At 48.6% G+C, this 1153433-nt stretch overlaps 7 protein-coding genes, 1 long non-coding RNA gene and 1 pseudogene across 14 annotated transcripts; 6 read left to right on the plus strand and 3 right to left on the minus strand.

Moving 5' to 3' along the window:
* Positions 1-23976: 23976 nt before the first annotated feature.
* ZNF362 (zinc finger protein 362) lies at positions 23977-64374 on the plus strand. The gene is made up of 9 exons (XM_048221970.2): positions 23977-24102; positions 37225-37350; positions 42737-42800; positions 42980-43226; positions 46763-47084; positions 47888-48112; positions 58794-58872; positions 59002-59160; positions 62557-64374. The coding sequence occupies exons 2-9, from the start codon at positions 37313-37315 to the stop codon at positions 62671-62673; spliced, it is 1251 nt and encodes a 416-aa protein (XP_048077927.1). The 5' UTR covers positions 23977-24102; positions 37225-37312; the 3' UTR covers positions 62674-64374.
* Positions 64375-67753: 3379 nt separating this feature from the next.
* A3GALT2 (alpha 1,3-galactosyltransferase 2) lies at positions 67754-89056 on the minus strand. The gene is made up of 6 exons (XM_057305140.1): positions 86996-89056; positions 86678-86916; positions 70515-70598; positions 70223-70312; positions 69814-69951; positions 67754-69042 (listed from the first exon to the last, which is right to left on the minus strand). Exons 1-6 carry the CDS (start codon positions 87077-87079, stop codon positions 68355-68357), a joined length of 1323 nt encoding a protein of 440 aa, XP_057161123.1. The 5' UTR covers positions 87080-89056; the 3' UTR covers positions 67754-68354.
* Positions 89057-89149: 93 nt separating this feature from the next.
* Positions 89150-199300, minus strand: PHC2 (polyhomeotic homolog 2). 4 transcript variants are annotated; one of them, XM_048221707.2, is made up of 15 exons: positions 199226-199300; positions 140949-141161; positions 138072-138230; positions 136938-137015; positions 136314-136475; positions 134338-134424; positions 132913-133225; positions 120048-120466; positions 119641-119806; positions 101599-101801; positions 99749-99878; positions 98787-98901; positions 94810-94951; positions 93585-93861; positions 89150-90528 (listed from the first exon to the last, which is right to left on the minus strand). In XM_048221707.2, the coding sequence occupies exons 2-15, from the start codon at positions 141105-141107 to the stop codon at positions 90374-90376; spliced, it is 2565 nt and encodes an 854-aa protein (XP_048077664.2). In that variant the 5' UTR covers positions 141108-141161; positions 199226-199300; the 3' UTR covers positions 89150-90373. The 4 variants fall into 4 exon arrangements, with proteins under 4 accessions (XP_048077664.2, XP_057161122.1, XP_026372522.1 ...); XM_057305139.1 differs by lacking the exon at positions 199226-199300 and adding an exon at positions 198382-198595; XM_026516737.4 differs by lacking the exons at positions 119641-119806; positions 120048-120466; positions 132913-133225; ... (4 more) ...; positions 140949-141161; positions 199226-199300 and adding an exon at positions 115139-115374.
* On the plus strand, positions 145233-149474 carry LOC130542268 (uncharacterized). The gene is made up of 4 exons (XR_008956719.1): positions 145233-146061; positions 147065-147171; positions 147868-147984; positions 148437-149474. It is a non-coding gene; the product is annotated as an uncharacterized LOC130542268 (long non-coding RNA).
* Positions 199301-236433: 37133 nt separating the features above from the next.
* ZSCAN20 (zinc finger and SCAN domain containing 20) lies at positions 236434-256512 on the plus strand. 4 transcript variants are annotated; one of them, XM_026516734.4, is made up of 8 exons: positions 236434-236509; positions 243180-243706; positions 248152-248338; positions 248790-248866; positions 249158-249242; positions 250622-251308; positions 252734-253162; positions 253748-256512. In XM_026516734.4, exons 2-8 carry the CDS (start codon positions 243290-243292, stop codon positions 255001-255003), a joined length of 3138 nt encoding a protein of 1045 aa, XP_026372519.2. In that variant the 5' UTR covers positions 236434-236509; positions 243180-243289; the 3' UTR covers positions 255004-256512. The 4 variants fall into 4 exon arrangements, with proteins under 4 accessions (XP_026372519.2, XP_048077951.1, XP_057161357.1 ...); XM_048221994.2 differs by having other exon boundaries at positions 252737-253162; positions 253748-255519; XM_057305374.1 differs by having other exon boundaries at positions 236463-236513; positions 252737-253162; positions 253748-255519.
* Positions 256513-277807: 21295 nt separating this feature from the next.
* Positions 277808-791569, minus strand: CSMD2 (CUB and Sushi multiple domains 2). The gene is given in 72 exon segments (XM_057305507.1): positions 277808-278047; positions 278219-278357; positions 279743-279830; positions 281023-281135; positions 282804-282965; positions 283658-283720; positions 288898-289077; positions 289650-289761; positions 292738-292811; positions 293080-293253; positions 297496-297669; positions 298091-298270; positions 299432-299608; positions 300193-300375; positions 304498-304671; positions 316027-316215; positions 318890-319063; positions 325122-325314; positions 325316-325349; positions 325911-325932; positions 326511-326684; positions 328343-328537; positions 329520-329705; positions 334323-334511; positions 335769-335915; positions 338342-338530; positions 344573-344686; positions 345168-345248; positions 352559-352704; positions 354071-354248; positions 356476-356664; positions 362009-362218; positions 365280-365396; positions 367322-367391; positions 367899-368017; positions 372725-372829; positions 374152-374248; positions 375183-375307; positions 375667-375870; positions 377060-377155; positions 383734-383847; positions 386398-386514; positions 387422-387616; positions 396684-396871; positions 400502-400640; positions 405699-405890; positions 410783-410985; positions 432757-432883; positions 437887-438078; positions 439818-439974; positions 449697-449866; positions 454544-454732; positions 456133-456348; positions 462920-463036; positions 463258-463446; positions 464170-464357; positions 465376-465514; positions 476313-476507; positions 480468-480794; positions 505763-505945; positions 520392-520504; positions 523614-523717; positions 540646-540767; positions 549822-549946; positions 550595-550682; positions 555710-555787; positions 568270-568382; positions 643511-643718; positions 657173-657367; positions 746824-746936; positions 790791-791007; positions 791521-791569. Coding segments are annotated over 72 exon segments (10758 nt in total). The 3' UTR covers positions 277808-277887.
* LOC113268203 (interferon-induced transmembrane protein 3-like) lies at positions 284337-284887 on the plus strand (annotated as a pseudogene).
* On the plus strand, positions 586325-586900 carry HMGB4 (high mobility group box 4). Its single transcript, XM_026516732.2, has one exon. It carries the CDS (start codon positions 586325-586327, stop codon positions 586898-586900), a length of 576 nt encoding a protein of 191 aa, XP_026372517.1.
* Positions 791570-864695: 73126 nt separating the features above from the next.
* Positions 864696-904734, plus strand: CUNH1orf94 (chromosome unknown C1orf94 homolog). Its single transcript, XM_026516730.3, has 7 exons — positions 864696-865024; positions 885270-885955; positions 888800-889060; positions 890350-890525; positions 894831-894908; positions 898366-898562; positions 904659-904734. The coding sequence occupies exons 1-7, from the start codon at positions 864696-864698 to the stop codon at positions 904732-904734; spliced, it is 1803 nt and encodes a 600-aa protein (XP_026372515.2).
* Positions 904735-1153433: the final 248699 nt, after the last annotated feature.

Here is a 1153433-nt window from a genome sequence, read left to right on the forward strand (position 1 = left end):
GTCTGGCCAAATCTCTTCCCCCTTCTTCCTTGCTGGAAAGGCTTGTTTTATTTGGGTCCTGTAACATTGAGGCCTAGCACTCAGGGAACAAACCCCTTCTCAGCCCTGGCTTAGGTGAATCATGATGATTACATTTCCTTTGCCAAGATTGGTTTAGTGGAAAGTATGTAATCCAATCCTGGCCAAGTCTGATAGGGAGTCTTTCAGTAAAAGTTTTCTACCTTTAAAGATGCATAGGAGGAAATGCCTTTTTTCACTAAACATTGTCATGTCTATGCGTGATGGCAGGCACTGCTGCATCCATCTTGTGACAATGAGGCAAGACATTGCCAACATGGGAAGGACCCTGACACCTCTTTGAAGACATCATTGAGTCACTGAATTTCCAAACTGTAGAACTTCTCTCCCTTGTTATATAAGAAAATTAACTCCTTATGGATTAAATCCTATTTAGTTGGGGTTTCTGTTCCTTGCTGCTCAAAGCCTCCTGACTGGCATACAGGGAGCCTCTGGCTCCTGTGGCATTTGTCTAGCTGTTCAGCTGCATCTCCACATTTTGGCTCCTAATCTGAGGGGTGGTGGAGCCTGGAAACTAACATTTGTGAGGTTCCTACTACAAATGCATTGTCTCACCTCTTCCACTCAATAACTACAGGCATGTAAAGTAGGTTATTTTACTCTTAACTTATGGATAAGGAAACTGAAGTGCAATCAGGTAAAGTGACTTGTCTAGGGCCCTACAGCTCGGCTCCCCACTGCCCACTGCCCACCGGATAAAACCCAAACTTATTGCTATGGCATTCAGTGCCCTTCAGGGTCCTTGGACCCTTCTACCCTCTTCAGCTTCAAACCTCACCATTCCACACTCCCCACCAGGCCCCAAGCTCTAGTAAGACTGAACTTCCTTCAGTCTCCCCGGTGTGCCCATCGCACACGTTTCTCCCTCTGCCCGGGACCTATTTCCCTTCAGCCTGAATTGTTACTCCTTTTTTTTTTTTTTTTTAAGATTTTATTTATTTATTTGACAGAGATAGAGACAGCCAGCAAGAGAGGGAACACAAGCAGGGGGAGTGGGAGAGGAAGAAACAGGCTCATAGCGGAGGAGCCTGATGTGGGGCTCGATCCCATAACGCCAGGATCACGCCCTGAGCTGAAGGCAGACGCTTAACCGCTGTGCCACCCAGGCACCCCTGACTTGTTACTCCTTAAGCATTGGGTTGGCCGTCACATTCTCTCGGAAGGCTTTCTTGATTACTCAAGCTGGCTCACCCTTCCTCTGCACACCCTCAGTGCCCTGTACTTCCCTCATGCGTGCCCTCTTACACTTCATTGTAATTGCCTGGAGTCGTGTCTGTCTTCCCATGAGACTGAGAGCTTCGGGAGGTTTAACATGGCAGCATGGGCCAGTGGTCAAAGGCATGCACTCTGTCTGGCAGCTTGACTGCCAGCTCCATCGCTTCCTAGCTTGGCGACTATGGTGCATCATTTTTTTTAAAGATTTTATTTATTTATTTGAGAGAGAGTGAGAGACAGAATGAGTTGGAGGAGGGGCAGAGGAAGAAGCAGGACTCCATCCCAGGCCCCCCGGGATCATGACCTGAGCCGAAGGCAGACCCTTAACTGATTGAGCCACCCAGGTGCCCCTACGGTGCATCATTGTCTCTCTCTGTGCCTGTCACTCCCCATAAGATAGGAGTATTCAAGAGGTCCTGTCTTGTACGATCGTTGTGAGGACTAAATGAGCTCATTCGTATAAAATACTTAGAACAGTGCCTGGCGCATGGCAAGTATGACTAGATCCTGCCTATTTTTATTATCTGTGCACTCAAAGCACTTGGCACCCACCAAACAGTTAGCAAGTACTTGTTGCACAAATGAATGGAGCAGTTGTGATAGTTCATTTTGAACTTGACTGGGCCACGGGATGCCCAGATATATAGCTAACATTATTTCTGGCTGTGGCTGTGAGGGTGTTTCTGGAAGAGATGAGCACGTGAGTCTGTAGACTTGAGTAAAGCAGATTGCTGTCCCCAGGATGGGTGGGCATGGTGGAACCAGTGGAGGATCTGAATAGAACAAAAAGGTGGGGGGAGGGCGAACTCACGGTCTGCCTGAATGCTTGCACAGGAGCGATGGGCTTCTCCGGCACTCACGCGGGGACTGACAGCAGCAGCTGTTCTGGATCTTGGGCCTTTGCGCTTGGACTTTGCACCACTAGCTTTCATGGGTCTCCAGCTAATCATGGGCCTTCTCTGTCTCCATGATTTCATAATGAGCCAACTCCTATAATAAATTGTCTATCTATATCTATCTATCATCTATCTATCTATCTATCTATCTATCTATCTATCTATCTATCATCTATCTATCTCTCATCTATCTATCATTGGTTCTGTTCCCCTGGAGAGCCCTACTGCAGAGATGGAACTGAGATTACCCAGAACACAACCCCTTGGGCACCGATGTGGCCTGGAGTTAAATACTGTTAAGGCTCTTGAATCAGACCCACCTGGGCTCAGATCCTGGCTGTGTGACCTTGAACAAGTTACTTCACCTCACTGTGCTCCATTTCCTCATCTGTAAAATGAGGAAACCAATCTCTACCATGGGAGATTGTTATGTCTATGAAAGATTCAGCTGGCACAGAGCCCAGCATATAGTAGGGGCTCAAATACCTTCAGTTTCCTTGCCCCCCACCTCATGTCATAATTTTTGCCAAGGGTCACATCAGAAGAAAGGATGTTAGAAAATTGGCTTCTGTCCACTTAAAATCTCGAAAGATAAAGTAGTCTTTGTGATTTAAAGACCCATTCCCTGCCCTGTGCTGTCCGGGCCCCTCCCCCACCATTCCACGGGCCTTTGAACTTACTCAGCTCTGACAGGAAATGGACCCCCCACAGCAGAGAGATCGGAAGGAGCAGGCCCTCCCTGCCTGCTTCCCGCAGAGCCAGAGGAAGCAGGAGCAACACTGAGGAGTGGAGGCAGCCCTGGGTGAGCACTGGGGCCCCCACGCTGGTCCCAAGTTGCCCCCCTCCTCCCAGCTACCTGTGTGCCCTTGACCGGCATCTGCTCCTCCCAGGACTCTACTGGACCCATCCACCCAATGAGGTTGGGCTCCATGACCTCTGCGGTCCCTTCCGGAGCAGGCATTCTGGGATGCAGGAAGTGGGACCCCTCGGCTGCTGGGGAGATCAAAGGGTGGCTTCCCAGAGGAGGCCTCACAGCTGCCTGCCCTCTGGAGCAGCTCCTGGCTTCCTGCTCTGCACGGAGCCTGCTGTGCAGCCCTGGGAACTGCGGAGGCCCCAGCCAAGGTCCAAGGTCGGACATTAGGCTTCCTCGAGCGCCTCCCACTCCCATCCCCAGTCTGAAGTCCCAGGCTTGAGATACTCGACTCCACTTTCCTCTGTGAGCCACCTGGGATGGAGGTTCCACGCTGTGCATTCTTCAAGTTTAATTCACAGGAAATGCCTGTGTGCGCCGTAGGACCCTGGGGACCTTCCCTCTTCACCCTTCCGGAACCCCTCCGGACCGTGCAGGGTTAATGGAGCCCATCCATGCTCCTAATCTGGCCTTTGAGGCTCATCTCACCTGCTCTGCCTGGCATCCCGGCCTCCGGTTCTGGCTGGTTGATCTCTCCTTGCTCTGCTCGGTGCCACCTCGACACCTTCATGGGTGCTGTTCCCGCCCGCACACCACCTTCCTGCTCCCCGTACTTCACAGCCTGACCTAGGACAGGTGCTTTTCTAGCTCATCTCACTTCTTCCTGGCCGAAGCCTCTGAAAGAGACATTCTTGCTGCCTTCATTTTCCAGGAGGAGGAGACAGACTGGGAAAGGCGAGGTGCCCAGCTGAAGGTCTCTGGGCAGCTCCAGGCTGAGCCCAGTCTAGAAGCTGGCCTCCTTCCTCCACCTCCCCTGCCCGGCCCACACTCTCTCCTCCTTGCTTCCATTGGCTACCACTCCTGGGTTTGCATAGCACAGAAATCCAACCTGAAGAAGCTGAAGCCAAAAAGAAAGTTACCGACTTCTTAGAAAGATACCAGGGTTGAGTTTAGAGCGGAACTCAGGAGCCCAACTGTGGGCCGCAAACACTGACTCTGCCACTTCCCATCGTGCAGGCGAGGACACCTCCTAGTGCTTCGATGTCCCTGTCTACACGACAGGTTCTAATGACACCTCCTTCACTGGGTTGTTGGGAAGGGTCAATGAGTTAGGGCAGTGACTGTAACCCGCAATCAGAAACCTATTTCATATCATGGCCCGGTACACACATAGTGTAAAACAGAAGCCATAAAACAATATTTACCCTTACCATGCGCGATATACTCCGATAACTTCTGTTGCAGTTTAGTCTAGTCTATTGTTTATTACAAAGTATTAGTACCAACTCCTTAAAATGATTTCACGGCCCCTCCCCTTGCCGTGGGTTGTGGCTGGAGTTTGAAAATTGTTAGTGTCTATTAAGAACTTAGCAAAGCATCTGGCACAGAACATTAGCTCCTCTTATCATGGTTGTTATTCATTGCAGACCGACCAAGACTAGAGAAGGACAGGTTTGATCGTAGCAGTTACCTTAGTGCAATCAGGAAGGACCCTCTCTCCGGCCTCTGTCTCTCTCCTCTTTCTTTGTCAGCATCTCTTCCATACGCTTGGCCTTCCCCACTCATAGGAGCCAGAGCCGCAGGCTGCTCTCAGATGACATCGGTATGGCTCTCCCACCAGAAAGGAGAGGAGTGCTTTCCTCTTCCACCCGCCTAGCTTCACTAATGATCACAGCTAACATCTATCGAGTGCTAATGAGGGCCAGACACTTTTCTTTTCTTTTTTTTAAAGATTTTATTTATTTATTTGACAAAGAGAGAGAGAGACAGCCAGCGAGAGAGGGAACACAAGCAGGGGGAGTGGGAGAGGAAGAAGCAGGCTCCCAGCGGAGGAGCCCGATGTGGGGCTCCATCCCAGGACTCTGGGATCACGCCCTGAGCCGAAGGCAGGTGCTTAACAACTGAGCCACCCAGGCGCCGGAAGGGCCGGACACTTTTCTAAACCTTGATACTATTCTCTAACTCTGTCCTCGGCAGAGATTGGCCGGATGCTCATCTGATCCATTTCCCCTTCCAGGACCTGCAGGTGACCTGCATTTCCCCGTCCCCATGCATCTGGGTGGGGCCGTAGGACTAGCTCTTGCTAATGGAACGGGAGTAGAAATGATCTATGGTTCAAGGCAGTATGGCCTTCACGGTGTTCTCTTTCTCTAATCTGCCAGTGAGTGAGAACAGGGCAATCCTGAAGCCATGTGTTAAAGATGATGGAACCACACGAGCACGGGTCTCTGAATGACCTCACTCAGCGGGACGGATGGTGCACCACTGACCTCTGACCATCAGCAGTGGAGTAGGACCAACGTAGGAAATAACTTTTCATTGCACTAAAGCCAGTGAGATCTTGGGGCTGTTTATTATAGCAGCTAGCATCGCCCAGCCTGACTAATACAAAATCACCTGTTTGTCCATATTTTACAGAGAAGGCAATTGAGGCATCAAGAGGTTATTATATACGTTTTGTGGCAAAGCTAGCAGGCAAACCTAGCAAAGCTAGGATTTGAATGGGGAACTCACGGTGAACCCATATTCATTTCTCTGTGCGGTAGATCAGGGTTCAGCAAACTTTACCTGCCACAGGCCAAATCCAGTCAGTACTCTTCCTTCACGTATCGTCTTTGGCTGCGTTCACCTGCAAGGGCAGCATTTAGCACAGAAGTGATCATTGGGACAGAGACCATATCTCCCTTCCTCGCCAAAGCTGAAAATGTTTACTATTTAGCTTTTTATTAAAAAAAAAAAAAGTTTGGAATCCCTGCTCTAAATTGAAAAATAACTTCTCTTCCATAGTCAGTGTGAGTCACGTGCCTTGGCTGGACTGTGGAGAGTGAGGTGCTGTGATTGGCCAAGCCAAGGTCAGGTGCTTGTCCCTCAGCCCCTCAGTGCAGCCAGGAAGACAGTCATGGACAAATACACAGGGGCTCCGGGGTGGCTCAGTCGGTTAAAGTGTCTGACTTTGGCTCGGGTCATGATCTCAGGGTCCTGGGATCGAGCCCCATGTTGGGCTCCGTGCTCAGCGGGGAGTCTGCTTGTCCCTCTGCTTCTGCCCCTCCCCCCAGCTGGTGTTCTCTCACTCTCTCTCTCTCAAATAAATAAATAAAATATTTTTAAAAAATATACAGAGCCAGAACAAAAGGAGAATGTTATGGACTGAATTGTGACCCCTTAAAATTCTTACGTTGAAACTTAAACCCCCAGTAGGACTACATTTGGAGATAGGGCTTTTAAGGTGATTAAATAATAAGGTCATAAGGTCATATAAGGTCACCAGCGTCCTTATAAGAAGAGGAAGAGACAGCAAATTTGCTCTGTCCACGTGCACCCAGAGATGAGGCCATGGGAAGGTAACGAGAAGGTGCTGTCTGCAAGCTGAGAAGAGTGCTCGCCAGGAACCAACCCTTCCCGGCACCTTGATTTTGGACTTCCAGCTTCCAGAACATGATGAGAAAAGAAATTTCTGCTCTTTAAGCCACCCAGTGTGTGGTATGGGGAGAGGAATACAGAAGGAGTGGCTTTCCAAATGGTGTGTGTTGGTTGAGGGCATGGGGAATGCAGACATGATGAATTCGCACCGGGAGAATCACTATGAGTCAGGGACCACCCACCCCAACCTCCAGTCTGTACCTCTGCGCCATTAGCAAACACCATTAACATGGTGTCTGGTGGGGAGTTGCAGCCAAAATCCAAAATAGATCTCAGATTTGCTCTCTCCTGCTCCAGTATCCTTGGCAAGACCCCACACATGGACCCTAAGGGGGTGTCCCCTAGGTCGTTTTCCTGGTACTCATATACATACATATTGGTACGCAGACACATACTGGTGTCTATTATACATATTGGCACACACCGGAAAGTAAGGAAGTGCTCAAAAGAACGATGGGAGCATATCAAAAGGACACAGGAGCTAACTTGAAGTGGCTCCCTCTGGCCAAATCAGGGACAATCTGAAAGTCAAAATAATAAATGAGAATAATGGATTATAACCCGTTGAATAAAATAATCTACGGGTCCATACAGAAGGAAAGGAAAGAAGGATGGGAGGAAGGGAAGGGGCGGAAGGAAGGAAGGGCGGAAGGAAAGAAAGGAAGGGAAGGAAGAGAAAAAGAAAGAAGGAAGGAAGGGAAGAAAGATGCTTTTTCCTTGTGGTACTATGTCATCTACTAAATATAGAAGGAACGAGAATCAGTGACTGACTCCCCTGGGCAAAGCCCCCCACAAGAAGTGTGGGGGCAAGGAGGACCCAAAACGCAGAATAAGAAATGCTCAGGTCGGAATATCATGAAACGACGGTAGAACTCGTGGGTGAAATCCTACGAGGAACAGCATATTAATGTGGTCTCAGAGTATCTCTCCCATGCTACTTAGAAGTTACAAAGGGAAACATGGGAAATTTACAAGGGCTTCTCCGTTCACCAAGCAATCAAAGTGTCGGGAAGAGTTGGCTGGTGCGCTTCCTGACATAATGCACTGGATTAGTGGCATATCACAGGTGTGGCTGTGTGGCGGGGAGTCCCTGCCCTGGGTGCAGGCAGCTAGCGGGTAAATACCGTTCTAAAAATTTAAAATAGTGAACCTGACTAAAATTGATTTCTTTTTTATTATCGCCTTGTGCCAGCAATTGGGTGATGCTGCAGCCTTCTCTGAAACCATCCAAGAGACTGCTGCCATGGCTTTGAGTTTTAACTATACATCTAATTATATATGGGGTATATATTTAATTATGTGCGTGCATACGTAAACGTATACATGCGTATGCATTTCAAATGAGCATATTTTAATCACTTCTCTTCCGATAAACGTTGGGTTCGAAGTGGAGTTTGGCGAATTCCCAGTTACACAGCTGGCCCTGGTGGATGTGGGCTCTGCAGAATGTGTTTCTTTTTTCAGAGCGAGATAATTTCGGTGCGTAACCGTGCAAGCTGACTTTGGTGTAGTTTGTGCCTCCAAGCCCTGTGGGACTGCCTATCCCGTGTTTAAACAGTAGATTCGAAAACAAGCAATGGTGGCAGAGCGATGGCAAAGAAACGAAACCCGAGTCAGTTTAATTCTGACATTCGGTGCGATTCTCTGGACTCTTTTCCCCACATATGACATTTTTTTGGGGGGAACTTGAGAAAAAACGGAGTCGCTCTTTTCAGCCTGGCTTCATTGATGGGAAATGCTGCCGAAGGAAGCACGGGGAAAAGGCTTTCCCAGACAAAACGCTCGGGCCGTATGAAGTTGTGCATGCAATGGGGATGGTGTGAAAAGTGAACCTCAGCCTTTGAAGGACTGTGTGATCCGAAGGGGGGTCCGTTCAGATGTTGGTCTCTGCTGTATGTGACCATTTTTTCCCCGAGTTATCTTTTATCAAATGTGAAGTTTTAGGTGAGGTCAATCAGACACAAAAATATTTGAATCCCCCGAGATCAGCCTTGATCACGGTAGAGTAAAACATTTCCAGCCTCAACATTGCTTCTTGAAGGCCGGGGGCACAGACACGGCAGCGGCGAGGTTCACTAACTATGCAACAACACATGTAAGGAAGTGGACATTTCCAGAGAAAAAATAATCACATTTCCAAGAAGAGAGCGGGGAGGAGCTGCAGAAGATGCTGGTCTTACTCTGCCAGAAGAAATAAAAGGGAAACGCTTGGATGCTGCAATCGTTTTCAGCAAGAATTGGATACACTTGAAAGACAATGGATCAAACAGTGTTAGTTTTCAGCCATTTTGTCTGTTTTTGCAAAAGAAGAAAAACTTTGGAAGTTGGGGGGTTTTTTGTTTTTGTTTTTTTAACCAAGTATAATAGAAATATTTGATGAATTTTCTGGTGAATATGTTTTAGTGGAAATTTTTTTGACGGTAGAGATGCTTGAATCAGTATCAATCCCAAACAAACAAAGCCATGAGCTGCATTGCAATTTCTTGGTTTTATTATGAAAGGGATTTTTATGAGTCTCTTCCAAACTTACCCCTATGTTTCATACTTTTTAATAACTATTTGTATATCTGTTGATTCATATGAAAGAAACTTTTTTTTAAAGATTTATTCATCTTAGAGAGAGGGGGAGCACAAGTGTGAGCAGGGGGAGGGGCAGAGGGAGAGGGAGAAAAAGAATCCCCAAGCAGACCCCCCACGGAGCGTGAAGCCCAACCGGGAACTCAATCCCATGACCCTGAGATCACGACCGGAGCGGAAATCAAGAGCCGGTCCCTTACACCACTGAGCCACCCAGGCTCCCCTGAAAGAAACTTTTCTAAATAATTAAAATTAATAAAAAAAGTATTCTTTGATCAATTGTGAACAGACAGATTTACAAACCTGGCTACGTTTTCTACTGGACATGAACATACGAATCAGATGGATTCTAACGAAGTCATGAGAAATTTACATCAGTTAAAGCTCGAAAACAAACTGTAAGGTTGTTACGCATTCTGTGACAGACCCAGGTGTGCTATATGTTTTTCCTCCCTTATTCCAAAACTACACCGATGTAATTAAACATCATTAAGCCATTAATGTTTTCCTTTTGTGTTCTATAATATTATTCAGTATTTTATTTTCTCATATTTTTCGTGGCATTTCTTTTCTGGGCCGTTATGATCATTCATATCATTTCATGATTATTTCTGAAAATAATTGTGTCATATAGAAGAGTAGAGTGTTCATTTAAAAAAGATCTGTTCTGGGGGTTGAATACTCTAGGTCAGGCATGGGGAAGGGTCTTCAACCTTCAACAGTATTCCCACATGTACAATCTGATTCTGGTCACGAGGAAACATCAGACAAACCCAAACTGGAAGACATCTTACAAAATAACTTGTCCATGGAATCGTCAAAAATGTCAAGGTCAAAAAAGACAAAGGCAGGCCCAAGAATTGTTTCAGATTAAGGGAAACTAAAGAGCTATGACAGTTAAATGCAATGTGTCATCTTGGATTGGATCCTGGACTGAGAAAAAATAATTATACAGAGTATTATTGGAACATGGACTATGGATTAGACAAAAAAATTTTATTAATGCTAAATTTCCTGTGTTTGGTGGTTATATTATTGTTCTTTAAGAGACTGCTTTTGTTCTTAGGAAATATACTCTGAAATATTTAGTGTAAAGGGGCAGGATGTCTTCACATGAGTGTGTATTGCGTGTGTGTGAGGATACAAGTACAGACAGAGATAGAAAATCAGTGAACAAGGCAAAATGTATACAAACGGTGAACCTGGGTAAAGGATATTTGGGAGTTCTTTTGTACTATTATTGTAACTTGTCTGTAAATTTGAAATTATTGCAAAATGGAAATTTACCAAAAAACCCAAAAATCCAGCCAGGCGAAGCTGGACCCAGTGGTATGTGGGGTAAAGGCAAGAGAAGAGCTGAGAACGACAATTAGCCACCGACTGTGGGTGACTGGGAGAGAGAGGGAGGGAAGAGAAGGAGAGACCCTGGGTGAGACAGAGAGAATGAGAATATAGCAGCCCAGCAAGATGAGGAGGCTGTGGACAGATGGAATCTCACATTCCTGAGGGATGAAGGGGGGGGGGATCCAGCAAGCCACTGGGCATGTGGTCCTGAGGCTGGAGGGACAGATCAGGGAGGGAGAACTAACCTTGTACAAATCATGGGAGGGATGGAAGACATTACCCAGAGAGGAGAGAACCAAGGATGAACGCTAGGGAGGCCAAGATTTAAGAGCTAGCCAGGGTGCCTGAGTGGCTGAGTCAGTTAAGGGTCCATCTCTTAATTTCAGCTCAGGTCATGATCTCAGGGTCTCGAGATCGAGCCCCATATCCAGCTCTGTGCTCAGTGCGGAGTCTGCTTCTCTCTTTTCCCCTCTCCCCCTGCTTGTGCTCTCTCTCTCTCTTAAATAAATAAATAAATCTTAAAAAAAAAAAAAAAAAAACTAGCCAAGGGGCGCCTGGCGGGCTCAGTTGGTGGAGCATGTGACTCTTGATCTCAGGATTGTGAGTTTTCGAGCCGCACATTAGGTGTAGAGATTACTTAAAAATAAAATCTTAAGGGGCGCCTGGGTGGCACAGCGGTTAAGCGTCTGCCTTCGGCTCAGGGCGTGATCCTGGCGTTATGGGATCGAGCCCCACATCAGGCTCCTCCGCTGGGAGCCTGCTTCTTCCTCTCCCACTCCCCCTGCTTGTGTTCCCTCCCTCGCTGGCTGTCTCTCTCTGTTAAATAAATAAATAAAATCTTAAAAAATATTAATAAAATCTTAAAGAAAAAAAGAAAAAAAAAGAGCTAGCCAAGGAGGAGGAGTCAGAAAAATCGACAAGAGGAATTGGAGAGGCAAGGGGAGGGTTAAATGACAGTGGTGTCTCAGAAGTCTGGGGAGGTGCGAATTTCCCCGAGCAGGATGTGGTCAGTGGGGACAAATGCCATGAAAAGTCAAATAGGATAAGGACAGACTTTAAAAATTGGATTCTGCAAGCAGCTAGACGTACACCCACAAACATACCTGTGAAGACTCAGAAAAAGAAATTCATTAAGGCTTTGAAAATCAACCCATGCTCATAATCAAGGCTTCCCACTGATCAGAAGGTGACGGAGATGGATTGAGAAGTGGAATTGGTAAAGCACTTGTGATATTTGATAAGAAAATGCAAGATGTAAGTACTTCATTTCCCCCACACTCTGCCTCTGGTCAGAAACGTAAGAATGTCACAACCAGAAAAATGACAGCCATGTTTGTAAGGCATGGGTGCTGTTTCGGGACGGCCGGAGTGTTGTCTGCCCTCCTCCATGTCAGTCCTTTAAAAAAAATCCGTACAGGGGCACCTGAGTGGCTCGGTCGGTTTAACATCTGACTCTTGATATCGGCTCAGGTCCTGATCTTAGGGTCATAAGTTCGAGCCCCACATGGGGCTCTACACTGGGCATGGAGCCTACTTAAAAAAAACAAACCCACACAAAAACTGCAAATCCTAGAACATAGCTGAGCAGGAGTGGAGGGATGGATCTTGGGGTATACCCTGAATTGGGGGATTCTGGTTAGTATGGTTTTTTCCCCCCTCTCTTTCTTATGTACTAAGTTTATTCATGTATACGAGAGATATTAAAAACAATTACGTGTAAGTTTGTGCCTTACCAAATGTGATCATTTGGTTAAAAAAAAAAAAAGCCTTTGTGGAAATCCTGACAAAAAAAGATTGCAAGGGAATACATCAAAATCTTAGTTATCTCTAGGTGATGGGCCCAGAAGAGATTTTCCCCCCTCTCCCTTCGACCTTTAGGTATTTTCAACCGGTTCTATCATGAGCATGCATTGCTTTTGTCATGGAAAAAATTGAGGTAATTTTTTAAAAAGGAAAAGGGAGATGAAAAAGGGTCCACGGGTTTGGAGATTAGCACGAGAATTGTCAGCAGAGGGACGGGATGGGGAGGCAGGAATGCAGCTCCTATGATAATCGCTAAAATTTATAGAGCACTTTCTTGTTTTGCAAAGCGCTTTTACACACATTGTCTCATTTTGCAGACTTGGCCAGCTGGACGGCCCCCGGGGTCATGAACTCCAACCCTGTAGCACGTGGGAGACCTCCAGGCTCCCGTAGGCTCCAAGCCACAGCAAGGCCTGCCTCCCAGCACCCCCCCACAGCTCCCCCATGGCCCCAGCCCCTCCCAGCCTGCTCCACTCCCTGTCTGAGCGGCCGTGGCCCTGAGCCGGGGCCAGGCAGGTCTGCCTAGACAAACCTGAGGGTACTTCCTCCTCGCCCGCGTGTGCAGAGCACCAAGTACACGGTGGCACGCGCGCCTCAGTGCTCAGATCCCAAGACCCACGTGGGGCTCCCTTCGCTGGCGCTCTTGAACATTACAAGCTTTGTTGTTGCCTCCTCTGCCTTTCCTAGTCCCCAGGGCGATGGGTGGGAAGGGGTGTCCTTTCCAGTCTCGGGGATTATCACGTGTTCTCCTAAGTCTTGGGCCTTATGTCTGGGCCTAGGGTTTTGACAGGAAAAAGTGTGGAACGTGAGCCCTTTGTTATCGGTGCTGTCCCGTCACCCCCCTCCCTGGGGCGCTAACTGCAAGAATGCCCTCCCTACCTGAACGAGTTGCTTCGACACATATTCACTGAGTGTCACCTGCGTGCCGGGCACTGTTGTAAGCACGGGGTGTACAATTGTGCATCAGACAGTCTGATGGAGGAAGGACCGCAGGTATAGGGCATTCTGGGGGAAACCCCTCGGATAAATGTCATCTCCTGGGGCTTCTAAATGCTCTGATGTCACTGCCCACAGGGAGGAGACACTCAGGGGCAGTTAGCTTTGCTGAGGCAACGTGGTCAAGACAAGTGCCGCATGTGGGGTCGCACCGGGCCCCACGATTCACGTGCTGTGTGGCCTTGGGCCACTGATATCATCTCTCTGAGCCTCAGCAACTTTGTAAAGTGGGGATCTCGAGAGCTGCCTCCCAGAATTGTGGTGAGGATTAAAGTGGGGTCAGGGGCCCTGGGTGTGGAGGAGTACTGGGTGGGCAACAGCTGTCAATCTTGTGTTTTCTTTTTTTTAAGATTTTATTTATTTATTTGACAGAGAGAGACAGCCAGCGAGAGAGGGAACACAAGCAGGGGGAGTGGGAGAGGAAGAAGCAGGCTCCCAGTGGAGGAGCCTGATGTGGGGCTCGATCCCATAACGCCGGGATCACGCCCTGAGCCGAAGGCAGACGCCCAACGACTGCGCCACCAGGTGCCCCAATCTTGTGTTTTCTTTATCTCTGGGATTTTCCTCTGTGACCACGAGTCTCATTTTATCAGCCTTCGGGTTCCTGTCCTTCTGCAGGGCCCACAGACTTGGAAAGAGGCTCTAGCCCTCAGCTCTGCTGGAGCAGACATTTGATTTTGTCAGGTCCAGAAGGTCATATTCCAGGGAACGTGATGAACGATCGAGATGTCATGTGGTGACTTCTCTGCAGAGACCTGAATACTCTGACCACCACGAGGACTAAGGAGACCAGCTCGATGGAGTGTAAAGGCGGAGACTGGGTCTTACATGGGACATTTAATTTAATCCATTTCATTTAATACCTGTGGATAGATGATATTAGCCCCCATGTTTATAGGTAGGAAACAAAACCCCAGGCTCAGAGAGGGATCACTTGCCTCTAAAGAGTTGGAATTCGTTTTTCGAATGTTTGTTCAGAGTCCAAAACCAGAACAATGGGAGGGGGATCCATCCCCGCCTCCTGCCAAGGCGTGTATGAGTGAGGGTTCTTTTGGTGACAAGGACATAAGCCCGCTGCAGTGGGTTCCATGGCAGCCCCCATGTCCTAACCCCCAGAACCTATGAATGTCACCTGATTTGGAAAAAGGGTCTTTGCGGCTGTCATTCAGTTAAGGATCTTGAGATGAGCTCATTGTGGAGTACGGGGGTTGACCCTAAACCCAATGACAAGTGACCGTCTAAGCGACAGATGGAGAAGAAGAACGTGTGAAGACAAAGGCAAAGGTGGAACTTATGCAGCCACAAGCCAAGGGATGCCCGGAGCCACCAGAAGCTGGAAGAGGCGAGAACCTGAGGAAGGACTGCGGCCCTGCCCAATCTTGATTTGAAACTTCTGGCCTCCAGAGCCGTGAGGGAATAAATTCCTGCTGTTTGAAGTTACCCTGCTCGTACTACGTTGTTGTGGCAACCCTAGAAAACCAGGACACCTGCCCAAGGGGAATCTGACGGCTCCCTGTAGCCAGAGCAAGGTGCGGGCGCTTGCAGCTAGGCTGAGCTCTGGGGTGGTTGGGTCCACCACGGAGATGCTGCCGGCACCTTCTTCCCTGGACTCCGCCCCTCTCAGCATGGCATTTCTATTCTCTCTCTCTTTTTTTAATTAAAAAAATTTTTTTATTATAATAATATTTTTTTATTATATTATGTTAGTCACCATACAGTACAGCCCTGGTTTTTGATGTAAAGTTCCATGATTCGTTAGTTGCATATAACACCCAGTGCACCATGCAATACGTGCCCTCCTTACTACCCATCACCAGCCTATCCCATTCCCCCACCCCCCCTCCCCTCTGAAGCCCTCAGTTTGTTTCTCAGAGTTCATAGTCTATTCTCTTGGATGCTTTCTTCGGAGGAGGTTGTAGTTCTAGGTGCCCAGGATGGGCCGGAAGAAGAATTCTGATTGGCCTCCCTTGGATCACGTAACCCTCCAGTTCCCCCCACCCCCGGAACCGCCTGGTTGGTGTAAGAGTTGCGGCAATTCCCCCTAAAAAAGTCGGAGCTAGGCAGGCAGCATGAATCAATGTCAACTTGAAGGGTATCTCACCTGGGGCCGTTGAGAAGCCTGGAGACTGCTTCTCCCTTCGTGGGTGAAGCATACAGAAGGGTTGCTCTAACAGGGCCTGGGGACACAGCTCAGCAGGCTAGGAGCTAACGCTGGTACAGCTTCCCCTGGACTCCCAGGCAAGCTTCTCGGTATTTCTGTGTTCCTGCTGATTTATACCATTTACGACACTCATCTTTCACTTTTCTACAGGCCATGGGCGAGGACTTTGCTTTAGTGAATAATGATTATTTTTCCTGCCCAGCGGCCCCCTACCTCTTCTGGGCCCTTCTCTTACTCCATCCCTAACCGTCCCCTGTGGGTATGATGGACCCTGCCCTCCTAGCTGCAGCTGATTGGTGCTGGGGTGGCTGCCTGACCCTTATAGGGCAGGTGAGAGCAAACTCCCCTCCAGCCCTAATGCCAAAGCTCAGAACCGCATGGTAGTGCAGCCGTTGGTGCGTTCTGTAACGAAGGCGAGAAAGAATACAGTGGATATTTGAGGGAGGGAGCGAGGATGGAGGCCTGACATGTCCTTGTCCCTGGCTGAGTTGTTCTCAAGACCTCTACTTCCTGCACAGCTTGGCTTCTGTGAGCTGCTACTAGCCCTCCTTTTTCTGCCTATTTGCTACTCTGAGATGGATTTCTATTTCTTGCAACCCAAAGTGTGCAAAAAGAAGGCCTCAGTATTTTTTTTTAAAGACGTATTTATTTCAGAGAGAGGGAGCAAGCAGGGGGTAGGGACAGAGCGAAAGAGGGAGAGAGAATCTCAAGCACCCTCCGGGCTGAGCGCAGAGCCTAAGTTGGGGCTCCATCCCAGCACCCTGAGATCACAACCTGAGCTGAAACCAGGAGTCTGGGGCTTAACCGACTGTGCCACTCAGGCGCCACAAGAATTCCTCAGTATTATATATGAATGGAATAAAGCCTCGAACAATAGGCTTATGTCAGGTCAAGTGTTGGTTCCATCTCATTTTACATATGGGAAAACAGAAGCCCAGAGCCTGGAAGGAAACCACCCACAGCCACACAGCTTGTGAGCAATGGAGCCAGGTCCCAAAACACAGGCCCGCAGCTGTCTGCCACTCCGAGTCACATCTTCAAGGATCTTTTCACGACCCTGACACCCTGATTGGCTTATGACAGAGGGTGGCTGGCTTTCTTTCTTTCTTTGCCTCAATTTCCCCATCCCGTCCCTGTGGGCATACAATTCCTGGCAGAAGAGAAGGGAACCAGATGTTATCCATGTGGGCTGCTTTGAGTTCTCAGGGCCTACAAAAGGCTATTATTATTTAATTACTGCAAATGGTAATTATAAGGGAAGGTAATTGTCTGCCCTTTCATTATGGCACTTTTGCCCTTTTCCTCTGGCAGCCCCCGGGCCAGTTGTAAAAGACAACGGGGTCCAGATCTGCTGTGACGGCCCATCACTGGAGGATTGTTGAGATCAGTTGGGGGGGGGGCTGTAAATAGTTACTGCCATCACTTTCTGAAGGTGATTTGTGGATGATACAGCCCTTCCATACCCACAGACTCCTTAGATCCTATAGGAAATGGGGAATTAACACTCCCTGAGAAGTGGCCAGGTCCTGGGCACTGTGCCTTCCCTAAGTGAGATCATGCCCATAAAAAGCCCAGCAAGACGCCTCACTTAGAGCAAATGCTTGGTAAATGGTGGTATATACAATTTCTAATCCTGACACACTGCCCTGCGAAATAAGGATTATTATCCTCCTTTTATAAATGAGAAGACTTGAGATGCCCTTAGGTCCTATAGCTAGTGAGAGCGAGTATTTGAACCATGTGCGGCCGATCTGAAAGCACTCATGCTTTTCACCTACAACTTGCCACAGATACTACTGGCCCACTTCTCAGTGGAAGAAATTGAGGCCCAGCATTGCAAGGTGGCTTGCCCCAGGTCATCGAGGGATTTAACAGTCAGGACCCAGATCCGCATGTCCTGCCCTGCCGAGTTGGGGCTCAGACTTGCTGCTGGCTCTGCTGTACCCCCTGTCCTTCCCCCTGTCACCTCCCCCACATCCCACAAGCCCCAGCTCACGGCTAATGGTAGAGACACAAAAGATGAGTAAGACATAGTCTTTACCCTTTGGCTGAGCAAACGCTAAGCTAAATGGTTGATCTGGAGGCCCCAGCACGAGGCTGGTCTATGTAACCAGCTGTCACTGCCCATGATGGACATTGCTAATCAGTCACAACATTCTCCAAGTTTAAAGCCCAGATTTTGAGTTTTAAATAAACTTTGAGATTTAAATAAAAATTTGCTAGAATTTCCTCCCTCCCATTTTGTGGCAATCTGATGATGTCCCCAAGATTTCTTCAAGTTCCAGTGCCTTATGAAGTCCTGGACTAAACTGCTCTTTCTACTCCCAGTGCACCTTCAGTGCCTTCTCTGCCTGTCTGTCCTCTCCGCTCAGGGCCGATCTGGGCATCCCAGTGCCAACCAAACATCCAGCATGCATCTGGTTTCCTGCAGGTTTGAGGAAACCAAGTTGAAGGGGGGGTTATCATGGCAGTGCAAAGGGCAGACAGTTGAGTAACAATATCTGTTTGACAAGTTCTGCAGCCGCCTGTCCACTGGCACCCCTCTCTTCTAGTTCACCCACATCACTGGTCACCCCCACATTTCAGGACAATGCTCACATATTTCAGCATGTTCATTTTCTGAGACCCCTCACCTTCAAAAATTCAACCCCCCCAATTTTTTTTTATCCGATGAATGAATCAATAAATATGTATTGAGTTTACAGTCTGGTATCAAATAATGAGATTAGAAACCTGAATGCAGAATTATAGCAAGGATAAGTGTACAAAAAAGGGAGACATCCATGGAGCTATGAGGGCATCCTCAGCATGTGGCTATGAGCCATGGTGTGTTGCGTGAGTAGGTGTCCATGGCGGGGGGGGGGGGGGACACGGTGGTTGTGGTTAAGTGGGGAGCTCCTGCTAAGAGGAGGGTGCTGCAAAGGTCCTGTGACAAAAGGCATCAGCACACCTTCCATGAGCTCACAGGAAGCCTGCATGGCTGCAGCATAGCGGTCAAGGGCGAAAGTCATCCTGATTGAGTGTGGAGGCTTTTGGAGGGGCCAGGCTATGTACAGACACTTGGGGACCACAATCGCAATCATTTCATCACGTAGAGCAATTTAGGTCCCCATCTCTCGCTCAGCTCCTGGACAATGTTGGTGTATCCTAACCTCCATTAATAGCTCTGCTCACAGAGGGCCAAATACCCCGAGTCTCTCCAGAGGAAGCAGTAGAAGTTTTTCCTTCCCCATTCCACATACCCCCCACCCCAAATGGAAAGGAGGGCACAGAGAAATGTGGCTTCACACCAGTATGAGTTATGCTACCACCTTAACAAGGCAGAGTGGCCAGTTTGGGATTTAAACAACCCTCCTCTGTGTGATAACTTGGACGGTACAGACCGAAAGGCTTGAGAAATTTCTGCTAGGGATGGGGTAAATGTGGCCCAGTGTTCTCAGGGAAGATTTTCCAGGGGAGGTGAGGTGGGTCCCCGAGGTACAGATAGCCGCATTGCCATGGCCTCACATGTGCTCTCATGTATACTTGCCCCGTGAAGTAGGTGTCATCACACTCAGTTTGCACAGGAGAAAACCGAGGCTCAGAGAGAGGAAGAAACTTGCCTGAAATTAGCAGCCAGTAAGTGACAAGCCAGGGTTTAACCCAGCTCTGACTGGACTCTAGAACTTAATCTATCGTCTTCAAATCCATGGTCTCCTTGAGGGGAGCAAAATGAACAAGGGTGAAGAGGGTGAATGGGCAGGGAGCTCACATACTCACTCATCCAGTCTCTCAGCTAACAGCACACAGCACCCACCACGTGCAGCAGGGGCAAGGACTATGGGTTGGAGGACCTCAGCTGCAGGCCTGGCCCCAAGACTTAGCCAACCATTTTCCTTCCTGAGCCTCAGTTTTTCCCCCTGTGAAGTGGGGACATCCCTGCCAGCCTCCCTCCCAGGGCTCCTGTGGGCTCCTATTAGAGAGGGCTTGTGTTGACGCTTGAGGTTGGTTAGTTCCGATGGGAGGCACACCCCGTTTGGAGGATGAGGAGGTGACTAGCTTGAGTAGAGGGCAAGGAGAGAAAGATGGAAATCTCTTGACATTAAGGTCCCACTGTGAGCAAGCTGGGGATGTAATGTTAGGAAGTCAGCCTTGTGCTTAGCATGACAGGAGTTACAGTTCCGGGAGCTGCCTCGACATCTCCTGCTTTGTAACTCCCTGCATCAGTCACCAAGCCTTCAACATGTCCCACACTTGTCCACTTCTTTCCACTTCTGCTAACACCACCACCACTGTTCACCTGGGAGACTCTGCAAGTCTCCCTACTGGCCTCCCTGGTTTTCTGCTTTGCCCATTCCAGTCCATTCTTTCCCCAGCAGCCACATGGGCCTTTTGAAACAAAATGTGATCACATCACAGCCTAACGCCTGTCTCCTCATGACTTCCTCTTGTTCTCAAGCTAAATCCTTGCTAGGGAGCTCCGGGGACGTCCAGCCCGGAGGATCACCTCGCCACCCCCCTCGCTTCACTCCTGCTCCATCGTCCTTTGTGGCCTTCAATACGGCCAGCTTCTCCTGACCCCAGACAGAACCTGCACAGAGTTCTCTCCACCAGAAATGCTCTTGTCCCATCTCTTCCCTGGTCTCGGCTTCACCGTCCCATCCCCTGAGAAGCTCTCCCTGATCTTCTGTTACCCACTCCCAGACATCTCAAATCTCTCTTTTGCAGCTCTTATGAGGCAAATAATTAGCGGGGCGATTGTTAAAGTCCGCCTCCTGAAATCAACTTCTGCTTCTCTTCTCCTCCCAGAGGAACGCTGCATTTCCCAGCGTCCCTTGCAGTTGGGCAGGACCACGTGACTAGTCTCGGCCAATGGATAGTGAGGAGAGGCAGCGCTCGTCCCCTCCCGGCTGAAGCCGCAGAATACCGTGCGGGGTTCCGCAGTCTCCGTTCTTCTGGCCACGGGAACTAAAACGGTCACGCCTTTCTTTCAGTGGCTGCAGCTTCAAGATGGTAGGGACTCCTCAGCCAAGCTCTCTGAGCCATTAGAGTAGAGGATCCAAGATGGACATGTGACACAAGCGAGAAAGAAACTACTCTTGTGTTACGTCACTGAGGTTCCAGAGTTCTTTGTTAACTGCAGCACAATCTGGTTTATCTTGACTAATTAATAATCCTAACGAATGCTCTGTCGGAGTGGGGCCTGGGTCTTATTCACTGCCTCTCAAGTGTCTGGGACGTTAACTGTGACACAGAAGAGGTGCTTTGTAAATACTTGTTGAATGAATGAATGAGTGAAAACACAGAACATGTAAGACATGGTTTCTTCCTCAAAGATTTTACTCTCATCCAGGGACAGATACTTATACATACAATATAGAATATAACCAGGGGCTAAACTGTAAAAGTTAAAGAAGATGGAGGGATCTCATTGGTTGGAGCAGTCATGGAGGGCTTCCTGGAAGAGAATGAGGACTTGAAGAATTGGAGAGGATGAGAGTGGACTTGTAGTCCACTCCATCATTTGTCCATCCATTCAGCAAACATTTATTCTAATGCACCATGATAAGTGCTTTGCCAGCAGTATGGCCAGAGGACCATGGTGCTCTTGGAAACCAGTGGAAAGTGCCTCTTTCCATGCAGAGGATCTAGAACAGCTTCACAGAGAAAGTGATGTTTGAGTCGAGCCTTGACAAGTGGATGTTTGCCAGAGCGTAAGAGATGGGGAGAAAAGGACCGAAGGTCGCAGGCAGAGGGAACAGCTTGTGCAGAGCCCTTAAAAGGGAGATGGCCAGGTCCAAGATGGCAGCCCACTTTGGTTGGCTGGAATATAGCTTTCCAGGTGGTTAGACAGGAGGCTAATAAGGCAGAGATGGACCACATTATGGTACCCTCTGCCCATAAATCCTTTATAAAGACCCCAGCTCAGTAATCAAAGCCTTCAGGATTCTGTCTCCCATCACCCTCTCCACTCTAAACTTCACTGCCTTTGCATGTGCTATTCCAAGAGCCTATAATTACAATGATGGTGATAATAGCAACATAGGAACATTTGTTGGGCCCTTAGAGTGTGCTAGGTGCTATGTTAAGCATCATTTCATTGAAAAACAGCATCAACAATGATGTGGGTTAGTATACTTTCTTAGGATTTTTTTTCTTAGTAGTAGACTTTATTGGAACAGTTTTAGATTTACAGAAGAATGGAGCAGATACGACAGAGAATTCCTATATATCCCTCACCTAGCTTTCCCTATGGTGAACATCTCAAGTTAGCTTTTTTTAGTATTTGTTATATTTTGTTTCAATTACTGATGAATACTTTTATTGATACATTATTATTAACGAAAATCTGTAGTTTATTAAGATTTCTGTAGTTTTTACCTAATGTCTTTTTTCTGTTCCAAGATCCTACCTAGGATACCACAGTATATTTAGCTGTTCTGTCTCTTTAGGCTTCTCTAGGCTTTAGCAGGTTCTCAGACTTTGTGGTGACCTTGACAGTTTTGAGGAGTATTAGTTGAACCATTTTTAGGTTGTTCCACTATTTGAGCTGGTCTGATGTTTTGCTCATGACAAGACTGGTGTTATAGGTTATTGGGAGGAAGACCATAGAGGTAAAGTGCCACTTTTTATCACATAACATCAAGGGTACCTACTGAAAACATGGTTTGTGACTGTTGGTGTTAGCCTTGATCACCTGGCTGAGGCAGTAGTTGTCAGGTTTCCCCACTGTGAAGTTACTCTTTCCCCCCTCCCTTTCCGTACCGTGCACTTTGAAAGGAAGTCATTAGGCGCAGCCAATACCTAAGAGCCTGGAGTTTGCTCCCCCTCTTCGAATATCTGCATAAATTATTTTGAATTCTTTTGCACAAGAGATTTGTCTCCTTTCCCATTTATTATTATCTCACTGAGCTTCTCAACAGTGTGTTAATACTTTTAGCACCGCCATTTCCCTGTTAACTGGAAGGTCCTCCCTTCTTCCTCACCTGGCTCACGGAAGATCTAATTTCAGAAGGCCTTCTGCACCTCCCTGAGAAAGAGTGGCTTCCTCTGTGCCCTCCCCACTGCTCCCTGCCCTGCCCCTTCCTTGTGCTTTGTAATCCTAACTAATTCTGGCCACACTTGTTTTTGTGCCCTGCTCTGTGCTGGCACTGTGTTTAGGGCTTGAAAACAAATGGCCTCCATAGGCCCTGTCCTCCAGTTGCTCACAGCCTCGAGGTCCTGTGCAAGACTGGACTCCCCATGGGGGCAGGAACTTTGTCCAACTTGTTCATAGCTGTGTTTCCAGCCAATCAGCACCGCGTGGGATCGTAGGTCCTCAATCACTATTTACCCAATTGGGGAATGCTTCCGGGAGGACCAGCAAACACTGGCAGGTGATTGTGTGTGTGTGTGTGTGTGTGTGTGTGTGTGTGTGTGTGTCCTTCCCTGGGGACTGGGAGCTCCCTGAGGGCAGGGCCAGCCTTGATTCCTCTGGCCTAGAGGCTGGGTGGCAGTGAGAGTCACCGAAGTCTGAGTCGGTGAAAGGATCCAGGGACCGGCCGCCTCCTCAGGTAGAAGTGAAGTTTAGAAGCTGACACAGCCCGGGAGGCCGAATCCGAAGGACTTGGTGACTGATTGGCTGGGGAGGGTGAGGCGGGAGGAGGAGTCACACGCAGATGGCTCTGAGGTCTGGAGCTGGGGGACAGCCGATGCCACCTCTGATAGACTCTGCGAGAAGAGCTGCTGACAGCCTCAGGCGACCCCACCCTTTGGGGGTTCGGGCCTAGGGCCGGGGACGGCCGGAGCCTCCAGAGGGAGGGGTGGCCTGGCCAGTACAAACTTCTGCCCCCCATCTCCATGTCCTCGTCTTAACAACAAAAAAAAATCTCAGTCTGGATTTTGAGCACGGTCCTTGGTTACCAGGTGTGGGGACCCATTCCGGGGGTCCCCTCCTGCCTGCCGTCTGCGCAGGAGAGCCCCCAAGGGCAGCCTGGCCCCGCCGGACCCGGGTCCCCAGCCCGCCATCACCGCGGGGAGGGGGCGGCGAGGCGGCGGCCGGGCCTGGGCGGGACAATGGCCGCGGCCGCCGGGGCCCCGGGAGCCCCCACGCTGGGGAAGGGGCTGGCCTAGGGCCCGGCGCCGGTGCCCTCCCCGCGCGGCTCGGGCGGGCGGAGGGGGGCGAGGAGTTCCTTTGTGGCTCTGCCTCGGGCGCGGCGCGGGCGGGGGGCGCGGCGCAACTTTGCCAGGCGGCGGCGGCGGCGAGCGCGAGACGAGGCCCCGGGGCCCGAGCGGGGCCCCCAGCGCGCGGCCCGCCCCCGCCCCCCGCCCGGCCCCCTCCCCTCGCGCGCCGTCGCCCGCGCCCGGCGCTGCCCACTCGCGGGAGCCCCCGGGGCCGGACGGGCTGCGCAGCCGGAGAGGCGGGGGCCCGACGCGGCCCCCCCCCCCCCGAGCCGGGCGCCTGGCGCGGGGGCTCGCCGAGCGCACGGGGGGCCGCGCGGCGCTGCAGACCCAGCCTCCCGCCGCCGCCGCCGCCGCCGCCGCCGCCGCCGCCGCCGCCGCCGCCGCCTCGGCGCTTGCAGAACCCAGAAGTGAACAGCAGGCGACCCGGAAGGTTTGCGCGCGGCTCCGCACCGAGCCGGAGCCCGAGCCGGAGCCCGGAGCCGGAGCCCCAGCCCGGCCCTGCAAGGGCCGCCGGGCGCGGGGCTGCGGCCGCGTCCCGGAGCCGCCGCCAGCACAGCCAGGTCCGTGCGGGCCCGGGGCGCGCGGGGAGCGGGCCCGGCGGCGGCGGGCACCCGCCCGCGGGAAAGTTGAGCCGAGTTTCGGGCGGGGGCGCGGGCCGGGCGCGGGCGCTGTCAGCGCGGGCCGGGGCGCTCCGAGGGCCCGGGGCCGCCTGCGCCTCGGGCCCGGCCCGGAGCAGCGGCGGCGGCGGCGGCGGCGGCGGCGCGCGGGTAGGAAGTGTCTCCGGCGGCGTGTCTGGGTCTGCTCTCCGAGTGTGTGCGTGTGCGTGTGTGTGTGTGTGTGTGTGCGTGCGTGTGTGTGTGTGTGTGTGTGTGTTTTCTTAAGCCGGGCTATTCAAACCTGCTGCAATTCTCCGGTAAACAATGATTCATGGGGCTTAATGCAAATAAACGGATTGCAAACGGCGCGGTTCGCGCACTTTGCAGCCGGCCCGGTGGAGCGGCCAGTGCCGGATTTCTCCCCTTTTTTGCAGATCTGCAGAATATGGCGTCCCTGTCCTGTTTTAAAAATAAGCCAGGCTGCCATTTTTGTTTTTCTTTTGTCTGAAAATTTTAATAAAACTGTCTGAGAATGTGGGAGAGGCGGCTGGAAGCAGAGGGGGCACCCGAAGGGTTGGCTTTTTTTCCTTTTCTTTGGCGAGAGCCGCGAGCCTTTCGGGGAGGTGAGACACAATGCAATTGCACTTTAAAGAAAAAAAAAAAAAGGAAGCCGCTGGGCGATTTGGGGGGGAGGGCTGGGAATGTAAAGTTAACTCCGAAAGTTTTCTTTCCTTTTTTTTTAGCTCTTTTTTTTTCTTTTCTTTTTTTCTTTTTTTTTTGGTGGGGGGGAGTCGGTGAAATGCCGCGAAAGGATCTCGGGGCCCATTTCTTCCTCCTGCCAGCCTCCTTTGCAGGATTTTTGGGAAAAAGTTAACTGCCGGTTTCCTCGGAGCTGCGGGGGGCACGTGGAGGGTTGGCGATGGGGACTTGGGGGGACCAGGACATGTCTTTTGGAAAAGGTTCTATAAAAACGGCATTGTAAGGAACTAGATCCTCAGATTTGGGGGAGAGGGCTGGCAGTAGGGGCTCTGGGTGGGCCCACGGTTTCCAGCTCAGACCCCTGGCATGAGGAAATAATTCTGCTCTCCCCTGCCCTGCCCTGGAGCAGTGTGTGTGTGTGTGTGTGGGGGGGTGTCTCCTTCATGGGTGGCCGGGGGGGCCCCTTGTAGGCGGGAATCGTGCCCTGGGCGCTGGGGTGGCTTCTGGAGCCCTCCGGCAAGTGTGTGCATTTGGTGGTTGGCAGTTGGAGAGCCCCTTCTTTGATCTGGTGGGCCTCCTGGCCTCTGGAGGTGGCATCTGGTGGCAGATGCCCCTGGGCGGTGGGCTTTTGTCAGGGTGCAGGCTGGGGGCCCCACTGGGTCCTGTCTGAGGGGAGGGGGAGGAGAGGTTGAATGGGGGGGGCACTGGTTTGCTAGTCGGAGCCTCTCCCTGGTGGTACCCTGCTACCCTTTTCTGCTACTCCTGCCCGCACCCTGAAGGCTCCTCTGTTGGGGGCACTTTGGACGTGGGTGAAGTTACTGAAGTATCTTGCTGGACAGGTCAGAGCTTGCTGGCTCTGAAGGCTCTAGGAGGGTTTCAAGACCAGGCCCAAAGGTCTGGAGTGGCAGGCGCTGTCCAAGGCACCGGGCAGGTTGGGCCTGGTCTTTACCCCTTTGGGAAAGTTTGTCCTGGGAGGACCCTGAACCCTTCTAGCCCCTGTCCCAGCATCTCCTGGAGGGGAGACCCCTCTAGTCTCACTCCTGGTTTGTATCCTGGCTCAACAGGACAGTGTGAGCTTCCTGAGAGCAGAGTCAAGGATTGAAGGCTGGGGTTTAGGGGTTCAGGGCTGCAGAACTTGGCACGCCTGGGCTAGAGGGTACCAAGCTAGGTATTTTTCAGATGGAGAAACTGAGGTCCAGAGAGGGGAAGTGATTTGCCCAAAGTCGCACTGCCGGTTAGAAGGAGAGCTAAGATAGGGACCCCGATGTTCAGGCCCCAACTTCTGGGCTTTCTCCACTATTCTCTGTGGAGGCCCTGACTCCGGGAAGGGTCATTCTGGACAGAAGTGGACTGGCTTGGGACAGCATGTCCCCCTTCACTGCCGCCCACCCCAGCCAGCATAATCCTTCCTTGTGAACGGAACTTTACAGTTTGCCCAGTGGAGTGCTTGGTTATTATCACACCAGGCTCCCCCAGAAACTTGCTTGGGGTGAAATTGTTGAGGTGGGGATATTTAACTCCATTTCGAAATTTAGGAAACTGAGGTTTGGAGAGGTTGAGCAGTGGCAGAGGAGGACTTAAACACAAGCCTCCAAACTCCTTGTCCAGGCCTTTTTCTAGGTAGACTTTGGTGCTTGTAGATAGGGCTTTACCCTACCTTCTGGTGTCTGGTCTCTCAAATTCTTCTTCTGACCCAGGGACTGTGTAAAAATCTAGAGGCCCAACCCTACAGAATGTCAGAACTGAAAAGGCCGTGAGAGGTCATCTGGGCTCAGAGAGGGGAAGCCACTGTCTTGAAGTCACCCAGCAATTTGGGTCCCAGTTAGGGACCAGAGTCCTGGTCTCCTGTCTCCCTTCCTCTCGAGAAACTCAGAGGGAGGGTGAACCACTCTGCCCTCTACTAGGCTCCACTGGGCCCTGGGGAGCAGTGCTTGCTGCTGGTGGTGATTGGCGATGGGGTAGTGGGTACTACAGTGGCCAACACCTCACAGAGACACGGGGGTGTCCCAGGGGCTGAAAAATAGGCTATCTGTGGGCTTGGGATATGGATGCAAGATGGCCCCAGGTGGAGAGGAAGCTGGTATGGGGGTGACATGTGGACTGGCTCTGAAGCTAGCCTGTCCCTTCCTTCCCTGGGCAGATATTTCCTTGCCCTGTCTCTCTGTAAAGCAGAGTCCTCCCTTCCTTCTTTCCTCCCTTCCGTCCTTCCTTCCTTCTTTCCCTTCTTTCCTTCCTTCTTTCCTTCCTCTTCTAACTAGCCATCAGTTTATTCATTCATTGGCTTTTAAAATCATTCCTTTATTCTTTTCATTGTCCATTTGTTAGTTTAGTGGTTAGCCGTTTCAGTAGTCCATCCCTCTGTCCTTCCATCCATCCAGTCTCCAGCTCACCCAGCATAGGCTGGACAGCCACATGAGATACAAGGATAGCCCTCCTGGGCTTTGAAGCCACAGGGAAGAAGACTGCAGGTAGGAGGAGCCAGCCAGGGCGGTATTTGTGGGTGCCTGCATGTGTCACAGGGGAGGTCTCTTGGTTTGAAAATACCAGCAGAGTTAGTTCTACAGACCGTCATGATGGTGGATCTGGGTCCTGGGACCAAGTCCTGTTTGTGAATCAGACTTTATAGTTTGCACTGGGTGGTACATGGCTTGTGTCACTTTGAACACACTCTTCCCCTTTTTGAAGCTCAGTTTCTTGATCTTTAAAATAGGTACACTGTGAATCTCTTGTGGGTTTGGGGGGTGATAACAGGAGTATGTGGGATGTCTCAGAGCCCTGGCCAGGCATGTGGTGGGAGCTCAAAATATACGAACTGAATAATAAGGATTGTTGATCACCACCCTGGGCCCCACCTTGAGTTTTGAAAACCATCGTGATGTTTTCAGGATGAGCCAAGTGATCTGGGGACCCTGAAAGCCCTGCCCTGGCTTGTCATTCCCTTGCTGAAATTCTTCAGATGTTTCCAGGGCATTTCGAGGAGCAAAAATCCAAAGTCCTTTACAGAGCCTATGGGGGCCCTTCATGGTCCGGCTGGGCCTGCCCCTCTCCCCCGCTCCCCTGTCCCTGCCCCTCTCCCCCGCTCCCCTGTCCCCTCCCAGGCTCACCACCTCCAGCCACAGCAGCTGCTTTCTCTGCACGTTGAATGTACAGATTATTGGCAGGGCCTTTGCATATCCCCTGCTGGAACACTCTTCCCAGCTGTGTGTATGGCCAGCACCTTCTTGTTTCACCGGTTTCCACTCAGGTTGCCTCCACCGACAGGCTTCCCTGACCACTTGCACTGGGATAGCTTCCCACTGTCACGACACTGTCGCGTCAGTGGCCTTTCCACTTTCTCTTGCGGCTCTTAGCCGTATCTGAAATTTTCTCATTGATTTGTTTATTTGTACTTCTTTCCTGTCTACACTGCTGACCCTGCCTCCACCCCACGCGGGCGAGTGGGCAGGTGGTTCCAGCACGGCTCCGTGGAGAAAGAACCGTCCCCTTTCCCCCAGCGCTCCAACACCCGGAGCGAGCGCCTAGCACAGTGCTCTGTGGCTGGTGGGGCTTTGGTGGAGGCGAGGAAATGCCGGGGAGCCCAGGGGTGGTGCTGACCCTGGCTGCGGGGCAACGCCTGCGAGATGAAGGGACCCTGAGCTCTGTCCGCTCCTCCCCCCGGAGGCTCTGGGCTGTTGTTAGGAAATGACAAGATGATTAAATCATGGCATCTAAGCCTCGCAGTCTCTTCCAATCTCAGAACCTTAGCATCCAAGGCGTTTTCTACCTCAGGACCTTTGACACTTGGAGTCTTCACGTGATGGGATCTGGGATTTAGAATCTTGCAAAAGGGACCCGCTCTGCCTTACTGACTTAGCTGCACAGAGTACTTTGTGTCAGGCCATGTTCCAAAGACTTTATAAACGTTAACTTATTGAATTCTCATTGTTATCACCCCTCCCCCATTTTACAGATGAGGAAATCGAGGCACAGAGAGATGAGGTAACTTGCCTGAGTCCATGAGCGCGTCAGGGGCTTTGCAGGATTTGAACGCAGCACTCTGGGACTTCTCCTTAGAACCCCACAGCTGTGGAGGGGAAGCCCGACCTCAACGGCTCCCGTGCAGGAATCCCCTTCCCATGTCCTTGACTAAAGGGCCTCTGATCTCATCGCCAGTGGTGGCGGGTTCCCTCCTCCCCGGGCCCCTCAACTGTCTTCTTGCTAGACAGTTGTCGTTGCCGGAAAGATTTTCTTTACCAAGGGTAAAGTGCCGCACTTGTCCTGCGAAGAACATTTAGGGAGCGATGTTAAGGTCGTGGATTCCCGGTGCTTTTGACCTTGTGGTTTCATGACTTCAGTAGCCTTTTTCCCCCCACTGGGTTGTGAGCTCCTTGAAGGGCAGGCAGCCTTGGTGCGTGGTGCTGAATGTACGAGTCCGTCTGTGAGTGAGTGTGTCCAGAGCACGCGTCCCGCTCTCCTCCTCTCCCCGGAGCACTGTGCTAGGCGCTCGCTCCGGGTGTTGGAGCGCTGGGGGAAAGGGGACGGTTCTTTCTCCACGGAGCCCCGAGAAAGTCTGTCTCTGATGGTGTTTACGTATCCAGGTCCTGGAGAACCATTGGAGATCTAAAGTCGTGCACTCACTGGAGAGACCTAGAGCTCACACATCTTCCAGGCAAGCCTCACTTTGTCCGCTGGGGGAATAAAGCAGGAAGGGAGAGGAGTAGGGCTTGTCCAAGGCCACACACACCTTACAGTGCTCGCAGCCGTGCACACTCCCTGTACACACCAGCTTTACTGTCCCCACGCAGGCATGCTTGTGTCCATGCGTGCCTTACACGGAGGTTCAGCTTGCACGCACACATTCACTTCCACCCTGAAGACGTAGCCTCCCATCCTGGGCCTCGCGTGTGGTCCCGCACGTCTAGCCTTGCACTCGTGTGCGTGTCCACACCCTGCCCGGGCCTGCTTGCAGTGGCGGAGCTCGCCCGCATTCGATGGTATTTCTGGAGCATTTACTATTTACCAGGCCGCGTGCTCCGGGTGACAGGTAGAGGTGAGGAAAGTGGGTGTAGTCCCCTCCCCTCATCGGGGAGACAGACGTTCTACAGAAGAGCACACGAATGATGGCTGATCGCAGATCGGGGTCAGTGTACGAAAGAGGTGCTTTTCTATGATGAGGGCTTCCGTGCAGCTTGCTGGTGTTAGGGTTACTTGAACGAGTGACGGGCATGGTGTGCGTAGGGCAGAGGGTGCTTCTGGGAAGACGTGATCATCCGAACTGTGGCGTTTGCCAGGTAAAGGGCATTCTGGGCAGAGGGTATGGCCTGGGCAGAGACCGTGAGGCAGGAAATCAAGAAACATGGAGAAGGTGATAGCCCCAAGACGTGGGGGAGGGGAAGGCGGGCCTTGTCTGGCAGGCCCCGTGGTAGGTCTTCTGTGGCCTGTTTTTACCCCTCCCCATGTATCCATCCCAGGCCCTCCCCACTCCTCTCTCTGACCAGCCCAACTTTCCCTTTGCTGACTTGCTCTGCTCAGGGCCCACTTTCTCTGCCGGTCTCTACCCGGGGCCTGAGCTCTGTCTGACCCGCCCCACAGGCTGCCTGCCCCCTGGGGTCCTGAGGTACATACAGCACCAGAACAGGCTGTGACCACCTGCCAGGGGTTCCCAGCCCCGGACCTCTAGGACCTGTCTAGAAAGCTCCTGGCGGGCTAGGCCAGAGCCGGGGGTTCGACAGTCGGCTCTCCCTTTTGGAGTTAATCCCAGACTTGGCTCTCCAGCAGTCAGTGGAGCAGCCCCTGTGGGTCCTGAAAGCCTCCCGGAGCTGCTGCATCGCCCCCCCCCCCCCCCCCCCCCCCGCCCCAGCCCAGTTAACCTCCCTGGTTGGTCAGATTTCCATGTGGGTCTTTGGAATGTTGGGAAGGGCTCCCTTATGCCTGAGAGAACCTACTACCAGAACAACAACAGCTAAGGTTTACAGAGTCCTTACTGCACCAGGCACTGCTCTCAAGACTTGACTCCTTTAATCCAAATAACAGTGCTGGGGGGGTGCCATTGTTGTCCTCAGCTGGGCAACAGTCCCAGGGGCCTGAGCGGGGGGCTTTGACCTGGGCTATCTGCACAGAAACTGTCCTTTTAACCCCTGATTTGCCACTTTGTTCCTCAGAGGGTCCAGGATCCCAGGCTGTGATTAAGCTGCAACTGTTTTTTTGTTTCTTTTCTTCTCTCTCTCTTTTTTTAAAGATTTTATTTATTTATTTGACAGAGAAAAAGAGTACGAGCACAAGCAGGGGGAGCGGCAGAGGGAGAGGGAGAAGCAGGACACGGGGCTCAATCCCAGGACCCTGCGCAGTAGTTGCAACTGTTTTATAGGGGAAGGAGCAGGGCGCCTGGGTGGCTCAGTCGGTTAAACATCAGCTCTTGGTCTCAGCTCAGGTCTTGATCTCAGGGTCATGAGTTCAAGTTCTGCCTTGGGCTCTGCGCTGGGCGTGGAGCCTGCCTTTAAAAAAAAAAAAGGTATAGAGGAAGGAGCAATAGCCCAGAGAGGAAATGGAGTTGCTAAAGGTCACACAGCAAGCTGGTGGTGGTGGATTCGAGCTCCCTCTGCCCTCGCCAGCTGCTGTGACTGGGCTCGAGCCTCCTTCCTGACTCCAAACAAGGAAGAGATTAGGGAAGAAGCCAGGAGGCTGGGACCGGCAGGGGCTGGGAGAAGGGGCATGGGGTAAGGGCTTCTTGGGTGCCTGGAGGTGTGTTTCATCAGTCATTAAGCTGTCCGTTTATGTTCTTAGCTTCTTTCCGAATGTGTGCTGTTATTTCGAAATGCTCACAGCGTCTACCTCACAGGGTCGTTAGGAGCCCGAGAGACATGCTCGTCAGGTATCTAACAGTGCCTGGCATGGACCAGGTACTCTGTTCTTCTTCTTCTTGGCCTTTCACGCTGGCAGAAGGACTTCCCTGTGAGGATGGGAGCTGGGGTCCCCAGGGGAGATGGAAGTAGAGAAGGGCATGTGTTCAAAGCCTGTAGAACATTCTTTCAGCCTGAGAAGGGTAACCTGGCCCATTCTCTAAATGAGGGCTCTGAGGCTCCCAGAGAGGGTGACTGCCCAGGGTGTCTCTGGGTGGTTGGTGCTGGGGAAACGGAGGGACAGAGAGGGGAAGGGCAGCATCCCAGCTCCCGCTGACCAGGGTATGGATAGCAGCCCTGTTCTCTCTGATCAGTCCCTCCCTCACAGTGAGAACTGCCCTTCCAACCCTGTGGGGGTGCAGAAACCCAGCCTAATTGGAACCAGGACCCTCAGGAGCCTCGGGCCTCACAGGAAGTTCACAGGAGCAAGCTCCCGGGGCTGGGTCTTGGGGATGGGGTGGGGCCCAGCAGCTGGGGCTCGGCACTCTGGGCCGCGTGGAGTAGGGACACACGGAGGGCAGAGGGATCGTGAGAGGCAGACTTGGAGCATGTGGGGGGTCTCAGGCTGGGAAGATAGGAAACCTCAGCTTCTCCCCCTAGACCATCTCCCGCCTGTACTTCCAGGTCATCCTTCTGGGCACACATTGATCTGTCCGCTGAAAACCTTGACTGTGGCCTTCTCCTGCTCAGAGATCTTCCGTGGCCCCCCATGGACTTTTATCCAAGCACCTTAGCCTGGAACTCTGGCCCTCGGTGAACTGCCCCACCTTTCCCTCCGGCCTCTGCAAATTCTTGCACTATATCTACACCAGACCAAACGTGATGTTTTGTGCTTTCCTGCCACTGGGCCTTTGCACATGAACTTTTTACCACCTGGCCTGCCCTTCCCTGACATCTCTTGACCTCTCCACTTTCCTCCATTAGTAAGTCCCACCTTCATGAAATCTTAGTGCATCCCTCAGTGGGATGAGCTCGTCTTCCCAGGAACACCCCCTCCCCCATAGCTCAGCTGAGCCCCAGCAGCATTTGTTCCTCTGGGGCAGGGAGCATGTGTGAGAACCCTCAGCTACCCTAGGAAGCTAGCAGTTGGCCCTGTCTTTGCGCTGGCCGCCCCGCTGCTGGGGATGCTCTCCCTCTACCCTCTGGCTGTCCTAGCAAATTTCTCAGTCTGTAAGGCCCACGTGGCCAGACCCCTCCTATCTCTCAGGGACAGCCCTTCTCTCTTAGTGAATATTTATTGAACACCTGTCATGACCTAGGCATCTGAGCACTTACTATATGGCCAGCACTTGGCTCTGGGGCCGCATTGGTGGCCCTGTCCTTGTGGGTCACAACTGGAGGGAGTATCTGGAGGTGTGATAGAGGTGGCAGAGAAAGCAGGGGGCCGTGGGTGTGGATGACAGGGAAGTCCACTTCATGCTGTGGAGAGAGTTCGGACGTGCCCTTTAGCTGAGACCAGAGGGAAGAGCCAGGTGAGCTGTGGGGCCAAGTCGGGGTGTGGGGTTGTAACTAAGAACCAGACCCAAGCCCTGGTGTCGGGGAGCTCACAGCTACGTAGGCGACTGGGCGGACAAGGAAGCAGGCAAGTCCAGCTGGGGGTCAGTGCTGCAGTGGTGGAGGTCTGGGAAGCTGGGGGAGCTCGGGACGGGCCACAGCCACAGCGGTGGAGGGGCCGCTGAGCAAGAAGGCTTCCCCAGGGCTGTGACACCCGAGCACGGTGCCGTCCCTGGATGGAAGAGCACAGCCTGTGCAAAGGCACGGTGGCATGAAAGCGCAGCTTGTTTTGGGAGACCTGCACGGGGTGCAGTGAGGCTGGAGGGAGGGAGGCTGTAGGGCTGGACTTGCTGGGGTGCATGTGGCCCGTAGAGCCTTACTGCCAAAGGCCTCTGGGTGCTGTGCTGGGGATTTGGAACCGTACCCCAAAAGTGATGGGAACCCAAGAGAGATTTCAAGCAGGCGTGAGTGACCTGGGCAGGCTGTGGCCCGGTCCTCCCCTCTGAAGCCCCCACGTAGGATGGGGAGCTCCTTCCTGACTCTGTGCTCCTGGCTGGGGTCTGGGGTGGGGCTGGGAACTCACTGTGGGACTTTGAGCAAGCCCCTGGCCCTCTCTGAGCCCTTCTCTTCTCCCAGTAAACCTGCGAGGCCTGACGCCAGAATCCTAGTGGAGCTGTGGGCAGGGGTTGAGCTGTCTTGCTTGGCCTAAGCTTGCTGAACCTTTAGTTTTCTGAAAAATATGCCTTAAGAAAGTCACATAGCTACCCTGCAGAAAAGTCAGAGAGTAGGGAAATGAGGTACCCAAACCTACCATTTCTGCCTTCACCCCAAGCCTGAGGCACCATCACTGTTAGCGTTCCGGTCTTTCCTTCCCTCCTCTCAGTCCCTGGTTTTTATATAGATGTCATTGCCCAGTCTACACATGCAAATTAAAAAATCTGCTCCCCCACCCCATCCCCTGACAACTGCTGTAGCATGAGTATTTTCTACGTGACTACAGGGTGGTTCCGATCCTTCCTTCTGACAGATCCAGTGTCAGGTGGAAAGCATGGGCTTTGGAGCCTGACTTTCTGGGTTCACATTGTACATGCTTGGTTTTGGGCAAGTGACCTAATCTCTCTGTGCCTCAGTTCCTGGTAAGGTTGATATGAGTGTTGAATGAGTCATGACAATGCCAGTAAACATTGGCTATTAATGATTGCAGACTATGTCACTGTGTAACAGGACTTACAGAGCCATCCTCCTATTTAAAATTTTGGCTCTTTCCATGTTTCATTATAAAAAAACAAAAGTAAAAACCACTGAAGCAAACAGCTTTGTACATAAAACTTTGTCTATATTTGGGTTATTTTCTAGGGACAGATGACCGAGAATGGGATCACTAGGCCAGGAAGTCTGAACATTTTTTTTTTTTTTTTTGAGCTCTTGACACATTATTGCCAGATTGTTTTCAGAAATGATTGTGGGGCGCCCAGCTGGCTCAGTTGGTGGAGTGTGTGACTCTTGATCTCGGGGCTGCGGGTTCAAACCCCACACTGGGTGGAGAGATTACTTAAAAATAAAATCTTGGGAAAAAAAAATTTTTTTTTCCCGTTTACACTCCCACCAATAATACCTAGTAGTGCCAGTTTCATCTTACTATCACCAGCATTGGGTATTATCATTTTCTTCTTTCTTTTTGCTGTTTTAAAAGGTGAAGCTCGTTTAATTTTCACTGCCAGGGAAGCAGAGCCATTTTCTGTGTTGATTAGCCTTTAACAGCCTTTTTGGTCTGCTCGTCTTTACAGAGCACCCACAGCGCCTTCTCAGCTCACTTAGAAAGACAGGGCTTAGGTACAGGAAATAGGGAACAGAGTGACACCGGGGACAGTATGGTGCCAGGGTGAGGGAGAGGACTTTCCTCTATCCAGGCCATGACCCTTTCGGTTCCCTCCATCTAGAGCATTCATTCATTCATTCATTCATTCATTCATTCTTATATTCATTCATTCAAACATTTATCAGGTACTGTGCAGGGGTTAAAAGACAAATTACTCAACCATGATTCTGCCCTGACAGAGAGTGTGCCTGACAGCAGACATGGGCAAGAAAACAGACAGAAAATAAAGGGATATGTCTTCTGATGGTGGACGTGCAGGGCACAAAGGGAACAGAGGAGAGGCATGTAACACAGCCTAGAGGGGTGGAGGTGGAGCACTCCTGGAAGGCTTTCAGGAGGAAGTGGTCCATAAGCTGGAGCTTGAGGGTAATCTGGAGTTAGCCTGTGAAGTGGGGAGGGCAGAGGGTTCCAGGGAGAGGAGGTAGCCTGACTGAAGGTTAGGAAATAAGAAAGGGAGCAAAACCCTGGGGGCTCTCTGGCTGGCTGGGCAGAGTGTAAGGCAGGGACAATCACTGACTGGATATGTAAAGCCCAAGGAGTCCAGACCTTGTCTGGAGGGAAGTAGGGAGCCATGGAAGGTTCTAAGGAGGGTAATATTGTGATCTGCTTTTGTATTTTAGAAGTCTTACAGCGACTGCAATAGGAGAATGAAATGGGGGCTGTGGGTAGAGGTGGGGGAACCAGTGAAAGGACTTTTGCAATAGCCAAAGGGGGCTTGGACCAGGGCAGAGAAGGTGCTGGAGAGTTTTCCCCACCCTCAACTCCAAAATGCAGATTGAATGTTCTGTCTGCCAGGTAGCCCTTGCTGAGACCCACCGCCGCCTAGCCGGTCATACATACCTGGAGGACGGGGGCCGTGCGGGGACTGGCAGTCAGCAGTCAGATGAGTGCCCACCATCGGCTGACCCTGGCCTCCCCCTGCACCTCCATGCCTCCAAGACCCTCCATCTGTTCCCTCTCTGCCCTTGGGCTACCAATAATTTTCTGTCTTTTCTTTGAGAATAAATTTATTGTTTTCATTAAAAAAGCAACTGAAGGACATTACAGAGAATCGAAATCAGAGAAACAAAGACAAAAACCAGATCAGCTCCAGCCACCTCTCCCAGCCCCCCCCCCCACCCCGGGTGTGGTTCCCTGCAGCTTGCTTTTTCTGACGCAGGTTTTTATTTTTGCCTCCTTGTAATCATAGTGTCCGGACAGTTTTGGGTCCTGCTCTCTCCCATTTGCTTCTTTGGGAGCTCGTTCCTCTGTGGCCACGGGGTCTGGGCAATCTCAGTTTTTAATGGCTGTGGGATGGTCTGGGGATGGGGGTGGGACAGAGTTGCTGAACCACACCCTGCCGTCCCGCAGTGGGCAAGGCTAGTCACATGCTGCCCTGGGCTGCCTGTCCTCTTTGTGTTGGTTTGTCTATACCTGGACCTCCCCAGGTGCCAGGGCCTGCCACCTGGTGTGCCCCTTCTTCAGCACCCCCTCTCCCAGTGCCCCTTTGTGGAGCTTACAAGGCTGGCCTCAGGGGCCATCTTCCTGGGAAAGGATCACGGGCAGATCTGCGTTCAAATCTAGGCTTGGCTCTGGGACCTCAGGCATGTTACTTAACCTCTCTGAACCTCAGTTTCCTCATCTGTATCATGGGTCTATTGCAACAGTAAAATAATGGCTTTAGAAAATGCCCTGACACAGTTCTTGGCCCATTGTAAGTGCTTAAGAAAAGGTAGTCAATATTATTGTATTTTTTCATCCCATGGAGAGTTTTTGAGACCACGTTGGGCTAGGGGCTGGAATGGCAAAGGTGAACGAGCACTAGTTATAACTGGGAGGAGCTCACAGTCTGGTGGGGAAGTCACCCAGGGAAACAGATAGCCAGACCAGGGTGGGACCGGCCCTGTAGTACTGGACCAGATCTGGGTGGTGTCCTACCTGCATTACTTGTTAGCTGTGTGACTTTGGGCAAGTTGGTCAGCCTCTCTGAGCTGCAGTTTCCTCTTCTGTTAAATGCACATCTCACAGGGGCATCGGGAAGACTCAGTGACATGATGCATATGACATACTCGGCACGGTGCCTGGCACGTAGTAGGTGTTGAAATCGATGGTAGCTGCCATTTTATTATTATTGTTATTGTTATTCCCATATACAAGGTGCTGTTGGGAACACAGAGGAAGTGACTGGCTGGGGGTTCAGGGAAAGCTCCGTAGAAGAGGGAACACTTGAGCTGGGTCTTGAAGGATGAGTAGAAGTTCACCAAGTGGGAAAGGACACTCTAGGTAAGGAGCCTGTGATTCCAGGTGGAAATCTGTCAATGAGGGGTTTGTTCTTTGGGGGGATTAAGGCATTGTGTTCATCCCAGCCTCCTCGCGTGCCCTCCCGGCTTCCCTCTGGGTCTGTCCCGGAGGCCATGTGCACTCACCCTCCTGCGACAGCTCCCACCTGTGACTCCGTGTCCTGGTGGCTGTGGGTTCCTGCTTTGTGTCCCCATCTGTCCATGTTTGGGACCACAGGTCTGTGTCTGTCACGTGTGTCCGAGTGTGGTGCCGTCTGCATGTTCCTGTGACCGTGTTTGTCTGTGTGGGGATCCCGAGGTCCTCCTGGGCCACACGGGGGTGGAGGGTGCAAGCTGCATGCTTCCTTGGCCTCCAGCTCTAACCAGATAGCCAGGCCTCCTTGGTCACTCTCCCCCGAGTCCCAGCTCAGCTCCTCCCTGCCTCTCCCCTCCATTCCATTCTCCAGGGGCCTCCCAATGGGTGTCCTCCCACCTCCTCTCCTGGGTTCTCCAGTCCCGTCTGCCCTCAGCAGTCAGAGGGGTCTTTCTAAACCACACATTCTGCCCCATCGCCCGTTGCTTCCAGTCCAGACTCCAGGCCTAGGATTTCACCAGCTTTCTAGGTCAGGTCCTGGCTGCTGGCTCCAGCCTCAGGTCCCCTCTCCCAATTCACACCGGAATGCTTTAGCTCCTCGCACACGGCGTGTTGCTTCTCACCTCTGGGCCTTGGCTCAGGCTGCTGCTTCTGCCAGGAATGCTCCCCACTCCTTTGTTGCCTGGCTCACTCCCACTCATCCTTTAAGACCCAAAGCAGGCATCACCTCCCCTGGGAGGTCCTCCCTGATCCTTTTTTCCATCCTGGGTCAGGTCCCTGGCTCTGGGCTGCTTATCCCTTACTTGGGGGGCAGGAGCAAGTGATTTGCCCCAGATCACACAGCTGGTGAGTTGGAGCCGAGATTTGAACCCGGCTGCCCTGGGCTCTAAACAAAGCGGGCTGTTCCATGGTCCAGGTGAGGTGACTGTAGCTAGGACTCCTGGAGAGGAGGGGGTGGATGTGAGGGAGAATTTGGAAATGCCGTCCCGGGGACGTGGCTGGCGGGGGGGGGGATCTGAGCTGGGAGGGGAGGGCGGGGACGTGTTGGGGATCCGCGCGTGTCTGTGGCAGGAGCACCTGGGCAGATGGGGATGCCCCCTTACCATCAGGGATGGCTCGAGGGGGCACACGTCTTAGGGGAAGACCAAGTCCAGCTTAGGTTTGCGGAGTCTGAGCGGCCGGTGAGATGGCAAAAGGAGGTAGCTGGAAGGTGGGCCCGGAGCTCCAGGGACAGGCCTGGTCTGGGGGGAGACTTGGGACTTGGCCGGTATTTAAAGTCCTAGAGCGGATGGGCCAGGCAGGGATGAGGGGGGCGGGACAGAGGAGCGCAGCCTGTGGGTGGGAGCTCTGAGGCACACTGACATAAGGAGCCCAGGGTCACGGCGCAGAGCTTCACAGAAGGTCCGGGCAGCATGAGGCCGGGACGGGTCGGGCCGGAAGGTCTTCGGTGGCATGTAGCAGGCCTCAGGCGAAAGTTCTTTTTTTTGCAGAAGCTTGTGGGTCACACATCTCCTTCCTCCCTTAGCTTGGAGCTCCTGGATGGCAGGGCTCCCACGTTTGCAGGTTCCCCAGCACTGGTCCTGGTGTGGCCCAGAGGACGGACCCAGAACGAATGGGTGGGCGGGTGGTGGATGGGCCCGCTGTTTTCAGAAGCAGCGCTGGGCGTTGCGTTCATCCGCTTACCCAACTTTCTTCACCTTGTAGAGCAAGAAAAACGAAATGGCAGTGTGCTTGCCCCACTGTAAGGGTCAGGGCCGTGTGTCTCATGGCTCATAGCAGTCTCGGCTTCTTTCTGGGGCTTGAACACCAGTGGGCACGTCCTGCCCAGCCAGCAGCGTGTCTCCTCTGCCTGTCCCCGCAGGACCACTCAGCCGCGGCCCACCTGGCTCCTCCACCCCTGCCCCCGTCTCTGCCCCGGGCTCGGCCCTCAGGCTGCCCCCTCTGACTTCAGTCCTCTTAGCTCTGGGGCTTCCTGATGCCCTCTCCCTGCCGCCATTCCAGCCCAGCCCCTCAGCAGGCATTCAGCGCCCCCCTGTCTGGCCTGTCCCTCACTACATCCCCTCTCCGGCTCTCTTTTTGGCACCTGCAGGTGGCACCTTATGGACCCAAACCTGCCTTGTACTTCCAGACCTCCACGCCCCTGCTCGAGCTGTGGCCTCCTGCCGTGTCCACCTGTCCTAAGCACACACCTGACCAGTCTCCCACTTAAAACCCCTCCCTTAAGACAAGGTCTGAGCAGCTTAGCCCAGCCCTTACCACTCTCCCCACTCACCTCTGGCGATGGCCTGCCACGTCGGGCAGGCCCCAGGGTTGCACAGGGGGCTCCCCACCCCACAGGCTTGCGGGGAGACTCCCATGAGATACTCCCGAAGTGTACCTAGCAGTGGGCCTGACGCTCAGTAGCTCAGCGAATGGTCATCCCCTGCCCGCCTTCCCTGCGTTTGACACAGTAGGTGTATGCCAGGGCCGGGGGCACAGACTGAATCATTAAGTTACTTACCACCAGCCAGAGAAGGACATGGAGAAGTGAGGCAGAGACCGTGGGGATCCGATGAAGTGGCCCAGGGCAGACGCTCCCCTTCTGTGGGCCTGTTTGTCCAGCCAGGGCGAGGGGCCATCCCTGCTTGCCCAGGGGCCTGGCAAGTGGCAGAGAGGATGCTCTATCCCACCCATCGGACCGTAGGCCTGCCACCTTCTTCCCCATACCTCCCTGACCAGGGCGGGCCTCTGGGAAGCCTGAACTCTGCATTGAGCTGAAGAGGACAAGGAGAGGGTAGCTCCCTCAGGACTCCGAGGAACAGCTGGTGCAGTAGGCGGAGGCCTGGGCCGTGGCAGGAAGGAGGCAGAGCCGCCTGTTTCATCCCATTTCACAGATGAGGAGAACTGAGTCTCTGAGGGCCGATGCTCAACCTTGCAGTGCGGTGCTCCCTTCGCTGTCCCCGTCCTTGTGGCCTGGAGCTAAGTGCTTCCCTCTGCAAAATGGGGGTGAAAATATTCCCTGCTTCCTGGGGGCTCTGAGGAGAATGCCAGTGGGTACAGAAGAGCTTTGTAATCTGTTGAATTGTGTGTGGCTGTCTTGAATTCGGATTATCATTCTTTCATTTATTCATTCTTCGTGCAGCTCATGTTGTCGGTCACCTCTGGGCCTGGCTGCTGGGGATACTGAGATGGGTGAGACAGGTGTATCTGGTTCCCGGCTCCCCTCCCCCCCAGCCTGGAGCCTCCTCTCCCTGCTCTCCAGCTCAGTTCCCTTCATGCTTTTCCTGGTGGACAACAGCTGGGAGGCACAGACAGGTCCAGGGGCTGCTGGATGAGTGCGTGCGGGCCCCCAGGGCGGTGCCCATTGTATCAGAAGACAGGGCATATTCACGAGCCTGCCATCGGGATGCCTTGTGTTTCTCCTGAACAGCGAAGGGACTGATCAGCTGGACTTTGGAGTCAGGCAGATTAGAGCGGGAATCTCAGCTCTGCTTACTTGCTGTGTGACCTTGTCCAAGTCACTCCACCTCTCTGAACTTCAGTTTCAGTTATAAAATGGGGATGATGAGAGTGCCTGCCTTTGAGTGTCGGTGTGCCTGGCGCAAGGTGGGCAGTTGGTAGATGGCAGCCTCCTCACTGTCATGATTGTGTTGAGGTCTTTCTGAGAAAGGGGTCTGGGACGGTCAGGGAGAGCTCCAGGCAGGAAGTGTTTTTAGTGTTGGGCTGTGAGGGAAGGGCAGCTTGGTGTCTGTGGGCAGAGGGAGCAGGAGAGCCCTTAGAGGGCAGGGGCTGTCCCAGCCACCCCAGAGGAGGCTACTCTGACCCTCAGCCTGGCCAGGCTCAGACTCCAAGCGGCCCCCAGGCTGGGCGTGAAAGACAAAGGTGGTTTCGTGTAGGTAACCAGCCATTTGTATGTGGTTATTTGCTCAACCAAAGACTGGGGTTTGCAAAGCAAATTCCCCAGAGGAAATGGCTTGAGCAAATCCAATTTCTAGTTTGACTCTGGCACCCAGCCCTGTCGTCTTGGACAGGTCCCTCCCCCCCTCTCTAAGCCTCAGTTTCTTCACCTATAAAGTGGCATAATAATACTCCTGTGCCTGTTTCTCAAGTAAAGATTACAAGGATAACCTATATCAAAAGTCTACTAAGAGTGTTGAGATTAGATTGTATTGAGGGTTTTTTCCTAAAACCCTCTGCCTGCAATTCCAGTAGGGGCTCCTTGGGCTTCTAGGACCAGGAAAAGGGGTCGAAGGCACTTCACTCTAGCCTTGCCTGTCAAAAAAAACCCGTTTCACTTAAGCAACAATACTCGTAGGTATTTAGTTAGTAATGTCTGTAAGAGAAAGAGCAATAGGAGAATTTTGATGGAGAGCAAGACTGTTCAGGATGGTCCCTGTAAGTCACTTCTTGACTTACTCTCGGGTGGCAGGAAGACTGGAATCCCCTGGAAGAGCAAAATAGCTCTGAAGGCCCGTCCTTCACGCTGTTCTGGTTGAATGGCCTTCTAATTGCATGGGCCTGCCATGGAACTTGCCAGAGGTGAGGGCCACCAGTAGATTGTCACATAGTTCTAGTGAAGAGCCCCGAACTGCCCTAGCCGCAGGCCTCCGCAAGTCCCTCCTTAAGCACAGTGTGCTGACACATCCTTGTAGGTAAAATGTTGCACGTGTCTCTGCTTGTTTCTTGAAGACAGCTTTCCCGAGGTACAATTTTTTGGGTCAAAGGGCAGTAATCATTTGGGCCTCTGTAAACCATCGTGCCAAATTGCCCTTCAGAGTGGCTGTATCTGATGACCCAGGCTGCCCCCTTGTTCTGATGAGGATGTCTGCCCTTCAGGGGGCAGCAGTCAGAAGGGCAGGGATCAGGGTCGGGCAGTTGCCTCTGTTCTGTGGCCGTTTACAAAGTTGCCCCAAGACTCCCCAGTGTGTCTCTGTCTGGCGGGAGTGGGGGTGGGTTGGGGGTGGGGGGCTTCTGTGTGAAATCCATGGGTCCATGGGGTGGGCTCTGCCCCCTTGGGCCCTCCTGGGGGATGGGGATTGGTCTGCCGGAATCAGGATGATGGGGGCACTGGGAGCATAGCTGGTCTGTCTCTGACCTTTGCCCTCTGGGGCCCACGGAGGGAAACACTGAATTCCTGACTTTTCAGCCTGGAGACCTGGTTGCCCTGGCCTGGGAGGGGGTCTGCTCTGCTGCAGGGTGAGGGTCCTACGCGGGCGGGGGTCCCAGACACTGGGCCAGACTTGAGTGGGCATGGCTGATGGGAGCTTGCCCCAGGCTGGTGGGGAGGGACCCTGTGACAGTCGCTCTCTCCCTGCAGGATGGCCGAGCCTCGATTTAACAACCCCTACTTCTGGCCCCCTCCTCCCACCATGCCCAGCCAGGTAAGACTGAGCATCAAGCATCGCCCTCCGGCCGCCCTCCCCCTTTTGGAGCGGCTCTGCTTTGCCCAGGGCTTCGGCCAGCGGGGCTCGGGGCTCCCGGCTGGCGGGGGACCGGCAGCCTCGGGAAGGGGTCGGACGTGGCCCCAGCCCCCTCAGTGCCTCTCCTCTCCTGCCCGCAGCTGGACAACCTGGTCCTGATTAACAAGATCAAGGAGCAGCTGATGGCGGAGAAGATCCGGCCGCCCCACCTGCCGCCCACGTCGGCCTCGTCGCAGCAGCCGCTGCTGGTGCCGCCGGCGCCGGCCGAGAGCAGCCAGGCCGTCATGTCGCTGCCCAAGCTGCAGCAGGTGCCGGGGCTGCACCCGCAGGCCGTGCCGCAGCCCGACGTGGCGCTGCACGCGCGGCCGGCCACCAGCACCGTCACAGGTATTGCGGGCCGGGAGGGGGCGGGGCGCAGGGGGCCCCGGTCCTGGGAGGACCCATCCTCCCAAATGGCCCAGACCAGGGGGGGGGGCGCTGCCTGCTGGAAACTTAGGGAATCCAGAGAAAAGCCCTGACCAGACTTGTCGGGGGTGAGGGAAGGGGCCCATATGCCGGGAAAGGTTGGCTGTTAACGAGGGATGTGCATGTGGAAGGAGGAGGGAACAGCATGTGCAAAGCGGGAATGTGTGTAGAAAGCACGAGTAGGACGGTCCGCCCAGGTGGGAGGGCCAAACGATGATGATGGCCGCTGACTCCAGGTGAGCGTCTGTGTGTGGCCAGCAGTGCTCATTTATTACCCCCAGCAGCCCTGTGGGGTGCACTGCTAGTATTAGGTTGAGCAGTCGACGGTGTCTGACTTAGGAAACAACAGTTTCATGTTCTCCCTGACGTCTCCATTTAACAGATGAGGAAACTGAGGCAGAGTTGCACAGTCAGTAGGAGGCAGAGGCAGGCAGTGTGGTTCCAGAGCCCATGTGTTCATGACCCTTGACTCTAGATGGTCTCTAGAGAGGAAGCAGACCAGATGTGAAGGGCCCTATGGGACCTGCTGTGCAGTTTGGACTTTGCCCTGGGGAAGATTTTTAAGTAGGGAGGGAAATGCTCAGATTTGGGTTGCAAAGCTGGGGCTGGCTGCGAGGTGGGGACTGGCTTGCTGGGAGAAGGAAGGAGGCAGGGAGATCTGTAGGAGAGAGTGGTGGCCTGGATCAGGTGGTGGCAGCGGGGACGGAGAGAAGGGGACAGATCTGAGACTTGTTGAGGGGAATGGACAGGGCTTGGGGCTGGGCGGGCTGTAGGGGTGGGGAGGGGGAAGAACTGAGAGAGCAGCCCAGGCACTGCCAGGGAGGTGAAATCAGGTGGAAGAGCCGGGTGGGGAAAGAGGTGAGCTCAGTCTTGGGTAGGTTGAGACTGGGGTGTCGGGGACATCCTGAGGTGGTGTCATGCGGCCGGGGCTGCCCCAATGTCTACCTTAGAGCCTGGCGGACAGGCTTTCTCTAGAGGACACTGCAGCCAGGCTTTTGTTCCTCCCCTGACTCACCCTTGCCTCCAGCTGTCTCCTCTGCCTCTCTCCTCATTCCTCCCTTCTCTCAGAGACGCCCAGGAATTATGGGACCCAGTGAGCCTCCCCGAGGCCCCAGCCACACTCTGCACATCCCCCCTTATTATGATTTTATTAAATTTATTTTTTCATTATAAAAGTAATATTAAAAAGTAATATAAGCATATTAAGGGAAATTTGGAAAAAAGAGAAACTAAGGAAAAAAACCCACTCATAATCCCCAGCTCCTAACCCAGCAGCTTAGGAGAGCCTTTTGGTTCATTTCCTTCCTTTTCCATCTTTTCTGTTTATTTTTTAATATGCGTGTGTGTTTTGCTGAGCTTGTAGTGAGGCTGTGCCCATGACTTCAACTCGCTTTTCCTACTCACCGTTCTATCATAAGCATATTTAATGCTTTTTTTTAATTATAAGGGTAATTCATAGTCCTTATAGAAAACGTAGAAATTGCAGACAAGCTGAAGAGAAAAAATTAGCCCTAGTCCTACTACTGTTAGCATTTCCATATGTTTCCTCTATAATTTATTTTGTTTTATCCTTTAATCACAGATATAAAAAGTGGATGAATTCACCAGGTAAAAAATTCAAATAATATAGAAGCAGATAGACGAAGTATGAAAATCTCCTTTTACCAGAAAATTCTTGCTCCCTAGTGCGAGCCACAATTTATACACAAATTTAGTGGGGTGTGTCTTCTCAGATCTATTTCTGTGTATTAGCACACACATCTGTATTGTCTGTTCCCTACATAGGAAGCTTAGGTGTGTGTTTTTTTAAATAGATGGGTGCACACTGTCTACGATTTGCTTTTTCACCTGACGACAGCACTTTTGGGTTCTCTCTCCACCACCGCTCGGCATCTTTCCTGTTTTTGTGACTGCTCAGTCCTTCGTAGTGAGGACAGACTACATCTCTTGACACAGCCCCTGCCGAGGACAAACGGGTGGTGTCCAGTGTGGTCACGTAGAAGGTCCATCTACTCAGATCTTTGTGCTTATGTGCAAATATTTCTTTATGGGCAATTTCTAGAAGTCCCGTTGCTTCCTGAGCAGTTATGTACGTGTGACATTTTAACGGCTTGTGCCCATCAGCCCTCCCTTGAGGGTGACAAATGCGTACTCCCACCGGCAGCAGGTGACATGAACGCTTGTCCGTCTCTGGATCTTACCTTTCTCGATGGATAGACTTTTGGTTTCTTTTCAAAAGAAGCATTTGTTAGTCACATGAAAGATACCGTTTTCATCTTTTTGTCTGCTTCACCTGATACTGTAAATGTTTCTAGGTCCCCTCGTTTTTAAAAGAATGGCTTTTATTACAAAAGTTTAGTTTATTTTTTTTCCTTTTCCCTTTTTAAAAAGCTTTTATATATATATGTGCACATATATATGTATATATATATGTATATTTATTACGTTATGTTAGTCACCATACAGTGCGTCATTAGTTTTTGATGTCGTGTTCCATGATTCATTGTTTGCGTATAACACCCAGTGCTCCATGCAGTACGTGCCCTCCTAATACCCGTCACCGGGCCAACATATGCAGTGGAATATTACTCAGCCATCAGAAAGGAGGATAAAAGCTTTATTTTATTTTATTTTATTTTTTTATTTTTATTTTTTTTTTTAAGATTTTATTTATTTATGTGACAGAGAGACAGCCAGTGAGAGAGGGAACACAGCAGGGGAGTGGGAAAGGAAGAAGCAGGCTCCCAGCGGAGGAGCCCGATGTGGGACTCGATCCCGAAACGCCGGGATCACGCCCTGAGCCGAAGGCAGACGCTTAACGACTGCGCTACCCAGGCGCCCCAAAAGCTTTTTTTTTTTTAAATAAGCAAACTCTGCACCCAGTGTGGGGCTTGAACCCACAACCCTGAGATCAAGAGTCAAACACTGCTTCTCTGACTGAGCCAGCCAGGCGCCCCTGTATTACAGAAGTTTTTAAAAAAAGTTCATTGTCAAAGAATCAAAGTACAGTTAAGCCAAAAAACTTAAAAAAAAAATTACTCCCACTTGTACTATCCACATGACTTTTGGTCCATCTCCCTCTCCTACTTACTTTTTCTGTGCATACATACGCTGTTTTTGTTTCGTGTGTGTGTGTTGTTTTACAAACATAATTTTTTAACGGACAGTTAATGTTCGGTAGAGAAAACTGATCACAAGGCATTGACCCCTTCCCTAGTGTTGCATGTTTCAATTTTTTGCTGTTGCAAATAACATAGTAGTGAACATCTTTTTGTTTTTTTCCCTATGGTTTGAAGTATTTCCAAAGTACCTCTGTTACCAATCCAATTTAGTCCTTCGGTGTGTCAGGCCTCTTACACATACACGGGCTCTCATGTAGTCACCCTGGGTAATTTACGAAGGGAAGGGGAGGCTTGGAAAGGCCTCTGCAGCTGCCCCCCCCCCCGTGTCTTCCACAGGTCTGGGGCTCTCCTCTCGGACCCCGGCTGTGAGCACGTCCGAGTCAAACGCGGGCACGGGTACCAGCACCCCGTCCACACCCACCACCACCAGCCAGAGCCGCCTCATCGCCTCGTCCCCCACCCTCATCTCAGGGATCACCAGCCCCCCCCTCCTGGACTCCATCAAGACAATCCAGGGCCACGGCCTGCTTGGCCCCCCCAAGTCCGAGCGCGGCCGCAAAAAGATCAAGGCGGAGAACCCAGGGGGGCCGCCTGTCCTCGTAGTCCCCTACCCCATCCTGGCCTCAGGCGAGACTGCCAAGGAGGGCAAGACATACAGGTGGGGGTCTTGGCGGGAGGGGGTCCACGTGGGCTTGAGCCAGAGGCTCGCATCAAGGGCTGCCCTAGGAGCCCAGCAGCTGGGGTGGGAAAGAGGGACCGCAGGGGCTGAGGGTGGGTGCCAGGTCCGGAGGAGCAGGGTTCTCCTGACAAGCCCCACCCACAGCCCCTTCGCAGGTGGGCTGGGGCTGTCCTCCCACGCTGATGCAGGGCTGCTGGGGGCCCACCTCACCAGAGCCTGGAGCCAGGGGAGTCCGTTCGTCCTCCCTTCAAGCAGTGTTCTCAACCCTCAAGTTAGAATCCTCTGGGGAGCGCTCAGAAAATGCCAGGCCCAGGACCGTACCTCCAGAAATTCTGATTTAATTTGTTGGGGTGGGGATGGGGGGACATGCAGAGGGCCAGTCAGCCCTCTTTAAAAGCCCCCAGATGCTTCTGACATGCGGCCAGGAGGAGAACGTCTTACTCTGAGTGTTACGGGCTGTGGCCCCAGGCACACCTCCCCTCCCCGGGACTGCCAGGCCTCTCTCCCCTGGGAAGTGTAAAGCGCTCCCCTGCGGCTGTGAATGCCCCCCCCCCCCCCCCGCCCCGTGGAAGAGCCTTTGCCTCTCTCCAGATTGGAGGGTGTCCAGGCTGGGAGCCCGCCCCCTGGCTTTCCCCAGGGGGCCTGTGCCCCCCCCCCCCCCCGGCTCCTCACGAGAAAGCTGTGTGTCGGGTGTGAGGTCGGTGTGTTGCGGGAGGTCCCCCGCGCTTCCGGGCGGAGGGCCGGGGGTCTTCCCAGGTGCGAATGTGCCTCTTGCCTCACAGGTGTAAGGTGTGCCCGCTGACCTTTTTCACCAAGTCTGAGATGCAGATTCACTCCAAGTCACACACCGAGGCCAAGCCCCACAAGTGCCCGCACTGCTCCAAGTCCTTCGCCAACGCCTCCTACCTGGCCCAGCACCTGCGTATCCACCTGGGCGTCAAGCCCTACCACTGCTCCTACTGTGATAAGTCCTTCCGACAGCTCTCCCACCTCCAGCAGCACACCAGGTGAGTGGCCTGCTGGTGCTGCCCCGCAGCCGGTCTCAGCTCGGCACCTGCGCCGGTGCGTGGACCTGGTAGGGGAGGGGCAACGACCTTCTCCAGGGGCCCGCTGCCCTGACGGTCAAGACCAAACTCCTTTCCTTGGCATTTGAGGCCTTTGATGATATGACCTTTATAGACCTCACTGGCCTCTGCTGTCACTACTGTGTCACCCTTCCCACCCTTCTCATCTGCCGTGTTCCTTACCTGAAACAGCCTCCGCCCTCTTTATGCTGTGTCTCTGGCCCTCTCCTGGCCATCTCTCCATTCAGCTTCTCCAGGAAGTCCTCCTGGGACCCCAACAGGCCCCTTGCATCCCCGTCAGAGCAGTGGCAGGCTGTCTTGTCTGTGCTGCCTTCCTTGTCCACCACCCCGAAGATACTGGGGGCTCTGGAAGGCAAGGGCTTGGTCCCCTCCATTCCCAGATCCCCATCGTGTGGCACGTAATATAGGCATCTGGGCATTTGTGCCGTAAGTAGAACTCTCTTTTATAGGGCATACGATTCATCCATTTAACAAATACTTACAGAGCCTCTGCTCTAAGATAGGCACGATTCTAGGTGCTGGGAACACAGCCATGAACAAAACAGACAAAAATCCCTGCCCTCAGAGGCATACGGTCTAGTGGAGTGTGCGAAAGAGAGATTGGGGAGTATCAATGCTTTAAGGAAAGACAGGTTTTTACAGGGGAGTGCAGACATCAGGAAGGCTGACTCGCCACTCGCCAAATAAAAATACCATAGGTATTTAAAGAAACAAACCGAAGGTTACCCAGATTGCAGTTTATCCCCTCAGAGGGGGAGAAACGCAGCCCCCCGCCCCCCGCCCCAGCCGAGGGTCGTGCCTGAGAGTGTCGCCGTGTGCTGGCCAGTGCCACTTTGTGAAAGTCAGGGGTAACGTGGTTTCGGCGTGAAGCTTGTAACGTGCAGGAAGCGATCAAGTTTTCTCTCTCTGGGGGACTGATGCGAGACAGAGAGACCCTAGTTTTTGCTTTTAGGGTTTTTTCTTGATTGTTACTACTGTTGTGGTTTTCTCCGGTATGTCCATCGTCTTTGTAGGCTTTATCGGAGGGCGCAGAATGCCTTGTTTGTCTAGTTCTCAGCCTCGGAGGCATCATGCGTACGTCGGACAGTGAGACAGCAGTGGCAGAGTGCCTGCAGGACAAGGCCTCTGTCCTCTCGCTCCTGTGCCTCCCGAGGCGTGAGGCTGGACCACAGCCAGTTTGTTCCAGCAGTTTTCTGATGCATGTCACTACTTTGATTTTTTTTTTTTTTTTAAGTTTGGCCAGTTTTCTGGACACGGGCCTGAGGTGGTGATTAATAACTGAAGTCTTGCTGGTTGTTTGGCTGTTAGGATCAGAGCCGATGGTGCTGGGGCTTCAGACCTGACCTCTGTCAGGAGACTTCGCAGAACCCCTGGGTCATCATCTTAATCTCTGTGTGTGAAAACATTTCTTAGGATATTATCTAAGATCAGAAACCTCGAACCGTGCAGGTCAGCCTTGTCGGACGGTGCCTCTCCAGCCGGTCATGGTAAGGGTCCCTTCCTTTTGCAGAACCCCCCTGGTTGTCAGTGTTTCGGGCTGGCAGGAGTAACTTTTTCTGTCACCTTAAAGGCTGGGCTTCCACGAGCCGGATCCAGTGCAGGTTCCCAGGGAGGCCACATGCCCACATGGGAAGGACGGTCCGTGTGTTACACTCTCAGGCTTGTCATGCCTAATTAAATGACATTTGTCTTTATTTTTTAATTTTTTTTAAAGATTTTATTTATTTGTTCGACAGAGATAGATACAGCCAGCGAGAGAGGGAACACAAGCAGGGGGAGTGGGAGAGGAAGAAGCAGGCTCCTAGCAGAGGAGCCTGATGTGGGGCTCGATCCCATAACGCCGGGATCACGCCCTGAGCCGAAGGCAGACGCTTAACGCTGTGCCACCCAGGCGCCCCGATATTTGTCTTTAAATGTGACATTTCTGGCATGGTCATGGTTACAAATTTGATTTACCCAATTATATCCTGTTGGGAAGGAGGACAGATTTCTACTGACCCTATTTACCAAACGAACGGCCATGAAGAGTACATGATCCCGGGAAGGCACAGTGAATATCTGTTGGCAATTGTTCTGAGCAGTTTTGTAGGTGGGGCCAGTCACATGCTGTTTTCAATAAAACTATTATTTTATTATTTTTTAAAGATGTATTTATTTATTTTAGAGAGAGAGAGAGTGGGGGGGAGGCGGGGCAGGGAGGGGCAGAGGAGAGAGAGAGAATCCTCAAGCAGACAAGCAGACTCCGGGCTGAGCGCCGAGCCGACGCGGGGTCCGATCCCACAGCCCTGAGATCATGACCTGAGCCGAAATCAAGAGTCGGACGTTCAACCGACTGAGGCACCCAGGAGCCCCAATAGAGATATTATTTTAAAATTTCCTTGATAATTCATAAGTTTATATCTGTGTTAAATCTTTATAGTTTCCTTCCTCCCCCAGAATTCTTTTTTTTGTTTTCTTTTGTATTAATTTTTATTTTTTTATCACTCTACAATGCACATATATTAAAGTAAGAAAAATCAGAATTACTGTATATCGACCTCTGCACAGTACTTTAAGTATGATTTCATATAGCTTATGTTTTATTCATCCAAAGGCCTAGTGCTGCCCTTCTCTCTATTCCCCACTCTGCTGGCCTATTGCATTCTTAAAAAGTTTGATTCATCAGACATTCCTTATAAAATAGCATGATATACTCCATTAATACCTTTTTTTTTAAAATGATTTTTTATTATATTATGTTAGTCACCATGCAGTACATCCCCGGATTCCGATGTAAGGCTCGATGATTCATTAGTTGCGTATAACACGCAGTGCACCATGCAGTACGTGCCCTCCTTACTACCCATCACCAGTCTATCCCATTTCCCCACTTCCCTCCCCTCTGAGGCCCTCAGTTTGTTTCTCATAGTCCATAGTCTCTCATGCTTCATTCCCCCTTCTGATTACCCCCCCCTTTCTTTATCCCTTTCTTCCCCTACCGATCATCCTAATTCTTATGTTCCATAGATGAGAGAAATTATATGATAGTTGTCTTTCTCTGCTTGACTTATTTCACTTAGCATTATCTCCTCCAGTGCCGTCCATGTTGCTGCAAATGTTGAGAATTCGTTCTTTCTGATAGCTGAGTAATATTCCATTGTATACATGGACCACAACTTCTTAATCCAGTCATCTGTTGAAGGGCATCTCGGCTCCTTCCACAATTTAGCTATTGTGGACAATGCTGCTATGAACATTTCCCCCAGAATTCTGAAGGGTTAGTTGGAAAGGTACCATTTAAGGAATATCTGATTCCCGGTTCAAATATAGCCTCCTAAATTGAGGATTGGAGGTATAGATCAAAGAAGAAAAGGGTCTTCTCATATGCCCTTTAGGAATAGAAATGAACCCCACTTAAGTCACTTTCGTTGGTTTTGAGGTCATAACACCTGTTATGCTGATCGTGGATAGTTAGTCTGCTTTGCCAAGTTGTCTGCTTCTGGACGGCGGACTCTTCGATCCTGCCTCGGCCTCAGGCAGTGTCTGTCAAGGTGATGCTGTCATGAAGGCTGCGCCCCTTCATCTGTTCCCGGGAGCCTAGAGAGCCACGTGCGTGTGCTGCATTGCTCTGCGGAGGCCACAGTCTCTTGATGCCGTCGGAAGACCCCACTTCTGACCTCAAGCAGAGGCCTTTAGGCAGGTGGAACGGGGAACTGTTGATGAGCCTGAATGACCGGTCCATTTATTGTAACAATAAGCATTGATTGTAACAATCAACAATGTCAGAATGGAAGAGAATGGAGTCTTCTGTTAAGGTAGAATGCATGATCAATTTTTCAGATTAAGAACATATTTTAGGCAGCAAGGGCATTGACCCATCTTCGGGCTCTTTATCTCATAAAGCATGTGTTAGGACTGTCACTCATTGATAAGTGTAGTTAAATGTAGAAAAAACTTTTTAAAGAACATTTCTTTTTGATTTTTATTGTACATGAAAATAAATTACTGGTTTTTTTGTCTCCATTTAAAAAAGTGCACCAGTTGGGACGCCTGGGTGGCTCAGTCGGTGAAGCGTCTGCCTTCGGCTCAGGTCATGATCCCAGGGTCCTGGGATCGAGTCCCACGTAGGGCTCCTTGCTCAGCGGGGAGTCTGCTTCTCCCTCTACCTGCTGCTCCCCCTGCTTGTGTGCTCTCTCTCTCTGACAAATCTTTAAAAAGAAAAAACTGCACAAATATATATATATGTATATATGTGTATATACATATGTATATATATGTATATATGTATATATATATTTATATTATATAGCATATATAATTCTATATGATATGCTATGTATTTGTATAAATTACATATTATATATAAGATAAATATGTAATACATTTTCTGTATATATATGTACACCTAAAACATACAATTAATACAGGGAGATTGAGTGTCTCCTCTCTCTCTTTTTTTTTTTTTTAAGAGAAGGAGGGTGGGGAAGGGGCAGAGGGAGAGGAAGAGAGAGAATCCCAAACAGACTCCACGCCCAGCATGGAGCCTGCACGGGGCTCAGTCTCACAGCCTTGACCAAGATCATGACCTGAGCCAAAATCAAGAGTTGGACACTCAACGGACAACTGAGTGAGCTACCCAGGCGCTCCTGAGTGTCTCTTCTTTGGATCTGCCAGCGTTCTTACACTTGCATCTTCGTAGGACAGCTCTCACTCTAGTGTTTGCTAATTAGAAATATAGAAAATACAAAAGATTCCATCATTCGGAGCACCCCTCTTCTTATAAAGCAAAGCTGGAAATCTTTGGTGTTGCCTGGTGACCATCTAGAAAGTCCGAGAGCGTTTGGGTGTAAAAGATACTTTGAAAACTTTATTATTCTGATGTGGGGCCTGGATTTGAGAAGGCTAAGGGCACAAAGTGGACAGCCTAGGCAAGGTCTGAGCATCGGTCTAGTAGAAAATAAACACAGTAGCAGGTAGTGATAAGTATGAAGAATCCTAGTTTTGGGGCTCCTAGGTGGCTCATTTGGTTAAGCATCTGCCTTCAGCTCAGGTCATGATCCCAGGGTCCGGGAATCGAGTCCTGCCTTGGGCTCCCTGCTCCGCGGAGAGCCTGCTTCTCCCTCTGCTCCTCCCCCTGCTTGTGCTCTCTCTCTCATGAATAAATAAAATCTTTTTTTTTTAAAATATTTTATTTATTTATTCGACAGAGATAGAGACAGCCAGCGAGAGAGGGAACACAAGCAGGGGGAGTGGGAGAGGAAGAAGCAGGCTCCCAGCGGAGGAGCCTGATGTGGGGCTCGATCCCACAACGCCAGGATCACGCCCTGAGCCGAAGGCAGACGCTTAACCACTGTGCCACCCAGGCGCCCCATGAATAAATAAAATCTTAAGAAAAAAAGAATCCTAGTTTTTTTCAGAAGTAAACTTTTGTTTTAAAATAGTAATCAAGACCATGACCAAAACAGCAACACAAAATTAACAGGCCCGTGAAGGAGGGTATTTTGCTGATGTCTTGATCCAGGGATTGTTCTCTATTCCTGAGGACACGCATTTTTTTCCTCTTGAGTGCTTTGGGTGCATAATGGTGGGAAACCAAACAAGCAACGTAAGAGGGTCCTATTAACATTAGAGACAAATTATGAGTCAGTAGACAGTGGCACCCATAATTAAACCAATGCGTCCTAACCCAGTGACAAAGAGGTGGGTGTCCCACATGCCCACAAGTCCCAGAATCCCTTAGACAAACAAACAAAAAAAGCCAAACATAAAGAAGCAACCAGATTCGAGGTTCCTTGGTTTCCTCCCGCTCCACGGAGACCCCCTCCTGCGTTTTGCTCCTCCCTAGAGAACCAGTCAGGGCATCTAATCAAATCCATCATCCCAGGGTGACTGCCAGAAACGACGGGAATAAAAGAAGGTCACGTCCAGGGCTGAGCCAGCCCTGGTCACGTAACAGAGATGGACTTAGAAACAGAAACAGGTTGAGCAAGATTACTCTGGTTGTTGAGAAAGATGGGCCTGGGAGCATTTTGGGGGTGATGTAGTTCAGAGGAGCTGGAGCATTCTGGGGGGACCTCCTTCTGTGAAAGGACACAGCAAGTAAAGAAAAGCAGGGGATGAGCTAAGTGTCCTAGAGGTCCGGAGTTCAGGGTTGGCTCGGTGACTCATAAATACCACATGTATTTCAAAAAGGAGTCAGCAGAACTCCGTAGTGAGGCTGGAGGTCGTGCCAACCCAGCACGTGTCGCACATAGGACAGCAGTTAGCGCACGTGTGAGAGCCCAGACCTGCAGTGTCACGGTCTCGTGTCGCGAGCGGGTTAGGAAGGCAGAGGACAAGGCTCAGGTGGCTGGGTTTGCATGTTTATTCAGGTCGCAAACTGTTTCTCGCGTTTGTTTTTCTTCTCTCGGCTCTGTGACGTTGTGTACGTGTGGACCGATGCCGGTGGCGCGGGTAGGTGTCCTTTGGTTTCCTCAAGTCTGATGGCAGTCGCGGTAATAAACTCCTAACCACCACCCGTCCTTGTCAAAGGCCCTGTGCGCCTGGCCCTGCGGAGGGTGGCTCCATACGAGGTGGCCGTCGAGTCGGCCCACACCGTGACTTTGTGTTTCTAAATAAGAGACAGTGAGTCTGAAAAATGCCCTGGGGACGGGGTCATCTCAGGGAAGGCTAACTGTCCCGAACTGCCCTCGATCCTGCCCTCGTGTGACTTACAAAGCACAGCGCCCAAGGTCAGTCACTATAGGGTGCCCTTTATTACCTGCGAAATTAAAGAACAAATACGAACTAACGAATCTTCAGTGATCTTCTGTAAACATTGAATAAATTCTTTGTCGATTTTCACAAACTGTTTATCTTAAATAGAACCGAGTGTATTAAAAAACTATCACTATGAAAATATTTTAGAAACACTCTTTGAATAAGTCACTGAATCCCTACAGTCCTTCCAATCCTTATTATTATCCCTGTTTTCGGGCTGCGGAAACTGGGCTCAGGGAGGCAGAGTCACTTGTCCAAGGTCACTCAGCTAAGAGGAGGTGGAAATGAGGTTCGAGCCCAGACCCCCCCAGGAGCCTGCGTCTCGGAGAGAGGAAGGGGCTGTGGCTGTCAGGCTGCGGGAGAAGCTCGGCTGGGCGGGGGGAGCCCTGGACACTGCAGGGAGAGTCTCTGGGACCCCAGGGTGGGGCTGGGGCAGTCCAGGGGCCCCGATTTCAGCTCGGCTTCCCGGTGCTGCCTGGGACCCGTCGTGAGCTCCCCTTTACCGCACTTGTGGGAGCCAGGGCTGGGTGCTCCCCTACTGAGAAGATGTTCTGCAAAGATAGGACTCTGATGTGGGAATTGAGGGCTTGGTCCTGACGTGCAGTTCAGGGATTGAAGAGCTTTGGGGCTGTTTCAGGGAGAGCATGCAGCCTGGGCCCCCATCTACCCGTCTGGCTCTCCCCAAAGTCCCTTCGGAGCCAGCCCAGTGCTGGGGGGCACACAAAGGCCGATTGGTGGTCAGAGGCAGGCTGTGGCCCAGAGGAGCCCCACTGTGACCTGGGAGGCTGGTGGGTGTGGAAACTTCCATGAAAGATTGAAGTACGTAGGGGAGGTGGGGGAGGGCCATCTGGGTCGGGCGTTGAAGGGTCCGTAGCCCTCCCTAGAGACGGGACAGCAGCATGAGCAAAGACTCGGAGGCTTCCTGGGGGCTGTGTCTGCATGTGCCTTGCGGGGAAGTTGGAAGGATGCTGGGGAGAGCAGTGGTGGTGGTGGGGGGGCTTTAGAAACCAAGGCCTTGAATGCCAGGGCACAGGGTTTGGACTCTGTCCTGGAAAAGGGACGGACCATGGCAGTTGCCAGGCAGGGCCACGACAAGGTCAAATCCCTGCACTACTGCTGTGACAGAGGCCAGGAGGGGAGAGGCTGAGGCTGGGAGTCCAGGGAGGAGGCCAGGCAGCCATGACACTTGGACTGGACGAGGCCGGAGGGTGGTTTCCCATTCAAGAGTGCTTGGCTGGGTCCCTGAGGAAGGACCTAAAGTCCTTTGGAGGGTGCTCGGTCAGTCAGTCAACAGGTACTTGTGCAGTGTGGATGGCGTTGGTTATCTTGACTATACTACTGTTGACAGTGACTGACCTCACAGAGAGAGAACTCTCTTTCCTTCATTCAGTCCATGACTCTCTATGTGCCTGGCCTGTCTTTAAGGCTGAGCCCGTGCCAGGCCCTGGGGTGATGGTGGTGAAGGAGACCAGGGGAGCACCTGCTCTCAGGAGTCGTCCCAGGAAACAGTGACTAGATGGGGACAAAATCCCTATACTTGGGGGGGTGGAAGGTGGACTGCAGGGGCCAGGCCGGGTCTGGGGGGTCAGGAAAGGCTGCCCAATCAAGGGCTTTTATGCTGAGAACAGGAGTGTGGGTTTTTGCCAGGTGTTAGCTGCCTGGAAGAGGGGATGGCCTGGGTAAAGGGAGAGAGCTTGGGATCTAGTGGAACCAGAGGGAGGCCAGCGGGGATGGAGGCTGAGGTCAGGGGAGAGGCCCAGTGGGCGGTGAGGACTCTGGAGTGGGTATTGGGGGGGGAGTTAAAACAAAACCAATGCATGTCCTGGGGTCCCTTAGTCTCCTCTGCCACCCGACCCTAGCTGAATGAATTCCCCAGCCCTGGAGGGGAATGAGGATGGGATGAAATGGAGGGGTTGTGGCATCAGGTGGATTCAGTCCAGATGGGCGTTAAGGTCCTTCTGTTGTAGAGACAGGATGCTGTAGCTGGGATGGTGTCCCCAAACATGTGACACCCCGAAATACGCAGGTAGAATATGGGTTCTCAACACCAGGCCAGCCCAGCTCCACTTGGCAAGTCTCGGTGCAGCCTGTGCGGTGGGCCCTGGCCTTGCACCTGAGCCCGGGCCCTGTGCTTGCCCTCGGGTCCCGGTCTCGTAGAGACAGGAGGGGCGGCCTCCCCTGCCGAGGGTGCAGCGGGGCACAGGTGTGGCGGGCAGAATCATCAGTCAGACAAGGTTCCTGATGAGAAATGAATCTCCGACCGGGATGGAGGGTGCAGAGGAGCGGGGAGGGGAAGCCAGAGCACATGGTGGAGGGCGTTGAACGACACCCTAAGGAATCTGGACTCCATCTGTGTTCGTAGCAGGCAGCCAATGACTTAGCGATGGCAGGGAGGATTCTTTATTCCAGCCTGTCCGGCATGGGGCCTGCTGCGACAGGGACTTTAGTGGATTTGACCAGTGTGTTGACAGACAGAACAGCCCAGTCAGCCAGGTGACCTGGGGCATTAGGGGAAGGAACCGGCACCGAGCGGCCAGGGCCGGGTTCTCCGTCCACCTGATGTTCGGTGGCAAAGGAGGCCAGCAAGGTTCCGGCCAGCCAGCTTCCGCTGTGCACCTGCTTGCCAGAGAGCATCTGCAGAACCGATGACGGCAGACAAGTGCAGGCTGATGGCGGGGGGCTCGCGTGGAGGACAGGGCTCCCAAGTGTGTGTGGGACAACTCATCTGGGCCCACCTGCGTCCTCACCTGGCCTGTCAGACAAGCACGGGCAGCACCACGGACTGAACAGGAAACACAGCCATCTGCCCTGAAGTCGTCACTCTGGAGTCACCCTCCCCGGGAGGCGCGCCCTGACCACCCTGTTTAAAATCTCACACACACACACACACACACACACACACACACACACACCCTGGGGCATTCCTGCTCCCTCCGCCTAATTTATTTTCTTCTCATAGCACTTATTACATTCTACGTGGGATTTACTTACTTACTTATTAGTTCATGTTTGTTGTTTGTTCCCACGAGGCAGTGGTTTTTGTCTGTTTTGTTCATTCCAAGTACCGAGCGTGGTGCCTGGCACACGGGTGCCCCGTGGAATAAGTAGTTTCCTGAGCGCCGACTTTGTGCCAACACTTGGCGAAGCCCCTTAGCATGCATGGTCGAACGTAATCTGCACAAAGTGAAGGGAGGGCATATTTTTATGCCCATTTTGCAGATGAGCAAACTGAGGCTCAGGAATTTTTTTTTCCCCAAGGTCACCGAGCTGGTAGGTGTTGGAGCCAGGATGAGAACCCAGGAATGGGAGGGGACAGAGGGGCTGAACTGCAGGGCCTCCCTGTCCTGCATTCTCTCAGTGGCTGGGGTGACCAGGTCGCCATCACAGACATGTCTCTGATGTGGGGACAGGGCAGGAGACAGAAACTGGGGGGCAGTCAGAGAGAAGCTTGGTTCTGAGGGAAAGAGGCAGGGTGGACAGGGAAGTTCCTTGGAAACGGTGGATTCGTGTTTTTTTCAACGGTGGTCTGCAGGTGGGTTTTGAAGAAGAAAGGGGCAGAGTGCAGCCAGAGCAAGCCGCTGCTGTTCAGCTGGAGGGTTGGGCCGGGTGTCTGGGTGGGTGCTCTGGGGGGTTGGGTTCAGCAGGGACCCGTGAGGAGCAGGAAGGCTCTGGTCACGGACTGGCAGACTGGGAGACCAGAGAAGGAAGGAGAAGCAGCAGCTCTTGCCTAGTGCTCTGGGGAGTGTGGGGAGCGGGGCCTGGGAGGCTTGGGAGCCGGATATATGGTGCAGGCCATCCAAGGCCTTGGGGGCTGGAGCTGGCCAGGGGGTGTCAGGGACTCTGCCTCACTGAGCTGCCATTGCAGAATCCACACAGGCGACAGACCCTACAAGTGCCCACATCCTGGCTGCGAAAAGGCTTTCACTCAGCTCTCCAACCTCCAGGTGAGTGCCTGCCTGCCTGCCTCTTGCCTGCCTGGTGCAAGGCTGCCCGCCCCCTGCAGAGGGAGCGAAGAAGGGGGTGGGGTTGGGGGAGCCCCACCAGGCTCCTGACCCCTGCTGTGCTCCCCACAGTCTCACCAGCGCCAGCACAACAAGGACAAGCCCTACAAGTGTCCCAACTGCTACCGGGCCTACTCGGACTCCGCCTCCCTGCAGATCCACCTGTCGGCCCACGCCATCAAGCACGCCAAGGCCTACTGCTGCAGCATGTGCGGGCGGGCCTACACCTCGGTGAGTGCCTGGGGCCCTGCGGAGCTTCTTCCTCTCCCGGGCCTCAGCCTGGGCCTCAGCCTCATCAGATCTGTATTGAGTCTCCCCACTCTCCAGACAAGGAGACTGAGGCCCAGAGAGGGGAAGTGACTCCGCAAGATCACGACGAGTGGCCAAGCCAGGGCTTCGGATTCCCAGTTCTGTTTTTGGCTGCCCTGGGCCGAGCTCCCAGCCTCCTGGCGGCCTTTAGCCTGGCTTTCCCAGGCGTGGTTTCCTCCAGGCCCTGGAACACTCAAGGCAGTGCCCCCGCCCTTTCCAGAGCCAGGGAGGCAGAGCGGCCTCTGCACTGGGGAAGCTGCAACCCCCATCTTGGCCACAAGGGGGCACAGTGACTCGGCCCAGAGCTGGCTCACCTCGGAAAGGCCTGAACAGTAGGGGGAAAGGTCATCTCATCCAGCCCCCTGTCCTGGGTGGGAATTTCCCCAAGCAGAGGCCTTTCAGCACCCACAAGAGGGGGCCTGGCAAGTCACTTGGGTGTATGTGTTCAGTGAGTGGAATATCCTTGTTAACAGAGCCCCAGGTAAACCCACACAGATCTCTGAGCCTCAATCTCCTTATCTGTAAAACGGGCGCGCTAACAGTTCTTACCTCGCAGGGCTGCTGACTGGCACAGTCAGTGCCTAACAGACGTCCGCTAACACCGTTATTTATTCACTCGGTGTTTACTGAACCCTTGTGCCAGGCGCTTGGCCATTAGGATGAATCCGGCAGACACATTCTTTGCCCCCAGGGAGACTGGATTCTACGGCTAGAGACAGATATTAAACAAGTAACCACCGAATAAACATGGAATGACAAATCGTGGTAGTTGTTCTGAGGAGGTTAGTCAGCCTCAGCGCGTGGTAACATGTGGGCGGGGGGCCTTTTCGCTGGGGGGCTGTCCGGTGCCTTGTAGGATGTTACGACATCCTTGGCCCCTGCTCACTAGCGACCCCCCTCCCGGGCTCTGACAACCCAAAATGCCTCCAGATGTTGCCACATGTCCTCTGACTGAGAACCACAGGCCTGAAGGACCATAGACTGATGAAGCAGCAGGGAGGCTGGAATGGATTTGGGAAGGGGACACAGGTCTCGGGTGGTGAGCCAACTGAGGGGGTAACATTTCAATGGAGCCTTGAAGGGTAAGGAGGGTGAGAACCTTCTGAGCGGGGGACGGTGAATGCAGACACCCTGAGGTGGAACAAACATGGCGTGCTCCAGGAACTGAAAGAAAATTAGGTCACACGGGGCTGTGGGGCCCTGTTAGGGAGTTCGGATATTTGCTAGGTGGAGTGGGAAGCCATTGCAGGGAGGGGACTGTCTAGGAGGGTATTTTTGAAAGGTCGCTGACTGGAGGGGGCACGTGGGGTGGTCAGCGGCATGTCGGGTGCCAGCCAGGCCTCTATTTTGCTGAGTGCTGGGTTCGGCACACTGTCTTTCCCTGGAGTTCAAAGGGCAGAGGAGAGGTGAAAGACAGAGGGCAGAACCTGCAGGGAAAGGGCCCCAAGGGGCGAGGTGGGGCACCACAGACACCCAGGAGCCCCACTCAGCTGGCTGACATTCGGCTGGTGTTGGCCTCAAGTTCTCGACGTCCGCCTCCTCACACCTGCTCCTAGGGGACGGGCCCCCGGCGTTCATGGCTGTAGTTCTAGATGGAGTCTGTCTGAACTCTGGAGGCCGGGGGCGTCCCAGCTCACCTGACCTGTGGCCCTACCCTGAACTGGGACTGAACTGGACTCTCTTGAACAAAAACAGTTACCTTTATTTTTAATTTATTTTTGTTTTTAATTAAAGTAAGCTGACGTATCTTTTTTTAAAAGTAGGCTCCATGCCCACTGTGGGCTTGAACTTATGACCCCGAGATCAAGAGTCACAGGCTTCACTGACTGAGCCAGCCAGATGCCCCAACATACATTAAAAAAAAAAAAAAAACAACCAACCAAAACAGTTTAATGGATTGAATTTTAAACTACTTTAATACATAAAAGAAACATTTTAGAATAGTGAACCCTCCTGTTCCCATTCGCCTCTAGAACCATCAACCAGTCTTGCCTCATCCATATCCCTATTTTTTGAAGTAAAATAGACATTATATTGTTTCATCTGACAACGTTCACTGTGTCTCTAAACACAAGGACTCCTCTTTTTGAACTTATGCACAATATCTTTACAATGCACCATAAGTCCTTGATAGCATCAAATACCCAGTCTGCGTTCACATTTTTGTCTCTGGAAGGCCGGAATTTTATTTACTTACAATTTGATTTTGTAATCAAGACCCAAATAAGACCCCTACAGTGCACCCAATCCGCCTGTCTCTTGATCTGTTGGTCCCCACCCCGTCCCCCCGCCCGGGCCTTTTTTCCCTTTGCCGTGCATTCATTGAAGAGAAGTTTCCTCCTTCGGGCATTGCTGATCACTTCCCTCTGCTGGTGTTCGACAGCGTGTTGCCGCCGCATTTGACGGCTTCCTCTCCCAGATTCTGAGCAAAGTGACATTTGAGACCCGGGGACTATGTCCTGGGGGGAGAGGGGTGGCTCACCAGGTGCCCCACCTCCTCCCAGCTGAGCGTGGGGGCCTCTGGGCCTGCACGTGAGCCTTTGGGTCACCGCGCCCACCCAGTTGTGGGTGCCTCAGGTCAGACTTAGCAGAGCTTGTGGGGGCACTCAAGGGACCAGCCGAGCATGCCCAGTTTATGCTTCTGCAAGTCACCAGTCCTGCTTCTTCCCCAGGGAGGATCAAGTGGGGGTGGGGGGTGGGGGGGGAGGTTCGCTGCAGTGGCCGGCGCTCCCACCACCACCCTGAATGCAGCGTAGAGACCGGGGAGGGAGTAGTCCCCTCAGCCCATACTGCGTGCTGGGAGCTCTGTCCACCGCAGCAACCCTTTGAGGTTGTGCCTTCAAGAGGAGGAAAGAGGCTTGGACGTAGGAGATGAGCTGGGGGATGGCAGAACCCAGCTCAGACCAAGGCCTCCTGCTTCTCCCTCCCTGGAGCACCAACCAGAAGGGGGCAGCCATGCTCCATCCCCGCGGCAGGCTGAGGTTCAGCCCGCATACCCCACTACAGCCTGTTGGCCTGGCCCTGGGGAAGTGTAGGTGGGCACGGCTGAGGGTCGAGCCCGGTGCCTGCCGGCTCTCCAGCTAGCATGCTGTGGGCGCAGAGTCTGGGATGAACCAGCGTCCACCGCTGGTGGCGATGCTGCACCACTAGGACTAATGCCCAGTGCCCATCTGACGCCCCAGAGCCCGGGCTGCTCACCACGGGCTGGCCCACCTACCGAGGAGCCCTCCAGTGGCCACTTGTGGGAACTGCAGCCTCCCCTGCATTTCTTGCCAATGGTTGGTTGGTTTTATGTCTGAATCTCACCCCTGCCCACAGGAGACCTACCTGATGAAGCACATGTCCAAACACACGGTGGTGGAGCACCTGGTGAGCCACCACTCGCCCCAGAGGACGGAGTCCCCCGGCATCCCGGTGCGAATTTCCCTCATCTGAGCCGACCCAAGGCGCCGCCCCACCCTGCCCACTGGCAGACACAGACCCAGGCAGCACCAGGCCCCAACTTCCTCCAGGGGCCCTCCAGGAACAGCCGAGCTCTCTCATGACCTTCCTGACCTTCCAGAAAGCCTGGGCTGCAGAAGCCCTGCCCGGTCCAGCTCCGGGGGCGGCCAGGCCAACTGCAAGATTCTGGACTGTTTTGGTGGCATCCAAAGACGATCTCAGAGCACTTTGAACCTCTCTGTTGGGTTTCTTTTTGTTCCCCACCCTCCACTTGCTTCACTGTTTTTTCTTTTTTTAAGTTTGTTTTGGAAATAACAAAAAAGATATTTATTGGCCAAGAAGTTGGTGCTGCTAAGACCGAGAAATTAAAAGAATCGGACAGATGGACACAGAGAACAAGAGGGCAGCGTGGGACCTTCTCTTGCCACAGCCTCAGGTCTTGAGGGAAGGCTCAGGCCTGGGTTTCTGGACTGCAAAGGGGACCCCCCAGGTGGGAGGGGACAGGAGGCAGCTGGAGTGAGCCATTCACCCCTAGGCGCCCAGCTCACACCTCTCGAGCTACGCCCTGGGCATTACTGAGCAGAGGGATGCAGCAGCTCCCAAGGCTGCCCAGGCTTCAGGAGGCAAAATGAGAGAGGGGCCGGGAGATCCGCAGGACCAAAGGGTGCAGCGTTGGGCTGGGCTGGGCGCAGGCCCAGGGAAATGGGGTCAGGGTGGGCTAGGTAAGACCTGGCCCTCCCCTGCCCTGAAGACCACCCCAGTCTACCTCGGTGCTGGCCAGGAAACCTATTGGCTACCTCTCCCACCATCCCAGACTGTGGGCAGGGGGGTGGGGAGGGAGTGGGCCTGGGCTTAGGACCACCCCCCCTCCAGAATTTCCTCCAGATGGGGCCGTGCCCAGGGAGGGGTTATTTGTCTTCCCTGTCATGGAGGGTGAATCCCCAGTCCAGGCCCTAGGCCCCTCAGCAGGGAAGGGATCCTCGGGGAGGAGGGTCCCAGGAGCAGACCCTGCCCTCAGCCCCCACAGACACACCCCAATCTGAAAGCCATGCGTGTCCGTGTATATAGGAACTATGTACAGAGCCCGGAGAAGCCCCCCTTCATCCCCCGGGAAAAAAAAAAAAAAAAAGAAAACTAGACAGAAACTCATCTATATATTCTGTATCTGGAGTTCCGTTTTGAATATTAACTGTGTTATTTTTATACACTTTTTAAGCCTTAACTCGCCATTGATTTACCAGTTTAACGTTTCCTGGGGTTTTTTTTTCCCACGGGGTTCTCTGCCCCCACCCCCACCCCTTTGTTTGACTTGCGTCGTCTGATAACTCAGTATTGTAGCTTTTTGTCCGCATGTTACTACCCTGTAAATACGCTGTTATACATACTGTTAACACCCCCATTTGCTTTTTTCTATGGGACCTCCAGGCCACCATATTTAGAACTAGTTACCTTATTAAAAAAGAGAAAACAGTCTGTTGGCTTCTCAGTCTGCATCTTGGTGGCAGGGAGGTGAGGGCAGGTGCCCCTCAGTGCTTCAGGAAACAAGTTTGCATTATATTTAAGAAAAGGGGTGGGGAGCAAAATGAAAATCGAATGTGGGGGAAGACACTAAACGGGGCAAGAAACAAAGGAATTCCAAACCCTCTGCTCTTTGTATTTCTCTGTTGTGAAGAATAAACTGTACCCGCACCTGGGTGGCGGTGGTGTCTGGCGTGCTCTGTGCGAGGGCGGGGCTGGGGGGCACCTTTCCATTGCTCCTCTCCCCTCCCCCGCCCCCCCAGACTTGGGGAAGAAGGGAAATGGCGCCTTACTGTGGGCTGGCCTCACCCCAGCTGCTGAGCCGAGTGCTTGGTGTTGGTTACCCTAAGCCCCCCCGTGAGGGGGCAGCAAACCGAGAGGGGTTTTTTTGCTGAGGATCATGCTTGAATTCAGTGGCAGGACTCAAGTTTCACCCAGGTGTGTCTCATTCTGAATGAAGCCTTTTTTGGACGTATGGGGTTCACCAGTGAGGTTCACAGCCCCGGCTCCCAGAAGGGCGGCCACATCCCATTACCCTGCCCACCTTGGGGGTCCATTATGAGTGCCCCCTGACTTGTGGAAGCAATTCTAGTGATTGAGAGAACCAAGAAGACCCCTTCACATACACTTTCCCCATGTGGGTCAGTTTTGATTGCCTGAGAGGGAGATGCAGGAATTAATCCCCCAAAGTTTATCAAGGCTGGTCCTCTGCCAGGCAGCCTTAGAGAGACAGAAGTGATTCTCCCAAGGGTCACCATGGAGCTCACCTTCAGGCATTCACTCTGAGCCCTCGCAGGCCTTGCAAGTGATAGAAAGCCCAGCCCAAACAAGGATTTATTGGCTTACATGACAGGACAGTGCAGGTGCCAGGCCAGCCTCAGGGGTCAGTGGTGTCTCCAGCTCTCCACCTGGCTGTGTTCTCAGAGTTGGTTTCATCCTCGGGCTCCTGTAGGGTCAGCAGCTCCAACCTCACAGACCCCAGATTTCCAGCAGTCAAGCCTGTGTCTTTCTCCCAGAAGCCCCAGGAACAAGTCTAATTGGGTCTTCCATAAAGGCGATGTGATTGGGACTGGGTTACATGACATCCTCGAACCAGTCACTGTGACCAGAAGGCCTGTACTTGATTGGCTCAGACCTGGAGCCCGCGCTCTGAGCCCGGAGCAGAGGGTGAAACTCCAATCTGCAGTACATCTCCCCAAGAGGAAACCAGACGGGTTAACACTGGGCAGGGGAAATCGGTGTGGAGTAGCCAGGTACATGTTTTGGGTAACTTCACAGGCCTCATTGCCTTCTCTGAAATCCACCTGCCATAGCCTGTTATGCAGGGAGGGGGTGGGGCCCCAGCCACAACCGATTGGCCAGCGATGGACACCTGACTCCGCCGCCGGAGCCCTAGACCAGCGCTACCAGTGGCACCAGTGGTGTGTACCGGCAGTCCTGGTTCAGGAGAGTGGACTGGGCATACCTCTTCCTAACTCCACATTCAGTGAATGTGTTTGAAATCAGCGCTGGTGGGATTCGTACAACAGAAACTGGCAAAGGCTACACATGGGGGCTTTCTTGTCCTTGGAAGAGCCAATTGCTAAACGTTTACCAGCACAACGCTGGCTGACTCTCCAACCAGCCTCGCCAGTCCATGGATTAGAGATAAGTTAGGAGATGGTGGACTCCTGAACTGGAAGACCCTGTGGTCCAGGGGTTGGGATGTGTGTTGGGCCAGACATAAGCAGGACAGAGGCAGAGATAGAGAAGACTGAGAGCCTGAGTCAGACTCAGCTCCTGACTTCCCGTCTCCGTTTTCTGGCCAGATTTAATTTCCTGCTTGTTCTCACATCAGAGAGTTTATGTTGCCAGAAGTGCAACAGGGAGCAAGTTACATACCTAACCTCTCTGTGCCTGATTTTCTTATATGTAAAATGAGGGAAATAATAGTAACCAATTTGTAGGGTGGCTATGAGGATTAAATGAGTCAATACATGTCTAATGCTAAGAACTGTGCTTGGTACATAGTTAAGTACCAGTAAATGTAATTCTGACTGTTACTATTTGACGTGGCCTTGGTCAGTCTAAGTCCCTTATGATCAGTGAACCCTGACTAGACAGCTGATGATGTTTGGCAATTTCTGGGGTGGCGTCTGAGCTGGCCTGCAGGGTGGGGCGGCAGGGGCAGGTGAAGATTTGACATGCAGAAGCGACGAACGGAGGACTGGGAGTTTGCTTTTCACCTGCTCTCCTGGAACCTCTCAGGAGCTTCCCCTGCCTCTGAGGGTCCCAGCAGGTGCTGAGGACAGGGCTGATCAACAGTGACACTCACTGATGGAAGTGGCTGCAGAAAGAGCTTAGCCCCGCCTGCTACGTCTGCTTCTGCCCCAAGTCCCTCTCATGCTCCCACCCCCACCAAGGGTCTCTGGGTAAGACAAAGGAGGGAGACACTCCCAAGAGGTCGTCTGCTCCACACGGCAGCTTCCCTGACCCATCCCCATCCTCAGGAAGGTCTCCACCCACAGCGTGCAGCTGCCCCAGCCCAGCACCTGGAAACCCTTGCCTGTGCCATCATTTCCTCTTCAAGACAGGAAATGGCTGTTCTTTTGGCAGTGGCTTTGCACTATGAACTTGCTGGAGAAGGGGCAAGCAAGGAGAGGGAGAAGCAAGTTACGTATTTGGGAGCACCACAACCTTTGCAAGGAGGGTGCCTGGCATCCCCACTTGACATCTGAGAAAACTGAGACTCAGCAAAGGTAAGAGACTTGTCCACAGTCACACGCAGAGTGAGAAGAAGAGAGATTCCCACCCGGATCTTACTAGCTTGTGCTCAGGTCTCTCACAGCCCAGGGGTGGTGAAGGTCGGTGTGGGTGGCCCTTGGTGAACACTGCAGGGTAAGGTGGAGGACATGTGCCCACCAGAGGAAGGGATGTGCCACCTCAAAGTCACCAAGCGATAACCTGTTCTTAGGCACACCTAGCCTGTTCTTACCTCTCGTCCAAAATCCAAGTGGCCGTCTGGGTTTTGCTAATCTAGTCTGGGCGGGAGGCCCTGGGGAACTTCCAACTGTCTTTGAGAGGGGAGAGATCTCTTACGTCACATCTTTGAGAGGGGAGAGATCTCTTACGTCACATCATCAGTGCGTGGAATCTGCTCGTAAAGATGATCAGATTGTAAAAACCATCAGGGTTGATTTATGCCGGAATTGCTGTCCTTCTGAGGAAGAGCGAGGCTGTTAAAAATGCAAGGTCTGTGAGAACACTACATAAAGGATTCAGGGGACCTGGGGTGAAATCCCACCCTCCCAGGGCCTCAGCGTTCCCAGCTGTCAGGGGACAGTTCAGGCGCTTCCATCTGCTGCCTTCCCGGTCTCCTTGGCACGGTGACCACCGTTCCTGGAGGGCCCGATGATTTCACCCCCTGCTCGGAGCCTGTTTCTTCCCCCTTTGAGGATGAAGACTCTGGATAGCAGTCATGGGTAAGGAAACGTCTCTCCCAGACAGCCCTATTGGCCCCACATCAAGAAAATGGCCTTTTTGTGGACATTGCCCAGGAGAGAGGGCCATAGAGACACTTTTGGAATAATTTTATTACAATATTACTTAAATACGTACAAACTATGCTTGAGGGCAAGGGGAGATGGAAGGGCAAAGCCAAGGACTCAGATGCCACCACGTCTCTCCCGCAGCAGCAGCTTTCTCCTGTTCGTCCAGAACCACTCTCTTTTCGGAGTGAGAGCCAGTCCTGGCTCTGCAGCTGCTGCCCGGACTGACGCACAGATTCTCTGTGTCCTTAGGCAGTTATGTTCCCTTTCTGTGCCTCGGTCACCTTATCAAAAAGGGGGCTGGGAGTTGGCGGTGGGTGACGGTAGCTAAACAGCGCTCCAGGAGGCATGGAATCTAGTAAGGTCAGAGGTGAAAAGTCTAGAGGCAGCCTGGCCGAGGCGCTACTGCCCATCGCCCTTCGTCGTAGTGGTCGGTCGCTGTTGAAAGTGGGGGAAAGGGGATCTTTCCCTTCCAGCGAGAAGCTCCCCAAAGGCCACGATGCTTCTTCCACCGCCACGACCCCACGGCCGGAATGGGCAGGGCCGTTTGCGTCCGAGCTCTCGCCACCCTCCGGGGCGCCCGCACGGCTTTGGGGGGGGGGGTGTCCTCCCTGGGCCTGGCAGGGGGGCCTAGTCGCGCAGCAGGGCGTACTCCTTGGGCGCCCAGAGCAGGCGCGGCCGGCGGATCTCGGCACGCCGGCCGATCTCGGGGCTCCAGCAGAACTCGGGCGACAGCACCTTGGCGGGCTTGTGCAGCCAGAAGAACTTGTTGAGGTGGCTCTCGTCGTGCCAGCGCGCCTCCAGGCCGCGCTCGCGGTCCTGCCGCTGGCCCCGCGCGCACTGCGCCGTCAGCCCGCGCAGCGCCGCCACGCTGCCCCCGAACACGGCCGCGTGGTAGTAGAAGTCGCCCTCGCCCGGCGCCAGCGCGGCGGCCGAGCGCGCGTCGCGCTCGTAGGGCAGCAGCCGCCGCGGCCAGTGGTAGTGCCAGGCGTGCAGCTGCGCCACCGACTCGGCCAGCACCTCGGGCCCGAAGGCGCCACGGAAGTGCTGGTCCACGTCCATGCAGAGCACGAAGTGCGCCTCGCGGCCCAGCCGCCCGCCCAGCGCCTCGTGCAGCGTGCGCATGCGCTGCATGGACACGTCCTGCCAGCGCCGCTCGCGGGCCACGCGCTCCACGCGCAGCCGGCGGCCCCGGGCCAGCGCCACGCGGGGCACGGCGGCCGGGCGCTCGGTGAACACGTAGTACACCACGCGCTGGCCCACCATGAAGTGCCGCTCGGCCGTCTCCAGGAAGCGCGCCAGGTACTTCTCCAGGTACCTGCCGGGCGGCGCGGGTCAGTCTGAGCGCCGCGCCGATCCCGATCTCGCTCAGGCTCCCCGCCCCGGTCCCCCTCCACTCCACAACCCTCCAACCGTAGCCTTCACGGCGGGCACGGATGATTGCTCGCCTCTGCTGCCCAGAGGGGCCCTGGGTTCCTTCCCTTGAACGTGGGCTCCCACGACCTGCCTGCGTCAACGGGTGCCGCGGCGGAGAGGCTCTGCCGGCCCCGTGGACGGCTGGCAGCGTTCGCCTTTGCCCCGTTAGGGCTCTGAGCCTTCGCTTACGAAGTCCCAGACCCTTGAGGCCGCAGGGACGTGAGGAAGCCCAGCTAGCTCCGCAGACGGCTGCGTGGAGGCAGGTGCCCCACCGGTGTTCAGCAGTCGGCCATCCCAGTGGAGGCTCAGACCCTGGGGAGCAGCGAGGAGCCCTTCCTACCGAGCCTTGTGGGAATTCCAGCCCACAGAATCCTGAGCTATAGTAACAGCTGTTTTCAGTCACTGAGTTTGTGACAGTTCCTTACATAGATAACCACGATGGTCCCTGGGCGGGTGTCTGTGCTGGGTGGGCTCCATAGTGCTGGTGTCCGGGAAGGAGGGAAAGGGAAAGGACGGTCCTGCCCTCTTCCTGGGAGTCTGGGACAAGAGGTGCTGTCTTTGACTCCCTCATCACCTTGGGATCTTGTGGCCCCCCAGGGTGCCCCACCCCTACGTCATATGCACACGCGTTCCATTCCCTGCCTGGACAGCACCACTCCCCTCCAGGCCTTACCTGCCTACAGCAAAGACAGTCAGACCAATGGTGAGGTTCTGCTGTAGAGCCTCTTGCTGGGCCACAGCTGGGTCGAAGGTGCCATCCCAAATAATGGGGGCCCCCCAGGAGGTACAGGTCAGGACATCAGGCCGGGCCCTGGCAGGGCGGGGATGGAGAGATAGGTCCATTCATCCAGCCATTTGGTGCAAGTTCACTGCCATCTCCCCAGTGCTGGGCCATAGGGCCCCAGAAATGGGTGTGACCCAGCGCCTGCCCCTAGAGATCCCTAGCCTAGATCCAGTACACAGGATTGGGAGATGTAGGACCTGATGGGGCCACCAGAAGGAGTACCTGGCCCTGCTGGGGTGAGGAATGTGAGGAGGGCAGGGACAGAGCCCTGGAGGGTGTGTGGGTGTTAGCTCCTTACCAGGGATTCAGGAGACCCGTGAAGTTGTCTCTCAGCAGGGCCATTCTGGCAGAAGGGCAGACACCCATGGGGATGAGGGCTTCCAGATGCCTGCGGGGTGGGGGCAGCAGTGAGGGAGGGATATGACAGCCAGCTCAGAGCCCTCTCACATTGCTCTTTACAGGGGGGGAGAGCCCACAAGGACAGGTGTGCAGCCAAGAGAGCCACCACCCACCACCCGCCCTTGGACGGGGCCGCTTTAACCCTGATCCTGCTGGTTCCCACGTTGAGTGCTGGGGGAAGGGGGTTGTACCTGACTAGAGGGAGCCCATACTGGAGCAGCCCTAAGAGGCCAAACGCAAGCAGGATCAGCCAGCAGAAGACTCTCTTCCAGGTCCTGGGTGGTGGGGAAGGGCGTTAGCAACTCATTTATATATACACATACATGTGAGAAATTATTTACGTAATTTTAATGTTTCATGTTATTTATTTTTTTTAATACAAATGTATCCCATTCGCATGGTACAGGCACTCAAAGGTACAAAAGAGTATGTACAGTGCAGTCTTTCCTGGTCCCCGCCACTCAGCTGCTCTGCGTGAAGGTAAGCCAGTACGACTCTTTCCTTGTGCCTCCTTCCAGAAGTGGTCTGTGCATGTACAGGCAAATATAAATACGGTAGCAATTCCTCCCTGCCCCCTTCCCTCCCCCGGCTCAGCGGGAGCACAGTAGATATGCTGTTCTGCACCTTGCATTTCCACTGCCTCCCCTGGCCACTGTCTTTGAGGTTATTCCCTCTCAGTCCCTGAAGTGCTTTCTCACCCTTTTCCCCAGCTTCAATATGCCATTGATTGCGTAAAGCTCAGCGATGAGAGCGAGGCCTCCCACAGCACTAGCTCAGTATACCCTGACTGTTGCTGTCACTATTACTCCTGGGCAGACCCCCACGAGCTCCTGGACAACCTCCCAACTCCAGTCTCGGCCCTACACATCCTTCCGAAGTCTAGCTCCCCGAGGCTCTTTCAAGAAGCCTGCCAGGTCAGGCGCTCCTGCCTCCTGGCCTTTTCGGCTACCCCACCTGGCCACGCCTCGGCAGCCGTACCTAGTAGCTCGCCCGGAGAGGCATCATGCGGTGGCGTGTGCGCGCTGTACCCACCTGCGCGCCGTCTCAGCACATGGGACCTCCTTCTGTTCAGTTGGCCAAGCCAGAAACCCGGCTGCTCCCCATGTCCTCCCTCTCCCTCACCCCCGTCTGCTGTCAGGTTGACTTGGCCTCCTTGATGCCCCCCCCTCCGCCGCTCAGCTGCTGCTGTGCCCCCGGCCCCCACAGTGACCCTGCCTGCCCACGTCTCACCGGGATCATTGTGGCACCAACTTCTGTGCTCCCAGTCACTTCCTGCACGGCCCCCAAAGCCATCCTGTAAAGTGCCCACCTGCCTTAACCGTGTCCACATCACATGACCAATCATCCAAGAAGAAATGCACGGAGGAGGCAAATACATGCGGAAATGTTCACCCTCACTAGTAACCAAAGACATACAAATTAGAACAGGCTGGCATGTTTTACCTGTAAAATGAGCTTTTTAAAAAGAAATAAAAACAGCGGCGCTGCAAGGATGCAGCGAGGTAGATGTACTCTTAGACTGCTGGCGGGGACAAAGGTTGCTAGATCTTTTGTGGAAAGCTCCTTAGCTCTGGGAACTGAAGCCTTCACTGTTCGTCCCCTTTAATCCAATCACCCCAACTTGGGGGAGCCCGTTCAAAGATCATGGGCAGCGTGGAAAAAGCTGATGCATCAAGATGTTCACGAGTTTCTGCTTATTCCTGCATTCACCCGATATTTACTGGGCCCAGGCTCAGAACCTAGCACTTGCTAGGTCAAGGATTCTGGGGTGAGCGAGGCACAGACCTCGTCCTCGGGGAATGGAGTCAGGAAGATGTGGGTGGCCAGGACGAGAGGGGATGGGTCAGATGACAGGCCACAAAGAGATGAATAGAACACAGCACAGTAAAGGCTGCAATTAGCATAAATACAAGATGCTGTGAGGGCAAGTTGGAGGGTGGCAACTGAGCCTTGACAAATGGGGAGGAGTCAGGGAGGCTTCCTGGGAGAGGTGGCCTCTAATGATGAGAAGTTATCCAGGCAAAGAAGGCAGCAGAGCAGGGAGGGAGGCCTATGAGAAGAAAACAACATTGTACAAAGTGAGAGAAAGCTAGGGGTGTGCATGGCCCTGCGGGCCATTCTGCAGGGTGGAGTGCAGGCGCGGAGTGGGGAGAGGTGAGGCTGCGGGGAAGCCAAAGCCAGATCACACCCCACCTGCATTCTAGGCTGAGGGGTTTGGGCTTCATCTTGAGGAACATAGGGAGCCCTGAAAGATACTTCTTCCAGAGAGTGATGTAGTTAGATTTTTATTTGAAAAAAAATATTGCATCTGAACTGTTGAGCCTGGACACTGGGGATGGGGGAGCATGGCTGGAGGCAGGAAGGCAGGCTCCAGGCCACTGCCAGCCCTCGGGGGGTAGGGGGGAGTTATCTAGTGGCGGTGTGAGCCAGGGTGGCAGTGGTGGGGTGGGGAGGAGTAGGGTGGTGAAGGACTGTCAAGGCAGTGGGCTGGGCAGGACTTGGTCATGGTTCGAGGGCCAGGGGCTAGAAGGAGACAAAGCCTGAGTGTCCGGTGGGGTGGGGAGAGGAGTGAGTGGAGGTGCGGTGGTGGAGGCAGGGGGCAGGGGTGACTTCCCAGAAGTGTGGCTGGAAAGAGAAAGGAGGATGGGAACTGGAGGGGGCTGAGGGGCTGGGATTGGTGGAGGGGCGTGTGTTTCTTTTATGAAAGGCACTTGGGCTTGGTTGGATCCTGCCTGGAGGCAGCATGGAGAAGGCCTTATGTGGGCTGCGGAAAAGGCCCCAGCAGCCAGCCCACGGACTGACTAAATAACCCTTTACTGATGACTCTGTGGTCACATGGAAAAATGCTTACGCAAGAAGCTTCAATGAAAAAAAGGCAGGTTCTAAAACTGATGGGCAGTATCATAATTTAGCAGGAATTAAAACATGCACCAGAAAGTAAGACTAAAAAGGAAAACTTAAAAGTGTCTATGGAGTAAGTTACAGTAGGGTTTTTTTTCCCCTTTATTTTTCCCTTCCAGTTGTTTGTAATGTGCTTATATTGCTTTTTTAATGAAGGAAAAACACAGAGTTAGCAATTTAGAAAAACAGCAACCACAGCCTTCCTACTGCCGGCAAGATCAAGTCTACACCTCTTAGCCCCGTCCAGGGAGCCTTGAGAATCCGGCTCCTTCGCTGTCACATTTGAAGTGCTCTCGCCTGAGCTGGCTTTCCCACCTCTAGAGCCGGATACTCACCGCGGGCAGACCAAGGACGGTCTTGCAGATTTGACAAAGCAAATGGGCGTCAGCAACCGCAGTGCTGACGGGCGGGGAACTGGATGAATGAGCGACAGAAAGCATCTGTGCCACGGAGAGCAGCACGACCCCCAAAAAGGGCGAGGTGGATGTATGCCTAACCTCTGGAAAAGAGGTCCCGATGTATTAAGTGGAAATGGAAGTACCGGGAGTGTAGACAGAAGCAGATCTCACTTCCGGGGGGGAAGGCCCCTGCACGTCCGCGCCCAGGCATTTACGGACGTGCCTGTCTGCGGTCTTGTGTAAACAGGCAGGAGAAGCATTGTCCGGTGGAAGTACAATGGGAGCCACACGTAGAAACCGAAATTCTCTAGTAGTCACATAAAAAATGTGAAAAGAAGCCGCTGAAATGAATTTTAATAATACTTTAACCCAATAGTTCCAAAATATCCTTTCAACATACAATCAATATAAAAATTACGGAGAGGTTTTATATTCTTGTTTTGTACTAAGTCTAAATACTTCTGTTGTAATTAAAGAACAACAGGCCCCAAACGGAGTCACTCCTACTAAGCCCCGATCAGCGAACCAAACCGGTTAGCACTTAACCTAAGTGCAGCGGAATTTGGCCCAGAAATGTACCTTCAACCGGTCAGTCTGGGATTACTGGTCAGCCCTAGTGAGATCCTCTGCCTGCTAGACCCCTGCCCTCCCCCAAAGGAAAGTGACCCTGCTTGAAACAGTCCACTCTTTGCTAGAAGCTTCCTTTCCTCCACCCCCTCCTGCCTAGAAAAGCCTTCCATTTTGTACAGCTCCTCGGAGCTCCTTTCTGTGTGCCGAGATGAGATCTGCCGGATTCATGAATCATTAAATAAAGCCAGTTCCGTCTTCAAATGTACTCAGCTGAATTTTGTTTTTTTAACAGATTGGGTGGCACTGACGGGATCAGAGGAGACTCTGGTGGCTTTGGGGACAGTGAGAAACACAGGCATGGTACCCATGAGCCCTCTGAATTCTTTCTCGCTGTTTCTGAGGGCCTCGGGTGAGTCCCCCTGGTTCTGAGCTCCACTGTCTTGGCATCAAGCTCCGGATCTCATTGGCTCTCCAGTCTGGGGCTGGGCAGCTTGAGCTAGCAGAGGGTTCCACCCCGCACCCAAGCCCCAAGCCCTCGGTTTAGTTGGCAATCCCCCCATCTGATTGGAACCCCCAGCACTTTGGTTCTGTCCCAGATTCCACCCTGGGGCCCGCTGGTGGCAGCTGCAGGTCCCCGATCGTATGGAGTCCGTCTGTAGTCCCCATGCTTTGGGCTCTGTGAGTCAGGCCTCCCCCCGGTCCCCACTTCCACACTGGGAATTGCTGGTGGTGCACACAGGCCTTCTGTCTGCCAGTCTGCAGATGACTGCTGGTGTCCGCAGGCCCACGGCTGTGGTCACTGTTGGTTTCTGTTAACACGTACGTAAGGTAAAGGCTGTTGCTAGTGGGAGTCTCAGAAGCCAAAAAGCTGCAAAAATTGGTGGGCGTGGATCAAGCATTTAAAAACTGTTAAAGCACTTGCTACCTAACCTGAAAACTCATGTGTTACGTTAGGTTAAGGTACTAGGTCTCCCACCAACCTCAAAGTTTCCTTGCAACAAGGTACACTGTAAACATCACACGGTCCCCAATCCAGCAGCACATCCCCGTCAGATATTAGTTTGGTTCTCAGAGACCCAAAGGCTTTATTATTATGACACATAATAATAACTAATAATGATAATGGCATCCGTAAATTCCAGAGGCGAGCACACCATCTTCCAGCATGCTGACTTATTTTATGTCTAAGAACTGCGGTTCTGAAAGCTACCGATAGCTACAAAATGGCACAGTCTTACTAAAGTAACCTAGAATTACGGTTGCCATTATGGAGAACGTTCCATTTAGACAAGATCCCTCATGTAAGAAGCGCACGTACAAACAGGGGTTCCCAGGGGTGCCTGGGTGCTCAGTTAAGCAGCTGACTCTTGATTTCTGCTCAGGTCATGATCTCAGGGTTGTGGGATCGAGCTCCACATTGAGCTCCACGCTCAGCTTGTCTGCTTAAGGTTCTCTCCCTCTCCCTCTCCCTGCTACCCACTCTCTCGCTTTCTCAAATAAATCTTAAAAAAAAAAAAAAAAGGTAAGGGTTCCCAAATTGATCAAACCAACTGAGTGGCATACCTACTTTAACTGGTGTACGAAAGCTTTCCAAAGGCTTCAAGATTCCAGAATAGCTTCATGAAAAAAATTCACTGCAAAAGGCCAATGAAAATTTAGATACAAGATCATAAACGAAAGTCTGCCAAGCCATCAGTCTTACAGCTACAAGGGCTGCAAGGCCAGAGACTTAAAATAGCACCTGGGCCTCCCACGTTGCACCTTCCTAGGGGCCCATCATTAAAACGCGGCCCAGGGATCAGTTGTAATCAGTGGAGAAGCTGGAAAAGACGTTGTCCTCAAAGGCCCTGTGCAAAATTTCCAACATCAACGTGAATGTCCTAGTATCTACCTCCAAAGGTGGTCCCCCATATAGGCCCCTTCCAGAGCTGACAGGTCTTCCAGGGATTCTCTCCCGCACTGCTACCAATAATTCCTTCAAACAGGAAAGGGGAAACCAAAGTTAAAAATGGTAACAAGTGGCCAAATTCTGGTAGATACTGGAATTAGACCCTCTACTTTAAACCTCACTCACAGGGCGCCCGGGTGGCTCAGTTGGTTAAGCGTCCAGCTCTTGATCTCAGCTCAGGTCTCGATCTCAGGGTCGTGAGTTCAAGCCCTGTGTTGGGCTCCACAATGGGCCTGGAGCCTACTTAAAAAAACAGACCTCACTTGGGGCCTGCAAGTGGGATCCTGGGAAAGACTGAAAGAAGCCGGCTAAAGGTGAGAATATCCTTACCAGAGTCAGCTGTCCTGGATCTCTTAGTATCCGGGAGAAAGAGAAAAACAAGTTTTCACATTGTCCCTTCCTTCCCAAATCCAGGCCATTGGTTATGATCTTGGGGAATGGCTCTAGATTTTGTGAAGATAGTATCTCTTGCACCCTCGTTGAGGATACCTCTTGGGTTCATGGGGTTGTTTTGTACTGTGAGTTTGTCCTGGCTGAAACCTGGCAAGATATTTGAAAGGATTTATTTTTTTAAGATTTTATTTATTTATTTGAGAGAGAGACAGAAAGCGTGAATGGTGGAGAGGAGCAGAGGAGAAGCAGACCCACCGCTGAGCAGGGAGCCTCTCGCAGGGCTCGGTCCCAAGACCCCGAGATCATGACCTGACCCTAAGGCAGACCCTTAACCAACCGAGGCACCCAGGTGCCCTGATATTTGGAAGGATTTAATAGCTCTGTGGTCATAAATTTGGGCAAATTGGAAGCTGATATTCAGAGCCGGATATGAATTTTTTCTAGACTTTCTCCCTTAAGCTAAATGTACTTGGTGGGAAAGAAAATCTTTCCAACATGGGTGGATGGGCATGTCAGTCCTCGGAGGTCCTCCGGGCTACAACGCCTTTCTCTGAGGAGTTAGAAGTAACTATCCTTATCCTGCAGATCTTTCCAAGACCGGAAATGCAGCTCTAGAAACAACCCAAAGCCCACCCATTCCGGGGCGTCTGACTGGCTTAGTTGGTAGAGCACGGGACTCTCCGGGTCCTGAGTTCAAGCCCCACGTTGGGCATAGAGCTTACTTTACAATGGAATGGAATAGACTAGACTAGACTAGGGGCACCTGGCGGGCTCAGTTGGTAGAGCCTGTGACTCTTGGTCTCTGGGTTGTGAGTTGGAGCCCTAGCCCCACATTGAGTCTAGCGATTGTTTAAAAAAATCAAATCAAAGTCCACCCTTCTTTTTGACAATTAACCTCGCCCCTATTTGTCTCCGAAGGCCTGTGAGTACTGTAAAAATTCTGGCCTAAGGGAACACGTGTCCTTCTTGGAGGAGTCTGCCTTCTCCCCCTGTGCCTTTGAGAGGTAATCTACCTAGCCTCCGCCCAGGAACTCTCCTCTTCCGGTTTCCGCCACCTCCTCGAAACGCAGACTTCTGGGAAGTACAGTTGACCCCTGAACAGGGGGTTAGGGGCCCTGATTCTCCCCCCCCCCACTGCAGTAAAAATCTACGTATAATTTTTGACTCCCCCCAAATTTAACTGCTAACAGCCTACTATTGACCGGAAGCCGTACTGATAGATAATATAAACAGCACAGACTTCGTATGCTGTGGGTATTATATGTTGTGTTCTTACAGTAAAGTAAGCTAGAGAAAAAGAAAATGTTACTTGAAAAATCATAAGGAAGGGAAAATATTTACAGTCCTGTTTTTATTTATTGGAAAAAATCCATCAGAAGTGGACCCGTGCAGTTCAAAGCCATGTTGTTCAAGGGTCAACTGTAATTCTTAGCAGAGGGGGAAAAAAGGAGGAACGAGGTTTGTAAAACATAGAAACGGTTGTAGACATTCCCTTGCCCCAAATCTAGTCCACAGCTTCTATCCGATTACTTGTCAAGGACAAATACAAATCTTCAGTGTCTTCTCCAGAAATACTAATAAAAAGCTGTAGCCATCAGAGCAGCTAAGCTTAACTTATTCCAGCTCTCCTTTTATAACCCAGTGAATTTTGTATTATCATCCTGGTTTCGTGGCTGAAGTTTTAATTTTTTATTTTTTGAGAGAGAGAGAGAGAGAATCGTGAGCAGACTCCACACCCAGCGCGGAGCCCAACTCAGGGCTCCATCTTGCCGTGCTGAGATGGTGACCTGAGCCGAAATCAGGGGTTGGAAGCTGAACAGACTGAGCCACCCAGGTCCCCCTTGTGGCTAAAATTTTAAAACAAAAGCCGTAACGTCTCTGCATCCGTCTATGCGATCAGAGTGTTCTAGAAGCGTGTATATTCTATCACCAACAGTACTGCCAAAATTAATTTGTCAAAGAGCTCTACTTAACTGGCTTTAAAAAATTAAGCACTTCTATGAATTAAGTATTCCCGAAATTCTCAGACATGTAATAGAAAATAACCTGAATGCTTTTCAGGTTCATGGGATCTGGGAAAATATTCAGTATTAAAGCTAGTTTAAGTTTGGCTCAATTAAAATGGGTACGTCTTTAGAGTTATCAGCATTAAATACCAAACAGACACAAAACTTTTATTCTCCTTGGGTTTTACTAGTAAGTTCATATCTCGGTTACAAAATTGGTCAGCCTGAAAAATAACCCAGAATGATAACCGACTTTGTCCAATGTCTATAATGACGTTTCTGCAGGTAGTCTTAACATAACTATTAAGAATAAGTGATTTAAATCGATATAAATGGGATAAGAGTTTCTAGGTGAACTTTCCAGCAAACAGTTTCCAAAATCTTCTGACTCCTCAAAACCTTAAAGTCTTGCTAACTTAAGTGATGAGTTAAGTCAAATTCATTGAGTATCTAGACCATCTCAATATAAAATAAAATAAAATAAAATAAAATAAAATAAAATTAAATTAAATTAAATTAAATTAAAAAAAATAAAACAGCATGTGCCCCATTGGAAAATTTATTAGGAGGAACATATGCTTTTAGGAATATGAAATATATTCATAAAATTGCCAGTAACAGCCCATTCACAATTGTTTAAAGCTACCAGACATAATAATGTTCTCTGTATGAAAGGAAAGCAGGATGTGCATTTTTGGTAAGGAAGGTACGAGGAATGGAAATGTATTTTTGTTGAGGGAAAAGAAAGTAATTTTGTCCTAAAAGGAAGGCTGGTTATTCGGAATGGGAAAGAGAAAAAACAGGATGAAATCTGAATGTAAAAAAGACGGTGGCAGATGGTGTGTAGAAGAGGAATCTTGGGAAGAGGATTTTATGTGTGGTCAAGACGGCTGGGCAGGAGTGAGTGTACATTTAACAAACGGATTAATGAATGTTAATCCCCAAAGCGAAAGCGCACAGGTACAAAGTTAGAATTGGTTTCCTCTCCGTTAAAAGGACGAAGTTTTCTTAGACTATAGGTCTACAGGTGATAAGAGATTGTACAGGTTTTTCTTTACCTTTAAGTAACCTGCCTGGAAAACACAGACTTTGTGTCCTCTCAAAATAATTTCCCACGTGTCATATCAGATCTCCGGGTACTTAAGAAAACGCACGCTTCTCTGTTAGAAAAGCTCGGGGCTTGTTTCTGTTTTAGGACCCTGAGCTCTAGGTATTTGTCTGCAGACTCTCCAATTGTCACTATGGTTAAATAGATTACCAAGTTATGCTTCACGATGACCGACGATCTTATTGGACCAAGTTTTTTAAAACCCCTCTATATTTTTGGGGGCGCCTGGGTGGCTCAGTTGGTTATGTGTCTGACTCTTGATTTCGGCTCGGGTCATGATCTCAGGGTCCTGAGACAGAGCCCTGCGTGGGACTCTGCGCTCAGCGTGTAGCCTGCTTGAGAATCTCTCTCCCTCTGCCCCTCCCCTCTTAAAAAAAAAAACCACCAAAACCCCCCCACAAACCCTTTGATATCTTGTACAAACTCTGTGCCCCACAATGTAATTTTAAAGGAAGTCTTTTTTAAAAATTTTTTTCTTTTTAGGGGCGCCTGGGTGGCACAGCGGTTAAGCATCTGCCTTCGGCTCAGGGCGTGATCCCAGCGTTATGGGATTGAGCCCCATATCAGGCTCCTCCGCTATGAGCCTGCTTCTTCCTCTCCCACTCCCCCTGCTTGTGCTCCCTCTCTCGCTGGCTGTCTCTATCTCTGTCAAATAAATAAATAAATAATCTTTAAAAAAAATAAAAAAATAAAAATAAAAATTTTTTTCTTTTTAAATTTTTTTATCATTATATTTTGCCAATTTTTTTTTAAGATTTTATTTATTTATTCAGCAGAGATAGAGACAGCCAGCGAGAGAGGGAACACAAGCAGGGGGAGTGGGAGAGGAAGAAGCAGGCTCCTAGTGGAGGAGCCTGATGTGGGGCTCGATCCCGTAACTCCGGGATCACGCCCTGAGCCGAAGGCAGACACTTAACCGCTGTGCCACCCAGGCGCCCCATATTTTGCCAATTTAATTACAATATGTGTTAGCGTGGATCTGCTTTTGTTTTTGTTTTTGTTTTTAAAGATTTCATCCATTTATTTGACAGAGAGAGAGACACAGCGAGGGAGGGAACACAAGCAGGGGGAGTGGGAGAGGAAGTAGCAGGCTCCCTGCCAGTGGAGCAGGGAGCCCAATGTGGGTCTCGATCCCAGGACTCTGGGATCACACCCTGAGCCGAAGGCAGACACTTAACAACTGAGCCACCCAGGCGTCCCTAAAGGAAGTCTTTTTAACCTGAAAGTAACTTTGAGATTTTCCACAGGATCCTTGGAAAAACTGCAAAAGAATTATTCTCTCTCCTTACAAAAAGAGATGTCAAACTCATTAGGCTTATTTGATGTGCTGAATTAAATGGGAAGCATTGTGAAATACGCAATTGGAAGTCTTCCTTATGTGGTGTTTGTGTAGGTATGTAAGTGTTCCAGAAATTATGTGAAATTCCTGGAAATCTGATATGTCCTGGTTATAATGTTACCAGTCAAAATCCTGGTCATTATCTTAAAATGTGGTATGTTACGGAAATAATCAAATTTCCTTGTCAATTCTATTTGACCACAGCCATTTTTAAGTCCTTTGTCCTTTACAGATGGTACGGTTTTACTCTGATGCGTTTACAGACGTGTGTTTCAGCTTTAAGGAGATTCAGTACAGGTTTCTGATAACTTTAAGATCATAAAACTGAAATGGGGAAAAAGTTCCCGAATTAATAAGGAAACTGGATTCAAGCAGAGCAGGTATTAATTACGTGGGACTGAACGAACAAGGGGTGTGATCATAATTTTTTATGTCTTTTTGTCTGACACATTGCTGGTTCCTTAATGTTTTGTTTGTCCGTATTTAAGGAGATCTTTTTACAGCAATTCAGTAAAGTATACCTCTGTAAACAAAGATGAAACATTTACTTTTTTTTTCCCTACCCGATCCCCTCCCGAATTTGGAAATTCTTGAGTATTCTTTTCATGGCGATATAGTTATTTGCCTAAGTTCTACGAGGATCTGTTGTAATAAGACGCGGTTGGAAGCATTGGTTATATTACCAAGGTTTTGACTGATACGAATTCACCCGAACTGTAGGGATTTCAGATAAAATTTAATGGTGAGTCCTTGGCTTGGCTTCCTGCCTCAGAGACTTTTAAAAGTTCAATCTGAGATTCCTTATGAAAAATCTCAGCGAAGCGTCTTAGGGGGGGCTTGTACAGTCAACTGCTACTCTTACCGCACTTATATAAATAGGTCGACTTAATGCACACGCACTAGTTTTACTGTGATTATATTTGGCAAATAGGGATAATTGCAGAGAGAAAAAAATATGTTTACGCTTTGTAGACACTAGATTTTAATCCCATTCCCTGTCGTTGAGGTTCTGTGAAATGCCTGAATAAATGCCTGTGAGATCCTGAATTCTTCTAGTTTCTTCAAGTATCTGGCTACGACTGTCCGAACGAATGTTTCCAAGTTTCTCCCACCTTCTGACTTGGAGTCACGGAGCCCAGAGAATGCCCTGAATCTCCTTGGACGGGGCTAGCCCAGGTCCTCCTCCCTACCCCGATGGCAGCCCGACTGCAGGGACTTGAGCCTCGGGTACCCATCTCACAGCTAAAGAGGGCTCCTGGCCTCTGGGCCTGCGCGGATGGGACCTCCCAGTCAAGCGCACAAGGAGGAGAAGTCGTTGACACCCAGGTGGACGGCTCCCACCCAAGGCAGCAGATCGAGACTTCCGACTTTAAGGGCAAAACCGTTCCTTCTTTTCTTTCTTCCCTTTATTCTAGCATTGGCCGGGAAGGACAACACCTTCATCTGTATCTCCTGGGCCACTGCTAAAGGGAGGTACCCTTTCGGACTTGTGGATTTGTCTTTACAAACCCTGATCTGTCCGGGAAGGCAGAATCCACGCGCAATGCCACCTCCGCGGGAGCGGTTTGTGCTCTGGCAGGGTCTGTCTGTGTGGCGTCTTCGTTCCCTCTGGGCCTTTGAATGCCTCTCATCTAAGAGGGTGAGCTAACTGTGCCCCTACTGTCACCAGCAAACCCAGACAGCCCATTGGTCAGCTCCCCTATATTTTCGTGTCGAGTTAGAGAGGACCTACCAGGAGGCTAGTGTGATTCAGAATTTGCTTCCTTTGGTGGGTCCCTAACTCCCGGGGGCGAAGTGAATACAAATGAGGCTGTGATCCGGCCACGTTCCTTAACTCTTGAAAGTACAGCAAAAATCCATTGTAGAGCTGTAGCCACACTGTGAAAATCCTTAGCCTCCCTGGCCAGAGTTGTTCTTCTTTTTAAGATTTTATTCATTTATTTGACAGGGAAAGAACAGAGTGAGAGAGAGGGAGCACGGGTGGGGGGGCAGAGGGAGAGGGAGAAGCAGGCTCCCGGCCGAGCAGGGGGCCCCATGCAGGGCTCGATCCCAGGACCTCGGGATCACGACCTGAGCCGAACGCACACGCTTGACTGACTGAGCCACCCAGGCGCCCCTGCGCAGGGATGAACCCTTCTGGGGAAGTTGAAACTCAGTTCCGGAAGAGCGCTGAGCAAGCCACGTGGCTTAAAACGGTGACCCCTTCTATGGGGTCTTTCTTTGCCTTACTGATTCTGATGGATTTGGGTCTGGGGGCCCAGGGCTCCCGAGTGCTCTCTAGACAGAAGCGTCCTGCTGATGATAATCGCAGTAGTAATCCGGGGGCACCGTCCTCTCTCGGAAGCTTTACACGCACGTTCGAAGCCCCTAACCACCAAGCCAGTGACCTCCCCGAGGCTGGAGCATCAGGAAGGGAATGAAGCAGATGCCCAGCTTACGAAGTGTGAGCCTCAAGTCCCGAGCTGCAAGTGCCACTCAGAGGAGCAGCCCGAGCGGGGAGAGCTTTGCAGGGACGGCTGGGAGTCTGCTCCAAACGGGGGAACTGTTGAGAAGCATCGGGCCCGAGCGGAGCCGCTCAGCGCGCTTTGCCCCATCAGCCAGCCAAGACCGAGCACCCAGCGCAACTGCGGTTCCAGCTTCTCCCAGGAACTTCTAACCAGTCAGTCTGGAATTACCTGGTCAGCCCTAGTGAGGCCATCTGCCTGATAGACAGCCCCCCCTCGCCCTCCCCCAAAGGAAAGTGACCTTGCCTGAAACAGTCCACTCTTCGCTAGAAGCTTCCTTTCCTCCATCCCCTCCTGCCTAGAAAAGCCTTCCATTTTGTACAGCTCCTCGGAGCTCCTTTCTGTCTGCCGAGATGAGATCTGCCGGATTCATGAATCATTAAATAAAGCCAACTGGATCTTCAAACGTACTCAGCTGAATTTTGTTTTTTTTAATGTTGTCTAACAGAAGAAAATAATGTCCGTTTCTTCACACTCCTCTCTCATCCGGCTTCCCCTTTGGCTCAAGTCACCCTGTGGGCCACCCCTACTTCTGGCTGATTGACTTTGACTCAGGGGTTCCCACCACCCCCTCCTCGTGTGCCATGATTTGCTCACAGAACAGCTCACGACACTCGGGGAGGCACTTCTCTTCCATTTCCTGGTTTATTTATGACCCCCCAGATCAAGTACTACATACAGTGACGTCCGGGGGGGTCCAGAGCTCAGGGGCCTCTATCCCCGCAGCTGGGAGGTGCCCCCCTCCCAGCATCTGGGTGCATTCCCCACCCCGGAAGCTGTCTGAACAGTGCCTTTCTAGAGTTTTTACAACCCAGTTGTCAGCCCCACCTTGCCTCCCTGGAGGCTGGGGGTGGGGCTGACAGTTCCAAGTCTCTACTCCATGGGTCTTTCGGGGGTTAGCCCCATCCTGAGGTCTACCTTAAGTCACCTTAGCATGAACTCAGCTGTGATGGGGGGGGCTTATTAGGAATAACAAAAGACGTGTTCGGTGCCGGGAGCACAGGGAAAAGACCAAAAGTCGTTTTAAACCACACCCTCGATCAGAGTTCCCTCCTGGACCTGGGGTGGGGCTGAATCCCTGCTCCGGGCCTCTGGTGGGACTGTCCTGGGTATCGTGGGTACAGTGACAGAGGACACCTGGGGGTATTGGTGCCACCTGCTCTCTCCACTTGGATGTCTCCCAAGCAGCTCACATTCAATGGTCAAAAAGGAAACCTGCTCCCCACTCAGGTCTCCTCCATCTTGGTCAATGACGTCATGATGTCCTGTGTTCTCTGTGACTGGTCCCAGGTACCCGAGAGGGACCCGGTCCCCTCCCCTCATAGCTGTTAGTCACCGAGCCATCTTGTTTCTGCCTCCCCCCCCAGAGCGCCACGCTCCCTTGTCCCCCCCCCTCCGCAGTGTGCCAGGCTCCCTTGTCCCCACCCCCAGCCATTCCCACCTCACTGCTTCTCGCCTGGATTCCCTGCGTCTGACTTGACTTTGTATCTTCCCCACCTCTGTTTGCCCTTATTTTCCTACCAACCACCACCAAGCTCCGGAGACTACTTTAATACCCAGCCTCCTTGTGACACCTTCCTTGACGCCCCCCCAACACCTGCCACCAGGCACCCCTTGCACCTGCGCAAACCTCTACTCCAGCACGTGCCCAACTAGACGCTGGACCTCTGCCCCACCAGCTGTGGGGGCCTGTTTTCTTGGACTTTGTATTCTTGGTGCCAAACCCGAGAGCCAGCCTTGTGGTCGGTGGCATTAATGATTGTTCAGTAACGAATGAAGCAATGAACGGCTTCCTTGTCTTCTCTTTCCCCAACTGCGTCTCCTTCTTAAGACTGTTTGCTTCCATGTTAAGTCTACAATCTTTTACGAACAATCCCGGACATTTACGAGGCAGACCCCTCGGCCTGCGGAGGGTTTTATGGCCCTATCTCACGGAGGTCTGCCCACAGGCCCGTGAAGGAGGTGCCGATCGTCTCCACCTTAGGCGGAAACAGAAGCCTTACGCCTTCTGAGGCTTCATTAAGCCTTATGAGGCTCAGGGCGTTACATCACTTGCTCAGGGTCACACAGCTGGTTAAGCCGTGGAGCTGAGGTTTGAACTTCGGTCTGATTCTGAAGCCAGAACACAGCATTTGGGGCTCCTTAAGACCTGGCCCCGGCTCAGCCCTGAGCCTCATCTCCCAAGGGTCCCTGGCCGTGTTGTCCTTCCCCAAGGCACCGCACGTTCCCCCATGTCTCCTGCAGGAAGCTCTCTCCCCTCCCGCACCGAGGGGTGCGGCAAGGCACCGAGCCCCGGGAGGGCGGGCGGCGGCACTACCCGCGAGGGCCCCTCCGGTAAGTCTGTGCTACCGGGGCAGGAAAAGGCTGGAATCGACCTTTCTCGGCCCCCAGCTGTCTTGACCTTTTAGCCAGCCCCCTCCCAACCTGGAGGGGGTGAGGGCGGGAAGCTGATGCTTATCGTGGGCACTGGGCCTCAGCCAGGGCAGCCAGGCGGAGCTGGCCCCAAGTGGCCTGGCGAGGGCTAGGAGGGCGCCCTGATCTAGGCCCGTAGTAGGCACCTGCCTGCTCCTGCTGCCTCCTCCCAGGCCCCTTAAGGGGGCCCTTAGCCCATAGGGGCCTCTGCCTTACCCATTCTTGCACATGCCTTGCTCAGCTATTTTCAAAAGCACACCCTCTGCCCCACCTCCACCTGCAGAAGGGGGTCCCTCAAGCCTAGCCTGTGCTCTAATCCCTACAACCTCCTGGCTTTCAAGAAGGGGTTGAAGATCAATCATTAGTTCTTAAGTGGGAACAGGCTTCAATCCTGGACGGTCAGTGCCAGCGGGACAAGAGAGCGCTCTCGGCTATGGTGGGGGACACAGCCCTCGGTCTTCTTTCTGTCGCTCACCAAGGGGGCTCGGAGCTAAGGAAAGCAAGGGGAGTTACCCAGCTCTCTTGACAAGATCCACGAGGTCTCCTAGGATGCAGTCTGCCCCGCACCCCACTCTGCCCCACGGACCGTCTCTACCCCTCGAGTGATATCCCCTTTCAGCATCCCCTTCTCCCAGGGTCAACATGGCTCAGCTGGTACTCAGCGGGCCAGCCTCCGTGCCTCGTCCTGGACTGTTCTGGCCACCAGGCTGGACTCCTCCCAGGTCAGATGTCCTGCCCCATCTTCCCCCACACACTAGCAGTGTCCCCAACTCACCTGAGTCTCTCCTTGAGAGCCATGTCGAGAAGCTGGCAAGACAGTCGGCCAAGAAGAACCCTCCAGCTCGGAGCCAGGGAAGAAATGACTAGTTCCTGGTGACTGGGACAAAGCGGCTCCTGGCCATCTGTCAGAAACCACACCCACAGGCGCAGGCAGAGATGAGCTGCCCCGAGACGGACTCCCCTGGGGGCGGTGCCTGCTGGAGGAAGCTGGCCCCAGGATGGGGGGCCAATCACCTGGAAGAAGGTGGATCTGAGTAAGGCCAGCTCTGGTTGGCCGGAGGCTGAGCTCTTATTTTGTGTTGACCTCTCTTACCTGCCCAGGGTCCCTGTGCTCCGCCGGGTCTTGGATCCCTGGGTGTCCTGGAGCCTCTGTGGGTCGGGCTGCGGTGTTTGCCATCCTGGGAAAACCCTGTTCTGCACGGAGCTTCAGCCAGATCTCAAGGGCACTGGTTGCCTGATTGTGACCTTGGAAAACTCACCATAAAATGGGGTACACACACCAGTCACCCAGGACAGTGTAGGAGCCCGCGCAAGCTCGAGGATATGAAACGGTTCTGTGAGGTTTACACTGGGCAGGGTTTTTAAAAGTGCAGATTGTGAGCCTTCAGAAATCAGTTTTGTGGATCATGGATCGTGACCAAGGTTTAAAATGTATGAACAGGAAGAGAATTGAAAAGAAAATATCAGAATGTACGTAAGGGTAGGTATTGTGTTGGTGCTTCAGATATCTATATTTAAGTACGTGTATGAGAGTGGGAAACGTGTTTTTTTTAAAACCGTGGCGCATGATCAAAAAAACGTCTGCAAACTTCTATGTAAAGTGTAAACAACAGGAACAAATACAGGTTTTCCTGCTCTCTGAAAGAAGTGTTCTTTGTGAAAACTTCCAGCAGCAGAAGCGACGTAAAGTGAAGACAGTTTAATTTAATCGTTAATTTATGTGGGAGGTTTTTCAGTGTTCCAGACCTGACGAGTAAGCCGTTTTAGGCTTTCTGCTACTTCAGGACGCACCTTGCTAACAGAAACACAAACGGAGGTGCAGGCAGGGGCTCCCCGACAGCGCGCAGGGCCTGGGGGCTGAGATGCCCAGCGGCCCGGGAGGGAGCGCCGCCTCCAGCAGCGGCTCGCTGCCCAACAGGCGCTGAACAAGGTATTTTCACTTTTTGCCTTTTTTCAGAGAAGCAAAAACCCTCTGGGGATTTGTCTTGGTCCTGAAAGCAGGGACTCAAGTAGGTCTTTTGTGAAAGCGAAGTGGCCTAACCGAGCTTTCGCAAGGGAGGCGATGCCTGGGTTTCGAGCATCACCCTTCACACACAGAAGGAACGGGCCGCGGCAGCCAGGCCCCTGCCCTTCACCGCATCCTCGCCCCCGAGGAGTTTCGGGGCCCTCCTCCCTTGCCACACAGGTAAGAACAAACTCGGGAGAGGCCCGGCTTTGACTTTCCCCATAAAGGGAAAGGGGAGGGCGGTTCAGGGTGCAGAGACTTACCGAGACCCGCCGGGACCTCAGGGCGCCTGCCTAGCGGGGCCCCACACCCTCCCCCTTTCCCGGAGCCTCGGGCCCTGGCCCTGGCCCCGCAGCCCCTCCAGCCCTGGCTCTGCCCTCTGGGTCATTAGAACCACCGGCCGGCTCCTCCTCCTCCCGGTACTAGTTACAATTTAACTGGCTTTCCAGAGGGGTGTTATCGAACTCCTGGAAGTCATTGTGCCTAATCTTCCTGGGCCCCACCCTTGGAGACGGATTCGGCGAGCTGGGGCCCAGGTCTTGAACCCATGTTTTAAACAGGCAGGAACACTGCGGTAAGGAAAAACCGGAGGCCAGGTTGCCTCCCTCCTCCCTTCCCCAGGCCTAGGAGCAGCGTTCAAGGGACTTGAGGCTCCCTGCGAGCAGGGCAGAGACTGCTTTGCTCACCACGAGGCCTGGTTCACCGCGACCCCTGCCAAACTCGCGTCCACCACCTGCAACCGCTCCCCCCCCCCACCTCTGCCTGCGCAGAGCCGCCGGTCTCTGCTGTGCCCTCTCTTCTTTATTCAAGGCCCAGGCATCACCTCGGGGAGGACGGAGAGGACGGTGACTCTAACAAGGAGCTAGCCCAGCATCCAAACATGCAAGTGCTGAGTGAGCCAAAGCCGACCCAGGGGCTTACCCAGGACACCGGGCTGCCCAGCGGCAACCACCGAAGGGGTGCGCTCCTGGCCCGACAGCATCATGTCTCCCCTGCGGGAAGGCGGGCGGCGGGGGCCTCAGAGCTGAGGGGCTCCGGAGGCTCCCGTTCCAAGGGACACCTGTGAAAACGAGGCCGTGTATGCATGTCTCGATGGGGCTAAGGTCGCCCTCAGACGACGGGACCCCAGCACAGCGCGGCGGGCACGCTGTCCGGTTAAGGAGATCGGCCTACCCCCGACCCAGGGGAGCACGCCTCGCCTTCTGGAGGAGAAGCAGCCCGTGGAGAAAGGCACCAGAGAACCAGATTTTACAGATTTATTTTTAAAAAACAAAAACAAAAGGTTAAAAAAGTCCTTCATTTCCAACCCTGCCTGGGGGTGTGAGTGGGGAATAGAACGAGCTGAGAAAGGTGCCCCCTCTTCCCAGGGAGAGCCCCGCTCTTCCCCCAGGAGCCTCCGAGGGCAGGGCAAGTCAGAGGCAGGCCCTCGCCCTTCCTGCCCTGCCTCCTCCGCAGATAGCTCAAATTGCTAGCAAGTTCGAGAGGCAAAGTGTGGAAGCGGGAGGCCCGAGGCTGCTTTCTTCACGGCAACGTCACCCCGGCTCTTCTCTGCCCTCAGACGTTCTCTGGGCCCCCACTCTGGGGCTCCCAGGGCGGCCCACGGCAGCCCCCTTAATGCCGCCTGTGGCACAGCAGGGCAGTCGGGGGACTTCACAGCGTGGGGAGGACTCCGGAGACCGCGCGCCCACTCTGCGAAGGAAAGCCGTCTGAACTTCGCCGCCTTCCGATCTCGCCTCTCTGCACAGAGGCTGCCCTTCTTTTCTATTCCCCGTCCTGAGGCTGAGTGGAGTCCAGGACAAAGCACTAAGTGGCTGTTTGCTACAAACACCTGGAGATGCCAGAGGGTGGCTCTGGGCCCATCTGCCAGTCCAGGCTCCTACACAGTCATCCAGTCACACACACAGCGTTAAGGCGTCCGTGCCAGCAGGCGTGGCCAAACCGGGCCCAGCTTCTCTCTCTCCACCTGCGGACGGTGAAGGGGGAGAACCCCCGGCTGCTTCAGAAACGGGCTGAAGGGGGAGAAGCCGGCAACGGAAGAGTTAGCCAGGCCTGGAGAAAGAAGTGGGAGAAAGGCAGGCAAGGGCTTGCAAGGCCTCTATCCAGGCCCGACAGCTGCCCTTGAAAGTAACCCAACTCTGGTTGGGGAGCCCTGACCGTGTATACCCCCTGGAAAATGGGGGACAGAGAGAGGGGAAGAGAGCGGGGCTAGAGTATTGGGACTTTGGAGGAAGCCAGTGCTATCAGTATTTACAAGCATAAAGCCCCATCTCCTGCGCCACCTACCTCTCTGCCCCTCCCACAGAAAGAAAGGCCCCTGAGAGCCACCGAGGGGGTGCCAAGACCTCCTCCCCAGCCACGCCCCACGGGGAGAGCCCTTCCCTCCGACCGGCCCCGGCTCTGGGCCCCAGGAGTGTGTGCGCGGCTCCGCTCGTCGGAGGAGGAGCCGGCCGCAGCCGCAGGCCGGCCCTAGGAGTCCTTGAGCATGCTGATGCGGGCATAGATCTTCAGCGCCGGCCCCAGCTTGATGTTCATGGCGCTCATCAGGTGGTCCTCCTTGAGCAGCAGCAGGGCTTGCCCGTCGATCTCCTGGGCCCGGAACTCCTCCGCTATCTCCTGGCAGCCTGAGGGGGACGGCAGCACGCACGGGGTCAGAGCTGCTGGCGCGCACGCTTGGCGCTCACCGCCCGGGAGATGCGTGACCTCCTCGAACCCTCCTGACCACACCTCGAGGGAGGCTGTTTCCTGTGACAGCCCGGGAGAGGCTAAGTGCCTCACCCAAGGGACCCGCGTCTCTTATGTACACATGCCCTGGTCAGAGGCCCCCTCGACGAATGGGCCCGGCCGGGCAACAAGGAGCTGTGGGAGTGACAGCATGTGATTTCCAGGGCCGGGTCACAAAGGGCACAGCGGCTGCCACCTTGCTCTTCCAGAGAGTCTCCATTGGAGAAAGCCAGCGACCATGTCATGAGGACACTCCAGCAGCACTCAGAAGAGGCCCACGTGGAGAGGAACTGAGGCCGCTTGGCACTGTGCCATGTGAGCAGGGCACCCCGGAACCGGGTCCTCTGGCTCCAGACCTTCGGACAACCGCGGCTCTGGCTGCCATCTTGACCCCTTGACCCACATGCAGCTAAGCCGCGTTCCTGACCCACGGAACCTGGGGTAAACCATGACACTCTGGGGTAATGAATGCAGATTCTGGTTTCTGGAAGCCTGGGGAGCGGCACCGGGTGGGAGCCGGAAGGACTCTGAGGGGAGTGTCAGTGACGTGTCTAAGATACTCTGAGGGGCCAGACAGCAGTCTGATGGCCTGTGAGGAGACTGGATGAGGCTTCAGGGAAAGGAAACTGTTTCTGGAACTTGGGAGAAATGGATCCTTGCTGGGAAATGGAGAAAACGTCACGACCCTGCTGCGGGTGTAACACGTAAGTGTAATGTGCCTCGCGGACGGAGCCATCTAGTGGAGGATGTTTCCAGCAGAACACTCAAGGCTCTGCCTGGCTTCTGACCGCTGGGCGCAGGAAAACGAGGACAGACGAGGCAAAGGCGAAACTGTTAGAAATCAAGGAGCTAGGATTTGCTCGTTTGAAAATCCCTGGCCTCTCCAGATTGCAAACGATGCCAAAACTAAGAAGTAGTTTAGGCAAAGATCAAATCCGGGACACAGGTGAGAAAATATGGTCTAGAGATGGAACTGAGGGCGTGGCAGATCTCTTGCCAAGACCTTAGAAGCTCTCGAAGGTGCTGCCTCAGAGAACTCTCGAAGGATTTTATGGGCGTGCCTCCTGGGTCCTGGCCATTCAACAGCCGAGCTTCAAAGATACTAAGGGCACTGTCCTTCACTTCTGAAGAAGCCAACAGAGAGGAAAGCTTACCGTGGAGCATTCTGGGTATGGTTTTTGTCTCATGGAGTGAACCCCAACAAGATGCATTGGAAGCCCACCATGATTTTGAGACAACTGTACTGGCATAACCACTGCTTGAACCGGAAGGGTCCGAGGTCATAGAAAATGAAGAGCAGCAGAACAGGCTGAGAAACTAGTCTGCTGGAAGCTCAGGCTACGTTGCCTGGGAAGGGAAGGAGGACTCAGAGGGTGGATACAAGAAGGAAAGATAATCACTCCCAGGCTTGGAGTCATAATCAGGGAAATGCCAACATGTGCCCTGCCGGATTTCAGAACTGGGACGATGGGGGAGTCCTGTATGCCCCCGCACCATTCTCCCCTTTATGAACGGGCGTGCCTGCCGCGGTGATCCTGTACCTATCCCACCATAGCTTGGGTTCGTGTTGTCTCCAGTTCTCAGGTGTTCAGATCGGGAGGACCTGGGTTTGAGGAGCTCATCCACACCTGGACAGGAGTTTGCTGGAAAGGTCCTGGGCTTTGAATTACTGCTGCAATGGGATGAGATTTGTGGGGTCTATGGTAGGTGAGTGTGTTCTGCTTGAGGGAGGAACATGAATCATGGGGCCAGCGACTGGTGAACTATGGTAACCAGGCCTCAAACAGCTCCAAAGAAACCTGGCTTCCCTTTCATGCCCCCGTGGGCATGACCTGTGTGATTGTGTTAAAGTGACACCATGTAGTTTCTGAGTCTAGATCAAAAGGCCCACAGTAACTTCCACCATGTTCTCCGGGGTCACCCCCGTGGGGAAAAGTGGCTGCCGTGTCCTAAGAACAGGCAAGCACGAGTGTCCTGAAGAGGCCCGTACGGAGAGGAACGGAGACCTCCCGTGGGCAGCATACCCTCCGTGAGAATCAGGGGCATGGGGCACCTTAGAACAGGATCCTACGGCCCCAGGGAAGCCTGCGCCCACACCTTCATCACAACCTCACAAGAGACCCTGTGGCAGAAACGGCCAGCCAAGCCACTCCCACATTCCTGAGCCACCGTAGCTGCGTGGTGGTAGCTGCGTGGTGAGAAATTCCGGGAACAAGGCAAGAGATGACTAAGGCGCTGGAGTGAGGGGCAGAGCCCGGGATGTGAGCCCAGTTCCGACAGACAAGTCTGCGCTCTCGACCACGGCTCCCAAGCGGGTCTCTGAGTAACAGGCTTGTGGCTGCCGTCCATTCCTCACATGGCCAGCAGCTGGGCACGACTGGCACAAACGACAGTCGAGAAGCTGGGGTCCCCCTGAAAGCATCTGTGAATAATGTGAGGCATGTCTTCCAAGGTTCCCTTCTAAATTCTAGCCCTGAGAACCACGTGTGCCCCCCAGCAGCGTCTGTGCGGTTCCCTACATCGTTCACGTCCAGGTCTGTGCGCCCCCGCTCCAGCCGCTCCCCGGGGTCACGTCTCCGACCGGCGAGGCCTGCCTGCCCACGGTCGCGCGGCTTACCTCCTCCTACACTGACGTGCTCCTCGACTGGTTTCCTACACTCCCACTTGACTCCTCTCGTCCACTGTCCCAGGACAGACACAAGCTACCTGTCGCCCCTGCACGACCGCTCGCCATGCCAGGATATGCGGCGAATTAGAGCCGCAGGACAGCATTCACGGCCGTGTCCTGCAGCAGCACGCACGTCCTTCCAGGCAGGGATCGCACCGATTCATCTCTGCACGGCTGTTCCTGCGCCTGAGTCACTAACTGAGTCATTTCCTGGTGGTGGGAGGGGAGGGCCCCCCTGCCCCCACGGGTCACCATTCCAGTCCGACACGGGACTCCCATGGGCCTTACCTGGCAGGGAGCGGATGAATTCGTAGACATCTTCCACATTCCACTTGGTGGGCTCGCTTGGCAGGAAGTGGTGTCCCATGCCCACCAGGTCCCGCATGTGCATGTCAGGGAGCTCCAGGTCCCGCTGGCCCTGTCGCCGGCGGGAGGTGGACGAGCTGGCTGAGATGGGCGACAAGGGCTCCTCGTAGCTTGAGTTATCCGAGCAACGGCTGGAGTCCTCCTGGCTATGCGTCAGCTGCAGCGCAGCCGTGACTGAGAGGGGCACGGCGCCTGTTGGCTGCGAGCAGAGAGAAACCGCCGGCTTCAGGACGCGGGACGACACCGACTCTAGGCCTCAGCGGAGCGGCGGGCGAAGGCAGGTAGCCTCCCCCGCCTACCTGTCTACGACTACATGCCTCTGAACCCTTAGATCAACAAGCGGCTCTGGGCTGTCCCCCCGCTGGCCCGGCGAACAGGGAGTCCCTCCCGGTACCGGCGCGTGCACCGCACTGATCGGATTCTACCCACGTCTATCGTCTCTTCTAGATGCGGGGTTCTAAACCAGGCCTCTGGAGGCTGCGGGGGTGGCCTATGAAACAGCACGTAGAATTTCCCGTGCGTGTGCACGCTGGGTCTCGGCCTTCGTCAGATTCTTAACGAGGCTTACGACCCAAGGGACGACAAGCGGCACAAACTATCAGGCTCTGAAACGTCCCACGAGGCCGGGGGCCCTTGAGGTGCAACTTAGAGCCTCAGCAGCTGACGGCGCTGTGGGCACCCGAGCGTCTGTAACGAACAGCGTGTCCCTGGGAGAGGCTGCAAGAACTCGGGGCTCTGCATTCGAGGCGGCAGCGAGGAGTAGGGGGAAGGGCGTGGGCTGCCTCCTCACCTGGCCCTCCGCCTAAGACACAAGGTAAAGGGGACAGTTTGTCTCTTCATGGGGCCGGGCAGGGCAGACCCCATTTCCAAGGCCCCCGAAGGATGCAGGCAAACTGGAAGGGAAGGGGCGAGGAAGGGCCAGGGTCCCTGACGCAGGAAATCACCTCACACGGGTCCGTGGGTCTAAATGCAGGGGCCTATGACGGGGCCTGGGAAGGGCTTGCTCTGGCGGCTTGTGAGAAATGAGAACGCGACGAGCAGACTTAAGTCAGCCGCAGAAAAGGAGTGGGGGTGTCCCGGGTCTGTGAGGAAGGGAAGCTGGTGGGGACTTCTGACAACGGAGCTTCGGGCTCTGCCGGCCTCTCACCTGCTTCTTGGTATCCTTTGTAAGTGTCGGCAGACTGGCTTTGCTGGCCCGACGGCGGTTGTGGGTCGTGGCTCCTGTCTTCTGCAGCTTGCTCCGGTCCGAGTGGAAGAGCCCCACTCGTTTGGTGCACCCCACGTTGTACCTGCCAGAGTTAGCGAAACAGGGAAGTCAGACAGCCACGGGCGTGTGGGCCCCCCGCAGCACGGGAGCAGCCAGGCTCTCCCGCAGTATTTCAGTCCGTCCACGTGCCCCGCTCCTAAGTCCACCACTTACTACTAGCGGGGTGACTTCAAGCCACTTGACCTCTGCGCCTCAGTTTCCTCATCTGGAGCCGGGGATGAGAGGACTCCCTTTCTAAACTTGCTCTGACAACTGGACGAGCTAATGTGTGTACAGTGCTTGACACAACGACCTGGATCATGGAACTCACGGCTGACATGTCCTGCACTAAGTATCACCTGTGCCAGGAAACTGTCCTGCTGGAAAATACAGGTACACCTCCGAGCTACTGCGGGTTCAGGTCCAGGTCGGACTGGCAGGAAAGTGAGTCAGATGACTGTGTTTCCTGGTACATATAAAAGTGAAGTTCACACTATACCGGAATTTATTAATACGACGATGGGGGCGTCTGGTTGGCGAGGCTCTGACTCTCGGTTTCAGCTCAGGGCATGATCTCAGGGTCATGGGACCGAGCTCGTATCAGGTGCCACACTCAGTAGGGAGTCTGCTTCTCCTCCCCCGCCCCTCCCCCCAGCTGTGTGCACACCCACCACACGTGGGCTCTCTCTCTCTCAAATAAATAAATACATCTTTTTAAAAAAATTGTAAGGGAAAAAAGATGATGAACAAGTTAGCCGAATCGATCGATGGACTCTCTTCCTTTCAGGAATGATTTCTCTGTAGCGTGTGATGCTGTTCGAGAGCGTTTCACCCACAGGAGAACTTCTTTCAAAACTGGAGTCAATCCTCTCAAACTCTGCCGCTGCTTTATCAACTCAGTTTATTTGATACTCTATTTTTTTTTACTTTAAAATGTTCTCAACTTTATTGAAATCATCAATATCCCAGACACATTTACCATTTTTACAAATCGATTTAATGCTATCAACAGGTGATGTTCAATGTAATCCTTGCCTTCACGCCACTGTCGTGCGCCTGCGTTCCAGGCCACGGAATCAGAGGGCCCACACCACGTGGACGGCGACCACAACAACAGCAGCATGAAAACAGCTGTCCCTGCTGGACATCCCAAAGGCGGCTTCACACACGTAAGATTTAGTCGTGAAATATAACCCAACAGGTACAGTGATCATTAAAGATGCAAAGAACAGGAGTGTACAAATTAGTTCAACGGCTGGAACATCCGCTATTCCTAATTCCTTGGTGTCATTCCAACCATCTTCGCGGCATCTTCGCCAGGAGGTGACGACTCCTTAAGAAACCACATCGAGAAACCCCAGTTTCTGCTCGTCCCTAAGAAGCGACGCCTCACCTGTTCAGCCTTTATCATGAGATTGCAGCGGTTCAGTCCCATCCTCAGGCTCCACTGCGAACGCCAGCCCTCTGGCTGTTTCCACCACATCTGCGGCTACTTCTCCCCCCGAAGTCTCGAACCCCTCAGTCATCCAGGAGGGTGGGAATCAACTTCTTCTAAACTCCTATTAATGCTGATATTTTGAGCACTTTCCCTGAATCCTGAATGTTCCGAATGGCATCTAGAATGGTGAATCCTTTCTAGAAGGTTTTTAATGGACTCTGCCCAGATCCACCAGTGGAATCTGTATCTATGGCAACTAGAACCTTACAAAATCCATTTTTAAAAAAAAAAGACTTGAAAGTTGAAATTACTCCTTGCTCCATGGGCTGCATAACGGACGATGTGTTACAGGCATGAGAACAGCGTGACTCGCTGCACATCTCCATCAGAGCTCAGGGCTGACCAGGTGCGCTGTCAGGGAGCAGTAACACTGTGAAAGAAATCTTTTTTTCCTGAGCAGTAGGTCTCAATACGGGACTTAAAATTTTTACTAAACCATGTCGTAAACAGATGGGCTGTGGTCCAGGCTTTGTTGTTCCGCTGCCAGAGCACAGGCAGAGTAGACTGAGCACAATTCTTAAGGGCCCTAGGATGTTCGGAATGGTAGACGGGCACTGGCTTCAACTTCATCACCAGCTGCATTAGCCCCTAACAAGAGAGCCAGCCTGTCCTCTGAAGCCGGGCACGGACTTCTCCTCTCCAGCTATGAAAGCCCCGGATGGCATCTTCTTCCAGTAGAAAGCTGTTTGGTCTGCACTGAAAACCTGCTGCTTGGCGCAGCCGCCTTCATCACTGACCTGAGCCAGGTCTTCTGGAGAACTTGCTGCAGCTTCTCCATCAGCACCTGCTGCCTCCCCTTGCACTTTTATTTTATAGAGACGGCTTCTTTCCTTAAACCCCATGAACCAACCTCTGCCAGCTTCAGACTCCTCTTCTGCAGCTTCCCCCCCTCTCTCAGCCTTCACAGAATTGAAGAGAGTTAGGCCTTGCTCTGGGTTGGGCTTTGGCTCCAGGGAAAGTTGGGTGGGGTTGGATCGCCTATCCAGACCAGACTCTCTCCACATCGACAAGGAGGCCGTTTTGCTTTCTTACCACTCATGTGTTTGCTGGAATAGCGCTTTTCATTTCCTTCAAGAACTTTCCTTTGCATTCACAGTTTGGCTGTTTGGTGCAAGAGGCCTAGCTCTCCGGCTGTCTCAGCTTTCAACGAGTGTTCCTCACGAAGTGTAATCATTTCCAGCTTTTGATTTAAACTGACAGACGCACCACACTTCTTTCACTTGAACACTCAGAGGTCCCTGTAGGGTTATTCATGGGCCTAATTTCAATATTGTTGTGTCTCCGGGAATAGGGAGGCCCGAGGAGAGGGAGAGAGATGGGGGAAGAGTCCGTCGGTGAAGCGGTCAGAACACAGACATTTACAGATTAAGTTCACCGTCTTACGTGGGTGCAGCTCGTGGCACCCCAAGATAATTATTATAGTAACATCAAAGACCATTGATCACAGATCACCATAATATAGTAATAATGAAAAAGTCTGAAATGTTACGAGAATTACCAAAACGTGGCACAGAGACAGAAAATAAGCAAACGCTGTTGGAGAAGTGACGCCAACAGACTTGCCTAACCCGTTCCATCTGTAAAAAAATGCACTATCTGCGAAGCACAGTAAAACGAGGTCCGCCTGTAGCCTGGCCAAGCTTCTGAGGCACCCTGATGGCCTCCAGCACGGGGCTGAGGACAGCCTTACTCCAGCCGGCACGCAGAGCACTTCCGCGGAGGGGTCTAGAGATTTCTACTCTTTTGAGGGCCCAGGGCTTCAGCGTTAACGCCTCTTCCACTGCGGTACGAAGACCACGCAGGGCTCTAGGGTCAGATGAGTCTAACTCCCTGACTCGACACTGGGCACAGTTACTCACCCTCTGTGCCTCAGTTTCCTGGTGTGTGAGGGGCCAGCGGTCATCCCTGCCTCGCGGTTACTCTGAAGACGAGATGACACGTGTGCACCGACTGCCTAGTGCGGTGCCTGGCACGGGGCAGGCGCTCAGCACACGACGCCGCGCCCGCCCAGGGTGAAAGCTCACACACAGAACATCTCTCACTAGTGCAGGGTCTCTGGGCAAAGCTTCTGGTGCAGGGCTTACCCTAAGGGGACAGCAGCCGCCAAGGGCAGTCTGGGTTCAGTGGGGCCCAGGAGGGCAGCCAAGCTAAAGCACTGCTTCTCTTCCCTGGACCCGGGGCTGCTCACTCGAGTTCTGGGCTCCAGTACCCGGCGGATTAGTGACACGGCGCTGCTTTCAGGCAGGCGGAAGAAACTGGCCCGCAGCTAAGCTACACCCAGGGGCTCCAGGATGGACTACCACTGAAGGGGGGTAGGACCTGGGGTGCGATCCTGCGGAGAGGGAGGGGCTGGCCCAGCCGTGGGGCTGAGGGCACTCACCTCTTTGCACACGCCATGGAACAGAAGCGCTTGGAACGCTTGAACTTGTAGGCAAAGTCCACCCGGCCACAGAGCTCACACTTGAGTTTGAGGGGAGTACCCTCCTCTTTGGATTCTGGAAAGTGTGGAAATTGGGGTAAGTGTAAAGAGGAGCAACTCCCACAAGACCCTGGACAGCCCCCCACGAGGCCTGCCTTCTCTGCTCACGTCCCCGTAACTGTGACACGCCGTGGTGGACGAGCTTGGAAAATGCCCAACTGCTTTCGCCACTGGTTTGGAAAGGGCTGTTTCCCCCACCCTGGAAAGTACCCAGGGGTGTTTGGTGATGACCCTTGGACACCTGACAGGTTTTTTCCCCAAGCGCTCTGAGCCTGAGGCAAACACGGGTGGTAAAGAATCAGGACCCCTCTTTACGACCCATACGCTGGGTGCTCTCATAACTGATCTGGAATTGTCCTACCCTACCTGACCTGACCAGTTCCCTGGGGACCTGGATCCCAGAACCCAGGAGCTCTGTAGCCTCCATGGCCCCCACCTGGTCAGTGGCTCGGGCTGTAAGTGTGGTCCTTGCCGGCCACTGGGCTGCCTGAGAGCCAGCCGCTGAGGCGGCGAGAGGAGGACACCCTTGCCTGTGCCACTCCCACCCCTTGCCAATGATTCCCGTGGGAAGAGCAACGCTTGGGATCCCGTGGCTGGCTGGGGTGGGGCTGCGGGAGAGGCAGGGGACAAATAGCTCCCCACGGGCAGCGACTTTCCCCTCTTCCCTATTTTCTAGGGACAGGGGCTGAGAAGGGACCGGGAGAAATGTTTAATGGGCTGACATGTTACATACTCCCTGGGCAGAGTTCCTCCACGGATACCCAGAGAGCAAGTGTGTACGGCCGGCCTTTGCGGCCCTATCTCCTTCCTGGCCGCATGGGCCGAATCAGGAGGCCTTAGCGCTCGGGGTGGGAGACGCCTACCTTGCAGATAGGGCTCCTCCATCTCAGAGTCGGTGGTGGTGGTATGATCCTGCTGTGGAAGTTTCTCAGGCAAGAACCCCTGTGCATACTTCTTCTTGAGATTCCCCACCAGCAGGGACGAGCGTCCCACCTAGAGGACAAGGTGACACGGAGGCCATGAGGGTTAGGTGGGAGAGGCTTCCTTGCGCTCCAGCCTCATCAAAATTACACATATAACACAGCTAGCCACAGACGCCAGCCTCTACGCCATCATCCGAGTGTCTTGCTCAAGGCCCTATTTTGCTGCGTAGCTCATGAGGCAAGATGCCAACTGTCACCAAAGTGCAGCAATGGCTTCAATCCAGGGCCAATGGACGGCTTAGGAAGTTAGGAAAATACCTACTCTTCCAAGTGACTAAGGGGCAGAGATGGAGGCAGAAACCAGGTTTCCCACACCACCAGAAGAACCACCATCAGGACCCGGGGCTCACATGTCACCAGCAGGAATACAGCTTAGGCCACGTACGTGAGTACACGGGGGAGACAGGAGACTGAGCAGCCATATTTTGGTTTCCTCCTGCCCTCCACCGTATCGCTGCTCTACCCAAGCCAGAGGGTCAGGCAACCGTGGAGGCGCGTAGGAACATGGACTCTGGGCCACAGAGCAAATGCCCTCCGTGGTTGCCAGGATCCCAGACTGGCTTATTCGCTCTTCCGGTCCTTCCTTTGTTGCCTCTGTTCAGGCGGCCTGGTGGCTAGATCTCTAGGGTGATGCTGGGGCGGTTACTCAGTCTGTATCCACCCTGGGAGATCGGCTGGCTTCCGTTTAACCAGGAGGCCAGGCCAAAGATCTAGTCTAATGAGGGAGGGGACGTGGCAGGGCGGGAGCACCTGAGAGCCACGGTGCCCCGGGGCTATTTCTCTGCCATGGGCCGTGAACCACCTTCAGAGGGAAAGGGGACCAGAGTCTATTTGTCGTCTGGCATTTTAGAAGGGCAGTTCACTCAGCTCCGTTCATCAAGCTCCGAGTCTTCCGCTGACTATTCAAACCACTCATGGACCCAAAGAATGTGCAAGAGGCAGATGGCATCCCACGAAGATGGTGTTCTCTAACAGTCTGTAAATTTCGTCCCCGGAGAGGCCGGCGCGCCCCCGCTCTGGGCTTCTCACCCACAGAGCAGCGCCCCCTGTCCTCACCAACTCACACTGCATGGAATCAGCTCGGGGTGTTTTGTTCTAGTAAGCCATTTTCTTGATTCTTTTATATCTCCCTTTGGTCTTATGCTTTCCCTGCAGACATTTGATTGTGCCCTTTTTAAAGAGCCCCTCACTCTCATTCACTCTTTTCTAGGCTCTGACCCCAGAAAAGCAGCTCAGGCTACAACCCTGTTCTCTTAGCTTCATTTCAGACACATCTTGAAAATTCGATTCTATACACTTTCCTTTTCTTCTCTAACTGGTTCAAGTTTTGCCACTCAGAGGTGCTGGCATTCAAAACTGAACAAGGTCTCATTTCCCCAAACCCACCATCTTGCCTCCGAACACCCCAATGTGAACTCCCTTCTAACTAAGGGGGGGGGGTGTCACACAACACCAGGCAGGGACACAGCTGAGTCTGTGTGTGGACCCTTCTAACCAAGGGGCCTTGCCAATTATTCCTAACCACTGATCCTTTCTGGACCGTAGGAAGACACTCAATCCTAGAAAGAAAATGGCTCTGATATTCTCTTGGGGGAAAATCAGCAAGGAAAGAGCAAACTGTTTACATTTTTGGAAATTTTACATGGAAATGTAAAAATATTCTAATACACATCCAAAATATACTTAAAAAAAAAAACAAAAAAAAAGAGGGGAAAAGAAGTAGTCCGTACCGGGAAAGGCTCCGCCCCCTCCTGGATCACAAACCCTTCGATAACATGCGTCAGGATTTGGGGTTTCACAATGGCCTGTGGTGGTTTATTCTCACCATTCTGGGGGGCAGTGCCGGTGATGCTGGAGGCAGAATTTCCGTTCCCTGAGGTCATGCCGGGGCTGCTGAGGTCGGTCAGTGCATGAACAATGCCCTGCCCTGTCTCTGTACAAGGGAGAGTAGGAAAACACAAGCAGGGGAGGTCAGAACCAGGTGCAGAGCAGCAGAAGGACAGCAGGGACTCAGCATGTGCCTGGCTTTTTCCACGGAGCCAAACGACAATGCAAACCAAGCAGTCCCCTCCCTCAGTGACCTATTTAAAAGTGGTAGGGTCCATGGACATGCCACCAAGTGCGACTATAATCAGCTCCGCAACGAGGCAGCTAATCAGCTAGCAGTATTTCTTAATTTCCCAACTGTGCTAAAAACAGTACGACCAAGTTAAACAGACAAGAATTCTCTTTGGGGAGTTAAGACCTTGGTCAACATTGATCTGGACAAACAAGGTCAACTTCAGTTCAAGGGAGAAAACGTATTTAAAGTGATGTTCTACAACGAAGACGAAAGGCTGCACTAGATATAGGGGCTTGGGGTATGATGGGGTTTTGTTTTTGTTTTTTTTTTTTGTTTTTTTTTTGTTTTTTTTAAAGATTTTATTTTTATTTATTTATTCGACAGAGATAGAGACAGACAGCGAGAGAGGGAACACAAGCAGGGAGATGGGAGAGGAAGAAGCAGGCTCATAGCAGAAGAGCCTGATGTGGGGCTCGATCCCAGACCGCCGGGATCACGCCCTGAGCCGAAGGCAGACGCTTAACCGCTATGCCACCCAGGCGCCCCAATATGATGGGGTTTTGGGGAGAGAGAGATTACACCTTCTATGAAGGTCCACAGAGAAGGATTCGATTCTAAGCATCCTGTGAAATGTCAAAGTACTGAACCCCAGAGATGAACGCCAAGGGAACAAGAGGGCTGGGCCCCAACTGAACACAGTGCTTTCCGGAGGCTGGTTATCTGGGGTCATGCGCTGAGATACAAACACATTCAATTTCGCCCCAAGGTCGCCGAGGCTGTGGGGCTCTAGGCTGCATCTGCTGGCCCCCAGCTCTTGATCGAGCCCCCTGCCCTGTTCTCAGCTCCACACGGTCTGGTCCTCAGCCAACCACAGAGTCCTCCCCTCTGGGGACACTCCTGCCTGAGGTCATCCCCCACGGGCTTGCTGGCCTTCCCCTGAAGGACCAGACAGAGCGCTCTAAAAGGTGTGCTGAGGGGCGCCTGGGTGGCTCAGGTGGCTCAGCGTGCAACTCTTGATTTTAGCTCAGGTCATGATCGTGGGGTGGTGAGACTGAGCCCTGTGTCGGGCTCCCTGATTGGCAGGGAGTCTGCTTAAGATTCTCTCCCTCTCCCCCTCCCCCAACTTGAGCACCTGTGCTCTCTTTGTCTCTCTCAAGTAAATAAATAAAATCTTAAACAAACAAACAAACAAACAAACAAGTGTGCTGGTCTCCACTTGGCCAGCCCCTCTCTTGAGCTGCTCCACGCTTTAGAGGTACAAAACTTCTTTACCTCCCTTTTGCCACCCCCTCCCTGCCCCTTTCCAGGACCATTCTCTACCACCACCAACTGTATGAGCTGAGGTTGCCTGTAACCTGGAACTTCCTAAAAAAGAAAAGAGAAAGAAAAAGCCATTTCTTTATTGCAACAAGCCTACTAATATTAAGTATAACCTGCGTGTGTTACATACTTGAAAAATGATTTTAGTACATTAGTTAAGTGAGTTTTGTATAAGACTTTTTATGTTGATTCTCTTATTTCCTGTAAAAGACTGAAAATCCCACCAAAGAACGGGAATTCAGTGCCTGACATGGAACATGGAAAAATAACAATAAACTCATTTTGGAAAAGGTTTATAACCGGTTCATTTTCTTTCTAGCAGCCCTAATGCTTGATAAACCAGAATAAATCTTGTTTGATGAAAAAGAATGTACTGTAACCCATGCTGTCACTCCTCAGATTTCCGTAATTCAACGGTAATTTCAGAGCTGAGCAGGAGTCATCCATGAGACACGAACGACGAGATGGTTTTAAATTGATTTTTGCTTGAGACAGAGTCACGCCGGCAAGCTAGAAAGATTCTCTTAAGTGTTCACAATCATTTGAAAAAAAATTTTTGACAGCTTTGACTTTACGGTAGAGATGGAAATTTTCCCCTTTAGAATTAGTCTTTCTGCACTATAAAGATGTTTGGCAACAACAACAAAATCTTTCCTTAACTGTCCATGAATAACAAGCAGGACTGAGTCAATCGAACTGCATCAATCAAATTAAATTTCTCTGCTTTTAAATTTTAAACATTTAAGCCTGCATTTACATGGTTACATTTTCTTTTATTTAATATTTTAAATACGCAAATATATATTTTACTTAAAATGATAAATGTTGTTAAAATATAAAACCGAATAAACGTTAACATTTTATTTTTAGACGGTGCTTATTTCCTTCCGGTGTAATATCCCGATTTCTCTAATGGGCTACAGATTCTATAATCACAAGATTAGAAAGCCTGGTTCAATCCCTTACCAGCGCTTGGACCTTCTCTATCATACTCCTACCCAGTGCTTCCTGGGCATTTGTTTGAATACCTCCAACGACAAAGGAACTACCTCTGGAGTAGTCTGCTCCCACCGTGGATAGTTCAATTAAAAAGTTGTTCTTTACTATGAGCCAAAAACCCATCTCCTGTTAATTTCTGCCTGCCCATTCTGGTTCTGTTCCTTAAGACCATGCAGAACAAGGCTAATCATATTTGTATAATGGGCAAAAACACGGGCTTAGACCTGGCTTAGAGACTGGTCTTTATCACTCAAGTGAATTAGGGGCAGGTCCTCAACTCTCTCTAGGCCTCGGTTTCACTAGCTGTGAAATGAGGACAATTACAATACCTCCCCCACAGTGCTGGGTGGCTCTGCGGACCACATGAGATAATCCAGCAGTGGCCGGCTAGGAAATGCTCAAGAAATGCTCTTGGTGTCAGAAAGCACATCATTCACGACCACAGTGTATCTTCTCTCCTCTAGGCCAAGCTCCTTTTGCTGCTTCGACTATTCCTTGAACAAAAGGCTCCAAGTTCATCATCATCCTATGTGTCCTGTTTGTGTCTTTTCAAGTCAGGGACCCGGTCAATACTAACACAAAAATCAAGTGCATTGATCTAAGAGATTGGATTGGTACGATTTTGGTTTTGTTCCTTTTAAACACGGTCACATTCCTGACTGAGAGCACAGGAGGAGGGGAGTAAGCGACTCCCTTGTTTTAGTTTAGAAAATTAATCCATTCTCCTTGAATTCTGGGATCATTCCCACCTCCGGCTTTTCATGGATATTCATCACCAAACTGCTTCTGATATCTTGTCTCCTTTTATGGGATCCCTGCATCCTGGCTTGATTCTCCTCCCCCACCCCCTTCCCTCCTGTCTCGCAAAGCGCTGTCTATTAATGTGCATCGGGGCACTGCGAGACGGGGCGGCGCAGGCATAACTCTTGAGGTCAGATTCTTTCCTAGTGCCAAATACAGCAGTGAACAGACACACTGGTTCAGTAGCTCAGAGTTGACGGAGCCGATACTTAACTCCGGGGAGCAAAGACGCTTTGGAATCTAAGTTTTTTAAAAAGGATCTTATTAAGCAGGAGAACAAATAAAATCCCTTCACCCTAAAGTTAGAAACGATCACTCTCCATTATAACTCTGGGGCAGGTTGCAGAAGAGACGGAAGCCAGGGGACAGAGGGAGGGCGATTGAGGAATATACAAAGGTTTGCAGTCATCTTGGAGGCCAAGGCCCCCTCGTCTGCTTTAGGAACAATGGAGTTGGGGCTATTTCTGGAATGACCAAACACAATCTCACCCCCTGCCAAGCCCAGCATGCTGAGATTAATTTAATCTACTTCCCCGCTCTCCCAGACTGCTCTGCAGCCTGCTTGAGGGAAAGCAGCTTAATAGGGAAACTTGCAGAAACCTGTCCTGCCGGCTCTGAGGCCAGATGAAAGATAAAGAAAGACTCTGTCTTAGGAATTCTTTGTTTCTGAATTCTCTTGACCAGTCCTGAGGCTGGTGCTGCTGCTAGAGATTCCCACAGGTCTCAAAAGCCATTACACACAGCTAGGCACCTGAATCTGAAAGGTGGAAGCCAGGACGCCATGAGCACGAGAGGCTGCAGGAGGGAAGGGGGGCCAAGCTTTGGTGGTGGTGAAGGTGTCGGGAGGGAGAAGCTAGCCTTTAATGAAGCTGCCCACAAAGGGCAGTCTTTAGATAGGAATAACAGGACAGTATGTTCTGGGGAAGCTGTTATATGTCTCAGCCTCTAGGCTGCTTCTCAGTTCTGGTCTCATTCATAGGCTCTGGCAGAAATAGCCCTTACAGGGGCCGGATAAAACAGGAAGAACCACCCAGCAGCCTGGTTGTGAGATTCTCTGCTGCAGGGTTGGTCCCTTCTGCTAGGCAGAGCAAGTTTCTTTAGGCAAGCGCTGTCTTGTCACCTCTGTATCTTCAGGGGCTAAACCCCATGCCCGCTCTAGGACAGCTAGTTAATGTCTGTTAAACTGGATGGTCTAGAACCCATGGTCTCAGTCTTTGCCGGTCTCCCTAGTCTCAAACAGGGCACTTGGCACCATCTGAGATTTGTAAATTACCTACTGAGGCTATAATGATTTGAGAGTAGTCAGGCCAGTGCCTTCTACAGGACTGGCATTCTGGGTACCTGGTTATAAAGAACAAGAGCTACTCCTTGGTCCATTTCTTCTCATTAGGGTGGGGATTTCTTCAGTAAGAAGGAGCATTAAGTTGCCCCAAAGGCTGGAGTTCTGGATTCCCTGGCCCCTTTGAAATATGTGTGCGGCCTCCAGGCATCCGGAAAGGCATGATGACCTCTAGAGTCAGAGGCTGGGAGGCTCCTATAAAAATGGCCCCGCCCACAGGACAAGTCACTAGGTGTCCAGAGAGGCTGAGCTCTCCTGCCCACTGAAGGTAGAGGTCTGGCTGGCTACAGCTACGCAAAGCCTGGGCCATTTTAGAACCAGTTCTGATGTTCTTTACCTGTGCAGATTTAAAAAAATCAGACAAAAAAAGTGAATAGAAAAGTAAAAAACAAACAAACAAAAAACCAACAAAACCAAAAATCAGTGATGCTGGAGTCTGGTTTGGGACTGACTGTTGTTATGGGTATTTCAGATGACCTGGCAATTCGTTGTGTTTGCTCCTCAAACGAGTCATCTGGAAGACCTGACCTCAGAGGAACCAGAGGGCAAGCTGCGCCTCTTCTACCCCATCAGTCAGCCTGCTCCGTGGCTTTCGTCTCTATTTTCTCCAGACGGGAGGTGTGTTTTAATTGACAAGACTTCTAACTACCCTTCCTTGACTGTAGCCGGAGTGAGCCAGAGCTAATGGAGTTAATCAAGAATTTAAGGAAGCAAAGTAGGTGATAACATGGGTCATTTGCTTGCAGCAGATCCTGCCCGACAAATGGCAAAACAAGGCTGCTTATGCAACACGAAGCATTCTCTCCAGGCCCCTGGCTCTGAATTCACGCTCTCCGTGCCTCAGCTTAGCAGGCCCAGTCACGGGGCCAGGCTGGGGGACAGCAGGAGTCCCACAGCCCTGCTAGCTCTGGAGACAGCCCGTGTGGAGCACCTGCAGCGTGCCAGCCCGGGAAACCGTATCCAGGAGGCAGGAGGCGGAGAGCAGCTGGCCCGGTGGGCGGTAGCACAGCACAGCGAGCGGAGGGAGGTGACGTCCGCCGGCCGCGCTTACACTCTCTGCAGTTCTATTTGGGCGCCTCGAGAAACTGGCGCCATTCGGAAAGGGAGGGAGGTAAGCTATTTCATAAACGCCCGTTTGCTGGCATCCCTCCACCGCCCCTGCGGGAGGTGGGAAAGTGAAGCGGGGGAGGGGGTGGCGATGAGAGCGAAAGGGGTGGGTAGAAATAGGTGGGGGGGGGGGGGGACGAGGAGCGGGGGAGCGAGGGGAGGAGGAATGGTGGCTCCATCCCGGGACCCTGACTGAGTCCATCAATCAAAGAGATTCATCTGGTTAACAACCTTCTTTAAAATGCAAATAGACACCCGCGGTCATTCACACCTGGCTGTGAAGCACTTGACAGATAAGCAGAGAGCTCTCCCCCCGATTTCGGGGCTGCAGGCTTGGTGGGAGGGGTGCGAGGGGCGAGTGATTATTCTGGATCACCGACCGTAGAGCACACAGGGCCGGAGCCTAGCCTCTTGATTTTCCAGATGAGGAGAAGTGTGCGTTTGAGAACCAAGGCAAGAGTGGATGCCACGTACGTGGAAGGCAGTCCACAACACGCGCAGAGGGGCTCGTAGCACGGGAGAAATGACACGCCCTGTCCCGCCCCGGGTCCCGAGTACCAGAAGGCAGGAGGCCCCGACGCCCAATGTTTTAAGCTTCTCGATTCCGCCAAGGCCCCATCTGTCAGACACAGAAGAAATCCTTACCTCGAGGACACACAGCAGGCTCCGGCCCTCACCATCCTGCTCCTCGGAGTACCTCCCGCGCTCTGCCAAACAGAGCAGCCCGCTCTCACCGAGCTCTCTCGGGGGGCGTTCTGGGCACCAGGCTGCGCAGTCGCGGGAGGGCGAGGCTCGGTCCGGGCCTGGGTCCCTGCAGGGGAGCCCGGCCGGCAGAAGGAAAGGGAGGCCGAGCCGCTGTCGGTGTCACAGCCACGTGCCCCGGTGGAGTCTGGGCCAGGAGGACCGGAGCGCACCCGCGCTCCCCGGCTCGGCAGCATGTGGGCCGAGCGGCTCCGGCCAAGGCGTCCGGGCGGGCGGCCCCGCCTCCCCTGGCGGCCATTACCATACAGCTGACGCGCCCGCCGTCTCCGAGGACACAGGCGCAGCGCGCGGCCCTCCTGACTCACCCACAAGCCCCGGCTACGGTGTACATAAGCTGAATTGTCAACAGCTGAATGTTTTCCAAGCCGCCACCCCCGGCTACGACGGAAGGACTCAATGGAGCGCACGGCCGCCCTCCCCCACGCAGGTCAGGACAACGGGAGCGCTGGGGGATTTCCGAACAGCTGCGGGAACTGCCGCCCGGCCCGCAGACGGACCGCCACGGGGTCCTGGGGCAACCGGACCGCGCTCAGCGGCAGCACCTGCAGGACCACGGGGTGACTGCCCACGGGACGGGTCCATGCACCAGGGAAGAGCGGCTACCTCGGACTGCAGGGAGTCAGGGAGGGGTTTCAGACTTCTACTTAGACGGAGCCAGGCCCGCGGGATCCACTGCTGTGGTTGCGGGCTCCGCGATGGTCTCCCACCAGAGTTCTCCGGCAGGTGCTAGGACTTCAAAAGACACAATGTCTGGATCGCGCGGGACAGGCTCTACACTGGAGACCTTAAGATCACAGAAGATGGACGTCAGAGCGGCAGAGTGGAAGGAGTGCTGGCTCTGGGTCGGAGCCAGAGCCTCTGGGTCCATATTCTGCAATCTGGTTACATCTTTGATTTATCTGTGAGCTTCAAGCACTTGGTACCTGCTCTGAGCCTTAGTCTCTCCATCTGTAAAAATGAGGATCACACTGCCTATGTTGCGAGGTTACTGTGAATATTAGAATTTTTATATGTAAGATGCATGGCACTGATCTCATTTAGAAGCTGTGCAAAGCGGCTGTTAAGACTCTGGGATCAGAAAGCCTTTAGGCTTAAATCCTAGTTTGTAATCCTGGACAAGTTACTCGAGGCCTTAGTTTCCTTATCTGTAAAATGGGTACTTAGACCTGTCTCACTTGGGCCACAGTAAGGATTAAATAAGATAAGGCAGGAACAACACAGTGGAACAGGTTGGACTTGGCCTTAGGAGGGCTAACATCACTGAAACCTGAGGTATTAGGAAACCTGCCTTAATCCCTTAATCTCACTCTCACAGAGGCTGGCTTCTTGTAGCTCCAGGGCAGAGCTATTCTTCCACGGGCCCAAACTCAGGTACCATTCATGCTCCTCAGACACCCTGCTCTACTCAGGGTGTCCTGTTCTTGCCCTCTCCGGGTTTGGCTTCAGGAAGAAATGTTACTGCCACAACAGCAACACAACAGAAATGCACCTGCTTTCAGGGCGAACCAAATGTCTCAATTCACCTTCTACAGTCTTTAATCCCAAGGATGAGGCAACCACCTCGCTCCCTTTTCTATATAGTTCTTTCAGAGTCTCAGGGTATGACACAGAGCAGAACCCCAGAAGCCAGACAAGGTGACTGTGAAGAACCACTTTACCTACAGAGCAGTAAATTCATGGAATTTGTAAAGCCAGGAGGTAGTTTAGCCTGTGAAAAGAAGTTAGTTTAAAAGGCTGAAGATAAAATTGTGGAAGATGGGTTTCTAATAGTTGAAAAAAAAAAAAAGATAACTAGAAATGTTTAAATTCCTTCATTATTTTCAGGTTGATAATAAGGAAAGGCCACTATGTTGCCTGATACGCTGCCTCATTTATTTACCAACTGCAGGCACACTAGTATTCCCAGATAAATGAGACAGAGAGGGGGAGAGGGAAAGGGAGGGAGACAGAGAAAGTGGGGAAGAAGCTAAGCCTCGGCTGTCTCGCCAATATAATGGGATAGATCATACTTATCTTGCAAACCAATCCTCCTGACCATTTTTGCTCATGGCAAACATTCCTCTCTCCCTTCCTAAAATCATCGTCCGAGTCTGCAATCACCCGACTTTGCTCCCAATCAGCTGATAGTACAGATTAATACGGACTACTGGAGGCTTGAAAACATGGACTTCACTGATTTTTGTAAAAACAGTATTTGACTGGCATTAATGTTTCAATTTAAAGCGTCCTTTGCTTTGATCGTTTAAACATGTCTTAATATAGACTGGATGAATACAGATCACACCAGATTTGGATTGTATGGATTTAGGCCCCATATGGATGGTTTCGAATATGCTAAGGATATCAGGAAGAGGGATACTTATACACTATTTGAGACATAATAGTCATGCAACTAAAGCCTAAACAATAACCCCCAGTGGTCAAGAGCTCTCATTTTCTTGCCAACCGTCTCAAGCCTGGTCCTCCTGACCTACTGGAGAAGAGCTGGTTATGACACAGCATCTGACAGGCATCTCTTTTTAAGAGAAGCTATAATAAATTCCACTGCTGAGAAGAAAACCATCCAGGAAGCAGATATTTGCTTTAAAGGCAGCCCTAATAGCAAACCGAGACTCACTTCAACATCTGGATTTCTCTCAGAACTGGCAATGCCTTTTCAATAACAATCCTTTCCTTGGCGACGTCGAAAGAACGTGCTCTTCTTTTGGACTTATCTAAACTAAAAAATCATTTGGAAATTGAAAGAAAAGGAAAGCACATCCTTTTTCACGAACTATAAATAATCTGGAAGGGGAAGGGGAAAAAAAACCCTATTAAGTTTATCATGCTGGCTGGAGATGGTCTTACAATGAATCACACAACAACAATTTATTAAATTATGTGCTATGTTTCTTACTACACTTTCTTTCTCCAAAATCTAACATTCTTAATTGTATAACTCGTGATTAACTATAAAACAGCCCGTCTCTTGACTATGTCAATCACACTCTACTTTTGTTATTGATGGGAAAAAGCCCAGAATCTCTAAGATTTTTGTCTTGGATAAACAAATGGTTGATTATTTTCCTAACAATTCCCCAAATGTCATAAAGCTGAACCAAGCATGGCTTGCCTCTGAGCTTCTCAAATCAGTGGTCTGATGTAGCTGGTAATTCAAACTGAAATTCTGAAATAAGTTAATGCTCAAAATGAAACCTACAGCTATTTGAGATGTGAATAAGTCGTCCCAACAGGCCCACTTTTTGATTTTTTTTTTAAAAGAGAAAACATGCTCGGAATCTTTAAGTGGTGACTCACATTATAGTTTAAACCATGCCATAAGAACTTTTAAAATATAAATCTACATATGTTCATACATCTACCTTGAGGGGTAGGCCAGCTTTGCTTTCCACCAAACAAGGTGCCAAGTCACTGCAGAGAGAGTCATTCCTGTTACTGGCACAAAGGCCTCATGGGGGCAGATTGCATAAGGCAGCCAGTCCTCACCCTGCTTTTCCACGGGGGTGGAAAACACAATAGCATCTCTCTACCACCACTTTGGCGAGATTCCTCCCGACCACAGAAAAGTCATCATCTTCATCTTCCAGTTGCAAAATGGCACAAAACGAAGGGAATAAAAGAGAAACTATCACTTAGGAAGACTCCTTATTCTCATTTCCCTACTCTCCTCTCTAGTAGCTGTATCTTTTCAGAAGAGAATCTTTTTGAGGATGGGACCAAATCTGTCTGGACAGTACATGACCCTGAAAGCTGGGAGAACTTTACTATAAACTTGGAATGACACAAAAAGGGGGGGGGGGGGAACAACCCTTGGGAAGTATCATACGAGTGCAGAGCAGCATTACCAGGCCTGGAACCATCATCCCATTCCCCGGTTCTTTAAATTTAAATTTTATTTTGGCTTACTGATCCATGTGAACTGAAAGTGAAGGTCTCTGATAGGAAGTGGCTGAACTTTATTCTGCAAGTGGTTACCAAATGCCTAGCATGAGGCCCACAGCCCAAAGGAGGCCAGAGACATAGAGGAAGAGTCTAAGACTCTAAGTCATCCTCTTTATACATTCACAACAGGGAAAAAAAAAAGACAAAAAGACATGGACTCACAGGCAAAAAGACACGGACTCACAGGTAGAGGTTCTTAATTCTGAGACACTCACCATTTCTTTTTTTTCTTAAACAAGAAAACCTAGGGAGGGGACAGCCTACGTAAGAGCGAGAAAGAATAGTTCGATTTTGTAAGATCATCTATCCACTTATTCCTCTTCTCTTAGTTTATTCTCTTCCTCTTGGAAAGATCAGAATTAAAGGATCCAAAGTATCTGAGACAGGAAATGAGTAAGGCAGGAAAAAGGATGTGGTCTGAAAAAGAGTGGATTCTGGGGCTGAGCCAGAGCAAGTAACAGGCACAGGGTCATAGATGGGGGAGGGGGCCCGGTGGCAGGAAGAGAAGTCTCGGGATCAATCAGCTTAGACTAGAAAGTCCGTGACAGAGGAGATATATCTGGAGAAGCATAACAACACCTTCCTAAAAGCTTATCCTCCACTATAATGCAGAGAGACAATGGCTGACCGCCCTAGAGCTAGGAGAATCATTACTGGGACAGAAAGAAGAGCTGGAGTTTCCGCCTTACTTTGAGGAAAGTGGAAGTAATATACGTTGGGTATGCCTGACAGACATAAATTAGAAATTAGTCAGGACCTGGAAGAGAAGTGGAAAAAGCTGGGAGGTTAAGTACATGATGGAATACCAATATTCCTGAAGCATCTATGTGCCACATCTCAGTAAGACAGCAGCTTAAAAAAAAAAAAAAAAAAGAGGAGGAGGAGTGACGACTGGAGAGATGGCTCAAGCAAACACAGTTGGATAACAGAAACCAACTCGAGAACAACAGAAATGTACACCAAGAAACTACCTACTTTCTCAAGACTAAGGCTGGAGAAAAAAAAGGCATCTATTCTTCCAGTGTGTAAAGACAAGCCTGGAAACAGATCTTGGGTGGGCAGGGCGCACATGATGAAGAGGGCCTGGAAAGGGCAGGTGCCAAAGAGCACCATTGCCCATCTGCTGGAGCCTCTGTGAAACAAGCCAGCCCCTGTGAATGAGCCAAGCCAGGAACTTTGGTTCCTGCCTTGCAGGGGCTGGAATTCAAGTACAGCAACACAGGGAAACACAGTTTCTCAGCTGATTCAAAAGTGTGGGTACTTCCAGACACCGGTCCAGATGTTGGGGGCTATGTGGGAAAATCACTTTTATAAGCGCCTAGCACTATATGAAGCAGGAGTCTAATAAAAGTGTGTTGATCTGAGTGAAACCAGAACTACTTAGCTGTGCAGGTATTTTAAGATTCCAGACAGACTCTCCTGCCCTATAACCAACATGGTAAGTTGCTTTCTTCCTATTTCACAGGCGAAATGATACGAAGCCCTACACCCCTGCGACCTATACCTAAGCCCTCATCAACAGACACTGCCACAGGTCTGCTGCCCTGCACTGGAATAAAAGATGGGGAGGGCAGGAGCGGGGGAGAAATACAGGGGCAAGAAGGCATTTCCTTGCTTCATTAGCCTGTAATTTTCAGACTCACCTAGAAATCCTGGCAGTTCCAACATTTGGGTTGACTCAGGAGGGGAAGAAAAATCCCAGGTGAATGATAATTGGATTACCCAGTTATGCCCCAGAGCCAAATGGCTGGAAAAGGCCAGGACAGCAGGGTCTGATACACTTAAAGTGACATTATATTCTAAACCAAAAATCGAGACACTTGGGCTGATAGACAATGGGATGGAATATTTTAAATTGGCGCTGTCCTAGAAAAATCGGGGACATATGGTGGATTTAGGTCTGTTGCTTATTTCACAACGAGGGATCCTCTGGGCCCAATATGCTAATGGAGGGGATTAAAGCCCTAGAATGGGAGATGTCTAGGAGAAAGCTGTCACTGATTTGTAAAGCAGGGGAAAAAAAAAAGTGTGTGTGTAGACCGCACTGGAAGAAGGGGAACATTCTGGGTATGGAGTAGGGAGGAAAGGAAAGTTGATCAGAACTGAAAGTATGTCAGTGAAATCTGTTTAGGTATCCAAGGCGGGGGTGGGGAAGGGACGGAAAGGATTGGGATGGTGGGGGTATCACTGGTACAGACTGGTGGTATCCAGCCATACAGAACTCAGGGGCCAGGAGTTCAGACTGTAGCTTCACCATTAGTTTGCAGCCTGACCTTGGGAAAATTATTTCCCTCACTGCGGACTTCAATTTAAATAGAGAAATCTCACAAATCCCGATTTTTATGTAAAGAATCCACAATTCAGCATACCTTCATTTGGCATGGGAAAGAGAGAAAATGCTCTTCTAAAAATGGAAGACAGGACAGACACAGAACAGCTTGTCCTTTCCATCCAATTAAAAACCTCGTGAGACTGAACTAGATTAAAAACAAAACTCTCCAGCGAAGCCGCAGGCCCTCCAAGCTAGGTAGTCCCCTACCAACAGAGCGCAGCGGATGCCAGCAGCCCTGGCCCTAAACGGCCCGTCCATCCCCCGGTAAATCGCCGTCCCGGGAGGACGGTGATGGGGTGGGGGTGGGGTGTGCGGGGACGGGGGGGGGGCAGGGGCGCGGACACACACGGAAGCGTTTGGCACACCAAGGTTGACAGAGCGGCTTCCGGGGGAGTGCGGGGCGGGCAGGGTCCCCGACGAGGGGGGGGAGGCGGAGAACACCTCCCAGGCGCCGAGAGGGCGAGAGTCGCGGGCTGGCACGGCCTGGCAGCCGAGCAGGCCCGGGCCGGGAGTGGCACCGGAGGGCGGTGCCCGGCTTCCCGTGCGACGAGCGCCGGCCACGGGCCCCCTCCTGGCGAGAACCCCTCCCCCGCCACGGGCACTGACCTGTCCAGGGCCCGGCTGGGCCTGGCCGGGCGGGGCCTACGCAGCCCCTCGGCCGGGCGCCGCCTCGCGCGGGGTCCCGGGCCCGGGCGGGCCGCCTCCTCTCCGCCGGGAGCCTCCGAGCCGGGGCCCGGGGCTGCCGCGGCGCATCCGACCGCACCGGCCTGGCCGGCGTCAACAAAGGGCGGCGGGGGCGCGAAGCCGGGGCGGGGGCGCGGGCGGCGGCCGGATTGCGCGCGCGCGGCGGGCGCTCGAGGGCTGCAGCCGCCGCGGAGACAATGCGGCGCGTCCCGGCAGGGCTCCCGCGGCCGCCTCCGCCGGGGGCGGGGCGCGGCGCGGGGCGGGGCCTGGTCGCGCGGGGCGGGGTCTCCGGGAGGCGGGGCGCCGGCGCGGAAGCGGGGCCGCGCGCTTCCTTTGTGCGGACGCGCCGGCCCCGCCCCGCGCCCTCCGGAAGGCGCCCCGAGCCCGGCGGCGAGTTAGGGACGTCGGCCTTCGGTTAGGGAGGCGGGCGCCGCGCGGCAAGGACGTCTGCCCGCGGCCCTTCAGAAGTCCCCAGTGGCGTGGCGGACTATTGACTCCCGCCCGGCCAATTCGAAGGCAATAATAATAACGACTAGCAGTAATCGAGTGCTTAGTATGTGTCAAGCCCTCCGTGCACGCATTCCCACTTAGGCTTCACAATAACCCTACAAGTAGTCATTATTCTCCGCATTGGGAACTGAGGATCAGAGAAGTTAAGTAATGACCAAAGTGACCCAGTTACACCCCCATAAACGGGGATAGTGCCTACTCTTTAGGCTTACTGTGAAGGTTAACTGAGAACATTTACACAAATTGCCCGCAGTGCTTGGCACACAGTTGGAGCCCAATAAATGTTACTTCTCTTCCTAAACCACACTGTTTTAAACTGCATTCTCATGGCGAAGCACATTCATTCACTAGATACGCTAGAAAGCTGTGGGGGATACAAGGTGACTCACGCGTCTCACCGCCCCATCCCCCAGCTTTATCGGGAATAGATGACACGGACTTCTCCCTCCATGCTTGACGTCTCTCTTTTCCCAACATTTTCCCATTTTCTTGCCTTTTACTTTTTTTTAGCATTCGTATTCTCCCTGCCCCCACCCCCGCTTTTCCCCTTCAGGTCTCATCCCTTTTCCTTTGCTTCTGCGTCTTACGTTTATTTTATATGCCCTGATTGTTTACTTCACTCCCTCTTCTCCTATTCCTCTTCCCTCCCCTCTACTATTTTTCGAATTTTCAAAGTCTTCTTTCATTAACATTCCCATTTCCTCCTCCTTTCTGATTTGCACTTCTTACACTTACAAAGACAACACGGGATAGAATACTCAATTTCTATTTCCCAAACAGGCCCACATTTTCCTGCCTCCCTACCTTTACTTCCTCTAGTCCCTCCTAGATTGTCCTTTCCCCTACTCTGCATGTCTAGGTCCTACTTATCCTTCAAGTTCTAGACTCAAGAACAGTGGTCAGCAAACTTTTTCTGTAAGGAACCAGAGGGCAAATATTTTAGACTTTGCTGGATATCCTTTCTCTGTTGTAGCTATTCAGCTCTGCTGTTGTAACAGGACAGCAATCACAGATGATACACCCATGAGTAAGTGCGGCTGTGTTCCAACAAAACTTTATTTATGGACAGTGAAATTTAGATGTCATATAATTTTCATGTATCATGAAGTATTCTTTTGATTCTTAAAATTTTTTAAGGTAAAAACCATTATGAAATGGTGTACAAAAACTGGCAATGTGATGGATTTGGCCCTTGGGATGTAGTTTGCCAACCCCTGCTCTAGAACAACGCTACTTCCTCTCGGCGACCTATCCTGATCATCTCTACTGGGTGGTAACTCCTCCCTCGTAACTTTAAAGCACTTACCTATAATCCTTCTGTGGCATTTATCACATTTTGGGTTTTATTGTATGTTTTCTTCCTGTACATTTCTCGTCTTTCCCAGCAGAACTTAAGCTCCTTGAAGGTAGGGCATAGACCTTATTTCTCTGTGTATTACCTCCCAGCCCACAGTGCTTTGCACAGAGCAGGCATTCGAACATAGACAGAATGGGTAAATATTTAAGTCTTGGGTGGTTCACGGTTGTTTCCACTGTACAAAGCTTACTTCTCTCATGAGATAGCACCTCAGGAACAGAAGGCTTGTTTTAAGTATAGATTTCAGAAAGAGATTTTTGAGAGCTTTATAGAGAAGACAGAGAAAGATAAGCAAATGTCAGTTCATTTAGGAGTCACTGGATAACAAGTTCTTGAACAAAGAATGTGTATTATCACCAACCTGCAGACAGAGCCTGAGTCCTCAGTCGGGTCCTAGTCAACATTTCTCTCAGCACATTGGTTAAAAACAAAGAGAACGTGCTATATGATTTACAGACGGCAAAGTCAAGCAGAGGAGTTAATACAAAGAATCGCAGAATCCAGATCTAAAACATGTCTGCCCCCTCACTGACTCTCTGTGCTCTGCTTTTCTGTCTTTAAAATGGGGATAAAAGTCCCTTCCTACCTCACAGGGTTACTGTCAGAACTAAATGAGGAAATACACATAAAGCCTGGCAGAGAGGGCTTAGTAAATATTAGCTATTAACTATTTACTTGCTGGGCAGGAACTACTGGCTGAATTCACAAGATAACATTGAATAGACATAATTAACTCTATTTTGGCACAAAGTATAAACTGTACACATTTGAGACTGTGGAGACCTGGAATGATAGCAATCCATGTAAAAAGAAACCTTAAAAACAAAATAAAAAATAAACCCCAAACCCAACCCTCTGGGATTCAGGTGACACAGAGCTCTGTGAGCCAATGGTGTCATTCCCCTGGGGGGAGGAGCTACCGTGGGGCTCTGGGTGCGTCATGCTGATGCAGACGCTTGGAGCCAGAGTCAGGACACTGCCCTTTCATAGCAGTGTGACCTGGCCCCTCTACAGGCTTTTATTTCCTCCTCTAAATCAGGGGACAATAATATTTATCTCTCAGGGTTATCAGGAGTGAGGGAAGGACAACTTAGAACAGTACTCGGCACCTAGTAGGTGTGCAAACGAATCTCAGCTCCTCCCTACCATACCATGCAGATCTGCGAAACAGTCCTGCCGCCTGAGGGCCGTATAACGCTAGGTCCGGACGCCAACCGGTGGCGGCTAGTGGCTTTTTATATTTGGAATTACTGTGCTTAATTTGGGGGCTAACACTTTGAGAGAATTAATGCAAAGGTGGAATGTGGCTAAACAAGAATGACCAGATGGTGGTGGGAATGGGAGGACTTGACGTGGGATGGGTTAAAAAAAAAAAAAAAGTCTCAGATATGCAGCCTGGAGAATTTCCCTTTTTTAATGGGAAAGAGAGGAAAGAGACATGGTAACTGTCTACAAAGGCTGCAGGAGATGGACTTTGTTACAATTCACAAGACATTCACAGGCAGTGGTGGAAATTCCAGGAGAGCTGGTTTTGGCTTAATATGAAGAGCAACTTTCTGATAATTAGAGCAACTCCACAATGGAATGGGCGGCTTTTCAAACTGGTGAACCCCTTATTATTGCAAGTGTGCCAAGAGAACGGATGGCCTCCTTCCTGTCTTTTAAGTTTCCTGATGTTCTTTCTCCACATTCTCTTGCTCTCCTTTTCCTTATTCCATCCTCTGCCTCTTATGACACTGATAGCCCTTTCCCTTACTTTGTACCCAAGTGCTTTTCTTCTCATTTCTCCTTCTTGAGTTTCCAAACTCTTTGTCTCTTGGCTCTCCCCACCCCGACTCCCAGCACACACTTAGTCCGATGACCGGAACTGCCTCCCTGCCTTGTAGGTGGCCCACCGCTCAGAATGTCACTTCTCTGGGCCAAGCTTGCACACCAGCAGAGAGGGGACCCAGAGGGCGTGCTGTGACTCTCCCATCAGGGTAGAGGGGTCCAGCAGAGTGTCCTGAAACCCAGTCATGGAGAAGACCATTGGTCACTGGGCACTCACAGACAGATGGGGATCCCGGAGCTGAGAAGTTCTCTCAAAGCTGCTTTCCATGAGCCGAGCTCATTCTGAATCCCCTTCAGGCTGCCCCTCGGCAGTTGCCATATCTTTGCTCTACGGCAGCCGTTTGTCATATTTCCAATTTCAAGAACTCCTTCTTAGAGCAAATGAAGCAGAGAATTGAGACAACTGGAAACCTGCCTGAACTCTCAACTTGGCATATGGATATGCAGATACACCTGACAGTGCCATGTAGGCCTCAGAGTCTGGATCTAGAACTTTCAACTCTCCTTTTCTTTCTCTCTCCTTTTCTGTCTTCGGAGTCTTCTTTCTTTTCCTTTGGTTCATCTTCCTATTTCCCCTCCTCTGTTTCCACCCACCCGGCTTTCCTGTTGCCATGTGGGATTACAGTGGTTTACCCGCCCAGGCTAGATGCCCCAGTGAAATGTTCCAGGGGATGGCCAGCAAGGCCAACTCCGTCCCCTCCCCCGAGGGTCCCACTACACTTCATACCGTGAGCTGGGGACTGCTGGATGTTAGGGCTCTTGGGGACAGGCAGGCCTCCAGGCATGGCAGTGACGATGGCCTGTTGATGTGGAGATGGGCCAGACCGAGTCTCCGGCACACTCTTCTCCCCAGGTACAGCTTCCTTCCAGTCGTCCGCGGCGCACTGCTGGGGCTGTGAAGGGACAGGACAGAGATCGTCTGCTCACACATTGCCTCTACATCCTCGGATACTTCCCCTGTTTCCGAGGAGTTTGGGTAGCGGGCAAGGACGTTAAGGTTCAGCCAGCCCCAGATTTGGGAGGGGCCCCTGGGCTTTCCCGGATCACCCAGAGAGGACTTCGACAAAGACCCATCCACGCAGGCACTGTGGCATTGCCTGTCTGTTCCCCGGCCCTCGGCACTGGCTTACTCACCACTGGTGAGGCAGGCTGCAGTTGTAAGATGACAGCTGAGGCGTGCTGGAACCTGCGTTGAGGGGTGTGGGCCAGGCCCTCAGGGTATCCATTATGAGGCCCAGCGTCTGGCGTGGGAGGGTGACACTGCTGGGTGCTGCCAGCCTTGTGCACATTGGTCGTGGGGCACTGGAGAGGCAGGGCGGGTGTAACTGGGCCTAGTGGCATGGCGTGGGCTTCGGGGCTGGGCTGCAGGGTCAGGCTGGGAGGGACCGAGGCGAGCTGGGGGTGGGACTGGGCTTGGAGCGCGGGCCGGGACTGCGGCGGTGGCGGCGGCGGCGGTGCTGGCTGCTGGGGCTGCTGCTGGAGCACAAACTGGGGCTGCAGGTGCTTTGAGGGCGGCTGCGAGAGGAGCTGGTGCGGTTGCAGCTGAGCATAGGCTGAAGGGGGGGACAGAGCAGGTCAGGGGGCACAGCTTGACCTCATCTTCTGCCATGGCCCCAGCTCTGCCCCTCCCACCTCCATATCACAAGGGCTTCCCAGACTCACGGTCTCGGGCTTTGATCTCTTTCAGCTTTCACCTAGAGACTGGCTGGCCTGGCCACTGCCACGACCCACCTCTCTCTGTTTCCTTGCCTTCCTCCTGTGCTGAAGCCGTGTTCCCTCGGGCTGCCCCTCAAAGCCCAGTGCAAAACTCACCTCCTCTGGGAAGCCTTCTTGGACCATGCCAGCTGTTCAGAGAGCTGGATTCTACAGTGTGCCATGCTCTCTGTCCCCTCCGTGCCCTTCACCCGCTTTTCTCTGAGCCTGCAGGCGGTGTGGCCTCCCATCGCCCAACCCAGCCCTGCAGTCGGTGTGGCCTCCCATCACCCAACCCAGCCCTAGCTCTGCTCAGGCTGGGCCTCCTGCAGGACAGCCAATGGCACACGGGGCCCTGGACTCTGTGACATACACAGGGGCCTCGGGCTAGCTGCTAACCCTCTCTAGGCCTTGGCTTCCTTCTCCGAAAGTTGGAAATAAAAACAGTTTCCACCCAGAAAGTTCTTGTAGGGATGAAATGAGAAAAAACTGTGCGAATAAAATGAGAAAAAAAGTGACATATTGTACATAGCACAGTGCCTGGCAGTCATGCTCGATCATCTCTAGCTATAATTAAAGAGATGATTCCGATCTTGGTTTAGGCGCTCAGAGCGTGCTGGACTCACGCCTCCCACAGGAACGTGGATCACGGTGCACTATAATTGTTTCTTAGCTGCCTTCCCTTCAAGCTCATGAACCCCTTGTGGTCAGAAACTATCCTGGATCTCTTTATCCAGAACCTGGCCTAATGCCTGACATCAGATGGGTGCTAAAAAAATAAACTTCTTGTCCTGAACTGGAATTTGTTGCCACGTGCCGCTAGCCTTCTCTTCTCCCACTTTAACCAGGCCGACTCTTTGAGGTGAGGATTCTTATACTTTTTTAGGAATCCATTCAGTGTCTAGCTCATGCTGCCTTGTATATAGTAGGGGTTCAGAGATGCAGCTCAGAGATCGATTGTCCTTACTCCTCACCCTGCCTAGTGGCATCCAGGCCAGCTTAGCATGAGGGCGGCTCCCCTGAATCTGTCTGGCCTGACAGAGGCCCTCCACCAAGACTCCCACAAGCTGGGGAGCCACTGCGGAGCGGCTGTGCCTTGCAAACGCATAGGGTCACAGCAGGAAGCTCACAAATGGATTTTTACAACCAAAGCCTCGCAGCCAATAAGGTTAAAGGCAAATTTTGGATCTTGAGCTAACATTTTAAAAGAATCCTGTGATCCTGACAGGTTTTGAAAGCAAGCAGATTTCAAACGGAATTGGGGAGGGGGGCTTCCTTCTTAAATTTTGTCTATTTACACATGTTTCCAACTATCTCATCACAGCCCAGCACAGAGTTCCAAGCAGAAGGCTGATCGGAATGGAAAGGAAAGGAAAGAGGAGGTGTTAAGGGAAAACAACACGGTCCCGTGATTGACAGCTGTAGGCAGAGAGAGGGCGGAGCGTTTTTAAAGAAATGCGCTGGGTGTGAGGTGCCGGTGGATCACCCAAATGGAAATTGCCAGTAGGCATCTGGCGATTATAAATCGCCCCTGCCTCCAACTTAAGCCTTGTCTCCCAATCCACATTAAATAGCTCAAAACTTAATCAGGCAAAGACTGTTAATGAGGCAAACTAGACAATCAGGACTTTTTGAGATGACTGTGGATAAGGCACCGGGAGATCCCGCAGACGTCACGCAGTGCCCCGTTAGGTGCCTTCTGAGAAGTCAAGCAAACCTCTCTGTCTCTCAGTACAAAGTCATGAAGTCCTGCCCCGGGAACCGTGGCTGCAGGGACTGCCCATGTGAGGTGAGCGCAGGCACGGGTGCGGGGCAGGGGGCTGAGGACCCTCGGCCTGCCCCACCACTCCCGGGCTGTGTGGCTAGAGGCGGTCCTGCTCCTTCTCAGGGATTCAGAGTTTCGTCTGCGACAGGAGGTTTGGGTGAGATGAGCACAGGAGTCTCTCCCAGCTCTCATCTGATGGGAGTGGCTAGCATAGAAAAGTAGGTTAAAATTCAGGATGTATAAGGTGGTGAAAAGAAGGTGAGAGAGGAAGAGGGTTCTAAATCTCCAGCGCGAAGAGTCCAGTTAGGGACAGTACACGTTTGCTTGCCAAGAATGGGAAAGCAACTGCTGGCCCCGCTCTCCCAGAGCGTCCCCGTCTATCCCACTACCCCACTCTCTCCCCTCTGTGCTGCTTGTGGAAAACCAGAGGCGTTGTTCCGGAACAGATGATGCCAGTGTATGCCATGCTGGAAAGAAGGCTCCTGAAGCCTTAGATAAGTTCATAGATCAAAGACTCAAGGTAGTTTGGGGGGGAGTGTACATCCGTAACCTTTTGAGGTTAATAAAAAGCAAAGACCATGATTTAACTCTGGCATTATCCTGGGTCAAAAGTCCTTTTATTCAAAGTATTGCACTAACTTTCTAATTGGTCTTTCTGATTCTGGTTTCTTCTCTCTATAATCCATCTTACCGATTGCAAATTAATCTTTCTTTTGCAAGTTAATCTTCCTAGTGCACAGATCTGACCCCCGATAAAAAGCCATCAGGGATCCTCCTTTGTCTGTTGTCTAAAGCCCCTGGCATTCAAGATCTCTTTACAACCTTTTAATTTTTATTATTTCTTTGATCCAGGCAATCTACTCCTCACTGTCCCCCCTACAGAGTTCATGCCTTGTCTCATCCTGCCCCGAGTAGCACACAAATCAAATCCTTTCCCTGCTCTTCCAGCCAAGGAGACTCTTCCCTTTGAGCTACACCAAGGTCTCTCTGCTTCGCGGCGCCCTCAGAGATGCCGCGTGTCCAGTGGTCAAGTGTAAGCTCTAGAGTCAAAGTGCTTGGATTTGAATCTTAGCTCGGCCACTTACCAGCGGTGCGATGCTGGGCAGGTTACTTGACCTCTCTGTACCTGTGTCATCAGATACCCATTTCATAGTTATTTCAGTAAAAGACTTATCTCCTTTAACAGGCAGAATTTATGGGATTCATTTATTTCATCCAAAGAACCTTGAATTTAGTGGATGCTCAATCAGTATTGGGGAATGAATGAATGAATGAATGAATGAATGACAACATGGTGGGACTCCAGCTTGTTTATCCCACAGAATCCTTCCTCTTTAGAGCCAGAACACAGATGAGAAGGATATAAGCCCACAGATCATTTTGGTTTACCCAGCATTCTGGTTTGTCGAAGACCCTCCTCCTGTCCCACCCCTGCTCTCTACGTTCCTGCATTCACTGTCAACCCACCCCAACTGCTCTACTCGCTGTGCACAAAACGTCATATCCCACCGTGCCTGTTTGGCTTCGATTTCGGTGCTTCCATTTTCTGGAATGCCCTCCTTCTGCTTCAGCGATCCAAGGCTTAAGCTTCTTTGGCTCAGGCTCAGCTCCTGTTGTCGCCTTCTTTGCCTTAACTCTCAATTACGGGTTTTCCTGAAGGATTCCTGAAGGTTTCTGTTTGTTTGATTCATTTATGACTTAACGTGTGCTATCTTGTATACATATTTCACTGATTCTTAAAAATTGAATCTTACTCCCCCCATCCCCGCGTTTTAACATAACATCCTCTGAACTGGGATGCATATCGCACTTGGTGTCAGTTCAACCAGTGGTGCTTTTCCTCCCTAGAATTTAATAAAATAATGGTGCAGCTCACAATCAGTGGTATTCTAGATGAAATCAAACGGGAATACTTTTATTCTAGTGTGTGTTTCCTATCTTTCTAACTATCCTTTTTCAGTCAAAGGCATGTTCTATGTTTCTTTTTAATTTTTCCTTAATTTAAAAGATATGCTTTGGGATGCTTGGGTGGCTCAGATGGTTAAGCGTCTGCCTGTGGCTCAGGTCATGATCCCGGGGTCCTGGGATCAAGCCCCACATCGGGCTCCCTGCTCGGCAGGGAGCCTGCTTCTCCCTTTCCTTCTACTGCTCTCCCTGCTTGTGCTATCTTGCTCTCTCTGTCAAATAAATAATAAAAGTAAAATCTTAAAAAAAAAAAAGATATGCTTCAATGTAGCTGGAAGGTTTTTATGTCTCTTTCACCTTCCGCATTGTCCAGCGTGATACTACTTTGCATGTTTGCAGATGCTTAGTAAATGTCCGCTGCGATCATGGTAGGATCGACGAATGCTTCTCCCTCTGCCATACCCTCCAGCTCAGTCTGGGGTAGTAAAGGGCATGTCTGATTGCAGCCATGATACCGGACCAGGCCATGCGCCTCTTCCCCACAGATAGGACGGGGCATATCAGTTGATGAAATGTTAATGCACAGAAATCTCTTTTTTCTTTTTCTTAATTTTTTCTAATGCCCAGGAGCTTCATTTCCCCCCCTGCACCCACTTTGGCTCCCCCATCCTCTCCTGCTGTAGAGTCCACTGCTCCTGAGGAACAGAGGATTGCTTCCATGGGACCTCGGCCACAACTCTGGAAGACCCCATCAGCCCTTTCTGTTATGGAGCAGGGGAGGGGCAGGCCCAGGACGTCCACAAATTAGAGCCTAGCAAGAAAGAGAGACTCTAGGCAATGCTTCTCTTCCTGTCTGGTGCTCTAACCTTGAACGGCCTCCTCAGAATTTCAAGAAGCCAATTCACTGCTCCCAAACCAGTCGGTTGTTAGCAACAAGAGGATTAAGGTCCCCCAGGCAGGAGGGATTACTGGCACACCCCCTTCACTGCATCCACTGTCAGAATTTATCAATAATTAATCTCTATTGATCTCAAGGCTTCAAGGATGCAGGAAACAGCTCACAGCCCCAGACATGCTGAGACTCTCCAGCATCTCTCTCACGGGTCCAGCCTGGCTTGTATGGTTATTTTTCTAGACTCTGCTATCATGGACTAGAGTTACTGGGGTTACCTGGTCTCCGGCTGAGGGGGGGAAGTCTCTGGCATAATGCTTTACTGCCCACTACTCTTCAAGGTTTTTAGAAAGTGAAGAGATACTTTGAACCATTCATTCACTCGACAAACATTAGTAAGCACCCACCGTAAACCAAGCACTATGTTTGGTGCTGGCTGAACCAGGGTCCCTAAAGAGATTCGAGTCTAGTAAAAGAGACACTGACTCTTGGCCTATCTTGGTAAATGTTGCAATAGGGGATAAGCACCGAATATCGAGAACACAGAGAAGCGGACTCAGCTTGAGGAGAACAGAGAAGGCTTCCCAGAGAAGCGTTTAACATGACGCAGAGTCAGGAGGAGGAGAGAAGGAGACGTAAAATGCCACGGTGCGTTCCGAAAGCTACAGGGCATCCTGTACAGCCGAACCCAGACTGACTGTAGCACAGCAGCCGGACGAGGAGGCCGGTTCAGGATGGGTCTAAATTACGCTAGCATCCACAAGAGGCGGCTCATCTCTGAAGAGGTCTCATGGGATCAGGCCTTGCGAGTGACTGACACATACACACAAATAGACAGGGAAACTCCTTTTAGAAAAACCTAAAGCAACAGCCACACGAATTTTCCATGACGCAGTTCCTCTGTGCTGAGGGCTAAGGGTTTGAGGGGGAAGTGGAGCTCAGGGAAGTTTCCCTGCAAGAAGATGCTAGGTTGTAACAACAGGCTGGCCTACTGCAAGGGCACGCCATGGTGGTCTGTCCATGCCTTCATGCCCTTCGGCCCGCGCTGCAGCCATCTGGCAAAACTAGCAAATATCCTCTGTGAGCAGAATTCCTTATAAGGCAGCTTGGAGCCTTAGAAAAGAAACTGGCTTCTGCATCTCTGCCCCCAGCCCACCTTGGCAGGGAGATGGCGGTACAGCGTAAGCGGCCAGAGGCATGGGTTTTAGAGCCAGATCTGGGTTTGGAGCCTCGTTCCGCCACCTATAGACGGTGCAACCTTAGACAAATTGCTTACCCTCCCTGAATCTTGATTTCCTGTTCTAGACATGGTAACACGCACCCCATAGAGTAGCTGTTAGCATCACATGGAATATTGCGGTTAAATCACGAGAAGGTTCACTGCCTCTGCTCATACCTAGGAGATGCTCATCCTAGGAAGCTACTCTTAGAATACTACCAGCTATTTGCATGTTGCTTTGAACTTCTCAGAGCATTTTTGTAATTTCAGTCTCATTTATGCATAACAATACGCCGATGAGGCAAGCGGGCAGTGCTCCCATTTTACAAGCAAGAGCTGAGAGTAGTTTCCAATTGACTGCTAGAATGCGGCGTGCTAAGGGAAAATCGACTTCACTTGACAGATGAGACAGAGTGCCTTGCACACCACACACACTCAAAAAACGCTGATGGGCAAGTGAATAATAGAAGCCAGTAAACACAAAGTAAAATGGCAAGCCTTGGAATATGAGTTGGAGGCTGTTCAGACCTTTGCAGGGAATCTTGCAGGGAGGGCCAATGAGAAGTAAGTGTTTTGCCAGAAGGCACGAAGGTAAAAGGTATGCGATGTATCAAGTAAGTCAGAAAGGGGCAGGAGTGGGGGGAGAGGAGGCAGAAGATCTGTCCCAGAAAGCCATGAGCAATTCCAGTGGTTTCGTGGGCAATTTGGGGAGGGCCTTGCAGGCCCCCCACGGAGTCAGAGTCAGTGTTATCAGAAGTCACCAACACGCTATTTATTGAGTCCCTCCTACAGGCTGGGCATCGTAGCTGATAAAGGAGGAAATAAAAACACAGTGAAGGTTTCTAAACAAGAAAGAAATAACAGTCTCTGAGGAAGATGATTCTAGCAGCTGTGAGTGGGAATTCCTGGCCATCGGTTAAGCCTCTTACAGTCAGCAGGCCTGGAGGAAGGCAGGGAGCCAACACAGGAAGCATCCTCAGAGCCTGGCGATGAGCTGGGTGGTGATGGAAGGTGGGACTAAGGAGGGAAAGGGAGCTGGTAGCTGTCGCGAGCCTACTCTGTGCTGGTCACCTCCGCAGGCCACCGCACTCGTCTTTACAGCCTGTGGGAAGTCAATCATCTTAGTTTTATAGGTGAGGAAATTGAGGTTTACAGAGATTAAGTAACTTGATGATGGTCATAAAACTAGTAAGTAGGAAAGCTGGGGTCTGAAACCAGATCTAACTCTGAAGCCCATGCTTTTCCCATTATAACACTCTGCCTCTGCGGTAAAGGAAAATGAGGTCAACATAACCCCGAGATTGAGAGCCTGGGGTAAAAGGGTAGCTCACGACTGTGGGCTGTGGCCAGGAAACTGGGAACGGGGATTCTTCCATGGAGGAATACATTCAGGTTTTTATTTCTATTTTGTTTATGAATTCTGTAAGTTTTAAAAATGCGTACGCGGGGGCGCCTGGGTGGCTCACTCAGTGAAGCGTCTGCCTTCAGCTCAGGTCGTGGTCTCAGGGTCCTGGGATCCAGCCCCACGTTGGGCTCCCTGCTCAGTGGGGAGCCTGCTTCTCCCTCTCCCTCTGACCTTCCCTCCAGCTCGTGTTCTCGCTGGCTCTCTTTCTCAAATGAATAAATAAAAAATCTTTAAAGAAATGTGTATGCGGGTGGGGTGGTATCCAAGGGGGATAACCTGTAGACAGGAGATCTATAGGGAAGGGGAATGAAGACAGGGATGGATGCATATTGACAAGCCATCTGCAGACAGGTGATACGTGTCCGAAATGTCAGAACAGATAAGCTCCTTTGGGGGGTAAGTGTTGGAGTAAAAGGCCAGGAGGACAGGACTGAGTCTTTTGGGAGTCCCACAGCCAATGGCAGAGGGGCAAGGGGAAAGGAGGGAGGAGTAGGTCCCACCTACACGCACAGATGGTCACATGCACACATGGCCATTCTGGGCGTAGGTGCTTCCCCGTGCCAGCTGAGATCATCCTCCTTCTGTTCTGTTCTTGAAACTTACTCATTTTTCAGGCACAACTCAGATTTCCACAACCCCAATTAGAATGTAAACTCTTGTTCATCTCTGTTACTCCCATATGGTTAGCGTTATGTTTGGCACATAATAGGTGCTAAATGAGTATTTATTGAGCTGAACTAAACAATTAAAGAGACAGAGAAAAACTATTTGGGGATGACAGTTAATTAGTCTTTCCGAGCCATATCTTCTTCATTTGGGGGAATGGAATAATCATCGCTGGGATTAAATGAGGTCTGCAGGTAAGATATGTGGGTATCTGGTGCAGTGCCTGGGACAGGGTTGTTTATTAACTGGTAATTATTATTATTAGCTGGCAATGACCCATGGAGGTAATAGAATAGGAGCTATGGTGAAGGATTTCAGGAAAGAAGGCTCAACAGTTCCAAGTCCCTTTGTGTACCCCAGTTGTACCCTCTTCCTCTGGCTCCGTCACACACGCACACGCACACACACACCCATGATATGTTAAGCAAAATATAAAACTCCTCCACTGATATCTTCTAGACCTTCCCCCCCCCCCCCCCCCGATATGAAGAGGAACTTCTTTGTAATCTAAATTTGATAGTGGAAATGACCTTCATGACTGGTTGCACGATTTTAACATCAAAATTGTTGGGAATTTTGACTCCAGTGAGATAACGAGCCCCCTTGTCTGTTCTGTTTTTATTGGATTCTCTAAGTAAAAGTGTCTATCTCACAGCTTGGAAGCTGCTCTGGGAGAGAAATGCCGTCCCGGAGAGTCCTAGAATCAGCAAGCACCACATCGTGGGGCCTATCACAGACCGAAATCACTGTTCCCGGACACAAACCCCTCTCTGTGATAAAACAAAGCTGCTATTTTTTTTTGGGCAGGCAGGCCTTCCCAGCAGAGAGTTTTCTCTCCTCTGCTGAGACCTGAGGAGGGATGAGGAGACAGAACAAAGACCCGGCATCTGGAGCACAATTGTGTGGAAAGGGCCTAGAATCTTCAGTGACCTGACAATTTCCTTTTTTTCACAGCAGCACCCTCCTGGTCAGCGGTTTGCTCCTCACCTTTGGGCCTGAGTGTGTGCAGCCAAGGCCCTGAGTTTACCCCCTAGAATGAGGACTCCAAGAACCAAGACTCTTGTGGGGAGCTGTGGCCCAGCTCCCTTAGGACTCAGTTTCCCTGGAGGCCGGGCCCATGGGACCTTGCTGCCTGCCCCTCTTGTGCCCTCCCCGGCTCTGTCCTCAAATTTCCGAGAAGCCCAACCTCTTCGGCTCTGCTCTCTGCCCCTTACTCCCCTCCCCCACCTACCAACCCACCCCTTTTCAGGGCATAAGGGACCTTTTCTATTTGCAGATCCTAAAGAAGCTGGTTGCCAAGGTGACAGGAGCAGGAACAGCAGGGAGCTCGCCATGGGGGAGGGGCTTTGCCCCCAAACAGCTGTCAGTGGGAGCAGTCCCAGCTGGGACTACAACATTTGCCTGTTCTGGGAGGACATGGCCCCCAGGGGGACACATTCCTCTCCACTATGATCCCCCACTGCCCCCCACCGCAGGTCTCTACTGGTTACCCTCCCTGGGGGCAACCAGCCAGCCAGCTCGAAAATGCTCCAATAACCAACAAAACCCACCGCCCCCCTTCTCTCTCTCTCTCTCTCTCTCTCTCACACACACACACACACACACACACACACACACACACACTCTCCCATGCGCATGCCCACATGCTCTGATCCCTCCGTTCATTCGCAGTGGGTTGGCTGGGCAGGAGGCCAGAAGTTACCTCTGCCTGAGGACCCGGGAGCCCAGCCCAGGTGCTGCTCCAGGCAGCCCCCACCAGGGCATAAGGATTATGTTCGTCTTTTTTTGTTCCAGAGGCCCTGAGCGGACCTGCAGCATCCTAACCCTCTCCACTGCCTTCCATCTGGGAGGTAGGGGTGGGGGAGTGGAACCCCTGGCTTACAGAGAGGAAGGGGTAGAAGAAGAAGCGAGGAAGACTGGGAGGGGAGGTAGGAGGCAGGAGGCACGCAAAGCGCACTGATTTGTGTGACCTGGATGTAGCTCCCAGCTGCTGCACAGAAAGTTCTGTGGAGCCACCGGTCTCTGTTTCGCCTATACCCACGCCTTGCTAGTCCCAGGCCGTGCCTGTACGGCACTGGTGTTCACCTTTATAGGATTCAAGGGAAGAGAGCCCTCCACTAGATTCCATAAAATGCAGAACTTCGAGCCATCAGGCTCTTTGACTTTTGGGTCGCGAACAGGAAAGGCCTGGGAAAGACCCAAACTACTGTAAGAAACGAGAGAGGCAAATACAGCTTAGTGACTAAGAACACAGAATCTGACTCAGCCAGACAAGAACTGGCTCCCAGTTCTGCCACTTTCGACTCATGTGACCTTGAGCGACATATGTAGTAAGTTCCTGGGTAACCTCTCTGAGCTTTCATCTTCTCCTCTGCAAAATGGATAAACACACCTACCTTACAGGGTTCTTTCGAAGGTTAGAAGGGGTGGTGTGCATAACAAGGCCAAGCATATGATCTGGTTTACAGCAGATGTTTTATCAGCCCCCAGTTTTCTCGAGACCCCAGGGTTGCCTGGCACGCTTAGGAAGAACTCGAGAATTGGTCTTTCTTTTGAAGGGTCCTTAGAATCTGGGGGGGCTGGCTTAGATCTGGGGAGGGGCTACATTTCGGCTTGGATGGGAATGGTTCTCAGGAAGTCAGGTTTGTAGGGTTTGTAGCTTGAATGAGAAGGTAGAAGTGCTAATTTGGGGTCTCACTCTCGTCAAGCTGGTGTCAACTCATTGTAAGATCCTCAGCCTTGACCCTTTGAGCCTAATTTCTTTCTCCAGGAGAAGAGGCTGGACTAATCTCTGAAGAAAGCAATCTCAGACAGTGAGAAACATCTGGAACCACACGGCGGTGGGGCCTCTGTAGGGAGCTGCCTTCCCCAGCTCGGCAGTGACCCTTTGTCCCTGAAACCTCCAGAAGGTAAATAAAGGGCTGTGGTGCAGATTCTTCCTTGCTCAGGACCATGACACTTGACTTGTGCTTTCCCCTGTCTTGAATATCTTCCCCTACTTTGTCTGGTGGGCAAACTACTCATGCTTTGAGACTCAGGTGCCATTTCCTCTGAGGGACAGTATCTTCGACCCATCCTCCTGGCACGGAGTTGGCCGCCTGTGCCCACACTTACCTTGGACTTACTCCTATAATAAAATTTGTGAAATTGAATGGATTTGCTTATATATCTGGCTTCCTCCTTTTGACTGTCCCCTCCTTTAGGTAAAGAATTGTGTTTTGGCCCTCTTGGTTAATCTAGTAACCAGCATACACAAGCTCTCAAGAAAAAAAAAATGCAGGTTAGATTGGATGGTAAAATGGTCTGGATGAGGACAGAGGGTCAGTGATGGTCTCAGGGATGTGACCAGGGTGATTCTCTCTTTAATGCAAAGCCATGTGGTCTATTGCTATATTTACTTCCGTGGTCTTATTCCCGAGACTAGCTGGCTTCTAAGGCTTTTTTTTTTTAAGATTTAATTTTGTTTTTATTTTATTTTTAAAAATATTTATTTATTTGATAGAGAGAGTGCACAAGCAGGGGGAGCAGCAGAGGGAGAGGGAGAAGCAGACTCTTCACTGAGTGGGAGCCCAATGTGGGACTCCATCCCAGGACCCTGGGATCAGGACCTGAGCCAAAGGCAGACGCTTAACCGACGGAGCCACCCAGGAGCTCCTTCTAAGGCTTTTCTAAGGAAAGACTGCCTACGACGGGCAGCGCCGGGACAAGGCTTGCAGGCAGGGAAAGAGGTCCAGCCTCAGGGAATGCTGACTCAGCCCCCTCACAGAATCTGCCTCACAAGTAATCTGGTTATTATTACTATTTTTTAATCTGCTAGATTTTTTCCTCGAGCGTCACTCATTGGCAAGCCTTTTCGGCTCCCCTCGCCAGAGCTCGATAGCGCCCCTGTGCGCCTGCAGCGCCCAGAGCTCAGGACGCGAGTGTCACGCTGTCTGCACTGCACTTGTCTGTCTCCCAGACGGTGCCCTTCCCGGACGGCACAGTCCGTGTCTCACTTATCTCCGCGCATCCAGAACTGGCAACACAACTGGCATATACTAGTCAACAAATGTCTGTTGAGTGATGAGAAACATCAGCTTCCCACTTCCTCATGTCCCTGTGTGGTTGTCGTGTGCGCCTGGCTCGTCCCTATCTTTTGTGCTGAGCATGTCAAAATCGCCCAACTGCCAACCTCCGCTCTCTCAAGGCTGGGAGCTGTGACTGCGTACTCCGAGATTCACCCTCGTGCCCATGGCGAAGGGCTCATTTATGCCAAATGGCTTCGTCGTCTAAAGCTAGGTGGAGGTATGGCACAGAACCAGGAGCTGATGAACCCTCCAGACTGGAAGAGGGAAGAGGGGTGCAGGGCTGGTATCTTAGCATGTCTATGGGAGAAAGGAAAGCTTGAAAGTTTCCCCCTCCCCTAGAGTCCTCCTGAGTTTTCTGGGATAGAACCCTTGTCCCTGGAGCCCTTACCTGGTGTGACGAGGGGGTGGGTGGCCACAGCGGGCGCCATCCGGCTGAGCCCAGCCCGGCCCTCCATGCTCCCCGGCACGCCGCTGCTACCGTCTCCTTTCTTGAGTGGCTCCATCACGCTGTCAGTTATGCCAGGCTTGGCACCTGCGGGGGAACCCTGAGCGGTGTTTCTGCCCTGTGATGGGGTAGGCAGAGGCTGGCTACCGCCTGGCGTGGGTTTCAAGGCCAAGCTGGGCAGGACAGGCTGGGTGGGGGTAGGGCCCGAGGCTGCTGCAGTTGGTGGCTGCTGTGTTCGGAGGGTCAAGTTCTGTACCTGGAAAAGAGGGGTCTATAGGAGTCCCGAGAATGTGGGTAGGAGCAATGGCAACACACAGCTAAGATAGGGAAGGAGTTAGGGATGGACCTAGGATAGCTAAACAGGATAGCAGGTTGTAAAATCAGAGAGAAAAGAGAGAACATGAGTTAGGGGCTGAAAGAGGAACCAGGAGCAGGTAGAGTTTCTAAAGGGGACAAGAAAGAGTGCTAGTGATTGGATCCGTCAGCAGAAGAAATTGAATTCTGAGAAGGGATGACCGCCCAGGCTGGGGCGGGCTCTCTTTCCCTTCTGTGACCTCCTCTCCTCCCCCGATCTATCAGGATGGGATGCATTCCATTTAGAAAGAATTCCCAGCTACAGTGGGGGCATGGGACTTCCCACACTCAAAAAGGCCAGGGCAAAAGTGAAAGTTAATTGACCAGCGCAGCCACCAGGCAAAGGATCATCTTGTCCTCAGAACGAGGTTTACACCAGGATCGGCGTGCTTACTCAACCTGGCCCCTGGTGCCCTCTGCTGGACGCTCGGAGGCTGTGCCAGATTCGCTTCTGACCAGTCTGATTCTCAGGCTCCCAAGTGCTCTCCCGTTCTGCAGCTGGGGTGAGGCGAGGGGGGGGGGGTTGTCGCCCCGCTGCCCATAGAATCCTTACAGCCACAGCAGTATCTGTGTGCTCCCAGAGGAAGGTGGGGACCCAGGACTTATCTTTGCTCCCTCTTCCATGCCATTTTTCCTGAACTAGAGGTGCTAGGGTGTGTAACCAGAGTGGGATTTTCCACTTGAAAAGCAACACAGAAGTTATACTGGGAAAAAGCTAGTAATGACCACCCATTATTGGCAACTGTGTTTGCCTCAGCCTGCTGCTCTCTGACTCCTGATCTGTGTTTGAAGGAATGGAACAGAGTCAAGAGTGGCTGAGGTCTCCTCAACGGGGAATTAATCAAGGAGTCAGTCTGGGAGCATCGGGATGTCCTGTCTCCCCCCGGCTTTCCTGGAAGATCCCAACCTTTCCAAAGAGTCAAAGCGCCTCCAGGCCTGTGCCCATACCCAATATCAGTACCCCTCTACGGAGGTGCCCACCCCCCTGCCCTCCCAGCAGCATGGAATCCTCACCTGGGCGGGGGTGGGGGGCCGGGCGGGGGAGCCAGTGCCGAGCTCAGGCTGCACAGTAGCGACGGTGGCCGTGGGCGTGAAGATGAGCTGAGGGGACAAAGGAACAGTGCCGCCTAGGCTCCTAGCTACCTGCACCAGGTTACCTGGCTGGGCCTGGAATCACAGGAAACGAGGCGCCTTTTACCTGCCCAATGTGGGCTCAGTCACAGGACAGGAAGTTCAGCCAAGGAGCAGATATGGGGAAAGAGGGAGGCAAGAGAGGGAAAGAGGCCAAGGGGACCACCTGAGAGTCTCAAGAGGCTTGAGATCAGTGTCCTGATCCAGGCTGGGTAGTGGAGGGGATGGTGGAGGAGAACCCATCTGGGGATGTACGTTGGGTTTACTTTGGAAGGCTCTGTGAGGAGCTCATCCTAGAGGGGCCAACATTCCCGGGACCCCCTGAAGTCATTCTCTCCGTAGCACCCCGGGGAGCAGGGACCTTGGGTTCAGATAGATGCCCTAGGACCCCTTCCAGGTCTAACCCACGTCTGACTCCAAGTCTGGGCCAGAACAGGACTCCCCTGCACAAGGGATCAAATTAGATGTATTCTTTTCTCGGTTTTTAGTCAAATTTAGATCCGGGCGGGGGGGCGGGTGCAGAGACAATGGTGGCAGAAGAACCAGGGTGCCCAGAGCCGTATTCGTGCCTGCATCTCCTTCGGTGGCTGCGGGCTACATGATGGTCTCTGCATGGTACCTCCAACCCCACGAGCCTTGTTTGGTGCCCCTGTGGACGTGCTGCGATCGCATAGGCTGCTTTCAGCAAACTCTGAGGTGCGCCTATGTCTACTCGTCTGTGAATGTATGCCCTGCATTGGGGAGGGAGGCAGACAGGCTTAAGGACTCCAGCTGCGGGGGGGAGGGGGGCTGAGTAGGACAAGGGAATGAGTAAACTGAAGACAAAGGCAAGTTTGGGCAGGGTCGCATTGAGGCTGTCCTGTTCCCTAGAGAAGTGAAAGTCTATTCCATACTATGTGTCCCAGAGGCTAGTCCCTGGGAATGGAACGCCACGAACAACGAACTCAGAGTCAAGAAAGGAAGTGCTGGAGCAAGACCAGAAAAGCTCCAAGTGTCAAGTTCTGGCCCCAGAAGCAAAGGGAGGGTAGGACTGTATTGTCTTCAGGATAGCATGTCAAGGAGCCGGAGAGAGAAGTCTTCAGGATGGGAGACACGAGATCAGACTCAGTGATCTGAGCCCGATAGACAGCTAGAGGTTATTGCCTCCTGGGGAGTATGCCGCTGTTTTTCCTGAAAATTCTTCTAAACCTTAGGACCTTTGCATCCCTCAGGGGCAGGTGTAGAGGAAAGATGCTAGGTATGCAGTCCAGGGCTGATCCCATCCTGAGCGCATCTGGCACATTCAAATAAGATGAATTAACAGGTGATAGAGTGACCCTGATTTGGAGGGGGGCCCAGTTGGGAGAGCAGCAGCATCTCCTGAAGCAGAGGCTACCTTCACCGCCTGGGTTGGAATTTTCCTTTGGCCCGTGAGCTAGTGGTGCTCGGTCCCTCTAAGGACTGCCACAGGGTTAAGACCCCATTTCTGTAGAGTACCTGGATGTCTGTGTGTTTGCTTAAGTATCTGAGTATACGGACCATCTGGGCATGGGCCCCTGCATTTTCTACCCTAATTAATGCAGGGGAGTGACTTCTGGGAAGAAGAGGACAATTAGGGAAGGAAAGGAGGCATCATCGGCAACCTTCTCCATTTCAGCCGGGAACCCCACCTGTCCTTGACTCATGAAGCCTGTACCCAAGCTCCCATTCAGCCTTCCAGGCGCCCTCTTGTTGATTCCACCCCTTACCTCTTGCCGCCTGTCCCTGGTGCTCCTTCCCCCCACTTCTCTAATCCCTACCCTCTCTAACCTCCCAGGCCCCGACTTGTCTGCCTCTGTCCTCCCAGCCCACCTGAGCCGTGGCCCAGGCTGGGTACTCACCATCTGTGCCCTTAGATACATCTGTGCCTGGCTTGCAGTCAGGGCCGGAGAAGATGTGTTCCCCAAGAGCACAGCCTGCTGGGCGATGCCTGAGGCTGTGGCCGAGTTGACGCTCTGCGCACGGTTGATGAGCTGGGCTGCTGGGGAGGCTGCCAGGTTGATCTGGTGAGAGACACGTGCAGGAGGAAGAAGGAGGTTCTGTTGGTGAACTCTGTGCCCCCCTCATCCATTTCTTTCTCTTCCCCGTCTCTGTTCCTTGGTGGAGTCAGCCTTCTTTAGGACTATCCCTGGTCCTTGGGCCTTGGAGCGCCCCCCCAGCCACACGGCCCCATCTCTGGCCTACGTGCGGAGCTGTGGGGAGGGTCCAATGCGGGAGAGAACTGAACTCTGAACGGAGAGCCTGGACGTTGGCGTGAAGGATGACAGGGAGTTACTGAAGTAAGGGTTCCAAAGAGGCACATGTTGCTTTTTTTTTTTCCTGGCAAGAGTGATTGATTCCAGCCATGATTCTATGTAGCTAAGGATTTACCACCTGGGTCTGGGCGCCCGCGAGCATCTGGGGCAAGGAGGGAGGAGCTGGTCCCAGCGCGGTGGGCTCTGCCTGCTGCCCCCCGGCCTACTCACCGAGGATGCCTGCGCCGGAGCCTGTGCAGACACACTGCTGCCCGAAGTGCTCCCTTGTCTGTTGGCCACCAGGCTTGCCTAGAAAGAACAATTCCTGTCACGAGGGTCCCAGGTTTCCCCCAGTCATTCCCCAAGCTCTCAGAGGAAGTGCTATAGGACGGTGGTTAGGGGTCCAACGCCTAGAGTCAAACCCTCGTTCTGCCTCATGTGTGTGGCCTCAAGCACGTGCCTCAGTTTCCTCTTTATAAAGTGGGGATAATAACAGAAGCGACCTTGTAGCATCGAAGACAGGATTAAACAAGGCAAAGTGCTCAGATCGTTAGCTAGGATTGCTGCCTATCCTCCCGGGTCTCTGTAGTGCCCTGCTCCACCCTGCGCTAGCAGACTGGGCCCGGGCCCCACGAGAGACTTCTGCACGGGCCGTCTGGCATGCCCAGCCTGCCCCCTTCCCCGTGGCCGGCTTCTCAGCCTTCACGTGTCAGCTTCCCCGTCAGTCCAGCAGACAGACCGCCCCTGGCCGTCCCACCTGGGAGGACAATGCTGTACTCTTTCAGAGCGCTTATGGCAACTTAGAGATTGAGCTAGCTTGTTTCCTTGTCTCTTGGGGTATCTGTTCACTTGCTCTCGCCCCACTGTGAGCTCCAAGAAGGCAGCGTCCACAGTAGCCTCAGCGTCTGACATGCACCATGGCTCAGTGGGCGCACGAGACTTGTGCTGAATGAAGGAAGGAATGAGCTCCTCTCGGCCACCGGGGACAGACAGGAAGCTAGGTGGGCAACGGCCTTGTCTTGCGGACACCCCCTCGGCCCCTCTCCATAGTGTGTGGTGTGGTGCCGTGGGGAGGGGTTCTCCCAGCCCTTCCTCCTGGGGCCGGCTGGGCAGGGAGTCCTACCACGGCCCTCGCGGGGCCCTGTGAACCTGGGCCAGGTGCCGAACCTTGCTCAAACTCTGTCCTCATCCGGCCAAGGACCGTGACCCTCGTGCTGGCGCACAGGACTTCTGTGAGGGTGCACTCAGAGAAGGCCCTGGGAGGGGGAGGCACGCTCACAGGGCCTGTCCCTCCTGCGCCCCCCGCCCCCTGGGCCCCACGGCCTCTCTCACCTGCTGCACGGCCGCCCCCACGGCCTCTCTCACCTGCTGCACGGCCGCCAGGCTCTGGAGCTGGGCGCTGCTGAGGTGCTGCTGCTGGAGCGCGGCCGTCTGCAGCATGAGGTGCTGCTGCTGGGCCGCGTACATCTGCTGCAGGTACTGCGCCGCCGTGCTGGGCTGCCGGTGCAGCGCCTGCTGGATCACCTGCGGGCGGCAGGGGAGGCCGCGCTGTCACCCTGCCCGCGGGGGACCCGCCCCTTCTGCCACAAGGCCTTGTCAGCCCCATCTCCCCCTCACTGCTCGGGGCACACCAGGGCGGGGACCACCGCTGGAACGGGTCACCAAGCCCCAGGGAGGCGGGAAGACGGCGGGCTTTCCCACCGCGTGCTTCTCTGCCCTCGTCCGTCCTGCACACCTTCGGCTCGTGCGCTCCTCTGCTCCTCCCCAACTCCATCTGCTTCTGTGTCGGCCACCCGCTTAGGGAAAGTCACAGCAGCACGCCGCCGCTCTGACCGGCTCTGGGCAGCGGGGAAGGCTCAGAGAGATAGCAGAGAGCAGGGAGAAAGCCTCCAGGGATGCTGCGTCCCATGCCAGGGTTGTGGGCCACTCCCCCTCCCGGCCATTCTCTGTCCCCAGATTCGGGGTACGGGAACGCTGGATGGTGACAGCAGGGGAACAGAAGCCCAGTAAGGCAGAGAGAAGGAAAGGGGTGGGAGAGAGAGGCAGCTCTGAAGAGGGGCCTATTCCGGCATCAGCAGCAGAGCCAGCAGTGGAAACTTACCCAAGAGCAATACCTTCCCGGCTGGGGCTGCTACCTTCTGTCCCCAGGGTCTACCCCCAGCTGCTGGAGAGTCCTATCAGTCCCTTAGAAGAAGGTCCCCTTGGCCTTGGAGAGCAGGCCAGTACCACAGGGATGATGCATTTCTCTTACACTCTTCCCCCCCCCCCCGTCGGTCCCTCTTTCTGGCCACCGTCACCATCACCTGGCCTTACTGCCAGGTGGGACTTTCAGCATGGGACTGGCTGGACCACTGTCTCTAGGGAGCAACAAAGGCTGCCCTTGAACCCCCCCCAGCTCTTCACTTGGTGTCCCAAAGCCTCCCCTCACCCCCAGGAACAAAGAAAAGTGAATGCCTTTCACCCAGCCCTGAGATCTGTCCTCTTCTCCCAAGCCCCACAGACATTTCTCCTCCCTTCTCCTTGCCTGGTCACCCTCCTGCCATCTCTTGCCGCCTGATGCTCCATGTGGGCCCTGGCCGGGCTTTGGCCCACTTGCTACCCTTAGTTCGGCTGAATCCCCGGCCACGGGGCTGCTCCCAACCCTGGGTCCTGCCCCCAACAAGCAAACTTCCAGTCTGGCTCTCTCTGGCTTAGCCTGACTTCCAGGGCTTGATGGCTCTAGAGCAAAACCATCCATGGGCTCAGGTTTAGAGTTCTGTGAAAACAGGCTAATATCACAGATTCCTCGTGGGCTCTGGGGTCTCCCGATCCCCCACCCCATCCCAGCTCTTCAGATCCCACTCCCCTTCAGTGTTCTCTCTCCTCAGAGGGTCCTGGTTTATATAAGCGCAGTTCTGTCTGTTCCTTGTTCTCTCCCAGAATTCTTTCCTCTCATTCCCTTTACCTCGGCCTCTCTATTTTCCTTGGACTCCTGAAAGTACCTCCCCGCAGTCCAGACAGGAGTAGCAGAGACACCGTGGCCCTCCTCACTAGAGGGCTGGTGTCAGCGCGTGGAAACGGCAGGAGCCCTGAACGACCCTGCTCGGGTGCACAACGAGACCGTGGGGGATTCCATCTGCCAGCACGGGAAACCCCAAATCCCTTGTATCTGGAGTTGTGATGAGGGGTGGGAGGACGGCACATCGTAACGTGGGCTGCTAGAAGCTGGGCTCACTCATGGTCCGCGGGGCTGGGGAGAGGCTGCGTGTGGGGGTGGTAAGGATGGGTGCACGAAACATGGTTTTTCCTCCATGGGAGGCAGAGGTAACCCGGACAGGGAAGACTCAGAGTATCTGCTGGTGTCTTCGGACTCTCTCGCTCTCTGCTGTGACCCCTCCTCCACCCCCTAATCTGGGCCAAGGGCCAACGCAGGACGAGGTCACTTGTCTGGTACATCTGGCCACTTGCTGGATTAGCACAGTTCCTTGGGGTGAACACTGCTCAGCAGCAGTCTCTGTCTTATCTGGGGACCTCACACAGACACAGGGGTGCGGGGAGAATGAGGTTCAGCTTTTCTTGACTTTACCTGAATGACCTGGACAAGTTACTACCTTCTCTGAGCCTCAGTCTTCTCAGTTATGGACTTGTACCTGGAACACCCATCTCCAGCTGGCGGAGAAGAAAACCCCGCAGTGACTTTTGTACCGTGTGGGGCACAAAGCGGATGGCGAGACGTGGGCCCGGCTGTGTGGGGAACTGTGTGTCATCACCTGGAAGGCCTCAGGAACGACACGTAGCAGACCGCTGCTTTAGGGAGATTACTTTAGGGTTCCTTTCTGGTCCTCTAAGAAACTTGTTTTTTTTACAGGGCAATGGTCCTTCAGATAGTGGGTCTGGGTCATGGCTGAGCAGCTCCCGATTGCTTTTTCTGCTTGTTATTTTTACTTGTTCCCCAGCCCCCTACCCCCTTCACACTTTCACACACCTGTCCTCCCAAACAGCACTTTGGGATCTGAATCACCAGGTGAGATAGGAATTTTCCAGATCTGCGAAGCATTCCCACTCTCCCTGAACTCCCTTGATCGGACCCGTCTAGCATCACTTCTCCTCTCACTGTGCCTAAGTGTATATCCACGAACACACTCCCCGATGCCCATTCTAGATTCCACAGCCCGGTTGCTCCACCAGACCACGCCAGCATGTCCTCCCGGCTAGCCCCAACACGATCCAGGAATACGATCGCTAGATCAGCTGGAATCATACCTGCACGGTCTGCCGGTCAGGAATGCCACTGTACACAGAAATCTGGGGCCCCGTGGGGCGGCCACTCCCCGCGCTGCTTCCACTGTTGCAGCCACTGCTGGCGCTGCTGGCGACGCTGGCGCTGCTGGCCGTATGGGGGACTGGCAGCTCGTTCTCCATGGCCTGCGCGGTGGCACAGTCAGGGCGCTCCGAAGGCAGAAGAGCAGGCGGGTGCTGGGAGCAAAGAGGCAGAAGTGAAATGTCACACGGATGCTTCCTAGAGAACGCGCATACATGCCTCAGCTTTCCATCAGCCCGGGGTGGGACCGCTTCTCCAATGAGGCCTGAGAGTAACCTGCCACCAGAAGGACAAGGCCAGGTGTGGTTCACTAGGTGAGATCTGAAATCAGATCTGCCTGATTTTAAAGTCTATGACCTGGGGGCGCCTGGGTGGCTCAGTTGGTGAAGCGTCTGCCTTTGGCTCAGGTCGTGGTCCCGGGGTCCTGGGATCGAGCCCCGTGTCAGGCTCCCTGCTCAGTGGGGAGCCAGCTTCTCCCTCTGCTTCTGTTGCCTGGGCCCCCCCGCCCCAAGCTCTCTCTCAAATAAATAAGAAATCTTAAAAAAAAAAAGTCTGAAGGAGCTAAAACCAGCAAAGGAGGCGGATTTCCTCCAGTGGCCTTCCTGCCAGTGATCTGAGGGGTCATCTCCCCCCCCCCGCCCCCGTCCAACTCTTCACCTTTGGGGTGGAGAAACTGGGCATCAGAGAACTTATTATTTGTCTGTGTGTATATAGCCGATTAATGAAAGAGATGGGATTACAAGTCTGGAGAGAACAGAATGAGAGAAAGAGACAAATGAGGCCATAAAATGAGCTGGAGTGTGTATCTGGTTGTGTCCTTCCAGGCCAGAAGAGCTGCCAGTGTGTTCGGGGGTCTCTGTTTTCTCGATGAGGTAGTTAGTGGGTGTCCTCTGAGCCAGTGCTGAGCAGGGCGCTGCCTCAAGCAGTGTGGTTAAAACTGCAGGTTTGGGAATCGGAAACACTTGGGTTTGAGTCCTGGCTCTGCCACTTACTAGCTGGGAAACCTTGGCAAGTCCCACTTCTCCAACCTTCTGTCTCAATCTGTCAGATGTGAGAATACATGAATTGGTGGGGGAATCAAGTCAGATAATGATACAAAGTGCTTAGTAGAGCGTCAGGCAAATACGGAGGGCTCCAGAGCCCTGGCTGTTGTACTTCTTAATGTGGTCCTCAGTCCAGTTCCAATACATCAATCCTCTTCCAAGGGGGAACTGCCCCAGCCTCCTGGAACCTTCTGTCCCAGTCACGAAAGGGTGGCCGGAATTCCCTCAGGGGCCATCCTAGGATCTGGATTCAGAACTGGAAATCACATGTCCCCTTGAGACATGTGTTGGGGAGTGAAGGGGCTGGGAGGGAAGGAAGGGTGGTGGGAAAGGCACACCCAGGTCCGAGGTCAAGTTCCCCTCTTTCTTCTTTCATGCCATTCCTAAAATTCTCATTTCTATATATGAGCTTTTCCTTCTACCTATTCTTTCCTACATCTAGAAACAACACTTGTCATCCCATCATAAACACTGAATTCTCTCCTTGCAGATTATGCCAGTTTAAGAAATGAAGAAAATAATGTGATTTTTCATACCGACGAGAGCATTGGTTAGTACCCAAAACTAAAATAGCCATTAACGTCCTATTGTCTCCTTCCCAACGCTGCCCAGTGTGGAGGTTGTCAACATGCCCCAGGCTGCCTTCTTCTGACCGTGGGTTTCACTTTGTGTGGGTAAAGGCTAAAGGACAGGAACGTGTGGGTCCTGGGTCCTTGAGCAGTGATTTTCCTTAATGTTTGAATGTCTGCCTTTACCGCCACAGGGCAAGGCTCTTGTCATGAGTTCCCTTTGTTCAGAGCTGCACTCAGTGCCGGGCCTCCTTATGGCCATCATTGTGGAAGATTCTTACAATGATAACAATGCAGGAATCAGTGAAACCACAGAGTCAACACATATTTGCTGGGCTCTGCTCAGTTGAAACCTATCTTATCTGCTAGGGAGGGACAGGTAGGCTGGGTAGGAAGGAGTTACAGGCATCATCCCAATCTTGCAGAAACCGACAAAATAGTTGTAGAGACGAGGCTCAGCTGAAATTTCAAGGATCACCACCAACAAATCAGAGTTACGTTCAAACACAGAATAGCCCATAAAATCCCGAAGCCTTCTTTTAGTTAAATGCCTCACCCTCCCTTTCCCAAAGTGTTGACCAGGATTGGGTTTCAGTTCTTGCTTGCATTCGGCCCTAGGAAATTTCAATGGAAGTACTTATAAACTTAAAACATAAAATGGGAAAACGGCAGCAATCACAGCAGATTAAGCATAGGAGTAATCGACACATCCTGAATGATGGAGCCTCAGCTCTATTTTATTTTCCTCTTGCAGTAGCTCGGGCAGATCTCATGTACACTCCGTCCTTGTTGAGAAATAAAACGGCAAAATCCTAAAGAGACCATGGCACTCCTGCATAGAAAAACTGCACAGGCAAGGACAGCAACTGCGCCTCATGCTGGGACGGGACTCTGCGACACGGGGACAGACACAATGTGTTCCCTGAACTCCCTTACCTGCGTGTCTCCTTCCTTCTGCTGCTAAGCATGCCTTTCCCGTCTCTCTTCATTCTTGCATTCTTGGCTTCTGCACCCCCACCCCCGCCTTTGCCTTTTCTGCCTCATTAATTTTTGCCCCTAACCCCTGGTGTTCCAGTTCCCCGTTCTTGTTCCTGTCCCCTGTCCCTATCCTCGGTCCTACCTCTGCTTCCCTGCCCTGGCCCCACCCCCCTCCAAAGGGAGGATCACACTCACCTTGATTGCGCTGTGGCTCTGGTCTCTTCTCTCTCTCCCTCTGGAACACGTGCATGCATCTCCCCCTCCCCCTCCTCTCTCTCTTAGCCAGATCCCATTGATCCCGAGTGGTTGCTCCAGTTTACTGTAATGAGCTCTCTCTCCCCGTTCCTGACCTCTGCTCTCTCGCAACACTGTGTCCTAGCCCTGCTCGCCTGCCCTGCCCATGATGGCCCTCGCTCTGCAGCTGGCTCACTCTGGGTCTGCCTCCCTTGCCTCCCGTGCTCTAGCTCTCTCTTCTTTCTTGTGCCTGAGGATCTCTCTACCCAGTCCTGATCCAGACTATCCTCTCGCCTTCATTCAAGTGCATGCTCTAGATAGTGCATGCGCCCTCCCTCGCTCTCCCTTCTTCTCCGTGCCCCCCCCCCCCACCGGGCCAGCACTCCCTGTTCTAGCTCCAGATTCTGATAGCTACTGCTGTCTCTCAAGTGCTCCCTCTTTGGCTCTCTCTCACTCACTCATACAAAGCAGAGGAGGGAAGGACAGACTGCCTAGGAGATTAGGGAAGACTTAAAAGGAGAAGTAACATTTGAGCTGCCTGAACCCACGCTTTCTCGCTCTCGCTGCATAGCGCTGCCCTGAGCCACCTTCCACTCCTTGTCAGTCACTTCTAGAACCTTTCGCAATCACCAAGTTCCTGGTTCCCCCCAGAACTGAACATCTATTGAGCACCTACCACATGCAGGGTGTTCTTGCTAAGTACTGGGAACAGACGAGGTAGAAGACAATGGGTTCTCATTTTAAGGCTTTCGCTTTCGTGGGCATGTCAGAAATGGTGAAACCTAAAGCCTTTTGCCCCAGAAAAAAATACACAGAGACACGCAAAAACGTACTTGTAATTGTAGAGGTTAATGAATCCTTTGAAGCCTGTCCATTAACTCTGGCCTAACAAGCTCTGCTTCTTAGCTAGGTAGAAATTGGGCCGGAAGTACAAATTTGAAATATTATTCGCTACCATATGCCAAGTTCCAGATGAGTGACTGAGACAACATTTGCCAGTGTTGAGAAAAGCGAGGTGTAAGGAACGTGTGCAAAGTGCTAGATGGACAGTGGAGGAAGCCCGGATTTATGCTGCTGCTGGATAAGCAGTCACTGCTGTAAGGCGAACAGTGCCCAGCCCCTCCCTCTGGGCATTCTCCAGTGGCTCAATTTTCCTAGGAGAGGCAATGCACTAAAGGAGAAAGGGCATGGGATTAGAAGGTGGGTAACCCCAGCTTTGGGAATACCTGTCCAGTGTTGCCGTCGTTCGGCCTTGGGCAAGGCAGGCTCTCTCTCTGAGTCTTGGTTCCCTAACGTGCAGCATCGGGTAGTAATAATACCTGCTGGGTGGGGGTAGGGGTGGGGGTATGTGCGTGAAGATTCATCTCTGAGCCTCATTCCACTATTCTAACTGTATACAGGCAAGCCTCCGGAGACAGTGCGGGTCTGGTTCCAGACCACCACAAGGAAACGAATATCACAATGAAGTGAGGCGGATGAACTTTTTGGTTTCCCAGTGCACATCAAAGTTACGTGTACCCTATACTGGAGTCTCTTAAGTACGCAACAGCAGGATGTCTAAAAACGTAATGTACACACCTTACTTAAAAAATGCTTTATTGCTAAAATTTTTTTGCTGACCATCATCTGAGCTTTCCATGAGTTGTAATCTTTTTGCTGGAGGAGGGTCTTGCCTGGATGCTGATGGCTGCTGACTGATTAGGATGGGGGTTGCAGAAGGCTGGGGTGGCTGCAGCAATTTCTTAAGATAAGACGACAGTGAGATTTGCTGTATCGACTGGCTCTTCCTTTCACAAACCATTTCCCTGTAGCGTGCAATGCTGTTTGATAGCACTTTACCCACCGAAGAACTTTCAGAACTGGAGGCAATCCTCTCAAACCCTACTGCCACTTTATCAACTCAGTGGACGTCATACCCTCAATCCTTGTTGTCATTTCAACCATCTCCATAGCATCTTCACCTGGCGTAGATTCCATTTCAAGAAACCACTTTCTTTGCTCATCCACAAGAAGCAATTCTTCATCTGTTCAAGTTTTATCATGAGATTGCAGCCGTTCAAATATAGTAATGAAAAAGTCTGAAGTCTTGCAAGAATTACCAAAATGTGACACAGAGACACAAAGTGAGCAAATGCTATTGGAAAAATGGCACCAATAGACCTGCTTGACACAGGGTTGCCACAACCTTGGATTTGTAAAAACCACCGTATCTGTGAAGCATAACAAAAGAGGTACGGCCGTATTCCATGGTGTGAGTCTCCTCTCATTGGGTGGCTCTGCTTTCCTTCACCAAACATGACATGCTCATGATTTCTTCTGCTCTTTAATTTTGATGAACTCCAGTTTATTTTTTCTTTGGTTGCTGCCATGTCTAAGAAATCATTGCCTAACCCAAAGTTAGGGAGATTTACACCTAAATTTTCTTCAAAGTGTTTTATATAGTTCTTACATTTTAAGTTTTTAAATTTATTTTATTTATTTTTTTCAAAAGATTTTATTTGTCAGAGAGAGAGAGAGAGGGAGAGAGAGTGAGCACAAGCAGGGAGAGTGGCAGACAGAGAGAAAAGCAGGCTGAGCAAGGAGCCTGATGTAGGACTCCATCCCAGGACCCTGGGATCATGATCTGAGCCAAAGGCAGATGCTTAACCAGCTGAGCCACCCAGGTGTCCCTTAAATTTATTTTAGTAATCTCTACACCCAACATGGGGCTCGAACTCACAACCCCGAGATCAGGAGTCACATGCTCTTCCAACTGAGCCGGCCAGGTGCCCCTGGAGTTCTTACATTTAGGCCTTACATCCATTTTGAGTTAATTTTTGTATATGGTGTGAGGTACGGGGACAACATGATTTCATTTTCATTTTTTAAACTGCAGTAAAAAATACATAACATTTGCCATTCACAATGTTGTGAAACCATTACCACTATCTACTGCCAGAACTTTTTACCACCCCAAACAGAAACTCTATAATCATTTAGCAGGAACTCCTCATTCTCCTCTTCCCCCTGCTCAGCTCCTGGCAACCTGTAATCCATTTCCTGTCTTGTCTAGATATCTCATGTAAATGGAATCATACAATGTTCGTCCTTTGTGTCTGGCTTTTTCATTTAGCACAGTGTTTTCAAGGTTCATCCACGTTATAGCATGTGTCTTTTTTGGGCTGAGTTCTATTATATGTATATACCACATTTTGTTTATCCATTTGTCTGTTGATGGTTGTTTCTCCCTTTTAGCTATTGTGAATAATGCTGCTATGAACATTGGTGTACAAATATCTGCTTGAGTCCCTGCTTTCAATTCTTTTGGACATTACCAAGGAGTGGAATTGCTGGATCATATGGTAATTCTATGTTTAGCTTGCTGAGGAACCACCAAACTGTTTTCCCCAACTTCAACCTTTTGCACATGGGTGTTCCTGTTGTCCCTGAACCATTTGTTGAATTACTTCTGTTCTCGGGCTGACATAATACTGCCACCAAGCTTCTCAGTATGGCATATCAACCCTCCACGACTGAATGTCTCACCTCGAGCCATTATTCAGTGACATTGGGCAAAGCCCATGTCAGACCATATTGGATTTTCAGAAGTGGAAAGGAACTGAGACCACTGGATTTTCAGAAGTGGAAAGGAACTGAGACCACTGAATTTGATCTCTTAATTATTAATGTCTATTAAATATATTTGAAAAGATTTCATTCATTCATTCATTCATTCATTCATTCATTTAGAGCACGAGCAGGGGGAGGGGCAGAGAGAGAGAGAGAGAGAGCGAGCCCCAAGCAGACTCCATGCTGAGTGGGAAGCCCAACACAGGGCTTGATCTCACAACCCTGAGATCATGACCTAAGCTGAAATCAAGACTCAGACGCTTAACCAACTGAGCCACCCAGGTGCCCCAATGTCTATTAAATATTTTATACTTACAAACTAATCTCCCTACATATAATATGTACATAAAAGATAATATGCATGAGTACCCACTGACCAGTTTAAGAAATCCAACACCACCATAATCTTCCTTGTTTTTCCTATGTAGAAACTGAGGCCCAGTTTCTGGGGAAGTGGCTTCCTCAAGGAGATACGGCGCCTTTGACTCTCCTCCAGTAGCATGGACATGGAAGGCACCCCCAGAAAATCTACTGGACTCATCGTGGTGCGTATTTACTCAACCAGGGGGTTGATCACAAGCCAGGGTCCTGCCATATGTCACTTTCTCAATGGTCTCCCAGTAGAAGGGAGCTTGGGCTAGAGAGAAACAGGATTAATTAGAACGTGTGTACTGGTATGGTAGCATTCAACCTTCTTCTACTCTAGTTCCTCTCTTCGAACCCAAGCTTTCAGAGTTTACCCACTCCTGACTTCTTTTTGCCCCAAAGCTCTGGTCTGTGGGATGCAAAGGAAGTGTTCCGGAGTCTCAGAAAGGTACCTGTGGACTCTCATTATGCCCCCAACACTAGGGCCTCATATTAGGAAATCTGAACCTTTAAACTTGCACAGCATCTAGGCTTTCAGCACCTTCAACACCTCTATTCAATTTCCTTTTAATTCCTGCTCTTATTTCCTCCCTTCTCCACCTTCTAACTAGTTTCTTATTTCTTCCCCAAGGCCGCCCACCCCTGTGGACTCCCACTGTGAACCACAGCCAAACCTGACTGATAGCCACCATCCAGAACCGGAAGTCTGTTTTTCTCTGGGTTCCCGCTCACTTTGTGGTGTTGTGCGAGCCCAGGCTCTGAAGGCTGTGATTCCCACTTTCGTTAATTCTCCTTTCCCAACCGCAAGGGGCTGCTCTGAATGATGAGCTGCCTGCACTCTGCTTGCAGAGTGATCTTATTACAGGTCTCTGCTGCCCACAGGGTGTGAGACCAGCAGCTGGAGAAATGAGGAGGTTCTGCCCTCCCGGGAGCCACCAAGTCTAGGGAACACTAGGCCTTTGTCCCCGGGGTCAGGGAAATCCATTTGCTGCGGATTACAGCTGCGGCAGAGGTTCCAGGGAAGTGGAGGGGAAAGATACTAAAACCAGAGCTCTCCAAACCCCGAGCCTAAAGCCCCTGGGGTAAAGTGGAGTGGAGCTTTTCCTAATGGACCCAGAGACCGACAGGCAGTGAGAGGTCTAGTCTGCCCCACGAAGGCTGCCGGTATTATCGTTCCTGTAGGGGCTTGTGTGTGGAGTGTCTGAAAGGCGGGGTGATGGGGTGACCCCGTTCCTTTGCTCTGGTTCTGCCTCTCCTCTTTGGTTGCTTCTCTGCCGGAGGCGTAAGTCAGTGATTGCGGAGCGTTCAGGCTCTCTAGATGTAGGGTGCCTGGGGAGGCCACTGCACACCTCCGAGCTGCTGCGTTGACATAAATATCCTGATTTACACCCGCCTCATTGTGCCTCTGGCAGCTCTCTGAGGCCACTGATACATTGGAAGCAGTCCAAATGGATTCAGCTCAAATCTCCTCCAAAAGTTCCCTTTCTCTCCCCAATCCTCTGCATGATGCCTCCTTCGGAGTCTCCAGAAACCAAAGTAAATAAATGAAGGCTCACAAAGACGGAAATGAAGGATGAGAAATTAAAACGGATCCTAGAGCCCTAGCAATCAAAATATCATGATTTCGTTGTGAAAGAGGACCACATCAATGTAAATAAACTTTTTTGAATCCTCATTGCTTTCTTCGTAAGGTATAGAGAGGAGATTATCTCAAGTGTTTCTGTAACAAGCAGGGGAAGGCTCGGATGGGTAAGCCGTGTGGTGCGGGTGGGACGCACGGACGGATGGACGGACGAGCCTGGGTGTGTCTGGCCCCGGGCAGCTTTAGGCCCGTGGCTCTAAGACCGGGCAAGCTCACGGCCCGCCTCTCCTATGGCGGGGATCGGCGCTTCTTCTGTAAAGGACGGGAGAGCAAGTATTTTAGGCTTTGCAGGCGTACGGTCTCGGCCACGACTACTCAACTCTCCGCCCCAAAGCGGCCCAGACAAGTCATAAGGGGTGTGTGGCTGTGTTCCAACAAACCATCACTACTAGAGAAGGTGGTGGGCTGGACGGGGCCTGCAGCCTCTAGTCGACAGGACCCCTGTCCTGGGGCAAACTCATTTTCATACACCAGCCATGCGGCTGCCAGCAGGGGACCTGTAGCGTATTGGTTAACGGCACAGGCTTTCGTGTTAGGACGACCTGGGTTCACATTCCAACCAGGCCACACACTAGCTGTGTATCCTTGAGCAAGTTGTGTCATCTCTTGGGCCTCAATTTCCTCAGCAGTAAAACGAGATCACATATCCCTATGGAGACGTTATATGGATTAAATGAAGTGTCCGTACAGCCCTGAGGACAATACTTAGCCAACAGGAAGCATGTGATCCGTGGCAAGGGTGCGAACCCGACTTGGGATTTAGAAGCAATTCCTTTCACCTCAAATAGTGAGGGTCCCGTAAGTTATTTCTCATCATTGGTCACAGGTCAGAGATACACTTAAAAATCTCTTTGTAAAGAGCCATGATCTGTCTTACCTGTCTAAATCTTTGTCTCTTTTTTAAAGGGTAGCTTTTCCAGAAGGATCTTGAGGAACATAAGATGTAAAGAAAGTCAGTCTCTATATTGTGATTAAGAATGTATGCCCTAGGGGCGCCTGGGTGGTTCAGTCGTTAAGCGTCTGCCTTCGGCTCAGGTCATGATCCCAGGGTCCTGGGATGCAGCCCCGCGTCAAGTTCCCTGCTCAGCGGGGAGTCTGCTTCTCCCTCTCCCTCTGACTGCTGCTCCCTTTGCTTGTGTCCTCTCTCTGTCTGTCAAATAAATGAATAAAATCTTAAAAAAAAAATCCCAGAGGGTTGTTATATTAGATGAGATAATCCATGTAAAGCAGTTAGAACCATGTCTGACGCTCAGCACACTCAATAAATGTGAGCTGCGATCATCGTCATCATTATTATTGACATTTTTATTACTCTGGACACTGCCGAATGTTCTTCAGAACGAACTTTTATTCCAGGGCCAAACAGACATGCTATTCTACTGGCTGCTCGAAAGACGAACCGTACACAAACTTGGACCCCGTTGCTCTGTTCGCTCGGCCCCTCGCTTGAAGACATTCATTTCCTTAATTTGCTAGCTCGCCATCGCACACAGTGTCCATGTCCTTCCGCCCCCACCTTACATACTGCCTGATACGGGCTGAACTGTGTCTCCTCAAAAAGAGAAGTTGGAGTTCTAACCCCCAGTACGTCAGCACGCGAGCTCAATTTGCAAATAGGGCCGCTGCCGATGGGAGTGAGGGCCTACCCGAGCGGGGTGGGCCCCTAAGCCAGTATGACTGGTGTCCTTAGACCAGAACGTCATGCGAAGGGACAGACACACACAGGGAGTAGACAGCCACGTGAAGATGGGGCAGAGACTGGAGTTAGGCTTTCACAAGCCGAGGAAGGCCTTCAGGGGGAGCACGGGCCTGTGTACTCCGTGATGTCACACTTCTAATCTCAACGACTGTGAGACAATACACTTCTGTCGTGTTAAGCCACCCACTTTGTGGCACAGGCTGGAAAGAGAGCGGGTTGGGGTAGGACTGAAGATTTTATTTCCAGAGGAAAAGATATTTTTATTTCCATCAATAACCTCAAAGTTTGGATTTCTTTCTTTCTTTCTTTTTTTTTTTTTCTTTGTATCTGGTGACAAAGTAAAGTCTTGTTAGTCAATTCTTCCTTGTTTCTTCTTAGCAGAGCTATGCATTCCTAGGATTTGGGCACAGAAATCTCAGGAGCCAAGGCTATAAAAAAGACCTCTATAAAAATCTCTTCGAAGTTACAAACTTCCAGTTACAAAGTAAATAAGATCTGGGGACACACCTTACAGCACAGTGACTGCGGTTTATAATACCACTCTGCATATTGGAGACTTGCTAAGAGAAGAGATCTTAAAATTTCTCATCATGAGAAAAAGAATTCCGTAACTCTGTGTGGTGATAGGTGTTAACTAGACTTACTGTGATCATTTCACGATATATGCAAATATCAAATCACGATGCTGGGCACCTGACACGAATATGATGTTGTATGTTAATTATACATCAGTAAGAACAAAACCTCTCCATCCTGAGTCTCTCCACAAAGCAGGCCCGCGTACACACACACGCACGCACGCACGCACACACACATACACACACCCCTCCCCTTTCTAGGACTCACCATTTTTTCACTCCGTCTTAGCCTTGAACTGGCCTGCTGTTACGTAAGCCATGGCAGACCAAAGCCAAGTCTTTCTGCCACTGCTAATTCCCGACAAGCATAACTAAGTCAGGACAGGGATCATGGCAGGCTTTCAAAATCATTGTTCAAAGGCATGGAAATTTATCTATAAATCCTTTACTAGCCTTCTTTTCTTTTTCTTCTTGCTCTACTCCTCCACACTGGGCCACAGCTCAGGCCTACTGGGGCCAGGTTGTGTGGCACTTGGGGTTAGTTTCCTCGTTTTTAGGAACACTAGCTGGGAGTGCCTTGGAAAAGCGAGGACTATACTGGGTGCCCTGATTTCCTGCTTCTCCCTGGGTATGCTCCCCCCAGAACTTATTCCAAGAGTGTAGGCTTCTTCTTTAGAGTTTCCCTTTATATCCCCTATAGGAGTTTTGGGAATGGACCTTTATAGACTTTGATGGATTATAAAGAGATAGACTGCCTGGGATAAAAGTCTTCTGTTACGAACACTTTTGTTCTGTATGTAAGTGATCTTTTATCCATTAGGAGGCCAGTGATCTCTGGGCTGGAACTGGGAAGTAATTCTTGCCATTTATTGCTCAAGGCCAAGGGCTTTGTCTCATGTAGTCTTCACAACAACCCTAGAACACAGGGATTATTTCCTCATTTTTCCCACAAGAAAATTGAGGTTCAGAAGGGTCCCGTAACTTATCTGAGGCCACGGAGCTAGCAAATGGCAGGTGTAGGAAACCAGGGTTGCAAGTCCTGCATAGGAGGCAGAATGACCGGTGCTTCCTCCAGTCTAGGCCAATCTGGGCCAGTGAGTTCTCATGAAGTTCAGTTGGCTCCTATTGCCCTGTGTCTGATAGACAGTCTCACAAGAGCCACCTCAAGCAGGGAGGTCTGTCCACGGCAAACCTGTCAACGCTGACTCTCCCAGAGCCTGCCTTGTACCCTGGCAATCATACACAGAGCTGTCACGGGGGCATGTCTCATAGCTGTAGGCCTGTCCTTTCAGAGGTATTTTCGGGTATCTTACCTTCATATACAGCTGGTTCTGTTGACAGCGTTTACAAAGTCATCTTTAAGTATTTCATTGAAAAGTAATACCAAAGAAAAAGAACCACCCCACGGTCCTTTGGAGAGAAGGGATGAAGGACAGCCACCTTTCCTGATGGCCCACCATGTGCCGGGCACAGTGTCAGGGAGGCAGCGAGATTGAGAAGAAAGAGGAGGAGCGTTGTATTCAGAGAAGGCTGCTGTGATTCCCGACTCTGCCCCCGTTGGGAGACCTCAGGCAGGTTACTTTGCCTCCCTGGGCCTCAGTTTCCTCATTTGTAAATAGTGGCAGTGATAACAGATTTTTAAGAGTTATTGGGGAAAGTAAGTAATGAAACGCGAGCAAAGCACCAGCACAGAATAGGCATTTAAGAGTTATCAGCCCCTCTCTGCCCGCTTGCTGCGCCGTTTTAGAGGACTGATTACCAAGGAGGAAGCGGGCTCTGAGCTGTAACTCGGCCCGAGACCAGAAAGCTATTAAGTGGGTCCCAGTAACCGGGGAGTGCTGTGAAAGTGGAGCAGGGAAGAGTAAAAATCTGGGCTTTTAAAAAATCCTTTGCAATTACTGGATATACTCTTAGCGCAGGCTCGATGGTAAGCTTTTCACCGGAGTCCAAATGGCCCCGTTCTCAAATCTCAGGAATTTCCTTCTTAAGAAACCAAAAATAAGAAAAAAAAAAAGCCCACCTACAGGTGAATCTGAAGGAAGTGATAACCAGGGTAGATGTAACCACGGAGTGTATGCGCGTGTGTGAGAGGGGTGTTCACGCGTGGGCACTCAGGTACGTGTGCAGATGGGGGAGGGAGGGGAAAGCGAGAGACTGGAAGCTGTTACCAGATTACATTCCTCGCACACCACCAGGTTCCGTGCAGTAAAAAGTGCTTTAGAAATCCAGAAAGTAAGTGATCACTAAACATGCTTCTTGGAGCTGTTTCTCACGCAATGATTGATTTATCGTGTTTGGACTGACTACATTACATTGTCCACAGGCCACCATCTTGAGGTGGAAGCTTCCCTTCTCCACTCCCTGCTCCCGTCCTCTCGGGGGGCAGCTCCCACCGTGGGCCCTCACTGCTTTGGCCCAGCCCACCATTTAGGAGACTCGGCCATTCCTCAGAGGCTTTCCCTGGCTCTGCTTCTGCCCTAGCAACTCGTCCTGGCAGCTGTTTCAGAGCTTTGGAATCACAAAGCAATTCTGGAATCCCCCAGGCCCAGCTCTGGGGCCTTCTTTCCCTCATTTGTCCCAAATAATGGCCTCTAATTGCTATTAACATTCCTCTCTAGCAGAAACATACTGTGCGTCTGTGGTCAGCCTATGATCTACTGTGACCACCAGCCTTCTGCTTCCGATTGTATTGGGAATGTCATGCTCTCTTCCATTTTATACCCATACGTGTGCTTTTCCTGTCTTAGCATACTGGTTGGCTCTCAGCTTCTTGCATTTCCAACCTGTTCTGTTACTGTGTGCAGGGGAGAAGGATCTCAGTGGGGTAGATGCCCCTCCAGCTTCCACTCTTTCCAGCCAAATATGACTTTACGCTACTTCTTTGCTCGTATTTACGAAACGTAGGTAGCTAATTTTGATAGCTAGAATAGGCAGAAGTAGGACTACAGAGTGGAAATTGTAAGGAGACAGATTCAACTCCGCAGAGGAAAGTACTCACTGATGACTGGAGTTGGGAACAAGTGGAGTGGGCTATGCTAGGTGGGGGTGTGCTAGGGGGACGGAGGGCTGTGTGAAGCGAGTCTCCAGTGGGTGGAGGTGAGCGGCGGCAGACGGAGCAACCACGCGGCAGGTGTGATGCACGCATCCATGCCTCTGGGTCTCTTTTAACACTGCTAGCATATAATTCCATGAAAACCTACTGGATGCTAGAAACCCACCTGAAATTTTAAGCTCTTTGCCTATTTTTAAACTCTCCCATTTATGAATATTCTAAATGCGAATCTTGTTTGTCAAACTGTAGGATGGCGTCTAAATGGTTTCCACCATTCTGGTTACTAATGGAAAGAATAATCTCCATTCATATGAACTTCCTGATTCTTATCATCTACTCAGATGGAGGAAACCACTGGTCTTATTTCACGGATGGGGCAGCCACAGAGTGGCTTAGTAGGAAAGCTGATCTCTTCCGGATTCCCAGAACGCTAATTAACTACCCAACTAGCTCACCCAACCACCATCCATCTCTCCACCTTTCCCATGTTTACTGAACAATTATTATGTGCTTGGTACTGAACGGAATACAAAAATGATTCAGATATTGACTCTTCTCAAGCAGCTAACAGTTTAAGAGGAGAAATAAGAAAAGTACATAAATAAATATAACAGGAGTAGGCAAACTTTTTCTGTAAAAAGCCAGATAGTAAACAGTCAGGCTTTGCACATTACATATGGTCTCTATTGCGCATTCTTATTTGATCCTCAACCATCATGCTACCCCCACCGCCACCATTTAAAAATATAAAAGCCACTCTTAGTTCTGGGATCTTACATAAACAGATTGTGGGCTGGATTTGGCCTGTGGGTCCCAGTTTGCTGACCTTTAAACATGTAATAAGGGGTAAAGTGATAACCTTTGGTTGAATCAGTCAGAAGTTTTATTTGGGGTAGGTCTTTAAAGATGGTTTGATTGAGGCTTTGGAAACGGGAAGGGGGTATGCTGGGTGGAAGGAGGGCAATTACACATGAGCCCCTGTTTTCTATTTTTTGAGCAGAGGTTTTCAAAGAATGGGCAGTATCACCTGGGAACTTATTAAAAATGCAAGTTTTCAGGTCCACAGTGCTTCTCAAACTTTAGGCTTATGTTCCAAACCTGGAGGGTTTGGAAAACAGCTTGCTGGGCCCCACCCCCAGATTCCCGATGCTGCTGGTCCAGGGACCGCACTCTGAGAACAACAGTCTTAAAGAGTATCTTGTTCTATCTGCATACAGGGCGTCAATGCTCTGCAGAGCACCAGGGTCGTTCCATTTAGTGCACGGACTCAGAAGGGGGCTTGTAGCCGCTGGAGGTTGGGTGACAGCTCTTTCCCTCCACAGCAGGAGCTCTGAGTCCTGTTAGGCTCACCCACTGGAGGCAGCAAGTCCTTGTGGGGAGCTGTGCCGTTGGGAGGATATTCCTGTCTGATCTTGGTTATTGGCATACACTCTGTCTTGCTCCTGATACATTTCTGTATTTTTACCACTGCTACACAATGGTCCTCTTGGCATTATTCTGGGGACTACCTTCTTAGATCAGGCAAAAAAAAAAAAAAAAAAGACACTGCTTCTATTTTAGCATTTAGATTAAATGACTTCTAAAAAGTCAGAGTCAGACGTGGGGCTCAGAGAGGCTGGGCTGAGGAGGGGGTAGAAGGGAAAGACAAGGCAGAGAGTACACAGAGGAATCTCAGAGGAGGCTACGGGGAAGCAGACACAGGAGGAGTCATTAATCTGGTAGACAATGAATGGCAAAAGGCAATTAGCTTGCCTGGGGTTGTAGCAAGCCAATGAAGTATGCAGTATGGCAACTGAGGGTCTAGTGTAAGGGCAGGGTCATTGCTAGGGAACTCAAAAGAAGGACACGATAAGGGAGGTGAGGGGTGGAAAAGCCATCTGGGGCTGGCGGGAAGGGAAAAGGAAGCCCTCACCGTCTCCATGGGTATTTGTTAGCCAGTGGAAGTGTCCAGGTGTAGCCGTACACTTGTCAGGGTGCCACATGCTGTCACGCTAGGAGACAACCTTGAAAATGAACTAGGTGCTTCCGTGCACGTGCACACACACCGATGCGCGTGCACCACACACCTGCGTGCACACACGCGTGCCCAGACCCACAGACACTAACGCTCTCTTGATAGGACTCTTCATCCACCTGCCAGGTCTAGCTGGGCGGAAAGGTAGGCTGAGGACCGCCCGGCTGAATACCGGGCGGACCACATGCCTGAACGCTGGCGGGGTTTTAGCACACACAATTCCGAACTTCGGTTTACGGGGCTTCCTTCCACATTGTAAAGCACGCTTGTTTTCTCTCCGTCACACGCCTCATTCACATGCGCATTCTCACGCTCGGTTCCTCGCGGGCACTCTATAGCCACGCTAATGGATTCTTCTCTGCCTACACACGTTCTCGAGACACACTCATTTATTCATTGTCACTTGGAGTCATTTTCATGTATTAAACACTACATCCTGCTTCTAAAAATCACTTCAAATGTCAAAGTTGCTCCCATAGCTTCTGCCCCTGCTGTCTGCAGAAACTGCTAGCTTTGTCATTCTTACAAAAAAAGAAAAGGTACCGATATTGGCCTGACTGAGTAAAGAGCCCAACCCAAAGCAGATTGTCCTACCGTGGGATGCAGGTTTGTGGCTGTGGTGTCCCCGCCTTCAAGACCATCCCATTTATCTCTCTTTGTTTCACTCCCTCTCTCTTCCTGCACAACGCTGCAATCACACACATACTCCGGGTTGGAAAAAAAAAAAAAAGACAGCCTAATTTCCTGATGATTATGTTGTTACCTAGCAACAGCCAATCAGGGGCTGGGCTTTTTGCCTGCAGTATTTCATGCAAATAGTTTGGAGAAATTGCAGGGTAACCCAGGCTGCTTAGTCTGTCTTCTCAGGGGACGCATTACAGAATAAAACCAACCCAAAAGGGGACTATTGAAGTCAGGCACATGCCTCGGATAGCAGGCCATCTGATCTCTTTCCCTCGTCCCCTCCGCCTTGTACCCCCTAACAAAAGCATGCAGGTTCCACAGACAGACACTCAGGGAGGCCAAAAAGTTGAAAAGAGGCTCAATGGCCACCATCCTTTACCCTGGATTTCTGTACTGGTAACTACAGTGCAGAGCAACCTCTAATACTCTGGAAACCATACCTTCCTGGGAAGGCGAGGAATACTGCACTCTCAGTAGTTGTCAGGGGAGGACATGAAGGGGAATCCTCCACAGCCCTCCCGTTCAGAAAGGAGCTACAACCTAGCACCTCTAGCCTGACCTGAGAGCCTTATCTATGTCCATGCTGGCCTATCTCACAGGAGAAAACCCACTGTTTATAACTGCGTTCTTCCTGGTGCCAACCGGCACGTCCTCACTCAAATGTTCGAACCATGAGAGAAGCCACATCGCTCACAAGACACCACCAAGAGATGTTTCTGTTCTTGTTTTCCCAGCAAGTACGGGGCATTTGACGCAAAATGCTGTCGGGACCCCTGCATACCGACTTTCTGTAAGGTCCAGGGGCTACATCACTCAGATCTGGACTGGAATAAAAAGTGGACTCGGAAGACAGTGTCCAGGTCTGTCTCCTCTGGGAGGGTGGGCCAGGCTTCAGATGGTAGGAATCAGATTTCAGTGGTTTCTTCTGTTGTTGTTGACTCAATGCTCAGTAATCCAGCATGAAGGCAAGAAAAGACTGTGATCTCAGCTGCTGGATAGCTCCTCACCGGGCCCCTAATACGGACTCCAGCAGGCAGGCTTGGGAAGGTGTGTTGTTGGCTACACAGGGACAGTGCATAGAAAGATCAGGTCAAGTTACCACCGGGATGGAAAACCAGTTCAAATCCTCTATCATATTGAATTGTAGCTTTTACATTGTGCTAAGACAGAGATGATTATACTCCAATCATTATAGAAAGGTGGTGACAACTCTCCAATATTTGACACTCACAGACTTACCATCCAGAGCCATATTATAGAATACCCCCCAAACAAACAAACAAACAAAAAGCAAAAAAGCCCAACAGTCAATCTGCCTTTGTTCAGAAAGGCAGAGTTAAGGAATCCCACTCATCTGGAACGTTGGATAAGCCTTCCCACCCTGGTCTACAGTGAATTTCAGAAAATTCTTTGAGTCAGGCACCTTTATCCTTATAACCTCGGAATACATACATAACCCCCTTTTACAGAAGAGGAAACTGATGAGTGACTTGCTCAAGCTATATCGTGATGAAGTAGCAAAACGAGGATTAAATAGCAGGTGTTTTTACTCTAAAGTCTGAACTGCAATGTCCAGATCACCCCTGATCATGCCCAAGTCCTTTTAGCAATAAAAATAAAGGGGAAAAAAAGAGGTCAGCAACAGAAAGCCACCTTTCAAAATAAAAGAATGGATTTTTTTTTGCATTTATTATAGATCCCTAAAGCTGTTTCATGTGGTGTTAACTGCTAAACCGTCAGTGACTCATCCCTCTTGCTGCATATTTGAACCACCAGAGAAGCATGTCAGAACTACGTCTGCCCGAGTCCCACTCCAGACCAATTAAGAATTTCTGGGGGCTACAGGGGAGGCAAGTGTTGTTTTGTTTTTTTTTCAAGAGAGAGAGAAAGAGCATGGGGTGGGGAGAGGCAGAGGGTGAGAGAGAGAATCATAAGCAGGCTCCACCCAGCGTTGAGCCCAGTGCAGGCTCAATCTTACACGCCTGAGATCATGACCTGAGCCAAAATCAAGAGTTGGATACTTAATGGACTGAGCCAACCCTGGCGGTGTTTTTGAAGGGCTTCCTACGAATAGCATGGCACTTTGGAAAATGGTCTGGTAGTTTCTTTTATAACTAAATATACATCTACCTCCATTCCCAGGAATTTGTTGAAGCAAAATTAAAACATATGTCCACAAAAAGACTTGTACAAACATGTGGCTAGCAGCTTCATTCATATGAGCTAGAAGATGATGGTATATCCGTACTATGGAATACTACTCAGCAATAAAAAGGAACAGACAATTGATATTGGCAACAAAATGGATGAATCTCAAAACTGCTATGCTGGATGACAAAAAAACACAACCCTATACAAGAGTTCAATCTGAGCGGGTCCATTTCTATGAAGTTCTAGGACCAGGAAAAGTTAATCTATGGTGGGAAAAATCAGAGTGATGGTTGCCTTTGCAAATGGGGGTGGGGGTGGGGATCGGGAGGGACTGGGGAGGGGGCACGAGGGAACTCCTGGTGAGGGCAATGTTCTAGATTCCGACAGGGGGTTGTTTTACGTTACTGTGCTCACCTGCCAGAACTCACAGAACGGAGTACTTCAGATTTGTGCCCTTCACTGTAAGTAAATTTTACCTCAAAAAAAAAAAAAAAAGAGAGAGAGAGAGAAAGAAACAAATACTGAACTCTAATGACATGTATGCTGAAGTGTTTAGGGGTGAAGTACGCTGATGCTTGCAACTTACTCTGAGATGTGTGACGAGATATAAGACGGACTGCTGAGTGGGTAGATGGATGGAGAGCTGGACAGGTACGGGGTAAGGCAAGCATGGCGAAACGCAAACTGTAGAATCTAAATGCACGTAATATTCCCTGGGTAATTTTCCCAACTTTTTGGTACGTTTAAAATTTTTCAGAATAAAATTCGGGGGGAAGCTCCCCAGGTGATTTCCAATGAGCAGACATGGGGATAAAAGATCAATTTCAATTCTCTTAGTTGAAAAGGATGAAACGAAAATAATGCTGTGCCCCTAATTTCCAGAGATGACTGTAATCATAACCCCCCCACCCCTCACACACACAACGAAAGAAAAGAAAAAGAGTCAGAATCCCTGGAATAAACGTCCAGGTTGAAATAAGACTTCTAGGGTCAGGTGAAATCTTGCAGAGACACTACGGCCCGCTTCACACTGTGAGTGTGACTCATGTAGGACACAGCACTCAACGTACGGTCTGATGGGACAAAATATTTGAAATCGGGACAGGTCTGGAAAATCTGGGCAATATTATACTTATGATCCAGAACTAAAAAACTGTAACCCAACCTCAGCCAATACGAGGGTAAAGTGCTATTCACCACTCTGTGTATGGCTTAAAAGCTCCTAGTTCGCACCTGATTCTCCTCCAGGGCTTACAACTCTAGTCTTCTGACTCTGTAATTTCCCCAGCTCCACGTCCCCCTGGCGGCCCACAGATCCACAGGGAGAGTGTGGGGTCAGCTATTTAGGGAGGAAGAAGCTGGTGTGTGGTGCCCCATGGGATATAAGTGGACAGCTGATTCCAGCAGGGTGGGGAGAGGGCGAGGGAGGGCAGAAGGGAAATAGTGCCGTCAAGGGCAATATGGAGGGAGCCCCTAGTCCCCGAGCTGCCCCATTTACTCTGCATAATTGCTTCATTTCCACTGGCAGTGTATCTCAAAATGAATTTCATTACTGGTGCCTTGGATATCATATTGATTACCAGTTTCATCGATTCTTATCTTGCCAATTAGCATATAAATTAGCCATTTGGGGGAGGCATTAGGCAAAATTGAATTTTCTCCTTAATCTTCTTTCAGAAGGTAAATGAAAATGGATGTGGCCTGTGAAGGCCCATGGTCTTCCTATGACACAATCCACGTGTTTTCCCAGCTGAGGAACCCTCTCGAGGGATGGAGAAGACTCATGGAAGAAGCCTTCCTACTCCATGACTGCTATTATGGCAGTCAGAACCCCTTGAGAGTTATCAAGAAAATCTGGGACTGAGGACAGGTCTGCAAGTGGAGACGTGTTTCCTTGGAAGAGACACTGAGCTGACAGCCAGCAGTGTCCGTCTCCCACATACACACAAGAGGAGCAATCCCTATGGTGTCGTCTTCCAAGGCTGGAACCCAGAACACCATTCTGCTCTTTGGTTTGGCGGCAAGATGAGGGGTCTGGGGCCAGAGGATCTGGGTCTGCCTGGGAATGCCTGCTGTGCCAGCTGTGTAATCTTAACCTCTCTAAGGCTTAGTGCCCTCATCTGTAAAATGGGGATAATCACAGCACTGACGTCACTGGGTAGATGTGAGGATTGAGAGAGAGGCTCAGCCCAGTACCTGGCACACAGGAGAGCTCACAGAATGTCAGCATTCGGGGTGCCTGGGTGGGTCAGTTGTTAAACGTCTGCCTTCAGCTCAGGGCGTGATCCCAGCGTTATGGAATCAACCCTGAATCAGGCTCCTCCACTGTGAGCCTGCTTCTTCCTCTCCCACTCCCCCTGCTTGTGTTCCCTCTCTGGCTGTTTCTCTCTCTCTGTCAAATAAATAAATAAAATCTTAAAAAAAAAACGTCAGCATTCTCCAGCAGAAAAGAATCTTAGGAGAGTGGATGCCAAGGGTTCTCGGAGGGAGCTGCTCAGCTTCAAAGTAATCCTTACTCCTCCAAACTCCCAGGTGCTTCGTCCCTAGAACAGTCCCTTGTCCCTTAGTCATAGACCAGTCAGGCCAGCTCAGTCCTCAGATCTCCCCAAGCTCACATCACCTGGGAGCAGGTTGAAAATGCAGAGTCCTGGGGCGCCTGGGTGGCTCAGTTGTTAAGCATCTGCCTTTGGCTCAGGGCATGATCCCGGCGTTATGGGATCGAGCCCCACATCAGGCTCCTCCTCGGGGAGCCTGCTTCTTCCTCTCCCACTCCCCCTGCCTATGTTCTCTCTCTCGCTGGCTCTCTCTCTCTCTGTCAAATAAATAAATAAAATCTTAAAAAAAAAAAAAGAAAAAGAAAATGCAGAGTCCTGCGGAGAACTGGGACCTGTGGAATCAGCATCTGCATTGTAACAAGATTCCCAGGTGGTTCATATGCAAATTAAAACTCAAAAAGCACTGTTTCAAGTCATCCCCTGTTATGGGCTGAATGTCTGTGTCCTCCCCAAATTCCTAAATTGCAACCCTACTCCCTAGCGTGTTGGCATTAGGAGGTGGGGCCTGTAGAGAGTGGAAGGATTAGATGAGGTTGTGGGGGTGCAGCCCTCAGAAACAGGATTAGTGCCCTTCTAAGAGCTAGCCAGAGCTTGTCTCCCCTGCTCGGCTCTCTGCCCTGTGAGGATACAATTGGAAGTCGGCCGCCTGCAACCCAGAGAGGGCTCTCATCAGAACTGCTGACCCTGGCACCTTGACCTCAGACTTCCAGACTCCAAAACTCTTAAGAAATAAATTTTGGTCTTTTCTAAGCCACCAGTTTATGGTATTTTGCTAGAATGGCCAAGGCTAAGACATCCCCTTCATTAAAGACTTGCATGGTCAGAGAAGGAAGGGCCTTGGAGATTGACCTGGTCAAACCCCACAGCTCAGAAAGCTAAGGCGGGTCACCTAGACTCAGTCCACGGCAGAGCCCGGATGAGGCTCCTGTCCCCTGACCCCGAGACTAGCCCAGGTTCCGCAGGCCCTTCCTGAGGCTGCTGCCTCCAGCGGCAGAGAGGTTCTGCTCCCTCCCCCTGCAGTGGCTTCCGCGGAGGGGGATCCCCCCAGCCTGAGATGCATCCTAGTGAGCTTTGGAAGGAGGAACTTTGGTTCCATCTGGACTGTGGGGGTGTGTGTGAGGCCTGGTTACTCAGATGACCTCAGCGGAGGATCCTGATGTGATGAAGGAAAATACTGAAGAGCATTCTTCTCACGCTTCATAACCTCCGTGAACTCCTGCCCTCTGAACTCCAAATGCCTCACGTTAGGACCCACAAGAGCTCACAGTGACGCCCCACAGAGGGCAGCAAGGTGGCCGAGGGACTTGGTAGCTGGGAGACAGGGCAGGAGAGGCCTGTTTTTCACTGGCTACCCTTTTGTTTCTTTACCATTTTGTTCCCTATGCATGTTTTCAGAAATTAGTTCGTTAATAATAATTTAAAAAAAGAATGCCTCTGATCGAAAAGCGATGAAAAACAATGGCCCATCTGGCCCTGCCGTTACATCATCTAGCTCCACTTAGAACTGTCCTGCTTTCTCTCTCTCTCCTCCTGGAACCTGCCAGTTTACAGCCTCGTGGAAGGCTGGAACACACAGTGGTGGGAAGATTCCGAGGCCGGCCTGCAGATATGGACTCTGATCTCGCCTTGGGGCTGTGAGCAAGATGACTTTTTTCCTCATTAGGTTGTGAAGTGCTTTGCCCACTATTAAATGCTACTAAGAGTAATTATGCTTTAAACCCACCTCCGCCCCACTAAATCTTGGCAAGAGGAAGGAGAGGACTTGCCCCCAACAGGGTTTTCACTAGACCTGCATTACCAGGCAGAATGAAGGGGACGGAGCCTGTTACGAACGTAATACGCACGGTCTCATCCCACTGTTGTGAATTACGTGTTACTGGATGTAGAACTAGATGGGAGGGTTCATAGCAAAATGTTAATAATGGCTGCTTGGAGTGGTATGGTCACTGCTGATATTTATTTTCTTGTTTGTGCTTTTCTTTATTTTCCAAATTGTCCATATTTTTTAAATTATCTGGGCTGAAACATCACAATATTCTCAGCATAAAACAAAACTGAAAAATGAAAACCTCAGGGAAAGGTGCTCCTTCTCCATCTGAACAAGTCCTGGTCATTCGGAAGCTGGTGGTGCAGGTCTGTCCACATTGGCCCACGGTAGCCAGACACCTGCTGAACCAGGGCTGGTTCCTGGTTCCCTAAATACATACTCCTTCGGATCCAGGGACTATTTGGTATTTTGCAGAGCTAGAAAGCACACAAAGATGGGAGGCATCAGACTCCTAGGACCACTTCTAGCAGAGAGCACAACCTCTGACCCAGCTAGTGACCACCAAGTGTTCTTGGGACAAGCCACTCAAGCCAGTTCACTTCACTTAGTGCTGCTTGGAAGGCCGGTGAAAAAGACGCAGTTTCTGCCTTCAAGGGCTTTGACCATCTTGTAAGGATGATAGAGACATAAGAAACCATAATGCAAAGCAAAATAGGACCAGTTCCGCCGCAGATGTACAAAGTGAACAGTGGAGCCAAGCAGTGTGGTGCAGTGGCTTTGGGGCTACCCAGGCCTGGAGGGGACACAGCTCTGCCATCTACTGCCAGTGTGACCGAGGACCGCGTGCTGCCTCGCTGAGTCACTGTTCCCTCATCTCTAAAAGGGAGATGGCAGCCGTTGAGGGGACACTGTGAGGAACAGGCAGGATGCCTGTGAGGTGCACTCACACACAGTAGGCACTCACAAAAGGGACGTCGAGTATTCCTATTTTGGAAACTGAGATGACAAGGGCCATGAGGGACCCCACGGTAGTCACATTATCATCATCACTGCCCCCATTTGGAAAAGTTCCATGGTGCCATATGATTACAGGGGAATGGACACAAAAGCCTCGGTTATTGGTTCCAAGTTTTCCTGGCTGATGCCATACCAACGGGCCAATCTTTTTATCTGCTGTAATGGACATAAACATGGCTGCCTTTGGAGACGTGCAGGGGGCCTGCTTAGCCTCCGGACCACCTTCCTGTTTTTTAAGCCTTACAAGGCCCAATGGATGGCTTATGGCTTAGGGTTGTAACTCAGTCCACTCTTTTGAAATTTCCATAGCAAGGCCCCTCTACCGGTCATTGAATTTGGCAAAGAAGCAGGTGCAGCTGGGACTAGGGGAGAGGAAGGAACAAAGGAAGAGAAGTCACAGCTCTGACCAGGGCAACGGCATGGGGGAGGGAGCTTTAAAATATTTATAAAATAATACTAAATGAATGTAACTAACTCACAGTTAGACCTAGTTTTCCCAGCAACTGTGTTTCTGAAAATTGATTGTCAATATTTTCATTTATAAGGCCTTGGGGGCTCATAGAAATTAGTAAGAAAAAAAATATAACTTAGTAGGAAAATAGGCAAAGGATATGAATAAGCAGTTTACCATCACCTGTAAAAAAAATTACAAGTGACAGAGCTATAAAACGATGTTTAACCTGACTGATATTTAACGAGATGCACGGGCACCCGGGGGGCTCAGTCAGTTAAGCATCTGCCTTCGGCTCAGGTCATGATCCCAGGGTCCTGTACTGGGCTCCCTGCTCAGCGGGGAGTCTGCCTCTCCCTCTCCATCTGCCTGTCCCCCAGCTCATGCGCTCTCTTGCTCTCTCTCTCAAATTAATAAATAAAATCTTAAAAAAAATAAAGAGATGCAAATAAAAATAACACCTATAAGACTGGCAAACATTTAGAAATTTGATAATACCCAGACTGAATAAGGTGGGTAAGTACATTTCTTATACTGCTGGTGGGAATGCGATTTGGAATATCCTTTTTGGAGGGCAATTTGGCAAGAGGTATCAACATTTTAATGCACATGCCATTTGACCCAACAATTCTGCTTAGAGGAAGTTATGCCCTAGGGATATACATTCCCAATGTATTTTAAGATATATGTATATTAGGATGCTTACTACAGCTCTGTTGGTCACAAAACCTGGAAACAAACCAAGTACTCATCAGCAGTGCCACAGTAGGAAAGATGAAAACACCAGGAGTAATAACAGTGAGAACCGTAACGGCTAATATTTATTAAGCACTTACTATGTGATGGGCAGTTTCTGATGCTTTACGCACATACCTCCTTCAATTTTCCTGACAATTTTGAGGTAGGTATTGCTACCTACCCATTTTACAAATGAGGAAAATGAGACTCACAGAGGTTAAGAGGCTTGTCTAAAGTCACACAGTAGGATTCCCAGATAGGCAGTCTGGTTCCAGAGCTCACATGCTCGCTCCCATGCTCTCTTGTGCGTGCGCGTGCTCTCTCTCTCTCTCTCTCTCACACACACACACACACACACACACACACACACACACACCCCAGAACACTCCGCATCAGTTAAAAGGAGTTAGTCAGAATTGTACATATTGATATGGAAAGGTCTCAAAGACCGATTACTAACTGAAAAGACCCAGGTTGGAATAACATACTACAGACAGCCCCCGCCTTATGTTAATAAAAAAGAAGACATGACAGTAGATCGTTATTTTTCTTTATATTTAAAAAGTAATAAATAAAAGCATCAGGGGAATTATCTGAAAAGGAAAGAACTCCAGTCCAAATATAAATTCTTTCCTAATGTAAAAATTACCACTGTTTTGTTTGGGAAGAGGGCCGGTGAATGTATATTTCAGTGGTGGGTTTTCCTAAATGAACCGATTTCCTCAGGAGAATAAGGGAAAGAATGAGGGGAGGGCAGTAAGACAATCTCGAAGGCCAAAGTAAAATCTAGACTTACAAGTGAGACGAGGAGCCTTGGCAGATTTGTTTATAAAAGGAAGTGATTGATACAATTCAATTTTTTTGCGGAGGAGTGTTCCAAGGGCTACGTGTGGGCTAGAACGAGCTGCAGAGACACAGGAAGAACGTGTGCGGGCGTTACCATCGCAGTGTGAACAGGAGGTTGGGAAAGTCTGGACCAGCGTGCAGGGTGTGGATTTTGTTAGGAAATGTGGCACAGCTGGTGTGTGTCCGGAGAAAAGCCAAGTTACAGCAGGGCACTCTGCGCATCTGGCAGCTACCCGTCCAGTTTCTCCCCTCTCCGTTCTTTTGTATTCTGATGGCTTTCCCCTGGTCAGGTCCTCATCATAATGTGGCTGGGTTCCTGTTCTGTTCTCACAGGTTTCCCCTCTTTCTAATGTCCCTTCTTCTCTAATTCATCATGCCCGGCCCCACCGGTTTAAGATGTCTATATAAATCTATACTTTCTCCTGACTTTTCAGCCCACTCCCTTCAATACCTTAATAGTTAAACTTCAGTTACTGCCTTGCAGTGGGTATTGGCCCCACCTATCCAAAATCCCTGTTCATTCATTCAACGGAGTACTGAACATCAGCCATGTACCAGGGGTTATTCTCAACACTGGGGATACTTCCTTGTGGAGTGTACATTCCAGCTGGGGGAGACAGAAAACGAATACCTGGCAGTGTTAAATGCCTTAGAGAAAAGTAACACAGGATCAAGGGGACAGGGGTCCTGGGGTGGTAGGGAAGGTTGTTATTATACAGGGAAGGACTTTTGTAGGGACATTTGAGCAGAGACCTGATAGAAATGAGGGAGGAAGTGAGCCATGTGGCTAGCTGGAGGAAGAGCATCCCAGGCACAGAGAAGAATTGCTTTGTGCAAAGGCCCTAAGGTGAGGTGATGCTTCATGTGTTTGAAGAAGAATAAAGTTCAAAAAAAAAAAAAAAAGGGAAACCTCCACTGTGGCTGAGGGTGCGGTGAGAGGGGCTGAGTGAAGTGTGGTATGGTGCAAACTGAACCGTGTGGGCCAGTGGTTCTCAACTGAGGGCAATTTTATCCCCTACAGGGCATTGGGCAATGTCTGAAGGTATTTTTGGCTTTCACAACTGGAGGCTGGGGTGCCACTGGTACCCCGTGGGTAGAGACATCTGCTGTGCGCAGGACTGTCCCTACATAAACAATTATCTGGCCCAAATGTCAATAGTGTCCAGGTGGAGGAACACTGATATAGGGCCCTGTAGACCACTGCAGGGACCTGGGATTTTACTCCAAGCCAGCTGGGAAGAAATTGGGGGCTGGGAGCAAGGAGTGACACGGTCTCAGCTACGTTTTTAAAGTCTTGCTCTGGTTGCTGCACAGCGAACAGACTGCAGGGGGGCAAGGGCCGAAGCATAGACCTGTCAGGAGGCTTCTGCAGAGATCTGGGCAGGAGATGACGGTAGTTGGCACTAGGGTGTCTCTATAAATATAGTAGGACAGCATCTGATTCTGAATGCATTTTGAAGGCTGAGCTGAGAGAATGTGCCGATTTCATCAAAAGGAACTACAATCACTTAGCCTCCTTACTCGGCCACCTGTATGCCAGGCTCATTCCTGCCCTTGTTCTTGCTCTTCTCCTCCTCCTGCCCTGACACGCCTTTCTTATTTGGGCGAAGTCTATTCAGTCTGGATTTCAGGATGTCAATCGAGCACCTTCCTTAAACAACAGAGCCCTCACTTCTCTAAAGAGCTATAGCTTTTCTAGTCCACACCGCTCAATTGAATCCTCAATATGCTTTTAACTGTACAAGTATATACTGAGATACCTGACTGGGTGCCGGCCGCCCCTTTATTAATATGGTACTGGCTGTCCCAGCCACCCCATTCTGCCAGAACAAGAACTCAAATGTATAAAGTATAAGTACAGGGAAGGAAGAAACAAAATTGCCATTATTTGCAGACTGCATGATTGTGTACATGGACTAACCATCTGAATCTACAGTTAAATGGAATGAATAAGAGTTTGCAAAATTGTTTAGACTGCAAAATCAATGTATGAAAATCAACTATGTTTCTATATACTAGCAACAAAGAGTTATAAGTGAAATTTGAATAAGTGAATTTGTTTATAATAGAAATAAAAAATATAAAGTACTCAGGAATAGACCTAGCAAAAGATGTACAAGACACTTATGGGGAAAATTATAAAAATGCACTGAAAGACACTTAAAATGACCTAAACAAATGGAGACATATACTATGTCTGTGACTTGGAAAGCTCTATATTATATAAATTTCATTTATTCCCAAATCAACTTATAGATTAAGTATAATTCCAATGTAAGTCCCAGTAAGTTTTTTAAAAATAAACTTGACAAGCTGATTCTAAAATTTATGTGAAAAATGCAAAAGACCAAGAATGGGCACACCATCCTTGAAGGGAAGAACAATGTGGGGAGAGCTGCCCTATCAGATACCATGCTATAGTAATTTGGAAAGTACAGTATTAGCTCTGGGATACACCTTGTTCTTGAGAACCAATTGCTAGCACCTCTTACCAAGTTTGCATTCTGTGACATTCATGCTGATAACTTGCAAATGGTCATAGTGGGAGTATTTATAACACACGAATCGGCAAATGCTACGAATCAAGTCTTTTTGTATGTATTGGAGAGGAGAGAGTAGAGCTGGTTGTGAAATATCTACCAGCATACCGCTGAATGAAAGCAAACAGAGATCCCCAAACAGCTCCACACGTTTGTGAACGCTTGTTATACGACAGATGGGTATATCAGATCAATCAGGAAGAGATGGACATGTCATTAAATAGTGCTGAGAAAATCAAGTGTCTCTATGGAAGAAAACCCAAACAAACCCCAAACTGATTCCCTACCTCACACCAAACCCCCACATTAATTTTAATTAAATATTTAAGTGGAAAAGGCAAAAATATAAGACTTTTTGAAGAAAATGTGGGAGAAAGCCATTATGACTTCAGAGTAGGAAAAGATTTTTTAAACAAGAAAAGACTGATAAAATTTGACTACATTAAAATTAAAAACTTCTGTTGATTAAAAGGTATCATAAAGAAAGTGAAATTCAAGCTTTCCCCTGAAGATAACGTTTTCAACACACATAATCAAAAAAGAATTTGCATCCAAAATATTAAAGAATATCTATGAATCAATAAGAAAAAGATACAACAGAAAAAATGGACAATAGTCTTGAATTGGATTTTCTCTTTTGTGAAATAGCACATGGCCCATAAACCTATAAAATTTTTCTTCCTTATTTAATAGCCAGAAAATGCAAATTAGAACCACAATGAGATAAAATTTCATACCCATCAGATCAAGCAATTTTAGAGTTTGCTAATATCAAACACTAGGGAGGATCTGGAGCAATGGTAACTCTAAGAGAGGGCAGGAGTGTAAATTCATATAACACTTCAGAAAACAATTTGTACTTCACAATAAAGTTGAGCATACCTGTACCCCATCCCCCATGCCCCAGAAATTCTACTCCTATGTATGCACCCATCCTAGAAAATCTCTTACATAAGTTTATAAGGTGACATGGATGAGGATGGTCATGGCAGTGTTGTTATTGCAAAAACTGGAAATGTCCATCAAAAGCGGCATGTAAAAATAAATTTTTGTGTATTAATTCAATAGAATAGTATACAACAGTAAAAATGAATGATGTACAGTCTCATATATCACTATAGACAAATCTGAAAAGCATAATGTTGAGCAACAGAAGTGAGACCCAGAAGAATGGACACAATAGGATTCCATTTATACAAATTCAAAAACAGTCAAAACTAAAACATATTTTATAAAAATAACCATACATTGTTTAGGAAATCATTCATATATGGTAAAGCTATAGAGAAATGGACGGAATAATTATTACAATGGTTGGTAGAGTAATACCTCTGGATGGAGGAAGAAGGTAGATGCAACCGGGGAAGTGTCTTCTAAAGTCCTATTAACTTGGGCGATCAGTAAATGTTGTTCACTTTATAATTATTCTTTAAATTCTATGCATACATATTATACATTCTTCTATACAATTGAACATTTTACACTAAAACAAATGAAAAAAATACACCAAGTGTCTACCATATGCAAAGGCACTGTAATTGCATGCCTAAGACTGACTCAAATTCTACTACTGCTCTGCTGAAATTACTTTCACTGTGGTCAAAGACTTACTGTCACTAATCTAAAAAACATTTTCATTCCTTATTTTCTTTGACATCTCAGCAGCATTCAACGCTGCTGCTGACCATCCTCTTTCCTTGAACAAGTGTCTCACTTTGGCTTTCCTGAAACCATGGTCTCCCAGCCATTCCTTCTCAATTGCTTTCAGAATGGCTTGTCTCCCACCACCTAACCATTAAATGTTGGAGCTTCTCAAGGTTCATCCCTAGAACCTTGTTTTTTCATACTCTGTTCTCTCTCTCTAGACATTCACATCCATGCCCATGGCTTCAATTACCAGCTGTATATCAAAGACTTAGATCTCCAGCTCAGACCTCTCCTCTGAGTTCTAGGTTGAGGTATCCCATTATCTAGTCAATATCTCTAGGTGACATTTAAAAGTCTCCCAATATTAACCTGTTAAAAATGAAACTCACGATTTCCCTCCAAAATGGGTTTTTCTAGTAATCCATCTCAGTGAATGGCACTACCAATAGTCCTGGGCAAGTACTACTCCACAAAAGGAAAATATCCCTCCTCCCCTGCTCTTGCCCTCCTATAAGATAAAAGAACTTGCTCTCTTTTCTTCCTTGGAAGGGGTTGAAAACAAGGAAAATTATTTTGGTTGTAGCTCTAAGTAGGAATGAAACCTTTTTTTTTTTAAAGATTGATTGATTGATTGATTGATTGATTTATGTGACAGCGAGACAGCCAGCGAGAGAGGGAACACAAGCAGGGGAAGTGGGAGAGGAAGAAGCAGGCTCCTAGCCGAGGAGCCCGATGTGGGACTTGATCCCGGAACGCCGGGATCATGCCCTGAGCCGAAGGCAGACGCTTAACGACTGCGCTACCCAGGCGCCCCTGGAATGAAACCTTTTAAAAAAACATCATCTGGGATCCCTCCTACATTGTTGGTGGGAATGCAAGTTGGTACAGCCACTCTGGAAAACAGTGTGGAGGTCCCTTAAAAAGTTAAAAATTGAACTACCCTATGATCCAGCCATTGCACTACTGGGTATTTACCCCAAAGATACAGACGTAGTGAAGAGAAGGGCCATATGCACCCCAATGTTCATAGCAGCATTGTCCACAATAGCTAAATCGTGGAAGGAACCGAGATGCCCTTCAACAGATGACTGGATTAAGATGTGGTCCATATATACAATGGAATATTACTCAGCTATCAGAAAGAACGATTTCTCAACATTTGCTGCAACATGGATGGCACTGGAGGAGATAATGCTAAGTGAAATAAGTCAAGCAGAGAAAGACAATTATCATATGGTCTCTCTCATCTATGGAACATAAGAACTAGGAAGATCGGTAGGAGAAGAAAGGGATAAAGAACGGGAGGGTAATCAGAGGGGGGAATGAAGCATGAGAGACTATGGACTCTGAGAAACGAACTGAGGGCTTCAGAGGGGAGGGGGTGGGGGAATGGGATAGGCTGGTGATGGGTAGTAAGGAGGGCACGTATTGCATGGTGCACTGGGGGTTAAACGCAACTAATGAATCATGGAACTTTACATCAAAACCCAGGGATGTACTGTATGGTGAATAACATAATATAATAAAAATATTATTATGGAAAAAAAACCCATCATCTGGAAATTAGGCTTCTTCCATAGAGAGAGCTCAAAAAAGTTAGCTCTTATCCCCTAATTAAGAGTTTTTGAAGCACAACAGTACTACTATATAAAGTATTTTCTTCTCCCCTTTCAATCCATTGTGCACATTCTTTTGTCTCTTCTTTCCTTTTTTTAATGTTATATTTTTGTACACAATAGGGTCTTGAATGGTTTGATTTTTCTTCATTTTGTTTCTAATTTTTACCTTATCTCCCTTAGTCCACCTTTCCATGACTGAAGATGGTATTTCAATCAAAAAATCAAAAAATATTTATTGAACACCTACTGTGTGCACTCTGGGACAAAGTGGTGAGCAAGATAAGGTTCCTACTTCCATGTGTTTTATATTTGGGGCAGGAAGCAAAGAATTAAAAAGTCAGGCAGTAATACATGCTAATTAGGGAATTGAAATTGGGAAATGTGACAGAGAATGACTGGTGGTTACTTCAGACTGGTGGTCAGGAATGGCCATTTTGAGGATGTTAGTTAGAACTGAGATCAAATTATAAGGAGACAGTCATTGCATCTCAGAAAAAGTGACTAGTTAGTGCAAAGTACCTAAAATAGAAACAAACTTGACTATGTTTGACGACTGCATAGCAGACAAGAGAGCAAGTGGCATAAAACAAGAGGAATGCAGGGATTAGGAAACATAGGGCTGTGCACACACAAGAAGCTGGAGTTCAGCCTTTCATAAATGCATTTTTTAAATGTCTATACGATCTATAGCGACATCTTCGTTTTCATTCTTGGTTTTGCTTATCTGTGTCTTTTTTTTCTTGATCGGTCTTATTAAAGATTTATAATCTTATTAGTCTTCATAAAGAGCCAACTTTTGTTTTGCTGATTCTCTGTGAATATTTTCTATTTCATTCATTTCTATTCTTGTCTTTCTTCCTTCCTTCCTTCTATTTTCTTCAAGTTTGTTGCTTTTCCTCTAACTTCTTGAGATGGATGAGTTTAAAGCTACAAAATTCCTTCTAAGTCAGCTTTATCTACACCCCAGGAGTTCTTACATAATTTTTTATTATCATTCAGTTAGTATTTTTGTTGTCGACTATGATTTGTTCTTTGACCCATGGTTTATACAGAAATGTGCTGCTCAATTTCTAAATGTTTGGGGCAGATGGTATGTTTCCAGTCACTTTTATTGATTAATATAATTACACTGTGGTCAGAGAGCATATTGTGTGATTTTAACCCTGTAAAATTTGAGACTAGCTCTATTGTCTGATACACGGTCAACTTTTATAAATTTTCCATGTGTGCTTGAAAAGAATATGTATTCGGTAGTTGTTAGCTTTAGTGTTCTATATATGCCCATCAGTGAAATTTGTTGTTATTCAAATCTTATATATTCTTACTGTTTTTTTTCTGTTTGGTATAGCAAATACCACCAGAGAAAGTAAACAAGATACCTTGATTGTAAAAATTATCTTCATCCTCAGAGTTTTGCAAATTTTTTACTTTGTGTATTTTGAGGCCATTTTATCATATGCATATAGTTTTTAAATTCTTATATCTTTCTGATAAATGAAAACCTTTACTCTTTTGAAGTAACGCCTTTTGTCTCTAGAAATCCTCTCTCAAAAGACATGAAGGATAGAATGAGAAGAGCTGGGAATGAAGCATGAGAGACTATGGACTCTGGGAAACAAACTGAGGGCTTCAGAGGGGAGGGGGGTGGGGGAATGGGATAGGCCGGTGATGGGTAGTAAGGAGGGCACGTATTGCATGGTGCACTGGGTGTTATACGCAAGTAATGAATCATGGAACACTACATCAAAAACTAGGGATGTACTGTATGGTGACTAACATAATAAAATAAAAAAACATTATTATAAAAAAAAAAAAGAATAAGATGAGCTAACATGCTTTAAATGAGAGCCCCAGAAGGTGTGGAGAAGCAGTTTGGAATGGAGGCACTCTTAGTCATCGCCTCTTCAAATATCCTAGCTTGCGTACGTTCTACCATTTTATTTCCTCTGCTGCTTTCTGGATAATTTTCTCAGATCTATCTTTCAGTTCTCTCCTCAGCTGTGTATAATCTGCTGATAAATATATTCACTGAGTTCTTAATTTGGGTTATTGTATTTTTTCAGTTTTAGGAGTTCTGTTTAGTTCTTTTTCAAATCTGTTATAATGCTTTAAATTTATAGATTTGTGTTCCTGCAGGTATTTTCAAGCTTATTAAAAATATCTTTAAATATAGTCAGCAAAACTGTTTTGTAGTCTGTCTAATAATTGCAATATCTGAAGTTTTTGTGGGACCTTGTGTCACCTGTTGTTTCTGTTGGTTATTACTCAGGGTATCTTGTTATTTTTTTATTATCTTTGACTGATGGTCATTAGATTTGAAAAAATTATTTTTTAAAAGATTTTATTTATTATTCATTTGAAAGTGAGAGAGAGCATGAGAGCAGGGTGAGGGGCAGAGGGAGAAGCAGACTTTCTGCTGAGCAGGGAGCCCAATGTGGCACTCAGTCCTGGGACTCTGGGATCATGACCTGAGCCGAAGGCCGATGCTTAACCTACTGAGCCATCAAGGCACCTGAAAAAAATTATTTTAAAAATTAACTTAAATCCTAGGATAATGGCACCAGCCACTAGAAAGGATTTCCCTTTGTTTCTGCCAGGCACCCCACGACACTACTAGTAAGAACCATTCTGGGCTAAGTTAAAAGTTTGCAGTTCCATGGACCACCGAAGTGACACAAATTTGAACTGCTCCAAGGTGGGTTTATGTCCAGGTTACTCCCACTCTGAAGGTGTAACTCTTTAGGGTTCCAGCTTAAAGAAGGGGAGGGCTTATTAGATTTCTTACCTAGGTTAAATGTTAGGTTTTGATTCCTGTCTCCCTTGCCCTATAAAGCTACCAAAAACTTGGTTTTATTTCACAGGTATTTCTTCCAGACAAGCAAATGCCTTCAGAGAAAAAGAGGGTTTGAGTGGTCACCCTGCCTTCTAGATTCTTGCTTTACCATAGATAACAGCACAGCATTATCCTACTATTTTGTTAGCTCTTTGATACATTTAAGAAATATAAAAAGAATATTTCTCTCAACTTTTCTAGTTCTCCTCAATGGTCCTAATTATCAAGGTAACAATATCAGCAATGAAAGTTCCCAGATTAAGCATGATAGGAAGCCAATAGATGACTTTTAAACAGGGGAGGGAGGGAATCAAGTTGGTCACATTCTGTCAGATTGTTTATAAGCAAAAGGGATAACATATTTAAAACAGCAACCAAAAAGAACAGTTTGAATGATATGAATTTATTATTTGCACGATGTTTGCTTCACAGACGTATGTTCTCGCACTCTCCTGACTAGACAATAAGCACTAAAAGATTAGAAGTCCTTTGTTTGTTTTTGAGATTTTTATTTTTACGTAATCTCTACACCCAATGTGGGGCTCAAACTTACAACCCCGAGATCAAGAGTCACATGCTCTATTGATTGAGCCAGCCAGGCGCCCCTAAGACATAGGGATCCTTCTTGGTGGTTGTTGTTGTTATTGTTTTTTAGAGAGAGAGAATGGGGGAGGGGGGAGGGGGTGAGGGAGAGAGAGAAAATCTTAAGCAGGCTCCATGCCCAGCACGAAGCCCAATGTGGGGCTTGATCTCAGGACCCTGAGATCATGACCTGAGCCGAAATCAAGAGTTGGGTGCTTAACCGACTGAGCCAACCAGGTGCCCTGAGATCCTTCTTGTTTTTAATGTGTATCCCCTTTTCTCTAGGACCTAGGACAAAAACGATAAAATCCAGTCTTTTTGTCTTCCTTATTACCATCCTGGGACTTGAAGGCACCTGAGAACCGGATTTTTAGGAGGTCATCTCTTCCCTCATCTCCCACCTGCTTGTGGTAGGGTATTAGCTGAATACTGAAAGCAATGAAAATTACTGTATTGTTTTTGAATGAAAACTACTTTATATCAACTTTGAGGATTTCATCAGAGTGCAAGCATATGCAAGTAGGTAAATACAAATATAGAGTTTGCTACCGTTCAATTATGTCCAACTTAGAAGTCAGACTTTCGTCATATACTCATGGTTGACAGATGTATAGATTGGAGGAAATTTAAAAAATATGCATCAAGAGCCATTGTATTTTATACAACTTTGACCCATTAATTCCATGTTTATGAACTTGTCTTAAATATATTCATGGGTGTTCACAAAGATTTAGCTACCTAGATGACCATTATAAGAGGGAAAATAGGGGCGCCTGGGTGGCACAGCGGTTAAGCGTCTGCCTTCGGCTCAGGGCGTGATCCCGGCGTTGTGGGATCGAGCCCCACATCAGGCTCCTCCGCTCTGAGCCTGCTTCTTCCTCTCCCACTCCCCCTGCTTGTGTTCCCTCTCTCGCTGGCTTTCTCTATCTCTGTCAAATAAATAAATAAAATCTTTAAAAAAAAAAAAGGGGGAAAATAAAAATCTTCAAATCCCATCAGAAGGAGATTAGTAACTATACCTTCATATCATAGAATACTCTATTTAATGATAGAAAAACGTTCACAATAAAATGATAAAAGTACTTTATGAAAGAACATATATGGCAAGATCTTTTTTTTGGTAAAAAATATATATGTACTCATAAAAACTAGAAGGATCTAAAAATGTTAACAGCATTACTTTGGGGTGGTAGAGGAACAGTGGTTTTTTGTTGGCTTTGCTTATTTTTTTTCCCTGCTGAGTATTCTGTAATGAAAACATACTACTTTTTTCATATTACTTTTATAATAAGAAAAAACTGATGATAAAATAAACTACAGTTCCTTTTCCAATAGATAAAAACAATTGGTCACCTCAGACCGGCCATTTCTAGGTCCAATCAATGTATCACTGATTAACAGAGAAGTCTATATTCTCCTAATTCCAACCTCTTTCCATGCTTGGTTTATACACAGCTTTTCTCAGCTTTTTGGCCACTCAGAATAACTGATCGCAAATAGCCAGAAATTTACCCACATAAATTGGAAACTGAATGTGGTGTCCTGGGGCCCCTGGGTGGCAGTCGGTTGAGCGACCGACTCCTGGTTTCGGCTCAGGTCATGATCCTTGGTGTCCTGAGATTGGGCCCTGCATCAGGCTCCAACCTCAGCACGGCATCTGCTGAGGTTTCTCTTTCCCTCTCCCTAAGCCCTCCCCATGCTTGCTCACTCTCTCTCTCCCAAATAAATGAACACATCTTAAAAAAAAAGAATGTCATATACTTACAATGTGATTGTTTTCTACCAAGTAATCTCCATTTTAAACTATCCTTATGACATTATATTATCTCTCACATGCTAACTAAATAAAAATATTTTGAGAGAATACCCAAAGGGAAAACCATTATTATAATAACTTCATGTACTTTCCCTGGAAGGTCTATTGTATATTTAGTAGTTCTGTGTAGTGCTGGTTAATAAGTCCTAATTGGCTCCTCTGCTTAATTGTCTCTGTGGTGTGGAGAGAATCAAACCTACCCCCAATCCTTTATAGAAAAAAATGAATGCCTGTAATGAACTGGAATTTCCAGTAAAAACATACCAGCTCAATTCAAGACCCTGTGGGATTACTGCACTGATGTCATTTTTAATATGCCTTACTCTTCCCCTGTGGTTGGTGCAACCCATCATCTCTTTCCTTACTGGCTCACTGCTTTCCCTTAGAGAGCAGACCGTCTCTGTGAATGACGTGCTCAGGGAGCAGGTGCAGGACAAGCCCAGAGCCTCACTCCATGGGAACATAAGAGAAGAAGCTAAAGAATGGGCTGAGAGCACTAGCTGAATGGAACAGGTCATGCTGCTTCTCGAAGCTGAAGAGGCCAAGCCTTTGAGAGAGATGATGAGAGCACCTAATCGGGTTTGACCCCGCAGGCGGTGTGTGCGCAGACAGGACTGGGAACTGCAGCTCTGCACAGGAGAAGGGCAGTGAGATGGCAGGGCTGCGTTCCAGACACACTTATTCACTCATCTGCTTGATTCAATTTTATTTGTACAAAAGGTCTGTTGAGGTAATGGGCAGACTAAGCCTTTAGCCATCATGGGCTCTGCAAATAGAACCTCAATGGAAGACTAAATCAGCTGATGTCCCCTTCAGTGCCGTTTCCATTTGTAGAACTGGAAGTGGCAATGGGGGGATGAATCACTCTTACTATATTTAAACGCCTTCTTCACAAAATAGCAGTCACCATAATAAAACAGGCCCAGTGATACCTAGTAACCAACAATAAAAAGGCCTTCCTGTAAAGAGAATGAACATCACATTATGATCATGGTTGAATAGCAAGCATGATAATCAAGGTACCAACTATGGGGGTCTTCTTTTTTTTATCACCGGATGAAGAACCAAGCCTTTCTTCACCTGGAAACTCTGCTTATTATGACTAGTACTCCAAAATACCTTTTTTTTTAAAGATTTTATTTATTTATTCGAGAGAAAGAGAGTGAGCAAACTTGAGTGAGAGAGAGAGAGTAGGAGCGGAGGGGCAGGGGGAGAAGGAGAAGCAGATTCCCCACTGAGCAGGGAGCCCGATGCAGGGCTCGATCCCAGGACCTTGGGATCATGACCTGAGCCCAAGGCAGACCTTTAACTGACTGAACCACCCAGGCATCCCTCCAAAATAACTTCTAAATATCCAGTCAACTACTTCTCAACAATTACGTATTACCTACCAGTTTCATAACCTAGTATATTAATTTATTTAAAAAGGAAGATCTCAAAAAGAATCAAGATTATTTTTCTGTGAATTATGGGAGAAGAAAATGGTCAGAAAGTCAGTGTAAATACTATATTCTCCTTGCACTGGTTCAGATTTCACTAAAATATCTTTAAATCACAAATCAGGGAGACTTGATATAATCATTGTTGTCCCCCAAAAGGTGTATTATTGTTGATTATTATTATGTCTTTAACACGTAGCTTTTAAGTTGAGAGACAACTAGGAAATAAGCCTAGAGATTTTAAACTACCCTAAGATTTTGCCAGAAATCCAACAAATACACAGAATATATACCGGAGTGTCTCTATGTCCTTGTTATATTAAGAAAAAATTTGACATTTGAAAATCAGTTTTTGCAAATCACTGTATTAACAGAATAAAGAAGAAGATCACTTGATTATCCCTACAGATGAGGGAAAAACACTCAAAATTCAGTATCCAATCATAGCAACTCTTAGCAAATGAGGAATAGAAAAAACCTTCCTCAGCAGGAAAAGGACATGAAACAAAAACCTACAGCTAACACAACAAGTATTTAGTGAAAGACCAAATGCTTCCCCTCCAAAATTGGGAATTACAATTCACTATTACACTGGAGGTTCTAGATAAGGAAGGGGGAAAAACGTATAAGGATTGGAAAGGAAGAAGTAAACCTGTCTTTATTTGCAGATGACATAATTGTGTTTACAGAAAATCCTAAATCTACCAAAACACCATTAGAACTAAAGTGAATTTATAAAACTCACAAGATACAATAGCAGAAATATCCTTCCTCTTAACTATTATAAGACCACTTATTTTTTTTTAAAGATTTTATTTATTTATTTGACAGAGATAGAGACAGCCAGCGAGAGAGGGAACACAGCAGCGGGAGTGGGAGAGGAAGAAGCAGGCTCCCAGCGGAAGAGCCTGATGTGGGGCTCGATCCCAGAACACCAGGATCACACCCTGAGCCGAAGGCAGACGCTTAACTGCTATGCCACCCAGGCGCCCCTATAAGACCACTTATTAATCAAGGTGTTACTATATATATACATGCAAACACTAACATCATTTCTACTCTTTTACTGAATTACCACTAGCTTCACCCTAAATTTTGGTGAAGAGGAAGAAGAAAAAAACAAAATGTGAATCCTGAATCTTCATTGTATATGTAAAAAGCATGATGGCTGATTGCCTAATAAAGTTACACATTTAATCTTTTAACAGGTAAGCACATTTCACACTGGATCAAACCTCACTAAAGAACCCAGATATATGTACCCTCCCTAGACCCTACTCAAATAAATACAAATGCGTTAGTTCAGTATAACTCATCTCTGATAGTAGAAAGCGAAACTTGAAAGAGTACTGATGATGCATTAGAACTGTCATCCCTGTATATGAAGGATAGCACATTTATTGAAAAATTCAAAAATAGAATCTTAAAACTGTTGTAGTCTTAAAAAGTAAGGCCCTAATACTCAAGTAACCACACGCCATTTATGTCTATATGGAAGAAACTTGGGGTTATCATCAGGGACTCTATATATGGATTGTTAAGTAGTTATAATCCAGGTTTCACCAGAAATAGCATGAATAATAGGATAACTAGCATTGCTAAATTAACAAGTATTTATTGAGCCCACTGCTGAATACCACAGTCTTGAAATACGGCCAGTCCGCCAACACTTAGACAGGGCATAGGCAGAACACAATTATAGCAGGAACTTGAGGTAGCTTCATTGTGATGAGCTAAATCAAGGACACTGCTAACAAAAAGATAAAATTATGACTTTAATGTAGAACCTTATTCTGCAATGGCACAGCTGGAAAGCAACCACAGAGAAACCATTCCATGGTAGCAATCTCAAATGTGAAGGTTCTTTATGAAGATCATAATTTTAAGACAAAGTTGCAAACGCTGTTAGACTTTGCTAATAATAGTTAACTATGACTTCAAACGAAAATGTCTGTCTTTGAGTAACAGGCAGTATCGTATTGGGGGTGTATCTGTCTTTTTCAGTTAAATGGGCCTGTATAGATAACAATGTACTATCCTCACTGCCTACTTATTGCTTTGATCCGCTGTATGTAAATTGTGAACTTGGAATTGTTTTTGCTAATGAAAGACACAGTGATTATCTATCCAACCCTGTCTTACAATACCTTTTGTGGTTCACCGTATATAATTGCAAGATGAATGGCCCCAGGTTGTGTTTATGGTCTACTGACAACTGAATGATGGTGCTACTGAGGGTAATGCAGTACGGCATCATGAACTTGAACAAGTCATTTGGTATCTCTGGATCTCAGCTTTTTCACTGAATACCTAATATGTAATATCTAAAAGCCAAATTCATAGGGCTATTATAAAGATTTAATGGGATGCCTGGAACATATAAGATGATAAATATGTACACATGCACACCTGCATTCTCTCTCTCTCTCTCTCTCTCTCACACACACACACACACACACACACACACACACACACACACAGGGTTAATAGTTGAGGTTGATTCACTGGCCTCCATAACCTAGTCCAAGGATAGATTGTTGTAACTGGCCTCATTTATTTTCAGTGCAGCCATCAAGGACATGAACAAAAATATCAGTTCTGGGGTCAGACAGTCAGTAGTTGTTGGAGGGTTCCAGAGTTCAAACATTGTTGACATTTTCTTCGATCTTCTAACTACAGTTTTGATCTTTATCTCAGTGGTTCAGAGTGTTTCGCTCTTGTTTGAATATTGGGATGAGGCATAAACTAAACATTAACAAAGAAGGAATTTAAATAGATAGTAGGGCAGTTAGAAAGCTTATAGCCAAGACTCAGTAACTGGATACAGCCCTGTACAACCATGGAACCTCAGTAAATCTCCATCTGGATAGCTTTAGCCCTATTTTGAAATTCCTTTTTGACCCCTTGCCATCCCAATAACAATGAATTAGTCTTTAAATCTCTTAAACCCTATTTTGATTTATCTAGATATATGACAACTACTTTATTTTTAAAAGAAAGATTTTATTTAGTTATTTGAGACAGAGAGATGGAGCACAAGCAGGGGGAGAGGCAGAAGATGAGGGAGAAGCAGATTCCCTGCTGAGCAAGGAGCCCGCCATGGGGCTCGATCCTACGACCCGGAGATCATGATCCGTGCCCAAGGCTGACACTCAACCATATGAGCGACCCAGGAGCCTGGACTATTACTTTAAATACAGATCTAATTTTTAACTATTCAAAAGCCATGTCCGAAGTGACCCGAGTTTCTTTAGAGAAGGAACCTACTATCAACATGTAAGGTCCCTAGAAAAGAAGTTAGAGACTTTCACTTAAAAACTAGAGAGGGGCACCTGGGTGGCTTAGATGGTTAAGTGTCTGACTCTTGATTTTGGCTCAGGTCATGATCTCAGTGTTGTGAGATCAAGCTCTGTGTGGGTCTCTGCACTGGGCATGGAGTCTGCTTAAGATTCTTTCCCTCCCTCTGCCCCTCCACCCCACTCGCATGCTCTCTCTCTCTCTTAAAAAAAATGGAGAAACAGGGATCACATTTATCTGTCTGCCTTGAACAACTAAATCATGGGCAAAATATATAAAGCAACGTTTTTCAGACATTGGTTGATAGACAACGCAGGCCTATGATCTCTGAAATAAAAAGAAACAAAGTGAGCCCTATGATCGCATTAGCTTATTGCCTGAAGGCAGTTTCCAGGTTGTAGTACAAAGGCGGTGAGCCCAAACAGAGCTCACTGAGTTGAGGAGACCCAGATTAGAGCTACGGGGGCCAAGTGCCTAGAATTTGTGGCACAGAGAGCCAGAGAGAATGGTGCTGCATAGAGCGAGGAGGGGAGGGAGAGCACATACTCCACAGTTCCATCTACAGACAAGCCTCCCTGGAGTCTTTGGCTGAGCACAGGTTTGTACACATGTGAGAGGAAACTGCACAAGACTATTGTAAAGGAGTAAGCAGAACAATTCCCAGAGTTCACGCAGGACTGGAAGTAGTTGTGCTCACATCAGTCGGAGTAGAAGGACCTTGTAATACACAAGGAATTAGAATCCTCAAAGGATACTGCCATAGTAGTAGGAGTTAAATTAGTTCTAGAATAAAGGCTGCTCTCGATCCCCATAACAAAGCATAAAAGCAGTCCCTGAGAGGATCAAACTGATTCCAGGTAATTTAAGTACATTCCACAGCAAAATATAGCAACCAAGAATAGAAAATAAGCAGTGTTCACTATTCAATAAAAAATCCCAGCCATGTAAAGAAACTTGTTAACTACGAGAAAACAATATAAATAAAGTCATACCCAGAAACAACAGGGTTGAAAGAACTAGCAGACAAGGATATTAAAATACCTTTAACAAATACATTCCACACGTTCAAGAAGTAGAGGAAAATGAGGACAAGAGAAAGAAGAATTTTTTAAAAAAACGTTAAACATCTAGAGACTAAAATATAACACCTGAAATTAAAATATGCTGAATTAGATTAAACACGGATTGGGAACTTCAGAAGAAAAGACAGTGAACTTGAAGACACAGCCTTAGAAACTATCTAAAATGAAGCACAGAGAAACAAAAGACAGAATAAAAATGAACAGAGAATCAGTGAACAGTGGGACAATATCAAGTACTCTAACATTCATGAATTTGGAGTTCAAAGGGAAAAGAGATCTGGGGAGGAAGGGGACAGGAAAAAACCTTTGAAGAAATAAGGGTTAAAAATTTTCCAATTTTGATCAAAATTAGAAACCCACAGATCCAAGGAGTACAAATCCACACAGAACAAATACAAAGAAAATGATTCCAAGAAATATCCTGATCAAATTGCTTAAGTGATAAAAAGAGAAACCTAAAAGTAGCCAGAGAGAAAAAAGACACATTGGAGGACCAAAGATAAGAATTACAGCAAAGGAATGCCTAGGTGGCTCAGTCTGGTTAAGCGTCTGCCTTCAGCTCAGGACATGAACTGGTCCTGGGATTGAGTACTGCGTTGGGCTCCTTGCTCAGTGGGGAGCCTGCTTCTCCCTCTGCCTGCTGCTCCCCCTGCTTGTGCATGCTCTCTCTCTGACAAATAGATAAAATCTTAAAAAAAAAAAAAAAGAATTACAGCAAACTTCTTATCATAAACTATTCAAGCCAGTGGCCAATCTTTAAAGTACTAGAAGAAAAAAGCCTGCCAACCTAGAATTCTTTACTCAGTAAAAAGGCCTCTCAAAATGAAGATAAAGTAAAACTTTTCAAACAGAAAAACACTGAAAGAATTAATTCCAGCATCCCTGTACTACCAAAAATGTTAAAGGAAGTTCTTTGGGCTAAAAGAAATTGATAAAAGATGGAAACACAAAGGAATAAAAAGAGTCTCCAAAACACTAAGAAAGTGGGTAAACATAAAAGTCATGTTTTCTCATTTTTCAATATGTTTAAAAAGATAGCTATCTAAATCAAAAACAATAACAGTAAATAAAATATGATATAACAGCACAAAAAACAGGAGGGGAGAAATCGAAGTATATACTTTTGAAGTTCTTACTATACATGAAGTAATATATTATTATTTGAAGATAAATGAGGATAAGTTAAGTACATATATTATAACCATGAAAGCAATTACAAAAAAGGACAGAATGGGGGTGCCTGGGTGGCTCAGTCAGTTAAGTGTTTGCCTTCAGCTCAGGTCATGATCCCACGGTTCTGGGATCGAGCCCCACATCGAGCCCCACATCAGGCTCCCTGCTCAGCAGGGAGTCTACTTTTTCCTCTGTCCTTCCACTTTTCATGCTCTTTCTCTCTTTCAAATAAATAAAATCTTTAAAAAAAAAAAAAGAACAAAGTTATAAAGGCAATAAGCCGATTATGAAGATAAAGTCATAAATAAGAAACTTGAATAATCCAAAATTGGGCAGAAAGAGAAAAAAAGGAACAAAAAACAGGACAAATGGAAAACAAATAGAAAGATGGGCTACTTATACCCAACCATATCGATAATTATATTAAATGTTAATTGTAAACAAATCAATTAAAAGGCAGAAATTTTCATATTGGATTAAAAAGCAAGACCCAACTAAATGCATTCTATAAGAAACCCACTTTAAAAATGAAGACATATATGGGTTAAAAGTAAAAGGATGGAAAAGATACCACGCAAATAACCATAAGAAAGCTATAGTGACCATACCCACATTGGGTAAAGTAGACTTCAGAACAAGGAGTATTACCAGAGAAAAAGAAGATCATTTCATAGTAATAAAGGGCTCAATTCTTCAAGAGGATATACAATCCTAAATGTGTATGTACCCAGCATCAGAGTTTCAAAACACATAAAGCAAAACTGATAGAACCAAAAAGAGGGAAAGATAAATTTGCAATTACAGTTAGAAGTTTCAATTCTTTTCTCTTAGTAATTGATAAAACAAGTAGATAGAAAAATTAATAAAGATGTAAAAGACTTGAACACTACCAATCTGATATTATCTATATCTATATCACTCTACCCAGTAACAACAGAATACACGTTCTGGATCATAAAATAAGTCTTAATAAATTTGAAAGAATTAAAATCATGAAAACTATATATTTTCTGAGCGTAAGAAAATTATACTTGAATCTATAACAAGCTATTAGGAAAATCCTAAGTGTGCGGAAAGAAAACAGCATACTTCAAAATAGCTCATGGGTCAAAGGAGAAATCACAAGGGAAAGTAGAAGATATTTTGCACTGAATGAAAACAAAAACATTACATATCAAAATTTATCGGATATAGCTAAAGCCAGACTTAGAGGAAAATTTATAGCATTAAACCACCTATATTAGAAAAGAAGAAAGATTTCAAATCATTAATCTCAGCTTCTACCTTATGAAGCTAGAAAAAGAAGAGCAAGTGAAATGTAACGAAAGGAAATAACAAAGGTGAGAAGGGAAATCAATAAAATAGAATGCAGAAAAAGTTTAGAGAAAAATCAATGAAATGAAAAGCTGGTCCTTTGACAAAAGTCAATAAAATTGATGAAAATCTATTCAGAATCACCAGGGGAAAAAAGACACAAACTATCAATAATAAGAATGAAAGAGCCTACAGACATTAAAAGGATCCTACAGCCAATAAAGTAAACGACTTAGACGAAATGGACAAATCCTGGAAAGACACAAGCTATCGCAGCTCACTCAAGAAGAAATAACTTGAATAGCCCTTTATCTATTAAAGAACATAAGCTCTTGGCATAAAAGCTTTCCATAGAGAAAACACCAGGCCCAGATGACTTTACTGGTGAATTCTACTGAAGATTCAAAAAAGAAATAAAACCAATGCTCTATAAACTCTTCCAGAAAGTGGAAAAAGGAAATTCTTACCTACTCATTTTATGCAGCCAGAATTACTGATACCAGAACCACAAAAGGATATTATAAAAAGAAAAAAAAAACAGAGAAAAGACGTTAAAGATAAAGAACAACACATGGAGGAAGACAAATTCAGTGAACATAGCAGAAAACATGGAGAGAGTGGCCAGAGGACTGACACTGACGATTCCTCCCAAGTACAAATCCCCGTTTAGTGTTTCGTAGCATGAACTTGGAGCCAGACTGCTGGGTTCAGGTCCCAGCCCCACTAGGTACCTGATTTTGGCCAAGTCACCTAACTTCTCTGTACTTCCATGTCCCCATTTTTAAGTGGAGATAGTAATAGAATTTCCCTCATATGGTTGTTACGAAAACTGAACGAACAAATGCATTTCAAATGCTTACAACAGTACCTGGCACACAGTGAGCACTACACAAGTGTTTGCTGAAATCACTATCATTACTCATGTCATATTAGTTGGTTGTCACCTTTATTGAGTCATGATATGTGTCCTCAAAATGAACGAAGCAGCACAAGAAGCGACTATTCTCACTGTATTCGTTCCGTGTGGCTGGCGTCACAAATCACCACAAACTTCCTTAAAACCACAGAAATGTATTCTCTCGCGGTCCTGGAGGCTGGGATTTCAAAGTCAGTTTCACTGGGCTGAAATCGAGGGGCTGGCAAGGCGCATTCTCCCCGGAGATTCTACTCCTGGACTCCAGGAGAATCTACCCCCAGACTCTTCCAGCTGCACGTTCCTTGGCTTGTGGCTGCACCCCTCTAATCTCTGCCTGTGTTTACATTGCCTCCTCCTCTCTGTGCATCAAATCTCCCTTTGTCTCTCGGAATGACATTTGAGGTTGAATTTACGGCCTACCCAGATTATCCAGGATGATCTCCTCGTGTCAAGATCCTTAACTTAATCGCGTCTGCATAGACCTGTTTTCTTTATAAGGTAACATTTATAAGTTCCAGGGACTAGGACCTAATTATCTTTGGATAACCATTATTCAACCTATTACACCCATCCCTGGGGTAGACTGATCTTCTGTGGAAATTACACCATATATAACATTTTTTAACAGGACATTTAGCTCTCTCTACAACAAACCTGTTAGAATATGCAAGCATATGCCAAGGCACAACGTTTTCACCTGAAGGTAGGTCCCCAAACTGTGAGCATCACATCCATAATGAACTACAACATCTCTAAGGGCGACCACACAAACTCAAATCCATAAAATTAAGATGAACATCACAAACTCTGGGGGCAGGGTGCTACTAGAAACTTACTACGACCTCTTATGATCCAAATAAAATAGCTTATTAAAATGGCTAGTAAAGGGGGGAAAGGGAGGCCTGGGTGGCTCAGTCGGTTAAGCATCTGCCTTCAGCTCAGGTCATAATCCCAGGGTCCAGGGATTGAGTCCTGCATTGGGCTTCCTGCTCAGCAGGGAGCCTGCTTCTTCCTCTGCCTGCCTCTCTCCCTGCTTGTGCTCTCTCTCTCTATATGACAAATTAAACAAACAAACAAACAAACAAAAAAGGCTAGCAAGAACCAAGAACTAGATTTGACAATGGCAGTTGTTACTAAAGGTTGAAAACAAAGGGCTCACTCTCCATGACCACAGGTACCTCCACTCAGACCCTGCATATTTACCCTGTGCTCCACAGTAGTGAAGAAATTCACTTCTAGAATCAGACCTGAGTTTGAGAGCTGACGCTATTATGCATTAGTGATGTGACCTTGGACAAATCATTTCACCTCTTTGAGCCTGTTTCTTCATCTGTAAAATAGGAATAAGAAGTTCTTACGCCACAGAGTGGTTGTGAGGTTTAACGAAGAACTCATGTAGAGTTCCAGCATGACAATTAGCACAGAGAACAACTGCTCAGTAAATCGTAATCCCAATTTATTATTACGTACTAAATACGACTATTTTTTTTTTTTAAAGATTTTATTTTATTTTATTCGACAGAGATAGAGACAGCCAGCGAGAGAGGGAACACAAGCAGGGGGAGTGGGAGAGGAAGAAGCAGGCTCCTAGCTGAGGAGCCTGATGTGGGGCTCGATCCCGCAACACCGGGATCATGCCCTGAGCCGAAGGCAGACGCTCAACCTTAACCGCTGTGCCACCCAGGCGCCCCTAAATACGACTATTTCTAACAGAACACTATCTGCATTCTACTGCAGTAGAAATAGCCTCTCATCTTCCATATTTTCAGAGTGGGAGGAGTTTTTCCTTTGGAGACTGTGATCTCATGGGTGAAAGGTGTTAACACCACATAGAAAAAGCCAAGAAAATAACGCAGTCTGCAATTCTGGTATGCATATCCTTGGGGTAAGAAGGAAAAAAGGATGAAGAGAGTAAGGACTTTGTAAACCAGTAAAGGACAGTAGGGCCTGAAGGGTTTACCGTCTGACTAAGCGCACTAACCTAGAACACCTGATGTTTGGGGAAATGAGACAAGATAAGAATTTAAATAGCAAAAGTCTAAAAATGGGAGGTGATTGACTCACTCTGCACAGGAATTCACTAAACGATGAGATCTCTGCACTTAGGAGAGAAGGTTGAGAGGAGCGAGTTATGATGGGGACACGGACATCATGGTGAGCACAGACAAGGCCAACCCCAACCAGCTCATCTTCACACACACAACACCAGCCCGAGGACGGAGGGGAGGGGGGAGGGGGGGCAGGAGAGCCGAAAAACTCAAGCAAGCTTTTGTTTAGGATGAATAAGACCCTGACAGCAACCGCAAGGCATGGGTAGCGTGTGGTTTGTCTCAGGATTTCCAGCAGTTAGCCCTGTACCTGGCATGTCATCGATCAATCCAGATCAATGGGCTGGAAGAACAAGCACACATATTCAATAGTAAAAATACCAGCAGGAGATGGGAAGTTGAGCAAGAGGCGCCCTTCTGACCGCGTGACTGTGTGTCCGGTCTCGCTCCCGTCCAAACCACTCTCTGGACTGCAGCTCTGAGCCTGTCACTGCTTCAACACTTCTGCGGGGCCTCCAACAATAAGTCCAGATTCCTTAGCTTGGCCAGCCAAGCCTTTTGTGTGTGTGTTCCTGGCCTACTTTTCAGCCTTGTCTCTGCCGCTACCCTCCTCGTATGCTATGTTCCGGTCATGTCAGATGACTTGCAACTCCCCGCATACACTTGCTCTCCCGTGCACGGACACCCCACCTTGGCGCATACTGCTCCCTCTGTCTGAGCCTCGCTGTCCGCCTAAGGACTCCCTATCCTCCTGTCATTATCTCAGTTGTCATTTTCTTCAGAAGGTGACTTTTCCAAGCAGAATTAAGTGATTCCTCCTCTAAGCTTTCAAAACACCTTGTCCATACTCCTATGAGTGGCAGTGAGAACAATACCATAATTTAGGTTTCCATGTCTGTTTTCCTTTATAAACCTCTGGGGTGCCAGGATTGGATTCTAGTCATCTTTGTGTCCCTAGACTAGCATGGGGGTGCAGAGCTTTAAAAATGTTGAATAAATGAACAGATTTTAAAGACCTAAAATAGAAATAGAGGTAAGTCCTTGAGTGACCAAGACATAGCAGGACACTAAGACAGTTACGGATGGGAGGGTCCGTCCCTATAACCAGAAGATCCCGTCATGGATGGCAGCTATAAGACTTCCTCCAACTGTCCCCCGTTATCATGATCAGAGACAGAATTTGGAGCTTGACATACGACAGGCCTGCCCCAGTATGACATCCCCTGTCTTATATGATTCCCAACCATTTCTCACACTGATTTCGCTTTTGAGAAGACAACTCCATTTTCCTATGCTTTAGTGTCGCCATCTTTTGTGAAGTAACCCCAATTTCAAAATGCTCCAAAAGCCAAGTTCTTCTCTCCTACTCAAAGTCTCATTTTCCCTCTCTCTTACAGAGTAGAATGGAAAACTTCAGGGCTAAATTAATGCAAATAATCTGAGCCCAAACTTAGCATGCAACTTTAGGGAAATTATACCTCTGTGTATCTCAATCAGCCCTTCCTTCAAATGGAATCGACCCAACTATCTAGGAGGACACAGGAAATAATAAAAGGTACAGCTTACATGGTGCATACGCATCTCACATGTATTAACCTGTTTAATTCTATACTTCTTCGAGGTGGGTACTATTATTATCCGCACTGTGCACAAGGAGGCTCTAAGAAAGCTGTAAAGCTCAGTTAATGAGTGGTAGAGGCGGGGCTGGAACGGGAATGGTCTGGCTCGAGAGTCCATGCTGTTAACCATTACCCTCTACTAACCTGTCCGCAGGCCACTGAAAGCCACCACACACAGTACAAAACTCCAGCACAGGAAGGCGAAAGGGCAAACACTGAATGATAGGCCTCAGATATGTGACGGTGTTATACATTTCAATCCAAATGCATTTTACAGCCAAGAGTTTAGATCTCAAACCACCCATTGTTTGTAGCTAAAATATTAAGGATCTCATGATTTTAGCTCTCTAAGAGATAGATTGTCCTTTACCGGTATTACGCCTACAATTCAGATGACACTGTCACCAGATGAATATCGACCTTGGGGTGTGACTTGATGGATCAACAGGTTAGGTACTTCTCAAGAGCGGTGACCCGAGAGTAGAAATATGGCAGCAAATGCCCTTGTGTTCAAGCTTTGTCCACAGAAACAGAATTGTATTTCTTTAAAAAGCATTAAATATTTAGGCCCATATTACCCTTTATTCAAAAACTTAATTTAGACAAAATTTTAAGTCCGTCCACTAGGTGTGATACAGTACCTTCAAACTGCTATCAATCTCTTATAATCGTATTCCCTTTGGGCAATGGGCCGTCTAGAGAGTGCTGAATACATACGTGCTGAATGAGTGAGTGCCATTTCAGAGATGGATTTAGAACTCTGCATTTCCAGATGTTTCCTCAGAAGTAACGGGTGCCCTACAATAGTCATATTTGCTCTGGAGAACTCTACTACTCAGCCCTGCTTCAAGAGGGAGAACTTAGTCCTCAAGTCTCTAGAAAAGCCTAAAACCACCCTTATCTGTACCCATGGTTTCTATGTTGTTTTCTTCCTCCATCAGAGAGAGAACGGAGAAAGATCAGGTTACATTGCTTTCTTAGGCCTGCATAAATTCCTGTGAGGTTCTCTCTTCTGTCAGCAAAAGTTTCCCTGGCAACCATATTTACACACTCACTTAATTCCCTCCCCTCCTTTGATTTGCTGGTTGGTATAAAAATTAATTTGCATTGAATTGCTTAAGCTTACAAGTTAATCAGTTTAACAGACTCACAAAATTTTAGAACCTGGTTTCTGGCCAAAATTTGCTTCTTAAGGGGCCTGTCTCCTTTCTTTTGAAATCTGAATGTAATTCTCTTCAGCTCAATATTTTTTAACACATAGAGTTTCTGGCTATAGGTAGAGAAAAGAATATTCGCCTAAGGGCATCTGGCCAATATTATTAGTTAGGAAGATCAAGAGAGGAAGAGGTGCCTCTGAATTAATTCAGAGGAAGCAAGGAGTCAAATTCCCAAAGATCAGCTATGATAAAGAGCTGGAAGAGGAGGGCCAAGGACCAAGATACAATGTCTGGGCCATACAAAATGATGAACACCTAGGATTCTGGGTGATCAGAGATCAGGACCTGGATAACAGGAATGGAACATGAGTACCAAGTATGGAGTGTCATTAATTCGTCCACCGTGTATTGATTAAGCATCTAAAGTACTCGGTGCTGGGAATACAGCAGTGAATAAGCCAGACCCAGGTCCTGCCTCATTAAGTTTATAGTCAAATATTTAAATACTGAACCGATGCTGGCTTTGTTATTTTGAACCAAGTATCTTCGGGCAGGGGCTCGTTTTACAATTTCCTACAAAGGCCAGAACTGGTTTCAGAGTATGGTTGGAGAAGGGACTTAACGGACAGAAACAAGTTCAAGAAGCCCTCCCTGGAATAGGTGAGTTTGCTCATCAACAAGTCTGACATGCACAATGGTTTCTTTACATCTGCAACAACAACGATATTGAACCTCTAGACAGGGAAATGAAGAAGGGTGTATTTATCACAGGGCACAAGGCTGGATACTTTGCAGTATATATGTTTTCTAGAGTAAAACGTATGTAAGTTGCAAGCATAGTCGACAACTATTTATTGAGCATTTACTATGTTCAAGGAATGGTTTTCAGAACTGAAGCTACAGACAATGAAAAAGACATAGTTCCTAGCAATTACAACAGTGTGCTAAGTGCTCAAATGAGATGTTAGAGCACAAAGGAAGACCAGAGAGGAAGGATACCAATACATTAAAAGCAAGTGGGGAAATGCTTCTGAGATGCAATATGAATAGATCGAGAGAAGTCTGTTGTTTTCAGCTGATAGATTTGGTGGTAATTTGTTACACACCAACAGACATCTACTACCTGCCCTATGGCGACTATACCACTAGCACAAATAGACCATGGAGAACACCTGGCCATCTAAACTTTGTTTCGTGACATATACCAGAGGTTATACTCTGAATCTCTTTATAGTTTTAATCGTACACATCCTTAGGCTCACCTGGTCCATACGGGGAGTAGAAAGTGAGAACAAGCACTCTGGGAATGGGAATGACACAGGTAATGGGAGGAAACAACCCAGTCTCAGTCTTGTCTGACAGAAGAACCTAAGTTGGCTGGTGTTCAGACCTGGTCAAGTGGTCAGCTAGTATCATGTGGTGTAAGGACTTGGTCAGTACTAGCCAAATAATTACCCAGAAGGACCGGGAGTGGGAGGAGCAAGAGAATGAGTAAAAGCTGTTTTTGAAAGAGCAGTAATCAGGAGAACCAGAAAAACTTCATTTGTTGTCAGTGCAAAGTAATGACTGTAAAGCCAAAAATAAGAGATAATATCAAAGATTAAGTTTTCCTGATTCAGATGGGTAGATAGAAGAATAGAGCAGGCAACAAAGACAAGAGTAGAACGTGAGCATTCCAGACAACCCACGGGAAATGGGCCACATGGTTCAAAGCTTCTGGGTAGTCCATGGCGTGGGGGTCAAGGGGTAGCATCAGCCTGACTAAAAAGGCATCAGATCAGGGCAGACAAGTTGTATTATACCCGTTCAATCTCAATTTCTGTTTAAGTAGGTTAAAAAATGCTTGCCATAGCTTCCTACAAGCAAATGGGAATATCTGACTACAAAAGGAATAAAACTCATTTCTTATTTAAATTGGGAGTAACAACAGCATCAGGACTATAACGTTACCTAATAATACTCTCAAGCTGTGATGGATGAGTTTCCAGGAGCCCTTCCGGGTAATAATTCCTTGCCTCTTTATTCTCTTCTCTTCATACTATCTATTTGAACCTCAAAATATTCCCCATTTGCCCTTTCTATCAGGAGTCCAAAAGGAGAAGACCACAGGAAAATATGATCGTGCACCATGACACAAGGACTTTGACATACTACACAACCCAAAACAAGGGATCCAGCACGACATGCTTTTCCGGTGTCAGGAGGTGGTACTGGGAGCTTCAGGCAGATCTTATTCGAGGATGTGTAGGGTCCAGTGCAAAATGAAAGAGCAGGACCCTCGTTTAAAAATTAAGAATTTCAAGACAGCAACAACAGAGCATTAAACCAAGTGAGGAGCCCCTCTAAGTGCAGGGCCCTGGGAGGTTGCATAGGTTGCGCACCTGTGAAGCTCATCCTGCCTTCAGGGACAGTATAGCATGGTTCTTTAGAGTCAGAGTCGGGTCCAAATCCCACCTCTGCCAGCCATTACTTATGTGATCTTAGGCAATCTGTTTAGCCTCTCCATACTTCCAAGAGGTCGTGTGGTTGTAATCCAGTATTGTGAGGAGTAAATGGGATAATGAATAGAATGTATACAAAGTATTTAGCACATGGTAAGCACTCAACAAGTGGTAGCAGAACTATTATTGTTCAGTGAAATGTGCAGGTAATTATCAAAGCAGTAAGTTTAAGAGATGAACTGCTGAACTGCTATCAAGGATATGAAAGCATGTGACTGGGATTTTAGGACAACCGAAATAATGAGGCAGACAAGGAAGATCAAATCTTCTGCGTGGCTCTTCTGCCTCTCTAAGCACTTTCCTACTTTTCTCTTCCCATTGATTGCAAAGCATACAAAGGGTGATGGACATGCTGCCTCCATTTTTTATCCACATCTCAGGCCACAATCCTCTTTACTCTGGCATTTAATATCCCCGTGGCCACCTCCCCGAACTGAAGCTATTGTTCTCAGAAAGTTACTGATGACCCCCCGCTTACTAAATAGAATGGGCGTTTCCCACTTTCTCTGTACAGTTTCATACTGCTGACCAATTCCTCCAGCTTGAAACCCTCTCTTCTCCTTCCTGACTTTTGCTGACACTGCACCCTCATGGCTAACAGCGTGTCCCGTCAGCCTTGCATCTATCCGGGACACAAAGGGTCGCGAAGAGAACGCGTTTGTTGGATGAATAAATTAGATGGTTCTTCGGCTTCTCTGTTATTCCTTTTTTTCTACCATACTAACCCTATTACTTTTTCTTAACCTTCCTAGATGTGGGTTTCTCCAAGCTTGTTTCTATGCTGCTACCTCTGGTCAACTAAGCTAATCACGTGGCTTCAACGATCACCTTCTCCACATAAGACTCCTTGACTTCTCTTTTTTGAGCACTAGCCCCGCCCCCCCACTTCCGAATACTTAGGGCACATGTCCACTTGTGAGCTCCAGTATCACCTCAAGATATCTAGCACCTAGCTTTTCCTCTTCTCCCCAAACTGGCTTTCCTCTTTGTCTTATCTCTGTTCATCTTATCACCCATGTTCAAGGCTATATCTGATTCTTCCTTATTTCTTGTCCTCCATATCCACAGTCATAAAGTCCTGTTCATGTTTCCTTCATGATACTTATTGAACCCATCTTTTATTTTCACTGTCATCACCCTACTTCGACTCCTTACCCCCTCACATCTAGACTATGTCACCAGTGTACTAGCTGGTTGTGCAGTCCTCTCTATCCCTACTAAAGTTTATTCTCCACACCGCTGTTGAGAATCTTCTTAAAAAGACTCTCACGACCCCACATTTCCCTAATCAAACATCTTTAGACTTTCCATCGTATGGCATAAAGTTCTAACTCCTTCGTTCAGCATTCAATGCCTGTTAAAATCGGGCTTCAACCACCCCTTCCAGTCTTACAACTTCTCTGCTTAAAACTTCTGATCTTGCCAGATTGGGCCCTGAAAACTTTCTTCCATTCTCCAGTCCCGTGCTTTATAAACATGATTTTTCCCATCTGGAAATTCCTTCCACCCTCCTTCTCTCTATAGAACAAAATTAACCGTGCGTCTGAAAAAAGCCTTCCTTCGTAATCAGAGTCCACAACGATCTTTCTCTTTTATTGACTCCTATAATACCACATGTTTCAGAACTTTGAAAATTTACTTAAGGGCTGCTATACATTTAATCCTCACAACTCCATGAGGAAGGTGGCATTGTTACAAAGAAACAAAGTCAACTCACTCGTCCAAGTCACATAGCTAGTAACTGGTGGAACTGGGATCCAAACCCTTGCCTAGCTGAGAATAACCCCCAGACTACACCACCTCCCTCATTTTCCTGTCTCTTCCAAAGCACAAATACCGCACAGTATTTGCACACAAGCAGGTGCTCAGTAAACACGGTGATTGAGAAAATTGCTTAAAGAGCACCCGTGACTCTCTAGCACTTACAGAATTGTCAATCCGAGCAACGCATATTAGGCACATCACCTTCTTCACGTTGCTTGATCTGTAATATAGTTCGAGACAGGGGATTTGCCAAAAATTCACCACTATCCATTCTAAAAATAAATGTTGGTTTACACAAAGCTAAAAGGCCTTTATCTGATTCAAACATTAGGTGAGTTTTGGGGATGTCTACTGCATCACCTCTCGGCCCATCCTTGCTCTTTCCAAGTGATTAGAAAGTGAACATAGATAGGCTGGCTAGTTGATGGGTTTTAAGGTAAAATGGACTATTTAGAATTCTGGAGGTGGGTGCTAAGGCAGCAGAATAGGATTTCTCTGCTTTGGTAGCTAAGCCCTTGGTAAAAGAAGCCCAATAAACGTGCATCATGGGTGGAAAATGGGATCAAAAGAGGATAAGAGTAAGGAGGGAGACAGAATAGAAAGAAGGAAATGCTAGAAATATTCTGTTGAGGAGATGGTGCTGTCCTTTTCTGAATAGTTGCTTGAAGCTGTCAGATCCAACCCTGTCCTTTGCGGCTGACACCACGTTAACCGTGGGCTCTGCCGCTTCTGCATGATTCATGGCTCAATCCTGAACTGCTTGTCCTGACCCATATCACAGGCCAGACCGTCTCGTGCTCCAGATTCTCCCGGCTCTGACCTTATTACTCACTTCCTCAGGTCTCAGAAACCTGACCTCACAGATCTGACATCGAGCACTGCTTCCCTGGTTATGCCCTGTATTTTCCTCTTGTTGTATGGTGTAGATCTGTCCTCTATTGCCACACATTCGACCCGGTGTCCAGGTCTTCTACCTTGGAGCTACTGCAAAGTGTCACTTTCCCATGTCTGCACGTTAGACTGTGACTTGGAAAGATACAAGTGACAAAGACCAGGGGCGAGGCTCAGAAAAACCGATGAGGGGAGGAAGCGGGGAAGAAGAACAATAAGAAGGAAAATACTACTGGAAAACTGTAGTGGCAATTAGAAATTCTAGATTACTTTTGGAAAGTGACTTTATCGAGGAAGGAAAAAGGCCATGGCTACAATATAAAGCCATTGCCTAGAGACACCATACTCTTCAAGAGTCTATATTCACTCTCTCCTCTGCTTTGGCTGCCCTTCCTGTCCTTCCCAATCTTCTCTGTGAGGCAAACTCCTATTCATCCTTCAAGATCTTGCTTCAACATATTCTGTTCTGGAAAGCCTTCTCTGACCCTCTCAGACAGCTAATTGTTCCCTCCTTTGTGTTTCCACAGCTCTTTATATACACATCTATTATGTTACCACTTTTACCGGCAATTTTATTTGTCTCTCCCCCTACTTCTTTGAGGATAAGGACTAATTATCTTATTCATCTCTGCATCCCCAAGACATAGCACAAGACACAGCAGAGTGCCTGGCATATAGCAAGTGTTTGTTGTTGTGTGATAAAAGACATCAAGAGCGGTTAGGAGTGCAATTTGCACTTCACACAAATCAAATTGGTTCCTGGTACTTTTCATGTGTAACCACGTTTTCCCTTGATTTGGGAGAAACGACAGCAGACTCATAAAGGAAAATCTATTGATATCACTGGCACATGAGCCAGTTTTTCATCCCCATTGATGATGGCAACATCCCCCCCCCCTCCAAGAAAGCTCCCAGGGCAAGCTTAACATTAGTGGCACAAGGCCCATCCTACCATCTCTGTCGTACTGAAAGCTAAATTACACCATGAGCCGAAAGCTGCCACTGATCTTAGTGAACTGGTGGTAGTTGGGGGAGGGGGCGTGGATAATCCAAAGAAGACACTCTGTTAACAGACCTAGGAGAAGGGCGAGGAAGGAAGATGAATTTAAACCTTGCCTTATAAGAAATCTGTTAGAAACTCACGCAAAACGGCGGCTTCCTCTGGACATGACAGACCCGATCCAGGTGTCCGGCAGTGACCTTTGCCCATGAGTGTCAGGTCATCACCCAGCACAGAAAACAAGGGGCCAGTGCCTTTCCTGGGCATCCCTCCTTCTCAAACCTGGCAAATCTTGGGGCCTGGTTTTCCTTTAGGGGATTGTCCTCTCCTCCCAGCACCGGCAATCCCTAGTTCCCTCTGCCGGTGCCCCCCCCCAAGCACCAATCTTGCCTTCGTCCCACGGGGGCGGGGGGGGGGGGTGCCCAGCTTGACTCCGGGTCAAAAGTGCCGGCGGCCGGGCTGTCAGGCCCGGCTGAGTGGGGGGACGCCGAGGTCAGGCCCGACCCCCGGCTCTCCTCGCACTCTGCGGGACGAGCGGAGCGGACGCAGGCCGCGGCAGGCCACTGGCTGCCGAGGCGCGGGCCTCTGCGCGGAAGGGACTCGGCACCCGAGAAGCCACGCGAGCGCCGGTGCTCCGGCCAGTCCCCCTCAGCCTGGTGCAAGTGCCGACCCCGCAGCGGCTCCGCAGCCCTCGCCGCCGCTGGGTCCCGGCACCCTGCGCGTCGCGGCCGGTCGCTCCGCGGGCCCGACTGCTGGGTGCCCGCGCGGGCCCCGCGCCGCGGATCCCGGGTCAGGCCGCCCGCCGCCCGCCCGCCCGTGCCCACGGCAGTGCCCCGCCCCGCGCGGCCCGGCCCGGTCGTCGCGCCCCGGCCCGGCCGTGACAGCTGGGCGCCCAAAGGGTTAAGCCGGCAGCGTAGCGGCCCGAGTGCCCCGCGCGCTGCCCGTCCGCCGCGAGCGGGCCCCAGCGCGCACGCGCCCGCCCGTTACCTGCGGTCGCGTTCGCGCTCCTCCTCCACCTGGCCGCTCTCTCCCGGGGGCCGCCCCTCAGCCCGCCCCCTCGGCTCGGCGCCGCGCACCCTGCTGGCTACTCGGACACAGCCCGGGGAGGAGGGGCGTGGGAGCGATTACCATATATTAGCATACCAGCGCGCGTCACGTGGTCTCTCCAGCCAATGGTCACTCTGGAAAGGCGGGGATTGGGTTGAACACGCCTAGGTGCTGCTCCGGGCCTGAACCGGTGGCCATGGCAACGGCTGGGAGGGCGGGGGGGGGGGAGTGGGAAGGCACTGGATCTCAGTGCCCCCCCCCCCCCCCGGGAGCATCTCTCCTACCTGAATTGCGTGCGGAGACACCGTGCACTTTTCCCACCCTACGGAGGGAGAGGGGCAGAATTTGGCTCCTCTCTCAAGGATTCAGACTCAGTAAATGAGAGCCACGTGCCTAACACTTTTCTGCAGAACGATTTTTGGGGTCACCTTGTGATGTCAGTACTGTTAACCCCACTTAATAGTAGGGAAAGTGGAGGCTCAGAGAGATAGGTCACTCACCCAAAGTCACACAGTCACACCAAATGGCAAAAGTGGAGATCTGAGCCCGTTTTGGACTTTAGGCCCAGGACTCTCTTTGAGTTACTTTCTCCAGCAGGGGTCTCCCAGTACCTCCTCACAATTCCAGGTATACCAGACGGCTGAGAAGATCCTCCTACAAACTTTATACAGTGCTTTAGCGTTTCTTTACAGTGACCTTTGAGGTTAGTAGGCAGAACGGTTATGCCCATATCGCAGATGAGGAGAAATGAGGCTCAGAGAGGTAACATGACCTGCCTCCCATCAACCAGCTCTTAAGAGCTAGTACTTAATTACTATGATTTATACTCGAACTTGACACTTTATAAACTTTTAAATTCAATCTTCTCAACCCAGTGGTATTGCTGTGACCATTTTACAGATTAAGAAACCGAGGCTTTAGGAAGTTAAGCAAATTGCTCAAGGCTACCCAGATAGTAAGTAACAGATTTAGGTTCAAATCTAGGTTTATCTGGCTCCAAAGCTAGTCTCATGAAGTCTCATGGTACCAGGTTCATTTCATTGAGGCTTGGACTTGGACTTCTGGAACAGAACTTTCCCAACTGTCCTCTTAAAATGTGACCATGCTCTCTCTTAATCCCGCAAAACATCACGTGACAAGTGGTATGTGTTAAGGTCACAGAGGCTAAATATTAAAAGAGAATAGAGTCACCTCTGTAGGTGGGGAAGTACACTCTACAATTCCCGGCTTCTTGATTTTTACCCCTAGGGATTTGATAGTTTGCCTGAAGGCAGAGTAGTTCAAAAGTGTAAACATCTGCATATGGGCTTTCCTTCTGCTCCTTCCTTGAACTTAGCCCTCTGATTACCGGAGAAGGCCATATGCCTCAAATCAAATATGCTAAACGTTATAGGCATTTTAAGGGATTATCAAAGGTAATTTTGAATATATTGTACGTCTCACTTTATTGGGCTAATTTAAAACCCAATTTCCTCCTAAACTGTGGCTGGTGTTCAAAAGCACAACTGTGTAGGCAGACTCAATTTGGAATGAAATCCCGACTGGGCTACTCACTAATGTGTGACCTTGGGTATAAGTGACTTCACCTCTCTGTGCCTTGATTTCCTCATTTGTAAAGTGGGATAGGAACGGCGTGAGAATTAAACGAATTAACACATAAAAAGCATTTAGCACAAGTCCTGGCTCAGAGTAAAACTTCCACCATTGTTAGCTGTTATTGCCCCAGGAGCTTTCCTAGGAACAGACAACGCACGCCACGCGTACAGAATCTCTCAAGGTTTCCTGTCTGGCTTTGGAATTTTGAAGCTGCGCCCCTCCCTCGTGGCATATTAAACAGCCTGTTGTGCTGCAGAAGCCTTGTTATCTCTTCAATGACATTCCCGTTCTTAGGATCATAAATAATTCCCGGACTCAAAGGAGCTGGTTTCTCCTGCACATCTCCTAGCACCAAATTACCAGAGTGGCTCCTTGCAGAAGGGGATCTTGACAAACAGCGGAGCCATAAGTCAGGCTCCTTGAAACACTTTTATGAGCGCCTTAATGAGGGAGATGAGCTGTCATCAGGAACTCGTCCATCCTTCCTGGCCACAGGAAATGAGCTCTTTGTGCTCAAAGGATTTCCAAAGCTGAGGAGCAAAGAGTTTTCAGGAAGTGGGGCAGGGATGAAAAGCTGTTGACTCAGAGAAACCTAGGGCTAAACAGCCCCCATCCTGCCATTCACCTTATAGGGTCAAATTACTCGTGGTCTTATTGCAGCAATAGCACTGAAGGGTGACTTGTGGGGGGGGTGTTAATTCCCCTTCCTTTCCGCCCATGTACACACTTGGACATCTAACCCACCGCCACTCTAAAAGATGAGGCGGTATAGAACAGTGGTTAAGAGCATAGTCTCTTGCAGCTAAAGAAGCAAGTATGAAGCCTGCTTCCATTACCTTGGAAAAGTTGCTTAATCTCTTTATGTCTCAATTGCCACGTCTGCAAAATGGGAATAAAACAGTGCTCACCTTCTAGTCTCTTGTGAAGATAAATAAGCTACCGACATAAAGTGCTTAGCACACCCTCTACTAAGCACTAGAGATGTATTTGCTAATTAAACAAAATAAACATGTAAGTTACTCCAGTACAAACAATGTACTTTGGACGCAAGCACAGCCTTAAGCAAAGTGCTCTAGGCCCTCGCCCTCTCCCCAACCAGATGCTGCCCCACCCACCCTCATCCTGATTTGCAAATAAAGGTTGACCAAGAGGAAGAAGAGTATGTTTGGGAGCTCTGGTTTGAGCCCCGACTCTGCCACCTTCCTGGTTCTGTGAACTTGGCTAAGTTTTTACATCCCCAAACCACAGTTACGTTATTTGTTTGTTCGCTTTTTAAGATTTTATTAATTTATTTGGCAGAGAGAGAGAGAGCACAAGCAGGGGGAGTGGCAGGCAGGGGGAGAGGGAGAAGCAGGCTCCCACTGAGCAGGGAGCCCAATGCAGGGCATGACCCTGGGATCAGGACCTGAGCCAAAGGCAGACGCTTGACCGACTGAGCCGCCCAGGCACTCCCATAGTTACGTTATTTGTGAATTGAGACTACTTCCCAGAGTTGCTCTGAACATTTGATCAGACAGTGTCAGGCAAGAGCTGATGGGGCTTGATCATAATCACCTTGCCCTTTTATTGAGCTATTTCTCGTGAACATCTTTGCTCTCCTATAATGAAAATAACATTTATTGCGCACTTACTCTGGCCTGTGCTATATACATCATCTTATTTAATACTTACAATAAGACAGAGACCCAGAGGGATTAAGTAACTTGGCCAAGATCACAATGAAAGTCAGTGGGGGGGGGGGGGGGCAGCATTCCAGCAGGACTGTCTGATTCCCAAGTCCGTGCTGGTAACCCACCATGCCCCAGGTCTCCAACTCCAGAGTGGCTCATACTACTCACGGAATGTGTGCTCTATTTCTGTAGCGTTCCTCCCCCATCCCCACGCGCAGGCTCTCCACCAGCGCCAGCAGCACCCGGCACCCTAAGTGCTCCGCGTATACTTACTGAATGAGCGTAAGTGAATGTGACATTTAATAGTGATGATAATCCCTTTTTTGGGTCTGTCCCCAGTGAGGAAGAAAAGCAGCTGGCAACCCCCCACCCCCAGCATCCTCTTCCTGCTAATCTTGTGGAAGGCCCTCTTCCTTCCCCCATGGGAGAGTCAGGGCTCTTGGTTTCAGAGATCCACAATAGACGCAACGATGACTCATCTTCAATGAACATTTGGAGAGCTGTCAGGGCCACTCGTGCTTTTTAGGGATCTGGTAACACACGTCAGTGGGGTGATTTCCAAATAATGGCCTTGGAGCCGTGTATTAGATTCCTAGGACTGCCATAACAAAATGCCACGCACTAGGTGGCTTAAAACAACACAAACTTAGTCTCTCACCATTCAGGAGCCAGATGTCCAAAATCAAGGCATCCGTAGGGTCGGTTTCTTTTCAGGGGCTCAAAGGGAGAATGCCTCCCATGCCTCTCTCCTGGCTTCTGGTGGCTGCTGGCAATCCTTGGCGTCCCTTGGCTTAGAGATACATTACTCCCATGTCTGCTTCCTCACATGACACTCTCCCTGTGTGTCTGTGTCCCAATTTCCCTCTTCTTGTAAGGACACCAGTTCTGTTGGGGTAGGGCCCACCCTAACCCAGTGTAACCTCATCTTAATTTGATTACATCTACAGACCCTATTTCCAAATAAGGTCGCATTCCCCAGTACCAGGGGTTAGGACTTGAACATATCTTTTCACCTTTTCTGGGGGACACAATTCAACCCACCACAATATGTGCAGAGGAGATGGAAAATGAAGGAAGGGGATGGAAAGAAAGGCGAGGTTGTCCATAAGGAACAGATCATACTTGCGGAATAGAGTGTGAACCAGGGTCCCCTAGGAATGGGACTAAACTTTTTCTTCTTCCAATTTCATTTTCATTCTTTCTTTTTTTTTTTTTAAAGACTTCATTTTTAAGTAATCTTCAGACCCAACGTGGGGCTCGAACTCATGACCCCAAGATCAAGAGTCGCATGCTCCACCAACTGAGCCAGCCAGGTGCCCTTAAGATTTTTTCTGAAAGTTGTTTCCAGCTCATAGACTCACAGTATCAGAGCTGGAAGGGACCTCAGAGGTTCATTTGTTCATTCAACAAACATTTATCAAATACTCTTTCAACGGCTGGGCATTCAGAGAGAAAAGAAATGGTCTGAGAGAATTGAAGCCTGGGGAGGGAGTGTGAATTGTCTAGGATTATATCAAAGTAGAGTACGGCCAAGGACAGAATGGGGGAGCCCAGGGCCTAATCTTGAGCCCTTTTGAGACTACCCATCCCCTGGGCTTAAACCTCTGTTGTACAGACAGATCTTGTTTTTTGTTTTTGTTTTGTTTTTTAAGATTTTATTTATTTGACAGAGAGAGAGAGCAAAAGCAGGGGCAGCAGCAGAGGGAGAGGAGAAGTCTCCCCACTGAGCAGGGAGCCCGATGTAGGGGTTAAATCACGACCTGAGCCAAAGGCAGAGGCTTCACCAACTGAGCCACCCAGGCGCCCCCAGATCTCCGTTTTTAAAAAGCTGTTAGCTCCCCCAGACTTCCATAGGCTGGTCCTGTCATTGAGGGATTTTGGAACCTTGGACAAAGCTAGAACCATCTCTTATCTGAAAGTACAATCCTGCAACCTTTTTTCTTTCTGAACCAATTCTTTGGCTAATCTTTGAGGCATCATCTTCCCTGGATGCCACGGCAGAATCAGGCATACAGAAACTCCTCGAGGGCGGAGACGGCGTCTTCTTCATCTTGTCTGTCCCCAGTGCTGACACAGAAACCGTCATGGAATCGGCGCTAGCCATGTGCTCAGTGAATGCAAGAACACTGCTCCAGTTAAGACCAAGAGCTGATTCCTGCTCACTATTTCGACGTTCCATGCCCAGGGATGGTCGCAGAGATGGTTTAAGGTCCCCGACTTCCACTCTGAAAGTCACAGTTCTTTTGACATGACTATTCCATTTGTTACTCCGTCATTAGAAGACATGGCATCTTGCTCCCATTATCAGTGGCCGATCCGAATATTGTCTGCCTTGAGCTGTCATCCTGTGAGACGTCAGCCTGGAGCAGGGAGACTGAAAACTGGGGCAGGCTGGGGTCAGAGATGGGGTCAACCCAGCAGGAGTTGTCAGATCAGAGCAGGGGTGAGAAGGAGGTCAGATGAGAGATCAAAGTCCAGGAACTAGGCAGGTATACAGTCAGGCCCGGCGCTTCCGAGAATGGTGGCCCGCGGCTGGAGCCCCTTTGGAAAGTGTCGCATAGGCCGGTCTCCTGAGTTGGCCTTCGGCTCACAGGTCTCTAGAGGGTTCTTTGTGATTGATCTGGGTTTGGGTTCCCTCCTCACAAAGAGGAGGCCTCCCCCGCAGGCCTCATGTTCACACGATCAGACAAGCTCGAAAATCCTGGAGGCAGCCTCATTTGCTCTAGTCGTGGCCCCAGGCTTGCTGCTACTTTTTAGACCCACGGTCTTAGGTCTGACTCTGGCTGTGCATCAGAATCACCTGAGAAACTTGGTCAAATGCAGATTCCCAGGTCCCACCCCAGAAAGTCTGATTCTCTAGGTCTGGGCTGGGCTGCTGATATCTTGAGAGGCTGTACGGTGCGGGGGGGGGGGGGGGCGCGAGGGGGGGGCGCTGGAGCCAGGCTGCTTAGATTTGCAACTGTTCTGCCACGGGGTGCATTTCTTAACCTTCCTGTGCCTTGATATCTTATCTATAAAAGGTAATAATAATATTCAGCTCATTGATTTAACGTGAAAATTATTTAATACATGCCCAGTCTGAAAATACGAAGTGCTCAATAAATGTTGCTTACTATTATAATCTTTCTTTTTACCAAACTACAAGTGATTTAGAAGCACAGTCCTCCCTCCCTCTTTCCTTCCTTCCTCCCTCCTTTCCTTCCTTCCTTCCTTCCTTCCTTCCTTCCTTCCTTCCTTCCTTCCTTCCTTCCTTCCTTCCTTCCCGAGTACTCCTACCTTCTAAGACCCTTGCTAGACACACACAGTCCTCCCCAGTTTACAGTCTAACAGGGAAGCCAGGCCTGGGAAGCACAGTTCTACTCACTGCCTCCCAAACCCTCACTGGGGTCTGCAGCTCCGGGCTTCCCTTTTGGTGTCCCTCCGGCATAATGACCTTCATTTGTTCCTTGAAACGGAGCAAAATGGAAAGAACATAGAAGTCATTTAGACCCGGTGTGCCGTTTTCTAGCTAAGTTGACATTGGACAAATCACATGTAGAAGGTACCTGTGTCTAGGGCTTGCTCGTATCCGTGTTCTAGGAACGGTTCTGCCTCCCCTGTAACCACAGGGCCAGGAGAAGGGCAGTTAAACACACCTGTGATTCCACCCCTCACGCCAGGCCACAGATTATTGGTCGGGGCAAGCAACAGACCCAAACTGAGCCAATCACCTCCCATCTCCAAGACCCCGGAATGGAGCTCAAGCCTTGCTGCTTGCCTTTGGCTGCTCTCTTGAATGGAGGTGATACTAGGAGCGGTTGGCGGTGGACATTTTCCACCATGCATATCAGGAAAAAGAACCAGTCAGTCTGCAGCAAGAAAGAAAAGCAAAGCCGATGGCTGGAGTTTTCAGGGTGCTGAGGTTCCTGACTGCCTCCCTATGCTTCCCTAACCTTGGATTCTGTGACACATCCTCTTTTCTTATAGTAGATTCTTCCTTGTGTTGAAGTCAGATGGAGGGCATCTCTCACTTTCACCTGGTGCCTGGAAGGCAGGCTGTACCCCCCCCCCCCCCCCCCCCGAGCAACAGGGTCTTCCATGTTCAAGAGATCAGTTTTTCAGGGGCTGCTCAAGGAAGAAGAAAATTCAAGTCTGGAGTCTTGGGACCGAACTGTTTCTGCTCCTACTTTGAATGAGCTTTTGGGTCAGACAACTTTATGAGCAAAGTGATTCTGGTCTTAAATGCTAGAGGGGGGCTGGCCAGGTCTTTCATGGGAGGGACCCCTATTTCTTAGTTAAGGAGGGATCTCCTGAGAGCCATAGTCTCTCCTGCCACCTGGTCCTGTTCTGTGCTTTTATATTTGCAATTCCAAATTGAGCTGAGTTTCCCCCACATACCTGGAACTGGTTACCAGGATTTGTCTATCTCTCTTGGGGATGGGGTTTGGGGTGAGCAGGAAGGTGAAGTGCAACTGTTCCTGTTCTAGTATGTTCTAAGCTTCTGGTGTTTTCTTTATCTCAGGCCTGCCTCTCCTAGGGTGTCACAGTGCTGATTGATGCTACCTTCCCCGGCACCCCTTTTGATCAGCTAGATAAGAGTTCCTCCGGTTTATAAACAGGAATGACATTTAGCTAGCTTGCACCAGCACAGCCTCAAAAGCTGTATATATATTTAGTAAAATATATATTTTTTATTGTTTGTTGCTCCAAGTCCCCTAAGCGCCCCTCCAGCTCCCTTTAACCCTAGTTTCTTCCCTGGGATCCCTCAGACCTCGACACCATCCAGCAGCTAAGAGGTTGATATCAGGCATAGCAAGGACCTCCCACCTGCTCCCCGCTCCAGAACTCTGGCTTCAACACTTGGCATGCTTTCTGATGGGTTCCTGCCTCTGCCTCACTAGTTAGATATTTTAAATATGCTCCTGTTTACAGGTAAGGTTTAAAGAAGCTAGCTAACGCAGTTCATTTGTTTAACACATTTTTATTGAATGGCTGCTCTGTGCGGGTCCTGGGTTCAGTGCTCAGGACACGATGCTGAGCAAAAAGAATGGAGGTTGTGAATTAGTGCACACACAGATGAAAAATTAGGAGATAAGTAGATAAATATGTAATAAAAACCTGATTAGGGTACAAAAAGGAAGACCAGGGTGCTGTGAGAGAGGACCATACAGAGACCCACGTTTAGAGGCCTCTGAAGGGCTTCAGGCACTAATCAGACAAAGCGAGGCAAGAACTGCTCAGGCCCAGAGGGCACAGCGTTTGTGAAGAACGTGGTGTTAGGTGGACTTGCCCAAGGTCACCAAGGGACAGGTTCTGGGTGCTGTCTGACTCTGAAGTCTGCGTTCCTTCTTTCCTCCTGGATTGCCTTGCAGGGGGGAGAGGGGGCGGTGCTCATCCAGCCGCCTTTCCTAGATCCTTGGGTGTGGACATCAGGTCTCCTGCAAATCACCTCTGTCCTGTCTATACTACAAATTACTGCCCTTGTGATATAGGGCACAGCCATGCCTCAGCCAGAGGCCCCCCGCCACCTCAGCGAGTGCCTCTTTCACCAAACTGGGCCATCTCGCCACAAGAGAGACAAAATGAATGGCAAAGATACGGGATGGACGGGTATAATGTTGCCCAGTGTTGCGAGTGTATTTGGTATCACTGCACGGTGCACTTAGAAATGGTTAAGATAGTACATTTTACGTCATGTGTACTTTACCGCAATGCAAAGGAATATTCCACAAAATGCATAAGAATGGTCTCTTACAACCTAAGCTCTGCGGGAGGGACGGGGAAAGAGCTTTCGTTCCTCAGCCGCACACAGTGTCTGCCTCTGGGCTCGGTTCTCCTCGCAGCTCCTCTGAAAGCAGCTTTGGGCCTGATCCGCCATCCAGCCCCTGCACCCCTGGGCATAGCCGAGGAGCCCAGGCGGAGGCGTCCGGCCCAGGGCAGGCAATCAAGAGCAAGAAAGAGGCAAGCAAACTGAGTTGCACTCACAAATTTGAACCAAGGAGGACGTCTTGTAGAGCAAAAGGCGAGGAGGTGCTCAGGAGTGAGAGAAGGCGGCAGAGGCAACACCAAGAGACAGTGGCCCCAACGTGCCGGAGAGTCCTGATTGCCTTTCAGGACCTGTCACCCTCGGTGCGGGCAAATGTGCAACAGCGGGCTCTCTGGCAGGTTGGGGTGGGGAAGGGGAGTCCGAATTTGTAGTGCTTGCCAACTTCTGCTGTGTAAATACTCCCACTCAGGCCAATTTCAAGTCATGTCAACAAATATGGAACTGGGAGGGGGCCACACATGTGATTGGCTCTCCTGAGTGCATATAAGCCAACTCCGAACGCCACCGAATTGTCCCCTTCCTTTTTTTTTTTTTTTAACTGATACAAAGTGCATTTTGTGTTTCATCAGGGCTCGTGGTCACATGGCTGGACACTGGCTGTGATCTCCAGCCGCGCCCTACATGACGCACCCAAGGTCATGTAAGGAAGATCTGGTCAGTGGTCTGAGCAGCTTCTCTGTACATCCTTAAAGGAGCAACAGCCGTCCCTGCTCCCTCTCCTCTCCTTCCTGCAGGCTGGAATGTGGACGTGGTGCAGAGGAGAACAGCATGGAAGGTAGCAGGGCCAGCAGGTTGGAGGGAACCTGGATCTTTGGGCAGCCACGGAGCTGAGCTGCCTAAGCACCCTGGACCATCATCTGTTTCAGGAGAGAAGTAAATGTGTTCCTTATTTAAGACATGTATTTATTTATTTATTTATTTATTTATTTATTTATTTAGTGGTTGTTGTTTTTAAAGATTTTATTTATTTATCTGTCAGAGAGAGGGACTGAGAGAGAGCAAAAGCCGGGAGAGCAGCAGGCAGAGGGAGAAGCAGGCTCCCCACCGAGCGAGGAGCCCGATGTGGGACTCGATCCCAGGACCCTGGGATCATGACCAGAGCCGAAGGCAGATGCTTCACTGACTGAGCCACCCAGGCGCCCCAAGCCTTTTATTTTGGAGTCTCTTATTAGGGCAGCTCATCTGACTATTAGCTCTAGGACTACCTGGGATTTGGTGCGTTTTGTGGATATCATTACCACAAACCCTAGCCTCTGTTTCAAGAAGTCCCAAATGAGTCTGTTTATATTATAAGCAAAAGATTATTAGTCGGCATTTGCGAGGCTCTGCCCCAGAAACCACCCCGCCATCTCAACGGCTGACGACAACAGGGGTTTGTTTCTTGTTCATGCTACGTGACAGCTGCAGGTCCTTGAGGTTCTGTTCTATATGTGTTCCCATTCTGTGTCTCAGCCTGAACGAGTGGCCCCTCCATCAGGCCAGAGACAGAAGAGAAAACGCCATGGCCGAATCTTGGAATGACTCTTAAAGCTTCTGCTGGGATGTGGCATAGGTCACATCTATTCATGTTCCATTGGCCAAAGGAAGCGATTGTCCTGGGTGGACGCCAAGGGGGCCGTGAAGTACGGTCCCCCCACAGAGAAGCACTGCAAGTCTCATTGCTGTGGGCAGAGACGGATTGTCCTTTCGCTGGGAGTGCAGCAAATAGCTGGGAATAATAATACAGTCCATCGCAAGAGCCTAAAGCAAAAAAAACATGCATTCTGCCAGGACAGATGTTATTCTTGTTCCCGTTTCGCAGGTGAGAAAACTGAGGCTCAGAGAATATAAGGGCCACACCAGCATATAGTCTTATACTACTCTCAGAACCGCAAATTCTGAGAAGCTCATTTCAATTTTTCTGTTACGGATCATGTTGTTGTTAATAAAACCTTGTAGATAAGTCTGGAAGGCCCTCTGCCTTGTGCGTATTTGTGTTTTTAAAAGATTTATTTATTTATTTGAGAGGGAGAACGTGTGGGGAGGGGGACAGAAGGAGAGGGACAGAGATTCTTAAGCAGACTCCATGCTGAGCGTGGGGCTCGATCGCAGACCCTGAGATCAGGAACCGAGCGGAAACCAGAGCGGGATGCTAAACTGACTGTACGACCCCGGTGCCCCAAGACCCTCCGCCTCGTACGGTGCATTTCTGAAAGCCACGCTCTGGAGTCTGTGAAGAGCTCACTTCAGCTCAGCATGGAGAAAGAGAGGAAGAGGCTGCAGACAGTAGAGGGAGGAGGTCGGGGGACTGGTCCAGGTGCTCTGCCACTAAATCACTGTGTGTCTGCAAGAAGGTCTTTAACCTCTCTGGGTCTCTGTCATCTCTGTCGTTTGTACATGGAAGAGCTCCGGGTACAGCTCAGAGTAGGCAATTAATAAGGTTTATCTGGCTCTAAGATGCGAATATCTAATTTCACTCTTCCCAGTGGAACTTTGGGGTCCCTCTTAAGAAGCCTTGCTCTTTATTTGAAAACTACCTCAAAAGATACCCTTCTATGTTTCTTCATCCATCCATCCATCCATCCATCCATCCATCCATCCATCCATCCCCTCAGGCATTCGTCAAAGGTTTGTGGCTTGTCCTCTGTACCAGGCTCTGTGTTAGGTCCTGGGGGAGCAGAGATGGAGCAGACGCGGTCTCTTGCCTCTAGGACTTCGCAGTCTATCTAAGGAGATAGAGATACACAGAATGGTGAAGCCTGCAATGAGTTGTTCTAATCACAGAATGGGGCGGTCAGAGCCATAGGGGAGTCTGCACAAAGAGGCTGCCCCAGGCCAGGGAGGAAGCGGCCCCCTCAGCACAGGTGCGGTCCACCCAGTGAGGGGAGAAGAGGGGAGAAGAGCTCAGACAGGGTCCTGTGGGATGTGCGGGAGCAGGCATCCAGCAGGCCGCGGACAGCTGGGTCCGAGGCTGGGGCGGGGAGGGAGCTGTAGGGCTGGGATGTGGCTAGGGCGCCTTTCACTGAAGAGGATCAAGGAAGCCAGGAAAGTATAGGAGGTTGTGATTTCGTTTCTGTACACTGTCCCTAAACTCCCAGTGGCCTGACCGCACAGACCGGCCACACACACCCACCTTTCCCGGGGAGGGCCCTGCAGAGGACTGACCTAAACTGGGTGCAACAGTGTACAAGTCGGCCCCGATAGGAACAAACGTGCAACACCAATTCCGTTTTATGGCCTTGTCTGATGCTAGAACACGTAGAGAGGTCACCAGGTCATCCTCGGTGCAGCGGGGACATAAATCAGGCAGAGCCCTGCTTCCTGAGGCCCCAGCCGAGGAGGACAGGACCTGTCCGCCTCTAACTGGGATCAATTACAGGCCACTGCCCTGCCGGCCCAAGCTTCCTTCCACCGATTCGTGGAGGCCTGGCCCCAGGAGGCCTGGCAGAGAAGCAGCTCGTAGGCTGTGTCTGTGACAAGATGCAGAGCTCTGACCCGGACGGCGTGAAGGAGGGAGCTACTTGTCTAAGTGAAGAAGGCAACGATGATAAGGGAATGGTATCTACCTTCACCGAATGCACTGGGCCAAGCACGATCCCGAGCGCCTTATCCGCATTCTTCCATTTTAACGTTGCAGTAACTTTCTGAGGTAGGTTCTCGTGCTGACCTCATTTTACAGATGAGGAAACTAGGCTCGGTGAGATTGACTTGCTCAAGGCCACCCACTCAGGAGGTGGCAGAACCCCAATCCAAAACCAAGCCTGTCTGCCCCCTGAAGCCGAGCTCGAAAGCGTGGCCAAGAGATGACAGCCGGCCTAGACAGCCTGTCCTTCGGAGTCAGATAGGCTTGGATTCGAATGTGGGCCCTGCCAACTTCTTAACTGTGTGATCTGAAGAGGTTACTGAACTTCTGAAGCCTCAGTTTCCACATCTGTAAAATGGGGGAAACAGAACGTCTTTTGCGACGTTGTGACAAAGGTTAAGAAGAATATATATAAAGTACATAGGAGTGCTCAGGTGGTGGGATTATTTTATCCTCAGCGCCACCCTTATCCTTGCCTCGTGCCGTTGCTTACCACGCTCGAGTAAACGGAAGAGTATGGTGCAAAGGCTTGCAAGCATGAGAGAGGCTTGCACATTGGTGGACCCGAGCATGGGCTAACCTGGTGGAAGTGGAAGGAGGGGTAAAGTAACAGAATAGAGATTCAAACGATAGACAGAGGCTGCTTCATGCAAAGTTGCCTGTAAACCTTGAGGATTTAGGGCTGCATTCTGAAGTCAATGAGGAGCCATTGAACAATTAGAAGCAGGTCGGGGAGTGTAGTTGACTTGCAGCCCATCTTATTCTCCCTAGTCCCCCAGTGCATACAGCAGTGCCTAGAACGTAGTAGGTCTTCAAAAATCTTTGTTGAATAAATTTGCCCAAAGTTACTGCTTTATCTAGGCCTGCTCGATTACGAGAAACAAGTGTGCAGTCTTTTTGGCCCAGGGACAGATGGTGTATTGTAAAGGATAACTATGGATGCCAGCTGTGGAGGACCGAGAACAGAGACAGGAGCTGGGACATCATCCTGAATCCCGGTGGCTGCAGATTCTCAGCAGACACGACGCCCGGGTCATCGCAGGCACCACCTGCCTGCACCTCACGTGCCTGCTCCTTTCCCACCTGCCGGTCACTCTCATTCTTAGTTTTGGTTTGCCCATGGTCCGCGGTAGCCCCACTGGCTCTCTCTACACTGTGAACTTTCCAACTTAGATCCTTTGGTAAGTGGCTTCTTATTTGTTTCTTACTTCAAAATCGGAGAGAGACAGTCTGATGGGCTTACACTCATCTTTTCCTGCAGCAGGAATCAGAATGAGGAAGCTATGAGTCCCTGAATAACATCAGGATTCTGCGAGATAAAAAGGAGGGAGGGCAGACAGCTGTGGGAAATGCAATCAATAGCGAACGCTGCATTGCCCAAATAATTATTTAATTGCAAGTTGTGATACGTGCTTTGAAGGAGAAGTACAGGGTGCTATTAGAGAGTGTAAGAGGATCTAAATTAGAGTGGGGTGAGGTAGGCTTTAAGAGGCCTACTGATTGACTGCTCTTGAGTCAATACTCTATTACTTAGGGTACAGGTTAAGCTGCCGAAACCAAGTCCCAGAGTACAATAACTTAAATGAGACGTAAGCTTATTTTTCTCATGTGAAAAGTCCAGATATGAGTAGTTCACGGCTGGCAGGGCCAACTCTGTTCCAGAGAGTTCTCTGGGACCTAGGTTGGTGGCTTGATGCTACTATCTGTAAAATGAGGCTCCCATCTCTGCATCCATGGCACCGAGGGTAAGGCCAGGAAGCTGCCACATCCCTTCTGCTCACCTCATAAGTCACAGTGCCACACTTAGCTGCGGGAAATCTGGGGGCGGGGTGTAGAGTCCAGCAGGGCAACTGTGTTCTCTGTTCCAACTTGCGGGGGGGGGGGGCAGGGTGTGAGAAAAAGTAAGAGGGAAAGGAGCCCACAGAAGGAAGTTCAAAGTCTCTGCTACTAGGACCCTGCCCTTGGGGGAGGAGATGGAGGACTTTGGGGTCCAAATAGTTCAATGCAGTGGGGAAGTCCTGTAAGATGAGGTTGGAAGTTGCCCATTGGGTTTGGCATTTAAGAATTTCCTTGGCCCCAGAAGGGTGGGAGTGAAACTGCAGTGGGTTGAGGATAAAAAATGAGGATATGGAGTATAAGTAAGGATAAGTAAGTAAGGATAAGAAGTGTAAGGTAGCTCTTTTGGAGGAGAAGGGAAGGAGGGGCAGAAATAGCCAACTCTAGAACAAAGGAGGGTGTTGCCTCCCCCGCCCCCCCCACCTCCTCCTTCTTCTTCACACTGGGAAAACTCTGAGAACAGTTATAAGCAAAGAGGAGTACTTCCATAGAGGAGAGTTCAAAGATGTGGAAAGAGGAATTAGCTCCCTGGGCTAGATAGAGACAGCTGTCAGAGCAGACAGGAGGGCTGGGGGCCAAGAGCAAAGATGTAGAGATGAGCCTTGAACAGAAAGAGAAATATGGCTTCTGGGACGAGGAAGATGGTGAGGATGACTAGTGAAGTGGTTATACTTGTGGATGTGAGATGGGGTGTGGTCCCCCACAATTCCTGCCTAATGGCTCCCTTTTCTCAGTAAACCAGGGGGTTCTTGGCACAGAAGAGCTGTTGGCAAATAGCTGATCAGGAAAGAACGTATTGTGCATATGTATAAGTTAGATTCAGAGTCACATGGCTTTGACCCGCATATCCGCAGCCTACCCAAACCACCTCAGTCTGGCGTGGAGGAAGTACTGGGCTCTCAGGAAGAGCCTGGCTCCCAAAAGAACTGGAAAACTCCATTCTGTCAATAGTGTCTTGGACCACAGCAGAGGAGGCATGGAGGAAATGTAAGGAGTCAGCAGTTGTGAGCAATCCCTGGGGACTCAAGAATTCTAGAAGACTGAAAGGGAACTGAGTTTGTGCAGTGACTCAGATGTGGGGTTACTGAGCTGCCAATACTCAGATCTAAATTGTATCATGAGATCATTCCTTCAGGCCCTTGAAGCTTGGGGGACATCTGAGTTATGTTTTGGAGAATGGAACAGTCAGAATCCCACAGAAAATAGTTGACACACTCCAATTAGGTAATTTGAGAAAAGTTTAATGAAGGGTCTTTACAAAGATGTGGGCAGAGTTTGGGGAACCCATAAAAGTTGTGTGAAATCTGGGGCTATCCTGATGGCCTGGATGTCTGGGGGGAAAAGAGCAGTTGCCTGAAGCCACAGGGGCCAGCAGGAGCTGAGACCCTCAGTGAGGAATGCAGCAGCCCAGGGCAGCCCCGCAGGGAGGGAGTCAGGGGAAGGCAAACCCTGCCTCCATTCTCCTCCACCCTCCCATCTCCTGCCAGAGTTCCCATTGGCTGAACCCCACAGGAAGCCAGAAGACAGGAATACTCATGGATGTGGTTTGTGGAGGTCTGTCACCTGGTGTACAGGACAGGGCGGAGATGGGTGGAGAGTGGCCTGGGTGGGAAGAGATAGGAAGCTTCCCCAGGATTCTGTGTGGATGCACACACATGTAGCAGGGACTCCATATTCTTACCTGAGTATCTGAGTTCTCTCTGTGACAGTAACAGAAGAGCCAGGGGCCTTACCTCTGAGGGTGGAATGGACCTCCAGGAAAGGGAAACATGCCTATTCTGATTTAAAAGGGGGCTGAAGAGGGAGCTCTTGAGAAAAGAACTTGAACTTGGGGTTCAGGTATGAACAGGTGTGTTTGGCAAACTGGGAGGGAAAGGGTGCGTGCCCGAGGGTAAATTGCAGGAAAAGAGTCTGCATTCCTCATGGAATCCCTTCAGCTGCATACCCAGGGCGGGAGGCAGAAGAGCAACTCCCCGTGTCTTTATCCCCCAAACCTCAGAGTACTTTACCTTCCTTATGTGGACGAAGGCACTTTGCAGATGTGATTGAGCTAAGGCTTTAGAGATGGGGGAGGTTATCCTGGATTATGCAGGCAGACCCAATGTAATCACAAGGGTCCCCGTAAGAGGAAGGCAGGAAGGTCAGAGTCCGGGAAGGAGATGTGGTGACAGAAGCAGAGGTTGGAATGATGTAGGGCCATGAGCCAAAGAACGTGGGTGGCCTCTACGAGCTGGAAAAGGATGGTAATGGATTGTCCCTCAGGGCCTCCAGAAGGACCTGCATACCCATTGCAGTCTTCTGCTCTCCAACCCTGTGAACGTATGGATGGTGTGTTAAACCCCTAGGATTGCAGTAATCCGTAACACAGCAATGTAAAATTAATATGCCAAGTTACTGCGTAGTCCCTTAAACACAGGCACTTGGTGGCGAGCGGTTGAATGCACGAAGGAACCTGAAATGAAGAATTGAGCCTCCACGCAGAGTTGGAATGATACAGACGGGTCATGGCTCCAGCTCCAGCATCTGTGTATCCATAGATATAGACAAAACAGAACAACAGTCTAAATAATGTGCCACCTGGGACTCAGCAGTGATTCCCGGCGAGGGGAGAGACGTAGCGGAGGGGAGACCTGTTTCTCTATCCTCCTAGGAGTGAAAAGGCAGGGGGAGTAGGTGGGGAACAGACAGTGACCAGCAGTCTGGCAGAATCTTAAGAGGCATTCAGAGGCCAGCCCTACCAGGTGAGCATCTGCCCACGTGATACCCAGGGCAGAGCGGAGGAGGCAGCATGAGTAGCAGCTTCGACTGCCGTGGAAGCACGCGTGGGACGATGCTGGGACTCCCACAGATGCCAAGGGCAGAGTGAGCTTGTGATGATTCTGAGCCCAGCAGTTGCCCGCGTTAGGATGGTGCAGTACTGAGCCAGCGACATGTATGCGCAAGTGGTATCCTGGCCTCTTTCTTCCCTGCGGGCGGACGGCGTCTGTGAGCATCTAAGTCATCCCCGTAACACGAGGGAAGGAGCCTCCTGCCACGATACGCCATCCCGGGGGCTCGGAGTGCGGCTGGGCCTGGGGGGCCGTGGGAAGGAAGGTCCAGGCAGCAGATCAAAATCTGGGAAGACGTTTACAAAGCACGGTTGCAGTTTTCACTTCTTCCCCCACCAGATGATCGCCTACTGTGCGTGCCGTGCCCGGCCGTCCAGCAGGCTGGGCAGTGGCCCACAGCAGCTGTGCTGGCAGGAGCGGCTGTGGGAATCAGGCTTCGAAGGATGGGTCAGCTCAGCAGGAGTGCGGAGAGGGCTGAGGGTCAGCAAAACGGCAGGGCTTCTGTGGGAAAGGACTTGTCCTTGAACTTAAGTGAGGTGTGCTTGGGAACCAATGAAAGTTGGTGGATACATTTCCAGGGAGCTGGTGACCATCTGATCACTCTGAAATCACTGCCCCAAACTCACACCAATTGTTCCAGCTCCTCCCCTCTCTCCCCTCTCCGTTGGCGGGTGGTGGTGGCCCCCTTTCTCCTCATTCCCCTGGGACCGTACTGCTGAGAGGTACTGGGTCCTGCGTATTTGTAGCAAGTAGCCCTCAGACCTCAATAGAGATGTGGGAGAAGCTCTTCCCCATGGGAAGGTTTGGGGTCCTGCTTGGATAAGATTGGGTGAAGTAAGTCCCTGCAGCCCAAGGAGGAAAGGGCTGTTTGGCCAGAAGGAAAGTATGAGAAAAAGCACAGAGACATAGCTGGATAACGCGTGTTGAAGGAGTTTTATGGAGTGGGAGCAAAGGGGGCACCTGATCGAGGCGGGGGATGTGAAAGGAGGCCTGGAGCCAGATGATGGCTGTGAGGTGTCACGGGTAATGCTACCTGCTGCTGGAAGGAGTCAGAGGCTGGCCTGAGATGACCGCCAAGCTCAGAAGGACTGTAGCTGGAGTCATGAGATGAGCTCAGGATGTGTACGACTAGCGGTCCATTTCTGTAGATGGCTTTCCAGCGTACAGAATGCTTTCACGACTTCCCACGGTTGTAGCGTTCTATCACCGCACAACACACAGACCCAAAACAGCCACGTTCAATTTGCTTGCAGACCTGTGATTTGGGCAGCCCTTGGCAGGGACAGCCTGTCTCTGTTGCACGCGGCATCAGCAAGGACAGCTGGAATCCTCTGAAGACCCTGTCACTCAAACGTCTGGCACTGGATGCTGGGACATTAGCTGAGGCTGTGCCTTAGAACACCTGCGTGGCCTCTGCTGGTGGCATGGGCTTTTTCACAACAGAGTGGCTAAGATCCAAGTGAGTGTCCCCAGAGTGAGAACAAGACAGAAGCTTTTCTAACGTAGCCTTGGAAGTCACATTGCATCACTTGGGCATTTGAGTTGTTAGCAGCGGGTCGCTAAGGTCTGCCATATGCAAAGGGAGAGGAATTAGACTTTACCTTTGCTTTGGAGTAGGGTCAAAAAATTGTGGACGAGTTTTAAAAACACCATACCCTGGGGCGCCTGGGTGGCACAGTGGTTAAGCGTCTGCCTTCGGCTCAGGGCGTGATCCCGGTGTTCTGGGATGGAGCCCCACATCAGGCTCCTCCGCTAGGAGCCTGCTTCTTCCTCTCCCACTCCCCCTGCTTGTGTTCCCTCTCTCACTGGCTGTCTCTATCTCTGTCGAATAAATAAATAAAATCTTAAAAAATAAATAAATAAAAAAATAAAACACCATACCCTGAGAAGTTGGCCCAACTCGGTCAATGTTCCAGAGAAGCTGGTGGCTTGCTGAGATCACACAGGCACCAAGGGACAGAACCAGGCACATTATGATATACCTGTGCACACATGCGTGCATGCACACACACACACACACACACACACACACCCCACACCTCGCACTTGACATTATTTGCTGTCCCTACTAGGCTCTCTCATAATCATGTTAAACTCAACATTTCAAAAGTCGAACTCTTAACTTCTCTAAACCTGTTCTCCCACAGTCTTGGTGTCACCCTTGACTTTCTTTTCTCTCACATCCCCCCTCAAACCCATGAGACAATGTCGCAAGTTCTGCCTTCAAAGTGCTGCCAAAATCTAATCACGCCTTTCCTTCCTCCCCCAAGTTGGCCATCATGGTCCAAGATGGCGTCATCTCATGCCTGAATTTTTGCAGTAGCTCCTTGCGTGTCCCTAAGCTCCTGTTCTCATGGTCCCGCTGCTACCCTCAGCCATTCTGCTTTCATCACGGCAGCCTCAATGATTCTTTTAGAGTAGAAATCAGGTGGTGTCACCCCTCTTCTGAAAGCCCTACACTGAAACCCCCATCTCACTCAGCGCTGCCAAAGTTCTTACAATGGCCTCTCTGGCCTCATCTCCTACAACTCTCCTAGCTCATTCCACTTCAGCCACCTTGGCCTCCTGGCTTTTCTTCTAACAGGCCAGGCCTACTCCCACCTCAGGGCCTTTGCACTTGCTCTTTCTTTTGCCTTGAGTGCTCTTCTCCAGAGAGCAGCATGGATCTCTCTCTCATTCTTCAGGCTTCTGCTCACGTGTCACCTCATTAGAGGTGGTCTTCCTGGACCATGCTATTTAAAATTACAAACCCATCCCTCCCCTGGTTCTCTCCAACCCCCTTCATGGCTTTATCTTTCTCCATAGAACTCATGATTATAAAACATACTGTATATTTACTTAAAATAGTCTTTTCTGGGGCGCCTGGGTGGCTCAGTTGTTGAGCATCTGCCTTCGGCTCAGGGTGTGATCCTGGCATTCTAGAATCGAGCCCCATGTCAGGCTCCTCCGATGGGAGCCTGCTTCTTCCTCTCCCACTCCCCCTGCTTGTGTTCCTTCTCTCGCTGGCTGTCTCTCTCTCTCTGCCAAATGAATAAATAAAATCTTTAAAAAAATAATAAAATCATCTTTTCTCACCCATTAGAAGTGAGCTCCACAGCTCAGAGGTGTTATGTTTTGTTCGCTGTTTATTCCCTACCACCTAGGGCAGTGCCTGGTCCATAGCAGTCTCTCATTTGTTGGGCGAATAACTGAAAACTACCATTTTGCTTCTATGAACTTCTTACCTTTCTAAAAGCCGTGGTTTGTGTGTTGTGTTGCACTAGTAACACAGCTTTCATTATTTCGATGTGATCCTCTCTAACCTCACAGAATGATTTGCTCTTAGATTCTATTTCTTTTCCCTCCTCCTCCTCCTCCTCCTCCTCCTCCTTCTGCTTCCCAAATTATGGCCTTTTGTAATTGTTGGCAAGACTTCAAAGTGTTTTGCTTTGTTTTGCCCAAAGCCATGTTATCTGCTAAGAAAATACAATGGGAGAACAGAACCTCTTCATGGCCTAGGAGAATTGTTTTGTCTTAGGCAAAAACTTCCAAAAGTAGTAACCCATATGCAAAGCCATTAGGTTTGTAGGATTAACTCATGGTTAGTAAAAAGACACGCACGCACGCACGCACGCACGCACGCCCTCAATGGTGAGGTAGAGCTCACCAGGCAAAGGGAGCGGCTCTTTCAAAGATCCTTTGGTGGAGGTGGGCCTGGTCCTTCTGATGAACAGAGAGAAGGCCAAGTGTGGCTATAAGAGAGAGAGGGAGAGGGAGACAATGAGAGAGAGAGAGAGAGCAAGAGCAGGAGTTGTATGGACAGTATTCAGTGATGGCAGAGAGGCTGTTAGGGACCAGTTCAAGGAGGCCATTGTCAGTCAGAGTAAGAAATTAAGTTTTTATTCTATAAAGGGGGCGCCTGGGTGGCTAAGTCGGTTAAGTGTCCAGCTCTTGATTTCGGCTCAGGTCCTGGTCTCAGAGTCCTGCGATCAAGCCCCACATTGGGCTCTGCACTGGGCATGGAGCCTGCTTAAGATTCCCTCTCTCCCTCTCCCTTGGCCTCTCCCCCTTTCTCTCTCTCCCTCTCTCTAAAAAAAAAAAATGTGGTGGGTAGCCATAGCCATTGAAGGGCTTAATCAGGAGAGCGATACGATCTGGTTTATACTTTTAGAAGCTCACGCTGGATCCTGTGTGGAAGATGGGCTGCAGAGGGCAGGAGTGAAAGCAGACAGAGTCAGGGTACCATTGCCATCATGTAGACAAGAGATGGAACAAACTGGGCAGAGGCAGGATAGGTTCTGAGGTGGCATCACCAGGGCAGGCTGCTGGGAGGGAGCAGAGGGGGGAATGAGCAATGACCTTCAGATCTGTAGGTCCAGCAACTAAGTGGGTGGTGTCATGCAATGTACTGAGATGTTCCTAAAATGGAGACACCCGGAGGAAAGCAGGTTGGGGCAGGCACGGCAGGCCAGGAAATCAGGAATTTGTTTTGGTTAAATTGAGTTCCAATCGCCTATTTGACCTCCAAGTGAAGATGACGAAAAGATAGTTGGGTGTAAGTCTGGAGCTCAGGGGAGAGCTCACTGGTGGTGATGCAGTTTTCCAAAGTCATTAGCAAATATGACAGATGGTATTTAAAAGCCATGGGACTGGGTGACATCACCCAGGGAGAGACCGCAGAGGAGAGGAGGGAGCTTGGGGCTTCCCTGGGAATAGGCCCGTGTTAGGCAAAGTTGTATGGGAAGCGGGGGTCTGGGGAGAGCAGCTCTGCTGAGGGCATGCCCTGTTGGTGTTCAGACCCAGGGTCCAGTGACAAGTGACAACTGCAATGAATGGGTGGAATAGGTGAGAATTCTCAGAGATCCTTGGAAAAGGGAACCTGGTAAGAGACCAGATTTCCTAAAGTCTTTCTGGATTGAGAGCTCAGATTGTTGCTGCTTCCTCACTAAAGGGAAGTGAGGACTGAGCACAGCTGAAACAAGAAGACATCTGGGTCATTCCTCTTTTCATGGGTTTGTCACCTACCATGAGCCTCTCAAGGGCAGAAACTCTGCCCCCTGGGCCTCTGTACCCATGCCAGGCTCACGACAGCTGTGGGCATAAATGGGGAAATCGGGCGACTGTCTAACAAGGCTTGCACACATCGTCAGCAAAGAGGACTGTCTAAATAATGAAATCCGCAGGCCGAAAGAGCACTGAGAAACCAGGACCCAATTGCCCCTTACAACCCAACCTGCAAGCTCTCGTTGTGAATGGAACAGAGGTTTGCTTTGCTGCTCCCCTGAGCAAGATACCGTTTGCTTCTCTCCCCAGAGCTGTAGAGAAACCCATACATGGCCCAAGAAGAGCATCCCAGCCCAGCTCACAACACAGACAGCGAGCCATATGGAGAGGGATTTCTCAGTGGTCTCCAAGGAAGGGAGATGCTGGCTTCTCTTCCCTCAGGGATCCCGCAGTAAATCTGGGGGCGGAGTGGGGCAGGTGGGATGGGGGAGGCATCAGAATCAGCAGTGGGGAGGGACCTCAAGCAGATGTGGTGGGCGGTGGGAAGGGGTGGGAGGGGTAAGCATGACTAGAGCAGGGAGGGGCGGGGCTTCTGCACCCTCCAAAGCTGGCCTTTGGTTTAGCTCAGCCTGACGTTGCTTTCGGATGGGGTGGCCGGCGTCTGCAGTGAAAGCCCAGAAGCAGACATGGCTGTTCAGGAGAGAATGGAAAGCTGAAGCCGAGATGGGAGAGAAACTACTGGAAGGTCTCTGACTTCACTCCCTGGCTTCAGCCCTTTCCCCACGCCTCGCTGACTTGAGGATTCCGTGTGCTCCCTTCACATCTTCCCAACAAACTGTGCCGGAACAGTCGATTTCTGTTCCTGAACACAACAAGAGCCTCCACTAAGACAACAGAGTAGCTCAGGCCGTTCTTGGGCGGCCTCTTCCCCCTCGCCAGCAGGGCCCCCGCTGCCACAGGCCCACGGGGAGCCCTTGCCCCGAGCTTCTGCCCAGCTGCCCCGGCTGGGTTCCCATTTGCTCCTGTAGCAACGTATCTGTCCTCCTTCTGTAGTCCTTGTTTAGACTCCTCTGTCTGTCCTTGGGATGTCTGAAATAACAGGAAGCAAGGCCATCCTTTACCCAGGGCTGCTGGAATTAGACCTGAAAGCACCGAAGCCACAAAGGCAGAAACAACAAAGGAACTCACAGTCAAACCCCAACGGTCCCTGAAAACCCAAATGGGCAAGTAGTAACTAGGACATTCTCGCCTCTTTTTTTTTTTTTTTTAAATCAGTGCCAAATTTTTAAAAAGATTTTATTTATTTATTTGAGAGAAAGAGAGAGAGAGAGTGTGTGGGGGAGCAAAGCAGGGGGAGGGGAGGGAGAGGGGAAGAAGGGGAGGGAAGGGAGGAAGGGGAGGAGGAGGGAAAGCAGACTCCCCGACTGAGCAGGGAGCACGTCGCGGGGCTCCATCCCAGGACCCGGTGATCATGACCTGAGCCAAAGGCAGACCCTTAACTGAATGAGCCACCCAGGGGCCCCCACACGCTCACCTTTTTTACAGAGGAAGAAACTAACCACCTTGGGGACAGCCCTTGGATAGGCCACTGAAGTTCCTTGGACCACATCTCTCCATGTGGAGAACGCGAGGGAAAAGTACACAGAAACTGGGTCATGAGAGCATCGTGTCTGGCACAGTATGTTCTCAACAAATGTTAGTTATTTTTATTATCAAAAGGGATTCTAGGTAGCCCCCAAAAAGGGGGATTCTGGGAAAGAAATCATTTCTGGGCTGATATTGTATAATGTGCTTCTCAGGATGCCGGGTACATAGGAAAGTGTAAGAAATGGTGGTTACGGGAAAAGCGTTTAAAGCTGGGACAAGAACCCAAGTGAACTCAGGCAAGCAAAAGCCATTTGATTTGGTGATGGCGGAGCTGTCTATCGCACGTCTCTTCTTTCTATTTCGAATTCCAGTAATGTCACCTGAATTGCTTACACAGTGATATCACTACAAACTGGTTATGATTAGAAATTATATTTGCTGCCCGGTTAACAACTCACAGAGAAGGGGCGCCTGGGTGGCACAGCGGTTAAGCATCTGCCTTCGGCTCAGGGTGTGATCCCGGTGTTATGGGATCGAGCCCCACATCAGGCTCCTCCGCTGTGAGCCTGCTTCTTCCTCTCCCACTCCCCCTGCTTGTGTTCCCTCTCTCGCTGGCTGTCTCTCTGTCTCTCTCTGTCAAATAAATAATTAAATCTTTAAAAAAAAAAAACAACTCACAGAGAAGACGGTCCCTTGGGTACTTCTGGAGACTGTCCTCCAGGAGGACGCAGTGCCGAGGCAGGGCTGTGGGGCTGGGGGGGAGGGGTGGAGACAGGAGATGGAGAGAAAGTAGGAGAGAAAGGGTGTGCTGGGCATGGAGGCAAGAAAGATGGGTGGATGGAGAGAGAAAGAAGGCACCTCCAGAAAGTGGCCCCCTGACCCAAGCAAGGACATCTGTTTCATTTTATTTTATTTTATATATTACTTTTTATTATTTTTTTTATATATTACCTTTTATTTTATCGTTCCACTTCATTTCTTTGCCAAGCTGTTTTCTCCATTCTCCTTCTTCCCAGAGTAGTTCTCTGGACAACCCTAACAGGACCACAACATGAGAATCGGGCTGACTTCAGTCAGCATCTGTCCATAAACTCCTCACATCAGTCCCAAGGGGGCAGTGGTGAGACCCCTGTCTTCTGAATGTGTGTGGGGTGCGTGGGCCAGGAAGATGGTGGGAGGGGTCTTCTGGGCTCCTAGAGCTTCACTTCACTTCCCATGGTCAGGAGTGGAGGCCTCTTGTTGCCCCGAATACTCCCTCCATCCCACCACCCTCCCCTGGCCTGCTTCTGGGTTCTGATCCCAGTTTTACCACCTGCTCTCTGCTGGGCCCTGGAGAATCCCTTTCCCCACTCTGGGTCTCAGTTTCCCGTCTGAAAAGGGAGGTGTTGGGCTAGATGAACCCAGAGGGCCTTTCCAGCTCAGTCAGTCTCAAGCCTCTGAGATCCCTGAATGACTGGGGAAGGAAAGGATTCCGGAGTTTTCCATCAAATGCTGGTCCTCTCAGCTCCTAGTGGGGAATGAGGGTAAAGCGAATCAGTCTCCTGGTAACCATAACAAGGGGAAACTAAGGCAGAATCCCTTTTTGGTAATGGGGTAGAGGGGGCAGCCGCTGCAGCATCTAATTTCTGGGGCATCAGCAGCGCAAGCTAGCCCCAGCAGCCGCAGAAGCGGGACCAAGCGCCTGAAACCCCTGCTTTAAGTCACGGGACTCTGACAGGTCACAGTGAAGCTGCAGTGGTGAAGGGGTCAACTAAACGAAAAGTTCCAGTCGCCTGGAACGAAGTGCCTGTTGAAAGCAAGGCTCCAGAGGCTGAGTGGCCCACGCCACAGAGCGGTATGGGGGCCCGGAGACTTCAAACTCATATCCTAACTACTCAACCCAGTTGTCCACCTAAAAGCTTTTTTTTTTTATGACTCTGATTGAAGAATCTCAAATTTGTTGCACAGGCAGGAAGAAGGGGGAAAGGCAGTATTACTGGAACCCAGGGCCCGGAGTCGACCAGTAGATGCTGGAAGTGCAGCAGGCCTGCCCTGCGGGAGTCGGAACCACGGGAGACTCAGAACTGATATTGAAGGTGCCGCCGCCGGAGAAGGAGGGGAAACGGCCCACCCTCCAACCTCCTACTCCCAGAGAAGCCAGGAAATACACCTTGCAGGCATGGCTTGCCAGTGATGTGGAGCGTGTGTGTGTGTGTGTGTGTGTGTGTGTGTGTGGAGAGGACTGGATCTGAGAAGCAGGCCCGGAGTGGTACCAAGGGAAAACCATCTTCTCTGCAGTTTAGGGGGATAACTAGCATCGGAGTCTGGTACACCTAGGAGGCAATTACAAAGTAAACCCAAGGGGAGAGGCAAGTCAGGGGAGAGTTCTGCTCATTTATGTTGGCCAAATCTAAAGAAGGCTCGTGGAAGCAGACGCCCGGCCAAGGAGGAAGCAGCATGTTTTTAAGTTGTACTGAATGTCTTGCTATGGATGCATTTACCATTGGTTTTTATTTCAATAGACTAGTTTTGAGTAGCCAGAAGTGTTCTCATTTGTTCGCTTTGTTGGTTGACTGGATCTCGGACTAACCAGTGGTCTACTAAGCAAAGTTAAGATGCCATAAATTCCTTGATGTTAAATAGAAGAGGGGAGGTGGAAATATCGAGTACATTTCCATGTGCACTGTGTTCCCCACTCACTAACTGTATTCCCAGAACGGGCCCAGAAGACAATCCCTTTCTGAGAGCATTGAGAAATGCATTAGTGAGCGTTAATACTGTCATCTTTGAAACACTCTGCTGTGACTGTTCTCTGTAAGACTGGGATGGTTGTAGGAAGCTGTAGTTGACATGGGCTCCCCGTTTTCAGTGGTGCTTCCAGCATCCCAGAGAGCAGACCCCAAGCAGTAGCATTTAACTACTAGAGGCAGGTGGGACGGGTTACTTACAGGCATAGAAAGGGAGTTCAGATGCTAAATGAATAACAAATGCCCACGACTGTCTACCCCTTGGCTTGTCCATTGACATAACCCCCTTTCCCAATACTTACACTTCAAAATAAAGCTTCCATCGACAAAATACAAAAACTGGTAATGTATTTACTGACCCTCAGGGAATCATCCTCAATCTTGTGAGTCATTGTACCCAGCTGCCAGTCCATGAGCTGTGCGATACGGGGCCTCTTCTGACGACTACTACCTTGTGTCAAATTCCGACAGTCTGAGCAATAACTTGCAAAATTCACCACCTCCAGCACACTATTAAATAATAATGAGGGAAAGGAAAGAGAAAAATTAGTTTAAAATAGTTACATTACTGCATTTGACTGACTCTAAGAATCAGTTGTGGAACAAACCATTATTTTATGTACCATTAAGGAAAACGATCCAGTTACAGGATGACACAATGATTTCTCATCACTTGTAACTTAGAGCTATTTTACACGCATTTAGAGATTTTTATCTTACATAACTTTTGTACACACAAAAAATTAAACTATAAGAAAAATTGATTGATTATTCCTCAAACTCCTTCATATTTATAGTCCTCGGAGCTCCTCCCACACGATTTCTCCAACAGAGAATACGTGCCCCTCTGCTTTCTTTCCACGTTCTTCTTGCACGTGCAATAACGCCTCATTTCAATGTGGATTATACTACAGTATTTCCGAAGACATTGTAAAGCACAGCCAAACTCACGGGGAGTATCAACGATATCCGTAAGTCAGCTGAAGTGCTAATAATTCGAACAGCTATGGGCAAGTGTGCGAGTGCAGAGGCAACAGTAACCATATCCCGAACGTTGCCCGGTTACCAGCAAAAGCGAGGTGTCAATAATTGTAGGACACAGCCCTCTTGCAAAGGTGTTAAAAATATGAAAAAATGAGCATCTTACATCAGAGGAAATGCAGAACCTTCCATTCTAGGTGTGAGGACAGCTCCTGTGTTTGCCTGCTCTGGGTTCCGCGCTACCCTTCATGGTACCCCGAAGCCCTGCTAACAGACTTGGGATGAGTCTTGTGACATGCAATCCCCTTAGAAAAATTGTAATTGGAACGTGCTGTTTCCTGTTGAGACGCTCAGTAGTGCACTGGTGGATTAGAAAGATTCTGTTGCAGTTGTTGTTATTTTTATTTATCTGGTATCTAGCACCCTTGCTAAACATTCTTTAGTTTTAATAGTTTGTTTCTAGAAATTCTTGGAATTCCTATGTAGGCAATCATAGCATCTTATACATGTGACCCTTTTGTTTCTGAAAATACTTATAATTTTATAATTTTAATTTCTGTTCTTTCTTTTTCTTATCCTCCTGGCTAAGGCCTCCTTTATCATGTTGAACGCAAGTAATCATAGTTGTCTTGTTCCTGGCTTTAAATTGAATGCAACAGATGGCTCACCATTAAGAATTATATGTATTGTAGATCTGGGGTAAATACCCTTTTATAAGTCAAGGTATTTTTCTTCTCTCTGCGTTTATTATTATTTTTTTAAGTCATGATCAGAGTGAATTCTACTGAACAGTTTACTGCATTGCTTGAGATCATCACGAAGCTCCATTTTCTCTCTCTGCTCTCCCCTGGGGTCCTGATGCCATCCTGGTGGTGCATGTCAAGGTCAAGTCCTTCAAGACCGTTCTTCCTGAAGGGCAGGAATGGACCCCTATAGTCTTCTTTATTATTTTTTTTATTTTTTAATTTTTTTAAATGATTTTTTATTATATTATGTTAGTCACCATACAGTACATCCCCGGTTTCCGATGTAAGGCTCGATGATTCATTAGTTGCGTATAACACCCAGTGCACCATGCAATACGTGCCCTCCTTACTACCCATCACCGGTCTATTCCATTCTCCCACACCCCTCCCCTCTGAGGCCCTCAGTTTGTTTCTCATAGTCCATAGTCTCTCATGTTTCATTCCCCCTTCTGATTACCCCCCCTTTCTTTATCCCTTTCTTCCCCTACCGATCATCCTAGTTCTTATGTTCCATAGGTGAGAGAAATCATATGATAGTTGTCTTTCTCTGCTTGACTTATTTCACTTAGCATTATCTCCTCCAGTGCCGTCCATGTTGTAGCAAATGTTGAGAATTCGTTCTTTCTGATAGCTGAGTAATATTCCATTGTATATATGGACCACAGCTTCTTAATCCAGTCATCTGTTGAAGGGCATCTCGGCTCCTTCCACGATTTAGCTATTGTGGACATTGCTACTATGAACATTGGGGTGCATATGGCCCTTCTCTTTACTACGTCTGTATCTTTGGGGTAAACACCCAGTAGTGCAATGGCTGGATCATAGGGTAGCTCAATTTTTAACTTTTTAAGGGACCTCCACACTGTTTTCCAGAGTGGCTGTACCAACTTACATTCCCACCAACAATGTAGGGGGGATCCCCTTTCTCCACATCCTCTTCAACAATTGTTGTTTCTTGCCTTGTCTATTTTTGCCATTCTAACTGGCGTAAGGTGGTATCTCAGTGTGGTTTTGATTTGAATTTCCCTGATGGCTAATGATTTTGAACATTTTTTCATGTGTCTGTTAGCCATTTGTATGTCTTCATTGGAAAAGTGTCTGTTCATATGGACCCCTATAGTCTTCTTGGATAAATCTTGGGCTTTTGGGGATCTTCCACATGGAGGATTACAAGATGTTTATGGAGGCATCATTTTGATGTATTATTTTGCTTATAAAATATGTGCATTTTAAAAATCCTGATTTACTCGGGGTGCCTGGTGGCACAGTCGGTTAAGCGGCTGATTCTTGGTTTTGGCTCAGGTCGTGCTCTCAAGGTCATGAGATCGAACCCCTCGTCGGGCTCCATGCTCAGTGCAGAGTCTGCTTAAGACACTCTCTCTCCCTCTGCCCCGCCCCCACTCTCTCTCTCAAATAAATAAATAAGTCTTTAAAAAAAAAACCTGATTTACTCGGGATTTCCTTTCTACTATGGAAAAGAGAGGAAGTAGTAGAAGGGAGTGTTGAGTGTTGAGTGGCCGTTCTGCCAGCCATGTGCCACCTGCAGCAATCCTGTGATGCAGGTAATAGCACGCCCGGCACGCCGAGGAGGAAACTAAAGCTCAGGGTGCTGACATGCACTGCGCTGAAGGGCAATGGCGGAGTGGGATCCTGGACCTCTAGCCCCAAATCCTGTCTCAGAAACACTGCTTGCTTGCTTGCAGCAGAAAAGTGAGAGCTGGGTCCGTCCTCCTGCTAGTGCACTTTTGCCTTTCCCCGACCCTTGGATCCCGGGCTCCAAGCCCCTCCGAGGCAGGTCCCACCCTTCCAGCAGTTGTGCAGTCTGGAAGCATTGGGGTCCTCTGACCCTGCTTCCGGAGCTTCCTGGGTCCCCTGGAGTCTGCGTGCCCTGTCAGTGCTGTGACTACCGGATGTGTGCGCCTCTGCCTAGAGGATGGGGTCTGGGCTCCCCCCGAAAAAGGGAGGGGTGCAGAGAGTGGGGTCCTGATTCGGCCTCCCTGCAGACCAGACTTGCTGCCGAGATGGGCAGGCACTCCTATCCCTTCCTCCGACTGCAGGCTGGACTGTTCCCAGCTGCCCTGTGATGGAAGGCTCCCGGCCGCCTCTGGTCTCCTGCTTCTTCCTGATCTGCCCCTTGGACTCCAGTCCGCCCCTCCTCGTGGCAGGCTCTGCGGTGACCAACCTGACACATGCCTTGGAGGCCGTGCCACAGAACGTGGAGGGACTCTGTCTCGCTGGTTCCACTTGGGTCCCGAGCCTGGATGCCTTCTGCCACCTCCCTGAGCTCAGGTCCTGGGGCTGAGTTTGCACCTCACCCAGCATCTGCCAAGAGCTCTCGGGGGCTGGGGGCAGTTGCAGCAGCGTTTCCACTGGCCCCCTGAACTTATTACCTCTTTCTACCCCTGACACCTTTGGCAACTCGAGCTTCCTCCAGTACCTCCAGTTCCTTTCTTAGGCCCCTGCCTAGATGGGAACTTGGGTGTTCGGTTGCCTTCCGGTCGACACAGCGGGCTGCCAAGTATAGTTGCTTTCAGAACGTGGGGGAGCCGGCCGACACCTTCCCAGACCTGGTTCTTGGCCCCTCTGGTGATGCCTGGACCCTGGACATGTTGGACCTGTCATTCACCAACTGGCTGAAGACGGCCCGTCCCGGGGCTCTTCGGGGCATCCAGCTGGGGACGCTGTGTCTGGATCACACAAAGATGGACCCAGATTGCAGTGGTGGGACTGGGGCTGCAGAAACGGGGCACCCTGTCTGTGATAAACACCCACATGGCCGAGCTGCCTGCGGGCAGCTGCCCTTGCTGAGCTGCAGGAGCTGAATTTGGGCTCCACTCTCCGGGGGCACGTAGCTCCAGAGGCCCTGGCTTCCTGCCGCAGCTGGGAGAGCTTGGGTCTGGACAGTGGTTTCACCGGGTTTAACAGGGTTGAACCAGGTTTCCTGGCTGCCACGCCCGGGCTTCGGAGACTGAACCTGACCGGCGGGGTGCCTTGCTGTGCACGAATGAAAACGGGGCTGTGTCAGGACCGTAGGCCCTGGATCTGCCCAATAACGGGGTGCCTGCCCTGTGCCTCGCCACTTTCTCCTGGGGAGCTGCTGCTTCAGGGAAGCGGGCTGATATGTCTGGGGGGCCAGGGATTCCAGGGCCTAAGGAGGCTGGAGATAACTGGATGTGGCAGGAATTCACTGGCAGCCCCAGGCCAGGGCTGGTTGGCTCCTCTGCCTGCACTGATCCCCTAAAACTGCTGGACACCCACGTGGTGCTGAGCCTGGCCTCGGACTTCCAGGGCACAGGGAATCTGCAAGCCTGAGACTGTAGTTACCCTCTGGTCCTTCTCGGGTAGCGTTGTCCCGGCCCAAGAGGCTGACCAGCTTGGAGCTTTGTGCGGTCTCAGATAGGAAGTTTTCGAAGCTGGCTTCTCTTGTCTTGTCAGTCTTGCAAACCCTGACTCTCAAAGGCTGGGCACTGCAGCTGGGGACCCGGAACATCGCCAAGATCTTCCCCGCCCTTTGCCAACTCTCCCTGCTTGGCCATGCTTGGAGGCCCTGCGCTCCCAGGGTGCCTCTAATTTCTTCCTCTGGCGGCTCGCCAGGCTCCAGAATCTGCGGTCTGAGTGGATGGGCATAGCTCGGGGCCCGCTGCATCACGGGGCTGCCCGGTCTACGGGAGCTAAAGCCGCCAGCCCTGTGGTCCTGAGCCTGGCCCTGCCCAGGGTGGTGTGAGGCGCTGGTAGACGAGCTACCCAGGCTTGAGCGGCTGCATCTGGTCAAAGCGGGGTTGGAGACACTGTCTGCCGCTGCTTTCCAGAGCCCGGGCCGTCTCCAGGTCTTGGTGCTAGGCTGGGAGACAGGCCTCGTGCTGAATGGCAGCTTCCAGGAGCACAGTCCTCAGCTACCACAGTATGTGTATATTCTGGGTGCTTCCTTGGCCTGCCAGTGTGCCAGTGCCTGCTGGGGCCCTCGCTTGAGTGGATCCCCCAGAACATACATGCACATGGTATCACACCAGCGGCGCTGGCCAGAAGCTGGGGGCCACCCCCAAGAATCCCTGTTTCTCCTTTCTCTGGAGTCACTGTCCCAAAACTTTGGCGTCGGAACTCTTTTGGGGTCACTCTGCCTGCAGCTGCTGCTGCTTTCCTAGCTCTTCCTACACGAAGCCAGAAACTCCTGGGTTCTCTATCTCCAGCCTCGTTCAGGGCCTGGCAGCAGGGTCTGGGGGGTTGGAAGTGTGAGGGTTAGAGGTTCCTCTAGGCTGTGTTTGCATATCCCACCGCAGGCAAGACCAGGGCTGGGTGGAACAGGAGCCGCTGTCTGCTCTGGAGAGTGGCCTTTCTGCTGGCCAGGGGCCGTGCCTCTGCCTCCCCAAGCAGGATCGGGAGGCAGGCAAGGATGTGGCTGACAATGTGGCCGAAGGCATGGCAAGCAGCCGGGTCACACTGCGTGCTGAGTCCCCCGCTCCTGCACACCCCACATAGCCTCTTGGGGCTCCACATGGCTCCCTTCCTCCGGCTGGCGGCTCCCCCACCCCCCAGTGCTGCTACTGGTCTTCCTGGAGCCTGTCTCCCACCACCACCTCCCTGGCTACCGTGGACTGGCCTGGCTGCTCTGCAGAGGGGACTTTTGTGTGTGGCCCAGGGAAAATGAAAGAAAGGAAGGCTTCTGGGCTTGGCTGGGGAGCAGGCTATGGCAGCCTGGGTTGGGCTAGAGTGGGTGTGTGCATGTTGGAGGTTGGGATAGGAAAAGGAAGCCAGCCTGGCAGGGAGATAGTGGGTATTTGTGGGGGCACAAGACTGAGCCCAGCTTCTGGTGGGAGGTGGGGGTGCTGCATGTGTCGGGAGGATCAGCTGTTGATTTGGGGAACACATGCTTTGGGAAGGCTCTGGATGAGCCTCTGAATGAGAAAATTGGAAAATGGCAGGTGGCCGTGCGGTATGTGATGTGATCTCAAGATCTCCAAATCCTTAGTAAATTTACTAAATCCATGAAATGCGTGGCTTAATTGGACTTTTTGTTTTCGATGAAATCCACACGAGGCAGGAGGTGAAGGGGCTGGGGTCATGGAAACTGCAGCTCAGAGGAAATAAAGTTGGAAATTCATGGAGGCTTTGGGGAAGGAGGGAGGGCTGTGAGCAGTCCTCAGCTGCAGAATGGAGACCAGGCCAAGTTCAATCAGATCTTCAAGGGGCAGAGGGGCCCCTTCTGCCATCTGGGTTATAGAGGAATTGGCAGCTGAGGACTGAAAAGCTGGGATGTTGCCCGGGAGGCAGCAGACTGATTGCCTGTTCCCTCAGCAAAGACACAAAGGCATGGTCATACCTATGGTCTTATGTGAGCCTCATAACAACACTGGGAGGAGAAATCCACCCCCTTGGCAGTCAGTGTCCAGCCATGCTAAACTACTTGGAGTGTCCGGAATACCATGCACTCTTGCCCCGGATACACTACTCTTTTACCCGTAAACACACTTTCCTCCAGTTTCTCTCCTCTGGGGCAACGACTACATATCTCTTAGATTTGGCTTAGCCATCACTTTCTCCAGAAGCCCTTCCTGACCTCCCAGGCTAGGTAAGCTGCTGCCTCTTGGTCCCCTAGCTTTCTGCACTGCCCCTTCTCAAAGTACTGGTCACACTGTCCTCACCCGCACAGGTCTGGGAGCCCCACAAGCACTGGTCTCCAAAGAGGTGTGCACGAGATAACTCACAGGGGTTTAGAAGAAAAATGTTAAGACTTATAATTCTATTTTTCAATCTCATTTTATTCTGAAGCTAGATTGCCTGCTTTTAAGCCATATGGTTTTATGTTACTTAACCTCTGTACCTCGGTTTCCTCTTCCGTAATATGGGAGAGTATTAGACTCTGCTCAGAGCGTTTTGTGAGGGTTAAGTGAATGAATATGTATAAATCACTGGGAACAGGACCTAGTAATGCGTTATAAATGTTCAACAAAAGTTAGCTATCTGCGTCATTGCCTACGTACAACATGCATGTATATCATTTATAAGTAAATAAATACACGTATGTTGGGATTGTGTGTTCAAAAATATTTTGATCTAGAAAGTTGATCAAAGATCAAAAATATTTTGATCTGATTCAAAAATATTCGATCTGGAAAGTTTGGTGATCAGGTCCCGGGGACAGAGACCAGTTTGATTCATCTCTGTGTCCTTAGAACCTAGTGCTGGCCCACCACAGAGGGGGTCTTGTAGACACCTGTGGTGAGAAAATCTTGGTGAATGGTGATGCAACGAACTGGGGTCTGGTTTGGGCTGTTGATTATTTCTATGTGACACTGGGCAGGGCACCTGGCCTCTTAGGGCCTTAGTGTTCCTCTTCTGCAAAACGCCAGGCTTTTATTAGATAAAAGCTAAGGGATATTACTCAGCCATCAAAAAGAACGATTTCACAACATTTGCAGCAACATGGACGGGACTGGAGGAGATAATGCTAAGGGAAATAAGTCAAGCAGAGAAAGACAATTATTATATGGTTTCACTCATTTATGGAACATAAGAAGCAGGAAGATCGGTAGGAGAAGACAGGGAAGAAGGAAGGGGCGGTAAAAAGAAGGGGGAACGAACCATGAGAGACTATGGACTCTGGGAAGCAAGCTGAGGGCTTTAGAGGGGAGGGAGTGGGGGAATGGGATAGACTGGTGATGGGTAGTAAGGAGGGCACGTATTGCATGGTGCACTGGGTGTTATACGCAAGTAATGAATCATCGAACTTTACATCAAAAACTTGGGGTGTACTATACGGTGACTAACGTAACATAATAAAAAATTATTATTAAAAAAAAAAAGAAAAAAGAAAAAAGCTAAGGGAAACCATCAAACAATTCCAGGCTGGCTTTAGGGTGAGGGACGCCCTCTTGTGTTGTAATGGTGTTTTTCTCTCTCAGTACATCCTCACCACAGGTCTACTGGGCACACGATCCTGAAGTGGCTGGCCTCCTTTGCCTGGAAAATCTGCCTTTCCAGCTTCAGATCCTGACACTCTCTCAAATATCTGACACACTGTCTCTCTCTCTACTCAACCCGCACCCTACTCCAACCGTGATCTTTTCCCTATGCAGTGTGGAGCCCAAAAGGAACCTTTGGAGTCACGACCAGCGGTTCAAATTCCGGCCTGACACTTACCATGTGATCTTGAGCAGGTCACTTCATCGGTGTAAGCCCCCATCTCCTCCTTGTAAATTGGAGGTAATGATACTAGCCTCATGGGGCTGTTATAAGACTTTAATAGCAAGGAGTGGTATACAGGTCACTATTATGTTCACTGAGCACAATCACTGAGTTCTCAATGATGAATAAGTTGGAACATGTTTCACTTTGAACATGAGGAGGAACTGGGCTTTTTTTAAAATTATTTTTTAAAAGATTTTTATTTATGTATTTGACAGAGAGAGAGAGACAGCCAGCTGAGAGGGAACACAAGCAGGGGGAGTGGGAGAGGAAGAAGCAGGCTCCCAGCGGAGGAGCCTGATGTGGGGCTAGATGCCAGGACTCTGGGATCCGGCCATGAGCCGAAGGCAGACGCTTAACGATGAGCCACCCGGGAGCCCCAGAACTGGGCTTTTAAAACTAAAATATAGAATTCCCCTAATTTTTAACAAGAGCCAACACGTATTGAGCACTTGCTGTATTGCTAGGTACTATTACTTTCCCCCAAGTCTCATACCCATTAGTAAAAATAATGATAGCTAATGATTATGAAACTCCTTCTGCCCAGCATGTGCCAAGTCCTTTACAAATTTTTCCCCATTTATTCCTTTCACAAACCCTATGCCGTTATGACAATTCCCATTTTACAGATAAGGAAAAGAAAGAAGTTAGGTGATTTGCCTGAGGGTTTACAACGAGTGAGTGGCAAAGCCTACATCCTGCACTCAAAGATGATCGACGCAAGCAGCTTGATTCCCGATACCATGCTTTACCTGCATTACTGCATTTCATCTTCACAACACCCTGCGATGTGAGTTCTGTTACATCACCTGCATTTTACAGATGCGAAAACCTAACACAAAAGAGATGCAGTGATACATTCGAGGCCACACAGCTAGAGAAGTAGCTGGGCCGGGATTTGGATCCATGCCTGACTGCAAAACCCACATGCTCAACCCCATATTCAATTGCTCATATCACTAAGTATTCATAATGGTACAAAGCAACTGCATTTATATTGAAATTATTCTGATTATTATTCAAATAATGATTAACATTTTTGCAACGCCCACGAAGTGCCAAGCTCTGTACTGATTTACATAATAATGGCTAACAATCGCTGTGTATTATTAGGACCCAGGCCCTGATTTAATCGTCTTAGGTATATTATCTCACTGAAGCCTCACAGAAACCCGGCGAACGGATGCTATTATTATCCTCACTTTACAGGTGAAGAACGCGAGGTTCACCATCGATCCAAAATCAGGTGGCTTAACTGTGAGCTGGAAATTGAACCTACAATTGCCCAACTCTCTCCGGTCCACCAGTCACCCTCTTTATTTCTCCCAGTTTCTGCTGTGACTTCTCCCGGGCCCACCACTCCCCTCTCTTTCCGGCAGCAGGCCCCGCCCCTTCGACTTGAGTGCCCGCCCTCTGGGCGGTGCCATGATCTCGGAGTCTGTGGAAAAGACCGGGGTCGCGACAGGCTCCGCCCCCACGAATAGACCCTGTTTCGATTTGTTCCGGTGCCCGCGACCGGGAGAAGGTGACACATCTATTGGCTGACGACATCTGACAGGCAGCAAACGGAGGGGGCCGCCCACCGGCCCTCGCGCGGTTCCTTCTGGGAGTTGTAGTCTCAGACGCTCCATTCCCGGGGTGGCGCGGTTCGGACTCCGCGTCCCAGCATTCCCTGCGCGAACCCCGGAGCACTTCCGCCCTGTTGTGAAGTGGGTGTCTCGGTGGGTGAGTCCGGGTGGCGGGGCGGGGGCAGCTGAGACTCAGGCTCTGGGATGGAGGCTTAGGAGGTGGTGGTGTCCCAGGGGACCAGGGAAGGTGAGAGGGGAGAAAGAAGCTCTTCGGTCGGGTTGGGGGTGAGGGGTGGCCAGAGGATGAAGCGTCCGGAGATGGGGAAGGGTCATAGAGGGGTCGGGGATGAGCGGGGAGGTAGAAGGCCCTGGGAGTGAGACCTTTCTCGGTCTGTAGGTGAGGAGACGGAGAGAGGTTCTGGAGGTGGGAGAGTCCTAGAAGGGTCTGGAGACCACGGAGAGAAGGATAGAGGGTTCTCGGTCCCTGGCAAGAAGTGAAAAGGGCCTGAGCTTGAAGCCCGACCTTAAAAATAGTGTTCCAGCCTCTACCTGCCGCCTCGACAAACATAGCATATTAGATACCCCTTTACACTTCCTCTCATAGTTGTGACCTCTGGAACCCAGTAGGTGGGACTGGCTATTGTGTTCGGCCCCAAACCAGCGCCCCCTTTCCTTCTGCCTGATGGAAGTGAATGGCACCATCGTCCACTTTAGCCAGGCACCCTCTGATTCCTCTTGCATTCTTCCACATCCAGGATCTTCAGGGCCCTCTGTTTCCTTTATGTGTCCTGAATCTGCCCCTTTCTGGTCAGGGTTTTTGCTGAACCCTCCCACCTCTTCACCTTCCCAGCCTGGACAGACACATGGTAGCTAGTGTCATCTATTTTACCCACAAATCTGATTGTGCCCTCTGCTTAAAAACTTCTTGGCTCCCATGGCCTGTAGAATTAAGTCCAAACACCTTAGCCTGATGGTCAAGATCTCCATGAACTCCCTCTGCAGCCTAATATTGTGCACCCCGTGTTCCAGGACTGTTTGGTTTTCCCCATCTCTTGGAGAGGCTGTTTGGTTTTCCACCATTACGTATGCTGTTCTCTCAGTTTAGAGCACACTTTCTCGCCCCATTGTCTGCCAAGAGAACCATTCTTCCAAGAACCAACTCGAATGTTACTTTGTTCAGTTCCCTTAAGCAGATTAAGTGACACCCCCCCCCACGCCAGTTCCCACAGACCTCTTTTACTGCATTTACCACATTTGATCATAATTATCTGTGACTCTTTTTTTTTTTTCCTGTCTCTTCCACTTGACCGTAAGCATCTTCAGGACAGGGACAGTTTCCGAGTCACCTCCATTTCCTCATTGCGCAGCCCAGGGTCGTAAATACTTTTTTTTTTAAAGATTTTATTTATTTATTCGACAGAGAGACAGACAGCCAGCCAGAGAGGGAACACAAGCAGGGGGAGTGGGAGAGGAAGAAGCAGGCTCCCAGCGGAGGAGCCTGATGTGGGGCTCGATCCCAGAACGCCGGGATCACGCCCTGAGCTGAAGGCAGCTGCTTAACCACTGTACCACCCAGGCGCCCCCCAGGGTCGTAAATACTTGATGTAAATCAAGTAAATCGGTAAACACTTGACTACTTGATGCATGTGTGAGTAATGACAGTCCAGGGTGAGCTTTGCTAAACCGGTCTTGAAGACTGCTACTTCTGGGGGGTTTCTAGGGGCATGAGCTTTTAGTCTTCTCCTGCCTGTCAGGGCTGTCTGTGCTGGGCGCTGAATTCCTTGCCTATGGGAGTTTAAGCCAGGAGTGGCAAACACATAGAATGTGTGCTGCCACTTCTCCGTCCTGTGTCTGGTGGCTGTAGCGAATTGGTGACAACACATGTTGACACGGGTTTCAGAGTCCTTAGTGCAGTTGACTGAACTTGGTGCTTTATGTGAAGCCCATTTGCTCTCCCTGGTTTAAGCCCTTAAATGTGAGGTCCAGTTACTTTAAGCAGTGGCCCGGACCATCAGCCCAGTAAGCTTGGAAGCCTTTGGGGACTCCTCATTTCTTCTTTGGAGGTCACAGACTAGTCTTGGCCTTTGCCACGGGATTGGGGCAGGTTTCTTACCAACCCACTGTTCAGTGGGTGGGCTCCTTATGTCCACATCCACACTCAATACCCCAGGAGCCAGGATGCCCCTCAGCTTCCCCGTATTTGTAAAGGGACCCTGACCCAGTCAACACCAATCCCTCATTGCTTAGGAGGAATCTGTACCCTTTCTAGGTCTTCCGGGATATTGGAAGAGACCTTTGAGATCATTTAGCTGAAAGATGGTAAAGTGACGACAGTCCATGCTGAAAGAAGCCTATCATCATCCTCTATGTAGTCCTGGCATTTGACACAATTTTAAGTTGGTTGCCAATATTTAAAAATCCAGAGTTAGCTTCTCTTGGAAAAAATAGAAGGCCTGGGAACTGGGCCAGTGTTCTCTCTAGTGCTCCGTAGTTAGCCACAGCCCCCGCTCCACTCCTGTACCCGTTTACATTGCCTGGCCCCTGTAGCCATGAAATGTGTAGCCACTGATTCTAGCCTTCCTGCCCCTTTTCTCTGCTCCCATCATACTAACTGGGGAATCTGGGACAAGCGCGGAGTAGGGTCAGGCTGTAAGCTGCAGAGGCCACACGGCCTGTCCAAGGTCACACAGCTGATAATGGCAGGAGTGGAACTGAAACCCTGATTTGCTCCCTCCACCCTTAATGTTGTTTCCACTCTCCTACCATCTTCTCAGGAGTTCGGATGATTGGCAGACCTAGAGGAAGCTGTGTGGTGCAGTTGAGAAAAATGAGTGGAAAGAGTGAATCTTGGCTGAGTCCCACCTCGGCTTCTTTCTAGTTGTGTGACCTTAAGTGAGGCTTCTTCATAGAAGCTCGGTTCCCAATATGTAAATTGAGGCTATGGACTCATACGTTACAGGATAATTGTATTCTGAAGTTAGCACAGAAGGTGGAAATCACATTTAGCCAAAAATCACAGTCACCTTGAAAATCCTTTGGCAAGGAGCCATTTAGAAACCAACACCCTGTCTTTCATTAAGCTAACCAGCACGGCTGGGTTTTCTTGTTTGAATGTCAGACGAAAGAGTTGGCCTGTGTTTAGCGATCCTGCTGTATGAAACATACTTTGCTCACACCCTAGAAAGGAAGGTTGGAGGGAACTCAGACCAACGGGGACCAGGAAAGTCATGCTCATTCTGGAACAGACACCTAGTGAATGGAACTGGGGGCACCATTTAAATTATGTGCTTCCTTTCTCTTTCTGGTGTTTGCATGCAGTTTCGTATGTATAAATTACAGATCAGTGTAGTGGACCCCACACCAGTGACCCCTCACCTGCTCGCCTGGGGGACTCAGTGAGCTTATGAAGGTGGAACACTTAGCAGCAGGGCCAGCACCTCACGGGCACTCAGGGGATGGGCACTCTTTGAGACTGCTGGTCCTAGCGTGGCCCGGATACTCCTGGTCCTCTTAGGACTGTCGAATGCCCTTGTCTATTTTTTTCCTTCAGCTCTGTGTAAAGTCCCCCTGCTATTCGCTGACTGTATTGACCTCCCTCTGTGGATAGGCCGCTATTCATTATCTGTCTAAGAGAGTAGCGGAAAAAGCTTTCAGATTTGTATTTGAAACTAACCTTTGGGACTTTCAAGTCTTCCCAGAAGAAAATACCTACTATTTGAGACTCCGGGCTTTGGGCCTGGCAGAACTACTAATTGCCTATTTTTTTTTTTTTTTTTTTTTAGTTTCTTTTTTCTTTTTTCTTTTTTTTAATGTTTTTTTATTATATTATGTTAGTCACCATAGAGTACATCCCTGGTTTCTGATGTAAAGTTCGATGATTCATTAGTTGCGTATAACACAAAATAATTGCCTATTTTGTTATAATGTTGTTCTCTCTGTGCAGGAGCACAGACTTCTTTGCTTGCTTATCGACTGTCTCTCTCATGAGACTGTAACTTTCATGAAGGCGGAGACTGTCCCAGTTACTGGTGGCTCTCCAGCTGCCAGCACCGTGAGGGTGCGTAGCAGGACTCTGTAAATGACTGGTGGTGACGGACCTGGTGTGAGAGGGCGACACAGACGGTTTTGGACTAGAGCACGAGTAAGGCCGTGGTTAAAAAAAGAAATTTCATGAAAAGTTAATTCTTTAGCTTAATATAAATGATGGACCTTCCATAGCCTATTAGGCTTTCAATGTACCAGATTTACCATTTTTTTTTTTTTTAAAGATTTTATTTATATATTTGACAGAGAGAGACAGCCAGCGAGAGAGGGAACACAGCAGGCGAGTGAGAGAGGAAGAAGCAGGCTCATAGCAGAGGAGCCTGATGTGGGACTCGATCCCGGTACACCAGGATCACGCCCTGAGCCGAAGGCAGACGCTTTAACGACTGCGCTACCCAGGCGCCCCCAGATTTACCATTTTAATAAAAGGCAACAAAGCTGCCAATGACCCTGCTATTTATCAGGCACTGTGGAGTGAGATGGGTGAGATGGAGTCCTGGCCCTAATCATACAATCCGGTGGGGCTGTCAGAGGTCAGAACAGGGAGCTACAATGGTGTAGGAGAACACCTGTGTTAGAGCCATGTGCCAGCTACTTTGGGACCACGGGCACGGGGAGGCGATTCTGGGAGAGCAGGGATGGGGGCAGGGCAGGGCAAGGGCATGACCTGGTAGCCAGAGAACAAACAGGAAGTTGCCAGGTGCTCATGAGTTGTGTTCCTCACCTCCTTGTGTATGTGGAGATCTGCAGGAAGGCTTTATTTTGCACCATGCTTGCCCTGTTTCCGGACAGTCCAGTCAGAGGGCCTAAAATCCAAATACCCCCCTCCTCCAGTCTCAGTTCAGCTGCATCATTCCCACTTGGGGGTAGCTGATAGCCTCCTTTGAGGGGGTGTTTTTTATGTCATCTGGATTTGTTGGGAATGACACAAAGAGCTCGTTTGTCCAGAGAAGCCAGCATGAGTGTTGTCAGAGTCTTCATTGTATAAAAGAAGCAACCCCAGATGTCCACTCCACCAGCATTTACTGAGAGCCTCCTGTGCGTGCACTGTGCTTGCTGCGGGGGGGGGGGGGGGAGCGAAGGGGCCAACTATATTCCTCGTCCTCAGGCTGTAATCTCTCTGGGGCCACACATACACACGCTCTTGTAATACTACATAGAATGTGGCCTGTGTGACATAGATGGAAATAAAGAGGAGAAAAGAATTCCTTCTGGCATGAGCAAGGAGGTCATTTAAAAAAAATCTAGTGTGTGCGGAAGGGGATTAATTATACGCTTGCTGCGTGACACGTCACCATCGTGAGCTAACCATTGTCTCACTGTTTATGGAGCGCTTCCCGCGTGTGCGGAGCCCTGGACTAGTAAGCTTACGAGCTCGTGGGTAAGAGAACTACAGTACAGCGTGATCAGGCTTACGGCAGAGAAAACGTAGGTGGCGTGGAAGCTGGTGGCACAGGAACGACTGAATCTTGTTTCAGGGCACAGGGAGGGCCTCTTGGAAAAAGTGCCATTGAAGCCGAGACCTAGCTAGGTGAAGAAAGGGAGGGCACTTTCCAAAGGAGACTGTCTGCAGCCCACGGGAGGGTTCAGAGGGCAGCAAGCTGTGCGGCTGGAATGCCCTGACTGGCGGGAGTGTGGCAAAGAGATGAGCTGGGGACATGGGCAAGGTTCACACTTGGTCCTGAGGGATGTAGGAGGTCACCTGATGGTGTTCAGCAGGAAGTGACCTGGTCAGACTTGGAGCTAGTCTGGTGGTTGTGTGAAGAACCCCAGATTGGGGTGAGGGGAGAGCAGGCAGGGACGTGAGCTAGGAGGCTGGCGCCGTGAAAAGTTTGGCCATTCACTGGCTTGAAGCAGTGGCATTGGGGGTGTAGGTGCCTAGAAGGCCAGGAGGGCAGAGTTTGGTGATGAATTGGATGTGAGGGTTGTTGGAGAGAGATGATGAGCAGATTTCTGGTGTGGGTAACTTGATAGAAGGTGCTGCCTTGGGGGCCGGGGTGGCTCAGTCAGTGAAGCTTCTGCCTTCGGCTCAGGTCATGGTCTCCAGGTCCTGGGATCGAGCCCCATGTCAGGCTTCCTGCTCAGTGGGGAGTCTGCTTCTCCTTCTCTCTCTGCCCTCCCCCCCTGCTTGTGTGTTCTCTCTCTCAAATAAATAAATAAAATCTTAAAAAGAAGAAGGTACCTTGGCTGGGTGGAGAGCTCTAGAAGGATAAGTTTGCCAGAGAAAATGTTGAATTCAGTTTGTGGCCCACTGCGTTTGCGGTACCTAGTAGACAGTCAAGTAGAAATGTCCTGTAGGTGGTTGGAGTTGGGGTCTGGAGGTCTAGAGGCAGGTCCTGGTGGGAGTTTTGGGAGTCATCAGTTTTGAGATGGTGAAAAACTCCAAATGGATGGGTTGACCAAGAGGGAGTGTAGAGTGAGAGGGATTTTGCAAGGAGAGTACCCTTAGCAGAAAGCCAAAGGTCTGGGAAAAAAGGCCTTACGGAGGGGGTGACATTTGGAACCCACCTTGAGGAAAGGTCAGCCTTTCGGCATGCGTGGAGGAAGGCAGACATGCTGGATGGTGAAGGCCTCGATGCCAGAATGCAGTGTTCTGGCACGTGCCAGAGGACTTCGTACTGTGCTGTCCTCTGAGGCGTGCTGGCCGCTGGTTTGGGGGCCGGGTTGTGGTTTGTCTCCCCGCTTATGCTTCTTCCTCTCTTAGCACCGCCACCCCGGGCTAAGGCAGTGGAAGGTACAGGGGTCCTCTTACACTGTCCCTTGTCTCCTCTGCCTGCAGAGCCTTGGGGAGCATTGCCTCTCCTGGGAGCCCCTTGAAGGACACGCCTTAGATGCAGGAAGACGTTGAACGAGGACAGCCTGGCTGAAGCGAGGTATCCAGGACCGACCATGGCCGTGGCCCTAGAACCCCAGACCCAGGCCTCTCCCCGACCGGAGCCTGAAGAACTCCTGATTGTGAAACTGGAGGGGGACTCGTGGCGATCAGAATCCAAACTCCGGGAGGAGGACCACGACTGCGTCCCTGGGCCTGAGGCCTCCCGCCAGCGCTTCAGGCAGTTCCGGTACAGGGATGCGGCGGGACCCCACGAAGCCTTCAGCCAGCTCTGGGCGCTCTGCTGCCACTGGCTGCGGCCAGAGATCCGCCTCAAAGAGCAGATCCTGGAGCTGCTGGTGCTGGAGCAGTTCCTGACTATCTTACCCGGGGAGGTGCAGGCCTGGGTGCAGGCGCGCCACCCTGAGAGCGGCGAGGAGGCGGTGGCCTTGGTGGAGGATTGGCACCGAGAGGTCCGGGCTGCGGGCCAGAGGGTGAGGCAAACAGTCTCTTCTCCAAGGAGTGGGTCAGGCGAGGCGGCGGGGCTGTGACTAGCTTAATTGCCAAAACCGCGGCGGTAATAATCGTGATTGTTGTTGTTATTGACCTGCTGACCTGTATTGAGCACTACTGCGTACCCGACACTGTTCTCGGTGCTTCCCACGTGTTATCTCATCTCATCCTGTCAGTTTGATGAGAACGGTCCTGTTACCCTGATTTTACCGATGAGGAAACTGAGGCACAGGCCAGGATAGGTGGGTGGCTTGAGGACACACAGCCCCAGACAGTAGAGCCGGAATGTGTACGCAGGCAGCCTGACGCTGAAGCCCGCGTTCGGAACCACTGCCCAGAGTGCCTCCCGGGACCGTATTCGCGGTGCGGGTGACTTGTGTTATGTTTCACATGCGACGAAACCTTTGGGTGCTGAAAGCAGAAATCTGGGTGGACACAGGTAGCATTATCATCCTCACTAAGGCCCCCAAACTCACGTGGCTTGCAGAGCTCAGTCAGGACGAGCCAGAGCCTAAACCTAGGTCCTCAGGTTCCAGGTTCGATGTTCTTTCTACGACACGACACATGTCTCATCTGCAAACCGTGGGAATTAAAATACCTCGGAGGCACGAGGCTCAGATGGGTTCGTAACTGACATTCCCTGAGCGCTCACGGTGTGTCAGACACCGTTCTCAGCTTTCTGTATGTGTTGCTCATCTCGTCGACACAGCAGCCCCGCAAGGTAGGTTGCTGTTCTGCCACCCGTTTTAGGCTGTGTGAGCAGAGACTCAGAGGTAAGTAACTTGCCTAGATTTATATAACGAAGTGGTAGAGCCGAGATTAAGGAAAGTGAAAGCATCGTGGATTTAATAGTCGCAGTCTCACCAGTTTGCAGGAGACCGAAGGCCCATGATGCCATGATGATTTTTCTGTGGCACCGCTTTTTTTTTTTTGAATCCTGCTTTTGAATCTGGCATGTGTAGAACAGAGTCCTTGAGCTGGCTCCAGGCTGAGCCAGCCGCCTAGAACCTTCATCTCAGCATTACCCTGCTGCTTCCTCTTGTTACAGGATCAGTCGCTTTCGTGATGTTACAGTTCATCACATTTTGTTGGGGGAGATGATAGGTTTGAGAACATCCCTTGCAAATGGCAGGGGTTTTCTGTAAAAGGTAAAGCTCTGGACAGATGTGAGATCAGGGGAAGAAAGGTTTGTGGTCTGCGGGTTGGCTCTTTGGATTCCTGATTGAAGACACAGAAAGCGTCCTATTTGAAGTTACAGAACTAAGTGTGAGCGGGTGGACCTTATTTGAACATACCAGCCCGCCCTCGTAGATTATTTCTTGTCAAGAAACCAGCCGTTCGTCTTAAGTGGCAGTGGAAAAACAAATGGAAATCTTAGGACTTCAGAGCTGAGAGATGAAGACCTTGAGACCCAGAGATGAGAGTCGATTTAAATCAGGGGCTTTGTGACTCTTTATCTGTAAAATGAGAGGGTTGGACTAGACCAAAAGTTCTCAAATTATACCCCTGTGAGCTGAGCCGAAGTTGAACTGCATCTAAAATTGGGGGGAGGGGGGGAAGTAAGGTAATGGAACATTCTCTGTGATGTATTATTTTCCTGTGACTTTTATTTTTATTTTTTAACTTTCTCCCTGCTCCTGAGTGCTGACAAATGTCAGAACAAATGGGTAAGTAGCAAAGGAGCTCCCTGCCCCCACAGATGTTACAGCTTGCGATTACACTGCAGGCTACCTGCCTCAGTTACGTTTTCTGCAAGTGAAATTTTTCCCAAGACTTACCAGCTAACTAGGTTCCTCAGAGAGAACCGCCTGGAAAAGGCGGCGCTGCTGGGCTCAATGTCCTCCAAGATACTTTCCTTGAAGAGACGGTTCAGCTCTGCCGTTGGGTGGGTTTTGGCTTGTTGATTCTGTCGTCACCTCTTCCAGAACCCTCTCCCCGTCAGGTGCGTAGGCATCTAAAAGAATAAAAATAGACGTTATTTTTTAGAACAGTTGTAGCTTCACAGCCAAACTGAGCAGAAAGGGCAGAGATTTCTCATATGCTGCCCCCCAGCCCACGTGCCCATCGTTCCCCACGAGAGTGGCGCACCTGTCGGGCTTGGTGCCCTTACACGAATGCATCATTATCACCCAAAGTCTATAGTTTACGTTGGACGTCACTCTTGGGGTTGAGCATTCTGGGGATTTTAACAAATGTATAACGGCATGTGTCCCCCATTATACTATCACGTACAAGGTGGTTTCACTGCCCTAAAAATCCCCTGTGCTCTGCGTATTTATCCTCCTCTTCCCCAAACCCCTAGCAGCCACTGATCTTTTCACTGGCTTCGGGGTTTTGCCTTTTCCAAAGTGTCGCATCGGTGGAAGCGTACAGGATGTATGTGGCCTTTGCAGATTGGCTCTGTCACCTAGTAGCGTGCATTTGACGTTCCTCCATTGTCTTCATGGCCTAACAGCTCATTTCTTTCTGGCGCTGAGTGACAGTCCATCGTCTGGACGTACTGCAGTTTATTCACCTCCTGAAGCTCGTCTTGGCTGCTTCCAGGTTGGCAGTATAAAACCGCTATAAACATCCGCGTGCGGGCTTTGGTGTGCACAGGCATGTCTGATGGATTCTTTCTTCATCCCTACCCAACCAGTATTCTACGGATTTTTTTCCCCTTCTCCTTGTCACTTGAATCTCCTTCTTTCTGTGTCTACAACTGCCATCCGCGGAATCAGAATGTTGCTTAGGCGTGGCCGTAGTCGGAGGAGCCCGGGCTGGGAGTGAGGGTGGTTACCGAGTCCAGTTGCACAATTCCTCTGGACATTGTAAGATTATAGCTTTAACAGAGACGTTGGTTTGTTTTTTCTTAACCGTGGAAGGAGGTTGTAAGCAGGTGTTTTCTCCCTATAAACCACACAGGACATTGGTGGATGGCTTCATTTGGAATGGCTTTTTATGCTCGGCCCATTCCTATATATTTTAAGGATAAACATCCCTGTCTTTGAGAGAAGATTGGAGTTTTCAGATCAGCTGAAAGATTTTTGGAGTTACAGTTTCACAAATTCAATAAGTCGATGAAGGTGGATGTTATTAATTTGAATCAAAAAATAAGATTCAGGGGCGCCTGGGTAGCGCAGTCGTTAAAGCGTCTGCCTTCGGCTCAGGGCGTGATCCTGGCGTTCCGGGATCCAGTCCCACATCAGGCTCCTCCGCTGGGAGCCTGCTTCTTCCTCTCCCACTCCCCCTGCTGTGCTCCCTCTCTCGCTGGCTGTCTCTCTGTCACATAAATAAATAAAATCTTAAAAAAAAAAAAAAAGATTCAGAGCGATGTATACAATTGCTATGTTTTCTATAAAAATAGGGAAGAAATAAGAGTCTGTATTCATAGATGCTTGTATATAAAGAAACCGAAAGGATGCGCAACAGTGGTTTCCTGTGGGGAGGGGCGGGGAGAAGGAGGACGCTGGGCAGATGGGGTGGGCACGGGGCTAGGCATGGGCTCTTTTCACTGCCTAGATCTTCATAGTTTCCATTTTTGAACCACCTGGGTATTAAAAATACCTACAGAAAACATTGAAACACATTTTTTAAAGTTCTGTAAGGCAGTGAGATTGTTACATTGTTGAGGCTTTAGGGCCAGGAAATAACATCTCCGCCTCCATCTCTGAATTTAGAACCAACGGACAGATCAGAAATGAGCTTTGTGATTGATAATGCTGAGTTGGGTGCTGTTTATTCATCGATTATTCCCTCTTATTCTATATATGTGCTCTGTGTCTCTGAGGGCTTCTGTGTCTGAACTTCTGCATTGAAATCGAAAGTGCCACTTTGGTTTTCCTTTTGAGTTACAGTGCCTCGTCTCTGCTTCTCCTGTTTTAAGAGTAGATGGGCCTTTCTCAAACAGCGTACTTTCATTCCATTTTAAAATTCCGTCTGTAGTTGGTTGCCCCTCCTTTCTCTTATATTTATTTTTGAATTTTCTTTGCCTCGCGGCAGGAATATTTAGAGCAATTAAATTTAGACTTATTGTTATATCTGTTTTTATCTTTTGACGGATACCTGGTTAACTTCTGTGTTTTCTTGATACCTTAAAAGTGAAACCGCCTATTTTTGATGTTTAGAGATAATATTTTTGTGTCATAAAATCATGTTACATGATTTCTTTGTTTACAATTCAGAAATGTTGGGAACAGTAGGAGCCTCACTGAGACCCTTGTGCGGTCTCCCCGTGTTGAACAAAACAGTAGTCATTTGGTGGTATCAGTGCTGGTCTGTTTGCTAGCATCAGCCTCACGGCTTGTTGTCATACTTTGAGTCATCCTTGGATCTAAAATGAGCCCGTGAGCCTCTGGACCACAGCCGTACTTGAAGAGCATTCCGTGCCCCAGCGGAGTTGGTCTTACCGAACTGACGATTGGGAATTTTGACTGTCTGTGTGTAGGAGCTGGGCTTGTGTGCAGAAGAGACCCGGTCCTTAAAGGCAATGCAGGAATCTCCGCCTTGTCAGCTGCAGCCAGCGAATCACTGGCCTGAGGCACAGTGCCAGAAGCAGTGGGTGAAGAAGTCCTGCCCCGCCCTTCCCAAGCATCTGGACACCAAGATGGCGCCCCAGCCCTTGAAGGAGAGTGGTGAGCGCCAAGAATCGGGGGACATGGAAGAGAGGGGAGGTGTAGAGGGGGTAAGGAAGGGTGCATGGGGTGAGGGACGTGAGGAATTCAAGGCAAGGGGTGAACTAGTGTCTGATGGCCATGCTAAGAAGGAAGGCAGGAGAGCGTCGTGCAGGAAGAGGAAGTTCCCAGTGATGTGGGCACACCCCACTGAGCTGAATCATGCCGCATGTTCAGGTCGGGTTGGGGCCAGGTGATCCTAGGGGTTTGAGCTGGCATCTTACAGACGGCCCTTCTCTCGGGGTGGCTTCGGAGCCGGACACTCCAGAAGGGAAGTAAAAGGGGAACATCTGCCCTGGCTAGCGGGGCAGTCTCAGCCTGATGCAAGCGTGGCCTTTGGAAAGCTGGGCCTGGGAGGGGATGGTTTTTGGGAACCAGAGCTTGGGTGTCAGAGACTTTTTCTTCTCCTCAGCTGTCCTCACTCCCCGAGTCCCTACTCTCCCAAAGATGGGGAGCGTTGGAGATTGGGAGGTGACAGCCGAGTCCCAGGTAAGCCGCTGTTTGTCCTTTCTTTCCTGTCCTGACTTCTCCTGGGCCCTTGCCCCCGCATGCTTCTCCTCTCTCCGTGGCCTGCCCCCAGCAGAAGGGCATATATCACAGGGCGTCAGCCTGTGCCCCCGGCACCCGATCTGCTGGGCCTCTCCTCAGTCATGCTGCTCCTTACGACGCCGGCCTCACACATGGTCTGCCTGTGTCCGTGGCCTCGCCTCGGGCCTGCTTGGGCCAGCTAGCTTTCCCAGGGTGTTCTCGATTGCAGTCCTTGTCTTGTACGTCCCACAGGAAGCCCTGGGCCCTGGCAAACACGCCGAGAAGGAGTTCTGCAAGGACCCCCCAGGAGACGGGTGTGGGAACGGTGTGCCCCTAGGTAAGGAAACAGCGCCCTCTCAAGAAGACCTTGTCTTCTGGTTTCTGGTACACTCAGTTCCCAAAGAATGTTTGTCACCCCCTTAAGACTCGTGACTCTGGGAAGTCTGGCACTTGAGACGCAGGAAGAAGGCATGCTCTTTGTGACCAGCTCTGGTGGCAGGGACGGAGTGTGGGGCGTGGGGTCTGCCTGCATAGCGGCTGGCAGCCGGCTTCCAAGAGCCTGCCCGCTTGGGGCTCATTTCCCCGGTACGTTCCCTGCGACTGTCCTAGGCTGTCTCAGAAATCCAGTCCTTTCAGCAGCAGACCGGGTCCATCTCTCAGGGGCAGACTCCAGGGGGCTGAGCCCATGAGACTGACGTACTGAACCACAGCGAGAAGTAAACGTCACAGGGCTCAAAGCTCTTGAAGCCCAGTGGCCAGCAGCTGGCTCTGTAGGCGCATCTCAGGGGGCCAAACAAAAATGGACCATTTCCCTGTGGAGCCTGGGGTCAGTGTGAGGGGTCAGACACGAGAGGGGGATAAAATGGAAGACCGTGCTAGGTCTGTCTCCTAAGGGGAGCTAAGGGGAGACACGGGAAGCTTGGTGGCACCTTTCCTGACAGTTGAACTCCTTTTTTACATACACCGTGATATCTAGGAAAAGTGTTCACAGCAAACTTTGGGAAATGCTGAACCACGTAAAGTTTCTTTAAGCGCTCAGCTCTTTCTGATCTAGTCTTCTTCAAATATTTCTTTTAATTAAAGGCTTCCTGTTTTGTTAGGGCTGGGAGCTGCTGGGACAGCAGTCCTTTACACATAGCTGCTAAGTGTTTTAAAAAATAAGGAAATGTATTTTCTCACATTTTTGGAAGTCGAGCGGAGGGCATGCTCCAGCCACAGCACGGAGTGGCTCAGCAGCGTCCTGGCGGACCTCGCTTCTTCGTCTCTGCTCTGCCGTCCTCAGTGTCTGTTTCGCACTCGAGCTGTCATGTGTCATAATCAAAAGATAGATGCCGATGTCAGTTGGGCTCACAAGTTTTCTAGCAAGAGACACACACACACACACACACACACACACGTATGCACGCGTGCGCACACACAAACACATACACAGGGCACGTGAGTGAAAGAGGGGGAAACGTTTCCTCCAACCATTAAATTCATTCTGGTTGGGCCAGTTTAGGTCGCGTGCCCGTCTGTGGACCAGTAACACTTACTCTTTGTGCGATGTGTTTCAGAACTACAGCAAAGAAACAGGTCCGTTAACGTGGGGAACTGGCACGGGAATTTCTCATCAGCCTCATGCAGGGAAATGATCTCTTGCAGGGGCATTTTGGACAAACGCTCTGCTCGGTGTATCATTTCTACTTAATCACTTCTCGTCCTGCTTTTGTTTAGGTGTTCCAGTTTCAAAACCAAGTATCAACAGCCAGCGAGAGCAGGGACCAGAATTTTGGCGTCCAAGCTTTATAAATTCCGGAAAAAGGAACACTGCAGATTACAGCCCGGGTAGTGAGCAAACAAGACCAGCTCAGGCACTGGCCTGGAGAGACTCAAAGGCCTGGGAGGAACCATACCAGTGGGACACGGAGGACATGAAGGTGTCGGGTGTGCACTGGGGCTACGAGGAGACCAAGACTTTTCTGGCAATTTTGAGTGAGTCGCCTTTCTCTGAGAAGCTCCGGACTTGTCACCAGAACCGCCAGGTGTACCGGGCCATTGCAGAGCGGCTGAGGGCTCGGGGCTTCCTGCGGACCCTGGAGCAGTGTCGCTACAGGGTCAAAAACCTCCTCCGGAATTACCGGAAAGCCAAGAGCAGCCACCCACCAGGGACGTGCCCCTTCTATGAGGAGCTGGAGGCCCTGGTGAGGGCGCGGACGGCCGTCAGAGTCACAAGCGGCCCGGGAGAGGCCGTGGCGCTCCCCAGGCTGGCGGACAGCGATGTGGAGATGGATGAGCAGGAGGAAGGGGGCTGGGAGCCTGAGGAGACGGCAGAAGACTGTAATGGTGATGACCTGGCCACCGATGAGTCCGTCCAGGGGCCCAGGCTTCCAGGGGGCCCAACTCTGTTCCAGAGTCGTATCGGTAAGAACAAGGGGGTGTAGCAGGTCCAGATGCGAATTCTCCTGCCAGCCAAACCTCTGCTCCCTGAGTTCAGGGCGTACCGGATGGCAAGTCTAGATTGTTGCCACTGGAGTAAGCTGGGAAGTCCTCTTCTTCCCTCCTATGATCAGTTTCCTAGAATGAGTTTTCTCAGCTATAGAAACCACCTTTAAAACCTTAAGGAACCCTGAAGGGCTAATTCAGTATCCGTGGACCTTGAACAATGCAGGGGTTAGGATACCAATCCTCTGCTCCGTCGAAAATACGCATGTAACTTTTGACTCCCCCCAAATTTAACTACTAATAGCGCGTACTGTGGACCACAAGCCTTACTGGTGCCGTAAATAGCACATATTTCATATATGTATTATATACTGTATTCTTACAATAAAGTAAGCTAGAGAAAAAATGTTATTAAAATCATAAGGACGAGAAAATACATTTACAGTACTGTACCATATATACTGTACACATAAAGCCCAATCTGCGTATTAGTGGACCTGTGCAGGTCAAACCTGTGTTGTTCAAGGGTCAGCTACATTTGTGAGTGTGTCACTAAGAGGATGGGGAAGGTTATCCTGTTACACGAACGAACTTTTAATTTTAATGTGTGATGAGCACATCAGCCTGTGATTTCACAGACAGTAAATTTAGGTAAAGAAAGATACTGAGTGACATATTTATCATGTAACAGAAATCATGACGGTATAGCGTTGAACACGTGACATTTGGGAAACACCCAATCATTGTAAAAGCGGAAATACGGAAGCCCAAGAGATGAACTGTCTTATCTAAAGCTACGCAGTGAGGTAGGGCCAGAGTCAGGGTCAGAGCCCAGAGCTCCTGTCTCCAGTTTTCTGTGTTTTCCCCCTCCACCATGCTGTCCCCCTGGGCTGCATCGTTTATCTACAGAGGACCTCAGAACAGACCACGTCCTTTTCATTCCTCCACAAAAGGAAAGGGCATCCTCAGCTGGATGCTATTGCAAGATTATTTGAAGTCCATTTATGTCTAGGGATTCTCAGTTCCCATGTTTGTTAAGAGGAAAGTTCATAAAATAACTAGAGGATGTATATGGAATGGATATAGAGAAAGTCTCTTGGATCCCAGCTTAAGGCCTTTCCCCACAGCGAAGCCAGAGGAGTGGGTCACGTGGTATAATGTGGCCACCGAAGTCCTCTTCAGCTAAGACTCAAGAGTTAATGGAAACTCTTAGAAGGGGGCAGGGTGGGAGGCTGTAGCTTACCTCTGAGAAGCAAGGGAATAGTCTTGGCTGGTGCCCCGGGTGCCTGGAAGACTTCTGAGGTGCCTGTGTTCTAGGCATTTGGTGGGGCAGGAACCCTGAACCCTGATGACCCAGGCAAGTCTCATTATGCCTCACGGTTCTGAACTCTTCCCTCCTGACAGCAGGTGTGCACTGGGGCTACGAGGAGACCAAGGCCTTCCTGACCATTCTCAGCGAGTCCCCATTCTCTGAAAAGCTTCGCACCTGTCACCAGAACAGCCAGGTGTACCGGGCCATTGCGGAGCGGCTGTGTGCACAGGGCTTCCTGCGGACCCTGGAGCAGTGTCGCTACAGATTCAAAAACCTCCTTCGAAGCTACCGGAAAGCCAAGAGCAGCCACCCACCAGGGACGTGCCCCTTCTATGAGGAGCTGGACTCCCTGATGAGGGCGCGGACTGCGGTCAGAGCCATGGGAACCCTCAGGGAGGCAGCAGGTCTCTATAGGTCTGGGCAGAGCAGTACCGAGGCTGATGACCAGCAGGCCTGGGATGAGATGGCAGATGAAGATGCCATCAAATCTCCAGCCCCACGTCCTAATACCCCGGATACCGGTAAGCCGGGAGTAATTCGATGCCCGCAAAATCCGGAAGCATGCAGGGAGAGCAAGGGGGCCAGCTCATTATCGTTTGTCTCTGAGCTATAAGAGAGAATAGAAATGAATAGGAAAAGCGTTTGTGATTTGCTCAGATGATTTAGTCTCTAGCTTTGTGTAATCCCCAGGTGAGATAAGCAGCCAGGTCTTGATTTTACTGGGATTTATCTGGGAAATTATAATTTTATTCAAAGTTTATTCAATATCTCATGGTGTGGGCTATTTGTAATGTGCTAGAAGAAGGAGGTGTTCAGTATTGAGTAGAGGGATGGGGGAGTTGAGCAGAGACTGACTAGCTGGCTGTGTGGCCTGGGCCTCATGACTCCAAAGGTGGGGTCATCATGTTCCAGGCTCCGCTCTCTATTTTGCAAGTCAGAAATTTACATATGCACCCAAACTTGATCAGTTTCGTGTTAGTCACATTACAAGATGTGAACAGAAAATATGTGATATAAATTCATGTTAGTTAAATTCACAAGATACAAGGTATATAAATAGATGTTAACTAATGAATGAAGAAAAACTGCATTTCTTTCTGTTTTAGGGTTTGAGATGAGGCATAAGGATGAAGACCAGATTTCGGAGCAGGACATTTTTGAGGATTTGCCTGGAGCCTTATCAAAATGTACTAGAGAGGATGTTTGCCACCCTCCTGACTGGGGGCAAGACAGTGAAAATGAAGGCGAAGGTGAAGGGCAGTGGGGAAACCACCCCCAGGAGCAGTGGGAGGAATGTTCTTCTGAAGAGGACTTAGAAAAACTTATCGACCATCAGGGCCTGTACTTGGCAGAGAAACCCTACAAGTGTGATACATGTGTGAAAAGCTTCAGCCGGAGCTCCCACTTCATCGCCCACCAGCGGATCCACACAGGTGAGAAGCCCTACAAATGCCCTGAATGTGGGAAGAGCTTTAGTGACCGCTCCAACCTCAATACCCATCAGAGAATCCACACTGGAGAGAAGCCCTACAAATGCCTTGAATGCGGGAAAGGCTTCAGTGATCACTCCAATCTTGTCACCCACCAGAGAATCCACACAGGGGAAAAGCCCTATAAATGTGGGGAATGTTGGAAAAGTTTCAACCAGAGCTCAAACCTCCTGAAACATCAGAGAATCCACTTGGGAGGCAATCTTGACCATTGTGGTGAGCCTGGCGAAAACTTGGGCCAAAGCCCACCCTTCAGTGCTCACTGCAGGAACTCCGCAGAAGAGACATCTCTTGAACAACCTCAGAGTGCCAGTAAGAACTTGAACTCTGGCCCACACGGCACCAGCTCAGGGGAAAAGCTTTACCAGTGTTCTGACTGTGGAAGAACCTTCTCTAAGAGCTCTGCCCTCATTAGTCACCAAAGAATCCATACGGGAGAGAAACCATATGAATGTGCCGAATGTGGGAAAAGCTTCAGTAAGAGCTCCACACTGGCTAACCACCAGCGAACCCACACGGGGGAGAAGCCGTACAAGTGCGTGGACTGTGGGAAGTGCTTCAGTGAGCGCTCCAAGCTCATCACACACCAGAGGGTGCACACAGGAGAGAAGCCCTACAAATGCCTCGAGTGTGGAAAGTTCTTTCGTGATCGTTCCAACCTCATTACTCACCAGCGGATTCACACGGGAGAGAAGCCTTATAAGTGCAGAGAATGTGGGAAATGTTTTAACCAGAGTTCTAGTCTGATTATTCACCAGAGAATCCACACTGGGGAGAAACCCTACAAGTGCACGGAGTGTGGGAAAGACTTCAACAATAGCTCACACTTCAGTGCCCACCGGAGAACTCATGCAGGAGGGAAAACGTCATAGGAGACCCCCCTCACTCCTGCCACAGCAAAAGAGATAAATGTATATTTAAATCTCTTGAGATCGTAAGATATATGCTAGAAACTTACCCAGTTTTTAAGCTTGGTGTAGACCCAGGGAAGCTATCTTGGTATAATCCAGGTTATTTGGAAGTGAATTACAAATGCTAAGGATCCAGATTTGAAGGCACTTTTTTTTTTTAATTTTAAAAAATTTTTAATTTTTTTAATTTTTATTTTTTTTAATTTTTAATTTTTAACTTAAATTTAGTGTATTATTAGTTTCAGGGGTGGAATTTAGTGATTTATCAGTTGCATATAACACCCAGTGCTCATTCCATCAAGTGCCCTCCTTCATGTCCATCACCCAGTTACCCCAGCCCCCCACCCACCTCCCCTCCAGCAACCCTCAGTTTGTTTCCCAGAGTTAAGAGTCTCTTATGGTTCGAAGGCACTTTTCTTAAGTGTAATTTGTTTTTCTCTTATAAAAGTCCCCCATGTGGTCCTCAGGCTGTCTTTACATTTGCTGTCACGGGAAGACTTTATCAGTGTTCGAGCCAGACTGATGACGCAGGGGATTAGAGGTAAATCTCTGCTCACGAGCAGTGATTCCAGACCTCAGTGTGCCTCTACGCGGTCCACAGGTCCGCACGGTCCTTTGGCACATCAGCAAGTCTCATGCGTGGCAGCTTTCAGTTGGGGCGTATCCATACAGAAGAACTTTGAGACTGGAGAGAGGCGTGATTGGGAATCGGTGGGCTAAAGCAGACCCCCGTGACCTCAGCAAAGGGGAGGAGCAGCAGTGATGTCATTACTAGCTATTAATAATAGCAAAGGTAGCCAGTATCGGTTGAGCATTTGCTCTTTGGCAGGCTCTGTGCTAAGCACTTTGTACACATCCTCTCACTCCTTACGGCAGCCCTGGGACGAAGGTACTAATCTCCCGATTTCCCAGAGGAGAAAACTGAGGCTTGGGAAAGCTAAGTAACGCGCTTGGGTGGCATGTCTGAAAATAGCAGGGGCAGACTTTAACCAGATCTTTCTTTTCTTTTTTTTTTTTTTAAAGATTTTATTTATTTATTTGACAGAGATAGAGACAGGCAGCGAAAGAGGGAACACAAGCAGGGGGAGTGGGAGAGGAAGAAGCAGGCTCATAGCGGAGGAGCCTGATGTGGGGCTCGATCCCAGAACGCTGGGATCACGCCCTGAGCCGAAGGCAGACGCTTAACCGCTGTGCCACCCAGGCGCCCCTAACCAGATCTTTCTGTCTGTGGTGCCTGAGGTGTTCCTAACCATTGGACCGTATCCCCTTCCACACTGGGGCAGGTAACTCAGGTGCAAGGACCCCAAAGCACTTTGTGGACCATGTTTCCTACTAAAATTCCTTTATGAATTCTCCTTTTAGCAAATACGGAAACCAAGAATCCCTGAACATGAAAGGGTCTGGGATGGCCCAGATTGGCAATGCTTGGAGCAAGGCTGAGCTAGTATTAAAGTACTCGATGTGGATTTCCTTCTTTGCAACAATGTGGGTGAGAGATACAGGGGGGTGAGACTGGGGAGAACGGGCAGCCACAGTGTACCTCTTCCCACGGGATACCACTTCCACAAAGGAAATGGGGTTTAAGAATTTCCCTTTTCTCCAGGAGTCAGTCCTTCTTGAGTTAGACTTGGCTGAATTGAATGCTAAGCCTTACAAAAAACCTGGGCCTGCGTTTTTGCCTCCCCGGCCCTTTTCCTCTTGGTGGAATCTTTGTTCCCGATGGCCATGCCATAGCTGAGCAGAGGGGAGGCGGGAGGAGTTGGTGTGTGCCTACTGAGAGGGCTTCGAACACTGCCCCGCATCCCAGGTGCGTGGCACAATTTTATCCTGAGCCAGCTTGTCCCAGGCCTGCCCAGTGCTTCCTAAGTGTTGGCCTTCCCGCACAGACCAGTCGGAAGGGCTCACCCAGGATGGTTTGCTAATTTGCATACTTTGGCTTTCAGAGTTTCTCCTTAGGAGGGTTTAAAAATACTGACCATGGACTTTGGTTTCCAGAGGATTTTAAAGGAAAATCCCTGTCCTGACATCTCTGCCCATGACATCGGGATGCCGTTGTGCCCTGGTTATTTCGTGGGCTTGGGAAGTACCTATCAGGTGGTGGGTGTGATGGGAAGAGCAGAAGTTTCTATTCACATGTGAGGGAGTCAGTGGAGGGCTCTGCACTCCCACAGAGAGAGATCACTTCCACGCCTTCCTCTGCTTCCCGAGAACCAGCTTACCCCAGGGCCACTGCCCGTCCACTCCTTGCCAGTTTACCTCTCCTGGCGCCCATGATCTCTGAGGGGCAGGGTCGTGGGTGAGCCTTGGGTTCGCACCAGCAGGTTATCTGCAGTAACAAGATGAAACACAGGGTGCCACGTGAGCCGAGGGGAAGGGGCTTCCAGGCAGAGGTGTGGTGGCCTGGCAGCATGGCCGAGGGTGCGGGTGGGCGCCAGCGTGGCTTAGGACCGTTGGGGTGTAAGCTGAGAGGTGGGCAGTGGTGAGAGCTGAGATGGGAGGGTGCTGGGGCGGCTTCCCGGACCTCACCTCTGAGCGGAGCTGGGACATCAGGCTGCGGGCGACGCGGATGTGCGCTGAGCGGAGCTTGGCTGTGCGGCCGTAGGGGCGCTACTGCAGTATTCCAGTTAAACGTGAGGGTCTGGACTGGAGCAGTGGGTACCTTGAAGGGGAGCAGAAGGATTTGAGAGGTTTCAGAGGCAGCGCTGGGGACAGCAGAGGAAAGCAAGAATGCCTTGGGTGACGGGTGGAGCATGTCACCGTTCAGAGCTGGGGCCACGAGGAGGAGAGGCAGGAGGGCAGAAGGTGACAAGGTTGGTTCGGGACATTTTGAACTTCAGGTGCCCGAGGGACATCTGAATGGCACTGACTGCAGCAGGGCTTTGGACTCGTGGCCTGAAGCGAGGGGACAGCTCGGGACCAGGGAGTCCCCTGTGTGCATGGGAGTTAAACCACAGGAAAGGGAGTACGTTCAAGTCCTCGAAATACCGGGTCTAGGACAGAACTTGAGAAGCACCCGAGGGAGAGCAAGACGCTCCTCCAAGGAGTTCTAGACGCTCCCCGCTCCTACCCCCTCACCCCTGTACCCCCCGCACACTCCTGTCAGTTTTTGGACACTTTCCGTTGCTGCCGATGCGTTTTCCCAGTGTAGTCCCGAGTCTGGAATCTTCACTGTGGAAGCCAAGCCGAGCCGTCTACCCCGACTGTCGCGGGCACCCCTGCTCTTGGAGGTGTGCTCGTGTCTCACGCTTCCAGAGAGCAGCTGGGGCCCTTGCTGTGACAACAGGTTCAGCCTGAGAGCGCGGGCGGCGGCGGACGTCCTCCGGCAGGTGTCTGCTGCTCCGGTAACGGGCTGTGTCACGTGACGCGAGTCAGGGGCGTTTCGGTCACTCGGCAGCCCGGGCCTCAGCCCGCGAGCCCAGCGCTCGGCCCTGCTGGGGAAACCGAGGCGGCGGACGGAGCCTGGCCGTGACCGTGCCCCCTTACTGGACCTCTGTACCCTCAAGAAGGCCTCGGCTCCTCTGAGGCAACCGGAAGCACGGAGAGGACTCCGTCCGCGGACCCCGCGGGGGCGGCAGAGCGAGGGGGAGCGCGGGGAGCGGGGCCGCACGTACCCCCGGCTTCCGGCCTTGGCTGCAGCGGGGGGCCCGCGGCCGCCCCGGCCTCACGGCCCCCACAGCCCCCGTGTCCTCCCACGCTGACGGCGGGGCGGTCAGGCTTCTCCCTGCCGCCTCCTGTTCGGGGAGCCCGGGGGGACAGCTCTCCAGGCTGCAAAAGGGAGCTCGCGTTCAGTCACTTGGCGGAGAAGGGTGACGCCCTTTGGGGAGGGGCGCCGAAGCTTCGCGTCTGGAGCGGCGGCGGCCGCGGCGCACGTCCTCAGGGCCAGACGGCTGTCGCCGCTCTGTCCTGGGGCTGCGTCGCGTCGGCTCCCCGCACTGCTCCAGGCGTGTCCCCGGCCGTGTGCTGCCCTGGGCTCTCCTCTTCGGAGCCGGTGCCCTGCCTGCCAGCCCGGCCCGAGGCACTGCTGGCTCCCCGACCGCACCCCTGTAGCCCCCTGCAGCCGTCTGCGGCCTCGGCGCACCCCCGGGGCGCGCGCGTCCCCTGTGGCTACACACTGGCCACAAGCCAGCATCCACACGCCTCCAGCCAGGCGGGCGCGGTCCGGCTCCTGCAGACTCGGGCCCCCAGTGTCCCTCCGAAGGGCATTGCCCAGCGGGCCGCAGTTACCCGGCTGCCGGCGAGCCCTCTGAACGGAGCCAGTCCCACAGTCAGAATCCAGCCCGGGAAGCACCCCCTTATCTGTTTTGGGCCCACCTGTCCTTTCCATGTTCCTCAGCACCCCCTCTTCTTAGCAGCAGACACCAGTGTTGCCCCGGCCCCCCGCTGCTCCTAGAGGTTAGTGACACGTGGCCAGAGGTCAGGGAAGGCCTGGCAGGAGAGAGGAGGTCAAGTGGCACCTAGGAGTCTGGGGTGGCAGCCGCTTCTTCCCACAGCTCCTGGCTGCTGTCTCTCCTGACATCTGTATTGACACGACCATGTCTTTAGCACCCCGTTTTCCCTCTGACTTGTGGCAGATCTGGAATTACCTCCCAGTGTACTTGTGGTGGCCCTCACTGTACTTCCCCACCCCACGCTGGGGACCTCGTGGCCCTCTGGCACCTCTCACCTGGTCCCCGAAGGAACCCTGGAAGGAGCCTGTGCTCGGAGACCCTGCCCTGGGCTGCCTGGAGGAAGAGGCAGAGAACATAAGAGGCCCCTCTTCTCAGTGTGGGTCTGTCCTACATTTCACGGCTGAGAGCTGCTTTGGTCTAAGAGCCACTTAGTTAAGTCAAGAGCATCAGAGCGGTCAAGGGCAGGACCCAGGTAAACAACTTCGCCCGAACACACCGCACAGGTAGAGTGGGGGTGCACACAGACATTGCTGTTCCAATCACGGGTCAGGGAGGGATTCCCCCGGTCTGTGCGGATGACTCTGATCCTGCCACCTGCCATCCCATAATACTTTCTGACGTCCCATTTGTTTTTCACATTTTTCATTGTTGGAAAATACCCCATAGTTGTGCCACCTAGGGGGTGAGGACCCCAGGAAGGAAGAGGAAGAAAACACCTGTACCTGCGAGGCTGGTCCTGGCTCCCGTGAGCCCGAGCAGGAGAGGAGCCCTGGGCAGCGGCTGACAGAGCCACTGTCACGAGAACCCCTGGAGAGTCACTGGGGCCCAGGGAGCCCCACAGCGGTGCCAGGTGACAATTGCGACACACAGGGGAAAGGACTCTTCTTCCTCCCATGTACAACGTGGCTTGGCTTCAGTACTTTGGGGAATTCACAGGGCACAGAGCAGCTTTTGCATTTAGAGGCAGTGGACACGAGCCTGAGGGTCAAGGACCGTCCCCGGTGGTGGAGGCGGTGAGCCGCTGCTCTGAAACCCTCCCTGCAAACTTCACTGGGAAGAGGGCTGGGCAGGGCAGGAGAACGCACCTGATGAGGAACCCCAGACAGCACCTGATGAGGAAAGGCTTGTTCGTGACCATACATGTGGCCCCCAACCCCACACCCCCGATGTTGCCCAGAAATAGAAGGAGGTGAGACTAGCCAGGCCGGAGGTCACGCTAAGCCTTTCTGGCACATTCTGGGCATGTTATCTCCAGGGACTCTCTTTGAACATCTACTATCCAACGAAAACCAGATATCTGTGATCAATCTTAGTGACTCCGAAATGAGAATGGAATGAATTTTGGCCACCAGGAGGCTCAGAGTTTCGATATCCAATTCTAAAAAACCGAGCAGGCCCTTTTTGGTTTGCAGCTTGGGCACCAATCCCCATTTTGGCTGGCTTTGTTTTCACTGCCTTATCTTTGATTATTTTCATTTTTCATTCCATTTCATTATTTTCATTTTTTGATTATTTCATTTTTCGGCTAGCTAAATCATATTTTGGGATGAAGTGGCCTGATACATAAATAAGTTATACTGATTAAACTGAAAGAAAACACACACTTGTTTTGGGCTCTTCTGGCATCTCTCTCATTACCCTCAAAGCATGGAGGAAAGGGCGAGGGGGAAACAGGATACACAAGTCTGTACAATCTCCCGTCCCTTGTGCTGGACTGACATCTTGCTTTCACTGTTTTCCATGGTACAAACTCATGAGTCATTGACTTTCATCCATGACGGGGGCTCCTTGGTCTGCTGACCTTCTCCATACACCTGCTGTGATTTCCCCTGGGACCTCTGTGCTAGGAAATCTGAGGTATCTGGGGCCCAAATAACACAAGGATGATTATGGATGAAAAGGAAGGAAGGTTTCCCAGAAGGCTGAATTTTACCTGGCTCCTCTGATTTGTCTCCCGGTTCAGGAACAGAGCTGACACACTTGGTACTCAAGGAGGGGACAGCTGGAGGGTCTTTATGGGGATTCTTTCCCCTCCTTCCTCCACCCACCTCTTCTGGTAATGTCCAGGAGACTTTGTGGCTCAAGACTGAAAATTCCTAATTAACTTTCACTTTGCATATTTGAGTGGGGCATAGGCAACTTTGCCTTTTCAACTCTGCTGTCCTTGAATGCTGGTTGTAAACTGGTGGGGGGGGGGAGAGTGATATTTCAGATTTTGACATGGCTTTGATCAGAATCTTCTGGAAACTGTTTCTTCCTGTAGGAGTCAGAATCTTGAGTGTTAGGTTCTAGTGGTGGCTGGGATGACTCATGTTCTGCACATACTGGCACAAAGATGAGATCTGGGGGAGAATTAGTCATTGTCTCCCTGGAAGAGAAGTTCTAGGTCTTGTTGGTATGTTTTCATGAGACTTCTTTCTGGCCGTTGCTCCGACAGTGACCAGCTCCACAGGGCTTGTCTTCCTGGAAGACAGGACAGAGGGCATAGGCATCTCATTGCTGTGCTCTTGCTATTAGCAGAGCCCAGAGGCCCGTTACAAATGTCAGTTCCAATCTGGGTTCAGGCTCATGACTCATCCCAGGCCACACCGCTAGTTCCATGGGAAAGCCCAGATTTCAGTCCGGCAGTTGGGCTCCAGGGCTTGCACTCTTGGCCATGCTCCACCAGTAGGTCCTTTGAAGGCCTGTTCCTGTGGTGCTCGAGCCGTCCACCTGTATCATCCCAGAGCTGTCTGCAACAGCCCCCATCTCCTGGACGTGCCCCTGCAATCACTGAAGACCTTATCCCCTGGCTGGCAGTCTTGTCATCACCGGGGGTGGCTCAGACGATCACGAGATGGCCATGCAGTCTTTGACCACTCCAGCTCAGCCACACTTGTCCTTGAACCCACCACCTCTGATATCATTAATGAAACTAATCCAGCCACTAATCTCTCTTCTGAGCTCAGATGTGCACAGCTGGTGACTTGGCATCTCCTCTGGGGCTCCGCAGATCCACACCGATCCCCCCTGAGTCTGCTCCTAGCCCTCCAACCTCTTCCTTTTTCCTTCCAGTAAAGATAGCATCACCCATCCAAGTTGCTCATGTCAGACATTAGAGTCACCTCTGAATCTTCTCCCTCCCTTGCCTCTACATCCAATCACCAAATCATGTGGAATAAATCTCCAGAACACACCTTGAACCCACCCATCGCTCTCCATTCCCATGGCTACTTCCTTTGTCCTGGCTACCATCACCCCACTGGTCAACCGCAGCCCCTCCTAACTGGCATTTCTACTACTTTTGGCCCTTCTGCAACTTGAGCTTCAAACCTGCACGTTATTTTCTTACAACATAAATCAGGTTATGTCACTTGGCTTCCCACCCCAGGTATGTGACTTTGCACTTGCCTTCTGTCATACACTGTTTCCCTACTTTACCACGCTTCCGCCATGGTGGCCCCCTTTCTGTGCCTCTGTCAGGTGAGCTCTTTCCAACCTCTGCGCAAGCAGTTCCCACTTCATGGATTCCTCCTCCTCCCTGCATTCATCCCCTGGCTGAGGCCCATTCATCTTTCAGGTCTCAATTTATTTGAGATTTTTTTTTTTTCTTCTTGCGGTAGGCCTATATTGCTATAAACTTCCCTCTTAGATCCACTTTTGCTACGTTCTAAAGACTTTTTTATTTATTCGACAGAGATAGAGACAGCCAGCGAGAGAGGGAACACAAGCAGGGGGAGTGGGAGAGGGAGAAGCAGGCTTATAGCAGAGGAGCCTGATGTGGGGCTTGATCCCACAACGCCGGGATCACGCCCTGAGCCGAAGGCAGACGCTCAACCGCTGTGCCACCCAGGCGCCCCTCTTTTGCTACATCCTAAGGGTTTGGGACCCTTGTGTTTTCATTTTCATTTGTCTTGATGTATTTTTGACTTCCTCTTTGATCTCTTGGCTGACCCATTCATTGTTTAGTAGCATGTTATTTAACCTCCATGTATTTGTGTTCTTTCCAGATGTTTTCTTCTAGTTTCACGGCGTGGTGGTTGGAAAATGTGCTTGGTGTGACTTCAGTGTTTTCAAATTTGTTGAGACTTGTTTTGTAGCCTAATATGTGATCTATTCTGGAGAATGTTCCACGTACATGTGAACAGAATGTGTGTTCTGCTGTTTTAAGATGGAACGTTGTGAATCTATCTGTTAGGTCCACCTGGTCCAACGTCTCATTCACAGCCACTGTTTCCTTGTCGATTTTCTGTTTGGATGATCTATCCATTGATGTAAGTGGGGTGTTAAAGTCCCCTACTATTAATGCATTACTATCGATTACTTCCTTTGTGCTCGTTATTAGCTGCTTTGTGTATTTGGGTGCTTCCATGTTGGGTGTGTAAATATTTACAATTGTTATAGCTTCTTATTGGATTGTTCTGTTTAATTTATAGTGTCTTTTGTCTCTTGTTATAGTCTTTGTTTTAAAGTCTGTTTTGTCTGATATAAGCATTGCTACCCTGGCTTTCTTTTCACTTCCATTTGCATGATAAATATGTTTCTATCCCTTCACTGTCCATCTGCATGTGTCTTTAGGTCTGAAATGACTCTCTTGTAGGCAGCATATAGATGGGTCTTGCTTTTTATCCATTCTGCCACCCTCTGTCTTTTAATTGGAACATTTAGTCCATTTACAATCAAAGTAATGATTTATTGATGTATCTATTGCCATTTTATTTCTTGTTTTATGGTTGTTTTTATAGTTCTTTGTTTCTTTCTTCTCTTGCTCTCTTTTCTCACAGTTTGCTGGCTTTCTTAGTGATATATCTGGATTTCTTTCTCCTTATTTTTTGCATATCTGTGACTGGTTTTTGAGTTGTGGTTACCTTTAGGTTTGCATATAAAATCTCAGGCACATAATGGTCTATATTATATTGATGGTTATTTAAATTTGAATCCATTCTTCACCCCTCTCCCCTCTGTGTTTTAGGTAAATACATCCTTTTATTTTGTGAATGCCTTGATGGATTTTTATAGATATACTTAATTTTACTGGTTTTGTGCTTCCTAGTTTTCTTACTCCTACTTATGGTCTTTCCTTTCCACTCAGAGTTCCCTTTAACATTTCTTGTAGCGCTGGTTTAGTGGTCATGAATTTCTTTAAATTTTGTTTGTCTGGGAAACTCTTTATCTCTCTTTCTATTCTGAATGATAGCCTTGCTGGATAGAGTATTCATGGCTGCAGGTTTTTTTTTTTTTTTCTTTCAGCATTTTGAATACATCATGCCAGTGTCTTCTGGCCTGCAGAGTTTCTGCTGAAGAATCAGCTGATAGCCTTCTGGGGTTTCCCTTGTATGTAACTCTTTTCTCTTGCTGCTTTTAAAATTCTCTCTTTATCACTACTTTTTGCCATTTTAATTATTATGTGTTTTGCTGTGGACCTCTATGGGTTGCTTTTGTTTGGGGTTTTCTGTGCCTCCTTAATCTGGATGTCTGTTTCCTTCCTCAGATTAGGAAAACTTTCAGTTATTATTTCTTCAAGTAAATTTTCTGCCCCCTTTTCTCTCTCTTCTCCTTCTGGGATTCCTATAATGTGAATGTTATTACACTTGATGGTGTTGCTTAGTTCTCTAAATCTATTTTCATTTATTATTATTATTTTCTCCCTTCTGTTCGGCTTGATTGTTTTCCATTATTTTGCCCTCCAGTTTGCTGATCCATTCTTCCACTTCCTCTAGTCTATTTATTCCATCTAGTGTATTTTTAATTTCAGTTGGGTTCTTTATCTCTGATATTTTTTAACGTTTTCTCGTTGTTAAGGGTCTCACTGAGGGACTCCACTCTCTTCTGAAGTTCAGTGAGTATCTTTATGACCATTACTTTAAATTCTTTATTGTGTATATTATCTCCATTACTTATCTTTAAGAGTTTAGTTCTCTTGCTGTGATTTTGTCCTGTTCTTTCTTTCTTCTTTTTTAACCCCCCCCCTCCGTTTTTTTTTAAGTAGGCTCCACACCCAGCATGGAGCCCAGTGTGGGGCTTGAACTCACGACCCTGAGATCAAGACCTGAGCTGGGATTGAGTTGGGTGCTTAACTGACTGAACCACCCAGGTGCCTCTGTCCTGTTCTTCTACCTTTGGGACATATTCCTTTGTCTCCTCATTTTGTCTACCTCTCTGTGTTAGGGAAGTCAGCTACACCCCCGCCCCCAGTCTGGAAAGTAGTTGACCTTATGAAGACAGGGTCTTATAGTGCCATGCAGTGCAGTATCCTCAGTTCACCAGAATCTGATGCTTCAGGGGTGTCTCTCATGTGTATTGCCTGTACCCTGCTATTGTGGCTAAGCCACTTTTTCCTTCAGTCCAGTTGTCTGCGATGGCTCTCTTTTCCCGATGCAGGCAGAGTTTGGTCCTTGTGTTGTTAGTGGACAGTTTGGGGACACATTGGACTTGAGCTGAGTCAGATGAGGCATTTGCCAGAAATGCAGTATTGAATTGCAGGGCACTTTCCCTGTGTCGTCCCCAGAGAAACTTTCATTGGTGGACAGGGCCTGCTGTTAGACCAGACATCTCTCCCCCCAGCCCACTGCTGGGGCCAAAGTTGGACTGGTATGTGTGATTATCTTCCCCTCTACCCAGGGCAGAAGTCACTTTGGAGTAGTGCTGGCTCCTGTTGGAGCTGCTTGCACACTGCCAAGCTTGTGGCAATGCTTGGGATGGGCTCCAGCTAAGGGCATATTGGAAGGGGGAGGACTGCTGGAGAACATGGGGTGCATGGTCCCAGCAAGATCTCCACTGGTTTGCTGCAAGAGGGTACCTGCAGCTACCTAGGACCAAGGCAGGCTGGGTTGGGGGAGAGGGTCTGCAGAAGCATGCTGGGGTGGGACACACAGTGTTAGCAAGGTTTGTATGCATCTGCTGTGTGAGAGGACATGAAGGAGAGGCCTGGCTGGAGGGGGCATGACTGTGGGAGAATGTGGTGGCAGGGCATGCTGTTAGCAAGATAGGTAGTGAGGATTGGCGCTGTGCTGGTTCCCACAGGTGGCTGTGTATTTATATTGTGGGTCGAGGGAGAGAAATGGTGTTCAGTAGCTCCTTTGTTCCTGGAGGAGTCTCCCAGTGATCACTGTCCCTCTGAGACACACTTTGAGATTAGTAAACAAATCTCCCTCTCATATGTCCCAGGCGTTTTTCAAATAGCTGCTTCTAGGCTGTACCTCTGTGGACTGTTTGTTGTATAGTCTCTTTAAGGGGAGGGACTCAGTTTTCTCTCACCCTCCTGGCTCTCCCAGAGATTTTTAAAATTCCAGGCGTTAAGTTCTGCAGCTCACTGCCACTGGAGGCAGTGGTGAGCTGGAGTGTGAGAGACGCAGGACGATGTGCCAGTGAAGCTTGTTTCCACTGCACTGCCTCCAGTGGCAGCAATCTGCACGGGCATGTCTTCCAGTGTCTCGCACTGCAGTGGCTCCGTGTTGGCGAGCTGCACTGGCACATCTAGTGCCTCTCTCACTGCATGTCACCACTTCTTCCAGTGGTGGCAAGCTGCACTGCCACGTCTTCCATGGTCTCTCGCACCGCAGCTACCCACTGCCTCCAGTGGCGGTGAGCTGCACCTGCAGGTCCTCCAGCGTCTCTCGCACGGCACTGCCTCCAGTGGCGGCAAGCTGCAATGGCACATCTACCCTCTCTTGCACTGCACTGGCAGGTCCTCCAGCCTCTCACCCTGCACTGCGTCCAGTGATGGTTTCTGAACTTTACTGCCTCGAGAAGACGTGCCTGGAGCCACAGGCACAGAGCCAAGGGAATCCCAGAGAATGGAGCTGGAGATGCTAGCTAAGCCGAAGCTCACTCAGCTGCTGGAGTCATATGCATTGTCATACGAGCCAATGCATTTTATAGTTCATTAGTCTGAGCTGGGTTCCTTCTTTCTGAGGTGGAGAGAAATGCACCTAAGGATTTTTAGTCTCTAGGCCCCCCTCTCTTCTCTATCACCTCCTTCCTGTCTTCATAGCCCTTCCTACCCAGTTTAGATACCACATACGTAATTTCGACCATTCTTACCAATAACTTTGCGCTCTTACTGCTGTCTTCTGTTACATCTGCCTGGCAGAATCTCAATAACTAAGAATCCAACAATGCAACTTCTCCATTATCTGCATTCATGCTATTAACTTTTGTTGTAAGAAAATAAAAGCATTATCAGAAAGATTGGTGCCACAATAAATTCATGGTCAGTTAGGTCCTAAACAATGTCCAATAATCATCCTATGAGGTTGTTCGTGGTAGCAACTGGATGACAAAACATTTTGCAATCAGAATGTCCAATAAAGGGGAATAGGATACCAATGATATACTAGCAGGCAATAGAAAACTAAGCAGTCGTTTAAAATGTGACAAAAAAATGCACATACACAGCTGCAGGTAGAAATGTCCACAATGAACTGTTAGCAGCGAGAGGAATATTACAAAAGTAGGTGTAGGCACAAAAACACTCTGGAAAGATCTACAGCGAAATGTTACCATGGCAATCCCAGGGTGCTGGAATTATAGACCTTTTTTGGTGTTCTTTTGTGATTTTTATACAATGTTCAGTATTAATTTATCATGAAATTTTAAGTTATTTACACTTCCAGGAGATAAAAGCAAGGACCAGAGATGGTCTGGGGTATTTGCTGGGCTTCTAAAATCCACCCCGCCCCAATTTTGTCCTTAGGATTTATCCCGCCAGAGATGTGCAGACAGGCTGCTGTGTCACAGTAGTTTGAAATAATTATTTACCAGTTTTTATATATGGTCAGATTCATTTATTTCATTTGGTTTTTGATGTTGAGGATTTCTTTATTTATTATTATTTTTTTTCATACTTAAGGGTTTGAGAAAGTTTCCTTCATTTTCTGTTCTCTGGAATCTTACATAAGGCAGGGATTATATATTCTTTGAAGGTCTGGTGACATTCTTCTGTAAAATAGTGTAGGCCTGATTTTTTTCTTGCAACTTTTTATTTTGAAAGATTTCTAACAGCTAAAGTATGGGTTTGAGTGTGATATCATTGAGTAATTGGTCTACAGTCTTTGAGTGCTTCCATTTTAACTAGATGTCCCAGCTTGGGCTTAACTTGCTCTAGATGTGGGGTCAATCATTTCTCAAAGGAGCCCTGGTTTCTTTTAGTGAGAAATGGAATTTAGAAACCAAGAGATGGCTTCCAGTCGTAAAATAAGTCAGTTCTGGGAGGTACTGTACAGCATAGTGACTGTGGTTAATAGTACTGTATTGTATATTTGAAAGTTGCTAAGAGAGTAGATTTTAAAAGTTCTCATCATAAGAAAAAAATTTTTTGGAACTATGTGTGGTGATGGATGTTAACTAGACTTATTATTTTATTAGTTTTATATTAGTGGTTCTCAGTGGAGGGGAGGGAGGGTGTGCGTATGTATCAGTCTCGCTTCCCAGAAGACACGTGGCAATATCTGAAAGCATTTTTGGTTGTCACTACTGGAGGCGGAGTGCTACTGGCATCTAGTGGGTAGAAGCCAGGGATGCTTCTAAACATTCTATAATGCCTGGCACAGCCAAATACTACAGCAAAAAGTATCCAGCCCCCAATGTCGATGGTGCTGAGTTTGGGAAATCTTTCTTTAGGTGATTTTTCTACTCCCACCTATTCTCTCTGCGGCTAACAATGGGTTCATTTTACTTCCCCCTTTCCTCTCCTTTCTCTTCCCATTAAAAAATTATTTCCTCTTTGTCAGACACATGACATTTACAAATCTTTCATCTTTGACTTTGTCTTCATCTTAGATTTCAATATAATCAGTGCTCAAAACCAGTCTTTTCGCTGAAGTTCCCAATGGGTTGGATGTAATCTGTCCTTTCATTAGTAGTAGATTTTTCAGGAGGGGCTCCTGAGTAAAATATTCCTGAGTTCTTGAATATTTAATACTGTGTTTGATAGTCTTGATGCTTAAAAATTACTGCATCTATAATACTTGGCTTATATTTTCCCTTCAGTTTGTTGAAAATATTGCTTCACTCTTGTTTTACTTTGTGTGCTATTAGGAAATCTGATGACAACCTGATTTTCTTTTCTTGTAATGGACTTAATTTTTAACCTGGAGGCCCAGAGACTGTTTTCTTTTCTTTAAAATATAGTCTTACTGGGGTATATCCCAGATCTGGCCATTCCAAGGTAATTTTCCTGGGATCAGGGTGGGTCTTTCAATATATTAGTTAATTACATATATAATTTCTTTTATTTCTAAAAAGTTTTCTGAACATATAATTTTAAATATTAATTCTATTCCATTCATTTAGGTTTCTTTCTTCAGGGACTTCCACTGCACATAAATTACTGTATCTTTGCCTGTTCTGTATCCCACTTTCTTACCCTTTTTACTCCTTTATTTGATTTTTGTTTCCTTAAATGTTTTAATTTTCTTCCTATATGCCCTTGTGTATACTTTTTTTTCTGAATCTGTTGTCCCTTTGATACTTTGCAGTTAGGTCTTAATTTCTAAGCTATGCTTGTCCTTTTGTTTTTGAAAGCTCTCATTTCACATCTTCTTGTACGTCCATTTGCATTTCAATTTTTGAACCCCGATGTGTGTACTTTAATATTTGCAATTGTGTGTTTAATTGTATTTAATTAATGTTGGAATGCTTTAACACTTTTTAAATTTATTTTTTTGGCTTGAGGCTAAATACTCAAGTTTATTTATTTATTTATGTCATCTCTACACACAATGTGGGGCTTCAACTCATGAGCCCAAGATGAAGAGTCACATGCACTTCTGACTGAGCCAGCTAGGTGCCCCAGTGTTGGAATGCTTTTGAAAAAACTTTTCCTCTCTTTTGCTTATTTTTTTTTTGGGGGGGGGAGTATTTTAATTAGCTAAATATTATTTTTTATTAGTTAAATATTATTTTATTAGCTAAATATTAAATATTTAATTATTATTTTTATTAGTTAAATATTATTTTATTAGTTAAATATTAATTATTATTTTTATTAGTTAAATATTATTAGTTAAATACTTTAATTAGCTAAATATTTCACTACTTATTTTCTGTTTTATCCTGTTTCCCCCTAGTTTTATTGAGATATAATCGATACATAACATTGTATGAATTTAAAGCATAAAACACAGTGATTCGCTATATGTATGTATTGTGACATGATCACCACATAGGCTTAGTTAACAGCTATTACCTCACATAGTTACACTTTCTTTTGTGTGTGTGTGATGAGAACTTTTAAGATCTATTCTATCAGCAACTTTCAAATACACAATATGGTATTGTGAACTATAGTCACCATGCTGTGAATTAAATCTCTAGAACTTATTTCTCTTACAACTTGAAGTTTGCGTCTCTTGACCACCTTCAACCATTTCTGCTGCCCACCACCCTTGCCTCTGGCAACCACCACTCTATTCTATCTGAGTTCTGTTTTGTAAGATTCCACATGTGAGAACATACAGTACTTGCTTTTCTCTGCACGACTTATTTCACTTAGTATAATGTCCTCGAGGTCCATCCATGTTGTTGCAAATGTTAGGATTTCCTTCTCTTTCTCTCTCTCTCTTTAAATGGCTTAATACTATTACATATTGTGTGTGTGTGCACACGTGCGTGCACGCGCGTCTTCTTTATTCATTCATCTACTGATGGACACTTAGGTTGCTTCCGTGTCTTGGCTGTTGTAAACAATGCTGCAATGAACATGGGGGGTACGGCTATCTCTTTAAGAGAGTGATTTTGTTTCCTCTGGATATATACCCAGAAGTGGAATTGCTGGATCACATGGTAGTTCTATTTTTAATTTTTGGAGGAATCTCCATACTATTTTCCACAGTGGCTGCACCAGTTTGCTTTCCCACCAAGAGTGCACGAGGGTTCCCTAGAGGAGACTCCCGGCTCTCGCCAGTCCTTCCTTCCTTACCTCTCCTGTGGTGGCCGTCTTGTCTGGATGGTCCTCCTCAGTTCGGCCTTTGTCTACTGTAGATTTCCTGCTGCCTAAGCCACCTGCCCTGTGGGCTGCCATCCTTAGAGCCCGACCTCTTCAGTCCAGGCCAAACCCCATCCCGGAAGAGGAAGAGCTTTTCTGTCCCCAGGTTTCTGTCCTGAGCTGATCTGGGCTTTATTATAACTTAATTTTTTAAATTAAAAAAATGTGATGAAATACACATTGCATAAAATTGACCATCTTAACCATTTTTAAGGGTACAGGTCAGTATTATCAAATATATTCACGTTGTTGTGAACCAATCTCCAGAATTTTTTCATCTTGTAAAATGGAAACTCCGTACCCATTAAACACTCCCACTCCCCCTCCCTCCAGCCCCGGCAACCATTCTACTTTATTTCTATGAATTTGACACCTTATGTAAGTGGAATCATGCTGTATTTGTCCTGTAATGGGTTTGTTTCACTTAGCATAATGTTCTCAGGGTTCCTCTATGTGGCAGCACGTGTCAAAATTTCCTTCCTCTTTAAGGCTCCTATCCCATCGTACACAGATACCACATCTCGTATATCCATTCATCTGTCCGTTGACATTTGCTCTGCTTCCACCCCTATGCTATCACCAACAATGCTGCCATGAACATGGGTGCACAGAGATCTCTTTGTGACCCTGCTTTCCGTTCTTTCGGGTATGTACCCAGAGGAGGAATGGCTGGATCACATAGCAGCCCATTTTCTGAGGAGCCTCTATTTCACACACGCAAGGATTCCAGTTTCTCTACATCCTCGCCGACACTCGGTATTTTCTGTGTTTCATAGCACTTATCCTAGTGGATCTGAGGTGGCGTCTCACTGTGGTTTTCATTGTACGTTTGGTGGTATGAGTGATGCTGTGCAGGTTTTCATGTGCTTGTTGGCCACCTGCTGTCTTCTTTGGAGAAATGTCTGCTCAGTCCTTTGCCTGTTTTAAAGTCAGGTTTTGAGGGGCGCCTGGGTGGCTCAGTCAGTTAAAGGTCCGACTCTTGATTTTGGCTCAGGTTGTGATCTCAGGGTCGTGGGACTGAGCCCCGCAACCTCCGCACTGAGCTCAGAGTCTGCTTGTTGCTCTCCCTCGGCTCCTCCCTTGCTCATGCTTTTTCTCTCTTTCAAATAAATAAAATCTTTTTTTTTAAAGATTTTTATTTATTTATTTGACAGAGATAGAGACAGCCAGCGAGAGAGGGAACACAAGCAGGGGGAGTGGGAGAGGAAGAAGCAGGCTCATAGCAGAGGAGCCTGATGTGGGGCTCGATCTCATAACGCCGGGATCACGCCCTGAGCCGAAGGCAGATGCTTAACCGCTGTGCCACCCAGGCGCCCCTCAAATAAATAAAATCTTAAAAAAAATAAAATCAGTTGTTGTTGAACTGTAGGAATTCCTTATGTTTTTTGGGTAATGACGCCTGAACAGTACACGATTTGCAGATATCTCCTCCCATCCCTTAGGCTGCCTTTTACTCTGGTGACGGTCTCCTTTGGCGCACTGTTTGGATCTGATGGAGCAGAATTTATCTATTGTTTCTGTTGTTGCCTGTGCTCTTGGAGTCCTGGCCAAGAAATCATCACCGCATCCGATGTCATGAAGCTTTCCACTATGCTTTCTTATAAGATTTTTATATTTTAGGTCTTGTGTTAATGTTTGTCTATGGTAGATTTCTGCATTTCCACTCTTGGCTTCTGGCCCAAAATATGACTTTCCTCCCCTTCCCCAAGAAACACTTGCCCCAGCCACGAAAAAGGCCATTGAAATGTAAGAAACCAATGCAAAAATTTATATTTTATTTGAATTCAAAAAATTTAAAATTGCTTTCAAATTCAGGAAAGTACCATAACGCAGGACCCCAGGGGAAGCCTCATATACAGAGACAGATAAATTAAATATATACACTGCAGACAAGCCAAGGAGGTGTGTAGATTGCATATGTACAGTACTTGGTGTTTTCTGAAAACCATATTTATACATTTTATTACATTTACAAAAAAGGCTTCCACTACCGTTTACCTACAATAATGAAAAAAAAATTTACACCTTTTTTTCTTTCTTTTTTGGTACTGTACAAACTTTGTATAATAAAAATATATCTCTGTACAAAAGATTTTTTTTGTTTGTTTTTGTTTTACTTTTTTTTTTCCCTCATGGGATGGTGGTGGGTATATGGGGCGGGTAGTAAGTGAAAGGCCTAGTCTGCCCCGGTTGCTTCCAAGCCTCTGGAGGTGGCGCGAAGATGCCAGAGGGGGGCACGGGCGATGACGCACAGCGGAGTACGGCCCTCCCCGCCCCCGCATGTGCTCCTCGGGCGTCTCCTGGGACTTCACAAGGGGACACAGGGCAGGGGGTGGGGCAGGGCTGGAGGAGGAGCCCGCTGCGTGGTCTGAGAGGAGTGAAGAACGGGGAAGGAAGCAGCCAAAGAACTTCCTGCATTTGTTTCCCAGGAAAGAGAGAGATGAGCGCGTGCGTGTGTGTCTGGGTTGGTCCTCTCCCGTCAAGCCCAGGGATGCGGTGACCCAGAGCAGGTGTGGGCGGCCATGGGTTCCTGCCATGGCGGGTTCCAGTCCCATCTGCTGGAAACTGACCACCTCTCCCTGTACTCCAGGCCGTCTTGACGTTAGGCCGATTACTTCATTCGCTTAAGAACCAGGTGTCCCGGCTACTCCACTCCCTTACATTTCTATCCGTATTTAGTGTGTGATACGAACATCTTAGGCCCGCGTGGCACACGTGCACAGGTGCTTAAGCCCAGGGGGACTTTCCCGAGGACAGAGAAAATGGCTCTAAATGCCACCATTTGATACCTAAACTTGTTAGTGTCCCAATAATACGTATATGGAATTCAGTAATGACCCAAGCACGATGGAACTCAAAATGAATCAAGCCCACTTGCGAGGAACTGGAGAGAATGTGACTTTCATTCACTCCATTCTTTTGATTCCGGCGTGCTCAGGTCCGCTGTCTGCTGTAGCGAGGGGCTGCCGGGAGCCAAGGGGCCAGCACCAGCTCCGGGAGGCCTGGGTACCGGGTCCTTTCCCCGACGCTGCCCGGGTGGAGAGAACAGAGCCTGCTAGGACACACGGGTCCCCTGCCTGGGCCACCAGCCCTGGCCACAGTTCCACTACAGAGATGCGCCTACTCCCCCCTGAATTTGGTGCCCCGTTAGACCTGGGTGGCTGGTGGCTGGTGTGGTGGACTTTGGAGTCAGACCCGCCTGGGTTAGCGTCCTGACTGCACACTTACTGTGTGGCTTACGTCTCTTCAACCTTTCCGGGCTTCTGTTTTCTCATTTCTTAGAGTAACAATTCCTCAATCTTGGGTGTTGTGAGGTCTAGAGATGATACACTGGAAGTGTCAGGCACAGAAAGAAACTCAACACATGGCAGCCATTTGTTTCTGGACGCCGGGGTAGGCTTGCCCTCCTGTACCAGCACCTTCCCGATGCCTGCAGACTTGGCCACCTCTGTCTGGGCCAGACTTGCTTGTTTTCTGTCAGTTGACAGCCAGACTTGACCTTGGACTCAAGGCCATATACCCGCTCCCCCTCCCCCGACTCATCCTTCTTTCCCCCTGCTGCCCGGGATCCAGAATGACTTTTTAACTCACTGGGTTTAGAACTCAATAAAATTCTGTTGGAAAAAATAAACTGCTTTCCAAAGTACTTCTTAAGATGTTTTTCTGCCCTTGGGGTACTCCTTGCTGTCACTCTCAGATGAGAACGTCCATCGGCAGAGAGCTGGCTTCTGCACACTGGCCATCTGCGTCCTCACACACGGCAGGTGCGGTGTGTTGGTTTCAGTGTGGACCGGGCGTCCTCCTCTTCACCCCTTCTCTGTGTTTGTGGGGAGCAGGGCATGGGGCATCTTCCACGCACATTTCTCTTTTTTAAGCTTCTGTGGTCTCTTCCATGGGACTCAAATGAAGGAGAGGCGCGTGTCTGTGCGCGCTCAGGCCCACACGCACACATGGGCACACCCACAAGGTGCTTCAATCCGTAAGCTTCCTTCATCCGTCTGCAGCCCCCCCTTCCTTTACTGCCCAAAGTCGGGGCCCAGTGGGAGTCTTCTCCGGGGTGGCAGGTGCAGATGGTGGCAGGGCGAGGGCCCAAGTCCCAGCAGTAGCAGACACAGGCAGAGAGACAGACGAAGATGGGCACCGGGCACTGTGCTCAGGGGGCTGACTGCCTGTCCCCTGGAGAACTGGGGACAGACAGATCGCACCAGAGATTGGAAACAAGAGAGGCACGGCCGGGGGCGGAGGGGTGGTGGCGGGGAGCAGAAGCAGGCGAGAGAAAAGAGGCAAAGCAAAGAGGGGTAAAGGGGAAAGAAGTAAATTAGTAGCCTTGATCTTTGACCTCCCCAGACTGAGGACGGGGTGTAGGTGGGGACACACATAGCAGGACACACATTTTCCCAATACCGTCTTTTTTTTCCTGGCAGTGTCGACTTATCCATGAGGCACAAGAGACCCAATGCTTAGGGGTCACCACACTTTCAGGGGCCCAGGAAAATGGTTTAATTTTAGTTTCTTTCAAAATCAGAAGGAAAAAATATGAATATGATAATAACGGGCATATAAAAGTGTGTCCAGACTGGATTATAGACATCTTTATAACACAGTTGTCAACTATCATGTTTAATGTATATTTTTTTAATGGAGGAAAAGGCCCATGAAAGCCACAACACAGCCCTCACGCACCGACCCCACAGGTCTCCATGATTTCCCTGCTTTGGGTTGTTCTTTTAATTTCAGCTGTTCTTGTTAGCCATCATTTGAATTTATCACCTAATTATTCATTTTAAACGTATGTGTGTGTTCAGGGTGGCTCTTCACACATTCCCTCCCTGGGCCGCGCAATGCTTTCTCGGTGTTTTCGCTGTGCTCCTCTCTGGGCCAAGCGCGGTGGGCCCCTCTTCAGAGCAGCCTCGCTGGAGAGCTGCAGGCTGGGTGGAATATTCTGAAGTCCCGAAGGCTGATGATGGGCCATGCTGAGGGCTGCTTAGATCTGGAGCCACCAGCGGCACGTGACCCGCAGGTGACACATTGTGCATGCAGGAGTGGGGACCCAGTGGAGCCCGAGATAGGGAGCAGGGGGTGGGGAGGGGCAGATCAGGGGGCATTCTGATTTCTCTCTTACACTGTTCAGTAATTCAGCAGCTCGAAGTGCAGGGTCATTACTGATCACCCATAAGGCCTGATTTATGCCATCAGAGGGGATTTTCCTTTTTCTTTTTTGCTTTCTATTTGTACGAGTTCTGAGTAGGAAAAAGTACAGAGGGATCATAAAGATTAAACCTCAGCATTAAGTGAGGAATTCTGGAATAATTTCTCCCCCTTCTTTAATGTTTGTTTCAGATCGATGTCAAAGGATGTGGAAAACTCAGTAAGTTAATTATTTGTGCTTAATAGTTGCCTCTGTATATTCTGAAAATAATTTTTATCTCTTTATGTACAAATTATGATAATACCTACAATTTTAAGCTTAGACTTAAGCCAGAGAAATAATCTAGAGGAGAAAGTGGACTCAGAGAAGGGAAGGGGGAATTGGAGACAGGGAAGGACTGTGTCAGCCCAGCTATTATGCTCAACGTGGTGGCTAATCTGACACGTCGACTCGACAGGGTTCCGGTCAAACACTACTAGCTGTTTGGTCAAATGCAGGTCTAGATGTTGCTGTGAGGGATTTTTTTAGGTGTGTTAACACTTAAATCAGTAGACTTTGAGTCAAGCAGATTACCCACCCCACAGAGGTGGGCCTCATCCAATCAGTTGAAGGCCTGAGAAGAAAAATTAAGGTCTCTGAAGAGGAAGGAATTCTGCCTCCAGATGGCCTTTGGATCAAGACGAAATCAACCCCTGGTGGAATTTCCAGCCTGCAGCCCTGCCCTGTGGACTTCAGACTTCCCAGCCCCACAATCACGTGACCCAATTCCTTAAACTCAATCTCCCCCATTTCCTCTATGTATACATACAACACACACACATGTATCCCCACCTCTTAGGTGGATATCCCTATATCGAGATATCACATGCGTGTGTCTTCCTGTGTGGACACAGATATGCAGATGTCACACGTGTGGTATGCGTATTTTATGTATGTGTTCTGCACACACACACGCACCTGTCTCTGGAGAGCCCTGACCGACACGTTCTACTTGGCTGTCTTGCCAAGCCCATGGCTAAGAGCACAGTCTCTGGAGTCGGCCCGCCTGGGACTGCATTCGGCCCCTGCTCCTTACTAGCTGTGTGATCTTGGTCGAGTTCATTCCTTTTCCCGGACCTCAGTCTTCCCATCGAATGGGGATAAAGACAGTACCCACCCCGGGGGGGGGGCAGTCCCTAGCTCAGTGTCTGGCACACAGCAGTCCTCCGCGCACGGCCCTGCCGCCCCCCGCCCCCCGCGTCTGTAGGTGGGGGTGTCCCTGTGCACGTGCCGCCCGCCCCCTCCTCACCGGCTGCCGGAGGCGGGCTCTCGGTGGCGGCGGCGGTGGCAGCCAGGCCTGGTGGCTATACCGCTGTACACACTGTGCTGACGGTGAACTCCGCCTCCGTGGCCATGATGTCTGTGGGCTGGATGTTGCGGTCGTACATTGGGTTCTCGAATGTGGCCCGAACGTTCGTGTTCTCATGGCCAGCATAGCCATTGAACGGAACTTTGGGTCTTCTCCTGGGAATAAGACGGCGAGTGACCAAGACAAAGAGGGGGGGCTCGGGGTCTGAAGGGGGAGAGGGAGGGGGCGGGAGCTTGTTCTTCCTTTCACAAGGCCCCGGGAAGGCTGTGTGTGTGGGGGGGTTGGGGTCAGGGATGGGGCCCGACCCCCTCCTGCGCCCCCCATACCTGTGCTTGTAGAGATAAAGCACAAAGCCCGCGATGATGAGGGCGATGAAAGGCACCAGGATTGCGGCTGCCACCGAGCTGCTGTTGGAAGCGAAGTGGCGGCCGATGGACTCGGGGTCGGACTCCAGCAGCCTGAGGTCTGCAAGGTCACAGAGCAGAAACTTTAGGTCACAGAGACGTGATGTGTGAGGGGACAACCCCGGGGCGGTGTGGCCGCGGGTGGGGAGGTCCTCTCCTGCAGCCCAGACACCGTGCCAGCTGCCTTCCCCCCCACTCAAGACAGTCCCCCGGGAGAAGACGCCCCACATGGGCTGGGCAGGTCACACGCAGAGGACCGTGTTCAGTCCCGGGGAAGGCAGTCTGCGAGAGAACCTAAAACCGTGTCACAGCTTCAAAGGGAGCCGCCTTCAGAAGTTTTGAAACTTCTCTTGGCCATAGAAGCATTTAATCAGATAAAACCTTATGAGGAAGCCAAAATACAAAACAGGTGTGGGTGGGCCTGCTGGGGTGGTCGTGGGAGGGGAGGTGTGAGCTGCCTCGGGCGGGTCTCCCCTCCTCCGCTGTGGCCCTCCTGGCACAAGGCTGGGAGGGCTCAGGGGAGCACAGGGAGACACCCGGCCCGCTAAGTGGCCCACCTCACCCCGGGTGGAGGCTCCAAGAGGGGACAGGTCTGCCTCGGGGGACAGGGAGTCAGTTGTGAAGCCAGAATGAGAACCCTAGCCTGTGTCAGGCTGAGGGGCCAGGGGACCTGTCTTCAAGTACTTGAAGGGCTGCTGTAGGGAAGAGAGAGAGATCTTACTCCATGCTCCGCACAAGGGCGAGCTAAGAACTCCTCCGGGGGAGGAGAGTGGGAATGACAGGGAAGCAGATTTCCACGAAGACAAGGAGAAGCTTCCCGAAGGTCAGAGCTGCAAGACAATGCAGGCAGGGCCCCTGGCATGGTGGTGTCAGCACTCAGGTGCATAGAGCTGACTCTGGCGCACCCATGACTGCCTCCTGTCTCCCCTCCCACCGCCTTGGAGAAACCAGGTACCCTCCCCCGACCAGAGTCTGAGGCTCTGGGTCAAGGTCCGTCTCTGAAGGGAGGAGACTCGATGCCCATGACTGCGGCAGGCAGGGTAAATTTGCCAGAGAAGAGCCACCTACCGGGACTGCTCGGGGAGAAAAAGGACAGTGTGAACAAAGGCACCCTTGAGAACCCCACATCTGCATGGGGGTGTCCGTGTGGTGCCCAAGGGCTGGTGGCTGGTGTTGCTGGGGGCTGTATCTGAGACCCAACCTCCCGTAAGCTGGGGCTCTCGACTCCAGGCCTGGCCATGAAACTGTTTGGCAAAGGTTGAGTGTATTAAGTGTATGTGCTTGTTTCTGGGGACGTATTCCATAGCCCTTATCAGAATCTCAAAGGCGTCCATGACCCTCAAATGGTCAAGAACCCCAGGATTTGGCTGTGAACTTCACTCCTCTCCCCCTGGCCCCAGTACACAAGTGTCTCCCTTCCAGGGGACAAATGCTAGTTATAGTTACCAAGTCTTTGAAAGCCGAACTGCCCAAAGCCTTGGCCCTTGACCGAGCCTTGGTAGATGAAGGTGCCTCCTGGGGACTCCGAGGAGACCTGTGAAGGTGAGGGCAGAGGCCGTGAGATGGGGGCATGCCAGGCAGAGTCACACGCCCTCCCGGCGTGTGCGGGCAGACTCTGTTGTCGCCCCGGGACTGCAGTGCCGGGGGTGGGGCGGGCGCCCCGTGTGCTCGTAGGAGGCGGGGAGGAGCTTCATGGTCTACTGGTCCAATCCCTTCATCTGTGGGGGCCTCTCACTTGTCAGGTGTGAGTTACAACAGTACCTGTGCGCAGGGTGGCGGTGAGGCCTGCGCGAGCTCCCGCAGAGAGGGCACTGAGGACACTTCTGGGCCTAGAGAACTGTTAGCCGTTATCACCGTGGTGAAAACGACTCAAGGGCCGCTGGAACCCCCGAGCCATGATTCAAGTGTACCCAGCAGACTGAACACACTTTGGACGGTTCATCACAGTTCCAACAGCTACTAACTGGAGGAGGCAGTTGGGGATGGAAGTCTTCTTGGCTCATCCGTCTGGTCCCGGCGGATGTGCCCTGACTCCTCAGCTCTCTGCTACTCTGGCCACCGTGACCTCCCTCCTTCCCACCCTTCCACGTCCAGCATCAACAATCCGGGACAGGGAAGCCACAGATGTGACACGTGACACTATGCGCAGTTCCCCTCCCGTGAAATTGGCAGGGACGGGCAGACGAGCATCCATATGGATCTGCGTTCTGCCTTAGGAATGCCCTAGAATGTGGTAAGGCTTTCCCACAAGGGAAGGCAAGAAAGCCGTATCTTCTCCCCTGTGTCTTGGTCTCTCAGGCTGTGCTAAGTCATCTGTAATCACATCCTCAAATGTGAGCGGATATTTGAAATAGTCTCCGGGGACCCACTGCCTTGTCCCATATCCTGGCACACGCCATTACTCCAGCTTGCTCGAGTTCACTCTTACACCACTGTTCGGGTTCCTTGCTTCCTGCTCGAACATCAGAAGCTACTCCGCATCACTCAGATGTGCCGGCCCTCCGGACACTCAGCCTCCTAGCCCCTTTATCTGTTCCTTTACCCACTTCACTAGCAGATGAGGACTCCCCTGATCCCAGTCCTGGCCCCCAAGAAAACCTCCCAAGTTTTCATGTCGATCCTACGCATTTCCACTCTCTTCTTCCCCCTTCCCTGCCTGTGATCTGGGAATCAACGACGGGGCAAGGGCATAGGGAGGTCAAGGACTGAGATTTTGCCGTACTTACGTGCCCATCTAAAGCCCAGTGACCGTCTTTGAACTTGTTCACAAAGATCTCCACAGGCCCTGTAATCTGGTAAACCTGGAGCAGGAGATGGAAATCTTCTTTCTTGTAAATTCCTGGGAAAAGGGAGTTCAGAGAATACACGAAAGATCTGGACAAATCTGCAAACCCACATTTGCGTGTATGTGGAATTTCGTGTGTCGATGTTGATGTAAACATTGTGCGCATGACCTCCAGGAGGTAAGCGTAGTGTTGCCTGTCAGTCTGTGTGGGCTGTGAGGGCACACAAGAATGTGTGCGTGTGTGTTACAGACAAGTGGGTTTGACCTGTGTTTGTGACCCTTCAAAGACACGCACACGTCAGAATAAAGCGAATATGATTCTGCATACGTTAATGTGTCCGTTAGCGTATTTCGCGGGTGCCGGAGTGCACGAGGCATGTACGTGGGCTTCTGAGAATGTCTTTTCAACTCTGCCTTAGAGCAAATGAGTGAACCTGTTGTTTTTGTGTGCGCTCCCACGAATGAGTGGGCATGATTGTATGTGGGCCGCGTATTAATGTCTACATCCGTTCACTCATGCATTCCTTTGTCCATCTCTTCCAGAAATGTTTGCTTTCTGAGAGATTTAGTTTTCCTGATTATAAAAAGATGGAAAATTGGGGGAATTTTGGGAAATGCAGAGATGCAGGAAGAAAAAAGAAATCATTTCTGATATCACTAAGAAATAGTCACTGTTAACCTTTTGGTGGAATTATTTCCAAATTTCTTTCTTTTTTTTTAAGATTTTATTTATTCGAGAGAGAGAGTGCATGAGTGGGGGGAGCTGCAGAAGGACAGGGGGAAGCAGACTCCCTGCTGAGCAGGGAGCCTGATGCGGGGGCTCAGTCCCAGGACCTTAGGATCATGACCTGAGCCTAAGGCAGACGCTTAACCGACTGAGCCACAGTCACCCCCCAGTTTTCTTTCTTATGAATATAATATTTCCTTTAAAAACTGGAGTCACATTGTAAATGCACTATGGTAGGTCCATTTGCCCCCAAACGGACACACTATTTTATCTAGCAGATGTGTTATAATTAATATATCCATTTTGTTGTTTTTGGACAATTTTCTCTTTCCAGTTTTTATGTAATACAAATAGCCCTGTAATGTGAACATCCTTTATTCAGGAATGTTTGACTCCCTCCATAGCTATTTTTTATGATAAAAATTCTTAGAAATAGAATTAAATGGGTTCAATAATTTTCAGGGATCTTGACACAACCTGCCAAAGTGCTTTCTAGAACTGTACTATTTGACACTTTGACCACCAAGTGCATCAGTGCCTTCACTGGACCGTGACCAGCATTAACGTTTATCACTTTAAAAAAAAATCTTAGTGCGTAAGTGGAAAATGACATTTTCTGTTTATTCTTAGCTTTTTGATTACTACTGAAAAATATTTTTTCTTTTGTTAATTGACTGTATTTTGGCTTCTGGGAATTTTCTGTCCCTATTTTTGGTTCTGTTTTAGGGATTTCAGTCTCTTTTCTCTTTATTTAAGTCTTTTTCTGTTCAAGTTATTAATGTTTGTCATCTAACCATTTCCTTTTAGTCCCTGGTGATTTTATCATGCAAACAAAGATGAACAGACACTTTCTCCTCCTCCTGCCCATCAGACAAGTCCCTCCCCCAGGACATAAGGTTCCAGTGACAGTAGACTTGTCCTTGTAGAGGGCGTGTGCCCGCCCACTGCCCATGCCTACCACACCCAGGCTTTCAGAGGGGTGGTCTGCTCCTTACCAGCCAAGTGCACCTCCACGCCACTGTGGTCAATCATGGTGGCATTGACCTTGCTGTTGACAACTTGGAATCCAGTCACTCTGAGCATGGCCGGCTGCTTCTTCCCCTGGTACTCATAGGCCCCTTTCCATAGGGAGTTCTTGGCAAAAACATCCCCAGGAACTGGAGGAATTGAGAAACAGATGTGAGAAGGACTGAGGCCACCTGGTGGCTGATTCCAGTTCACTCACTGAGATTGTTTTCCCCAAAGCTTCACGCGGGAGAGGATGGTGGAGTGCTCTGGTCCTCTTGTGATCCAAAATGGACCTTGAACTGAATATGCTGCCAACTCTAGTTTCCTTCTTATATAACACACATGCTAATGTGGTAAATAAAAGCATAAAGTTCAAAAAAGGATATGACAGTCTATAATAATTTTGCATTGGTTGGGCCACACCTGTAGTTATGTGCCCAGGTCTGGACATCGCATTTTGAAAGAGACAATACCTGTGTTAAAAAAGTAACAATTTCCAGGAAGTTCCCTGGGCAGGACCTGCGTTTCTGTGTCTATATGACTACACACTGGCCAGTCCTGTGCTAGGGGGATTGTGGTAAACAATGGCTCCAGAGCTCGAAGCTCTGGATGTGTTTCTGGAAGGCTTTGGACTCTTCTGGATGAGGTTTCTGTTTCCTTCAGGCTCACTTCCTCTTGACATTTGTCAGGGGTGGGTAGTGGGTGGAGGAATCTGTTTGGCTCTGTAGACAGTTTTCATACCCTTTCACTGAGTACTCGGAAAGTCGTGTGCATGTTTCTGGGTAACTAGGTAAAGGAATCCACACCAGTTTCTTGAACTGAAGATCTGGATCGTACCTACCAGAAGCTTGGGTGAGTGGTGGCTCCCGGGCAGTGTTGATGGGTCTCCCACTAGGCCGGACCTCTGCTGGGGAAAGAGAATGGAAGAACACAGGTTCAGCCTCTGGTCTACACTCTATTGGAAAAAATAATGGCCACTTCTCGGACACTAGGTCAATGGGTTCTTTGAGATCTTGCTTTAGACTTATCCTCTTAGCTTGGGAGTAGATACTTTGATGGTCTGGTGATGCTATGGACTGACCCCTCTCGGAATAATAAAACAGAGAGAGTTAAAAGGAAACCCATTTTATCAATTATAGTCATTGACATGTGAAAGAATTAGGATGCAGGTAGATATGGGATTCTTTATTACTGCATTAAATAACAGGATCTAGTAGCAGGTCCAGTCACTACTGTATCCTTGAAGTAGCCAGGAGCATAAGCAATATTTCATGATATCAGTAACAACTGTAATATAATATGAAAATCTTGGCAATTTTTATTGGTGACAAAGTCATAGGTATCGTCAACACTGCTGTGGGTTTGTGTCTACCTTTCAACTTAAAGGAGGTGCTAAATTTCGGTAAGAGATAAAGGACAACAAAGCTGTCTCTTTTGCCACCCTTGTACCTAGATCTACCGAATACCCTTACTGATGACTCTCGGTTAAAAAGCCCTGTCCCACTCTGCTTTCCTCCCGGATGCCTGGCACAAAGGACGACCTTCCACCAATCAAAAGTGAACTCTTTGAGGCCTGGTTGGGAGTTGAGTGGCGTGGTGCCTTCCCTTGGAGTGATGATGTTAAGACTGAGAAGCCTGCAACAGCTGCCCCGTCTCCCACCACGAACCACAATTCTCTGGCATCCACACCGGCGTCCCTCCCAACCCAGGAGATGCTCAAGGAGGAGCACGAGGGGGCTGTACTGGGGGTGCCCCAGGGCTTGGCTCCTCGGGCAACCACCACGATCAACATCTACAGCAAGACCTCCATGTCCGATCACATCATCTGGTCCCTGTTCAACACAGTCTGGGCTTCCGGGCATTCGCCTACTCTGTGAAGCCTAGGGAGTGGAAGATGGCAGGCGACGTGACTGGGTCCCTGGCCTATGTCTCTGCCTCCAAGTGCCTGAACATCCGGGCCCTGGTCTTGGGTCTCCTTCTGATCGTTGCGTTCACCATTACTTTTACCACTGGCGTGCCGATGATTCTCGAAGCACTTTCAGAGATCATAAAAGGTAACGGAGGCTACTAGCAGCTGCCCATGGCCTGAGGCTGTCATCCCTCTCACAGCAGTTTCTATACACTTCAGTCTACAGCTGAATTCAATCAGGCACTTGTGCGTGGGGAGCAAAAAGACCGAGAAGCCCTCACAGGCAAAGTCACAGGCTCTGGGCCTGAGCGTTCAGGTCCCAGCGGTGCTACATCATGATGTGTGACCTGGACCAGTCACCTTATCCCTCAGAGTATCTATTGCCTCATTGGAAACATGGGAAAATACTGAAACATACCTCACAGGCCTGCGCTGAATAAATGAGGTTATGAACATGAGGTGACAGTCGGCCAGAGTTCATGTCTTTTCTTCTTTTGCACAGAAACAACGGAAATAACTGCCTCGTCACCAAGGAGGGGCAGACTCTCCCTGCTATCTCCTTGAGGAGGCTAGAGTTTGAGCACCATCCTTCCGACTCCAGACGGCAGCTTATGTACAGAAGGTTGTGGAGAAATTTCCCACAGTGACTCAGTCAAGTACTTGTATGATGAAAATTACTGTCTTAGGTTTTATAAGATGAAGGGAGTAAGAGGGAGAAAGCTTATGGGCCAGGAGCTGTGCTAGGCCATGTTATTCACATTATTTCATTTACTCCTGCTCTCAAAACTTTGAGGTCCAGATTACTGTCTCCATTTTATAGAAGAGAAACTCGTTAAGAGGCAGAGAAGTGAAGAGGCTTGCCAAAGACCACACAGTAAGGGGCTGAATTGAAATTCAACTTCATCTGAAGCATTTTGTATTTTTATACACAAGTACATAATAGCATCAAAAACAATAAAACTTGACTAAATGTGACCAAGGAAGTGCAAGATGTGTAGAGTGAAAATGAGAAACCATCGTTAGAAGGAATTAGAGATCTAACTAAATGGAAAGACATCCCAGGCTCATGGACTGGAAGACTTAATACTGTTCCAACGGCAACACTCCCCAGACTGACGTACAGATTTACTGCAACCCCTGTCAGAATCCCAGCTGTTTTGCAGAATTTCACAATCCAATCCTAAAGTTCATACAGAAATAAAAGGGGCCCAGAAAAGCCAAAACAATCTTGAAAAGGAAGAAAAGGAGTGTGTAGGCTTTCCAGCTTCAGAACTTATTACAAAGCTATTGTAATCAGAACTGTGGTGATGTCACAGAGGCAGTCATACAGACCAGTGGATAAAGCTGAGGATCCAGACATGAGCTCACATGTTTACGGTCAGATGATCTTTGACAAGGGTGCCAAGAAAATTCAATGAACAGTGAAGAATAGTCTTTCCAACAAATGGAGCTGGGACAACTAGACATCCACATGCAAAAGAATGAATTTGGACCCCAAACAACTTCCCCTAACCCCCCACCCCCAAAATGAAAAAAGACCTAAATTTGGGAGCTAAAACTATAAAACTCTTAGAAAAAAACCACAGACGTAAGTTTTCATGACCCTGGATTTGGCAATGGTTTCTTAGGTATGATGTGAAAGCATGAATAAAGAAAATATAAATTGGAGTTCATTAATATGAAAGACTTTTGTGCTTAAAAGGATACCAAAAGAAGGTGAAAAGATCCAAACTCATCAAGTTGTACACATTAAATATGTGCATTTTTATATATCAATTATATCTCAATAAGGCTGTAAAAAAAAACTCCATTTGAAAAAAAATTTAACACAGGACTAAAATGGAGCTTGAAATGTGACAGTCTAATTTCATTTTAGGTGATGAGCGACATAAAGGAGAAAGTACTTGTAAATTTAAAAAAAAGAAAGTGAAAGACAATCCATAAAATGGGAGAAAATATGTGCAAATCTTGTATCTGGTAAGAGTCTTATAATCTAGATATATAAAGAACTCTTGAAGAGACTCTGGACCAAGATGGTGACATAGGAGGCTCCCAAATTCCCCTCCTGCCATGGACACACTGAGTGTGCATCTACACACGTTCAACAGCAGCAGTTCAAGCAGAAGAAAGGATCTAAATATAAAAACATACGAAACTGTAAAACTCACTGATACAGACAAATAGATGGTTAAATTCAGAATACTCTAATATTGTAATTGTGATCGGTAAATCAGTTATAACTCTAGTATAAAGATTAAAAAACAAAAGTGTTAAAAATCACTACAACTGCAGGAGCACCCGGGTGGCTCAGCTGGTTAAGCATCTGACTCTTGATCTCCACTCAGTTCTTGATCTTCGGGTCATGAGTTCAAGCCTTGCATTGGGCTCCATGCTGGGTGTGGAGCCTAATAAAAAAAAAAAACCCAACCCCAAACTAGAACTGCAATAATTTGTTAAGGAATACATGGTATTAAAAGATGTCAACTATTACATCAAAAACATAAAATGTAGGAAGGGAGTGTAAAAATGTAGAGCTTTTGCATGCACTCAGAGTTAAATGGTTATTTGCTTTATTTACTCATTATTTATTTATTATTTTTAAGTAGGCTCCACGCCCAGCACAGAGCCCAGTACAGGGCTTGAACTCATGACCCTGAGATCAAGACCAAGATCTGAGCCAAGACTAACAGTCAGACACTTAACTGACTGAGCCACCCAGGCGCCCAAGTTGTTATTGGCTTTAAAAAGACTGTCATAACTATAAGATGTTTTATGTAAGCCTCGTGGTAAACACAAGACAAAACCTTTAGTGGATGCGCAAAAGGTAAAGAGAAAGGAATCAAAACATACCACCACAGAGACTCGTCAAATCCCAAAGGAAGAGAGTAAGGAAAGAAGGAACTACAAAGCAGCCAGAAAAACAAGTAAGAAAATGGCAATAGGAGGGGCGCCTGGGTGGCACAGCGGTTAAGCGTCTGCCTTCGGCTCAGGGCGTGATCCCGGCATTATGGGATCGAGCCCCACATCAGACTCCTCTGCTATGAGCCTGCTTCTTCCTCTCCCACTCCCCCTGCTTGTGCTCCCTCTCTCGCTGGCTATCTCTATCTCTGTCGAATAAATAAATAAAATCTTAAAAAAAAAAAAAAAAAAGAAAATGGCAATAGGAAGTCCGTACTTATCAAAAACTACTTTAAATGTAAATGGACTAAATTCTCCAATCCAAACACAGAGAGTGGCTGAATGTACAAAACAAAACAACAAACAAACAAAAAAACCAGACCCAATGAATATGCTGCCTATGAGAGACTGACTTCAGTTTTAAGGACATAAAGCAGAAGGCAAAGTGAAGGAAAAAGATATTCTATGCAAATGGAGACCAAGAGAGAGCAGGGGAAGCTATGTTTACATCAGACAAAATAGGCTTTAAGCCAAAAACTACAACAAGAGACAAGGAAGGTCATTAGATAACGACAAGCGGTTAATTCATCATGAGGATATAACAGTTCTAAATATTTATCACCCAACATCAGCACACCTAAGTATAAAGCAAATATGAACAGATCTAGGCAGAGAAACAGACAGCAACACAGTAACAGTTGGGACTTCAATACCTTCCTTTCAACCACAGATCAATCATCCAGACAGCAAATCAATAAGGAAACACTGGGCCTAACCTACACAGTAGATCAGATTGATTTATTGGACACTTAGAGAACATTCCACCCAACGGCAGCTGAATACACATTCTTCTCAAGTGCCCGTGGAACATTCTCCAGGACAGATCATATGTTAGGCTACAAAACAATTCTTTTTTTTTTTTTTTAAGGTAAGTCTACCTTTTTTTTTTTTTTGAGAGAGAGATAGAGAGAGAGAGAAAGAGAGAGAGGAGAGAGACCATGCACACATATACTCTCTTTCAAATAAATAAATAAATAAATAACTCTTTAGCTCAGGCAGAAGGTAGCAAAATAAAACTTGGGATGGCCTCACTATGTACCTCTTTGGACTGCTCTGGTTTCATCTCCTAGAGGCTCAATGCCTCAGAAACTCAGAAGCAGGATCCAGCTCCTGGAAATCCTATTTCTTCCTTCTCTCTTGCTGTCTTCTGCTCAAGCTCAGCGGTCACCCATGACCTCCCACCCTGGAGAGGTTCGCCGAGTGGGCTCACTCACCCAGGCAGATGGGTGGTTTGCCTGTCCAGCTGCCATCGGCTTTGCAGGTGCGGTGCTCGGAGCCACCCTTGAGGGAGAAGCCCTCCTGGCAGGAGTAGAGGAGTGTGTAGCCCATGGAGGGCAAGTCCAGGGCCCCAACGTTGGCATGGGATGGTGTCTCTGGCTGCTTGCAGTGGTGGGCTGGACGAGAGGAAAGACAGTGTTGGACCTGGGGAGATTAGGGTCTTTAGGCGGCCTTTTGACTATTCCCATTCCTACATGGAATATCTCCTTCCTTTCTCCTCTAGGCCCCTTTCATGTCCAGCATCCCCTCCCCAAACCTCCCCTCCAACCTCAGCCTTGATGTCTAGATGTACAGCCAGGATGGACATTATGTGGATCCTGGCTTAGTCCCCCCTGGGCGCCTGCAGCACTCTTCCTGGGGGAAGAGGAGTAGTTATGGTCAAAAGCCTGAAATCTTTCATCCTGAGGGCTGACCTTGTAGCAGTTAGTTTTTGCTGCCACTGGAAAGTTCTTCCTTTTTTGCTAAGGCATAGGAATTGCTTTCAAATATCAGAAATGCTTTTGTGTGGAAATGGCTACCATGAGGCCCCAAGGGATAAGGACTACAAAGAAAGCAGTATTGGTCCCAGGGAGAAGTCACGAGCTCCCTGTCATTCAGAGCATTCGAGCATGTCCCAGGTGCCCAGCTGGGGGAGATACCGTGTTGCCGAGAGGAACTGTCTGGGAATGCAAGTGAAGTCTGCACTTACGGACACAGTCGGGTGGGGTTCCGCTCCAGGTCAGGTTGGGGAGGCAGGTCCTGGTGGTGGAGCCCTGAAGCAGGTAACCTTTCTGGCAACGGAAGAGCACTGTGCTTCCAACCTGTGGGGAGGACAGAAGCTTCCTTCATCTCTTTCTATCCAGCGATGCTTCATACCCTGTCTCTCTTTTTTTTTAATATTTTATTTATTTATTCGACAGAGACAGAGACAGCCAGCGAGAGAGGGAACACAAGCAGGGGGAGTGGGAGAGGAAGAAGCAGGCTCCCAGCGGAGGAGCCTGATGTGGGGCTCGATCCCACAACGCCGGGATCACGCCCTGAGCCGAAGGCAGACGCTTAACCGCTGTGCCACCCAGGCGCCCCCATACCCTGTCTGTTGACTACTCACTTTCCCATCACCCAGCTCCTACCCACACCCTTGCCTGCACCTGCAACATCCTTCGTCCACTTCTCTGCCTGGTTAAATAGTATTTACCCTTGGAGGCAGCCATTCTGCCTCTTCCACCAGCCCTTACCCAAGCCCCGGAGCCAGAGCAATGCTCTTAGACGTAGCATGCTCTGCTGTGGCGGACAGATGCCTGACTCAGAATCAGAAGACCCTGGTCTGAGGTCCAGCTTCTACATTTGCTCACTGGGTGACAGTCTGCCGGGAACTCGAAGTCTGAGTCTTCCGGCGCCGAGCGTGGGACCGCCAGCCCTGCCACGCCTACAGCGCAGTGTTGTGACACTGAAATGCGGTGATGGATTTGAAAGCATTTTATAAAATGGGAAGCACTGCACAACACACAATCCTGACTTGTGTGTGTCTCTTCTACGAATCTGCACATTCCTTAGGAAGGGAGACTTGTCCTCTTTATAGATCGCTCTGCTGTAGAGCCTGACACTTGCTTAGTGAGCATCTGTTGGCAGAATTACCGCCCTGCTGCCATCTCTGCCTCTGCTCAGTTGTCCCCCCACCCCCACCCCATCCACCAGCCTTCACTGTCCCATGCGACACCCCTGCAACCACGGGCTCCATCTCTCCCTCTGCTCTCTGCCCTCTTCCTAAGCTGCAACTCGGATGTCCTGTTTCCCAGCTCAGAACACTCATGTGTCCCTAGTTCCTATGGGACCAAAACTCCAATGCCAAGTGAAACTCTCGGCTTCCACTCCCTTGCTCCAGGCCTGACCGCTTCGTCTGGAATTTCATCCTCTCATTCAGCAGCCGCACCTCTGTCCGTCCAGGTGTGCAGATCAAAACCTTCAAGTCAGTCTTGATTCTTCCCTTTGCTTCAACCCCTCCCTCCAATCCATCAGCGAGTCCTCTTGGTTCTGCCTCCACAGTCCATCCTGACCCCTTCACCTCTCTCCGTGTCACCGTCACTACCACACCCTCCCCTGAGCCACAACAGTGTCCTACTGGTCTGGGGGCCTCTGTCCTAAACACCCATTATTCACTCTCTCTGCAGCATTCAAATGATGGATTAGAGTCCCCTTCAAATGGTTTCCTGTGTCATTGAGAATAAAATCCAAAATGCTTACCATGGCCTCAAGGGCCGTAGGTGACCTGGCCCATTGCTTTCTCTTTTTAAAAATATTATGTGATATTGGATGCATGCAAAAGAATATATGGAAAGTACATGGAAATGAATTATTATAAGAAACTGGACACATTAAGTTGAGCCCAGCACTCCAGGGCTAGAATGCTAGCAGTGGAGTTATCACTCTCTGCGTCCTCCTTCCCTGCCCCGTTCCTCGGCTCCCCCTTAGCGGTAACCACTATCTTGAATTTTGTGTTTTTAATTTCCTTGCATTGTTAAAAAATCATACTATCACACATATGCACATACATCTCTAATCATATGCCCTTCCTAGTTTAACCTTCATAGAAGTAGCATGTTTCTACAGATGTTCTAAGATTCGCCCATGTAGTGCAGAGCTGTCCTGCCCTCATTCTCACTGCTGCGACTTTACAATTCTTTTCAGATCTTGGTAACATGTGCAAGGGTATCTTTGGGGTTAGTTTCCAGGAATGGAGGCTTTGGGGTCTAGGATGTGTGAATATTTAACTTTACAAGGCAGTGCCCAGTTGTTTTCAAACCTCGCCTCGCTCTCTGGCTACATGTCCTCCTCTCACACCACTCTAGACTCGCTGGCTCGCCTGCTTTCCCCTCCTCCAACCTGCTAAGTGCTCCCCCCCTTTGGTGCCCCTTTGCACTGGCTGCTCCCTCTGCCAGGGATGGCCACCCAGCTTAGCGCAGGGCTGGCTCTTCTCAACCCGGAGGCCACAGCTCAACTTCCCTCACCACGCTTCCTACAATAGCAGCCCACCCCGTCACAGCCCCCTGGTACTAGATGGTGGGCAGGGCTTATTGCTCTCAGAAGTTATCCTGTTTACTGTCACCAGCCAGGACCTGCTTAGAATGGGCACCTAGCCTGTCTTGTTCCCACTGTATTCCTGGCACCTAGAAAGTTTATGGCGGTAAATATTTGTTACACGAACACAGATTGAGTGAGCAAGTCACATTCCTTGGCTGGGTCTCAACGTGCCAGTTCTCCTGGGCGCATCTCAGGCTCCAGGTAGTTGTGCTGTCGTGACCACACCCACACTTTACTGCTTCCTGTTCTCCGTTCCGAGGGTCCCACCCAAGGCTGTCCAAATCCCTTCCTCGTCCTGAAGCTCTTTCTGAGATGTGTCCATGCAGCCTGCCGCCCGTGGCACCTGCTTGTTCCTGCCGCTTTGAGCCCTGTGTCTACGGGAAGCGCGTAGGTGCCATGCGGACAGAAGGTTGTCTGTCTCACTCATTCCTGTCTTTCCACAACTGACCGCCCTGACCACAGGGGGCTGCTGGGGAGTGTGTGTGTCACTATGTGAGAATCTCTTCTGCCTCAGTTTCTTGGATTGCTGTCAGTGCCTCTGTTTCTGCAGTGTGCTCCCGTGTGGCATGGTTCAAAGACTCAGCACACTTTCTGTCTCCAGCTCCCAAGGTCTTGTTCCCCCCGGGTGCTGTCCCAAGGAAGATCCCTGAGTCCTCTGAGGCTGACAGTGCTGGGAAGGGACTGGGGCAGGAAGGCCTGATACTGGCTGACCTCATTACCTGGTATCCCTGGGAATTGTTCTGTATCCCGAACTGCGGCATGCCCGGGTCTGCACACATGGTCAGTGTCGGGTCTAGATTGCAAAACAGGGAAATAGACCACACGGTCAGTGAAGCTCTCATCGCCTCCACTACACTCTGGCAGGTGTAGGAGGCAAAAACGGAGCCACATCCTGCCTCCCCCACCTGTTAGTATCTCCATCCGAGTCATACCCCTGGGCTGACTATGTGATTCCTGGCAGCACATTCACTGGCCCTTTCAATTTCACACTCTGCTCTAAAAATCTCGGGCCTGCAAGGATGCCCACCAGCTGGGATGCTCTTCCCCAGACCACCTCTCACCTATGCAGCTGGGCTGGGTGCCACTCCATGTCCCATCTGACTGGCAAAATCTTCGAGGAGAGCCCACTAGCACCAGAGGGGGCTGGCAGGAGAAGGAGACGGATGACCTGTAGGAGAAGCCTCGGTCCTCTCTCCTCCCACGGGCTGGGACACCAGGATCTCCGCAGAACACGGCTGGGAAGACGAAGGGAGAAAGGCAGGTCCGAGTTGCTTTCTAGAGCCCCGTCTGCCACCCCAGGCTGGCTTTCCTCCCAGTGCCACTTGAACTCTGCCAATGGGGGCAGCCCTGAGTCAATGGTCACACCGCCTCACACACCTGCTGTTGTGTGCGTCCTCTCCTTCCCATATTCAACATGCTTGTTATTAATCACCCAAGTAATGAAGCAACGTTATAGGAAGTTAAATTGGGAAAAAGTAAACTACAACTCACTACCCAAAACTTTTTTCCATTTTCATGCTCATTCCCTTCTAGTCTGCTCAGTTGTGTGTAAACTTGTGTGTGGCTACGAACCCAATGTCCCAGTGTTGTAAACCTTGCTTTGTTCACTTACTAGCCTGTAAACATTTTCCACTTTTATGACACCATGATCACTTATTGGCAGCATAATTTTGCCATGAGAGGTTGTACAGTAATTACAGTTCATCACAGCCTTTATATTAGGCATTTTTTATTATTATACCATTAGATGTGGCTCTTCTTTCCCTGGTAATGTTTTCTTATGGAGATTCTCTAGGAGTGGACTCAGTATGTGTAAGCATGTTTGTGGCTCTTGCTGTATACTGCCAAACGTCTTTCCAAAGGGTGTGCATTTATCCTGCAGTGGGTATGAATGTGCCCATTTCACTGAGGTCCTCAGGGAGATTCCCTAATGAATGATCACCGAATTTAAATCCTGTGACAGCAAACAGAATAAACACAGGCCCCTCTTCGGTCCCTTCCACTGCCTTACGTGTTTGCGCACATGGTTTCCTAAAAATGCTTACTTCCTTGGGACATTGCAGAGATAGGCCTGTGTTTTAAAGGGGGCTGACCGCAAATATGATTTTGATGCCTTGAAAATAAGCATAAAGGGATTCTACCTGTATTTTTATTCTTAGAACCAATATACTTTTAAACAGATCTCAAGACCAGAGATGGCGCGTTAGACAGCCGGTGGTGTGCGGTGTGGTGAGAGCAGGCCCACGGGGCCACCAGCACGCTTGGGTCGCGCTGGTCAGAAAGCACACGCGGCTCACACTGACTTCCCACAAACACTCGTGCAGCAGTTCTGCCAGAACAAACCAGCTGCCGTGGGGAGCGGTCGGATGGGGCCCCCACACTCCATGAATGTGCTCTACTTAAAAGAAAGAGCCTCATGCCAATCATGGTTTTGCAGTTCCGCTGACTGAAGCAGTCTAAAATGCAAAATTAAATTTTATGTCTACCCTTTTTTCCTATCTTAAAAGTTCTAGTGGTGATAACACGAGCTGTAAATTTGAGTAAGAATTTTAGAGAAAATTGTCTGGAAAAATGACTGTTTTCAGATTAGACTTTGTCACTAACTCACTAGGTCAGGTCCTTTTTCTGAGCCACATCTTCCCCACCAGCCACCCGAGAAGGGACTTGTGCCCGCCTTCCAGGTTGTCTCCTTGTGAGAATCCGATGTGACCATGTGTGCAAACGTCCCTGGAGGAGGCAGCACAAAGCCTGTGAAATGCAAAATGTTATCTGTTGATGAACTGACATGCTGTGGCTCCCAGCGGATGAGTTCACAGAATAAAATGGAAGCAGGCTAGTATCCAAAAATCTAAGAAGAACTTATCAAACTCAACACCCAAAAAACAAAAAAATCCAGTCAAGAAATAGGCAGAAGACATGAACAGACATTTCTCCAAAGAACAGACACGTGAAGAAATGTTCAACGTCACTTGGCATCAGGGAAATGCAAATCAAAACCACAGTGAGATACCACGTCACAACGGTCAGAATGGCTAAAATTAACAACTCAGGAAACAACAGATGTTGGTAAGGATGCGGAGAAAGGGAAACCCTGCTGGTGGGAATGCAAGCTGGTGCAGCCACTCTGGAAAATAGTACGGAGTTTCCTCAAAAAGTTAAAAATAGAGCTGCCTACAACCCAGCAATTGCACTAACTAGCTATTTCTCCAAAGGACACAAACATAGTGGTCCAAGGGGGCATCTGCACCCCAATGTTTACAGCAGCAATGTTCACAAGAGCCAAACTGTGGAAAGAAACAAATGAACATAAGGGAAGGGAAGGAAAAATAAAATAAGGTGAAAACAGAGGGGGAGGCAAACCATAAGAGACTCTTATTCACAGGAAATAAACTGAGGGCTGCTAGAGGGGAAGGGGATGGGAGAATGGGGTAACTGAGTGATAGACATTAAGGAGGGCACGTGATGTAATGAGCACTGGGTATTATATAAGACTGATGAATCATTAAATTCTATGTATGAAACTAATAAGAAAAAGTCTGAAAAAAAGATGCATTCTAAAAAAAAGAAAGAAAGAAAGGAAAAAAGAAAATGGAAGCAGGACCAGCAGGTTATGCTGGTGGAAGCCTCTATGGGAACTGGGGTGCCTAGACTAACTAATCAGAACTCGGTTAAAGGCTAACTTGATCAGAAGTCACCAAATCTAGGAAGAGGAAGCTCAATGAACAAGAAGTACAGATGGATGACAAAGAAAGAGCAGCTCATGGGGCGCCTGGGTGGCTCAGTTGTCAAGCATCTGCCTTCGGCTCGGAGCCTGATCCCAGGGTCCTGGGATCGAGCCCCACATCAGGTTCCCTGCTCTGCTAGGAGCCTGCTTCTCCCTCTCCCACTCCCCCGCTTGTGCTCCCTCGCTTGCTGTCTCTCTCTCTGTCAAATAAATAAATAAATAAAATCTTTAAAAGAAAAAAAAAGAAAGAGCAGCTCCATCTTGCTGAGAAGAAATGTGATGCCAATTTAAAACAATGATACCTTTTTAAGCTTCTTGGGCTGGTAAATATTAAAAGATATTGGCAAAATCCATCGTTAATGAGGAAGTGAGTCAAGAAATAGTCTCAGAAACTGCTGGTGGGAGTGTGAGTTGGGACTCTTTCTAGAAGAGTTTGGCACCATGGGTCAAGATGTATAGCGTGCATGCCCGTCGGCTCAGCATTTTGTCTCTCCTAGGACTTTAACGTAAGAGTAAAGAAATGTTATCCTCAAGAACATTTATTGCAGGACTGCTTCTAACGTGATTAAACTGGAGAAACCTAAATTCATCACCAGTAGGAGAAGATTAAACAGGTTGTGGTAGCTACCGTAAGGAAGTCTTTTAAGCTATTAAAAATGATGATGTGTAGATCAGTATGGATTGATGGAGAAAGGTGGTGATGGCCTATCAGTGAAGACAAGTCACAGACTAGTCTGCACACCATGATTTAATACCACTTGCAGAAAATCATTCACCTCTATGTCCAAAGCATTCTGGTCGGCGTGGAAGCACGGTTAAGAGCTTAACCCTGGTTATCTTCGGGAAGCCAGAGTTCAGATGACCATTATGTTCTTCTTTGTATTTTCAGAGACATTTACATTTTTTTAATGATGACCATAATTCATTGTTCAAAAGCAATTTAGCTATTTCTCAAGAAGAAAAGCAGGGTTTCTGAGTCCAGACACAACCCTGAGACTTGCTACCTTCCTAATGTTTCCCCAGAGGTGGGCAAAGGCCTGAGGGGCTGACCGTGCACCAAAGGCTGCCTTTCCTGCGTCCACGTTTGAGCTGCTGGTCCCAGTTCCTGCTGAAATTTTCCAAATTGAAGCAAATTTTCAGAGGTACCCAAACAATACGTTGGGTTGAATCATGAATACGTTGATAGCTTTCTACAGAATTAGATAAATGCCTAGAAAGAAAAAATATAGGTCTACTATTTGTGCAAAGCACGGGCACTGAGAAAATCTTCCAGAGTACAAGTATGACAAGAATAAGTGAGGAAGTGAGCTCTGGGATGGACTTGGACTCTTGGGGACACAATTAGGCCAGGTGGATAAGAAATAAACTCTTTCACCAAAAAATCATGTGCGCCCCAGGAATCTTTTCTCTGTAGGCTGTTTTCCATTAAGTCAGGCACATTTTCAGCACGGGCCCCTTCCAGATCTTTGGGAACTGTCCCACCCAGTGAACAACCTTTCATGTTAAGAAACACCTCCCTTATCTCTGGCTTAATTTCTTTCCAGTGTGACTCCACCTGGTGTCCAGGGCTCAGTGGGATATTCTCATTATTTTCCTTTAAACTCCCTTTAAGAGTGTCTTTGGTAAAGCCCCTCCCTGATTATGGGGGAGGGTATTACCTATTTTAGGCCTTCCAGTAGCAGAGCTCTGAGGAGGGAAGGGGAAGGAGCCAGCAGATAGGATGCACAAAGGCCCTGTTCATAAGCAAACTTACGGAAACACTGAGGCAACTCTCCAGTCCAGGATCCATTCCCCTCACAGGTGAGCACCGCAGGCAGGGACAACTGGTACCCCTCCAGGCAGGCATACGTCACGCTTGAGCCCCACATGAAGTCGGATCCCAGCACTTTCCCATTGGGGATTAGCTGAGGTGGCTTGCATATGATAGCTGGGGGAGGGGGAGACCAAAGCACGCTGAGTTCGGGTACCATCCTAGGACACGAGGCCCCACTCCGAGCACTGATGTCCCTGGCGACCCTGCACCTGCTGGGGGTCTGGGCTAAGCAGGGAGAATCGGGAATGCCCCCTCTTAGTTTGGGAGCTGGGTCCTTTTGCATTTTATGATGCCCTCAAGTGAGACAACCCACTCCTCTGTCTGCACAGGCTTTCCCTTGATGCTCAAAGCCCAGGCCTTGCCTTACCTCCCTCCTTGCAGATGTTCAGGGCGCAGTCCTCACCTCACACCCTCCATGACAAGATGCTATTGGGCTCTGCCTCATCACCTCCCTCCCTGCTACCTGTTCAAGGCCCACGTCTCACTTTTGTATCTTCTTTGGCCCTGTGTCCACAAGTGCAGTCCTTAGACACACCTTTGCACACTGGCTTGGTACCATTCCATGTCCGGTCCTTGGTGCAGCTCAGCACAGACACCCTATGTGACTCCATCATGTAGCCAGGGACGCACTGAAACGTCACCGTTTTGTTGTACCTGAAGTCATTGCCCAGCCGAAGGCCATTGGCTGGAATCCCAGGGTCGCCACAGTTTATGACTAGGAAAAGGGAGATAAAGCATTGTTCACTCTTGGTACAGACCTCATTTCTCCCCAGCATTCCAGTGCCTTCTCTAGCATTCCCTGCATATGTCCAGGAGGGAAGAGACTCCAGGTTGGGCACTGCCCTTCCTAAAGTCCCTCTGGCCAAGTCTCTCTGCAAAGGCCCTCCCACATCCCCACTGTCTTGGCCCCCACCCTCCTTATGCCCTCCAGCAACCTGGGTTATGAAGACCATCCTTATTCAAAGCCCACTCCTCTCGGAGGAAGTATCCAGAGGGCTTAGTTCCTAAACGAGGCTGGGACTCCGAGAGGGAAGTTTTCAGACTGAAGAGCCCGTGCTATGGGACCTCATAAGACAATTTGTCCACCGAGGGGCGCATGCTACTACCTGCTGTTCTGCCGAGGAGGCCTCTGCAGGGCCAGCGGCTTAGAAGCAGGGTCTTGTAACCCTGCAATGGTCCTACCCTTGTTAGGGTATCGAGGGGGGAGGGGTGTGGTGAGCTCTGGCCTTGGAACAGAAGTGAACTTGACGTGGGATTTAGATGGAGCCCTGATGTCACAGGCGAGGGCTTGGAAAGGGACCGTGTTGTTAGATTCCTTTATCTTATCATTTCCCTCCACCTGAGACTCACAGTGACTTACTTCCCAAGGAAAAAGGCCTCGGGCTGCCCCTGAGAGAAACAGGAAAGGGGAGCAGTGGGGCTATACGAGGCTTGGGGGCCAGGCTGAGGGTGGGTGGGGGATGGGTCCAAGGCTGAGAGGAACCCACAAAGATGGTGGATGGCAGTAGCTTTAAAGAGGGAGAATCAGGCTGAGCAGGGGGAGTTTGCCGTAAAAGAGAACAAGAAAGCCCAGAGAACTGGTGAGAGCCTGAGGAATAGCAAATATATATATTCCCAACCTCTCTGAGCCTCAATCATCTCATATGTCAAGTGGGCTGTGGTGGGAATCCAATGACATAAATGCCAATCAAATCAAACACTTAGCTTAGTGGTGGTCACACAGTATGTGCTCAATAAACAGACCCTGTCACTCGGGGCCGAGTCCCCCCAGGGCGGCCAGCCTTCCCGGTCTCCCACAGACAGCCTTCTTTGGCGTGGAGGAGCCCGATCACCTTGGCCACACTTGGCACAGAGCCCAGAGGGCCTGGGCTCTCACCTATGCACTCCGGGTCACTGCCTGTCCAGGTGCCGTTGACCGAGCAGTGTCGGCTGAGCAGGCCCGTGGCGTAGTAGCCTTCCCGGCACTCGTAGACGATGGAGCTGGAGAAGCCCAGGCCGTCACTGAACGTGACTCGGGCGTTGCTTGGAGTCCCGGGGTTCCCACAAGAGATCACTAGGAAGCCAGAGGAGCACATTATTCACCAGAACAAGGGTGGGCATCAGCCGGGGGGCTGAGAACAGCCCAGAGGGCAAACTGCAGCCTACGTCAGGACCCTATGGATTGAAATACCTCTCAGGCTGCTTTCTCGTCTGGGCATCTCACCTTCAGAGGGAAGGAGAGATCTGATTTGTGTTTCTTTTGACACCTTGGATACTTGTTTAACAGACTCTTCCCTTAAACTAAACTCCAAGAGGGCGAGGTGCCTCCGTCTCGGCACTGTTGCGTCCCCAGTACCTACCACAGTAATTGGCACATAGTTGTTGAAGCTGTATGGGAAATAAGTGAATAAACGGGGCTAAACTTAGTTGCTTCTGGTTTCTTCTCCTCTTAGGTGAGGGTGGGGAATACGTTCATCTCTGGATTACTAATGAGCATGAATGAGGACTATCTGTTGACCACCATCCTTGAGGCCAAGGGTTCCAAAGGGGCCGTGGATTTTGTCTGCGAGCGTGAGGGCAGGTGCTTGGGAGCAGGAAAATGGGGGAAGAGCAGCCAGGGTGGCCAAAGGGGAAAAGCAGAATGGTCACATACATTACCTCCACACTCAGGCTGCGTGCCGCTCCACGAGCCGTTGGCTTGACAGGTCCGCTCAGACGATCCCCGGAGCGTGTGGCCAGCTTCACAGCTGAAGCGCATCAGGCTGCCTGGGGCAAAGCTATCCCCCAAACGGATGCCATGTGCTGGGGTCCCCGGGTCACCACAGATTCCCATGCTGGCTCCTATGGACCAGAACCAAACAAACCCTGTTGTTTCAGCATGGAACAGCTGGCAGTCGGGAACTCAGAGAGATATTGGGCCATTGCTAAGGGGAGACATTGGGTCCCAGGAATAAGGGGGGTGGAAACTGACTGTGTGTCTTGCCCCAGTTAGTTGGACTTTACTACCTGCCTTACTACCTAGAGGTCAGAGAATACAAAGGTCGGAGGTCTGGTTGAGTCACTGGGGACTGCACAGCAAGGGAAGAAAGCAGAGGGAAGGCTCTGTGGTGGAGATCAGGCCTTTGCTCCCTGGCCAGTGCCAATGTGGGATGTCAGTGGTCTAAGCTGGCCACATCTCCTTCTTCCCTTTACCTCTTCTCCACAATATCTGCTATTCCTTGCCCTCTCTGTCCCGGTTCCAGCATCTTAACTCACAAGCCCAGCATTCTCTTGCCCTGACTATTGTGAGAGTCTCCTAATGTCCCTACCTCCTAAACCCTCCCTGTAACCCATCTTCTACTTTATCCTCAAACCTTGACAATGAACAACCACCAGCCATCTGATCTTGTTTCTTTCCTACTGAAACATCTCCACTGGCTTCCCGTAGCCTATGGGTTAAAGTCTAAACTCCTTAGTGTACTTTTGTCTTCTCAACAGCTTGAATCTGGATCCTGGGCCTTTAACTGAGGATTCCCTATTCACCAGTATGTAAGACAGGTGAAGTCTAGGTGAAATGTTTTGGATTCTCTCATTCCATTCTTTCTTTGCCCCTTGCCTCCTGCTACATTTCTGCAGTCATCTGTGTCCTGATATCGTACAGATCCACCCAACAGGTGGAGGAGGGTAGAAAATAGGAGACAAAACCAAAAGGTCTAGGCTTGTGGGAGCTAGCACCCCTCATAATACAGAGATGTAAAGGAGACATCATAAGATCAGTCTAGGCCATGGGAAGCATGAAGAAGGAAGAGGAAAATGAAGGAATAAATGCCAACTTCACGAGAAGATAGGGTGCCATCTGATGTGGCACTATCTCCTTAGGAACCCACACGTGTGGGCATCGAATGATAATGTCTGAGTAAGCACATTTAGTTCGTTGGTGCAATTAAATGTGTAAGTCATGTATACCCCACTGTTTACTATTTCTGTCTCTTCTTCTTGATCATGGAATGATTTCCTTTTCTCATTTAGTCTCAGACTGTGAGAATACTATAGGATCCTGTGTTGCTCTCCACCAAGGAAGGAGGATTCATTCAACCTTCAACTCAAACATTTGGAAAAAGAGGGCCCATCAGACTTGGCCGGATTTTCTTCTCTCTTGGAGTTTTCCAGGGTGTAGCTGATGCAACAGGCTGCACTGGGTCCCCCTGAAGGAGCTCTGATGGTGAGTACACAAACTCCCACACAGGCTAGAGGACCTCTGCTGGAGCTGCACTACTGAACAACAGGCCTGAGGGTGGAGGTCGCCAGTCCTGGGAGCTTATTCTGACAGACTGGTCCTCGCTGTAGTGTTTGGGGCTCTCTTTTGGTGATAAAAGCAAGTCTGAGACAGAATATTGAACCACGGGGGCACATGGTAACTGTTGGCCCTCTACTGAGCTGTATCAGCAAATGGTGACATTGCAGAGGTGGACAACGAACAACCTGAAGCATGTCTCAAATGCTAGAAATCTCTGCATGTTCTGATGGCCCACGCACTTAGACCCTGTCACGCATCATCTATGTGCATGGCCATACAGAAGGAGGCTCAGAAATGTGAGCCTGGATTTCTGAGTGCATATTTCTTAGGACTGGCAGGCGATGGTGTTGCAAACGATGATATCTGTAAGTTTCAGGAAGGAGGAATTATATTCTACTCATAAGAGCACATCTAGTGTTACTTCCTAATCACTTATTCTTCACCTCTCTCAGTTTCGCATCTAAAGCATTTAAGATTCATTCATTCCTCAGCCTTAGCATTAATATAATCCCTTCTAATCCTGTCCTCAGAGGTCACCAGCAAAACTCTGCCCATGATTCTGGTCGCCGAGTGTCTGTCATCCTTGATGGATACATGGGAGAAGTGACTGCAAACTATTCTTCAGAATATTCAACACCAGGTATAAAATGGCTGAATGCAACGTATCCCATAATGAGTGGGGTCCTTGTCCTCTGAAGGTTCCTTTCTTGCTTTTCACTTTTTCATGCTTCCAGAGAGTCAGCTTCTTTCTAGCCTCCCTTAACTTTTGCTGTGACCAAAGAAGAGTCCTTTTTTTCACATGTAGGACTGGTATTTAGGAAGTCACAAAATTATGAAATCTCAGGGTTGTAAGGGTTTTGGAGGTTTTCTAGCTTAAGTTTTCTATCCCAGACAAGAATTGTTTCTGGGGTAGGTCATTTTTCAAGTAGGTTTTTTTCCCCAGCATCTTCTAACACAATTCCAGAGAAGGGAAATTACACTGTGGGAGAAAAGATTTTGGATTCCATGCCTTGGGCCAGGAGAATGGCTGTGTGGTTGGGGTATACATGTTAACAGGCAGGAGACGCTCAAGGCTTTCTTTCTGGCTTCTTTTTCCTGTACTCTGCACTGCCCTTTCCCATGCAGAACAAAGATCCCCAAGGTAGATGAAATAGGCTTTAAGAACACCACTGGCCCAATGTCCTAGAGAAGTGTCTAGAGGGAGAAACTATGTAAAGGGACAATTCACAGAAGACATCGGGCAAATGCGTGCTTATGCAGGTATTTGGATGGGAAATGCATGTCATTCCTCTTTGGAATGCCTTTTCCTCCTGGAACTTGCTCTGTGGATAAGTCAGGAGGCTTCCATATACAGGACTCTGTCTTCTCCATACCATCTTCCCCAAGTCACTTCCATCAGAAGTCCAAACAGAATGAAGTTAGGGGCCTGGCTAATAGGCTTTCTTCTAGTCTAGGCTGAAGGAGTCTCCATGGCTAATACATAGTCCCACCCAGTTCATGAAGGGAGTGATTAATGAGATTAATAAAGGTGAGGGGCCAAGTCCTGGGTGGTGATATAGAGTGATGTGTCTGAGATTGTCCTGGGCAGCCAGCAGTCCTTTGAAATAGTGGCCAGTATTTGAGCAATTTCTTCTTTCTGGGGAGACCTAACCAATATCTGGTTCAATATTCTGGCAGTGCCCTAAATTTTGGGAGACAGATTCTCTGGGAACTCAGACTGCAAGAAGAGCTACATGTCTTGTGGGTGAGGTCCCAAATCAAGGAGAAGCCGTGTATAATAGGAGGAGGTTGGGATTCTTACCTCTAGAGGGGGCCTGGCATGGGAAGGGATAGGGGTTAATATCAATGCCAAGGTGGGCTTGCTGAGAAACATAAAGCTACACGAGCAGTTGCCTTCTTGGGGTTGACACACCTTATGGGATCCCTTCTGGGGCCAGGCACACTCATCTCAAAGGAGACCAAGTTCAGGGGTACTAATTTTTGGGTTAGTGATTTCTGTCATTGGTGGGACAATTCAATTTCAAATATTTTGTTTTGTTAAGACATTATGAACTTCTGGTTTGGATAATATGGACATAAGAGCTTTGGCAGTTCCTTAAATTTGCTTTTTGGATAGCATCTGTTAGTGTCCTCATAGAGATTAATAGTAAAACAAATTTATTCATAGGAGAAAGCTGGGACTGGTGTATAAGGGCAGTAGGGGAGACCTGTATCCCACTAGGCAGCCTAGACATAAGACAAGTTGGGGAGGCAGTGATAAGAAAGAAAGGGAAGCAGGCTGGGACCTTGGAGTCCCAAACAGGGAAGGAAAGAACACAGGGGTGGGTTTGGACCTGGGCCCAACAAGGGGGAGGCTTGGACTCTTCCCAGAAACTTATGGAAACAAGTGTCTGGACAGGACTCTGGCCACAGGGGCACCTCACAAACTTGCATTCTCCCTAGTTTTGTAATCTCTGTGTTGTATGGGCTTGGCCAGAGAAGACCAAGGGAAGGAAGCTGGGCCCAGACCACCAAAGGCTGAAATCCGACTGGGGCCTCTGATAGCTGTGCTCTCTGCCTATGAGATGGGGGTCAAAAAGGTTGGCTTCCCTCCTCCCCATCTGTCACACTCACACCTTGGGAGCTTGTTCATCTCCCCCCAGTCAAAGGTTCCATTGGATCCTGCTCCCTCATGCCAGGCTCCATACCTGAGCAGTGGGGGAGTGAGCCAGTCCAGTGTCCATCCAGCCCACACATACGGGTGGCATTGCCGACCAGAGTCCTCTTGCCGATGCAACTGTAACGCACGACCGCTCCCACGGTAAAGCTGTCTCCGGACATCTGGGCATGAGGTGGAGAGCCTGGATGGCCACAGGACACCACTGTGGGGAAGAGCAAACATATCAGCAACTCCACAAAGGGATGGATCGTCATCACAGGAAACATGCTAGGCTTTCTGTAGTGACAGGCTGAGAAGAGGAGAAAGCCTGCGTGATCTATTGAAGTTTGCTTCCTGCTGGCACGCCTACCTGGCATCAGCAGACAATGCCTACCCACCTTGCCTTACATTTTCCGTATCTGTGAAATGCAGAGTAACACCTGTTGTTTTAAGAGTTAAGTGAGATAGGAAGTGGGAACCCGCTCAGCATGCAGAAGGTATGCAGTAATATGTTTCCTTTCTTCTTTGCCTCTTGTGCTCACCTCTCCCTATTTTCTCACTGTCGTAGGACATAGCCAAGGTGTCTCTGGCAGGAAGGTGGTACACGTAGCAAATATAAGACAGAATAGACAACTGTCATCCTAGGACAGTCTGCACCGGCTACAGGTTCCCATTAAGGGCCGATTCTAGTCTTTCCCCAACCGCATCTTACAGATGCCCACATCAATTGTCCCCAACTTGTCCCCTTCAGTCTGCAAGCTCCCTCTCCTAAAATACCAAATTGTAACTGAACACCAGTGTAAGATTAGGATGCCAGGTTATCTGAAGAAAAGGAAAGCCCTAGCTTGAGAAGATAAGCGCCCCATGTTCTCTGCAGCATTATACACAGTAGCCAAACAGCCAATAGCTTAGATGGAAGCTATCTAAGTGTCCACTGGCAAGCGAATGGATAAAGAAGATGTGGTGTATGTATACAATGGAATAGTATTCAGTCATAAAAGAATGACACCTTGCCATTGGTGGCAATATGAATGGACCCCAAGGGCATTATGCTAAGTGAAGTAAGTCATTCGGAGAAAGACAAATACCGTATGATCTCACTTATATGTGGAATCTAAAAAGAAACCCCAAACAATGGAGCTTTTAGATACAGAAAATAGACTGATGGTTGCCAGAGGCAGGGGACAGGATGTGGGCCAAATGGGTGAGGGGGGTCAAAAGGAACAAACATTAATAATGTTTGTCACAGGACAACTGTATTGCTGTATTGCATATTTGAGAGTTGCTGAGAGACTAGATCTTGAAAGTTCTCACTGCAAGAAACAAAAGTCTAAAGCTGTGTATGGTGATGGATGTTAATTAGACTTACTGTGATCATTTCACAATGTATACAAATATCAAACCGTTACGTTGTACGCCTAAAACTAATATTATGTTGTATGTCCATTATATCTCAATTAAAAAAGAAGGATGAGAATACCAGAACTGAGATGTACAGGATAGGGCAGGGCAATGCTCAACATCACTGGGTTTGCTTCCCGTTGTTTTTGCCACAGTCGATCCTGGGTTCTTTCATTTACTCAGTGCGTATTTATTGAGCGCCTATTATGTGTTAGGCACTGTTCTATGTTTGGGAGAATTTCTATGCTCTTACGGAAATTATATTCTAGTGCAGAAGACAGACTATACATAAAAAAAACAGGGAACTCTAGGGGGTGTTATGAAGAAAAATAAAGCTCCATCAGGAAAAAGGCATTCAGGGGTGGGCTGTGGGTGCTATTTCTGAGTAGGGTGGTTACGGAAGATCTCTCTGAGGAGGTGTCATTTGAACAGTGGTTTGAATGATCTAAAGAGGCCAGTCGTGTAAGATCTACAGGAAGAGCATTCTGTGAGCTTGGTGTGTTTGAGGAACAGCAAGACAGCCAAGGCTGCTGGAATGAACTGAGCAAGGAAAGCAGAGAGAAAGACGTGGATGAACAGGCTGCTGGAGCCAGATCATGGTATACAAATAGGATTTTATTATGAGAGTGATGGGACACCACTGGAGTGATGTGATTTGATTTATACTTTAACAAGACCATTCTGGCTATAGTGTAGAGAACATTTCAGAGTGTGGCGAGAAAGAGGGGGCTGTGGCAGTAGTTCAAGATGAGATAATAATGATTTGGATGGACTAAACCTTGGGCTATGGTAGAGATCCCTGTAGTCATTGCTTGTACCCAAAAAGGGTATAGCATGGATGATGACCCAGACTGGTGACCAAAGGGATAAAATGTGAGTTGGGCCAATGCTGTCCCTGATGATGGAATCTTGGCCAGGCACAGGGATGGCATGAATAGGTCTTGGCTATCTCCATTTCTCGCTGCGGTTTTAATGTGTCAGGTCATGTTCTAAGTGTCTATGGTATATTATCTGCAGAGACTACTGCTAACAATTCCTCCCATCAAGGCATGGAGCCTATTTTGCCTCCCCTTGAATCTGGGCTGGCCTTGTGACTTGCTTTGACCACTGGAATGTGGTGGAAATGACATTGGGTGGGTTGTGAATTAAGAGGCCAACCAAGCAGCTTCTGCCCTCATTTTCTTGTAGTGTAACTGCCACCACGTGAGGAAGTCTGTCTTAGACTACTGAATGATAAGAGATTACATGGGGTCAGGGGCCATGTGCCATGATGCCCCAGGCAACAGCTGGGACCAAGTTCCCTGACATGTGAGTGAGGCCATCTTGGATCTAGATCTAGATATAAAATATAGATATAAAACATATATCTATACCTATACCTATATCTGTATCTGTATAATCTCCTATTGGCTTTGTTCCTGTTTCTTTGGAGAGCTCAGACTAATATACCTGCTAAGCCTTGAATTCTAGACTTATATCATTGTAAGGAAATGCAAACAGTTGCTATTTTAAGGCACTAAGTTTTGAGATATTTGTTACACAGCAACGGATAACTGACTGGCTTCCCCCAGAGTGACTGATCCAAGAGAGCAAGCTGAGGTGGAAATGTCTTTCATGACCTAACTTTGTAAGTCACACACCACCACCGGGCACAGACCAACCCTGGCACAATACAGGAGGATACTACATAAATGCATGAATACCAGGAGGTGGGGTCATTGGAACCATCTTCAAGGCTGGCTGTCCTATCACTGTGTGAATATACCACATTTTTTTATCCACTTCCTGTTGAGGGACTTTTGGGTTGTTTCCTGTTTTGGGCTTTTATGAATAACATTGATAAGAACATTTTTGTTCATGTTTATTGATGTACACAGGTACACATATATGTTCTACTGATTTCTTTCTTTTTTTTATAATAATATTTTTTTATTGTATGATGTTAGTCACCATACAGTACATCCCTGGTTTTTGATGTAAAGTTCGATGATTCATTAGTTGCGTGTAACACCCAGTGCACCATGCAATACGTGCCCTCCTTACTACCCATCACCAGCCTATCCCAATCCCCCACCCTCCCTCCACTCTGAAGCCCTCAGTTTGTTTCTCAGAGTCCATAGTCTCTCATGCTTCATTCCCCCTTCTGATTACCCCCCTTTCTTTATCCCTTTCTTCTCCTACCGATCTTCCTAGTTCTTATGTTCCATAGATGAGAGAAACCATATGATAATTGTCTTTCTCTGCTTGACTTATTTCACTTAGCATTATCTCCTCCAGTGCCGTCCATATTGCAGCAAATGTTGAGAAATCATTCTTTTTGATAGCTGAGTAATATTCCATTGTATATATGGACCACATCTTCTTAATCCAGTCATCTCTTGAAGGGCATCTCAGCTCCTTCCACGATTTACTATTGTGGACAATGCTGCTATGAACACTGGGGTACATATGGCCCTTCTCTTCACTACGTCTGTAGCTTTGGGGTAAACACCCAGTAGTGCAATGGCTGGATTATAGGGTAGCTCAATTTTTAACTTTTTAAGTTCTACTGATTTCTGTGATTATAGTTGGCTGGTCGTTCTTTCGATGTTCTTACGTGGCTTTAAAATTTTTCTTTGGCTAATTTGACATAGAAAATGCAACAGTGTTGCATTATGGTATTGTCTAATAGTCTCCAAAAATGTACAGGCAACGCCTGAAATTACTTATTTGTCACTGGTTTTATCTAGGCCACGTGGGTATCTGTAAAATTAGCAACCAGAGTATACTCTATTGTTTTATTCTTTTCCTGTGGTTTGTCCTTTTAAAGGATGAAAAAGTCAACAATAAAAACGTTTGTGACAAAAGATGAAAAGATAAAAGATAAAATGGTCAATACCATTTGGCGGCTATAGGTAAGGAACAACAAGAAAAGGATGTAAGATAATAATAAAGAGGAACAACTTACATCCAGTGTGTATTTGCATAAAAATCAGAGAGGTGAAGAACACAGAGAAGGTGAATAATTGCTACTTCATTTCTCAATTTGTCAATATAAAAACATTTAAAAAGTGTTTTAGTGTTCATGCCCACGTCCAAATGGGATTTCTAGATCCTGCAGTGGCTGTTTAGTTTCTAACTGCAAATAATGGCACATATTGTGATGTGCACTGGGTGTTATACATAACAAATGAATCATTGAACACTACATAAAAAACTAATGATGTACTATACAGTGGTTAACTGAACATAATAAAAAAAATTCCCTTTAACTGCAAATAAGTTCAAATGTGTACATAAAAATAGGCAAGATAGATATTCAGCACTGTTAATAATAGCAGACTTTCTTGCCTTATACAGAATACATATATAACAGGGGATTGAGGAAAAAGTATAAAATTGTAATTAAGCAAAAAACAATAACAAAAATCAGAATTAATGGTTGGGTATGGGTTATGCTGAGTCCCACAGCAAAAGGAAAAGGACTTCATGCTGGTTCCTAGACCCCAAGTATGAGGGTTGTACTAATGGCTGGCCAGCCTCCAAGGCTTCCACTGTTTCCTAAAGCACATTATCAGGGAAATAGCATATGATATAGACCTGGGTCATGCATTTTCCTTGTTCCCTGCACATCCATGTCAATTAAAACAGTTTGCCTTCACCTGGAAGGAACAGCTGATTTTCATTGATTGAGTTGATCAGGGGATATGTAAAGTACCCCACAATTTTCCATCAACCTATTCACAGGTACTTTGGTCTTCCAGAAGTAAAAGTTCAGTTAGCCTACTAAAATAATGCCATGATAATCATGAAATATCAGTGAAAATGGTTTTACTGAAAGTCACTTGGGATCTTATAGGCAGTGAAAATTCCTCAGGGTCTTGTGTTTTTGAAATATTCTCACCAAATCTAGGGGGAAAACTTCTTTACTTTCCCCTCAACAACAAGTGAATAGTCTAATTGGGTTCTGGTATTAGTATATCATCTCTCTGGAAATCTTGCTGAAGCTCATACTCAGAGTGAGTAATAAGCATTGCTGTCCTGAGGAAACCGCTCTAAAAAGAAGAGCAGATCTGCCTCTTGGTTTTGGTTTCTATTTGGTTTCTACGTCCCTAATAATGATAGAAGGTAGTGGTCTCAGTAATTAGTGAAGGCAGAGTTTAGCACCTTGTAAATTCCAATGAGAAAGAGAAGTTACAATTGGTTTTCTGGAGTAAAAAACATCAGCAACTATTGAGCATTAGTCATTTTTTTTGGAGAGATAATGGCTGGCCTGTTTCTAGGCTTTGGCTTCTACAAGACTGAGAGCCTGATTCATGGTTCCTGCAGGTTAAGATCAGTCCAATAAGAGATCACAACGGAAACATAATAAAACACGAGACATAAGTCACCATAAGTGAGAATCAGCAGAAACAACAATAGCAGAATTAGAGTCATAAAGATGATATTGTAATGATCAGATATGGAAGGCATTATAAGTATAATTTATGTGAAAGACATAAAAAGAACATGTTTATAGAGGAACAGTACACTTTGGAAATAAGCAAATTTAAACAACAAACAAAACATTTCAAATACAATAGAAATAACTGAAAATAGAAACTCAGTGAATAGTTAAACCTCAACTAAGACATGGCTAAAATGATAATTAGCAAATGGTAGGATAGGTGAGCTACCTATGAACAATTTCTAAAGAACAAACTCATCTATGTAGCAAAATAACGAGAAGATCCATAGGTAGAGGTGAAAAGCCCACCAAGCCTAGTGATAGCTGATTATCCAGGACAGAATTTTAGTTCAACTTTAAATTTGTTCAAACTAAAAAACCCCCAATAATATTAATGTAAATTACTCACATGGAGAAACCTGAAGAAATCTATTAGAGATGGGAAATATGAATGAGAGTTTCAGACGCACAGAGAATCACACAAGAAGGTCTAGTGTTGGCATCACAGAAGTAGTGAAGGAAGAGAATGAGGGGAGACAATAGAACTCATAGCTGAGAATTCCCCAGATGTCAAAAAATCCACGAAGCTTAATGAAACCTAAGAAGGATAAATAAAATATCTAAACACAGTGTAAAAAAATTCAGAATGCCAACAAGAAAGAGAGGATCTTAAAGTCAGTGAAGTAAAAAAAAAAAAAAAAAAAGACTACCTAAAAGGTACAATAATTAGATTGAAAGCAGGCTTCTCATTAATAATCAATGCCAGCAGAGTGCACCAAGGGAAATGCATCTACTTGGACTTCTGATCCAGCTAAATTATCATTTAATAACTACAGAAAATGCAGAACACCAAAGACAGAGACAGACTTTTCAAAGGAGTGAAAGACTGATAGCTGACTTCTCCATAGCAATAGAAGAGGTCAGAAGATAATTAGAAAGATTTCTTTAACGGGCTGAGAGAAAATAACTGCCAACCTGGATTTCTAAATCACTGAAAATATTTTTCAAAAATGAGGGACACAAACTGAGGGTTTTAGAGGGGAGGGGGGTGGGGGGATGGGGTAACAGGGTGATGGGTATTAAGGGGGGCACGTGCTGTGATGAGCACTGGCTGTTACATGCGACGAATGAATGACTGAACACTACATCAAAAACTAATGATGTACTGCACGGTGGCTAACTGAACATAATAAAAAAAAACAAGGGACAAAGGAACATATTACAGACAAACAAAAACTAAGAGTGTTTGCCACCAGCAGATCTTCATTAAATAAGATTCTAAAGGATGCCCTTCAAGGAGCAGGAAAATGATCCACGAGGAAGGACAAGGTATAAGAAGAAATGAAAAGCAAAGAAAGTGGCGAATATGTGCATAAATCCAAGTGAACAATAATTCCATAGAACAACAACAATAATACACTGTGGGTTTAAAAAACAAGGCGAAATTAAGATATAAGAAAACAATAATGTAAAAGTCAGAAAAACATAAATGGAGTTAAAGCGTTCTTTTTTTTTTTTAATGTTATGTTAGTCACCATACAGCACATCGTTAGTTTTTGATGTAGTGCTCCATGATCCATTGTTTGTGTATAACACCCAGTGCACCATGTAGTACGTGCCCTCCTTCATACCCATCACCGGGCTAACCCATCCCCCACCCCCTCCCCTCTGAAACACCTCAGTTTGTTTCCTGGAGTCCATAGTCTTACATGGTTCGTCTCCCCTCTGTTTCCCCCACCTTCATTGTTCCCTTCCTTCTCTTAATGTCCTCCCTGCTATTCCTTATGTTCCAAAATAAGTGAAACCATATGATAATTGTACGATACAGGAGGAAGAGGGATTAATTTTAGACTTTGATAAGTGAAGTGTCCCTGCTATAATTTCTAATGTAGCCATTAAAATGTAGAGCATATAACTTACTTATTAGTAGAAAAGAAAAAAATGGAATTATAAAAATAATCCAATAAAAAAAGAGAAAAAAGAAGCTAATGGGTGGAACAAACAGAAAACACAAAATAAGATGGTAGATTTAAAATCTAAATATATCAGTAATTTGACATGTTTAAAGTGATTAAAAAAAAGAATTTCAACCAAGAATTCTATGGTTAGCAAAACTATCCTTCAAACATGAAGGGGAAATTAAGACATTCCCGGATAAACAAAGACTGAGAGAATGCACCATTAGCAAACCTAGAAAGAAATTCTACATTATACAGAAATTCTACAGGAAGTCCATCAGGCTGAACTGAAAGGACTCAAAGGCACATGCAGAACTAAAAAACCCTTGTAAAGGTAACTACATAGGTAAATATAAACTATATTGTAAGTGTATTTTTTGTTTGTAATTTTTCTTCTCCTATCTGAGAAATGGCATGAAGCAATGACTGGAAATCTGTGTTGATAGGAGGGCAATGTCTAAAGATGTAATTTGTATAATGGTAACAGCAGAGGGGCGCCTGGGTAGCGCAGTCGTTAAAGCGTCTGCCTTCCGCTCAGGGCGTGATCCCGGCGTTCCGGGATCGAGTCCCACATCGGCCTCCTCTGCTGGGAGCCTGCTTCTTCCTCTCTCACTCGCCTGCTGTGTTCCCTCTCTCGCTGGCTGTCTCTCTGTCACATAAATAAATAAAATCTTTAAAAAAAAATGGTAACAGCAGAAAAGGGGGGGGTAATGGAGCTATGTAGGAGTGAAGCTTCTACATACAACTGAAATTAAATTAGTATTAATACAAAGTATGTTGCTATAAGTTAAAATGTTAATAGTAATTTTCAGAGTAATCACTAAGAAAATAACTTGAAAAACCACAGTGAAATAACAAAGAAATTAAAATATTCCATTAGAAAAGATCTATTTAATGCAAAAGAAAGAAGCAATAGAAGAACAGAGAACCAAAAAAAAAAAAAAAAAAAAAACCCAAGCCCCCAAACCAAAAACACAAGACCATAAGATACACAGAAAACAAATAGCAAAATGGCACATGTAAAACCTACCATATCACTAATTACATTAATGCTGATTAAACACCTAAAGACAGATATTACCAAATGGATAAAAAACATGATTCAACCATATGCAGTCTAAAAGAGACATACTTTAGATTCAAAGACGCAAATGGACTGAGAGTAAAAGATGGGAAAAGATACACCACGTGTACAGCAACCAGAGGCTGGTGTGGCTGTCCTAATATCAGACAAGATAGTTTCTGAGAAACACAATGAAGGTTGTGGAAAGGGAGGATGGGGTAGCTGGGTGATGGACATTAAGGAGGGCACATGTGATGCGCACTGGGTGTTATATGCAACCAGTGAATCACTGAACACTACATCAAAAACTAATGATGTACTGTATGTTGGCTAACTGAATTTAAGTAAAAAAAATTGTCATTAAACACAAAAAGGACATTTTATAGTGATTAAAAGGATCAATCCATCAATAAGATATAAAAATTATAAACATATATGCACCTAACAACAGAGACTCCAAATACATGAAACGAAAACTAACAGAACTAAAGGGAGAAATAGACAAATCGACAATAATAGTATGAGATTTCACTACCCCATAGAACACCCCGACAAAAGACCTACAATAAAATATAGCGACCAATGCTCTAAAAAACTAGACCTCACAATCAACTGGAGAGCACTCCACCCAATAACAGCAGAATATACTCTCTTCTCAAGTACACGTGGAACATTCTCTAGGACAGGCTGTGTGTTAAGCCATAAAACAAGTCTCCATAAATTTAAAAAGATTGAAGTTACACAAAGTATGTTCTCCAACCACAGTGCAATGAAATTAAAAGCCAGTAACGGAGGGAAATTTGAAAAATTTACAAATATATGGAAACTAAACAACCACTCCTAAATAATCAATAGGTTAAAGAAGAAATCAGAAGAATAATTAGAAAATACTTTGAGGTGAACAAAAATGAAAGCAGAACATACGAAAACTTATGAGATGCGGTGAGAGCAGTGCTCAGAAGGAAATTTATAGCTGTAAATGCCTACATTAAAAAGAGGAAAGATCTCAAACCAACAACCCAACCTTTCCCTTAATAAACTAGAAAAATAAGCAAATTAAACCCAAAGCAAACAGAAGAAAATAAATAATAAAGTTAATGGCAGAGATAAATAGAAAAACAATAGAAACCAAAACCAAAAGTTGGTTCTTTTAAAAGATCAATAAAATTGACAAATGTGGGGGTGCCTGGGTGGCACAGTTGGTTAAGGTTCCGACTCTTGATTTTGGCTTAGGACATGATGTCAGAGTCCTGGATTGAGCCCCGTGTTGGGCTCTGCACTCAGCGGGGAGAATGCTGGAGATGCTCTCCCTCTTCCTCGGCCTCTCCCCCTGCTCTCTCTCTCAAATAAATGAATAAATCAATCAATAAATAAATATTTTAAAAAATCAACAAATGTGTAAGTGGGGAGACAGAAAGAATGATTCAAATTACTAAATAAAGAATGAAAGTGGGACATTACTACCAACCAACCTTACATGAATAAAAAGGATTATTGAATACTGTGAACACGAACAGTTGTATGCAAACAAATTAGATAATCCAGAAGAAATGGACAAATTCTTAGACATACACAGACTACCAAAATTTACTCAAGAAGAAGTGGAATATCTGAATAGAATCATAGCAAATAAATAGAATCAATCAATAATCGAAAAATTTCAAAGAAAAGCCTAGGACTAGATGCCTTCACTGCTGAATTCTACCAAATTTTAAAGAAGTAACACCAATCCTCCTAGTCTTAAAAATAGAAGAAGAGGGACATTTCCCAACTCATTTTAGGAAACCAGCATCACCTGATACTAGAGCCAAAGACATCACAGAGAAAGAAAACCACAGACCAATACCCCTTACGAACACGCTGCAAAAATCCTCAACAAAATCCTAGCAAATGAAGCCCAGCAGCAGATTAAAAGGGTTATACCACGACCGAGTGTGGTTCGTTCCCCAAACACAAGAGTGGTTCCACATATGAAAATCAATCAATGCAATGCACCATATTGATAGGACGAGCGGGGGGAGCCACATGGTCATTTCAACAGATGCAGAAGATGCATTTGACAAAATCCAACACCATTTCATGGTAAAAATGTTCAACGAACTGGAAATAGAAGGGAAATGTTTCACCAGGAATAGAAGGGAAATTTTTCACTAGGAATAGAAGGGAAATTCCTCGCTTATAAACTTACATAAACTCTCCAGCTCATAAACTCACCATCATACTTGATGGTGAAAAACAGAAAGCTTTTCTCCAAAGATTAGGAATAAGAGATGGATGTCTATTTTGCCACTTTAAAAAAATTATTATTAAGTAGGCTCTGCATCCAGCCTCCAGAGTCTGTGGCATTCCTCTTTAGTCCTTCAAAAGAAAGGAGGGGTCATGTGCTGTTTTTCTGGAAAAGCAAGGAAGGGGTAAGGTGGGAGACAGTGTTGTGCCAGGCAGCCTGGTGTAAAGGAAGGGACCCCCGAAGGCTGAAGAGGATAGTAATGTACCAGAGAGGAAGGAGAATAGGTTTCTGGCCCAGAAGAAAGACAGTGCATGAGCTGGTGTGGGAAGTAACCTAACAGGGGCCCACGGAGCAGCCTGAGTGACTGTCATTGTGATATAACACACACACACACACACACACACACACACACACACACACACACTTGAGGAAGAATGTTCTTGGACGTGGGCCACCCCGTCAGTCTGCACGGCGGTCACTTGCAGTAGATGGCATCTACTTACAGAGGCACTGGGGGCGGGGACGATCCCACGTGCCATCCCCCTGGCAGCTGAGCACCGGGGTGCCCAGGAGGTAGAAGCCGTGGTTGCACTGGTAAGACACGGTGGTGCCGTAGCTGAACCTGTGTGGGCCGCTGGCATGCACTTGACGAATGCTGTTTTCCTGGTGCCCAGGATCTGTGCAGTTGATGACTGTAAGGGAATGGGGCCATCAGACACAAAGACCTGGATTTGAAGATTTTCTTATGCTTTTAAATGAGAATTCGTAAGTCCCAACAGGCATGCATTCCCAGTAGGGCAAAATTTCCAGACCCTAACTGGTAGCCCAGAGCCGATCCTGCCTGGGAAGGTGAGCTGGTCCTCAGGCCGCTGTACGTCCTGATCACCGACCTTGATCACCTGGTTAAGGGATTCATCCTTCCACATCCGGCTAGACTCCACTTCCCTGGCAAAGCCTTCCCACCTCCCCGCAGACTGGTTAGCCTCTCCCTCCGCAGTGCTCCCCTGCACAGACCTCTACTGCTAACTTTATCAGCCTTGGTGAGGAGTTGTCAGAATACATGAGTCCCTGGAGGGCATGACTCCCTCGTCTCTGGGTGCCCCGTCCCTGACGCAGCAAAGCTCGTCAACTGCAAAACAGTCGCGTCTGAGCTTGACTCCGATGGGGGTTAGTCATTTTTGGAACCTGTTTTACCACTTTGAAGAGTATTTCAGGGAAAGATTAATATCCTGGGGGATAGATTTGACTGCTACATGCTGAAGTGTTTCCAAAGCAGCTTAACTCAAAATCAGAGGGCTATTTTAGGATAATGGCAGTACCATTCATAACCTATGATGTGCGCTTTTGCTCTCAAAATGCTTTCACATCCGTTCGCTTACTATTGTCTCCTGCTTGCCACATTAGGTGAGCAGGATAGGTATTTTTTTTTTAAATCTTTGGTAAGTTTTTAAAGTATAAGGTATTTTTACCTTTGATAGCCTCTCTGAGGTTCAGAGAAGTTGGCTTCACAAAACAAATACTTAGCATGCATTGATTCACACTCTTTACGGCCGTACACCGAGCACCAAGCAGCGTGCTGGGCAGTAAAGATACCACGGAATTTCCAGTCGAGAGTAGGCTTTCTCCACCTTGGCACCACAGACATTTTGGCTCATAATTCTTTGTTGTGGGGGCAGCCCTGTGCATTACAGAAGGTTTAACAGCACCCTTGTCCTCTACCCACTAGATGCCAAGAGAAGCCCTCCAGGTGTGACAATGAAAAATGTCTCTAGACCTCTGTCCCCTGTTTGGGCGGTGGGATGGATAAAATCGTCCCCAGTTGGGAACTGCTGGTATAGAGAGAACGGACAAACCAGCAATTATTTTGTTTGATAAGCACTCTGATAGGCATAGTGGAGAATGTTCCAGAAGCACAAAGCTGTGCATCCAGCCCAATGCAGGGAGGTGGAGCAGGAAGGGCTTCCAAGAAAGGGCGATGTTCAAGCTGGTTCTTGATGGTTGGGTAAAAGTCATCCAGACCAAGGGGGACAGAGAAGAATGCATTTGAGGAGACTGTGTGGGAGTGCCCCGGGGCTGTGCAGGCACACGGCGTGTGGCGTGTGACAGGACTGGAAGAGGTTCTGTGCAGCCAGGCCCCAGTACAGAGGTCAGGCCAGGGCAGAGGACAGTACTGTTGTGAGGGCATTGGGAAGTCTGGGAAGGCATTTTTAACAGGGAACGACTTGATCAGATTTGCATTTTAGACGGGTCACTCTGTCAGCGTAGAGAATGGGTTGGTAGGAGCAGGACCGGAGGTCACGACTTCTAAGATTTTACCCAGCCCTTGGATTCCGAAACCAGTCCTTGAGCTTGTTACTCTGGGAAGGGACCGGGGGGGGGGGGCAGGAGCTGGAGTTACAGGGGAATTTGCATCTTGTGTTGCAGACATGGAACACAGCTCTTGAGAAGGGGACATGGGATAAGAACACCCCATAGCAGCAAAGTTCTAAACTATTTCCTGCCTCAGTAGATGTTCGGAGGAAGACAAAACACTAGGTCATGGCAGTTGTTCCTGTGTTTTCTGGAACCTTCTTTCAGTCAAAATGGCATCTTCAAATGTTATGAGAGGGATGTTACTTTAGGGTTAGTTGTGATGCATCTGGATTTATTTGAAAATCTGAGTCCTCTAACACTGGTTACAAATGACCTGTGACACATTGCCAGTCACTGTGCACCCACACATACTGCGATGGGTCACTGTCCCAGGGACTCTGCGTCCTCACAACTATGAAGACTTGATCCACCCCCAGGTCAGGGCTGGACTCATTCATGTTCTGCCCACATTGACGCTCCACGCAGACGTCACTGAATCTGCCAGGCTCTTCCTGATACGAGGCAGCTCCATTTGTCCCTACTGCTGTGACCAGCCTCAAAATGCTTTAGAAACGATTTCCTAAGTAGCCCAGATGGGGCCAGAATACCCCTGCACAGAGTCTGTCTCTCGAGTCCTTGGGCTGTGTTCTTCCTCCCTGCTTCATCCCAACTCCTATGCTCTCAGCTTTGTATTTTTCATTCTAACTCTTCTGCTTTTTTCTTTCCTCAATAATGGGGCTCTAAAGGATAATGATGAATATTTGTTCTATGCAATGTAAACAAGATAACTGCTTTCCGTTTCTATTTTGAAAGGCACACCTTGTTTGCTGTGCTTATATAACCAGGGATGAAATCTTGACACAGACATGGCTGTGTCTAGGGGTTGAGAAAATCCTCATTTATGACCCTCCTCTGCTCTCAGTCTTTCCCTGTGTCAAAATCACACCAGGACTGAATCCGCTGGGTCACAGAACCCCAAATGGCGGCGGTACTGGGGGAAGAAGGGGGACTCACTTCTGCAGGTGGGCAGCGTGTCGCTCCACTGCCCGCTGGCCAGGCACTGGGACCTAGCGGCCCCCTCAGCCACATACCCGGGGTTGCAAACAAACTTGACCACGTCGTTGAGGTTAAACTGGTTGCCCTGAGTGAGGCCGTTGATCGGGTTGCCTGGGTGTCCACAGGTAATTGCTGCAACCAAAACAGAAGAGAGGTAAGCCCTCCTCTTATTCCACATCCCCCAAAGCTCATCCTTTTCTCACCTGGTGTTTCTCATGCCCATGAGGGAAGTTCAGCCCTAAGTCTAACTGAAGTCTCTTTAGCAGCAAAACCTTTGTTTCATGAAATCAGCATGCGGACGTACCTTCTTTGGTGAAGGCACATCCGTAGCCTGGACAACTCGAGAAAAATCATTCTATGACTCCCCGTGGGACCTCAGGCCTGGATTGTAGGTCTGTTGTCTAGGTAGTCAGCCCTGCTTCCTTTTCTCTGCCTCTATCCCCGTGGCTCCCCATCTCCACTCTCCATCACCGGATGGGATGACTACCTCTCAGCAGACTTGGACCCAGCCCACCTCCTGGGCGGAGCTTGACAGAGCCAGAGTCGATTGGAACCAAGCCTGAATAGCGGGATTGCTGCCAGACCCGTGGCCCAGGCAGGCCGCAGGGAGCCAAAGCTGTTGTTGAGAGCACAACCCTTCCTCTTTACTCCTTCCGGATGAAGGAGTGATTTCTGGCCTTTCTCTGTGCTCTTTTACTTCCCCTGGCCCAGGTCACATGGAGCGGCCAATCTGTGCAATTTGGGAAGAATGAGCAGTCATGCTTGACCCAGGTCTGCCCCCTCCTCTTGGGACCTAGAGCCTGTGGACAGCAGCGTTCTCTGCTGCTCCTCTGGAGGCGGGCGCTCCATGACAATGAGGGGATGCGCCCCTGTGGTGTTGGCTCAGATGGTGTGAATCCACCCCAATCTGGGGTTTATTCAGCAGAGACCCCACTGGGCTCTCACATGAAGCTATGGTTTCCGACTTAGGCTTTATTAGTAATGAAGGTGACTTTTGGCATCCACGCAGGATTTTGTAAATCTTCAGCCACGGGCAGGGCGGCAGTGGAGGACCTGGTGCTGGCAGGCCTGGCCCCAGAGTGCTCGGGTTACCCTCTGTCTCAGCTTTCTTCCTTCCTCCCAGAACTGGGTTCATCCCTCCACCCAGGCACTGGTCTCTCTGAGGTTTCTCCAATATAAGTGCTTGTCCCAGAGCCTTGGCACCCGCTTTCCCCTCTGCACATCCCTTGGCTCCTGCCCTCACATCCTCAGGTCTCCCCTCAAATGTCACCATATCAGTGAGGCCGTCCCTTACGACCCAATACACAACCTCCCCAGCACGGCCCAGGCCCTACGCCTTCTCCACTTTTCTCCATAGTAATGACACACTCCATACGTAGTTCTCTGTTGGTTCAATCCTTATTTCCCTCCACCTGAGCGTAAGCTGCACGAGGACAGGGTCTTTGGTCCGTTCCTCGCTACATCCTTGGGGTCTGTACCAGGGCCTGACATGCAGGAAGAGCCTGATCAACATCTGCTGAGTGAAGGAACACGTGAGTGTGGGAACGGACAGATGACAGCCTTCTGCTTTGCTCCTTAGTCCTTAGTTCTATCGAGCACCTCCCTGGTATCCGGTCTCTTTAGATTAAACTCTCAGGTGATGCCTTTGCCAGGCCTTTTCCTTGGTTCTGGATCTTGAGGCTGTGAAACCATGAGGAATGCTTTCTTACCCCAAGAACTGGATCCACAAGGAGCCCACCGCAAACCCAGATGGCGTGAATGGGGATGGGGGGGGGGGGCGAAAGAGCAGACAGAGCCCAGTTTTTGCTATGGCCAACTCTGGTACATGTGTCTGCGTCTGTTGTCTTGTGTAAATATCAACAGTAGCATCCCTGACCCTAGCGGACAGAGCTGGGGCAGAGCAGGACACATGAGGCTAGCGGACCACAGGGGGTTTGAGACCATCCCGCGAGTTGGGATAAGAATGGGCTACAGGGGCCAGCAGACCAGGATTCACCACTCAGTGCTGCCCTTTCCTTACTTCGGACAATTCACTCTAGGCTCGCTTTCTCTATCTCTAAAGTAAGGATTTCAGATTTCATGAGCAGAACTGCTCTGAAAATAGATTTGTACATTTACTTTTCATTCAGTCTTGCTGAGTTCCTTCTCTGTGCTAGGTACCTCGCTCTGCCCTGATGATATGCAAGGACGGATATGAGACGGTCTCTGCCCTCAGGGAGCTCACTTCACAGCCCAGTAGAAGAGCAGTCGGGGAAGGAGAGCGTCACAGCACAGCGTGCTCGGGCTGGGACAGAGGCGTTCGCGCAGGAGGGGCATCAACCCTCCACAGGGGAGACAGCGGGTTAAGGAGTGTTCCCGGAGGAAACAGCGTGCCATCTAAGCTGGTTCTCATGGATGACGAGTACCCTGCCAGATCAGCAAGTTGCTGGGAGAGTGGAGATGAGCTTCATAGGGTCTGTGAACCCCCAGAAATGACATGCAAAATGCTGGCTGGATGCTGTGTGCCCAGGAGAGGATCTGTTGCTCTCACAGATTCACAGAGGGTCATAAACCCCCTCCCCAGAGGCTAAAAACCACTGCTGTCCAGTGAGGGAAGTGTGCTGAGTAGTAAAACCTTTGGGGGGGGGCGCCACCTTTTGAAGGACAGGTGACCAAAGCACCTGCAAGGGAAATGGAGGTGTGGTCAGCAAGGTAGAAAAAGAAAACTCGACAGGGGGGTGGGAATGTCCCCGAAGCCACAGGGAGAGCCTCAAGAAATGTCAGATACCCCAGAGAGCTCTGTTTCTTTGGGGACCCTGACCGGTACAGGCTGCAAAGAAGAGGTGGAGAATTCCTTCCATTAGGAAGGAAAATCGAGGTCTTCGTGGTGCTTGAGTGCTTCCCTGGGGCTTGAGGGAAATTAATGGAAAGGAAAGGTAAACAGTACAGAAGAGAGGGTTAAAAGTAGATTAGGGTCACTAAGGAGGCAGGAGGGAGGAGATCTGGGGATCAATGGAGGGCACAGCCTTGGGCCTGGAGAGAAAGACTCTTCTATGGAGATGGGAGAGAAGGGAGAGGATAGATGTGTGGGTGGGAAGCAGGAGGTAGAAGGAGTTATTGTCTGATGACTTCTATCATCTCTGCAAAATAGAAAGTGAGGTTATCTAATCAGCTAATAATTAGTGGGGTCTGTCTTCATTATGTCATTGAATCTCCACAACCCGTAAGGCAGGCACCATCGTCATCCTCAGAGCAGCCGGGAGGCTCGTTCAGGGGCATGGTTTCTAGGTGGCTCACCTGAGCTCTGAGCCCAGCTTCTGTGACTCCAGGCTGTGTTTCCCAGCTGCCTTAGCTGTCTGCGGAGAAGGCAGGTGGAGGAGGTGGAGGGCGGGTCTTCAGGAAAGAGGTGAAATCATGCAAAGTGTGTGGGAATGGGCAGGAGAGCTACTGGAGGAGATGTGGGATTGCTGGGAAGTTTTGAGAGTGACAGATATGGAAACCTTGGGTTGACACGTGGTGACGGCTCACACAGCGCCGACGACAGGGTCGTCACTTATAAATGCTTGTTCTTTTCCTCTTGCCTTCCTCCTCTAGATACCCCACCATAGCTCTGTGCCCTAGGAGACAACAGGGCTTGGTCCAAGAGCTCCTGGATTCCGTCATGTGGCAGCATCGACACCACCATCGTCATAACAACAGCAAGAACATCTCCTTCATGCCTCTCAGGCACTGTTGGGACGACGTTGGGTCCAAAATAGCATTTATTTAATCCTCATCACTCTGAAGTATCTGCTTTTTGTAGAGGAGGAAACAGACTTAGGCAGGTAACCTAACCCGTCTGAAGTCATATAGCCATGGGATATACGGTGGAAGGTCTGGGTAGGACCTGGGCAATCGAGGTCCGGGGTCCAAGTGTCCAAATACTTCACTACACTGCCTTTTAGTGCATGCCGGGTTCAAAATCAAACCTCCTTAGGCTTAGTCAGACATTCTCCACTTATTTTCAGACCCCAACACCCGCTATTATTTATAACCCAAATCTCCGCACACAGATTCTGTGCCAATTACTTGAAGGCACCTGAATTTGCATCTTCTGGATAAAACCAAATGTTTTGTTCAGACCCATCTGGAAGAGTGACCGAATATAGATGGGTCTTGCTTTGTGTAAACCTAATACTTAAGCCGCTATTAAGACTAATTTTTCGTGCATTGCTTATTCAATACGTCTCATTATTTTATTGCTCCATCTCATCTATGAAGAACCAAGTGAAGAGGAAGAATTACAAGAAAACCTGCCTTTAAAAAATTAAACAACAAAACCAACCCTGCACTTCACATAAAGGCTCACTTTGGGGAACTTTAAAAAGTGAAGAATTTTCCAAATTATTTCCAGGCAACTGAGAATAATGGTGGTCATCTAAATCCAAAAAAAAAAAAAAAAAAAAAAAAAAAAAAGGAAGCAGATTAACAAGAAGAACAAACAAAACTGTAGAAAGCCCAGGCTTGCAGCATAGCCCAAACAGAGAATGCTATAAACTTTAAATTATGTGTAAGTGGAAGAACAAACACGATACCCAGGCAGCGCTGTTTCTCATGCTTCTGCTGCAAGCCTTTGTGGAGAGCAAGACTGTATGGAAAAGAGAAGAGCGGGGCAGGGAATGGCCCAATATTGATCTGAAGTCACTGCTGGAATGAGAAATCTCATCTTAAATGTGAACAAACTAAAAAAGGATCCTGATACATCAGTGCACTGACTACAGGAAAGGGGCATAAAACTCTACAAAATTCCCTAAATACCAAAAGAAATGGGAAAAAAATAGTAAGGAAAACATCACACAGGGGTGCCTGGGTGGCTCAGTCGGTTAAGCATCTGCCTTTGGCTCAGGTCATGACCTCAGGGTCCTGGGATTGAGCCCTGCATTGGGCTCCCTGCTCAGCGGGGAGTCTGCTTCTCTCTCTCCTTCTACCCCCTCCCCCACTCATGCTCTGTCTCTCAAATAAATAAAATCTTAAAAAAAAAATCACATAGAGAAAGAAATACCCGAGTATGATACCTTACCCATAACAGTTACATAAGACATGAGAGATGTGGGACCAAGCATATAAGTCATAGAGTTATATGTGAATGAGTATAACTAACCTATTAAAAGAGAACTGTTTTCAAATAGGCTCTCAAGGCAAGGTCCAACTCTTTGCGGTATACAAGAGTCGGAAAGGGTAAAATACAGGGATGGTTCAAAGTATACCAGGCAAATGGAAAATGACGGAAGTAGGAGTTGTAAGCCTGATATCAGGTCCAAAGCCAGTCAAACTACAAAACACTAAAAGCGACAAAGAAGACATTTTAAAGGCTAAGATCACAATTTGCAATGTAGATATGATAGTTCTGAGCAAGCATATACCAAAAAACACAGCAACTACCTCTATGTAGCATGAACTACAGGAAATGCCAGGAAAAATAGATGATGATGCTAAGAATAGAAAGCTTTAAGACACACCTCTCAGGGCAAAACAGGTCAAGTGGACAAAAAGTCAGTAAGCATACAGAAGACACAGACGACATAATCAAGGGACATCTTATGATTATATACAGAACTTTATACCCTAATCCCCTTTCTTCTCAAATGCCCATGGAACAGTCGTTAGAACAACTGATCAAATATGAGGTCAAGAGAGCATCGATAAATTCCATGAGGTAGAAACACTACACACAGTGTGATAATATTAGAAATGAATAACAAAATAAAAATAGAATGGCCCTTCTGCCTGGAAACTGAAAGAGCATAACTATTAAAAAACTTCTTGGTGAAAGAAGAAATTTATACCCAAATTACAGAATTTCTAATAAGCAATCAAGCATTAATTATTATAAACTATGGGATCCGATTAGAGCAGTTATTGAAAGACATTTCCCAACCTTAAGCACTTATATCAATAACAATAAAAAAATGAAAATAAATGAATTGGATTCCCAACTCAAAAGCTAGAAATGAACAAACAAGTTAACCAAAGGGAATACAAGGAGGGCAACGGTGAAGGCAAAAGCAGTAATGGATGATGCTGAAAACTGAAAACAAGAGAGGGAATGATGCATCTTTCAAAAAACATTAACAAAACGTACAAAACCTCCAGGGAACCAAATCAAGAGCGCCAGGGGCAAGTCCACGTTGAGTCTGAGCCCGTGACTAGGGAGAGTGGGTAACATACTTACGCACACAGAAAGGGGTCTTGCCCGACCACAGGTGATCCTGCTGGCAGATGCGCACGGACATGCCGATCAGGCGGAAGCCGGCGTCGCACTGGTACACCACGCTGCCCCGGTAGCTGTAGTTCTCCCCGTTGATGTGTCCGTTGACGATGGGCTCGGGGGTCCCACAGTGCCCAGCTTTGGTGGGAGATGAGGAAAGAGTGCAAATCGAAGAGGAGCTTATAGAAGAGGAGTGGGGGGCTTGGTCAGGGCGGGGGAGTCAGGGATGGTGAGGAAAAGTACCAAGGACCCAGTCACCCATCGTTTCCCCCCCGCCCCGAGAGTAGCCATCAGGAATCCTAAACATGATGCAAGTGGCAAGCCCAAATCCCAAGGCCGAATCCCAAAAGGCCATCCATCTCTGAGCTATAGTTTCTATGTCTGTCCAAGGGTTAGAAATGATCACTGTCGCCTCCCTGCCTCTTTTCTTTTCATCAACCAGCATCGACGGAGCATCTACTGCGTGGAGGGCACCTCGGTCTACATTAAGGCCATCAAAGCCCAACAGAATCGAAAACAACTATGCACAAACAGATGGTTTGGCTAAATCCATCCTTCCTTCTCCTTGAGTGGCAGGAGACACAGTTTAACCTGGGTGAGTTACTTTATTGAATGAGGTTTGGGTAGAGTGTATTCCTAGCATTTCCACTGGTATTCTTGGGTCTGTGTGGAAATAACTCATGACTGTATCCCTAACAGAGGCCTGGGACGGTGGGAGGGCAGCACTGCTCACTCTGGAACAGACTAACCACTCTATGCTGTTAGGTCTGTGTAGCTGGGACCCTCCTTTGGACTTGAGGGATCCGAGAAAGAAGTGAGAGGAGAGAATACCTTGGACTCCACGGTTTGGTAGGGAATGGACTGGCCACGGGGGAATTGATAACTCTGTCTTTTGTAAGCCAGGTTGTTTTTGTGCTTTTGTCATTTGCTTATTTTATACATATATATATATGTGTGTGTAGGTACATGTATATACATATGTTTGTATATATGTATATATGTAAGTGTATTACATATGTATATGTCTACATGTTTACACATATATGTTTATATGTATGTATATATGTATGTATACATTCCTTCTATACATATGTGTAAGTATGTGTGTATATATATATATAAATAAAACTTTGTCTCATCAGACTTGAAGTTCTTCTCATCCTCTTGGGTACCCCAAGAGAAGCAAGTTCAGAGTCTCAGTTATGGGGGATGCCCAAGAGCTGGTGTTTGGATTAAGCATTTCATGCCATAGGTGAAATGATGCTGGTTAAAGACTGGGACCCAGCTTTAGAAATCTCTAACCTGTCTTACGGAGGGAAAGATGGGCAGGATAGGTCTGGGGAGGTCACTCACCAAGGCAGCGAACTTCGGAGCCACTCCAGAGCCCATTGGCCATGCACTCCCGCACCCTGGAGCCCACCAGCGTGTAGCCAGAATTGCAGGAGAAGATGGCCGTCGCCCCGTAGACGGACAGTGTTCCGATGCGGTGCCCGCTGGGCGGGACGGGGAGCTCTCCACAGGAGATGACTAAAATGATCACAAAGCGCTCAGTGAAAAGCCAGCCCCAAGAGGGGGGACACGTGGGGCTTCTGAGTAGCAAGAATCATGACAAAAATAAGACCTGTTTAACTGTTGGGACTCATGAGCAGAATGTGGGGGCACGAGAGTGACTTGCATGGTGTTACACTGGAGCAGTGATTTTCAACTGGAAGCATTGCAAGAAGGATCCAAGGAGCTTTTAAAATGCTCAGGCTGTACTCTGGACCTGTGACCTCGATCTCTTGAGATAAGGCCCAGGCACGTGCATTTTTAAGAAAGGCTCCTCAGGCGCTTCAGATGCCTACCCTGGTTAGGATCCGCCACACTACGGGTGGAGAGTCTGTGGTGCCCTGGGTGTCCAGGGCAGATGCTGCCACTCGATTCCCTTGTCCTTTCTGCTGGGAGCAGCAGCAGCCTGCCACTCCTTCCCAACAGAGCGCTGCATGTAGCCACTGGCTGGCGTGGGAGGTGAGGCCCCACGGCCAAGGCTGCACTCAAGTGTGAGAGCCTTCATTGTGGTGAAGCTGTTACACGCTCATGACCTCTGCTCTGCCACACACATGCTTACATTCCATGGTGGGTCTAAACTTGGATGCATAAGGGCAATAGTGACTTGAGTCACAGATGTAGGGACTTCTTCTTCCATCTAGTCTCAAACTTTCCACTCCTCACTGACAAGTTATTCCCTTCTATCCCGTTACAAACACCTTCCTCCTCCATCGCATCCTTACGGATTAAGTAAATATCATGAGTATATCCCACTGTAGTGGGTCCTGTGCTGGGCCACTCAGACCCTCATTTAGAATGGGAGGACTTTTTTCCCCAGCTGCTGGCAAACGACCCTCAGCTGCTCACCCTCTTCAGACTGCCTTGGCTGAAGAGTCCTCCCCTCTAGATCTTGCTTCTTCCTGGGGTCTCCTGTACCCAACGTTTGGTCAGTGTGCAGGTATAAAGGCCTCTTGCCCCAGCCTGTGGCAGTTCTGACTATCCCAGTTTCAGAGCTCCCTGTGGGGTCAGCGGAGGACCGCACTGATACTGCATCAGAGGTCAGCTTCGCCATCTTCCCGGTACTGCTTCCTCCCCTTCCCTTACAAAGATGGTGGTGATCTTAAGAGTACTCCCTAATAAACCCTGTCTCAGAGTTGCTTCCCAGGAACCCTGACCTTGGAAACTATCTTGAAGAAACAAACAAAAACAATGGATAATTCAGAAGGAGAGGCAGACACTTAGGTGCTTACCCCTTGTGCTATACCCATTCCTTCTATACACACTCCCATTACAGGTCTTGTCACACGCATTATCATTGCTTCCTTGTTTTGTCTGCCTCTCCAGCAGACTGTAAGCTTCTCTGGGGCAGGAACCACAACCTTCTATCTTCATACTCCTATAATACCTGGCATGAATGCTGAACACGTGAATGAGTGGATACTCACCTGGACAAAGGCAACTTTTTAATAAGATAAGATGCTGAGAAATACTTCCTTAAAGGAGTAAAGCATCTCCCCGCTCCTGATTCTAGGTGAGTGTTCAAAAAGAGGTACACTGCCATCCCTGGTGATACCCCTCCTCTCTCCTTCCCCACGTACGGTATAGTGCAGGTGGGAGGCCCTGTGCCAAACTCACCCACCCTCCCCTCCTAGGCTTACTTTGGCAGGTGGGCATAGAGTTCCCGAGGCTCCATTTGCCATTGGCCTGACAGCGGATGACCCTTTGGCCAGTGTAGTAGTAGCCAGGATCACAGATGAGCATCAGCTGGGCCTGGAACTGGTACTGTGTCTCAAAGATGAGCCTCCATCGGCCATGTTCAACGCTGATGCTGCTGACATCGGGACAGGTCACAGCTGGGGAGACAAGGAGCAACGAGGAGGATTAATTAATTAATTAATTATGGAAAACAGTGAAAAGAGTCCAGAGCTGGGGACCGGGAAACTGTAATGCAGTAATAAGAACCTTGAGTCGCCAGGAGGCAGGTTTGTTAAATGAATGTATTGGGTGGGGAAGTGGGGGATGAAGCAAACTGGGGTGGGCAGATCCACCAAAAAAAAAAAAAAAAAAAAAAAGAAAGAAAAAAAAGGAAAGAAAGAAAGAAAAGAAAAAAAAGAAAAAAGGGGAGGTGGTAATCACTGCTGATTGTTAGATGTGAACCTTGTAATTTCTCTTTGGTCAGGTCTTTATTTTCTAAGAGAAGCTAGAAATATGGATTTTTATGTAAACTCTTCCAATTTCAAAATGTTGGGAAGCAATTCAGGAATTTCGTAAAGCACACCATAGGCCAAAGAAACAAAACAAATCAAAAGTACAAATCCTCTATCTTCAGACTCGATATGGTCCCCTAGGCAAGTTTGTGACTCTGGCCTTAAAGTTGAACTGTACCTCTGTCATTTTAGAGTTTTGTTCTTTTTTCAACTAACATAATTTTTTTCTTTAAATTCAACTAGGCAACATATAGTTCATCATTAGTTTCAGATGTAGAGTTCAATAATTCATCAGTTGCATATAAACCATTTTACAGTTTTGTGATCAAAGGACATTTGTGTAAATGTTCTGGTAGTTCTTCCTTCTAAAAGGAACTTATTCCTAAGTTCTGTGATGGCTTATGGAAACATCTTAGGGTGCAATGGCCTATCAATGCTTTGAGAGCAATTTCAAATGGAAGCCCAGCTTGGCAGATGACACTATCCACCTGTTCCTTTTCCTGAATCCCTAGGCTCCATGTAACTGCTTTTTTCTCATTACTGGGTTTTTAGCTCACTCCTTGCAGGAATCTTCTCAGCTGCATACCCAGCCCCTCCTTATACCCATCTCCACCGCCCAAGGACTCACGGACACACTGTGGGGGGACATTGTGGTTGCTCCAAAGGCCTGTCTCCAGACACTCTGCTGTGGCCTCGGCACCTGCCTGGAGGTGGTAGCCTTCGCTGCAGCTGTACACAGCCTTGGTCCCCACTGTGTACTCTTTGCCAAACACCATTCCATTCTTGGGGGCCTGAGGGAGCCCACAGGAAAGAGCTAGCGAAGAGAAAAAAATATTATGAGAATGTCTGGTTCAAGACAGTATTCGAGAACACACTTTAACCTTCCTCTCCCCCAAGGCCCTAAAAAAATTATAGTAGGGACTAGTAAAGTGGAAAAGCCTCATAACAATAAACAAAATGGCAGAGAAGACTTCAAAAACACTTTGGAAGATGGAATGCAGATCGAAGTGTGTTGATAGATTAAGTGGAGCCGAGAAGCTGCAGCTTAAAATATATGAGGGAGCTATAGTGTGAGACCAGTTCTCCTCCATCCTTTCCCACAAATACAGTGTAGAGGCATTCACGCATCTAGTCCTCAGATAAAATAGAGAGGGTTTTCTTTCCCACTTAAGGGAAAAAAAAAATAGAAATCCTTTGAGAGAATCAGGGCTGCTCAGGTGTGAGATGGCATCTGAAAGTAAAGCTCTTCTCATTCGAGGATTTAAGAGCTCCCAGTCTAAAGGCTGCCCCTCTGCCGGCTCATTTGTACTACATCCCCAGCTTCTTATTCATGTGGGGGATCTAGTGGGCACAGACACCTGTATATAATCTGGTTATATAACCTAATCTGCTACCTGGAAAAATCAACCTCATCTTTCCCTTAAAATAGGAATAATCAAGGATCACTGTACATATGAAGAAAACCAGTAGCATGAAAGACAGAGATAAGATTAAAAATAGAAAAAAGTAGAAACAAGGTTCTCTTTTAGAAAACAGAGCTAACTCAGGAAATAGAAGATACATAAGCTTTAAACTTTTGATTGGCAGTATTTTGAGAAAGTCATATTGTATTCATAAAATGAGAATGGAGGGCTTTGAAAAAAGAACCACAACCACAACAACAGAACAAGGAAAAGCCCTCTTAAGTTAAAAATATGATTGCTAAAATAAGTATTAGATAGAAGGGCTAGAGGTTAAAGTTAAAGGGAATTTCTCAGAATATAGTCCAAAAAGACCAAAACTGAAAATGAGAAAAAAGGATTTAAGACACGGGAGGTCAACAACCAGGGGGTCCAACATCCAACAGGTTAGCATTCCAGAAAGAGAGAACAGAGATTACAGATGAGAATTTCCCAGAGCTGGAAAGACACAAGTCTTCAGACTGAAAGGGAGCCAAAGGGATGCAAAGAGAACCATTCTTAGATACATCATCATGGAATTTCAGAAGATGAAAGATAAGTTCCTACAAGCTCCCAGAGAGAGAAAAAAATAGGACATTCCTGGAAGGAACAAGAATCAGACTGGCATTATACTTCCCATCGGTAGCAATGGATGTTCAAAAATAATGTAACAAATTTCTGAAGGAAGTGATCTGTAACCTAGAATTTTACCTGGTCAACCTACCAAGCATATATGAGGGCAGAAGTAAAGATATTTTCAGACATTTAAAGACTCAGAGAATTTCCTTCTCATGAACCCTTTATGAGGAATTTACTCAAGGCTATGTTCCAACAAAAAGGGGGTAAAAACCAAGAAAGGGTAAGATATGGGATATAAAAATATAAAAAATGGTAGTGCTAACATAGGGGTACAAAGAAAAGGAATTTCAAGGTGACAGCTCAGGAGACACAGGTATGCAGCACATGGCCATGGTCATTGTAAGGAGGAGGGTCAACACTATGTTTATTGGAGGAACACACATTACTTAGGTAGGAGTAGCTTGTGTTGTCTTTGAAAGAAATTAATACTTGACTAATTATGTTTGCCCTTCGGCAGTTCAGGAGCTAGTACAGATGGAGGGGAATTAATCAGGGTACCCACTGTTGTCCCTCATCCACCCCCACCCCTGTAACTCGTCTAGAGCTCAGACCTCCCTCATTCAGAGCCAGTGCAAGCAGAGGAAGTCCCCATCCACACTGGCCAACAATGATCCTCGATGCTACTAGAACCCAGAAGAGACACAGGGCCAAGGCTTCATTATGATACAGGGAAGGATAGACTCTTCAGACGGAGAGGGGTCGGGATATCAAGATGGAAGAAGGTTTCAAAGACTGGAAAACAGAAGGAATGAGTAAATAAGGAGAAATTGAGGAGAAGATGTGGAATGAAGAAATGAACAGCATTTGAATATGATGCTCTTTCAGCGCCTAAACAGCAAGTCTGTAAGCTCCTTTGGTGGAACTGGGGTAGTCAAATTGTGATCAATGAACTGCCTTGCTTCCTTGAACTTTTTTTGAAGAAATACTTAGATTGGTACTGATATTTTGCATGAGGAGTCGGTCAATCTGGAGACAGTAGGTGAAGGAAGTGGACAGCAGCCACTTCCCACCACTCTTGGCCCAGCTCTTCCTGTGCAGATAACTAAGAGGACAGAGGATACCTTCCCAGGCTGAGACACTAAAAGCCTGTCTCTTGATCTCCATGCCAGAACAGTCCCCAAACCCCGAGGGAAGACGGGCACTTCCTGTGGGTAGGAGAAGAGGGGATGGAATCCAAGTATTTGAAGCTGGCAGTGGAATGAGATCTCTGAGGGAGAGAAAATGTAGTGAAGGGAGAGAAAATGTAGTGAAAGAATGGGCTGGGGAAAGAGAGAGAAAGCATCAGAAGGCACAGCATCTCTAGTGAGATACATTTGTTGGTGGAAAGTCATGGTTTGAAAGAAGCAATATGGCATTGGAAGAATGCCAGGCCTTCCTGGCCCTGGGTTACGGGGACCCTCTACTTGAAAGGGCCCCAGCATTCATATTCTTAGAGGAGAGCCAGTCTCTGTGGAGGGAGAAAGTGAAGACAGCCTTCTGGGTAGTGACCAAGGGTGTATGCTGGTTGGCCATGGAACCGGGATTCCAGAGAGCTCAGGGGGAATGGCTGAGAGGAATGGCAAAAGTGGGAAGCTTGGGGCTGGGACTGGGTACAAACTAGTATGGGGATGAGTACAAAGAAGCCTAGAGGGGCTTAGTTTTGGGAAGTTACAGAAGAAAACAGATGAGAGGTATGGTGGTTTCCAACGGGAGCTTTGGAAGAAAGACTTGTCGTTTTGATACAGTTAGAGACACGGAGACCAAAGCCAAATGACATTTGCCATTTGGATCAGTCTGTTCTCTGGGACCTTTTCTTAGGGCGCCAAACAGAATGCTAATGACACATTGTTTGAGGAAGCTCAGGCAGAGGCGAGAAGGTCATGAGGGTCAGAGATAACAGACGTCAATAAATAGTCCGTCACCACACTAGGAATCAAAGAACAAGAAAATCAAACATCAGTGTGATTTCCTGCTTTTGTCTGTATCATTAGCAAAGTTTTTCTTTTCTTTTTTTTAATGCATAATTCACACAATGCTGTGAATGTGGGAGGAAAACCCGACTTTCCCATGCTGGTGGAAGTGAAGACAAGTGTCCCGGAGAGCAGTTAAGTGTCACAAGCTGTAGATTTTGCATAGGTTATGGTTCAACAATCTCATTTCTGGGAATTTATTTTAAGAAATACATGTGGATGTTCACAATGATGGAATTATAAGGATCTTAACAGCAGCGCTGTTTACAGTAGCAAAAAACAGAGACATTCAAATGACCAACAGGACGATACTTAAATACATGACAGTTTTTCCCTAATGCTATGCAACCACTGGAAATAGTGATGAGGAAATACACTTAATTATGTGACAGATGGTAAAATATTAAGAGCTTTGTACACTGAGGATGCCATTTTTGTAAACAATATCTAAAAGATCAAAGGAAATGTGCTGAAATGTTACCCAGTGATCTCTGTTGACGGGATTACAGGTCGTTTTTCTTCTGCCAAGTTTTTATTTCAATTCCAGTTGGTGAACAGTGTAATATTAGTTTCAGGTGTAGGATTAACTGATTCATCACGGACATGTAACACCTGGCGCTCATCACAACATCTGCCCTCCTTAATCCCCTTCACCCATTTAACCCATACCCCCCGCCCCGCCCACCTCCCCTCCAGCCACCCTTTGCATTATCTGTAGTCCCCCCCCCCCCCAACAGATCTCTAGTCTGAATTATATTACTTTAAGGGAAAACAAATCCCATCAATTATGAAAGGCAATGCACGCAAATGCCTGGTACAGATCACGGGCTTGATTGCGGGCAATGAGTATGGTGAGCCTCTATTGCTTCCTGGTCCCCTCTGCCCCTCGCCTCCTCTGACCTAGTGCTGCTGCCAGTCCCAGCTGCTCTGCGTATCTTGTGCTCTCTCTCCAGCCCGTGGTTCTGCAAATGCTCTCGCTGTTGCCTAGAATGTTTTCCTTGCCAATGCCTGGCCCTAAACCCTACCTGCTCTATGAGCCGGAGGCCAAGCATCCCCTCTTCTGGGAGCCCTCCCTAGCTGTCCGGGAAGAGGTAGGTCCCATCTTACCTCTGGGCTCCCACAACACTGTTTGTACTCCTGATACAGCACTTCCTTCCTCTACCATTTTGCATTTATGTGGCTACATATCCATCTCCCTCCTTGTTCTGAAAACATTGAGACTGTTTTATGCATATGTATATCCCCAGGGCTCGAGATATTACGGATCCTCAATATATGTTTGCTGAAAGAATGAATTTATTATCAATGAGGACCCCCACATTTGGAAGTGATCGGTCCTGGGACGAGACCAAGAGGTGAGCAGGATCCGAGCCATCTGTCACCCCCTTTCCACGTGCTCCTCACCTTGACAGAGAGGAATGGCCTCGCTCCACAGGTAGTAGCCCTGGGGGTGCCGGGTACAAATGGCCATGCTGTGTCCCACCAAGCGGTAGCCGGCGTTGCAGCCAAAGTGGACGGAGCCTCCGGGCTGGGTGCTGGGCTGGCCCAGAAGGAAGCCATGGAGCGGAGCCCTGGGCAGGCTGCAGTAGGGAGCTGGACGACAAGATGAGGCTCAGGGGACCACACGCAAGCAGGAAGACGGATGTGCTCTTTCCTGCACACCCCCCCATCTCCCTCCTCCCCCATTTCCTTGTCTCTGTCACTGCCGGGTCCGCTGCTATTTAGGGAGGTCTGAGCAGTTGATACTGAAAAATGGCTGATCAGGGTGGTAAAGCCAAAGAAGAGGAAAGAAGAGAAAAAGCCACGAAGCACTGGATCCCCTTCATGGCCGGGACAGAGTGCTGCTTGAGCCGTGGCTCCACCGGAGTGTGGCTGCAGGGGTGTGGCTCTGGGGTCTTGGATCTGACCTTTCCAGGTCTGTGACGTGGGACACGTCCCTGAAGCTCTTTGAGGTCCCCTTTCCTCCCCTGTGTATCAGGATTGGAAATGCCCACCTCACAGGTTTTTGGACAATTTAAATGCGATTGTGTTTGAAAAGCCCCAGCCCTGAGCAGGGCACTTGGTGCTCAATAAATGGTCCTTCTCCTTCCAGACTCCCCTCAGCCTCATCTCCCGGAACTCCCCGTGGTCTTCAGTAATTCCTCTCTGCCTCCATGCTCATGGAGCCCAGCTGGTTTGCGGACCCACTCCCCTTCAAAATGGGCACCAGGCTGCTTATCAAGTTTTCTTTCCAACCACAGACAGTAATCCCCATGATGGAAGTTCAGATAAATGAGATTTCCCCCCCTCCATCTTCTTACTTTTCCAGGGATCTTTCTGTGCTCCTTGTAGACCATGGCCCTGGCCAGTTGCCTGCCTGGAGTGGCCCTTGATCTGCCTCTGCCCGAGAGTTATGGCTGGCAGAGCAGAAGAGAGGCTGCCCCTGGATTTAAAATATAGGCCATCCTTTGCTGCCTGTCCAACACTTCCCACCTGGAGACCCACGTCTTAGGGTTCCTCAGTTTTAAGGAACTTTTATTAACATTTCAACAATGTTAGGGATGGGATCACCTTAGAGGCATTATCAGATGATATATAATAAACTTATCCAAAGACAGGATAGGCTGGCAGTAGGAGCAGAGGAGAGGGAAGAACTTAAAGTGGGGAAAGGAACAGAAGAGGGGAGGTGGAGACCGTCAGGGACACTCATGCAGCTGTAGTGAGAGAGGTTCAGAGGAGAGAGGCTGTCAGTTCCCGAGGAGGGCCTCCACCATTGATGGGGATATGGCCCATGGCTTGGGTGTTTTGGGTAAGCAACTTCAGGGGCTCAGGGGCTGTGGCCTTTCTCGTGTGTCCCTATGTTTTACTCACCTGAATACCGAATCTTAAAGCCCTTCCGGTTGTAGGCGTGGTCAGAAGACCAGCGCAGGTACACGGAGTTGCTTGAACTGGTGACAATCAGGGGAGCTGAGTAATTCCCACTGAGGGCTTTCAGCAGAGGACTCTGCCCGGAGGGACCTGGGCGAGAGTACAAGACACAGGATTACAGACTGCTAGCATAGCTATAAGAGATTAGGTACCTTGATTCGATACCTCGAATATAACCCCCTCCCATTTCTCCTCCTCAAGAGATGACACTAGGCTCAGATGGTCAGGGTCAGCAGGAGGGTCTGTACTTCTGTCCTTTCTCTGCATCCCCAGGCACCGCACTCTTTCCCCCTGAGCCCTAAAGCAGTACTCTGGAACGTCACTGCCAACCTACAGGACCTGGCATGTGAGATGAAATCTGTTTGCCATCTTGGGACTTGCCAAGGTCAGGCCGCTGGTTAGTGCAAGAGCTGGGAACTTCTACTTGCTACCTACTTCTCACATGCATACTAAACACAGCTCAGTGCTTGTCATATAGAAAAACTATGTACTGAATGAATGTACAGCAATAAAGCTACAGTCAAACATCATGTCTCAATGTCATACATAACACAGTTCCTCAACAGTTCTTTCCAGGGCTCCTCCAGAAATCCCTCCCTCTTCTTTTTTCCTACCTTTAATGCCTGGGAGTGCATCCTAAGGTGGCTGGTTCAAGGGAGGCAGAGTACAAAGCTCGATAATCCATAACACGATTTATTGCCCTGGAAATAGCCCTGAGTGATGGTTCTGGTATCTGCCAAGACAGCTCGTGGAAGCTTGGCACAGGTAATGGACCACATTAAACAAAATAGAGCCACCAGAATTGCTGTGACAAACTGTGAAGGAAGGGGTCACAAGGCTCAGAGAAGTGGCATGCCAGAGTAGGTCTACCACGTCCAACCAGAATGCCCACTAGCTGACCATGTCCCTCAGGAGGACCTGGGGGACACTCCAGTTCCCAGAGCAACAAGGAACATACTGGTGGAGGGGTGAGCACCAGCATCATTGACAACCTGAGTCACAGCTGTCCTCTGAAGCCTAAACTGATGAAAGGAGATACTGTCACAGAACTGGGCTTCCTAGTGTTGATGGGGGTGAAAAGATTCTAGAATATAGGGGCCAGGTGGAGGTACTTAATCAGAAGTGAGGCTAGCATAATTACTAAAATGGGCAGCAAGGTTGGAATGGTAGCTGGTAGGGCCTAACCTGTAGGATCTATCGGCAATGTCTCACAAAACATGATAGTCCTAAGGGCAAGACAGATGGGAAACCCCCCAATATATGAATATATGAACAAAACATCATGAACGTATAGTCCAAACAGTGAGGAAAGCTGACCCCAATGGGAAGTTGGAACCACCCAGTTTGGAGACTTGAGCCAGCTTCTGTCTTATTCCAGAACACTTTGGCTGAAGGAGAGGCTGGGTCCCCATGAAAAAGGACCCAACAAAAGGACATCAATCGTATATAGTAGTGATTCTCCCAATCCTTGCCCCCAAAACCTACTGCTATTTCCTCAGGCAGCTGAATCCTGGAGGAAAGGAAAGATTTTGGATACAGAGTGTGAACTGATGCTGATACCTGGGTATCCAAAGCACTATCATGGCCCCTCTGTTAGAATAGAAGAGTCTGAGGGTTGGGGCGGGTAATGAATGGAGTCCTGGCCCAGGTCCATCTCACAGTACAACTTCACCAAGCGGTAGCCCTCAATTGCAGTAGCTATGCCAGATGTAGTGTATTCATTAGAGCAGATTAACACACCCTTGGTTGCATGAAATGTAGTTATTGATCTAGCAATGTGCTCTTTCCCTACCCATCAGAAAGGAGGACCATAAGCAATTTGCATTCACATGAGATAGACAACAGTATACATTCATGGTCTTGCCCCAGAGCTACGTTAATTCTCCTGCTCACTGTCATAATACAGAATGAAAAGATGTGGACCATCTGGACATCCTGCAGAATACAGCATATTGGTTCTCTCTATGATGACATTGTATTAATTGCCTCTGAGGAGCCAGAAGGGACAATTAGTGTAGATGCTCTTGTAAGACACATGGCTCCACAGGGTAAGAGGTAAGTCCTACAAAGAGGCAGGTGAAATTTCCCCAGTGGTTTGAGGACACGCTGAAACATTCTTTCCAAATTAAAGAGGAAGTTAGTGTGCCTTTTCCCTTCTATTACAAAGGAAGAAGTGCAATGTTTGGTAGACCACTTTGAGTTTCAGAGGTGGCATACTCTTCATGTGGGAATACTGCTACGATCCATTTATTGGGTGACAGTCAAGGTGCCAGCTTTGAGTGGGCGCTGGAGTTAGAAAGGGCTCTGGAGCAGGACTAGGCGGCAGGACAAGCATCCCTGCCCTGTGGGCCATACAATCCACTGACTCCCACGGTATTGGGGTTTCTGTGGTAGAGAAAGATGTTGCTTGGAGCCTCTGGAAAGTTCTAATGGGGAGGTAATGGCACAGATCCCTAGAGTTCTGAAGCAAATCTGCCCTCTGCAGCAGGCAGCTGTTCAACATTTGACTGACTTACCATCAAAGATCTCAAACTCATCATACTGCTTCTCACTGAGAAAGTACTCCACTGTGAGGGAGATGTTGTAGTTGGGTTGCACTCTCACCAGCCAAGAGCAGGTCTGGAACTGGGGATAGCTTCCTGGGTAGCTCTGACTCAGGATCACACCTGTAGAGTCCGTCAGAAGCTCGTTCGTTGGGCAGTGCACTTGGGAGGAAGAAAGAGAAATACCAGATCCATGGGATGAAGATGGAACTGGGGCCAACACATTTCCCTGGTACAAAAGACAACCACTGGAACAGGAGTATCTGAGCACATTCAAACAAGACCCCAATGCCCATCATTACACTGCTCCATGGCATGAGGTGACCTCAGATTCTGTGTCAATGTTACTATATAGCTGGCATTCAGGCCTGGCCAGTTGGTTGGCATCACTTCCTAGCTCAGCTATGGGCTTTGGAAGAGCTGAGGTTGATACATACGACAGACAACAGAAAGCATCCCCGAATCCAAGAGTTAATCTATTAAATGGGATTGATTTGTACAAAGAGAGTATTGCGCAGACGTAAGTACATGGAATTTTGAGTCAAACACACCTGGATTTATAGCCCACCTCTGTTACTTACTAGCTGTGTGGTCTTGAACAAATTATTTCCTCTCTGTGCAGTGGCTTCTCCACCTCTGATGCAGAAAGATAATGCCTGCCTTACAAGGCTATTGTATTATGTATCATTGTGTATTAATTATATTGTATATTAATTAATATTAATATATTATAGGGCATGATATATATAAAGCATGCGACATAGTGTCTTCATAAACTGTAGAGATGATGATGATAATGATGGTAGTTATACCAGGAAAGGAAGGAACTGGCAGAGCTTGGCTGTGACCTGATGAGTAGTATTAAGATCTCTAAAGAAAAGGATGCCATCCTAAGGAAGACAGTCAACGTAGAACTTAGAAAAGGAGTTGCTGGTGGGGCTAGATTGGGTTTCCTGTGTCTGTCACCAGGGAGGCGAGAGAAGATGCTGGTTCTTAGGGGCCCTGCACAACCTGGACAGCAGGGAGGTGCTCTCTCCTGGGGGTACAGGGACCTGTCACTACATCCTATGTGAAACAAACTTCAGGATGACCCCCTCCATTTGCTTGGGCTGAGTGTGCCACAGTAAAGTCCTGAGGACTGAATCAACTTCTTCAGGACCTTGAAAGAGGCATGGCCTGGGCAGTAGTAACAAGTATCCCAATCACTACAAATGGAGGAACTGGGATTTTGCTGTGTATGTGCCTTTAGACAGGCTTCCTGAACGTGTTGGATTCCAGGACACTGATAAAGGAGAGTTTCTGGAGCTGCAAAGCCAAGGGCTAACCCCTGGATCATGATCTGAGACGAGGCTGTTCTGGGGAGGAGATTGAGCCACTCACTCTCCACCCATCTCCACTGCTTCCTTCAAACCTTCTGCCTTCACAGAAATGGGGCTTGCTAATCAGCACTGGGTCTGGGCTAACAGACAAAAATGCTTGCTGTGGCCCCAAATTCACACAACTCATCTGGGACTTCTTTGAGTAGCTTTGCAACACACTTTATTTTTTAAAGTAATCTCTACGCCCAACATGGGGTTCAAACTCACAACCCCGAGATCAAGGGTCACACACTCTACCAACTGGCCAGCCAGGCACCCCCTCTTTGAGTAGCTTTGAAAGGTATTAACTAGCTTCTCCAGAGAGAATTTCCTTCTTATTTTGTAAACAGGAAAGGAAAATGAATGGCTTTTTGGAGAAAAACAGCCTTGTTTTTGAAATGCTCCTGATTTCACTAAATTGATACCTACAGGTCCCTGAAGTATGGTGACATTTATGTTCCCCTAGTACACTCCAGCTGGTACCAGGTCTGCTCTTGAAGCTCTCCCCTTTCTACTTGAAACTCCCCAACTGAGGGGACATAGGTATGCTTTCTCAAATGAGATTGGTCCACAGGTTTGCCTTTTTGTGTGCAACTTTATCGGATCTGGGATTTAGTGTTTACACATTTTTCTTTCCTATTATGCTCAAGACATCTGGTCTTTGAAGGTTTAGTAGTATTCCTCCACGGAACCATCTAGTCTTGATGTCTTCGATGGGGTTTCCTCTGATAACATTCTCTCTTTCTTTTAAAGAATTAGGAAAGTATAAACTTTCTATCCGCTGGGGTCAATTTTATTAAATTATACCTTCCTAGAAAATCATTCATATCATTAATTTATTGGCATAGGTTTGTACAAGATAGTGTCATAATTTGAAAATTTCTTTTGCTTCAATGGTTATATCCCACTTTCCCTTTCTTATTTTTGTATATTCCTGCTTTCTCTCTTTGTTTAACTCACCTAATGGTTTGATTATTTTGTGACTCTTTGTTCCAGGTACTTCTTTTTATTGATCAGTAGGGCTATTTTTCTGTTTTATAACTCATTAACTTCTTTTTAAAATTCAAAATTTTTGAGATATAATTTATGTACAATAAATTAACAGATTTTAGGTGTACAGTTTAATGAGTTTTAGCAAATGCATATACCTGTGTAACCACTACCATAATCAGGATATAGATTATTTTCATCCCTCCAGAAAATTCTCTCACGCCCCTCTGCAATTAATTAGTATGACCTGCCCCATGCTCCAGGAAATCACTGATATTATTTTTTTAACAACAGATTAGTTTTGATTGCACTAGAATTTCATGCAATTGGAATCAGACATGTTGTTTTTGTGTCTGGTTTCTTTTGCTAAACATAATGTTTCTAAGATTCAATCCATGGTGTTTTGTGTTTTATTTTTATTGCTCTGTAGCAATCATAGGGCAATGTGTTTATTCATTCATTCTTTATTAATGAACATTTAGGCTGCTTCCAGTCTGGGATTATTATGGAATTCATATACAAGTCCTTTTGTGGATATGGGTTTTTATTTCTCTTGGGAAAATAACTAGGAGTATAATTGCTGGGCAGTAGGGTAGGGGTATGTTTAACTTTGAAAGAAACTACCAGTTTTCCAAAGTGACTGTATAATTTTACATACCAACCAGCAAAGTATAAAAATTCCACTTGCTCCATACCCTTGCCAACGCTTGGTATTTTCAGTCTTAAGTTTTAGCTATTCTAGGTGTGTAGTAGTATTTCATTAGGGTTTTAATTTGCATTTTCCTGGTGACAAATGATGTTTTAGCATCCTTTCATATACTTATTGGCTATTCATACATCTTATTTTGTAAAGTGTCTGGTCAAGTCTTCTGTCCATGTTTTTATTGGACTGTCTTATTATTGAGTTGTTAAAGTTCTTTACATAGCCTAGATACAAGTTCTTTTAAGAAATATATGTATGATGAATATCTTCTTTTATTCTGTAGTTTGCCTTTTCTTTTTCACATTTAGTTCTGTCAGTTTTTTCTTCATGTATTTTGAAGCTCTTTTATCATCTGTCTATAACATATATATATCCTTTGTAATGGAATTAACTCTTTGGTCATTATAAAATCTATTTCTGGTAATACTCCTTGGTTGCAGTATTATCCAAAACTTCTTTATGTTTACCATTTGCATGATGTATCTTTTTCTCCCCTTTTCTTGCAGTCTATCTGGTATTTATATTTAAACTGCATCTTTTGTAGGAAATAAGCGGTTACTGTTTAAAAGCTCTAAATTTTGGCATGGTTTTTATGCAGCCAAAACTTACTGATTGATATAACTATATCATTCAAATATTATACGTACCTACTTATTGTTGGTGTGTCATTGAAAGAGGTGTGTGAAAATCTCCAACTGTAATTATGAATTTGTCCTTTTCTCCCTAAAATTCTGTCAATTTTCCTTTATATATTTCCATCCTATATTGTTAGGTATATAGAAGTTTGTGGCTGCTATATATTTTTGATGTATTATGTTTACCAGCATGAAATTTCCCTCTTTATTCTTTCTAATGCTTTTTGCCTTAAACTCTATTTTGTCTAAGACTATCTCTGCTACACCAGATTTTAGAGGTTAGTACTTGCTACTTTTTCAAAGTTTGGTTTCCTACCAGGGATGAGTGACACCTTTCTAGCTGTCTTTAAGGAGGCAGATGAACATATTCAAGTCTAAGTTTATGGAAAGTCTATAATTAAACTTTTTTTTACTTAACTAATCTGAAAGTCTCTCTCCTTTGATTAGCAGTTTTATTCAGTTATACTTACTACGGTTGCACATATATTTGCACTCAGTTTTGCTACCTCATTTTGTGTTTTCTGTTTTATGATTTTTTTCTCTCCTTTAATGTTTCTATTGGATTAACTGAATTCCCTTTATCTTTATTTTTGATTATCAATTTAGAACTTACACATACTATGGCTATCCATAATTTCAAAAAACTATCCACAAATTTAAGCTTTATTTTTAATTTATATATTCAACGAACATAGAGGGTTAATCAATATCTTGGCTTCTCCTCAACAAGCAAGGGTCCTGAGCTCACTTTTTCTTTCGTCCAATGCCATTTATTTGTCCAGTTGTGTGTATATTTTTAAATCTACCATGGTCAGTATTGTTTAGATTCACTACCCTATTGTACTGATTTCTTAGCTCATTGTTACTTTTTGTATCTGAACCATTCTACCTGTATTCATTTTTCTCTTAATGAATGTGTAGATATTTCCATTCTTTACTGATATTGGATTTTATTTTTATTTCCTGAGCATACAAAAAAATTCTTGTGGGATTCTATTTATACGAAATATCTAGAATAGTCAATTTCATAGAGACATGAGCTAGATTGGTGGTTGCCTGGAACTGTGTTGGGGGGAGGGACTGGAAAGAAATGGAAGCTTGACTGCTAATGGATACAGTGTTTCATTTTGAGGTGAAAAAATCTTCTAAAATTGTCTTTTTTTTTTAAAGATTTTATTTATTTATGTGACAGACAGCCAGCGAGAGAGGGAACACGGCAGGGGAGCAAGAGAGGAAGAAGCAGGCTCCCAGCGAAGGAGCCTGAGGTGGGACTCGATCCCAGAACGCCGGGATCACGCCCTGAGCCAAAGGCAGACGCTTAACAACTGCGCTACCCAGTCGCCCCAAAATCTTCTAAAATTGTCTAATGGCTGCAAAGCTCTGAATATACTAGAAATCACTGAAGTGATTTAGATGGATGAGTTGCATGGTACATGAATTCTATCCTGATAAAGCTGTTATTATAAAAAAGCCAGTGAAGGGTCACATCTTGAGAAGCCAAGTACAACACCAAGTCCTAGAGGTAAGCATGAGGCTGAGGACAGGAGTAAAGCCAAGAAGGCTGGAGCCACGTAGACACAGAAATAGCCAGAGATAAGAAACGAAGGTTGGAGCAAAGCAGTGAAGTTCTGGAGCAGGACCAAAGCTAAAGTGCACTTTTATAGGGGGCTGGTTGTTTGGTGTGTGGGTAGGGCAGCTCAACTCAATGAACTCCTCAATGTATTGGGGCAGCTTAATTCTAGGGCGGCAGCTTCTTTCCTTCTCACTAACAATCCATATTGTGGATTCTCTACTCTCGCCTTATGAGAAGTGGGAAAGAAGCTGACCTGTTTCTCCACAGACTACTGAATATTTGTTGGTAGCACTAGTACCAGAAGCAGTAGTAGTACTAGTAACAATGATAATAACCTGCATTGGGCAGTTACTATGTGCCAGGCATAGTTCTAAAGTGCTTTACATTATTAATCCATTTAATTCCTCACAGTAAGTCCATGGCATAAATAATATTATCCTTATTTTACAGATGAGAAAATTGAGGCATGGGACAATTAAATATCTCGTCCCAGGTCAGATGCCTTTTGAGTGGAGAGTCTCATTTTTGGTCTTAGTAGGGGTTCCTTTGTGAAGACAATTCATTTTCTGTCAAGGTGTCACAATGTTGAAGTTCAGCACACAGGACCTCGAGCACATCTGCACTCCAGTAGAGCCAGGCTGGTGTGCAAGCCCACCTCTCCCTGAGGTCCCAGAACTTCCTCCTTCCAATGATCAGTATGCCATTACCAGAGAATACCAGTTAGAAAATGGAAGACAGAAATAAAAGTGGTTACCATGACAATTTGTAGCCCCAAACCTAAGAGTAGGACAGAGAATTTCTCTAGAGCAATCATTCATTCATACAAACATTCACCAAATAACCTCTTCATTTATGGGCAGGGACTGGGAATATAAGGAGGAGTAAGAAAAAGGCTATGTTCTGGAGGAACTGAAGACCCATAAAGGCATGGCTCTGTGCAATTACCTTCACATATTGGGGGCGGTCCTTCAAACTGCAGGTAAGTTCCAAGTTTGCAGGTCAGGATTTCATTCCCTACTAAGGTAAAGCCAGGGAGGCACCTGTAGCGGACGATGTCACCTGCCAAAGAGAGACCAACATGGGGATTCCCTGGAGAAGTCTGGGCGGGGCACCCCTTAGTACTTACACCCACTTCCAGGCAGGTCAATCAGTGGTGGGTTGTGTTCTGTTCAAAGGCTTAAACAATCAGGTCAGCTCCAATCAAACGATGCAGAAAACTGCTACCTGCTTCTCACAGCTCAGCCTTGAGCTTCCACATTCCAGGAACTTTTTATAGTGCCTTGCGTGGATTTATTTCTCAAAAACATACTGACTTGACTCACAGAAGAAAACTGCCTTCCTGTCTCCTCTGCCTAGTGATGGCTAAAAGGAAGTGTTTGTCTATTTGGAGCAGACTCAGTGGACAGAACATCAGCCATCTTGCACTGGGCGTACTGTTTCTCTCCATGGATGGGAGGGAGAGGTGCACCTTGCTGGCCCGCCCCACCCCGACCGGGCCCCTCGTCGCCTGCCCAGTCCTTGCTGGTTTGGGAGGGGGTACCTATGTTGAATTCTTCATTCTCTGTGACGACTTCAGCATTGGGGAGGATGGTGGGAGGAGGGCATTTGGTGAGTGGATAGGCTGAAAAGACACAAGCAGACAAACTGGTGTAAGAGCATCATTCTCGGGGCACGTTGTCATTCACTTGTTCAATGCTTCACCTTTTCATTCCTCATCACTCACACACATACTGCACACAGGGCAAGTTTAGCAGAGTACTATTTTGCTTATCTGCTGTCATCCTTTGTTTGTTTCTGATGTAAAAACCAGGAACCATATAGTAACACCAACATAAGGAGAGAGCATCTAAGAAGTTATCGACAGTCACTAGCACTGACGGGAAGGGGAGTGAAGCATTTCCTGAGCACCTACTATATGTGAGGCACTATCACTCCCTGTCACCTTTAACTCTCAGGATGGCTGATCCTCCTGCAAGGGGTTCTTACTCTCTTTGAGGAAGCTGAGATTCAGAAAGCTTCAGTTGCCTCTCCAAGGTCACACAGGAAGTGAGTGCCATAGGACTTGAAGCCAGATCTGGCTGCTCTCAAATCCCATATTCTTTTCTGTGCTTGGCATCTAAGCACCATGTGTAGCTCACATGAGTGGGCACTAAAGCCAGCTGGTTTCCCTTCTGACTGTTGGCCAAACAGCTCTGGCTTCAGTGGGTTTTCTACGCTGGAAACCATCCCTCTGGGCAGAGACGGGACTGTGTGTGGATGGTGTTACCAAGACAAAGCTCGGTGTGGGCTCAGAGCTTGCCTTCCGTTCACTACCTGGCACGCAGTTCGGTGCTATGTAAGTGCGAGCTGCTGTTGCCATTGCTACTGCTGTTATTATTTCCAAAGCCACTCCAAACCCCACTGTGTTATTTTACAAAGAGCATTCTCTCAAAAAAAATTACAAATGTAATACACAGTCTTGAGAGAAAATATGAGATTTTCTATGAAAACATAGGAAGAAAATTAAACTCATCTACAGACTGTTGGGAGAAAACCACTGCTAACCCTTACTGTGAGTTCTCAGAGTACATACGTTCTGCATATCTATTTTTCTCTTACAAAATTTGCAGCGTGTGGTGCCTTTGTGTTGTGCATTTATTACATTGCAGGAATTTTCCTATGTCATTACATCTCTTAAAAAATGACGGAAATGAATTCATAAGATTTAGTCATATGATTGACTAGAATTTATTTAATAGATGTTCTATTATTAACTGTTTAGGTTTCTAAAGTTTTGCAATTTAAAATAAAACTGTAATACACATCCTTCCTATATATGCGTTTTTTATGAATTTTTTTCTTCCTTTCTTAAAACTAGGAATGATTGCTGGATCATAGGGTAGTTCTATTTTTAACTTTTTCGGGAACCTTCATGCTGTCCTCCAGAATGGCTGCACCAGTTTGCATTCCCACCAACAGTGCAAGAGGGTTCCCCTTTCCCTGCATCCTCACCAACACCCGTTGTTTCCTGTGTTGCCTATTTTAGCCATTCTGACAGGTGTGAGGCGATATCTTGTTGTGGTTGTGATTTGCGTTTCCCTGATGATGAGTGATGTTGAGCATCTTTTCATGTGTCTGCTGGTTATCTGGTTGTCTTCTTCGGAAAAATGTCTTTTACTGTCTTCTTCCCATTTTTTAACTGGATTACTTGTTTCTTAGGTGTTGAGTTTTATAAGTTCTTTGTATATTTTTGGATCTAGAAATTGCACTACGAGGTATTTACTCAAAGGATACAAAAATACTAATTTGAAGGGATATTTATAGCAGCATTACCAACAATAGCCAAATTATGGAAATAGCCCAAATGTCCAGCGACTGATGAATGGATAAAGAAGATGTGGTGTATATATAATGGAATATTACTCAGCCATCAAAAAGAACGAAATCTTGACATTTGCAATGACATGGATAGAGGAGGAGAGTATTATGCTAAGCAAAATAAGTCAGAGAAAGGCAAATACCACATGATTTCACTCATATGTGGAATTTAAGAAATGAGACAAATGAACATAAGGGGGAAAAAAAGAGAGGCAAACCAAGAAACAGACTCTTAAGTATAGAGAACACACTGATGATTACCAGAGGGAGGCGGGTGGGGGGGAAATGGGTTAAACAGGTGATGGGGATTAAGAAGTGCACTTGTGATGAACACCACGTGATGTATGGAAGTGCTGTACCCCTAAATCTACACTTGAAACTAATATTACACTGCCTGTTAACTAACTGGAATTTAAATAAAAATTTGAAAAAAATTTGAATAAAAATTTAAAAAAAATTTTACAGAAAAAAGTACTAGGAACGATTAAATTGCATGACCCTTTTAAAGTACGAGCATCTCCTACTGAATGTCAGCAATCCACTCCCAGAAATAAGATGTTCCCTGTAAAGATGCTAACTAGGAGCCTATTTCCCATGACTTCAAGTGGGAAAAAATTACAGTGCGTAATCCCAAACCCAGAAAGTATTTAAAATAACGAGATACGTATATATATGCGACAAACCATAATGCTAGAAGTTAAATACTTGAAACATTACTGCTTGGCCACCCAAGAATGACTATGGCTGTAACAAAACAGCGGCTCTATGCGTCGTAGCACATACACTTTGCATACCACAGCGCACCATGCGAGCCTGCTCGGCGAGCAGCATCGTGAAACCCTAGCCAGAAAACAAGGGTAATGTGGGCATGTGTTCAGGACGGCGCTGTGGGTGGTACGGCATGGTTCACAATGAACATCACATTATCATAACCTCTTAGAACCAGCAGCACCACAGACACACATTCCAAATGTTCACCTGGGATCCTGATGTTTTACCAATCGCAGTCGGAACGTAACCTGAGACTTTTCCTGCATATGGTTTGATTGAAAATGTTGTATTACATTTTGATGAATTTAACTAATTTTTTTCTATAGATGTGTTGGCTGAAAAACATAGTGGGAGACATAGAAGCTTCAGGAAATGTGGGTATTAAAACCAAGAAGCACTCTTGGGGTAACCACGCGGGGTTAACCATGATTTAACATAAACCAGGGAGGACCATGCCTGTGTTGGATGTATGCTTCCATTTTTCTCTCCAGGAAAATGGCTATAACTGATATCGGGAACCGAGTGGCAGTTTCTCTGACAATGGCTACTATCATTCTTTCATCCAATTCATTTAATGATTATCTGTGGAGGGCTTAACCTGAGTCAGGCACTGTGTTAGGCACTGAGGTTGCAAGAGTAAACAAAACAGACAGTCCTTGTCCTCATGGAACTCAGAGACCACTGGGGGAAGCAGTCACCAATTTTAATCATTGTCAACTTGATAAACAACAAAAAAGGTAGCATGTCTTTTTTTTTTTTTAAGATTTTATTTATTTATTCGACAGAGATAGAGACAGCCAGCGAGAGAGGCAACACAAGCAGGGGGAGTGGGAGAGGAAGAAGCAGGCTGGAGGAGGAGCCTGATGTGGGGCTCGATCCCATAACGCCAGGATCACGCCCTGAGCCGAAGGCAGACGCTTAACCGCTGTGCCACCCAGGCGCCCCAGCATGTCTTTTTTTTAAATTGACATTTGATAACAAGTTAGGTTAAACATTTTTTTTCACAGATTAACAGACTATTTGGATTTTTCTTTTTAACCTTCTATTAGTTCTTTGCCCCTGTTCTTACAATTTGAAGAACCTGGTGCATAATTAAGATTGACATCTGGGGGCGCCCGGGTGCCTCAGTGGGTTAAGCATCTGATTCTCGATTTTGGCTCAGGTCATGATCTCAGGGTTGTGAGATAGGGCCCAGCACTGGGCATGAAGCCTGCTTAAGATTCTCTCCCTCTTGGGGCACCTGGGTGGCACAGCAGTTAAGCGTCTGCCTTCGGCTCAGGGCATGATCCTAGCGTTCTGGGATCGAGCCCCACATCAGGCTCTTCCGCTATGAGCCTGCTTCTTCCTCTCCCACTCCCCCTGCTTGTGTTCCCTCTCTCGCTGGCTGTCTCTATCTCTGTCGAATGAATAAATAAATAAAATCTTTAAAAAAAAAAAGATTCTCTCCCTCTTCCTCTGCCCCTGCCCCCCGCCCCCTCTCTTAAAAAAAAAAAGACTGACTTCTGCCTGTTAAATATATTTTCACAGTTTATCCTCTGTTTATATTTATCTAGGGCACTCTCTGGATTTGTAAATGCAGGAAGTTTCTGCTTATTCTGCTTAGCCAATTCTTTCTTTCTTTTTTTTTTTTAAAGATTTTATTTATTTGTGAGACAGAGAGTGAGCACGAGTGGGGGGAGGGGCAGAGGGAGAGGGAGAAGCAGACTCCCCACTGAGCAGGGAGCCCCACACAGGGCTCAATCCCAGAACCCTGGGATCATGATCTGAGCCAAAGGAAGACGCTTAACTGAATGAGCCACCCAGGCGTCCCTCTGCTTAGCTAATTCTTAATGTTTTCCTTTATAAAGTTTTTTTTTAATTTGATATATTCTAATCTCAGCCACATGCTTACCTTTAAAGTATACTTTCTGGGTAGGGAATTGGATAAAGGGGGTTAAAGGGTACAAACTTCCAGTTATAAGATGAATAAGTACTGGGGATATCACGTGTTGCATGATGTTAACACTGCTGTTTGGTATATTTGAACGTTGTTAAGAGAAAGCAGATCCTAATAGTTCTCATCACAAAGAAAAATAACCCCATTTCTCCCCTCTTTTTGGGGTACCTATATGAGATGATGGCTGTTAACTGAATTTATTGTGGGGATTATTTCACAATATATGTAAGTCATGTCATTATGTTTTATGCCTAGACTTACACAGTGCTGCATGTCAACTGTATCTCAATAAAACTAAAAAAAATAAAGTGTCTCAAATTCTGAAAAAAATATCTTCTAAGACATACTTCTAGGAAAAAAAAATCAGTAAAAAGAAATCTCCACTTAAACACAGCCTGAGTGTTTAATATATTGTGGTTACTAGTTTGTTTGGGGTACATTTCCCATTATATTTTTAAAAAATTACACATTTCTGCTCAATACAGAAAGCTGGTGGAATACTAAAAAACAATAAAACGGAAATTCCCCAAGTCCCACCACCACCCAGGCATAACCACTGTTAGCGTTTTGGTGCATGACCTTCGGTCTTTTACAGACAATCCCTCCTCCCCCCAGAGCACACACTGTATCTACCATGTATGTTATTGCTAAAGAACTCTAGGGCAGGGGGACATTCAGGACTCCTTCATTTCACTTTGTTCCCACTCCCCTTGCTCCCCTCGGGGGAGGCCCTGATACAGCTTTAGTCAGACTCCAGTACAGGTTAGCGCGTTAACTGGTGCGGCGGGCTCGTTGCATTATGTCAAACAGCAGCCAGCTCGGCAACAGCCACTGTAGGTCACTGTTTCACTGTTTTATTCTGTGCTGTCTGTAGTTTTGTTCCTATGGTTTCCTTTTCTTTAAGGAATCCTGGTCCATTTTAGTGGAAAATGGTATTAGAGACCAGTAACTGGAGCTCGATGTGCTCAGTGCTATCGAGGAGTCATTGCTTCCAAGCCCTCTTAGTGGAAGGAGCCAAGGAACACATGTGCGTGCACACACCCACATTTAGACCCACATCTCCTTCTGTATCTATGTGTACATATTGAAAACCATAGCTCAAACTCACACCTCCAATTCCAATCCAATTCCCTGGGTATATTCTAATTTTTGTTCTTGCCACATTTCTAACCCTCTTCTCGTACAGTGAGACACCTACCCTCTACTGTCCTTAATCTATTAACTTATTTGATCAATCACCCAGAGGGAACCAAGTTCTCCTCTCTACTGCCACTCCTCCCTTACGTGGATGCCCTGCTGTCCCTCCTTGGAGTCTGATGCATCCTCTGTGTGGATGCCCCCTCACTCTGCTGGGGCTCCTACCCTACAGGGATGTTCCCTCAGTTTGCTCAGAGCCTTGATACCCCATGCCAGCCCTGTCTCTGTTCAGATGCTGCCCCTCGGTGTGGACCCCCTTTCTCCTCTGATGCCCACTTTGCTTCATCCCATTTAACAGCTTTAGGACCAAATTATTCAGGAAGGGAAGGGAAGACATTTAGCTCCCCTTTTATTTATCTCGTATTTGCAGTCCCTGTTGTCTAGACTTTTATGCTGGAAGCAGATGCTTTCCAAAATTTATTTCTATTTCCTAAACTACATGTTTCCAAGGGCATTTTCCTCTGTAATTCAAATCTGATTTTTCTCATTAAAAAATACTGTAGAATCTTGTTCATAGCTCTCCTTAAGGTACTTTTCTTTTCTACCTATTAGTCCTAATATGAAAAGAAATTTATTTAAAGCTAATGTTTGCCTATGGAAGGCAGACAATCTTTCCCCCACACCAGTCCCACTCCCTAGTCTCTGCAAATCTACCCCCTTCTTTTTCTTTTGACAGGCCTTCCACAATTATTCTACATGAAGCAGAGTTCCTCACCTTTTTGTTTGCTATCTTATTTGTTTCCTTCATAGCAACTTATTACAAATTGCAAAGATTTTATTTGTCTGTTTATTTGTTATCTCTCTCACCTTGGAGGAAGAAAGCTCTATGGGGAGCAGGCATTTCATACAGCAGGAAAGCATGAATAGTCAATGAAGATATGAAAGGATGCTCACCTCATCATTAACATAAGAGTGAAATGCTATTTCATGCATCCACCATATTGGCAAAAATTTAAAAAATCTGATAAAATCCAGTGTTTGTAAGATGGAGCCAGGAATAAAGTCAAGCTTTCCCAATTTCCAGTTTAAATATGTGTAATGCTCTGCAAACTGTAATACGGAGGATTATCCTATAGGTGGGCACAAGCCCACAGAGAACTTTTTCAATGCTGTTTCCACTGTCACAAAAATGAAGAAGCATCCAGATCTGTAACGTCAGACTCTTGGAAGAAAACTGGCTGTCGATAAGCACAAACCCACCCTGAATCATTCCTGCTCCTCCTGCTTGAATTCTCCATGACTTCACTTATGCACAGGACTTCCTGTGAGGTCAACAGAGGCTCTGGATTCCTTTGGAGTGGGACAACCCTCTAGAAGGTGCTAAAGGACAAGCTGGGGAACAAGTGGGTAACCCAGCCAGTGAGTTGATGTGAATGAATGGAATGAGAAGCCTCATTGTGCTGCCTCTAAGCTTGGACTGGGCCCCAAGGATCAGCTCCAGGTGTCTCTCTGCCCTAGAAGTGTGGAGGAGGAGAATTCACATGTATGGAGGTCTGTGCTGGGGGACTTCACATAGGTTAACACATTTAACTAACAACTCTGAGGTCACTGAGGCTGAGAAGCTATGTAACTCATTCAGAATCACACGACTGGGAATGGTGGAACCAGGGATCAAGCTCGGCCCTGACTTGAAAGCCTGCTTCCCTCCCCTGCCAGGCTCTCATACTGACCAGAGAAGGCTATGGCGAAGATCCCACCCATGGCTGCATCACGGTGGAACTTGAGCAGGACCTGGTTGGACGAGCTGTGCAATGTTTTCTTGGCCAAGCTCCGGCTGAAGACTCCAAGCTGTGGAGCTGTCTGCTGTGCCCCATCCCTGCACACAGGAAAGAAGGTTCTGGTATGTCACAAGTCACCATGGCTGCCTGCTTTGGCTGTCCCATCAGTGGCCTTAGCAGAGACCTGGAGTGGGAGGCTGTGACTCTTCTTGCACCCAACATTGTCTTTCTCCAATGCCCTGTGCACCTCCCTCTAATCTCTCCGAACTCAGTCTGCCAACAGAGCTGATAGAGTTGGCAAAGTACACACTGACTCCTCGTTCATCTGATTCTTCACCAGCCCAGCCTCTGTAATGGCTCCTGGGGGCAACAGTCTCAGCTGAGAAGCAGGAGCCGTGGGCAGGTTCTCTCATCTGAGCAGCAGTAGGATGGGCTGAGGAAGGCTGCAGGAAGCTCATGCTGCTATCCATGCCAGCCCCACTTCCTCGTCTCCAAGCAGAGACATACCCATATTGCCTTTCTAGGCAAAGGATTTCTTCCCTGGAAACGTATCTAGTCCCTCCTATCTGTTCTTAATAATTGCCTGGAAAGGAAACTGGAAATTAACTGGGGTAGTCTGATTACAGTTACCCAGCCCTGGGAATTTTGGGAAGAGACTCCCACTATCCCCTGCGGATTCCCAGAATGGCAGTAACCCCCTAAACAAAAGAATTCTTAAATTATATATTTGTCCAAAGATCCAGTGGTTTGGGAAGAACTATCTAGGAGACTACACTTATTGACTCATAATTCATACTCCCATTTTAAAATCACTTCAAGATATTCTAACTATCACTCAGAGCAGAACTGTCGATTTGGTAACCACTAGGCCGCATGTGGCTCTTTACATTTAAATTAATTAAAATTAAATAAAGTTTAAAAATCGGTTCCTCCATCACTCTAGTCACATTTAAGTACTCAGCAGCCACCTGTAGCTGCTGGCTACCGTACTGGACAGCACAGATATAGAATGTTCCCATTACTGCACAACGTTGTATTGGACAATACTGGTTCAGCATGAGATGACCAGTGGGCCTTCACAGAATTCCACCCCAAAACTCTTTCATTAGTCTGGGTAGCTTATCTTAGGTAAATGTAGAATTTTGGTTTGGACCCTGGAAAAAAATGAGAAAAGTTTGTGTATCTATGACCATTCCTATTCACACACCCACCCATTGGTACTCTGACCCCTAGCAGCACTCTGGGTTGGAAACCACTGTCTTCCCATTCCTCTCCCTTCAAGGAGTCACAGAGGGTAATTGAAACTGAGCCCTCATTTACTATGTTTATTTGAAAGCCAGGAAGCTGACCACCATTTAAAAACCATTCAGCTCTTGGTTTTCTGAACAAAAAGCTGAATGACCCAGTTTAGAGCCCAGCTAATACCCCTTTCTAATTGGCTGTCGACATGGCAGCTGGCCCTACCAGACGGTGATGAAGTCTCCGGAGGGCTCTGTCTGCAGCAGGCTGAGGTTGAGGCGGATGCCATGACCAATGGGCACGGTGATCAGCCAGACACAGTCCTGGGAGCTGGAGTATGGACTGGGGAAGCCAGGGGAGTACACAGTGCCATTGGAAGAGGTGATGTTCCCGCCACAGGGGACTGCCAGGGAGGGGACACAAACACAGATGAGTGTGGGAGATCACCCCCCACCTGAAAATTCAGATGACTCCTTTATGAAGTGCCAGTACCCAGCACCCTGCTCAAGGAGGTCAGGTGGGATGGGGAGAGGTGATGGGGCTGAGGATGACCGTGCGTGGTTTCCCCCACCAGTCTCAGCACACCACTCCCCATCTGGCCCCTGATCTTCAGTGCAGGTACCTTTGTAGGCCAGCCCCAGCCCCTGGCCCCCTTCTTCCTATGGATGAGACCTGCTCAGAAGGAAGGGCACACTAAAGCTCTCCCCTCTCCCTTCCTAGGTATGGAGTGGAGGACAGATGTCAGAATGAGGGCTGTAGTACTTTTGCTGGGATGAGCTAAGAAATTATGAAACTCTATCTCTCTTTGTATTTGCTCTAAGATTCTTAGAGTGGTACTTTTGGTCTTGACCTAAGAGATAAATGATTCTGGTGGTGAAGCTAAAGTTGGGCTCAAATCATGGCTAAACCATTTATTAACTAGATGACCTCAGTCAGTAGTTAACTCTCTTTCTTCACCTGTAAAATGGGACTGAGAGCACTCCCCTTGTAGGACCGTGGCGGCGGTTAGGTGAACTGATGCTTGTAAAACGTCTAGCCTGGCACTTAGCTCGCAGGGAAGGCATTTGCTGCCTAGTTGTGATCCTCTCTACCTATCTTCCTGTCCCCCAAAAGTGACACCCAATTTTGGGCTCACTCTGATCTAGGCTTTGGATAAGGGGATGAAGAGGACTTGAAGTCACCATAATGTTCCAATTTAGTTATCAGGGAGGAGGAAAAAGGACAAACCAACCAACCAACCCCGGTTCAGAATAATGAGTGTATTTGGCTGGCATGGGGCATCAAGCAGACGTCTGGATGGGGGCAGACCAGAGTGAAGAGAAAGAATCCCAATGCCTCCAGGCAGAAGATGGGGTTCCTGTGACCGCACGTGCATCCTGAAAGGGGTATGCATGGACACGCCATCCCTCCTACACATACTGAACACCCACTCGGCGTCAGGGTCGGGCACAGCCTGGAGAGAACAAGGGGAGCAAGGGGAGCAAGGGGAGCAAGGATACCAAGGCACGTGGTTTTGGTCTGTAGCACTCACAGCTCACTGGGGAACAGCTAAGTAAACCGGCCTCTGTAGATGTCAGCACAGGGTGGGACACGTGGTCAACACGGAATGCCACAGGAGTGACAGGGGGAGGCCCTCACCTGGTCTTGTGAGGGTAGAAAAGGATTCTTGGTATTGTTCCCATTCAGACAAGGCTAAGTAGACAAAGCAAGAGGGAAGAGCGATGTTCCATGAGGGAGGGACAGCATGTGCTAGGAACCAGAGGCAAGAGAACATGGCGCACTGGGACCACTAAAGCACTTCAGCTTAGCTGCACATAAAATCTGTGAGAACGGAGAATACTGGGAGGTATGCAGGGACCAGGACCCAAGGGACACGGTGCGCTACACGAAGGGAATTTACCCCAAGAGAGATGGGGATGCCTTACTGGCTTCTGAACAGGGGAGGATCTGGAGTGTGTTGATGGTTTGGAAGGCTCGCACTGGCTACACTGTGAAAAATGCATTGAGTAGAGCAAGACCAAAGGCTGGGAGACCAGCAAGGAGCCTTGTCCAAGTGGTGGTAGGGATAAAAGCAGAGGCAGTGGATAGAGAGAAGTGGATGCATTTGAAAGGTAATCAGGATGTAGAATTATCAAGACTCGGTGAGTAAGTCAGATAGGCGAGACGGAGGTGCCCAAATAAGGGCCGAGCAACCAGGTGACTAGAGGTGCCCTTCAGTAATGAGGACTTCCATTGAATTACGGAAAGACGATCACTTTAATTTTGAATGTATTAGGATTTAGATGCCTCTGGATAAGTGAATCTCTTTAGTAAGGAACTGGATATACAGGTGTAGATCTCAGGAAAGAGATAAAGATTACAGAGTCTTCCCTTCCGACAGGGTTGGATCTTCCCAAGGGCTGAGTAGGTATTCCCTTGGCTGTGACCTACATCTCCTCCAGGTCCTCCCAAGCTTGGCCCAGAGGTCTGTCCCCTGGACTCTTTCCCTGGATAGGCTGGGTCCATTCCATATGAAAACAGGATGGACAAGGTCTGCCTGGACTTCCCAGCATGGATGATTCCACAGAACATGGGAGTACTCTGAATCAGTTTCCTTAGGAAGAATCACCAGGGATGAGGGAGGGACATACCTTCACACCTGGGCAGGGGGTGGTCCCAGTTCCGGTTGGTGCCATGTTGACATGTGAGGACAGGATGGCCAATCAGTTGATATCCTGGGAGGCACTCGAAGGTCACTGATTGTCCAACATTGTAGCCAGCTCCCCTCACAACGCCATTGGCAAAGGGCTCTGGGTCTGGGCACTCTTGAAGTTCATAGGCTGGAAAAGATCAGGAGAGAAGGTCACTTTATTCTCTCTGTACATTTTCTCCTGAACCAGAATATAGCAACAGCAGAGAATTAACATAATGTGAAGCACGAAGACTTGGACTCAGATGGACCCTTGCCATTTACCAGTTGTTGGCTTTGGGCTAGACATTTAACTTTTCTATGCCTCAGGTTTCTTATTTAGAAAATCATTATTGTGAGGATTAAGTGGGCTAATATACACATAGCTCTTTGCACAGTCCCAGCACTCAGTAAGAGCTCAATAAATTTTATCTGTTATTACTGTCTCCATGGGAAAAGGAGGCTCAAGGAAGACAAGGCTAGGTTGAACCCTTATTCGCTGAGCACCTGCTTGGGGCTGGGCATTGACCTCAGTGCTTTCATGTGCCTCGTCTCATTTAACCATGACAACCACGTGCTAGCTCACAAACACAGAAAACAGTCAGGGCAGGACTTGAGTGGGGTTTCTGACTCTGAGAAACCACAACCTTTCGAGGTGGAGGAACTTGGTGGGAGTAAGCCACGCCTGTCGGTGGAAGAGAAACTTTCCAGAGGGAATCGTTGGATGAAAAGGAATGTGTGTGACTGTAAGATAGGGAAGCCTCTCCAAAGAGCAAGAAAGCTGCTTCCATGAGAAGGGTGAGCCCAACTCAAAAAGGAGGTGCCTTCATGGAAGTACCAGAGAGAGAGGTTGCTGAGGGGTTTGCTGAGGACGTGCACAGAGCACAGACCCTGATTAATCAGATCCACAGGGAAGACAACAGCTGTTGTGGCCAGAGTTGGGCCCTTCCTACACAGGAAATTGGCAGTGGGGTAGACAGAGCATTCTGACAGTGGAAATTCTCAGTGGGAGCAGAGATCAAATGAATGCTCCATGGAAGTAGGATGCGTTCATTACATGTAATAACAATATAAATAACAATGATCACGAAGCTGACATTTCCGAAGCCCTCCCTCTGGGACGGTGCCTGTGTTGTGTATTTCCATTCAGAATCTCACTGAGGGAGGCCTCTGTGGGAGGAACTGGGCAGGTTTCACTGGGAAATCATCCAGGTCATTGGGTCTGTCAAAAAAACCGAGCAGGTATGGTGGGAGCGGGTAGGCGGGTCAGCTAACGGAGACATGAGGGAGGCCCTGTCAGCAGCAGGGGGTTTAGGCAATTCGGCAAACAAAGGTCTTAGTAGAAAAGCAGGGAGCCTACTGCTCAGGGAGGTGACTGAATGGATGGGCTGGCCTCTAATGAGAAGCCTCACGGGGAACCTGTGGACCCAGCGATGGCGAGGAGCCAGAAGACAGCGGCTGCACGTCAGAAGTCAGGAGCAGCCCAAGGCAGAGTCTCTTATAGGAACCGTCTCACGCAGAAGGAGCGGGACTTTTTAGAAAAAGAGACACTTAAGTGAGAGTACCTGGACTGCTTTCAAACGGAGAAAAATCTCAGAGCTTGTTTACCAGAAGAAGCTTCAAAGGGAGAGGTTGGGGCTATAGGCCGAAATGAACCCTAACGAGCAGAATCATTAGCTTTCCTAAAGAAGGGCTCCTGGGTTTGTCCCAAATGGAGATGCTATGGTGGGAATAGATACAATTTTTAACAAAGTGCCACAACTGCAATTATTAATAATGTTATTAAAATTATTGAAACATTCATATTATTGAAATATGAATAATGATGCCTAACATTTTGGAACAATTATGTGTCTTGTCATTTTGCTAAGTTCTTTATAAACATGATCTCCCGAAAAGTTTTAATGACCTAGTTAAGCCTGTCTGACTGAGAGGCCTGGTAAGAGTGGCTTAAGCTGTTAGTAACAATTTTATGGGAATATTTACCTGAGAGGAGAAAGGAAAACTCCAGCCTAGGAAGTTCAGAGTGTCTAACAGGAGGAATTCTGAGAAAAAGTAAGGAGTTGGATTTCCTCAGAGGAAGTCATGGGACTGCAGGGAGATGGGCCTGCTCCATAGAAATGCCTCAGTGAGGGTAGGTGGCCCTTTCGGAAACGAGTCTTTTCATAAAGGAAAACCTGGGGTGAGTGTTCAGAGCTTGCGTACAAGGGGCTCCATGGGGCTAAGGAGCACGTAAGTAGAGAACAGGGACCTGTTGGGAAGGGAGAACTATTTGGGCCTGTCATAAATTAGGAGGCCTTGGTGGGAGGACCTGGGCCTCTGGCACTAGAGACAACCCAGTCCCAGAGGTTGGGACCACCACAGACGAGAAGCGTAATGGAAGGTGAGGTCAAGTCTGAAGGGGAGCAGCTGGCCTGACACCAAAGTGGGCTCACAGGCATCATTAGGTCTGTGGAGCTCGGGCAGGCACTGAGGGAGTAGCTGGGCCTGTGACCAGAGCGAAGCCTCAAGGGGAACATCCACCAAGTCATGAAGGTCAAATGTGAGTGGGAGGAGGTGGGCCCACCTTAGGGTAGACACCTCTAGGCCTGAAATACCGTTGGGCCAACTCCTAGTGGAGGTGTTGGGCCTCCCAAGGCATACTGAGAACCCCGCTGTCCTTGTGCCTTGCTTCCCCCCAACAAGGGAAAATCCTCAGAGGAGGAGTGGGCCTCAGAACATGTGAAGCTCCAGTGTGAGTAATGGGCATGTCCAAAGAGGACTGCTGGCCCAGGGTGTTGGCCTATGTCTTAGAAGCCTCAGTGAGTGTGAGAGGGGCTGAGCTTGAGATGAGGGCTCTGTGGAAGTAGATAGATCTCTTCTATGGAGAGAAGTCAGTGAAGTCCAAGGGACTCGGGGACAACTCTTATAGGGATAAGTGGGCTTATCACACGGGGAACACAGTGAGTCTCTGGTCCAATCATGTGGACTCAGTGGGCAGGGCTGTGTCCATCATAGGGGTGAAGGCACAATGTGTGTGGCTAGGCCCCTGAGAAGCTGTCCCTGTCACAATGGTGGTGTCATCAGTACTTGCATTTATCCAACAGGAGGAGCCTCAGAGAGAGCATTTGGGCCTGTCAGAGGTGTTATGGGTTGAATTGTGTCCCCTGCCCAAATTCATATGTTGAAGTCCTAACCCCTAGTACCTCAGAATGTAACCTTATTTGCAGAGTGGATCTTTGCCATTTTACCGAAATTGAAATGAGGTCATTAGGGAGGGCCTTAATCCAATATACTAGTGTCCTATGAAAAGGAGAAACTTGGAGACATACAAGGATTTGAAGCCAGAGATGGGGGGTGATGTTTCTATAAGCCAAGGAACTCCAAACTGCCAGCAAATCACCAGAAGCGAGGACAGAGGCTTGGAACAGACTGTCTCTCACAGCCCTCAGAAGGAACCAACCCTGCTAAAGCCCTGATTTCGGGGCTTCAGCCTCCAGAACTGTGAGGGAAGAAACTTTGTTAGCACAGTCCTAGCAAACTAAGATGTGGGAGAAGCCTAAAAGAGGCATGCATCTGCCCCAGAAGGAAATGCTGACCACACACGTTGGCCCGGGTCTCTCCTGTGACAGAACATGGCCGTCTGATGTGTCGTGACATTTCTGACAGCCCACACCACCCGCTGAAGCTGCGTGCACTTACCGGGCATGGGCACTCTTAGTTAGGGCTCGCCTCTGTGACAAGCCCACACCCCATGTCACCGGGTGAGGCAGCTTTGTTACTACCAAGGAACCAGCACTTTCTGGGTAAGAGCACCGCTTCACTGGTGTGAGAGGCCCACCTCCTCCACCCAAGGTGTTCCAGGTGTGGCAACCCAACCACACTCCCTGAATTCCTGAAGAGGCACGGCCTGTGTAATTGGTGCAATGGTGCCCCCCTCGTAGGCTATCCTTGAAGGCTTTCCCTAAATGACAAGCCCAAATCCTTGGCCAATATGCATTTCTGACAAGGGATGAAAAAGCCAAATATCAGAGTATTATGTATGTAGAGCATTCTATAGATTTATATAGGAAATACAACCAAAAAGTTCATGAAACATTACATATTCTCACAGATAACATATAACATATGTATAACATATAACATATGTATGTTAACACATGGAAAAAGATCTGGAAAGATCATGTTAAAACAACAGGGATTATTTCTGGGGAATAAGCCTGGGTTTGGGGGCTATAGACAGAGAAAGCTTAGCCTTACCTGTAATGATTTAATTCCTTCCTTCCTTCCCTTTGTCCTTCCTCCCTTCTTCCCTCCCCCTTTCTTTCTTTTTAACAAGGTGAGTGTGTTTGTGAACTGTGAATATAATTAAAAATTAATGGGTTTTAAGGAGGGCACGTATTGCGTGGAGCACTGGGTGTTATACGCAAACAATGAGTCATGGAACACTACATCAAAAACTAAGGATGTACTGTATGGTGACTAACAACATAATAAAAATTAACTTTAAAAAAGAAAATTGCAAAAGCAGTATTTATAGTATGATACAATTTTGATTAAAATATAATAATATATCATATGTACAGAAAAAATGGGGAAAACGAATTTAAGAGTTCGTTATCTCTGCATAAGGTGGGGTTGGAGATGGAATTATGGGAAAATTTTGACTTTCTATGATGTACTCACAAAAATATCTGTAATGTTTTAATTTTTTATAAGCATGTATTAGATTGGAGAAAAGTCTGAAATTATGAAAAACAGTGGAAGAATCTGGGAAAAGAGGTTAGAACAAATGGTTCGGTCAGTCCCACTAGGGAGACATCCGAGGGAGACGTGGGGCTACCTAGGGCCACTGTGAATAGCGGCCCAGATTGGGTACAATCCACACAGCCACAGGTGATGGCCCCTCACAGAGGGGAAGGGAGTGGATGGGCTTGTTCCAGGGAAAGCGTGCCAGGAGGAGTGGGGCCTATCACAGGACTTCACCTCAGCAAGGCAGAGCCCCAGTGAGCATAGTTAGGAAACCCTCAGTGGGAGTTAATGGGCTCGTCTCATTGTGAAGGCTCAGTGGGCGCTCCAGGGTTGCTACCAGAATCCTCCATCATGTGATAGGAGGCGCTTTGCTGAGGGTAATTGGCTTGACACACAGGGGAGGACCCAGAGGGACTAAGTAAGCCTATCAAGGCTGAGGGGAAGCAGCCGGCTGGCCGCTCAGGGATGCCGGATGCCGGATGGGAACACTCAGGGAAAACTGTTGGCGGTCGGAACTGGACAGAAGGGAGCCTCCAACGGTGCTGTTGGGCCTTAACTCTGGAAAAGGCTCGTCAAAGGGGGTTGGATATCCTCATGGGGCCAGAGAGACATGCCACCAAAGGGGAGCCTGCATCGAGAGGCCTGCCCCCCACCCCTCAGCCCTCCTTGTGTTTTCTCTTCCCATATGTGGAAGGCTGGGAAAATGGTGGCTGTGAGTGAGAGAAGGGGACGGGCAGGAGGAAACAGGCACTCCCTGTCCTTACCCTGATACTCCAGCTTGAATCCTGGCCGGTTCTGGGAGTGGTCGCTGTGGAAATACACAGTGGTCTCGTGGGACGTGGAGAGCAGGGAGCCGGGAAGCTCGCTGCCACTGAATCTGCCCATCATGCGGCTGGTCTCGTAGGGGCCATTCCGGATTTCTATGAAGTCGTGGTTGGGCTCGGTGGAGAAGTTCAGGAACTGGATGTGAGCTCCTGGGAGCAAGACAGAGGCAGACAGTGCTCAAAGCAGTAGGCTCCTGCTGCAAACGTGCGGCCTCATGCAAGCTTTTCCTGCCAGACCTCACGCATCCCTACTACTGGCTTCCCGCTCAACCGAGATTCCCAGAACACAATTCTGGGAGACAACATCCAGTCCAGTCTTCTGTCTCGAGGCAGGATTGAACTTAAAAATATATTATTCACTCAGAATGAAGGGCATTGATCATTCCAGAGCTCCATCCCGAGTCCATTTCATTTTACTGAAAACAAAGCTCAGGGCTAACATTTGATTTGAAGTTCATAGGCCTACTATCAATACAAAAATAGCTTGCGAAAATGAACTTTTTACTTAAAAATATCACCACTTAAAAATAACTATACCTGATCAAAAGACATGAGCTTCAATACTGGTATCTTCTAGAACACTTATGACAATTCAGAAGTTAGAAAAATACATTGTCAGTGAAGTTCATACTTCGGGATCTTACTGGATTAATCAAGATCTTCTAACAACCCGACTGGTTAAATAGATCTGATTAAGCCCTTAACTCACATATTGATATACTCTGCAGAATGGAGGTGGGAATATTGGTATTTGTTTACCGGTGAGATTTCTCAAAATTAGATTAAAAATGACGTTGAAGAAATGTATTTACTGTGCGTGGGAAAATGTCCATTATGTTAATTGTGAAATCTGACTGCAAAGTAGTATGTACTATATAGTCCTGATTTTGGTATTAAAAAACTAGAAGGATATTCGTTGATTCACTAATAATGTTCACTGAGCATTTGCCATGCATCAGGGCTCTGCTAGGCACTGCACAGGGATGAACAAGGTCTCCTAGGTCCTTGTCCTCACGGGGTTTCATTTGAGTGGTGAGGACTAAGCTGTTAGTGGTTATCTCTGCATGGTGTGGTTACAGATGGATTTTAATCTTTAAAAATTTCTCACCTGTAGTTTCTAATTTTCACAGAATGGGGACATGTGTGTGATTTTTTTGCATCTAATTATTTAAATAATTTTTTATTTAATAATTTAATTTTAAATTATCAAAAAATATTTGACTTATAATGTTGAAAACATTTCATATGTCCTGCTCTCTCCCATTTGAGGGTCACTGATGGATCAGGAAGAGATCTTTCCAGTTCACGGTTTTAGATTCTTAAATATATGTCTGATTTATTTGTCTTAAATATTTACATGCATGTTGTTATACTGTACACATAGTTTTGTAAACTTTTTTATTCAGTATTGTGCTTTTCAAGGTCTATCCTTGTTGATATATTATAGAGATAAAATTCATTGGTTTTAACTACATATTAGTTAATTTTATTTTATGAATTACCCAACCACACTATTCACTACCTTATTAATGAACACGCAGACTTTTTCCAAATTACCGACAGTTTTGCAGTGAGCACTTTGGGACATGTGGTTTGCAGCCCATGCATCATCCCAACTCTGTGGGCAGCACTGTTCATCAAAGGGGCTCTTCCAGGATTCCCGATTTCTGAATTGAATGGGTGTGGAAAGAACTGGGCATGACTACTGCCATCTGGTGGTAATAGCTTGTAAATGCAGTGGTTCTTTACACACTGAAACCAGGTGCCATATTCGGGTCCTCACTGGAGTCCAACATTCACTTGAAAGCAAGGTCTTCTGTGATTGCACCCTGCAGGGGGCTTATTCTCCAGAGGCTGAATAAGCACCCAGGCCTCAGAGTGAGAGAGCTCTGGTGGCTGAACATTAGGACTTCCAAGAACAGTGATGTACCTCCCACTGCAAGTTCGTTTTCCTTTGGATGCTGTGCTCCCTCCATCTATCTCCCTCTATCATCTGAGATTCTTGCGGCCCATGCCTGGCTACAGAGCTATAGGGTCTCCTAGCTCCCCTTCCCTCAATCTCTAAGATCTGGAGCTTCCCAAGGCTGCCAAAGTCCTCATGATTTTGTACCCTGATCCGCCCCCCGGTTCCTCCAATAAATGGTACTAAATATAAGACTCCATCCTTTGAAGGGTCACCAACATTTCTCCTCCCCTCAGAACAGACGTAAAGCAGGCCAGCTGGATCCCTTTCTCCTGAAAGCCCCTTCTCCACCAGAAGACCCACTCTAGGCTGAACAGTACAGAATAAAGAGAGGTGGTTTTCAGTCCTGAGGTCACACACTTCAGGCCCCAGGCCCATGCAGGAGCGATCCCCTCAGGACATTTTGTCCCTGGGAACAGGGCAGTGACTCAGGCAAGATGACCCATCAGCTCCACGTCACTACAGATCTTTTCTCTCTTTAACAGAGACATTAGGGTTAAATTATATTCTCAGTCGGGAATGAATCATCAGCAATGAAATTTTGTGCCCAGACTGATGTCCTCCACACCCCGCCAACCCCTGTGCCTGGCATACTCCATCTCCACAAAAAAACCTCTCCCACTCTTTAAGACCAGCCAGAATGTGCGTATAAAGAATGCAAACTCTATATCATATTGACCTTGGCTATATAATTTAATTAGGATGAGAAATTGGATATTGAAGTTAAAAGCACAACTTGAGGTTCAGTCTCTGTAAAAGAATTTTTTTTTCTTTTTCAGCCACCCCTGAGTAATTTCTCATTCCACAGTCCTGAATTTTAGCTTACTACTCAGATAATAATAATAATGGCAATCCCTAAGATTATTTTCCCTATATTTTATGTTCCCGAAGTGTTCGTTCCTAGCATTCTTTTTTTTTTTTTAAAGATTTTATTTATTTATTTGACAGAGATAGAGACAGCCAGCTAGAGAGGGAACACAAGCATGGAGAGTGGGAGAGGAAGAAGCAGGCTCATAGCGGAGGAGCCTGATGTGGGGCTCGATCCCATAACGCCGGGATCACGCCCTGAGCCGAAGGCAGATGCTTAACCGCTGTGCCACCCAGGCGCCCCTCGTTCCTAGCATCCTTAACTGATCTTCACAATTGTACGACAGGTCAACAGATGAGGAAGTAGACAGGCGGAGCGCTCTACTGCCTCGGTCAAGGTCATGCTGAAGGGTCACCCAGGGCCTGGGCGTGCAGACTTACCAAAGCCCACAGGCAGCGCTATCTTCCAGGAGCAGTCCATGTTGCTGGGGTAGTTGCCGGGGAAGCCGGGGCTCAGGATCACCCCCTCCATCTCTTCCACTGTGCCCCCACACTGCGCTGTGACAATGAGACCAGACAGAGGGTTAGGACAGCATGCACGGGGCCAGGCCAGCATTTGGATGATCCCACAGAGCAGCAGTTTCTGATCCCTTCCCAAGTCATTAACCCCTTTGAGAATCCAAAGGGACCAACGATTCATCTCCCCTAAACGACTGCACACATGGGCAAAACTGAGTACGTATGTAAGTTCAGGAAGGGCTTCTCAGCATCCTGGCACTGCCCAGCTGGCCACAAACCTGAGTTATGATTCTTGACCTTGAGCATGCCCCTCGCAGGTCAGTTCCCTTAGTGAGGTCATGCAGCAGAAGTCTGCTCCAAGAGGAGCGTGACAGTTTCTTACACTATGCCTTAAATCTCCCTCTATCACCGTCCAATCAACTCTTCCAAGACTGAAGAGAAAAGATGAAGGGAGGGGACTGGCATGCATGGAGTCCCCACTCTGCCAGGCACCACGCCGGACTCTTGACAAATATATATCCCATAGGGTTGGGTGGTGAGCAGATGAGCCCTACCAGGGGCCCACCCTCAGTCTCTGACCTTCGCCCTCAGCCAAAGTGACTGTGATTAGCATTCCATGGGGAGCCAACCATGAGGGGCTGGGGCATCTGACACTCCAATTGAGGTGACTTCAGAGTCACCTAAGATGCAGGGCTGGAGCATGATTACAGCCTGGTCAGTGGACATCAATTCTTTTCTTTCACAGCTTTGAGGAAATGGTCATGTGAGCTGCAAGGGATTAGCTGGTTATGGAAGCCAGAGAAAGAGGCAGAGGGAAGGGATCTGCAGGGTCTAAGTGAAGGCATTTGGGGAGAGGGTGACAAACAGAATAGTGCTGGGCTTCAGAGTGGGGGGGGCTCCAGCACTGACTGCCTGGGTCACCATCCCAATGCTTTCACTTCCTGTGTAACTTTGGGTGAGTCTAAAGTCCTCCAAACCTCAGTTTCCCCCACCTATAAAATGGAGCCAAGTACAGCATCTATGTCATGGGGTGGTCCTTACGTTACAGCAGAAAGGCCTGCACGTCACTTAGAAGGGAGATTGATGCACACGGTGACCGAGTGACAGGCACTCTATAAGCAGTAGCTGCTGTGAACACGAGTGGTTTCCCCAGCAAGAACTTGGTAATAGGGAACGGGAATGGGGGGAGTACCTTGGTCTGCCCAGTCATGTTTCTGACCGAGGGGCAGGTGACCAACCCTTGCCCTCTGGTGAGATTCCAGAAGGGAAATGCCATTATGCCCAAGGGATGCTCCCTCGACTCACTTCTCGTCTTATCCCAAAGTCAGCCTTGATTTGCACTTTACAGTTGGCGGGGCATCAGAGAAAAGTAGGTTTCCGTCCCTGATGGTGCCAATCACTTTTTAATCCTAAAAGTCTTAGTTTTCCCATTTGTAAACATGAGGGCAATGATACCTCCCCCAAAGAGCTGATGTGACGAAACAGCGACGTGACTTGCATATAGTAGGCGCTCCATAAATGTTACGTCCCTCCTCCCCCAACCTGACGAGAAGCTTCAGAAACCCAACTGAGCTAAGCCCTTGTTTCACCTGTAACCCCCCGCCCCCGCCATTTCTCTAGTGGCAGATTTTATCCGTCTGTCCCATGAAAAGGCACAGGGGAAGTCCTCAAGTACCCAGAGGGTTTCATCTGGGCTTTGGTCCATTATCTGGAATCAGGATGGTCTTCGTAATGCTTTCAAATGGCCAAGCCCCCTTCGATTCCTCATTCTGGGGGTGAAGGTCTGCAAAAGTCATGAAGAGCTTGGGCGAGAGCTGCACGCCAGTCTCCAACTACTCCCTTCCAACAGACCCGAAACTCCAAACTGTCCTTTGATGTGAACGCGATCCCTGTGACATGTCACTGAGCCCAAATCTCTGGTAGGAATGGGTATGAATGAGCGGAGAAGGTCGGGGCTCTCTTACCAATACAGAGCGGCGGAGGGTAGTTCCAGCGGCGCACGGTTCCGGGCATGCAGGAGATGTGGGCGTGGCCCTGGAGGGATCAGGAACAGGGGTGGGCTCACTGCCCCCGTGGGAGCAATTGTATGTACAACCAGAGCAGGGGGCTTGTTTAGGGGCCTTGTGTTGAGCAACAGGATACACAAAGATACACGAACCCTCTGTGGGGTGGGATGAGGCAGAGGGAGAGAGACTTTGGGGAAGGATGCTTATTAACAGCCATTACTAAGGAATTCTCATTACTGAAGGTTCCTTGTGAGACTCCTTTAATTACTAGAGTCCCTCATGGCCTTCAAAGGAAGATTAAATTTTCCTGAAGTCTAATCAAACCGAAACTTTGCAGGAACACATTCTGAGGCTGGCTGGTGCTAAATCGCCAAAGTCAGCAAAGCTCGTCTTTTGCATGAACAGCTCGGGGAAAGGACAGTGGTCCCTGGGGGACCTGAGGGCCTTCTCCCTGTTCTTTAGTGACTGTAGCTCGGCTGGCCAAGCACATCTTGGGGACACCTGTTTCCTGCCCCGGGGTGTCAAGGGGAGGTACCTGGAGGGCGTATCCTGGCTCGCACTGGAAAGAGACCACGTCATTCACCAGGTAGCGCTCACCAGTCTTCACCCCGTTACTGGGCACGGCTGGTTCTGGACAGCTGCTCAGGCCCACCGCTAGACGAGACAGAGGCAAAGAGAAAGGAGGAGGGACAAGCCCGGCAGGTCAGTGCACCGGTAGACAGAGGGTGATGCTGGCAGCAGGGAGGAGAAGGGGTTCCAATTTGTGCTTTCTCTGCCCTCCGCCTCAAGGCCAGGTCTTCCCAACTCTCTTGTCCCCGAGCGCACAAAGTCAGAATATTTATACGACACAGAGGCACAATAGACCGATGCTCCCTGGGGTGGGTGGGCATCACGCGGGCCTTGTGGCTGCCCCCTGGGCTCAGTAGGACGACTCTGGAGCTAGGGAGATGCCCAGCCCTGGCTCCAAGCCCCAGACCTCTCCACCCAGCTTCTCCTGCACTCCCAGACCCCCAACTTCCCTCCATTTTCCTTGCTCTAAGAAGACAATTCCTGGGGGGCAATGAAGCTGGGAGAGGGGAAAGAAAGGCAAAGAGGAAGGAGAGCAGTTACCAGAAAAGGCCTCTCAGTGTCACTCAGGAGGCTCAGAAAGTCTCACTCTCTGGGACAGACTGTCCAAAAACAAGTTTGCCAGCGGATGAGACTCTCTGCTGCCTTATTTCTTCTGTTATGTTTTTAAGATGAGGTCAGTGCCTTTCCAGGAGTAATACTGGGGGCTCCTCATGCTTAATCCCCCATGGTCAACCCTGGTCCTTGCTATTGCCGGACCCCTCACAGCCTCCCTCTCCTTCCCTGCCCTAGGCCCATCCTGTGCTCAGAGGCAACTGACATTTCTGAATCTCTCTCCTTGAATCATGGACAGCCTTGCTCAGCAATTCAAAGTGGGTCCCCGTTGAGTGTTACTCAGATTCTCACCCTTTCACTGGACATTCTTGGACTTGGCCCGATCCCTTTCCAAGATCACCTCTAAGAGCTCTCAAACACCCATTCTCCTTTCTTGAGTTTCCAAGTTCATCTGCGTTTATCCGATCCTTATTCTATACCCAGCATTGTACGTGGTCTTTGCTAGGACATCCATCCGAACTTTCCTCCTCCCTGCCCGCCCACCAGCATCACTACAGCAGCACTTACGGAGACTTCCCACGAGCAGGGCTGGGGCATCTGTGTCCCCGCATCATCTCAGCCCCCTGAAGGAGGTCTTTGCATCATCCTGTTACACAGGTGAGGACGCAGGCCAAGAGGCCCAGAGGCAGGCCCCCGTAGCAAGCCACAGAGCTGGGATTCAGACCAAGCCCAGTCTAATTCTGGAGGCCAAGCTCACAGGCCGCATGAGTTCACAGGCGACCCAGCCCTGCTCTCCCCACTTCCCCTCCTGAAGTCATCCTCATCCAGCTTTGAATTCCCTCTTGGTGGAAACTCGCAAGTGGGAGTGGAGCATCTCCTGACGGGTGGGATGTGCCCTGCAGGGGCCCCTCTGCAGGTGCAGGCACTTAAGATGCACTAACTAACTAACTAACTAACTAAGATGAAATAAGAGGTACTAAAGAAATCCCTGTGTATTGATGCATGGGACCCGCAGTGCAGTTTTCCAGGGATGAGGGCGAACAGACTTTATGGTTGGGTCTGATCCTAGGCACCTGCACAGCTCAGAGAGTTTGGAAGGTGCAGCCTCAGCCCTCTTGGTCCATTCCTGGTGGGTACCTTCTGATAGCCCTCCTAGTAGATCCCAGATCCCTTGTGCGATACGGGCTTCCTGGGGAAGCCACATGCATGCAGTGCCTGCGTGGAGCCAGGCACTTGTGGAATAGGAACGGGCAGGGCTGGCCAGCCGAGGCCACCAACCACCAGCCCCATCTCCTATGGAGCAGCTGACGGGTCCTCATTCCACATCAGAGCTGAGAGTCGACATGTGCATCCGATAACTACATGTGCTTTTTTCCTTCAGAGGAAAGTTCAAATAGAACAAAATTATAACAAAATGCATGTATCTTATGTGTCCATTTGCTGAGTTTTAACAAATGCCTGCACCTGTAGAACTCAAACCCCTATCAAAACTACAGAACATTGCTAACTCTAGAAAGTTCTTTGTGCCCTTGCCAGGCAATTCCTGTCCTACAGGCGCTTTTTTTTTTTTTTTTTTTTTTTTTGAGAGAGACAGCGAGCGCGCATGCAAATGGCGGGCAGGAGGGGCAGAGGGAGAGACAGACCCTTAAGCAGGCTCCACAGTGTGGAGCCCGAGGGGGGGCTCAATCTCAATACCCTGAGCTTCTGACCTGAGCCGAAATCAACAGTCAGATGCTTAACCGATTGAACCACCCAGGGGCCTCCTGCATGTGCTTTAAAGAAGTGAATGTGATTCTTGGAAATGAAGGCTGTTTGGGCCTATGTCCACAAATCTCAGCAGCTGGGCAAGAGACCCCGAGGGCAGGGTTAAAACTGGGACCACGCTGAATCCGAACTACCACATCCTGGCTGTCATCTTGTCTCTTTCTCCCCACTCCTCCTCTAAGTAAAACGCAATGCAACTCAACTCGGTATTTCGGTATTTTGTGGGGTGACCACAGCTTAGTAACCTGAAACCTTCTTAACCACTTGGCAGTGATAGAATAAGGAGGGCAGAGAGGAAAAAAGGGAAAGCAAGAGCAAAGGAATGTGGTAGGAGAAAAAAATGGAATGGGGAGAAAAGTGAAATACGAGAGAGAAAGAAAGAGACAGAGAAAAGTCCATTCTAATTTCTCTCATAGTGCACAGCTTGACTTTATTTAAGCCATGCTTACAACCATGGGAGAATTATTGTTTTTTATCATATGCAATCTATTGCTTTCAAAAGCATATAGTCACATTTCCAGTTCAATTCAATCTACATTAAATGAGTCGTGGCAGTAGCTATGACTTTTCAGTACTCTTCAAAACCATTTGCCTCTACAGTTAATTCTTCCCCTCTGCACCCTCTTTGTAGATTATCAAATATTAAGAGAACAGTAGGTTAACAAAACAAAAATGGTTTCGGCTCCTGGGAGTTTCAGTCACTTGGGGTTTCCCTCAGCCCTTCCCACCATGAGAGGACAGGGCTTGATACACATCAGCTACAAAGAAAACCACCAGTTCCCTTGAACAACAACAACAATAAATTGAGGAGAGATGAATTTTTTTCTGGGAATGAGGCAGCAGAATGAAAAGAGATTTAGGAAGGAAGTATAGAGAGAAAAGAAAAGTTTCGAGGGAACGTTTAAGGACTCCGAGGAAAATACTGGATAAGAAAACAAAATCAGAGCAGAGCAAAAGGGTAAAAAGAAAAATGTGAACTATTCAAGAAACCCGGCATACTTGACTCCAGCAGGAGAGTGAAGGCTTTGAGGTCTGTGGGGGGGGGGGGGGAGGTGTCGGAGGTCCCTGTCCTGTCCTCTGCCCCTCAGGGTCTTTGCTTCAAGCTGTCCCAGGTCTTTCCTGCCAGGTGCACACTTCAGTTCTTTCAGGCCACGAGCATCCCAGGATCCAACCAATCCTCTCCCAACCATCTGGATAAAGCTCATTTGTTTGGAAACTAGCTGCGCACCCGCCTAACATCCAATGCTGACCCTATCAGGCCTCTGGAGCCAACTGGGGCTCCCATCTGTAAGGGCCCAACGCTGTCCAAGATGGTCAAGCCAACTCTACCTTCCCGTATTTCTGACTTCTCATTCCAAACCTAGTTCAGGCATCCCCTTCTGTAAGGTCTCACCTGGCCAGGTTCAGCTCCCCTTTTCTGTACTTCCTTAGCCATTAGGCTGCACTAAAATTATTGCTCCCTCGTCCCTCTGTCTCTCTGGACTTTGTGTGTGAGGGCAGGAACCATGTCTTATTCATCTTTGTTCTGTGGGCACCTACACAGGGCTTGCCACATTGTGGACACTCAGTGTTTCTTCATGACATCGACCTCTCCACCTGCCCTAGGGAGAAGTGACCATGCTCTCCTTTGAACCACTGCTCCACCAGCTGGGGACCTCCATGAGAGCACCTGGAATCCAGTAACGTGCTTCTCTGTCCAGGTGTCTGCCTCTCTTTGATGGACTCTGAGGGGACTTACTCATCTCGATCTTACCCAGTCCTCGCAAAACCCAGCATAGCACCTGGCACATGGTACACACTCAGTAACTATTTGCTGGATGAATGTATAACAAATGCCTCTGTCTACCTATTCTTTCCTCTACCCAGAGGGGAAGGAGAATGGCAGGCTGTCCCAAGATGAAAACAGTCTCCCCAGCAACCTCTGTCTTTGTTGCCCCACCAGGCACGTCCACAAGCCTTTTTCTTCTAAAAGCTTTTCATTGTGACCACTTTGGGACACTGGAAGCCAAGATGGAAGGTTCCGAGAGTGGAGGGAGAAATCTGGTGCAAGAGGAGTGAAGTGTCTCATGAGGACAAGAACTTCAAAGACGGCTGCATCACAGAACGGGGGCTTGGGGAGGACAAGTTTCAGGCGTGGAGGAGAGCACCTGCATTTTCGTACATCCCAGATTCTATACTGGACCTAAGCCAACGACGGGCCTTCTTTCCCATTCCTGGTGCGGACACAGGAGACGTGCACAGGTGTCTCAGTAACAGACACTGGGGTGAGAATCCTGGCTCTGCCACTTACTGGCTGGCAGTCTTGAGGAGTTTCAGACCTTCTCTGAGCTTTAGCTTTCTCATCTAGGTCTGTGGTAAGGGTCATGCGGGATGGAGAACATACAGCCCCAGTGTGCCCCCTGCTTATTGTGGGTCCTCGGTACCTGTCAGTTCCCACCCTGAGCCCTGTACACAGCTGAGACTTTGGACCCTCACTTTTATACTCCAAGTGGAAGCCGGCTGCTGACACGCTGATATCTGAGTAGAAATGAAGGTAGAGCTGGTTGGAGGTGCTGTTCAGGAGGGCAGGCACGGTTGTTCCTAGGGCAAGAAGACAGGGACCAGTCACGCTTAGCCGCCCCCGCCCCCGAGCTCCTTCCCATTTCTCTTGCTTTTGCTACCTGCTGACATTCTGCTCCCAGGACCCTCAAATGTCCCCAATTATCATATTTGCTACATGACAAATTAGCACCCTCCCTCCCCCCAGATTGCTGGGCCTTCTTCTGTGGCCGAGGGAGAGGAGACCTCCAACTTCCTAGAAAATGAGCAGTGGCAGAGCCATATGCCAGCAGGAGGGGGAGTTCCACAGGCAGCCGAAGAGTTTGGTCCCCTTCCCAGCCATCTTCAAATAACTCTGACAGGTATAACTCTCTGGGCAATCCGGGCAGTGTGGACTGCTTATACAGTGCACATGAATCCTTTTTATATCTTGGCAACATGGTATTCTGAAGCCCAAAGGACCCAAATGATTGCTCTGGTCATTGGGCAAAAGCACACACCATACTCAGTGAGAAGTCTGTCACTGGAGTGGGAGACGGTGTAGCCACTTTCAAAATCAGTTTGTCAGTTCCTCAAAAAATTTAAATATAGAGTTATCATATGACCCAGAAATTCCACTGCTAGGTATATACCCAAGAGAACTGAAATCATATCCCACAGAAACTTCTCCATGAATGTTTATAGTAGCATTATTCATAATGAGCCAACAAGTGGAAACAACCAAATGTCCATCAGCTGATGGATGGATAAGTGAAATCTGGTCTATCCACATAGTGAAGTGTTGGTGCATGTTACAAATGGTGAGCCTTGAAAAATGCTGCTGAGTGAAAGAAGCCAGACCCAGAAGGCCACATATTGTAGAATACCATTTATATGAAGTTTCCAGAACAAGAGAATCTATAAAGATGGCAAGTAGGTTGCCAAGTTGTGGTTGCCAAGGGATGGGGGAGGGGGGGAGTGATGGGGAGTGCATGCAAATGAGTATCTGTTTTTTTTTGGGGGGGGGTAACGAAAATGTTCTGGGATTAGATAGCAGTGATAGTTTTAGAATCTCGCGAATATACTAAAAGCCACTGAATTGCACACTCTCTTTTCACTGTAGCATTATCATTGTTTTATTATTGAGCTATAATTGACATTTAACATACTAGTTTCAGGTGTGCGACAGAAAGATTTAGTATCTGTATATATTGCAACACGATCACCAAAATGAGTCTAGTTAACATCTGTGACTTGTACACCTTAAAGTGGTGAGCTTTATGGCACACGAACTGCATGTCATCATAATAATGATGGTGGTGGTGATGATGATGACGAAGCCCACCACTGCCCTCTGAATTGAGGTCCCTGGAAGCCCCACTCACCTGAGAAGCTCCCCAGCATGGTTACGGTGTTGTCTGCACCATCGAACACCTCCAGAGAGTCCCAGTTCTGCTCTGTGACAAAACTGATGACTTGAATCTGGGAAGGCAGAGGGATCGAACTGCTGGTTAGGCAGCCTGTGTCCATCTGTCTGTCTGTCCCTCCCTCCCTTCTTCTCCATTCATGTAGTTAATGCCAGGCCTGAGCACCCAGTCCGGGGCTGACCTTGTGCTATGTCCGTCTCCTAAAAGTGCTGTACCTACCCCCCTGAGGACCTCATTTGTTCAGTGGGGGACACAGATGTAAAACAAAGGGTCGTAAGACAGTGGGGTACTGTGTCAGACAGAGAATGGGGAGAGGGAATTTCAGGAAGTGAGACTACTTCAGTCTGAAGAGCCCCCTCCTCATCTCTCACATGTTCCTTGGGTTGCCCACTTTCCTGTCTGGATGACATGAGACATCCTGCAGGGTCCAGGAACCCACTCCTGGCCAGACCTACCCATCTCGAGTCCCTGCTGGCTGCCTCTCTAGTGGCCTTGCTGCCATAACCAGTTCCGAGGCCTTCTCCACTTGGCTCTCACTGCCGGGGACCAGTTTGGCCCCCCTTCTGCTCCAACAGCTTGGGCTCAGGTGTGACACCGAGGTGTGTGCCTGGGGCTTCACTATGCCTCATCTGTTTGCTCCTTGCCCTCTCCTAAAATGTCCCCTCTTCCATCCCCCATCATCTTGAGAAAAGAACCCTTCAAGCCATCAGAAAAACATTTTCTATGAATCTTCCTCAATCTCTGTATTTCTTTCAGTCCAGGCCCATTTCCTCTTCTGGCCTTCCCCGATGGCCCGAGCTGGTGCCACCCCTTCTCTTTCCTGAGGTACCCGTCTCTCTCTCTCCACACCCCCGGAAGCTTCTGGGCCTTGAGCTGGTATGTTTTTCTGCTTGTGGACCTCACCTGCACATCTAGCCTGAGGAGCAGGGACAGGGCTAAAATGTCTCCTCCAGGCCACCTGCCGGACTGAGGCGTCCCCTAGCCCCTACCTGGATACCAGCGCCTTCGGGGACCATGATCTTCCACACACAGTTGAGGCTGTTGAGGTAGGGCTCTGGGAAGCCGGGGGACAGGATGGTGCCCCTGCGCTCCGTTAGGTTGCCTCCACATGGCACTGGGAAGGAGGCGGTTCTGGTCAGAGGTTTCTCCTGCTTGTCTTTGAGTCCCCCAGGGGAGCCTCCCCAAACATTCCTCCCAGGCCCCCCAGCCTCCCTTGCTGGCTGTTGGCTTCTCCCATAGGCCCCCATCCCTGCTCCTTCTATGGCTCCTGTCCCTCCAACCCTCCTTCCCATGTATCCTTCCTCCAGGAACTCCAGCTCCGTCTCCTTGCTGTCTTCACACCCAACCCACAGGACTAGTGATTTGGCCTGAATGGGACACCCTACTTTAAGTAAGTTATGCTGGTCAACAGGGGCTGCTGTTGGGTCTCGCTGGCCACCCACTCCCCGGAGTCCTGGTTGTCCAGGTACTCACCCACACAGGTGGGCGCGGATACATTCCACTGGGCCAAGGCCCCAGGAATAGGGAGGCACTCGATTTCTGGGGACCCCTGCAGGGCATAGCCGGAGTTGCAATCGAAGCGGACGATGGCTCCCACCGAGAAGTCACTGCCCAGCCTCTTGCCATAGCGGGGTTCCGGCACAGAGCTGCACTGAGTGGCGCTGGTTCGGGGTACCGCTGCAGGGGACAAGGGCACTGAGGGGCAGGCCTCACCCCTCTGGAAACTGGCCCAGGGATGGACACACAATGGTAATAGAGCTGAGACTATCTGGATGGGACCCTGAGAAGCTCTGGGCACTTTCTCTCAGGGCAGTGGTAGGGGTTTTCCAGGACAAGGCCCATTTTACTGAAATATAGTTGTAACACAGCTTCTGGAAACCATGGGAGGCAGACTTTAGGCCCTGTTGGGTTTGGTGGCTTCTCCATGATGCCCCTCAACTATCCGTGTCCCACATTGCCTTACAGAGAGAATGGCCCTTCTTCCTCCCTTCACCCTGCCTTTGGCCTCTTTCCCCACGTGCCTTAAGACTCTGCCCAGGGCTCTACTCTCATGGCCTGAAGCTGAACCTCCCCTGACCCACATGGCACATAGTATGATTTAACCCAGGTCCCAGATTTGACAAGCCCCTGTGGCAGGGGAATGCAGCTCCTCCTGGGCACTGGAATGCATGCGACATGCCTAGAACGGGCCCTTAAAAAGTGGGCATGCTTCTGGACAAGGAGAGGTTGGGGCCTGCAGGTGAAAGCCAGGGCACTCCAAGATTTCGCCTTTCAAGGCCAGTGAGGAAGGGCACAGACATTGATCACCTGCTTGGTGCCAACTATTCTGTGAACTCTCTTAGCTCCATCAGTGGGGTAATATTTGTGTCCTCATCTCACAGGTGAACAAACTAGGGCTCTGAGGGGTGGAGTAGCTGGTGCCCAGTTAGAAAGTGGCAGAGCTGGGATTCAAAGCCATGTCCACCTTAATTCCAAGTCTGTGTTTTCCCCACACCTTTATTGTGCTTAGCAGAGAAAACCAAACTCCATGGGAGAGAGCCTAGGTATGACGCCTGGGCTGGTCGTCCCAATGCCACTGGGTCTGTGCCAGGCAATGGGGGAGGGGGAGGGGGAGGGCAGGAGTCAGCCTCCCGTGTCTGATTTCTTCCCTCATTTGACATGGAGTTTGGTCCAAGAACTGTCTGTTGGGCAAATGGGCATCTAAATCCAACTGAATTTCAAGGGACTGTCCTACAAACCCGTCACCGCCTCCAGCACTCTGAGACTGAGGCCCACACTGGGGGTCAAAAGTCCCTGCTCCTTTGGTCAGGGAGTCACTAAAGAACTGAGAGTGCTTCCACACCTCTTACATCCACTTCCTACATACCTTGGTAGACAAAGTGGAAGCCTCTGGCTGGTGCTTGGCCTTTGGCACTGAACTTGATGAGAACTTGATTGGAGGTGGCCAGGGGCAGCGATTCTCCTGCCGAGATAAGGGGTGACGAGGAGAGAAAGACAGTGAGTCCAGCAGTCAGCCCAGTAGAGAAGATCCTGGCCAGGAAGAAAGGGCTTCCCATACCCCCCCCCACAGCAATTCCTTCCATATCCCAGGTCCTCCTGAAATAAAACCTTTCATTTTTGCTGCACTTTATAGCTTAAGGCTAACTATAGAAGGCTTTAGCATCCGTGGTCTTATCTTCACCCCCACTGCAAGGTTGGCATGACAAGAGTTCAGTGCCCATTTAATAGGCCAAGAAAGAGAGGATCAGAAAGATTAAATGACCTTCCCAGAAAGGAGAAAGCTTCTAGATATATGTTGACTTACAAGGATGGGGAGAATGGCCATTACCAAACTGACTGGTGGTTTACTTGGAAAATGGACGTTAAAAAGAAAAATGGCACCAGCTTCTGGGAAGGAGGGTGATGTGAATATCTGAGAGTAACTGGCCCTTCCCAGATGCTGTAAAATGATGGATAACCACAGCAATTGTATAATTTATTGCTTACACTAGGACACTTGTGAGAGCCAAAGGGCAAGTTATTAATAATTATGTTGGGACAACCAAGTGAAAGCTGGGACTGTCACAAGCAAAGCAAGATGTATTGCCACCCAATTGATAACAAACAAATTGGGGAAAACCTGCATGGGTACAGGATGCCTTTATATCAGGAGATAAAGTTCTATCTTCTTTTTGATGTGGTACAGATGGACAAGAGTAAAGACAACACCAACTGGACCAACAGCTGTGAAGTGCAGTCCTGATTATCATCACTCTCTTGAGACAGTTGAGGGAATATGGCTTGGCAGGCAGTGGCACAGCCACTCTGCATGCTGCCCCTCCACAGCCTTAGGGATCCCTGAGATGGCCACTGCCCCCACCACCAGAAGGGAAGCTGAGCTTGCAGACAGCCAGGCTAAGTCTCCACTGTAGTGAAGGTTGAAGTTGGGACCAGCCAAGGAGCCACTGGGAAGCACATGTGGGGTCCACCAGTGCTTCCAGAAAGCCCATGTGATGCTACTGGCCACAGGGAGTAGAGAGTTTTATATAGCGCACTATTTACATGTGACCCAGATGGCTGAGCCTGGCTAGGAGTCATTGCCCCAGATAATTTCTGGCTGCCAAAGCAAAAAGAAAACTCATGAAGCAAAAGCCTCTCTTTATTATCACCACTGTCTCTGGCTCTTTAACAGATGTGAGCAGAACAAAACTCTACTTTTCCATCCTCCCATCCTCTGGCCTGATATGTGGATTAGGGACCCTGTGATCTCTCACAAACCCACTTCAACTTCCAACCCTGGATGTACACAGACCTCCCTCTCCATGGATAAGCACATAGTAAAATCCCTGGACGCAAGACAAGCTCCCAAAGTTTTAAGGGTGAAGACCACCCAGAAATCAAAGCAAACATTTTTATGTGAACTACAAAAAGAACAGGCAAAAATCTCAGAAGATTTTCAATTGTGGTTGTTGCGAGATTAGATCTAGAATTGCATCTATGAAGTAAGAGAGGGCAGGTGTGCCGAAGAAAGTTCTGACATCAATAAAGCCTTCAGAACTGAGAAACAGTAGTACGTGGCAGCTAGATTCTATAGAAATTGAACAGAGAAGTGGAGATTAAATTTCGGAAATTCTTCCAGAATCCACAGGAAAAGGATAAAGAGATGAAAATAATGAGAGAAACCATAAGCGACATGGAAGATATATCAAAGGAACTCCAATATGCATACATCAAGAATTCTAGAGAGAGAGAAGACAGGAGAAACTGAAGGAGAAGAAATAGTTTACAAAAGAAGGTAACTTTCCTAAGCTTAAGAAAGACTTGAGTCTCAGACTAAAATTGTTCTCAAAGTGCCAGATATAATTAATGAAAAAAGATTTCCACTGTAACATATCCTAGTGGGCTTTTAAATTTTAAATATAATACACAAAAATATGAAAGGCATCCAGAGAGAAAAGAATGAGTTAGCTACAAGGATAAAGAATCAGGTTGGAATCCAATTGTCTGTGATATTAACTGCTGGAAAGAAGAAAACAGCAGCTGCAGTTCTGAAAGAAGTTTGTGACCCATAATTTGATTTACAATCAAGTTGTCATTTATATGATACGTCAAAGGAAAGATGTACTCATACACACAAGGTGACAGAAAGTACTGCAGTGATGAGCCTGCTAAAAAAAAATGAATGTAAGTAGGGAAATCAGAAACTCTCAGGGATAAAGACAACCAGAAAAATACAGTTAAACCTAAATATTTATTGTCAATGAGATAGCAAAACTAAATGCAAATGTAAACACTTGTTCTTGGGGAAGAAGTCCATAATTTACAAATAACTACTAATAATGTTAATATGAAAGTCTAAATATATACATAAGAAAAACCTTGTAAGTTAGAGATGGGTCAGATATGAATGGAAAAGCAAGAAAGCAAAAGCAAAACAAAAGAAACAAAACCCCGCAAAGAACAAAACCAGATGACAGCTATCAGACCAAATGTAAAATAAGTAAGTAAACATCCTCTTAAAAGAAAAAGACTCTCAGAGAAAATGAGGAAAGATCTCTCAGGTGAACACAGACACAAAAATGGTTGGAAACACGAGAAGACAACAAGATATCACAGTTGAAATGGAATCTTTAAATCCTCAACATTCTCAGTCACTGATATATCAAATAGAAAAACAAAATGAAGACTGTTGAGTAGTGGTCCTCAAGCTTCTCCCCCCACCCCGACACCCCTTAGGGATGGGAGCACACCACTCTCATCAGCGTCAGGGTCTCCTCATCAGTGTTTCTCCAAATGAGGAATAAGAGATGATCTGAGAATACTGATATTTATACCAATAGGTCCTATCTATCTATCCATCCATCCATCCATCCATCCATCTATACTTATTTCTTTCTCTCCATTGGTCCTTTACATTTACATCTATATCTGTATCTATATCCATATTTCCATATACAGGTCTTAAATGTATCCTCTCTCTCTCTCTCTCTGCCTATGTCTATACTTCTGTATCTACAGCTAAACTTATACCTCTATCTATCTTGAAAATCAAGAGATTTTGAAAAAGCATCCTACCCCAAGAGATCTTGACTTATGCTCCCGGCTGGGTGTGCGTATGTGGGGTGTTGATATCAAAAACTCATTTCATTGAGAATCACTGATAGAATGGAATTGAATAATAAAATTGAGTAAGATTGGCCTAATGGCTATTACAAAGCTAATTTAATCTTAACAATAGCTCCAGGAGGCAGAGGTTTTCCTCTCTGCATTTTATGCTGAGGGAACTGCAGCTCAGAGGGGTCAAGTGCCGGGCCCCACAGACACCTAGCTGGCCAGGGCGAGTGCTGAAATTAGGGGCCAGGCAGTGAGCGCTGGGCCTGAGCTCCCTGTCCTCTGTGGCCTCTCAATTCTGCAGAGAACACACTCTCTTCTGAGATAAACTTAAGGAATTAAAAATATGTCTTTGGCTACTGAGTGGGCCTCATTTCATCCCCAGAGCAGAAATGGTTCAGGCTATATTCTCTCATCATGTGGTAATAAAATGAGAAATTAACACAAACATTTAAATGTAACAAGAACAAAATCCAAGTTCCTGGAGGAAAAGAAAAGGCAGCCTTAAAGGACTCAGGCAAAACGAGGAAAACAGGATGACAGATTATCTAGAAAGTAGCGAGGAGGACAATAGCACACATCGATACTCATAGCACGAAGCCCGGACTATCTTAGAGAGGAGTGTACCGCTAGCCACGTGCTCTTTATTACACAGGGAAGATAACGAACAAAGCTCTAAACTCAAGGAGTTAGCACAAGAAGAACAGCATAATCTGAAGAAAAACAGGAGAAGAGACATTATGAAATAAACCCAGAAGTCAATTAACTAAAAAAAAACAAAGTCCACAGAAGAATTGGGAAGCAGAAGCAATAAGAAACGCAACAAAACAACACAAAACCCCTGCTCCCGATGGGAAAAGAGGGGCACTAGGCACTAGGCAGTAGGGCCTTTTGGCACCTAAAGGGACGGGCTATAACTGCTAACACAAAGGAGATTCAACAGCATCAGAGTCTATGCTACAACCTATGCTGCTGAATTTAAAATAATTACAAAATGGGCTTTTTACTACAATATAGAATATCCACATTGATATTGAGGTAATATACTTGAATAGACCAATAACAATGGAAGAAAATAAAAGAAAAACACCGAAAAGGAAGAGATAAAATAATGAGACAAATTTATTTGCAGAAGGTATTGCTTCTTGCCTAAAGGGCCCAGGAGAAATCAGTCGGCAGTGTTAGCATTATTACAGAGGGTTCATTGACTTTACAAAATAACCATACCCAAAATACCAGTCTTATAATATAGTAGCAGAAACCAGCTAGAAAATATAATGGAGGGAAGGGGAGACCCGTTCACAGCAACAACAAAAACAACAACAAAAATTGCCATGAAAAATCTAGGAGGGAAGTTAACAAAATGAATACAGCTGAAGTGAAAATTAGAGCCCTGTCCCCAAGGTTACAAAAGATATATTGATGGAGAGACATACCATGTTCCTGGAAGGGAAGAAGCTGACTATCATAAAGATGTGAATTCTCCCTCAATGAATCAATAAGTTTAATGGAAGTTCAATGAAAATTCTGATGCAATTTTTTTTTTAACTTGGCAAGATATTTCTAGAAGTTATTTGGAGGTAAAAATCAACAAGAACAGCCAAAAAAAATTCAAAAGAAAGAATGAGTTTGGGGACTTATAGTACCATATGTTTAAAATTATAATATTAAACATTTTCATAATCTTACACTAAACTTTTTGACACTGATACAAAAATAAACAGATACTTAGAGACATGGATAAAAACTCTAGAAACATATCCTTAACTTCATAAAAATTTAATAGATGTAAATCTGGCATTTTGAAAATTCTGTTAGGACAACTGATTAACTAAATTTGAAAGAATATGGTTAGATTCCCTATAACAAATAACAAATCAAAATAAATTCCAAAGGTATTAAAGCAAAACAAACTGAAAAGAAGCAAAAGAAAACACAGAATATTTACACAATCAGCATAAAAGGAGAAAACTAAAAAAGAAAGCATTGATAGATCTGATATCATGGGAAATTTAAATTTTCTGACATTAAAACACACCCTGAAGGAAGTTAAACGGTAAATGACAAACTGTAGGGGAAGGCTTTTTATAGCATATAATATAGACATGAAGTTTTTATGGTACATGATAATGCATAGCTTGTAATAATAATGGAGCTCTCCTAAGTCAATAAGAAGATAAATGCTAATAGAAAAATCAACAGCAATTCACAATTAAATTCACAGATAAAAAAATGCATGGGCCAATAATTACATTATAAAAAGGTTAACTCAACTAGTAATAAAAAAAGGCAAATTAAGAAATGAGATACCATTTTCACTTTTCAAACTGATGATGTTTTGTTTCCTTAATTAGCTAGTTTTTGTGAGAATAAAACATGCCCTCTTATTCACTGGTGATGAACAAAGAGGCAAGAACTTTGTAGAGGGATGTTTGGCATTTTGGCATATCTCAAAATCTGGGATTTTCAGAATTCTGTTGAAACAACTGATTAAGTTTGAAAGAATATAGTTATATTCCCATAAAAAGCCTTAAAGATCACACATATCCTTTAACTTAGCAATTCTACTTCTAGATAATCTAAGGTAATAGTCAGAAATGTATATAAAGACATATGCATAATACACGGAGTTACTACTATTCATGAGAATGAAAAATTAGAAACAATCTCAATGTTCAATAATAGGGAATTCATTACATACATTTTTTACATAAATTTTAAGTAACTAGATGATAGATTATTTTGCATCATTTAAAAATCCTATTATAGAAGAAAATAATGACAGAAATGCTCACAATGAACATTTCAATAAAAATATGTATATTGTTTTATTCAATAAAATATGCAAAAGATTAAGTCTAAGTAGATATAAAGCCTGGGGGGGGAATACACTCCATCTTTCAATGGTTCTTTCTGGGTCGTTTTTATTTTAATTCTCTATACAATTATTTTGTCTTGCCTCTAAGTTTTCTACATTGAAAACGCAGTATGCTTTAATTAGAAAAACATGTTGGGTTAAGAATAAACCAACAGGGTCAGGCTGGTGATGGGTAGTAAGGAGGGCACATATTGCATGGTGCACTGGGTGTTATACGCAAGTAATGAATCATGGAACTTTACATCAAAAACTAGGGATGTACTGTATGGTGACTAACATAATATAATAAAAAATTATTATATAAAAAAAAGAATAAACCAACAGGGGAATACTACACCACTAGGGGGAAGCAGGTGTAGACACAGCTTGGGGTGAGAGTAGCTTCTGAAGCCCCCTTCTATGTTTGCGCTACCAGGAGCTGACTGTTGCGTTGTAGAGACAGTACCAGCTTACGATAGACACAAAGCTGTGTGGTTCCACCGTGGCCAGTCTTATAGGGCCTCTTTCCTTCCAGTTGGCCCACGATGCCCTCAGCCCGCCCCCATGCCCAATGCCGGCCGAGCCCTGGGTACCTGTGTGGGAGCCCGAGAGGGAGCTGAGGAGCCGGGAGTGTTGGCTGTGGCCGTCATGCACCTCCACCACGTCGTTGAGGGCCGTGTGGAAGAAGGCGAATTGTCCAAACACCACTGTGGAGGAGACACGGTGTGGAGACCTCAGCATGGAATGTTGGCCGCCATCTTGGGGGCAAGGACTGGAGGTGTGGGGACTGCAGGCCAGGAGCAGGGAAGCCCTGGAGGAAGTTGTTGGTTCCTGGGGCTAACTGCTTGCTGAGGCTTTCTGCGGGCTGATCAGAACACTGGCCAGACACCAGGCATGGGGCTGCGAGGAGATGGAGAGGCCCAGCTGGCATTCTCCCTCACGGGTCAAAGTAACACTGAAGGCTGAACTCAACGGTCAGGCCTGGTGGAAGTGGAGCTGAGCTAACCCTATTCCCTTCTCAGACAGCAGTGGCATTAGCTACTCATGGACATGGAAGGGCTTTTGGCAACATCCCCCATTTTCCATGTGATCTCAGGACCCTGTATTTTCCTTTATTTTTTCTTCAAAAATCCAGACGACTGGGACAGCCCTTGATACAAGATGCCCCATGTTTTAGAAGGAGCAGCTACTCTTGGGGAAGGAGCAACTGTCTAAGGAATGGACAAACATCTTTAGCTCATTTCCCTCTCGCCAAGCCAAGGGAAGAGGCAAAATGGCATTTATCAAGCACCTCCTGTGTGCCAGGTACCCATTAGAATGCTTACTCTGTGCAAGCAGGAATGTTTCCTATCCCATCCACCTAACTCAGTACCCATTTTCAGGGCTTTAAAATGTGTTCTCCTTCCTGCTCCTTTCTCCACCCCTCCAACTCCTGCTCCTTTCCCTCTTTTTTTTTTTTTTTTTTGATTGCCTTGAATTTTATTTTTTTTATTATTTTTTTTAATAATGATTTTTTATTATATTATGCTCCTTTCCCTCTTGCCCTGGTTCTTGCTCTCAGATGCACCTGGCGAGCTAGGAGGCCGGTGCAGACAGACTGAACCAAGGTCTTGCAGATAGCTGAACTGGAGCTGTGCCCGCTGTGGGGTCAGTGACACAGCCCCTCTGGCAGTGACTGGCAGAGAGGGAGTGGCTGAGGAAAGTCCCTGTGATTCGTAAGTCAATAAAGGGGAAAAAACCCCACTTAAGCAAAGAGATAAGCAAGATAATTTCAGATAGTGTTAAAATTAAGCCCTAGAGGTAATGGGAAAACATGATAGGATGAGGCAGGTCACTTTAGGTAGGGGATCAAAGGAAGATCTATTGGAAGAGGATGTCAGAGCTGAGACCTTGAGCTGGAGGACAAGTATTGCAGACCCAGAGGCAAACAACTGCCCCTAATCCCTGGGTTCAGCATCCTTGGTCAAGAGAAGATACTTGGGACAGATCACTCCCTTCCTCCAACCAGCTCTCTGCATGCAGGTTTCAGCCCAGTGAAACTGACCAGACTTGGGGTTGGTTCTTTTAAAGGCCTGAGCTTTTTATTATGGGAAGAATCCAAGCACAAACAGCACACCACTTCTCGAGGATTCTCCTCTGTGTGGCAGATTGGATTGGAAAACCTTGTAGGACTTCACTCACAGTGACCCCGCAGGTTAAAAGCTCCTGCCACTTAAGTATGTTGGGGAGCATGTGCCTATGCACCTAAGTGCACAGGTGCTGGGGTCGGAATGGTTCATGACGGCTGGAGCTGTAGGTTAAGATGAGAGTGGGAGTTTAGAGAGGACATGTCTCGCTCGTATCTGCAGCAGGTGCATGGTCCCTGAGAGATGCTTCATAAATGCTTGGTGATGTCAGGTGTTATCCTATATCCACACCATCCTATTTCAGGAATCAGCGGCCAGCTCTCTGCAGGCTGCCCCATCTGTCCCTCTCCTAGATGGTCAGGATATATCAATGCCCCTTACCTCACCCAACACCAATCCTGCTTAGAAATAGTTGTTACTCCTCCTACAAAGAGGAGATCCAGGGAGAAATCATCCAGGTGGGTCACCTGATTGATTGCCCAGGTACAACCAGCCTGGTTGCCACTTAGTACGTACTGAATTCTCCAGGAATGGCAGGACTCTTCAATGTCCCCACTGCCAACCAGGTGACAAGCCTGGCTTCTTTTTGCCTGCATTTCTTAGAATCTGGAAGTTTTTCTGCTGTCTCAGGACACTGTTCTGCTCCTCACTTTCTTGTTGACCCTACCTATAGTTGCTGGACCAGGCACCCAGTCTCAGATAGAATATTGGAACATGGTGGTTCCTAGTTCTGTCCTACTCCTTTCTTCTTCCTGCCCTTTGGCTGCCCTCCCCCGGGGTTCCCAATCAGCCTGGAACTGCAGCTCCTCTACTGAGACTTAGGCTGTGCTGGCTAGCTTCCGGTGTCCCTGCCTTCCCTCTGTCCTGGCTAGTTCCTCCCCAGCTGCATCCCCTGGTTCTGCTGGCCTCACCAGGGCCCCTCCTCCCACATGTATCAGGAATGTGCCCTACTGTGTATCCTACTTCCACTTCATGGCATCTGCAACCAGGTGTCCTATATAGGAGACTGTCTGCCCGTTCCCACAATGGGAGTGCATACAATTGAGAGTGGGATTGGGACACAACTGAGAAGAGCTGGAGGCCCTGGAAGAGGTCAGAAAACATACAAACAGACATGCAACACCTCCATACCATAGTCCTTGGGCACGGTGACAAAATAGAGGCAGATCTGTCCACTGGTGTAGTTCTGGGGGTAGTTGGGGGACAAGACCACTCCGTCTGAACCCACATATTGTCCCCCACAGGGGGCTGAAAGAGAAATCAGAGAGGGCCACGTGACCTTATAGACCTCTCACCAACAGTCATCCTTTGTTCTGCCCACCCCCAGCCTGAGTCACTGGCCCTGGTGGGGTGGCCCTGAGGTTTGCAGCCACTAGTGTGGTGGAGGGGAGTTCTGAGGACATCCCTGGCCTGACATGTGGCCTGAAATCCACCCTGAAGCCATCCAAGGCCCTCCCGGCCACACGTCAGATCTTGCCCTCTAACTAGTAACACCAGCATTGGTCCCTAGAGGCACAGGGGCCTAGCAATGTTCTTCGGCCCCATGGCTGAAGTCTCCCCCAGGCAGTTAGTGTCTCATGAGTAGAGAGCTGAAGGTCCCAGAGTAGCCCCACTGGGAGTAGCCGGTTCATGCAACCCAGCCACCTTCTGTTCCCATCCATGGTGCCCAGTTCCACAAGGGGTGACCCTGAAAGCCAGCCCCTCTCCGCTAGGCAAAGGGGCCTCCTTGCTTTCCAACTTGGATGGCCACCATGCTCTTGAAATTCTGACACTCTTGCCAGGGCCCCATGGCTAACCAGATTCTGCTGGCCTTAGTTTCACACACCTGACCTCTCAGTAACTCTTCCTAGGCTCAGGAACAAGCCCAGGTCATCTTTAAACTCCCATCTCCCTCCTACGAGCTGGTGGTATGTCTGGGGGCCCCTGCGGAGGACCTCTATCTGAGTGGGGGTGGGAACGCTATGTGATCCGAGAGCGAGGACACATTGATAGGGACTGTACACCTGGTGAATTACCAGCCTCTCTCATTCACAGTGAACACAAGCAGCCTGCTCTGAGGCCATGTCCCACCCCTCCCCATCCCCCAGCCAACAGCCCCCTCTGCCGCTGGCATGCCCTCACTCCCTCCGACCCCTTCCCGTCCCCACTCGGCCACCTGTGCACACTGGTCGGGGGTTGTTCCACGCCGGCTTCCCATCAGGCCCTAGGATGCAGCTGAGGGTAGAGGCACCCTCAACCTCATAGCCCCCGTGGCAGTAGTAGGTGATGGAGGAGCCCAGCTTCAGGTCGGACCCCACCCGCGTGCCATTCTTGATGGAACCAGGATCAAAACATGACTCCCGTGGGTTTTCTGGAAAAAAGACACACACACACAAACACACACACACACGCACGCACACACCACACATGCAGAGGACTCATTAGCGGCCTAAGTCCGTGGTGCAGCACGTAAGAGAAGACCGACTTGAATTAGCCAGAGCATATGGGGATTTGGGAGTGGTGGTCCTTCTCCCTTCAGGTCTGAAAACTTCTCTAAATCTAGGGTTGGAGGTCATCTTGGAGAAAGAAGTTTTCCTTCTCCCACATTCTTGCCCTGACCCACAAGGGAATGAGTCATAGCTAAACATCTGGGGCCCCTTGTCACGAATGGACTCATTCCTTTCCAAGAGAGGCTGCCCGCTGTCATATCCACACCTGGCAGGTACTTCTCAGTGCATGGGCACCAATACTTAAATTTAGGAAGGAAGTAGGAAACCGCACTTTAAGCCCTGGACTTTCTAGGGTTAAACAGTTTTCCAGAGTTGTGCACTGGGCTACTGGGTGCTTGCTAGTTTATTAAAACAATAGTATTTTTCCACTTGATTTTCATTGCATATATGTCTTCCCAATTAGGCATCCCATGAAGTACCTAACAGGCACCCACTCTGTCCCTCTACGCTGGACGAGAGTGGACTTGGTGCTGCCTGAGCAACTGAGAGCCCTGGTTGGGGCCCCACATCTCTGGAGAAGGGTACTCTGCAGCCTCCCTCACCATTAGCTGGAAATCCTGAGGAGTCTTGAGAGCCAATGTCCACTTGCACCCACTGACGCTTTCTCTCATCCTCCTTGTCCAAAGACCACTGGTGTCGTCATGGCTGGGCAATGTTAGGGACATGCCACCGGGTATCAGGTTTCCATTGGACTCCTGGAGGTTATACTACAGGGAGGTCTGGAGATCAGGGCTCACAAAAGGTGCCGGAAGCCCGTGCAGGAGGACTCAAAAGTTCAAATAGCACATTTAAGGCAGAAAGAGCCAGAACAGAAGGGGTCAGAGTTCAAAGATGAAAAGCTGAGGAATTCTGCTGAGGCTGTCCTTGTCACCTGGATGTCTTTTAGGCTGCCTATCTGAGGCAGCCGCTGCTTGGCGGGGGGGGGGGGGGGGTTGCTCAGCTGCCAGTTAGCCCAGTGACTGATGGGATGGGGCTCTGAGAGTCCATGGTCCTGCCAAGTCTGGCTGCTCTTGCACTGGAGCCCTGAGGACGGCCCTGCTCTTTGTCTTCACCTATAGCTAAGGGTGTAGTAGTCCCGGATATGTTATTGCATTTAAACTCAGGTGGGACCCAGAAAATGGTCTTTCTTCTAGCAGAGGACCCCTCAGTGGTTTCCTTGTGCGCCCTGTGGTGCGTTGCCTTCACCCCCTCATCAAACCTCTCTTCTCCCGAAGCCCACTGGCTCTGGCTAGAGTACAACTGGCCATTGGGGAACCCATCTGAGAATCAGAGAGACACAGAGAACAGTCACCATCTTATACTTCATCTGTCCATTTTACAAATGACAGCAGGTCAAACCTAATTTGAAGTGCCAAGAAATTAGGTAACTTAGAACTAAGTTGACATAGCTTGTGAGGGGCAGAACTAGCTGTGGCCCCCAAAATTCATTTCCCCTCTTCATCCTTCAATAACAGAAACTGGATTTTATCCAGAGTACCCAGGCACCAAACTTCCAGCCTCCAAGCAGCTATATCTGGCCAAAGAGATGTAAACACAGTCAAGTCGAAGAGTCTCCTGTCTCATTCACAGGAAAAGCCCAAAGCCTTACAGGCCTACAAGCCCTGCACCTTCTATCCCCAATCCCCACCCCTCTACGCTCTTGATCTCAACTCCTATCATTCCTTTGCTAACTTTGCTCCAACCACATTGGCCTCTGTGCATGGAATGTTCCTCTACCCACATGGCTCTCTCTCGCGTCTCTTTCAGGATTTAACACAGTGTCTCCTTAGAGACACTTCCTTGGCCAGCTGCTCACATTTTTGATCTTCCTCTCCCCAGCACTCCCAGTCACCTTTCTCTGCTTTGTTTCTCTGCACTGGCATTAATACTATCTCATGTACTATATATTTACCCAGTTTTTTTCTATCTCCTGCCACTAGAATGTAGGTTCCATGAGACAGTTATCCAGTTTTATCTACTGCTCTAGTCCAGTGCCTGGTACATGTTAGGCATTCAATAAGTACCTCTTACATGGATAAATGTGGCACTTCTAGAAAGGCTGCTTAAGAAAAAGTGACTCAGCTGAGAGAATGCTCATTGGCCCTTTATTCCTTCTTTCCTCCTTCCCCCAGTCTGAACTTAGACATGATGGCTAGAACTCCAGTTGTCATCTTGGATCCTGAGATAGCCATGATGATGGAAGCCATGTCTTCACATGGCAGAGCAGAATGACAAAAGGAGCAGGGGTGGGGGTGGGGGTGACCTCATCATCCTTGGATGACAATCTCTAGATTTCCTTTACAGGAAGGAGGATATACTTCTACCTCATGTAAGAAGCTGTACTTTTGGGTAACAGCTGGGCATGTCTGTTGCAGAACTTGACACTATCAGAAAGTCCTTTCTTCCCTTCTCTGCATGGCAAAAACTCCTACACTTTTTAATGCCACCTTCTCTTGAGCGAGTTTCCTGAACTTTGCCTTCTATCTGGCAGAATTCTGTTTTTCTTTCCTGAATTATAGCATGTGTGGTATATTATCTTGGTAGGTTGGATAAGTGTATTTCTTTCCAGTGGATTCTGGACTCCTCAAGGACAGGGACCATCACCTATTCTCTTCATAACCCTGGCAATTAGCACAGAACCTGGTATGAGAGCTGGCTCTGTTTGGCACATAATGGCTGCTTAATAAATGAATGCTGAACTGATTGGCTGAACACCTCAGGGCTTGGCAAATCCACAATCACATCAGCGATTCCAACTACAGACTGTATTTTATAGTTACTCACATGTCAGAGCAAGAAGAGCTCATCATTCCAAGCATTATCACATTAATGAAAATGACAAGGGTAATGATAATGATGATAGCCCCTTACAGAGGAATATCACATTATAATTTTCAAAGAACCTTCCAATCTGTTATCTCATTTGTGCCTCACAATGGCCTCTGCAGCAGGCAGGGCCAGGTGTGCTCCTGTTCAGGTTACAGATGAGAAATGTGGTGATCAGAGAGGCTAAATGAGTTTCCCAAGCATTCAGCTGGTAAGAAGTAGAATTAAGACCAAAATCAGGTCTTCAGTCAGTCAGACTAGAGCTCAGCTGTGAATGATAAAACTGTAATGACTGAAACCTCATTGGGATAATAATAATTAAAAACCAAGCCCTCCAAAACAAGAACAGTAAAAGAGCCAGCTTCTTTTTATCCTAATAGATAAGGAACATTTCTAAACATGGTAATAGCAGGACACTGAAAATAGCAATCCGCACGCCCAACCAGTAAGGAACTGGTTAAACAGGCTGGATCACAGCCATCTACCAAAATACAACCAGGCTTTAAAAAGAACCGCAAAAGTCTTTGAACACGGATATGGAAAGACGACCTTGGACAAAAACCAAAACAAAGTAAAAACAAACCCATATGACAGATTAGTACATATGGTGTGATCTCTACTCACATAGAACAGAGATCAGCGAACTACAGTCTACAGTCTCACTGCTTGTTTTGTATTTTCAATAAAGTTTTATTGGAACATAGCCATGCCTATTTGTTTAAATAACGTCTATGGCTGTTCTAGCATTACAACAGCAGAGCTGAGCAGATGTAAGAGAGATCTGTCTGGTCTGCCAAGCCTAACTATTTATTGTCTGGTCCCTTACAGCAAAAGTTTGCTAACCCTTGTTCTAGAATTTACACTACTTTGTATTTACATTAAAATATCTGGAATGAGATAATAAACCATTAATAATGGTACTTCAGGGGATGGTAGTAACGGGAGGTGTCATGTTTTTAGAGTACATCTTATGGACTTCTATGTTGCTTGAATTTTTCCAACAAACATGTGTTACTTTTAAAATAGGCAAACATGAACGTATGTCCATTTTGAATTTAAAGAAGAAAGACCCATGGCTGTGGTGGGTGGTGGTAATGGTGGTAGTGGAAGCAGGTGTGGAAATCTGGTTGTTACTCCTTGGCCCATAGTGTTATGTCCAGAGGCTTGAAAGAGAAAATAGGTACATTTTAGTACCTTCTGGTAGAAGCCGACCTTGGCCTTTCCTGAGTTATTTCAGATTCTCTAACGCAGGCTTCAAACTCTTCTTCTGAACTTCTTCAAACTCCCTCTGTCTGCAACACTCCCCCAGCCCTGTTCTTGCACAGCGGCTTCTTCTCAACCTTTAGGCCTCTGTTTAAGTGTCACCTGCTGGGTGAGGTCCTCACCTTCACCAACTGCCATTCTGTAGTTGACTCCCCATTTCTCTTTCTCACAGCAACATTCTCTTTCCTAACTTCTACTTCTTACTCCTTGTTGGTCTACTTATGTATTGTCTATTTCCCCCACTCACCTTTATATTACCTTAGGGTGGGGACCATGACCACTGTGCTCACTGCTGTAGCCTCCATATTCAGCATAGGGCATGGCAGGAAGTGGGAGCTCAATAAGCATTTGCTGAGTGAATGAATGGTCTCTACACTCATGAATGGACATCCTAGCCTGTCCCTGTCCAGGAGGAGGCCACCACACCTGCTGGAAGATGACAACAAAAGTCCCCCCCCCCCCCATACACATACACCCATTCTTCTGATGTTTTTGGCTTGGAGAAAGACACTAAGTCTCTCTGGGACTCATTTTTAGTAACTGTATCCAAAAACCAGGCTCCTCCTTATTCCCCGTTTCCTTCGAGCGAAGGGTAGAGCTACCCAGGTGGCTGAATTCAGATGAGAATGCCTGAGAGCATGGTTTTATAGAAGTCCACAAATGACATGATTGCATTCAGAATCATCTAGAAGACCTGCCTAGAATGACTCAGACACCACAATCACCTGCCAGGAGTAGCTGGACAGACACACCTACAAACTCATCCACTGTCTTATAAGTAGGGGAGCCTCCAAAATCTCATCGGTAGCAGAAATGTCTCTCCATCTGGTTGTCATGAGGACATGAAGTCTGCGGAGGCAGAAACTTTATTTTGTTCCCTGCTTTGTTCTCAGCCCCTATAAGAGTGTCTGGCATACATAAGGTGCTAAATAAATATTTACCGAGCAAACAAAAGAATAAAACTGCATGATCCGCCCTCGGCCCTAATGAAAAAGCCTAATTCCATGACATTATTCAGTGGATGCTTCCCTTAAGCCTGATCAGTCTGAAGGTCCTCTGGGATTTGGAATTGGGACCCAGACTGGGGAGTGATTCAGAGTCAAGAGTGAGGCGGCCATACTTGTCCTAGGGGAAGCAATGAACGTGCATCTGCAGAGAGGGGAGAATGTAGCAGATCCTTAGGAAGAAGTGGGGAGGAGACCAAGTGGTCCTGGAGACAGGAGGTAATCTCAACCTTCGACTCTTCCTTCCTGATTTCAGTCCCTTGGAACTTTATGCTTCCTGCCCTTGAGCTCTTGTATTTTAAAGATAGACTCCCTTCTTGTGTTAAGTTAGAGGGAGTTTTTGTTATGTGTACTGTTAAAATATAGAATCCCTTTTAGCTTAAATTAGTCTGGCCATCAGTTTTCTTATAAGAAAGTTTTTGTCTCAAGTTGGATTCAATGCGTTTTGGTTTTTTGCATTTTTATAATAAATTAACCCCCTTTTTTTTTGCTGAAGTTCGTCTGAGTGGGTCTCTCAATTTGAAACTAAATGAGCCCTGACTCAGCTGTGACCACATTGTTTCTTCTTCCCACTTGGGAATTTGGCAGGATGTGGGGAAAGGTCCCTGGTCTGTGTGCCTCTGGTCAGAGGGGGGTTGACCTCAGAGAGTGGTTTTCCCTGGACTAAGCCCAGCAGAGTCTGGCAACATCTCCTTACATCGTTCCCCTCACCTCCCAAACCAGGACACCTGAAACCAACAGCACCCAGGAGACCCAGATACTCAGCATTAGAGGAGCCCTGGATCTCTCTAAAAGACAAGGCTGCATTCTGCCTCTGGACACAGGATGCAGACGATTCTCTTCCTAAGGATCCAGACCTGCTTCAGTGTGCTAGTCCTTAGTGGGCTACCTCTCAGTGTATGGTGTTCTATGGACTCACGGAGTGTAGTGTCTCAATTCCTTGCCATGGATCGGAGACATATATAGGATACACACACACACCACAAATATTCATGTTATAAATATTTCACACTCATGTGTGTGCAAAACATCTCACACTTTATATCTTCAGTAAACAGAAAAGAAAATGTACTGCATTTGATAGGGATAGCCCCATGAGGAGGGTTCCAAACTCTTCTCTATTCCAAACAAGAGTAGAACAAATGAAATATCCATTTCACAGGAAAGAAGGCAACGGATAGAGAAGATGGATTAAAGTGTGCCCCAAGTAGCTCCTGGTGCTGGGCCCTGTGTTGGGGGCTGTGCCTGTTTCCCACCCCCACACTAGCTCTTTCATGCAGTGTGCTGTCCTTCTTTGATGGGTAAGGCATGGATGCTCAGAGAACGAAAGGGACTTGCTTAAAGTCATACAGTTAATAAGAGATGAGGGCCACCCCATAAAAATATTGAGCATGGGGGGGGGATATCACTGAGACCATGGGATCTGGTAGCAGAGGAGACCCACTCCAGGAATCCAAGGATCCATTCTAGGAGAAGGAGGCCAGGAGGCAAGGCAAAGGGTCCCTGGGTCCCACAAAATGGGTTGTCTGACCAGAGGCCATAGTAGAGGGGTGACTAATATCAGGGAGTGTGTCATCTGAGAAGGCAGGCAGGCTGCCTCAGGCCTCACGAGGCATCTCCTGCCCCAAACAGCACATTTATCTTGGTGCTTATACCACAGATGCCAACAAGATGGTAGAGGGTGCACGGGCGGGCATCCCCACTCCCCGCTCCCCGCTCCCCAGTAATTGGCCTCCTTCAGCCACTTGGTTGGCCCGGATGCCTGCCTGGAAGGCCTTTTTTCCTGGGGCTCTGTTTTGGAGCTGGGGACCCCTCCAGATGTGGTCTTGGACCAACAGTTGAAGGTGGGAAGGGCTTCCTTGGGAAAGAGGGCCTGGAAGTGTGGCCCTGGCCCGTGGCTTCAGTGGAGGGGATTGGGTGAGAGGTGGCTGCAGCCAGGATGCCATGAACCCAGGAGCTTACTGTATCCAGGGATGGTGAACTAAAGTCCTCTTGTGAAGAGGCTGGAAGGGGTGACCTCTGGGGTGACATTTTGGGATCTCCACCAGGGGGAAGACCCCAGCAGGGACAAGCTGGAGGTGGCTAAGGTGGTTGCTAATGCTTGACCAGGGTAAAAAGCTATCACTTGTGGTGGCGACACAGGGTGTCATTTTGCAAGGGTGCAACAGAAGGGCCGGGGGGGCAGGGAACTTGAGGGTACTTCTGTGGGTGTGATGGAAGAGGTGAACAGGAAGAAAACTGAAGATGGTAATATGGCAGTGGGGACAGTGGTGGCAGAGCGATGGGTCCCGGGCTGAGTCTAAGTCACGCCTCTTTCAGAATTCCGCACTATGTGATGGTGTTTGTTCTGATACCAGCGCATGCAGAAGCGTTTGGGGACAGGAGGTTTATTGAGTGGCAGGTGTCTGGAGGAAGAGAGGATGGCAAAATATCCATTATTCAGACCAGCCCCACGAGGAGAGAAGACCGCAGCAAAACGTTCTCTACTTTGTGCGCTAAGTATCTTCTAGGATTGTATCTGACCAAAGAGCAGGCAGTCGGTAAATTTCAAGGATTTCGATGTGGTGATGGACGTGAAGTACGTAGGACCATGTGGGCGGTTGGTCAATGCTAAGTTAGCTGTTGTTATGATCGGTATTATTTGTGAGTGTGCGTGAGACATTCCCAGCAGTTGCCAGAAATATTTAATTAAGGAGCCCTTTAAAAGGTTGCTGAGGTCCGACACTATGCAAGTGGGGGACATGAGCCAGAAACTTTTTAATTTTAACGGGTAATATGACCCCATTTGTCCACACAGGCTGATGAGGCCCGGGTGAACTTGGGTTAGAGCAACAATAACAAAATCAATCATCTCTAGAGTATCTGTAGAGTGTTTAGCACCTACTGGGCATTGTACTCCAACATATAATATGCATGTATAAAATATCTTTTAATTTTAACCTTCTGCAGCGTAATTATTATTACCACCACTTTATAGATGGAGGAACAGCTTCCAAGAGATAATAACTTGCCAAGCGCACAAATCCAGCAAGAAGTGGAGCTCGGGTTTGGATGGTGGCATCTGGGATAATTAGGGAAGAAAAGGTCACACAGAGAATAACAGGGTAGAAGCACTCAGAGTGGCTGGGCGCCTGGAGCCTCTCTTACTCTTGCTGCTGGGACATTACGGAGCGCCTGCTGCGTGCTGGGTGCCGGCCCAAGGGCTCCGAAGCGCAGAGTCATGGATCCTCACAACGGGTCTGTGAGGCAGGCATCAGTCTACCACCATGTTATGATGAAGGAATGGGGGTTTAGAGAGGTTCAGTAACTCGCCCAAGGCCACACAACTGCCAAGTAGCAAACATGAGCCCGGGACGCAGTTAATCTGACAGTCTAGGCTCTCGACGGGGCAGGGAGCGAGGCCTGTTTGTTTGTAAGGAGATGCTTGTGGGAACACGGCCATACCCATTCCTTTATATTTTGTCTTGGGCTGCCTGAGTGCTACAGTGACAGCACTGAGTGGTTGCGACAGAGACCGAATGCCTCACAAGCCTAAAACATGAACTATTTGGGCCTTTAAGAAAAAAATGTGCTGAGCCCCGCTTTGACCTCTATGCTTTGTCTTGCAAGGACTGACCCTCACAAGAAAGGACACAAGAGGAGCAGGGATGTGGAAATAGAAATGAGGTGCGAGAGTGCCGGTCCCCCTTTCTCCCAGGCCTGGGGCACATGGGAGGGAAAGGCCAAGCCACCCGGAGGGCCACAGGGAAGGCAGAGGCTCTGCCTGTGACCCAGCCCCGTGCCCTCCTCGCCATCCCTCCCCTCTGCCAGGTCTGGCTGGCCCTGCCCTCCGTACTCTCGGCCACCAGGGCTCTACCTGTGTAGTCGATGACGAAGCCTGCACTGCTCACGGACGCGTCACTGCGGAAGGCGAGGAAGAGGCTGTTGCTGCTACTCTCGATGCGGCCTGGGAGCTGGGAGCCATAGAAGCTTCCTATGAGAGGGCTGAGAGAGTCCCGTCCATCGTAGATATGGAGGAAGTCATAGCCAGGCTCCAAGTTAAAGCTGGGGAATAAAAACATCCCGCCCCCACCCCACTAAGGTCACAAAAGGCCCATGCTGGGCCTTAGGCTCAATCGAGGGAGGGGGCCTCCCAGGCAGTGAGCCGTCCGCCCCACTGGAGCCCAACTCCTGACACTTTCTGGTGGGAGGGAGAGAGGGAAGCCCCAACGGCCTCCCAGTCAGGCCAGGAGATGGATAAGCCAGGCCTGGGGGCAGAGGAGACTGGTCTGAGAGTCAGTGCCCAGAAAGCTGGAGCTGAAAACCTAGCACCCTCTTTCTGAAAAAAACATTTTTAATTGAAATACATTTGACATATAATATTGTATAAATTTAAGGTGTGCACCATGTTGGTTGGATGCATTTTATATGTAATATGACTGCCATAGTGGTAACATCTAGCCCCTCTGTCACATCTCATATAGGTATCACTTCTCTCTAGTGGCTGGAGTAGCTAAGATCTAGTCCCTCGGCAGGTTTGAGGATTATAATACAATACTGTTGTCTGTATTCACTACACTCTGCACAGAAGGGAGAATGAGTTACCAATTCTATATACTGAGCCACCAGCCAGAGCAGGTAAGCTCTCTTGTCTGCCTCCGATGGTCTTTAGATTGTGACACTCGGCACCTCCTTTTCCAGGAAGGCAAGAGTCACCCGGGGGGCCATTCCCTGGCAGGGAGGGGTCTGTTCTCCTGAAGAATCTGGCTCCGTCCCCTCATCTCCGCCCCACTTCCCACCTCTTCTCACATTCTGCTGCCACCCCGCTCCTGGCACCCACGGGTGTGCTTTTTTCTTAGCTATCTTGACCCTCACGTGGGAAAAAAATTGAATTAAAAAATTAGCAAATTGAATATTGAAGTTCTTGAATATCATTGATCCCACTGCCTTGGCTAGAGTGAAAATGATGGAAAATGTCAGGACTGGCAAGAACGTGGAGCCCCTGGAGCTCTCAGAGCCTGCCTGCGGGATGGAAAAGTCGCTCAGCCACTTTGGAAAGCTTTCCTGACACCGACTAGATCTGAACATATGCCGGCCCTATGAGGCAGCGACTCCGCTCTTAGGTACTCGTCCCACAGAGCCATGGATACTGGTCAAGGGTGCAAACATGAAAACAACAGAATGTGAGCTGAGAACAGATTTGTGACGCAAACTTGTTCAGAGCTGAGCCATGGGCTGGGATACTCAGATACTCCATCTGGCTGGACCAAGAGTGAGATGGCAGTTCTACTCTTCCGCTGAGACACGTGGCAGAGAGAGGGGGCTGCAACATCTCTAGGACCAAGTGGGTAGGGCTGGCAGGGAGACGGGATGGGGATCTGGGGGGTCTGGGGCGGGGAGTCAGATGTATACTCATCTCCTTCCTCCACAGCACCCTCACCCTGGGGCACCTGCAGAGGGGCACCACCACTGCCGGGTGGTCCTGTAACTGTGCTTCCAACCAACCGCTCTTGCAAAAGTCACCAGGGCAGTGTCTTGGAGCAAGTCAGCCTTGGTCAGATTATGGCTCCACCACTTCCCAACGGCCTTCTGTTCTCCTTCAGTCATCACATTTCATCTGAGCACTCTCAATATGCCAGGTACCGTGCAAGGCGCTCAGGACACAGGGATATGTCAGACGCCACACCTTCTTCAAGATGGCGGTGGGGCTGAAGGAAGCGACGGATGTGAAGACAACAAAGTATAAAGTCTGTACAGGCACAGTGGGGTCACAATACAAATCTCCTCGGGGAGGAGGAAATGAAACTTACATGGAGGCCAAGCTGGAGTCAAGTTTTGGGAGCTGCAGAGACCCCCAGTAGTTGGACAAGGAGGGAAAAGGAAGTCTCCATGAAGGGAGAAGCAGAGGCAAAGTCATAAGGTCAAGGCATGGTCTTGAAGCTGTGAGCAGTTCGGTCTGGCTGGAGCTCAGGGGTTAGGACGGGGTCGGCGGAACTGGGTGGAGAGGCAGGCAGGGACCAGATTGCTTGGACTGAAAAACCGAAGTTCTGACTTTATAGGAAAGAGGAAGCCGTGACAGGATTTTAAAATAAGAGATCTATTTGTTTGTGCGTTTGTTTTCCACTGGAGGTATAACTTATACCCCATGAAATGATCAGCTCTGAAGTGTGTCACCCTGTGGGTTTTGACACATGCATAGCAAGACCCAGGACACTTCCCACCATCCCCAAATGCTCCTCTTCCCAGTCAATCTTCCCCACCTCCAGAAGCCACCACTGAACACATTTTTATCACCATAGATTCATTTCGCTAATCCTAAAATTTCGTCTAAGTGGAATCATACATCATGGACTTTTTTTGGGTCTGTCTTCTTTCGCTCCGCGTGATTTTTTGAGATTCAGCTCAGCCACGTTGCGTGTATCAGTCGCTCATTCCTATTTATCACTGAGTAGCACGTTATCATATGTTTCAGTGGAAAAGATGAAGTGGCTATGTTAGCATTTTCACATGACAAGATCTCTTCCATAGCTAACTCCAGAAGAGGTTGGCATGGGAGGAAGATGGGGGCAGACGAACCAGTCAGGAGACTATGGTAGTAATTTGGACGGGAAGTAATAAGATTTCAGCCAACACAGTAGCTGGGAGGCTGGAGAAGAGGGGAAAACGTGAGGGGTGTTAAGACAGCAGAAGTTCCTTCCACACCTTGCTCACTAATGGAAGCAGCAGGGCAGGAGTACGATGGTGGCACTCCCCAGGGATCAGAAGAGAGCTCTTCTGGGGAGGGGAGGGAGTCATATGCTTAGTTTTGTACAGGCTGTGTGGCACCTGCAGTCACCAGACCACAGCTGGAGAGGAGAGCCTGCAGCTCAGAAGACAGTCCGGGCCGTGGTAGTGTGGAGTCTCCAGTTTACAAGAAGAAGGTGAAGCCATTGGGGCAGAAGAGCTGGCCCAGGAAAGAGGGGTGCATGGGAAGAGAAAAGGCTGGCGATAGAGCCTGGCCAAGGAAGCAGGGGCATGACAAGGAAGCTATAAAGCCACAGAAGAACCGGAGCGGGGTAACTTCCCAGAAAGTAAGGAGAAAAAGCAGGGTAAGGATGGAGGGAGTGACTGAGAGGGGCAGCGGGATAAAACATGGGAAGTGTCATTCTGTGTGGCGACCAGGAGTTCGCTGGTGTCTTTTATCAGAGGAGTTGCCGGCGGAACCACGGAGGCAGGACCCAGACATTGGTGGTCTGAGAGCGAACAGGAGGCGAGGAAGCAGACACAAGCAGAGATGATTCTTTTGAAGAGTTTGCCTCTGATGGGATAAAGGAGTCAGTGCAGGAGCTGGATGGGGGAGGACCTAGAAAAACCTGAGCCTGTTTGCATGCTAGGGAGCAGGAGGGAAGGAGACCGGTGACAGCAGAGGGGGAGACACAGGGAAGGAGGGGGAAAAGGATCCAGCAAGGTCCTTCTTTCCGAATCTCAACATCTTCAGAGGAAAAAAAAAAGAATAAAGAATAATAGCTACTTCATCAATTACAAGGCTTAAATAAGACAGGGCCCCCAGGAGACATGCAATAAATGCTAGTCTCCCTCCTTTGGGCTCCTTCATCTGCTCCCAGCAGACCTGTGTGCACTCCCCTGGAGACCCCGGGTCTAAAACCCCTAGTTGCTGTGAGCCCCTCGTCTCCCACCCGGGGGAAAGGTACATACATGTTAAATACCAGGGCGATGACGTAGTCCGGAGAGACGGTCACTTTCCAGTCACACTCCTTGCCTGGTGGGTAAGGTTCTGGGTAATTTGGCGACAGAATGACTCCTGATGGTCCCGTCAGGTCTCCCCCACAGGGCGCTGGGGAGAGAGGAGGACAAGGGTCAGCCCTGGGTGCTGCTGAGGCACAGTGGAGGAGGGACTGAGTCTGGCAGACCTGAGTGAAAACCCGACCCTAGGGGCCGAGGGGAGGGTGGGATGTAATGGGTACAGGGTTTTACCTCGAAGTGAAGGGAATGTTCTGGAACAGAGGTGGTGGTTGCGTAACATCATAAATATACCAAATGCTACAGTGTCATTCATTTTAAAAAGGTGAATTTTACGTTACGTGAATTTCACCTCAAGAAATTATTAAAAACAAAACCAAACTACCTGGCTCCGCCACTTCCTGGCTGTGTGACCTTAGGGAATTTACCTAACCTCTCTGGACCTCAGCATCCTTTCCCTATTGCAGGAAGAGGTACTATTTCCCTCAGGGATTGTAGTAAGGATGTTGGAGAGGTCTGTTAAAGCATCTGGCATACAGTAAATAGTCAATATTTGGAGACATTCAATATTCTCTCGTCTTTTAGACATTGAAATACATGGTCTCCTTCCACTGCCTCACGTCCAGTTTCCAGGTGAGCTTTGTGGGTGTTGATACCGAGTTCCAGCGCACTCGCCGTCAGGAGGCCTGAAGAACACAGTCACGTTCACCTGCCAAAGCGCGACTGGCCTCCTGTCAATGCTCTCGGCATCCGCCTGGAGTTGCAGATACCTTCCAAGTTTCCAGAAGACCTTGTCTAAGAGAGCGTGTGCACCTCACTTGGGTGGAGATATGACAGAGCTCCATTCGTCCATGGTGGTCTCCACCCGACCCACCCTGAGATGCCGGGCCTTTCAAGGGGGCAGGGAGGGGGAAGTGGCTGGTGCTGCAGCCAGCGGCTTACCTGGAGCCCGCTGGGGCACTTCCCAGATCCTGAGTCAGGCTCTCCCCTGAACGGCGGGGTCACTGCCCTGTAGCAGTACGGTCTGATAAAGTGGGGGCTGGAAAGTGTGTGGGGTCATCAACAGGAGAAGATGGTTGAGACTATCAGTATGGCTTGGTCTGAGAAACCCCACAGGGCACCACTGGAGGTTGAGGTCGAGTAAATCAGCAGGGAGCCCATAGGAGCAGGGAAAACCATTCAAGGAGGGGCCAGAAAATCCGAGACTAGACATGGAGGTGGGAGCCAAGGGTACATCCAAGACCCAGCTTGAGAGCAGCTACTCGCTTGTCACAGAGCTGAGCTTTATTGCCTCACGCTGTGGCTTTCACTCAGGGCAAGCCTTCGAGGGCTCAGACAAGCCTACAGGGTCTTTTTTAAAAACAGCAGGTTTCGGGCTGGGCCATAAAAGCCCTACCATGGCTGAACATAAAGCCTGAGCAGTTAATAGTAGTGGGTTCCCCACCCCCCATGGAAAATACATCCCAAGTCCCGACTGGAACACCAGGAACACTCAGGGGGGCACTTATTATATGTCCAACGTGACGCATGGCATTCTAGACACCTCATCTCATTTACGTCTCAAAACAACTCAGTGACCTATGGACTTTTCTTCCTGGCTTAGAACTGAGGAGCCTGGGGCTCAGGGTGTTGAAAGACCTTCCCCGGAGTCACTCTGAGACTCAACCTTCACCGGTCTGGCTCGAAAGGGCAGCACTTCGCACTCTTCTGTTCTGCTCAGAATTGCTGGTGTGGAGTGGGGAAGCAGCCCCCGCTGGGAGAACTTCTATGAGGGAGGAGGGTTCCCTGCACCAGGTCTGCTTTGTGTCTGGTTCGCTCCTCCCCTGCGCCCGCATGGAGAAGAGGGCTACGTGAATGCGACACGCCAGAGGCCTGCACGATCAGGATAAAACCTTGCACTCAGCACAGCAGGACCCACTGCACCGTGCTCTGAGAGTGGTCCTACCCGGGCCAGCCTAGCGACTGTCTGATGCAGCCCAGGTCACGTGGGCAGTCCCAGCTCCCTGGGGGACCCTCCTAAGGGGGCACAGTGACACCTCCATGAGGGCAAAGGCCACAGGGCGTGAGCTTCCTCTGTGGCTCAGGGGTTTCTTCCCTTAAGTTAGCCAGGGATGGGAGTGAACCTGGCTGTTCCTGAAACTGCCCCTGTGATTCTTCTGCCCACCCCCAAAGCGCTTGAGGTTTGTTTGGGTTCTAGGCCTCTGCCCTGGCTCAGGTCCCTTCCAGATGATTCCCTGGCATGGGACATTCAGGCATCTGCTGTCCACTCAGGACCCGGCGTGGGCTTCATTGCCCTCTGCCATTTGTGTGTCAAGGCCTGGCCGGACTCCTAGCTGCTTCACCAGCAGAAGTGCTCCAGGCTGGTGGAGGGGTGCGTGGAGGAAGGAAGTCCCTTCCCTTTCCAGGCCCCCGCACTAGCCAGGAGGACAACAGAGCTGCAGGAGAACAAATGAGGCCTTGGCAACACCCCAGCATTGCCTGGTCCTTTCAGCAGATGTTCACGGGGGTTGGGAAGCCAGGTGGGAACTAGAAGCCAGGTGTCGCTCCCAATCCAGGGCACTTGTCCTGCACCCACTGTCATGCCCTGTCCCCTCCCTACTCTGAGTCAGAAACAGAGGGTGGCTCATGGAGCTTACACACCATGGAAGCCCGGGGGTGAGGGGTGGGAGGAGGCAGCTGATCACCCCAGATGGCCAAGAAGTGGGCCGGTGGTCGTGAGGGGCGAGAGGTGTGAGAAAGGCCATCAAACTTGAAGTTACACAGTCCTGGGTTCCAGTACTGGCTGTGCCAGTTACTAGCTGTGAGTTTGGGCAAGCTATGCCATCTCTCTGAACCTCTACTTCCCCATCTATAAAATAAACAAATAAAAAAGAGTAACAACAATAATGACTTCTAACACACACCGTGTTCACCGTGAGCCAGACCTGGTCCTGGGCGCTTTATAGCATGAACTTCTTTCCTCCCCAGAACGGCCTGGTGAGCTAGGTACTCTCAATGTCCCTATTTTACGGGGGAGGAAAATGAGGCCCAGGGAGATTCAGTCATTTGCCTAAGGCCACACAACTTGTTGTGGTGAAGCCACCAAACTGGGTTGGTAGTTGGAATCCAGAACCTGAGCTCTAAACTTACCATCCGATGATTCCATTTGTGAGAATGCAGCTAAAACGTCTAGCCCAGCGCCTATCATGGGGATGGCGCTCAATAAATACTTGTTTTCTCCCTTTGCTTCCTCCCTATAATGAAGGGATATCAAGGCCAGCCAGACCAGTCATGGCAGACTGCCAAGGGAGCTGGAAATTAGGGGCTTGTCACTGGGATTTCCAGACTGTTTGAGAGAAGAGACAAAGACATTCATTTTGTTGCCGGAGGAACGTTTCCCCGAGCTGAGTACAGAAGAATGGGTAATGAAAGCTGAATTAACCTCTTTGCCCTGCTCGCTGCACATGTATTGTTCTCAACAGCTTAACACCGTGCAGCCCCCCACCCCCTTCTCCACCTGGGACAGTCTTGTCTCAGGACCTGCTTTTCTGTAAGAGAAGCCTAAGGAATCACAGCCCTATAGAATGCTAAATTTGGAAGAGGCCTCAGAGGTCATCTGATTCCCTCCTGGGCCTCACCAGAATTACACTACCCAGATGGGACTGGGGCTCAGGGATGGGGAGGTGAGTCGTGAGTCCAAAAAGTTGAGAGAATCAAAGAAGGGGAGGGAGGGAGGAAGGAAGGAAAGAGAAAAAGAAGGAGGGAAATTAGTATTTCTTGAGATCTGGGTTAGTTGTGTCCTCACCCCACGATACCATGAGAAGTATACTTACTCTCATTGAGCTGAGGCTCAGAGAGTTGGAGCAATTCCTCCAAGGCCACTGGACTAGTCAATGGCAGAGTCAGGATCTGAACCCAGATCTGTCTACTTCAGTACCCCACACTCTTTCCCACATACTGCTCCATGTAGCTGAAATCTGAGCTGTTTCTGGAAGCCAGGTCTCAACTTGCTGTCGCTGTATATTCACCATGCTCCTACCACATAAGCGTGTGGCTCCTAATCACCTCTGATTTAGTGTCTCACCTTCAGTGCCAGGCCTCACGGCTTGGCCAGCAAAGGCCAGTCCTCGGATGCCTGGACAGAGCCTCCCACTGAGCCTGCATGGAAAAACATGCAGGGCATCGCCGGGGTGAAGGCCGCTGGGCTGTGTCTTGGGAAGTCCCTGGAACCCATCTCCAGCACAGGAGCCAGTGTGGGAGGTAGGAAATTGAAAGGCTCTGCTTTCAGACTGATGTGGGTGTGAATCTTGGCTCTGTCATATCCTAGCTCTGTGATTTGGGCAAGATATCCAAATGTGTCTAAATTTCAGTTTCTTGAACTGTGAAATGAGGGAATGGTGCTCATTTCAGAGAGCTGTGGGGAAAGTTAAATGAGGTTGGGTAAGAAAATGTCCAGTGCGGGGTAGCACACAGTAAGGGGACCCGGAAACGACTGCTGCCTGAGAAAAAGGGTCATGGAGCAACAGCAGCTGGAATGTTTCTATTCTTCTCTTCCTTCGAGTTCCCTCCTCCTCCCAGGCTCAAGGAGCTAGGGAGCAGGACTATTCACCCCCTAACCCTTACAAGCTACTTGACCTTGGGCAAGTCAGAGTTTCCATTTCCTCATGGGTCAAATGGGGAGCTTTTTAAGAGTAAGGACGGATCTAGAGATCTAACACCCAGGTAACCAATAATTTCCTTGAGAAGAGAAAGGGCAGGGTTCTTTCCTTTACACTCAAGCCTGTGGATGGCCTTCTTGTGGTTTAGGTGTTAGAAGGGGCATTTTGGAACCTACTGACCTTCCCACCCCAGCTGACCCATTGTCCTCCTTCCAACCTATATAGCCTGAGCCAGGGAGAAAAGAGGCAGACATGCCTGGCTTAGACATTTTGGGGACCACGTTGGAGAGTGAAGAATTTGTGGTGTGTAGAGAGTAAGTGTGAGGGTGTGAATGTGAGGGAGTGTGTGTGCACATATGCACGCAAAGCAGTGTAAACTTTGGGTTTTCTGCAACTTTCAGCTGTTCTGATGTTCCTGGCCTGCCTCCAGATGCAGCTGCCACTTAGGCCACGGGGTCTGGAACACACAAGTGGTGGGACCAGAGGGCAGGATTCACCCTGCAGCTGCTTTGTACCGATGCACGTTGGCGGGCTGGGCTGCCAGAAGAATCTGTTGTCGATCTTCACACAGCTGATCTCCGCGCTCCCCTGCAGCGCATAGCCTGGGTCACACTGGAACACTGTGGAGTCTCCGGCTTCCCAACTGTCACCACTCCGGCTCCCGTTCTGCGGGACGCCAGGGTCGTTGCAGGACGTGGCTGTGGACACTAGGACAAGAGAACAGAAGAACAAGTGTGGTTGCCCAGATGTTTGCCAGACAATGGGGCTCCCACCCTATCACCCTGTCATTACTGTGCCTGTGGCCAGTGCCACGGCCACAATCTCTGTCACCTCCCACTGGTGTCACTGGCTGTAGCAACAGGGCCACCATTTCTGTTCTCACCCCCGTTCCTGTCACTGCCTCCACCACCACTTGGGACCACCACCTATTCTACCAGAACCCTCACCAATGGCTGGCAACCACCTGTCACGCAATACCATGAGTTAGGTGTGATTGCACAGCTGTGATTGTAGAAGTAGTGAGTTGGGTTCGATTGAATGATACCCGCCTTGTTGCATAGATAAGCAGAGATAAGCAGGGTCTGCCAGCGGGTGGGGAGCTGATCTCCCTGCACACGGAGCAGTGGTTGTGAAGATGCAGGGAGAACCGCAGTCAGGTGAAGCCCATGCCCAAACGCCCAACGACCCATCAGACTGAAACCAGAGGAAAGTCTGATGTTTGTAGCAAGTGACAAAGTAGAGTTTAAAATAAATATTCACGGCCGAGACGTAGTAAACATTCAAAACCTCGGGAATGTGGGAGATACTCGCAGTCTGATACCTAACTTAGTGTAAGATGGACTGTGTGCTTTAAAAGTGAATGTCAAATGAATGGAGGGAAGGAGTAAATGAATAAAAGAATGAATGAGTGAATGAATGAACAGGTGCATCGTGAGAAAAGGAAATGATAGAAGAGAAAGTCCAGAGAAAGAATCGGGGCAGCTGCGACCTATGTCCTCGTTCAGGCTGTGGTCAGCAGGCCCCGGCGACAGGAGGCTCCGGAGGCCACAGGATCCGTAACATTCATTTGTTTGGAGGGTCAGTTCCCCCCTGCTCCCAAATTTTGGGAAGAAGAGCATGCACAAAACCAAATGAATTTATTGGGGAGTAGAACGTAAAATTCATATGTGTTCTTCAGCAAAAACACGAGGCTTCAAAGAGACTGTAGCCTCCCACCGCCTCCAGATCGGCAGGTGGCTGTGCATTCACTCTCTTCTGCTCTGAGGAGGACTTCAGTGGAAAAGCTCAAGAAGCCACAGCCCAGGGCAACTGTACACACTAATATCACCACCTGTAAGATCTAGGATTGTGTGAACGAGTCTGGAGTTATAGTACCTGATACCTCATACCCAATAACAATATACGATAAACTAGGGCCCATAGTCCGATCTGGCGCTATGCCTGTTCCTGTAAATAAAGCTTTATTGGAATGCAGGCATGCTCATCTGTTTACATATGCTATACTATACCCAGCCACATCTGTAAAATCTTCCGACACAGCAAGCTCAGTTCCCTCCCTGCTTCTCCCCAGGGCCTTTGCACCTGCTGGTTCTTCCGCCTGGAATGATGGTGCCTCAGACCTTCCTAAGCCAGCTCCATATTACCATTCAGTTTTCAGCTCCTGAATCACCTCCTCAGATGGCCTCTTAGATCACCTTCTTCTGGGCTCATCCCTTGACCCCCTCCCACCAATTTGGTCACATTATCTCGTTTTGCTCTTTTCATTGCACAATCTGTGATACTCTTGCTAATTCGTTTGCCTCTTTATCGTACTATCACTTGTGCATCTCTGCGGGAACAGAGACCTCGGCTGTTTTGCTTCCAACGATATCCCTAGGGCCTAGAACATTACCCAGCACACAGCCATGCTCAGTAAATATTTGTTGAATGAATAAATAAATGAACAAATCATCACCATCTGACACTTACTGAATTTATTTATAAAGTCAAATAAGAATCAATCTTCTTCCTTCCCAATTAAAAACAGACTTAGCTTTCATCTCTAGCTTTACAGTGCACTGTACCCATGTAAATGATTCCCTGGAAGAAAAACAGCTCCCTGTTCTGACCATACTCAGAAACATTATTTATATAGGAGGCGACAGAGTGCGATGATGAAGAGCCTAGGTCTGGGAATCAGGCATGGGGGTTTTGATCCAGTCTCTGCTGCTTATTAACTAGATGACCTTGTATGAGAAACCTCCCTGGGCCTCAGAGCCCATGTCTGCAGCATGGATTAATAATGGCCACCATACTCTCAGGCTTCCATGAAAATTATTAGCAGAGTGCTTCGTGTGGTGCTGGCTCAACGGGTGGCAGCGACTATGCTTCCCTCTCCTTCAGTGTCCCCCTCACCCTCTTTGTTCCCACTTTCTCTCTTTAATGCTCCTGAATTTGAGCTGCTTGGCAAAGCCCCGGGGAAACGCTGGGTCCACGTGGTTCAGACAGGATGTGAGATGTTACACAGTCATGTTTACTTAATAAAGCCAAGCCTGCACTAATCATCTCTGGCATTTCTGCACAATCCCCTGTCAAACACACACTATAAAGTTAACATGGGGTGAGCCATTCGCCCTTCCCTAGAGGAGTCCTGGTATTTGCTAACTGATGACAGCAACAGGGAAGGTGACCTTTCCTGAACCTCAGTTACATCCGGACCCCGGGCCAGGTTGTCTCGGCCTTTCCGGAGCCCAGGCTAGGTAGCTTTGCCCGCTCCCCTCTCCATGCACCTAAGCGATGCCCAGGGCTGCTTGCCTCAGGACACCCATGCGTTAGAGAAAACCATCCGTTCATGTGTGCAGGTGTCCACGTGCCTGCTTATCCAGTAAGCAGCGAGTGAGCACCTGCTGCATGCATACGCCGAGGCGGAGTCTCATCGGCAGGACGCGTCCCGACTCTCTAAGAGCTGCCTGTGGAATGGCGAGGGGGTGGCCACCTCCAACACAAGGCAGACTGTCTGGGATTGACAACGAGCCGAAGAAACAGAAGTAGAGTGCTCGGGGTGCCACAGGCCACAGCGATTTATTCTGAATGGGGAGATGAGGAGGAAGTGGCATTTGACACGAACCTTGAAGGATGAATTGTACTTCTACGGGCTGGGCAATGCGTGAGGAAGCAGCCCGAGCTGCTGGGTGAAGGCGCGGCTCGCGACAGTGCCCAGGGACTCTGTCCCACGTAGCCACGCTGAGAGTGCACGGGAGGTCAGATAATGCAAATCCATGGGGGAATTTGTCAGAGCAATTAAGAGGGTTTTTTTTTTTTTTTTTAAAGCCATAACCATTAGCTTGGCACAGTCAGAGAAAATACATGTCTTGTTTAATTATTCATAACACTCCTTTCCCCAGAGAGTGGACTGAGCTGTCTCTTTAGCATTCTACTCTCCTCGCTGCTCGTGGATCCTTTACGGCTTATCCCAGCAATCTCCAAAGTCTGTCCCATAAATGCTAGTCTCTTGAGATGGTCTAGGAAAAAGTCATCCATGGTCAAATATGTTTGGGAACTGTAACCTACTAGACAGACACCTTCTGAATTCACTAGCTAAATTAGCATACCAAAAGTTCTCAGAGGTCCCAAAATTAACAGATAGCCTCTTTGGGTTTGCCTTGACCTAAGCACCTTCTCCACATTACTTGATCGTGCACAGTTCTTTCTCCGGCAACATCAGTTAACAGTCCGTGGAACTCCAGGGAACAGGTGTGGGGAAATGCTTATCTAAAATGACTCCCTTGTTGCCCCCTGGTGGGACCTAATCTTAGCATTACCCCGTGGTCTCCAGAGACTCTCCATGGGCGAACGGGTGCCAGGATTCCAAGAAAGAAGACTCCCAGTGAACCCTGCAAGGAGCTCTTTCTCGAAGCTTGCATGAATGTTAATCGGGCAAGTTAATGGATATAAAGGAACATAATCCTGGAGGCCCTCATCTGCCCTACAGCCTGTTGAATGCTCATCTCCATGAAGAAAACAGATGCACACAAGAGCTAGAAGCAGGGTCTGTAACTCCATTCTAGCCCACCTGGTGCCAGAAATATACCCAACCACCCTTAGCTAATAGGGGAGACCGTGGAGGCAAAGCCATGGCATGGGTGCCACATGGGCTCACTCTGGAATCACCATGGCAACCCTCTCCCCACACACACAGAGTGGAGTAAGGACATGGTAATGAAGACAGCTGCTGTATAATAAACATAAAATAAACCGAGGCAGAGTCACTTGTGCAGGGAGATGAGTGATGGAAGAGGCACTTCAGAGGAGATGAGACGATGCATCACAGGGGGAGGCAGGACCAACACATGAATTATCTAATACCGGGACTTGGATGTGTGAGCATTGCCCATTTTTGGTAGCTCTTTGCCGTGCTCCTCCATAATTGGCTACTATAGTACATAATTAATTGAATTTAGATCATTCATGTTTGGCTTCCGGTTCTTCCTGAGACCCGCAGTAGACTAAGAACCAGAGTGTGCGGCATATCAGAGCAGCTCTTCCGTAACAGAGCCCCATACCGCTGTCAACGGGGGCCTGCGTGCCTCCTGTGCTCCCCGTGTTTCAGCCTGCACATTCTGGAACCTCTCATCCTGCCCCTGCGCTTCTGCACATGCTCTTTGCACATAGGGTGGCCGTTTCTCTCTTTTTCATCTAACAGGGTTGCACAAATCCCCACCAAGTCCTACTCCAGGGCGCCTCCAACTCCACGGCATCATCAACCGCGCCCTGCTTGAAACCCGGTCTTTCCTTCTGTAACGTCTCCTCATCCTGCAGACCTGAGCTTGGGCATTGTGTTTTCCGGAATATCCTTCTTCCTTGATGCTCCAAGGTGAGCACTATAGTTTATATTTCTCCGCCCAGATACTCATCAATCTGCACGTTAGTGTCTGTTCCCCTGCAGAGGAAGCTCAGCACAGATATTTGAACGAGTGCTGACCAGGTACCAGGCACAGAGCCGCTGCTCAGTGACTCTCTACAAGAGTGGAGGGCTGCAGGAAGGGAGGGACGGGAGGGGAGGGGCTGGTGTCATGCCGCAGGACAGATGGACGGGGGCGGGCAGGAAGTGAGCACAGACCTGAGAAATGAATGGCAAAGCCCTGCTTGCTGGTGAAGAAGTCGGTGCTGAACTGCAGAACGACCGAGTTGAAGGTGCTGTGCAGGTCCTTGGGCAGGGCCGCGCCACTGAGCTCCCTCAGCAGGACCCCACTCTCCACAGGCCCGTCCCAGATGCGCAGCACGTCGTGGACCTCCTCCGTGTCAAACACCAGGAAGTGGAGCCTGAACAGAGAGAAGAGGAAGGCGGTCACCCTGTGCTCAGTGCCTTCTTCCCAGGGGCTTCTGGTCAGAGGAGGTGGGAAACCCGAGAAAGACTTGCCAGAAGGAGGAAAAAGCAGTGTCCGGCAGCATCCTCATGGCTTCCAGCTGGCCTGCTCGTCCCACTGGGGGCCCCTCAGAGTGGGGATGGGGGTGAGCGGGGGGTAGGTTTCGTGCACCCTGTTGAGTATCATGAGCTTCAAGTGGCCACTGTTGAACCCCACCTGTCTCTGCACCATGCACAACGGTCCCCAGACTTCCCCCTGAGTCCACATTCATATCGCTCTAGACTGTGAGGCGGAACACTGAGAAGGCATGCCCCCAAACTCCCAGAAAGCCATTCTGCGGCTATCGACAAACTGATTCTAAAGCCCATGTGGAGAGGAGCAAGCCCCAGAACAGCTAGAGGATACCGAAGAAGGACGAGACTGGAGACTGACACTACCCCGTGTCAAGACTTAAGGCAAAGCCGCAGTAACCAAGGTAGTGGGGTATCAGCGAAAGAAAAGGCAAGTGAGAGCTCAGAAACAGACCCACAGAAATACAGTCAACTGATCTTTGACAAGGCAGCGAAGACTGTCTTTTCAACAAAGGGTGCTGAAGCCACTGGACACCCACGTGCAAAAAAACGAATCTAGCTGTAGAGTTGAGGCCCTTCATAAAAGTTACCTCAAACTGGATCACAGACTCAAATGTAAACATAAAGCTATGAACTCCCAGAAGAGAACGTGGGAGAAACTCTACACGACCTTGGGTGTGGGGAAGACTTCTAGATACGACGCCAAAGGCGTGATCTGTGAAAAAAACAACTGATCAGCTGGGCTTCACTGAGATTAAAAATTTCGTTTCTGCAAAAGACAATGTCAAGAAAATGAGCAGAGAAGCCACGGACCGGGAGGAAATATTTTCAAAAGACACAGTTTGATAAAGGGCTGTTACCCCAAACATACAATGAATTCTTAAAACTCAACAATAAGAGGGGCACCTGGGTGACTCAGTTGGTTAAGCAGCTGCCTTGGGTTCAGGTCATGATCCCAGGGTCCTGGGATCGAGCTCCACTGCCGGCTCCTTGCTCAGGGGGGAGCCTGCTTCTCCCTCTGCCTCCTGCTCTGCCTACTTGTACTCGCTCTCTCAAATAAATAAACAAAATCTTAAAAAAAAACCACCCAAACTCAACAATAAGAAAACAAGTAAGACTGTTTAAAAAATGGGCCAAAGACCTTACCAGACACCTCACCAAAGATAGACAAATGGGGAATCAGCACATGAAAAGACACTCCACTATGTCATCAGGGAAATGCAAATGAACGCAGCAATGAGATACCACTACAAGCCTATGAGAATGGCCAAAATCCAGAACACTGACACCACCAAGTGCAGACGGGGAGGGAAACAGGAACTCTCACACCCTGCTGGTGGGAATGCAAAATGGTAGGGCCACTTCTGAAGCCAGTTTGGCCATTTCGGACAAAAGTTAACATACCATCTGGCTGTCATGTTCCTTGGTATTTATCCAAAGGAATCGAAAACTTAGGTCCACACAAAGACCTGCCCACAGATATTTATAGCAGCTGTATTCATAATTGCCAAAACTTGGAAGCCACCAAGATGTCCTTCGGCTGGTGAATGGATAAACTGTGGTACATCCAGACAATGGAATGTTATTCAGTGCTAAAAGGAAATGAGCTAAAAAAGCATGAAAAGACACAGAGGAAACTTGAATGCACACAACTAAGTGACAGAAGACATTCTGAAAAGGCCACGTACTGTAGGATTCCACCTGTATGACATTTTGGAAAAAGCAAAACTATGGAAATGGTATAAAAAAAATAAAACCCTGCTTGCCAGGAGCTGGATGGGTGGGAGGGATGAACAGTGGAGCACAAAGGGTCTTTGGGGTGGTGGAAACACTCTTAGGATACAAGGGTGGATGCATGTTATCATACATTTGTCCAGATCTGTAGAATGTTCAACATCAGAGTGAACCCTCATGGAAATGATGGATTTTGAGCAAAAACGATGTGCCAGTGTGGGCTCATCACTTGTAACAAATGTCCCACCCTGGTGGGGGATATTGATAATGGGGAGGCTGTGCATATGGCAGGCAAATGGGACAGTTCTGCACCTTTGTCTCAAGTTTACTCTGAACCTAAACTGCTCTAAGAAAGTCAGTCTTAGAAAAAGGGGCGTGGGGGTAAAGGTAAGGGGTGTGTTGTGAGGTTTGAGAGGCTGATCCAGTTGTGGTGGGGGGAAGGGTGAGCCTACATCTTGGTTTCCAGGAGCAGAACTTGGCATACTGGCTACACACAGGCTTGGTTTACATAGATAATCCCCGGGGATGTGAGGAGGCCAGGCAGGGGTTTCCATGTGTGGGGGGGGGTGCTCTCAGAGCAAGACAGCTGAGTAGGAACCCCGGATTCTCCCAGGACAAAGAAGTTCTGGCTGCCGAAGCTACTTGACTACCAGCCTCTCTCTCCTAATCAAATTTTTATTTTGGAACAATTTTAGACTTACAGAAAAGTTGCGAAGTTAACACGGAGAATTCCCGCAGACCCCTCACCATTTCTCCCACTGTTGTCACAACCGAGGAACCAGCATCGGAGCATTGCTGTGGACTCAGCTCCATGCTTCATTTGGATCTCACCACTTTTCCCACTGGTGCCCTTTTCCTGTTCCAGAAACCAATCCATTTATCACTATCTCCTTTTAAAAATATCTCTTTAGGGGCGCCTGGGTGGCTCAGTTGGTTGAGCACCTGACTCTTGGTTTCAGCTGAGGTCGCGATCTCTGGGTCCTGGGGTGGAGCCCCACAGTGGCTGGCTCCGGCTCAGCGGGGAGTCTGCTTCTCTCTCGCCCTCTGCCCCTCCCCCTACTGGCTCTCCCCCCCCCCAAATAAATAAAATAAAATCCTTAAAAAATATCTTTTTAAATTATAAAAACAAGACATGCTCATGGCAGAAAAAGACACAATATGTAGATGTACTGACTTTTTAAAAAAAATCTCTTTCTTACACAAATCTGTTCTCCAAAGCTTTTCACTTGATATTAGTCTTGGTGCATATCCTTCCAGACTTTCTTTCAGTGTGCACACATGCATTCCCCTCCCCAAATGGGACAATATTTTACATAATTTTAAGTCACTTTTTTCACTTAAGACTGTCGTGGACATAATATGTATACTTCATTTCTTGTCCTACAAAAATGGACATTGTTCTATTTCATTATCTCACTGGACTGCAAGGAACATTCCCATCTTTACATAGCTTTCAACATATCTGTTAATATTTCAGTTGACTGTTGGAAGAATTTTTTTGGGGGGATGGGTATGCACTTAAAAATCTTTTATAAACGCTGCTAAATTATTCTCTTAAGAGAATCAATTTACATTCCCACTAAACGGTATCAGTGTGACTCTTCTCTCTAAACTTCGCCTCATCAACATCAGATATTACAATGTTTAAATATATTCCATAGTAAAACACTTGCCCATCTGCTAAACCAAAATGGAATCTCACTGGTGTTTCTAGATAATTTAGTTACATTGCACATCTTTGCACATATTTATTGCCTACTTATAGATCTCCACAACCTTTACCCATCTTAACTGAGTTGTCTTTTAAAATTCTATTTACAATTAACTATAATTCTAATTTTTATTTATTCTTTTTATATATTTTGATTTCTCTTTTACATATTGCTAATATTTTTTCTTGGCATCTGGTGTCTTTTTGCCCTTTAAATTTTGTTTATGCTGTCTATTTTGGTGTAGGACTTATTTATTTTTTAAAAAGACTTATTTATCTATTTTATATATAGAGAGAGCAAGCATGTAAGTGGGGGCAGAGGGAGAAGGAGAGAAATCCTCAAGCATATTCCTCGCTGAGCACAGAGCCTGACATAGGGCTCGCTCCCAGGACCCTGAAATGATGACCTGAGCCAAAATCAAGAGTCGGACACTTAACCGAATGAGCCACCCAGGTGTGCCTGGACTTACTCATTTGATGTAACAAATATGCTAATCTTTTCCTTTAAGGATACTGGTGTCAGGGTGCCTGGGTGGCTCCGGCAGTTTAGTGGCTGCCTTTGGCTCAGGCATGATCCCGGGGTCCTGGGATTGAGTCCTGCGTTGGGCTCCCTGTTCAGTGGGGAGCCTGCTTCTCCCTCTGCCTGCTGCTCCACCTGCTTGTGCTCTTTCTCTCAAATAAATAAAAGCTTTTTTTAAAAAAAGAGATAACTTAAAAAAAAATGCTTGGGCAAACCTTCTTCTTCCCACAGTGACTAAAAAGCCAAACTTGAATATTTCTCTAGACCTTGTTAGTTCTGTTTTTCGAGGTTTATAGGTTCATTGTGTCTCCAAATAACTCTCAGCTCTCCCACCACCTGTCCAAAGTAGCCCCGTCCATGTTTTGACTATCAAAATACTGTTTACTTCCTCCTGAGAATTTACTACAGTCCATACTTAGTTTATTCATTTACTACTGTCTCCCCAACTAGAAGATAATTTTTGTGAGTGGGGACCAGGCGTTATTCACTGTGGCGGCCCCAGTGCCTACAATGTGCCCGACACTTTGGATGGTGCTCGGGAATACCTGGGGAATGAAGACATTTGTCACTGAATAATCCAGGCTCCCCTCATGGCTTTGAAATGTCATTTTGGTCATGACTCTAATTCTAGATGCCCTCCTTAGCTCCAGGGCTCCCTCCTTGGTCTCTATGGATGCTACTTGTGGTACCACAAACACACCTATGCAACTTACTTCTGTTTTCATATTTCATATTCCGCCAGGGAAAATCCCCCTTCAAATTTTTTCCTCCAAAATTTCTTAGCTATTTTCCCAAATTTATCCTTTGAGATTAACTTTATAGTTATTAAGTTCCAAAAAATGTCCCACTGATATTTTGATTGGAATTGCACACAAGCATTGATTCATTTGAGCAAACTGATACCTTCACGTTACTCTCCCCAGTCAGGAACACTATAGATATCTTAAACTATTTAGGGCTTCATTCAGGTTACATTGGTAAAATTTCATGGTTTTCTTCTTTGTTATGCTTTTCTTTTTGCATACTTATTAAATTCTTTATTCCATTCTGAATCAGATTTAATTTTTAGTTACGTATTTATTGTTGGATATGTGTGTGTGTTTCTTTTCAGTTACCGATTAGTTTTACTAGGATTCAAGTGAATCTCCTGGATTTCCTGAGCAAACTCTTTTACAGATAGAGGTGCAGGTCCTCCACACCAGAAGCTGTGTGGGTTCTAGTTCCCCTGGCAGGCATCCCCTTTGAGGGCTTCTGACAGAGTAAAGACAGATGGGCTTCCCTTCCAGGCATTCAGCAGGAAGCAGACTGGCAGCCTGGGGCCCCACACTTGATTGGAAAGAGGAAGAAGGAGCCCCCCAGGAAGCAGAGCAAACATGCCTACCCGCCGCTGTGCCAAGCTGCCCCCTTCCTTCTCCGCGTTCTCCATGTTACTCGGTGGACTGCAAAATTGGCACCAACCACAGGAGCAGACCAAAAGGTAAGCTGGTGGTGTGGCTGGACATGTTCTCAGAAAAGAGAGGTTCTCAGGGTCTGGACTTTTCAGGGAAGGAGGGAGGAGATGAGACTTGAAGTTTGTATGGCATGAAAGGGAGTGTGTTTTCTTTGCATTAATAACATGAGACAGGGGCACCTGGGTGGCTCAGTTGGTTAAGTGTCTGCCTTAGGCTCAGGTCATGATCCCAGGGTCCTGGGATTGAGCCCCACATCGGGCTCCCTGCTCAGCAGAGAGCCTGCTTCTCCCTCTCCCCCCTCCTTATGCTCTTTCTCTTGCTTTCTCTATCTCAAATGAATAAATAAAATCTTAAAAAAAAATATGAGACAAGACCCAGAGGCGGAGGCAGGTGAAGGGGCTAGGAAGAAAGGTGATTCCCATGCTGGAGTTCAAGTGGCGTCAGGAGGTCATAGGCAATAGAGCTGGGCTGAGAGAGGGAAGAAAATGAGGCCCCAGAACTAGTTAAAGGAGTCTGGGTTTCATCCCCTTTTCGTTAAGAGGGTGAATAACTGAAGGAGTGAGTGAATGAATCCATGAATGAATGAATGAAATTCCAGGAGGAGCGGTCTGGTAGGAAGCCATGAAGAGAGAATATGGAGACGGAGTGGAGATGAAAGGAAGTGTTTATATAACAACCACTGTGTACAAAGCACTTTCTCGTGGTCCCACTTAGCCCTCACGAGCATCTTTATTTTGTAGGTGGCATCCTTCCCATCTTTAAAAACAAGAATACGGAGGTTCAGGGAGGTTGAATAACTTGCCCAAGGTCAAGGGCTGGTTTGAGAGCAAGCCAGAATTACATTATATAATTATAGTCCGGATTCAATTTTGGTGCTCCCGCTCTTTCCCCTGATAATGCTGCCCGCGCCTCCGGAAGGAAGAGGCTGTGGCCGGAGCCAGGTGTGTGCCGGAGAGGCCCTATCAGTAATCGATAGTTTACAGGGGAATCACACACAAGGTCAAAGGGCTGATCTTTGAGACCATGAATTAAAAATGCCAGCTCGCTGCCTTCAGCTCGGCTGATCTGATAATCAGGCAAAAGTCAAAGGCTTGCCGTTGAAGAGGTCTAGAGAATGGCAGGGGGGAGGCGAGAGGAGGGAGCCCGAGGTCCTCTGCAGGCAGAGACGACGCAGCTCGGCAGCCAGAAGGACAGAGGCTGAAGTGCCAGACCTCTTACTGTATTCGTTTCAACACCTCCCTGCGCTGGGTGCGGGGAGATCATGGTGAAGAGGACAGACAGGGTGTCATTTTCCAGTTGTTTCTGGACATGGGCACTACTCCCTCACGCACAAACCCCTAGAAACGATAATGAGCTGCGGCGGCACTTGGGGCGAAGTTAGCAGCGTGCTGAGACAGAGGACCGGCTTTCCTGGGGGAGGCCCTCTGGAAGGAGGAGACACGGAAGCAAGGGGAGAGGCTCGCAGGTGCCAGTCCTGGGAAGAGCAGGGCTGAGCGAGAGGTGGGGGGAAGCTTCCTGTGGTAAAGGGCAGCATGTGCAAAGGCCCCCAAAGACAGCCAGCCTGGAGGGTGTGAGCAACAGAGAGGCCGCCGAGGCTATGGGGGGACCAAGAGGGGTGGGTGGAGGCCAGGTTGGGTGGGGCCCCAAGAGGGGGTGGGGTGGGGGGAAGTTTCGGTTTCATTGAGGGATTTTCCCACTGAGGCCTGGCAGGATGTGATTTCCATTTTACGGTCACTCCTGCTGCCCAGATGGGAATAGTGGCAGGGGCTCGAGTGGGTGCAGGGCAGGTGGCTGGGGGGCTGCTGCAGGGGTGTGGTGACCCCTTGTATTAGAAATCCTTGATGAGAGCCAGGCAAGACTTCCTTTGTCAAACCGACCACACTTATTAAGACTCTTACTGAAGACTTGTTTTCATCCTCTAGAAATCAAAGTCTGTAAAATGCTAATCAGAGGCTCTGATCGGTGGGGCTAATTCCGGGCCAGGCAGACGGCAAGCTTGCCTGAGCAGCTCCTCTGCAGGGAGCATCAGTCTTCGCTGGCTTTAGAGAAACTGGAAACAGTTTTGAGGACCTCACTCCCCCCAACGTCCCCAAGTGGGTAGGCACTGAAGGGAAGGGAAGAGGTGAAAGGTACTCCTTCACAGAGAAGCCTTGCTCGCATGGGTGTCTGCCTCTTTGGGCCACAGACACGACACAGGTCAGGCTGAAGTGTGTTGTGCGTCACGCTCTGTCTCTGCCCTGGAGGCTGCTGATGATGATTGAAAAACTCACAATAATATGTGCTGGATCCTTATAAAAACCCTGCGATCTGCAGGCTACTTTTGCCACCTTGCTGATGGGGGGGACTGAAGTCCCTGGGGTTTAACACAGACCGCTGGTGGGGGTGGGGAGGTGGGGGGGTGGGTATCAAACAGCTAGTAAGGGTCAGGGCCAGTGTTCAATCCATGTCTCTCTGGTACCACAGGCCTTCCTTTTACATTGTCTTCTACCTGAGCAAAGCAAGGAAAACTCCAAGGAGGAGGTGTCTTTGCAGCAATTTTGAAGACAGGGAAGAAGCAGGAGGAGATGGAGAGAAAGGAAGATCAAAAGAGAGGGAACAGCATATACAGAGGCTTATAAAATGTACGACTGGCCTTCCTGGATCCAGACTCCCTCCCATCCTTTCAATCCAGCTTCTCTATGTGGGCCAGGGTGATTGGTCCAAACCACACTGTTCTTTCCTTCACCAGGTCTTTCAGGAGCCCCAACTGCCATCCTCCAATCCTCTCTGCTCCACCCATTTCCTTCTTGTCTTCTTGCTTTAGGGACTTCTCTCTGCCCGGAATGTTCCTACCCACCCCCCATACTTCTGTACCTGTCACCTGCAGCGGGCTGAGTTTTCTCCCCCACAAAGATATGCTCATCAATGTCACCTTAACTGGAATTGTCAATGTGACCTTAATTGGAAATCAATGCATTGTTGCAGATGTAATCAAGTTCAGACGAGGTCATACTGGATTAGGGTGGGCTCTAAACTCAACGGCTGATTCTTCATAAGAGAAAGGAGAGGAAGACTGGGCTACAGAGAAACAGAGAGATAAGCGGGGAGAAGACCACATGGACACAGAGGTAGAGACTGGCGTGATGTATCTATGAGCCAAAGGTGGCTGGCAACTACCAGAAGCCAGAAGTCACAAAGATTGTTCCCTAGTTTTCAGGGAGCACTGCCATACTGACACCTTGATTTTGGACTGTGAGAAAGTACATTTCTGTTCTCGTTTCAAGTCATTCCGTTAGTTACAGCGGCCCCATCAACTCATACACTGCCGATAAGCGTGTACCAGCTGGTATCCCACACCCAGTGGGGACTTTTCCCGGGTGTCTCCATATCTCCCACCCTCCGAGCCCGTGGCCTCATGGCCCCAGTCTGGAGAGATGCTCCCTCCATGCGCTCGTGCCGCATCAGAGCCATCCAGTGACGTACCTGCCTTACTGAGTTCCCTGACTGCTGTGTTTGTGACTCATTTATCTCTGTATCTTTGGTACCCAGCACCAAGCCTGGCCCACGCTAAGCTCTTGGTTTGGTTGAACTGATGAATGAATGAACTGCTCACCATCTGGCAGGAACACCCATAGTTCAGCCAAACTCACCCACTCTCCTTGTCAAGTGTGTGCCACATGGCAAGAGGCAACTGAAATCCTCTGGCTTTAGGGAGCAGCGGGGAAGAAAAGCTCATGGAGACTAAGACTAAGAGGTAGAAGGAAAAGCAGGAAAAGGGGCAGCCCCAGAAGTCAAGAGAGGAGAGAGACTCAGAGGGATGGCAATAACGCCCAAGCTGCTGTGGAGAAGGCAAAGCAGGTGTGGCCTCTGTGATCCTAGCCACAGCAGTTTCCATGGTGACCGGGCAGGCCTGGGGGCAGGGGTGGGAGGACCAGTTCCCACCAAAGGAGGGGCTGGAGTTGGTCTCAGTGTCCTAAGTCTGGTGTCTGGTTTGCCTGGGGTGTAACATGGGCACTCACGGTGACCAATATGCTGCTCAGCTCCTCAGGCCCACTGGTCTCTGGTTCTCTCTCCCGCTCCACTGGGGAGTGTCCTGAAACTTCGCTCTCTTGGGGTCTGGGTCTTCATTGCTCAGCTGACTGCCACCTGCTTCGACCGCAGGGCACCCTGGGTTGTGGGGCTGGCCCTGTTCCGGGATCTCCACACACCTTTTTCTCGTGGTGTTTCTTCAGAGTCCCACCTTCCTCCACAATCTCCGGGTAGCAGGTGCTGCCCCGGGGAGGGCACTCCCACCGGGCCCTTGCTCCCTTACCTCTTCCTACCAGCCCGCCACCGAGACTCCGCCAGACTTTCCTGGTAAGGGAGTAGGGCTCATGGCACTCCGCTTCAATGACACGAAGAGATTTTCCACCAGAGTCTCAATGTAAAAAGCCAGGGGAACATGAGATTCTCGTGGCAGGTGCCCATGCCTCTCAAGAGCTGTCCCCAGGCAAAACCTGCTTCTGGGATCTGGTCCTCAGTCTCCTCAGTCCCAAGGGAATTTGGACATGTTGGGTGCTTTTTGGATTCTGCCCACCCCACTGCTTACAGGTGGCTCATCTGGTCCATTGCACATTAGAAAGATACACAAAAACAAGAAAAAAAATCCATAGCATCTTGCCATGTTGATTTCATTTGCAGAGTTCTGATCGGGCCCCAGAATGTGAAAGGGTCTTACGTCCTCCCGAGCAACTGTCACCACCCCCACGAACACAACGGATGGTGCACAGACCCGAGTCCTAACAGTGGATCTTTATATCAGGGGAAAATGGCCCGCGAACGAACAGCTGCTGCAGGGGGAAGAGGGTCAGAAATCACTCCTGCCCCCAAATGAGAATGCAGCCTAAATTATCCTCAGTGACAGTGGAAATGACAATAAGAAAATAATACTTGTTTTATAAAATGTCCCCTTCTGAGCCACGGAGCTGCAAACCAACAATTAAACCATGATCATAATAGCAGACAATAATAATTAAAGCGTCCTGCCATCCAAAGAGCAAAACCGGAGAAGACAGACCAAAGCCCAAAGCAAGCACTGGCATCTAGAGCAAAATGAGAGGCTCTTCTTTCCTGGGGCCATCTATTTGATAGACAGAAAAAAGATTCTTTTGTTACTTCCACGAGGGAGAGAATAAACCTGAGCTTCGGGTCACTGCAGTGGCCGCGGTGATGGCGTTCTGGGAGGCTGGGGCAGCGTACGAATGCAGGACTTAGGCTACTGCCTTGTGTTTCAGCCTTCCTTGCCTGTGACCTTGGACCGGTTTCCTGCTCGTCATAGGCACCTTGTAAATGAAGGCTGTGTGACTGCCTGTCATTAGCCGGAACCTGCCCTGGAGGTGTCAGGGATTCTGTGAGGGACAGACATGCCTTTATTCTTCTCGGAAGAAACATTGTCCATGAAATGAAAGGTTCATGCCTTGCGAAGAGGCTGCATAACCCAGAGGGAAAAACAGTGGCTATGGAGTCAAAGACACAGCTTCAAATTCAGTTCTGTGAGAGCTCATCAGGTGACCTTGTGGAGCCTCAGTTTACTTCTCTGTCGAATGGCATCCGTCCAGCAGTGTTGCTGAGAGGATTATTGTAAGTGAAATCACATATAAAATACCTGGCACTGAGCCTGTTACATAGTGCAAGAATCAATAAATGGCAAAATCATCTAAAACAAATTCTATTTTTGTTCTCTTCATTTTTATTGAAGTGTGACTAATATACAGTGTTATATTTGTTTTAGGTGTACGACATTTTTTTCCTTTTACTTGACTAAGATGTGTTAAAGTCCTTCTATGACTGTCAATTTCTTGTATTTATGACAGATTTCATTCTACATTTTCTTGGTAGCTTATCTGTTGTGTAAAGATCCATGGCCGTTAGCATCATCATTGCACAGGCACTCTTCCCTCTGTCCCTGGTGGCTGCTGGCATGCCTTAGCCTGCTCCTGCATCACTCCAATCTCTGTAACTTCACCTCTACGTGTCTAAAACCTCCCTCTGCTTGCCTCTTATAAGGATTCATGTGACTGCATTTAGGGCCCACCCAGAGAATCCAGGATAATCTCCTCATCTCAAGAGCCTTGATTTAATCACAGCTGCAAAGATCCTTTTTCCAAATAAGCTAATGTTTACAGGCTCGGTCATTAAAACCTGATGTCTTTGGGGGCCATCATTCAGCCTACTACAATGTCTTTGCAAGTTTTTCAAGCAGCCCCAGTGGCAATTTTCTGTGGCTTTGTGCATATTATATCATGGCTGAATCAAGGATTCTTGGGTCTCACAACACTGCTGGTATCGGCCTTTGATGTGAAGGAGAGATTTTAGGAGGATTGGATTCGGTGTGGTGGTGGTTTTTCGTAAATGACTGTTTTATTTGAGGAGGACTGGTTGTGTGCTTACCTGTGGGAGTGTGTTTTGCCAAAAGCTTGCAGGGATCTTTTATTATCCTTGGAACTGATCCATTTTTCATCAAGTTGTATCTAATTCATTTTGGCTGGAACTCAGTGAGTCCGTTCAATTCACCAACGAGGCTTTAGCTCCAATGTATCCCTCTGCCTCTTCTCAGAGGAGTCTGCTCACAGTTAGGATTTTATTCTTATACTTTTCTCCATCTGTGCTGCCTGGTTGGTCCTCAGTCTTCCACATTGGGTAACTTCTCTTTCATTATTTCCACACCCTCTCACTTTTTCTCTGCTGTCTCAGATAGACCCTCCAGCTTGTCTCCTTCTTCAGTGCTTTTATTTCTTACAAGGCAAGTACCGATCTTGTAGATTTTGGCTACTGTGTCGTTAGCTTTTCATTCTTCACTCGCTGCTATCATGGTCGCTCTATCTCAGGATCTCCCCTCCCCCATTCCATCATCCATCCGTCTGCTACCAATCATCCCTATTTCTTATATTTAAATGAGAACAGTATCCATCTATCCATTTACATTTTCTTTTATTTACTATAATACAATCTTTTCAGAGAATATCTTCCTATTCCTTTAGGGAGATGATTCCCTCTTTTTTAAGAACAGTGTGTGTTACATGGCATCGCACGATTTTCTTTTATTTCTTTTTGCTTGTTTACTTAATCTTTTGAGAGGGTGAGCTCTCTAAAGGTCCAGCGTGGCCAGGAATGCAGGTCTGCATCGAATGAATGGAATCCCCCTCTAAGAAATACTGGAATCCATTTTTGGGATGGTAAACTGGCAGTCAATTTCATGTGTGCTGGCCAATTCGACTATCCAGTGTAGCTGGGTTATTATTCTTGGACGATTTGAAGTAATTTGTATTCTTTTTCTAGAGGTGATCCATGAAAACTAAATTGCCAGAGACCACCACCACTCTTAAACACTGACATCTACGGGGTGATCCACATCCTCTCCTTCAAAAAACTTCTGAGCTCCTATTGACGATTTCCCAATTCACTGAAACCTTAAGTCTGACAAAGGGATGCCCTGCTGTGTATGTGCTTATCTACTCAGTTCCTGCAGGAGGTCAGCTCTTGCAGTGCAAGTACATGGACCTTCTCTGTTTAAGGTTTAACTCGCTGTCACTGCTCAAAAACAAACCTTCTGGAAGCTGCTAAACCTGCGGCTGCGATTCCTGGCAAGAGCTACAAACAGAAGCTTCGCTTCTGGTGCCTTCTGTCTCCTCCGGGCCAGCTGCCCACTTGCTGTCGAAGGGAAGCGACGCTGACCACAGTGGGGGCTGGCAGCCCTGTGATTGATGGGAAACTGCAGCCCGGGACTCCAGGTCTCAGTTGCAGCCAGATGTTTTGTCTGGTCCAGGCTCCTCCCAGGAAGACAAGCTCCACTGGGCAGGGGTTCTGGTACATCAAAACTGCAGCCCTCCGTCTCTTGGTAATCCTACTGCTTTGTGACCAACGGCCAAGAAGGGAGCTTCCAGGTCACCCTTTGCATTAATCATTAAAAAGTATCCCTACAGTTAAAAATCAACAAACCAGGACCATTAGCCAAATATGAGCATTAGGAGTGGAAATCAAAGCTTCCAGAACAAGTTTTCCAGCCTCCATGGGCCCCAGAGCTCTCTAGGAAAGTCACATCTGGAAGAGACCGTGTCTTCTCCCTTCCTCCTTTCCACTTCACGTAGCCAGTCACACACAGCTCTCCAGCCCAGCCAGATCTGTACTCAGAAACAAGGCTCAGATCTTCTGAATATAATCAGGACCCCTCAGTTAACCTAGACTCCTTCCCTGGTTTCCCAGCCAATTTCTCCTCTGCATTGCCACCAATGATCTCCTTTTAGAAATGGAGATATCATCGCATCACACCAGAAAATGGGTTCTTCCAGAAGCAGCTGCGTACATTCCCCTCTTCCTCCCTTCCACATGCCTGCAAGGCCCTGACCGCCACCCTGCACGGTGAACTACTCCTGTGCTTTCAAGTGCAGTTAGCATAGCACCTCTTCTCCGGAACACGCTGCCCCCCCACCGCCACCTGGAATTAGGAACCATCCTTGCAGATGCTCTTTGGTTGTGTTTCACACATAACTTCTACTATCGCATTTATCATGTCACGTTAGACTCTGTAGCAGACCCTGTAGGACGGTCTGTCTGCACTCCATTTCCAAAAACTCTCATCTATCTCTACTACTGAAACTGTAAAAGCAAAACAAAATTGATTTCCCACTTTCCCAGCCAGGCGTACATGGCAAGTTCTGACTAATCAAATGTAGGAAGATGTCTGTAAGGACGGTGATTCTTCCCGAATAAATACACAAACCCTCGCCAGGAGAAAGCTCTGCACCCTGGCCTCTACCCTCTTCTTCGAGGCTGCAATGCAGCAGGGTAAGCAGGAGGACAGGGCCTGAGGACAGCAGTGTGAGAAGAAAGGTGCTGGCCTCCTGAGTGGCTGCCCTGGGTCTGGATGGGACCTTCGCATTCTCGTTCCAAGAGAAAAGTGAACCTCCATCTGTTGAAGCCAGCTTTAGTCGGTTTTTCGGCTTCCATTCCTAACTGATAAAATGTCTATCTATAAGACTGAGACTTTCAAGGGAAAAGACTGTTTCTTATTTATATTTTTACCCTCAGTACCTGGCAGAACGCCTAGCACCGAGTAAATGCTCCAAGTATTTTAATTGAACTGAATGTCGTTACTGTCTTCAAAATATTCCAATGGCTCCTCATTATACTGAGAAATCCATTTAGAGTTCTCGTCTTGGCACGCAGGGTCCTGCAGAGAGCCCTCTTTACCCATGCAACCTCATCTCCCCCGCGAAGTCCCGAGCCACATCAAGGGAGCACTCTTTTGTGGACAGATCCTACACTTTGCCCTCTTTCCCCTTCAGCTGGACTGTTTGTGTCTACGCCTGCAGGCAGGCCTCCTCTCTCTTCTCCATTACTGAACTTGGCTTGCACTCACTTACAGTATCTACTTTGTCTTGGAGGGACCTGTTTGTCTATTTGCCTCATAGAATGTGAGCCCCTGGAAGACAAAGACCGGCCTTAGTCTAATTTTTGTGTTTCCCACTGCATAGTCTCTGACACAGAGAAAGTGTTCAATGCATGTTTTGTTAAATGGAACTAAACTGGGGTCAGAATGACAGACAGGGAAGAGAAAAGCCTGGACCTAGATGGAACGGGTCTGAAACCCATGTCCCTGGGTAACTGTGAGACGTTCCCCCTTCCAGAGCCTCAGTGGTGTCATCTGTAAGATGGGGACAGTAATAACTGATCAAGAATGTGGTATGCTGTATGTGTTTGATAAATGTTAGGTAAAGGGGAGGACCAAGAGCAGAAGGCTTTGCCTCCCTCTCATCTCCAACTTTCCTCTGAACTGGTCCACTGATTATAACAGGGGAAACTCCAACCCAACATTGGTAATTGAGAAGAGGTTTCATCCACAGGGGATGAAACTTCCATGTTGTACATACTGACCACAGAGGGAAGGGTGACATGGAGGGTGCAGCTCACTGTCTGCTCTCCTGCTGTTAACTGCCAGGCCTGGATGGAGTTCACTGGCCAGCCTGTCCCATTCCTGGCACTCAGGGGAAAAGCACATGTCAAATGCTGCAGCCGCCCCCTGTGTTCAAGGGCAGAATCTGACTACCAGCCCATGCTTGTCACACACATCCAAGAAGGGCCCGTTTTCCTGCCTGGACCCCACCCAGGGCTGAGCGTGATCCCTGCAGCCCCCACTGTCCCTCCTGGGCAATTTTGGCAAGGGATTATCCTTGCCTGGCTTGCTGGGGTGAGGTTGACCAAGGATTCCTCTGATCACCTCCAATGCTTGGTTTGGGCTGGGGCGGGGTGAGGAGAGGCATCTGCAAACCTTGTCCTGTCTGTGCGCCTGGGAATGGGCTCATGGACTGGCCTGTGGGCTTTCCCACAACTTATCCCATCTGGCACACCAAAGGGCAGCTTGCTTGACACCTGCTCCCACCGACAGCATGGCACCCACCACCTGTGACTCTCAGGGGTGACTTACAGCCTGCTGTGCTCAGGGGATGCCCCATCTGGGTAAAAGGAACAACCACCTACCCAGCCCAGGAGGGAGTTCTCCTCACTTGGGAATTCCATGCCAGGCACTGTTTTGAGTGTTCAGATACATTTACTCACTCATCCTCATAGCAGCCTTAGGTGGTAGGTACCATCTTAAATCACCATTTTACAGATACGAGAACAGAGGCCCGGAGCACCTGCTTAGAGATCTTCCCAAGCTGCACAGCTTGTCAGAGTGGTGGGTGGGCAGTCTGGTGCCAGAGTCCAGCTCTGAGCTACAACTTGATCCTGAATGAACAACAAAACTCCTGGGATGGAAAGAGAAGTAGCTTCTCAGAGGAATCCAGCTGACGGATCGGACAAAATGGCCCAACTGCAAAATGCAGTACATGCAGGAAAAAATAGCAGACATTGTAAAACAAAACATAAATAGTGTTCTCGGCAAGATGCAAGACAATAATACATCGAAAAGACAAAAGTAAGCTGTCAGGAGCAATCCGAAAACAACAAAAAGGGAATCGTTTCCTTAAAATAAAAATGAAAACAACAAGATCTCCAAAATAAAGGAGAACGAGATAAATGCTGTTGAAAACAGAATTAATGAAAACACAAGATCACTGGCAGAATAAGAAGAAATAGGATATAGAACTTTCAAATTACGAGGGGAAAAACAAAGCCAATTAAATCAAATCAGCGAACAATAGGAAGAGTTAAAAATGAAAGAAAGAAAGAAAGAAAGAAGCATCACCTGTTTTGTTTGAAAAAAGCATAATGCGTTCGGTGAAAAAGAAATATATAAAACTCTGTGCTCTTTTCACTTTCTCCAAATGTACATGGAACATGAAGAAGACAAAAATTCCAAAGGCAAAAAGGGCACAATGTGGTAAAAGTAACAAGAAAGATCATATGAAATATATATAGTCAAGTAGTACATTTAAAAAAAAAATTTAATACTCAGGTTAAAAGGAAATCTAAACTGAAATGATAGACTACCTAAAAATCAACCCAGTTGAGTACTCTGTGAGAAAAGAAAAAAACAACTCTCCCAAAGAAAAATATACTGAGAACTGGAAGCAGCAAAGACAATTAGATATCATTTTGTCCGTCAAACTGATAGACACTGACAGGGTTGACAGCAGCTAGTGATTCGGTGGGGGGAGGCAGGCTTTTGGCGGATGTGTAAATTGTGGCAGGAACGAGAGGGAAATCGGAGGTCATATATTAAAATTTGCCTTCTAAGAATACATCCTAAGGAAATAATTGGACAACTGTTCAAAGATTCATGTATAAGGATGTTCACTGGAGTAAAAAACTGAAAATATTTACTTTATTAATAGGGGAGTAGAAAAATAAATGACGATTGTGCCTATAACAGAATCCTCTGTAGCCATCAAACAGGATGAGGTGATCTCTATATATTGACACAATAATATGATGATGGAGAAGCAAACAGTACATCAAAAGCAAGTCGCTGAGCCATGCATAGAGATGATCTTGTTTTAGAAACCATGTTTACCGCAACTGCTTTATGGATATGTCAAAATATCTAAAAGAACAAGGAGAAAAAACAGATCTCAATGGTTATCTTCTGTGGGGTGTGTGGGGAGACCAGAGTAAGATTAAGGGGACTTTTGATCTCTACAAATATCTTTATTGTTTGCATTTTGAGTTTTTAAAATGGGTGTATTTTTTAATATAGAAATATTCTATAAAAATATTCCCATTTAAAAAATAATCACTAGATCTTACTCTGAATAAGGACTCAAACACAAAAGGGGCTTTTTTGTGTTTGTCTTAATTAGGTCTAATCATGAATTCCCTTAACTTTGCTGCTGGTTATTCAAATGAGGGGTTTGGGGGGTACTGAAGGGGAGGAGGAGAGGGAGAGAGAGAAAGAGGGAAGGAAGGACAAGGAGGGAGAGAGGAGAAAGAGAACAGGCATGAACATAGATGTGTGTGTGGACCACACACACTGTCCGGAAAGGCCAGCTGGGCTGGGGGACTGAATGAGAAAGGGAAAGGTGTCCTGTGGCTCCTCTCCATCCCAGGAGTTTTGCTGTTCATTCAGGATCAAGCTGTAGCTCAGTGTAGCTGGAAGCCCCCCTCTGCTCCCCTGGCATCAGCTCCTTGAAGGCTGTGAGGCTGCCAGAAGCCTTCCGGAGGGAGGACTGAGGCTACCTTCACCTTCTCCCTACTGTTCCCCATCGTGGGGGCCTCGCACACACATTCAGCAGGCCCCATGACTTTACAGTCCTTGCTATGTCCCCTTGCAGAGGACAGTTGGTGGCCCTGTCTTGATCTTCTCTTCCTGAGGGCCATGAAGAGGTCCTCCTGGCTCCCTCCGGCTCACCCCATGCTCACCGTTTCCATAAGTGATAATGGTCCTCAACCCTGCCCAGAAATCCGATCATCGATTTCTCATGTTCGCCTGTCAGCTGCTCCTAGATCCCTCTGCTCTCCTCTGGCCCTTGTTTTAAAACTTCCCTCCCGGGGTGATGCTGCCTGTCTTGGGTATGCTAACGTCACTCTGTTGTGCGGGAGCACATCCTCTGCTTCAGAAGATGCTTGCCCAAGTATTGAGGACTGAAGGACCACGATGTCCACAATGTACTCTTGAGTGATTCAGCAAGAAGGAAATAGGAAAAAGAGAGAGAGAGAGAGAGAGAGAGAGAGAGAGAGAATGCAATTATGGCAAATACTCATAATGGCTGAGTCTAGGTGGTAGGTGTGCAGGTGCTCGTGTGCTATTCTGTCAACTTCTCTGCGTATGTTACATATTGTGTGCTATGCAGCAAAACCCAGGGAAATGGAAGAAATGGCACTTTCCCTATTTATTGAGGAGAGTGAGACCAGCTGGTGTGACCACTTCAGTGTTTCCTGAATTTGTCCCTTCTTCTCCACTCCTACTGCCACAGCCAGGGTTCTGGCTCCTCATCCCAACTACGATCTGGGATAGCCTCCTCCCTGGGCTCCCTGTCCCAGGCTACCCCATTCTCCATGAGGCTGCCAGGACGGGTTCAAACCCAGTGTCATGGGCTTCAAGTCCTTGACCCTGACCCTCAGGCTGCAGCCCGCTCCAACAACTTTACCTCCCGCCACTGCCCCTTACTACTAAATCGCAGCTGATGCCCTGGGCCTCGTGCCTGACCACACCCTGTCACGTCCTTTCCCGCCAACCTTCCTCCCCGGCTATCTGGCAACTTCCTCTCCATCCTTCAGCTCTTGTGTCACCTTTTTCAGGACAGCATCTCTGGTCTTCTGTTCTACTTTTGCTCCCCACCCCTCCCTATTCCTCCGCTTCCTTGTGTGTATGCACACGTCTCCCCTTTGCCAATGGTGCCCGCGTCTCGATCCCGTATGTGACACCAGCACCTCACCCAGACAATGCCATGTGTTAAACAGACAGGTGGTTGTTACATGAATCAATGAATGAGTGAGTGAGAGAAGCTCCAAGGCAGGGAACCAGGAAAACCTCCTGATATGCATATATGCACATTACCAAGAAGGAGTCATTATGCTCCTGATTCACTTATTGCTCACTTAACACTAACTGAGGGACTATCATGGATCTCCTAGTCATATAATCCCCTTTTGGACCCGAGTCCTGCTTCATTCATTCATTCATTCATTCATTCATTCATTCATTACTGGACACTTGTGGAGCCAGGTGCTAGGGGCACCGTGCTGAGAGCCGGGAGACTTGCAGAAATGAATCAGGCAGAGACCCCGGCTCTGGCCGGGCAGGTAAGGCAGGAGCAGAAAGAGAGGATGAGAGCGGTCAGTGTCAAAAGGGAAATGCAGGTCATGGTCAATGGGAGTTCAGAAGAGGGGGACATGACTCCTAGGAGTCCAAGAGAGGGGATCGGAAGACTTCCTGGGTGAACCGACACATGCACTTGACTTTGAGGGGTGGGAATTTCAGACTTAAGCCTTTGGAGGGAGGAGGGCACTGCAGGGAGGGCCGAGTGGAAACAGAGGCAGAGAGCGAGGCCGTGAGCGTGGATATGCACAGGAGTCGCCAGTTGCTCAGCTCTGCTGGAGTGGCACTAGACGGAAGGGGTGGGAAATAAAGTTGGGCAGGTAGGTTTAGGTCACGAGGGCCTTGAAAACCGGGATAAAGTGTTTAGCTTCTGTGAGCATGGGTGTCATGGAAGGTTTCCAATTAGCAGGTGAGCTGGTCAGGTGTGCTTCCAGAAGCTTATTCCAGCAGCAGTGTGCAGGATGAATTTGTATATTTAACTTATCCCCCTACTAGTGCAAAACCCCTAAGAGCTCTGCTGACCTCATTTTGCACAGGGCTTAGCTCAAAAACGTGCACATGGCAAGCACTTAATGCATTTAATTGTAACTGAACTGAGTCCAAGGACCCGTGTACATCAGCAAATACACAAATGTCTATATCTCTTGAGGCAACGTATCCATTCCGTCAATTCCCTTTGACTGAAAACTCTCTAGGGCAGAATCTTCTCTAGCTACACTTCTCCTCGCCTTGGCTCCCCACCATTGCAAGTCCTCAACATTTCATTCCTGGGTCACTGTGATAGACTCCTGACTGGTTTTCTTCCCATGAGTTCTCTTCACTGTAAACGACCCTGGTGGGACAACCCCTGCTCAAGAACCTTCCATGGCTCCCTCTTGTCTGCTGGCATTTAAGATCTTCCATGACCACGCTGTACTTCAAATCTCTCTACCTCCCATTCCTTGTCCACACGCCTCCCCCTCTCCAGCCAGATTCTGTCTCCTCTCCAGTTGCCTTTTCGATCCTCCTTCCAGACCTCTGCTCATCCTGCCACCCCAACCTGCTCCTTTCCTCACAGCTCATCTGAACCCCAGGTCAAGCAAGGCCCAGCTTTGCCAGTGTGAACAGTGCGAAGATTCAGAAAAACCTGGGTTCAAGTCCCAGCTTTCTGTGGGACTCACCGTGTGAACTGAGACACACTATGTGTTCCCTTGGGATCTCAGTGTTCTCATCTATAAAATGGGACTGAGAACAATGTCTATTTACTACTAGGACTTACTTTAGTGAAGAACTAGTAAGATGACAGGTGTGCCAGGCCCTGTGCTGGGTAAATGGTGACGTTCCTTTCTTCTCTGACTTTTTGGAACTCCCATAAATAAATCCTGCTGGTCAGATGCTCGTATGGAAAGCAAGTTATATTTTGAGGGAGTGTGTATGAAGTATCGGACCACTGCTGGGCTTTTGTAATCACTCCCTCCGCAACCCTCAAACACCAGCATTTTTGCCCTCACTTTACAGATTACACTCAGACTGAGAACAGGGAACAATCTGGGATCATACCGCTCTGAGCTGACACTACTGGTCGAGAAACAACCACAGAAGCGTTCCTAGATACTATGTTCCCAGTACGATGCTGGCCGCATTGCACATGCCGTCCCATTGAAGTGCTTTACTCCGAGATGCTGCTTCTGTAATAGCAAATAAGGGCCGTGCCCAGAGTCCTGCAAACAGCGGGTGGCAGGGCTGGGATTACTGCTGGGGTCCGTACGACCTCCGGCTCTGCCCTCAGTTACTCTGTTGTGACTGTGTCATTGAGGCCAGAGAGGTGTCTGAACTTGGATGGCAGCCCTGTGAGGCTGAGACTGGCCTCTCCCGGTTTTCCACTGACTCCAGCCCGAGCCTGGGGTCCCAGCGACCACTGCTGATCCCAAGGGCCTCCAGGTGAGGTGGGCAGGGCCAGCCACTAGCTGAGTGGCCCCACGACGATGCTGGTGACAACTCTCCTGAACGGCCAGCAACAGTGACTTTGCCAGCCTTGACACTTACCCAATGGTGCAACCAGCGTCAGCCTCGATGGTCCAGATGCAGTTGAGATTGTGTTCGTAGGGAGCTGGATACCCGGGTGACAGCACCTGCCCCGACATCTCTCCTTTCACTGTCCCTCCACACTCAGCTGAAAGAAATCCCAAAAAAGTGAGCTTTATGGGGTGGCCTGCACGGCCGGCAGTGACTCCATGGCTCCTCTTCTCAGTGTGCCCCTTGTTCCCTCCAGGTGACTGAGCACAGCATACAGAAAGGCCCCCGGATGGAACTGGTATCCACAATCTACAAAGAACCCCTACCACTTAACAATGAAAAGACAAACGGCCCGATTAAACGGTGGGCAAAGCATCTGAGCAGACATTTCTTCAAACAAGGTATGCAAATGGCCAACGAGCACATGAAAAGCTGCTCAACATCATTAGTCATCAGGGAAATGCAAATGAAAACTACAGTGAGACACGCCTCACGTCCACAAGGATGGCTGCAATCAAAAAGCCAGACAGGAAAGGTGTCAGTGAGGATGTGGAGAAACTGGGACCCGTACACATTTGCTGGTAGGAAGGCAACATGGGGCAGCTGCTTTGGGAAACGGGTTTATAGTTCCTCAAAATGTTGCACGTAGTCGCCATAGGACCCTGCATTTCCACTAGTAGGCACAGACCCGGGAGAATGAAAGCATACATTCACACAAAAATGCTCACAGCAGCATGACGCGTAACAGCCCAAAGATGGAAGCACCCCAAATGTCTATCAGCCGATGGATGGGTAGACAAATACGGTGTAATCCGTACGATGGAATAGTATTTGATCATAAAAAAGGATGAAGGATTGCTACCTGCTACAACAGGAATGGACTTGAAAACATGATGCTACGTTTAAGAAGCCAGACTCAAAAGGCCACATATTATATGATTCAGTTTATACAAAATGTCCAGAACAGAACAGTCTATAGAGACAGAAAGTACAGGGGAGGTTGCCAGGGCCTGGAGGGAGTGGGTGCAGGGATTCTTCTGGGTAGACAAGATGGACAAGATCTGGTTCAAAAATCAGATTGCGGTGATGGCTGCAAAGCCTTGGGAATAGACTAAAAAACATCGATTGTACATTTTAAAAGGGGTGAAGTGTATGGGATGTGAATTGTATCTCAATAAAGCCATTTTTACAAAAGTCCCTGGGTAGAGGACTGACAGCCTACTCTGCACCCAAACTCCTTGAAGCCCCCCTGGTGATGTGCAGATACTTGAACCTGTGCCTTGCCAGCCACGGGGCCTGTAGGGTGCCAGGAATGAAGAAGCAAGCAAGACACTGCTTTGTTCTTCCTGAGGGCTAATGGTCAAGAGGAGGAGAAGCCACTGCGGGCCCCAACAGAGGCACATTGGTGGTAGGAGACAGCTCAGAGAAGGGACTACTTCCCCTCGCACGGGGCAGGGGGAGTCGTGAAGGAGAAGCAGGAGTGGACTGGGTTGGCTGGGTGGCAGGAGTGGCGTGGGGGGCACTGCAGGAGAGAAGAGAAAGGGCAAATGTCCCGGTGGTGGGCAACAGCATGGCAGACGGGGGCCAGGTGAGGAGATGGTGGTGGGAGACAGGACTGTGAAGCTGGCCCAGCGTTCGACGCCCAAGGGTGCCGTGCATGAGGCAAGTGTCTATGTACTTTGTTGGGGAAGAGCTGGTCACCTTACACGCTAGTGAACTTTACATGCCAGGAAGTGCACTCTGGGAGCAGCCTGAAGGGCATGGAGGGGTGAAACTGGAGGCAGGGGACCAGTGCAGAGATCTACACTCCCCATCAGAGCACCTAGTCAACCCTGGTCAGAAGCTGGTGATCCTGTGGCCTTCATCCTCCCCACATCTGATCTGCCTCCGAGACCCAGCCCCTGAACCTCTGGGGTGTTTGTCACATCGATGCCCCTCGGCCCCATTGCTAGGGTCTTGGCCTAGGCCCTGGCCATCTCTAGGGTGGCACAGTTGCCCACTCTCCCCTCAGCAGTGCTACCAGGTGGATCTTTCTAGAAGGCAAACTGACTGGGTCACTGCTTGTTTCAAACCTTCCTTCCTGGAATGAAGTCCAAGCTTCAGAGGGACTCCCTTTGGCCTCTTGGCCCCTCGCAATACCCCTTGGTCCAGTCAAGCCTCATGAATGCTACAAGCCAGGAACACGAGGCCTCTTCATGCCTCCACATGGACCGGCAACCTGAAAACATCTTCCCTGGGGAACTTTTTGGGGCCTCTCCTCTCCCAGGTAGAGTTGCCGCTCTCCTCCTTCATGTCTCCGTTTTAACATGAGCAGGTTTTTATCACAACACATGCACCATGTTACAGTCATGTCTATCTCCTTCACAAGACTCCAAACGCTTTGGCAGCGGGGACCTCGTCCTCCTCCTATTTGCACATCCAGTGCCCCTGTAGTGCTTGGCACGTTACAGACGTTTTAGTGGGGGTTTATTGAATGGGGAGATACACGGATGATCAGATGAATAAGCGACATTTACTGCTTCCCAGGAAAATTACTATAAGGGTCTGAGACAAGGGAGCATGAGTGAAAATGAAGAGCAGGAGATTTATTGCAGTATTTTTTAGGAAAGGGAATGACTGAGCAAAATCCTAGAAGAAACTGAAGAAGATAGGATCAAGGTCGCGGGTAGAAGACTGGCCTTCACCTTTGTGAAGCATCTCAAGAGCCCCATGGCTTCACAGGGGACCACTATGGCAGGGTGGGGAAGGAGGCACTCTGCCGGTAAGCACTCTGCTCCTGAGACCGGATCCTTTGCTCACGCCTTGTCATGAGTCCCCACAGTATGCTGTTGGGACAGGAGGTGCTTGAAGGAGGCAGGGCTGAATGGGCCATGCTGGGGAATGGGTGTGGGCAAGAGGACAGACCGTGAGCTGGGGGAAGCAAGCCTGTCTGGCCCCACAAATAAGGGAGGTGGTGGAGAGATGGCAGAACATTATCCATGCCCTTGGCTAGAGCTTCTTTCCATATTCCAGATGGAGAAGCCCCTCCTGCTCCCCTAAAGGTGAGTGTTTGGAGGCAGCAGCATTGGGGGGGGGGCTCTTCCTTATGGACACTACTGCTCCTTTCTTCACAGACCCTTCACAGGGGGCTGGCACCTGGGTGGGAGGAGCCAAGAGGCCAGCAAGCTGAGGATACATTGATAAGACCAGAAGACGCTACTCGTTCTGCTCTTTGCCCCTCTTCCCATCATCCTTAGAGCCTTCGTTGCTTCCTAGGGACTGCAGCAGCCACTCATCAGTGAAGAAAGCCTTGGGATGTTTGAAGCTACAGTGGTCATTTCTGCTAGACCAGGATAAAGTGCACCACAACAGGACATATGCAAAAATACACACCCGCCACCCCAAACACACAGCTTCCCTCCTCTATGTGGGGCCTGAGGGAGTCTCAGTGGTGTAAACCTCTGAGGTTCAAAATATAAGTACACTTACTAGCACCTCTTGAGTGGATCCGCTAAGTTCAGCCCAACCGGCACATTTGATATTCAAAGGAACCTTATAGTGAATCCTTCCTGCAAAGCACGTAACTGTCTGGTAACATGAATCATCTCCTTATTTCACTTGCTCTAGCTTGCCTATGGTATTATGCTGCTGTCTGTTTATGCATGTGTCCCATGTGTCCTCCTCGCCGGCCTGGGATCTGCCCTTGTCAGGGTTCCTAGTGCCCAGCATAGGCCTGGCACATGAATGAAAGCAGGGGACAAAAACAGGGATGCAAGGGAGAAAGGGATGGGGCATGCCTACAGACTGGGCTGATTTTAAGCTCAGAGGGAGGGGAAGACTCGATAGGCTACTTAGAGGTCACCATGCTGGCTGTCCACAGTCAGGCTTAAAATCCTCTCCTTTAGGCCCTCTGTTGTGTAATAGTGTTGAAGATCCTGTTAAGATGGAGCTGTCTACGGGAAAAGAATATTGGCCATTACCACTGCCCACCATGCTTGTTCACCCCTCCAGCCCTCATGCATGCTCAGGCTAGAAGCCCAGCCCCTATCCACCCGTCCTGCTGGAGAATTCTTACCCATCCTTTCAAGTCTGTGCAAAACTTCCTCGTACTTCTCCAACACTTTGCCCATAACTCTTCGCACAGCGCTTATCTTGTATTATAATTATCTGTTTATGTGTCTATTTGCCTTGCTAGGCCATAGGCTCCCCAAGGGCAGGGGAAAATGCTTTATTCTTCCTTTTTAAAAAAATTTTTTTTCTCTGCTTCTGCACATACCCAAACACATAACTGCACCAATTCTGGTGTGTGGCGCTTGGTAGGTACTTAAAAGTTTTCCCAGTGGATGTTTTGTTCTTATAAGATTAGCTGGTGCTGCACAGACACACTGAGATTGTGGCACCAGAGGAAGGGGATGGAGGGAAAGGCCTGGTGTTCGGGGATGGGGAAGCAGGACAAAGTAGTGTAGTGGGAATCTTGATCAGCAGTGAGGATAACAGGTGCAGTGAGGTGGGTGATGAGAGAGGAAAAGGCCAGACCGACTAAATGACAGGTTCTGCCTTGGACCAGGCTTCTCTTGTCCTACGACACATGGAGAAAGCTTAGAGAGAGCCTCTGCTGACATTCTGGGAGCACCACAGGCTTAAGAAGGTGCTGGTTCATTATTATATTCTTTCTCAAGAATGAGATAGTTGCTAGCTCATTATCTTACTCTTTCTTCCAACTTCTCCCAGAAAAGGGAGCATAAGCCCCATTTTGCCTATGGGGAAATGGAGGCCCAGAGTGAGTATGAGGCCTGTTTGAGTCTGGGTATTGCAGGAACCCTTGGAACCCAGGCAAATGCTCCATCTCTTCCTACTTGATGCCCTCCACCCCCCTTCTCTGCCGCCAGCATTACAATTCCGAGGGCCTGACTTGGCTGTAGTCCCACTTGGCTCAACGTGTGACCGTGGCAAGCCCCCCGCCTGAGTGCTGCTGCACGGGCGTAATGAAGTGTGAAAGTGAGGGAATGGAGAAGGGGGGCAGGGCGAGGGTTGGCTCCTGTGAACAGGCACTCAGTACAGTTAGGCAGTCCCAAGGTGCTGGAGCGTGGGGTCCAACGGGAAAGCCTTCGCGAGACCAGAGCTGGGAGCCTGGGACTGGCGGGGCCTGAGTGGTCACTCAAAGAGCAAGAGGCCTCCTACCGACACAGGTGGGGAGAGGCCGGTCCCAGGTCCTGCGCTCCCCACTCAGACACAGCAGCTCCTCACTGCCCCGCAGGCTGTATCCAGGGTCACAGCTGAAGGACACAGAGCTTCCTGCAAAATGGCCTCCGTCATGAACCTTGTAGCCAAACTGGGGGGTTCCAGGATCCTCACACTTGATGAGTTCAAAACCTGCTCAAGAGAGGAGAGAGAGCGTAAGTGAGACCTGGCATGGCAGAAGCCACACGTCCCTCCCTCCCTCCCTCAAGGTGAAGGCCATGTCCTCACGGAAGCCAGCAGGCATGTGCCCCTGGCTTCCACAGGCCTCACTGCTTGGGGGACCCATGCGGCTCTACTCAGGGGAGGTGCAGCGTGCAGGATTCGCTCTCTGCTGCTGCGTGGAAATGGCTTCAGCTCTTTCTCCCAGGACAGCTTTTAATAGTTTTCAGACATAGGGTCTGGGTTTTCTATTTCCTTTGTTTGACCCCCAGAGCATTTTGTTAGCAGGGCTGCTCTTTCCATTTGGCTCCCTGAGACCTTCCGATGGGATCATGTAATAGGGAAACGTCACTTCAAATGCATGTTTCAAAGTTCAATTACGTTCTGTTTAAATACAGTCTATTGAGAAAGGCTGGAGAAGGCTTATGCAGACCGTCTCTACGAAGCACCTGCTCTATGGCGCTTCACACTCATTATCCACAGGGGTCTTGCAGGGAGGGGTGATGACCTGCGTTGTACAACCGAGAACACTGGCCTGGTTCAATAAATGGTTCCAAAGTCACACGTTCTCAGACGATGGGGATGGAATTCGCATGTGACTTTATTCAATCCTCTTCCCTGATATGCCTGCTGTACCAGGCCCAGAGCCCTAGGCCAGATGCCCTGGAGCCTAGGCAAGAGGAATCTTGGGTGGATTCACTGGTTTTCTAACAGCTTTACTGAGATATACTTCACATACCGAACACTCGCCCATCTGCAGTGTTTGATGCACTATTAGTATATTCGCGGAGGGGTGCAACTATCATCACAACCAACCTTAGGGTCTTTTCATCACTTCTGGAGAAACCCTATACACATCCCTCTTTGCCCTTGGCAACCACCAATTTCCTCTCTGTCTCTATGGATGCGCCTGCCCCGGACAGTTCGTATAAACAGATCGTATAACATGTGGCCTTTGTGACTGGCTTCCTTCACTTCGCAGTGTTTTCAAGGTTCATCCATGGTGTCGCGTGAATCAGCCCTTCATTCCTTTTTGACAGATGAGTAAATTCCACTGTATGGCTGGATACATCACATTTTGTTTATTCATTTATCAGCTGATGGATACTCACTGCATTTTAAAATAACCCAGAAAAGCACATTTCTTGGCATCTCCTAGGCAAGTACAGGAGCTCAAATCAATGAACACAAGGGCCGTGAAGCCCAGGTGTGAGCATGTAATCCCAAGTACCCCAGGGCTGCGTACAAACCTGGGTACTTTCTGTTTTTGAAATCTCGGGAGTAAAAGTCAAAGCTAAGACCACGACTGAAATCTTTAGGGAGTAGTGCAAAAGAACATAATTATACATTAGTGTTTTCACGTTTTGCATCTGGCTGTAGCCGAACCTTATTTTATAAATGCTGTGATTAGGAAAGGCTTTGTTTGGTTGCTTTAGTTAAAAGCCTTGGCGTTTGTATTTTGGAAGTATTAGTGAGTAACAGGTATGTGTGACTCTCAGTTATCCACAGATGCAAAACTTAGAGTAGATGTCAAGTGACTGCTTACCCAGAGCACAGGCACAAGGTCTTAGAGGAACAGTCCACTCAGCATGTCCCAGTCAGAGAAAACAGAACCTTCTAAATGAGGAGGGATGTCCCGGAGCCCGACCTCCCTGTTTGGGGGACCAGGGAAAGCCTGACTTATAGTCCACTGCAATGCAAGAAGGACTTACTGGAAAATTGCAGCTCAAAGCCCTTGCTGGTGTTTTCGGCGTCAGTGATGAAATCAAGCCACAGACTGCTGGATGTGCTGTTCAAAGTCACCCCCATCATCTCTGAACGGCTGAACACCCCCAGCAAACGGGCAGAGTTGTTGTTGCCGTCATAGACCTGGATGTACGAGAGGACCCCAAACCTGATGTCAGCATGGCCTTATTTTGAACAACAGTTTCTCATCCCATAGCCTGCATTCCCAGACTTCAGCACCAAGCCCAACTTTGGAGGGGTCATGAGCATCAGACGCAGGGAAGATGGCACAGGGAGCTAGCAACGGAGGGAGTCGTCAGCCCCTCTCGTCTCACCTCAGTGCCATTCTGTGCTCAGCCCGTCTCGGTGTGAATCCAGCCTCTAGAAACTGGTTGCTGTTCTAACTTTTCCAGTGGAGCTCTGCTCTGCCCCCCAACCCCCAGATGGCACTGGCTTCCTCTTCAGGAATCTGGGGAGGCCAGGATGGGGCCGCCTAAAGGCCCAAGCCATCTGTTCCTGCAGACAGGCACACTGAAAGCATTCGACATCTCTACACTGCTAAACAGTCCTGTCCTTCCAGACAAGACAACTGTCCTTCTGCCCAGCCCCACCCCACTGTGGCAGTGGCCTGTCTTGACTACCCTCCTAGACATGGCCCCTGGGATCTGGCAGCACAGAGTTAAAATGACCCACGTGTCATGGTGCCTTTCCTTTCCCTAAGCTCATTCTCTGCCCCTTCCCTCCTAAATTGAGGGCTCCAGCAAGGGCCTGCTGGGCTTGCCAGGGGTGGAAGCATGCAGGCATCTGGCTTCCCCGACGCCCATCTGTCCCCTGAACTTCTGAGCACTAGCAAAGACAACCATCATCAGAATAATGAACTGGCTCCCCAGGTTCTGAGGTTGCTGCTCCTTTCCAGATAATTGTACAAATAACAACAGAAGTTGTGATTGAGTGAAGGACCCCCCTAGTGCTCTGGTAAATATCAAAGATGGGATCTATGGGTGGGTGATGAATATTTGTGCATGGCTCAGGATGTGGTGCCAGCTGCCAGCAAATTGGAACAATATTTCCATTCTACTATTTATGAAGCAAAGCTTTCTAAAAGAAGCCATCCTTCAAGCTAACAGTGCTGTATATTACAGAGATTTGTTCAGGCCCCTGGGAGCCTCAAGTCTGTTTCCTGATTCCACGTACAATACCACTGATAGATGGAGAGAATTCTAGAGTTCCAACAGACAGAGAGACGACACCAGTTCAAAGAGTTTAGCCCACTGGGGCATCCAAGTTGCTAAATAAAAATATTTGTACCCATGAACACATATTGGAATTAATTGATCGAGGATTAATCGTCAACACTTGCTGATGTCAAAATATGAGAAACATAAGAGAAACAACCAGCTATCATGAACACCACTACTCATGGAGTCATTTTGCTAAAAAAAGAAAAAAAAATCAATCCTGAATTGTATCAAGTCACTGGATCCAATTTTAACTTATAGGAAATACAGAGGACAGAGCGATATATGAAATGATACTCTGGAAATATGTTCGACAAAACCCAGAATACGAAAAATTCCACTGGGCAAGTTACCTGACTTCCCCGACAAACAAATTACAAGGGATGGAGGGGAAAAAAAAGATGGAGGCAGAAACCTACTGCTTAAAAACCATATGAAACAACCAATCCAATGTATGGGCCTTATTTGGATCCTGATTCAAATAAACTATAAATTAAAAAAAAATATAAGGACATTTATGAGATAATTGGAAACTTGAACATTCATTGGATATATGATGATGTTAAGAGATTGCTGTTAATTAATAAAAGTATAATGGGAACAGGATTATTTCCTTAATTTCCAAGCATAATTCATTCTAACTCATTAAGGACAAAAATGTTCATAATGTGTCATTATGATAAAACATTCATTGCAGAAAACATAAAACAGAAGAGCACACAGAAGATAAAAACAACTTTCAGCACTCACAACATTTTGGTGACTATCTCCCCAGACTTTGTTCTATGCATGCTTTTCTTTCGTTCTTTTTCTTTTCGTTTCTTTCTTTCTTTCTTTCTTTCTTTCTTTCTTTCTTTCTTTCTTCCTTCCTTTCCTTCTTTCTTTCTTTCTTTCTTTCTTTCTTTCTTTCTTTCTTTCTTTCTTTCTTTCTTTCTTTCTTTCTTTCTTTCTTTCTTTCCCTTCCTTCCTCCCTCCCTCTTTCTTTCTTTTTCTTTCTTTCTTTCTTTCTTTCTTTCTTCCTTCCTTCCTTCCATCCTTCCTTCCTTTTCTTTCTTCCTTCCTTCCTCCCTCCCTCCCTCCCTCCCTTTCTTCCTTCCTTCTCTTTCTTTCTTTCTTTCTTTCTTCTTCTTTCTTTCTTTCCCTTCCTTCCTTCCTTCCTTCCTTCCTTCCTTCCTTCCTTCCTTCCTTCCTTCCCTTTCTTTCTTTCTTTCTTTCTTTCTTTCTTTCTTTCTTTCTTTCTTTCTTTCTTTCTCTTTTCCTTCCTTCCTTCCTTCCTTCCTTCCTTCCTTCCTTCCTTCCTTCCTTCCTTCCTTCCTTCCCTCCTTCCTCCTCCTCCTCCTCCTCCTCCTCCTCCTTCCTTCCTTCCTTCCTTCCTTCCTCCTCCTCCTCCTCCTCCTCCTCCTCCTCCTTCCTTCCTTCCTTCCTTCCTTCCTTCCTCCTCCTCCTCCTCCTCCTCCTCCTCCTCCTCCTCCTCCTCCTCCTTCCTTCCTTCCTTCCTTCCTTCCTTCCTTCCTTCCTTCCTTCCTTTCTTTTACAAAAACAAGATCCAACTATAGATACTATATGGTAACCTGCTCTTTCACTTAATATAATGTTCATTTTTTCGGAGCATTAAATATTTTTCCCCAACAGCATTTAAACAACTGCAGGAATTTTCATCATAAAATTAAACCAACCCACACTATACTTATTCACACATCATTGTCCAAAATGTGGGCCCAGGCAGATAAGAGGCATTCAATGAAAGTACAATAATTAAATAAACCAATGTTTTCTTCTAGTATTTTGTCCTTAACTCCACCTGGAATTCATTTAGGCATATGATAGGAGATAAGAGTCTACTTTTTTCTCCTTGGTTGATTAGCCATTTAACCAAACACTGTAAATATTCCATCCACCACCAGTTTTAAATCCACCTTTATCACATAAATAGTTATACACATTTGGTTTTGTCCGGCACGTTTCTATTCTACTCTATTTCTATTGTGCTACCTACTTGTCTTTTCCTGTGCACGACCCACACCATTTTAGTTACCATAGCTTTATCATATACTTAAATATTTAGTAGGGCAAGTCCGTTCTCATTTGTCTTCTTTTAACTTAAAAAAATTATTTTCCCATGTTTATTCTTCTAGGTAAACTCAAGATGAACTTTCTTAAATTAAAAAAAAAAAAACACCACCACCACACCTCCTGTCCCCCCCCAAAAAAAGACGACACCCCAAAACAACTTGTGTAATTCTGACTGATTAACATCATAGGTTATGGGTTAGTAAGAGAAAAAGTCCACCTCCATGATTTTGAATCTTCTTACTCATATACATGGCATCTGGCTCCATTTAATCAAGTTGTTCTGTATGCCTTTCAGTAAAATTCTGTATTTATTTTTGGGCATCCTTATATTTTTTATTGCAGTTGGGAATTGGGCCTTTGTGTACATTTATTTTCTCACAGAATATTGCCTGTCTATAAGAATGCTCTGATGGTCCAGTTCATCATTATATACAGGGGATGGACTGGTCTCCGACAAATCCGAGAGAATCTGTACACGTCCATTACACCTGACCTTCTTGTTTCTATCAGATGTTTTTATTTTCTTCATCTTTGTTGCAGTATAATTGACAAATAGAAATTGTATATAATTAAGGTGTACAACTTGATACTTTGATGCACACGTGCTGTTACATCTGACATGACAGTTCAGTGAGATGGCTGGCTTAAGGACAGCTTTGTCCACACAGTTACAAACAATGCAAACACTCCCAGGGATGCTGCTACATGTCTGCTTGTACACGTGCTCGAGTTTCTCTAGGGCAGATGCCTGGAATGGAGAAGCTGGTTGCTGGGAAGGCGCATCCTCAATTTTGTTAGATATTGCCAGATTGCTCTCCAAAGAGTAATACAAATTTAATCTCTCACTGACACTGTATGACAGCTTTCATTGCTTTGTCTCTTTGCCAACACTTGGTATTTTCATGCATTCTAATTTTTCCCAATTTGATGGGTGTGAAATGGTTATCTTGTTTTAATTTGTATGTCTTTGATTATCACCGAGGTTGAGCAGCTTTTCATGCGTTTATCCGTAACTCTACTTTCCTCTTATGTGGGTTGCTTGTTCATATCCTTTGTTTATCCATGAATATGAAACCTCCCTGCATTTCGATTATATGTCCTTCAAAATAAAATTTCATAGTTTTCTCAGTAAAGACTATGCACATTTTTAAGACTTATTCCTAGGTGTTTTATAGTTTTTGCTTCTACTCTGAATGAGATCTTTTTTTTCTTTTCTGATTATGTTTGGTTGGTTGTAGACACATCAGCCACTTTCCTGAATTGTCTTCTTGGTTCTGATAGTCAATCCATCAATTCTTCTGTATTTTCTAAATAGAAGAGACAATTTTATATATTCCTTTCTAATTTTTATAGTTTCTCTGTTCCTTCTCTGATCTGATTGTGATGGCTTGAATCTGCAGCACAATGTCGAATACTACTGGAGATAGCACAACTCTGGTCTTGCTCCTGACTTTACTGGAAATCCTCAGGAAGTTCTGTCATTAAGAATAATGTTTGCTATAAGTGTTGGCAGGAACTTTTTTTTCCCTATTAGATTAATAAAGTTCCCTTCACAGTTTTGAGATATTTTAAAATCATGAATGAGTACTGAATTTCATCATGTGCTCTTTTGGGATGTACTGGGAGGATTACGTATTTTTGGCCTCTGATCTGTTTATAGGATATGAGGTTGAACCACGTGAAGTTGCTGATATGGGACCAATTTTGACCTACAAAAATGTCAATTTCATAGGGTTTGCTTACTGTGTAACACTGTGAGCTTTTCTAATATTGACACACCCTCACATTCCTGGAATCAATCCCGCTTGGTCACTTTTGCTTTCATACACAGCTAGATTGAATATGACATTGTATGTAGGGTGTTTAGATCTATGATCATACGTGACTGGTCTAATAGTTTGTTCTTCTATGGCTCTTCTTCAGTCTGCTATCAATATTTCTACTTGCCTCATTTAAATAAAATGAGTGAGGAGATAGATGCCAATTTTTCTCTTTTCTGAGTCAGTTTGCTTATTGGATTATTAATTATTCCTTGAACTTTTGTTAGTTTACCTGTAAAATAGTCAATGCCCGGGGCCCTTGAGACAGGATATGGGGGCGGATGTCCAAATTTTTAAGTAAGTATTGGTTTATTCAGATTTTTATCTTTTCTTGATACTAGTACTTTTTAATCTATCAAAATGTCCATTTTACCTAAAGCATTCAGATTTCCTAGCTTATATAGTTGTTCCTAAATATTTTCTGATTGTTTCATAATCTCTACTTCATCTCTAACTATGTTCCTTTTTCCGTTCCTAAAATTATATATCGGTGGCTTCTTTATTCCTTGATCAGCCCTGCAAGGTTCGTGTTTTTTATTAGCTATTTTTCAAGGAACCAGTTGGTTTTATTGACAATCGCTATTGCTTTTTAGTTCTATTTTTTCAGTCATTTTTGACTTTACCTTTAAAAAAGCCTCCTTCTCCCACTTCCTTTGGATTTATTGTTATATAATTCATGCTACCCAACTCCTTATTTATTTTTAACCTAGATGATGCATCAGAGACTAACAGAGGTATATTGAAATCTTCCACCATGACTGTAACTTTATTAAATTCTTTTTTACATTTCTAGCAGCTTTTATTTAATTTATTCATGCTATGTTATTTGGCACATAAAGTTTGACTGTGGATTGATTGTACATTTTATTAACATAAAAGAATCCTCTTTTTTAATTTCCTTATGAGGTGTGAGAGAAGTTCTCAAAGTCATCTTGTAATAAACTGATTTCATTTTCCTGTGCTTTACTCTCTTCCACTCAGTGCCCCCATCCCATTTTTTAATTGGGGATCAGGTTTCTCATCTTTATTTAATCTTTCCTCATCTCAGATTGCTCTGTTTTCATTAATGCCTATTTTTGTGTCATAAATATAAGATTCTCCCAAATCCTGTTAAGAATACAAAGTAGGAGCTGCTTTTAAAGTCTGTCTTCTTCGTCACTTACAGAGGGGCAATCAGCTCTAACTCTTCAGAAAGGTCCCCTTCTTCTGATCTATGGACTATTTACACATATTCAGTTAATTTTCTTGTTAGCACACCATTACAGAGGGAGTATAAAAGAGAGGAATGGAAATGCCCAGTGGTCTCTCGAGGGGAGCGCAGGAATTACATGAGAAGAGGCCACAGAAGGAGCTTTCCCTGCTCCTGGTGCTGAAGTAAGTGTGTGTGTGTGTGTGTGAGTGTGGCACCTCTTTCCTAATGAGCCTGACCACTCTTGTTAGGCACCAACCATGGCATTGCCTTACTTCATCTGGCTTGCCAACAAAAGCCACATGAAGCCCAGAATGTCCCGCCGAGAAGGAATGGTGGCTCTGCGTGGTCTCTCAGACCTAGTACAATTCCAGAGGGGCCAGTGGTGTGGACATCTGGTCCCTGCCAGCAGTGCCATGGCGTGTCCTCGGCTCCAGGCTCTGCTGCTCTGAGCTAGGTGGCTGGAGATGTGTTTTTCCTTCTGGTTTCTAGCACTTCATCCACAGTCAGGATTTCACTTCGCTTACGTGAATCATAGTTTGATTAGGCCCTTTCTCCATCTGGACTCTTTTTTGGATATTCCATTTGGCAAAAATTCCTTTAAGTGATATGTAAATGGTACCCCTGCCTAATTTCCGGTCGTGAGGCCACAGTCCTCCGCTTTTATATCCTTTCAGTCATTTTAATGGGGACCAGCAGAGGATGTAATTATGTATATCCATGTGCTTCATTTGCCCTCTTGAGCTGGAAGTCGTCTTTCCATTCTATTGCAATTTAAAGGCCTTTCCTGTCTTGTTGATGTCAGGTCAAAATTTTGGTGGGGGCCAAAATAAAAGGAATCAGTTCTAGGAGACAAGCTCAAGTGTGAGTAGGGGTGCGGTTTAAGGAATTTTCAGTTATTAAATGGATCAGGGGTCACAAATGCAAGCAAAGAGCCATTTCATGCGTCAGAAATACAAGACTATGTAGAAAGTTTGGAGAGTGGTCAGATGCATGGAATATTGTATCTTGGGCAATAAATAAGGTGTGGAGGAGGTGACAGGTCTCCTTGGTCAGGAGCTCAGGTGTGCACTGGGGTGTCTTTGGAGGGACAAGAGAGACCTCAGGATTAGGAATCCACCAGTGTTCTTGTAGGTGGGTGAATTCTAGCAGGTGAGGGCGAGGGCGGATCTCCTCGGAGCCTACTACTGCTCTGGGCAGCTCCCGCACACGTTCTTGTGAAGGCGGAGCACAGTGACACGCTGGCCCAGCAGTGCCGGGCAGCTGACGTGGCTGCAGGGCTGTTCTGAATCCTACCTGGGGAGCCATAACCCTGGGTTTCTCTTAGTTCTGAAACAGTTCTGCACCTGTTCATGTCGCAGGTTCTCCACCCTGAGGAGAAGACTTAGAACAGGAAGGGGTTCCAGGAAACCACCCCATCTCCCTGGTGCCTTGCCCTCCCTTCCCCAGGCCCTGTTCTATAGAAGTCTTGGGGTCCTGGGGTCCCGTGAGTGGCCTTCCAGCCAGGTCAAGGCACAGCCTTCTGAGGAGGACACTACAGAGGTCTGGACACAGGAGAAAGAGGGTCTTCTTTGACAAGAAGGCTGAGCCCACCATTAGACGGCTGGGTGGTAGGGCCAGCTGGGCAGGGAAGTCTGGGAACATCCCCTGGAGATATAGGAATTCATACCCTGCAGGACTACCTGGGGTCCTGCCTCCTACACAAGTCCTCCCTGACCCCTGACCTGGGTTTTATGGCTCGAGTCTTTCCCTTCTTACCCTGAATGCCTCAGAAAGTCTCTCTTCTGTCTTTTGAGCTGCTCACCTAATCCCGAGACAGACTTGGACAGGGCAGTTGGGTGTGCACACCTGTTGACTATGTGTTAGGTGCGTCTCTGAATCTAGACCACCATGCGGAAGAGGCTCAGGCACCAGCCGTGCTCCATGTGACCTCTGGCGGCCAAGGAGCCCCTCCCGGTCCTATCAGGCCAGACACACAGAACTGCTACTATATACTCCCTTCAAAACCTGAAACTTAGAAGTTATGTCTCCAAAATTCCTTCTTCTGCAGGGTTGATGACAGTCTTCATGCAAGAAGTGCTCTGCATTTCATCAAAGCCATCTGCAGCACTGGAGACAGGAAGTCACTCTGGCCTGGCTGGCCCCGGTTATATCCTCTGAGGTTCTGGTGTGGACGATGAACACATGGATGGAGAGAGGCGAGGTCTGGGGGCTGCCTGAATACATGGCCCTTGGAAATTATGAAGTCTTGTCTATTGCTTGCTTAAAAGGAGATTCACTGTTTTTCTGTCTGGGGAGCTCAGAGGTTGCAAAGTAGAGCTGAAGAAGCCAGTAATTGGGCCCGAATCCCCACTCGGCCACTTCCCATTTCTCTTCTATTTCAGGTATATCCGGTCCCAACCAGTCATCTCATGGGCTCAAGGATAATCAGGTAAGAGTGAGAAACACCTTCCAAATGCACACACACACACGCACACCCCCAGAGAACACATGCCCCAGAGAGTGAGTCAAGAATAGCAACTCTGCATAAAAAGCACAGTACACTCATCATATCTAGAGAAAATCCTAAGGGATGGGTATTATTTAATGCTTTCTCTTTGGGTTTTTCAGAAGAGTGACCTCTGATTGTTTCTAATGTCAAGACTTCTCGGGCTGTAGGGAATAAAACTGTATTAGGATAAGCTAAAAAGTTTCTTGGCATAGGATAAAAATGGACACACTCTGTGAGATTTTCCTTATAATCCATTTCAGTGAGGAAGCTCTTTGATAAATTCTCCGGAGTCCACTCTTTGATTACACACATACTCACACACCATATATTACTGGAGATACACACGAATCACATACATGCAAGGACATGCAAATCATAGGTGTGCTCAGTGTTGTAACGACCCCCTTTCTATAATCAAGTCCCATCACCTCTTTGCCTGACACGTAACTTGAATCCACTTGCTTTAACCCCGCTGCCACACATGGGCCATCGCCACGGCACAACGAGCTACTAGTCTACTGAAACATATACCCAAAATGTCCCCAGGTGCGCACACACATAAGAGACACAGAGACACGTATGCACACACACAGGTCCCTCAAACCAAGCCAGCACCTAGACTCAGATACACACACATGTGGAAATGTACATATAAAAGGATCCAGTTCCATGAACACGTGTCTACACAAACGCACATGCATATTCTTTGAGCTCTTCACTATCCAGCTTGACGGTCAGAGTTCATGAAGGAAAACCTGACCTACTGGCCCCTCCAGCTGAATGTATGATTATTTATCACACGGTCAGCCTGTTCTCTACCACACATGTATTTGAGACTAGCCAGTTCAGAAGTACACTTGAAAGCCCAATTCTTAGACCCTCACAGACCCTTCTCTTTTGGGTTCCCATCTTCCTCCAGATGAGTGAGGACAATATCCTGGAACTCAGGAGGGAAGATGAAAGTTTGGGTCATTCCCGCAGAAGTAAATGACTAGGTGCTGAGGGCACTGTTGCCTACTGTCCCTGACACGCTCTGTGAGACCTAGTGGTTTTACCTTGAGGACATCTCCTTCTGACAGTTCAAACGTCCTGGCTTTAAGCTGAATGCCTTTCCCCGGCTGGGTCTGGATGGAGTAGATGCATTCGTGGTTGTTATTGTAGTTCACAGGAAAGTTGGGGGACAGCAATGTGCCCTGAGTGCCTGTGACTGAATTCCCACACTCAGCTGGAAAGAGAATCACAATAATCACCGGTTAACCCCTATCAGCTACATCCGGAAAACAACTCACAGTGCTGGAGGACCTTACAAGGATGACACATTGTTTGCTCTTCGGCCTGCCCAAATGCTTGGTTGTCTGTCCATTCGTTTGCCTGTCTGTAGGACTGCTTATCAAAGTTGTTGTTTTTTTTTTTTAACATATCTGCCCACCTGTAGTTTTGCCCTGTTTATCTCTCTTGTTCTGTGTGTCTGTCTCTCTTCTGCAGGAATAGAAATGAACCCACCAGGCATCCTGTACTTTCTTAGTGGCATGAGGCAGCCCTTCCCCACACCCGTTCATCTAGTATCATAGCAACAGAATGACTGAGGAGGATGTCAGGGGTGGATGGGGGTGGTCAAGTGAGGAGAGACGAATCCTTTCAGTATCAGAGGCTAGAAACTCAGAGGGGTCAATGTTGAATAATTATCGCTAGCATCTTCCAAACTTCAGTCATTAGTCACAACAACCAATCCCATAAGGCAGGCATAATTATCATCCTTATTTCAAAAGTAAAGAATCTGGTACTTAGCAGTTCAGATCAAGTCTGTCCATTTACCAAGAGGAGGTGGATGAGAATTCAACCCTCCTGGTCTTAGAATTTCAGGCCACTGAGGCTTTGGGGAAACTTTTAGCACAGACCCACTGAAACCCTGTTTCTTTCAACAGCTAATGAATTCACAGCCTCTTCTTGACATCTTTTTCTCCTCCTCCAGAATTAGTTCTTCTTTCCCCATTGTTCCTGTACTTTTATTTATAGCAGTCATCACATTTTATTTCACCCATTTGTTAACATTTCTGTCTCTTCCACTGTTGATCCTTTAGGGCTGGGTGCTAGTTCTCTCTCCCCAGCCCCCTCAGTGCCTGGGTGGGTAGGGCCTGAGCAGGAGAGACGGGAGGGAGCTCAGTGGCAGGGCATGGCTGCAGAGCCCCACAGCTGTCCCTCTAGGGTCTTTAATAGTTGTAAAGCCCCTCCCTGTGCTCCCTGGTATCAGAGGGTCTGTCACATTGCACCCCAACTGCTTGTTACTTGCCTGAAATCCCCACCCAAAATGTGAGTTACTTGAGGGCTAGGGTCATGCTTAATGAATCTAAACTTCCAAGGCTTAGCCCAGATTGTCTGTAAAATAAATATTTGCGAAATGAGTGAATGAATGAATATGGAGGACACAGACCTCAGAAGATGCACAGTCCTAAAAATAATTAGGTTCCAGAAGGATGAAAATACAAGTCCAGATGGCAGGCACATTACTTGTATGGACATATGGGGAATTGGGAGCACATCTTGAATCTCTGAGGTTGATGGTAGCAAGTCTGCTTTCTCCAAACCAACCCTCGGTGTCCCTATTCTGGGCACAGTCATTGGTGGAAGGGCCCTGAGGTCAATCAATGGGGCACACAGTTAGCACTAATAGTCCTAAGCCTGAAGTGTACTAGGTCAGGACAGTGTAGATAGAGCTTGTGATATAGGAACATTCAGAGTTGAGCCTCTCGTGGTCTTAGTTATACCCTTGTGTGTTCTCTTGTCCCCAAGGCTGCTCCTTAGACCTTCGAAGGCAGTGTCCGTGTCCCAGGACAAGTCCTTGCTTTTTCAATAGGCCCATTCCCTGGGCTCTGTCCAGTTCAGGACAGCTTCACTCTCCTAGTTTACATAAGCCATTCCTACATACTGAATGTTCGTGGCCTCAAGCCAAATCCATACATTGACGCCCTAATCTTCAGTGTGATGGTATTCCAAGGTGGGCCCTTGGCAGGTAATTGGGGTTAGTGACCCCACAAGCTGAGGAACTGACCAGAGCCCTCTCTGCCTTGTAAGGACAGCAAGAAGACTGCCATCTTCAGGCTAGGAGAGGAACTTAACTAGACACTGAATCCGCGGGCACGCTGATCTTGGACTGCTTGGCTCCAGAGCCATGAGAAATAAATATCTGGTGTTTAAGCCACCCACGGTATTTTCCTATAGCGGCCTGCACTGACCAAGGTGGTTATCATTTGTCTTAAAGCCTGTCTGCAAAGTGTCCAAATGTGCATAACGAATATGCTGAACTGGGGCATACGACTAAAGTGGTAACTGTGGACAGGAGCCCTGTGGGCATTTTCTGGGGGCCCGGAGACGAGGGTGGGGATTTGGGGAGGGGGTGCTGAGGGCTGTGCACATGTATTACCCAGTCGTGTCACGTGGGCAGCACCCTGAAGCAGCTCTGCATTATTTCTGGAGTCACACACTATTCCCCTCCATCTAGGGAGAGGCATGGGGAGCAGTAGGATGAGCATGGACTTTGGAGTCAGACAGCTGAGTTATATCAACACTCAGACCTTGGTCTCTTCATCTGCCTTTACCTGGGCAATAATAGCATCCATATAAGACTACAGAGAATAAATGCATGAGATTTTGTGATAAAACAAGTGAGCATGTGGGAAGTGGTTAGCATATAGTAGGCTCTCAACAAGCGTTATCTCTGCTCTCTTTCCCCATCTATCTCAGGTGAATCTATGCAGCTTACCTGATTCCATCTGGAGCCCTAAATGCCTGTGCTCTGGGGCTGGTGGAAAGCCTGAGGAACTTCTTAGAAGTATGCATTAGCTGCCCATTGTTCACAGCACCCTCACTAGTCCTGATGCCTCTTGCCCTCTGCCTCGTTCCTAAATTTGGCTTAAGCCAAATGAAGCATGGCTTTGGCATGTTATTGGACACCTTCCCTGGCCTTGGCTTCCTGCATGATAGCTCTGTGGTCACCACTGCCCCAGTATCCTCTCCCCCACAGCCCGACACCTTGATGAGGAGAGACACAGAGCTGGTAGCTTCAGATGGGGCCAGTCCTTGGCCGATCACCAGGGCCTGACTCCCTGCCAGGGCCTTTGTCTCAGGCACCAGGGAAGGTACAGGAAGGTAGAGGGACATGACACTTGCTTCCGGGAGAGTTTCCAAAGTAACAGGGGAGCTGAGCAGATGCACTGAAAGCTAAACACAAGCATCAACGGAAACAAATAAATGTTCCAGAGAAACAAACAGTCATATGCACAGGAAAGTCCTGCCACTGACTGGGGCGTCTGTGACTTCTGTCATCTCCATCAGAAGAGGTCTCGTTAAGGGCAGGGGCTGTGTCTTATCCATCAGTCTGGGGCTCTGGAGGCAGAGGGTTCACTCTTCTCCATCACACCGGGGCTCCCAAGGACAGGGCCATGTCTCCTTCTGCAGACCGGGGCCCTTGGAGTCAGGGCTGTCTCTTTCACATCGAGTCCAGGGGCCCCTGAGGTCAGGTTACACCATGAATTAGAGCCCAGGGCTGTTCATCTTCTTCACAGCTGGGAATGTTTCCTGGTAACGCGGTGTGGGCTAAGACATCCAATTTACACCCACAGTGCCTGTGGCAACTGGGAGCGTCCCCAGGGTGGGCATTCCCATGAAACCTCTAGCCTGAGGCTCTGTTGCAGGGCTGGTGGTAATTAGAGGTGATTATAATTGCTGTGCATTATTAATAACACACGAAACAGAAGACAAATGTAATAATGAAAATGTTGTGAGGTGTCATGAACACACAGTAATTGGAATAATAAGTTAAAGAATGAGTTTATGTAATGAGATCAATGAGGCAAGAGCTTAAGGAGTGTGTGCATCTGCGGTCCTGGATAATCCCATTCAAGAAAAATTTCCCCCAGAACTACTTAGCTGAGGATGTTTTCCTGGAGAAGGAAAGAGCTGCGGGGGGCCAGACATACACTGAACCTACATGAGGGAACATGTAGGTCAGAATGTGCGTCTGGGTCAGGGTGGGTGGAGGCTCTGGGGGATGGTTACGGGAGAAAGGACAAACTTTGGGATGATTTAACTGGTCAAAATGGAATTCTGCACATATTTGTCTTAATGTGTGCCCTCTGAGACTGTAAAAAGTTATTGGTTATTGATAAATAACAATAAAAAGCTTACTGGCAAAATGGTGACCATTATACGGCAGCCCACGGGTTTATGGAGATTATGTCATCTAATCTGGAATGAAGCCTGTGAGTTACACAGTCTCGTCTCTGGGGCTGAGGGGGTTTGGTGGCCTGCCCGAGATTCTAACAGCTGGTAAGTGGCTGAGCAGAGACCCGACCTTGACCCTGTGTGACTGCGCAGCCCCAGCCAGGCCCATCTCGCCAGCCTGTTTACAACTGTCCTCCACCGAGCTGCGGGCTCCACGGAGATGCCTCCAGCTGGGCTGACCTCATGGCCGCTGCTTCAGTCAGTGCAGTGCTGCTTCTAGCTCTCTGGCATATTGGGGTCTCATGCAAGATTTCACTGTAAGCGCGAGTACCATGCTAACAGCAAGCACTAACCAGCCTGTGTTCCATCGGCCCTGTGCTGAGTCCTGAGTGAGCAGAGCCATCAACCTTATAAATGAGGGCTGGCCCGCAACTGTCCCCACTCCCTGGGATGTCACTCTACCTCCCCCCACCCATGGGGCCCGGAGCTCTGAACAGCCTTCATCAGAGCCTGGCAAGGAGGTTAGGCCTCTCACCCAAGGTCTCACTGCGGGCAAGTGTGTGCTAAGGCAGTCCCCAAACCCAGGCCTCTTGGTCCATGTGTGTTTCACTACCTCACAGCAACTGACTAACGTTTGGCCCACCCCATTAGTGAAGCAAAATGAAAGCACGTGACCACCTACCAACACACCTTGGCAGAGGCGAACTCCACAGGCGCCGTCTGCCCCCCAGGCACGTGATGCGGGCCGTGCCCTCCAGACGGTACCCGGGGAAGCAGGAGAAGGTCAAGGTGTCGCCTACGCCGAACTGTAAGCCCTTCCGGATGCTGTAGGCTGGGACCTCAGGCTCCTCACAGGGCTCCAAGTCATATTCTGGAAAAGCAGCAGGAGAGCTAGGGTCAGAATATGAAACATACAAACACCAGGGAGAAAAGGGCCAGAGATAAAGACAGAGGTCAGAATACACACACACTGATCCACAGAAGGTAAAGAGAAAGGAAGAAGGATCCTAAGAAGAACAGAGGCAAAGAGACATACAGCGAGGTGAGTAACATCACGCTTCGGGCGGTGGGGACGCCTCGCCACTGCAAGCAGAGAGAGGACAGGCGTTTCTGGAAGCATGCTTCCTGGGAGCATTTATGAGGATCCTTGACCTTTCCCTCCTCTGTCCCTTCATCCCCCTATTAACCCCAAGCCTCAGGGCTCAAAGTCTCTCCTGCCTCTCTCTCCCTAGGCATTGACCCAGATAAATTCAATCAGCTTGGTTCTAGAAGGTCAGCACGTATGACCCAGCCGAGGGCAACTTCCATCGGAAGAAAGAATCTGAATGCTTCAGTCAAAGCTATGTCTCGGCAATGCTGGCGCTTGAGGCAGATGGCAAGCATGACGGGGTGGCATTTATCAGCCTGGGATCTGCCCCATACCTCTAGAGATGGCACAGAAGCGACAGTTTCCATTGTCCCCAAGGGTATCTGCCTTCTGGGACACAGTGCCCTAGGGCTCTATGTGGTAAAGAGAAGGAGGGTCCCTCAGATGGGATGAGGCACAGTGGCTGGATATGTCCCACAGGCCAGAACCACCCAGGCACATGGCTGGTGGCTTCTGCTGGAAGGACAGTGTGGGGCTGAGCTGGGCCACATCCCAGTTCCTAGAGGCCAGCTATCTCCTGCCCATCCTGGGGGAATCCGTGGGACAAGAAGGGAGACTCTGGGAAGCAATGGGATAAGAGTGGTGGGGGTACTTAGGACCAGAGCAGTGAAGGGTCATTTTCTTTCTGAATGATGAATTAAAGAGCTTCTCGGGATTCCTAAACACAGAGATAAATCTATTACTACTAAATTAGCATTGGTGAGGAAGTCCCCAAATGAGACTCAAATACTCCAATATATTCATTTCAAATCCCCCTCTTACTCTTTTTTTTTTTTTTAATTGCTGGGGTCATGAAACAGTGGAAGTGAAATCAGCAGAAGAATCAGGAATCACTAGGGCAGGAGGGGACGTCTTAATCCAACCAGTTGGGTAGGTGATTTTCAGAGTGGATCTTAAACACCTTCAGGGAAGACGATTCCCCCCAAACCTACTTCCTAGACCATTATGGGGAGGTTCTCCTTGTGTCTAACCCAAGTATCTTTTGCTGCAGTGGTGAGGTCATTCTCCCAGAGACTGGAAAGTGGATCAATTTCCATCTGCTGGGAAGACCAGAGGCTGGCAGCAGAGGGAGAGACAGAATGTTCCGCCATCTTTTCCCCCCAGGGGACACCGACATGCTTTACCTGCGAAGGTGATGTTGAATCCTTCGTAGGACATGGAAAAATCGGAAATGAAGCGGACCTGGGCGGTGAAGTTGCCATAGAGTCCGGCACTGATGGGGGCCGGCAACCGCGAGCCAGTCAGCTGTCTCAGGGGCTGTGAGAAGCTGCCGTTCTCGGTGATGAGGAGGTAGTCGTGGCCGCTCTCCAGGTGGAAGGTGTGGAATGTAAAGAACACACCTGCCAAGAGACCGGAAGGCTCCAGGTGACAAACTGAGATGGTGGCAGCAGCCCTGTGCGAGATGGAATCTGCACGAACATTTCCAACTTGTGGATGTCTATCAGTGGGTAGGGGTGCGAGCGTGCACTGATAAGACACATGCGGGTGAACCGGAATGAATGTGCTTGAATGATCTGGAATATGCCATTTGTCCACAGGTCAGGGAGAAGGACAACCGCTTTATGGTTGTCAAATCTGAAAGATTTATGGCTAGGTCCAAAAGAATGCTGTGTAGCCTTTCATTCATTCATGGATTCACTCATTCATTTCTCAACAAGCATTTGTATATTTGATGCGTGCTTCCTCCGGACTAGGTCCAGGGCCAGGGAGGAGCCAGGGGATATACAGGACATTCAACAAATAGCTACAGTTCAGAGTGACAAATGCTCTATTGAACGTAGTTCAGAATGTGCTGGGGGCAGAATGGCAAGTACTAAACAAAAGCAGTAATATTCACTAACATTTCCGCACTAAGTATCTGCGTGTCACTACGTCATGTGTTTAGTTTTAGTTGCCCTGTAGTTGGCCCCTATCGACTGGAAGAGAAGATCTGAAAACTCATTTAATCCCACCCATAACTCTATGAAATTGGTACAACAATCCTCATCTTCATTTTGCACCTGAGGAAACTGGGGTACAAAGAGATAAAGTCACTTGTCCAGGGTTGCCCAGCTAGCAGGTGGCAGAGCTGGGATCTGGGTGCAGTCTGACTGCAGGGTTGCATAATAAACTGCTCCACAACACTGCTTCTCATGCTGAGGAGGGAGAACAAGGCAGGAGGTGTGGCCAGGTGGTGAGACGGGTCAGGTGGTGAGAAAGATGGGGTGGCAGGATCTTCACACCCAAAGCAACTTTTGGACTCATCCAGATGGCAGTCTGTGTTTGGGCGTATGCACGGCCATCCACACGTCAGCATGCCCACGGGAATATACGCCGTGGACGTGCTAAGGGCAGGTGCTTGGCTAGACTAGCGGGCTGGGTCCACTTGCTATTCAAAGTCCATGGACCAGCAGCATGGGCATCGCCGGCGAGCTTGTTAGAAATGCAGAATCCCAGCCTCTGTCACAGACCTTCTGAATCAGAATCTGCATGCTAACGAGATCCCCAAGAGATCTGGAGGCACATAAAGTTTGAGGAATACTTCTCTAGATAATTGCTGACAAGTTTTTGATAAATGATGGTTGGATCCAATCTCTCAATGCTAAAATATTTTAGATGATTTCATAGTCCTGCTTCTCGGTGGATAGAAGCCGGTGATCCCAGAGTATTTGGGATTCTATGGGTGGGGGTAGGGGAAACAGAACCCCATAGAGGTGGTGGAACCAGGCATGCAGCTTGTAAATGCCCTGTGCCCAGGCAACTGGGATGCATCTCTTGATCTGCTTCCTCAAAGGAACAGATCCCAAGCACCTACTAAGTGCTAGGCCTGGGCTAAGCAGTGAGAAATATCTCCCAGTTTAGCGGAGGAGACAGACACATCCATAGTGAGAGAGTGGGGGCACAAAAGAGTGACAACTATGCCTGGAGGGTTTGGAAGATTTCACAGGGTCACAGTCTTTGACAGGAGGGGTGTGAGCATTTTGGGGACACACAGGTATGTGTGCCTACATGTATCCTATCCTCCCGACAGATAAACACAGGTGCACACAAGAAACCATTCTCAGGCTACAGAGCTTGGGAAAAGGATCAGTGGAGTATACGTCCTTTCGCTCCTGGCTAGAACTCGGGTTGGGTGGAAAGTGGATCAGACACAGGATGGGGAACTGAAGTTGATGAAGCACTAAGCCTCACACTCCATCCTTTAGCATGTGAACACAGCCCCTCCATAGGAGGAAACATTTGGCTGGCATTCTAAGGATGAGTAAACAACTGAGATGAAGCCCCTGGGTTTCCGAGCTGTGCTGATTGCTTGGGGCTCTTTTGGCCATTGTGAGAAAATGAAGACATTGTCACAGAGATAGAGATGCTCCATGCCGGAGTCTGAATCCAGATTTGGTGTGACAGATGCACACACAAACCAATACTTTGCTGCAGTGGCCATGCCGAATCCTATGAAGGATGTGGACACCACGCCAAGCAGAATTCAGAGCTGAGGAAAAGGCCTGGGCTTTGGTAGGGAGGGGACACAGACCTGGGTCAACAGCCCATCTACCAGCTGAAGGGTCTGGGGTGAAGTTGCTCAGTGCGTCCTGAGTTCTAGTTTCTTCCACCGTAACATGGGAATGATAGCATCTTCTCATAGGTAACATTTAGTTCTTGGAGTGAGGAACAATTGGGATAGCAGATGCAAGCCCGCAGCATGGTGTCTGGCACACAGTAGGCATTCTTTTTGCTCGGCTTGTCTTAACTCCCAGGAAGACTTAGGGCTTGAAAAAATGTCAGTTCTGGGGTCTCAGCAAGGGCACATTCTTTGGACTCCTGAATTGGCCATTCCCTTTGGCTGGGGGGTTGAGTAATTCTGAATTTTACAGAGTTTTGAGTTTCCCCAGCTGTTCCTCTGCCTGCTGGGGATCAATCAGAGTCAGTAGTCTAATGGATCTGTTAACCTGAGCTACTCTTACAGGCACTGCCCTCTGGAGAAGGGTCTGGGTTCAGTTTAATTCAATTCATATAAATATTTCTTGAGTTCCTTATGTGTCAGGCATAGAGCCAGAACCTGGGGAAGCTGCAGGAAACAAGGCAGACATGTCTCTCAAAGAGCTTAGAGTCTGTGTGGGGGGAGCAGGAAGGCCAGGATCATGTGGGAGCCCACGGAGGGGAACCCAACTCACACCCAGGGCTGGGGAGAAGGGGTCGGGAAGGCTCATTAGAGGAGTTCAGAAGATGAAGAGCTGGCCACACAAGAGGGAGTGTGGAGACGGTGCAGGGGGAGACAGTGTTCCAGAGAGAATAACAGCATCCCAACGCACAAAGCTCTAGAGAACAATGAAAGCCTGGGAAGTTCTGGGAACTGAGAGAGCTTCAACGAGCTAGAACTTAGTGTTTACAGGGCTCAGAAGGAGGCTGAGAAAGGTGAGCAAGGGCTATAGGCTCATGCCAGCTATTTTACAATTTCGAGCTCTACGCTAAAGGTCTGGTGAAGCCTTTAAATGGTTCTAGGGAATTAAGGGGGACACGTATTTCATGTGCACTGGGTGTTATACGCAAGTAACGAATCATGGAACTTTACATCGAAAACTAGGGATGTACTGTATGGTGACTAACATAATATAATAAAAAAAAAATGGTTCTAGGGAAGAAGTGACCTGGTCATACATCAGTGACCCCATGTTGATTCTCTGCCTGGAACACCTTTCGTCCTGGCTAATTCTTGTTCATCCTTGAAGACTGGCCTAAATTTCAACTTCAGGACACCTACCTAACCAAGCCCTAGACGGGTCTCCAGATGTTTGCCACCTCTACCTGTTCTTGGCCATGGTACGTTAGATGGTCTATCTCTACCACTAGACTAGAAACTTCCTGAAGGCAGGCAACGCTAGAGTGGCTTGTGTCAGTGGGTTTTCCTAGCACCTAGGGTAAGTGCAAGTATAAAATAAGCATTTGGTAAATATTTAATTGCATTGTTCTAGACAAAGACACACATAGAAAGGCATAGAGAAACATACTCCCCTATGATTACAGATGGCAGACAGAAAGAAAATCATGACTACTGGGGGTCGTTCCTCTAAGGATCATGAGGGGCTGCCTTTCTCGCCCTTGTGATGCCACAGAGGAGTTTCTGGCTCCTGCAATGGCCAACTCTGGCCCAGACTTGGTGGAAACAGCTCTGCAGGATGAACAAGGATGCTGCCCTGATTCCTCCTCTCCTCAGAAACGACACTGTGCAGAGAAGGGGACAACTGGGCCTCACCCTGACTGCCTGGAGAGTCCTAGCTTCCCAAGAAGCTCCACGCCATTTTATCCCAGTTAGTTCAGGCCTCTTAAAGGCAAGAGTGAAAGCACTTAAGCACATGGGGGGAGACTTCAAGTGACTTTTCTTTCAAATTTTCTTTTTTTACACAAATAGTATCGTTTACATGTAATATATGTTTATTGCTCAAAACTAGAAAAAAGTGAGAAGATAAAAATAAGACATCTTGGGGTATATCTTTTCAGACAGTTTTCTACGTACATATCCTTGTTTATTTTTTATAAACTGAATATGTTCTTTTGGGAAACATCTCTTTTGACTTCACAACATATTGCAACTACCCCTGTACATCTTTATTGTTTTTTATTTTTTAAAAGATTCTATTATTTATTTTAGAGAGACGGAGAGAGAGAGCAAGGGAGAGGGGCAGAGGTAGGGAAAGAATCTTAAGCAGACTCATGCTCAGCCGGGAGCCCAACATGGGGCTTGATTCCATGACCCTGAGCTCATGACCTGAGCCGAAATCAAGAGTTGGTTGCTTAACTGACGAAGCCACCCAGGCACCCTTACCCCTGTAGGTCTTTAAATATTCGCTCACATTACGCCTTTCAGTAGCTGCACAGTGCTGCATTATATGCAGGCATTATGTGTTTATTTAACATTTCCTGATTGATAGATATTTGAGTAGCTAACTCATCTTCCAATTAATAAAGTGTTTTAGGAAGCATCCTTACAGCTGAATCTTGATGTACAGTTGTACTTATTTTTTTCAGATAAATTCCCAGGAGTGGAACTGCTGGGTCCAAAGGCATGTATATTTTGAAGGCTTTTGGTTCACATCACAGAACCATCATCCAGAGAGTTTCAACCACTTCATACAATGTCAGCGTTGAAGAAGAGTATTTGTGTCTTCACACTGTCTCCCACACTGTTATGATTTTGTCTGCTGACTTGAAAAAAATGATATTTCATTACTGGTTGAATTTGCATTTCTTTAATTATGAGTGGGGTCAATGTCCTTCCATTTCTATTTCCTCTATTATGAAGTGTTTATAGCTTTGCTCATTTTACAGGCCTAGAGACCAGGTATATTTTTCTTAAAGATTTTTAAGAGCTCTTCATGCATCAGGTTGGTAATCTTTCGTTGCTTATACATGTTGAAAAGACTTCTGTCCACTTACTATCTGAAATTTTTATGGCTTTTTTTACATAAATCCATTCAAAGTTTTATTTAATCAAATCTTACAGTTTTTCCCTTTATGGATTCTGCTTTTAGTATTACTCTTTATAGTACATCCCCAACTGAGGTTAGATTTTCCTGTTCTTCTAGTACTGGAATTTATGTGGTTAAATATATGAGGTCTGTTTGGTTCTTTTCTTTTTTCTCCCAAGTGTTTAAGTCTACTGTTTAAAAACCATTTATTAAATAATCCATCCTCTCTTCAGTGGATTGGAAATGACACTCTAATTATACACTACAAACTGTCTCTCTCACACACATACACGAGTGTGCACGTGTGTGCACGTGTACACTCTCTCTCTGTCTCTCATCCCACACACACACAGAGGACTCCACTTCTGGGCCTTTGTACGCCTGCACTGGTTTGTGTGTCCACTCCAATACTCATACCACATTGTTAAAATTATTTTAGCCAATAATATTTTACTATCTAGAAGAGTTACTCTTTCTTTCAAAATTTTTTCTTGGCTTTTCTACATGTTAATTCTCCTGGATCACAGGTTCTTATCAAGGGCATGCATCAGATTTACTAGGGAAGTGTTCTAAAATCAAAGATGCCTGTTTTCCACCTCCAACGTGCAGAATCAAAACCTCTACAGTGCAGTCTGAGCAGTAACGCATTTGCTACAGCCTGGAGGGGTTGAGAACCATGACCCTGGATGAACTTCAGAATAAGCTTCTGAGGACAGAAGCCATAATGTGCTTGGCTACTGGTTATTCCCAGTCCCAGAGTCTGCTCGTGGGTGGTATTATTCAATTAATATTTGTTGAATCAAAGACTATATTATTTCCTGTTTATTTCTAACCAGCACCCTTACTTTGAACTTGGATATCTGAAGATTATTCTTGTTAGGGAAGTTGAGGTAACAGTCCAGCCTGGTGAGGAATATGAAAACATGGCCTCTGAGGAACAACTGAGCTATGTAAGAAGAGGCTTATGGGACCAGTGTCTGAAGGGTGAACGAGGAGAGGGGGCAGATGGATCCTATGTTTGTCCAGGACACAGAACAAGGAAAAAACTTTCAGGAACACCTAACAGCCTATTAGGAGGGGTCAGATCTATCAAAAAATGACAGCAGGTGTCCATTTGCTGAATGGGTTGGTCACCTTCCCACTGCTGGGGTGTTTAGGCAGAAGGTGTGGTGCCATCTTGTGGGGAGCGATTAGAGAAGATTCCTGCATTATGTAGGGTTTGACAGCTGGTAATCTCTATGATCTCTTCCAGCTTGAAGATTTTCGATTCTTAAAAATATTTATGGAATGTATTCTGTAATTCAAAGAGATGGGAAGCTTCCGGGAGTTTTCCTATTGACGAGAAAATTTCAGACTAAGCCCTGAGGTCACTACATAAGGAGATCCCCACTGAGGCCACCTTGACCTGAGGAACATGGGGCCCTGACCATGTCATATCCCAATACTTGTTCCAGGCCTAACCACTCACCCTTGCCATGGGATGTTTCAATAATCCAGGTGCAGTTCAAGTTGTTGGGGTAGAAGTCAGGAAACCCTGGTGACAAGATGGTCCCACTGGAGCCTTGAATGAAGCCACCACAGAGTGCTATGGGAGTAAAGACAATGGTGAAAGACTGGAGTGGCCCAGAATGCCCCCCAACCCCATACTCCCGGCCCCAGCCAATCCTCCTGGGAGTCTGGGAACCATCTCTTTCCAAGCCTCAACCCTCACTGAGGTGGGCGAGTCCGTGCCCCTTCTAGGTCCTGGTCTTCCACAGCAGGAACCGCATCCACTACCCCAGCCCCCTCTAACGGGGCGTGTCTCACCTTCACAGCTGGGCAGGGCCCGGCTCCACTGGAAGTTTGGTTCACACTCCAGGGGCTCCCCATCACTTAACGTGTAGCCTGAGTCACAGCTGAAGGTCACTAGAGCACCCACGTAGAAGTCATTCCCATGGCGCTGCCCATTTACGGGGATCCCTGGATCCAGACAGTGGTCCGACTGCAGGGTTATAGCTGGAAAAGAGAGCCCACATCTGGAACAGACAGCTGACTGTCACCATAGAAGGACCCCCACTGGCTCACAAAGGGAGGGCGGAGAGAACCCTGATTTACAGAAAGCCGAAGGTGTCATTCACCCATGTATCAAGTGTGGCTGTTGATATCTGCTGAGAGGGTATTTGAAGACCTGTCTGCCAGAGAAAACAAGCTGATTATAGTATTCGTCCATCCATCCATTCATTCAACTAACATAAGTGGAGCCTTCACTGTGGCTTAGACACCACACTAAGTCTTAGGGATACAGACATGAGGAGGAACGTGGGGTGTCCTCATGGCGCTCTCAACCATCACTTCTACACTGGTCTACCAAGAATGGAAGGGTTGAGGCACCAGAGGCTGATGCAGAAGGTGATGGGGGGAGTGAGGGTGAGCAGGAGATGCCACCACGTTTCAACCTCAGGATCCTCCAACACTCTGCCCCCAGAGCGCCCGGCCGGGCGGTGCCCCATCACCTGCAGGCAGAAGAGGCCTCGCGGTGGGCAGGTCATCAGCTTTCACTGTTTCCAAAGGCTCCCCTCTGAGCTCCTGTGGGCTCTGACAGATGCTGAGAGTAGGGGAGTGCCCCCCAGGAGCGCAGCCTAACTGAGGAGGCCACGGGGATGGGGCCGAGTTGGGGGCCCGCTGCTGCAACAGTCTGGGTCCTTGCACCCTGCCATCTGACTCCCTGCCAAGACTCACTCTCATAGCGGAGCTGGAAGCCAATGTCCGAGTGACTCTTGTCGGTGGAGAAGAGGAGGTAGAGGTAGTTGCTGGTGCTGATGAGGAACTGGGGGACCTGGGTCCCATGGTAAACCCCGATCAAGGGTGCTGAGTATGTCCGTCCATCTCGAACTTCCAGAGTATCATAGTTGACCTCAGTTTTAAATCTGCCAAAGATAGGAACGTAGATTTCTAGAGAAACCTGAGGCTTATTAATTTGCAAATGACAAAAGGCCCTGCCTGACCCAGGGCTTCAGAACAACCAATTCTGGCAGGCTGGGACACTTTCACACAATTTGCACACATTCGCTAGTGATAGGGAAGGGCCTTCTCCACATTTAGCCCCTCCCCCTCCTTCCACGGATGGGCACTCTCTCAGTCCTCCCTGTGGCCTGGGCCAACACTCATCTTAAGACTTAGAGGCACAATGACTAGCCTCATGGGGGGTCAGAATGTTCTAGGCCAGAATTCAGTAAACTATAGCCCAGGGCCAAATCTGTTCTATAGCGGTTTTTGTATGGCTTAAGAGCTAAGAATGGTTTTTAACATTTATAAGGGGTATGTTTTTAAAGAGCAAAAAATATGCAACAGATAACCACAAGTGGCCTACAAAACCTAAAATATTTACTATCGGACTCTCACGGAAAAGTTTGAGCAGCACTATTCTAGGCCATGGATGCTTTATCTGGAAGAAGTTTCTGTTCATATCTGGGTGGCTCCTTTCCCCACCCAAGAGGCACACCTGGGGTGGGAGCGGGAAATGTGGCATATGAGCAGGATTTGGGTCAGAGGTCAGGAAGACTGCCTTCCTATCCTGCAAATTTCAGAGTTATGCTCCTCAGATGCTAATGCTGCTTCAACATCTGATGGTGTCTATCTGCCCACTCTCTGACACTGGGGGTGGGGGGGACAGAAGGGCTCAGACATCCCAAGTGATACCCCAGCCTTCTGCTCACTCCTCCAGTCATAAACAACACAAGTCCCACTACTGAGGTGAAACCAAGGCCGAGGGCAAAGCCAGTGTGGCCTGTCCCCACCCAGGGCAATTTGCTCCAGTGTTCTCTGACTTTGCTGACATTTCAGCAAACGTGCTGGTCCTCCCCCATCAACCCCAGGTTCCCTCCCACACCGTCCCTAAGAAATTCGCCCTGCCTCTGCTCCCTCCAAGGCTGTGGTTGCAGTCACCTGTCGAAGGTGATTTTGATGGGGTAGCCTGGCTGGGCTTCAATCACCCAGGCACAGCTGAGGGCATCCTTGTAGAAGCCAGGCCAGCCCGGAGATAGGATGGTGCCACTGGGTGAAGTCAGATGACCACCGCAGGGAGCTGGGGGACAGAAAGAAGAGAAGTAGCCTTCTTGGGGGAGGGGGTGAGGAACAAAAGAACAAACAAATAAAAACTCTCTCTAGAAAATGTATCTGCCAACAAGTATTGTTTTTGTTTTTATGGAAAATTACATAAACTATATAAACCGTGAGTTCTATTGGGACCTTTATAGACATGCCCAGTTACATCATTTGGACTTTTATTAAAGGCCAGAGGGGAGAAATAAAAATAATCCTTTAAACAAAGTCCTCTGTCATTCTAGAAGGGCTGAAGTACAGCTAATATTTGGGTCGCACTGGTTTTTCCTTTGTTCCTCGTGCAACCATCAGCCATGTGGCAAAAGCAGGGGATCACTCCTCACACCTGGAGCCAGGTCTGGTACTGCACAGTGGGCAGACCCCGAAGCTCAGCTTGGAGCGCCGGCCAACCTGCTCCACTGTAAGCTCCCTGGGGGCAGGGACCTTGTTAATGGTCTTATGCAATTCGGAGTCCCCAGCATTCAGCCTAGAGCTTGGCACACAGTTATCCCTCTGTGCCAGAAATCAGTCATTATTGCTTGAATGAATACATGAATGGATGGAAGGGTGAATGAATGTGGTTCAAGGCAGGTGACTCCACAAGATACTGGGTGGTGCAGACATGCCTCTGATCCTGCCCCGCATGCCCCCTCAGTCCCTCCGTCTCTCTTTGCCCATCCCCCAGCTTCCCATTCCCACCCGCATCCTTCCCTCACCACCGCCTCTTCCTGCAGCCTGACCCTTGGCCCTTGTGGCACTCATCAGAGTGAGTCCAGTCCTCCTCCTTCCCGCAGGTGGTTGGATTTCGTGGCCCACCCCTTTCAAGTTATGCTAGGCCACGTGACCGCTTTGACCAATCACACGAGAGCAGAAGTGGCGCGCGTCCGGCCCACAGGGACACTTGTGAAGCTGGTGCCCGATCTGCAGTTTTCTGCCTCAGCAACTGTGAGAGCAAGTGTCACGATGGAAGTCCCCTCGGGCTGGGCCTTTAAGTGACCCCGATGACCAGTGCTAAACAGGCAGCCCAGGGAGTCTGTGTGCACTATCAACTCCTGTTTTTAAGCCACTGAGATTCGAGGCTTGTTTGTTAATACAGTCTGACCTCGCCCACCCGACCTCTCTCCAGGACCGATGAGAAGGATGCCGGTAACCACCACCACCCATGCTGCGGGCACTGTCACCACCACTGCCACTCACGGGCTCACAGGGACAGTCATGCTCACTCTTCACAGAACACAAATCCTGCCAGGGTGGCGCTATTATTCTCCCTGTTTTACAGCTAAGACAGGTTTATGGAGGTGCGGCAACGAGGCCTGTGTTTGCTACTGATAGAGCCTGGACTCGGACAGAGGAAGACACCATAAACCCAGAGATCCTAAACTAAGCAGCCTTCCGGTTTTCAAAGAACCCCTGTGTCCTTTGGAATCCCTTACTATGGAGCTATCATCAGAAGCCGAAAATGCCCTGAGCAAGACCAGGAAGGAAATAAAGAGCTGCCGGGCACTTCCGTCTGTAGTTTTTTGCATGTTTCTCTAGGTAATCAGTTTCATAAAACATAGTCAAATACACTGCACCTTTCCTCTCTCAATTCTACGAACTTCTTAGAAAGACTGAAAATACTTGTCAACGTTCTTTTTAAAAAAGATTTATTTATTTGTTTTGGAGAGAGAGAGTAGTGGGGAGGCAGAGGGGGAGTCAGAGAGTCTTAAGCAGACTCCTTGCTGAGTGCAGAGCCTGACACTGGGCTCAGCCTCACGGTCCTGAGATATGAGCTGAGCCGAAATAAGAGCTGGAGGCTCAACTGACTGAGCCACCCAGACACTCCGATTGTCAAGCATTCTTAATAGATTGTTGCATTAGGAAGTTTAATTAACCTGAGACAAGAACAGTAATACTAGTTGTAGTAGTAGAGACTCATCCCAATGATTTACCTTGCTACTTTATGTGTATTATCTCATTTAAAGGCACACAACATTTATGCAGTTGTTATGCCCATTTTACGGATGAGAAAGCTAAGGCTAAGTAGGCTAAGAGAGCTGGGATTTCACTTTAAGACCTCTGTCTCCAAATCCCCCTGTGGCTTATAATGGTAAAACAGCCACAACGGGCAGCAATGAGCTCACTGGGATTGAGAGTTTACTGCTAACGAGGATTATCTTTGTGACAACTGCAACACGAAAAGACAGATACTATTGTTATCCTCATTTTATAGGTGGGGATTATCACCCCTTCTCAGCAAGCTGAGGCATGGAGAAATTAAGTAATAACACAGCATCTATATCAAACATTGAGAGAGTAAATTGCACGTGTGTGTTGTCACTTCCTGGGTAACCCCCGTTTTCAAGACCCATCCCTGCATCTCACCGAACCTGCTAATGCATTCCTCTCTCTGATGGACACGTGAGACCCTGGAGGCGTGTGTTTGTGGGGGGCTACTGCTCGGTGCCGGGGTCCCCATGCACGCACTGAGGCTCCGCAGAAGCAGAAACTCTCTCTTGGCTTTAATTCAGCACAGACCCAGCCTCTTGGGTTGTCAACTGTGATCTCCTCACTTACTTACCAGAAAGCTGTAGATGACACGGTCACTTTCTGTCTAGGCTGCCCTCCGTTCAGTGTACAAATAACAACAGAACCCTAGCTAAAATCTCCAGACAGGGAAACCCAAATCCTGCCTCTGGTCACCACTTCGTTTTTCTCTGCTGTATTATTTTATTGCGTAAGCTGGTTCATCTCTTCTCCTGCTCATGTGCTGCTCAAATGACCTATGTATTCAGTCCTTCACACTCTCTGGTTCATCTTCACATGCAAGGATGACAGTTGTCAGGCAGAGAGGAGTAGGGAAGGGTCCTAAATGCAATGTCTCCTTAACATTTGAAGAAATGCTCAACCTCATTCTAATGAAATATATATATATTAAAACTGCAATGAGAAAATATTTCTCCTCCATCACATAGACAAAATCCAAGTTCAAGGACACATGAGGCTCAGGGAAAGCAGGTGTTCTAGTACCTCGCTGGGGGACATGCAAAATGGCACAATTCCTGTGACGGGAAATTGGGTAACGTACAGCAAAATTCCTATGCATTCACTCTCTGATCCAGCAATTCTGCTTCTAGAACTCGATCCCAAAGATATTCTTGCAAATCTATGAAAAGACATATATATGTACAAGGCTATACAAAGCGGCATGATTTATAGTAGCAGAAGAATGGAATGAGCCCAAACGTTCAGCAATAGGGAGCTGCCTGAATGAACTGGAGTAATCAACAAGATGGACGATGCAGCTATCAACAAGAGTGGGGAATATTCTATACAATGTCATGGAGTGGTTCCCAGAATATGTTAGTAAGCGAATAAACAGCAAGGCAGAGAGGTAAAAAATAATCGTATGATGCCATTTACTGGAGAGGGGTGGGAGACACACACACATATTAACTCATATTAACAACTGATGGAAGAGTGAGACCCAAACTCAAGACTATCCATGGAAAGAAGGAGGGAACAGGGTAGAGAGGCAAGGGATAAAAGCTAGTCTTTCTCAGAATGTATCCTCTTTTAGAGGTTTAAGTTTGGAATGATGTAAATATTTTTGACAACTAAAAAGAAAGATTTAAATTTGATAGGCAGTTTCTCAGCACTCAAAAGCAGAGGGAAATACATGAATACAGTACTGTATCAGTTGGTGGTCTAACCACACATGAAGAAGCTCGCAGAAGAGATTTTAAAACACAGCCATCCCTGGTAGGATCTAGGAACGAGAGGAATCCAAAGTAAAACAACTTCAACCATTTTCAGTAATCACACTGATGTTGGGAGTGACCGTATCATTCTGAGTCTTGAGTATGCAGCAGGGAATGGGAAATTATGTTGGTGTTGCAGGGAACTGGAATTTTCAGCAGGCATGAAAGCAGGTAGAGATACGACATCAAGGAAGTAAAAAAGAAAGTATTCTTACATCTGAAATGAAATGAACCCATTATGCATTTTATCTTTAAAAAATGATTCTTTAGCTCTGTTCATTGAAAAGCCTTAGAGACAAGGGCCAACTCAACAGGAATAATTACCCCCGGTGCCCAGATTCTCAATATCATTTTCCACCAAAAAGGGAACGAGGGCTCCTTGGAGAAACGGCTGATTCCAGGTCAGGGCCGGAAAATGCTCAAAATGAGGTTGGGCCACTTTCAAAGGGTTCCCACTGGCCAATGGGACAATTGGGAGTGTTGGTTAGTGATAACTGCAATGGATTTAAATACATAAAATATGTTTAAATCCACTGAACTGTAATGATATTTAAAAACATTCAACTTTAGAAGATGTCAGGGAATCAACTCATTGAATAAGAACTGGTAAATAAAGGAAAATAATTAAGTTTTCCTCTGCCTTTCCTTCTTGAACTATACCTTAGGGTAACCCAATAGTTGATGAGGGCGAGTTTTCTTTAAGCATTCCAGCTTATAAAGGAAGATGAGATGATAGCATGTGGGCATTTTGCAATCCCATCGATGGCTCCTAACATCCTCAAATGAGAGACAACCAGACATTATGTGTCTCTGATGGCGGCACAGAGCCCTGCCTGTAAAATATTCCGGTCGAAAAATGGAACCCAAATCTGATTAGGTTTTTAGAACTTACTGCCAATTAAAGGAAATATAAGAGAGAGGGGATCATGTTAAACAGCCTCCCAGGGACATGACGGCCAAAAATTCAGAGTGCAGGAGACACCTCAGAATAAATGACCTGGCTTTTTCCACAAAAAATTGCAAGGGGTGGGCGTAGAGGCCCACAGATTAAATGAGCTGATACATATGTGCTGCCTGTAACACGTGACCCTAAGCAGGATTCTGATTTTTAAGAAATATCTTTAAAATAAAGTGTTAAACAATCATGGAAATTTGATTAAGTAATTATTACTTTTTTTTTAGGATGATAGTATTGCTGTTATGTTATAAAGAGTTCTTTTTATCTGTTAGAAATACACACTAAAATACTGTGGGTGGACTATTTTGCCTGAAATTTGCTTCCCAATAATCCTAGAGTGGGGCAGTGGCAGGGGCAACAGGTAGGGCATGAATGCAACAGAACAGGCCATGAGTTTGTAACTGGTGAAGCTGGGCGGTGGGCACCCAGGTGTATTATTCTGTTTGAAATTTTCCACTCAAAATGTGGGGCAGAAAAAGGAAACACGCACACTCCCACTCATACCTACTCACGCTCACACTCACACACACAACGAAAGAAAAGAGGAAGAGGTTTCCTGCCTCGAATAGGGACAAGCTCAGAAGTAAGAGAAATGAGGGACCCTGTGCCTACCCGGTGCCTGGCACACAGCAGGTGCTCAATAAATACTTAGTCAAAGGAATGATATACTGGTTGAAGCGTAGAAGACTAGGTATTATGACTGAATTGTGTCCCCCCAAATTCATAGGTTGAAGCTTTAGCCCCAATACAACTGTTTGGAACTAGAGTTCCTAAAGAGGTAGTAATGAAGGTTAAATAAGATCATTAGGATGTGGCCCTAATCCAGCAGGACCGGTGTCCTTTTAAGAAGAGACACCAGGGATGTGCGTGCACACAGAGAAAAGGCCACATGCGGAAACAGCGAGGAGGTGGCCATCTGCAAGCCAAGGAAAATGCGGCTTCAGGAGAAACCAAACCTGCTGGTGCCTTGACCTTGGACTTCCAGCTTCCAGAATGGAGAGAAAGCAAATTTCTATTGTTCAAGTCGCCCAGTCTGCGGTATTTCGTTATGATGGCACGAGATGACTAACACACCGGGCTTCTGGTGAGGGGCTGCTGTCCCCCATGACAGATGGCCCATCTCTCCTGACCTCTGATGTAACATTGTGCCAGGCCAGGAGCAACTGGGAACAGTGACGGACACAAGACTACGGGCCTCACAGGTGCCGGACACCAATTTACGTGCGCTTTTTCTTTTCCTGTATGTTCACCTTCACAGCAACCTGGAAGGTGGGGACTGGTATTAGCCTCATTTCAGAGTGGCGGAAACAGGAGCGGAGAGGTTAGCTAACTGGTCCAGAAACACACAGCTAGGAAGCGGCAGAGCCAGGATTTAAACCCGGGCGGGTGGGCTCCAGAGCCTGTGTTGCTAGCCACTATGGGTGGATGTGGGAATACCCGCCCTGACTACCACCTTTAGAGGGGTTTTAGGGACGAGGCCTCCAGTGTGAATGACCAGAAGTAGTGAAAGCCTCTTCCCGTGACCTGCTACACCACCGTTGTGTGGCAGCATGAAAGGAGAGTGAACTTTGGAGTCAGACAGACCTCATTTGGTGATTCAAAGTGGTGGCCTGGAATTAGAGTACTTGGACTGGAATCCTGACTCTCCATTCATTTAGCTGTGTGACCTTGGGCAAGTTACATAACTACTCTGTGCTTCAGTTTTCTCATCTGTGAAATGAGGACAATAACAGTACTTACCTCCTAGGGTTGTCATGAGGATTCAATAGGACAACGTAAGCAAAGAACTCGGCCTTGTATTTAACACAGAGTAAATGCTTAACTGTTACCAGCTGCGGGATCTCAGGCAGGTCAATCCACCTCGCTGGTCTGCAGCTTTTTCATGGTTAGAGCACAGTAACACCTTTCTCACGAGAGTGGCCAGATTCAATGAGATAATGTTAGAAACTCAGTAACTACCCTTACTTCTTCCTTGGAGGCCTAAATGAGCTACAACTATCACTTGGATTCCTCTTGCGGGAAATGGGGAGAACTGGCCTTCTATCTTTTTTATAGGACTTTTTAATTTTCTGATTATAAAAGTAACACATCTGGTATACATACAGAGAAAAACAATGTGGATGTGTGTACACCAAACAGTCAAACCATTTTCCTCTAGGGAGTGGGATGGGGAAATGAGAATTTTCACTTTGAACTTTATCTCACTTACGTATTGCTTAAATTTTTTACAACCACCAACTATTACTGTAAAAATGAGAATACACACTCACAGTAGATAATTTATCTTTTTTCCCCCCTGTGTATTTCTTATATAAGCATATATTTTTTTAAACCCAGTTTGAGATTCGTTGTCTTCTAGTAGGGGTTTAATTACCTTTACTGTCATAACTGATATGTTTGTCTTACTGCTGTCATTTTGTTTTATGCTGTCAATTTCTGATGCTTCCATGTGGTGTCCTGTCTTCTCTGTTTCTTGCAATAGGCAGTATGTTTCCTTTTGTTTTAATTTTCTACTGGGATAGGAAAAGTAGAAACTTGCTTTTTATCCTACTTGTGGATACTCCAAAGTATTTCATAAACAGGTTTGAAATTATATTCTCTGTAGTGAAATAATTCCAGAAAAATACAGAAACGGTGTAGCCAAGAGTCTGGGTTTGAATTCTGGCTCCACTACTGACAAGCTGGGAGGCCCCTGGGTGAGTGACTTAACCTCTCTGAGCCCCAGTGGGGACCACAACTACACCTACTTCCTACCTGGTGTGAGGCTGAAATGAAGGGACACCTGTAAATTACTTATCCCAGTGCGGTATGGTTACTTGGTTCTTCCTGAAAAAAGACAAGGAAGAGGTGAATGGGGGAGAGGGACAATAGGCACGCCTGTGTAGATGCCTTCACTGCCTGGAAGGCTTTTTAAAGATATTTCTGACTTTAAACATATGGATCCCCTATGTCCTCTGTTCCCTAGATAAGGGGTCAACAAACTGCAGCCCGGGGGCCAAACCCAGCCCATCCACTTAAGTGCTGTCTATGGCCGTGTTCACATAACGGTGCCAGAGTTGAGTAGAGACCCATATGGCCCACGAAGCTGAAGGTACCTCTGAGCTGGCCCTTTAAGAAAAAGTTTGCCGACCTGCGCCTTAGAGCACCCACATGATCATCCTTCTTTCTAAATTTAGGAGAAGATGCCATTTTCTCCCTTGCCCCATTATAGCCTCTCAAAAGCTAAGTGGCTCTTAGCATATATTAAAAGATTTTTTAAAAGACCATTAGCTTTTGCATTTAATTGTCCACAAGGTGGGGATACTTAATCAAAAACAAAACTAGAAAAAATGGAAAAGACAAAAGATGCTGATTACAAAGCAGTGTTCTCCCGTGGCTGGGATGCAGGGGAAAGAAGCCATGAGGGGCCGGATCCCCCACTCTGCCCCTTTGATATGCTGCTCTCCAGGTCCCTGAAAACCAGTTTGGCAGCAAATGCCCACCCCTCTGAGGAAAGTGAGCAGGCTCTCCCCTGTGCCAAGTTCACGGTCTCTCTGATGGGCTTCTCCCTACGCCTGATTGCCTGCTGTCCTTCAACCTCAGCGTTCCCCATCCTCCCGAGGGAATGGATGGGATAGTTTTAATTACAAAATTAGGACTTTGCCCATGAAACAGTGAGTCTAATTCTCTCATGCACTCATACGTGGTCTCGAGTATCTCAGTGCACTGGTGGAACTAGGGTCTAGGAGCACCCGATTCAGGAGGGCGGCCATGCCAAGAAGGGGGGTCTGTAGTTACTGAGCCCTGGTGCCTCCTCAGGGGGCTCAGCTCCACTGGGACTGAGCCCCCACAGGCTCGGGGGCACTGGGAGCCTGGGCTTCTGCCCCCCAGGACAATCTTGGTGGGCAGACAGGACCAAAGGTCAGGGAACTGATAAAGGAAAATGAAATGGTGGTGGGACCAAGCGTCCAACAGCACGGTTCAGTGGTGCTCCCCAAAGAACAAAAGGAATTAAGAGAAGGGAGAGATCCGGTGAGCGAGAGACAGCTAGGAAGATGTCTTGGATGAGATGGTCCAAGACAAGGACAACCAAAGAAGTCAGGAGAGAGAATGAGGGAGAATGAGGGGCAGCCTGAAGGAAAAAGTGGACAGTCCTCCAGACCCTGGGCTCTGCGTGGTGGCTTTGCAGGGTCATGTGCTTCACCGTCAAACCACTCCATCACACACGCAGGATCACCCCACTGTTGCCAGCGATGGAGTGATTTCACCTACTAGTTCCATGGCTGAGAATGTCATTTCCAAAAAAGCTCACCGCACTGGGGAAAATGGCTGTGAGGTTGTGTGGACCTCATTGTGGGAACGTGGAGGGCAGAAAATAGTCCATTCATGGCACAATTGGGGCAGGAGCCTGGAAGGATGGAAGAGCATCACTTGATCCCCCGAAGTGGAGTGAGACTCATCTGACTGGTCCCATGAAGAAATGGTTAAAATCGGGTTAAAATAACGCTCATGGCCAACACTTATTGATGGCCGTCTCTCTGCCGACACGGCTCCAGGGGCAGTGCATGCCCACAATGACGCCGTGAGGAGGCTGCTGTTATTAATCACACTTTATAGATGGGGCAAGTGAGGCACAAAGGGCCAGGTCATTTGCCCAGGGTGACTCAGATAGGAAATTTCAGGCTGGAGGCGAAGGGCAGTCTGGTGGGAGTCTGGCTCCGGAGGCCATTAGGGAGAGACTAACCTAGTTAAAAGGTCTTTCCTTCATTCATCCATTCAGTAATTCATCAACCAGTATCGGCTGAGCATCTAAGTGTCTAACAATTTGCCGGTCGTGTGGACACGAGGCCAACGAAGATCTCCTAACCTCATGGAGCTTACAACCCAGCTGCAGCACAGCAAACCGTCTTGAGAACTTCCTTTATGCCAGGAACTGCCCTTTATAATGTACCTCGTTCTTATCCCCCCCTTCTATTCTCAGCTGGAAAAAACAGAGGCTCAGAGGGAAAAGGTAACTTGCCAGGATTCCAGCCTATGCCCCATGGACCTGAAAGCCCACCTTAACCCCAGACCCACTGCCACATGCACTGAGCGGTCAGCAGTCTCTCCTCTCCCCTCCCCCACCTGTCAGCTCTGGGGCAGTGCTTGCTTGAATGCTCCCCTTTTATTCTCCTGCCCTTCCCACCTGCTGGCCAGGGTGCTCAGATTTGGGTTTGGGGATTGAGTATAGAGAGAGGTCATTAGGTCTTCACCTCTGTCCATCATGTGAAATGAGAGGAAGCAGCTTTCTGGCTCCCCAAAGTAGAGAACAGCAGCCCCTGCCCCCGTGTCCACCGTCACTGCCTCCAAGGGTCTGCTGGGGTGCTCACTTTTGTCCATTACTCACGAATTATACTGAGGGCCTGTTCTGTGGCAGGCTCCGTGCTTGGCATACAGATGTGACATGATTCCTGCCCTCAGGAAGCTTCACCTGTGTTATAAATGCCTGCAGTTTGGGGGAACAGATGGCCGGTCTCTAAAGCTAGTCACGACCTACTCTGTGTGGGCAGGCAGGACCAAGGAGATGCCATAATAACCCCGTGCTTGCTTCAAGCTGTGTTTCTTCTTCTGGTCTGCCTTCAGTCTCCTGAAGATGGACCGCAAGGAGAGGGAGGCACAGCCTTTAACAGGAGCAGAAGAGCCAAGGTGGGGGGATGTCCCAGGGAACCAGGGAAAATGAGCACATGGAGAAGAGAGTGCCAGGGAGCCTGAAAGACTTCAAACTCCATGGCACTGCCAATGCTCTGGGCTCATGGAGCTCCCCTGGGCAGGAGCTGGAAGCAGGGCTCCTAACGGCTGTGATACTGAGAGAGCTCTCAGTTGAAAGAAGAGGTGTTTTTGATGCCTGACTGTCTAAAACCAGCGTTTCTCCAGTTTAATCTCTGGTTACAATTCGAATTTCTATGTGAGGGCATCCTATAGAGCTCCTACCATCCCAGTGTGAGGGTGAGAGGGTGGCCTGGGTCCTGGGAGAAGAGGAAGGACGATGCAGACTTATGCCGCTCGGCCCCCTCTGCATCCTCTCTGGCCGACAGCCCCGGCTCCCAGCTCTGGCAGGCACGTACCTTCACACCGCAGCACGGCGCTGTTCCAGACCACGCTGCCCTCCTTCAGGATGCAGGTGATGGTCTCCGAGCCCTGAGTCCCGAGGAAGCCTTCATCACAGAGGAAGGAGATGGAGCTTCCCAGCTGGAGGCTGTCACCGAACCGTTTGCCATTCACTGGAACGCCGGGATCTGGGCACTCGTTGTGTCGGAAGGCTGTGTGGATGGGGGTCAAGGACGGGATTAGGCAGAGCTGGCGTGCAGATGGACCCCCCACCAAGAGAAAATAAGCTTCATTATGATAGGCAATCCTAGACCCCCATCACTTCCACAAGAACCCACCATGCTGGAGACAGAGCCAGATACCCCAGAACCAGTGAGCCACAGTGGGCAGAAAGCAGGTGATTGTTAAACCCGATCTCCTGCCTTCCTAAGCACCTAATCCAATTTCATCCTAATGAACATAGATAGCTCAGGCAGTGGACTAAGTATTTCTCATGTCAGCTCATTTACATCATAGAACGATTCCATGAGGTAGACATGATTACCCTGGGTTACAAATGAGGAAACTGAGGCTCAACACGGCCTGGGAGCAGAGCTACCTCCTCCTGTCACATCCATTCCACACTTCCCTAACTTCAGAGAGTTACGGGATCATTTATGTTGCAGATGAGCTGGACTCCAGGTCCTGTGACACTAATAGACACTAAGCATCATAAAGTAGGTGCCCTGGACTCAACCCTGTCTGAAGCCATTTCCTTCATTTCCTTGTGTATTGTCAGGCTGCCTCGCTCCAGCCAGGCAACTGATAATGTGGCAGGAACGGGGCAGAGGAAAGAGAGCACTTGCGGGTTTAACTGAGCTTTGCCTCTGTTAGTTACACGGCTCTGGGCAACTTACGTAATCTTGCTGAGCCTCTGTTTCCTGACCTACAAAATGGAGACTGTACTTCCCTGGCAGGGTCATTTTGGGATAGAAATAAAAGGAAAGTTGGTATGAATTTGAAAGTGGAGAATGTTTGGGATGGCGCCTGACAGATGGTAAGTACTCCCTGAGTATGAGTCCGCTGCCTTCTTCCCATTCCCACTCTGTTTCCACGGAGCACGTTCCCAGCCTGCCTCCATCAGGGGTGCCACAGCTCTGGAGCTCAAGTCTCTGAGCCACACCCTATCTGGATCCCTGCTGTTGTGAGCACCGTGCTTTCCAGGAGACCAGGCTCCCTGGCTGTGCGGGCACGTGCCACTTTAAATTAAGAACTCAATTTGCAAGCTTCTGAAATTCACTAGTGATGGAAACACTTGCACAACCAGAAACAGCACGGCCCCAGAGGCTGCTGGATCTTGCTGGAGGCAAGAGGCCTGCAAACCTGGGGATCCTTCCTACCAAAGGCGAGCTGTGGGAGCATCTGCTGTGGAGATGATGGCGATGATCCCTGGCAGAGCCTCAGCGGATGCTCCAACACTCTTCCTGCTGAAATGCAAAGCCCAGGTCAGCCCAGACTTTAGGCTCCCCGCCTTCCTTCATGAGGAACGATGACTATGAGGGTGCCTTGACATTTAGAAAGATGCCCTAGGAAGAAGAGTGGTGCTGGGGGCCCAGAAGTCCAGACACGTATCTCTTCAAAATCCGATCAGACACACACACACACACACACACACACACACACACACACACACAGGATATGAAGCCACTTCCAAAGTCAGGGTGCAAAAGCTCTAAGTGAAGGATTTAAATACTGCATGGTTCTACCTGTGCGCCTTTTCAAACCTCAGTTTCCTGGCATGTGGAAGGGGTAGACAGAGCTTAGCTACTGACGTTTCCACCAAGCAGCCAGCTGTGGTGACCACAGAGGTACTCACGTGGCAGGTGCTCTGGGGACAGCAGCTGCCATCACCATTGTTTCAAATGCCCCATGTGGAGGATGGATTAGCTTTACTCTAAGGAGCACTAGGGGTGAAAGTGGGATCACTGATCCTTGTTGCAGGGACGCTGGCTTCAAGTCAGCATGAGGGGAAGCCCCCAGTGCTCTCTTGCTATGGAGAAGCTGTCTGGGAGGTGAGCTCCCCACGCTGGGCAGATTCAAGCTCAGCCGAGATGACCACCAGCTGCCTGTGACTGAGGAGCTCTATGTCCCAGCTCCCAGACACTTGTCCGGGACTACTGCTGCACCAGCTACACCAGAATCACCTCCGAAGCCTGTGAAAATGTAGATTACAGGGCCTCATCCCCTTAGGGATTCTGATTTAGCAACAGAGCCCAAATTAAAAACAATTATGTCTACTTATCCACCCAACTATCTCTATAAATGCACAGAGAAATATCTGATGTCTGCAATAGTGTTCGGCAAAGGCTGATAAGAATCTTTGCCGGCTGGGGGGATTCTGGGGTGGTAATTAGTACTTCTTCTTTGACCTGCCTTGTTTGTTGAGTATGTATGTGTTGAACGTGTATCATTTTTATGGTGGTGGTGAAGCCTTGGAGAGGAATGGTTGGTAACAGCCAGATCCTCACTTAGGTCAGGTCCCCACCTTTTGCCTCCCCTCTTCCCTCCCCACCAAGGACTCAGCACTTGCTGCTTTTTGGGAAATGCGCACCTCCTAGCCGTGGTTTTTGGTTTTGCTAGGAGACTCAGTAGCCTGTTTTGTGCCAGGTTCCCCATTGATGTCCACACCTACACTGAACCCTCAGAGTTCCCAGCCCTCACCAATCCTAGAAGGTGGGCTCCCTGGTATACCTCTTACCTCTCATCTTCCTACTCCCACCAGGGGGAAAAAAGGTCATTAGTCACTTATGGATCTTTCTGTTCAATACACACTTACTGATCCTTACCAGGTCCAGACTCCGTGCCCGGCAGAAGGGATAAGATAAGCATACATCCCCCACCTTTCCAGAGCTCACGATCCATGGTAAAGCAAGAATGGGATAGATCTGCTAGAAGCTAGAGCAGCAGTGCTAGACTGGGAAGATTAGGGAAGATGGAGCTGGGTTCTGCTTCCTCCTGCCTGTGGATGGTGGGGACACGTACGCCCTGGAAGAGGCATGCCCTGAGAAGACAAATGGTTTCTAGCAAGCTCGATGCCCTGAAGAAGGTGCTGAAGGGAATGCTGGGTGAGGGCTTTAGCTTGGGTGGTTCCTTGAAATCTGAGGTCCCCAGTGGCCCTAGCTCAACTAGATATCAGGGATAGGTGGGACAAGGAAGCAAGACCTCTATGCCAAGGGAGTGGGGTGGGGGCCGGGAGAAGACCATTTCTATCAAAAAGTACCAGACGATGTGAGCGTTTGCGTGCATGGAGTGAAGCAGGAACTGGGGGCCTGCATTTCACAAGCAGCGCCTGGAAGAGGATGTGGTGAATGGCTCAGGCAGGCCCAACTTCAGCCCCATTTGACTATTTGCCGTTGGCTAAGCTCACTGGGTCTGCAGCTTATTATGACCTGATAAGCACTTCTTGCTACCTTTGGCAGCTTGCTATTTCTGGTCTCCAAGCTCTGGCCTTCCTCCCCTGCCTCACGATAGCCCCAGGAGACATAGAAATGAAAAGAATTACCACTTAGCTTCCGGCTGCTTCTACAGAAAGGGCCCAGGGTTGAAACTGGAGGTGACAGCTTTTGGACTGTGGCCCTGAGAGGGGTGATGAGGAAGTGCCCCAGTAACAAGGCTAATAAGTCTCAGATCCAAGCAGAAACACTGCTCCAGACCTTTGCTTCCGATTCAACTGCAGGGGTGGGAACTGGGCAAAGTGAAGTGTGAGCCCCACAGGGAATACCTGAAGCCAACAGTAAGCAGGTGTTCAAGGACTGGGGAGGAGGGAGGAGCACACTGAGAAGGATGGGCAACAATGAGGGGATGGCACAGGCTTGCTCTCCCTTGGGCCCTTCCTGGTTCTCACTGGGCCTTCTGGGGAAATGAGGCCCCAGGTTCCTCTTATATTACATATCACCCCCATAGGAAAGAAACCCTCAAAAGAGAGCAGCTCCACAGAAAAGAGCACCCTGACCAGCAGCCAGCACTTTCTACTTTTCTGGTCATGCTGGAGCCCCGTGCCGGGGCACTGCAGCCCCTCGAAGCCCTTGGAACTGGCCCACCCACATCAATGCTCCTCCATGGGGGCACCCTCCACCATGCTCAGAGGCCAACACTCTGAGGGATGGTCCGCCGGAGACAGAGTGGGGACTCACTGGTAAAGGTGATGTTGAAGCCCCTCTTCCCTGTGGAGTGGTCAGTCTGGAACTCGAGACGGGCCACGTGGCCACTGCTTGTGATGGAGGAGGGGAGCTGGTTTCCTGAGAAGGTGCCCAGGACCGGGGCCTCAGCCGTGGCCCCATCCTTGATGACCAGGAAGTCAAACTGAGGCTCCACATCGATGTCATTGAAAGCCAGGTGGATGCGGCTCTCGGGCCGGGCCAGGATGAGCCAGACGCAGTGGAGGTGGTTGCCGTAGTCCTCTGGGTAGTTGGGCGACAGGACGACCCCAGAGGGGCTGGTGAAGTTGAAGAAGCAGGAAACTGCAAGAGAAGAGCCGTGGAGGTCAGTGTGCGTCCCAGTATTCTGCCTGGGCTACTGGGGGCTGGCACGGGGAGCATTTCCTTAGCCTGAAGAGCAATGGAAAGAAACATAACACAGGGTTGGGCCAGACTGGCTGGCCTCTGAGCTCTAGGAGGGAGACATGCTGGGTTCCATGCTGGGCATGGTGCTGGGAAGGGCCCCTCCGGCAAACTACAGACATGGCGGAGTTGGTCCTCTTAGCTGCTGCTGATCCCCTGGGTGGTAACCAGGGTCAGGGCATGCCAAGTCCATTTCTCCTCTTTAAACATTATGATAGGTATGCCCTGGGGATTTGGGCAGCCTCAAAGCTATATAACTACGCTAAGGAGGTGCTGGGTAAACACTGTCTTTCAGAGACCAAAGCTTTGGAAGAACCATGGGGGAGGGGTGATGGTGCCTTGTCCCTGTGCCCCATCCATTTCCTGTTCTCTCTCCTACATTATCCTCAGGACACACTCTTCTGGAATTCCTTATTTTAAACTCTTGTCACGCCAGTGACTGACAGACCCTGGAACAAGGCTGAGGCAAGGGAAGTGCTATAAATGGAAAAACAAACAAATATGCAAACACGAAACCAAAATTAAGAGGGAAAATAATAGAATGAAATAAATTGCAACAAATATGCCAAAGGGTGAATATCAATATTAAATTAGAGCTTTTATAATTGCATAAGAACATCACCAAGATGAGCAAGGAGTATGCTCACAGGATTCATCGGAAAGAAAAGAAGAGTTAATATGAAAACACAGTCCATTTCACTAGTAAAAAAAAAAAAAAAAGAAAGAAAAAATACACAGCCCAATATTGTTGAGGCTTCATGAAAACTCATATGTACTTATTGCCAGTTGCAGAGTAAAGTTGATATAATCCTTTTGGAAGGGAGTATATGAATTCTTATCAACAGCCACAAAACTATTCAAATATTCTGACTCAGTAATCTCTAGAAATTAATTCAAAAGAAAAAGAGCCGCATGGACAAAGATGTTTATAGTGACATAATTTTATTACAGAGAAAAAAATGTGAACAACCTATATGCCAGCCTAATAATATGAGGTAAATTATAGCCTTTAATGTGATGCTGTTTGAACGAAATCATTAAAGTGAAAAATACGACCCTGCAGAAAGAACGTTAAGCATCATTTTAAGTAAAACAGTAGATCATAAAATTATATGTACACTTCCGATTATAGCTATTACATATTTACATGTGGATAAAGACTGGACATGAGCCCCCGAATAAAAATTGTTTTCGAGTAATAGGTTTTGGGGTAATACTTTTTCAAAATGAAAACAATATTTAATTTTTCTGACTGCAAAAATTATATAGGATCATACTAAACACTTTTAAATGTAAAAGTATAAAGAGGATAAAAACTAATATGGACAAACATTTAAATCCTTTTATTGCATTTATGTTGATGTTTGGTGTTAATAATAGTGAAACTTAAGTTAGCATAACAGTTGGCTTATTAATTATAATGAAGCTGAGGTGAAAAATAATAATGAAATCATGCTTGCAAAAGAAACACACACACAAAACAAAGGAACTGGTGACTCCTTATGTTGAGCTTCCCCTTCCTTTCCCTGACTCTACCCATCCTCCCCTTTTTACATTAGGTACCCCTTTTCCAACCTGCTACTCAAAGCCCTCCCATCCAATTGTGCAAAGTGAACCTGGTCGTGAAGACACGTTCAGTCTTATTCCTGTAGTCTCTGTGTTTAAGGGGTATAGAAAGAGTCTGAGCCAAGGGGAGAGATGGACACGAAAAAGCTTTTAGGCTGGGGTGGTTGGGTGGCTCAGTCGTTAAGCGTCTGCCTTTGGCTCAGGTCATGATCCCAGGGTCCTGGCATCGAGCCCCGCATCGGGCTCCCTGCTCCGCTGAAGCCTGCTTCTCCCTCTCCCACTCCCCCTGCTTGTGTTCCCTCTCGCTGTGTCTCTCTCTGTCCAATAAATAAAATCTTAAAAAAAAAAAAGAACAAGCTTTTAGGCAACACAATATAGAGTTAATAGTGATTATTATACTATATTAATGGTGGTTACTAAGTGCAGGCACTGTTCTGAGCACCGTCATCCATTAGTCAATTTAGCTGTCACAATAACACTATTTGGTAGGTAGCCCGTTTTAAAGATGAAGACACTGAGGCATGCAGAGGTTAAGTAATTTGCCAGGGTTGTGGGTGAGTAAATGGTAACAGCAAGTTAAAATCCATCTGATTCCAGGGACCAAACTCTTAGCCACCCCTCAACATCCTCTTATGAGAACAGTACTGCCCACTGGGCCTAAAAGTGGAGTCCATGGGGTGTTCTTAGAATTTGCTGAATATCGACCTGTCAGCTCCTAACCATTATATTAGCACTGAAGTCGGGGGCTCTAGGCTGGCCATGGGTGTCCCCACACAGCCATGCTGTCTCTAGCTTTGAACATAATGCAAATTGTGAGGAATCCTAACAGAGCCAACGACCTTGAAGACAAGGGGCAAAATCACAAGTAGAACCTACCGGTCTGCCTGCTGGTCTGCCTACCAGTAGAACCACACCACGGCAGACCAAAGGCAAAGAGAAGTGCTAGGATTTCAGAGGAAAGACCATCAGAAGCACCGTAAGCATTTGCAAAGTGGATTTGCTGTAGAGGAGAATTTAATTAACATCACCTGAGTCCCCACCCCCACTCCAACACTCTATCACATTATTCTTTTTTCTTTAAACCCTTTGTAGTGGGCTGCCATCTTGCAAAGCTCCAGGAGCACCATTCTGAGCAGCTGCGTACGGTAGCTTTACTTATCACTCTCTAAAATGATCTTGTTCACTTGTTTGTGGTCTGTCCCTCCCTCGCCCCAACACATACACATATGCTCCACGAGAGGAGAAATCTTGTCTGTTTGATTTCTCTCGGTCCCTAGTGGCCCCCACAATGCCTGGTGCATTCATTGTAGGTGCTCAATCAGCAAATCAATATTTGCTGAATGAATCAATGAGTACAGTTGACCCCTAAACAGCACAGGTTTGAACGGCACACATCCACTTACATGTGGATTTTTTTTTTAAATAAATACAGCACAGTACTGTAAATGCATTTTCTCTTTTTTATGATTTTCTTAATAACATTTTCTTTTCTCTAGCTTACTTTATTGTAAGAATACAATATATAATACTCTAACATACAAAATATGTATTAATCAAATGTTTATGTTATCGGTAAGGCTTTTGGTCAGAGTAGGCTATTAGTAGTTAAGTTTTTGGGGGATTCAAAAGTTATATATGGATTTTTCAACTGAATAGGGTTGGGTGGGGAGAGGTTGACATCCCTACTCCCGTGTTGTTCAAGGGCTAACTGTATTTAATGGTTGATACCATCTGAAAAGATGGGGACATGAATAAGTGTGTCTCATGTTCCCGTCCCGTTCCAACCCCCAAGCAACAGAATTGACCAAGGTCTGAAAACCAGGTGGATACCTGAGTCAGCTCTGGAAACGAGGAAAAAATACTGGGTCATGACCCTCAACGCATTTCTCTTAGACATAGTACAGATCTGTTCTTAAATAATTTAGAGTAGAAAAGAGAATGACCCAGCCAAGTTGCTGAACAGCAAAGACAACAGAAACTGCTCCCAGCGTCAAAGACCTTAAAAAATATATTATTCACATAACATTCATTAAAAAAACACTCAAAGATGTTCTCTACCCAACCAAGAGATGAACCAAAATGAAGAACTCAAATGTGGGAAAGTTATGGTTAATAAAAGAAAAAGATTAGGAACAAGCAAATAGATGATATAGTAAAGAATCTAAATAATTGCTATAAACAAAGTTATAAAACAGAATGCAAGCATAACAAATATTTCTTCGAAGAGAAGATAAAAGATATCACTCCTGCCCAAACCCCAGGGTAAAACTCTGCAGATGACACTGATAGAAAGCATGAAGTTGGAGCAAGGAGATATGCTAATTTCCTCATCTTGCAAGAAACTCTGTTATGTAGTTTCTCTGGTTAATTAGAGAAATATAGGTTAGACCATGTTTTTAAAGATGTTAAGAGTAATTAGTAATAGACTGTAAAGTAGCTTATCTTCAAAATTACCAAAGGGGAAAAAGAAAAGCAGTCAATTTAGCAAAAAATGGAATTCGGAGGACACAACAAGGAAGCATAAAAAGGGGAAATGTAAAGTAAATGGTAAAAAAAAAAAAAGACAAGAGACAAAACATTATTTATGACAGTACACGTATACAGGTTAACCTAGCCCAGTAAAATATAATCCTCATTTTGGAACAAGACACACAGCTTACACAAAGTGACTCAGAATAGTTAAAAAGAAGGGAAGGGGCCAAGATAGCTCAGACTTCACACTAGGAGAGTATTAAAGTTTACCAATGCCGAGGCTCCAGAGATTCCTGTGTGTTTGGTGGAGTGGGTCCAGAGCATCGACAGGTTCTAAAAGTTCCCCCAGGTGACCCTAAATGCACAACCAAGGTTTCAGAAGGACTGGTGGAGGCAAATGCAAGCCACCCTAAAAGGCGGTTTTAATAGTAAGATCAGATCTTTGGATGCTCTAATGTCACACCAGACTCTTGGACGATCCTTGTTTTTGGTCAAGAGTCTTATGGACAGCTACCAAGAGACATTTCTTCTTGCCCCTGGAAGGAGACGAAGCTCATAAACTGACACTCAGAGAATCAGAGTGTGGCCCTGCAGAGCTTGGTCTAATGCCCTAAGAGATAACTCAGACTTGTTGCCATGAGGGCAGGAAAAGGGAGTATGCATTGTGCTACAAAGGTCTAATTTTTCTCACTCTGAAAATTATGTTTGCATGCTACCATGGAATGTTTCTGTGAGAGAGCAGAGTTTGCTTCTCGATGTCCAAAATGAGGAAAACATCAAGTGCTATGATTGGATCTCATCATTATCAATCACCCAGGTTAAAAGAGGGAGATAAGGTGCCTACCCCCTTTGTAAGTAGTTATGCTTATGGACCCCAACCTTGGGTAAACCTTCAGAGGGCTCTGCCATTGGTCAGACTTTTGAAAACTGATAAAGGTGGAAAACTCATTAACAGGTATATGCATAATTACTGTGTGTAATATCAGATCATTATTTGATACAATCTTGAGTAGGAAACACAAGGGGTATTTTCATTGCTGGCTTCACTGCTTTCAAAATGATAATTCAATTGGGGGGGGCTGACAAAGCAAAACAAAGTCCAAAGATAATATTTAAGCAGTGGATGATGCACAGATTCCAAAATGAAGATGTGACAGTTATGATACTTTATGGCCAAAGCATCAACAAAGATCAAATAAACTGTTTTTAAAAAGTACAAGAGTTGGAGAAAAATATACTAATCTGAAATCAAAAGTAAGTAAAGTTAAAGAGGATCTGAAAAATACTATGCGTGTGTATGTGTTACATGAAACTCCAACAAGGAGCACACCCTCTTTCCAATACCCATGGAATATTACAGAAATGGGTTTTATCTTAGGATAGAAGGAAATCTCCATAAACATCTCCACGAAGCAAAAAATTTGGGGCCACATTCTCTGTTCACAGTGCAAATGAACTAGAAATCGGTATTAAAAGAATGCAGGAGAATCCCTAAATCACTTAAATAAGTTCTTGAGTTCAAAAAGGAAATGAAGTCTGTCAATACAGACTAGTTAAAAGAATGATGATGGTATCAGGTCAAAGCTGTATTTCATAGAAAATTCATAGCCTCATTCATTATTAAATTACAGAGAAATAAGTGAAATGAATGTTTAAACTCAGAAGTTCCAGACAGAATAACTGAACAAGATCAAGGAGAGAAGGAAGAATAAACTTAGAAAAGAAAAAATAGAAAAAAATAATGGAAAAGTCCCATAAATAAGAAACTTCTCACTGGTCTACTCAAGAAATAAAAAGAGAGAAGGTACATATACATATAGGATAGTAAAATTAAGGCACTAAGTCACCTACAAAAGAATAGTATGTGTAACATATTAATAAATTTGAAATCTTGACAAAACAGAATTTCCTAGGAAATTCTGAATTACCACACTTGTGTGAAGAGAAAAACATAAGAAAACTGGAATGTACTTAAGGAGTAGGTGGTTTTGTGGCTAGCGCTTTAAAACTTTAAACAAACCATAATAGCCATGCTATTTAAATTAATTTTGATACAAATACTCCCATAAAACAGTATATATGATACACATATTCACACCCACCTACTCACACACCAACATACCCACAGTGTAAAAAGAAATCCCATATGCAAAGTGTTAGCAAATCAAATTCAGCCCTACAACAACGAATAAACACAGCTTATATAATGAAAACAACAAAACTTTACTGATAGGCAGAGAAGAAAATTTAAAAATGAGAGACGCGCTATTTTTCTGGATGATGAGTTCATATTATTAAAATGACAATTATCCTCAAATAGTTGTATACATTGAACATAACTCCAGGCACAGCTCACACCATTTTTTTTTTCTGAAACTTAAAACAATTGTAAGATCCATCTGTTGGAATAAACAGGTGAAAAGAGCCAATGTCTCCTTAAAGAGATGAGTAATACGTATGAGGTGACAGTCAGCAGTCCCTTACAACAACCCTCTGAGGTAGACACTATTATCCACATTTTACGGATGCAGAAGCTGAGACCAGGTGTTCAAGTAACCTGCCCCCAGTCACACTGCATGGGGGTGACGGGCTGAGATATGAACCTAGTCGACCTGGTTCCAGAGCCCAAGCTCTCAGCCATGACACCTACTTTCTCCCATTGTAAGGAGGCCTTGCCCGCTCAGATGTTAAAACACGTTCTAAAGCTGCAATAGTAAAATCTATATTATATTAGCTTCAAATGAGAGAGAAATGGAGCCAAAAAAGAAAAGTTCAGAAACACACACAGACATCTAAAAATTTCGTATATGGTGAAGGGGGCTTTTCACTTTGGCAGGGCAAAGGTGGACGGGTCAATAAAGGATGCTGGGACAAATGGCTAACCAGCTGTGGAAAAAATAGATTCATACCTCACCCAACGTACCACAGAACTACTAGAAAAAAATATAAGGAATCTTTTTATAATCTCAGAGGTAGAGAAGGACTTTCTCAGCATTACACCAAAGTTAGAAATCATGTGGGGAATGATATTTTTAACTACAGAAATGAGAAACTTTTGGATTTTAAAAAATCACCATAAACAAAACCTCAATACTGAGGAGCAAGTGGAGAGGAAATATTTGCAGGTTATTACAGTTAAATATTTACTATGTTTACCATATACAGAATGATAATTCAATAAAAAGATAAACACTCAAAATAGAAATATGGGCCAAGGAAATTAAGAGGCCACTAACAGAAGAATAAAGCTGGTCAACAGAGATGTGGGAAATGTACAATATTATTGGAAAACAAAAACGTCACACGACAGAGCTTTCAAGTTGGCAAAGGAAAAACAGACAGCATGGAACTTTGCAAGAGAACGGAGAGAAGCTGGCAGGGCAGATGGAGACCAAGCAGCCGAGGTAAGAGGAAAGACAGGAGAGTGGTTTCTACCAGGAGGGACTATCTGCTCTGAAACACAGTGGAGCAGCTGAGGAGGGCAGAAAGCCACCCTTTGGGTTTTAGTGACAAGAGGTCATCGGTGACTTCGGTGTGAGCGTCTCTGCGAGTGGCGGACACAGAGGTCAGAGTAGGCAGGCGACAAGGGAGCAGGAGCTGAGGAATGGACGCAGCAGGGAGGCCATCTTGTCAAGGAGGTCTGTGTGGAAAAGGGAGCATTAGAGAACGGGCAAGACGATGTGGGGTGTGAAGAAAGAGCTTTACTTCTAAGTTAAGAGAGACCAGGGGAAATGTCAGTGGTGACGGGCAGGACTCGGCAGACGCGGAGAGGCTGCAGAGACAGAACAAGGAGGACGGATTACACACAAGGCATAAGGTTCCTGAGAAGGTGGGAAGACTGAGGGAGACGCTATAGCGAGATTTTTGAAACAGTCCATTAATCGCTGGTCGTGAAAGTGATGTGGTGGGATTAAGTTAGCTGCTAAGAGAAAAGAGAAAAAAGGAAGAGAATGGAAATTATCTGAGCACACTGTAAGTAGTGAAGGCAAGTGTCATTTGTAAATCGTAAGCTTTGATTAGTGCAGGTGTGTGTGTGTACCGCATTGCATTTCTTCCCGTGAGTTCGAAGGTGTTCATAGGTCCCTGCTTTAAAGCCTAAAAGGGATGTATGATCTACAGGGAGACTGCTTTTTGATGGGAAAGAGGAGTGAACATCTCCATTATAAAGGAGAGAAGGATGGGAAGGAGTATAATCTGCAGGCTGGGTGTCTTTGGTGTTTGCAAGGTGGGGGCTGTTGCCAGCCTGCCAGGTGGGAGGCCAGGTCACGCTCCAGTGCCAGGCGTGGGCAGGGGCTGCTCCTGGGTCTGAGCGGAGTGGCGAGGGGACAGCTTCCACGGAGAAGAGAGCAGCAGGCTGACCTGAGAAGCACTGATGGGTGGCTAGGCGCTGCTGCAGCTCCAGCGAGCCGGGCGCCCCAGATGCTGCAGCAGCGCCGTTTGCCTGGCTGGGCGATTTTCTCCAGCAGTGCTCACCCAAGCAGGAGAGGCCCCATCAGGTCGTTCTTGCTTCATTGTGGGTCTCTGGACCAGTACAGTGAGGCAGCTCTGCTGATGAATGCTATAGCTGAGCTGGAAGCAGAGGCTTCACAGACCCACCCTTGAATGTCTTTGGCCTCCTGCTCAGAAGCTCAGTGTCTGTTTGTGTTCATCAGAGTTCTCTTAACATCATCTCTGGCGCTGGAGCCTGGCCAAAGTTCTCACTTAACTTCACTGGGGCTGCGGAAGCTGTGAGAGCTTCTCCAAGGTTACACGCAAGAGGGGTGAAACTGCACCCACCCCCATCCCCCGCCGGGCTCATCCTTATCCTAAAGGAGATTAGGTTAAGGTGTGGTTCTCTTTGAGAACACTGAGGATGTCTACAGAAACTCCCACATTCCAAAGACAGCATTAGGGGTCAGTGGGCAATGCTGGCCACGTATTTCCCAAGCACACGGTATGTCCTCTTAAATTCATACTGGATGCAATCCAGACCACAGGCCATGAATTATACTCATAGTTTTGCATTCCTTTTTTCTTTTTGTTTGTTTGGTCCAATCCCCACCTCCCAGGCAGGCAAGATTGGGGTGCTGGTGTCCTGAGTTAGATGAACAGAGCCTTCAACAGAGCTGATGTCCCCCTAATTCCTGAACCATGTCCATTCTGTCCTCCATCACGCCCACTCACTTTTCCCACCTCTGGCTCTGGTGCCCCTTTGCAGTCATCTGCCAGCTTTCCTCCTCTACCTGACATTCACATTATGGAACATGAAGGGACCGATTTTAGGGTTGTCTTCTCCTAGCTCACGTCCTCTCTAGGACACCCCACCGCACACCTGACTCTTTAATGTATGCCCCCAGGACAGACAACTCTCCTGAGCCCTAGACCTGTATAAACTGTGGCCTTTGCAATCTCTCCACCTTGTCTGAGGGTCACTGGAGCACCTGCTGTGTGTCAAACACCACTCCCGGTATGGGGGGTCTGGCTTGGCAACCAACGAGGCAGAGAAGCAAGCTCTCAGCTCTCATGAAGTTGACACTGTAATAGCATGTAAGCCTGGGAGAAGGGAAAAAGTGAATATAGTGGGGGTGGCCAACTTCCAATGAGGAGGTCAGAGATGGTCTGTGTGAGCAAGGAGCCAGCCATCGCAAGGGAAGACCACAGCAGACGGAGGGAATGAGCTTGGTGCAGGTGAGGGACAGAAGGGGGAGCACTGTGGCAGGAGCAAGGCGAACCCCGGAGCGACTAGGAATGGGAGATGACATGAAGAGGATGGCAAAGGGCTTTCAGACCATGAAAAGGAGTTTGGATTTTGTCACAGCGAATTAAGCTAAATATGTCCAATATTGAACTCCGAAGTCTTCTTTCTCAAACCTGGTTCTTCTAGATTCTAGGGTCTGGAATATTCCCTGGTGTCAGCAAATGTTTCAGCCTTGTCATCACTCCGTGATGGGCTTTTCTCTTCTCACTACCCAGCCACTACTGCTTTATGCCATTGCCTCCCAAATAAATTCCAGGAGCCCGGGTCCTCCTGCACACGGCAGACTGGGGAGGGAACCATCTGACATACATCTCTACTGGGGCTCCCACTGGCATCTCAAATGCATGTCCAAAATTGAACTCTTTATCTATTTTCCTAAGCCTCCCTCATACCTTATCTCCATGAATGACAACACCCAGTTACCTAAGCAAAATATATCAACTCCTTCTCCCTCACTCCCATATCCAATCAGTAACTAACTTTGGTTGATTCTATCTCTTCAAAATCTCTTGTACTTGTCACATCCCCATCACGCCCGTTAAGTTAAGGCCCTCTTCCTGCTGCAATAGTCTACCTGGTTTCTTGGCTTCAAAGCTCACTCCCTCTGAATCCATTCTCTGTAGTGGCTACAGAGTGAATATCATAAATCACAAATTCTCATGAGGTTACATCCTTTCCTGGACCTCTTTAAATACTCCCTATTGCACAGAGGATAAAACCCAAACTCCTCAAAAGGGCACAAAGGACCCTTAGAGACCTAAGGCCCTCCCACTCCCCCACTGCATCCTACATCCCAGCTGTGTTAGATGACTCACAGCCCTACAAATGGGCAAGGCTAACTCCATGTCTTGCCCAGGCCTTATTTCCTCTCCGGAATGTTCTCTCCTCCTCTCCACTTGGAAAACGCTGTTAAGCATCATATCTCTTGAGTGGTGTGGGTCCCTCCCACCTTTCATTTATCCTTCTGGCTGCAGTCATGGAGTCCGTACACCAGGCTCATCTCACTCAGTGCCTGCTAACGGCTTTGCCCTATCTTCTTGAGCTTCTGCCTTCTGCCATGAGAACAGAATGCTTTATGTACAGACTGGTCCCTCAGCCTGGGTCTCAGAATGAGAGGCCATGTAGAGCCCAGCCAAGTCCCACAGAGCTGTAACTGACCTACAGCCCTCATGAGATACGAATGAGAAATAAATGTCTGTTGTTGCAGCCCACTGAGATTTTTGGACTGTTGATGCCACAGCACAAGTTGATTAATACACTATGAAAAGGGATATGAAGAACTCAGAAAGTGAAGGACTGTCTTTTGCATAAGGTGGTTAGAGAAGGCTTCTCTGGGGAGGTGGCAGCTAACAGGTGATGAGAAGGACCCAGGCACCCCACGAGCATTCCAACATGGTGAACTGCAAAGCGCAAAGGCACTGGGGTAGGAAGGAGTTTAGAGACTCTGAGGATCTGAAAGAGGGCCAATGAATCTGGGCAGCGTAAGTGAGGGGGCAAGCGGCGTGGGATGAGGGGAGAGGTAAGAAGGAGTCAGTCACATCATGCTTCACAGACCTTGGGCTCAGAGATCTCCCTCAGCATCCAAAATGTTCAGCTGAGGCCCAATCCCTTTCTTGGCATACAGTCTGTTGGGTCATAGTTAGAGTAGTCACGTAATACATTGCCCAAATTGGGACACTTTTGAGAATACTATTAATTCCTTTAGGACACAAGATATAAACTGGAATTGTCCCAAACAAATCTAAATGTATGGTCACCCCACTCATGGTACTTTTATTTCCTTCTGCAAGAGTACCCTTTATCTTGAGGGGGTGGCTTCTGCCTCAAGCTCCCCATTCACCATCCAATCTCCTTCAGGAGCTGGAATCTTAAACTGAAGCTCACTGGTGGGGTTCCGACAATTGCTAAATTCTTGCCTCCCACAACCAGACCCTGTTCCCTGCACTTCTTTAGAGGTTGGCTAAGTTCTTGGCCTAAACAGACAATGCCACTCCTGTTCAGCTCTTGCAATTACCCACCTGCGGCCATGATTGCTTTTTGCCACACCTCTGGAATAATGCCCACCCAAACCATTCCTGGTGCTTGGCCTAGCCTTTAGACCCTATTCAAAGCCAGGCTCTGAACTGGGGTCTGATGTACTCCTTAGCTGCTGGCTGAGGACTGCTGCCACCAGCTCCCAGGACAGGTCTAGAACCTTATGGAACAAAGCATGAGGAAAGTCCCTGCTCTGCACTTCTGGGAAGAGGCTGAGTCTATACTCTTAGAGCTCAGGTTTTATCTTGAAAATAGACCATAAATTCTTTGAAAAATATACACAGCGAAGCCAAGCCAAGCCAGTACCCCCAGATTGGAACAAATGTGAATCCTGAAAAATTTGGGTTTGCCTGTTACCTTTCACTTACTAGTTATTTACCTTTTTGGGGGCGGGTGGGAAGCTACTTCTTCACTGACTTTGTTTCCACACGTATAAAAATTGTACTAATAACTGCTAAGTCCCACCTCTGCTGTGAAGATTCACTGTGATGATGCTTCTGAAGGCGCTGAGCACAGCACCATACCTGGGCATGTGGGAGGTACAAAATCAATTTTTGTTGAGTTGAAATGAGGCATCTCCCACCTCTGCTGCTGATGGCTGTGTCTCCACACATGCTCCTGGTTAGCCTCTCTCCGAGTCTCAGCCAGCCCATGGAGGCAGCAGGAGAGGCGTCTCCCCACCCTGCCCCTAGCACAGCCCATTGCTCAACCAAGCAAGACTCCAGACCAAGGTTTGCTTTCTGGTCCTTAGTCCCTCTTCTCCTCAAATGAGTGAGTGGGTAACTCCAAATCCGTAAGATTCTGACAAAATTCATTTGCAGGAATGACTGAGGGCTTGGTTGCTAACTATGCATGGTGTGACCTTGTGTGTGAAGACCAACTTGTAAAAGGTGACATAGTCTATCAGCTACAAGGGGGGACCTGGTGCTGAAGAGATCTATACCCGAGTATTATATAGTCTATCAGTCTTGAGTTTTGTCTGGGACTCTGATGAGCTGTGCCATGAGGGGTGACTAGTGGGTGCCTCAATGAACCAGTCTTCCTCGAGTGCCAAGCAAAGGTGCGTCTCACTGTTGTGAGATCCCTCAGCTGCCCATGCCCAGACCCTGGGATCCCTGAATGATACTCATAGGGTTTTTTCTTTGCCACAGGAGCAGATCTCAGTCAACTGAGGGGATCGGCTCCAGCAGATTATTATCCTGGTCAGCCAGCCAAACACAGGTATTCTCTGGAGAAAAAATTATGTTGGTGTGACACAGCCCAAGAGCCCCAGCCTTCCCTAACGGGGAAGGGGAATTCAAGAAAGGGTGTAGACTACATCTTCAACAGCTCAGAAGGTGCTCTTGGGATTGTACTTTGGGGCCCGCAGGACCTGTGCTCTTCATCTGAGCCCTGTCAGAGAGCCTTGCCATCTTTTCTAAGGCTGTTCAGCAAAGCATCTTCACCCAGGAGTCTGGAACCAGCCATGGTCCTGGCCACCCAAAGCCCAGTCATACCTCAGACTACCACCCATTGAAGACTGGGAAAGAACACTTAGTGGCTGCTTACTACGATCATAAGGAAGTATGTTTGGATTTCCCTCCACAGAAATCCACAAGGATCCAGGGGAGTTTATGGCTGGACTGAGAGAGCTACCTTTAGGACTATGGGAGAGTCTTACCTAACTCCCAGAGCAAGATGGGAGTTAATCAGCCGATGGCAGCAGTACTGTTCTTGGCCCATCTTCCCTGAGGTTGCCAGAATACTGCCTTTGTACAAAAGGACTGGAGGAAGGGCCTATAAACCCAAGAAGGGTAGTCCAAGACTATCCTAGAAAACCAAGCTCCAGAAAAAAGTGAGTGGTACTTTCCCCAGGAACCACAGAGCCCGATGACACCCAAAACACCCAGGGCTGATGGCAACGTAATTATGACCACGTCTCATAGAATGAGGCTCACAGAATGAAGGAGGAGTCCCAGCAGAGCTTCAAGCCCCGGCTCTTAGCCAGCAGCTGTGAAAACAGGTCCTCCCTGGTGAAACTCGGGGTTTCCTCCACAGTTCTCTTAAGCAAACATGGCAGAGCACTGTGGAGAAAGCATGGTCTGCAGTGAGAACACACTTAGCATACACGTAACTTCGGGTATTTTACAGAGAGAAGAACCTTTTAGCTACGATCCCAAAGGTGAAAACTGAAGTGAGAATGGCAGATATACACTACCCCCACTATAAGCAGAGGTCACAGTCCAGGGTTAGACCCCTAAAGCTGGGTCAGTTTTCCCAGCCTTGTTTCACCCAGGTAGTGATGGTCCTAAAATACCTTGGACTAGGACTATTAGTTGCAGGAATATAGCATTTGTACTGGGCCCTATACTCAGCTGTGTTCACACTTTGGTTCTGGACAGACTCCTGAGTGGGACTGGGCTGAAATTCTGCCTGTGCTATGATCTTCCAAGAAGTCTTCTGAGAATCTTTCAATTGGGATAAATTTTTCTTCCTTTACATTCTGGGGCACTTTGTGGCTACATCTATTATTGTAATAGTTTGAAGACTGCTTTATAATACAAATACGTGCTTATCGCATTTGCTAGACTATGAGCTCTTAGAGGGCAAGAGCCATGCTAGAATCATCCCCGTTACTCTCCCAGGGATGAGCACAATGCCCGGCGGGCAGCAGCTGCTCCCAGTCACATTCTGCTGCGTTCAAATGAACGGGAGGCAGGTAACGACAGCATCAAGTTGTAATGTTCAGAGGACTGGACTTTGCATCCCATTCTTCACTGGGATATCAACGTGGAGGTCAACATTTCTTGGGTGCCAGGAGGTTACTGCCATCATGATGACTGGCATTATGAGTTATGGCAGTCTCAGGCTGGTGAGTCTCATGACAACATATGGCCACACATGTCACCCCATGCCTCAAGAGACTGCCATCTTGTTGGGGGACCAAACCCCGCAGCAAGGATGCAAAACTCCCCTGCAAACAATGGCACACAGTAGGAGTTCCATACTAGTGGCTCTCAGAGCTGACCTAGCATCTAGATCTCCCAGGAAGCTTTTAGAACCACAATGCCTGGGACCCATCCCAGACCTGCTGAATCAGAATTTCTGGGGATGAAGATTCTGTATTTTAAAAAGGCTTTGAACATTTTTTTCAGGTGTCTGTTAGTCATTCGTATGACTTCTTTGGAAAAGTGTTCATATCTTCTGCCCATTTTTTGACTTGATTATTTGTTTTTTGGGTGTTGAGTTTGAGAAGTTCAACATCATTAGCCATCAGGGAAATTCACATTAAAACCACACTGAGATACCACCTTACACCGGTTAGAATAGCAAAAACTGACAAGGCAAGAAGCAACAAATGTTGGAGAGGATGTGGAGAAAGGGGAACCCTCTTACACTGCTGGTGGGAACGCAAGTTGGTGCAGCCACTGAGGAGAACAGCGTGGAGGTTCTTCAAAAAGTTAAAAGTAGAGCAACCTTATGACCCAGCAATTGCACTACTGGGTATTTACACCAAAGATACAGATGTAGTGAAAAAAAGGGCTATATGCACCCCAATGTTCATAGCAGCGATGTCCACAATAGCGAAACTGTGGAAGGAGCCAAGATGCCCTTCAGCAGACGAATGGATAGAGAAGATGTGGCCCATATACACAATGAAATATTACTCAGCCATCAGAAAGGATGATTGTCCAATATTTGCATCAACATGGATAGTACTGGAAGAGATTATGCTAAGTGAAATAAGTCAATCAGAGAAAGACAATTATCATATGGTTTCACTTATTTGTGGAATATAAGGACTAGCAGGGAAACATTAGGAGAAGGAAGGGAAAAATGAAGAGGGGGAGATCAGAGGGGGAGACAAACCATGAGAGACTATGGACTACGGGAAACAAACTGAGGGTTTCAGAGGGGTAGGGATGGGGGATGGGTTAGCCCGGTGATGGGTATTAAGGAGGGCATGTGTTGCATGGAGCACTGGGTGTTATACGCAAACAATGAATCATGGAACCCTACATCAAAAGCTAATGATGTACTGTATGGTGACTAACATAACATAAAAAAAAAAAAAAAGCCTGAGTGATTCTAATGATTAGCTACATTTGGGCCCATTTGAGACTGGGCAGGGCCACGAAGGACACCTCCTTTCCCCATAAAATATCTATTTAAAAATAAAGTGATAATAAGTGATGTTTGTGACCCACATTGGCCTGTTAGGGAGTGCTGACTCTACTTCTTTGAACGTGCTGGAAGCCTCCTTTGCAAAGCCCATCCCTTCATCGTTGCTTGATTGGACCCTGCTCAGATCTGCTGATGATCTTCATCCGTGGGCTCAGTTCTCATAGCCAGATCCCGAGCCCAGGCCCAGACATGCCTCACAGTCATGGGAAAGCCCATGCCCTCAAATTGGTGGGGTGAGGTCTGAGCATGGCTCCAGTCAGCATCCGGTGGGCTCATGAGGAGTCCAGCACACCCATATGCCCAGGACTTTGAGGACCCTCCTGTCACCTCTGTCCCATATGTGTGCCCCTGCCTAGAGACTGGGCTTCTGTTCTGGCTCTTGGTTTCTTCTCCAGGCCCTGTTGTAAGGAAGGCCCTTTCTAGTACTGCAGTCTCTGGCTGGGACAGGGTACCCTGCAGGGGCAGACCTCCTTCTCCTTGGTGAGGACTTGATTCAGCCCAGAAACTGCCTTCTTCCACTAATATCTACCTGTTTAGGAGTAAAGGGAATAAGTGACATATAACCCACATTGGCCTTGTAGGACAAGTGTTGACTGTACTTCTTAAGAAGTTCTGATAGGAAATGGTGGCAGCCACCTTTACGATCCATCCCTTTGTCCAGGGTCATTTCTCCCAGCCCTGGCCTTCCTCAGTCCTGGCTTACCCTCCCCAGGCTCCCCCTGTGGTCCTGGAATGCTTCCCTGCCATGACTGCAGTGTTCCTTCCCCAGTGCAGGGTCAGACACAGATCCTCCCCGCCTCCCAGCAGGATATCATCCAAGGGAAAGTCTCCTCTGGATTACTGGAGGCCCTTGTACAAAGCAGGTACCCCCCCCCTTTAAAAAAAAAAACCCTCTGCATAGCACCAGGTCTTCAGTGTCTGGGTTCTTGAGGACTGGGTAACAGAGGAAGGAGGCCCCCGAACCTCACATGCTGGCTTTCAGTTTCTAGGAATTGGCCTGAAATACAGCGTTGGACCAAAGCAATCCCCAGGTTCCCTGCTTCTCTCCGGGGCCACCTGTGGTCTAGTGAGGCCCTTAAGGAAGCCTAGAGAACTGAGCAGAACACTACGTCAGCAGAGGATGCTCACACAGCCCTTGTTAGAGCCCCTTGCTCCTGATCACAAGCAGTGCCCAGGAATATTATGCCCCACACTGAGGCTGATGCTTTCAAACCTCAGCTGATCCCAATTCTGGCTCCAAACATTTGAAAAAGGCAATTTCCAAAGAGTCTAGCTATTGCAATCATATTTTCTGGGCCAAAGGAAAGGATGTTTGAAATTGTTCTTGTCCTGGAAAATCTGGGAGTATATATTTACAGGGAAAGTCAGGGTTCAGCTATAGAGAAGAAGCAAAAAGGGACAGGCTTCACCTGTGCACGGGGCATTGGGGTCGAGGTGGGAGGGGAGTGAAAAAAGTACCTGCCTATTTAAAAATAAATGTAGCAAGCAATGTATGTGACCTGTATGAAGAAAACCACAAAGCTGTTATATTTAGAAAAATGAAAGTAGATGAACAAAAAGAGTGACATGCCATGTTTCTGGATGGGAAGGCTGTGTATTATAAAAATGTCTATTTTCCTCAAGTTAAGTTACGGTTTAATAGGAGCGCACATACAAAATCCCAATAGGATTTTTTTTTTTTACTCTGACAAAATGATTCTAAAATTAATCTTGAACAACAAACAGATGAGAATAACAATGAACATTTCTGAAAGAGAAAATAATGAAGGGAGGAAGGGGTAGTTTCCAGCTCTGCCAGATATTAGAACATATTATAAAACAACAATTAAAATTATTCAATGCCGGTGCTAAGATGGAAATAGAGCAGCAGAACAAAGTGGTGTCTCAAGAAATAGACTTAACTGCATGTGAGGATTCGGTACGTGATAAAACAATTCATGTCCCTCAAATCAAAAGGGAAATGAATTGCTTAATACATTGTGTTGGAAAACTGCTTAATAGTTTGGACCATACATTCTACATCCACCTAAATAGACTCCAGATGGATTAACAAATTATATTTTTTAAAAAATCAAATCACCGACAAATAACCAAAAATAGAACAAACTGCCTCTCAGATCTGTGGCAGAATGATAACGCTGTCGGCATTGAAAAGAAATCACAAATATTGAAGGTTTGTCTACATAAAACAAGTGTACAATGCAAAATAGCAAAAATAAATAAATAAGTAAAATAAAAAGAAGAAGAAGGAAAACAAGAGATCGGGGAACTACGTATACCAAATACCACAGAGTTTCTCACCACACTGGAGAAAGAGCGCCTTCAAAATGTGAAGGAAAATGTCAGCAAGCATTCTCGTAGCCACACCTCAGTGCAGGCCGTTGCCACACGGGGATCGCCACACGGGGATCACGAATAGCAAGGGCTCCTGTCCCCTCTAGACAGGACTGGACCTGGAGTCTCTGTCTTGGATCCTGTGTTGGAAATCCCCACACCACTTTCATACCCCTTGGCCCACCAGAGAGCTGCCTCTAGCCCGGGGGAGCCCAGCAGTCTCTCTCCAGACTCTGCTCCCCTGGACCCCACCTCCCCTCTTCCATTCACATACACTGGCAGCGGCCGACCGCTATAGGAACCCCTGTGAACCAAGGACCCAGATGGGCGGTGCCTGCATGTGTGCACAGGTGTGCACCAATGAATCCACTGAACACCCCCCTGTTGCAGAGGCCCAAACCCCATGGCTTCTATCAGGACACAGTGCTCTCCCTTGGATGTCCCCGTTCCAATAGGAGCACAACTTTGTCCTCCTATCTTTCAGGCCTCACTATTCTCATAGCGATAATGTTGCTCCCCTGTTCGGCACCCACCATGACACCTGCCCCATCACAGGCACTCAGCACGTATGTGTTAAATAAAAGAATGACTCTTCATGGGGTGGATCCTAAATGCGTCCGTATCACTGAAGCTTTCTAGTTGAAAAACTAAATTTTGAAGCGCAAGAGCCCCCTTTAATTTGTCTCTCGCCACATCAGAGCAAGTTCTTTGAGGTCAAGGGCCGTGTCCAATCCATCTCTGGATTCACAGCACTCATCATAACATTTGGCACCTTACGGAAGTTGACAAGGGTGTGCTGGTGGGGATGTATTCAACTTATACTTATTAAAATAGCAATTTTATAAGAGCACACAAATCCTGGGGGTTTGGCGATGCAGATAAAGGTTGCAAGCAATATGTTATACATCTATTTGAAGAAAACCACAAAGTTGTTACATCTAGAAAAGTGAAAGCAGAGGAACATGAAAGAGATATGCTATGTTTCTGCGTGGGAAGGCTGCATGGTATATGAATCATATTCTTAATTATACAGCTTTTGTTATTGGCATTATGAACTGGCACAAGTTTTTGGGGAGCAATATAAGAGCATACGTCAAGAGTCATAACAATGTTCATACTCTGGCCTGATAACCTCACTCCTGGAAATCTATCCCAAGGAATTATAGTTCAAGAGAAGAAAGAAAAAGGCCACGTGCATGAGGATGTTCATTACAGCCTTATGTAAAATAATTGAACAGGACTGTTTGACTAAGTCATGGCTCCACCCACTAAACAGAACATTCCGCAGATACCAAGAACAGAAAGTATGAAAGGCATGCAGTAACATGGTAAGATATGCAACATAATGTGAACTGTGAAACACAGAATATGAGTTGATATGTTCACTTTGATTAAAACCACACGAAGTATGCGTGCACATGGGTAAGAGTCAAAAAAGAATGGCCAAGGTTGAAATTGGTTTTGGTTTAAAGAAGTGAAATTAAGAGTATTTTGTTTACACCTTTAGATTTATTTAAACTTTTTAAAAATTAGAATATACCAAGAGCCTGTGCTGAGTTTTGACCTTTGAGCTCCAGATACTTCCTGAAAGAGTTCTAGCACATTATATAAGGCTAGGCACTAAGAGATCTCCCCTTCAACCCTACCCCCAGATGAGTAAGATCATCCCCAGAGGCCCTTCAGGTTACAATTTGACCAGGAACAAGGAACAGCCATACACTCTTATGCAGCTGAGTCTCTATACAGTAGGTGCTCAATAAATCAAAGATGGATGGATAAATGGATGTGTAGAAGGAATGAGAAAAAGTAAAGATTAGGGAAATGCTTGGGCGCCGGTACACTGCACATTGGCATACAGCATTCATACAGTTCCAACAAGGGTCATGGGCCCAGCCTTCATGAATTTGTTTAATGCTTGTCAATCTGATACTTCATGGGGGGAAGTCAGCCAACAGTTTGCCTGTAGTCTGGGCTAGTATTTTTGTCCTAAGCCTTCCTTGTCCTTCCTGCTGCAAATGAGCCCTTGGATTCTGGAAATCTGGCACAGTGGAGAGAGTACAGGGTTTGGAGTAGGAACCCGCTCTGTCAATGAACACTTCAAACTCCAGCCCAACCCTCAGTGGTTCTATAACCTCTGAGCTAGTCACCTCGTCTCCCTGAACTCGGTTTTCATCAGTAAAATGAGAGAAAATATGCCATAAAGTTGTCGGGAAGATTCATTATCTTCCCAAATGACATAAAACATTTAATAACGGCATCCTCCTTTAGCCCAAGCTTTCTCACTGCTACAATCCTATAGACTTCAATCAGAGCCTCGCTTAAAATGCAAAAACACAGATTTCTTCATCTTTCAAATTGGTAAGTCTAGAGTACCCTAGACTGGTGGGTCACAATCTCAGGTGGCTTTTCTCGCTGGGGATATTCGGCAATGTCCAATAGGGAGGCATTTTGGTCGTCATAACTGGCCGCAAGAAGGGTGTGTGTGTGCCACTGGCTTCTAGTGGGTACAGAACAGGGATGTGGCTCAAACAATGCATGACTGCCCCTCCTCCACCAAAAGAATTACCTGGTCCAAACTGTCAGTAGTGCTGATGTTGAGAATCTGGATGACCCTAGGACCCCATCCACTTCCTTGCAGATAATGTGTGCATGTGTGTGTGTCCAGGGAAGGGCAGGGTGGGGTGGGGGGTTTAGGGGGAGGAACTCGGGGTGGGGGGAAGGACAGGAGGGTACTAGGACAGGACCATTTCCCGCTGCATACCTGTGTGGAACACCCTCCTTAACCTGTCAACTCTTCAAGGCCCAGCTTAAGCCCTGTATCCTCTGTGACAGTTTCTTTGGGCACCCAAGGACCCGCTTCTCCCTCCCTTGGTCTCTCAAGGTTTGGCTGCTGATTCCCAACTTACACTGTATCCATCCCAGGGGGCCCTGCCTTCACATTTCACACATATGCCCATATACATTCGGAGCTGAGCAATTAGGGTTCACACCTTCTCCCGATGGTTTACAAAATGGCGAAAGAAAGCCTGTGCTTGTGAAGTCTTGGCATATCTCTGGCGAAGCCTGTTTTGAAACTTCTTTGGAAAGTGGCTGCTAATGGACTGATAATTGGTTTCCTGGCTTCCTCATGAAGTGTGAAGCATTCCGCTAGCCTGTCAACAAAGCATCAAGTATCCGCATACCGCCATCAGAGTTATTTGCCTCTTCCCTCCTGTTGTAGCTCTTGTGGTGGAGGAATAACCAGACACAGGAGTATGGGAAGGGCTCTCTGTTCTTTCGCGAGGAACGGGGTGGAATAGGCAGAGCTGGGAGAGGGAAGAGCACACGCATCCCGGCCAGAGCGCGCCCACCAGGACACCAGGGCGAGCACATTTCCCAGGCAGCGATCGCACAGCCCCACATCCACCACGCGGCGCTTAGCCCGGGGAAGACACTCCGGAAATACTGTCGGATGGATGGAAAGTAGTACTACTTTCAGCTGATTCTGAGCAGCAATCCCTGGAGATGTGAATTAACGAAGGGAGGGAGACAGTGAGAGGAAAGCAGCTGGCTCCATCTTTTCTTTCAAAATGCTTTTCACTGCAAGAAACATCATCTTCTTTAAAACCTAGATGAAAAAAGACCATCTATCGAGCATTTACTACTGTGAGGGCAGCTCAAAAGCCAATGAAATGATTCTGAAGTCGGCTTGCTGCGGAAAATGTTTGGGAACACGAAGGAAAGTGTGTTTGTGTAGTCTCGGCAGGGCAATTTCCGAGTAAAGAGCTGTTTTGAAGAAAGTGTTTCGAGAGAAGAACAATGCACCACTTTGCACTTCTTTGGACAATTGTTCATAGAAATTTGAACCATTAAAATATTTTTCCAATCCCCTTCTAAATCCTAAGAAGGAAGGAATAGTTTGTCTGCTAAATATTGTACTAATATTCATTGTCACTAACGTGTGGGAAAATTTAGGGCATTTATACCGACTCTTGCAGGAGGTGCTTTTGTATGTACATTTATCTCTACTTATAAAATACAGAGATTGTATTCTTTTATATTTTTACGGATGCCTATAGATGTTGGCCCTTTCCTAGTGACCACCCCCTATGATACATTTGATCTGGGGTCAGGGTCAGAACCCCAGTTTAACATATTCCTCAAGCAAAGTATATGACCTGCTCTGTCAATGACCCACTTTAAGTAGTTGTTTCCAAGCATTCGCTGTGGGCAGTGAGGACTGTTCATGCCATAGTTATCTTGTTCTATAAATAAGATCATTGAGGCTTAGGATTTGGGGAGCCAGAATGGAATGCTACCCTACCGGATAGATTAGTAAACCAAAATCCAGCGAGAGGATGCCCCGGCCCTTGTCATGATGCTAAGCCAGGACCGAGAAACAAGTCTCCAGAGTTTGGATCCAAAGCTATCTCCATGTACCAGGGTTTCTGAGCGCCACCTCTCACCCCCAGTTAGACTGTGAGTACCCTGAGGGCAAAGCCCGGGACCCTAGGGGCTGCGTACTCAGTAGGGAGCTGACAGATGGCGCTCCTTTGATTCACGGAATAGGAACGCGACCTTGCTGTGTGGTGCAAAGGCATGGGAAAGCTGCCTCTCTCTGGCCTCCTTCACTGAAGCCAGCATCCCTGAGACTCAAGCTGTGTCTGGTTACACCCATATCACCAGAAAAAAACCTGAGCAATGGGAGTGCCTTGGGGATGCCGGCCCCCTACATCCCAGAATCACCCAGAAGATGCAATGCTGTACTGGCCCCCCCAGCATGCTTGCTTCACAGTTCTCATCAATAAGCCTCAGGCTCCTCTTCCTTATTTTAAGCCACAGAGAGGACTGCTCCACACTTGCCAGAACAGCTCTGTCTTTGTTTCTTCTCAGCTGTTCGTGAGCAGTGCCCAGCTCACTGGAGGCAGCCAGCCTCGCTCCTGGAAATGAAGAGCCTGCTGAGCAGCACTTCTGGCCCTCTGCTCTTATGGAAGGTTCTAGAAAGATTTCCTAAAACCCTTCCTCAGGACCACAGGGTCAAGCAAATTCTTGGAGGACTCAAGTCACAGCTCTCAGGTAATATTTTGCTACCTGCATCTCTCAGCTTGTGAGGCAGGAAACTTTACCCTGTCCTAAGAAGCTGGCTGGCTTTGCTACCCACACTTCATTCCCACCAGCTCTCTGCCCCAGAGACCTGACCCTCTTCCAGTTCTCCCTGCCTTGTTTTATCTAATGGATTTCAATGATAAATCCCCCACAATACCTGGGACTCCCATAGTCTATACCTTTGTCTTCTGAGGCCCTGCCTCCAACCACCACCTCGGGCCTTTGTTCTTGCTTGCTGTGGGCTGTTCTGTGCCAGTGTCCCCTGCCCCTCCTGGCCCCAGTCCCCTTGTCTCCCACGGTGCTACGAGGCTAACACTGTTGGGCACAATATTCGAACCACATCCGGCCGCAGAGATGGGCAGATTTCATGCAATTTTATCTTTTCGCCACAAGGGTGTATATCTAAGAGCGATTTTTTAAGCCTCTGCAAGAACCTTTGCATAAACTCACAAGTCATCACAAATGCTTTTTCAAAACAAAGTGATTTTTTGGTTTGAAAAGGTATGACCCAACTCACCAACTCACACACCAAAGTCTCAGTCCTCACTGATGTTCCCTCGTAACGCCCAGGCTATTCTCCCCACCCTAGCCCCAGGAGGCCACTCTAGTCTGTAGCACCTGGAGACCCCAAGAAGCCCACTGTGGTGGGAGAAATGATCAGAGGGTCAGGCTTCTGCCCTCCCCTGCGAGCAGCAGATGGAAAGAGATGGAGAAGGTAGGGTGGCGAAGGTTGGGGGAAGAAGAGGTGGTAGCCCAGAGAGGCTGGAACCTTTGACTTCTCAACAGAGACCAAGTGGGCTCCTCCTTCTGCTGCACACAGCCCCTCACACTTGCCAATCTCACCGGGCCCAGGACTTAAAGTACTATTTTCGCCGGAATGTATGGTCATGCCATCCCAGAGGAAGGAAGAAGGGCCTCCTTGTTATTGCTATTGGATGGGCACTCCAAAGGATCAGTAATCCAAAGACAGCTTGATCCCCCATCCCTCCCTGACTCCAGTCCAAGAAGAAGCAACCTGAGGAAACTCCTCATACCCTGCCAAGACCGTGGTTTCCCACTGTCCCCAGAGGCTGGTCCAGAGTCTACGATCTTACAAACCGGCCCGTCCCTTCCACCCTGGCTTGATTGTATGGTGTCGCTTGTGGCAACAAGGGTGAGGAACAAATGTCTGGGTCAGAGCCTGGTGGACCAGGCCCCAGTGGCCTCTACCTTGCTCTCAAGGATCACCGGGGAGGGCAAGATGGCATTGAAGAAGGCCCCCAGACGTCAAGAGGAGTCACTCCCAGTGCTATAGTCTACGTTACTGCCAAAGACAAGGACCCGACCAGTAATGTTGGGAGGAACAGAAGAAACCAACGAGTGAAGCTGCTGTTATGACCTCCGAGGTTCCCAAGAACAGGGCCCTGGGTTAGCTAGCAAACGGGGCCCCCTGCCTCTTGGCAGAGACCCCGAAGAGGCCTCCTCCCCGCTCACTTACACACGCAGCCTGGCTTCTTAGCCGACCACTGGTTATTCTTTTGACACGTGATTGCCTTCTGCCCCACCAGCTCAAAGGCAGGCTGGCACTCAAACTTGAGTGTGTCACCGTGGCGGAACCGGGAGCCTTCCCTCCGGCCGTAGGCAGGGATGCCGGGATCACCACAGCTGCCCTGCTCGATCTCTGAAAGACAGGAAGAAGAGAAAACAGAGACAAAAGGTGACTTCCTACCTCTCTTGGAGCGGGAGGTCCACGTTACATGCTCTGCCGCCCCTCCGCCTCAACTCAGTGCCCAGAGTGACACAGATAGGACCTTTCATGAGAAATCCTGCAGTGTCCCATTTAAAACCGCACCCCAGGATCAAGGGGCCTTCCAGCCAATAATATGCCTGAGATCCACCCAGACTACTCGAGGGGCCTGGATATTTTCACTCAGTGAAAGTGGGTCTCCATCCTCTGCGAGATACCTGTCCCCGGAGCTCACGAATCTCAGTCGGGAGCTTACTGAACTTGCCTCTGCATTCAGACGACCAGATAGACCTTCAGCTCAGTCCATTCCTGAGCGGCAAAGACAAGCATGAAATGAGGCGGCTTTGCTGCCTGCCATTCCCCAAACCAGAGATTAAGTGAGAATCAATATTCGCTGCCCTCTAACATGGAAGCACTTTCACAAAGGTTTTTTAAATTCAATTTGAGATGGTGCAGGTAAAATGAAACAAGTGGCTCACTGAGTATGCTTTTAAAGTTCGTTTGATTCAACCGTGCAAGTTGCACATGGAGGGGGTTCCCTGAGACAGCTCGGGGGCCCAGACGCCAGGGGGCACGACAGGCTGGCAGCCTCGTGGGAGAGGCAATTAGGCCCTGGATGCTTCAGGAAAGGAGTCTGTCCTGGCCAAGTCCTTGGAGTTTCCTCTGGAGTCACCCCCACTTCCACCAGCCCTGTGCTTGGTGCTGTGAGAGATGAAGGGGAGGGGAGGGCAGGGGGTAGGGTGGAAGGAGAAGAGGAGGAGGAGCTGTTCCCCGGGAGGAAGGCCTCCTGCAGGAAAGACAGGGAGTAATGGATTTAGTGGCAGATGGTGAAGGGAGGACAGTGAGGTCCTGTGATTTGGAAGGGAGGCAGCTGGAGTAATTGGGGAAGTTTGTTGGACACCTTCCCAGGTTTGTCAGGCCAAAGGGACCCTGCCTTTGCTGTAGACACCATAATGAGGCATCAGGAGGCACAGTCCCCAAAGGTGCTGTGTGTGACCCTAACAGGGATGATGCGGCAAAATCCTTCTTACCACAACTGGTGGGTTTCTGTGAGCTGCTTGGGCTAGTCCCATGCACTGCCTTATATGCATGTGCTCTTGATTGTCACATTCGTGTTACCCCAAAAACCAGGGCCCCCAGCTCTCTGCAGAGAGCTGGCAGACAAGGCATTCTATGGCTGGAAGTGTGTGTGTGTGTGTGTGTGTGTGTGTGTGTGCGTGTGTGTGTGTGTGTGTAGGCATCCAGAAGGAGCACCTAACTCAAATTGGGAAGGTGAGGCTATGGGGAGTAAGACACTAAACTTTAGTACAGAATTTTAGGGGGCACCAAAAACTCAGCAATCAAGACAAATAATATCTAAATCAAAACGAATGCATATAAATCAGAACAGTATTAGAACTTAAAGACCAGATCTGACCCAGCCCTTGTGTGACTTACTTCTCTGGCCTCACCCTCGTCCTGGCCTTCAGAGCCTCTTGTTATTTAAAATGTTATTTTTATCACAGATATTTTGCATTAATCTTGGTTTAAAAAAATACCACATTAAATTATTTAACTTAATTACTGAGCATTTCAGCAACTCCTTTACAATTTACGCCCAAGGCACATGCCTCTCTCATCTCAGCCCAGTCCCAGCCCTGGCATCAGGGAAGGCTTCAAGGAGGAGGTGATGTCTATACTGAGGCCTGAAGGCTGTGCAAGAGCCAGCAGGTGAAAGGAACAAGTGGGACTCACTGCAGCATTACTTACAACAGCCAAGACACGGAAACATCTAACTACCCATTAATGAATGGGTAAAGAAAATGTATACGTGTGTGCGCGCCCATACACACACACGCACGCGCGCGCACACACACACTGTGAGGTGGTGTGAAAGACGTGTTAACCAACCTGACTGTGGTAATCATTTTGCAATACATCCATGCACCAAATCATCACTTTGTACACCTTAAACTTACGCAATGTTAGATGTCAATTATATCTCGGTAAAGCCGGTAAAAAAAAAGAAAAGAAAAGAAAAGAAAAGAAAAGAAAAGAAAGGAAGGAGTGGGAGGGAAAGGAGGGGAAGGGCGCTTCAGGTAGGGAAGAGCCCGTGCAAAGTCTCAGAGGTGACACCGTTTGTAGGATTGCAAGGAGAGTAGAGATCATTAGTATCACTGAGTTCGCTGCAGAACTAATGCATTGGTACTGATGTGTTGCCAGCCACTCTGGGCATTTTAATAATTCATCCTTCTAGTAACCCCTGGAGCAAGGTACTATTCTTCCCACTTTCAAGGCAAGGAAACTGAGGCACAGAGAGATCATGTAGCTGTCCCAGGGCATCTGAGTGACCTGATCCAAACATGGGCTGTCCGGTCCCAGGGTCTTACTGCTGCACTGCATTGCCTGTCTCCGAGGGTAAGCGGGGTTTTCTGCAAGGTGGTGGGAGATGAGGCTGGAAAAGGCATGCAGGGCCAACCCACGAAAGGCGCAGTGCAATCTGCTAACGAGACTGGACTATGGATGGGAGGCAATGGGGAGTCAGCAAAGGACTTCATTTGATTTAGCATTTCCTATTAGGTATTTTAAAGGATCACCCTGACTGTTGCCTGGAGAATGGTCTGAGGGCAGCAATTCTGGACGTGGGGCGATCATTCATTCATTCAACAAACACACGGCTGTCTACTTAGCGAACTCGGCCATGCTGGGCCCTAGGGGTGTGACGGAAAACAGGGCAGACACAAGCCCTGCCTCCATGAAGCTTCCATTCTGGTGGGAGGCTCACAGTCATCTGGGAGATGTTTTGATGACATCCTGAACTGGGCAAAGACAGAGGGGATGGGGAGAGGCAGACAGATTTGGAAGGTGTAGAGCAGGAAGCCACAGGCCACCCTGAGAGTGAGCATGTCTGGAATAAAGGACAGGCCGGGATCTACTGAGGGTTTGGGCTGGGCACCTTGGTGCGCTTTCACTGAGACAAGAATGACAGAAGAGGAGCAGATCTGCAGCGTCACCAGTAAGATACGCTGAGTTTTGGGCTGCCTGTGGTACCTCTAATTACATACATCTAGTGGAAAGTGGCTACATGGGTCTTCATTTCAGAAGGAAAGTCTAGCATAGGAATACAGAATTTGGGATTCAGCTCACAGCTGATAAAAGAAGCCACGAGAAGGATGCGACCACCCACGGAGAGTGAGAGGTGTCAGTCCTGGACAGAAAAGCTAGGAACACCGGAAGGATCGGCAGAATGCTGGACTAAAGTCCCAGGACACATGGGGTCATAGAGTCTTGGAGAAGAAGGAATTTCAAGAAGATCTCCCACCTCGAATGCTGTGGGGAAGTTTAGGTGGGACTGACGAGCAAGTTAGGGGAAGGAGGTCACTGCTCATATTGACTGGCAGGAGTAGCTGAGTGCAGTGACAGGGCCACCGTCATGGGAGAAGAGGAAGATGATACAGGAAGAGCCGATGACTTTTAAAGGAGGCATTTCTTGGAAGGGAAGGGAGAGAGAGAACTTGTGGTCACTCATGAGGAATGTGGCCTAGAAGCTGAACATATTTTTTAAGATCGGAGAAACTTAACCATATTTAAAGCGAGGGAAGGAATCAGACACACACACACACACACACACACACACACACACACACGGGATATAAGTTAGCTGAAGATCCAGAGGACAGAAGGGATGACAGCCCAAGGCCCTCGAGCAGGCAGGATGGTGGACCCAGAGCACACTGCAAGGCTAGCCTGAGAGACCAGGAAGCTCCTTCCTGCGTGGCAGGAGGGAGGAGGGACGAGGTGCTCACTGAGCTTTCAGGTACGATGCAGGAGGTATGAAGGAGGTCCTGAGATGGCAGGGGCTCTAATGGAGAAGGGGTCCACTGGTCTCATGGTCTTTGCTGAAGGATGGAGTCTGGTTGTGGGGGAAGGGATATGACATTGACAAGAATGTCTGAAGTACTCCCCATGGAGGAGAGGAAATCACTGCCAGATGGATGGCCACCCGAGGCCCACGGAGGGTGGTGAGGACGCACACACAGGGCACCCACCAGCAGGGCCATGGGACTTGTCCCCGAAGCTACTGAGGGCATGCACCCATGAGCAAGTGGAGAGAGAGGCTCTAGGACCGACTGAGGGTTGGCTGGGTTTGGAGAAATGGAAGGCCACGAGGGCAGGGAGCCAAGGGTATTGTTAACAGAATGGCAGAGGTGTTATCCTCGGTGCTTACCTCAAGTGGGAAAGCGCAGGAGGGGACAGGGGACCACCAGGCTGAGGGAGGCTGATGCACAGGAGCAGAGTGGCTGGGAAGAGCTGAGGGGACAGAGGGCCGGCTCAGGCTGGGTGCAGGCTCGGATGTCAGAGGTGCCGGAGGACAAGGTCCGGCGGCAGCCAGCGTACAGCATGATCAGAGTAAGTGAGATCAAGCAGGCGAAAGGCAAGGTGATGGCAAGACTTGGAGTGGAGGGGAAGAGGCTGGTGACAATGATGGGAGGAGAGAGAGCCAGACATGGCTACAGCATGAGGTCAAGGGAGAAAGTGTGCACATGGCTGGAACGGCACTGGACAGTGAACCTCGCACCATTCCCTCCAAGGTGAAGTTCGTGGGGCTGTCTCTGGAGAGGGCTCCTGGGTAATGGTGTCCTCAAGGGGGAGTCAGGTTTAAGGGAGCAGTTGGTGAAGAGGTCCAAGGTACTGGAGAGGGGCATGCACAGGGCCAGGGCCAGGACCGGGTAGAGGGGAGAAGAAGAGCAGAGCAGGGTGGTTTGAGAGTTTGCAGCTCCCTCTAGGGAGGCAGAGGGGACCAGTGTCTGGCTTGTGTTCCTTAGACACCCCTTGTCTTTGTCTGGGCCTTCCCTCCAAGCCCAGTACCGACCCCTGCTGGGAGCACAGACACCAAGGCCACCGGCCTTCCTGGAGAGGGCTCCCTGTGCTCCACTGCCTGACTGAAAGGCACTTGCCCTTGACCCTCCTGGTCAGATGCTGACCAAGTTTGATGTCAGGGCCCAGAAAAACAAATTGATAAACCAAATTTTGACTTGGAGAAAATCATGCATGTAATTCCCTGTTATCTGGTTACTATAATTCCATTTTCTAAGTGTTTCTCTCGCTCTCTTCCTCCCTCTCTCCCTTTGTCTACAAAAAGCCAGCCAGCAGAAGGAAGAGGAGTGCTTCCGAGACGCTTGGAACTCCACCGCGATGGGCTTGCCACTCCGTGAATTTGCTCTCCCTTTGCTCGGCGGCTTTATCCCTATCATCTGTGATCAACCTCACTGTTTTCTCCCGGGTTTTTCCATTTCTAACACCAAAATGGAATCCTCTTCTATGACAACGTCTGTCCAGGAGGAACTGTATCATGTGTCTCTCTAAATTCACCATCTGAGGCACTCCGAGAAGAGCAGTGCCACTTGGAGGAGGAAGGGGAGTCCATGCATGGGCTGTGGCTTGCTGCCTTTCCAAATGGGCCGGACATCATGTGTCCCTCCATCTACTCACTGTCCCCTCAGCCTGGGCCACTGCTTCCTCTCCTCCCCGCGTCACATGGCCGACTCCTCGTGCTACGGGTCAGCTTAAGAGGCCACCTTCCCTGACCATGCATCTCAGGTGGTCCCCGTTCTCTTGCCGCTCTTGGCACCACACTTTTCCTTCATGGCACTGACGGCCCTTTGTAAGGATTTATTCACTTTATTAGTTACCGTTCTAGACACTGGGTGTACAGCAGTGGGAAAGGGAACAAGAATGTCCTCAAGATGCTTGCCGTCTGTGGGGTGTGAAGGACAAAATGATTCGCCAACTCATGCCCAGCTCCCCACTGGCTGCCAGGTTGGCCCCGCTTCCCCATCCACTAGAATGTCAGCTCTATGAAGGCAGGCGTTGGTGGTGCCTTATTGACTACTGTGCACCCAGCGATTAGCACAGGGCTTGGAACACAGAGAACGTTCTGTTCAGTGTGTGAGTCCAGCTTGCGCTGCGTTTACTGCATGGAAACTGTGCCACATGCCATGCTCAGCATTACAGATACAGAGAGGCCTGACCCACGGCCCCTGCCCTTGGAGAGTCCCAGTCGAGTTGGCACAGAAGTAGCAGGGAAATGATGAGGGCAAGGGGGGAGGTGTGCACCTGACCATACGGCCTTTGGGAGAGCAGAGGAGGAAGCTCCAGCCTCGGGCTGGGAGAGTCACAGAGTCTCAGCCACCTGGGAGGCAGCCTGTATCCTACCTTCCCCTCCCCGCCTGCAGCCTCACTAACGGCCTCAAGCCAGCTCCCCCCCACTAAACATCCCAGCGTGCTCTGGTCTCCGGACCCTCTCTCACAGCCTAGTCCATCCCCTACCAGGGTGGTGGCATTGGGCAAGAGGGGGTCCTCTGCCTCTTGCCTCTATTCTGTACTCTGCAAAGCAGGGTGAGATCACTCAGAAAGAAAAAATCCGATCATTACTGTGCCCTGCTTATGGATTCTTTCGTGGCTGCCTAGAACCACAGATTAAGTCCCTAACTGCTCGGCATGGCAGGACCTGGCCTACCCCCTCCCGTCCCAGACTTCTCTTTGGCTATCACCGACCTTGAGATTTAGACGCCCCCCACCCCACCACCCCCGCCCCGGGCGGCCTGTGGGGAGGCAAACCAGAGCAATGGCAATGAGCAAGGCTCTAAATCCTGCCTCCGACAAAGTAGGAGACCTTGGGCACATTTCTGATTCTCCCTGAGCTCTAGTTTTGTCATCTGTAAAATGGAAATGGCAATCACACCCACCTCACAGGGCTGTTGTGAGGATTTAATGAGTTTATGTATATAAGACGATTGTCAGAATGTCCGGCACGTGGCACGTAAGCAGTGAGCAGTAGGTGTTTCCCATCGTCATTATCACCCCGCGCCTGGCAGAGCCTGGCCGCCCGCACTCACATGGCTCTAACTTGGCACCTGTGTCCTCTCTCCCTCAATGAACACCCCCTGCTTGGCTGCCAGACGAAGAATCACCTTTAAGTGTCAGCGCAAGTGCTTCCCTATCGGGGAATCTTCCCTCGCATCGCTGGGCAGACTTCGGGGATCTTTCTCTCTCACTCCCAGCCCTCCCGACAATTTTCTGTTCCAGCTCCACAGCTGCAGCGCGTGGAATGTATTTCTCCCTGTTAAATGGCAAGTTTCTTGAGGACCAAGACTGGTTTTGAAATGTCTATGCTCCCAGCTTCTAGGAGGGTGTGACGCACAGAGGGGGCATTCAATACATGTTTGCAGGAGGAGGGGCGGGTAGAGGGACGGATGGAAGGAAAGAAGGAGGAAGGAGGAAGGAAGGAAGGGAGTGTAGCATGTGCAGAATAGTTAGAAATTCACTGTGGCAGGAAGTGACGGTGAAGAGAGAGGAGACCGCAGAGAGGGTCTCAGGGACACCGAGAAGAGCCTGGTTCAATGACTGGTGAGTCATCTATGTGTGGTCTTGGAGGCTGTCAGCTCCTCAAAGCCAAGGGTCCCATCTCTTCTGCCCTTTGTATCTCCAGAACCCAAGACAGTGTCTTACGCATACTGAGCAGCCCAGACCCATTGTTCAATTAGCATGAACTCCTGTCGAGCGACCGAGACATTTCTGGTGTTTAAGGCAAGCTCTGGGCATGCTGGATCTCACGGATTTCCTCAGAACCACATCCCACTCCGCTTTCCTGCTTCTGACGGGAAGGGCACCAGGCGGCAAGGGACACGGTGCCTCTGTCTCTAGGTGCTCTTGGTGTTTGCACATCTCTTTGCAAAGGTTGTCACAAATGGGATGGAGGCACGGCTGGATGAAGTGGGTGACGTTCTTTCTGCCCCATCTCCTTCCTCCACGACACTGTGGCGGGGGTGTCACGGCTGAAGGAGGTCAGGAGCCAGGGGTGAATGCGGACACGTACAGCATCACGGTTACCTCCGAGCTGTTTGCATTAACCCCACACTGGAGCTTGCTCTCTGCAAAAGCCCATGTATTTCGAGAGTATACCTCATGGACAAATTACTTCCTGCCAATATTCTCTTCAGTATCATAATGCCAGTTTCTTGCAGACTGCTGCTGTGCTTGTAGCCTGCCAGATTTTAATGGCACAGCATCCTCTGCCGCTTGCGTGCCGCCCCCGCCCCCACGGGCCAGGACACACTTGGGGACAGCGTGGATCCCACTGGGCTTTCCTGAGAATAGGCAACTGTTTCCTGCATCTAACGAAACCCCAGCTCCCAGTGCCTGAGGAAGCTTGAAGGGTCTCATGGAAACTCAGTGATTTAGGAACATGCCTGGGGTTATTCCTGGCTGAAGCTGGGAAGTTTGGGCCTCTCCGCTCGTGGGGATCCTGTAAGCAGCATAGAAATATGAGGACATGAATATAGAGGACTTGAGGCTGAAAATGGCCTCGCGCTTGAGGCAAGGTAGGGTCCGAAAAGGGGTGGAGCCAGCGGTGCTGGTCAGTTGCCCTTGGTCTTCTTTCTAGCCCGGCTCCAAGGCCATAGCTTCCAGGAAGCTCACCCGTGCCCCCAAGCAGAGTTAAGTTCTACGGAAGTGGATGGAGGCACCACTGGCGGAGGGCTAGTCTTGCCCGTGTTCTCCCTACTTGCTCTCAGACTTTATGTTCTCTCTCTCAGGGATATCTGACCAACTTCTTTTCATCCTTTATGCAAGTCTCATTTTCAGACACTCCGCTCCTCCAGGGAGCCTTCCCTGATGCCCTTAAGCAAGCTTAGCTGCCCCTCCTTGATATTTCCCCATCTTCTTGCACTTTCTCCAATCTAAGGAACATAGGCTATGGCTTAGGTGAAGGCACAGATTGCCTTCTTGTCCTTGTGGCCCCCATGTCCTGAACAGTGTCTGCAACACACAGTAGGGACTCAGACAACGTTGAATACAAGGTGACCTCATTTCCAACATGAGTCCCCACTGTTGGGCACCCTTTCTGCATAGTTTCTAACGCCCCGCTCCTTCATGTCTCCAGGGTCAAGGTCTCAGCTCCTTCCTCCTCTGTGCCAGCCAAATCCCCAGATTTAGCATTAGGCTGCCAGATTCCAGGCTCTGAGTCAGGAAGTGAGGAGACTCCCAGATTGATGCTAAAACTTGTTAGCAAGTTGTATGTAATTTTATAATGTTTCTGGTAAGTGCTAATTGCCTGTTCCTTAAATATTTCTTGTTCTACTGGGAAGCAAAGCAATTGCAACTATGAATGCATTTCCTACAGCTGGCTGCCCCCATGGAGGGGGACTGAATTTCTAGGCTCCGAGTACTCAGATTTTGATGGCGCCTGAGTCTCCTCCCCCACCCTGACCTGTGATGGCGACAAGCAGAACTGGAAGAATTTCTAGAAAATAAATCCCCTAATTTTCCCACCCAGGGGTTCACACTTTTAATGAGGGGGGAGGGGTGATACTGCAATGCCACCTGCCTGCCCCAAGGAAGCTTCTCTTTACCTGAGCTGGGGCAGAGGGTGTATTGATGATGATGGGGCCAGGAGTGCCCGGGAGCGGTCTCTGCCCACAAATGCCTCATGCCACCTATGGAACATCTATATCGCAGCTACCCCTCCCATCGCTGAGCCAGGGTGTCTATCCTGTATGGGATCCCCCAGAAGCTGGATAAAAGGAGAACTAGAATGGGGATGGAGGTCATTCTGAAACTTTGGGCAGGTTGGGAGAGGAGCTGCACGCCTCAGGAAGCAGGGGAGGGAGGAGGCTTTTAACTGAGTGCTTCCTAAAAGCCGGCCCTGTGTTGGGAGGTTCACTACACCAAGCCCTTGGAAGACCCCTGTGACGTCAGTGTTCATCAGCCCCTCTTCACAGGTGAGAATACATAGGCTCAAAGATGTGGAGGGACTGGCTAAGACCACACACACCGCAATGGCACAACTCGATTACAAATTGGGTCTGTCTGACCCCAAAGCCATGGGGACGGTGGAGAGTGCCCGGCTCCTGCATCCGAGTGCTGGGAAGCTGAGAGGGTGTGCAGGAGGGGTGCCTGATTGTGCTTGTGTAGACAGTCATCGCGACTTAATCTGAGAGCTTTTCTGAGCGCGTGCTGTGTACCAGGCACTGGGCTCAGCCCTGCAGGCTTGAAGAGATGAACACGCTGTATTTCTGCCTAGAATGCGTTCACAGGAGCCAGAACGTGGCTTGGAATTACCATAAATAAAGACGGTGAGCTCAGTTTGGATGGTGTTAATAGACTGTATATTTGTGCCTCCCCCAAATTCATATGATGAAGTCCTAACCTTGAATATGGCTGGATTTGGAGATGGGGTCTCTATAGAAGTAATAAAGGCTAAAGGAGGCTATAGGGTTGAGGCCCATATCCGATAGGGTTAGGGTCCTTATAAGAAGTGACACCAGAGAGCTTGTGCTCCCTCTCTCTCTCCATATGCAAGCACCAAGGAAAGGCCATGCACGGACACAGTGACAAGGCTGCCCAGACTAGAAGTTGAATCGGCCAGAACCTTGATCTTGGATTTCTAGCCTTCAGAATTGTGACAAAATAAATCTCTGTTTTAGGTCCTAGTCTATGGTATTTTGTTATGTCCACCCCGAGCAGACTATACACGCCTTGGGTTTGCGGTATCTGAAGGAGAAATGTATAAAATGTGTCACAGGGAGACCAATATGCAAATGGGGAACAGATTTGGAAGTCACCAGTGTTTAGGCTGAGATGGAAGCCATGGGAGTAGATGCAATCCACTGTGGAAGGTTCTAGAAAAAGAGGACAGAAAGCTGAGGAGAGACCCAGGGAAGTGCCTGCTCTGTGGGGGCTGTGAGGGGCCATGCAGGAGCCGTGGGGGAACAGCCAGAGGGGTAGCAGAAGCCCAGAGAGCAGAATGGGAAGTCACGTCGGGATGCCAGGGGACTTAACTGACCCAGCTTTATTCACAGTAGAGGGGCTCTTCACCATGAAGGCAAGAGACGGATGGCTTTTACCTTCAAATAAAAGGTCGAAGGTGGAAGGGACAAGACGGGGAAGGCAGGCCCATCCCTACACAGGTTCTTCTTCCCTGCGGACGAAGTGCAAACTCTTTCTGAGGCCTCAAGGCTCTCAGTGACTTGGATCTCCCTCCTGCCCCTTCTGCCTCCCCTCCCTACACTGCGGCCAGAGAGAACCATCTCATTTCTCAGCAAGTCTGGGGAGTTGGGGCCCCAGGTGTGGAGTGCAGGTAGGAGGCAGGGACCTAGTGCCAGGCCACCTGAAAGACAGGCAAGCAGCCATGTGTCCCCTGGCCAAAGAGGACATGCCCCAGAGTGGGGAACAGTGCTGATCATGGAGGGCTTAGGTGCAAAGGAACCTTAGTGACCCCAAGGGAAGATGCCTCTCTGTGCCAGGCACTGTGCAAGGAGCTCCTTGGGACCCCATTTCACTTTCTTCACAAGGTGTGAAAGTCACCACTATTGTTTCCATTTTATGAGTGGGAAATTGAGGCTCTGACAGACCACAGGACTTGGCCAGTCCCACAGCTGGGACCATGCTGGGATTCACCAGGTCTGGTGCAATTCCAGAGTCCATTCCATCTTCACAGAAACAGCTGCCTCTGTGAACAGGACCCACGTAGACCCTTGGGTTAACGATGTACTGAAATGCCCAGACTCTCTTCCTAATCTGTCATGAGTCCGAGGAGAGGTCTTGCTGACGTCTAGTCTGTGACTAGCAGTCCCACCGTGGATGTTGTTCGACTGCTTTAGTTTTCTGTTCTGGTCCATGATGCTCCCTGCTGTAATCCCAGCACCCAGCATCATGCTGCTCACGTGACAGGGTCATCACTACTGGCTGGGCGAGGTGGACACATGGGCTGATGAACAAAACCCCAACTGCTAGTAACGTGGAGCCTGGGCTCGTGCCATATGGCCCGTGTGACTGCGGCAAAGCGCTGGCTTCTAAAAGATTTTATAAGGAATTGGAATTCTGTGACTTTGGAGACCCCTGGTAGAGGGGGAACATCATGGGCTTTGAAGCCAGAGAGACATGGAGTTGAATCGTGGCTTTCCCCGGTCCCAGACTTCATGTGACCCCAGGCGGGACACTCCACCCTTCTGAGTTTCAAATTCTTCATGTACAAAAGGGCAGCCATCGGCTAGGTGTCACACTGAATGAGATGAGGCAGAGTTTCTCAAACTGGTGTTTAGCTACTAATCCCCTCTTAAAAGAAAGCTTACAAGGAACAGAAGAGAAGAAAGGAGAAGACATGGAGGCAGGATCAGAGCCTGCCCTGCTGGGCACCCCCTACCCGACACTGGTGGTCCCGGAGGGTACCCCAAGTGTTTGCGTGACAGTGTTTGAAAACCTTGAGAGAATTAGCATAAAGCTTCCGGCACATAATGGGCGTTCAATGTTCTGTCCCTTTCTTTTCCGGTGAAACCATGCCAAACAAATCTAATTCCTCTTTCCTACATGACAGCCCTTCAAATATTTAGACACAGCTCTCAGCTCTCCCCTGAGTCCACTCTTCTCCCAAATGTACTTTCAGGGGGCTCTCAACCTTTCTCACAGGGTTTGACTTCGGCCCTCTCCCTGCCTGTCCCCACAATTAAGCCCGATTCTCAATGTCTGGTCAGAACGACAATAAAGCACCACTAACTCCCTGGGGTAAATTCTAGTGGCTCAGTTTTTGAACCCTCACAGAGGACTTGCTATTTATTCCCACTTCTTCTTATCCTGGTGACTTAGCCAGTAGCTCTGCCCTGTTGAGGTCTTTCTGCACGTTGTTTGCTGACTGCTGTACTGGTGTCCCTTTCCGGCTCATGCTATTTATGGCTTATCCAAGCCATCGATAAATATGGACAGATTAAGGGCAGGTAGGTGGTGCACAGGATCATTCTGGAAACATTTGCTGCTGAACATCCAGGGAACTTCAGACATGGGGGAAACTTTTCGAAACTCTGAGTCCAAATCCGTTTCCATATTCCAAGTAGCATCAGAGCTTGGCCCTGAATTGGGGGTCTCATGATTTCTCTCTGCTGTCCCGCCCCCCAGCTGTGTGTAACTCTATGTACCCAAAGAGCCATTTGCTTAACCACCTGTGTCCTCACTCGTTAGTCACCCATAATTGAAGTTCTTATTTTCACCTCCTTGACCACAACTTAACTCTTCACAGAAGCCCTGTGACCTAGGGTGTATTATTACCTCCATGTCCCAGATGAAGAAACAGAGCCCCAGAGAGGTTCCTTGACCTGCCATAGGGCTAGAAAGGGACAGAACCAGGAATGTAAACTCAGTACTTGTCACCCCATCGGTCCTCTGGCTGCCATTCTGTCTCCCCTCGACACATGCCTCCTGTTCTTAGAACAGGACCTCCGCCGTCCTTGGCTCCAGGACCAGGAGAGAATAGATTTCTGTTGTTTTAAGTACCCCCCAGGGTGTGGTCCTTTGTCAGAGCAGCCGGAGGAAACTGACAGGCCTCCTGTATATCCAGTTTGGAGACAGAGTACAGGTCTTGTACAGGAAGAACCCCTGGTCCCTAGGGGTGGGGTCACATTGAGCAGAATAAGAGCCTTTTGGAGTTGTTCCCCCAAACTTGTCTCATGTAGAATTATCAGGTCTCTGGATGGGGGTGGAGAAAGACCTTCTGTCCCTCATCCCCTGCCCCCTGTCTCTTGGAGTCATTTTCAAGGCTCAAGGCTCATTTCTTGATAGAGCCTTTCCAGATGCCGCACCCAGGACGACTGCCCCCTTTCTCTGTGCTCCCACTGGCTGTTTGTCACAGGTATCTTGCTTTAATAGTAGCTTATGTGTTCCCTCCTCTGTCCCACCACTGGAGTGCAGACTCCTTGCAAGGGCTCAGATCTGACGCGTTTGTTCCCCAAGTGCAGGGCTAGGCTCTGCCACCTACCAGACCTGCCAACCAAATGCTTGGGGGATGGCTTCTACTCCCCTTTCTGTGGGGATTGGCATTAGCAGTCATCACCAATGCGAAATCTGACAGAAGTGCACAGACGGCTGATAATGGTGGTGGTATCTCCTGGACTCAGAGTTTGCTGTTCTCTTAATGCTGGTTCCCGGTGAGATTCAGGTCACCCTCATTTGTATCCTCCTCAGGCCACCAGTGGTGTGTGTCTGTCCCTAGCCCCCTGCATAGTCACTCAGCATTATGACACCCAAGTATGGCAGCTTGGGAAGCTCCAAAAGTCTATGGGGTCTTCTAAAGGGCTACACAAGCCAGGTACAAATTGCAGATGAAACTAACGTATGTGCCTGGTGCTGTGTGGCCTGCGCCTCAAGTGATTTATCCCAGATAATCCTCAGAACAATCCAGGAGGTCCACTGGCCAAAGGCAGCTGAGGCTCAGACCAGTTGAATAATATACCCAAAGAGAGGAGGCTAGTTCGGGACACAATCAGGATTTGAACCCAGGGCTTGCTGGCTCCACACCCGGACCCCATGTCTGACTCCAGAGTGAGTGTACCAGCCCCTCAGCGGCAGTTACCTTCGTAAGAAGCCTTGAATCCCAGGGAGCTGCCGCTGCCATCGGTTTGGAAGAGGAGCCACATTTGGTGGTTGGTGCTGACAATGAGATCTGGGACCGACGTACCTGTCAGGCTGTCAGGAAAGCGAGATTTAGAGATGTGCCCCCCCCACAGAATGACTAGGAGCCCTACCCTGTCAGGCAAATTCGGGCCCCACAGTGTTTAACACTGGAGCCCAGTGGCATGTGCTCCAGCAGCTGGGAGACTCACCACCTCTCCCCTCCGGCCACAGGTAGGGCTTGCATTTACCCATGACCCCCCTAGCCCACAGCCCTGGGCTTGAGAGGGAGACCTGTGTCTTTGCTTTCTCAGGGGCTGGAGTTAGCTGTAGCCAGATCTACTGAAGGGGGGGTCTACACTCCTGCCACCTTTGATCTCTCGTGTCAACTACTGCAGAAACTCGTTTCCCCAGTTGGAGCCCAGCCATTCCTTTTAATGAGACCTCTCTTTCCATTCCATCCGGAAATACCTGCTTCTACATATGAAGCAAGGCTGGAAGTGCAGCTGTCACACTCCAGGACCACGTTCTTTCTGACGAACAGAGTTTAAGCATGGGGAGGATTCAACTCACATTTACCAAACACCTATTCAAGCCAGACAGTTTTCCATCCATTATCTTATCTAATGACCCCAGGAGCCCAGTGAGGTAGGGGCTGTGTTCTCCCCACTATATAGATGAGAAGACAAGGGTGCAAAATGGGCAGTGGCTTTCCCAAGGTCGGCCTGATAGAGAGCAGCAGAGCCAGAGTCCACTGCAGAGAGGCTGGGCTTTCCAGAAGGAACCTGGCTTCCTCTTGCTGCTGAGACCAGACAAAGCACCGGCATACAAGGGGCGGGGGAGGTGGTAGCTGGTGTGATTGGATTAATGGGTCTTAATCTCTGCTCCACTCTGGGGTCTCAGAGCTTGGGGTGGGGCACTGCGTTGGCTGTATGAGATGATGAGCACAGTGCAAGTGCTGTGGGGGTGGGGGTGGAACAGACACCTGGGGTGCATCAGCCTGGCCCGTGTGACATTGCCGGGCTAGGGTGCTGGCATTCCGTAGTGAGTAAGGATTGAGGCCAAGCCAGGGCTGGCTCCTGACTCTAGCGTGGCAAAGTCCATTTGACCCAATTATGACAACAAAGAGTCCAACCATTCTGCATGTGTTTCCCTGAAGTTTGAGATGGATGCTGGCCTACAGAGATCTGAGGGTGGTGGGAGAGCCCCTGGGCTGTTATAGAACTTGAGAGCTCAGTCAGAACTTACAGAGACCGGGGTGTAAGCCCTGGACCTGCCATTCATTTGCTGTGGGGCCCTGGGCAAGTGGCCGAGCCATTCTGGGATTTTTCATTTCGTGTTAAATGAGGGGATTGGGTTATAAGAATCTTTCTGAATCTGCTGTTCTAAGGTTCTCTCTCCGACAGAGCACACTGGGATTTTGTCCTGGGACGAGACAGAACCTGGATCCTAGCCTTCTGAGCACACCAAGCGGAGGCACCATACAGGACAGGTGAGTGATGGGGATGAACCAACGAGGAAGGGAGTACGATGGCTAATTTTATATATGATGGCTAATTTTATGTGTCAATTTGGGCCACCCAAATATCCAGATATCTGGCCAAACATCATTCTGACTGTTTCTGTGAAGATGCCTTTGGATGACTTTAACATTTAAACTGGCAGACTGAATAAAGCAGACTGCCCTTCCCCATATGGATGGACCTCATCTAATCAGCTGAAGGCCCGCTTTGAACAAAAAGGCTAACCCTCTCCCAAGTAAAAGAGAATTCTTCCTGCCTGCCTGACTTCCATCTGGGACACTGCTCCCCCCCCCACCCCGCCTTGGACTTGAACGGCAACTTCAGCTCTTCCCGGGTCTAGAGCCTGCTGGCCTTTGCATTAAAACTACACCATCAGCTCTCCTGGGTCCCAGCTTGCCGGCTCACCCTGCAGATCCTGGGGCTTGTCAGTCTCCATTATCACGTGAACCGATTCCTTATAAAAAAATCCCTGGCTCTCTGTATATCCTATTGGTTCTGTTTCTCTGGAGAACTCTGATTAATACAGTGAAATAGGCTGGGGGGAGGATGCCCTTCAGGCTCACGTCCCATTCCTTTCTCCTAAGAGATTCCAAGTCCCAGCCATGTTACCTGATTCTGAGGGTAACGTCGTGAGTCATTTAACTGCCCTGACAGGATCTTCTCTGGCAGGTGTGGGGAAGGTGTGGGAAGTGCCCGGAACAGAACAGCCCCTGCACAAGGCAGCTAGGACTGAAGAGCCATTTCTCCTTCAGCGTGAAAACCAGAGGACATTGGCCTGGGCCTAGCCTGGTGGGAAGGGGTATGACACGGGATGCTGTCCTGGACTGAAATCAAAAGGCATGAACTCAACTGCTGGTTCTGCCACCAACCAGCTTTGCAACCCTTGGGCCTCAGTGTCCCCACCTATTAAGCAGGGATAATGACACAGTTACATGAGATATCTGATGTGAAAGTTCCCTTTCCAGTACCTGGGCATACAGTGCATGCTCGGTGTACAGGAAACCTTCCCCATCTGGGCAAGGGAGATAGGCCACATGCACTGAATGGGAGTGTTCTCCTGCATTTATGTCAGACTAATGGTGGCGGGCAAAGGAAGAGTTAATGGCCTCCCCGACCCAAGATCCAACAGAACGGAATCCCAGGACAGCACAGCATTATCCTCTTCCTTGACCAGACCATGTACCACTAGCCTTTTTTGGCTCAGGAATTGTGGCCACTATGTGTATGGGGGTCCCAAATCCCTGAAACCGTTCATTTCCCAGGTAGTTATGAGCATGCCGGGAGGTTAGCAACACACTTCCACCATCTCTGAAGTCGGACTGCCATGGATGGACAATGGCCTTGAGGATGGACATGGCCTTGAGGTAGAAGCAGGGGCTGCACAGAAGCAGACCGCCACATGGAATGCTCCAGGCATACACACAGAACCTCAATTCCCCCTCCTCCATGAGAAATTGTTCCTTCTACACACTTTTCCTGGCAGTTCCTAGAGAGAATATGGCCAGTGCTCTGTTTCCTTCGGTCAGAGTAGAGGGGCTGGTCCCCTGTACTTGATGCGGTGTGGCCCTGGGGACCAGACAGGACGTGGGGCACCATCCCACCACCCCCAGGCCAGGGCCATGTGCTCCCCGCCCTCCGGACTACAGCCCCATGTCACTTACACGTAGAGAACGGTTTTCTGGTCCCCGTCCTGCCCACCGTCCCCGACCGTCAGGGTGTCGTAGCCCCTCTCCAAGTCAAAGTCCTCAAAGGCCAGCTTGATCACCTGGGGAGGGAGCACAGGGTTAGGGAGCAGGCAGGGGCTGCCGGGAGACACTCGGACAGCTGTGAGAAGTTCCCTCCTTAGGTCCCGATGCCCAGAGTCCCTGGGACACCGCCCCACACAGCCCCTGGTCCAAATGGAGCATTTCCACGCCACCTTTTGGAGTGTGAGCTATTTCTCTCCAGGCCTTACAGTCCCTGGGGTCTCCTGATGTTTTCCAGAGATGTTCACGGCACATCTGGCCCATTCTGGGGGCTGCTATGGCAACACCAGGCACATCTGGCTGGCTGTGAGAAGATTAGCTTCTCTCTTCATGCTTTAATGCACAGAAGTCCCCCTGGACTTGGTGGCACATGTGGAATCTCAGCCATCTTGCCTGCCCCCAGGGACCTGCAGAAGTTTCTCTTAGCCTCTCCTCTGCCTGCTTTTCTCCACCCTCTTTTGTTTATTCGTTGAATGAATGAATGTTCCAGGAAGGAGGTTTCAACAAGATTCTCTCTCAATTTGTTTCAGTCCTGCCTTCCTCAATATTTACTAAGCACACACCATGTGCCAGGTCTCAACAGTGAGCACGGCCCCTGCCCTTGGTGAGTAGGGGAGACAGAACCTACGCCAAGAACCACCAAGCCCATGCCGGTGGCAGGTGTTCCAGGGAGGCTGTAGGCGTACAGAATGGCCTGGGACTCACGGAGCCTGTGGTGGGGGCAGGAGGAGGTCTGTCCCTGAGGGTGCTGTCGGGCCACAGGGGAATGCTGGGGGAGGGGAGGCATCCTGAGGAGTCAGATGCACAGGGCCTGAGTTTCAGCAGAGACGGGACATTCCAGAACAAGTATTCACTGTCAATGGAAGGTCTGCCAAGTGAGCATACCTGCTGGCTGTTTCACTCTGGGGCACAATGTGGCTGGGTCTTCTGTGCAAGAAGGGGACTAAGGAAGGTCCAGAACTTGAACAATTCGCCTGGAGCTAAGTCCAAAGGGTCTTAAAATCTCCCCTGGCCCAAAGAGCTGGGGTTTATCCTGGGTGGGGGGGTAGAAAAGTTTTAAACAGCGGGTGACAGGGGTACACAGGTGTTTGAGAAAAACGTCAGTCTGGCTGCTCATGTGGAAACAGATGTGGCAGAAGTGAGGCCAGAGGTGATGGGGAAGGTTCCTGTCTAGGTAAGTGATGGAGGAGGGTGGTGGGGGTGGAGAAGAGACAGGTCCTAGCGGTATTCAGAGCTTTGTGACTGCATGGGTGTGGGGACCAAGGGAGGGGAAGGGATTCAGGATGACCCACACGTGGGTCCCTGGACGGGTGGGAGGTGGTACCATGCACAAGGATGGGGCACAGGGTGGCACCACTCCTAATCGCTAATCTGGGCCTCTTTTTGTCTGTTTCATTTTTTTTTTAAGTTTTTGTTTAAATTCTAGTTAGTTAACATACAGTGTAATATTAGTTTCAGGGGTACAATTCACCATACCCAGTGCTCACCACAGCAAGTGCGCTCCTCAATCCCACCTCCTATTTCCCCCCTCCTCTCTGGTAACCATCCGATTGTTCTCTAGAGTTGAGTCTGTTTCTTGGTTTGTCTCTTTCTTTTTTCCCCCTATGATCATTTGTTTTGTTTCTTAAATTCCATGTGTGAGTGAAATGATAGGATATTACTCTTTCTCTGACTGACTTGTTTTGCTCAGTAGTATACTCTCTAGATCCATCCATGTCCTTGCAAATGGCAAAATCTCATTCTTTTTCAGGGGTGAGTAATATTCCATTGTAGATATCCACTGCATCTTCTCTATCCATTCATCTGCGGTTCCGATGTGACGAAGATCTTCCATCTCCCAGCGGGGAGGCTGGAGGTGTTCCTCTGTGTTCTATGCTACGACCCAAGGAGTACAGAATTCCCATGGGAGGTTTTTCCTTGTTGTGTAGGTCTCCTCTGTGCGAACCCACACACTGCTAGCGTGCTGGCACAGCCTCACCCCCGGTGCCCTCAGAAACCACCTGCGGCCACACTGATTCATCAGCCTGGCTGCCATGTCTGAGGGCTCTGCCGCACCGGGCATGGCGTTCTCAGAGAGCAGCATCTCTGTATAAGAACACCCGTGAGCACAGAACAGGACAGCGGAGGAGAGGAGTGCCACTGGCTGGAAGAAAGGTTAAAGGAGGCTTCTCAGAGGAAATGAAGCCGGAGCTGAGCTTGGGAGATGAACCCAAGTTCGCTAAGTGGAAAAGGAAAGGAAAGCCGTCGGGCAGAGGGAGGAGCAGGTAAACAGGGAAAGTGTGGGCTGTGTGACTCGTCCAGAGACTCCTAATGGATCTGCAGTGGATGAAGGCAGAGGGGAGTGGAGGCTGGTGCTGGGAGGAAGTGGGAGGAGCAGAGTAGGAAAGGCTGTCTGTCATGCTGTCTGTCACGGTTTGGGCTTTGTCCTGAAGACAAGGGGAAGTGATAGAAGAGTTGTGAGCAAAGGAGTGAGGTGCAATTTTTGTTTTCAGAGCAACAGCACTGAGGGATGGTGGGACACCAGGAGAGTGATCTCTGGGCTGCAGCAGTCACGTGGGGGAGTGGGGAGGGGAGCCTGCAGCAGGCAGTGGCTGGGGTGCTTTAGGAAGGAGGGATGGCATGGAACGGTCAGCAGTGAGTGCGGATGCCTTCGCCCCCTTGGTTGTCCCATTGCCAGGAGAGCTCACCCCTCACGCTCCTTGATGGCCAACAGCATCATCACGGGACCTTCTGCTCGTGCCAGAATCTCCTTCCCCTCTCACCCTTCCTGGTCCTGTCCTACAGAAGGACGTCACCATTTCCCAGCCAGATGCACATGGAGGGGCCTGGGGCATCTGCTCCCTGTGACCCTCCCCATTGCATAGCCTGTGTGGCTCCCTGGGCTCCCAGGCTTCCCCTTATACTGGCCCGTTCACGACTCTGGTTTGCACAGACCCCTCCTTTCCTGCTGGCTCCGCTAGCAACGCCTCCTCCCTGAGCTCATCTTCTCCAGGGGCTCCAATACCCTTCCTCACCTCTGGGTCTGCACTTACCTGCTGCACTGGCATTGGTCTGTTTACCTGCTCCTCCACTACACCAGGAACTTCGCGGGGGTGGGGCAGGGGTAGGGGCCAGGTCTCCCTGCCTCTGGTGCCACTGACTGTCACTGCACCAGACACAGGCCAGGGGCTCAGACAGTGCTGAACCAGAGAACGTTTTCCAAACCCTTCCCGGCTCCCCAGCACGGACCAATGACTACGCTCTTGGTCTCCCGCTGGAGTTACCATCTAGAACAAAGGCTGGCAAACCATTTCTGTAAAGGGCCAGAGAGTAACTGTTTTGCCCCCTGCAGACCATAGGATGTCTGTTGCAACTACCCACCTCTGCTGCTGTAGCACGAACGCAGCCACAGGCAGCATGCATACAAATGTGCCAGTAAAACCTGACCTACAAAATCAGGCAATGACCTGGTTTGGGCCCACATGGGCGAGTCTGCAGACCCCAGGTCGAGGAGATTCTTTGAGACACTTATTCACAGTTTTCGATCATCTTCTCTTACGAGATTTCTTCATGCAAGCATGGACCCCCTACCATGCGCTCAATGCTGTTCGGAGCCTTTAGGACAATCAGTTCGGGGAAACTCACAACAACAGCTACTATGAATACCTCCATTTTACGAATGGAAAAGCCCAGGCACAGAGATGTTAGGGAACTTGCCTAAGATCGCACAACTGAGTGGTAGAACTGGGACTCGTCAGGCAGCTGGAGGCCAGGCTCTTTGCCACTCACTGCCTCACAACAGCCCCAGCGAGGTCTCGGGTCCACTGGGTAGGGACCATGACTTACCCTTCCCAACCTTCCCTAAGCTCTTTTGCTGAATCCTAGCAGCTGGGCAAGCACTTGCTGCGTGTAAAATACTGCAAGGCCGCGGTGCCTTCTGCAGGAGGAGGGACCTGGCCTCTGCTGGAGTGATGGCCCTGGATGCACACTCTTGCCACCATCACCCCCTTCCAGCCAGCCTCGGGGCAGAGGACACTAGCTCACCAAGCCACCTCCCAAAGAGGGAGTGGAGGATTATTATGTCTATAATGGGAAAATATTGCTTTGAAGGCCAGAACCCAGAGCCATAAAATGATTCACATCACTGGTTAGAGCAGCCATTGATGTGAACTGCATTTCAGAGCATCTGACCCTAATGCAGGAGCTAATTACACCAAGTAGACTGTACAACAGACATAACATTGCAGTGCTGGGACAGCCCCCCAGTGCACAATGTACTGATGCTTTCATTTTTTTTTCTCTTCTCTTTGGCCTTTGTTTAAAGACACGATCCTATAATGACTCATTAACTAACATGCAGATCAATCAAACTTGCAAAGTGTCTTTCTGAGGCAGGAGAGTGGCAGCACATGAAACAGGCGTGATCAAAGAGGCATTTTTGTGTACGGCTCAGACACCCAATTTACACCCATCAAATAAAGGGATAAACGAACCCATCATCTAGGACGTAATTACTGAGGACCTGCCATGTGCCAAGCACCGAGCTAGCTGCTTCCCAGAAGTTATCTCACTTGCCTGACAATTTGGAGCAGAATCCCAAAGCTGAGAGCACGGGGCAGACGGTGAATGCTGGGGATCACAAAGAAGGGGGAAATGAGAGGGGGGTACATGGAGGGGGTACATGGAGGAGGTGCATTGGGCCTCACAGGATGGAGAACAGTGTGGGCTGTGTCCAGGAGATGCTGTGAGCGTTGACCTGGGAGCGAAGAGCAGGGCAGGCAGCCAGGGCAGGGGAGGGGTGGGAGGTGGGGGGTGGGGGGAAAGAGCAGCCTGGCTGAGTCTGCAGTTGGCTTTTACCTGGCAGGCCAGAGCGGGTGGTCTGGACTTGATGGTGAAGACGAGGGGAAGCTATAACTCAGCATGAAGGCAGGGATGGAGGCAGGGAGACCTGCCAGGAGGCTGGTCCAGGGCTCAGGAGTGGCAGCAGGGCCTCGAGGCCCTGTGTTTGCTGCAGAGGGCAGTAGGGGGCAGGGGTCTGCAGACTATAACCTCAGCATACAGCTGCCTTCCTGGAACAGTGGCGGATGGGAGTGAGACCATGGGGGGTGCCCACCCTGGGTCCTGGAGGACAGTCCTTGCTTCCTGAACACTGCCCAGGCTCACCCAAAGGACAGAGATCCCAGGCCTGCCAGCCTGTGCCCGATGCCTTGGGGAGGCCGCAGAGGATCTGGTGCTCACAGGAAGTGTTTTTGGAAGCTGGAGTCCAAGAAACTTAACCTGAGACAGTTTTGTCCAATGACTAAATTTCTGTAAGAGCCTCCTTTCTGGGCTCCTTGCCTCTGCTGCCATCCTTCACTCTGTATCCAAACTCTGAGCCCCAGGATCCCTTAGAGCAGGGGTTGGAGAACCATAGCCCTTGGGCCAAATCTGGCCTGTGGACTGTTTTTATATGGCCCCTTGAATTAAGAAGTGTTCTTATATATTTAAAGGTTTAAAAAAAAATAAAGCACTACAAAGAATATGCAACAAAAACTTCATATGGTCGTCAAAACCTAAAATATTTATTATCTGGCTCTTTACAGAAAAAGTTTGCTGACCTCTGGCATAGAGCGAGGTTTTGCAAATTGGGTTCTCAGGCACCCGAGGGTTCCACAAAGGTACTTGTGCAGCCGTCAACCAAGGCAGAGCAGGAGCCAGAGTGAGCGGAGCCCTGGATCAACCAAAGAAGTTCCTTTTGATCTAGTTCATGTTTTGGGATTCTGTGACAGACATGGACAGTGGTTTACTCAATGTCTCTCCCTCTGTTTACCCGTATTTAACAAAACTCTGAGTTTGGAGTGTGGCAATGTACTTAGCTAACCTCAGGGCTAAGGACAGCTAAGTAACAGTGTTCTGGGCAATAAGACACAAGCTGAGGAGCCCTCAAGGCATTTTCCCACCTTTCTCCTTGCTTTCCTGGAATGCAGATGTGAGGACTAAGCTAGAGCAGCCTTCCTGTGATCATGAGGACAAGCGCCACACACAGAGAATGGCAGAGGGAAAACTAGAAGGTGCTGGAGACACTGAAGGAACTCTTAAACCAGCCCTGAACTCTTCACCTCTGGACCTTTGGTATACGGAGAAATAAACTATGTTTTGTTTTAGCTACTGTGGAGGGATTTTCTATAGTTCACAGTCAATCACAACCTAATAGCTATAGGTTCTGAAGAAAGGCTTTCTATCACCATAGAAAAGTTTGCCAACTCTTGACCCTCAGGATAGAGCTTAGCATCTTGGCAAGAACATCCAAGGCTGAAATGGCCTGCCCTGCTCTTTCCTAGCTAGTCAGAGCTCCCTTCCACAATCCTCTGTGCTGGTCCCACTTCCCCTATTCTTCCTCAGAGCACTTCTCTGAGCCCACGAGGGCTGACCTTGGCTCACCCAGCCTCAGCTTATGAATTCTGCTGTCAGTTTGACCATTAGCTCCATGAAAGGAGGGGAACTCCCTTTTCCTGGGCATAGCCTGCACAGTCATTCCTGGACGGGTCTTGCTGAGGCCCAGGGCAGGACTGGACAAGTGGGCTCTTGGGGTGGGGAGGAGGGGAAGCCAGTGGGAAGGCTAACCTTAACCCCAGGAGTTCAAGCAGACTGGCCTCCAGAACCCTGGAGGAGGCTTTGGAGGAAGCTGGGAAAGAGAGCCCAGGGGCAGAAACTGAAAACTTGCAGACATTCTGGACTTTGGTCACTACCTCAGGTTGAATTTTGGAGGCTCTGAGAGTAGCGAACCCATTCATCCATTCATTGGCTCTTTCACTCACTGATCGATGAATTCATTTATTCACTTAGTCATTCAACAGTTAAAATGCACTTGCCACGTGCTGGGCTTTGGAGAGGCAACAGCAGGCAAGCTAAACATGGCCACTGCCCTGAGAGACCCCAGAGTCTAGAAGAGGAGATGCATGAATTTATGAAAAACACCATACAGTGTGACGGGTGCTGGAATCAGGGAAGCGAGGGGATGGGGCAAGTATGAGGACCACAGAGGGTCCTGGCTAGCCCAGGGCCAAGGCTTGCCTTCAAGAACAGAGGAGGTGGTGTGGGGAGAGAGGAATGCCAAGAGGTAATGTGAGGTGAGGACAACTGTAAGAAGAACAGAATCAGGTTTAGGGGTCACGAGGAACGGGCCTGGGGGCACTTGGAGGGAAGCCCTCCGGTGGCCAGCCAGCATCTCACATGGGCCCAGCACAGACAGGACGTGAGTCAATGTTTGCTGAATGAGTAAGTGAGTGAGCAAATGGGCCACCAGCTGTGCTCCTGACATTTGCACTCGTAAGCCATCATCTGCCCGGAGAGCGATTCCCAATTCTTCAGGTGCACAAAGGGAAGAGTGACATGGTAATCCCTGAGGAGGGAATAATCAAAACCCTGTTATCTTTGGCTTTGAAGTTCATGAAATGCGCTTTCCTTTCTCTCTCCTGTCCATGCCCCCTTCCCCCATCTGCCTTGCTTGTACTTCTTCTCTTGTAAAGGTGGATTGACTCTCCTGCTCAAACCCAGTGAGGTTCACATACAAATCGGATCACAGGTCTCAAGTTCACACTGAGGAGCTGCGGAAGAAAGGCAGATGTGTGCAGGCAGGGCACACGGACGCAGGGCTGGGCTTCAGTTCTGACCACAGAAATTCCATCAGCGTGTCTTCTGGGAGGCCCAGCTGAGAAGTCCCGTCAGGAGGAGGCCCCAGGGCCCCACGGGGGCAGGGCTGTATCTGAGGAGCTACCTGACACGGGGACAGGTCTCCTCCATCAATCATTAACGTAATCAAACATCTTCCGAGCTCCTCCTTCACCAAGCACCGTCCCTGCTTTCGAGGTGCTCATGGGCTGTGGGGGAAGGAGATTCTAAACCCAGCGCGACATGATATGCACACAGACAAAAGGGGCTGATGGAATGCTGTAGGAACGGAGGAAGAACCAAGACCTGGTGGAGATAGGTGGGCTTCTCAGAAGACGGGGTATATGGACAGCGTGTCAAAGGGGGACAGACACTTGCCTGGAGGGGAAGGGGAGGCATACTAGGGCTGGATGTATCCAAACAGAGGGCTGAAAGGGCCGCATGTGTCTATGAACCAGGAGTTCAGCGTGGCTGAAGCCAGGGCTGCCTGAGTGTGTGTGTGTGTGTCGGGGGGGGGGTGCTGTGTGCTTTGTTATGAGGCCAGGGGGTTGTTGTTCAGCACACCAGGGCACCCTCTAAAGGTACAGATTCCCAGCACCCATTTCAGATCCACAGAATCCTATCTTGGAGGAAAGAGCTCTGAAATTTGTGTCTTAAGTTCTCTCCAGGTATTTCTGACAATTAACCAAATTTGGGAAATAGTATTGTGAGCAGAATGACTATAAGGACTAAGATAGACCAAATGGCCAAGGTGGGGCTCACATTTCTCAAGGACATCTCAATCAAAGGGAGAATGTGGAGCCATTTGGAATAGGCCAGCATCACTTGCTCTGAGCCTTCTCTCTTCTCCCTGAATCTGCCAAGCTTCCAGGAGGATGGCCTAGGTGTTTTTAATTGTTTTATTCTTAGTTTACTGAGTAGAGACATACCCCTCACCTGCCTCCCCAATAAGACTGTAAGTTCTTGTCCCCACAGTGCAGAGCTGCACAGTCCATAAGTACTCAGTCCATGCTGGTATGTTGACATATTCTTGGCCATTTCCACACCAGAGCATTTCACTTCTCTTTGGACCTTCTTGCTGTCCTTGGGGGGCTCTAGTTACTGGAACATTCACAGCTCCCTCTCGATCTCAGCCCACAGAGGTTCTACAAGGGGGATGGAATTCCAGCAAGAGTCCTCATATCCACAGATACCCAGGTGCCTGGGATGAATAATCATCTCAGGATCATAAGGAGGGGCAGACATGCGTCCTGCCCTGTGCGCGTCCCGGCAAAGCCCAGCCTCTCTTCCCGATACTGTCCTTCTGCACCTGTTCTGTGCAAGAGAGCCCCTGCCTTCTCAGTCCCAGGTGTCTCTCACTTACTTCAGGTCCTTCTACATCTTCACTCTCTTCCTCCTCGCATGCTCCGCCCTCAGCCTGCAAACACACTCCAGTTTCCAACATCCTGAACAAATGATATAAGTGGCCCCAAACTTTCTGTCCACCCCGCCTCCCTTTCCTGCTCTTTTTCCTTCCTTCACGTCACCTTGAAACTTGTCAGAAGGGCTGTCTGGGCTCCTTGCTCCTAGCACTTCCCCTCCCATCCATTCTCTCCCCACCCCACGGCTGTTTCTACCCCCAAAGCTTCACTGAAAGATCCTCTTCCAAGGCCAAAGCCAACAGTCTCTTTTCAGTCCTTTCCCCAGCAAGACCTGTTCATCACCACCATTGTTAGACGTATCCTGGTTGGAAACTCTCTCCTTTTGGGGCGATTCTCCTCCTACCTTACGCTGTTCTTCCTCTGTGTCTTGCACTGGATTTCCTTTATCTATAAGGACGGTGTTTCCAGATCCATTCGGAATCTTCCTATTCTCTTTGCTCTCTCCAGGAAGTGTTGTCTATTCCTTAGGCTTCTATTCTCCCCCATGTACTGAGGAGGTAACACTCAACTTCTCTCTTGAACCCATTTACCCAGTTTCCAACTGGGTAATACCCAAATGTCACTGCACGAAACACAGGCACCTCAAATGCACCATGTTTTCCCTGTAAAGCATGTTCCTCCCCTTCCATTTCCTTTTAAAGCCTCCCATTGGTCCAAGTCGGAAAGTATTATGTCATCGTTCACTTGCTCACTGAATCCATGTTTGCCATGTGCCCACTATGTGCCAAGTGCTGTGCTGGTCACCTGGGATACAGTGTTGAATAAGACTCTCCTTTCCCCCCCAACCTCACATTCAGTCAGCCACCAAGTCCCATTCCATTCCCTAAATTTCTCTTAAATCTTTCTCCCCCTCCATGTCTCCAAAGCCTTGGTGGATGTCCCCATTTTTCTTACTTGGGTAACTGCTTCTGCCTCCTAACTTGTCTTGCTCCCTCCAGGATCCCTCTCTAATCCTCTCCATTGCTGCCAGAGTCATCTTCCAAAAACTCAGACCTTCCTGCTATTGATCTGGTTTGGAAGAAAGGATGACCCTCATCCTTTCCAAGGCTGATCTCAGGGCTGTCAGTCCCACACCCTCCCATCTACCCTGGGACCTTGTTCCATCCAGCAGCATAGCCCAGCTGCTGAGAGCATGCGCAGTGGAACCACAAAGACCAGGTTTAAATCCTGGTGCTGCCACTTCCTGGCTATGCACTATGACTAAGTTTCCTACCCATTAACCTATCCACGATTCAGTTTCCTCATCCATCACCTGGGTCTTTCACCACCTAATTGTACTATGAAGAGAATGAAACAAAAGCATTTATACAGAAGGCTTAGCTCAGTGCTTGGCATATGATATGCATATAATAAGACATAACTATTGTCGTTACTACAAGAGCCTAACATTTCTGCCCTTAAAAATCTGCCTCAGGACAAAGCCCAAGCCTCTCTGTTGGGCATGTAGGTTCAGTATGATCTGGATCCTGTGACCTTTCCAACTTCATCTTGATCCAGACATGTTGAATTCCTTTCAGTTCTGAGAGGTTGCTCCAAACCTCAGCATCTTTGCACATGCATCCACTCTGAGATATGGATTTCCAAGCCTACTCCTCCTTGCAGACCCTGCTCAAATGTGAAAACTTCCCTGACCTTCCAGTGAGTGGCTCCTTCCAACATTTTCCAAGATAGCAAACTGGACACCCCTCCAACAGCATTCACCCACACTCTAGGTTTTTATTTATGTGCCTGTCGTCTCTCCTGTGTACATACATGTTCCGCAAGGGCAGAGTCATATCTACAGTTAGTGAATGAATGAGTGCTCATCTCATAAGACATGTTATGAACTTGGAGAGACTGGGCTTTTCACTGAGGGGGGCATTCCAAGGGCGACTGGACAGGCAGTCCTCGGACACACCTGCATCCTGCCCGTGGCCAGTGAACAGGGTTAGAAACACATTATGCATCTTCCCTGATGTTTGCAGGAAGGCAGCTCTGGTTTCTCAGTCTTGGATTTCCGGGTGCCACACTTACACCCTTCTTTCTGCACGCAATGCTCCCTGGCTCTCTTCCAGTGTGGTGTTGGTAAGGACTCCCTTCAGCCTCTCTGGGCTCCTCAGCACTGCCTGAAGCTCCTAGAGAACCCCTGGAGATGACGGGAACATCCTTTCCACAGCTTGACTCTGAGGGAGTACCCTTCAGAGGGGCGGGCTTCAGGAAGCCAGGCTGGCGTGACCTCCTGCAGGACACGTGTGGGAGTGACTGATATGGAGTCCTAGCCCTTCTGCAGGGTGGGGGAAGCTGAATCAAACTGTTTCTCAGAAACTTCTCAGGCCTTATCTACACTTTCCCCTGTACCTCGCCTTCAGGTTCAAAAGAAACCTGAGATAAGCGTCTTTAACAACACTCTAGAAAGAGCCTTCTCGTCAACAACTTAATAACCTTGTGGTAGTAAGTCCTTCGGGTCCAGTCTCCATCCCCAGGTGGCTGAAACATCCTTCCCTATTGACTAGATTCATCATCAAATAGTCTGATGAAACGTGACTCTTTCTTTGTAAAATGCCCTGCAGAGGAAATCTGTTTCCATTGTCCCCAGCACTGTGGTCCTAAGCACCCTCACCAAACAATTCTAAAATGCTGAGTACAATTTAAAAAGAAAAATAGTAAATGCTATGAACTGACTTTTATCTCCCCCATATTTCATATGTTAAAGCCTTAACCCTCAGTGTGATAGAATTTGGAGAGAGGGCCTGAGGTCATAAGGGTAGGGCCCTAATCCAGTGGTATTGGTGTCCTTATAAGAGGAGCAGAAGACACGGAAGAGTTTCTCTCTCCGCATGCATACAGAGGAAAGGCATGCGAGGAGGAGGCCATCTACAAGCTAGGAGAAGGCCTCACCAGAAACTGAATTTGTTGGCACCTTGATTGTGAACATCTAGCTTCCAGAACAGTGGGAAAATACATGTCCCTTGTTAAGGCCACCCAGTCTATTTTGTTTTGTTATGGCAGCCTGGGTAGACTAATAAAGTAAGAATACTCAGAGTCCGAATCCAGTGAATGTAGGACCCGAAATGTGACTCAGATGAAGCTGGCATTGGCTCTGAGTGCATTTTTAAAAACTGGTGAAGCAGAGCTCTGGTTTTCAGGGCCTTGCGGAGAAGAGGGAACAGGAGACAAAGGTCAGGACCCACAAAAGTGGGGATTCTAGTATGACAGCCCTGAATAAAGCTAGGCTAATTAAAGCTGCACCCATAGTGTGAGGGTGAGTGAGAAGACAGACTGCCTTCCTTCTCACCTGCCACTACTGCCCTCTGCACGGATCTGGAGGCTGATGACTTATCTTAGACCTTGACACTGAGTGGACAGCAAACAGAAAACTTCCCCCGGGACTCCTTGACAATAAGTCTGACTTCACATGCGTTTGCAAGTTACTTGGGTGGGTTGAAACCTTCATACTGAGAATTTAGTATGAGAGGTTTCTGGCTGGTAATGCCCCCAGGCACTGGGCAGAAGTGAATGTAAACTCTCTCTGGAAGAAACCACCTTAAACCCAGGTCTCAAAGAAGTCTCATAGACAAAGTTTATGATTTTAACCACACAGTCAAGAATTACAGACAGTACAAGGAAGGAAACGTGGTTCTGGGGGGGCAAGAAGTGAGAAACAACAGACGACAGAGGGGCAAGAAGTGAGACACAACAGATGACAGAATCAAACTTGCAAAGACTTCAGATATTGGGATTAACAGATACAGAATATAAAATAAACATGTTTACCATACTTAAAGAATTAAGGAACACATGAGTAGGGGACAAAACCATAAAATATGATCAAGAGCTTTTTGTAAAAAACAAAATAGGATCTCATAAAATATGAATGGTGCTATTTGAAATTAAAATAAATCTTCAGTGAATGAATTCAACAGAGATTAGATGTAGATCAACTGAGAATTGGTGAAGAGAATGAAAGAAAAATATAGAAGTTAAGGAACATTGAAGATGAAATGAGAAAGATTAACCTGTCTTGTCAGGCTTTCAGAAGCAGAAAAGAGACAGAATAAAAGAGAGAAAACAGTTGAAAAGACAATGGCTAAAAATTTCCCCAAACTGATGAAAGATACAATCCACAGATTCCAGAGCTTAATGAAGTCAATCAGGATAAATGCCAAGATATCCACAACTCGACACTTGATTGTGAAACTGCAGAACAATAAAGACAAGGCAAAGACCATAAAAGCAGCTGGAAGACTATCATACAAAGGAATGACAGTAAACTTACAGCCACAATGGGAGCTAGAAGACATCGGGATAATATTTCCATGTGCAGAGAGAACATAATTATCAAACAAGAATCAAATACTTAGTGAATTGCAGTGTTCTTACAAGAACAAGGGGAGAACAGACATTTTAAGACAAACAAGAACTAAGAAAGTTTGCCATTAACAGGAAAATAAATTCTAACGCATGTACTTTGGACAGAAAGAAAGTAATGCCAAAGAGAAGGACTGATATGCAAGAAGAAATAGTGAACAAAATGGTAAATGTGTGAGTAAATCTAAATGGACATTAGTTTTATTAAACAAGAGCAATAATGACTTGTGAGTAAAAGAAAGGCAACATGAAAATACACACACCATAGAGTATGAATTGGGAAGGAGTAATTAAAGTCAGTGTTCTAAGACCTCTGATTTTCAGAGGGAACATAAAATTACTATTTACATTAGAATTTGTTAAGTATGCATATTAACGCTAGACATCTGGGGTAACCCCGAAAAATACAAATGATAGTATAATTTAAACGGTCTAACTTTTCCAGTTGAAAGACAAATGGTCAGAGGGGATTTTTAAAAATCCAGCTATACACAAGACATATATAACACATGAGGAAGTAGAAAGGTTGAAAGCAAGAGAATAAGATTTATTAAACCAAAACCAAAAAAACCAAAACCCAAAAAACAAACCAAAAACTGATGGTATAGCTGGGGGGAAAAGCTTTAAGGTCAAAAACATTACTACAGGTATAGAGAGTCATTAAATAACCACGAGAAATTATGGACTCTGGGAAATAAAACCAAGAGTTTTAGAGGGGAGGGGGATAGGAGGATGGGCTAGCCCAGTGAAGGGTATTAAGGAGGGCATGTATTGCATGGAGCACTGGGTGTTATATGCAAACAATGAATCATGGAACACTACATCAAAAGCTAATGATGTACTGTATGGTGACTAACACATCTTAATATAAATAAATAAATAAATAAATATATAAATAAATAAATTTTTGAAAAAGCTCAATTCATCAGCAAGATATAAAATTCTCAACTTGCATGCTCTAATAACAGTCTCAAAATATAGAAAGCAAAAACTGACAGAATTCCAGGGAATATTAGTCAGACCACCATCATAGTGGGAGATTTTAATATGTCTTCTCTTGCAATTGACTGATAAAGAATGCAAAACAATGAAGATATAAAGACATAAGCACAATTAGCAAGGCTGATGTAATGAAGATATTAGAACACAAAAACTGCAAAATACAGCTTATTTTTCAAACACACAAAGAATATATGTGAAAAATGACATTCCTGATCCTAAAAACATTCCTGATCCTAAAAGTTTCAACAAATTTCAAATGATTCAAATACAGACAATGTTCTCTGACCACAGCTTTAGAATCAGTAACAAAAAGACAGCTAGAAAAATCCTCTATCTGGAAATTAAGAAATATTTCTAAAAAACTCATGGTTGAAAGATAAAAGAATAATGGAATTGGAAAATATTCAGAACTGAAGGAAAAAAGAAATACTACCTATGAAACCTGTGGGAATATAGCCAAAATAGTCTTCAGAGGGAAATTTGTAGCCTTAGATGCTTAAATAAGATTGAAAAAAAAATGAATTAAGCATCAAAGTTAGCATGTTAAAAAAGGAGTATAAACCAAGAATATACCAAAATATAATTGAAGGAAAGAAACTGGTGAAATAAAAAATAAACACATCAAAAGAAATATTAACAAAACTAAAATTGGTTCTTTGCAAAGAATAAAATGTGTGAAACCTCTGGCAATATTGAGCAAAAAAGATACAAAATTAGAAATAAAAGAGGGAATAAAATATATATAGTAAGAGATAGTATACACAACTTTATGGCCAATAAATTTGAAAACTTACTAAAATGGACTCAAGAAAAAAATAAGATAATCTAATAGTCCTTTAGTCATTAAAAGTATTAAAACTATAGTTTGAAATCTTTCAACAAAGGAACACCAAATCTAGATAGTTCTGCTGAAAAGTTCCACCAAGTTTCTAAGGTAAAAGTTATTCCAACTTCCACTATTAACTCCATAGGATAAAAAGAGAAGATATACTTGCCAAATCATTTTATGAGGCTAACAATGTCTTGATGAAAAAAATCTGGCAAGGGTAACATGAAAAAAAAAAAAAAGGTCAATCTCACTAACAAAATGGAAGCAAATTACTAAACAAAATATTAGTGAATCAAATATAGGCATTTATAACACTTAGACGCTTATTTAAGCATCTAATACTAAATTACCAAGTTGGGTTTGTCCCAGGAACAAAAGGTCCGTTTAACATTAGAAAAATCAACTAATGTAATTCACCACGCTAAGAAAATTAAGGAGCAAATCATGATTATATCAATAGATATAGAAAGGTGCTTGATAAAACTCTACATTTATTCACAATAGAGCACTTAGAGAACTAGAGTCAGAAAGGAACCATAAATTAAAAAAAAAAACTTCAGCAAACATCACACTTAATGATAAAATAAGAACATTCTATTTAACATCAAACAATGACAAGTGTGCCCACCATCATCACAATGACTGACTGTGTACTGGAGGGTCTAGCAAGAACATTAGGGCAAGAAAAAGAATAAAGAAAAGGTATAGGGATTGGAAAGGAAAAAGTAAAACCATCATTCTTTGTCCTTTCTAGAAACCCCAAATAATTTGCAGATAAATTATTACAGGAGTTACTGTATTAAAAAAATCAAAGAATAAAAATTAATTGCATCTCTAAACACTAGCAAGAACTAGAGAGAAAGTGAAATTTTAAAAGATATGATTTATAACAGTAACAATAAATACAAGATATCTAGAAGTACGTATATTAAGAAACGAACAAGATCTATAATGGAAAAAAAAAGCTACACAAGTTTACTGACAGCCCTAAGGAAATAGAGATATACCATACTCATGGATGGGAAGACTCAGTATCATAAAGATATCAGTTCTTCTCCAACTGATCTGTAGTTTTGGTATAAGTAAAATAAAGATTCTAACACGTTGTTTTGTGGATCTTGGCACGATACTTGTAAAATCTATGACAGAACAAAGAGCATTGCACCGGAAAAAACCAAATGTGAAATAAACATGTGAAGAGATGTATACAGCAGGGCAAACTACACAAACCAATGGAGACAAATCTTGGGGACACAATTTTGAGTGAAGTTGATTAAGAATATATACGACATGAAAATGTTTCTGTGAGGTCCAAACGCTGGCTTACTAAATAATGTATTTTTAAAGATATACATTTATAAGCAAACTATAACGAAAAGCAGAGGAACAAAAAGCACACAGTCAAGGTGCCTGAGGGGTAGGAAACAGAATGGGATTGGGGAGGGAGGGACATGCATCACTAAGGTAGCTGTGTTTGTTTCGTTTTTCTTAGGTTGGGAGAGGACCATGAGGTCGTTTGTTGTATTGATGTTCTTTATATCTTACTTATGTTTCACAAATATGCTTTTTAACTACTTGATATTTAATAAAAACAATTTTTAAGAATTGCCTGCAGAGAATCTACCACAACCAAGTTCTGGGTTTGAAACCTCTCGGAGACCAACTGTTCCCAAGCCAGACCTGCCCACAGGTTACTCCCCATCCTCCCCCAGAGCCTTACCTTGGCAGGGTTGAGTGCTGTGATGATCCACACACAGTGTGCATTGTTGTCATACTGAATAGGGAAATTGGGGGAGGTGATGATGCCCGAGGGGCCTCGAAGATGGGCATCACACATGCGGGCTGCAGGGAGGAGATGAAAGGCAAGCATCTTAGTTTAGACTAGATCCACTTCCCATCCCCCCTCCTACTTCCAGCCAGAAGATCCTGGAGTCTGTACAGTCCCACCCCAGATAATAACCTGCTTCCTATTTCCTCCCCCAGTTCCCTGCAGGCTCAAAGGAAAGTCACAGTTTTGGGAACACTGGCGGAGGGAGGGGCAGGCCTATAAGTCCTCACCTGCCGCAGGTGATGCAATGATTAATTTCCATGGTCAGGCTAAGCAAGCCTCTCTATCCTGACTCCACTGTGATCGAGCAGCTCATCTCCCCCAGGACGGTGTGAGCTAGTACTACTCATGCTGACCTAAAGCCAGGTAAGCTCCAGGCAGCTATGGGCATGCTGAGTTGCTCGCTCCTTGCTCTGCTGACCTGTGTTTCCCCATTTGCTCTCAGCCTCCTGAAGCAGAATCTCAGGATGTCCCAGAATGTCTGCACCCAAGGACTCTGCCAAGGCCCCCAGCTCAGCCTGGTGCCAGGCACCCAGAGTGATTTCAGTGCCAATCAGGTACTTCCCAATTCCTTCCCCATGCTCAGCACATGTTTGAAACAGGCTTTTGACTGGAAGCATAAAGATTCAAGGTGAATTAGAAGAAGTGCTCTACTCAAGTAGATATAAAGTGTTATCAATCACAGCTTAATCTAATTAAGCTCTTTAAAATAGCTTCTAAACTAATTAGATTAAGTAGTGATTGATAACAGTTAAGGTACTACATTGTACCTAGGTGTTTGCCTTCTTTAAAAACGTGCTCTTTAGTTCTGGCCACATCATTCTTCAGTATTAGCGCTCAGCTATTTTAATAAAGAGTTCTATGAGTCTGTTCTGTTGCTGCCCACATGGCAATTTATCCTAATTGTAGGCAAAGTGCCTAACAGTAAAGAAATAGTGAGCAAACTCAACCAGCTTAAGTATATAAAATGAAAGTGGTGTCAAACCTGGTTTCCTCTGATGGGGCAAAATATCATAGGGCCCCTCTACGCAGGTGGATAGCAGCCACGTAAACCTTTGCTGGGTAAGCCCCGGGGGGCCTGGGAAGCGGTTTCCACAGCCCCCGGCCATAATTAATCTGCTCATTGCCGGCACTTGTTCCTGCACTCACTCATTCCCACACACACTGAGTGCCTGTGACTGGCCAGGCAGAATGTGGGGAGAGAAAAATATCTAGGACACAACCCCTCCTCTCGAAAGGGCCACCGATAAGTGGGGGAAGCAGGTATGGAAACAGCCACAATCAAGCAGAGCAAGTGTTGTCAGAGCGTTACTTGTAAGAGGCCACTGGCTCCGACTTGCTCCTTCTCTACCGGGTCAGCACTGTCAGCGAGGATGTTCCTTCCGGTGGCTGGCCCCGGTCTTACACCTGAAGGATCTTCCCCCACAGGAGCTCCAATGACAGTTGAGTCAAGTTTGAAAAAAGCCCTAGAGGAACGCTTTCCTCCATTCCCTTCATGTACAGCTGACTGCGCCTATAATTCTGTGCTGGGAAACTCTTAGCTTCACAGATTGTACTTGATACAACTGGGCCTGAAGGTAGCTCACCACGGTGAGGACAGCATAGGCCACGGGGTTTACCAGCTTAGTTTTCTGGGCTGGTTAAGTTGGAAAGGCTCTCTGACTCTACTTTATCTGTAAAATGGGGCTAGTGATACCACCTCATCAAGGCATGGTGAGGATGAAACTGGATGAGTTACTGGATGGGAAGACTCATTCAGGTCCTAGGACGTCATCAATATTCAACAAAGGGGACTGTGGGACTCCTGATGCCATGTTCATTCATTTCTCAAGGCCAAAGGTCTTTTTCCTACCTTCCTTGGTTTCTTTACTTAGGATTTTTTCCCATGGCTGAGAACATTAGTATACAAATTAGGAAAAGACCATCAAAACCAAAACCACGATCCCACCCACCTTTGCAAAGGGGACTTGTGGATTCAGAACCCTAGCCCTATAGGGAATTCCTACGAATCTCTACCAGCACCACTTGTACTCTTCTGAAAAGTCAGGTTTGCTGCCTTAAAAGCCCTCACCCTCAGACTCAATTTATCCCACACCTGTTTCCAAAGATTAGATGGTATTTGCATTCTGTCAAAACATGTTGAAGGTCATTAAAAAGAACAGGTCAAAAAGGCATTTACCACTTTAAGGGCTTTGAGCGGCTTAAATAAAATATTAAAATGTGCAGACAGTTAACATGGGGGTACCTCAAAACAGGTTCAGAATGGAGCACCAGCTACTTTTTCCCTCTGCTGTCTGGGTAGGGTCAGGTGGGGATATGTGGACAGACAGACATCACCCTGAGCAGCCAGCCCCTGGGATCCCACCAGCGGATGGACAGCTCATCGATGCGACCCACACAGGCTGGCAAAATGGGAGGTGCTCAGACAACGTCTGAATAAATGAATAATGTATCGGTGCTTCTCTATCTGCCTTTTCCTGTCAAATGTTCTTCTGGATAACTTCTAGGAGAGACTTCTCCAGGACCCTCTGTGCCTAAGCTCTGCAGACAGCAACCCAGGGGACCTTCGGGAGACACCACTGGGACCCACAGCCAATCATGGCACAGAAACAGCTTGGCACCAGAAAGCGAGCTGCTCCAGATGAAAGCGCCTCTGGTCTTCTCCCTTCTCCCCAAATCTTACTCCCGCCCTCTTCTATGCTGCTTTCCCTTGCCTCTCCTGCTCCTGACCTCCCTTCTTGCTCTTTCCCTCGGCCTCTCGAACAGCATCCCCACCACAAATTCTAAGACAAACAAACCTCAACTTGTAGCTGCAACATCTTTCAGAACCTCCCACTCCAACTCCTGCCGTGACTGAGGTCTGGCTTCTCTCCAGGGCAGTGCTTTCCACTGCTGCCCTCTGCAGTGGACAGTTTCTTCCTGCTCCCCAGTATCTCCTTCCACAAATGTTACCTGAACCCCCAGAGGAACTCTCCTTTGATCTTCATTGAGATCTCACCCCATCGACACCAGCCTTGTCTCTTTAGCCATAAGTTCCCCATCCCCTTTTCCATCCTTATCCAACTTAGATCCCATGGTCCACCATTATGATCATTTTCTTACAAATCCACCCAAGTCTCTGGATCCTTTTTTCTTTCATCAGCCTGGATGAGAGCAATCACAGATGAACCCCTCAACCTACATTCTCCAGGCCTGCCCCCACAGAGTCAAGCTTTGCTAGAGAAAAGTCACATGAGTAGGAAGAGTGACACCACTATAAATTCATGATTACCCACCTCAAAGAATCCTAGATATTGCCCAGTGACGCTGCCATTTAGCTCTATGCTCTGCTCAAAGACGGATGCCCTCTCCATGTCCCCAGACCTCTCACCACTCCCCTGGCCTCTCCTTACTCTCAGTTGATGACCTTGCTTCAGTCCCTATGGATGAAACAGAGGACATCTGGGGGCACACCCTCTCTCCCATCCCCCAAATCTACATTCCCATCTGCTTATGTGCTCATCTACTTCTTCCCTTCTGGTTTCAACAAAGAGATGGCTCCTTCACATTTCAGAGGCCAGTCCTCCTCATGAGATCTGGTGCCCTTGCCCAAGGTCAACCATGTCCATGAACATAGCCAGGGCCTGTTGTTCTGGTGGACTCTCGTAAGTCCACCTATGAGATCTTAAACTCCACCATCCCATTCTTTGCCCTGCTGTCTCTGTACCCAGCAGAGTGACTTGGTTTCAATGCACCTGCTGTCCAAAATATAGGCCCCTCCAGCCCTCTGCCTCCCTCATTTCTCCATGCCTATCAATCTCTATCTGGCTCTTCCTTCACTACCCAGTCTGGACTTCAAGACCCTTACCAATACCCTTATATCCGGATACACTCATATCCACCACTGATGAATTCTATCACACAGCTTCGTGGTTTCCACAGTAATTAAAGCTCCAGCTCAGGTCAGCCCTCTCCCTTGTTTTTGTTCAGTTGCCCTGACAATTTCTTACAGAGGCAACTTCAAACATTTGCTACTCAGTTGAGCCTCTTAACCCCAGTGATTGCTTTCTGCTCTTTGCTGCACTTGAACTTTCTGGAGGATCTGATTCTACTGATCCTTCTCTCTTTGTGAAATTCATATTCGTTGGCTTCTGTGGTGCCTCTTGGCTCTTCTCCTACTTCTCTGATTCTTCTCATCTTCCTTCTTATTCATTAGTTCTCAAAATTAGTTGTTTCAATCTGGGTAAAGAATATATGGCTCTTTGTACCTTTCCTGTAAATTCTGTGAGTTTATAATTAAATAAAAATAAAAGTTAAAAAAGTAGGGAAGAGGGTGTTGTTCTATGTGGTTCCATCCAGTATACTGATTCCAAAGGATGTCCAGGTGCCATTTTCGAGGGGATAGAGCCTTTGGAGTCAGGGTTTGAATCCCAGCTCAACCCACGAGCTTTGCGCCCTTGGACAAGAAGGCTGACCACTCCAAGCTTGAGCCAAACATAAAGTGTGGATATTGCCACTTTCCTTATAAAGAAATATGGAAAATGCATACTGCAATGCTTTATACAAGGACAAATAGTGTAACAAATGGGAGCTTTATCATTAGTATAAATATATAGGTACAAGTCTCAGGGCACAATGGGGCATGTATTCTAGCAGTCAGTACATCACCTAGGGAGAATAACTACACAGGAGAGGAGACGAAGGTTGGGGTAGGAGTAAGGGGAGTGGAGAGTGAGGGGAGGGGACAAGAGAGGAGGGTAAGAAAATAGAACTCTGAACATTAGTATTTAATGACTGGCTTGGGAAGCTGATCCAGTGACGGCCACCAAGAAAGAAGACAGCCCCCTGTAACTGTCATATTATTTTATTCTGTTGGTTTGTGCCATATTTTCCACATTTCACTCCCATCTTATAAGAATGAGGGAGATGATTCAGAGCATTTGGTAATTTGCCCTGTGCCATATGGCATGTTAATAGCAAGGCTGGAACTTGAACTTTGGTCTCTTAGTCTTGAGTCAGGACTTAGGTGTTCTAGCCACAAAAAGGCTTTTATTCTTTTTTTTTATTACTAAATTTACTTCATTTAAATTCAATTAGTTAACATATAGTGCATCACTAGTTTCAGATGTAGAGCTCAGTCATTCAACCATCCGTTGCATATAACACCCAGTGCTCATTACATCATGTGCCCTCCTTCATGCCCATCACCCAGTTACCCATCCCCCCACCCACCTCCCCTCCAACAAAACAGAGGATCGTATAGGGGAAGGGAGGGAAAAAGGCTTTTATTCTACACAGATATACAAGTATGTGTATATGTGTGTGTGTGTGTGTGTGTGTGTGTGTATGCATGCGTATTTGTACAGCAAATAGGGAATTTCTCTACAAAGAAGAATAACGTATGGTTTTCTACTGATATCTACTTTATGGCTCAGTAACTGCATCTCATCTGGGGCTGATACTCAGTTCCTATTCTCTGTCAACACCAATCTGTGGGCACAAGAAACCAGGCCTCCAGGTCTCCTGGTTGTCAGTTTGGTCCTCTTCACTCTATCAGTGGTTTAGTGTTTAGTGCTCCCTGGAGCCTCAGGTCTCCTTGGAGGTAGCTTGGGGGCTGTTGAGAGGGGTGAGGGAGGGACAACCCTAGATCTCCTGCCCCTACTTCAATGAAAGAAGCTCCATTTATATCTGGTTTATTATTATGTTTTTGCAAAGGCTGATTTTTAAATATTGGGCTCCATCTGTAAAATTATTCCGACAAGTTCTGGACTCTACCACCCGGGGCAGAAGAGAACTAGTAGGTTTCATGTTTCCCTCAATCTACTTTGGATGATCAAACTTGTCCAGGACACGTCAAATTCGAAACTCTTTCCCTTTTTTGGGGGCACTCATTTCTTTGGTGGGATGGAAAGAGAAGAAAAACCTGTGAATATCTAATTTCAAATTCCAAATGAAGGCACAGTCCCGTATTGTTCGCTCGTTTCAATCACCGGTCCATTCAGGTCACCCTCCGACATTTGTTGAGAGCCTATTATTTGCCAGGCCCCATGTTTTAGCAGAATTAATTGCGTGGAAAATGAATATTTAAAATCAAATCATATTTTAAATGCATTAGAGGAAAAATAATACCACTGTTATTAGTGGTGAATCCTTTTTAGAATGTGATCTTTTTTGATAACCTGCTTATTAGTGGAGCTATCCTGGAATTCAAAGAGTTTTGTCCCTTTTTATTCTTCAAGTGGGGTTCACTTAGACTTCTATAAAAATTTACAATTACGATAGTAATTCTAACTAATTAAAAACAAGGGATTTTTAAAAGAAAAACTTTCAAAACTGCTACAATGAGAGGACCCTTGAATCTAATCTCTGTCTCAGCCCAGGCCTTCAGGGAAGCTGAGGACAGGCCATCCAAGTCCAAACCCAGGTCTTCCTCCCTCCCAATGATGGTGGGGAGGGGAGGAGGGGTGGAGAAAACAGGAGGGGGACAGTGCATTCTAATCTGTGTGGAGAAGCCCCTCTCTCTCCACCATGGTTGGTGCAGGTCACCTTCCATAAAATGGCTTGTTTAAATGTCGCCATCACTAGGGAGAGGAGGTTTTGTTTTCCTAGTTCACAAGGGAGGGCCCTGTGGCTCAAAAGGAGGCAGGAAGCTGCCCAGGGCCTGGAAGTTAACAGGTGGCAGAGTTGTGATCTAGATCAAAGTCTGTGTGCCTCCCCGGCTGTGTGATCGCTGTAAGATTGGCCAAGACGGTAGGGAGCAGGCTTCTAAAACCCTGCAGCCCCTAGAGGTTAAGGAGAGTGTGCTCCCGGGGTGGGGGGGTGAGGGGAGGAGGCCACGTGCAGATGGGCACACAAGCCTCGCAGACGCTGCTGGATCATTTCTAAGTGAGCAGTTTCAATCCCCCACCTCCTCTAGGCCTCACGGTATTGCCAAGGATAGTCATGTTCTAGAATCACTGTCTTTTAGCAGAAAAAAAAGAAGAGATTCAGAGAGGTGCAGGACACCCAGCTACAAAGTGGTGGGGGCTGCATTTGAATGCAGTTCTGCCTGGCTTTGTTTTCCACGATTTTCCTCTGCCTCCCAGAGGCAGAGGATGAGAGGAGAATGGAGGTGTAAAGTTCAGCCCAAAGCTCAGTTAACAGGGTGGTGGAGAATTCAGAGTCCGGTGTGTCAAAATCACTGGACATGACCTGAATGGGCCACACAACCCATCCGGAGAAAAAGATAAGTGCGATCACTTGACTGAACTTCCTTCCGAAATGCCAGCCCTTCTCTACCCTGGGCACAGTCACATAAACCATCACGCTTCCTAAGAGAATAGTCTTCTGCCAATGAAGAGGTTTTGGGAGAGATCGGATTCCACTACTGCCCAAAGGCATTGTTATTCTGGCTTCTCAAAAGGAATTTTGAAAGAACAGATTGGCCCAGGGTCCTTTTGGTCCGCAGACATGATAATTCTATGCCTCTCTATACAGCTGGTTTCTTGGCTCCCCGGAAATGGAGTGTTTGCTATCTGATTATTCATTCAGTCAGTCATCCATTCAGTATCTGTTATCAAACACCTACTATGTGCCAGGCCCATTCTAGGCATTCTTGCTCTATTGAGCTGAAATTCTAGCATGAGGATATTTGTTTTCTTGTCAAGCTCTTTCCGATTCATTAGATATTTCCATATCCACAACTCCCACATTAACACAAGATGATTAGGGTAGGTACCATTATCTACATGGTAAGAAAATAAGGCCAGGGAAAATAGATGATTTGCCAAACTCCCCAGGCTAGCTGGTAGCAAAGCTGAGAGTTATATCTAAGATTCTGTCTTTTGTTCGATTTTTTAAAAATATTAGCTAAGTGGAATCTTTGAAATAACATAGCTAAGATCAGTGGAAACACAAAGTACATTATCAATTGTGGGTCATGGCCACCTCGAAGTTGAGTGAGAATGACTACATCTGAGGCTTCTTTCAAAGGTATTTTCATGACCTTCTTCCAAGATTACTCAACAACACATTAAAAAAAAAAGGAGTGGGTTTCAGCTCCACCTCTGTCCCTTCCTTAGTGTAATCATTATCAAAGTTCTTTCTCCTGGACCCCTTTCTGTGCATCAGTTTCATCTTGGTGCAAAAGGCTGGAGAGAGGCAAAGCATCTCCTTCTCAAACTGGGAAGGATCCAGAACGTAACTTTATGGCAGGCAATGTACCTTCTCTTCCACAGGGGCACTCAAGAGAGCAACTGTTGGCTTTGTTCACAAACTCGAGAGAGACTGCTCACTCTTGCACCAAGAACTGAGCTCTGGTCATGTGCACAAACAGTAGAAGCGAGATGCACACAGAGCAGAAGAAATGAAAAGCCAGCCACCATTGCCCTGGGGGATGAGGCTTCTCTACCATAGAGGTAGCTGCCGTCCTGCCTCAGGGAAGGAAAACATCCAGGTCTACTATTTTAAGATGTGGGGGATGGGGGCTCTGGCAGCCCAGCCTCAGACCATGTGATGGCTGGGAATGTGGGTGGCGGGGCCTTTGGAAACAAAATGCCCAGGCGTGGGGTTAGAAGATTCCCAGAGAGAAGCTTCAGATATCATGGTCCACACGACTCCTGCCTAGCTAAGAGCATTCTTCTAGAGGTGACAGGTCTGTGTATTGCCGAGCACATGGAAAGAAACAAAGGCATTGAGAGAGAGGGTTTGGGGTGTGCATGTGTTATAATGGAGAGATTCAAGGTAACAGTATACGAAGTGATTTCCCTTCCACTCCAGATGCGGTGGTGATGTCTTTGTGCAGTGAGCTAGCAACCTGCTTCGTATATGCCTCTGCACTTTGAACTTGAGGTCCGTGTAGGGCAGGGGCCGTGTCTCTCATCCCACCTCTGTATCTCCTGATCCTAATGTAGGCCTTGCTACAGAAGAGGTGCTAGCTAAGTGTAGTAAGTTAATTAGTCAATGAATGCAGAACCCAAGGCCCGGAGCATAGCAAGAGTGAGGCGAGCCAGTCCAGACACAAGCGTGTACCCTCAGGGACAAGGGGCTGGGCTCCATCCTCCCTGCCTAGCCCAGTTTTGGCCAGCCTCCCTTTCCCGGGGCACCCTCACCTCGGCAGACCGGCCTATGGTCGCTCCAGGCTGCAAACATGTCGCTCACTTTCATACAGGTGATCCGCTTGGACCCTTGCAGGTCATAGCCCTCGCTGCAGGTGAACTGGACGCTGGATCCTAACCTGGGAGACAAGGCGTGTCTGTGAGCTCAGTCCTGGGCCCACCAGGCCCGCCCAAGTCCTTCCCTACTCCGCAAACAAGTACCACACCAAATATTCTTTCTCCTCTGGCCCTTCATCTCTACTCCACTGTTTTATCACTTAAAATCTCCGTTGAAAGGAACATCTGCTCTTCATCTGTTTTTTTTTTTTTTTTGGACCATTTAATGGTCTCAGGATTGAGTTAAAAGGTGACTTTGTGAGCAAAACAGCCATGCTCTGAGATAAGTACCAATTAGGATAGCTAAGAGTAGGTAGATCATACCCATAAACTTTAATGAAAATGGAGGATTATGGGAAGATACTTTGATTATTAGCAACTCTGCAAGATGCACCATCTTGGGGCCCTAGGATCTCCAGATGATGGGAGACATAAGCTGCCTGCGGGCACGTCATTACTGATGAGGGTAGATCCTGTATCCCAGGGACAGGTTTGCTGGGTAACACTGGTAGTCTGCAGCTCTCTCCTTCCCCAGGACTGGCTGAGGAAAGAATGCCAGAGGCCACAGCTCTTCCTCTGCATTGTACCTCTAGGAAGGCCAGCCCCTGCCTTCCCCCCAACCAAGCCAGCCACCCTTCTTTGTAATTAGAAAGTTCCCAAGCAGGTCTTACCTGAAATCCGAGCCTAGTCTTTTGCCCCTTTCAGGTATGCCAGGGTCTGGACACATATTATGCCCTTGGGACACACCAACCTGAGTTACTACAAGGCAAAAACAGCACATACAGAGATGGGTAATCACAGGAAGGCACATCCGGGGCAGTGGCTCAGGGTGGGGGGTGGACACAGAGACAGAATGAGGCCCTGCTCCGTGGGGCTGTGTGGGGTTATGGGGTCTCCTGGCTCAGGTTTCATGAGTATGCAAGGTGGGGAGCTGCTTTTGACAAATTCCTTTGTGAGCAAAGTCCAAGCGAAATTCATCAAGAGCATAGGGGCTCAGAGGCAGGCACCCCAAACCAGCAACCACCCTGTCCCCTCGTCCCACGCCAGTGGCCAGAGGTAGACGGTCCTCAGCCCCCAGTGACCTCCTCACCCTGCACTTTGGATCCGGGGGTGGCGCGACTCTAGATGACATGATCACCCCCAACCTCAGCCCCAAATGGAGAAATGACTCAAAGGAAGTTAAATAAAAGGTGGATGTGTGATCAGGAACAGTAAAGAATGTAAGAGAAAGCTGCAGTCTGAAGTTCAAAGCAGGGCCTTTAGCTCAAATGTGGCTATTTCTGCCAAGAAACCTCTTCCCATCGGACGCTTCTCAAGCTGAGTAAGCAGTAAGCGGAGCATCCCCTGTCCAACGCCACCGGCCAAGGGCACCACACAGAGATGGCACCCGCGGTGGTTCTGGCAGGTGGTGGGATGCTCTCACACTTGCCAACACCAGAATGCTGTTTATGCAACCATGTGCACGGTCGTCTCTGCCAAAGGAGAAGCCTGGTCAGGGGGCGGCGGATACACACAGTTTTCTCCTGTCTCCAATGGAGACAGGAACCCTCTGGCCCCTGCTGGTTTACTGTTCTCGAGATGCTCATACTCATGAGGCTGGAGCTCTCTCACACCACTGGATTCCTGGCTGTCGGGATGACCAGGAGCTGGGGCCTGGCATGCAGCTTGGCCAGAGGACTTCCATTCAAGGCCTCGCCCATCCCACGATCCCAACAGCACCCTCAAGACAGAGATGACAGGGAGTGTGCGGCAACATTCTCTGAGTTGGCCCATGTCCCTCCCACCCACTCAATGTCCCACAGTATGAGCAACGGCTCCATTCCTCACTCACCCACTCACTCATTCCCATACATTGGTACGCAGCAAGCATTAAGTGAGCACCTAGTGTGTATAAGACCCAATTTTGGATACCATGGGAGATGCAACTATCAGATATCAGATATGACCTCAGGGGGCTCCCAGTCAAGTGAAGACATGAAAGATAAACAAACTGCAGAACCACAACGGGGGAAGTGATGAAAGACGCAGCTACAGGGAGGCTGAGAGGGAAGACCTGTCTTATGTTGCTGAGAGAAGCATGGAAGGCTGCCTAGAGAAGGTGGCACTTAACATGGATTGTCTGAGATATTAGGATTTGAACACATGGTGACAGAGGAATGGCAGTTCAGGGAGACAGAGGAGCACAGGGGGGTGAAGTAAAGACATGGAGACAGAACTGGGGGTTGCCCAGTGTGGCCAGAAAAGAAGAGAGGGTGCCGAGTGACGTGGAAGAGTGAAAGGTGAGGCTTCGAAGGTCAGACCTTTAAGGAGTTGAAGTCTGATCCTGAAAATGGTGCGGAGCCACTGAAGAGTCCTGGGGGGGAGGGGAGGGCATAGTAAGATGCTCAGGGGGAGGCCAGTGCCTGTGAGACCAGTTGGAAAGTTTTACGATTGTCCATGCAAAGGACAAGAGCCTGGCAGTGGAGACAGACACGAGAGTGTGGGAATGGATGTGGCAAAGAAAGAATCCCCAGGGCTCCTGGAAGACTAAAGTGTGGGGAGAGGGAGCAAGGGCGTGCCTCACCTGGGGACCTGTGGAGTCCCATCTCAGACTCACGGAGCCCGGAGCTCATTTCTACACTTAGAAGACTGGTGTAGACCCCGTTCAAACCTCCATGTACCCCAGGGTGTGGCTGGCCAAGGGAACCTGGAGATCTGGACAGACGCCACACAAGCCACACACCTGGTATCTTCTTGGTTATGTGGCATTGAGCTCAAGGCCTCTCAGGCAGCCTCTCCTTCTCCAACATTCCATATTGCCCAGTTAAAGCCAGTCACTCCTGCTGGGCATTTCCCTTACTCTCATCCCCTTCCCCGCTAAGCCTCTCCTTCCAAAGCTTTCACATCCTAAACTCAGCAACGTCACCGTTCCCGCCTGTGCAGGACCCTCCAAGGCTGGGGTCACGAGCTGGAAGTCCTGCTTCCTGAAGCCTCCGTGTCCCCAAGCAATGGGAAGGAAGGAGGTAACAGGGTGAAGTTAGAAAGGTGAGGGGAGGCTCTGTTCTAAGATGAGGATGTCAGTCCTGGGCTGTACTTAGGCTTTATCTTCAGTAAGCCAGCCTCACCACGATCCATCCCTACTGAGGACTTGTCAGCTAAGTGCTCGCCTTCCTCCAGCCTGGCCTACTCACCCCTGCCCACCGACTACACCCCTCCCACAGTCCCCGGCACCCACCGCATGAGAACCATGCAGCCCCGGGTAGCACGTTACATGGTACAGCAGTTTCCTGCCCTCTCGCTCGGTACTCACACCACCCAGCGAGCACACAGAGCAAAAGGCTGCGGGATGAGGATGCGGCTGGACCAGAGAGGAGAGGCCGCGGCAGAGCCCACCTTCCCAACCCCAGCCCACACATGTGCAGCCAACTCTGCCACCCCCCTTTCATCAGTCCGCTGGAAGTAAGGCTCAGGCACCACCCTAGAAGTCACCAGCCCAGGGGTCAGTACTCACAAGCCCCCAAGACCCTGTCTTCCTGGGAGGCCTGAGTGCACAGACTTCCAGGCTCCCCAGGAAACGAGCACAGGTAAGTCCCAGTGAACACTTTATGCCTGAATGATGAAGTCAAGAGGGCTTTCCCCTCTTTCCTTAATCCCAGCCTCTCCTGCCTATTCAAAACCAGCTGCTTACGTGTGTAGCATTGATTCGCTGTTGGCTACACAGGGATGGAAGGAAAGGGAGAGTGGGCCTTACCCCAAGAAGCCGCAACACACTCAGAAAGGCAGTGCCTTCCTCTCAAAGTGAAGGAGGCATGGACACGTGGGCAGTCAGGACTGCTGGCCCGGGGTCAGTGGTACCCACGGACCACATAATGGAGGCAGTAAGTAGGGTTCAGGATGGGTCGGTGGGGTCCGCTCCTCCACTTAAGTTCAGGACATCTGTCCACGGGAGTGTGGGCAGGCCACCAAGGGCCAGACACCTGCAGACATTTGGTGGCCTGCCTCCCAGGCAGCTGAGCCACACACCCATCCTTCTCCAGGGAAATCTCAAGAGGGGAGACCAGTGTCTTGCAGTAGAGAGATATATATCTTTTTCAGAGTTTCTGCATTATTTCATGAGAATAAGGTTTCTTCACCTTTCTGAGGGAGTTTCAGGCACCTCTAGGAGCTAATGAAAAACAGGCCCCCTCCCTCAAAATGCACCCACAATATCACATGCAGTTTTTAGCCAGCTCACGGACCTCCTTAAGTCCTAGGTCAGGAAGGTCGATCTTAAATCCAACAACACCCTTGGGAAGAAGGGAGGGTAAGGTTGTGCATCCCATTTCACAGATTTGGAAACTGAGGCACTAGTGCCTAGAGTAACACAGTCACCTGAAGACACACTGGGATAAAAACCTGCTCTCCCAAATCTGGGCCATTTCCTCAAAGTCTGCCTGTGGCTCCACGGCAAAGTCTGAAATGAAATCATGCCCACCTCAGTTCATCTCCTCTCCTGTGGCTACAGAAAGAATGAGCCTGTGAGGGCCAGGGCCCTGGTTCAAGCCTGCTCTGCAGACTTCTGGTCTAACCGTCGGTTCTCCTTGCCCCTTGCTCCTTCCCCTGGCACCCTTGTGGAGCACAGAAGCAGGGCTCCTGGCTGCCCCTCTGCCATCAAGGGCAGAATGCTCAGAGACGACAGTCCCCAGAGACTTGAAGGACCAGAGAAAAATCCCACAGCCAGGCTCAGTGTGGTCGGGGCCTGTCCCCCCACCCCCCGCCGGCTCCCTGCTGCACACGCAGCATAGAGCTCTGAAACTGCAGATGGCTGATCTCCATCCCTCTCAGGAAGTACTTCCAGTCCCTCAAGAGAAGTGAGCACACGGAGGTGAGATGAAAGGACAGAGCCAGGACGAAGGAGAGAAACAGAAGGAGAGGACAGCAGAGAGGATGTGGAAGAAGGAGGGAGGTGAGGTTGAGGGGGACACAAGCAGAACGGCAAAGGACGGGCAGGAGAAGGAGAAGCAGAAGGTGGGTCACCTGGGGGGTTCCCGACCACAGAAGGCTCCCTACACTCACCTTCAGAACAAAACCAAAGGGGTTCTAGGGAAAATCTCCACTGCTTTCAAGTCTAGCCTTCTGGGGTGGCCCAGAACCTTCCTAAACCCCTTCCTATGCTCTAGCCCAAACGTCAGTTAGCACAGGCTCTAATCAGTTGTTTCCGGGGTGACATTCCAGCCCATTCCTCAGCACCAGATGTTCCCCTTTTAATCATTCAAACACCAATAGCAGAAACATGTTCTCATAGACAAAATCTCCCCGTGTCCCAGCAGAGACCCCAGCACTGCCCCACGGGCTCAAGCACAGGAGTCTACTCTCTAGCCCAGCCAGGTCCAGGGAGCCTGGTGCAGGGTCTTGTCCTGGGAGCTGGAATTGGGACCCTGTAGCCTCCAAGATCCCAGGTGGGGGTTACTGACTCCTAGGCAAGGAGCAGAAAGAGGACTGTTTTAGCAGGTGGAAGTGATTCAAAAGGAAAAAAATAAAGAGAGAAATGTAGCAGTAATGACTCCCTGGACTGTAGTCACAATGGGAAGTGAGGGAGAAAGAGGAGGAGGGAGGGAAGTGAGGGGAGGAGGAGGAGGCAAAGGACAGACCCTGGGGCTGCTCGCTGGCCACTAGGTCAGTGTGTCCATGTGCAGAACCTGGGACAGAAGGAGGCAGAACTGAAGGGAAATCACTGCAGCATTATCTGGCTTCCCCGCGGTCACAGCGCCGGCGGGTCTGACCTCAAGCAAGAGGCCCGGCGGGCGGGCGGGCAGGCGGACACTTACACACAGATGTCTTCTGGCTGTTATGTTTGCTGGGCATCAGCTTCACACCTCGAGACTTCAGCTCAATTTGCTTCTTGACTAGAGAGGAGGTAAGAGGGAAAATCGTTTCAGTTGTTATCTGTGACTGAGGATGGGGTCCTTCTAGAATGATGCCCTCTCTTGGCTTGGGATAGTCCAGGGTGGGTCAAAGCCAGAAGTCCCTCTGGGCGAGGACATACCAAAGGTGGCATTGGAATGCAGCAATGCCCCTGAATTGTCACCCTCCCTGTATCCACTTTGCAGTGTGATTTTATAGTTCTTGCCATTAAGAGGTGGGGTATATTCCCTCACCCCTTGACTTTGGGTTTGGCCATTGGAATTTTGGAGGAGGTCTTGACATGTCCAAAGGCTTGCAGAGTACCTGCCAGATTAGGCTTGGCCTCTCACATCCCTGCCATCGCTGGGAGAAGACATGGCTGGTCCCAGGAGGATGAGGAACATGTGGAGCAGAGCCACTCAGCCTCGCTGAGCCCAGCCTACTCCAGCCGACCTATTGTGGGCAGGGGAAGCTGAGTCCTGGAGGTCACTGGGGGATGGGGCCTGGCTCAGGTGGTGGCCTGATGACTGAATTGGGTTCTGATCCCATCTCAGTCCAGTCCACAGCTCATCAGGAGTCTGCCAAATAGCACAGAAAAGGCACTAGAGCCTGGACGCCACAGTTCCAAAGGCCATTCCTCTGAAGCCATCTACCTCCTTTGTGTCTGACTGCCCCGGTTCCCCAAGGCATTCTGGGGGCCTCTAAGGGCTTCATCCTGTCTCTGGGTATACTGCTCGATGCATCTGTCCCGGACCCCCACGCCCTCTCCCAGCTGGCCCCTGCCAGTGGCTCAGCCCCTCTCAGATGGGTACCCAGCAATGGTAGCGGCAACTGGGACCAGGCACTTCCTGTGTGCCAGGCCCTGGGCTAAATGCCTTTCAAGTTCTTTACTCGGGTCAGCATCCCTGACTCGTCTGCTTCCACCACACCCACCACCCACACCTGATCTGCCAGGAGCCATCACACCCTCCCAAGTACATCCCAAGTGCAGTTTCCACATCTGCCACCCTGGTCCAGGTCTCTGGTGCTTCCCCCCTGGTTGCCATGACCTCCCATCTTCCCTGCCCCATAGAGCCTGTTCTCAACACAAGGGCCAGAGGGATCTTTTTAAAACATAAGTCAGACCGTATTGCATCTCTGCTCATAACCCTTCAGTGGCAACTCGCTTCTCCTAAAGTAAAAGCCAGTCTTTCGAGTGGCCTGCATAGACCAATCTGCCCTCCCAGCACACCTCCGACCTTATCTCCAACCTTAATCACTCTTGTTCAGCCACACGGGCCTCCCTGGTGTTCCTAAAATATGCCAGGCCTGTTCCTGCTTCCACCTGCCAGTTCCCTAAAATGCTCTTCTCCGAGGGTATCTTCATGACTCCCTCTGTCCCTGGAAGCATCTGTGCAAACACTGCTTCCTCGCAGATGCCTTCTCTGACCACTGTTTACAGCTACACTGCACCCCCAGCAACGCTGCTCCCTTCCCTACTTTATCTCCCTAACTTTCCAACACACGGGATCACAAAGGCAGGGATTTTTGTCTGTTTTGTTCACTGATGCAACCTTTATGCCTAGAATAGATCCTGGTACATGGTGGGCCCTCGATAATCATTTCATTTGCTCCTCACACATCCACCAACCTTGACCAGTAGTTACTATCCCTACTTGGTAGTTAATTACCAGCTCCTCAGAGTGGTTTAAGTGATTTGCTATGGGTCACATAGTCAGGAGGTAGCTGTGCTCTTGGCTGAACCTTAGCATCTTCTCTTGTGACCTGCCCCCTAAGCCATCCCAGGGGCACTGTTAACCTTCTCCAGAATCTCTCCTTTGCCTCGGCTCAGGCCCGGAAAACTCCGGTACTTGCTCTGCACTTGAGGTAATGTGCCAGTCCCGAAACTAAAGCCCACAGTGATCAGGCATGCAAGGGCCTATCTCCCAGTCCCTCCAGAACCCCCAGCTCTGCCTACATCAAAAAGCTCCCCGAGGGTTTGTCCCCTGGCAAGCTGCTCAACTGAATGCCTGATCAAATTCAGTTACTACCATGGAGCCACTCCTTCTCGACGTGCATTCAAAGCCTTTTTATAAATGTGCATTACTCTCCATGTGTATCCAGCAGGAAAATTTCCAATGAACACTAACGTGGACCCATTATCAAACAGAGGGTATTAGTAGGGAAACATGCATTATTCAAGCCTAGCTAATACAGTGCAGCAGGGGGGAAATTCCTCGGATTCAGTCATCCCTAAGAGAACAGGGCTGGTCCGGGTCCTGTGGGGACAGTTCGAGCTCTTCTCCCTGATGCCCCGGTACTGGGGCTGGGCTGGGGAGAGGGGTCTCCATGAGCCAGGGTGGCCCACTCGAGAGGAGGTCTGTGCAGATGGCTCTGGGCACCTGGCCAAGAAGGAGGAGGTGAGAGTTTTCCCAATCGCCTTGTTTCCCGTCCTGGTGTTCTCTGGAAGGAGGAGCGGGAGGAGGGGCCAGTGTACCAGGAAAGCCATTCCGAGGGGTAAATGCTGCTTCAGTTTTCCCTGCAGCTGCTGAAGGGGGACCCTGAGAGGCAGGTGGGCATGAGGAGATTGCTCAGAGGGAGCCCCCCTTCCTTTCTTCTCAAGATTGCGCTCAGGAAGAGGCTCCAGAAGGAATCCTTCCAATTTCTAAGCCCATCCGCTCTACTCGGCCCTCCCCCAGAAGGGCGATGTAACCCACCAGGTCAGTGCTTTATACCCCCTGGGCCACTGCTAGCAGTGGATGATGTCATCACCCTCCCAGCAGGAATGAACTCCTGTCCTTCCTCTTTTCCTCCCTACTATTTACCACAGGATGGACCTTGCTAAAGTGGTCAGAAGAAGTGAACGAGAAGGAATCTGAGAAGCCTCAGGGGGCTTCTTAATTTACATATAAACCTTGGACTGTTTACTCCTCTGAGCTGGTCTCAGAGGTACGTGGCCCGTGCTGTCTGTGTGCACTAAACACAAGCCTGGGGAAGGCAGGGGCCCTGCTCTCTGGATGGTGGTTCCTCACATCAACAACGTAATCTCTAGAAGGTGTATGCCAGGTCCAGCTGGCCCAGGCCCAGCTCTGGGGAGGGGAGCCCGTACTGTGAACCCATACCATCGTGGGAGTTGATGAATGGGTCAGGAAAGTGGCCTTGGCTGGGGGGTAAGCCCTTGGCAAGATCCACATTACTGGGGATGTGAATATCAAGAAATCACCTCCATAGGCTGGGGCCTCAGTTTTTGAGTTGTCACACCCTGAATTATACACAACTAATTTGTCTCTTAAACAGTTTGACCAAGTGAGTGGTGAGTGATCAAGGAAAAAGGAACACCATGGGAAATCAGCCACAAAATGAGCTGAGTAAGAGCAAGCTTGACAGACCAGGGCAGGCCAGGTAAAAAGCGTCAGAGAACAAGAGGTTTTCTCCCTCTAGATCTCCACAGTATGCTACTGACAAACCCAATCAGAAACGCTTGATAAAGTAGCAAGAACCTAGAGAATTTCTGGCATGTACCCGTACATGTTGTTTGTTCGTTCGTTCGTTCATTCATTCGTTCATTCATGGAATGCCCATAGTGTAGTGCCTATGATATTACGCTGAAGCTCTGGTCTCTAAAATGGATTTTGTAACCGCTGATGCACTGCAGATAAAATGGAGCCTGCGGCTGGCTCCACGGTTCCGGCTCCATGTGAATGCACACCCCTGATGCACATATGTACGTGCCTGGGCACAGACCCACACACATATGCATCTGTGTCTACAATGGGCACACCCACAACAACACATTTGTGCCCTCGGGTATGCATGGCTCCAAATACTCACATACAAAATATAATTCACACTTGCACATGCTTTTGCACCGTGAACAAAGTCAGGACTCCCAGAGAAAAGTGCTGGCTTGAACTGGTTGATGGAAATCTTACTAGGTACATTCATCTCCTCCGAATGATAATGACTACAGGAGACTGCCAGGCTGCTCCATTCATCCTTTATATTCTGGTTAATTACAAGACATTTCCCCGCTGTTGTAAAGGTTAGCGGGACACATGGTGCACATTTAGCTAGAAGAATCTGGCAATACAAATTTCTCTCTAGTCTGCAGCATGAGTTATTGGGCTGAGCTAGCAGGAGACAAGGACCTGTTAGGGGAGGAGGGGAGGTGCTAAACCTGTCTCCAAGGCTCTGGGAATCACGACGTTGAGGCAACCTGCAGCTTCTCCTCCCAATGGAGTCAGACTTCCCTTCACAAGGGGAAGCCCCAGCACCACCCTGATCACTCCCCTTTCCCTGCCACTTGGCTGGCCTACTGGCTAGACCATCCCTTCATCTCCCCATACTGTTCTTTCACCAAACCCAGTTTATTCAACCATAGAAAAAATTTCCAGGGTATATCTTTCTCTCAGGATTCTAAGCCATTCCTGCCCTAAACTCTTTTTGGCTTGGATTTTATTCACTGATTCACTCATAACTCACCCCCAAAAATGTTGCAAAGGATGATGTTTTAAAAACTGGAATCTGATTTTTCCCTTAGAAAAGTTGGTGGGTGTGCACCCTGCCCCTCCCTCGTCGCTGTGAGCCTGCCTCTGGCTGGCCACCAGCCTCCTCGCACTCAGATTTACGCCAAAGATGGAACATTTGCTGCAGATGCCCGAGATCTAATGCTTCAAGAAGGCACAGACCTTCTAGCAGATGCTGAAGCCGTTGCTCTGGACAACAGTGGGAAGAGCAGTGGTATGGAACAGAGCTGGGGAAGCCTCGATGTAACGAAAGGTGCGGTGTCTGTTGCCAGGTCAGCTGACCTGAGGGATAAATATAAAACAACTGCGCCAACATTGACCAGGATGTTGCCAACACACAAATAAAGAGGCTGGGGTGGCACCACTGTTGCCACTGTCCTGGCACGCTCCGTGGCCATGGAAGGCTTCAAGAAGATGAGCAAAGGTGTTAATCCAGTGGAAATTAGGAAAGGTGTGATGTTGCGTGTTGAAGCCGTAACTGCTGAACTCAGGAAGAGCCTAAAGCTCCTCTGAAGATATTGCTCATTTTGCTACAGTTTCTGCAAATGGAGACAGACAAATCGGCAGTACTGCTTCTGACGTAATCACAAAAGTTCAAAGAGTATTCTCTCAATATGGGGCAGGAAAACACGGAATGACTGAAGCAGGAATCGAAGGCACAGAACATGCCTAAGATTGCACATCTCCCTACCTGAATAATACATCAAAAGTTCAGAAGTGGAAATCCTAGGGTACTTAGGGTTTCCAGTGTCCGGTCCGTGGTACCCACTCTTGAAGCCACCAATGCCCGATGGAAGTCTTGGGTTGTGACTGCTGAAGATGCCCTCAGCACACTCACTGGGAGTAGGATGGAAGTCAGCTTGCAGGTTGAGCAGCCCAAGCTCCAGGTTCCAGTGTCACGGAAAGAAGCAAGCTGCTGCTGTTGATGGTATGGTGTTTGGAAAAGAGAGCCGGCCTCTGAATTTCCAAGATCGTTTGCTTCATGATTTAGGAAAAGTTGGACAGGTTACTGGGACCGAAGATGATGCCACATTCTTGCAAGGGAAAAACGACAAGATTCAAAAAGAGAAATATTCAAGGAATCACTACTAGTGACCGTGGAAAAGAAAAGCTCCAGGGACATCTGGTGACACTTCAGAGGGCGGAGCTGTGCTGAAGGTCGCCAGGAAATGTGACATGGAAGAGAATGAAAAGGAGGAGTCACAGGTAGAGTGACAGCTCCAAGACCCGCTGCTGGAAAAGGCACCATCTGGGTGATTTGCTCTGGGTCATTCCCACCTTGAATTCACTGCTCCAGCTAATGGAGAGCAAAAGCCTGGAACAGCAACAATGGGAAGAACGCTCAAAATTCCAGCAATGACCACTGCCACGAATGCAGGTGTGGAAGGATTGTTGACAGTTTAGAAGATGATGCAAGCCCCTCGGAAGCTGGTTATACGCCACACTGGGTGGTTGGTTGAATACGGAGGAGAAAAGAATCATCAGCCCAGCTACGGGTTGTAAGACATACAAAGCTACTGAACGCCGTAAGAAGTACTCTGTTGGATGCTGCTGGTGTGGCCTGTGGGTTAACCACAGCAAAGCTCATAGCCACTAGAATCCCTGAAGAAGACAAGGACCCAGGCTACAGGGAGGGTCGGGCACTAGATGACAATCATCATGTCAGAACGCCAGGCAGAGAGCCCACGCCTGAGAAGCCAGAGCCACCAGCTCTACCTCTCACTGCACAAGGGGTTCCCCTGTAACAGGGAGTCAAGGTGACCGGTGGAGTCTAAGGCCTGAGGGTTCCATTTCCCGAGCACCTGCCGCGGGCCAGATATTTTAGCAGGACCTCCTTTAATTTCCGATAGCCCTGTGGGGGGTCAGTATTATTCCCTCTCTACTGACCAGCAGGGCAAGAGTGAGCTGGGAAGTATGTTGGCTCCCCCGCCAGAGAAGACCCTCACCAGCTGTGATCATCGGCCACTGGGGGCATTTAAGAAAGGCTCTTCTCAATATCATTCCTTGTAGGCTTGAAAAGAAAACAAGAAAGCAATTAGCATTGGGCGAAGGACTGAAAATATTCTTCGCCTGGAGGCAGAAGGATTGATTGCATAACCTCAGTGGTCTCCCAGAACTGGAAGGAGCCTTAAGGAATTTCGATTTCTGTGATTGCCAAACACTTTAGTGCAGAGACCTGTGATTACACTTCTAGGTAAATGCCCACTACACAAAACAGATCAAAGAGGAACTGCTCTGGTCCAAGTTGGTGGTGTGTGTGTGGAGGGTGGTGAACCCGGAGCCCCACCCACTCAGTCCTTACCAAAACAGCTGCTGGGAGAAGCCCTTCGGCCTCCAAGAACCCACTTTGAAAACCACTCTTCTGGGCTCCCTCCTCTCATGTTACATCCATATGAAGAGGACTTCTGCCCAGAGTGGGGATTGGTGGTCTCTGCCTCCACCTTGCCTTGGGTCTTCACATCTCTCTCTCCAGCCCAGACCCTTCTCTGAGCTACAGACTGACAGACCAGCCAGCTACCTACTAGAGGGCCCCCAAGCCCGGAGATGCCAATACGGTCCCAGGATCAACGTGTTCCAAGCAAATCCACTCTCATCTGCCTCTGCCCCAGACCATCTGGTTGATAGTGTCACTTTTTACCCACTCACTCAAGCTAGAAACCGAAGTCACCTCTGACTGCTCTGCCTCCTTCCTCTATACCTGTAAATCCCAGATCGAGGGGGCCACGAGTCCAGGCAGGTGACCGTGGGGAGGCCTCTTCCAGTCTCTCTCTGCCTCTGCCTAAACCCTGGATCCTTGGAGTCTTCAAATTCTCAAAGACTCTTAATTGTCCTCCCATTTTCATCCGAGAGCAAATATCTTCCGAAATGAAAATGCGATCATGTCTCCCTCTTGGTTTTTTTTTTTCCTAATTTTTAAAATAATTTTTTATAGATTTGTATTTATTTATTTGAGAGAGAGAGCGCGCGTGCACGCATGCAAGAGAAAGCACGAGTGGGGGGAGGGGTAGAGGGGAGAGAGACAAGCAGACTCCCTGCTGAGCACAGAGCCCAACATGGGACTCGATCCCAGGACCTTGAGATCATGACCGGAGCTAAAGGTAGACACTTAACTGACTCAGCCACCCAGGCACCCACACGTCTCCCTCTTGTTAAAGACTTCTGATCTCCTGTCTTCGCTGCAGCGTCTCATAGTGTGAGCCCTGCCTCCCTCTCTGGCCTCGGAGCTCACTGCCCTGACTGCTGCCCTACACTCTGGATGGCGGGCTTCGCGCTCAGGAGGCAAATGTTTTTGGGGAGAGGCCTGGGAGCACATGTGTTGGGCTGTGAGCCATGTCTCAGCTGCAGACCACCCAGCTCTGGCCTGGTGGCACTCCGGAGGCTCGAGACACTTCGTAAGTGAATGAGCAAGGCTGTGTTCCATAAACCTTTATTTATGGATGCAGAAACTTGTATTTCATACAGTTTCTGTGTGTCATGAAACCACCTTCTTCTGATTTTCTTCTTCAATCTTTAAAACCGTAAAAGCCGCTCTCAGCTTGAGGACCGTACAAAAGCAGTCAGACGGCTGGGTCAGGCCGGCGGGCTGCAGTTGGCCCAGTTCCACCCTGGTCACGCAGGTCTCTGGGGGGCATCAGACTCAGCACTTTCGGGTTTTCTTGCCTTCCCTCTACCTGGAACGCTCCTCACTATCTGCATGGCATCTTTCTGAAGCCCACATTGATGTCGCTGCCACTTTTTCTTCTTCTTTTTTTTTTTTTTTTTGGCTTTTTTAAGTGCTTCCAGCCAAACTAATTGCTCCTTTATCTCTAATCCCAGAAACCTTTCCTGGGCCTCAATTATAGCTCTTATCTGGCTGCACACAACTTATAGATTTACGCCTATTCCTCTCTTTAACCTGTTCTCCTTGACAGCAGAGACTGGCCTAGCCGCATGCCCCTCTCTGTGCTGTCACATGGCCGTGTCACACCAAAATGCCTGAAATTCAACACGCTCGCCCCACGTCCAACAGCCGGCTAGATGCACCGTCACACTAGAACTCTGGTCCTCTGATCCCCTGAGGTAGTACTGAAAATCCGGTTTGGCCAGGAATACCCCTAAATTCTCATTGGACTGAGGTGCGAATGGAATGTGCATTGTTGTAGGTTATTCATTTATTTACTCAATGTATGATTTGGTTTCTGGGAAAAACAAAACAAAACAAAACACTGCCCATCAATCCATTTAGGGGTTTATATGATTAGCCCTGAAGTGCCATAAATCACTTGAGACTAATGCCATCAAGCTGAGGGGAGCGGAAATTGAGCCCATGCTGATGTGTCCCCAGACCCAGTCTCCACACTTCTCTGGTCTGCTCTGTGGACTGACTGCCAGAGTGAGGGGCCCGCTGGTAAGGCTCCTAGCCTCACAGGGTACACAGCGGGCCACAGCAGGACCTCTGTTCCCGTTTCTGGCTCCTTTCAGGCTGGCAGATGGGAGGCACAGCAGACAGGAGGGAGACAGAAGAAAGAGAGAGATCAAGTTACTGATTCCCAAGCCCCCTCCTCCTACCCTGTGGGGTTGGCGGTGGTCAGGCTCCTCAGTTCTGCCAGGTGGCACCTCTCCTACCCCCTCGGGCCCTTATGCCCCGCTGTGGTGAAGGCGTCCCTGCTGCGTGGTCCTTGAGGGCCTCATCATCCTTGTGGGGTCCTTTAATCCCATCCTATCCTCTGTAAAAGGTCCTATCACTAAAGCCTCTTCAGTGAAAGCCGGGCAGGATGCCTTCTATCTCCTGCTAGCCCCCTGACTAAAAGCTTTCTCTGCCACACTTTGGGGCTGTATTTGCCAGCTGCAAAACTGAGATTATTTTAGTCATTCCCAAGCTTCCTTTCCTTCAGAGCAGTGGTTCTCAATGGGGGGTGACTTTGTATGCAGGGGTCATTTGGCTACGTGTGGAAACGTTTTGGTTATCACGACTACGTGTGTTGAGGGAGACACTACTGGCATCTAGCATCTACTGGATGGAGGCCAGGGACACTGCTAAGCATCCCAAGACGCACCAGACAGTCCCCTACAACAAAGACCTCTCCACGCCACAACGTCAACAGTGCTGAGGCTGAGGAACCCTACTTGAGTCGCCAACCGAGTTACTGAATGATTACGGCATACACTTGCACTCTGTGCCCCCAGTCTGGAAAACACTAGAGAAAGAAACTCCCAGGGAAGAATCATTTATTTACACGATATATATATACCATATATATAAGCATGCCGGGTGCAGACGAATACCGCTGGGGTGCAAATCCTGCCTCCAACACTCCATCGATGAGGCCTTGCGCCAGCTACGCACCCTCTCTGAATCCCTGGCTCCTCACCTCTGGGGGGCTAAGGGGACGACCTCCTTCCCACAGCTGCTGTTAGGGCTGGATGAAGTAATAAATGCCAAGTGCCTGAAGCCTTGAAGCCCCTCTGGAAACACTGGCGCATGTGAACGTGCCAACGCTGCTCTGGGCTGTATTCAGGGAGACGGAGAGGCTAAGATAGGGCCTGCTTGTAAGAAGTTCATCACTAAAGCAGATTTTCAGACCGTGGGTTGCTCCCTGCTGTAGACTTGTGAAATTCATTTAGAGGTTGCAGTTAACATTAAAAATTGGAAATTTTCAGGGTGCATCATGCTTCATAAGGGTAAATACCACTTGGTGACATTTTCTTTTTAGTTCCATAGATAGATATGTGTACTGGGTTGTGCTGGAAAAATGTACTTTTTTTTTTAATGGTAGGATGAGATTACCAAAGTTTAAAAGCTACCAGTTAAGGGGCGCCTGGGTGGCACAGCGGTTAAGCGTCTGCCTTCGGCACAGGGCGTGATCCCGGCGTTACGGGATCGAGCCCCACATCAGGCTCCTCCACTAGGAGCCTGCTTCTTCCTCTCCCACTCCCCCTGCTTGTGTTCCCTCTCTCTCTGGCTGTCTCTATCTCTGTCAAATAAATAAATAAAATCTTTAAAAAAAAAAAAAAAAAAAAAAAAAGCTACCAGTTAAATAGGAAAGGTAAGACACTTGAGGCACCATTCAGAGAGTGCCCTCTGGTTTTGCAGAAAACTCACAGGAGCCTGTGAAGGAATTCAAGCTTCACCACTTACAGCCTGTGTGATCTGTGTGTGTTAGGCTTCTTACAAAACCTCTCTGAGCCTCAGCTTCTTCGGCTGAAACGTGGGAATTAAAAACACATTTTGCCACTGCGCTGTGGGGCGGCCCCAGTGGGGCAACGAGGGACAGGGCCTCGTACAGGGGCGCAGGGCCTCCTGCACAGCAGCTGTGCTCCTGACCTTCTAGAGTCGCCCGTTGTCTGGCGTCAAACTATATCCCACGACCATGCCAAACAGGCCCTCAGGCACCCGAAATAGTAGAAATCCTGCTACCTATTTAATCAGATGAAATGATAATATTCATCTCTGCTTTTCTGTTTTGGAAAATACAACAAAAAGATCCAGACAGGTGCTTTGCTCCCACAAAAGCTCATCGTCCACAGTGGAAAAATGTTTCCAGGAAAGCACTCAGAGTGAGGCTTTGTGAAGCTTGTCAGACCAGGTTGGCTTTGGGGTTTATTTTTTAAATATTTCAAAGGTGTCCTGCTACCCAACGCTAAGGAAATGAGGCTGTTTAGGAAAGGTCCAGAATTTTAAAGGTAGTGCCTCTGCCTCCAGTGCCCCTTTTATCCTAGTTTCCGGCCGGAAAGCCTGGCCCAGGGGCCTCGTGGCGGAGGCTGCCCCCTGCCCCTGCCACCTCCAGGTGAGCGATGGTCTGCTGCTGTGCAGAGCCAGAGCCTCCGACCTGGGGTTGGCAGGGACAAGCTGCCCGCTCTCCACCCCCACTCTCCACCTGGAGAATCCGCACTCCCCCCTCACCCCCACCCCAGCACACCCTCACCAGGAGGCACTTCTTGCTTTTTCTCAGCCTTACATGGTCCCATTCTCTGCACACCACTGGTTTTACTCACTCACTCACTCACTCACTCACTCACTCACTCACAACGTGAGCCCACCCGGCCTTTTATTCCCCAAGGCCTTCCAGGGCCTTCTGTTTAGAGGTATGCAATACAAGTTCGCTGTCGAATCAATCAGAACCAACATCAGCTTGTAAGTGGTAGCAGTTAAGGGCTTAATGAGCAAGTTCTAAAGCCCACCCTTGGTGTTTATAAATTCTGTGTACTTCGAGTAAACTCAAGGTTGAAAGCAATGTCCTCATCTGCTCCCATACGTCCACCGGACTTTGGATCTCCTCTAGGGCTGAGGAGCTCCCCGCCCTGGGGTTAGCCAATTCTTCAGGACTACGGCAGAAATCTGCTTATCTGCGATTTCCACCTACCATTCCTTGTGTGGGCTCTGGCTGCCAGGCAGCTCTTCACAGACTGGAGCACCTGAGCTAGAGCCCTCCTAGAGCTCCCTGCCTGTGTGTGTAATACATTCGTGCACTGCACGGCACGAAAGAGAGTTGAAGTACGGCTCCCCTTCACTTTATGCTGGGGGAGGTGAAACGCCGGTGGTTGAGAGGTTGGGCTCTGGATTCAACAGGCAGGAGGAGTTAGATGGCCTTGGGAAACTGGCTTAATTTCTCTGGGCCTCAGCTTCCTTGTCCATATAACGGGAATGGTGACAGCACTGACTTCGCAGGGGAATGATAAGGGTTAAATGAGACGATGCTTATCAAATGCCCAGCACAGTGCCTGGCTCTTCAAAGGCATTTGGTATTACGATCAGCCTGGCCTGCGGAGGGCCTGGAGAGGGGCAGCTCCGGCTACACAGCCCCGCCGCTGCCTTGGGCAACAGGCCGCCCCGTGCCCGACGTAGAGATGCAGATGTGGAGACCCTAGGTCTGCAAATAAGAACAGGACGACAGAGGCACGTCCGCCCTGAAGTCACCCTGGCCCCAGCCTGGGGACAGGCTGAGCTCTCCTGGAGTTATCCCTGTGGCCCATCTAGGCAGCACGGTGGCCCCGCCTACCTTGGTACTGGGCACTGAAGCCACGCTGCCGGTGGTTGCCGTCCGAGGTGAAGTGTAGCCGCAGCCAGTTCTTGCTGCTGATGACAGGGGCTGGGAGGCTGGCTCCGGTGAACCTGTGGGGACACGACGTGGGCGGGGTCAGGGGTGAGACAGGGGCAGGCATCCAGGCGTGACCCACTTCCCATGCTCGCTAGGACCTCAGCCCAGGCCTGGAGCAGGAAGGAAGGGCGGTGCCACCCCGGCTGCCCTCCAGCAACCCGGGGCCTGAGCAGCTTCAGGTGGCTCTTCAGGGACCCTTCCCACCACTGGGTTACCTGGAGATGCTGGGGAGAGGGTGGATCCCTCAGGCCAGGAGCAGAGGCCCATCCCCTCCCCCCAGCCAGGAGTGTCGGTAAGTGTCACTCCCTTGTGCCACAGACCACAATTGCAGGAGAGGGGCCCAGCCCTCCCAGCGGAGCCACCCCCCGCCAAGATCCTGACCCCTCAGCGAAAGTCGAGCCCACGGTGCCCCCAGTGAGCCCCCAGGGAGTCCGTGGAAAGGGCCTAGGCAGGCACTTCAGGCAGTGCAGCCCTTCAGTGGTGTGACAGCCCATTCTGGGGTCACCCACTAGGCCCCAGGTCTCCTGGGGCTCCTCCCCTGTTGCTGCTGCCTCCATAAGCGGCCTCCCCTTCCCTGCTGGGTCTGCTCCTCCCTGACATTAGCCTCTTCTGGCTCCTAGCCAGTCCAGCCCAAAGGGTGGGGCACCGAGGTCTCTCCCACTGTCGCTGTTCACTGCCCTAGCCTCCTGGCCAATTGCCATCTTGAGCCAACTTCCAGGTCAACCAGATCCTTCCTCCTGGAGCACAGGAAACTTCAGGGGCTCCCTAGTAGCTACACAAGATCCAGCGCCTTTCAAACTTCCCACTCTGTCCCCTGCCAGAAGAAGCCTCTGCTCAGCGCTGGCCCTCTCCGCCACACTCAGGCTGAGCCTTGATGCCTCCCACACCCCGCATGTTCCCTGCACCCCAGGAACCCCCTCCATCCTACCTTCCCTCCTCTGGCCCCACAACCTCGGAGCTGGCCCATGTACTGGTGTTTCTCGCCTTTTCCTCCCTGCATATGAATCAGGTACAAAGCTTCCTTATGCCTCCCCTCTGGCAGCATCACACCTCCCTCCTGTCTGCTCCCACCCCCACAGGGTCACCCCATAGACATCTCCTAAGCACGCATGCTTTGTCCTTTCCTAGGTCTTTGCCTTTTCTACCTAGAATGAGCCCACCTATAGCCGTCTCTCCTGCACCCCCCGTGTTGCCTGAGATGACTTTGTCATCACGTCCCAGGAAAGCCTCCCTCCTCTGCTTGGCTTTGAAGCCACATGGATTTGGGTTCAGATCCAGCTTCATCACTTAGTAGCTGCATGACCTAGGACTAGTTAACTGAACCTTTCTGAGAATGAGAACACTAACAGCAGCCTAAAGAGTTCGCGGGATAAATGCGAGATCTGTGGGCAAAGAACCTAGCCCAGTACCGGACACATATGAGCTCAAGAAATCTTTTTCCTTTCCCCTCCTGCGTGATGCCACAGCACTGCATTCCGATTATGATTCCCCATCTAAGTGTGTGTTTCCCTACGATACCTCCTCAAAGAGGGCACGGTAGCCTGGTGGTGAAGTTAGGGCTCTAGAGCCATCAGCTGTGTTATCTTAACAAAAATTACCTCAGCTCTCTGTGACTTTATCTCTAACATGGGGACAATAACAACCATTCCTTCAAAGAGTTGCAAGGATTCAATGAGGCAATGCACAACAAAGACCTTAGCATGGTCCCTGGCAAATAGAGAGCTTTCGGTAAATGGCAGCTATCTTTTCTTCTTGCCTACTTGTGTTCTTCATCTCTGTACCAATCACCCAGCACAATGGTTGGTACAGAGCAGGGACATCAGTATTCCAATACAAAACAGGTGGTGCAGTCATATGAAAATAATTCCAGGAGTTCCATGAATGGACTCTTTATAAAGGGGAAACCACCAGGGATGGGGCAGTATCCATACAGCTTGTTACCACTCATGGGCCTGGAGAGGAAATTGTATCCCTGAAAAAGAAGGCTGTATGGAAAGGGCCACCATACAGGACCCAGATCTTCAGGCAGTTTGTGTAAGTCCCACCAGGAGGGAGCAAAGAATGGATATCTGGAACTCACATTCCTCCCACCCCTCCTCCAACCTCCTGCTGATGCTTCTGTTGATCTATCCCAATTGGAAGTCGGAAGCAAAGGAGCGTACTAAAGTAGCCCTACCCACAGCTAAGTCTTCTTAGACATGGAACGGAGTGGAGAAGTTTGGGGAGAGGATTTGGAGGGGCAAATGGAAGAGATCCGACATGGTGGGTCCCTATAAATATGTATTAAAAAAAGGAAGTAACCAAGCGGCTTCATACCCTGCAAAACTGAATTTTTACTATAATGAAAATGCTGACACACACCAAACTCCAATAATATAACCCATATTGCCATGGTAAGAGCTATTATAGAAACCAATTACCGTATTTCACCAGATCCCATTTAAAATAGTTTATTACTGGCTGAGTCATTTAAGTTTTCTAAGAAGCCACAAACAGTATTGTGGGTTTTTTTTTTTTTTCCCCAGGCCAAATTCAATTCTATCTCAATGACAAAGCTTGGAGACTATTTACATAAGGGAAGGAGAAATAGGGAGAATTTACCTGAATAATTCAGAACCAAAGGCTGTTTACTGCAAACTGCAATGTGGGGAGGGTGCCCGGGTCCCAGGAGCAGGATGAGAGTAGTGATCCGGATGGTAAGCGGAAGTCAGGGAGGCTTCTCCAGCCCCCGTATCTGCTTTAACTCCAGCTGTCCAGCCTGGAGAAGCCCCGAGGGACATCTGTCTTCCCTCTTTCCCACACCTTGACCCATCCCTAGGACTCCTGCTAACTGTTGGTTCCCAAGGTTTAAACTCTCAGGGCCCTGTGGTGCCTACACACCTTTACTCTGTTCTGCTCCTGCCTCCTTGCACGTAAATGCACACTGGAGAGTTTTCTTGGCAACCATCCCAAGAATTGGGGGCTTCTGTGTTGGAGTCATAACATCAGACTCTGCCATTGAGATGGTGCCGTGCCTCACTGAACACTCTCCAACAAACCAGTGATACACACGACGACATGGACGACTCTCAGAAGCATTATCCTGACAAGAGGATACACGGTATGGTTCCATTTATATGAAACTCTGGAAAACACTAATCTATAGCAAGAGAAAGCAGATTAGTCATTGCCAGAGCTGGGGGGGTAAGAGGTACCGGTGGGGATCCCCTGGGAGGGAGTACAAGAGACCCTCTTAGGGTGATGGAAATGTTCTACATTCTGAAGAAGATGGTGGTTATGTGGGATGTACACGTTGGTCAAAGCTTTAAAAACTGTACATTTAAAATGGGTCACTTTATTTTTTGCAAATCATACCTGAATAGAGTTAATTAAAAACAAACCTTCAGTGGCTCCTATCCTTAGAGTAAAAGATCTTACTATGGCCTCAGGCTTTAAAAAAAGTCAGTGTGTCCTCACCTCTCCTACCTCCTCCCCCCTTCATCTCTATTCTTTCTGCTCTAGCCACATGGGTCTCCTTGCTGTTCAAAACGGGCCAGACCTCCTCTGGCCTCAGGGCCTTTGTACTTGACATTCTGTCTGCCTGCTAGCTGGCTCTTCTCCCAGACATCCATGTGGCTCACCTCCTCACTTCCTCTAAGCCTTTGATCAAATGTCACCTTCTCGATGAACTCTTCCTGGTCTGACTCCTGCCTGCCTCCCTTTCCTGAGCACACGTGCAAGCGTGTGTGTGCACGCGCACACACACACACACACACCATCTGCAATCAAAGAGAAGACCCTACTTGTACTGGAACACACACTGCTTTTTTTTTTGTGCTTCTCTGCCTTTGCACGTGCTGCTCTTTCTGCCCTTTCCCATTGTACCACCTGGCTGCACAGAGAGGTTAAGAAACTTGTTCAAGGTCACACAGCTATTAAATGGCAGAGGTGGGAGTCAAACTCACAGCACCCCACTCAGAGCCTATGTACTCATCCACGGCATTGTACTGCCGCATACACACAAGCATGAAGGAAGGCGGGGGAACAGTTCAGGCTGAATTCCATTCTGTTCCCTCCCCCCCCCCCCCCCCCCCCCCCCGCCAATCCTCTTTAATTTTGCTCCCTCTTAGAATCATAATTAAAGGAGAGAAACACAAAGAGAGATTCTCCCCTTCAAACCTTTCTGTCCACATTAACTTCACTCTGGGGGGCCTGGGGAACTCCAAGTTCGCACAGGAAATTGCTATTGCAGCACAGCATAAAATGTATTTAAGCAATTACACTCATTTTTTTTTCTTTTTGGTAAATTGACTTCCGTTAAATGGGGATTCATTAATGGAATCTGGCTTGGGGAGAATTAAAAACAACAACAACAACAACAACACACAACCGCTCCCTTTAATGCATGTAGTTGATGATGGGAAAAGTGGCTTTGAATTCCCCTACAGAAAGCTCCAAGTTCTTGTCTTGGTAATAAGAGAGCTCAGAGCATACTTCATGGAAAGCATTTCTTCCTAAGAAGCTTCTCCTCCAGTCAGGGTGTTGGAGGCGCCGAGATGATAACTGAGTCTGCGTGGAGTCGTTGCCTAGCTGTACGCAGAGGGGGAGGGGTATTAGGAGATCCTGCTTTAAATTTCAGTATTCCTGAAAACTGATATCCTCAGGAGAACATCCACGCACTCATTTACTCACCAAGCATATACTGGGTACAAGGCATGGTGCTTGCCAGTGGGTGCCACTCCCACTGGTTCCCTAGATATGGGGAGTCCTTGCAAAGCCTGAAATCTATCAGATTCAGCTGCAATGTCCCCTTCTCTGCACAATCTCCACTCCTCGGTCAAGGGCATCTGGCTTCTGTGCCCCCAGAGCATCTCCTGTGGGCTTTATCTCTCAGCTAAGCTGTGCACAGCCTGGATCTGACACAGGGTTGGAGAATCTCTGTATCCCAGGGGCAAGCAGAAACCATCTTTCCAACTCCAAAGCTGGCTGGGGAGAATATAAAATATAGGAGGTGCTTGCCACTTTATCCCCACTCCCACCCCCTCTTCCCTCCCCACCTGCCATGTGCTCTCCTCTCTGGGGGATGGAGAGGGCACCATGATGTAACCAGGGAAAAACCCTTCTGGAAATGGCTTGGTGGTGGTGGGCAAAGGGCACCAAGGCCCTTGTTGGAGACCTGACTCCTGCTGTCCCCTCCCAAAGTACCTCTCATCTCTGAAGTGAGCCTTTATTGACTCAGCCCTGATACCCATTCTCATCACCAATGATTTCCGTATCAGCTTTCCTTTAGCCAAATGCCTAGGATTCTTGCTATGTCAAGATAAATGCTTTCCCCAGGACGAACCCATGATGTTATCTATTTTCCTGGAAGTGGGCAAGGGCCCGGGATGAATGCAGTTCTCTTTTGGATATGGACTGCTTGAATCCCTGAGTCTTAAGACTTAAGGCATCCCAAGATCTGGTTCTCAGTGGTGCCTACCCATCCCAGTTGTTCAGGCAGCTCTGAGCAGCTGAGCCATGGTATGAAGATCTAAATCCCAGCTACCTACTTGGAGGTTTTGGGGCTTGTTTGAACAAACCCAAGCTTCTGCCAATCATTCTTGCTCCTCAGTATTCTTTCTCCCCATAATCCACACCATCCTCCTACTCACCCAACCCAAGCGTCATCCTTACCTCCTCCCATTCCTGCTCTCCATGGCCAATGGCAGCCAAGTCTTCTCTGCCTCGTGACCTCATCATCCTCACCTGGACTACTGAGACAGCCTTCTGATCCTCCCCCCCCCCCACCCTCAGTCCATCTCTGTACTCCGTGGGGAGATTTGCCCAAGTTTCTGCCTTGCTGGAAACCCAGGAGCAAAGGCGCACTGGCTCCGGTATTATAAAGTCTAGACTTTTTCACACCTTCCCCTCTCCAGTGACACTCACTTCAAGCCCCAGCTTCTGTCATGTCTCCAGGCTTCTGCGTATGCCACTCCCTCTACCTGGAATGTCCTTTCCTGTTGCCCCACCTGACTTCCTGGGGAAATATCACTGCTCCCATAAACCTAACCAAAAGGTCTCCTTTTCTCCACCTCTCTCTTTCCCTGCCCCCACGGGAGAAGCATTTACCTTCACTGTGATGCCTCTGCACCACGCTCATGCCCCTGTCATGGTACTGGACACACAAAATCGTAACCATCTCCCCAACTAGAAGCCAAGCTCTGTCAGAGCAGGGACAGGATTTTGTCTCACTATGTCCAGCAACACAGCACAGTGCCTGGCACGTGGAACAAATCAATTCCTTAGAACAGGGGTTGGCAAACTATAGCTTGCTGTCCGTTTTTGTAAATAAAGTTTCATTGGATCACAACTGTGATCATTCATTTACATATTGTCTGCTTTCAAGCTACGATGACAGAGTTGAGTAGTGGTGGCAGAAACTATAACCTGCAAAACCCCAAATATTTATCTCGCCCTTTGAAGAAACAGTTTCCTGACACCTACCCTAAGCCTTGTAGATGACGTAGCTTGTTGGTAAAAAGTAATTGCCAAGTAAGGAATAATAAAAGAATACATACACAGCTAAAACATTTCATGAGAGTGTACAAATACTTCAGTGTACATTTATGCACCAGTCCATTTAAAGCAGGACCAAGGTCTTTCCTTTGACCATGGTTTCGTTCTCCACCCCATCTCTCTTATATAAACTCCACCCATAATGCATCGGTTGCCATATCCAATTCTGCTACAGCTCGTTCAGTCAACAAATATCTATTGTGCACCTGCCACGTGCCAGGCACTGTGTGGGGCACTGGGGATGCAGCAGTGAGCAAGACAGACCTGGTCCCTGCCCCTATGGAACTCAGCAATTGTCTCAGTCACTCACACCTAATATTTAGGAAGCAATTCTTTTTAGAGATTCTCCTTCATGGAGTCTTTCCAAAGCATTCAATTTAGTTTCCATAGATGCAACTCTATTTCCTTTCACACTCATATTTCATCAGTTTATGTGATGTTTAATTTAAATCACATAATTACAATAACAAGTATGACTGGCACCAAGAGAGTTGGCAACAAACCCATCTGATTCTCAGAAAGTGCAAGACTCAGCTGGTGGGAGCATGGAGTGCACGGGCGTCGGTGGTGGGGGTGGGAGACGGTCCGCAGGCAGCTGGTGCTGAGTGCCACCAGGCATCGGTCAGGAAGATCTAACAAGGCCATGGGCCTGCCAGCTACCCCAGGGAGCTGCTCTGGTGGAGAGGCTAAGAACACTTTCATTATGCATGCTTTGTGAATGAATGAATAAATGAATGAACGGACGGCAGTCTCCTGCTTTCAACAGTGGGCATCTTTTCTAATCACCTCCCCTTTGCTACTAGGAGAGTGGGAATCAGTTAATATTAAAATCCAAATTGACGAGGACTTCAGAGGACTTCCAGGCCTAAGGGCCAGCTATGTATGGATCTCATCTACAGCCTTTTCGACAAAAAAAAAAAGTCCAGATCTGTTCTGTTTCCAAAGATCGAGAAGTCAGCTCCTTGCCAAATTCTCCCTGTCCACTTTGATCCACCCCCATCCTTTTTCTAGCTACTTCCTGCCCATCCTTCACGCGGCATCTTACAGCCACTGGCTCCAGAGAGTCTGGCTGGCTTCTCCTGTGTACCTTGTGGCTCCCTGTACTCCTCTAGCCTGGTGCTTGTCTCACCAAGCATCATCCAGGGGTCTGCCTCATCCTCCAAACTGTGCGCTCCTGAAAGAAACCAGAGCTGTTCTTTCTTCTTCAGTTCTTTCCTCAGTACCTTGCATGGAAACCTAACACGTGGAAAGGCCTCAATAAATATCGCTTACTAGAAGAAGGAACGCTTGAATGAGTGAACAAATGAATGAGATTCTGCTAGTGAAAGCAGAGGGCATATGTGGGGAAAAGCAGGCGAGCAGGTGAGCCTGGAGACAGTGGAAGAGCCTCCAAGGCCATGCTTGGTTTCATCTCGGTTTCCTATGACGATGGGCCACCCCACCCCCTTGGTCCCTCAGCCCTCACCGTGCTCCGCAGTCACTTGGCAGATGCTGGTACCTTTCTGGGGGACTCTTCTCATTCTGACATGTCCCCAGTGCACTACCAGTGAGGTAATCAATGTGGGCAAATGTTCCTTCTTCCCAGCAGCAACTCAATAAACTCAACAAATTATCAGGGCTCTTCCCTGCTCAGCTAATTGTTAGCTCCAGGGAACCCACACAAGTTACATCAGGTAAACGCTTTTCCTCCAGACGCACTGCTCCCTGGAGGGCTGTATCGAGCCCGGGAGAGGGAAGGGCAGAGCTCCTGGCAGTGTCTGCCCCTGGGATGCGGGTGTCGTCACCGCTGGGGGTCCTGGGGCTCGCGCGTTGGGGGTGGCACCTTGAGAAGGTCTGGGAGTGGCTTGGGGTGTCCATTCCTCGCATTCCCTGCCCGGCTGCTCACCCAGAAAGGCTGCTGCCTGGGGCGTCTCCTGCCTCTGCGCGGAGGCCCTGTTCACGAAGCTTCTGAGAGCAGACTGGCGCTGGGTCTGCGGACAGGCGTGGGGCCGGGGGCCGAACTCTGGGTGACGGGGCTGGTGGCGGGTCCTCGGCTACCTTCCAGGGGCTGCCCACCTTCCTCACATTCTGTCTCCGCGTCTAAAGCAGGCAGTCCCACTCCCTTCCGGGAGGGGCAAGCCTCCGAAGATCAAGCACCCCACCGGCCCCACGTGACCCTCAGCCCGAAGCTGATTGGCTCAGGGTGGTCATGTGACTCTAGTGGGGCCAATCCGACGGTGGGACCGTGCAGGGGCTTCGACGCAGAAAGGGCCCCGCAGGCCCGGCTCGTGCACAGGAGGGAGATTGGGGGAGGGCGTGGACCGGCATCATTTCTTCCGTCCGTGCCCCCGCCCCATCACTCTTACACAACGTGCTGCCCCTAGTACATTGTCCTCCTCCACGTCCTGCTGCCTTCTGCCTGGGACAGAATCTAAGCGCAGTCTCTGCCCTGCTGCTGAATCCTTAGCCAGCCATTCCCTGCCCCCAGCCCGAGTCTCTATTGCTCCAGGTTAGACCGGAGAGCTCCCCTGGAGACCTCACGGTCCCATGGCCTCAGATGTTAAAGCCTTCCCCATCAGGCCCGGCCCAAGACCTGGGTGCCCTAGGAGCGTGGTGACAAAGGCACACTCACACTTTCCCTGGACCCCCTCGCCTTCCTGGCTCAGGTCTCTGCCTATGTGGAGATCCCACCTGTCTGGGTCACCACCTATCTTGTTCCCCTACACAGAGGCAATAGGTTTAAGGAGGTCAAAGATTAAGGGCCTGGCCTCTTGAATCAACACAGCCCTGTATTTGAGTCTGGGCTCCACTGTTTACTAGTTGTGTAAGTATGGGGATGTGCCAAAATTTCTCTGAGCCTCAGTTTCCTCATCTGTGCAATGGGAGTCCTGTGAACAGCTGTGCTTGTGTATGTAAGGTGTCCAGGATTGTGCCTGACACACAGCAGGTGCCTCACAAGTGTGACATATTTTCCTCCCTTGCTTAGTTAGTTCTGAGAGGAGAAGGGATGGGATCTTATCATTGCCTTGAACCCTACCTTCCAGAGCACACAGGGATTAAATAGGAAACCTGGCCTAGGTTTCCCTGGAGAAGTAAGGGTGCCTGCATCCAGTCTGGTCACAGGGCAGTGCAGGGGGAAAAGGACAGGGCACTCTGAATGGCACCCAGGGTAGCCGGTCCACGTGGCAGCCACCTTCCCTTCTCCCTCAGTGGCTCCAGCCTGGCCTCCACCAGTCCTGCTCTCTCAGCCTTGTCCATCTTCCACCTGTCACTGGCAGACAGGAGTCAGAGAAGGGGCCTGTCCCCCTCCCAGGGAGGGTGCAATGTATGTCTTGTAGAGGCCTCTGGGGATTATATTTGGATAATACTTCTCATCCTGAGGAAATGTTTGCAGATGGCTTCCGGAGGAGCCTCCCATGCCAGCCTCTGCCTGCCATTCGACTGCCATTCTGAGCTGGAGCCTCATCGATGTCCCCTCCCCCTCCAGGAGGAAGCAGCTAGCCAGCCCTGCCTGAGAGCCGGGCAGCTCCGAAGCCTTGGCTGAGGGCATGAGCCTCCAGTCGGCTGGAGAACGGATGGTCTAAAACATCTCAGGGATGTGAAGGCCAGTGAGCAAGTACCCTAGTCAGATGGAGCTGGATTTGGATCCTGCCTCCACATCCACTGGCTGTGTGACCCTGGGAGACTGCTTCACCTCCCTGAGTCTCTCTTTCCCAGTGTGTGTCTCACAGTGCGTTGTGACAATTCAGGGTGATATGGTGATGCTCGTAAACTCCTGCTAAGGATTCCAGACACAGCTGCCACATACTCTCGATCACAGCATGTCTCCAAGCAGCAAGGGAGACTCATGGGCAAAGTGCTAACACTTACTGAATAGAAAGCAGTCTGGGGTGGAGATTAGGAACATGGGCCGTGGAAGGTACCTGCCTGGGTTCAAGTCTCAGCTCTAAACTTAACCAGCTGTCTAACTGTGGGCAAGTAACTGACCGGCTTTGGGCCTCAGTTTCCCCTTCTATTTACTAAGGATAACAATAGCACCCACCTCATAGAGTTGACAGGACGTCTCAGTGAGATAATAGGTATAAGAGCTCTCAGTACAGTGCTTGGCACATAGCAAGTGCTCAAAGACCCTTTGCTATTATTATTGAGGGCCAACGATGTGCCGGTGTCGTATGTACACTTTCTGAATAACAAACCAGATGTCTAGCCATTAGTACAGTGGAGCAAAAGCAAGTAGAGGGGAGAGGAGGGAGATAGGAAGGAAAGAATGGACAAGTAGGGGAGAGGAGATTTCCTGTCTTCTCATATCGCTGACCTCTATCACATCTGGGCTAATACTTTTGGTTTCAAGTGGCAGAAATCCAGATCAAATCAGCTTGGAATAGAGAAGAAATGACTGGCTGCTGTAGTGAAGCCATAGCTGGCTCCAGGGATGACTAGACCCAGGGACCCAAATGCCACAAAGCCCCTCTCTCTTTGCCCTATCTCTGTTGTGCTCTGTCTGCTGGCTTCATGCTTTCCACGTCAAATGGCGACGCTCAAGCTGGACCTATGACCACCCTTAGGAGCTCCGATTCATCCTCACACCTTCACTTCCAGAAACAAGACAAAAATCCCTTCCGTTAGTTCTAATTAGGAAAAGGTCACTGGAAGCCTCTGATTAGTCCAGCTAGGGGGGGTGCCTACTCCTGGGGCCAAGAGCATAGGCCCCTGCTAGAACTGTTTGGAGGACAGTTCTCCAAAAGAAGGGATGTGTTCAGAGGGAGGGAGGGGTCGGTGTTAGGCAGACAAAATGAAAGATGTTCATGGTAGTTGAAAGAGGCAGGGGGCTAGACAAAAAAATCAGGGACTACTCTTCCTACCCTGTGGCATAATGGAGGGGCTCTGTCAAGGCCTGTGAGGGGGATCCATCCACAGTTCATTGTGGGCGTTCTCTCCCCTAAGTTGGTCTTGTTCTAGACCTCATCCTCTCCTCCTTTGCTGTGTCCTGTCAGAGGTAAGCAGGCATGCCTGGCCCCTGCCATGCTGATTACATGCTTGCGCCTGATTATCTGTTCCACTTCCTATCCGCTTGCCCACTAGGCCGCTGGACTAGGAGTAGACGCTTCACTTTGACCAGCCCGTGATCTCAGTAGTAGTAGACCCAGGTTGTGTTTGTATCTGCACGTGCTAGTGTGGTTCTGTGGGCTATCCAAGTCAGTCTACCCACAGGACTCAGGGCATTCTATGAACTGGGGATAAACTGACCAGATCCATCTGGAACAAGAGATCCATCAACCCAAATGAGAAGTGTCTCCCCTGAATCGCATACGTGTTGAGATTTAGACACCTTATTCTCCTTCTACCTGCCCTCCTCCTGCAATACTTGGCCTTGTTCCTTGTTGGCTTCCTCCTCTCCTTGGCCCTAGACTCCCAGTAGAGGCAAAACACATGGACTTGAGAGTCAAACCAACTTGAGTCTGAGGCCTGGCTCTGGCACTCATTGCTACGTGGCCCTGCAAAACTATCTTCCTCTCTAGGCTTTTCTGGAGACGATATACTTAAAACATTGTCATCATTCTTATTAAAATATTATGGTCACATGGGATTAAGTAATAGTTCTTGGCATGAGGTTAGTGCCAGAGAGCTAGGCCTAGTGCTTGTGACCCTGTCTTTTCCACCAGTCTGGCTTCCAGGAAATTTCAGATGCCTCTCTCTACCACCACCTCCTTTCCTAAGACATATCCATCCTTCAAATGCTGCTTATAAGTGGCCGTCAAAGAATCAGCCACATTGCTCCACAACTCAGCTATTTATTGAGATGTGTGTGCATGTGCGTGCATACACGAGTGGCAAATAAGTGAGTGAATGAACTGAAAGAATCTAAGAGTGAATTAATTGGTAAGCAAACGAGTGAATTAGTGACTTAATGAGTCAGCAAGTGAGTGAAGAAGAGTGTGTAAAATTGAGTAGATCACGCTCCTTGCTCCCACAACTAATCCAATAAGCGGTGGCATAAATTTTTCATCTTTATTAACATAAGGAGGGGTTAAGAATAGCACAGGAAACATTTCAGACCACCAGCTGGCTGAGAAAGCCACTGTATTCCTTCCCTATTGCTGCTTTAACAAATCCCTACCAATTTCGTGGCCTGAAAGAACACAGTTGTCTTACAGTTCTGGGTGGGGGGAGGGGCAGGAGTCCAAAATGGGTATCACCAGGCCAAGATCAAGGTGTCTGTAGGGCTGCGCTCTCTGGAACTCTAGGGGAGGACCTGCCTGCTGGTCTTGCCCAACTTCTAGTGGCCACCTCGTTTCTTGGCTTGTGGTCTCTTTCTCCATCTTCAAAGCCGGCCGTGCCGCACCTTCAGATCTCTGACTCTGACCCTCTGCGTCTGCCACCATATCCCCATCTCAGACTTTCACCCTCCTGCCTTCCTCTTATAGGGACCCAGGTGATTACATCAGGTCCACCACGTAACCCAGGGTAACCCTCCCATCTCAAATCCTTAACAGAATCACATCTGCAAAGTTCCTTTTACCGTGGAAGGTAACACAGTCATGGGCTTCCAGGTTTCAGATGTGGGCATCCCGGCAGAGCCATTTTCTGCCCTACCACAGATACTCCATTCAGAGGGCACATGCAGGCAGATTCCCACCCCACAGGAAGGGGGTCGGGGGGGGAATCGAGGAAGCATCAAAGCATTTATCCGATGTCCGAGCCCAGGTTCTTTTGCTCTTCTTCTTGTGTCTTGAGCACTGGGATTTTTATTATTATTGTTATTATTTTAATTTAAATTCAATTAATTAACATATAATGTATTATTGGTTTCAAAGGTAGAGGTCAGTGATTCATCAGTCTGATGTAATACCCTTGAGGACTGGGATTTTTGAAAGCTTCTCAGGTGGTGCCAGCATGGTCCCTAATTCGGGGAGCACTGTGACAGAAGACATGCCAAGAGCACGTGCTGCTACAAGTGAGGTTCAGATCTGCCCCGAGATTTCTGGAGGAGACAGATCAAGAGCACGGTGTGTCAACTCTGGGTGCGCATTACTGTCAGTGTGGGAGATTTTGGAACAACTTCGTTTGAAATAAGATTAGAGTTGCAAGTTGCAAAGATAGTACAGAAATTCCCTATAGACCCATCACCCAGCTTCCTCTAACATTAGAGTCTTACATGACCATGGTACTTGTATCCAGAAGTCAACATTGGTTCGGTACTGTGAGCCCAATGGAAGACTTCATTCAGATTTCCTGAGTCTTTCCGCTAATGCCTTTTCTCTTGGTCCAGCATCTCCCAGAGCACTGAGATGTCGAGTCTACTTGATCTCTAATCTGTGTCAGTTTCTCAGGGTTTCCTTGCTTTCTCAAGACCTTGACATTTTTGAAGGGTACTAGTCAAGTGTTTTGTAGAATACCCCTTGGGTTTGTCTAATATTTTCTCATGATTAGACCAGGGGTTACAGAATTAGGGAAAGAATACCATTATTGGCTAGGGTGGTATCTGTCAGCTTTCTCCACTAGAAAGACAATTTGTCCTTTTCCACACACTATTCATTAGAAGTGAGTCCCGACGTCCAGCTCACATGGTAGGGGGGTATCGGGTCTGTTACTCCTATCGCTTTAGTTAGTTCTTCCCCACGGCTTTATTACCACCTCACTGCTCTTTATTGATAACGTTGTAATGAGTGACACCCAGAGCATAAGCGGCAAAGCTAGAATTTGAATTCAAGTCTGCCTGGCTCCCAAAACTATGTTCTTTCCACTTCCCGTTATCATCGCTAAATCAAGAGGATCTCACAGTGTCTAAGGTGAGCGCTTCCCCTCGGCTTGCCTAGATAGTGTTTTTCAAACCAGTCCATGGATTGTAACCCACAGTTACAGTGGGTCATGAGCTCAGTCTGCAGGTTGCACTTTGAATAACAAAATAGACCATAACAGAAATGGCATAGAAAAGAGTGCACCACACACGTAGTAAGTATCATTTGTTATAACTTTTTTACTGTAAACTCTCTGTTTAGAGACCTTTATCTTTACAATAGGAATAAAAATAGCAGCCGCCCCCTCCCCCCACCCAGGGGCACCTAGTGGTGCTGGCTGAGTATCGGAGTCTAAGTTTCAGCTTAGGTCGTGATCTCAGGGATGTGAGATTGAGCCTCACATCAGGCTCTGAGCTCAGCGCTGTCTGCTTGAGGCTCTCTCTCCCTCTGACCCTCCCCCGCCCCATGCTCGCTCCCTCTCTCTCTAAAATAAATAAATCTTTTTTAAAAAAAATAGCACCCCCAACACAACACACACACACACACACACACACACACAGAGTTATTATAAATATTAAAGGAATTGATATAAGTAAAGCACTTAGAACAGAGACAGGCACACATTAAGTATTATATAAATATTATGAAGTATGCTTGTGCACAAACGGGTCATGATGTAAAATGTAATTCTTATTGTAAACGGCAATGAACAAATTAGAAAACACTGAACTCATAGCTCCAGCCTGCAATGTCAGCAGTTTATGACCTCCAGGCATCTGCCGGTTTTTTTGAAGTTTTATTGCAGGCATAACCACCCTCCTCCGTGTATGTATTGTCTATGGCTACGTCTGAGCTACAATGGTAGAGTTGAGTATGTCCAATAGAAACCATATGGCCCACAAAGCTGAAAATCTTTCTTATCTGGCTCTCCAGACCAATGCCCTTGCCTAGAGGTCATCTTATAATACAAGGGATATTAGATGCCTCTCTGGAGGCCATGTGGCCCCGTTCTGCTACTGCCCTGCTTACCCCTGCAGAACATTCTAGGCTGGGAGACTGCTGGGTCCTCAGGCCTTGAGTAGCTCAATACCCTTCTATCCCAGACCGATGCCCACACTTGCTTTATTTATCCACCTCCATGGCTGTTCATGGTGGAAAGCTGGAAACATGGTACATCGGTCAGGGTCCCAGCAGGAACCAGATGGCCACTCAAATGAGAATAATTTGAGGAGTGTTTAATAAAGAGGTTATTTACAAAGGGAAGGGCAAGGTGTAGGAAAGCCACGAGGGATAGCAGAGTCCTCAGAGGCTAGTATAAGCATAGTTCTTACCACCGTTGGCAAGAGGGGACAAGGAGAGGGAGCAATTCCTGAAGCTGGAAGGAGTCAGTCATTTAGAAAGGACAACTTGATAGGAGCCAAGGAGCCAAGGAGTCCAGGGTCCGAGAGCCAGCTCCAGGTGACCTCTCTAGGAGGAAGCCAGGAGAATAAATGCCCTGACATCACCTTCCTCTCTTCCTGATCTACTGTTGGGAACCACAGTGACCAAACTGAAATGGAAGCCACAGGGTGTGAGACCCACTGATGTGGTCTGTGTGGGTCGGCTTCCCAGGGCACATAGAACAGAGTGGAGAAGGTTGGAAAGACTCAGCTACCAGCGCACATAGCATTGACTTAGAAAGCCAGCCGTACTGACCCTCCCTAAGGTTCTCCAGACTGTTTCCTCACTTCATCCCTCCAAGGCGAGAGTGTGGCCTAAACACCACAGGGTGGCCATAGCTTTTACCTTTTACTGCTTTGTCTTCCTAGACCTGCTAGTCTCTAGATGATTATCATAGGATTAATCCTTCTGGAACTTTTCATCATGAGAAGGGTAGAAGGTCATGAACGGAGGCACAAATGAGCTGCTGAGGCTTTTGTGAGACTGAGCCGAGTCTGATTCTTATCTATAGATGTTAGCCAAGTTCTTCCTCACAACCTGTCCTTCCATCTCGGAAAAGAGCTATGTCCTATTGACCTTGGCAGCCCAGCTCAAATTCAACAACCAGGTGAGCCAACCCCTGGCCCTTGGGAGAAAGAACCAGAGTGATGAACACTAACCATGCTGAGAAATGTGCTCAGAATAATTTGTTCCCACTGGCCTGACCCCACTGCACCCACCACTAGCCCAGACTTCCTCCGCTGGCATCTGAGATCGTATAGGCCTCTAAATACAGCCACAAAACTACAGCGTGTTATCTGGAGGGTCTTTCCTGGCCAGTCCAAAGCACCCATTTTACAGATATGAAATCAGGGACTTACAGGAAGGAAGGGGCTAGCATCAATAGCCCAGCCACCTTGTGGCAGAGCCGGGGCTCAAACTCAGGACTGGGGACTCCATCAATTTCCATCTTTCCTTTACAGCAGATGGAAGTTGAAGGCAGTCTGGGAGGCTTGGGAGTGGACTGGGAGCCCTGGAAACGTGCTCTAGTCTCAGGCAAGTTTCCCTGCGAGGCTCAGTTGCTGAAGCTGCACGCTGGAGCCATTGGCCCCCAAGGCACAAGTTCTGGGGGGGCAGCAAGAAGCACAGGCTTGAGTCAAGCAAATCAGTCCAAATTCAGACTCCCACCTGTTAGGCTATTCTACCCTCATTTTTCTGTTAACAAGGCTCCATTTTCTAGTCCTATATATTTGGTAGTATCATCAACCACCAGTTGTGTTAACCCCGGTGCCATACAAGCAAGGACCTCAAAGTGTCCAAAGGTCACAAGATGACACTTTTATCGTCTTTTCTTTAACCTTCAGTTGGAAGACTGGTAGAACATTGTCAACGGCTTTCACAAAAAGTCAGAAGCCAACTAGTTTGAGTGTAGCCATTAGAGCTCTGTATTCTAACCCCGAGAGCCAGGGACTCCAGAGATGAGAGCAGGGAGGCCTCCTGATAGCCAAGGATTTGACCCCAGTTTCATGGACTCAAGTGTAATGAGTAAAACCCCTCAAGGTTCTCCTCCCTCTGCCCACCCCACCCCAGTTTCTTCAGAGAAATGAAGAGTTCAGATGTATATAGCCCAAGTGCTCAGGTTTTAAATTAGACAACTTTGTCCTGACAGGAACCGAGTCACGGCTGTCATACCTGATTATTTTTAGAGTTACTACTAAACTCTTTGAACGGCATGAGCTGCCACCATTCAAGGCAAACAGAAAGACTTCACATTTTATCATGACAGCTCTAGAGCCATCCACCTCCTCGCGTTCATTATTTCCATCCTGACTTTGGAAGGCATCATGTGGCATCTTGACAATCTTACGGTGAGGAAGGCAGGCCCCATGGCTCATTACTACATCCGAAGGACTGAAAGCTCCCATAGTTGAGCAAAGCCCATTGCCTCCAGGAAGGCAAGGAGAAATATTCCAGGGGAAGACCTGCTCCCAAGCCTCCTCTGGATGAACCATCATCTCACATGAGAAGCAGAAATGGACCCTCAAGTAGCCAACCAATAAAGAGTAGCCATATGCAAATGCCACAGGCTGGTGAATGATGTCACAGTCCCCTCTTCTGACTCAATAATGCCACCACCACTGAAAAGGCTGATGACAGACCGGAGCTCTTGCAGAGGGAAAAATTCACCGCAAGCAGAGCACCTTCTAGATTGCTCCTGGAGTGTGGAGACAGAAGTCTCTGCTGTCCAAATTACTGAATCCAGAAAAAAAAATGACCTTATGAACATGGGAAAAGAGATCCAGCTGAGGCCCAAGGTGAATGTCTCTTCTTACATCCACTTTTTGCTGAATTACAGGAACAAGTTCAAGGAGCAGCAGCCAAATACCTACCTTGGCTTTAAAGAGTTCTCTAGAAAGTGTTCGGAAAAATGGAGGTCCATCTCAAAGCACGAAAAGGCCAAATATGAAGCTCTGGCCAAGCTCGACAAAGCCCGGTACCAGGAAGAGATGATGAATTATGTTGGCAAGAAGAAAAAGCGGAGAAAGCGGGACCCCCAGGCGCCCAGACGCCCCCCATCATCCTTCCTGCTCTTCTGCCAAGACCACTATGCCCAGCTGAAGAGGGAGAATCCGAACTGGTCAGTAGTGCAGGTGGCAAAGGCCTCGGGGAAGATGTGGTCTGCAACAACAGACGCTGAAAAGCAACCGTATGAGCAAAGAGCAGCTCTCCTGAGAGCCAAATACCAAGAGGAATTGGAAATCTACCGTAAACAACGTATTGCCAGGAAGGGCCTCCAAGGGTCAGCTAAGAACCAGCGCAGAGGGAAAACTGACTCGGACAAAGCTGATGGATCCAATTAGAAATAAAATGCCATTCAACTGTATTGCCTGTCGCTGGTCTCCTGTATGGCGTTAGTGCGGCCACGCTGCTGCTGCTTTGAGGAAGTGAGTGGGGTGGTGGTTGAGATTGGGGTTTGGAAGCTGATCCTGCGGAAGGCTGGCTTTGAGAGAAGGGCAAAGGCGGTGTGTGAGGTCAGTAGCTACAGGGCTTGGCTTGGGCAGGTGGGATGGGAGTCTCCAGGTGTAAAGTGGAAGTCATGGAGGTAGGGGCATCCTGGTTGCAAGTGCTTATTTCGGGCAGAAGACCCTCCTCAGGGTCAGGTGCATGAATGCCAGTCCTGCCATCATCCTCACCAGCAGGGCCAGAAGGCCTGGAGTTCAGGTCAGGCTCCCAATTGAGGCCCCAGCAGAGGCTGGGAAACTGGAGTTGAGGTGGGCTTTGGGGTCTTGGTTTCTTCAGTAATTCCAGAACTGCTCCTCCACTGAGCCTTAGGTATCATCAGCGGGCCAGGAGGAGCCCCCAGGGTGGTCCCTCCTCTGGTGGGAATGGAATGCAGGGCGGATTTTATAAACACGGGCATCTGACTCTGCCCAAGTCCTATGACCTGGAGAAAACCTGTCATGATTTTGGTGGGTATCCACCCAATCATTTGTCTGTGGTTAGAAGCATAGAACACATGGAGTGGACAGTTACTGCCTTTATGACCATCGGGCATCCATTCCTTCTCCTCTTGCTCACAGCACCCGCCTCTGAAGTCCCCTGGTCACACTGATTGGTTCAGTTACAGGCATGTGACCCAGGGTGGTCCAATCAGAGTGGACCACAGAACTTGTGCATGGGGTCCTAGGGGAGAGCGCTGTCCTGAGGCTGCTGCAAGCCATCTGCCTCGTTCTTGGACCAAAATGTTAGTCCTTTTGGCATCAGAGTATAGTCTTGGACTTTTCACTGGAGATGAGCCCACGATGTTTCATTTTTTTTGTCTAAGGCAGTTTGAATTAGGGTTCTGCCACTTAAAATGAGTCAAAAGTGGTAATTTGACACAAATGGGATTGTTCTGTGTCGGTGCTGTATTGTTCAGGCAATAACACACCATGAGCAATGCTTCTTATCAATCAATATAGGTTGGTATGGAATATTTTGAAATGGCTCCTGACTTCTCAACATCAAAAAGACTGGGCCAAAATGTAAAATTGCCTTTTTGTCACCGCGTTATGCATGCAACAGACTTCCCTAATTCCATCTCCACTCCTATTCCAGGATGGACTTAGACTTCATCCTCTACTGCTATTCGAACTTTTACTCTCAAAACAAAAGTAAAAATACATACTTTGAAAAGTCTTATAGAACTGGAGAGCCTTTAGGGAATAGAAGGTGATACAGTGGAGTGATTCAGAAGTTCAAGGTCTGGAGTCAGGCCATTTATGGAAGACTCACGTGTGCCAGATCCTGTGTTGGTTATCGGGAGGCCCCGCATAGACTGCTGTCAGGTTCCTGCCCTGTAAGAACTTTCCTTCTGATGAGACGGATGTGGGCATAAACTATAGCACGACAAAGCACGATGAAAGTGAAGGCTACACAGAGTGCCAGGGGGTGGGAGTGGGTACTCCCTACCAAGGAGACCTTTGAAGTCTTCAGGGAGGAAGCAGCTTTATCCTACTTGGCAACCTTGTACTGGTGCTGGCAAGACTCCTTTTTCCCATTCCCCGTTCCCTACAGCTGTTGTTCCAACTTGGCTCTGCTTCCCCTCCATCCCAACCCCCACTCTCTCAGGAGACGCCCTCATTTTCTGTTTCATTGAGAAAACAGAGATCATCAAACATAAGTACTCTCAGTTTTCTTCTTTCTCAACATGTAATCCACACCCATCCCTTCCTCCTGGTCTCAAATCTCACAAGAAGCTAGAATGCACTTGCAACCCAATTCCCCTGCCTTCCTCAGGCCCTTACTCCTCATCGTAAAGATGCAAATCCTTCAGCCCTCTAAGCTTGCACAGGTTGGCTTAGTGCTGTGAAACAGGTGGTTCTGATCTTAATGTCTGCAGGAACTTGGGCAAGTTCTCTCCTCTGAGCCCTCCCCTGTGCAATGGGGATAATGCTCACTTTACAGGTTGTTTTAGTGAATAAATGATATAATACATGCAAGAGCATTTGGCACAGTTCTTCACACCTATTATGTACTGTGGTGGGCAGCCTCTAGGGTGGCTGTCTCATGATCCACCCCTGCTAGTGTCCATACCCATGTCCCATCCCTTCTTAAACATGGGCAGAACCTGTGACTGACCCATAGAATGAAGCAAAAGAGATGAACTGTGACCTCTGTGATTATGTAATGATCTATAAAACTCCATCTTGCTACCTGATTTGCTCTAGAGACTTTGCTGACTTGATGAAGTGGCCAAGCTGGGGAAACTCACGTGGCAAGGAACTATGGTCAGTCTCTAGGAGCTGAGGGGGGCCTCAGACCAACAGCCGCAAAAAAACCCAAAACAAAACACTAAAGCTCCCGGTCCTACAACCACAAGGAACTGAGTGTTGCAGCAACCACATAAGCAGGAAAGTGAGTCCTTCCACAGTTGAGCCTCCAGATGAGAACCCTGTCCTGGTTGACACCTGGACTGAAACCTTGTGAGGCCTCACAGCTAAGCTAAGCTGATACGGGATTCCTGATCCACAGAAACTGAGAGACAATGAATGTGTGAGATAGTGAATGTGTGTTGTTTTAAGCCAGTAAGTGTATGGTAATTTGCCTCATGGCAATAGATAATCAATACAGTACTCCATCAATGCCAGCTTCCTTCTAATTTTAGAAGACACTGTCTTTAACCTTATTTCTCCCTCCAGATTCTACTTTATCTGTTTAATTTCCTTTCTTTTGTACCCTCTTGAAGGTGGAGGAGCCCCTCCCCCTCAGGGTAGATTGGATCCTGACTTGTACTCCTCTGTAGTGGTTCCAGTTGGGTTGTCTTGCTTCCAGCCTGACCTACGGGCTCTCGGTGGGCAGCAGCTGTGTGTTGTACCACACTCCTCTCTGGGAAGACGGCCACCACACAGCTAGGCCCAGCCCTCATGCCGCCCCTTTCTGGTTTCCTGTTTGATTAATTACACGAAGGTGGGTGGCCAAGTCAGAGTTTTGACAACAGTCTGCATCGCCCCTGCTGAAGAAGAACTCCATTAACATTCCTTTATGAAAAAGTCGACAGGAGGGTGTGAATCTGCAGGTTTCTAATGACTGTAATGGAATGACAGTGAGGCAGAGGGAGGGAAAGAGGAGGAGGAGAAGGGGGAGCCAGGCCTAAGACAGTGGGCTAGAGGAGAAGCAGGCAGGGAGGCTGGTGTGGTGCCAGCATTCCAGACCCACTCAGCTGGGCTCTGTGGCCCTGTCCTTGGGAAAAGGAAGGCAGAGTCTTTGGGCCCATCACTGTCTCAATGAATGAATCACTGCACCCTGATCCTTCTCTCCCAAAGCTTTTCCTATGTTCACTTATTCATTCATTTATTCATTTATTCAACAAATATTTATGTAAATCTTATGCCTGCAATATACCAGAAACTGTTCTGGTGCTAGGAATACAGCAAGGTCCTTGATCTCTTACATTCCAGGGAGGGGGAGACGGATAATAAGTCAACAAATAAACACACCAGATCATTTTTTGATAGTGTCAAGTGCTCTGAAGAAAATAAACAAGGGTAATGAGATAAACAATGACAAGTGGGGTTGAGGGCACTTTAAATCAGTGGTCAAAGATGACATCTGGGTTCAGATTTAAAGGACAAGAAGGAACCAGGCATGCCAAGGTCTGAAGAAAGAGTTCTTCAAGTAGCAGGACAGCTAGTGCAAAGGTCCTGAGGCAGAAGTGAGCTCGGCATATTAGAGGGAGAGTAGGGAGGCCAGACTGACAAGGTGTGAGAGGCAGTTGGAGTGGGACAGACCTTGGAAAGGAGTTTATTTTGAAATCTAAGTGCAATGGGGAGCCACAGAGTTTTCTGCAGGGAGAGCCATGTGCTTTCATTTTGACTTCTGGTTATTGGTCATTTTAGCATCTTCAGAAACCATTCAGTGCCAACGAGGGGATGAGAGCCCCTCCAAGGTCTGCAAGAGCAAGAGACAAGGCTAACAAATACCAAACCCATGACATTTTTCTTTTTTGGAGGGGAAATAATCAGGACCCTCTACTTGGTACTCGTTGGAGCAGCTATAAGCTAAAAATCAAACATGGAAAGTCTAAAACTTCTACCCCTGTGATTCATTTTCCCCAGGGATGGGGAGAAGGGTAGGCATGGGTGGCAGAATATGCCATAAGGACATTTCTTCCCAGGTCTCATATGTGCATGTGGAACAGCTTCCACTCAACCAGTGGTTCTCAACCTTGAGCCTGCATTAGGCTCGCCTCAGGGCTTGTTAGCACACAGATTGCTAGGCCCCACTCCTAGAATTTGATTCAATTTTGGGGGGAGTTGGACCTAGAATTTGCATTTCTAAAAGTTCCCAGGTGACACTGATGCTACCAGTCGAAGGCCCACAGAGGAATGCTTCTCCCTCTTGCAACCCGGGCATTCACTTGGAAGAGTAATAAGAAGCAAGACTTATCTGCCTAGTGGGTTTGAGAAGAGGCGCTAACCATACCCTTCTCCCCCCTCCCCCAAAAAAACTTGGCTGCAGAACGTGTTCAGGTCTGAGCTTCAATTAGTTCATTGGTAATAGAGGCAACAGGTTGATCCTCATCTGTCTTTCTCCTGCACCCGCCACTGATTCCAAACCTGACAAGAATAAGCATATTTATTTATTGGGTTTGCCTTAAATCCCAACAGAGAAGTTGATACCAGTTGCAAAACAATTGGTTACCATCTGGAACACACAACTGTGTTGGGATCTTTTTTAAATATATGTTTTATTTATGTATTTATTTGAAAGAGAGAGAAAGAGACAGAGCATGAACAGGGAGGTGGAGGCAGAGGGAGAGGGAGAAGCAGACTCCTAGCTGAGCAGGGAGCCTGATGCAGGGCTCAATTCCAGGATTTTGGGATCATGACCTGAGCCAAAGGCAGATGCCCAACCAACTGAGCCACCCAGGCGTCCCACTGTGTTGGGATCTTATAATTGATTTTACCTTCCACTAAATCATCAATTGTTTGAGGACCACAAGATCCAATTTCTGGGCTGTTAAGCTCAAGGATCAGGTCCATGGATAGGGCATGGTCCTTAGGGTGATATCACCAAGGCAATGATGCTCCCTTGTCCTGTCATGTACCTCTAATCACACTCTCCCAAATTATACTTGCCCTACAGGTGTGCTGGAGAATAAATGACGTATCATTGTAAATGAAGTCTGGTGTGTAGGAAGTACCCTATGAATGAGGGTGCCTGCCCTGGTCTCTAAAGGATGGTTTAAAAGAGGTGAGAACAACAAACAAAAGGGCAGTTGAAGCAGGAGGAAGCTTAGCCAGGGGCCCAGATGGGGCCATGTGATGCTCCAGGCTGGTCTAGACTTCTGGGTTGGTGGGATGCCATGAACATTCTCGAGTGGCCCATCCCCTTATAAGTTTCCATGCACTAGCTCTCACTACCCACTGCTCCCTTTCCAATCCCTTCTCTGCTCTGGCTGCCTGATTGATGTTGTAAGACTTCCCCTTCAACAGTAAAGTGTTTCAGTGGTTGCCCATTGCCTATGGGAGTCTGACGTAGCATAATCAAGCCACTGCTGCCTCTGCACTGTCGCCCACACTCAGCTTCTCAAGTAGCTCCCAGTGATCCCCACCTCCTGATATTCACAGTCTTGTATAATTCCTCCCTTTATGTGTGGGCTGGACCTAGTGACTTACTTCTAATGAGCGGAATAGGGCGAAACTGATAAGATGTCACTTCTTTACTAGTGACTAGGCTACAAAAGACGATCTCTGTCTGTCTCTCTCGCTTGCTCAAAGCAAACGGACATGTTGAAAGTTGTCCTGTGGAGAGGCTCATGTGGCAAGAAACTGAGGGTGGCTTGCCTGCCAGGAAGGAACCCTGCCCACAGCCACGAAGAAGCTCAGAGCTGGACCACTCCCGGGCTCCTGTGCACACCTTTACTGCAGCCTTGTGACAGACGGAGATCAGCCACCTGATTCCTGACTCCCAGAAACTAGGCTAGTCAATGCTGTTGTTTCATGCTACTATGGTTTGGGGTAATTTGTTACAAATCAAAAGAGAGAACAATATAGATTATGGTATCAAAAGAGGCATAGTATCATGAAAAATATCTAAAATGTAAGATGGCTTTGGAATCAGACCATGGGGGGAAGCTGGAAATATTTTGTGAAGCTTGTTAGAAAAACCTGAACTTTGGGGGCGCCTGGGTGGCACAGCGGTTACGCGTCTGCCTTCGGCTCAGGGCATGATCCCGGCGTTCTGGGATCGAGCCCCACAACAGGCTTCTGCGCTATGAGCCTGCTTCTTCCTCTCCCACTCCCCCTGCTTGTGTTCCCTCTCTCACTGGCTGTCTCTATCTCTGTCGAATAAATAAATAAAATCTTAAAAAAAAAAAAAAAAGAAAAACCTGAACTTTGAGGATGCTGCCAGTGAAGGCTCAAAAGGCAGTGAGGACATGTTACTGGAAAGTGGAGGGAGGGGATCCTTGTGACGTAGTGGCAGAAAGCTTAGTGACACTGTTGTCCGCAGTTATGTGGAAAGCAGAACACGTGCCTACTCAACTCAGTGATCCAGCTAAGGACATGTCCAAGCAAAGTGTTGAAGGCACTCTCTGGTTTCTTCTTGCTGCATAAGTGAGAAAGGGAGATAAATTGAGGGAAAGATTGTTAAAAAGGAGCCAGGACCTGATAGTTTTGAAAATTCTCAGAGTCCTAAGACAGCAAAGGATACTAAAAATCAAGAAATGGCTTTCCTGCACTGTCAGGGAAAGGCGGTCTGGAGATAAAGTGAGGGTGTGACTGTCCCGCCTTTGGGTGAGAGCTCAGGAAGATCAAAAGAGCACAGTGTCAACCCAGCAATTGCACTACTAGGTATTTACTCAAAGGATACAAACACTGTGATCCGAAGGGGCACCTGCACCCCAGTGTTTATAGCAGCAATGTCCACAATAGCCAAACTGTGGAAAAAGCCCAGATATCCATCGAAAGATGAATGGATAAAGAAGATGTGTATCTATACACAATGGAATATTATGCAGCCATCAAAAATGAAATCTTACCATTTGCAACGACGTGGATGGAGCTAGAGGGTATTATGCTGAGTGAAATAAGTCAATCAGAGAAAGACAATTATTGTATGATTTCAATCATATGTGGAATATAAGAATTAGCATCCAAGATCATAAGGGAAGGGAGGGAAAACTGAACGGGAAGAAATCAGAGAGGGAGACAAACCATGAGAGGCTCTTAACTCTAGGAAACAAACTGAGGGTTGCTGGAGGGGAGGTGGGTAGGGGGATGAGGTAACTGGGTGATGGGTATTAAGGAGGGCATGTGATGTGATGAGCACAGGGTGTTATATGCAACTGATGAATCTGAAAATAATGATGTACTATATGTTGACTAATTGAATTTAAATTTAAAAAAAGAGCATAGTGTCCGTCACACAAGGCTCTTTAAAGAAATTAGGGTGGGTTTCTCAGGCCCTCTAGATCAAACAGCAGGGCCTCTGGGAAGCATCAGAGCATTGTCCCTTGTTCATCTTAGCAGATGCCCAAGGTAAAGAGGGGTTTAGTCCAAAGAAATCTGTGCACGTGGCTTCTGTGTAACAAGTGAGTTTCCGATTTAGAGAAGACCCCCAAAGGTCTTAAGAAAACTATCATTAGAAGAAACACTGTTACCTTGGACTGAAAAGGACAGAGACAGTACGAAATAAAAAGAGGTCACTGGACTCCCCAAATTCTCAACATATGCTTTCTTCCATGAAAAAGAGAAGAATGACTCAGAGGGAAGAACCAAGAACTCAGAATGTGGAGCTGCAAGCCATGGGAAATGATTCCCAGATTTTGAAAGTAATCAAGAAGGTTCCTGTATTTTCCTGGCTGGATTTCAGAATAGTTATGGACCAGGGACTCCTTTATGCCTCACATTTCCCCCTCTTTTTGAGTAGGAATGTCTTTAAGCATGACCCTATGCCTGTCCCACCACTGTGTGTTGGGTATGTGGGGGCAGGCAATGTTTCTCTCTCTGGTTTTGTAAAACAACAGTTCCAGAGTAACAGTCTTCTAGAACCCACCTTTGAGGAACTACACCCAGGAGCCTTGTCCATACCTGAACCTGATTTAGATGATAATATTCTGGACTCTCAGCTTATGCTATCATGGGATGAGACTTTGGGGGACCTGAGGAAGGGGCAACTGCATCAACTGCATTTTGCATGTGGAAGGGGAAGGAGTCACTGGGGACCAGTGGGCAGCCTGTAATAAGGCAGCGTCAGAAATGACTCCATGATCTTCATCTCCTGGCATTTGTGCCCTTGATCAATCCCCTCCCCTTTGTGCGGGCTGGGCCCAGTGACTTGGTTTTAGCGAGCAGGATACAGCAAAAGTGGTAGGCTGTCCCTTTTGAAATGAGGTTGTAAAGGACTGGGCCTCCTGGTCTTATTCTCTCCCTCTCAGACTTGCTCTAATGAAGTAAGCAGCGATGTTGAAAGCCACCCTATGGAAAGGCACTGAGGTGGTCTCTGATCAACAGCACTGGTGCCCTTAATCCTTCAACAAGCTTAGAACACACCTTCTTTCCCAACTGAGCTTTGAGAGGACTGCACCCTTGGTAGATACCTTGATTGCAGCTTTGTGAGAAACCCTGAGCCAGAGGACCCAGCTAAGCCACACCCAGATTCCTAGCACACAGAACATGCAAGACAATAAGCACTGCTTAAAGCCATAAGTTCTGGGGCAACTTGTTACACAGCAATAGATGCTTAATATTCCCACCCAAAGGCCCTGCTACACGTTATTTCCCCCAGAAACATGATACCCTCACGTTCTCCTCAGGGCCTTTGCACATGCTATTCCAGGCTGGGATCCTCCTCCTTACCTTTTAGATCTGGTAAACTTCTACCTTCAGAGGAAAGTCAGGTCAGGCTTCCTCCAGGAAGTCCTCTTTGACTCTTCCACCCTCCTCTGTGCTCCCATAACATCATCATCCCTTTGCAGATCACATTGTATCACCTGTTTGTCTCTTGGACATGTGGAGAAGGGCAGGGACCTTGCCTTATTCATCCTGGCACCCTTAAAATCTAACACAACACCTGACATGCATTCAAATGATAATGTAAACATTTACTGCATTCCTATGCCATGCTGGTGCTGTTTGAGGCGATTTAGATGTAATTATTTTATTTGATAATAAACCCAATGAGGCAAGAACTTTAAACACCCCTGTTTTGCAGGCAGGGAACTGAGACTCTAGGCTGGGTGCTCAGTGCCTGCTCGCTGGAATCATGACAGGTACGTTGCTCCTCTTATCCTGTGGTTGGCGGGGGTCGGTCCCCTCCTCGCCGGGACTCTGCAAAGGGCAGAGTTGGCCCAGAAGGCCTCCTGAGCACCAAGACACAAACTCTGTGCTTGACTGGTTACAGAATTTTGTATTTCCAGAGAAATACCTGGATATATCTCTTGGCACCTCCAAGAAAGGACTTGGCTGGCATCCAGAGGATTTACTGGGCACCAGAAACCACACCTCCAGCTCTCTGCTCACAGCTGTGCCTCTGGCCTGCAGGCAGAAGCAGCATTTTCCTACCCCTCACACCCTGTCATTATAAACCACGTAAATTCCTCGATACTCATGTTGAAATGAACAGATGTGGCTCTGTATTTTTAATGCATTATCTGCAATTAGCAGCAGTGGGCATGGAGGAGCTCTGCCAGCCCTGGGGCTGCCCCTTGCAGATGCAGCTGTGAGTACATTTGTGTGGAAGACTCTGGCCAGACTCCTCTGGCGAGCGGGAGAGGGAACTTCCATCTGTAGAGGGTCTCCTCTGCCAGGAAGCAGAAAGAGGACTGCTAAGCCTGATTGTCATTGCACGGCCGGCCTGGGCTCCCTTCCACCCATCTTGCTGCTGAAACACTCTGAGATGATGTCCTCCCAGTGGGCAGATGGCAGTCCTGAAAGTCATGGGTGGTAAAAGTATTCACAGGCTCTCGGTCTGCAGCATGGAGGGGAGCTCTGTCAAGTGCAAATGAGGCATGCTCAAGGCCCAAGGCAAACCCGAGAGGGTATCTGCACGTCCTTTTGAAAAGAAAGGGGCTGGTTACTGAGAGTTAATGGGTGTGCACCAGCTTTGTCCAAAGAGGGGCAGTTTGGGCCATAAACACCATGCTACTAACTAGCATGTATCGGGTACCTTCTACGTACCAGGCCCTGTTTCTAAGTGCTCTTCAGGAGTCATCATATTTAATTCCAGAAGCAGTGTGGACGCCTACCCCACCCACCAAGCCACAGCCAACGACCACCAGGAATCCACCTGTAGTTAAACAAAGTTCGTATTATTGGCTTGTGGCAGTGAGCGAGAGTGCACAACACTGGGAGCTATGGGGCTCTCAGTAAGAGGGTGTTGGGAAGAATCTACTGCAGGATTCGGGCTTGTGTTGGGCGATTTGGCGAGGGCTCAAGGAAGTGGAGCTTTGCTCTGGATTAGACGTTGTCAAGAAGTAGGTGTATTTCTATGATTGGGTACTTCATAAATTTTATCTAGAAGGCAGGAGGAATGAAGCAAGACTAAAGTTGCAACTGGTAAAGCAGCAGCTGTCACGCACGTTAGCCAAGTTGCAGAGGGAGGGGAATGTTTGGTCATTTTCCTGTTTTGGTAATGTTCTTGCTTGTGTTGGAGTTCAGATGTGATTATGAAGCGGTCTTGTTTTTAACTTAATCCATCATGGTCATGAAGCGGCCTGTCTGATGCTGACATTTATGTATAACAGGACAACACCAAGGTCTGGCGTGGGTGTCAGGCCAGCTCGCAGCAAAGCGGTGCCAGGTCAGTTTCTGGCCCTCAGGGGCTGTTGCTCCCCTCTTCAGCAGACCCCGTGATTGTAGCAACTTAGAGAAATGGAGAAACTGAGGCTCAGAGAGTTGTCATAGCCAGGAAGTGGTGCTGTGGTTCCATCAGTGAAACTAACTTGGGTGGGTGCCAAGGGACTTGGGAGACGAAACTGGGGGGAAGGGGTATGATTATGGGAAGCAAGGCAGACTGTGATGGGGACTGGCCACAACAGAGAATAGAAAGAACACAGGTCTAGAGTCAGAGATCTCCATTTTAGAAATCTATCCCTGCCACTAACTGGGTAGGTGGTCCTAGGCAATTTATTGAACATCAGAGATTCCATTTCTTCCGCCTGTTGGGAATATAAAAATCTGTTTCCCAAGGGCCATTGTGAGTCTAAAATGAAAATACACAGAATAGAGTATCTAGGCAATCCCTGGGAAGAAGACAGACCACTTTGCACATGCACTGCATGCCAGACACTGTCCTAAGTCCTGCACATGTGTTGACTCCTTCAATACAGCAAGCCCATGACGCAGATTCTGTGATAGACTATGGTTTGCAAGTGGGAAGATGGAATACAGAGAGGTTAGGCAACCTAACCGAGGTCACACGGCAATCAAGTAGTAGAACTCAGGCATTCCGGCTCTAACATCCTCATTCCACCACCTCCCATGATAACTGTTGGCTCACTCCTCCTTCCCTTCCCCGGCTGCAAGGGTTTCAAGACTCCAGTCAAATTCTGATGGCAATTTAATGCCCCGGAACTCCCCAGGTCCCAGACTTCTGCTTGTGGACGGGTCTAAGCTGCTTCCTTGGCTCTGGTTCCAAAAGCGCTCATTACTTTCTAGAAGGTCAAAACAATCTTGGTGTCACAGATGCAATAGATTCAGTTCACTGTGGTCGAGAGATCTAACAAAACCTAGCATTGCCTTTTGGTATTTCCGTGCCTTGTAGTGAAGACTGAAGGCAGAGGGAAACACTGGGATATGAATAAAAACTAAAGGGGTTTGGGAAACGGCCCGATGCTGCAGCAGAAACCCTCTTGTGGCATGACTGATGTGTGGGCAGAAGGCAAATGGCTGCCCGAGAGGAAATGGGCCAGATGTGGCGGTCTCCCTGGGTCCCAGAATAGCAGACGCCTGTTGCCACAGCACCATGGTCGGTCCAAGGCTGACTCCACACTGCCTGGTTCTAACCTCTTGAGCGGGTTTATAGGTTGTGTCCCCACTTCTGGGAGCCAGGGAGACAGAGACTCCTGACTCCAGTGACCAAGGTCCTTGGGCCACTTGACCCCCTGCTCCGTCCCCAAGCTGTGTTCTGCCACCATGTGGGGGAGACGGAGTCCTGGAACTCCCACCAACATCCTCTCTGCTCTTCCCTGCAACCCCCGATCATGGTCATCCACCTTTTGGAGGCTCATCTGTTCTTAATTATATCTCTAAATCCCAAAGCATTACAACTCTGAGAACTTGGGAAATTTAGCTTCTTCGAGGATTCGTAATCATCACAGTAATCCCCGGTATTTACAGAGCTTCCCTTTGCAGACTGTGAAAGCCAGCCAGACAACATTGTAGTGGCGGGGACACCCTGAAATTGCCCTCAAGTTCTCTTCATGGAGCACCAGGTCCTTTGCTTTGTTGTGTTTAGCTCAAGGAGGTGGATGAAAGGAAAAATTGTCTTCATTTCTTTTTGAGGGAGACCCAAGAGAAGGTGGAAAGGTTAGACTACTGCGGAAGCCATGGAAGCCATGGGTTTGGTGCCCGGCCCATGCCCTCTTCTCAAGGCTGCCCTGCCCCTCACCCGCCCCCTGCCACCACTACTGGAGGGGTGGGCTCCGGCGGCTATGCTTGTCCCAGCTGAGTGTGCCTCTTCTTAGCGTCAGCTGACTGGATGAGGCGTTGACACTCCACCAGCCAGGTGAACAAATCAGATCCTTTCTCTTGATAATTTGAATTAAGAGATACAGAAAACTGGAAGTCAGTCTGACCCAGCATTTGGAGGGACTGTTTGGGACTGTGTGTACTGATTAACACGTGCGGAGAGGGGAAGAGACCACATAGTACCCAAGAGAGCTGTTCTTTGGCACTCTCTGTCCTGTGCATTTGTTCAATAAACCCTCTGAATTCCTGAGCCAGGAGCCATCGCATGGGGCTGTTACTGCAGGAAGGAGAGGTGTCGGAAATAACGGGAAATTCCTGCTTTGCTTTCTTTGTCACTACATGCCTTCCCTTAGCTTGAGTGGAAGATGAGCCCAGGCCCCATGGGTTCCATGTGCACGCAATGGGAGCACCTTCACTTCCCGTCTCACCAGGACGGACCAGACAGCACCACAGGTGAGTGGGAGACCAGCATGCAGTCCATTCCGGAGACGCCCTGCTGACCTTGATCAGAAGCCAACATGGGCCTCCCCAGGTTGCTGAGGTGTGGGGCACGGCTGCCCCTGACCTCCCAGCTTGAAGGAGAAGGACTGAGAAAAGTCCCTGTAAAGGAGACGCTGTTAGGACACAGCACAGCTCTCTGGTTCCCCCATTGATCTGACAGCAGCAGCAGGGGCAGAAGGCAGCAGACACAGAGGCCCTGGGAGCACAATTCGATGAACAGCCCACATTGATCCATTTACCTGCTTGACGGCTGATGACTCTGTGCGTTTAAAAGACACCTATGGAAGGTTAGAGCTGGAAGGGCACCTTAGGGAGGCCCCACGACAGCCCAGGATTGTCACAAATGGGACAAGCAAGATTCAAAGACACTACTGAGATGTGACCTTTTCGGTTTCAATCAAAGAAGTCCAAAGCTCCCGTTGTTTACTGAACAGCTTTGGGAGGGGTGAGGAGGGGGGGTATTGTGCTTTGTAGCCTTATGTTTCCCACAGGGAGGAAAGCGAAGAGAATATATATGTACGTGGAGTCTCTAGGTCTGGATCATAAGCTCTTGGATTAAAAGGAAAAGAACATTCTTACCATGGAGGTAGCAATGCGCTGTCACTAATTCATCACCCCTGCTCCACGGGACACAGACCAGAACAGTCATAGATTTCTCTCTGCTGGAGGTTCCAAATGGAGTATGTGAGACGGTGACTTCTGTGGTGCCAGCTCTTGCCCAGCCTTTGGTCAGTCACACATTTGGGTTTAAATTGCCCTGTCCGGGTGCCAGTGGGTCCCCAGCAGGCAATTCATCATGAGCCCCTTCTTCTCTTGTCAAATGGATTCTGGAAATAGTCTATTGCCCCCCCCCCAAATCCAATGTGCCCTGTGGGATTTAGCCCCTGGAGCCCCCACAGCCTTTGTAGTTAACGACCCTACCTAAGTGTGGCCCATCTGCCTGACTGGTCTGCTCCAGTCTCCCTTGTGGGCTGAGAGACTGGTGAAACTCTTTCTGGATGGCTGGGGTTTGGCCTTATTCTCCTGCGGGTTGGGATTTATCCTCCTCATCTTTGTCAACCTGCAAGTGTCCCTAACCTAAACTGCACATCGGCACCTGGGTTGTGTGCCAACCCCAGTCTCTGAGAATTGGACTTTCCAAAAGTGCCAGCCCAGATAAGGGTGGAATTGGCCTTATTTCTTTGGTTGGTGACAGGGACAGTCAGTCTGTTTTCAAGTCCTGCTCTAGCCAGCATCACCATAATTACAAGCATTGGCTTTAGAGTAAAAAGTGCTGACCCTGAATTCTGTCCACATGACTGACCAACTATATGAACTTGGGCAAGTTAACGAACTCCATTCTTTTGAGCCTCACTTTCCTAATCTATGTAAAGGGGATGTTAAAACCTAACCCAAGTGACTGGTCCAGAGTAAATGACAGCATAAAAGATAATGGGTATAAAGAACTTACCATAACGTACCACACATGATCCTAACATGTAATGTTCACTGAGAGCTTACAACATGTTAAATTCTGTGCAAAGTGCTTTGTAAGTGGTGTCACCTTAGTTAATTTGCACAGTAATCTCGTGAGATCCTATTACCCCAATTTTTTAAAGGAGAAATCTGAGGCTTGAAAGGTTTAAGTAAGTTGCCCAAGGTCAACAGCTGGTCAGTGGTTGAGTAAACGCTGACTGTGATTTTGTAGAGACCAAAGATTATGATTTATCTCATTTAATGTCCTAGTAAGATGCCTAATGTATACTAGCCACTCAGAAATATTGTGTTGAATTAATGCATGACTCCCAATTCAGTGCTCCTTTGCACAACTGGGTTAAGAGCGCAGTTCTATCAGCTTACCGTTTCCCCCCCTCCACCCTCTCTCTCCTTCCCTCCTTTACTCCTTCCCTCCCTCCCTGTCTCCTGCAGTGGGGACACTAAGCTGTTCATCTTGTTTTATTTCTGTTGGCATTTGTATTGCTATCCCTAGTATGGCTATTACTAGATGTTTTAATACATTCAAACCTTCTATCTGAAAGGATACATCATTTCCATACCACCTACTTTTTAATCAGAGAGCACTCACAGATTCAGCACTTTGGACAGAGCTGGGAGTTTTAAGCTAATGTGTAGTCAGTATTGAATTTGCATTTAAAAACTATTTACATTAAACGTGTGACCCACATATGAGAAAATACTGCATTCCCCACTTCAAGCTCAGTGGTTCTGGCTTTCTCTTCCTTCTCATAGTCTACGAGATGAAAAAAGATTGCCATAAAGATTTTATGAGTCCAAGAGAAACATTACTCAAACAGGATTTATTTCAAAGGCATCATTCTGAAACTGTGGCATGTTGTTTAAAGGGGGAAGCAAAGCTCATAGTGGTGGAATTTTTATACTCAAATGAAGTCCAAATGTTATAGAAGATCCTCTTAATGTCTGCCAGGTGAGCAACTTCTTCAATTTGGTTCAAATCAGCAGACAATTTATAGAGTATTTTCAGCATCTCTGAGCCTGATATTGAAACCAGTGATAAGAGGCAATAAGAATATGATTTTTTCCCCACTTGCACTGAGACAAGGAGAAAGGTAGTTCCTGGATTGGTACTTTCATGCCTTCATGCCCCAGGACAAAAATACATTTTTGATGCCCAGCATCTGTCAGGCACCATGCTGCACATTGTAAGGAAAGCAAGGCACATTTTTTTTTGCCCTCAAGGACCGACTGTCTGGTAGGGGACAGACAATTGCCCCATGCAACACACTATGCAGTGAGATAAAGGTTATGATGGAAATAAGTCCAAGAGTTTGTCAGCTGAAAGCTTGTTCCAGAATCATGTGGGATGTCTATTATCCTTTGCCTACCTGACAAACTCTTATTCATTCTTTAAGAACCCAATCAAATGGCCTCTTCTCTGTGAATACTTTCTTGACTCTCCAAAACAGAGTCATTAGTCTTTCCTCCTTGGGGCTCCCACAAAATCTTGAAGAAAGGGAGAGTGAGGATGACAGACACTAAATACATAATTCTTATGTATATATAAACGTTCTGCAGGAGTAAAAAGCAAGAATGAATTAGGATGGGAGTTAAGATGGCGGAGGAGTAGGGGACCCCTTTTTCAGCCGGTCCCCTGAGTCGAGCTGGATAGGTACCAGACCAGCCTAAATAACCACGGAATCAGCCTGAGACGCAGGATGATGCATCTGGATCTCTACAAATGAACATCTCCAGCGCTGAGTATTGAGGTACCAAGAGGGGAGCTGTAAACCGTGCACGGATATCGGAAGATAAACGGAAGGGGGAGGGAGCCGCCGTGTTTGGGCGCCGGGAAGCGGCAGCCACCTGCACGGGGGAGCGGGAAGACACACAGAGGGTACCCGCGAGAGAGCGGACTGAGACCGGTGAGCCGTGAACGCGCGCGCCACCAGGCATCTCCCGGAACACCGGAATCCCGGTGTGCTCACGGGATCCAGACTGAGACCGGGAACTCCCGGAGCGCGCGCGGGGCGGCTGGCGGCTGGCGGGCCACCTGCACGGGGGAGCGGGCGGACTCGCGGTCGGCACCCGCGAAACAGCAGACTGAGACCCTGAACCGGGTGCGCGCGCCACCAGGCTTCTCACGAAACTCCGGAATCGAGGTGTGCTCACCGGGCATAGACTGAGACCGGGAGACCCGGGAGCGCGCGGGGCGGCCGGTGGCTGGCGGCATTAGAAACACAAAGGACAGAGACGGGGCGGCCGGTGGCTGGCGGCATTAGAAACACAAAGGACAGAGACGCGCCGGCCCTGGAAGTGAGGGCAGGGTCGCCGAGTTGGTGCGCACATCCCGGGACGCCGCAGGGTTGAGCAGCACCAACAGTAACAGAGTTAAAGTGGCCAGAACATCAGTGGAGAACGGGCCGCAATCCCTCTGTTCTGCGACAATGCAGCCTCTGCTGCTCTGACCCTCAGAAGAGGCATAGCCGGCCGCCAGGGAAAGCCGCCAGAGAACAAAAGCCTGGAAATACCGGCTCAGAGAGTGCCCATCCCCATCCTCCCTCGCAGGGGCACGGAGACTCTACCCAAACAGGGTTGCCTGAGTATCGGCGCGGCAGGCCCCTCCCCCAGAACACAGAAGGCAGGCTGAAAAATCAAGAAGCCCACAACCCAGGCGCCTGGGTGGCGCAGTCATTGAGCGCCTGCCTTCAGCTTAGGGCGTGATCCCAGCGTTCCGGAAAGGAGTCCCTCATCGGGCTCCTCCGCTGGGAGCCTGCTTCTTCCTCTCTCACTCCCCTGCTTCTGTTTCGTTCTTGCTGTCTGTCTCCCTCTCTCAGATAAGTAAATAAATAAAATCTTTAAAGAAGAAGCCCACATCTCTAAGATCCCTATAAAACAAGGGGCACGGCCTGGGACCCAGTCAATAATTTTGGGCTCTGGAAACCCCGCAACCTCTCTTCATCAGAATGACAAGAAGGAGAAGCCCCCCCCAGCAAAGAAAGGACAGTGAGTCAGGGGCCTCTGCCACAGAAGTAACGGATATGGATGTAACCAAATTATCAGAAATGGAATTCAGAGTAACAATGGTCAAGATAATGAGTAGACTTGAAAAAAGTATTCAGGAAAATATTACTGAGAATATACAATCCCTAAGGGCGGAAATGAGAGCGAATTTGACAGAAATTAAAAATTCTATGAGCCAAATGCAGGCAAAACTAGAGGCTCTGACGGCCAGGGTCACGGAAGCGGAGGAAAGGGTTAGTGAATTGGAGGATGGGTTAATAGAGGAAAAATTAAAAATAGAAGATGGTCTTAAAAAAATCCACGCCCACGAATGTTGGCTACGGGAGATTACTGACTCAACGAAACGATCCAATGTTAGAATCATCGGCATCCCCGAGGGGGTGGAGAAAAACAGAGGTCTAGAAGAGATATTTGAACAAATTGTAGCTGAAAACTTCCCTAATCTAGCAAGGGAAACAAAAATTCGTGTCCAAGAGGCAGAGAGGACCCCTCCCAAGCTCAACCATGACAGACCTACACCACGTCACGTCATAGTGCAACTCGCAAATATGAGATCCAAGGATACAGTATTGAAAGCGGCCAGGGCAAAGAAATTTCTCACGTACCAAGGCAAAGGCATCAGAATTACATCAGACCTGTCTACACAGACCTGGAATGAGAGAAAGGGTTGGGGGAGCATTTTTAAAGCTCTTTCAGAGAAAAACATGCAGCCAAGGATCCTTTATCCAGCAAGGCTGTCATTCAGAATTGATGGAGAAATAAAGACATTTCAGAATCGACAGTCACTAGCCAATTTCGTAACCACGAAACCAGCCCTACAGGAGGTATTACGGGGGGTTCTATAAAAGTAAAAAGGCCCCAAGAGTGATACAAAACAGAAAGTCACAGCCAATACAAACAAAGACTTTACTGACAACATGGCAGAATTAAAAGCATATCTCTCAGTACTCAGCCTGAACATTAATGGTTTAAATTCTGGTTTCAAACGCCACAGGGTTGCAGATTGGATAAAAAGAAATGACCCATCCATTTGCTGTCTACAAGAGACTCATTTCGAACCCAAAGATGCATTCAGACTGAGAGTAAGGGGATGGAGTACCATCTTTCACGCAAATGGACCTCAAAAGAAAGCTGGGGTAGCAATTCTCATATCAGATAAACTGGATTTTAAACTACAGACTATAGTTAGAGATGCAGAAGGGCACTATATTATTCTTAAAGGAAGTATTCAACAAGTGGATATGACAATTATAAATATATATGCCCCCAACAGGGGAGCAGCAAGATACACAAGGCAACTCTTAACCAGAATAAAGAGACATATAGATAAAAATACATTAATAGTAGGGGACCTCAACACTCCACTCTCAGAAATAGACAGAACACCCTGGCAAAAACTAAGCAAAGAATCAAAGGCTTTGAATGCCATACTCGACGAGTTGGACCTCTTAGATATATATAGAACACTACACCCCAGAACCAAAGAATACTCATTCTATTCTAATGCCCATGGAACATTTTCAAGAATAGACCATGTTCTGGGACACAAAACAGGTCTCAGCCGATACCAAAAGATTGAAATTATCCCCTGCATATTCTCAGACCACAACGCTCTGAAATTGGAACTCAACCACAAGGAAAAATTTGGAAGAAACTCAAACACTTGGAGACTAAGAACCATCCTGCTCAGGAATGACTCGATAAACCAGGAAATCAAAAATCAAATTAAACAATTTATGGAGACCAATGAGAATGAAAATACAACAGTCCAAAACCTATGGGATACTGCAAAGGCAGTCCTAAGGGGGAAATACATAGCCATCCAAGCCTCACTCAAAAGAATAGAAAAATCTAAAATGCAGTTTTTATATTCTCACCTCAAGAAGCTGGAACAGCAACAGAGGGACAGGCCTAATCCACGCACAAGGAAGCAGTTGACCAAAATTAAAGCTGAAATCAATCAAGCAGAAACCAGAAGTACAGTAGAGCAGATCAACAGGACTAGAAGCTGGTTCTTGGAGAGAATCAATAAAATTGACAGACCACTGGCAAGACTTATCCAAAAGAAAAGAGAAAGGACCCAGATTATTAAAATTATGAATGAAAAAGGAGAGGTCACGACGAACACCATTGAAATTGGAAGGATTATTAGAAATTTTTATCAACAGCTATATGCCAATAAACTAAGCAATCTGGAAGAGATGGAATCCTTCCTGGAAACCTATAAACTACCAAGATTGAAACCGGAAGAAATTGATTTCTTAAACAGGCCAATTAATTATGAAGAAATTGAGTCAGTGATAAACAACCTTCCAAATAACAAAACTCCAGGCCCGGACGGTTTTCCTGGGGAATTCTACCAAACATTCAAAGAAGAAATAATACCTATTCTCCTAAAGCTTTTTCAAAAAATAGAAACAGAAGGAAAGCTACCAAACTCATTCTATGAGGCCAATATTACATTGATCCCCAAACCAGGCAAAGACCCCCTCAAAAAGGAGAATTACAGACCGATTTCCCTAATGAATATGGATGCCAAAATCCTCAACAAGATACTTGCTAATAGAATCCAACAGTTCATTAAAAGGATTATCCACCACGATCAAGTGGGATTCATACCTGGGATGCAAGCGTGGTTCAATATTCGCAAATCAATCAGCGTGATACATCATATCAACAAGAAAAGACTCAAGAACCATATGATCCTCTCAATCGATGCCGAAAAAGCATTTGACAAAATACAGCATCCTTTCCTGATTAAAACCCTTCAGAGTGTAGGAATAGAAGGTACATTTCTCAATCTCATAAAAGCCATCTATGAAAAGCCTACTGCAAATATTATTCTCAATGGGGAAAAGCTGGAAGCCTTTCCCTTAAGATCAGGAACACGACAAGGATGCCCACTCTCGCCACTATTATTCAACATAGTACTAGAAGTCCTTGCAACAGCAATCAGACAACAAAAAGGGATCAAAGGTATTCAAATCGGCAAAGAAGAAGTCAAAATGTCTCTCTTCGCAGACGACATGATACTCTATATGGAAAACCCAAAAGAAGCCACTCCCAAACTATTAGAAGTTATAGAGCAATTCAGTAACGTGGCAGGATACAAAATAAATGCTCAGAAATCAGTTGCATTTCTGTACACGAATAACGAGAACGAAGAAAGAGAAATCAGGGAATCCATCCCATTTACAATAGCACCAAAAACCATACGTTACCTTGGAATTAACTTAACCAGAGATGTAAAGGACCTTTATTCTAGAAACTATAAATCACTCTTAAAAGACATTGAGGAAGACATAAAAAGATGGAAAGATATTCCATGCTCATGGATCGGAAGAATTAACATAGTTAAAATGTCCATGCTACCCAGAGCAATCTACACTTTCAATGCTATCCCGATCAAAATACCGAGAACGTTTTTCAAAGAACTGGAACAAATAGTCCTTAAATTTGTATGGAACCAGAAAAGACCCCGAATCTCCAAGGAACTGTTGAAAAGGAAAAACAAAGCTGGGGGCATCACAATGCCGGATTTCGAGCTGTACTACAAAGCTGTGATCACAAAGACAGCATGGTACTGGCACAAAAACAGACACATAGACCAATGGAACAGAATAGAGAGCCCAGAAATGGACCCTCAGCTCTTTGGGCAACTAATATTTGATAAAGCAGGAAAAAACATCCGGTGGGAAAAAGACAGTCTCTTCAATAAATGGTGCTGGGAAAATTGGACAGCTACGTGCAAAAGAATGAAACTTGACCACTATCTCACACCATACACAAAAATAAACTCCAAATGGATGAAAGACCTCGATGTGAGACAGGAATCCATCAAAATTCTAGAGGAGAACACAGGCAGCAACCTCTACGACATCAGCCTAAGCAACCTTTTTCATGACACATCCCCAAAGGCAAAAGAAACAAAAGATAAAATGAATTTATGGGACTTCATCAAGATTAAAAGTTTCTGCACATCCAAGGAAACAGTCAGAAAAACTAAGAGGCAGCCCACGGAATGGGAGAATATATTTGCAAATGACACTACAGATAAAGGACTGGTATCCAAGATCTACAAAGAACTTCTCAAACTCAATACACGAGAAACAAATAAACAAATCAAAAAATGGGCAGAAGATATGAACAGACACTTTTCCAATGAAGACATACAAATGGCTAACAGACACATGAAAAAATGTTCAAAATCATTAGCCATCAAGGAAATTCAAATCAAAACCACACTGAGATACCACCTTACGCCAGTTAGAATGGCAAAAATAGACAAGGCAAGAAACAACAATTGTTGGAGAGGATGTGGAGAAAGGGGATCCCTCCTACATTGTTGGTGGGAATGCAAGTTGGTACAGCCACTCTGGAAAACCGTGTGGAGGTCCCTTAAAAAGTTAAAAATTGAGCTACCCTATGATCCAGCCATTGCACTACTGGGTGTTTACCCCAAAGATACAGACGTAGTGAAGAGAAGGGCCATATGCACCCCAATGTTCATAGCAGCAATGTCCACAATAGCTAAATCGTGGAAGGAGCCGAGATGCCCTTCAACAGATGACTGGATTAAGAAGTTGTGGTCCATATATACAATGGAATATTACTCAGCAATCAGAAAGAATGAGTTCTCAACATTTGCTACAACATGGACGGCACTGGAGGAGATAATGCTTAGTGAAATAAGTCAAGCAGAGAAAGACAACTATCATATGATTTCTCTCATCTATGGAACATAAGAACTAGAATGATCAGTAGGGGAAGAAAGGGATAAAGAAAGGGGGGGTAATCAGAAGGGGGAATGAAACATGAGAGACTATGGACTATGAGAAACAAACTGAGGGCTACAGAGGGGAGGGGGGTGGGGGAATGGGATAGACCGGTGATGGGTAGTAAGGAGGGCACATATTGCATGGTGCACTGGGTGTTATACACAACTAATGAATCATCGAGCCTTACATCGAAAACCGGGGATGTACTGTATGGTGACTAACATAATATAATAAAAAATCATTATTAATAAAAAAAAAAAAAAAAAAAAAGAATGAATTAACTGCCAAGGAGGGGGTAGAGATAGTTGAATTGGTTCTTGAAGAAAGTGGAGAAGGTCATTCCAGATGGAGGACACGGGAAGCATACAGGTATGACAGAACGATGGTTATGATGTGTTTATAGAAGGGCAAGTAGCTCAGAGTGGCTAAGGCAAGGCACCTCGGCATGGTGCGGGGAGCCGATGAGGATAGGAAGGGGCACAAGATGAAGCTGCTACACGAGGGGGGGTCAGATCACGAAAATTCTCTGGTGAGAATTTTGTTTTTCATCCGGTAGGTGGTGGGAGCTATCAAAATGTATTTTATCTTACACTGATTTTTCTGCACCTAGAAAGTAACATAGGCTTGTCATCAAACTTTTGGAAAATATAAAAGAAATACTGAAAAATATATTAACACCCCATTCAACCATTTTTCTCTTTTCTTCTTTTTAAATGACGATTACATATATATGCGTGTAAAAAATTCAGTTCACATTACATATTCAGTTTTGTAGTTTAATTTTTTCACTTAATACCATATATTAAATAATTTTTAAATTTCTTTAAAATGAATTGCTAAATGTTTTTTCAGGCAAATGACCACAGTTTATTGAACCATTAATGCTGGACATATACTGTTTCCTTTCCCCAGTGTCCTAAATAACACTGCAACGGACATCCTTGTGTATGTCATTTTATCTCCTTGGAATAAATTCCTGAAAGTGACATGCATCTTTTACATTTTAATCATTACTGTCACACTACCTTCCAAAAGGGTTGTGCCAATTTATAATCCCAGCAAAGAGGTTCGATAACCTGCCTGAGATTAAACAGCTCGAGAGTGGGAGACTGAGAGTTGAACGTGGGCACTGGTGTTCACAGGGCTATGGCAGAGCTTTGGTGGGAAGAGTGGGGAGAGGGAATCGGGGGGCCAGAGGTGATCGAGTCTGGAGGACTGAAATGCACACTGGTCAAGATGGACGGTCTAATAAAACAGCTTCAAAGGATGGGTTGTTTGGCAGACAACTCGTATAATTTCATACTCTCTCTAAAGCTGCCTATGTCACAACTTCCCATTTGAGTGTTCAGACCGAAGAGAAATGAAACATATAGCTACCTTTCTCTTGGTTGTTACTGCCTTGTTGACCCAGCCTTTGTGCTGACATTAGCAGGGACGGCACATATGAAAACTCGTCCGGTCACGTGAGGTTGGATTCAGGGAGAATTCCTCATAAATGCCCTGGGTTTACAGAACAAGTCAACATGAGGCATGTCTTCTCAGTTCTCTCATCATTAGGACAGGACTCAGTGAGGGATAGAAGATTCAGGATCCACAGTTCTCAATCCTCATACCCTGAACTATGCTGGCTTCTTTCCCCCTTCCTCTCTCCCTCCCTTCATGGCTGTGAATGCAATAAGTCTAGAGCAAATACGAGGACCCGACTCAGAGTCGTCTTGTCAAAACACTGTATGGTAGACATCACGGGCTTGACAATGACTCAGTCACATTGCAGCCTGCTCCACAAATCCACAATGCCTCCAGTGAGTGTTTGTCAAGAACCTACTTCACACTCCAGTGGTCACCCCCAGGAAGCTACTATATTTTATTAGATCCTGTGCGTCAAGGTTTGACTCTTGCAATTACCCATTGTTTCTGTTTCTGCCAATTACCAGACTTTCTTTCCTCTGTGGACGTTTAACTACCCGAAAAGAGGTGCCATTTCCCTCTCAGTAGGTGATGTGTTGGAGTATAAATGTCTTAGCCTTTGGAGTCAGACAGACCTGGGGTTCCAATTCTGACTCCGCTGGTAACATGCTGTGTGTCTCTGGGCAAATTACTAAATATCTCTGAATCTCAAATTACTGCTAGACCATACATACTGATGCATTTACCTCACTGGGGAGCAGTGAATACTGAATGAAATGTCAGCAGTATGGCAAATGGGGAGTGGTGGTTAGATGTCGGGTCCCCTTGGAATCATCTTCTGCTGAGTCCTATTTCTCAAAGGTGCCCTCTGACCTATTGAATCACAACGGTCTAGGGTGAGTATTTGAAATGTAGATTTCTAATCCACCGAGACACATTCTGTGAGAGTGGGATCTGGAAACTCCTAGAAGTTGTTTAGCTCAGAGCAGTATCCATGGTACCAAGAAGTTGGAAGGCATTAATACATATGGGAACACTCCAAAGCTTCTCAGGGGGTCCACAATCAAGGGCCCATCTGATCCCAAGTGAGATGCCCCAAAGAGGACACATGCCTCTGAACCGAGAACAAGACCCCATTTTCAAGATGTCTTCCTCTCAGAGAGAGGATAGGGATCGGTCCCTCCATATTATGGGATTTAGAACGTGGAAGGGGGAGGGGACTAGGAAATGCGCTGCCAGGTAGATCAGGGCTTTAACTATTTCCATAATCTTCATATAGAGAGAGGAACAGCTCTTGGGAGGGGGAGAGGCAGGGTAGGGGCTCATGGGCCAGCCAAGCGAACGGACACTCAGGGCCCAATCCAGGCCGGGCAGGGAGCCGGAGGTCCGCCATCACCACAGCAGACTCAGAGCAGACAGCAGAATGCCCAGGTTTTCCCCCTGATGCACTGGAGGTCCGTGTGACCAAGCCCAGAGCCGCCCTCTGAAGGAGCTGGGGCCTCGAGCGAGTCCTCACATCTACCAGTGTTTTCACCCTCTTGCCTTCTCTCCTTCGTGTGCCACTCTCTTTCCCTGCTGTCTCCTGGGGTAAGTTCTCTCCTTGCACCCAATTTTCTGCTGATGGCTCCCAAATGTCTCTTTACAACCCACACCCCACGCAAACCCCAGCTCCTTACACCCATCCACCTTAGATGTCCCATGGGCCTCTGAAACTTAACCTGCCGTCACTCCCTTGGCCACCTCCTGCCCACCCACCAGCTACTGAAGCCAAGAGCTGGGAGCGATCTCTCCTCCTCCTCCTCCTCTGTCCCTCAGCTTCACCGGATCACTTAACAGGTGCTTGCTGTGTTTCTGTTCCTGCAGTCCCCTAAACCCACCCCTCCACTCAGTCTCCACTGTTACGGTCTGTGTTAATTCAGGCCTCATCACATCTCACCTGGGCTACAGCAACAAAGAGCAGTCTGTGTCTAGGCCTGCATCCATCCCTCCATCCTGTTCTCCAGCAGCAGCCAGAGTGAACTTTCAAAAATGCAAAGCTGATCATGTCACTTCCCACTATAAACCTTTCGGTGGCTCCCTATTGACCCCAGAATTAAATGCAAATAATCTGGCCTCCATCTACCTCTCCAGGCTCATCCCATCTCCATTTTCCACACCCTTCTGCTACCTTTCTAGGCATGAAACCAGAGAGCTCCCCCTCCTTCCCGGGCCCCAGGGCTGAGCAATCTCCTTGAAGACCATGCTTCTGATTACCTCCCTCTGCCCTTTCCTTATTGTCACTGCCCTCAATCCATGCAATTCAGCATAGACAGGAGAGACAGGAAGAGAAGAACAATTATTACAATTATTGTCAACACCCATGAGCTCTTACTATGCCTTGTGCATCTTTCTATGCATGTAAAGCTCTATAGTAAGAGCTTTATATTCAATTTTTCATTTTAATCCTTGCAATATCCTCATAGGACAGAGACAGATGAGGAACCAGAGGCTCAGAGAGGCTAAGTAACTTGCCCAAGGTCATGCAGCAGTACAAGAGGTACAGGTGATTCTTAAGCCCAGATTGTCCCACTTCTGAGACATATCAGAGAACTGTATCAAAGAACACACGCAACTCAGATCTCTTTCCAATGGTATATGCTGAAAGAGCCACCCTGCCCGAACAGAAACCCCTTAAGATATACTATCCTCAAACACCTAAGTGCTCAGCTTGGCTTATGGAGGAGGCAATGTTTTCTAGAACAAGATGATTAGGACAACAATGAACTTAAATCCCAGCCACTGCTGGGGAATATCTGCTCCTGAATTCAATTTGGTTCAGTTCAATCCAATTTAATTCGGTGCGGTTATCGAATGGCCACCATGCATCCTGTAAGAGCTGGTTATGGAAGGTCCAGAGAGGAAGGCCGAGACAACTCTTGGGAAATCATAGCTAACCTGGGTGTGGGGTACTAGGAGGAGGCAGGAATTGGGGTGCCGGGAACTGGAGTTCAAGGCAGGAATCTTGTGGTCAGCCCGGGAGCACTTAGGCAGTAGGGAATTTGCCCAAGTCCTTGTGCTAGTCCCCGGTCGGCGGCAGGTTTTGTAATTCTGCTAATTAGAATTTTGAAGTCTCTGCCCATATTTCTTTTCTTTCTTTTTTTCTTTTTAAAGATTTTATTTATTTATTTGAGAGAGAGAGCAGAGTGAGAGAGAGAGAGAGAGAGCACGAACAGGGGTGAGGGGTAGAGGGAGAGGGACAAGCAGACGCCGCACTGAGTCGAGAGCACTATGTGGGTCTCGATCCCAGGACCCTGGGATCATGACCTGCACTGAAGGCAGACGCTTAACCAACTGAGCCACCCAGGAGCCCCTCTGCTCATATTTCTTACAAGACACATATATAGAGTGGATGCCACCATTCAGTCTAACAGGAAGTCTCAGGCGTCATACAGATGAAAGAAACTGGGATTGATGAGTGGCTGAGAGCCTGGGCTCTAGCACCAGAGGACTTGGCTCTGCTACTTCCCAGCAGAGCCACCCTGGGCAGCTGATGTTTCCAAGCCTCAGTGTCCTCACCTGTAAAAGGGAAATGAAGATCACACCTGCTTCATAGGGTTACCGAAAGGGTTAAGAGAGATGATGCGTATAGAGTGCTTAGCACAGCACCAAGTGCCTAAAGAGAGTGCAGGAAGCATTAGAGCCTGGCATACGATTCTTAGTCTGGACTCGTTAGCTTGAAACAAATCAAAGGTGTAACTCCAAGGCCTAGCCTGGTCCCTGACACGTAATAAATGTCTCTTGAATGAATAAAGGCATGCGTGGAATGTACAGCTGAGGACTGACAGCCAGCTGGAGGGCCCCGGGTGCTAAGCTAAGAGTTTGAACTATCCTCTGTGGGTGACAGCAACCACTGAAGGTGTTCAGCAGTGACATGGCAACAAGGCTGGACACGGGCTTTTAGTAGGATCACACTGGGCCAGCATAGAGGATGGATGGGAGGGAGAAATACTGGAGGCCAGCGGGAGGGGGGGGTCCTGGGGTTGCAGGGAAAGGGACAACCTGTAAAGATACCACAGAGGTAGAACTGGTGGGATTTGGCAGCCAGTAAATGTGAGCAGATGACGATTGCCCCGCTCTGTGCAATGTCCGTGAAGGAGAGAATCCAGTTAGTGAGTTGGGAGAGAGCCATGGCCTCCTTGGAAGGCCCCGGTCACTACTTCCACTGGGAACACTGGCCTCACCACTTTCTCCTGTCCCCACGCTCGTGAGGCCTGTGAGCAGCCTGACCACAGAGTGGGGCCCAGCAGGCAGCCCACGGGAGATTCTTCCACGGAACAGGTCCTAGAGCCCATGGCTGGGACCAGCGGCCAGCAGCAGTCAAGGGCATCCCCCGAGGCAGACAGGCCTCAGCTAAGGGACAGAAGTCACTCCTCGTTGCAGCAAGCATGCTTTTCTGGGGAAGTCTCCACAGCTGGTTAGGAAAGAAAAAATCTCTGAAAATAGTTCAAATAAAGGAAAGACGACACCTGTTTGTTTATAGTTACTGTGTGCCAGGTGCCATCACCCATTTGCTCTCATTCAGCCTTGACCATGACTGCAGAGCTGGCCTCACATACTCCAGATAGGGAGACACAGGCTCCAGAGCAGGGTTTTTTTGTTTTGTTTTGTTTTGTTCTTTTCTCCATCCGATCAGTTTGTCAGTGGAGGAACCAGGATCCAAACCCAACTGTCTGACTCCAAAGCCCATCTTCCCTCCTCTGCAACATATTTCATAATCTTAATTTTGAAAGTCCCATTTCTTCAGACATTCACATACTGCTCGTGGCAGGGTAAAATGATCGAATGCTTTTAGAAAGCAATTTGGCAATAAGAATCAAGAGTCTTAAAAAATATTCATTCTGGGAATCACTCCTAAAGAAATAATCATAAATTCAGAGAGGGAAAAGACCGGGCTTTACACACAACAATGTTCTTCACAGCAATATTTATAACATGAACAACTGGAGATGGTCTAAGTGTCCACAGAGAAAGGAGTGGTTAAGGAACTTGTGAGATCTCCACCTAATGGAATATTTTGGGGCCAAGGGTTTATAATAACACGGAAAATGCCAACGGCGTAAGTGCAAAATAATCAGAATATGAAATGATACAACGCAACGTCCAGTGAGGGCCCCACGGAGCTGCCTGGGGTTGCATTTTTTGGCCCTTGTCCCTCTGATCCCCATGAGCCCCTTCTGAATCCTTCCAGATTTTAAAAAATAGTAGCATCATTTAATGTGGCCACTACATGATTTCTCAGTCTTATATAAAGTGGGAATAAAAACATCTTTAGAAATTGTGTGATTTTTATTGATCCGTGATACAGAATTTAGTAAAACTGTGCTTGCCTGTAAGTCTCTCCTTTGCAGAAATCATAAGGCTGCCAAACCTTTCATTTCTCTTTAATACAGTTCTGTGGGCACTAGTCATGTAAGAAACCAAAAAAAGCCCCCTAATCCCCCCGCCCAAAACAATAAAAACCCAACTAGCATACATACTGGAAAGGAAGAAAAAAATTACATTACTTGCAGTTCATAGGATTGTCTAACTTAGAAAATCTAAAATAATCAACGTTAAAACTACTAGATCCAATGAGAGAGTTCGATAAGATGGTCAGTCACAAAAGAAATGTACAAAAATCAATGGTTTTCTTATTCACCAGCAATCAACAATTAGAAAGTGCAATGGCAAAATGACATCCTTTACAATAATAAAAACTGTAAAATTACCTAGGAATAAAACCTAACAAGAAATTTACTAGGCTTAAATGATGAAAACCATAAAATTTTATTAAAGAACATAAACAAAGATCTGAAAAATGAGAGGCATACCGTGGTCCTATATGGGAAGGTTCCCTATTGTAAAAATGTCAGTTCTCTCCAAATTCACCACAAATCCTAACCAAAATCACAATGGAATTTCTTGAAGCAGTCCGAAAACCTTATTCTGAAATTTATCTGGAAAAGTAAATGCACAAGAATTGCCAATAAAATGTCTTAAACATAATAATGGCGGAGGGCTAAAAAAGCCATGGTCATTGAAAACACGTGATCCCGGCACAGAACTAGAATAATGGTTAAATGAAATACAAGAAAAAAAAGTCCAGATGCAGAACCATGGATAGATGTGAGCTCGGTTTATGATAAAAGGGCCATTTCAAGTCAGAAAGGATGGGTTTGGGGACAATTCATTATTCATTTGGAACTAGAAGTTAGATCTATATACCACACCTGGCACAAAACATAATTCAGACAGCTTACAGAGCTAACTGTAAAATAGGAAATCCCGAGGGTTCTGGAAGACATGGAGAAGACTATTTTTATAACCTCCATGGGAAGATTCCTAGCCAAGACATAAGACTCAGGAGTCACAAAGAAAAAGATCAACTGGTTTGGTCACATGCAAATAAAATGTATGCTGTGAGGACTAAGAAAACAAGACAAGTTACTGACTCATAGAAAACTCTTACAACATACAGGACAGACTGCTATAGGCTGAATGTTTTTGTCCCCCCGCCCTCCAAATGCATATGTTGAGACCTGACCCCAATGCGATGGTACTTAGAGATGGGGTCTGTGGCAGGTGCTCAGGTCATGAGGATGGAGGAGCCCTTGTGATGGGACTAGTTATAAAAGGGGCCCCAGAGAGCTCCCTTCTGTCTTGAGAACACAGCAAGGGGCTGCCAGCTCGGACTCAAGATGTGGGTCCTCACCAGCCCCCAAGTCTGCTGGCACCTTGACCTTGGAACTCTCAGCCTCCAGCATGGTGAGAAGTAAATTTCTGTTGTTTATAAGCCACCCAGACCGTGGCATTTTTGTTACAGCAGCCTGAACGGACTAAGACACAAACGCAGTAGTAATATTCAAAATATACAAGAGCTCCTAAAAATCAATGGGAAAAACACAGCCAACGCAAACAGAAAAATGAGTAAAGGATATAAATAGGTTAATTCAAACTATAAAATGAAAATGACCATAAACACACGGAAAGATGATCAACTAATAATTGGAGGCATGGCAATCAAAAGAATGAGGTGTTATTTTTCACCCATTGAGATGGATAAAAATAGCAAAATTTTAATTTGGAAGGATGTAGGAAAATAGCTGGTCTCATACATGATTGATGAAAACGTTAAATCGGCACAGCTTTTCTGGAGTGTACTCTGGCAGAATCTGAATTTGTAAAAAAAAAAAAAAAAAAAAAAAAAAAAAAAAAAAAAAAAAGCATACACTCTGACCCAGAAATTGCACTTTCAGGAAGCTCTCTACAGGTGCTGTAACACGCACATGAAGATAGACGCACAGAGGTGTTCACTGTAGCACCGTTTGATGGTGAAAAATACAACAGGAAGGCAATTGTTAAAAAAATAATGAGGCAGATCTAGGAACTAACACAGAAAAATATCTAACATATACACTTAAGGGGATAATAACAAGCTGCAGAGTGACATGTTTACATTTAACCCCCATCCCATGGGTGTGTGTGTGTGTGTGTGTGTGTGTGTGTGTAAATACATAGGGACACGGCTAGAACGCTACATACCAACTTGTTAATAATGTTTGCCTGGGGGGCAGTGGGGGGGTGCGGAATTAGGTTGGGGGCTCGACAAACAGGAAACTAACATTTTATTCTGTACTCTTGGGTATGTGTTGAATTTTTCACAATGAGCATGAACTGCTTTTGTAAATAATGAAAAGGATCTATCTATCCATGTACATATATACACCCCGCAAGAACACGGCTCTTTAAATTAAGAACAGAACAAAGCCATGCCTAGAAAAAATGGAAGGCAGTACGTCAAAATGTCCATGCATAAGAGTTTCTTTATCTAGTTTTCCCCTGTTTTCTAAATTTTCTTTAATGACCATGTGTTACATCCATAATGGAAATAAAAAACAAATACTCTCTATTCTTTTTAAATTGTTTCCTTTTTGCTAGAAACCAATTCGGTAAAATCATGGTGCTTTCTGTCTTTTCCACGGAAGCTGGCTGGATGATTCTGAAGCAAAAAGGGGGGCCCAGCATCCCCGAGCCCAAGAACAGTCTCGGCAGCTTTTGTAGGAGGTGAGTGACCAAATGAAAGTGGGAACAAGCAAACGGGCCTGGCGAGAGGCTCATGTCCTCACCTTCAAAATGATCAGTGGGGGTCTCCTTGTGTGGTAGTAGGTATACAATAAGTTGATGATGCTTTATGATGATTATGGATGGAACGTGGCACAATTTTTCCAGCCACTCCCCACATCAACAGAAACATCTGGGTCACAACTCTCCCCGCTACGGTCTGCACGGAGAGGCAGGGAGAGAAGGACTAAAAACAGAGAGAGAACTCAAATCACAAGAAAGGACGGAGAGGAGCCTTCATTCAGCACCTGTGATGTTACACTTATCTCTGGAGAGCCATGGTTGGCGATATTGCACCCACTTCGCAGATGGGAACACTGAGATTAGGCACTTGCCCAAGGCTGCCCCATGGGACTCGGTCTATCAGACTCCAGGTCCTGGGCTCTTCTTCCTGGCCTGCCAGCCAGACGACAGGGGTAGGGGAGGGGGGAGGAGGGAGAGTGTGGGGGGGAAGCACAAAGCTGCTTTCACCCACATACTTTAGAAAGAGGAGTAAATGGGTCAGGAATGTGTTTGAACTCTTTCTCCTTCTCCCCAGGCTGAGTTCTAAAACTTCCCAAGGTGGGTCCAGAAAGTGATGAAGTGAGAGCTGGGGTGTGTCTAAATAAAGCCCCCAAGTGGGCGTTGCTGCTTAACTATGCATGAGCTCTGGGTGACTTCACCCTAGAGCCTACAACTGGTGGAGGAAGCACGACTTCACTTAATGCACAGCCAGAAAAAAGCAAAACTTTCCAAAAATATTTGAATGTTGACAGCAGACTCTTCTATTCCAGTGAATAATTGGTTTTTGTAAGTGTGTGTGTCTGTGTGTGTGTGTGACCTAAATCCACAGAACTTACTGTTCTGTGACTACGAAACAAGCTTCATGTTCCTGAGCTTCCAAATCTCAAAGGCTATTTGCCAAACTAGCAGGGAGCCTAGTGTTTTCCAAGGCCCCTTGGGGTGGTCGATGCTGGTCCCTGAAGGGGTCCTCTTGTTTGCTGGCTACAACATGCCTGGAAGAGTAGGCGATCGAAACACAATATGACATGGGGTCTCCCCCCACCCCCATCCTGGGAGGTCTCCAGGCTGTTGTCAGACAGTGGTGTTGGGGACAGGGGACTTAGTGTCACATAAGTGAATCTACCTGGATAGTGGAGGCCTGCTGTCCTCTGTACCCACTCATCAGAGCCAGTGTCCCCTCCCCAGCTTTCTGTAGATTTGCCAAAGTCTCAGTGGCTCCTCAAGGCTTAAGGGAAGATGCTCCTTCCCCAAGGCCACGTCTAGTGAGCTGCCCAGCCCCCGAGAGTTACAGCTCTTTCAATTCATTTCCACACTGAGTTTTTATACATTAAATCTGTCACAGGTGTGGTTAGTGTCCCCTGTAATCCTGGATCTTTCAGAGCGGGACAGCTGTCAACTGCCAGCGCTTGGACCCCGGTGCCCGAGGGCATTCTCCCCCCACGGAGGGCCACTTTGCCTGCAAGCACGGTAGGCTGGGAGGGCCAGGCACGACTAAGCCCCCAGGAGCAGCTCTCATTCAGTGACTTGCAGAAACTGGTATAGAAATACCCTGGCTCCCTGTTCCTTGGGTGGCATGACTCCAAGACCTGGGTTGCCCGGAGTCTTCCTAGTGGGATTATGCCCTACGTCCCCACTCTGGTGGCTGGTGTGACCAACACCCTGTGTCCACTGCTGCCCCTTCCCCATATCACGTCCCCCTTCTGTCCTGGTGTCACCAGAACCTTCCAATAAACTCCTTGCCCTTGAACCCTTATCTCAGGTCTGCTTTTGGGAAAACCTAAACTAGGAAAGTCTCCTGGTACCACGGGCAAGAATTCCAGCATCAGACACATGATGTGCCAGGAAGCAGCGCTCCTCAGCTGGGACCACCACCTTGTTGGGGTGCCCGGGCCACTGACGGGGTCCCCATCTCCTGCAGGGCAGGTGTCCTCATGGGAATTCCCATCTTCTGCAGGGCCCCAGATCCTTTTCACTCAAGAGGCTCCAGGTCCTTCTGTGGAGAAGAGGTGCTACCTTGGTCCACTGAACCACATCCCAATCTCGACATCTTTGAGCTTCCGTTTCCATATCGGGAAAACGGAGTACGTGCTCACCGGTCAGTGGCTATGAGAACGGATGCCTCCCATAGCTACAAGCTATGCCGACAAGCCACTTAGTGCTAGGATGAAATTCACAGCAGCCTGATGCAATGCAAATTATTATTCCTGATGGCCCAAATTTTAAAGCTAAAGAAATAGAGGCTCAGAGGGGTGAAAACCTTGCCCAAATCCTGGACCTAAGATCTGAACCCATGTCTGACTCTAAGGCCCTCTGGGCAAACAGCCACTTGTGGGGACAGTGGCCACAGCACCTGGTGGGAGGTCCCGCGGCGTGTGTGCACCTGCGTCTGGGTTTGTGGGTCAGAGAGGAAGGAGGCTGAGAGAGGCGGGGGTGGCCCCACCTGGGGATATGAGGCAACAGTCTAAATCCAAGGAGGTGTGGGCCAGAATGGGTCCAGCCTGGGCCCCAGCAGAATCTGGTGGTGGAGAGGAAGGGATAGGGATGTCTGGTGGGCGAGGTAAAAGGGGATGGAGTAGGGCTGCATCTGACATGGCAGGCATCTTAGACATGACAGGAGGTGAGCAGGACCAGGGCCAGTCCCAGGGGCTGGGGCTGGGGAAGGGAGGCCCAAGGCGGCTTGCTGAACTTGAGCCTGCCCTGTGGAGAGGCGTGGGGACAGGATGCAGGGATAAGGCTCAGATGGTATCAGCTGAAAGGTGGCTCGCACACTGGCTAGCCCTCCAGAAGGGCTCAGAAAGGGGCTGCTGCCTCCCTGCCAGGCTCCCAGACATAGGGTGTGGGCTAATCCTAGTCCCTGAAAGCTTGGGGAGCTGTGAATGTTGAACAAGTCTGCATCCAGGGCTTTCTGGGTTATGAGACGGTGGGTCTGAAGCTTCACTGCCTGGCCTCCCAGGGCCGGACTCCGAGCAGCCAGCATCCTGTCAGCTAAGGGGCCTTCTGAGCTACTTTGACCATCCCCAACACGGGGCCAGCAGCATCTCCCACGCTGTCCAGAGCCCCACAGGCGGGGAGCCACGCAGGCCCGTAAAAGCAAGCCGGGTTTTCTCTTGTGAAGTCACAGGAGAAAGCACTTTACATATTAATCAGGTTAGGAATCTGAGAGCACATATCAGGGGATTGAAATATGTAGATTTTGATGATGAATTCACGCTCATCAGAAAACCAATGAATCATCCTAACTTCATTATCAGGAATTATTTGATGGGGGAATTGGCAGGGGGGGAAGGGGGGTGAGGGAAGGAGTGCCAAGGGGGAGAGGATTTCTTGGTTCTCAGCCCAGACCGTGTTCTCTCCCAGTGACACATCTGTGCAGAGGGCAATCTGTCTCCATGACGTGGGTGCTGAACACGGCTGCACCCAGGAGGCCTCCCCTAGTCAGAGCCAGACCCTGAGGCCCAGGGCAGGCCGTGGAGACAGACACGACTAACCTGAAAGCACAATGGCCTTTGCAGCTGGTTTACGATTACCCGGCAGAGTCACTCCTGCGACACTAACCTCTGGCATAACCTTGGGCAGGCCACATGCCACCTCCCTGCCTCAATTTTCCGACCTGGAGAATGAGGATGATGGGTGTGAAGCTCTGAACAGGGCTTCCAGGAATGGAACCAAGGAGAGGGGGCTGGAACCCCCAAATTCCAGGCTTCTTCTGGGCTAGATACTGTGAGGTGTGGGGGTCCAGCTGAGAAAAAAACATACACGGATGTTCTAAAGAGTGGGAAGAGGCGCTGGTAATTTTATATGGGGGCAGGGAAATCTTGCTGAGAGGTGATGCCAGAAAGAGGTGAAAGAGTGAATTATATGGACGCCTGGGAGGAAGAGCCTTCCAGGTGGAGGGGACCACAGGTGTAAAGGCCCTGAAGTGGAAAGTGCGAGCCTGTTGTCTGAGGAACAACACGGAGGCCAGCGTGGCTGCAGAAGTGGATGAGAGGATAGGGAGGTCAGAGAGGTACTGGGGAGAGGGAGCAGGGTCAGGGGCTTCAAAAGAAGATTGCAGCCAAAGCAATGTGAAGGAAAGGTGAGAAGAGGACCCAGAAGCTAAGGTGGCTCCTCTACTGGGTAAACTGAGGCAGAAGCAATGAGGCTGGTGTCAGGACAGGCAGACAGAAGAACACGGTGTGAAGGAGGGTTTGTGTGGATACAGATCTTGTGGAAGGCGACGCAGCTGTGACCCTCTCGTGAGAAGTCTGGCGAACGCTGGTGCTGTGGCAGGGAGCCCGACAGCATGGAAGGTGGTGAAAACAGGTCTGGGTGAGACTCGGAGAGGCCGGATTCCACCCTGGCTACACCATGCACTTGCTGAGCGATGCTGGGGCTCACGTCCTTATCCACAGGGTGAGGACGGAGAACAACAACACGCTTTGGACGGAATTTTCTGGAGGCCTCAGATTCTGTTATATCTCCCGTTCTTCCCTTCCTCAAGATAAACAAGCCATGGCTGCTCTCTTTAACAATGCAAATCGAAGTCTGTGGGGTTACAGCGAGTGTCCACGGGACATGCTCAGGTAGACTGCGGGCACTGGGTCCCAGGCTGAGGGGAAAGCAGCACAGCCCCTGAGGTCAAGAGATGACCCCGCCCCACCCCTGCACTGCCTCCTTCCGGAGCCATGGAGGCCACAGTGTTTGGAGGCTCACCTAGACGATACGGAGTGGGGTGTCTCAGCCCCAGCTGTGCACTAGAATCTCCCAGGGAGGTGAACACCCAGGCCCCAGCCAGGACAAATGAGTTCAGTCCTCTCAGCATGGGGAGCAGGAACAGCTGTCTCTAGGGGTCCTGACCGGGCTTCTGTGAGGGAAATACCCAAATGGGTCGACTCGGGCTTGACACGCATGTATAAAGCGTCTCCCACAGGCCAGATGCTTTCACGTGCTCTTTTTGAACCCTTCCAGAGCCCTGGAAGAGGGATCTCCCTCCCAAATTGCAGATGAGGAAACCAAGGCTTAGTCAGAGTGGTTCACACATACAGCTGACCCTTGAACAAAACAGGTGTGAATGGGCTCCACTCAAACGTGGATATTTTAGTTATAGGACTGAAGATGAATTTTCTCTTACGATTTTCTTAATAACATTCTCTTTTCTCTAGCTTACTTTATTGTCAGAATACAGTATAGAAGACATGTACCATACAAAATATGTGTTCATCAGCTGTTAATATTATCGATAAGACTTCTGGTCAACAGTAGGCTATTGCAGTTAAGTGTTTGAGGAGTCAGAAGTTATGTGCAAAAAAAAAAATAAGTTATGTGCAGATTTCTGCACGCGAGCTTCGCATCTCTAGCCCCCACATTGTTCAAGGCCAATTGTGTTTTGTATTCATATGTATTACACACTGTATTCTTAAAGTAAAGTAAGCTAGAGAAGAGAAAATGTTAAGAAAATCGTAAGGAAGAGAAAACACATTTATAGCACTGTACTATATTTATCAAAAAAAATCTGCATAAAAATGGACCCACACAGTTCAAACCCATGTTGTTCAAGGGTCAGGGATACTCTTGATCCTCCCCCACCCCCGCACTGGGAGATAGACTTAGAAAGGAGGAAAGTGAGGCTCAGAGAGGTTCAGCGCCTTGCCCAAAGTCACACAGGCTACATGACAGAGTCAGTATTTCCTGCCAGCCCAGGTTGCTAAAAAAATGCAATTCTCTTGCAGTCATTCTAACCAAATGTCCCACTCCCCAAATACCCATCTGGGGCAGTGGCTCTTGCTAAAGGGATATAGTGGAGTCATTACCAGACTCGGAAGAGATAAAGCATTGCAAATTGAATGAGAAAATCTATTTTCACACCCTGATGAAGACATAACCGACACTGAATTGTTTTAGAGGAAACACAGCCCCTGGTTTTCTCTTTTTTAAAACTCAGAGTTATAGCTTTAGAAAAATAGGAGCAGCTGACTATCACAGATAAAAATGCCCTTTTGCCTAATGGGATCTTTAATAAGGAATCCTAATTAATTCTCCTGAATAGAGAACTTTTACACTGGTGTTATCTCAGCCCTGTGCTGATGGGCCTGGTTATTTCCAGATACAGAATAATGAATCTTTTCCAGCCGGGCTAGGAGTCGCCAGAGACTTGTCAACCTCCCTGGAAGGTAATTACTCGCCAAGGCACTGGGGGTCGTGGGGTGCAGAGGGGGGTAATTATAAGCAGGGGGACTGGGGGCGTTTTGAAGGGAGCTGAGGGGGACATCAATGGGCAGGGGTTGGGAGACGCGGTTTTGAAGGAGATGGCTGGTGGAAGCCACGTTAGCATCCAGGATGTTATCCCCAGCTCGGAGCCAGGCCTAAGGGACACTTGCCTTTATGTGAAAAACGCCACTTGATGGAGCTTGACAGATTCTGATAATTGCAAGGGCTGAATGGGCAGCCAACAGAAGACTTCAGGAAGCAGGCCTGCCTGCGTCTCTCCTTGGCTGGGGCAAAGGCTGGGCTGTCGCTGCCCCGGGACCTTCGTGGCGTCCTTAAAGACAACACTAAATGAACAGGGTTATCTGGACAACTCAGGCCGCAGACCAGCAACGAGAAGGACGTAGCTGAATGACATGGGCCATTTGTCTGCAGTGACAGGGCTCTCCTACTGGGGAAGGCGGCCGTCCGTCCGTCTGGGGCTCACGGTGTGTCTTCTAGGCAGCTGGTGGCACGTGGCCGACAAGGCCTCCAAGAGCCTGGCTGCTGGGAAGCTGACCTGCAGCGCCAACCAAGCCCAGCCCAAAGGGCAAAAGCAGCATGAGGGGGAGAATAGGAGCCGAGGCTGTGGGCCTGGGAGGTCTTCCACGACACCCACCCCACTCCAGAGCGGCAGAAAGGGGAAAAGGCTGGAAGGCAAAGGAACCCCGTGACCTTGGGCACGTAACCTCGTGTAGTCTCAGTTTCTCACAGTTACTTAAAGATGCAAAGGAAAGAATCAGTGTCGATGTCTGACGTGCAGTTGGCCCTTAGACAGCCCTGTCCTTGTCTTTTCTTCCTCAAATCCTCCAGGAAACAAACCGATGATTACCAAAGTGGGGAGGCGGCTGAGGGGAGACAACAGAATAGGTGAAGGGGATTAAGAAGTAAAAAACTTCCAGTTATATAAGAAATAAATCATGGGGATGTAATGTACAGCCTAGGGAATAGAGTCGATAATATTATAATAACTGTGTATGGTGACAGACGGTAACTAGACTTATGCGGATCATTTCATAATGCATAAAAATATCCGATCGCTATGATATACACCTGAAACGAACCGGATATTGTATGTCAATTATACTTTCACTAAAAGACATCAAAAATCAATTAATAATAAATAAATAAGTAAATCATTGAATACAGAAAACAACAACAACAACACCCTCCCAGTTCCAGGAAAATCACCTTGCGGGGCATGGATCCTGTTGGAAGGGAATCAGTGGTGCTGTGTTTATACCGGAGAAATTAGGAAGTCTCTGTGCACTAACATGCATGTTCCCAGCAGGCTGAGGGGTGAGGAGGGCGGTGAAGGACCCACCCCCTGCCTTACAAAACTGGGGCAGCTGAAGTTCAGACACGGAACACCCCGCTCAGAGGGAAGCGTCAAAGCCATAGTGTTCCTGCCTGTCTTTCTCTGTGTGCCCCCGAGGGTACTGCCAAAATGGCCCTGGGACCTCAGAGCTGCCTGGCCCAGACCATGCCTCCCCCTCGGGTCCAGGCCCCAGCTGCCTCCCTGATCCACCAGCTGCAGAGGCTGAGCCTCCCTAGCACCCGGGAACCACTGAAGGGAGCAGTGTGCAGCTGTCTGTCTGCTCAGAGCATGTGCTAGGAGGCTGCTGGAGTGGAAGGGGAGGGGCAGTGTGGACAGGGGCAGGTTGGGGCAGCAGGTGGGGCAGGGAAGTCCCTTTGAGGTGCTTTAGCCATGCAAGGTCAGAGAAAGGACAGAGGCAGGACTGAAAAGCTGGGAAGCTGGGCCCATTCAAAGTCTTCCACGCCAAATGTTTCTCGAGACTCTATGCAAGGCCCCGGCAGGGTAAGTAAGTTAACTAGATCATGTGATTAGTTGGCCGCACAGCCAGTATTGAACCCAACACTGACTCTTAAATCCATGCCCTTGGGATCTCTCCCAGGATGCCGGAGGGGAGATGTGGCTCCTCTCTGCAGACCTGGGCTCAGGAACCAGAGCTGGAGGTACGGCAGGCCAAGTCCTGGCTACCTCCCCACTTGGGCCAGGGACACCTGGAGTCACGGCATCACGCAGAAGGACTACGGGCATCCCAGTAGCAGGATCAAGCCCCCTGGGAACCCAGCACGCACCTCGCTTGGGAGTTAGCCCCGTTGTTCTGCTGCCAAACGTCCTCTAGACGGGCCTGTCACAGACATCCTCCAAGGTTGTATATCTACTTCACAGAGCTGGCGGTGTAGACCTCAGGAGAGAGACCTGGGGGATGGGAGAGGCACCGCGCAGAAACCACGTGACCCCCTCCCCCTACGCGGGGAGCAGCCTGCAAGGTTCAAAGGCATGTCATAGGGGCAGAGAAGACTCCAGCCTAGTTCAAAACTGAACGGTTGATTCAAAGGCCAGGGACTGGCTGCAGCTCAGACTATCCTGGGACATGAGGAGGAGACAGAATCTGGGAGGCATCCGCAGGGCGGGGTGGGTGCGGGCTGCGCTCTGTGGGCTGGGACCCAAGACAGACTCAGCAGGGCTCATGAAGGGAGGGCAGAGAAGACCTGAGACTCGAAAAGAGAAAACCAAATAGCCACATCATTGATGGGGTCAGAACTGGAAAGGAATCAGAGCTCAGACGAGCAGAAGGGGGTGGGTAGACCAGGGTTTAGAGTCCAGAGAACAGGGGTCCAACTCCTGGCTCAAATGCTTGCTAGCTGTATGACTTCTGGCAGGTTTCTTAACCTCCTAGAGTCAGCTTTTCCACCTGAGAAACAGGGAGGATGACACATCTCTTCACAAGAGCTTTGTCAGGATTTAAATGAGATAACGTGCACGACACCCTTCGTACAGGGCCTGACGTGCAGCAGCTCTTGAAGATTATTGCACCTGTCAAGGTAGGTTAGGGCAGGAGGGAGGCAGATCATCAGACTTAAAGAGGCCAGACTGACCATATCAGCACCTGCTGAAAGGGCAAGATAGGATCCCGGGAGTGGCTGGCCTAGGGAGAACCGAGCTGAAGAAGACAGTGTGCAGGGGAGGAGAAGGCGAAACCTCTGAGACTCAGTTTCTTCATCTGCAAGGTGGGTATGCAAATATCTAAGCTGCAGATGGTGCGGAAAATTCGATGAGACGAGATGTGAGCTATCATTTGGCACAGGAACCAACGGGCTCACGGAGGCAATCAAGAGACCCTCGCCCCCCAGCGCCAGCTCGCCACCACCCAAAAGGAGGCATATGGCACTTGGTCTCACCCTGCCTGTTCTCAGAGCTCTTTGGTAACAGGACAAATGTCAAGACAAATAAACAGGCAAATAATCTCTTGATTATTCAACGAACTGTCAGCAAATCTTTGCCCTGTCTGTTGCCAGGACTTTGGCTGAGCACTGAGGATTCAGAGATGATGGGTAAGTTCATGCTTTTTAAGAGTTTCTGTTGGAAGAAGGGTGCCAGGGAAGCTAAGCGGTTTATACCAGTGCAGCAGGAGCCTAGCGGGGGCGGGGGGCAGAGATGCCAGCTGGTCTCAAGGTTTCAGAAAGGAGACATTGGCCCATCCCAGGTAGACCAGGAGGTGAGGCTAGATTTCAAAGCCAGAGGGTGAAGACTTTCTAGTTCAGCATCATAATCGCGGGGCTTATCGCAGAGCTTGACACAGAGCAGGCTGGCAAAATCATTTGTTAAATAAATTAATAAAAGGTAATAAAAAACAATATTTTGGAGGCAGTGTGCCTCGTTTTATGTAAAAGATGTGCTTGCCCAAACTGGAATGTAAACCATAATCAGACATATAAGTCAAAGTAACCCCGGGATTTCCATGCCAAGAAATTCGATAATGGATCCCTTCCTAAAAAGATGAATCATTTCATAACGGGCAAAAGTCCACTCCTTCTATATTACTGCTCTGGAAAGACTGGTTCTGTTTAGGTCCAGCGTGGCTCTAAAATGTGATCTGCTTCCAAACACCTAAGAGAATGATTACAAATACCGAATTTAGACCTACTCAGAAATTGCAGAGGTAGTAGCCTAGGGTAGGACCCAGGATTCGGCATTCTAAACACCTTCCAGGCAAGTCTGGGGAAGACAATCAACTCGTGAGAAGCCCATTTCCTATTTCCCTCTTTGATGTCCTTCATTACCTCCTTCCTAAAAGCCTAGCAGGCTCCATCAGTTCATGATTCTCCCCTTTGATGCACAGAGATCCCATGGGGAGCTTTGATGCCTGCCTGGGTCCCACCCCTGGGCCGTCTGACTCAGTTGGTTCTAACAAACATCAGGGCTGCACTAACTTCACCAAATCCTGTATCCCTGCACCTTTTCTCAGGCCCAGAGATCAATGTTAGCAGACCCCTCTGGCTTTCCCTGAGTCTCCCCATCAGCCATATCTCCAATGACCAGAAGGGGCATCTGGAAGAAAGACGAAGCCACATGCAGGACCGGCCTTTGAGGATGGAGGCTGCAGACTGAGGATGAAAAGGGTCCCCAGCGGTCACCGAGTTCACTCCTGGCAATGGGGAGCCCGTTCATCACCCTCTGATTGCCTTTTCTCCTGTCTCCCTGGGGTCTGTAGGCAGGAGGCAAAGAGTACAAGACGGTCTCCTGGTGGGACAGGTTGCTGGCAAATTGATTCTGCCCCAGCCCCGGGGCAGGCAGTGAGCAGTGCCCATCAAATCTCTCACCTCCTTATCGCCAGGCCCAGCATGCTGCTGCTCAGACTAGGCGAAGGGAACAGCTGGAACTGAGGTGGCTGCAGAAATTGACATCAGGTGCCAGACATCCATTTGCTTAACAAACTGGCTAATTTTAACCTCTGTCTCCCAGACCAAAACTCCTTTGAAGGGAAGGAACAAAAAAGAAAGAAAGTGATATTTAACACATTTCTATTTCTGTGCTACTCAGTCTCTCTCTGAGGTTGCAAGTTGGAGCCTAATTGATTTCTTCGTCAAAAGGCGGGGGGGGGGGGGGGGGGAGCCAGAAAGGAAAAACAAACAACCGAGAAACCTTAGCTCACTCCCATTGCAATCAAACCTCTCCAGTTCTGCCGACTGCTGAGCTTTTTATTTTTTAAGACTGGCCAAGTGACTTGCATAATTTAAGATCCTTTCTAGCACTGATCAGCCCGCTCTGGCCAAGCAGTTTGCTGATTAATTATTAATCAGGCTGAGTTTAGGATGAATAATCAGCAAGAGTCAGGGCTAATTTGCAAATGTCCCCCAGGAAGGTTATCACTTAAAACCCTTGGTGGAGAGGCTCAATGTTAACCTTTGCAATTAGCCACAGGACATTGGTACTGGTGAGAAGCAGCAGGTCTCTCCTACTAACAAGTCAATCTTGGACACCTACTAAGTGCCAAGCACAGCATTTGGGGCTTTCCAAGGTTCTTCAGGCGGAGACACACGTAAGCAAGAAAATATCCCGTATGGACGAATGCCTAAAATAAAGCAAGATGCTGGGACAGCGAATGAAGGTTACTTTTGATTGCATGCATAGGGGAGGCCTTTCTAAAGAGGGAAGATTTAAACTGAACTTTTGCATTCAAAAAAGCTGGGTCTGAAAAAAAAACAACAACTTTGAAGGAAGAGAATCTTAAGCCCTGGGAATAGCTAGTGCAGAAGCCCTAGAAAAAAGCCCGCTTGGCCCACCAAGAGACAGGAGGAAGGCGAGTGTAGCTGGGGCACAGGGAAGGGCGTGAGTGGTAGGAGGGAAGTCAAGGAGGTGGGCAGTGACCCAGTAACGTGGCGTCTTGTTGTAGGATTTTATTCTAAGCATGATGGGAAGTCGTTAGCAAGCCTTTAGCAAGGGAGACATGATTTGATGTCGATAAACATCAGTCGCCCGAGTTGTTGCATGGAGAATGGGTTACAGGGGGGCGGAAGCAGGGAGACAGGGCCATTGAGCAGGCAGAGATGCTGGGGCACAGAATGGGCGTGAGCACTTCCTCTAGGGAACAGACAAGAGGTGGAGAAGGCTGGGCGGAGGACAGGTTAGGGAGGGAATGAGAAGCCAATGTCCACGGACAGAAGAACGGATTAACAAGATGTGGTATATAATACCACAGAGTATTATTCAGCCGTAAAAGGGAAGAGAATTCTGGGACGTGCTAATATGGGTGAACCTTGACAACACTAAGTGAAATAAGCCAACACAAAAGAAACAAATACTGCATAATTCCACTCATATGAAGTCCCTAGACCAGTTAAACTCATAAAGACAGAGAAAGGGTTCTCAGAGGATGGGAGCAGATGGGGTGTTATTCAGTGGGGACAGAGGTTCAGTCTGGGAAGGTGAAAAGTGTTCTAGGGATGGAGAGAGGCTTTGGTTGTACAACCATGTGAATGTACTTAGTGCCACTCAACTGTAAACTCAGAAATGGTTAAAATGGTAAATTTTATGTATATTTTACCACAATAAAAAAATCTGCTTGGAAGTGTTCATTTTGAGATTCTTGTTAAGATTCTGAGGTTCCTGTTTATATATATAAATTTTTATACATTCATATAAAATTATTTATATTTTATCTATAATATATAAAAATATATAAGTATATATTTATAAAATTATTTATATTTAATATATAAATATATAAACATAAATATGTATTTATAAATTATATATAAATATATAAATGTATATTTATAAAATTATATTTTGTATATAAAATATATAAATACATATAAATTAACATTTATAAATATATATAATATATATATTTATATATATATTATATAAATATTTATATATGGAGCCCAGTGGGTCCCTCCAGGCTGGACATCTAAACTGACAAATAAATGATAATGAAAGCCAAAATGTAATTTGTTGAGGTTACCTGGAAAAGAGGGCAAATGGAGACGAGGAGGGTCCCAGGACCCCCTGGGTAGTCCACATGTGAGGGCTGGACAGAGGCTGGGGGAGACAGGACAGGGGATGGAGCAGGAGTGCCCACAGGTAACTAGCTGTGTGGCTTCCTGTCAGCCAAGAGAGGGGAACAGTTCAAGAAGGACAGATGACCAATGTCATGTGCTGCCCAGAGGCCAAGTCAGGTGACCAGGGAGAAGCAATACTGGATGTGGCAATCTGGAGGTCACTGGCAATCTCATCAAGGTCCGTTTTAGTGGCAGGTGGGGCAGACACTGAGAAAGGGTCTGTTTTCAATAACCGGCAGTGGCTGAATGGGAATGAGTAATGGGATTTTGGGGCGTGCTGCTTTTGTTTTGATTTTACACAGTCGATATTAGAACATGTCTCTATGCTGTTAGCAGTGTTCAAGAGAGAAGAAAATAATGGATGCAAGAAAAAGGAGATGAATTTAGCAGGGCAGTCTGGGAAATAGGGGGTCTAGAACATAATGGGCAGGGCTAGCCTTGGACATCTCATCCACTGTAATATGAGGTGTGGCAGAGACACTGACTCACCAACCCTTTCATCTGCTCATCATGTTTCCAGGCTCCTTTGCAGCTAGGCTGGACCACGTGGCTATTTCTGGCCAATGAAATACGAGTTGAGTATGCGTATCGTATCTGGGACGGGGCAATGAAAAGTGCGTGCTAGGTTGGAGAACCTGGAGAACCCTGCCATGGCATTGCAGAAGGCCACACATTCCAGAAGACCGTGGAACTTCCTTGAGCCTGGATACCCACCTGCATTACTATGTGGATCAGAGCCACTCGGGACTGACCCATGGCAGGAAGGTCGCATGAGTGAAAAAGAAACCTTCGCGGTATTATGCCATTGGGTTTTAAGGTTAATGAAGCTCAAAGCAGAAAGCGGTAAGAGTTGAGGCCGGGGTGAGAGGCAAGGGTTGGATCAAACAGGGCCTTATCAGTGGCTGGAATTTTATGCCACAGACAATGGAAAATGATTGAAAGCTTTTGCCTGGGGCTTAGCATGTCAGATCTGCATTTTAATTAAACCATTCTGGTAGCAGTGGGGAGGATGAATTGAAGAGTGCCAAGAAGCTGGGAGATCAGTCAGGAGGTTATTACAACCCACAAAGAAGAAAAGATGAGGGGCTGAACTGGGGGAGTGGCAGTAAAGATGGAAAAATATGTTATAGGAGGTACACTGGGAGAACTCCAAGAACAGGGATGATTCCCAGATTTCTGGAAGACTTGGTCAAAGAAGGTGATACCATCAACTAAGAAAGCAAACAAACTCTGACCCTTTTAGTAGCCAATGATGAGTGACCTTGGGACTCGCTCACTCGGGGACACTGGTGGACATCGAGGTGGAGACGTCCCACAGCTAGTCGGCTCTACGGTTTGATTCTCAGCAGGAGGCCAGGCTGGGGAGCCAGATTTGGGAGTTCTACACAAGCAGGTGGTACCTGAAACCATGACAGCAGATAGGCGTACCATGGGAGAGCGTATGGAATGGGAAGAGCAGTCAGTAAGAACAGAGTCTTGGGGACATCAAAGGAAACAGAGAAGGAATGGTCAGAGAGGTCCAAGAAGCATCGGAGAGAACAGCATAAAGCAAACAGAAAGTTCTATAAGAGAATAACCAACAAGGTAAAGGATGAAGAAGTGCCAGTAAGAAGAGACCTAAAGACTATCTCATGGATTTGGCACTGGAAGTGGTTAGTGTTGGGGTGAAGGGGGTGGTTCTTTGATGATGATCTTAATGTGAATGTTTTCAGGGGAAGGCTGGGGCTAGAAGCCATGGAGAAGGACGTGAGGAATTAATGCGGAGAGGACTTTGAGCAGACCACTTGTCTGAGACCTTGGATGAGAAGTTCCCAGAGGGGATAGGGTTCTACTGCAGGAAGCCTCCCACTTTTCAAGCCAACCTGGCCCTCTCGCTTCCCAGATGATGAAATCTGCTGAGTTCAACAGTGATCATCGGCCATTTCCTCAGATTGTCAAATGCTAGTTTTCAGTAGGAATCCTGCTTCCTTAGTGAGTCTGGGAGTGTCACACACGGGGCCCCCCAGCCACCAAATGAGGACAAGCTGAGATGAAGGAATTCTAGACTCAGGGTTAGAACAGGTCAGGTTAGCTTAGGTCAGGCTCAGGAAGCCAGAAAAGGTTGTAGGAGTAAGAGACAGGCACAATCAGAATGAACCAGGGGATAAGCGAGGCCAGGAGTGAGTAGAACACACTGTTATGGCCAAGCTTCATGAACACAGAGACCGGTATTGGGGTCTTGAACATTCTGAATGAACTGATGTCATTCTGGAAGGCAGCTTTGCCAGAATGCGAGGCCTCTGGAAGGGCCCAGAACAGTTCCTTCCATCTGTCTTCGAGGCACCATCAGGCATCTGGCAGCTCCTCGAGAGAGAGAGGTCGAAAAGAGCATCTTGTCTGGTGCCCTTCCCAGTCCTGGCACGGGCCCCTGCACGACGACGTACTTAGTACAAACCTGTTGCATATAGTCAGAGCAGAGGACATACTCCGTACTAACCTACTGCATGCAGTCAGACCCACGGGGGGCAGGACAGCTGCCTGACCTCAGCTTCCCATGCAGAGAACTTGGCCAAACCACAAGCCCCAGCCGAGCCGCTGTGCCAACAGTGGACAACCCCGGCTCACTTCCTGCTCCCTCCAGCTGCGGCTTTTGTTCTCTTTCTGAGAGCAAGTTCTCACCCAGGGAAGCGAGGAAGTCACGTTGTTGCTCCGTGGAGAGTGCAGAAGGCCCGGACTCTGCAGACGTGTTCTGTCAGCGGCGTGCTAGGGCACTAATCCTTTCCTACTGCTCGGCGGTGGGGCTGGGAATGCTATTTCCAACTCCGAGAGATACGGGAGATGAGATTTTAAAGGGCTGGTTATTTATGGCCTGGCTCCTGATGGATACAACAGATGCAATTTCATGGGCTCCATCAGAAGAGAACAGCTTCTTGGGGTGGCTCAAAGCATTGTGATGTGGCAGGGAAGGAGGGGGGAGGCAAGAGCCTCAGGAACCCACAGGAAGGCAGGAGCTTCTGCGTCTCAGCTGGAATAGGTTCATCCCCCTCCTGGCTCCAAGTGCCATTGGGTTCAGCAGGCTTGGTCATGCACCATCTCAGCTGCCTCCCGAGCTTCTCTGCCAGCTTGAGACCATGACCCTGCCCTGCTCTTGACGTTCAAACAAACCGAAATCCCAGAGGACAGGCATTAGGCCATGACCCTCCCATGTATGAAGTTTAAGGACACATAAGGCACTGTGATGATGGGTTTTTACAGGTGCAATCCCCTCTGCCCTGAATGCTGATCCCTGAGTCCTTCCCGTGGTGGCTCTTTCTCAATAGTCAGGTCTCAGCTTCAATCTGACCCCCTCCGAGAGGCCTCCCTGACCACTTTATATTAACGGGGCCCCCACTGCTCCTATTCCCCATCTTGTTCGTTTCCTTCATGGCACCCAACACAAGTGTATTTTACATTTATTTTGTGATCTTATTAATGTCAGGCTCTGCCGAGTAGACCAGAAGTCCCACAAAGGCAGAGGCTTTATCTGGTTCCTCCACCACTGTATGCCCATGCCAAGCCCAATATCCAGCAACTGAAGCCCTAAGTGGTCTGCTTGAATGAATAAATCATGGTAGAAGGTGTTGGTGATAAAGACGGAGTCGGTAAGGGTGACCATGATGATGAAGGAGACACTGTTGAGGGTGACGGTGCTGGTGTGCTCCTGACGATGACCTTTCAAAGCCCAGCCACGGTATTTAGCCCAACACCAAACTTGCCCGGCCTAGCCATCGATTCCCCCTGACCATCACCTCTGAATCCTCAAAAGACTATAGGTCAGCACTCAAGCGCACCTGTGTCCCTGTTCCCAAGCCCTGCTCCTTCTGCTGTGTCCCTCTGTTTGGTAGACAACCCTACCACGGTCATCAGCCAGGAACCTGGGAATCAGCCCAGACTCCCGTCTCCATTCCTCCTTTCCAGTGAACCCCCCAAGGCAGCTGATTCTGCATCTGAGATGTTTCTCGATGTCACCCCTTCCTCTCCATCCCTTCACAGCTGCCCTAATTCAAGGCTGGATCGTCTCTTGCCCGAGTGGTCACAAAAAAAAGGTTTTATAGCTGGTTTCTGAGCCTTCCAGTTGGAGCCAATTAAAATTTAGAGTGATTGTGTTACCTCTCCGCTTGGAACACTTCCATAGCCTTCTACAGTCTTTGGAATCCTCTCCCAGCTTCTGAACACGGAACTAGGTTCTTCCCGACCCATGCTCTCCCTGCACTCACCCTGCACCCACCTGCAATGCCCCCAACGCACCAAGGCCCTTTCCTGCTCATGACAGCGGTAAACTCTTGCAACTCAGTTAAATTAGAAAGTCACCCCCTCTGGGGCTCATTTGTCGCAGTCCTTCCAGCAGCCCCTCCCAACCTGACAGGAAGGCTCTGTCTTCTCTGTGACGCAGTTTGCTTTTCGCGAACCACCCTCCTCCGCTCCCAGTCCGGGAGTTGGAGCAGGACAGAGAGTCAAGTGACCTGGGCCTGGCCCCTGAGAACACTCAAGGTGCATCTTAGGGCTTTTGTGGGAACCATCAGGAACGAGAAGCTTCCTTTTTGCTGGGATTGCTAAGCCAGCAGAATGCTCAGAGCTGATGGTGGCTGCCTTTGCTACCTCATGGGGAAAGCATCCTGAGGAAGCCGACACATACGAGAGCCAAGTGGTGGGAGGGAGAGAAGTAGATTCTGATGATATTATCTGCATACCTTGATCCAGCAGTCCCTGAAGCCAATCCCTCGACTTTTCAGTTACAGAAGCCAGCGCCTTCCCTTTTTACCTTGAGTCAGCTGGAGGTGGGTTTCTATTTCTTGAACCAAAAGAATACTATTACATTTCTCTTCTCAGTCTCCACGGGAGCTTCTTTATACCTTTTAGAAAGGCACCTAACATATGATATTGTCAAGCATTTAATTATATTCTGCCTCCTCGCCCTGACTGTGAGCTCCAGGGTCCAGCATGATGCATGGCTGTTACATAAACATCAGTGGAGGGAATAAACAACTCCTTGGGGACGGGACTGTGTCTTTGTCTCCCCAGCACCTACAAGAGCCTAGTTCATAGGAGGCTCTCAATAAACGATTACCGAAAAAAAAATAGGGGAAAAGTAACAAAGAATGTAAATGATCTAAACCAATGGTTTAATAAAGCACATGCGAATGAGTAAATAAGTGAATAGTTATTATTAACAAATCCCCGTTGGCGTGCTGTTCTCATTCTAATTATATCTGAATCTAATGACTCCTGAATGAAATATCTAGTTAAAAGTCGCTGAGATCAAATGGTTCTAGTCGGCTCAAATTTCACGTGTAAAATGCTTAATGATTAAAACAAAGTGTTTCGAAGAGGAAAAAGAATGTTGCTAGCAAAGTTTTCAAACTGAATGTCTGTAAAGTAGACGGCAACTTTTGTATCTCCACCTATAAAAACAAAAGCAAAAAAAGCAAGGGGAACAAAGGGAAGAAAAACCCTCAAAGCTGGATCCAGAGGGTAGGCTGAACCCGCTCTCCAGGGAAATTCTCTTTCTAGAAACAGCCCAAGTCTACTGGGTGGCCCCAGGGGGCAAGAGATCCAGATGGGTCCAGCAGGTTCTCTTCTATTGTTCTCCGGGAGGGGGGGAGCCACCGAGGCTCAGAGGCAGATGGTAGAACCCCCCGGTCGGTGTGCCCTGGAGAGAGTCCTGGGACCACTTCCCTGCTCTCTATCTCAGGGATCAGGGGAGTTCCCATGGTGGGTAGGGTGCCCAGTAGCAGCCCTAGGATGAGGCTCTCCCTGTCCCCTTCTCTCCCATATCCAAATGGTACCCACCCTTCGAGGCCTGTTTCAAATGCAGCCCCTCTCGAGGCCTTGGTCCTCCCACCTGAGGGCAGGATCCTCTTCCGAAGCCCTGCAGCGTGCCCTCCTTTCCCTCACCACTTCAAAGGTTTGGTGGAGGCAAGTCTGTCACATAGAGGTCCGTGGGGGCTTGGCTAAGGGTGTGGGGACACGGAGACTGTGCAAGCAGACAGCAGATGATCCGAGTGAAACAAACAGTGGAAGTCCAAGTACACTGAAGGGGGCAAGGAAGAGAGGCTGGGGATCACTGGCAGAGGCTGACCACGGGGGTCACAACCAGGAAGACGGCGGGCGGGGGGGGGGGCTGGTTCTAGGATCTGCACAGAAATCCCACATACCGGAAGGAGCTTTGAACTCCTTCCACCAGCCTCCCTGCCACAAACACACCCCTGCGGCTGGCCCTTTGGCCGGCCCCCAGGAAAAGGGTGGCTTCTGTTCTGAGCACAGGTCAAGCCTTGCCTGCCCTTCCTGCTCCAGGAGGAAACTGCCACCTGGGGAAGGAGAGAAGCAGAGAAAGAGAAGGAGCAAAGGAGGGAGGAAGGCCCAACTGCACTCTGCAACGTCATCGATTAGAGCCAGCGAGAGGGTGCCGAGCAGAGCTGTGCCTCCCCTCTGGGTCTGGGACAGTGCTCTCCTGAGTTTCTCTCCAGACTCTCTGCCCCTCTCCCCAGCGGGCCCCTCAGGGCAGGCGCTGTGCCCGACCCCCAGCCAAGTCCCCCCTGTTCCTAGCCCTCCCCAGAGCAGCCACTGTCACCACATTGGTCCACTCCCCTCTTCTGCTTTTCTTTAAAGATTTATTTATTTATCTGGGGGGGGGGGCGGGAGAGTGGCAGAGAGAAAGGGAGAGAGAATCCTCAAGCAGGCTCCCCGCTGAGCACAGAACCCAATGCAGGGGCTCGATCCCAGGACCCTGAGTTCATGACCTGAGCTGAAATCAAGAGTCGGAGGCTCAACCAACGGAGCCACCCAGGCGCCCTTCTTCTGCTTTTCTAACAAGGCAGCTCGTTGGCCAGTCTGGGGCTGGGTCCAGCCAAGAAGAGGCGATGCTGCCTGCCACGTGCTCACAAAATGGGGCTCTGGGAAGACAGTTTCAACAAAACCCCCGCTCTCTCTTCTGACCTTTGCAAGGGCATCCTCCAGTCTGACGCAGGGGCTCTCTGCCAGGCCACCTTCCCTGGCCTTCCAGGCAACTCCCCTGGGAGCTGCATCAGCTGGCGAGACCAGGCTGTGCCTTTCTGCCCGGCGAGAAGCCGCTGGGCTGGTGGGCTGGGAGGAACGGCCTCAGTGGCATCACTGAAAATGGGGCTACCAGGGCTCTGAGTTGCTGGAGATGCCTGATCCTACGTTTTCCCCTTCAAAGGGTGAGCCCGTGACTCTGGTCCCCATCCCAGGAGTGTTGTGCCTACTACGAGCCAGGCAGCAGCTTACACGTCCAGCCCCCTCAACACGCTTTGTAGGCTGGTATGACGAGCCCCGTTTTTCAGAAGTGGAAGGAAACCGAGACTCAGAAGTAAGTAAATATGCTTTAACAATTATTAAGAGGTGGATCAGGGTTTTGAGCTCAAATCTGTCTGACTCCCAGGCTTGCTGTGTCCCCAGTGAGATGCCAAGATACATAGACCTCTCTTCTATTCTTGGAGGGCACATCCGGCCTTCTCTCCTTCCTTAGTCCAGAGGCAGAGCCTTGAGAGACGCAAATGGACAGTGTCAAGCATGAGGCAGACGGAGGAGAGGAGAGATTCTGGCTCTCGTGTCTTCCCAGTGGGCTCTCATTGACTCATGTTCTCCACAATGGAGAGGCCGGCTGGGTACTGGGCTGACAATCACCCGTACTTGTTATGACATGATCCCGATACCCTCCAGGGACACAGAACCCAGGGTCTTAAACAACTGAGTTTTTAAACCCCAGCTCTGCCCCTGCTCAGTCCTAGCCATCTGAAACTGTCCAGGGGCCCCGTGAGGAACTTTAGCAATGGTGAGAGTATTTTCCTAGAATTTGAGGGGAAGGAATGGGGCTCCATGAAGGACACAGCCAACTGATTTGGTCAGAGCAGAGCAAAGACCCATTCCCCCTCACCCCCCAGAAGGATCAGTGAGAATATCTGGCCCTGAACTGAGTTCAGCGAACTAGAGACAGGAGTATGAATGCGTAACAGCGGTTCGCTTGGTGAGGGTAGATGGTGATGATTTGGCTGTGTGTGCGTGTGTGTGTGTGCGTGTGCGTGTGTGTGTGTGTGTGTGTGTGTAGTGGGGCAGGAATACCAAATACACTCTCTAGACTGTAACTCTTAGTTCAAACCCAGCTTTTGCTCACGGACAATCACAAAATAAAAATAGCAATTAATTTTGGAGAGTGTACATCTAAAATATTTGGGGATCTCTCAACACGTCAGAGGGAGAGGGTTTGGTGGTCACCATAGAAACAGCCCTTTCCTGCTCAAAGCGAGGACTGCCGGGTTCCCAGTGGCCAGTCACGGGCCAGGAAGCAGGAAGCCGCAGGGCACCGGCTGATGTCCGCGCTCCGCGGGGCTCTGCCGCTCGGGCCCACGCCGCTATTTCTGTGCCCCCCTCCTATCCTGTCTTTCGTTGTGCCAGCTCAAGGCTGCAAATGGATTATATCCTGCCACATTTTTGGCTTTGAATAGTCCTTTGTTTTATGAAATAATGTTCTGAGGAGTTGGCAGGGTTTTTTCCTAATGTCCTTACCTGGCAAAATAGAAAATGTTCAACCCTCTATTTCTCTAATTGTTTGGAAATTTTACTGGTCGGCAAAATCCAAACTGGAACCCCTAATGAACACTCTCCTGCTTGTATCCCACATGGGGAGGAGAAGAGTGGGGAAACTGAGTCAGGAACATCCCACGCCCCACCCCCATCCTGAATCAGTGGGAATCTGCTATCTGGGAAAGGAGGTAATGGATTTTTTCTCTCTCTCTCTCAAAACTGCCTCTGTCTTCTCAATAGGTGAAGGGAGGCCCAGTTGTTCACATTCATCTTTTCTAACAGGATCTGCAGTCTATGACTTGGCACAGAACTCAAGAAAACATCCTAAAATCTTAATGCATGGCGATATAAAGCAGCATTCTCATAAACCAGCAGCACCACATTTTCACAGGGACCCAGGGATCCATAAAGGAGAGGGGCAGGCGAGAGCGTGGGTTCTTCGCACACGTGTCCCGAGCCTCCACGTTTGTTTATCCATAATTGCTATGCAAGTATAAATTAGAACAACTGTATCCTGCCTGGAAATGGTGACACCAACCCTGTAAATAATTATAATTTAATCTTAGAGCAAAGAGTTCTGAATGACTCCCCTAACGATTTCCTCTGCTTAATTCCTTCCCCACCGAGTGACTTAATAGGAAAAGGAATAGTCTTTCAGATTTGTTTCACTCCAGAAGTTTGGACAACGTGTGGATTCACACCTGGGGGGGCAGAAGCGGTGGGAGACCATTTGGCCCATGGATAAACAAGTGAGTCGAAGAGGCCTTGGGATTGGAAGAGACGGAACTGGCAGGCCTATTCATCTTGGCATCTGTTTACGGAAGCGAAAACTTGGGAACAACCTAATAAGAGATCCGATGAGTAAACACTTGTCAGTCTGACGAGGGAATGCCACACAGCTGTGGCAGCCCTTCGCAAACGCGGCATGATGTAACGTGCTGTCATGGCTACGAAGATGGCCTTTCACGTCCAGCTAACCTGGGGTCGAATCCTGGCTCTGCTCCTTACTAGCTGTGTGACTTCAAGCAAGTGACACAACCTCTCTGGACCTCACTTTCCTCATCTGTAAAAGGAGGGAAAGGATGCTTCCTGCTTCATAGAGTTTCTATAAGGAAGAAATGAAATTACAGCGGTAAGAGCTTAGAACCAGCCTGCGACGTATTGATAGCAAATGCTCAATAAGTGACGCTATTATTGTGCCGCTTATGTTCTGGAAGCATCTGCAATGGTTTAGGGAAAATTGTCATTAGATAACGTAATGCTAAGTTAAAAATATATAACCACAGATAGATTTTAAGATCCTAATTTTGTAATATTAAAATATATATATAAATAGCCAGCTGGCTCGATCCAAGCAAAACAAAAAGGCCAAAGGGGAATTCATCAAACCCTTAATACTTCTTATTCATTGTTCCATACCTTTTTATGTTTTCTGCAAGAAGCATATGCATTACATTTACAGTCACGAAAATAGGTATTTAACGAAAAGAGGCAGGGGGACGGAGGGCCTCGGGCTGGCAGGCACTGGGGTTCCAGTGCAGAAGACAGGCACCCAGGCTTTCATCCCCACTCCCAGCAACAAATGTCCAGCCGCGGCCCCAGACTATTGACAGAACAGCCACCTGCCCACAGAGGTCTGTCTTTGGCTCCCATGTGCTTCCCTCAACTCCCCACCCAGGGGAGTGAAAGGTCTGGCCAAGTTCACTCAACAAGCTTATGACACCAAAGTCTTCTGACTCCCAGGTCGGATCGCCTTCCACTGTACCAAGACGTTTGAATTCTCTGGGCTACACCCGTCGCCAAATCTCCGAGTGCGTATTTGGGAGGATTTCAGTTCCTATTCTATCCCCCTGAAATAGTCACACTTGGCTCCTGCTGTGGGTTTGTCTGACTTTCTCACCCTCAAAGGACCCTGTCTTACACAGCTGATGTTTCTATCATGTGGCATGACACCTGGTCTGAAAGAGGTGTTCAATAAATGTGCCCCTGCCTCCTGTTTGCTTCCTCTCCCTCCCTTCCTCCCCACTCACACTGACTGCCACGTGTCCTTCCCAGGCACTGTCCTCCCCTGACTCTCAGACTCCTCGGCGACACACCCTTCTGTGGGCACTTGAGGTGCGGACACAGGCCTCCCTGCGCCCTCAGCCTGATAACACAGCCACGAGGAGATGACAAGAGAACATTCTAAGCCCCACACCACCATGCAAGGCTTGTCACCCAAACAGGAAGCTGGACACTTCCGGAAGCCAAGCTCCGCTCAGGCGTGTCCTGTGGGTCTAAGTCTGGGACAGTACGAGCTGCTAAGGCTGATAAGCCTTGTCATCCTTCTCTTCCTGAACCCATCAACACTGAGAGTCTCCATGGCCAGTAGAGCAAACCGCGTCAAGCCAGAACATCAGAAACCCAGACACAACGCCTTGCCCGCGGCAGGGCCCTGGGAATGGCCACTTAACGATTCTGTTCCCTTTGCTGGATGCTATGAATATGCCCTCCACAAACGCAACTGTACTTCCAATCATTGCACTGAGACCCTGTCCGTGGCCTGAGAAACAGGACATTTGTAGTCTCAGTGCAAGTCACTCCACCAAGGCCCATTAGGAAATTCTTTGCCAAGGGTACACTTCAAATCGGATACCAAAGTCACTGTAAAAATGGACCCCAGCTCTGAAAACATGCAGTGCGTTTTCATCACGATGAGAACCGAACTTGTCAACTGTGGGTCCAGGATGCGGCAAACGGGCCACGGAGCGCAGGCCCCGCCGCTGAGGAGCCCCTGCATCCAGGTGAGCCCCGGTTTCCCGGGACCGGGGAGGGGGCAGGACGGTGTGCTTACCACAGCGAGGAGCCCTCGGTGCCCGTGACTTCCAGAAAGTCGTAACCGTCTTCCAGCTGGAAGTCAATAAAGACCAGGGCGATGGTGTCCCCCAGCTCGGCCAGGACGGTCCACGTGCAGTCGGCGTTGTTGTGGTACTCCGAGGGGAAGTGGGGGCTGGAGATGATGCCGCTCTGGCCCCGCAGCGTCCCCCCACAGGCATCGTCCGCTGTGGGCACAAACAGAAGAGGCTCGTGTGAGCTGCTCTGCTTCCCAGGCCCTGGCACTCGTGGGCCTCAGCTATGACAGGCGGGGAGGGTCCCGGCGCGGGATGCACAGGCTGGATGGGCTGAGATCCTCGTCTGACCTGGCCGGAGAATAATGCCACCTTACCGTGCGTCAGGCCCTGTTCTGAGAATTTCAGATCTGACTGTGCTCACTGAACAGACAAGGAAACTGAGGCACAGGGCGGTTATGTCACACAGCCACTAAGCTGGGACCGAGCTCTGACATTCAGAGCACCTCCGGAGTACTACACGTACTGCCCTGCCGTGAGCAGGGAAGGACTCAGCTGTCACCTTCACGGCCACGGTCACCACTGTGGGGAACAGGATATTTCTTCCCACCAGATCTTAGGAAGTCTCCGATGTGGGGAAACAAAACAAAAACTCAACACACCTCCCTGGGGCGACACTCAAAGGGCTGCCTGGCCAGACCTCTGCGATCCTCCCTCCTGCCCTTGTCTGCAGGCCAGCTCTGTTCTCGCGCTGTGCACGGCCAGCCTCCTGCCCTTCTCACACCGCTCCCTCTGCCTAGGATGCCCTCTCTCCAGAGCAACTCTCCTCCAGCTTTGAGGCCTGACTCCAATGCCACCTCTTGAGAAAGCCTCATGTCCTCAAGTGTTTAGTGACTGCTCTCTCCTCTGGGCTCCTGCAGCAATGCGTCCAATGGTAGACACGGTACTTCACCCTGTCTGAGTGACCCGTTCATCCGTCTGTCTGCCATGCCGGTTCTGAGCTCCTCTGGAAACCCCCAAGGGCAGGGACCGTGTTTTACTCCTCCTGCCACACAATCTGGCAGTCACGCCGCTCCAGCCGAAACTCCAGCTGAGACTTGATATTCACAAAAAACGATCCGGGACACATGCTCTGACATAGAACAGTTAAGAGGCCTGGCTTCTGAATTATTGCAGACCTCGGTCTGAATCCTGTCCCTGCTGCTCACTAGCTGGGCGGTTAGGGGAAGTCATCCAAAGTCTAAGCTGTTGTCCAGGAGCCTATATGCAAGTGAGCGAGTGTAGTACACTTAGCATGTGCTGTTAGAGGCAGGACTAAGTGGTGAAGGAAGGAGAAATGCAGTAGCCGGGTTCCAATGTGTGCCAGAGGCAGCCTAGTAACAATAAAAGTATCATTCCCATTTTGCAGGTAAAGAAACTAAGATACACAGAGATTCAGGCATTTGCCACAGGTGACATGGCTCATAGTGACTGAAGGAGCTGGAACTCTGAGCCTGATTCCAGGGCCTGTGCCCTTAACCAACACACCCTCCCATCTCCCAGGAGTACAGTTCATACTCGGAGGACATAGATAAAGCAGCAAATGACTTTGCTTGGGTGAGTCAGTTTGGGAAAAGTTAACAGAGGAGATGCCCTTAGAGTTAGGTTTTGAAGGATGAATAGGAGTTCTCTAGATAGAGAAGAAAAGAACGGCATTTAAGAAAACAGGGAAACGAATGTCGTGAGCACAGGAGCACAAAGGCACATGGCATGCCTAAGATAAGTGGCTCTACATGGCTTCTCACAGAGCAAACTGAGAGGAATGGTGGGTGATGGTACTGGGAACGGAGAAGGAACCACGTGACAGAGAACACTGGGCCAAGAAGATTTGGCAGCAGTGGACTGTATTGGAAAGGAAATGGATTTGGGGGTCAGGAAGGCCTAGATCTAAATTCAGCCTCCACAACCCCCGCCAGGTGACCGTGGGCGATTATTTTTGGCAGCTTCATTTGGCTTCTCTGCTCCATGGTTTGCTGGGATAACTGAACGGGACTGTTAATGGGACAGTGCCTAGCGTCAGCCTGGCCCAGGTAGAGGCCCAACAAGTACCAAGTTCTCCTTTTCCTTCCACGTCATCTGGGGAATCAAAGGTAGTGAAGGAATATGTTAAATTTGCATTTTAGAAAGATCACTGGGGTCATGGCACTGAGGACGTCTGAGTCAGGGGAGTGGGCAGGATGCTTTTGGTAGGACATAGTCACCAAAGTCCCGGGGAGGCCAGAGGAGATTGGAGCTGAGGCTACGGGGACTGTGGGAAGAAGCAGAACCCACAGGCATTGGCAGTTGTCAGGGATGAGTTCCAGGTTTGGGGCATGAGAATCTGGATGAATGAAAAGTACCTCCTGTGACAGGGAACCCGGGAGGGGGGTGCCTTGTGGAGGCGAAGGCAAGCAGGAGTTCAGTTTCGGATCCCAGGGCTGCGTGTGTATGTGGGATGTCCTGGTGGAGAGACGGAGCTGACAGCTGGATATACAGAAGCAGTGTGGGATGGAGGTCAAGGTGAGTTCATCCGGGGATCCTGAACTATTCTCATTAATGTCTTTCTACAGGGTCAAGGTCTATTTCAAGAGAATGAGCCTATTTCTAAATGCCATCTCTTTGCATGAAGAGGTTGTTCTAATCATCAAAGCCTGAATGAGTGGCAGTGGGAGGATGAGAAGGAACAGAAGGACTCAAGAGCCAGGCCGGGGAGAAGAGAGAGAACACGGTCTCTACCTGGGAGGGGCCAGCGAAGGAGAGGAGGGAAAGAGGACTTGGGGGTTTGTAACAGGGCAGCATTATGATGCTGTCTGGGCAAACGGGGTGGGGGGGGGGACCCGGAGGAGAAGCAGCTCTGCCGGACAGTGATGGCCCTCGGCACTCCCATGCTGAGTATGAGCTGCTGAGGGTAAACAGGCGGTGGTGCCCACAGAGAGCGCGAGCTGGGGGGCCAGTGAGCTGGGGGGCCATCGAGGCTGGGAGTCAGCAGGAAGAGCAACCATGGCTCCACGGGAGTAAAGAAGGCCCGGGCAGAAGCGACATTTACTGATCTGCAGGCAGAAGCAAAGGCCCCTGAAAGGAAGAGGGGTCAGAGTCAGGCAGGAGGGGAAGTCGGGGGGGGGGGGGGAGCAGTGTCAGGAGTACGGAGCCGCAAGCCCTGGTCCGCGCTGTCCTGTTTCCTCGGGCCTGCGGGTCCCGGTGGTTGGTCAGCACAGCAGCAGGCCCTGCGGGAGGGAAGCAGGTTGTGGGGGAAGACGCTGACTCTGCGGCCTCTGTGTGGTTCTGGTCTTAGAAAGCCAAGCGGCCATCCTACCCGGTTCGCAGCCTCCGCCCAAGCCAGCCCGTCTTCGTGCTCTCCTCCGACTGAACCTGACCTCCCTGCATTGCCTTCCCAGAGAGCGTCCGCGCTGTCCATGCAGTGCCTCGTGCCAGAGGGCTGCGGCCATCGGGGACTTCTCCCAGCCACACCCAGCCGGAGACCAAACCCCGCCCCTCCCTGTAAGTAGCTCTTGACCGGGCCTCCCGTCTGCCCTGCACCTGCTTCACGGGAAACCACGTCACCGTCCAAGTCGACCACAGCCATGAGGCTCCGTCGTGCTTTCCAAACATCTCTCCTGCTCCAGTCCGTCACTCTTCACACTGAAGCCTGAGCGATCCTGGAAACACAGACCTGAGGACGCCCCTCCTCTCTGTAAGAACCTTCGATAACTCCCACTGTCACTCATGATACCCTAGAACATCCCGAGGCTTATAAGGACCGTAAAGGGACTTGCTTCGTACCAGTCTCTCCCCACCCACCTCCCACCGCCGCACTGGCCTCCTTCCAGCTCTTCTGATGTACCAAGCATCTCCCTGCTCCAGGACCTGGAAAGTGCCAGTTACTCTTTGTGGAACCTTCTTCTCCGCCTCACTGGGCCTGGCTGGCCCCTCCTCAGCCTTTAGGTTCCAGTCTAAGGGTCACTTCCTCAAGGATCTTTCCAGATACAGAAACCCCTCCCCCCATCTTATGCTTTCAGAGCGCCACACACTTTCCCATAATGAATCATTTTCCCAAATTCATTGATGGGTTATGTCATTTATTTAATGTCTAGACTGTAAACTCCATAAGGGCAGGGGCCGTGTCTGTGGGCAGCGAACCTGGGCTGACGGCTGCTCGGTCACCGTGGCTGGGCGGCGTGCAGCCCCTCATCGCCATGTCTAAGGGCCTTCTGCCATCCGGGAGCGGCCGCACAGCCGCTGCCTGGGGCTGGGGCTTTGGGAAGTTTGTTCCCCACGTGAGTTGTAAGTTTCACCCGCAGGAACGCCTTTTAAAACAAACACACCTTTGCCTCTGGACCCAGAAGTTCGGTAGCGAGACTCTCTTGCTGGGAAGGAGAAAGGACTGTTGACATCCAGCTAAGGGTTTAACGGAGCTCAGTGGAGCCTCGGGGCTACTCAGCTCTGAGGAAATGAAAATGTCCCCAGCATCTACCACTTCTCCCGGCATATGGCAGGCACTCAGGAAACGGCCATTGAACAATGAAATGAAACAGGACGTGGAAGCTCAGAGAGGTTAAGTAACTTCCCTAAGGTCACACAGTAGGTGGAGAGTTAGGATTCCAGCAGAATCTCTCTGGCGCCGGGACTGTGGCCTCTTTATGACACCACATGTCCCTGCTTAAAAGCAGTCTGGTAAGCCATCCTGAGATCTTCAAGCTCCTAACCTTAGTCGATGGTTTCTAGACTGTGCTGGAACTGAGGACTCGAGAGCTTGAGGCCCACGGCCCGGAGCTGCCAGTCCCCTCTGGAGGTGGCACCTTTCCCGTCTGAGTGGTCCCTGCCTCTCGGGCTCCTCCGACACCCGGGTTCCTTGAACATCCTGCTTTGATTGAAGACGCTCTAGAAGTTGTTTGGAGATTTCCTCTCACTTTAAACAAGGCATCATATTTCATGGTTACAACTTCAGAGCCATAAAATATAACCTTCAGCTGACACCACAGTCCTAAAATATTAATTTACACTTTCTCCGTCCCTGGTGATGGGCATTCTGCACCGCCATTGGGTCGTGTGTATTCTAAGGTGCAGGTGTGTGAGGCCGAGCGTTGCCCTTCCAAGTTTATGACTTTATTTACGATCGACTTTAAGTTCCACTGAAATTTCTTCAATTAACTTTAATTTTAGAGAACTACCCCCCGGCCCCCTTGGATGTCTGTTAACTCTCCAGTGACTCACAAATTTCGGGGAGGGACGGAGGAGCCATCCTACTCCCCCTTCCCTGCATTTCAGGCAAGATCCTGGACGCCTGCAAGTTTGGGGCCCTCGGCTCTGGGCTTCTGTCCATATCCTCAATGCCCAGGCTACTCTGCCTCTGAGGAAACAAAAGTCCCCACAGGCCCTGGGGGAGAAGCTGCCATCCGACAACCCAAGTGTGAGGCAGGAGCCAGGGTGCGAGTGCCCTAAAGGCTTGATGTTCTCCCTAGTTTTTTGATGTAAAGTTCCACGATTCATTACTCGCGTATAACACCCAGTGCACCATGCAATACGCTGCAATCACCTGAGGGCATCGCAATTTCTGCCCCTCCCCAACCCCCGATGCCTTCCACAGATATGGTCCCCCAAGGCATCCTTCTGGGGAGAAGAACGCAGGCGGGACATGCTATTCAGTTACATAACTCTGTGAGCGTCCATTATAGGCCAGGCGTTGTGCTAAATGCCTCACTGATATTTTTTTGTTTAATCCTCAAACCACTTGAAGAGATAGGTATAATATCACCTACATTTTACAGATGAGGAAACTGAGGTTCAGTGGTTTTTATTAATTTTTTTAAGATTTTATTTATTTGCGAGAGAGAGCGCGCGCGCATGAGCTGGAGTAAGGGGCAGAGGGAAGGGGAGAAGCAGACTCTCCCGCTGAGCAAGGAGTCTGACATGGGACTCGATCCCAGGACCCCGGGATCATGACCTGAGCTGAAGGCAGATGCTTAACCGACTGAGCCACCCAGGCGCCCTTGCTCGGTGGTTTTTAAAACTTGCCCACAGTCACATGGCTACTAACTGTTGGAGCCAGGATTCGAACCCAGGACACTCTAACCCCAGACCCAGGCCATTATCCACCTGTTTCCAACACTGCTCCAGGCCCTGGAGATGGGTTTTTCCAAGTGTGAGAAGCCCCCTCCTGCTCCCCCTCTCCTCCGCTGGAGGGGCCCGCGGCGGGGGCTTTGTGCTGCCTCCAAAGTGCGGCCAGCTCCCTGTGCTCGGGTAGAGGTGGGTGAATCTTGAGTCCGTCTCCCTCTGAAGAATGGAAGTAGCCCCTGCAGACCCTGGCTCTCCCCCCACCCCGGGAAGTGGCATCTGCCCAACAGAACAACCTCAGGCCCCCTCCCTAAGGCTTCTCTCCTGGAGCTCATGGGACAGGCTACAGAGGAAGGTCCAGGGGAACACAGGAGACTGGGCAGTGCCTGGCCAGGTGGACTCATCAGGGGGTGCACCCGGGAGAGGATAAGCGCTCAGGCCCTGGGCCACCAAGCCGGAGCTCTGGAAGCAACAATGTCACCACGAGTCTCCTGCCAGCTGTCACAGGCCATTGTCCTTGTCTGTAGCAGACAGTGGTGGCCACGAGCATGGCTGGGAGAAGCATGGACTTGCTAGAATCCTGGCTCCGTGGCTCTTGAGCCGTGCGGCCGCAGGCAAAGTCCCTCACCTGCCCATACCTCAGTGCCCTCACGTGCAATAGCTCTTAACGTCCCGGGGTTTCTGCGAGGGTTCTGTGAGGCTGGAGGAAGGCAGCGCGGGGTCTGGCGGGGAGTTAGCGCTCGTGGAATGGCAGTGTGCGGCGTGGCGGCGGTTGGAATCACGCAGCACACTCTCACTGCATCATCGCCGCGAGCAAGGGCCTCTGCCGCACGCGTAGCGCTTACCAACCTGAGCCTCACTCCCCCCTTGTGAGTTGAGCACTGTTACTGGCATTATGTACAGGTGAGCGAACCAGGGCACAGAGAGGTTGAGTAACTAGCCCCAGGTCACTCAGCTAGTGGGCGGGAGTGGTAAGGCCAGGATTTGAATCCAGGTGATTGGACTCCAGAGCACATTCTGGACAGCTCTGCCATAATAACAGGGATGGCAAAGGTGACTGGAGAAGGACTGGTGACCCCAGCGGCAGGAGAGGAACCCCATGGTTAGGAATGGTATCTGGGAGCCATTCCAGAATCACTCGAGGTCCACACTGGCTGGCATGATATTTGCTCCTCTCTGCATGTCATGTAGTGTGATCAGCGCAAAGGGGCCCCGTGTGTGGTTCCCAGGCCCTCTCTGCCACCGCACTGCCAACTTAGGGTCTCGCATCCCTCTCCCCACCCCTTCCTAGCTCAGACCTTCCTCAGCCACAGAATTAACACGCCCCCTCACCCATCCCCTCTCCCCCCGCCCCCGAGGACATCTGGGGGCATCTCAGACTTTATCTGGATGAAACGAGCTCTCCTGATTCCCCTCAGGGCACACGCTCCCGACTCCCTGTGACAGTCATGCCCAGCTCAGTTATCGACATCCTGCCCTGCCAGCACTCAACAAAGAGCCTGGGAGTCAACCTTGACCCTTCGTTCCATCCACGCCTACCTGCATCTCATCAGCAGGGCTGTTGGCTGTGTCCCCAAACCATGGTCCCCGTCTACGCCCTCCCCTCTGTCTCTCCCACGGCGTCCAGAATCTCCAGCCTGCTTGCCTACTGCAGCCGCTTCCTGACTGGTCCTCCCGGTTGTACCTCCCACCGACTACAGTCCCTCTCACTCTAGCATCCAGAGTGATCATTTGAAAAAATTAAGTTCAACTGCACCATACCTGTGCTTAAAATTCATCCCTGGCTCCTTCCTGAACGTAGAACCAAACCCAAACTTCTGGTCCTGCTTCACCACAGCAATCCCTCTCCCCCCACCCCTTCCCCCCATCCTACTTTACCACACGGGCCTGTTTTCTGTTTCTCTAACATGTCAAACTCTCTCCTGCCTCAGGGCCTTTGCACCTGCTGTTCCTTTTGCTGGAAATGCCCTTCCCCCGGTCTTCACATAACAAGCTCCTCCTATCATTCAGGACTCACTGTAGATATCACCTGCTCAGAGGGTCCTCTCCTGAGATCTCCAACTACAGTAGCCTTCCTATCACGATCCGCTTCATTTCCCTCGTGATCTGAAATTTGTGGATTTGATTTTTATCTGTTTTCTGCCTCCCAGCTGCTAAAATCAAATAAATACTCCATGATCTCATGGAGTCTGGTCTGACTTTTCATCACTGCAATTCTCTGTACCTAGAATAATAAACATCTGACAATCGGCAGTCAATAAATAAGGACTGAGTTACTAACAGGCTGGCGCACAGTAGGCACTCATGAAGTTGTTGAATCCTGAGTGAATGAATGAATAAGCGACCCACCCTTCAAGGCCGCTGCTCGTGTTCCCCACTTGAAAACCCGGAGAGGCTTAGCAGCACACCAGCGACCCGCAGCTCTGAGCTGGCACGGCATGGCTAGGGCTGCCTTGGACCCGTCTGACTCCATGCTCTTTCCACGGCACACTGCCCCTGTCTCGTTCCCCCCCCCCGGTTCCTCCCCGTGGGGCTAGGAAATCGGGCATGCAGCTTGACACGTGCAGCCTCAGCTTCCGCAGACCCGTGCCCTCTTTCCCAAGTCAGGGGACAGCAGGTAGTGTCTGACTTGAACCCCAGAGGCCAAGCATTGCTTGCTCTAGCTGCTTTCTCTCCACCTCTCAGCCCCCAGCACATCTGAACCCCATTCCTCCCCCAAGTGGTCTTCTTTGCTCCAGGGCCCATGCCCTTCACAAGCCAGAGGCCATTTGCTGAAACCCACATGGTCTTCCCTCTTGTGATTCAAAGAGGCTCCACAAAGCTCAGAGCTCCCAGGGACCTCTGCCTTTGACAAGGTGCCCAGAGTGACCCAAAGCAAAGAGAGGTCACAGGCCCTGCCTCATTCTCTCTGCCAGCTAGACTTAGCCTCAGAGGACCAGCAGCCTTGGGATGGGCCTCTTTGGAGGTCAGCCTCACACCTGCTCTGCCCCCTAATATCCCAGTGGGTCCTCACTCCCCCTTAGTCTGGGCTATGTCCCCAGGCTGAGTCTACCTTTCAGCCAGGCCTGTGGCATTTCCTGCCCTCCAACCTGCTCCGGGAAGCCCTGGCCTCAGACTCGGTGTCACTCAGCGCTGCTGGGCAGGTGGGCTAACCCAGGCCAGCAATTCGCCTTCCGGGCTTGTATGCCGACACGATTCTGGTGGTGAATTAGACCCATCCAGCCATCCGCTCATTCAGCAAATATTTACGGACCACTGCCCAGCGGATGAGGTTTATCCACTCACAGATGCCAGCCCTTGAGAATTCCACACAAGAGGAAAAAAGGCCAAAAGGCTTTAATCCTTCCTGAGTATGAACTGTTAACTCTGGCGTGACCGCGGCTTCTGGCATCGCGCATCGCATGACGCCCCCTCAGCTCCTGTACGGCCTGGCCTCCTGAGGACATGCAGTTTGGAAAATCACTTTCAGAAAATCACGGGCATTATCGAGGACGCTTCCCAGCCTATTCTTGCAGCTTGTGGTGCATTAGGAATCAGACATGGACCTGAAGCCCAGAGAATGGGGGAGGTGCTGGGGCTCAGGGAGGGAGAGAACCATCTGTCCTCCCCGAGTCATGAGCCCCCTAAGACACCAAGGAGCCTCCGGAAGGCCTCGAAGCCTTTCTGGAAGCCACACTTGACATCCTTGGCTGGCTTCCCCGGTGTGTTCCAGAACAGGGCCTTCTCTGGTATGGCTAAACTGGAAGCTACTTTTAGAAAAGACTTAGAACGATCAGCCTGGGACTCTTTCTGGAAGGGCCTCGTCCATGCTGAGGAACCCAAACTTGACCCCCGTCAGCGATGAAGAGCCGCCGGCAGCATTCTAAGCAACAAGCGATTCGGTCGGATCGGTGGCTTAGAAAGTTCACTCCCGCAGTGGAGACTGGCTTGGAGCGTGTGCGGTGGGGGACTGGCAGATGGCTGCCCAGGGAGGGCTGTTCTGCCGTGGGACAGGTGAGATGAGACGAGAGGCAGTCTGCACCGTCACTGGCCAGAGCCCCTGAACAGGGGCAGAGGCTCGGAGGCAGGGCGGGCGCAGAGAGAGATGCACCAGGACATAGTGGCTGATGGTGTCGGGGCCAGGGAGGGGGAGGGGTGTAAGATGCCAATGGTGTGTCTGGCTTGGCCACCTTGGATGGTGACACTCTTCACTGAGCTGGTGGAGGCACACAAAAAGCAGGTTTGAGAAGACAGAAAGAATTAGATTTTGGCTGTGCCCCATTTGAAGCACACTCTGGGAAAGGTTCAGTAGAGTCTGAGACCCATGCGGGCCTGAGCGGAGGACAGACAGTGGGGCTGGAGACAGACACTGGAGAGTCACCGCCAAGCAGCAATTAGAAGCCATGTAGTGGATGAGAAATCCCCACAGATGCCAGATGTCCCCAGAGGCGAGGCCACGTTGGGCCTTCCGGCATTAAGGGGAAGGCTGGGGAGAAGAGGGGAAGAATCGGCATCATCTGAGAAGCCAAGAGAGGAAGGAGAGAGGCTTGGGCGAGAGTCGTGCCCCAAAAAGGCCCCCTACACCCATGGACCACTGCTGTGGTGTGAGTGCTGGGGGAGCGCCATCATCCCAGCCCACGCTACCCCCCACCTACGCCCAGACGTGCAGGCACTGGACTGGGGGCCCTGAGCCCCCCGGCCAAGGAAGACCTCCAGGAGGCGGCCCTCATCACTTATCTTTTACAGGTGGATTAATAAAAAAAAGGCATTTTCACAGCCAGCCAAGTTTCTTCCAGGTGAAGGCTCTCTTTGTTCAGGAAAATACCACCCTGGGAAGGGACACGTTAGCCTGCAAGGAGATGACAAAGCCGAGAGGCAATGGGGCTCTTGCACCTAAGAGGTCAACGCAACCCTCTCGTGGGGCCTAAGTCAAGAGAGACCAAGCAGAGGAGGCTGGAGAAAGAAGAGAGGGTGTCACAAACCCCCTAGGGAAGCCTGAGCCTGCCAGAAACCAGGGACAGGCTTCCAGGGAGCAGGGGCCGAAAGCTTTTGAGGCTCATGATGGCTCAGACGTTCCCTCTCAGCCGTTTGCACCGCTGAGATGCAAGTTCCCTGTAAAGGTTGTACTGTGTGCAGACACCTTTGTTAGTGGGGTTTTGCTTTTTGTTTTGTTTTGTTTTTTCCCTGGGACAGAAGACACTGAAGATAAATGGGCCACGTTAGCTCGCAGAGTAGAACCCAGAGAGATGAGGCATGGCAGTGAGTTCCAGGTCCAGAGGAGGCTGAAGCTGATGAAGATCCCCAGAGACCCTGGGAGGGGACGTGGCTCTCCGCCATATCGGGATGGGCGTTGACGTGAATGACATGGCACAGGACGGGGTGACAGCCCTTCTGCCTCTCATACTTGGGCTACCATTGTTTTCCGTCTCCATATTAAAAGAGCATGGTATTTACAGTGTTGTAAGAGGAAAGAGAACGGTGGGTCCTGTTTCACAACTTAAATACTTGATTTCATACACTACCCGGTTTCATATTCTATTATCAGGTCACAACTCTGACACCCCTCCTGGGAAGGGTCAGTGTTCAGCTCTGACAGCCTCTGGGCAGGGGGTGGGTAGGGATTCTCTAAGAGGAGTGGAAACAGCCGTTTTAGGCCGTGGTTGGCCACTCAGGGCCACACAGCTGTGTGGAGGGGCCAAGGTCTCACCTGATGGGTTTGGTCATTCCTGATATCAACCACAAGATGAGAGGCATATCCCAAGTTAGAAATGGGGCCTGAGAGGAGCACTTAGGAAGGTAAAAATGGAGACCCTCACTCCCTTGGGTTCCACCAAGAAGGACCAACGGGGCCGAGGAGGAGTAAACAAACATGGGGTCAGGTGGCGGCTCACGCTGACTGGCTGTGGCTTGTCTCTTGGGAAGGACTTCGTAGCCAGGTGTGGGCTCAAGACAGGGTGCTGTGGTCAATGAATTATGTCTGCCATTGGAGTGGGAACAAGGGAAGAGGTACACGTGCCAAGTATTTTCCACCCCTGGTGCAGACAGTACAAAGGGCGTGTGCATTCGGTGGGAAGGGGGACCCAGTCTCCTCCAGCTAGTCTTTGGACAGTAATTACAGAAAAGCTGCTGCTAAGAGAAAGGCGAAACTTGAACCCAAGGAGAGCTGCACGTTCCAATCATTTCTCAACTCCTTGAAACGATCGCCCCCAGACCTATAGCGGAGTGTTCTGGTATCCACACAATCTAAAGATGAGAGTTTCAAGAAGAAAAGAACGGTCAATAGTGCAAAAGGCTGTTGAGAGTGCAAGAAATATAAGGGCCAAAACAATTCCCATCTGATTTGGCAACATGATGCAGAATATTGGGGCCAAAGGCCAGTCTGCAGAGGAGTAAATGGCAGGTGGGGGGGGGGGGGCAGAGACAAGGCTGGATGGAGCTTTCGAGATGCTGGTCGTTCCTGGTGGCCTGGGGAAACCCTACAGTACAGTGTCACAGCCTTTACAAGGTGCCTTAAAAAATCTACATGCACGATAATCTCAATTATACACATTTTCATAATAAATGCATAGTGCAGTATGGATTAGAAGATAGGAAGGAAGTACATGAAAATCATTGTTAAAATGAGTAAATTTTGTTTCTTTTTTCCTCTTTTCTGAATTTTTAAAGATCATTTAAAAATGATCATGCTGGGGCGCCTGGGTGGCACAGCAGTTAAGCGTCTGCCTTCGGCTCAGGGCGTGATCCTGGCGTTATGGAATCGAGCCCCACATCAGGCTCCTCCGCTATGAGCCTGCTTCTTCCCCTCCCACTCCCCCTGCTTGTGTTCCCTCTCTCGCTGGCTGTCTCTCTCTGTCGAATAAATAAATAAAATCTTAAAAAAAAATAAAAATAAAAATGATCATGCATTATTTTTATCATCAGATTAGAGGCATGGGAAATTAGCTTAGAAATAAACTCAGTTATTATGGGCTGGAAGGGCAAAAAGAAAGAGGCTGGGAACAGGGTCACCCACCATCCTGGTTTGCCTGGAACTGAGGGCGTTTCCAGGATGTGGGAATTTCAGAGCTAAAAATGAGAAAAACCCAGGAAAACTGGGATAAATTTTGGTCACCCTAGCAGTATTTTGGGGGCGGAGGGCGCAGGTGGGGTAAAGAGGTTTTGAGCATATTTGGAGGCTGAGAGGAGGACTCCATGAAACAGGGAGAGAGGCTGAATTTATAGGAGAGGGAAAGAGAAGAATCGCCAGTGTGAGGTCAGTAGGAAGGAAAGCAGCTGGGGGAGTTCCTCGCACACAAACGCTCTGTAGCGGAAAAGAAACCGTGTTTCTTCTAGACAGGGAGGCAGACTGGCTAAAAATAAGTTTGTCGATGTGGGGGAAAGGGATCGAAGGAAGGAACTCCCGAGGGCTGGAAGGTCAAGGGAGGCTGAGAAGCCTCTAGGATAGCTGGGGACCCTGAGGACCCTCGGGGGTCTCCAGACGTGCACCCCCCATAGCAGGCACCCCAGATGTTGTTGGAGCGGATGGAGTAGCTTCTCCCACTAAAGACCAGGTCCCACTAGAAGCTCCAGCATCCCATTCCAGTTACTGCCCACCCCTCAGACCCTCTCTGGCCACCTACCTCTGCAGGAGGGCAGGGGGAAGTCCCACGTGGCACTGTTCTCGGAGCCGGCATGGCAGGTGAGCACGGCATGGCCCTCCAAGAAGAAGCCGGGGTTGCAGCTGTAGCGGACCTTGTCCCCCAGGTTGAAGGTTGAGCCCTGCTGGATGCCATTGGGCAGCCGCCCGGGGTTCCCACACGTGTGACTGGGGAGAACTGTGAGAGAGGGAGACATGCAGCCTATGAGTGAGGCTTCAGCCCCGATACCGGATTCCGCACAGCACCTGGCCGGGCAAGTCACCTCCCTGGGGTCTCCCTTCCCGGTAGACGGGCCGGCCCTCAAGGCTGCCTAGTCCCTGAAAACTCACGGCAGGCCTGAGTTAAGGAGGAGCCACACTTACGGCTTAAGACCGACAGTCAGGTTTCCTGCCTTTTCTCCTGTGCAGCCGCAGATGTGGATTAGGTCCGTCCCATCCCTCGAGATGTCCCAGGGAAATCACTTTAATCTCTTGGGTTTGGTTGCCCTGATTTCACACTCCACACTCCTCACGACCAGGGAAGGGGCACAGAGCATGGCATGGAGTAGGTGCTCATTAAATCCAGTGTCCTTCCTTTCATGCGTGTCTGCCCTGGCAGCCAGAGGGGTCCTTCAGCCCAGCGGGGCTGCGAGAGTTGAAGGGGTTGTTAGTGCTGGAACAGGCAGGGAAGCGGGAAGGCAAGAACCCGAGTTCTGATCTGACGGACCCACTTAAAGGGGAGCCGGGGAACACAACGTGGCGTGTGTGACCCAAGCCGAAGCAATCACGGCCAGCTGCGAGTGCGCTCTCACTATCCCGAGGAAATTGCGGGGGGGGGGGGGGGGGGCGCCTGAGCATCGTAACCTGCCAATCTTGGGGGGGCTGCAGTTCCTCTGCCTGAGTCACCTGTTCAACCCAACCCAGCTCCCCCAGCCCTCTGCCCTTCTCCCCAGAGTTAGAACTGCCCATGCCCTGGAGGTCAGACCTCCGACCTATCCAAGATGTCCCCGTAGGGCAATGACAAGGGCTCACAGCGATGTCCAGAGTACCATCCAAGTACAGGTCCATCACCTAGCGATGATTAGCTGAGGTGTCACTGAGAGGCCGTAGAGCAGGGTGGTGGGGAGTTCGGCGCATCCTGGACAGATGGCTTACTACCTGCGGGACCCCCAGCAAGTCTCTTAACCCCCCATGCCTCGGTCTACCTTGGCATTTCCCATGATCCCACAATACTGGCCACCGAGTAATTTCCCACAATCCCATGCTGCTGGCCACCTTGGAGTTTCCCATGATCCCACACTATTGGCCACCTTGGAGTTTCCCATGATCCCATGCTGCTGGCTATCTTGGCGTTTCCCATGATCCCACACTAGCGGCTTCCTTGGCGTTTCCCCTGAGCTCGCGCTGCTGGCGTGCAGCGGAGGCAGTGACTGTGACGTGTGTGTGTTTGTGAGTGTTGGGGGTTGGAAGGGCGGGTCAGGCAAACATTTGGAGAAGAAAGCAAGCTAAGGTGAGGGGAGGGAGCCAACCAGGGAAATGGGCTGAGAACTGGTGTACAACTAACGTTTCATTTTCCGCAACGAGTCGCAAAGACCCAATTTAATTAAATTACTAATGTCAAATTTTTAATGAACCTGCTTCTGCTTTGGGCTTTCTTCCTTCGAAATTAATGACTGGAACGTCACTATAAATAAAAGTCGATTCTTTTTAAAAAGTCACTCTCAAACACTCACTGCTCTTTACTTAATGAGCTGTTCATAATCAGGCCGCTCTGACCTGGCACCTCCACTGGGACTTGGGTGTGATGAATGGGGGCTCAGTCCCAGCACCACCTCCTTTTTTATATTGAGCTCTGCTCCCGAGAGGCCACGCAGTGGCCGGGGAGAGAGGGCAGATGCTGGGCTCAGAGAGGTGTGGCTTCCAATCTCAGTTCAACCACCGCTAGCTGAGTGATTTTAAACTGTTAATTGTTATCTCCAGCCTTCAATTCTTCATCTGAAAATAAGGATACTTTTTCTTCCCATGGTGGGTATCATACTAGTTTCCTAGGGCTGTAACAATGTATCACAAACTGGGTGGCTTAAAAAAAAAACAACAGAAACTTATTGTCTCACAATATGCAGGTTTAGAAGTCCCAGATCAAGGGGTCAGCAGGGCCACATCGTTCTGAAACTTGTAAGGGAACCCTTTCCTGTCTCTTCCTAGCTCCTGGCGGCTTTCTGGCAATCTTTGGCCGTCCTTGGCTTACAGACGCATTACTCCTCGATCTTCACGTGGTATTGTTTTTCTGTGTCTCTGTATCTAAATTTCACCTTTTTATAAGGACACCAATCATTTTGGATTGGGATTAGGACACACTCCAATGGGCTCATCTTAACTTCATCATCTGATCCTATTTCCAAATAAGGTCAAATGCACAGCTCCTGGGGGTTACGACTTCAATGTGTATCTTTTTGGGCATAGCAGGGCTGTTGTGCCCATGAAGGGCAGTTAGCTCTGTCATACCCACTACTGAGTTCCTGGTATGTTTGAGGCCCTGGGCTCCAAATTTATTTTACTTAATCCTCAAAACAAGCCAGTGGGATACCTGTTATCCTCATTTTACGGATGAAAACACTGAGGCACAGAGAGTTTCGGCAACTTCCTCCAGGCTACGTAGCTAGAAAGTGACAGAGCTTAGGTTGTGAATCTCCGTCTTTCTGGCTCCACCATTCGGCACTCTTAAGTGGACTGTGATCCTGCTTCTGACAGAGACCGCACCCAGCACACAGTGGGTGCTTAATCAACCAGAGTTCCCTCCCTCCCTCCATCATTGCAGGTGCCGCGACAAGATGAAGGGTGATTACCTGATTGTCCAGATTTAATAGTCTGGCTTTTTTTTTTTTTCTCCAGCCTGATTTACTAACCTTGTATTTTTAAATAATGTCAAGGGCAACATTTAAACTGAGGGTTTTTGTAATGTGTCTGATGTGCACCTTGCTGGACAGAGGAGATCGGAGATAAGCCACAAAGCAAGCCTTCCGAGGTGCGGCATTCTTTGATTTTTTTTTATTTTGCCCGTGTGTTTTTTGGCACAGATATTATAGCTGTTCATGCTCTCCCATCTATAAAACTTCCCTTTGATTGCTTACAAAATGAAGAGTGGGATATTTACATCCAACGCAGCCCGGAACAATATTATTAAAGCTGTGCCTGACATTGAACAATTCCATTGTAGATTAGCTGTGGGGAATTTTGTCCCTTCTACAAAGCCTGGCTCTTGCCAATCAACATAATATTCTCAGTGATTGTATGACAATGAATCTCCTCTGTGGTTGGAGTGCAGCAAAAGCTACATCGCGCCTTCTTTTATTTTTAATTTGAGACTTTAGTTCCCATATTATAATGAAGAGCCATTTATGCTCTCTGGACAAGCACCCTCCATATGTTTTGATTTCTTATCTTTCATCAAGTAACTTGTTTCATCTCCATGGCCATACGGTTGATACTAAGTGGCAGGATGGCTGGGAAAACGGAGTCAGAGAGAAGGATTACATTTGCCACAACCCTCAACATGGAAAGAGGAGATGGCATTTCGTGTGTGTGCGTGCGTGCGTGCTTGTGTGTGTGACTGAGGGGTAGTGGGCATGGTCAGGAGAGGGAGGAATAAAAACCATTCTCTTCCAAGTAACTCCTCTGTGCTAGGCACCTCTGCATTACACACATGGTCTTATTTTATGAAGCTGTTCTTTATAACTCCCTTACTTTTAGCTGTTTGGCCTCGTAAACATAATTTATTGCACACTTACTACGTGCTATCCCCAGTGCCAAGTGCTTTGTATTTATTTCCATCCCCAAAGAATTGTCTCCACTTGCTGCCTCCACTTCCACTCCTCCCACCTGACATATTATATATTTGATACATTCGCTATTCTTCGTCTCACCCTGCTACCATGTAAACTCCATAAAGACAGTGTTTAGTCTCTTTTGTTCACGTCTGTGTCCCAATTCCTAGAACACTCCACCTCCTGTATAATAATACTTCGATAAAAGCTTATTGAATGACCTAATGATCTTATTTAATCCTTTCAACAACCCATTGCCAGAGACGCTATTCTTACCCCTTGCTGAGATGAGCATGCTTGCTGGAGAGGCGGGGCATTTACTCAAGGCCACATGGCTCATGGTGTGTGTGTGTGTGTGTGTGTGTGTGTGTGTGTGTGTGTGTGTGTGTGTGTCTGTAAGTGCCCGGCTGCTAAGCCCATGTACTTGGGGCTGCCCTAGGCTGCGGTTGCCCTTGACCATCCCACCTCGACTCGCTCCACCGTGAGGTGGTGCGTGTTTCCTGAAACATCCTCGTAGGGGACTCACACTCATTTTCCTTAGGGGATGCCTCGGGTGTCCACCAGGCAAGTCAACCCCTAGCCTGGCCCCGTACATCTCCTGCTGCCTGTCAGTCAAACGAATACAGGGGCACCAGGGCCTCTGATGGGGTACGCCACCTACAAGTTCCCAGGGCCCTGTCCTGTCAGGACTCTCCCTGTCAGGCATGAGCTCTCCACCGTAAGCGGATTCTCTCGGCTCAGGTTTGCAGGTTTTGCAAGCTTCCGCATCAGGGTCCCGTGGGGAGTTTTACAAAGCTACTGAAAGCTACTGATGCCTGTCCCACAACCTCCTGAATCAGAATTTCAGAGGCAGAGCCTGGGCTCGTCCAGGGCTCTGCAAAGCCGAGCTGGGATTGACAACCACTCACGGTAACCTATTCATGTCGGTTATTCCATTAACTGCGTGGGGTTATCTCTCTGAGCTGTGACCTGTTCAATCTCCGGGGCCTCTCTTGTGGCTGGACTTTGACTTCTGGGGGCGGCGAGCCTGGCCTCTCCGCTGGACTTGGCTGAGCTCCATAAATCACACTTGCCCTCTCCTTGCGTCTCCTTTCATATTCCTCCTCGCCTCCCCCCTGGACTCCTGCACCCCACTCTGATCTCCTTGCTGCTGGTGTTGCCCCCTCCAATGCACTGTCCTCACTGATGCTGGAGTGAGCATTCTAGAAGGGTAAACTGACCACGGCCCTGCCTTGTTCGCCCCATCAGGCGCATATGTGCCCAAAGTGGCTTCCCTACCACCAAGGCACGCCGGCCAATGCAGTCCCCCTGCTCTTTTGCGTGATTCACAAAAGAACAAATAATGATTTGAAAGATTAATAAACATAAATAAAAGGAAAGGAAAAGAAAACCTGGAGGGCTTTCCCATGGCTGTCAGGATAAATCAAAGCCTAGGTTCATGCAGCCCATCCTTCCACGATGCAACCCCGGCTGACAGCTTCTGCTTTATCTCCTGCTCCCCCAAACTCATCCCCTCCACTATTGCTATTCTAAACCACAGGCTCCCTGAGCACATCTTGCCGTTCTCTCAAATGTTCCATCTGGAAAACTCCTACTCATCCTTTGAAGCCACACTTCAATGTCACTTCCTCTGTGAAGCCCTCCTTGATGCCCTTCGTGTCTGGTAGAAACTGGAAAATCCCCGGAGAACGCATTGTGATAGGAGGTCAATTCAAGCATAATATTACTGGCAGTCAGTCCCCAGAATCCTGGACTTCCGTGCCCGTGAACTACAGAGGCCCCTCTGGTCATGTCATCATTTTGTGACCTCACACCCCACCTTTTACATGATTGGAGCTTTGGGGTACCACTTACAGAATTACTTTGGAGTTCTAGCTGTGTGCCAATTCCTGCACTTGTCGCCCAACGTTGCAACTCATTCAGCCATCCGTTGACGACACCCTGCTTTCCGGGAGCTAAGCCTGCTTGTCAGTGTTTGTATAGGTGTCTGTGTTCATCACTGGACTCCCTCGAGGGGCAGGAATGACTTACTCTGTATTTATCTCGTGTTTGACTTAATGCCTGGCAGGAAGAGGGTGCCTGGTTGGAATGTGTAGAAGGAATTTTATATGTGTACACATATATAATGTATATTATATAAATATAAAAATATGCATTATATATTAGCATATATATATATAAATTTATATATGTATATAAAGCAAGAAATTAGTGCATGGTTGGCAAACTGTTTTCTATAAAGGACCAGATAGCAAATATTTTGGGCCTTGCCTTATGGTCTCTGTCTCAGTGATTCCACTGAGTCTACAGTGATTCCACTGTAGTGCAAAAGCATCCACAGACAACACACGTTCCAATAAAACTTTACTGAGAACACAGGCAGCCAGCCCACGAGCCATCATTCGGCAGCCCCGAACACTGTCGCTTCAGTTACGCACTTAGCTCAGATGTACGATTCTTTTTGCTGGGCATCAACGGGGGGCAGGGGCTGGGAGAAGAGTGAGCCAAGCAGCTGGGAGTCCTGGACAGAGGTGACTGGCAGGAAGTGGGCCTGGCAAACTCAGGCGGCAAGCACCCGGGGCCTGAGAGGGCAGTCCCATTGCCTTTCCCCTCCTGTTTGGCCCTGGAAACAGGGGGTGCTGTTCTGGCTGCAGGCAAGGGCTTGCCTACGTTCAGTCTGTACTCCTTCCTGTTAGAATCATACTTCTCTTAGCCCCCAGGTTCCTCTTTAGGCTGGCATTCATGAGCGCCACTATAGGAAAAAGAGTCAAAGGGTCAGTTGTAATGATAGTAACTGTCACCATGTAGATGTTTAATATGAACCGGGCCCTCCGCTCAGCACTTTATCTGGGTTCTTCTATTTCATCTTCCCCCGACAGAGGTACCATGAAGGTTCCCCCCCCCTTTGGGGGGCTGCAGGGATGAGGAACAGCGGACCTAACTCTGACCCAGTGTCATACTACTGGTTGGGACCAGGGCTGGGGTTGAAACTCAAACCACTTGACCACAGTGCTGTCTCCTTCATCAGGTTGTAAACTTGATCTCCCTGGCTTCAAGTTTGCTTTCCCAGCGTGGAGGCAGTGCTCTGGGTCCCTGCACAGTCCCTCTCTCTGCCAGACCTAAGGCAGGCCCCACCCACACCCAGGCAGCAACTCCTTGGCCCCCTCTCCCCACCCCAGTGAGCTGAGGCTGTGGAAGCATCCACCCTCCCACTAGCAGGGGCCACGGAGGGGCTGTTAGTGCAGAATTCTCCTTGGCGCTTTATAACCACAGGACCCCATGACCTCCTCACTTTTACTGGCCTTTCTTTAGAAGCAGCACTGAAATGCAACACCCTAGATCCCAGAATAGAGTTGCCAGTTAAAACAAAGGATGCCCAGTTAAATTTGAATTTCGGAGAAACAGAAATTGGGGTTTTAGCATAAGTATATCCCATACAACATCTGGGATATACTTACACTAAAAAACTATTTGTTATTTGAGATTCAAATTCAGCTGGGCACCCTGTGTTTTAATTTGTCAATTTTGGCAACCCTGCCCCAGAGGGGAGCCACCTCTGCATCAATGACTTCGGCTTCTAAAGGCACTAGGAATCTCTCTGGGAAAAAGAGGAAGAAGAAAAGGAGAGAGGTAGCCCTGCTTTTAGAGAACACAACACTGAACCAAAGAGAGCCTGTGGAGGGGGAAGTTCAGAGCCTCCCAGCGTGGGGTCTGCATGAGTCTGAGAATCTCCTGCAGGATTACAGGGGAGCAGTGGGCTGTGCCCCCCGCTCCTTCCCCCAGCCCATCCCTAAGGGAAGCTCCAGCCTCTGTTCTTAGGCACCAACATGTCCCTCTCCTGTTTCAAGAGCCAGTGGCAAGGCTGAGCCCCTCTGATGAGTAGCTTTAGGCTAGCACAAGGCCCTCCATAAGGCAGCCTCTGTTGACCTCTGCAGCCCCAAACCCTGCTGCTCCCCGCTCAGCCTCCCCACCCAACCCAGCCGAGCAAAGGGATTCCCCAGCTTGTCTGGACAGAGCGGCGTATGGAGAATCATTGTTGCCCTGTGGGGAAATGCTGCAAAATACCGTTAGAACAGCTAAATACGCAATTTGGGGCTAAAACTGATCAACTGCAGAACGGAGCCTAGAAATGTTTCCCAAAGTATATTCTGTACAAAAATGAGAAATACATTCCCTGAGAAAAGCTTTCAGTGGGTCAAGTAATTTTTAAAAATACCCAGAAACTCCCTCCTCTAGCAGAAACCAATGGTCACGAGTTTACCCAAGAGGTTCTTCAGGCGAGAAACCTGTTGAACCTTATACTTAAACCAGAATCTCCAAAAATTTAACCACAGACTCTCTCCCTCCTCCCTTTTCTTTCCTCAGAATCACGTAGTAACTTCAGAATTGTTCTATGAAACACGTTTTGGGAATTGCTAGAACCTCGGGTAAGATAAACCCGAGTTGCTTGGTTTACATTATTAATCATCACCATCATAAAAGGACAATAGCAGTGATAGTTGACATTTACATAGAACTTCCTGGTTAACATGAATTGTTTTACAAATGTAATTCCCCTTTAGCACATCCAAACTTATGTTTTTCTGGAAGCTGGGATGGCCTGAGGTCTCCCGGGCTCCACTGGTCAGGAGCTTTGAGGACTGATATCAATACTTACCAAAGAAGTAAACTTATCACTTCCAGCTGGACTCAGCATATCATAAAATGGCAAAAGCATAGGATTTGTTTCTTTCATCTGATGCCTTTTATAGCAGGGTATGTTTTCTGTTTGGCTGGGGCAGAATGATCCTTGGCCTGGTGGGCTAGGACTTCTCAAGGTTTCTGGCTAGGGCTAGCCATGTTGGGCCCTCAGCCCTGCCCAGCTGCAGAGAGGAAGTCATGGATCCTGAACCAATCTTGGCAAAGGAGCTTGAAGAGGGGGAAGCCTGACCTGGCTTGGCAGAGTGTTTTGCCGTAAGGCTGGGAATTGTAACCCTGGGTGAGGATGCCCATATGGGAAGTCATCCTTCCCTTGCTGGGGTTGTCCCACTGGGCTGCATACTTGGCCTTGCTTTCCCTTGAACCTCCCCCAAGCTTTGCAACCCCCTCCCTATGGCTGGGTCTTAAGTCCCCTATATCCTGCTGGCTAACAAGGAAATGCTGTCTCTGAACACCAGCACCATTTGGGATGTCCAAGGGAATCCACCATGTGCCGGTGCCAGTCCTGTGGACAACAGAGCCCCAGGGCCCCCCTTTCTTGCACTTGGCTCCCTGTCCGGGGCCCAGAAGCCCCAGCATATCTCACAGCCATCTCTCTTCTTAAGGTAAGAAGCACTTTGGTTTGCACCCCTTTGGAAGAAGCACAATATTCCAAAGGCTCTGGACCCCTTGGCTGCCCTCTTTCTAGGAAGAATTTAAGAGAGGGGCCCAAAGAGGAACTGAGAAGGGAGGCATCCAGCCACTGTCACCCCCCCTATTTCCCATACTTTCTGCAGAGGATGGTGGATACAGTGACTAGAAAACGCTGGCGCAATGCGGGGTCTGGGTCCCCACAGGAAGTCTGTGAGCCCTCCTCTCTCCCTCCATCAGCAACCCCGAGCTTTCTGACCACTTCTGTGGTCTAACTTTACATGCATCCCAAAGTCCAAAGGCTTCGTGGAGCCCCCTGTGCGGATGGAGACCACCCACACGGGCCCTCCAGGGTCAAGCGGCAGGAGGCAGAACTGTCTCTGCCCTGGACAAGCTCCTTACTCGGGGGACCACGATCTCTTACACATAACACAGGCATACCGATGAACTTTCACATCCCACGGGCACAAATCCATCATTCAAATGCTCTCCTTTCCACACACACACACACACACACACACACACACACACACACATACACACACACACACACACACACACACACGTTCTATCATGCTCTCTCTCTCTCTCATACTCAAACATGCATATACAAAAACAGACCAATCCAGAAGGCATCTGTACATAGCTCTTGCATTTACATATGTGACAGCAGGCACAACACGTCCTCCCACACACACAATGAACACCCTATATTATGTATCGAAATGACAATCCACTTCCACATAGCCTCTCCTGGGTGAATAACACTCGCTGACAGGTGTCTCCTTCTACAAGCAGAGCATGTCTTGGAAGCCAGTGTCAGTCACTCTTCCCGCACTCACGGGGCCTGCCTGGCTCCTGCCTTGACACTCTTGTCACCCAGGCCTAGAGCAGGAGGCAGGACTGGGGTGGGGACGCCGATCCAGCTGTGGCAATGGTGCACACAGCTGCTGGCCTAAACCACGGGCTACGAGGCGGGCAGCGAGGCTGTCGGGGTCAGGCGGGCATGGAGCACCGTGGCTCGGAGAATGGTGCCAGCGTCCCACAGACCTGGGTTTGAATTCGTGCGCCCCCCCACCAGCTGTGGGTTAGCAGTTAATACATAGCAGTAAGCAGAGTGCACTGGTGAGGACAGTGGACCCTGGAGACGGATGGACAGGGGTTCAGATCCCACCCTTGCTATTTACTGAGCAAGTCACTTCACCTCCCGGCACCTTGGTGTTCTTACCAATAAAATGGGAGTCCCCATGACACCCAGCTCAGAGAGCCGCTGAGAGGATTAAGCAAGATAAACCAGACCAAGTACTTCTCTCAGTGCCTGGCACATAGTAAATGCTCAGTGAACTGGGGATGTGATTACAGACAGGTCCCAGGAGCTCCCTGGGAGAGGATGCCAGGGCAGTGTGGGTGAGGCCAGAGCCGAGAGAGAGAATACGCTGGCACAGTAGCTGCGGGGAACAGATGGGCCCCAGGAACTGGAACAGGAGAAGCCGGCCTCTGCCAGGCAGGTGGCATCACTTGGACCCACATCACTTCTCCGGAGCCAAGCAGGGGCCTGCTTCTACTCTGCTGCCGCTCCGAAAGGCCCCCCCTGACCTAATAAGAACGATTGTGGAGCAGTCCCACCCAGCTGCCAAGGAGCCAGGGAAATGCAGACAACACAGGGAGCCAGCAGGTGACAGACACGGGCCCAGGACCCTGCCCCACTCGGCCCCACTCGGTCCCTCTCCACCCCTTCTCCTGGCTGCACTCTGCTGCCCCAGCCAGTGGCACACGGCCTCAGGGATGATGGGAAGGAATAATTTGGAGAAGTTTCCTGGAAGAGGCACTAGGTACGGTCTTGGCAGAGAAGGCAGGACATTCCAGGTAGAGGAGGTGGCTCGTGGCCAAGAGCACGCAGCCCCCGGAGCTTGCTGCTGTTTCCTAAGTCCTGTCCCTTGTGTTGCTGACTCCTCGTCTATCTGCAAAGTCCCAGGCCAGACCTTCCTCCTGACTCCAGCCCCGAGTCTCCCCGCCTTCAGGCTTCTCCATGGGGAAGTCTTAACAGATGCCTCCGGCTGCATGTGGAGCAACTGAACTCCTGCCCTTGCCCCAAACCCACCTGACCCCAGGGTGGGGGTCCCTCCAGCCACCCTCTCCAAAACCTCTCACGTCAGTCTCTGGAGTCGTCCTCCCCACCCCCCTGCTAATGCCTCAGGGCTACCTCCCCCGTCTCGCCTTCTTCTCAGGGACTTGGAGACAGTCCCCTTTTCCCTGTTCTGTCTTTAGACTTGTCCCAATCCAACCCGTTCCCTAAGAGCTAATAGGATCGCACTGCTTCCCTCTGAAAGCCCTTTGGTGGCTCCCCATTGCTCACGTGGGATTCACACTCCCTCGAACGTCCCTTGAGATTCTCCAAGAGCTGGCCCCAGCCCCGTCTCCAACCTTAGCGCGCACTGTCTCCCCTCTTCATGCAATGTTCTAGCAACACCGAACTCCTCGTATTTCCTCCAGCGCAGCGTGTATGCGTGAACAAGAACGTCGTGTCTCTACAGTGTGTGCACGTCTGCTCGCGTGCTGGTGTTACAGGTGTGGGTACGTCTACAGACTGTAGATGTAGATATAAGATTTTGTATGTACGTAACGTGTGGTATGTGCAGGGACACGTGAGGCGTACGTGTGTTTACATGGCAGAGCCTGCAGAGGGTGGGGACTGAGGGGGACAGCGCTGAGAAGACAGTGGTGGGCACACCTGGGCAAGACCTGGTGTTCACAGCTGTGCCGGGCTGCGGCCAGCCCCAGGGACCGAGGGCCCGGGAGTCAGAGTTTCCAGCCCTCCTTTCCCCAAGGGAACGAAGGGAGTCTCAGTCCCCTCCTGACCTGGCCTGCAGCTGTCCCGGGGCACAGGGCTCGTGCTCGGAGAAGGAGCCAGGTCCCTGTGCGCTGCTCTCCCTCCCACTCAGGGAAGGAGCGGGTGAGAGACCCCAGAGAGCCTGTACCCCTCTCCGTGTCCCCAAAGAGCTGATGTGACCCAATCACTCTTTCAATGGGATTGTTTCCCGAAGAGAGACAAGCTCTCGATTCTGGCTCCTGCCTGCGGACAGCCTGGCATCAAGCTTCACCCAGAGCCTTGAGGGTTTTTCTGAACACCTGAGGACTCCAATCTCTCCTTCCCTTTCGTCCTGTGTCTGAACTTGACCCACTGTGGTTCCCGCCTGTCGTGGGCTGGGTCTCTGGCCTCCCCACCCTCATTTCCTTAGGCCTGTCTGTTACCAGCATCTCCAGGGCTGGAGCGGGGATCTGGAACAGGCCTAGGTCTCTCCTCCCAGCCTCAAGCCAAGTCACGGGGATCCGTCACTCCACACTGCCCGCGGCTCAGGAGGCACGCCGGCTTATGGGAGCTGCTCGTGCGTTCATTCGCTCATGCGGCCAGTGCCTTTGCACACTGGTGGTGCTGGGGCCCCAGCAGGGAGCACCCTCCCTGCCCGCACGGTGCTTACCCTCTGGGCTGTGAGCCTTTAGTTAAGAAACTACCAGAGCACCCGCCCCAGGCCGCAGCCCCACGAGGAGGTAAGGCAATGACAGCTGAGGGCCCACTCTGTGCCAGGCATGATGTGGGGCACCTTACATTCCCGATTGCCAAGAATCAGGATCTCTTCCCATGCCTTCTCCTGCCTACCCACCCAGCCCCCACTGCAGGTTCCCTGCCTGCCCCCCTTCAATCCTCCACTCTGCTTCCACTCTGGGAAGGTTGTACAAATAGAAACGGGTGGGCCAAGGGGGCTATGGTGCCCCGGAGGATCTTGAGAATGACAATGTGGCCTGCAGTGTGTGGAGTGCTGCTAGGAGCTCGAGCCAGAAAGGGAAGAAACAGAGCCACTGAATTTGGTGGTCCTGCTACAGAACCAGTGAAATTAAACAGAGGAAAAGTAACAAAGAGTCGAGAGATCTAAATAAGGATGACAATGGTGGTGGTTGATCCTTAAGTACCTGGAGCTCTTTTCTGCCCCAGGGCCTTTGCACAACTTTGCCTGGCCCAGAAGTGCTCTGGCCTTTGCTCTTTGCATAGCTCATTCAGGCTCATCCATCCCATGTCACTTCAAATGCCCCCTCCTCTGAGAGACCTACCTGGCACCTAATCCGGCCTCATTCTCTGTCTCACCACCTTTCATGTTACCTTCGGAGTACTAACCACCACGCGTAATCATTTTTTGTGTTCTTATTGTTTTCCTTGTTGTTTATTCCCCTCTTCCCACTAGTATACAGGCCCCATGAGAAGACCTTGTCTGACATTTTCGCCTTTGTATCCTGGCACATCCCACAGTGGCCAACACACAGCAGACACTCAAATGCTATTTGCTGGGGGCGCCTGGGTGGCTCAGTTGGTTAAGCATCTGCCTTTGGCTCAGGTCATTGTCCCGGGGTCCTGGGATCGAGTCCCGCATCCTCAGCAGGGAGCCTGCTTCTCCCTCTCCCTCTGCCCCTCCCCACCCCTGCTCATGATCCCTCTCTAATAAATAAATCAATCTTAAAAAAAAAAAAAACCCAACTATTTGTGGAATGAATGAGTAGGTGGATGGCAACCTCTATGTACAGAGTTTGCTGTGAGTCTGTCTGCTGAATACTTAGCATAAACCCCCCTTACTGGACTTGCTCCATGGGGCTTCTGTGCCTTAGACGTTTCCTAAAGTGGTAAGGCGTCAGCAAATGTCAAATTGGCTGCATGTGGAAAAAAAAAAAAAAAAGCCAGCTGTCCACCAAAACTCATTCTTCCCTTTGGGCACATGGTTAGATGACCTTTCCCAGACTTCCCTGCAGTTGGGCCCTCTTCAATGGTGACCTAGGCCACTTCCAGGCACGGCCCATAGAATCCTCCGTGCAGCTTCCTCCAAGTTCTTCCATCTCGACTGGAGGCAGCTGACCAGACCCCCGGGGATAGTGGGTCTCCAAGATGGAAGGAGGCTTCATCCCTGAATTACCATGTGCAGGAGAGTTGCCCACCAAAGCAAACATCCGCTCAGGACGGACAGAGGAGCAGGAAATACACTGTAATCTGCTGAGCCATGGACAGTTTGGTGTCTTTGTTTACCATGGCCCAGCTTCCCATTCTCAGTGGTCTGACCTCATCGCCCTTCTCGTCTATGACCCCGAGTCCTGGCTGCTTCTGTCTGTCCTACGGCACATATTTCTGCTGACTTGCCGTGTTTCCGTAGTGACTGCAGCCCTGCTGACCCAGGAGCTGACCCCTCTCCGAGCTTCAGCATAACACAGTCTCTGCTGTCCACAAGCCCTAGAGCCTGTGGCTCTTTCTGGAATCCACGGGCTTTAGAATCCACGTGGGTCTTCATGGAGGGATCAGGAACCTTTTGAGAAATGATAAAACACGCGGACCCTCTTCGCAGGAAGACAGCATCCACAGATCACCGAGGTCAGGCATGGGTCCCGGGGCCCTTGGCCAGCATGGCAGATCTGATCTGTCAGCCCAGCTGCAAGATCAGAATATCCAGGCCAAACAAGGGCCGTGCCTGTTACATCCAACTCTGCTTCTGCTTCGGGGGCAGATGGACCGATTTCCTCGAGTCAGGAGCCAGCTAGGGCCACGTCCGAAGTCTATCAGACAGGTCCTCATTGGCTGGGCGCGTCCTGCGGACCAGGTCCTATAGTAGGTGCCTCCCATGCACAGGGGGCGGGAGGAAACATTAGGCAGGAACGCAAGCCGGGTACTCAGAACTCCAGCCTCGCCGCTTACTGCCTTTCCCAGCTGACAGACACGGGGTTGCCATGGAAACCTGCAAGGCCCGGGATGAGGTGTGGCGATCCGAGGTGAGGGGTCTGTGGGTCACTGTGCAGAGTAGCAGTCCTAGGGGGGAGGGCACACTGACCCTGGCCACCTGAATACCCTGGTGATACACAGTCACGGTCACACCTGGGGTAGGGAAGGGGCGTGTTCACAGCTGGATTTTCCAGAGTGGCCAAAAGGAAGACACAACCCCAGGGTCCGTCGACGGACAAACGGATGAACAAAATGTGGCAAATCCATACAACAGAATGCTATTTGGCCTTAAAAAGAGGAAGAAATTCTGACATACGCTACTACGGATAAACCTTGCGGATACAACGCGAAGTGAAATAAGCCAGTCACGAACGGGCAAATACCGTATGAAATCTCTTCTGCGAGGCACCTAGAGTAGTCAAATCCTTCCAGACAGAAGTAGAATCGTGGTTGCTAGAAGGAGGGCTGGGAGAGAGGACAAGTATGCCATGAGCACTGTTTCCGTCTGGGAAGATGAGAAAGTTCTGGAGATGGATGGCAGGGATGGTTGCACAACTTGCCAGTGAAACGTACACTTACAAATGGGGAAGACAGGTCAACTTTGTTACGTCTACTTTACCATGACCGAAAATAATAACTAAAGAGAGAGAGAGAGACAGAAGGAGAAGGTGCCCGCCTGCCCCTGGTGGGCCCTGCCTCACTGGCCAGCGGAGAAGCACAGAGGAAGATCCCAAGTGGAAAGGTCTGGGGAGCCGCATTGCCCAAATCTCCATCCACCTCCCTCCGCCTCATTTCCAATTCCAGAATTATTTATCATCGAGGAGCTGCCGGAGATGGAATGTGAATTAGGAGCTCAGCGGGATTTTGTTTTATCTTGTTCTCTCCCCCCTGTGAGGTGCCGCCTGAGTGGGGCGGGGCAGGAGTGTGCCGAGCCTTGCTGGGACTTGTCGCCAAGCAAAGGCGTGTCAGCTTCCACGCGGGAGGCTGAGTGTGGAGCATCCTGGGGCCTGTGCAGAAGATGCTCTTTCCAGGAAATAATTACTCCATGTCCCTTCAAGTTGGCCCCAAAAATAGAACACGGAGAAGCAGCACAGTGATCCCTTCGTAATTAGTCCCCTCATTTAACCTGGGCCATTACTAGAAAGGCATCCGGAGACGGGCAGGCCAGGCTTTGAATCTTCACTCCCGTTTACTTGCAGATGGCCCCAGGTGAGTCTCTTAATGGCATTTAGCCTCGGTCTTCTCATCCGTAGGATGGGGATCACGGAACTGCCTACACGGGAGGGTTATGGCGAGGACCACTACAATATTACACACCAAGGGCTTGGCCCACCTGTGTCCAGGTGTGGGAGCTGACATTTTTGCCATTTTGTTGTCATTGCGGCCAGCAGTGCCATGACCACCATCATCGTTTCCTTGCATGTATCAACATTGTTACGAAGTCGCAGGATTCGGTCGGCTTCCTGTTGTCCTCTCCCATTTAAAAGACCCACGGGCAGGTGCCCACACCAGCCACACCCGGGTCTGCTCTCCTCCCTTGGTGCCAGGGCTGTGGCTGAGTTCCATAGTGGCCTGGGCCCCCTGTTCCTGGGGACAAGCCATACAGCAGTTAAACTCACCAGCTCTGGTGTTCACTGGGCCCCGTTCAAAACCTGGCTTGACGTCTTACCCGCTATGGGATCCTGGGCCTGTTCCGTGTTTTTTAATTGGCGAAAAATACACCTCACGTGAAAATTACCATGGTAGCCATTTGTAAGTGCACGGCTCGGTGGCCTGAACACATGCCACATGCACATGGTGCCACCATCACCACCTCTGTCTCCAGAACTCTTGTCATCTAGCAAAACTCACGCTCTACAACCGTGAACACTGGCTCCTCATGCCTCCTCCCCCAGCCCCTGGCAACTGCCACTCTGCTCTCGGTTGCTGTGAACCTGACGACTTATCGGCACTTAGCATAATGTCCTCAAGGTTCACCCGTGTAGCAGCATATGTCAGGCTTTGTGGGCCTGCTTTTTAAGGTATGAAACACAAATCACAATACACCTTAAGAGTTCTTGCAGGGATGGAATCTTTATCTACCCGCTGCTCAAGACCAAGAACCTAAGAACATTCCAGAATCCTTTTCCTCGCCTCGACATCCACACTATCAGCCAGCCTGGCTGGCCACACCTGCATCCATGTACTTCTCTCCGGCTGCCCTGCTCCCTCTGTGGCCCAAGCCACCAGCATCCTTCACCTGGTCCCTGCAAAGGCCTACTAGCTGGCCTCCCTGATTCCACGCCTGTCCCCACAACAGCCACTCTGCACACAGCAGGCAGAGTGATCTTCTGAGACACAAGTTACAGCATGTATCTCCCCTGCTTAACACACTTCCAAGGCTTCTCATCTCCCTTCACATAAAACCCACACCTTGCCTGGACCTACAATGTCTACTTGGCCAACCTCTGCTTGGGCCCTCTATTCCTTGCTTGCCAGGCTCCAGCCACACTGGCTCTTCTTCCTGTTCCTCAAACTCACCAAGCCAGTTCTTACCTCAGGGCCTTTGCATCAGCTGTACCTTTTCCCCGGCACAGCCTTTTATTGAGGTATCTGCTGAACTATGGCCTCCTCGGAGAGGCTTCCGCTCACCACATAAACCAAGGAAGTCCCCAGGCCCTCTCCACAACACTCTTCTGTTCTAATTCTTTCCACGACACTTAGCACGATTAGGTATTTTTTCCCTTTCGCTTATTATCTCCCCCTCCCACTAGACTACAAGCTCCATACAAGTAGGATGCTATCTAACCACTTCACCAGCGGGACCCAGAACCTGGCACAGAGTCATCGCTCAACAAATGTTTGTTGAATGAATTGACAAATGAGCAATTAAACTCAATGTACACAAAGCACGTTGCGTGGGGCCTGGCAAGCAGTCACTCTAGAGGGCAGTCATTGTGATCACCACTGTCACCCTAATTATAACCCTGGACCTCCTGCCTCATTGATCTGCGAGGGTGGCCTTCTCTTTAAGATCTGGGACAAGATCATTAAGTGTCCGGGATGTTCCGTGTCATGGTGGGAGCTGGAACTCATCAAAGGGGCTTAGAAAGCAGGTTGGGGGCCCTCCTAGGTCTGTTATCCAGGCTTGCCTCCCACAGATAGCACACTGTCCTAGCCCTGTCCCCAGCTGGGCAGAGGGACCAAGATGGCCAGTGTGAGAAGGGCCAGGAAGAGCAGGGCAGGGAGAGGCCCGGAGTGCAGGCCACTGGGAGGAGAGGTCCACGGACAGGTCCAGTCCTTCCGGGCCCTCAGTAAGTGAAAACTGACAGCACCACGACCCCAGGGACCCGAACGGTTCCCTGGATCTGGGTTCCCTGCAGCAGGGACAGTGACCAGACTCTAATCTTGCCAATGAATGGTTACTTTATCAAGGGACCTTCCGGACCTCCTGCCACGTGCCCGCCGCGGGACCCATTAACTCCACCACAGCGTGTGCTTGTGTTGGTGCTGCTGCTACGTGCCTGCAGAGGCCACCCAGAAAAAATAATCAAACAGCTCTTTAAGTGATGCTTCCTGCAGGGTTTCCATGGCAACGCTTTATGAAACAGTGATGGGAACTTTGGTGGGCTTGCCCCCTCCTCTCTCCCTGATTGCCACAGTGATCCTTGCTCCAACAGGCTGTGCTTTCTCACGGCATCGGCTCCTCCTGGCTGCGGGACCTTAGACTTATTACTTACCCTCCCTCTGCCTCAGTTAGCTCATTTGTAAAATGGGGACGATAACAGTATCTATCTCACAGGATAGTTCTGAGAATTAAATGAGTTGGTGTGTGTGTGAAGCCTGTCTCACATGGCTGCTATGGTAAACAGAGCTCTGAGATGGCCCCCAAGCGTCCCACCCCTTGGTCCCACCCCCAGAACCCCCTCCCCTTGGGTATGGGTGGGACCCATAAATACAATGAGGTATCACCCCCATGATTCGATGTTTGGCAAAGGTGAATGGATTTTTTTGCAGATGTAATTAAAGCCAAGTCAGTTGACTACGAATTAATCAAAAAGGGAATTATTCTGGGTGGGCCTGACCAAATCAGGTAAACCCAAGGGTTTGGTGGTCAGAGACTTGAATCAGCAGATTCTTCTGGACCCTAAAGAAGCAAGTGGCCGTGGTTCTACAGCTGCAGGGAAATGAATTCTTCCAATAGTCACATGAGCTGGAGAGAAGACCCCAAGCCGCTGATAAGATCCCCACCTCAGCTTTGTGTGACCCTGCACTGAGAACCCAGCTGAGACGTGCCCAGAGCTCTGACCCAAGGAAACTGTGAGATAATAAATGTGTTCATGGCATTTTCTTACGCAGCACCGAGAAGCTGATACAGTTAACATTCAGTGGAGGGTCCCTACTGCCGGTGTGACACGGCCCTGCCCACACTGCCCGCACGGCCCGCACTGCGCTCCTCTGCAACTGCCCGCTTCTCCTGGCCTCCCCGGCCATCCCATGACCTTCCCACTCAGGGGCTCACGGTGAGCCAGTGTTCGATTTTCAGGGTGACCTGGACTACAACACAGGATCAGATAACACGCGCTTCCCGCTCTGTCACAATGAGTTGATGTCTGGAAACAGTGTCCTGTTGTTCTGGATGGAAAAGAAAAGCACCTGCTCTGAAGGCTATGGAAGCTTTTCTTTGTTTGCCCTGAGCCTGGTCAGAAAAATGCAAAAAAGCAGACGTGTGGGGACAGCGTGCCACCGCTGGCTTAATGTCCAACGCGAGAGGACACAAAAGCCCGAAACCCCGAGAAGGCGGGAGCGCACGCCCCATCCTTGCTCACTGGCCAGCACAGTGCCCCGCATGGAGGAAGCGTTCAGGGTTACTTGTTCAATCAAAAATGAGCCATTGTCTTCCATTCCTATTAAATGTAGATATAACCCGTGGCCTCAAAGGTGGCTCTGCGTGTTCTGGTCCCTGCCTCCCCTCTGTTCTCATGCCCTACCTCTAGGTGACCAACGTAGTCCCGCTTTGCCTGGGACGTTCGCAGATTTAACACGGAAAGTCCCATGTCCCAGGAAACCCCACGGCAGGCTGCAGCCGCACGGCTGGTCACCTGCCCCTTCTCTCCAGCCGTGTCCCGACTCTGGCCACACAGGCTGCTGGGCAGCTCCTCACACACGCCAAGCTGACCGCCGCCAAGGCAGACGTCATTTGCTCCACTCAGGGGTCTGCTCAAGAGCCAGCTCCTGGGAGAAGCCCTCTGGGACGCTGCCCTGTCCAAGATAATCTGGCTCCCTGCTCTCCTCCCCTGGCCCGCCTCTTGTCTCTGCCCCCGACTTACCCCAATCCGAAATGAGATTGTTCACTTGTTGACCTGTCTCCACGCTAGACGTCGCCTTCATAAGGGAAGCGACTGCCTTGTGCACTGCTGGATCCCAACGCCAAGGACGCATGTCCACCGAATAAATGAAGCTTAATCTTCTACCTGGACTTTCAGTCCCCCCAGGATGGCAGGCCTCTGGGTTCCAGGACTCGGAGCTGCCTGGTCCCTTCTCTTGTCCCTGGGATGCCCAGTGCTGTGCTGACCTACCCACCGCCCTCTACCCAAAGCTGCACCCTCCCCCACCCCTTCTTCCCGCTGAGGTCGGCCTCCTGGGGATCCCCAGAGGATGAACCCCCAGGATGGGTCTCGGCCCCACACCCACCTCCTCTGTTTCGAAACTCTCTTTCATTTGTCGGGCTTGAGAAATCTCACATCTGCTCTGCCTCTGGCATACCTCACTCAATTATTCAACACACAAAGTCCACGGGAGCTGGATTCACTCACAAAGACATTATCAGACCACTGACTTGGAACCTCAGTGCTCTCTGGCAGCCGGTTTTTCCTAATTATTCATTAATTTATTTTATAACTCTATGGAGCAGCCTGTGCCAGGCATCGGGGACGGGGGCATGGATCAGACTCAGACCTGGCCTTCAAGGGGCTCGTGGCCTTGTGGGAAGACCAATGTGTAAGCACTTAATCACAGGGATGTGAAGGGGTGCTGGAACGGAAGCCTGCTCCGGGGTGGGGAGAGGGGCGTGTGGGTGCCCTGGGGCCATGATCACTTCCCGGGGACACAGAAACCCTCATTTGCCAACATTTCTGAGCTCATCTGCAAAACCGGAGTTACGAGGAGTCTGGAGGGGTGAGATGATTAAATGAGAGATCACGCAAAGCACCTACCACCGATCCTGGCACATAGTAAGTGCTCAGTGAACGGAACCGTAGCGGCTTCAGCTGGCTGCAACGGAAATCATTCTGGCAAATTCATGCAGCTTGGCTTAGAGACGAGTGTGCAGGCTCCTTGGCTCTGGAGTTCTGACTGCAGGGCCCACGTGGCTCACTCTCCCCCTGACGTCACCCTCACAAGCTCCCCTCTCTCTCCAGAGGCCTCCTCCTCCTCTGCGAGGGGAGCAGCTCAGCCTGGCTGCAGTCCCCCGGGAGAAAGAGCAGGCTCTGCAGGTAGACTATAGGTAGACAGTGTCACTTTCTGCGGGGGGGGGGGGGGGGGTGCTCTCTCGCCCAGAAAGGGTAGGGCAAGAGGCACATAGAGATTTCCTGTGGAGAGAGCACGTGCAGTGTTTCTATAAGCGCTCCTGCTCTGTGGGAATCAGCCGCCCCCAAGCAGGAACTGTTGGGTCAGCTGGGTTCTCACAGGGGATTTTAAACAGGATTCATTTGCCAAACCTCTGGTTTACCAACAACCCTGCAGGAAGAGATGGATTACGTCTTCTCTATTTAAACGCTCCAGCGGCTTCCCCTCTCACTCAGAGTGAACACTGAAGTCCTTGCAATGCCTGCAAGGCCCCACACAGACCACGCCTTCTCTGCCCTCTTCTCCACCAGTCTCCCTCCGCTCACCCCTCCTGCCTCAGGGCCTTTGCACTTGCAGTTCCCTCTGCCTGGGACCATCTTGCTCCAAAAGTTCAGCAAGGTTCACACCCTCACCTCCTTCAGGTGTTTCCTCAAATGTCAGCTTCTCAGGGACACCACTCCTGCCCACCCTGTTTATAATCACAAGCCCCACCCCTCGCCCCACTACTCCCAATCCCATCCCCTGATTTTGTTCTCTCAATAGCATTTATCAGCATCTAATATTCTATCATTGTTTATGTTGTCTAGAAAGTAAGCTCTGTGGGGAAAGGGGTTTCTTTTTGTTTCATTCCTTTCTAAGCTTCCTAAGAGCTGAGAGCAGGGCCTGGCCCACGCTCGCCCTCTGTAAATATGTGCTGAGTGATCAAGTGTAGAAAGGCATGAAGAGCAGGTGCCCTCCCCCCCATGCCTGCCCCTGGAAAGCACAGACTCTGCTGTCAAAGACCCGAGAGCCTAAGTCCCACCCTCTTCTGCCTTCCTCACCTGGCTCCCAGAGCGGTTTCTTAAGCACATCCCCCACCTTATCACTCTCCTTAAGGCCCCTTATCAAGCCCCCCCAACTTGCCTGTGCCACCCCAAGCCTTCCCAGCAGGGAGAACCACACCTGGGGAAGAGTAGTGTCAGCACTAATGGACTTCTGCCTCATCCTTGAGGGGACCTTCAAGAAAAAGGAAGATAAAGGCCAAGCTCCTACGGCCTCTCTCCAGAAGCATGTGGGCGCTCTGTGCCTTAGAGCCCCGAGCTGCGAGCAACAGACCGCCACGATGCTCCTGCTTGGAGCCTGTCCTCTCCATCCTCTGCACCTTTGACCTTGGTGCTGCCCGTACTGCCTGGACCACGCTCTTGCCTCCTCCACTCTCCCTGCCGGAAAACTCCTGCTCAGCCTTCAAAACACCATTACCTCCTGTTTGACTCAGCCGTCACCTGCCCGAGTCGCTTCCCCTGAGTGGTGTCCCGGATGGGGTTGACAGCCCTGCTCTGAGCACCTCTCTCTCGGAACACCTGCCATGTCTCTGTGCACCTGTCTCCCCACTGCATCGGCACCTCTGCCCCTTGGCAGCCCATTGGAATCTCCGGGGAGCTTTAAAAATAGCAGTGTCTAGGTCCTATGCCCAACAACTGATTTATTTGTTCTGAGGCAGGTTTGAGCATAGGTTTTTGGTGTGCGTTGTCTTTTTTTTATAGCTTTGTTGAGGTATAAAGGACACCCAAGAAATCACACATATTTAAGGCGCTCACTTGGACCAAGTTGAACCTGTTATACTTCTAAGTCACCCCCACAATCAGGATCACGAAGGTTCCCATGACCTTTGAGAGTTTCCCGATGACCGGCCGTAGTCTCTCTCGCCCCACCTCTCCCTCTCCGCCCACCCCTGGCAACCACAGATCTGCCTTCCTTCACTCCAGAGCAGTTTACAGCTTCTAGAATTTTATAGAATCAGACTCATACAGTAGATGGTCTTTTTTGTTTGGCTTCTTTCACCCAGGACAATCCATTCGTGATCCATCCATGTCATATATCTCATAGTAGCTCACAGTTTATTGCTGAGTAGTATTCCATGAGAGGGATAGAGAGAAGCTTGTTTATCCATTCACCTGTTGGTAGGCAATTTGGATTATTTCTGGGTTTCGATTCTTCCAAATAAAGCTGGCTAAGCCTTTGGGTACAAGGTTTTATGTGGACATAGGCTTTTTCTTTTTCTTGGGGTGTCAGCTGGGAGTGGAATGACTGGGCCCATGACAGGGCTGTGTTTAACTTTTTAAGAAACCATTAAACTTTCTCTCCATGGTCGTACCACTGTGTTTGCCCAGCTGCCGTGCGTGAGAGTCACAGGGAGCGGGAGGATTTCAAAATCTCCCAGGCGGTGGTTCTAATCTGCACGTGGGGTTTGGAACAACTGCTCTGAACAGATCCAAAACAGCTTTGAGTTGAAGCAATGATGGGGTCGTGATTGAGAGTAGGCTCCAGAGCAAGACTGCCTGGGTTCAAATCCCAGCTCTGCCACTTACAGACGCGGCACTTGCCCTCTCTATGCCCCGTTTATAATATGAGCATGATAACAACAGCACCTGCTTCACAGACTTGTGAAAATGTACACCTAACGTGCTTAGGACAGACCTTGCAACAGGGTCAACACCTCATAAAGATTTGCCATTATATTTCCATCTCTGTACTTCTAGTACCTAGAAAATTTGCCAAGCACATGTTGGGCCCTCTGGAAATGACTGCTGGGTGGACAAATGAGGAACCGGCGGAGGGCAATGACAAAGGCTCTAGAATCCTCAAGGTTTATACATCCCAGGCTCCTGATGCCTTTGAGATCATTCCGGGACTCACCCCTCCCCCTCCCATCAAGACTTTTGCTGCTCCTTTTTATTCCTGAAGATAGGGACCTCAATCCTCTATTTTCCTCTGGCCCTGTCCAGGAAGATGGGTGCACAACTCTCTCCCCTCATTTGAAGCCCCTCGCCCCGACCTTAGAGCCCACCTAGGGAGAGCAGGGATTTCTGGCCTCAGGTGGGGGGGGGGGGGGGAGGCTGTGAGGTGCAACACTGGCAGTTCAGGTTGCAGCCCCAGGTGCCTCCGGGTTTACATCCTTGTTCTGTCCCTAACTAGCTGGGTGGCCATGGACAGGACATGAGATCTTGCTGCGATCAGCTTCACCAGTTATAAAATGGCAATCGCGACACGTCCCTCATAGGACCGGGCAAGACTCCATGGGAACTGGTGGGTAAAGCATCCAGCACTGTGACCAGTGGCACATGGGGAACACTCAGGAAAAGTTCGTTCTCATTCTCGACACCTCCCAGGGACAGAGCCAGAGGTTGCCTCACCCCAGCACGTGCACCAGCTCGGCCCACGCAGGCGCCTCTAGCCAGCACGCTTCCCCGGGGTGAACCTCATGCAGCCTGAATGAGTTAGAATTCTCCCCACCCCTCATCCCCTTCCCTGGAACCATGGGGCTAAGGGCCCCCACTCCTGCCTCCTGCTTTCCACAGAAGGCTTCTTAGGCCAAGGCCTGCCTGATGAGGAGTTCTGACTTATGGTGCCGTGTCCTACCTGATTTGTGAGGTCCCATCAGAGCCTGTCGTTCCTGGCTTTATCGCCATCTGGCTTTGAAATGATGCCAGAGGACGAACACCTCCCATACTTTGTGCCATAAACGCACACCCTTCAGGAGTAGGTCTAGGGAGCTGGTTGAATGGTCCCTCTTGGGGGCAGGTAACCTTCTCCTGATTTTCAACTTACCCCCGAGGCTGGGGCCATCAGAATGTGCTGGAAAACTGCGGTCCGTGCCCTCGGGGATTCTCATTTAATGTTACACCAACATTAAACAAGGAGGCACACCAAGCCTCCAGACACACTCCCCGTTCAGCCATTTATTAAATGCGGGCAGGAGTGGCTACGTAATCTGCAGGATCCAATGCAGACTGAAAAATGCACAGGCCCCTCATTCAAAAAATGGTCAACAATTTCAAGATAGCAGCAGTGCATGAAACCACGCACGGGGCCCTCGGCACCCGTGTGCCTGCAGAGGCCGCACATTCTAGAAGCTGGTCCTGGATGCAGGAAGCTACATAAAGGGTACGTCCTCCCCACAAACCTTGGAGCGACAGAGCCAAGGTCAGCCGGGGGGACAGGGAGGACAGCCCTCTCTTTCAGGAGTTCACAGTTCAATCAGGGATGCAGAAGAGGAAAGAGGTCAGCGGGTAAGTATAGTACAGAGTAATAGGTCCAGCAGCCGAGGCTTGATGGGGAAACATGAACTTCCCAGAAGTAGCCGTCCTGCTGTGCAGAGGCAAGGGGGAGGTCGGGAATGGCTTCCAGAAGAAACGATGCAAGATCTGAATTTTATAGGCAAGGAAGCCTATAAGGCTCCTGGAACTCTCAGGGAGGCCACTGGCCCGTGGAGCCTCTGTCTTGACCCCAGGTTCCAGCCAGCCCTTTGGCCGTGAATCGCAATGGAAGCCCACGACGCAAGGCCACACTGGGTCCCACCTGCACATCCCTAACCGCGGGTGTGGCTGTTTTCCACCTGAGGGTTGCACATTCTTGCAGGCCCAGGCCACATAAAGTGAACCTTTGGCCCAGGCCCACAGTTCCTGATTTGGCTGAGGCTGAGATACGGGCCCCGGGCGCTGGGGGCTGGCCCGGGAGGGAGACGCTCGGCTAGTGAGGAACCCTCCCTGAGCCCTCGGCAGCTCGGGTCCTGCGGGCTTCGGCACCAACTCCTCCAAAGTGACGAAAACCTTTATTTCATTGTGAAGAATCATCTCCCAAAATAGAGCCAACTGCCCGGGGTGGTTAGAAGTGCAAAGTAAGTGAGGGAGTCTCAGGAAGGAATGGTGTTGAGCTCGAAAACAGAAGCCGTGGGTGCATTAAGGAGCGAATGTGGAAGTGGATGGGGGCTCTGCTTCGCGAGTGTTTGAAAACAAGGAAAAGATGATGTATGAAATCATTCCAGCAAGTGCTTCAGCCAGGGCAAAAATTGCTCATTGAGTGGGAACGAATACTTTGGCGACAGCTACAAAGGCGGCTGAGTGTGTTGTGACAATGTGCCCAGGGAACCCACGACCGTCCCTGGAAATGCGCTTGGAATGCAGCTGGGAGCCCATAAACATTTCCATAAAGCACCAGGTGGTGGAGGCAAGAGTGTGGCTGCTGAACTGACCTTTACACACAAGGAAAGGTTTAAACATTCGGCAGTGTTCTCCCGTGCTAAGGGAGAAGTTAACGGGGGCGGGGCATTATTATGCATCATGGTCCCATCTTGGCTTAGAGGCTTTACTTAAACTCCACATGAATGCTGGTAGGCTAATGATGTGAGGCAACATACAGGGGAGTTCATTTAGTGGAGAACTGATTTTAATATTTTATAAATGGCTTTGGTCTTACACTTATGGAATCATTAAAGGTCTGAAGAGGTTACCAAAATACTTTTTTTCAAGTGCACACTTCACTGATTTTTTGATAGGAGAAATATTCTATAAAGATATTCGAGGTTTGGGGAATGTCAAGTTCTCAGAATATACCCTACTTGGATTTCAAGGATCTCCACACACAAGTACATACCCTCACCCCAGTGTGAACATTCACAGGCACGCTCTTGCTTAATTACCCAGCACACCTGCTCTCACAGGTGCACTCACAGGTGCAGTACACCACACAGATATTCCTACCAACTTCTTCCTCCTTCCACGCCAATCCCACCTCCTCCTTTCTCTGTTCCCCAGATCAAATCCTAGCCAAAGTCCATACAAGTCACCCAACAGGATCTTCTAGAGGTATGCTGAGAAAATGCAAGCACAATCTGTGACCACTTCCCCAAACCAGGTGCTAAGCAGGAAGCCAGGGCTTCCATGTTGGGCAGAAATGCCCCATTGGGCCAACCCCATGAAATCAGAGCCAACCGGTTTGGACTAACCCAAGAGAAATGCCTCACTTAGGGCAATGGGTCTCTCCTGCTGCACTTTGAGACCTTTCTAGACTTTGAAGAAGGGCCTTGGTCGAACAGGATAAGCCTTGAGATAGCAGAAGGGGGACTGGTTTGAAGGGTGCATCCCCTAGGGCAACAGAAACTCAGAAGGACATCCAGTCTTCCTTGGACAGTTTCCTGTGAGATGAAGGAGGATCCCAGGTGAAGCACTCTTAGATAACAAAGCATGGGAACTGCCCACATCTTATTTTTTCAATGCTTGGCCAATTGTGGAAAACAAGGTAAATTTAAAAAGGTTTTCTTTAATTCCAGTAGAGTTAACATGCAGCGTTCTACGTGTCAGGTACACAATACAGCGATTCAACAATTCTATACATTTCTCGGTGCTCATTACGATAAGTGCACTCCTTCATCCCCTTCTCCTAGTTCACCCATCCTCCCACCCACTTCCCCTCTGGGGACCATCAGTTTGTTCTCTATAGTTAAGAGTCTGTTTTTGGTTTGTCTCTTTTTTCCTGTGTTCACTTGTTTTGTTTCTTAAATTCTACAAATCAGTGAAATCCTATTTGTCTTTCTCTGATTGACTTCTTTTGTTCAGCATAATACTCTCAAGATCCATCCATGTTGTTGCAAATGGCAAGATTTCATTCTTTTTGATGGCTGAATAATGTTCCATTGTGTATACATACATTCTTTATTCGTTCACCTGTCGATGGACATTTGGGCTGCTTCCACAGTGTGGCTAATGTAAATAATACTGCAATAGACATAGGGGTGCATATACCTTTGTGAATTAGTGTTTTCATATTCTTTGGGTAAACACCCAGTAGTGGAATTACTAGATCATACGGTAGTTCTATTTTGAACTTTTGGAGAAACCTCTATTCCATAGCGGCTGTACCAGTCTGCATCCCCACCAACAGTGCACGAGGGTTCCTCTTCCTCCACGTCCTTGCCAAAGCTTGTTGTTTCTTGTGTTTTCTATTCTAGCCATTCTGACAGGTGTGAGGTGATATCTCATTGTGGTTTCAATTTGCATTTCCCTAATGATGAGCAATGTTGAGCATCATTTCTTGTGTCTGTTGGCCATCTAGATGTCTTCGGAGAAATGTCCTTTCATGTCTTCTGCCCATTTCTTAATTGCATTATTTGTTTTGGGGGTGCTGACTTACATCAATTCTTTATATATTTTGGATACTAACCCTTCATCAGACATGTCGTTTGCAAATATCTTCTCCCATTCAGTAGGTTGTCTTTTAGTTTTGTTGAGTGTTTCCTTTGCTGTGCTGCAGCTTTTTATTTTGATGCAGTCCCAGTAGTTTGTTTTTGCTTTTGTTTTCCTTGCCTCAGGAGACATACCTAAAAAAATGTTGCTACAAGCTGATGTCGGAGAGATTACTGCCTTTGCTCTCTTCTAGGATTTTTATGGTTTTAGGTCTCACACTTAGTTCCTTAATCCATTTTATTTTTGCGTATGGCGTAAGAAAGTCATCCAGTTTCATTCCTTAGCATGTAGCTGTCCAGTTTTCTCAACACCGTTTGTTGAAAAAACTGTCTCTCTCCCCTTGCATAGTCTTGCCTTCTTTGTTAAAGATTAATTGACTATATAATTGTGGGTTTATTTCTAGACTCTCTATTCTGTTCCATTGATCTGTGTATTTATTTTTGTGCCAGTACCATACTGTTTTGGTTACTCTGGCTTTATAGTATGTCTTGAAATCTGGGATTGTGTTACCTCCAGTTTTGTTCTTCTTTTCAAGATTGCTTTGGCCATTTCCAGGTCATTTGTGGTCCCATATAAATTATAGGATTGTTTGTTCTAGTTCTGTGAAAAATACTGTTGGTATTCTGAAAGGGATTGCATTACCGCTGTAGCTTGCTTTGGGTAGTAGGGACATTTTACCAATATTTGTTCTTCCAATCCATGAACATGGAATGTCTTTCCATTTGTTTGTGTAGTCTTCAATTTCTTTCATCAGTGTTTTATAGTTTCCAAAGCACAGGTCTTTCACTTCCTTGGTTAGGGTTATTTCTAGGTGTTTTATTGGTTTTGGTGCAATTGTAAATGGGATTATTTTCTTAATTTCTGATGGGACATGTTCTTGGTGCATCTCCGCTTGTTTGGCACCTACATACTCTCCACCTATTAAGTTAACAGTCTTTGCCAAACTTTCCATTAGGTTGCTGCCAAAAATCCAAACAGACATGAAAGAGAGTTTGAGCTGCTCTGCATTCTCTCTTCATTCTGTGGCCGCATAATAGACAGTGGGAGGAAGACTAAATGCGGAACTGGAAAACTGAGATTCAAGGTCCAGCCGGGCAACTCATCAGCAAGGTCACTTGACCACTTAGAGCTTCAGCTTCCTCATTTCTAAAACGGGCGCTATCATGCCTGCTGATTGTTGTTGTTTCCAAGATGCAGTGGGTCAGTGGACATGAAAGCACTTGAGAGTCTATAAATTCCAGTGCACGTGAGAGAAGTTATCACCTAGCAGTGGGCCTGGCATTTCCTCCTGCTTCAACAAAATTGCAAATTCCTTTTATGTTTGTTGAGGGCAGGTCCCTATCTCCCTTCTACAGAGGAGAGGACATTCCTGGCTTCTTCTCCTACCCCCTTATTCGTTCCTCCTCAAAAAAAAAAAAAAAAAAAGAGGAGAGCACAACTGATTGTTGAGAACCTAAAATCCATCAGGCCATATTTTAAAGAGCAAAAGGGCTGACTCTCGCATTTCGCTTCAATTTAATCTGCCTTCTAGAGGGAAGCACACCAATCTCTCCTTCTGGTCCCGTTTCTATCTGTGGCCAAGTGGGTAAATTGTGTCAGCCTTGCCCCATGGACCTCGGTGTCTTCTCTTTGGAAGGAAGATGGCCAGCCCCACCTTATTCTCCAGTCTAGCACTATTGAAGTCCCACACTTTAGGGAGCCTGTCCAGATATAAGTAAAGCTGGTTCTCTGTTTCCTATTTGGTGAGGTATATTTGCATCTCCTTTCTTTGACTTGGAGCTCAAATAAGAGGAGTGTCTTAAGTCCCCTGAACTCTTGTTACTCATCTTAATAGTTTTTCACAAATCCCAGGTGGCAGATGGGTCCCAACGTGATCCCCTGCAAATTTCCTGCCTTCTGATGTTCATACCATTTTGTAACACCATCTCCTTAACTTGCTTCTACCCAAAACAATATAGCAAAGGTGATGGGATGTCACTTTCATGATTATGTCACATTACATAAGACCCTATCTTAGACTGGAGAGAGACTCTCCCCACAGGCTCCATGAACTAACTGGCCATGTTGGAGAAGCCCATGTGACAAGGAACTGGAATTGATCTCTAGGACCCAAGAGCTTCCTCCAGAACTTAAGGGAAGCATCCAGCTGACATCCAGCAGAAATCTGGAAGCCCTCAGTAATAGAGCTGTAAGGAAACAAAGCCTTCTAGCCACCAGAACAAGCATGGAGGGGGACTCCTCCTCAGTCAAGCCTCCAGATGAGAATGCAGCCCGGCCAACACTTGACTGCAGCCTGTGAGGTTCTGTGCAGAGGATCCAGTTAGCCTGTGCCCGGACTCGGATCCACAAGATAACTGCATTAATGTTATTAATTGTGAGATAATAAATGTGTGTTGTTTTAGGCTGCTCAGTTTGTGATAATTTTATAATCATGATAATCTACAATTGTGATCATTGATATTGTGATGATAACTACTATACCCAGCTTTGCTGGGACTTTACCACCCTGAAGCTCCTTTCTTAGGCTTCTGCTAACCCCCAGCTTTCTTGGTTGCCTGCCCCTCTTGACATGTTCTGTGTACATCCTGTCTGTTCCCCAGCTCGCCGAGGAAGGCCCCCTAAGACACTCCCATCATCATGCACTTAGAGGTGATAATTGAAACTGTGGGGGTCAGTGAGATCATAGGAGAAAGAGCATGTCGAGAAAAGATCAGAACAAGGACCAAACCCTGGGGAACCCTCATATTTAGAGGTGGCTGGTCTGAATGGAAATGTGCTGTAAGCATAAAAATGTGTGCCCAATCTCAGAGACTTAATATGGAAGGAAAAATGTAAAATATCTCAATAGGTTTTGCAAGGATTACATGTTTAAATATAGTATTTTGGATGTGTTAGGCTAAATAAAATATAGTATTAGATTAATTCAACTGTTTCTTTGTACTCTTTTAATGTGGATACCAGAAATTTAAAATAACATACATGGCAACTAATTAAAAAAAGAAAGAAAGAAAGAAATTAAATCCATGGCTTGCATTTGAGGTTTCCATTATATTTCTACTAAACAGAGGAATAGATAGATAGATGATAGATAGATAGATAGATAGATAGATAGATAGATAGATAGTAGATAGATAGACAGATATTTTGGAATCATGTATCGAGTATTTACTGACACCAGGCACTATGTCATCTGATCCTCACTGTTACTCTGTAAATCAGATATTGTTACTTCCATTTCACGAATGAGAAAGTTGAGGTGTGGAGAGATGAAGTGATTAGGTGATCTTCCCAAGAAGGCGCGCGAACTTATAAAGAGTCAGAAATTCAAAGCCAGGTCCATGAGACTCAAAAGCCAGGACCGGTACCCACGATGCCCCACTGGCTCCTCAGATGAATGAACGAGTGCGTAAATGTGTACGTGTCTGATGGTGATGAAAGCTCCTGCCACCAGGCTCCTTAAGCAGGCCAGGTTGTAGAAAGGGCACCCCTGCCACCCACCCCCACTGCCTAGTGAGGCTGCCACACACCCTCCCTCTGGAATCCCTCCCTGCAGGTACTGTTCCGAGCACCATTTCAGATCTACTCCTGGCCTCTGGTCCCCAAAGAGAGGCCAGCCTGGCAGAATCACAAGGTGACATCAAGTGGAATTGGAGACGGAGCTCAGGCTTGGCACCTGGGAGTGGGCCGTCCTATAGAGGATCTCCTGGCACACTCCCACCCCCTGCCCTGCCTGCCACTTCACAGAGCAGCCCCGCCTGGCAGCCCGAGCCTCCCCAGGAGGAAGGTGGTCTCCCCAGAGGCTGCTCCCTGCCTGCGGGGACTGAGCTCAAATGCCGTGGGGACAGGACTGGGCCCCTGGGGAGACAGACCTGTGTGGGCCCACTTGCCCTCTCCTGTCTTCTGACACTTGGAGCAGGGGTGCGACTTGCAGGCCACGGAACTGGTAAGTGGCAAACTCTGGGTTCTAGTCCAGATCTGTTGAACCCCAAACCGGGTGCTCTTTTTCCCATAACTGCCATCCTCCAGCACCAGTCCCCCTGCATTACTGCTTACTTCCCTAAGCCTCAGTTTCCTTGTCAGTAAAATCAGGATGATAAGAATCAGGCTGCTGGGAGGATTAATCGACATACTGCGTGTGAGGAGCTTAGCACAGTGCCTGGCACGGCACAAACGCTCGGGAAATGAGTGCAATTACCATTATCAGAATCATTAGCATTATCATTACGGCGGCCCTCGTGGCGTCCGGAGCGACTGTTGGCAAGTCGCTGGCAGTGAAGAGGCTTCAAGCCTTCTGGCATGGCCAGAGACACTTTCCAGGAGAGAATGACCGAGATGAACATGTGTTTGAGCATTGGCGGCTGTCCTCCCTGGACGCCCCCTGCCCCCATGCCACAGCAGCCCGACCTCTGGAGTCCCCAAGGCCCTGGGTGCACAGGTGAGCCAGCCCCAGCAGGCTTGTGGACATGGATGCCCATGTCCCATCTTCCTCCAGCTCTGGGCGGGCCCCCGGAAGTGGGGGGTGCCCTTCTTGGGCCTTTCTCCTGATTCCCCACTGCTTTAGCTGTTGTGTGATGCCAGGCGTGTTCCAATGTCCTTCCTGTGCGTGCATGGGCCATAGCAGAGCCACCAGCCCTGAGCGGCTCTGGGAGACACAGCCTGTGGAAAGCAAACGGGGCTGTGGTTTCCCCATGGAGCCCAGTGGAGGGGAGGCTGACTGCTCCTTTGCGTTTTCTGGAAGCTCTGGGATAGGCCAAGTGGGATGTCTTAGTAGCTTCAGCAGGATGGCATAGGGGTGCGGGAGAGTGTTGGCAGGGGGCGCAACCCTGACTGTCCTCAGCAGCCTGGCCCCTGGGAGGACCCCGGGAGCCCTCCAGGTTGGTGGTAATACCTGTTGCTGGAGGACTTCCAAAGAGGCAAATAGTCTACTGTTCACAGATAGGTGGAGGGCTTTTTTCCGGAGGATGGGGGCGGGTGAGAAAGAGCCGCCAAATAAATTACAGCCTGATGCTTCTTCCAGTCCAGGAGACAAATATTTATATTTATATTTATGTCACTAATCCTCCTGAGGGGAGCTGGTCTATATATGACCACAGGCTGCCTAGAAACATTTCAAAGTACCCTCAGTCACGCCAACAGTCTGGTGACACCGATGGCTGCCCCCGCCAAGAGCAGGGGTAGGGGGAATGGGTGGCGGGTGGCTGCAAGAAGGGACTCGCTGGGAACTTCTGGACGGCGGACAGGGCCATGAGAACGGCTGGGGCTTGAGAAAAAGGGAGAAATGTGGCCCAGACCTCGCTGTCCCCACCAGGCTAAGTCCCCTTTACATCTCTTACAGCACCGTGCTGCTGTGTGGCATGGTGTAACCAGAGCTCAAAATAATACACTTACTTGATGATTATTTGACGAATATTTTACCACCCTGCGGTAGGCCCCTCTCGCCCACCCAAAGATGTCCAGGTCCTAATTTCTAGAACCTATGGATGTGTTACTTAACCTGGTAAAAGGAGATGTGATTAAGTCAGGGTCTTGAGATGGGGAGGTCACCTCGATCATCTGGGCAGGCACAATGAAATCCAAAGGTCCTTATAAGAGGGAAACAAGAGGGTCAGTGTCAGTAGCAGGAGATAGGACCATGGAAGCAAGAGGGTCAAGGGACACAAGGACAGGGCCACAAACCAGCAATATGGGTGGCTGTCAGGAGCAGAAAAAGGGAAGGAAACCGATTTTCCCCTGGAGCCTCCAGAAGGAACCCGCCCTGCCAACACCCTGACTTCAGCCCAGGGAGACTGATTTTGAACTCCTGGCTGCCAGAGTCACAGGAGAATAAATTTCTGTTGTCTTAAGCCACTAGATTTTTAGTAATTTGTCACAGTGACAGTAAGAAGCCACTACACATACTATGAACGGCAGGAAGGCAGCTGACGTCTGCTGATGTCCCTGCAAGGCCCAGCATGGGGCTGGAGTGGGACGATGAGCTCCACAGCTAGAAGACTAAATGTCTCCACTCAAGGCTTCTTCCTTGCAGTCTGAGAGAAAGCTGAGTTCAGAGAGGGTAAGCCAGCCATCCAAGTTTGCACAGCTATATGTTAATCTTGGCCTCTAACCACAGGTCCCCGATCCCAGCCACCCACCCTGACCCAGGCCCTATCTGTCTGCAACTCCTTCCTCAACCAGAGGCCAGGCCCTGCTCAGCCGGGACCCTGGCCACACTGACCACCTGAAGATGCTCTGGGCCTATTTCCTGGCACCCCAGCATGGCACCCATCTTTGTAGCAAGGGCACCAATGTGTCTGTGCACCATGAAGGAAAATTCTGGATGCCAGGCAGCAAGCAGATCCAGAGAAGAATAGTGCAGCCAGCCGGGAGAGGGCATTCCTTCCCACTGGGAGGGTGGCCTAAGGGGCTTCCTGGCAGAGGATGTAGGGTCCGAGATGGTTTGGAGGGTCAGCAAGGAGGATGGCCATGCACCTCATTATTCACTCCATGAATTGCTCCAGTTCTACAGGCCCTGAGGGGGTCCTGGGTCAAATGAGTCAAGGTTCCCAGGTCAGTTGAGAAGTGAGGTCCACAGTCTCCCCCTCCCAGAGCTCCCCCACAGCCACAGCCCTCTCTGGCCTGCCTGCTGCACTCAGGGAGGGGCTGCTCAGGCCCGGGCCTCCAGGAGCGGCCACGCAACCTGCCCTCTGGGTCTTAAGATCTGTCTGGGGAGACACGACTCCCATATGGGAAAAGCCCGAGCTCTCACGGGGCCAGGGCAACGATCAGGCCAGACCTCAAGGAAAAGGCTGGTTCTTTTATAGGAAAAACTTAGGTGAGCTGAGAGGAGCAAGGGGAGTCCAGGGATGGCTCAGAATAACGGGCTGCTGTTGTTTCAACGGAGACCTGCCCCCGCTCATGCACGTGCACGTGGCCACGAGGCCGCCTCCCCTCCCCCGCCCCTCCCCCCACAAGGAGTCACAGAGCTGACAGCCCTGAGCAATGGCTTGGGTGCTGTAAACACACATCATTCATTTGCCTACCTTAAGGGCGGCTTGTAAGTCTTTCTTTGTGTGTGTTTTCATCAAGAAGTAATCTTTACAACCACAAAAAAAATGTCCAATAACATTTCTCTCCCTTGGCAAACATCCCCCGTATATCAAAGGCTCAAATACACAATGCGGAGGCTCGCAGGGACAGGTGCTGGCGAGAGCTCTAGAGCGGCCTGCAAGAGCTGTCGGAGGGGCACATGGGCTCGCACGAATCTCACGCGGCAAGCAGAAGACATACCTCCTGCTGCTTGCCCGTTCTGCCTTTCTTCTGGAACCGCGTCTCGAGGCCCGGCACTGGGCCAGCCCCGGGTACACAGCCACGAGCATGTCAGGCGGCTTGTCCCGAAGGAGCTAGTTTTACTGCGTGCTGTTCTAAGTGCTTTGTATGTTGTAACTGGTTTAGTCCTTGCAGAAGCCCCAGGAGGGATTCTGACGATCCCCATTTTACAGATGAGGAAACCAGAACCCAGGGAAGTGGAAGTAACTTGCTCAAGGTCACAGGGCTGGTCAGGGGCAGAGCCGCTTTGCCTGCATAGTTCCTCCACTGGCCTGAGCGTCCCAAGGTCAGGGTTAAGCGATGCTCATCTCGGCACAGGGCTCAGTACAAAGCCGTCCTCAGGAAAATACTGGCAAGTCGTAGGAGCGTAAACTCGAGGGCGAGAAGGGACCACAGGCCAAGTTCAGAACCCAACCCCCTCCACCCCCCCCCCCCCATATTGCACAATGAAGCCAGCAAGTCCCAGAAAGCTGAAGGAGCTTTGCAAGGAGCGTCCTTCTCAGAACAAGAGCCTCCTGGCCCCCCACATTAGCACACTTGGTTGTTCACACACTTTCTATCCATGAGTGTCCCTAGTAAGCCAAAGCTATGAACGAGCAGCCACTAAGAGCCAGACAGGAAGCCAGGTGCTTGAAGTGTTTACTCAGCTCACCTCTCAAGGGAGAAGGAGGTTGGACCTCCCCAGCTCTGGGGACTCAAGCCACGTGCTTTCCACTGCACAGAGCTCCACTCCGACTGCCCCTGGCTAGACAAGCTCCACCCCTCCCTTTAGGAGCCTGGCCCTGGGCTAGGTTGCAAGGAGGGGCGTGGGGTCACTGTGTCTCCCCAAAATCCATCACCATCACGAGAGGACCTGGCTTCCAAAGGTGTCTGGCTCAGACCTGGACCTGTTCTGTAAGGAGCAATGGATCCATGCACCAGAATCAGAATCAGACTTCCTGTCTAAACCAAGTGCTCTCAATGGTGTCAGGGTCGTGCACCCAACAGCACTATCATCCAACCTTCTCTATTCTCCTTAACCAGCTTTACTCTTCGCAGCACACAGATCCAGCAAACACAGTTCTCACGTGTTTTGTTCCTGTATTTACTTTCTGTCTCCTGGATTGGAGTATAAACAGACTTTGGTTTTGTTCATTTGCTGTATCCCCAGGGCCTAGAACCGTGCCAGGTATATAGTAATTGGTCAATGAGTTGTTTTTTTTTTTTTTAAATAAATGAATGGACCCCTTTGAGAATCTGAAGAAATTTTAAAAATCTATGGATCCTCCCAAGTGTACGCACACACACACACACACACACACACACACACACACACACCTGCATGAATATCCAAGGTCTGTGAGTCAGGGAATTCCTCGCAATGTCTGGTCACCCAGGTTCCTTCCCTGACGAAATTCCTGACAGCCAAAATCTGATTTGCTCCAAGCAGAGACAATGTGAAGGGTGCTCCCTCTAAGGGAGCCACCTGTCGGTCCCCCCTCCCCCACAGGCCAGGGACATTCTGAAGCCCTGTGATTTCCTCCTCATGCTCTGCCCTGACCCCCGTGGAGGCTTGCTCTGTGCCTGGCTGAGCCCCTGCCTGGGGGCTGCCAAAGTGAATCTAGCTCTGCTTCCCTCCGGTCGGGAGAAACCCAGCTGGTAAAACCCGATGTATTCCCCGCTCCCTCCGCCACTGCCTCTGAGCATGGCTAATGAGCACACCTGACCTCACACGCTCACCCCAGCAACTCCGCAAATGTCACTCATGATCCCTCCTGCCATCCAAATGCAGAGGGCACAGGATTTTAAATTAAAAGTTATATCCTCACATGTTTTGTTTCTCTACTCTTTCAAAAGAACTTGCTGATAATTCCAGGCCTTTTGATCCTGAGCCAAGGGACCAGGGTCACTTTCCCACCTGAGTAGAATGGACTGATTTAAATTTCGGAGGGAGCTCAGGGGGTGCATGGATCGGGGTCTCCATCGGCTGCAGTGAGGTCCAGAACAAAGCTTTCTGTACTGGCTAAGGGCTGTGACGAGGGCAAGGAGACATGCATGGGGGCAGGGAGCAGAGATGACTGTGGACATGGTGACATGGATCCGGACGGAGGGGCCGACGACAGGGGGCCTCAGGACCCACCAGGGGATCCCGGCATAAGGTATGGCCTTAACCCCATGCTACCTCTGGACATGGCCTCCGGCCTCATTCCTTCTCCGGTTCCAAAACCACCCTCGAAGCTCTGTCTGAGCCGGATGCTCATTCTTACTGCCCGGGGCACCGTCCAGTGCAGGGAAGGCGAAGGAGCCAGACCCAGAGAAGGGCTGCTATCGGCATCCTTGAGTCCAGGCAGGAGAGATGGGGCATCACCCCTGGGACGAGATGTGCAGGGTGTGGGAAGGACTCCTTGCTCCTAAATCCCTCTCCCACTGCCCTACCATGATGCCTGACATCTGCCACCAAAGACCTGTATTTTGATGAGGGGTCTGGCTCGACCACAATGTGACACTGGGCAGCTCTGAACTGCTTTGACCTTTATTGATAAGATGGACACTAATATCTACCTCCTTGGGTTGATTTCAAAATTAGATCAAGTAACTCATGTAAAGGGCCTGGCGTAGTCCTCAGCATACAAAAGGTGTTCAGTTGAGATTGGTTCTTCTAGCCCATCCTTTGAGCTCTTTCAAGTATCGCTGAGTTCAGAGCTTTTCCAGCAAAGAAGTGGCAGATGATGGGATGGGGGAGAGCAGGCAGGGGAAGCAGGAGAGAAATCCATCCCTGGCCCAAACCAGACAGAGAGGGAGGAAGGGAGGTAAGGAAATGCATTAGGAGTTAGGAGGAGAGGGGTTACATAGGGAAGAAGGAAAGGAAGGGAACAGGGCCACGCTGGGCCAGGCCCTGTCCAGGGTGCTGAGAGAAAGAGCCAGGCAGGAAGGACCCTGCCCAGGAGCGCGCCAGTCTGGTAATGGTGGTGGGAGGGGAGTGTGCAGACAGCAAACGAGCCCCGTTAGTGTGGGGCAGGGAGTGATGGGGAAGCAGGAGACACCCCCGCCCATCACCCCACACACTCTCCTCTACGAATGCCTCCCTTGGGGTGTCCCCCTGAAGTCTCCCCTACTTAGCCCGCAGTGGCACACTGCTGTCTTCAGGCTAGATTCCAAATTCTCGCCATGACGCACCACAACCCAGATCAAGCCCTCGCTGGCCCTTCAGCCTCCTCTCCCGCTCCCCCTGGAGTAACAGGACCACTGAGCTGCCGCCGAAGCTCCATGTATATACCCTTTCCTGGCTCTTCTGCCCCAAACGCCCTTCCCCAACCCAACACTTCAACACAGCTGACACTACAGAGTAAGAGCTCGAGAAAGAGAACCCTACTCGTTAGTAGTGAGTCCGAAGTCTCAATTAGGACACCTTCCTCTCCGACTGGGGGTTGGGGCTCCTCCTTCTGCTGTGCTCCCCCAGCAGCTGGATCACCACCATTGATCACAAGTGGGTACTTTTCTGGCCCAGCTTCCCGGCCATGGCTTACTCCCCACTGCACCTGCTGCATTCTGTCCAGAGCCTAGTGCAGCCGGGGACCAAGCAAAGTTTCATAACGAGCACTGGCCAGGCTCCAGGACGAGTAAAGCAGGCAAGGCTTTGCCCTCATGGAGCTTCTCGTCGAGTGGGAGGACAGACGTTAACTAAATAACAATGCTTACTAACAATTATAAGCAATGATAAGATTGATGGGCAACAGATGAACAGAATCTGGGAGCTTTGGGAATAAGCAGCAGGGGGACTGTATCAAGTCTTGGGAGTCCCTTGAGGGCATCCTGGGGATGTGACCTTTGAGCTCTACAGGAGGAGAGAAAATGAAAGGGGGGGGCAGCAGAGGAATAGCATTCCAGAAGGAGGGAACAGCAATGCCCAGGCTCTGAGGAGGCATGATGCACTCCAGGAACTTAAGAAAGGCCAGTGTGGCCAGGAGCATGGTGAGTGCAGGCTGAGAGATGAACGTGGACCCAGCCTGCTGGACCTTGCAGGCCACTTCTGGCATTTGGTCTGGATTCTGAGTCTTCACCTTTGTGGGCAAGGCCTTGAGGACCTTCATGGGAGCTGGTGCTGCCTTCGGATCTGACCTGGAGGCATTCTCACCAGACTTCTGGGTGATGAGGGGCAGGGAGTGGTTACCAGATGTGAAGCAAGCCCAGCTAGCAGCTGGAGGGATAGACAGCAGATCCAGCCCTGGGGAAAGGGGCTGGTGAGCGTCTCCAGGTTGATAGGACTCAGACAAGCAGGCTGAAGTTTGGAGACTGTTAGCCCAAGCCAGAAACCATAAGATGGATCAATTAGTCCAGAAACTGAGACTGAGATCACATGCAAGGCTGTGAGGCAGGGAGAGGGATGGCCTGAGCCCTACCACACACACACAAACACACACACACACTCAGGAACATCAGCATTTGTTCACAGGGCTTCTGGCTAAGAGCAACCCGGCCAGTCCATGATCTTCGAGCCTGTGTAGCTGGCCTGGGATGCCGTGGACAGGGCTGTCCTGGGCCCAGATGGGGGCTGTGGACTAGGATGCCTCAGAAGCGGCCAGCCCATCCACCCAGCTGGGGACTGAACACCCCGCTGACCAAGGTTCAGATGTGAGACCCCACCCTGCCCTAACCAAAATGGCTTTCGTTTCTCTTTTGAACCTTATGCTATCTTTTGTTTGTTTTCGGTGAAGACATAAAACTTTATCACCATTAAATTAGGAAAAATCACAGCAGCTTCCACAACCTATCAAAACAGGCAACAGACTAGAGAAGGGGCCAATGCGGGGCCAACACGATTCACAGTGTGGGCAGGGCAGGCGTCAGGTTGAACATCGAGTGCAAAATGGCCAAGCCTTACTCAGAGCTCACTCTGGGCCAGCCCTGTTCTAAGTCATCGAAGCGTATGAGCCTGTTCAACCTCCTAATGGCCTTGTTATTCCCATTTTGTGGATGAGAAGCTTGAGGAAGGGAAAGGTTAAGCGCCTTGCCCAAGGTCATGCAGCTACAAAGGAAGAAGACGGGATTAAAAGCCGGGAAGTCTGAGTCCAGCGCCTGGGCCCCTGACTATACCAGGTTCAGTGTCTCTGCAGGGTGCTGAGATGGGTGCCAAAGTTGGTCTTCAAGAAACCCTTGGGCTTAATGAGACAAGATGCTAATATCCGACATATGAGTCCTTCTTTCATTTATCCTCAGAATATTTATTTAGCACCCACTGCAGGAATTAATCAGAAGGAGAACTGGGGAAGAGCGCTCAGGAGAGGGAACAGCATATGCAAGACAGAGACAGAGCAGCACATCCAAGGACTGAAGAAACTCCAGGTGGCTGGCAAGGATCATTGCCCCGGGCACAGTCCCCCTAGCTCTCCTTCCCTGCTGCGTCCTCCCCTTCCTCCTCCTCCTTATTCCAATAATCAGAGCTAGCATCGATTGCAAGTTTAGGACACGCCGGCACCGCATGAAGTTCCTTATAAAGTTATCGCACTAACTCTTCTCGACACCCCTAGGAGGTGAGGACTCCTGCCATCTCTATTTTATAGAGAAGGACCTGAAGCACAGAGAGTTAAGTCACTTGTCCAAAGCCACACAGCCTGCAAGAAGTGGAGTCAGGATTCACAGCAGCCATCCCACCCTCCCGTCTTCACTCTCTGCCCCACTGTCACAGGTGCATACCCTCTTCTAGAAGCTCCTAGACCTTGTCCCCACATTTGTGTGGCTCTAGGCACCCGGCTGTCAGGCTCCCACCCCTCTAGCTGATTTGCTCCACCCTACTCAGGTCCCCCGCCACCTCATGCTCCATCCTCTGCAGGTGAGATGGCCAGGTCGGCTGTGCCGGGCAGGAGCCAAGGCCCCTCACAGCTGCCTGGCTTCCCCTTCCTCGCTGTGTCCGATGCAGCGAGGGGGAGGGGCGGCTGGCGGTGCAGAGCACAGGCAGGCCCATTTTGTTTTTTCCTTAACAGGTTTCCTATGGCATCTTTGAGTTAAAGGGACAGAGATGAAGGAGGCATTTCAGCTACCATCCAAAGCAGCTGTCAGGCCAGGCCAGGGGCCCGCTGACAAACAGCCCTGTCCCCTCCCCGCCAGCGTGGGTACAGTATCCAAAGGAACTGCAGGCTCAGTGCTTGCTAAGCCCCGCCTCCAGCCCGGCTTCAGAGAGGCCAGGTGCGCCAGCCCATCCGAGAGAGAAAGCTCGCAGGAACGAGAGACCCTTCACTGGCTTTGTGCGGGGCTTTTCGCCAGCAGAGCCTAAGTGTGCTTCAGGAGAGGAAAGTGGGAGAGGACAGGAGCCATTTTGTTGGCTTCCCTGAAAACGCCTGTGTGTGTGTGTGTGTGTGTGTGTGTGCGCGTGTGTGTACTTCGGGGAGCCTGTGTGTCCGCTGGTGGGTGCACCTGAGTGTCCCAGACTACAATGCAGGGGTCAAAAGCAGGGCTCTGGAGCCTGCCTGCCTCAGCCCAAAGCCCAAAGCCCAGCCCTGTCACCTACTAGCTGTGTGACGTTGGGCAAGTTCCTTAACCTCTCTGAACTTCAGTTTAGAACATCTAGCCAGTGCTTTATTATTATTACTTGGGGTCTCTTAGCAGTTTTATGTGCCTGTGGGAGTCTGGGTTCTGTGCCTGCTTTATGAAACTGTGAGACTCCTGTAAGCAGCTCCGCGATGCTATGTAAGACCCAGAGTAGGGGAGAGCCTTCACTCTGGACCCTTTCCCGGCCAATGTCGTGAACATTAGTGGCCAGACCCCTTGATGCTGGTCTGGGGGCTGACGCTCTTGGGAGGGCGTGCCTAGTTCTGGAATGAAAATGAAAGTCCCAGACTGAAAAATTAGCACCCGACTCAGACTACCACACCTGACACGGTCCTCAGGCATCACCTAGGAGCCCTCTCTTAAAGATGCGGAAACGGAGGCCTGGGGTTGTTGGTTTCCTCCTTACTGTGCTGGAGGCTGCAGGAGCGGGTGGTTGTCAGTGCGAGCCCTGGCAGGCCTGCTTGGTTCCTCCTAATGGACTTCCTCACCGGCCAGCCCCCACAGGGAGGCAGTGGCTGAGCCACGGGGAGATCGAGGCCTTCTGACGGACTCTGGAGAAACATAAAGTGGTTCACCCCCATGCATCCTGAGCACCAACTAGAAGGGGATGACTTAGCCCCAGGTCGGGTAGACAGTAGGCACTCCATAAATGAGAGGTATTTATTTTCTTTGCCCTGGAATTCAAGGATCTATGTGTTCCCCGTCAGCCATGGCCTCCGTGCCTTACGAGCACCTGCTGGGGGCGGTGAGCGAGCACCACATCATGGCCCCTGCTCTCTAGAAGCTACAGTCTAGTAGGGATGGTAGGGAATTCGTCAGAAAACCCTGCAAATATCTGCAAACAAAGGAAGAGAGACCGTTGTTCCCGTTGCGGAAGAGGAAGTACAGGAAGATGGAGAAGGAGAATCTGGGCTAGTCCTCCAGACACAGTGCTGCTGGAACTCACATGTGAAGGATGGGGTGGGGACTCCCAGCAGGAGGGACTGGCCCCTGCCCAGGCCAGGTGGCCAGAGGAGGCACAGCCCACTTGAGGAGCCGAGCGAGGGCAGTGTGCCCGGAGCACAGGAAGAGTGGAGAGAAGTCACCAGGTGATCCGACACAGATGGTGGCCCACGAGAGACACAGTTAGGCACGAGGCCCACCTGCCGGGGCCGGGGTGCTGCACGGGCAGATGGGGTTGGGGCCGATGGGGGGAGCAGGCTGTACCCACGTGTGTGCGTGCCTGTCCCGGGCCGCTCCCCAACGGCCTGCAGGCCTTTCTCCCAGCCGTTCGCAGCTCAGCCCTCCAGCTGTGTGCAGCCCTACCCACTTCCGAGGGGGCTGCATCCTCAGGACTGCACCATCCCCTCCCCAGCTGTTCACAGTCACCCTTCCAGCTGTTTACAGCTGCCACACTCCGCTCTTATCATCCCTCTCCAGCTGTCTGTAGCCACCATCCCAGTTATTTGCAATTTCCATCCCCCACTTTGGGCATCAGGTAAGGCTTGCTCAAGATGAGTTCCAACAACAACAGCAATGACTATTAGCCAATAATCGAGGGTCTGTTGTCTGCTAGAAACCGTGCCACGGCTTTTCCGGGCACTCTCTGATGTGATCTCACAGCCACACCTTCACTCATTCATCAGGTCTCTCTGGCCTGCCTCCTATCCACCGGGTACTGCAGGAGCGGGGGGCGGGGGTGGGGACAGTGAGGCCCCAAGCACCCGTCTTGCTGCTACACTGGAGCTCTCAGTCTCATCAAGGGGACATGTGTCAATAATGTAATGACACCAGTAAATATGTAATCTCGAGACAGTTCCAGGAAGACAGCCAAGGTGTGCGAGTTGGACAGGTGATCAGAGGAGGGCCCCCAGGGGGATGAATCTTGAGCTGGGAGCTGAAGAACGGGCATAATTTGATTTGGCCGGGTGGGGCTGGGGTGAAGGATGAGAGGAGCCTCCAGGCAGTGCTGACAAATGGCCAGGTGGCAGGAGCACAGACAGTGAGGTCAGCGGGAGCCAGGTGACCTGGTCAGGCTGGCCGTGAAGGCTGTGGGTTTCTGGGAAGAACAGACTGCAGGAGGCCAAGAGTGAATGAGGCGAGGGCAATATGAAGAAGCTCTTGCAGTCACTCAGATGAGAGGCGAGGGGCCCTGGGACCAGGAGGTGGCAGGGGACCGATGTGAGAGACTGTAGGAGGCAGACAGACAGGACTGGCTGATGCAGGGGGCAGAGCCCAGACAACCTGCAGCTTTCTGGTCGGGCTCCTGGGTGACCAGTGCTCCTGGGTGACCACGGTGGAGGGGCAATGTGTCCCCGGCACAGGGAATGGCAGCTGCCCGGGCAGAGAGGCCTGGGCGGGCACGGCACCCTCAATGCACTGGAGGTGATGTAGTCTCGGGAAAGCATCAGCACCCTGAGGGAGAAAGCCTCAGGCGGGAGACGTAGGCATGGCCTAGGTCACAGGACCCTGTAAACCCTGCCCTGGGAAAAGGTCCTGAGATTCTCAGGGAGCCACGGGACTCAGAGCAAGAAAAGGCAGGGCCTGGAGGCCCTCAGAAGGATGCAATACATGGGGGAGGAGGGCTGGAAGCAAGGGTCCTATTAGCAGGTTCCTGCAACAATCCAGGTGAGGCATGGTCTTCTGCATAGACATATATGTAACATGTGTACATGTGTATGCACATCATTGCTTCCCTTGGGAACTTTTCCCTGTGGGAGGGTCTGGCCAGGGCAGAAAGGAGAGGAAAGAGTTGGTATGAACCCCTTGGTGAGCGGTCACAAAGAAGGTGATTTGGAAGAGCATGCAGATCCCGTCGGAGACCACGGCTGCCTCCTCTTGGGGACAAACCTGGTCCCCAGAGTGTCTGCTGTCTCAGCCCTTCTCTCTCGGCAGCTAAAGGATGTCTCTCTGGCCGTGGCCAAAGGGAAAACTTGTGAAGCTGTGGTCACAGGTGTGTTTTCCCCCTGGACTGAACACGGAGAGGCCGTCACCTGTCCCACTACCCCTGGGGTCCAGGAACCTTGGGGGAGAGTGTCTCTGGAAAGGAGACAAAGGGATTGTCCAGGAAAGCCTGTTTCTGTGCGTCATTCACCAGCTGCCCCCTCGTCGCTGCGGGCAGAGCACAGGCATTCCTGTCTCCGAGGGCAGACGGAGGCCTGCACCATCGCCAGGGTACTACGAAGCATGGACATCACCTGGACCCGGCAGGAGACCTGACTCAGCATCTCACGGAGCCAGGCCAGGGACTCTGCATTTTACAAGCTCCCCCCAAGATTCTGACTTCTACTAAGGCTGTGCTTCTCAAACAGCAGAGGAATCGCCCGCGGATCTTATCAAGCATAGGTTCCCATGCACTCAGTCTGGGGTGGGGCCCGAGAAGCTGCACTTTAACAAGCTCCCAGGTGAGGCCCGTGCTCCCGGTCCGTAGACCACGCTCTGAGCTGCAAGGCGCTAAAGGCTGAAGCTTCCGGTTTCCAAACTTTTTTTCATTAAGGAAACAAACCCATCTCGAAAGCAACCCTGCACAGAACCCCAGTGTATGAAACAGAGGACATGAATTAGGAACGTATCGTACACATACAAATGTATAAGGCTTGCCTATTGTGAAATCAGGCAGTGAAAAGAAGGCAGCTTTGATGAAGTGTGACGTTCAGGATTTCTGTTGCTATCGTACAAGGACCTCAGCGTCCATCATATTCAAACCTAATATGTACCGTGACCCTGGAGCCACGGCGTCAGAGCTGCACCTGCCGGTGATGGGGGAGAGGCTGCTCTGGCTGCCCCCCTCCCTGCGCAGACTCGAAGCTCCGGACTGAGCCTTCCTTCCCTTCCTTCGCCCCACCCCTCCCTGCCAAGTAGCCGCAGCTAAATATAGCCGGCAGCCAGGCTTTGGAGGAGAGGCACGGGTGAGCGGGAAGCTGCGAGGAACCATCGCTCATGCGCACTGGAGTCCACAACGCCAGGCCCACTAATTAGTGGCTTGGCAGCTGGGGAGGACAGGAGGGACCATGGTGGGCCAGGCCCCGTGGCTGCCTGCGTTCCCCTGGAGGAAGGCAGGACAGAGTGGTGTCTGCAGGGCTTGGCAGGGGCCTGGGAGTGGCCCATCTGTTGGGAAGACACAGGGCCGGCAGGAGGGGAGGGGGCGTGTGGGAAAGATCAGGCCAGTGGAGCCGGAAGGACCCCAGTGTGAACCTTGAGCGTGCCATTCCCTCACTGTGCCGTTCCGCGTAAGTTGCTGGACCTCTCTGGGCTTTTAGATAAAAAAGAGATACTCTGTACATCAGGGGGGATGAAAGGGATGCCATTTGTGACAGCGCAGCTCTGCAGGAGAGCTCATGCCCCTGTTGTCCCCAGCTGGAGGTCACGGTTCTCAGGGCACTGCCCAGCTCAGTCCTGCTGATACAAAGCTGTGCTCGCTTTCCAGCACGCGGCCTATACAGCCTCTCTGCTTCCCCGCCTTCAAGGAACACGGGGGCCTCGGCTCACTCGCAGGCTGCCAGGTCACAGCCATCGATGTGGAAGGAACCACTCTCTGACATGAGATCTGTGTCCCTGGGCCACCCTCGATCATCACCAAACACCCCGGATGGAGATGCCCCATGATGCGTCTGACTGTTCCCCCACCAGGGGCTCCGTGAGGGCAGAGGCGGCACCTCGTCCACCTTGGCACCACGCAGGACTCAGAAGGACAGTGGCCATGTCTTCTCTCTTCATGTACATGTGCCCGTCAATGTCTCCGCCCAGAGTCCTCGGCTCAGCTGAGGTCCTGGGCTGCACGTCTCATACCCGGGCAGCAGAACCCTCTTCCCTCTGCTCAACCCGTCCACGGCCTTCCTCGTCTCCCAGATGCTGCATAAAGCTTGCCCTCTGTAGGACGTCTTTCCTCCCTGGGGAGGCAGGGACAAAGGAAGGACCAGCACCACACAGAGTTCTCACAAGCCCGGAAGAGAGTGCCTGTGTCACACCCATTTTACAGTTAAGGAAACAGAGGCCCAGGGAGGGCCTCTCGTGATTGAGCTGGAAAGTAGAGCCAGGCCTCCAGCCCAGGACTGCTCGTTCTCAGTGCTCTCCCCACGGCTGGCTGCCTTCCTGCTTCCTGGCTGGGCTGGGATCAGCCAGCCTTTCCACCCCAGTTCCTGGCAGAACTGTTGGCCTCTCTTTGTGCTTTATTTGCTAACGTCCTCAAGTCCCTCCAAGTCTGCTCTCCCGGCTTCCAACCCTGGCTGTCATGCTCTCAGCCAGGGCTCCTGACTAGCCCTCTTCTCCGCATGGGGCACCTGGAGCATAACCCAGGATCCCGGGTAGGGTGAGCAGGCTTCTGCCAGCACTGACTGGAAGGCTCTTCTCTCCCTCTGCCCTGCGACAAGGAAGGGGACATACAGCAGCTGATTTAGACCCAGCGCAGTGGGTACAAGAAGAATGTCATACCATGAGATGACGAAGGTTGCCCAGGGCAGTGTGCGTGCATATTCCAAGTGAGCGGGCTGGGCCATCAGAGCTAAGGGTGCCCAGAGGCCGAGGGTTCCAGGACCTGGGGTGGTTAGGGAAGGCTTCCTGGGAGAAGAGGGAGGATCCCATCCTAAAGTATCTGGAGGAGGTAAGAAAAGCAAGGGGTCCTACTCATGCATGCCTACGGCCTGCAGGTGATCTGCTGGGTCCTCTGGCCGTAGGCTGGGGGCGGGAAGAAGCTGGCACCTGCTGAGAGCATAGTGGTGATGAGGGCTTGGCCGAGTGTCTGAAATCCTCTGCCCTGAGGGCTGAGTGAGTCAAGAAGTCCATGAGTGCTCGGGCCTTTGGCCACGATGGGAGGCAGTCTTACATGGTAGACTCCAGGACACGCACACCTGGGTGGGTTCAAGGTCTGGTTTTTGTGCTTTATGACTCCACGACCTTGGGCAGGGACCTGTCGGACCCTCAGCTCCCCTATCTGTAAAATGGGTAATCCTAATCCCTAATGCCTCTCCTATGTGTGCTGAGAAAATTAAAGGACAGCATAATTAACTACCATTTACGGCTCACAAGCATAACACTGTTCTGAGTGCTAGGCAGGTTTTAAATAATTTAATCCTCACCATACCCCCACAAGGCAAATTTATTATTAGCACACAAAGTAGTATTATGACCATTTTGTAGACAAAGAAGCAGGGGCATAAAGAGGTGAGTGGCTGGTAAGGAGGAGCACTGAGATTTGAACCCAGGGAGCTGAACATTAGAACCCAACGACATGGGGCGCCTGGGTGGTGCAGTTGGGTAAGAGCCCAACTCTTGATTTCGGCTCAGGTCATGATCTCAGGGCTGAGATCACGCCCTGAGTTGGGCTCTACGCTGGGTGTGGGGTTGCTTTGAGATTCTCTCTCCGGTTCCCTCTGCACCCCCCCCCCCCCGATGCATGCATTCTCTCTCTCTCTAAAAACGAACCAAAAAAAAAAAAAATAAATAAAATAAAATAAAGCAAACAAAAAAACAACAATGTCATAACCCGTATACTATACATTTAGCAAAGTGCTAGGAGCAAAGGGTGCACAGGTTAGTATTTATTTAGAAGCCTCCGGGGAGTATCTCACCCTGGCCTGAACCCTGATCGCTCCGCGATGACTCCCAAGGCTTGACCTCCAGCCTAGACCTCTTCTACAAGTATCAGACCTTCAAGTGCTGCTAAGTCCCAGACATTTCCACCAGGCACACCTCACTCCCAGCTTGCCCCCAAACAAGGTCATCACCTCACCCACCTACTCCAAACCAGCCTGCCTCCTGGGTCCCCTCAGGCCATCAGGGGCACCACCAGCCCCCTTCCTGGAAAGTCTGAAACCTGGAGTCACCGACAGTCCTTCTCCCATGCCCCCCACTTCAGTCTCCACTGCTTTAAATCACACCTGCAGCTTGTCCTGTTGGCCTGTTGCAATGTGTGCTGGGCTCAGCCCTCTTTGTCCCCCATCCCTCCAAATACAGAATCTTCTATAGAGAGAATATATCTATAGAGTATATATAAGTATACATATATATATATTTCTATAGAGAATCTTATAGCCTCCCCCCCATGAAACCCAGTAGCCGTACAACAGCAAGAACAGTCGGGGCCGCAGCCCCCACAGAGCCGCTCTGCCTGCTGAGGACGCGTGCGTGTACCACGTGTATTTCAGACTCTTCTTGGACTGGACTCTTCTTGGATGCACTCAGGCCCATTCCTCAACCCTCCCCCCTTTGTTTGTTCATCTCTGTCTCCCCAGATTCAAGCACAGTGTCAAGCACACTTTGTGGGCTGACCATGTGGCCTGTGATCCAAGAAACAAATGAAGGAGTGAAGTCTGCTGAGGTCACTCCCGGGGCACCTGCAGCCTCACTGCTGTAAGACGCAGCTCTGTGAGTGGTGGCGGGAGCCACCAGGTATAGAAGAGGCCTGACCTGACACCTGATAGGACACAGGACCCTGCGGAGGGACCCTGCCACAAACCCCCCTAAAGGCGTTTCTGAGAAGCTGAGAAGGCGGGGGGGGGGGGGGGGCTTTGAAATGAGGCTTTTCCCTAAATGCCCGTCTGCAGAGAGCTGAGCCCTGTCCCCTGCATCCTTCTGGTCCGCTCAAGCGGGCTCATCAGAAACACTGCCCCCCTCCCGCTCCAGCGCATCCTGCCGCTCTCTGGGTCCTGGGCCCCATCCTGGTTTTCTTTCTAGTACCTGCCTGACTGTCTGTCTCCTGCCGCTGGATATGACTTCCATGCAAGCAGGCACTTGTCCCACCTGCTGACGCCCAGCACTTAAACCAATGCGTGACATGTAGCGGACACTCAGCACATATTTGTTAATCGGGGAAAAAAGGTGAAAAACGACAAGGGCTGATAAAGAATCGATCATGTTGCCTCTTAATAGAATCTAATGGTCTTTCAACCAGTGGTGCTGGAGCAATTGCATATTCATATGGGGAGAAAATGAACCTTGCCTCTCTATATATATACATAAATATGTGTATATGTGAATGTATAAATATATATAGAGAGAGATAGAATTTACTAGCTCACTCTAAGAAGACAAAAAATTCAATAACTCAATTAAAAAATGAGCAGAAGCCTTAGACAGACAATAGCCAGAGAGCCATAAATGCCCGGAAAGACGCTCACCACCACTGGCCGTCAGGGCAAATGCGAATTCAAACCACAGTGTGACTCCACTACACTGACCAGAATGGTCAGAACTCAGAAGACCGAGGTTTTAGCAAGGGTATGTCCACGACACAGTCCGGATGGGAATAGAAAATGGCACAACCCCTTCAGAAAGCAGTCAAGCCATTTTTTGTGACGTTTACTGCATATATGACCTAGCAATTGTGTCCCTAGGCATTAACCCGAGAGAAATGAAAACATATGCCCACACGGAGACTTCTATACAGTGTTTATTCAGAGCGACGTTGTTTGTGATGGTGCAAAACCTTGAAATAAACCATATGCGCATCAACAGGTGAATGGCTTGACTAATTACGGTGCATTAATACCGTTAGACATCATTCAGGAGTAAACAGGAATAACAACACGCATGAGTCTCAAAATCATGGCAGGAGAGAAGCCAGGCACAGAGGAGAGTAAGCATCGTATACGACACTGTATGACTCGACAATAGGAACCTCATGGAAAGGCCAATGTAATCTGAAGTGACAGAAGGCACATCAGTTACCTGGCGTTGGAGGAGGGACGGGAACGACGAAGAAGGGACACGAAGGAACTTTCTGGGACGGTGGGAATGTTTGTCTTCATTGCTGTGTTATTGGGTGGATGCATAAACTTGTCAAAACGCATCCAATTGCACATTTAAGATTGGTACATTATTGTATGTTAATTATATTTCAATAAAGGTGATTAAAAAAACCACATTAAGAACAGGTATCAAGAAACAGTGGTAGGATGCGTAGTAATGTAAGATCTGTAGTAATCAGAGGCCCAAGGATGCACACATGGTCTGTGGGCCCCTGGAAATGGAGTTCGAGCCAATTAAATAGTTATTTAATTTGAATTAATGTGGATGCACTCCATTTAAGGTGATGAGAGCCTTGCAGAAAGCACACATTATTCTCTCTCCCTACACTTCCCCTCGCCCCACACTTTCTCCATGTGGGAAGCCCTTTACAGGCCGACCTCCTCGGCCCCTTTGCTTCTCCCCAGCACAGTGAGAATGTGAAGAGGAGGGCCGACCTCCCCAAATCCAAGACACATGGGAAACATCATGGGCTCGTCTCTTGGAAACATCTTGATCCAGATCCCAGTGCTGCCAAGTCACTTGATCTCTTTGTACCTTAAATTTCTAAATCTAAAAATCTAAGACATTTGAAAGTGTCACCTTTTGGTAGATGCTGGGGGCTGGAGAAGGAACGTGAGTCTACCCAGTTGCCCTGACCTTTCCCACCTCCTCAGGTCAGGATTGCCAGATGGAATCATCATCCCAGTTAAGTTTGATTTCAGATAAATAGCAAATGATTTTTTTAGGATCAGTAAATATGACATAGGGCATTTACCTATACTAAAAAAGTATTTGTTTTTTATGTGAAATTCAAAATTCAAAGGGTGTCCTGTTATTTTTGTTTGTGAAGTCTAGCAACCCTATTTCAGCTGGTCCTGGTACGCGATCCTAGAATCTTTAGGGCTCCAGAGAACACAGCTTGAAACCCTCTTGTTTACAGCAGCCGGTCCTAAGCCAACATGAGCTGTGCTGGTAAACCTTTGAAACTATTCCATTGGAATACAGAAAGGAGATGAAAGGGGCTGGAGCAGAGCTGAGCAGGCACCCCCAAAGTGGGTCTGCCTTCCTCACCCCGCTCAGCAGCTTGATAAGATGCTGGCTCCCTCCTAGCCATGAGTTCCTGACTAGGAGCCAGAGGACAACACAGCCTCGCTGTTCTGCAAAGGAGCAGCCAGTCTGGTGGAAAGAGCGCTGGGAGTCAGAAGATAGCTCTGGGCAAGTCATCTCAAATCTCCCTCCCTGACTCAGTTTCTTCATCTGTAAAATGGGCCTCAAGACAAGGTTAAAATACAAGTTACAGAAAAGTGGGAGGAAAAAAGTCACAACAGGTATAATGGACAAAGCAGTGATTCCCAGAATTTATTAAGGGCTCCAAATCAATACGGAGAAGAAAGTGACCCAACAGGGGAAAAACAGGCGGGGGATAGGAACAGGTCACTCCCTGGAAGACAGACAAATAAACAAACACAGGGAGGAAAAGCGTGTGAAAAGACAGACCTCATTCACAATCAGGAAAATGCAAATCAAAGCGAGATAGCATTATTTGACAATCGCATTGGCAGAAATGTGAAACACTGATAAAATCTAGGGTTGGGAGGGAAATCAACCTAGGTTGTTGGTGGGAATGTAAATGAGTGTGGCTTTGGGGGACGACAGTGAACGATATAAAAAGCAGAGCCTGCGCACTCTGACCGGCCAATTCCACCTGCAGCTTTCCATCCCGGAAGCATTCTTCCGGGTGCGCACAGACACGCATGAACAATGACAGTCACTGCAACCGTGGCTTTTGACAGAGATCACTGGGAGCCACTTCCATGTCCATCCATAACGTAGGTAACTCATGGCACAGAAATCCTTAGAGCCACCAGAAAGAATGAATACAAATACATAAAGAACTCCAAAGACATATGGCATATTAAAAAAAAAAAAAAAAGCAGTTTCAGAATAGTACATTTTGTATTATCACATTTATATAAAGCAGTATAACTATATCGGTGTGTGTACATGTGTGTGTGTCTGTCTGGGCCTATGCATATGCATATAACTCTATCTCGATATATGCACAGTGGTGTAAATGTACAGAAAAGATCTAAGTTGCATAGCAAACTGTGAGCCTTGAAAATCTGAGAGGCAAATGGGGGAAGAGGGCCGTGAAGGGGGATCCTTTTTACTTGGGAGATTTCTGTGCTATTCACGGATTTACCACTTAAGAACTTAGTTGACAGGGGCGCCTGGCTGGCTCAGTGGGTTAAGCATCTAACTTTGGCTCAGGTCATGGTCTCTCCCGGCTCAGCGGGGAGCCTGCCTGGCCCACGCCCCCCTCTGCTCCTCCCCCTACTCCTGCTCTCTTTCTCTCTCTCTCTCTCTCTCTCAAATAAATAAATAAAATCTTAGGGAAAAAAAAGAACTTGGTTTACAGAGCAGGGACTGGTCGGAATCTCCCTCCCTCCCTCCCCGTGCTTCTGCCCCTCTCAGGGCACCCCCATAATGTCGCTGACTCGCTTGCCTCCTCTTGGAAGGAGCCTCCCTCCTCCTGTCCAGGTGGAGCTCTGCGCTGGAGCCCCTGACCCCTCTCGGTCCTCTTCTGCCCATTCTGCTTCCTCAGGGCCCTTCTCTATCAGCAAGCTGCTCTCCTCTCCCTCCTGCCCCTTCCCCACTTCTGTGTCCTCCAGGGGCCACCCTCCGCCTCCAGCTGATCCAGCTTCTGGAAGGAGGCCTCCACCCCCTTGCCTGTGGCTCTCCTGACTCACAATCCCGGCTCTCTGGTTCTCTTGCGCTCCTGCCAAATTAAGGAAACACTGCTCTGGAATGGCCTTCTCTCGAGCCTCTGTACCCCAACGCTCCCCACTCCTCCTTGGCTGCCTGCAATGGCCTCTTCCCCACCCCTTCTATCAGACTCCTAGCCCTTCTGCCGTGGCAGCTCAAAGGCTAAGCCTTCCGGGAAGCCCAACCCCTTCTCCCTGGTGAGTTCCCCGTCCGCCTGGGTATCTAGCTTAGAGCCACCCTCCAACCGTTAACTGAGTAAGGAACACTTTCTGTGAAGAATGTCTCTGCCAACGTATGGAGGCAATCCCGTGACGCCAGGATGTGTGACTTACTGAAGGGGGATGCTGAGACCAGCGAAGGAATCTTTAGGGGAATCTGAGAGAGAGGGGAAAAGAGAGGGAGGCACAGTGGGGGCCCATGAAAAAGGGGGGGTTAGATTCCGGGGATTTCCAAGAGGCAGAATCAACAGGATGTATGACCAGCTGGATACAGTGGGTGGGCTTTGGGTTAAGGGGGTCATGGGGTGAGCGGGAGGAAGGAGAGGCGATGAGTGATGGCAGGAGCATTTCCCCGGGCTAGGAAAGCCCGCCCTGCTCCCTGATGAACCCCTCTCCCTCCAGCTCGGGTTTCAGTGATCACTGTCTCCCGCGTGGCCCACTCACCCCCCATCCTGCTCACAGCACCGTGAGCTACGCCTTTGTGGTCCTTCCCACAGTTGTCCTTTCCACGTGTTTGCGTGTCCCTTGATTAACGTCTTCCCTCAGAACCACGAAGGGAAGGAATGCACCTGTCTCTGTTTTTCATTGTATCTCCGGAGCCCAACCCATACACAACGCATGGTAGATATTACATAAATATTCATCAAAAAAAAAAAAGCCAGTTGTTAGCTAAAACTTTCTCTACCCTGCAACCACTTCCCCAAAGCCACTTCTGTTTCTCACACACCGATGTGCCCAGGATCTGACCTCATTGTTCTGATATGTCCACCAGCCGGCTTACGCAAATAAGGACTACTTTCGTGAACTCCCATCAGCCCCCAAACCCACTAGGTACTTGGTAAATGTGTTTCTCAATGAAGAAGAGAAAGAGAAGAAATGTTGTCTAAGACTGTATCCAGGAAAACTCACACAGGTTCCTACCTGGACTCCCTGTTTGTCTTGGCTTCTCACAGAACGACCACCCCAAGTGGTATACAGGTGGGGGTCTTCGGCTCTGCCAACCTTGGAATCATCCATTTGAAACCCCCACTGCCGGACTGTGGTGTGGTCACCATCAGAGGCTGCCAGGTGGCTGCCACAGGCAGGGCTGGCGGCTCCCGGGCGGTGCTCTGTGACATAGGCTCCAGTCCCTCTGAACACCACTTCTAACCAGCCTGGCAATCTAGGAGCAAAAGCCACTGCGCAGCCTCCCGCTGAGGGATTTTGTATCTATAATCGGCGTCCTGATCAAGACTTGGGGCCTACGCAGCTCTTTCACGTCCTCCAGAGCCTTAGGTCAACCTGAGTTCTCAGGAAATAGAAAACCATGGCAGCTGTCCCCCCAGCCCCCACTCCTGGAGTATTCTCCACCAATTTCATTCATACTCCGTTCCCGGCTCCAGCAGGACTGGAAGAGCACATCATGCCGCTGCTCTCTCCTCACAACAACTGTAATTTCTTTGCAAGAAATTGACTCATGGCAAATAGGAAAAGCAATGCTTTAAAAATGCCAAAGTCCAGTTGTGCTAATATTCAGCAACCTGAAGCGGCGGTCCATCGAGATCTTTTCATCGATGCATACCAGACAGCTCGGATCCCCAGGTGTGAGTGACCCAGCCATCTGTAACGGTGCCCACCCTGGCGCTGGCGCCGGCCTCGCTGAGGTCAGCTGGGGGGACGGACGAGGTGAAAAACACAACGAAGTAAGGACGAGCAAGCAGACGACTGGAAGAAAATATGCACAATACATATAACAAACAAAGAATGAATGCCCGGATATTATTAAGAGCCCCTGTAAATTACTGAAAAAGGAAAAAGAAATTCAAAGGACCCCAGAAAACTGGCAAAGGATAGGCAGAGACAATTCACAGGAAACGCAAATGGCTGATAAACGGGGATGATGCTCAAGCCCACTGATAATCAGAGCCAGACACATCGCCCACGCTCTGCCACATCGCCAGCCATCCTTCCCTCCAGCCCCCACCCCGGGCACTCACCGCCTGCCACAATCAGCATGGAGGGGTGGGAGAGCGTCCAAGGAGAATGAGCTCCTCTCTCCTAGCTCGTGGCCTTTCCACAAAAATCTCTTTGCCTGCAGATCCCGGCACAGGTGTGCGTGCTCCTTCCATACTGGCTGTCGGAGCACAGCATGCAGGGGACAACAGGATGTCTTGGCAGCAGGTCCTAATTGTCCTGGAGCTACTGAGACCTGGGCAGATGGGGGGGGGGGCAGAGCCAAGGCCCCCAAGAAGGGAGACCGAGGAGCACGGGAAGACAGAAGGCAAGGGGCACCTGCCCACAGGGCTACGCCAGGCACACAGCTGGAATTTTCAAAGGGCGCCATCTCTGGGTGGGATGGGTTGTATGTCTCTCCTGGACAAGGTCAAATTAGGGAAATCATGGAGTCGATTTTATGAATCGACTTAGAGAAAACTGGAACTGGTTCTGTGAAACAGGGAGGAAAAGAGGAAGGAAATCAGAACTAACATTTATTGTGTCTGGTACTACTTTATGGGTATTATCTCATTTAATCCCCAGAACTAGCCTTGGCAGGAGCCATCAACGCCTGCACAAATGGAAGTTCAGAGTGATAAGGGTCTGAAGTTGGCCAAGATCACACAGTGGGTCAGTGCCAGGGCCAGGTCATCTGTGCTCTGAACCCCCCGGACCATACTGCATCTCTCTGGGGCCTAAGAAATCCACATTTCCTGCTCCCTCATGCCTTGGAGGCTGCCGGGTCCAACAGGAAGGACCTGGAGGCTGGCAAGACAGGGGTCATCCGATGGGTTTGGACCCGGCTGGATGGCTGGGTGAGAGAAGCCAGGTTATGACCCATCGCCCAAAGATGATTTCCAGTCCAAGTCCGGTTCCTGCATGTCCCTGTGGGCGCCTGTGTGTCCTTAGTAACGGCATTATTATTCTCCTCTTTCTGTGTCTGGTCTGATTAATCTAATTTGCACATGTGAACGAGAAGCTGCTCTGATCCATTTAATATGTTGGGAGCGCATCCCAGCTTATTTGCATGGTGGGTCTGGCCAACAGAGGTAACTCCTGTTCCCTGCCTGTCCCCCCTCCCTCATCCCCGCCCTCCCACCAGGCAAATTCTTGCTGAGCAAGCAAATGGTGATCCGTGCTGTTGCTTTTAAGTCTTAAAACCCATTAGGAGTGTATTAGCAGACGTGCTGAGAGCTCATTTGAGTAATAAAATTCTTTTCTTGTGCAGCTAATAAAACAGGAGACAGAAAAGAGAAAGAAAGAGACTTGGACAGGGAGAGAGGGAGGCTGTCTTCCAGCCACGGTTAAGTAGGAGCACTGAAATCTGTCCGCACAATTCTTGAAAGTGGGCTCCTTCACTTTGCTGATGTTGTTGGTGATGGGACAAAAATGGAGCGAAAACCTTTTCCAGCAGCCTCCATCCGCGGACTGCAGTCCGGGAAGGCGGGAGGGGCAACTTGTTTGCCTTTGAGGTGCAGTCCCGAGACCCCCAGTGGTAGCCTTTGCAGAGTGACCAGTTGTGGCTACGGGCTCGGAGGGCAATCACCATGACCAGGGGTCCCTCCCTCCGTCTGCTCCCTCCTCTCACACCAGGCCACTGGACTGCAGCCTGCAGGATTTGAAGACTCTCAGCTTGCTGGCTCTCAGACCCCGTTCTCTGCCTGAGAGACAGCCTATGACAGCCTCAGTGAGCCCAGGTATAAGAGCTCAGTACCGTATCTGGCACACAAAGGAGGAGCGACATAATCAGCATCCAGGGCAAAATGAAAATGCCGGGCCCCATTCAAACATAAATAAGAATTTCAAGAGGGCAATAGTACAGCACTAAACCAAGCTTGGGCCCTTCCAAGTACAGAGCCCTGTGCAATGGACAGGCCACATGTCTATGAAGTCAGGCCTGAGTATATGTTAGATACTCAGTGATTTGTCATTTATGTCTAAATGCCCCCAAAAGAATAGATCCTCAGTTTAACAAATTCCAAATATGTGGGTCGCAGAATCAGCCTAGACTCCCAGAGTATGCTATTCCAGAGGACATTGAAGAGGTCTGGAAAGGCCCTCCCCAGGCATGTGCTAGCCTCCCTGATGCCCTCCTCTGCTTAGAGCTGGCCCCAGATTCTGCAGTTTCCCCTAATGGCCCATTAAGGCCCCATAAGCCAAGACTTATCTAAGTCCTTTTGTGGGAATCCAGGAGAAAAGCTGCACAGAAATCCTCTTACAGTTAATCCCTCTGAGAACAGGGGCTAAGTCTACAAGAATGTAGAGTCGGAGGAGGCCGTCAAATTTGAGAGGCTGGGCTGTGGGAAGGGTCTTCGCCAGGATGAACAGAGACACGGGTCTGCGGCAGCTGGACGGCTCTGCAACACGGTCCTATCCCAGGGCTACTAGTAACTAGATTCTTCACCTGGGGCAAATCCCTTACCCTCTCCGAGGCTTTCCCCAGTCCTTCACAATGTCGGTGAGAGGACAACAGGACAAATATCCAAGGACAGTCATCACAGCATGGCTTATATTCAAAAAGAGGAGGAAGGAGAAAAAGCAACAGAAATGTCCTTCACAGAGAATTTCAGTTCATTAAATGCTGCTCGTCGGTACAGCGGGACTCTACGCAACAGTGACGTCATGGAAGACTTCTTGTTAAAAATGTCAAGTGGGAGCATTTATACTTATTCTTTCTCTTAAAATCCACCGACAAAAACCAAAAAGAACAAGTAAAAGCCACATCCTCAGTGAAACAAGGAAATGATCCCAACCACAAGCCACTAAGCATATTCCCCAAATACTGCAGAATTCGGACCTAAACAAGGACGGAGGCTGAGGGCATCCTCAGACCTTCAGCAAAATGCGGTTCTCCCTGAAACAAAGCATCTTCGCACCTGAAAGGCTTCTGTGAACTTCTGATGAGTTGTTGGATGGAAGGTGGGCCAGCCATGGGAGAATGGACAGAAGTGCAGGGGCGCCTGGGTGGCTCGGTCGTGAAGCGTCTGCCTTTGGCTCAGGGCATGATCCCAGAGTCCTGGGATGGAGCCCCATATCGGGCTTCTCTGCTGGGAGCCTGCTTCTTCCTCTCCCACTCCCCCTGCTTGTGTTCCCTCTCTTGCTGGCTGTCTCTCTCTCTAATAAATAAATAAAATCTTAAAAAAAAAAAAAAGTGCAGATACCCTGTCGGCACTGAGAGCAGGAAAGGAGGTGGGGAGGCAGAAGCATGAGCCACACTGCCTTTCCCTGGAATGGTCTACGGCCCTGCCTCTGTCCTAGGGAGGTTGCAGAGTAAGGCAGTGGATGAAGGAGGCATCCATCCCAAACCGCCGCACAGAGAAGCTTTTTTGACTCTGGGTAAACAGAAATGCTGGATTTACTGAGACAGTATCTCAGCTACCAAACCTGACCTGCTTGTTCATGAGCCCTCACTTCTACGCCCCAGATTTCCGCATGCTGTTCATCAGCAAATATTTGGTCCGATTCAAAAAACCAGAGCCAATTAGTAGGGAACAAGCCAGGGAAGTACAGGTTGAGTTCACAAAATAAATGAACAAAGTAAGAAAATAAGAAATTAATAAAGTAAAAGGCTATGGAAGGACAGATCTCAGAAAGAATTACCAAAGGAAACAATATGAGTTCAGAAAAGCATGGTTCTCTAGTCTCAAAAAAAAGGACATTCAAAGAAGGGCTTCAAGGATTTAAAAGGGAAATTATAAGATAAACAAAAGACGGGAAAGGAGAGCCTGCGGAGCAGGAGAAAGAAAAAGACAGAAAGATCACATTACAGCAACTGAAGAAGGGGGCGGGGGAGGGGTGAGTGAGGCACAGTCTGAAAACCCAAATTAGGCACGTGGTGGGCACGTTTGTGAAGATTAAATAAACAAAGGGGCAAGATCAAATACAGAAACACGGTTATGGAGAAGATCATAGGTATGGAATATTGACAAAAGAGATCCGACGGATCTCTATGGATTTTTCTATCCATAGAGAAAAATAGACAAAGATATAATCCATGAAAACATACGGAAATCGAGAAAGCTGAATCTGAAGATCAAAAGGCACGTGATGTTTCTAAAACTTTTATGAACAGTAACCACCTAAGGGCACGTTGGTGAATTTACTAAATTTCAAGGGAAAAGTATAAGTCATTTGGGCACCCAAGCTGACACACTAAGCTAAACAACAGGAAAATAAGTCTGCTTAGCCTTGGATCAAGCCAGTCGAGCTCTGATGAGAATTTCAGCTTAAGCATCACATACCCAGTGAAACTGTCACTAAGTATTTAGACAACAGGCAGACACTCTTGATCATGTAGGAATTCAGAGAGCGCAACGTCCATGAGCCCTTCCTGTAAAAAGTATTTGAGATTGAACTTCAGCAAACCACGAGATCAATCAGAATACAGAACTCTGGGGGCGCCTGGGTGGCTCAGTCCTTAAGCGTCTGCCTTCGGCTCAGGGCGTGATCCCGGAGTTCCGGAGTTCCGGGATCGAGCCCCACATCAGGCTCCTCCCCTAGGAGCCTGCTTCTTCCCCTCCCACTCCCCCTGCTTGTGTTCCCTCTCTCGCTGGCTGTCTCTCTGTCAAATAAATAAATTAAAAAAAAAAAAAAAAGAATACAGAACTCTGGAATATAAAACATGCGGTAAGAAGATTGGTGGCGAGTGTTAAATCCTTTTATAAATATGGGGCCAAGATAACACAATGGTGAAAACGACTGCACAGAAAGAGTATAAATGTTATAGATCTTGCCAAGCAAAAAGATGACACTTTTTTTTTTTAACTAGGAAAAAGAGGTTGAGGAAATGAAAAGAAATATAAATGCACTGACTTCCTAATCTTTTGAGGAGGGAAGTTAATAAATACTGCAAAAAGGAGGAGGCGGGGAGGAGAAGGAAGGAAAAGAGGGGGAGGAAAACTCCAACTTAGTATGTTTTTTAATCTTTGTCCTTAGCTTTCCAGGGATGTTTTAGGAACTAGTGTCCATTTATCTCAAGTTTCACCAGATCCTTCCATTTCTCTTTAATTTGTTTTCCCATCTGTTAAATTCAAGTCAAAGTTTCAGAAAGTAAAAATAAAACGGAGAGCATGCAGCAGCCCCATTTTTTTTCCCCTAAAATTCATTCTGTCCAGCAGCCCATTAGTTTATTATCTCCCTGGGTAGCCAGAGGTCTAGAGCTGTTGGTCTCAAAAGGTTAACAATGGTTTACTTTTGCATTGGTGGAATTCTATGCAATTACAACATGCTTGTATTTCTAACTTTACCACATCTCTTTAATGTTTATAATAGATGTGAATCATGCACATGCTTATGCTGTGGGTCCATACGAGGCCCCACCTAATGGTAATGGTGAGCACCGGCTCTGAAGTCAGACCATCTGAGTTCAACACTCCCCCAGTCTACTAAAATCTCCCAGTGCCTCAGTTTCCTCACCTGTAAACTAGGGATGACAGCGCCTATGTTAGAGAACAGTTTGGAGGAGTTTAAGTAAGATAACACTCATAAAGTGCCAGGCAACGTAAGTGCTTAATAAATGTTATACTCCGAGTGGCCACTAAGCCTCACTGCATGCTAATAAGAAGTGATTTGTACGTTTTCTTCTATTATCTACATAAATTTAAAATGTCCCCATATTGTCTGGGGGAAAGTGGCTGATTGCCGTTTTTAGGTCTTCAACTGTTGTTAGGCAGAGCTGTTATTAAACAAATAATTAGCAAAAGACCTAATCTCATGCACGGGGACTCTGTGGCCGCACAGAATTATTATATGAGTACTGCCACAGAAATGTGTTCTGGCTACCTCTGTTAACTGAAAATATCAAATTAAAAGACATTTTTGTCAGTGGTTCTAAAATGGTGTATGCCGCTAGATGGCAATGAGTAGAGGGCCATGGTTTTACAACATGGTTCCTTATGGAACACTGAGCCAGGGGAGGCAACTGAAGGCAGGTGTGGCTGGGGAGGGGGCGAGGTCGGGGTGGTCCAGCCTCCCCCCACCAACAGAAACATCACTTCTGGGTCTCTGCCCTGAGCCAGTAAAGGTAGGGAAGTTGGGGCCAAGGCCTAAGTCATGTCCAAGGGGACTGGCCCCCATTCCCCTCTCCAGCTCCCATTCCCTCCAGCCCCTCCCCTCCCAGAAACAGGTGCATGCCCATGTCCCGGGTACTTAGGAACTGGAGGAGAACTAGCCTAAAAGCTGTGCTGAGATCTTGTGGGAATTACATCTCCTCCTTTCCCTTTAGGTCTTAACAGAGGAATTGGATGTAATTGCTGAGAGCAAGTGCTCTTGTTTCCTAGTGGAAAAACAGCGGCTTTTGATTTCCATGAGATAAGATCCCTCTGTGGTAATACAGTTTTGTGCCTTTCTGTCATTGCTTTTTACAAGGTGACTAATAAATAATCCCCATTACACAAACACAGCCTGCATCCATCATGTCCAGACTGCAGGCGCTGAGGGATGATCCCTAATGGGTAATAATAATAGCTACTATTTATTGATTGGGCGCCGGGTGCCAGGCACTGGGCTAAGCATCCCCATGCATTATCTTTACAGAGGATGTGGGCTCTCCTCTGCTTTTTCCTTCCTTGTTGGCACAGCTTAGGCTGCCCTAAGCCTCTCCAGCTATTTTGCTCTTTCTCCGTGGACATTCGTGTCCCCTCTGTGGGGAACGTGCTCAGAGGCAGCCCCCCGCTGGGAGGGATCCCCTACACTGCCCAGGCACTGGCACAGTGCCATATTCTGTCCCTTCCTCTCCTCGTCCTCTGTCACTCCAATGGGCTATTCTAGACTGGCCTTTCCTTGAACAGACATGGCCAGAGTCGAAGTGGTCAGAGATTGAACATGGAGCAGAAGAACCTGGTTCTAGGTCCTTCGGGCTGATCAAAAGTGAGAGTTGTAGCTATTATCTACTCAGCATTTTTTTCTTCCTATTAGAGAACTGCCCTGCTGACATCCCTCGTGGCCTTGTGCAGACTGTCCATCAAACCACAACACCCTGCCTGCCCTCTAGCTCATCAATATGGCATCTCATCCCCAGCCCACTGGCATTCCTCTTGGGGGGTGGTGCATGACTCAAAGCACGGCCAGTAACAGTTCCTATGTATGGATTCCATATGGATGTGGGGAAGAATAGAATCGCTGTCTCCAGGATCATGGAAGACCAAAGCTCTCAGGAGCTATTTTGCTGCCACATGAAAGAGATAAAGCAGAGCTGAAAGATGAAGAGAGTCCTGGCAATGCTGGATCCAGCTGTTCCTGAAGCCATCCAGCCTTTGGACTTCCCTGGAACCTAAGCCAAAAAATTTCTTCTCGTGTTCAAGTTCCCCTGGGTTGGCTTTCTCTCACAAACCACTAAAAGAATCATGGAAGTAAGCGCCACACCTTTTCACCGGAATTCAGACAGCTCACGAGAGCATTTGGAGTCACAGTTATCTAGTAATCAAGGGTCCCTTAGCCAGCTTCATTCTTACTCCATTTCCTTGATTGAAGCATGCCATCAGTAATGCCATGCACCGTCATTTAAGAGATTTGGCGGGGGGAGAACAAATAAAAATACAGCATGAACCACATTTGTTGACTGTTTCAAGATTCCTCTTGATTTCAGAAGGGCTAAACTACTGGGTGGAGTATAGGAGGGCTGCGTGTACATTGTAGAATCGCGGCGATATGGGGCTTCCTGCAGCACCTCTCAGGAAGGGATGGGCTGAGGTAGGGTCATATGCCTGTGGCCTTAGCAAATCCCTCTTAATTCCATTCCCTACTATTATTTCCAACTCCCTCCTACACCTGGAATCTTGATGTTGGTCCGAGATGGGGTTCCTTGATTGGCTCCGGACTCTTCCCTCTTCCCCAGCAAATACTTCTGCCCAATCCCTGCTGGGCTGGGCTGGGCCCGCGTCCTGCTGCTACTGGTCATCTGCCAACTATCACTGAACGCAGGGACCGCGGAAAGGCTACGGCAGGGGCACGCTCTCCCACCACTTGCCGTCGATGGCTCTCCTACTGACCTGGGCAACCCATGAGCTGAGTCCCCATTTCGGGAAAACCACCTCTCAATAGGGAAGTTAATCAGACCTTCGATGGAGAAATCTTCCTAGAGAAACAAAAGAAGCCCAGATGGAAGCACTTCCAGCTACGAAGGCCCTCTCCGCCCTGGCCAAGAGGCAGAGGGAGGGTGAGAGATCTACCTCCCGGACAGTGAGGGGTTGTAGGTCCATTTCTGGCCTGGGCATTTCGTGGGGTGGAAATCCATGACGTGTTTATGATTCAGCATCCCCCACCCAGCCTGTGGGCGTGATATTGCCCAGGTCCTGGTTTGGTCCTGCATGGGGCAGGGAGGCCATGAGAGGGTAGAGTCCAAATGAGCTGTGTGGCCCCAGGCCCAACATCGGGAGCCACGGGGAGCCCACGAAGGGGAGCCTCCCTTGCCCTGGCCAGACCGGCCTGGTGTGTGTTAACTGGGTTCCTGCCTCACGTCCCCGACTGGCGCTGCAGCTCCCCTCAGACTGGAACCTTAGCTGAATCTGATCGCCAAGGCTGAGACCCTGGGGCTCTACTCAGTTCAGTTTTTCTCCCACGGATGGTCCTGCTCCGCTGGCACCTCGGATTTATATTCCAGTGGGACCTATGCTTCCCAGAGACAAGCGTAAATCAGAATCACCACCATGACCCTGTCCTCTCCGGCATCAGCAAGATCGTCCGTCAATATCTTTTTGTCATCCCCGATGCCCGGGATCAGGGACGACAAAAATAGCAAAGGTGCCCACATTCTTCTAATGCACTCCCGTGCAGACATCACCACCTGACCTCCGCCCTCGTCTCCGGGACTCTCGACGTGGCTTCAACTCATGGTTCTTGGCAGCCGCCCCCAACTGACTGATACTAGCACTCAAGAGGAGTGAGAGCCACTTGCCCTCTCTGCCAGATCCTTCTACCCATCCATACCCGGCTCCCTGTGCGTCAGGTTCTAACCTATCTTGGTTCATCACGAAGTCCACCCTGACTCCCAGCCAATCAGACACTTTGGGGCAGTTTTCCCAGTTTTCACCTGACTCCTGTGGTCCCTAATTCAGAAGCGAATATCCTGCCTCCTAGGAGGGGAACGCTACATAATCTACCTGGAACATTCTGTGGCCTCTAGTCCCTGCCCACATCTGCTCTTCTTGTTCCAGCTAGCTGCGCACAGCCCACCCAGCCCACCCCTGTTCCCATTCCCTGACTCCAGTTCACCATCCCACACTGCTCCTGGAGGAATGTTTTCTAAAGTCCAAGTAACAGAGGAAGACAAGTGAGCAGCCTGGGCTTCCAGAATGTCTGGAAGAAAGTGTTCTGAGGCTTATGCCTCACCCCTGTATTTGTGATTGCTGGTTTATGGGCTTGTCTGTCTTACTTGGCTGTGAGGTCCTACAGGGCACCAAAGGTCCTGGTCCTGTTTGTCTTCACGTCTGTTCTGATACCAGCATGCTGCAGGACAGGAGGACCGAATGAGTGTGCCAGATTACACTCTTGGGTACTGACACGGGGCATTCATGCTCTCTGCCTCCTCCTCTCCTACAGGCCTCCAGTCATGCCCAGGGTGGAGGCATGGCCATTCCAGGTGGAGCGGGGCACTGCCCCAGGTTGGAGAGAGTAGAAGCCCCCAGGAGCCAGTAAGAAAGGACTGAAGTGGAGAAGGCTGAGCATCCCCAGCTGGGAGGGAGGATGGCCAGATGGCCGTAAGCAGGGATGCTCTGAACACTCGGCTAGCTCATTGCCGCCAGAAGGTCTGCCTCGAGTCTGGAAAGAGGCAGGTCCCGTGAACAAACAGAGCATTCTGGACAAGGTGTGGAGCCCAAAAGAAGGCTCTAGAATCTGAGCCCAGAAGTACATCCAAGATGATATGCAGGAGACTGGCCTGCCTCTGCCTGAAATGCATTCTTCCTCTCTCTCTTTTCAGGACTCAGATGCCCCAGCACATCTTTACCCCATCAGGCCTGACGTCAGCCTCCTGCAAGTGTCCCACTCCGGGGCAAACACCCAGAGACTTCCTAGGTGCTCAGTGAGTAAAGGGCAGGTCGGACAGTGGCCATGGAACCACATGCTCCTGAGAAACAATCCTTACCATGGCTGGGATACAGGCAACCCCTCAGGACTGGCTCCTCAGACCGTCCCGCCCCCCACTTTTTAACCTGTCAAATTGGTGAGCCATTGTTTAAAAATGTTACTATTCGGTGTGGGGGAGGGTGTGAGCAAATGTGTATCCGTTGCTGGCAGGAAGATAAATCTTCCTGGAAAGCAATTTGAAACCACCTACCAAAAGTCTTTGATACAGGCCATGCCCTTATGGATTTATTCTAAGGAAATAATCACATGCACCCAGTGATTTACGTAGAGGGGTTTTTCATGGCAGCGTTATCGTCGGGACAAAGTGGTAACAATTCCAATTTTAAACACAGGAGATTAGTTAAATAATTATAGCCATATAAATATATAAAATTTCAATTTTAGGCGCACATTTACAAAACTATGCCTGGAAGGATAAACACCGATTTATTAACTGTGGTGATGTCTAAAGGGTCAGATGACGGTTAATTTTGATTTTCTTCTCCGTGCTTCTGTACCCTTCGCCCATCTTCTCCCGTGAACACGTAATACTTTTATAATCTATAAAAGCAAGACATGTGGTCTTAAAAAAAAAAAAAAAGATACGCATCTCCAAATCTGGCTGTCAAACTGCAAGTTTGAGTATAAGGTGTTTGACTCTTTGAAAAAGCCCAGAGATCTCACTCAAAGCAACACACAATTATGCGTTACAGAGCGCCCGAACGGAATCAGGGTTCTGACACGTGCGGTGGTCCCTGCACTCACCTGTCAGCGGCTCCGGCTCTAAGTGGGCACAGGGGAGGAGTGCAAATCACAGCTGTGCTCAGGCCCTCCACGTCACCACCCACCTCCCCCCCATTCTCTCGTCGAACCTTCCTGAGCACGGTGTGAAGAAATCTGGGCAGGTATCAGCACTGACCCCATTTTTCTAAAGGAGGGAAGGCAGGTCCTGAAAGGTGAAACGTCCCACTCCGAGCTGTCCCTCTAGTGAGGAGCGAGGCGGGGACTGTCATCCAGGTGTCCTGCCTCTAGCTCCCACGGTCTCTCACCTGTGCTGGGCTGCCCCTTGTCATCGGAAGCACTGTGGATAGACAGAAGTTCCCGTGAGTCAAGACGGAGCAGTGCTAGGTGTCGTGCTGGGAAAATGACCTAGATTAAGGCAGTCTCTAGCGGTCTGCCACAGGGCTCTGTCATCGTCCTGTCCGGTCCAACAGGAGAACTAAGCAGAACAACAGGTTTAGGTTCAAAAAATATTTCTCAACTACACAGGACTTTGTCATCCCTTTCTCTCCTTTCCAGAAAGCACCTTCACAGTTTGTCAACCCCCTGTCTCTCTTATAGTAGAAACAAAGCCAAACAAACCCAGAGGCTCGCTTGGCCCCACATCTCCCCTTATCACTCAAACATCTCTAAAGAGGGTCTAGACAATCAACTCTCCCTCCTCGTCTCCCACTCACGCCTTAGCTCCAGGGGTGAGGGAGAACTCCCTCCCTGGGGCAGAATCCAGCAGACAGAGCTCGTCTTCCTCCTCCAAGATGCTCCGCTGCCTTTACCACGGCCATTTCTTCTGCTCCTGGAGGCCCCGACCCCTTGGAATCTGGGCACCTTACTCGCAGCTCTGCCTCCATGAAAGCCCCTTCCTCTGCCTGCCCTGGGTGTCTCCCAGGGCTCCAGCTCTGCCCCCTGCACCCCGCTCTGGGACTGCCTCTCCCGGGGTGACTCCTCCCCTCTCATCCGCAGCAGGGCTGGCTGCTCCAGTGTGATGGGCGATGGTACGTGTCAACCTGACAGGCCACAGGGTGCCCACGTGAAAGCTGCTTCTGGGTGTGTCTGTGAAGGTGTTTCTGGATGGGTTTGGCAATGGAATCCGCGAATTCAGTCGAGTGCCCTCCCCAGTGCAGGCGGGCATCATCCAACCCGTGGAGGTCCTGAATAGAACACAAGCACAGAGGAAGGAGGAATGGCCCCTTTTCTCCTGCCTCACTGCTTGGGCAGGGACATCTCCTCTGGTCTTCTCCTGCCCTCAGACTGGGATGTACACCATCAGATCCCCTGGTTCTCGGGCCTTCAGACTCATCTGAATCACACTGCTGGTTTTCCTGAGCCTCCAGCCTGCAGGTGGGAGACGGTGGGACTCCCTCGCCTCCATAATCCTGTGGGCCAATGCCAATTCCCCATTTTTTATATCTTATATACATCATATATATGTGTACATATATATATCTCATATATGTTCATATATATCTTATATATGTACATATATTTGTGTATGTATATATGTAAATGTAAGATATTTTATATTTATATATATTTATATATGTGCATATATTTTATTTTTACATATACAATACATACAAATATATATTTGTGTATATATGTATATACAAAATATTTTATATTTATATATATGTATATATGTGTATATATTTTATATATGTGTATATGTATATATATGTATATATTTATGTGTATATATGTTTATCTATTTTATTTTATTTTTACATATACAATATATACAAATATATATATTTGTGTATATATGTATATACAAAATATTTTATATTTATGATGTATATATGTATATATTTATGTTTACATATATAATATACACAAATATATATTTGCATACATATGTATATACAAAATATTTTTTATATATACACACACACATGCTATACACCCCTAAATCCATTGGCAGTGTTTTTCCTAAAACTACTTGACCGCCTGTATATTCCTTTTCTTTCACTGCCTCCCCCCATCCCCCCAAGTTGAATCCAATATCAAGTCCTGCTGATTTTACCCCTGAGTGACCCGTCCCCAGCCTCCCCTCTCCACCCCCATCCCCGCTGCCATTATCCCAGTTCAGGCCTCACAACTTGTACCTGGACCTACACCCTATTTTCCCAGGGGGGCCCCCCACTCCCTGGTTTGAACCTTTGCAATCCACTCTCTCCTTGGCAGCCACAGTGGCCTTTCTAGATGCCTGATCATGCCACCCCCTTGTTTCTGCGAGCCCTTCCACGGCTCTCCACTGACCACAGGCAACACTCAGCTCCCTGACATGCCTACAGGCCTCTGCCTGTAGCCCCCGCCTGTTCTTACGATGTCACCAACCCCTTTCCCTACCTCCTGATTGCTATTCATTCATTTTAATACTGATCCACCTGGAGCTCTTCACACCATGCTGGCCTTGGCCTCCAAGTCTTGGCTTAGCCTACCCCTCCTGCCTGGAAGGCCTTCCTCTCCACATCTTCGCTCCCTTGGCTCCGTGGACCACTCCCTTTAAGGCTCAGCCATGGTGGCACCACCTCCAGGGGGCAGAGCCCGGGCAGGGAGTTATGGCCCCTTACACCCAACATATTGGATTGCGCGATGATACGTACCATGGAGCGCGAATTCACAGTGGGCTTAGTAGTATTCCTGCATTTCCTAGTTCATCCTCAGTATAACTCTGGAAGGCGGGTTCTATCGTTATCCCACATCATCCGGGGAGAAAGTAAGACATAGAGGTTCAGGGACGTCCCCAGGGTCACAAAGGTCACACCAACTCTCTTGATGATTTGCTTATGATCTCCCTCTGCCTCGGAAAGGCCTTGTCTCTCCTTCTCACTCTCCAGCTCTCTGCTTTCTCTAGGAGACCTTGTCTAACCCATCCACCTGGAGTCTGGCTCAGACATCCACCCTCTGCACACCCGCGGCCCAGCCAACCCCCTCACAGTCCCGGTCACTGTGCTGGGACTGCAGGCTTGCCCCCAGCTGGGCTCGGAGCTCCAAGGAGGGCCTGGGCAAAGGCTTCCAGATCGCCAATGGGTCCCCACTGCCTTGCACTATGCCAGTAATTCCTACTCAAATTACTCCATGCTTTGCTTTTTTTTCCCACTGGAGACTGAGCCCCGGTCTAATAACTCTGTCTAATAACTTCTAGATGGAAAGGTGGCTGGAGGTAGACTGAGGGCAAACCTGTCAAAAGCCCAGAAATCTGCCTGTTAAACTGGCCCACGGAAATCCCGACTTCCACTGGCTTGGGGTGATGTTATCAAATGCTTCTCTCCAGATGGAAAGTCAAAACAGAGTCTGTAAGCATCTTCTCCTGAGAGACCAATCGCTCTCCACTCTGGTTCTCTGCGCCTCTCCATCAGTTTTGTTTATTTTTCATTTCCAATAGTGAGTGAAATGTCTATAAACATTTTCTAAATGACTAAGTAAGTTGAATGAAAAGTAATGACCTGGATGTCAGGAGACCTGAGTGTTAGAACAAGGTCAGCTACTCACAGCAAGACTGTGGACAAACTTCTTTTCCTGGCTGGGGTGGGATTTCTCATCGGAACAACTGGGAGCATAGGTGGGATGGCTCAGAGTTTTCTTCTAGACAGAAAACACTCTATCAGGGCCTCCGTCACCTGGCCCTGTGGCTTCTGATTCTGCCTCCTATTCATCTCACCCCCACGCCCCCCTTCCAGCCACCCCTCATTCCTTGTTGTTCCCTGAACTTGTCAGGCCCACCTCAGGGCCTTTGCACTTGCTATTCCTGCTGTCTGGAACATTCTTCCCCCAGACAGACTCCTGGCTCACCCCTTCGCCTCTCTCAGGTCTTCACACAAATAGCACCCCAAGGAGGCCTCCCTGACCGCCCAATCTACAATCGTAACCTTACCACCCTGGACCTGTCCTGTCCTGTTTCTCTGCCTGCAGTTTGCTCTGTGTCCATCAACGACCTGCACGCGGCATACTTCACTCAGTTCTTTCATCTGTTATCTGTTCTGTATGCTAGAGGGCAAGCTCCAGAGGGCATTGGTTTTGCTCCCGGCTGCAAGCCCAGGATTTCACATTGTGCCTGGCACACAGTAGGCGCTCAATCATATTTGTTGCATGAATGGGTTCTCCATCAGAATCACACAGTCCCATAAACGAAGCCAGTGAAATTGCTGCTGAATCCCAAACAGCTCGTTCCTGCTAGCTGTCAGGGCTTGAGAACAAAGGTGACATGCCTGCCTCTCCCTGAGCTGATCTGCGCGTCCCCGTAAACAGGACCAGCCCTTGTTTTCTGGGGGCCCCACTCAAGGCTTCACTTTTGGGAACCAATGATTAGCCTGTAGAAAGAAGCCCAACACGAAGCCCAAGCCACAGTCTTGCTAATTGTTCTCCGTATGCGAACCCCAGCAAGCTGGCGAAGTGCTCACGGCCATCTCCAAAGGACAGCTGCGGGGACAGCGTGCAGACCTGCATTCCAGAAAGCAGTGCTTTGAAAGCAGACGTCGCAGATTTCCTTTCAAGTATTATCACTCACTGTCATGCCCGTTATGGATTTTTCAATCCATAGCTCCCCAGGCAGTAGGTGCCCGGCAGGCAGAGACGGGCTTCCGCTCCCCACGCTGCAGGTGATTCTTTGTGCTGCCGCCAGGCCCCCCGCACCCACACGCTCGCACGACCTGCCCGGCTGCTCGGAGGGAGTCTGCTCGGCCACAGGGGCTTCTCGTGTTTCTCCCTGGAGCTCAGGGTGGGACCCAGGAGCTCGGCCACCCTCCCGACACCCTGCACCTTTCCACTCCCGAGTTCCTGCGGGTGCTGGGCACCTGCTTCTGGAAGATAGAAAAGGGAGCCAGAAGCCCCAGGGCAGAGCCCGGCTCTCCTGCGCCAGGGCCGGGGCTGACCTTGCCGGCCAGACCTCTGGAAGAAAGCGACGCTACGGCCACCGCAGGAATTGAGAAACAGACATAACTGGGAGAAAGGGGGGGGCAGCCCTCTCTCCATACCTCAGGCAAATACAGCCCTGGGAGTAAAAAGCAGCCCTCTTTGCCATGTCTGCTCCCTCTCAAAGTCATCTCATCTGGCCTCCTGGCTTCAAGCACTGCCTCCATTCTGAGAGAAAAGCCCCCAGAGAGACGGGCTCTCTGCACTGAGCTGTCTCCCCACCGGGTCCTCCCGATGGCCGACAGACCCAACTGATCCCCACACCTCTCAGCCTGCTCCCTGCAAGGGCTGCCCCATCTCAGTTAAAGGCAGCTCTGGGCTGCAGTTGCTCCGGCCAAACCCTCGGAGCCATCCATGACTTCTCTCTAACCACCTGCACCCAGTCTGGCAGCAGGTTCCCTTGGCGCCACCAGCGAAATCCATGAGGAACAGGCCCGCTTCTCGGCCCCTGCACTACTGCCGTCCTTGTCCTAGCCCCCCCGGTCTCGCACCCACATCCCTGCAGCAGACCCCTGGCCGGCTCCCGGCTCCCGGCTCGGCCCTTGCCAGACCTCCTCGAATGTACGATGTACGCACACATACACGGTCACTCCTAGAAGGTCGGTCGGGTCAGGCCCTCCTCTGATCTGCCCACGGGCCCCATCACACTCAGAGTAAAAGCCAAGTCCTTCCCGTAACGTAAGGCTGTGCTGACCTGCTCCCTTCCTCCCCCTCTGACTTTATCACCTCCTACCACTCTCCTACCGCTCACTCTACTCTCACCGCACTGGCTCAACTCTGTTCTTCAAACGTGCCAGGCAAACGCTCACTTCAGGGACTCTGGGGTGCTGCTGACTCAGAGCCTGGGGACTCTCCAGGAGGTGGTGGTATGGAACCCCAAATTCCATCCAGGGAGCTCTCCTCCTTGGGACTAAGCAAGCGACCACCGTGCCCACACCCTCAAGCAGTGGCATCGCAGACTGGGGTTCCTTATCCATCTCCCCAACTAGATCATAGTTGTCCAAGGTCAAGGGCGGGATCTTACCCATCTGTGTTTTCCTGGGCCCTGTCCAGAGTAGGTATTCAAGGCGTGTTTATGGCTGAATGGACGGATCGATGTATCGATGGACATATGGATGGATGGACAAATAAAAAAGCTGGGTTTTCATAACCTTTACAGTGTTCGGGACATTTTCTCCTATCTCTGCTTGACTGAACAGCGAGAAACCAAGGCATGTGCTCTGTGTCCCAAGAAGACTCACCAGAAGCCAACCAGCCCATGTGCTGCCTGCAAGCAGGGCCCGCGCTGTTCTCCAACACAGCTGAGTGCACAGCCCCGGAAACAGAACATTCTCCCTGGCTTGTGAATCGTGGAGCTGCCAAAACCACAACCGTCCGACATATTCTCCCAAGCAAGGGTGGACTCTTCCCCCGTCTCAGCCTCCATTCAAGATGGACACGGAAGCTTTGGAAGAGTCCCACGTGGCCCCAGAGCAAGAAAGGGTCTGCAGGAGGAGGCAAACTCAGCCCCGCTGGGCATGGCTAAGATGGACTCTGGGAAACAAACTGAGGGCTTCAGAGGGGAGGGGGGTGGGGGATCAGGATAGGCTGGTGATGGGTATTAAGGAGGGCACGTATTGCATGGTGCACTGGGTGTTACACTCAAGTAATGAATCATGGAACTTTACATCAAAAACTAGGGATGTACCCTATGGTGACTAACATAATATAATAAAAAATTATTATAAAAAAAAAAGAAAGAGTGAGCCTGCTGTTACTCCAGTGTGCTTGGGCACCAACTCCATTTTACAGCTGAGAAAACTGAGGCTCAGAAATATCACAGCATGTTCTCCAGACATGGCAGATTAACCCAAGAACACTTTGGTTCCAAAGTGCAAGCTCATTGCACTGTCCTGGCTGCTTCCTGCTTCTCCCCCACCTCTGAAAGGGGGTGGGAGACTAGCTAGGTGGGAGGCATGAGGGGGCAATGTGGGCACTGGATCTAGGCTTGCCTGTGCCTGAGGAAGGATGATGTCCCAGGTGATATGCCTTCTCCAGGCTCTCTGCAGCTTCCTGGGTCAAAATGGGCCACAGTGGTTCCAGAGGCTGCTGCTGGAACATGGGTCAGGTAGAGGGTTGCTATGGGGGGTGGGGGGGCTGTGTACCTGTACCCCTGCCATCTCAGTGTTAATGGGGCTTGATTGGCAGGGCTTGGGCCAGGACTAGGGCTTACAAAATGATTGGATCAAAGTCGATCAAATTAATGGATGGGGATCGCTGATTAAAGTAGTGAGTTCCAGAATCACAGAGCCATTGAATTAGCAACTCGTAGATTCGCCATGAATTATAGAAGGCATCTAGGGAAACTGCCTATCCAGTTCAGCCTATCTTCTCACACCAAAGAAATCCTCAGCAGGAAAAGAATGTGTGTGCGTTTACCTAGGGGTACAAGGGGACAAGCTAGTGTGGCTGGCCACTAGCAGGACATGACTCTGATGTATCCTGCCCTGTCTTTGAAAAAATGCCCATCTGCATTTGACTTGCCTTTCTGTCCCTCTCTGCCTGTGTGTATGTGTATATAGAGATAAATAGAGATATAAATAATAAAATAAGATATAAGCTTTAATACTGCTACTCCGCCCCCGGATAAAACCAGAAGATATGACATGTTTAGCCTATAGAAGTGGGTACTCAAAATACACCATGTATCCCCCCTGGGGCGAGAGTATTTCACTGATTTTTTTTTCACAATTAACATTTAAACAGCTCAGGAATTAAGAGTTTTACAATCAAGAGTGTGTCATAGCTTAATTGGTAGTGTTTTTTTCTCTCTTAGTGGGGCATAAAATAATGGCACGTCTTACAATCGATGGAATGTTAAATTGGTGAGATCCAGGACATACACCAATTTGAGAAGTATGCTAACGGCATCTCTGGTTGAGCTGATTGATCAAACCCTTGCTTGCGCACCTCCAGAGTTGGGGAGCTCACTACCTCGATGATTAAAGCTATGCAAAATTTCTTCTTGATGTTTAGCTGAAATTCACCTATTTCTAACATCTATGCAATGGACATTGTCCTGCTATCTGGAACAATTTCGAATAAACATTTATTTGTCCTCAATGTGACAAATCCTCAAGTCACCCCCACGTCCTCTCCTTAATTGTTCTTTAGAGATCATTACTTCTCTCATTCATTCTTCCCAAACACTTACTCTTGCTGGGTCTTATGCTGGTGATACCGTCCATGACCCTCAAAAACACCTTGTTACTGGTCATTGCTTTATTGTGCGGGTTTCCTTCCTCTGGACACACCCACCTCCCAAGATCAGAGTCTATACTTCTATTAATAGAGCCATGTGACATTTGGCTCATGTTCTAGTCACAGCCAACTGAAACCTCTGTGTAGTTTTTACGTAAGTCAGGACTTCATTGCTGTTGATTTTATTTTCTTATTTAAATTCAATTAATTAACATATAGTATATTATTAGTCTCAGAGGCGCAGTTCAGTGATTCCTCAGTTGTATATAACACTCAGTGCTCATTACCTCAGGTGTCCTCCTTAATGCCCATCACCTGTTTATCCCATCCCCCACACTCCCTTCCCTCCAGCAACCCTTAGCTTGTTTCCTGGGTTGAGAGTCTCTTATGGTTTATCTTCCTCTCTGATTATGTCTTGTTTTATTTTTCCCTCCCTTCCTGCTGTTGATTTTAGTTCACTCTTTGATTTTGGATTTTCTCCTATTTCTCTTTATCACACAATCAACATGAGAGCAGCCATTAAGAGGAAGTTTAAAAAAAAAAAATCACCCACAATCTCACTACCCTCCCATAGCAATAGCTTCCTTTTTAGATTTTCATCTAGTCCCTGTCCATAGAAGACCTACTTTACATGCTTGTAATAAATATGGGGAAATAACTTGGCATTCTGCTTTTTCCACTGAAAATAATATCATAAACATCTTTCTATATTACTAAATAATGCTATTATAATTTTAAATGGCTGCATAAATCCATTAGGTAGATATACCATAGTTTTCTTAGTCATTCCCCCATTGTTGGACATTTTTACAGTTTCCGATTTTTCATCATTATAAATAACGCTGAAATCAACACTTTCACACATATAACTTTCTTCTTCTGATGAATTATTTCTGTAGGATATGTTCCCAGGAGAGGAGTTACTGGGTCAAATGACATGAGCATTTTATGACTCTTGATACATGTTGTCAAATTGGATTCCCAAAGGACTAATTTACATCGCCACCGGCAACGTGTGAGTGTGCCCATTCCTCTGCGTCTGTGCCAGCACTCTCTTTCCTCCTAAGGCTCTTCCAGCTAATTTACTAGGGCTAAAGTGCCATTGCACTGTTTTGACATTACTTCGATTGCTAGCAAGACAGAGTAGCTTTCCTGTACGTCTACTTGCTGACTCTATTTCCTCTGGTGTGAACTCCAGATTTCTTACCACCTTGGATGGGCTCGTTGTATCACAGAAAGATAATCCTTTCCTACCATACATGGCATAATACGATTCAACAGTCAACTGTTTCCTTTCCATCAGAGATGGGTTTTGTTACATAGAACTTTTACATTCGAGTATAGTCCGATGAGTACGTTGTTTCCTTCTGCTAGGTCCTTTAAAGTACAAAGCTTGGCACTGCTCTCTCCTGTAGCAATATATTTTATTTTGATCCAATAGTTCCAGCAGTGTGGAATTATTTTCTTATTTGTTGCCAGCTGCCATCAAACTGCCTGGGTCCGAACCCTCATTCTACCTCTTATTAGCTTTGTGACCTCAAGCATGTTACTTAGCTTCTCTGTGCTTCATTAGTAGAATGGGAATAATAATTGTGCCTACCTCATAGGAGTGTCATGAGGATTAAATGTTAAAATGTAAGGTACTTCGAAGAGGACCTGGCACTTCGCCAGAGCAGAAGCAACGTGAGTCGCCCTTACAATCATCATTGTCCTATGTGTTTGCTTTTCGTCCCTGCTCTGAACATCTGAAAAATTTCCAAGTGTGATCTCTACCGCTTCAGCACTTAAAACTGGAGACCCCAGTACTTGGACGTTCACGTATCCCTCTGGACTCTTAAGATGAGCTGTTCAATCAGTTACAGTCACATCATGAATGCCCGCAGACAGGAATATCATCAATATTTTTGTTGAAGCCACTGGGAAAGCCAAGTTGGTTCACGTGTAGGTCAGTTCCTCTGTTCCAGCCGCTTAGATACCCATCCATAGGGAATGCGGGCAGTGGGGCATGAGCCCCGGGCCACGTGTCCCCTTGTCCTGGCACCCCCTCTCCCCCCAGTGCTGATGAAGGTCCAGGCACATTCTGTGCTGGGCAGTGGTCCCCATCTGCAATGGTCCCCTTGCCTCCAATCCGCCCCTTGCCCTTCTCACCATCCCTAAAGTACAAACCCTACTGTGTCACTTCCCTGCCCAGCACCCCTTGGTGATGGCCTCTCTCTGCATATAAAGCCTAGACTCCTTCCCGTGGCCTCCCAGGCCCTGCAGGAGTTGGCCCCTGACCCTCACCAAACTTAGTTCCTGCTACCCCTGCTTCTCCTATTCTGCATTTCTGCCCTGCAAGATTTCTTGCAGGTGCTCAAAGACATATACTTTTTCTTTCTTTCTTCCAACCTTTAATTTCATTCATTCATTCATTCATTCATTCACCAAATATTTACTGAGTGCCTAACACATCAGGACCTCTTCCTGAATCTGAGGACTCAGCAGAGAACAATTCATTACCAAATGCAATCTGCATTATTCCTAAATAATTCCTAAATTCCTGGAATGCATCATGGAAAAAAGCCCCAGGAATATGGCTGGATAAAGGTCTTAAGGAAAGAGCAGGAAATAAAAAGCCGGAAGTAAAGGTTGAAAAGCAGAAAAGCAAAGCCATCACCCACAAGACAGAGTCTCTGGCAGCAACAGTGTCCTCGAAAGGGTCAAGACTGGGGACTGCAGGCTCTGGGAAACACCCCAGTGCCCTGTGCTGACCCTCCTGACTCCCCACTGCCCCTCCTTTCTGTGGGGTCAGGAGTGGTGGGAGTGGTGGGTTTGGAGGACTGATTGGGACTTATTTTGGGAGGTAGCACAGAGTGGAGATGGGTGCAGGACCCTTGGGTGCTGTAAAACCTCAGACAAGCTGTCTAACCTCTCCGGGCCTGGACTTCCTTCTCTGTGAAACGGGGAACTTAAGGAAGGCCTTGCCCTCGAGGTGGTGATGCCCCGTGTCTGCAAAGCTCCCACTGCATTGCTGGGCACATCAAAGGTGCTCAACAAGTGCTGGATCCTTCGTTTTCTTGCTCTCAGAGCCCCTGGGCAGGGCTGCTGTGACTCATGCAAGGAGGCGGGAGTGGGAAGTAACTCTCATGCCTTGCGATGGAAAGGGAGAGGGGAGAGATGTAGTCCGTCCACCCCCAGACGTCCAAATCCGAGTCTCCCACCTAACATGCTGTTTTCCCCTCCTGCGGTTAAAATGAACTATCAGTGGATTCAAACCCTCGATTATCCACATTATTAAAGGAAAGAGCTGGAAAGCATAATCCAAAACAGTGGCTTATCACCCCCAAATTATCAAATAATGGGAAGAGATGAGATCGGAATATTCAATCTGTTACTTCCATTTGGAGGTGTTATCTCCCGCCCAATTGGCTCAGGGGTTGGGAGACAAGTCCTCCCAGGGAAGAGGTAAAAGAAAGCCATGTGTCCTCTCAACGTTCAGGGCAGGGGTCAGCGGGGGAAGCTCTGATGCCTTCACCTGACCCAGGCCCACAGGAGAGAGACGGATGTGTGTGTCCAGCTACAATCTCCGCCCGGACAGTGCTTAAAGGCTGGCCCTCCCACTTCCCATCTCAATGGCAGAAACCACAGTCACGTCCCCACCCAGTGCTGTTCTCCGTGCCTTAGGGGTCACTATGGGAGGGGCTGGCTGTGGGCTGCCTGGGGCCCAAACTGAGCAGTGTTTGGGTTTAATGGGCGCACTTGCCTTGGGCACAGATATGGGAGGGAGGGTCAAGACTGGGGCATCATGCTGGCTCCCGCGAAAAGGGCGTTTATCAACTGAAGACCTGTGCTAATAGGTGTTAAATAGAGTTCAATGCAGAAAATTGAGAAGTAATGAGACTCAGAGCCAAGAGAATAAATTAAGAGGTGATCACATGGCCGAGAGAGCCACCACCTGAATGCTGAAAAGGAAGAGCTCAGACCATCTGAGCGTCCTGGGTTGGAGAAGAGGTCAAAAGGATGAGCCCACCGCAAACGAGGCTGGGGGGTGGTCCAAAGCAATTAAGGAATTATCATATTTCATCAGTTCGAGGGCACACAGTTTTCCATATTTTAATATCTTTGAAACTGTGATGTGTCTTATAATCAGTAGCATGTCATACTTTAATTGGCAACATGTTTTTCTTTCTCTGTGGTATATCAAATCGGGCTATGTCATAAGAGAGGGCATCTCACAGTCAATGGAATACGGAACCTTGAGCAAATCTCTGTCCTTGTTGGGGTCTTTTACATTGGAGAAAGTGACCACTTATCAGCTCCCCCTTATTCAGTCATTGTTTATTAAAGATCCATCACGTGCCAGATCCTGGGCTAGGCACAGCTGTCAACAGTCATCACGACAGTCCCCACCTCTGCTTGTTGAGCACGTCAGGAACTCCCGACAGGGCTGGTCTCATTTGTTCCCAGTGAGAAGCACATGGAGGAGGGATTATCACTGTCCTCTATGACAGGGGAGGTCAAATTCCCACACCGGCTGCTAGCCGGCTGAGCCGGGAACGGATTCTCCTTCCAGACCTGAGCTCGTGACGTCAGTGCTCTCCTGCGTGTCCCAGCCATCCAGAAGCACACGCGGTGGGGAGAAGGCAAAGGAGGCACAGGGCAGGTAAGAGCGATGCACAGGATGGGAGGGGTCTGACCCGGAGCTCAGAGGCAGCCTTGGCACCATGGGCAGCCTGTGGATTTGGGTTAAGCAGAGACTGGAAGAAAAACAAGAGGAAGAGCAGAGAGGTGGGTGGCGGAAGAGGGTGGAAGAGTTTGAGGAATGAGAACAAGACAGAGACTGGACAAAGTCCAGTGCGGCTGGAGGAGGAAGCGGTGGGGGTGGGGCTGATGTCCCAGGCTTTCGTGGCCATGTCAGGAGTTTGTTCTCCATCCTGGAAGCCACCAAAGGGTTTAAGTGAAAGCTCCTCAAGATCCTTGCTCCCACACATCGAATGATTCTCTGAATCATTTGTTGGGCAAAGAGTTACTCTTTGATTGGGGACTCCTAAAAGGACAGCTCTGGAGCAAGGCCCACATGCAGTTGCTCAGGTTGAGTACTGCAAAAAGGTGCCCAGACAAGAGGGTGATGAGAACTAAAACCCAGCCGATCCTCCACCCACTAAGCCATATGCTCACAGGGCTGGATCCCCTCAGGGCGGCCACTCGTGCTAATTTGCACAAAAGCCCTATACGGACTAGCAGGGACCCAGATGAGCAGAGGCAAGCCCTAGCCACCACTGTGGTGTCCCTGTCGTATGCCAAGCCTGGGACTAAGGTATCATGGTGACAGAAGAAACAAGAAAATAGGTGGCATTCCTTGCTCTTAGAGAGCCACAAGCCTTGAACAAAGGCTTTGTTGGGAAATAATTTGTTTTCGCTCCCACAAAACACACCAGGCCATATTATAATAGCTTCCTTTTGCTGAGTGCCAACTGTGTGCCAAATGTCATGCTAGGTACTTTCCAGACCTTTTCACTAATGCTCACACTCCTTTTGAAAGGAAGAGTGGGTTATCCCATTTTCCATAGGAGGGAGCTGAGATATTCAGTGCCTTGCCCGAGGTCACACAGTGGGGACAAGGCAATGCTCACATCGGTCTCCAGAGACCCAACCAAGCAGGAGAGCAATTTTCTCCAAGCGGTAGAGGAGCTGGTATTTAGTGAATAGAGACTCCGTGCCAGGCATTTTGCATGCATTAACTCTTAGTCGGCATTACCATCCCTTGGGGTGGGCAATACAGTTCCTCTTTTGTAAAACATCGGCTCAGGGAGGTTGGGAGACTTGCCTAAGTTCTCATCACTAGCCAGGGTTTGAACCCACCTCTTTGTGAGCCCTTTCCTCTGCTCTTACTCCGTCCATGAGTCTTAGGTCTCAGGGCTCCTTGAAGGTGGGGGCTGCTTCCTATCACTCATATTTCTCGAAGCCTGCCTTGAGACCTGGCATAGAGCGGGTGTGCGGTAAATACTTGTTGAAGGAATGAGGAATGAATGAGGGCAGGGAAGTCACGTGGAGGTACGCCTTACCTGCATGCAATGCAGCCACCTGAAAATGCTCCTTTCCCTTCACTACCCCATCTTCTAGCACGCACGCACGCTGACATGAGGAGGGTCAGGGCGCTAGAGTCTGGTATGATATCATCATCCAATTATGTTAATACGCTTCCCCAAAGGGGGGGGGATATCATGTGCATGATGGACTGTTTGTGGGATTATTGAGGACGTGATATGAAATTCATCCTGATTCCCCACTTATTGAGAAGTGCTGCCCAATTTGTCTCAAATGTCACATCTCTATGTATTAATTTGCTACTCCACAGTACTGATTAGAAGGAATGTTCTCCAACTCCCAAGGCAGAGCCATCGGAAATGGAGCAGGTTCACTCAGGAAGCACAGACCATCCCTCCTGGGCAGAGGAAATGGACATCCATCGGCTCCCACCCTAGAGGAGGCCTCGCCAGGCCTGTCGCTCCAGACCAGAGTGGCCTGAATAGTGCAAATTGCATATTCAGTGCATATATATATATATATCGAATAGCTTCCATTAGCCCAATTTTGAAATGTCTGCATAATGTCCCAGAATTGGGGAGCCCTTTCAGGATGAGGAAATTGTCCGAGAAGTAGAGACTGAGAGATGGGAATCAGCGGGCCTAATAACAGGAAGGCATAAAATCAGGAGGGGTCCAGAAATGTGTGGAGGGGTCCAATTTCCCTGTGTGCACAGTGTCATGGTCACCTCCAACCCTGCTTCCACCTCCAAGAGCCACAAAAGCACACTGTCCCGAAGCTTGCTTCAAACCTGCCTCTTCTGGTCCAGTGCCTGCTGGGAGCGCCAGCTTGGTCCTTCCGTCCCCTACACGTGTGTCTGTCTGACCCCCAGTAACGACACTGCTGACCTTTCACCGGTAGCAGACGCACAGCACGGCATTTTTTCAGAAGTGACACTACAGTGAGCACATCCTCTTCCTCCCCTGCCGGGTGGATGGGAACACGGGGGGCGAGTCGCGGCTGTGAAGGTGGGGCTTGGCTGAAAAATCAGCAACTGCATACAGTAGGCACTCATGAAATATTAGCTCAGTGAATGTAAGAGTCTCTACCATTAACTACATGTGGGAAGTCAGCCCCTCTGGGCTCAGCTTTTCGGGTGGACTAGTGGTTCCTGGGTGGGCTTCGGGGCATATGAATTAGACGAAAAGAAATACAGAAAAGTGGTGTGTGCATGTATGTGCGTGCACGTGTGTACACACACAAGTGTGAGTGTGCATGCACGTACATGTGTGAGCGTGCACACAAGTGTGAGCGTGCATGCATGTATGTGAGTGTGTGCACACAAGTGTGAGCGTGCATGCACGTACATGTGAGTGTGCACACAAGTGTGAGCATGCATGCACGTACATGTGTGAGTGCACACAAGTGTGAGCGTGCATGCATGTATGTGAGCGTGTGCGCACAAGTGTGAGCGTGCATGCACGTACATGCGTGAGTGTGCGCACAAGTGTGAGCGTGCACGCACGTACATGTGTGAGTGTGCACACAAGTGTGAGCGTGCATGCACGTACATGTGTGAGTGTGCACACAAGTGTGAGCGTGCATGCACGTACATGTGAGTGTGCACACAAGTGTGAGCGTGCACGCACGTACATGTGTGAGTGTGCACACAAGTGTGAGCGTGCATGCACGTACATGTGTGAGTGTGCACAAGTGTGAGCGTGCATGCACGTACATGTGTGAGTGTGCACACACAAGTGTGAGTATCTGCAAAGACAGTCACAGCTTTCAAGTGCATGACTCCAACCTCCAACATCTAGGGCCTGCTGGACGTGTTACTAGTACTTTCATCTCTAGAGCCAACCTCTGATGCAAAGAGCAGAAGCCATGAAAAGACTAACTTCCTGGCCGTGACATGGGCAGCTCCGGTCCGCCAGGCAGCAGGGCCCGAAGCCTCATCCCTGTCTAGCAGACGCCCTCTCAGGCAGCGTTGGGGCTCACGGTTACGGACAACACTCTGCTTCTTCCCCACAGAGGCCATGGTCTGTTTGCAGACCAGACCTACCATGAACAACTGGGTTGTGGGTTTGGGGCAAACTCAGGAGCCGGGGGACTGGGAGTGTATGACCTCTGGCGGTGGCTTTATCTTTTCTCCCATCTCCCAAAACAGTCCCAGGCAAGTAAGGCCAGCGTGAGGGGGACTTCACGAATCTGCTGACATTGATGGAGTGGGGATATTGGCCAGGGCCCTGTCCTGGGTACATCACGTGACTCGTGTGTTCTCGTCCTTAATCTTCACAACTCTGCGAAGCATATTCTTACCCTGACTTCACAGATGGGATGGTCAGAGCTCAGAGAAACAAATTACTTGCCCGAGGTCACACAGCAAGTGAATGGTGGAGATGGGCTTTGATTTCAGATGTGCGTAAACTCAGGACCCCGGGGTCTTAATCATTGTACAACGCCACCTCTCCCCTTAACAGTTACCAGGGAATTTGCAAGAATAAGGGTTCCTCATCCTTCTAGAGTCTGTGGAGATACTAAGTGAAATCGAACAGGCCTGATTTTTAAGGAAGCCTCCAATATTTTGATAGTGAGATCCCAAGATGACAGTCAGAGTTAGCCGAGCAGAAATACCTGTTTTCAGATCTGGGTGATGAAATAGATCTGATGGACTGAGACCCAGCACGCAGGGATGGGCTCTCCTTCACAAAGTGTCAGATGGACGACTCTGGATTAATGGTCCGAAAATGCAAAGGTGCAACGAGCATCGGGCATTTAAAACGTGCAGGGACTCTCATCTAATGGACATTTCTGATCTGCTTATAATAACTCCTGTCTACATGCTGGTCAGCCTGGAATAGACAGAAACAAGCCCATAGTCCTTCGGATTGTGTGTGGAGAAGGCGAGAAGCCCGGCAGCGTGGCTGGGAGAAATTATGCCCAAAGACGAGACTGAAACATCAGGGGGCGTCACACTGGGGACAAACTGAGAAGTAAGGGACTGCCACACACTCAGAGAGGGAGAAGGCAGGACAGAGCATCGGAGGGCCACAGACAGAAACAGCCACTGAAGCCAAGACAAACACACCCGAATTCCGATGCGATTTAAAAGTGAAACGTAAAAACAAAACTCCAAGAATAAGATGAACCTTTAAATGAATACTTATCTGATCATGGCATGGAAACGGCCTTTCCAAACATGACACCAAAGGTGGATAATCACAGTAAATTTTTTCATTTAAAATCGGTGGCATAAAAATTAGAACTCCCACACACCAAAAGGAAACCCATAACTTCAATATCTTTCATATGCAAAAACCACTTACCAAAAAAGAGATAAGAAAAAATACTAACATCTCAAAAGAAAAATGGGCGGAGGAGGGGACAGGCAATTTACAAAATGACCTACAAAAGGCCAGTTAAGTGAAGACAGGTGCTCAACCTTCCCTGTCATCAAAGAGATGGAAATTATAACAACCAATGAGAGTTCATTTATTATCCATTTTAATCAACAAAACAGATTTAAAACTCACTAACATGCAATGTAGGTAAAGTAGGGGGCAGAGGGCTAGGCCCTCATGAGCTGTTGGTGGAGGTGTGTATCAGCCTAACCTTTCCAAGAACACTGTGGAATTATGCATTAAAATGTAAAATCTACCCACTCTTTGACCCAGCAACTGCACTTCCAAGAATTTATTCTAAGGAGATAATTAGATGAGGGTTTAAGTTGTATGTACAAGAATGTTCTTCACCTAAGTGTCCACAGAAGACTACTGGTTAAATAATTGTGATATATGCAAACCACAATGGCTCCCTCGCTGATACTCATTCGGGAGGACAAACAAAGCAGGGCTACGTTTATTAACGTGGAAAAACGCCGTCCTCATTAACCAGATTCTAGAACTGAACATAGAGCACAACTCCACATGTACGTGGACCTACGTTCCTGTGCAGGTGCGGAGCGCTGTCTAAATGTACACTCACCGGGGTGGCAGAGGTGAGGCTGGACCCTCTGCAGTGGTTGGGCAGCCCTAGCTGGGCAGAGCAGGGCAGGGGCAGATCTGGAAATCAGGAGGGGGGGGCGCGGGGAGTGAAGCGGGTGAGCACTCCTGGGGACTCAGTGCTGAGAAGAGGGTGACCAGAGCCAGCAAATGCATACACAGGACACTCTGTTAAATTGGGATTTCAGAATGACCATGGACAAGTTTTTAGTATAAGTATATCCCATGGACTATTTGGGATAGCCTTATACCTTAAAAATTCAAATTTTTTATTTGAATAATTTAAAATTCCAATTAACTGGGCACCCTGTGGTTTATCTGGCAACCCTAGCTGAGAGGTTCCGGACACATCTGTTGCCTCGCCGGGGTGACCCACGCCAGCCGGGAGGGGTGCTGAAGCTGAGCCAGGCTTCCTGTGTCCTCCCCTGCCTCTGACTTAGCTCTAGTTTACGGGCCCATGAAATGGAGTCACCCATCCCTGCCCTACTCCAGGAATGTCGCAAGGAGCACAGTCTTTAGTGTCAGAGAAGCCACGGAAAAACTCCTGGCCATCAAGTAGCCTTAAGCTGCAAAACTCTCAAGGCGTGTGCAGCTCGTACATCTGTAAGATGGAGATAGCCACGTCTGCCCACGGCCGCTGTGGGGATTAAGTGCGATAATGTATGTAAAGTGCCTGGCATACAGTCAGTGCTTACTACGAGTTGATCCCCTTCCCTCTGGTCCAAGGCTGCAGCCCACGCTCTTGTCCCCAGGGATTACAAATCAAGCCTCTCCTGTCTTCTCAGGGTTAGACGATTGGCCTTTTTGATCTTTCCCAGATCCTTGAAGCGCCAGCTGCCGTGGGCTGACACTCTTCACCTGACTTCACGTTTCTCCCAAGTCCCCACAGCAGCTCAGCCCCTTATCTGCACGTTTCACTCTCCCGAGGCAGTGGAGGAGACAAACTCGCTTTGATAGCAGGCTCTCAGGGACGTCGGCCAAGGGGAGCTGCCCAGAGCAGGACCCAGATGTTTTCTAAAGGGAGGCGGCACTGTCCTGACTAGAGAATGCAGTGGGGCCGCCGTGGCTGGGGGCAGCCCGGCCTGGGGTGGGGGGGCTCCTCCTCTGGACCCTGTCTGTCTACGACTGACAGCACAACTGTCTAAGGGGCGCTCCGCAATGGAGCTGACCTCTTTCCCAGAGAGCCGAACCTCCAGAGTCGTTCCGACTACTGGATCCCCCCGTCCCCTCCCAGGAGGCGCAGGTAGTTCCGAACATTCTGCCCAAGGTCAGTTAGTCAGTTACAGGTCTAAGAAGCTAGTGTTTATCAGTAAATCCGCAAAGATGGGATTATTTGGCGTCTTGTTGATAAGCCCAGTGACAGACAGGCCCAGGCCACCACCGTGAATGCAGGTAGCACGTGGTTTATTCCCAGCAGCGGCTGCCAATACTGGTTCCTCCCATCCTCCCACTCACCCCATCACCGGCCCCCTCCCCCACCCCCGCCCCTGCACTTGGGGTGTTCTAGAAATCAGTGCAATTCATACTTCTCAGGATGCGCAGGTTGCCCATGGTCCAGTCCCAGGCCAGATCAATGGGGTTTGGTGAGAGCCCTACGCTTGGCTTCTCCGTCCTCGGCTCCGTTGTCAGCACACCCATCCCTGAGCCATTCTGCCGGTCCGCACAAAGACAGCAGCCACACAGACCGGAGCTGGCAAAAACCCTGCACAGGGGACTGCGTGAGGACTCGGCTACAGCAACCTGTTTGCACGGGTCCAGGGTTTGCCTGGGTCTTGTCCTCAAGGCTTTCTCCTTCTACCACCAATGACACGTGGGCAGGCCCCTCCTCTGGCCCACTGGTCCTGCAGCAGAACACGGAACTTCTCGCAGCTGGGCTGTCTCCTCTGTGCCAGGCAGGTGGAAGGAGGGACCCGTCAGCCTCTACTCTACCGTACTACTTTACCACCTCTTTTGAATCACAGACTCTTTGTGAAGCTGATGGAAGCTCTGGCTCAGTTCTGCCCAGTAGCATCCCCTGCGATGACGGAAATGCTCTCTACCTGTGATGTCCAACATAATGGCCACATATGGCTCCTGAGCATGCGATAGGAAGCCAGTGTGACTGAGAAACTGAATTTTAAATGTTACGTAATTTTGAGTAACGTAAATATGACTATTTCCATGTGGCTAACGGCACCCGCGCTGGATAGCACACAGCTGTAGACAAAGGGTCAACAGGCTTTTTCTGTCAAGGACCAGAGAGTAAAGATTCTAGATTTTGCAGGTCACGCGGTCTCTGTGGCAGTAGCTTGACTCTCAAGCTGGAGCACATGCCAACAGTCATAGACAACAGAGCAACGAATGGGCTTAGCTGCATTCTAATAAAATTTTATTTACAAAAACAAGCATGGACTGGATTTAGCCAGGGGGCCGTAATTTGTTGATCTCTATTCTAGACCCTTCCTTAAAAAAAGAAAACACACACACACACACATCCATATACATTCAGATGGCACTCAGTCAGTTAAGTATCTCACTCTTGATTTCGTCTCAGGTCATGAGCTTAGGGTTATGGGATCGAGCCCTGTGTCAGGCTCCGCACTGGGCATGGAGCCTGCTTGAGATTCTCCCTCTCCCTCTCCCTCTGTCCCTCCCCCCACACCCCCACTAGCACTTTTCCCCCTCTTTCAAAAAAAAAATTTTTTTTTAAATATCACAAATTTGCCCCCAATTTCAAGGGGCGTGTAGACCTTTGAAGTCCAACTGTAAGCCCCGCCCATGCATCCCAGGCTACATACAACCTCTGATTGAAAAGGTATCAGTGAATATAACCTCAGATCTGCTCTGCCTGGTGGGAAAGTGCTTGGCATTGTTTCCCAGAGGGGGCACTGTGGGCAGGGATCAAGAAGACACTTTATTCCTAAAGCCTCATGAAAGTCCAGGCCTCAGACAAATATCTAAAAGGATGGCGGACTGAGGACATCGTGAGGGTCCAGCCAGGGCCCCTTGTGTCAGCCCCTCCCAGCACCTCTGCAGGCACCAGCTGTGGTTTCCCTGACTTGTTCCCACCACCATCCCCCAACACATCTCACCTCCCCAAGGCCAACACGTTGCAGAAGGAACTCGTGACCAGAGATGCTGTGAAGGGATTTCTGAAGAGGCCTCCCTTGGTAAGGACGTTGCAACTCAAACTTGGAGAGAATGACTTTGGGTTCAGGGACAAAGGTTTGGGGTGAAGATGTAGCTAGAATGACCAAGATCACAGACTGGATATTGGCAGGAACGGATGATTTTTTTCTAAAGAAACTGGGCTACCTCAAGAGACCATTAGAGACCGTTAAGTCTTTGTCAGGAGCCCACAGATAAAGGTGACTCTGGTTATGTCAGGAGCCCTCAGTTAAAGGGATCTGGAATTATGTCAGAAACTATCAGTGAAAGGCATGCAGAATCTTCTCTGGAGCCTTCTCAGGAACCTTTAGTTAAAAATAACTGAGGGGCGCTTGGGTGGCTCAGTCGTTAAGCGTCTGCCTTCGGCTCAGGGTGTGATCCCAGAGTCCTGGGATCGAGCCCCACATCAGGCTCCTCCACTATGAGCCTGCTTCTTCCTCTCCCACTCCCCCTGCTTGTGTTCCCTCTCTCGCTGGCTGTCTCTATCTCTGTCGAATAAATAAATAAAATCTTAAAAAAACAAACAAACTGAGACCTTTCTCCGGAGTCCTCAAATGTGCAGGTTAAAGCATCAAACTCTGTCCTCCACAGCCCGACTACCAGGGGTGGATTTTGCCAAAGAAGTAGGACTTGCCCTCTCTCCGTGGTATATTCCTAGCCAGGACGAAGGCGGTATTTGTTTCTGTATTGCTAGAGCTCCCTTCAAAAAAGCATCACTTATTCTTTAAGTTCTTGGAGGTAAGAAAGCTTTCAAATAACTGGCATGCTTTACTAGGGTGTTATGTCATTACTGTTCTTAATTATCATTAACGGTCTTAAAATATGCCTATTAATGATCTCAACACAAAACAGCAGTGTGGGTCTTAGCCAAGAGCAGCAAAATTACCTATTAATGAGATGTAAATTTCCCAGGGAAATGACAGAGATCTAGAAGTACCACCTTCTGAACTAATATAATAAAGTTAATAATAATAATAGTGTATAATCTGAAGATATTAGTGTTAATTTGAATGCCAACACCGTATTTAAACAAGCTGAGAGAAGTGGAAATTATTTGCATAACTCAAACCAAGAAACCCTAATCTGTGCTATTAAGGAAAAACGGATTGTTCTTCTCTGAACGATCTAACGCTGACTCTTTGCAGTCACTGGATTGGGCGGAAGTGCTTTTCCAGCTACTTATTGTATTTCTTTTACTTAGGCTTTCTATCTCTTATTTCCCAAACCAAGCAGAGATACCTTATATAATTAAGCCCAATAGAAAACAGAATTAAAAAAAATAAAAACACAACCAAATACATTAAGGGGATAGAAGTAGGATGTCACCAGGCCCTCAGGATAAATGACTGCCGCTAAGCTCTGATTTCAATTTTCCGTTTCCTGGGAACACGGCACCGACAATTTAGGTAACCGAGTTACTGGTGAGCAGGCAGCCTTGTTAGGACAGGAGGAACCTCTGAATCTGAAACACCCCTCCCCTGCAGCTGACAGCAGCACCACCCTGCCCACGGCCATTCTGAGCTCACACGCCAGGGTCCTGGGGCCCGGCCGGGAGGCACCTACCTTCATAGCTGGCGTGAAAGCCCTGCGCGCTGACCGCGTAGTCGCTGATGAGACGCAGAGAGAGGGTGGTGGCGGCGCTGACGATGGTGGCTGGCAGCTGAAAGCCGGTGAGCCTGAAAGACAAAGAGGTGCCATTTAGGGAGAATGACCCCCTTGGGAAATGAGCATCCGTGAAGCATTTATTGAGCGCCTGCTGGATGCACAATGCTGATTTTTGGCATGCGGAGGGATAGGAAAGCAGCCTAACACCGGACATATGCAAGGTGTCCAAGGACAAAGAGGTGACAGAGCAGAGGTGGTGACAAGCAGCAGTCTTCTGTCACAGGCACGTGGAGGTCACTCCCCTGAAGCCACAGGCCATCCCCCGACCCGGAGGACTGCCTCATTTATGTCTCTTCTCTTTTCTCCTCTTCGGGTGTTTTCTCCCATCTCTCCCCTTTCTGGCCGAGGTCCTCTGCGGCTCTGGGTGACATCACCACAAACTGAAAACTAATAATTGCCAACAGACGACATTTACTTGGATACTGAGGAAAATATACCCAACTGTAAGCAGCGGGAGGTGGGTGCTTCTCATCATTTATTCTTTTATTCTTTAAAATAGTCTACTGCTTTTATAGAAATGATAAGTGCTTATTATTTTTAAAAGATGAAAGCAAAAAATAAAAAAACCCATTGCAATCTAGAAATAACTGTTCTTGACAGTTGGCATACAAAGAGATGGAGGGATCAATGGATGGGATCATCATCAATGAAATAATTTCATACAAGTAGGATCATACTGTACATGTTTTTAAAATTAAAATACTCAATTTTTTTTTCCTGTGAGTTCAGTGAAGAAAAAGAAACAGAGGTGAAACGGAAAGAATTATTGAACCTGAGATAATTCATTTGCAGCACAAGAGAATCATTTATAAAAGATTCTTCTAATGTTAAAAAGATAAAATAAAGAAGCTTTCACTTAACCCTTGGGAACATATTTTAGGAGAGCAGGTGTCCGCGGTTGGGTCGCCCACAGGTGACCCCGGTACGCACACAGGGGGCAGTAAGGGGGGCCAGCCCCCAGTCTGCCTCTGTCCTTTATCTCCTCCCCAAGGCTCACCCTGCCTCCCTGTGCCCCCGGCAGGGCTCTAGGAGGGAACTCAAGGTTTACCTTTACCCTCATGTTCAAGTAGTTTGGGATACCTGTGGTGCTCCTGGATCCCGCTCTATTCCTCCCATTTTCGTATAATATCTGGGTGCCCAGATGTCCCCTGGAGTCATGAACCCTGGGTTCAGATACGTTGAATCAGATATGTGTTAATGCCCACCTTGAAAAGCCCTGTGCTAGATGAAGCCCCTGCCCTTCCCACCACCCTCATCTTATAGGATTTGTCTGAACTCAAAATGAACTCAAGGGACAGAGAAGGAAAGTGGTACAGCTGTGAAACGGGTGACCAAGTTTCAAGGTCGTGTCCTCTTGAATAAGGCTCTTGTATAAGGAGCCTCCAGTAAAAGATGCCTACATCACCCCGTAATCTTTCCTCTCCCTGCCCCTGACCTTCTGTCTCTGTCTCCCTCACTTTCTCACATGGGTCAAAAATTTAGATGTTGGGGCACCTGTGTGGCACGGTCGTTAAGCGTCTGCCTTCGGCTCAGGGCGTGATCCCAGCGTTCGGGGATCGAGTCCCACATTGGGCTCCTCCGCTGTGAGCCTGCTTCTTCCTCTCCCACTCACCCTGCTGTGTTCCCTCTCTCGCTGGCTGTCTCTCTCTGTCACATAAATAAATAAAATCTTAAAAAAAAAATTAGATTAAAATAGCGAAACCATACGTAGTAGAAAAAAACAACCTATTTTTTTTGTTTTTTTAATCATCTTATGCTGGGGAAGGTCTTTCTAAGAGTAACATATTTAAAGGACTCCTTTGGCTCCTACCTTCTACCATCATTCTTCCGGGGAACTGTTGCTGCATGGGGCACCTCGCCTGCTCACCTGCTACAGAACTGAGCAAAAGACCAATCATGGCATATCCCTCATCTTTATGGACCGGTTCAAGGCACAGAGGAGAAGCAGGGCACCTAACCCAAGCAGGGTCATCCTGAGTCCTTCCATGGGATATGACATACAGATTCCAAGAGCCTTTCAGTTTTGGATTCTAAATCGTTAGGATTTAAGCTTGGGACTGCCAGTAGCCTTTTTATCATTGCCCAGAGCCTAGCTGCTTTACAGAATGATATCCTACATGATACAGAGAAAGCTGAAAGTGAGAGAAGACAGACAGAACCCTGGCGATACATTGTTAGATCCTCAATCCAGCCGCACAGAGACATCGACCTCTGCAGTGCCCAATTACATAAGCCAACATTCTTTCTCTGCTTGCTTGCTTCCTTCTTTCCTTCCTACTTTCCGTCCATCCATCCATCCCCCATCCATCCATTCCTCCTTCCCTCCCTCCCTTCCGCCCTCCCTCCTTTCCTCCCTCCCTCCCTTCCTCCCTTCTTTCCTTCCTTTTTTTTTTTCCCCTCAAGCTAGTTTGATTTGGGTTCTATCTCTTGCAATTGATTACTGATGGAGACAGCATGAAATCCCAGAGGCATTAGAGGAAAATATTGATTGATTTAATTATGTGAAAATTAAAAGCATGCAGCAAAGCAAAAGAAACTGCCAAAAAAAAAAAGGAGGAAAAATACAAACTGGGAGGATTATAATATATATGACAAGAAGAGGGTGTTCGTAATCTATAAAGAACACTTACAAATTACGAAAAAGATAAACAAGTAAAAAGGGAAAGGGCAAAGGACACAAACAAAAACAGAAAAATGATCCACCTACTTAATATAAAAAAATACGGAAACTAAATGCACAAGACTCATTTTCACCTCTCCCGCTGGCAGCTATCCAGACTTGGCAAAGGTTACAGAACACAGATCCTGCAGCTATCAAAAAGATGATAAGGAAATACGACAGACCATACACATGCACTTGACAAACGAGATGAAATGGGCCTGTTCCTTGAAAAGCGCACATGCTGTAAGCTCCCCAGTATGAAGCAGATCATTTGAAAAGCCTTATCACTATTAAGGAAATTGAACTAGTAATTTTAAAAATCCCAAAAAAGACATACACCAGCCCAGATGGTTTCACTGGAGAATTCTACCAAGTATATAAAGGAGAATTAACACCAACTCTACACAATCTCTTCCAAAAAAATAGAGACAAGAAGGAACACTTCCAAACTCATTTATGAGATCAGTATTACCCTGATACCAAAACCGAAGACAGTCCAAATCAAGAGAACTAAAGACCATAGCCCACATGAATATAAGCACAAAAATCCTTAAAAATTATTAGCGAAGAGAATTCAGCAATATAATAAAATATATGCCACAACCAAGAGGGGTTTATCCCAAGGATGCAAGGCTAGTTCAGTATTTTAAAATCAATCATTGTAATTCACCACATTACGAGGCCAAAAACAGAAAATCACACATATAAACTGATGTAGAAAAAGCACCTGACAAAATTCAACACTCATTCGTGACGGAAAAAAACAAAAACAAAAACACTTTCAGAAAACGAAGGATGGAAGGCGATTTCCTGAACTCGATAAAGGACGTCTACAAAAATTCTGCAGCTAACCTCACCCTTAATGGTGAAAGCCTGAATGCTTTTCCCTGAGGACTGACAATGAGTCAAGGACCCAATAAGCCAATTACAAAGTCAGCAAAAGACACAGAGACACACCTTACTAAAGGAGATGTAAGAATGGCAAACAAGTGTATTAGAAATGTTCCACATCACTGGCCATCGGGGAAGCGCAAAGTGAGGCCACGTGGTAAGATGAGCCCCTTACTATGACATACCATTAGAACAGATAAAGTAAAAATCGTAACAGCACCAAACGCTGACCGTGCTGCAGAGCAAGTGGGTCTTGCAGACACTGCTGGTAGGATGTCAAATGGGACAGACACTCTGGAAACAGGCCACTTCTTAAAAAAAAAAAAAGTCTACACATACACTAATCATACAATTCAGCGACCCCACTCCTGGGCATTCATCCCAGAGACACGAAAACTCGTGTCCTCACAAAAACCTGTACACGATCGTTCATACCTTTCCTTCGTTGGTAATAATCAACAACTGGAAATGACCCAAATGTCCTGCACAGGTGAACGGCGAACACCGTTCCACGCGTCCCAGCACCTCGGCACCGTGGAATACTTCTCCGCAGTAAAAAGGAATGGGCTGTTCATACACACAACAGTTTGGATGGATCTCAAGGGCATAATATGCTGAGTGAAAAAAAAAAAAAAGCTCATCTCAGAAGAGGACACACCAGAGGCTCCTGGGTGACTCAGTCGGTTGAGTGTTTGACTCTTGATTTTGGCTCAGGTCATGATCTCAGTGTCGTGAGATCGAGCCCCGTGCCAGGCTCCACCCTAAGCATGGAGACTGCTTAAGATTTTCCCTCTCTCTCCCTCTCCCTTTGCCCTCTCCCCACCACTCATGTGTATGCATATGCACACTTTCTCTAAAAAAAAAAAAAAAGACATACCAGTTAATTCCATTATATCAGGTTTTTGGAATGACATTAAAGAGATCGAAAACAGGGAGCCTGGGTGGCTGTCGGTTAAGGGTCTGCCTTCGGCTCGGTTCATGATCCCAGGGTCCTGGGATGGAGTCCCTGCATCGGGCTCCCTGCTCAGCGGGGAGTCTGCCTCTCCCTCTACCCTCCCCCCTGCTTGTGATATCTTTCTCTCTCTCTCTCTCTCTCTCAAATAAATAAATAAAATCTTTTTAAAAAAGAGATGGAAAACAGATTTGTGGGTGCCCAGGTAAGGAATGGGGAGAGGAAGGGAAGTGGGGTGACTATCAGGGAGGAGCAGAGGGAGATCTTTGCAGCGATGGACCAGGTCTGTATCCCGACTGCAGTGGTGGTGACATAAACACACACATGTGACAAAGTCGTATACATATGCCCTGTGCCAATGTCAGTCTCCTGGTTTTGATATTTTACTATCGTTACATTAGACGTGCCCATTGGGGGGAACTAGGAAGGTCACATGGGACCTCTGTACTAGCCATTTAACTTTCTATGAATCTATAATGACTTCTAAATTTAAAGTTTTTAAAAATTATACTTGCGGCTCCCACTATGTTTCTTTCGGACAGCACCTGAGTCCTCCGTTAGTTCTGACCTAAACTCGGTCTACCTAGATTCAACCTTGAGCTCCTACTTGGTCTTCGCCAGGCTCCTCTCTTCAGCTGCCTCTTGTACATTCCAGCTCCTGCATTGCACCCCGCCCCCCACTACACACACACCTGCAGCATGGCTGGGTCCCTGCTGGAAAAGGACTGCCCACCAGAACCATACTCTAGCCCCAATGCCAACTGCTCACCTGTCCCTGGGCTTCCTTCCGACATGCCCATGCACCGGATACCCTTTCCCCACACCCAGATATTCATGTCTGCCGATGACAGATTGCTGTCCCCAGTGGACCCTGGCATTAAAATATCAAATTGTCCTCACTGGGGCCTGACCTCTATCTGCATCTGATCTCCAGGCCCCATCCCAACTGGCCCTAGGTGTCTCCACCTCCGAATGGGCCCAAGTCACAGCAGGTGCAACTTGCCTCTCAACCTCGTCCACCAGAATTATGCCCTTGGGTGCCCTTCCCAGTCTGGGGAGACTCTTCCTTCAACAACATACAGCTTCATGTAGGACTCTCACACTTCACTGAGGCTACTCTCATAATATTTCTGAGCTGCTGGTAAAGATTCCTAGACCCTAGTTTCTTGGTACTATATTGACACAAGCCGTGCATAGCTAATACACACTGTCAACAAACAATTACAGTTTTATTGCTTGCAATATATGGAATTGTGGCTTACAAGGCATTTTCTCTAATCAGATATTTACCATTCCGCTCTTTCTTTCCCAGCCTCGGTAGATAAATTCTAACATGGAGGATTCCTCAAAAGTGCTAACACTGGAGAGGGTGTGAAGGCCTGGATCTCCCATCTGGATACTTGAACCATCACTCCCGTCCCGTCCCCCACCCCCGCCCCCGCCCCATGCCTGCTCTTCCCTCACCCACTCTTGATGGCTGAATAAATCTGAGACACGCTGATGACCTCACAGTCAGGAAGAGTGTCAGGATAGGCAAACAAAACTTTCAGACGTTCCCACCGTTCATCTGGCAAGTCTAAATACCATACTGAAAGGAGTGAGGCATCCTTCAAGAGTGGAATCCAGACTTATCAGAGGCATGGGCTAAGATGATGGCCAGACCGGCAAGAGCCCCCACTGCTGTTGGCTCCCTCCCCCATGAACTCTAAAACATGCAGAGAAGAGCTCTTTGTAATCAGGTGGCATGGCCACAGATGTAAGTAAATGCTCCTCTTCTGCTTTCTCAAGCCTCCCTGTCTTTCCCGCTCCTCAAGAACCTTCTCTTTGCTTCTGCCTCCATGCCCAAAGTCACCCAGGCTCTTGGACACTGGTGATGTCCAAGACCCCAAACTTCTCACTGCCCCAGTGCAGAATCCACCAATGGCTTCCCACCATTCTCTAGATTAAGGCCAGGATCCCTAGTGACTTCCACAGAGCCAGGAAGACTCAGCCCCTGCCAGATTCTCTGCCCTGTATCCCACCTGGCTCCGGCCCCTCCAGTCTTCCTTGGTCAAGGGCAGGGGCGGTGGTCAGCCCAGAGTGCAGGCAAGAAGGCGTGCATTTTCCGTGGAGAATTTGAAAATGATAATTAAAATGTAGGCTTCCCATGAGTCTGCACTCCAAACACTGTCGATGGTAGAATGTTCTTCCCTTCCCTTTCTCCCCTCTTCCTGGCTTCGGGTCCTTCAATACACGACCCGCCTCTCCTCGGGGTCTTTGCACATGCTATTACTTTTTCAGAGCACTTTCTCACGTCCCCTCCACCTACTGGGCTAATCAACTCCCTCTCATCGTTCAAATCTCATCACTAATGTCTCAACATTACAGTGTTTCCAAAAGATGCGTCCTTGACCTCCCAGACCAGTCAAGCTATTTGCATCCTCATGGGTCCCTGTAGGAAGTCTCTGGTGTTCTTCGGCACGGCCCCCTGGCTTTGCTTTCTTCCTGGACACACCGCGGAACGGCATCTCCCCACCGTGGCCGAGGGCAGGCCTGGCCCCGGCACTGGCTTTGCCAAAGATGCAGGCGGCGGAGCGCGCTCTTTCTGGGAGGAAGGCGTGAAGAGCCTGTGCCCCTCTTGCCCAATTCCCCCGCTGCAGTGATCCTGGGTCCCTGCCAGCCTGGGCCTCTGGGGGACTCTCCCTAGCAGAGAGCAGAGCCCCTGCCAGCTGTTTTGGAACACAGAGTATGAGCAAGAAATAAACATGGTGAGTTAAACCACTGAGATTTGAGGTTTGTTACCACAGTGTCTTAAAATGTAGCTTTTATTACTGCGCAGGTGTGGTGAGGCCAGTAGATCCGGAGGTGATTGCCAACGAAACTGATGGTTTGTTTACTCTCGGGTCCCAAGAGAAAGGGGCACAGGGCAGCCTTCTGAGGACGGGGCAGAACACTGCATAAACACTGCTGTGACTGGCGCTCCACGCCTCAAGCAAAAGCAGAGACCTATGGGCTCCCAGGGATGACACAGACAGGACGCCCCTTGGATTACCTGGCCTGCCTTTCTCTCTGCCTCAGCTCAGGTCTCTCTCCCCTCCACCCACACTGGCCTGTACACGTTCCTTGAATGTGCTGTGTTTCTTTCCACCCCAGGGCCTTTGCATCTGTTGCCCCTAGGGCTGTGTGCATTGCCCCCCACCCCTTAGCCATCCAAGCTGCCACCCACCTCACCTACTCATCTTCCACTAGCTTCTCAGGTCTCAGTTTGAATGTTACCTCCTCTGGGAAAGGGCAGAGGGATCCCTGATCAATGTTCTCAGAGGACAGAGTACTTCTTCCTTTGCAATATTCATTCTAACAGTAATGGCTTGATCTTCCTATTGAATTACCTGGAATGTATCTGTCTTTCCTTCTTATGATAAGTCTCTTGAAGGCAAGGATCAGATGTAACTGTTTCTCTGCGTCACTGATAAACAGCACACACCAGATGTGATGGTGTTATAAACTGAATGCCCGCCCCCCCCCCCCAAATTCTTAAGTTGAAACTCATCTCCCCCATGTGTGATAATTAGGAGGCGGGGCTTTGGGGAGGTAATTAGGATTAAATGAGGTTGTGAGGGTGGAGCCCTCTTGCGTGGGATACTTGAACGGGATCTCTGCTCTCTACCATGTGAGGGTACAAGGAGAAGTTGGCGGTCTACGGTCCAGAAGACGGCTCTCACCAGATCCTCACGTGCGGGCCCTCTGACCTTGCACTGTCAGTCTCCAGAGCTACGGGAAATACATCTCTGTTGTTTACAAGCCACCCAGGCTATGGAACTTTTGTTATAGCAGCCAAGCTGATTAAGGCAAATACAAAATGAATGAATGAATGAATATTCAACCATCAGAGAGGAGACAGAAAAGGCCTGATTATTGTTGTTTGAAGGCCAGTTTACAAGGTTGGCCCTTGGCAGATACTGAACATGGATTTCGGGAGGGTCCCCACCTTTCCCAGAACCGGTAAGGTGGCCTAAACTACCTGTATGAACACGACAGTTCACACGAAACACGTGCCTTCCCTCTGGGAGCCTGGAACTTTGGTACGTGCCGGGCAGACTGTGCCTATGTCGCCAGCTCCCCGGAAAAAGTCTGGGCACTCAGTCTCCAGTGGGTCTCCCTGGTGGCAGCATTTCACACGTGTTGTCACAGGTCCTTGTCGGGGCGATTAAGCACATTCTGTGCGAACCCACTGGGAAAGGACTCCTGGCAGCCTGTGCCGCGTTTCCCCCAGACTTCATCCCGTGCGCGGTTTCCCATGGGCCTTTTGCTCTGTCGCCTCCACCGTGACAGATCATACCCAAAAGGGGGACAAGAGGACAGCTATAGGTTGTATCCTGGGAGTCCTCCGAGCACATCATGGAAGCTGAGGGTGGTCGTGGGGACCCCCAGCACAGAGCAACAAGTGACCACAACCACATCTGCCTGCAAAGTACGAATACCAGACTGTTCTTCAAAGGGTACTCTAGGGTGTCTGTCAGCTGAACAGAGCTGGAGGAGGCCGGGTTAAACAACATTAGGCAAGGAGTTTTCAGACAACAAACAAAAATAAAGTGCTTGTGGAAGCATTTAATAAGTGAATAGCAAACTCGCAAGGTGGGGATAGATGATGCCAAGAGCTCCCAACCCATTTGACCAGAGACCCTTTTATTCTTAGAGCGTACAGGCGGGGTTCTGAGGGACACCCTCTAGGAAGTTAGATGCCCAGAGAAGGCAGGTCACAAGGTTCATGCTGTTGCGACAACGGCCAGGAGGCTGCCGATGTTCCTCATCTCAGAAGCCCTGAAGCCCAGGGGGCGCCTGGGTGGCACAGCGGTTAGGCGTCTGCCTTCGGCTCAGGGCGTGATCCCGGCGTTCTGGGATCGAGCCCCACATCAGGCTCCTCCGCTGGGAGCCTGCTTCTTCCTCTCCCACTCCCCCTGCTTGTGTTCCCTCTCTCGCTGGCTGTCTCTCTCTCTGCCGAATAAATAAATAAAATCTTAAAAAAAAAAAAAAAAAAAAAAAGCCCTGAAGCCCATGGTGACCAAAAGGCTGAGGAGATTGCGGTCCCAAGACTCAGGAATCCTGGCAATAAATCCCTATTTCTGAGGATGATCCATGCATGTCACTTCCCTGAAATCTTCAAGAGCCCAACTAATAGAGAATTATCCAGGAATAAACAGTAATATAGCAAATTGGGCCTTTATTGGATGGCTCTCATTTAAGGCTCTTAGTACATCAAACAGTAATATAAAAAAAGACATGTCAATTGACCTTGGGAATAAAAGAGTAAATGCAAGCAACATTTGTCACACTGACAGGCTTGGCAAATAGTGTTTTGATTTGCCAGCAGCCTTACTCCAGACAGCAGCCACTAGTTAGATACATAAACCATTAAGCTAAAAACAGAACTATCATTACAGGCACTGTCTAGTCATTTGCAGGTAATTGATGGACATTAGTCATAATCACACACAATACACAGACACACACATACACCCCTACAGACACACGTTCTCTCTGGTGATTCCCATTTGCATTGCATCGAGAGCTTCTAAAACTGGGAAACTTGCAAAAAACGGGCTTTCTGTGCTTTGAAGTGTCTGTGTCATAAGCTCTTTTTTTCTTAGAGCACCCTGTGGGCTCGGGTGCTGGGGGGCACTCTCTGGGGAAATGGGGTGCCCAGAGAAGTCAGGTCACAGAGCTCATGCTACTGCTGCATCGGTCATGAGACCACTGACACTCCTGGTATCCGAAGCCCTGAAACCCACATTAACCAGAAGTCTGTAGAGATGGGTCTTGTGCTGTCCCAAGATTGGGGATCCTTGGAATGAAGCCCCTATTTCTGAGGCCGACCTGGCATTAGCCAGATACCTGCTGAAAAATCTCAGCTGACGTCCAAAAGATCTTCTCTAAAATGTCTCAGTCTATCCAGAAAACATCCACTGGCTTTACAAACGTCTGCCCTTGGCTGCACACGTACAAACATTTTGGGGAGGCCAGCATACCTGCCCTAAGTATGGCTGGGTGGGAGCAATGCTAGGCCTCCAAACCTCCAGATACGCTGTCTGGGATGCACGCAGGCTTTAGAAGCAAGGTCTGGAGTCAGAGCAGGCCCACCTGCTGACAGCTAAAAATAAGGAAGCAGCACTGTATCCTCAGAATGCAAATGTTAACCAGGCTCCCTCTGTCAATCCCCGGGAGTATTTCCCAGAGACCTGCAGCTTCTGATTCTGCAGGAAGGAGTCTTGGATAGTCTCTCTCCACGCTGCATCCAGTGTTATGTGAGCAGATCTGCTGGAGAAAAGCTGCAGATAATTCTGGGAAGCGCTACATAAAGTAGCACCGTAGTTCTCAAACCGTGTGCCATGGCACGCTAGGGTGCGGCAGGGAATTTGTAAGCGTGGTGTGGAATATTTTAAATTTTCAAAGGAATCTGTGACACTCAGTATCTGTTGGCCACACAAAGTATTAGCTCGAGGCAGTTCACAGTTTCAACATGAAGCTACATTCCATTAGATGACATCATATCTTTGCAAAGCTGGGTGTTTGGTGGTTGGTGTGATATACGGCAGGCGTTGTGTGAAAATCAGTGTGGAACAGGATAGGAGGGTGGCGGTGTCCAATTTGATTCCAAGGTTTGAGAAGCTGTGCACAGCCCAACAAGTACACACATTCCATTAGTAAGCGATGGTGGTTATTTAAGGATGAAATAAAAATAAGATTTTTTTTCTTTCAATTTACATTTATTAGTTTTTCAAACGGTTATAAAATTGTTAAGGTGTAAATACTTAGCCATTGGGACCTAACTATTTAATAAGTAGAGCTGATAGGTATTTCTTTTACCCATGGAGCACCCATTTTACCCATGGAAAAATAACTGAAGCACTTAATGGCATTGGGAACCTATGCATGAGTGTACTAAAGTCTCTGAGAAGTCCTGCAGCAAGAAAAATAGACAAACACTGTCGAAGCCAGCATGCCCCACCCTTCTTGATCCAGCACACCCATGAGCAGCCTTCTTTATGACAAAAGCTTAGAAAATCTAGGTGACTATTACCCAGGATTTGCCCTATGATCTGACAGGTTCCAAAAAGAGACCAGAGACTGACTTACTCCTATTAACATTTAAAAATTACTGCTCATTAATCATTCATTCAACAAATATTGTGTGCCCTATTAAACAGCATGTCCTATGTTTAGTTCTGAGGATAGAAATGTATAAGACACAGACCTGGTCCTCAAAAGGTTCACCCTCAAAAGTAGAAACTTCCATTGCTTTACCCAGAAATTCAGCCACATCTCATCACCTTCATTACTACCATCCTGGTTCATCCCACCTCCATCTCCTGCCTTGGTGATTGCAATAACCTCCACCGGGTCTCCCCACGTCCCTCCTGCCCCCTCCAGACCATTCTCAACACAGCAACCAGCATGATCACTTTAAGTCAGATTATGTCACTTCTGTGCTTACGACTCTTTTAAAGAAGTCCCACTTGATTTGGGATAAAGCCCAAGGCTTCATAATGACCCAAAGACCCTGGGCAAACCTCTGCCATCATCACCCACTCCCATTCCCTCTCTTTCTATCACCAAATAGTCTCCCCCTTCTTGCTCACTCCTACCATAACGGCCCCCTGGCTGTTCCCTCAACATAGCTGGCAAGTTTCTGTCTCAGGGCCTTTGCACCTGCTGTTCCCTCAGCTTTTTCCCAGCTATCCCATTGCCTCCCCTGCACATTCTTGGCGGGTTCCCTCACCTTCTTCAGGTTTTATTTTGGTTTTTATTTTTCCTCAAATATCACTTTTCCACCGAGGTCTTTGACGACCACTCTATTTAAAATTGCAACCCTCTCCCCTCCCTCCACTTCCTGGCTCCTGAACTCTCAGTTCTACATTTCTTATCACCATCTGACATACTATATGTTTGATTAATCCTTATTTATTTAGTCCGCCTTTCCCCATTAGCCCGTGAATTCTATGAGGACAGGGATTTTGACGCATCAGGTTCCCTGGTCTATGCCCAGCATTAGAGATCAGTGCCAGACACACAGTAGGAGCTAACAGGTAATTGTACTACTGCTGAAGACGCCATGATACTGTGACACAGTAAGTTCAATGACAGCGATGTGCCCAGGGAATCGACATCATCAGCCCGAGGTGATCTGAAAGGATGAATTGTTAGCCAATCATCCAAAGGGCGTGGAGGCTAGCAGGAGAACGGGGAGCTCATTTCAAGCACAGGGGATGGCATGAGTGGAGGAAAGACAAAATCCAACCCCACATGTAATTTATGAAATTGTTCTCCAACCAATGACAGGAGAACAAATGGCTACAACCAGCTGTTCATCCTCCCTGTGTTTGCCATGACTGCTTAATTACTAGTCTCCCCAAGAGGGGATTTTTCTGGAGGCTGCTCAGCCTTCTGGCAGATGCAGACTTGATCTGCTTTCGCAGGATCCTGGAAAACCTTGACCCAGCTTGGCCTTCCATGACGGGTGCAGATACTAGGCAAGAGCCCTTCCCTGTGCCCTCAGTTGGAGACCTGACGGGACCGAGCCACAGGGGCAGTGAGACAGCTTGGTTGCCTGGGAGTTTTTGCAGGGGGTATGGGCGATCTCTCAGGCTCTTTTCCCCAGCGTCTGTCTGAATCTCTAACTCTAGTCTGGCTTCTAGGATCTTCCAGGCCACCATATTGCACAACTTCGAGGACTGTGATTCATAGCAGAGTCGATGGCCCTGGGTTCAGAACTGTTGCCTTGTCCCTGGGTTCCAGTTCTTTGCCTGGAACCTCAGAAGTAGACAACTGTCAGTTTGAATTTGCAACTGAGTTTCACCCCCCGATGACATCTTCAGTCATCTTTGGTGCAAAGCGGGGACTGACCCAGCAGAATCCCATGATCCCCAAGGTCTGGCCCACGTCTACGGGGGGTGAAAGGACACCAAGAAAGACATGAAAGCCCTGGAGATAGTGGCAAGATTTGAGGGACTGCCCTATGAAGGGATGGAGCATCGCAAACACAGAGGGGTCCCACTGACCATGCCGCCGGATGTTGCCCGGTCTTCACGCTCATCGGTCGCTCAGGTTTACCGTCCTCCTACTCCTAACACCAAAGGTCTTATTTGCAGGCACTTTTTGTTCATTACTTATCTTCCTCTGCTTGAACGTAAGCTCTACTTAGAACAAGGACTTTGTCATCTTGGTTACCTTTTATGTTCAGTGCCTAGCACAGAGTAGGTGGTCAATAAATACATGGGAAATTATGTGGAAGAATGAATGAAAGAAGGAATGAATGAAAGAAGGAAGGAAGAACAAAGGAAGGAAGGGGAGTTGGTGGTGTCAGAGTAGTTGGGAAAAGAAAGTGTTTCAAGAAGAATGAGGTCAGCGGTGGCAGGCACTTTCGAGGGGACTGGTACAGGAGGACCGGAGGGCCAATGGATGTGGCTGGTGAACAGTGGTGACTTTTTCCAGAGCAGTCTAAGTGGAGTGGTAAGGCTGAAAGTGGGTTAGAGTGGATTAAGCTGTTCACAGGAAGGAAGGAAGTAGAGACACTGAGTCTAGACGGCTCCCCCAAGATGCTGAAAGAAAGAGGGTCAATAGAAAGCTACTTTTAAACAAAAGCCTTTTTAGACCCCTAGTCAGAAAGGCTCATTTCTACCTTTCTCTCCTCCCTGTCCCTTCCTGCGGCTTCTCTCAAGAGCACATACCGTTAATCATCTCTCATTACTTTATTTTTTAATAGAATAAGCAAGTTCATGGACATTTGTTTCAGTCTGATACACATTCTCTTGGCAGGATAATAATTGATACCATAAGTGACCTCATTAATCAGCAGGGACAATTAGAACGAGGACAATTTGCCATGTCGCCTGTCTAAGAAAGACTGAAAGGTCCCCACTATCTCTAGGTCTTCCTATGGTGACTTCCATGGGTGACTGACTCCTCATTAGTCCATTCTTGGTCTCTCCAAGCAAAGTGGAGACAAGAAATCTCCAGAGAAGGTTAAGATTTAGTGGCACACATAGGGAGTCAATACGAGTCCATTTTCGTTGCTGGGCTCTGCCATCCTTGAAGCCCTCTTCCTGTCTCTCTTCGTTGGGGAAAACAGGTCTGCACTACTCCAGGAATTTCCAAAGAGGCGAGTGAAAATACAACTTTAGCAGACGAACTTCTTAAAATGTAGGAAGAAAGCATGCCGTTTTCAAGGCAACTTCTGGCGCATCTTTCGATCAAGTGAAATGCTCTCTGCAAAGTGCGTTATCGTCACCGTCATTCCCTTTTGAAAAGAGTTACCAGGTGGGAAAATCAGGAAAATGTGACAGGTAAGGAATATTCGGGTTTCAACAAGGCATTTATACACGCGCAAGAAGAGGAAGGGTGGGCTGGACATTATCGCAATCATAATTCTTTCCCGGCTCAACAACCACGCACAGATGTCACCTGGGAATAGGGCTTCGTGCCAGAGGCCAATTCTCCGTCCTCCTCTGCACAGTATAATTTTTATATAAATTCCTTAGTTTGGAATAATTTGTGATTTATAGAAAAGTTACAAAGATGGTACAGAGAATTACTGTCTACCTTTCACTCAATTTCTCTTGATGTAAACATCTTCCGTAACCATGGTAATTGGTCAAAATGAAGAATGAACACTGGCATTTTACTATTAACTAAACTACAGTCTTTATTTTGATTTCACCAGGTTTTCCACAAATGTTCTCTTCCTGTTCCAAGACCCAATCCGAGATACCACGTTGCATTTAGTGCCATAATTTCTAATGTCTTCTATGGGAACACAGATGGCACACTGGTCAACTTGTGGCTGGTGTGACCAAGACCCAAATCTAAAAGGTCCCCTCTGACTTAATCCAGCAGACCTGCATTGAAGAGTACGTTGGTCCTTGGACCCTAGACCCAAACTGTACAAGTCTAGTTGCCAAACATTCCTGGAGCTCGAGGCTGACCCTGATTGTGTGACTTGGTGTCAAAGAAAGCTTACAAGACCTTGGGGTACCTTCCCAGGACTAGCGTCCAAACAGGGAGGAGATGATGATTCTGGTCTATCTGTATGGGTCTGTTTACCTGCTAACTGCTTCTCTTTTCCTAAAGCATTTTTAAAACTAAGAATCTTTCAGAAACACAAGAAGACCTAGAGAAGAATATAATGAGCACCTGTGTATTCAACTCCCGCAAGGAAATGAAGCATTGCAAGGACGGGCAGATGCCCTGGGGAGCTCCCCCTTCCCTTGGCATGGAGACAAGACACTTCACAATCTGGTATCTGCCTCTCTGCGCATCAGTCACTGGCCCCCACCCCACCCCAAACAACTATAACAATAAACAAACAAGCAAAAAGTCGACTCACCCCAGCTCTCCAGCCACCCAGAACCTCACCATAGGGCACATACTCTGCCCCTTCACCCACTGTTTCCCTGCCTGGACTCTTCCCACCCCATTCATCCCATCATCTTCCAGTCCGTTTCTTCTTTAAGACTTTGCTCAAGCGGCACCCCCTTACTGGGATAGTGCCTTCCCTGATTCATCCAGGTGCTCTGTCTCTAAACCCTCCTTGCTCTGGACACATCTCTCCAAACTGCACTGTCTTGTCTATTTCCTTCATGTTTCTGCCGGTCACCCCAGCTGCTGAAGGCCAGGACCCACATCCGGTTCATCTCTAGATCCCAAGGTCCAAGCATAAGGCCTGGAGTAAAGAGGTGCCTGGGGAATATTTGAAAAGCCTACGGTTTAGTGTGATAATCACAAAAAATAGTCTCTAAAGTTAGTAGTGCTTGGTTTAGATCCTGGCTCTGCTACTTCCTAGCTGTGTGACCTTGGTCAGGTTCCTTAATATCTTTGTGCCTTCTTTTCCCCTTTGTCAGATGGGAGATTAATAATGGTATCGCCCTCATAGAGCGTTGAGATGACTCACTGAGTTATTGTAAGTAAAACGTTTAGAATGGTGCTTGACACATAGTAAGTGCTCAGTAGCTATCATTATAATTAATTCTGTCGAAGTGTTTAGCACCTGGTAGCTACAGTCACCGGGGTCAGATTTCCGTGAAAGCGGGACCTGGGTTAAGGATTTGGGTGCAAGTGAGTTTATTTGTGAATGGATCCCTGGAAGCATGGTGAGGGAGAGGGGCAGTGAGGCAGGAAAGGGAAGCAACCCAAAAAGGGGTGGCACAAGGGGCCAATATGAGCGGACAGTGCTGAGTCCCACAAGGGTCGCTGGGAGTGGGGGTAGCACATACAAGGGAGGGGAGGCTACTGCAGGGAGAGGAGGCTGGGATCTGTACCCACTGAACTCTTTCTTTCCTTTGGCGCTTGTTGGTGCTCCTGGGGCCACGGGCTCCGCCCAGTGAGCTAAGGATGGGGCATCTACAGGGAGGGGCCGTCCACTCCCATTTGACACTTGAGCACGTTATCTGGGGAGAGGATGGGGGACAAATGCCCAACAGGAATTCTGACTGTGCCCCTGGCAGCCTGGCTTCTGCTCTCCTCGAGTCCCTGGAGTGCCCCTGCCCCCTAAATCCATCCTGATCCCAACTTCCCAGGGGCCACGGTGGCAGAGACTGGGGAAACCAACCAGGGGCCACACCACCGCAGGCTGGTGGCGGGCAGAAAGACTCGCTTCTCCCTCTCCCAAAGCCTCCCTCGCCAGGCCGATCCTGACACGGTTTTCTGGCGCCCTCCCCCGCCCCAGGACCCCCAGCAGCACCCAGAGCCCAGTAGGGGGTGGTGGCCGGCCCCGCCCCTCCCAGAGGGAGCCTGGAGGCGGGGCCCAGAGAGAAAAGGGCGGATTGAGGGCCCCGCCCCCGCTGCTGCCCCCCATCCCCACCCCCACCTCCTCCGGCTGGGCTGCGGTGCTCTTCCTTCCCTCGCTCAACCCCCTCGCTTGTTTGTCCCTGGTGCCTGGTAATTAGGCTGTGTTTATTAAACCGTGGGCTCTGACTCGGCTCACCCGAGCTCTGCGTACCGTAGATTTTCCTGCGAGGACTGCAGAGATCGTAAAAACAACAACCCACCTTGTCTCTTTGGCTTATTTACTAACTTGGCCATAAATAATCAGGGCGATTTGCATATTACTACTGGGCTTTTTATAGCACCATGCTTCTGAGCGCTGGCAGGCAAGCGGGGGGGGGGGGGGGGGGGGGGGGGGGGCTGGGGCCAGGAGGTGAGCTGTGCACCAGGCTGGCGGACACTGGTCAGAGCTGCTTCTGACCCCCTCCTTTAACTCAGAGTGCTGCCACGCTTGGCTTCGATGGCCTGAGAGCAGAGGGAACCGGTGTGGGGGAGGGGACAGGGGAGCAGCATAGCCACCTGCCAGGGGCAGAGGTAGCCCAGGTCACTCCAACCTGTCCCTTTGAAAAGGATGGACTTTGTGCTGGGAGCACAGGACGCTCCCACCCCCCGGGGCCACAGGAGCTGGTCCCACTCAGACCCCAGGATCTGTCATTTACTCCCTCTATGACCTTAGGCACACTTCTCTGCTCCTCATTTCCTCTGGATGCTGGCATAGAGTAAGGGGTTAGTCTGCTGATGATAATGATGATGATTATATAAAAACAAATTCTCTACATTCCTACAGCTATCAAACAAAATTTCCGAAGAAAAAGAAGTCAACACCTCTTCTAAGGAAAAGGAAGGAATTCGCTGTCAGGCCATAGTCTGCAAGGCTGTGGGATCTGAATGGAAATACGTGAAGGACCCACAGCAGCAGAGGGCCACTATAGCCACCGAGGCCCTATTTGGAACTAGAACTGCCTCGTGTGCCTGCTGTCTGTGGGTTGGTGGCTATCAGGTCCACATATGCCCACAGGGCCGCCCTGCCTCGGTTCCCAATACACGCACCTGGCCTTCAGCCCTGCCCATGCTGCCTTACTGTGCTCTGGTCAGCCCCCCTCCCCAGAGGACGGGACTCCACTCCCCACACTTCAGCCCCGAATTGCACGGTCACCTCACCCCCTGCCAGAGACACAGCATTTTTACAAGCTGGGAGTCCTGGATGCTTAGATCTCAATTTGCTTTCAACTTTGGGGGACCCCAGCCTGAACCAGCTTTAGGACCCTCTGCCTCTTGGGCGCTCGTCAGTGAATGTCCCACACAATGAAACCCAGACCTAGCCGCCCCCCCACCCTGCGTCTAAGCCCATCCCATGTTTGAGGTCCTTGCATGGGACAGAAGCATGAGGGTCATTCAGGACACGAAGAAATGAGCAATGACCACAGTAATGTGTCTGACAGGGCGCTCCTTGAGTCATGAGGGCTCAAGTACGCAGTGACATTTTGCTACATATGAAAAAGGGCGGAACTATCAATATCGCGGGGCTTCCACACACCAGCAAAGGCCACGCCCGGCCGGCGGCCTGGGCAAGCGGAGACTTCCTTCAGTGCCTAGGAAAGGCCCCCACTTCCTGGCTCAGGGCCTTGTGCTAGGTGTGGCTCTGCCTGGCACCCCCTCCATCTGGCCCGCTCACCCCACCCTTCCAACCCTGGGGTTCCCTCTGTGAACACGCGCACCAGACTCCTGCAGTCTCTCTTCTTGCCCCCGATTTATTTCCGGCAGAAAGCTTATCAAAAGCTGTCATCGCTTTGTTTCTTCGTTTACTTATTAATTTCTCCTACTAGAGGCTATATTTGGGAATGATTGGAGTTGGTGTCTGTGTTCCCCCACTGCTTTCCCAATGCCTTGCTGACCCATGCAGGTGACCACAGAGCCCGGTCGAATTCACATGTTATACGGACATGCTCAGCGCCCCGGCTCGGACAGGTGCTCGGGTAGGTGATGGGGGACTGTTTGGGAAGCGCATGAATGAAGGAGCGAATGCAGGCAGTGAAGTGGTTTGTTGTGGTTACTATAGCACACCCAGGTCCTGGGGGGTACCTCTCACTTTCCTGATCCCCCTTCCCCAGATCCCTGTGGCCTGAGTCCCCATCAGCCACCACCCTTTGGGCTGTCACCTGGCTGGTCCCAGCTCATCCGTGTTGGTTCCAGCGCCCACCTCCCAAACCCCCAGCCATGCTGGACCGTTGGCTCATCATCATGGGGCCACTTCTGTCCAGGCTTCTAGAAGCCACAGGCATAGCTGGAATGGACCCCTTGGGTTTTGCCACATCCATGATGTGGAGAAGCGAGGGAAAGAAGAAAGGCAAGAAAACACAGGGTGCTGGGAGTTGAGGATGAGGACCAGTAGAGGACCAGAGAGGTGATGCTTGGAGGGCAAGGAGGGTGAGCTAAGAAAAGGCGCCTGGGTCCTCCTGGGTCAGCTGTGTGAACATCCTGCAGAGAGGACCTGCCGGTGGAGGAGGGGGACCAGAACAAGACCCCCAGAGATGACGCAGACTCCGACAAAGAAGCAGAGATTTCTCGGGGAGCTCCATGAAGTGGAGAGGGTAAGGGCCGTTGGGAAGGAGGGGCAAGTAGGTGTGCAAGGTAGTGATTTTTTTAATTCTGAAGGATAGTAACCCGGCCTAGGTGTGGGCTGGAGTGAAGGAGCAGAAAGCGGGTAAATGTGAGGTGCAGAGAGGAACAATCTGGGGGGAGTACACCTGAGAGCCAGGGAGAAGGGTTAGGGCCCTCAGAGAAAGAGGGACAGACGCAAACCTGGCAGGTCTGTGGGGCAGGAGGGCCTCGACGAAGCCCTTGGTAAAATGAGAGATGAGACCTGCTGAGTGTCAGGCCGCCGCACAATGTGTAGGCCCGCCTTCAAAACAAAGACACAGGCCCCTCATTCAGAAATGATCAGGAATTTCGGGGCGCCTGGGTGGCACAGTCGTTGAGCATCTACCTTCGGCTCAGGGTGTGATCCCGGCGTTCTGGGATCGAGCCCCACATCAGGCTCCTCCGCTATGAGCCTGCTTCTTCCTCTCCCACTCCCCCTGCTTGTGTTCCCTCTCTCGCTGGCTGTCTCTCTGTCAAATAAATAAATAAAAATAAAATCTAAAAAAAAAAAATAGAAATGATCAGGAATTTGAAGACAATCACAGCAGCGATTCAACCAACATGGGCCCTTTCCAAGCACAGGATCCTGGGTGACGGCACAAGGGTGCACGCCCATGAGGTTGGCCCCGGCTGCGAACAGAGACAGGAAGGGTGAATAATGTCAGGAGACCGGAAGAGGTTTGGAGAGGACTGAGTGCTTGTTTCATGTATGTTCCGAGCCTCCCTTCCAAGATCCCCCCAGAATTGTGCTCTTCCCCCCCCAGCCACTGTTCACACTCTACCCCCTACGGGGAATGTACTCCCTTGTCCCTCCTTCCAGCCAAGTCTGATTGATTCTTCCAAAAGCCCAGCTTGGGTCCTTCAGGAAGTCTTTACAGATAAAGACACTGCCTTTGACAACTGTCAGGCCATCAGTGGTCCTGTGCCCCTTTCCACGCTGTGAGCACGAGGGCAGTCCAGGTGTTCCTGTCCTTCTGTCTGTCTGCCCCTGCAGTACTGAGTGCCGGGGAGGCTCATGCAGGTGTTTCGTGGCTGACAAGAGGAGGGACAGGGAGACCCCAGAAAAGCTGGATTCCTCCCATTGGTCTAGGACAAATGAAATGGGGGGAAAAACAGGATACACAGTATTTACAGTTCCGGTCAACTCCATGAACAAGTGTGCGGGGCGGGGGGTGTTATCAGTGGTTCTCTGGGGTGGCAACATCACAGCTGATTTTTTAAAATTCTCCTTTATAATAGTCTGCATTTTCCAAGTTTTCTATAAAAACCATCTATTTATATAATGAAAGCATATGTATGGAAAGGAAAGGAAGAAGGACCAGGAAGCCGAGGATGGGGAAGCCTTGGGGGAGGAGACGGGGGCTGCCGGCCTGGAGTGAGTTCTGCAGGGCACCCCGCCCTCCCCCGGTCCTCCGAGGACCCCGCCCGGGGCAGCCTGGAATTCCTTCTCCTCTGAGGCCAGGCTGCTCAGTTCCCAGGCAACAAATGGAGGATTTGTGCAAGTCATGGGGCTCCCTGTTTCTATTTTTTAATTCTCTCTTCCACTTCGTATTTTGTAAGAATTTAATTTTAAACTCTCCAGATGCCATATTTTTTATCTTTTCAATTGATTCTTTGTGGAAACACTGTAACAGAAATGCCATGCATCTCGCTAATGGAGCAGGATAAAAAGGCCGTGAAGGCCTGGATGCCGGACGCTGTCGGGTCCCCACCGTGGCCAGGCCTCACCTTCGTGCCCCACCCCGCCCCCACCCCGATTCCTGATTTCCGCAAAGAAGCTCAGAGGCACAGAGGCCCCACCCGCCTGCATCCCCAGGGGCCAGGAAAGCCAGCTTTTTGCAGCAACTGGAGGCAGCTAATGGATCACACAAGAGATGGTAACCTGTCGGTGGGGGAGAGACCTGGGGACAGGAGCAAAGCTCGCGCGCGTCTCCTGACTTCCACCGCAGTGGTCCTCAACGGGGGCAGCCGTGCCCCCTCCAGGGACATTTGGCCATGTCTGAAGGCATTTTTTGGTTTCTGCAAAGGGGTGCTGCTGGCAGGCCAGAGATGCTGCTACCCTGTGGAGGAATTCCCCAGCCCCCAAGGGCAGCAGCGCCCCAGTGGAGAAAGCCTGCCTGACAGCGTGCCAGGCTCCGTGCTGGGCCCTTCACAGGCATCTTCTCATCCGGCAGCAGGGCAGCCTCTGACTCTGACCTGTCCTCGGACCCACACACTCATCCGGGCTCTCTTACGGCGGAAGACAAGGCCCTGGCTTCTCCTGGGCACCAAAGGCCCCCGCTTCTGTTTCTGCACATCTCATCTTCAGGCATGAGGCTCAGAGACCCAACTGCCTGAATTCAAATCCCAACAGCACAGATGCGTGTCACTTATTCTCCCTGTGCCTCAGCTTCCTCATCTGGAAAATGGGAACACCTACTTCCTGCACTGTTGTAAGACTTAAAAGCGTTCATCCAGGTTTAGTACTTAAAGCAGCGCCCGGCAGGTAGTAAGCGCCCAATGCATAGCAGCCATTCCTATTACCCAGGTGACGGGAACGGGTCAGTGGGCACCATAGCTCACCATGGCAGCAAGCATCCCCACCACCACGCACCACACCCCAGCTCTGGTTCCCACGGTCCTCTTTGAGCCCTTACAACCTGCTACTATTATCGCCATTCATGTGCACAGGCCAAGAAGTCAGAAGGATCATTGCCGTTGTCCCAAGGAGGAGATTGTTGGCTCAGCTGGGGGAAGACACTTGCTTCAAGCTTCTCCATATGGGATCTGGGTATGGGATCCCCACAGTGGGGCGCCAGGACGAGACAAGACCCCACTGTGGGGAATTGACTGGCTTCCCCTCCAGTAGGACAGATGTGGTTCTTAGCACCCTCCACTCCGGACCCCAGTGAATCTGCAGTCAACCCGAGCACCTTCTACCGTGGCCTTGGGCCTCGCTGGGACCCGGGAGCTGGCAAGAGCTCAGGACAAGACCCAGCAAGCACCCAGGCCTTCTGAGGCTCTGCGGTGGCATTCTGACGCAGCAGCATTTTTGGACCCAGCCTAAAAATAAACCCTTAAGCCTTCAGCAATTTTGATTACCAAGTAGCATGTGCCAGTGGCATCTATCAGGGGTGCCCACGGCACACACACCCGGGAACAGAAGAGTGCCCGGTACCTTGTAACGCTGTCACTTTAACGTGGATGCTTTAAAATAGCCACGCCGGGAAGCCCTGTGGGGGCCACGTTTCCGGACACACGCTTGAGCTGGCTGTGCTAAAGACGGGGACGCAGAGGACAGGGAAGGTGGCCAAGGGAGGACCGCGAGCAGGAGAACAGACATGAGGGCCTATCCCAGGGGGCAGGGCAGCCAAAAGCAGCCTCCAGTCTCTGCATCTGGACCCAGGTCTGCTGGGGCCTGTCCTGCTTGATGGTCCCCAGCCCCACCCTTGCCTGCCAGGGTTTAAGACGCTGTTCTCTGACTCCACAACTGACAGTCTCTGTAGAAGCAGAACGACAAAACTGGCTGCCGAAACCAATGCCCAGACCCGACTCTGCAAGCGCATGCTCCCCGAAACCCTCCCCTTTCCCACAGCCCCCCTCGATCCCTCCTTTCCTCACAACATGCTTTCCTGGGGTGAAAATCTCCAAGAAGCACCTGCTAGAAACCATCCCCCAAATCTCCACTTCTCTCCTTCCAGTCTAGGTCAGCCCCGGGATGAGGGCACCACCAGCCCTCAGCCGAGCACCTGCAGAGCATACGGGGTGCCGACGCGGGAGCCAGCAGACCTAGGTTTCAGTCCATCTGGGGGGCTCGCCAGCTGCTTGAGCTTGGGATAGTGACTCGACCTCTCTAAACCTCAGTTTTCTCATCTGCATAAGGGGGGTGATAATTCCTCCTGAAACTGTTGCGAAGGGTAAACAAGGTAATTCACAGAAAGCCTTTAACACTGTGCCCAGAACGTAGTAAATACTCAACAAAATATCAATTTCTGTTGTTACTCTTACTGCCATCCATGGGCACCGCCTCCAAAGCAGGAGCCTTGGAACCTGAGGCTCTCAGATGGGTCCCACGGGGTTTATGCATCCATCCGTCAGAATCAAGTGCACACGGTTAAATGACGGTGCATGCATCTGGCGGGGAGGGGAGAGTCTGTGGCTGTCAACAGACGTTCACCAGGGCCCATAACCTCCACTCCGCCCAAGGTGGGAACTTGGGACAACACTGCAGAGCGGTTAAGACTACAAGCTTTGAAGTCTGCTGGTCGAGGTCCAAATCCTGGCTCCGCCATTTACTAGCTGTGTGATCTTAGCAAGTCACTTCGCAACCGGCTTCAATGTCCATCCATAACGTGGAGATGACAATACCTTCCTCATGGGGTTGCTGGGAGCGCTAAATGGCATGTTGTGCATCGAGCTTAGAAGAACGCCAGGCACACATACGGGGTATCTATCTATATATATATATCCTGTGTGTGTATATAAGTGCATATATATATACACACTATATGGGGGACATATATATATATATATGGGATATAAAATCGCACACACGTATAAATAATACACAAAAATAATTTATATATGTGTGTGTATATATATATGTATATATATATATTTCTCTCTGTATATACAAATAAGAGCATGTATTGATTTTTTCATCAGTAACTGCTATCCCAAAGCCAGCCTTTGATTCATCCCCCCCTCCTCCTTGCTTGTTCCTTCTTACTCCCCATTCTCTGCCTTGGAATTGCTTCTCCCTCAGCATTCCCTGCTTGCTCACATCATGACACAGCCTCTAAGTTGGCAGAGGGAAGGGGCAAAGGATGGAAGGGACGGGGAAGAACCCCAGTGGGGTGGGGCATGCAGGGACGTGGGAGGCTCATGGACTGGAGAATGGCAGGGCCCCGAGGACCGTGTCTGACTTGCCATCGGGAGGCAGGAGCAGAGTCCAGCTGCTGGGAGAAGTGGGCTACAGAAGTCAAGTGGCATCCAAAGCCTGGTCTAGAGAGCTGGGGTCCAGCAGGGCAGGGACCCGCCAGGGGGGCCAGCACACTACAGCACTAAGTGTCCAGGCTGCTCAGATCCTGGGCCCAGGAGGCTGAGCCCTAAGCCACCCTCTGGTAAGGATGGGGCCTCTCCACAGTCAGGCTGGGACGGGACGGGCTGGGGGTCTGGGGAACAACACTGTCTGCCGCTGAGCAGGAATGGGGGCAGCGGAGAGCGATCCTGAATAATCGAACTGGAAACATCACAAATTCCTGGAAATGAGAAAGAGACTCTGCTCTGCAGGGGCCGGTGATCAGTGGTGCTGGCAGGAAATTCATGCAGGAAGTCGCAGGGGCTCCCTCAACCAGCAGGGAAAGGCACAGGCTCGCCCCCGCCAGGCCCTTAGCGGGCAGCCAGAGAAGGATGCCATTAGCGGATGGGCTCCAGACACCATCCTGCTCCCTCACACACGATTTCTTTCAATGACTCGCAGTCCTGGGTAGTGATCGGAGGGAAATATATTGAGAAATGTATGTTTACTCAAAGTCTACGCTTGATCGGAATGAAACACACATCATTAGCCATAAAAGTAGGATTAAGACAACAGAGCATTATTTGCAGATGATCAACAGTCACGAACACAGATATGAACATGTGCAGATGTAAATCTGAGCAATGAATGCCTAGTTCTATTGCTACTAAAACACAGTTCTTAAGTCCTGCCTGGATTCGTTCACGCCTCGCTCTTCATTCTTACTTGGTTCCTCTTCATTTAACAGACTCTATAAAAGATGGGCCAAGCGCTGGTACATAAGAAATGAATATGCTGCCATTCGAGGGAGCCAGGGCCCCAGGAGCTGCCAGGAAGGGCTTCGGAGGTCATGCTGGGTGCTGGGTGGGCCGTGAACCAGCACTGGCATCAGCCAGAAGCTCGAGGGGAATTGTGGGATCTTGGGCCTCACCCCAGACCTTCAGACCCTGATTCGACACTTCCACAAAATCCCCAGGTTAGCTGCCCGCACATTAAAGGTTGCAAAGCACCCACGTAGACCACTGTTTATCCCTGCGGCCCCTTGCGACCCACATGAAACGATCGCTTTCTTCTTTAATGTTTAAAATTTTGAAATAAATTGACGACACACACATCGAAGCAATGGTGATTCTGAAGATGCTTGTCAAACCGCACATAAACCTCCCCTCGGGCTCCCATCTAGGTATTTCCTGGGATGCCACTCCCCCAACTCCAGGGGTCACTGCTGAGCATAAGGCAAGTCCCCAGGTGGAGAATGACTGATCCAACGAAGGGCCATATGCACCCCAATGTTCATAGCATCTCTGTCCACAATAGGTAAATCGTGGAAGGAGCCGAGATGCCCTTCAACAGATGACTGGATTAAGAAGTTGTGGTCCATATATACAATGGAATATTACTCAGCCATCAGAAAGAACGATTTCTTGACATTTGCTGCAACATGGACGTGACTGGAGGAGATAATGCTAAGCGAAATAAGTCAAGCAGAGAAAGACAATTATCATATGGTTTCACTCATTTATGGAACATAAGAAGTAGGAAGATTGGTAGGAGAAGAAAGGGAAGAAGAAAGGGGGGTAAACAGAAGGGGGAATGAACCATGAGAGACTATGGACTCTGGGAAACAAACTGAGGGCTTCAGAGGGGAGGGGGGTGGGGGAGTGGGATAGGCTGGTGATGGGTAGTAAGGAGGGCACGTATTGCATGGTGCACTGGGTGTTACACGCAAGTAATGAATCATCGAACTTTACATCAGACACTAGGGATGTACTGTATGGTGACTAACATAATATAATAAAAAATATTATTAAACAAAAAACAAAAAAGAAAAAACAAAACAAAACAAAAGAACCATTGCCTCCACTGTTCCAGCAGGACGTCTGGAGCCCAGAGAGGGGCAGCCCTACAAGCCCCACCTTCTGCATTGATTCTTCCAGAAGCAGGAAGCAAGGAGCCCCAATTCTAGAGAGATGCAAGTGGTGGCCACCACTTGCAGTCTGCGGTCCTGTTATGTCCATTTCGCAGCCTGCATGCGGACACCTGACGTCGGCTCTTGAGTCTTTTCCCGGGCCTCTGACAATAGCCATCGCTTCCCCTGAGAGCCTCCTTCCTCCAAGTAAACACCCCAAAGTCCTTCAATTTCCATCTTGCAACACAGACAATCTCCCTTCATCCTGGTCACTCCCCTTTGGAAGAGCTTCCCTCGGTCCCTGTCCCTGTATGGATATGGGTGAAGGGTAACATATTTAACTTTTTTGCTTTTCTTTTACACCTAACTTTGTACCCATTGCAAATGCACCCTTATTGTCCAAATAACACACTACGTGACAGAAACATCTTAAAATAAAGAAGGAAAAAACCTCACAATCCGGCCGTCCTAATGCCTGTATTAGTAGCACGTGGCTGGACTCTGCCTCCAGCGTTTCTGGCCTGAGGTCACGTGCTTACGTGCTGATGTACAGAATGCACTGGCAATTTCCACAGCCTGCATCGTTTTTACAACTCAAACATCCTTCTGTGCTGCAACAGCCTTGACAGCTCCCCGGACACCCCCTTCCAGTGGTTGACTGAGAAGTCGGCCCAGTCTCCCGGGGATGGTCTGACGAGTTCCGAAGAAAACCGAGCAGTTTCTCCCACCAAGGCTTTCAAACGGCAGACCCCGCCACGCCAGTTACGCCGTGTCCAGTGGGGACCAAGACCCCTCCGGCTTTCACGAAGGGAGCCATCTCTCCCACCCTATACTGGTGTCACCTACTTTGGTGGTGGGGGGGGGGCACCTACATGTCAGGGGACTCATTCACTTATTCACCACTGGACAGAGAACGGCCGTGCACCAAGCCGTGGCTGGCGTCCCGGGGTGATTTCGTAATGGTGAGCAAGACGGTTCTGCTCTCATGAGCTCCCCGAGCTTTGGTGGTGGCAGTGCTGATTTCTATGAGGCAACAGAGCCCAGGACGGGGAAGGGACAGACATCCAGCGAGAACCCATGGCAGGCCAGTCACTAGATATCCAAACTTGGGCTCACTGGATCCTCTCCACGACTCTCCTCTCCGCGGCTGAGGAACAAGAGAAGGCTTGGCTCAGGGTCACAGAGCTAGCGTTCAAACCCAGGCCTGCCTGATGCCAACCTTGATTTTCCCAAATGCAGAGCTCATGAGAGGCTGGCTTTCTCACCTGACCCTCCGTGGGCTCTAGCAATTTAAAAGAGGCCACTACGAGACAGTCCCAGCAATGTGCTTCAATTATCCCCCCAAAAAAGTAGACAGAAATAACAGAATACCACCTGGTCTCGGGGGCGTGATTACATTTGGAGAAAAGAGGTAAAAGGGAACTTTTCTATAGAAGTACATCAGCCAGGAGCGCGATTTAGACAAAAGTGTAATCTAGACACCTTATTTTTCATTTGGCCAACTAACAAACATTTGTGCAATTTAAACCTTTTCAGAATCCACTCCGACAACCAAGTGCCCAGGAGCTGACTCAGTCTGCCTCTTTATCGCCACCAGACTTTGAAAACGCCACCTCCCCCTTCGTAATTACTCCAGGCAATCAGCACCAACTGATCAATCAAACAAAGAAAATTGCAGGTTTGAAGCTTTAATTAAATCTATCCGGCACTATCTAATTAAAGAAAATCTTTACTCTTCTACATACTCCAAAATAGAAGGAACCCCCTCCTTCGGGCTCCTACAAAGACTTGGCATGTCGAGGCCTTCACCTAGTTCAAGGCGCAAGGAAGAGCAGAGCAGGGGGAAGGCAGTTAGGCCATTCTGCTTTCCTTTTTGCCCAAGTGGAGGTAAATTCCAGTAGGGAGGAAGGGGTGGACTGTGGAAGAGAAATCCTATCTCTGGAAGGTACCCTCTCATCCCTCCATGTCCTCCAGGACCGCTGGCTCTGTGTCCAGGCTGCCTTTCTCCTGTCCCTCCTTGGACCCGCAGTCTACATGGCCGGAGGGCGCCGTCAGAGCAGGTCGAAAACACTAAGCACTCGGCCACCTTCTATTAGTATCCACCATTTATTCACCGTTTAGAAACTCAGCTTTCTCCTCTGCAAAACGGGACCAAAGCAAAGTTCCGTACTGGCTGACTGCGGAAAGCAAGTAACACAGGGCGTCCGGGAAGCTGAGGCAGTCACACAGAGCGGGGAGGAGCCCCACGGAGCACTCAGAAGGCGGGCCTTGCACCTGCCTTGGTCTGCAGGGACTCTTGCTGTCTTCAGCTCCCCCACCTACCAAGGGCCCCGGTGGGGGACAGGGCATTCACCTAGGGACGGTGATAAATTCCTAACACGACTGAAATGCAGCTGGAAACGTGTCACCTTTTCCCTTTGCCTTGGAGGGTTTACAGGAGTCTAAGACCCTCCCTGTCTGTGATGGGGGGTTGGAGGGTCCCGGAGAAGACAGGGGTTAGATGTGCCTCCTCTGATCGGCCAGCCCACCACAAAGCCCGCAGATCACGAGCTGAGAGCCTAGGGGAGGGGGGAGCCACACCCTCCCCTGATGCGGCTGCCACGGCTCCGTGAAAGCTGAAAGGGGCCAAGGTTGCCGGGAAAGGATGGAACCAGGGGGATCCGGTGAAAGACCTTAGAGAGACCTCGTGCTGACATTTTCTCTTTCAGGTGGGACAGAAGACACTGCGTCGCCAGCCTCCACGATGCTCGGGGGCATCATGAGCTCAGAAATCAATTCTCCGACTTCGCCAGACCACTCTACACCGTCTTCATTGCTTTTCTCCTCTTCCCCGGGAAAGCCCAGTCAGCTGCAGCTCCCGGAGGACAGGTGCCCATCACATGTGCCTGAGTGTTTTCATGTCCCCTGCAGTTACTGATAAATATGTTTCCTGTCCCTTAAATTTCCTTAACCAACCTGCTGGGCCCTGAGACGGAAACACACGTGAGCCACACAACTCAATGGGACAGGTGCCCCCTGGGGCCACCTGCAGGTGGATGGAGACACCGAACTCACTTTGTGCCAGGCTTTTAGACAAGAGTCACCTTCTTAGTGACACAGCTTCCTTGGCCACTCTATTAAAATCTCACCCTTTACACGTCACACCACTGCCCTGATGTATATTTTCTCCATAGTGCTTATCTTCAGTAACTTTTGAATCAGGTGAAATCTGGGACACTCACGGCCAAAGGAACGGAGCATAATCACTGCAGTCTAGTTGAGAAAGTCCTTTCCCACGGGGGCACAGGTTCCCAATTCTGGTACCACTATACATGCAGCCTGCAATTGAACAATGGAGTAAATGCATGGCAGATGGAGGCAGCCAGGTGTCTCCTGTGGGAGGTTCCAGATAAGCAAGGCAAGGAGGCTACAATGATCCAGGTGGTACTGGATTAGAGTTGGAGATATCAGCACGAACTCGTGTTTAGCTTAACAGAGACACAGATGGATGCACATAAAAATATTTATAGCTCCGTGTATATACGTGGGCTAGTGTACACATGGAACGTTCCTTGCTCTGGCAGCAAAGAGGGCCCGGAAGCAGTGATGTCCCAATAGTCATGAGTACACGCGGAGCCAGATCGTGGGTTCTGAGACCATTTTCCGATCCAGGGAACCCCAGCTCATGGCTCCCAAGAGCGTTCATGAACCAGCAGCACCACCACCATCGGTAACAAAGACTGATGATGGTGGGAAGTGTCAAAGGAGACAAGAGGAGCCAACTAAAGGGGTGCCCAGTGGCCGGGCTAGAACAATCAGAGCAGCAAAATAAATAAACCAGGTTGGATTATAACCCGAAGTATAAAATAACGACCTATGAATCCATACTGATATAAATAAATTAATAAATGGAGGAGAATAGACGGATCTCTTGTGCAGAAGAATTTCAAATAGTTTATGCAGACACTCGGCCGTCAAAATGAAGCCTGACACTCTACTCCTTGGGTGTGGAACGCGCACAGTGGCTTCCTTGCAAGAGGACAGTAGGGAGAGGGGAATAACTTTGGAGTGGAGAAGCTGCCACACAGGCCCTCGGCCAGGTGATCAAGGTCAACCTCAACAGGGACAAGTCATGTCGACTGTATGTGCCCTTGATGTGATGTGATGAAAACACTGTCTTCCTTTCAAAAATACATGACTCCCTGGGGCGCCTGCATGGCTCAGTCGGTTCAGCGTCTGACTCTTGATTTTGGCTCAGGTCATGATCTCAGGGTCGAGGGATCGAGCCCCACATCGGGCTCTGCGTTCTGTGGGGTATCTGCTTCTCCCTTTCCCTCTGCCCCTTCCCCCAACTTGCGAGTGTGCACGTGCGCTCTCTCTCTCTCTCTCTCAAATAAATAAATATTAAACAATAAAAAAAATGACTCCAGTCAAATCACAAGAAAAACAGCAGACAAATCCCAACTGAAGGACATTCTACAAAGAACCTGACCAGTACTCCTCAAAAGCGTCTGTCATTCAAAACAAGTCAAGTCTGAGAAACTGTCACAGCCAAGGAGCCAAAGGATCTAGGCACCCTGGGTGGGATCCTGGAACAGAAAAAGGACTTTAGGTAAAAACGAAGGAAATCTGAAGAGAATATGGTCTTAGGTTAATAACAATAAATCGGTATTAGTTCATTAATTGTGACAAAGGACCACACGGATGTGAGATGTTCATAATAAGGGAATCGGAGTGAGCCATATAGACATAGACACTCTCTCTTTGTAACTTTTCTGTAAATCTAAAACTATTTCTTTCTATATATTTCAATTCAAAGATTATTCTTTAAAAAACAAGGGGGTCTGGGTGGCTCAGTCGGTTGAGCGTCTGCCTTCGACTCAGGTCACGATCCCAGGATCCTGGGACCTAGCTCTGCACTGGGCTCCCTGCTCAGCGGGGAGCCTACTTCTCTCTGTCCCTCGGCCCCTCCCCACTCCCCGATCATGCTCTCTTTCTCTTGCTTGCACTCTCTTTCTCCAATAAATAAATAAAATCTTTTAAAAAAATTAAAAAATAAAAAATGAAAAGAATAAAAGACCTTTGTAGCTCTGGTATTGGAAATAGACTGAAGATACCCAAGGCAATAGCAAGGCCAGCAGGAGGAAGCGGTTGTGATAACCAAGGCCAGAGATAAAGGGGGTGTGGAGAGACCAGGGAGGGGGCAGGGGGGTAGCTGGAAGACATGAACTTCAGAGAGGACAGTAATGACAAGACAGTAAACATCTACTGAGTGCTTACCACGGGCCCCGCGTCTGCTACGTACTTTGCGTCTTGTAGGGTACTTGCATATTCACAATTTCCCTAAAAGGTAGGGCCACTGGAATCCCAGCTTTTTGGGCAGAGACACTGAGACTCAGAGAAAAGTGACTCCCTCAAAGTCACAGCCAGTAAGAGGCAGAGCAAGGGCATGAATCCAGGCAGGCTGGCTCCAAAGCCTCTCTCCTAACCACCACACCACAATGTGTTCTCGGCTGAGGCCCCAGGAGATGGGACAGGGATGGGGACAACAACCAGAACCACATGAGGACACGAGGAATCCACCAGAAGTCAGGAGCACAAAAAATTGCTTTAAAAAATATCTCAACTATGTGTCAATGGCCTCATTTTTAGGCACAAAGGCCAGGAAGTCCAGAACTTCATCTCCCCAAAAGCAAACAAGACCCAATGTCAATTCTGGAAAGCTCATGGGTTCTGCTGTCTAGAATCCTCACCTACCTCTAGGTTCTAAAGTACATTCCCTAATGGGTAAACTGAGCGCTCACGATGGGTCAGAAAACACGGACTACAGCGACAGATAAACCTTGGACGCTCAGAGATCGAAGCTTGTATACAAAATCCAGGCAACCAGGAGCAGGTGGGGGCTTGCACCTCACAGAGTCACGCGGGCATCTCCTGTCTCCAGGGAAGAAAAGGGAACACAAGATCGCAGGGGAGCTTTCCTGGGCCATGCTGGGAGGGATACACGTTACTTCCATCCACTTTCTGTTGACCACTAACCCACACGGCGGCACCTGGATGCAGGGGAGGCTGCTGCTTCCCCCAGACCACCCTGCACCGTGAAAGAACCGGAACGATGGTGGACAGTCAGCCTTCTCTGCCACGCGGCTGGACAGGCCTCTGCAAAATAAACCCCGACGCCAAAGACAAATGGTGGAATTGTTCCCAGAGCCAAGAGCAGTACCCGAGGAGGGCAGAAATAATCCAAGAAGATCCGGAGTATTTTAGAGTCCTCCCCCATACATTTCCAGCAGGACTCAATCACACGATTTCCAAGCGGGGAGAAGCTCTAGAATCTTTCTGGACTTGCACCCTCCATCGGTAAGTCAGGAAGATGCTGCTGAGCTTGAGAAGGGACAGCCCTGGTGCAGATCACAGTAAGTCAGGAACCGGGCTGGATGGAAGCCGGTCTCCTTGCCCCACACCTGGCCCCGGGCACCACGTCCTGCGGCAGCGCACACCCACCCCAGGAAGCAATAACTTGGCTCTTGGTTCACTGAAAAGCTGACAGTTGGTTTTCTTTTATATTTATTTTAATTCCAAGGGAACAAGGAACTCGGTACTTGGGAGGTGGTCTGTTTGGGTACTGTTTCTACTGACAAACAGAGTGAAGGCTAGAATTACACGTCCAAACTCGCCTCTACCCTGAGGACAGTGTCCTGGGTTATAGGGTCCTTGCACAGTGATTTCTATTGCCCTAAAGGTTCAGGGAATAAGCGTTGAGGATAGACGAGGGGGCACGTTCCTATCTCAGCAACGCCCCTGTCAGCCACTGCTTGCAAGAAAGGGGCGGATGAAGGTCAAGGGGTGGCCAACTCCATTCTTCGGCAATGTTGCCTCTTTGGCCAACACCTGGTAAAATGGGGGCAGAACCGATCATGAGGAGGGGTGAGCTAGCATGGCCTTTTGGCCCGAGGCTCGGGCTCCACGAGGCCTTAAATTTTGGCTGCTATTAAATAGCAGACTTGGCGAACAAGCTAGGTGAAGCTTTGCCACAAAAACTGACTTTGACCTTGAACCACAGGGTCCTACTGTGAATGGAGAGATTGCTCAGGACCCCGACACTGCTGCCCACCTGGCTTTATAAATCACCTGCTGCCAACCCCTCCCCCCACCACGTCTGCCCAAACCTACCCTTTGGCATAAGGTGATGGAGCACATGGCTGCCCCATGGGTCACGGCAGTTGGTTTCCTGAGGCCCAAGCCAGGCAGACCCTGCTTCCTCCTCCTCCCCTTCCACCACCCCTTTCAGCCCTGGTGTCGCTGCTCGGACCTGTGTGAACTTGGCTGTCAAGCAGATCTAGGACTTTGAACACAGCCGCCCCGAGGCATGTAGCCTCTTTGAGACTCAGTTCCCTTAGCAATAAAAACGGAGGCAATAATTCTTACCTCCGGGAAAAGTGTGCCGATTCAATGAGCTATGGTACATAGAGCACCTGGCACAACAGGTAAATATTGATTCCACCTCCCACCCCGGCTCTCCTCCAATTCCATCTAAGGCATCATAGCTCATAGTCTAAGGGGACAAACAGAACGTTCCCCCCAAACTTCTGCAGAGTTTCTTGGCCCAGCAATGCTCCCCGGATATTCTGGACCCATAGGAACCATCAGTGAACTCATTGGGGACCTCAGTGGACACCCCTCCCTCTCACCCAACGCTTTGCCTGGTGACAGATCATGAACAAAGCTGACTCCAGGAACCCAGAGAGACAGGCTCTCCTGTCCCAGGTTGTCGTCTCCAGCAATCACCAGCAGGCCCCGGCTTCCACGCACTTTAGCTGACTCCTTATTAATCACAGATAACTTTCCTGATTAAATACAAAGCTCCTACCAACAGGCTTGCCTCCGGATGGCAAATCTGCCAGCATTTAGGGTGAATCAAACATATTTACTTTTCAGATGTTAGGGGTTTGATAAAATCCATAATGCCTTTGGCCTCAAGCCCTCTTCCTATTAATTATTAAGCCCTTGTGTGTTTCGAGGGTAATTGAATCCATGTTTCTAATTAGTTTACACTTAATTCATCAGAACAATTTTTAAAGGGCTGACGGATGTCCCAATAAGCCTCACGGGCAGTTTAATGAATCTTTATTTAAAAAGAAATTGGACACACACCAAACTGTTAACAGCGGTTACCTCCCGGGAGCGGGGCTGGGACAAGGGCCTGGGGTAGGAGGCGCTTACATCCTTTTACTCCACACTGCTGGACGGCTGGGCTTTTCTGCAGTAGTGAGCGCTTAGTACTTTCACTATTTTAAAGAAGCTGCTTTAAAAGGAAAACGGAGTGAATTTTTAAAAAGGAAATGAAATGAATGCAAATGAATCTGCTGTAGTAAGAAAGCATGTTGGTGTGGGGAAAAGCGCCTTGCTTCTGGCTCCAGGAGACCCGTGGCCTTCTCCTCCCTTCGCCCCTTAGCCGCGTAGAGACGTCAGACGCTTACCTAACTCCTGCAATGAAAATTAACACTACTCACTTCACCACGCTGCTGTTGAATGATTAGATAGAACATACAATGCCCGTTTAAAACCTTTCGGTGTGGCCCCACTGCCTAGACCACATGAAAAGTTCCCCAGCATGGCATAGAGGGCCCTTGGTGATCTGGCCGGGCCACACCCCTACCTCTCCACTACAACCCACCCCAGGATGAACCCACTGACATCACCTCTGCTTTGCTGGACCTGTACACATACTATTCTCTGGGTTTGAAACACTGTCCTCATCCCTCCCTCCGTGCCCTGCCAGGTGACCCTTCCTCCAGGACAGCATTCATTCATTCACTCCATAAACATTTGTTGAGCACCTACTATCAGCCAGGCCCTGGAGACACAACGGAGCATAAAACAGAAACAGTCTCCATAGCCAGGGAGTTTACAGTCCTGGGGGAGATGGACACAAACCAAATAATCACACACCTGCCCACGCGAAACCATGAAGGACAGACGCACGGTAAACGGAGGAAGGTAATCATAGGAGGGTCTGACCAGGATGAGAAGTAGGGGTGGCTCCGAGGAGTCCCTGAGTGAGGAACTGACAAGTGAGTGGAGGTACGAAGAACGAGTAACCAATAACTAAGCAAAGGGGCAGACGGAGGGAGGGCATCCCAGGCCCACAGGTGAGCACCTCCAAAGAGCCCCCTCAAGGCCGTCAGCCTCCCCAGCCGTAGCGTGTCCCATCCTGGACTCACACTGCCTGCATATTTAGCCGTCTCCCTAAAGAGACTGTAGGCTCCTTGAAAGCAGAGGCTGTCTTGTTAACTCTTGCGCCCCCAACACTTGGCGTTCCTGGTAGGCATTCGACAAATGTTGAATAAATGCCATGAATGAACGTGTCTAGCATGGCGGCTGGACCATAAGAGGTGTTCAGTGCCACCATCCCTTCTTTCCCCTTTCCAGCATCCTCTCCCCCCGTTTCAGTCGTAAAGAAGGAAAGCCCCCTCATCCCCATGGGTCCTCCCAGCCACCTGCTGCAGTGCCTCTCAAGGCACTCTGGGGAGACACAGGGCTCTCCAAGGACAGCCTTACTGACGTGCAAGGAACACTTCTGAAGGAATCCAAACAGACAGGTCCTTCAGGGGCCTCTGCCGTGATACATATGTATAAGAAGACAGTAAATCTGGCAAATTTGTGGATTTTTTACAACTTCCAAGCAGGTGTCTAACGCCAGTTGAGTGAAATCTGCAACCAGCTCCGAATGACTTCAAAGGCATTCCACCCTAGGCAGACGACAGAATGCGTATTGCCAGTAATTGAGGGAACGAGTTGTAGTGTTTCCCATAACTTGAGCCCAAATGTCTAAATTAAGGGATGCTTAGCTGTGCTTAACTGGTGCAGTCATCACAGCGCCCTCTAAACCCTCCGATACACAGTGAGGCTGTTCATTAGCGGCGTCTCCGCCGATGACGTTTGCTCATGTTTCATTAGAAATCTTCATCCCACATTAAACTGCAATGCGATAGGATGTTTGCCAGCACGGAAAGGCCATCTAATGGTGCCAAAGCAGAGATGTGGGGATTGTTTCAGTAATTCATCCAGGCAGAGCTGACACTGCATTATCTGGAAGGCTCTTTGTTCTTTTCTTGCTAATTTCCAAACTCCTACAGGCTCCGCGGCTTTCAAGACCAGCTTCTACGCTCGCTTCCCACCCTGATCCATTATGAGAAGAATCTGATCAGCTTCTATTGTAAATTTAATTTCAAGCAGCCAGACGCTGCCTTCTGGCACCCTGGGATGTTGCTGCTTGTGAATAGCTCTAGATGGAATGTGAGATGCTTTCAAGAAGATGGCTCTGAACTCCTGGTACAGAAAGGGAGTCGCTGGGAGATGAATGACATCTGCATAGAGAACGAGCCGTGCGCAGTGTGTCTACCGGCACCTCTTCATTAACGATGCCAGGTGCAGCTGCCGGCACAGAGCACCGCCAAGAGCTCCCCATTCTGCAGGGGAGGAAACTGAGGCTCAGGTGGGTTGACTCACTTGTCCAAGGTCACTGACCTACAAGTAGGATTAGAACCTAGTAGGTCCGATGCCAAAGGCTTTAACCCCTCCATCACCTACATCAGGATTTCTCAACCTCAGCACCACTGGCACGTGTCCTGGGGGCAGTCCTGGGCATGGTCGGATGTCTAGCAGCACCCCTGGCCTTGACCCACTAGACGCCACAGCCGTTCTCCGGCTGTGACGACCAAAAATGTCTCCAGACCTTGCCATATTTCCCCTGGGCATTGAGAATCATTGCTCTGCCACGGGACTTCTACATTTATTGGGGAGGGGGTTTCTTTTTGCTTAATTGTGTTTTCTGATTTACGTCTCCAAATATACAAGTAATTCCTTTCGTTTATATCTTATCACAATTCAAAGTGGTTTACACACATTATTTAACTTAATCCTCACCAACCAACCTATGAAGCAGACAGATATTGATATACCCACTACATAGGTGGGGATACTGAGGCTAAGAGCCGAAGTGACTGGCGGCTGCCGAGCGGCTAAGGAACAGCTAGAACTTAAGCTCACATCGTCCACCAGCAAGAGGTATATTTCACTGCGTGGCTCTGCCACAGCAAAACGTGATACAAGGCCTGACTTTCAGCCTCAAGGAGCTTCCTAACCAGTTAGGAAGCTTGTCGCTCATTACACAACCCGTGAGCAAGCAGCGGGAGAAAGGTAAGTTTAAAGGGGGCTGGCGATTGAGGTGGGGAGGTGACTCCTCAGCCTTGTGCTAGAATGCACCCACCAAGCGAGAAAGATCGGTGTTGGAGTACGAGGAGAAGAAAGGAGAATTGCATTCAAAATGCAGACAGCAGAACGGCAAAATCTGAGCCTGTGGGACAATAAACACAGCAAGCCACGGGCTATACGGGCAGAGAGAAACCTGCTGCAGACTTCCCGGTGGTCCTGCCCCTCTGCTGGGGGGCCCCATCCACAGTGAGTGACTCCCCTGAGCCCCAGTCCTTCTTCAGGGTGTCCTGCCCCTCTGCTGGGGGCCCCACCCACAGTGAGTGACTCCCCTGAGCCCCAGTCCTTCTTCAGGGTGTCCTGCCCCTCTGCTGGGGGGCCCCACCCACAGTGAGTGACTCCCCTGAGCCCCAGTCCTTCTTCAGGGTCCGTGCTCCACACCTGCGCTCCTGTGATCTAAAGTCTCTAGATACAGTATGAGGACAGACACGGAGGCCCTCTAGAACAGTCTGAGTTCCTAGGTCTGGGAGCAGAGGGGCGGGGAAGGATGCAACACCGTTGATGGAGCACTAAGGGCTCTGTAGCAGGGGGCTCCCATACGACCACCCTGGAAGATGGGCAAGATGGGTAGTGTGACTTCCATTCCCAAGAAGCCAAACCTTGCACACGTCCCCGTGTTAATAAACGTACAAACGACCTGGGTATAATTCTAGGCCTACCCTCATGGTACTCTACTGTTTCACAGGAAAACAACGTGAGAAGACGTGACCGTCCTGTTCCGCTAGACGAATAAAGACAAACGTCCGGGGGCGCCTGGGTGGCAGAGCGGTTAAGCGTCTGCCTTCGGCTCAGGGCGTGATCCCGGCGTTATGGGATCGAGTCCCACATCGGATTCCTCCGCTATGAGCCTGCTTCTCCCTCTCCCACTCCCTCTGCTTGTGTTCCCTCTCTCGCTGGCTGTCTCTATCTCTGTCAAATAAATAAATAAAATCTTTAAAAAAAAAAAAAAAGACAAACGTCCGTACAGAGAAGACCCTGGTATGCCGTGAGAACACCTTTCCCTGGAGACCGGAATTCATGACACACTGATCTCGCTTGTTTTCTGCTTCTAAGCCAGACACTGTGGAGTCATCCTCCACCTCTTTCTTTTTATTTTCACTCCCCAGTCCCTATAAATTCACCCTTAACTTCAGGGACAATGCCTTTCTGTTAATATCATACAAAGCCACGCCATCTTCTCTCTTATTGGTCAAGCTCCAGCTACCAATGTCTCCTGCCTGGCCTGGCAGTCACCAGTCTGACCCCTAATCCAGTGCATTTTCCCCACGGCAGCTAAACTGTGCCAAAATCCTCTGCTTAAAACCTTCATTCGAAAGGCATCTAGCACTCATCTCTAGCTAACATCATACTTAACAGTGAAAAGACTGAATGTTTTAAGATCAAGAGCGAAACCAGGACGTCCAGTTTTACCACTTCTATTCAAGACTGTACTGGAGAGCCTAAATAAATAAATGGAAGACATCTCGATTGGAAAGGAAAAACTAAAACAAAAACATTTATTCACAGATAATTAAAAAAAAATACATTAGAAGTATTAATCACAACTTCAGCAAGGTCACAGGACATAAGACCAATGTATAAAAACCAACTATATTTCTATATATTAGCAGTGAATAATCCAAAAATAAAATAAAGTAAAAAATAATTCTATTCACAGTAGCATCAAAAAGAATAAAAATCCTAAGAGAAACTTCCAGTCCAAGATGGAGAGCCAAGCCAACATGTTAAACTGCCCTTCACCCTGAGCCCCTAAGTTCTCATGGAAATAGTCGAAGGTATATTAAAAAGAGCCAATATAAATGTCCACTCTGGGAACTAGGAAAAAAGACAGATACCTACATGCTACAAACACTAAGGAATTTCTACAAGATGCAGGGCCAGTATGACACGATTAAGAAAAAGCCTAGCCATGGGGCGCCTGGGTAGCGCAGTCGTTAAAAGCGTCTGCCTTCGGCTCAGGGCGTGATCCCGGCGTTCCGGGATCGAGTCCCACATCGGGCTCCTCCGCTGGGAGCCTGCTTCTTCCTCTCTCACTCCCCTGCTGTGTTCCCTCTCTCGCTGGCTGTCTCTCTGTCACATAAATAAATAAAAAATCTTTAAAATAAAAAAAAAAAAAGCCTAGCCAGACAAGATGTTGACAGAGAAATACAACTTAAAATGCGTTCTGGGGGCACCTGAGTGGCTCAGTCGATTAAGCGTCTGCCCTCGGCTCACATCATGATCCCAGGGTCCTGGGATTGAGCCCCTCGTCGGGCTCTCTGCTCAGCAGAGAATCTGCTTGTTTCTCTCCCTCTGCCCCCCGACCCTGCTTGTGCTCTCTCCTGTATCTCTCTCTCAAATAAATAAATTTTTTTAAAAATCTTACAAAAAAATCCAATGATACCCTGAGAGATATAACTAAAACAATGGCAGAAATATTAAAAATAGAGGAATTGGGAAAGAGGGGGACCCAATAAATGCAAACCTAAAAAAAAAGAAGGTGGTTTTACCAGCATCAAAGTAGAATTTAAGACCAAACAAACAAACAAAAAAAGAACTGGGGGACTAAAGATAACTTTTATATTGAAAAAATGATAAAATTCACTCTTTATATCTAATGTTTAAACATACTTACATGCTGAAAAGTATAACACCAAAATATATAAAGTAAAAACTTAGAAATAAAAGGATCAATTGCCAAGAACAATAGTGAAAATGTGAAAACATTGCACTGCTTATCCTTGACAAACCTCATTCAGACAGTAAGAAATTAGAAAAATTACATAATGTGAATAACACACATTTTTTCACAAAAAAATTATTTCTTTCAAATATTTGTAGAACACTTATAAAAAAAATGATCTTATACTGTAGGGAAAAAAGTCAGCCAATTCTCCAAAGTGGAAATCATCATCTGGTCCCTAATGCAGTACAACCAGATAATAATTTTTTAAGCATAAAAAATATTACTGGAAAATCTGAGGGAAAAAATCCTAGAGTCAAGGAAGGCACAAAACCACAATTAGAGACTCCTCCTAAAATAACGACCATCCATCAGAATGTATGGGATACGGTCGAAGTTATTCTTAGGGGAAAATGTCTCAATGTTTTTGTTATCAAACAAGAAATAATGAAACTAATTCAATTCACGAAATCAGCAAAAGAGCAACATTCGCCCAAGGTAAGAGGGAGAAAAGAATGAATAAAGATAAAAGCAGAAATGAATCCGTTAGATAATAGAGAAAGAACAAAATTGATATCCCTACAGGTGGAATGCTAAAAGGACCAATAAAACAGGCAAACTTCTGACAAGACGAATTGAGTAAAAAGAAAGAAAACACAAACACACAGGAGCAGACGCGAGATAGAAGATCGCTCCCGATACCAGAGAGATGGGGAGACTGTGTATGATTCTAGGCTGAGACCCCTGACCATCTCCATAAAACGGATGATTTCCTGGACAAACATACAAATAGAAACTGATTCATGAATAAGAACACCTGAGTAGACTAAGAACCACGCAAAAACATGAAAATAATTCACAAGAACCCAGAAGTCCCCACCCAACACACACTTGCTGTCCCCCCATCCATCCCCCAACGAGCTGCGCTCGGAAACCTTCAAGGAGTCCATATTCCACTCCTTCCTGCTATTCAGGCTGTCCCCTGGGGTCATCTCCCCACCCAGTGTCCTCCAAGCCGGGAGCTCCTCTGCCTGCAGGGACCCCAGGAGGCACAGCACTCTTTCCCCTCTGCTAAGCCTGCAGGCCCTCGGTGGTGAAGTGAACGGAAATGAGCAGGTGGGGAAGATCACAGAAGGGAGACCCCAAGCAGGGGACCACCGAGTGAAGGCATAAACCCGGGGGGCCTCCTCCTCACACATGGCTGGTTGGCCAGAGTGGGCTGCGCTGGGGCCGGGAACACAACCAGGGCCTCCCCTCCCAAGACCCCCTCCCCACCCTTCCAGGCCAGACCAGCCCCCCCACCTCCCATGGGTGTTCTGCATTGCACTCTCACAGTGAGCAAACCCAAGTGGCAGAAAGCAGAGGTCTGACGACATCCGTGTGGACCTCAGAGCAGGGAAAGCTGGAACGGCTCCGGGACGCAGAACCGGAGTCTGCCTCCAGCTGTCCACACCCCAGCGAAGCACCCCATTAGCCTTTCCATCTTTCAACTTCATTCAACATCCATCAAAAGTCTATGCAAGGGCCCCACAGATGGTGTCACTGAGCTCAGGCCCCGGTGGTGAGGACGCACTCCCTTGTAACCTCATCCAGACTCTCCAGTCCCAGTTTCCCCTGTTTTATCTCTAGCTCTGATGTCCTTGAATGCTCAACTCACATATTCACATCCATACCCACTGCCCCCATTAGCAGGTAGCCCCCAAGAAGACAGCGGCTCTGCTGTGCTTGCTACCGCATCCCCTGCACCCAGGCCACTGTCTGGAACATAAGGGGTGTCATGACATAGCTGTTCAGTGAAGAGGACTGCAGTCCCTGTGCCCCCCCAAGTGTCACTGGAGACCTTGTGCACCAAACCTGCCGACTGTCAAGGCAGGATGGATAAGCCCGGCCTTATCCGGGACAAACTACTAGCCAGAGGGGCCCCGGGTGCCCCCACCCTTGCTGCAGGCTTGGCAGCCTCACCTCTGCACTGCCCTAAGAGGGCAGGAAGCAGGAGAAAAGAGGGCTGGCGCTGTCCTGTAAGTGTTGTTTGTGACCCTGCTCCAGGAGCCCGCAAGCTAAGGGCACAGAGCACCTTAAACAAAGCCTCGAGAGTTAAAGCACCCGCCAGGGAACGGCTCATTACTGTTCTGCTCATTAGCACCCTGAGCTCCCCAGGGCTTGGCTGGTAAGCCACTAACCCTCTGGCTCCCTGGGGAGCCCAAAGCCTGGCTGGCAGAACCAGACGAGGCTGGCCACGGACCACGGCAGGCCACCAGGTCAACAAAAGCAGAGAGCTAGGACTCTGGGGCCTTGACTTCTGTCCCAGACAGGTCAGCCTGTCTGCACAGGCCGCAGCCTCCCTGCCTGTCTCCATCCTTGACGTGAGCTCTCTCTCTCCCTTGGGAGACAGCTCAGGGGGGGCAGGAAAGCCCTCTCCCGAGTTTTCTCTTCCAATGACCAGGATGGGGTCTGAGAGAGTGGGAACTCTGCTCCAAACTCCTTTCTTGGGGGGTGGGGGGCGGTGGAGGCGCAGAGGGAGAGGGAGAATCTCCAGCAGGCTCCACACTTAGCACAGAGCCCAATGCAGGGCTCGATCTCCCAACCCCAAGATCATGACCTGAGCTGAAATCAAGAGTCAGACGCTTAACCAACTGCGCCACCCAGGCGCCTCTGTCCCCAAATCCTGATTCTATGCCCGCAGTCAAGGCCATACAAATGCAAGGCAAATTCCAACAAGTATTGACGGTTTCCAAGTACAGGATGGAGACATGATCACTACTTGCCTTCAACACATATCTGCTGCGTCCAAGGGGAGAAATTAGATTTCCACACGTGCAAAGAATATACACCAACAGATACACACACACATACAAATCCACGCAAAATCCATTTTAACAGGAAGACTTGAATTTCTCTCAAACTCTTTGTGTCTTCTAACTCCTCTTCCCAAGTACACTACCCATCAGTCCCGCCTACCGGCTGCTTCTAAGCTGGAGAAAGGAATTTGGAAACGTAAAGAAAGCAGAGGACTTGAGGACAGAGCCCACAGAGGGCTTTCTTGGCGAGCGGGCTTGGCTCGGGGCCCCCGCTGTTGGCTACGGGGAGGAGGGCAGACAGTACCTGGTGCGCAGGCTCTCTGGCTGGGGCGGGCCATCAAACACCGACAGGACGTCAAAGTCCTCTTCCAGGGCGAAGGACTGGAATACAAGCTGGATTCTGTGCTGGTCCTCTGCGGTGATGGTCCACGTGCAGTTGGCGTAATTGGGGTAGCCATACGGGAACCCTGGGCTCTCAACTGTCCCATTGGGACCTTGCAGTTGGAACGTGCAGTTTTGGCCTGGGAGAGAAAAAGGGAGCAGATGAGCATGGCCAGGAGAACTCCTAGAAGCTTCCAGAGAAACGGGAGCGATGTGAACCCGTGTCTCCACGGGCTTCCTAGGCCACCCCAGGCTTGGCACAGAGGGAGGGAAGGTGGGTGACAGACCAAGCTCGGACTTGCTTGTGCCGTGCACTGAGCAGATGACAAAATGTTCATCCCTGGGCTCGAGCCTCGGAACAACTGGGCGATAAGAAAGAGAGTTGGAACTAGAAGCCACCAGACGGGGCAGAACACAGGCTTCCCCTCTAGAACATCAAATGTCAGAACGATGATTGGCAACCTTCTCCATTTTCCATGCCCTCCTGACTCTGCAGGCCCCTCCTCCAAGCTCACTGTCTCTGCTCTAGCCTGGTGCAGAAAACAAAGCCACAAGGGGGAGTCCCTTGGCCTTGGTCCTGTGTCCCCCTCCCCCATCCAGAACCCATCCAACCTGCCCCACGCTGTCCTCCTTCCCCCAAAGGAGGAACCAACCTCTGCTCGGATCTAAACCTAATGGTCCCATCTGCCCTTGGAATCCCATCCCCGCTCCCCGTCAAGAACCTGACCCCTGTCTCTCTCTTGCGCACGCTACACAAGTCCGATCATTTTTCTCTCCGCCGGGGCCTTCCCATTCTAAGTGCGCTCGGGCTCCTTCACCGAGAAAACAATTCCCACTGCACTCCCTCCAGCCTTGTCTCTCTCTTCCCTTTCACTGCCAAATTTCTAGAAAACACAATCTGTCTATACTTTCTGTCTCCATTCCCTTCCTTCCCACTCACTCTCCAGCCCTGTCACTTCTGCCTTCCGGTCTATTGATCCACCCAGGCAGGTGCGCTCAGGTCATGATGGGCAGTGGGTACTTTTCGGTCTTCACTTTAACAGACCTCTGTCTCTGCTGCCATTAAGACTGTTGCTCAGACACACCCTCCTTCTGGAAACACTCCTGCCAGGCCAGAGCAGCTCAGACTTCACCGTGCATGCACAGCACCTGGGTGCCCAGCGGAAATGTGAACTCTGACCTTCTGATGGGACAGCATCCTGCTGGGGCCAGAGGCTGTTCCTCTCACTGGATCTAATGATGCTGTTGCTTGGGGAACCACAGGCTCTCTCCCTCACCACTGCCCTCTCCTTCCGTCCACCCCCTGCTCTTCCTCTGGCCCCTTTCCAGGCTTGGTGTTGGGACCTCTCCTCCTCTCTGTCTGGTCTAAAGGACCTCCCCATTTGCCCACTGACAACCCACAACGTCACAGTGCAGGCTAGACTTCCCTCTGAGCTCCAGCCCCGACATCTCCTTTGGGATGCTCAGGCTTGTGGTGTCCCCCTCCCTCCCTCTCCTCTGACACTTCCTCTCCATCACAACCCCACAGGCAATGTACCGCCCTGTCTCTACCCCCACTCCCGCCCTCCCCGCCCACACCAGTCTCTCTCTTGGACTGCCATAATAACCTCCTAACTGGTCAACCGCATTTAATCTGGTCCTTGCCAACACTGCAGCCCGGGGTGTCTTTTTATCTTTTTTTTAAAGATTTTATTTATTAATTTGATGTAGAGAGACAGCCAGCGAGAGAGGGAACACAAGCAGGGGGAGTGGGAGAGGAAGAAGCAGGCTCCCAGCGGAGGAGCCTGATGTGGGGCTCAATCCCAGAATGCTGGGATCACACCCTGAGCCGAAGGCAGACGCTTAACGACTGCGCAACCCAGGCACCCCTACCGGGGTGTCTTTTTAAAACGGAAATCTGATCAGGTTATTTTCCCTCCCCTCAACCTACACCAAACCTTCCATGATTCTTCATGGCTGTTCAATAAGGAAAAAAATCACTTATAGGCCCGGGAGGGTCTCTGCATCATCTGGCCCTTAGTGACCTCTTAGACCCAGTGTCCACTAGCCTTCTAGTCAAACACTGCCCTCTCCTCTTTTCTACCAGCCATGCTATCTTCCTGCACAACCACAGGACCTTTGCACATTCTCTTTTCCTAGAATACTCTGCCCTACTTTCTGGGCATATTTATCTTTCAGATCTCAGTCCAGTGTCTCTCCTTGACTAGCTCAACCCCTCTATTACATGTTCTCATGACACCATAAGCTCTCCTTGATAGCACTTATCATAGAAGCAAATTTCCATCCTTCCACGTGATTAGTTCATAAGTATCTGTCTCCTTGCCAAGCTGCAAGCTCCATGAGAAGACAGACCATATGTGAGTTTTCCCGTCTCTGAATCCACACCCCAAACTCAGTATCAGGCACATGGTAAATTTTTAATAATTTAATATGTGGCTTCTATTTAGTGAGTGTTTGGTTAGACACTCTTCTAAGAACTTCGTATAGACTGCGTTGTTTAAGCCTCACAAACAGCCCTCACAGATGGATACTATTAATATCCATTTTACAGATGAAAAACTAAGGCAAGAGAAATTGAGGAATGGAGCCCCAACCACACCGTTACTCACAGAAGGGGTTCACACGTGAACGGCCACTTCAGACCCCCCTCCCTCCTTCACTCTGATGCTGATAAATGGACTCAACACTAATTTTTTTTTAAAGCCCACTTAGGGATTAACTGACAAAGGACAGTTAGTCTCTGAAATGACTTCACTATTGAGAACTCTCTTAACACAAAGTATCCCATTAAAGGAGACAAAACTTAAAGTCTTCTGAATAAATGCTAAAGGGGCATTTGATAAAATCGGACGTGTAACCCTGATTAAAATTAGCATTTGGAACTAAGACAAAGATTTCCTTACCATGACACAGCATCCATTTTAGAACAATAACCGACATCATACTTACGGCGAAACACGTGATTGAGCTTAGGAATGAGACAGAAATGCGACTATCACTTGTGAGGTTTCCTGACTTATTGGAAGAGCTAACTCATGCAACACACACGCACACACACGCACACACACACAAAAGGAGCAAGAAAAAACATGGTTTGCAAATGGTATTTTAATATACCCAAAACCCAAAGAAATCAATTATAAAGCTATTAGTACTGATTAAAAAAAAAACTCTGTAACATAGCCAAAAGCAAAATAAGTTTACAAAATCAATACCATTTCCATATGCCAGTGACTGATAAAAATATAAAGAAAAAAGTTCTTTATGATAACTACAACATGCATGCAAGACATAGAAATAAGCTCAGTAAGAAATGAGCAGGCACTGTATGAAAATGCCTTTTCGAGAGGGATTTTAAAAACCTGAATAATTGAAGAGACATAACGTCATCTTGAGCAGGAAGACGAACTACTGAAAGGTTAATTTAGAATATTAACCTTTTGAAAAGTTAATTTATAAGCTTAATGCAATTCTGATCAAAAGCCCAATGACCTGTTTTAAATTTGGTAAAATGATACCTAAGTTTAAGTGGAAAACTAGATGGTCATAGACAATGCATATTTTTTTTTTTAAAGATTATTTATTTATTTATTTGACAGAGATAGAGACAGCCAGTGAGAGAGGGAACACAAGCAGGGGGAGTGGGAGAGGAAGAAGCAGGCTCATAGAGGAGGAGCCTGACGTGGGGCTCGAACCCGGAATGCCGGGATCACGCCCTGAGCCGAAGGCAGACGCTTTAACCGCTGTGCCACCCAGGCGCCCCTACAATGCATATTTTTTGAAATGGTAGTGAATGCAGTACCCTTCCTCTGCAAGATACTAACCAGAACCACCAAATGAGGCTGATGAAAACAGAGTGGCGGTCCAGGAGCGGACGGGCAGAACGTGAACCAGTGTTGCGGGAACAGTCTTAACACACGTAAGAATGGAAATACGTACAAGACAATATTAAAAAACCAATGAGAAAAGAAAAACATTTTTGCACGGTCACCAAATTAACTGGAAAAAGAACCGCTACCTCCCCAACTCACGCCATCTACTAAAATAAATTCCAGATGCAGAAAAGAGAACAAAATCAGGCCCCCAAAAAAATAATTAGAAAAAATATAGGCAAATAATTATCTGGTTGACTTTTCTGAACAGAAAAACTGGAAAATACTACAAACCTGGTAGTTTTATGCAAAAAGTACATATATGTCAAAAATAGAAACAGAAAAGGATAGAAAAATGTTAGGACAAAAGTCATTGCCGTAATATACAAAGAACTGTTGCAAATCAATAGGAAAACAACAAGCACTATCACTGAAAAATCAGACAGGGTCTTGAACAAATCAGTTTACAAAAGAAGACATAAGTGGCCCAGAAACCAGAAAAATATTCAGCCACAATAATAATGAAATAAAGCTTCAAAGGAGCCCCCTAATTCACTTCCCTAAACTTCCCCTCATTGGCACAGGCACCAGATCTACTCATGTTTCTAAAATCTGCCCGGTGATGTCATTGTATTATGTCATTTATTCATTCATTTGTTCGTTCATTCATTCCTCTAGGTTAGACCCGGTGAGGGGCCACGGGGCCCAGATCCTAGACCAGAGATAAGCAAACACACCAATGTGGGCACCGAGTGATGCACAGAGTGCATCTTGAGGTCAGAGCCCACAGGGGCCACACCGTAAAGGCCACCACCATCCGTGTCCCAGACCACCACCGATACCAACATTTACCACCATCCCCAGCATCCCGGGCTGCTGCCTGGGCTCAGAGCGGCGCAGATCTGCCATTTCTAATTCAGAATCTGGATATAAACGGTACTCCTGCTACAGAGAAAGCAGTGAAGGGGCTCACAACAGAGCCCCTGGGAACACTTTCCACGTACGGGGACAAGAAAGGTGATGGAGTAGGGGGCAGGGAGGCAGGCAGAACGGTGGGAGGAGAACCAGAGGGCATTTCCACGCAGGAGAACTTGACTTAATGTATTGAGCACCACAAACAGGCTAAGATGAGGGTCTGGGGCAAGGTCACTCGGTTTGGTGTCTCAGTGGTCCCTCTGGAAGTAGAACGCTGAGAGTGCGAGATTCGTCCTGGTCCCTGCTGCATCCCCAATGCCGACAATTCAGTAAGTGTTGAATGGATACACGAATTATAGCGAAGGCAGGTGGACAGAGGCCAGATCGTAGTAAGGAAAGGCAAGATGGACTGGTGACAAGGCGGAAGCCCTTATATCTTAAATAATAATTTATACATTTTGCTCATTGGATTTGGAAAATACAGGCACGGATGAACAAAAAGGAAACATTATAACCGCACCATCCCTGCAGAGGCAACTGCTATTAATATTTTCATTTTTTTCTAGATTTTTCCAGACACGTTTCACACTGTGTAGCTAATACTGTGTGTGTGTGTGTGTATATATATATATATATATATATATATATATATAAAATACTGTATATATAATGGGTGCTCTTTCTTCAGTAAATTATTCTTGTCTTAAATTACAAGAGGCAAGGTGCATTTGCGACATACATAGATATGCATATATGCAACACAAAGACGTAAAAAGAAAAACCGATCTCCTAGCTCTCTCCTTTCCACCCAATCCAAAGTGACCAGGCAGCTATGTGTCCCTCTCCAACCTTCTCCACTCTCACGCAAACAAATAGACACATTCTGGGAGAATTTTTATTATTTTGTTTAAAAATGAGATCCTACATTAGCTCGCTTCTCTGCAATGTGCTTTCTCACTTAACAAGACGTCAGGGACACCTTCCAGGTCAGCAGATACATATCTAACTTATTTTTTTATGTAAAGGTGTAATATTCCACGGCAAGGATGTATCTCAATTTATTCAACCACTCCCCGGTTGATGGCCGTTCAGGTCATTTCTCGGTTTTCTTTTGCAACAATTCGGTAAACATTATAACACAAGCTGCTCCCCCAAGATATTGAATCGGCTCAATAAACAGCCTTTTAAATGGATACACAACATTCTGGTCTCTGGTTAAACTAGAATTTACTCAACCGTTCTCCCACTGTCAGACATTTCAATTGTTTCTGGATTTTTTTTTTTTTTCTGTTTTAAATAAGACCTGGACATTTTGTAAGGTCTAGTGACAAAAGGAATGCTGGTCAGTGCAGCGGAAAAAATGCCCGTCCACGGCCAGAGAGGCCCAGAACGAATGTTCACTTACGCCACAACCGCATCCAGCTTCGGTTTCGAGGTTGGGGGTGGTGGTATTATCTATATGACGCTGGCTGACCTCGGTGGCAGGCACTGTTAGAGATAGATAGTGCTAGAAGCCTGACTCATTGGGAAGTCTCCCTGAAATCAAATGTTTGTTAGTGAGTTGAGAAAGTTATAACCCAGAGAGCAGCCGCTCCAGACTGAAACGCTAATAGAGAGGGAGTCCGTGCCAAAAGGGCTAAATGTCCTTTCATGCCTATAAAATGCTGGATTTCTTCCAAGAAAAGAGCTACCTGTTCTTCATCCTTTTTGTAATTGCGATTATTTTTTAATTCCAGTAGAGTTAACATACAGCGTTCTGTTAGTTTCAGGTGCACGCTCTAGTGATTTCAACAATTCTATACGTTACTCTGGGCTCGTCACTGTAAGAGTCCTCTTAATCCCCTTCACCTATTTCCCCCACCCCATCAGTTTGTTCTCTGCATTTAAGAATCTGTCTCTTTTTGTTTGACTCCTTTTTGTTTGTGTTCTTTTTTTTTTTTTTAGGTAATAATTACCTGTTTATTTTTTTATTATAATGGTTTTTTTTATTATGTTAGTCATCATACAGCACATTTGTGTTATTTCTTAAATTCCACATACGCATGAAATCACATGGCATTTGTCTTTCTCTGAGTGGCCATTTCTCTTAGCATAATACATTCAAGCTCCATCCAGCTTGCTGCAAATGGCAAGAGACAATCCTTTTCCATGGCTGAGTAATAGTCCATGTTTATATACACCATATCTTCTTTATCCATTCATCTGTCCATGGACACTTGGGCTGCTTCCATATCTCGGTTATTGTAAGTAATGCTGCAATGAACACAGGGGTGCGTGTATCTTTTTAAATGAGTATTTTCGGATTCTTTGTTCTTCACTTCTCATGACCAGTGTACTGCCCTATAGACAGGAATGCTCCTATGCACTTTGATCCGAGGGCAACTTGCATTTCTTTCTCTGTCCCCAGGATGGGCTGCCTCCACTCACCCATACTTCTCTCCAGTCAATGCAGCTATCAGACACAGCCAAGACCCATTTCAGCCTCAAGAACAATCCTGGAGAATTAAAGCTTTGGGGTGTTGTGCACGCATTTGTTTTTGGATGATTTCCCAATGAGAGACTTCCCAAAGTGCAGGGTCCTGGGTCAAAGTATGAACGTTTGTGGTGCTCTGCTCTGGATCTCCCAACTACTTTCTAGAAAACCTACTCCAATTCCATTTTCAACAGCCATGCCTACAAATGCCTATCTCAAGCCATCTTCACTCACACTGTGTGTTCTCTTATTAAAAAGTTTTACCCCTACTTGACAGGTACCCCCCCCCCAAAAAAAAGCTATCGTGTTTTATTCAGCTTCTCTTTATAACTTCGATTCAACATTTTTTTTCGACTTTCCTTAATAATTTTAAATCCTCCCTTTGGGAACTATCTGATGAAATCTTGCGCTAATTTTCCACTGCGGTGTTTATTTTTTCTTGTTGATTTACATACTTATGTCCTCTAGGCATCACAGTTACCACATACACGTTTGTCGCTGTTTTGGCCTTTTAATTTAGTGATGTTTGACATACAGAGGTTCCCAAATTTTATGTACTTAAATCTTCCGTAAGTTTCTGTGATTTTCTTACCAACTTGTACTAACTCTTCATAGAATCTAGGTTTTACTTTTTCGTCGTATTTGTTGCAAATATTGTTGTCTACCCGGCTGTGTGATTTTTGCGTTGTTTAGATTTTTCGTGTAGGTTAAAATGTTCACTGTTTTGCAAGCAGCGACATTGACCTGCCTTTTTCTCGGTCATATTTTTAGAAAGACCGCTCTACTGAAGATTGGCTGGCTTCTCATCATCTCCCTCAACATAAAGGCTAAAGTCCTGGCCCTTCAAAGACCTACCTTGAATGGATGCCTGGCTGCCTCTTGACCTCTCCTGTCTCTTGTCCCCTCCTCCCTACGGTCAGCCACGCAGCCTCCAGGCCATTCCTTAAGCCCATCACACACTTACTTTGGGACGCTTCAGTCCAGAAATCTCATCCTTCAAGAGCCCATGTGACCCATTCTCTCACTTCCTTGAGCTCTGGAGTCAAATATCACCTCCTTGGAGCCCACCCTACATAAAATCCAGGCCTCCCTGCTTTCAAACCAGGTGCTTAGCTTCCTGCTTTATTTTTCTCCGTAGCATTTAGCAACCACTGCCGTTGATTCTCCTCCTTATTTTCTGCCCCTCCCATTAGAATGGCATCTCTATGAAAGCAGAAGTGCTATTTTGTTCTCTGCTCTATCTCCAGCTCCCAGACCTATACTGGCACATAGCAGATGCTCCTGGAAGAGCTGCTGGTTGAATGAATGAATTCATGAATATTAATTGCCCACCCAACTCTCTGTGCTTGCGATGCTCGCTCTCCAGTTCCTTCGCCCAGCTGACTACAGGTGCTTTGAGACTCCTTCCCTCCTCCAAACTGCCATCTTGGAACCCTCAGGACAATGGCATGCATGTCCCCTCTACTCGCTAGTCATCCACTGTGAATATCCTTGCCTTCACCAAGGGTGGCTTCTCCGTCAGTAGACTCCTTGAGAGCCTATGCCTATTTTTATCTCTACCACTTAGTTCAGTCCACCACCTAGTTCAGTCCCTGCCCATCGTAGACACTCAGTACCTACTGTGGGGATGAGCGGATGCGTGAAATGAATGAATCTTTTCATAACATTCAGAGGACACCTTCCAACTTCATTTGTCTGTGTATTTAGGGTTTATTGGGGAGGTGGCCTAGGAAAAGGTTAAAAGCATGGGTTTGGGAAGCAAAAACCTTGCGTGCAAATTTCCATTTCGCTACTTAATACTTGGTGGGCACTTTATGTAAACCCTTTAAACCTTAGTTTTGATATCTTTAAAATTAACACCCACTTCAACGATGGCTGTGTAGATTAATGTGATAATACCTGCTAAATTGCTAAATGCTCAGAAAGTACCTAACACACGATACATGATCAATAAATACCAGCTCATCTATCCATAAAGATGTGTACTTTTCTTTACATAAGGTCCCAGTCACATCTTGTTAAGGTTGTTCCCAGACATTTTATGCACTTCTTCTTGCTCTAGTGAATACCATTTTTCCCATTATTTTATTTTTCTAGCTGGTTTTTACAGACATACAGAAAACCTATTGATTTTTATATATTCATCTCGCATCCAACTGGGTTTCTGAACTCTTATTAATTCTAAAGATTTCTCAGTTGAGTCCCTTGGGTGTTTTAGGTACACAATCATGTTGTCTACAAATAATGATAATTTTGAGGAGATAACTCTTTTGAGAAGTTTGGCAGGAAAATTCAATTCAATTCTGCAAATATTTGTTGACTGATAAGGTCAATTTTGGACAAATTTAGTTGGAGAAGCCAGTGGGACATCCAGACGGAGATGGCCAGAAGGCAATTAGGGCTGTAGACTGGAATTTGGGAGTGTGCTCTGGGCTGAGATATGGATTCGTCGAAGCCATGTAATTAATGAAGCCGCCCTAAGAGGAAACACAGGGGAAGGCTGCAGATGTGAGGCCGACCATCATGTCCACTGAAGGTGTCTCACCAGCCACGCAGAGAGCCATCTGCACACCTCGAGTCTACAGTGGGACTCTGGCCCAGCTGTAGACATGCCTTCTGGCAGGGGCCCCTTGTCTGGGCAGATGGGGGGAGCAGGGGCCACGCAGTGTCTCTGGCCCTCGGCAATCGCCCTTCAGGAGAGGGTCAGAGACCACGCTTATGGAGATGTTGGCACTGAGCCCCGTGCTCGCCCCCTCCCCTGCACACCAAGCTTTGCTCACGCCGAACAGTTCATCATCCACAAACACCCCAGGCCCTTTCAGGCCCTCACAATGCTTGGCCTGGAGTGCCCTTCCCCTGCCCTCTATCCCTAGCTAACTTTACTCCCCGTTCCAGATTCACTTCACTAGCACCTCCTCTGAGGAGTCTTCCCTGGTTTCCTGGGCAGTTTCTCCCTCCCCCTCTCCCTCCCTCCTTCCATCTGTCCTTTCCTCTTTTCCTCCGCCTCTCCCTCCTTGCTCTTCCTTCCCTCCGCCTCTCCCTCCCTCCGTCTGTCCTTTCCTCTCTTCCCTCCCTCCTTCTGTTTGTCCTTTCCTTTTTTCCTCCGCCGCTCCAACAGCCATCCACCAAATTCCAGATCTCCTCTCTTCTCTCCCAGTCTGTGCCTTTCAACAAAACAACAATGGCCTGCTACTCTTGCTTAAACTCCTTCAATGGCTCCCCTGAATAAAGCCCTTCATCCTCAATATGGTGTGCAAGACACCCCCTCCCTGCATGAGCCAGCCCTTGCTCCTCTCCCAGACTTCATCTCTTGCAACTCTTTCCCTTAAATGACACTCTAGTCCAAGCCAGACTCTGTTTCCTTCCTCTGATGCTCCTTGTTCCTTGGCTCACTCTGAGTCTCAAACTCGTTCCCCCTGCCTCTGATTGAAGCATCCTTTCCCCATCCTCTGTGCTGGACAACTCCTATTCATCTTTCAGGTCACAGGTCAAAGCTCACCACCACCACCACCCCCACCCCGGGGAGACCTCAGGGACCGCTAAGGTGAATCATCCTCACCCCAACACGCATCCAAACACACACCCTGCCTCTCCACCATCACACGTGGCACACATTCCCCTGCGCGGTGTGGACTCCGTGTTCTGTCACATTCACACCGAGCCCCAGCCCCCACATTGCCTGGACAGCAGGTGCCCAGTAGAGATGTGCATAACGGCTGCACTTTGCACACCCTACTGAACAGCAGACCCAGAGCTCCTCCAGGGCCATGTCTCTCTCCGGAATCCGAGGGCCCGGCACCTGGTATACATTACAGATGTGCATTAGGGCTGGACGGGAGAGTCAGCATAGGTGTTTCTAATGAAGTTGTGCATTGCTTTTTTTTTTCTTTTTTTCCTAGAGGTCTTGACAATCAGAGAAATTCGCACTAATGCTGTGATAGTCTAGTCCGGGTTTCTCAGCTGCGGCACTGTTGGTATTTAGGGCAGAATAATCCTTTGTTGTGGAGGCTGTCCTCTGCAGGTAGCAGGTAGCATGTAGCATGTAGCATGTTTAGCGGGATCCCTGGCCTCACCCGCTGAATGCCAAGGAGCACCTCCCACTTGAAACAACCCAAAATACCTCCACACATTGCCAAACATCCCCTAGGTGGGAAAAATCACCCCTAGTAGAGAGCCACTGCTCTAATTCTTTGCCATTTTGGAGCTCCTAACGAAAGCTAGAAATACTCTCTAGACTAACACCCATAGGATGCTAACCCCCCACCTTTGTCGTGCCTGTCGAAGGGTTCCCAAACCCCTTCCACCAGCGGTTCTTCACCTTTGCTGGGCCATGACCCCCTCTGGCAGCCTTGTGAAGCCTTCACAAATGAGATGTTTGAATAAAATAAATGTTTTTAATGAAATAAACGTTTTCAATAAAACAAAATATATAGAATTACAAAGGAAACCAATTATACTGAAATACAGTTTTCAAAACATTTTGAAAATGTGTCACCTGGTAATACAGGCACTCCTCTATGAATGCATTATTAATAAGATCTAGCAGTGGGCCTGATAAATACCACAGTCCCAACCATAAATGCTATTTCTGGATGGGCTACAACAACCGTATATTCAGGTGATGAAAATACGTGCAATCTTATCAGTGACCCATTCACAAATACTGCTAATACTGCTGTACCTTGTTGCCTATATTCATCATTGGTAGACATGCCAAGTTTCTCTTTTTTTTTTAATATTTTATTTATTTATTCGACAGAGATAGAGACAGCCAGCGAGAGAGGGAACACAAGCAGGGGGAGTGGGAGAGGAAGAAGCAGGCTCATAGCGGAGGAGCCTGATGTGGGGCTCGATCCCATAACACCGGGATCACGCCCTGAGCCGAAGGCAGACGCCCAACCGCTGTGCCACCCAGGCGCCCCGACATGCCAAGTTTCAACAGGAAATCGGTGAAAATAAAGATGTCATTTTCCCCTATCCAACTTAGGAAGCCCCTAGATTCTATCGAGAACCCCAGAGATCCAACCAAATTCAATCTCTCGTTCAACAAATTTGGGGAAGGTTCCTTAGTTTCAGCCTGTTTATGTATGGAGGTAGGGAAGTGGGAGGGATGGATTTTGTGTGTGTTCCGTGTCCCCAAGTGGAATATAGAGAGAGACACGCATGGCCCGTCTTACTAACTCTCCACTTAACAAGTGGTCCAGGGACACCTCGTTGTTGGATCCCAGGGGCACAGCAGAGAGCACGTACAAACAAACCCAGAAAGACTGGTGCTTTTGCGCAGGTCTGAGAAGGAAACCACCATTTATTCGCAGGCTTCACTAACATTATCTCCCTACCATTTGCAATGACCCTTTGAAATGGCTATTACGTCCCACCCCTGCCACTTTACATGCGAAGAAACTGAAGCTCATCAAGGTTTAAGAACACGCTCAAGGTCAAATGGGTAGCCGCGGAAAAGCAGGGAGTCAAACCCAGGTCTGCGGGAGAGCAACGCTCAGGCACCTCTCTCTGCCAGGCTGCAAGGATTCCACACACCATCAGGGGACACACTTCCCAAGCTACGGTCCTGTTTCCACTCTGCACCCAGCACTGGGGGCAGAGCCTGAGATTTACTGAAAAGAGCTTAGCGCAGTAGCTATGCCACAGGAACATGAAAACAAAACAGGGTCTCCCTCCTCTCCAGCTGGGGATACATCCAGCAAGGGTATAAACAATGTACAGCAGACAGGGTGAGGCGGCAAGCCTGTCCCTGTACCACATCCAGTTGTGCTGGGGGAGTAATCCCATGCTGCTCAGCTTTCTAACTCCACCTGCAGGCTCTCCGATTCCCCAGGACATGCTTAACACAGAAGCCACCACTGTGTTCCAAATATGATTTTCCCTGCCTGGCGATACACAGGCAGCTCATTTGTCATCATTTTGAGCCAACACCAGCCAGGGGTGGTTTATTATGTTGACGGGGAATCCTGGACCAGCAAAGGGATCTCTGCATTGCTGATGACAGAGCCTCTCACTCATCAGGTCATGCTACATCCCTGGATCAGCACCGAGAGGAGGGGCCGGTGGTCTCTGGGGACAGGCACCACTGCCAGGTCGGTCCTAGTCCTGGGCCGGGTCTTTCGGAGCAAGTACAGAGAGCTAGCATTGAGTTCTCCTCAGCTGAGAAGACACAAGACAAGGGACGGTGGCTGAGTACAGGGGCTGACACACAATAATTCAGGTCTTAGCAAATGCTCGATTCATTCATTGACTCATTTAAAAAATAGTCCTGAGGGGCATCGGGGAGGCTCAGCTGGTTGAGTGTCTGACTCTTGATTTCAGCTCAGGTCGTGATCTCACGGTTGTAAGACTGAACCCCACATCAGGCTCCAGGCACAGTGGGGAGTCTGCTTGAAACTCTCCCCCCCTCCCCCTGCCCCTCTCCCCCGTTCACGCACTCTCTCTCTCTAAAATAAATAAATAAACCTTAAAAAAATAGTATTGAGCACTCATGGTATCCCAGGCACTACCCCTGGCCTCATGGAGCTCAGCCTAATAATAACAGATTATTAAACATTTCTCCTGTGCCAAGAGCTTTTTTATCACTTTACTGCAAATAAACTCATTCCATCCCTGCAACTATATTGGATAGGTATTCTTACGATTCCCATTTTATAGACAACGAAACTGAGGCCCCGGAAGTTTAAGTAACCTGCCCAAGGTCAGACAATTGATAAATGGTAGAAACAGGATTCAACCCCAGGCAATCTGGTACAAAATTCTGCCTTCTTAACCACTTTCCCATGGATGGATAGATAGACTAGGAGGTTAGGAGTGTGGCTAGATGCTTATTTTAGCCAAAGTGATCAGTCACACCTCTTTCTAGAGCATACTCACAGGCAAAGAACCTTGCCTTGGAAGGGCTTTCACTCAAGAATCAATCATCTCAGCTCAAACTCCTACGTTTCTGCTCCACTGCCTGCCTTATTAAGGCTCAGCCCACTACAGTGAGGCATCCGACGGGAGACCACATGAGGAATTCTGTGCACACTGGACTTCCCCAAAGAAGAAAAAAAGTAACCTGGGAAACAAGTGAATTGTCAAAAGTATGTGAAGCCAAACTTATGTCTCTGTCTCTCCCACCCGCCTGAGTGCCTCATGATGGCAAGTACGACATCTGATTCACTATTAAATCCCCACATGGAGTTTGGCAATTCATAAACACGCAGTTAATATTTATTGAGTAAATAGATTAATATATTCAGTTGTCATCTCTACCCTTTCTTTACATTTGTTTCTCTATTCATTAAAGGCTCATAGCTGCTGTTTTACATATACCCATAGAGGAACTGGCTTCATCCCGAAGGAACATAGGCAACTTTAAGTCCTCTGCCCTTCTGTGACTCAGATTTGAAAATTAATTTAAAAAAAAATGGGGGGTACTTAACTTGGTGCAGTGGAAAGAATCAGAGAGCCTGGGTTCTTAACGCTGTTTTGCCACTTACTAGCAAGGAATATGGTCAGGTCCCTTAGTCACATAGGCCCCTGCCCCTTCATCTTGAAATGAGCCTCTCAAGGCCACCTTCAGATAGATGCCCTGAGTTGGCTGACCCAAGTCAATGGTTGGTGCTGCTGGAGTCAAAGAGCCCTATCCATGGTCCTGAACCACTAATGTCCTCAGGGGTGGTTGTTTCTCCCGACCCTAGGCTGCTGGGGATACATGTTCAATTTCTCCCAGGATTTCTGTACCAGATGAGAAGGGAAAAGGGAGTTAGTAAGATGAAGAAGCAGAGGGAGAGACAGGCAGAGCTGGGGAAAGGCATTAATGGAGCAGAGGTGAGGGCAGAGAGCGCTGGAGCTCCATTCAGGGTCCTGAGTGCCTAAGACAATGTCCATCAGCCCTAGGCCAGACAGAACCAGAGGCCACACTAGAGACGGTTTGCCTTAGAAGGGCTGGGGTGAGGGATGGAGGCGGTCCCTTAGGAGTATATCCCTGAGATGTTCCTGGCACTCAGTCCCCAGCAGCAGAGGAGGAGGAGGAGGACAGGTGGGAGACTAGCTCTCTACAGATGAGGGGTGGGGAGACTTGAGATCCAGATGAGACACAAAATCAGACATCCTAAGGGCCAAAGGGAGAACATAACATATGGTCACCAGCAGTTGGGGGCAGCCTCTCCTTTCTCCATAGATGGCCTACCCCCTTATTCCTCCAGCACCTTTATAATGGACATCTGCTGGAAATCCAAATACCCCACTCACAGAGATTTCACAGCAGCTATGGGGAAAGCTCAGTACAGACTTTTCTTTAAATTAGGCATTCAAAGGTCATCTGCAATTTCATTTTGTTTTTCCCACTTTTCAGCAGATGTGCTGCTCTTTTACATGCTAAGGAAAGAGCTTTGTGTTTTGATGCCCCCAATGGCACATTTGAATTTTATATGAGCTCTGTTGGTGATCTGAAAATTGTTCCTATCAAAAAGGAAAGCTTAAATCAGCCACTCTGTTCAGGCAAATTAGTCATGAGGTCAGCCCTGGCCTGGTCCAGTTCAGGTCAGACCGAGATGCCAGCAAGGATTCACTCATTCAACCAATACTCACTGTACATCTATCACCCACCAGGCACAGGACAGACACAGTCTCCGCTCTCGCAGAGCTTCCCTCTCTTGCTCCTCCCTCCCCGGCCACTCTTGCCTTCTGCCTGCTCCTCCCACAAGGGGCCATGCTCTCACCTCAGGGCCTTTGCGCTTGCTTTCCCCTCTTCTCATAAAGTCCTTTCTCCTCAGATAAGGCAAACTTCTCCTCTTTAAAGTCTTTGCTCAATGTCCCCTTCTCAATGAGGTCTGCCCTCACAGCCCTTAATAAAATCACAACCCTCCCCCACCTCCATCCCTAACACCTCCAATCTCCCTTACCTACTCAGTGTCCTTTCTCCCACAGCATGTATCACTCTATAGCACCCTATGTAGTTTATTTATGTGTGTTTATTGTTTATTGGCTGTTTCTTCCTGTTTGAACACTCATTTCACGAAAGCAAGGTCTCTGTTTTATTTGTTGGTCCATCCCAAATGCCTGGAACAGTGCCTGGCACATGGTAGGCACTCAGTAAATATTTGTTCACTGACTAAATTAACTACAATTTGGTGCAATCACAAATGCACAGCTCATGTGGACCTAACTCCCTAAAGGCCCAGGAAACCAAACCAGCTAGTACGGTTCTGTCTGAAAGCAGTTTGAGAAGGAAGGGCCCACAGATTCAGCCCACAGTGGAATTACAGCCAGGGAGGGGGATCCTGAGTGGCCACCTCCCCACCAGACAGACCTCCTTAGGGCAGAAAACATTGTCTGCCTTTTTCACCAACACATCCTTGAGGGCCCAGAACAGGGCTATCAAAGGAATCAAGTATCGGTAAGCACAAGGGTGGAGGAGCTCCAGCCATCGTTTACCCAGCACTGAGTATGTGCCCCACACAGTGCCGAGCATCTTACTCACATGGTTTCATCCAAACCTCAAAACATCCCAAAGAGGTTGGTGTTATTTTTTACCCTGTTTAACAAATGAGGTTTGGGCTAAATAACTTGCCCGAGTTCACACATATAATAATAGATGGCAAAGCTGAGGTTCAACACAGGTCTGTCTGACTCCTGAGACTGAGATCTGAAAGTATACATTCTACCACTGCACTGGGATGCAAGAGGGAGCGAGACAAGAAGGGAGCGAGACATAGACAGAAGGGGAGGGGAACAGAGGGACAGAGAGACAGAGGGAGGGAGAGAGGGATGGTGGGAGGAAAGAAGGGAGGAGGGGAGGGAGGAAGAAGGAAAGATGGTGGGCAGGCCACATGCCAGATGTAGCATGCAGGTCTAAAACTGCTGACCAGGGCTAAGAAGCTTTTCCTCTTGGATGGACATAACTAACCCTGCCCCCACCCCAACCCCTACCCCAAAGGAAGCACAGAGATGGCACATCTTGTCCTAGAAGAGACTTTATTTTAATTAATTCTTTGAAAACCTTCCTCTCAATTCCTCTCCCCTCCCTCTCTCTCCCTCTCTCAACTTGAATGAACTGAGGGAAAAATGTATCTGAGTAGGTGGATAATCTAAAAATTGTGTCAGGAAGTAATGGAGAAATGTACTTCCTCTTAGAGTCTCTATAAAAGGAAATCATCACAGCTCTCTCGTTGCCCCTCCCCCGTGCATATGCAAGCCAACAACATGAGGAGGCTGGGCATGTGGAAGCATCTGATTCAGAACCTGCCCCAGTGACCTCAGACTTCGGCTTAGAAGACATCCTCACAGTCATTTCCCCAGATGCCCCGTGCTGGCCTTAATGGCTTTTGCTTACCCTGGGCTCCTCCAATCTGGTCAGCCACAGCCTCTACCTAATCACCCACCTGCTGTCCCAGTAGCCTCCTTGCTCCAGCTGAGAGCCCCATCCAGAGGGGCTCAGTCACTCAAAGGGCTTACCAGAGGGCTGTTTTGCAGAGTTCTGTGGATGAGAGTCGTGAAGACCCTTTAGGGCCTCCAGAAATCCTGCCAATCCTAGCTTCCTTCTCTTGTGGCCACACCAAAATGATGTCACCATGCCAGAGACTGAGGCAGGAATTCCTAAGACCCTCTGCTGGGTGGGCTTAAGAAAAATCAAAAACATATGCTGAATGAATGAATGAACAAACGAACAAATGAAACTTCTAATAGAAGAATCTATTAAAAGGCAAGTCTAACAGGGGGTTCTCATATCTAGATTTTTTGGCAGGAAACACACTGGCTTAAGGAGTAGCACAGGGCCATGGAAAGAACAAAATTCAAACCAATTCAATGGGTATTTACTAGGGCCTTCTACAAGACAATCTGAGCTTCCCTGACAATACTCTTAGTTGAATGGCAGCTGGCAAGCAGGTGTATAACAGGGAAGGGCAAGGAATTTATAGGAAGGAGAGAAAGAGGGACATTGAGGGAGAGGTGGGGGACAGCTTCATTCTCATTGCTGTAAGCTAAGTTCTACCCTGGCTGGGCCACCTCCTAGCTCAGATCTCTTAGCATAAGCTGGGGAATCTGTTCCACCCCCGATTCCTTGTACCCTCCTGGTGACACTTCCCATGTGGATTCCTAGGGTCTACAGGTACCTACCTCCTGTGCCTCCCAAGAAGGAAATGTGGGTCTGACGATGCATGACAAAAGAGAAACTAGAGGTGTCACATCTACTGGGGTCATGGAGCTAGTACCTAGGACTCTTGATAATTCCATGGGTGCAATGTCCTCTCAAAACACATATGTCTCTGAAATGGCTAAGAGCACATGTTTACCTGAAGCATGGAGACCATGCAGGCCACGCTTGGTCAGATAAAGCAGAATGAACTTATATTCAACCATCACATATCCTGCTGGTCAGGAGAGAGTTTATTATGATCCAGCAAGGCCTTTACAGGTGTAAGGCCCAGATGACCCTCACGACACTTTCAGTCCAGCAGTCTCTGCTGACAAGACAGTGGGGAGGGTGCCTAGATGAGGTTCCATTAAAAAGGGGTTTGAGGAGTGACATCAGCAAGATGGCAAAAGAAGCCCCAGACTTTGTTCCCCCCCAGAGTCACCAACTTTGGATCATAACAATGTATGATCCAAAGAGTCTTTATGAGAACTCCAGAAACCAGTTAAAAAGTCACAGTACCCCAGGCAAGCTCAAAGTCAAGAACAGCCCCAGTAAAACAGGTGAGAAAAGCCATTTCAAAGCCAGCACAGCTCAGCATGATTGAGAAGAATAGCCTAACTAGCACCTTCTCCCTTGGGAAGGAAAGAGAAGAGTAGAACCTAAGTCCAATGTTCCAGGTTTTAAGGAACTGCCCAAGGCACTGGTTTCTGTCTCATCTGACTTAGAGTGCAAACAAGGAACCAGCATACTTAGGATGCCTGGGAGCCACGGGGCACAAAATAAAGCCCAGGACTTGCTGTAGCACCAGAAAACCTGCAGTAACACAAAGAGACATGAGAGGAAGCAAGAAATTGCAAGATCCTAAGAAAGAAAATGGCAAACCTCTCTCTAATTGAGAAACTACATGCACAAGCCCAGAGAAGACACATCCCTGGAAAAAGTTTGAGGGACCTCCAGATCCAGAAGCTCTAGCCAGGCTAACTGGAGAAGGTCTTTCACTGTGAGGCCAGTCCATAAAAATAGGGAGAGGTGGCTGTTTTTTCCAAATGCATAAATCACAGGAAAAATTTAATAATAATAGCAGCCAGGCACATTAATAATAATAATAGCCAGGCACATGAAGAAACAGGGAACTGTGATCTAATCAAGGGAACAAAATAAATCTCCAGAAACCAAAATTAAAGAAATGGAGAATTACTGACAAAGAATTCAAAATAATCATCTTAGGGGCGCCTGGGTGGCACAGCGGTTAAGCGTCTGCTTTCGGCTCAGGGCGTGATCCCGGCGTTATGGGATCGAGCCCCACATCAGGCTCCTCTGCTATGAGCCTGTTTCTTCCTCTCCCACTCCCCCTGCTTGTGTTCCCTCTCTCACTGGCTGTCTCTATCTCTGTCAAATAAATAAATAAAATCTTTTAAAAAATAATAATAATCATCTTAAAGAAGCTCAGTGCACTACAAAAGAACACAGACGACTAAATTAAACCGGGAAAACAATTCATGAATAAAATTAAAATATCAGCAAAGAGACAGAAATTATAAAAAAGGATCAAATAGAAATTTTGTAGCTAAAGAAGATAATAACTGAATTGAAAATTTCACTATGGGGGGGTTCAATAGCCGACTTGATCAAGCAAAAGAAAGAATCACTAAACTCAAAGGTGATTTGAAATCACTGAGTCAGAGGAGCAAAAAAGAAGAATAAAGAAAGTGAAGAAAGCCTAAGGGACTTAGGGGACATCAACAAATGGACCAATATACACACTACAGGAGTCCCAAAAGGAGAAGAGAGATAGGGGGCAGAAAGCTTATCTGAAGAAATGGCCAAAAACTTCCCAAATCTGTGGAAGGAAATGGACATCCAAATTCAAAAAGCTCAAGAGACTCCAACTAGGATGAACCCAAAATGGCCCAAACTGAGACACATTAGAATCAAACTGTCAAAAGTCAAGACAAAGAAAAAGAATATTGAAAGCAACAAGAAAAAAAGCAACTTGCCACATGCCATAAAGCTCTCATAAGATTATCAGTGGATTTCTCAGCAGAAACCTTACAGGCCAGAAGGAAGTGGGAAGATACATTTAAAGTGCTGACAGGAAAACACTGCCAACCAAGATTACGATATCCAGCAGAACTGTCCTTCAGAAAGGAAGGAGAAAAAAGGACCTTCCCAGATAAACAAAGGCTGAAAGAGTTCATCACTGCTAGACCTGCCTTATTAGAATTGTTAAAGGGAGTCCTTGAGGCTGAAATGAAAGGACACTACACAGCAACACAAAAGCATATGAAAATATAAAGCTCTCTGATAAAGGTAAATATATAGAAAATAAAGAATCGTGTAAAACTGTAATCATATAAGATCGCTTTTAATTCTGGTATAGAATTTAGAAGATAAATGCAAAAAAATTGCTATAACTATAAAATTATGGTAATGACTCAAAACGTAAATAGATGTAATTTGTGACATGGTTAACAAAGGCAGGTGGAGAAATGTAAAGAAGTAGAGGCTTTGTATGTGATTGACGTTAACTGTTTAAAGTAGATTGTATTAACTATAAGATATTTTATGTAATCCCAATAGTAACTATTTATAGAAAACCCACAAAAGGGGCGCCTGGGGGGCTCAGTCAATTAAGCATCTGCCTTCAGCTCAGGTCATGATCCCAGGGTCCTGGGATCGAGTCCCACATCGGGCTCCCTGCTCGGCGGGGAGCCTCCTTTTCCCTCTCCCTCTGCCTGCCGCTATGCCTACTTGTTATCTCTCTCTCTGTGTCAAATAAATAAATAAAATCCTTTTAAAAAGAAAAGAAAACTCACAAAAGGATGGAAAGGAAGCAAAGTGTGTCACGACAAAGGAAGGAAATACAAAGGCAGGGAGAAAAGAAAAGACGGACAAAATAACTACAAAATGTACAGAAAACAATTAACGAAATGGTAATGGTTACGTCCTTCTCTACCAGCAACTACTTTAACCGTAAACAGATTATACTCCCCAGTCAAAAGATATCAAGTGACTGAATAGAGAAAACATCAGGATCCAAATGTATGGTGTCAAGGAGACTCACTTCGGATATAAGGACATACACACACTAAAAAGTGAAATTACGGAAAAAGATATTCCATGCAAATGGTAACCAAAAGAGAGCAAGGGCGGCTATACTTCTATCAGACAAAATAAACCTCAAGTCAAAAGCTGTCACAAAAAAAGGACATTACGATAACGATAAAAGGGTCAATTCACCAGAAAGACATAATAATTATAAATATATAAGAGCAGAGCACACCAATATGTGAAGCAAACATTTACAGAATTGAAGGGAAAAACAGACAATAGTACAATAATAGTAGGATATTTTAACACTCCACTTTCAAAAATGGATAGATTAACCAGACCGATGTTCAGTAAGGACACGAGGACTTGAACAACACTGTAGGTCAACTGGACCTCACAGCCCTGCACCGAACACTCTGCCCAACAACAGGAGAATAAATGTGCGTTCTTCTCAAGCACACAGAGAACGTTCTTCAGAACAGATCGCGTGTTAGGTCACAAAACAAGTCTCAACAAATTTAAGAAAACTGAAATCATACCAAGTATCTTTTCTGGCCGCAGTGGAATGAAATGAAATCAATAGCAAAAGAAAAAAATGGAAAATTCACAGATGTGTGGAAATTAAAGCACATACCATTGAATAACCAATGGGTCAAAGAAGAAATCACAAGGGAAGTTAGAAAACATCTTGAAACAACTGAAAAGGAAAACACAACATACCAAAACTATGGGATGCAGCAAAAGCCGTACGAAGAGGAAAGTTTATAGCAGCAAATGGCTGCATTAAGAAAGAAGACATCAAATCAACAACTTAAATTTGTATCCCAAGAAAATAGAAAAACAACAACAAACTCAACATGAAAACTTAGCAGAAGGAAATAAATAATAACAATTAGAACAGAAATAAAAGAGAATAGAAAAACAATACCAAAAAAATCCACAAAACTAAGAGTTGTGGTTTTTTTGGGGTTTATTTTGTGTGTGTGTTTTGTTTTGTTTTGTTTTTTGACAGGGTCGACAAAAGTGACAAACCTTTAGCTAGGTTAAGAAAAAACCATGGAGACTCAAAGAACAAAAATTAGAAATGAAAGAGGAGACATTGCAGCTGATGCCACAGAAATAAAAAGGATCACAAGAGACGACTCTTGACAATTACATGCCAGAAAATTGGATGACCTAGAAGAATAAACTTCTAGAACCATACAACTACCAAGACTGACTCATGAAGAAATAAAAACTCTAAATAGATCTGTAATTAGTAAGGAGATTGAATCAGTAATCAAAAACCCCCCAACGAAGAAAAGCCCAGGCCCCAGTGGCTTCACTGGAGAATTCTACCAAACGTTTAAATAAGAAAAACACCAATCCTTCTTAAACTCTTCCAAAAACCCAAAGAAAAGGAAACATTTCCAAACTCATTTTTATGAGGCCAATAGTATGATTTTGATTGGATACCAAAATCAAAGATACTACAAGAAAACCACGGACCCTGCTGAATATTGATGCAAAAACACTCAACAAAATACTAACAGATTGAATTCAATAACATTAAAAGGATCATACACCAGGACCAAATGGGATTTATTTCCAGAATGCAAGGGTTGTTGCTTACAGTGGCTCCACCTTGTGGCACATGGGAAGCTTTGTGAATTCCCAGTGCCCAGGCCCCTCACCCCAGACCAGTTAAATTAGAACATCGGAGAGTGGGATCCAGAACAGGACTGCCAACTCCCATGGGGGCAGAGCCACCACTTCAGACCCTGCAGGCTTTCTCATCCAGCTGCTGCGCCCTTCCTCAACAGCCTCAGGGCCACTGAAACGTCACCGCTGCTGCTGAGGGTAGGGGAAGAGCCCAGCAGCACTGATCTGCCACCTCGATCTAGGATGTGCAGGAATGTTAGCACTCTTAGGCAGCTGGAAGGAACTTTCCTGCTTTTCCCACCACCTGACTCCCACTTCTTACTTCTCTCTCTAGCGGGTAGGAAGTTGCCATCCTCTTCCGGTCTAACAGAACAATGGCTGTCAACCAGGGGTGGTTTTCTCCTTTATAGGGAACATTTGGCAATGTCTGGAGACATGTTTGATTGCCTTTGATCCAGAACCCCTGTCTTCTCTTGATCCTCAAGCCAAGGGACCCTGTCTGATCGCTGACTCATTCATGGTGAATTTTCTCTCTGGTGCCCCTTTATCTCACCTACAGTTTCCCCTCATTACACGGGTCTGCATGTATCTGAACCCCATCTGTGTTCACGGCTCAAGTTCTTCCTCATGAAACTCCTAAACTCGACGCCAGTAAGGAGTGTGGCCAGTCACCCAAAACTTCCATGAGGGGTAAGGAGACATCTGACCAAGGGACAGAAGGGCTCCCTAGAGAGGACATACCGTAGCCTCAGCTACATCTCAGCTGTGGCCAAGTTACCCATCCAGGTGCCCGTGTCCCGGGCACTTGCTATATGCCAAGCTCTGGCTTATTTTTAATTTTTGTTCTTTTAATTGAAGTAAGGTTGCCACACAATGTTATATGAGTTTCAGGTGTACCACACAGTGATTTGACAAGTTTATATGTTATGCGATGCTCACTGCAAGCATAGCTACCGTCTGCCAGGCCCTGCTTTAAATGCTTTGCCTCATGAAATTCTCCCAAGAGCCCTGGGAGATAGGTACCGCTGTTATCCCCATGTACAGATGAGCACACTAAGGCACAGAGACTAAGTAGGTTGCCCAAGGTCACACAGCATATGATTGAATGAGCGTATGATCCCAGGCAGCTTGGGTCCAGAGCCCATGGCATTAACCATTGCACCATATATGGTCCCTCATGCCTTTCGCCTTGACAACACCCCAGGTGGGCTTGGATTCTGTTCTGGATATTATAGCTGGAAACCAGCTTCTCAAAGGCAAAGTAACCTTCCCAAATTACTCAGCTAGTGAGCAGGGGACCTAGGACTGAAATCTAAGACAGACTCAATTCTATGCTCAGGTCAGGGAAGGAAACTACAGGCTATAGAGAATGATTCATTCATTCATTCATTCATTCATTCATTCATCATGCACTCCACACGTGTTGATGCTTCTTGAGGTCACATATTGTGTGTTGAGGATTCAGAGAGAACTCAGCTGTGACCCCTGTGTTCAAGAGCTCACATCAGCATGGAGACATGCTGCAGGCTGGTGGGTGGATTGGGGAGGGAGGAAAGGGCACAGGAGGGCAGGAAGTCAGTTAAGACTTGCCCTCTGGGAGACTAAGCAGCTGTGGGGAGCTGGTCTGGGGAGCTACAAGGGGTTCCTGTTCATGCCCTCAGATGCTCGCCTGGGTCAGGTGATCCAGGGGATGCCCCTCCCCCGGCACACACGCACCTGCACACACTCACGTTGCCTTATTGTCTCCCCATCTGTCTTCCCCTTGGCGTGTGCGGAACTCCAAACCCATAAGCACAGAACGGGGAGAAAGCAAGAGGGGCCATGTGCTCCCCCAGCGGATCAATCCAAGGTTGGCAACCCAACTTATCATCCTGAGGTCCCAGAGAGAAACCAAATTGTAACTGTCAGGAACACGACAGAACTGTCAAAAGCAGACAAAATCAGCCACATAAATTGTGAAACCGAAGTCACAGTTCTATTTGTTCTGCAAGAGTGAACATCTCACATTTTTTATCAAGATGGAAAATAAAAACGAAGACAGACAGACTAGGGGTCTTGCAAGCATTCCAACTTTGTGGAGAAACCCACCACCACCGGTCTCAGCTTCCAGCAACGCCCACCCCTCATCATGACCTATATCCACTTCCATTGGGTAAACTATGAGTTCTACTATGGGGGGGGGGGGGTGCACCATCATAAGTGGTTATGACCCAGTCCTTGACTTTAAAGAAATGTTGGCCTATTGGCCAAAAGATAATCTTTTAACCAGCTAACAAAATTAGAACCTGGTGCCAGACCAGACAAAATAAAGCAGTTGAATTCAGGGAGTGACTAATTCCACCATGGCAGAATCAGAGATGGCTTCTTGGAAGAGGCAACATCTATACTGGGCCTTGAAGGATGAATAAAAGGTCACCTGGTAGGGAAAAAAAGGGGACAGAAACTCCAGAGAAGGCAGATGTTAGTGCACAGAGGCTGGGGCAGGGTAAGGAGAGAGACACAGGATCAAGAGATCCCTTGGAAGCCAAGTCTCCATTGTGTGTCCATCAGGCTGGGAAGAGATCCCCGCCTGGCATGCTGGGCCGTCAGGCACTCAGGACTCCCGGTTTGGAGAGTGGGTGCTGCCCTCCCGTGTGCTCCTGGGCCCAAGCGTGCAGGCTGTACACGAACGGCACGTGCACGCTCCCCATCGGCCCTGGTCATGCACACACGTGTGTCCATGTGTGTGGCGCGGGCAGCGATCCGGCAGGCCGCTCTGCAGAAGCCCGGCCCCACGGCTGCCGCTCACCAAAATAGCATCGAGCAATTTAGGTCACGAAGTAAGGACTGTGTTATTATTACTACTTACTGCTGAAGTTATTTAATAAGAATGCCACATCCAATTGAGACCATGGTGGGAATTGTCAGCAGGAAGAATGTAATTACACTAACTGGAGACGCTCCAGGCCCCTGCCGTTCGCACACCTCCACAGAGCCACACAGACACGGACTCTCTCCCAACCCCACTGATGCCTACAGGGCATTTCCCGAGGTGGGCCCGCCGTGCCAGGCCCCCTGCACAGCCAGACCCATGCTGCTCCTTGTGCAGGCCCCAGGAGAGGTTCTCACGGTGGGGGGAGGGGGGCAGCAGGACCACCAGGACCCCCGTAACCATAGCACCTATGGCTGGACACCCCCATGCAAGGGAGAAAGCTAAAAAGACCAGGACAGAGAAAACCACGGGTCAGAAAAAAAGCAGAAGAGAGACGGGCAGATAGAAAAGAGACACAAAGGCAGACATGGCGAGAGAGAAAAGGAAAAGACCAAATCAGGCGCAGACAAGGCAACAGTAACAAGAAGGATGGAGGGAGAGAGAAACACACGGGGAACCACCAGCTCCCGCAGCTTCCCGACAAAGGCTTTCCGTGGCACCTTACACACAGGCCCCCCGCACGGGGCCGTCGAGAAGAAAGGGATACTGAACACAGACCGCAGGGAGCAGCTGTGCTTTAAGTGGAAGAAAAGGGCAGTAGCCAGAGGAGTTCAGGGCCCAAAGACAGCCCCCTTTTTATTATGAACATGTTTTATGTAAAGAGTAAAGCCGATGGAGGAGAGAAATAAAAAGGGAAAGGTAGAGGGGAGAGAAGAGCCCAATCCCAGAGACAAGAGATGGGATCCAGAGGTCTGAGAACTGGGACCGGCAGCAGGAACCCCATCACTTCCTGGGGAGTGGGGGGAGGGAGAGCGGCCGCAGGCGCGGGTGCAGGCAGGAAGGGGACAGGATGTGGGAGAAGTCCACTCCTGATGGTGCATGTGTTCTCAGTGGGGGTGCTGGCCAGGTCATCTTGAGATGGACCAGGAATTTGTGTCTTGGAATGGCTACTCTCAGGACTAAGGCAGGACGCTGACCAGCTAGCCAATAAAGAGAGAGCTAAGCTGTGCTGGGCTCAGAACGCACTGGTGGCAGGATTCAGAGCCCAGGGCGGGGGGACGGGGCGGGGGGGTGTAGGGCAGGGGCAGCAGAGGACTAAAGGTTGAGGGTCCCTGTGGAACAGTCGCTCAAGGGGTGGTCCTGAAGGACGGGGGCTGACGAAAGCTGCTCAGGGGGGTGGTCCAGAGGTCTCCAGCTTCCCAAGAGGCCTTGCACAGCTGGGTACAGCCATCGTTCCACCCACCTCCTGGGCTCTCCTCTGCCAGGTCACGGTCACGGCCAGCCATGACCTCAATTTGCCCTTGGTTGTAGTTCTTAGTCCATCCACCTGGGGAAGCAGCACCACCCTCCACCTTCCCACTGCCCACACCAGGGCCATGGACATCCTTTCTCCCACATTCTCTTGGGACTCTGAGCCCAGTCTAGACTGGCCTGAGGGCTTCTCTGCTCTAAACTCAGTGCTGATCACTCCAAGGCAGAAAATAAAGCCTAGGCAGCACACCTGTACCTGGCCCACCCACTCTAGAAGCTCTAGAAGCTTCTGAGGCTCCTTCTCAGAGGTCTCAAGGGACTCAGTCTAAAGAGACAGAGGCAAGAAAACCTCTCAGGCTCATGGAAGCTTTGGGGAATCACATCTCCTCCGAAGACTGGAACCACCACCAGGGCCCTTTGCTTGGGTCTGAGGGTTCGTCTCCTCCCTTCCTCCTCCACCCAGAAATCACAGTGCTGGCTCCAAGAAAGACACGTTCTCAAAGAGGCAGAGGCTCCCCTGAACGAGAAGTCCCAGGTGCTCAAGGAGGCCTGAAGTTCAGGCAGAGGCATCAGCCCCTCCTGCTGAACTCCGAGTGCCAGGCCGGCACCTCCTCAAAGCCCCCCACAGCCCACAGGCTCTGTGTAGCTGCTGGCCTGACCGGGCCCTGGCTGTTGCCAGGCATGGTTGCCAAGCACAGGCTCACATCCCGGGGTCATCAGAAAGCTGCCGGGAGAAGAGAAAAAAGAGCCCTCAAGTCTGGTCTGAGAGGGGCCTGGCCCATAAACTCTGCCAGCTCAGAAGGACAGTGAATGGGGAGGGGGGCCTTGAAGGTCAAGGCCTTACCCGCCCTGGGGCTGGGAGCTGAGACCACCCAGCTCCTGGCAGCCAGAATTCAGAGGCACACGCACACTGGCATCTCCAGACACAAACATCCAAGTTCACTACATGAGTGCATACACCCACACACATACACCTCGCACACACAGTGCGGCCGCGTGCACACGGCTCTCCAGGACACAGGTGCACACGCCACTCCCCCGCGCTGTCGCTCCAACTGCCCTCCACCAGGACCCCAGTGGTCTTCTGGAAGAATCTGGGCAGAGCTCTGGGTGTGTCTTCCACCTGGTGCTGTGTTTGTGAGTGGCAGAGCAGGGTGTGTGTGTCTGATGAAAGAGTACGTGTGAGAACACGTGTGAGTAGAAGCTGTGTGTGCCCACGCGCTTACACTCAAAGGTTGGAATGCATGGAAGGATACACGTAAGCATGGGGGACTTTAAAAAGAGCCCACGGTAGCTACAATTCAATCTGCACCGCCCCCCACTCCTGCAGACACATGCACCTGCCAGGACATCAGCCGCTCTGGCCAGCTCGCTGCTCCCAGCACACACACACCTAGTGCCCCGCGGCACAGCAGTGAGGACCAAGCTCAGCCTATGGAGTCAGACAGCCCTGAATTCCCAGCCCCACTCCACCACTTGCTGGCTGGCTGTGTGACCTTGGGCACCCTGCTTACCCTCTCTGAGCCTCAGCTCCCTCAGGCAGGAGGGGATAATAGCTCCCCTGCAGGCATGATGGGAAGATCAATGACGTTATGGATGTGAACCGCCAGGCACAGGAAACTCAGTAAACATTAATTACCACCCATTCTCTCCCTTCCACCCACCCTTGTGTCTTTCATTCACACAATGGGTAAGTTTTTCTTGAGCGCTAACCCTGTGTCGGAGCCTGCTGGAGGCACTGGAGGCGCCAAGTCCCTATGCTCCTCCCCACACAGCTTGTTTTCTGGTGGGGGAGGCAGAGGTCAGCAAGTGACCACAGGCAGACAGTATAAGGAGTTCCATCAAAGCTATGGGGGAGGGAATGGGGGGGAGCTTCATCCGCGGGGGTCCACCCCCCGAGGGTGTCACTCTGGAAGCAGAGATCTGAGGGGAAGTAAGAGTGAGCCATGGAAGATCTGGGGGGGAGAACATTCGGGGCAGAGAAAAGGGCAAGTGTAAATGAACCAGCTTGTTTTCATGGTAACAGCAGGAAGGCCAGCACCCCTGGGAAGGAGCCCATGCAGAGGAGTGGGGGAGGTGAGAGGCAGCAGATGGGCAGTCAAGGCTGCCACCCATCTGGAGGGTTTGAGCTCTGTGCGAGCGGGGGAAGAGGTGACCTGGTCTGATCCTTCTGTGTGAGGGTCTGTCCCGCTGCTGTGTGCAGAGGAACGGCGGCAACATGGGGAAGCAGACAGACCAGCCAGGGAGCTACTGTCCCTGGGGAGAGACAGAGAGGGTTTCAAAGACTCATCCTGCACCACGCTGACCCCCAACCTGCCCTTGCCTCCCCCCCAACTCCCACCCTCCTACCCATCCTCGGGCCCCTCACTCAGGATGACTCTGGGCTAGACAGGCCACTCCCCAGCTCTTTCTGAGCCTGTTTTTCAAAGGCCACCTCCCCAGAAGACCCTCCCCGGGTCCCCATCTATGCACACCCACGGCACTTGGAACCTGGTTTAAAGGACAAACCAATGCTATCTTACTTACAGCCCAAGGACGGACATGGGATCTGATTCTCCTTTATGCATCTACCCACCAGATACAGCACACAGTAGGTGCTCCATAAATGCATGTTTGTAATATGACACCTGTCCTTTCCTGCCCAGGGTTTGGCACCCCTCCCCCAATTCCCCCCTTCTCGTCTCACCAAGTGATGCTTTGTTTTTGTTAACAAACAAGACCAGGCACCTGCCGTGGGCGGAGTGTCTTCAAGCACACGCTCTCATTTCACCTCCCAACTGTCCTCTGAGCAGGGGCTAGTAGGACCCCACTTTACAGATGAGAAAACTGAGGTGCAGAGGGATTCAATAACTTGCCCCTGGTGGCACAGCCAGCCAGGAGTAGCAGTAGCAAATGAGGCTGAAGTTACATTGGACCCCGAGTCAAAGTTCTCCTGCTCGCTCCAATGGGGTGGGAGGGGTGGGGAGTGGGGGTTTGTGTCTTAATTTTTTAAATAAACAAACGGGTGACTATTTCTTACAAGTTATTTATGCAGACTGGCCTGGCCGAGGGATTTCTCCACCCTGCACTCGTCGAGGCATGTGAGTAGACCAGACTTGGCCTCAGCATTCTGGACCTCCTCCCTCAACTCCACCTCCACCATCCAGGTTGAGAGGGGCTTGTCCACCACCAGGAAACACAGAAAGGGGGTTGGGGTGCAGGATGAAGACGCAGGCTCATGTTACCCCACATCCACCGCCACCAGGCCCAGGCCTCCCTGTGAGCTGGGAGAGGTGGGCTCCTTGGGCCTATTCACCAAGCTGCTTATTTCCTTCCGGGCATCAAATATCCTTTTGATTTTCAAATCGTTTGCATGCTTAGCATGTAAGGAGAAAGCGCGATGGACGAGGGGAATCTCCTCTGGAACACAGACCCATGCTGAATGCCAGGCAGAGCACCCGGGCCCCAGCACACCCCTCCGCGGAGATAACAGAGAATCAGAGACCCACGCCATCCCCTCTTGCTGGAGAATCAGAGACCCACACCATCCCCTCTTGCTGACCCTGACTTTGTCAACGTTCCATTTCCCTAACAAAGCCTACATCCTCGCCCTTGCCATGTGACACTTAGAATTCATCCTAAGCCCTGGTGAGCAACAGGTGACACCCACAGAGACTCACCTTGCTTATGACCCACTTCTCTGTACCCTTCTTCTTCCTGTTAGGATTCCTGTATACCCTCCCACATTCCCTCCCCAAGCAGACTGACTAGCTCCCTCCTCTCTGCCCCCAAATTCAATCACCAAACACGAGTGGAGTCCGTGTCTGTTCCTAGAACAGAATGATGGGTAAAACATGATCCCTGCCTTGGTACAGTCTAGCACCTTCTATTAGCCCCTCTCCTTCTTTTCAAAAACATCACTGTTACCATGTCTAGCTGTTCTAGGAACTATGCTAGTTCCTCCGAGGCCAGCACCATGGCCTGTTAAGGATGCTATCCTGGCATCTCGGACATTGTCCCAGGACCCTGAGTAGGAAGCTGTCTGAATAATAGAAAAAGCACCTTGTAAAATCATGAGGGCTCCATTAAATCAGTTAGCCTGTATTTTTTGGTGCATCTATTGTTATGGATCGTGCAAAAGGCCACGTTTCACAATTGCACATTCCTGGCCATGTCTTTTCCAGTGGTAAGCATTGCAGCTCAATGGGAGAGAGTGTGCCCAGGGCCAGAGAGTGGGCAAGAGCAAGCCTGGGCGGGCGGCTCTACCAGCCAGACTGGCAGAAGGGGAGGGACCTTCGTTCTCTGTGTGGCCTCACGTCTGCAGCCTCCATGGTTCCTTCTATGCCTCCCTCACTTTAGAAATATCTGTTTGCCTGAAAACAGCCTTCAGACTTTGCCCTCAGACTTCAAACTCTTTTTTTTTTTTTTTTTTTTTAATCTCAACTCATCACAGCAATAGCCTGAAGAGGGGGAAACCAACAAGGGAGAGTTTCTTTTCTCTCTTAACAGCCCAAGGGATGAAGCGGCTGAAGATCCCATCAGGTTAATTCAGAAATACGAAGACTTCACATTTTCATTTTCCATTAAGTAATTACGACACTGCCATAGTAACATTGCTGACCCATTTTATTTTTTCATTAAGTTGCCCTGTTTTAGATTAGAAGTAAAAAACAAGCATTAACACACATTTGTTGTTAATGTTTATACAACCGTAGACTGAGAAAGACCTTTCTCTAGTATAAAACAAACAGGAAAGCCAAAATACTGACAAATTTGAGTGGGCAAAATTGAAGAACCTCTATATGTGGGGAGGAAGGAAGGGAGTGAGGGAGGGAGGGAAAAAATCATCAAAGCTAAAGACAAGCTCCAAACTGGGAAGAAGATTTGCCATACTGCTACAGATAAAGAGCCAATATCCTTCATATGCAAAAAGTTCTTACAAATCAATAAGAGAAAATATGAACCATGACACAGGAAATGAGCAAAGTATGTGAACAGACAGTCTGCAGGAAAAGAGACAAAGATGACTAAGAAATATGAAAAGATGTTCAATTTCATTTATAATTAAAGAAATGCAATAGTGAGATGCTGGATACATATCAGATTGGCAATTTTTAAAAAGCTGTTGGAAAGGTGCAGAGCAGGGTTCCTGGACCAGCACACCGGCATCACCCAGGAACTTGTTGGAAATGCCAATTCTCAATCCTACACCAGACCTATTCCACCTCAGATCTACTGCATCCGAATTTCTTGGGCCCAGAAATCTGTATTTTCACAAACCATCTAGATGATTCTGATGTACTCCAAGTTGTAGAGAAACCAAGAATTCTCAAATACTATCGGTAATATTTAAATTAATGGCATATGGCATAAATGCATATACCTGTCAAGGAAATAAATTAGTTCTATAGACTATCCATTCAGATTGAAATCACTCACACACACACACCCAATTATTTTATTGTGGTATTATCTGGGCTGGCCAAGAACTAGAAAAAGCCTAAATTATAAAGGGCTGATTCAGTCATTGGTGGTAACTTATGAAATACTACGCAATCATTAACAAGAATGAGAAGAATATACAGTAGCCCCCCCCCCCCTTATCCACAGGGGATACATTTCAAGACCCCCAGTGGATCCCTAAAACCATAGATAGTACCAAACCCTTTATATATACTATGTTTTCTCCTATACATGCATATCTATGATAAAGTTTAATCTACACATTAGACACAGTAAAAGATGAACAACTATAACTAATAAGAAAACAGGTCATAAAAATATGCTGTAGTAAAAGTTATGTGAATGTGGTCTCTCTCTCTTTCTCTCTCAAAATATCCTATCGGACACTACTCGCCCTTCCTCTTGTGATGATGTGAGATGATAAAATGCCTACATGATGAGATGAAGTGAGGAGAATGACGTAGATATGCTGACGTAGCGTTATGCTACTACTGACCTCCTGACCATCTGTCAGAAGGTGGATAATCTGCTTCCAGACCCCGGATGACCCATAACTGAAACCCTGGAACGCAGAGCCATGGATAAGAAGGGGGCACTACCGTGTGCCTACCCAGAAAGGAAGACATATGAGATGTTGCCAAGAGAAAAAAGCATGTTACAGAATAGTGTATTTGCTATATCTAGAAGGATCCCATTTGTATGAGATATAAAGAGTTTGTGTCATATTTCTTTCTCTGTGTTTTGAAGATTTCTAGAGTAATTTAGAAGAAGCTATTAGTAAGAGGGACTGGGGATCTGCAGTGAGGAGAAGGTCTTTTTTCCTCATATGCCCCTCTACATTGTTTAAATTTTTGCCCTAAGTATATGTTACCATTATAATAATTGAAAAGTAGTCATAACTCATTAACTTCAAAGAAAGAGAAGGAACAAGCAAGAGAGAGAAGCACGGCTGGGGAAGAGGGAAATTCAGTCATTTGGAAAACTGCATCCTGGAGACTATTCAGGCCCAGCTGAGTACGTCGGAGGCCTCTTCTGTACTCTATCTTCAGGTGGCTTTGATGAAGGACAAGTTACTGGTTTCATTGAACTGGTGGCTTTCAAAACAGATCCTTGTGAACAAAAATAAAACCCCATATTCATTAAACTAGGCAAGGACCCTTGAGCCACCTGATTTTCCTCCCTGTTGGCCCATCCCACACAACTGGCTGTGCTGTGGACTGCTGGCCACTGAATCTCATCTGGTTTCCAGGAGAATACAAATAGGCAGTCTCCATTACAAACTACAGGTGAGTGTAAATGCCAGTGTGGACGTATCTCATATTTGCAAGTCAGAGTCAATAAAGACTATGTTTGTGCATTAGAAATGACACAGTCTGTTTCCACGGAGGTATGTGCGTGGTCTATGCTGCTGTTTACATCGTGGGAATTGATAAGACAATGATGAAGAGGAGTTCAGGCTCCTACCCCCTCCAAAAAAGGTCAATATATTTTATTCTCTCATTCAGCTTGGATTTCCACTTTTGACCAGCCAGCAAGCAAATGGGTTTGCCTGAACAATCACTTATGAAAACCCTGATCCATGCATTATCCAATCATCCTTCCATCTATGCATCCTTGGATCCTTTCTTTACCCATTTATCTATCCAAACACTCTTAAATCTACTCAGCCAAGGAATCTACTCATTGTCCATTCCCTCAATCCTTTCATGCAACCATTCCATCTGTATAATCAAGTCAACACTTCCATCTATCCATTCACCCCTCCACTCACCTTTTCATATATGCATCCAGTCCTTTCACTCTTCCTATCTATCCCACCTACCCTTCCATTTTACCAGCCTACCAACCCCATCCTTCATCCTAGCCATCCACGCATTCATCTATCCCCCATATACAATAGCCTATCCATCTACTCATCCATCCCATAATGCCATCTAACTATCCCATCCACTCATCCACCCTTCCATCATCTACTATCTATCCACCCTGTTCATCCATCCACACACCCATTCATCAACTGTGTCTCTTCATCCCACCCATGGGGTAGGATGCCTCTGGAGGTGAAGAGACTGGGGCGGCCAACCTCCAATGACTTTACAAGAAAAAAAAAATAATGATTGAAAAACTCTATTTTCCCAAGGCCTACTAAGCTCTTTCACCCAGGACATACCTGGGCACTCTCAACAGTGAGTCTTATCCAAACTTCGCATCCCTCCTCTTTCTTTCATGCCCAGGCTCTCCCACTGGTCTCTCATCAGCTGTGACTTCAAGGTACCAGCAAAAGCAAAAAACATCAGACTTAAAACTTGTAACTTCTAGCACCAGCCTGAGCCAGAGTAACTACATGTTCCTTTCTTTCTGACCCCACCTGCCACATTGAACTCTAGCCTGGGGTGAAGCCCCAGCCATGATGTTTGTGCCTCTGGCCCAGTTTACCTCCTGGTCTGGCCTGGTCCACCCTGGCCTAAAACCACTCACAATCCAGTGCCACTCAGCAAGGCTTCAACTGAAGAATCTGTCTTCTATTTGGGAACATTTAATAAACACCTACTACAAGGCAGGAACTATGCTAGGCATTTTCTATGTGACACCTAATTTCATTTACACTGAAATTCTCTGAGGTAGGCAGTCTCAGTGAAGCGAAGCAATTTGTCTGAGGTCACACAGCTGCTAAGAGGCAATATCAGAATTCAAACACAGATCTGACTCCAAAGATTTGGCTCTTTTCGTTCCCACAAGCTGCCACTCAGAGGACAACTTCCACACTAACCCAGACAGAGAGAAAAAATCAGAATGGTAAGCAAGAAAAACACCCATTTTCCTAACTGCATCTGTAACTAATAAAAAATGATCATGTGAAGGAGAAGGTATGGTATACAGTGAGTGCAAACTCAGCGTCCAGGGCTGGCTGAAGGCTTTCTGGATATTATTTCATAAAAAAGAGAGTGAAGTCCCTTTGATGAGTTTTCTGAGGGTCCTTCCACACACTGTGATTGAACAGCTCCCCCCTCAAGGTTTCAAGGGTTTGGAGGATGAGCTCTACCATTTCCTCCAGGAGAAGGACCTGAGCCCCTGGTGTTCACCCTGTTCACAATTCCATCCATAAGGTAGTGATTCTTTAAAGATTTATTTATTTATTTGAGAGACAGAGAGACAGGGAGGGGGGTCGCAGAGGGAGATGGAGAGAGAGAATCTCAAGCAGACTCCAACAGAGGGCTCGAACTCACGACCCTGAGATCATGACCTGAGCTGAAATCAAGAGTCAGATGCTTAACTGACTGAGCCACCCAGGGGCTCCCATAAAGTAGGAACTCTTCTGTCCTTGGCAATCCATAGGGGTTCAATTCCTGCTCACCACTTATTTGCCATGGGACTGACCAGCTTGCTTCAGCTTCTCCAGCCCCTGCTCCCTCTCTGCAAGATGGAAACGGGAAGAGTGCCTATCTGCGGGACGGCCATGACACTGGAACTACTGGAACTTACTTTGTTTCACCTCTCCTCGTTGGCTATTTCATTTATTTCCATTTTCCCTCTGTTATAAATCACACTACATGTCTTACACAGAAATGCTTGACTGCAACCCTGGTTATTTCTTCAGGGTAAGCTCTTGGAAGTGGAATACTGAGTCCAAAGACATGAATATTTTTAAGGCTGTTGAGAACGTATTGCCAAGTTGCTTTCCAGAAAGTTTGTGACAATTTACACCCCTACAGGCAGTTTGTGCAGGTGCCCATCACGCGGCACTCTTGCCGCCACGTAGACTTCTGCTCTGGAACGATCTTTGTATTTCTCTTTATGTACAAATTCATATATAATGTGGCACAAATACGTAAGTACGAGCTTATTATGCATATTGGGTTTTTAGTGCCATTTGGCTTGTTACTTTTCTTTTTTTCATTCCCTTGGCTGTCTCTCCCTCGGTCCCACCCTCACCTACCCACATCACCCACTAGCCAACACACACCCCTGGCTCACCCACATCAACAATCTCATTTGCATCTTTCCATATTTTTATTCTTGCTCATAAAACCATATACGAACATAAACTTACATATTCCAAATACACATTTACATATATAGTAGGGCTCTGACACTGTTTATCTTTTTTAAATTGGATCATATTATACACACTTCTCAGCATCTTGCTTTTCTCACTCAATAATAATGACGTTTCAATTAAATGAAGTAATGTCTGCAGAGTACTTAGCATAGTGACTGGGGCTCTGAGTATGTGTTATTTATTATTGCTTTTGTTGTTGTTGTAAATTTAAAAAGAACTGGCATCTTTCCTAATGCTGTGAGGTTCACGGGGAAGGGCCTCCCTTAGTCTTATCAGCCTCATTCGGGAAGGCACAGGGGAGGGCAAGGTCACTACGGCTGTGCATGGAACTTCCACATGTCCTGAGTCACCCTTCATATGGACTGAACACCTACTATCGGCCGGGGACTCTCTGTGGTCCAAAGGGATGACAGGCAAACACACACACGGTCCCAGCCCTCCTGAGGCTTACAGTCTATGAGGGAGTGCAGTAACAAAGCAATGACTCTGATCGATGTATAATCATCACCTGAGAGAAGAGCCAGAGCAAGGAACACAATTCTATGAGAAGGATCTAGCCCAGGGGTCCAGGAGGAAGACGTGAACCTTGAGCCAAGATGTGACAGATGAATTTTGGTTAATGACGTGAAAGGGGGCAGGGACGCTCCGGACAGAGGAATCAGAACATGCAAAGGCCCAGAGGCAGGAGGGAGGGAGCATGGCACTCTGAGGACCTGAAGGGAGAAACAGGCTGGAGGGCAGGGTCTCTGAGCAAAGGTGTGGCCCCTCGCAGTGGGGTGCCCAGGAAATGTCTGGAGAACGCCTGTGGCCCCACCAAGAGCTTAAAGAACAAGTTTCTCTCAATGTTCCTGATCCCCTGGATTCAGCAGGCCTCTCGTTGCCTTGGCAACCATGACCGAGTACCAGGCCAGGCCTAGGTAAGCGCTTCATGGACACCATCTCACCGCGTCATTACAAAGATTTTGTGAATTAGGGATTATTGTTCTGGCTGTAGAGATGGGAACCGAGGCTGAAAGAGATTATTCACTCTCTTGCACAGACTAGTACCTGGCATGGCCAGGATTTAAGCCTATGTCTCTCTAAAGCTTCACCTCAGGCTTCTGAGAATACCCGATGCTATTCTCTAAGTTCTGGAGGGATGAGAAAATAGCCACCTCAGATAGAGACTGATGAGTTTTCCCTGCAGGGCAGCATGGCTCCAGAGCCCAGGTTCACAATCACTTCCCAGGGAGTGGCCACCAGCCCCTCCTCCCCAGCTCCCAGGCCACCAGCCCCTCCTCCCCAGCTCCCAGGCCACCAGCCCCTCCACCCCAGCTCATTTGGGCAGCCCCCACCACCACACAAGCACACAGTTCTTCCACACAGAACTTCTCGTCTGCTCCCGGCAGCCGGGCCCTCTGAGGTCTGGGGGCTCTGCCCTGTCCTGCCCTCCCCTGAAAACTGCGTGCTCCCCTGCTACCTCCCACCTCCACACCCCCTCCCCACCCGTGACAGCGACCCCATCCACCCCCAGCCACACTGGCGACATCCACTCCATCTTCTGGGCCTTCCTAAGCTCTACATCTCCATTCACTCAACATGCAATACAGAGCCAAGGAGCCCCTACTGGGCATAAGACACCGTCCTGGGAGTTGGGCATACCCATACCGCAGGGAACAAAGCAGACAAGCCCCTGGACCTCACAGGACTCAAGGGGAGAGAGACAGGAAATGGGAGAGAAGTGCATATGCGATAGGTCGGGCAGTGAAAAGGAGCAGTGAAGAAACCTAAGGCCGAGCAAGGGAAGGCGGGCTGACTGTGGACAGGGACTCAGGGCCCCTCTCTAGGAGATGGTGTCTGTGCAGGTAGACTGCGCCCTGTGGCTCTCCAGGGACACGAAGACTGTTTGAAAGCACAGCTGCCCGGTGGGTCTGGGGAACTGCTGGGAACCACTGGCTGGAGCACAGTAAGCCGGCCACGTCTCAGGGGAGAGGAAACCCCCCCGAGAGGACAGCAGGGGCAAGAATGTGGCAGGGCCTTGACTTCTTCCTGAATGCGGTGGGGGCTGCTGGCGGATTCTGGGCAGGGGAATGCATGATCTGACCCACGCAACTCAAAGCACTCCAGTGGCTGGGCGGGCAGGAGGCCAGAACGGAAGGAAGGTAACCGCGGAGGGGTATCCGCAGAAGTCCGGGTGAAGGAGACGCTGGCTCAGACTCCAGGGCCCTGGCGAGGGGGGCAGGAGGGGTTGGACCTGGATATATTTTGAAGGTGGAGCCAACAGGGTTTGCCCATGGCTTGACGTAGGGAGAGGAAAGGGGAAAGGGCAGCGTCCGGGATGACGGCCAGGTTTCTGGGCCCCACCTGCACCGTGAGTGTCCACGTGTACCTCCCCCACAGGCAGGCGAGCTTGTTGGGGCAGGGGTGGCAGCCGTCCACCTCGGCCGCGCTGCGTGGAGCCAGGCCCGTTAAGGTCTGTCCAGTGCGTGTATCATCAAGTGTCCCTGAGCTGCCGCTCTGTGCCTTCCTTTTGCTGCGTGGCCTTCGGGGGAAGACGCAGGGAATGTCCTGCCCTAGCCACCCCCTCGGCCTCCAAAGAGGCTCTGATCCTTCCACATCTGATGGTCATGCACGTCTAAGAGACCACAGACCTGAACAATCGGCTCAGACATGTGGTCTCGGGCGCCGATGCCCACAGTGGCCCCTCTCTCCCTTACAAACAACACCCGGCCCTCGGGAGACAGGAGTCCTGAGCTCAGCAGCAAGCGTCTGCCCATTCGAGTGAAACTGGCCCTTCAAGCCCTGGTGCGCCTGTCACTGTCTCAAGCCTGGTCAAGACAGGCAGGGATGACTGTCCCCTCTACACAGAAGAGCAAACTGAGGCCCAGCAGGTGGCAGGCGCATGGGCAGGGGGTGACACAAGAGGAGAAGGGCCCCTTCTCCCTATTTTCTTGTGAAATTACAGGAGGAAACAAATAATGGTTCTGTTCACCAGCATGAGCTTTGGGGTCAAGCAGCCCTGGTTCTAATTTAGCTCTCCTGGGTACCAACCACGTATGACCTTGAGCCATTAGTTAACATTATTGAGGCTCAGTTTGCCCATCTGCAAAGTGGGAGCAATAATGCCATCGAGCTTCAAACCCATTGTAAGACTTACAATAGATGGTACATATAAAATGCCTGGCACCGCGGCTCGCAGTAGGAGCTCCACACATGACGATAATGTTGTTATGGCTACTGTTACGGGAATGGCTTAGGATTAGGGTCAGTGCTGGACTCATCTAGGGATCTTCGGTCTGTGTGCTGTGGTGGAAACGGCTGTAGAAACCTCACATGGGTGGTGCCCCAGCTCCATCACTTGCCTGCCATGTGAATGAACCCTGGGCAAGTCATTTCATTCCTCCAAACCTCGGTCTCCATTTCTATAAAATGGGAACAACTAGGTGGGGTCTTGTGGCACGGAGCCTGGGTACAGCTCAACGCAGCCAGAATCAGAAGAGGACAGGCACCCCACCCAGGCAACACACGTTCGCTCCAGGGAAATAGCTTCCTGGCCATTACCAACAACAGCTCCCAGATAAGGAAGCTCTGGTTTGCTCTTCTCTACCTTCCCCAGACTGACTCCCACTGGACATGTGGGCTCTACCTTCAAAGTATATCCAGAAGTCCTCCCTGATACCCCCTGGCTGGGTTCCTGCTCTTCCTGTCTGCGCCCATAACCCCTACCCCAGTTCCGGGCTAAACTCTATGCTGTTATTCACCACACTGCATTTAAAAGATCACCCCAGGGGTGCCTGGGTGGCTCAGCTGGTTAAGCATCCGACCCTTGATTTCGGCTCAAGTCATGATTCAGGATCGTGAGATGGAGCCCCACGTCTGGCTCCGTGCTTGAGATTCTCCCTCCCCCTCTGCCCCTCCCCCTGCTCACTCTCACTCTCTCTCTAAATAAAATATTTTTAGAAAATAAAAGATCACCCCAAGGGTGATGTATTAGAAAGAATGGAAGTTTAGCAGGTGGAAGTGGGGAGACAGATACCACGCATGCCATCGGCTCTATATCCCAGAACCCCACACAATGCCCGGCACAAAGCAGGAACTCAGTGCAACTTGGTTGGACAGATGCACGGATAGATGGTTGAGCGCCTGGAAGGAAGAAAAGGAGGCGGAGGAGGGAGGAAGGTGAGGGAAGAAAGAAGGAAAAGGTCTTGGCACCTGCCGCTGCTTTCCTCTGGCACCCCCCACCTGCTCCTCTTCCACTCAATTCTGATCCTTCATCTGCAAAGCAAATGTATGTTGCCCGGCCCTAACCTGACATCAGTTTCTATCAAGGAGTTAACCAAGGAGAATCAGGTCTGACTCCAGAGCGGATGCATTTTAAACAGCAGTCCCATTTCCTAACAATTCACCTGGATGAAGCTCATTCTCCATTTACTCTTCCAGGGGACGATGAAGGGAAAAGAAAAATGAACAATTTATTTTCTTATTTAAGTATGTCACCGAGATAAGCAGCCCAGATGAGCGACGTCTTGGTAACGTCTCTCCATCTGGATAGGGGCTTTGAGAAAGTTCCAAGGCTGGCTGGCATCTCCAGCTGCGCCCCAGGTGTGTGGGACAGGTCCCACCTGCCCCAGGCACCCTCAGCCTCCGGCGAGGCTGACGTGCTCAGGCCCAGATCCACGGTATAGGATCCGTGCAGGACAGCACACACTTGCTCCAGTCTCCGCGGAAGGGACAGAGTTACCACTCCGTGCCCCAGAGGGCAAAGTAATGCAGGCCCGAAGATTTTTCCAGGGAGTGACATGTCTAAATAATGAGACTGGGGAAAGAATCTGGCCCACTCAGCTCAGCCCCACCCTCCTGGCACCTCCCTAAACTTATCCAGCAGGTGCGGCCCCTGTCACGGAGGTGGGGGGCTGTCCCCTAGTGCCTGCAAAAGGGCGGGTGAATCTCTCCCACTCAGGGGTGATGTATTAACAAGCCAATCTGGCCGCCTATCCAAAGCCACCTTCTCCAATCAGCTTTATCGGTAACGAATGACTCCCACTGTTTTGCACTTACTTTGGTCCAGACTTGAGAGGGAGGAAAGGTGGGAGGGGCAGGATGTCGAGGAGGACCTGGACCAGACCGGTGATCCCTGCCTGGGGTTCCCAGACCCCTACAGGGCTTCAAAGGCAGTAATGAGAGTTTGTGAGCTGTTTTTAGTATTTTAAAGAGCCTAACAGAAGCTGCGTTTATCCATGGTCAAAATGCACAGGCCAATTAAATGCTGAGTGTCTGCCTTGGGCTGGAAGTATTGCCAGTCAGTGAGATCACACTGCCCTTTGTCCATTCTGGTCAGTGGGACAGAGCCGTGGTCCTCCCGTGCCCAGCCAGGCTCAAGAATGAAGGGAAGTTGGTTTCCCCAGGCCCTCTGCTTTACTGCATGAGAAACTGTAGCCCCTTGGCAGGGCTGTCTGCTGCATCAAAAGGGGAAACTGCCAGGGCGCCTGGGTGGCACAGTCGTTAAGCGTCTGCCTTCGGCTCAGGGCGTGATCCCGGCGTTCTGGGATCAAGCCCCACATCAGGCTCCTCCGCTGGGAGCCTGCTTCTTCCTCTCCCACTCCCCCTGCTTGTGTTCCCTCTCTCGCAGGCTGTCTCTGTCAAATAAATAAATAAAATCTTTTAAAAAAAGGGGGGGGGGACTGCAATGAGGTACATCTGGGGGAATAAAAAGGGGAGAGTCTCAACCTCAGATAAAGGGAATGAGAATGAGTTCCCAAGAAGATGCCTCTTCCCAGAGCCAACGATCAGAACCACCTGTTAGGAAAGTGAACACCTCGTGGCCTCGACTCAGACAAAACATGGTGGGGGAAAGAAGGCCAATGCCACCAGAGTGGGGGAAGGGGGCCAGGCCTCTGGAGCAGGAGAGCTGGAAGGTGGAAAGGGTCACATATCTGTTTCCACGTGGTGGAGGTGGCTTTGCCCCCCCCAGTCTGGGGACAGAGCTGAAGGAAGCCAGGAAGACTAACGAACTTGTCCGAGCGCCCGGCAGAGTCTCCCAGTAAGCTTTTCGGGGTGGGGGGATTTGGGAGAGCCGATCAGTGCCAACAGACCAGAAAACAACTGGCAGTGACGTATGACTCTCAGGAATAAAAACGGGGAAAGAATCCATGCGCCTCTTAATAAATGCAGTCTGGTGGAAACAGTGCCTCGAAACTCAAGTTTCTTGGGAGGAACTCAGCGTCCCCAGTCATAACAAAGCTGGGTTATGCTGAGGGAGGGGGAGACATTCAGGAGACTTGCTTCGCCCCCACCCGCCACCCCCACACCCCGTGGCAGTCTGAGCACACAGAGGAGGGCCCCTCCCCACTTACCCCATGCTAGGGAAGGCTCAGAAGGCAGTTTTGCCATTTGCCCCCACCCCCCTCACCCGTGGCTAGGCCACGTTTTACCAGTGGGCAGGGCCACTGAGCTGAAAGGCAAAGTGTGTCCCCCAGATGCCCCCCACCTAACCTAAAGGCAGTGGGCAGAGCCAGCCCATCATTCTTGTGATTGAGGAAGGGACACTGCAGGGGTTCCACTGACCCTGCCCCCGCCCTAACTCTGCAGAAGCTCCGGAGAGCTCCCTGGCCAAGATTCGCACTCACAGTGGGAGGCAGAAAGCACCCCTGGGCTCAGGCTGAGCTGTGTTCTCCAAGACGATGGCCCCAAAGCCTGTGCTTTGACACGTATCAGGCACACGCCCAGCTGTTCATAAACAAACCAGGACTTTCTCTTCCATCCAAGAAGCATTCTCTGTCCTTACACCCCATTCGTCAGAACCCCGGAAGGGAGGGGGTGTTAGGGCCAGATCAGCCTGAACTCCTGCCAAGACTCCCGCTTATCCCAAGAGCTTCAGTCTCTGCCGCTTCCTCAAGGGGTGCCCCTCCCCTCCACCCCAGAGAGCAACGCCTCCCCTGCTTCTCTCCGACCACAGTGCGCATCGCCAATTGGAGGAAGGCAAGAAAGGATGTGATAGACCACACCGTGGCCCCTGCCATGGCCAGAGTGCTGGGTCCCAAGTGCCCAGGAGCAAAGCGGGAGGCCCGAGTCACAGCAGCACCGGGGAGGATATGGGAAGGCTCGGAAGTTATTTGGGAAGCAGAATCCACAAGATCTAATTAGCAAAAGGCGGTGCGCGAGGGTTGAATTCAAGAATGACTTCCAGATTTCCAGTTTAGGAAGATACGATGGTAGTGTGGCAATTTCTGGGGGTGGGACACAAAAGAGCATGGGGTGGTAAGCATGGTGGGGGTGGGGTGGGGCTGGACCATGCACACATGTGGTGTTGGATCTGGAGTTCTGGACACCTAAGTGTGGGATGCAGGGATTATCGGCGTTTGGAGAGCGGTGTTAAGCCCCAGGATGGAGGGAAATACGGGATCAACAGAGAGGAAGGCTAAGGGCAAAGCCATGGAAGCACTGATAAGGCAACTTTAAGTAGGGAGGGAGGGATGAGTAGTGTCAGATGCTGAAGACGGGAAGAGACAGACAGAAGGTCAAGAGCAGGCTGTGCCTGACGGAGAAAGGTCTAGAGGCCAAGAGAGACACTTAGATTTGGGAAGGAGGAAGTCATGTGGCACCCTGGGCTAATGCACTTCCCCTGGAGTGGGGAGGGTGGGAATCAAATGACAGGCACTGGGAAAGGAGCTGGCAGACCCCTCCCGGGAAGCACGGCTAGAAACAGAAGGAGACGGGGTGACAGCCAAAGGGAGTGAAGAGTCACGGAAGGGGTGTTGTTTCCTGTGCTTTTCTCTTGAAGATTTTATGTATTTATTTGTGAGAGAGAGAGAAAGTGAGAGAGAGCACAAGCAGGGGGAGCTGCAGGCAGAGGGAGAAGCAGGCTCCCCGCTGAGTAGGGAGCCTGATGCAGACTCGATCTTAGCACCCTGGGATCCTGGCCTGAGCTGAAGGCAGATGCTTAACGGATTGAGCCACCCAGGTGCCCCTAGTGTGCTTTTAAGATGAAAACAAAGTGTGTTTATGGGCTCATGGGGAGCAGGGATGCCAACGACAGCTGTGCCATCCTGGGCTGGGCTTCCCCACCCAAATTCAGCAGCAAGGTGCATGCGGTTATCTCCTTCAATGACAATTTCTCTGTGGCAGAGGAAACAAGGTTGTGCAGGACAGCGGGTGGGCACGGCTGCCCCAGCAATGAGAATGATCCCCAGATGGAACCTACAGTTCAGAGAGGCACAGAGCCCAGGCGGGGTACACCAGGGACTGCACTGAGAGGCAGAGGTCAACAAGGGCTGGATCCAAGAGGAAGGAGAGGAGTAAGGTTGGGTCAGGTGAACTTCCAGGTTCAAAGTCTGAGGCCTGGGGATGCTGAGTGGTTTCAGACACAGTGGGTCCTTTACTACCCTACCCGGCCCTGATCTCTTTAGACTGATCAGTTCATTTTTTACTAAAGTGTTAAAGGCTAACACTTCTCAAAATAATTGAATTCTACCAACAGCAACAACAGAATCTTCCTGCAACACAGGCGGACACAGACAAGCAATCTCATTGCTCTGTATCAAAAATTTCCACTACCTCCTTGCCCCAGACTCTCAGGGACCCTTGAGTTTGGGGAATCTGCCATAATCTGACACACCAACAAAGAACAGAAAGGAAAGCCTCGTTGTGTCTTTGCTGCTCTAAAAACTAGCTTCCAGGGTGTTCAGTTTCTCCTGACAACCCCTTGATATGCATTCATTCACTCAACAAACATGGACTGAGCACCTACCGTGCTCCAGGCCCTGTCCTAGGTACTAGGGATACTGCGGGGTGAATAAAAGAATCCAAACCCTCTGTGCTCAGAGCCAGGCCCTTTGCAAACAAAGACCTTTACAGGTGTAACTGCGAGGTCAGGTTTTTCGCCCCGTTTTACTAATGCAACAACTGAGGCCCAGAAGAGAGCCAGGGTTTGGGCTGGGTTGGACTTACTCCAAAGTTTGTGCTGAGAAAGTGTGTCCCCTAGTGCTTCTCAGACTCTCGGGCACAGGAATCACCTGGATCTCATTAAAATGTGATTCTGATTCAGTTGGTGGGCGGTGAAGCCTACGAGGCTGTATTTCTAAGGAGTTTCCTGGCAAGGCCCTTGGACCACACATTGGACACCAAGGGCCTAGTGTTTCGCAAGGTCATCTGATCACGAAATACTAGTCTCCCATGGCATTGATTTAATAGTCCCTATCTCACAAATGAATGCCACCCCCGGGCCTCCCGGGATCTTTGTACTTTTTCCTTAGCACCCTTATTCGCGTTACTGGCCCTTTGCCTCGGTCTCCCTGCTGAGTCCCTGGCTCCTTCTCACGGGGAAGGCAGACTCTCTGAAAGTCCTTCCACTGGGCTAGGGCCACTCCCCTGGGGGCCTGGTTCTGTTGCAACCAGGAAGCTAAGAGGGCTGGGACCTGGATTCCTTGGCCCCACTCTGGGAGCTTCCTCCAGAAGCCTGCCTTGACTGCACCCTAACCCCAGCCTCCCCCTGCCCTGACTCCACCTGCTTGACCCCGCCTTAGCCTGCCTACAGAGCCTCTTTCTTAAAATGCCAGCTGCCTCGCACCACAAGGCCTGGGGAAAGTGGCATTTCCGCGCTTTGTGTCTGCTCTTCAGTGAGTATTAAATCTAGAATAATGGGAATTAGTACACAGAGGAAGTTGAGGATAAGACTCCCCTGAGTGCCCTGATTTCTCACCTAACAAATCAGGGGCCTGCAGAAGGACTCTGGGATTCAGGAGCTCCAAGCTGTCAGGCCAACCCTCAGCAACAGGCCCTTTGTTCAGTGGGTTAAGCAGTTTAGGAATGTAAGGGCCTGCCTGCAAAGCTCCTGGGCTTCCTGTCTCCTCTGCGGGGCCCACCTAATCTGACAGCGCAAATCTGGTTACCTGTAGGGGCGGGGGCGCAGCCGCTCCTGCCTCCGCCAAAAGCGGGGTTGGGAATAGTTTAGGAGTGAGCTGGACGCTTAGATAGTCAGGCCCAAGATCCCCAACAAGAAAGCAGGAAGCAGGGACAACGAAGACAAAACCACACTAACATTCTGTTTTGCAGCTTCTTCAAAAGTGACTTTTGCAAACCATCCCGAGACAAAACAATTAACCAAAGAACATCGGTCACTCTTGGCACTGTAGACAGGGTCAGGCAGGTGGGGTCAGGGCCTGGGGAGGCTGGGGCTAGGGTGCAGTCAGGGCAGGCTTCTGGAGGAAGCTCCCAGAGTGGGGCCAAGGAATCCAGGTCCCAGCCCTCTTACCCTCCTGGCTGGAGCAGGACCAGCCCCATACCGGGAAGCGAGCGGGGGGGGGGGGGGGGGGGGGGGGGCAGTCCTAGCTCAGTGGAGGGATTTTCAGAGGGACTTAGTCTCCAAATGTCAGCCCAAAAGACCATCAACACGTGAATAACAACCCAATAGGTAGGTAGACCGGTACAAGATCAAAGCCCTGATTGGCACATCTCAGCAGCCAATCCACAGGGGCCCACACTCAGGATGCTCAAGACAGTTCCACAAAAGGGCTCATAAAACCCCTACGCTTAGAAACTCCAAGGGTAGGGGCGCCTGGGTGGCACGGCGGTTGAGCGTCTGCCTTCGGCTCAGGGCGTGATCCCGGCGTTCTGGGATCAAGCCCCACATCAGGCTCCTCCACTATGAGCCTGCTTCTTCCTCTCCCACTCCCCCCTGCTCGTGTTCCCTCTCTCGCTGGCTGTCTCTCTCTCTGTCAAATAAATAAATAAAATCTTTAAAAAAAAAAAAAAAAAAAAGAAACTCCAAGGGTAACCCTCTTAGGCCAGCCCTCCCTCTCCAGGAGCTTTATAGGATTGCTCAATAAACTCTGCTTTACTGCCCCCCACTCTTCGTCTGGTCTACCTCTTCATCCTTCGAAGAGGTGTGAACGAGAACCTGGGGCACTAAGGGGACAAATGTCCTGTAACAGTAAAGGAGGGGAGGGGGGCCTCCCTTCCTTGTTTCCTCTGCTGGGTCCTGGGGGCCCCTCGGGACCGGGGTCATAGCAAGGTGAGCAGGAGTGGTGGCTGAAGGCCTATGTCCTTTGAGCTCCACCTTTGGAACTGGGGAGCTGTTTGCCTGAGCGGTTCGCAGACAGACCCCAGGTGCGTAGTAATAATACGAGGCACTCCTTCGGGACGCACAGGGCACACCGTGCTCCTAGATACATACTCTGACTCAGAGGAGCAGGGAGGGAGGGCCTGGGACTCCCCAGGTGTACCTGGAAAGCTGGCTACAGTGCCGGGTGTGTCTGCTGGGCCTGAATCAGACCAGCTTTAAATCCGGGCTCTCCCCTCCCCAGCGGTGAGGTCTGGGGTGAGGAACTTCGACGTCAACTCAGTTTCCTCAACCCCAAAGGACTGACTTCTTAGGAGCGCCAGGCTTAGGAGAGGAAACTACAGCTCTCAGCCAGGGGCCTGAGTGTTCCCTAAAGGACAGCTTCCAGCTTCCAGGATGGAGACAGTGTTGCGGCTGGAGGGGAAGGCAGACCCCAGGGCCCACGTGCGGCGGGCAGCTGGCAGCCTTTGCGCAAGCCACTCCCTGGTCCTGGACCTCCTGCCCAGCATGCTCAGCATCCCAGGGACCTGTGCTCACCCCAGGAGAGCCTGCTTGCTCCTCTGGGGAGCCTGCCCTGCCCCCGCCTCCCCTCCACTGTTCTCTTGGAGCTCCCCGGGGGGTCTGAGAGTCATAACTGTCCTTCCTGTCCTTGGCCAAAGGCAGGAGCTTTGAAGTAGTATTGACAGGCATGACCCCCAGCCCAGGGCCACAGCAGGTGGCCCACTGGTCCTAAAGTTGGGAGAGCTACCAAGGGCCTTAAAAATCCCCCTTGTTGGGGCACCTGAGTGGCTCATTCGTTAAGCTTTAAGTTTCTGCTCTCAGCTCAGGTCATGATCCGAGGGTCCTGGGATGGAGCCCCACCTCGGGCTCCCTGCTGCTTCTCCTTCACCCTCTGCCTGCTGTGCTCTCTCTCTCTCTCTCTCTGTCAAATAAATAAATAAAATCTGGCTAAAGGAAAGCCCAGGGACCGGGAGGGTCCCAGGTCAGGGGCAGGTGGAGACCACAAGGTCAAAGGTCAGGAAGAGGGTGAAACTGAAGGTGAGACCTGGGGGCGGCGGGGAGAAGGAGGACGAAGACAATGAAGACAACGCCAGGGAGGTCACGGGGCTGGGGAAAAGGAGGGAGCAGAAAAGGAAAGGGGAAGGAGACAGGCCGCAGAGGTGGAAGAGAAGGAAGGAGGCGGAAGGAGCCAAATGGTGAGGGGCACGTGTGACTGGACGGGGAGGAACACCACGGGTCCCCCCGCCAGACGGTCTGCTGAGTCATCTCCGAGTAGGTACATTTCCTATTTTTATTCTTTCAGGAGGAAAGTTTGGTGCTGTTCTCACGGAGGCAGGGTTAACAGCACGGTGATTTACAGTCCTCAATTTATGGAGCGGGGTTCACGGCCTCCTGGCCCTTCTGTCGGATGCTTACTGTCTCTGGGAGGGCGGGGAGCGGGGTGGGGGACACGCAGAAGGGAAAGGATCCCTGCGCCCCCTCCGGGCCCTCTCCCCACGGCGCTCCAAGCACCTTGCCAGACCCGCCTTTGCCCACAGTGCCCACGCCCCACTGATACCTCCTTCCTGCAGAGACCTGCTCCCCCCAACCCAGCCAGCTGGGCCGCACCCCGGCTCAGACCCTCCACACGCCTCCTTGAGCTTCCCGTGTTAGCACACCCGCAGGTCACAGGGAACTTCTTCCACACCCTCCGCAGGCCTGGCTCCCACTGGCCAAGAGCCTGTGAGGGTGCGTTTCCACTGCGGGCACCCCTCACCCCGGGGGGCCGCTCTTCACCTGCTCTTTGCTATCTATCCTGCAAGCCTCAGCCAGAGCCCGCCTCGCTCCACAAGCCTTCCCGGACCCCTTGAGTCTGTTTTTCCAATTATGGCGAAATTCATGCAATGTCAATTGACCACCTTAACCAATTTTGGGGGTACAGTTCAGTTGTGTTAAGTACGCCCACGTTGTTCTGCAACCATCCCTACACTCCGTCTCCAGAACTCTCCTCCTCTTGCAAAACTGAAACTCCGCACCCACTAAACACTAACTCCCCTTTTCCCTCTCCCCCTACCCTTCCCCCGCCACCCCTCTATCCCCCTTCTACTTTCTGTCTTTATGGATTTGACTACACTGGGTACCTCCTCGAAGTAGAATCATACAGTATCGGTCCTTTTGTGACTGGCTTTTTTCACTTGGCAGGATGTCTTCAAGGGTCATCCGCCTTGTAGCACATACAATTTCCTTCCTTTTTAAGGTTGAACGATAGTCCACCGTGCACGGATATACCATCTGGTTTATCCACTCGTCTGCTGACGGACACTTGGATTGCCTCCACCTTTTGGAAACAATCATGCAGCCAAGAAGCCTCTTTTTTTGTATCCTCATTTATGAAACTTGTCTATGTCCCCAGCGCGTCTGAGAGCTCGGGCACAGCACAGACTGTCCATTAACGCCTTGCTGAAGGACGGAGTCGTCCCTCACGTTCTCTCAGTGTGGCACGCATTAAGCAATTAATTTCTACTTTACCTGGCACCTTCAGAAAACACAGGGCCTTGAGCCAGAAGAAAGACCTTTTCAAAGATTTAGGAACCCAGTATGGATAGGAAGGCACTGGAAACCCTCCAAGCCCTCCATACTGAGAGCCAGTCCTGTAAGAGGGTAGAGCCAGGTGGGCCTGGGAACCCGTCCTGCCCCTGGCTCCTCAGTGTCCCCACGTCTCAACTCCTGCCTTTCACGAAACACGGGTAGATCTGACCACATACAATGAAGTGCTTCTCGTCATAAACAAAACAGACAGATGAAAGATTGGGAGAAGTTATGTGTAACCTCGAATATATATCTGGAATATAGAAAGAACTTCTGCAAATTGACCGAAAATTTTCCTAAATTGAGACAGGAAGTCCAATGGAAAAGCAGGCAAAGAATATGAATAGACAATTTGCAAAAAGAGAAGCTCAAACCACTAACAAGCATATGAGATATTCGGACTTACTAGTAATCAGAGAAATGCAAATTAAAATGGTGCTTTAAATTCATCAGGATGGCAAAAATTAGAAAGATGGATAATATCAGGTGTTGGTGATGACATGGGGAGACAGAAAGTCTTGGCACTCTTGGTGGAAATGGGCCCTGGCTGAGCCTTTCCGGAAAACATTCCAGCACAACATAGGAAATTAACATATTAACTCAAGGATCCCAATTCCCCATTGATGTAGCCCCCAGTTAGTCTCACACAGGGTCCCAAGAGAGCATGAATGGGGATGTTCTTCAGAATTTCATGGGTGGCCAGGAGCTATAGCAAAGCCAGGGGTCTATCCTTGGGCAGAAGGGACACACAGACAACTCATAATGCAACACAGCAGTTAGAAACCACAGACCAGACAAACACAGGAGTGGGACTAAATCTTTACAACAGAGTGTTGAGTAAAATAAGAAAGGACATGAAATGTGTAGTTTGCTATCGTCTACGTAAATTAAACCACCTATCGCACCCAGAACAACCCTACATATTATAGGGATCCATGCATATTTCAAGACATCTATCAAATACATCAGTGCGTACAGATGGAGAAATGCAGTCATGCCTTGGGATTGAAGATAAAGGGAGGAAGACATTTAAGATACAACAAGAGAGGATGATTTTAAAGTGTCACGGTCTGAGGGTGGGATGAATTCAATGTTATGCACCTGAGCTCAAAACAAAACGGCACAAAAATGAAAAACACCTGTGTCTTCCACGTGACTCAGGAAAACCATCTCTGTAACATTTTCCTCTTTCCATGTTCCTTGGAACAAAATGTTCTCAGAGATGTGAGTCCCAGTGGCCCCAGAACATAAGGAATTTTCATCTTGCTCGAGTTAAAAAGGCCTCGGAGCAGAGCTTGTCCCCTGGATGAATGTATTAGTGAAGGAGAAGCCTGGGCAATCACCCTTCTCCCAGGGAACGCACAGAGATGCTGTCCCAGGGCGGGTGGGTGGGTACAGAGAAGCCTGCACCCTATGTCTGATGGGCAAGTGCTTGTCCCCTTCCTTCCAAGTCCTCCTGAGCAGCCAGACAGGCCATCGGAAGGTTAAGAATGGATGGGGGCCAGGAAGCCCAGCAAGTGCACCCTTCTTCACTCGCTCCCCCTATGAAGCAGGTGGTCTGCAGGAGGACGGGGCTCTGCATCCCTGGAAAGCCAAGCCAAGCCAGCCTGGCCCCTGGGCAGGATCTCCCACTGGTCGGGGCTTAGACTAGTGGCCTATTCTCCTATCTCCAGATCCTTTTTGTTTGGTTCATTAAAAAGCTTCCAAGTCCAGCATTACATAGACACAGTGAGTAATATTATCCTCCTTTTACAGATAAGGAAATAGAGGCCCACGAAGATGAAATCATGTTCACAGACGTTGTGGAGGCACGACCGAGGCTGGGATACTAGTTTCCTGACCCTCACGCCAAATTTCAAGACAGATATCAAACACACGAGAATACCTTCCTCCCAGCCGAGGATCTGCCGTCGATCTGCTGTGGGTCAGCCCTTCCGAACTACACAGCCGACAAGGGCCAGGAGGGCAGGGCCACGCGGGTCCCCTGGAGGAGGGGACACCATGCCGGAAGTGAGTGGCTGTTTTCATGCTAGGAACTCTTTCACAGAGATTGAAAATGAATCATCACACTCTCACCTCCTTCTTTTTGCCAAGGAACGTGCCAGAAGCCCACACAAGTCTCACTCTATCTCTCCGCCTCTCTCCATACTCAGCCCCCTCCCCGGAAAGAGCGAGGGAGGAGGCAGTGAGGGTCAGCAGGTGGTAGGAGAGAGACAGGTGGCAACCAGCAGACAAAGCTCCCGGGGCTGAGTCCACCCCCCGCCACACCTGCTCATCCTAGAAGAGCCTGCAGGAAACGCCCGGGGACTCCGACGGGTCTCTCGGATGATCTAAATTTCAAAGTCTCTGCTCTCTCCCGTTAAACTTGAAATCGTCACACTCGCTCACTTCCATTCAATAAATAGATGTAACTACTTCATAACGGAACTTAGGCGATTTCCGATTTGAAAACCCAGAAGATTGACACATCATTTTTTTGAGGTTTCGGGATTATAACTGCACTTAATTGAGTATAAATTAGAAACTGGCAGGGAGGAAGGCTATTTGTGCCTCAATACCAGCCCTTATGTTCTGCTCCAGACCACACGGGAGATTTCTCAAATAAATTTCTAAGAGTTATCTTGGTGCTGTCAGTAATTTAACCATATATACCTTATTTCTAGCATCATAAAAGTTCCTTATAATGATGACTTTCAAGGATAGGATGGACATCCTCATAGAGATCAATTCAGATTACAATGTGCTGACGTTTTATAGAAACAAGTAGATAGAAAGTAAAAGGCAGGCCCCAGTGGGGGGGGGGCTCCCCAAGAGAGGAATGCCACGGAAGTGAGCCCCTACACCACCGAGCAGATGCCTCGTTGTGGGTACAGCCACCCCACTAGCTTTAGGGAGGACACAGTGCCCTTCTCTGGCCCTGGGCAACATGGGGGGCTCCTGTCATGTTTCTGGTGTATTCTCGGACAGGGTTCGCGGTGGTGGCCACAGAGGACTCCCAATTTCTCCCTGAAGAATGACCTCTGACAGCAGGAGATTGGAGCACCCGGCATTCTAGGATCCATGCCACAGTGGAAGCAAGGGCTGATGGAGACTTTCCATCTGCTGGAGATTTCACAATTCTGGTAAATAAAAACCTGAGGAGCTCTGGGGAGGAAGAAGAAGAGGCTACAATCACGTGAAGCGGGTTGCTTCTGGTGCCCTCCCTCATTTCCATTTCCTTATAGTGCCCACTCAATTGCCCATAAACCCCACATCTCCCAGTATCCCATTCCATCCACCCAACTCAAGCTCTCCCCATATGTCCTGACTCATCCCTATCTCACCCCATCCCACCAGGACACGCTCGCCTCTACTCCACCATATCCCAATTGTCCCATTCCGCCCCACCCAGACTCCACCTGTCCCATCCTATCCCATTCCACCTCAATCCATTCTAACCCCTTCCTACCTCGCCCACCCCATCCTACCAGTAATCCCCTGAATGCTCTATCTCCCACCCTCTCAACCCCACCCCAAACCACTGTATTTCACTCAACCCTATCCCCTTCCATTGCACCACCCAGCCCAATCCACCCCAATTCATTCTATCTCCCATCCCAACACTGCCCAGCCGCTCTTGATGCTACCCCAACTCACTCCTTCCTGTGTGATCTCAATCCATCTCAAATTATCCTATTTCTCCAATTCCAAGCCACGGTATTCCATCACGTTCCCTCCCCTCCCATGCCCTGCTTTATCAAAGCTCTCATCTATGATCACATACAGAGCCGAGACCATCCTTCGTGTTACATGAAGCTACATGAGAAAGTCAAAGGGTCTCACCCTCCCCCAAACATGTAACAGTTAAATGTGTATCTCAGTGGGAGTGGAGGAAAAAAAAGACAGACTCTCATCTTTAAAGGAGAGGTATGAAAAGATAATCCAGGGACTTGAGCTCTCAAGAGTCCAGAGAGAAAACAAATGAGTTTCCTTTGTCTCTCTTAACTTACAAGAGCCAGGAGAGAGCTCTAAGAACCTCACTCTCATTTTCAAGTCCAGAAAACCCCACACTGCATAGCCGACCCTTTGCCTTCTGTGGGTCCAAGGCAGAGCCGAGTTCCGTTCAAAGCCAGTGCATCCTGACACACTGTCTCTGTGAGGCACAGGACTCTGAAACGATCCTCCATTTTCAGATTCACCCAGATGATCTCCCGTTGTGGAAAATCTGCAGCAGGCAGAGAGGAGAGGTTGGGAGGCCATCTCTCCCTCTCGAGGAGCAAACCCCGGCACAGTGTTAGTGGACTTGTCCACCTTCCAGGGGAAGCTAGAGGACCCTCCCACTTTACCCTGCTAGGAATAGGAGTGACCGGGGGTGATGGGGTTGGGTGAGTTGGCCAGGTTCTAGGGGTGTCCTTTCATCGGGAGGAACAAAGAGGAAAGCCTCCTGCAGATGCCCCGAGCACCGTCCCACAGCAGCACAGTGCTAGACCTGTCTCCCTCCCACTGCTGCGAGGCCGGTGCCCGAAGCTGGTAGACGGTATTAGCGGCAGCAGCAGCAGGGGTGGTGGCGGTGGTGGCAGCATTTAACATGCACTGAATGCTAACAACGTGTCTGGCACCGGGACAACTGCTTTCCATGAATTAAGACAGTGGCCCCTGGAGTCAGGTGGCCCTAAGGGTGGCCCCTGCCTCCCTTACCTATCTGCTCTATAACCTTGGCCAAACTGCTTAATTTGCAAGCCTTAGTCTCTTCAAATATGATAAAGTGCCTGGATTGTTATGCGAATTGAATAGTAATGTCTAAGATGCATTTAGCCATGTAGCTAGACTCACGAAAGGCCAGCTACTACCACCGGTGCTCCCCAGAAGGGCCTGGGCCGCCTCCCACTTGGGGGAGGCCCTTCACTCCTTCCCACTCCTCCAAACCCCTGGCCTTGGGAACGTCCAAGAGGGCAGTGTGAGGGTAAGGAGACCTTCGGTTCCAGAGAAGTCTGATCCTCTGGACAGGTGCTTCTCGAGTGTCTGCTGGGTGCTGGGTGCTGTGGTCGGGGCTACACGGCCCTACCATAGGCTTTTAGGGCATGTGTACAGGCACCATCTCACTAACCAAGACGTTCCAGTATGTCCTGCTGAGCTTTCCAGCAGGGGAGCTTGGGGGCTGTGAGAACCCACTGGAGAGCTCAGGCAAGATGGGTGTTTGGGACCAGCAGACCAAGGCTGCCTTTGCAGTCACAGGAGCTGTGATGGAGACGGATGGACCACGGCTGCTTGAGGGGTTGGAAGTCTGGGGTCCAAGCCTCGAGCACCGACAGCAGCACAGCATCACTTGGCGGGGAGCAGCCCAGGGGGACGAGCAGGGTGGAGGCAGGCAACCTGGGCAGAAGGATTCCTGGGGCATGGTGCCAGCTGGGTCCCCTTAGAAGGCGGACGACAGTATGGTCATGGGTAAAGGATTCGGAGTTGGGCAAACTGGCTTCAGGCCCTGGCTTGGCCGTTTCCTTGTCGTGTGGTTAAGTTATGTAACTTCTCTGAACCTATTTCTTCCCATACAAGATGGGGATAATAAGATTGCCGGCCTCACCAGGGTGCTGCGAGGCTTGAGTTAATACGACCAAGTGCTTGGGATGGTGCCAGCTCATGAGGAGGACTCAGGGACCACCAGCCATTAGTGTTACTCCCCTGAGTACCTCGGGGGTACCTGGAGGGGCTGAGGCCACAGGGTGGGCTCACATACTTCCTGACTGAGTCCTTTGTCCTCGGGGTTCCTGCTTCAGGCCCAGCTTCCACTAAATGGGCACGCAGGATGAGGTAGGTAGGTGTTGGGTCTGGTGCATCTCCGATTTCTAGTGCTTTCCACGACAGAGGGATGACTTGCCCCTTTTCCAAGTGGGGACCCTGAGCCTTGGAGAGGTCTGAAGATCAGCCAGTTCTCCACAAGGAACCTCTGGCTCTGCTGGGCCACCAGAGTCCCTTCGTCCTGCTGGCATGAGAGTGATGATGAGGCAGAAGCAGGTCATGCCCATGCGTCAAGGTGGTGCTGCCGAAGCCACCTGCTGGACTCCTCTGGGTGAACCCAGACCCTGCCATTGAAGAGCCTGCAATCTGGTTCTCCAGGCCCCTTGCACATGACTCCAGCCCCACCTTCCACAAAGCCACACTCTTGCCAGCTGGAGACACGGTCAACGTTATCTGCTAGAGTCAGCTTCTTTCTTGAAAGCCAAAAACTTGCAGCTCAATTGCAAATGAAAATTCAAATCCATACACTGGTGACCCAGTGGCTGAATACCTTTCCTTTGGAGGGGAGGGGGCGGGAAATTACATCTAAGGGCCTGTGCATCAGTTCTGAAATCTAAGGAACTATCTTACCAATCTGTGACATTTAGTTTTGGGGGGAAAGCAACAGGGGACCAAGCGTCTTTGTCATCTCTGGCTGTCCTGGCCACTGAAACTCTTGATTTAGCCTTATCAGTCCCTAGAAAACCGTCCATGAAAAAAAAATTTTCCAAACCGTTGCTGATTTAACAACCATCTATCAGGCACACGAATTCTATGCTAGGTCCTGAGCTGGGTGCTGGGGATACCAAGAGAAATAAAGTACTGTCCCTGTCTTCGGGAAGCTCACAGTTCAATGCGTGAGAGAAATAAATAAATACTTTGAAGACAATACAATTAGTACTATAATCAAACACTGGGTATGGTCAGTGCTCCAGTCTGCAAGAAACCTCTGAAAACAAGCACTTAGGGAATAAGCAAAGCAGGAGAATTAAAAAAAAAAAAAAAAAAAAAAAAGGTATTTGATTGTTTTTAAAGGCAATGAAGTGGTTAGCATGGGGAAAATGAGAACTTTGTTGGAATTCCTTATACTTATAGTTTCATATTGCTTTTATTTTGAATTATTTAGTAAGCATATAGGAGGCACAAGAGCCTTATCAATGCTCAGAGCCTCTGAATCCAGAGAAAAGTAGCTCGGTTTAATAACAATTGAAGGTAGGCACTTGATGGTCACCTGACAGGGAAGGAGCTAGAGAGGACATTAAGGTTTCTGGGCTGGGTAACTGGGAGGTACCACCAGCCTACACGGGGAATCCTCGAGGCTCAGGAAAGGAGCTAATGAGTTCGCTTTGGAAGGGAAACCTCTAGGTGAAGATATCCAAGAGTCAGCTGGATATATGGGCTGTCTAGACCCAGAGTTTCCACGGACTAGGAAGCCAATAGATATATCAGGAGAAGTGTCTTGGCAAGAGACATCTGTCTGGAAGCTTCAGAGTGTGGTGGTGGAAGGGCTGGGCCCGGATGAGTTCACCCGCAAAGTGGTGAAAGGAAGTGAGGAAAGGCACAAGGAAGAGGAGGCTGCAGGAAACGCTTGCAGGAGGGGAAGAGGTGCTACTACCAGAGACTGGGAAGGAACAGCCAAGAGGCAGGAGAGAAATCAGCAGCACACAGTATTCCAGAAGCCCAAGGAAGAAATTTTAAAAAGGAGTAACCCAAAGTGTTCAAAGTCACAGAGAGGTAAAGGAAGACAAACTCAGAGTTAAATTCAATGGATGTGACAATCAGGATGGTCCTTGGTGATCTTTCCTAGAGAGTGCCAGTCCTGGGGACAGAAGGCAGACTGCAGAGCGAACAGTAGCCAAGAAAGTGAGTTGGAGACCCCTTTGAAGACACTTGTAAAGGCAAAGAGATGGGATGGTAGCTAAAAAGTCAACAGGGTCCAAAAGTCTGGTTAGCTTGTTTCAGATGATAGAGTAAGCTGTTCACAGGCCAAGGGGACACAGAAAAAGGCAGACAGACTGAGCCACAGTTAGGACAGGAGGTAACTAATAGGAGGTCTCTGCAGAGGCCAGAGCCAGGGGGAGTGGGAGGCAGGGCCCAGATAGAAGGGTTAGGGGACGAAGGTAAAGGTGAGTGAGGAGGCTCCCCCTTCTCAAATCCTTATATTCATTTATTCAGTCATCATGGGTCCAAGGAAGGGAGACAGTTTAGTCCTGAGCATCTTTTAAAGTCAACAGTGTAAAGAGAACACAAAATTAATGTGCTTCCCCCTCGAAACTGCCAAACCCTGTGATCATCCGTCACCAAGCCCATTTCCAAGCCTCTGCGGCTGGCAAGGCCAAACAGCACATCCAAATGCGGGAAAGGTTTAAAAAGAAATGCACTGGAAGCCCTGGAAGCCAGAGCCCCGGCCAGAGCGCAAATGCCTCCTCCCCCGAGCCATTCACCACGGGCACCACCAGCCGCACCAGCAGCAGCCCCGGTGCCAACTGCTCTACTGACCAAAGAGCTGGAAGCCAGTGGACCTCTCCCTACAAGGCAGGATTCCAGCACCACCCAGCAGTGTGCAAGCTCCCGGTGAGGCGGTCTTTTTTCCTTCCCCAGGGACCTGACATGCCCAGGGGGCAGGGACAAATCTAGCCAGAGAAAAAAGTTCCATCCCATCAGGGCCAACCTAAGTCGGCTAAACCTGAGCAAGGGCCACACCTGGACAAACATCGGAAAGCCCTGAAGGTCCCAGTCCGGAGCAGCGGTTCCCGCACCGCCCATGTGGCAGGTCTGGGTGACCAGCGGGGTCGTGGTGAACAGCGCAGCCGCCCAGTGGGTGTGGGTGTGCGCGGGGCCAGAGCTCCTAGGCGAGCGCACCGCGGGCGCCCCTCTCTGGGTGTCGGCAGCTATGACTCCTAGGAGAACCAAGAAAGTCCGGTCAAGTCGGGATGGGAAAGCTGAGGCTAGCTCGGGGCGCCTTCCCAGAACAGCAACCTTAACATTCCCGGCTAAGGGGCTGCCGACGGTCTGCAGGGCGGGTTCACAAGATGCTGGAGCCCAGAGTGGGCCGCAAAGCTTGCCAGGGAAGGGGCGTAGTTTCCAAGAAGGGAGCACTGGGATGCTGGAGCGTCGGAGGCCAAGCCTTCAGAGGTTCAATCGGTGGTTTAAAAGAAAATAAGACAAAACAAAACCACGGATCCAGGCCGGAGGTGCCCCGAGTCCAGGCCTAGGCAGCAGGTGTTACGGGTTTTCTCCCCCAGTGAGTGTCAGCCTCCCGGCTACACGAAAATGCGGCCCCAGGCGTCGCCCTTTGGACCCGTCCCCACCCGAGCGCACGGAACTTTCTAGGCTGTGGCTAGCGCTGAGCCTCAGAGGGGTGCAAGAGATAAAGTGGAAGGGTACCAGTCGGGGCCGCTGGTCCCCACTGGGGACTGGGTTCTCCCAAAGGTCCGCGTGCCTTCCCCGGTCCGCAAGCTGCAGCCAGACACCCGCGAAGTTCCGGGACTCGTCGCACCCGCCAGGTCTGCCCCCCTCCCTGACTCGGTCGCCGGGAGCAGGTCCTGCCGCCCTCGCCGCCGCAGCCGCAGCCCCGGCGCTCGGCTGCAGCAGGACGCGGGAAAGGGCACTTTGGCGCGGAGTGGGAACCGAGGGGAATGTGGCGGCGCGGAACCTGGCGGCGACACTCCCTCCCCCGCCCCCGGGCACAACCCCCGCCCCCGCCTCCCTGTGGCTCAGCACCCTCCAGCCCCCACCTGATTCTTCCCGCAAGGCGCGCGCGGGACCCTGGCCCTGGGCGCGCGCCCACCTGACGGCCCCCCCTCTTCTAGCCCCGAGCGCCGGGGGAGGGGGATACTTGGGGAGGGGGTGATGGCCGCAGTCTCGAGAAGGCTCCGGCTGGGGCGCGGGCTTCATTCACGAGAAAATGGGCGGGGGCAGGAAGGGCAGACCCCGCAGACGCGGAAACGGGGAGGGGGCGCGCCATTCCTCTCCAGCCCCCAGGACCCGTGTGCCAACCGGAATCGGGAGGCGGCGGTGGGGGTAGGGCTCCAGGAAAGTTTATCGGGGAAAAGCCTGGCACCTGGGGGGCTGGGAGGCTGGAGCAACTGAAGCCACGGTCCGGGTGCCCCTCAGCCCCGGGTGGGGTTGTCTGTCTCCCAGGCCCCCACGCCGGCCCGGATCCGGCCAAGTTGCGGCTGGGGTTGAGGGTAGCATTGAGGGTGAGGGTGGAGGTGAGGACGCGGCTGAGGGTGGGAGGAGGATGGGGGATCGACTGAAGCGAGGCTGAGCAGGAGGGTGGGCGACTGGGAGTGGGGAAGGTTAAGGGAGAGAGCGGGGAAAGGGACAGGGACCCTGTCGGGGAGGGGTGGGCACCGCGCTCGGGTGGGGCGCGCGGCGGCCGCGGCTCCCCGGCGGGGCCGGACTTACCCGCGGCGGCCAAGGCGCTGAGCAGCCCCCAGCCCAGCAGCAGCAGCAGCGGCGGCGGCGTTGGCTGCGGCGGCGAGCGGCCCCAGCGGCTCCCGACGCCGGGCACGAGCGCCGAAATCCCGGCTTCGCCGCGAGCCCTCCCCGCGGGGCAGCCGCAGCGCCCCTGCTCCCGTCCCAGCGAGCGCGGCATGGCGCGGCCGGCAGCGCCGAGGGAGAGGCTCCGCTCACCGCCGAGGAGAAAGGAGGTCAGGAGAGCTCTGGAGCTTTTTTCTGCTCGGAAAAAAATCCCGGTACGCGGGAGCCCTGAGCTTCTGCGGCTGGAATGAACCAAGTGTCCGCCCGGCCGGGGAGAGGCGCGCTGCGCTCTCGGAAATGACTCGCTCCAATCCCGCTTCGCGGGGTTCGCGCCGGGGGGCGGGGGGGTGAATTATCCCCGGATTAATCACTCCGGAGCCGCTTCTCCGCCGCTCCAAATGCTGGGGGTGGAGGCGCAGAAAAGGAAAAAATATTGGAGGGTGGGGGTTCCTCTTCAGCGCCACCTCCACCTCCAGATAAACCACAAATTACATCTAAAGGGTTGTTTATTCCTGTTTGTTTTACAATTGACCAGTTTCTTTTAAGTTCAGTCCCCTCGTTTCCGTTTATAAGATCACCCATTAATACACCCCCCATACACACACGCGCATACATACACACAGTGACACCGACACACACACACACACACACACACACACACACGCCTCTTCCACGTTTGGAAATTGGAATACTGTCTGGGAAAAGGTAACCAAAGAAGGACGCGGTTCCCCAAGTCACGGCTCTTACGAGCTGATCATGGGTGGTGGCTTTGAACTTGCAATCTGGGGGTCGGGGCCGATGTTTAGGAGCCCCATTCGCAATAGCCTATTACCCCATCCCAGGAGAAGGGTGTGTGCGCTCACACCCAGGGTTAAGAATTGGGCGGGGGGTGGGGGGGCGACCGGTTATTTGGCTTGGTGCGGTCTACAGGGTGGAGTGCATATATGAGCTGGGGTGGAGTGGGGGGGTGCGTAGGGCAGGTGAGGTTGGTGGAAGGACGATGCAAGAGTTACTTGTACAATTTATCCTCAAAATCAAATAACCGGACCCTGCTTCTTCTCCCCTCCCCCTCCCAGCCACGGCCCCAAACCCGGCGAGTTTCTCCCAGTGACGTGAGCTGCTCCCCACCTCTCCCCCGTCGCCGCTGCCTCCTGCCCCCAAGGCTCAGCGTCGGTCCCCACCCCATCCCCCACCCCCAGTCGGTCTCCGTCTCTGTCTCGTCTTCCCTAGGCTCCTCCGTCAGTCACGATGGCTCCTTCGCTGTCTACGCCAAACTCTGGGCAAGAGGGAAGAGCTACAGCGGGTGGTGGGGGGAGGCCGGAGGGGACCGGGAGGGGCAAGGCTGGGGGTGGGGAAGGTCCCCGCTGGCGCGCCCAGCGAAGAGACACCAGTCGGTGAGCACCCCACCCCCTTTGCCTGAGGCACCCGAGAGAGGCTGAGCTCAGGGCTTAGGAGGTTTGGCCAAGCCGGAGCTCGGGTATCTGCGAGTCCCCGGGCCAATGGCCCGCAGTCGGCGGGGTCTGAGAATTTCCGGGAAAGAGCCTGGAAAGGGCTACGGGATTGCTGATCTCGAAGGGGAAGGGTGATGGGCAGGGTCGGAGGAGTGAATGCTTGTCCTTGCTCCCCACGAAAAACTTGCTCCCCAGAGCCACGATCTCCCAGCTTCCTTGATGCCCATCCCCCACCCCCACCCCAAGTTGTTCCGGTTTCCCTGCATGAGCTCATCCCACAGCTGGGGAGCCTGCCCGGTGGCCCAGGGCCGGCGAGCATCCTCCCGATCGCCGGCCCGTCCCCACCCCCAACACACTTGCTTTCTCGCCCCTCCCGACGCCGCCTTGCTGGGTGCCAAGAACCAACCAAAGCAGCCAGAACTCCACCGTGAAAGGCCTGCTTTATGTCCCCAGGGCGGCGGGGAGGGGGCTTTTCGCTCCCCATTGTCCAGGCCCAGCCCCTGAAAGAGAGGGCTCAGCCAGCCAAGACTGGCCATGGCCTTCCCACCAGCCCTGGGGAGGAGGGAGGGACTGGCTCTGCGGTGAGTGGATGGCAGCCTTGGGGGGCTGTTGGCTGGGGCCTTCCCTGGGGTGGGCTCCTGGCTCCTAAGCTTGGGCCTTCCCCCTCTCCTGCCTGCTGGGTTCTCCTCCAGAGAAGAGCTGGCAGATGCCCAGCCCTCCCCAGCAGCCCACAGCTGGGCAGAAGAGAGTCTGGGCTGCTCTATAATTCTGGGGCTCCAGGCCAGTGGACTGCCCCTAGCCCCTTCTCAGCCCCAGAACTTTGCTCTGTGGCTGCAGCCCACAGCTGAGGTTTGCCCCCAGAACTTCCCTGCCAAAAGGCATGTTTGTCATCCTTCTCTTTGGGGGCTGTGGAGGGCAGGGGCGAACTTTTCATCCCTGTAAATGGCCCAGTTACTTCCTCCACCGTTCATCCCTCTCTCTGATCTATTTGGGTCCACATACATTTACTGAGGCCTCCTGGGCTCTGGGCCGTGTGCCAGCCTGTGCGGTGGGCAATGCAGAGATCCACAGTGTGCAGGCCAGCTTGGAAGGATGTGGGGCAGAGGTGGGCCCACACAGCCCATACAGTCGGGCAACGGTGATCACCATGCCACAAGGGACATGTTACAGAGACAAATCAACACGAAGCTTGTCTTGGACTTGGGGGGATCGAAAGGCTCATTTCAGGACGGAAGTAGGATTTTGGCTGGGCCCCGAGGCCTGGATAGAGATTTTGGCAAGATGAAGATTTACTCAACAAATATTTAGTAAGCATCATTATACGATGGACACTGTACTCGATAATGAATATACACCCAGGTGAACAGTCCCTGGCTTGATGAAGGTAGGTGATAGATAAATATTTATAACGTTACTAATTAAGGATGTGATGAAGGAAAAGGTCATGGTGCTCTGCGAAAGAATATGGGGGGAATGTAACTTAAATAGGTGGTCTGGGCAGGCCTCTCCAAAGTGATGATCTTGAAAGCCAGATCTAAATTAAGCAGCACAGCCCTGCAAAGAGGTGGTTTTGGGTACAGGGGCCATGGACAAGGCTCTGAAAAGGGACAGGGGTGGGAGACAGGGGGTGGGACTGGATCAAGTGAGCAAGAGGGGGCACCCGGCAGATGAGAGAAGAGATGGGAGCGTGGGAACCAGTTCATGCAGAGTCATAGGGGATGGTGAGGAGTTTGGATTTTAGTGGAGGCGGGGAGAAATAAGAGGTGTAGGAGTCCTCTAGGGCCGTCCTAACAAGGTACCACACAGGGTGTAGCCGGAACAACAGAAATTCATTTCCTCACAGTTCTGGAAGCTAGAAGTCTATCAAGGCGTCCGCGGGGTTGGCTCTTTCTGAGTCCTCTCTCCTTGACTTGTGGATGGCCTTCTCCCTATCTCTTCACATTGTCTCCCCTCTGTATGTGTCTGTGTCCAGAGAGCCTCTTCTTAGAAGGACACTAGTCACTGGATTAGGGCCCACCCTAATCTCATTTTAACTTGATTACCTCTTCAAAACCCTGTCTCCAAATATAGTCCCATTCTGAGATACTGGGGGTTCGGACTTCAACATACGAATTTGGGGAAGGAGACATCGTGTTACCCATAACAGGAAGATAGGGCTTTTCAGGTGGAGGGAGGAAAGAAAGCACAGGCATGATGGTGGGGTTATATATATTTAAAGAGAGATCTGTTAGGGCTGTGTATAGTGCGACTGCTTTAGCCGGCGATACTCTGGAAAGGTGGACGGACAGCTCTGAATCCCAGAGAGGTGGATTTTTATTCCTAGGAAGCAGGAGCTAAGGGGCACAGCCTGGCATGTACTCTGACTTCTCTGTGGGGAACAGATGGGAAGGAAGGGGCAGGAAAAGGGAATGCACTTGGGAGGTGACTGCACTTGTCTTTGCTGGAAGTGATGTGGGTACAGGCAGAGATAGGAGCCTTGGGAACATTTGCAGGGCAAGGGAGAGGCAGGAGTCCAAGAGATGATAACGGCCCTCCCCGCTATAGCCTAGGAGAGGGTGGCTTTCAGCCCAGCCTCCAGGGCTGCCCCCCTACATGCCCCTTCCATTCTCCCCAGAGCAGTAGGCAGCCACAGGTCAAGATGTCTCCACAATATCACGTTGCAAAAAAGCCCAAAGCAGTATAGTGACTCGCCAAGATAAGCCTAATATCTAGATAAGATCAGAGTTCGTTTTAGAAAGAAAACAAGACCTGATGGGCTGGAGAATTCAGCCTGACTCAAGGGGGGGCTGGAGACTTAATGCCCTGCAATTTTCATTCTGACCCAAGAAGAAAATGCAGGAGCTTCCTGAAGCCGAGGGGTGGGGGTGGAGGCCAATAGGAGGCTCTGCACGAGGAGGGCAGAAGTAGAGGCCGAGGAGTCAGCAGGACTGCGGAGAAGGGCCACAGAGCAAAGGCAAGGGCTCCAAGGAGAAGCCTGGGGTCTGAGTGGAGGGTGAGGATTGTAAATCGCGAGCATGGTCAGACAGAAGTTCGTCTGTCCCAAGAGCAAGACTGTCACTGTGGACATGACAGCAATCTGCTTTCCAAGGAAAGGTGACAGCAGGGGTTGGGGAAGAAAAAGCCCAGCACGAGGGGTGGTGAGGCTGTGGGCCTCAGACACCAGGAGGGAGAAGTGAGAAGGGCCCGTGGTCAGCCCTTCCTCCAGGGCTACCAAATGCGGGGACCACCGAATTCTGACATTTCTTATAGAAAAATTTGTTTGTGATACACAGAAAGGGACAGCACTCCCATCAGTGGCAAAAGAGGTAGCATTTCTCCTCGGCTTGTCAGGGGCCACAATGCACAGGACAGGGGCTATTCGAGACTGTCTTCTCTACTTGGAAGCTCCAGTCAGCAATGCTATTATGCGTCCGTGCCTTTACTCACGCTGTCTCTGACCATTGCTCTCTCACTGTGTGAAGTCAATGGTCCTAACCACCACTCGGCTCAAGCAGCACTTCTCCCAGGTGGCCCTTCCTAAGCCCCCCGGTCCCCTTGCTGGGGGTCCCTTGCAGCATGGCCAGCTAGCTGGATCTCAAAAGTGCATGCTTCCCCTTCCAAGGAATGCAGCAATCTTTCTCAACCAGGGACAATATTGTCCCCCAGGGGACATTTGACAAGGTCCTCCAGGTTTTTTGGTTGTCCCAACTGAAGGGTGCTACTGGCCTCTAGGGGGTAGAGATCAGGGGTGCTGCTAAATGTCCTACAATGCACCCCCCGAAATTACTCAGCCCAAAATGTCCATAGTGCTGAAATGTCACTGAGAAGTGGCTGCTTTGTCTTTGGGTGAAGTCACAAGACAAGGTCCCAGCCAAAGGAATGTAAGTGGAAGTGGTGTATGCCACTTCAAGGCTGTTCCCATAAAATCTTCTCATCCTTCCTCCAACATCTGCTTGCTGGTACAGAGCGTTTGGGTCCCTTGGGGCTGGCAGAGCCACAGGCTGCAGGGACCCCAGGATCAGACCCGTGTAGGAGGAATAATCGTTAACAGCCTTAAGCCCCTGGAACACTGGGGCACATCCCAGCAGCTGGCAGTACCCTTGTACGCCCCTCCATGGTTTTTTCCTGGAGTATCCCATGTCCTCATGGGCTGACTCCTCATTCATTCATTTGTCCACATCTCAATTTCTGAGCTGGGTGCTGAGGAAGCAAATAATGAGCAAACAAAGAAGAAGAGGGCGTTGCCAACAGTCCCTGCCCTCAGGGGGTTGACAGTTTATTGCGGAGGGAGATAAACAGCAAAGCATGATTAAATACAGCAAGGGGTGGAAAGGAGGAGGGCTCCTGGCTCAGCCTAGGGAGAGAGGAGGGTGAGAGGTAACCTGTCCTGGGAGCAAGCAGGGTGGGCTAACGCTGGGAGGGAGACAGCCTGACGCTTCTGCAGCCTTTCTGCTGCCCAGGACGTGGGAGAAGGGCAGGAGGGGTGGGGACGTCCCTTCTGCACTCTCCGTGATTGTCCCACTTCTCAGTGCCCCCCCCCAACCCAGCCCCCCCCCCCCCCCCCCCCCCGCCCCGGGACTGAGACTTGCCTCTGGCAGAAATCTCCTGCAGGTCTCTGTCCCTAGTGCCTGCAGGGTGTCTGGCATCCTGTCCTCCTGAATGTCCCACAGGATGCTGGGCCCCAGCCTGCTCATACCTGGACTCCCCTGCTTCTAACCTCTCACCGCACCCCAGCTCTCTGCTCAGTGCCTCCACATCCCCGGGCTCCTAACCAGAAAGCTGTGGAGCTCATCCTGGACCCCTTCCCTGGGCCCCCACATCCAGGCAGCCCCCCAAGTGATTGAAATTCTGCCTCCCTAATATCTCCCAGGACTCGAGGTATTTCTTTCCAGTTTCTTACAACAGCCACATCACGAGTGCCCCAGCTCTGTCCTTGCCCCATTCAGGGTAGCCCCCTCTTTGCCACCAGTTATTTTGCAAGCACTACCCTGATTTCACAGCTCCCCCACTTTCCCAGGACATTTCCCCATGACCTACAGAGTAAAATCCAAGCTCCCTGCTGGATTCTTCCGACAGGGGCTTCCATTAACCTGCCCCTACCTGCTCCTCTAGCCCCCATCTCCCCACGCTCCCACCCACCCACCCATACTCCAGCCATTTGGAGCCCCTTGTCCTCCTGAGATGGGTCTGCTTTCTCTCTCTCTCTCATCTTGGGCCTTTGTGCCTGCTGCTCCCTGGGCCTGGAATGCCCTCCTTCTCCTGCTGTGTCTGGCATCCTCCTGTTTGTCCTTCAGAACTCAGTCCAGGTGTCAGCTCTTGCAAGCGATCTTCCCCAGTGCCACTTAGAGTGCCTGGTACATGGTGGGCATTCAGTAGAGCTCTGCTGGACGGACAGATGGATGGCTGCTTGACTGGGTGCTCAGTAATGGTTGTGGAATGGACCCAAAGGTGTCTCCCCTAGACTTCATTATCTGAGTTCCTTAAAGAAATGCCTTCTCTGAGTTATGATTTAAGGTAATGCTTTATGTCTTCAGAGAACCCTGATGTGAGAAACTGACCAACTTAATGGCATTTCTGTCTTTATGAAAACAGAATTGAATATATGGCCTACTGTGTCACTCAGTGTCCTTTATACAAGGACTCATGATAAATTCATGCTTGGGGTTATTTCCAGGAAACATTTTGTCTCCACAGATGAAGATGTGTATTTTCTGCTGTCAGAAAATAAAAACTCTGCCTTCCGACGTGTTTCCATTTTTGCTTTAGCTGACAAATAGGGATACCCAGTTTTATTACCTTATTACCTCCGTGCGTTCTGACCAATTCAGGTGCCTGAAAGTAGTAACTCTTTCTGTTTTCTTTCGATGAAGTCAGTTCTTGCTTTATTCTTCAATGCTGTAATTTTTACTTTTTAATCTGAAAGCTGCCGCAAATCACCTCAGCGGTCAGCTAGTATAAATCTTAAATGAATGCATATTGGTGACCCACATCCTGGCATGGAAGTTCTGGAAGGAAGGGCAGAATACCAAGCTTCTAGTCAGAAGGATCCCACATACAGCCTCTCCAGAAAGTCTTGGGGCACCTGTCATGATGAACCTGGCGGGAAAGCCAGAGCAGGAAGTGAAAGGCCAAATGCATTCTAACTTTTTTGCCACGTTACTGGACCACCACTGCCAAGTCCTGTTCTTTCCATCGACTATGGCCTTCCTTCTCCCTAACTTTACATGGACATCCCATAAGCTACCACTTTTACTTTGATAGCTGGCAATAACAATACCCACATATCTGTGCTGAGAACTTTGCATTTTCTTATCTGAACCTCTCCCCCTCTGCACCTGTCCATTGTTCCAACCACTAGGCAGATGATGAAATGGCAGAGAAGTTAAGCATGTGTAAAGCCATCCGTGGTAAGTAGCAGAGCAGGAATTCACATTCAGGTATGTCAGCTACCACAGCCTAAACGCTTAGCAATCCTCCTCACATGTGGGCAAGGAACGGGGGCAAGAATAAGACATGAAATCCCCCAGGTGATGGCGAGGATTGCCAATGACGTTGCCAGAGAGAACCCAGAGCTGCAGCTCTGCTTCCAGAGCATTCTGGTATCGTTTTCAAAGTCTTGGAAATGGCTGGCTGCTCTGTGGCTGGGTTCAGTTGCCAGGACAATACTCAGGAGGGTCTGTTCCTGTGACACATGGCTGCACTGTCCTCCTCCTCCAGTTCTGATGGTTTGTCCCTCAGGAAATTTACCTGGAGTCTCCCTATACATGCCCCCGACCCCTCTGCTCTGGACAGCCTCACCCATTAGGGCATCATTGGCCTGGGAATGAAGGGGGGGGTTCTCTACGGGTTTTTGGGGGGACCTACAAGAAAGTTTGAGGCCTAAAAATGTTTTTATTAGCTCCACAATACAAAGTAGAAAACTGCAACATTAAAATCAGTAAATATTTAATTAAATGCAAAATGTAACATTATGTCAACTTCATTAACAGTCGAATTTAGCAGTCATAAAAATTCCATTACATTTGATAACAATTTGTAGGTTGGAGTTTTCTCACTGTGCGAGATTTCCCAGGTAGGCATCAAGCGCGGTAAGAAATCCTAGCCGACCGTAAATTAAATAAATTACTCATGGCCAGAATTTTTCAAAAGCAAAATGGCAAAAATCCTTTCAATTTTCTTTCACAGCCAAAAAGTTCTATTTGTGGTGAGAGGTGGGTGTGTTTCAAATATGTTAGATGAGGGATACAGCCTACAAGAGGAAGCTGCTTTCCGGCCTGTGAAGGTCTTAACAGAGCATAGCCTGCTCCCACCTGGATGAGGGCTCCGTCCTGGCCATGTTACTGCCCCTGACGGAAGCCAGGTGAGTGGAAGCTGGGGAAGACGGAGGGACAGTTGCTTCTTCCCGAGGCTTTCCTGCTTCCACATAGAAAAGCAAGAACCTCAGAATCCTAAATAACGATAGCTAATATTCATGGGGTCCCTGTCCTAAGCTCTGCCCCTGCATTATCTCAGCTGTGGCGAAACAACCCTATGAAGTTGGTATTTTATTATCCCTCTTTCACCGGATGAGCCAACTGCGGTATAGAGAGGTTAAACCATCCGCCCAGTGTAATAAGGGCAGTAAGAGGTAATTGAAGAATTTGTCCAAACAAATTGAACCCACCTGTTCAAGGTGCCAAAGATGGGCCTGGTCCCTGACCTTTTCCAGAGCTTGATGTGAAGCGTTCAGTGGTCACAGACACCGTTTCATGTGCTGGGCACGTAGATACGTGCTGGAGGAACACGGCTACGTATATTGAACGGGGCTGGAATAAACGCAGTTTTCCGCACATCTGCCGTATACCACGCACTTATGGAATGCTGTGCTCCCTTCACTCGCCTGTAACAATGTCTAAATCAGAGGTTCTATTCATCTCCTCACCCTGTGCCTTGCACAGTCTTTTTTTTTTTTTTTTTAAAGATTTTATTTATTTATTTATTTGACAGAGAGAGAGGCGGCGAGAGAGGGAACACAAGCAGGGGGAGTGGGAGAGGAGGACGCAGGCTCCTAGCGGAGGAGCCCCATGCAGCCTGGGATCATGACCTGAGTCGAAGGCAGACGCTTAACGACTGAGCCACCCAGGCACCCCTGCCTTACACAATCTTGGCCCCTGGCAGGTGCTCACAAATGAACAAAGCCTAGAAAGGCTTAGTTGATGATTTGAGTCCGTCCCTCCATCACAGACTAATTTCCCCGGTACAGCTAAAGTCCTCCCTTCCTTATACATAGCACGAAAGCTGTTATTTAGAAACTCCAGTAGCACACTTTCCAGTGTAATCAACAAAGGAACTAATACACAGCACTTTTATGGATGTCTTACGTGCCACACATTCTAGGGACTTTTCATGTGCTAATTACTTAGTAATAGTACATCTCCAATAATTCTGCAAAGCAGGTGTTCTTTATTATCATCCCATTTTACAGGTGAGACCACATGTTATGAGATAAATGGTGTCCCTTCAAATTCATTGGGAGGGACTTCAAGTTGAAGTCCTAACCCCCAGTACCCCAAAATATGACTGTAAGTGGAGATAAAACCTTTAAAGGGCAATTGAGGTAAAATGAGATCATAGGTTGGGTCCTAATCCAGTATGACTAGTGTCCTTATAAGAAGACGACAGACGCACAGAGGGAAGACCATATGAAGACACGGGGAGAAGAAAGCTATCTATGAGCCCATGAGAGAGGCCTCAGAAGGAAGCAACCCTGCAGACACCTTGATCTTGGGCTTCCAGCCCCCAGAACTGTGTAGAAATAAATTTCCATTGTTTCGGCCGCCCATTCTGTGGGCCTTTGTTATGGCAGCCCCGGAGAACTAATACACCAACGCCAGACCACACGAGCTCAGGATTCGAATCCAGGTAGTCTGGTTCTAGAGTCCATGTGTTCGTGACCATGAAAATGTTCTCTGTGCCGTCCAAAATGGTAGCCACAAGCCACAAGTGGCACTTGAAATGTGGCTGGTGTAACTAAGGAACTAAAATTTTAACTTAATTTACATTAAAATAGAACTAAAATAGCCACATGTGGTTTAGCAGCTACCATATTGGGCCTAGCTTTATACTATTTCAAATGACTTCACTTACTTTTTTTTTTTTTTTTGCAGAATCTTCTAGAAACCTCAGCTGTGTGCTCCAAGAAACATGCCCCTATCTTTATTCCATATCCCTGCTGCATTATATTTTATTTTATTTTATTTTATTTTATTTTATTTTATTTTATTTTATTTTTTTCCAAGCCTTTCCAGTTTAGCCCCTGTTGCCTAGTCTCCTGCCGTGGGGGGAGAAAGAACAGGAGTGAGTGAGCTGGCTAACTTTCCAGAATCCTGTGGCTTGGGCAGTGCGGGTTGTTGGCGTCCTGCTCTAAGCACAGGTGTTAGCCAACCAAATGCCAAGCAGCACAAACACGGAGTGACATTTTCAGAACTATTAATATTTCATCAGAAATGATCACTTTTCCTTTAGATACACTATCTTAAAAGGTTTTCTACATTCTTAACTATAATTTTATTCAGTCTAGGTCCTCAGAATTTTCCCCAAAGGAGCACATCTTCAATTTTATAATGAAAATCAAAGGGGAATGAAGCTCGGATTTCAAAATTGAGAGTCAACATTTCCAGGAACTCAGGCCTTCTCTGAAGAGCAAGGCTGTGTATTGGGCACCTACTGTATGCCAGGTACTTTACATACGATATACCATTAATTCATTCCAGCACGTATATATTGAGTGCCTACTATGTGCCGGAAATGTGGTTTTCTTAAGAATTTTTTCAACACCATTTTATTGAAAAGGATTCCTTGTCCTCCTCCTGTCTCAACTCCAGTGTTACCTTAGCTCCTCAAGGAGGACTACCTGGACATCCATCTAATGCTGCCGCCACTCCCCTCCCCCTGTCCATCAGGGCCCTTATTTCATCTGTACTTCGGGCTTGTTTACTTGCTTTGCTAGTTTGTGACCTGTCTCCTTGCACGAGAACGTAGGCTTTGGGAGAGCAGGGACCATGCTAGCTTGTTCACCGGCATGCTTCCTCAGTGCCCAGCTACTCACCTGGAGATCCTCGGGCAGTCCTGGGGAATGAAGGAAGGAAGGAGCATGGGAGAGGTTAAAAAAGTGGCTGGGGTCCCACGGCTAGGAGGTGGCAGTGTCCAGGTTCAACCCAGCTCTGGTCTCCAGCTCTGGTCTCGAGCTCCGGTCTGTTCCTATCCACTCTTCTTCCCAGTCATCGGGCTCTCCCTTTTCTGGGTGAAACCCTGGAGGAACGAGGACTGACTCGTGGGGCCAGAGAGCCCTGGGCAGGCAAAGGTGCTGGGTCAGTTCCAAGTTCAACGAAGCCCATCCGGTGGGAGGGGGGAGCCCCCTGGGCCTCAAACCGCTAACTTAGCCCTTCTCTCTGCACCTGAGCCCCTGACCCCACTCCCACCGGCTCACCCTCCACCCCGGGGACCCGATGCACCCAGCTCAGGAGGGACGGGTGGATCTCAAAGGCTGAGAGCACGGGTCAGGCCTGCTGTGGGGGGGGGGGATGGTGGAGGTGGTGGTGGGGGGCGCTGGGTTTGACTCACAGCTCCCTCTTCCTAGCGGGCCTTGAATACACCCCTTTCTGACTCAGAGGCTGGGTTTCCTCAAACGCTGAAGGGTAATAAACAGCGGTACTAACCACGAACTTATTCGTTGAATATAACACAAAGCCCAGAGCTTGGCACACGGTAAACGCCCAATACAATAGCAGTTTGGGGTAAAATCAGACGATTCAGGGCCAGGGGCCCTTGGGAGGCGCTGAGGTTCTGCGCGGAGTGGCAGGGCGGGGGCGAGGCGCCCTTGACTTCCAACAGGAGCAAGTGCTCTGGGGTCCTCCGGGCCCCCACCCCCACCCTGCCCGGGCGCCTTGAGCACCGAACCCAGGGCGGCCCGCGCACCGAGCCGTTGCGTTTGAAACCCAGAGAGGAATTCCGGCGCTGGACAGGGAGGGTGTGGGAGCCACCGGCGCGCAAATCGGCCCAAGCCGCCACGCCCTGCGCGGCCCGCCGAGACAGAGCCCTGCTGAGGCTGGGCGCCGCTGGCCCAGGCCGAGTGCAGCCCGGCGCAGGGGGCGCAGCAGGTGTCTGCTGGGAGCGCCGGGGCGGGCTACCGGTGGCCGCACTGCCGGGGGTCTTCCTGCCTGCCGAGGCAGGGCGGCGCTGGAGAGGGGGACGGGGGCGGGGAGAGGGCCGAGCTAGGCGGGGCTAGGCGGGCCGTTGGCCCTCGGGGTGCGCGGGGGTCCCTGGGAAGGCCCGACTGAGAACCTGATGGCGGGCCCCCGCCCCCACGGCGCCTAGCACAGTGCCCAGTGCCGGACCCCGGCCCAGCCATCCGCGCGGCTTGGACGGCGAGAATGGGCTGAGCCACAGGCGCCGCAAGGTGTCACGGGCGCATCGCGACGGGGGAGTGCCAGGGACTGTGGGGAGAGCCTGCCCTCCCCCTCCAGCTGTTCCCAGATGTCATTCTGCTCGCCCAGGCTCCTGGTTCCTGAGCTCAGGGGGATTCCACGGTTACTAAGCTACTGGTTTTTGTTGACTTTCAAATATTTTCTTCTAAGGGAGAGGGGGAGGGGGGCAAAAGTCAGGAAAGAGCAAATAAAAACAAATCAAAATAAGCCCCCCTCCCCAAAAGAAAGCTGTCCTCCATCCAACACGCACAGCCAAACCGAAGGCCTCTGAACATAGTCACCTTGCTGAAGCAACAGCCAGACAGAACTGACCTGCTCCTGCCCATCCTCATCCCCCTTTCTGGTGAATGAGGGGTGGTGGTGGATGGTCCCCCTGTCTTCGAGCCCTGGGTGGACAAAGGGGCTTCCGGAAAGAGAGGAGGAGGATGGCCAGTGGGAATGGGCTCCCTTCATCCTCGGCCCTGGTGGCCAAGCGCCCCTCCGCCCTGGGCCCGTTCCCCAGATACATCTGGGTCCACCAGGACACCCCCCAGGACAGCTTAGACAAGACTTGCCATGAAATCTGGAAAAGAGTTCAAGGCCTGCCCGAGGCCTTGCGGCCCAGGACCTCGAAGGAACAGCTCTCCACCCCCATGGCTGGGACTCCAAGAGACAACGGGCTCAGCTTCCAAGAAGAGTGAGTTTCCCCCTCTGCGGTTGGCATCAAGGGAGGTGGGAGGAGCTGAGGTCCAACCTTCTGGGGCAATGTTCTGGCCCATTGTTCAGTCTGGTTAAGCCCTAAAGGCTGTATGCGTTTCCTCCACCTGTTGTGGTCCTGTCTAATCTTTATAGCGGAGGTGACAGGGGTCCTGAAGTTACCTGGGTGAAGGGCCAGGCCAGGACTGTGTTTCTGCTGCCTCTTTTCCAGCCCACTAAGAGGACATTTTTCATTTTGCGTAGGCAACCCAGATGTAGATCTGAGGACCTCGAAAACCCACACTGGCCTGGGCTGAGGGTCAGATGCTCATGGTTTTTCCCTGGAGGCAACTCCGAGATACTTTCCCTTTCCCACCCCCAAAGGCTAGGCATTGGCACAGATGAGTCTGGTGGTTTTAAACCACATCTGGAATTCCCTAATACAGGGAGCAGCTGTCCCATTCAGCCTCCACAAAGCCGCTGCAAGAGCGCACATCAAAATATTTACTGGGAAGGCATTGACATATTCAGAGGGCACAATAGAAAATTAAAGTGCGGGAAAATGGCTGTAAATAGCCCTTTTCCTGGATGGGAAATCCTGCGTCTGGGAAACACAGAGCTTAATGTTGGGCAGATATTGTTGGGCATGGATACCCACAAGGAGAGGAAGGAGAGAGCACGTAAAGCACCATGGTCATCAGTGCCACTGCTGAGCCCCCGTTCAATGTTTGGCATCCTTAGACTGGGCTGCAAACGTTAATTAACCCAGAGTCCCTCTGAGCCAGGTATTAGTGTCCCCATTTTACAGATGGATTAAGTGTTAATAATTAAGTGCTAATGAAAGACCAAGTGATAATTAAGTGTCGCCTGTTGCAACACATGCTCCAGTTCACCTCAGAGATGCTAAAGTGGGGGGACCCTTGAGGCAATTATCAGCTGTGTCTGGTTTCAGGGGATTTCTATGAAAGAGCTGGGAAGAAAGGCGACGCTAACTGCTACTCGGTACAAGGTGTGCGCTACCTGCTGGCCCCTCTCCAGCTGCAGATGAAGGTGGAAGGCCCTTTGGCTGTTACTGCTTATCCTGCCCTGTGCTCAGCACGACGTGGCCGGGTTGGGAATGGCCCGTCTACCGCCCAGATCCTGCTGTCCAGCCCTCCAGGGGCACTGAGCCCCCCTCCCCTGCCCGTTGCCATCTGCTCTGGGACGGGGCCTTGGCAGGGGGCCCTTGGGGCTGTGCTCAGCTCTCCGTGGCCAAGAAGCTGATTGTCCACTTTGTGGACCAAGGGTCAGTGGCAATTTCCAGTAGATGGCACCCTCTCTGCCAGGTCACACTGAGTTAATGGAGACACACTCTACTTCCAGTCTGTACTTGGCCCAAAAGTGAACTGGTGCCCCTTTGGCCAGTTGCTTAACTCCATTTGGCCTTGATGTTTTTCATCTGCAAATCGAGGATGATGTGCCCTGCCTGGTCCACCTCAGAGTCCATAATGAGGACCACATGGGGTGGACACAGGAAGCCCCCCGCCCTCCCTCAAAGCAGCATTATACAAAGGAGGCTGTCCTTAAATGGAATTCTCAGAGTTTAGGGGTTTTTTGCTGGCTTCAATCAGGGGTTTTCTTTCTTTCTTTTTTTATATATATAATAATTTTTTATTATGTTATGTTAGTCACCATACAGTGCATCCTTAGTTTTTGACGTAATGTTCCATGATTCGTTACTTGTGTCAATCGGGGGTTTTCACACTCTGCTCGTAGACCTCAAGGTGTTTCCAGGGGTCACCCTAGAATCAAGGGGACTGGTTGCTGGGCGCCCCCATCCCCACGTCAGCCAGAGGGCTGTTTGGTGTTTTGGAACCTTGTTTCCTGGAGTTTCCAGTAAAAACTGCATTTGGAAAACTAACAAACAACCCCCCCCCCAACCCCGGCAAAAAAAACCCAGTGGTTTTGCTACTGAGAAAGGATCCGGGAAACCACCGCCTTAGATGAATAACCGATGTCAGAACCGTGTAGACACCAACCCAGGAGAACACGAGGAGCTCTTTTTGCAAGCAAGCAGCTGCGATGGCGGAGTCCGGTCGCTGGCTTCAGGCCGCGGGCAGCCGTGTGCCATCAGGCCGCGGGCTTTGTTTAACTTCCGCGCGTTTGAGTTTCCTCATCTGCCAATTGGAGACGATTCCCGCCATCTCCGAGGGCTGTTGGGATGATTCAATGGGGTATTTAAACATTCCTGGTAAGAACGGTAATGACTAGGGGTTTGTCTAAATTCCCGGTAATAGTAATGGTGATGATGATCTCCTTAAGCCCTGCAATTATTACAGGAGGTTGGTGCTATTTTAAACTCCCCCCTTTTTACTTTGTATTATGCAGATGTTCCCATGCACAAAATAGAATAGGATGGTGAGTGTCTGTGTGTCTGTCACCGAGGTTCATTAACTGCCCACTTGGGCCATTCTTGGTTGGATTCCTCCCTCCCTGGTTTTTCAATGAAATCCTTTTCATGGATGAGGTCACAGGTTGGAGGGGTTCATTTCTCTGCCCGAGGCCCGACGGTTAGGAAGTGGTGGAATTTCAGAAAGCAAATCCAGGTTCATCTTAGCTACCGTGCGATAGTGTGGGCTATGTTCCCCTGGAAATGGAAGCATCTTTTTGGATCGTTGTAATACTTGGCAGCCCTGGTGTTCTGAATGGTCACACACAGACAACGGATTTCAAATCCAATGAGCTGTACGGTGTGTAGCTCATTCGTAGACCTGGTTTGGGTGATATTTTCTGCTATCAGGGTGGCTAGATATGTAAATTCTAAAACTCTTATTAGCCAGAATTTTTTTCTTGACGCAATCCCTCTATATCCCCAAACCCCAGACATCTCAAGGCTGAAAGGGAGATCGGAGGCCATCTTCTGCTGCTTGAATCTCTTCCTCAACATCCTTGCCAAGTGGTTATCCACTTGTACCCTTGCTTAGATGGGGAGCTCACCACCTCCCAAGGCAGCCCCTTCCCTTGCTATGAATGCTGGCTGTCAAAAGACCGTTTTCTTCCTCTATCGAATCTATCTCTATCAAATGCTTACCCATTGATCTGGATTCAGGTCAATGGATTTAGGGCTCCAAACTAAATCAATGTCCTCGTTCTCTCCATAGCCCTTTGGATATTAAAAGATGGCAACAATATTCTTCCTAGGATTTCTTATTTCTGTAGCTGATTATCTCTGGTTTTCTAAGTTTCCTCTCACGTGTGCTGGTCCCCGTGGCAGTGCGGTAACCAGAACCAGGTACAGGAATCCAGGTATGATCCAGTTTGTGCAAACTGGATCATCTCTGTTTGTGTTCTGTCGTCATGGTAGCGGTGATTAATGACACATTCACTTTTCTCCATGAGCCAGCTTCATTCCGTGGGCACATTTGGAGTTTATTCGTTCATTCATTCAATTATTCTTTCAGCAAATATTTAATAAGCATCAACTGTGTGCCCGGCACTGTACTAAGAGCGAGTGGGATAGAGCTGTGAACCGGATAAGGCTGTCCTTGGAGCTTACATTCAAGTAAGGGACAGAAACAGAAAGCAAGTAAATAAAAGACTGTGAGAGTTTTGGAATGTGAAAAGGACTGGTATTCTGGTTGGAGGAAACCAAACACAAAAATAAGCCAGATAATTTCAGATAGCAGTGAGCTCTCTGATGGAAATAAAACCCCGTGAAGGGAAAGCACCCTTCGGTAGAGGGTGGTCAGGGAAGGGCTCTCTGAGGAAAGGTGGTCATGTGATCTGAAACCTGGATCCCAAGAAGGAGCCGGTCAGGGGAAATTCGGGGAAGGGCGTCCAGGCAGACAGGAGAGCGACCATGAAGAGCCCGATGTAGGGGTGAACATGGAGAGGGACTGAGGGATCGCGGGGCTGGGGCAGGGGTGTGATGGGACACGGGACGAAGGGATATCGGGGGCAGGCCAGCAAGGTGTAGGCGGCCTGGGGAAATCACCGTAGTCAGTGCGGATTTGATTCTCGGTGTGATGGGACATGAGCGAACACTTTAAAGAAGGGGGTGTAGCATGAATGGATTCACTGGTTTTTAAAAACCTCTCCAGCTGCTGTGTGGACAGGGTGTTTGGGCCTGAGAGAGGAGGGGGGGAGACCTCTGGAAGATGCCCCCGTGGTCCAGGTGAGGCGCCAGGGCGGTGGTGGCTGGATCCGAGGGACCGCAGTGGAGCTGGCAGAAGCAGGAGAGTCAGAGGCTCTTCTGCGAGGAGCCAGCTGGCCTGCTGACATTTGGGGCACACAAACAGAGACAGCAAGGCTCCGCTGAGGTTTTCAGCCTGAGCCACTGCTGGACCCGGGGGTGGGGGGGGGCATTTCCTGAGGTGGGAAAGAAACCAGAGAAATGGGCTTTTGGCGAGAAATCAATAATTCTGTCTGGTATTCATTAAACTTCAGAATCTTACTCAGCTATCTTTTAAGTAGACTTAAATTTGGGTTTGGAGCAATGTGGCAAGCCACCTCCCAACTCATAGCCTGGGACCACGTGTTCCCTCATTCCTCCTGTCGTTGACACTTCACAGCCTCAGAATAGAGTTTTGGGTTTGCCGTTGACTCCGTTGCCCTGACTGGGACGTGGCATTTGTTCATTCCTTTGTTTACAGATTCATTCAACAAACACTCACAGGTGCCTTCAGGGTGCCAGGCCCTACGCCAGGTCGCATGATACAGAGATAAGCAGGACAGGAGCCCTTCTCTCCAAGAGCTCCCACGCTAGTGGCTGGGGTGGACCCGGATACGGCAATGACATTCAACAGTTTCTGTTGTGCTCCTACCACATGCCTGATAAAGGATGCAAACAGTTACCACGGTAGGAAAGACGGGGACAGTCTCTGACCTTCATGGACCTTCAGCGTCTCGAGGAAAGCAGATCACAACATATTACCCTTAATGTGCTGATGAAGTCCCGGTGCAGTGGGAGCACTACTGAGGGGCACACAGATCTGGGCTTGGGGCTCAGGGAAAGCTTCCTGGAGGAGGCCGTGGGAGGCGCACTGGAAGGTCAAGAGACAAGACCCCTGCACTGAGCGTGTGATGAAGGGTACAGAGGCGCCCCCTTGGGAGCAGAGGGTGGCAGGACGGTCCCTGCAAGGTGATCCATGGTGGTGTCTCCTGGGCTGGGTCTTGAGGAGAGAGGACAGCCCACAGAAAGCATCCTGCAGGTGCACAGCAGGACAGGCAGCTCCCTGGCGATGGCAGGTTATGTGTGGAGGTGGATGAGAGTGGAGAGGTGGCCTGGGGCTTGCTGGGTGGGGCTAACTTCTCTGGTGGCTTCCAGGCCTTCAGCCAGCACTACAGAAACTTCCTGCTTCCCCGAGTCAGGCAGAACTTGGTCTGCAGGTTCGGAAGGCTTTGCTGGGTGTTACCCCGAGCCAGACCTAAGGAGGAGGGTAACACTACACCAAGAAAGGAAATCCACTTAAATATTTAGAAAACAGAAACGATTTCCTGATTGACAGCCTTCTGAGGTATCTGTCTCAGGAAGGAAGAGGGCTGTTTCGCACTTGCTTTAGTAAATCCTCACTGATCAGTCCCCCTGGCCGGCCAGGCCCCCGGGACTTGGAGCCCCGAGTGGTGCCTTCTTTGACCTGCTCTCCCAACAAACCAATCTTTTGTGCTATGGTTATTTGAACGATTGAATGAATCCTTCTTTCCTGGAAAAGTTGCTTGGAATATATGCTCACTTTTATTTACTATTATTATTTTTAAAAAAGCTTGAAACCTGGTGATGGGCGCAATTAGGACAAGACTCACACATGGAAACGCAGACTGGTGTCCTGGAGCAGAAGCCTGCTCCGAAGACCTTTGGGGTCTGATGCTCTAGGCTAGAGTTTTCTCTTCTCTAAGAGGTCAGACGTTTCAGGATCTGAAGAAAGTTGCTGTGCGCTCTTTTGCTTAAAACACATCCTTATATCCCTTCACATTTTGTGAATGGCAGAGGCCTCAGGTTGGAATCCTTTGCTCCTGGACACTAAGCGTCTCCCTCCCTTAACTTCCTGGGGTTGGGTCTCTGCCACTGCTGTGACCCCAGTCACATTGACATCCCCCATCCTGGCTGTCAAGCGAATTAATGCACGGAATGGCAGACAGAGGCTTAAGGCCCCGCCAACCCTTCTCTCCTCCACTCACCTTCAGGATGGTCTTGGACTCCTTTGCCTCCCTGCTGGTCTTTTCTGCCATTTTCAGAACGTCTCATCCCGCTGTGTCTGGTTCCTTTCCTTCCTGGATGTGCTTCGCCCTTCACCTGCTTCATATCCCCGAAGCATGACAACAGGAATCTCCCATGGCTCCCTCGTTGTCTTCTGACCCCCTGGACCTGGTCTTCTAGGGTCTTCGTGTTGGCTCTGCCTACACGTCTAGCTGCATGTCTTACTGCTCTTCTCCAAACTCTCTGTAAGCCCAGAAGAACCATCAGCAGGTGCACAGCTCTTTGTTTTTGCTCGGGTGACTGCTCTGCCAGGAATGCCTTTCTTCCATAGCTCTGCCTGTTGCAATCCTATCTGTCCTTAAAAACCTAGAATAAGTGTCATCCCTTGAATGTTTCACGGCTCACCCAGTCAACTTTTTTTCCCCTTCCTCCCTCTTCCATGTTCTTCCTTTTCATTTAAATACATAATTATACTTTCTCTTTTTCCTAAGAGTTTCAAGGTGGCTCAGAAAACAATAAGGAAACAGGTGGGTTCGAATCCCAGCACGCTTCCTAGCTATCACCAAGTTGCGCAGACTTTCCGTGCCCCGTTTCCGTCATCTGAAAAATGGAAAATGCCCCAGCGACCAACCACCTTAAAGGATTATTGTGGAGCTTAATGAAAGAATGCATGCCAAGCTCACACAGCACCTGGCATAAGATAAGGACTCCAGATTATTCGCCATCATCATCATCACCACCCTTATTGTTTTGGTCAAGGATAAAATAACAGGGTTTAAGTAATCAAGAATGATACCAGGGAGGAAACTTATATACCTGAAAACCTAAGTTAATGGAAACCACTCAACCAAGGCTAGCACTTTGCTTTGACAATCTTGGCAGCACGGCAAATAGTGGGAACACAGTAGTTGGTTTCTATCACTTCTATCATCTAATAAGAGAAAACAGGAGAGATCATCGGGGGACACCAATGCTTCCCTAGCTCTAAGGACTGTGACGTAGGGGTCTTTACATGAGGGTGATGGAATGGAAGAGTTGGTTCCAGCCCAACTCTTGTGTTGACCATTGGCCAAAGGGGAGGGCACAGCCTGCCATGGGATCTGTTGCTGTGGTTCCGGCATGAGATTTCTGATCATCAGGCACATACTGCCTACTGCCTCGTGGTAACAGTCCCTCTTCCCCCACTTGACCATGGCTGCTTAAGGGCAAGGACTGTGTCTTACTCATCTTTGTCTCCCGGTGCCCAGCTGAGTTCCTGGCACTTGGTGGCTGCTATGCAGTGTGTATGAATGAATGAGGAGGCGAATGATGGATGGACCATAAAAATGCCACTGCAAGGAGGGTGAGGCCCGGAGGTGGCCAGGATCCAAGCAAGGGGTCACAGTCATCAGAGGAAGCATTGAGTGACCCAAGGACAGAATATCAATAAGGCAAGACATTGCAGGGTTTTTTCCTCCTCCTGCGTAAGCTGCAGAGAGGGGAACTAACATTTTCTGGTACATCTGATATATGCCAGGCTCTATATTTTAATTTTCTGTTTATCTCATTGTCTTAGCAACCCTTCCCAGTAGATGGTCGGTATGACTCCCGTTTTACAGATGAGGAAGCTGAGGCTCAGACTCTAGACAAAAAACTTGCTCAGAGTCATCCTGCTAGGAGGGGGCAGAGCAGAGATAGGAGCCCCATGAAGCTTCAAGGCCTGAGCTCCTCCCTGGACACCAGGAGCCCATCAGGATAGCCCTTCCGTGTCTGCTTAGCGCCAGGAGCCATGAGCGGCAGAGGGAAGATGAATCATGATTAAGGTCCCATGTCCCGTGTCCCCCTTTTTAATTTAATTTTATGGTTTCAGGAGCTGTGTCGCAGGTTGTGGGAGCCTGCAGAGATGGGCCACCGGTGGGTTGGTTTAATCCCCTTTGTAATATCTTTGTTGCAACGTTCTTTCCAATTCAGCTTCCAAGTCACATTAAAAAGATACCTCTTCCTTAGGGTAAGCCTTCTCTTATTAAACAGATTCAAATGAAAAGTTTTAAAGATAATTTGAACAATACGAATCACACTGTAGCCCCACAGCTGCCGCCGTAGTCACTCCTCAGCGGGTCCCATCTCAGTCTCCGGCTCACTGAGCCCCCCACCCCAAAACCCTTCCAGTCTGGGGCCCAGCCCTCACCAGCTTCCGGTAGGTCAGCTTCTCAGGGTCAGGGAGGGGCAGCCAGAGGTGTCTCACGTCCCTGGGCCAATCTCCCTTCTCTGTCCCACCTGCCCCCGGGGAGATTCCCACCAGGCTGGGTGTCTCATTTGCATCAAAACCATGGGGGGTGGGGGAGGGATGTCTGTTCAGAATGCAGATACCTGGGCCCCGTTCTGGGCCCACTGCACTGCCATCTCTCCAAGAGTGCCCGGGCATCTGCATTTGGAACAGTTGCCTGGCATGAGTCCTATGCATTTGTACTCTGGTTCCTTTGAGGTCAAAGATGACAGATCCTCAAGTTTAAAAGGGACACAGCTTTGAGAAGGTGTTTCAAAGACGCGTGAAGGAAGGGGACTGCGCTTTATGGAGTGAGCTCCAAGTGTATATGCCAAGGACCTCGTAAAAAATGGGCTCTACTCAGTGTGAAGGCCTTTGCTAAGGAGTGAGAGGAACATCAAGTCCAGGCTTGGCGTTGGGACAGCGGAGGGATTTCACAGGGTTACCTCCTTTAACCCTGAGTGGTGTCACCATCCCCAGGGTGCAGATGACAAGAATGAGGTTCCGGGACGTTCCCTCCCCCTCCCCCCTAGCCAGCCCGGGTCCTGGGCGGTGAAGGGTCAGCAGGGCTCCCAGCCCGCAGCCTGGCGGCTCTCCCGCACGCACCGCGCCTCTCGTCGGAGCCGCTAACATTTGCATAGCGCTCCTTGCAGTTTACCGAGCGCTTCACGCTCACCGGCTCCCTTAATCCTCCCGCAGCCTGGAGGGTGGAGGAGGGGCGGGAGGCCCCGAGCCTTCTGAAGGTCCCCCGCCCCACTACCCCTTCCCCACAGCCCTCCCAGCAGACAGAGCTCAGTGGGCTCCCAGGTACCTTTGGGACCCAGGTGCGCAGGCCGTGAGTGGCAAGTAAATTTGCAGCTTCTCCCAAGTGCCCCTGCACCCTAAACTGAACCGCTTCAGAGCCCAGGGTCCTCAGGTTGGGAAGGGTGGAATCCACCCTCCTCATTCCTTTCCTTCCTGCTGGTTTTCCACAAGCCCGTGGTGGTGTGTGTCTGTGCGTGCTGTGTGTGTTGGGTGTATGTGTGTATGGCTGTGGGAAGTGTGTGGGGTGAGTGCATGGGTGAGGTATGTGTGCACGGGTGTGCATGGATGTGGTGTGTGTGTGCATGTGTGTGCATGTGTGTTGGGGTGACTGTGGTATGTGTGTGCATGGCTGTGTGTGCATGCACGCGCGTACGTGGGTCTGTGTGCATGGCTGTAGTGTGTATGTGTACATGACTGCTGTGTGTGTGTGCACGGCTGTGGTATGTGTGTGCACACATGGCTGTGCTGTGTGTGTGTATGCATGGGTGTGGTGTGTGCGCGGTTGTGTGTGTGTACATGGCTGTGCTGTGTGTGTGTGCATGGGCGTGGTGTGTGCGTGGTTGTGTGTGCACACATGGCTGTGCTGTGTGTGTGTGCATGGCTGTGGTATGTGTGTGTGCATGGGTGTGGTGTGTGCATGGTTGTGTGTGTGAACATGGCTGTGGTATGTGTGTGTGCATGGGTGTGGTGTGTGCGTGGTTGTGTATGTGAACATGGCTGTGGTATGTGTGTGTGTGCATGGGTGTGGTGTGTGAGTGGTTGTGTGTGTGAACATGGCTGTGCTGTGCGTGTGTGCATGGGCGTGGTGTGTGCGCGGTTGTGTGTGTGAACATGGCTGTGCTGTGCGTGTGTGCATGGGCGTGGTGTGTGCGCGGTTGTGTGTGTGAACATGGCTGTGCTGTGTGTGGGTGGCGTGGGTGTGGGGAGACAGACTCAGGGCAGGTCAGCGAACCCTATCTCTGGAGGAGAGGGAAGCTGGAGGACACAAGGTAGCTTGGACGAGGCCGTGTCCCTTCCTTCCACGCTGGCGGCACCCTGGGTGCTCAGGGAACAGAACCTGGGTGTCTGCTCCTCATGCAGACAGGAAGACCCAGAAATGTCCATGACCCTCGGTCAAGCAAGGGGGCTGCCCGCTAGGGGTGGTGCCAGGCTGGACGCCAGAGCCCCCGCCTTCATGACGAAGGCATCTCTCTCTCTCTCTCTCTCTCTCTCTCCTGGGGCCCTTGAGGCCTCCTCCCCGCCCCCCGCTCACAGCCCCTCACCTGCCCACCAAGTTCTGCCTTCGGCCGCCTCATCCCGGCCTCTGGCCTCCTGCGCCCGAGCTCAGAGAGAGGACGTGAACTTCAGGTCACCCCGTCAGCAAGGACAGAGCTGGGGTTTGAGTGCCGCTCTCCTAACTACAAAGGCCTTGCTCCTTCTCCCACTTCTGCTGTTCGGGGCAATGTAGGGCAGTGGCTACGGGGAGAGGCTCGGAGCCATGTGGCCTCGGATCCAACCCTGCTCTTGGGTGAACGTGAAGTGACCTTTCAGACTTCCTGAGCCTCGGTTTCCTCTTTCTAAACCGGGAATGAAGAAGCTACCCATCCTTCCTAGTTGTTGTGAGGACAAGCACCTGGCACCCAGTAGACACCACACAGATCGTGGCTCAGGCCCCAGACCCCTCCTGTCTCTCCTCTGGGCTGCTCCCCGGAGGAAAAACACCTAAGCCTGGCGATTCTCTGCTGAAATCTTTCCGGTGGCTTCCCTGCACCTTTCGAATCAAATGCCCTCTCATCACTCCGAGGCCTGGCACAGACTGCCTCCTGCCTTTATCTCTAACATCACCTCATGTGACCCCGCCCTTAATGTGCCCCCCGCACTCGAGCGTCAGTCCCGCCAATGCACCAAGCCCTTTCCAGCCTCGGGGCCTTCGTGTGTGCCATTCCCTGCGTCTGGAAAGCTTTTCCTTGTGTTCTTTACCTGAATACATTCTTCTCCCTTTTCTCCCCCAGCTTAAACGACGCTTCCTCAACAAGGCTCTTTCCGCTCTCCTATCCTAGGCCTGTGCACCTAGTGTTCTCCCACACAGCTTTGCACGCTTGGTTTTCAGAGCAGTGTGGCCCAGGGCTTGAGAAGAGTAGCACGGGAGCCCGCTTGCCTCAGTTCATTCCCCTTGTTACTTCTCAATTCTGTGACCTTGGGGAAATTACCCAACGGCTCTGTCTCTTTGCTTCTTCATTGTAAAAACAGGGAACGTTGTATCTCTCTGTGTCAGTTCACTTTAGATCTATGACAAACCACCCCAAAGCTTGGTGACTCGAAACCACAACTAGGTATCTACTCAGCTCGCATTTCTGAGGTTCCACGATCTGGCCCGGGCTCAGCACAATGGTTCTTCCGGCGGGGGGGAGGGGGGGCTGCGCCTGACCCCACGTGGCTCCTGTTCACCCACGTCTGCAGTCAGCTGGATAGGGCGGCAGGTGGCCCGGGGACCTCGGGGTTTCCGTCCATGGGCTGTGTCATCCTCTCCTGCACTGGGAACGTGGAGGTCACTACATCCCAAGACAGACAAGGGGTGAGGCCCTAGAGTCCAAGCACCTTATGAGTCTCTGCTTATTGTTCTTTTCTGTATGAAATATATCGCATTTTTCATTTGGGTTGTATTTCTATTGAAATGTAGTCGACGTATAATAGGGTATTTGTTTCAGGTGAACAACGTAGGGATTCAACATTTATACGCATTACAAAATGATTACCGTACGTCTTGTCACCATCTGTCACCAAGCAAAGTTATTACAGTGCCATGTTATTGGCTATATTCCCTCTGCTGTGCTTTACAGCCCCGTGCCTCACGTGTTTATAGCGGAAAGTTTGTACCTCTCAATTCCCTTCACCTGTGTTTTCCATTCCCCCCTTCCCTCTGGCAACCCCCAGTTTGCGGTATTTCGGAGTCTGTTTCCATCTTGTTTTGGTGGTTCATTTGCTTTCTTTTTCAGATTCCACATATAAGTGAACTCATACGGTATTTGTCTTTCTCCGTCCACCTTATTTGACTTAGCATGATACCCTTTAGGTCCATCCACGTTGTCACGAACGGCAAGATTTCGTTCTTTTTGACGGCTGAGTAATACTCCTGTGTGTGCTTCCAGATCTTGGCTATTGTAAATAATGTTGCAGTGAACGTAGGGGTGCAGATATCTTTCCAAATTAGTGTTTTCATTTTCTTCAGGGAAGTACCAGGAGTAGAATTGCCGGCTGTATGGTATTTTTCTTTTTATTTCTTGAGGAGCCCGCATACTAGTCTGCATAGTGGCTGCACCAGTTTACATTCCCAGCAATGGTGCGTGAGGCTCCCCTTTCCCCATATCCTCGCCAATACTTGGTATTTTTTTCCTGCTCCGTAGTAACCGTTCTGGCAGGTGTGGGGTGTGCGTTGTGGTTTTGATTTGCAGTTCCCTGCAATGAGTGTTGTCGAGCACCTGCTCGTGTGTGTCTGTCTGCCATCTGTATTCGTCTTTGGAAAAACGTCTATGTAGGTTCTCTGCCCATTTTTAATCAGATTATTTGTTTGTTTTGTTTTGTTTTTGTGTTGAGTTATATGAGTTCTTTATAGATTTTGGATATTAGCCCCTTATTAGAAATATTTTCTCCCATTCAGTAGGTCATCTTTTTGTTTTGTTGGTTTCCTTCACTGTGTGAAAGCGTTTTAGTTTGAAAGTAGTCCCAATTGTTTATTTTTGCTTTTGTTGCCTTTGCCTGAGGAGACAACCAAGAAAATATTGCTAAGACTCTTATCCAAGAGTTTACTGCCTGTTTTCTTATAGGAGTTTTATGGTTTCAGGTCTTACATGTAGGTCTTTAATTCATCTTGAGTTTATTTTTGTAGGTGGTGTAAGAACGTGGTCCAGTTTCATTCTTTTGCATGTAGCTGTCCAGTTTTCCCACCAGCATTTATTGAAGATTTTGCCTTTTCTCCATTGTACACTCTTGTCTCCTTTCTGTAGGTTAACGACCATACAAGCATGAGTTTATTTCTGGGCTTTCTATTCTGTTCCACTGATCCATGGGTCTACCTTTGTGCCAGTCCAAACTGTTTTGATTACTATAGCTTTGTGTGGTCTAGTTTGAAATCTGGGAGCAGGATACCTTTCGCTTTGTTCTTTTTTCTCAAGATTGCTCTGGCTGTTCGGGGTCTTTTGTGGTTTCATAGGAATTTAAGGATTATTTGTTCTAGTTACGGGATAGTATTTTGATAGGAATTGCACTGAATCCGCAGATTGCTATGGGGAGTCTGGACATTGTAACAGTATTAATTCTTCCAATCCGTGAGCATGGTGTATCTTTCCATTCCTTTGTGTCATCTTCAATTTCTTTCGGCAGTGTCTTATAGTTTTCAGAGTACGGGTCTTCCACCTTCTTGGTTTATTCCTAGTTATTTATTCCTAGGTATTTCTGCTTATTACTGAATCAAGATGGGCGGAAACTGCCGCAGGGCTGGGACTCAGGAAGGCATGATAAGATGGGGGCTGTTATTGTGATCAGTCGACCACACTACCCCACTGGGGCTGTTGTGGGGACTCAAATGAGACCTCGGCATGGAAAGGACCTAACACAATGCCTGGCCAGTTAGTTAGCTCTTCATAAGTGCAAAAGCCTTCTTATTATTTTGTGACCTGGGACCTGAGGCGTAGACATGGTAGCCAGATTGTGTAAGGTATGGCCCCCGTGAACCATGGGGGGTTTGAGTCCGTTTCTGACTCTTTCCAGGGAGTGAACTCTTGGCCACTACACTCCGCTGCTCAGCCGTGAGGACAGGTAGAGAAGTCAGAATCCCACCCACGGTCATGAGGTCAGTCTGTGGAGGGACCGTCACTCAGGCCCGGGTCTGCGCCAGACCTGGGGCCCTTCACCTGCCTCAGTCACAATCAGCCATGTTGCCCGGGTACTGGACTTGGGTACCGTGTTTGTCGTTGGTCTGAAGTGCCATGGTGGGAAGAAAATATTTGTTTTGGGTGTCCTCTTGTAGCACTAACAATCCTCTGCTTGCATTTTTCTGTTGTCTGGCTCGGATGAATAGCAGTTTTCGTCTTTGCTCTGTGTTATCATGTACACAGAACCGCTGTTGGGAGCTAACAGCGTGCTTGCTTAGTCATTATTCTGGGAAGGGGTGCCAACCAGTCAATAGCCTTTATTTTTATATGACTCTGTACACTGCAAATGCAGAAATCATGCACAGCGCTGGCGTCCAGAGCCGCCACCAGACACCTGTCACTTCTGGAGGTGGGCAACGCAGACGTGGTGGCAGCCGTCGGAGCCCCAGCACCAATCCTGACTTCTTCCTTTGTCAGCGCCCGGGAGCTGCGTTAACCTTCCTGAATGATTCACTGTGATAGAGTCTGTGGCAGATTTTATGGTTTTTACCAACTCAAAGGAGAAAGCAAATAGCACGGGAGAGGTGCCAGGATCGGCAAAACTTCTTAGGAAGAGAGAAGAAAAGATAGATTCCAGGAAATGCAGGGGAGCAGACTTGACATTGAACCCAGGGAAGTCGTGGGAAGAATGAAAAGTCTTCCTGGGATCCCCAAGGTGGTTGCAAAGATCTGGGAGGCTTTGTGTGGGGTCTGCCGTGGGACTGCCGTGCAGAGGTGGGGAGTTCTTAGGACCGGGCTAAGCAAGTGGTTCATGTCATCTGACCAGCTGAGGGATGCCAGGCCAGACGTGGGGGCCAGAACATGGAATAAAGCCAGCCAGAGCGTTTGCAACCCATGGAAGGAGCTGGTCAGTCTTTGGCAGCAGGGTTCTTGATGTGAAGAGCTCCAAGAGATGGACAGGGGTAAAGATAAGTTCATGAGCTAGTTTCCTCATTGATTCAACAAATTCTCCCTGAGCGGGAGTGAGATGCCAGGCACCGCTCTAGACCCTGGGGCTCTGTGCTGAACAAGATACAGTCCCTGTCCTCAGGGAGGTTATGTTGTTGTGGGCAATAAAGAGATAAAAAAGATGCTGTGGATGGTGGTTAATACCATGAAGGAAATATGTGGGCTGCTGGAGCGGAGAGTGCCTGGTAAGGACGGGGCACTTTAAGAATGGCAGAAAAGGCTACTTTGGGAGTAGGAAACATGAACTGAGGCCTGAATAATGAGAAGAAGCAAGAGGGGATGATCTAGCATTCCATAGGAAATGCAAAGGCCCTGGGGCTAGAATGAACTTGGCATGTCAAGGAATATAAGGCCAGAACGGCTTGGATGAAGGAGGAGTCAAAGCAGGAGGGGGTGACTGAGCCACTTTGTATACTGCCCTGAAGGTCAGGAAGGAGTTTAAATTTTATCCTATATGTAATGAGAGTGCACATGAGGGTTTAAGCAGAGAAATGGATTGATCTGAGTTCTGAGAACGTCCTAACTCTGCAGGCATGCAGTTTTCTAGAACAAACAAGAACAAAGGAATCTTGTTTTCTTGGGGGTTGCGGGGGAAGGCAGGTAGGGACGCCCTTGCTCGGGGACTTGTAACTGTGTGATGAATCTTGATTGCGGCGAGGTGTTTGATAAAGGCTGTCTTGGAGAAGAGAAGATGGGATGATAGTGACTGGATTGACTTATTCCCCCAAAGTGTTGATCCAGGATGACCGTCAGGCTGTGCGGAGGGTCTCCGGCAGTGTCTCCAAGGCTCGGCCCTGGACTCATTGCCTTCAACATTTCTATCCATAAATTGGCGGAAGACCCAGGAGACGTGCTCCTCAGCCATGCAGCTGACATGAAACTGTCAGGGACAGCTGATGTCACGGATGACAGACTCCGGATTCACCGTGATGGTCCTCCAATAGCTGGAGCGACGGAATGAAACCAGCAACAGCCCTGACGGCACTTAGGTTGGGGGACAGAGCTCAGCCGTGGAACAGGGGTCCTTGCTGGATAGCTATCCCCGGTAAGGAAGCCGGGTGGGGTAGGAGGAGGTCGTGAAGGCAGCCGCATCCCCACACTTTCTAGGTGACAAGGCCCTTGGGCCTCTTTCAGGCTCGTTTTTCCCCATCTGTAAAGTGGGGATGATGTTGTCTATTGTCCAGGAGTGTGGAGAGGATTCAATTCAAGCATGTCTAGGGATGCCTGGCTTCCTGTCCGGCCTGGAGTGGATTTCTGACAGATGCAAGGGAAATAGGAGTTTGTGGAGGCTGGCCCGAGGGAGGGCTGGGGGCCCTGGGGCAGCCTGTCGGGAGCACAGAGGGCCCACAGCCAGAGCGGGCCCTGCATTCTTGGCACCGCACTGCCCCTCCTGGGAATGCCGGCTTCCTAAGAGGCCCCTGACTGCTGTGATGAGCCAGAGGGGTACGAACGGGGGTTCATCCTCAGCTTCTGCCTGTGTTCCAGGTTGGGGGGGGAGGCGGGTCCTCTCAGGGGCTGAGAAGGGGCCATCTGCGAGTGGCTTTTGATGCAGGGACCCCGGGGTCCTGAGGGCCTTTTCGAGTTTCCTTTGACTTCTCCTTGGAGTTGGTACTTGGGAGGATTCAAGCGGTGAGACTTTTTCTATCTGCATCTATTGTGTAACATTTACATTAAAAAAACCAACGCAACCCCAAGTAGAGCCAACAGTGCGTGACGAACCCATGCACCTCTCGATCACAGTTTCGGTGATCGTCACCGCATGGCCGTCTTGTTTCATCCGTGGCCCCCGTCTTCCCTCCACCCCTGCTGGATTAAGTTTAAAGCAAATCTTAGACATAGTTTTATCTACCTCTAAGAGACAAGGACTCATTTGTTGTTGTTGTTGTTGTTGTTTAAGTATAAACCACAATACCATTATCACAATGTTTTAAAATTTACCTACTTGCAGTAGGTCTTTCTAAAAAAAAAAAATCTATTGGTATATAGCTTGCTTTGCAGGGTTGTTTTTCTTTTTTTTTGGTAGAAGGGTGAGTCAAAAACTGATCCTTCAACTGTCTGGTTTCTGTAACTCGAGATTCACCTGTTCCCTTTGAGGATGATGATGAAGAGGAAGAAGGGGGGTCTCTTTATTCTGATTGTTCGCAGGGACGCAGCCATGAGAGTGGGTCCTATTTATAGCCCAAGTCTAGACATGGGACGGAGGAAAGGAAGGGAACTGGAGAGGGCAGGGAGGAGGGGGAAGGGGGAGAGGAGAGAATGGAAGGAAGGAGAAAGCCAGAGTGGAAGACGGCCCAGCCTCCCTGCAGCCACGTCGCCCGCTGGAGCTCCCAGGACCAGCCGACACACACCCGAGTCACCTTTCCACCTTCTCTCCCCAGCGTCACACCCGTGGTTCAGGTGTCGTGCCCAGCTACAGGGAGGCCCTGAGGTTCTAGGGTCTGACATGAAATAGGTGGTTGTGCCCAGTGGAGCCCCCGGTCTGCTTGGCTAGAGTCTGCCTTCTCCAGGCCTCTCTGCTACTAAGTCTGCGGAGGCCGTCTGCAGGGCGGTGGTCAGGAGGCACGGCCAGCTCAGTTCGTAGAGTAGTGACATGCTCTTCCCCAAGTTTCCCAAAGGCCCTGGGCCCCCAGCTCCATTCCCAGGGTGCCCTGGGCCTCATGAGGACCCAGCAATGAAGGGGGTAAGGCCTGGCGCATCTGGACGCCCCTGGGACTGTCGCCTGTGCCCGTTCTGATTGGTTGTCAAATACAGTGACTTTCTCCCTGGTTCCGCGTGTGGTGACACGTGAGCGTTTTGTGCCTGCACGCGCACGTGCATCAAACACACCCACAAGTGTGTGCATTTGTTCTTGTGCACTCGCGAGGGTATATATGCTCAGACACAGGGAGCATTACGAGGAAGGCACGTCCCTGCTGGCAGGATTCATGGCCCCAGCTCGAGGGACTGGCTGAGCCCTGGGGAGGAACGGTCAGAGGAGGAGTATGCGCCAGGCCTTCCCCACGGCGGAGCTCCACTTGTGGGCACTTTCATTCCCCCCTACCCCCTCTTCATTGTCTTCACCACCCTCCCCCAGGGGCATCGAGTGGTTTCCAGAATGTTCTTTGTAGACCACCTCAGCCACTTTTTATGGGAGCCCATCACATACAGAAAGCAGATGGTTCTAAGCTAGGTCACCATGGTCCTTCTGGCGGCACCAGGGTGGGAAGGTGCCCCCTTGCCAAAGATGCCCGGCCGGCAGGATTGCCATCCTCTCCCACATCTGGAAGGAGCCAGCAAGCGGGAGCCTAGAGTCCATGGGCCCTGTAGGCCCCATCGGGTTGGTGTTGGCCATCAAGGGTCCAGCTGGAGTCCGGGGTTTGAGGTGCAGGTAGAAGCCAGTGTGTGGGTACAGGGAGATGCTTGTGAATCAGTGCAGGGACCGAGCCACTGCTGCTGCTCCCAGGACGTGCGGCTCAGTCCAGAGGCCGTGATCTGGTCAGAGGGCCGTGACAGCCAGGGGGAAACACAGGTATCCACCCACAGGCCACAATGTGGACTCCAGGATCCAGCCAGGCTCACCCTTACCCTGTGCCAGACCCTGTCCAAAGCGCTTTGCACCTGTCTGATATTCTTGTTGACCAGATGAGAAGACTGGGTACAGAGACGCCGAGCCACCTGCCCAGAGCCACAGGGGGGAAAGGGAGGGCACCAGGGCATGAGCCCAGCTGTCTAGCCCATGGTCCCTTCCCTCACGCTGCTACTCCGCAGTGAGTCTGGGGCTTTCCAGGGCTCAGCCCCAGCCTTCTGGCCTCTGAACTCAGAGCTGTTGACTCACTCCCAACCCCTACGTGGCTGGGCTTTCACTGCCTCAGGGACTGGGCACCCCTGAACAGGGAGGAAAGGACTAAAAATGAGGCTCAGCTCACTCAGCAAGACAGAGTATCTGGAGAGGACCCCGATTCCCGAATCCCAGACCTGCGCTCTTGGTGATGGGCCTGCTGGCCTGGTATAGAAACGTCTCTGGAATCCACTGTTCATTTTTTCTCTTGAGAAAGCAGTAGGTTTCTCTTACCTGGAGAGGTGTTCTCTCCATCCCCTTTCCCTGGGGATGCTGCTACAGAGCGCCCCCCCCCCCACGAGCTGGCACTAAAGCAGCCTCTTTCTTTCTTTTTTCTTTTTTTTTCTTCTAATAATTTTTATTTTCTTATGTTAGTCACCATACAGTATATCCTTAGTTTTTGATGCAATGTTCCATGATTCATTAGTTGTGTATAACACCCAGTGCACCATGCAATATGTGCCCTCCTTAATACCCATCACCGGCCTAGCCCAAACTCCCACCCCCCTCCCCTCTGAAGCCCTCAGTTTGTTTCCCAGAGTCCACAGTCTCTCATGGTTCATTCCCCCTTCTGTTTACCCCCCTTCATTCTTCTCTTCCTTCTCCTACTGATCTTCCTGCTATTTCTTATGTTCCATAAATGAGTGAAACCATATGATAATTGTCTTTCTCTGCTTGACTTATTTCACTTAGCATAATCTCCTCCAGTCCTGTCCATGTTGCTGCAAATGTTGTGAAATCGTTCTTTCTGATAGCTGAGTAATATTCCATTGTATATATGGACCACAACTTCTTAATCCAGTCATCTGTTGAAGGGCATCTCGGTTCCTTCCACGATTTAGCTATTGTGGACAATGCTGCTATGAACATTGGGGTGCATATGGCCCTTCTCTTCACTACGTCTGTATCTTTGGGGTAAATACCTAGTAGTGCAATGGCTGGGTCATAGGGTAGCTCAATTTTTAACTTTTTAAGGGACCTCCACACTGTTTTCCAGAGTGGCTGTACCAACTTGCATTCTCACCAACAGTGTAAGAGAGATCCCCTTTCTCCACATCCTCTCCAACATTTTTTGTTTCCTGCCTTGTCAATTTTTGCCATTCTGACTGGCATAAGGTGGTATCTGAATGTGGTTTTGATTTGAATTTCCCTGATGGCTAATGATTTTGAACATTTTTTCATGTGTCTGTTAGCCATTTGTATGTCTTCATTGGAAAAGTGTCTGTTCATATCTTCTGCCCATTTTTTGATTTGATTATTTGTTTCACGTGTATTGAGTTTGAGAGGTTCTTTGTAGATCTTGGACACCAGTCTTTTATCTGCCGCCTCTTTCTGACCTGTTTGCAGAGCTCTGGAGCTCAGCCGCGACAAGGATGAGATCTCCCTGTTGGTGGAGCAGGAGTACTTAAGTCTGACCAAAGAGCACCTCATCTTAGTCACAGAGACCTCCGGGGAGCTGGAGGCCCCCGGCACTCCCCCCGAGGGCCCCAGACAGCCGGCTCCCTGCCTTCTCGCACCTCCCCCGCCGGCAGACAGCGGTGAGTACCCAGGAGCCGCCATCGTTGCCGCGGACACACTTCTGGAGCCGAAGGTGGCCGTGTCCGTGATCAGCCGAAGGCAGGACCGTGATTCTGTTATGTCCACGGTCACGGGCATTCTGCGCGCCGCCAAGGCCAAGAGTGTCACGGGGACAGAAGATGGGGGCCACATCCTGGGTGCCTCCACCTCGGAAATCAACAAGCTCCTGGCCCAGTTCCCACTGAAGGCCACAGAAGCAACCAAGGCTCCTGACAACAAGATGGTGCTGGAGGAGACCAGGGTCATCAAGGGCTTCCTGCAGAGCAGCCTGTTTAGCGGCCCAGGACCCAGGGAACCCACGGGGCTGGGCCCCTTCCTCCTGCTGCCAGCCCTGCCTCCCGCCCCCCCTGACAAGCCCCCTGAGCTCCCTGCTCAGAAGAGGCAGCTCCCGGTGTTTGCCAAGATCTGCTCCAAGCCTGAGGCGGACTCTGCCGTGGAGGGACACCTCTTACTGGGTGAGTGCAGTTGGGAGCAGGGCTAGTGAGTGGGCCTGCAGGGAGGAACCTACCAGAAAGCCAACCAAGGCTGCAGCAGGTGCATGCAGCATCTTTGAGCGGACTAGGACACGGCGGTCTCTCTGATGCGTGCAGTTCCCCAAGTGCAGGCTGTTTTCGGCACCCACAGGCCCCCTCTGCTGGATGCCCAGGTACGGGGCACTGCTTGGGTAAGCAAACACAGTGGCCTGGATCCCAATGCACTTGGAGAAGAGATATAGGCACATGTGGTAATTGGCACGTTTTTTGAATCCAGGTATCCAGAGTACATGGAAGGAAGCGTTTACCCCAGCTGATACTGCAGCATGGGGACTGTAAGCTGGATAGGAGAGAAATGGGATTAGCAGCTGGGGTCATCTGGCTTCCAGTGGAGGCACCTGTTCTGACCATGAGGACGGGTCCTCGCTCACAAACTCTCCACGTGTCGTTCAGACTGTCGGCCCTGGGCTTGTTCCCTGGGACTCCTGAGCCTTCGAACAGTGTTTCCACCTGCTAACTGAGGAGTCCCTTTCCCAAGAGCCCAAGACCTCCCCACCCTACCTCCAGGTTCTGATCCAGCCATCAGACTGGACGGTTCCAAGGCAGACTGATGGCGGAGGCATTTGCCTACAGTTAGCAGTCTTTAGGAGAGTTGATCAAAGAACAAAACATGGCCCCCAGGCTGTGAGCATGGTTGGATAAGTGAGATGCAGTGGGGGGAGGGCCCAAATCCATCCCCTGAAGAAAAGAGGTGCATGTTCTGTGTTCTGGAACATCGTGGGAAGGCCGAGGAATCAGAGCTGGGGTCAGCAAGCTGGACTCTGGGTCCTGGGAAGGTCTCTGGGACCCAGTGGGCTTTTTGGGAGCTGTGTGTGTGAGGGTGGAGCCCCGCCCAGAGGGTGGGACTTTCCTGCCACCTCCTTCTCCAGGAAGGACACCGGATAGCTCTCTCAGGGATGGGGCTGCCGGCTGGGAGGTCGTCCCGTCCCACCCACCCTCCCCACTCTGTGCGTGCCCGTGGGTATAGATGGGTGGGCAAAGGTGTGCCACGGGAAGTGTTACAGGTGTAGGTGTGTTTTACAGGGGTAGGGTGTGGGTGCATCTGAGTGTATCTGTGTGTTTGTGTCTGTGTGTGTCTAGTGTGCCTCGTGCACATATAAGTGAGGCAGAGAAACGACAGGCAAGAACGTGTGTGTGTGCGCGCGCGCAGACATTGAAGACGGAGCTTTGGAGTTGAGTGAGTGGCAGGCGTGTTCAAGGCAACGGGAGGTGTGTGAGAGACTGCAGGTGTGTGGGTCTCTGGGGAAAGGGCTATTATTAGTGGGTACTGTTATTTCAGCACACTGGCTGGGGGCTAAACTTGGCAACCAGAGAAACTCTTGGAAGAGACTCTAGGGACATGTTTTGCTAAAAATGTCATTTTCTTCTAAATTGGCTCAGGCTAGAGCACTCTTTCCTTCGCTGGGATGGTGTTAGGAGGGCAGGCCTAGTCCCCTCCACACCCACAGGACCACTGGGCTGCAGTGGGGGCCCAGGCTGGAGGGATCGGATCCATGCCCAACAGGCGACAGTAGGCGCGGGTCCTCTGGTCCAGCCGCTACACGAACGACCGGAGGCGCCTGCTGTGTGTCTAGGGCTGTTTCCCAGCCGAGCTCCATGGAGACCTGCGAAGCCTCCAGGCTGGGAAGGGAGTGAAGAGCTCTCCTTCAACCAGACATTTCCTTAAAAACAAACAAACCCACATATATACAATTTCACCCATAGTTAACTTTGCTTGAAGAACGAGTCCCTTTGCTCGAAAGGAAATCTAGGTGAAAAATCACTGCCGTGGAGGGTCCTGGGATGGTCCAGGCAGCATCCTCACACCAGGGGACCACTCCGTCTGTTTGCAGAGAGACCCAGGCCTGGCCCCAACCTCATGCCCTGCGGGGACATGCACTCATGGTGTCTCTCCAATGCCTGCGCCTGCCGAGCCATCTCCCCCTACTCCTGGACGCGAGGCCTCATGGAAGGCCCACTTCTTTCTGGAAACCCTCTGACCCTTTCTGATTGAAGCCGTCTCAGCCACCGTCTTCTCCCACTGTGTCCCTCTGTCACCTCATGGTCCCCATCTGCCTTGTCCTGGAGCTATTTCTGGGTCTGTCTCTCTCCCTCCTTGTTGTGAGCTCCTGCAGGGCTGAGTCTGGCTCTGACTCATCAGTGTCCTCAGTACTCAGGTCAGGGCCTGGCGCTGCCAAACGGGCTGGATCACCCGTGAGCAACAAAGTGGGAGTAGAGTCCACGGTGAGGGGCCGGACTTCAGCTAGACCACGTGTTCTGTAGGAATCCGTGTCTCCCCCACGGAGCTGGTGTGGGGAGGGCCCTGAAGGCAGCTCTGTATCCCAAGCTTGGCACTGAGGATGGATAGAAGGAGGAAAAAAAAGAGGGAGAGAGGAAAGAAAAATGTAGAAAGGAAAGAAAGCAGGGAAAAGGGGAGGGAGGAAGGGGGGAGGGAGGAAAGAAAGGGAGAGAAGATAAGAAAGGTAATTGGAAGGAAGGAAGTTTGGATGGATGGAAGGAAGGAAGGAAGGATGGATGGATGGATGGATGGATGGACAGACGGACCCACGTATGCACGCATGATAGGGGAGGGCTGCAATGGGCCATGGTCCGCGAAGGCTTCAGGGAGGAGACTAGGACTGGCTTGGGCTGGAAGGGAGAGCCCAGAGTGGTTGGAGCCCCAGGCGTGTGCTAGGGAGGACCTGTCCCTTTGTCCACAAGAAAGTGCTCCCCGCATCCAGCACGTGGCCTCCCAGAGCCATTGACTCTGTTTCCCTCCTGCTGTAGAATGGAACTCCGGCGTCAAGGAGCCGACCAAGGGTCGAGAGAGCCTCTTTCTCAGTCAGTGGCCCCCGAGCCGGAAGGACACCTGTGGGGAGGAGGGCTGCAGTGACCCCGTGGGCTCCGTGTCCGTGGCCCTGCCAGCCAAGAAGCCTGCATGGCCGGCCGAGAAGAATCTGTTCTATGAGTTTCTTGGGGCCACCAAAAACCCAAGCGGGCAACTAAAGCTTCGCAGCAAAGTGGAGGTGGACGGGCTGGAGCTGAAACGTAAGCTGACCCTGCCTAGGGGAGAGTCAGTGGAGGGATTCCAGAAACTCTCGTAGGCCTGTGGTGGCTCTGTCTCATCCATGGGCAAGTCACTGGCTTCCTCTGGGCATCAGTTTTTTGTTTTGTTTTTTTTAAAGATTTTATTATTTATTTGACAGAGATAGAGACAGCCAGCGAGAGAGGGAACACAAGCAGGGGGAGTGGGAGAGGAAGAAGCAGGCTCATAGCGGAGGAGCCTGATGTGGGGCTCGATCCCATAACGCCGGGATCACGCCCTGAGCCGAAGGCAGGCGCTTAACCGCTGTGCCACCCAGGCGCCCCTGGGCATCAGTTTTTGAACTCATAAAATGGGGGACATGACTCTCTCCCATGTCCCTTATCAGGAGTGCAACTGCTGGAGAAATGCAGGTGAATTGCAGGGTCCCAGGGGTGTCATTAGTGGTCAGTTCGAATACAGCCCCGAGCCAGCATACATCATATCCCCTCAGGTGGCTCAATCCAAAAAAAAAAAAAAAAAAAAAAAAAAAAAAAAAAAAAATCCACGCTTCAGATTATTTCTACTTTAAGATTATCCATGGCCCTGCTTTCTCTTCCTACAACTGTTTCAGTCACACCTCCTTTCCCCGAAAAGAGGCCCATAAGGGGAAGTTGAGGTCCCATCTCTGACTCTGTAAGCCCACAGGACAGATACCAGAGGGAGAGAATCTAGGATTCATATCCTAGAACCACCCAGCCAAATCTCATTCATTCAGACGAATTTGGGGCCATACCGTGTCAATTACGTAATGTTTAAGAGTTTAAAAAAAAAAAAAAGATGCCAGTGTAGATAGAACAACCTGGGTAAGGTCCTCGGTGTCGCCAAGTATATGAACTCGGGGGGCTGCTTTAATAATTTGGTAAGAGTGAATTTCAACGGCATAGCAACTGTTGGTATAAAGCTGGATTTTTGTAAAGCACCCAAAAGCATTTGGTTTTCTATGTAGGTGAACTATAGCCCTAGCAACCTGGCTTATTGTTTTCTCTTGCTAAACCACCTCCTTTACTAGCGAATGATGGAGAAAGAGCTCTAAGCCAGACCATGCTGGGATTCGCACCTCTTCCAAATTGGCCAGGTGTGTGCTAACGAGGTTTTCCTGTAGTTGGAAAGTCACCCACACTTTGAACAACCCTCTTGGAGCTTAAAGGACCTGACATCTGAGAACATGAATCCCGGGGTAGGCATGGTGCTGAGGGCGTGCTGGCCTCTTCCTTCCTCGATCACTGAAATGCTCTCCCTCTCTGACTGACAGTTAACCCGCCTGTGACGGTGGCCGACAAGAGCAACCTCAAGTACACAGGGAATGTTTTCACCCCGCGCTTGGCTACGGCCTTGACCTCAGCCACCCCGAACCAGCCGCTCTGGCTCAATCTGAACTACCCGCCTCCGCCCGTGTTCGCCAATCACTCCACCTTCACACAGTATCAGGTGAGTGAGCGGGTCCTGGGCTGGGCTGCCCCGGTTCAAGCCATGGAGAAGCGGTGGCTTGCAGGGAGCCTGATTCACAAAGAGGCCTTTGACTTGTTATTTTCTTCACTGTGGCCACAGCAGACCAACTACTTGGTTCACACACACACACACACACACACACACACACACTTAAATTTTCCGTTGTCTGAAGCCAAGCTCACTCTGTGCTGAGCATTCCAGATCCCCTTTGCTGGTGTTGGCAGGTGCAGTGCTGGGGCTCCCAGCAGAGGACGAGGCCATAGTCCTTGCTGCCCATCCCCCTGCCATGACTTCCTTTAGAGTGGGATCACATGTGTCCCAGAGTACTCAGGACTGGCCTGGTTTTGGTCTTTTGTCCCAGCGTAATTGTTAAAAGCACCCCCTTTTCGCTCTCAGGTGTTCTGGTGTGGATGCCAAATCGTACGGCCACCTTCTTTAAACGGCATCGGAGTCGCGTTAGCTTGTACCAGCTCAGGGGGTCTGATGCGCATTCTCGGTCTTGGGCTCCTAGTCTAAGGGGAATTAGGGACCAGACACAAAGGGGTTCGTGAGACACGAGGGGCAGGGCTGGAAATTTTACTCATGGAGCTTATTTAGGCAGGAAAATGTAGTTTCTTTAGTTTGTCTATTTAAGTCAATCTCCCTTAAGAGCTGCCGCCCACTGGGCAGGAGGAGGGGGAAAAAATCAAATCAATGTCCACTCTAGTTTCAACCTTGGTCCAATTCAACAGCTTTCACAGTCCCTTTAAGTAGTGCTTGGTTTCTCCAGGAAAGGCGCTCAGCATCTGAGATTTCTTAGTCTTCTGGCCCCTGCCCCAGCTCCTCTCCAGAATGGCATGTAGGTGTATGGGCGGGACACACCGACTTGCACACCCAGGTCCTTGGGAGCCTGTTGCCCAGGCTGGCCCGCCAAAGCATAGAGAGGGCACGCAGAGAAGTCAATACACCTGCAAATAGTCTTGTCTGGTCTCTGTGCCCCTTCTGCACCCACTACTCCTTGGGTCCCTGTGTTATTTCCTCTTTCACGACACAGCGGCAAGCCTTATGGCTTAGATGTCCCCTGTGCGGAAGGCGGATCTTCTCTACCCCACACAGCGCCTCTCCGAGCTGGGCCACCAGACTAGCCCCAGAAGCTTAAACAGAAGCTCATGGAGTTTAGCAAAGTCTCTTTCTCTCTGATGTTTTGTTTTCAAGTCTTTTCGCTTGTTTGTTTGCTAAAGGGGACAAGTGCCCACCCTCTCCTCTTGCAGGACGGAGAACCTCGTGGTGGAGGGGGAAGCCAGCACGCGTCCGTCCCATATCCGTCTAGTCCTTACCCAGGTCTTGAGCGAAGTGCCCTGTTTGCACCCTCATCCGTTCACCAACCTCTTCTCCAGTACGCCTTACCTGGCGTTTTTGTGTTTGCTTCTTCAGTGTTCAGTCCTTTATTCACCTACTCACCGACGTGTTCATTTTTATTTATGTGTTTACTCATTCATTTAAGTAATTTAAAACCTTTGCTCCACCCTGACCACAAGCCGAGCATCGGCCAGGTGAGGGCATTCAAAGATGACTGAGATGCTCAGGGTCCAGCCCACGTCAGGCGCAAATCGGAGACCGGCACCGTGTGCACCCCACCTCTGAAAGAGAAGCGACTGCATAATTCTATGTAGTGTAAACCGATTCACTCTAAGGGCACTCGGGGCTCCGCATATAAAGCTGATGCACGATGGCTTGCTTTAGAAAGAGCGGATCGTGGCTCCCTGCTATGTCAGCTGCTTCTGGCTTGACTTGTTGGAGGGAGTGAGATTCGAACGTATTATGGGAGCACGAAGGTCCTTTGTTTCCAGAGATGCTGGTGTTGGCCACGCACAGCTGCCCCCGAGGCTTCCTGGCCTCAGCTAGAGAAGCTGAGCCTCCCAGGTAGCGATGGAGAACGGGGTGATTTACCTTCTCCCGGCTTCTCATGATTTCATAATGCCATCCAGCTTCGAGACGGCTCATCAAGGCGCCTAGCATAAGAAAAGGAAGGCAGGTTTTGGAATTGGCAGACTCCCGTTTAAAGAAATCTGCTGTTTTCAAGCAGTGTGGCTCTGGGCAAGTTAGACTGAGCGAAATCCTCTGAGCCCTGGTTTCCTCGCTTGTGAAATGGGCTCATAATAATTGACAGCGGCGGCAGTGACGGCATGTACTTGCCTCGGTTATAAGGTTAATTGAGTCCATGGGTGAGAAAAGGCTTTGAAAAGTCTGAAGTACGATACGGGTATTGGTTTTTAGTATGATTCAGCCCTGATCTTCCTAGGAAACAGGGTCAGGGAGCTCCCCAGACCTTGAGGAAACCGAGAGGAGAAACAGGGAATGGCCTATCCTAGCCTCTTTGCCTGCTTGGCGTGAGGAATAAAGATGAGGTCCCGAATCCAGTTTACTCAGAGCTCCACTGTGGAGCGATGCAGAGCCATGGAAGACTAAGTCCGCGGCACCAAGGAGCTCCAGAGGCTCCTGGGTGCTTGGCATAAAGGAGCTCTGTTCCCAGTTAAGAAGGAAAGGTAGGAAGAGGCCGTGACCTCAAGCAAAGAAGAACGAATGTTTATTCACCCTTGCTTGTGATTTTATGGAATGGCAAAATTGCGATTTGAACAACTAGGAGTGTCCTCAAAGCCAGATAGTGTCTCCTGAAAATCTGTCCAGGACGGAGCAGGGGCGGGGGGCTGTTTGTCTCGCACAGGCCCCAGGGGCAGCCCAGCCCAGGCGCGGGGAGGGTGGTGGCCCGTGGGAGCTGGCTGTGTGCCGCAGAGCCTCGGCTGCCAGGGAGGGAGGAGGGCGCACACAACCTGCCCTCAGAGCTCGCTGTGCACTGGAGTGGTGGGGCGGCCCCGTCTGTCTGACTGCTCTGTTCAGGTGTAGGCCTTGGTGGGGGTGACAGAGACCAGGCTGTGGTCACGGTGGTGAGTGGGGTTGCCCCGGGGCCGCGGGGCTTGGAGAAAAGGGGAGCAGGTGCTCTGGTTGCAGGTGAAGGGGCTGGTGGAACTGGGAGTGGCCCAACCACGGTCTGTGTCAGTTGCCTGGCAGCAGAGAGCCAGGGAAGGTTCTAGAGAATATGTACACTCGGGGACCTGGAAGATGGGGCCCCATCTCAGGGATTCTGCACCTTTGATGAGGAGCCCATGGGCGCTGAGGAAGTCATCAAGGGCATAGTGTCAGCCATCAACACTTTGATAATTGGCACAAGCTGAACCCAGAATGGGGCACCATCTCAAGGTTCGGAATCTTCTAGAAAGAATACTGGCCTGAGGGGTGCTTTGAGCTGCCTCTTAGAAGGTAACTGTGAATTGGCAGGTAGAGGCAGGCTGAGCCGGGAGAGGCAACGATCTGACCCCACCCACAGAAGCCAGCGTGTGTGTGTGTGTGTGTGTGTGTGTGTGTGTACACACATGGGCACACAAGGCCGCCCCAGATGGAGTTCTGAATAAAGGTTCTACTTTTATTAAAGGTAGTAAAAGTTCCCCTTTGGCTGAGCTGCCGGACCGCCTGTTCAAGGTGGGGGAGCAGGGAGAGATGCTGAAAATACCTAACATTCGCAGAACCCTTCCTACGTGCCGGGCACGGCTCTAAGCCCTTTAGATGCACGAACTCATTTATCTTCCTGCCAGTCCTCATCAGAAGGTGCGGACACAGGTGTCCGCATGGGCACATAGACACACACCAGCAACGACCCAAACGAATGCTCCCGAAACGCTCAGCTGCAGACACCAGTGGAACACACGTGTTGATGCGCTTCAGTAAGCTGGATGCAGGCCCACACACGCGTACGCACCATGCACGGCGATACCGCACGTCTTGGGGCAGGAATGGCGTTTGGGGAAAGGCATGGAAAAAGCGTATAGGTAACAACAAAGATAATTCGGCTACCTTCACAGGCCTTACCGGTTTGAACATGCATGATTTTATAGACAAGGGATAAGAGGCTCGGAGATGTGAAGTGACTTTCCCAAGGTCACACAGTCAGCAAGGGGGCAGATCTGGGATTCAAGAGGCATTCAGGTCCCTCAAGGTTTTACCTTAAATACTCCCCCGAAAGGCTATGAATCCTGCTCAGCAGGGGCTTCCTGTGTGGTGTGAGTTGTGCCTGCTATGCCTGGTGGCCGGGCAGGCAACGGGTGGGTCTGGCCAGCAGTGCGGTGGGACGGCCCCGGGCCGGCTGGCCATCCAGGCATTGTGAGCGGGAAGCTGGGCCGAGCGGCTGGTGCTCTCTGGTGAGGAACCCTTTACCGCCCCCCATGCTGAGCCTCCCCCTTCTCCCCGCAGGGCCTGTACCCACAGCGCGGAGCCAGGATGCCCTATCAGCAGACCGTGCTCCCCCAGCTGGGCTGTTACCACCGGCAGGTGAGTAGAAAACCTCCTCACCTCTGTCCCAGCTCTGCGAGGGCCCTCCGGTCTGAAGCACATCGGCTTCCTCGTCTTGGTCCAGCCGGTCACTAGCCCGGCTTTCTGGTCTGCCCTTGGCCCCAGAGAGCAGACACAAAGGCCAACATGCACGTGGAAACAAACCAGTGTCCCCAGGGGCTAAGCGCTGGCACTTCCCTGGCCCTCCGTGCGTCCCAGCCCTTCTCCAAGGGCTTTATCTGCACGAACTTCACGGCCACCCTGTGTAATAGATTAGAGATGAAGAAACTGAGGCACAGAGAGATTAAATAACGTGCACAAGGCCATAAAGTTAACGGACGTGTTAGTTTTTGCTGTGGCAACAGACAGCCTCAGCACCTCAGAGACTTTCAACAGGAAGTATTTATTTTGGGTCCAAGCCTGTTTCATGTGTCTCCCTGTGGGGACCAGGCTGAAGAAGCAGTAGCTTTTGCTGCTGCCGGGTGGATGACAGAGGGAGGGGTGAGCGGGAACACCCGCTGCTTCTGAGAGCCGCAGCTTGGCGTTAGCACATGGCCGGGTGCACCTGCCGTCCGAGGGCCGAAGGAAATCCTGTGGTTTTGCCCGGCATCGGTGGGACTGGGGAGTCCTCTCCTTCCGTGTCAGGTTGTCAGTTAAAATAGAAGACATCCAGTTACACTCCAGGTAGATGGCGAATCAAGTTTTGGTATAAGGAAGCCCCAAACAGTGCATGGGCCATAGTTACCTTAAAAAATGTTTTGCTGTTTATCTGAAATGCAGACCTAACTGGATGTCTTCTTTGTTTGTTCTTTTGCTGAATCTGGCACCCTGCTTCCACGGGTAGGCCAGGAGCGGATATCTGCTTGAAAATTACATGATGGCGGAATTGGGGTCTGACCTTGGGCAGCCTAGCTTCACAGTCCGTGCTGCCAATGACCACGGCTTACGGCCTCTTGTACACAGATACACAAAAACACACAGACCCTCGCAGAGACACAAAGGAAGATGTAGGTATATGCGTGCTGTTAAGTGACCCACGCCACGCGTATTCCGAGACAGTGAAAGTCTTGGGGCAGAAATGGGGGTGTGAGGGGAGAGGCTGACCCCACACTGCATTCCCCAGGCTGGCCTTGCCCCCCTCACACACAGGTGGACACACCCCACGCTCAGACTCACACTCCTCGGCCTCTTTCCTGCCCCCAGGGAGCAAACTGTACCTCTGACCTGAAGTATGTTGGAATGTTCCAGAGAGTAGAGAAGAGCCCATAGGTATAGGCTACTTTATGATGTGGGCCAGAGCTGCTTTTCTAGCAGCGGGGGCTCTGCAGCCTCAAGAAGGATAGAGGTGAGAGAGTGTGGCTCACAGGGTCTCCGCCGGTCCCTCCCGCCCCGCAAAAAGCAGTAGGTCCCCTAGCTCCGGAGCGAGCGTGTTGACGCAGCCTCACGTATGTGCATGTATCTGAAAAAGGAGTATCAGAACACGGTGCAAAATAGAAAAATCCCAGAGGCAGTCACTGTTGCTGGTTCCTTCAGTGTCTTTCCAGTGGCATCTATTTCTACAAACATTTTATACAAATGTGGCTTCTGGGCACCCTGTTCTATGATTGCTTTTGTCAGCAAAGTACATGCCAGAGACGGTGCGAGGGCAGCATACACGCCTGCTTTATGGTGTTTACCAGGTGCACGCAGGTAGGGACTCATGTGAGCTCTAGGACCTGCATTTCCTCTATCCTGCCGGCAGGCCCCTCCCAGGTCCGGGCCTCTGCTGCCCCCCGCCCCCCCAGCCTCTAAGAAAACCAGGGGGATTTTCTGTCATTCCTGCGTCTGTCCTGGGAGGTGCCTCCCTGGGTTCTCTCTGTGAGCTCTTGGCTCTTTCGGACCTTTAGCTCGTCATCTTGGGGTTTTGGTGCCCATGTCCAGCATCACCAGGTCCTCCCTGTCCCTTGGGGGGAGACATGGGGAAGGCCTGGGGGGGGGGGGCTTGGGCTTCTAGAAGGAATAGGTGTAGAGGTGCAATACAGGGGCACGAGCACCAGGCTCACGCCTTGGGGGTTCCGACTGCAACCCAGACACTTGGAGCAATTACTATGCGAGGTCAACTTCTCTGAACCTCATTTCTTCATCTCTAGAATGGGAATAGTAGGGGTCCTGCTCACAAGCTGTTTGGGGTTTAAATGAGAGAATCCAGAGGAAGGGCCTGGCACGTCCTAAGTGCTCAATAAGCCCTAGCCTTTGTGACTTTTTTTTTTTTTAATTAGATAAGGACATGTAGGGTGAGAGAGGGCTGTCAGTGTGCTGAATCCCTACGTGACTCGGACCCCAGACTCTTGCTTTTAAAGAGGAAGCCCAGAAGTTTCCCCAGTTTTGACTGAAACTCCTTCCAGCGTCCAGGAGGATGGATGTCAACTCCATACAAGAGAGGTTTTTCTGACATTTGGAGGTGTCAGTAGGAGAATACAGTGCCTGGAATGTAATGAGCTCCCCATCACTTTAGGTATTCAAACAGACCCTTAGTGGCCTCTTCTTTACTCTCTCCTCATTCTCTCTCTTTCTTTCTTCCATTCATTCATTGAGCATGTTTATTGAGCAGCTGCTGTGTGCCAGGCACTGTCTTAGGGCTGAGAAGATATCAGTAGATAAGACAGACGGGATCCTTGGTTTGTCAAGGGCAAGATAGTGGGACCCCAGGTTCTTGGTGGGAGACAGGTCTGGGTAGCGTCCAAAACCCCGCTGAGTTCCTGATTTTCTCTAGAGTTTGAGCTGAGTCCCATTGCCCTTTCTCCTAGACTCACACTGGACAATACTGTAACCACTAGCCTCGTGTGGCTACTTACATTTAAATCAATTAAAATTAAGTAAAATTTACAATTCAGTTCCTCATTTACAGCAGCCGCAGTTTAATTGGTCAGCCGATCGCCACGCGGGGCTGGCGGCTGCCCTACGGGGCGGTGCGGATACAAGGCATCCCCATCACCGGGCACAGGCATTTCCACTGAGCCGGGCTGTCTTGAACTTGGAGTCTGTTGAGACAGAAGCCAGGGACGTATACATCTCTACAGCCTTTTTTGAGATAGTAAAAGACTTAAAAATGAACAAGGGCTTTTGGGATGCTTATTGACAGAGGAAGAGGTAGGAAGGCAGGGAAGAGAAGGGAAATAAAATTTATTTGCTATTTACTATGCACCACTCTCTTTACGTTCATGAACGGACTCAGTCTCCGTACAGTGAAGGGAGTGTTTGCCCATTCTACAGATGAGGAAACCGAGGCTCAGATAAATCCCGTATCTTGCCAGGCATGCTGCAGCAGCCGAGCCCTGTGCTTTTGGCATCCCAACACAGTGCCTTCTATATCCCCACAGTGACGGAGGGGCACAAGTGCTGGGGTTGGGGTTGGGGTTAGAGCCAGGAAGCAGTGGGCTCGGCTGGACCCAGCCCCTCTCTCGTCTCTGACCTGCAGGTGGCGCCGTACAATCCACAGCAGATGGGCCAGCAGATTTTCCGCTCTTCCTACACTCCCCTGCTGAGCTACATCCCCTTCGTCCAGCCCAACTACCCGTACCCTCAGAGGACACCTCCAAAGCTGTCCACCAACCCCCGGGACCCTTCCCCCATGGCCGGAGACGGGCCACAGTACCTCGTCCCCCAGGCGTACGGGTGAGTCCTCAGCCCACACTGGAAGTCCACCCTGTATCCCGAAAGCTGCCGGGGAGGGGAGGGGAGCCTGCCGGGTGGGCCTCGATGGCACGTTCTTGGTACCTATGCTCCGTGGCTGAGGGGAGGGAGGAGCTGTGCCTGTCCAGAGGCTATGTGGGTTCTGGACGGACCTGGTGGGGAGGTGAGGCTGGTCTGGGGCCTGGTGGGCCCCTCTCGTAGGCCCACGATGGGGCTGGCACCCCACGGTCTGGTTGCAGAAACGTAGCTGCACAGGGGCAGTGGACGACGGGTACCCTGTCTGTCACATGTGGCAGGTGGCAGAGCGAGATGCATCTGCCTTTACCCGTGTGCTTGCTTTACAACAGGACATGGCCAGGTAGGCTTCTTACAGCTCCCTCCCCCCACTTGCTGCACCCTGAGCTCCTTCCCAGGCCAATCTCTCCAACATCCCATTGACTTTGTAACCGGCCCTGCGGAAGCGGCTTCCGCTGCTCATCACGGCTGCTCACGCTTTTCCACCCAAACAGCAGAGGACAGGGACTTCGCAGCAAGCAGCCAACACGAACTCAACATGTTAGCTGAAAATCCCACACACAAATTTTACATGCTGGTCAGCCAAAAATTAACGTTCATTGTCTCCACAGAACAACACATGGCCGCGCATCCCCACCCCGCCGATCCGGAGCTCGTACTCCTGCTCCGAGAGGTGGGCGCGCCGCGTCCCTCCTGAGGATCGGGGTCTCCACACACCCTGGGGAACGTGTGCCCCAGTTTGAGAAACTCAGCTGATGGGATGAGAGACAAATTCCCCAGCCTGACATGGGTTCCCTTCCTGTCCACCTGCCGTCACAGACCCTCAGTGTGATATCAGCTGGGGGTCCCCAGGCTCTCATCTTTTTAGTCAGTGTTTCCCCTGAACGCCTTGTAAAAGGATTACATGCTAGAGGTTTCCAGGGTCGGATCTGTTTGGGAAAAGCCGTGAGAAACAAAGATAAACAGGTTTCTTAACTGTTGGAATTCTTAGATCGTTTAATTTCCTAAGGTTCATAGAAAACGTTCACGGGGGTGCTCGATAGAGTTATTTGAACATGAAATCCACAACCCCTTTTCTTTCCTTTTTTTTTTCTCTTTTCCTTTCCTTCCTCCCCCCCTTCCTTCCTTCTTTCCTTCTCCCCCCTCTTTTCTTCCCTTTTCTTGTATAGCATATCAGGGTGCATTTCATCCAACCCACCCTGGAAAGCTCTGTGTTAATTCATGTGCTTCACACGAATGTAGCCTGCAGGGAACCCCAGATGACTAGGACACGGTTCCTCCCTTCAGAGACTGAAAGTGGATGAGATGTGGGTGCAACCTCGTGCTGGGAGAAAGTGAGGACCATCCAAGTGGCCCAAGGACAGAGGGAGCACCCCTGCTGGGTGGTCTGCAGGGGGTCTGCAGGGTGGGGAGTTTCCAGGGAGTAGCAGCTGGTGGAGGGTCCAGTCCTCAGATGGGAAGGTGGGTGGCAAAGCTTAGGGCCTGGGGGGAAAAGGCGTCTGCTTGAAGTATTTGATTTATCCCTGAAAAAGGTGGAAAATAGGATTAGAAAGGGAGGTTGGGCTTGGCTATTAAAGGCTCCGACTGGTAGGCCTGGGATCCAATGCAGATTTGTGCACGCTGGAGTGCATGGATGGGGTGGAGGGGAGGAAACAGGAGGCAAGACAGGGTGCAGCCTGGAGGTGACTGGAGGGTCTGTAGCAGAAGTTCTCATCTCCCTTGGGGGTGAGACTCTACGAGACAGCAGTGGAATCAAGACATGACCTGCACCCAACAACTTCCCCTTCCACGCCGTGACACTGGGCCCAAGGGAGGCAAGACTGCAGAAGCCAGAACTGGCTGTGCTGGGGAGGGGGTGTGGCCTCAAGGTCTCATCAGTCCGCAGGTGCAAAACCCCAACGGGGAGCCGGAGGGTGGAGGGTCCACACCTGGTCTCTGGCCCTCTGCAGAGGGGCGGGGAGTGGAAAAGCCCGAGCAAAAGGCTGAGGAAGGAGCTGTATGGGAAGTGGGAGAGAGCCTGGGGCCCGCCGGAGACCCTGTGGGCACAGGGGGCAGTGACGTGGGGGAGGAGTGGTCAGCAGGATGGGCTGGTGGCTGAGAGTTTGGGAAAGTCAGGAAAGTGAGGTCAGAAAAGTGGGGCAAGGGGGGTGCAGGCCCGTGTCCCCCACAAGGAGGATTTGTTTCAGGCAGGCTTCCTGGAGGGAAGGAACAATGCAAAGATTTTCCTTTTCTCATTCCAGGGGAAGACATAAACAATAAGGAAATAAACAAGTAACACACACGTCAGGTGAGGGGGTTGGGGGGAGGGGAAGGAACGAAAGAGAGAATGAAGGGATGTCTCTTGAGCCGAGATTTGAATGAAATGAGAGAGTCTATGTGGGTGAGGAGCGCTCTGGGCAGTGGCCCCAAGGTGCGGAATGTAGCTGGAGCTCTGTGAGTAGGAGAGGGAGTGGGTGGAATTGAAATCAGAGAGGAAGCAGGGCCAAACTAGATAGGGCCTGGTGGGCATGGTGAGGAGTTTTCTTTTAAGAGCAGTGGGGAGCTATTAAAGCTTTTAAACAGCCGAGGACGTGTTCTAATTCTCTGTCTAAAGAAGGTGATGTGGGCCAATGTATGGAGCCTGGACCATAGGGCAAGAGCTAATGCAGGGACACAGGATAGGAGCCCGGACAGCTGTTGGAGCAAGAGATGCTGGCGGGTGGGGGGGCCTGGAGGACGCAGTCAGCTGAGCATCCGACTCTTGGTTTCAGCTCAGGTCTCAGGTCGTGATCTCAGGGTCATGGGATCGAGCCCCACATCGAGCCCTGGGTTGAGCTCCCTGTTTGGTGCAGAGTCTGCTTGTCCCTCTCCCTTCCCCTTTGCCCTTCTGCTTCTGCTCCCTGACCCCACTCTCTCTCTCTCTGTCTCTCTTTCTCTCTAAAATAAACAAATCTTAAAAAAAAAAAAAAAAAAAAAAGAGGTGCTGGCGGAGTAGACTAAGGCAGAGACTGTGGGAAGGCGATAAGTGAAAAAATCTGGAGTATTTATCTTCTTGGTCAAATTGACAGTCCTTGATGATGGCAGGATGTGGAAAGAGCGAGAAATCAAGCATGATTCTTCGATTTTTTATTTGAACAAGTGGCAATGCCAAAATACTAAGGTCAGGGGCGCCTGGGTGACTCATTGGGTTAAGCGTCTGCCTTCGGCTCAGGTCATGATCCTGGAGTCCAGGGATTGAACTCCCCTGCTTAGCAGAGAGTGTGCTTCTCCCTCTGCCCCTCACCCCACTCCTGTTCTCTCTTGCTCTCTTTCTCATTTGCTCACTCTCTCAAATAAATAAATAAAATATTTAAAATTAAAAAATTAAAAAACAAAATACTAAGGTCAAGATGACTAGTGAAGGGTTTGTTGATGGAGTTTGGTTTTGGAGATGCAAAGTTTGAGATGCCCGTTAAACATACGGTGGGGCCATTGACAGGTGGGTGTGTGAGTCTGGGGCTCAGAGGAGAGGCTGGGGCTGGCAATTTGAATTTGGGAGTCATTAACATATAGATGATATTTAAAGGCACGGGATGGGATGAGCTGGCCAAGGGCGTATGTGTGCATGGAGAAGAGATGAGGCCCAAGGCCTGAGCCCTGGGCCTCCTACGTGTAGGGAGTTTGGGGAGGTGCGGAGGACCCAGCAGAGGCTCTAAGAGGGAGCGTTAATGAGGTGAGAGAAGAAATAGGTGAGTGTGAGGGGGCGCCTGGGTGGCTCAGTCGTTAAGCGCCTGCCTTTGGCTCAGGGCATGATCCCAGAGTCCTGGGATAGAGCCCCTGTAGGGCTCCCTGCTCCGCTGGGAGCCTGCTTCTTCCTCTCCCACTCCCCCTGCTTGTGTTCCCTCTCTCCCTGGCTGTCTCTCTCTCTCTGTCAAATAAATACATAGAATCTTAGAAAGAGAAAGAGAGAAAGGAAAGGAAAGGAAAGGGAAGAAAGAAGGAAAGAAAGAAAGAAAGAAAGAAAGAAAAAGAAAGAAAGAAAGAAAGAAAGAAAGAAAGAAAGAAAGAAAGAAAGAAAGAAAGAAAGAAAGAGGTGAGTGTGGAGTACAGAAGGCCAGGAGAGGAAGCGTTTCCTGGAGGAGAGGGAGGGATCGCTGGGCACCGCTGGCTGGGATGCAGTGGAATGGAGTACAGCAGTGGTGTTGGGGTTCCAGTGATGTAGGTGGAACAGGTCTAGAAGAGGCTGCACTGGGCAGGAAGCATGCAAGGGCCTTGGGGGAGAGTGTAGCCCAGGAGACAAGCAGGGTCAGGAGCAAAGAAACAAACCAAGAGACTAAACTATATGAAGAGGGAGAGGAAGGAGCCCGTGGTGCTCAGGGAAGGAGGAGCCAAGCCCTCCCCTCCCTCTGCCAAGTCAATTGCATACGTTCATGGGGCAGGATAATCATGCAATTTATCTTCCAAACAGTAACAAGTTTGAGAGTTGAATGGAGCACAAATCATAAACACCCTGGAAATGCCAGCGTAGAAACTGTTGCAGGCAAACCAGGATAGTTCACCAGGCTCAAGCTTTTCCTCTTCCTCCAGGAAGCACTCCTTGATAACTCTAGTCCACGGAGGTACCTCTCCTCCTGGCCCTCTAGTGGACATCCTGTCCAGACCATGCCCTTGGCAGGTGAACCCATCAGAAGTTCCCAATCTGAATGGCCTAGATGCGTGGGGCATGGCAATCAGTTATGAGGTGTGTCCTGAATAATTTGTTACCAATAATTATTAAACGCTGAAGTATGGGTTCTGGTTTTTTATTTTGTAAATCAGAGCGGAATCCAGCGCATCCCTGTAATAATGTGACTTTCAATCAGTTCTTTTCCAATATGAGTTTCAGAAGAGGGAAGAAGAGGTGGGATTACAGCCAGCATAATAGTTTACAAGGCACCTCCCTCGTGCCAGGTCCTGGGCTGGGCCCTGGGCATAAAATGGCAAACAGTCTAGATAATGTCCCTGCTGTCCTGGAATTTATTTAATGAAAAGGGGATTAAACCAACCCAAAGCCTAGCTTGCCCATGACACTTGCAGAGAGCGAGAGATACGATACCAGCTGAGGCATTGCAGATGAATGCGGTGGTTCGCTCTCATCGCTTCTTCCCTCCCCCGCCCCCTCCCTTTTTTTGTTTCATTAATTCATGGGAGGGTGTGGTGAACGTGAACATCTGAAATATGCATCTGCCCAGCTGAAAAGGGACCGAGAATCCCTGGATTAGACTAAATCTAGCCATTTGCTCTGCTGCAATTTGTAGTGAGCTCTGTTCCCATTCATTCAAAGCATCCTAGCAGATGGGTGAAGAAATTGCTGTAGGATCCCAGAATTGTGAGTAAATGATTCCATCTGGAGAGGTCAAGGAAGAGGTCACAGAGGAGTTGGCTTTTGAACTGTCTTTTGGAGTATGACCGGCAGTGGTGCCGGGGGCGGGGGGAGCAGAAGTGTGCATATTTCTACGCTTGGAAGGTGAGGCTCAAATGTTTTCAGCCCTTCCTTCCTTGAGGGTCTAAGCAAAGCTCCAGGCATGCAGTGACGTCTCAATGCTTATTCCTTGCACTGGCGTTGAAACAGAGAGCCCGATTTAGCTTGGTGCTGATAGGGGGAGAGGGAGCCCTGGGATTGTCTAGACTCTGGGATCTCACCCTGGGGCATGGCCCTGAGTTCCGTGATATTGTGGAATTCCTGAAGGACACACCTGGTCCTCTCAGGCACGTCGAATGGCTTTAGGCCCAGAGGTAAGGTGCTCAGATCCAGAGAGGCTCCCTGCTATGTGGTCCTGGAGATGGAGAAAGCACTGGGCCCATAGGGGCAGTCCCTACAGCCTGCCAAGGGCTCCTTGTCCTAAGGAAGTGACAGAAGAAGCTCTATATTGTTCTCCAATTGTATCATTTTAATATTTTATTTTTTCAGAACCAAAGCTTTTTTATTATGCTAAAACATTTAGCCTCCAAGCCTGTCATGATCTTTCCAGTCCTTGACAGCCACAAAATTAACATAGTACTTTTCCTAATATCTCTGCTAACATCAGAAGTTCCATCACAACATCCATCTTCTTTCTCTTCCAGGTTCGGCTCGATGGCTGGCGGGCCCGTGATGAACAGCCCGTATTTTTCCTCCAGTGGGAATGGCATAAATTTTTAGATGATCTTCTGTCCCCCCTCCTCCTACCTTAGCCCTTGGGTCAGGGCTAAGGGCTCTGGAACTCTGGATTCTGTAACAGCGTGGCCGGAGGTTTGGAAAGCCAAGGTTCCGACCAGGTCACAAGCAGAAAACAGCCAGCCCAGACTCATCTGTTGACCAGCTCTCTCACACACACAGCCCCTCTCACGCACACCACACGCTGCACACCACACACGCACCTCCCTCACAGTCATACTCACCTGCTCAACCACGTAGGCACCTGTATTTAGCTGACATGAGTGATTTTTGTTTTTGTTGTTGTTGGTAAAATAGAAGTAAGACACTTAATTTTAGAAAGTTTGTATTTTATGATAAACGTGTGAGCTGCTTGGAACGGAGGGTGCCTGCTTATTTTTGTCATGCTCTGTGTCCTCGTCACTGTTCCTTTCCCCCATGCACGAGACGCGGCGTTAACCCAGGCCATGACAAGAGACCACAGGCTGGAGTCCTCAAAGCACTGCTGTCTAACTACGGGACCTCAGGGGTCATACCTGTGGGGGCTTACCGCTTCTCTTCTGTGACCCACTCATTCCCAGCATCCCAGCTCCTGCATCTCAGGAGTGGACGTGAAAGCAAAGCACCTTCCTCGGGTGACTGTTTCATAGGGAAAGAAAATCTCTCTTGGACACCAGATGGGAAAATGTGACCTGGAAATCAGTGCCAAGAACAATCCTAAATGTGGTTGACTGTGTCCAGAGATATCCAGATGTATTATCAGTGCCAAGCTCCAGGCCAGTCTCAAGACTGTACGTGATGCCACTGCCCCTGGATCTACTTCGATCAACTTTTATCAGTGACTTGAATCACGGTGGTGAGAGCATCCTGACCAGATGTGTGGGGGGTACAAATCTGGGGAGAGGAGATAACAGCAGGCATATTAGACTCTCTCACACCCATGGCACGCATCACTAAGCGGTGGGTCCCCTGAGCCCGTACAAAGCCATAGAATCGTTCTCCCCATGGTGGTCCAGGCAGCCACCACTGATCAGGAATGATCTGTGAAATGAAACCCATGTGCCATCCTTTGACGGACTCTAACAAGCTGAAATTAAATATCAAGTTATTGTAAGGACCTACTCTGGGGTCAAAAAAATGAGCTATGCACATAAAAGACGGACCAACACTATCAGTTCTAAGTTGCTCTATTATCAATCCTATCAGTTATCTGAAAGCTCAACCCCACGCTGGCTGAGTCCCATCCTGATGGCAATGACAGTCTAGGGTCTGGAAATCACCGATGTCTCAGGATGGGCTTTAGCCCTGTGCCCACAAGAGCATTTCTCCTGCCCTCACAGTGTGACACCATGGGCCTCACTGGCCTTTCCTTCTGGGAACATGGAAATCAATTTCTAAGTTCTCTTAGGACTTAGGCCCTCTCCCTTTCTCCATGGTCTGAGTCTAGGCTTCTCCCCAAGTCCTTCAGCCCCTGCCCCCAAGGCTGGACCCTATTTCTAGTATATCTTATTGTTACTATTTTTTTTATTGATTTCCTTGGCCAACAGTCTCGATTCTCCATGGAGTCTGAGAGACATTAGTCACCTAGGAGTTCTGACAAATTCAAGAGCCCTTTTCTTTCCTGAAGGGCTTCCTCACATTGTCTCTCCAAGTATTAACCCCAGGCTGGACCATAGTTTACTACCTTCTCTTGATCTCAGGCTGTTGGGAGGCAGGAGAGAGGAAGAGAAAAAGCACTGACTTGCCCTTTGGCCAGACCTGGGTTCTAAACCACTTTCCAATGTTGACCTTGGGTCGAGAACTTAATCTCTCTAAACCTCGGCTTTATTAATGGCAATGTTAATAGTTGTGGGGATTAAAAGATAATGTAGACTTAATACAGATATAATGCCTACTTAATGCAGACTTGTGGTTTTACAATGGTGGAGTGAAGATGTTTCTGTCCCTCTTCTCTTGAAATTGCCCCCAAATAGGAAAGAGCGCAAGAAAACCTATACAAACTCCATTCTCAGTGAAACTAGGAGAAGCCAGCAATCCCATCCACCATATACAAAGTCATGGTAATAGGGGAATGGTAAACACCTCAGTGGAGCAAGGGAAGGTCATGCTGAGAAGCCCGCTGAAGGAGACAAGAAGCAAACAATTTTCTCCTGCAGAGTCCTGAAAGTCTCAGGATGTGCTGGGTGCTGGACGCCATGGAAGGTGGGGCTGGAGAGGGATGAAAGGGAGGAGGTGATGTAGGAGATAGCTTCTATCCTGGCCCCACAAAGTGAGGGGCCATGGACAGTTCTATAGAAGGCTGGAGGCATTTTCTCTGGGGAACCTTGGAGACCATGCATAAGGATTGTGGAGCTGAGAGTCCAGATGGAAAATGAGGATTAAGTGAAATACACATACACACCCAAAGCCAATGGCTAGGTCCTAACCAAGAGGTAGGAGTTCAGAGGGTCCTCTGGAGAAATTAAACTGCCCCAAAGTCCCTTGAAGGGACCAACAAAATTATCCTATGGCTATCCCCATCAAAAAGAGCTTTCAATCAACTTTTAAAGACCTGAGTCTTAATAGGAATGGACAATCTCCAACAAGAAAGAAACGGATCAAAACAAAGGTAAAAAGAAACCAAAAAAAGAGAGACAGACCGTAATATTCTCAGGGAGATAAAATAGTACATTTACAAAAATAAGACAATATGCCATATACTTATTTTTAAAAATCAGAACAAGAAAGTGCTTTTGAAATTAAAACAGTGATAGTTGATGTTTTTCAGTGAAGAGAGTTGGAAGCTAACATCAGAGAGATCTCATGGAAAAGAAAACTAAAAAAAGATGCAGCGATGGATTATAGGAGATAAAACATGGGAAAACAAGAGGATCAGTCCGGGACACCAGATAGCTGCCTAACAAGAGCTCTAGGCGGAATAGCGAAGATAGAGGGAGGGTGGTACCAGCAGAAAAACACTAGAAAATTTCCCAGATATAATGGTCCAGACTAGTACTGAGCAAAATGAATTAAAAAGATCTGTCCCAAGGCATATCACTGTAAAATTTCAGAATATCAGGGATAAAGGCAGGATTCTAATAATTTCAGAAAACCCACTCACATACAAATGTGCAAGGATCGGAACGGCCTCGGATTTCCCAACAGTAACGTGGTGAATCTAGAAAATCCCTGGACAAAGTTGTCACCACTTTGATTGGAAATGATTTTTGATCTAGAATTTTAAAACTCAATTTTTATCTGTGTAGGTAGAAAGGAGGTGTTTTTAGACACGCAAAGTCTCAAAACAACAAATGTTGGAGAGGATGTGGAGAAAGGGGATCCCTCCTACATTGTTGGTGGGAATGCAAGTTGGTACAGCCACTCTGGAAAACAGTGTGGAGGTCCCTTAAAAAGTTAAAAATTGAGCTACCCTATGATCCAGCCATTGCACTGCTGGGTGTTTACCCCAAAGATACAGACGTAGTGAAGAGAAGGGCCATATGCACCCCAATGTTCATAGGAGCATTGTCCACAATAGCTAAATCGTGGAAGGAGCCAAGATGCCCTTCAACAGATGACTGGATTAAGAAGATGGGGTCCATATATACAATGGAATATTACTCAGCCATCAAAAAGAACGATTTCTCAACATTTGCAGCAATATGGATGGGACTGGAAGAGATTATGCTAAGTGAAATAAGTCAAGCAGAGAAAGACAATTATATAGTTTCACTCATTTATGGAACATAAGAAGTAGGAAGATCGGTAGGAGAAGAAAGGGAAGAAGAAAGGGGGGTAAACAGAAGGGAGAATGAACCATGAGCGACTATGGACTCTGGGAAACAAACTGAGGGCTTTGGGGGGGGATGGGCTAGGCTGGTGATGGGTAGTAAGGAGGGCACGTATCGCATGGTGCACTGGGTGTTATACGCAAGTAACGAATCATGGAACTTTACATCAAAAACTAGGGATGTACTGTATGGTGACTAGCATAATAAAAAAATATTATTAAAAATGTATGTAACCAAAAAAAAAATGTTACCTCTCTGCACACTTGTCAACAAATTCAGGGAGGATGTGTTCCACTAAGACAAGAGGCTGAAAAAGAGGATGCAGAACCTGGGAAGCAGGTGGCCAATGGAACGTGAGCTGGAGGGAGGTTAAGGAGGCATCTGAGGTGGTGAGAGAGGAAGGTCTCAGCTCAGAACCATGCGGCAGAGTCTGGGAAGCAACCACCACCCGTCCAGACAGCAGCAGGAAGCTGGAGACCTAAGAGAGGAGGTATGTCCACGGGGGGCCTGAGGAGCTGGAGTAAAAGAAAACACCAGATTATCCTGACAGAGTTGACTGTGTAAAACATTGTACTGAGAGTTGTTTTATAGGGGTTGGTGGGGGTGGGAAGACTTAGCTGTAAATTCAAGTGAAAAATGGAACAATTGTTAATTAGACAACGGACAATATTTACGTGGTCATAATAATAAAAAACTCAATTATAGACTTTACCAGAAATGGTGCTATAACTTTAGAGGAAGGATGGAGGTGAAAAGAGAGGTGTGACTAAAGCTAAAATCCTCACTTACCGTAAGAGAAAGTCAGTATGTAATATCTAAAGTGGATGATGCCAGAGAGTGGCATTCCCCTAATGATCTAGAAATGTGGAGGTAAATCCAAAATGGAGTCTCAGCCTTGAAACTCCTCCTCCAGGACTTCAGGTTCTCCAAGGTGCCCTCCTTGGGGAAGGCACCCTCAGCTTTGTGTTATTCGTTCCTCTGTACGACAGGATTTCCATTTGGAGCCAACCACACGTCTCCCCCTTCTTCCTTAGTAATACAACATCATTCTTCAGATTGGCACATAGCCACTGAGAACATGTGACTTAGTTCTAGCCAAATGAGATGTAGGCAAAGTGTTTTGTGTGATTTCTGGAGGTCAGAGCTACCGTATAAAGTTGGCAGGTAGAGCAAGGAGATGGAAGGAGAGAGCCTTTAATAGTGGAGGGGCCAGGCCAGCCCTGGGGTGTCAGTCCCCAGACTTTGCATATGTGAGAGGAAAGTGAACACCTTTTAAAAGCCACTGGTATTTAGGTTTCTTTCCCGCATAGCCAAACCTAATCCTAATTCACATACTCAAAAATGAAGTAACACCATTTCTTCAAAAGGGCTTTTTTTGCTCTACTCTTAAATGTTTTTGAGATCAGGTAATGTCTTTCCATCCATTCACCCACCCATCTATTCCCCATCCATCCATCCATCCATCCACCCATCCATCTATCCATCCATCTATCCATCTATCCATCCATCCATCCATCCATCCATCCATCCATCTATCCATCCATCCATCCATCCATCCACCCATCCATCTATCTCCATCCATCTATCCATCCACCCATCCATCCATCCACGCATCCATCTATCCATCCATCCATCCACCCATCCGTCCATCCATCCATCCATCCATCCATCCATCCACCCATCCATCCATTTATTCATTCATCACTTAGTAAAAGTTTACTGACTACCTCCCTAGTACATCGGGCATTGAGCCAGGTGCTGGGTTACATAGTGGGACAATCATATTTTCTGCCATCACAGAGCTAGCTGACTATAAAGAAAGAAAAATTTCCATCGGGAAGGTTTTCCTTGTCACAATCATACAACCTAGCAGTTTCCAAAAGGAGGAGAAAATTGCCTTAGTGAGGTCGGTCTCATACACGAAACGTGCTCACAGTTGCTCCACTTCACAAGGAGAGAAGCAGGCCTACAGCATGCAAAAGTGGTCAATCTACGTTTTCAGGGATTGCATCTTTTAATCGAATGAATGAGGCCAAGTCCCCACGATCAGTCAGGGCCCATCCCAGACGAGAGAGAGAGCGCCTTCAGTTCTTTTAATAGAACTTAATATAAGTCAATAATTATTAACCCTCTATTGAAAAACTAAAAAAGAAGGAAAAAAAAGGATTGAAGATTAACCCAGAAGTAGCAACTGCGGAAAGCAGATAGCATTGAAAAAGAAGAGGGTGGAATTATTCAAATTTGGAAGCCTGGAGGAGGAGCCCTGAAGAGCCAAAACTCAGACAGGTGGGTCTGGGGAGCAGGGACTGTTTGGCCAGTGTTGGTGTCCGGGTTCAGAGGAAAGGGTCCTTGAGGTAGAAATGCAGACCTCACAGGAGGAAGTATCCGCCTACCGGTGTGGGTGTTCTAAGAAGGCACAGCGAGGCTGGTTCTACAAGTGTTGGGAAAATGGCAACCTAGGTGCTCGGCTGCTCGTGGAAAACGTTGGCATTGCTGGGTGATGCTGACCAGCATCGGAGCCAAACAAGAACGAACAGGCCCTTCTGCCTCTTCCAGCCTTGGGGCTCCCTCTAGTACCCCTTCTCAACAGACCCTAACAGAGAGCCGGCAGGCAAAGCCGAAAAGTGGTTTGCAGAGTTTCAGGACCTTTAGGAATGTGTTCGAAGCCAAGTAATGAAGACTTAGTCACCGAATACCCGCTGTTATGGACTGGACGTTTGCGTCCCCCACAAATTCTTACATTGAAGGCCCAGTCCCCAATGTGATGTTCTTTGGAAATAAAGCCCTTGGGAGGTAATTAGGGTTAGGTGAAGTCATGAGGGTGAGGCCCTCACGATGGGATTAGTGGCCATGTTTGAAGAGACATCAGAGGGCTTGCTCTCTTTCTCCTTCTGCACCCAAAGAAGAGGTCGTGTGGGCCCACAGCGCGATGGCACCTGCCAACCGCCCAAAGGAAGAGGCTCAGAATGAAACCCACCTTGCTGGCACCTTGACCTAAGGCTTCCCAGCTTCCAGAAGTCTAAGAAATAAAGATCTGTCACTTAAGCCACGCAGTCTGGTATTTGATCATGGCAGCCCGAGCAGACTCAGATGTTCCCCAGTGATCTTGACATTGATGAAATGCTCTGAAGTGGTCAGATATGTGAGGGCCCCCCTTAAGATTTACCTTCTGGGACTCACCTCAACCAGCTCCCTCACCCCCAGAGTCCTAGAGAAGGGTATATGGGTGTTCCTAGAGATTAAACTTCCTTGAACAAGACATGTTTGCACAATGTTTCTCCAAGTCTCCACTCCTCAGAAATCACCCGTTGTCCTTCAGGAATCACCCCAGGAGGCAGGGGGGTTGGCAGGGGGATGATCAGAAACTATTAATCAACAGACAAGTCGTCTTCTTGCTGCATCATAAAGTCTCAAGGCTTAGCTTCAGCAGTTTATTAAATTACCAGAACGCCAAGAAAAATAGCTTTAATAACACATTTCTGCCTATCTATTATTTTTTTATAACCCAGAGTGGAGAATTAAAAGGCTCCCTACCATTTAAAATAGCATTTTTAAAATTAAAATGAACATGTTAGAGGGCTCTTTTTTTTTTTTTTTTTTTTTTTTAAACTCAGAACAGAAGCCATTGATTCAGGGTGTGATTACTCTAAACCGAAATTTTATAGCTAAATCTTTGTTTGGTGTAAAGGAAGGAGGAGAAATGGTTTTTCTTGAGAGGTTTAAAAGTGTATTAATCAGAATAGGTGGATGGGCAGGTCACTTTGTCCTCTTACGTGGTTTAGTATCACAAACACCAGTTTTGAGAACTATGGTGCTAGAGAAGGTAAGAGAGACACCACCCAAGGACCAGCTGGCCACCCAGATGGGGCCTCTTATGGAGGAAGGGGAGGAGAGACCTGGTGCATGCCCATGGTTTAGGCTGTGTTTTGAGCTTTGAAAAGTCAAGAGCATTATGAGGGTCCTTAGATCTGACCAAATTCATAGGTTGATGCATAAACCCTATTGCAACTTATTTCTAATGAGGGACTTCTCAGTAATTTTTGACAATCATTTATTGAGCTCCAAGTATGAAATAGGCAACGTGCTATGAAGCATAGATAAAATTACAAACTAGCCACAGTCCATGCACACAAAGCTTATAGGGTGGGTGCCGGGAGGGTGGGAAATAGAGATAAGTATTACACAACATGCTTCTGCAACAGGAGAACATAGCTGTGGCAATATGGAGGGCTGTAATGTTCGTTTTCCTGACTCACGGGTGCCATGACCATGACCTCATCCTGGAAACGGTGCTCCATCATATTCCTAGGTACTTCCCACCTCAAGAGAGAGAGGGGGTTACCCAAGGGTGGGGGTCCTTGGGGATCGTCTTAGAATTCTGCCTGCTACACGTGGGTGTCCCCACTCTCCCCAACCCCCCAACTTTCTTTTCTTTCTTTTCTTTCTTTTCTTTTCTTTCTTTCTCTCTTTCTTTCTCTTTCTTTCTTTCTTTCTTTCTTTCTTTCTTTCTTTCTTTCTTTCTTTCTTTCTTTCTTTCTTTCTTCCTTCCTTCCTTCCTTCCTTCCTTCCTTCCTTCCTTCCTTCCTTCCTTTTTTTTCAGAGAGAGAGAACTGTGCAGGGTCCTACACAGGGGTCGATCTCACAAACCTGAGATCATGACCTGAGCCTAAATCAAGAGTCAGACACTTAACTAACTGAGCCACCCAGGTGCCCCTGCTTCATCATTATTTTTTAATTTATCTTCAGAACCATTAAGAATAGTAAGTTGCAGATATAATGCCCCTTACCCCCAACTACTTCAATGTATAGTTTCTAAGAGCAAGGACATTTTTTTTTTTTACATAGCCACAGTACAATGATCAAAACCAGGAAATTAACTTAATACTGTTACCTATTCTGCAGAGCTTCTTAAAAGTTTAACATTTGTACCAATAATGTCCTTTTTCCAAAAAAAAAAGCAGGCTTCTCTTTTGGTCCAGGACCCAATCCAGGATCACATGTCCCACTTTGTTGTCATGTCCCTACAATCTCCTTTAATCAGGAATAGCTGCTCAGCTTTTCTTGGTCTTGACATTTCTGAGGAATACCGCCTCAGTGTTTCGTAGCGTGATTCCTCAATTTGGGCAAATCCGGTGAAACAGGAAAGGCACAGAAGTAATGTGTCCTCAGCGCATCGTATTAGGGGCACACGAGGTAACTTCGTGCCATTACTGGTGATATTAACTCAAATCGTTTAGTTAAGGTGGTGTTTACCAGCTTTGTCCATCATAAAGTCACTATTTTTTCTTCTTTAGTTAATAGATCTTTTGTGGGGGAGACATCCTGAGCCTGTCTAATCATCTCGCTCCTCTTCGAGATGCTACTCGCCAGTTCGAGCGTCCGCTGAGGACTCCTGCCTGAATCAGTTACTAATAGGTGGTGGCCACGTGGTGGTTCCTCATTCCGCCATGCCTCCGGCTTTCCTTAGTGGGTATTCTACTATGAACTGTCTTTAGATGGGGTCATCAGGGAAGGCTTCTCTGAGGAGGTGCCATTCGAGTGGAGGCCAGAAAGGAGTGAAGGAATGAACAGGAAGGCTATCCGGAAGATCATTAGACAGATGGACATCTAAGTGCAAACCATACAACCAATGCCTAGCTCCTAGGGCGGCTGTGAAGAACAGCCGGACAACACTGTCCGTAAGGTATGGTGCACAGCTTTTAGAAAGAACTCGTCTGGAGGAAATCATTGTCATTAGTGACACCCAAGCTGAGACCTAACAGGCGCAAGGGCTGGGGTAGCCAGGTTGAAGGAGGGCTGGGGGGAGTGGGGACACCCACGTGTAGCAGGCAGAATTCTAAGACGATCCCCAAGGACCCCCACCCTTGGGTAACCCCCTCTCTCTCTTGAGGTGGGAAGTACCTAGAATATGATGGAGCACTGTTTCCATGATGAGGTCATGGTCATGGCACCCGTGAGGAAGGAAGGGAGATGATGATCCTTGATGAGCCTGACCTATTCACACGAGCCCTTAAATAGGATATAGGGGTGCGGTTGTGGAGCTAGGCTGTGTGTTCCCCCAGCTGAGGTATTCGGGTCACTCCAGTTCAACATTTACTGAAGGCCTGGGTGCCAGGCCTTGTGCCAAAACAGCCTGTGGACCTGGAGACAAAATTTCTGCTCTCGAGGGGCTCACTACGTGTTGGAGAAAACCAACTCTGCATCGTCAAAGGCACATAGCCTGGCAGCTCCCCACGAGCAAGCAAGCCTCCTTGCTGGCTTTGTTCACTGCTGTATCCCACGCACCTAGAACAGGGCCTCGCACACAGCAGGTGATGGTAACTATTTGTTGAGTTGACTGGAACGGACGTGATATCTCATCAAACCTGGTGATTTTCAGCTGGGGGCGATTTTAGCCCCAGGGCCAAGGTCTGCAAACAATTTGGTTGCCACACCTGGGGAGGTGCTCCTGGCATCTGTAGGTAGAGGTCGGGGATGCTGCTGAACGCCGGGCAATGCACGGGACAGCCCCTCACCACGAAGAGTCTTCTGGTCCAAAATAGCGCCAAGGTTGAGAAAGCGTGGTGTAGACTGGGATCTGAGGAAGCCTTTGTTCTCCCAGCAGGAGACATTTCTCTACAGCTTGTTGCTCCCGGTCTCCACGTGTCCTGTCACTTGGGCAGGATTGGATAAAGCGTGGAATTCCTCTTTGCAGGATCCTCTCGGGATTTGCGAAGCTCAGCTTCCTTGCGCTGGCATGTCTTTCTGCAATACTATCGACGTCATTGATTTGGACCCAGTGACCTCTTACGCTCATTCCTCTGCTTTGGTTTGGGAAATACCAAGCAATGTGCTGGTCACTCTCCAAATGTTATGTACCTACTGTTCATATATACGTACATGGGTTAAAATCCTACCGACAAAGGATGTGTAGCCCACGATTTGCAAATAATATAATATGCAACACTATTTCTTATAAATTCCATACAGCCAATTGATTCTCATGGAATGCTTTCATTGATCGTTGCCGAACGCTTGTATCTACAGTCAACCTAAGGAAGGAACTGGCGAACGGTGACATGGATATTGGCCGATATTTTCTTTCACGTTAACAAGCAAGATGGAAGTGAAACAGCAAGAGCGTGAGGAACGGCATTCGTTCATCAGTGATGGGAGTGACTGCTTTGCTGAACCAGATAATAGTTTTCAAATACTGGCAGAGTATTTCCTCAATTTTTGTGCCATTCCCGATGTGACATTTACAGACACGGCAGGCTTTTCAATTTTTTCTGCATTATTAACATTTTCCCACTTTCTCAAGTCTAGACAATCAACAAAACAATAAATCAAGTTGTAATTTGCGACATTTTCTCATTTGCATGGTAAAAATACTCCCACTTTGGCCAATTTCAAGCCCCCAGCGTGATGTCAGTAAACCCCGAATGGGGAAGAGACAGTGAGTACGCCGTGACGATGGAGAACTAAATAACCCCAAGAGCGCAACTCGTAGGAAGATGTAAAATAACTAAGAAGTCAGAGTTCTGAGTATCTGTTATCTTCGCAATAAAATTTATTTAATTCTAAGTTGAGAGAATTTAATTTTTAATAATGCCTTTGCTTAACAACCAGTTTGCAAAATTCCAGAAAATTTACCAATTGACATTTGAGAGTTGGTATGATCTGGCTCCAGCACTCCTCTGGTTTACGTAGTTAGGGCCTCGTGCTAATGGTCAAACTCACCCTCGTTGAGACTTTTAAAGATTTTTATGTATTTATTTATTTATTTGACAGAGAGAGACACAGCGAGAGAGGGAACACAAGCAGGGGGAGTGGGAGAGGAAGAAGCAGGCTCCCAGCGGGGAGCTCGATGCGGGGCTCCATCCCAGGACTCCGGGATCACACCCTGAGCCGAAGGCAGACGCTTAACAACTGAGCCACCCAGGCACCCCTCTCGTTGAGACTTTAAACAGATCCACTCACAAAGAGTGATCTTACGTCTAAATTCTGGGGACTGTTCATTGAATATGCATGCACTGTACTGGTCCCATCATCACAGCCCATCCTGTCTGCACTTCATGTCTGCTGGCCCTATTGGCCTTATCAGCACAATGGGAAGAAGATATCTGACTTTTATAAGCTGGTGGAGGCTATTAACTTTTCCTTGCCCTGCTCCCCGTGGGGTTCCCTTCTAAGCAGCAGCAGTGGTGAGAAGGACGGGGCTGGGGAGGGGGAATGTGGCTGCACAAATCCCTAATTTCTTAACACTGGCTGCCACGTGCTTGCAGGAGAAACGTGCAGCAAGGTGACTTGCTGAAGATGTTCTCAAGCACAAAAGCTCAGGATATTTTTTATTAATTACCCCTCAGTGTCATCGCCATATGATGTCATAATCCCCCCAAGACCCTCTTATTTCTACCCAATTCCTCTCTGAGTGGAGCTAGCTTGCCTCCATGGTGTACCACCCCAGCTGGAGGGGGGTTTTCCATTTCTGGTGTAATTAGTAGGAGGAACAGGGTAAGTCGAGTGGTGGCCACATGGTTTAGTCTTTGCAAGGTCCCTCTTTCTGTTTATTTGGAATCGAGCCATCTCCTTGGCTCACTTCACACCTGTGGTCTCAAGGAGGTGAACACTTAGCATCCTCTGAGCTGTCCTGCCTATTTTGTCCAATGTCTTAATGAGCTCTTCATGTTTTCTTGAATTCCCCAACTTAACAGATTTTTAAAATTTTCCACCAACTAAACATAAAACACAAATCATCTCTGCACATATTTAGCCACATAATTATACCTTATCTGCTATCAAAACTTTTACCAAACACATCCAATACCCTTAATTCTTTTTTTTTTTTAAGATTTTATTTATTTATTCGACAGAGAAGGGGACAGCCAGCAAGGGAGGAAACACAAGCTGGGGGAGTGGGAGAGGAAGAAGCAGACTCCCATTGGAGGAGCCTGATGTGGGGCTCGATCCCATAACGCTGGGATCACGCCCTGAGCCGAAGGCAGACGCTTAACCGCTGTGCCACCCAGGCGCCCCAATACCCTTAATTCTTAACCTACAAATTCCCCTCTTCTAACGCAATGCATTTCCCTCTTAGCCAATTTTAGACACTAAGGACATTATTTGCTTTATGGGAAGTATTTATTTATGCTTTTCAACAAACATGAATGAGTGCCAGGCTCTGGGCTAATGGTTGGGGATGTATCAGTGAATAAAAAAGATAAATTCCTTCCCTCCTTTTATGGAGCTTTTAGTCAGAGGGAGGAGAACGACATTGAGCAAACACCCAGTTAAAGCAGTGAGAAGTACCATACAGGCCAGGAATGGGGTCCTATGACAAGAGGATATGCTTTGTATTGGGGGTGAGGGAAGGCATTCCTGAAGGAGGAAGGAATGAGTCAGAGGGAGAGCTGAGACAGAGTGCGGGCACCAAGGACGGGGAGCCAACTGATCGTAGGAAGGAGAACGATGGGGCTCTGGTGCAGGGGTGGACTTTATGCTTTGTCACGTAGGCCTAGCTATTGCTTTTATTCTAACCTCAATAAACAACTGAAGTCTTTTTTTTTTTTTTTTTTTTTTAAGAGAGGGAAAAGCGGGGTGAGGAAGAGGGAAAGAATCTTAAGCAAGCTCCATGCCCAGTGCAGAACCTGATGCTGGGCTCAATCTCACAACCCTGAGATCATGACCTGAGCCAAAATCAGGAGTTGGATGCTCGGGGTGCCTGGGTGGCTCAGTCGTTAAGTGTCTGCCTTCGGCTCAGGGCGTGATCCCAGGCTCTTGGGATCAAGCCCCGCATCGGGCTCCCTGCTCCACTGGAAGCCTGTTTCTTCCTCTCCCACTCCCCCTGCTTGCGTTCCCTCTCTCTCTGTCAAATAAAATAAAATAAAATAATAAAATAAAATAAAATAAAATAAAATAAAATAAAGAAAAAAACAGTTGGACGCTCAAGCAACGGAGCCACCCAGGCACCCCTAAATCATTGACGTCTTAATGAAAGGCAGTGAGGGCTCCAATCCACTTTCTTAAAAAATCACGCTGGATGATAGGCGGAAAGTGGAGCAAGGAATGAGGGCAGAAGGAGAGGCAGAATGCTAACGGGCACCTGCAGTTACCAGGGGGGAGATAACAGTGGTGTGAACTACGGCGGTTGCAGTGGAGACAAACAGAAATGGACAGATTGGAGACAATATTTAGGTGGTGGAAATGGCTGAATAGGCCAGGGAAACTGTGTGAGGGGGATGAGCGAAGAGGAGGTGTCGAGGGTGGAGGTCAGGTCTCTGGCGGGGCAGGACAGATCATTCCCTGGGAAGACTATGTGGGGACCAGCCCGGAAGGACAGTGCGTGACATGGAGGAGGGGCAGCTGGCCGGAAGCAAGGAGAGAAACAAGACGACCTGAACGAAGCCCTTTCATAGCTTATCAAAACGTTCCAATTAGACAAAGGTTATTTCGTGTTGTTAAAATGTGCTGGCTGTCTTGCTTCCCACCCTCTCTGAGAACCCACTAGTCCTCAGGTTCCCTGTCTTTGGCCATTCATTCAACAATTTTGACCAAGTTCAAATACTCCAGGACCGTGTTCCCTAAAGTGTCGGGCAGGTAGCACTGGTGAGTGCGAGTGGCATGGAAAACGACTTTCCAGTGCTGTATGGATACGGTATCACATCACATCGGATCACATAGTGAGAAAGTAATTTCCTTTTCAATTCTTTCTTAGGCCTTCTGATTACATCAGGGAGAAAGGCTCAGTTTGGTGTTAGTATGTCTTTACGCCTCTCTAACACTTGATAATCTCTCTCTTTAACAAAGAGAGAACAAGGCCACAATCCCAGAGCATTTTTAGCAGGCCACCGTCTCCGGCTAGAATTTAATAACATTGTTTTGTTTTCGCTGTAAAAAACTACGTAAGATTACCTCCTCTCCACGGCAAGCAATATTTGCTTTTCATTGACAGCGCTGATGTGAATACATTTATTTTAAAATGAGGCTCTAAGTACCAAAAGGGAGGGGTGGAAAATGAAATAATAGGGCCCATGATAGAGGAATAAAGCTCACAGCGGAAGCACAGTGGTCACGGTCTGGAAAACACAGGACGACGGCAAAGCGGACCTTGGTTATTCCTGCATCCTTTTGCCCTTCCTGGGGCAACATTTCCCGACGTGCCTTGGTGAATCACTCGCCCAGGTTATAAGCCACATACTCACAATACAGCTGATTTCACTCTTGGACCCCGGGGGCAGCCCTGGGTATCCTCTCCCCTTGGCCAGTGCTTGGATTATTGATCGGCACCTCATTCAACCAGACCAGCCAGGCCCAGAGCTGGGATTTGAACCCAGAGAGTTTGGCTAGAAGGCCTGAGACCATGGCACCCCCCTTCGTCCCATATGCTACGGTTTCTGAGCTGAGTTCTGAGGATGAGTAGCGGAGTTCACGTAGCGGTCGAAGGAGAAGGGGGGGATGTAGTCAGGGACCAGACCGCAGCCAGCCTTGTAGCCCGTGGCAAGAACTCCACTTTGAACTCCATCCTAAGAGCAGTGGGCAACCCTTGAATGGTTTTTAGCAGGAAGATGGCAGGCTTAGATTGGTATTTTTAAAGACCACTGTGGTTTTTATAAAGTACTTAGCGTGGAGTCCAGTACCTAGTAAATGGGGCTATTGAACTGGAGAATGCCTAGTGTTTGCTGGGGACAGAACTGGGCTCAGTAACTATGCACCCTCACCCCTGCCACTCTGCACATTCCTGAGGCTGCTTCTATCAGATAGACCCCCCGGGAAGGTAGAGTCTTAAGTAGGATGCAGCCTTGCCCAAGGGCACTGAAGCTTGGATGGAGCCTGTTGGCTGAGGCCAAAGGCAGGAAGTAAAGGTTAGTGTTCCTGGTACTTTTTAAACGGGGATAGTCCCTGAATTTCTACAGTTAAAAAAAAAGTGGGATGTGGCAGATAGACATTTTTAAAAAAGAAAGAACAAGCAAAACCAATGACTGATGGTTAAGGGAGAAGGTCTGCTTTCACCCAGGTTACAAGACTCAGAAAAGCGCTCCTTTTCTGGGTCAAGGCCAACAGGCTGACAACATGCTTAGCCTCCAGGAAACAAGGCTTGTCCACCTGCAGTCGCTGTTTGCACAGGGGAATGAATGCACGGCTGCAGGAGGAAGATGAGAGTGTAATTGGGAGATAGAAGTAGTCAAAGGAATTCAACTGAGAAATAACATCCTGGCACAAACTTTAAGACATAAAAATCAAATCAATTTCATAAGACCCAGAAAGCCTGATTCTTGTGAAGCAGCCTCATGGAATCTCAACATACTTCTGCACCCCCAGACTCCTAACCCCTCCCCAGACTGCGCCTTTGCTCCAGCCTGGATGGAAATTTGCAGCCTTTCAATCCTCTGCCTTTGTCCAGAGCGGGCTGCGGCCACCCACCCTGCTGCTGCTGGTGGCCTGGACCCAGACACCTGCACAGACCCACCTCACAGAGCAAAGATGCCTCCGGGGGCACTCCCCCCTCCCCCCACCCCCGCCCCTCCAGGCCTCACTGCCCTGATCTTGGACTGGTTTGACCCTCTGCCCTTACACCTGGACTCCCTCCTATGTTAGCGCGGTGTGGCTCTGTGGTTAAGCGTAACATCTCAGTCAGTCTCAAAGGTGGACAGACAGACTTGGGGTGTTGAGTAGGGGCCAAGACAGCAAGCTTTGGTTCCAGGTTGCTGGGATCTAATTCCTAGCTTCCTGCACTTACCACATGTGCTTTCTTGGATAATTTATTTAACCTCTGTGGGCTTTAGTTTTCTCATCTGGGAATGAATGAATGAATGAATGAATGAACGGACGAACAAAAGAAAAAATTAAGAATAATAATATTACCTACTTCACAGAGCTAGGATGTTTATTAAATGAATTCATGCATATCATAAGCTGAGGACAGTTCTCGACAGTCAGTGATCTGTGAGTGTTAGATATTATTATTTGAAACCTCTCTCTGCTTACCAGCTGTGAACCCTTGTGCACATGATTTCATCTCGGCCCCAGCTTAGAACTACCTTCCCCGTCATCCTGCATCAGTGCGTTCATTCCCATGAGCAGCCGGAGCAGTTAACAGGCAGGCCTTGTCACCCTCAGGCTCAGCATGCTTTTAGTTTGCTTGCTCATGACCCTGGCAATGACCACTCACCTGTATATAGTGACTTGTGTCATTCGTTCTCTTCTCCCTTGTAAGGATCCGTCCGTCGTTACACCTTCTCACTCCATTTCTTTTGCCTCTTTACATCTTAAACACTTGGTCAAGGTTTCATGTCTTTTTTTTTTTTTTTTTATGCTGAGTTTAGTGAGTTCCAAATGCAAAGCCCAGGACTTGCCAAGAACAGGGTTAAGCATAGGATTACAGGAGATCGTGCAGATAGCCTTGAGAATGGCCCCCGTAACTATCAGAGCTTTGGAAGCCTGGAGCCTTCCTGGACTCCTTCCTCTGCTTCACCTCCGACATCCATGGCCCACTACTTTCCACCAATTCTGACGTTTTTCTACTTACTGTTTTTCAAAGATTCGATTTTTCAAAAGTAGTTTTAGGTTCACAGCACAATCGGGAGGAAGATACAAAGGTTTGCCATATCCCCTCTGCCCCCCAACATGTATTAGACTCCCCACTATCCACATTCGCCTTCCCAAGTGGTACACTTGCTACTATCAATGAACCTACATTGACCCATACTAATTACCCAAAGACCATAGTTTACCCGAGGGCTCACTTTTGCTGTTGTGCATTCTGTGGGCTCGGGCCAGTGAACAAGGACGTGTATTCATCACTATGATATCATGCAGAGTATTTTCACTGCCCTAAAAATCCCTCTAGGCTCTGCCTACTCATCCCTCCCCCATAATACTGACTCTTTAATGCCTCCTGAAATGCCTCTCTCTTCCATCCTCAGCACCATCTGTCTGGATCAGGTCATCTGACCTCTCACGTCATCACTCCAAGAGTTCCTAAAGTGTCTCCAGTGGGGCTTCCCTTCTGGAATGCACCCTCCCCCACTCCCCCCCCCCAGGCAGCCTCTGCAACCGTTCCAAACCAGAAACCTGACGAGTCCTCCCTTCATTAAAACTGTCCTACGTCTCCTTATTCCCTCAGAGAAGGCCCAGACTTCAATTAGGACCATCGCTCCCCACCTTTAACATTGAAAATGTTCCCGGAGGCCTCCTTGCACCTCAACCCACGACAGCAGTGGAACTGGCAGTAACTGTCACTTGAAAAAAATGCGTAATGCCAAAAAATACCATGACTTTCAAATGTATCTGAATTTTAAAAATCATTGTAAAATGTATTTCTATTTAGAAATAGTAGCACGTCTGTTTACAGTATTTATTCGTTCAATAGTCACACGTCAGCGTACATAAGAATTTGAGGACTTCTTCCATATAACTTCATGACCCCCCCAAAAGTCTCTGGGGGCTCCCAGGTTGAAGATAATTGGCCTAGAACTTAAATTCCAAACTTCTTGCTCCCTACAGCTCTCCTAAAGGGCCTCTGTGCACATTATCTTCCTAAATTTGTCCAAGCTCCAGCCACGGGGCTCTCTTGTTCTCCCAGAGCGCACCAGAGCCTCTCACCCCTTCTCAGAGGGTCTGTCCCCACCCCCTCCTCTGGTGAATTCGTACTCCTTTTTCAAACCCTGCATCAAATGTCACCTCCTCTGATGAGGCCACTACTTTGCGACTCTTTCTTCTGTACAAAACTCAATTAGCACGAGCGTAATGTGTTGTAATTATAGGTTGATATATTTTTCTCTCCCTTTATAAGTTCCCTATGCAAAGCTACCCCGGCGGCTTTATCATCTGTGCCCCATCCACGAAGACGGCTCTTGCAATCGGTTCCTGCTTAATGAATGTTAAGAGCAATGAAGGCACGAAGGAGCAGTCTCTAAAGAGATTCGATCTCATCGGTGTCCATGCGCTAATGGGAGGTGGCCAACAGGCTGCCCAAGGTAAAGGATGTGCATTTTAAGAGAGTCCCAGGGGAGCAACAAGCGATGGGCCACTCGCGTAAAGCAGGAGGGTGGGTGCACACGGAGACCATCTTTTCCGGAGAGCCTCATGAGCCCTTCCTTTGTGTCAGAGGTGGTTTTCCGCTCTGCCGGTGGTTAGGGAAGGGAGCCCAGTGGACTGCTCTTCACCTCCTGGAGAGCTAGTCCCCGAGATCCCAGCTGCTTTAGGATGGAATGAACGTCTGCTGGTAGCCAGCACCTTCATTGTCTTTCCCTTTTCTTTAGGAAGGAGGAAATTCCCCTTGTGGTGGGGATCTAATCTGTATAAGATCTAATTTGCTGCCCAATGTCTTAGTACCTAGAAGAGATGCTTGATGGAGAGAAGAGGCAGATAATACCAACTATATCCGTAAGTGATGGAGAGCAGGGCAAAGGTTATCTTCCCAGCCAGCTGCTGCACTGCCTACCTCCCCCAACCCCGACAATTCAAATTCAACCTGGAAGCAGAGAAATAGGATCTGCTTTTCTCCCTCTTGCTCGGGGTCCATAGACTCAGGGAGATTGGGGTCAAGAAGCTTGCACTCAAGCCCCAGTTCTGCCACTTGAAATGATGTATGATTTTATAAATATTATATTATACAAAAAGGATAATTATAACATATGCTTATAAAGAAGAAGAATAGAAATCTGTGTTACCATCATTCAGCGTAAGAGAACAATGCCAATACCCTTTTAATAAATGTTTTATTTAAATTCAATTTAGTTAACATATACTGTATTATTAGTTTCAGGAGTAGAATTTAGTGATTCATTAGTTGCGTATAAGATCCAATGCTCATTACATCAAGTGCCCTCCTTAATGCCCATCACCCAGTTGTCCAATCCCCTGACCCACCTCCCCTCCAGTTTGTTTTTTATAGATAAGAGTCTCTGGTGGTTTGCCTCCTTCTCTGTTTTCATCTTATTTTATTTTTCCTTCCCTTTCCCTCATATTCATCTGTTTTGTTTCCTAAACTCCACATATGAGTGAAATCATATGGTATTTGTCTTTCTCTCCTGACTTATTTCACTTAACACAATAGCCTCTAGTTCCAGCCACGTCATTGCAAATGACAAGATTTCATTCTTTTTGATGGCTGAGTAATATTCCATTATATATACACCACATCCTCTTTATCCGTTCATCTGTCAGTGGACATCTGGTCTCCTTCCATACTTTGGCTGTTGTGGACATTGCTGCTATAAACATTGGGGTGCAAGAATATGGCCAGTACTTTTGAATTTTTCTTCATGCCTCACTGCAAACCCATATCCTTCTTACCCCTTCCAGAGATAACCACCATGTTGCATTTTATGTTCTTTCCTGGTTTTTAAAAATAATTCTTCCACATACATAAGCACAGAAACGATATACATGTTTATGCATTTTATATATGGACTCCATTCTGTATGTATTCTTCTGTGACTTTTTTTTCAATCAACATTGTGCTTAATAGTTATTAACTCATTTTCACTGCTGTGTTATATCCCACTGTATGAATATAGTACAATTTTCCTGAAGGTGGGTCTGTAGATTGTTTCTAAATAATGGCTGTTCTAAATAAAACTGCAATTAACATTAAGTACAGATCTTTGTAAGGACAAATGTATTGATTTATGTAAGTAGCTAGAAGTGGAATTGCTGGGTTGTATGTTAAGCGTAGGTTTAACATAAGAAACTTCCAAAGTGGGGCGCCTGGGTGGCTCAGTCGGTTAAGTGTCTGCCTTCAGCTCAGGTCATGTTCTCAGCATCCTGGGATTGAGCCCTGTATTGGGCTCCCTGCTCAGTGGGGAGTCTGCTTCTCCCTCTCCCTCTGCCTCTCCCCTCCACTTGAGTTCTCTCTCTCTCTCAAATAAATAAATAAATAAATAACATCTGTAAAAAAAAAAAGAAGAAAAGGAAAATAAAATAAAATAAAATAAAAGGAAAGAAAAGAAAAGAAAGAAAAGAAAAGAAAAAGAAAAGAAACTTCCAAAGTAGTTGGGCTATTTTATAGTCCCATCATGGAATCTGAGAGTTCCAATTGCACCATATTCTTGCCAACACTTAGCATTATCAGTCTTGCTAGTGTTAGCTCACTGCGATTTTCATTTTCCTGAATACTAATGATGTTCAACATCTTTTCATGTACTTATTTTCTATTATTTATCTTTTTTTTTGAGACATGTCTGTTCAAACCTTTTGCCCATGTTTTAAATTGAGTTTTTGTCATCCTACTATTGAATTATAAGGGTTCTTTATATTCTCTGTATGCAAATTCTTTGTCAGATAGACACATGTGAATATTTTCTCCTAGTCTGAGGCTTGCTTTTGACTTTTTAACAGCATCTTTTAAGGTTAAAAAAAATTTTTTTTTTTAAAGATTTTATTTATTTATTTGACAGAGAGAGACAGCCAGCGAGAGAGGGAACACAGCAGGGGGAGTGGGAGAGGAAGAAGCAGGCTCATAGCAGAGGAGCCTGATGTGGGGCTCGATCCCGGTACACCAGGATCACGCCCTGAGCCGAAGGCAGACGCTTTAACGACTGTGCTACCCAGGTGCCCCAAGGTTAAAAAAATTTTTAATATTGTTGCAAAACAATTAGCCAATTTTTCTTTTATACTTTGTGTCCTTTCTATCCTAAGAAATCTTTGCCTTCTTTTAGGTCATAAAGATTTTCTTCTAGGGTTTTATAGTTTTCATTTTTATGCTTAGATATATGATCTTTTTCAAGATAATTTTGTGGGTGGGGTTAGGTCATGATCAGATTTATTTTTTCCATGTGGATATCCAGTTGTACCAACACCAGATTTTGAAAAGACTACCCTTTCCCCATGGACTTATCTTGGTATCTGTATGTGGTAGGCAGAACAATGGCCCGCCTCCCCCACAACGTCCATGTTCTAACCCAACATGTAAATATTAGGTAATGTGGCAAAGCGTAATTAAGGTTACAGGTGGAATTAGGTTTGCTAGTAGAGTGACCTTAGAATAGGGAGATTGCTCCTGGGTGTCTGGGTTGGTTCGATGTAATCAGAAAGATCCTAAACAATGGAAAAAGGAAGCAGAATAGAAGTTAGAGTGAGGCAATGTGGAAAGTATTTGACCCAGCGCTGCTGAATTTGAAGATGGAGGAAGGGGACTATAAGCCAAGGATTGAGGGCACCTTCTAAAAACTGGAAAAGGCAAGGAAACAGATTCTTCCCTAGAACTTCTAGAAGGTGCATACCCTCGCTGACATCTTGACTTCAACTCTGTGAGCTCGGTGTAAAAGATATAGAACCGTAAAATGAACTTCTGTTGTTTTAAGCCAGTAGATTGATGGTAATTTGTTATAGCAGTGATGGAAAACAAATATGGCACCATCAATTGACCATATGTATGTGGATCTATTTCCATGGTGTTCCATTGACCTAGATGTCTACCATTATACCTTTGCGCAGTGCCGCATTTCCTTGTTTATTACACCTTTGCGTTCAGTTTTATAGTAAATCTTGAAATCAGATAGTATAAATTCTCTATTTGTTCTTCTTTTAAAAAATAGTCTTTGTTATTCTAGCTCCTTTGCATGTCCATATACATTTTAGAATCATCTATTCAATTTTTATATAAAAGCCCCCTAGAGTTTTGATTGAGGTTGCATTGAATCTATAGATCCATTTGGGGGAAAATTGATAAACATCATAACAATGTTGAGTCCTGATGCATCAACATGATACATCTTTCTCTTAGCTAGTCTTCTTCACTTTCTGTCTTTATTTTGTAATTTTTAGTATATTGGTCTGAGCATATTTTATTATATTTATGCTTAAGAATTTCATGTTTTGTGATGTTACTATAAATGGCATGGTTTTCTTATTCCAGTTTTCCAATCGAATGCTGGTAATTTATATAAGCACAATCTATTTTGTATATTGACCTTGTTAAACTCACTTATTAGTATTGGTGGATTATTTTTATACATTGCTGAGAATTTTCTGCTTAGAGCTTTTATCATCTCCCTGTTTTATATTTTGTTTTATATTGCCTAGGACCACCAGTGCAATGCTGGATAGAAGCAGTGAGAGAAGACATCTTTGCCTTGTTCCCAATTTAGGAGGTAATGCATTTAATCCTTCAGTATTAAGCATGATGCTAGCTGTAGAGTTTGTTTTTTTTTTATAGATGTCCTTTATCAGGTTGAGAAAGTTCCTTTTTATTCCTGGTTTGCTGAGAGATTGTGTCATGATTAGGTCTTGAAGTTTTCAAATGCTTTTTTCCCCATCTATTGAGGTGATAATAGGGTTTTTCTCTTTTATTCTGTTAATATACTGAATTACATTGATTTTTTTTTTTTAATGTTAACCAATATTGCCTTCCTGGAATAAACCCCAATTAGTCAAGATGTATTATCTTTTTGTATATTGCTGAATTGAATTTGCTGGTATTTTGCTAAGAATTTTGTGTCTATGCTCACAAATGAGATTAGCCTATAGTTTGCTTTTCTTGTAATATCTTTGTCTAGTTTGGTTCACAGTAATTCTGGACTCATAAATTATTTGGGAAGTATTTCTTTTTATTCCATTTTCTAAGAGATCCTGTATAAAACTGGTATTATTTTTCCCCTTAAATATTTTATAGAATTCACCAGCAAAACCATCTGAAACTTGTGTTTTCTTTGTGGGAAGACTTTAAATTCAGAAATCAATTTCATTAATAGATATAGGACTATTCAGATTCATACTTCCTTTTAAGTGAGCTGTAGTATATTTTGTCTTTCAAGGAATTTGCCCATTTCATCTCAAGTGTTGAATTTGTTAGCATAAAGTTAATAGTATTTCCTGCAGGATTTGTAGTGATAGCCCATCTTTATTCCATAGTGGTAATTTATATCTTCTTTCTTTATTTCTCAATCAAGCTCACTATAGTTTTATCAACAACTATATTAATTTTCTTTTTTAAAATTTAAATTCAATTAGCTAACTTATAGTACATCATTCGTTTCAGATGTAGTGTTCAATATATTAATTTTCTTCAAATACAGTATTTTGATTTTATTAATTTTTTGAATTTTTAAACTGTCTTCTATTTCATTAATTTCTGCTTTAGTATTTCTTTCCTTCTACTTACTTGTATCTTAATGTTCTTCCTTTTACATATTTTTAAGATGGAAGCTTAGATAACTGATTCGAGGGGCGCCTGGGTGGCTCAGTCATTAAGCGTCTGCCTTTGGCTCAGGGCGTGATCCCAGTGTTCTGGGATCAAGCCCCACATCGGGCTCCTCTGCTGGGAGCCTGCTTTTCCCTCTCTCACTCCCCCAGCTTGTGTTCCCTCTCTCGCTGGCTGTCTCTCTCTCTGTCAAATAAATAAATAAAATCTTAAAAAAAACTGATTTGAGACTTTTGGTTTTTTTCTAATACAAACATATAAAGCCATACATTTTTCATAAAGCACTCTTTTAGCTTCATCTTAAAAATTTGATATGTTTTGCTTTTGTTTTCATTCAGTTCAAAATATTTTCTAATTTATCTTGTGATTTTCCTCTTTGACATAGATCATTTAGAAAAGTTTGCTTTAATTTCCGAATATCCATGGATTTTTCCAGATATATTTTTATTAGTAATTTCTCGTTTAACTTCCTTGTATTCGGAGAATATACTCTATACGATTTCAATTCTTTTAAATTTGTTATTAAATTTTTTTAAAAATTGTTATTTATGGTTTATCTTTGTTAATATTCCATGTAAATTTGAAAAGAATGTGTGGTCTGACGTTGCAAAGATCGTTCTTTAAATACCAATTAGTTCCAGTTGTTTTGATAGCGTTATTCACATATTTAATAACCTTACCTATATTCTGTCTATTCATCATCTACTGAAAAAAGACTGTTGAAATCTCCAATTATAATTGTGGATTCATCTATTTCTCCTTTCTGTTCTGTCATTGTTTGTTTCATGTATTTTGAAGCTCTGCTATTGTGTGTTGTTTAATTTCTAGGCATCTACGAGTTTTCTCATTTTCCTTTTGTAATTCCATTGTGATTGGGAAAGATACTTGAAATTGCTCTCAATCTTCCTAAATTTGTTAAGATTTTTTTTTTTTTTTTGTGAGACCTAGCATGTGATCCATCCTGGAGAGTTTTCTGTGAGCACTTGAGAAAAATGTGAGAAATTCTGTTGCTGTGGGTTGAATGTTCTGTTTATATTGTTAGGCCCGTTGGGTCTGTAATATGGTTTGAATCTGCTGTTTCCTTATTGATTTTCTGTTTGGGTGATCTATCCATTATTGAGAGTGGGGTATCAAAGTCTCCTATTACTGTTGTATTGTGGTCTATTTCTCCCTTCAGATCTGTCAATGTTTACCTTATGTATTTAAGCCCTCGGATGTTAGATGCATAAATATTTATAATCATTATATCTTCCTGTTCAATTGACTCTTTTATCATTATGTAATGACCTTCTCCATCTCTTGTGACAGTTTTTTTGTTGTTGTTGTTAAAGATTTTATTTATTTATTTATTTGACAGAGAGAGAGACAGCCAGCCAGAGAGGGAACACAAGCAGGGGGAGTGGGAGAGGAAGAAGCAGGCTCATAGCGGAGGAGCCTGATGTGGGGCTCGATCCCGTAACGCCGGGATCATGCCCTGAGCCAAAGGCAGACGCTTAATGACTGCACCACCTAGGCACCCCTCTTGTGACAGTTTTTGACATAAAGCCTATTTTGTTTGATATAAGTATAGCCACCCTGCTCTCTTGGGTTACTATTTGCATATAATATCTTTTTTCATCCCTTCACTTTCAGCTATATGTGTCCTTAAATCTAAAGTGAGTCTTTAACAGACAGCGTATAAGTGCATTTCTTTCATCCATTCAGTCACTCCACATCTCTTGATTGGTGAGCTTGATTCATTTACATTTAAAGTCATTGTTGATACATGTTTTAATTTGCCATTTTGTTCATTGTTTTCTGTCTGCTCTGTAGTTCTTTTGTTTCTCTTTTGTTATCTTCCTTTGTGATTTGATTTTTTTTTTGTAGTGATAGATCTGAGTTCCCTGTCTTTTTAAAAATTTTTTTGTATCTACTATAGGTTTTTTCTTTGTGGTTACCATTGGGCTTGCATAAAACTTCTTATACTTATAACAATCTGTTTTAAGCTGGTAACAATCACATACAAAACCTTTACACTTTTATGTCCCCCATACTTCATGTTATTATCAGAATTTACTTCTTTTTACATCGTGTATCCATTCACAAATTTTTGTGACTATGGTTATTTTTAACTTTTTTAAAGTTATTCTTGATACTTTTGTCTTTTAGCTTCTGTACTTGAGTCAAAAGTGATTTATACACAAACATTCTAGTATTACATTATTCTGTATTTGTCTACATATTTACCTTTACTAGTGGGATTTATACTTTTGTGTTTTGTTTAGCTTTATAGCATTTCAGCTTGAAAGATTCCCTTTAGCACTTGTAGGGCGGGGGTACTGGTGACAAATTTCCTCAGTGTTTGTTTGTCTGGGAAATTCTTTCTCTCTCTTACATTTTTAAAGGGCAGTTTTGCTGGGTGTAGTATTTTTGGTTTGCAATTCTTTCATTTTAGCACTTTGTACCATTCCATCCCTTTCCTGGCTTCAAGGTTTCTGCTAAGAAATAGTCTAATTGTCCTATAAGGGTTCCTTGTATGTAATAAGTTGCTTTTTTCTTGCTGCGTTCAAAATTCTTTCTTCATCTTTATTGACAGTTCAGTTGTGATGTGTCTTGGTGTAGACCTCTAGATTCAACCTATCTGGAGTCTTTTGGGCTTCATGGGTCTGGATATCTATGTCCATCCCCAGATTTGGGAAGTTTTCAGCCATTATTTCTTTAAATTAGCTTTCTACTTCTTTCTTTTCTCCTTCTGGGACTCCCATGATGCATATGTTGGTTTTTTTGATGATGTATTATAAGTCCCATAGGCATTCTTCACTCTTTTTCATTGTTTTTTTCTTTTCGTTCCTTTGACTGGATAATTTCAAATGACTTGTCTTTGAGTTTACTGATTCTTTTTTCTACTTGATTGAGTCTGTTGTTGAAGCTCTCTATTAACTGTTTTTTTTTTAACATTTTTTTTGTTTGTTTTGGAGAGGTGGGGGAGGGACACACAGAGATAGAATCTCAAGCAGACTCTCCACTAAGCACTTAGCCCAATATGGGGCTCGATTTCATGACCCTGAGATCATGACCTGAGCCAAAACCAAGAGTCAGACACTCAAATGACTGAGCCACCCGGGTGCCCCTCTATTAATTTTTTTTAGTTCTGCAACTCCTGAAGCTTCTCTTTGACTCTTTTTAATGTTTTCTATCTCTTTATTGAACTTCTCATTTTGCTCATGTATTGTTTTCCTGGTTTCATTTAGTTATCTGTGTTCTCTTGTATCTCACTGAACTTCTTTAAGATGAATAGTCTTAATTCTTTGTCAGTCAGTTACTAGTTCTCTATTTCTTTAGGGTCAATTATTGAAGCTTTAATTTGGCCCTTTGGTGGTGTTTTGTTTCCCTGAATCATCATGATTCTTATAGTGTTCTGTTGGTGTCTGAGCATTTGAGGAAGTAGTCCCTTTTCCAGTCTTTACAGAATGGCTTCAGTAGGAAAGTCATTCTTCACCAGTCAGCCTAGTCAGAGATTCTGGGTAGGCCATGTGGCAGAACCCATGGTGGTGGTGGGGGCAGCAGATCTGGTGTTGGGTCCACTGGTGGATGGAACTGTCAGAGCCCAGAGGTGGGCTTGCTATCTTTTTCCCATGTGGGGTAACTTGAGCCAAAGAGATGTCTCTTGGTGTACCTTTGTATTGGGTTATGGGAGGGGGATGTGGGTGAATAAAAGCTTCTTACACTTCTCAATGCACCTTATTGCATTTCTGTGGTCCACTGAGGTGCTGTAATTTCTTAGCTGGATTCCAGAACTTTTGTAAAGGTATTTTTATCCATGGATGGTTATTAAATTAACGTTTTTGTCAGGAGACAAGAGCTAGAACTTATTTCTTCATCTTTCTGATGTCACTCCAAGCTTGCTTTTTAAATCCAGTCTGACAATCTCTGTCTTATAACTGGAGTGCATAGACTATTTATGCATAATGTAATTATCAATATGGTTAGATTTAAATTTGTCATCTTGTAATTTTTTTTCTATTTGTCCCATCTGCTCTTTATTTCTTTTTCTTTTTCTTACCTTCTTTCGTATTGAGTTCTCTCTCTTATATTTTAGTGTTCCATTTCATTTCCACTTTGGCTTATTAACTATACTTCAGTGTTTTAAAATTTTTTTAATGAATACCCTGGGATTTATGTTTCTTTAACTTATTAAGTCTGATTTAAGTAATGTATAATGTATTACCCTTTCAACATTGTTGTGGGTTGAATTAGAGCTTACATTGCCTTGAAGAGACTTTTAGTAAAAATATAGATGTTAAAGAAGACTCTGGTGAGAGCTCAGAAAAGAAAGATTCTGTTGTCTTAGAGAACACGTGTATCATCATGAATAGAATTTTGCTAAAAATATGAATGTTAAAGATGCTTTTGGTGAGTTCTCATACAGAAATGAGGGACTTGTTTTTGGAAACTGAAGGAAAGGCAATCCTTGTTATAACATTGCAAAGAATTTGGCTGAATTGTGTTTTGTTGGATATAGAATAGAACTTATATGTGATGAATCTGGATATTTAGCTAAGGAGGTTTCTAAGCAAAGTGTTGGAGTTTCAGCATGGTGTCTCCCTGATGTGAGAAGAGAGAAATAAATTGAAGAAGGAACTACTAAGCAAAAAGTATACAGCTTTCAACTGGAAGAATCTCAGTTTATCCAGATAGCATGTTCTGGAAATGGGGCTAAAGTGTGGCCAGACAACCATTTCCTAAGAGACTAAGAATGTGACTGATGGACCCAATCTACCATCGAAGCATAATCCAAGAATAGAAATAGTGTTATTTAGGAAAGATACATGGAGGACTTTCTTGTCTAATAGCTTGCTCTCCCATTAATTGCATGGGAGGCCAACGAGAGTTTTGAGAATTTTATGTCAACAGAAACACTACCAACCTGGACTATTCTTGTTTTATTTATTTTGAAGCAATATCATTGCATGCAAATTTAGAATTATTTAATCTTTCTGGTGAATTGAACTTTTATCAATACAAAATGACTCTTTTTTTTAATCTCAGTAATGCTTTTTGCTTTAAAATCTGTTTATTCAGATAATACTAATACGGCTATGTCAGCTTTCTTTTGTTTAGTATTTAAATGTTGTACCTTTTCCCATCTGTATGCTTTAATATTTCTGTTTACTTCTATTTGCTTTCTGTCTTTTATCCAGTATAGAAGCAAATTGCTTTTATTCTGGTAACCTTTTTATTTTAACTGGGAAATTTAGTCACTTTATATTTATTGGAATCACTTATAAAGTTGGACTTTATTCTATCATTTTATTTTGTGCTTCCTATTATTCTTACCCTTTTCTTTAATTTTGTTCCCCTCTGTTCTACTTTTAGATTGATTAGATCTTCTTTTAGATTGATTCCCCACTAAACTTACCCACTATCTCTCAAATAGTATGGAAGTTATACGTCCTATATTTGTTCCCTTAGTACTACTTTAGGCATTTTATTATGCATATTTAACAGATTGGGTAAAATATGTATGTTTTCCATCCCCCAAATTCAGGGACTCTAACTATAATTGCTCTCCTTTTGTCTCAAGTTTATTTTTTCAATATTTTTAATATCCCAAATTAGACATTATGCTTATGATTATTATTTATACAGTCAACATATATTTGGATGTACCCATACATTAATACATTCCTTTTCCAATTCTGGAAAATTCCAAGTTACTATCACTTTGATTATTGCCTCTGCTCCATTCTATTATGAAAAATGGCCAGAGGGGAGGAAAACCTCATGGATACAGGTATAGTATCCAACATAGGGTCTTCCACCTGGCATCCTACTTCCAGCAGCAGGGCAAGAAATTCAGACTCCAGGGTTGAGGCACAACCTTGGGGTATGGGAAACTGATAAGTTAAAAGGACATGGGATAGAGGTAGGCTGCTGCTCATATTGGGCCAAATGCAAGCTGAATAATCAGAGAAAAAAAAAGATGAGAGGCAATATGAAGCAGCAGAGAAGAAAAACAACAAGGTTCTTTGACTTGCCAGTTTCTGTCCCTAACAGTCTCAGCTATATTCTGGCACCAGTCCTTGCATGTTCATTAGATTACCCAAGCAGAGCTAGCCCAAGTAGTTTTGGCTTTTGCAACCAAGAGTCCCGACTAGAACACTGAAGCCTTACTTTCTATATCTGTATTATAGGACAATGTCTGTCCAACCAACTTCATAAAGCAGAGTGCAACAGTCAGAAACAATAACACAAACAAATAAGTAAGAAAACACCTTCACAGCCCCAAACAGAACTAGTTCATCCACAGGAAGCTACATCATAGGACATGGTGTTTATGTGTAATAGTGCATTCCTTTCCTAAAACAGAGGGACCTACGAAGTTTTTCATTATTCCTTTGCGAGAATACTCCCACTCACGTCTGTTAGCTAACTTTCTCTATATATAATTATTACATGTGTCAGGTATTCACATTTTGTAAGGCTGTAAGTGGATGGGATTTTTGAAGGGAGCTAACATTTACTGAATACTTTATAATGCAAAGTCTGCTTTTTACATACATGATCTCATTTTTTCCATCCTCATAGCAACCCACCAAGATTGAATTAATATGCCTATTTTACAAATGGGAAATCTCAGGCTCAGATAATTGGTGTGATTTGGAGTTGGAACTTGAGTTTAGGTCAATTTGACCAAAACCCTTATTCTTTCAACTATGAGGGCTAGCATGGGTGTAGTAATATGGGAATGTTCCTGAGGTGAAAGAAATCAATGGTCTAAACAAGACCATTTACTGGGCCTTAGGCATATCAGTCACCTTGGCCCTAGAGTTGTTACATGACCCTTTCAGCAGAACATTGAATTTAATAGTAAGTTTGGAAAGGAAGTGCCAGTCTTTTCCATTGATCATGGGGAAGGCCCCTGAAAAAGGAGACCAGGTAGCTTCTAGAACAGTCCCTTGTATACAGTAGGCACTTAATAAATAAGGAGTTGAAAACTGCAGATACCCACAGGGACCAGACAAATAGTATAAATAAGTGAGGCAGGCTAGAATGTTTAGGTAGATACACATTTGATGTTGGGAAATGGTTATGTCCATCTGGAGACCAGAGCTCCTGTCCCAGTTAAAGGGGACAGCCATCACTCAGTTACACCATTACTCAGCTCTAGCCCACTATTGCCACATGGGAAGGCAGGCTAACCTTGCTTCATTTTCCAATTTTTCTAGGGTCCAGAAATCTGGGATTTTTGAGTGATATTTCCAAATTTTTTTCACATTTCCTGTCACTAGTTGGAGTCTGGTTTCCAAAGAGGCATGAGTCCTTCTCTGAATTTTTTCTTCTTGCCAGCTCCTTGGGGAGTCAAAATGATACCAAATGCTACATGCACCACAAGCAGGCAGGTCATTGAGGGAAAAGGGAAAGTCAGGCCCATGTTCCTGAGGATACATGTCACCTCTCAGCAGGGGGGTATTATTGTGACGTTGCCTTGCATTGCAGGTACCAGTTCAGTACGGTTCTTTCTCGCATCATCTGTTATTTGGGGCTCAGAAATGTAGACTAGGGAAGAGAATTGTGCTTGTGTTGTATGTGTTTCCTGTGATTATTTCTATAAGCATTATACTTTGAGGACATGGTTCCTGGAGGAGAAAGAGCATTTATGATTCCTTGAAAACGTGATATGACTGCCAAAAATACATGAAATCAGTTACAGGAGACGTGAGATTTAAGTCATGGTTCTACTTGTGCAGCAATGGTGTGAACATTGCAAATTTTTCGGCAGGATGGAAGATAAACACAGCTTTTCCCGAAAGGTGTTCCAGTTGTTCTTCACCACCAGCCTCCCTCCCTGCACCTGGATCCCTAGGCTTGAACCTAGGGAGGGAGATTCTGAACTAGAAGGTAGGTACAAAGGAAAGATGGACCACTTGGGAGTCATCCTGTTCTGGTGGGGCAGACTGTTTCATTCTACTTCAGTAGTCTCCAAAGGAGGAGTGCATTTCCCCACCCCACTGACTTTGGGCTTTGCCATGTTACTTGCTTTGGCCAATGTAATATGAGTGAACTCGACATATACTGTGTCTGAGCAAAAGCTTTCAATGTGTGGTTCATGTCAGCTTCTTGCTCTTCCCCTCTGCCCTGAGAATGAGTGTATCCCAAACAGAGGATCCTTCCTCCACTAGTGTCCCAAATAAGATGCCCAGAGCAGAGCCAGGTAGAGCCACAGCTGTCCTGCAGCTGCCAGCATGACACATAAGTGCAAAGTAAATGTATGTTGTTTGGAGCCTTGAGATTGGGGGCTGTTTGTTATACTTCAAAGCTGACAAATTATACCAGGCCTTGCTACTTCTGGGCTATGTAATCTTCAGAAGGTTGCTTCATTTATTCAAACCCAACAGATTCACCGATGCCTACCATAATTCACTGATGCCTTCTATGTAGTAGTTCCTGTTTTAGACACTGTTGATCAAAGGGGAATAAGACACGCTCTGCCATAGGGGTGCTCTCCGTATAGTGGAGGACATAGTGAGTTAAGGGCTGAGTAAGGGGCCAGTACAAGGATTGGGAGAGGGATCCCTGACTTAGTAAGACCATGGGAGACTCCCTGGAAGGAGGCATGCTAAGTCTTGAGAGACAGATGAGCTCCCCCTCCAAAAAAAGGGAGAGAGTTTTTCTTGCAGAAGCATCCCAGGCAGGGGCTCATGACATTTGGAGACGGAGGACTGGTTAGGACGGGACTGGGACCAGATGGCCTCTGGGATCCTCCTCCCTCCCTCCCCAATTTCATCCATACGCTGAACCTTGCTGAGAAAGCTCAGACTCAAGTCCCAAGCCAGTAGTAGTCCCTGGTTTGTGCCTCAGGCTCTGTGTAGACATCCAAATAACTGCTGCGGATTGCTTCACTTTGGGAGCTGGTCCAGGACGAGCGGCCCTCCGGACTGCATGACTCCGGAGGAACCCCGCTCAGGCTCAGCCTCGGGCGCCAGAGCGGGAGGTGGTGAGGCTGGCGCTCAGAGTGCTTCTCTCACCGCAGTTGCCAAAGAGTGACTGACTGTGAGTGAATAATTGATTTGCATTTCCACATTGATCGGACCAAATGAAGAGTTCCCTCATCTGAACAGAATGGATTGCGCACGTTAATCCCAGAGTCTGTCTGGGGGAAGTGAAGCATGGTGGAAAAGTAATATGGAAGGCTTGCTGCTGGGAAATATATTGAGTCCAAAGAGGAGCGAGATGAGGGAGGGAGGGGCAAAGGAACAGTCCGGCAGAACAAGATTCCAGAGTGCTAAATCCTGTAGTTAACCCCCCAACAGGCTCAAGATATTTCATTACAGTTCTGACCATGTTCCCTTACACTTTTTTTCCCTTCCCTTCCCTTCCCTTCCCTTCCCTTCCCTTCCCTTCCCTTCCCTTTTTCCTTTCCTCTCCTCTCCTCTCTTCTCCTCTCTCTCCTTCCTTCCTTCCCTCCTTCCTTCCTTCCTTCCTTCCTTCCTTCCTTCCTTCCTTCCTTCCTTCCTTCCTTCCCTCCTCCTCCTCCTCCTCCTCCTCCTCCTCCTCCTCCTCCTCCTTCTTCTTCTTCTTCTTCTTCTTCTTCTTCTTCTTCTTCCTCTTCTTCCTCTTCTTCCTCTTCTTCCTCTTCTTCCTTCTTTCTTCTTTCTTTCTTTCTTTCTTTCTTTCTTTTCTTTTCTTTTTTCTTTTCTTTTCTTTTTCTCTCTCACTCTCTTTCCCTCTTGCTTCCCTCCCCTCCCCTTCCCTTTCCACCCCTCCATTTTAATTAAAACCAAGAGGAGAGGATTTGAACTGTGTTGACCCAGACTCATTTTTCTGATTCTGGTCTCTCATTCTTCTTGACTAACAACAAGAAAGAACACTTGGTTTCCACTGGTAAATTCACCTTGAATCTCAAGTGCTTGCTACATGGCAGGCACCGCTGTAGGCACCGGGCAGACAACAGCAACAAAACAAAGTGTCTGCTCCATGAAGCTTGAATTCCTCTAGAGTGGCTTTTGATGTGAACACTCCTCTGAAGTGACGTTGGTGAACTTGCAGGCAGCACCCTACAACTCTAGCCCTGCCCCAAGTTTCCGGAGTTTCTCTGCACTAAGTTAGCTTCACGTGTGTTCTCTCACTTGATCCTGACAGTACGCTGTGAGGAAGCCATTACTGATCCCATCTCAGAGCAAGGACGCTGAGTAAAGGAGGTGAAAGGCCAGTGGGGGATCACTGCTGCTCTGGGTTCTTGTACTTCCATGTCCTCACTTGTCTGATTCCTCCTGCTCTTGGCTGTGAAGCAAAGTCTATGTGGGCTCCCCAGCACAATTCAGAAAGAGTCCCTTCTTAAATCCCGCCATATGTGACCACGTGGATAACCTTGAAAGCATTTTGCTAAGTGAAATAAGCCAGTTACAGAAGGACAAATACTGCATGATTCGACTTATTGGAAGTACCCAATAGTCAGACTCATAAAAGCAGAAAGTTGCAGGGGCTTGAGGGGAAGGAGAAATAGGGAGTGCCATTCAGTAGGTATAAACCGTCGGTTATGCAAGATAAGTTCTAGAGATCTTCTGCAAAACTTTGTGTTCACAGTTAGCAATACTGTACTGTACACTTAAAAAATTTGTTAAGAGGGTAGATCTCATGTTCGCTGTTCCTATCACACACACACACACAGACACACACACACACACACACACACACACACACAGAGTCCCTTCTTTGCTTCTGTGAGGTGGAAATTTGAGCCGAGTAATTAAGACCAAGAACCCTGAGTGGTTAGGGAGAAGGAAAAGGAGAGAAAGCCCACCGGCTTCCCCCCGCCCCATCCCGTACGTTGTGGGATGAGGTTACTCAGTCAACCAACCAAAATCGTTTACCGATCACTCTGTGCCAGGTACTCACAGAAGCAGCGGCAGAGCAGACAGACGAGATTTCTGTCTTCCTGGAGATTGGATTCTGGTAGAGAAGGCGACAATGAACAATTACACGAATTCAAAATGATCCTTTCTGACTAAGATAAGGGCTGTGAAGGAAACGGATGGGGGTGTGGCAGTAACTTGGGGCTGGGTTTAGATATGGCAGACTCCATGAGCTGGTTGCATGGGAACCGAGACCTGAACGGTGACAATAGGCCAACTATGCCAAGAACTGGAGCAAGAGAAGTGCAGGTGTGTGTGTGGTGGAGGGGGGGCAGCAAGTACGAAGGTCTGGAGGCTAGAGAAAGCTTGCTGGATTCAAGGAAAAGAAAGGACACCAGAGTGGAAGGAGCGCCGTGAGCAGGGAGGGTGTTATAGGATGGGGATTGTCACAGATGGTATTTCTTTTTCTTGAAACAGTCACCGTCTCTGCACACCTTAAGACGCTGTTTTTTCCCAGAAGGCCGAGGAGTTTTTAGGAGAGGCAGGGCCCTCTGTCATCCCTATATCTCCTCATTATCAGGCTGTCCCTGCCATCCAGGAGCTGCAAAAGAGTTACGGGCCACAAAGTGGGAGAAGGTGACATTAGCTGGAGACTAATGTCGTTGCTCCCCTGAGCTAATCTCTCCACTACCATTGTCAGCTGCCTGTGTACAGAAAAGGCATTCCACGAGCTTGGGGCACACTGTCCTCGGGGTGCATGTGGGCATATTTACCGTGAGGTGCGGGAACCTGATGGCCCAACCCAGGGGTGAGCAACTACAACCCACAGGCCGAACCTAGCCTACCGCCTGTTTTTATAAGTGAGGCTTTATTGGCACCCATTCATTTACAGACTGTGACTCATTTCAAGCCACAACAGCAGAGTTGAGTCATCGTAACAAGGTCTATTTGGCCCCCAAGCCTGAAATATTGACTCTATGGCCCTTTCAGAAGTTTGCTGACTCCTGACCCAACAAATCAGTCCCAGAAGCTTATCTGAAGAACTTGGGGGTCACTTCCCTCCATCGTTGCTTTGGCAGCCCTGTCCGAGACCAGCTCTCTGAGCGAAGCTGCTTGTCCCTCCAGCAGACCCCAGGTTAGAGCAACAACCCTAGGAAACATCTCCAAACAAGGTATCCTAGGACCAGCCACACAGTCTCACAACTTTGGGATTGGAAGATCGTGTGGAAACTGGAAAATCCTCCAGGATCCCGCACTAATGCATGACAGCAGGTCATTCAGGATGGCTCATTTTCCCCAGAAGCAAGGGTGTGTCCAATGCTCTGCTGTAATGGTGACTGGAGCGCGTTCTCATCTCAGCTTCTCCCTGTGTTTCTGTCCACTTCCTTTGCTGCTGTCTACTGCCCGATCTCCTTCTGGTGCTACCACCCCCATTACAGAGAGTTGGGTTGGTCTTGTGAGAGGACATTGTCCTTCGAGAAGAGCTTTCTGGGGAGACCGAGTCAAGCCTGGAGCTCGTCTACCCCCGGGCTCAGGTGCTCTCCTGTGGTAGCCTCAGCTGGGGTGTTGGTGAAGGCCACATAGCACCAGCATGACAGCTTTTGTGGAAGGCTCCATTACAAGGGAATGACGGCCATGCCTGTTTGCAGGCTGCATCTGCACTGTCTTTTGATGACTAGTGACCCAAGTATCATTTCCCTCAGGGTGTTGCGGGGGAGCAATCTCAAGAGCTTCCCATAGTCAGTGGTGGGGGTCTGCAGGGCCTGGCCAGACACCACCCACAAACCCAACGCTGTCGCCAGCTAAATGTTCACTCCCCAGTGACCACGTTTCTCCTCAGGGCCTGAGGGAGAGGTGGCTGAACAGAGAAACATCTTTCATCCGCTTTGCTCAGGAGACTCTCTGCTTCCTCCCAGACTTTTTCTCAGCGGGGCATTGCTGTCCGCAGCATTTCTACCTAAGTCAGTTTCTCCATGAAGCTCACCAGCTATTCAGAGAGATCTGTCCTCCCCACTCCCCAAAATCTTCTGTGAAGCATGAAAAATTCAGTCATTTGGCTCATTCAGACTTTCCAGATGTCTGATGTTGGGCAAGAGATGCCCGGTGCTGACGTATGGCGCTTCTTACCTTCCACCCACGTGTTTGACATCGTGCAGATGGAGACATTTGAAAAAGATTGATTTGTTTTATTAATGAAACGGTGATGAGATAACACTGGAGAAACTTTTGACAAGTCGCGCATAATCCCATTGTTCTGACAACAACCATTTCCACTTTTGCATATTTCCTTCCTGGTTTGGCTCATCTCAAATATATTATATATATTATATATATATATCAAATATATTATATATATAATATATATATCAATCTCACAGTGTTTCCACCATTTGGTAACCTGCTTATTTCATCTCTTATTTCATCAGACATATTCTTTCTCTGTTTCCACATTATCTTGAAAATTATTGATCTTAATGATTCTTAACGATTTCATAATAGTCCTTTGGAGGGGATGCACCGTCTCCTTAGTGTAGTGATTGAGAACATGATCTTAATCGTGCAGCCTCAGCTTCTATATCTATACAATGGAGTGAATATTCATCACTCAGGGGTGTTGTTAAAATTATAACATATTATATATATCAGTCAACATAGGCTGTTTTTTTGTGGTAATAAGCAACCCCCAAGTCTCAGTTAAATAAAGCAAATTTTATCCTTTCCGCATCTTACCTATGCATCATGGGTTAACTGGCGGTGGGAAGGGGTTGGTGGTACTGCGGTTCTGTTCACCGCAGTTACTTATAGGGACTGAGGCTGATGAATTATGTATCACATGTTTACAACTATCTTCACAGAATAACCCGGCCCCACCCACGAACAATGGGACTAGAAGTAAATCTTACCTTGCGCCTTAGGGACAACTAGAAAACTTTGATAATTTTCGCAACATATAATTAAAATGGAATGACACATGTAAAGTTCTTAGCACAGTGCCCCAGGAACATGAGAATACTCAGTAAGGACAGACACTACTAATTTTCTGTTATTGTGGTTTTTCTTTTCTTTTTTTTTTTTTTTTTTGCAGTGATAGGTAGTGTTTCGATGAACATTGTTATGCCGAAGTTTGTTCCCTGATGATTAATCCTCAAGAGCAATACTGAGCCCTGGGCTTTGGGATCAGGCGGAGGAGGAGTCAGTGTCCAGCTCTGAAACTGACTCGGGGAGGAGCCAAGGCCAGAAGGTGCGTGAAATCAGCAAGGAGGAAACCTCTGTTTTGGTTTTGTTTCCTAATCTGATTTCGAGTTTTCACCGGTAACATCGCATCTTCCATTTGTGGTGCTTAAAGATTTCTAATTTATATTCTTAGGTGCTAGCCAGACATGATGAATTTTTTATGTTTCATATAGTATACCACCCCCTCTCTATCTACAGTTTAATTTCCATCTTGTATTGTTAGTGTAGACAAACGACTGACTGGTGTGTGGTCTGGGCCTTGCTGGGCCCTCGCTGATTGCATGGACGGGAAGTCTGTCAGCTGGTGACCGTCCCTCGTAAGAGCTGAAGCAATTTAAGGAACGGCTGTGGTCGAGATAGTAGTGGTGCTTGCCCTGACTTTGCCTGTGGCGTGGTCTGCCCGGACCTATGATCTAGCCAGAGGCCCTGGGTCACGACGTAGTTTGCCTTATGGGGGCTTTGCTTCTGACTTTGGACAAGCTACTTAACAAATACACACCGTGGTAACGCAGACACGGTACCATCTTGGCGTCCAATAGATACAGCACAAACTGGATTTCCTTGCATGGAGGGAAACGGTCTTTACAGCTTTTACTAAGCACAGTTGTATTAAAAAGAGGATGATTATGGATTTCCTATTAAATATTTAGATCAGTGGCTCACAGCCCTCCGCAGAGATGAGAATCACCCGGAGGAACCTGAAAACACTGATGTCTGAATCCCACCCTGAGGGACTCTGATTTAATTGGGCTGGAGTGTGGCCTGGCCGCTGGGAGTTTTAAAAGCTCCCCAGGTGATTCTAATATTCAGCAAAGTTGGAGAACTATTGACTAGACCAGTGGTTCTCAAACTTGAACGTGCTGCAGAATTCCCTGGAGGGCTCGTTAAAACCCAGATTGCAGGGATCCACCTCCAGAGTTTCTGATTCAGTGTTTCGCAGATGCGAGGTAGAGCCCTAAAATTTGGATTTCTAACAAGTTCCCAGGTGGCGCTGATGTTACTGGTCCAGGCTCGCACCCTGAGAGCCACTGACGGATGCTACCACGTGCTCTCTGTGCATTTCCCTGCTGTGAGGGGCTCCGAAGGGGGAAACTGGGGGAGGCACTTTAGAGGCAGGAGATCGGACGGAGTGTCTGAGACCCGAGCATTGCGGGACTCCTCTCTGAAATGCCGTTGCTGTAGGCAGCCTGGTCCACAGCCTTTTTCTTTTAGAAGTTAGCAGCTGGCTGGAGGGCTCTGGCCAGGCTTGGCTCAGCGAGCTCACGCCACCAGCCCTCCCAGGAACTGGAGACATCAGTCTCCCTCCTTCCATTACCTCCATTAGCACGGTTATTTGTGGCAATTCCTCTTCCTGGCTGCTCAGGATATAAAGTGCTGACTCTGGAGCCCTACTTGATGTCTGAAACTTCCAGGGCAGAAAGGAGGGAGCGGCACGAGGCAGGGGTGGGGGAACATGGCATATTAGCAGCCCAGGGCAGGGGCCGGTGGTGCAGGCAGAAGAGTCTGGCCAGATATCTGAGCGATTGGAGGACAGAGCCCCGGGCTTGTTTCTCTACTATTATCCAGATAAATGTAGTGATGAGGAGGTGGTGTGTGTGGGGTTGGGTAGGGTGAGGTGGGGAGAAGTGGTAGAGAACGATAGGGATGGAAATGTAATATTTTTGCATGTTATCTGAGTGGTGTGTATCGTCTGTGGCATAGCTGGGGATAATTTAATCATCTTGAATTTACGGAGGGAAAATGCTCAGTCCTGTGGACCTTCTGCTTTGGCAGAAAAAAGCAGCTCCGAATGCATAGTAATAGCTGTAACACTTACACAGCGCTGACTCCGTGCCAGGCGCTGTGCTAAGCGCCTCACATATATTCACTCATTTCATCCTCACATCAACCCCAGGAGGTGGGACTATTATTATTCCTGTTGTATGGGTGAGGAAACTGAGGCACAGCAGGGTCAAGTGACTTGCTCAAGGTCAGCCAGCTAATAAAGATTGGAAGCCGGTCACTTTGGCTGCAGAGTCCATATGCTTAGTCTTGGAGGGGCTGCTCGTGAGGGGTCCTGGCACCAGCTCAGGACATGCATTCTGGGTTCTCTTGAAGTCTGTGGTCAGGTTCTGTGGGCTAAGAGCAGAGACGTGGCTCCCTCCTGGCTCAGGCATTGTAAGATGCCATGTGATGCCTGAATCTTACTCCTTCCTGGGACTCTTTTTTTCCTGAAGTTCCTCATGCAAAGTGACACCTGGTCTGTTTCAGGCAAGAGAGCCGAAGAACTTTGGCACGAGTAGGCGAGTTAACTTCATTACCTCCCCTTTCTGTGTCCAGTCCCTCCCCCGACTGGGAGTCCATGATGCCTGACCCCCTGTCATCATGCCTCCCCCAACGTACCTCCTTCAGCCCTCCCCAAAGCAGCCTCTCCTCTCAGTTCCAGACACCCCACAGCACCCTCAAATCAATCCAGAGGATGCTTATCACCAGAGGGTGAAAACAGTACATTCATTTTTTTTCCCCAAGCTTCCAACCACCTCAAGCGCGAACCCACTCTCCTTGCACCTATCGTGTTCATGTCCTCCTTCTTCCTTCCCGCAGTCATTTCTACTTGGTGGATACAGAAAAAAAAAAAAAAAAAGGACCAGGAGCTGGTCAAGCCAAGAGCTGGTCCAGCTCTGACATTGACCCTGAAACTGTTGACAAATCATACAGTATTGTTAGTGTGATTAGCAATGACTGTGGCGTCAGGCAGACCTGGGTTCAAATCCTGCCTCTGCCATTTTTGGACATGGGGCTAGTGACTGAATCTCTCCACATCTCTGGTCCCCGTTCTGTACAATGGGGACAATAATTCTGATCTTGCAGGGTTACCAGGAGGACCGAGTGACCACATGCCCACAAAGTGGTCAGTAGTGCGCCTGGCACAGAGAACAAGCTTTCAATTACGGTCATTATGATAGCTTTTATTGTGATTACTCTTCTCCCTGGCCTCGGTTTCCTCAGGGTTGGACTGCTTTCTTTCCCATGGCCCTTCCAGCTCTGACATCCTCTGACTCATTGGCATCCTTCTCATTTCAGGTTTTTTATTAGATTTCTACGATTGGCTCATCTCTCTCCATCTCTCTCCCTTATCATCACCCTCCATGAAAAATGAAACTTCCTCCCCTTTGTACTCAGGCCACTGCCCCATGATCTCTGCCCGGGGGTGGGGGGAGGGGTCGACGAACCCAAGCCAGCCAGCACCCCCACCCCCCACCCCCACCCCCACCCCAAGCACCACCACCGCTTTGAGTCAGATTCCGTTGGATTTATAAGGCACTGGAGGAGTAGGTAGCTGATATGAATAACCATTACATCGGGGAGGGCTTTTTCTTCTCCCTCTGACTGATGACAGCTAAATTACTGCTAAATATAGGCCCTGAATTTGCATGAATCTGCAGCTTGCCACAGCCAGGCTGGGGGTTTTATTGACAGCCCAGGCACTGGAGGCAGGCAGGCACCTGCTCCCATACACCTCTTCCAGAGGAAGCACAGTCAGGCAGAGCGCACCCCTCCCTCACCCCCTCTCCAAGGAATGCACTTCTCTCTCCAAGCCTCCAGGTCTGTGCGTTCTAAGGGAAGAGCCTGGGCTGTGGGTTAGAATCCCAGATCCGCCATCTAGCTGACCCCGAGCAAATTACTTAACCACTCCCCAGCCCTCCCCCAGCCTGTGTCCTCGTTGGTACAGTGGGATAATAATAGCACGATTGTGATGAGCATAACATAAACCTGTTGAATCACCGCGTTGTGCACTCGAAATGAATGTACCATTGTGTGTCAACTATACTCAAAAAAATTAAAAAATCACACAGTATGGTTAATCATTATCTCAAAGAAAGAGAAGTTGGGAAATAGGCTGTTCCAAGTTTCAATCTTGCCATACCAGCATGTTTGCTTTTTGTCCTTAGGTAATGGATTCCATATCCCAAGATGGCAGCTCCAAGCATCAAATCTTATCACAATCAAGGTGAAGGCAGAAAGAAGGGGGCAGCCTTTTCTGCCACCTCCCTTTGTATCAAGGAGCATAATCTTGCATAGAAGCACCCACGAGACTTCCCCATGACAGCTCATGGGGACAGCAAGAACAATAATAATAACAGTGACATTTATGGAGTAGTTAGTTCATAACAGGCACCTTCTAAATACCTACATGGGGGCACCTAGGTGACTCAGTTGGTTAAGCATCTGCCTTTGGCTCAGGTCATGATCCTGGAGTCCCAGGATGGAGCCCCATGTGGGGCTCTCTTTTCAGCAGGGAGTCTGCTTCTCCCTCTCCCTCTGCCCCTCCCTGCTTGTGTTCTCTCTGTCTCACTCACTCACTCTCTCTCTCAAATAAATAAATAAATAAATAAAAACCTTTTTAAAAAATAATAAAAAACACCTACATGGGCTAACTTAATACTTAAAACAATCCCGATAAACAGGTGCCATTTTTTATAATAATTTTTTATTATATTAGTCACCACACAGTATATCCTTAGTTTTTGATGTAATGTTCCGTGGTTCATTATTTGCGTATAACACCCAGTGCTCCATGCAATATGTGCCCTCCTTAATACCCATCACCGGCCTAGCCCAATCCCCCACCCCCTCCCCTCTGAAGCCTTCAGTTTGTTTCCCAGAGTCCGCAGTCGCTCATGGTTCATTCCCCTTCTGTTTACCCCCCCTTCATTCTTCCCTTCCTTCTCCTACCGATCTTCCTGCTATTTCTTATGTTCCATAGATGGGAGAAATCATATGATAATTGTCTTTCTCTGCTTGACTTATTTCACTTAGCATTATCTCCTCTAGTCCCGTCCATGTTGCTGCAAATGTTGAGAACTCGTTCTTTCTGATGGCTGAGTAATATTCCATTGTATATATGGACCCCATCTTCTTAATCCAGTCATCTGTTGAAGGGCATCTCGGTTCCTTCCACGATTTAGCTATTGTGGACAGGTGCCATTTTTAAGCTGCAAAAGGCTTAAAAAAAATCGCCAAAGCTATTCAACAGATAATTGTCAGAGGTGAGAGGTGAACCCAGGGAATCTGTCTAGAGAGTCCAGGCTCTGTAACTAGACAAAAATGAAGGCCGTGTTCACTTGTTTAGCCTTGGACGCTGGTGAAATTTGAGAAGCTGGAGCTGGGGAAGGGACTTGCCTTCCCAAATGCATGAGACTTGCCTAATACACAAGCCAAATTGGGGTTTTATAAACTAAGGAAGAAGGGGGGGTTGGCTTGAGGTAGAAACCAGAGATGCCTACCCTGATACCTCAAAGAGCTGTTAGACAGGTACAAGATGGCCTGCCCCTGTCCTACTCTGCTTGCAGTGCCATAGTAAAATACCATAGACCTGGAGGCTTCCACAACAGACGTTTATTTCCCACAATTCTGGAGGCTGGGAAATCCGAGGTCAAAGTGCCAGCAAGGTAGGTTTCATTTTGAGGCCTCTTCTCTTGGGTGCTGAGCAGCTGCCATCGTGCTATGTGCTCACATGACCTCCCCTTGGAGTGCATGTGAGAGAAAGAGAGGGAGAGGGAGAGGGAAAGAGAAGCGGTGGGATAGGAGATGCAGAGGGGGAGAGCACTCTGGTGTCTCTTCAAACACGGGCGCTAATCCCATCATCGAGGTCCCACCCTCATGACCTCCCCTAGCCCTAATAACCTCCCAAAGGCCTCATCTCCAAATACCGTCACACTGGGGTTTAGGGCTTCCCACATAGGGCTTTGGAAGGGGACACTATTCAGTCCACAGAAGTCCCTTGGTACCTTTTCCAAAGTAAGTGTCCAGTAAAGGAGAGTTCCCCTCTCGTCCTCATCCAATCATTGATTTAATTAGCTATTTTGAACATGCAGTATGAGACTAACCTTAAGATACTACTATGTAGGTGGGGAGAGAAGACAGAAACAGTTAACTCGCGGGTCACAATGGCATTTGTTTAAGGTCCAAATGCCTGGTGTTGTTCAGACGTGTGCCAGGTGGAGCAGCGGGTCCATCTCCTCCTCTGGACCCTGAGGGCCAATACGCTGACCTTCCAGATCTACCTTGGGCTGAGATGCAACAGAGCAGACCTCACTTAACTTAGAGACAGATTTTTGGACATCCCGGACTAGACCATTTGAGGATAGAAAATCTCAGCTGGCAGGACCGGTTTTGGAAAAAAGATGATCCACTAAATGTGGCTGAGGCTGAGGCTGAGGCTGAAAGCCTGTGACATCATCAGAAGATATTTAGGGAGGGATTACTGCGAGGGGGAGACAAAGTGGATGGCATCGGGTCCAGCCGGCCGGCCTCCAGTGTCTCAGCTGGCAGAGCGGTGGGTGGGCTGATACTCAAGCGAGGATTAGGCAGAGCGATAGCACTGTTGTGAAGTTTGGAAGAAATATTACCAAAAGAAGAACACTGGCATTAAGGATCCGTGGCATGGAGGTGTCAGTTGCCGCGTGGAGGAAGCCAGGAGTGGGGGTGGAGAGGGAGGTGGGCCAGCCGCCCGGAGCTCATGCTGCCATCCGAGGGAGAAAGCCAGAGAGGTGACCAACCAGAAGCTGAGTCCACATCCTCACCAAGAAGGAGTGGGGTCGTTGAGGTCATCAAATGCCAAAGTAGGACCAGCCATGAAGCGAGGTGCCCCGGTGGCATTTGCTGGAGGAGCCAGGTCCCAACAAGTGAGAGGGGGGCAGGGCTGCCCAGGCAGCTGCCAGACTGACTGGATCGAGTCCCAGCTAAGCTCTTCCTAACTTGTGTTCTTAGACAATTACTGAAGCTCTCCACGTCTCAGCTACTCCCCAGCCTCCCCCCACCTGGCTAACACAACACAACAATGATCATTGAGAATTGCAGGAGGTGTGTGAGTCCAGCAGCCCAAGGGTCTGGCCTACAGTAGGAGGGAGACTGTGGGCTCTGTGCTTTGCAAGTTGATGGTGAGGTGGGTGGAGACAGGCCGCCGCTGTGCTAGGGGCTTCCCTGCTGATGAAAGCATCTGCCCCCAGCTTTCATGATGAAAGACCAGCGCTGGGAACGACGTCACCCTGACCGAAGCTCTTTGAATCCCTTCTTGATGGAAGATGAATCAATGGTCAGCTTCGTCTCCGAGGCAGGTCCTCTAATCCCAAAGTTTATCTAGTTTTCTGCTCTCTAAGGGCTGTTCAGAAGAGGTCCTGGGCCCTCCATTCTCCAGGGTGGCCCCTGAGAAGGCCGCTTGGAGGCCCTGGCTCGCCCCCCCTCCCCTCATGACCTGGACTGACCCCGGGGCTTGGAATCTAGCGGCATTTCTTCAGGTTCTTGGCAGTCCTCACCCATTCAAGTTCTACCCCTCTGGGCATGCCTGGTTTGTGGCCAGCCCTATCCACCCACTGAGCCCAATGGAAAGAGATTTTGTCCTGGAAACAGCAGTGAAATAGAAATAGTTTTGACTGCTCTCTGCAGAGAAAAAGCAGAGAAATCCCTGTGGGAGATTAAGCAGGCTAGCCGCCTGCTTTTCTGACCAGACCTCTCCATCTAATCCTTCAAGAGACTGAAGAGGCCCTGCTTTTTGTTTCTGAGACTTCGACTTCCACTGCCCCAGAATGAGCCTAGTTTGGTTTTCCTCCTGAAATTCCAGGAAACGCCTGGCTCTGAGTCTCTCTCCTCTAGTCCCTACCCTGCACTTCTGAAACATCCTTCCGTGCTCATCCTACCAGAAACATTAATTTCTCTTGGACCCTAAACTAATGGAATAAGTCTGTCCGTGCCCTCTTAGAGCTTGCATTCTGTCACCATGGCTGACATCCCCTGACACTAGTTTCGTCCACAGTTACCCTGCCTTCCTTCTAGCTCCTTACTCTTGTGCCTGACCTTGTCTGCCATCTTCCCAGCATGGCCGGCCACAAGCCAGTCCCTGCTCAGCTGTGCAGACATCGGAACTAATAGGTTGGAAGCATGGACTCCAGGACACCGTCTTTCATTCCTCTGTGGACTTCAAATTTGGGTATAAAATATTGTGTAGGTGTGCATGTCCAGAGCTTTCTTCAAGTGGGTGCATGACTCACCAAAAGGTGACAACTCAGTGGGTGAGAGTCCTTTTTAATACCCCTGATACCAGAGTATACATTTGTGGTCAGAGGTGGGACTGAACCTTGTTCATCTTTATATCTGTTGTTCTTAGCCCAGGATCTGGCACAAAGTAGATACTCATTAAGTAAATGATTAGTAAATGAATGGACTAAGATATGGTACATTCTAAATACACTGGGGAAGGAAAGAACTTCCTCTCCAAGGCCCCTGTAGATGGTAATTTCAGTGATAGGGAGCTCCCTCTTTCATAAGATAACTCATTACACGGATTCTCCTGTTCAGAACTGAGTTCTGTCCTTCTTCACTTCTACATTCTGCTCACACCTTTCCCTGGGAGCTGCTCAGGATCATGGGCCCTTTGAGGGACCACTCACATCAGAGGTGACATCTACCAATGCTAACGAGATTTGCTGTAACCAGCCAGGCCCCTCCCAAGACGAATGGAGAGGTAATCCCCTCCCTCTGGGAGGTGGCAGCTTCAGAGGGATCAACTCGTGACAAGTCTCTGTCCCCAGAATGGGCCATCATTCTCTCACCATAAAGCAGAGAACTGGTCACCCTAATTCACAAACGAGAAAACTGATGGCTAGAGAGGGGAAATGATGCTCCATGGGTCACACATGTAGAACCAGAACCCAGTTCCCCAGATCCCCAGCCCCGTGCTCTGCGGCCTCCTCCCCGCAGGCCTTACTGCCACATAAGGGGTGCCCGGAGCCCTGCATCTCCTGATGAGTTCCAAATACGTGCTCCCGTCGGACTGTCGGATTTTCCTCGATTTCTCAGGCTCTGGCCTTCTTGCTTTGATGAAGTGTAGGAGGTCCTGGGGGACCAACACTGAACTCCCTGGGGACGTGCTCTAGGCTGCCAATTTCAGACGCAGTTCAGGGTAGTGCTTAAGACTTGGCCTCTGGAGCCAGACTCTCTGGGGTTCAGTTCTGGTTCTGTCGCTTCCTAGCTGTGTGATCTTGTAGATTACTTGTTTGTGTCTCAGCTTCATCATCTATAAAATGGGATTAAAATGTACCTAATTCATAGGGCTAGGTGAAGTTTAAACGAGGAGGAAGTGTGTCGTTCTGCTGGGTAGATGCTGGCTGGTATGAGTCCTGACTCCTGTCCTGATTTTCCTGCTCTCGCTGGAGCCAGCTCGCTGACACCAAGAACGACTCTTGCAGTGACCTCAGCCAGGCAGGCTTCTGTGCCACAAGGAAAGAGTGCAGACTGCCTGTCTCTGAAGAAACCTGGTGTCCAGAGATGCTTCTAGCAAACCCATCTGAGGAGGCTGCTTTGCTGGGCCATATAGTACAGTGGTTAGAGTCGAAATGGGCTCTAGGACCAACTCCCTTGGTTCCCATGTCAGCCCTATCGTTTTCTAGACATCAGACCTTGGACGAGTTACTTTGCTTCTCTGTGACTCAATTTTCTAATCAACAAAGGGGGGTGATAATACCTGCTTCTGAGGACTATAGGAACATCTAGTCAGACAGCGCATGTGAAGGACGCGTCTGACCGGCCGCATACCATTGCGAGTAGTGACATTAGCTAATATTCACTGAGCACTCAGTGTGTGACGGCATCGTTTTAAGTGCTTTTCAATATGTTAATCCATTTAACCTTCACAACAACCCTATGAAATAGAAACGAGTTTCTCCTTTTTTGCCAGGGGAGAAACTAAGGCACGGAGAAGTTAAGCAACTCGCTGTGGCTTCAGTTTGCAGCCAGGTGCTCCAAGTTCGGTGCTCATATGCTTAGTTAACAACTGGACACCATGAGGGGTGGCACACGTGATAGTCATGGCTGCAGAACTTTCTGGTTGATATTACAATCCACAATGTATCTCAAGCAGACGTGAGACTGCCTGGAGGCATCTTTCTCCAGAAAGCCTGGGTCAGCATAGGGGATACAGATCCGCACGGGGAAGGAATGGGAGAGAAAGTGACCCCCAGCAAAAACTACTAAATTTACCACGTATTAACCATTGACCATGTGCCCAGGTTGGCAGCCCAGAGGCAAGCCAGCTGCTGATGCCACCTACCAGGGAGCACCTGGCAAAATCTGCAATCATGACTTGCAGTGGTTTAATTATAACTCTAGCCTGAATTGTTGCCGGGGGAAGGAGTGGGCAGTGCAGAGGCCAAGACAAAAGAAAGACAGGGTCTTGGGTACTGTGGCATAGCCTGGACACCCTCTGGTCTAGCCTCTGACCCATAGGACGTGCTTGGGTTTCCCTGATCCGCACTGAGACTAACTTGGCACATCTTGGGCTCCAATCTATCAACATTCACAACCAATCTGAGATCTTCTGGCCTCTCCTGAAATGAAGTCAATCCATCTTCCTAGTCCTCAGCTTTCTGGGAGCTTGGCCAGCCAAGATCTATATTCTGGCTGCTAAACTCACCCTGAGCAACTCAGAAAACTGCCAGGACCACCCTGCATGCATTTGAGCAAGACCTGGGTCAAAGAAGTGGGTCCCATCTTCTGCTATTACTGCCAATCCTGTGAGACTTCCACGCGCCGTGTGCCCAGCACACAGTAGGTGTTCAATAAATACGTGACTCTGTTGTGGGGTGCAGCTATCCCGGGGGAGATACTGAAGAGCAGGTCAGATGGCAGGAAGGAAAAAACCTGGGCTGAACAGTGGTGGTTTGTGATGAAATGGTGGTGTCAGGTGGAGGTCCTTTCTAGTCTTCTGGGTACAATAACCCTGTCTCCAAGAGACAGCCCTCAAAACCCTCAGCGCACTCAATCGCATGGCCCATGCGTGTTGTGTTCAGTACTCGGGGGCCCTGCTTAGGTCCCCAGCAGCAAGGGTTCAGGACTGAAGTGTTCTGAACTCCAGGCAAGCGAGGCACTGTGCTCCAACAGCCAGCCATCAGCGGTCCCGGCAGAGCCCTCAGGACTGCAGGGAACAGCACTGAGGACTGCAGGCGGTGTTTGTCGGGCCGATGACTCCAGCAGGTAGTAAGTATCTGGTTTTCCTGAGGGCCGAGCTCAGCACTCTAGGAAGTGGTGCCTGATACTCCAGATGTCAGTTGTAAATATTCCAAGAGGCAGCGTTCGTGCAGGAGGTATGACTCAGGACTCCAGGAGATGGTGCTGGGTATTCCCCGCAGACTCTACTTCACACGTCAAGGGCAGCTGGTCATGGAGACGTGTGTCCCAGGAATGGGTTTCTGCTTCCAGGTTGTAAGTTAGGGGTCTGGCTAGAGCAGAGCAGCCCCCCCTAACCTCACTGGGACCCCAGTTGCTGAAGCACATTTTGGATGATGGACCTAAACAGGAGCCCAATTTTATGCTCTAGACTGTTGGGTTGAGAGAGCAGGCACACCTGAAGGCATATCTCCCTTTTCAGGGAATAGATCTCCTCCCTTCCCTGAGAGTTAGGGTGGGGTTGGCCCGCAGTAAAACAGCATGGGCCTTTTTATTGTATACTTTCTGTACTGACAAAGGGGTACAAGATTCCTTTATGGAAGGAAGAGTGGAAATGTTCAAAGAAAACATGGTGGATGTTTCGGTACAGCTTACAGAAAGTTCAAGGTGACTCAGCAATGCCAACGCCCTGCACTGGGAAGCCGCCCCCATGGCTATAAGGAAGCCTGGGGCTTAGCTCCCACTGTCCCTGTCTATCAAGATGTGCTTGTTGGAAAGACTATGCCAGACTCCTGGGCCACCTCTTATGGAAGTTCGTTCCATAGTGGAGAAATTGGTTCAATGGTCACCCCATTCTTTGGTGGATCACATTGCTTCAGCAGGTGAGGGTCTCAGAGAATTCACAAAGTGGGGGTCATTTATTTGGTCAACAGCCAAGATGCTCAATTTCTGTTAAGCACAAATTCACACTCTTGTTCAAACGTAAGTGCACGCTGTGCAGCATTCGATCCCCTTCCCACTGGCTATAGGTTCCTTTCTCGGTGCTCTGAAGCAAGAGGGAAGGGAAGAATGAAGGGGGGTAAACAGAAGGGAGAATGATCCACGAGAGACTATGGACTCTGGGAAACAAACTGAGGGTTTCAGAGGGGAGCAAGGTGGGGGATGGGCTAGCCCGCTGATGGGTATTAAGGAGGGCACGTATTGCATGGAGCACTGGGTGTTATACGCAAACAATGAATCATGGAACACTACATCAAAAACGAGGGATGCACTGTATGGTGACTGACACAATAAAAAATTTAAACACACACACACACACACACACACACATAACCCCCAAAAAAGAAAGTTCAGCCACATTGCAGGTTTTTTTCAGTCCCTGAGATTTCTCAGTGTGTTCCCTCCCTTAACAGGATCTGAGAAGAAAAGATATGGCAGAGTTCTCCAAAGCCACTCCACTTCCGGTGGGGGGAGGAGGGGGGGGTGCTGGGACAACGACAGTAGATGCAGGCGGCACAGAACCCCAGGTTGGTCTGGGCTGGGGTGCTGTGGTCTGCAGTGCTGGTGGTAGATCAGAGGATATGTGGATCCTAGCAGGTGGCAGAGGAGAGGTGGCCTCGGGACAGCGGAGTGGCTGGCCAGGGTTCAGCCAAGCACTGTTGAAGCAGGAATCTGTATCCTTGAGCATCTGGCTCACCCTTTTCATTTTGACAGATGTCGCCAAATTCCCCAGCAAAGAGCCTGCGCCAATATGTGTCCCACCAACAAGGCTTACAGTAGCTATTTCCCTACCCCTGTTACCACTGCGTCTTACCACATTTCTGAAGTGTGCTCGCCTGAGAGAGAAAAAATAACTTCTCATTTTACACGTGCATTTCTTTAATTTAAAAAGGTCCTTTAAGTATCTTTAAATCATCAGCCACCTGCAGGTCTTCTTCTCTGAGTTGTCTGTGTTTCTTGTTTTGGTTTGGATTTTGTCCATTTCTTTTTCCCGTCAGCGTATTTGTCATTTTCTTATCGATCTGTAAGAGCTTTTGATATATTAAGTAAACCAGGCCTTTGTTTGTCGGGTATTTTCCCCCTAGTTTGGAGCTTGACTTCTGAGTTTACTTATAGTACTTTTCGAAGTCCTAAAATTTTAATTTTTCTACTCAAATGAATCAGTTCTTTACTTTTTCAGTTAGGAGGTTGTGTCTTGCTTAGAAAGGCTGTCTCTACTCTACAGTCATAAAAAAAAAGTTTTCCATGTTCCTTTCTAGTATTTTTATGGGTTTATTTTTTATGTTGGACTTTTTGCTCCATCTGGAATTTGCTTTGACATGAGAAGTGAAGACAAGATCCAGCTTTACTTTTCTCCAGATGGCAGGTTGGTTGTCTTCACACTCCTCAGTGAAGAATTCTTTTTGCCTCATTTGAAACACCATATTAAGTATATACTAAATTCCTGTGTGTTCTTGGGTTTCTGTCTGGATTCTATTTTCCTTTACTCGACTGGCTTGTCTTAGTACCAAACAGTTTTAAGTATTATAGATTTCTATTATGTCTTAATATCTGGCAGGACTTGTCATTTTTATTTATTCTTTCCTTTAAATTTCAGAATGTTCCTGGCTAGTATCACGTTTGCTTTTCCCCATAGACTTTAAATTGCCTTGTCTGCTCCTTCTCACCCTGCAAACCCCTTATGTCTTACCATTGGATTTCTTTGACTCATGAGTGTGTTTTTTTCCCAAGGAGAGAGCAGATTCTCCTTGGGTCAAGAGACCCTTTGGATGGAGAGGTTTGCACTCATGGCTGCCTCAGGGGAAAATAGCGTCATCAGCCCAACTTGCTGGCAGAAACCCCCACCTTTCCCCAAATCTGATGTTCTCAGGTGCTCTGGGGGGCGGGTTTAATGGTTAAGTAAGTTTGGAAAACCTTAGGTTAGGTAAAGTTAAACAATTTTTTCTTGATCATCCCTTCAGCAGATATGAGTGGGCATCTGCTCGGTACCAAGTGCTGGGCCCAGAACCAGGAGCACCGCGGGGAAGAGACCGAACACGGTCCTGTTTCTCCCAGAGCTTGTGGAATGGCTGGGGAGGAAGACATTAGACAAAACGACCTCCAGATATGCATTTACTCAAGCTTGCGGTTGTAAGTGCACAGAAGGGAAGTCCAGGGAAGGGACTTTGAGCAGGAATAGCCAGAGTGAGGTCCTAACCTTCTGTAGCACGAGGGCAGGTCTTGCGGAGGAAGTGACGGGTCAGCAGGTCTCCGAGAGCTTTTACCGTGCACACTAGCAGAGAGAACTTTCAAAACAGAGTGGTCCCCAACTTTTTGACCATGAAAGTGTATTCAGGTGGCCTTTCTGGGTTCATTTCTGCAGGTGTTGTTGGTCTACTCCAAAGTCTATAACCCAGAACCATTCTGTTGGAGCCAAGTATCTTCAGAGAGGTTTCTCACCCTCACTGAGCCTTGTTTTTCTCATCTATGAAGTGGTATAGTGATATAATATGGCTGCTAGATAAATGACCACAAAGCTACTTATCCTCTTATCATTCTGGAGGCCGGAAGCGTGAAATCGAGGTGTGAGCAGGACTGCAGTCCCCCGAAGGCGCTAGGAGAGGAGCCTCCCTTGCCTCTCCCAGCTTTCGGCGGCTGCAGCTCCTTGACTCTGCCTCCATCTTCGTATGGCCTTCCCCACTGTTGGTGTCTTCTGCCCTGTCTCTTATAGGGACATGTGACATTGGAGTCAGGGCCCACCTGACGATCCAGGCTGATCTCATCTCCAGACCCTTAACTTAATTCCATCTGCAAAGACCCTTTTCCCCAATAACATCACAATGACATATTTTGGGGGGGGACCACAATTTGACAAACTATAAGTGGGAGTCATAGGACTTGTTTCAGAGGATTGTGGTAAGGGTTTGGCAAGACAAGGTCTGTGCAGCTGCTTTCCTCAGAGTGGGTGGATGTGGAATGCTGGTTTCCTCCCCGCTTCTTCTGCTCCAGGTGTCTCTGTCCTCAGGAGGGCTTAGTTAATTCACAATGAAGTGGGAGGGGCTGAGGGATTTCTTCTCTCCCCCCACCTCCACTGGAGGGAATTCCTTCTCGATGAGGAGTCGGGGGAAGGAGATCACTCCTCTTTTTTTCAGGACTTCCACTTTCTGAGTTCTGGACCCTTACAGAAGTCATTCATTATCTCTCCTCTGGGAAGGTCCTAGCCACCTGCTCCCCTGCAGTCCTGGTCACCTCCATCCTGGACCTGTCCTTATCCTGACATCCATACTCACCAGGTCTTCTCTCCTTGTCCATCAACAGTGCAGGCATTTCTGGGAGCTGAGGATGGGGGAGACTGAAAACTCTGCCTGAGCCGTTTCCCTCTCCTCTGACAGCTCCCAGGGGACTCTCATCTTCAGAATGCCCCGATGCTTTTCCTCATCATCTCCTGGGTTTTCACTGCAAAACAAAGATGGCTTCTCCGACCTCTTCCTTTTTTCTGTCTTGCCTTGTTGAAATGTGCTTGTCAAGCAGATGTTGAGGGGCATGGGCTAGATACTGATTGGGGGGAAAGAAACAAGTACGCCAAGAAACAGCTTAAAGGCTCCTGTGCCTCTGGGGTGTGTTAATGGCCTTGTCCAGCATTTTGGCACTTCCAGGGACACTTGACTTCTCCAAGTTCCCTGCCTCCACGAATACAGTCCCTGCTGGTCCTCCTGTCCCTGGCTCTCATCTCCATGCCCTTCCTCCCACAGCTCCCATACCCCCCTCGTGATGACAAATCAATGGTAATTGCTTAAGTGCAGCTGTTCAATCCTTGGACTGTTGAGAGAGAACTTAATGTCCAAGAAGTCCCTAAGGAAGCACATGCTGCTTGAATTATGTAAAGGTGAGCAGAGAAGGGTGAATTTCATATGCAGAAATCCTTTTTGGCATTAAAACTTCATGGGAAAAACCGAACCCTTGGGCTCATATTTCTGGTCATAGCTCATCTTCTTTCATTCGGCATATACTTACTGGACTCTTATTATGTATAAGGCCACTGTCTAGGTGCTGTAGGAGAAAAAGATTAATCAGTCTCAGATCTTTCCTGCAGGCTTCCTTACCCCACAGGCATACACTTTGGAACCAACAAGCTAGTCTGAGATAAAACTATACCCCAGTGGGCTTCATATCATCTGTCTATCCATCCATCCATCCACCCGTCCGCCCACTACTCAGCAAGTACTTATTGAGTTCTATGAGCCAGGTTCTGTGGTAGGCACTGGAAGCACTGGTGCCGTGTGAGACGCCTGTTGGAAGGCAGAAGTGATGAAGGTTTTGAAGGATGGTCCTGTAAAGGAGATGATTTTTCAGCTAGATCTTGAAGGACACACACAATGCGGCAGAATGCTTATGTGCATGTATGCAAACACAAGCAACGTCAAGCTTCCTGTCCCAGTTCCTTTTCTTCCCAGAATTTATGTGCGTTCCCAAGGTTTATGTCCACACCCAAGGTCAATTCCAGGTCCCTCAGAAAGCTCAGCCCCACAGGTTTTCCTTATACTAACCCAAACATGGTATCAACCTCTTGTTCCTGATTTCCTCAAGAGTCACCAACACGAAACATATGCGTGTAGGGAGTAGTGTGTCCCTCAGCACTTTCTGGCTTGCCCCCCTCCCAACCCAATTTGCAAATCTAAAGAGAGGGAGGCTCTATTAACCAGTGTCATTTCACCTTCATCCCCATGTGTATCTCAGCAGGAAGAGAGCAGTATAGACACTCATGTCCCGTTGATATTATCCAGGAATCTCACTACTGGACATTTACCCAAAGGGAAAAAAAATACTAGTTTGAAAGATAAATGCATACCTATGTTTTTAGCAGCCTTATTTACGATAGCTAAGACACAGAAGCAACCCAAGCATCCATCAACAGATGAATGGATAAAGAAGATGTGGTATATATCTACAATGGAATATTACTCAGCCATAAAACAGGAGATCTTGCCATTTACAACAACATGGATGGATCTAGAGGGTATTATATTAAGGAAAATAAGTCAGACAGAGAAAAACAAATACCATAAGATTTCATTTATAGGTGGAATCTAAAAAACAAAACAAGTGAACAAAAAAAAATAAACAAACTAAAAAACAGACTCTTAAATACAGAGAACAAGCTGTTACTGCCAAGGAGAAATGGGTGGGAGGATGGGCGAAAGAGATAAAGGGGATTAAGAGGTACTAACTTCTGCTTATAAAAGAAGTAAGTCACAGAGATGAAAAGTACAGCACAGGGGATAATATGTTATAGTAATAATGTATGGTGACAGACAATGACTACATTTATCAAGGTGAGCACTGAGTAATGTACAGAATTGTTGAATCAATATGTTGTATGCCTGACAGTAACATCACAACCTAATATAACATTGTATGTTAATTACACTTCAATAAAAAAAAAAAAAAAAGGAAGGCTCACCAGGGCGGGGAGTTTGCCTATCTAGCTCATTGCTAATATTCCCAGGACCTAGACTGGGGCCTAGAAAAGTGCCTGGCACATGGTAGGGACTCAAGATGCATACACTGAATTTGTTAAATGAATTATTCCACTGTCCAACCTCCTTAAAACATTTAAACTGGAGGGTAGTTTATGCGGGGGGCATAACTGTAGTAACAACAAGGGTCATGGCACCAAGCTCTTAAATGTTATCCCACTGTGTTTAGAATAAAACCCCAAGTGCTCCATGTGACCCAAATGCTCCCCTTGACGCCCGGGGCTCCCGGTACACTGGTCTTCTTGCAGCTTTGCTGACCGTGCCGAGCACGCTGCTGCTCTAGGGTCTGCTGCAGAGACTGTCCCTCCGGCCAAACTGTACTTCTCCACCAACACCCCACAAGGCTCTCTCCCTTACCCCCTGGTTTCTGTTCAAATGTCACCTCCTGCCTTATTTTCCTCACTATGCATATGATTGCCTGCCATTATCTTTTTTTTAATGTTTTTTTTATTATATTATGTTAGTCACCATACAGTACATCCCTGGTTTCTGATGCTAAGTTCAATGATTCATTAGTTGCATATAACACCCAGTGCACCATGCAATACGTGCCCTCCTTACTACCCATCACCAGTCTATCCCATTTCCCCACTTCCCTCCCCTCTGTAGCCCTCAGTTTGTTTCTCATAGTCCACAGTCTCTCATGTTTCATTCCCCCTTCTGATTACCCCCCCTTTCTTTATCCCTTTCTTCCCCTACCGATCTTCCTAGTTCTTATGTTCCATAGATGAGAGAAGTCATATGATAATTGTCTTTCTCTGCTTGACTTATTTCACTTAGCATTATCTCCTCCAGTGCCATCCATGTTGCAGCAAATGTTGAGAACTCGTTCTTTCTGATAGCTGAGTAATATTCCATTGTATATATGGACCACAGCTTCTTAATCCAGTCATCTGTTGAAGGGCATCTCGGCTCCTTCCACGATTTAGCTATTGTGGACAATGCTGCTATGAACATTGGGGTGCATATGGCCCTTCTCTTCACTACGTCTGCATCTTTGGGGTAAATACCCAGTATTGCAATGGCTAGGTCATAGGGTAGCTCAATTTTTAACTGCCTGCCATTATCTTAAACATTGATTGTCTCTTCCGTTTAGGAATGGTAATTCCTGAAGGGCGGTGGGGGGGGGGCGGGCGGTGTCTGTTTTTGTTCACTACTATAGTCTCAGTGCCTGGAACCATGCCTGGCATACAGAGGATGCCACATAATATTTGCTATTGAACAAATGAAGGGTAATGAATGAACATGGACCCACCACAAAGCTGTTGATGGGGATGGGACTTAGTAGAGGCCTGGAAGAGGAGTCAAAGAGGTCATTATCAGAATGAGAAGGAGACAGCGTAAACAAGAAGATTGGCAAGTAAATGAAGCCTTATAAAAGTGGATCAATGAGACCACGAGCGGTCGTCAAGGACGGTGGCAAGCTATATAAGGCCTCCACTGGCCCGTGTGGTGTCCTTGTGTGAATGAGAGAAATATGTTCCTGGCTCTGTGTAGACATAGCCTTGTGCAGCAGGCGCTGTATGGTGAGCGGAATGTGGGCTGGATTTCAGCTGACCCCCACCCTCCCATGGGGGCAGAGCGCACCTTGCATGAACCTACCTGACCATCCCAGGCCATTGGTCAATCAAGGTCTCCTTCAGGACTGATTTGAGTTCACACCACAACACCTCTCAGTTGCTGAGTTTGGGAGGAAACAATAACAGCCGTCCTGAGTGCCAGCTTGGTGCAGAGACATGCCTGAAGTCACAGCTAAAGGGCGGCACTGGGATTCGAGCTCTTTCCCATCGGATGATTCAGTGTGTGCACTTCCATCCTCCTCCTGCTGCCCAAAGTGCGGCCTGAGGACCAGCTGTTTTGGCATCACCTGAGAGCTTTAAAGAAATGCAGAATTCCAGGCTCTTCCCAGACCTATGGACCCAGAATCTGCATTTTGACAGGATCCCCAGGAGATTTTTGTACACATTGAAGTTTGGGAAATCCTCCACCCCACTGCTCCTGGATTCCATGCTGCTCTTTTACTTTTTCATTCAACTTGAGGCTGGGCCGCCTCTACTTTGTCCATCTGGCCTGTCACCAAACGTTCACAGGGCCAGCCAGTCCAGAGTTTCAGGAACGGCACTGGACATCCAATTGTGCTTCAATGGCTATGTGATGTTGAAAACTCTTTCGTTCCTAAGAGTGTAGGCTTAGGAATCTGGGGAAAAGAGAAGGAATAATGACCCAGCACTTTTGTGGGGCTCAAATAACATGATAGATATGAATGTGCCTTGTCAATTGTAAAATTCCGTCTAAACGCACAGGATGATTGCTCCCACGTCGCGTCCCATGAAGGCCTCCGACAGAGACCACTTATCTCTAGAATGCTGCTTCAACAAATTAGAAAGAGGGAGAAAATGAATGGTCTGGGGTCAGTAGACTCCAATTAGCAGACTGGAATAGACACAGGAATCCACAAGTTCATTTAGCCTACAGGGGTAATTAGCTGTCACCCTGGGGTTTCAAACAGAGCTTCAATCCAGTCTAGGGAAACTTTGAAGGAGAAAGGCAGGTAAAGGTTAGGTGGGGCATTCTCCAGAGACACCTGTCAGGGTGGAAGGTGTGGTGCATTAGCGAGGAGAGGAAGGCTCCTGCAGACAAACTGCTTGCTCCCCACCGCAGCTGGGAATGCCTTGTCCCTTCCAGGCCCAACCACAGCGTGCCTATCAAGCTCTTCATGTTGTGTCCAGATGTTCTGTGCCATGTAGGAGTGGTTAATGGCACTGAAGCCATTTCACTGGTCATAAGCTTGGGGAATGCCATTTGTCAGCAAAAAGTGCCGCAGACCACAGCGGTGTTCTGGGGAATTCAGCAGAGATCTTTGAGAGAGAGGATTGTCGGGGTTCTACGGCCATTACTGCCCACCTCTGTCAAAAGACTGGACACAAGTAGCAGTTCAGTGAATTCTGAACGAATGAAGAAGTGACTGAATGAATGAATGAAAAGGGAATTTTTCCTTTAGGAAGCTTTCTCTGTCACAGTAAGACCCACCCTAACCACCCTGTTTTAAATTTAATTGTACCCATCTCTTTTGTTCTCAGTCCCCTTCATCCTGCTCCACATTTGTATTTTGACCATAGCACTCAGTCTTTCTTCACAAATTTATTATTTACTGATCTATTGTTTGCTCTTGGCTCCCCATCGCCCAGAATGGATTATCTCTTTTAATCCACTGGCACATCCCTAAACCAGTGCTCGACACATCCCTAAACCAGTGCTCGGCACATCCCTAAACCAGTGCCCGGCACATAGTAAATGTTCAACAGATATTCGTTGGATCGAACAGAATCAAATGAATTAGAGAGAGTGACGGCGTCAGACTTAAGTTTTTGTCTGGTTCTGCCACCAAATCATTGTGTGACTAGGGTGCGTGCCTTTGCCTTTCTGTACCTCAGTTTCCCCATCTGTACAGTGAAGAGGTTGGATCTATCTCTAAGGGCACTTTCAGCTCTACTTCTGTGCCTCTGTCTCTGCAATAGCTGCCTTTTAGGTTGGCTTTGGAAGGCTGTTTGCATGAAGTGATGAAGAGAGTCCTGCAAAGGAAGTGAACAGACCTGGGTGGGCATGCTCACCCTGACGCTTCTTAAGTCCTGAGACTCGGGGTGGGACGTTTGACTTTTCTATTCCACATATGACACTCCTAGCACGGTTCCTGGCATGTCTTAGGAACTGACTAAATGTTAGCTTCTTCCTTCTTCTCCCCATCTGGACCTGGATACCTTGCTGTCAAATGAGCCTCAGCCCACGCAATCACGTAGCAAAGGGCTGAAAGAACTTTGCAAACTGTAAAGTGTTCCTCCAGTGTAAAGGGTTATTATGGTGATGCACATACCCAATCCCTGGCTTCCCTCCACATAGATGAGATTGAAACCATAGCTGCTATTTATACCAAAACCATCTCATGATTCACTGGCCTCACCGCTCATCAAAAATGTTGCACCTGACGAGACCAAATTCACATTGGGTTTATCAAAGTCTAATTAAAACTTGATCGTCGTGTCTAACATGTTGCCTTATTATTTTGGCTTAATGAGGGTGATGAGAGGAGGCTGAAAGCAGCAATTCCAGCAGCGCCGCAATGCAACATCTGGAGAGGAATGGGGCTCAGCCAGATGAGGAATTAAATTGAACTATACACATAGGGAAGATCCTTGCATCTGACAGCTGTCTGGTCAACCCCTCCTCGCTCCAGGGTTTATGAAAGCCAAACCAATGTGCTCTTCTCCACCTTCCAAAGTATCAGGAACTGGCCCCGCCCTTCACACAGCTTGGTGACAAAGCCACCACTGTGGGAAAAATTGTGCTGTCATGGTTTTTAGTCACTGGACGTAGGAAAGAGGGAGCATCTGGCAGTGAGAAGAAACTAATTCTTCATTTGGTCTTGGATTTGGTCAGCTGTGGTATGATGCTGCTGTTGATCGTGCCAGGAAATCTCAGTCCTGTCTGAAATGTCATCACTTATCTCTTCAGTTATGAATAACTTGAAATTGGGTACTTCTGCTTCTGCTCCCAGGAATAGGCAGGATGCATGGGGTAAAGTGTTCAAACGATCTTCAAAACTCTCACTAATACCAAAGTTGCAAATTGCTCCACTAGGCTTCCTGTTAGTATAGGCTAGCTGTGTAACAAATAGACCTGGTGGTAGGAAGGCTCTGACATAGCATCTAACGATCTCTGTCTCCTGGCTTTCATACTCTTTTGTAATTCCCTCCCTTCGAGTGTGTGCCAGACCTAGTGCCCTGCTTCTAAGGAGCAGAAGGCAGCAAAAAAGATGGGATGTCACTTACGAGGTCAGTTTATAAAAGATGGTGATTTCTGTCTTGCTCACTCTCTCTGGCTCTTCTTGCTTGCTGGCTGTGATGAAGCAAGCTGCCATGTTGTGAGCTGCCCCATGGAGAGGTCCACATAGCCCAGGAACTGAGCGCTGCCTCTGACCAACAGCCCGTGAGGAAATAAATCCTGCCAACAATCACATGGGTGAGCTTGGAAGCAGATACTTTCTTCCCAGTCAAGGCTGAGATGACTATAGCCCTGGATGACATCTCGATTTCAGCCTATGAGGGACTCTGAAGTAAAGGACGTGGCGAGGCTGCACCCAGATTCCTGACCCACAGAAACTGAGATAATAAGTGGTGTTGTTTCGAGCCACTGTAATTTGGGGCAATTTTTTACACAACAATAGATAATTAATACAGACCCTGATATGTTCAGTATTTCAAATATGATAGATACTTATTTCTAGTTCTCGCAACCACGCTTATAGAGACTGTCATTTTAGATATTTTCAGCGGCTTCCGAGATTGTGCTGAAGTTGTCTCCATTTCAGCCGGTTGGAAGGAAGAGAGTGATTGAGCAAGCATGGGAATTTTTAAAAAACTTATGAAAAAATTTTGTAAACTGTAGTAAAATATATATAATAAAACTTGACCACTCCAACCATTTTTCAGTGTACAGTACAGTGGTATTAAATACATTCGCATCACTGTGCAGCCGTCACTAGTCATTCTCCACTTGTGTACAACACATCTACGTGCCAGAGTAATCTGAAGCCATTATTACAGCGCAAACACCACCCGCTCCAGGACAAACTAACCCAAAGCCCCACATGATTACACTGGCTCCATAGTTCCTCTTGGGTGTGTGCTTAATCTTAGAATCTAGGACTTTTAAGAGAAAGTTCTAGAAAGCTACATGGTTTAAAAGGTAGATGCTTCTCTGAGAAACTTTGCAAAATGTATTCTAGACATGTTATATCACCATATCAGTTTTTGCACCCTTCATACTTTGAAATGTTTTTTTTTTTTTAATTGCTTGAGACATTTGCTAGAACCCAGGATTCTGTTCTCTAAAGATTCTCCTCTCTGGAAGGCAGCTTTTTTTCATTACTGTCTCATCCCATCAAAGATGCCTGAAGTGGAATTGATGGCCCCATACTATATGGCATCTTCTCTTCCCAGCTTGATGACAGTGGCCTCTGAGACAGGGGTCTTTGGGGAAGCCATTGCCTGAGATATGGCCAGTGTGACTCGTTCCGTTCCTTAAATCCCTCATTTCCGGCATCTTCTAGAGTGTGTTTTCATGGGAAAGTGTCTGTTGATGAAAGAAAGAAGAGCAGGAACTTTGTAATCTTCTTGCAGTTTGTCTTCGAGCCATGTATTAGACTCTGGGGTGAGTGGCTTTGCAAATTCTCTGTCTGCGAAAAGTTCATTCTAAGACCCACTGTCTTAGAAATTGTCAAATGGACTGAAATTTCCATTTCTATATGAATAGCTGGCATTTGGAGCTGTTTTAGGTCCTCCAGCTCTACTTCTCTGACTTTGGGCTGAGCCAAGGTGATATCTGAGCAACTATTCTTTTGGAATATATTGGATCATGGTGCCTGGCTGGGTGCAATGAATCTGACACCCACTAGATCCCTTCCTGGGGCAAGAATCCTTCCTCAAGGGGTTCACCATCTAGGGAGAGAGACGCAACTTCAATATGACACCATGAGAGTAGGTAGAGGTATGCAGGGGATGCTATGGTGGCCGAGAAAGGAGTCACCTAATCCATTCTGAGGGGAAGCCAGAGAAGTGAGCCAATAAGAGCAGAAGGGTAAACAGGAAGAGAAGAAGGGTAAAACACCTAAGGAAGAAAAGTCAACATGAGTAAAGTGAGAGATATGAGAATGTGGTATGTCCTTGGAATGCAGGTAGTGGGGGAAGGCAATACAGTGGTGGCAGTCATCAGCCTTGTAGTCCGGCAGACTTGAGTGCAAATCCTAGACCTACCAATTTATGCTGTTGGATGGTGCACATGCTATTAACTTCCCTTTGCTTCCATTTCTTTCTTCTGTAAGATGGAGTAATGAACAAAATCTACCACATAAGAGGGTTGAGAAGATGAAGAGAAATGTGTGTGGCATTGCATTGTATCTGGACCTATATAAAATGATATATGTAAAATATATATTATATAGACATTACATGTAAATATATATTATCTATTACATATATTATATATAACATATATACATAACATATAATTATAACAATATATTTTTTATATATAAAGCTGGATAGATACTATTGTCTAGTAGGTAAGTATAAATGTGAATTTGGACTTAGGAAGGTAGATCTATGTTAGAGATGTAGTCTAGGAAATCACCAACAAAAAGATGACCACTGAGACATAAAAGGGAGTGAAACTATATCAATTAGCTTTCGCTACATAGCAAATCTCCCCAAAGCTTCGTAGCTTAAAACAACCATGTGTAACTGTTCATGAGTTTATAAGCTCTGTGATCTGGGCCAGGCTCAGCTGATCTCAGATGGACTTGCTCATGTGTCTATGGTCAGCTGGCAGATTGGCTGAGGCCGACTGGTATCAGATGGCCTCACTTACCAGCTGCTTGGTTGGTTATTGGCTGAGGCGACTGGTTCATAGTACTCTCATTGTCCAGGAGGGTAGCCCTCCCTGTTCACATGGCAGTGAGACCCAGGCTTGGAACCAGCACAATATTGGCTTGTCGTATTCTTTTGGTCAAATAAGTCAAGGCCTGTCTAGGTTCAAGAAGTAGAGAAATAGAGTCTATCTCTTCACAGGAAGAGTTGCAAAGTTACATAACAAAGAGTATAAATATGAGGAGGGATAGAAAATTGGTACCATTTTTTGCAAATAATCTACCACAGAATGCATCTAAGTAAGGTACAGAAGAAAAAGAGAAGAAAGCCCAGCACATAACTCTGTCATTCAAGGTCTAGAAGAGGAAGACTGAACAGTAGCCGAAGAGGTCACAGAAAAACCAGGAGAGCGTGGTTCACAGAAACCAAGGGGGAAGACAGAGTTCTAGATGAGAGATGTGGTGAAAAGTATGGAGGCTGATGAGACTCCAAGGAACATAGTGACCAGAAGGTGACCATTGGCATTCCAAATGGCGGTCATTGGTGACAATAGTGAGGGCAGGTTCATGGTGAAAGCAAGACTCCCATGGTTTGTGAAGACAGTGGGCAGTAAGAATTGGAGACAAAACCAGTGTTGACAATATTTTCAGAAAGTTTTAATGAGAAGAAAGAAGAGAAATCTGGTAGTAAGGAATAGATAGAAGAACAGATTCTTTAAAAAAATTTTTTTTTAAAGATAGGAGAGCCCTAAGCAAGTTTCAATGCCATTGGGAAGGAGCTGGTAAAGGAACGGTTGAACAACACAGGGAAGAGTGGGGATAAATAAAGAAGATTCCTAAAAAGTAAAAGGGAATGAGAGCCAGCTGAAGTATTACTTTTAGATACAGGAAGAGACATGTAATTGGAGAGGGAAAAGAAAGGATAGTTTTAGACTCAAGTAAGAATATAGGTTGATGGGAGAAAGATGAGGCAGTTCTTCATTCTGGCGGCTTGTGTATTCTCTGTGAAGTAGGAGTGACTTCATCTGCTCAGAGAGAAGGGGAAGGAGGGTTTAAGAAATGGTTAAAATTTGAAATAGCCAATGTGAAGAATGAGAGAAAGCTGACAAGGGAAATAGAGAAGGATTGCCAGGCAGCACTGAGGGTCCATTTGGAGTTGGAGACCATAAATTCAGAGTGGCACCGGTGATTTACAGTGACCCAATCCGAGTGGATTTCCAACAGTGCTTAGCAACCAGAGATGGGCAATAATTGGATTCATCCACGTTGGTGTTTTGCCAGAAGTTGAATTGGGGAAACAGTGGGGCAAGGGTATTGGGTAAGAGAGAGGCTGAAGTGACAAGAAATGGGATCTAGGCTGGATAGGGAAGGAAGGAAAGACAGGAGGGAGCTGTGTGCCGGGAGGGAGCTGGTACACAGAGAGAAATGAATGCTGGTGTCATGGGCTAACAAGCTAACATCTCAAGTTCTTCTCTTAGGAGTGAACTTCACAATGCCTTTCAGTTTGTTTATCGAGCACTCCACATCCCAATGACCCTAACAGCTCACAACCCAAAAAGAGCTGGGTAATGAATCCTGGAACACTGCATCAAAAACTAGTGAAGCACTGTATGGTGACTAACATAACCTAGTAAAAGAGGGAGAGAGAGAGAGCTGGAAAGAGCAGGTGCTCAGCAGATGTGGGACAATGAGCCTCCATATCTGTCCCTTCCACAGGCTCTCAGTAAATGAAACCAGCACCCACTCAGTTGCTCAAGCCAAATTCTGAGGAATCATCTTTGAAAACCCCATTTCCCTCACTCTCTGTCCCTGAATCCATCACCAAATTCTATTGGTTCCAATTCCCAATATATCTCAATTCTGTTTGCTTTTCTCCATTTGTACTGCCAGCACTTGGGTCCAAGCCACCATGATTTCTCCTCAGAAATAACCTCTCCATTGGTTTCTTTGCTTCATCCTCTGCTCCTTCAAACTCACTCTTCACACAGTAGCCAGGCTTCTCTTTCAGGAATGTAAGTCAGATCATATGTAGTCGTTCCTCTGCTCAAAAATCCTTTCAAGACCTCCCATCACTATTAAAATGAAATCAAATTCCTTACCATTGAGTTCAGGCTGAAGAATCATGCGAAAAGTTGTGGGGATGGGATCAAGCTGAGCAAGAAGAGTACTGCGAGGCCAGCGTGGGCTAGGGAGGGAGTGAGGAAATGAGATGTGTTCAGTGAGGTAGAAAGGTCAGGCAGAGGCTGGACCCCTGGGACCCTGGAGGCGCTGGTGGCAAGAAGTTGGGGAGAGTCACATTTTGAAAAGACCACTCTGGCTGCAGTATGGAGAACAGACAGGAGGCAAGAGTGGCCACAGTTAGACCGGTTATGAGGACATTCAAGTATCCAGGCAGGAGTTGAGGATGGTTTGCACTCGCTGGTTTTGGAGATGGAGAAAAGCAAATGGCTTTGAGAGACACTTTAGGAGATAAAATGAAAGGTCTGGAATACGCATTCTACCCACTGTTCCTCTGCTTGCTGGCTAATGCCTACGCATTTTTCTGAGGTCAACTTCTATCTTCTCAGGGAGTCTTTCCCTGATATTCCAGACGAGGTTATGCACAATCCCAATACATGTCTGTGGAACTAACATGATAGAAAATGTTCTTGTAAAGATAAAGAGACTTGAGCATGAATATGGATAAGAGAAAGCTCTGGTAAGAAGAGAGTGAAGATATCAAATTGAAGAGGTAATCAGAACAGTGAGAGCCCTGAGGAGAGGGGCATGGAATCTGGATCCCAGGTGGGGGGATCAGCCTTGAATCAGAGGAAACATCTAGTCCTGCACTCCCACTGGGCTGGGATTACACTGGAAACGGGGGACCCGTGGTTCTCAGCGCTCCCTCATTTGAAGCCCCTCTTTGAACTTCAAAATATTTCCTGTTCTTCCAGATGTAGCTATACTTTTAATATCCATTAATTAAAAACTACAAGAAACTTCACGAATTCAGAAAATCTTTTCTCTTTGTTAATCACAGCTTTATCCACTTACCTTTAAAGTAGCATGTATATGTGTGAAATAACTTTTTTTCTAGAAAATGCCTGGTGCAATAAAACTTTGCAAATCAGGATGCTCTCTGCCCCAGGATTCTGTCTACAGCTTGGAAATCGGGATCTCGTCTAACCCATTGACAAATGGCAATTCATACCACCTGTAACTATCCATCTTCCCTCTAGAATGGGAGAATGTCAGGCAGAGAAATTGTGCCTTTCAATATCCCCAGCACCTAGTATAGGACAGAAGACAGCATTGTTTTTCAAATTCTGGTTGAATGAATGAATATAAAATTATATACATGATGATTTTATTATTATTTAAAGAGAGATGCCCAGATATTCTCACATATTCAACTTTGAAAAGAAAAAAAAAAGCCCTTATTTTTTTCCTCCTAGTGATTAAGATAATTCAAATTCAGCCCATTTCCTTAAGGTCCTCATTTTGGATTCCTGTCTGTTTAAGCCAAGCCTGTCCTGGCTCAGGTTCATTTTTCTGTTTCTAGACAGTTTTCAGCAATGCATCATCTTAGTAAAGTGCCTGGCTCGTTCCGCGGAGTGAAATGTACTAAACGTGCAGGCACATCCTGTCCTTCAGATGTTCCAGCTCGAAGCTCAAATTCCTGCATTTGCACATGCTTATTTGGCTAAATGTATCTTGTAGGATTCGTTTAAGCCACTGCATGCAGCTGACTTCTTATTTTGAACATTAACGTACAAATCTGAAGGGAGGAATCACCTGGCCTTACATCAAGGAAATAAGAAGCATTCATCGCTTGGCACTTTAATTGGATCCTTTCGATGGGCGAGGCCAACGGAGACACCAAATCCCAGGATGTGATTCTTTAACTTCAAGCTGTCCTTGGAATAATGGAGAGAACGCTGACTGTGTGAGCTCTCGGGGGCACTACTCACCAGGAACAAATTGACAAATGGATTCGAAAGTTCAGTTGGAAAGTCAGGTGCCATTTCACAGGTGGCCCAATGTTACCATTGAGCAAGTGTGGTTCTTTCAGCCACCGGCTTCCAGCGGTGAAAATGTCCCACAGAGGCAGTAGACAGTAAGAACTACTGCTTTGGAGATGGCAAAGGCTGATTGGTGGTCTTGAAATACATGGAATGTACACCCACACACCCACACACGTATGTGTGGACACTGTAGGGTGGGACCCAGACGCCATTAATGTAGACTCCTGCTCTGATTGGCTAACTCTCCTGTATCCTCAGCCCCTTCTCCCAACATCCCGTCCACCTCTTGCTTTTGTAAAAACATGGCTGTTGCCTGAGGATATCACTCTCACGTAGCCCTCTCAAGTGGAAACTGTATTTTCATGTTTGTATTTCCAAATACCTCAGGACCAGGGAGGAAAGCTTGATTGTTCTACTTGATTCTTTGGCTACATCCAGACCACTTCTGTCCCTCTTTTCAAAAGCCATCCCTCCTTCGGGACTCATGCACGAGGGTATACCCTGTTCCCCTCCAACACGCACCTGCCTTGCTGCCGCTGCTGGCCTGGTCACGCCCCCTCATTCGCGGAAGACTTAGCTCCTGGTGCGTTATGTTCCTCTATGTCCTGGTTGCTGTGTACCCTGAGGTCCACATAAATGACTCACCTAATACCGCATTGTTAGGGACTAAACTGTGTTTCCCCCTCCAAGTCCTAAGTCCCAGTACCTCAGAATGTGACTGTATTTGGAGATATATTTTTAAAGATTTTATTTATTTATTTATTTATTTATTTATTTATTTATTTATTTAATTTATCTGAGAGACAGAGAGAGAGCGTGGGCAGGGGGAAGAGTAGGGTGGGAGAAAGAATCTGAAGCAGACTCCTCACTGAACACAGAGCCTGATAATGGGGCTGGATCTCACAACCCTGAGATCATGATCTGAGCCAAAACCAAGAGTCAGGCACTTAACTGACTGAGCCACTCTGGCACCCTTATTTGGAGATTTTTAAAGGAAAAAGTATATGCTTGACACTTGTTGAGGAACATTAAGGTAGACTGTTTTCAGGGGGGCTATCTCACTAGGTGTAGGGATTGCCACGCTGGGGTTTTGCAGTGGGGGAGAGAGCTCAGGCTCAACTCCTAGCACAACAAGGAAAAGTGGAGATTTTACAGCCAAGGAGCTGGAGGGGGGTGTCGTCTGTGGATGGAAAGTTACTAAGGTGAAGCCACAGGGGGAAAGGGGAGAATTTGGCTAAAGGACCTGATGAGATTCTCACTGGAGACAGGCCAGTGTAATCAGACATCACCTGAGGATGACGGAGGATGAGGAATCAGATTAGATATTAAGAGTGATCAGACATAAATGGCAGAACATTCTGGCTAAAGTGACTTAGCAGGATTCTTATTAAAATTGGACAGTGCAGAAATGAGCATGGAAGCCCCAAAGTAAGGACCTCTTTGAGAAGAGAGTTCAGAAGAGCAGAGTTTGGCTAAAGGAGAGAATCTTTGTTAGGACAGGGTCTTTAACAAGGTAAATAAGGAAAAACAAGGTCATATGGTTGGGCCCTGGTTTAACATGCCTGGTGTCCTTACAAGAAGAGGAGATTAGGGTGCACATAAACCCAGAGACTGGGGGATGATCATATGAGGACACAGTGAGAAAACAGCCATCTGCAAGCCAAGGAGAGGCTGTAGAAGAAACCAAACCTGCCCACACCTTGCTCCTGAACTTCTAGCCTCAAGAATCTGCAGAATGCTAAGAAAATAAATTCCTGCCAAGAAAATAAATTCCAGCCTCCCAGTCTGTACGGTCGCGTGATGGCGGCCCTAGCGAAATAATACACTCATCTTTCGGGGTTTTTACTTCCTCATCCTCCAATGACACTTGCTTCTACTCCAAAACTGATGCCCAGGGCTTCCCCCTGGACTCTAAACTATCCAGCCCAAATAGCACTGCTACCTCCAAAATTACAATTCCAGCACCCGGTCCTCTGACTGCAACCTATCCCTACATTTATTTTCTCAAGTGCTCCCACCGATCATTCTGAAACCCGATGACTGATTCTCACCTCCTTCAACACATGTATGCTTTCCCTTTGTCAACTAGTTCCCCTTGGGCATCACTTTCCTTCTTTTATCACTGAGACTTTGTGGCCCTTTGCTATAACCACCCCCTTGTAAAGAGCCTCACCTTCTCGCTCATCTCTTCAGTGGCCATACTCCTCTGAAAATCAACTGCAGGTGAACTCAGCCATTTTGTGCTCCATGTCTGCATCCAAGCAGGTTACATCACACATCCATGCTGAGCCGGTTATCTTTGTTTCATTTTTAAATGTACCCCTTTCTTCACTGAGACTTACACTAAAAAGTATCCTACTGATCCCCACAGGAAGATCAGCCTGTCTCCAGGAGGACCCTCAGCAGTGGTCAGCAAGCCTGTGGGCTTTCCTGGTACCTCAATTTCTACTCTCTAAGAAGCCTACTTCATGCTCTCCCTCTTGCAAACCTCCTGTGCCTGTTCTCTTGGCTTCTTCATAGCAAAGGTTCTAGAAAGAGATGACTGCATTTACTTTATATTTGCTCAGCTCCCTGTTAGTTATTCTTTTGTTCAGTGCAGTCGACACACCACTCCAAGTGTGATTGATTTGGGAAGGGTTACCAGCAACCTCCTTGTTACTAAATCCTGTGTTCTCATGCTTCTTTTTACTCTTGACCTCTTGGCTTCAGTTAACACAGTTGATTACTCCCTCCTTCTCAACACACTTTCCATGACATCACTCTCTTCCTTCCCCCCCCTTCTTCTCTGGCTACTTCTCCAATTTCCCCTCCTGTGCCCAATTGCTACATTCTGGACTTCTGTGTGGTCTTCTCTCTGCTCCCCAGGACTCACCTTGGGACCTCTGCTCTCTCTTCACACTCTCATCCATTTCTAGAGCTTTCAGTGGCATCCCAGGCTGGTGACTCCCTAATTCATACCCCTACAGCAACCCCTTACACGTGCATAACAGACATCCTTGGATTTAACGTGTCGCCACGTCTGAATCTTCCCTAGTCTTACACACCTCTGCAAATGCTGCCACCTTCTATTCGACCTCTCAGGTGGGAAACCTGGATGCCAGCCTTGCTTCCCCCTCTCTTTCCATCCCTTCCCCCACCTCCAATCCATTATCAAGTCCAATTCTTTCCATCTCCTAAACACAGCTGGAAACAACGGACTTTCCCTTCTCTGCTGTGGCTGCCTTTTAGTCCAGTACTTTCAAATTTCTTATCCAGACAACCACGCAAGCCTCTTCTGGTGTCCCTGGTTTGGCTCTCAGCTTCTCTGATTTATTCCCCATCCAACAGCGAGGGTAGTCTTTTAAAAAACACAAACTGGACCATGGTGTTCCCCTACGAAAACCTCCGATAGCTTTCCATTATGCTTTACAGAAAATGAACATTCCTTATTCTGGATAAACCAGGCTGAGGCAATGACGTTGACTGTGTCTATGTCCATGATGTTCTCATTCCATTCTTTTCCTATCAGCTATTCCATCCCCCACTGACCTTTCCCCTTCTCAAACGCAACAAGCACCTTGCTACCATCAGACTTAAAGATCTTATTCTATCTACCTTTGCTATAGTTCTGCCCCATGATGCACAGCTTCTTCTTATTTCATGTCTTATTTAGTAATTTCAAAAAAAATAGTTGTTATTTGTAAAATAAATGGTAACCTCTATTGAAATAAACAAATACCAGCTGTGTAGTTTTGACAAATGGATACATTTGTGTGACCCACATCCCTATCAAGAGTGTTCCCTCCTATCTTCTCCCAGTTAATTACCACCCCCAACCCAAAGGCAAACCCCTGTTCTGATTTTTTCATCATTGGTTTTGTCTGTGTTAGAACTTCATATACATGGGCTAATATCATGTGAAAATTTTTGTGTTTGGCTTCTTTTGCTTACTATAGTATCTGTGATATTTATGCACGTGGTGTATCAGTGGCATGCTTTCCTATGGTTGGTTAGTATCCCATTGTGTGAATATACCACGATTTTTATTTTTATTTTATTTTTTAAAAGATGTTTATTTATTTATTTATTTGACAGAGAGAGAGAGAGAGAGAGAGAGACAGCCAGCGAGAGAGGGAACACAGGCAGGGGGAGTGGGAGAGGAAGAAGCAGGCTCCTAGCGGAGGAGCCTGATGTGGGGCTCGATCCTAGGCCTCTGGGATCACGCCCTGAGCCGAAGGCAGACGCTTAATGACTGAGCCACCCAGGCGCCCCATACCACGACTTTTAAAGCCCATTCTCGTCTGATGTATATTTCAGTTGTTTTGGTTTTTGGACATTAGGACTAAAGCTGCCAATGATGACTCTTCAACTGGACATTTGCTTTTATTTCTCTTGGATAAATACCCAGAACTGGGTCACAGAATTGTTTTAGGCAGGTTTTTTTTTAACTTTATAAGAAACTGCCAGAATTTCTTCCAAAGTAGTCTTACCCAGACAACTGCACCATATTTTATATCCCCATTAGCAATATATGAGAGTTCCGGAGGCTCCCTGTCCTTCATAATATTTTGCTGTCAATCTTGAGTTTTTGCTATTCTAATGAGTATGTTGCAGCATGTGTCACATGTTAGACATTCTGGTTTTGTCCCACAGGTCTCTGAGGCTCTGTTCATCACTTTTTAAAAAATGTATTTCTTCCTATTGTTTGGATTAGATCATTTCTATTGATACATTCTCAAATTCCGTCCTTCCTCTGTCATCTCCATTCTGCTATCGAGCCCAGCCATTGAGTTTTTCATTTTAGTTGTTTGTGTTTTTCAGGTCAAAATGTCTTTGCTGAAATTTTTTTATTTTTCCGTTTGTTTCAAGAATGTTTACATTGCTTGTCGGAGCATTTTTGTAAGAGGTACTTTTAAGTCAATTGGATAATTCCAACCTGCGTGCCATCTTGACGTTGGCATCTGTTGATTGTCTTTTACCATGAGAGTTGAGATTTTGGATAGTGTTTTGGAAAGTTTGACTATTAGAGTACGAGAGTTTGAGTCTTATTTAAATTCTATGCAGATGTTGATATTATTGTTTTAGCAGTCAAATCAACCTGGTTAGCATCAGGCTTCAAGTTCAGGCTTTCTGTGGACTGTTGTTGCAATGTCATCTCAGCTTCCAAAGCATTCACAGTGCTGTTTTAGTCTTTTCCATGTACATGCCACCCTGAGTCTAGTCCTAACCTGGACATTAGTCTATGTGTTAGTTTAATCCTCAAAGTCTTTGACATGCTGATTAGGATTGGATCCACACAGGTGTAGCTGGAGGGGGAGCCCGAGTTCAAAACAACTTTATGGGATTTCTTTCTTGAGCTTCTCCTTCTCTGCAATTTGGGGCACTCCTTTTTGTTTCTCCGGGCAGCCACCTGGAGCTTCAGTTACCCCACTCTCCCACATGCTTCTGTAGCTACAATAACCAAGGCCAAGCTACATGAGGACAAAGATGATAGATAGATAGATAGATAGATGATAGATAGATAGATAGATAGATGAAAAAGATGATAGATAGATGATAGATAGAGACATAGAGACATAGAGACATAGAGACATAGATGATAGATAGCAAGTGAGAAAGTGTTGAGATTTTGCCCCACCAACTTGAGACTAAACCTAGACTATCTATGCTCACTCTGAATATTAGAAGTTTCTTTTTCCACTCTTTGTTTTTTTTTTTTTTTTAGATTTTATTTATTTATTTGACAGAGAGACAGCCAGCGAGAGAGGGAACACAAGCAGGGGGAGTGGGAGAGGAAGAGGCAGGCTCCCAGTGGAGGAGCCTGATGTGGGGCTCGATTCCAGAACACCGGGATCACGCCCTGAGCCGAAGGCAGCCGCCTAACAACTGCGCTACCCAGACGCCCCTCTTTTTCCACTCTTTGAGCCAGAACTAGAGTGATTCTCTTGGAGCTCTCTTTTCCTGCCCCACTGTGCTCACTTCAGAGTTTTGAGACTGTGTTGAGATTAGGTCAGGGCATACTGGAAGAGAAAAAAATGTTGGTGAACTCACCGCCATTTCAGTTGTACTTTGGATTCTTGTCTTCTTCCCCAATCTGCTCACTACTGTTTCCAGAGGCTTCAAATAGCTGCTCCACATATTCTGTCTGGGTTTTATAGCCTCATTCAATGGGAGAGGCAAGGTAGAGGTAGCACGTCCATCTTATCCCAAACTCACACCCTTTGTAGAGCTTTTTAAGGTGTAAGTTTAGATAATTGATTTTTGAGCTCTTAAATTTAAGCACTTAAAGCAATAGATTTCCCTCTAAGCACCTGCTGCAGGTGCACTCTACAAATTGTGATGTGTCGTGTTTTCATTATCATTCATTGTGAACCAGTTTCTATTTTTCTCTGTGATTTCTTCTTGGACACTCAGGTTATTTTGAGATGGATTATTTAATTTGGAAATAGTTATGGTTTTCTAGATATCTTATTATTAGCTATCTCTAATTTTGGTTAGAGAATATTTTTGGTAAGATTTCAATATTTCAAAACTTTATGGAGACTTGTTTTATGGCCCAACATATTATTTGTCTTGGTGAACATTGTATGTGCCCTGAAAATCATATGTTTTCTGTCACATTAGGTCAGAATGTTTGACAGTGTCATCTAGTTCCTTTAAAACTTTACACATACTATATGTGTAATATAATATATATGTGTGTATACACACACACACACACATACATAGTAACCATATACATATGGTTATTCTATCAATTCTTAGGAGAGAACTGTGAGTATGTATTTTTCCATTTCTCCCCTTAATTTTATCAATCTTTGTTTCCTGTTTTTGAAGCTCTATTATCAGATGCATGTGTTTTATTTTTCGTATGTTTTCCTAAAATAGTGATGCTCTAATCCTATGAAATGTATCTCTGGTAATACTCCTGGTCTTAAAGTATATTATGTCTGATATTTATAATGTCATTTCACCTTTTAAATTATATTTGTGCATGGAAAATATTTTTTCCTTTAAAAAAAAACTCAAACTATTCACATCTTTGTATTTTTTTTTAAGATTTATTTATTTATTTTAGAGAGAGAGCGCACAAGCAGGAGGGGCAAAGGGAGAGAGAGAATCTCAAGCAGACTCTGCACTGAGTGCAGAGCCCAACATGGGGCTCAATCTCACGACACTGAGATCAGGGCCTGAGCCAAAACCAAGAGTCAGATGCTTAACTGACTGCACCACCCAGGGACCCCTCATATCCTTGTATTTAAAGTGTATATTTTATAGACAGCATATAGTTAGGCCATGATTCTTGTGATCCATTTTGAAAATATCTGCTTTTTAACTGAAATGTTTAACCCATGTATATTTAACATAATTATTAATAAATTCGAATTTAGGTCTACTGTTTGCTAATTGATTTTCTAATATAAATTTTTATCGAGATAATTATAGATTCACATGCAGTTATAAGAAATAATACAGGGAGCCCCCTTGCACTTTTGCCCAGTTTTCCCCAGTAGTATTAATATTTTGCAAGACAATAATATAATATCACAACCAGGATAGGGACATGGATACAATCCATTAATCTTACTCAGATTTCTCTAGTTTTACTTGTGCCTGCGTGTGTCTGTGTGTGTGTGTGTGTGTAGTGCGTATTAAGTTCCATATATCTTTAACATCTATATAAATTCCTGTATCCAGCACCACAGTCAAAATACTGAACAATTCCAACACTGCAAAGTCTCTCATGTTGCCCTTTTATAACCATACCCACTTCCCCACCCCACCGCCACCTCCAAACCTCCCCTTCCTAACCCCTGGCCACCACAAATTTGTTTTCCATTCATATAACATTTTTGAAATGACCAAATTTTAGAAATGGAAGACATTTTATGATTGGCTTTCTTCACTCAGCATAGTTCCCTGCAGATTCACCCACATATGTATTACTAGTTCCTTTTTACTGCTGAGTAGTATCGCATGGTATGTATGTAGCACAGTTGTTCAACCTTTCATGTGTTGAAGTTCTGGGCTGATTCCAGTTTCTGGCTATTACAAATAAAGGTGCTATGAACATTCAAGTGTATATTTTTGTGTGGGTGTAAAATTTCATTTCTCTGGGATAAATGCCCAAGATTGCAATTGCTGGGTTTTATGTTAATTGCATGTTTAGTTTTTAAAGAAACTGCCAGATTTTTCCAGAATGGCTATACCATTTACATTCCCCTAGCAATGCATGATGGTTGTTCCTCTGCTTCCTTTCCAGCATTTGGTGTTGCCACTAGTTTTTAAGTTTTTTTTTTTTTTTAAGATTTTAAATAATCTCTGCACCCAATGTGAGGCTTGAACTTATAGCCCTGAGATCAAGAGTCAGAGTCAAGAATCAAGAGTCAGCTCTACTGACCTGACTGAGCCAGCCAGGCACTATTTTCAATTTTAGCCATTCTGTTAGATGCATAGCGATATTTCGTGTGGTTTAATTTGCATTTGCCTGATGGCTGGTGACGTTCAACATCTTTTCATGTTTCTTTTTTTTTTTAAGATTTTATTTATTTATTTGACAGAGAGAGAGAGAGACAGCCAGCGAGAGAGGGAACACAAGCAGGGGGAGTGGGAGAGAAAGAAGCAGGCTCCCAGCGGAGGAGCCTGAGGTGGGGCTTGATCCCAGGACTCCGGGATCATGCCCTGAGCCGAAGGCAGACGCTTAACGACTGCGCCACCCAGGCGCCCCTCACACGTTTATTTTCTAACTGCATTTCCTCAACGGTGAAATATCTGTTCATGTCTTTTGCGTATTTTTTAATTTTTAAAAAAATGTTGAGTTTTGAGAATTCTCTATATATTCCAGATACTGGTCCTTTGCTGGATATGTGTTTTGCAAATATTTTCTTCCAGTCTTACATTTTAATTTTTTTCACATGACCTCTCACAGAGCAAAAGTTTTAAATTTTTAAAAAGATTTTACTTATTTATTAGAGAGAGAGAGCAGCAGCAGAGGAAGAGGGAGAAGCAGGCTCCCCGCTGAGCAGGGAGCCTGAAGTGGAGCTCAATCCCAGGACCCTGGGATCATGACCTGAACCGAAGGCAGATGCTTAACTGACTGAGCCACCCAGGTGCCCTGCAAAAGTTTTAAACTGTGATGAGATTCAATTCATCAAGTTTTTCCTTTTAGGAATCATACTTTTGATGTCAAGTGTAAAAACTCTTTGCCTAGCCTTAGATCTTGAAAATATCCTCACATTTTTTTTTCTATGCATGGATGCAATAAATCTTATTTGGCAACTTACCTACTCTGTATTTAGATGGTTTTAAAAATAATTTGCTAATATAAATTGTTAAATATGAATGCAGGCATTTTTTCTTTATTTCTTTTGAGCAAATTTCTAGATATAAAATTGATAGGTTAAAGATGAAAGATTTTCTTCCCTAGGTTTATTGACAAGTGATTGACATACATCACTGTGTAAGTTTAAGGCAAATAGCATGATGGCTTGTTTTACATCCTCATACTTTTTTTGCTAAGTGTTAGAGCTTTACATTTTCCATTTAAATTTTGATCCATCTTGAGTTAATTTGTGTTTATGTATTGAAAAGACTATTTTCTCCATTCAATTGCTTTTGTACTTTTGTCAAAAATCAGTTGGGTGTATTTGTGTGGCTTTATTTCTGGATCCTTTATTATTTTCCACTGATTTAGCTGCCTGCTCATCAATTTCACACTGTTTTGATTACTGCAGCTATATAGTAAGCCTTAATATTGGGTAATTTCTTGCACTTTATTCTTTTTGTTAAGATTGTTTAGCTATTCTAAGAGTGGTATCTTTCCATGTAAATTTTAGCATAATCTTGCTTAGTTTATGAATATATTTGTAGGAATTTTTATAAGAATTGCATTAAACCTATAGATTAATTTGGGGACAATTCACATCTTTATTATGTTGAAACCCAATCCATGAACTTGGTATATCTCTTTATTTATTTAGGATTTTTATTTCTTTCATCAGTATTTTGTAATTTCAGGTATGCAGATTCTGTGCATGCCTTATTAATTTTATATCTCGTTAGTTTATTTCTTTTCTTTGGAGCAAAGGTATTGTGTTTTTTCCTTTTTTTCTTTTTTAAAGGTATTGCATTTTTAATTTTGGTGTCTGCAGTTCATAGGTCTGTCTGTTGGTATGTAGAAATATGATTGCCTTTTGTGTATTGATCTTATATCCTGTAACCTATTGAACTTACTAGTTAGTTTTAGGAGGGTTTTTTTGTATGAAGGTTTTTTGGGGAGTTTTCTTTGTTTTCTGTCATGTCAACTGCAAATAGAGATTATTTTACGTCTTCCTTTCCATGCCTGTATTCTTTTTATTTCCTTTTTCTTGCCGTATTGCAATAGCCAGAACTTCCAGCTCTGTTTGGTAAGAGTACTGATGATGGAAATCCATGTCTGGCTCCCAATCCTAGGCAGAAAAGATTAAACTTTCACCAATAAGTGTCAATATTAACTGTAGGCTTTCTGAAGATGCTTTGTATCACATTGAAATAATTTCCCTCTATTCCTATTTTTCTGAGAGTTTGTGTTATAAATGAGTGTTGAATCTTGTCAAAAGTTTTTCCCGCGTCAGTTCATATGATCATAGGATTTTTCTTTTTTTAGCTTGTATGATGGGTTACACTGAGTTTTGAATATTGAACCAACCTGGCATACCTAGGATAAGTCTCATTTGGTCATGGCATATATTGGTAATATACAATACACCATATTGGCATGTAATTATTTTTATACATTGTGGGATTCAGTTTACTAATATTTTCAGATTTTGGTGTCTAAATTTATAAAAGATATTGGCCTGTTTTCTTTATTTGTACCTTGTTTATTTGGTTTTTGCATCAATACTGGCCTCATAAAATAAGCTGAGAAATGTTTCCTCTCTGTGTTAGTTTTATATTTGTATTAGTCTCCTGTTGTTGCTATAACACATTAATGCAAGTAATACAAGAAATTTATTATTATCTTACAGTTTTGTAGGTCAGAAGTCTGAAGGGAGATTCACTGGGCAAAACTGAAGATGTTGGCTCATGGCCTCTTCCTTCATCTTCAAAGTCAACAGCAGAGCATCCTTAAATCTCTCTCTGAATCTGACCCTACTGCCACCCTCTGTCACTTGTAAGGTCCCCTGTGGTTACATCAGGCCTAAATGCATAAACCAAGATAATCTCCCCCATCCCAGCATTCTTAATAAACTCCTTTTTGCCCTATAAAGTAACACTAACAGGTTCCAGCATCATTATCCTGCTTACCAACCTCTTATTTTCTGAAGAGATTGTGTAAAATTGGTGTTAATTCTTCTTTAAGTGTTTGCTAGAATTCTCCAGTGAAACCATTTGGGCCTGGATATTTCTTTTTCAGGACCGTTCTAATTATGAATTCAACTTCTTTGCTAGTTTCAGGACTTACTCAGATTGTTTATTCATTTTGGCTGAGTTTTGGTAGTTTGTTGCTTTGGGAGAATTTGTTAATTTCTTCTACGTTGTCAAATTTATGAGTACCAAATTATAATAATCTTCTGTTATCTTTTTAATGTCTGTAGGATCTGCAATGATAGCTTCTATTTTATTTCTACTATTGGTAATTCATGTATCTTTTCTGTTTTTATCTTTCTAGGTCTTAATAGAAGTTTATCAATTTTGTTGATTTTTTTTGAAGAATGAGTGTTTGCTTCATTGGTTTTTTCTATATATATAGAAATATATATAATATATGTATATGTGTACATAAATATATAGAGAAATATATATTATCTAATACGTATTTTGTATTATATATATATATGTATAATGGGATATTATTTAGCTATGAGAAAGAAGATATGTATCTAGATTCATTTTTTGTGTGGATGTCCAGCTGTTCCAGCACCATTTGTTGAAGAGACCATTCTTTTCTCCATGTTATTGCCTTTGTTCCTTGATCAAAGATCAATTGACTATATTTGTATGGGTCTATTTCTGGTCTCTATTCTGCTCCATTGATGTATTTGTCTGTTCTTCAATCAACACTGTCTTGTTTTTTATAACTTTATAGCAAGTCTTAAAGTTGGGTAGTATCAGTTCTCTGACTTTGCTCTTCTCAATATTGTGTTAGCTGTTTTAGGTCATTTGCTTCTCCATATAGACTTTAGAACAAATTTGTCTATATGCACAAAATAACTTGCTGGGATTTTGATTGGCATTGCATTGAATCTATGTATCAGGTTGTGAGAAGCTGACATCTTGACAATATGGAATCTTCCTACTCATGTGCATGTAATATCTCTCCATTTGTTTAGATCTTCTTCTTCTTTTTTTTTACCAGAGGGTTTTTTTTTTTTTCATTTTCTTTATATAGATTTTGTATATCCTACTAGATTTATATCAAACTATTTAATTTTGTGCTAATGTAAATGATATTGTGTTTTAAACGTCAAATTCCAATTGTTCATTCCTTTTCTATATAAAAGCTATTGATTTTATATGTTAACCTTGTATCCTGAAAAGTTGACATAATCACTTCTCGGTTCCAGTTTTTTGTTGTTGATGAGTCTCTGAGATAGTCTACAGAGACAATAATGTCATCTATGAACAGAGACAGTTTTATATCTTCCTTCCCACTCTGTATACATTTTCGTTATTATGATATGTTAGTCACCATACAGTACATCATTAGTTTTTGATGTAGTGTTCCATGATTCATTGTTTGCATATAACACCCTGTGCTCCATGCAATATGCGCCCTCCTTAATACCCTTCACCAGGCTAGCCCATCCCCCTACTCCCCTCCCCTCTAAAACCCTCAGTTTGTTTCCCGGAGTCCATAGTCTGTCATGGTTCCTCTCCCCCTGTTTCCCCCCTTTCATTTTCCCCTTCCTTCTCCTAATGTCCTTCCTGCTATTCCTTATGTTTCACAAGTAAGTGAAACCATATGATAATTGTCTTTCTCTGCTTGACTTATTTCACTTAGCATAATCTCCTCCAGTCCCATCCATGTTGATGCAAATGTTGGGTAATCGTTCTTTCTGATGGCTGAATAATATTCCGTTGTATATATGGACCACATCTTCTTTATCCATTCGTCGTATACATTTTTTCTTTTGTCTTATTGCATTAGATAGAACTTCCAGTATGAAATTGAAAATGAGTGGTGAGAGGGGACATCCTTGCCTTGTTCCTGATCTTAGAAAAAGTGCATCTAGTTTCTTATCATTAACTGTGATGTCAGCTGAAGGGCTTTTTGTGGGTGTTCTCTATTGAGTTGAGGAGATTCCCCTCTCTTCCTATTCATATTTTGCTAAGAGTATTTATTATGAAGCAGTGTTGGATTTTGTCAAAAGCTTTTTCTGCATCTGTTGATCTGATCATATGATTTTTCTTCTTTAGGTAGTTGATGTGATGGATTACATTAATTATTTTCCAGTTTTTAATAGCACTTATCACTAGTTATATGTGTGCACACACACTCTTTACTTTTTTGTCATTCCCACTAAACTGTGAACTCAAGTACCTACTATATTATGTACTCAATAAATATTAGTTAAATGAATAAACCATCACCCACTTATATTTACTTGTATCTACTGAGAAGCTATGGGAGGACAGCAGTTTTTTGTAGCCCACATGCAGGATAGAGATGAAAGAAACAGAGGGGAAAGATGCCACAGTATTTGTTCCTCCCTAGTTTCTCCAGATGCCAGGTTTAAGCATCACTGGCTAGAGGGCTAAAGCCAACAGCTGATTGAGTTGTTTTGTTGAGAGATATTGTGGACTCAGGGGATAAGCAGAACTGCTTTGGGTTTAGGTGACAGGATGTGAGGGAGTTGTAGTGAAGACAATGATCCTCTTTTATAAATGTTGTAATCCAGCAGGTAGGAGCTTGGAGTTATGGTAATTTGAGCTTTAAAGGTGACCTCCTTTGCATCTGCAGGCTGCATTTGGGGTATACACCATGAACAAAAGAATCAGAGCTCTGCTTGATATGCCTTAAAATATGTCTAGATTGTTTTGCAAAGAAGTCGAACCTGCTTCCTTTCATGGCAGCTTATCTTTACTCTGAGCCTTAGTCCCTGGAAACATCAGTTCCATTTGACTGGTTTTATAGTTTCAGTTATATTGTTTTACAGTATCCAACCTAGGCTGGGAGATCCCTCTTCTGGATACCACATCCAGGAGATCTGAAGTCCTATAACCCCAGAGCCCTCCAATGCAGAAGGAGCTCTCCACGAACCTGTTTCCTTCATCTCTAGCCATGATTTGTCTTATTTTACTAATATTTTTCATCTACATCCTTGCCTGCCCGCATCAACTTTTACTCTGCTTTCAGAAAATCTTCGACTTTCAGGCTGGAACGTGTTGGATTCTTTTCCATATTTCTATCCATAGCTGCCTGTCATGGATGCCTGTGCATCTGAATTTCCTTTGGGGACCCACTCTTTCTCCTGTCTAGGCTCCTGTGGTTTGGATGGGGTTAGCCCCTGCCAGGTCCCAGGGTAGGCCCTGATCAGCCTAAACCAATCAATGTATGACATAATTTAGGCACTGGGATTGATACAAGTACGATCATGTGGCCTAATTGGACAAACAAGGACCTAGAACTTGGTGCACTCTGTTGAGAGAGAGAGAAAGAGAGACTCTCCCTTCCTGCCCAGTACAGATCATAAAGGATGAAAGATCTGGTGCACTTGTAGCCTCGTTGTGCTCATAAAGTAGGAACCTGCAAATGACAACACATTGGAGAGAGCAGGGCCAAACAGAAAGACAGAGAAAACTGGGTCCTGGTATGGTTGTTTCAATGCCCACATGAAGCCATGCCTGATAACGGTCTTTCTCTCTGAACTTTTCAGTTTTGTGATCCACTAAATTCTTTCAGATTAAGTCATTCGGGTTTGGATTTTCTGTGATACGCAGCCAAAAAAAATGTGAACGATGCACTATTCATCTTGTCTTTAAACACTGCCAGCACAAGGTTCTCTACTTGCTTTATCCTGTTGTGTGCTGACATTGGCTGGCCATATTTGCATGGTCCTTGGCTGGCTGGTTGCTCTCTGCTGGGCTTGATTTTGATGTTCTCTCAAGGAATGCCTGATCCTGTCCTACAACCCCACCATCCACCTGCCATGCTATCTTCTTAGTCACTGACACTGTCTTAAGCCAGACTCCAGGTTTTGGAGTCTATAGCACTCCCTAAATACCATCTCTGGAACCAATTTTCAGTCAGATTATTAGAGCTCATTTGTAACTATCCACAGGAATAATTTTACCCCACTCAACATTTATACTGATCTAAGTGTGGTCAGAAGCAAAGAAAGAGCTCCAAGCAACCTTCTCTTCCAATCATGGTGTGCATATGTTTTTGTCTGTCCAGAATCTCTTTGGGCCTGGGAAACCAATCTCACCTCACAAATAAAGTTTTATTAACCTACAGTGGGGACCCAGGAGAATAGAAGGGCAGGGGCAGGATGCATATTTCAATAGGGATGCTTGCACTTCTCCCAGGAGATGTGGTGGAGGCTGCCTGGGGATCATGTTCATCAGCTCCATTCCAGCTTCTAATATTAGCTGAAAATCTGTGTGTTCACATATGTTGATAAAACCTAGTGAATTATCACAAAACCAGCGTCTCAGGGTGTCTGTTCCTGCTGCATAGACTCTCAAATTCTTGAAAGTGTCTGGAAGCAGAGGTGCCACCAAGGAAATAACACTTCATGCTTTTGGATTATCCTGCAAGACAGAAAGAATTGTGAATTATCTTTTCTTGCTTTACAGATGAAAGTAGCAGAGACTGAGAATCATGGGACCACAGAATGTGGGTCAGAGCCTGGAGGCCTAAAATATGCTAAACTTGCTCTTTCAATTTATAAAGGACTCAAGATGATGTCAAGTGACTTGCCCAAGGTCACACAGTCAGTTGGTGGCAGTCAGGATGAAGATTTAAATCTCCTTGCTTCCAGAGCAGTGCTCTTTGACCACATCCCATTGGGGCTTTATCAGCAGCAGCAGAATTGCTTCAGGGCCCTACATAGACATCTGACTGGTGAGGACATATTACTTTCAGGAATAGTTCAGATTCTGTCCTTCCTGTAAGGAAGTATATCTGGTTCTGTTTTAAAGTAACAAACTACCCCACACTTTGCTTTAAACAACAACCATTTATTGTTATTCGTAAGTCCACCGATTAGCTAGACAACTCTTCCGGTCTCAGCTGGGCCAGGCCACTTACAGCAGCACTTACTCACATGTCTACTGTCTGATGGGGACTGACTCATCCAGAAGGGGCTCAGCTAGGATGGCTCATCTCTGCCCTATGTGGTCTTTCATCCTCTAGCAGAAACGCTTCAACTTGTTCACATGGCAGCTAGTCAGGTTTCCGAGCAGGGAATGGGAATGTTCAAAGCCTCTTGAGATGTAGGCTTGAAACTGGTGCAATCTCACTTCTCTCACTTCCTGTTGGCTAAAGCAATTCATAAGATAAGCCCAGACTCAGAGGTTAAGGAAGTAGACTGTCCTTCTAGATGGGAAAAGGTGCAAACTCACATTGCAGCCAGCATGGATGAAGGGAAATAACTGCAGATTTTCAAACAATCTATCTCAGGAGATATGATGGCCCTTTGTTTTTAAAAAGGGCCTAGCCCATCCTAGTTCTTGGCATAAATACAGCAGAAGCTTAATGCCTACATATATCAAATGAGTCTTGCTATCTCACTGCTCATGAGAGTGCATATGGATACGTTTATGATGTATTTGTGTCCATAGGGTTGTACTTGTGTGTGCACACATACACGTGTAAATTTGTGTTCTTTTACATGTTTTGAGGTGCATGTTTCTATGAGGACACAATGTAAAGACAGGACATTTCAGGACCAAGGAGAGCAGCCTAACCTACCTGTTCTGGTGATGTCAGGCTCCCACCAGAGCCCATTTCAAGGGGCAGACTATAAATTAAACTCTGTTCTTGGTAGCAATCGCACATTGAGTAACATGGTTTTCATTGTCTGACATCAGTAAATGCTCTAATTCATCTGCACATAAAAATTCTACAGATTTTGTGGAAAATCATCTCAAAAGAAACACACTAGAAGAATGTGACCAGTCTCATGCACAGCCGCCTTCAAAAGGTCTTCACCCTTAGGAACAAAAACACTTCGGCCCCTCAATTCCACAGGTTCTTACATGAAGGGTCATGGCCACCACCACTTCCAACACTCTAGTACATTCTAACCTATCCTAGCTTTGTGGCTGCAGAGTGAACATACCCCTTAGCTCAGCCACAGTGAGATTATAGACTGTCTCACAACTAATAGTCACTAAAGAGCTGCTGGGTGCCAGGCTCTTGCCTGGGTGCTAGGGGTATAGAGTGAAAGTAAGTCATCACCTGCCCACATACAGCTCACAGTCTGGCAGGAAGGAGGCACCAAACAAGAAAATAGTCCAGTACATAAATACACAAAATCATAATACATGATATGAAGGGAAACAATGTTCCAGCTGAGGTCTAGAGGCTGAAAAGTCCCAGTCATGTGAATGGGAAGAGGAAGGGCCATTCTAAGTAGAAGAATTAGCAAGTACAAAGGTCCTGAGGTGAGAAAGAGTTTTGAGCTGAAGCACCCCAAAGAAGCTCAATGGAACTGAAGTCTAGTAAGTAGAAGAGAGAAGTTCAAGACGAGAGTGTAGAACTAGCAGAGGCCAAGTGATTCCTGCAGGCTATCCTATGGAGTTTGGATTTTATTGTAAAAGCAATAATAAAACAGTGACATGTTTTCTCAGATCTTCTCAGGAAATTCAGATATGGCCACCTTCACCCTCTGTTGAGAGTTCCTAGGTTAGCAAATGTTTTAGGAAACCAGGAGGCAGACACCTCCAGTCCACCCCGCTATCCCCTGAAGTGAATACATTAACAGGCCAACTTTTTTGTCATTGAGGACCAGCCCAGACATAAGCCCAACCTCCGCAGACCAAGCTAGGCAGCTTCAAACTGCATGTTGGACTCCCTTCCAGGCCTGGATAACTCCTTTTCCCTCCTTGATTTGTCTTTTCTTCTCATGCCCCATGAGTCCAGGATGGGCTGCTCCCACTCACCCCAGCCTGTCAGTCCTGCTCTTGTTCTCAACTCTTCCTGCCTGGCTCCCAGATTACACCTCCCTTGACCAAGACTTCAAGCCCTTCAGCCAGTATAAACCTGATACCCACTCCTTTACTCTCCCTTTTATCTTCCCTTGGGCCATTGATCAGCTAAATGGTCAAAGACTCTGCCTCTGGGGAAAATCTTTCCTTGCCATTGCTTTGAACCAATTTTAGTCTTTCTTCAACCCCTCCCACCATCCTGATATGTTGAAAGACATCTCACAAACACGTGACATCTACTAACAATAGCTAACCTTTACAAGCACTTTCTATATGCCAAGCATTGTCTTAAGTACCTTCCATGCAGTGTCTTATTTAATCTGTGTACAATTTCATAATACAAGGCCGGCAGATGATATTTTCCAAAGGTGGCCACAATACCTCCTGTTTCACTTGCTTTTCAAGATCCTTACCACTCCCCAATAAGAGGCAGAGTTTAATTCTCTTGGGTGCCCTGTGACTCACTGTAATCAATAGACTGCAGTGGAAATGACTGTGTGATTTCTGAGGCTCAGGCATACAAAGGGGTGTGGCTTCTCCTTGTTAGAGGAGACTCCCTTTTGGAGCCCTGAGTTGTCATGTAAGGAGTCAAGCTGGAGAGGCCATGTGTAAGCACTCCAAGGAGCAGCCCACCTATGCTTGCAGCCCACAGCCAGCACTAACTGCCCGCTGTGGATGTCCAACTCAATAGAGCCCTCACATGGCAGCAGCCCCAGATGACATGTGACTGCAATCATATGAGAGTCCCCAGGCAGCTCTGCCCATCCTTGCCTTTCCCCAGCTCTTGACCCACAAAGCTATGAGTGACTGTTCTAAACCAATAACTTTGGGGATAGTTTGTTACAAAGCAACAGTAACCAGAACAATGGGTGTTGTTATTGGCTGTTTTACAGTTGAGGAATCTGAGAACCAAACCAAGTAAATCCCTCATCCAAGGTCAAAGAGCTAATAAGCAGTAGGACCAGAATCTTAGGTCTTTCACATCACAGGCCTATGCTGCTAGCCTGTAAGTGGTCACTGTCCCACGTGTTAAGCAAGGGTCTGTGAAGCCCAGTGAGGGATGATACAGGGTTGTTAGCTTGTAGGTCCCTACTCAGGGATGAAAGCCAAAGTTGAGAACTCTTGTTCTAGGCTCATATCAGAGATTAATTACCCTCCGGGATTGCCCTCTGGGCTCCAAGGTGGACCCACATGTGTCGGGTGGTCTGTGCGCCATGCCCACCCTCTTGTGTAACTAGCAGGGGCATTCTCTTCTCTTTCGGAAGGCAGCTTAAACTGCCAGGTAAGAACATGGACTGGGCTCTGCCATTGAGTGGCTGGCTGTGTGGCTTTGGAGCCAGAGGTTACTCCTCCTCTCTGAGCCTCAGCTGTCTCAGCTAGAAAATGGGATGATGACAATAGACCTCAGTTCATAAGGTTGTTTGGGGCCATTAAATGAAATAATGTATGTAAAGTGCTTACCACATTCTTTGGCAGGTAATATGTTCCAGTTAAATGTTCCTTCAAGCTAGAGACAGAAACACATTGAGCCTATGAGAAAAACATTTTCCCCACTCCTGCTACTCCACCAAGCCCCTTTACCAGTACTTAATTTACCTGGTTGTCCTCACAAAAGCAGTGATTCGAGGTAGAATACCTTCCAGAGCTGGTCAGAACACATGCCCAGAGTGAGAGGAGGCTGTCCTAACACAGAGTTTATGTCTCCATTTCTCCATCTGAAGGCAGGATTGCCATAGCAGAATGATTAAGAATTTGGGTACTTAACTTTGCTGGCTCTCGGTCTCCTTGTATGAAAAATGGTAATGATATTGATTACCTCACGGTGGATGTGAGCAGTCGATGAGATGATGAATGTCTGGCGCCTGGAACACAGAGCTCAAAGAATAATGGTTCTTACCTCCCTCTCTGCTCTTGTTTGAGCCATTCTCTGGAGGGTGGCTAAGTATCCCATCTCGACCTCCTCTCAAGATAGCCAGACTTGTAGCAAGGGCTTTCAAGGGGTTGAATTCCTTCTACAGAAACTCAGGCAAAACTGGGGACACCCTCCTGCCCCACCCTTTGTTTGGTACTTACAAGTCCCCCTTCCATCCCTGGAAGACAGTAAGATCACAGTTTGAAGCTTCAGTGGGGTTCTGTACTGTCACACGGACTTCGGACTTTGGCAAGCCCACAAGGAAGCAAAGAGGATGATAGCAAATAGGGGGTCATGGAAAGAGTACTGGATTTGGGAGTCAGAAGACCTGAGTATCAGACTCATGGATCTTTCCCTTTTTAGCCACCTCTCCTGGGCAGCGGCGTTGAGCATCAGTTTCTTAATCTGTAGAAAGGGGACAGTAGTATGTTTCTTTCACTAACATTGCAAGCTTACTGTGAGGCTTGAAGAAGGTAAGTAGGCATGATGGTTTCTGCTGATGTTCATTATTGCTGCTGCTCTCAGGCAGGGGTCTAGTCTACTTACACAAAACCAAGACACCATTAGGAGTGCTCAGAGAGAAGCGGAGGGCAGAAGCTCAGTTCTGTATACGGGGGACCACTTCCATTCTCCTGGAAGGGAGCAGACTTCTTGCAATATTCTCATATTTCTCACCTCTGGGAATGGCAGCACCCTAACTAGCTCTGTGGAAGCAAGTCTAGAGACTCACCCTCTACTCATTGTCCACATGTAATCGTCATCAGGTCTAATGGATTAAATGAGACTAATCAGTCCTTATAGAGCATTTGCAGTGTACCAGGAGTGGTTCCAGTGCTTTACATGGACCATTTCATTTCATTCATGGAACTACTATGAGGTAGTTGCTTTTATTATCCCTAGTTTATAGATGAAGAGAGTCAGGTACAGAGAGGTTGAGTAACTTGTGAAAGATCACACAGCTGGTAAGGCATCCAGGCAGGCTTCGAATTTCCAAGGTTGCCTCCAGGGCTTTTGCACAAAACCAGCGCAGTAATGCTCTCCCACTGCATCTGTCACCACCGTCTCTTGCGGAGATTTCTGCAGCATCTCCTAGATCGTATACCCACCCCTGGTCTTATCTTTCTCCAGACCATCCCTCACACAGCTACCAGAAACCTCCTTCCAAAAGATCTCTGATCACATCATTCTCTGCTCAAAACCTTTCAAGGGTTCCCCATTTTTCTGCAGTTTGAAGTCCAGGCTCCTCTAAGTGGCCCATAAATCTCTGTGCTCTGGCTCTTGCTCGTCACGTTTCAGCTTGCTTCCCACTGAACTTTGTTCCTCTCACACTTAGGGACACTGGAGTGTTCTATGCTTTTTCATTCTGCTACATCTTAGCATGTTCAATTCCTTATTCCTCCTGAAATGTCTTCTCATCACCCCAAAACTCCTACTGACCGAACTCAAATATGAAGCCTGCACTGACCTGCCCTGGTCCCTTGTCTCTGTTCCCTGAGCATCTGGGGCTTGTTTCCATTACCCTGAAATGCGATAACTCATCTGCAGACCTATGTGTCCCACAGGCCATGAGGTCCTGGAGTCAGGATCCTCCCCAGCCCCCCAACACCTCCCACCAGGCCAATACCATATGCCATTAACAAACGAGTGCTAAAAAATACTTTCAGATGTGAAACGTTGTTGCTATTATTACGATGGCACAATACCAGTTGACAGTACCCTTATGACTGCCTAAGAACACAGCCCAGCAACTCCACCCTTGTCCCCCGCTGTCTTCCTGGGCAACACCAAAACATCGGAGTGCCTCAATTTCAGCATCTGGACACACACCCCTTCATTCATCTTTCCTTTCTCACTCTCCCAGGCCTCCAGGCTCCTTCAGATGTTGGAGAAGAGAGCTCACTAATTCCAACAGCAATCCAGAGCAGGCAGGATCCATTCTTGGTCCACCTTTTGGACCACCTGCCTTTCCACCTAGGTTTACTTAAGACAAGGCACAGAATTTTCAAGATACGCGTTTACCACCAGTCTTTGAGCTTCTCCAGGGCATCTAGGCCCCTTGGGATTTTGTGGAACGAGTGAATGAATGAGCAAACGATTTGTTGAGTCCCTCGCTCTGGCAGATTTTCTTTTTAGAAGTTTCTCTCTCCCTTTTTTCTTTTCTTAATTTTTAATTTTTTTATTATGTTATGTTCGTCACCATACAGTACACCATTAGTTTTTGATGTAGTGTTCCCTGATTCATTGTTTGCGTGTAACACCCAGTGCACCATGCAATACGTGCCCTCCTTAATACCCATCACCAGCCTATCCCAGTCCCCCACCCCCTCCCCTCCAAAACCCTCAGTTTGTTTCCCCAGAGTCCACAGTCTCTTGTGGTTCTCCATTCTTTCATCAGGACACAGCTAAGAGCAGCCCTGCTGGGTCACATGTGTAAGGGTTACTGGAAACCACTTTGCACTACATACCTTGTCAGAGGTGCAAGAAAGTTCTTCCTTCGGGACCTCCCAGGGCACAGGGTGCCTCAGGTCAGCGGGAGGAGAGGCAGGAGAAGGAGCAACAGTTTCCTTTGGCCTGAGACTGGAATTCCAATTCTCCACTTGAAAGGGGGACCATCATCCAACTTATCTCCGCTCCAGCCCTCAGGGCACACCTGAGCGGCTGCCAGGGAATCTGCCAGGGGGTTTATTTTTTGCATTGGCGTGTAAATGACGTCTAGCTGCCTTTGGGGCCAGAGGGAGGTTTCTGCTTAATTCAGGCTCTGGAGGCGCGTCTCCGGCAACCTGCAGCCTCGCAGGGAGGTTATCTGATTGTGCATGCAGGCCCACCTCCCTGTTCTGCTTCAGGAGGCTTTGCTATTTATTGCACGCCCTGCAACGCACGGGCTGTCACCTCTTCTCTGAAGCTGTCCCAGCCACTTGGCTCCCAGCCCCCACCCCGAGCCCCCCTCTCCCAGACGGCATCACCACAGGAACAGAACCAGGTACCCATCAGCTTTTGCTTCCTGACAACCACCCCACGACTTGTGAGCTTCCAGCAATAAGCATTGTGAGCTCACAATGGGAGGGGGGGGAGGCTGTGCTGGGCTTGATTGGGGTTCTTCCTGCATCTGCAGTCACCTGTCAGTCAGTCAACTCGTTTCCGTCAGCAAGGACACAGAGCCACTGAGCCACATAGCTCTCATCCTCCAGCAGGCTAGCCTGAGTGCGTTCACGTGACAGAGGCAGGTTCCCAGGCGAGGGCAGGAGCTGTGGGGCACCCTGAGGTCTAAACCTGGAGCTGGCACAGCAGCCCACTTGCCCCATCCTACTGGTTAAACAAACCACAACGGCCGGCGTTGATTCCAGAGTCAGAGAAACAGTTCCGCCCTCCAAGGGAGAAGCTTCGAACTCACAGTGCAAAGAGGCACGCGTGCACGGAGGGAACAAACAGCCACCACAAATATTCCGTTACTGCTGGTCTATTATTCCAACCTGAACCTGATAGAGAGTGGGTCTGAGGCTAAAATCCAGGAACACGGTTCCATGTAACTGTCAAAAGAAAGTGTCGTGTTTGGTCTATAGCTTGTCCTTTGGAACCTCCAGACCTAGGCTCGAATCCTGTCTCTACCGCATACTCTCTGTGTAAACCTTGGGCAAGTCACTCTCCCCTTTGAGCTTTCATTTCCTCTTCTGAAAAATAGGGATGTTAATAATCCCAACCTCACAGCGTTGCTGTAGGGATTAAATGACAGGTGTATGGGTATGAAGCCCTTGGCACGGAGCCTGGCAGGAAGTTAATGCTCAATGAAAGGGACTTGTATTATCAATGTTGGCATTAAAAACAGCGCTCGCTATTTCACCTGCCATAAACTCTAGCAATGGAAGCCCCCTCCCAAATTCTTCGACCGTGCGTTCTTCAAGGGCACAGACCATAAGTCCAAGAATATTCACTACACCTTTGTTAATAGTAGGAAAAAAATGGAAAACAGCAAAAATATCCAACAACAGGGGGTTGGTTAAATGAATTCTAGTATACCTACCCAAAGGATTACAGTGCAGTCATTAAAAATGATGTAAAGCTACGTGTGCTGCCATCGAAAGCTGAACATGACGTATTGTCAAGTGAAAAAGGTTCCAAAATGGTACGTACAGGACAAAGCCAGCCATGTACGGTATAGTTACGTGTAGATATACACACGGGCGCCTTGGTGGAAAGATATAAAAATGTGAACATGTCTGTCTTTATGTGTTGGGATTACAGGATTGTTTGCCTTTTATCTCAGGTTTTCTAATTTCTTTACAATGAAACGTACTACCTCACTTCATTAAAACAAAATCGCAATCAGAGAGCCACTCCAGGTCACCAGGAAGACAGGCGTCAGAACCATGGCTCTGTGTCAGGCCTCGAACTTGGCACTAAGAGTTTTTGAACCTGCCGCTGTCCAGTCCTGCTGGTCCTGCCCTGGGTGCAGAGTTCCATGAAGCTGGCTCTCCCATGAGGCTCTGCAGTATGCTCCCTGGGGCTGCTCAGAGGCTCCCTAGTTCACTCCCAATCCCCATCGTGTGGCTTCTTTTCCCCGGAAGTGCCTAGAGCTGCATTCGTCTCTGCTCTCCGTGCTTCCCACAACCCTCCCCCAGCTCCCATGAAGCCGGCGTTGCTGGGAGACATGGGGTGGCTATCCTCAGGGGCTGCCCCATCCAACCAAGTAGGACTCCAGCTTCCTGTCCTGCCTTCACTGACTGGACCCAAGGGAGGGTGCCAATCAATGCCATCTCCACTAGGAAGACAGAACCCCAAAAGAGGAGGCAGCACTCACGACCCTCTTTTGACAGGCTGAACTACTTAAAAATCAAAAACGTCCAGTAGCCATAATTTCACCCAGCAGACCCCTGGGGCCTTCGTGGGAATCAATGGTCCACTCTGGGCAGCCCTGTACTCCCCATCTCACCTAAATCTCCAGCTGACTTCACTCCGGGCTTCTGTGCTCTTTCGTGGGCCCTGAAGCACCTCCATGATGTCCTTTCCTTCCTAACTGACCTACTTCTTCCTGTAGGAGTCTTGTGGGTTAGTTTCTTCTCTTAAGAGTGCTGAAAGCAAAATTAACAACTCCAACCACTCATACAAGAGGAGATTTGATGCTTTTTACCAGAAAGATATTTGTCCCATCAGGAACAGACATGTACAGGTAAAGGCGGGTTACCTTCATGAAGGAGCAATGGCCAGATCCCAGCAGCTGGAAAAGATCTGGAAGTACCTGCTAAAATGGCAAGATGATAGGGGGTGCAAGGGGCACGGGAACCTGGGAATTAAGAACACCCAAGAAAAGAGGATTTAGAGAAATAATATACTGATTTTTTAAATATTTAGCTGAGGCACTTCCTTAATATCTCTGCGTGGATGGAGAAGGTCATTTCCCTGGCTACCAAAGAGAAGCATGGCGGATATGGCATCCATCCTTGGAAAGCCAAAATGCAAACGTTTGTGGGTGTGTGTGGATGTAGTGTTGAGTCACAATATTGTTAATCATGAGGAAGTTTAGGAATTGAGGCAAACTTTCTCCCACCTCCATTTGCTGACAATTAAGGCAGGCTGGCTGTGAATTACCAGCCATCTTTCCTTTCTTTTCCAACTCTTGTAATTGGGGTAGAATGCCTCTGTTAAACAAGCATGCCTCCAGAACTTGAGCTAAGTTAGAGCCCTTTATAAATTAGGCAATAAATCGGAATATGTTTCCCCATCTGGTATCCAAATTTAGGAAATCTGTGATTTCACACGAGCCACCAGGATATATGGCAAAGCCCGGGGTTCTGTGGTATTTACGGGCGCTTGGGAGGTGTGTGGTCGTGGTGGAGCCTCTGTGTTTTCTAGGAACTGCTGGGATGCCACTTCTAATGCTGTCGCTTATTACCTGCGTAGCCTTGGACAAGTATCTTAATCTCTCTGCGTGTCTCAGTATTTTCATCAGCAAAATGGGAGTAATACGAGCACCTGCCTTGTAAGGTTGTCAAGAAGTTTAATAAGATAATCTGGGTAAAGTGCTTAGAACACCATCTGGCAGAGAGAGAGAGAGAGACTCAGCCAACATTAACAACCCAAGTACTACGACTGAAGTTCATAAAATTCCAAGAGCACAAAGGCATCCTAGCACGAGAGACCTTTTGGAACAACGCAAAGCAAATGTGGCATCAGTGAGCTGTCTCTCAGACAAGGTGACTTCCCCTGCCACAACTGTCCACCGTAGCCAGCTTGGGTTAAACCCACCCCCCTGGCTAGCATCACACCTGCACCTTTACAGCTGGTCATGGCTGGAGAAAACCCCCAAACCATGCTGACCGCTCTTCCTCTGTTTATGTCCCCAACCTCAAACAGGCTCTTCATGCAACCTGGTAATTATCCTACATGCTCCTGGCTCGTGTTCTCTCCCGTGTCATAGAAAACCATTTCACACCTCCTTCCTTCTCCTCCTCCTCCCCCTCACCCTCAGCTATAACCTTCCTTCCTAGCTCCTTGAGAAAATGGAGACACTCAGAAGGCAGCTTTCACAGATTCTGAACGCCTCAGCTAACTTCCTAACTGCTACTTGCATCCCTGCTGGAAAGTGCTACCCTGCTCCTGCTTCTGTCTTGGGCCAGCCTCCCACCCCTTGGACACTGGCTCTCATCCTTTCTGGCCTCAGGAGGGTAGCTGTCAACCTGAAAATATCTCCTGTTTCCCTCACATCGGTGTTCTTTCTCTTCTCAACCATTCTCAAAAGCATTCAATGACTGATTAGAAAAAGAAAAAACAACAGCCACCCTCTTGGTTACACCTCCTTCACCCTAGACGGGGCCCCACTTCTCCACTCCCCTTCACAGTAAAGCTTTCCAGAAGAATTGCCTGCACTTGCTCTAGCTATGTCCTCTCCTCCCATTTCCCTGGAACCCACTGGACCAGCTTCCATTCTTGCGACTCCACCAAATAGCTCTTGTCATGGTCACCAGCGACTTCATGCTGCCTATTCCAAGGTGGGCTCTCAGCCTCTCAGTAGCGGTTCAAACAGCTGACCATTCCCTCCTTCCTGAAACTCTTTCTTCTCTTCGTTTCTGATCCTCCTCTTGCCTTATTGGGCAAGAAGTCTTCTTCTCAGCCTGCTTTGTTGGCTCCTTCTTATCTCTGTTGCCTTTTAACACTGAAGGGCAGTCTCAAACTTCTCCGTCTGAACTAGGTTATCTTATCTGGTCTTGTGGTTTGAAATACCGCATCTAGGCTGATGACTCCCAAGTGTTGTCTTCAACCAGACATTACCTTTGAACGTCTAATGGATCTCTCTAACCTAAAGTACCCAAAATTGAACTCCTGATAGCTGTCCCCACACTAGCTCCTCTTGGAGTCTTTCCTATTTCAGAAAATGGAAACTCGATTCTTCCAGCTGTTCAAGCCCCACGTCTTGGAACGATCTCAACTCCTTCTATCCCCCATATCCAAATGGATATTTGTCAGCAAATCCTGATGGCTCTCCTCTCAGAATTGAGACAGAACAAGACTATTTCTCATCACCACTGATGTTACCACCCTGGCCAAAGACATTATCATCTCCTACCTGGATTATTTCATTTAGTCTTTGCTATAGGCCGAATATTTGTGTCCCTGCAAAATGCATATGTTAAAAATTAATCTCCAGTGTGATGATAATAGGAAGTGAGCTGTTTGGGAGGTGATGAGGTCATAAGGATGGAGTCCTCATGAATGGGATTAGCGCCCTTATAGGAGGGAGCTCCCTTCCACCTTCCACCAGGTAAAGGCATAGCAAGAAGACAGCGGTCCGTGAACCAGAAAGTGGGCCCTCACCAGTCACCCAATCTGCTGATGCCTTGACTTTGGACTTCCCAGCTTTCAGAACTGTAAGAAATGAATTTTTCTTGTGTATAAGGCATTCAGTTTCTGGTATTTTTGTTATAGCAGCCCAAACTGACTAAGACAGCCTTTTAAAAATTAATTAATCACTGAAGTGCAATATTATGTTAATTTCAGGTGTACAACATATTGATTGAATAATTCTATACTTTACTGAATGCTCACCACAATAAGTGTAGTCACCACCTGTCACCATACAATGTTATTGCCATCTTACTGATTATATTCTCTATGCTGTACTTTTCATCTCTGTGACTTACCTATTTAACTGGAAGTTTGTACTTCTTAATACCCTTTATCTATTTCATCCTTTTCCCCCTTCCCTCTGGCAACCAGTTGTTCTTTGTATTTGAATCTGTTTGGTTTCTGTGTGTTTGGTTTTTGTCTTTTAGTTTGCACATATAAGTGAAATCATATGGTACTGGTTTTTTTCTGACTGGCTTCTTTCACTTACCCTCTAGGTCCATCCACGTTATTACAAATGACAAATCTCATTCTTTTCTATGGCTGAGTAATATTCCTCTGTGTGTGTGTGTGTGTGTGTGTGTGTGTGTGTGTGTGTGTGTATCTCGCATCTTCTTAATCCATTCACGTATTGATGGACACTTGGACTGCTTCCATATCTTGGCCATTGTAAATAATGCTGCAATAAACTTAGGGGTGCATATATTTTTGAATTAGTGTTTTCATTTTCTTTGGATAAATACCCAGTAGTAGAATTACTGAATCATATGATATTTTTATTTTTTATCTTTTTAGGAACCTCCATTCTATTTTCCACAGTGGTTGCACCAATTTACATTTCCACCAACCGTGCACAAGTGTTCCTAAAATGAAATGGTTTTGATGAGTAGCAGTTTAATAGCTGCCACAAAAAAGAAACTGAAGGTCAAGATAAGCCTGCTCCAGACCATATAAAAATTCTGTTTTTTGGTAACCTCGGATTAGTTAAAATCACTATACGACTATATGTTAGTTTTCGCTCTCCAAAATATTCTCACCCCAATTCCCTTTTCTCCCAGTCCTATTATACCCCTCCAAAGGGTGAAGAGTCTAAGATTTATCTGCCCACACTTAGTCAGTTTTGCACTTTTTCTACTGATTTCTACTGACTGGCCTATCTCACAACCCGTGCTAATACCTGAGATCTGCTACACAGAGGCTTGGAGGAAATATCCATCTTGTTACACTCTTACATCATCATTGAGGGTGTCTCAGGCAAAGGCAACAGTATATCCAAAGGCTTTGGGGCAGGAAAGAGCCCAGTGTGGCTAAGAGAATCTATGGCCTTCAGACTCTGTGTGACGGTTCTGGTTTCAGGCTGCCTGGGTCAGCTTCTCAAGTCCACCACTGACCCATTGTGTAGGCTTAGACAAGTCACGTAATGTCCAGGGCTGTTTTCATTTTTGTATAATAGAGGCATTGATCTCTTAAGTATATTGTGAAGATTTAATGTGATAACACATCAAGAGCACTCAGAACTGTGTCTGGCATGTTCGCTGTTATGATTGTTATTATATCACCACTATTTTATTATAATTATCAACCATCCTTTGCCCAGGTCCTAAGTTCAGAGAACTTATCCTTCCAGGCTCTTTCTACCTTTTCAATCCAGTGCCCAAATGGCACAACTACAGCCCCCTGGGGCAGATTGCATTTTTCTAATAGATGCTGCAGCTCGGTTGGAGTCCAACTGTTGGCCTTGTGGCCCAACTTTTCAGTTAGCATGTGTCCTGAGTGCCTGAACTTTGATCAGCATCAGATTCATCTCTCCACTCCTGCCCTGCTTTTTCATAATTGCACTTACTTTGTGCCGCTTGGGTCAGAGTTATATTCATTGGAGCAGTTGTTCTGGAATCCTTACTTTGCCAGGAGCTTCATGTGCTCCCATGATGCAAATGTCTTTAAATCTCAGCCCAGAGTCAGACCCAGGAGTCTCTCCGAAGCCTGTCAGAATCAAATCCTTGTGAACGAGAAGAGGTTGGCTAGCCTCTCTGATGCTCCCTGTCAGCCCTTCTTCCCCAGGCAGAGAGGCAGCCTCTCTGCTCCTCTGGGACCTACTCCAGACAGACAGGGGTCAACAAGACAGCCAGAAGGTCCGCCAGGTCAAGCCCTCCAGAAACAAGAAATCTCCGTACAACCAAGGGGATCTCTAGTATCCAATCTGATGGCCTTTTATTCCAAGCAACATGCAACAAACACACTCCAACAGGACAAAGGGATTCTGACAGCTTGTAGAGTTCATTGTGGCAGAGATGTGAGCTCAATGGAGCAGGTTTGCTGCTGACATCTCTCTGCAGCATTCACCTACACACAGAAAAGGAATAAGGTTTAACTCTTCATGGAGCCTGTCTCCAATTTAGCTCTAATTATTCATTCATTTAATCAGTTAATCAAGAAGAATTTAATAAACACTTATTATGTTGCAAGCACTAAGATCAGCATTAGGGACACCAGGATAAATAAAGCTGCCTCTTTCCTTGAGGAACCCATGTGTCTGAGTACACAACAGATTTCATAACAGTTACAAAACGCTGCAGCACGAGTGAGCTTCAAGTATTATGGGAACACGGAAAAGGAAGTGGCCAAATTTTACCTGCCAGGGGATGGTGAACCAGAGATGGCTTCATAGAAAGAGGGACCAAGCAGTGTTGAAGAAACACTGGGAATGTGTTAATAAGGTTATTTTGGTTGCAAGTAACAAAAATGGGCTGGTTAGTTTAAATAAAAGACAGTTATTGTAAGGCTTCTGGTTGTTTCAAGGAATCCAAGGGAGAGATGAACAAGTAAATCTCAAGAATGGCAATCCCCCCGAAGTTTGGGAGACCTTGGTGGCAGGAATCTATGATTTTCTTTTCTAGAGGGCATACATGGACAAAACTCTCCTCCACCAATGTCTCCTCCCTGAGTGTCTCAGTCCAAAATTTCAGATTCTTAGAAGAATCTGATCAGCCCGCCTGGAGTCAGAGATCCATTCCTGGTTTATTTAGCTGGACCTAAAGAGGCAGCTTAGTGACTTCAGACCCAGCCACTGGCCCAGGGCAGTTCCCAAAGAACAGGAGTCATCATGAGCTTGATGTCCACCCCAAGGGATGGCTATAGCAAAGAGATAGGATGTTTGGTTGGAGGACAATGTGTTGGCAAATGCAGTGAGACATGGAGGCAAAAAGGTGCATGGTGTGATTGTGGCAAAACAAGTTTGGGATGACTTTCTTTTGTGCAATCTGTGACAGTATATGTACGATGAGTGTCCATTTATCGTGTCATATTTGTATGCATGAAGGGAACCTGTTTACAATCTTTTAGTTAAGGTTTGGGTATCTTAAACAAAAAAGGCACTTGTTAGAAACCGATGAGGGGTGATGAGTGTCACCAATCAAAAGAGTCATAAAGAAGAAATCACACTTGGAATTGGCAGGACTTGGACACGTCCAGGAAATCTTGGTGGCAGACACCTCTCTGCCTTCCTCTGATCACCACTACTGGGATGAATGGGGTTGAACAGTGTAAGTATACATAATAAAGTTTCTAGCGTGTTGGTGAACTGATATCTTGTCATAACTTAGAGGATGAACATTAAAGAGTGTGTCATATGTTTCCTTATGCATTTGATGTGTCTGTTTGTCAGTCTCCCTCTCTTTGCTGCCCAAGGATCTGGGCATCTTCCTTTCCTAACACCTTCTCAGTTTCCTTTTGGAGAATTATCTCCTTCTGGTGGATCCTTTTGCTCAGTGCCTTGGTACAGTCAAAAATAAAACCATGAGAAGAGTTCATCTTTTCAGCCTCTGTCTCCCTAAACTTTGAATCCTGAGCAAGGGTGTAGGGTGAAACACACTGTTCTCAGTGAGAAATTTAATCCAGATGTTGGCTTCCGAGCACAGAAGCTGAAGGAGTCTCCAGGGGATGCTCCTATGGTGGATCTTCCTCTCACTGCTCTGGTTCAGACAAGGGCATACCGAAGACTGAGGAGCAGTGATTCAGATCCCCGCCCCCCACCCCGGCGCCATCTTCACTGGAGGCTTGTATTAGGGAACAAGAAAGGCAGAAAGTCACTCAGGAAAGCAGTTCTCTGTCCTTATTGACTACGATAAAGAAATTAGAGCATTTTTGAGTTTCTATAGCAAGAAGCAAAAGAAAATTGTTTAAGGGTTCATACTAGCTGGCCACCATTTATAAACTTACAATAGGAGATATAGAGAGAGTACGGTATGGTGACTAACATAACATAACATAACATAACATAACATAACATAAAATAAAATAAATAAAATAAAATAAAATAAAATAAAATAAAATAAAATAAAATAAAATAAAAAAGAGTTATAGAGAGAACGCATGGGTGTTGTTTTGTAGGTCAGTTCAAGCAGGCATCCATTGTTACGGAACAGTGGATCTGCCCTGACTGGTCAGTGCAACAGGCTGATCAGTTGGCACTAGTGCCATATTAGCTGTTAAATATGTTGGTTCTTACCTATACATACTATGTATAAGGCACTCTGCCAAGTGCTTTACAGAAATCATCTCATCTGATCTTCACAGATGTCATTAAACAAATTTTTGATAGGTATGGGCCTTATTTTATGGATTTTATTTACCCCCCTTCATAGATGGGGAATAGGGGGTCAGAGAGGCTGGTTCCCTATCAGTAGTATGACTAGTAAGGGCTGGACTCAGGATTTGAACCCAGAGTCGACACTTTTCATTGCTCGCTTATCGTACCTCAATTGCCCAAGAGAATTCATTTGTGCAGAACAGTCCTCACTCTGAATTTATGGCTCTTTGAGCCATGGCTTGCAGTGTTATTTTTATCTTAACTCTCACTTATCAGGTTGGTAAATCCAGGGAACACAGGTGCGGGTGGAATTTGAGAGTACTGGAGAAACTAGCTTTGCCTAGACATTCATCCAGGGGGTTGAACTACAATGATGATTTTCAACATTCATTCTTTTTTTTTTTTTAAGTCAACACAAAGTATATATTTGAATTGGTTCTGATTTAAACAAAATATTATTTAAATGTGTTCTTATTAAGGACTAAGAAGAAAATTCATGCATATATAACTTTATAACCCAGGTATAAACTCCATTCAACAAAAATTTTTCTATACTACAATCTAGTGATGACAGACTAAAATAAAAAACTTGAATTATTTTCAATAAAAGTATGTGCAATTGAATAGTAAATAAGTCTCTAAAATTATCTACTCTTCGGCTATAAGTAGGTATACATGGTGATATTCTTTTTCTTTTCTTTTTTTTAATAATTTTTATTATGTTATGTTAGTCACCATACAGTACATCCCCAGTTTTTGATGCAATGTTCCATGATTCATTAGTTGCGTATAACACCCAGTGCACCATGCAATACGTGCTCTCCTTAATACCCACCACCGGCCTATCCCAATCCCCCACCTCCTCCCCTCTGAAGCCCTCAGTTTGTTTCCCGGAGTCTATAGTCTCTCATGGTTCATTCCCCCTTCTGTTTACCCCCCCTTCATTCTTCCCTTCCTTCTCTTACCAATCTTCCTATTTCTTAAGTTCCATAAGTGAGTGAAACCATATGATAATTGTATTTCTCTGCTTGACTTATTTCACTTAGCATAATCTCCTCCAGTCCCGTCCATGTTGCTGCAAATGTTGGGTAATCGTTGTTTCTGATGGCTGAGTAATATTCCATTGTATATATGGACCACATCTTCTTAATCCAGGCATCTGTTGAAGAGCATCTCGGTTCCTTCCACGATTTAGCTATTGTGGACAATGCTGCTATGAACATTGGGGTGCATATGGCCCTTCTCTTCACTGCGTCTGTATCTTTGGGGTAAATACCCAGTAGTGCAATTGCTGGATCGTGAGCTACTCAACATTCATTCTTAAGCAGCAGATCCTTTTGTTCAAACGCAATCATATATGGAAGCTCTGAGCTGAGAGCACAGGGGCTCTGGGGGTCACAGTGTGAAAACTGCTCCTGGCTGTGATACTCTCCTAAATGAGGCGAGCTGGGGTAGCATGAGTCAGCACTCTCCTTGCATACAGTGTTCGACAAGAGCTCTGGGCTGGTGTCTGGTACCACCGACTTAGCATGCCCCAGCCCTGCACAGCCTGACCCAGGTTACAAGGTCACTGGCCCTCAGCTCCTGGGAGGTGTGGCCTGGGATTCGTTCCTGTGATGCTGTTCCTATTTCTCTACTCAAGCTTCTCTTCCATTCCTTCCTTTTCCCCACAGCTATCACTGAGCTGGGAACCTTGTCTGGAATCCCAGCCTCCCCAGCCAGACCCCAAAGCACTGCTCAGACCTTTCTAGGACCCTGTCCCCCTCTTTCCTCTCCCTGTCCCCCTGCTCCTCTGAACAGACTGCTTGAATCATACTACTGTTACAGGATATGAGATTGGGTCCCCCAAAAGCAGAGCCTGAAGATCCATGTGAAAATGATTTATTAAAAGGGTTTCCAGGAAAATCTAGCAGGGGAGTGGGGAAGTAAGACAAATGAAGGAAGAAGCCAGGCAAGGTACGATCTCAAGCAAAATCCTATGTAGGGTAACTTGGGCTTGATTCTGTAAGGGGGCTCTGAAGACAACCCATGTCACACATCAGAGCTGCCCCAATCAGGGGCAAGAGAGTTGGTGTTTATACCCTTCTGGGTGTCTTTGTGTGCACAGGCAAAATGAGTTCCTGTGTCCTATGACAACCCTTTAACAAAGAGATACGGGAACTGGAGAGGAGCAAAAGCACCCTGGGAACTGGGTGCACAAAAATGACTCAGGTATCTGGAGATTTAGGGCAGAGCGGTGAAGGCATATGCCCCCCACACTCTGGGTGTGGTCCCTCATTAGCTGTAGCTTCTCTGCTGTGATCCACACTCTTAATGATTGATTTTCTTGGGTGTGAAGGTGGGAAGACTCTGTTTACTGCCTACTCAATATCCGTTCCTTCCTTCTTTCTTGCCCAATGAAACCGGATTTTGTTCAGAGCAGCAATGTATCCTGTCCTTGGAGATGAGCCATAATTAGTCTCTTATCCAAATGTGACATTTCTAGTTCTGGCTTTCCTGGCAATTAACTCTGACCTTTGAACTTATTTGGGTTGTGAAATAATAAAAGAGAAATATATACTGGTCTCTGTCCCTGGTTTCTGCTACAGCGCTCCTAAATCCCTTGGAATTTCCTGGGTGATAGGAGTCTCTTTTAGTCTAATGAGGTGACTCTTGGTGGGCTCCTACATGGGGACTGATCACCAGAAAGACCAAGTCATGATTAGAAGCTTGAGACTTTCAGCCCCACCCCCATCTTCTAGGAAAGAGAGAGGGGCTGGAGATTACATTGATGATTGATCATGTTTAAGTGGGATGAAGCCTCCATAAATCCCCCCAAAGTATGGGGTTTGGAGATCTTCCAGGTTGGGAACACATTCATGTGCTGGGAGAGTGGTGTCCTTTATAGAGGCAGAGGCTCTTGCTCTCAAGAGCCTTCTGGACCTTGCCCTATGATTTCTTCATCTGGCTGTTCCCCTGTATCTTTATCGTATCATTTATTTTTATAATAATCTGATAAATACGAGTAAGTGTGTCCCTGAGTTCTGCGAGCCATTCTAGCAAATTGTCAAACTAAAGAAGGGAGTCATGGGGACCTTGATTTACAACCGGTTAGCCAGAAGTAGAGACAACATCCTAGGACTTGCAATTGGCATCTGAAGTGGTGGGGAGGAAGGGGTCTTGTGGGACCGAGCCCTTAACCTGTGGGATCTGACACTAACTTCACATAGATGGTGGGGGAATTGAGTTAAATGGTAGACCCTTAGCTAGTGTTGGGGAATTGTTTGATGTGTAGAGAGAGCCCCAGGGCATTTGGTAAGCAGCAGTGAAGTGTAGTAGTGTGACAGTATAGGAGAAACAGACGAGTGAGTTTTTCTTGTACATAGGCCAATTGGACCTGCATGGAAGTCTTTTGAGTGGTTCTGGGAAGACTTCTACTTCCTGATAAAAGGGGAAAGGCAAGGTTAGTGCAGTCTCTCCCTTTTCCCCCTTCTTCCTTCTTCTTGCCTTGAGCATGGGTGCCATGTCCAAAGCTGTAACCATCTTATAACCATGAAGCAAAATGCAAACATAAAGACCAAGAACATTTCAAAGGCCAAGAGCACTTCTGACATGATCCAGATGCTGAGCCATTTCCAGAAGTTTCCCACCTCTATGCTCCTTGTGGTGTAAGAAAAACAAATTAACTCTTATTTGTTGAAACCACTTTTAACCAATCTTTCTGTTGCTTGCAGCTGAATACATTCCTAGGCATCGCCGGAGCCTCTAGGAGTCCAGCCTGACTTCTCCATGCCCCTACGAGCACTACATAAAGGATGCATGGAGACCTTTCTGGGATGCCAGCCCCAGAGCACAGCTACCTGCTCAATCCTGGTCCCATCTGGTCCTATCTCCTTCTTGCTCTGGGTGAACCATAAATACACAAATCTCTTGTGATCAGTCATGAGTGAGGCATGGGCAAAGTTGACCACCAGAGTTTAGAAGTAGAGTTTGGCAAGATTCTCTGAGGAATGGACAGGGAGAAATTCTTTCATGCAGTGTTTATTTTTAGGCCTCTAGGCAAAGAGAGAACCAGCATAGACACTCCAGAACTATGAAAATAATACTGATTTAAAGATACAACTATAAATCCAACTGCTCATTATTGAGCTTCCACGATATCCTTGGTGCTTTATACCCATTATCTCATTTGCACAACCACTCTGTGATGTAATTACCATTTCACCCATATTTCAGATTAGAATACTGAAGCTCAGAGAGGTGAAGTAACTCACCCAAGCTCACTCAATTAGAAAGGGTCCAAATCTGAAGACGTGACAAGCCTGTCTAATTCCAGTGCCCATGATGGGAGCAGGGCATCAGTAGGTGTGAGATGCCCTAGTGAGGTAAAATGTGGGCAGAGGATAGGAAAGAGGGTGTCTAAACCTGCCCTTGTCTGCAGTTCACTGCACAACTTCCAGGTTCCACTGGACATCCTTCTACAGCTCTGGAAAGATGGCCAGTGCTGATGACTAGTCCAGATGTCCCATGTCAGCACCAGCCTGTAGTCTTGGTTGTCAGAACTGCCACTGTTTACAAAACAAGCGTTCCTCTAAACTGTGCCCAAGCCAGACCTTGGCAAGCCATTCACCTGAGGAAGCCTGAGTCCTCCCACCCACTAGTATTCTTGCTGTCCTGCTGTGGGGCAAGGTTCCTGGGAATGAGTGAACCCTTCCCCCACTTCTATGTCAAGCTTGTATGTCTCTGGAGGCATTCTCATTAGATTACTCCAACTGTCTCTTGAGGGCAAAGTCAGTTCAGACTTCATAAGAACAGGACCCTGAAGAGTCCCTTCCTGGCTGGTAGCACTTTCAGATTTCCCAGATCCCTTTACCTGTGCTATAGCTAATGGCTTATAACTGTGACCTTCTCTGCATAACGTATGTGGCTAATAGGAATCTCCTGGCCTAGAGAAGCCTGGGATATTACACTCCCTCCACCAGAGGTGTCCAATTACTTAATTGGCTGACATGAGGGCACAAACACTTGGCCCCTTCATCCCACTGAATGACCACTCTATGATGTGACACTCGAGAGCATCCTTTGGGTCAGGCAAGGTTAAACTTTACTTGAGGCCACAGACCTTCTTGGATCTTTCCCCTTCCCTATCCTGCTTCCCTCCTTCCTTTATAAGATTTCCTAAGGAGCTCTCCCTCAACACATCATAGGCACCCAAATGTCTCAGGCTCTATTTCTAGAGAATCAGACCTAAGACAGACACTGTGCCAAGACCACGTTTTGCAAATGTCATTAAGCTTTGGGTACCATTCAGGGACTAGGACTTGAGATCCATTTGAATCTTGTAGCCAGATAATCCCCCAGCCTCACAGCCTTGTCCTCTATGCTTATTCACCTCATAGATGGAAGACCCTTTCTCCTCTCCAGTCTCTTATCTTCTCCGGCCCTCACGTCCCCACACTGCTCTCTGCTCCTTTACCCTTGATCCAGCCTCACAGCTTCCACCCTCCCAGTCCTGCCCAGTCTGTTTCCCAAACAGACTTCCCTGCACACATGGACTTTTCCCAGAACACTCCTTGCACCCCCCACTTTAACAGAGAATGAAATGTCCCTGGAGGACACTGCTGCCTTCGTGGTCTTCTCTTTCTGCTAAGGTACAAAAACTCAGGTCAGCATTCTCTTCGCTCCTCATGACCACTTCTAAGCCGTTAGGCCTGCATCCTCATATTAGAATGTTTCTCCTTTGTTTCTCGTGCCATCTGGCTATATCATTAAAACTGGCCGATTGCCTATCCTTTGACACAGCAATTCTCCTCCATACAAAAATATTAGTGCAAAATGAAAGGATATATGTAAGAACATTTGTAAAGGCACTGCCTGCAACAGTAAAAAAAGGGAAATTGGAAATAATCTAAATACCCATCAACAGGAAGCTGACAAAAAAATTGTAGTGCCATTGCATAGAGGGTCACCACACCCCTATTAGAAAGCAGCACAGGATTTTTGTACTGATGCAGGGAGATGTGCATGACATGTAACAGTGTGTTGAGCAGAAAAACTGTAGATAAATATAGTACGGTCTCATTTTGATAAGGGAAAAATATGCAGATGTTTTTAAAATTAGAAGTATTATTAAGCTGAATGACCCTTAGTTAGTGATGCCCCTGCAGTTGCTGCTATGGTTATGGCCCAGGAAGTGTTCAGAAGAGCCACACAATCTTCAAAGTCATAAAATGAGAGCAGAAACCATCTAGCTCTTGGTATGATATATACTGATGCTTGCTTTGTTCTCTTAGCTGGGGTCTAATAGGTGGTGGTGAGATTTGATGGCTCTGAAAGCCCCCTTCAAAAGATTTTTTAAATATACTCCTCAAAGTTGCATATATGATGGTGTCCCCATCTCATCACTCCAGATAAGAGAGAACCAGGTGGGACATCTACCCTGGGTGCCAAAAAGTTGTCATGAAATTCAAGCTTCATTTCCTTCTCTTCCTATATCAACACCCCCTTCTCAAATACTAATCCAATCAGTCTAGTGTCATCTCTTCCCTTCCTAATTCTTGTCAGTAGGGCCCTGGTGGAAGTGTGTGGGGGTAGAGACACTCATGGAGGGGAGAATGTGAAGATAGGCGGTGGGGGAGGAAATTGTGACTTTGCATTGATTGCTTTTGTAATGTTTGGGTTTGCTGCTAGAGTATGTATTATCTTTGTAGTAACAAATAACTATTAAAAGTGAATGAAAAAAATATTACTTGACCTGTTATGTCCAGAGTACACTTAACTGAAGAGAAAGCCCTGATGAAGAGGGTCCCATCAAGTATAATGGTTAAGAATGGGGACTTGAGAACTTCATTTCCTAGGTTCTCAGCTCACTTCTTATTACCATTGTGACCTCAGGTAAGTTACTACAAACTGACTGCACGGTTTGTGCCCTGCACAACTCCAGAGTGCACCATTCACATGGACCACAATGAGAAGGACACTTGGATTTATGTGATGCAGTGACATAGGAAAGCCCTGCCTGTCTGTGTATTCAGCAACCACATCTGTGAAATGAGAATAATGATAGTACCCACCTTCTAGGTTTATTCTGGGTGTTTGGTGAATTAACCCATGTGAAGTGCATGAAATGGTGGCACTGGAACATTGTAAATATACGCTGAACATTAGCTATATTTACTATTACCATCTCCATCATGATCACCATCAAAATAAGTCTGGGAAGGGAGTCTGTGTCCTTAAGTCCCAATTTCATCTCTTGAGAACAACCTCCAAGTGAGGCTCTACCTCTGTCCAGAGGAATGACCTTTACCCTCCCCCAGGAATGAAGTCCTGGTTGTCTAATATCTGTGCTAGAGAACTCGTCTCCAGAGAGGCTGATGGCCTGAAGGCAACGGTGCCTACAGGAGATGGAGCTGATCTGGAAAGCTCCCTGAAATTGCTACAAGCCAGGAAGGAACTCTCCATGGTCCTGGCCCTATGAAGTCCAAGCTGACTGCTGTCTCCACTCTCCAGCATTCTGATTATTGGCTTTGCCACGGATAACCTCATCAAGAAGCTCCCCCTTTTAAGACTTTGCTTGAACTCTGATATCGTGTTACCCTTATTAGAAATATTTGCACTTTAAAGGATTCTTAACCCAAATTAAAATTAAATCTCTCTGATGGTAGAATTTATAGATCTTTTACAGATGAAAGGAAGTATTTTGGACTGAGGGGCCTTCCAAAAAGTTCACCCTACAGGTGGCTATTTCCACCTAACCCTGAGAACCCTGTGTCCCTGTTATTTTTGCCAAAGGGTTCCTTGTGGTCCTGTAAATATGTCACCTTGAGTCGTATATTCAGAAGCAGAGAACATATAGCACAGAACCTGTGCAGAGAAGCTGATGGTGCCAGATCACACTCCAGAAAGCAGCTAATGGGAATGAGAGGCAGGATCCTAGCCTTTCACCCTGAAATGTTACAGAGGGAGGGAGTGGTAGGTCGTGGGGAAACTTGGAATTGCCCCACCCATTGACTTTTGCATCTAGTTGGTTACAAAGGAGATTTAGGGGAAACACAAGAAGTCAAAGTTGTAGGCAGTCCTTAGATCTCAGGCTAGGAGCTGGGTGTGACCTATGGCTTAACCTGACCCTGGGTGGGGGGTGGGGTGAAGGGTTGGGGAGGGGAAGCTATCCCATACTCATACCGGGTCATAGCCCTGCAACAGCTTTACCTGGCCAGCCCTGAGGGTCTGAGATATGTCTCCATGGGGATAAGCTGGCATGCTTTATATCACCTCCTTCCCACCCATTCACTCACTCATTCTCTACTTCATTTCTCCATCCTTCTCCAGTGCCTGTGAGTTCACTAAACACACCTCTCTTATCCCATACTCTAGCTGTCAGATTCCTGGGTCACCAACCACCCCTCCCACATACCTTCCTAGTACAGGCAGCAACTACATAGACACATTCTGTGACTGGAGACTCCATCATCTTCTGTACCATCACTGTGCCTGGAATTATTCCATGCCTTGTATAGGTGGTGCTGTGTCTAATCTTCACAGCAAGGCAGTGAAGTTTCTTGCTTTAAGACTAAAGGAATTGAGGCTTAATTCTCTTCATCTGTAAAATGGGAACTATAAGACGTATTTTGTTTGACTACTGTGAGGTCTGGAGATAATGTTAGTGTTGTGCACAATATAAGACAAAGTGCTCCTTGTCTTTGCACCATAACCAACTCTCATTCTAGACCATAAGCTCCTCAAGGGTCTGGAACAGTAAATTTCTTAGTTTTAAATTCACTTTATTTAAGGGAAGTTTTGCTTTAGAATAGGGTCCCCTAATAAGCTGTGGGTGGAGAGCATCAATTCACAGAATAAGTCTATTAGAGATAACTTCCTTGTTATGGTCTCCCAGATTAATGTGTCAAATTATTGGGGTAGAATGAGAATCATAATTATCATCATGATAATAATTATCATTTATTGAGCATCAACTATAAGCCTGTGACTATGCTGTGCATTTTACAAGCATGGTGATTTTTGATTCAAGTAATATTGGAGCCAGCCCAAGTTCAAGGTTGCAGAACAGAGAAAGCAGGTTACATTGGCATACCCCTAACCTCTTCGTTGTATTCAGGTATTTATTGACCCCCTATCTCCAGGCCCTATTAGTCTTGAAGTACATGCCTAAAATATCTTCATCATCCTGGCTTTCTTGGCAGCTTAATTACCCAAAAACTTATTTGGAGACTGCAGAAAACTCAAATCTCCAAGTGCTTCTGCTTCCTTTCCTCTCCTTTCCCAGAATCTTTAGCATTGAGTCTGAAACACACTATCAAACTCTTAATTAGATATTGACTTCTAGAAATCTATAATAAAACTAATAGCAGTTACTGCTTATTGAGCCCTTACTAACTACATTAGCTCATTTGGCATTATAACCACTCTGAGTTAGTACCATTACAATTCCCATTTTACAGATGTGCAGGTTGGAGATTAAGTCATCTCACTGAGGGTTATCCAAAAAATAAATGGCAGAGTTGACAGTTGAATTGACGTGTGCCTCACTTCATAAATTAAACTCTTCACCCTGACACTTTAGCCATCCTGCCTTTCATGTTTGTCTCAATACTGCTGTCCCAACAAGAACAGAATTGCTTCAAGGACGTGAGCTTTCCTTACGGAGGTAGTCTAAGGTAAAGGGAAAGGTGTGTGCTTCCCCTTTGAAGAAAGTCACACATTTGAAACATAGCTTACCAGTTACTGGCTAAGAAATATGTCTAGAGAAGACAGATATGGACGGTGAATTAAGGTTGCATCAAAGAAATAAGGATGAGATATAAGAAGCTGGGCTACCATGCTATGATGGGTTGAAAGTTTGGGGCTCCAGATAAGAATGTCTGTAAGTAAATCCTCTGTTCAGAGGGTGGACCAATCGTGGTAAACATTACTAGAAGTTATACATATCTGATTATTTCCTTCTTTCTGGGAAGCTCTGAAGTTAAGTGGTGCCATGTGACTAATTCTGGTTGAGTTTGTGAACAGAAATAATATGTGTCACTTTGGAAAATGCAATGAAAGCTCCTAAATGACTCTCACACCCTCTCCCTTGCCATGGCAAACATGTGTTGAGATGCCACAGTGACAAGGAGGTAAACCATCAGATCCTGAATCACTGCTTGGAAGGAATGGCCCAGGAGAGCCCCTGAACCTGCTGCAGATTTTGCATGAGTACAAAACAAACCTTTGTTGTGTTAAGCCACTGATATTTGGGGGTTATTTGTTTTTGCAGCCTAGCCTAGTTTGTCCTGACTAATGTCACTGTATAACGCACACACTCACCTGGCCTGATGACTAAAGGGTTGAGGGAAGAAGGTCTGGTGAAGGCCAGTAACTGGCAGTGGATGGAGTGGAAAGATAAGTTATGGTCAGATTTCAAGAATAGGGACTGAATCTCAAATCCCCTTCAGCAAAGAATGAACAGTCATGAATGAGCACCAAGAGAAAGTGACACATTTACCCAACGGGCCAAAGCTACACACAGATCACAAAGGAAGAGCATTGATTTTTGCGTGCACTCCACCCTCCGCCCAAGGGCCTATGCAAGCAGGTGCAATTGCCCCAGCATCCGGCTTCTCCATAATAGAGAGAGCTCCTGGGAGAAAGGTACCAATTCTTGTTCAGATTGAAGATCCCCCTCAGCTCTTTGCTATTTTCATGGTGTATCTTGAGTTGAGTGGAACTCAAAAGCTTCCTGAGTCATCAAAGGAAAAGATGAGCCTTTACTGGAATTAATTCTGATTTCCTCCCTGAGTTTCCTTCCTGTGGTTCTTGAGGTTGACCTTGACGTTTTCCATAGCATAAGTTATTTATTCATGACATTATTTGACTGATATCTGTCTATCCACTTCACATTTAACCACATGAGGGCAGGTTCTGTGTCAGGAAGATTTCTGGATCCTACCATGGGGTCTGGTCTGTGGTAGGAGCTCCATAACAGCGTCGGATGAATGAGTCAACAGCTGATGTGTGATTTCAAGGTGGGATATTTCTCCTTCTTGCCAGCTGGCTCTGTCTCCTGGGCCTTTCTTTACCAGCCTTGCTCTCTGCCAGATCATCAAAAGAGGTCATCCCATTCTGACCCTCTTTGTCCCTAAGTCTACTGACCTGTCTGACTTCTGAAGAAAGCTCTTCATTTGAAACTTCTTTGGCTTTTCAGGACAGGAGCAGAGAGAAATGGGCCCTTCATTTAGCTGATTGAACCAACAAAGGAGAAGTTTGAGACAGAAAATGAATATAGATCCAGGTGCAGCAATCAGAGGGGAAATCGATAGAAGACCATCAGGAGCGTGAGACGCGTGTAAGTCGGCGTCTCCAGGGATGGGCTGGCGGAGCAGCGTTCGTTTCATTTTTGTTTTCCTAACTTGATCCCCAGCAAGTGAGGAGGGATAGGTGTGGTAGATGGGGTGGGGGTGGGAGGTTCGGGAGAGGGGAGAAGACGGGCAGGGCAGGACCGAGGAAAGAGGAGCAGGGATCCCTTCTCTTCCCTCCAGCACCCCTGCCTAGGGGGCACGAGCCCGCAATAACACGCTGACCCTCTCACACTGCCCCACTTCGAGATTCAAGCACGTTTGGGTCTGGATCTCTGACCATCACGTGCCACTAGCAAGTTGTGCACGGGCGGGTCACTGCACCTCCCTGCGCCACGCTTTACTCATCTGTGAAATGGGGCTTGTGAAGCCTGTGGCACACGGTGGTCACGAGGAGTAAATGAGAAATGTGCACCAACGCCTGCTAGCAGGGTGCCGCCGGCACGAAGCAGATGTGGTTTCTCTAACACTCCTTTGCTCGCACTTGGACCCAGGCAAGGTTCTTTGCTACCTTTTCAGCTTCTTCACCTTGTGTGAGGCTCTTAGCCTTGGTTGGGCCACACGTGTCTTTGAGTCGTTAATAACACAATGTAGAGGCTAAATAAAGGTAGGGATTTGAGATTCAGAAAGATCTGCATTCAAATACCCTTCCACTTCGTGCTGGCTGTGTGATCTTGAGTATGTTACGCACCCTCTCTCTGCCTTAGGTTTTTCATGAATACAATGAGAATAACAAGAGTACCCACGTTGTAGGGTGTGGTAAGGATTAAATCAGTAAGTATATTAGAGCTTCAAAAGAGTGCCTGGCTCACAGTAAGTGTGAGTAAATGTTTGTTGTCATTAATAGAGGTGATGGAGACCCCTCTAGGGAAACGCACACGAGCACGCACGTGTGTGCCATCTGGTGACTCCAGTGCCCAGTTCCTGGTGAGTGACTCTTGCAGGGCAGAGTCTAGCCCGACCTTCACTACTGTGCATCCCCTGGCCCTTCGTCTTCAGAATCAGAGCTGTAGGTTCATGGGCGCCCCCCCGCTTCTCTGCAAGAGGCCACCTCCAAACTCTCCTCCTGGCAATCAGTGCCGCGGCTTTCAGCACCGTCCACTTCAAAGCCCTGAAGAGAGCTCTGCCAGGTGGCGATTGAAGTCAGAGACTCTATTCAGGCTTGAGAGAGGGGCTGGCAGTCCAAACCTCAAAGTTCAAGAAGCCCAGTGGACTTTGTCTGACCCGGGCCGAGGGGGGCACCCAAAGCATTGGCTCCAGAACAGGAATAAGGCAGCCGTAAGTGGCTCTGATCATGCCAGGCTGAAAATGTACCGTTTGGGTCTGTGAGGCCCAGACAATGGCTAAAAGCACAGGGTTTGAGACCAGCTTGGAGACAGGTGTGGAGGAGCCATCTTGGTGGAGGGGAGGCATGGCCCCAGAGCTGCCATGATTCAGGGACTTACAGGCAGAAGGAGAAACCTGGGGCGAGGTCAGAAGCCTGTCAGTAGGGGCCAAGCACACACGCAGGACAAAGAGGCTGTGGTCTGGGATTTGTGAGACCTATCTCTAGCCCGTGTGGCAGGCACGACTCCCTCTCAGGAGCCTCTGACCCCCAAGCACTCCTGCCCCCCTAGTGTAGCTGACCCCACAGAGCTGGCCCATCTTCTCCAGAAGCCCATGGAGATGCTGCTCAGGGCTACTGCTCCTCTAAGCCAGAGATAGTTGGGAACGCCGGTGGTGGCCTGTGGAGTCAGGAGGACTCGCAGCACAGGGCTGGTCTCTCCGACGTAGCTGTGCAGTTGGCGAGCGATCAAGGGAAATCTGGTTTGGCCAGATGGAGCTGCCATCCTCCTCCCAACAGGCGGGCAAACCAGCTGCTGGAGTGGGCCATCCGCAGCGAGCTTTAGCTTGGATTTGTTCTATGCAGGGGTACAGTGGAGAAGCAGGCAATGCCAACGTTGTCTGGGAGGTCCTACCCTACAGGGAAGAGCCGGTGAGGTAGTTCCCTCGTGAGGCAGTGTCCTGCACTTTGTGAACCCCAGCCTTTCCTTGGACACACTGGGGTGAAAAAGGAAAAGACATGAGTGTCCACCAGGCATGGGTTTGAATCCCAACTCTGCCACTTGGTAACTGTGTGACTTTGGACAAGGGCCTTTACTCTGGTCCTCAGGGGGTTTTTGAAGTGTAAAATGAAGGAGAATCCTACCAATTCTAACAAGATCCCATTAGGAGCCTGAATGAAATTCAGATATATGTGGAGTGAGCTTACCAGAAGCTAGTCGTCATAAGAATTAATGTAATATCCATCCATCCATCCATCCATCCATCCACCCACCCAAGCTTAACTACAGTTTCACACTCTGTTCCAGTAGTAAAGCTGAATCAATACAGGCTGTATTTGAGGCGTCAGGAGTTTCATGTGGCCGTGGCCGTGGTCCAAGATCATACACAATGTGTCTGTGTAGAGCGGCCAACTCTCTCTACCTTGCAACTGACCGAGAGTCCCTAGAGAGAGACTCGGGCAAGAGTGGGAGGGAAGAGAACCAAGGTGGAAGGTGGTCTCCATAGGCCTACAACCTCTCTGCTCATAATCAGGTTGTCCTGGTGACAAGGGCATCCTGCTGGTTCCTGCAGGAGCAAGGATGGGGCTCACCCTTTTTTTTTTTTTAAAGATTTTATTTATTTAACAGAGAGAGACATCCAGCGAGAGAGGGAACACAAGCAGGGGGAGTGGGAGAGGAAGAAGCAGGTTCCCAGCGGAGGAGCCTGACGTGGGGCTCGATCCCAGAATGCTGGGATCACGCCCTGAGCCGAAGGCAGACGCTTAACGACTGTGCCACCCAGGCGCCCCGGGGCTCACCTTTTTGTACTCAGTGAACTTCACATGAGAGGGGAGGGGTCGAAGACAGGGTTAACTATGCCGCTCACTCACACCTTTGTTCAACTCACTGTCAGTCCTGTTCAGGTTACGGAGGTACGTGGGACTCATCCCTGCCTTCAAATCACCAACAGTCTTATATTACCAATCGCTTCACACTGGGCATCTTCCGTGGAACTCAGGTGAGTTCTCTCCGGCTATCAGTTCCCAACCTCACACATGAGACAGGTACCCGTCTGACTCCCCTTGGAATTAGGGGTCCATTCCCAATACTCAGTACTAACAATTACATTATTTTTGCTAATTCTACCAAGTCCAATTGTTTCGTTCATGACATTTTATTGTCTAAATACAAAAGAAGTTCTTGGTTAATTCAGAAAATTTGGACAACACACAGAAAAACACAAGGGAAATAAAAACCAGTAATTTGCCACCAAGTGAAAAGTAAATATTTGGAAAATACATGTTTCTAGGTACACACACAAGCACGCACGCACACACACACGCACACACACCATTTATGATGCTATCTATATTGTTCGTAGTCTGCTTTTTTTAGTCAGCAATATGTTGCAAACATGTCAGTAAGGATTCTTCTATAAGTTCAGTTTAATGGCTCCTTAGCATCCCATAGTATGGATATTTCATAGTTTGTTTAATAAACTGCCTCTGGTTGGATATGCAGAGTACTTCCAGGTTTCGTTAACATAAATAATTCTTTAGCGAATATACTTATACATAAATTGTTGCACATATATTTGCTTTGATCATTTAGATAAATTCACAGAAAGAAAATTGCTGAGTTGAAGATCCGTACGCACATTTTTAAGGCTTTTGATAGATATTGTCAAATTACCCTCTGCAAAGGTCGCACCAAGTCACAGTCCCTCCAGCAGGATACAAGAATGCCCAATTTCCCACACTCATTGTTGATTTAATTTGCATATCCTTTGTTTCCAGGGAAGCTGACTGTTTTCTCATATGTTTATTGTTGATTCCTAATTTTTCTTTAGTGAATTGCCTACTTATGTCAATTACCCGTTTTTATGGGGGTGCTTATCTTCTCCTTTTTGACTTCTGAGAGAGCAACCTATAGGTCAACCTTTTGTCTGTAATAGATGTTTATCAGATTTTTTCCCCAGTGTGTCATTTCCTTTTAATTTTGCTTATGGTGTTTTTTGACCCAGAGAAGATTTTATATTTAAGTAATCAAATCCATCAATCTTTTCCTTTATTGTTTTTGCTTAGAAATGCTTGAATGCTTGGTAATGCTTAGAAAGGCCCAACCAGGGGCGCCTGGGTAGCGCAGTCGTTAAGCGTCTGTCTTCGGCTCAGGGCGTGATCCCGGCGTTCTGGGATCGAGCCCCACATCCGGCTCCTCCGCTATGAGCCTGCTTCTCCCTCTCCCACTCCCCCTGCTTGTGTTCCCTCTCTCGCTGGCTGTCTCTCTCTCTGTTGAATAAATAAATAAAATCTTTAAAAAAAAAAAAAGGAAGGCCCAACCACCCCACGTTTTTAAAAACGTTCCTCTAGAATGTTTTCTCTAATTCTTTCATGGTTTTAATTATTTTATATTTAACTCTTTAACCACTGAATTTTATTTTGTTGTATGTTATGCTAATGCTGTAGTTTCACTTGTTTCCCAAACACTTAACAGACCCTCCCAGAACCAGGGCATCCTTCCTTCCCTAATTTGAAGCCCATCCATGCAATTTAAACAATACCTAGTGGCTCTGCAGTTCACAGTAATTCCTTTGAAGGGAGTAACAGATACAAGAGAGGATGGGAACATGATGCTTTCATCTTTGCCCCAATTGGGTGCTGCATGTCCATCTTTACTTATCCAAGAATATTTGCAAAGTACCTACAATGAGCATTCTGGAAGGTGTTGGGAATAGAGGGGAAGTAAGAGCCTTTCTGCTCAGTGCTTTCCAATGTCTGCATCAGATGTGTAGGGATGCTGTGGTGTGCTACCCACAGCCCCCTGTAGGATTAAGTCATTTACTCCCCAAGTGGTCAGGAATGTTGGCAGCTGCTAGCCCTCAAATCCCTCTGTGGGAGCTGCCCTCCTTCCCTCAAAGAGTGCTGCCACACCCAAGGTGATATGCCCTCTCCAAGGACAGCCCGTAACCCATAACTGAACTATGAGTAAAGTCAAAGGCCCAGCCCCCTTGCCTTCGTTCAGGCCAACTTTGAAGGGCCACTCTAGTTCCGTAGGATCTGCTGAGATCTCAGTCACAACTACTATGCCCCAACTCACCCTTACCCTCTGCCCAATCCTGCCCCCCTCATTCATCCCCTTCAGGGGTTCCTGAGAGCACAGCCTCCCATGCCTCCACTCTTGCATGATAGACTTACTGTGTGCAAGTCTCTGTCTCCTGGGATGGGTGTGAGGTCCTGGCTTTTGTTTGGCTGAAGACGGTGGATGGATGCAAGGTGATTCTTAGGGCTGCAGTGGGCTGGCATGAGTGAGGTTCAATGCAGCAGGCGTGGCACCATCTTCTTTACCTTTCTCACGAGAACTTTATACATCTGACAGTGTATATCTCTTGAATTCCACGATGAGCTCTGAGCGAGAGAAGGACTTTTTGCATCAGAAGGATGAGTTTTAGCTTTAGCAACAGAATTATGGTTTCCAAATCCTCTCCTAGACAAACTCCCACCAATTAGGCCCAAGCTCAAGGACAAGATACTAATAAATGCCACAGTTTAATTGGCTTGTTCTCACCCAGTTCCACCTGGTGGTGCTTCATTTCCCTGATCTGAACAAAACTGGGCCCTTGGACTTCAGACTTGAAGCATAACTAGCTTCTTCTCCTAAGAATATTTACATAATTGCTTCCATTTCTTGGCCAGTTTTGGACACGTGCATCTGTACGAGTGTCTATGGGGTGTGTGTGTGTGTGTGTGTGTGTGTGTGTGTGTACGGGAGGCATAAAGCTTGACACCGAGAGCTGGATTTCTCTTCCGATCAATCAGCACAAAGGAGACGGAGGCACAGCGGCTCCTCCTGAGATGTCTGTATCTAATCACACATTTTGCTTTTTCGCTTTTGGCTTTAGCACACTCAACAGCCCCAGACAATAAGAAGATTTATTATCTTATATTACAAGCAGTCCAGAGGTAGGGCAGCTCCCGCGTTGATTAATTCAGTGGCCCATAGATGTCATCAAGGACCCAGGCTCCTTTTATACTTGTCTGCTATCCAAAATATCTTCGCTTTGTCCTAAGCCTGGATCTCCCCAAAGCTGTAGCCATTTCCCGGCATCCTACCCAGGCCTGCTGACACTGAGAAAAAGGCAATACCTTCTTTTTCATGGGTCTGCTTTTAAGAGCAAGTGAATCTCTCCCAGAAGCTCCCTTGCAGACTTCCTTTTCATGTTACTGTCCAGAACTGATTCCTAGTCCTTGGCAGTAGGACTGGGAACAACCAAGACTGGTTTAGACTCATTAGAATGTGAGGCCAAGGCTCTATTCACTTCTCCCAAGGAGCAAGGCAACATGGGGGAAGACTGATGTAGAACAAAGTAGGGGTTCCATGGGGAAGGAGTAAGGCAGGGGTGGGAATGGATCCTGGGGGTAGGCAATCGCCATGTTCTCCACATTTACCAACTCATGTGACAAAGGGGGAACAGGAAATGCTTTGCTTCGAGGCAGAGCACGGGAGAGGTGCAAGGCAGAGCAGAACCTTAGAAGAGAGGATGAGCCTTACACTCACAGGTGTGTGGGGACCTGGATTCCCTTGGGCCCCGGGAGCAACACTCCCTGCTGGTCCTCTCCTCTGCAGCTGGCAGCCAAGCCCTGGTCTATTTGACATCAAACCTTGAGCACATTCCCCTCTCCCTCCATTCTTAAAGATTCTCCTCTGGTTGAGTACTCACGGGAGAAGGGGCTGGCAGCGCGCAAGATAAAGAGAGCCCTAAACAGCGGGGCTCTCTCTGAGCTGCCCACAGATCTTCAAAAGCCTTGGGGCTATCACACACGGCCCCAGTTCTTTAGACAGATCTTTAGCATAATCTTTAGACTGTAAAGGTTAGAGCAAATATTAGTAGAGATAAAAGACCTCCAAAAGAGGAGGAAGAGGTCACTACGATCAAACACTGAGCTACTATGTTTGTCCCTTGCCGCTTGGCCCAGACAAATGACGCACTAAGGCATTTAAAAACACTTGAAAAGGCAAGGGCCCACCCGTGATTTGTTGATCTTTGAGGAATCCTGCAAGTCTGGGAGCGGCTGCATGCCTGGCAACAGGCAAATGTCATTCATATTTTCAAAGTCGTGGAAAGGGTGAGGTCTCTAAGCCACTGTCCGCACCCGGAAAAGCGTATCCAGTGCCCGTAGGGGCTGGATGCCAAGTGCCCAGATGAGGACTCAAGGCTCACTGTCAAGGCTGCTCAGCACACTTAGAGCAAGTCATGTCATACCGACCTGATTTCGTTCTTTGTCAGGGACACTTGAGGATGAGAGCAGGGACATGTGGTAGACACGAGGTCAGGCCCTGGATGCCGCAGCCCTGCCCAGCTACACAAAACAGAAAGTCCCAAGTCCCTCAAGCCAACCTCGCTCAGTCTCAGTGGTATATTGGGTGCTATGGAAGCTTCTATCTGCTTCATCATTTGCCTCCTGCCGGGACAGCCCAGCACGATTCACTGAGGACCCCCAAACAAGGAGGGTCGAGGGGGCTCACGGACTCCTGAGCCCAGCAGTCACGCCCTCCCTCATTCCCCGCCTCACTTACTCACTCAGCCATCCCTCTGCCAGACGTTCACGTGTGCTCACTAAGGGAAAGGAATGATGCCAAAAGTCAGGGATACAGTGAGAACAAGACAGACAAGGTCCCTGCCTGCACGGCACCTACAGTCCGGTGGGACCACACAGGAGGGCCACCGAATCCACTCCCTTACATTTGGACAAGAAGAGTCCTTTTCAAACATTGAAATACATCTTATTAAAATGCAGATTCTGGCTGAGTAGATCTGGGATGGACCCGAGATTCTGCATAGCTGATAGACTTCTGGGGAAGCCTCATGCTGTTCGTTACCAGACACACTTCGAGGAGCAAAGGTCTAGAACACCTCGTGTAACAGCATGCGACTTCTCTGTCCGAAGAAGATAAAACCCCAGCCACCTGGGCAACCGTCTTGTATCAGATGAGCTCCACTCTCCTCCGCGTCCAGGACTTCTTTCTACCCCCGACCTCACTCCAGCCAACCTCAGGCTGTCTCCTTTGCAGTCCCGTTGAATCTCTGAGCTCCAAAGAAAACAGAGGAAGAGGATCCAGATATAACCAGTTCCACCAATCCCCACCTGTCTTCCTTTCCTGAAGCTGCTCGTCCCCAGCACCATCGCTATGGTCACCATTATTACCCTAATCAATCAAGCTCCTCACTGCAAACACCGACGGGACACTTACCATAGACCAGGCATTGTTCTTAGCATGTTACACAGTGAAATCTCACCAACCAGCCTATGAGGCAGGTCCTGCTAATACGTAGGTACCTGTTAATACTCCCATTTTCCTGATGGGGGGGGTAGGCACAGAGTGGTTAAGTAACTTGCTCAAGTTCAGAGAGCAGGTACAAAACCGGGCTTCCTGGCTCCAGGGTACATGCTCTCAGCCGTTCTGCGCAGCACTTGATTGGAAAAACTGAAGACCTTGTATTCCTCCACTGTGAATTTCAGCAGAAAGTGCCAAAGCCAAACGGGGGAGAGGCTCTGATCCGTGCGGCGGGTCTCTGCAGTGGTGCAGTTGGGGCGGAGCAGGGAGGAGAGGAGGCTGAGTACAGGCAGAGAAAGGCAGAGTTAGAATGCACTGACGGGATGGCCTTGAACTGTTGGTGAGATTAGATCTGCTGTTAAATTGCCTGTAACTTGTGGGTGGATTCAGGGAGCCGAGGGGAGACAGAGGTTTGGAAGCGGGATGACGCTGTTCTTGCATAAAGAACAGGCACCAAAGAAGACCATTTTTCTGCCTCTGGCAGCAGAAGCTGGAAAGCGATACAGTCTGGGCGTGCATCTGTGGGTACCCACAGTCCGAATGGGGAGTTCCCTGCCTCGCTCAGTGCACAGGCCACTCCCACGGGTGCCCTGTCGCTGGTCTGCCTGAAAAGCACCACAGGGAAGGCAGCCACACATCACTTTGCTCTCCACTCCACTCTCCCTCCCAGCCTTTCTTCAGAGTAAGAATGATGATGCCCTAAAGGTGGAGGGGACACAGGAGATGAAAACCCCATGAAAAATGAAATAAATTCATTTAAAATGTATTAAAGAGGCAGTTGTTTACACTATTCTTGTCCCCAAACAATTTCTTAAGCTTAAACTGATTTTTAAATTTAGCCTTGGGTTTCCGAAACCCACTTTGATCCATTGGCGTAATTGACAATTACATGAAAACAGACTTCACTCTAAATGCACTACCCCTAGCTGAAGCCTCAGGAGGGTCAGGCCGATAAAAGACCCATTCAATCATCCAGGCCTCAGCCTGGTGCCTGGTGACAGGTGAGCACAGTGGGTGGGCCATCTGAGCCCTGGCTATTGCTGCGTTCCATGATTTGGAGTGAGCCCAGCACACCCCGCTCCCCCGCCTCGCCCCCCACCGCCAGGCATCTTTGACATGAGCGACCAGCTCTTGCTTATTCTATGCCAGGAAGGAAACTAATTCCAGGGTCAAAAGAGCCATGACTTTTCCCTCTTCTAAAAATTTTCCATGTAACCTAAAGTTTGTGACTTCATTATTCTGGAACTCTCTTGTCCACTTCTGCACAATGGAGGACAAAATTGACCTTGGAGTAAAGTGAAAAGAGTCTTGACTCGTCAAGACACCTAGGCTCTCCCAGTTAAGCCATTCTGTGCTAGGTGAACCTGAGCCAGTAATGTCCCCTCTCTGGACCCTTGTGTCCTAATCTGTACAATAAGGGCATTGGGTTAAACAGTCTTCAAAAACACTCACCTTCAGTGAGTTAGTGAGTACTTTGGGTGGAAAGAACTTAGGATGGGGTAGCAGGGTTAGGGCCTGGAGGGTGGCCAGGGGTCAAATGGAGATAGGGTCTGGGCAGCTGGGACTGTAGCAGCCATACTGGTGGGACCTCATCAACTAGGGAAGCATCTACTCTATGACCCCGCCATTCTCCCAAGAAATTCTCACACCAGTCCACAGGGGATGCGCACGGGAGTGCACACAGCAGCACAGCTGTGGGCGAGGAGTCAGAGGTCAGCTCGGTGTTCTCAGAGGTCAGCTGGGTGTTCCAAAAGCAGTGGAAGTGATGAAACCCGGTACATGCTCAACAGAGTGGACAGAAGGTGACACAGTGCTGAGTGAAAAGATAGGAAATAGGACAAGACCTTTGGCACGGTACCACGTCTATAGATTAAGACAATCCTTATTTTCCAAGGTAACATAGGAATTCAAGAATATACATAAATATAATCATGTGGTTGCCTTTACCAAGGAGGGGATTAGAGAGCAAGGAGCACGCACAAATAAATGAAATCAGAGTGGCCTTCTGTGGATCACGACATTAGCACCCACAGAGCAAGGAGTGTTGTGATAACTTGACCCTTTGTCCCTGTGATCCAAAAAAGAACCCCGAACAAGACAAAACAAAATCCCGCTCTCACAATGAAAAGTGTTCCTCACTGTATCCTGCAGGTGATAGGAAACAACAAGTTTTTTGGTTCTTTTTTTGTTCTGTTTTTTATTTTTTAAGCAGGAGGGGTCGATAAAATTTTATTTACATTTTAGAACAATTTCTCAGGTGGCTCTGGGGAGAATCAATTGGGGGAGAGAATGTCTGGGGCCGGGGAGACCAGTGAGGGGGCCGCAGCCAAGTCTGGGAGTAAATGGTAAGACTGGAATGAAGGTCATGGCTGGGTGGGGTCCAAGATGGGGAGGGGCAAGGGAGCCTTTGAGGAAGGGATGAGCTTGTGAGCTGGCGGGTCACCCAGTGGTTCCCAGGGAAGGCTAGCTCTGGTATAAGGAACAGTATGGACCCATCCAGAATCAGGGGCAGAGGAGGTAACAAGGACAGAGGCCCCAAGAGCCCAGACTCTTTGGAAGAACTCACTGGGAGGCCCAGGGCCCAGAGGGAGAGTTCCAGAAGCAGTGTTAAGAGATGCCCTCAAACAGGGTACCTGGAGCAGGGAAATAGGGCAAGTGCAGCGTGGTGGAAGAGGACACTGTTGTGAGCCCGCTCACATTGGCTCAGGAATTCCGCCATGGTGGGGGTATTCACACCGTAGACACCGGCAGACGCTTACCGACCAGAGTTCTTTCTTTTTCCCCAGAGAGCTGGTTAACAAGCTGTCCTCAGACTCGTTCCCCCAGCCTCCTTCACCCACATGTGGAGACCAAGGCTTGGGCGTGGGGAGACAGGACAGGCCTGGGAAGAGCTCTCCACAGCACGAGACTCTGGCACAGGCAGGCAGGACAGAGCTCTGCCAGCTGGAGCTGCAGGGGGGGCTGGAGGAGACACTGAGGCAGCTCGCCTGGGGCTCATCAGACTCGAGAACTCAGCCGAGGAACGTCATTGGCCAATTGAAAAAACTGGCTTCTGGGCAGTGGCCAATCAAGTGGGGAGAGATGTAACTTTTATTTTGTCACGTGATGGATAGTTATTAGTATTTCATTGTTGCAGAATAGACAGAACCATGACTTCTGCTTTGCAATTTGCATAGCAGGTTTCCTGTGCTCCGGGCAATTTGTATCATATTTCTAACACTTAAAAATGGCTCCCTTTTGGGAACTTAGGAGTGAAGGGAACATAGGCCCCTTTCTCCATCTTAAGTATTGTTTATAATGATATTGATAATAATGACATCTTGTAAATGTTTCCCATGTACCAGGCACCATACAAAATATTTCACATGCATTTTGCCCTGTGAGAATTACTATTATTTTTTTATTTTTATTTTTTATTTTTTTTTAAAGATTTTATTTATTTATTTGACAGAGAGAGAGACAGCCAGCGAGAGAGGGAACACAAGCAGGGGGAGTGGGAGAGGGAGAAGCAGGCTCCCAGCAGAGGAGCCTGATGTGGGGCTCGATCCCAGAACGCCAGGATCACGCCCTGAGCCAAAGGCAGACGCTTAACCGCTGTGCCACCCAGGTGCCCCTATTATTTTTTTAAAACTATGTTTAATTCTAATATACCATAACATGATCATTAGAAACAAGCACATCCTTCAGAGAAGATGCAAATACCTCAAAATGTTAACAGTAGTTGTATCTGGATAGTGAAAGTAGGGCCGGTTTTGTTTATTCTGTCCCCCGCCCCCCATCCCGGCTTTCCTGAGAAATAAATTGACACTTACCACTGTATGAGTTTAAATCCTATGCCATGATGGCTTGATTTACATATAGTGTAAAAGGATGACCACAATAGACTCAGCTAACATGCATCTTCTCATATAAATACAATAAAAAGAAAAAAAGAAAAAAACACCCTTTTTTCCCTTGTGATGAGAATAGTATTAGTTCTCCCAATCATAAACATCAAACACCTTTTTATTTATTTGTGTCTTCTTCGTTCCTTCCTTCGTCACTGTCTTGTAATTTTCAGGAGTAGAGGTCTTCCACCTTGTTCGTTAAATTTATCCCTCAGTATTTGATTGGTTTCGATGCTCTTGTAAATGGCATTGATTTCTTTCTTTTTCAGAAAATTCATTGTTCGTGTAGAGAAATGCTACTGATTTTTTTATGGTAATTTTGCATCCTGCAATTTTACTGAATTCATTGACGAAACAGTTTTTTTGGTTGGGTCTTGAAGATTTTTCTCTATATAAAATCACGTCACCTGCAAATAGAGACAATCATACTTCTCCCTTTCCAATTCTGTCTGATAGCTTTTATTTCTTTTTCTTGTCTCATTGTTCTAGCTCGGACTTCCAGTACCACTTTAAATTGAAGTGGTAGAAGTGGACACCCTTGTTCTGGATCGGAGAGGAAAAGTTTTCGACTTTCCACCATTCAGTATGACGTTAGCCGTGGGTTTGTCATATATGGCCTTTATCACGCTGAAATATGTTCCTTCTATGCCTGATTTGTTAAGAGTTTTTATCATGAATGGACGTTGAATTTTGTCAAATGCTTTTTCTGCATCTCCTGAGATAATAATGGTTCCTTTCTTTCATTCTGTTAATGCAATGTATCTTATTGATTGATCTGCGTACATTGAACCATCCTTGCATCCAAGAGATAAACCCCCCTTGATCATGGTGAATAATACTTTTCATGAACTGCTGAATTCAGTTTGCTAGTATTTCATTGAGAACTTTTGCAGCTATATTCCTCAGAGATGCCGGCCTATAGCTTTTTTTTCTAATAGCACCCTTTTCTGGTTTGGGTATCAGGAGCACACATTTACTCATCATAAAATGAGTTTGGGAGTGCTCCATTTTCTTCAATTTTTTTTGGAAGAATTTACAAATGATGGTTGTTAGTTCTTCTTTAAATGTTTGGTAAAATTCACCAGGGAAGCCATCTGGTCCTGGGCTTCTCTTCACTGGGAGATATTTGGTTACTGATTCAATATTCTTTCTAGGAATTGTTCTATTCAGATTTTCTATTTCTTCCTAATTCAGTCTTGTTAAGTTGCATGTTTCTTTCTTTTTTTTTCTAAGATTTTATTTTTTTATTTGACAGAGAGCGAGATAGCCAGCGAGAGAGCGAACAAAAGCAGCAGGAGTGGGAGAGGAAGAAGCAGGCTCCCAGCAGAGGAGCCCGATGCGGGCTCGATCTCAGATGCCGGGATCACGCCCTGAGCCAAAGGCAGATGCTTAACGACTGAGCCACCCAGGCGCCCCACAAGTTGCATGTTTCTAAGATTTTTCCCATTTCTTCTAGGTTTGGCATATAGTTGTTCATCGTAGCCTCTTATTTAATTTCTGTGATAGCTGCTGTAACTTTTTTTCATTTATAATTTTGTTGATTTGGGTCATTTCTCTTTTTTTCTTTGGTTAGACTAGCCAGGGGGTTTTCAATCCTGTTTATCTTTTCAGAGGATCAATTCTTTATCTGGTTAATTTTGTCTAATGTTTTGCTGTCTCTGTTTCATTTATTTGTGCTCTAATCTTTATTATTTCGTTTCTTCTGCTAACTTTGAGCTCAGTTTGTTCTTTTTCTAGTCATTTCAGGTGTAGCGTTAGTTTGTTTTTTGCAGATCTTTCTTGACTCTTAACGCAGGCATTTATTGCTACGAACTTCCCTCTTAGAGCTGCTTTTGCTGCATCCCACAAATTCCAGGATGTTGTGCTTCCATTTTTGTTTGTCTCAAGAAACCACTTTATTTCCCCTTTAATTGCTTCTCTGATCCACTGATCCATTGTTCAGGAGAGTGTTGTTTAATTTATATGTGTTGGTAAATTTTCCAGTTTTCACCTTGCTATTTATGTCTAGTTTCATGCCATTTGTGGTTAGAGAAGATACTTGGTATGATTTCAGTCTTTTTGAATTTACTAAGACTTTTTTTGTCACCTAACATATGGTCTATCCTAGAAAATGTTTCATGTTTACTTGAGAAGAATATGTGTTCTGCTATTGTCGGATAGAGTGTTCCGTATAAGTCTGTTCGATCTATTTGGTATATAGTGTTCACATCTGCTGTTTTCTTATTGATTCTCTGTCTGGGTGATCTATCCATTGTTGAGAGTTAGGTATTAAAGTCCCCAGCTATTATGGTATTACTGTTTATTTCTCCTTTTAGCTCTGTTAGTGTTTGCTTTATATATTTAGGTGTTCTACTGTGGAGCACATAAATATTTATAATTGTTATATCTTCTTGATATATAAGCCCCCTTCATCATTACATAATGACCTTCTTTGTCTCTTTTTACCATCTTTAGTTTAAAGTAGAAGCTCTGAGGACAGGGATGGGGATGTGTGCCACTGGCTGAGAGCAGCTGGAGAGGACTGCTGGCTTGGTTCCCTGACCAAGTGAGGCTGTAGGATGGGCTCCAAGGTTGCCTAGATTCTCTAGTCAGGTTAGTTACTAGATGGTTGGGGCTGGTACTATATTCAGTACTAAATGGGGCTATGAGTTAACTTTCCTCCCTGGCAGGGTAGCAGGATGGAACTCAGAGCCATCATTTGGGGACCTGAATCAGGCCAGAGTGTGCACTGAATTTCCTGGTCAGGCAAAGCCACTGATTTTGCTCTGCAGATGAAGTAAGACATGGGATATGTTCTCTGTTCAAATGCCGCTGTACGTGGGGTTGTCAAATGGGCTACGGACTTTCCTGTGTACTACGGGTAGGTTCCCTGGTAGAACAGGCTGAAGTGTTCAGCAATGAGTGGGGCTATGAATCACATTCCCTGCCTGGGCACAGTGGGAGAAGCAGCTTTAAAGCTGGTAGAGCTCTTCGTTGATCGTCTTAATCAAGTTGACCCATATCCCAAGTTCTCTGACTGAACAGGGCCACTGGCCTTGCTCTGCAAACTATCGTATCTGCCTGCCCAACTCTAGGCTCAAGTCCCCACTGGGCCACACAGCTTCCAGGAGGTTCACCAGCCCTTCTGGTCAGAAGGGGCCAGAAAATACTCTTCACAGTCGGTGGGGCTATATCACAGCTCCCCTGGCTGGTAGGGAGGGGAGGAGCTGCTCCAGGCTACTCTCAATTTCCCAAACAGGCTCTGGGTTTGGGTGGGGCCAGGAGCTACCTTCAGCCTTGGCTGTGAATTAATTCTCCTGTCTGTGCATAGCCCAGGAACACTACCCTCTGTACTGGGGGCAATTGGCTGCCTGCCTGCCTCTCCACTCTAGAGCAGTTGGGCCACCTTGCTTCCAGGAGCTGTCACCAGCCCTTCTGGTCCGATGGGGCTGGAAGGTACTCTTCACAGTGGCTGAGGCTGTGACTTCGCACCTTGCCTGACATGGGCACACCAGGCTCCAGGGCCTGCAAAACTCCTCATGAGGCTCTGAATCAGGCAGATCTGCTCTCTGCCACATTCCCCGGTCAGAGTGCCCCTCTGACTTGGTTGTGCAAAGCCTATGGTTTGGATTACTACTTGGCCACTGCAGGTTGGAACTTGGTCTGCCAAGATCCATGGCTAGTTGTTCCGAGCCCCTCCCCCCTCTCCATCACAGTCAGATTTCCAATGTTGAGCCCCACAGATTCCCCTGTGACGCCAGTGGTGTGAGATCAGAGTAGGGGTTCCTACAAAAAGACCCACAATGTTGGGGGGGGATGCTGGTTGTCCCCACTGGGTCTCCCACTGGAGGACACCTCTTGACATGGTGCTGGGCTGGCATGAGGGGAAGTGCAATGCAGTCATTGCGTAGCCATGTCTCTTACCCTTCTAATGTAGTCTGTCTTGGTTTCAGTGGTGCAGTGAGTGTTCAGCCTCATCCCTGTGTTCTAGGATTCTAGGGGTGTCTTGTTCTCGAATAGTTGTTTAGTTGTCTTCTTGTGAGGGGAAGTAAAGTCAGGAACAATCTATATAGTCACATTGGTGATGTCACTCTCCACTCTGTGAGAACTGCTATTCTCACTCTCCATTATTCTCATTTTATGGCAAATGAAATTGAGGCTCAGAGAGGTTAAGTAACAGCTTAGGGTCACATAACAAGGAGAGGACAGAACTGAACTGACCTTGAGTCAGCTTGCTCTTAACTTTTGTAATGCTATTTGCCTCTTTTTCTAGATGCTTCTCACTTTGGGAGCCAGATAGAAAGTTTTTGTCAGACCAGCATCTCTTCTATCATTCCTTCTTTCCATCCCTGAAATTCTTCTTTCCTATTCCTCTGATCCGAACAACAAAATGCAAGCTGCAGTCTTCCAAAGGCTTTTGGCAAAAGACAGTGTTGCCTGAGCAGGACAGGAAGTCTTGAGTCTGGCCTCACCCACAAACATTTGTGCATCTAATCTGGGGACTGGCACACATTTTCTGTAAAGGGCCAGATAATAAATACTTAGGCTTTGCAGGCCATATGGTCTTTGTTGTAATGACTCAGCTCTGCTGTTATAGCATGAAAACAGCCAAAGACAGTATGTTAATGAAAGGGCATAGCTGTGTTTCGATAAAACTTTATTTGCAAAAATAGACAGTTGGTCAGATTTGGTCCACAGGTCCTAGTTGCTTAGGAAATGAGAGAAAGAGCTCAACACTGCTAACGGGGCTGCTGGTGGGGAAGGCTTTAGCTTGGGTTGCTGCCTGGAACAAGTCAGCTCTGGCCACCCTTGTCAAAGGAGCTTGAGGTGGCCAAGAGTCCAGTGAAGAACACCGTATCTGAAGCAGGGAAGATAAATTTCAATTTGATTCTTTGGTCCTTTGCCTGCCTAACTTATATTTTTCTTCTGACTCAGCACATTTATCAAGTCCTATGTGACAGAACTTCCCATTCATTACTTCATGTAATCCTCATGCCATCCTTATAGGGTCAAAGTCACATTGGTCAACCTTGACAATAGACTTTTAAGCCAGATTTGCCCATTTCAACCAGGGACAGGTAAACTTGGGCCTTGGGCATTCCAGACTCTTACGACATGCCTTCCCCATCTCCCAGCAAGCATGGACATTTTTACCTTTTCTACTCCCTTCTCACTCTGCACCCGCCTCCACCCCCCCCCCCCCCCTTACCTTGCTTGCGCCTTGAACTCTACCTTGGGAAACATTGGCTCTCTTGTACAGACTTTGAGCGTCCCAAGGACACACGTCTCTATCATCTGGCTCATTCCTACCCTATTTATCCCTACTCTTCAAGACCCACACTGCTGCCCCCTGGAGTTTATCTGGCAACAGTCAATCGGACAGGTGAACCCACTCACCCAAGACCACACAGCCAGGCAGCTGGGTCGAACCCAGATACTCCAAGTTCAGTGCTCTGGACACCATCAGGCTACAGGGGAAGAGTGAGGGATGGCCCCGAGGTCAGGCTACTGATCTCCAGGGACTGGCGTTTCCTCCCTGCCCAGAGCCCAGGAGCCGCTGGAAACAGAGCTCAGAGGAAATGACTTTGTACGGCACATGAGCCTCAAAGCTGATTTCCCAGGAGGAATCCACCAAGGCCCTTGAAACGTGGACATCAAGGAGGCAAATCAATCATCTTTTCAGTCTTCACCTTGATGATTGAACTACTGCTGCCAGCCTCTTTTTTCTCTCTCTCAAGTCCCTAGATGTGGCCCCTCTCTCTCCCGTCCACATTTTCTCTCTCTCATCTTAAAAGTGTGGGGTTTCTTGGTTCTGATCTGAAACCAAAATACATTGCTTTAAATACATTACCAGGTGTCCGTCACCTGCTTCCAAACGTTACTCTGAAGGAAAGAGGCCCCGGGTAGCCCACTGGGAGAGAGAGAAACAAAACTAGCATTTGCTGAGTACCTTCTATGCCTTGGGTCCTCTCACCAGCATCACTAGAGTTGATCACCACTCCCCCCAAGCGAGTCTGTCCATGTGGGTTTACCAGTCTCACGTCTCAGATGAAGACACTGGATTCGGGGCACAGAAGTAAAAACATGGTTTGCAGGTGGTGACACAGAACCGAATTGGAAGCTCTGCTATTCTGCGTCCTTTCCACAAGGACTGGGAATGAGCACCCCAAGTGGAATGGGCACCCCAAATGGGCAGCATGAGACTCTCTCTTGACCTTGACCACAAAGGGACTGAGTTATCTAGGAAACCAGTTCCTGAATAATCTAGGGATCACAGAGTGCCATTTCTTCATTCAGGATGCACTGAGTGCTGCCTGCTATGCTAAGTGCTGTGCTTAGCACCAAGGGCCCGGATGTGAACAAGACAGACACAATCCCTGCCCCTCTGGAAGCTGCGGTCCAGTACAGACACAGAAACGACTTCTACTACTTAAACTACTTATAACTACTAAGAAATTATAACACAGGGAGGTAAGAGCTGTAATAGGATAAATGCAGGGTGCTTGGAGGGCATATACCCCCAATCTTGTCGAAAGTGTAGTTGGAGAAAGCTTCTTTTTTTTTTTTAAGACTTTATTTATTTATTTTTGCAAGAGAGGCAGAGAGAGCGTGAGCAAGGGGAAGAAGCAGGCAGAGAGGGAGAAGCAGACTCCCCGCTGAGCAGGGAACCCAACTCAGGGCTCGATCCCAGGGCCCTGGGATCATGACCCGAGCCAAAGACAGATGCATAACTGACTGAGCCCCCCAGGCACCCCTGGGGAAAGCTTCTAAAGGAGGAGATTGACAATCTGAGATCACCAGCGTGCTCTAAGATGGGTAAGAGCTAGCCTGGCAATGTAGGGCAATGAGGTGGGGTGGGAGTGCCCAACGGGGTGGGTACTAACAGCAAAACTTCAGTATCTCCTACCACGGACCGAACACAACGGAATGTTCTAAGCACGTTATGGGTCTTAATTCATTTGATCTTCACAGGGGCAAATACAGAAGAAGAAAGGGAGGGGCTGAAGGGGCTTCATAGAGCTGGGACAGAGGCTTATTGAGAGTGGAGAATTCAGAGGAAGGCGGGACCACAGGATATGCAAACAGGATTGCCAGGTAAAATTCAAGACGCTCGGTTTGAATTTCAGATGAACAAGTTTGTTTTTAGTATATGTCCCAAATATTGCATGAGATATAATTATACCAAAATTACTTACGGCTTATCTGAAATTCAAGTTTAACTGGGGGTCCTATTTGATTTGCTAAATATGGCCACCCTCCCTTGGAGGCCACATGCAAAGGTTCACATTCTAACCTCAGAGTAGTGGGGATTCTTGGAAGGTTTTAAGAAGGGGAGTGACATGGCGAGTTCTGTGCTATCGAAAATTGTTTGGCTACATTTTGGAGATGAGCCCAGAGGCAGGGAGGCAGCTACCAGGGCACACCTCCAAGTCCATGGCAGGCCCCTCTCATCCAGGTGGCACATTCAACCAGTTGGGCTGCTGACTTTCCCACCCCCAACTCAACAGCCCAGTTGCTCATCAAATTGGGATTGAGCACCTGCAACGTGCCAGGTGATGTCTGGGGAATGAAAAAGCACACGACAGATCACCTGCCTTCCCCAAGCTCCCAGACTGGCTCTTCAACCTGTACAGACCAGTGGTACAATACCGAGGCAGGTCCCTCAGGGGCCCAGAGCTTGGGCAGTGGGTGGCAAAGAAGACCAAGGAAGGCCTGAGGGGTGAGGCTTGAGCTGGGTATGAAGGATGCATTGGGAATTTGGGTGTCTCCGTGACAGCAGTTAAACTAGAGCCTAACTACTGCCCCTTTGCCCTGGGCCTGCTGCTGCATCCCCCACACTGCGTCGTTAGCCGTAGCCTCAATTTTATATTAAGGAAAGTCATTTCCTTTTCCTGTGGCTGTTGGCATCTTTCCATCCATCATACCACCGTCACCTTGAGACAGTCACACCCCAGGGAATGAGGGGAGGGCATGCAAGCCGTGGGAAGCACGTGCATTGGTGAGGGCAGGCAGGATGCCTTTGGGACTACTGGTCCTCTCTGAAGTTGGTGGGGTAGGGTGGTGTAGACTGGCAGACCAGGAAGGAAGGAGCAAGAATGTGAAGGGCCTTGTCCTTTCGGCTAAGAAATGGGAGATTTCATTATTTATTGAGAGTGCTGCAGGGCTGTAAGCACGGGGCTGACAGGACCAGTTAGGCTGTTCTGAAGAGGCGCTGAGATGGCAGATCTGGCTACATGTTGGAAGGTCGTTTGGGAAGAATCTACTGCCATGAAAGCACATGGGGGTGCTGGGTTTTGGAGGGAGCCAGCCACACATCAGGTGGAGGAGGCCCTCCTCCAGGCAGGTGTTGGGGTAGAGAGAAATCTTCTTTTGGGATAGAGAGAAACCAAGAGTGAGAGGACCCCAGAGAGCTAGGGTCCAGTCTGTCCATATTCACAGGTCTGAATTCACACCCAGCATTTGAAGGTCCTTTTTCCATCCAGGGACTTAAAAAGTGTCATAAGGCACAAGAGAGAATTCTTACCGTATCGTATTGGCTAGGCTTTTACTGAAATAATGCTACTTTAAAAAAATCACCCCCAAATCTAGGAACTTAAAACAGTACTCATTTATTCTCAAGCCTGCAGGTCCATTGGTCAGCTGCGGGGGGGCCTACTTCAGGCCATAGGTTCGTTGGAGAAGCCCTACCCCATGTGTATCTTTCTGGAGCCCTAGATGTTCTTCTCACAGTGTAAGTGGGACACTCCCAGAGGGACAAGCAGAAGCATGGGATGCGTCCGAAGGCACAGTATCTTAAGACTTGGACCTCACATGTCATCACTTCTACACACATTCTATTGGTCAAAGCAAGTCACATAGCAAAGCTTAACACCAGTGGGTGAGAGACTCTACTCCTCTCGCAAAGGTGGAGGTGGCAGGGAGAAATACCTGTGGAGCAAGGAGCACTCACTGACCCAAGGGCAATTTGCCCGGTCATAGCAGGGGAAGGTACACCCCATGCCCGTTGTGCTCCTTGCTGGGCTATGAGATTCCAGCTGGAGAAGCCCGGTGGGACTATAAGAAGCCACCGTCTCTCATCTGTCCAAAGAGGCCACCTTGAAGGAAGGTCAGGTGTGAGGCAGGGAGCACATGCATTTTACAGAAGAAAGGCTATAGAAGGACTTAGGGTTTTATCATGAATTGTGTCCACCCTGGGACTGAAGCAGAGCCAAACAACCATTGGGACTGGTCCACCAGCGGTCTGGTTTGATGGAAGGCAGAGGAGTCCAAAAGGAGGTGAGCTCAGTCTCCATGAACTCCTGTCTGGGTACAGGGTAAAAAGACTTCCGTGGAGAGTGAGAAAAATCTCAGGAACTGTTGCTGTATGGTTTCCAGAAGCTTTAGGACCAGAACTTTCTACAGCAACTGCTGTGTAGAAGTTAGCATACGGTTTGACTACATAAAACGCAAAGACCCAGTGAAATAACTCAGATAAAGAAAGGTAGATACCATCTGATCTCAGTTATATATGGAATCGAGAGAGAGAGAGAGAGAGAGAGAGAGAAGAAAAACCTGAACTCATAAATACAGAGAACAGACTGGTGGTTGCCAGAGGTGGGGAGGGGGGCGTAGGGGTGAAACGGATGAAGGGGGTCAAAAGGAACAAAATTCCAGTTATAAGATACATAGATCCCAGAAATATAATATGCAGCATGGGGACCTTAGTTAACAATGCCATACTGTGGATTTGAAAGTTGTTAAGAGAATAGATTTTAAACATTCTCATCACAAGAAAAAAAATTGTAACTACGTGAGGTGACGGGTGTTAACTAGAGTTATCGAGGAGATCATTTCACTGTGTATCCAAATATCAAATCCTGATGTTGTACGCCTGAACCGAATACATCAATTATATCTTGATTTAAAAAAAACCAATGAAGATGATGTTGCAAATTATGGTAGATAAGACCTATTTGTGTTTTCTAAGAACCAATTTAATAAAGACGAAGGCAATTAGTTTGGCTTCTCAATGAACGAGTGAACGAATACCCAGAAGGAAAGTGGCTTATGCAAGCTGCTGTGGTGGCTACGTGGCGTCGTTAGGGAGCAAGACTCTATCATCCTCAGCACGGGGCTTCCACCCTGAAGGTCACCCTGGGGTCTGAGATGGCTGCTAGAGCTCCACCCCTCACGTCTGCTGCACGTTGTGGACGAAATGAGGAGAAAGGGAAAGGGAAGTGGGAGGGCTGCCTTCACACCCTCATCATCTCGAGAGGTTCTGAAGTCTCTCACAACATTTCTGCTCAAATCTTACTGGTCAGAACTTACTTTCACGGTTCGATGTAGCCACAAGAAGGCCGGGAGATACGGTCTTGCTGGATGGCAATATACCCAGCTAAAAGTTGGAGTTCTTTTACTAAGAAAAAAGATATGCATAGGTATCGGGGCACCACAGGCTTTCTCTTCCACAAGGAGAAAACACCAGCATTGACACCTTCAATGCTGAGCGACATCAAGCTTGATCTAGAATCGGCGTCTACTCTGGCAGCAGTTGCAATACCGGTGTCTTAACATCGCTAGAAGAGAGGACATCTTTGCTATGGTTGGTGGCAGAAGTCGTTTCTTCGGTGACCTAGAGTGGACAGGATGACGATGATGTCCAAGAAAAATAACATCTAGGGCACACGTGGACCAGGCAAAGGGCATCTAGAGAGTCCCCAAGAGTCTATAAAGACCAAACTAGGGAAATACTGTGTGTGCCTGACATTGCGAGCTCTTCCCTATGCCAAGAGGGATAGCCCAAGAGACGGGATTACGCATCTTTGTCTTGCCTCGTTGATTCTTTTCTTGGTCACATAGCATCCCGTGCCCTTGGCCTCCCTCCCCTCCCTATGGCTCTGCCCAGCTTCTTGGCTGCCTGTGTTCCTGAGCTATGAAAATTGTGTTCTGATCCGCGGGGACTTCTTAAAGCTAAGAGCTGCTTGCGGGACCTGAAATTGTCCTCACCGTGATTTCATTCAAAGTAATAGCAGCTGATGCTATAGAAATCTCATCCTCAGGATCATAAGCATTTATAATAGCCCATCATCGAGCAAGTGCTTACATTGGAGAGGAATTTCCATGGAGAAAGTCAATCTTTTCAAAAATGTTAATTTTTTGTGTGTGAGGAAACCAAATGAGATGCCAAATTGTCTCTGCCATTATGTGGCCCTTCCCCCCGAGCACTTATTGCTCGGACCAGTAGGACATTTTCCCATGTAGCAATGCAGATGGGGACATTTACCTCCTGATGGAGACCCCTCATTTGCCCGTCCCTCGTCTGCTCTGGCTTTACAGCAGGCAAAGCATAAAATTAGAGACCCCCAGGCCTTGAAGGTTTGGCCACCCCTTGGGAGGGAAAAGAGGGAGACCCTTCCCATAAAAATGAATTAAATAAGCCTCTCAGAGATAGTATTGGAATATAGGGATGAGGAATTTGGGGCCACGCGAGTCCTGACCAGTCTCGCTTCCTTCCTAAAAGACCAGCCCGGTGTTATCACCCTTGCCTCTTTAACTGTGACTCTGGTTATTCTCTATGACCCATTGCAGGTCAGAGGCTGTTCTGCTGCCTCAGACCTTGGGAAATACCCATTTGGGGCCCCTGTGAGCTTCCTGCCCAGGCACACCTCCACTCTCCTGCCCTCTCACCTTGCGAGCAAGCCCAGCCAGAGACCTAGGGGTACCGGGAACAGGGCTGTCTTCCCCTCGGGTACTCGACTCATCTTCTCTAGGAAAATACAATCTTCTCAAAAAAGCCCTCAGCAAAATAGGAGGTCTGACAAAGACAACAACTGGCTTCCAAACACAAAAAGAAAGCAGCAAAACAAAAATTAACAAGTGTTTACTTAAATGTCTGTAAGGAGCTGCATTAGGTCACATTCATTGATTATTACATTTAATATCCGTAAAAATGTCATCGCACTTAAACTATTTGCAGGTTAGATTGTCTCACTTCGCGAGAATGCTGGAGTCTGCATGGCGATTGCTGAGAAATGGTAGTCAGCCATAAATTAAATCAGCTACTCAGAGCCAGATTATTTCAAAAGCAAAATCGTAAAAATCCTCTCAGTTTTTACAACAAAAATTTATATTTGATGTGGAATGTGGGTGTACTTAAACGTGTACTCAGGGTCCCTACGGGGCACAAAATGCCCGTGAATGTGTGGTCTTGGGAGAATGTGATCAAAAGAGGAAGACTCTGTTCTATTATACACCAATCTATCCTAATGCCGTTGTGGCGGAGGGTTATAAATTATGGTACAGTGGACAACGATGCAACCATTCAAAAGAAAGGAGTGTATTTCTGTGTACTAACAAGGGAGGGTCTCCAGGATACAAGACGAACAAAGCAAGCTGCAGAACAATACTGACAGCGTGATTCGTTGTGTGTCAAAGCACTTGGTGTGGGTGTGAGTGTGTTCGTTTCCACATAGGTGTGTACACGAGCAAACATGTTGATACGTGTAGATACAGGTTGGTATATGTGTAGAAAAGTTCTGAAAGGATTCTGAGAAATGGAAGCTGTTTATCTCTGAAGATCAGAAATGAGGGTTTGGCGTGGGGGCGGGGGCTTCTATTTTCATGTTATCATACTTCCCAAATTGCAAGGAAAACATTCAGTAGGCGCATACATCAACTTATAATTTTGAGAAACAGCCACAGAAAAGAGTGGTGCGCAGGCAGACTGGAAAGGGAGAAGTTCGAAAACCAGCGATTGGCCCTGGGAATCCAGCCCTGTCCGGGACGGAGCACCTCTGAGCGCAGGGACCCGAACACCTGTCACTACAGAGGTGGGCTGGCCGAGCGTCCAGGGACGGCTCCACAGCCTCCCCGTGGCCTGGAAGAGACAGCCCTCCAGATGTTTGTCCTTCCTTCCGCGTTTGTCAGACCACTTTCCAGTTCAATCACGATTCCACCAATATTTGTTGGGCACCGATTGTATTCGTTTTCTATGGCTGCCGTACCAAGCTACCAAAAACCTAGTGGCTTAAAACAACACACGTATGTTACCTGACCAAAGTTCCGAAGAGATCCGACGTCCCAACTTGCTTCCATTGGGCTAAAATCAAGGTATCAGCGGGGCTGTGTTTCTTTCTGGAGGCTTGAGGGGAGAAAGCACATTCTTGCCTTTTCCAGCTCCTACAAGCTGCCCTCATTTCTTGGTTTGGGGCTCTTCCCATCTCCAAAACCAGTCGAGTGGCATCTTTAAATCCCTCTCACTTTCATCTCCTGCCTCCCTCTTCCACCCACAGGGACCCCTGTGATTATGTTGTACCCACACGCAAAATCCAGTGATCTCCCCCCTTCTCGAGGTCTGATTAACCCCCTTAATCCCCTTTGCCACGTATCCTACCATAGTCACGTGTTCTGTGGATTGGGACGTGTACATTTTGGGGGAGCCATTATTCTGCCTGCTGTATCAACGAAGTGTTGCTTCGTTCGATGCTGTCGAACAGCAGTTTGGAGTGCTGACAGTTGTGCATAGACACAGATCTTGTCCTCAGGAGCTCCCGGGCTAGAAAGGAGGCAGATGACTCCCACACAGGACTCGCCCGTGGGAAAAACCAGTTTTGACAACTTTAGCTCATCATCCAGGTCAAGGGCATGAAGGGTCCAGTTTGCAATGTTGCACGGTGAGAGGCGGAGTGATGTACTGGAGACAGCTATCCGAGCACTTGGCCTCTACCACCACCGGCACGTGGGGACGGGGAGCGACAGCCTCCTCACCTTAAGCCAAGTGGGGAAGGGGACTTTGAGGAGACCTCTTGGAAAGCTTGATATGTGTTCCTTGGAAATAAGGCAAGGCAATGACCTGGTGTCTGACGCTCATCTGAGAAATCTAAAGCAAGACGTCGAGCCGTGGCTGATGGGGCGAAGGAGAAAGAGAGAGGCCAGGTTGTGCTGGAGACTAGCTACCCTTCCACCCACAGAGCAGAGTGAAGTGGAGGCCAGCTTCCCCATGGGTCACGAGGACAGGGAGAGCACTGGCTTGAAGCTACCTTCAAAAGGAATTTACCCAAGAAGGGTCCTTGAACGGCAGTGACATCGATCAATCCCAGAGAGAATCCATGCTGATGCAGCAGGACTGGGAAGGCCTTGCTCCCCTAACTTTCTCTCCCCTTTCCTGCTTTGTCCCTGGAGGAGTCAGAGCAGCCCGCTGGGCATGGATGAGGCCGAGGGGGTGTGTGAGCAGAGTAAGAGAGGAGACAGCCCCGCTGCACCTGCCCTTGCCCCTACTGCTCTGAAGCAGGACGCACCTGCGGGGGTGGGGGGGGGTAAGGAAAGTCGCTTTAACGAAAGCCTCGGGGTTCACTAGAATAGCGCACTGGGCACTTCCGTGAAGACAAACGGAATAATTTGGGTGCCGGAAAGTACCCAGAGGCCTTGATGGTGAAGGAGCGAGTGCCCAGATCAGGAGATCGCCCCAGAGGCAGGAAAGCGGAGATTAAAAGGACAGGTGAGAGAGAAAAGAAGTTGTTTTCTGTTTCACCCTGGCATCCCGCCCCTTCGGGGCATCATCCCAGTGCTTCACGCACCCACTGAGACGGTTGCCCACGGGGAGCTCGGCCTGGCTGGGGCCGCTTCTCACCAGGGTCTCCACACCGCCCGGATCCCCTCCTCGGGGTGGCTACAGATGCTTGGGTCCTCACCCTCCCGTTCGGCCTCACTCGGGTCCCACACCCATCCTGCCCTTACGTTCCCAGCTGTCCTTCAGGGGCCAGCTCAACGCGCGAGGAAGGCAGGTCCGAACCCCAGCCACTGTCTCCTCTTCGCTCCCAGGCTTCCAGGCAGCCCTGCAGACCACGGGAGCTCATCGGTTTGGACAAAGCCGTTGACGCTTTCAGGCCCTCGTGGCGGTCGGGGGCATTTGTGGATGATGCGGTCGCCTTTGGAGTACAGCCTGAGCCTGCCAGGTGGTTGGAGCAGGGGAGGAATCCGGGTCCGGCTCTGAGGGGGCCTCAGTTTCATGGGTCCAGGGCATGGGCGCATGCAAGCCTCCCCTTGGACTGCACCTCTGGCCTTCTGTTCTGGAGGAGTCCCGGGTTAGAGCAGGGTTGGAGGCCACTCCGGCTCCGGTTCCCAATCCGGCTCTGCTTTCTGAACACTCATCCAGACCCCAGCCTCTCTGAACCCACCGTGGGCAGCCCTTCAATGAGAACCACAATAACAGCGACAGCAGTAATAGTAACAGCAACTACTTCCACTGCCGACGACCTACATCGTGCCACTCTTTGAAGCACTGTATGTATATTAACTTGTGAATTTTCCATTCCAATCCTATGAAGTCAGTACTATTATTACTACCTTTTTTAAAAAAAAATGAAGCAACGGAGGCACAGAGAGGTTAAGTAACAGGCCCAGAGTCACACAGCTAGTAGTGGCAGTCAGGTTCCAACCTTGGCAGTCTGGCTCTCGAGGTCTCCCGCTTAATCACTCTGCTCGTCTGTTTCTGAAACACCGCACGGACGTTTATGCCCCCTTGCCTTTGCTTCTGCTTTCCCCGCCCATACCTCGGATGCCCTTCCCCTCCCTGCTCCCTCAAAGTTCTATTTGGTCTTCAGGGTCCAGCTCCAATGTTTCCTTCAGGCTCTAATCCCCCTGACCGCCCGCCCCCACCCCCAGCAGGAGGATTTCTGCCCCTCTGGGCTGCATCGCCCTTGCTAACACTTCTGTTAGAGGATTGTTTCTCCGAGGTCCGTCTTCTCAGACAGACTGTAGCTCCCAGAAGGAGAGACGCTGTGTCTGCAGCTGTAGGACTTAGCACAGAACCGGCAACGAACTGCACTGAATTCTCCCCGGCCTCACACCTACAGCTGTGCCCCAGCTCCCGGACTCCGGCAAGGTGATGGCAAAGAGGTGGGCTGTGGGGCTCCTTGACGCGGCTGGTGCTTTGAGAAGGGCTCCCGTCTGGGTCAAGCGCTGAGCCCAGGGCAGCGTTCCGGGCTGAAGGGCCGCGTGGACCTGGATGGGCTCCACCACTTTCGTCTCCCCCCTGGGCGACTGTGAGCTTCTGTTTGCTTTGTCCTCCTGACCCGAGCTGAAGCCTGGCTGGGCCCACAGGCTCAGGCCCTGTTAGGCGCTGATAGTCTGTGCCTGGCCTCCTCACCTCTCTCAGCACTGCCCCCAGGACTCAGACTCCTAGAGGATGAGGCCATCGCCCGAAAGGCCAACTCTTCACTGAGATTCCAGCTGGAGAAAAGCCCGAGTCCAGGCCGACCAGGTGGGCGGGATGAGAGGGAGGCCTGAGCCAGCATGTGAGTTAGCAGTGGGGAATTCTAGCATGCTCTTTTCGAAGACCCCCTCCAGGCACTCCTGGGCACCGTCTCGGGCTCCCCACTTGGGTGCCAGAGACAGAATCCCCACCCCATTCGTTTCTTTCCCGAGCCCCTGAACTCCAAGCAGCCTGCAGGTGGGGCAGTGTGCCGCTGCCACCCCATCCCGTTGCCGGCCTCGCTGGCAAGGTCGTGGCGCTGCTGAAGTCCCCCATGGCCGCCTCCTCGACGGGACACGTTTCAGAATCCTCTGCGAAGGCCCGCAGGAGCTGGCCCCGCCTGCTTCTCAGCCTTGCTCTCTGGTCACCTGCTCCTCACCACGCTCCGGCCACTGACTCCTTCCTTGTGTTTCCACGCTTCTTCCACCTCCACGTGGAAGGTCCCCCCCTCACCCTCTCTTGGCCAACTCCACCTGTCAGAGAGGTCTCCCTTCTAATGGCCTTTTTAAAGAAGCTGCTGCATTGACTGATTGATTGATTGGTTGATTCATTCATTCATTCATTCATTCATTTTTAGATAATCCATACTTGGGCCTGAGTTCTGTGCCTGGAATTATGACTGGCCCAGCAGCTGGGGAGAGAGAAGATAATACTTGGGTCAGGAATTTTATGGATCCTGCTAGGGCCAAGATACAGATGAACTTCTCCCAAAGACCAATCCAGGGTTGGAGGCCCAAGGAGCAGGGTAGCCCAGGGGTCAAGGGCATGGCCTCTGGGGTCAGAGTGCCTGCACTTCCGCGCCTCCTCCGTCATTCTGGGTGTGAACTTGGGCAGATGGCTTTGCTGAGCTCCACCTCAGTTTTCCTATTGATATGATGGGAAGAGAGTCTGTTTCTTAAGATTGTTAAATGAGATACAGCTACGCAAACCAGTCCTGGCACATGGTACTCATCGCACAATGGTTTGCCGTGACAATATGCATGAATTTCGTACTTCATGATGATTGTTTTTATTTAAAGGCTATAAAAAGTATACGAGGAAAACTTTTCTCAACTCCCCTAACCTACAAGTTCTTTTCCCTAGAGGTAATCTCCGTTACTACTTCTTATGTAGCCTCCCCGAGATACTCTGTGAACCTACAAACATGTGTATGTGATCTCTCTCACCTATCATCTGTCTATCACCTATCAGCTATTTATCATCTATCTATCATCTATGTATCATCTATCTATCATCTATCATCTATCATCTATCTCTCTATCTATCACCTGTCTATCACCTATCAGCTATCTATCATCTATCTCTCTATCTATCTCTCTATCTATCATCTATCACCTATCATCTATGTATCATCTATCACCTATCTATCATCTATGTATCGTCTATCTATCATCTATTATCTATCATCTATCATCTCTCTCTCTCTATTTATTGTCTATCACCTGACTACTTGTCCCAAATTATAACATTCCGCATGCTTGTCCGATGTCTTGGCTTTGCTTTTATTCAATCAAAGATACAATTCAAAAAGGGCTGCAGTCAGCACTACGAGGTCTCTGTTCTTTCTTCGGAGGGTTGGAAACGTGTAAGAAGATGCAAGAACAGTGACCCACCACCCGGTGACCCGTGGCATCTCTCCTAGCCTGGCCCCTCACTTCACGGTGCTCTTTTCCCTGGAGATTTAACGTGACTAAGACAGTGGTTCTCACCCTCCCGTGTGTGTAGGAACCACCTGAGCGGTTCTTGATCGTTCAGATTTCACGGACCCGCTCCCTGGAGATTCTGATGCAGGACGTTCATGGTGGGCTGAGGAACACACAGGTGGCGGGTCAGGCGGTTTGCAGAAGCCACACTGGGAAACAGTGCCATGAGGAGAAGTCCGTGTGCAGGGAGAGGCAGTATGTTTGGGTTTGCAGAATTCATGCGTTACTCAGTGCACGGCCCTGAGGCCCAGCACATAGGCCCAGCCTTTGCAAACTCCCAGTCCAGTTAGGGTGGCAAAATTCACTTATGGAAGGTATAGGCAAGGAGAGGGGAGCAGGGCAGGTGGCCTGAGCTGTGGTTTCTAGAGAGACGTTACGTGGGCCCAGGTGCCAGAAGAACTTCTTGGAGGAAGGAGGATTTTACAACGACCTTGAAGGCTGGAGAAGGCATAGGTGGTCTAAGACATATCGACTGACTTGGAATACAAAGATATGCTGGGAAAGATCTCACTGTAGGGGAGACCTGGGGCCTAGCAAGCTGCAGGGCACATTTCTACAAATTTGTGCAAACGCAAACTATGGTACAGGGGTGGACAAGAGAAAGGCACCCCTTCTTTTGGGGGAATCCAGCTTCGTGCCAGATGGACTGGATTACTGAGAGTACGGTTTAGGTTTCAGTTCCACGCATCCTCTTGACCTTTGTGCAGTGCACAAGCTGCCCAACCACACTGTCAATCCTGCCAGAGACAGACCTTTGAAGAAATAAATGCTGAGATGTCACTGAAACAGGAAACATAGGAAGAGGAGTGGGCTTGGGAAGGGGGAGGGTAATGAATTCAGCTCTAGATGTGTAGAGCACAAGGCACTGGGGTGGCTCAGGTAAATCCACTCAGTGGGCAGCTGCGTAAGAGAATCCAGGCCAATGCCTGGGAAGAACTGAGACCCCTCAGCTGTAGACTGACCAGCAGGATGTACCCCCAGCTTACCCCCCTCCCTGACCATTTGGCTTAGTGGAAGGGCAGGACGTGAGCACGCATTGTGGTACCCAGCGTGCACAGCCACCCACAAGCATCCCTGGGAGAACGGTCTGATGGTTTGTGTGGCACAGTCCGGGCACTCTGGGAGGAAGCCAGCAATTTGGCCAAGACCTCCAGTGTTTCCCAGAGGAGGTGGGCACGGTGGACAGACATAGCCACGCTAGAAGAAATAAGGAGACCTTGTGTTGTTTGGGGTGGCTGGCTTCTCTTGCTCATTCATCCGGGTTCAGCAGTCACCTGGCATGGGCTTCCATGGCCATCTCGAACGTGACGCCCAGCCCCTTTCATCTCAGTACCCTAAGTTGTTTTCTTCTGAGAACTTAACCCTATTTGAAATTACCGCATTATTTGCTTGTTGACTAGTTCGTCTATATGTGTACGTGTTTCGTGTGTATCTAATTCTATCAGGCTATAAACTTCCAGGAAGGTAGGAATTTTATCTGTTTGTGTTCATCCCTGTGTCTCCAGGGCCTGGTACATTTCAAGTGTTCAATGGATGTTTTTTGAATGAATGAATGAATGAATGAATGAATGAATGAATGAATGAAAAGATGGCATAGAATCACACACCACCAGCACAGGGACTTTTTGGTATTCTTCTGCCTTATTGGACGGAGAGGCAGCCTTTTACTTTCTGACCGGATGACCATCCCCTATAAGATTTCTGATGCTCTGTCTTTCTGGAAGGAGCTCTCCAGGCTATGGGCTTTGGCTTTGGGCATACTATGACCCACCCGCCAGTGGTCATCACCTTGGCTGCTTTCCCCAAGCCAGCCGGACTTGACCTAACACCCCCTTCCACACTAAAGCCCCTCTTTCTGCAGCCCACTCATCTTGCCGCAATGACCTGAGCAGGACATCTTGGGATTTTTTTCTATATTAGTGAAAACCTTAGCTTGTGGAAATTCAGGAGACTATCAGTGGGATTTGTCACTCCATCTGGGCCAGCGTGAATCTGGAAGCATTCAGACATATCAATATGCAACATCAGGACATATATATTTAGCTGGAAAATGCACAGGGTTTCAGCCTCAGAACAAAACCCTTAGCCAGAGGGAGGACTTAGTGATCTAAGGAATGTCTTTTAAGCCAGAGTCTCTCTGGGCCGAAGGGTAGAATTATTCCAAGGTAGGTAAGTCTCCCCGTTCTTCCTCTAGGATTAGGTAACTCCGAGAACTTTGGTGACCCCGCAACCCTGGATAAACCATTAGGGCTCAGCTGTAAATCTGAAAACAATCCTTTTTCTCTATAAAAAAGACCTTTGAAATGACATCAATTATCTGCCCCTCCTTAAATAAAATTCTGTTTTATTCGGAAAGTGCATGTTCATTGAAGAAAACTTGAAGACAGCGGATAATAAAAAGGAGAAAATTAATATGCCCATCCTTCTATAACCTAGAGAGAGAACACCGGTGTTAGCAGCTTTCTCTCCGCCCCACTTTCTCTCCCCTCTTCTCTCCCTCTTCCCCCCTCCCTCTCTGCTTCCTTTCACTGCCTCTATCCTTGTTCCTAGGGAGATACATATGTTCTATATATATTTTTCCCCAAATTCATGGCCACATGTTTGGTACCTGTACACACACGCACACACACGCGCACACACACACTTACAAATGTACTGTGAGCCCTTAATGATGCCCCCGTATATTCTCTGAGAAATACGGTTTTGCATGGCTCTCCTACATTCATACTAATTTTGTTCCGTGGTATGTGTACCCGTCCTCTTCTCCTGGGCATTCGAGTTGTTTAAATCCTCTATCTTCTTATCTATAAAATAGAGGTAACGATGGGAGGGACCTCCTACGACTGTTTGAGGATAAAATGAGTTAATGTGTATGGAGGGCTTGGCAGAACGCCTGGCCATTTCATGTGCTCAATAAATAGATATTACATATCTCATATCAATTTTGACCTGCCTTTAAAAGGCTATAAAGATCATCTTTGCAGGTAAATCTCAGTGTAAATCCTTGAATGTTTACCTAGGATAAATTCCTGGGAATGGGATACCTATACCCACGATGATGAACATTGTTAAGGAGTTGGGCGTATATCGCGAAAACCTCCACCCGTGGGTGTAAGAGCGCCTGTATCTTGGAGCCTCTCCAGCACTCAGTAATTGTATACATTTTAATCTTTTTCAATTTGATAGGCTGAATTTGAAGGTTGGTTGAATTTGAATATCTTTCTTCACTAATGAGGTTGATATTGGTTGATTTCCATATTGATTGGCCACTTGTGTTTCATTATTTGTAATTCGTCAGGCTCTGTATTTTGCCCACTTTTTCCTGTTTAGTGCTTATATTTTTTCTAGTTAATATTAATTTCTATATAGTCAGGATATTAACTCTGTGTGTGTGTGTGTGTGTGTGTGTGTGTGTGTGTGTGTAAACATCAGGTTTTAGGTTTGCTTATTCTTTTTTTTAAAAGATTTATTTATTTATTTATTTATTTGACAGAGAGACAGCCAGCGAGAGAGGGAACACAAGCAGGGGGGAGTGGGAGAGGAAGAAGCAGGCTCATAGCCGAGGAGCCTGATGTGGGGCTCGATCCCGTAACGCCAGAATCACGCCCTGAGCCGAAGGCAGACACTTAACGACTGTGCCACCCAGGCGCCCCTAGATTTGCTTATTCTTTAACTTCATTTGTAGGCTTTATCAAAAAGAGAAGTAGTTATGATTACGATTATATTTATGTAATATAGTGAGGTCCTACATTCCCTTCTGTTGCGTTTTTTTCTTCCTTTGCTTTTTGCGTCTGTAAATCCTTGTTTTGCCCAGAGATGAAACACACATTTATCCTTGTTTTATATTTATTTTATTTTAGTTGTTTTACACTTTTATCTTTACATTTATTTTTTAATCCATCGGGTCTCCAGTTAGGTATGTGCTATGATGCAGTGATCCAATTTTATTAATCTGCAAATAATTGGCAATTTATTTCACCACGGTGTATTGAATAACTTATTCTTTACCCAATTGCATAAAATGCTGCTTTATTTATGTGGGTCTGTTCTGGAGGTTTCTAGGATATTGCAGCGATATCTTCATTTTTATATCCTTACTACATTCTCTGAATTAATGCACCTTTAAAATAGGTTTTATTTATTTATTTTTAAAGATTTTATTTATTTATTTGACAGAGAGAAAGAGAGCCAGCGAGAGAGGGAACACGAGCAGGGGGAGTGGGAGAGGGAGAAGCAGGCTCCCAGTGGAGGAGCCTGACAGGGGGCTCGATCCCAGAACGCCAGGATCACGCCCTGAGCCGAAGGCAGACGCTTAACGACTGAGGCACCCAGGCACCCCTAAAATAGGTTTTAATATAAAAAATATAAGTGTTTCTTTTATTTCACTGTTTTCATTTCTTTTAATTTTTATTTTGATTTCTCCCACTTGTATTCTTCTAAAATAACTTAAAAACAATTTTGCCAAGTTCCAAAAACTTCTATTTGAATGTTTATTAGAATTATATTTTATTTATGAATTAATTAGAAATAAATTGAATCTTTAAAATGTTGAGACTGCTTATCCAGGAACATGGTATATTTTGTCACTAATTCACTTTTACATCCTAGAGCAGGGTTTTAAATTTCCTGTGATGTAAATGGGATGGACTTCAACTCATCATTTAACTGAGGGCTTTTTCATTCTAACAAAAGACCTCAGCTCATTTACAGCTGTTAACACAATTTTTAAAAATCGGTGGTTTTATTTCTGTTAATTTAAGCTTTTGTTTTTATGCTTATGTAATATTTCCTTTGTTCTGTTTTGTTGTTGCTCTCTGGAAAAGCATTTTTTGTTGTTGTTGTTCTTCTTGTCTGATGAAATTTATACCATTTTTGTCCCGAAAAGTTGTTTTCAAATGTAAAAATGACCAACGTCTCCCTACATCACTCAAAAGAGAAACGTTTATCGATATTTCCTTGTTGAAAAGAGGGAAAATCTAATAAATTTTGGCTTCTTTCCTATCAGCCCCATTTCTCAGTTAAAAAAAAAAAAAGAACCTGTTAGATAGGTTATTATCAAAAAGTCAAGAAATAACAAGTATTAGTGAGGAAGGAACCCTTGTGCACTGTTGGTGGGAATGCAAGCTGGTGCAGCCAGTCTGCAAAACAGTACGGAAGTTTCTCAAAAAATTAAAAATAGAACTCCCATATGATCCAGCAATTCCACTTCTGGGAATTTATTCAAAGAAAACCAAGACACCAAAGTGAAGAGATCTATGCACCCCAAAGTTCACCGCAGTATTATCTACCATAACCAAGACATGGAAGTAAGCTAAGTGTCTATGGATGGATGAATGGATGATGAAGATGTGGCGTATATATCAATGGAATATTATTCAGCCATAAAAAAGAAGGCAATCTTGCCATTTGCAACGACATGGATGGACCGCGAGGGCATGACGCTAAGTGACATAAGTACAAATACCATATGTACTCACTTACATGTGGAATCTAAAACCAAACCAAACTCACAGACACAAAGAACAGATTGGTGTTTGCCAGAGGCAGGGGTGTGGAGGCTTGTGCGAAATGGGGGAAGAGGGTCAAAAGGTGCAACCTTCCAATTATAAAACAAATAAGTCATGGGGATGTATTGTATTGCACAGTGACTATAGCTAATACTGTTGTTTTGCATATTTGAAAGCGGCTAAGAGAGTAGATTTCAAAAGTTCTCAGCACACGAAAAAATTTTTCTAACTGGTGATCGATGGTAACTAGACTTATTGTTTCCCAATGTACACGGATATAGGACCATTATCGTGTACCCGGAACTAATGTAATACATCATTTGTACCTCAATCAAATTTTTTAAAAAGAAATGCAGGGTTTCTTTTCTTTTTTTTAATTGAAATAACCTTTTATTATTTTTTTTAATTCCAGTAGAATTAACATACAGTGTTATATTAGTTTCAGGAGTGCAACATAGTGAGTCAACAATTCTACGTTACTCAGTGCTCGTCATAAGTGCTCTTAATCCCCATCACCTGTTTCACCCACCCCCCACCACCTCCCTCTGGCAACCACGAGTTTGTCCCCTATATTTGAGCGTCTGCTTTTTGATTCTCTCTTTTTTTTTCTTTGTCCATTTGTTTTGTTTCTGCAAGTCCACATATGAGTGAGATCGTATGGTATTTGTCTTTCTCTGACTGACTTATTTCACTTGGCATAATACACTCTAGCTCCACCCACGTTGTTGCAAATGGCAAGATCTCATTCTTTTCTATGGCTGAGTAATATTCCCTTGTAGATATTTACCACATTTTTATCCATTCATCTATCAATGGACACTGGGTTTGCTTCCACATCTTGGCTCTTGTAAGTAGGACTCCTAAGGTGAGGGAAACAAAAACAAAAATAAAATATTGGGAATACATCAAAATAAAAGCTTTTGTACAGTGAAGGAAACAATCAACAAAACAAAAAGACAACCTACTGAATGGGAGAGGATATTTGCAAATGTGATGAGGGCTTAATATCCAAATATATAAAGAACTTCTGCAACTCAACACCAAACCAAATAAAACCAAACGAAAAACAAAATAATCCAATTAAAAAATGGGCAGAAGACATGAACAGACATTTCTCCAAAAAAGACACACGGATAGCCAACAGACACAAGAAAAGATGTTCGACATCATCAGTCAAGCTTCCAGCATCAGAAAAATGCAAAAGAAATGCAGGGTTTCAAATCTGAGTTAGTATTAACTTATTTTCAGGCTTATTTTTTTATATTTGCATATTGCAAAACTCCATTAAAGATAATCATTTAGCTTTAATCCATCTCATAGATTATTTTCCTCTTCTTCAAGCGATGTCTTCCACAGTCTGAAATGCTGTCTTTAATTCATTTCTTAAGCATTAGGCCATATCTTCAAGTGATTTTTTTTCATCCCAGTCCCACGGGAGATATGCTTCTGAGCCTTTTCATGTATGAGCAACCCTTTCTGCTGCCCTCACAAGAATGATAATCTGGGATGACAATCAGAATTTTCCATCATGCGTTTCCTCTTATGTTGTCTCTCGTCTGCTGTTTGGTTTTGCGGAGAGATCTAAAGTGAGCCCGATTTTCTTCCTTTGTAATAAACCTCTTTTATTTTTCTCTGACACTCAGCAAACCTTTTTCCTCTGCTCTGTGATTCCAGATTTCCTTGAGGAGGTTTCTAGTGGGTCTGTTTTCCTTGCCTGTTGCCCAGTTGGTTCTTCTAATTTGCAGAAATAGCAGAAAATGGTTTCTTATTTTATAAAGATAATTAATCCAGCTTCAGGTGCTCTTTTTTCTCCTACCCAGCTTCCTCTCTCTATCTCGAATGTACTGGCCCTGTGATTGATGCCTCTTAAAAAAAAAAAAAAGAGCCAACGTTATTAAATTTTCATTTCTCACTACTTTTCTTTTGAAATCAGGGAAGAGTCCCTAAACATGGTTTTTACTTTGCTCTTGGTTTTCTGAAGAATCTAACCGGCTGTCCTTTGTCTTGGGTGTGATGCATGCATTAGGCGGTCACATCGCATTTTCTTGTCCTTTCTCAAGAAGAACAGGTGCTGGGTGCTTCTCAATGGCCTGCCATTGTGCTAAGAACTGATCGTACGGTGGTATCTGGTTTAAGCTGTACAACTCTCTAGGAAGAAGCACTATTTTAAGTTCCCTTTTTATGGAAATTGATGAGCTCTAGAACTTGTCCAGGGCCACGAAGCCAGAGAGCGCGGAGCTGTTATTCAAGTGAGGCTCCCACCCTCGCCGGCATGGTCTTCTAGCCCCATTTGTCCAGATTTGTCCTCTCTTCATACTTTCAGGGCTGAGCTTCTGCTTTAGATTCATAGATGCGATGACATTTTGAATCTCGTTGAGAGGAATATTAAAAGTTGTCTAAAATTATCTCCCACTTCTTCCCGTAATGTTGTCTGATGTCCCAGATGGACCCCTTCTTTTGAACTTTTTTTTTTTAAGATTATTTATTTATTTATTCGACAGGACAGAGATAGCCAGCGAGAGAGGGAACACAAGCAGGGGGAGTGGGAGAGGAAGAAGCAGGCTCATAGTGGAAGAGCCTGATGTGGGGCTCGATCCCAGATCACCGGGATCACGCCCTGAGCCGAAGGCAGATGCTCAACCGCTATACCACCCAGGCATCCCTCTTTTGAACTTTAGTTTCTTTCTCTGTGTCTGGTTATTTTCTGCCCCTTTGTCCTTCCAGGGGCAAGTTTGGTTCACTCAGTAGTGAGAGGTGAGATCAGTTCTGGCTGAGATGGTCCGGGGGAGGGGGACCTGTTCTAATCTGTCAGGTCTGGATGGAGAGGAGAAGAGGAAAGAATAGGTTTACTGAAAATACTAGGTGATCAGAGACCCCGTAGTTCAAGGGGGGGGGGAGGAGAGAGAGAGAGGCAGGTGCTTCGGGACTCTTTACCTAAGCTCCCAAATGTGGTCTGGCTATTCCTGGGGAGATGTCCCAAAGCAACAGGGCAGTGGCTCTCACTTCCTCAGGCCCGGACAGGGGAACTGATATCACTTGTGAAACTCCTATGACCCTGGTATGCTTCCCAAGCCCTAGTTGGATCCCTATGGCCCCTGGCATGCCCACAGCCTGCCCTCTTTAAGGGCCTTCCCTTTAAGATGGGGCAGGGGCTGATAATACTGCATTTCTCCCAGGATCTCTTGCTGTAACTTAGGAGGGCACCAAATTCATTGTCCATAGACTGGGTGCTTTTTCAAAAATATAAACCAGCTTATTTATTCTGCTTAAACCCTTCAATGTCTCACCATCACTCTTAAAATCAAATGCAGATCTCTCACCAGGGCCCGGTTGTCTTCCTGGCCCTCCCCTGAGCTACTCCTCCCCTCCCTGCCCACACCCAGCCACTCTGCCCTTCCTCCTATCCCTCCAGCCTGCAGGCTGTTTCCATCTCCGAAACCACCAGGAATATTACCCTTGTCGTCCGCATGACTGGTTCCTTCTTGTCAATCAAATCTTCGCCCAAAGCTCACGTCCCCTGAAAGGCTTTACTCACCACCTGTGGAGCTAACCTGCGGCTCCTGCCGGCCCATGCACCCCCCGTTAGGTCTCACGGAGCTTCTTCCACTGAAATACACTGTTTACATCTTTGTTTATTAGTTTTCTGTCCGTCTCCCCAGATTGGAACGTAATCCTCATGAGAACAGAGAAGGTGTCTTTCCTGTTCTGACCTGGGTCCCCGATCCCTAGAGCACACCGGGAACATTGTAAGTGCTGGTTGAATGCGTGAAGAGATGTAGCCCATTCCTTTGCAGGCACCGGCAGCCCTCCTTCCGTCGGGACAGCCTGCCTTCTGTTTTCCAAAAATCCCCTACATTTCATCAGCTTTGCCTCCGTTACAGACCGGTGTATGTTCTCCCCTGTTTTTATTCCACTGGTAATTTCAACCTGACCAGCCAGCGGGGGAGGGAGGGAGGTGGGCAGGAGGAATCTCTAATGAGAACTCTGGCTTTCTCGCAAGTTCAAACTGAATCTAAATCAAACCCTTTCTCTCTTTACCTGACCTCGAAGGTCATGTTCAAGAAGTTGTAGAGATCTTTGGGGAACTGGATGAGGCAGAGTTCTGCCTGGAGTGACACCTGGTGGGTCAGGTGACTTCTAGGAGGGCCCTCCACACCGGGGCTCCCTGTCACTATTGCCAGTCCGGAGGGTCCCACTGGCTGCTGCAAGGGAGTCCCCAGGTCGCCTTGCGAAAACCAACAGTCGACACAGCGGGTCATTCTGTCAGAGGCAGCCGGTGTGTAAGCCATCGCTGAGAAGTTGATGTGCCCCTCGACTTGGTACCCTCCCCCAACGAGAGCCCCCCATCCATTCCCTGAAGTCACCTGAGACTCTGTCTTTGGAGCAAGGACTCCAAGGAGGCTGAGCGCAGATGCAAGGTCTCTGCTCAGCCCAGTGGAGAAAGAGGGCAGCCGCGCATAGCTGGGTAGCCTGAATTCCAAATACACAGATTAATAAACTCTGAGCTGAAGGGAATGTGCCCATCTCCCTCCCAAGCTCCTCACTTAATAGAAGAGGCGGCTGGAGCCAAGGGAGGGGACCACTCCCCACCAAGGTCATATGGTAAGCAAACAGCAGAACCTCCACTTCATCCCTCATCTCTTGATTCCAGTCCAGAACATTCTTGCTCAATAGTGCTTCAGTTCCCCCAGGGATGCAGGATTCCAGGCTCGGAAGAAAGGTAGAAAGCAGCAGGTGCCTGCTCCTGGGCTCCTCCTGTCTTGCCAGCCAGGGAATTCATTCTGCAGGAAGCAGGTGGGCGACACTAACCTTGTCCTGCTCTGCTCAGGGAGGCCAGGAGCCCTTGCGAGGAGAGGGAATAACCCGCTCAGCTGCTGCCGGGTGCAGTGGGGAGGGCCATCGGTCAATGTCTCTAAAGGTGCAGCCTCGAGCCCGCTGTTCCTGAGTGGCCTCGGCTGGCCTGCTAATGGGAGGGCTGACTCACGGAGGCGGGGAGCTCTGGACTCAACTCTGGGCAGAGCTCGATTAGCTCAGTGTTCTGACTCATGCAGTGATGTCAGGACAATTCCAGGGCACATAATCAGGCACTCCGGAGAAGAAAAATGACCATCATTACCAATTGGAGAGGAATATTTCAAACACCTTAAATCGATAAGGCTTAAATTTGGGGGCTGTTTCTCCTCCTTTCTCAAGGCAGAAACTGTCATGGAAAACCCCAGTGCTATAAAATGTATCCTTCTTTTAAGGGGGCAAGTCCAGTAGGATTGTGGGAGATGAGCCCTGGGAGGAGCTCCTCATTAGAAGCTCTGAATTTTAAGTAGGGTCTGACTTCTCAACCCCCTTTCAGCAGGGCCCAACCAAAGAGAGCAAGCTCCCTGTTAGTCTCCATCACAACATCGCGTTTGAGGGGGCTCTAAAGAAAACCACCTGATTGGCGAAGAGTAAACTCACTTAATAGGCTCTCTCCCTGCCAGACATAGATTAAAAGTGATTTTTTTTTTTTTTTGCCTAAATTACATTTTATTTTCTCACCAGCTGCTAACTCTCTGAGACAGATTGGGAGATAAATTATCACAGCAGTGAATGAATCTAATTTTTCAATATAATTCACGGTAATTCTATATTTTCCACACAAGATGGAAATAGCGCTGGCTCTTTGCCAAGAGTCAAACTTTAAAAAAAAAAAAAAAAAACAATATCTTGGACTCCCAGAAGTCTATGAGTTTGGAGGGTACAGACCAAGAGGCTGATGGGGAGGAATCCCATAAGCCTGGGCAAGGGAGGGGGACGGGGACAAGTGAGGGATTGGAGGGAGGAGGAAAAAGAAGGCAGATAGGAAGACAGCCCCCTGGTAGATGGCTCCACCCCTCCCCCAGCCCAGGACAGCCCAGCCCTCAGGCCTCTCCGGTCATCCCCCACATTCCTGGCTTGTCTCTTCTTTCCGGAATGTTCTTCCCCAGGTTCACCCTTGACCACTCCATAGGACCTGGTCTCCCCTGCCCAGTCACCCCCCTCTGTCACACCAGCCCATTCTGTCTCCTCCACGCCTTTCCCGCTGTCTGAAGTGGCAAGTTTGTTTTTCTTTGTTTAGGTCTATGTTCCTCCATAGAACTTAAGTATCCATGGGAGACGGTCCTTCCCAGCCTTGGTCACTATGTGCCCCACCCAAGGTGGGCGCTCTATAAATATTTGTGGATTCTCTGATTTTTGAACAGGAAAGGAAAGGAGAGGAGTCAGGTTTTCCTCAAACAACTCATCAGGTGCTTGGCCCCAACTGCATGGTGAGGATGTCATGTAGCAATTTGTCATTGTTAGCGGGTTATTGATGGGAATTGGGGAGAGGGAATGGACAGAGCAGGCTTTGATAAGGCAACCTGGCATGGCTGCGAGCATGGCTGCACCTTGGGTCCGTGAATAATCTCTCGAGGTTCATTTTTCTCCTGCAGCTTTCTCCTGCCGATATTTCAGGAGAAATTTAAAACGGTAACTATTAGGAAGGTTGTTGACTAACAAGTCTTTTCCAATCAGAATCAGACCGAACACAGCTGGGGCCAGCCTGGTGCTGCTTCACCTGCCTTCCCGGTGCCCCTGGTGACCCGAGGCAGCAGCCGAGTGCCTGTCTGGGTGGCTGGGCCCTGGCGTTGGGTCCAAATGAGCTTAAATTATTGAAAGAAGCAGCATCTGCCATAGGGGAGGAAAGTGGCCGAGCCGTTTGCTTTAAAGAGGCTGAGACCAGATCTGACTTGGATCTGTAGGGAATATAAATGACGCAATTAATTCCCTGTAATTTACAAGTCGTCATTTGCACAGAGCTCTGTGAGAAAGGGTTCAGAAACCATATATTGAATGCTGTGGGCTCTGGGGTGTCATCATCATTCTCTCTGCCTATGGAAAACTGGCTCAGCTCAAGTGCTGCCCCTGCAGAGCTTTCCTAGATCGTCCCCCTCCCCCCTCCCAGTTTATCTAGTCTCCCTGGGTCATTTCACCTGCATTTAGATCTCACTTCCGTTTCACTTTGAATTATGGCTGTTTGTGTCTGCCTCTTTCAGTGAAAACTCACTGAGGGGTGAGACCGTGTCTGAGACATCTCGATGTCTCTTCCTCCTTCCTCTCCAGCACCGTTTCTTTGCCTGTTGTAGGTATAGACTACATGGCATTGCACTGAAGACAAGGCTGGTGTGCCAGTCTCTGTTTGTGCTCGGCCAAGGGCCATACATATTAGAAAAGGAGTCCTTGATGAATTCGGGGAATCTGACAGGGTAGAGAGAGACAAGGGGTATTTACTTCCTTTGTGGTAGAAGTGTCCCATTTTTGCCCCAAAGTGATAATAGTACCTCCACGTCTAGTTGAGACTCCCCACTTTCCTCCTCTCTGTCCATTTCATTTTTTTAAAATATTTTTTTATGTTAGTCACCATACAGTACATCCCTGGTTTTTGATGCAAAGTTCGATGATTCATTAGTTGCGTATAACACCCAGTGCACCGTGCAATACGTGCCCTTCCTACCACCCATCACCAGCCTATCCCATTCCCCCACCCCCCTCACCTCTGAAGCCCTCAGTTTGTTTTTCAGAGTCCATAGTCTCTCATGCTTTGTTCCCCCTTCTGATTACCCCCCTTTCTTTATCCCCTTCTTCTCCTACCGATCTTCCTAGTTCTTATGTCCATTTCAGATAAGGCTGTCTCTACCCCTAGTCACAGAGGCAGAACACACGCCCCAGATCCAAAGAACAAGAGCCCCACGCTCCCCAGGCCTGGCTCAGAACCAGTGGGATGCCTGACGCTTTGGGTACCATTTCTGGACAGGGGCAGGTGTTTTCGCCCCCTGTGCCTGATGCTCAGAGGAGTAAGCTGTACAGCGGCCGCCACCACAGAGGTACCGGAAGGAGCCTGAGACCAAAAAACAACACAGTAGAAACCAGAACGAAAAACGACAGTGACAAATGAAGCCCAGAAAACATCCTTTGAGCCCTGAATCCAATTAGACCGGAATATGGCTTTTCTACCCTTGGATTTTCGATTACGTTAGTTGGGTTGTTTGTCACTTGCCATAGAAATGCCCCGCCCCCTCACCTCGTCTATCCTTCATGCCAGCCCAGGTGAACTGTGACCGGAGTAATGACTAGGGAAGAGTCAATCGATGTAGTCAAGGAAATGTTCACCCTCACTTAAAATCAAAGAAGAGCCAATTAAAGCAATGAGATAACATTGTTTGCCTAGAAACTTGGCAAAGATTAAGTGCAACGATAATACTCTGTGGTAAGTAGATAGATAATGCTTAATAAGGGTGCTACGGAAAGGGTATTCATACATAAACTGCTGATCGGAGGATAATTTGGAGGGCAATTAATAAATTTATATTAACTTGCAAACCCTTTGTCTGCATCTAGGAAAGTATCCTAAAGAAATAAGTGGGAATGCGTACATTTAGCTAATAGACTAAACACATGTGGTAGGTGCTTATAAGAGTGAAAAATTGCAAGTAACCTGAGTGTTCAACAACGAAGATGAGCAGAGTAAATTTCGGTGCATCCCGTAATCAAATCTTATGTATTTATTAAAATTGTGTGTTTTCTTTTTCATTTAAGAAATTCCGTTTTTTTTAAGATTTTAATTATTTGAGAAAGAGAGAGAGCATGCGCATGAGCAGGGGGAAGGGGCAGAGGGAGAGGGAGAAACAGACTCCCCGCTGAGCAGGGAGCCCGAAGCCGCACTGGATCCCAGAACCCTGGAATCATGAGTTGAGCTGAAGGCAGACGCTTAACAACTGAGCCACCCTGGTGCCCAAAATTGCTCTGGAAAATGACTGTGACATCTTCTAACTGGTATCCCAGCTTCCCCTGATGCCCCTTCAGTATGCTGAAGAGTAAACAACATATTTCATTAAGTTTATTTATTTAATCTCTACACCCAACATGGGACTCACGCGTGGTATTCTCTTCCAACTGAGCCAAAAAGGCGCCCTGACAATACCCTTTTAAGTAACACATGGGTCAAGAAAAGAAGTCTTAAGAGAAAAATCTTAATTATGAACTAAATGAAACTGAAAATATAACATCAAAATTTGTAGAATGGAGCAAAAGCCATGCTTAGCAGATAATTTCTGGCAATGCACACAAAAATAGAAGAGAATAACTATCTAAATCAATTGCTTAACCTTCCACCTTAGGATACTAGAGGAGAAGAGCAAAATAAACCTAAAGCAAGCATAAAAAATAGATAATAGAAATTAGAACAGATATTAATGAAAGTAACAACAGGAAAACAATGGGAAAAAATCAACAGAACCAAAAGCTGTTTCTTTGAAAAGATTAATAAAACTGATAGACCTCTAGCCAGACTTACTAAGAAAAAAAAGAGAGAAGGCACAAATTATTAATATTAGACATGAAAGAAGGACCGCCAGTACTGATCTCATGAACATTAAAAGAATAATAAAAGAATATTGTGAAAACTCTATGCTCACAAATTTGCTAACTTACATAAAATGAACTAATTCCTTGAAAGACACTATCTACTAAAACTCACACAAGAAGAAATAGATAATTTTAATATGCCGTCCTCTGTTAAAGACATTGGATGAATCATTAATAATCTTCAAAATGGAAATCATCAGGCCTCAATGGTTCCCCTGCTGAATTCTACCAAACATTTAAGGAAGAAATGATACCAATCTTCTAGTCTCTTCTAGAAAACGCAAGCAGACAGTACACTTCCTGACTCGTTCTATGAGGCCAGCATTATGCTAAAATTAAAACCAGATCAAGAAAACTACAGACCAATATAACTCATGAACATCGATGCAAAAATCTTCAACACAACACCAGCAAATTGAATCCAACAATATATATATATAGAATTGCACACCATGGGGCGCCTGGGTGGCACAGCGGTTAAGCGTCTGCCTTCAGCTCAGGGCGTGATCCCGGCGTTCCGGGATCGAGCCCCACATCAGGCTCTTCCACTATAAGCCTGCTTCTTCCTCTCCCACTCCCCCTGCTTGTGTTCCCTCTCTCGCTGGCTGTCTCTATCTCTGTCAAATAAATAAATAAAATCTTTAAAAAAATTAAAATTAAAATTAAAAAAAAAGAATTACACACCATGACCAACTGAGATTTATTCCAGGTATGGAAGGCTGGTTCAGCATTTGAAAATCAATTAATGTAATCTGTCACACCAACGACAGGCTAAAAAGAAAATCATTTGTTCACATAGAGAGATGCAGAAAAAACAGTTGACAAGATCCAATGTGCATTCATGACCAAAATCCTTAGAAAACTAGGAATAAAGTGGAATTTTCTCGACTTGATAAATAATATCCACAAAAAACCTACAGCTAAAGTCACACTTAATGGTGAGATTCTAGATGACGCTCCCAAGATCAGGAACAAACAAGAATTTCCCCTCTCACCAGTCTGTTCACCCTCCTCCTAGAAGCCCTAGCTAATGAAATAAAACAAGGATGCCCACTCTCGCCACTATTATTCAACATAGTACTAGAAGTCCTTGCAACAGCAATCAGACAACAAAAAGGGATAACAGGTATCCAAATCAGCAAACAAGAAGTCAAACTGTCTCTCTTCGCAGATGACACGATACTCTATATGGCAAACCCAAAAGACTCCACCCCCAAGTCACTAGAACTTATAGAGCAATTCAGAAATGTGACGGGATACAAAATCAATGCTCAGAAATCAGTTGCATGTCTATACATGAACAATGAGACTGAAGAAAGAGAAATTAAGGAATCCATTCCATTTACAATAGCACCAAAAATCATACATTATCTAGGAATTAACTTAACCAGAGAGGTAAAGGATCTATATTCTAGAAACTACAGATCACACTTGAAAGACATTGAAGAAGACACAAAAAGATGGAAAAATATTCCATGCTCATGGATGAGAAGAATAAACATAGTTAAAATGTCCATGCTACCCAGAGCAATCCACTTTCAATGCCATCCCTATCAAAATACCAATGACATTTTTCAAAGAGCTGGAACAAACAGCCCTTAAATTTGTGTGGAACTGGAAAAGGCCCCGAATCACCAAGGAATTGTTGAAAAGGAAAAACAAAGCTGGGGCATCACTTTGCCGGATTTCAAGCTGTACTACAAAGCTGTGATCACAAAGACAGCATGGTACTGGCACAAAAACAGACACATAGACCAATGGAACAGAATAGAGAACCCAGAAATGGACCCTCGGCTCTTTGGGCAACTAATCTTTGATAAAGCAGGAAAAAACATCCAGTGGAAAAAAGACAGTCTCTTCAATAAATGCTGCTGGGAAAATTGGACAGCTATATGCAAAAGAATGAAACTTGACCACTCTCTCACACCGTACACAAAGATAAACTCCAAATGGATGAAAGACCTCGATGTGAGACAGGAATCCATCAAAATCCTAGAGGAGAACATAGGCTGCAACCTCTTTGACATCGGCCACAGCAACTTTTTTCATGACACATCTCCAAAGGCAAGAGAAACAAAAGAAAAAAATGAACTTGTGGGACTTCATCAAGATAAAAAGCTTCTGCACAGCCAAGGAAACAGTCAAAAAAACTAAGAGGCAGCCCACAGAATGGGAGAAGATATTTGCAAATGACACTACAGATAAAAGAGTGGTATCCAAGATCTACAAAGAACTTCTCAAACTCAATACGTGAGAAACAAATAATCAAATCAAGAAATGGGCAGAAGATATGAACAGACACTTTTCCAATGAAGACATACAAATGGCTAACAGACACATGAAAAAATGTTCAAAATCATTAGCCATCAGGAAAATTCAAAACGAAACCAGATTGAGATGCCACCTTACGCCAGTTAGAATGGCAAAAATTGACAAGGCAAAAAACAAATGTTGGAGAGGATATGGAGAAAGGGAATCCTTCTTACACTGTTGGTGGGAATGCAAGTTGGTACAGCCACTCTGGAAAACAGTGTGGAGGTCCCTTAAAAAGTTAAAAATTGAGCTACCCTATGATCCAGCCATTGCACTACTGGGTATTTACCCCAAAGATACAGACGTAGTGAAGAGAAGGGCCATATGCACCCCAATGTTCACAGCAGCATTGTCCACAATAGCTAAATTGTGGAAGAAGCCAAGATGCCCTTCAACAGATGACTGGATTAAGAAGCTGTGGTCCATATATACAATGGAATATTACTCAGCTATCAGAAAGAACGATTTCACAACATCTGCAGCAACATGGACAGGACTGGAAGAGATTATGCTAAGTGAAATAAGTCAAGCAGAGAAAGACAATTACCATATGGTTTCACTCATTTATGGAACATAAGAAATGGCAGGAAGATCAGTAGGAGAAGGAAGGGAAGAATGGAGAGGGGGTAAACAGAAGGAGGAATGAACCACAAGAGACTGTGGACTATGGGAAACAAACTGAGGGCTTCAGAGGGGAGGGGGTCGGGAATTGGGATAGGCTAGTGATGGGTATTAAGGAGGGCACGTATTGCATGGTGCACTCAGTGTTATACGCAAATAATGAATCATGGAACTTTACATCAAAAACTAAGAATATACTGTACGGTGACTAACATAACATAATAAAAAATTATTATAAAAAATAAATAAACTGAAGCAACACAAAAAAAAGGAGATAAAATGTATGCAGATTGGGAAGGAAGAAACAAAATTTTCACTGTTCACAGATGACATGATTGTCTATGTAGAGAATCCCAAAGACCCAACAAAAACTGAAACTAATAGCATTTATGGAAATGTTTCAAGATACAAGGGTAACATACCTAAGTCAATTGCTTTCATACACGTAAGCAAGGAACCATCAGAATTTGACATTTAAAATACAATACCATTTACATTAGCACTCCCCAAAACGAAATACTTAAGATTAAATTAACAAAATAGATACAAGAACTATATGAAGAAAACTACAAAACTCTGATAAAAGAAATCAAGAAGATCTAAGTAAGTGGAGAGAGAGTCCACCTTCACGGATAGGAAGACTCAGTATTGTTAAAATATATCCTCAGACCCTAGAACAGGGACAGGCACGTGGTAAGCCCCACACAAATAATTATTGAAAACAATGAAAGAACAAAGGTACCTGTATCAGTCTTCTTTTTTCTACCAGTGCCTGGGAAAGACAGGTCGGAACCAGTTAAGAGAACAGATGCAATCAACAGTAACGAGTGTTGTGACCCTATTTCCTCCAAGTCTGGTGGTCAGGGAAACAACACTCTATTAGTAATATAAGTTAGAACAGGCAAAACATTTTTCAAGCTTGCAAGAGAAAAAAATCCTTTGCAAAATTACATTAAGGTCAAATAATTGCAAATGTGAAAATCAATGAAAATAAAAACACTATATATAAAAACCTCTGTAGTACAGCAAATTCAGACTCAGAGAAAATTAACTGTTCATTTTTTAGTATCATATAATTACATTTATCTGATTATCAAATAATGCAGTCTTATGGTTTGCAGAAAACAGGAAAGAACAAACAGGAAAATAAAAACTGTGGGTAACCACTGATAACATTTTTTTATATTTGGGGTTTTTTTTCCTATGTAGGTTTAGATATATATTCACAGAGATACTGATAAGATTTTTGCTTAATTTGATTTGTAATTCCGAGAGAATGAGAGAGAATGAGATGAGGATCTGGGACCCTACCTACCTGGGAGAAACTTAAGACTATCCTTATGAGAAGAAACTGTGTCCTGGTATTGTATGCTAGGCATATGGAAAAATGGGCAAAGCAAAGATCTTCAAAGAATCGTGGAGTATGAATGCTTCTGAATAATTAGTGTGAGAAGTGATGAATTTGTATCACTTCACCTTTTAATTTAAAAATTCTTCTATTACTAAAAAAGTCAAGAAAGTCAAATAAGCACTCAGTTTAATAGCACAAGAAAATCTTAAGATGCGTTTAGTTGCATGAAACAGAAATTCTAGCTTAAGGACAAAATGGAATTACGTAAAAATGGAGATCCTCGTGGAAATGCATGGTGAGGAGTAAAGTGAGACCCAAGGGGCTGGAAGAACAAAAGTCAGCTGGATTCTCTTCTTCCTCTCCCTGGGACTGCACGGTCCCTAATCTCTGGTTTAGTCTGCCCCTCTATGTCTTCTTCCCTACCAACTTCCACAGCTCAGGCTGGTATCCTTTTGTCCCTCAATTTCAGGTTGCATGTGGCTTTGCTGGTGTCAACATTGGTTCATACATACTCTGACATTGTAGCTTGGCTCCCTACAGCCAGCAATCACAGTCTTTGGGTCTTTTAATTGCATTTCTAGTGAGTAAGAATATAATGGCTAATCCTACCTTTTGGAAGACCTGGGCTTGCATCAGCCAGACATCGGTGGCTAAGGAAAGGAGGAAGGGCCATACGGGCCAGGGGGCCGTTGGCAAGGGTGATAGCAACTGAACCGCGAAGGAAGAAAGAAAGGGAAAAGTAAGTAAATGACAAAATAAAGAAACCTAAACTAGCAAAGCTAATCAAAACCAAATTCAGATTAACAACATTAAAACCAGAAAGCTGATATAACAACCAATATAAAATAATTTTTTCAATTATAAAGGCAAATTAGGCCAAATTGTCAGATAATTCGAAACCTCAATAAAATGAGGGGAAAAAAACAGTCTTTAAAAACAAGGCATTCCTGGGGCGCCTGGGTGGCACAGCGGTTGGGCGTCTGCCTTCGGCTCAGGGCGTGATCCCGGCGTTGTGGGATCGAGCCCCACATCAGGCTCCTCTGCTGTGAGCCTGCTTCTTCCTCTCCCACTCCCCCTGCTTGTGTTCCCTCTCTCGCTGGCTGTCTCTATCTCTGTCGAATAAATAAATAAAATCTTTAAAAATAAATAAATAAATAAATAAATAAAAACAAGGCATTCCACTCGATGCAAGGAAAAAAATGAACAAAACATCGTTAGGCTTAAATAGAAGATTATTTCCAAGGGTCGTAGAGATGTGCTGCAAATTATTCCTAATGCAAGTGATTTCTGTGTGCTATAAACTGTTCAAAAACAAAGAAAAGACTTGCAGAGTGCCCGTATTAATCTATGAGGTCAGAACAATACAAGGCCTGAAATCTGATAAAGACATTATAACAAAATAAAATCTATGCCGACACAATATCTGAATTCAGATAAAAGTGTTGAAATAAGCTATCAATAAATCAGCCCTACATTACAAGAATAACATACCAGAAGCATATATAATTTATTGCAGCAAAATAAAGGTGGTTTATAATGAGGAAATCTATTCCTATCAGCCATACTCGGCATAACATATGCTGTTCAAGAAGATTTTAATAGTTATTAATATTGCCTATTTTATTATTTATGCACATATTCAATTGTAAACACAATTAATAATCATATTCCTACCAGATACAACACCTAATGAATCCTGGAAAAAAATTCTTGAGAGAGTCACACAGTGTTGCCTGTGCGTAAATACAGGTTTCCAAGAGTATAAGCAAATTCTGTCAAAAGTCCATTCTTGTAACTGTCACAGAACCACATAGAACAAATCCTTTTAAGTTCAAAATAGATGAAATATTTAACATTACATACTGCAGAAAGCCTAAGGCTTATTTTCAAATATTAAGTAAATAAGCACTCAAAATGCATTAAATTCTTTTAACTAGTCACCTTGTTGCTAGTCATCTGTGAATGTCAATGTTAAAAGTTAATAGAAGTGGTTTTCATGTCACCTCACTTGGCCCTTGTTAACTTTCTCAACACTTAATATATGTATAGAGGCTAGACAAGGAGACAGGAAAAGGACAACAAGAACAAAAACCCAAAGGACATCAAAAGGAAGGGAATAATAAATAAACTATATGATAAAGAAACCTAACCTAGTACATTTAACTAAGAACAAATGCACATCCCTTCAATAGGTAAGCAAGAAACGATATGAGTGTTGTAATAGGTGATACAAAGCCTTTGATACAATCTAACAGCTATTCCTTATGTTAAGAATTCTAACAAAAGAAACAAAAATATCCCCTTTTTGTATAAAAAGTGATACTCATTGTACACAAAATCCCCACTGTATGCTTAATGATAACTGTAAAAACATATCAACTTTAAGCAACAGAACAATTATGCCAAATAATCTTATGATAGTTTACTATTATTGTGGGAGTTTTAGATAAAGCAATAAGACATGAAATCAAATTACTTGAAAAGATTAGTTCTCAGGCTTTGGCAAAGACAGAGCGTATTGGATTGAAATAAAACTGATGACAATAAAAATGACAATTAACACATGTAGTCTTTATTTATTGAATTCTCATCACAGACCTGTGATCTAGAATTACTATCATTCTCATTTCATAGCTGAGGAAACTGGCACAGAAAGGTTAAATAACTTCTGAAGGGTTATACACCTAGATAGAGGCAAAGCTGGGATTCCAAGCCAGGAAGTCTGGGTCCCGAAACTATACTCTCCACTAATCCTGTGATATACGATGTGCTGGGCTAAGCACCACATGCAATCCTCTCAACAACTCTGAGAAGTGGATTGTTCTCTCCATTATAGGCTGTGGCAGCTGTACAGTAAAATATAGTACGTAAATTCAACAGACTTTGTAAAACTCTTAAAACTATAATTACAAAGATGTAGCTACACAGAAAGATTTTGGTAATAAATTTTGAAATAAAAAGGTCAGATATCAAACAGTATGTCTCATATAATTACAAATAGGGGGAAAATATATCCATTTGGACAAAGACTAAGAGTAATTGAATTAAAATTAAGGTAGTTGTTGGAGCAGGGTGATGGGAGTGTGGGTGATACATTTTTTCTTTACCAATTATCCATAGTGGACATCTAATAAACAAGCTGAGGGTGCAAAAATGATGTGTGAATGATGAAAATAGAAAATACTGTGATGATGTGTGTTGAAATATCTATTAATGCATTGAGGCAGAGTAAAGAGATTTCTAATTGTGGAATTCCAAATGTAAATCAGACACAGGATAGATGTTGGAGAGGATGGATAAAGAGAGAAATAATTACCCATGCAAGCTACTGCTTCCTCTGCCACTCTGGGAGCTGCCTGTCTTTGCTCAAAGCAATCTCATTAAGTCACTGTGTCCAGCTCCCGAACCCACGGCAGGACTGCACCTGAAGCAAAGCAGATGGATTGGGAGCTCTCTGGCCTCCAGCATTCAGAGTCCACTTCATTCCTGGCAGCCAAGCTGTTGGCCACCAGCGTTTATACTGAATTGCTTCATACACACATTAAACTTAGGTGTACTCAATTCTAAGTAAGAAAGAAAGAAAAAGTTGGAGAGAAGGAAAAAATTAAGCATATTTAAAAATTTATTTTTCATATAATAAGGTCCCTAAATGTCAGTCTTCCTTGAGTTTAACCAAAGACAACCACATTTCAAAGCTGGAAGAAAACACTGCTGCATTGGACATATTCAGAGTACTAACGTATATTTTGAATAGTAATCATTTTTATCTCACGCCCTAACTTTAGAAATTAACCCCAATTAAGGATGCAATTGTACTACGTAGTCAAGAAGAAGGTAGAGATGGAGGAATGATCCAATTCGTAATCCATGCAGCCAAAAATCAAGGCTTAATCCCTCAAATAATTTTAATCCTTTCTGCAAGTATAAAGCCTGGGTAACCTTTCTTTGGGTGCTGTGTGTAGTGTAGATGTTAAGGAAAAACTACTCAGCTTGAGAGACTATGGACTCTGGGAAACAAACCCAGGGTTTCAGAGGGGAGGGGGTGGGGGAATGGGATAGACCGGTGATGGGTAGTAAGGAGGGCACGTATTGCATGGTGCACTGGGTGTTATACGCAACTAATGTATCATCGAACTTTACATCAAAAACCAGGGATGTACTGTATAGTGACTAACATAATATAATAAAAATATTATATGAAAAAAAAGCTACTCAGCTTCTATAACAAAAACACTCCAAGTCAACATGGCTTAAATAAAGTAGAATTTTATTTCCCGCTTATGTAACAGTCCAGACAGTCTAGGCTGATGGGCAGCAGGGCTCCACGAAGTCAGTAGGATCCCAGACCCCTTCCATCCTGTTGCTCTTCCTGGAGTAGCTTCTCCGGATTTGCATTGTGGAAGCTGGATTCACTGGCACATTAGCATTCAGATCTCAAGAAGGGAGATAATAGAGCCACATCCAGGAAAGATAGCTTGTCTTTGTTGGAGATGACTCAGAAGGTGTACATATCACTTCTGCTCACCTTCCACTGCCTTGTACTTAGTCATGTGATCACAACTACCTGCAAGAGAAGTTGAGGAAATAGTCTCTGGGCACATGTGTGCTCAGGAAGGAGAGAATAAATTTGGAGGAGGGAACAATGGAGTTTAAGGGGAGAGGACAGTGGATTTGGAGGATAAAACTAAAGATCTGCTTTTTTTTTTTTTTAACTGAGTTGCCTTTTAAACCCATTTTCTGCCTAATCAGAGATGAGCTATTTTCCTGGTCCACAGTACTGCCATGGCCAGGAAAATGTAATGACCACTAGAGCTTGCCCATTCATTCAGAGCCCCATTCCTGTCTCCAAGCTTCATCAACAGATCAAAGACTGCAGTGATCTGCATGCTTGAAACCTTTGGTCAAACCCAGCCATCACACAGGGGTTCACACAGTAGTCATGCACTTACATATGTGTGTGCACAAGCGCACACACACACACACACACACACACACTGGACAGCAACCCATCAGAGTTTACTTACAGATACCCTGTGCTAGTTGCTTCTGATTGGAGAGAAGGCAAACCAGAAACTTTTCATCAGTAGATGGAAGAGGAAATGTTTGTAGGGGAATTAGAACTGGGGAAGAGTCATTGCACTTTCTGAAGTCACTACCATATTTGTCTGGGAGTGTCCTGTCAACATGCTTTAGTAACAGCCGGAACGTATTCCTCTTTCAGCAAACATAACCGATGGCCACAGAACACAGGTATCTCTTGGATTTGAGGGATGGAGATTCGTGGTGGACATGTGGCATTGACGGGGGAAGACTGGAGCTGAGTGCTATGGAGGGAAAGCTTCATGGCTCTTTCCTCAGGGAGTTGTCATAAAAGAAGCAGAGACTCTGAGATCATGTGAATCTGGGTTACAAACCCTTGCTCTATGTCATGCCAGCTCGAGGTCTCAGTCAAATCACTTAGCCTTCCTTAACTTCCTCCTCAGGAAAAAAAAAAAACAACAACCATGCCTAGCTGTATGGTTAAACTGATTCTTTGAATGGAGCCTGGAACCTCAGGTCTCAGTAGTAAGTAGTTGTTGTTGTTATTATTATTATTATTATTATTATTATTATATCTTTGTTGTGAAGCTTAAATGAGATGCCACATGCAAGCACCTTGGGCAGTGCCTGACATGTAGTAAGTATGATTCTCTCGGGTTAGAGCTCCTAACGCTCTCCTGAGTGTCCTCACATTAAAAACTGAATCAGGAGGTTGCCCCTTGTTAGAACCTAAAGATAAGCCTGAAGGGCCAGCAGAGGGGATAGATTGAAAATGGGGAGAAGGAAATGGGGAAAACAATTGTTAAACATCTACTGTAAGTCAAGCACAATAGTGAGTGTGTGGAGTCACTAGAGACAGCTTTGCCTTCTGGATTTTATTCTAAGTTGGCCTCGCTTATTAGTTTTCTATGGCTACTGTGACAAATCACCACTGACATGGTGGCTTGAAGCAACACAAATGTATCATCTTACAGTTCCTGAGATTAGAGATATAAAATAAGTCAGCAGAGTCGTGTTCCTTTCTGAAAGCTCCAGGGATTATCTGTTCTTTGCCTTTTCCAACCCCGAGAGGCCATCCACCTCCTTTGGCTAATGGCCCCTCATTGTACCACTCCAACCCGCTTCTCTGACGCTGACCCTTCTGCCTCTTTCCTGTAAGGATCCTTGTGCTTACATTGATCTCACCTGAACAATCCAAGATAATGTTCCCATCTCAAGATCCTTAATGTAACATCTACAAAGTTCCTCTTGCCATGCAAGGTAACATATTCACAAATTCCAGAAATTAGAATGTGGACATCTTTGAGAGGCCATTATTCTTTCTACCACACTTACTCAATATAGTCTTTGTACGCAAGGACCCCATAAATCTCAGGAGCGATCAAGATGGGTGAAGACCAAGAACAGTATCTATGTCCCCCAACACAGCTCTACAATGTCTACATCATAAGCAAAATCAAAGAGACCAACAGCGAGTAGAGCTGAAGGGGCACAGAGCCTATAAGTCAACAATTCCGCTCCCAGACAGATCGCGTACACGTGCCCCAGAACACGGGTTCATGAATCTTCTGAACAGCATCCTTTCGACTTGTGAAAAATTGGAAGGTGTTTCTCCATGCAGATGGATTTAGAAATTCCCACAGTGGAGCACCATGCAGACCTGGAAGACCCAAAGCTAGCTAAAAGCCGAAGAGCCTAGAGGATTCAGAGAAACAGAACAAAGAAAACAAGTCACAGAACACGCGCAATATAATATCATTTTATATAAGTGCACGTAAAAGATTCAAAGAAATATTCAATACTGCTTAGGAACACATAAATGGATAATACAGAGCAAAAACTCCACGTTAGAAGGTAAGTCTCAAATTTAAGATACGAGTTTCTTTTGGGGAAAGAGAGGAAGGTGCTATTTGGGAAGAGGACACAGTAAAAGTGAGGGGAAAAAAGGAAAGTGAGCTCAGAAAAGTGTGCATTATGTCACTCATTTTGTAGGTCTGAAATAGTTCATAATAAAAGATTTTAAATATCACTGAAATTTTTAAGCAAAATTGTAAATGCTTTCATCTTTAAGACTTGAGGAGATGGGATTTTTGGCAAGGGCGCAGGGAGAGGCAGGACTCTATTTCTGAAAAGGGCCCAACAAGGAGGCAGAAGAAGTCGCTATGTCAGTGTACCCAAGAGGAAATCAGCAAGGCTGAGGAGAGGCACGGAGGAGAGAGTTTGGGGAGGAAAGAAGAGGTGGCATTGTTTTTGAAAATATCAGTTAAGATTCTTTCTATTTAAAAAGATCACAAGAAAACCAACTCAAACTGATTCAAAAATAAAGGAAACACATTGGCTCATATAATGGAAAAGTCCAGATATAGTTCTGGCTTTAGCCCAGGCTTTCTCAACGGATTACTGACAAGCACTGGTGACACTGTGGGCCAGATGATTCTCCATGGTGAGGGCCTGTCTTGTGCATTGCAGGAGGGCTAGCGGTGTCTCTGGCCTCTACCCCTAGATGCTAGTAGTAACCTCCAGGTTGTGGCAACCAAAAATGCCTCCAGATTTTGCTAAACGTCCTCTGGGGAGTGGGTGGGGCAAAACTGCCACCTGTATCCCCTCATCGAGGACCCGGCATTAGGGAACACTGACCAAGTGACTAAACGACATCACCAGGACCCAGTTTCTCACCAAGAAGGCACATGCTTCCCATAGTCTTGGCTTCATCCTAGGGTCCATGTGGTGGTCCCCTGGCGGCCCCACACTCTCACCCTGCAGTAGCAAAATGGCTGTTATAAGTCCAGACCTCACTGCGTCATACCTCGCTGTCCAGGCAGAGAGAGGTTGTTGAGTTGGGTCATTTGTACAGAGCAGAGACCACATGCAAAATCCCGGCCTGTGTCTCCTCCCCCTACTCCGCTCGGACTGGCGAGGTGCCCAGAGCTTAGCCAGTCCCCATGGTGAGAGGGACAGAGGAAGCTGATTGGGCTGAGCCCACAGGACCCACGGCTGGGGTTGGGATGAAGTCAACTCCCGCCAAGACACACGGGTAAGGAGGGAGGTAAGGTGCGCCCCCAAAATGTCCGTACATCATTCCACAAGCAGAGCGTGCAGGCCCGGGGCTGTCCAAATTCTGCCAGGGGTCCATCTGAATCCGGGCCCAGGGGCTCCAGTGAGCTGATGCCCTGTGGCAGAGACGCTGCAAAACCAGAGGCGGAAGGGTCTGCATGAGAAAGAACTGCTCCCCCTGGAAAACGGTGCCCTCTCCCCCTCCTGCCTGCCCCGAGCCAGACCCCGCCAGGGTCAGAAACCTTGGCAACTCCCAGCTCAGCTGGAAAAGAAGGAGGGACGCTGAGCTCGAAGCTGGACAAAGACCCTGACATTTCTCCACGGCAAAGGACCTCTGTCGTGGGCCAAGCTGGGAGGGGTGAGGGGGAAGCTGACATTAAAGCAAGTTCAGAATTTTTATTATCTAGAACTAGACCATTTTAATTACTGAACTGAGACTGTATTTGTGGTTTAAAATGACCAGAGATCCTTTTATTACCCCACAGCCAGGAGAAAATTATGGGCCCTGCCTGAGACAGAGATCTCATCCTCAGGCAAGAAATGGTCCTCACTGCATACATTTTAAAGGGAGAATGGGAGCAAAAATAAAACCGCGCTCCGGCGCTCTCCGTGGTCTGTGCTGGCTCCACGAGCAGCTGCCGTGTCCTTCAATGGAGCCCAGGGAAGAGGCTCCGGCAGGATGGGGGGGACACACCCAGAAGAGTCTGGGAGGCAGGCGGTTCCCATCCCCCAGCCCCGCCAGGGAATTTGGTCTGACCCAAGGATCTGCGGAACCTACAGGAAGAGGCTACAGCAGGGAGGAGAGAAGCCCTGGCTCGGGCAGCAAGCCCCAGTGGCAACCTCAAGGTCAGGTAGAGGCAGACAAATGTTGTACCGCAGAGAGCAGCGGCCCCGGCAGAAACCACCACCTGGCACCTGCCGGGGAACTGTGATTTCCCAAGCCCTGGGACCTCACCTAGATGACAGGCTAACACTGTTGCTACTGACCAGCTGCTCTGATTTCCTTGCCTTCGGCCCCAAAGCCGTGACCCGGAAAGTAAAGGTTACACAAAGTGCTTGGCCTGGGGGGGCTGAAGGATCCGGGGCTGGGGCGTTCAGTTCCCCTTGTTCTAAGCAGAAAGGCACATGCAGGCACTTCCTTCCTCTCTCTCCTCCATGAAGAAGCTCAAGGGCCATGCCCTGCTGCTCACAAGTGCTCCCCACTGGCTTTCTGTTTATGGCACTGGTTTGGCCATGAACGGGGCAAGATGCAAATGGAATCGCAGGAATCAGCCCCGTCTTGCATGGGGCTCACAAAACCAGCTCCCATTCTGACAAGTGTATGCTAATTGCATTCTGTCTCCTTGCAAATTACAGCTATTCCTCTGGTTTTAAAAAATTTGACATTTCATTTTGATTGCAGCCGCTTCTTGTTTCCTCCAGCACAGAGAAAGGGGGGGGGAGTGGGGGATTGAGGGCAGACACTGACCTCGTGGCACGGGGACACAGACTGCCAGAGGGGCAAGCCCTCGGGTGGAGTGACAACAACCAGCTGGGACCTCAATGATACATGGGGTCTTTCTGCTTCTGGAAGATTTACACAAATGGGGTCCAAGCCCCGAAATTCCACAGCTCACATGGATCCAGGGCCCTCCCTGTGCTTCCTGCAAATTCCTGCCCCTTCTTCTTCCTGGGGCCCTCTGGTTTTGCTCCTCTGGCTGGGTGAGCCATCCCACTTGTCTGCTCATCTACGGATGCCCATAGCTCGAGAAATCCAATCATGGCTGTGATTCAACTGCTCGGCGTCTTAGAGTCTCGTCTGGAGGGCTGTGTGTGTAGGACAGGGATCTCCAAGTGGAGTCCAGGGACCCTCGGAGGGCCGGAGACCTTTCCGGGGTATCTGTGAACTCCTCAGGGGCGCCTGGGTGGCTCAGTCGGTGAAGCGTCTGCCTTCAGCTCAGGTCATGATCTCAGGGTCCTGGGATCGAGCCCCACACCAGGCTCCCTGCTCAGCGGAGAGTCTGCTTCTCCCTCTGCCCATTCCCCGTGCTCGTGCTCTCTCTTTCTCTCTCTCTGTCTCTCTCAAATAAATAAATAAATCTTAAAAAAAAAAAACAGAAAACCTCTTCAGAGCCATGCTAAGGTGCTGTTAGCCTTTCCCTCCGAAGCGCACAGAGTTGTCCGGCACCCGCCTAATGTCTGATGACGTCACTGCTCTGAGAGCTGAGGGAGGATGTGCCTGTGTGTTCTGGCCCTGAAACGCTCTCACCTTTCATTTCTGATGTGGTTAATATAATAAATGTCATGCATGTAACGAAACCTTCTGGGATCCTCCATAATTTTTAAGACACGCGCTGCCCCCGTGCATCCCCTCAAGCCTGGCCGCCTTTCCGAGCTGCCCCTCCTGCTGAGGGAGCCTCACCCTCACTTGCAGCCCCAGGCTCCAATGATCCCCCGTGCCAGTCACCCCTAAAGCAAGAGCAGCGTGAGGCCCATTGACCTTCCACAGCCCTCCAGAAGTCTGGTGGGTAACTCTTTCTCTATCTCCGTGCGAAGCTCTCTCAAATTCAGCAAAGACACAAGACCCGTGGCCTTCTTGGGAAGGGAAGGAGGTCTAGAGGCACCGTGACCTCCTTGAGATCATACCTAAGTCCTCCTTCACAGCAGAGTTTAGAGCGGGAAAAGACTTGTTACTGCCCGTTTTACAGGAGGCAAAACTGAGACTCTGGAGACAGATGAGATGAGATTAGAACCCACGAACGTGTGATTGTTGGTTTCAACAGCCAAGTGATGGAGCCTCTTGAAGGCTGTTTTGAAATATTCTCTTCCTCACCTGCCCTGTTTTTGCTTTTTCCCCCATCTTCTCCTCTCCCCCTCTCTCTCCTCCCCTTTTGTGCTCCTTCCTCCCTCCCTCCCTCCCTTCCTTCCTTCCTTCCTTCTTTCCTTCCTTCCTTCCTTCCTCTCATTCTCCTTCTCTCATTTCCCTCCTCCAAGCCATCTAAGGTGGGTCTGTTGGTATTTTTGTCATTCTTTCCTGAGAAATAGCAGTGAATTTCAACAAATGTGAATTGCGGAGAAATAGGACAGTGATAGTTGAGCAGAAGTGGGGATGCTTCCAGCCACATTTCATCGTGCCCCTGACTGGCAGGGCTGGGGTCCTGGTGTGAGTTCTTCGGCCCCCCAAGTCCCTCCGGCTCTCGGTGGGGCAGCAGACTCTGCTCTCCAGCCCTACCCAGCCAGCAGCTACGGGCACATCCAGCCCCCTCGGGTCTCCCTCACCTCTTCTGTCGGTTTTATCTCCACCCTGTGCCAAAGAAGGGGTTGCCGCAGATCCGCTCACTCTGCCGTCCTTCCTCCGAGTCAGGATCCGAGGACAGGAAGGTGGAGATGCAGTCTCGGCCCTAAAGGAGTTCACAGGTCAGTGAAGAGACAGAGACACAATCAGATGAAGACAGTACAGTGAAGTGAAAAGGAGACTAGAAGCCTGGGCCAATGTCATGGGCACGGGAGGAGTTGGCTGGGGCTTCAGGGGCTCCTGGAGGGCAGACAGGGCGGGAGGTGTGGCTAAGCCAGGAGGACCCGGATCACCAGGTCTGGGCTACCACAAACTCCAAAGTAACAGCAGTATCTTAGGGGCCTGAGTGGCGTGTGTGTGTGTGTGTGTGTGTGTGTGTGTGTGTGTGTGTGTAGGAGTGGCAGAGACTGAAATAGAAACGGGAATTTCTAAACCGTTCTAATGGAGGCGATACAGGCTAGTGGTAAGGACGCTGGTGGAGTCAGATGAACTTGACCGTCACTCACCAATCTGTGTGACTTCGGGCAGGACCTTTAAGCTCCATTTTACCACCGATACGACAGAATGATAATAGTACCTATTTGTAGATGTATTCTGAGGGTTACGTAAATTAATACGTGGCAAGTCTTAAGAAAGGCGCCTGATCTAGAGAAGCGTGTACATCAGTACACAAAGGTCCGTTGCTGTTCGTACTGTGTTAAAGAATAACTAAACCAACCCACGCGAAGCATTCGGCCCAGGGCCTAAAACAGGGTCGGGCAGCCCCAGGGGGTGGTCTCAACATTACTGGGTACCAGGGCTCCGCTCCTCAGGGACAACAGACATCAGGCATGGTGGGAACAGGGTTCCAGACCCCCCTCGTCACAAGGAGCGGGACTGTGGGAACATGGGTGTTGGCGGAGTGGGAAGGTTGGATGCTCCCTGGAGGTGGGGGCGGCGAGGCAGGCAGCAAGGGGTCGAGTCCGTGTTTGGCCGGCCACCACCAGAGGCCATGTTCGGATGACGCCCAGAACCGCGGCTGGGGAGATGAGGACAACCCTTACCACGGAGGTGACATTTCAGTGAGACGCGAGAAGATACGTGGGCGTTTTCCAAGATTATGTACCGAACGAGTCACATAAATGTCATTTCCACCACACTTCTTGAAATAGCGTCACATGACTTTCTAGAATACCGGTCCGTGCTTTTTAAAGCTAAGCTTTGTTGTTATGTGGTTGGAAGCTAGCGTGGACTACAGCTACAGACGACTGGCAATAGATGAGGAGCACCAGTCTTCCCGGGGAAGACATTTAGAGCTGGAGCCTGGGGGCGCCTGGGTGGCACAGCGGTTAGGCATCTGCCTTCGGCTCAGGGCGTGATCCTGGCGTTATGGGATCGAGCCCCACATCAGGCTCCTCTGCTATGAGCCTGCTTCTTCCTCTCCCACTCCCCCTGCTTGTGTTCCCTCTCTCGCTGGCTGTCTCTGTCTCTGTCGAATAAATAAATAAAATCTTAAAAAAAAAAAAAAAGAACTGGAGCCTGGAACTCAGGAATTATTTGCTTGTCTGTATGAACACGAAGCTGATACACTGGGAGGCGTGTTACCCCTTACAAGTCACTGCAGCTTATTGAATCCTCAGAAACACCCTCTGAGGTAAGTCTCAGGATCCGCTCGTTACACCGGAGGCAACGTGGGAGCTCAGTTCTCTGGGGCTTCTTCCTGGAGCCGATGTAAACCCTTCTTTGGGACCCCAGGGTAGACTCCTAACACACCATTCATGATCCTGCAGCCAGGCTCCTCCTTACCTCTGATGGCACCTGAGGAAAAGCCGGCTCTGGGGCTTGGTATGCCGTTGGGGCCACCAACCGGCAAAGCCAAAGGCCTGAGTGTACCTCTCTGGTGAATTTTCTGAAATGTCAGAGACTCTGGTATAAGAAAAGAGGACAAAGCCCTTTGGGGTAGTCCGTTTTATGTGTCAGTTTAGCTAGGGCTACAATCCCCAGTTATCCAACCAAACAGTGATTGAGGTGTTGCTGTGAATTTTGTGGGTGTGATTCAAGTCCATAAGCCGTTGACTAGAAGTAAGACAGATCACGGGGCGCCTGGGTGGCACAGCGGTTAAGCGTCTGCCTTCGGCTCAGGGCGTGATCCCGGCGTTATGGGATCGAGCCCCACATCAGGCTCTTCTGCTATGAGCCTGCTTCTTCCTCTCCCACTCCCCCTGCTTGTGTTCCCTCTCTCGCTGGCGGTCTCTATCTCTGTCGAATAAATAAATAAAATCTTTAAAAAAAAAAAAAAAGAAGTAAGACAGATCAGCGCAGAGAACCTGGGTGGGCCTGACTTAATCAGTTGAAAGGCAGTAAGAGCGGCTGGGGCTTCCCTGAGGAAGGAGAAAGTCTACCTGTGGGCGGCAGCTTCACGCACGTCATGCCAGAAAGGACACAATTATGAGAGGGAACACAATGAGGCAAGAAAGAGAGAAACCAAGAGCATTTTCTCCAACCCTTCCCCGACTTGGGGACCAGGAATGAAGTCCTCTCATCTCTGAGCAAGCAGGGGACAGGGAGGGCGAGAAGGGCTCCCCCACAGGGGGCGCCACCTGTGAACACACCTTCCTCTCAGCACAACGCTCAAACACGGCTCCAAGCACTCAACTTAACAAAGGTATTTTAGGCTCAGCCCTTCCTGCATCGCAACTTCTTTCAAAATTCCCTCCCCTTCGGTTCCTCCCTTGATGGTGACAGGGGACTTTCTAGAGAGATGGGAGGTAGCAGCTTGAATGTGCAGCTGCATATCCTCTCCAGAGACGTTTGTCCTCAGAAGTCTGACCGCAAAATCGTACTGCCCACTCTCGTCTTGCGGTGGCTTGCGATGTACGGCCCTGGCCGGGAACGGCCTCTGGCACGTCTGGGAACTCCCAGGTTCTGGGCATCCGTGCCATCATTCATATGTGTTGTCTTCGAAGTCCAACAAAAACCACAATTCCATTCACCCTGAGGATCCCAGCTCAGACAGTCTAACTGCACCCCAGTCCACACAGCAGGTTTTAAAAATCTTACAATAAAAGCGAGGGCTGGATATTACAGAGTTATAAAAAGCATTATCCAGGGAAACAAAGACAAAGAAGGCTGAGGCCAGCTGACTGCAGGCCCCTGCCTGGGAAGCTCAGTGCCCAATATAGCTCTCCCCAAATCCTCCCGGGTATTTCCCTTTTAAGCATCCCCAGCGCTGGGCTGCCGAACGATGCCTGCTGCCTGCACATTGCTGGAGGATAAACTCCTCATTCCCAAGCGAGACTCACGGGAAGCTTCATACAGAGGTCCCCTCACCCTCAGCTCCCTCCACCAGCCACCACCCCAGGCTCCAACTTCACTGTGTCCCCAGGGTTCCTGGAGCACGCCACACATTTTTACGTCTCCCTGAAGCCTAGGAGCCTGGAACGCCCTTCCCTAATCTCTGCCTCATTGTCTACTTCTCTAAGCGCTACCTCGAGAGTCTCCTTCCCTGTGAATCCGACATTCTGTGGCAGCCGTGAGTGCTGCGTTTTTCCTACGTGCCAGGCACACAATAGGATCGCATTTCCGGGCTTTTTGTCTTTGAGGCTCTGTGATGAGTTCTGGCCAGTGGGTCTTGAGCAGGATGACACATGTCCCTTCTGGGCCTGAGCACCTGCTCGCCATGTAACAGTATCTAGGAACTTTGTCTCCCAGTGGCACGGCGAGGAGCAGCATTTCAGAGAGCGGCTGCTCTGATAACCTGGGTCCCAGAGCGGAAATGATCATGGGGAGCAGAGAGCCCCACCAACCCACAGTGGAGAAAGAGACTTGCTCGAAACCACCAAGCTATGGGAGCTGTTTGTTACTGCAGCATAACCTGGCTTGTGCTGACAGATCCACACTCCCTGACTGAGCTGGCTGCTCTGGCCTGACCTGGGCTCAGACAGCACTCTGCCTTCCTCCCGTGCCGGCAGGTCCTATTGATGTGTTCGTGTGCGCCCCTTCAATGTCAACTAGACCAGGGCCAGTTCAGGGACCCAGGGACCGTTGCCTCATGCACTTTCACATCCCATTATTTGGCACAAGCCCTGCCACGTAGTGGGTATCAATACACAATCATTGTGTTGTTATTGGCTCGTTTTTTCTCCTCTTCCCTGTTGTGCGGGTGAGAAAATGACCTTGACAGTTTCCCGTTACTCTTGCCGGCTTTCTCCTGCTGCTCAGGTTATCAGAATTGATTTCACTTCTCCTGTTGCCAGTTCAATGGGGGGTCAGGGAGTCAAACTTGTTCTGGGTCATACATCCTCATCACCCATAAACGTCCCAAGGATCTGGCTCCTGAGCAGTTGTTGTAAGTGAGGGATAGGGCCCTTGAGACCACCAATAACTCTGAAGCAGCATTAGCAGGCAGCTGGGGCAGCCCAGACTGCTCCCATCCTCCTAGAAGGTGGAGGAAGGGAGAGAAAGCACTTGCCTAAATTTCCAGGTTTCCGGGTCTTGCTTCCGTGGTACCTACCTGTCCTAGACCCACTGAAGTATGATGATAAAACTAGACACACACACACACACACACACACACGCACACACACGCACACATTTGAAAGCTTCACCCCATGGCTGTGGACCAGTAGGATCTGGGTCTGGAAGGAACTCCCCTGGGTCTGGGAATCATCAACTGCCCCATTTCTTAAGCCTGGGCAGGCAAAGCTTCAGGGACCTGAGGAAGCATGGAGCCAGAGCCTTTATCACTGCTTCACCCTTTGATGGGACTGCCCTCTATCATGGGCTTGGTGCCTCACTCTGACCCCAGCTCTCTGTCAGACTTGGGCCTCAAGCTGACTTGTAGCCTGGTGGATTCTGACCCCTGGGTCGACTTCCACACCAGTCCCTCTTCCTTCCTTGAGACAAACATCCTTTTGGAAGCTCTCACACTGGCCCAGAGAGACCTCCCTGTCTGACACTCCACCCGATGCTGGGAACCACCTTGCCTGGAAGCCCCGCCCCTGTGCCCACCATGCCCCACCTCTGCAGACAAGCTCACCAAATGCAGCCCTGCCAGGAGGAGTGGAGTCTACCAGGCTCCTCTGGATGCGGTGACTTGGGCAAGTTGCCAGAGACAACCCTGCTTTCTCACTCATTTCTCCCTGGCTGGTCAAATCCATCAGTTTCTCCTTATCAAGAGTCCACTGTGTCTTCTGGCCCCATGCCATAAGAAAGATGCAAAGAAGTCACGCTCGCCACCTAAGGTATATCCTGATTCCCCACCTCAACTGGGAATTGTCTGGCTATAGGGAAGAAAAGTCCCTCTCATGAACTAAGCTACAGGGAGTAGCCCTTGCAGGAACTGGACATTTGTATGGAAGAGTGCACTGATGACCCCGAATCTTCACTTCTCCCTTATTGCCATGCCTTTGGCCATGTGACTTGCTTTGGCCAATGAAATCAGGACAAGCGTCATGTGCCCAAAGCTTCCACAAGCATGTGCGTGATTGGACTTGCTGTCTTGTGCTTTGCCACGGCCATGAGAACAGCATGCCTGGGCCAGCCCATTAGTGTCAGGGGGGAAAGGAGGGCCATGTGAAGCTGAGCCAGTATCCACCGACCCCTCCCTAGATCGGCCCATCCCAGCTGACCAAAAGAGGCATAGGCTACATGACTACTTGGCGCATGACACTGAGACTTTGTGGTGTTTGTTACGCAGTACCTGGGGGCAGTTGTTAACCAATATAGGTGTCAAGCAGGATTCTTCCCGTTTCTATTTCTGCTCTCAGATTCCTCACGGTCTTTTGTCTCTTCTTCTCCCGGCTCTTCTGCTTCATCTATTCTTTTTCTAAAGGTCCGCTGCTTTGGTTTCTCTTCCCCTTACACATGATTCCCTCGTAGATTCCCAAGCTGGTTCTCGGGGTATCCACCGTCAGCCCTAGAGTGTCTCAGCCTCAGACCACGTCCATCGTCAAATCTGAGACACAGAAGACTTACCCACTTATCCACTCCTCGGTGGAACTTGATGGCCAATCAGGAAGAAACACAACTTCAAAACACAAAGGAATGTTCTATGCTTCCAGCATAGGTGCAGTGGAGGTGAAGGAACAGTGTTCCTTTCTCTGAGTCCCCCAGGGAAATGTCTTGCCAGAGCAGTAAAAAGCCAAAACCAAGTTCCTTAGCAGGTCTTTCTGTTACTTATGCAAATAATCATCTGTCGCAGGGAGGAGACTGCGCTGGGATTGCTCCCTAGGTAGGTTGGTGGCGGGGGGGGGAGGTATCTGAGATCAAGAAGACTAGGGAAACTGAGGCAGCAGTAAGTCTGGCCCTGAAGGAATGGCACGAGAAATGAGGAAGGAATCCAGTTACATTTGGAGCTAACTAGTGAGGGCCAAGAGGAAGACCAATACAATGGGTGTATCACCAGACACAAAAACACCAGACCACACAACGAATTCTGAGTTCTACCCATGCTGATGGGTGACTCTGGTTAAAGAGGGCGGGTAAGTCAGGACATTCACAGATGCCACAGGACAGGCAGTGGCAGGCCAGCGCATGGACACATGTGGAGGCCAGCAGCCAATCCTGAGGTAGGCAACTGGCTGAGTCCCGTGGTCTCATAATCACCTCCCTTGGGTGCCAACCAATCTCGAGGGAGTTGCACATTTAGAAAGGTGGATGAAACCAAGGGTTAGAGAAAAAATAGAGAGCTGGAACTCTTGTTTGACCGCAAAAAATTTGGTAGAGACGTTCTGGAAACTGTTATGGAAATATTTACCGAAACTGAGTCATGTCAAGTCTATAACCCAGCGATCCTCTCCTGGGTGTAGAGCGTGAGACGTTCCTGACCAGACTCATGAGACGTGTGCACCAGAATGAGCGTCCTGGTGCTGCTTCTGGTCAGCTGAAGGCTGGCAGAATGGACGAGAGAAGGGGGGAGTCCACCTGAAGCAGTGAACCGGCTATACAAAGAGCAACAGGAATAGATCTTTAGAGCGTAGTGCGGAGTGAAAAAAAAAGTAAGAAACAGAACAAGATTTATGGCACAATACCATTAGCATAAATTAAAAACACATACACACCACAAAACAAAGTTATATTTTAACAAGGATCCATGAGTATGTTGGGCCATATATCAAACACACTGGAGTGAATACCAAGGGTAGGAGAAGGGATAGGCGTGAGGACTGAGGATTAAGTGGGAAAAAGCCCATAAAACAAGGGAAGGCCCCGCACAGACTTTCTATGGTAATGAATGTAATAAGCATAATTTCCATATCTGAGATCTGTTGTTTGTTTTTCATCTCAAGTGAGTCTACGGTGGGGCTGGTTTTGGGGTGAGACCATCTTAACCGCTGGCTGTGGGGATCATGGGGGACAAGGTGTCACAAAGATCCCTGGGGGAGGGGCCGCAGTCAGGTGCGGGGAGGCAAGGAATGGAGGGGCCGGAGGCGCAGGCTTCAGAATCAGACAGTCCCTGGTTACAGTCTTGACTTGGCCACAAACTAATTGTGTGACCTTGGGCAAGTCATGTGGCTGTTGGAAGTTCACTTCACTCTCCAAACCTCCGTCTCCTCGTCTATAAAATGGAAATAACAATACTTGGGTGTGGAGGTCAAACGAGATGATGCTTGCAAAGGGTTCAGCACTGTGCTTGGCTTCATAAACAGCGGACCTTCTTCTCCTGGGGTTTTTACCCAGTGCCCCAACCCCACTAATTCTCGGAATTGAAAATGTAACTTCATCTCCATGGTTCTTGGTCAGCTGCTTTCTGATGGGAGAGGGGCTGGATCAGCAGCTGCCGGGGCCACTATTGGGACAGCAGTGAGTGCCTGGGACCAGGCTGGGAGGCCTGCTGGCAGCTTCCCAGGGGCTGGACAGATCGACAGGCTACAATCCAGGAGCAGCCAGGTCAGGCCAATGGGAGGAGGGGGTGTATAAAAATAATCATCAATCCAGAGCATGGGGTGGGGGAAGGGCACAGGGGATGGGAGGGTGTTGTGACCTTAAGAGACCAGAGAAAGGTCAGGTAAGAATGGAGGCCCAGGGCCCCTTCTTTCTGCTCCCTACCTGCCCATTCAGAGTCCCTGTCCCAGCCCCCATCTTAAAAGTAGTACTCTGCACTGGACCATTCCCCTTTGAAGCTTTCTTCCTCCAAATAGGATCACAATTTGTGCTTTCCCCATGTTGGTAGAAACCTGACTACGGTTTTCTTTGAAGGCAGACAGGACCCTTGCCCTCTGGGCATTTCACTCCACACCGTGTAAATGCTGTGTGCGCTTTACATCAAAGCCTGAGACATCTGTGTGCACTCCTTATGTGGAGGTCCCCCTCCTTCTTGGCATAAGCTCCCCTGGGAAGTATGATCTAGCCTCCCTGGAAATCTCCTGGGCTAGAGGCCTGCCTGAAGTCCTCGTTTGGCTTTCTCTTTCATTTTCCCGTATGCCTTCAATCATACAGTCTTGTTGTAAATATCTCTGCACTCTATCCGCTTCTTTCCATTTCCTGTGTCCTGACCATAGTCCAAGTCAACGTCTTCTTTAGCTTGGACCATGACAGAGGCTCCCCCTGCCCCTGGTCCCCACGCCCAGGCCACCCCTCTCCCATCAGTTCTTCGTGCAGCTCCAAGAGTGATGTCTCTGTAATGTAAATACGAATCGGTATCAGTCTCTTGCATAAAAGTTTTCAGTGTCTTCCCATTACCTGACGACAGGATCCAAACCCCTTAACATGTGACACAGGGCCTTGCACCAGCCAGCCCCTGTTGAGATCCATCCAGGTCACTGCAACTTCCCATGACTGCCCCAGCCAGATGGCGTGTCCTTTACAGCCTTAGTGCTCCAAACCCTCTCCTGCCCCCGGACTTCACACATGTTTGTCCCTCCTCCTACTTGGCTAACTCCTACTTGCTTTCAAAGATTAATTTCACTTCCTCCAGGAAGCCTGCCCTGATGATCCAAGTCCATACTAAGGGTCTTGTCATGAGTTGAATTGTGTCCCCTACAGTATGTTCAAATCCTAGATCCCCGGTACCTATGAATGTGACTTTATTTGGAAATAGTCTTTGTAGATATAATCAGGTTAAGATGAGGTCACACTAGAGAGGGATGAGTGGTGTCCTTATAAGAAGAGGGAAATGTGGGGGCGCCTGATGGCACAGTCGTTAAGCGTCTGCCTTCGGCTCAGGGCGTGATCCCGGCGTTCTGGGATCGAGCCCCACATCAGGCTTGCCGGCTGGGAGCCTGCTTCTTCCTCTTCCACTCCCCCTGCTTGTGTTCCCTCTCTTGCTGACTGTCTCTCTCTCAAATAAATAAATAAAATCTTTAAAAAAAAAAAAAAGAAGAAGAGGGAAATGTGGACACAGACGCAGAAGGAGGAGGCCATGCGGCGACGGACGCAGGGGCGCAGCTGGGAGCCAGGGAACACCAGGGATGGCCCGCAACCACCAGACGCTAAGAACACACAGAGGGAGCCTCCCCTAGAGCCTTCTCAAGGAACGCAGCCTGGCCAACACCCTGATTTCGACCTTCTGGCCTCCAGAGACTACACTGCTGCTCTCTTGAAGTCCCAAGTTGTGGTCATTTGTCATAGCGCTCCTAGGAAACGAGTACAGGCCCCAGCTAGGTGCTCCCAGAGCCCCGTGCTCTCTCACTGGACTACCTGCCCTTTATGCTTTTATGGGATTACTTGTCTGCTCCAAATTAGTCTGTAAGCTCCATGAGGACAGGGACTCTGTTCAACTTGTTCATGGCTGTAGCCTCACCACATCTTTAGAACGAATGCACCACATTTGTTGAGCGAATAGGTAATGAATGAAGCTGCAGGAGAGCAAAAAGGCTGGGGCGACAAAAAGTGGACATGGTGGGAGGCGGCAGACGGGCCCGGAAGTCTTCCTTCGTCTCTAGGGAGTTCTGGACCCAGACGCGGCCTGCAGGAGGCAGCAGTCTCCTGCTCTGTGCACACAGGCGGCAGGGCCACCTGGGGGGCATTTCAGGGCCACGGCCACCAGACCCATGGCGTGGTCCTCGATGCGGGACAGGAAGGCCATCCTGCAGGCCGGCCGAGGTGTCTCCCACCGGTACGTCTGAGAGGCAAAAGCTTGGGCCAAGGAGGTTTGCAGCACGGCTGTGTGAGGGGGTTTTACGGGGCTTCTAAAGAGGAGGGGGGGAGTGAGCCCCTCTTGGAATGAAGGAGCTGAGCTGTGAGTGCTGGGCCCAGCCTCACGTCTTGGGTCCTTGAGCAAGCTCCCCGACACCCAGACGGCAGCGAGCCCTGCTCTGCCCCCCACCCCATCTCTGCACCGTGTCCGCTGCCCGCCCACCCGCAGCTGCTCAGTGCAGCCCGTCTGAGGCTGCTCTCAGCATCCACTTGACCTTCTTTCCTTCCTGCTTCATCTACCTGGTTCCACAGACCCACACTGACAGTTCATTTGGCACATTCTGTCTCCCGGCCCGGAACCCTTGCCCCTGATCCGCATGTCCTCACCCCTGGCTTCCCCTACCCCCCACCCCCATGATGCCGGGGCTCCTAAGTGCAAGTGCCAGGGGATAGATAGTGTGGCACCTTCCTGACCAGCATGAGTGACCAAGCCAGAGCTGCCAGCTGGTGGGGGTCAGTGGGAGCTTGTGCAGTGGGACAGAGGTACTGAGTGGGGTCCTGCACAGCCCAGGACAACCTTCTGAGGCAGGAGGAGGGGTCTTTGAGGACAGTAGAGAGATGGCTGTGATCCTTCTAATCGTATATCTGGGGACATGGGACAAGCTCACGTTCAGCCTTGGTCTTTAAAGATTCTAGTCCAAAGAGGATGGGATGAGCAGGGGTGAAGGGTGGCTTCCACAGCGCTGGGCAGTGTTTGGGTGCATTGCATGTACTGGGAGATACAGGAAAGGCCTGAAAGCACGATCCGGCACCAGCAGAGGGGCCACCGGGATCGGGAAGAAGGCCAGCATCCCCGTAGGTCCAAAAGCTACCTTCCCAGATTGCCCAGAAAGGACCCTTTCCTCGACAGAGAAGGTCGGTTCCCACTCTTGTCACCCGAATGGGGAGAGTCCTCTCCTGTGGTCAGTTACCGCTGATGTCTTCTGTGAGCTACGCTTATAACATCTCTTGGCAAGTTAGAGTTGCTCCAGCTCTTGGAGACCTGAAGGTTATTTTTGAAGGGCAGTGAGAGAATCTGGAGTGAAGGAGTCCATACCCGAACCCAGGCTATGAAACGGGGGAGGAGGATGGCAGGAGCTTAGGGCAAGAGCATCATGTCCAGGGCTAGGGAGCCGGCCCTGCCAGTGTGGCTTTAGGGCCGCGAGTGTACCTCTGGGATCTCAGGTCTGGCGTGTGTCATTTTGAAAGCTGCCTCAATCTGGACAGGCTGAGCACAGCCCAGGCAGCGTCAAGAATGACAGGAAAAGCTATGCCCCACGCATCAGGTGTGTGTTCATTTATATATTTCACGAGGCCCTCAAGTCCATTTCCATCAGGAAGCAAATTGAATTCTGCAGAATTCTTTGCCTAGGGCCAGAGGGCAGGCAGCCTAGGGACGAGATTTTGGATAATAAACCCCCGATAAAAGAAGCTGTATCAAAGGTTCACGGCTGGTCAAGCCTGGCGCATTGTAGGTGCCCAGGAAATAGTACTGAAATTCACAAGGCTCCTCGTACACAGACATTTGACAGCTCCACCATCTTGGCCTCGAGCTGACCCCTGTGGGTAATGGGTATTGGAATAAATGTTTGAGATGAGGGTAGAGACGTTGTTTTTGCATTTGGCAAGCAGTCCAATCCCAAAACTGCCCTAATCTTCTCTGCTATGCCTACTCCTTGTTAGACACCCATCTGGTTGACAATTGTCAGAGTGACTTGCAAACAACAGATGGGACGTGACTCCCGCAGGAGAGCTGAGAACACAGAGCAGGAGACCCCGGGAACTAGGGCAGAGCCTGGTGAGTTCCCCCTGGAGCCAGCGTGGGGGTCTCACACTCTATCGATTCCCTCTCCTCTTCCTCAACAGCTGCAGTTTGTTAGGACCAGAAATGTAAAGAGACGCTCCTTTCCTAAGATGTCAGAATTATCTATGGCCTGATTCGGCTGCGCTCTGTCCGTGAATTAGTGATTCTGAAGGGTGCCCCAGAGAAGGAGAATTTACAGGGACCAAGAGATCCCCTTTTTTTTACAATGGCCTTGTCCTGCTGGCTTACTTGTCCCAAAAGTCACGCCGACTTTAATCGGGCCTTGTCTGGCTGGTCTGCATACCCAACCCGGGGCAATGCGGAGTAGTGGGCAGAATAAAAGTCTGGTTGTTCCAAAAGTTGGAAGCATGACTATACCATTTACTCAGTGAGTAGTATCTGAAGCTCTCAGAGCTTCAGTTTCCTTATCTGTAAAATGGGTACTACTGTACCCACGCCTTTTGGGGTTCTGATGAACACCATCTGAAGGAAAGTATGGGACACGCCCAGCACAGCACCTGGCCCTGGGTAGAGGCTCAGTATATCTGGTTACAATTGCTATCACTTTCCAGATGTAAAATCAAACCTTAATGAGTGACTCCCTCCTGGCCAGAACCCTTTTGATCATAGGTGATCGAAACTAACTCAAACAAGCTTTAGCAAAATTGAGAATTTGTTGGCTTTATAGAACTGGAAGTCTGGGGACTCCAGGTCTCAAGAAATGATGACACTGTCATCATTGCTGTCATTTTCCTCTTTATCTTCTCCATTCTCTCACTAGCTTGCCCAACACCCTTTCTCTCTTTCCTACTATTTTCTGAACATTTGCTTTACTATTGCTTTAGGCAAATGAGCTTCTATGATGGATGGCTTGGAGCTGCACTCTGACTATGGGGAGCTTCGGGCTTACATCATCCCAGTGACCCAACCCCACGGTAAAGAGGGAAACTTGTCTCTTCTGTTCCCCAGATATTAGGTTCTAAGGAAGAAGAGTGGGTGACTCAACCTGGGTCACATGCTCATTCTTGAGCCAACTGTCATGGCGGGCTTGTGGGGCTGGAAGTATGGACAAGGAAACTTTGACTGTCTAGACCTGGACCAATTGTCCATTCCTGTGGCCAGGGGGCTCGACCTCTGATGGCTAGACCTCTGACTGGCAGCCCCACCACGCAGTTTTCCAAAGGAAAGCATGATAGACAAAAGGGTCCAAACTTCTTTGGTTTGCCTGCCATTGAGAGGTGGATAGTATTTCTCCTCCCCGAGAATCTGGACTGGTTTTGACTTGTTTTGACTAATAAGATGTAGCTGACATGGTGCTATTTCACTACAAGACTAGGCTTAAGAAACATGCAACTTGGGGCGCCTGGGTGGCACAGCGGTTAAGCGTCTGCCTTCGGCTCAGGGCGTGATCCCGGCGTTGTGGGATCGAGCCCCACATCAGGCTTTTCCGCTATGAGCCTGCTTCTTCCTCTCCCACTCCCCCTGCTTGTGTTCCCTCTCTCGCTGGCTGTCTCTATCTCTGTCGAATAAATAAATAAAATCTTAAAAAAAAAAAAAAAAGAAACATGCAACTTGCTTTCAGACACTGGGATGCTCCCGCCTGGAACCCAGGCACGGTGCTGAGGAGCTTACGCCACCTAGATGGGCCTTGTGGAGGAGAGCCAGGGGCTTGGCCCTACAGCCCCCATGAGCATAAGGCTCTGAGCCAGAACCAGCTACAATCATACGAGTGAGCACCTGGGACCTCCCAGCCAGATCAAGCTTCGGGTGACTGAAGCCCAGCCAATACCAGCAGTCAAAGAGCCACCCCGTTGAGCCCAGTCAACTCACAGAATCATGAGACATTACAAAATGTGGTTGTTTAAGCCCCTAAGTTTTAGAAGGATTTATTACACAGCAACTGATAACTGAAAAGACAATGTGGCCACAATAAGGAGAAAAGGAGCACTGAGTTGACAAAAGCAGTAGACGTCCATTATTTTGGGTAAAGAAAACCAAGAACCCATCCTTCCCAGTTCCATTACCCACCAGGGTGAAGCCCTGAGAGCAGAACAGTGGAGTCATCTGTTCAGGCACAACATTTCTTAATGCCCATGGGTGCAGGGAACTGTGTGCCATCCCTGGGATGGCAAGGAGGCAGAGCCTTGCTTCAAAGTCATTCTCATTCAACTCCCAAGTCTGTGCTCTTTCTGCCACTCCAATGGCCCAGAAGGGCCACAGACAGAGAGAGAGGCCCGGGGTAGTTCTTACCTTGCGGTGAATGCAAGGGAAGAATGGAGTATCTCACCAAAGACCTGAGAACATCAAGACCAGAAGACTGTACAAAGCTGAGAACAAAGCCAAAGCTGAATCCTGAAATGTACAAACACGGAGATGGGAGGAACCCCCAACTGCAGGGCCCAGAGCAGGTGTGAGTGCCAGCTGCTAGGCACCAGGGTCTGAGATCAAAAGGCTGAAAGCACGAGGGAGGTGGTTCCAGCCAGCCCAATGTCCAGCCTGTGGACAGGTCCCCCTGTGGCTGGGCAGACATGGCCTCCTCCTGTTTGCGCACCGCTGGCCGCGCCGGTGCGGAGGCCACACAGGAGTTAGGGGCATGCACTCAGGCTCAGCACCTAACTCCCAAGACACGACGTGCTTTCCAATTAATTCCTTATGAGACCTCGTGGATTAGAAAGACGAAATGCTTGCATCAGGCCGGTGATTGTCATATTGAGTTAAATCTGATCATGCTAGTAAAAGGATTTGTATTTTTGTACCAGCAAATGGACACCTCCAGAATTAGCAAACAAAAAGACGACTGGAAATAAATTCAACCAACGCAGTCTGTCGAGTCATAAGCAGGAGGGAGTCTGGGATGACTCCTTCGTGTCATGAGGGTATGACATGAAGGAAGTGTTGGCAAACGCTGGCATGGGAAGAGTTGCTGACACTGGCGCACGTCCCAGCCACGATCCACAAGATCACACTTGTGTAATCAGCCAGCAGCCTTCTGTCTGTTCCCTCCTGCCCACCGCCTTCCTATTTCTCTTTAGACTCAGATAACCCAGCAGGCTTTGCCCACTCAGGCCCGGAGCCCATCCCCACCCAATCCAGCTTGGGTGAGAACCCCACAAGCAGGGGATCCGGGCTTAGTCACACTGCCATCAGCCCAGGATCCTGTGTGCCTACGATGGAGATCGAAGCCCAGCTCTCTTGCTGCCTGCTCGGAATGAACGAGTATCCCCCCACTGGGGCTTGACAGGGGCACAGAGAAGTCCCCTGTTCATGCATGCCCCTCCATCATCCAAAAAAGCAAATCAGTCCACGCAGGGCCCTGGTCTAGATGCACGGGGGCATGCAAAGGACATTACTGAGACCCAAGGCAGAGGCCGGCGTGCAGGCCAGGCACACAGGTGAAGGAGGAGGAAGGCGTGGCTCCGTGGACACCGCAGGCCCAGGAACACAGCTTGAGCCTGGGCCTCTCTGTCTGGTGGAACTCACCCAGGATGACGGAGGAGAGGAGGTCAGCCTGGGCTCGGGGGCCGTGTGGATATTGCTATGGACAGGTCAGTCTGCTGCTCGTCAGGAAAGGGAGAAGCAGGGACGATAAGGACCTCTGCTCATGGAGCGGGGAGCCGAGGTCCCCAGTGGGGTTTTCTGCATTTGCAGCCACTCCTGTCCTCCAGGTGTTTGCTGACATGCCTTCGCTGTCCTAGCAGAGACCCCTTCCCCCCACTGGATTGTGCAGCACAAAGATGGAAGGCTGTTTACTAATCTGTTCAATTTTAACTCAATGCTGCAATCATCCTGGGAGGGGTAGGGGAGGCTGGGGCCCATGTGGAATCCTGGGGGGAGCACAATGAGAGCCCAGCTGAGTCAAACTCCTGAGTAACGTTAACACAATAGGTCTGGGCTTTTTTTCAAAAAGTGACTGAAATAGAGAAGGTAGGATTTCTGAAGGGAAGGTGTCCCTAGCATTTTCCCCATCTCAGTAGCTGCAGTGTGGGGCTTCTGCCTGAATAATCTGGCTAATTGCTTCATTCTCTGCTTTGCTCTGGCTGGGTGAGGAGGGGGCCTCCTGCTGGGTCTTCGAGGGGCCAAAGGAGGGGAAGGAATCTTCTCTTGTCAGAACCACGATCAGTAGACAAATGATGAGTCTACCAACAGCTACCCCCTGACACATCTCCAGTCAGAGATTCCCCCAAACCACCAGCTGTGTGGGTGTCAGAGTCTGTCGGAACACATTGTCTGACCGCCAGCTGGTGTGCTGGTCATTTGGGTTCAGGCGTCGGCAGCCTGAGACTAGAAGGCGAGGCGTGGGCTGAGGGTGAGGCCACCCGGGAGCTGGGACGTCCCCGCTGCCAGCCAGACCCAGAGCGGCCCCGGGCTCCCTTAGGCCTCCAGGTTCTCACAGGGCCTAGGACTCAGCCTACACCGTGCACACTGATCGGTCAGGTCTTCACCTCCCTGCCATCCCCTCGGCCGGGGCCCTGCGAGCAGCCTGACCTCCAGTCTGCGTCCTGGCCTCCGCCAGGAGGAGTCCGGGGACCTCTCCATTTGCCCTGTGTGGTCACCATGCCCACTCTGACCTGCGGCCAGGTCCATGGCCAGACCTTTGCTGCACCCGATGCCCAGGGTAGACAGGAGCTGGCAATGGGCACTTCCCACGTCCAAGTGCAGAGCGCCCCTCTGGGCCCTCTGGACCCTGACACCCACCTCCAGCACACTTGCTTGATGACCCACTTTGGACACCTGTCTCTGGCCTTGGCCCTCTGTCCCAGGGACACCATTCTGGCTCTGGCTCCCAGGCTCCAAAGCTATGCACAAGAGGCACTCCTCCTTTCCAGCCTGCCCAAAGGACTTACCGCCTGGGCCTATTTTCTACGTGCTTCCCCACTGGAAAAGAGGGCATGAACTTTTTTCCAAAGAAACTGTCCCTTAACCAACTCTTGGTTGACCCAGTGGTAGCACCACTATCTTTTGCATTAGGACAATGAAGTTCACTGCCTAGGCTGGGCGTCCCACTGGCACCACCCCCGCTATCTTCCTATCTTCTCTGATATCAGAAGAAATTACCAGGGGGGGGGGTGGTTCTCCTGACTGCCTGCTCCTCGATCCAAAGAGGAATGTCTTTGAAGGTACTGAGCTCCCTGTTCACTGACGGCATCAGGCTGTCCTCATAAGTGTGGCGGAGGCAGTGGAGATGGGAAGGTGCTGGGCTCCTTGAGGAGGGATGGAAGGGCCCAGCTGGCGCCGAAGTGCCAGTGAGGTTGGCACAGGGGTACACACAAGCCACAGGTGTGTGTGCTGAGCTATCCCTTTAGAGAGCTCGCGGATGCCCTGTGCGGAAACACTCCCGATTTCAATCACAGATCACATCCACACCAGATAAAACCAGCTTGCTAAATTGGGTTCCCTGCACCATCCTGATGTGTGCCCTGGCATATAAAATCAGTCTCTTAAAGGCAAATCAATGAGCCAGATGAGGTCTCCGGGCTCAGGAATTAGGCTCCGTGCCTCCGCCTCCATTTTTCAGCTTCCAATTTAGCTAACATTTATTGAGCAACTATATTTGCCAAGCAATGAGCTCAGTGCTCCCACATATGCTATTTTATGAACGGTTGTAAAGGCTCTGCGAGGGAGTAACATTATGGCCCCGGTAAAGAGGAGGATAAATGACAGCCTCAAGGTCACCCAGCTGTCAGTGGCAGAGCTGAGCTCGGAGCCTGTTGCTCCCCAAGACTGGCTTACCGGATGGAGAGTGCACTTCTCATCAGGACCCACGGCTTCTGCTGACATGACAGCTCTTGGGGGGAAAGAGCTCTTCATGCAGCTCGGCTCCCGAGGCCAACCTGTCCACGCTCACCTGGGAGACAGGTGTCCAGGTGGCAGAGTGCGTCCCTGCAGGTGACCACTGGGAGGCACTGGCTCCTCTGGTGACAGACACAGGCACTACACCAGAGCTGCCTCCTCTGCTCCTGGTGCCTCCACCTCCCTCGGCTTCGGTTTTCTCACCCCAAGGACGGAGGTCTTCTACCCATCGCACCAGGGGTGTTGGAGGACCGGGCAGACAGGCCCACGACCATGTGAACTGCCTGAGGGCAGACAGTTTGCCTCGGACAGGGCTGGCACATAGTAGGTGCTCAGGAAACACGGGTGGCATGACTGGATGCCGCGATGCTGGCTCCCTTCCACTGGGAATAGGCATGTTCTAGGACAGTGTGGAACGTCCCCTGTACCCAAGACGCAGGGGGCTGGCCTCAAGGCTTCGCGGAGTTTTACACTCACCACTGAGAACAGCCACTGGCACGCGGCTCCTTTCCCTCACTGTCACCCTCCACATGACACTGCAGAAGCCCCAAGCCCTCCACCCTTCACATCAGAGTTTTAAAAAGTGTGACTTAAATTTCTTTTTTTTTAATCTTGGCAAACAAGGGTATGTTTAAAAATCTATGCTTGCCGTCATTTCACGGACACTTCAACAGCAAAACCAAGAGGACACATTATCAGAATAAAGGGCAGTCCTTTCTGAGAACAAACAGCTAGCAAACTTAGATTAACATACCCCCCCCCCACACACACAAAAGGTTGGGCTTTAAAATTTTTTTTGAGTGCAGAAAAGTGATAATGTGGAATTCTATTGAATGATGTCACGTGACAATATTTTGTCCTTGATATAAATTTGTCGATGTGAGGATCTTCAAAGCACAGTGACCACAATGCAACAGAAAACATTCAGTGAATACTAACTGTGGGCCATATGCTCAGTATGGTGCAAGCCTGACCTCCTGAAGAGAGGTGGAAAGATTGACCTCAATATCCAGATGGGGAAACTGAGGCTCCTGCCTTCTCCCTGATGGAGGCTGTGGCCTCACGAGGGTGGCAGGCAGGGGCCCTCCCAGTTTACACCCAGCACAGTGAGTCCTGGAGCCCAGATTCGACCACCCGGCACGGGCAGGAATGTTTCAGAGAAGCGTGGCGCAGCCAGGTGAGACACCAGCCCAGCCCGACCAGAATCTACAGATGACGCCTCGGACCCGCGGCCTTAAATCACCCTCCACCCGCAACGCTGGGAACACGACAGCTCTATTCAGGATCTTCAGAACATGATACGATACTCCCAAGTCCCTCACCACGTCGAACTATCACTCTGAGGTATCCTGAGGTAAAAGCTAATATTTATTAAAGAAAAGCTGATCTAATCTCTAGTAAAGGTATCACAATGGGCTTATTGATTTTTTTTTAAAGAAAAGTTACATTTTAAAAAGAAAAATGCCAATTTCACAAGCAGCCTCCAGCCAGATTCCAGGCCCTTGGGATAGCTCACAGCTATTCTGGGTTAAAAAAAAAAAAAAGAAAGAAAGAAGAGAAAAAAATCTTGAGAAAAGGGCTTTTCATACAGACGTAGAAGGAAGTAAATAAAATCGATTGAAAATACTAACACAGAACCATTCATTTTGTTAAGTGTGATAAAAATGCCAAAAGTGCTTCCTCTTCCCAGGTTCTAGGGCTTAGGATGCTCCCTTTTCTGAAAGCTGACATCTGTAGGGAAGGAAATACAAATAAAGGGAAAAACAATGAACACCATTTTTCTCTTAAAGGCCCTGAGCGAGAAGGGACCGGCGAAGACATAATCTCATTAACTATACAGTCAGGGTCTCATTATCTCACTGTTACAGGAGTCGTGTCCCCTTAGCACCCGCAGTTCTTGGTCACGCCGCTCGGAAGGATGAAGAGGTAGACCAGATGACCAGTGGTGAGCAGCAAAGCAAAGTTTATTGAGCAATCCCAGGAAGCCCCCAGAGAGCGTGGGGGCCCGAGTGGGTTGCCCCTGGAGTTTCTACGTTTTCGGGGTTTTTATAAGCTCTTCTGTGGAACTATCTTAAGCAATCAGGGTGTGCCGAGCCGTGTCAGTGAGGCCTTCGGTCACGCATCTGTCTACCTATTAGGTGAATGTCCACCTGCTGATGGTCCTTTGTTCTTTTCCCTGACATCTGGTGGCTTAAGTCTTAACTGCCCCTCGCCCGTGATATTGACAAATGCTTTTGTGATTAATTGTCTTATTTTAGGCCTTTTTGCAGAAGTCATTTCTGCAAAGGCAGCTAAGCAAAGTGTTAGTGAGGTCCTGTCTAAGCTGCAGAAGAGGATGTCAGTTCTGTTTGATCTTAGCTGCCCTGACTCCATATTTTCTTGTTGGGAACCCAGGCCCTGACTGCCTAATTGTCCAACTAACTCCTAACATTACCATCTCAGGTGCTGGGGCACAGGAGTTGTGAGCTCTTTGTAGAGAATCTTCTGGAAGAAACTGTGCCCTCACTGGGACCTAAGGTTGTATCCTGTGACTAAGATTCTCAATTAGTCAAAATGCCTGGGCTCCGTGTATCAGTCAGGGTCCCAGCAGAAAATAGGCGGCATGCTCAGCTTGGGTAAGTGAGGAGAGGTTACAAGGGGTAGGCAAGGTGCAGGGACACCATGAAAGATGGTGCAGGACCCCAGGCCTGAAGGAATGAGGAGAGGGGCACATATAGGAGTCTGGAGACTGAAAAAAAAACTGAGGGCTTCAGAGGTGAGGGGGGTGGGGGAATGGGATAGGCTGGTGATGGGTAGTGAGGAGGGCACGTATTGCATGGTGCACTGGGTGTTATACGCAACTAATGAATCAACGAACTTTACATCAGAAACCAGGGATGTACTGTATGGTGACTAACATAATATAATAAAAATATTATTATTTAAAAAAAAAAAAGGTCAGTTAAAAAAAAAAAAAAAGGAGTCTGGAGACCGAAAGAGCCATGGTTTCTTTCATAGTTTCAGCTAGCTCATGATGACCCCACAAGAAGAGAAGCAAGGGAAAATAGTACCCTCCTTTACTTTCCTCCTTCCCTGGGATCTCCCACTGGTGTTCCCCACTGGCCAAACCCAACTAGAAGTCCGAAGACAAAAACCCTTTTGGTTCATACATATCACCCTCCCAGGGCCAGAGCTGGGAATCTTGGGACAGAGTATCTTCATTCACTGGGACTTTGATTTGTATAGGAGTTCAAGGGGTCATATATTAACTAGATCTAGAAATCCATATCTGCAAATGGATGTGTTGTTTTTATTTAAATAGAAAGGTATTTAAAATGTAGCTGTTTCTGGCTAAATTTGGAGAGAGTACTTTGGATGTGGTGTCCTCAAACCCAGCCCTGGATAAAATTTCCCCAAGTTCCTCGAAAAAAGGACCAATTGGATCCGTGAGCTTAAGTCCCGCAGAAATGTTGGAACACAAGGAGCTCTCGCACCCTTGAGAGCAAGATGGGCATTCATATAGCAGTCAGAGGCAACGAGCACAGGCGCCTGATGATTGGGGTCATAATGGGGCTAGTATCACTTAAACCCAAGGGCTGTAGTGGGAAAAACTCCACAGCCATTGAGGAGAATGTATGGGCCACCAGAGACTCCCTGGGGGGACAGGAGGCATATGCGAATGTTAAATTTAATAAAGGGAAACCTCACTAAAGTGGCCCAGGAGGCTGGAAGGGGAGGTTAGAAGGGGAAGCCCTACCGCTTAATGTCAATTACAGGAAAAATTGTCAATTACAGACCCTAACAGAAGAATCTGAGCAGGAAAGAATCATCAAGTACAGGCCCAACAGGGAAAGCTATACATTGTATCTCCTGTAAGAATCTGACTACCCAATTTAGCCAATGAGAAACAGCCATCGCCCTGAACGCTTGCTTTTCTCCCATGCACTTTTGTTCAAAACAACCCCTCCCAACTTCCTCCTTCTTCATAAAGTAATGTTTCTCTCCTTTGTTTTTGCCTTAGCTCCCTTGTCCAGAATTATAATTCTTTGCTATTCCCAGATGAACCCATCTTTTGCTGATCAAACAACTGGCAGCTCTATTTTTTTTAAAGATTGATTGATTGATTGATTGATTGATTTGAGAGAGAAAGTGAGTGTGTGAGTGTGTGTATGTGTGTGAGTGTGTGTGTGTGTGTGTGTGTGTGTGTGTGTGTGTGTGTGAGTGGGGGAAGGGCAGAGGGAGAGGGAGAGAGAATCTCCAGCGGACTTCCCACTGAGCTCGGAGCCCAGCGTGGAGGTCAGTCTCACAACCCTGAGGTCATGACCTGAGCAGAAACCAAGGGGTTTCAGAACCCGGGTTCAGAACCCAGCCGCTCAAGCAACAGCCACCCAGGCGCCCCTGGCAGCTTCATTTTTAAGGTTAACGGTTTAAGGAAGCAGACAACCCACTGGTGGGAGCTCGGGGCCAGGCTCATGCCCCACCGCAGGCCCCCTTGCACACACACGCTCACTCATGCGCTGATGCCACCCTATCGGTCTGACCTTGAGAGCAGCTGACCTGTGAGCAACCTACAGGTGACTTGACCACGTGTCCTGCCATCACTAACTTCGGGGAAATCTGACGGCAGTCGTGGAGCTTTTCAATACCGCTGGTTCCAGTTTCACAACCTTCCTCTCTCACTCGTCACACCCATCCAACGGCAGCTCGCTCTGACCTCCCATGGTGACCTCCCAAATAACCTGGCAGCCTTGTTGAACCATCTCAGGAAGAACCGAACACACGTTCTGCAGGCCACACGCTCTCAGTCTTGCATCAACAATGCTCTAAGTACTTCGTTATTTCCCGCACTGAAGGCCAGAAGGCTGAGGCTCGGATGAACTGAGCAAATCTGATTCCGACCACAAGTCCTCCCTTGTTATTGCAAGCTCCCATTAGGATCAGAAGAGCAAGACTGACTCCAGTTCCTTTGGGCTTTGTCGTCCTGAGCCCCCGGTCAAATTATGTGCCGTGGAGAGGCGGCACGCCGTTCCCAAATTGCCGAATGGCAGAGCAGAATTTCACACCCTCCTGTTTACACATCTTCCACAGACTGCCTCGATCAGATGTGACCTGGTATTTCTAAGAGACAAGGAACGAAGAGGACGCTTCTGCCTCTGCCTTTTGAGGAGTAAAGCGGCAGCTCCCTCTCATAGCGCATTGTTCTATTGTTCCTTTCAACTCAGGAACGGAGCTGACAGGTCCCCAGAAACTGTGCCTCCGCCGTCCTCCCACACCCCCTGAGAATGCACCTGGAAAGAAAGACGCCAACTCCAATGGATGGGGCCTAAGAGGTCCTGAAGCTCGGGCATAACGGAGAGCAGGTGGATGGGGCTGGGTCCCTCAGAACCAGCCTCTGGGACAAGGATCTGGGAGCATGTGGTTTACGTGGGACGTGATTCTGGGTGAGGAGTGGGGAGTAACGTAGGGAAGAAATGGAAGCCAACATGCTTTCTGGTGTGGGCAACTGGGCCTCAGCCTCTCGGGGAGCCACTGGGAGACTGTATGGAACATGCCTCAGAGCTGTCACACCTGAGGGTGAAGACAGTGGGCATTCAGCATCTTCTCCTTTCCAGCGGCTGGCTGAGGACAGTTGCCAGGGGTGTTAACTCCCCGGCAGTCCTGCCCTCTGGCCAAGCATGCTGTGGCAGGAGAAAGCCCTCAGGTAGAGGGTCCTCGTGCTTGTGGTGGAAAACTGTCACCGGGGAAGAGAACGAATGGTCCCTACAAGGGGACAAGGGCGGGACAGCTCTGTTCCTGTATCATTAGTTCCAGGTTGGGGAAGTGCGGACAGAGGAAGACGCAAAGAACAGGGTGGAACTGTCTATCCACGTGGGCGGACGTTGTTTTCTTCACCATCCCTGCACCTGTGTCCTCATCGGTTCGGTGAGGCTAACGGCATTCCCTGTCCTGTGGGGTTGCTGTGGGATCGCGCGGGTCAGTGTATGTGCGGCACTCAGAACAGTGTCTACGCAGAGTGAGTGCTCAGGAAATGACTCAGCTCAGCCCGGTCCACAGAGTTGAGAATACATTGGGAGCCCTAATCCCACCCACGTGGTAGAGATTGGAATCACTCCTAATGCCTTAATCCTGGGGCTCAAGAATGCCAGGAAACTCCTTCTTCATTCAGTTGGACAGACCTCAAGCCCTGGGACAGACCTCACCCCCAATCACCTTCTGGTCACTTGCTTTCCCGTAACCACCGGCCCTATAGAGCAGTCTCTAGGACCAGCTTCTGCCTTGCTGTTCTGCCCAGGCTTTACACCCCTCCCCCGAGGCAAGGAACCTTGCCTTGCACCCCTGCCCTCTGGTCCAGCGGGCAGACCCTGAGCTCTACCAGCCCCTCTGCTGGAGGGAGAGGGTGGCGTGGACCTTGAATCCCATCCCCCAGCTCTGCTTGGGTCCTGCTCCAAGGAGATAGCTGCATTCTCACCTACCCTTTGCTGGGGTGACACCCCAAAGGGTCAAGTTCCTGAGACGGCCATGACCGTGCCAGGTTATACCTTCCTGAGCCACCCACCCAGAGAAGCTGGGAGAGGCAGCCCAGCGTGAGCGTCTGAGTGCCATCAGCCTTGCCCTCTGCTCCCATGACTGAAGCCACCAACTGCAGGGTTAGGGACTCACAGAGCTCATGGCCTCTGTTTCTGATGGGCCAGGTCCTGGAGACCCTTTGGCAGCACCAGGGGTTCCCTTCTGCCTCCTGTGAGTCACATCTCATGAGGTCCAGCTCCGTTCCTGGCACCGGGCCACCTCTGCTTTGTCTCCTGCTTTGTCACAGCCCTGAGCCTGCCCCAGTTGGTCCTCTCCTTAGGGCTTTATGGCTACCAGGAGTGGCTCTTCCCAGGCCAGGGGTGGTGGGGAGGCATCAGAGAAGACTGCTTCCATCTTAGCAGCCCTTTTCCTACTCAGATTCTAGAATACAGGTTGGCTGATGCTGGTCTTCTTCGAAAATGCTGTCACCTTTGCTGGGACACGGTGACAGACAGAAATTCGCTGCAAAGTTGACTGGTGGGGAAATGCAAGGATGACACATTCTCTGAGGGGCGCATGGCCATCGACAGGCAGTGCCCAGAACCAGAGTGTTTAGCATCTTTATTAAGGATCTGGTTGAAGGAACATGAACAGTATGGTTCATCATCTTTTTTTTTTTAATTTGAAAACGTTTCACAAATAATACATGTTTATTATAGAAAAGCAGATAGGCCAACAGAAAATTAAGAAAAATGACTCTCCGTCCCACTATTCTGAAATAACCACCTTTTGTTAGGTTTCTGTGCGAATCTGTCCTACCCACTTCATGCACGTATATAAATAAATGGCTAGCGAAAATTCTGGACCGAAGGCTTTCTTTCAAACCTCGATGGTTAAAGCTTTGATGCAAACAGTTTTTGTCCAGAAAGTGATAGACACTAGCATTGACTTTAAGAGTAAACTGTTTATTTTGGGAAAACCCTTTGAACAAAGCATTAATAGCAAATACCTCCCTCCTGCGGCTCTGGGGGAATGAACGGATATTGAACTATTGTCCTTGATGCCGTTGTCCACTAGGAGGCCATTAGACGGGGCCCGCCCAGTTCACTGAAGGAGAAATGCGCATTTGTGCCGCCAGGCGGGAAAGAAGGATCCGGAGACAGAAAGCACGCTAGGGCCTTGCAGGTGAGCCTCAGGGGGGAAGAGGCACACTCGCCTCCCTCTCCCCGGGTCCTAGGGCAACCGGATGCTCCTCACAGGCCCGCACAGCATAGAGACTTCCGGTGGGGGAGGGGGATGGCCCCCAGCTGGGTAGAGGCCGCAGCAAGGCAGTGCGGGTCCCTAGGGGAGCCCAAGGATGCGCCTGGGCCGGGAGACCGAAAGCAGTCATTTCTGGTGGGACTTGTCAGTGTTGCGCTGAGGGCTGGTTCCTTTTGGAACTTGGTTCCCCAAATCTGGTGAGAAGGCAGAGACTTGTGCCCGCTGTGGTGCGTCACGAAGGGAAGAGCTCTTCCGGGCTGCAGTTAGAATGGTAAAGAGAAGGCCAGAGGTGGCCCGCTGAAGGCCAGCCTGGTTGTACCGCGGGGGCCAGCAGAAGGTCACCAGTCCCACATAGAGGACACTGGGCCTGCATCTTGGCACCTGTAGGGAAGCGGAGGCAGGACAAGGTGGGCAGTCCGTGCCCGGGAGGGCTTTCAGAAATGGCCAGATGACCCTGTGAAAGAGGCTCTGTCCCTGAGATCAGGCAAAACCAGGATTCAGAGCCTCTGTAATCTACAGTATTAGATGGGATATGTTATCCCAGGCTGGTGACGTCTGAGACATTCTGGTTACACATAGACATTTGACAAAAGCAGACATGCCCTCTACCTGTTGTTTTGAAATCGCTTCCCCACCCCCACCACCTCAACAGTATATTGGGTGAAACTTTCCATATCAGTAGATAAGGACATTGTCACCCGAATGGATGAATCGTGTTCCTCTTTATACAGGTATAACTAATTTATTTAAGCATTCCTTTTTGAAGAAAAACTTGAAAGCAGAGTGGGTTCGAGATAAACAAGGCAGGGATGTGGAGGAAGGGGAGCACTGGCCTTTCAGTGCAGGGGTTTGGGGCTCCTGGGGCAGAGCCCATTAGTCACGCCCCTGGACTCAGCCACGTAACCCCCTCGCTCCAGCACTGCCCCTGCTGGTCTGTGGCCAGAGAGTATACCACGCGTTGATTGGCTGCTTCTTATGGAAGAAAGAGATCAGAAAAAAGGGGTGTGGCCTAGTGTTCTCTATCAACCCATCCACGGGGAAGTCTTTCAGTTGAAGATGATGGATTGAACACCATCTCTACTTCTCTAGGGCCCACCGAAATAATAGTGATAAAATCTTTTAAAGGACAAAGAGAACAGGGAGAAAAACAGCAACAAATAAGAGATTTCAACAAGTTTTAGAGGATGTAAAGCAGAAGGAGGTGCGGTAGGTGCTTCATCAGGGAGAAGGAAGCTACGCCTGCAAGTCCTTCCAGAGGTGGTCAGCTATGGGAGCAGAGAGAAGACAGCTCATGCGCTCAGCCTCAGGGCCCCCGGACAGGTCAGGGCTCGGAGGCGCAGGGTACCATGGACAGCAGAGGCGGAGCTCAGGGCCGCGCACAGAGATCCAAGCGGATACACTCAGAGACCAGACTCTCCAATGGGATGTGAGGATTCTGCCCACATTTCCATTTCCTCCTTCCCGACAGAACCCTACCTCGTTAGACCAACCCATCTTCCACATAGCGTGTGCTTCAAGGGGAGACCCGATCCCAGGTCTAGCAGATGAAACTTGATTAGTCTGAACCAGTCAGCACAGGACAGGGCTTTAGGGGTCGGCTCATGACCCAGGCTGACCCAATACGATAGAAGAAAAGCAGTAGGAGAGAGATTTTCTCTCACTTTCTTCGGTTGAAGATGGACATGTATAACCGAGTACTTCTCAAACTTCCATGTGCATTATGAATCATGTGGGGATCTTATTAAAATACAGATTGTGACTGGTAGGTCTGGGACAGGGTTTTGGATTTTGCATTTAGGACAAGCTTTTGGGTGATACGGATGCCGCTGGTCTAAGGACCGTACTTTGAGTAGTGAAGGCATAGCTCATTTCTTGTGGCACGATTTTGTGGTCATGAAGGGAACCAATTCATCTGAATCGGATGTTGAGGAGAGCAAAGCAAAGAGCCTGAAAAGCCCTAAATCCTACATGGCACCATTGAACCACTGATCCATACTGTATCCTGAGCGCTCCCTAATTTTGAACTTCTAGTTATATGGAATAATATTTTTGTTTATGCCAGTTAAAGTCAAGCCTCCATCCATTACAGCTATCCCCTGGAGGTGGTAAGGAGAAGATTATTCTCTGGAGAGGGAAAATGGGAACGGACAGGATTCAGGGGCATTAGGTGTAGGGGAAGGGGAGGCTGGGAGCCAGGTACAATGCTGAAAACAGGAATTAACTAACAATCTGTGCAGGCATGAGGCATGAAGGAACTTTCCGAATGGTAGAAATACAAAAATTCATTTAATATACAGTGATTTTATAGTTCACTATGCATAAATTATACTTCAATAAAAATATTTTTAAAGCTGCACATGGAAAAATGAAGGGGGGGGAATCAGAGGGGGAGACGAACCATGAGAGACTGTGGACTCTGGGAAACAAACTGAGGGCTTCAGAGGGGAGAGGGGATGGGGGATGGGGTAGCCCGGTGATGGGTAGTAAGGAGGGCATGTGTTGCATGGAGCACTGGGAGTTACACGCAAACAATGACTCATGGAACCCTACATCAAAAACTAATGATGTACCGTATGGTGACTAACATAATATATTGCTCCATGCAATACGTGCCCTCCTTACTACCCATCACTGGGCTAACCCATCGCCCCACCCCCTCCCCTCTGAAACCCTTAGTTTGTTTCCCGTAGTCCATAGTCTCTCATGGTTCATCTCCCCCTCTAATTCCCCCCTTCATTTTTCCCTTCCTTCTCATAATGTCCTCCATGCTATTCCTTATGTTCCACATGTGTGTGAAACCGTGTAATAATTGTCTTTCTCTGCTTGACTTATTTCACTTAGCATAATCCCCTCCAGTTCCATCCATGTTGATGCAAATGGTGGGTAGTCATCCTTTCTGATGGCTGAATAATATTCCACTGTATATACGGACCACATCTTCTTTATCCATTCATCTGTTTATCCATCTCTGTTCCTTCCACAGTTTGGCGATTGTGGACATCACTGCTATGAACCTTGGGGTGCATGTGCCCTTTCTTTTCACTACATCTGTATCTTTGGGTTAAATACCCAGTAGTACAATTGCTGGGTCATAGGGTAGCTCTCTTTTTAACTTTTTGAGAAACCTCTACATAGTTTTCCAAAGTGGCTGTACCACCTTGTGTTCCCACCAGCAATGTAAGAGGGTCCCCCTTTCTCCATATCCTCTCCAACATTTGTTGATTTCTGCTTGTCAATTTTTGCCATTCTAACTGGTATAAGGTGGTATCTCAATGTGGTTTTGATTTGAATTCCCTGATGGCTAATGATGTTGAATATTTTTTCATGTGTCTGTTAGCCATTCGTAGAAAATATTTTTTAAGTTGATGAATGAATGAATCAGAAGATCACCAGGCATGTATCAGAGATCAGGGTTCTGTTCCGGTCTCTCCATTAACGAACTGAGTGGCCGTCAGCAAGGCATTGAATCTCTGGAGTTCAGTGCAAGGCAGAGACTCTCTAAGCTTTCCTCCGGGTCTCAGTGACCTGAAGGCCCACCAGAGTTAGACAGGCCTGCACTCCAGACTTGACACCATCTCTGGGTCACCTTGAACACATAACCTTTCTTCCCATCTCCCAGTCTCTGCTTCTGCAAAATAGAGGTAATGATACAACCTTAAAGAAGGCATCAAGGGGGTCACACATGGGGCTGTGCCCACCACAGAGCCTTCTCGGTGCTCACTAGATATCAAGGACTCGAACCATGTGGGCTGGAGTGAGATCAGATCAAAACAGGCAAGATAGTGTCAGGCAAGCTGCGACACCAGGCAAAACCAGTAAGGTGTTTGCTGGTTATGACATGTGTAACGGCTCCTCCTCTCTCCCTTCCGCGGGCTTCTCCTGGGACAGTGACCATGCCCAAGAATCTTCCACTAAGTGGCTAGAGCCTGATGACATGGTGTTCCTTGGGGATGTGCCCCCAAACTGCCTAAACTCAGAAAAATTTTCCCCCACCCCCTTCATTTTTATAATCAGCATTTGCCTAACAGGGGCAAAAGGACTCTTCTTTCTGAAAGTTCAGTCTGTGATTTCCATGCCCCCAGTGGCCTCTGGGATCCCGTTCTGCTCAGGCGAGAGTGCTCTTTTCAAGCTGTCAGTAGGGGAAAGATGACAAGCCTTTAATGAAGTCAAGTCATCATTTTTTCATGGCACATGAGGCTGTAGGCTCGGCTGGGGAGGGAACGTGGAGACGGTTGCTTTTGCCTGGTCTCCTCTGTGACCCTCCCCCACTACATCTTGTCCCCAACACTGCTCTGGGAGTCACTTCACATAAACAAGCCCAGTGCTGCAGGGTTCCCCGAGGCCACTGGCTGGACTGCTAAGGAGGGCACTGAGGTCTGATGCCATTAATCACCTAGAGGCACACTTGCGGATTCTTGGCTCAGCTGGGAGCTCCCTCTCCTCCCCGCCCCCAGGAGAATGAATCTGTCGATTTTCTGCCTGTGATTCAACCAGCAACTAACATTAACAGGGCTTAAATCATCGAGACTCCCAGAAGTCAGGTTTTCACTGGTTTTCCTACAAATGAGCCACCAAATTTAACCAGAAATGCTTTCTATTTAAATAAAGACTACGCATCCATTTGGAAAAATATATTTCAAGGTCTAGTTAATATCTGATCCCCTGAACTCCTCCCACAGTCCTGTATAATTCAAAAGCCCCAGTGAAAGGAGATTCTCATCTGCTGATATGAATTCACATCCCTGAAAGGGGAAAAAAAGGCTCTTTTCATACAGAAGATTGCTTTGGATACAGCTGTGAACATCTTTGAAAAATCTGCCACTTGTGTGGCATGGAGAGAAACGGCGAAGGATTAGGCTATGACCCCAATCTTCATAGGGGAACCCAATGATATCCTCGTTGGTGCTCTAGGCCAAGGTTCCTAAACTTCAGCCTGTATCAGAATCACCTGGAGGGCTTGTTAAAACACAGATTGCTGGGCCCCAACTCCAAAGTTTCTGATTCAGGAGGTATGGGGTGGCCCCAAGAATCTACATTTGTAACAAATTCCCAAGTGAAGCTGATGCTACTGGTCTGGGGACCACACTTGAGAAGCAGAGCCCTGGACCTTCTGGACCTTCCTGAAGGGTCACACCAGGAGTTAGCTCCGAGGGGCTCTGTTGCTAGTCTACCCTCTCCTCACCCTTCTCCAGCCCACTCAGTTGTGCAAGTTTCCTTGAGCTGGTCCTGAGCAGAGCTGGTTACCGACGAAGAACCATGGCTCCGGGCTCTCCCTTGCAGGCTGAGCTTGTGCTGGACTTAGCCCAGGGCTGGGGGAATCTGGTGGCCTGAGAGGAGCCCTAGGCCCCTGCCTGCCCGTGAGTCACAGCTTTCACAGCCTCTGCAGAGTGGGTTCAGCCCAAATGGCTGGGTTCAACCTTGGTTTCCTGGCCAGCACCTCAGTCCCCTTGGAGACCTGGAGCCCTGTTTCTAATCTCGTAACACTTGACTGAGGTCCAAGCCTTGCCCACTCCTCCCCTTACCAAGGGCTTGGAACTGGTGTCTTGCTTCCTCTCCCCTCAGGCAGGGGCTGGGCAATGCCCCCTTTGGATGAGAAGCACCATGCCTGTCTGACCTGAAGGGCTGCTGTCACACACACATCTAAACCCACCCTGCACTGGGCTCTCCCAGGAACTAACGCCTTCAACACTGGCTTGGTCATAACTGGGAGGCCCACTGAGATTCTGATCCCTGGTACACTTTTGAGGGGTAGCACAGTCCAGAGCAGCCCCTCTCCCCCTGGCCTCGCTCTGCCTGGCATCCCAGCTACCTCTGCTTCCCCATGGCTGACTCCCACCCACTTCTTCCCTCAACCCCTTGCAACATCTTGATTATGACACCTGTATCTCCTCCTCCTCCTTCCCTTCTGGAGGCTTCTCTCATGACAGTGACCACGTGCAAGGACCCTCCACGAAGTAGCCTCAGTCACAACGCCATGGTTTCTTAGGCCGACCTGGCAGAGGCTGCCCGATTTCCTAGCCCCCTTTGCCGTGGCTGATACTGAGTTGTAGCTATAAGTCATCCAGACTCATGGCAAAGAACAGGAGCTCAGGAAATGAACTTGAGTTTGATTGCCTGCTCTTCTACTTGCTGGGTCTGTAAACTTGAGCAAGGCTCTCAACCCCTCTGAGCCACAAGCTTCATCTGCAAATGGAGATTGGAAGAGTGCCTAATGCTAAGGATAGAGAAGGGTTGAGTGAGTAAAGGTATAGAAGGTGTTGCACTGGTTTCCGACTGCTGTTGTAACTAACTACCCAAACTTAGTGTCCTAAAACAGAAATGTATTCTCGGATAGTCCTGGAGGCCAGGCACCTGAGGAGTCTTACGGGGCTCAAGTCAAGGGGTCAGCTAGGTTGGTTCCTTCTGGAGGCTACAGAGGAGAATCCATTCCTTACCTCTTGCAGCTTCTGGTGGCTTCCGGCATTCCTTGGCTTGTGGCCACATCACTCTGGTCTCTGTTTTTGTTGTCACATCTTTTCTGAGCTGACTCTCCTTCTGCCATCCTACGCCAAATTTAGGGCTCACCGAGGCAATCCAGGACCATCTCCCCATTTCGCGATCCTTAATTCAGTCACAGCTGCAAAGTCTCTTTGCCATCAAAGGTAATATTAACAGGTGCCGAGGGTTAGGACCTGGACATTTTGGGAAACCATTATTCAGCCTAGTGCAGGTGCTAGACAGAGTGCCTGGAATACAGAAGCTCCATAGACGACTGCTACTCTTCATCTTCCTGCTATTGTTACCATTAGGATGTTCTGTTTGTCCCCTAACTCTGCCCCAGCACTATTCCTCAGATGGCCACCCAGTCAGCACAAGGTTGGGTTTCTAAAGATCCAAAGAGCACAACTATGTGAGATTTGAATAATGCTCAGCATGTTTAGTCACTTATACCATCCCTAAAATTCTTCGTTCCCAATAATGTGCATCTAGAAAGAGGTAGGACTTCTCAGTGGGGTGCGATAAAGCCATCCCCCGCCATGAACTTCTAACTAACAACTTCTCAGAACAAGGCGATGCTCTAATGAGTCCTTGAGCTCTCCAGACGCATCCCTAAGCACAACGTCCTCTGGCCATTGCATCTGGGATTCCTTTCAAGGATGAGGCTGAGTGCTGCTCTCCTTCCAGCTGGCAAGAGCTGAGCAAGGAGCCCTGCTCAAGCTTTTATCCTAGGGGATACCTGCGAATAAAAGGCTGCCATCCTCACGTCTATCCACATCTGTCCACAGGCTGCATCTTACTGGATCAAACTTGACCTGAGCCTCTCCTCTTACAGCGTTGAAGCTTGGTGTCTGTTTGGTCACTGGACACTGATGGCAGTGAGTTTCAAGTGCAAGGAGCCTACAGAGGCACAACACTCCTAGGCTGTGGTGTGGCCAATTCTGAACCAAGTTCCGTTCATGATTCCAGAAATAGAGACATGGAGCAACCAAGGCCAATGAGAGGAGATGGTCAGAGAGAGATACAGAGAGACCAAGAAGTACATCAGTCAAGGCCAGTCAGCCCCTGGACAAAGAGCCAAGGCAGAGAGAGACTGGTGGGAAATGGCAGGAGGGGCTATGGTCATCTGACTAATTCTGGACCTTTCTCACCAGAATCTCTTCTGAAGGCTTTGCTCTTGCTCCCAAGGGTTTAAAGACCACGAATACTTAGCATTGTAAAGCCTATATCCAGGCAGTTCCCTGAAGCTGGAGATGACCCGTGGTCAATTGTGCCAAGATAAACATCTACCATTAGTGCCCCAAGGGCTCATTCTTGAGGGTCTCTCTCTAGAACTAACAGTCTCTTGTACTCCATGGGATCTTGTCTTAGCTTGGGCTGCTATCACAAATACCACAGACTGGGTGGCTTAAGCAATAAATATTTGTTTCTCACAATTTTGAAGCCTAGAAATTAACAATCACGTTTTCAGGACGGTTGGGTTCTGACGAGTGTCCTCTTCCTGCTTGCAGATTTCTGACCTCTCATTATATCTTCACATAGAGAGAATGATCATGCCTGGCATGTCTTCTTCTATGGGTACCAATCCCATTCATGAGGGCTCCATCCTCAGGATGCAATCACCTCCCAAAGCCCCCCCCCCCCCACAGCGCCACCACATTGAGAATTAGAACATGAGCATAGGAGTTTGGGTGAGGAGAGGGGACTCGTTCTGTTGGTTGCAGGCACCTTCTCTGTACACAGTCCCTTTTATCCATCAGATGCCCCAAAGCTAACATAGGGCCCACCAGCTCTTGGAGCTTCGGAGTTGGGACCACATGACCTCTAGCCCTGAGCACCCAGCTCTGGCCCAAGGCTGAGCTCTCTGCTGAGGACCCTGAAGGGAATTTCAAGCTGGGATGGTCAGGGTAACTTCCACCGGGTCTGCCTTGCCACCAGCTCTTTGATCCCTGAGCCATGCTCCCACCTCCTGCTCTACTGAAGCCTTACCACCTCCTTTCCCCCTTAGCTTACCTCCCAACCACACACCACTTCCAAGAGGGTCCCCCACCCTGACCTTCAAGGAAACACGGAGGCCACCAGGTGGGAAAGTCCCCACCTCCGCTCCCATCTTCCTTCACACCACGCTCTCACTGAAGGAAAGGGGCAGCAAGGGGAGCGTGGGTCAAGTGCAGGTTCTGGAGTCTGTCCTCAGCATCAAGAGCAGGGGCTGCCTCTTACTCGCTGTGTGACCTTGGGCGATTCGCTGTCTGTGCAAAACAGGATAGCAGTCGTGCTTCCTGCTTCGCAGAGCTGCTGAGGAGGCAATGAGGAGTTAGTGTATATAAAACAGTGTCTAGCACAGGGTAGGAACTGAGAAACGTAAGCAGTGATTATTATTTTAAGTAAGAAGCACGACATGTCAGCAGAGATAAAGCAGTGTTGCGAATGTGAACTCTGAAGTCCCGGCCGTGTTATTTTTTAGTTCTGGGACCTTGAGGAAGTCACTTAGCCTCCTTGACCTTCAGATTTTTCATTTGGACAATGAGGATATGACAGTGCCTGTCTGAGGTGCGAAAGGACACGATCTGTGTGAAGTTCTCAGCGGGAAGTCTGGGGCACAGTGAGCCCTCCATAAATAGTGCTTCCTCTTCGAGTGGTGGCCTCCTTCGTGGCCCCTCTCCAGGGCTGGTCTCTAGCACATGCACCCAGGACCCACCCCTGTCCCGAGGGAGCTCATCCACTGATTACTGCCCATGCCCACTCATGTGCCTTCAATACCCCACTCTTCTGGCCCCACCCCTCAGGCTCCCCCAAGAAAGAAAAACTGTTTTTCCATCTGTTATTAAGCCCCCACTCTATCCTCTTCCTATTTCCATTAAGAGTTTCTAGAAAGGGTGGTCTATCCTTGACTGCAAGCTTCATTTGCTCACAACGGGGCCGTTGCAGGATTTTACTTGTTTCCCACCAGATGTCTGGGATCTCTTAGGGACATCTCAGAATAATGAAGTCCCGAGTGTTTGTGAGTTCTCTGTTGAGACGTTTGTCTTCCGTCTGCTGAGTTTATTTGGGTGGTTGAACGCCTCATATCTGTTCTACAAGCCGAGGTAGCAATTTACCATTGGTGGTTAGAACTGGTTTGCCGGGTGACTGTCATCAGCTCCAGGGTAGGGCAAGCCCTCCAGGCCTCTCCTGGGAGCCCCCTGGGGATGATCCTGGGGTGGGGGCACTGTGGGGGTGGACAGAAGCGGGCCGACTGAGGAAAGCAGAAGGCAAAGGCAAACTCTGCATAGGGATAGGACTTAAACCATGAACAAAATGGAGAGGCAAGCAGTAGTCATAGTTTTTCCACTAAATTCCTAGAGAAAAAAAATTCTACAAGACCTCAAACTTCAACAAAGATGATGAGAAGCAGATTAAAGAAAGCCCTTTCTGGGGCTGGGTGGGAGGGTGAGAGTGAGAGCAGGGAGAAGTGTGGCTGTGACCCTCAGAAGAACACCTTGGAGAGGAAATGAACCCCATCCTGGGGTAACTGAGACCCACACGCCAATGTTCACTGACCCAGGAGACTCTGTCCACGCACTCCCTCTAGTGCCACCAACATCTTGGTCAGATTATCCCCGCAGACCCCTGCCAGTCAAGATACCGTGCTGCTTGGGGCACCATGACATGCTATGGGATCTGTGAATCCTGGAGCCCTGGGGGACAGTGCCTCATGTGTCCCCAAGTGAGAGGTGCTTTCCTCTCCAGCCTGGTCTCCTGTCACAGACCCCAGGGACTCCTCACCTTCAAGATGGCCTCAAGGACAAGATATAACTGAGATCTCCCAACACACCCCAACACACGCAGCCCTGTGTGCATCCCTCCGGGAAGGGCTGGTGTGCCTGCCGCCGTCCTCCCTGCTCACACGTACCCATATCCCTTTGGATGGTTTGGGCCTGGGCCTGCTTCCTTTCACACTGGGAGCCCCAGAGGTGTCTCCTTGATCTTGGATGGCTCTGTAGAGCCCGATGCATCGTAGCTTCTTCATAACTGTATCTTGAATAAGTGGCTGAATCAACAGCTCGTGGGTGGGCCACCGTCGGTGTGTGTGATGCCGTCGCTAACACGTACGGAGAGCTTATTATGCACTAGAGCTTTTGGTAACATTTTGCATACATTGGCTCATTTCATTCTCACAAAAGCCCTAACAGCAGGCATCATTATTATCCCCATTTTATAGATGGGGAAACCAATCCCCAGAGAGGGTCATTACCTGGCCTTAGGATATATACAACTAGAAAATGACAGAGCCAGGATTTGAATCCTAGCAGCCTGACACCGGAAGCTGGGCTGTTACTGATACATTAACTGCTCCTTAAAATATTTAAAGCAAGTTTCCTCACTGGGATCAACAAAGGCACCTGTGAGCAGATTAGTAGAAAACATTAGATGTTGGGAAGATCGGATTCTTGTCTGAAACGGCTCATTGCTCGGGGAGGCCGTGGGAGTCTGGTCGGAGGCAGCCGTGAGGAGAAGAGGGAAGGGATGGAGGGGACGGTCAACAGCCTCAGAATGATAGGGGGCTGGCGGGAGGGGAAGCAGAGGGCTTGGCCCAGAGTGAGCAGAAAGACGGAAGGAGACGCTCATCAGACCCTCCCAGGCCCAGAGGGAGACCCGGGAAAGAGAAAAGGTGAGAAAACGAGGTATCTTGACCTGGGCAGGCGCAGGGAGGCCGATGCTTCAATGAGTCACCGAGGGAAGGGGAGAAGAAGCTGGACCACACGGGGCTGGCATCTCAGGCGCCTACCTTGGCAGGCCAAGGGTGGTGACTCGTGGTCAGTGCGGGTGCTGGGATCTGAAGGAGGTTGGCAGATTCAGGCTGCGGGTGTATAACGGATGCATCCAATGTGGTGCATGGAGGGAAGTGGTAAGAGCCCACGGGCATTGTGATCCCAGAGGGTCCAGCCCACAGCTGGAATTACAGCCCCCTGAGCAAGCGGGATGGAAAGAACTGGGCAGGATGGTAGGGTCCTAGAAAGACAGGTGGAGATTCAAGGCAAGTTTCAGTCCACATAGGGAACTGGCAGGCAACTGGGAAATTGAGGCAGGCACGTACAGAGAGTGGGGCACAGTGGAAAAGGAGGGGGCAGCAGCTTAAGGTTGATGAGGACTCAGGACCAGCCACTCCTTCCCCTCCAGAAACCACACTGAAAGCCACAGAGGCCACCCCGGATCCTCCCGCTGGCGTGACTGGGCTCCTCAGACGCATCCTGGCTGAGTCAGAGGCTTAACCTGTAGGCTGGACGTCGCGCGTGTCTGTCGCTAAGCAGGCCTAGGTCAGCAGGGACAGGCAGAGGGCAGGGAGTATCTCATTCCTGCACTCACCCATCCAACCATCCATCCATCCGGGTTTACTGAAATCTAAGTGTCAGGCACTCTGCTGGCTACTGCAGAAATTAAGAATTTTAAGATCCATTCGGTGCCTTCCTGGAACCCGCAAGCAGCAGACGTCTGACACTGAGTTACACTGACAACCACGGAAAGCTGAGGACACGTATCGATAAATGACGGGGAGTCAGACAGTGGCTGTGCTGATGGCATGTGTAACCAATAGGGGACGGTTTAGCACGGCATCCGCATGGGCATTCAATACGAGTTGTATAAAGAGCAGGCTGATGGCTGCTTTCTAAAAAAAGCTTCATGTCGGGCCCCCTCACCTGCTCACCCCGTGAATGAGCTCAGTGAAGTGGCTCGATAAACCATTTCTCTTAACACAGTCAGGATCAGATGATCTTTGCCCAGACCGAGCCACACCACCATGACTGGGGTGACTGGGGCTGCGGCTTATCAAAGGGCTAAGGACCCCTTCCTCCGGAGGGACCTGACTGGCTCTCTGAGGACGGTGGATTTGTTTTGGGGGTTGGGGGTGATCACTGCTAATCCCAAGGCTGGGCCTGCCCCAGGCTCTGCCCTGCTCCCAAGAACCACAGGCTCGTACCCACTGACCTCAGCTGGGAGCATGGAGGGGGTGCTGAGGACCACACCGCCTGCTCCCCCACCAGAAGCCCTTCCCTGAATCCTGACTACACACTGAGTCAGGTCCTCCCTCACTGTGGACCATGAAGGAACAGCTGACCAAAATCCGCATGCATTTTTTAATCACCTCTCTATGTCTTCTCTCTTCCTCTTGAACTAAGGCCCATGAAAGCAGCCCTCTGCTCTGCCCTATTCCTTGCTGTATCATTAGGACTTAGGACAGTGCCGGTGACACAGAAGATGCGTTACATATTTTTGTTAAATGTATTTGTTATGTATAAAGGAACGAATGAGTGAACAAATCAATGAATGGCTATTTGAAGACCATGACCGGCTTGGGTTCCAGTCCCAGCTGAACTCCACATTATGCTACCTTGGATGGGTTACCTAGCCTCAGTTTCCCTGTGGGTACGACAGAAGAATAGTAATCGGGTAGTCGGGAAGATTTGGGAAGATAATGCATGTAAAGAACTGAGCATCGGGTGGGGCTCACAGGAAAGGGTCCATAAGGAGAAGCTTGATCGTGATCAACATCGTAGCTGAAGTGACGTAAGGGCCCCTTCTGTGCCCTGAATCTTCACATGGCAGGAGAAAGACAAAAACAACAAGCTTACTCAAGAGTGGGAGGAGAAACAGCATAGAACAGTGGTTCTTAAAGTATGGTTCCTGGACCAGCAGCTTCAGCATCACCTGGGAACTTGTCAGAAATGCAGATTCTCAAACCTGCCCCAAACGCACCAAATCAGGAAGTCTGGAAGAATCAGGAAGCAATCCGTATTTTAACAAGCCTTCCAGGTGATTCTGATGCACAGAAATTTGAGAATTTTGGGCCCAGAGCAAGGGGCAGATGGAGAAGGCCAGATTCCAGGTTGGGATGCCAGTGGCTTTTTCTGATGCACAGAGAAAGGCAGAGAAGGAGTCCAGGCAGCTTTAGGTCCAGTACCAGGGAAGCTCCCCATTTTGGAGCCGCCATCTTGGCCTTGCCCTCTCTGTTGCTGGCAGAGATGTTTGGCCTCCATCCACTGCAAGGAAAGTGTTGTTGGCTGCGGGAAGAGCAGCCTGCCCACTGTCACTGGGACCGCTCTCTGCTCGGCATCCCAGGCACCTGCACCACTAGGGCCCTGGGACAGAGCTGTAGTGGGAAGCAGGACTGGAGCGAGACACATAATACTGGGAGACCAAGTTTTCCCGAGCATTCACGTATGCTAGAGACCCTGGGGCAGGGTTGGGAAGAGTGGTGAGAAGGTCCTACTCGTCCGTCAGAAGAGTCACAAGACTTGAAATGGCATCAGCCACAGGCCATTGCAATTTTGCAAACACCTCTCAGCTGCTACTGGAATCTCCTGGATGTCTGTGGGAGTGAAATTTGGGGCTGCACTCGGAAGCAGGTGATGTCCAAGAAGAAAGATTAGGATGCGGGGACCACTAAGGCTCCCCATGGAGGCAAAAGTATGTGTGAGCCTTTGAGGTGAGGGGGTAGGGCTGCTGCCCGTGGGAATCACAAGAACTTTTAAAATTACCACTGCTAAGGCCCTCACCCAGTGGCTTCTGATTCAGTTGTCTGAAGCGAGACCGAGGTATCAGTGCACATCTGTCAATGTTCCAGATGATTCTAATGCCCGGCCAGGGTTAAGAACTGCTCTCATAACCATGAAGGTATCATCTCATCTATGTGCCCATGCTTGTGTCTTTAAACATCTGTCCATGTCTCTGTTTTTTTCCATCGGTGGCAATGTTTAGTGTTGGAACCAGGGAATCCTGATTTTGAAGCCAGTTGAGAAATAAGACCCATGAGACAGAAGATGGAGATCGGAACGTCAACTCTACAAAGTAAAGTCAAGCGGAAGATGTGGCTTCAGATGTGTAGCCAAATGGGTTTGTAAATCCTTTGCCATTGAGCTAGACGGACTTATCTGTCCAGTGCTGGTCACATCAGGCAACTCCCCAGAGGGGCGAAGCCAACCCTGGGAGGCTACCCAGTACCGGAGAACTGGCTAGAATGCTATTACCTCTCTGCAAGCAGCCAGGGCAGAAGACAGAGAAGTCTTAGGAGCGGCTAAGCTGAGCATGCTCAGTTCTTCTCCCAAACTCACCAATCAGAGAAGTAACCTCTCTGGGGACAAATGGTTGAGGGATGGACAAAAGCATGAAGACTTTCTTCCACACTTTCCTTTCCTGGATCGTGCAATAAAAATGTCTTCCCCTTCTTGGAAACATGAGTTGTGGTGTATAAATGTTCCTCCCTCACATCTGGACACTTATCTGAGCGCTCTTGTCTTTCTTTCTGAATATCTAGGGGTGCGTGTCTTTCTGTAGGTAGGCCTGTAAGTGTGGCTGTGTGTCTGAGAGTGTGTTTGTATAATAAAAGTGCCTGTGTGCCTCTGTGTGTCTGTCTGATTCTTTGGGTGTCTGTGTGGCAAAGCTTGAATCTGCACATTTCTTGCCCCCCACTCCCTCAAAACTCAGCTGCTTCACCTGCCGCCCTGCAGACTTCCTGTTTGCTGCTCATACAACCCGAGAGATCTCACCGATGTTCCCAGCAGTCACTGAACTCAAAGAACATGCTGTCTCAAGTGGTTATGACCACCCTTTAATCAGCTAATAGGATTCATCCTCACTGTCAGTACCATGACAAGATGGCAATGAAAATGGTCTCTGCCCAGATGGGACTTCTCTGGGTGGGGCTTAACCGAGCTACTGTATTCATGAACTCCTGGAGGGAATGAGAGAAGGCAAGGAGAGACCAGAGCTCCATCCCTTGGTCCACACGGTCTTACAAACCCTTGGAAGAGACTCAGCCAGGCATCAGTTCTCCCATGTGCCTAGCCCCTAAGTCTGGGTGCAGGAGTTAGTCTTTCTTCCCCATGCAGGCCGTCTAAAGAGCAGGCCCTGGCTCTCCCCAGTCCAGGTACAGGCCCTCTGCAACCTTAGGGGCTTATTCTCCTCTCCAGGAGTTCCCGTGCAAATCTGCCTTCTCTTCTTCAGCAACTTTTGCTAGGGACCCTCACGAGCTAGATCTTTCAAACAGTACTTCGAGAGCACTGACTTCGGAGAGAGAATAAGGGTGAATATTTTACTCTACACATATTCATGGTGCAACTCTGGGCACATCACCTCTCTCTGAGCCTCATTGCTCTCATCTGTAAAATGGAGCTATTAATAATAAAGACAGTTAATATCTCTGGAGGACTTACTATACACTAAGTACTGCTCTAAGAATTGTGCATGTGTTATACTAGTTATCCATTGCTGTCTAAGGTGCCTGGGTGGCTCAGTCGGTTAAGTGTCTGCCTTTGGCTCAGGTCATGATCCCAGAGTCCTGGGATTGAGTCCCACATCAGGATCGCTGCTCTGCAGAGAGTCTGCTCCTCCCTCTGCCCCTCCCCACACTCATTCTCTCAATCTCTCTCTCTCTCTTAAATAAATAACTATTAAAAAAATCACAAAACAGTGGCTTAAAGCCACAAACATTCATTATTTCAGTCTCCGTGGGTCAGGAACGTGTGCATGACTTAGCTGGGTCCTGTGCTTTAGGGTCTCATGCAGGTCACAATTAAGGTGTTGGTGGGGGGAGGCTGTAGTCATTTCAGTGCTCAAGAGAAAGGATCTTTATCCAACCTCACTCACTTGGCTGTTGGCAGGCTTCAGTTCCTCACTGCCTGTTGGACTGAGGGCCTGGTTCCTCTCTGGCTATTGACCAGAGGCCACCTCAGGTGCTTCCCTGATAAGGTTCTCCACTGGGGAGCTCACACATGCAGTGGCTTCCATCAGAACAAGCTAGAGAGTGAGAGAAGGCATACAAGATGAAAGCCACACTCTCTTGTACCTTAATCTCAATGCAACACCGTATCAGTTTTGCCATATTCCGTTATTAGAAACGAGTCACTAGGTCCATCCCACACTCAAGAGATGGGGGATCCACAAGGATGTGAATACCTAGAGGCAGGGATCCCTGGCGCCATCTCAGAGGTTGCCCACCATGTGCATTCCATCACTTGATCCTCACGGTAACACTATGTGGGAAGTATTGTTAATATCCTCCTCTATTACCATTTTTCAGATGAGGAAACTGGGACAAAGCCTTGCCTAAGGTCATATAACTGTTGTATGAAGAAGCCTGGAAGGTACTTCAGAGGCTGTGCTTTTAACCACTCAACCTAAGTTGTTGGGATCATCAGATGTAACACTGTAAATAGTGACACCATTGCCCTGATGAATGCAAGATCCCTTCCCCAGGATCTCCCTCCAGCTCCACCTCACTCAGTGTCTTGCCCCAGAAGAATGAGTATAAGTCCCCGGCCAAGTGTGTAGCTTTTCATAAACTCAGGAAGTTTGCTCTCAACCTAACCATACCTTCTCTCCTCTCTAACCAGTCACCATGATTTATTTCTAACTTCTGATTCTGGGGGTTAAGATTGGGGATGAAGAATCTGGGATGGAGGTAGAATGTTCCCCATCTGAACTTGGCAGGAAGAGAGAGCTGCTACAGGCATGCTAGATATAGGGCAGTGGCTCATTTACAGCAAGTGGCATTGAAAGGCCTGTGCTTTCTGACTCAATGGTGGCCCTTTCTGTATAAAATCAGCCTCATTTTATGGGTCATTAGAGCCACTCTTTCTTTCTCCCCAACTCTTGCTGTTCCATGCAACAGAAATAGCTTCCCTCCCAGAGGAGGTGTGGAGGAAGGGAAATGGTTCCACCTTTCCTTCCAACCTTCACACCCTCCTTAATGTGGGTGGAGGAGACTGGCATGATTTTCAAGCTGACAAGAGGCTGACACCCATTGGTCCATGTTTCTCTAATGTGTGGCCTCTCTCCTGGCCACAATTCCCCACATATCCAGCTACAAATCTATTATGAAGGCCCAGAACTACCTTCAGGTGGGTTTCAGAGTCCAAATGTAGAGGAAGGGATCAAGAAAACCACTTCAGCTTCAGATCCAAGCTGTTCTTGAATTCAGCTTTGCCGGTTATAAAAGTGAGTATTCTCCTCCCCAGCAAACTAACATGATAAGTCTAAATTGGTTCAGGACTTTGAGGAGGGAGGGGTGTGATTAATTATGACTCATAAACTCCGACACTAAGAGACGATAAAGGGCTTGCTAGGGTCCCCTGTACACAGCAGAGCCAGGATCCACGGCTATGTCTGCCAGACCATCCGGCGCTTTCCATGTCGTTACAGCCTTTCTTCACTGCTGTGGGGAACAGAGGGCACCACAGAGGTGCTGGAGGAAACCTCAGCTCTTCAAGGCTCGGCTCCAATGTTATCATTTCTGATAGACATGGAAACACATTCCTAAGGGTACACAGGTATCTAACCAAGTACCTAAGTCGGGGACCTGACTACAAACCCTCTCCAGTATATCATGTGTTGTTCATCAAACATTGGCTCCTTTCCCTTTGATCTCCATGCACTTGACCTCCAATACACTTCCTTAGCCCACGGATCTTGGGCTTGGTCATGAAACTTGCTTTAGCCAGTGGAACAGGGGTGGAAGTCACAATGTATGAATCAAAACCTTTCTTTAGGATTCAGAGGAATCCTAAAGAACATACCCAAGGTCGCATCCTGGCTCCTGAAGAATGAGACACGTGCGAAGCAGATCTGAACCCAGCCCACAACCTACAGCAAAGCCCAGCCTAGAGCCTAGATCAGCCAATCCCCAGCTGACCTGTAGACAGGAGATGCTACAGGTCAAAAATGCTTATTGTTATTTGCCACTGGGTTTTTTCTGGGGGGGGGGAAGGGGTGAGTCGTTATGCAGCAGATTGTGATAAGAGCTAACCCATATGCTCTCCAAGATGACATAGAAAAGTTAGTGATTCCTATGTGGTTAGGGAAGACCTCACAGAGAAAAGACTGCAGTGAGTCCTAAGGGGTGGACTGGACATTGACGTTAGGGGCTTTAAAATTGACCTCTGGCAGTCACACTTGTGGGTATGTGTGTGGGAACAGGCACAGACACGCACAGACACGCACGGGCTAGTGAGCACTGCACACAGAGTCCCGTGTCAGTGTGGAGTGCCGTACCGCAGAAATCCCATTCTCCAAGTCTTGAGTGTTGATTTCGTTTTAAGCCGAGGCCATTTTCCCTCTATTTTTCCCCCAAAGAATTAATTTTTTTTGTATGATTATTATGTTAGGTCTATCTTGAGTGAAACGTGGATGTGAATTTTATCTATGGCTTAAGACATAATTGTGGGATGAAAACTTCAAACACCCAAGAAAAACATCGCCATCAGCACCACCTTGCCGGAGGCACACACACTTCCTCCGGCGCCTTCTCCCGCTGCGAGCTTATCACCTCGGCCATTTGGACGAGGTTATTTGCCCAATTTAGGAAATCATTACACATTGGCGAAGTGGGACTCTTCCGTCACGGAGCTCGCAGCATACTCACTTGACCACCGGGCAAGAAGGAGCACAGAGGGTGTATTCCAGGCCAGCCTCCCCCAGCAGAGTCTCAGCGCAATAGCAGTTCCCTGGAATGTAAAAAACGTGACTTGAAACACACGTTCACGAGTCCAATAAACAAGGAAAACAGCGGGTTCAAGAAAGTCAATCATTCCTCTCTCAGGATGTCTCTGAGTACTTAACAGGCGAAGATGCCTCCTCGGGAATCTTCAAGAAGGAATAGTGGATGCAGCTTCTCAAACTAGTTGATATCAGAATTCTACCTCCCCCATGCTATTTCTCCCCCAGGCGTATGATAGGTCTGGAGTTCCCTGGAACCCAATTTTTTCAAGTTCTTCAATAGCACGCATTGATTCTGTGGTGATTCAATATCGGAAAGTTCTCACAATGAGTTAACGTCCACCGGCCCACAGCTCCTCGCACTTACTGGAGTCCCGCCACAGGACTGCGCCTTCTCCTCGACGACAGCGGGACTTTCAGGCATTTCAAACACACAGACTCTGCCCTCTCGCTCCAGGTCGCCTGGATCGTCAGTTGTAGTCCACAATTTAAGCAGACAACTATCATATGGTTTCTCTCATCTATGGAACATAAGAAGTAGGAAGATCGGTAGGAGAAGAAAGGAGGGGTAAACAGAAGGGGGAATGAAGCATGAGAGATTGTGGACTCTGGGAAACAAACTGAGGGCTTCAGAGGGGAGGGGGGTGGGGGAATGGGATAGGCTGGTGATGGGTAGTAAGGAGGGCACGTATTGCATGGTGCACTGGGTGTTACACGCAACTAATGAATCATCAAGCCTTACATCGGAAACCGGGGATGTACTGTATGGTGACTAACATAATATAATAAAAAATTATTATAAAAAATAATAAATAAATAAATAAATACTATCAGTGGAGTAAATAAAGGAAATTAAAAAAACATGCATACATTTGGCTCTACCACGTATTGAGCTGTGAGTTGTTTGATCTTGAGCAAGTTACTTATATTCTCTCAGTTTCCTCATCTGTAACGTGGGGACGACAGATAATGCATGTTACGGGCCTCGCTCAGAGGCTGGCAAACTCATTGTCATTGCTCTGGAATCCTTCTCTTCCGGTCCCTGCCCCTCAATTTAGCCCACAGTGGTTTCCAAGAAGTGTCCCCGCATTGCAGGGCTGCAGATCCATGGCTACATTCAATTCAGGTTGACATTTACTGACACCTACCACGTGTCACGCCCTGTCCAGAGCTGCGGGAACACAGGGATGAGTCGCATAGGAAAATGACCCTCAAAGCTCTCACAACCAGCTAGAGGACACAGCAAGGAAACCTCAGCTCCAATTTCTTGGGGAACCCAGGTCCCGAGTCACCACTGTCTCAGGGTAGGAGGAACAGAGGTGCCGCCAGTCCTGCAAGGACGATTCAAGAGCACAGGTACGGATGCAGCCCACTGTAAGACGCGCTCGCTATCTCTCTGCAGCCAGTGTTTTCGTCTGGAACTGGTGCGCCTCAAACATTCTCTACCATTTCTCACCTGCTGGGTGCTCTTCCCTGGCGGATGAGCTGCCTGGGAAGACACGGAATCAGAAATCTGCGTTTCCAATTACTTCGAGAAGGGGATACGGAAGTAGAAGCCTAGGACTCACTACGGAGATCCTCTCATTTCCCTCCTCCAGCCGTGATCCTGGGTGAAAAAAGACAAAATTTTGAAAGTACAATATCTTGTTCAAGAGCAAGAGGATGCTTTCAAGCTGGGTCAAAGCTTCGCCCCCTGCCTTTTCCTTAAATATAAATGAGCAGCATTTATTTTTCCTGGATCGTACTTACTTGGCTTGAAAGGGCCGCCTCCCTAAACCATAATCACCATATTTTTTAAAGTGTTGTTCTTTCCTTGACCTGGCCCTGAAGACCGAAGCCGGCGTGGTCTTGCACATTCAGCGGCTTATTTTTCAGAGGACACAGAGAGTCTGCTCCCAATCGCTCATCTTCCCGGGGGAATTCAAGTCACACAACAGAAGCAGAGTTCAATGTCCGATATCTGAAAGAGCTTTGCCAATGTCAGGGTGTGAAACACATTAATGTGCACCCAGCTGAGATCCCTCATTCAGTCAGTCGATGTTTATTGAGTGTCTACTGTGTGCCAGGGTCTGGGCTTGGCACTAGGGGTATGATGACAGCAGCAATGATAGAAAGAGCTAACTCTTACTGAATGCCTAATGTCCACACTCATTCAATCTTTTTTTTTTTTTAAAGATTTTATTTATTTATTTGACAGAGATAGAGACAGCCAGTGAGAGAGGGAACACAAGCAGGGGGAGTGGGAGAGGAAGAAGCAGGCTCATAACGGAGGAGCCTGATGTGGGACTCGATCCCAGAACGCTGGGATCACGCCCTGAGCTGAAGGCAGACGCTTAACCGCTGTGCCACCCAGGCGCCCCCACACTCATTCAATCTTTTACGCTTCACCACACCCCTGGGAGATTGTCATTTTCCTACTTTTTATGCATAAAGAAACCGAGGCATAGAGAAGTCAAAGAACTCGACCGCGGTCACAGAGCTAGTAAGTGACAGAGAGGGGACAGGGACCCCACGATCCAGGTCCAAAGCCGGTGTTCTTAACCACTGTACATACCATCTCTCAGGGGTGACGGAGGCCGATTTGGCCCCACGTGGCCCACAGGCTAACAGGGGAGACAGTCAAGGACCCTGGCAATGGTGACAGGGAGGGATAGAGGCTGCACAGAGGGTGCTCATAGGGGGGCACCACCTCAGAGGGAGTGCCGGGAATACGTCCGACCCTCCCCTCTGAGATGCTCCAGGTCAGTGCTTCATGAGATTTAATATCCACACAGTCACCTGGGGTCCTTGCTAAAATGCAGATTCTGACTCAGTAGATCTCGAATGAGCCCGAGACTCTGCATTTCTTTAAAAAGACCCCATTTCTAGCCGTCAGTGATGTAAGGCTCTAGGGCAGGGGCGGCAAACTTTTTTTGCTACTAGAACACTCTAATGAGGACAGCTGGCCTCTCCCTTCCTGATGCCAAGCCTGGATAATAATATCTTAGACAATGATGTCATGGTTGCTGTTGTATCCACCACATATCCCGCTACACCACGCACCAAGTCAGGAGCTTACTCAAGCGGCTGAACTCAGAGCTTCTGAGAAGCCGGCCCCTGTTCTAAGTGCCTGACAGACGTAGAGCCCTCACAGCGACCTGAGCAGAACACCCAGGCCTAGAGATTAGGTGACTTAGTGACTCGCCCAAGGTCACGCCACCAGGAACTGGCAGAGCAAGGATGTGAACGCTGCCAGTCTTTGAAGCATGGACGCACAGGGCCCTTCTGGCAGCTTGCCTCCTGGATCTCATTTAACCTCCCATTTCCCTAACAAAGAAGCTCAGGGTCAGAGAGCTTGAATTATTTGGGCAAGGCCACTCAGCTAGTGAGGGTCAGAGCCAGGGTTCAGACCCAGGGGGGCCTGGCCCCAAGTTCATTCTTTTAACTGCTCTACTGCAAAATAGGAATTTGAATTTCTGCTCAGACCCCGTGGTCAGTTTCGGGCTGTAACCAGAATAAGGGATCCATTTATGACCATGAAATAATAGACCTATTAAGGATTTAGGTTGCAATCTGGGTTCCCACCTCCTGAAGGGGGAAGGTTATGCCCCCTTCACCCTTTAGCTTTTCCATTTCAAATACGTGAACGGGATTTTGTTGCCTCTGATTGGAATGTGTCCATTCTCCTTCCCCCATCCTAGGGAAAGAGAACAAGGAATCATTCTAGAGACATCCCCCTGCGGCAGACATTGAAGGAAACAGTCCCCTCCGAGACCATGACAGCCTGAGACTCAAGAACCTGGGAAAGGGGTGGATGCTGAGGCAATCTCCCACAGCCGTACCCCACTCACCAGGCCCCTGCCCAGCTTCCCAACTGAGCAGCCCTGCAGGCCTGGGCTCTCTTCGGGCTCGCGGAATGGAACAACGTTCCTCAATTTTCTGCCCCATCCTCCTCCTCCTCCCTCAGCTCACCCTCTGTGGGCGGCCCCCCTCACCTCAGGCCCCTCCCACTCTCTGTTGGCCCCTCCCACTCTCCGTTGGCCCTTCCCACTCGCCACAGCCTCCTCCCACTCACTGCCGCAACTGCTGTCAGAGCAGTGATTGCTAATAAAAGTGGTGCAATTGTTGATTGGGAATAAGAAATAAAAATAAAGCACTCGAGCTGACCAGCCACTGCATTAGGTCATCTTTCAAGGCTGTCATCTTGAAGCTGGGGAAACAGGAAAAATTGCTGTCAGCCCAGACCAGCTCCCACACCGCCCACCCCTGCTCCCCAAACCGGCATCTATCACCTTTCCAAAAACATTTCTTCTTCCTGCGCTAGCCCCCTGTTCTCCCGAGCTAGAGATGCTCGGACCCCACCCCCATCTCCGTGCGTCTGAGACAGCTTATACCCACCACCGCGTGCGAGGCTTTGTTTATCCACAGTGAAATCCTACAGGGCCTGGGGTGGGGTCGGGGAGTCTGGAACCACAGGTGTTGGGATGCAGAGGTGGGGGAGGGGAGAGAACACAACAACTCAGGGCACAGCCATCAGTCGTGCTGTAAGCATACGGGTGTCCCAGAAGCCCTGGGCTGGGGTTTGCTGGCATCCAGGCAGGCATCCACCAGCCTGGGAGCTCAGTCCACGTACAGCAAACTCTGGGCACAGTTCCCGACCTGGGCCTCAGACAAGGCCAGGCTTCAAGCCTCTCAGGATCGGGGGAACCAGGAAAACTCCTGCAAACTTATGTCAAAGGGGCTCCAAACTGAAGCCTAGTTGTATGTTGTAGTGGTGAGGATGGTATGAACCATGGTAAGGACCTTGGGGGCTCCAGAGGAAATGATCTGTGGCTCTGATACCATTTCAGGGGCTCCGGGTGAACTCTGGGTCTCTGAGTCAAACTAGCAGGTGGCCTAAGAGTGACTAGAGTAATCATGGCTCCCCCCCACCGCCCCAACTCCACACCCCTCAGGACTGAGGAGGAGCCAGACTTCTTAAATTTTTCCTGCTTCAGCTCAGACTGGCCTGGGATCTTTGGGGAGACATGAGGACTGCACTTATGGGTCCCAGGTGGACCAGTGGGATCAGCTGTCAGGAGGGCCAAGGGGCAGAGGGAGACACACAAAAAGAGAAGGGAAAAGACCCCCGAATCACGCTTTCCTATTCCATTTGCAAGACCCATATTATTTCCTCATGGGTTCATTGCCTTCCATTTGAGTAAAATGTTTTCCAGCTCTTTCGTTTAGAGATTTTATTATATAGCTGGTGATAGATAATATTCATGTCTATTACGAGTATGCCACTTGGAACATAATCCTGGGATTTTCTCTGACTGGACCAATTTGGGTCACATGCCCATCCCTGAATAAATCACTGGAAGTATATGACGTGTTGATATGAGTGAGATGCAGCCAATCGGGGCCCATCCTGAGCAGGAAGTGGGTTAAATCCACACCACTGGACAAATGGGAGCTGTGGGGTCCTTTTAAGAAGACGGAAGGGGGAAATTGGTGCTGGGGAGGCAGCTAGCAAAGGCCTCGAAAGTTGCTAGGTACTAAGGACTGAGTCTGTGTCAAGGACTCTGCTTGTGCAAACTGTCTCATTGAATTCCTAGCTTTTAAAATGATTTTAGAGATGATTGGGCCCAACGATTCTCACCAAGTCTGCACTCCACTTCAGGGCACACACGAGAATCTCTGGGGGCAGTGTGAGAGTTCCACGTCTGACAAAAGGCGGCAGTGGGCTTTTAAAGATTGGGAAGCATCGCCCAATTACATCAGGAGCAGCCCTCCAAGATTTTGACCCAGCAGCCTGGCACAGCATCAAAAGGTCTGAGGACAGACAAACTCGAGTCCGAGGAACACTCCTGTTACTTGTGTTACTTACCAGCTTTCTGGCCGCTGTGGACTAAATTTGTGGATTCTCCCTGAATTCACTGCAGAAGCCTAAGCCCCAGTAAGACGGTATTTGGAAGTGGAGCCTTTGGAAGGTGATTGGTCCGAGGGTGAATGGAATTCACGCCCTCAGGAAGGAGGCAAGAGAGAAGTGATCTCTCCGCATCATGAGAGAATACAGTGAAAGGTGGGCAGTCTGCAAACCAAGAAGGGAGCTCTTGCCAGATGCTGGATCTGCCCCCACCTTGATCTTGGACTTCCAGCCTCCAGAACGATGAGAAATAAATGTTTGTTGTTTAAGCCATCTGGTCTCCGGGGTTCTGTTACAGCAGCCCAGACGGATGAGACACTGCCCTTGGGCTATTCAATTTACCAAAGTCTCAGGCTTCTCATCTGTAGAATGGAGATGAAAGCAGACCCTCTCTGTGAAGGTTGTCATTACCATTAAATGAGATAAGGTGGAAAGCATGCTCAGCATTTGGCTGGCACAAAGGCAGTGCTCAACAATGGGTAGATCTCTATAATTACGAGAGTGTTGACAACTTGTGTTCCATGTGCCAATGGGAAGAAAGGGAAGGAAGCCACCAACACAGTCCAACACCTCATTTTATTTTATTTTTTACTTATTTAAATTCAATTAGCCAACATAGAGGACGTCATTAGTTTTTGATGGTCCAATGATTGACTGGTTGCGTATAACGCCCAATGCTCACCCGATCACATGCCCTCCTGAATGCCCATCACCCAGTTACCCCACCCCTGCACCCACCTCCTCTTCCACAATCCTCAGTTTGTTTCCAAGAGTCAAGAGTCTATCATGATTTGTCTCCCTCTCTGACTTCTTCCCATTCAGTTTTCCCTCCCTTCCCCCATGATCCTTTGCGTTATTTCTTACACTCTACATATGAATGAAACCACATGATAATTGTCTTTCTCTGATTGATTTATTTCACTTAGCATGATCCCCTCCAGTTCCATCCATGTCGATGTAAATGGTAGGTATTCACCCTTTCTGATGGCTGAGTAATATTCCGTTGTATATATGAACCACATCTTCTTTATCCAACTCCTCATTTTAGACATGAGACAACTGCCGTTTGGGAGGATGATTCCCAGAGGCCCCATGACGGATGGAGATTGAGCCAGAGCAAGAGCATATTCCAGTGCAAGACAGTCTCTGGTCTTTAGTCCAGGGCTCACACCTCACACGAGACTGTGTCTTGCTCTTCAATCACACCCATTCTCCTTTCTCCCCACCATGAACCCAGCATTTTATCTGTCACATAACAAGTCCGCTGCCCCTCGGGAGTATCTGCATGGTTGGAGGCAGGGAGACAGATCCCGTTACTTACCAAAGCCCCTTCCAGGAAAAACATTTCCAAGAACTCAGCATCGACATCTGACCACCTTGTGTCTATCCTCCTCAGCCAGGTTCTATTCCCGACTGTCATTAATTGCTCTGGGCAGGAGGAACGCTGCTGGACGTATGACTCCGCTTCTGAAAGCAGCAGCCGCAGCAACAGCAGACAAAACCCAGCCCTCTCAGCGCTGGCTAAGTGACTTCAGCTGGGTGATCCTGTTACTAGGAGATGGGACTCCCTTAACAAGCGTCCCTCTGTAGGTACCCTTCTTTTTTTTTTTTTAAGATTTAATCTATGTATTTATTTATTTATTTGATAGAGAGAGCATAAGCAGGGGGACCGGCAGAGGGAGAGGGAGAAGCAGACCCCACTGAGCAGGGAGCCTGAGGCAGGGCTCGATCCCAGGACCCTGGGATCATGACCTGAGCTGAACGGGGACGCTTAACCAACTGAGCCACCCAGGCACCCCTGTAGGTGCCCTTCTGATTGGGTTTTCAGACACATGGCAAATGCACCTTTAAAGACCCCTACATCTGTCCTTGCGTCTCCACCACGTGCACACGTATAAGCAAACACACACACACACACACACACACACACACACACACACACACACCCCTTCCCTGTATGTGTCCTTTCAAAGTGATTCTCACAGCCAGGAGGTAGACAGTCCTTCCATGCTTGGCCACTGCCAATCCTAGATGGTGCTCACTTATGCAAGTCCCTGCCAGGCTGACCAGCAGACACCTCTCTGTGACACTTCAGACCCTCCTGGCCTCACCTGCCTCTGATCCCAGCCCCTGCCCTTGCAACCAAGTGGGCACAGGCTTTGGCCAACTCTGTGCAGGTGCAAAATGACAGCACTTTGATTGGGCACACCATGCGTCTCTCACCTGCTTCCCTTGGGCTCCTCTGGGACGCCTAGGTGTGGGATACTGTGCGGAACTTACACAGCACCCCACATGTGCACAACCTGGAGGTGCAGGGGAATTCATCCCCCTTGAGGCAAACCTTTGACACCCTTCGTGGGTGATGGAAAGCAGTAGATAAATGCCCCCTTTCTATCCCCTAGGTACACTGTCCGAGACACATCTGGAAAGCCCTCTGAAATGTGTCTCACACCCTGCTTCACTCTCTACTTCTGCTCTCTGGGGTCGGTTGCCCACAAAATATTCGTAGGTAAGCATTTATCTCAGGCTTTGCTTTTGAAGGTTCTGAGCTTAGATGGTTGTTTCCCATGGTGGCCCTGAATGCAGACCCTCAGGATAGGATTTTAGTGCTGATCACTCACCGGTCACATGGCAGTAAGGATGCTGTGCTTGTGCTGAGTGGAGGGGTAATGACGCCTGGCACTCACTGGTATCACAACAGCTAAGACTTCCACCTGAAGCTGATGATAGAAATGAGAAGCCGGTTGGAAAGCGAGCGTGAGTTATGGTGGCTGGAGCACTTGAATGTCTAGAGAAATAATAATTATACAGATTACAGAACGGTGTAGCCTTTTGTTAGCCTCATTAGATGCCTTGAAATAAGACAGTAAAATGCTCACAATATCCAATTGCAGATTCAAACCAGAAGGCCTCTATGAAAGCTTCAAAGAGACTTTCATTTCCTGTGGCCATGATTCACACTGAGCCAAAATCTTGGCCAGCATCATTTGAAAGCGTGGCAGTGCTGCAAAGGACACTGAAGGCACAGCCTTAATAGGTCTCCTCTGTCAAAGTTGTGGTCCTGATGGAAAAGGAATGGACACTCGAAATGGAGGATGGGGCCATTTGAGTGGACAACCTGAGAATCTTAAGTCCCCAGGTTCCCCTTGCCCTTTAGACTGGCAGAAGTACCCCCTTCCCTTTGTCTCAGGACAGCCTCCCAGTCTGGAGAGGCTGTAATAACTTTACCCAATGCAATTGCTCACAAAATAAAGATTGACCTTCTCAAGACCTGCCCCTTACACTTCTCACTGCCTCTAGACCAATAACTGTGGTCAGGTCTCAGCACAGCTTCTATGAGCACAGTCCCTGCTCCTGGAGGAAATATCAGCGTTCAGATTATATGCAGAAGCAGAAATTTGAGAATATGTGTGGAACTGGAATGGAAGATGTTAGAGAGGAGAGAACTCGGGTTATAAGGTGAAATAGAGGAGAATTTATTGACCTGGGGAAAGTCACCTGTGACTTGGGATTTAATATTCTGGAAGGAAACATGGAGCCAGTCCTAATGGTCTACTGGAGTGACTACTTGAAGCTTGGAGCTGACCATAGCCTACAATAAAAGAGCTGGAGATTCTGGACTTGGCTTGGCATAGTACCAAGGAAGGGGTCTGAATGCTCAGAAAGTTGGGAATTTTACAATAATGTGCCAAATAAGAACCTACCACTGGCCCCAGGGTGAGCCAGAAGGTACTCTTTCCTTCTTTGTTGTTATTGTTACGGGTTCAGTTAGCCAACATACAGCACATCATTAGTTTTTGATGTAGTGTTCAATGATTCATTAGTTGCATATAATCAGTGCTCATCCCCACACATGCCCTCCTTAATACCCATCTTTCCAACAGAACAATGAGGAATGCATGGGGCAAGGGTAGCATCATCACCTTGGAGACACTTGGTCTATAGGCCTGGGTAGACAGTGAAAGATAATGCCATGGAACTTGGAGCCTCGGAATCAATGGGGATGATGAGATCCCAGCATATCAGGATCCAAGTGGCAACACTTAACCATCAAAGGCAAGATGAATATAATTCCATTATGAGCAGCAAGATTAGAATGGCAATCAGAGTGCCTTGCTCCACAGAGATCTGTGCTGATGCCTAATACTTCTAGATGCTTTTAAGGGCAAATGGATGGACAGACAACTAATATATGCCTTCATTTGTATGATTTTTTTAAAAATCAAGACTTTGGGAGCAGAAGCCTGATACCAACCACTGCCACAGAGACCTATTAACTGAAGGAGAGGTCAAGTTCCCTTGAGGAAGGATGGTGTGATGCTTTTGCTCATACATATAGCAAACATATCTCTGATCACTTCCCAGAGGACTTATGGCTGTTTGTTGGGTGAACTGCACACTGAGGGACAGGGAAATAGTCAGACCTTTAGATGACTATTTGGCTATGGAGACTGAAGCGATGCTAACACATGAACTGAAACACTGTTATGCTCTCCAGTTAAAGCAGAAAAGACTAGATCTTTCTCATTAAGGATCCAATAGGTCCTGGATTCTAGGCCCACCATGTAATTATTTCCCCAAACCCCAAGTTAATAATTGTAATAGATATATGTAACAGCCGAACTATCCCTCACACGGGCCCTCTAGCCTATACACTGACTCTCACCATGGTAAGAAAGACCAAGTGGAAACCCCTAAAACTGCTACCCCGTTCTTGAAGTTACAATAGTAAATCAGATGCCATCCTGCCTCCTTGAAAACAATTGCAGAGATCGGTGCCAACACAAAAGACGTAAAGGTGTTTCCCTCTGCAATTCTACTTTGCGGTTCATACAAAAACCAGATGGATTGTGGCAGAGGGAGGTAAGTGCCATAAACTTAACCAGGAGGTTGTCCTAACACAGCTGTCACGTGGTACCTTTACCGAGCAGACCAACATGCTCTCTGGCATTTGCATAAGATCACTGATTTGTCAAATGAACTGTTCTGGGTATTTAGCAGTGAGGATGTTTAAAAGCAGTTGGCCTTTACATGGGAAGGACAAGAGTACACATCCCCTTGGGCGAGGACTATGTTGACTCTCCTGCTGTCTGCCACAGAGTCATCCGTGGAAGAGATCCTAATTGTCTTGATACCGCACAGAACCCTGACCGGCTTTGCACAGAGACACTTAAAGAGTTTCCCTCGAGCCCACGCCATGTACTTTTTGCCTTCCATCCGGGCATTCTCTTTCGCTGCTGCAGTGTGAGATATGGCAGAAACACGCTCAGTATTTATGCCTGTGTGATCCAGAAGTGTGGCAGAGTTAGTGTCCTGTGGGGCCAACTGTTGACCAATGCAGGACAAGAAGATGATACATAAATACTTTCTTCTTTCTATCCTTGGACACATGGTCTTAAGATGTGTTTCAGTTGGTGGTTAATCCTGAAGAATCAACCAACTAGTCAACCATGGCGATGATCAACTTAATAATGCATCTTATATTGACTCTCTCTCCTTCTCTGTCTCCTTCCCCTGTCCCTCACTTCTGCTATCTGGGATTGTATTCCTCAAGAAAGTACTCATGGACATAAGCCTGTGTGTCAGGTGCTGCTTTCTGGAAAATTCAGGCCGGGTCATTGAGTTCTTTGTAACAGAGAATGATGAAGGAGAGAGTCTTCTATTCTCCAACTTTTGTTCTCTTATTTTAGGAGAGAAGCCAGAGAATCCTGGCGTTGAGAGATCCATGCCACTAGAAGACTCAGAAAGTGGCCAGCTCACTTAGAAAAGAAAAGAATTTAGATAAGGGTAACTCTCTTTAGGAGGGCGGAGACAATTTCTACTTTGGAAGTTTCATGAGAAGAAAGGATAGTTACAAATAACAAGGAGTATATACCAGCAGAGCTGTCTGATTCACAAGTGATCTCTATAGTACAATTTTAGGGGTGAGAGGTCCCAGTTAATAGTTTTCTTTCTTGGATCAAGCATTGCCACTTTCTAAATGCACATCTCTTTAAAGCAGACATCACCAACTAAAATGCCCAATGAGACCAGATGAGTAACTCAGATGAATGGAGTACATGCCCCAGTCAGGTGGCCCAGCTGCTCGCCAGTGCAGCTGATGCTGCCAAATTGGAGTAGGGACGGACCCAGCTGCCTGCTCTTCTGATTTTTCAAAAGAGGTTGGAAGTCTGGAGTTCCTGACGTCCAAGCAGTCGTGTCAGACTCTGCATTGTTCATTGAGAAGTATGGATAGAGAACCTCAGAAGGGTCAGAAATAAGTCAGGAGCCAGCTCTCTGCCTTCCAGGGGCTATCCATAGTGGATGAGTAGTGCACAGAAAACTAAAGAGACAAACGGTATGAAAAGAGCTATACTATAAAAAGAACAGGTATTACGGGAGCACAGAGGAGAAGTACTCAAGCCAGTCCAGGGAGGTCAGGGAAGGCTTCCTGGGGTAATTGACCGGTGCTGAGATTTGACTGATGAATCGAGCATGTTTGACTTACGCAGCCCGAGCTGAGGGGGAAGAGCCATTCCAAATCTAGTCCTTCACCCGTCCCACTTTCTTGGGCTGAGTTCAGACCTTCCTCACCTTGCACTAAAGTTATCCAAGCAGCCTTCTCCATGGTCTCTCTGATTCCAGTCCTTCTCCACGCTGCTGCCATACTCTCCGGCTGCCAAACACAGATGTGTCCATGTCGCCCTCATATGTTAATTCTCCTGAAGATGTCCCCATGGCCTATAGAAGTTTCCAGATTTCATGAGTAACGCACCATCAGTAAGAACTTTCTGAGAATTTATTTATTTATTTATTTATTTATTTATTTATTTACCAATTATACACTTTGTGGTATGCGAATGCATTGTGGAAATTTTGTACAAAAAGCGGACTATTTTTCAGGGTTAAATATAGGAAGTTGAAAATTGTAAATTATTTTACATATTAAAATTTTGTACCGTTAAGTAAAAGAAGCAGCGTGTAGTTTGTTTATCGTAAATGCTTTGTCACATCAAAAATATTAGCTCAACACTTTTCGATATCATCACTTTAAGGTCAAGGGGAGGGCACATTCATTTTGTTCATGGTGTTAGTGACTTGATAGGCTGAAAGAGAGGCGTCCCAAGGACAGGGATCAAAATGGGAAAAGTACATTATAGGCTGCGCTTCCTACACGCTCTACTCATTTTTCCAATCCCACGCACCAATCATTACGGACGATGTGGGCATTTGCTAGTAGGTCCATATTCCACGTGTCAATCAGTTGCTTTTGCAAACAGATCAAAACGGGTGACATTTTTACATTTTGAACAAATGCATTCAAAATCGCCTTGAATTTTTTATTCGGAAGATTTTTGAACACTTTTAAAAAAAATCCGGTTTCCAAGTTTTTACAGAGTGCAGATGTGACAGTTTTTGCAAATGACACACTGACAATATTATAAGCAATAAGATCACATAATGGTGGAAACACTTCAAACATCAATTTTTAAATGTTCTTCCTTTCGTGTAAACCTCTTTCAAAAAACAGTTCCTTTCTCACTTTTATCTTGAAAGGGCAGATTACAGATGTTTACTTTTTGAAAATCTCTAATAGCAAGAGCTACCTGTCATCACCGAAAGGTCAGCAAGTTTGGAAAACTTGTCTTTTTGTAAAAGGAAAATTATATCTCTCATCATTAAGCTCAACAAGCGAGCAAGAGACCCTCCGAGCTGCACAGTATCACTCCCCTTCTTGTTACAACCGATGGAAAGATTTTACCACTGAAAATAGACTCTGCCAACCCATGTCAACCGCTATGTGAGTCATCAGGCAGAAGGTGAATGGGGGCGAGGGGGTGGCCTCCGCAGACTTCAGCATGGGGGAGCTCCCACTCCTTCCTCGGGAGACCTCACGCACCCCAGGAGGTGCACAACTGTGTGATGAATGGACAGGTGAGGGTAACCATGCTACTCCATCTAGTAAGTACTGGTAATGCCGAAATCCTCCATTTTCAGAACTAAAAACAAAGAAAGGTTTTTTCTTCCAACAACCCAGTGGACCTCTGGTTCTTTGGAGACCCCCAGCCCCCAGGAATTGAGTCCTATCAGCTGACCTTCCTCACTTCCTCCTCCTTCTCTCCGACTCAATGGTCCATTCGTGATAATAAGAATAATGAACATTTCATCAACATTTACTATGTGCCAGGCGGCAATTCACATCCTTGACAGGGATTAATTCGTTCAATCTCCACCACCAATCTATGAATAAATCCTATTGGCATCCCTTTTCACAGATGAGGAAACTGAGCCGCAAAGCATTGAACAACTAACATAAGGGTTCAAGGTTAGTAGGTGGTTGAGGCAGGATCCAAACCCAGACCGTTTCGCTTGGGAGGCTACACTCTCAAGCACTGCGTTGGGGTGGCCCGTCTAACACAGAGATACGCGGATCTTTAGTTCTCCCGGGATTTGGCACGTCCTATTCCTTTTGCCTGGCCAGTCCTTCAAGGTTTAATGCCGATGAAAGGACCTCCAACAGCCCCCTCTGAGCCTGCGGAAGACGCTAGTTGCTACTGTGGCTGCCTTCCCGCAATGATGGCCCTTTCTCCGGGAACTGCTCCAATAGGCAGGGGACAACACCCGAGCCAAGCTGGACTGATAAGATCCCTTCTCCCGGGATTTGGAATTTTAACCGAATGACACAGAAACTGGGCAGAGTGGGGCTGCTGGGTGGGAGGCGTCATTGAAAGAGAACCCACAATTACCACTTTCTAGACAGGAAAGGAGTCCACGAACCCCCTTTGATGAGTTGCCCAGAGCCGTTCTGTCCTGTAAGCTTAGGGATCAAGATCTTCCTTGATTTTCAAAAGATATCCCAGTGTCTTTCCCTGACTCTACCCAGATTCCATTTTCCTTTCCCTCAATTAATAAAGCCAACATAACCTATCCAATAGCCCCTGTAGCATTTCCCCCACCCCCATCAGTGCATTACTCAGCTCTTACTGCGGTCTTTTGTTTGTTTGCAGGTCTCACTGCCACGGGCAGGTTGTGGGTACCTTGAATGCACAGGCAGTTTCCACATCTCCAGATGTCCAGTCCCCTGTACCTCATGGGACCCAGAGAAGGGTCGGCAAATGCTTGCTGAGTGACAACTCCGTTGTGCCTCTCCTGGTTGTGATGCATTCTCTGCTGATATTCACAGCCAGAGCCCTGAAAATACTATCTCTGGAAAGAAAACCCAGGCCGGAATCATTAAAAGCATTAAAAAATGACCTTTACCTGCTATAGGCATAATCCATTAATAATGTACCTTGTACTAGAGAGATAATGGGAGTCTCCCACAGGGGGATTACAGAATGACGGGAATTTAAGGGTTGATACTCCTTCTCCGAAATTGCTTCATCCAAGCCAGGTGCAAACAGCGGGGTACACACCAGCCCTCCTGAGGCTGAGGCTGAGGCCGGGAGGAGTTGCTCTAGACAGAGGGAAGGACTTCAGTCTGGAAAGAGGCCCCACCCGGGCCATTCCAATTGCCACTTTCCATATGACAGTCCTGCGGGAGGCTCCAGCCTGTCCCATTTCACTCTGACCAGGAGTCAGGAATTGTCTGGTCTCTGACTGTGGCCAGGAGGGGGGCGAAGCCAACTCTAGAGTTCTGGGGCTTTGTGCCAATGCGAGACATGGCTGGTACCCAAGCTTCAGACGTCACTAAGTCCTCAGCTCTCCCTAGGACTGAAGGAGGCTCTGTCATTCCTGATTCATGGAGTCACTGAGTCCCCAAGTTGGAAAGACCTTAAAGGTCATCTTACACTTGAGCACCTTTTGTGACAGGAGATTTACTCTCTCCCGAGGCAGGGCCACTCCATCTCACAGAGCGCTGACAGTTGGAACGCTCTTCCTCCCACTGAGTCCAGCTTTTTGTGGGGCCCTCCAATCACAGCACATCAGGAGTGGGGTGCGTTGGAGGGACGGGCACCCAGGGGCACACAGTAAGAAGGAGCCAAGTCTACAGAAAATGCAAAAACAATAATGAAACCAACTGAAAGTTGCTCTGCCTTTGCTTATCAACATCACTGGCAATTCTGAACATCATCAGTGGTAAAACACTCCTTGGCAAAAGCTTTTGTTGGTCAAGTTCTAAGCCATTGTTATGGTTACTGTTGGGCTTTAATAATAATGATTTATATATAATAAACGTCCACTTAGCACATTCTGATTGCTTATCCTTTGATAAACATTGTGCTTTACAGGGCACTAAAAATTTGCAGAAATTCCAGTAATACAATTGGCCAACACATACAGACTCAGCTACCTGTGTTCATTTCAAGAATAAATTCTTAACGTTTGCACTCATTCCAGCTCGCTTCCATCCCAACGCCTGTCTCCAACCCCCAAGGTACTACATACATTTCCCTGCGGTTCAATGGTACATTTTTAGAAATAAGCACAACAATGGTAGAGACCCCCCCAAAAATAGAAAGTGATAGGCTTCACTTCTGGCATTCTATATGGCCACCTGAAGTTTTATTTGCATTTAAAATTTAGAACAGTGAAACAGAGTGAAAACTGCAAGGTGCGGTATGTTTTTGTTTGGTAAGTGCAATTTTTAGTTCATCTGCATTGAATTTGAATAATATCTTTAAAATTGAAATTCGTCCTCTTTTAATTGTTCACTGTTTTTAAACTAAAGAATTAATCAGGAAAATAAAACTGTAATGTTATTATTTCTTACTGCAACATATTGTATATATGTTTCCCCTTTTCTCAAAGGCTACGCCAACATAATAAAAAATATTAATCCATTGCCTTCTTCCTTTTTTATTTTGTAATATTTGCTATTTTTTTTTTACCGGTATGATTATGTATCTATGAAATTTAATAAAAGAAAATTTTCAGTCTTCTCTTCCTTTGTGATCATTGTTATTGTTTGTTTCTTTTTACATTTTTTTTAAAGATTTTATTTATTTATTTGACAGAGAGACAGCCAGCGAGAGAGGGAACACAAGCAGGGGGAGTGGGAGAGGAAGAAGCAGGCTCCTAGTGGAAGAGCCTGATGTGGGGCTCGATCCCAGAACGCCGGGATCATGCCCTGAGCAGAAGGCAGATGCTTAACGACTGTGCCACCCAGGTGCCCCTCTTTTTACATTTATCACTGAGAATAATCTCGTTGCACAGAGGAGAGGGATGTTACAAAGTGGCCCTCTTTGGATGTAACTACACCAGGCATTCCACTGACCCTAATCCCTGTCACCGAGGCAGCCCTAGTGTTTGAAAATCCCCATCATGTTTACCCTAGACTTTTCCAAACTGAACATCCAGTGCTCTGGAACATTTCTGATAAAAATGGTTTTGAGTCTTTCTGCCATCCCCACTAAATGGCTATCATTTATCAAACACTTACCAAGTGCCAGATAATGTATACGATCTCATTCAATCCTCACTGCAACCCTGTGAAACAAATATTCTTCTTTCCATTTTACGGCTGAGAACACTGAGGTTCAAAGGGCTAAATGAACTTGTCTAAGATCACCCAGTTGTTGTGCCACAGAGCTGAGACAGAAGGTTGGGTACGTGTGGCTGCAAAGCCCACCCACGTGAAGGTTCAGCATGGAGAGTCACCTCCTTCATTCCAGAAGCTGTGCATGTGTTAATGCTGCCTCTGAGATCCTTGGTTTCGTAAGCAACTGCAGTTCGCAGAACAGGTGCCAGGAGGATGTTGACTTGAGCCACGGGGGTCCGCGTGTAATCGTGGAATGTCTAGGCTGGGGGAGTGGAGAGCTAATGCTGAAATGGAAGAGGGGTTCCTCTTTGCTATTCCAGTGAAAGGACAAAAATGCCCAGGCCCCAAGGAAAGGATCGTACACAGGCCCTCAACTGAAGGCAAGTTCAAGGTCTGAAGAGCCCTGATCCGGGGGCGCCTGGGTGGCTCAGCAGGTTAAGCATCTGCCTTTGGCTCAGGTCATGATCCCAGGGTCCGGGGACAAGCCCCACGTTGAGCCCCACACTGGACTCCCTGCTTAGCAGGGAGTCTGCTTCTCCCTCTCCGTCTGCCCCTCCCCCGCCCCCATTGTGCTCTCTTGCGTGCTCTGTCTCGCAAATAAATAAATAAAATTTGAAGGGAAAAAGAAAAAAAAAAAGAGCCCTGATCCAGAACAGAACCTAGGGGCACAGCAGAGGTGACCAGCAAGCCAGGATCAGAGCCCTGCCTCTGCAGGCAAACCCCTATGAATCAAGGAAGGTCTAGAAAAAGCCCGGGTAGCCCTGGGAGAACGAATAGATCCCTATTAGGCTAAGAACAATGGTTGGGTCAGAAGACGCAGCTGAAGGACTCCAGATGTTCCTGCACCCCTCTAACGAGCGCCTTTGGAGAGGCTCAGGGAGATGCCACCTTCAGACCCCTGGCTCCCTTAAAACCTCACCTCTGTGCAAAACAGTTAAAAGCGTCTTCCCAAGGCCATTCGCTAGAGGACAGAAAGCTTTGGGCAGTCTGCTAGGCAGACTCTTTTCCCACTATCCCTGACGTGAGCTAGGCAGAGCCTGAAGCTAGGGGATCCATTCCAAGCAGCTGGATGGACTCGGGTCTGAATCAGCTGTTCCCTCATCCTGGGCTTGGGTTGACCTCCAGTCCCATCTTCGTCTTTTGTTTCTGAGTCATCTTATTTTAATCATCAGCATTTGGCCTCAGCCAAGACATCACATGAATTCTTGCTCAAGGTCACTTCACTCAGCCCAGCCATGAATCCAGGTTGTTTAGGCATTTAGGGCCCCTAACAAGTGGTGTTCACGCAGTCAATGGGGTACCGAGAATCAGTTGGCTTCCCCAGTTTCAGGCAATGCCAAAATGTGGACAGATGCTGTCCCCTCGGAGCAGAACTCCATCCCATGGCCAGGAGTTCCCCACGGGAAGGAACAAGCAGGACCAGGTAGGAAGAGGGACCCTGACAACCAGGGGCTCCAGCCCTTGCAGAGGATTCAAGCACCGGCCAAGTGTCCGCACAGAAGCCTGTTCTGCATCTGCTCCAGTAAGGCGGGGATGAGGAGGGGACTTCATGGTCAGGCAGCAACTTGGTGATCTGTGGATACCCAGGCCCCAGCCTCCGGTCCCATGGCCTGGGCCATGAGACTAGACTAGGCATGCTAGTGTCTCGAGACTGGCCTTCTAACATGCAGACCCGGGCCAGGTGTGGGGGGCTGAGCCTGGGGGTGAGCACCCTTGGGGATGCTGGCTCAGCAAGGAGAAGAAGGGATTGAAAGGGAGGAGGACATTCCTAAGCACCCCTTGGTTCAGGAAATTAGCAACCGTTCTATGGAGTCTGGCATAATGGGTCAGCCAAGCTCGGAGTTCCCGGGCTTGACATTGCATCTTGCTGGTGATGTCCCTGCCATTTCCTTTAGAGTAAGTGTGGAGAAATGAGTGCATGATGATAAACACTGATTAACCACAGCCCTAGCTGGGGAGATAAGTTTCTCTTTCCGATCTCACTCTTGCTCCCTCCCTTCCTCTCTCCTCTCTCTCTCTCTCTCTCTCTGAAGAAGCACTGCTCTTTGTCCTAACCTATGGAACGGTGGGTTAATTGGCTTATAGAGCTGCTGAATATGGAACAGAGCCCTAATGGAGATTTAATCAAAGGAGACAGTTGTGTCGAGTGAGGTGTAAAAGCCATTGAAGATGAATGGAGACGGATACAATTTTCCCCCCAGAGTTATTCAGAGCAATTTTAATAAAGTGCGAGTTTAACTATGGAATGGATTGTGTGACTAAGAGTCATTTAGGGCACAGCAGGGCAAGCAAGGAAAGGAGCACTTGGAAAGTCACTTCAAGAAGAGGGAGCCTTTCTCTGCCTCAAACAATGGGCGTAGGGCCAAAGTTCCACGCTCCCATCCACGTCCACCTGTTGCCCAGTGGCCCAACTATGGCACTCAGATCACTGACGTTTTATGCAGCTTCTAAGGCTTGTGACCATTGAGCTCAGTGGTTAGAGCACAGGACCTGGGTCACAGCTATGATTTGGGGCCCACAGCCCCCACCATTTGCCAGAAACCGCTCTTGGATCTCTGCATCTTCCCCCACCAACCCCTCTTCTCCTTCAGTTCCCAGCGTAGTTGTCTCTGTTTGGGAAGGTGTCCCTGGGTCTCTTAGATGCTCCTCCCTGCATTTCTCTAATGACCTTTATATCCCATGCAATTGCATAATTGTCTTTTTTGGTTTTTGTATGTGTCCATCAGCCCCCACCCCCAGACTGTGGGTTCATATATATATATATGAAATCCATTTACTGGGATTATCTTAGACAAGCTATTGTGCAAATTGCTTCTTTACTCAGCAGTATGGCATGGATATCTTTCCATCTCAATGCCTGGGACTCTGTAACAAGCTCTTTAACAGCTGCACCATATTCCTTTGTATGGATGTCTCATAAATTATTTAACAAATCCCATATCTTCTTCCGCTATCAGGAACATCATCGAAAGGAGCATTCTCTTACATACATGTTTTTGAAAAGTCATCCAATGAATCCCTGATAAATTCCTAGAAGGCAAATTGTTGAGGTCAAAATTTTGATTCGTGTTTTCAAGCCACCCTCCCAAAAAAGTAGAAAGGTGCGCTCGCGTACGCCCCCACGAGCACCCTTTCTGAGCACCGTCAATCACGTTCATTTTGGCCAAACTGATGGGTAAAACCTGATGTCGCGTTCTTGTTAATTTGACAATTTAATTATCCAAGAAAGGACCCGTCGAAGGAGATGATACAAGTATATATCTTGGCAGAGCCATGAGGAATCCCAAAAACCCACGTGGGGGAGAGAAAAGCTTGGAGACACTTTTCTTGGAGAAACTACCCAGGACAAGAGAGCTGGCTTCCTGAAGGAGGAGGCTAGCAGCCCAAACCATTTCTTCCAGGATATACGGTCCGATATAGTCTGATTGATGTCATATCATACCCAAGGAGTCTGGGTGAGTTTTCTAGGTGGCGGCACTTTCTGGCATCTGACTGGCACATCAGTTATAGATCTGAGAGGGACATCTGAGTGAGTGCATGCGAGATCTAGCAGGAACAAGACATGGGTCAGAAAGATGGTATATATGATAAGTAAGATGTAAAGTATGTTAAGTATTGACATAAAGGGCTTGAAAACTCAACCCCAAGGTAAAATGAGAAACAAGGAGCTGGACAGAAGGCGGTTAGACTCACAGGGCAGGCTAGTGCGTCTGCAGTCTGATGCTTCCCTGAGCACACAGTCAGCTAAACACCCCATGCCCTGGACATACCAGATCTAAGGGCAACTGATGATTGGAAGCCCTACTGACTGTTGGGCAAGGGGCTCCTGATGTTCTTCCAGGCTGGGTCCCCACTGATTCGAGGGCAGGGCAGATGGTGGAGCAGGAGAAATTTGGATTGTACTCTTGACAGCTGGGTCTCCAGCAAGCTGCAAGGAGATACCTAGCCTAGAAAACACATAGATGATTCCTTCAAACCAAGTCCTCTCCTAGTTTAGCGGTGGAGGTGAAGGTGGACACAGCAGCGCTCTCCTCACAGATCGGAGATGGGGAGTCTGGATTCTGAAAGGAATGCATTTGAGCTAATGCTATTTCTCCATTGATTGGTATCAAGTCCAGGCTCTGTTCCCCAGAGGAGACCTCGGTGAAATCCAAGGAGGGTGATTAACTCAGTGTGGAGGAGTTTGGCCTGTCAGGAGACGAGTCCAGCCCAAGGGCTCTGGTCAAGCAGGCTGATGCTTGGGGCTGAATTCAGAAAGCAATTCCAAAACCACAGCTATGAATCAATTCAAATAAGGCGCAAGCAGCCCTTACATTCAAGAGGTGAATGTGGGATTTGGGTGTTGAAGTCAAAAAGTCAGAGGCTGAGAAAACAAAGATGCAGGGCGAGAAGCAAGAAGCAAGGAGTCAGTTGATGCCAATGGGTTAAGAACTTTGCCATCAACAAGACTGAGGTGACCGGAGCACCCTCATAAAGGTCCTGTGGGGTATGGGAGTGTGGCCTAGCCTAAGGCAGATGCCCAGACTTGGATAGATGTTTGCTGCCTTTCTTCTCAGCGCCTGGGGCTGCAAGTTAGTGGCCAGCTTTTGGCACGATGGGACAAGGGATGGGTAACTCCACTGGCTTCAGTGTCACCTGCAGTGTCACCTGCTCTCCCCTTTGCTACAGACGTTGAAGCCACCATGGGTCAGTTGGAATGTCAGTGTTCTCGGCTGCACTGGAAAAGCACAGTGAGGATACTTCCCAGAGAAGTTTCCATCTACTGCCAGTGTGTGTAAAGTGAACAGAATAACCACAGTCTTGCCAGACATGGGAATCTCAGAGACCCGCTTTTCAAAGGACAGCCTCTCTAGCTGGAGAGCATGGCCTGGGGCTCCTGAATGGAAGAGTCACCCCCTCCTCTAGGAAGTCCCCCACACCTCCCACTGGGACCACGCTCCATTTGAATGGACTGAGGGTTGTCCCACAGATTCTGCATTGTGCTCTTGCCCCCAGGAGCTCCTTTCTGTCCAAATAAATATTGAATCCAGGTCATTTCCCAAATTTTCTCCTAGACCAGTGAGTTAGAGTTAGCATCACACCATGGCCACACATGTTTTTATGACTTTTTCTACCCACGGCCACCCGCTGAGCTGAGAGACAGCATGGCACAGTAGTTAAGAGCATGTACTGTCAGCTGAGCTGCCTGGGTTCAAGTCCAGGCCCCGCCATTAGCAAACCACGTGATCATAGGCAAGCCATCTCTCTAGCCTCCTACTGCGTGCCTCTGTGCTATCACCCAAGAGCTGTGGATAATAGTAGAAATATTTCCTGGGTTTCTAAAGATTGGATTAGCATAGCTAAAACGGTATAACTGGCTGCATTGGCTATTATTACCACTTTCTAACGGCACCCGGCCAAGGATTATGACCTACGTTGGGTAACTAGGAAAAAGAAGGAAACATCTGGGTGTATCTCAGTTATTTATTCTGATGAAAGTAATTTATTCACTTTTAATATTCACTAGTACTAATAATGGTACCGACCATGACCTGCTGAGCTTCTGGCATGTGCGAGCACCGTATGGTCCCCCTTAATCCCCACAACAACCAGACGAAACCGTGTTATTATCCCTACTTGACAGATGCAAAAACTGAGGCTCGGGGAAATTAGCCAACTGGCCTTCCGCAGCAGTAAGCAGAGGAAGGCGGATGTCAGTGCCTGTCTGGTTGACTCCCAACGTGTACATATTTTTGTTCTTTCAGTTCTTTTGTTCAAAATAAAATGAGAGGAATGCTGGCAAAAGATTCACTCCAGTCTGGGATTGTTTAGACATTGTAGTAGCCTCTATTCTTTGTTTGCTTTGTTCCCTCCCTGTCCTTGTCACACTTCCCTGTGGGCAGCCCTACTTCCTGCCCCTCTGACTTGAGGCAGAGCCATGTGATTGCTTTGCCCACTGATGTGCCAGCAGATCTGACTTACCCCACATCTGAGCAGAACCTCTCAATGGGCTTGCTGGTTGACCTCTTTCTCCCTTGAGCTTCTGTCCTCTGCCATGAGGACAGCACGCTGCAGATGGGAACTGCCCCTTCTGCCAGGCTCCCAGAGTAAAAGGAGCCCCGTGGAACCGAGCCAAGCTCAGCAGAGCCCAGAAGAACCCAGCTTAGCTACTGCTGACCAGCAGCCCTCCCATAGTGTGAGCAGGAAATAAATGTTTGCTCTTGTAAACCACTGGGATTTGGCAGGAGGGAGCGGAGGGTGTTGCCACAGCAAAAGCCAGCTGATACAGACATGGTCCTGGGGGCAGGGGGGTAAACCAGGCAAGCTCCACTCCAACGGAATAGACAAAGGAGAGGACAGTCCAAGCTCCCTGCTTTGCAAAATAGTAACCCATTTGGTTGCAAAGATGGCCTTTAGACCAGCCCATTGCATTTTGGCACATAACTGGTGATTGAAATATGTTCTCTAAAATCAAAACAACGAAGCCACAGAGGACTCAGGAGCGTGAGGGATGAAGGAGAAAGTGGCCAGGGTCTGTTGAGTTTCCCTTCCATGGTGAGAAAGTTGGTGGGTGGCTGCAGCAGATGCAGAGAACGAGCCCAAGTTGAAACCGTGTTCCCTGGAGAAGAGCGAGTCCACAGAAAGGGTTTCCTGCAGGGAGATGAGGGAGAAGCCGGGAGAGCCTGCATGACCCGTGGATTGGGCTCCTACCGTGTCCCGGAGGCTCATAGGCTCCATGGGACCTCTCCCCATGACAGATACAAAGTGAAGTGCTCAGTCAACCAGCAGGAGCGGCGATCACACGTAGATCCTCTCAGTTCTGGCCGCAACTTTACACTTGGCAGAAGGCAGGCACAAGTCAGCTTTATGGAGACCTCTGTGCACAGCTGGGTGCTGGAGGTCATTCTTTCTTCGCTGTGTCGTGCCCAGAGATGCTTGGCCGTCTTCTGAGGGTGGGGCTGATGGTGCTAGCGAAGGTCACTACTGTCCAGATCCATGCCCAAGACTGCCTTTGCGCTCCCGAGAACCCTTGGTGTTTCTGCCCCTAGCACGTCCAGGGACATCTGGCTCAGGCCTTAGGAGAGGACAGGGGGTTTCTGGGGGCTTTGTGAGGAAGAGAGGAAGGAAGTGTGGGGCCCCTCCATCGGACCTCTCTTATTGGTCCTAGGCCAGCAGAGAGACAGGAAAAGGCTGCAGCCGTGGCTGAGGGTTGCCATGGCAACAGCAGGCAGCTCTGCTCTTTGGGCCTGGAGTTAGCGGAGGAGGTGGAGGGGGATGGAAGGGAGAGAAAGTCAGAGAAAGGGAAGAAGTCAGAGGAGGCTCAGAAGGGAAGGGGAAGAGGAAAAGAAAGAGGGGAGCAGTGAGGGGAGGTTTATGGCGAGGAAGATGAGGGACAAGAGGAACAGGGAGGAGAGGAGAACGAACAAAAGAACCCAAATGGCTTGCATCACCCCCTGTGGGCCCTGACGTGAGGGTGCCCACCGCCTGGGACCCCGTGAACCCTGCCCCACACACCCCTGCTCTCCCCTTGCCGCGACACAGAGTCGAGGGACTGAACCCAGGCCCGGCTGTACCCTCCAGGAGCTGTCCGCTGGGAGAACAAGAAGTTTCGAGAACCAATTTCGGCCTCTGACAGACCCTGCCCCTGGCCACGCGAGCTGCAGCAAATGCCTTAACTTCTCCAAACTTCGGGTTTCGAATCTAAAAAGAAAACCACGGAGACAATAACTGCCTCTGTGAACTTGTGAAAATAAAATAAGTTAATGCCCGTAAGTGCCTCGGCACAGTGCCCGGCACAGGGTAAGCCCTCTGTAAATACGTTTTATTATGGTTTGGTGTGACTTGGTCATATGTAACTTCTCTGTCCCTCCTTCTCCTCTGTAACAGAGAAATAATCCCCACCTCGGAGGGTTTTTTAAATGTATGATTGTAAGTGCTCAGTAAATGTTAGCTATTAAAATTATCTTCTTAATAACAAGAGTAAACATTATGTAACGTGTGGTCCTTTTCTCAAAGCACATTCTCCAGTGTCGCCTGGCGTAACGCTGAAACGACCGTGTGCCGCGCGCAGGGCAGTCTTCTTTTCCTCGCTGGACCTGCCGTTCCGCGTTAGCGCTGTGACGACTGCTCGGCACCCATCACCTCATCCAATTCTGAAGCCAACTCTGCAAGAGAAGTATCATCCCATTTGACAGTTGAGAAAGCCAAGGCACCAAAGGGTAAAGGAATTGGCCGGCCACTTGCTAGTAGGAGTTGAAACTTGGACTTCAGTGCAGAACGGCAGGCGGAAGTAACACCACTAATTTGCAACAATTCATTTAACTCAGCATTTTTGCCCCAAAAGAACACTCGTGATTTGTGCTGTGACTCTGTGGAACAGAGTGGAGGTAAGGAGCCCTGGATCTTTAGAGGGTCTCATCCACATGACACAAGTCCTGGGATGTACCCAGAGGACCCTGGTCACTGGATGGGCTCCCTGGGGACCTCCAACGGCTGGGTCCAGAGCCTGGAACGGAGGGAGTAGTACTAAAAACCAAACCAAAACAAAACAAAAAACCATACACTGAGATTGTCTGTCAAAGTCAGACAAGGAGCAAGGAAGCTCTTTTCTACGGGTCCTCAGAGGGCCTCATCCAGGGTCACAGAAGGAGGAAGCAAGGTAATTTAGATGTTCTCCCCTCGTTTTGTTTTATTTTATTTTATTTTATTTTTGAAGAAGGAGGCACATTGAAGATATTTCACTTTCCTTCTGATAAAATTTAAAATACCTTTGTGTTTAAGAAACCGTGTATGTGTGTGTTGATGTCTGTGTTTTGATTCAGAGAGAAGCAGCGAATAGGAGAGGGGAGGAGAAAGGAGGGAAGCGGAGGGGAGGGGAGGAAGGGGAGGAGAGAGAGAAACTGGGGAAGAGAGGGAAAGGGAAGAAAAAGGATGAACAGAAGCAGAGAGGCAGATAACCCTCAGAAAGAGACGGAAAGACAGGTGCCAAAAGACATGAGAGGAGGGAAGGTCGGTGCCAGAGAAAGAGAAAGAGAGAAAGAGCAGCAGAAAAGGAGTGGCAGGCGGATAAACAGACTGTGACAGAAAAGCATCCAGAAGAGATGGGCAGATGGGCTGGGAAGCAGAGACACACAGAGGTAAAAAGGCAGACACCAGAGGAAGGAGGGCAAGCCAGAGAAGAAGCCCTTCTTTCCTTCTTGTCAAAAGAGAAACACATGTGCTCCACGAATGAAGACATACAGAAGGTTATGAACACACATCAGTGTTCCCAAAGCTGGGGAAAAGAAATCTCTCTCGCCCTCTCTTCCTCTCTCCCTTTCTCTCCCTCTCTGTCTCTCTCCCTCTCCCCCACCCCTCACTTACCTACTCCTCTCCAGGAGGGAGGGCTGAATCAGCTCTCTACATTCTAAAAAGCTATGCTCAGCCAGAATTTGTGATAAAGGTGTTTTAAATCAGAGCTAAGATTTGGCAGCACAAATGTTCTAGAAATTCTCATCTCATTGTGAAAATAAAGAAACCTTAATTTCATATTCTGGGGATTAGGATCGTCCCATCTCATCTCTCAAAGAAATAGGCTTTTCATGGTCACAAATCATTCCTATTGCCACCACCCTTTTAAAATATTCGTGTATTTTGACTCTGATGCTCCTGCTTCTGGTATCGCTTCAGTTGGGGTGGATTCAGTGTTTGTTCAATAAGCAGTTATTATGCACCTACTAGGTTCGAGGCCTGGACTGAGCTGGGCTGGATGCTCTGGGTAAACAGTAGGACTTCTTTGGTCACGACTATGTATTCATACCCTAGGCAAGCGTTGGATCAATACCTATTGCTTGCAGATAACCACACCAAGGTGACTTTGTCTGTGCTCCCCAGCTGTCCCCAAGATAAACCTGGGAGGTGGGCTTCCCTAGGGTAGGGTGAAGCTTGGACTCATGAGCACCATTCTAACTGTTCCTCTGTCCTGATGCCTTTGGTCAATGGTAAAGGCAGGCATACTCTGAAGCTCTGGCGTAAGCTCCATAATTGTGCCCAGCTCTGCTGGAGAGGTGAAGCTATGGGAAATGGTAGAGGGCAGAATTTCTGGAAGCAGCTTTAATATGCATTTACACTGTGCAGAGAGCGTTCCCTACATAGAGGTCACTGAAGGCACTCCACCCACCCCAGAGGTCACCTGAAGAGAATTCCCTTCCAGCCCCTGGCTTCATACACCTCTCAACCTGAGGTTGTTCTCTGGAGGCCAGGGAGTGAATGCCTGGCAGGTGAAGCTCCAGGAGCAACCCTCAAACAATGGAGCCCGGAAGGCAGCGAATAAATAACCCAGCTGGAAAATTCCAAGGTATGTTCTATATAGTTTCTCAGAGAGCCCCCAGCAGGACTGAGCCCCAGTTCCCCATAGTGAGAACCCACTCATAAACTCACCCTTGATTGGTTTTACTCTCCCCATTGTCTCACTCTTCCACCCCTTCGCTGTCCTCGTCGGGATCCACAACCAAATAAACTTTTTGTATCTAAATCCCTGTTTCGGGGAGGTCCAAACTAAGATGCGGTTCTCCTAGCTAAGTCAGCCCTCACGACAGCAGTGCAGAGGCAAGCATCGTTAGTCTCGGGTTAGAGTCTGTTCTTTGAATACCTCCTCTTTGCCAAGGACTCTGCTAGGCACTGGGGATACATACATGGTCCTGCCCTCACAAGGCTTGTGTTCTAGACTGAAAGAGGCTGCTCAACAGATAATCACATCAGTAAATTACATTCATTATTGTGGAAAGTGCTACAAGTGAGGGGTGTCTGGGTTCTAAGGATGTAAACTAGGCACACCTGAACTAGTTGAGGAGGTCAGAGAAGTCCTCCCTGTAGAAGTGACTCTTCAGTTGAGATCAGAAAGAGGAGTAGAATCTAACTAGGGAAGATAGAAAGGAAAAATATTGAGAACAATAAGAACAACTTGAATAAATAATGAAACTGAGGCAAACAGAGGTTAAGATCTCACACATACACAGTGTTGGAAGAGGGCTTGATTTCAGACCTATCCGATGGCAGTGTCCAAGCTCTTTATGTTATATTCAACAGCTGGAGTGGAGATGGGTGTCTAGGAGTGGGAGGTGACTTGTTACTCTCATTATTCGTATTATGAAAGGATTAACTACAAGCTTCCTTTAAATAGAAAACTCCCATAGGGCATTTAACAATTAACTCAATCACAAAAGAGGAGATTACAAATTTACCTAAATGTATCTTTGGGTACAAAAGGGAAGTATCTGAAAGTGTACAGAGTGGATGTTCTGAAATCACTGAGAGTTGGGCATCTTCCCACGCCTATCTCCAACATCCAGCACCAAGGTAGCCGCCCCCTTTGCAGGAAGACCAGGGGAGGAGAGTGAGGTTTTCCTGAATGGCTCATAGACAGGAAGGCAGTGATCTCTGGGTGTCCAGGGTCATAGGCCTCCCTTCAAAGCGGAAATCCGAAGAGCGTCCTGCCAAGAGAAAACAATACTCTGGAATGGGGGGATAATGTATTCTTATTTCTGGTTAGTATGTAAATGTATGTAAAAGACCTATAACTTCCATGGTAACAACAAGGAAAAAACAAACAGACAAACAAAAATAAACCATGAAACTATCAAAGAGCAGGAGACGCAAGGAAGCCTTGATAAGTTGAATTCCAGAGAGGAATGAGCTCTTCATAGGTGAGTGTAAAGTAATGGTGCTTTCATACCTGAAGGCAAGAAATCTGGGAATCCAGGAAGAGCCGCAAACACAAATACCCATCACTGGTTCCATTTAGGAATTTTGCTGAGTAGCCACCAGAGGAAATGTAGCTGAAAAGTAAAGAAGTCTGTGCACCCTTGTGTTTCCTGGACTTCGCAGCTTTGCTGCAATTTAATCCCAAAGTGATCCAAATCTATTTGAACCTGCAGCCCAACTAACTCCCTCTTCAGCAAAATTCTGAAATTTCAAGGAGATCAGCCCCTTGGTCAAGGTCAATGTCAGGGATTCAGATGAAGGCAAAAAGATGTATCTTTCTTTGGTCTCATTTGATCTAAGAGGCAAACTTAATCTAATTAAAGCTGTGTTCCAGTCCTAGCTCAGTTCAATTCTTAGTAAAATCTGAATTTTACCTGACAGAGAAGAGGTCTTCTGATGTCTGCAATAAGAAACAAGTACATATATACTTACAAAAATTATACCTTAGTGTCCACTGTTTTTATATGCAATATTCTGGCACAAAATAAAATAATTACGAGGAATGGGAAAAGCAGAAAAATGTGATACACAATCAAGAGAAAAATAGTCAGTAGAAGTAGACTCTCAGAGGACTTTAAAATAATTATTATGAACGTATTAGAGAATGTACAGGAAAAAAATGAATAAAATACATGAAGAAAAGTAGAATACCAGGAAAGAAATGGAAACACTAAAAAATTAAGTTAGAAAGAACCAAGTAGAAATCATAGATCCAAAAATTTATTAATTTGAAATTAAAACTTAATCTTACAGTCTTAACAGCAAATTGGGTACAACAGAAGTAACGAACAGTACACTTAAAATCAAGTCAGTGGAAATTACCTAAATTGAAACACAGAGAGAAAAGGGCTAAACAGGACATCAGTTACGTGTAAGCTAACATAAAATGATCTAACATACATGTAAGCGGAGTCCCAGAAGGAGAGGAGAGTGATAACAGATATTTTTAAAATATGTAAATACATAATTGCTAATATTTTTTCAAATGTGACTTTAAAAAATTAACCCAGAGACCCAAGAAGCCCAGCAAACCCTGAACACAACGAATATGAAGAAAACCACCCCTAAGTACATCATAGTGAAGCCAAAAAGACAAAAAAAAAAATCTTTAACCATTTGCAACAACACGGATGGAGCTAGAGAGTATAACGCTAAGCAAAATAAGTCATTTAGAGAAAGACAAATACCCTCTGATTTCACTCATATGTGGAATTTAAGAAACAAAACAAACAAAGGGGGGAAAGAGAGAGAGAGAGGCAAACGAAGAAACAGACACTTAACTGTGGAGAACACACTGATGGTGACCAGAGGGGAGGTGGGCGGGGATGGGGGAAATAGGGGCGGAGACTAAGGAGTGCACTGTGATGAGCGCTCAGTGTCATGCGGAAGTGAGGCTTCACTATATTGTGCACCTGCAACTAGTATCGTACTATATGTTAACTACCTGAAATTTAAATAAAACTTTTTTTTTAAATGAAGCAGTCCCTGACAAAAAGTAAGTGTTCAATGTCAGCTATTATTATTGTTATTTTTTCTTTGAATTATTTTTCTTTTTTTACAGAACGGCTTAAGGTATAACTGTGTACAGCACCCTATGTAAACTGATTGCAGAGACTCTATCCATCTTGTTTAGTTCAATATAAACTATTGCCTTATGAAATAAAAAGAATTTTCACATATAAGAAAAGAATAAATGAACATTTAAAAGCGAAAGAAATATTTTCTGATAGAGCTTTCAATAAGACTTGCTATTGGCTTGTAATAAAGAGGAAAACAAGTACAGAAAGAAAAAAAAAAGAAAGAAAATCTTAAAGGCAACCAGAGGAAACACACACACACACACACACACACACACACACAAACCCATAGGACCTTCACTCTAGCCAAACTGAAATATTTAAAATTACCTATCTGTGCCAGCTTCCCCAGGCCACCTGGCCTTTGAATATTCTGCCTGCTATGTTTAGCATGCTGTATCAAAACCTCGTAAGCCTGATATTCTCCTACACTTGCAAAACGCAGCCAAAGGGTTATGCAATAATAGATATATGTCATTATTTGGACGGACTAGATCTTTGAACAGCTTTCCTATGTTTGGAGAGTTACCCATCTTCCAAATCCCCTAACAGAAGCCCTATTTTTCTCTGCTTCCCCTGCAACTAGGACACCGAGAAGTGACCTGGGTTTCACCAATCAGACACATTGCCCTGGGCTTTGAACAAGAAGCTTGCGACTTCCGGAATCAGGTACTGTCTGGAGTCCAGCGGTGGCGGTGGCAGCAGCGGCAGCTTGCAGAGACAGCAACAGCAGGAGTCTGTGGGAGCGACCGATGCCTGGCATCTGCAGAGAGGGTCAGAGGCTCCCGTGACTATGGCCAGGGCAGCAGCCAGGATGTCCCCACTGAGCCACTTCTGCAGTGTCATTTTGGGTGTTGCTCATGAATACGTCATCTCTAGGCTCTGCTGGAAGTTCCCCAAGCTCTCTAATATCCTCTCTTAAATCTCTTTGCTGCTCAATGAGCCAGGAAGGGTTCGTGTGTTTGCAGCTAAGAGCTGTGACTGACACAGCCGCCCTACCCCGAAATCTCCAAAACTCCCTTGCCTGCTCTCTTTCACTGACCATGCCCTCTGTACATACGCACGTGGAAAAGTCATCCCCCGTTCCTGGCTCCCACAGCACCCTGTGCTGCCCCCTCTCCCAGGGACATTACTTACCGTCTCCTGTCGTTGTTTACCTATGTGTGTCTCCCCATTGGACTGTGACCCACTTGCAAGCCAGGTCCTAGCCTCGTCTATTGCCACCTCTTCACTGAGTGCTTAGCAGAGCCTGGGCCGGCCCAGCAGAGATGCTCAGAGGAGCTGATTGATTACACGGCCAGCGAAGGCAATGTCACCATGTACCCACAGGAGAGAAAATGGAGTGCCACTTTTTCTTAAAATCCACGTAAGAAAAATTCCAACACGCCCAATCTCTTCTCTTTCTCACAGGGCCTTGAAGCCGATTCAAAAAGGAGCATGCCGACAGTTGCGTCTGTAACTCAGTGAGGCGTGCGGTAAGGTCACTGGTGCTGGCCTGGGAGCGGGCTGGACAGGGACGGTGCCTCCATAAGCAGCTGGGCGAGTGTCAGGATCTCCCTACTGAGCTCAGTGCACAGCTCGTCTCACGCAGCACTACCGGATGGGCCCAGACGGCATCACAAATCCATTCACGCGAGACAGAAACAAGGACTATTTTATGGCTCGCTCTGAGCAGTGGCATACTGGCAAATGTCTAACAATCGGCTTTTCAGAAGGAAGTAAAGCTCACATTTGTGACATTTGCCAATTTTCATGGTGTAAATATTCCCACCACAACTCCCACCCATGCCCGGGTAATGGTTTCCAACGTGGAGCTGGGAAGAGACCCAGCACAAGGTCACGTGGTAAAACAGACTATATAGTATGTTAAATGTAATTAGAAATTAAATAAATCATTAGAAATATTTATTAGAAATAATCAGAAATTGGTGCGTTTTTAGCATTTGTTATCTTTATTTAGAAATATAGTTGTCAATTTATATAATTTATTTTTTTAAATGGCTGCATTTCATAATCAGCTTACTGAATTCCTGAAAATTTAACAACGGGCCCCTGTGAGCTGGTGTGATCTGGCTTGGCACGCCACTGACTCCATGCCACCGCCAGCGACATCATCCAGTCTTCTGGTCTACCCAGCTGATCGGTTAGTAAGAAAGAAAGAAAGCCAGAGGCTCCAAGTAGATGCAGACTTGTCCAAGATCATCCTCCTAGTTTCTGACAGCACTAAAGCAAGTCAAAATAATGGCTGAAGTTTAGAGATGCCAACCACACGCCTTCATGACCCTATGACATAGGTTCTGTAATGATTCCCCCTTTTTAGATTAAAATAATAATGA

This window comes from Ursus arctos, unplaced genomic scaffold (assembly GCF_023065955.2).
Source record: "Ursus arctos isolate Adak ecotype North America unplaced genomic scaffold, UrsArc2.0 scaffold_32, whole genome shotgun sequence".
Taxonomy (NCBI): domain Eukaryota; kingdom Metazoa; phylum Chordata; class Mammalia; order Carnivora; family Ursidae; genus Ursus; species Ursus arctos.

Coding starts and splice junctions, on each gene's coding strand:
- ZNF362 (XM_048221970.2), top strand. CDS start 37,313: ATGAGTAGAAGTTCACCAAGTGGGAAAGGACACTCTAG. Junction 37,351..42,736: donor AGTGGGAAAGGACACTCTAG/GTAAGGAGCCTG, acceptor CTCTCCCTGCAG/GATGGCCGAGCCTCGATTTA. Junction 43,227..46,762: donor GGCCACCAGCACCGTCACAG/GTATTGCGGGCC, acceptor TGTCTTCCACAG/GTCTGGGGCTCTCCTCTCGG.
- A3GALT2 (XM_057305140.1), bottom strand. CDS start 87,079: ATGGCAAACACCGCAGCCCGACCCACAGAGGCTCCAGGACACCCAGGG. Junction 86,917..86,995: donor AGCACAGGGACCCTGGGCAG/GTAAGAGAGGTC, acceptor ACCTTCTTCCAG/GTGATTGGCCCCCCATCCTG. Junction 70,313..70,514: donor TATGGGCTCCCTCTAGTCAG/GTACAACCCCCT, acceptor CCCACCCCGCAG/GCATCTGGAAGCCCTCATCC.
- PHC2 (XM_048221707.2), bottom strand. CDS start 141,107: ATGGAGAACGAGCTGCCAGTCCCCCATACGGCCAGCAGCGCCAGCGTC. Junction 120,467..132,912: donor CCACCCCCTCGTCACACCAG/GTAAGGGCTCCA, acceptor CCCCCCCTTCAG/CCTATGCTCAGCTGCAACCG. Junction 90,529..93,584: donor ATTCATCCGCTCCCTGCCAG/GTAAGGCCCATG, acceptor CGTCCCCCTCAG/GCTGCCAGGAGATAGCGGAG.
- ZSCAN20 (XM_026516734.4), top strand. CDS start 243,290: ATGGCCGTGGCCCTAGAACCCCAGACCCAGGCCTCTCCCCGACCGGAG. Junction 243,707..248,151: donor TCCGGGCTGCGGGCCAGAGG/GTGAGGCAAACA, acceptor GTCTGTGTGTAG/GAGCTGGGCTTGTGTGCAGA. Junction 253,163..253,747: donor TCCTAATACCCCGGATACCG/GTAAGCCGGGAG, acceptor TTTCTGTTTTAG/GGTTTGAGATGAGGCATAAG.
- HMGB4 (XM_026516732.2), top strand. CDS start 586,325: ATGGGAAAAGAGATCCAGCTGAGGCCCAAGGTGAATGTCTCTTCTTAC.
- CUNH1orf94 (XM_026516730.3), top strand. CDS start 864,696: ATGAGGGGTGGTGGTGGATGGTCCCCCTGTCTTCGAGCCCTGGGTGGA. Junction 889,061..890,349: donor GGACGGGCTGGAGCTGAAAC/GTAAGCTGACCC, acceptor TCTGACTGACAG/TTAACCCGCCTGTGACGGTG. Junction 890,526..894,830: donor CCACCTTCACACAGTATCAG/GTGAGTGAGCGG, acceptor TTCTCCCCGCAG/GGCCTGTACCCACAGCGCGG.